The sequence below is a fragment of the Lycorma delicatula genome, chromosome 9 (assembly GCF_047948215.1).
Source record: "Lycorma delicatula isolate Av1 chromosome 9, ASM4794821v1, whole genome shotgun sequence".
Classification (NCBI taxonomy): domain Eukaryota; kingdom Metazoa; phylum Arthropoda; class Insecta; order Hemiptera; family Fulgoridae; genus Lycorma; species Lycorma delicatula.
This window is the reverse complement of record NC_134463.1, coordinates 115,898,659-117,052,091: the sequence shown is the minus strand read 5'-3', so window position 1 is coordinate 117,052,091 and position 1,153,433 is coordinate 115,898,659. Positions and strand designations below refer to the sequence as shown.

The window sequence follows — 1,153,433 nt, the reverse complement described above, 5'->3', positions numbered from 1 at the left end:
TTACTCGAAGCAGTATGCATATATATATATCGCATCATTTAACAACAAAAAATGGTACATTAATTTTTTGCTGAATATTATTTATTCTTTCTCTCTTATGTCTCTATGATACATGTGAAGCACATAGGGTATAAAAGACACGAATCATAACATTTTTTTCTGAGAGTAATGATGTTTATTATACAATTTATATTCTTGATGACTTCTCCAATTAGGGAGTAAAAAGTAAGTTTTTCTCACGGAGTAATATCCAAGAGACAGAAAAAATTTATTTCGTAGAAGCTGAAGTATTTTTAAATGGAATTAGGAAATCGTAGTTTGAAAGTAATTTTGAGGGTGAAGTATTATTAATATTTTGAACGGAAAGATCAGGGAATACTTTCGGAAGACGATGAAATTTAAAATGTTTTTATTTCTGATTATTAAAAACTATTAAAATTTTTTATTTTATTTTTTTATCTTTATTGCGGATTATACATATAAAAGTTTATTAGGTAGATTTCATAAGAAAGCTACCTATTATAACGGTCAAATCCTTGCGGTTTGATAAGACCACCGGTGGGAGTCCGACACTCCGTGCGTAAATGCATTTTTACCTTCCTCCCTGGAAAAAATAAATTATTATTATTAATACAAATTTTCCAATTTCCAAAGAAAACAAAAAATTAAATACTCCTTTGTATGTATACAACTACATACTACCTGTATGCCACAATTTTAAAGATTGCAGGCCTTCTGACCCGAGCCATCAACTCAATATCTCTACCGAGATGGAGCAGTGAATCTATCGTATCATTTAACAACAAAAAATGGCACTCCCCATCGGGCTGGTCTAGTGGTAAACTCGTCGTCTCAAATCACTCGTTTAAGAGCTGATTTTCTTAGTCGAAGGTTCTCAGGTTCGAATACTAGAAAAAGTTAGTTACTTTGATCCGGATTTGAATACTAAATCGTGGATACCGGTGTACTTTGGTGGTTGGGATTCAATTAACCACACGTCTCCGGAATGGTCAGTCTGAATACGTACAAAACTACACTTCACTTGCATATCATCCTCATCTCATTGGCCCGTGGGGAGGGGGTTGTTTATTATTCATTAGATAAACATTGCGATGTTCACATTAGGAAAATTACTAAGGTATCAATTTTTTGCTGAATCCTATTTATCCCGTTCTTTTTTTCGTATATCTATGACACATATAAAGCATGTAGGGTACAAAAGACACTAATTATAATTGTTTTTCCGAGAGTATTGTACAGGCAGTCCATCTGTTAAACGAAATGAAGGTATCTCTTGTAGGCTTGAACTTTAAATTTTCTCAGTTAAAAAGAAAACAGGAAACCACTTCGCTCTTTTCTTCACGTTTTGTAACAAGCTTATCGTATAATAATTTAAGTTTATTAAATATTTTTTTTTTTTAGAAACGGTTTATTTAATATCGTAGCAACTATTTATCAGATATAATATCTTTTACATAAAAAATATATTTTCTTCGTTAAATAGACGTTACTGTCATTTATTTATTTTGTAGTCAATCTACATATCATTTTTGTATCTAAATGGAATACGATTTCTGCTCACAAAATAACCGAAAATTTTTAATTACGCGAAATCGGAGATATTTAGTAACATGCGGTTGGCAGCATTGTGTTTCGCATAATCGTCTCTGTAACCGCATGTTCTTGGATTGTCGATATCTCATTTAGTTTTCGTGTTATTGTTATTTGACGGCAACGTGTTTAAGTGTTAGTATCGATTTTTGTAACGTCCCGTTTTCGGGAGCAACGATACAACGTAAAACTTTGCGTGAAACTGGGGATAACTTTCACAGAAACTTTCAACTTTTGAAAGAAGCTTACGAAGGTGATGCTCTGGATCGTACGCAATGTTACGAATGATTTTCACGATTTAAAAGCGGTCGTCAGTCGATTGAAGATGACCCTCGACCAGGAAGGTCTTCGATTTCAACTGATGACACCCGCGTTCAAAAAATCAACGATCTGGTGCGTGCAAATCGCCGATCTACAGTTAAAGAACTTGCAGAAGATGTTAACGTCTCCATCGGCTTATGTCGTGACATTTTGACTGAAAAATCGAACATGTATCGAGTTATGCAGCAAAGTTTGTTACTCGTTTGACGACCGAACAGCAGAAACAACATCGAGTGGACGTTTTCGGTAACTTCTTAAACAAGCCGATGATGATGAAATATTCAGGCAAAGGATCATAACGAGAGATGAAACCCGTTTCACCTCCCGTGTTTACAGCTACGGCATCGAGAAAAAAGTTCAATTATCACAATGGATAGGCAAAGGACCTCCACGCCCCAAGAAAGCACGTCGAAATCTCGATCCAGTATCAAAGAGATTCTCTCTATTTTTTTCGATTTTAATGGAATCGTCCATTTTGAATTCTTGCCTCAAGGTGAACAGTGAACCATGTGTACGATCAAGGCACGGTTACGTGAAATAATCTGCAAAACGAGACCGGAGTTGTGGTTCCTTCACCACGGCAATGCGCCCGCACACTCGGTTTTGTCAATTCTGTGCCAAAAATCAGATGACTGTCCTCCTTCAGCCTCCCTACTCGCCAGACCTAGCTCCTTGCGATTTTTCCTTATTTACAAAATTAAAATCAATGGTGAAAGGACGCCGTTTTGAGACTGTTGATGACATTAAACAATTCATCACAGACCTTAAAGGTATCCAAGACTGCTACGCAAAGTGGAAAAATCTCTGGGAAAAGTGTGTGAATAAGGGAAGGGAGTACTTTAAAAGTGACAAGGACCAATAATGTGTAAAACTAATAATAAAGATTAAAAAAATAAAATTCGATTATTTTCTGAACAGACCTCTTACCCGGTATGATTTTACTAAAAAATGGAACATTTATTTCTGAGAAATGAAATAGTAAAAATCGATTACAAAATATCTATGGCAAATCTCTCACATATTGATCTTAACGGTTTTAAGATTCACCCCCAAAAAAAATATATATATAATTTTGTTTTTCATTAAAATTTATTTAATTTTTAAACGGCTTACTGTTATAAAAAATGTAACATTGCCTGAAATGCTAATCTCAGAGATAACTTTTGCTATTTTATATTTCTTAAATTCGTTCAACTTAATTTTTTACGCGATAACTCTTCTTATTACATTATATTCTGGTGAAAAAATAAATATTTCTTTTGAATTCTAAATTATTAAAAAAATAAAGGTTTATTTTTACGTTATATATTCAAATATAGATTCGAAAAAAAAAGAAAAAATGATAGTAAATTTTTTTTAAATTCTGTTAAATCGACTAATAGATACACGCGAATGACGATGATTTTTAAACCGGCGAAAGCTTGTTGAATTAACCTTTATTAATGTGTTTATTTCTGAACTTTCTACTAATTTTTTTTTACTAAATTCATACGAAACTGTACGATCAGAAATAAAACTGAAAGTCAGTTAAGTAAAAGTACGTAGCCTACTTGAATAATAAACTTAAAACTTCACTTTATACGGTTTATTGTGATTTTATAATTAAGATTTCCTCTTAAGAGATTATTACAGAAATTCATTGTATAAAACGAAAATATGTAACAAGATAACCTTCAGATTTATTAACTTATACGTAATACAGTTATTTCTCCTCCCCTCTCACACACACACTCTCTCTCTCTCTCTCTCTCTGTGTGTGTGTGTGTGTATATGTGTGTGTGTGTATGTGTATGTGTATGTATATATATATATATATATATATGTGTGTGTGTGTGTGTATGTATGTATGTATGTATGTATGTATGTATGTATGTATGTATGTATGTATGTATGTATGTATGTATGTATGTATGTATGTATGTATGTATGTATGTGTGTGTGTGTGTGTGTGTGTGTGTGTGTGTGTGTGTGTGTGTGTGTGTGTGTGTGTGTGTGTGTGTGTGTGTGTGTGTGTGTGTGTGTGTGTGTGTGTGTGTGTGTGTGTGTGTGTGTGTGTGTGTGTGGGTGGGTATGTGTACCTATAAAGCAACTTGTCCTGACTGACTGCCTGATTCATCAACGCCCAACAAAAACTACTAAAGGGGTGAAGAACGGTAAAAAGTTTCGAACAATGATTGCATATTTTCTCCATCACCGATATACTAAATGAGATATTCACTAGTTTTGGGCTTGCAAATATTCTTTACGCAAATTTCTAAAAACCATTTCCGATTTTTTGAACTTTATTATTTACGGAGTAAAAACATATAAATTGCTTTTTACATATTTACCGTTTTACGCGACCGCTATTGAATCATTCTTTATGACATTTGATAACATTGTGATAGTAATATATATCCGGTCGGATGGACATTAATATCCGGTTTTTTGGGTTCCTTAGGTGTCAAATCGTCAAGATCCTGCCAAAATCGCATACGTCCAAATTGGATCTACTACAAGACTTTTCCTTTTAGAAATATAGCTATGCTATAGCACTAGTAAGACGGGAAAGTGAAAAAATAGTTATTACAGTACAGTTATTAAACCGAAATGTCTATTATATGAAGAAGAATGTTTATCCTTAACGAGGAAAGGAGAAATAGAGGAACAGGAAAAGAAAGAAAGAAAGATTTAAGAAAGAACTTGGAACCTAAAATGAAGAAGAGGGAAGTTGAAAAAGAAGTAACGAATAAATTTACTTGGAAAATGAAAAGCTTATCAGACACAATTAGAAAAAGAAGTGTAAGTTTTACGGACATTTAATCTACATGCACGATGACAGATTAACTAAAAAAATATTTGAACATTTCAACTCTAATCCCAAAATAGTCAACAGATGAATAAAAATGTAAAAAAAAGACATAGAAGAAATGGAAATTAAAAAGAAGGGATTTACATTACGTAAAGGAAAACTTTTAAACGAAATATTAAGAAATTTAAGAGTTTCAAGCGATAGAAAAAGAACAAAACAATTTAGTTTCTTTCGAGAAATGAGAATGAATAAAACAAATACTCGGGAAAGAGAAAAAAAGAAATCGCACAAATATTTCATGAGATTCAAAGACGGTCAAAATCAATAATAGAAGAAAAAAGAACATTCGTCAGGCAATGACTAATTTAGTGAGGGTTAACAAAGGCTCTTTCCATAACTGTACCGGCTGCATTTTGGAACGGAAAATTTGATGAAAAATCATTACATTTTATATTTATATAATCGCTACCATTCCGCCACTCGTAGTGGAGTAGTATTCTCTGCCTTTCACTAAGAGGTCCCGGATTCGAATCCCGGTCAGGATGGCAGTTTTTTATACGCTACAGCATTCCATTTTCATATTCCCACGTACAAGCTTCCGAGTGGTGAATTAATTCATAAAAAAATATTTATACATGTTCAAGCAATCAGCAAGAAAAGCACTTGATAAGATCAGCAAAACTAAATTTAATCATAATGTTAATATATGAGTCTATTCTGCTGATCGCATTTATTTTTTTTACTTCAATAGATTTTATTTACAAACAGTAAAAACTATTTTTCTATGGTAATAATCTCAGTTTATTTAAAACTGTAAAAATCACTCGGCCAAAAATAAAAACAAAAAAACAAAAGCGTAATTAAAAATGTTCCAGTTGTTGATCTGGTTAAATACTATATAGTGTTAACTAGTTAAATACCAGTTAAAATAATCAATTTTATATAAAAAAATAAATAAAACAGTCTATAATTAACACTCTCTCTTTACTAATAATTATTATTACTTTTTATGCGTGAACTCGAAAACCTCAGTTCTGTTAACAGCGAAATCCAATCTGCTTATTGATAATAACTCAGTTTGGATAAAATTAAAACATTTAAAAGTACGAAAATCTCTGTGTTCCAAATTAAAATTGATTAAAAAAAATCTGATGTAAGCACCACTTGACTACCTTGTACACCCTATTAAATTACATTAGCACATTTATCTAAAATGAAAAGTACATAAAATTTTATTTCATTAATAACTTCTGATATTTTTTTATTGAGTATTGAATTATTAATTATCGTAACATTTTTTTACAATCAGAAGTTAACAATTATTAATAAATTAATATATTTAAATTAAAAAAACAAGTTAAAAAAGGAATTAATTCTGATATGAACCGATGTACTCTTCTAAGATACAAATATTTAATTAATTAAAATTTATTTTGGCTATAAGTCTGAAACTATTGAAAATAAGTACCACTTATGATATATCATTGAAAAACTCTCGATGAAGGCTTATTAGTGCAGTTAAGAAAAAATCCAAAATCCAAATGTTTTTGAATTTTCAGCTTTTTTTTGACACTTTTGGTTCAGTCGACTGTAATCAAAAAGGGAAGGTGCACAATTAGATGTTACAACAGTCCTGAATCCAAATTTCAACATCCTACGACCAATCGTTTTTGAGTTATGCGAGATACAGTAAGCACAAGTAAGCACGTACGTACAGACGTCACACCGAAACCAGTCAAAATGGATTCAGGGATGGTCAGAATGGATATTTCCGTTCGATGTGAAAATCGAAATTTTTCGCGATCACAACACTTCCTTACTTCGTACAAGGAAGTAAAAAATAATAAAACTATCTTTTCGAACTATAACAATTCAAAAATAATTTTAAAAAAGTCGGCGAAGATTTTAAAAGCTACTACTATTTATGAAAAAAATTAAACGTAATGTTAAATTATCTATGTATACAAGAAAAGAATTACGTGAAAAAGTTGTATACTGAGTAAAATTTTGAGGAACAGGAATTTATGGTGACTTTATATCCCCCACTATTTGACTATTGTAACTAAAATTAAATGACATCGATGGCCGAAATTCAGAAGTCAACGTATAAGATTTAAAAAAAATCGTTTAAGATATGAAGCAAAGAGATAAATGAGGAGAAAAAATTAGGCTTATTATCACTTTTTCTTTTTCCTGTTTAGCCTCCGATAACTACCTTTCAGATAATACTTCAGAGGATGAATGAGAATGATATGTATCATTCAGTGTAAATGAAGTGTAGTCTTGTACAGTCCCAGCTCGACCGTTCCTGAGATGTGTGGTTAATTGAAACCCAACCACCAAAGAACACCCGTATCCACGATCTAGTATTCAAATCCGTATTAAAATAACTGGCTTTACTAGGACTTGAACGCTGAAACTCTCGACTTCCAAATTAGCTGATTTGGGAAGACGCGTTCACCACTAGACCAACCCGGTGAGTCAGGCTTATTATCCCACAACCCAAATACGTAACCAAAGTATCTAATATACTAATGTAATGAAATCATCTAATCAGTACAAGATTGTAACTAATTCTAAAAATGACAAAAAATGTATTTTTTTTTGACTCTCTTTCTTTAAAGGGAAGTTGGAATAATACCTAACATAATCAATAATAAAAATAATTATAAAAATTTTTAAATATGACTGCCAAAATATAAAACTAAAAAATTATAAAAAATAAATAAATCGAACTAAAAAAAATAAAACAAGGCAAAGAAATAAAGGACTAAATATCGTTACGCAGTATTTCATTACATAAAATAATGGGTGACCGAGCAACTTTCAGTTTTAATTAATTTAAATATATTTTTAATTTTGTAGAAATTTAAGGTGAATTCGAGGAAGTTCCCTCAAACAGCGTCTCTTCCAACTGCAGCTCGATGAAGGCCAACCTGAATTATTACTGGATACCGATGTCAGATGGCTAAGCAGAGGTAAATTTCTGCAGCTGTACAGAATTTAAATTTAAATGATGAAACTTGGCTTAGTGACTTAGCATTTCTTAGCGATTTTACTTCGATATTAAGTCGTTTAAATTTAGAATTCCAAGGTAAAAATAAAACAGTAATTGATATGATCAGCTGCATAGACGCATATAAAACAAAATTTATTTTGCTAATAGAAGATCTGCAACAAAATAATCTGAAAAAATAATCTTTCCAAATATGGCAGATAACTTACAAAAACATAAAAATATTAATTATAATATCGACAAATACGTCGCGGAAATCCAAAAAGTAATTGAAGAATTTGAGGTAAAATTCTAGGATTTTGAAAAAATTAAAGAAATTGTGGAATTTATATCTTTTCCTTTTAAAAAAGATTTAACTGTGAAACGCATTAGCAAAAAAATTTCAGATATATTTCATATTGACCAAAGGGCCTTAGAAAATTAAATTATAATTTTATAAACCGACTTAATCTTACAAGCCAGAAAATTTGAAGAAGATTTTTGGAAATATGTCAACCGAGAAAAATATCCCAGTATCACCAAATGTAGCGAATATATATCTATTCTTGTTTCGGATCTAGATACCTATGCGAATCGGCATTTTCATACTTGAAGGTAACGAAGGCTAAACAACGTTCTGTCCTGACTGATTCCCATACTGAAGACTCATTATTATTATTATTAATAATAATTTTTTTTTTTTTTTTTGTCTTCAGTCATTTGACTGGTTTGATGCAGCTCTCCAAGATTCCCTATCTAGTGCTAGTCGTTTCATTTCAGTATACCCTCTACATCCTACATCCCCAACAACTTGTTTTACATATTCCAAACGTGGCCTGCCTACACATATTTTCCCTTCTACCTGTCCTTCCAATATTAAAGCGACTATTCCAGGATGCCTTAGTATGTGGCCTATAAGTCTGTCTCTTCTTTTAACTATATTTTTCCAAATGCTTCTTTCTTCATCTATTTGCCGCAATACCTCTTCATTTGTCACTTTATCCACCCATCTGATTTTTAACATTCTCCTATAGCACCACATTTCAAAAGCTTCTAATCTTTTCTTCTCAGATACTCCGATTGTCCAAGTTTCACTTCCATATAAAGCGACACTCCAAACATACACTTTCAAAAATCTTTTCCTGACATTTAAATTAATTTTTGATGTAAACAAATTATATTTCTTACTGAAGGCTCGTTTAGCTTGTGCTATTCGGCATTTTATATCGCTCCTGCTTCGTCCATCTTTAGTAATTTTACTTCCCAAATAACAAAATTCTTCTACCTCCATAATCTTTTCTCCTCCTATTTTCACATTCAGTGGTCCATCTTTGTTATTTCTACTACATTTCATTACTTTTGTTTTGTTCTTGTTTATTTTCATGCGATAGTTCTTGCGTAGGACTTCATCTATGCCGTTCATTGTTTCTTCTAAATCCTTTTTACTCTCGGCTAGAATTACTATATCATCAGCAAATCGTAGCATCTTTATCTTTTCACCTTGTACTGTTACTCCGAATCTAAATTGTTCTTTAACATCATTAACTGCTAGTTCCATGTAAAGATTAAAAAGTAACGGAGATAGGGAACATCCTTGTCGGACTCCCTTTCTTATTAGGGCTTCTTTCTTATGTTTTGAAGAACATAAGAAATTGTTGCTAAGAATGCTAAGAATGTTATTGTTGCTGTTTGGTTCCTGTACATGTTAGCAATTGTTCTTCTATCTCTGTATTTGAACCCTAATAATAATAATAATAATAATAATAATTATTATTATTATTATTATTTATGATTCCTTGGTTAGAGACATGCAAACTCAGTCTTCCCATTAATGTTAAGGCAACAAAATAAATTCTAAATCTGTATTTATCCGCAGCTACTTTGAATGAATAAATATTGTTAATAATTATCCATGTTCTTTTAATTCCCCTGGACGTGAGTTTTTTGGCCCTTTAAATAATTATTGTTGTTGTTGTTTTTTACGTAGATAGATAAGCCGTATATCTATATTTCAGTACGAGGTGTACTCGGCGAGCTATTGATAGATTAGATTATTAGTAAGTCATATTATTCTTTCATTATAAATTTTCCTGGCCCAAAAAAACGTAAAAGTGAAATACTGAAATCAAATTATCACCCGTAATGTGCATTTTTATTAAAACTTTTTCATATTTACGAACAAATAGTACAACAACTTAAACATTGCAGTCGATAAAAAAAAAATTTAATTGCTTTTTAAATTAGTAAAAATCTATCTTGAAAAAGCGTCGGAAAATCGAATTTTTTAGGTACCGCATGTACGGAATGCTGCTATCAAAAGTCGGGTCTGGAAATTTATTTTCTTCGTGAGCCTATATCTCGAAAACTTAATAAGCGAATTAAAAAATAATATATTTTACTTATCTACCCGTACCTCGCTGGAATGCACCTTATACTGAAACACAGTGTATAAACATAGTATGCATTTCACACCCCTTCTTCACCCTTTCGTCGCTCGCGACACACTTTTAAGATAAAAAGTCGATCTTATATACAGAAAAGTTGGCCACCCCTGGTATAAACAATATATTTGCACGACAAAATTATTTACATTGTTAAGATATTGATTCATTTGTGTTACTATGGAAATGGAAAACAAATTTAATACATAATTCTTTAGTAAATTCATTAACTAAATTAACAGCATAAATTAAGCATAAATTTTCAAATTAATCAAAATTATCAGTTTTGCAAAATTTTTTAATTTTCATTTAAAAATATAATTATACCAACATCATTATGCCTACATCGATATTAAAAAAAAATACAAAACAAAAGGACGATGTTGGTTGTGACGTTTGTCAAGCAAGAAACGTCAGTCGTAAAGTCCAAGTCCACTTTCACCCTGAAGCGAAAACTGAAGATGCAAACAGGAGCAGAAGAAAAAAGGGTGAAAGATCGAGCATATTGCCACACATTGGGTGCTTTATTGGCACAATTGTGGCAATACGAATATTAGGATTTATACTGAATTCAGAAGAGTAAAGGTAAACTTTATTTTTAAAAAAGGTAACAAAGGTTATTTATTGCTCTATTTGTACATCTTAATTAATATAGACTTAAGAAACTTATTAGTTATATCGCATATTTATAGCATAAATAAGAAATAAACATTTAAATAAACATTTCAAGTTTTGATGGTATTTTAACATTCAAATATACATAATTTATTGATGTATAATTTTAAAAATGTCATGGAAAATATATTTAAGAAAATTATTTCCTTATTATGAACCCCTTTGGATACGTAAAAGAAATAATGTAATATAGTATTGTTATATAAAAAATAAATAGTTAAAATATTCGTGTAAATATTTTAACTGTATATAAATATCAGCTCGGTGAAACTTGGTAGTGTATGAAAAAGTGCCATGCCTGGCCAAGAAAAAATTATATTAATATCAATTAATAAAAATATTTAATATTTAAATATTAATTCTACTACACAATTTTTATATCAAGTTTTTAATATTCAATACTAGCAAACATTTATTATATGTTTGCTAAAAGTAGATATATTTATAAATGCTGAAGAGGGAAAATATTACAGCAACATATAATATCTATTTTTCATGTATAGTTTTCATCCCTTTTAAGGTTGACTTTCAAAATATCTAGAAATCTCTTATTAGTTAGTTATTCGTGTGAAGATTACACACACCAAAACTCCAGAAGTGCGAGCAGTGTGTGTGTGTGTGTGTGTGTGTGTGTGTGTGTGTGTGTGTACAGAACAATATTCTGCTCATATTCCAAATATTCAGTATAACAAAGAAAAAATTTAACTTATTTAAACAAAACATACATAAACTTACACCTGAACCAAGGAGAATAAAAAGACCACACCATAAAGATACACTTTAGTCAATAGAAGAATCTCTCAGTTGAGAGACTATTACAAACCTTCAAAAATTGCCTGAAAAAATGTGAATCCCAACCATGCTAATAAAATATGAAGCAGTAAACTGGACCATAACAATAAAGACAACACAGAAATCCTAGCTAAATATTTCAAACTCCTAAATTGTGAAGGTCTGAGTAAAAAAGATAAGGTAGAAAATATAAAAGAAGAATGGGAGAATGTTAAAAAGGAAAGTATTAAATCAGCAGAAGCGAACTTAGGGGGAACAAAGAGAACTGGTAGAAAACCTTGGGTTTCAGACAATATATTGCAGCTGATGGATGAACGTAGAAAATTTAAGAATGCTAGTGATGAAGAAAGTAAAAGGAACTATCGACAATTAAGAAATGCTATAAACAGGAAGTGCAAACTAGAGAAAGAAGAATGGATTAAAGAAAAGTGTTCAGAAGTGAAAAGAGAAATGAACATTGGTAAAATAGACTGAGCATCCAGGAAAGTTAAGGAAAATTTTGGGGTACATAAATTAAAATCTAATAATGTGTTAAACAAAGATGGTACACCAATATATAATACGAAAGGTAAAGTCGATAGATGGGTGGAATATATTGAAAAGTTATACGGAGGAAATGAATTAGAAAATGGTGTTATAGAGGAAGAAGAGGAAGTTGAGGAGGATGAAATGGGAGAAACAATACTGAGATCTGAATTTAAGAGAGCATTAAAAGATTTAAATTACAGAAAGGCTCCTGGAATAGACGGAATACCTGTAGAATTACTGCGCAGTGCAGGTGAGGAAGCGATTGATAGATTATACAAGCTGGTGTATAATATTTATGAAAAAGGGGAAGTCCGTCAGACTTCAAAAAAAGTGTCATGATACCAAAGAAAGCAGGAGCAGATAAATCAGAAGAATACAGAACAATTAGTTTAACTAGTCATGCATAAAAAATCTTAACTAGAATTCTATACAGAAGAATTGAGAGGAGATGGAAGAAGTGTTAGGAGAAGACCAATTTGGTTTCAGGAAAAGTATAGGGACAAGGGAAGCAATTTTAGGCCTCAGATTAATAGTAGAAGGAAGGTTAAAGAAAAACAAACTGACATAATTGGCGTTTATAGACCTAGAAAAGGCATTTGATAACGTAGATTGGAATAAAATGTTCAGCATTTAAAAAAAAATTAGGGTTCAAATACAGAGATAGAACAATTGCTAACATGTACAGACCAAACAGCAACAGTAACAATTGAAGAACATAAGAAAGAAGCCATAATAAGAAAGAGAGTCCGACAAGGATGTTCCCTATCCCCTTTACTTTTTAATCTTTACATGGAACTAGCAGTTAATGATGTTAAAGAACAATTTAGATTCGGAGTAACAGTACAAGGTGAAAAGATAAAGATGCTACGATTTGCTGATGATATAGTAATTCTAGCCGACGGTAAAAAGGATTTAGAAGAAACTATGAATGGCATAGATGAAGTCCTATGCAAGAACTATCACATGAAAATAAACAAGTACAAAACAAAAGTAATGAAATGTATTAGAAATAACAAAGATGGACCAATGAATGTGAAAATAGGAGGAGAAAAGATTATGGAGGTAGAAGAATTTTGTTATTTGGGAAGTAGAATTACTAAACATGGACAAAGCAGGAGCGATTTAAATGCCGATTAGCACAAGCGAAACGAGCCTTTAGTCAGAAATATAATTTGTTTACATCAAAAATTAATTTAAATGTCAGGAAAAAATGTTTTAAAGTATATGTTTGGAGTGTCACTTTATATGGAAGTGAAGCTTGGACAATCGGAGTATCTGAGAAGAAAAGATTAGAAGCTTTTGAAATGTGGTGCTATAGGAGAATGTTAAAAATCAGATGGGTGGATAAAGTGACAAATGAAGAGGTATTGCGGCAAATAGATGAAGAAAGAAGCATTTGGAAAAATATAGTTAAGAGACAGACTTATAGGCCACATACTAAGGCATCCTGGAATAGTCGCTTTAATATTGGAAGGACAGGTAGAAGGAAGAAATTGTGTAGGCAGGCCATGTTTGGAATATGTAAAACAAATTGTTAGGGATGTAGGATGTAGAGGGTATACTGAAATGAAACGACTAGCACTAGATAGGAAATCTTGGAGAGCTGCATCAAACCAGTCAAATGACTGAAGACAAAAAAAAAAATTGAAGAACCGACTGAACACCTAAATTTCACCCCAATAACACCACCAGAAAACATAAACCCTCCCGCAATAAAAGAAGTCCACCAAGCACTGTGTTAGATGAGACTTTTGTAGAGATCTGGAGACATGCAGGAAGATCAGCAAAAATTTTCCTTAGCTTGTCAACATCTGGATCAATGAGAACTACCAGAACACTGTATGACAGCTCTAATTCATCTGCTACACAAATGAGACATACAGATCCTATTAATTACAGCAGAATCTCACTCGTAGACGCAACATACAAAATTCTTTCGAATCATCCTCAACAGGATCAGTTCACAACTCAAGAAAGAACTAGGAGAATACCAGCGAGGTTTCAATCTCTGGAAAAGCTATCCAGACCAGATCATGAATTTCAAGCTAATAATGGATTATAATAGGAAAAGAAACAGACATGGTGATGACATTTGTAGATTGCAAGAAAGCTTATAACTGCATCCACAGAGAATTCCTACTAAAAATTCTAAGACACCTCGGACATAGCAAAGTAATAAACATAGCAAATTATACATACCAATAACACATATCAAATTAATAAACATGACTAAACTGACCCTCACAAACACTAAGTTGAAGGTAAAATTCAGAGGCGAGCTCTCGAAACCATTTGAGATCAAAGCCAAGGCGATGGGCTATCATTGTTATTACTCAACCGTGTTCCAGAAGTGGTAACGAGGAAATAGCTCAAAAAATGCCCCCCAAAGTAAAAATAAGCTGAAAAAACAAAATTAATTATCTTGGTTTTCCTGACGACTTGGCACTGGCAGCAAATGATATCAACAAAACTAAATCACAGATATTAGAATATCAAAACATTCCAAATAAAATTGGTCTCAAAATATTTCAAAAGACGGCAATTATGTCACTTAACACAATTAAAAGAAGTCAACATAAACGATAATAAAATCAAAATAGTAACCCAGTTTAAATATCAAGGAGAAATAATAACAAACGATCTAAACGAAAAAACCTCAATCTAAATAAGAAGAACCAAGCTAGCTAAAGCTCAAAGATTAACCTGGTACATCTACAATAAAAAATGCCTATCAATAAATGCAAAAATATGACACTGAAATACACTTGTAAAACCAGAAGTCACTTATGCAGCAGAAACACTCATCCACCTGAACAAACAAACAGACAGAAAGACTCCAGAAAATTGGAAGAAGAATTGGAACAATCTGCATCAATAAAAATACCAGAAAGACATGCAGTGGTGGACTGTGCCCAACAAAGTTGTGTACAAAAAGTTAGAAAGCATCACTGATACCACCCACAAGAGGAGACTAGGATTCTTTGGACATATCTCAAGGATGCAAGAATCAAGATTTCTGAAACAGTTTTTACAGTACAATCTCAATTCGAAAAACACTAAGGCAGGATGCAGATGGATCAGAGAAAAGAGTATCTGAAGGAAATCGGCCTTACACCAGAAGACACCCCAGAATATACAGGTTGTTATTTTATGTTTGTAACATAAAATTAAATAAGAAAATCAAGAACAAAAGCACTAACTTTACACTCACAAGAAAAAAATAACTCAAACATTTTCAACACTAGAAAAGGACACTACAAAGATCGGCACGCATGATAAAGGACTGGGAGGACCACAAGGCCCAAACAGTCCCATCAAAGGGACTTGGATAATAGACTGACTGAAGTAATCCTATGTGATCATGAAATATAATAATAATAATAAACAAAACATACATACAAATATAACCATTCTGTATTTGAAATATAATTGTTAGAATTAAAATACATAAAATAAAAATCACATTTTTTAAATATTGTGTTAAATCTTTTTATTGGTTTGTTTTTCCTTTAACAGTAATTTTTTTATCTAATTAATTTTTTAAATATTGTTCATATAGAAATTATAGTTATAGAAAATATACTTATAAAAAAAATCCTCAAAAAATGTCATGAAAGACCAATATACTTTTGTTCATCTACAAAATATAATGCATAATCAAATTAGTTTTCTATAATGTATAAATAATGAAAACAATTTTCAAAAAATCAAGTCCCACCTCTTAAAATTAAAATGGTTTTTGTTTTTTGTTTCATCTTCCTATAGTATAAATTTTTCAAAAATTTTATATACGTTTTTTTGATGTACAAGGCAAAAACTGTTCAGAAATAAACCTCAATCTTCTACAACTATTATATGAAGCCGAAAATTAAAAATATTGAAAACTACCTCTCCACTTTTTAATTTTGTCCATGATTAAGATAAAACCATCCTGGATCACAGAGATTACATTAAACCGAAATTTTTTTTTTACTAACATTCTGATATTTGCATTTATAGAGTTACTGCATAATTAGGTCATTAATATTTTAAAACCTATTTATTTGAAATAAAAATCTGTCAAGTGAAAAACCAGGAATGTTATCTTTTGCAATCTTTTAAAAAAGATAATTTTTCAAAAATACACGAAAATAATAGTTTAAATAGAAATTTAAGCAAACAAATGATATACTCAGTATATTAGGTACACACAAAATAATGATTATGGTATATAAATTGACAATTTGAAATAAACGTAAATAAAGCACTTCCTGTATTACAAAAACAGTGGATACTGATATCATGACATTTGTAATATGGTTACCAAATACTTTTAAATATTTTAACAGTTAAGAAGCTTCCAGAAATAAGAGAGAGGAAATAAAAAAGGAAGAATCTAGAAGGAACAACAAAGGGATTCTTTCCAGACGAGGACTTATAGAAAAGCATAAAAAGCGCAGACAATGAAAAATTATGTTTGAACGATCAAAACGATCAAAATGTTTGAACGAGGTGGGTACCGGTTATAAGCAATCATGAAAAGATGCAATGAACTGGAAATAAATGATCAAAACCTACTATAGATCCCAATATTTTAAACATCCATTTTGCACACGTAGGTAAAAGATACGCAGAAAAATTAAATGAAAATCTTAATAATCCAGCACCCTCCACTAATCCATACCCTGTTATGGAAATAAATTTTCCATACTCCTTTTTTCTATCTCCCATGAAATTAACAGAAATTTTAAACTTTATTAAATCTCTTAAAAATAACTCGTCTCCTGTCATTGATGAGATAAGCAATAAATTTTTGAAAAATATTTCCGTTTACATTGCAATACTTTTGAAAGAAATCTCTTAATTTTAGTTTCTTTTAATTTTCTTAGTGTTAATTTTTCTTGAAAATAAACTCCGAATCACAATAATTGAAACATAATAAACTGACAATAAAGTCATCAAAATGATGAACACTAAGATAACAAAAATATTCATAGTGTAGTACTGGTACCAAGTTAAGTCTAATGCAGCCGGCTTCAGATGTGAAGCACCTTTATGTCTTAGTACATATTCCACTCACCAGACTGCAGTATCCGCAGCTGACATTGGTTTATCTTTAGTTATTAATGATAATCGCATCATATTTTTCTTATAACTGAAATAAGAAAAAATTAGACTGCCTTAAACATATTTTGTTAAATGCAGTAACATTAATAAATATTAATAAAAAATAAATCTGTACACATTCAACCCATTTATAGTGTACTTAGGTATTTGCAATGTCTAGGTGTTGATTAACATATACCTTTGTTTTGAATTAATATTTTACTGGTTTATATTGTGTGTTAACTGCTGTAAAGAAGTATACCCAATGAGTAGTCAGTGAAACAATTACTATAACACACCCCTCTTCTTAAAGTTTTAATTGGTATGTAAATTTTGACCAATATGTATTTTTCTGAATTAAATTATTTGTTTTTTTTTAATATTTTTAATAATTTTTTAAATTTTTAGGCAGAGGTCAACATAATTTTAACTAAAAATAGATAAATTTCAAATAAATTAATGTGAAAAAATAGATGATCTGCAAACAGAGCTGTAGAATTATTTCTAAATAAAAATGTTGTCATTAAAACTGTTGAGGTAGTTCTTGCCCTTTCAAAAAAACAGAATATGTTCACATAATTATGTAGGAATATGGTCGGCATAAAATTAAAATTTTGAATTCATATTTTAAGTAGTACCACATATCCATAAAAACACGGACATAACAGTTAAAAGGTTAACCAAACGGCCTACAACAGGTTCAGGGTTTCTATTAACACAATTCAAAACAAAAATTAAATTAATTTTAAAAAGACAATAATTAAAAGAAACATTCATTCTCTCTCTCTCTCACACACACACACACACACACACACACACACACACACACTCTCTCTCTCTCTCTCTCTCTCTCTCTCTCTCTCTCTCTCTCTCTCTCTCTCTCTCTCTCTCTCTCTCTCTTTCTCTCTCTTGTGAAGTAATGCAGAGAGAGTTTGTTTTAACAGACATCTTATTTTTTTGTAAACTATGGCATTGTGTGTATTTAATTGGCATATATAATTTCCAAATGAATATTATTTAAATTATCATACAAATTTTTTTAATCTATTTAAATTAAAAAAAATTCTTTTTATGACATGGATCTAGAATGTCTTTGTTGAAAAATGTGGTGCTGTGGAGGTAACACCAACTCACCTGCCTCTGTGATGGTAATGTATTAGCCTTTCATCTGGAAGCTACTGGATTTGAATCCCATTTAGGCTTGACATTTTTCCAGTGCTACAGTAATTCATATTTATAAAAAAAGCCACATTAATCAAACAACATCGAACAAGCCTGTAGTGGTAAGATTAAATATAGAATTAGAACAAGAACGTATTACAAGTATAATTACGGTACATTAGCTGACCAGGGCCGCTGGTACAGTTGTAATGTTCTCTTCAGCAAAAAACAGATGGTTTTAGTAGAACGGCAGATTCAGATTCTTCATTATTATAATTCTTGAATAAATCCCACTGGACTGACTGGCTGGCTGGGTTGTGAATGAGAGATGGAAGTAAATGATTGATGTTAAAATTAATAAAATACAAATTGATCTGAAAGATCATCCAATTAATTTAAGTTAAAGTAAAAGATTTACTTTTACAGAAGCAGTATTACTTTACTGATAACTTATCATGTATACTGAATCTTCTCATGTTACTCATGTACAGTGAACTTAAACGTAGTACATAAATATTTAGCAATTTATACCTAAAAATTTTTATTTTATTTTACGTCAATTTTAATCTCGATATATATTTTTATATTCATGTAGTTGCATCATTATTATTTGATATAACTATAACATTCTCTATTATTATTTCCTTATGTTAACACATAAAACCTGAACATGGTTTATCCATAGTTTTCCTTGATCCATTTCTGAAAAATCTAGAAAAAGTTCCTTTTGCTACGCGTAGAATAACACATCATTCCTGTATGGTCTATATGTGTATGGTCTATATGATTATTAAGGGTGCCAGAGGCACTCCGTTGATAGTGATGATCATCTACCGTCGCACGAGGTGTTCACATCACCTCACCACTCAAGCCTCAAGCCTCACACGCAGTCCTTAAGGAAAGCCGTGATTATTATTATTAAACAGACATTTTAAAAATTTATTTAACGTAAATTTAATTCTATTATTTTTGTAATATTATTCATTCGATTAATGAATCATTCAGTTCAAACCCAACTAACACAAAGATAGAGGCTCGTAGTTTACAATTCATCAAATCGGTTCGGCCGTTGAGCTGCTACGGTGGAAGAAACTTAGATAAATACATATACCCTAAATACATTAAACTCTTGTGGGACTTCTTGGGTAGTCGTGTAAAAAGTCTCTTAGCTACTTAAGGATTATTAAATTAATTGACAAGTGAAAAATGAATTTACGCTTTGAGTAGAATTTTAAGATACGGTACCCTAAGGAATGTGTAATTCCCCGTATAAAATCTTGCCAAATTTCATCCAAATCGATCCATCCAGTTTGGAGATATCAAGCAAAAAAATTAAAAACTAAATAGGTCACCTATGTACAAACTTTTGGTTTTATATATATGCTTGTGGAATTTTTGATTCTTAATATTGTGTTTTTAGCGCATTAAAATGTGTTATAAAACGTCAAGATCTGCAAAAATATCCATGCAAAATTTGACCCGATTTGCATATTTTCCGTAATAGAGCCGGAAAAGTGATAATTATATTTCAGTATAAAACAATGCCATCCTCCAATGATAATCTGAATGAGATCAACTAGTTTATATTTCTGATGGGTATTTCCATAGTAAAATTATATTGCGGTGAGGAAAAAATTGAGGTTTTTCCTTAAGGAAGTCTGTACCTAGTTTTTTCTGGTAGCTATGTAATATTTGTAGGAAAGAAATGTATATAGTAACACATATTTTATTAATAAATGCAAAACCGTTTATCAGTGTTCAAACAATTTTGGATGAAGATAGCTCATTCTCCTGAGGGATTGTTAGAGTGGTGGGAGAGAATTTCTATTGGTTGTGGATGGGACCTTCCGGGTATGATTGTTATCTCGTTCTGCGTCTCCTTTTTTCTCACTTTTATTCTTTTTCCTTATCCTTCATTCGTTTATCCTCAATGATCCTGCATGGAGTTGCTGTTCGATCCTTGTTAAAACTTAAGAATCTTAGAGTTCCTCCATCTTTCTTATTGATGTGATTTACTAACCGTACGGATCTATCCTGTAACTGTGTTTCCAATCCAGAGGATTTCAGCTTTAAGCGAGAAATCTAGCTTAAACATACATATAATACTTTTATGACACATAATTTAAATAAAGGAAGTTGTTTTAAAAGTCTGTAACCTTATCCAATCCAGTCCAGAACACTTAAATTCAAGGAATTTTGGAAATTAAAAAGATCCAGCCTTGAATATATAAATAATTACATTCGATTTAAGAGAAATTTTTTATTTAATTTTTTTGTTTAATAACGAATAAAAGATGCGATTGAGTTAATAAAAAAGACATAAGACTCAAAATTTAATATTTTTTTGTTTTATTCTAAATTATGCGTAAACCACATTAATCATAAAACGATTTCAGAAGAGATCATGTTCAAAAGTTTCAAAAAGTATTTCGTCGATCGAAGATCACAAAATAAATGGAAAAGAACAATTTATTAATACATCTGTTCTTCTTCTATAAAAAAAATCGATTCAGTAAAATTTACTTTAAAAAATATGACCACTTTATTCCCACAGAAAGGAGTACAATAATTTGTTTCTTTATGTTACCTATCATAATCTTTCTTGTGATTTTAATTCATCTGATATACAGGTAGCATTAATCATAGTTGCTCTCTGATAGTAATGATGTTCGTTATACAGCCAATCTCCTTGTGGTATACAGAGTGCAAGTATAACATTTAGGGCTCAATATCAACTGTTTCCGTTGGGTTTGGCATACTGATATACTTTACTAGGGTGAAAAGTGACCCTACCGTAGTAGGGTAAAAAAAAGTGAACCTTATGGGAAAATAAGTTACAATAGTAGTTCAAATTGGCGTCATTGTACGATTTACATTATTCCTACAACGTTGCATGCACTTAAACACATATAAAGTTTGTTGAGGAATTGCAGCGACACATCGTTCAATTTCGCTATGAAATTTGGGAAAGGTTTGAGGATGAGTTTTTTTAAGCAGCATCCTTAAGGTATTCCCAGAAGAAAAGTCAGGAGGGGATAAATCAGGATACCTAGGTGACTACAACCCTTACAAAATCATTTGTCCATAATGCAAGAAAGTCATAGTGTTGCTGGTTGTATGAGCCGTAGCATTGTCTTGCAGACTCTAGCCGGTCTTCAGTTATAGTGTTTACAAATTGTTGCAACATCTATATTTAGCGCTCATTGTAAACTGGGCTATGAAAGAATATCTTGATGATTCGCCTACGTGACATTGCACACTAAACACCTACCTTTTTGCCCGTGTAACTGATGTGGATTTTCAGTACACCAAATTCGTGAATTTTGTGCATTCACGTATCCATGAAGCGGAACCGTGCCTCGTCAGACCAAAATTAATCTCGAGATTTTCTACATCTGATGTTATAGATGACATGAATCTCTGACAGAAAGCTATACGTTTTCCGGGTCTGTAGCTAACAACTCCTGAACGACATGAATTTTGTACGGATGCATCTTTAAACACTTGGCGCAATTTCGTGTGGGCGATACCAACGGAGAGACCAGAATGACTTGATAGGTGTAGCACAGACTTCTTTAGACTAACAGAATATGCAGCTTACACGTCAACTTTTCTGGTGCTAGCAGTTTCAGTCAACCACTTTTGCTGCATCTGCCACATTCCCTGTCTCTTGGTACTTGTCTCACAGCTGATTGATGGAGGACTTGCTTGGTGCATCCACACCGTTATTTTGTGTGAAAGCATTCTTGGTCTGGGTATAACTGGCACATCTAATGTATTGGGAGACAATGAATATTCTCTGCTCCATTCTGTAATCTATTTTTCCTCAATTAAACGAGTAACAAAAGAAGGAAACATTCTTCCGTAAGGTTGCGTCACTTTTTGAACATTCTGTATTTGTTCTTCGCTCTTTTTAGTAAGCCTGGCATTGGGTGCTTATTATTCTAGACTGCCATTTTTATCGAATGACTTTCTTTTCAGGTCACCTAACGATAATACAATTATGGCACATTTTAAACAAAGAGGTAAGATTGAAATATCAATTAATTGTACTTAATATAATTGAAAATAATTTGATCAATTAATTAACTTCGTTAGGAGTGCGATATTACTTATTTAACTATTTGTAAAACGTAATAAAAAAAGGGTTTTTATTATTAGATAGTTAAGAAAGGAAAGGATAAGGGATTAGCTTTGTGCAGCCCTATACTTACAAGTAAGCATCATGTTTCATTGTTGCTGAATTATAAAAGTTACCCGTATTAAAAAAAAGAAAGAAAGAAAAAGCACAAAAGGGTAGTTGAAGTAGCGGTCCCTTGTCAAATAATATATTGCTACCCATATGCTGTTTCCCTTCTCTTCATTCAATCCGCTATTGTCTTGCTGCTAAATGCTAAAAGGAATATTTAAATCGAGAGTTTGAATGATAGGGTAACATTTCTTAAGAAATAAAATCTGTCTACATTTCTTCCAACACTAATTAAAAACAAATAAAAATAAACGAGTGATCTCACATGACGTTTTTTAGAAAATAAAAGAAGACTAGAACTCGCATAAAAAATAATCATTTATGTATAATAGGTTTACTTTCACCTTGCAAGGAAAGAAAGCAATTGTAGTCGTAAAAAATGTTTATTTTATCCTCAACTTTTTAATATAACTGATTAATCCCACGTCTATCGTTTATAAACAAACTAATCTTTACGTCCATTATTATCACAACCTTAAAACAAACAAACAAGTAAATTAAAAAATAAATTAAAAATGTTATTTGAGAACAAACTCTGTGTTCTTGGAAAGAATGTAGGTTTATGAAAATTCTATTGTGCCATTAATGTAAAAGATTTTTGATAAAAGAATGAATAATTTTAATTTTTTATTAAATTTAAAGGGGCTAATTTTTTAAAATGTGATTACCGGTAGAGATATACATCATACTTAATAAGTTTATGGCTATTTCTTCCAGAAAATTCAATTTTATCGGTATTTTTTACTTTCCCGGTTATATAGTTATACTGTAACTATGTAGTATACTGTAAAAAGGAAAATATGCTACTCGGGTAAACATTTGCATAACAGAGTTTTTGCAGATTTTTGCACATTTTTTTCACAGGTTTTTGCACATTTCATGATTGCCTCAAATAAAAACAAAATACAGTTTCAGCATTGAAATAATTCTCGAAGGATGTGTGCTCGTATGTATACCCGCACAGTGGTGCAGCCAAATGTATTGAAGTAGAAGAATGGTTGAATTCTATAAACTTTATTTATTCATAGTGTTCTGCCATACGGCAGGTTCTGTCAGCGCTGTTGCTCTCTACCTTGTTTTATCCTTTGCTTACTTCTTTTTTCACCGTATTTTTCCTTTTCCTTAATTCCATCATTTGAAATCTCTTTCTTCCTTTTCTTCCATTCACCAAGCCATCCACTAATAAACTACCTTTTTCTCATACAATGTCCTAGCCGGTTACTTTTTCTATATTCAATCAAATTTAGCATTTTCCTGTTCTCTCCAATTCTCCTTAATACTTCCTCATTTGTTACTTTATCTTGTCATTTATCATTCTGCGTCACACCTGCATGTCAAAAGCCTCAATTCGTTTTCGTCTGCCTTTCTCATCCCTTCACGTTTCAGCTATCACACTCCAAATAAAATATTTCATTAATTTCTTCCTTAACGCTAAATTTAACTTTCCACATAGCAGTCTTCCCGTCTTATTAAATACCTGCTTATTTCTTGATATTCTTGTTTTAATTTCTATTGTACAAGTCTGGTCATCGGTTATAAAGCTTTCTAAGTACTGAAAGTTTTCCATCTGCTCTATAACTTCGTTTCCTATCTTATTTTCAATCCTTTCCTCTTTTCCACATGATACTATATATTTTGTATTCTCTTTGTTGAATCTCATACCCTGAGCAAGCTTCATTTAAGTCTTCAAGCATTTCGTTTAGTTTACTTTGACTCTCCGCCAGTACCGCATGTCATCAGCAAAACGAATACATTCTATTCTTTTTCCCCCGATTTTTTTCCCTCTTTTCGAATTCAGACAGCATTTAATTATTTCTTCCAGATATACACCAAACAGTGTCGGTGACATGCAGCATCCCAGCATCACTCCCTTTTCAATCCCTATTCTTCCTGTTATATCGTCTCCTACCCTCACTTTTATTCTCTGCTTATAGTGCAGCTCTTTTTCTAGGCGCCTCTCTTTCCAGTCGACTCCCTTCTTTTCCAAAATTTCCAGTAATTTATCCCATCTAACTCTATCAAACGCCTTTTTTAGGTCGACAAATGCAAAATACAGTCTCTGTCTCCTTTCTATGAATCTCTTATCTATTACTTTTTTCTCTCTTGTCTAATCTCCGGGATCATCGTTAGAAATTGCTTCAGAGGATGAGGTGAATGATTTGTAGCGTGTGTGAAAAATGTTATGCCTGACCGGGATTTGAACCCGGGACCTTTGGATGAATGACCGAGATGCTACCACTCGCGCCACGGAGGCCGGCCTCATCTATTACATTTAGCAGCCCTATACCGTCTCTTGCTCCAATATCTCTTCTAAACCCCATACTGTTCTTCCTTAGTACTGCCATCCAATTTATTGTATATCCTCTTATTTAGAATCCTTAATAGTACCTTAGCTGCATGTGACATTAGGCTATTCGTTCTATTATCTTCACACTTCTTTGTATTTCTTTATTAAATGTGTCAATTAAACTTTCATTACTTTTTTTAAAAATTTAATCAATTATATGTTTTTCTTAATTTTCTGTAGTTGACAAAATTTTAAAGTTTTCGTACTGAGGTTTTAATAATAAAATAAAATTTCTTGAACTAATATTTGTTTTTTATTGGATTATTTTACATTCATTTTTTCAGAATTAAATTCTCTACAAGTTTTGGTAATAAATTTTACGCATTTATTTGTCATTTAACAAATTTTTAGTATTACAAACGTAAAAAAAATCGTGTTTTTAGACAAAAATGTTTTCTGTTTTACGTCGGATATTATGAAAACTACTTGAGGTATGGTTTTGGAATCTATTTTACTCAATTTCCTACGTCAAAAACCATAAGAATTCGTCTAGTTTGCACCTTAATTTAGGTTCCTAGAATTTCAGTATGGTTTTATTTCACTTTTTACCCAAAACTCAGGGCAAAATGTTTCGCTAGCGAAAACTCGCTTTCCTGATCCATGTTTACATAAACGTTTTTCATTATTTTCGCTAATAGAATAAGCTCAGAAAGCACCGGCAATACTACGTGAATCACTCTGTATATGTACGTTGGCTTATTTTTTGCTTGATATCTACAAATTGGATGGAGCGATTTGGATGAAATTTGATAAGATTTCTGCATCGAGGCATTGATGGCATTTAATTTTGCTCATACAATCGGTGAAGGGACAGGAAAATACGAACTTTATAAATCCCATATATCTAAAAATTTTACTCTAATAAAGGTATATTTTTTTCATATAATTTAATATATCTAAAGTAGTTAAGATACTTTCGGATAGTGTTTGGTTTTATACAAGTGCCTACAAATAGGTGGGCGAAGGAAAATTTTTTTGTTGTTTCTGGATGAATGACAGATTTGAATGGCAGAAAGGCTCCTGGAATAGACGGAATACCTGTAGAATTACTGCGCAGTGCAGTTGAGGAAGCGATTGATAGATTATACAAACTGGAGTGTGTAATATTTATGAAAAAGGAGAAGTTCCGTCACACTTCAAAAAAAGTATTATAGTCATGATACCAAAGAAAGCAGGGGCAGATAAATGTGAAGAATACAGAACAAATAGTTTAACTAGTCATCCATCAAATATCTTAACTAGAATTCTATACAGAAGAATTGAGAGGAGAGTGGAAGAAGTGTTAGGAGAAGACCAATTTGGTTTCAGGAAAAGTATAGGGACAAGGGAAGCAATTTTAGGCCTCAGATTAATAGTAGAAGGAAGATTAAAGAAAAACAAACCGACATACTTGGCATTTGTAGACCTAGAAAAGGCATTCGATAACGTAGACTGGAATAAAATGTTCAGCATTTAAAAAAAAATAGGGTTCAAATACCGAGATAATTGCTAACATGTACAGGAACCAAACAGCAACAGTAATAATTGAAGAACATAAGAAAGAAGCCCTAATAAGAAAGGGAGTCCGACAAGGATGTTCCCTATCCCCGTTACTTTTTAATCTTTACATGGATCTAGCAGTTAATGATGTTAAAGAATAATTTAAATTTGGAGTAACAGTACAAAGTGAAAAGACACAGATGCTACGGTTTGCTGATGATATAGTAATTCTAGCCGACGGTAAAAAGGATTTAGAAGAAACAATGAATGGCATAGATGAAGTCCTACGCAAGAACTATCGCGTGAAAATAAACAAGAACAAAACAAAAGTAATGAAATGTAGTAGACATAATAAAGATAGACCACTGAATGTGAAAATAGGATAAGAAAAGATTATGGAGGTAGAAGAATTTTGTTATTTGGGAAGTAGAATTACTAAAGATGGACGAAGCAGGAGCGATATAAAATGCTGAATAGCACAGGCGAAAGGAGCCTTCAATCAGAAATATAATTTGCTTACATCAAAAATTAATTTAAATGTCAGGAAAAGATTTTTGAAAGTATATGTTTGTAGTGTCGCTTTATATGGAAGTGAAACTTGGACAATCGTAGTGAAACAATCGTGAAACTTGGACAGTCGAGAAGAAAAGATTACAAGCTTTTGAAATGCGGTGCTATAGGAGAATGTTAAAAATCAGAAGAGTGGGTAAAGCGACAAATGAAGAGGTGTTGCGGCAAATAGATGAAGAAAGAAGCATTTGGAAAAATATAGCTAAACGAAGAGACAGACTTATAGGCCGCATATTAAGGCATCCTGGAATAGTCGCTTTAATATTAGAAGGACAGGTAGAAGGAAATAATTGTGCCGGCAGACCACGTGTGGAATATGTAAAACAAATTGTTAGGGGTGTAGGATGTAGGGGATATACCGAAATGAAAGGACTAACACTAGATAGGGAATCCTGGAGTGCTGCATCAAACCAGTCAAATGACTGAAGACAAAAAAAAAGTTTCTGGACTTAGATACATTTTTTTACTAATTAGTTGATTTCATTACATCAATATGTCACATTGGTTGTTATGTATTTAAACAATTTCATTCGAGGATGGGGGTAAAATAAGTCAACTTTTTTTGTTTTGTTATTTCCTTGTTCGAAGTAAAGGAAATACTGTGATCGCGATAAATTTAGATTTCCAGATTTCAATGGAAATATCCATTTTCACCATCCCTGAAACCATTTTGACTAGTTTAGGCGTGACGTCTGTACGTACGTATAATAAAATGATCATACTATATATATATATATATAGAGGCCTATGTATAAAATTTTGTAGCTAGAAAATCTCCAAAACAACTAGATCAATTTCACTGAGATTTAAATGATAGTTCTAATTTCAAATTCTAGTAAAGGCAGTTACTTTTATACGTATTTGAATACTAGATTGTGGATACCGGTGTTCTTTGGTGGCTGGGTTTCAATTAACCACACATCTCAGGAATGGTCGACCTGAGAACAAGAATGTACTTCATTTACATTCTTATATATCATCTTCATTCATCTTCTGAAGTAATACGTTACGGTGGTTCAGGAGGCTAAGATTGATTGAGTGTGCAAAGATTGCATACTTATAAATAAAAACAAAAGGATAAATTAACATGTTTAAAAATCATAAATGTAAGTTTGCACGTTAAACTTATGGGCACCAGATAATCATCTGGTAATTTATATTTTTTTTATCTTAAGAAAAACTTCTTAAAGGAGCTCTAAGAGATTACATTATACTTTATATAAATAAATATATATATATATATATATACACATGTTTCTATTCTGAAGAAAAATATTGTATAATTTTATATTTATAAATAGAGAATTGTTTCTTTTAAATACAGTACTTTTATTTTGTTACCATGCAGCAAAATCGTGTATGGTTTCACAGATATATTAATCCACTACAATTCAAGAATAGCAAATAAACGGCTTCTTTCATTTAGAGTTACGCCAGTTCGTGTTCATTATTTTCATTAATATTATTATTTTATTTCAAAACTTATCCAGTAGAATATCATAATATATTTTATTTGCTAGTATTCCAGATTTAGTCAATAAAAATTATGAATTAAAAATTTGAGGAAGTAATTCAATTTTTAGTTATCATTTTGAAGGCTAAAATTCATGATAATGTTACGCATATACTCGCATGTATGGTTTACAATTTTATTTTAATAAATTTTCTTACAAGTATTAATTTAATCTTATTCTTATTTATTTCAATATTGATTTAGATAACAAAATACATTCACTGTGTTAATAATAATAATTAATAAATAAATTCTTAAAAACCTGTAGTTAGTTTAAATTCGGTTTTTTCCCACCCGGTTATTCTTACATTACCTCTTTTTACTTCCTTGTACGAAGTAATGGAAGTATTGTGATCGCGAGATATTTCGGTTTTCAGATTTCAACGGAAATATCCATTTTGACCATCCCTGAATACAATTTGACTAGTTTCGGCGTGACGTCTGTACGTATGTATCTCGCATAACTGAAAAACGATTAGCCGTAGGATGTTGAAATTTTGGATTTAGGGCTATTGTAACATCTAGTTATTATGAACCTCCCCTTTTGATTGCAATCGACTGAATCAAAAATGACCCAAAATCCAAAAGAAATTTGGTTTTGGACTTTTTGTTGACTACAGTAATAAGCACCACCATAAGTGGTGCTTACTTTCATTGGTCCAGAATTATAGCCAAATAAAATTTTAATTAATTAAATATTTGGATCTTAGGAGAAGACACATCGATTAGAATTAGACTTCATCTTCTTTTTTTAAATTTAAATATATTGATTTAATAATAATTAACCTCTTTTGTAAAAAACTTTACGATGAATAATATTTCAATAACAAAAAAAAAGAAATATATCAGAAGTTTTTAATGAAGTATGTACTTTTCAGTAAAAAAAAAAATATAAATGTAATTTAATAGGCGTACAAGGAAATCATGTGTAGTCCACATCAGACTTTTTTAAAAAAGTAAAAAAAGTTGGCACTGCTGCTTTTTTTGTGAATTAACAATCCAATTATTCTTAATCACAAATCAATTTTTTAAAATATATTTTTATGTTGGTTTTTATTTTATTTATTAATTTTTTTCTTACATTTTTTCCTCTTAAAATTAACTTTGTATAAATTACATCTGCACTTTATAAAAGAAACAAAATTTAAAATTTACAGTCCATATAAATATATTCTAGTAGAATAATTGTCACTTTAAAGAAAATAAATAAAAAGTAAAACTTCTTTAAATTTTTAATTTTAATTTTGCACCGATTTTAAAAAATACTAATTTTAAACGGAAATTTTCAAAAAGTTTAGTTTTTCATTTTTATTGCTTGTGTTTTTTTTTTACAAATTCGTCACTATTGTTTTTTTTATGTAAAAGTTTACTTATTTCTTTTATTAAATATATTTATATATATATTTTAATACTTTTATTTATAGTCGCATCAACAATTAAAATCATTAACGACTTATCAGTGTAATATAACTGTACCGGTAAATTTTGTAGTCTTGAACAAACTCAAATCGACTACTCCTGAGACATGTAGTTAATTGAAACCCAACCACCGAAGAACACCGGTATCCACGATCTGCTGATCAAAACCGAATAAAAGTAACTAACTTTATTAGGATATTAATTATTTAAGTGACCTACAAAAACGAAAAGAGAAAGCAAAAAGATTGTCTTAATAAAATAAATATATATATATTTAAATATGAAAAGGAATACAAATTAACGAGACAAAGAGCTTGTGGCTAAAGCTCTCTGAATTGGGGAGAATATATTTTTTGACCTTAATTTTTTTGAATTTTCAAATGGAAACACTTAGAATATCAAAAGGGAATAAGGGTATGTATAGTTGAGCGTTATAAAAATCAAATATTAGCTAAAAAAATGAAAAATATCTTCAAATCGTCCGTGTAACAAGGTACTTTTTCATATATTAAAATAATCCACTTACGTAATTTGGAAAACTTATAACGGAATCCCAGAGGATCTTCTTCTTCTTCAAAAAAAAAAAAATAATAAACTGGCAACAGAGTTTAATTTTCCAGCATTGGCAGAATGAAATTGTACTGTGAAAACTGATATTTCGAACAAGTTCATGATTTTAAACTATTATTTTAAGAAAATAATATTAAGTCTATTTAAAAAGAACCAGATTTCCAAAGGTTTGGCTCTTCTAGTCGTAAATAGCTCGGTCCGAAAACGAACAGATCTTGCTAAAAATATAATCAAATATCTCTCCCAACACCTTCATCCAAATTTTCGCGTTTTTAGTCTACTGGTTAAACTAGTCATCGCAAAATCAGCTGAAGTCGAAAGCGCTAAGGTTCGAGTCCTTGTAAAGGCAGTTGGTTTTATATGGATTTGAATACTAGACTGTGAATACCGGTGTTCTTTGATGGTTGGGTTTCAATTAACTACACGTCTCAGGTGTGGTCGTCCTGAATCTGTTTACCTACATGTTTACCAGTACATCTACACTTATATTACAGCAGGTTTGGCAAGCCGGTAGCAGTAATTACATTTGCTTACACACACACACACACACACACACACACACACACACACACACACACACACACACACACACACACACACACACACACACACACACACACACACACACACACACACACACACGCACACACACACACACGCGCACACACACACACACACACGCAGAGAGAGAGAGAGAGAGAGAGAGAGAGAGAGAGAGAGAGAGAGAGAGAGAGAGAGAGAGAGAGAGAGAGAGAGAGAGAGAGAGAGAGAGTGAGAGAGAGTGATCTGGCAGCAAGCTGCAAGAACTAGTTGTCAAATAGTCCCATTATTAAGTAAAATTTTGAGTTTTTGAGCTATAACAGTGAAAAAGTTCGGTAATTGGGGGTGGATTTTTTGCAAAATTTTATTTTTACAATGATTCTTCGTGATTTTGAACCATACATATATAGTAATTTATCAATACAATTCGACAAACAATTTGAAAACTTTTCTTAAATTCATAAAAAAATATTTGCCAATTATGGATCAATATTCCAGGTCATAAAAATGTATTAATATATATGATAAACAATTGTACTAAGAATGGTTGTGTGTAATTATTCCTACTTCCTGCTGAAATTTTTTAGGAAGGTAAAATTATGAACTTTGAATTTTGGGCGGGGAGAAATGGTTAAAATTTGTTTTCGAAAGTTTATGTATTACCTAATGACTACATTTTTTTGATAAGAATAATTTTACTGAACTATTCGAGTATAAATAATCAAAAAAGAAAAATTCCTAAATTTCTCCCATCTCCTCGAAAAATATGCACAAATTAAAAAAAAAATATGTACAGATTGAAATGATCGAAACAACATCCTTTATTTTATTCAACTCAGTAATCATTCAAATTTCTGCCAGTACCTAATTATTGGCATTTTTATTCAGTATATTTGAAAAATGATTTAGAAAAACAGTTTGCGTTATACTCATTAAATTTTATATAATACAAAAATTAATAAAAAGCGCCCTAAAATAATGTTTACTAGTAGAGCCTTCTTCCATCTTAGCAGAACATCTGCAGTAACAGCTGATCAGCGAGTCGTATCCAACCACTCGGCAACCTGCGGTTAGTTTTTACGATGAATTTAGCCCGATCAGATTTTTCTTTGGCGACTGGAATAAAAAAAAAAGTTACTGAACAACAGCTGCAGGTACACCTGCTCTGTTCATCTTCATATTATCATTGTATTGTGTAAGGGTAAACCAATTCTTAGACTCACCTGACGAGTTTTACATGAAACGGTTAATTAGCAGTGTAATAGTCAGTATATTAATTTCTCATTCAATCAGTTTTAGTTTTATAAAAGGGAGGGAAAAAATATTTTTTAAATAAAATAAAGAATTTTTCATAAATTTAAACTGTATATTTACATGAAAAATTAGGTATCAAACTGTTAACTAAAAGGGATTTTTCCTTTTCATCTCTAAAAGGAATAGCTATCAGTTTCCCGTTATATAAGCAGTGAGGATGTTTGTTCTTGCAAATAAAAAAAAACTTTTTTAAATCAAATGTTAAAAAATATTTTCAATATTTTTTATTACAATTTTAGAGTATATTATATAAATTTAATTATCAATCTTTTTTTAACTTCAGCAAAAACTTTCACTGTTCATCGGTTGCACAATTACTATATTTTATAACAATTATACTTATTTACAATTACTCACGTACTAATACACTCGGCTCACGTACTAAAAACAGCGAAGTAAATATGTAATTCCTCGTACATATTTAACTGATTTTAGATATTCGACACGTACACAGTTTTAGGAACGATGAGTGCTTTCTTTAAGGTAAAAAAAAACCTTTTCAGAGCTAATTCTCAGATGGCCGTTTAATATTTGACGGAAAAGAAATTTATTGCAGCATGTATTTGACCTGATTCACACAAAATTATTCCCGATTATTATGTTACTTCCTTGCTAAATAAATCACACCAAGATCTCTCGAGGAATTGTGAAGAGATGAATACCACTCGACTGAAATGACCTAGGTTTTGGAGGGTATTTCTTCTCGTTTAGTGATGTTTCTGTAGGTAATTATTTTCCTTTCTCTTAATCCATCATTTTCTCTTATATTTTATCAATTTCCCTTCAATGATTTGTGTAGGTTTCATTAAAATATTTACTGGACCCGTTTTAAGATTTCGGATAACCAGTTTGAGTTACTTCGGACTCCCAGAAGGACCCTGATCGCAACATTTAATCACCCGGCTGCTTACTATTTAGTGTGGTCATCCTCATTCGCCGATAGAACCGTAGCTTGATAAGCCGTATTCTACCTTTCTTACTACTTACATGTCATTGCGGGTCGTCGAAAAGATTTAGTACCATTTACGTACCAGAATTTTCGGTCGCAAATAAAAGTCTATCTCTCACTTGTCATACCCGCCAGAGGAATGTGTGAATCAAATCACTCCTTTTAAAATCGGGCTCAACGGCAAAAACAATGGATTTTTACCACAGGTGCACCCGCTTCCGGGCTACTTGCACGACCGAGTCCTGCCCTTGTGTTGTCACTCGATTCGGCTCTTACTGATTCACTCTCCGTGTGAAGCATAACCTTTCTGGCGATGAACAACAAACGACAAGACCACTGGGTCACGGCTATCCACCGTGCGATTTTGTATCGTAACTAACTTCCGAGATCTACAATGTCAAGTTGAAAAACATTGAAGAACCGGCCCCCCGTAGGTAATAATTGTAACCTTTCTAACTCTTCCTAGCAGTAATCACCAATATCCTGAAGGCTCTAATTCAGTCGGACCACGCAGTGAATGTTTTGACAATACCTTCGGATCGCTGGAAGTTAATGCCTGCACGTGATACCTAAAATTCTTTGTAATTTTCGTACAGATATCAAGAGTTGGTCGTAAGGATGTGTACTCCACAAATTTAATCCTACGCACGGGCAGGGTTCCGGGTCGGCTCTGAATGGACAAGTAACAACCTGGAACGGCGGTATATTTATTAGGTAAAGTCGGGTGTCGTTCATTTTACTTTAACTGACTTGGGATTTAATTAAGAATAATTTCTGAAGAATATCGATCTCAAATATAGTTCCATCCTGTTATTGATTTACGGCCAATCTTGAGAGATTATAATTGTACAAAATAAAATAATATAATTTTAAATTAAAAATTAACTCACACACACTCACTCACTCTTTCTCTGTCTGTCTGACTCTTTTTCCCTCTCTCTCTCTCTCTCTCTCTATATATATATATATATATATATATATATATATATATATATATAATTTTATTTGTAATTTTATGTGCAGGAAATGATGAGGCAAAAGTTATTTTTAAATGATTATATATCTTGTCTGAATATTAATACTAACTGATATTTATTTTATCAGTAACAAAAGAGAAAATAATTATATTTATCGACTTAACATTTATAAGTAGCTTTTAATTTGAAATATAAATGACAATGTTTATATTTTATGAATTACCAGCTACACCGGAAACGCGGATATATAGTAAATATTCAACTGATGAACTGAACGATAATGTTACTTGATGATAATAATGGCTTATAACTGATAAAGTAAACTACAAAAACAAGGAAAGAAATTAGTTATAATATTGCCGATTAAAAATCTTAATACATAAAATAAAATGTTATTCAACTTTATATTTAACATTAATTTATTCGATATTATTTAAAATTAAACTTTTCAATTATTCGAATCTGGTTAATTAAAAGAAACAAATTTCTTGAAAATTAATCAAAGAAAAAATTATGTTTATTCTATACTAAATATTTACGGAATTATTTTTTTATCCATCCGGAACCAATTTTATTAATAAAGTATGTATTTTTTAATAATATTTATATAAAATGAAATGACAGTTTTACTATGTGGAATTATATTTAACGTGTAGATCGATAACAAATGTAAACACAACATAACATATCTAAAGGGGTTGGTTCATCGGTTTCTTATGAAATATATCTTAGAGCAGCGCTAGCGCTTGTCACTCGGTGCATTGTGGGTTATATAACAATTTATCATTTGAACCTAAGAACTAAACTATGTAAATTTTTTAAACTAATGCACACACACACACACATTTTTTTTTAACTGAAGTAGATTAGTCATTATAATTATACAATATATATGTTTGCGTAATGTCATCAGATGAATTCTGGTTTAAAATTTAAAAATAATTTAGTTTACAAAGCTTATATTCATTTTATTGACGGTACACTAGATCAAGGTAAGGAGGACTGGTTCTTTACTTCCTTAACGATCAATGAAAAATATTTATTTACTAGGGATTTACGAAGTTTTACCTCGTTTTTATGAAATACCTTGTTTACTTCTATGAAATTATTTAAAACAAAACGTTTTAAGAAATGTAAATCCGAAAAAGAGTTTGATTTTTACTTACAGCAAGTAAAAAATTTCACCCTGATTTCTTCTGAACACATAAAATAATGATGCTACAGTTAATTCACACGACAAATTATTCGGTCAGATTTAATGAGATTTATGTTTTGAATTTTTATGTTTTATTTTTTAAAATTATTTTCGAAGAAAATTGTTATAAATACTCAAAAAAAAGCTGACAAAGTTGTAGGATTTTCTCGTCACTCGGCTAAAGCCGTGTAGTCATAAAAATGTAGGTTGTTTCTGATGCAGGCTAACAACACACACAACTTAATTTAAAATATTTACCATTTTATTTAAATATAATATTTTTTCGTAATTTAATTCATTCTTACTAACTAAAGCGCGCGCACATACCGTATTTAATTCGCGCGGGTATGGCAGTACTAACTAAAGTAATGTAATTTTAAAACTTTCATAGAAGAAATTTCGCTTGTACGGTCGGCAAACTGGTGCAGCCGCAAGGCTTAACGCACCAAGTACGGAGGCAACCGGGCGATCGAGTCCGAGACCCAGCCAGACCGAGTTGCTTTTTTACACGTTAAATATTATTCATTTATTTAATTCTACCTCACCTGTGATGTTACAAGATAGAAGACAACTGCAACAACATTTTTGGGGTGGGGGTGCGATTTTGCAAAAATTTTTTTTTCAAATATTGTTAGTTTTTAACCGTTAACAAATGTGTCTAAGAAAAATATAACCTTAATTAGGCGAAATGTCGAAATACTGAGGGTGACCTTGCTCTACAGTCTCACCCCCCTTGGAACTTAAAAAAGTTGAAAATTTAATCAATGCTCCATATATAGAAGCAATTTGACCCAGTTTAGTCAAAATCGGTCCAGTAGTTCTGGAGACATAAGGAGATTTAGGCCAATACCGAACACACACATACACGCGTACATATTAACATTCGAAAAATTTCCATCCGGTTTTTTGGGTTCCTTAGGTGTCAAAACGTCAATATCCGGTGAAAACCGTATATGCCCAAATTGGACCTATTACAATACTTTTTCGTTCTAGATTTATAGCTCAGCTATAGCATTATCTACGTAGACCGGAAAATAATTGGAGTTGAAAAATAAAAACGCTTTTTTTGTTAGGTTTATTGTAAACTATTTTTTAAACAGGAAATAAATAAATACGAGTAAATAAAATTAAAAAAAAAAATTATATAGAATCTAATTCTGAGAAAAATTGTTGTTAATAAAGTCGATGGAAAGTTGATTAAAGCAACTTTAAGAAATTCTACTTTTGTGTAAAAACATAACAGAAAATGTCATGACTGTTCCACAAAAAAAATTTAAATAAATAAAAAATAAAACAAAATGGTTTGCTTTAAACATACTATTATAAATAACTTCGTTTTTCGTAAAGCTTTTTTTGTGCATTTACAGTGGTACACACATGCGCTTTCAATATATATTGCCTTGCGCGCGCGCGTGTGTATATATATATTAAATCCGGTTTTTAAATACTTTTATTACATGCATCAATAGAACTTGGAGAAGGTTCTTAATTTAATTTGACCTTTGTCTGTCTGTGTGTGTGTGTGTGCGCGCGTGTGTGTGTACGCGCAAAAAATATATGTATATTTTATGTATTTCAAACCTTTCATTTTTTTTTATTTTGTAGAGGGTAACACTTGGTCCCGATGAATATTTTCATTCGTTAATGTGGAATTTAGTATTCATTGCCACTTTGAAAGGACTTTTGTCGATAAAATTGTACATGGATATGTTTGTAAGATCATTTAATGCGATTAAATAAAGACGATTTTTAATGTCATGCTGTTTTTATCGGTCATCGATGAAATTTTAATTTCTTATTTTTTATTAGTAAATTGAAACCATTCTATTTACAGTTATAGTGGTCGTACTATAATTTTATCCGATGAGTAGTTAACAATAAAAACTCCAAAAATCAAGGTTACCTCCAGACCTACCGTTAGGTATTGCTTCAGAGGATGAGATGAACGATTTGTAGGCTGTGTGATAATGCCATGCCTGACCGGGATTCGAACCCGGGACTTCCGGATGAAAGGCCGAGACGCTACCACCGCGGCACGCGCATTTTATACCTAAAATATTTTTAGAAATAAGTTCGACGTTTTATTAAAATTATTTACTGTGGCTGATAAATACAGAATTGTAACTATCCTTATCGTTTCGCTTCATCTGAATACTTTCATAAACCAAAAAAAATTATGAGAAATAAAATTATGGGGGTTTCCCTAGAAAATACTCTCAGAGAAAGCTTTAGGGAAGCTTAAGTTTATGGAAAAAAAGTCTTTTGTTGTTACTAACATATATTTGCCAAGGAAAAATTCGTTGATCAATAAAATGCTATATTATATTTTCCGAGGAATTATGAACGGAATGATGAATGAAGATTTACGATGTATTTTTTTGTATGGGCTATTTTTACCTTATTTTACTTTTTACCTTATTTTACAGACCCGAGTGTGGGATCGTTCCTTTGTTACTATACTCATTCCTTTTCAAAATCGTGAGCTATTTTTTAACACAACTGACTCTTCCCACTATTAGGAATATGATTCTTTCGATAGCTGTTTGTTATGGTGTTTTTTTTCTTTCCGTAGGGGAGGAAAAAGCTCTACCAGCCGCCGTCAGGCCCGCACTAACGGCAGTGCGGGGCTCACCCGCTAAAAACCTCCCCTCCTATCATGCAGGAGCCGGATCTAAGCTATATGGTATGTACAGCCCCTGCATGATCACAGATCACCCAGGCACTCTACTATCCGAATCCGTGTGACCGGAAGGCGTCCCCAGGGGGCGATCGACGAGCGACGACTCCGAGGAGCCCTCGCCGCCCAGCCCCAGAAGCTGGCCTCCCATGATCACCCGCCATCGAACTCCACGTCTCTATAGATCTGCATATGCTCAGCCTGCCGTCGCCTCTCTTCATTGGCCTTCTCTCGTATAATTGATGGAATCGTAGTCGAGACACACTCCCACTTGTTGCTATTGCTGAGCATTACCTCGATTATATTGTTGGCCCCCTCCACACTCTGACCCTCGAGCACTACGCGGAAGTTGCGCCATCTGGGGCAAAAAAAACACTACATGCTCTGCTGTATCCAGTTCGCCGCAATCGTAACAGGGACTTATATGGCATCTGCCCATCCTGTACATATAGTCCCGAAAACATCCATGTCCAGACAGGAACTGGGTGAATTCGTAGCCTGTGTTACCATGCTTTCGCTCCACCCAGTTCCTGACCCATAGGAGCCTATAGGTCCACCTTCCTTTGTCCGAATCTCGCCATCTGTCATGCCAAGCCATGTAGAGACAGTTAATTGCCTCCTTTTTGTCCCCTCCATTTACTATTGAAGCTCTCATTTGCGCTTGTAAGTCTATGGGCGGTAATCCAGCTATAACCGAAGCCGCCTCGGCACTGATCGTACGATACCCTGCGATGACACGTATGTTTAGCCTACGTTGTTGCACAACCAAACGCCTCACGTTCCTGGCCCTCGACAATGCTCCCAGCCATACAGGAACTCCATACAACACCACCGAAGAGTACACACTGGCCAACAGTTTCCTCTTACCCGTCTGAGGACCGCACTTTTGTTATGGTGGTTACAGCTGCTTTTAAACCTGCATAATACCTTATTGAATCTGGATAAAGTATCTTATTCCCTTATCACAACCACGATACACCAAATTTCCTAAATATGACATTAAAAGCGCGGGTGATTTTTAACGAATAGTTTAAGATATTTTTTTTATTATAAATAACAATTAATATCAATAATTATTCTAAGTCGTATTTTGTATTTAAACATATTTTTCTATGGGAACAGAAAATGACTATTCTATATTCTAATAGTGAAGTTTTTCTTTTTTCCTAATAATAAGCGATATTAAAAACAAATTAAAAGAAGGAAAACAAAACTGGAAGAACTTATTTAAATATGTTACAATGATTGCGGTTAATTAAACGTCAATGAGGTTAACAAATAAAAATCTAAAAAACTGTCTTTACAGGAAACCACGAAAATTTATTTAGGATAATCAATCGAGGAACTTCCTCAATGACATGAAATGTGGTTTTAAGTCCTACCATATCATTGATTTTTTTTTAATGTTAAAATAAAATAGAAATAAAAAATAAACATTCGTTGTCAAATACCTATTCGAGCTTAGTTTGAAAAATATTTATATACTTTATATAATCTTTGTTTAATTTAGACGATTTAAAATTTAAGAGAGAATTATACATTTTTTTTTTTACGGTAAAATTGATTTTTAACAATAAAGTGGGTATACCTACTTGTTTTTTAAATTGTCATATTTAGGCGGACTGTGACTATAAAAATTCTATTCCGATATTCATGAATAATAAATAATTATCAAACAAGATAACCTGCCGAAAATAGTCGTAAAATATTGGTAAATACAATATTTCAATAGAATTTAGACTTCTTTCTACAATTTTGGATTTAACTTTTGTAACATCTAGTTGTTCCGATTGCAATCGACTGTACTAAAAATGTCCAAAAAAGTTCAAAATCAAAAATAATTGCGATGTTGAACTTTTTCTTAACTGCAGTAATAAGCTCTCATTCAGAGCTTTTCAACGATATATCATAAGGGGTACTTATTTTGTTGGTTCCAGTTATAGCCAAATATAATTTTAATTAATGAAATATTTGGATCTTACATCGGTTCGAATCCGACTTCATCTCCCTTTTTTTAACTTGTTTTGTTTTTTTTTAATTTAAATATATTGATTTATTAATAATTATTAACCTCTAATTGTAAACAATTTTTACGATAAATGATATTCAATAATAACAATAAAAAAAAAAATTAAAAAATATCCTAAGTTATTAATGAAATAAAATTTTATGTACTTTTCATTTTAACAATATGTGTATATGTAATTTAATAGGTATACAAGGAAGTCATGTAGTGCCCACATCAGATTTTTTGTACGTAACGTTCATTATTCCTTCTTCTTCTTCTTCCGTCGATGTAGTTTTTTCAATCTTTTTCATTATGTCCTCTATGAAACAAATCGAATCTAAGACGATCATTAAGTGCAGCTAAGCGTAGCTGAGTTTCATGAAAACAAGAAACCAAAGAGCAAAAAAGAGATAAGCGCCTGAAGGTTGAACGAGAATATAAATGCGAACGTTACTCACAATCATGAGAATAACGAACGTGTCGGAAGTACCGGGGGCTCCGCCCCGTGGTTCACACTGGCTTCAGGCGCGGTTATGTGTGTGTGCGCGTGCGTGCGTGAGTGCGTGAGTATATATATATATATATATGTCTCACGAAGAAATTGAAAGAATTTCGGGATCTTTTTTCCAAGTATATATACAGATGAAAATTACATCTGCATATTCTTCCTTTAAAATCTAAAAAGGCATTTTTAAATGTTGATATTCACGTACTGAAATTTTCTTTAAATTTAAAAGGATACAATAATACTCAATACAATACACAAATTTCTATTGTTTATTTAGCTGTTAATACTACCAACTTAGAAAACAAAAAACTTCTTATTTTATTATTTCAAAACTGTTTCAATGAAATGAATTTTTGTTAGTATTTTTATGAAACATATTGAAATTTAAATAATATTATTAAACCATTGTTTTAATTAACTTTCGTCTTTATTTTTAATAATTGATTTTTTTTCCAATACTGAAATTATTCTTATTTCTGTTTAAAATCATAAACAGTATTCTTCTATTAAGTTTAGGTCCTGTTTATTTTTAATAAAATGTAAAATTTCATAAAACTCTTCTAAATGGTTTATTCGACATTGTAAAAATTTATTGTAAAAATTTTATTTTCTACTATTAATTTAACGAATTTATTGTACACCAAATAAAAAAATTGTGTTTTTGTGTTTTAGAGTAATTTTCTTAAAATAATTACTAGAGACATAGTTCTGCCAGAGACGGAAAGACAAGTTGCCAGAATGGCAACACTGTGATGATGTGGATATAATTCCTGTTCCGGTGACAGACGTTAAAAATCGTCTGACCAACACCATGAGAAACAAGCGGCGTAATGAATGGAGAAGGCTAAATACGAAATTAAATACGATTAAAACTTAACTTTATAAATAGAAGAAAGGTGTGAAACTGACTCGCCAAGAACAAGTGGCGGTGACCAGACTCTGACATGAATAACGAATTCATATTTGTTAACCGGCGAATAAAGATCAATGTGCAATATACGTGATTAATAGCTTACAGTCCAGCATCTAATCGAAAAGTGTACTATATATGAGGAATAGATTAAACCTCAGAAAGAGGTTTGATCTAACAACTAATATTGCTGCTGTTTTTGAAAACGGTTAAAAATAAAATATAGTTTATTATTAGTTTAAAAGGTAGTTTTAAAGAAAGTTGCTTATCTACACGACAGCTGACGACTATTAACAATTTTGTAAGTCGGTACAACTTAGTTTGCTCAAAAATTCTCTATGTGAAGTTGTTATTTTATACAAACATGGATCTTATTTAGTCATTATGGTATTGTCAAAATTCCGTTTTACTTCCTTGTACAAAGTAAAGGAAGTATTGTGATCGCGAAAAAAAATTATTTTCAAATTTCAACGGAAAATATCCATTTTGACCATCCCTGAATCCATTTTGACTAGTTTCGGCGTGACATCAGTACGCACGTGTTTATCTTGCATAATTCAAAAACTATTAGCCGTAGAATGTTGAAATTTTGGATTTAGAACTGTTACAACATCTAGTTGTGCACCTCCCATTTGATTGCAATCGACTGGACCAAAAGTGCACAAAGAAGCCCAAAATCCAAAAACAATTTGGATTTTTGACTTTTTCTTAACTGTAGTAATAAGCCCTTATTGAGAGCTTTTCGACGATATATTATAAGTGGTACATATTTTCATTGGTTCCAGAATTATAGCAAAACTAGAACAAAAATAGGATTTTACTAGAAGAAGGCAGGTCGGTTTGAATCCGACTTGATCTCCTTTTTTTTAACCTTTTTTTTGAATATATTGATTTATTAATAATTATTAACCTCTGATTGTAAAAAGGTTTTTAAAATAAACAATAATTCAATAATAACAAAAAAAGTATGAAAAAATATCAGAAGTTATTAATGAAATAAAATTTTATGTACTTTTCATTTTAAAAATATGTGTATATGTAATTTAATAGTCATACAAGGAAGTCATGTAGTGCCCACATTACATTTTTTGTACGTAACGTTCCCTTTAATTATTCCTTCTTCTTCTTCTTCCGATTTTTATTTATTTATTTTTAGTGCATTTATTTTTGTGTTTTATTTAAGTTTCAGGGCCCTTAACACTCTGTAGGTTATTATTAATGTTCTACTGTAAGTTTGTTTAAATGTTTCATATTTTGTGAATTTAAATAAAATATAAGGACCTTTTACGCCCTTACATCTGACGAACCTGGTGGTGATTTAAATTATTCGTATTTTTAAAAATGTGACAAGGGCTAATGACTGTAGAAGTCGATGCCCATATAAGCCAAAAAAAGAAGTAAATAAAAAAATAAAGATTAAGAAATAATACAATTTTTTTTATTATTTAAACTAAAAGTGAAGAAATAAAAAATACAACTGAATATTAAACAAAAGTAAAACTAAAAAAAGGTTCTACTTCCTTTTAAATTAATATGGCCAGCAGCCAGTGCTTAAACTGGAAGCACTTAAAAAAAGAAATAAAAGACAAGATTATGTTAAATGGTAAGATATGTTAAATTGGGAAAGGAGAAAATCGGATAAAAATTAGAAAGGAATAACAAAAATAATTCATTAAAATAAACTACAATTATTATTATTATATTCCACAACAGGTGGATGGACGTTCCACTTACCAGAGAAACACACACACACACACACACACACACATACATACATACATACATATATATATATATATATATACATACTCACACATACATGTTATAAATACTTTAAAACATTTCTATGTGAAGTCGATGTACTACTTCTGCCTAGCGGAGAACATATATCACATTATACTCGTACGTAGAAGTATATGGGTATACATTAAAACTATGACTTACAGATTTTTATTTATAATACCTTTCCATTACTTTATAACAAAAAAATATGTATATCTAAAAAAATCTGAAAAGATATTTTAAGAGAACATTTTTAAAATTATCGTTAAAGGGAAAAAATTATTTTTAAAAAGGGGGAAAAACAATAGAGAAATAAAAGTAAAAAATATTATTTGAAGAAAGGTAATAAACCTGTTATCAATTTTTATCAGAATATTAACGTATAAATTATTACAGTTTTATCAGATACAATAAAAAAGTATAATTGTTATACTTTTATCAGATAGTTTTTAATAATTAAAATAACTGGTTTTTATGAAATTATTATTTTTTTTACATTCTTCGTAATGCGTACGATGCAATGTGTGTAATATTTGAACAATAACTAACATAATGAGATAAAGATATATACGACATAGTTAAGATGTAGCCTTGTACAAACTGAGACAAACCATTCCTGAGGTGTGTTATTAATTGAACCCCAACTATCAAAGAACACCACAGTACACATTGTCTAGTATTCAGATCCGTATAAAAGTGACTTACCTTTACTAGGATTTGAACTTAGAATATATTTGGAACGATTACTTTACCATTAGACAACCCGATGGGATGAATAAAAAAACTTTCTTTTTTTTTAATTTCGACTTTTACAAGTCAACATCGTATTAAAAGTAAACTAGTAATAATTTACTTATCTTTCAATGTGATGCCCACTTCAAAAAGTCGAATAATTCCCTTGATGAATAGAGTAAATATATCACTTGTTCAGTTGAAGATTACTTTCATTCCATATGTTTTATCCTGATAATTTATAAAGATATAACTCATAGTAAAAAAGTAAATAATTTCATTCTTTGATTTCCGTAATTATCCCGGCATAACATGCTTGTTATGCTTGAGAATAACACAAACATGTCAGGTAATACTAGCTGCAGGGGGTGCCTATGGCACGCCTCCGCAGCTAGGTCCTCCGAGCTGGTTGCAATGGTGGGCGGCGTCTCGGACTGCTGTTATTAGGTTTCCAAAATTGATTACCTCTTGTGCTAAAATGTTTTTTTTTTTTTTTTAATGATGAAAATTGATTAAGGAAAAGAGAAAAAAGGGTTCGTCATCGTTCAGTAAAACACCTTCCTCATTAGGAAATAAGTTAATCTAAGTTAAAATATGTTAATCTAAATAGTCAGCCTCTGTGGAGCGAGTGATAGCTTCTCGGCCTTTCATCCGGAGGTCCCGGGTTCGAATCCCGTGCATTTTCACACACGCTACAAATCATTCATCTCATCCTCTGAAGCAATACTTAACGGTGGTCCCGAACGTTAAATAAAAAAAATAATAAAATGGATAATCGATAGTATTTTCAGTATCGATTTATTTGTATCGAAAATAGTTATGTTTTAAGATCTGCTACGATATTGAATGAATGAATTACGGTAAAATTTATTAATATATTTTATAATTATTATTATTGTTGTTTGTAAATATTTAAGAAAAAAATCTTAGGATTTTTTAACGTGCAGTATGTTCGGTCATGTAAGCATGTTCTTTCTTTTTGCTCTTATTAGTTGGCGTTGCTTCTTCTTATTTATTGTTTATAAACATTTAAGAAAAAAAAAATGATTTTTTGACGGGCAGTATGTTCGATCATGTAAGCATATTCTCAGCTAAGGGAGCCGCACACACAGACAGACACATATACAAATGCCCTTTAGTAGAATAGGATTATTTTTTTATATTCCTAATGTGTGCGTTGCAATCTGTTTAACTCGTGAATAATAAGTAACCCAGTGAGATGAAGATATGTATGACATAAATGACATGTAAACTTGTACAGACTGAAACCGACTATTCCTGAGATGTGAGAACCACATCTCGCATTATGTTTTATTTTCTTCTGAATTGCTGTGATATCTTCGGAAGAGATCTGTGACTCATTTCACATGTTTTATACAGTCGTTATATTTATTTTACTTAACAAAAATATTTTAGTTTTATTTTAATAACATATTTTTGATAGGGTTACAAGAAAAGACTGCGTGTGTTATAAAAAAGAGGCATCCTCAAGAAACGCGAAGTCAAGAAACTTGCGTTTCGTAAAAATAAGAAAAATTGCTTAACATGAGCTAAGATGTTTGGAATGTGAAATTTTATTTTCATTTTTTTTGTGTGTTATTAAAAATATGACGAAAGAGTGAATCTGGAAAACAAGAATGATGTATAATTGTTTTTTATTTTTGTAGCTATTTTTATATTTAATATCCTCACGTATTTACCTTAACATTATTTCATACCTTTATACTGAAAATAATTAATGTAATTTTAACATCTATTTTTACTTTGCCGTCTAGATAGCGCTATAGCAGAACTATAGATCTGGAAGGGTCAGTGTTGTAATCGTTTCAACTTGAGCATATGCGGTTTTCACCGGATATTGACGCTTTGACACCTAAGGAACCCAAAACACCGATTGGAAATTTTCAGGCTGTTAATGTTCGTATGCACGTGTGTGTATTCGGTGTTGACACCTCTAAATCACTCTATATCTCCCGAACTACTGGAGAGATTTTGAGTAAACTTAGTCAGATTACTTGTATATATTGGGTATTGCCATTAAATTTTAAACTTAAAAGATCAAAGGAGTGATACTGTAGAGCAAGGTCACCCTCAGCATCTCGAGATTTCGCCTAATTAAGGTCATATTTTACTTAGGCACATCTGTTTACAATATTTGCAAAAATCTTATACAAAGTCGCACTCCAACCTTTTTTTTTTTTTAGAGGTGGTGGAACCCCATTTACGGGCCCCTAAGCAATGTCGGGCTCGCTAACTAACAGGTTCCTCCAGTTATAACCAAGGGCGTATGTATACCTGCGCACTACCGACTAAACCTCCACCCCTGGCTTACCCCTTCCTGGGACTGCTTATAAAAACATTTCATCAGAAGAAGGGGGAACCGCCCTCACACACACAATCATAACAATCCAACAATGCCACACACAAACAAAACTACTGGAAGCAACACATACAGCACGTCAAATACATACACCGACAACAACACACAAGAACCTGCAGAAAACAGGACACGCTACTAACATCCACAACACCCACGCGTTACATACCCACACAGCCGTCAAGACAGAAATCTTAAATAGTCACACCACTTACCAGTAGCCACCATCAGACGCACAAACGCACTCCCACCTTAAAAAATGCTCCAAACTACTTCTATGTTGTGACGTTACAGGTGAGCGGTAGAATAAAAATATTAATAATATCTCGATGCCCGGTTGACTTGGTATCTAGTGCGTTAAGCATCGCGGCTGCAAGAGTCTGTCGACTGTACGAGCGAAACTTGTACTATGTAAGTTGTGAAATTACATCAGTTTAATCGCTTCTAGTACCGCCACACCCGCGCGAATTAAATACGGTATGTGCGCGCTCTTTAATTAGAATCATTAAATTAAATAAATGAATAAAATATTATATTTAAATAAAATAATACATATTTTAAATTAAGTTGTGTGTATATAAGCCGTGCATCAGAAACAACCCACAGTTGTAGGACTTTCCCGGTACGCGGCTTTAGCCGCATGACGGGAAAGTCCTTCAACTGTGTTGTCAACTTTTAGGTAGATTTCATAAGAAAGCTATCTATTGTAATGGGTACCATGATTCGACATCTGGAAAATTTCGACATATCTTCGCGTTTCTCATTCCTCAGACCCCAAGACCACCGTCAATTCAAACCTTATATATACTTATATATATATTATCTTGTGAACACGATAACTGCCGTAATTTTGTGCCAATCACTTTCAAATTGATAAATAAAATATAACGACTCAAAATCTCGGTCGAGTTCGTTAATTGGCAAAATCGTACCATAGGGTGTGGAAACGGGCTTTTTCGAAAAACCAAAATATGCTATAATTTTCTTAATTAAATAAAATATCTAATTCGTTTATTGTTCTTACTATTCATCGGATAAGGGCCTAAAACTTATCTAAGTAAAGTTTTTTGATATCACCAACCATTGGCCCAGGGGTGGAAAAATGGGGTTTCGAAGACAAAAAAATAACATACCTCTCTTAATAGGCACAGTAATCGGTTTAAACTGGTCGTTACTCCTGCAAATATTACCTAAAACGTTTGTCTGGAACAAGTATTGATATGACCAACTTTTACGACAGTGGATGACCAAAATGTTACTGTAATTGTATGAAGATGGGACTCGTGAAAAACATGTGAAAATTTTTTTCACTTGCAACCATTGTCGTATTGATTAAATTTGAAGTTTTTCTTAACTTTAAGGCGGAAATGTTTTTTATACCCTACTTAGCACCGGTGAAATCTACCTCCGCCTTCCGGTGTGCCCAACGGGATTTTTTTTAAATAATAAAAAAATATATATATATAAAAAAACGTAATAATGTGGATTTTAGATGATACGATTATCTGATTCTTTTAGTTAGGTTATGTTGCTAATGTTATCATACACATTTAACTGTATTACAACCGATTAGAGTTAGCCTCGTTTATTTCATCAACTTTCAACTGGGTCCTAATATATTATAGCTATTCAATTATACCATCTTTGTAACTCTTAAAGGAATGTTTGACATCATATCATTCTTACGATAACCACTTAAAAGAACGTACACTTTTATTCGTGGATGATAATTCAGACATCTTTCGTTAGTAAGAACGGTTTTTTTTAATTTAGAGTTAATTAACTATAATTTGTTACATCTGTTTGATCGCCACAACAGTACTGAAGAGTGTTAAGAGACCGTTAAAACAAAGGGTTTTTCTTATTGTTCGTGACTTTTACAGGTCAGAGAGCTGCAGAGTTAGTACGTATACTAATTGTGCTGGCAATAGACTGTGTTCAACCTGCAGAATAAAAATTACACTCTATTGTAATATTAACACATTTTCATGTGGAAATACTTATTAATTGTCAGAATGAGTCGTAAGACAATCTTTTTTTACCGCTAGATCCTTCCATAATGTTTGCTCATTAAAGGTAATGATTCTTTTACTGAACCGGAGCAGTGAAGATAACGTATTGTTGTGAAAATGACTTTTAGAATTGATTACAGAAAGGGCTATATTAAATTGTAGTTATTTTTTGGCTGTAACCAATATAAAGCGTTTGAGATACAAGAGACACCGATCAGAGTAGCTTATTCTGAGAGGAATGATGTTCATTATATAGCCAGTACTTTTTGTAAATAAAGTGAAAGTGGCCTTGTAGAACCGAATATCATCTGATCTTTCCGTGCTTGTACACAACCGTACTTTACTTATTGAACTTATTGAAGAATTGACTTATTGAAGAATAAAACGGCAAAGGTACTTCACATTTCACGTTTCTTAGTAAGGATGGCATGACGTACTTATTATTTACAGGAGTGATTATAAAACGGTTACTACAATGTAACAGGTCGGTTCTACAATGGTACACGGTTAAAGAAATATGCAACACACGAAGAGGATGGATCTTTTTTCTCATCGGTCATCACCTCGATCGACTTTTTCCTTTGGTAATTCTGCATTTCCTTTCAAGATTCATTAAAAAATATATTCTGTACTTATCGTTCAATACGTTCAAAAATTATCTTCGCATCGATGTTTACATATAATTCCGTAAAATGTTTTCATTATTTTTTAATCTAAATTTTTAAATGACATTTAAGCGAGATGATTTGTGGCAACATTAGGTCATCTGTATTTTCATCCTGTGTAATTTTTTTTTTTTTTTGCCCAAAAAGGAGTATAATGTATTTAGGATGTATGTGAATGTTTGTTCCACCGTAGAAGTTCGACAGCTGAACCGATTTAAATGTATGAATCCGCGTTGGAATCCATACATTACTGGGATGTCATAGGCTATATATATATGTGTGTGTGTTTGTTTGTTTAATTGTTACTAAAATGCCACAAAATATCGTACATACGACTCTTAATCAACTATCAATTTAATTGTATCGAAAATAGTTGTATTTTAAAATCTGTTACGATATTGATGAATGAATTATGCTAGTAAATTTTATTAATTTATTTCCGTGGCAGTCTTATATGTATATGTTTAAATAAATTTAAAAAGTATGAAAAAATAACTATACAATATACAAAATTGTCACTCGCACGCTCTTTAATTATCCTATATTAGTAATTATCCTAGTTTAAAGAGCAATGTATTTTTGCAGTCGTGTTTTTTATTTTTTTCTATTATCTCTTCTTCCAGTTATAATTTCAAACATTCAATTCGGATTTCAGGAAAACACTGCCGAGAAAAAATTAGCTTGTAAGAATACCTAATTATGACTTTGATAAAGCCAAACAAAATATACAATATTCAACAACAAATAAAAATTTCGTATTTCAGGCTACAAATAAAAAATTGAGCTGTGTTCCAGAAAATGAGTTCAATCATATTAACGAATAAATTCCTTATTTATTTCTTAATCTTTACTGATGAGTGACGGTTGGATCCGTCACATGGCGGGTGTCTTCCCTTCGGGATCAAGATAATTCACCTAATTATTCAAACTAAGCGATACAATTTAAACGATACCACAGAACGATTATCATGAAATTCGACATAATAATTCGGCTTACGAGAAGGGCCTTATTATGCTTCCGCAGAAATTAAAAAAAATACCGAATATTTAAAAAAAAAACTCTTCTCATAAATTTATTTAAAATACAATTAATTTTTTTTTTTTTTTTACGGAAATAATATTCTACAGATGGATTTTTAAATAATACTAATTAGAAACACTTTCGAAAACCCCTGAATTTTTTCATCTCCTTTAACGTATATACGAGGCTCGGCTGATAAATTTTGCACACTAACGTGCTATACGGAGACAAAATGAACTATCGAGTTGGGCGTGGCATCACATGATAGCTAAAATCCTCCTCTGAAAAATCTGCGATAATGCGTTGAGATCTGTTTACCGGTTTGTTTTCAGTAGCAGTTAAATTGAGTCGAGTACGGCCAATATTTCAACACGGTTAAAATAACGCGCAGTGATAGAATTTTTAAAAGGAGAAAATATGAATCCTATGAATATTTCTTATCGTGTAAAAGTGGTTTGCGGTAATGAAACTGTCGACAGGAGTACTGTGAATAGGTGGACGTTGAAATTTTACGAATGTGAAGCTGGTAAAGCGACAATTGAGGACGCATCTCTTCATCCTCAGTATCTCGAGATTTCTCCTAATTAAGGTCATATTTTCCTTAGACATATTTGTTAACGATTAAAAAAAAGTTTTGCAAAATCGCACCCCCACCTCAAAAAATGCTGTTGTAGTAGTAGTCTGCTATGTTGTGACGTCACAGGTGAGCAGAATTAAATAAATTAATAATATTTAATGTGTAAAAAATTAACTCGGTCTGGCTGGGTCTCCGACTCGATCGCCTGGTTGATGTGTTACCTGGTGCGTTAAGCCTCGAGGCTACACCAGTCTGCCGACCGTACAAGCGAAATTTGTTTTATGTAAGTTGTGAAATTACACTAGTTTAAATAGTGCCGATCGTCGCCGCTAGTACCGCCACACTCGCGCGAATTAAATACGGTGTAAACGCACACTTTACTTAGAATCGTTGAAATTAATAAACGAAAAAATATTATCCTACACAATTAAAGGGTATTTGTATGTATCTCTGTCTATGTGTGCGTCCCCCTTAGCTTAGCACCGGAATGTTCCGATCACTAGCGGAAAATCCCGATTCGTTAGTACATGTCTCGTGGTGGTCAAGTGTATACTTGTTATATTATGGTATATCGATATATCGATAGTTATCTGAGATATATATATTAATAATACATTCTTTTATTTATGTGATTGTTTTTCATCATAAAATCGATTATTTATGTTAAGACTCAGGTTTCATTCGTGCCACGGAGGCCGGCTTTGTTACTCTTATTAAATGAATTTGTCTAATGATTTATTGTTAGTCAGTCTTGTTTCATCCTTCAAAGACAAAACATGTGTTTATTACTAATGAATAATTAATTAATACAATAATGTTATATATATATGAATTACAAGTTCAAAGATCATAATAAAAATAATTTACGAGAGGTTATCTGTAAAGTAAAGACCGTTTCATTGTAAAAATGTTTATTCTCAAAACTTTATAAATATTTTTTATTTCTCTTAGACTACATACGTTATACTAAAGGGTGTCCCATATAAAACGCAACCCATCAATCACTCATCCATGAAATTTCAAAAGTCAAGCTTACTTCCCTACTCGTTACCAAATTGGACTCGTCTAACATCTAAACGTCGCGGCGACGCAGTAGAACACTACCGATAGTAACAAAAATGCAATCATAACGTTCAATGTATTGCTACAGACAAGATGGTGTTTTCGCTAGATGAACGTGTTTTCATTGTCGAGTCGTACTTCAGTACGAAATCAGCGGTTACAGTGCAAGATTTGTTTCGCCATAAGTACCCAGATAAACCAGCTCCTAACAAAACATCAGTATTAACGTTAGTTGCAAAATTTAGAGAGACCGGTTCTGTTAATAACAAGGAACGCAAAAGATCTGCGTCAGTGTTGAATACAGATACAGTCGCTGAAATCAAAGACCGATTACTCGCCTCGCCAAATAAATCGATCAGACGTTTGTCTGCTGAAATTAATTTTTCTAAATCGACTGTTCATCGGGCAACCAAACGATTACAATTACGACCTTATCGCATTCAAACGGTTCATCGACTTCTTGAGCCCGACAAAGAAAAACGGTTACAATATTGTCAACGGTTCCGTCGATTTCCGCGTGAGGGAATTAACGTTACGGATTCGTTAGTTTTCACAGACAAAGCACGGTTTTATTTGGATGGCTACGTAAACAGCCAAAACAGTAGAATTTGGAGCGCTGAAAATCCCCACGTTTATCACGAAAAACAATAACACCCGCAGAAGTCGGGCGTGTGGTGCACGATATCGCGGAAGAAAATAATCGGTCCTATTATTTTCGAGTACACCATTAATGCAGAACGATATCAGGATATTTTATTTCAGTTCATCGCACTCTTGGAAGAGGAAGACAGACACTGGCTACAACATGACGGTGTGACATCGCACTACGCAGGTTCAACTTCTGATTTCGTCGAGGAATTCTTCGGTAATCTTGTTATCGGTCGAGGCTTGTGGCCACCAAGATCTCTAGATTTGACTGCGGCGGATTTTTTTCTACGGGGTTACCTCAAAGAAAAAGCCTACAGCAACAAACCACGAACACTTGAACGATTGAAAGTCAATATTGAACAAGCTGTATTAAATATCCAGCCACAAACTTTGAAAAAAGTTGCAAGAAACGCTGTAAAAAGAATTGAAGCTTGTATTCAAGAAGATGGCGGCCACTTTCAACATTTAGTCTAAATGTAAGGTAATGGATGGTAATAATAAAAATTACATTTACATTTACACATGCCTTTTTATTATTTCAATACCTACCAATATAAGGTTGGGTTGAGTTTTATATGGGACACTCTGTACTTCTCTATATAATCACCACATGAATGAAGACATTTATCGTAGCGATATATCCTCTCGTCATATTCTTCTGCCGCCAGTTCATTTAGCCACTGATTAACAGTATTTTTAAGTTCATCGTCACCCGCGAATGGCTTACCGCTCAAAACTTCTTTCAATTTCGTAAACAAATGGTAATCAGAAGGAGCTAAGTCCGGATTATATGATAGGTGATCGCAAATTTCCTATCCAAATGATCTCAGTAAATCACCTGCTTGGACCCTCAATATGTGGACGTGCATTATCGTGCAGCAGGACGACGCCGTCGGTCAGCCGCCCATGTCCCTGATTTTGAATGGCGCACCGTAACTTACGTAGAGTTTCGCAATTTCTGCATTTATAGTCGTTCCACGTGGTATGAAATCAATCACCAATATGACAAACCGATCCCAAAAGACTGTGGCCATGAATTTGCGTCCAAATGGCTGTAGCTTGACCTTTGTCGGCCTGGTTGTTGTTTTAGGATGACGCCATTCACTTGACTCCCGTTTTATCTATGGCGTGTAATATCTATGTAGTAACAATAATAAATGGCGTGAATATCTCGTGTTTTTCTGTCACGTTTCCTTGCCGGTAACAACTGAATTAAGGAACTCATCACCTTCTTCTGTGTAGCGCATCAAAGATTCCAAAGCAGATCCCATTCGGATTTTTTTTTGTGACGTTCCATTAAAATGTGCGGCACCCAACGTGCATAAATCCCTCTGAAGCCTAAACGGTTTTGAACAATGCGACTGATAACAGCACTTGAAACATAAGGAAAAAGAAGGGCCAGATCGGAAATCGTTGAACGACGATCTTTTCTGATTTCATCATCGACGCGTTTCAATAAGTTCTCGATGATTATCGAGGGCCTCCCCGAACGTTCTTCATCGTGCATATTAATTTTGTTATTTCTAAACCTTTCACATCATCTTCGGATTCATTATTTCATTCATTACATTACCACCGTACACAGCAACCAACCGTTTATGAATTTCAACCGGATTAACGTTTTGATGGTTTAAAAAACGTATGACTCCACGTATTTCACAGTCGCCGGCAACATCGATTTTCCTATTCATTTTATAACGTAATAACTCATATACTACAACGCGACAACTTACAGACAACAATGCAGGTTGTACATTACTAGCGTGGCCATGAATGACACAGGTATGCCAACCTTAAGGAGAGAAATTTCCTAGCGGTTTTTACTTTAGAGATATCTCTCGTGTTTTATAAACGAAATTGAAGACTTATTTATTTGAATGACAGCGACTAATAAAATATTTAGAATAATTAAATCTAACCGAGGTATTGAACCAAGGCGGCATATTATTCGACCTTTTTGGTCATCAGAATCCATTGATATTTTATCGGAAGGTTAGTTTTGTATTACGACAGTTTTTTTCGTAAATTGAATATAACACATAAGTAATATATCAATTAATTTAATTTATATTTAAGATTCCAGCTCTCGTATTGAGTGAATCTTCATATCGATATTATGGATGGATCTTCATGAAAATGTTGAGAGTGTGCAATCTTTAAAAGATGCCTAAACCTATCTAAACCAAATTTAATTGGGAAGATTTGTTGATAGTTTTTTGCTTTTCCTTTATCAATTTTCATCATTAAAAAAAAAAAACATTTTTACACAAGCGCTAACAGTTTTGGACACCTAATAATAGAATTCCGAGACGCTGCCCTCCAGAGCAACCCGTCCGGAGGGCCTAGCTGCGGAGACGTACCTTAGGCACGCCCTGTAACTAATATTTAAAAAAGAAACGATAAATATTTTTAATTAAGTTGTGTAAGCTATGCATCAGAAACAACTGTGTTGTCAGCTTTTTTTTTTTAGTAAAAGTGACATTTTTTAGATCGCATAATAACTTATGATGGTACTCGGATTCATCATTTTGAATCGGAATTAAAACGTCGTAGTATGTAACAAAAACATCCGATTTCGCCCGCCAGGAAAAATTCAAAACCTAAGCGTCACCCGGTAAAATGATGTTAACGATGTTTTATGATTATAGAGCAAATTTATTGCGATTATTTTGAAGAACAATAGTTAGTACTCCTAATAAGGAATAAAATCTTCTTCCAAAAGTTATAATTCTTTTGCTTGATAACCCTACCCTCATATCGCTCAAACTTCGAGGGAAGATATCCAGAAGTATCGATCTTGCACCAGATTTTTATTTCTTTCGTCCTGTTAAAGGATTTTTACGTAGCCCCAAGTTCGGCAACAGCGGGTAAGAATGAGCTACGACAATGCCTCAGACACCGAGGTGAAAAGTTTTAACTACTGGAAAAAGAAATTTCACAGGAAGATATAAGTAAGTAGTTAATGTAGTCGGGGATTATGTTAAAATGTAGTATTAGTCTCAATATCATTAAATAAATAATTTTTCTACAACCGTTTGCCTTTTTAATTATTAAATGACCGTAGTATTTATCTTAACATGATTTTACTTATTTTTATTTTAAATAACTAAATTCTCCTCTGTAAAGTTCAAATATTATTTTATAATTAATTGTGTATTTTGCAATGGTACTCTGATCAAAGTTTTTTCCATGGTTTCCCTTGATCCATCCAGGGTAGTTCTTTTTTATCCGTATAGTAGCATATCTATCCGTTCCTATGTAAAACTTCTCCAATGTAAAGTTCAAATTTTATTTTATAATTAATTGTGTATTTTGTAATGCTGCTCTAATCAAAGTTTTTACCATGGTTTCCCTTGATCCATCCAGGGTAGTTCTTTTTTATCCGTATCGTAGCATATTTATCCGTTTCCTGACGTCATCTACGTAATATATTATTATGTACTATCATAATAAAAGATCTATTTATTTATAAAGAGATCAAAACCATATTAAAATATGATTGATATAACTTAAGATTAAAAAAAACGTATATTTTAAATTAAATGAATGTTGTTAAATTATATCTAAAAAAATATAATTCAAATACTTATCATCTTTTATATATTATTATAATCCTTGAAGCTTGTAATAATACTGATTTCGAAGTGATCCTCTGATATACTCAGTCGAGGCGAAAACAGTTACTTAATATTTAGTATTTATTTATTATATTATTAAGTTTTATTTCTATTCTTTTTTAGTTTATATATAATGTTTATTTAAAAAAAAAATGTTATTTAAAATTTGTTTAAATAATTTTAAAAATTATAGAAAATTTCAAGAATTTAATATTACATAATATTTCGCTGTATAAATTTTTTTTTTCTATTTTGTAAATAGATTTCCTTATTTTAATTACGAATAAAGTTTAAAAGGAATAGATGCTTCGTTGTCCTTATATAAAATTCTCCTTCTAATGATCTCCGTAATAACAGCTAAAGGGGGAAAAAATAAGTAAAAAGAAAATGTATATCATTTTTTAAGAATTGTTGGTAGTAAGAATAAGAGGAGGGGAGATCGACGAATTTTTTTTATTATGGTTGAACAATGCGCTGGATTTTTGCAACTCTACCCAGAATACTATTCTTTAGTCTCGTTCTATAATCCGTAGTCTGCAGTTCATGAATCAATGAATCTGGAAATTATTATTGTCTACGTCAGTTGTACGTAACGGTCAAGGTCATGACAGTCAGTGTATAGATACACTCCACAATAATTTCGTTTTGAATCTAATTTTAAACAAAACTTAATCGTAATTTATAAAAATAATTAAATTAATAAAAAAAAAGTTTAAATAAACTGATTATTTCTAAGAAAAAATGAGCAGTTATTCAAATAAAAGAACATTTTTTATTTACTCAGACCAAAAAAATTGTTATATAAATAACTTTTACTGTGTTATTAAAACATTTTTTAAATCTCATTTGTATATTTTAGATGCTATAGTCAAACTGTAATATATCATCTGTCATCTGTCACCAAAAATTATATAATCGTTTTCAAGAATAATAGTAATCTCATGCCAGGTTTAATGGGGAAAATGAAAAGGATAATAGTTTTCTATTGACTTCATCATTTATCCGAATGCATGTTATTCCAAATCAGCGTAATACAGATTATATTCTAGATATACAAATAATACTATCAGTTTACAACAGGACTGACTGTATAGTAAACATCATTACTCTCATTGAAAACTAACTCTGACCGGTATGTTTTGTACTTTATTTTTATCATAACTATTATAAATACTTAAGAGAGACTGATAAGATATTTCGGAAGCTTGTAGATACTACTGCAACCTTCTTGATTTGCAGCTCATAGCTCGGAAACACACCGTTTTTTTTGTTTTTGTAATTAACTATAAGCTGCTTTTTACATCTTTAGATATCTTGGCCAACCCACCGGTTTGGTCTAGGGGTGAACTCGTCATACTAAATCAACTGATTTCGAAGTCGAGAGTTCTAAAGTTCAAATCCTAGTAAATTCGCCCTGAGATTGTACAAAACCACTTCATTTACATTCATACATATCATCTTCATTTATTCTCTGAAGTAACACCTTACGGTGGTTCCGGATGCTAAAAAGAAAAAAGATATCTCGGTCAAGTTTAGGAGCAGTGTCGAAGAGAGCTGTTAATATTAAAATAAAATTTTGTCTGTCTGGGTCTCGAACTGTGTGTATCTCCTACATACAGTGAAAAGCAAGCACTAAAACTTTGCGCCATTTCGATAACATACAGCAAAAAAGTAATGTTTTTTTTCTAATTTATTGTAGGCCTACAAATAATTTTTTTTCAGATCGGTACATAATAATACAAAATATATAAATCACGTCATTAAAAGATAAATTATAAATATAAAAATATAAATTATAATATAAAAATTGATGAAATTAAAGTAAATATTTATTATTTAAATATAAAAAACGTGAATTGGCCGGCCTTCGTGGTGCAAGTGTCTCGGCCTTTCTTCCGGAGGTCCCGTGTTTGAATCCCGGTCAGTGATGGACATCTCATCCTCTATATATGTAATACCTATATATTATACAAATACGTGAACCTTATGTTAAAGTAAAGACATTAATATAAAAAATTACTACAAAATAATTCATAATTTAATAATAATAATTTAATTTTAATAGTGAAAATGATTTTGAACACATATTTATCATACACTGAAATAGATGCAATTGAATAGTGTTTTTACCGGACTTTTCGGAAAAAAGTACGGTAAAAAGTGTCGGTCGCATGGTGGGAATGGGGGGTTAAAATGAATCTTCTTTACGTTCTGAGGTATGATGAGTACGAAAATACCACGTACTTAAACTGGGGTTTCCATATAGAATGCGATCATTTTATCGTGTATATCCTGATACTATACACTATAATTCCAATAAGGACTGCAATACAGAGATACTCACATTTGATTTGATTTATGTTATGTAGTTTTGCACAACTGTTAATGTTTTAAAGCAAGAGTTGGAAATGTCCACCGTTTTTGTGAAGGCAAGTCAGAACCGTTCGTACCATATTTTTTTGATATCTTTCAAAGCGCATCAGGGTTAATGGAATTCAACTCTGCAGTAATTGCTCGTTCCAGATCTTGTAGAGTACAAGGGTTTGCTTGTTATACACGTCCTTTTAAAAACACCCAGAGAAAGAAGTCTGGTGACGATTAGTCAGTGGAACGAGGGGGCCACAGACTTTTTGAGATTATGCGATCACCAAACATTTCTTCTAAAAATTCCATGGTGTTTTGGATGTATGGCACGTTGCCCTGTCTTGTTGCAGGTTAAAATAGGGTTCATAAGGTTGGTGAAGAACTACAAATTGTATAATTATATCTTGGTATGACGGACTATGAAAGGTTTTGTAAAAAAAAATTCGTCGTCGAGAAATCAATCACATACCAAACCCCTCTACATTGTGTAAGTGTTGCGGCTATTCATGTAAGATGTGTAGATTTTTTGTTGATCGGTAACTATTGTTGTTCTAACTATTGATGTAACCGCTAACATGAAAATACGCCTCATCACTAAAAAACACATTATACAGTATGCCCATTCCATTAAATGATGTGCACAATAAAATGATCATACTATATATATATATATATAGAGGCCTATGTATAAAATTTTGTAGCTAGAAAATCTCCAAAACAACTAGATCAATTTCACTGAGATTTAAATGATAGTTCTAATTTCAAATTCTAGTAAAGGCAGTTACTTTTATACGTATTTGAATACTAGATTGTGGATACCGGTGTTCTTTGGTGGCTGGGTTTCAACTAACCACACATCTCAGGAATGGTCGACCTGAGAACAAGAATGTACTTCATTTACATTCTTATATATCATCATCTTCATTCATCTTCTGAAGTAATACGTTACGGTGGTTCAGGAGGCTAAGATTGATTGAGTGTGTAAAGATTGCATACTTATAAATAAAAACAAAAGGATAAATTTACATGTTTACAAATCATAAATGTACGTTTGCACGATTAAACTTATGGGCACCAGATAATCATCTGGTAGTTTATATTTTTTTTATCTTAAGAAAAACTTCTTAAAGGAGCTCTAAGAGATTACATTATACTTTATATAAATAAATAAATATATATATATATATATATATATATATATATATACATGTTTCTATTCTGAAGAAAAATATTGTATAATTTTATATTTATAAATAGAGAATTGTTTCTTTTAAATACAGTACTTTTATTTTGTTACCATGCAGCAAAATCGTGTATGGTTTCACAGATATATTAATCCACTACAATTCAAGAATAGCAAATAAACGGCTTCTTTCATTTAGAGTTACGCCAGTTCGTGTTCATTATTTTCATTAATATTATTATTTTATTTCAAAACTTATCCAGTAGAATATCGTAATATATTTTATTTGCTAGTATTCTAGATTTAGTCAATAAAAATTATGAATTAAAAATTTGAGGAAGTAATTCAATTTTTAGTTATCATTTTGAAGGCTAAAATTCATGATAATGTTACGCATACACTCGCATGTATGGTTTACAATTTTATTTTAATAAATTTTCTTACAAGTATTAATTTAATCTTATTCTTATTTATTTCAATATTGATTTAGATAACAAAATACATTCATTGTGTTAATAATAATAATTAATAAATAAATTCTTAAAAACCTGTAGTTAGTTTAAATTCGGTTTTTTCCCATCCGGTTATTCTTACATTACCTCTTTTTACTTCCTTGTACGAAGTAAAGGAAGTATTTGATCGCGAGATATTTCGGTTTTTCAGATTTCAACGGAAATATCCATTTTGACCATCCCTGAATTCAATTTGACTAGTTTCAGCGTGACGTCTGTACGTATGTATCTCGCATAACTGAAAAACGATTAGCCGTAGGATGTTGAAATTTTGGATTTAGGACTGTTGGAACATCTAGTTGTGCACCTCCCCTTTTGATTAAAATTGACTGAATCAAAAGTGTTTAAAAGAGCCAAAAATCCAAAAAATTGGATTTTGGACTTTTTCTTAACTGCAGTAATAAGACCTCATTGAGAAATTTTCAACTATATATCATAAGTGGTACTTACTTTCACTGTTTCCAGAGTTATAGCCAAATACAATTTTAATTAATGAAATATTTGGATCTTAGGGGCAGGCACATCGGTTGGAATCAGACTTTATCTCCTATTTTTTTTTATTTAAATACATTGATTTTTTTTAATAATTATTAACCTCTCATTGTAAAAAATATTACGATGAATAATAATTCAATAACAAAAAAAAAATTAAAAAATATCAGAAGTCTTTAATGAAATAAAATTTTGTGTTCTTTTCATTTTAAGAAAATCCCTTTCGGCACGCCGGAAGGTGGAGGTAGATTTCACCGGTTCTAAGTAGGGGATAAAAAATATTTTCACCTTAAAGTTAAGGAAAAACTTCAAATTTACTCAATACGACAACGGTTGCATGTGAAAAAAGTTTCACATATTTAGCATACGACAAGCCCCATCTTCTTACAATCCCAGCAACATTTTGGTCATCCCTTGCCGTTAGGGTTAGTCAAATTAAAAAAATTGTTTCAGCCAAAAGTTTTAGTTTATATTTAGAGAATTAACGACCTCTTTAAATCGATTCGATACTGTGCTTATTAAGGGAGGTATATATTTTTTGTCTTCGAAACCCCATTTTTTCCACCCCGTGGGCCAATGGTTGGTAATGCAAAGAAACTTCACTTACATAAGTTTTAGGCCATTATCCAAAGAATAGTAAGAACTTTAAATGAATTCGATATTTTAGTTAATAAGGAAGTTATAGCGATATTTTGTTTTTTTTTTTAAAGCCCCCCCGTTTCAACTTCAATGGTCCGATTTTGCCCCTTAACGAAATGTTGGGTCTTTATATTTTATGTATCAATTTGAAAGTGATTGGCGGAAAATAACGGTAGTTATCGTGCCCACAAGAAAGTGAAAAATATATATATGTAAATATATAAATATAAACTTTTGAACTGATGGTGGTTTTGGGGTCTGGGAGATGTGAAACGCGAAAATATGTCGAAATTTTCCAGAAGTCGAATCATGGTAGTCATTACAATAGGTAGCTTTGTTATGAAATCTACCCAAAAATGCGTAAATGTAATTTAACAGGCGTACAAGGAAGTCATGTGTTGTCCATATCAGATTTTTTATTTTAATGTTTCTATTAATTTTATTTCTTTGTTTTTATTTGAAAATTATATGAGCGTTTTCATTTTAACAAAACGTGTGTGTATCCATATCGAGTTTATGAGAATACACAATTTACGTAGAAGAGGAAAAATATTTTCCACGATTTATAGTTACAAATAAATGAATCTGACCTAACAAAAATCTTTGATTTTTCTTTTTTTCTTTACACTTACTACTTCGTAAAATCTGTAAAAGAATTTCGTAGTTCAAAATAAAATTATTTGTACTAATATATATTGTTATGATGTATGTATGTAATTTCAATATTATAGCCGGCCTCCGTGGCACAAGTGGTAACGTCCCGTCCTTTCATCCGGAGATCCCGGGTTCGAATCAGGATCAGGCATGGCATTTTTACACACCCTACAAATCATTAATCTCACCAATACCTAACAATACCTAACGGTAGTCCGCGAGTTTAAACAAGAAAAAAAAATTTAATGTTATAAAAATCTTTTTTCGATTTATACTTTGAATGTAGGCTACCCACCGATGGGGATTAGCTGAATTCTTTATAGATCGATTGGTTAAAATCCCCATATTGATAATTGTTGGTTCTTTAATTTTAAAATCAAAATAGATTTTGTTGCTGAAGGAAAAAAAAGTTTTTTTGTAATATGAATTTACGTTGAAATCCAAAACTGACGTTGAATAATGCCTTGTTCCCATCTGGGCTAAAGATACCCTGACCTCTCGAAGAATTTTGGGTCGATATGTATTCGCTACATGAAAGGGAATTTAACTAAATTCTAAATACTTATTTTTATTATGCTGTGGTTTCTTCTTGAGTATATCCTCAATATAACATCTTCGATTTTTCTTATACCTGACATTTTTCCCTGTTTTGGGTTCTTTGAGTAAAAGTCAAATTCTTTTAGTTCCACGTTGAGGTTACAAAGCCTTGGGAAGTACAACATTAGTGTGATCTGGCCGGGTGGGAGTTGGGTTGATCTATGTACCTTTTTCTCCTACCCGGTGATAGTACAATAATCCTAATGATTCAAATGCTAATAGAGTTAAAGTGAACCCGTAACCCTTTCTTGAAATACAAACAGGAACCCGTATTAAAAGAGAAAATAAATTCTATAACTCGTTCATAAGATATAGTGGTTGTAAAGTTAGAAATTATATTTCTTCCTAGAAACAGAAATTATATTAAAATTATAAATTACATTCTTTTGAAAGAAAATTTATCAAATACACATTTAAATTTATTAGTTTAAAAAAAATTATTCATCCTCAAGATTTTTTAATTTATCAAAAATTGTGTCGTAAAGTTTCATTTCAAAATGGTTATTCAAAAATTCTGAAAGTATATTAATATCTCCGTTTTACATTTTCAAATTGTGATAATTCCTAGAAATAATACTATCCTTACCGGTAACAATGCATACTCTTCAGATTTACTTACTGTTTTACATTTGCGAAAAAAAATTCCGTAGGAAAAAAAGAAAAATTGTTAACTTACAAAAGTATTATCCTTAAAGAAGCCCCTTATATAAATTTTAAATATTATTTTGTAGTAATAACATAATACGTTTTATGTTCTTCACAAGACAGAAGTTAAAATAAAAAAAAAAAAAAAAATATTTAGTTCTTAAAAATAATAATAGTAATAACTTTAATAACTAAGAGAAAATATTGTTTTCTCTTTTAATGAACCATTTACAAAGATACAACTTTAAAAACTAATAAAAAAAAAAGCTGTAACACAGTTGTAGGACTTTCCCGACAAGCGGCTAAAGCCGCGTGCCGGGAAAGTCCTACAACTGTGGGTTGTTTCTGATGCACGGCTTACTCATACAACTTAATTAAAAATATTTATCATTTTATTTAAATATAATTTTTTTTTTCGTTTATTTAATTCAATGATTTTAAATAAAGCACGCGCGCACCGTATTAAATTCGCGCTCGTGTGGCGGTACTAGCGGCTACGGTCGGCACTATTTAAACTAATGTAATTTCACAACTTACATAGTGTTCTATGTTCTTCAATTTCGCTTGTACGGTCGGCAGACTGGTGTAGTCGCAAGGCTTAACGCACCAGGTACCGAGTCTACCGGGCGATCACAGCCAGACCGAGTTACTTTTTTACACTTTAAATATTATTCATTTATTTAATTCTACCGCTCACCTGTGACGTCACAACATAGCAGTAGTTTACAGGAATTTTTGAGGTGGGAGTGCCATTTTGCCAATATTGTTATTTTTTAATTATTAAAAAGATTGCTTAAAATAAGAAAAATATAACCTTAATTAGCCGAAATCTCGAAATACTGAGGGTGACCTTCCTCAACAGTCTCACCCCTTTGACCTTTTAAGTTGAAAATTTAATGACATCAATGCCCCCATGTATAGAAGTAATCTGATTAAGTTTGGCCAAAATCAGTCCAGTAGTTCTAGAGGAAATTTAGAGGCCAACATCGTACACAGACACACGTGTATTAAACATTAACATCCGGAAATTTTCCATCCGGTTTTTTGGGTTCCTTAGGTGTCAAAACGTTAAGATCCGGTGATAACCGCATATATCCTGACTGGACCGATTACAATACTTTCCCTTCTAGAGCTATAGCTCTGCTATTGTCTTATACGGGAAAGTAGTATTTATAAAATAAAAATACAGTTGCGAATTTTGGTTGTTAACCAATTATCATCAGTAAATATATATGAATATCTTCTGATGATGATTGTTAAAAACAATCGAAATTTCTAGTTCTAGATTATCATTTTTTTTTAAATCGTTTTTTATTGTATTCTGTTTTTTTAATTTTAATTCAATAACCCTTTAATGAAGCTCATTCTTTATTTAAAAATATAGATTTATCAATCAGATTTGAACCGGGTAATGCTTTTTGTATACCGTACCTTAATATGTAAATTATTAATTTTATATTAAATAACCTACAAATTTCAAAAACAAACGGCGGAAATATATTTTTTATAAGTAATTAATTGTTAATACAAGCATCTTTTATATCATAAAATGAATTAAATATTCATTTCTTGTTTCACACAAAATTAAAGAATAAATATACCATTACCAGACGAAGGTTATTCTATCCCCTCCTATCTAGTTTATTCTTTCCCTTTTTTATTTTGATCGTTATGCCCTTGTGCATAAAAGTATAGGTAGACGGTCTACTTTATTTCCGGCAGTTACGTCCTCTTACTTACTGTCATTCTCTTTCTCTCTCTCTCTCTTATTCTTTATCTATCTACCCGTCTCTCTCTAAATTCTTTATTATAGCCGCTACATGTTAAAAACTGCAGTTTTATTCTTGAGGACGACACACTTAATAGCAAGAAGCAGTTAATGCTAGCCGGTTAGACTATACGCGAAGTGTATTGAGAGAGAGACTATACAAGTTTCTCTGACCTTGCAGAGACCTCAAGACCCTCAGACCTCAGCCTCCACTGATTTAGAGGTCATTCTACCGTACTAAAACAACCCAAATACGGACAACAAAATGCAGAAAGTACAAATCGTATTCTTAGCGACATAATTTGTCTGTATGTAACTTATTCAGTTCCTTTTCCTATATCCTTCCGGGTTAAAAACGATTATAGTAAACTATATTTGAATACGATCGGATCATTTAATTTAATTTTATGTTTATAAATACTGATCGTGATTACATATACTCGTATATAATTTATAAAGCTATTATCCTCGTTGAAAATCAACACACCTTTTTAAATGTATCCTTATTTGCCTGATTTCTCTCTAATGAAAAGTTACTTTATTTTCTATTTATTTGTTTATCATTCCTTCATAAGAAATAATTTTTACAAAAATTCGTAATAGCCAATTTTCTCATCAAAAATTGGAAAATTATAACGGGAAATTTTTACCGTTTTTAACGAAAGGAATCCTAAATTTAATCCAATTTTTTACCCTAACTTTCTTCCCGTATTTATTTAATTTTCTAGAGTTCCAAAAATTTATTTTAGATAGCCTGTTATAAGTTATTTTAATAGGAAATAAAAGTTATTTTACTTTATTGAATAATCGAAATTATTAAATAATTTTAATTTAAAAATAATTCAATCTAAATTTTTGTAATGCTCTAAATCTTTTTATTTTTAGTTACATTGTTTGTTATCTATGCTATTATATAAAGAGGAAGAGAGTTTTTGTTTGTTCGGGATAAAAAAAAAACTACTCGATCAATCTCAACCAAATCTTTACCCATGTTTCTTGGCATAACTGAGAAGGTTTATTTTAGGTATATTTCATCTCAAAAAATCTCAAAAGTACATATATATATATATATATATAGTAGTGGAGATTTGCACAAAGTTTAATGAATTGAAATAGTGAACTGTGAACTGCGAGCCTGTTTCACTGTGTTAGCTGAGTTTGAACTGAATGATTATGAATATCTGAAAACCAATTTATAGATTTTTTGAAATTCCGAGTTTCAAACGTTAAAATGATGGAGAAATCAATTTGATTTTTGATGAATATAATCATGTCAATAAACCAATTTCTGGATTTTGAAGTTTGACCTTGAAAGAGGATAAAGAAATCTTTTTCCACATTTTTTTCAAAAATTGAAATGATTGTAAATTTTCCCAATCCCGACTACATTAAATGAGATATACAGTAGATTTGGAGTTGTAAATACTCTTCAGATAAATATATAAAACCCTTTTTCGGTTTTTTTTTAATCCCAATTTTATAAAGGGTGCGAAGGTATACTGCGCTGTGACTCAACCAACATAGCCATTGCCACCGTTATTGTATCTATGACTGGCTACACCTGCCTCCGGTTACTTGACTAAAAAATATAAAATAAAAATACTGACCGCTACGTACAAAGGAAATAACCACATAGCGCGGGCGAAGCTGTGACGGGGAGCTATTTATATATAAATTTGAAATCTGATCTTTTAGGCTACAAAAGAAATTTGATTTAAAGGTTTTTTTTGTAAATTTTTTAAAACTTTATTTTTGGGGATCCTTGAAAGGATGGATGTTGGTGTAATAATCCAGCTATTAAAATAGTACCTATTTTTATAAATTTGATTTAAAAAAATTAATTTTATGCTATTCATCAATACTTTTATTTATTTATCCATTCATATTTTTTTTATTCTCATCTTTCAATTTTCAAAAAAAACTTGATTTATCTTAAATTATTTATTATTCTAATTTTTATGAATATCTAAAAGTAAAGTTATAAAGTTCTTAAAAGTTTATTATATGGAAAAAAAGGTGAATGGTTACGGACATTGTGCGGACGTATTTTTATCTTTTCTTAGTATTTATATTTATTTTTAATTCACACTATTAAATTCAGTGTGATAAACCCCAAAATTCCACCTAAAATTCAATAATCTATTTCTTAATTTTATAAGATAGGCTTATTGCAATTTATAATAATACCCGTAGAAAATACATAAAATTCAGTTTGCTTAAATTTTCAATTTTTCTTGATTTTTTTCTAAAAGGTTGCCGGAGGGTGTAAAAAAATACTAAAATGGAAGAAGGTTTAATTTTAAGTGCAACCTGATCGAGTGAATGCTAAAAGTCCATTTTTCGTTAAGAAAGGGCAGTTCAGTAATAAATATTTCAGGGGAAGTGGACCTGGAGGCTCATCGCACGGATTGAATCGTAGCAAAGCAGAAGGCAATGGGGAGCTGAATTACTATCTTACACTACTCCTCACCGGTCATGGCGATTTTGGGTCTATCTGCACAGATTCCGCCTGTGTGAAGACCCTGGGTGTGTCTACTGCGGGGAAGTAGATACCCCAGAGCACATCTTCTTCGACTGTGGAAAGTGGATGCCGCTACGGAGAGACCTCGGAATCCTCAATTGACACCGGACAATATGCTGGAGAATATGCTCAGGAGAGATAGAGAGCGGCTTGCAATAGCAGAACTAACCACAAAGATTCTGCGAGAGAAGGAGTAGGGTGAACAGCTGAACAGAGAGTGAGAAGAAACGGGATGCAACCATGTCTAGGAAGCCTTGGCTGACTCAACTCAGAGGAGGCGAGGTTCCCCGATAAAAACATGCGGATCGTCCAGCAGAACACAGAAGACCACCAAAAACCTCAAGAAGTGAGGTGAAGGATACCGGACTGGAGAGCGAAGGGAGGACAGACAGCCCTCTGCAGAGCTGGCATTCGTTCGCGCTTGCATGGATAGGTGACAGTGATGATGCACGGGGACTCTGGACACACGAGCTCGAAGGCACTTCCTGGGGCTGACTGGTGCTTCAATGCGGTTTCCGGCCTCGGAAAGGGGGGCTGGTGAGGTGGAGGTTTACTCGGTAGGGCGCAGGCTACATACGCCGTAACATCTGCGGAACCTGTTAGCGAGCCTTTGTCCGTAAATGTGATTACTCCCCTAACCAGAGGGGGAAAAAGTAATAAATATTTCAAGTTAAGATATATGAGTCATTGTTAAGATTACAATCTTAACTTAAATAGTATATATTAATATGTATGTCATTTATCAAGTTTCGTTAAAAAAGTAATGTAATTATTGTCTAATCCCGTAAAAAATAGATCAAACAAATAACAAAATAATGGGAAAAGATAAGCAGCTGTAGCAAAGTCTCTTTTGCTTTAATTTTATATGAAGAAAAAAATACGAAGATAAAATTCGTTTTAATAATTATATTTACAGACGGAAGTTTAATTATAGTGAATGTGATTCATAAAGAATATAATAAATTTTCAGGACGTCTTCTATAAATGAAAATAAAGAAGAACGTTCATATAAACGTAGGTTCGGAAACGCTTCGTTAGCGAGTGACGGCTGGAAAAAAAATTTTTGCGCCTTCGGTAAAATTAAGCCGGATTGTAATTCTTGAGACCCAAAGTAAAGGGTAAATTTAGTGGTTTTATGTGAAATGTGATCTGTGAGAAATTGAAAAACAAATTCCTAAAATTTTATTTTTAGTAGTTTTCGAGAAATCTGGGTTAAAAGGCAAAAAAATTGGGAGTCGAAAAACACACTATTTTACGTCTGTAGTAAAACAGCTTTGTTAATTCAGTAATAAACACGTAACAGTTTTAGACAAAACTTGTAGAAAATTTGATTCCGAGTTAAAATGGTATGAAACAATCTACAGAAATTAAATAAAAAGATAAGAATTTTGAAGTTTATTAAAACAAAACGTATCAAAATGTGACAGATTTTAACTAACTATTAAACGAAACAAAATTTTCAATTTTAAAAATTCTTCCTTCTGTTTGTATCTGGTTTCTATGATTTTATTTATACAATTTTACTCAGAATAAACTCTTTCAGATAAATAGAGAAAAATCTTACTCGCAACGGAACGGAACTCAAGGATAGCTGGAGAATTTGTATTTCCCTACAAATCGCAGAACCTAGACAAACATCCCTTGCTGCTATGTCTTTCTTTTGTCGGGCGGATAATTATTTATTTAATGGCGGTTATATTTACTTTTATTTTATTTATGGACGAAATTATTTGCTGCGTTCCTATCCTTTGGACCGGGGCAAAATTGTTGAGCAGGGCTGATCATGGGAGACTGGCCGCGTATGAGCTTCGTTCTCCCGGGTTGATTCCACTTCAGTCTGTTCCCTGAAGTCCTTTCACTGCTAGAGCCTTCTGGCTTAGCAGGAATACGCCTTTCGGGGATCCTAGTGTTTGGAGGATGCAATGCGTTCCCTTTTACGGAGGAAGTAGCATGTGCTGCCGGTGACATGAATGTACGAATTAGGGAAGGATGATGAATGGTTAGTAAGATAAAGTTGAGGAACTTTCTTCACTCGGGCTGTCTTCATTACTGCATTTCGCGATGGAAACATGGCAGCTGGAATGGCATACCACGACTAAGGGAAGATCCTTGAATAAATTTATACAGGATCTGGGGGGATGGTATGCCTCGAGCTCGTTTTTAAGGACAACGGGTGCCCAGGTGCTCACCAACCATGTTATTTTAAACCAATATCTGTTTCGGTTCCGCCTGACAGCTGATGAGCTGTGCGTCTGCGGGGAGGTCCAGTTAAATGAACACCTCATGTTTCACTGCCCTGCTCTTGGGGTGGCAAGAGACCAGGTCATCCTGGAACTTAGAGGTTCAAGGGAAAATTGGCCTCTCACAAGCGGCGAGTCAATGTAGCTAGAGTCGCATTGTCGGAACGTGTGAGAATTCCTTAATGCGGTTGCTTTGTTCAACCGACATCAGTAGTTTATTTATGGGAAAGACTCCTACCGCACTGCTGTGGGAAGCTAACCTAGAGATTTGTGGTTGACCACCAGCCAATTAAGGCTCCAAGCGCTTTAATATGGTGGACAGGTACTTGCTGGCATTATGCGATCTAGGCGCGGCAGAGAATTGTTGTCTAGACGAAATAAATTTTAATTTATGGATGTCATATATATTTTTAGTAGTTGCACTTATTCATTTTAGCAAATATATGACAAGTGAGCGGTTGGGAAACATAAGCCTAAATAAAAAGTATCTGTATTGGCATTTTATTGTTTATTCAGTTAAACCGAATAGAGTTTTTAGGCGAAATATGCGTAAAAACTGTGTATCATATTCTTGAATGTGTATGTGTGTGTAGAATTAGATTATTATCCTGCTTCCAGCTATTGTATTTCATTAATTTTTTTTTCGGTTCTTTTATTTTACAGAAAACTTTAACCATGGCCTTGAAAAGGCCCAGAAAAAAAATTTCTGGAGCAGCACCCCCAATAATTTTAGATACGAACTGCCACTGATTAAGATTACAATCGGCAAACAGGTCTTTTGAGCTAAATTTCCGTCAGGTAAATAAATCATTTTTCAGTATACATATTTCAATTCATTTTATATGTTCCGCATAAATAATATTTAAATAAATTTTTTGAGGCACACCAATGTAAAGTATTTTCTTATCGTAATACTGACAGAAAAAAAAACTCATTATTGCTGAGAGATAAGAAACATGAATCATTTTCCTATTTATCTTTTCGATGTAAGGAAAACCACAACATAAATTAAATATTTTTTAGACCGGGTTAGAACTATCACTTTCCGGATATCCTTAATATTATTATTATTTAAATTTATAATATCACTATGAAAGCTAAGTTTATTTTCATTATTATAAAAAAATAATTTCTAGTGTCTGTTACTTAAAATTGTTTTATAATCTTTTTTGAGGTGTTTATTAGTTGGGAAATATTTTCAAAAATAGGATTTCAATTTATAACATTTTCACCTTATCAACTTGATATTTTTTCAAATTAGGCTAGAAGTAAAAATCAAGGTTAAAAAACAGCTTGTAACATTTATCATACAGATAAACAGTTTAAAAACTTTTTCAATGATTTTTACTTTCCCGCCTAGGTATCCCTGTAACTCTAGACGGAAAGCATTGTGATCGGTCCAATTTGGATATGCGGTTTTTACCGGATTTTGATGTTTTGACACCTAAAAAACTAAAAAAATCGGATGGAAATTTTCTGGATGTTAATGTTTGTATGGACGTGTGTTCAGCGTGTTGGCCTCTAAATCACCTAATATCTCCAAAACTACTGGGCCGATTTTTACCAAACTTGGTCATATATATAGAGCAAAGATGCCATTAAATTTTCAGCTAAAAAGGTCAAGGGGGTGAGGCTGTAGAGCAAGGTCACCCTCAGTATCTCAAGATTTCGCGTAATTAGGCACATTTTTTCTTAGGCACATTTGCTAATAATTAAAAAATAAAAATAATTGCAAAAAATCTTTTGAAAAATCTAACCCCCGCCCCCAAAAAATGCTGTTGTTGTTATCTGATATGTTGTAACGTCATAGGTGAGCGGTAGAATTAAATAAATGAATAATATTTAAAGTGTAAAAAAGTAATTCGATCTGGCCGGGTCTCGGACTCGATCGCCCGGTGACTGGGACCTGGTGCGTTAAGCTTCGCGCCTTACACCAGCCTGCCGATTGTATAAGCAAATTTTGTCTACGTAAGTAATGAAATTACATTAGTTTAAATAGCACCGACCGTTGCCATTAGTACCGCCACACCCGTGCGAATTAAATACGGTGTGCGCGCGCTTAAGTTAGAATCATTGAATTAAATAAACGAAAAAAATATTATATTTAAATAAAATTATAAATATTTTGAATTGTGTAAGCTGTGCATTAGAATTAATTGTGTTGTCAGCTTTTTTCTTTCTTTCATTGTTCAGCTAGACTAAAGTTATTTGTCATGATTTTAACTACATTTTAATTCTTCGTTTTTTTTTTTATAAATTAATTTATTATCTTTGTACAAGATTTTTTTATTTTTATAACTGTTTAAACTGATTAAATAGTTTTTTTTTTAATTACACCTATAAAAGAAGTAGTTACAGTTGAAATAATCATCATTACAATTTAAATACATTGCGCGCGTGCAAAAATTTGAAATTTTTTTTTGTAATGTTAATGACTGAATAAATATGAGGGAGGAGGAACTGTTAGGAAAGAAAAGGGAAATAATATGATGTAAAGCCTTAAATGACCTGAAGCAATATGATTTTAATGTCAGTGTTAACGACTTATAAGACCATGGGTATGCATTAAATCAGTGATCGTAAACAACATCCTCATATGGTGGCATAACCCTTAGTAATAAATCGTTTACTATATTTTTAAATACGTACACACATTAAATACATAGATATTATATACTTGTTCTGTGTATATATATATATATATATATATATATATATATATATATATATATATATATATATATATATATATATATATATATATATATATATATATATATTTGTGTTTGTGTGTTTTAACATCTACTATATTGCATGTTTTGTGTAACTTTGACCAAATAAAGTAACATTATATTCAAGCTTAAAACATTTTACTATTCTTGAAATAACCTGTATCGTACATAGTGCGTAAATTATTAAACTTCTTCGCTTGTTTTTTTTTTTTTTTTTTTTGTATATTATCGTTTTAAATTTAAAAATTATAATTTATAAATTTAAAATCGAGATTTAATTTTAACGATTCTCAAATTATGCTTTTTCACAACATTTTTATGCTTTATAAAAAAAAAAATCTAAAGCTAACGATTTCAACCATCCATCTGGCTTTCTATCTACCTACTAGTATTTACTGAGACGAATACTACCGACAAACTTCACGAATAAAGTTATTTTAATTGTACTTAAAATTTTATTTACGTCTTAAATGTAATTTATTTACTCTTTCAGCTTATACTTTCCAAAAAAAGGCTCCCCCCCCAAAAAAAACCATCTATTTTACAACAAATATCCATTTTTAAGGGCTTTAAATGCTTTTTAAGGGCTCCCAATCATAAAATATTGAGATAGGTAATGATCTATCTCAATATTTTATGATTGGGAATCGTGTAATGAGTTTGATCATTAGAGATTCTAGTCGGAGGTACTTTCTGTGAAAGTAATGATGTTCTTGAATGAAAATATTACTTGTGAAGCTAAAACTGAATATCTCCTGTTATTTGGTTTGAGTTTGGCATGCTGATTTGTAATAATATTTCTTGAAGAAGCAACAGGAAATTACATCGAGGAGAATAGAAAAAGACTTTCTTTAGTAAACCTGACACGGGGATGTTTGTTATCTTGATAATGGGCGTGTTGATTTCAGTAATGACGCTTATTGCCTGTAAATCAACTGTCTTAACATACATTATAGTTGAAAATTTTTTAAATTGTTTTAATTTAGTGATTTATATGTTGAGGATATATTATGCTAAAAAATTTCAAATCTTGAAAAAGAATTAAAAAATTTAATGATTGAAATAAAGTAATTTTTTATTAAAATAAACTTTTTTAATTTAAACGTAAATCTGGTACTCATTCTAAAAGAATTGTTTTTACAGATTTACCCTCTCTCGTTAAATTTTATTAAAAACTAGCAATGCTTCGCTCTTGCTAGAATAATATATATATATATATATATATATAGAATAAATGAACACAATTGAAAGTTTGATAAAACATTAACAAAATGAACATTACGGAACTTCACAAAATTTAACCTTTCTCTTTTACCCATTCTCTCTTTTCCCCTTTCCCTCCTTTTTTTTCCACCATTTTTTTTTTCCAATTTTCATTTTACCACATTACCTTTCCCCCGTTTCATTTCCTTCCCCCATTTATCTTTGCTTTATTTCCCTCTCGCCCTTCCTCTTTCAACCCTTTCCCCTTTTCTTTCCCCGTTTTCCCCTTTTTTACATTTTCCCTTCTTCCCTTTTACCTTTTCCGATTTTTCCCTTTCTCCCTTTTCCCCCGCGCGTAAATCGGTCCAGTAGTTTTTTAGTCTATAGCGGACACTCATATCGGAAACATTGAAATGGAATCGTAAAATATTTAATATAGCGTGTTTTGCTTTTACGTCCAAAAGATAGCGCTATTTTCCAAAAAATCATGTTCATACCTGCCACAAGTGTGACGTCTTAGGTATATAAAAACACGCGCGTATTCGAATGAAAAATCGTGTCAAAATTTCAAAGCAATCTGTGAAGAACTTTCGGAGATTAAAGATTTTGAACAAACGTATATTTGCATTTTTATTTATATAAATAACAACGGAAAAATAAAAAATATAAAATAACTTTTCCATTAAATGTTTTAAAATTTAAAAAACGAAGCTCCACGTTTTTGATTTAAATATTTTTATTTTATTTTTCTTTCATTAAATATTCTTTAATATTAAAATTATTTAAAATGTAGGTTTTCTTTTGCAGATTTGTTTTCTTTTAAGTGAAACAAATATTTTTTATTTACTGTCTGATGTTAAATATTAGAAAAAAATTTCCTTGAAAATATTTACCCACAGTTATTTTTAGTTGATGTAAGAAAAAATAAAAATGTAGTTAATATTTAAAAGAAAAAAAACCTTCGTTTTGTTATAAACACAAGTTTTTTTTGTTAAATATTATATCCTATTAAAACGATGTCGTGACACTATAGCGGCAAAAAATTTATGACGTAAGTACAAATTTAATTTGAGGAAATTACTGCAGTATAATTTTATCATTGCATTAACTTATATCTAACTAAAATCCCAACGGTTTTTTTTGTTTATTCTGCCAATTTTTTTTTCCAAATAACTAGGGAGGTGTAGCCAATTACCCACCAGGTTGGGGTAGTGCTGAACTCGTCATCAGCTGATTTGGAAGTCGAGAATTCTAAGATTCAAATCCTAGTAAAGGCAGGTACTTTTTTATACGGATTTGAATAAAATGGGTTTTTAGATATTCACGTGAAGATTACACACAGTAATACTCAAGTTGATACCTTCATCTGTTTTAAAAAAACAGAGTAATTAAAAAAAATTAGTAAATTTCATTGTTATTCCATTTTAACCCTTTAAAATTCGTTAATTTTAAAAAAATCGTTCTTAGTGTGCATTTACACTGTAAGAAGAACGTGTATACAAATTTTTATCAATTTATCTTCCGTAGTTTTTGCTGGGCGTTTATTATGAATGACTCACGACACATTATTTAATATATATATCTATATAGATAATAATAAATCATCGATAGAATTATCTATTGTTATTCTATATATAAGATAATTGTTACTCATTTTAATAAAATATAGATATTTTAAAATTACTGATCAACATTTTAGTTCGAAATATGATTTTCAAAAAAAAAGCTTGTTTATAATAAACGATAGGAGCAAAACGAGATAAGGTTATCTTGGGCAGTAAATAGATAGGTATTTTCTTTCAAATAAAATATAGTAATCCAAATCTAAAAGCTGTTATTTCAGATGACCCAAAATTTGTTATTCATCCACGTTTCAACTGAAATGAAAAGTATTTTAATGTACAAAAATCAAAAGTACTACAGTCCCAGTATTGTGGATGATAGTATTGTTGAAACAGTAATTCATTATCATCCACCAGCAACTGTTATCGGGTATCAGCCTATATTTCTGTATAAATAAATAAATTCATTTTGTTCTAATAACTGATCATTTATTAGAAAAAATGAAATTTTAGTCCATTATTAGCTGTAACTGATAAACCCACCGGGTTGGTTTAATGGTGAACTCATCATCGCAAATTAGCTGATTTCGTAGTCGAGAGTTCTAAGGTTCAAATCCTAGTAAAGGATATGATTTTTTTAAATTATAAACACCGCATGAAATATGCAAAATTTTTTGAATTTTTTTTTTCTTACGTATTTAAACCTTTATTAAAGGGGGTTTAGATTTAGAAAAAAACGTTACCTAAGTAAAATTTGTTAAGGTTAACCTATTTTTTTCATTTTCCTAATGTGTACGTTGCAACCTGTTCAATTTGTGAGCAATAGTAACCCCTCTCCACGGCCCAATGAAACGAGGAAGATTTATGTGTAAATGAGGTGTACTCTTGTACATTCTCAGGTCGACCATTACCTGACCGGGTTGGTCTAATGGTTAAACTCATCGTCGAAATCAGCTTCGAAATCTCGACTTCGAAATAGAAGTCGAGATTTCTAAGCTTCAAATCCTAGTAAAGGCACTTACATTTATACGGATTTGAGTACTAGATCGTTGATACAGTTTTCTTTAGTGGTTGGAATTCAATTAACCACACATCTCAGGAATGGTCGACTTGAGACTGTACAAGACTACACTTCATTTACATTCATACATATCATCCTAATTCATCCTCTGAAGTAATACCTTACGGTGGTTCCGAAGACTAAACAGAAAAAGAGAATACTATCTGATAGGTCTACACCGATCGTTAGCCACTTAATGTCTGCTTACTAGTGTAAAGAACTGACCACTACTTTATAACCCTTGGATAAGTTCAAAATAATTATTTATAATTCTTATTGAAGCAGGTAGTAACAACCTATAGCTTAAGAATTACCTTCGAGATTATAGCCGTGTAAAATGAAATACAATGAATACTAAAATAAATAAATACCTAATAATTAATACAATAAATATTTTTACGTGGAGGGAATAAACATTAGCCACATAGTCCCGAGTAGGTGTGGATTACCCTCTGCACTCTTTCAAGTTCCCCTTTATGGAGCGTTTAAAATGTCTTTGCTACTAATGATGGAACGAATATTAGTGTTCTAGAATTCGAGTACCCACTAGATCTCGAATAATCAAACAATTTCAATTTTAAAATACCCGAATCAACAGCTAATTTTACTTTAGCTTTTTATTCTTATTTTAAACATTTTTGTTTTTATTTATTTCATTTTTTATAATTTGTTTAATAAAAAAACACATTCGCGCGCGCGTGTTTTAATAAAAAATACACAATCGTACAATTATATGTATGTATATATTTACACACTCACACACACACACAAGGTCATAATATAATGTTGGCTGTACAGTTACGTAAAGTACTTATTTAGGAATTGATGGAATAGTAAATTAATTCTATACTCAAGTACGTTTAATAAAAATTTAAATAGACAAAGGGCTGTATTACACAAATGCATTTCGTAACTTATTTGAACTAATAAATTCATAATCAAGAGGAAACCTATTACACTTAAAACTATTCTAGGTAACTAAGAAAGCGACCTTCTCTGTATGATAAACACTCTTGCTCGTGTAATATTATTTATATATGTGAATGTATAAGGAAAACTAGTTCCACTAAACATTTAGGCCTAATTATAGACTCTGAATTAAGTTGGAAGCCTCACATATTGAAATTAGGGAAAGAATTATTATTATTACAATCGTATAAATTTTACAAGTTACTACATTATTGCGATTAAAAACGGTTGGTTTGTATATATTATGCGCTTATTAAATCTAGACTTGAATTTGGATTCGAATGATGAGCAGGCACTTATAAATCTCACTTAACACGTGTAGAAATAGTACAAAAGAATAATTAGAATTATGGATTTCAAAAGCAGTTTCAACCTATCTCGAGGTTTTCGAAAAACTGAATATTTTACCCATAAAGAATCTATACGTATACAAACTATTAAGAGCATTTTCCAATAGTTCTAAAGATTATGAAAAAAATAATATGTACAATATAAGAAGTATGGATGCAGAAGATACACAAATTTCGGCTGAATTTAAAGAACGGTTTCGAAAATCATTTGTCTACTTAGGACCTAAAATATATAACATGCTAGACAATAGTATAATGCGTATAACTGTTAAAAATATCTTCATTAATGAGTTGAAGAAATGGGTTGCCAGTATTCAAGACACTAGTGTTTTGTTTTCTAAATTACAATAAATAAAATTAATATGAACGAATAAAATTAAAATAGTGTTCAAAATACGCAATATGATCAAGGTTTTTATACTACTATTGTGAATCGAACCACACACCGCCTTATAATATGACTAGTTATATTATAAGGAATATAAAGTTAATATATATATAAAGTTAATTATAAAGAATTAACTTTATAATTCTTTATGGGATGCCTGTGTGGAAAAAAGCCACGAGTTCGAAGAGAAATGTACACACATTGGAGGGTTTACAGAGGCGTATGGCCCTGGCATGCTTCGCATACAGGACTGTCTCGGCTGAGGCATTCAGGTATGAAGAAACGTGAGGCGTATGACCTTCTGGTAGAGCGATGGTAGGGCCGTTAGAGTGAAGCGTCCACCGTTGCATGAACTAGACGCTTGATCAATGAGGTTATGCCATGGGTCCTGAGGGATTTGGTGAGGTCAGTTACGAGCTCACACAGTTCCTGAGGAGCCACCGCTGTTTCCGCCAATATCTCCACAAATTCAAGAGAGTGGATGATAGACGTGTCCATATTGCGGAGACCTGTATAACGTGGAATACGTTGGGAACCCTTGAAGCATAATTACAGACATCTGGGTCCTCTCACACCAGAGAATGTAATAGAGAAGATGCTTTACAATGAGGAAACATGGGATTCCATCTCTCGTATGGTTACCCGTATTATTAATAGTAAGGTGTCAGATACGAGGACAGAATAGCCTGAGAAAGTCCTAAATATTCCAGCTGCTAAGTGAAGAATTAGACCGGAGAGCGAGGGAAGGGTTGGACAGCCTCCGGCGGAGTCGTAATTCGTTCACGCTTGCATGGATGGGATACGGTGATGATGCACGAGAACTCTCGAACCCCCGAGCCTGAAGGCAACCACCCCCCACCCCCCCAAGGGCTGAGAGTACTTCATTGTGGCCTGGCGCCGGTGGGAAGAGGGAGATAAGAGTTTTAGTCGGTAAGGTGCCGGTATACACACGCTGTTAACAACATCTAGCGGAACCTTTGCGAGTCCAACATTGCCCAATCTATGGGGCGTGCGTAAATGGCATTTATATTTAGATTAGGCTATATTTTAACACTCATTTATGTATTATTATCTTTGGGACTGGAGCTTATATGTTGCTCTGGGTAATCCAGTGAATGGAACTTTGTAATCTATTTGTAAATAAACTGATTTTAAATAAAGCAATAATAAAACAACAAAAAAATGATCGAAGTATCAATAATGAAATGCTTAAATCTTTTCCATAAAAAAAGGATGGTGCGTGGGTTTGTTTGTTTTACGTGCTCACATTTTTATGTTAGCTGCTATTGGTGCACAGCAGACCAATGGAGGTGCGCCGGGCGGCTGCGCATAACGCACGAACGATTCTATCGTTCGAACGATTTATCTAAAATTATATTTGTCTTTTGGGGATAAAAAAGGAAAACATTGGGGTTAGAAAGTTATGTTAAAATATCACAAGAAACAGCCAAAAATGTAGAGGATGAGAGCTATTCGTTGTAAACGTTTTTGTTGTTAGTACGCTAAATTCATGAATTTACAACTGGCAAAAATATTTAAGAAAATCATGTGTAATGAAATATAAACCGTGTAAATTTCGCGACGGGCCGTAGGCTCGTTTTTCTAGTAAATACGAGGTTTATTTTTTTCAAGATCCGATCGGTCACGAATTTAAAAGTATAGTGAAAATAAGCAATTTTTTATTTGTAACAAGTACTTAAATAGTTACTCTATTTCTATGAATAGTCGCCACTCCGATTTAGACATTTGTCGTAGCGTGGTACCAGGTTTCTACATGTTAATCGTCGGCCGCACACTGCAGTTGTAACAAAGAAGCTCCTGCAACGTTTTCGTTGGGAAGTGTTTGATCACCCACCATACAGCCCAGACTTGGCTCCATCCGATTTTCACCTCTTTGATCACATGAAACGCTGGCTAGAAGGACAACATTTTGGCACAGATATCGAGTTGCTGACCAGCGTAGAAACATGGCTGAAACCACAGGCGGCAACGTCTGTTCAGGCGGCAACGTTCCAATACCCAAAGGGCATTGGAAAGTTGGTACCACGCTACGACAAATGTGTACATCAGAGTGGCGACTATGTAGAGAAATAGCGTAACTATGTAAGTACTTGTTACAAATAAAAATCTTTTTTTTTTCACTGTGGTTTTAATTTCGTTACCGATCGGATCTTGAAAAAAAATTACCCTCGTAATAATTACTTCTTATATCACTCGTAATCTTGAGTTAACAAGGAATGAAAAATTAAAATGACAACAATTTTGAAGTTTACCAACGTAAAATTTTAGTATTCGTTTACTTTGTTGAATATATTATTTAGAAAAAGAAATATTTGACAATCTTCATTAAAGTAGCTTAATCCGTTATACATTTACATTTAAAATATATAAATGACTGATAAACAGGTTAAAAGACGTTTCCAGAATCTACGTTTATGGAGATTTTTTCCTGTACTGGAAATATTAGAAGATCTTTTATAAATTTTATAAAAGTTTTATAAATGCTACATATAAATATATTTTTTGCATACTCACTCACTCTCTCTCTTTCTTTTCTACCCTCTTTTAAATTACCAGTTTCTATTTAATTCATATTCATAAGTAACATATACATATAAAATTATGTACAATTAAAAAAAAAAAAAAAACATTTAATTAATATAAAGATCTTCAGTAATTAATAGTTTTATTCGCATATAACCTACTAATAATTTTTAATGAATTAAAAGTAATTATAAATAGTAATTAAAATTAATACAGAGGAAAGAGAAACTACTGTAGACCTATAACTTTTAATAATAATAAAAGAATTAATTTAGCATACATACTCGTATTATAAACACATTTCACAGGAAATCATAGGGAAAAGTAGCAGTTATATATATATGTTAAACAAATATACATATATAATATCTATGAAAAGTGAGTTTCACTTAACATAACCTAGTTTACTGTTGTTCTTTAAACTATTAATAAAAAAATACTGTTAATTTTTTTAAATATGTTGTCATTAATAACAAATAAGTTTTGCATTATATGTACGAGTATATACTAGCAGACCCGGCAATGCTTCACTATTGCTAGATTTGAGTATATATATATATATATATATATATATAGATTAAATAAATACAATTTAAATTTGATAAAACAAAATAATGAACATTACGCAACTTCATAAAATTTAACCTTTCACTTTATGTCTTTTTCTCTTTTCCCTATTTCTCTATTACCCTTTTTACCATTTTCTCTTTTTCCCTATCTTACTTTTTAATTTTCTCTCTTTCCCTCTTCCCTTTTCTTCTGTTTATCTTTCTCCTGCGTGTAAATCAGTCCAGTAGTTTTTTAGTCTACAGCGGACACATACGAATATTACCTTTTATATATATAGAGAATAAGAAAGTCTGTTTGTATATTTCTTTGTTTCGTAAATATATCGACACCGGCACCATCTAGCGGGTATAATTTTTGCAAAAGGTTTTCTTTTTACAAAAAGAAAACATTTTTTTTTTCATTTTTTTTTTTTATATATATTCTGAACGTGAACCAAATCGAATCATAAATTCAATTTTTCGAAATATTTCGACCCCAGCGACACCTAGCGGATCTAAACTAATCAAGAAACCTTCGCTGACGTGCGTACAACTCATTAAACTTTCATCGCAATCGGATAAATGGTATAGTAACGCATACGGGACAAACAAGCAAACATACATACATTCATTTATTTATACTCAGTGTTTCATAAGTTTCCAAAATAGGAAAAATAAACTGTTTTCATGAAGGCCCATGGTGTATCGGGAAAAAATATGAAACATAAATCATCTCAACGAATGCGGCTAAGCAACGCGTCATGTAACATAAATCATAAATTGCCATAAATCATCTCAAGAAACGCGTCATGCGACTAAGCCGTGTTCCAGTAAGTCCTACAACTATCGGTTGTTTCTGATGCACGGCTTACACACACAATTTAATTTAAAGTATTTATCATTTTATTTAAATATATTCTTCGTTTACTTAATTTAATGATTCTAACTAAAGCGTGCGCGCATACCGTATTTAATTAGCGCGTGTGTAGCGATACTAGTGGCGACGGTCGGTACTAACTAAACTTCACAACTTACGTAGAACAAATTTTGCTTGTACGGTCAGCCTACTGGGGTAGCCGCGAGGTTTAACGCACCAGGTATCGAGTCGAATGGACAATCGAATCGAGACCCAGCCGCACCGAATTACTTTTTTACACTTTAAATATTATTTATTTATTTAATTCTACCGCTCACCTGTGACATCACAACATAGCAGTAGTTTAGAGCATTTTTTAGTGTAGGGTGCGATTTTGCAAAAACATTTTTTTTCAAATATTGTTGTTTTTTAATCGTTAACAAATGTATTTAAGAAAAATATCACTTTAATTAAGCGAATCTTGAGATACTGAGGGTGATCTTGATGTACAGCCTCACCCCCTTGACCTTTTAAGTTGAAAATTTAATGGCATCAATTCTCCATATATAGAAGTAATCTGATCAAGTTTGGTGAAAATCGGTATAGTAGTTCTAGAGTTATAAAGTGATTTAAAGGCCGACACCGGACACATCCAAACATACAAATATTAACATCCGGATAATTTCCATCCGGTTTTTTGGATTCCTTAGATGTCAAAACGTCAAATTCCGGTGAAAATTGGACCGATTACAGTACTTTTCCTTCTAGAGCTCTGCTACAGAGATATCTAGACGGGAAAGTAAAAATGTTTATTTTTCTTATGTATGGAAACTTATATGTTCTTCAGTAATGAAGGACTTGCGTCGAAATATGTTTTTAATACAATGATTGTTACGTAGTGCATATCATATAAATAAAAAATAATTTTCTTTAAAAAATATTTATTTTTTCCTATGTATGGGAAAATTATTCTGTATATGTAATTACATTTTGTAAATGTAACGGGACATTTACATTCCGTATATGTAATTATTTTGTTTTAATTTTACTATTTGGATCATTTATGAATAATGCGATAAATTGAAATGTCAGGAAAAGATTTTTGAAAGTGTATGTTTGGAGTGTCGCTTTATATGGAAGTGAAACTTGGACAATCGGAGTATCTGAGAAGAAAAGATTAGAAGCTTTTGAAATGTGGTGCTATAGGAGAATGTTAAAAATCAGATGGGTGGATAAAGTGACAAATGAAGAGGTATTGCGGCAAATAGATGAAGAAAGAAGCATTTGGAAAAATATAGTTAAAAGAAGAGACAGACTTATAGGCCACATACTAAGGCATCCTGGAATAGTCGCTTTAATATTGGAAGGACAGGTAGAAGGGAAAATATGTGTAGGCAGGCCACGTTTGGAATATGTAAAACAAAGTGGTTGGGGATGTAGGATGTAGAGGGTATACTGAAATGAAACGACTAGCACTAGATCGGGAATCTTGGAGAGCTGCATCAAAACAGTCAAATGACTGAAGACAAAAAAAAAGAGATAAATTGATCGAAGGTTAAGAAAAATAACAGCATATTATAAAAATGTCGATTATTTATATTTTTCTATAACATAAAGGAAATATAATATAAAAATATATTACATTTTCTTTTGCATATCTTTTTCTTTTTTTTTTTATTTAGCCTTCAGAACCACCGTAAGGTATTACTTCAGAGGATGATATGTATGAATGTAAATGAAATATATTTTTGTACAGTCTCAGGTCGACCATTCTTGAGGTTTCAATTAACCAAAGGTTAATTGAAACCCAACCACCAAAGAACACCGATATCCACGATCTAGTATTCAAATCCGTATAAAAGTAAACTGCCTTAACTAGAATTTCGGCCTTAGAATTCTCGACTTCGAAATCAGCTGATTTGTTTATCTGGTATTATATTCTTTGAAATCCCCTCTTCCCCTCAAAAAAAAAAAAAACAACAAAAAACACACGTTAATTTAGTTTGTATGTTAAAAACAATAATTTTTTAAGTAAAAATTATTAGAAAAAAAATTTTATTTTATTTTATAAAATTTATTAAATTAATTCATTAAAAATTAAATATTAAAATTTTATTTAGGGGACATTAATTGAAAATAAATTATATTTCAAAAAAAGATGCTATGTTTTTTTTTAAATTTTAACTTCACAATTCCCAACAATGGTTTTTTCTTTCAGATTCCATTTTATTAGGTTAGTCTTTCAAACGGAGCTACACACTTGTTGGTTCTTAAACGATTTAAAAGTTTCGCTATCGTTTAGTCAAGGTCAAATGACCTATTGAAGAATGCCCTAATAAAATCTACAGCCATCTAGTTGGTTCTTCAAGAAACTCTTTATTTTAATCGCTATATTCTAGTCTTCATAAAGCGGGTATCGTTCATTAAATGCTTATTTATAAATCTTCTCTGTATTCATCTGTTCTTTACCTGAACTTAGAGGTTGAGACCTATACTACTCCTTACTGTATCGATATTTTAAAGTTATGTAGGTTATATAAAACCTGTTAATAACGTGCACGTCTCGTTAAAAAACAACATAAACTTCCTTTCCATGTAACAGATCCTCCTTACACGATAATACCGATAATTATGCTAACAAAAAAATTCATAACCAACTTTTTTTCTTTTTACTTCCTTTTAAGATGTAAAGGAAGTATTGTAATCGCGAAAGATTTCGGTTTTCAGATTTCAACGGAAATATCCATTTTGACCATTCTTGAATCCATTTTGATTAGTTTCGGCACGACTTCTGTACGTATATATCTCGCATAACTCAAAAACGATTAGCTGCAGGATGTTGAAATTTTGGATTTAGGATTGTTATAATATCTAGTTGCGCACCTCTCCTTTTGAGTGCAATCGACTGGACCAAAAGTGTACAAAAAAGCTCAAAATCCAAACACTTTGAACGTTTTCCTAACTATAGTAATAAGCCCTCATCGAGAGCTTTTCAACGATATATCATAAGTGGTACTTGTTTTCATTGGTTCCAGAGTTATATCCAAATGAAACTTTAATTAATGAAATATTTGGATCGCAGAAGGGGAAGGCACATCGGTTCGAATCAGACTTCATTTCTTTTTCTTTTAATTTAAATATATTGATGTATTAATAATTATTAACCTCTGTTTCTATTTCGGTTTAACCTCCTGTATTCTTCAAAAACTTTTAAGAAAATTATTGTTTAATACAAAAAAAAATCTGATATGGACATCACATGACTTCCATCTATGCCTGTTAAATTACATATACACGTTTTTAAAAGTACATCAAATTTTATTTCACTAATAACTTCTGGTATTTTTTCATATTTTTTTGAAGTTATACTTCTTTAGGCGCGTTAGGAGAAACTTATCAGACTGTAATTTCAGTAAGTTACGGAAGTTGCGCGCGCCGATATAACACACCATGAAGATTTGCGCAGGCCCAAGTGCATCAGTTTGCACGCACATGCGTGTAAGTGTCTAATTCAATCAGTCGTTCATGCAGTTAAGTGATTAGCACGTGTTGTAAACATAACAGATATTGAGTCGTAATAAATATATATTTATATATACGGATTTCTGAGGACGGATATTTTAAACTGTGAAAACTGTTGTTCATATTCTAAAACTTTATTTATATTGCAGCGTATATATATTTTTTTTTAATGAAAATTGTGTATCTAGATTTGAGTTATATTTATGTAAGTATTTTTTTTTCTGAATAAAATTATATTTTTTAATGACACAGAAAATAGCACACATCAGATAAATTCTTGATTTTGCATAAATAATTTTAAATTTACCCAAAACAAAATTTTTGATAAAATACACTATTATAAAATAAAACTATTTGTATCATATTTTTCATTTTATAACCATCGTGCCTATTCAGTCGTCATCCGAAGAATTAATGGAACTAAACTAATCGAAATATATTCGATGAACTTTGTTTTATATGACAACGAATACTTCAATACTTTTTAAGTGTTATTTATTCATGGTATTTGATGTCGTCTATCGATTGTTTGATTCAGTTCAAATTTGTTTGAATGCGTAAAAAAATTATTTTTTTATTCACGCCAAAGAAGTATAACTTCTTACATGCGTACGTAAGTACACATAAGCATTTTTTTAATTGTTATTATTATTTGTAAAAATTTTTTACAAGGATTTACGAGGATAATAATTATTAATAAATCAATATATTTAAATTAAATAAAAAAAGTTAAAAAAAAGGTGATGAAGTCGGATTTAAACCGATGTGCCTTCCCCTAATATCCAAATATTTCATTAATTAAAATTCTATTTAGCTATAACTCTGGAACCATTGAAAACCAGTACCACTTATGATATATCGTTGAAAATCTCTCAATGAGGGCTTATTACTGCAGTTAGGAAAAACTCCTTAAAGTTAAGGAGTTTTCTTCCTTTTCTTAAATTTTCTTCAGCCTCTTTCATTGCCAGAAAGAGGCTTCGGCGGACACAATATTAGTTACCAGGAGCAGTGTATGTGTTGGGCTCACTAATTTGTTTATAAGGCCCTTAATACCAAGATAGATGTTGATATTTCGAATATTGGATTCGAGTGCCGAGATTAAGTGTAAGGAATCATCGTCCCCTATGTTCTCTGACAAGAGTCAGAAAACGAGTCTTTCAGCGTAGGCTAGAGGTATTGATATTATTTATGGACTAAGCAGGGACACTGATATTTTTTATTTGAGCTTTGTTAAGAAGATCAAAGATCAGCTACGTGCACTAGGATTTATTTAAAAACTATTTTTATTATAATTGAAATAAATATTAATATTAAATTAATTTTTATAACTTGTGTGACTTGTCTTTATTGTGCGATGTATCAAGGTTTGCTGTTCTATTGTACAAAATAAAATAATAATAATAATAATAATAATAATAATAATAATAATAATAATAATAATAATAATAATAATAATAATAATAATAATAATAATAATAATAATAATAATAATAATAATAATAATAATAATAATATTTTATTATTATTATTATTATTATTATTATTATTATTATTCTGTAAAAGGATTTTGCAAAACAAAATTTTTTCACAAAAAACTAGCCTTATTGAAAAAGATCTATTTAAAAATTACTTGTAGAATTTTGAATGTAATACCTTACAGGTCTACTTCATTTTAACAATAGGACTCGTATAGCGGAGACCACTCTTTTATTGTGAAGACATTCATTGTGTGTTCATTACTACAAAAGTTGTTCTCTGAAAAGAAACAAGTACTTTCCACTAACCCTCTTAAAGAAAAAATTACACACTTAAAAACCGAAATATTGTAAAATAAAGCAAGTGTAATAAATTTTAAAAAAATAATTTTTTATTTCTTTTTTTTTTTATTTGGTTAGAAAAACTATATTAATCGTCACTCCGTGGTGGAGAGGTAGCATTCGACAATTTCATCCGGAGGTCCCAGGTTCGAATCCCGGTTAGGCATTGTATTTTTTATAGCCTACAAAAATTCCATTTCCATATTCTCACGTACAAGTTTCAAAGCTATGTGACTAATTAATTAATCAAACGAAAAAAAAATTTAAAAAATTGATATTCTATATCTCTAAAAAAACGTTTAATCATAATTTTTTTTATCTTGTGTTATTACGACCTTGTACTTGCAGTTACATGCATATTTTATCAAGGAAGATAAGATAAATGTAACATATAATTAATTAGTGATTGGTTTTCGAATATATCTCCCACTAACTCCCTTCCAGATTGTCTAAGTCTAGACCTAGAGTTCTGTACTAAAAACTTACTAATGACCAATTAATTGTATACTAACCTATTCAAATCGTACATTCACATTGTCATATCGCTAGTAATTGCCTCAGTTATCATATAATGTATATATAACCCGAAGCGATAGATAATTCTCGTTTATTTGGCATGTTCGGGGTTGAAACTAGCCCCGAATCAATCACTCAAACCAATAATGTCTGTAAACTAATAGGCAAAATTAAAAATAATACACAAAAATTTGAAATATTTTATAAATAAGAAATGTTGTAATGTACTGTTTCTAAATAAAATTCGAATTTTTCCAACTTTTCTTTGTTTTAATCAACTTATCAGTTTGTTCAGAATTAAATTCTCTAAAAGTTGTGTTTAAAATTTTTACGTGTTTATAACCCATTTAACAAAGTTATTGTAAGTCAAACGTAAAAGTCAGCGTATTTTACCCCAATTTATTGGTTTTTACCTCAGATTTTTCAAAAACTACTGTAGATATGGTTCTGGGACCTATTTTGTTCGACCTTTCAGATTAAAAACCATAAGAAATCATTAATTTTAATCACTAAATCATTAATTCTACTTCTTAATTAACGTCCTAAAAATTTTCAGTACGACCTCATTTCACGTGTTAGGTGAAATCCGAGCACCGAACAAAGTCTTTCACTAGCCGTAGCCACAAAGCATTTTAGGATATATGATATGACTAAGTACTTTTTCCCTTATTTTCACGAATAGAATAGATAATGAAAGTCCCGGGAGAACTTCGTGATATACATATATATATATATATATATATATATATATATATATATATATATATATATATATATATATACACACACATGATGGTTGTTCAGTAATTTAAGAGACAAACAGTAATAAAAAAAATTATTTTTTCAATGATAATAAAGCTATTTTTTAAATTTTTAACATAACCGACGGTTACATTTAGGACTTTCCCGTCTTTCTATGAATTTTGTTATTCCAGTAGTAAAGAATTGTGAAATTCGATTAAGAAAGTGAAATATATATATAAATGTACACATAAACGTTTGAGCTGACGATGGTTTTGGAGTCTGGGGATGTGAAACGCGAAGATATGTCGAAATTTTCCGGAAGTCGAATCATGGTACCTATTACTATAGGTAGCTTTCTTATGAAATCTACCTAAAAGCTGACAACACAACTGTAAAAGTTTCCCGTCACGCGGCTAAAGCGCGTTCCGGGAATATCCTACAGCTGTGGATTGCTTTTGATGCACGACTTACACACACAACATAATTAAAAATATCTATCATTTTATTTAAATATAAAATTTTTTCTCTTTTTTTCTCTAGGAACTAACTAAATTAATGTAATTTCACAACTTACGTAGAAAACATTTCGTTCGTACGGTCGGAAGACTGGTTTAGCAACAACGCTTAACGCACCAGGTACCGAGTGGACCGGGTGATCGAGTTCAAAACCCAGCTAGACCGAGTTACTTTTTTACACTTTAAGTATTATTCATTTATTCAATTCTACGTTTACCTGTGATGTCACAACATAGCAGACAATTACATTAAACCCACCGGGTTGGTCTAGTGGTAAACGCGTCTTCCCAAATCAGCTGATTTGGAAGCCGAGAGTTCCAGCGTTCAAGTCCTAGTAAAGCCAGTTATTTTTACATGGATTTGAATGCTAGATCGTGGATACCGGTGTTCTTTGGTGGTTGGGTTTCAATTAACCACACATCTCAGGATTGGTCGAACTGAGAATGTACAAGACCACACTTCATTTACACTCATACATATCATCCTCATTCATCCTCTGAAGTATTATCTAAAAACGGTAGTTACCGGAGGCTAAACAGGAAAAAGAAAGGAAAGGAAGGAAGACAATTACATTAGAATTTTTGAGGTGGCGGTGCGATTTTGCAATTTTTTTAAGCAGATATTGTTATTTTTTAATTGTTAACAAATATGACCTTCATTAAGTGAAATGTCGAGATACTGAGGGTGATCTTGCTGTAGAGCCTCACTCCCTTGACCTTTTAAGTTGAAATTTTAATGGCATCAATGCCCCGTATACAGAAGTATTCTGACAAAGTTTGGTCGAAATCGGTCCAGTAGTTTCGGAGATATAAGGTGATTTAGAGGTCAACAACGAACACACACACACACACACACACACATACATACGAACATTAACATCCGGAAAATTTCCAGTTTTTTGGGTTCCTTAGGTGTCAAAACGTGAAGATCCGGTGAAAACCGCATATGCCCAAGTTGGACCGATTACAATACTTTCCCTTCTAGAGCTGTAGCTCTGCTATAGCGCTATCTAGACAGGAAAGTAAAAAAAAAAAATTACTTCGTAATTTCATAAACTAAAAGAATTCTACTGTACAACAAATGCTAATTGTTGATCATACTTTTTATTCGAGATTAATATCGTTTGCTTTCGATTTAAGTTTATTATTTTATTAGGGTTTCTTAATATGATTAATTTTATAATTCTGTACGGTATTTAAAAAAAATGGATTTTCAGTTTACTTTTCTGGATCTAAATATAGCAAGAGAAAAGAGGAATAAAACATATTTTTCTTTAATGATTTTTTTTATAAAAGAGACTTAACATCAATAAAATTTCTATAAAACGTTTTAATCAGATAGCCATATAAGATTTTAAACAGAATAATTCTTTATTTAAAAATTTTGTGAATCTATAATTAATTAATAAATATTATTACGCTTTTTAAATTTATTACAGTATTATCAGAAAATAATGATAAAGAATAATAAATAAATTATTATTCATTCAAATTTACGATCAAATAATTAGAAAGGACATTATATATTTGACAGTATAATTTATTAATATATGAATATATATAAACACAGAAGTCTTTTAGTAATTTTTAATGTTATTTATAATAATTAAATCCTTAAAATATATATGGCTTATATTTTCTGATTTAGTTTATCTTAATAAACATCAAGAACTTTTTATAGGAGTAATAATATTTTTTTTGTTAAACCAAATAAGGATATGAAACAAATCACATTTATATAAAAAGTCCTTTTTTAAATTATTATTTATTAATTTACTTGGAATCAAATCTTTTTTTAGTTAACTGGTGCTTATAACAACGGGACAAAGATTATACTAAAAAAGTATTTATCAAAAATGAAGGTTACTTTTTATCAGATTTTACATATTTATTCTACCCACATTTTTCTAAAAACTCTAAATTCACTCATGTAATCCAAGTAAAATTTTCCCCTATCTGGCCTTCTTAAACATTGGATTATACGATCTTTAAAAATGTTAATTTCCGTTTAGTAATTTTAAAATCATAAATCTTTTTAAACGTCATTGATAATTTACATTTGTATAGCAGGCTATGAAAAACAAAGATGTTTTATTTTACTAAAATTATTGGCAAATACAAAAATTTTATCTGCTTTTATATTTGTATAAGTAATATTAAACATACGGTTGAAAAATGTTCCATTTCATACACACTAGTTAAAAATTAAATGATCAGTCAGTTTAAGTTATTTTTCCTTTGTAGAGTACCTAAATTTAAATTATTAACCCACCGGGTTGGTCTAGTGGTAAACGCGCCTTCGTAAATCACCTGAATTTGAAGTCGAGAGTTCCAGCGTTCAAATCCTAGTAAAGCCAGTTTTTTTTTATATAGGGATTTGAATACTAGATCGTAGATATACCGGTGTTCTTTGATGGTTGGGTTTCAATTAACCAAAAATCTCAGAAATGGTCGACCTGAGACTGTACAAGACTATACTTCACTTACACTCATACATATCCTCTGAAGTAATACATGAACTGTAATTCCCGGAGGCTAAACAGAAAAAAAGGACATAAATTATTGCTAAAAAATCTATGTTGCAAAACCAAATATGTTAATTATGGACAGTTTTTGGTGGTTATCTGATCAAAGACGTTAAAAAAAAAATTGATAGTTAAAAAATGTTATCAAATTATGAATTTTCTTGAGAAAGCATCCTTCATATCAGTATTCTAACTCCCAGTATTCGTTTTTCTTCCTACAGACAAGTGTGCTTGTTTCTCTCTCTCTCTCTCTCTCTCTCTCTCAATCTCTCTCTCTCTCTATCTGTGTTGAGTACTTGTGCACTCACACAAAGACGGAGTATGTATCTAACCCTGCGTGTGTGTAGCACTGTAAACTAACTGATTAATCGTTCTGCGGAAGCGAAATCCCGCACGTAATTTCCGCGCCTATCTTTAACACCGAAGGAATCAAATAAAATAACCGTTTCCCACAACTACTTTTCAAACTAGACTGTACTATGAAACATTTATTCATTTGAGTCTACATTTAAATTCTATTCTCATACCTCTTAAACAAGTTTTGATCTCAACAGCGACAATTTTATACTACAAATATCCAAATCCATCTCTTGATTTGTCAAGGCAGTCAAAAAATTTAATATAATTCTGACAAAAAGAATACATTAAAATCATACATTTCCGATGTATCTCTGGTCTGGTCCACTTGCGGAAGCGAGGCAATGTCTTCACTCTCCCACATCGCAGCTCAATCACAAAGTTCCTTTTTTTCCTGTTTTTTAGCCTCCAGGAATCACCGTCAGGTATTACTTCAGAGAATGAATGAGGATGATATGTACGAGTGTAAGTGAAGTGTAGTCTTGTACAGTCTCAGGTTGACCATTCCTGAGCTGTGTGGTTAATTGAAACCCAACAACCAAAGAACACCGGTATCTACGATCTAGTATTCAAATCCGTATAAAAGTAACTAGGATTTGAACGTTGGAACTCTCGACTTCGAAATCACCTGATTTGCAAAGACGCATTCACCACTAGACCAACCCGGTGGGTTCTTCACAGAGTTTCTAACATAACCTATCTTCACGTTAAAGAACGAATATCTCAACTAAGTCGATGCCAAAACGCCTATTTTGTGGAAGTAAGCGTCCAAGCGAACCCCTAACCATCCGGGTTCCTATTATATCTACTAGAGCGTTCAAATCCCCTTCAGCCACCCTTTACAGAGCCAGAAACCTTAGAAAGCCAGCAACTATATTCACTCCCTTTCGACTTTCCTGGTTCTCCAATCGACTTACAAATCTAAATCGGAATTCTTGCAAGTTCTCTTAACTATTCTAATACGTTCACCTCGAACTTTGGATAGTCATACAGAATAAAGTGTAGTTTGTTAACTACTCTATATTATGGACATAGGCCTGAGCCAATGGAACCAAACCTAGTCACCTTATACCTAATAGTCATTTTGGATGAAATGAAGTGCGTGGTACATGCGTGTGTAGGTAAATGCTCAGCAGTGAAACGTTAAAAAAAAATTAAATAATACTATCGTAAAACGATCTATTTTTTCGAAGTGACCACCCCCCCCCCTAGACTCCCATTGAAAGCAACTTAACTATTTTAAATAGAAAAAATAAGGTTGTGACATAATTTTAAAGTGATCAACAATGAAACAGTAAAATAATAATTATAAAATTTAGCTATTTCAAAATGATTTTTTTTTGTATGAGACCACTATCTCTTTCTACTGTAGCTTTACTGTATAACCTCTAGTTAGAAAATAAAATTCCCCGGGTAGGTCGCTAGGGAGTGCCGCATCATATCACTCCTTAATGGATCGATAATATTTAATATGGACCAAGCAGGATTTTCCGTAATACTCACAGAACGGAAATTGTAGAAGAAGGAATCAATAATAAGAAGAAAAAAACAGTGGCTGGTGAGACAGGATGATCTGACCTCGAATGAGATAAATAACCTCCAACCTAGAAAAAAAGTTAAGATAATTCAAACAGCAGGCGCCCATCCTTCCCTCAATTTTCCGAAGACTATGGTATTTTTTATGTAAAAGGAAACAATGTGTAATTGTTCATAGAATTACTATCGACCGCCTAAATGTATATTGAAACAAAAAATAATTTCTTCTACAAAGAGAATGAAAAGCCACTTAAGTCGAATTCTTGAAGAATTTCTAAAGGTAAAGCAACGCCCTGCTGAATTAAAATGGTTCAATCAGATCCTTACTTTTTTCTTTCTTTTTCCTGTTTAGCCTCCGGGAATTCCCGTTCAGATAATACTTCAGAGGATGATATGTATTATTGTAAATGAAGTGTAGTCTTGTATAGTCTCAGTTCGACCATTCCTGAGATGTGTGTTTAATTGAAACCCAACCACCAAAGAACAACCCACTGGATTGGTCTAGTGGTGAACGCGTCTTCACAAATCAGCTGATTTGGAAGTCGAGAGTTCCAGCAGCATTCAAGTGCTAGTGAAGGCAGTTACTTTAATACGGATTTAAATATTAGATCGTGGATACCGGTGTTCTTTGGTGGGAATTACCTGAACGGTAATTCCCGGAAACAGGAAAAAGAAGAATCACCAAGAACACCGATATCCACGGTATTCAAATCCGTATAAAAATAACAGACTTTACTAGGACTTGAACGCTGGAACTCTAGATTTCCAAATCAGATGATTAGGGAAAACGCTTTAACCACTAGACCAACCCGCTGGGTTAATTACATCCTTACTGGATATGTTAAATACACATTTTAGAAAATTAATTAACAATATTTTTATTTGTATTTTCAAAATTCCTTTTAATAAATTTTTAAACTAATTCTGTTATTTTTGGGGTAATGCAGTTTTTTATTTTGACACTACTGCGTTGTGTGAATGTTATTGGAAATTTCTGTATGTTTTTCCGGTGTATGTGTGTGTATGTATATATATATATATATATATGTATGTATATTAAATCAAGGGGACTTTGAGTAAATTAAATTGTTGTTCCGATCTTTTGTTGGTATAAGGATACTATTTTTGGTGTTTAAAGACTAAATCAAGTATAATCTGATTGAAGTAAGATATAAGAAGAGTTTTCGTGTGAAAACTTTGGTGTTAGATGAAGGCACGATCATCGCCCTTCCGCAAATCGGTTAATTTGATAGTTAAGGGTTGTAAGTTATGGTAGTTGGTTTTTGGTTTGTCTGGCATTTCTTCCACCACCACCCCATTCGGTCACCCTAAAGCATAAGGCCGAATGTCCGTACTACAAACGGCTACTGTTCCTCAAAACGGTTTAGCGACCGATATCCTAATTAGCTCCTAGAACTTACCCAACTGCGTGGTGCCCTACATCACCGCTTGAGTGTCCCACCGCTCACTTGTCATATACTACTAAAATGGGTAGGCGCACCCCGTCTACATGATAGTTGGTAGAAGCTGGAAGAAGCCATGATGGATGAGAAATACACTGATGGAAATGTCTGCCGAGGCATTTGCATCAGAGGCATCCTGACACAGGTCAAACTGATGACTGTGTTGTTTTATCAAGATTTCAGGGTCTAAAAGACCTATCAGGGTCCCGCAAAGCCCATCATGACTAGAAACAGAAGGGGTGGTGTGGCGACCGGGATCGTCACAATGCCGGCCCCTACAGGGCCTTGTCTTCTCCTACGGGGATCAGGATAAAGGGATATGAGAATGAAACCTTTTTTTCTATTTTGGCCTTTTTTAAATCAATATTGCATTGTTGACCTAATTAAATGATTCCGTTAAATTAGTGTCACTTTGCACTTAAATTATATATTTTGGAGATTTCATTCAGAAATCCTAATTTTTAAATATAATCTTTTGTCTTTTACTTTTCCTTCTAGCGATATAGCTCTAAAAGGGAAAGTAGTTTAGTCGGTCTAATTTGGGTATATGTGATTTTCACTGGATTTTGACCTATAAGGAACCCAAAAAACCAGTTGGAAATTTTCTGGATGTTAATGTTCGTATGTGTGTGTGTTTGGTGTTGGCCTCTAAATCACTTTATATCTCCTGAACTACTGAACCGATTTTAATACTTTTCCTTTTATGCGACCCAAAAATTCTTGCCCAAATCAATTAAAAAATAATTATTATTTGAAATAAAAAAAAACAATTTTTAGGCGAGAAAAAAGGTAAATTTTCTTTACCTATGCTCGCTTCACTCGCTAACCTAGAGTAATTAACAATAATGTGTTGATTATTTTAATAGTAAATAGTTGTAATAATTACTGAATTTATTATTTAAATACAAAACATTTCTGTGTTAATTAGTCAATTTAGCGAGCGAAACGAGCGTACGTTAAGTTTGGTTAAATTATATTTATAAAATAAAGAAATATAATTGGTTGTACTGAATGTGTTCCTAATATGTTCACAACTTAATTTGACGAGGAAAAATGATTTTTTCAATTTTTTTTTGATTTTAAAATTATTTTTATGTCCATAATCAAGGAAATATAATGATCGTCAGAGTGGTTTTGGGGGGGGGGCGGAGCTACCCCGATTGTTACAATATACGGTCAGTCATAAATGTAAAATTATAATTTTCAAAAGAAAAAATCGGAACAAATTTTTTTTTCAAAAATTGAAAAAAGGTTTTTACCTTTTGTCTCTCCTAAAAATATTTTTTTAAACATAATAATTATTTTTGATTGATTTTGAGTTTATCTTAGCAAAACTTTTTGGGTGGCATAAAACGAAAAAGTACCCCAATTTTGACCAAAATTGATTAGATTACTTCCACATATAGGGGCATTGAGTCCAGTAAATTTTCGATTTAAAAGGTCAAGGGGGTGAACTATAGAGCAATGTCACCTTCAGTATCTCGAGATTTCGGCTAATTAAGGCCATATTTTTTTAGCACATTTGTTAAAAATTAAAAAATAACAATATCTAAAAAAAATTTGCAAAATCCCAACCCTACCCAAAAAATTCTCCAACTACTGATATGTTGTGATGTCATAGGTAAGCGGTAGAATTAAATAAATAAATAATATTTAAAGTATAAAAAAGTAACTCGGTCTGGTTGGATCTCGAACTCGATCTGCCGGTTGACTCCGTACCTCGTGCGTTAAGCCTTGCGTCTAAACCAGTCTGCCGACCGTACAAACGAAATTTTTACTATGTAAGCTGTGAAATTACATTAGTTTAGTTAAGTCGACTGTCGCCGCTAGTACCGCCTTACCCGCGTGAATTAAATACGGTATGCGCGCGCGCTCTAATTAGAATCATTGAATTAAATAAACGAAAATATATTATATTTAAAAGATAAATATTTTAAATTAAACTGTGTATAAAAGCCGTGCATCAAAACAACTCACAGTTTTAGGAGTTTCCCGGAACGGGGCTTTAGCCTCGTAGTGGCTAAATTTATTCGATAGTTATCGGTTTGTTTGATGTCTTGAGATTTTATTAACAGATTTTTTATGAAAATTTATACGATAACTTCTGAATACGTGTTTCCATTTAATTTTGGTTACAATTGCTCAGTTGTTTAGGAGATACGGTTACCATAATATGTCAAATATCTCAAAATTTTACTCTTAGAGTAGAATAATTTTTACCGACACTTGTGGTCGGCTACTACTAATAAATGAGGCATTGTTGTCTACGAAAACAATTAAAATTTTAGAACAAAGACAAAACTTAGTGTACTAAGAACAACGCTCTCGGTAGTTGAAATTGTTAAATGATTTCTAATTTAGTTTTATTTTTGTAAGCAAGATATTGTTATCTTCTTTGTTACGATGAAATTAGAATTTTTTCCTGATTTTTTCACATGACTATTTTCAATACGATTTAATTTAAATTTCGTATGTATACAACTGTTTAATTAATTAATCTCGTGTAATCACATCCTTTAGAATATCAACATTTAATATCACACCTTGTCCATTTTCGGGTTTCTATAAATTTTCGGATTTTTATTTATTAAAAACAAAGAATGAATGATGGTAAACGGTATCAGAACGAAATAACAAACAAAACTGTCCAAAAAAAATGTACAAGTTAGAGAATTTTAAAATCTAAAATAGTACGCATTTAGATTTTTAAACGATCATCTTCAATAGTTCATTTATAATAATTAACGAATAAATTTGCAACAACTTTGTAAAGATTTCTAATAGAATTCTGACTGAACTGTTTTTAATTAAATCGGATACTTCCCCACACGCTTTAGAATTCGAGAATGAGCTAATTTTTTTTTTTTTTTAACACTGTTGACTGTAGTTAATTGTATTTGGGAGGCTGTTAATCTCTGAAAGAAAAAATATTTTCAACAACAAATAGTTAAACTGCTCAATGCAAAATTGTTGATAGGTAATTCATGTTCGCTTTTAGAAATCGTCGTTTCTCACAATAGATATACCGGTTACTTTTTTAGTTACAACTAATTTAAAACGGGAAATTTTACAATAAATAAATATTTTATTCTTATCAATACAGATTGTGTAACTTAGTGTTTTTAAGGCACTTCAAATCAAAGAGTACGGTTTAATTTTGTTAAAAAACGAAATCAATTTGATCTTACTACAACTTGTCATTTAATAAAAACACCCAGAAATTTCGCTTTTTGTACAATGATAGTAGTAGTATCATTTAATGGGAATTCCAGCCACGCGATCAGAATAATACGTCAACTTGAAAAACACGTTGAAACTGTTTTATTCGTATTTCATATTTATCGAAGGAAAATTATTAAAAGTAGATGTTGTTTATCTTAAATTACACAAAATGATAATCATTCAACTTCCCGATAATTACAGTAAAGCCTACATCAAAATTTTCAGTAGTGTCTTTTTATTCCTTCTTGTCTTCATTTATTATTTCCATTCATAACAAATCAAGAAAAGGTTGTATTCATTATTCACATCATAGATTTGGTTTAAATCTTTTGAATTTTCAAGATAAAAAAATAGGGTTTTAAGTCGTTGCTTGGCGCCGATAAGTATGAATTATGTTGATGGATATTTGGAAAATTAATAATGTTAACTTATCCTTCTGTTTGTATTTATGGCTGTGCAGTCTTTTCTAATAAGAATAGTCACTTTTTAAAAAAACAATAAACCAGACTTTTTTTCGTGAAATTCAATACGAGGATAGCCCTAATTGTTAGTTCTGATACCATTTTTAATAAATTACCTTAAAATTAAACAGAATTTTCCATCAATTTATTTAAAATGAGATTAAAAGATCTCCTTTACAGATAAAATAATACTTTGTCGATGAATTTTTAAATAATAATAATTTTTAAAAAAAGTAATAATCCCTGAGTTTTCTCCATACTTTCATCGAGTAGATAAATACGTGCTCAAATTATTTTGCGTTATCTTTTTGTACGTAATATCTTCATGTATTTACTTTACCGTTATTTTGTAAGTTTATATTTTAAAACTGGAAAATATAATCAAATTAAAAAAAAAACACGGTTTCAGTGTTGTATGACTAAATTTTTTTGAGATTTGTAAAACTTAATTTTTTATACGGCAAGAATAAGGCATAAAAAATGTATGAAGGAAAAATAATCCTTGCTTGGAAATTTGCTGAACAAAAAATCCAAGTAAAAGATACGGAAATACTAAAAGTAGTAGCTTTCCATAAGGTATTGTTAATACTGGTTAGATACAATTACGCATCATATTTTTTTTGTGCCGAACCGGGTTTAATAGATTAAGTACTAACGTAAAGAAAATTATGCTAAAGAGTACTGATAATTTAATAGGCTTAAACGTTTTCTTTCATAATACAAAAAAGAGTAACACTTGACTAAGCAAACTTTCAATATAAAATTTCATTTTTCATCTATTTAACATAACCATACTAAAAGAACTTTTGACATCGGTATTTAATTAATTTTGACACAATCGTATTCATTTTTACCCGTCAGTGATGTTAAAAATGAATTAAATACAGTTTTTTTCGTATTATTATCATACTAAGTATTGTAATTTAATGTTAGACATCGTTTCACCGCACCATGTTACGCAAAAAATCAATAAAAATACAAAACCGCGCTTCTCTTTTACTGCATTACAATCATTACCAACAAAAAAATGAATTCTTAATATAACAAAATGTTTATAAGAACACTATAAAAGAGCATCTGTTTTTAATGTGTAACAAATAACTTTTCTACTTCCGCCTTCCGGCCATAACTTTGTTTACAAAACTCGGTTTCAGATTTGTATCTGTTTTGAAATTAAATGTTACCACATAAAATACGTGGGAATATAATATCATTTGTTATCCACTGAAAAATCCATATGAAATTAAGTAGTTGCAATATCAAACAAATTTCTACAAAGCAATTAACAAATAAATTCAAGAATTTTTAAAATCAAGGTATTTACATATTTATTTTTAAATGGCCAGTAGATTGGTAGTCGTTTTTTTTAAACAAAAGTTTAGCTTTTTTTTACTGTTATAAGTTTTTTTTTTAATTTTATTTGGATGATCAGTAGATGAAAAGTGGTAATATATGAGAAATGCATTGCTCGTACTGTTTTTCGTTATAAGGGCTTATACTAATTGTTTGAATAGAAACGTTAATTTAGTTATTTCTATAAAATTATTTATAAAGAATTTGTACAATTGAAGTACGGAGTATTTTTTAAGAGCCAATAGATTAAGCTATTTGGTAAATTGTTCGAAATAGGTTAACTACTGTTTACGGTGTAACATTTTTTGCATTTTGATTTTGCTCCAACAAAAACACCGGTAGATAGAAGTACATAACCGAATAACAGGATTGTCAAACCGATCGGGTTTATTGAATGGATTTTTTCCAAAAAAAGTACACCCAAAGTTAAAAAAAATAAAACGTTCATTGAAATTGTGTGGAAAGACAGGTTGTCGTATTACTGTCGTTTTACGAAACAGATCCGGTAAAAACAAGAGACTGGCAGTACGGCAACCCTTTGAAATGTTTAGTATATACCATAGTATCCTGTCTCTCGTGTGCATGCAGTTCACTGTTGAATCAAACAGCAGTGAGGTCTGCGTCGACCAATCAGAGTTCTCTATTCATTTTATGCCCATATATGGTATGAGCAATTCAGCCGGATAGTGGAGGGGAGTGGACGAACCCATTTACAAACAAGAAGGGGTGTTTAGTACTTACCGTATATTTACTACTTTGATTTAAAACAATATTTACCTTTTTATCTTATAAAATTACTTAATCATGAAAAAATTACGTCTGTAAAGATTTATTTTTTGGGTTCAATCTATTTTAATAGATAACATATTTGTATTATTGATAATTGTGTTATCCGGTACTTTTCTAGACATACACCCGATGGAAGAGTCCATTTTTGTCAGACGAGTCTTGTCTCCAACGGTTTAGTTTGTTCCTTCACTTCACTTGCGTCAATTTTGTAGTGGTGTGCACATTCGGTGACGTGTCTTCTTTTTCAAAGGTAAGAAATCTACATTTTTTTACGGAAAGTTTTAATAAATTTGACCTAATTATTACAGTTTAATGTAAATTTTAATGAAATATTGTATTTTCTTTTGTGGAAATTGTTTGATTTATTTCGTAATTAACGTGGTAAGTACCTTAAACCGGCTTCTTGCCAACGCGATATTATGTATTAGTATTAAGTGTAGTTTAACGTTAATATGTCAGTAAAAAGTAATCATTGTTCAAAATCAATTTTTGTTGGAAATTTAGCTGTTCACGTATTATTAAGTGTATTCACATGGTTATTCCGTCAGGTGGTCGTCTAAATTTAGAACCGTGTTAGAATTCATTCACAAGTAGATCGATTTTAGAACTTGGCACGTTCTTTACTACATCCTCATCTGTTTACGTTGTTATTTACGAAGCTAAATTAATCATTACACGTGTGTTAGTGATATTTTTATGTAGAGTTAAAAATTTTCACAAAGTTAATTGGGCGTGGTCTCAAGTTAAATAAAATTAATTTATGTAAACTAAAATATCGTTTCGTATATTTTATATAATGTTATATGTGCTATGTACTGTATTGCGGGAAAATTGCCATTGACCGGCTTTTTGTAGATAGACGCCATTTTTAACGGCATGGATATTACCCCCATGAAGGCATGCGTGCCACGATGTTGAGCTGTATACCATATATGGTAAAGAATACTCCTATTGGTTTAGAAGCATGCCCTTATTAGTGTAGCGGTGGAGGGGGTATAGAAGGGGTCCTGGAGGGGTATTTAATATTGAGGTGTGGGACCTTATATTACTGGAGTTGCCACCGCTTTCTGAACTCAGTTTAAGTTTGTGTTCCGTGTGTAGTGCGCTTAGAACTAGGATAAGGATTAACATAGTGGAACTATTTATTTATTTAAAAGTAAGTGTTGTGCGTACATATATTGTTAAAAAGTGTAGGTGATATTGTTGGAAGTGTTTTTCACTTATATTCTTTTCCAGTTATTTGTTGGGTGGGGCGTATGACAGCCATGCCGGTCCTTATATAGGCAAGATTTCTCGATTTGTTGTGGGTTTATTCAAGGATTATAATGTTTTTTATGTAATTTTTAAATTTATTTAAGCATTTGTTTTTTAGTTGACTTTTTTACTTGCTTGGTGTTCGGGGTTTCTTTGGGAGTAGTTAGGTTGACTTATGTTACTCGTATCAATTTTCTTCAGTTATTAATACAATTAATTAGTTCGCTTATGAAAATCATTCCGTAGCATAGTTATTATTATTGACTTTGTAATTGAAAGGTAAATGATCCCGAGCACTTAGTACGATTTTGTTTTCGACAACTTGCACCACCCCACCCTTTTTTTAAAATTTAAATTCAGTTTAGTTTGGCTGGTAATTAAATTATTATTATAGTCAGCGATAGTGTAACTTGTAATTAATTTGGACATTTTATAAAACCAAATAACTCGGAAGTAAGTTGATAAAATTCGAATAACAAGTTGAAATGAGAAATGCCAGTCAGGATTACAGAACGAGCTAGTTTTTTTTTTAAGTTGTGGAAATTAGTTGTGTATAATGAATCAATTCGTAAAGAAACTTTATGATCAATTATTAAAAAATCAAAATTATAGAAAACGAAATTCTTTTAATTATGTATGTTGTGTTATTTGCTTTTTATTTGATTACTAGAGTACAGTACATGTTATATATTGTCTAAGCCCAGTATGAAATTGTGAATCTTATGTTAGAAGTTATTTATTTCTAGATTAGCATTTCATAATATGATAAAATTTGAAAGAAGAAAATTACATATACAATTACAAAAGCAAATCTTCCATATTTTGTGTTGAAAGGCTGTCAATTGCCATGCTAAATTTTTACATTTTATAAAAAATAAATTTGGATTTTTTCCTTTATTTAGTTTTTTTTTAAATAAAAATGTTTTTGAACATTGGTGTTCAAAATACTAGTTTTTCTCTCCAGGTGAGATGATAGTTAAAAGCCCTGAATTTAAAAAGGAGCCAAAACATGGCTATTTTGGTTAGTTTTATCATATAACATTAAAGAAAAAAAATTGTTAAAAGAAACTGTCATTCAATTTTTTTTTTTTAATGTGTAGTGTTTTGTAATATTTACTTAAATAAGCCAATTTAAGTATGAATATAAATATTTAAAATTTTTGTTCACTAAGTTTTCTTGTTTTTGTTTCAGTTATATTAACTAACAATTATACAAAATGTGTGACGAAGAAGTTGCTGCATTAGTCGTAGACAATGGATCTGGTATGTGCAAAGCTGGTTTTGCCGGCGATGATGCTCCAAGAGCTGTATTCCCATCAATTGTTGGCCGACCCAGGCATCAGGTAAAAACCATTCTTTTATTTTTTCAGTTTTATTTCTATTAGTGGCTTGTTTTTCAGACATAGAAGCAGCTAAAAACTCATAACTTAACAAAACTTATTCATATCATTAATATAGAAACTGTTGGTGCATTTTTTTTCCTTTAGGGTCGTTATGTGGGACTTCAAATGGCTAAATTAGCTTTATTGGGTTGATTATTCCTTTGTTTAAAGAGACAGCTTGGAGTTTTTTTTAATTACATATTTATTTTCCTTAGTTAAAGCCATCTAGATCTAAGTCCATTTAAACTTTTAAAAAATTTATATTTTTAGCTTTTGTGTATTAGTTCAAAAAGCCAGAAGTAAGATTTCACGAAGTTCAACTTTTTTTAAGCTAACAAAAAGTTTTTATATGTACACAATATTTCAATATTCTATATTATAATCACAATATATTAAGTTAAAAATATCTGTACACAAGTATTTAACATATTTGTTTATATGAAGTTAGTGTAATTTCTGCTTCTAAATCTTCATTGAATTTACAAAAATTGTGATGAAAGGTTACCATAAAACTCAGGAAAGTTGTGAACCTATTTATAATATTACAAGAGCCTTAATAATATTTATATCAAATTCATTTTCATATTTAGTTACTCAAAATTGGAAAGTTAATGAAAATCAGTACAGGTAGTTCTTTAATGATATAATAATAAATATTGTGTTAAATCTGCTGCATCCTTGTAACGGTAAGAAAGCTAAATTGTTGCCCTAGTGAGCCAAGTTGTTTCCATTAGTGTAGTTTGCAAACGCCAGCTTTTTCCATTTCAAAAATTACAAGTAGTCATTGTTGACGTGAAATTTATATTAACATCATCTAATATTACCACGGCCTTTTAGGTTTTGTCAGGGGAGGTTCTGAATTACAAATACTCAATTGTTGAGTTACCAATAAACCTTTTGTTGTCTTCTGTATAAAAAAAAATGCAAATGCATTTGTTAAAATTATTTGGGGGCCCTCAACATTTTATGAATTGTTGAAAATCTGAGCGTGCCCAATTTAGCTAGCCTAGAAACTAATCCTTAAATTTGTTAAAAATATTTTCACTAGTGTCTTAAGTTAATTAATCGTGAGAAACTTTTTAGAGTAAGACAAAAAATCAAATCATGATATATTTAGTTTTTTATATTTGATATTTAATGTGTCAACAGTTTATGTAAAAGGTCAATGTGGTATTTAACAACATTAAATATGTCTAATATTTCAATTCAAGATTATCTTAAGTCATGTTCATGAATAATGTCTTTATATTGTAAAGTAAATGTTTTTAGTACATTTCTAACATGAAATAGTATTTTACTCTGAAAGAATTATCCTTAATTGCTCCAATTGCATTATCACCATTGGAGCAGTTACAAAATAAAAGTATAGCTGTATAAAATTTGTTTTAATAATTTGAAATTTCAGCAAATATTTTGATGAAATAACATTGGTAAATTTTTTTATTATAACATCAAGTAAGCCTGTAACAAACTATCCAAAAATTTTACCTGATAGTAAATTAAATGACTATATCAGAACCAGAGTAATGAATCTGTGAATTACAAAATATTGATTTATTATGCGAGTTTTTTAGAAAATTCCTTTAGAATACAGTACCCTTTTTTCATTGTTAAAATTGCAACATACAAACCTTAATCAACCGGAAATGGGATATTTCACATAACTACTAGCACAATTTGTGCCTAATTGAACTTAAGAAAAATTATTTGCATGAAATTAGCTTGTGTTATAAAAACCTTTAATCATTTTTTTTTTAGGTTTTCAATAATTTTTAACATACTTAGTCTGAGCGAGTACACATCTCCAAAATTCATAATGTAATTCACAATGTATTCATATCTCTGAGCAACCTAGTGTTTATTTCTTAATTATAACAGGCTGGTTTTTTAATCTTTAAAGATTAGTTGATTAATTTCAATTTGATTTAAAGTGCAATGTATTGTATATGTCAACTGAAATTTTTCATTTTCATTGTTTTACCGTTCCTTTTGCAGTTTTCTTTTTAGCTTCATTAGTGAATCATTTGATTTTGTGGCTTTAATTTTTTGTTAAATTTATTAATATAATTTTATAGACACCCTTTTATTTCATTATAGTCACAATTTTAATATTTGAAGAAAAAATATAAAACCATTGTATACAGTTCTAAATCTGAAACAACTAATTTTTTCTCCTATTGTTATGTTTAGGGGCTCGCCTTTTATGCTTACAAAGTGTTTTATTTTTTTTTTTGTTACCTTTAAAGAATTTTCTACTAGCTAAATTGCAATTTGTTCCTTGTATAATTTATTTCATACAGAAGTCATTGCTAATTAATTGTGTTTGACAATTTTTCATAGATTAGTTACATACATGAGTAAAAAAGTAAAAAAAAAAATATTATACCCTTGCTTCCTTTATAGATTTAAATAGTTATGAAAATTTATTTGTGGGTCAGTTATTTGTTTTGAAAAATAATTTTCTCCTTACATCTATGGTTTTGTTTCATATTCTCAACACCTTAATTTTTGTGTTTAATTATGAATTTCTATTTATAATTTCACCTGTTATTAAATTAAACAGCACTAGGTTGTTGAACACTTTTTCCTTTGAATTTTTGTAATCTAGAATTGCCATCACATTTGACACATGCTGTCAAAAAAATTGCATCCCATTATATATAGTCTTTATAAAAAAAAAAGAAAAACTTTGAGTAGTATTCACACAAGTCAATGATGTGTGATTAATTATTTAATTTTCGCTTTTTATTCAAAAAATATTTATTTTTTGATTCAATCACATGCAGATGAAAGTAAGTAGATTTTTATGAATTAATTGACTGCATACTTCAAATTAATTGTAGCATAACATTTTTTGGTCAGCTGAAATTAATCTACAGATCTTTCTTTATTAGTTGGATAAAGATATATGTTTAATCTGATAAAATTAGACAATGCAACCTATTTTAAATATTTATTAAACCTCCATTTATTATAACTCTGTTGTGGAGGAGGGGGTTGAAATGTGCCTATCTTGGTCTACGTAAAAAAATATTTTTTACACGTGACAATGATTGTGCATTGCCATAGACTAAAATAATACATGCTATTAAAAATATTTATATTATTTTTACAGGGTGTTATGGTAGGAATGGGACAAAAGGACAGTTATGTTGGTGATGAAGCACAATCTAAGAGAGGTATCCTTACACTTAAATACCCCATTGAACACGGTATTGTTACCAACTGGGATGATATGGAAAAGATCTGGCATCATACCTTCTACAATGAATTGAGAGTTGCTCCAGAAGAACATCCAGTATTGTTAACAGAAGCTCCATTGAACCCAAAGGCTAACAGAGAAAAGATGACCCAGGTATGTTTCATTTTTTTATTTTTATTTTATAAATATTGTGTGAACTTATTGATTGGTTTGGTAAGATGTGCTTTGATATTGAATATTGTTAATTTTCATACAAAAATTTGTTGCTTGAAACTCCATTTATGGTGTGAATATGTAATATAAAATAGCTAATATTAGCATTTCATTCCCATGTACACATGCTTGTTCATGTCTAGTTGTGTGCAGTAGTTTTCAACATATATTGAACTTTACAGTAGTTCTATGGCTGTATAGTGTTCTGAATCTTAGCAGCCATATTTACCTTTGAGTATATGTACTTAGATCTGTCATAAACTACAATTAATAAAGCAACAACAGGTTTATGCTTGATTAAAGTCACTTCATGATAAGATGAATTTTGTAATTATAAAACTACCAAGCTTAAGCGGGATTCAAACCCCAAAACTTAGATAAAAGTATACTGCCATGTAGTTTGGTAAATTTTGAGGAAAAGTATTAGTGATCATACTTTTATAATTGTTTTTCGTAGTATAAACTTATATTAAGAACTGATCCATAATTATAAAATCTAATACTTTGTAAAAAAATTTCTGATCGATCTAAAATTGATTCTCTTGGCCCAATTATAGAAAATTTCTTTTTGCCCCTCCCCACCAAACCAGTTAGTAAAATTTTCATGTATTCTATAATTTTTTAGTGGTAAAAATACTGCTACAGTATATAATGCCTCTACCAAACGACATATTCTTCCTGAAAAATTGGTTTTATCAACCCCGTTTTTATATGAGTACATTCTTTTAAAGAAACAATCTAAACATGACTAATTTTGGATGAATATGTATGTGTACTTGTAATTTTCTCTTTGTCAAATATATTTTACGGAAACCGTTTAACAATGCAGTTATGCCAATTTGAAGTTGAGAAGTTTTTAATAGAGACTTGGCATTGTCTTAGCCACAATGGAGTGTACTCATGAGCCTTCTTGTATATTTATTGAAGTTTTTATTTCATTCCAACTTCCTATATATTTACTACTAGAAATTTTTTAAGTTCACTGTTTTTGGAAATTACAGTTAGTAATTTATGATTAATATATTTGTTAAATCTTGTGCTTTTGTTAAAAGGATGTTTGTTGTCTGGTTGCAGCCGATAATAAACTGAGTTTATATTTTAAATAATTATACTTAAAACTTAAATTTTGGATTCTAGATAACATTTTAAAACATTTCAAAATAACTATTTTGGGATTTTTTTTATATACAGATGTTTTTGTAGTAATTACTTTGTCAAAAGTTGGCTAAATTGGTCGGTGACTAAAAGCATTTGCTGATTTAAGGGGCAATTGTCTTAACAGTTATTTTCTAATGATTGCTAAAATTTAAATTGGTATTGCTCATTAGAGTTAAGGAATGTTACTACTAGTACTTAGGCTAACTGAAGTACAGTTGGCATGGTTAATGTTACAGTGGAGAGGATACTGTTCTGCTAAAGGAAATCCTATAAATAACAAGAAGTCAGTTTTACTCCACTAATCCATCCCCAACCTACATGACTCTGAGCTTACTAAACTTTTTGACGAGTACACAGTAATGTTATGGAAAAGTAATGGAAGAAAAAGTTTCATCGTCTGATAAATATAACATGAAAATTAAAAGTATTACAAATTACACAAAAAGTAGCATATACATAGTGTTGGATAATTTGTCTATATTTTTTGCTCATTAAAAAAACTACTGCCATATCAATTGTCAAGGGTAATTTGTTTTCGGAAATATAATAATTGCATTCACTTTAAATAAGCATACAATCAATCATTAATGGTTGTTTTCTATTTTAAATTTTCAAAAAATTTCTGTGGACAGAAACATTAAAGATTAATGGTTGTTCTAAAAGATGGTTTTACTGCATCATTTGATCTGTAATGATGTATGTGAGCATAAGGAATTGTTCATATGTCAAAAATTGTAAGAGTATAATTTTATTTTGTTCTTGTTTACAGATCATGTTTGAGACATTTAATACACCTGCTATGTATGTAGCAATTCAAGCTGTACTGTCATTATATGCTTCTGGTAGAACAACTGGTATCGTGTTGGATTCAGGAGATGGTGTATCACACACTGTTCCTATCTATGAAGGTATGTATTAATTATTTAATAGATTTTGTTGGGTTATTGCCTATATTTTCCTATTCAGTTAACAATCTTGAAGCTGGTTAGCTTTGTCAGTTACCTCACTGTTATAATATCTACGTCTTTTTGAGTCATTAAAGCAGCCACAATATATTTATTTTCTAATTTCAGTCGCACAGTATTTTGTATTTTAATCTAATGACTGGTATACAAAATTCTAATTTTTCCGTCAATCTAGCACTAGTTTCCTGTGGGTAGTTAATTTCAAATTTAGTAGATTATGAAAAATGCCATGCCTGTCAGCCTGACTGGGATTTGAATCTGGGACCTCCAGATGAACGGCAGAGATCGGCAACTAATTAGTTGGTTTATCTTATCTGGTGGTTATTTTTATGTTTACTGAAATCTGGGATTGTGTAAAGAATTTTTTATATATTGACTTTTTATGCTTTGGTTAGTGGTACTTGCCCATGTTTTTCAACTAGCTCATTACACGCTAAATAAATTTAATTAAAATCCTTCTGTAGTTGATATAAACTAAACATGAATTGTTCTAGGATTATAATTGAAGCTTATTTATGAGACAAAAGTTTTTATTTATTCAAGATGAATAGAGTGCTTTTACCTGTGGTGTTGTACTATACTCTGTGCATTTTATGTAATTGGTAATGTGTGGTAGTATATGATAATTCATTACATAAAATGTACTGGGTATAATCACAGGTAAAGCACTATAAACATATTAATCTTGCATAAATAAAAACTTATGCTCAGAGTAAAGCTTTAACTACAACATGTATATAATCTACGATATTGTGTTGTATATTATCACAGTGTTATTGGACAGATTATTAAATAAAGGGGTCAGATTTGTGGATGTGTTCAATAGGATTTTTTTTATTGCTTTCAGGTTTTTTTTTACCTTAGTATATGTTATTTAACTTTAAAAAAATATATTTGAAATCATTCACTGCAATACCTTTCTTTTTTTACATAAATGAAAAAGATTTAGAAAAGGAGCTATTTAGTAAAAATTCTAAATCTGAGTGGTGGTTTTTTTGTTCCATATTTTGACTTTTAAGAGAACTTTAGTATTTATTGGTTTTTTATGTTCTTTGATAAAATTAACATGCAATAGTATTGTCTGAAAATTATAAAAGTTATTTGAGAATTGAAATGTAATTAGATCGAATATTACTATTTATATTGGAGGTGAAATTGATTTAATCTTTATTTGATCAAAGCTGAACTTTTTTATTTTGAAGTGTAGCTAGTATTAAAACAGTGATACTTGAATCTCCCAACTTGCTCACTTATGAGCACACCAGTACATTTTTCTAGTTTGGTCAGTGAAACCAATAAGTTTAACTATAATGATTTTTATGTTATTATTATATGACTACTGCATTCTGTTTTATTTCTGTCTAGGATACGCTCTTCCTCATGCCATCCTTCGATTGGACTTGGCTGGACGAGATTTGACTGACTATTTAATGAAGATCCTTACCGAACGTGGTTACAGCTTTACCACCACTGCCGAGAGAGAAATCGTAAGAGACATCAAAGAAAAATTGTGCTACGTCGCATTGGACTTTGAACAGGAAATGGCCACAGCAGCTTCTTCAAGTTCTCTTGAGAAGTCATACGAATTACCCGATGGACAGGTTATCACGATTGGTAATGAAAGATTCCGTTGCCCTGAAGCCTTGTTCCAACCGTCATTCCTTGGTATGGAAGCCTGTGGTATCCATGAAACAACGTACAACTCTATTATGAAGTGTGATGTTGACATCCGTAAGGACTTGTATGCCAACACTGTACTTTCAGGAGGTACCACAATGTACCCGGGTATTGCCGATCGTATGCAGAAGGAAATCACTGCCCTTGCCCCGTCCACCATGAAAATTAAGATCATTGCTCCACCGGAAAGGAAGTACTCAGTATGGATTGGAGGTTCTATCTTGGCTTCACTCTCAACTTTCCAACAGATGTGGATTTCCAAGCAGGAATATGATGAATCTGGCCCATCTATTGTCCACAGGAAATGCTTTTAAGCTACAAACTCGACCGGTCTCCCTTCGGCTAGTAACGCTGCCGACACGACTAAAAGACTTAACCTTTAATGTATCGTGTTGTTCCAAAGCCATCAAGGAGAAACATCCAAGAAAACTCATTCAGTTTTTGTATTATATTATTTTATATTATCGTAAATGCAGTTTTCTTATGTTTTTCTTTGTTTACATAACAAACAAATTGAATACTGCGTTGATACATTTTAGGCAAAGTTTCTATTATGTTATCACATCATAAGTTTTTTTGTTTTTTTTTTTGTATAATTTATGAACGATCATTTGTCACTATATTTTATTTATATCCATCATCACTGAGGTTTTTCTCAGTATCTTTACATCAATCATATATTTTATTTTAGTGTTAATTATTATATTCTTTATATAAAAAAAGACACGTTTTGCATTCCATTGTTTTTTGTTTCGTTTTTTTTTATGTTAGATATCTATATATTGCATTAAATATCTATATTTGCAAATTATGAAAATTTGTCAGCTCAACTGTCGTATAGCTTGTTTTTTTTAAACTGTATAATGTAAGATATTGATTAGTAATTTAATATATTGAGGTTGACTGATGGTGATAATGAATTGACGATAAGCAAATATCTTGTCATTATTGTGAGGAAGATGGATTCTGGCGATGTAGGTTCCGTTAATTCCTCTCGATTTATATAAATATTTAAAATGTAACCTGGACTTTTTTTCTACTTAAAAAAATTTCCCATTGTAATTTATAATAATTTTTGTGATCACAAATGGTTTGCACTAGGCCAAAGTAAGTATTATTTATATTCCCATGTGCAAAAATTAAAAAAAAAAACAGGATCATTAGAATTGTGGGAAATAAATCATTAAAAATTATATATATAAATTTATATGGTTTTATTAATTTTTTCATACCTTATCCTGTACTTATCCTTTCAACTAGATATCAGAATTTTTGCCAGCAAGGTGAAAATGCATTCACTTAGCATCATGGTTCATAAATAAAGTGAACTGATAATATTTTAATAACTTAAAATTTCAGTTTATGTAAAATAAACCCTAGATTTATTCAAAAAGGTTATATGGTCCTTTAGTAAAAGGACCATAGATTAACCACAGATTACTGTGCCTGTAAGTTTGTAGTTTAATTTATGGTGGTAATTGGTTTTTTTAATTCATTTACATCACTTCAGAGATTCGGTTGTATAAAAATTTATTTGAAATTTACATTACTGAGTAATGAAGAAAAATTATTACAATTTCTGTTAAAATGCATTTTAGTTTTGTTTATTATATACGAGGCACTATAAACAATGATAAATAATCCTTCAAGTATGTATATATATATATATTTATTTATTAATTAATTAATTAATACTTGTAACAATTTATATAATGTAGAAATAATACTGTTTTATCTCTTGAAAAATAATGAACTTTTGGTGGCATTTTCACTTTTGCTTAGGCATAAAGGGATTGATTGGAAAATTGGCTGTCCTTTTTTGTTTTTATTTGCATAGTAAACTGCAAAATAATGAGGGGCAGGGGAGGGGGCTATAACACTTATTAAGTTACAATGGTAAAGTTCACCAAATCTGGTTTTAACAAGCAGTAATTTCTAGCCATTAGGACTACAATTTTTATTAGTCATGCCTATTCATTTTGAGTTATTCAGCAGTGTATATGAAGTTTTTCATTCTTGCATCTTGGGTTGCCTTATTTTGTTTTGCAACATAAATTGTGATTTTTATATATCACCAAGAGAACCTTTTGTTAGATTCATGCTCCGCTGTTAATACTTTAAGGTGATAATGGATGTGACAATTTATATAGGATTAAAAAATTTTTGTTTATATATGAAGTTAAATTCTAAATTAAATGATTTTTTCTTAAGACAAAAAAGAAACTTTTAATAAAACTTGACAGTCAAATCGGTTTAGATGATTCATGGCCAATTAAAAAGTAAATGGCAGAAGATGGTTCTAAGGTGTGCAATTTTTTTTAAAATTTAGTTTTTGGTCGTGAAATGTTTTAAAGTAAACAAAAATTGAAATATAATGTAGAAAGAACATATGACTTATTTTTTGTTCAGATTCATTCTACTAGTATTGAAGCATAAGATTTTGAGATGCTAATAGTTGTTTTTTTATTATTGAACTTCCAAATATTGGGTGTTGCTAGTTAATATAAGGGAATTAATAGTTCAGTTTATTCAACTAATTAGTTCTAACAGTATATTTCATTTTATTTTTTGATTTTAAAGGTAAATGTGATAACTTGAAATTTTAGTAAAGAAAAACTTTCACAAGAAAGTATCTATTTTGTTGAAATTAATATTAAATATGATCTGACATTCATAATCAAAAATGTAATTTTTGTTATTACTAAAATGCTAGTATTACACATTCTATTGAATAATAGCAAAAACAAATTTAAAAAGTAATTTTAAAATAAATGTAAATATGGATAATTTAGAAGTAGGCTGATACATTATGAATATTTAGAAATTAAATCTGATTAAACGCTTCAATCAATTCAAATTAATTGAAGTGTTAAAATTTGTAGAGTTAACATCTTGCTGCAGTTTGTGTTGGGGTATTCTTTCTATCAATTATTTATTTCCAGTGACTCATACACATGTATTTTTTAATATTTCCAGTACAGATTGACATGTTATCTTTGTAGGATTGGAGAATACAAGAAAAACCTACAAAACAAATGTTAGCACTTTGAGTGCCACCTATATAGGAAGTAAAACGATTTTAATGGCCAATTTTTTTTCTCATATAATTTCATTCAGTTCACAAAAAAAATGTATTAGTAATATAACTGTAACTTGAGTAAAAAATACGTTTTTATTGTTTGTTTTTTTGTGTGGTGACACATTGGCTTCATGTGGTCAGTAACAGTTAAAAACCTTTTCCCATCATAATGATCCGCAGTTGATTAGCGCTCCGCAAAAATATGTTGGTATCTGATTGCCTCCCTTCATAGTCTTATGCTACCCTCTTGTGAAAAAAATTAAAGTATTTGAGATTTAACAGATTCTGACAAAAAAAAACCAAATCAAGAGTTATTGCTCACCTTCTGAGACATGGAGTGAAGTGGTACAGAAAACTTGCTGTAGAATTGCTTCTTGGAACCAATGTAGTAAATGTGCTATACTTATACAATCGGCTTACAAATGGGAACGTGCAAATCATCGCGTTCAAAGAAGAATTAGTCAAATTGACAAGAATCAATATTAGTGCCGTTCCTCCTCTGACACCAGCAGACCAACCTCACCGCCTTGTCAATGTTGGCAGACAAGGAAGAAGGCGATGTTATGAAAAAAAGTCAAAGGCCGAAGGCAGGAAGATTGCCATGTGAAAAACACTTGTTTGGACTGTTTTTTTGGTCTGAAAAGTTAATTTTTTTTTAGTTTCAAGTTGAAAATTTATTATCTATATTTTATTTTCTGCAGTTGCTTTTCTAATTTTTTGTCAATAAAAATAACATCATATTGTAATACTGGTATTCTGCATTATTTCATTACATTTATCATACAGTAGTAGCCATGAGACACAAGTGTAGACTCGCTATCAACAGGCCAATAACAGTTTCATGACATACTGGCCATGCTCTTTCACTTGCCATGTGTTTTAATAGGAACTATGAACCAAAGCAGAGTTACATGGCCATATAACTAAACCTAACATGTGGTGACAGATTCGACTCACCTGGCCATTAGATCTGTAACTGTGAATCCACGTGTCGCTCAAAGTGTTAGTACGAGCTTATTAATGTAGAAAAGTAATTGTATAGCAAATTTATAGTTTCATCCATTTCTTAAGTTTTGTATTCATTTGTATATTTGGTAATATCTAAAGTTTTTAGGTTGTTTTGCAATTAATTATAAAACTTCTAGAGTTAATTTTATTACTTTTTCTATATGCTGTTTTTGTTGATTGTTGGAAGAAGAAATTCTTATTTCTCGTTCTACTTGTTAATTGTGTTTATTGATTTTCAATCCATTACAGTAAAATTTAAGTGATTAAAATTGTAAGGTTACATAATTAATGGTAGAGGAAAATCATTCCTTTTTTTTTAAATAATTTTCAACAATTTATTTTGAAGATTGGTAAAGAAACCTTTGATATGAGATTTCTATATTTGTAAAATGTGAAGGTTAGAAAAATATAAATCAATTTATTTTGTTTATTTAGGCCTGCTTATATTGTTAGATCTGCTGTCACTAGGCTTGCTTTGTGGCCACTGGATTTAGTTAGCAGTATATTGGGTGGGTTGTTCTTTATTAAAGGCTGGCACGATGGAAGAACTAGATATGTTATTGCAGGTAAGACTATTCATAAAAGACTTATTGGATTGGGGAAATTTTTCTATGTTTATGAATAAGCTGTTAATGAGAAGTATGGATTGTGGTAACAAATCATTTTAAGGTGTTTTTTTTTTTATTGGATAATAAACAATCTGATCAGCATGGTCAAAATATTTTATATGTACATCATATTACTTTTTTTTATATAAAAGAAATAAATGTAAGCTTTAAATAATAGCAAGATATATGGAAACCAGGATTTAATGAGCACTTGAAAAAAAAAATTAAAAATTGTCAAGGTGAGTAACCATGGACTAGTTTAGCAATAACATTGACAAAACTTTTCTGAGGGACAGCACATTAACTTAACTGAACTTGAATCATGGTAATATAAAATAAAGACATTTATACATCAACAGTCCCTTGGCAGAATTAAGTACGACACTTCGAGACTGTGCTTATTGTGTTAAGAATAACTGAATTTTCTTATTCCATTAATTATGGACATCGCCTGGATTACCATAAGTAAAATTGTTATAAATTTACTGGTGGATTGTCTGCTTGTTGAAGATATACACAGTAAAGAAAATTGAAATTGACAAATTTATATTTTCCTGCGTAAAAAAAATGTTTTTGCCCAAAAATGTTATCTTTGAATTAAGAATAAACCTATCTTGACCTGAATATATGATATTCTGTATTGAAAGGTTTTGTTTAAATTTTATAACTTTTCATAATTCCTGTCAGGCATGGCATTTTCACACACAATACAAATCGTTCATAAAGTCCTCTGAAGCATGCCTAACGGTGGACCCAGGTGTTAAACAAAAAAACCTTTCCACATGTAAATAAGATTGGATTTATGAAAAAATATTAGTTTTAATTATAACAGGTATATGTTATTGTGATATCAGTAGTGCGTTATATACAAGTACAGTTTTCTGTTAACAAAATGTGGTAAAATATTAAACTTCCTTCTGAATTAAGGGGTGTTTTTATTATTAAGGACTTCTGAAGTTTGTAGTAATACACACTATATTCAATCTTGTTAAAATGTGTTTTCTTGTACGGGTGTGAAAATTGGACCCTCAAGGCCAGAGATAAGCAATGTAGCAACGCTTTTGAGATGTGGTGTTTGTGTTGGATACTGTGGATTGTAAATTGAACCAATGTGTCAGTTGAAAAACTTAACATCTCAAACACCTTTCTTCCCATTTCAATCAGAAATACTGGTTTTTTGGGCATATTGTTAGAGGAGACTGAAAGAACCTCAAAACGGCCATTGTGAAAGGAAAGACTGATGACACCAGAGCATGGATATTAGCTATCCAAGTTGCAGATGACCATGGATAACTGAGCAGATGAATAGACGAATTCAAGAAAGTCAACATTTTATTTTAAAACAAACAGGTTTTGAGGTGGACAGGATGGCAACATGTTGTCAATGCAGTCATGAACCTCAGCAATGAGTTGGGAGTATAACGATTGATGTTATTCAGTGAGAACTTGTAAACAGCAGCTAACTTTTACAAAACCCCTTAAAGGTGGTAATTATAACTAATTTTATCAAAAAAAAAATATAACATGTAGATTGTGTAATTAGATAATATACTTGAGAGGTTTTCTAACTTTTTTTAATGATAGCTTCATTAACAACACCACTGACTTGCTGATAATTTAGTTAATATTAAAGGTCTGGATGAAAACATTTCAGTAACTTGAAAGGTAATTAATGTTAAGTAATTTTTTTGCAATTACTTGATATGTGTTTTTTACATTGTTCTCAAAGGCAGGAAACATAAAGTTAGTCAGGAATTTTTAAAAAAACATTTAAAAGAATTGCATTTTTGCTTCTGAATTAAGCATATGTTATTAATAGTGTATTTTTTAAGTAATGCCAAAATGTATTTGTATACTTTCCTGGCATTAGGAAGTGGAAACCCCATCGCCCAGCACATTGCAACTACGTGCATCAAGCAGCAATTAACATGTCTTGAGTTGAGTTACATTCCCTAATTATTCATTTATATTAAAGGAGTATTACAAATACCTGTTAATTCTTTCAATGGTGAAAATTTAACAAAAAGTTAGCGTTGAAAAATTTAAAGTTTGTTAACGATTTTCTTGAAATTTCTTTCAAACCATATGAATGTTTTTTTGTATTTTAGGGAATTAATTGCTTTTAAATGGTATCTAAAAATACTGTGTAATGACCAGTGGTTAGATATAAGCTTACACCCAGAATTCATTTGGTAGAGATGTGTACCATGCTTTTTGTGATATGTGTAAAAAATATTTTGAACTGGCAATATGGCTCATACTTTGCACAGTAAAGGAAAGTTGCTTAATGAAATAATTAAGAAAAGGAATTGCAGCATTCACTGAAAAACTTCTTTCTCTCGGTGAGACTTCAACTTGTCAGACTAAAACGTTGATCAACAAGTGTGAGAACAGTGGTTTTAATACATCTGTGTTCTTTGCCTGGATCTTCTGGTCAGTAATAGCATTTTAGCAGCAAATGATTCATTTGAATCCTTGACTTCATTTACACAAAATGACAACACACTTACTTCTTTTTGTTATAAAGACTGTTTCTAAGGCGGAGATTGTGTGGGTTCTCAATATTGTATAAAATAAGTTATCCTTAACTTCATGTGAAGTTACAACTTTTAAAATTACGTTTCCTGGTAGTTGTATAGCGTCAAAATTTCAGCTTGGAAAAACAACGCTCTTCTGTCACGAATCATGGCCTTGCACCATACTTTGATGGCATTCTGCAAATATGTTAAAATAACAATGACAAAATATTTTTCAAGTAAATGTAAATAACGTTTTCTGTGCAAAATAAGTTGTTCTGTTTTACTTTTCCTTATCTGTATTATTTTAGTCACAGTGATTTTAGTTTTCCTTTAAGTTGTGATCATACGTATATTCTTTATTAAATTGAAATGTGTGTTTCCTAGCATTTTTATGCAAATCAAGTTATTAGATATTGTTTTTTATTTGCTTTGAAAAATAATGTAGGCTAGTTTTTGTGAAAAACGATTAGCACTCATGTGTGAGCCAATTATTTTTAAAAATTGCTTTAGTTAGTTTTTATTTCTTAGCTGTGTTACTTTTAGTTACCATGATGTTCATTTTTTTTATACTTTACAATGTAATTTACTGAAACAATTTACCACAAAAAATACCTTAATTTTAAATGTATTTAAAAAATAAACTAAAAATTAATGTTGTAATAAATAATAAAAAAGACATCATGAGTTGGGTTGCTATGGGTATGGTGGAGGCCGAAAAAAAAAAAAAATTATATATTTTGCAGAGTAAACAGCATTAGCATACATTATGAGAGTCAGGAAATTTTTATTAAATTGGTCAAGAGAAGTCACTTAAAGTAAGGACAAATCTTAAAATTCTGTGCAAACCCTGGGTTTACTTGTGAAATTGTGCAAATAGAGAAAAAACATTCTAGAAATGTGGAAGGATTTACTCTGGATTTTTTGGTCGATTAGAATTTGAGACTTAAGGTGTTACAAACATATATGACTAAATTACTATTATTTCATTTTAATTTTTCATTAGATTAACAGAAATGAAGAAAATATATTAATTAAAACACCAACTACTGAAAACATCAAATACTGAAAGTTAACGTGATTCTTCATTTTAATTTAATCACTAATTTTAGTGGCAAACTATTCCTAAAGAAAAATAAACAATTTATTATTGAATGATAAAATTATTTTTAATTAATTGTAATGCTGTTATTTTCTTAAATATTGTAGTACTGGACTTGGTAATTTGTATCCTTTATTTTAAATTAATCTAAATAATTTACTAGTCCAGTTACAAAAATTATCTTGTTATTGCAAACAATATTTTCCATTAAAACAGGAAAATTCCTTTCTTTAATATTTAAAAACTTGCTGTAATATTAATGTTAAAAATTCTGTCAATAATACTGCCCAACAATCAAAATGTTTTGGGATCAAAAATAGCTTATTCTTATGTATTAATATTTGCTGAATTCAAAAATGACCGATTTGGTCTTGGTTTGGAGATACAATGAATGACATGTCATATTTTACTCTATCTACATTTTTAATTTGGAGGTAATTTTGTTTTTGGGGTTGTCACACCTGTTAAATTACGAAACACAATGTTCTCCAGCTGTTTGTAGATTATAAACATTGTTATTGTTGCTGTGGCTGTGAATTTCATGTTGTTTGTGTTGTATTCTGTACTAATGTACAGAATTTCTGGTTTTCAAGTGCTTTTGAAGTAAAAATTTTGTTAAATCAAAATGTCACGAAAGTGTGTTAATTCAATGAATAATTTTTGTTATATTTGTAGTAAAATAACATTTTCATCACAGAAATGCAATCTGACACCTCTTGTGAAGACTGTCTATCAGTATTATTTTGATATGAAGGTAGGGTACCAGGATAAGTCATGGGCTCTACATATATGTTCCAACTCATGTTCAGTTATATTATGAAAATGGCTGAAAAATAAAAAAAAAACAATTCTGGCTTTTGCTGTGCCTATGGTTTGGCAGGAGCCTACAAATCATACAGATAACTGCTTAACTCGACCTATAAAGGCAGGATTGTCAATGAAGAAAAGAGGAACAGTTCAATACCTTAATCCTCCATATGCTATTCAACACACATATACTAACCATATTCAACCACATATGCTATTCACATTCAGTTAGTTTATCAGTTCCTTCTCCACCCCAAAATTATGAGCTTGAAGTAGAAAATGAAGACAGTGTGGAAGAAGAAGAACCCAACAAGCCTTCCACATGCCTTGACTGATTTTGATGAAAAAGACGATAAACCACACAGACTGAGTCAAGCAGAATTGAATGATCTCATTCGAGACCTTGAATTGTCGAAGGAGAAGTCACAACTTTTAGAGTCATGACTACAGCAATCTTCTTCAACGTGATTTCAGGTTCTCACACAATACAGACGTAGTCATAGGGATCTGCTTTCTTTTTTTGAGAAGAAAAACAGTTTTGCTGTTTGCTGCGATGTTAATGGCTTGATGAAATGTCTGAATTTGAATCATGATCCAACTGATATTAATAGACTCCTCCAAGCTTAGTGTGAAAGCTGTAGTACTTTACTACTGCAACCATCTGTCTTCCTTCTATTCCTGTTAGTCATGCAGTTCACATGAAGGAGACTAACATGGCAGTCCTCCTAGACTGACATCAAATGTGCTGAACACAAGTGGAAAATTTGTGGTAATATAAAATTAATCACTGTACTCTTAGGAATGCAACTGGGTACACTAAATACTGCTGCTTTTTATGTGTCTGGGACAGAAGGGATAGGAAATCGCATTATATTCAAGCAGAATGGCCTGCAAAAAAAATGTTGCTGAGCCTCTTCCACCCCTTCATATAAAGCTGGGTTTGATGAAAAATTCTGTCAAAAGTATGAACTGAGAAGGACAGGCCTTCAAATACTCAAGAGACAAATTTCTTACATTAAGTGATGCAAAAGTTAAGGAAGGTATTTTTATTGGGACGCAAATTCAACAACTTTGTAGAAAACACAGTATCCTGTGTTTGACCGAATTTTGGATGGGAAATAAGAGGAAGCTTGGGAAGCCTTAAAGGGCTTTTTCATGGATTTTTAGGCCACAAAAGGGATGAGAACGTCAGCCAATTGGTGACAGTACTTCTGCTACCATCAACTCGGATGCAAAATGTCCCTTAAAATCCATTTTCTCCACTCACACCTGGACTTTTTCCCTCCTAGTTGTGGAATTTTCAGTGATGAACACGGAGAAAGATTCCATCAGGATATTTCTGTAATGGAACAAAGATATTAGGACCATTGGAATGAAGCAATGGTTGTGGATTACTGCTGATCTGCGTAGGGATGCTCCAGAACTCACTTAAAAGAGGAAAGCCAAAAGACAACGATCTCAAGAAGCCACCACACGATTCAGACTCAACCAATTGCCAGGTATTCTTCCATCAATTAAGTACTCTTAGAATGTAACTGTCATTAAAAAAATGTCAAATGGAATTTTTATGTTGTTGGTATATGTAATTAAAATGTATTGCTTTCTCTTAATCCGTTAAAATAAAATACTTCCACCTATTGTATATCATAGAAATTAGGGATAATAAAAATGTTTCTTTGTCATATTCATTTTTCTTAACCCAAAATTACTAAGATTTGACTCATGAAGTGAAGAAACATTCAAAAATGTGAAGAAAGAACTGCTGAAGCTGTGCACCTTATGGGATTTCAAAATCGCAAATTCAAAAACTTTGAAAAGGAGGATCTTTTAAAATCTAAATCACAGTCGTGTTCATTCAGCAAATCATAAAGTATAAACAACATTTAAAACTAGTTAGTGAATGAGACAGTTTCGATCAAGACATTATATAACCTGAACAGTTAACGAGTTTCACACAAAATAATGAGTTGCCTATTTTAAATAAATTACGTGATGAACTTCAAAGTAGTGTTCAATTTACAGGTGCTTGAACTACACTAGCAGCTATACTGAAAGAGGCTTTGTGTTGTAAAACTGATAATACTAGAAAACACTGGATTGAGAAAGAAGACATCTGGTGAAAGAGGATGGAATATTTAAGAAATATGATTGATTACTGAAAAGAAAATTCTTTGATTGTTTATTTGGGCAAATCATATATTTTAAAATCCTAAGTTCAAGAGTAATATGTTGGTTTTATTTTAATGTACTGCCGAAAAGAAAGATTGTATTTTGTATACTGAAAGTAATATAAAAAAAAAAAGGTGTATCAAGTTATGCATTTGGAAAGTTTGATGAGTTGGAATGCAAGCTGTGTGGGACAGGTAAAGCAAAACCTATGGATATACATGAGGATTTTTTCACAGAAGTAAAAGGGTAGTTGATGGCAAGAAGGATCCTAGTGAACTAATTTAATACTTTGTGGGAGAGTATTATCATATGAATTTGTATCAACTACTCAAAGTGAGAAAGAAACTATAATATAGTTTTGAGATATGGGTGTGGAGAAGAATAAAAAAAAAACACAGGAAAAATGATAAATTAATGACAAGAATAGGAAACAGAAGAGTTTGATGAAGAAGATAAGAAAGAGGAACACATATTTGTTGAGACTTAAGCTATGCAGAAACTTTCATCATAGAGGGGAAAGTGAAAGGAAGAGAAGAACAAGCATGCTAATATAGTGCAATAGAAAGAAAATAAGCTATTAGGTAATAAAAGAAAATGTTCAGGACTAAAAAAAAGGACATTCAATTGAAATCCATCAAAGATGTATGAAATTCTCAAAATTATTTTGCCAAACTGATTCCTTTCAGTGAATAAGAAGAAGTATATATATTTAATGAATATATATAAGAATAATATGAATATCCACTGAATATATATGAATATTCAGCGAATAAGAAGTGAAATTAATAGAATGTAACATCTACAATTAACATACTTCATTTATTCATTGTATTCTGCCAATGGGGCAGCTCTTGCCATGACTGCTGTCCACTTGTTCCTGTCCTATGCAAGTGTTTTTGTTTCCATATTTTTTCCTCTTTCCATAACCCCATCAATCAACTGAAATCATCTTCTTCCCCTTCCTCTCTTTCCATTCACCAATCCTTCAACTGCATCTGCTAGTAAGCACTTTCTTCTCATACAGTGTCTTAGCCAGTTCCTTTCCTGCTTAAAATGGTATTTAATATATTCCTTTCTCTATTCTTCTCAACCCCTCCTCATTTTTTACTCTATCCTGCCAACAGACATTTAACATTTTATGCCATACGCACGTCTAAAATGCCTCAATTCGCCGTTTGTCTTCCTTTCTTAAAGTCTACGTTTCTGCACCATAAAGCATAAATCTTCCAAATAAAACACCTTGCCAATTTCTTCTTCAAATCTAAATTTAATTTCCCACATAGCAAACTACTTTTCCTATTAACTGCTTTCTCACCCATTGCTATCCTCATTCTGAGTTCTGTGGTACTGTTATGATCTTTCGTTATGAGGCTACCCAAGTACTTAAATTTCATCAGCTGGTCTAGTACCTCAGTCCCAATTCTTACATTAATATTTTCATCTTTGCCACTGAGTACCATACATTTTGTTTTTTTTTTTATTAATTTTCATCCCTAGAATCTCACAAGCCTTATTTAGATCATTAAGCATTTCATTTAACTTTGTTACACTTTCTGCCAGTACCACCATTTCATGTTTCTTTGTGTTCTTCTGCAATATTTTCATCCAAGTTATTGTACAACCTCCTGTTCAGAATTCTTAGTAAGACTTCTGCTGCTTGCTAAATTAGACTAATAGTCCGGTATTCTTCACACTTTCTAGCATTGAATTTCTTTGGTAATGGCACTTTTATTGTATCCAGAAAGTCTGTATGACATCTACCCTCATCACAGATCCAAAAATAGAATTTCTCCATTCTCTCCAAGAGTTTTAAACAACTCAATTGGCAATTCATCACATCCTCCAACTTTTTCCATTAGCCATCACTTTCATGGCCACATTTACTTCACATTTTAATATATTATAACCCTTATGATCTTCATGAACTTTGTTCTGTTCTTCTATTCCTAGATCTACTTCCCGTGTCTACTAATTAGTAGAAGTAATATGCAGTGCACTGGTATTCAAGAGTTATTTATTGTTAATTCTATAATAAAATATTTCATTTACTCTAGTAGTAAGTGCTGTATGGTGAAATTAAGAATTACAACAAAAATTAATGAACTGACAAAAAAATTGTCAATAAAACAGTCTCGGTAGTTATTTTATTATATTATTTTATTTGATGATCTAATCATTATATTACTTTGATGAGGTGTGAAATATTCAATAAGTGAGAAAAATGCCAAGTATTACCAAGGTTTTAACTGAAATTTTTCTGAGAAAAAAGTGGTTAGCTTTAAAAAGCATTTTTTTTGTGGTTTTTACTTTATCAGTCATGTGTAATTGGTTAGTTGTTAAATTCTGGTATTAGTATAATAATAAGTAAAACATGATATATTTTTGTTGTGGTCAGATATATTGCATATCTTAATTTTTGTTTGTGTTTATTGTTCTTAGATCCATCAGATGAAAGAAAAGTGATTGTTAAGCGATTAGCATTATGCGTAACCGATGGATCTGATATGGAGCTTGATCTTACTGGTGATTTAAGTCAACTTAAAAAACAGGTACTTTTTAAGTTCATATTTTGTCTTTTTTTATGTGAGGTTTGTCCAAAAATAATTTTATTAGGCTTGTAAAAAGAGACTAATAAAATTTTAAAATTATAGTATTATTAAAATAAGTATTTTAAATTATTTAAAATTTACTTTTTTTTTTATTAAACTCTACAAACTTTAAACCATTTTTCAACATAGCTTCCAACCATCACTGAAGCACTTGCAGAAGTGTAACAATAGTGTTTATACACCATTGCCATAAAATCCATGATTTCACTATTGACTTAAACCTATTTAATGTTGATTAAAAATCATAAATAATAAATACACTTTAGAGCAATGGTTCATTGACTAGATAGTGAATAAAGAATAACACTGTGCATATGAAAAAACAGTAACTATCTATGAGATGTGTGAGAATTGTGCTCAGATGGGATTCATTTTCCAGATGACCTTAGTACTTCTTTGTCATCATTCTTTGCAGTCATTCATTATTTGTGCTAAGTGAAAAAGATCATATCTACTGCTGAAAATAGATGAGGCCATCTGGATAAACCAGAACCTTGCAATTTATCCGTTGATCTTTAGATAGGTATCAAATAAAAAACGGCACCATCCATAACCCAGAATTACCTTCAGACTTATAAGTTTTGTATTTAAGTTTTTGCTGTAGAAGATAAAGGATGTTTCCAGACCAAACATTTTTTGCCGACTGTCTGGTTGAAAGTGATAAATCCGAGTCTCTTCATAAATATCATCTGCTTCAGAAATGAATCTCAGTCTCTTCATATTTTCAAAAGCAAGGAATTTTCAAATTAATCTCGTTTTTGTTGTCCGTTGTAGAACACACTTCAGACAGAGAAATCCTACTTTTTTTTTAAGTTATCAATTTGTTCCTAGATCTTGCTTCCACTCAAACAATTCTATCCATATTGCTGCTGCGTTGTATGAATATATTCTACAAGTTTCAGCCCTTCTGAATTGAGAGAACACTGCTTCATTTCTTCTTTTCAGCAGTCTGAAGGATCACCTATTTTAAGATGTCTATTAAACATAATTGCTTTCAATGAAACAATCCTGACCTGTGAACAGATGATATAGATTACAGCAGAATATCAGTGTTGCGAGACGTGATTTGGATGAAATAAACATTTTTCTTTTACTTCTTGATTTACCCTGTTATTATGTAAGTGTGTTATTTTAGGTGCTATGTAGAATAGATAGAATTTTAATGTTAAGAAAAATGGGTATAATATATTTTTGAGGTATGAGAAGTGGCGTGTGACTAAATATCAACTAAGCTCATTATCATTTGACCCCTGATTTTATTAGTCTATCAGTAATTTTTATGTGCTAAACAGGCAAAATTATTCTAAATTTATTACTGTATTAGCACTGTTTTAGTAACCTATTTCTAAATCTTATTAGCTAGAGCATAAAAAATATTCTAAATTTATACCAAAAAGTTACATTCTTTTATATATACATTTATGAAATTGAATTACATCTTAAAAAAATACAAATAGATTACAATATTTTATCATAATTCTAAGAAGTTAATTTTATAAGAAGTTAAAAGATTTCAAAATTATCAAACCACAGTCCTTTATGAATCATACTGTAAATGAATGAATGGACACATGCTTTTTTGTTATGTAATTTTTTAATTTAAAAACTGTGACATTTCATAACTGTAACTTCATAAAAAATGTAATGGTTTTTTAATTTAATTCGCATATTAGAAAAAACTGTATTTAATGATTGATGCATATATAAACACTTGGACTTAATAATCAAATGTAATTCCTTGTATGAACAACAGAAATGTATCTTATAAGCTATTTCAGTTCATACTGTCCAAATGAAAAAAAAAATTAAAGTTGTCTATTGAATTGGTAAAAAGTTACTTTAAACCCTTCATAAATAAGTATTTCATAGTATGTACAGAAAACATTTTTTTATATAACTTAGTTGCCTTATGTTCTTGCTAGAACCATAATTATACATCTTTACCTTTCTCATCTATTTTAATGGTTAGAATTCTATTTTAATATTTATGAAGCAACTTGTTTTCAAGCATTTCTTCAATGATTTTTGATTAAATTCATTCATGGTTGCTATTCATCTTAGCTTCTCTTAGTTTTTCTGTGGATTGCATATGTTATGCGATCTTGCGTCGTAAATTTAAATTGCCCAGAAACATCTGTTGAATCTTGGGCAATGATAATGAAGTTTTAGACATATATGTTTCTATTTTTGCGTTGTGTTGGTTTTATACAAAAAATTTGATATTATTGCATATATGTTTTATATTGGAAGAGTTTTTTAATGTGTTTGTTTTTGTTTTAATTTTTATGGTTTTGTATAAGTTTTTCATTCTGTTATCCGAGAAGGGAGCCTTTACACCCCTCTCGGACTTTGTTAAATTTTAGATTTTAACTGTGATATTAGTTGTAAGTTTTTTGGAGTAGATTTTAGTTTCTTTTCATTTTTTTATAAAACCGTTTTATTCCAGATGATGTAATGCGAAAGCGTTTTTCACCCTCCAAAAAAAAAAGAAAAAAGTCTTAGTTTTTCTATCTTGATGAAATCAAACTGCTCGCTATTCTCATTTGTTATTTGTTTATTTACTCCAACTTCTAATGTATTTTTAATCTATCTCTAACTTCCATTTCCAAATTTATTTATTATTATTTTTAATTCCTGTTTTGTAATCTGGATATTTCCATGGAGGAATATTAAGTACTTCTTTTTTGGTTTTTTACTATGCTGATGGTGAGATATGTAGTACTTTCCTTGAATTGATTCTTGTTTTAAAATTTATGGCAGAAAAGATATTTATTCTACTAAAGTATAAAAATTATACTTCACATTTTATTTTATTTTTAACTCTAAATATAAATATGTTATTTTTGGTATTCTTTTTAATTTTTACTAGAAAATACATTTTGGTGAAATATTATTTGTATACATCTTCATTTATTCATAAAAAATTTTAATTATATTGTCAATCTAAAAATAAAAAAGTTATGAGTTTTAGAATTATTTAGTGGTGTACATATTGGAACGTCTCTATGGGGTGTGTATGGAAAGCATTAATAGATTTCCTTTCTTTTTCTAGAGATTTTTTATACTGCTATATGTAATGTATAATGCGTCATTCAGTGAATGCATTAAAACTATACTACATAACTCATTATAAATTTATTTTTAATCTTTAAGGTAGATTGAATATGCTATTAATGTTGAAGTTAAAAGATTAATTATATGTTATTGCAATGAAAGGAATAGAGAATAACATCAAACGATACTTTTTTGTTTTACGCTTCCCATTTTTTTCACATAAAAATTACTTAATGTACCAGGTTTTATACTAATTGATGAATAAAACATTAGACAGATACTGTAGTAACCCTATAATTCAATAAAAGTAACCCAATAACACATTGAGAAAACACACTAACATGCTGTTGTATACCGGTCATTTTAAACATTCTCTATATTAATATATTTTACGTATTAAAAATATAAATATTATTGCTTGTTATAATTACATATATGTAATCTAACCGAACTTAACCTACGATCATTTCGCTTGCTAACCTTGACTAATTAACTGTAATGTTTTGATTATTTAAATAATAAATAATTGCAATAATTACTGAATTTATTATTTAAATAATCAAAACATTAATATTAATTAGTCAAGGTTAGCAAGCGAAATGATCGTAGGTTAAGTTTGGTTAGATTATATTTATAATTTTTTTCCAAATACCCACTGATTTGGAAGAATTCTACCTCTATTGTACTTTCTTTTTGAAAATGAGGACTAGTCTATTTCTATTGTCATTCTTGGACTTTTTTTTGGTTTTTTATTAAATGATTAGTGAATACACCTAAAGAGGTGTGTTTACTAATCAGGTACATTTTCCAATCTCTTATTGCTTTGCTTGCTGATCTTGACTAATATGTTTAAAATTACCGGTATAAAATAACATTTAGTTATTTGTGAACAGCAGGATTTTCTCAGAGGAGGATCTCTTCAGCCAGTGTAACTTAAATGGAAAAATCATTCTTGTGAGGGCTACTAACAGCATGGGTAGCCCAGATGTGACCTGATGTTGATATGAGATAGAGGGAGGCCACATTGCATTTAACCTGCAAGTCAGGTTGAGATGCATCCTTAGCCTTGCAATAAGTTACTGATTGCAATAAGTTTCACCACCTCCCCATGAATTCAAATCTCAATTAACTAACTTTGAGAGCCCTTTAATATTATCATACACTGCTGTGGCCTAATTGCACTCCATGATAAAAAAGATCTAGCTAGCCCTAATCGCATGCTCCTGTAATTAGATTTCTTCACACACTAAGGCTACAGGTAAGTCTCCAGCTGGTAATAATTACAGGCTTTTTAAAAAAGAATAATTACAGGCTTTTTAAAAAAAAGTCTCCAGTTTCCTCAATTTATAGATTTGGAAGTATCTAGGTGAACTACAAACTGTAGCTACTCTACCTAGCAAGTAGATAAAAAGACCAAAACAAAGATTTTTTTCCTTACATAAAGATATTAACAGTCTGTTTTTTTTTATTTTTAAAGTAAATTGTGTTTATTTAGCTTAATATGTCCAAATCCATAATGAATAACTTACTAAAAACACTTTTTTGTTTCATTTAGTATTTTATTCAGGGATAATTTGAAAACCATTTGTTATACTTTTTATAGGATTTATGATATTTCACTCAGTGTTTCAAATAATTCATCACTTTTACTACTTGTACACATTCATCCATATTATTTTCTAAAATACTTTGTCTAGTTTACTGCAGCATTTAATACAGTTGCATTGGTTGTGTATGAAAGAGCTGTTCATGATAAAAGTGAAAGTTCATATCAGAATTCTAGCAGTTAATGAAGTTCATAAGATGAGTAATATTCAAAAACCATGAATCTGTTTAATCTGCTTGACTGAATGTTATTTACAAATCATTAAAAAAAGTTTTTATTAACCAGAAGTGACAGTAAAGTTCTATACTGACAGGTCTATTATTGAGTTTGTTTCAAGCTAATTCGTGCTCTATGTTTATGGTCCCTTTTCTGTGTTTAAAGTGTTACAGTTTTGTTTTTTGTTATTTAGATTTCTTCTGTTTGTTATCTTCTTTCGTTGTTTTGTTCTTTTTTGAAGTTTTCGTTTTTAGTGTTTATTTTCGTTTTTTAGTTTGGCCTAATTGGGATTGTACTCTTCCACTTATGCTGTAATAATTTCAGACTTTTCGTAAACTTTTGGGTACCCTTTTGTATTTTTGATGTGTTATGGCATGTTTTGTGATGCGGGCAGATCAACTTTTGAAGAATTGGAGGTGTTTTTGCCATAATTTATTAATATTTTTAGTTTTGGTAATAAACAGTTTACTTGGTTGCCTAACAACCATTGGTGATGAATTTTTGGTATTTTCTGTCTGCTTTTTGCTTTTCGCTACTTACCTGTATTAGGTGTGTTGTGTGGTGAGTAATTTATTTTAATCCTTACAGAGTTATTTGTGGTGATATGCTGTATATATGATATATTTAAATTATCTTTTGTCTACATTCGACAATGGAAGTTTTCTAAGTCGAAGTTCTTATTTTTATTGGCATAAAAATTTTAACAACTGTTGGAGCACGGGGAAATTTTGAAAAAAAATTTCCCTTGGTGTTACCTTTATTTATGTTCTAATTTTCCCAGCGAATTTCACTATTGGAGAGTGCACGGAGGTCTTTGGGCCTTGAGGTTAAGACCTGTAGATCGTATCGTTCTGTTTCCAATGGTGCTGTTAAAGTGCTTCAGGCTATGACAGATGGCTCTCTGGTGGGAGATGAGGCAGCAGTCCAGGATACGACGATAGAGTCTATCGAGGAGTTTCTTGCACTTTGTGAGACCAAATTGGATTTTGGATCCACTTTTGGTTCACACTTTTGGTTCAGTTGATTGCATTCAAAAGCGAAGGTGCACAACTAGATGTTACAAGTCCTAAATCCAAAATTTCAATATCCTACGGCTAATTGTTTTTGAGTTATGCAAGATACATTTGTACAGACGTCACACCAAAACTAATCAAAATGGATTCTGGGATGGTCAAATCGAATATTCCTGTTAAAATCTGAAATTTTTCATGATCACAATACTATACTTCGTTTACCTCGAAGTAAAAATGAATGAATCAGTACTGGGGTTCAAGGTAGCAAAAGACAGAGTAAAATTCTGCAAACGCAAATTGTGCAAATGCAGCTGGTGATTGTTTAATGGCGCAGGTAGAGTATGAAGATGAAGAGGTAGAAGATATGATCCCTGGAAAACAGTTAAATGCCAAAACATTTAACACTTTCAGACCTTTTCTTTTTTTTTCCTGTTTAGCCTCCGGTACCTACCGTTTAGATAATTCTTCAGAGGATAACACTTTCAGACCTAAACCTTAATAACATGACTGGACTGGAAACCTGGGCATTTTAAAGGTGTCTAAAAAAAATTATAATAATCTAGTGTATATACATATGTTATATCACCTGAATAAGAAAGAAAGAAATGAGCTATCATTAAAGATTAAAAAAAAATCCCTTTTAACGCGCCGGAAGGTGGGAAGGTAGATTTTAATGCGCCGGAAGGTGGGAAGGTAAATTTCACCAGTGTTAAGAGATCAAAAAAATTTCTACCTTAAAGTTAAGAAAGACTTCAAATTTACTCAATATCACAGTGTTTGCATGTGAAAAATGTTTCACATGTTTAGCATATTACAAGTCCCATCTTTTTACAATTCCAGCAACATTTGGTCATTCCTTGCCGTAAGGGTTGTTCATATCAAAAATTGTTTTAGATAAAAATTTTAGACACTACTTAGGAGACTAACAAACACTTTAAGCCGATTCAATACTGTGCCTATTAAGGGAGGTATGGTTTTTTTGTCTTTGAAATCTCATTTTTTCCACCCCCTGGACCAATGGAAGTAATTGACACAAAATTACGGCAGTTATCGTGTCCGCAAGTTAGTGAAATATATATATATAAACTTATGAGCTGACTGTGGTTTTGGGGTCTGGGGGATGTGAAATCCGAAGATATGTCAAAATTTTTTGGAAGTCGAATCATGGTAGCCATTGCAATAGGTAGCTTTCTTATGAAATCTACCTAAAAATATTTGTAATACATTACTTACCAAAAAAATTGTCGCCTTCAAATTTCATAAAAACAAAAAATAGCAATGGCACACAGTACTAGTCAATCAACATACAAAATTGTTGTAATCACTACACATTGTGACATTTTATACTGCGTAAAAGATAAAATTTTACACTTTATAATGACACAAAAATTTATAATAAATGTGAAGTAAATTACGGATTTTTGAAATTGATTAGTTTTCAGTACTTTTTCTGACAAATAATCAATCATAAAATAAATCAATGAAAGAAATGTTACCCTAATATTAATTTAATCTTATAATCATAATTGTCTGACATAATTTCTAAATATATTTACATTAGTTTTGTTAAGTTTTTTTTTTACATACAGTAATTAGCCCTAATGTGGTAAAGTTTGAAGCAAGTAGGTAAGCACAATGAAACCAAACAGCCAGGGCACCACCAACTAGTTTTTTTTTCTCCCGGACACGCCTGTAGAAGTTTTTATTTTCTCTGAGCATATTTTGCAGACTCGAGTTCGTTGACTTTTCTTCTCGGTTACGGGGATTTTGTCTGGAAAATTCCTTCATTTGTCTGGAATGAATGGGGAAGGGGAAAAGCAACAAGTAAATGATAATAAGGTTGAATTTTGTGAGGTGGATCCTGGCTAGGTTGATCTCGTGGTTTGTAAAGGCTGTTGTCATTTATATGTAAATAGTTTTGAATCTACTTCTGGACAAAACAGAGCCTGGAAAATGGAGTTGAAATAAAACTATTAGTAACCAAGTAATCTCTAATTTTGGGTTTTTTCACGTAACACATGTAAAGAATAATTTAAAAAAATAAGTAAATTTCATGCACTTTCACAGCAGTCCATTTGCTCCATACATTATTTATTTTTAGTTTATTGGTTCTATACAGTTAATCTACAAGTGATTTTGCATATTTATTTTTCTCTTGTTTGATAAGTTTTGCAATATTTTCTGTAAAAAATATAGAAAATGAATCTAGGGGTGTAGAAGTTTGTACAACAGTAACTCCATATATCTCTTTAAAATTAGTTAAAGTAGGTAAATCATTATAAAATGACCAGCCTAAATCTGTATCTGACAATTTCATTATTAGTAGGCCTATTATTATTAGTAGTAGACTTATTAATATGCCGAGCAGTTATAGGAGAAGTAATTATTTGTGGTTGGGGAGCAGTTGAAGGGCCAGGCTGAGAAATAATGTCAGTCCTAACATCCATTTCATCTTCATCATCAGATGAAATAATCGAAGTCTGGGTCTCTATCTTCATCATCAAACTCATCATTTTCAGAACCTGAATCAAAACAAAATTCACCTATTTCCTTGGGTTGAGTTTCAAAACTTTTATTTTGTTGATTTCTTTCACTATCACACTTGAAAATATCGGAATTAGATACATCCCATAAAACATTGTCAGAACAATTTATTTTTTGTTTATCCAGTAAATCACACATATTTAAAATAAAAACATACTCTACACACAATATAAAATGTTTAAAATAAAAATAAAAGAACGAAAGAAACCAGAACACAAATCAAGTAAGTACACATGATTCTTTTTTCATTTTACATAGAACCTAAAACTATTCTTCTTCCTTAAATGAGTATTATTTCTGTTCTATATTTGCAGCATTTTTATGGTCTCTAACTCCCTCAAATAAGGAGATCTTACTGTATATAAATAATATAATATGTATGTATATATATATATATACATACATACATATTATACCTGTATATATACATACGTATACAGGTGTTTCATTTTAATCGCCCAAGGCAATTTTCTTGTAAACTACGCGTAATACAAAAAAATTACCTAAATAAAAATTACTTGGATTGGAGTGGGACACCTCATGGTGGTCTTGGATTTGACCTTGACTATTATTTCAAAGTTAACATAATTTTTTTCAAATGGAATTATCTATTTTAGACCCTACCAATGAAAAGAGCAGACAATTTTACACTGGAATATGTGGTCACATATATGACCTTGGAACTTTTTTGAAGGTCATATGGCTAACCATATATGGGTGCTGGTTCTTTTCACAGATATTTACAGTCACTGGTTTCTAAGTTGTGAGAAGAGGATTGCTATCTGATACTGTCTTTGAAATTCAGCAAATTGTTTTAATCAGACACTGTAAGTGATTAACTTCTAAACCTTGAACTTCAAGGAAATAATAAAACAAGCATAAAACACATGTTTAAATTCAAGTATGTTGGCAATATATTTTTTGCTCTTACCATTGGTGCTATTGAAAAAGGTAATTCCATTTGAAAATTTTGACAAACTTTCAGATATCCCTCTCCTATTCACATAACTTCTGTAAACTCATTTTTATGCTCTTTCCCATAGTTTGCAAGATAATTGGCCTGGAATGTGAATTGTATGATCTTCAAAAAAGTTCCAAGGTCATATGTGTGGCCCATATTCCAATGTAAAATTTTCTGCTCTTTTCATTGCTGGGGCCAAAAATAGGTCATTCCATTTGAAAAAATTGTGTTTCCTTGAAATAAGGTCAACATTAAATCCAGGGCACCCTCCAATCTGAGTAACTTTTGTTTAGGTGATTTTTTTTATATTGTGCATAGTTTATGAGAAAATCGACTGGGGAGATTTAATCAAATCTACCATAGTAAAAATGTGTTTAGTATTATTTAAATAATAGATAAAACTGTGTTCTTAAATATACTAATTATATTTTAGGGAATCCCTTGAAGATCAAGCTTTATACAGTATAAAACATTTTTTTCATCCAGTCCAATAGTATGTAAGATGCAACAACTTTTAATTTTTTGTCTGTATAGTTCTATATATACTATATGTGGGAAAATATGCTAATCGGATCAAAATTTTGCAGATGTTGACATTTTATGGTCCGCTCTTTCTAAAAAAACAATTTTAACTTTCTTGTAAAAAAAAATTCTGAAAGAATGATTGTATATCAGGATTTTTGTCTTGAATCTCCAGACTGGATTGACCATTTTGGATGAAACTTGGCATAGTAATACCTGTATATAGGGCATTGATGCCATTTCATTTTGGTCAAGGGAGTAGGAGATATAATCCTCCATTATTATGCCCATATCCCAAAATTTTGTTAAAAGGGTAGGTAATTTTTTTCACATAATTTAATTATCTTTAGGTAGCTGGGATTACTTCTAATTATGTTTAATCATATTCAAACCCTCATAAAAGAGTGAGTGTAAAAAACACTTTTTTTTATTGTTTCTGAGCTCAGAGTTACATTTTTGAACAAATAATGATTCCATTACATTAGCTATTTTGTCGCTTTGGTTATGTATTCTGGAAATTTCATTCAGGGGTAGTAAATAATAAGCCTATTTTTTCCATTACTTTTGTTTCTGTTCGATGCCTTCAGACTGAATTAATAATAATAAATTTTTATGAAATTTGGTTGACTTTTGAATATGGGTCATTGATTGCATTTAATTTTGGCTTCAGTCATGGTAGCCAGAGTTAATTTATGCTAATAATTTTCAGCTTAATTTATGCAAATAAATTAATTTCATTATGCATTGTTTTTATTTATTATTTTTTTTTTTTTTTGTTACAGTTTGTGAAATAAAGTACAGTGTGATTAATAATTATATAATAATCTTATAAAGAACAAAACGAAAGAAGATGAAATTATACATATTGATTGATAAATTAGTAAATTAATTGTGTATTTTATTATGTAAAATTTTGTAAAAGGGTAAATCTATGATCACTTATAAATGATGATTAATATTATTATAATAATTATATAGTTGTATTACTTTAATGTTTGCATTATATTTATATAATTAAATTGTTGGCCCATTATTATAAAATTATTGTAATTAATAATGTTATTAGTCAAATATGAAGAAAATATAACAAGTGCATTTCACGTATTATATATATACATCTAATTATATTGTAATTTAATTAGGTAAGTACCTTATTATCCTTTTAGTATGTACATTAATAACATATAATTTACAAAACTTATAAGTTATAATAATTATTATAAAGATCAAATTATATATCATAAAACTGTTAACTATTGTTATATTATAAATATTTGCTCATTTTCTTATTTAATTTCTTGATAAGTGTTTATAAAAAAATTTGATGCCATTTATAAAAAAAAAAGAAAATTTTTTTTTTAATATAATGTACATTATATTAGTACGTATCCATTGTGCAATTAATATATGATTTTTTATTAAAATAATATTTCCTTTTATGACATTAGATAATATTTTAGTTATTTTATATTTTTGTAGAATTGTTATTAAACTAACCTTGCTAGATTTATTTTTAAATTAAAAATTATGTAAAAATTATTGCAGTAATAAAATTATTTTTTGTTAACATAATCATTTCTATCTATATTGTTATTTATTATGTTCCTTTTAATAATACTATATCATATAGTTAATTTTTTTTATTAATTTAATTGTATTGCAAAGTTTTAGTGTAGTTTTTAATATTATTTATAATAAGTTAAGCTTGTTTAAAATATTAATATTTATCAATATGCCTTTTTTTAATTATTACATTTAATGTATTAGTAATAATACTGCCTTAATAATTCATGAATTAAATTTTATAATTAATTTATTAACATAAAACCTTTTATACAAATTCAGTAGAACATTCTTTTTTTATACATCATTATGGCTGTGAATTGAGATTGCTTTTGCCATTCTCATCACAATACTTCATGACAGAATTTTGATCGAATGAGAGATTAAATTCTTATTTTAAGTGAATTATTTTAATGGGTACAATAGATGGATAATTTTAATTTTTATATAATTATTTTGTTTAAAATGAATGAATTATAAAGCCAGAATGAAGTATACATGCAATATTCAATTTTTTTTTATTCTTTCTATAGCATTATAAAATTTGTACATACAAAGATTATTAGATGACTTTTTCTTATGTTTTTTAGTTATATGGTTGGTAGTATTTGATATGCTCTGTATCATTTTTGGTTAATTATGCAATTCTTTAAAATACAAAAATTAATTCAATAATAAGATAAAACATAAATCATAAAATAACGATAGTTTTTTTGTTTCTTTAAAAATATACATATATTTTATTGAATGGTTGCTTCTTAATCACAAACTGTCCTATAATTTGAAAAACACAAGCATACTTTGCTGCTGCACTAATTGGTATTGGGTGTGAAACAGTAATATCATCAAATCTTTGAAAATAATAAACTGTCTACAAGATTTTATACAAAACTTATGTAATTTTTAAATAATGGATTCATGATGATTTTTATTATTTTTTTCTTTTTCAAGAGAATTCAATTCTTTATTATAAAAGAATGAACATGCCTTTGACAGAACAAACATTTCCATTATCCAATTGGATTATATTTAATTCAATATATATTATTATTATTATTTTTTTATTATTATGCTTTTACGGCCAACATGGGACCACTTAAGTCAATTTTAGTTGGATCTTTTGTGAGAAAAGCGTGTTATTTTACTCTTCCGAGCTGCCCAGTATTTCTTCATCCGTTCAGATCTTGCTTTCTTTTCTTCATCCGTAAACACCCTCTTCGTTGTATTTTGTCGTTTGTCTGTCTTTTGTTTAAATCTAATGCTTTTATCTTTTAGCTTTGTAATTTTTCCATTTTTATTCTGTAGGTCGGTCAGGGAAATTCCCAATTCTTTCATATCTTCTCTAATTTCTTTGATCCATCCTACTTCTAGCTTTTGGAACCAGAGCTTTTCAATGATATTTCTTGACAGTCTTGTTTCCGGTGTCCTTATGAGATGACTGAAGAAAGAGATTCTTTTTTTCCGCATAGTATCAGTAACAGGGTCTATTTATCGATACACCACCTCATTTGGCACAATCCACCATTGGCCTTCTTTTTGGTGTTTTTTATTGATACACGTTCTGACAATTCTCCTCTCTATTTTCAGAATTTTTTCAATTCGGTTTTTCTGAGTGATTTTGAAAAGGGTCTCGCTTCCGTAGGTGACTTCTGGCTGTACTACAGTTTTATAATGTTTAAGTTTTGTTTTAGCAGAAAGGCATTTTTTGTTATATGTTGACCAAGTTAATTTTTGGGATTTAATCATTTTATTTGTCCTGTTTTGCCATGTCACTTTTTCATTTAAATTATAAGTTATTATTTCCCCTAGATATTTAAATTGTTTTACTATTTTAATTTTCTGATTGTTTACCGTAATGTGCTCTATTACCAAAGGATCTATGGCCATTAGTTCAGTTTTTTCGAAAGAGATATGAAGCCCTATCTTTTGTGCTAGGTTTTGAAGGCTCATGATTTGTGTTTTGGCTTCTTGAATATTATTTGCTAAAAGAGCGAGGTCATCTGCAAATCGTAGGCAATTTAGTGTGATGGAGTTTTTCTTAGTACCCATTTTTATATTTTTGGGATTTATTTCATACCATTTTCTCATGACAAATTCGAGGGCGCAGTTAAAAAGGAGTGGTGAGAGGCCGTCTCCTTGCCTCAATCCAGTTTTTATGTAGAAGGGTTGAGAGAGTTCACCTCTGAATTTCACTCTGGACTGGGTATTGGTTAAAGTTAATTTTATCATGTTTACGAGTTTAGGGTGAAGGCCCAGGTTTCTCAGAATATTCAGCATGGATGGTCGGTGTATACAGGCCCTTTTAAAGTCGACGAAGGTGATTATTAGTTGTTTTTTTCGTCTTTTATATAAGTCCATCATAAGTTTTAGGGATATTATTTGCTCCGGGGAACCTCTCCATGGCCTAAATCCCCCTTGGTATTCCCCAAGTTTCAGTTCAAGTTGGTCTTTGCATCGGTTGTATATGATTCTCGACAGGATTTTGTATGTGCAATCCAGGAGAGATATGCCTCTGTAGTTTTCCGGGTTAGTTTTATCCCCTTTTTTATGTAATGGATGGATGAGGGCTGTGGTCCAGTGTTCTGGAAGTTTTTCTTCGTTCCATATTTTCACGAGGCATAGATGTAGGGAAGTTTGACTGAATAAACTGATGAGTGTTTCCAGAGTTCTGCGAAAAGCTTGTCTTCTCCGCTTGCTTTGTAGTTTTTTTATTTCATTTAAGGCTGTGAGAACTTCTTGAATTGTTGGCGGGTTGATATTTACTGGTGAAGTTTTAACTGGAGTTTCAGTGTCAATCTCAAAAAGCTCTGGGGGGGGGGGTCGTCACAGTTGAGGAGTCTATTGAAGGTTTCTGCCAAAATTTCAGCATTTTCTTTATTGGTGTGGGCCATATTTCCTTTTTTTCCTCTCAGCATAAGGGTGGGTGGTTCATATCTTTGAAGAGCCTGACCAAAAATTTTATAATAGTCTCGGAAATTAGTTTTCTTGGAACTTTCTTCTATTTGCTGAATCAAGTTTTTTTGGGCTTGTCGTTTGGTTCCTCTTATAATTTTCTGAGTTATTTTCCTTTGTTTGGTGAATTCATGGTTAGATTCTTCAGTTTTCTGGGTTTGGTGGTTGATCCAAGCCCGGTGTCGGTCTTTGACTGCTTTGTCACATTCTTCATTCCACCATTGGTGTTTTTTTCTTGGGTTTATAGGGGCTAGTTCTTCAGCTATTTCTTTCAGTTGGGATGTCAGTTCTTTTAAATTATTAGTTAATTTGATTTTTTTTGTTGTTTCTTCAAAGATGGCATTGTTTATTAATTTATGTGGATCATAAGCTCTTTTGTTTTTAGGTTGGGATTTTTTCTTTTTATGCGGGGTGAATTTTATTTTAACTTTAATTAAGTAATGGTCCGATCCAGTATCTGTTCCTCTCAAGACTTTTACATTATAAATCTCCTTGTGATAATTCCGGTCCATGCAAACATGATCCAGTTGCCATTCTCCTTTTTTCCAATCTGGGTGTTTCCAAGTCTTCAATTTGTTTGGTTCAATATATATTATATATAAAGGAAAAAGTGAAAAGAGTTTTGGCTTAAAATACAGTTTAATGTAGCAGTGTACCTACATTTCTTGAATATAAAAATTTATGACAAGCCATAAAACAAATATTCAAGAAGAATGAAGAAAATATTATATAATTTTGGAATAGTCACTATGAGAGGTAGTCATATAGTACAGGTCATCCATCATAAAAGGTTGCAGCAGTTTTATCATCATAAAAGGTTGCAAAAATTTTATCCCAAAATTACTAGAGATAATCAAATGAGTATTCCTTTTTTTAAATTCATCAACTCAGTTTTTTAACATACATTAGAATGTTTCAATATGAGCTCTGTTGGTTGTTCTGCAAACATTCTGCCAATAATCAACTTCTGCCCAGGTCCGCTCGATCATTTCAGACATAATTGTGGCAATAGCAGTGATGATCTGTTGTCTTAAATGTTGTAAATCCCTGACTTTTTCACTCTAGACAATGTTTTTAATGTATCCCCATAGAAAAACGTCTAGGGGTGTCAAGTCTGGGTTTCTTGGAGGTAAAAGCACCCCAGAATTAACCCTATCAATTCAATGTCTAGGGAATCTTTCATCTCAAGCATATCGAACGCTTAGGCTAAAGTGTGTGGGGGCGCACCATGTTGTTGAAACATTGCAGCAACGTTACTTTTTTGTTTACTTTAATTTTTTAGAGCTTAAACAACTTTGGCATATACGCTGAACTTCATCACTCACTTTGGACCGTCTCTAAGACTTTTTCACTTCTATGTTGCCAGAGTTCTGAAACTACTCATAACACCATTTAATGCTGTTTGCACAAGGGGAATCATTACCATAAACATGCTGGAAAGTTCGTTGACAATTACAACTGATTTATTCTTTGCTAACCACAAAACGCACTGTGTTTTCTGCTGAACTCTATTGCACACAATAGACTGACAGTGGGACAGAGGTATTGTGCCAATTTTCACATCAGCTCAAGGTCACATCTAAAAAACTTGATGATATTCCGATTATTTTGCAGTTCCAATTAACACTTTATCTCGATTGCATAGGGAGGTTTGATTTTTTTTTATTGCTGCAACCTTTTTCAATGAGCTTGTATTAAAATGGACTCGTTCATTTCTTGTTTTTATTGGACCGACTTTATTCCCTTTAGAGTTTTTTAAATGGACTGAACTCATTCACACCAAAACTTATAAATACATTAAAAGTATTTTACATCAGTAGACCCTTTGCTAATACCCAAAATTTTTCAAAAAATGTGCTTATCCCTTTTACTCTTTTTTTAAATTTTTTTTTTGAGTAATTTGTTCACACACATATTCTTCTTTAAATTAGCTAAATTTATAGATGTATCTTATTTTCTCTCTATCTTAGACTCTGTCTAAAATCTGTTTTTGTGCATTTATAAAGAAACATATTTTTTATCCAGATTTAAAAAAAAAAGTTGTTTTTATGAAGCGAAGCTACAGTATCTGGCAGATTTATAATAATAACCTAATTTTCTAATTATCAAAACAGTATTGTATATGTATTTATATATGTTATCTAAAATATATTACATTGAATTATGGTAAAGGAAAGAATTATGATAAAAAACATGTTTAAATTAAAAAACTCTGTTACTGTTATGGATAAATGTTATATGAGAATAATCATTTACTGTAAATTTTTGTTTGGATATAACTTTTCATGGAAAAAGTAAATTTATTTTAATTGTATTATGTAATGTTAAGGTTACTAATTGAAAGTTAATGGAGTTTATTTTCTGTGTTTATTTGTAGCAACTCTTTTGTTTTTGGACAAAAGCTCTCTCTCTATAAATTGTCTTAGAAAATTGAATTAATCTATCAGTTTTAATACTGTGTTTTTATTTATTTTTTTTTTTTTTTAAGAAAATGAATAGATTATAAATTGAGCATAATGTAACAAATGTTTTATTATTTTGACGTTTATTAGAATTTCACCCTAATTTCTAATTCCAAGTTCTATGTACAAAAATTATGATAATATTGTACACATTTCTGTTACAATTATAATAGAAAGTTATAATGTTGTTTACCATATTATAATTATTATATTAATCAGACATTTGCCTGCAAGTTTTAGATCAGCTGATTTCAGATTCAATTTGTGGAAGGGTTTCTTGTATTCTTTCATGTACCTACTGAATATCCCATCTTCCTTATCAAGATATGTGAAGAGTACAGCATCTTCAAATCATAATAATAAAGAAATAAATAAAAAAATTGTTTTTCAGAAAAAACTTGCCTGTTTGTTTTTGTCTTGAATAATTCTGTTAACTCGAAGAAGAGAAATTATTTCATCATTGTCTCTCTATTTAGTAGCTCTCTTGATTATAATTTTTTCTGTTTGCTCATAATATAAAATAAATTATATATTAACAGATGTTAAATTACACATAGGCTTAAATACACATTGTAATGTAAAAATAAACCTTGTTAACAGACTAGTAAACATAAAATTATCAACTTGTGTTTACTGATAGAGCCGTTGTTATTGGATAACCTCATTAATAAAAACTATTAATAAACCTCAGTTTCATAAAACATAATAGATAAAGATTTTCTTGGTACTATCAGTTTTTCTGATTAGTCTATTTTCTTATTTATTATGCTAGGTATTGTTTGTTATGTATCTGTACATGTTGGATGTTTGTTTTAGTTTTGATATAACATTTTTTATTTTTTTTTAATGGTCAATATTTTTATTACTATCCAAGTCAAGTATTATATTTTATATAATGTTTTAAAAAGTTAATTTTTTTTTTTATTTTCACTGGGAATAAATAAAATATAAAACTATCTGTTAAAACTGTAAGGATTTTTAAATAATTATTGCTTTGCCCATGAGTGCCACTTTATTTCCTATATTTTTTTAATATTCAGTTAATTAATAAGACAAAAATTGTTGGTTAAGTATTAAAATATGAAGGACACAAGAGCAATGAATATTGCTGTAATGTATAGCAATATAATATAATGTTACTGTATTCGATGTAAGTGCTTTCTCATTTCACAGTAATATTTAATCGGTTATAAATATCACCTCAACTTGTGTACCTGATCATTTTAACTCCAGTTAAATTCATTTATACTTCCCTTTAGCATTTAATTTTTTTTTTTAGATCTGACAGGAAGTACTTCCAACATATAGTAATTACTAGTATTCATATAAATTTACAGATAGTAATACAGTTATTGAACTGTTGATAGTTATGATTACTTTTACATGTTATTTTATATATCTAAGTGAAAGATATATTTCTGCTGTTTTCATAAAATTAACTGAAATTTATTGATTTCATTAATATAAATTTATTTAAGCATTTATAATTAACGAGGTTAAAATTATTTATTATTAATAATAATAATTATTATTGTTTATCTTGTGTAAATGATGTTGCTGAAAATTATATAAGCTTTATTTTTATTTATATATAACACTATAAATAAAAATACGTGTGGTATATTTATATATATATATATATATTATTTTTAATAATTAAAATTAGTATTCTTGAATAATATCAGTACTAGAATTATTGAATCAAAGCACGTGTAATTTTATTATTAATCTAATAAAGTGTCTTAATAAATAGATAATTAATATTATTATACTAACGCCTTTATCTTTAATATGACAAATCCTGCCAACAGACATTTAACATTTTATGCCATACGCACGTCTAAAATGCCTCAATTCGCCGTTTGTCTTCCTTTCTTAAAGTCCACGTTTCTGCACCAAAAAGCATAAATCTTCCAAATAAAACACCTTGCCAATTTCTTCTTCAAATCTAAATTTAATTTCCCACATAGCAAACTACTTTTCCTATTAACTGCTTTCTCACCCATTGCTATCCTCATTCTGAGTTCTGTGGTACTGTTATGATCTTTCGTTATGAGGCTACCATTTTTTTTTTTTTTTTTTTGTTTTCAGTCATTTGACTGGTTTGATGCAGCTCTCCAAGATTCCCTATCTAGTGCTAGTCGTTTCATTTCAGTATACCCTCTACATCCTACATCCCCAACAATTTGTTTTACATACTCCAAACGTGGCCTGCCTACACAATTTTTCCCTTCTACCTGTCCTTCCAATATTAAAGCGACTATTCCAGGATGCCTTAGTATGTGACCTATAAGTCTGTCTCTTCTTTTAACTATATTTTTCCAAATGCTACTTTCTTCATCTATTTGCCGCAATACCTCTTCATTTGTCACTTTATCCACCCATCTGATTTTTAACATTCTCCTATAGCACCACATTTCAAAAGCTTCTAATCTTTTCTTCTCAGATACTCCGATCGTCCAAGTTTCACTTCCATATAAAGCGACACTCCAAACATACACTTTCAAAAATCTTTTCCTGACATTTAAATTCATTTTTGATGTAAACAAATTATATTTCTTACTGAAGGCTCGTTTAGCTTGTGCTATTCGGCATTTTATATCGCTCCTGCTTCGTCCATCTTTAGTAATTTTACTTCCCAAATAACAAAATTCTTCTACCTCCATAATCTTTTCTCCTCCTATTTTCACATTCAGTGGTCCATCTATTTATTTCTACTACATTTCATTACTTTTGTTTTGTTCTTGTTTATTTTCATGCGATAGTTTTTGCGTAGGACTTCATCTATGCCGTTCATTGTTTCTTCTAAATCCTTTTTACTCTCGGCTAGAATTACTATATCATCAGCAAATTGTAGCATATTTATCTTTTCACCTTGTACTGTTACTCCGAATCTAAATTGTTCTTTAACATCATTAACTGCTAGTTCCATGTAAAGATTAAAAAGTAACGGAGATAGGGAACATCCTTGTCGGACTCCCTTTCTTATTAGGTCTTCTTTCTTATGTTCTTCAATTGTTATTGTTGCTGTTTGGTTCCTGTACATGTTAGCAATTGTTCTTCTATCTCTGTATTAGAACCCTAATTTTTTTAAAATGCTGAACATTTTATTCCAGTCTACGTTATCGAATGCCTTTTCTAGGTCTATAAACGCCAAGTATGTTGGTTTGTTTTTCTTTGATCTTCCTTCTACTATTAATCTGAGGCCTAAAATTGCTTCCCTTGTCCCTATACTTTTCCTGAAACCAAATTGGTCTTCTCCTAACACTTCTTCCACTCTCCTCTCAATTCTTCTGTATAGAATTCTAGTTAAGATTTTTGATGCACGACTAGTTAAACTAATTGTTCTGTATTCTTCACATTGATCTGCCCCTGCTTTCTTTGGTATCATAACACTTTTTTGAAGTCTGACGGAAATTCCCCTTTTTCATAAATATTACACAACAGTTTGTATAATCTATCAATCGCTTCCTCACCTGCACTGCGCAGTAATTCTACAGGTATTCCGTCTATTCCAGGGAGGCTACCCAAGTACTTAAATTTCATCAGCTGGTCTAGTACCTCAGTCCCAATTCTTACATTAATATTTTCATCTTTGCCACTGAGTACCATACATTTTGTTTTTTTTTATTAACTTTCACCCCTAGATTCTCACAAGCCTTATTTAGATCATTAAGCATTTCATTTAACTTTGTTACACTTTCTGCCAGTACCACCATTTCATGTTTCTTTGTGTTCTTCTGCAATATTTTCATCCAAGTTATTGTACAACCTCCTGTTCAGAATTCTTAGTAAGTCTTCTGCTGCTTGCTAAACTAGACTAATAGTCCGGTATTCTTCACACTTTCTAGCATTGAATTTCTTTGGTAATGGCACTTTTATTGTATCCAGAAAGTCTGTACGACATCTACCCTCATCACAGATCCAAAAATAGAATTTCTCCATTCTCTCCAAGAGTTTTAAACAACTCAATTGGCAATTCATCACATCCTCCAACTTTTTCCATTAGCCATCACTTTCATGGCCACATTTACTTCACATTTTAATATATTATAACCCTTATGATCTTCATGAACTTTGTTCTGTTCTTCTATTCCTAGATCTACTTCCCTTGGCCTATCATTCTGTATGTATAAAATCAAAACCTAAACCGACAACGATTGTTAACGTCTATATGCCTACAAGCGCCCATGATGATGATGAGGTAGAATGTGTATACGAAGAGATTGATGAAGCAATTAAACACGTAAAAGGAGATGACAATTTAATAATAGTTGGAAATTGGAATGCAAGCATTGGAAAAGGCAAGGAAGGAAATATAGTGGGTGAATACGGGCTGGGCAAAAGGAATGAAAGAGGGGACCGACTTATAGAGTTTTGCACGAAGTATAATTTAGTAATTGTCAACACCCAATTTAAAAATCATAATAGAAGAATATACACTTGGAAAAAGCCAGGCGATACTGCAAGGTATCAGATAGATTATATCATGGTTAAGCAAAGATTTAGAAATCAACTCGTTGACTGCAAAACTTACCCTGGAGCAGACATTGATAGCGACCATAATTTGGTGATAATGAAATGTAGGTTGGGGTTTAAAAACCTGAAGAAAAGGTGTCAGATGAATCGGTGGAATTTAGAGAAGCTTGAGGAAGAGAAGTGCAAACTAGAGAAAGAAGAGTGGATTAAAGAAAAGTGTTCAGAAGTGAAAAGAGAAATGAACATTGGTAAAATAGACGGAGCATCCAGGAAAGTTAAGGAAAATTTTGGGGTACATAAATTAAAATCTAATAATGTGTTAAACAAAGATGGTACACCAATATATAATACGAAAGGTAAAGTCGATAGATGGGTGGAATATATTGAAGAGTTATACGGAGGAAATGAATTAGAAAATGGTGTTATAGAGGAAGTTGAGGAGGATGAAATGGGAGAAACAATACTGAGATCTGAATTTAAGAGAGCATTAAAAGATTTAAATGGCAGAAAGGCTCCTGGAATAGACAGAATACCTGTAGAATTACTGTGCAGTGCAGGTGAGGAAGCGATTGATAGATTTTACAAACTGGTGTGTAATATTTATGAAAAAGGGGAATTTCCGTCAGACTTCAAAAAAGTGTTATGATACCAAAGAAAGCAGGGGCAGATCAATGTGAAGAATACAGAACAATTAGTTTAACTAGTCGTGCATCAAAAATCTTAACTAGAATTCTATACAGAAGAATTGAGAGGAGAGTGGAAGAAGTGTTAGGAGAAGACCAATTTGGTTTCAGGAAAAGTATAGGGACAAGGGAAGCAATTTTAGGCCTCAGATTAATAGTAGAAGGAAGATCAAAGAAAAACAAACCAACATACTTGGCGTTTATAGACCTAGAAAAGGCATTCGATAACGTAGACTGGAATAAAATGTTCAGCATTTTAAAAAAATTAGGGTTCAAATACAGAGATAGAAGAACAATTGCTAACATGTACAGACCAAACAGCAACAGTAACAATTGAAGAACATAAGAAAGAAGCCGTAATAAGAAAGGGAGTCCAACAAGGATGTTCCCTATCCCCGTTACTTTTTAATCTTTACATGGAACTAGCAGTTAATGATGTTAAAGAACAATTTAGATCCGGAGTAACAGTACAAGGTGAAAAGATAAAGATGCTACGATTTGCTGATGATATAGTAATTCTAGCCGAGAGTAAAAAGGATTTAGAAGAAACAATGAACGGCATAGATGAAGTCCTACGCAAGAACTATCGCATGAAAATTAACAAGAACAAAACAAAAGTAATGAAATGTAGTAGAAATAACAAAGATAAACCGCTGAATGTGAAAATAGGAGGAGAAAAGATTATGGAGGTAGAAGAATTTTGCTATTTGGGAAGTAGAATTACTAAAGATGGATGAAGCAGGAGCGATATAAAATGCCGAATAATAATAAATGCGGCAAATAGATGAAGAAAGAAGCATTTGGAAGAATATAGTTAAAAGAAGAGACAGACGTATAGGCCACATACTAAGGCATCCTGGAATAGTCGCTTTAATATTGGAAGGACAGGTAGAAGGAAAAAATTGTGTAGGCAGGCCACGTTTGGAGTATGTAAAACAAATTGTTGGGGATGTAGGATGTAGAGGGTATACTGAAATTAAACAACTAGCACTAGATAGGGAATCTTGGAGAGCTGCATCTAACCAGTCAAATGACTGAAGACAAAAAAAAAAAAATCTATGATGTACTCTTCTCCTTTTTTTTCACTTCATTCCTCTCAGTTACTATTCCTTGTTCTTTGACTCGATCTGATACACTATACAACTTTTACCATTTCTTTTAATACCATCTCTGTAGCTTCTTTGTACATTAGATTGTACCTCCATTCTTTTTCTTGTTTTCTATCGTAGCACACTTTTCCTGTAACTGCTTTTCTCTTGCCATCTCAGTTTTTCTTCTTAATTCATTATTAAGTTTTCTATAGTTCCTTTTACCTTCCTCTGTCTGAACATTTTACAGTTTCCTCCTTTCATTTCTTCAGTGACTCACTCCTGTATTCTTTCTCTGTTCTTAATTCCTGTCATTTCCTAAGCTGCTTCCTTTATACTGTACTGTTTTTCATGTTTAACCAATGATCATTCACACTATCTGGCTCCCCTCTGGTTCTTGTTTTTTCTAGTATGCTATTTTGCATCTCTTTGATTATTTCTTTGTTTCTTAGTTTTCCAAATCATAGGCACTTTGTTTCTGTGGTCAGAAATGAAGTTTTTTCTGTGGTTTAGAAAATGAGGGTTGGTACCCTCATTTTCTTGAGCTTCAAGTTGATTTCTGCTATTAATATAAGTTGTATCCAGAGTTTATATTTGCACCTGGGCAAGCTTTTGCCCAGTTGTTTCATACAGTTCTTATATCCTTGTTGTATGAGTATGTAATCAATTTGATACTTTTCTCCAACCAATCTCGACACCCATGCATATTTTCTTCTTTTATGATTTACAAACATTGTGTTTCATACTACCATATCATTTTCCATACAGAACTCAATAATCTCTCGCCTCTCTTAATTCTATTACCTAAACCATATTTTCCTATTATCTTGCCTTCTTGTCCTTCACCAACCACAGCATTCCAGTCTCCCATCATCAATACACATGCCTTTTTCCTTTCATTCTCTAGTATATTTTCCAGATTTCCATAATACTCCTCAATTTCTTCTTCAGTATATTGTGGTGTCGGTATATGTACTTAAATTATTACAAGATCATTATCTCTACCTTCTATCCTTGTCATCAGACGATCATCAATATATTCTACCATAATTACTTTTCCTACTAATTTCTTTTTTATTAATACACCAACTCTATTCCTACCACTTCTTTCACCACCTGAGTAGTACAAGTGGAAGTCCCCACTCGACATTTCTCCATTTCTTCCCCATCTCACTTCACTCATTCCAAGTACATCTAATTTATTTCTAATCATTTCCTGTTTTTTGTTTTCAAGCTTACCCTTTTGCATTAGTACATTACATGTTCCTATTTTTATCATATTTCCTGTTTTCTTTTTCATTTTTCCAACCCTCCCTGCACAATTATCCTTTCCATGTCCATACCTTGTTCTTACTTCTTCATAAGCATGAAACCTTGTTGTATTCCTCTCCTGGAGATCCGAATAAGGGGAAGCTATACCTCCAAAATCTTTTACAAAAAGATCCATCCTATGCCATAATTGACTAAGGATACCCTTAAGGATCCTTCATGCAGTGGTTTCCCATTGCCTTCTGCATTCCAATGCCATTGATCTGGTGATTTATCCACCTGAATTAACATAAATTTATCAAAAAACTAATCTAATACTTTTTATCATACCCCAGGAGTTACTTCACAAGTTTATTTTTACAAATATAACATCATTCCATGTCTATAAGACAATTATTTCATGTATTATATTTAATTAAAGGAGATGTTTGAATATGAATCTGATAGATTAAGAAAAGAATAATGTATGTATGAAAAAATATTGGTGGTCTAACAAACTAGCTGTGAAAAATTACTGTATTATCACAGTGTACAGTTGACTCAATTATCAATTTATATAGATTATTATACAGATTATAATAGAGCGTTCAGAAAGTTGTTGTGCTCTGGAGTTATGGAAGTGTAAAGTTGAAACTTTCTTTATTATTACTTTGTATTTTTATTTCATTATTTTATAGAAACGGATATTACAATAACTGGAATGTCACGTACGTATGCAGTTTCTAATTCGTGCGTGGTTTGTTGTGGTAGACTGCAAGCCACAAATCTCTCTAAATGATTTGTTCACCAAAAAAATTTCGTAAAAAAGTTATTGACCTGTTAGCTGTGTGCACTGTGGTGCCATGTTGTTGGATCAACGCCGATTGATTTCCACTTCTGTTAACTAACTAATGAGTTTGTTAAATCAGCACAATAACGACCGCTATTAACTGTATTTTCAAAAAAGATTGGACCCACAATACATGTTCTACTCACACCGATCCAGACTCCAATTTTCTCTTCGTGTAATTCATGGGGGTTAGTTTTTGACCACAGTCGTATTCTGTGAATTAATAAACCCTCTCAGATAAAACTGCGCTTCTTGTATAAAAAGCGTAATGTCGAGGATACTTATGGAATTTTGGTCAATAAAACTTTTTAACCATTGATAATAATTTAGTCTTTTGTCATGATCTGTAGGTTTCAGTACTTGTACAATCATTACTTTGTAGGGTAAAATTTCAGTTCTTTTGTTATAGCTTTATGAGCAGTAACAAGTCCGATATCTTGCTGCTATCTAACATACGCATCCACTTTTATGGACTTTCGGCCATAACATTCGAAATATCAAGCAGCTTTTGTTTGTTTAGTTTAGGTGGTCTTCCACATAGATCAGCGTCTTCAACACAGCATGTTGCCCGAAATATTTTGATAAAAGTATTTCGAAACTTTTCAGAAAACTTATGTTTCAGTAAGTCTGTATACTTGTCATGTTCACGAAAGACGTGTTCAACGAGAAAAATGCGTTCCTCTACCGAAAGTACCATTAGGTTTCTCGCAATTATTGATTCCGAAAAACAAAGCACGTTTAATCACAATTCAACAACTGACGTCTTAGTTCATTACTGAGCAACACCCAACAAACCCACAGGGCAACCAATCTAACGCCGAAAATACAGAATGCACCACACAATTCTAAAGAATACTGTCCAGCGACTTACCGAACTCATTGTATATTGGATGTATTTTATATTATAACAATTCTACATAACTAATGTGAAAAACGGATTTTAATCCAGATATCAATAAAACACACTTTGCTTAGTCTTTATCCGAGAACATAGTAACTCACCGCAACAACAATATAAGAACTGACGTTGTGGTTACAACTGCTGATAAACAAACTTTTGGGTTGAAGGCTTTCAGCGATACCAATATAACACCTACAAATTTGCCTACAATCTTCCTGTGAATTACTGAAACCGCACCATTCTTTCATGATAACCCTATATATTTACGTACAAAAATATGCCTTAAAAATTAGAAGCATTTATTATCTGTTAACGCCTGACAGACAGGTTTTCCCTTGTACACCATGGAACAAGAACTACCGTATTTACTAGAAAATAAGACCCCCCCCTTTTTTAACACAATTATATCCCAAAATTGGGGGGGGGTCTCATATTCAAGGCGGGTCTTACAAATGAGTTGTTTCAGAAAATAAAAATAACAGTATTACAGAACTCGGAATTTAGTATGTTGTATTAAACAAACTATTCCTAGTTGTACAGATAAAAAAGTCTTGTTATTTAAGGATGCGTCGTATCTGTCATCAGGGGCATGGCTTTGTTCACGTTCACAGGTACTGGTATGTCTGAAAAAAGAAATGAACGACACTAAACCAATTGCTGTTATTATAACAATGTAAAAAGTGCGGTATTGTGTTTTAATTACCGAGAACACAGTTGTTTACTCAGTCACTGCTGCTTTCATCATCATCCTCGTCATTGATGTCAATCTCTCCCTCAGTTATGTCGTCAGAATCCTTGTAGGTGATCTACGAAGAATGGAAGGTGATCTTTCATTCCATCCATTGCACAGGAGATGCCAGTCTTCTTGATTATCATTTTGGGAGTAATTTCCTCCCAGAATTTGACAATGCGCTTGCCAAGAAGCTCTCTGCATTTGTTCACTTTTTGTGAATGTCATCCATTTAGAATAAAACTTCTTAATGTGGTCCTTGAATGGCTTATTGATGCTCACATCCAAGGGTTGCAGTACAGAAGTGAGGCCTCCCATAATAACTGCAGCTTCTGCTTGCATTTCATTGATTCGATTCTTCACAGAATCTTCAAGATGGCCACAAAAGCTATCTAAAATGAGAAGTCCTCATTTCTTTAACACCGCTCTACGGTGATGATTCAAAATGACTTCTAGCCAGTCGCATATTAGTTTTGCGTCCATCCATCCCTTACCTTGTACAAAAGACATAAGGAGGCAATTTTTTTCCATCTGCACAAATGGCTAACATAACTGTGCATCTCATTTTTTCTGCTCCAGCTGTTTTCACCAGTAAATTGGATTCACCCACTTTGTTTACAGTTGTGTTTCAAAAAATACATGCGTTTCCAATCTGAGATATGAGGTACTGATTTTTTCCTCTTTCATGAAGTAGGTATTGTTGAAACTCCAAAACTTTGTCAGTATATTCTGCTGGTAGATGGCACAAAGTGAATCCCTTTCTTCTCATTAATCACACCACCTATCCACAACTGGCTTTAAAGTCATTTGCATTTACACAATGTTCTGCTACTTCATGCTCTTTCATTTGTATCATTTCACAGGTTACTACACAGCACTCTCTCTTCTCTTCCACCCACTCAATCACTGTATCATCCACTGTGGGATGGCATCCTTTTTTAGAACCACAAAAAGATTGAGTTCCTTTTTTTTGTGGCTTTAAGTTTATCTCTCTGATTTCTCCAAAAATCAATCATGTTTGGTAGTACCAAATACTCTTGACCTGCTGCTCGTACACCATTTTTTAAGAGATTCCATAACATTTAACTTAAATCCTACAGTGAAACTTTTCCATGAATTCATTTTACTGTTAAAACAGACAAAATACAAGAGAAACACACTTTCAATAAAGTTGCTACTGTTCTAACCAAAGGTCTTGTTTTATTAGTAAAAAGAAAGCAGGTAGTAGGTTTGAAGCTGCTACTATGTGAAGGTCAACATCTCATCCCCTTCTGCCTCCATCAAATACCATAGAATTGTTTCGCAAACACCTGAAAGTGTCAAATTTATCCTTGACAAACTAAATTTCTTTGTTACTGTGCACAGTAACAAAGAAATTCGCGAAGAACTGTTTTTCTAGGAATTATAGCCTGTCAAACTGACGGATCTAACATTCATAAATTTGTTTTTTTTCTAAAATTTGCTTGACTTGGGAAGGCCTTACAATCAAGGGGGTCTTATTTTCGAACAAATACAGTATGTATTTCCTTACACATTATGGCAACCAACATGTTAAAGTTATCAAAGCAGCAAGCTAAACTTCTGGGGTCAACAGTGTAATTTTTTAGAGGAAAAAACAAAAGTTACTACATTTAGAACATGTAATAAAATTCTTTCAGCTTATTTTACTATGAAAATTCCTTCTGTGTTTGTACTGATGTTGATGGCCTGATGAAAGAGCTTAGAATTCAGCATATTCCTGAAGAATAGCGTCTCTTTATTGACTATTTTAAAGTTAGCATGAAAGCAGTTTTATTGCATAATGGTAACAAACAGCCATCCATTCCATTAGCTCACTCAGTCAACATAAAGAACTGGCCATCATGGCAGAATGTTATGTTTCTGGAGAAAAAATTGAAGTATTTATCATTAATTAAGAGTGGTAAAATCATACTGCTGCCACATCATGTAAAAATCACTCGTAAAAAATTTTGTTTTTTTCATAAAAACTAGCCAAAGATGAACCAGGATAATCATTTAAAAATGGGTTTTCCTAAACTGAGTGATGGTGAGCTCAAGAAGGGTATCTGCAAATTAAGAAATTGCTTAAAGGCTGAATTTTTGATGATAAACTCAGCGAATGTGAACTAGCTGCAAGCACGTCCATCAAAGATGTTGGTGTTTTATTATGAAATAGAAAAGATAAAAACTATGTTATTTTGGTTAATAAGCTGTTAGAAAATACAAACGTTTAGGATATAGAATGCCATTAAAAATCCTTACACTCCCACCCAGAGTTTTTTCCCGAAAATTTGGGCTCTGTCAGTGATGAACGAGGAGATTGCTTCCATCAGAATAGTCTGACCACGAAGCATCAATACCAAGGAAGATGAGATCCTGGAACAATGGGACTATTGTTGGTTTTTTTTTGGAGAAATTAATACATCATACAAACAAAAAGGTTTGTCAACACATTTTAAAAATGATAGGTAAGACAAGTCCAATGATTTAAACCTTTAAAAACTGTTATTTTAAAATTTATTAACATATTTCAATTTATTGTTTGAGTAAATAAAAGTTTAGCTGATTTAACCAAATTTTAAATGAATACACATAAATAATGTTTTTTTAAATATTGATTTCAGTTATTATGCATTTATTGCTAAATAGATCTTATGTCTAAACCATATGTATCTAAAATATGATATATTACACAAATTCTGTTAACAGTTTTGAATTTAATATTCCTTTCTCTTTTCTTTTTTCTGTTTAGCCTCCAGTAACTACCGTTCAGATAATACTTCAGAGGATGAATGAGAATGATATGTATGAATGTAAATGAAGTGTAGTCTTGTACATTCTCAGTTCGATCATTCCTGAGATGTGTGGTTAATTGAAACCAAACCACCAAAGAACATCAGTATCCACGATCTAGTATTCAAATCCATGTAAAAATAACTGGCTTAACTAGGGGACTTGAACGCTGCCACTCTCGACTTCCAAATCAGCTGATTTGGGAAGATGCGTTCACCACTAGATCAACCCAGTGGGTTGAATTTAGTACCCCAAAGTTAGTTAAAATCACCATGTACAATTCCAGATACATGAAATTTTTTTTTTTTTAGTTTATTAAATGTGACCCTTGTACATACAATTGACTTGACCGTACAACTGAGTGAGAAGTAAATCCGCTAAATTCTAGTCTCTTCGGAGATTAGAGTATTTTATTTACTTTCTTGTCCAGAAGTGTTGTTTACAGCAGTTTTTTCTCCAAAAAGGTTGTTACAATTTGTAACATAAATGTGGACATCACATTATAAATTAGGATATACAGAAGAAATGAGTATGGTAACAATCTCTCCTCAATGTTAACTACTATATATACCTTTGAAGGAAAAACTGTATACAACTCCATATGATTAGGTTTATAATTATATAATTTTTAACACACCCATTAAACGTACAGAAAAGATAACACATTATTTTATACATAATATAATAAAACTATTTTATTTATTCACTTGTTTGTATAACATAGACAATTCAATACCATACACTTTATCTTATAACAATAAGAGAAAGAATACAATTTTTTTAACTTCTGAGCTTATTTATTCAAATGCAACAAATGACTAAAATTAAAAATATTACAATATAAAATATAAAGAAATTAATTTAAAAATCAAAATTATATTATAATAAAATTACAAATTTAATGTCAGTTTGGCAAGATGAACATTTTAGCTAAACTTACTAAACTGACAAAATAATAATAATGACTAATTATAATATTAATTAAATCTTAACACATCATAGTAATAATTATAATTAAAAATAAACAAGTTTTTAATTAATAAATTATAATACTTGGCCCATTAAAAACAGCATAAAAAAACAACAAAACTCTACTGAATAAAATTAAACAATTAAAAAATTTTATCTTATAAAGAACAGAACACACTTCTCATAAATATACTAACTCATAAATATTAATTTATACAATGTACATACATATATAATTATTATAAACAACAGTTATTAATTTTTTGTGTAAAGACAAATTTAAATCCTAAGAAAGAATATTAGAAAGATTTTTTTTTACAAGTAAAACCTGTCACTAATGGGATCTGAAAATAATACAATAGTCCAAATTATAGCCAAGATTGCAGCACATCCAGAAAGAAAGAAAAAGGAAAATTTGAACAAATATACAAAATAAATATTTTAAGTCAAGAATAAAATTACTACAATAATAAAATGTATTAAAGTTAAGTTATTTATAGATAAAAGACATTTTAATTCATGGCAAGAACAAGCTTAAAAAAGGTTTTTTCTTTTAATATAAGTAAAATTAAAAATTATTAACAAATCTTTTAATTTAAAAAAATCAATTTCTACTTTTACATATTTTACAGGTAGGAAATGTTTGAATACTATCCCTGAATTTATTATTATAAATTTATCTACAAATAATGAAACACACCCAACATAAAAATGAAATGGCCTATTGAGTCCATACTTACAAGGGACAAGATGGTGGTGTTATACCATGAAAACATCACCATCTTGTCAGCCTCCGTGGCATGAGTGGTAGCGTCTCGGCTTTTCATCCAGAGGTCCCGGGTTTGAATCCCAGTCAGGCATGGCATTTTCAAACACGCTACAAATCATTCATTCATCTCATCTTTTGAAGCAATACCTAACGGTGGTCCCAGAGGTTAAAAACAAACAAAAAAATACCCACCATCTTGTCCCTTTTGAGAAGAGCTCCTGATATGGTATTACAGTCCTCACTAACATATTGAATATTTCAGAGTAATGACATTATTCGAAAGGTTCTAGTGGTAATAATAAACATGTCACCTCAACACACATACATCTCAGTTGTTTTGTGTTATTGGGTCATCATCGATAGGCATGATGTAACTCATGTTTCTCAGAAATATAAGAAAAATCTCCGACAAGAATCATACTAAAGAGTTAAAATAAAACATGTCATGGAATGTCATTTCTCTCACTAGAATAAAAGGGGTAATAAAATTAAAGAAATAAATAAAAAAGAAAGGATATAATGTGGATTTAAGGAAACTCCAACGTACAGGATTTAGAATTACATCAAAAGGCAATCGTGGGAGCACATAAAGAGTAAAATAAAGCTGAACGAAAAAATTATTTATTAACAGTAAACCAATGCATTCTTATTGTTAATTCATATCTTCAATAGTTAATCGTATTAAAACCACAGCATACAATTCTATAACACTTATTTTCTTTACAAATTAATACTATGGTTTTTTTCATGACAATAAATACTGTGTTGGGAAAATTAAACTAATGTAGCACAATTCCATTAATCTAGTTTCAATTCTTGAAATAAATTTTTAGGATATATTCAATTTGATTCCTGAACTAAAAGACCGCCACAATAAATAAAAAAATGAACTTATCAGGAAAACTATGTACAATGGGGTAATTTTTATTTTCAGGAGACCCTGTATTAAGCAGAATATAATGTTTAACTGCTTTTAGAAACATTTTTTGGTCCCTATTAATCAGTTAACAGACAGATTTTACTACTCAGATATTTTCGTGAAAAATTATTTGAAGAATTAAGTTTATTTACAAAACTTTTATTATAGTTTTATCTTTCAAGACATTTATTTATGTTTAAATTACAAAAGTTAGATAATACTTAAATAAAAAAAATAAAATAAAAATCCAATTTAACAAATAGCATAATTTTAACCATAATTTTCTTTGTCAGAAGAAAAGGCCTTAATATAAGTAAATAAAAAAAAATTGAAATGTTATCAAAATAATATAAATTGCTTTCATAATTATTACTATAATGATTATTTTACATATTCAAAAATTTTATTATAAAAAAAAATATTAGTATAAGAAAACACACATAAATAGCAAAATGGAAGCTTATGATTTTTATTAATTTAAAATTTAAAGCACATATGTATATATAATAGCACGTTTATTTATATACTAGATTTTTTGAATCAAAGTACACATTACACAAATAACTACTGTTGGCATGGCATAACATGCTCTTCACAATTTAAAAAATCATGCTACCTCCATACCAATATTAGAACATAATGAGATTAACATTATAGTTTAACTTCAAAAATAAATACATAAAAAAAGAACAATGAAAAGGGGAAAGAGAGAAGGCACTGTCTTTTCCTTTTACATCTTTCTTTTTTTATAATCAAGAAAAAAATTCATCATACTATAAGAGGGAAAAATGAAGTAACACACATAATAGTGTCCACTAAATTTAGGAACTTAAAAGTTGCTGCTTTATTAACATATAGCACATATTATAAATGAAATATTGTATTGTAAAAAGTTTTAATTTTTCAATGTTGAAATTTTAATTAATTGTAAAAGTTATCATAGTAAAAAAAATTAAACTGCATTTAAATTCATAATCAAATATATAAAGGTAAAATGATCCAAGTTTTAACTGTTAAAAAAGAAATGAGTAGTATCTGTATAGACTCTCTCATTCTCTAATCATAAATAAACAATATACACTTTCTCATTATGGCTTTTTAAACATTTGAATATCAGTAGATACCATTTTAAAAATTTAGAGTACTCTTAAAAATGGATTTTGTATAATCCCAGTAAAATTTATTTTCTGGATTCGGTAGAATCTTGTCTACCATTGGAATTTTTCCATTAGTTTGATTAATTTTACAGAAAATAAAATGTTCCTTTTCTTTATAATAATTATACTGGACCGACATAAAACTACAAGGGAATATAATATATATATTTATCAAGTGCATGTTATTACAGATTATCAACACCTCATAAAACATATAATAAAACACAAATTAACGAAATGAATGTGTAACATTATCCGGCACAACAGATTTATAAGAATTTTCTTCAGAAAAAATAATTTTGAATTGTGCAATACCATTTATTAAACAAGAATGTTAGCCGAAAGAAAATGTTCAGTAAAAACTGTTACCGATTTTTTCATTTTACTTTTTATCATTATTTTTTAATCATTACTGATTAAAAAAAAAAAATAGGTACTGCATATGAAAACCCGTTATTATTTTTAAGAATAAAAAAAGAAGCTACAACAAATGGATTATATGAAATTAAAGACACTGACTTGAACTACATGAACAATTACTAGTAGATTATAAATAATACTGGACTTTTTTATTGTGAAAATAAGATAAAAGTGTTTCTTTTTAGTAATGGACTAGCAAACCCAGCAATGCTTTGCTATTGCTAGATTTGAGTAAGTATTTATATATACAGAATAAATGAACACAATTGAAAGTTTGATAAAACATTAACAAAATGAACATTACAGAACTTCACAAAATTTAACCTTTTCCTTTACCCCATTTATCTTTACCTTATTCCCCTTTCCATTTCCCGTTTCCCTTTTACCAATTTTCCCATTTTTTTCTTTTTTCCCCTTCCCTTTTACACTTTTTGATTTTTCTCCTCTTCCCTTTCCAATTTTTCCCTTTCTCCCTTTTTCCCCGTGTGTAAATCGGTCTAGTAGTTTTTTAGTCTATAGTGGACATACATATCGGAAACATTGAAATGGAATTGTAAAATATTTAGTATAGCGTGTGTTGCTTTTACGTCCAACAGATGGCACTATTTTTCAAAAAAGCACACAAGATAAGATGTCACACCTGTCACAGGTGTGACATCTTAAGTATGTAAAGAGCAGGTATATAAAAATACGCACGTATTCGAATGCAACATTGTATCAAAATTTCAAAGCAATTGGTGAAGAACTTTCGGAGATTTAAGATTTTTAACAAACGAACATTTACATTTTTATTTATATAGATGGTTGTAATAATTTTCATAGGAAGAGTGCTTTTATTTCTTTCTTTTTGTATGTTCTCATATAGCTCTTTTATATTAACATCTGATTTTTACAATATTAACTTGAAAATTTGTTATTTGATGGTGCATTTATTTTTAATATTTATATCTCTGTATAAATATATACATATATATTAGTAGCTTGTATTATATTTAAGAGACTTTGACACAAAATCAAACTCGAAACAGAAAAAAATGAATAAAATTAAAAGATTAGTTCATAGAGAAAAACTTTTACAAACATTATTAATGGAAAAAATGAACTAACGCCTGATTGTCAATGTAATCATTGCTGTAAAAAATAATTTTCAACAAATATAAATAATAATAGCAAAAAATCATTTCTTAAAACTACACCTGAATATATAAAAGGCACTATATCTGAAGGTTGCATAATGTATGTAACAGTTAAAAAATATGTCGCAAGAAGTACAGAAAAATTTCTACATTAACAAAATTAACTGAATTTTGAGTAAAATTAAAATAAGTAAACGTTTTGTACCATGAATACAACCTCAATCTTTTATGCCATATTAATAAAATAAATTTAATAATTAACATACTAAAATATGTATATACCATATCTTCCTCAAAAAAAAAAATATTTTATTAAAAATTATATAAATTTCAAATTAGAAAAGTTTGTCATATTAAAGATAAAGGCGTTAGTATAATAATATTAATTATCTATTTATTAAGACACTTTATTAGATTAATTATAAAATTACACGTGCTTTGATTCAATAATTCTAGTACTGATATTATTCAAGAATACTAATTTTAATTATTAAAAATAATATATATATATATATATATAAATATACCACACGTATTTTTATTTATAGTGTTATATATAAATAAAAATAAAGCTTATATAATTTTCAGCAACATCATTTACACAAGATAAACAATAATAATTATTATTATTAATAATAAATAATTTTAACCTCGATAATTATAAATGCTTAAATAAATTTATATTAATGAAATCAATAAATTTCAGTTAATTTTATGAAAACAGCAGAAATATATCTTTCACTTAGATATATAAAATAACATGTAAAAGTAATCATAACTATCAACAGTTCAATAACTGTATTACTATCTGTAAATTTATATGAATACTAGTAATTACTATATGTTGGAAGTACTTCCTGTCAGATCTAAAAAAAAAAATTAAATGCTAAAGGGAAGTATAAATGAATTTAACTGGAGTTAAAATGATCAGGTACACAAGTTGAGGTGATATTTATAACCGATTAAATATTACTGTGAAATGAGAAAGCACTTACATCGAATACAGTAACATTATATTATATTGCTATACATTACAGCAATATTCATTGCTCTTGTGTCCTTCATATTTTAATACTTAACCAACAATTTTTGTCTTATTAATTAACTGAATATTAAAAAAATATAGGAAATAAAGTGGCACTCATGGGCAAAGCAATAATTATTTAAAAATCCTTACAGTTTTAACAGATAGTTTTATATTTTATTTATTCCCAGTGAAAATAAAAAAAAAAATTAACTTTTTAAAACATTATATAAAATATAATACTTGACTTGGATAGTAATAAAAATATTGACCATTAAAAAAAAATAAAAAATGTTATATCAAAACTAAAACAAACATCCAACATGTACAGATACATAACAAACAATACCTAGCATAATAAATAAGAAAATAGACTAATCAGAAAAACTGATAGTACCAAGAAAATCTTTATCTATTATGTTTTATGAAACTGAGGTTTATTAATAGTTTTTATTAATGAGGTTATCCAATAACAACGGCTCTATCAGTAAACACAAGTTGATAATTTTATGTTTACTAGTCTGTTAACAAGGTTTATTTTTACATTACAATGTGTATTTAAGCCTATGTGTAATTTAACATCTGTTAATATATAATTTATTTTATATTATGAGCAAACAGAAAAAATTATAATCAAGAGAGCTACTAAATAGAGAGACAATGATGAAATAATTTCTCTTCTTCGAGTTAACAGAATTATTCAAGACAAAAACAAACAGGCAAGTTTTTTCTGAAAAACAATTTTTTTATTTATTTCTTTATTATTATGATTTGAAGATGCTGTACTCTTCACATATCTTGATAAGGAAGATGGGATATTCAGTAGGTACATGAAAGAATACAAGAAACCCTTCCACAAATTGAATCTGAAATCAGCTGATCTAAAACTTGCAGGCAAATGTCTGATTAATATAATAATTATAATATGGTAAACAACATTATAACTTTCTATTATAATTGTAACAGAAATGTGTACAATATTATCATAATTTTTGTACATAGAACTTGGAATTAGAAATTAGGGTGAAATTCTAATAAACGTCAAAATAATAAAACATTTGTTACATTATGCTCAATTTATAATCTATTCATTTTCTTAAAAAAAAAAAAAAATAAATAAAAACACAGTATTAAAACTGATAGATTAATTCAATTTTCTAAGACAATTTATAGAGAGAGAGCTTTTGTCCAAAAACAAAAGAGTTGCTACAAATAAACACAGAAAATAAACTCCATTAACTTTCAATTAGTAACCTTAACATTACATAATACAATTAAAATAAATTTACTTTTTCCATGAAAAGTTATATCCAAACAAAAATTTACAGTAAATGATTATTCTCATATAACATTTATCCATAACAGTAACAGAGTTTTTTAATTTAAACATGTTTTTTATCATAATTCTTTCCTTTACCATAATTCAATGTAATATATTTTAGATAACATATATAAATACATATACAATACTGTTTTGATAATTAGAAAATTAGGTTATTATTATAAATCTGCCAGATACTGTAGCTTCGCTTCATAAAAACAACTTTTTTTTTTAAATCTGGATAAAAAATATGTTTCTTTATAAATGCACAAAAACAGATTTTAGACAGAGTCTAAGATAGAGAGAAAATAAGATACATCTATAAATTTAGCTAATTTAAAGAAGAATATGTGTGTGAACAAATTACTCAAAAAAAAAAAAAAAGTAATAAAAGGGATAAGCACATTTTTTGAAAAATTTTGGGTATTAGCAAAGGGTCTACTGATGTAAAATACTTTTAATGTATTTATAAGTTTTGGTGTGAATGAGTTCAGTCCATTTAAAAAACTCTAAAGGGAATAAAGTCGGTCCAATAAAAACAAGGAATGAACGAGTCGATTTTAATACAAGCTCATCGAAAAAGGTTGCAGCAATAAAAAAAATTCAAACCTCCCTATGCAATCGAGATAAAGTGTTAATTGGAACTGCAAAATAATCGGAATATCATCAAGTTTTTTAGATGTGACCTTGAGCTGATGTGCACATTGGCACAATACCTCTGTCCCACTGTCAGTCTATTGTGTGCAATAGAGTTCAGCAGAAAACACAGTGCGTTTTGTGGTTAGCAAAGAATAAATCAGTTGTAACTGTTCAACGAACTTTCCAGCATGTTTATGGTAATGATTCCCCTTGTGCAAACAGCATTAAATGGTGTTATAAGTAGTTTCAGAACTCTGGCAACATAGAAGTGAAAAAGTCTTAGAGACGGTCCAAAGTGAGTGATGAAGTTCAGCGTATATGCCAAAGTTGTTTAAGCTCTAAAAAATTAAAGTAAACAAAAAAGTAACGTTGCTGCAATGTTTCAAACAACATTGTGCGCCCCCACACACTTTAGCCTAAGCGTTCGATATGCTTGAGATGAAAGATTCCCTAGACATTGAATTGATAGGGTTAATTCTGGGGTGCTTTTGCCTCCAAGAAACCCAGACTTGACACCCCTAGACGTTTTTCTATGGGGATACATTAAAAACATTGTCTAGAGTGAAAAAGTCAGGGATTTACAACATTTAAGACAACAGATCATCACTGCTATTGCCAAAGTTATGCCTGAAATGATCGAGCGGACCTGGGCAGAAGTTGATTATTAGCAGAATGTTTGCAGAACAACCAACAGAGCTCATATTGAAACATTCTAATGTATGTTAAAAACTGAGTTGGTGAATTTAAAAAAAGGAATACTCATTTGATTATCTCTAGTAATTTTGGGATACAATTTTTTTAAACTGCTGCAACCTTTTATGGTGGATGACCTGTACTATATGACTACCTCTCATAGTGACTATTCCAAAATTAAACAAATGTTTTCTTCATTCTTCATGAATATTTGTTTTATGGCTTGTCATAAATTTTTATATTCAAGAAATGTAGGTACACTGCTACATTAAACTGTATTTTAAGCCAAAACTCTTTTCACTTTTTTCTTTATATATAATATATATTGAATTAAATATAATGCAATTGGATAATGGAAATGTTTGTTCTGTCAAAGACATGTTCATTCTTTTATAATAAAGAATTGAATTCTCTTGAAAAAGAAAAAAATAATAAAAATCATCATGAATCCATTATTTAAAAATTACATAAGTTTTGTATAAAATCTTGTAGACAGTTTATTATTTTCAAAGGTTTGATGATATTACTGTTTCACACCCAATACCAATTAGTGCAGCAGCAAAGTATGCTTGTGTTTTTCAAATTATAGGACAGTTTGTGATTAAGAAGCAACCATTCAATAAAATATATGTATATTTTTAAAGAAACAAAAAAACTATCGTTATTTTATGATTTATGTTTTATCTTATTATTGAATTAATTTTTGTATTTTAAAGAATTGCATAATTAACCAAAAATGATACAGAGCATATCAAATACTACCAACCATATAACTAAAAAACATAAGAAAAAGTCATCTAATAATCTTTGTATGTACAAATTTTATAATGCTATAGAAAGAATAAAAAAAAAATTGAATATTGCATGTATACTTCATTCTGGCTTTATAATTCATTCATTTTAAACAAAATAATTATATAAAAATTAAAATTATCCATCTATTGTACCCAATAAAATAATTCACTTAAAATAAGAATTTAATCTCTCATTCGATCAAAATTCTGTCATGAAGTATTGTGATGAGAATGGCAAAAGCAATCTCAATTCACAGCCATAATGATGTATAAAAAAAGAATGTTCTATTGAATTTGTATAAAAGGTTTTATGTTAATAAATTAATTATAAAATTTAATTCATGAATTATTAAGGCAGTATTATTACTAATACATTAAATGTAATAATTAAAAAAAGGCATATTGATAAATATTAATATTTTAAACAAGCTTAACTTATTATAAATAATATTAAAAACTACACTAAAACTTTGCAATACAATTAAATTAATAAAAAAAATTAACTATATGATATAGTATTATTAAAAGGAACATAATAAATAACAATATAGATAGAAAGGATTATGTTAACAAAAAATAATTTTATTACTGCAATAATTTTTACATAATTTTTAATTTAAAAATAAATCTAGCAAGGTTAGTTTAATAACAATTCTACAAAAATATAAAATAACTACAATATTATCTAATGTCATAAAAGGAAATATTATTTTAATAAAAAAATCATACATTAATTGCACAATGGATACGTACTAATATAATGTACATTATATTAAAAAAAAATTTTCTTTTTTTTTTTATAAATGGCATCAAATTTTTTTATAAACACTTAACAAGAAATTAAATAAGAAAATGAGCAAATATTTATAATATAACAATAGTTAACAGTTTTATGATATATAATTTGATCTTTATAATAATTATTATAACTTATAAGTTTTGTAAATTATATGTTATTAATGTACATACTAAAAGGATAATAAGGTACTTACCTAATTAAATTACAATATAATTATATATATATATATATAATACGTGAAATGCACTTGTTATATTTTCTTCATATTTGACTAATAACATTATTAATTACAATAATTTTATAATAATGGGCCAACAATTTAATTATATAAATATAATGCAAACATTAAAGTAATACGACTATATAATTATTATAATAATAATAATAATCATCATTTATAAGTGATCATAGATTTACCCTTTTACAAAATTTTACATAATAAAATACACAATTAATTTACTAATTTATCAATCAATATGTATAATTTCATCTTCTTTCGTTTTGTTCTTTATAAGATTATTATATAATTATTAATCACACTGTACTTTATTTCACAAACTGTAACAAAAAAAAAAATAATAATAAATAAAAACAATGCATAATGAAATTAATTTATTTGCATAAATTAAGCTGAAAATTATTAGCATAAATTAACTCTGGCTACCATGATTGAAGCCAAAATTAAATGCAATCAATGACCCATAATCAAAAGTCAACCAAATTTCATAAAAAATTATTATTATTAATTCATTCTGAAGGCATCGAACAGAAACAAAAGTAATGGAAAAAAATACAAAATATGCTCAGAGAAAATAAAAACTTCTACAGGCGTGTCTGGGGGAAAAAAACTAGTTGGTGGTGCCCTGGCTGTTTGGTTTCATTGTGCTACCCTACTTGCTTCAAACTTTAGCACATTAGGGCTAATTACTGTATGTAAAAAAAAAAACTTAACAAAACTAATGTAAATATATTTAGAAATTATGTCAGACAACTATGATTATAAGATTAAATTAATATTAGGGTAACATTTCTTTCATTGATTTATTTTATGATTGATTATTTGTCAGAAAAAGTACTGAAAACTAATCAATTTCAAAAATCCGTAATTTACTTCACATTTATTATAAATTTTTGTGTCATTATAAAGTGTAAAATTTTATCTTTTACGCAGTATAAAATGTCACAATGTGTAGTGATTACAACAATTTTGTATGTTGATTGACTAGTACTGTGCGCCATTGCTATTTTTTGTTTTTATGAAATTTGAAGGCAACAATTTTTTTGGTAAGTAATGTATTACAAATATTTTTAGGTAGATTTCATAAGAAAGCTACCTATTGCAATGGCTACCATGAATCGACTTCCAAAAAATTTTGACATATCTTCGGATTTCACATCCCCCAGACCCCAAAACCACAGTCAGCTCATAAGTTTATATATATATATTTCACTAAGTTGCGGAATTTTACTCTGTCTTTTGCTACCTTGAAGCCCAGTACTGATCGTTCATTTTTACTTCGAGGTAAACGAAGTATAGTATTGTGATCGTGAAAAATTTCAGATTTTAACAGGAACATTCGATTTGACCATCCCAGAATCCATTTTGATTAGTTTTGGTGTGACGTCTGTACAAATGTATCTCACATAACTCAAAAACAATTAGCCGTAGGGTGTTGAAATTTTGGATTTAGGACTTGTAACATCTAGTTGTGCACCTTCGCTTTTGAATGCAATCGGCTGAACCAAAAGTGTCCAAAAAAAGCCTAAAATAACAAAAATATTGGATTTTGGAAATTTTCTTAACTGCAATAGTAAGCCTTCATTGAGGGCTTTTCAATGATACACCTTATGTGGTACTTATTTCCATTAGTTCTAGAGTAATAGGCAAATCAAATTTTAATTAATGAGATATTTGTTTCAAGTGGAAGGCACATCAGTTCGAATCAGACCTTTTTTTTTAATTTTTTTTTTCAATTTAAATATATTGATTTATTAATAAATAAATAAAAAATGAAAAAAATATCAGAAGTTATTACGAAATAAAATTTTATGTACTTTTCATTTAAAAAAAATGTATATATGCAATTTAATAGGCATACAAGGAAGTCATGTGGTGTCCACATCAGATTTTTTGAGATGATGGTCCTATTGACCATTTACTTCCATAACAGGCCTGTCTCATCCAGATTAAAAATTTTCTCTGGCTTGGATTTATTATCCTTGACCCATTTAAAAAAATTTTGCTGGGTATTTTTCTGCGACTACTTTATCTGCTGTTACAGCATCGCCATCAATTTTAAATTGTGTTAACTATTGCCAGACTTTAAATTTATTAAACCAGCCTTCTGAAGCTTGGAACGGGGTAACAGCATCATTTTGGCTTGGGCCTTGATTAAAATGATTGTACAGTCTCTTGGTTTTTTCACGAATAATAGATCCACTTATTGGAAATAAGTGGATCTATTTTTTGTACTGCAAATATTGTGCAGTACAGTATGTACCCTATCACAGTATATGTTCATACCGTATTAAATTATTATTTTTTTAATGTGCAATAATTTTTTTTTTTTAATCTCACCACATAATGTAACGTACGCAAATACGGAAAATTTTTGCCACAAGTATAATAAAGACATTGCAAAATATTGTACCATGAATAACAAAATTACAAATAAGGTTTCACTGTATATATATATATATAGTTATAGTTTGTGTATATACAGTTTGTATATACATACTTTGATTTTGTAGCAAAAGTGATAATAATTCAATATCTGATACCTTCATTCCCTTCCATATAATTGTTACTATCTATTAATGTTTTCTTCCCTTCTTCAATAAATAATAACAATAACAAAATACTACATATTTATATATTTCATATACATATAAAATTATAAGATTTACTATAAAAATTATACTCAGTTAAGTACTTTTTGAATGTATATGTACATAGTATTTCATTATTATTATTATTATTATCTAAAATGAAGAAGTGAAGAATACATAATAGATTATTACAATGATTTATAGATAAGAAAATTATCATGATTAGTTGTCAAATTCTAACATATCAACTGTTAAACAGTCAGTGATACCTCTTGAACAATAATTTTTAACAAGGAAAAATTTTTTTGATAAAATGAAAATGAACATAATTAAGATCGGCTGGTTGGTAGAACCACTTTAATCTTATGCTGTAATACTTCTCTCAATTTCTTCTTACCACAAATGGAAAAGTTTTTAAATAATCTGATCTACAATACAGATATATAATAATTAATTTGGTAACAATGGGAGATAATACTTTTTAGGTAGTAATAATAATATAATAATAAAAAGGTAATATAATAATGAATATATATTTTATTAATACGATGGTATGATGAATGAAAAATTAATTTTATTAAATTATAAAATAATTTTTTTTGTTGCTGGAATTTATTAACATCACATATCTTTTGAGGTGTGTCATAATAGCAGTTTGTGTTATAGAACAGCACTTACATTGAATGTGGTTTAATAAAAACTAAAAGATTAATTTACATTAAACCAATCAAAACAATATGAAATTTAAAAGTGCTTACTATAACAAACATTATCTATACAGATTTTGCAATAGTCTCGCATTGTTATATATTGAAATGATTAAACTGCTTTTAATTAAGGTAATTGTATAACTAAACTAGACTGCGGTAATATGGTATTATGTGAAGAATTATACATTTTCCACATAAACTGAACTAACAAAGTGAAGTTTAATAAAAAAATTTTAGGACAGATCTTACTGTACAATTATATAAACTAAACTGACCTTGTATATAAAGTTAACCTTTAATCTTTCCAATCTTTTTTAATTTCAAACGACCACTCCCATTTAAGATGAACATTTTTATCATCATCTGTAAACAATGAGTTGACAGTGTAACCACCTCTTGCCATAACACCAGATGGTGCATCTTCTGGAGGTGTTGTATAACTTTGCAACTCGGTCTTTGGTGGATAAGAACCAACCATATGCGTCATTTTATCAACTGTAAAATAAAAAATATTGAATAAATATATTTCAATCGATACAGATAACTTTAAAACCACAATTAATTAGCGAACCAGTTCAAGAACAATTTATGATTTTATGGAAAAGGGAGAGGATGGTAGTGGAGGGAGAGGGAGATGGGGAGGAAGAGGGAGATGGGGTGGGAGAGGGAGAGGGAGATGATGAGGGAGAGAGAATACCTGCAGATAAATTTGGTTATACACTTCATGCTCACTATAATCTGAATGACTTGACATGAAGGTAAACGATATGTTCTGGATTCAATGATAAAGGAATTTTTCATAATTGAAAAGGGATTTCCCATTATTTTATTAGAGATCTATTTTAGTTTTGCAATATTTATCTGGCATTGCTGTATCGTACATTCTAAGAGCTGTTTGTTTTGTACAGTTTTAAAACTCCTATTCAATTTTTTTTTTAATACAACATAAATGGTGTTGAAAGTGTTTTAACTCTGTTAAAATTAGTATTTTAAATTTACAATGGATATAACATAAATTAAAAGTATTATTATTATTATTTTCTATCAGTCAATTTGATTTTAATTTATCAATATTTAATAAAACTATTAATTAATTCAATTAATTGGTGAGCTTAACAAAAAATACATGACATATTTACTTAAGATAATAGACAACAGAATTAATAGTATACACATTATATGAGGGTGTATATAAACAAAAATCTAGTATAAGTATACTAGTAAATATAAACATACGATATATATAAACTGTAAGAAAACATTATAAAACAAATGTTTTGTAATTTTAAATTACATAAAAGCTATTATGAATTTTCAGTTTTTAGAAGGTAAAAAATAAGTAATGTAGAATCAAACAAACATATGAACAACTATAGTAAAGTTTAGTAATTAATGAAGAGGAACTAATCAAATTATTATTCGACTACTGATAAGTAACAACAAAACTAATCTTCAAAAAATAAACATACATAGAATGTGTGTACAAGTAAAATATTCTATAAAAATAAAATTTTTATAGATTAAAGCCAAGAAAATTCAACCATTAGAATAGAATGCTGTATAATTGAATAGTATAAGTAAATAAAAAATATAGTAATAATAACATTAAAAATGGTCAATGTGTATTCTACATATTAAAACTTGAGTTTGATTAATTGTACATGTGATGTTATAAGAAATTATATTACAATAAGATTAGAGAGGATCTGGTGTGATCAAATGGCAACAACTCTAAGTGGAACCACCATCAGCTCAGCCCTGCTCTTCACTACCCGAGCCAAGTTACGAATCCTCCTGACAGGCATTTGGTCTCACAAAGTGCAAGAAACTCCTCGATAGACTCTATCGTCGTATCCTGGACTGCTGCCTCATCTCCCACCAGAGAGCCATCTGTCACAGCCTGAAGCACTTTAACAGGATCATTGGAAACAGTACGATCCGATCTACAGGTCTTAACCTCAAGGCACAGAGACCTCCGTGCACTCTCCAATAGCGAAATTCGCTGGGAAAATCCACCAAGTTTAGAACGTAAATAAAGGTAACACCAAGGGAAATTTTTTTGCAAAATTTCCCCGTGCTCCAACAGTTGTTAAAATTTTTATGCCAATAAAAATAAGAACTTCAACTCAGAAAACTTCCATTGTCGAATGTAGACAAAAGATAATTTAAATATATCATACATACAGTATATCACCACAAATAACTTTGTAAGGATAAAATAAATTACTCACCACACAACACACCTAATACAGGTAAGTAGCGAAAAGCAAAAAGCAGACAGAAAATAACAAAAATTCATCACCAGCCCATGGTTGTTAGGCAACCAAGTAAACTGTTTATTACTAAAACTAAAAATATTAATAAATTACGGCAAAAACACTTCAATTCTTCAAAAGTTGATCTGCCCGCATCACGAAACATGCCATAACACATCAAAAATACAAAAGGGTCCCCAAAGGTTTACGAAAGGTCTGAAATTATTACAGCATAAGTGGAAGAGTATAATCCCAATTAGGCCAAACTAAAAAACGAAAATAAACACTAAAAACGAAAACTTCAAAAAAGAACAAAACAACGAAAGAAGATAACAAACAGAAGAAATCTAAATAACAAAAAACAAAACTGTAACACTTTAAACACAGAAAAGGGACCATAAACATAGAGCACGAATTAGCTTGAAACAAACTCAATAATAGACCTGTCAGTATAGAACTTTACTGTCACTTCTGGTTAATAAAAACTTTTTTTAATGATTTGTAAATAACATTCAGTCAAGCAGATTAAACAGATTCATGGTTTTTGAATATTACTCATCTTATGAACTTCATTAACTGCTAGAATTCTGATATGAACTTTCACTTTTATCATGAACAGCTCTTTCATACACAACCAATGCAACTGTATTAAATGCTGCAGTAAACTAGACAAAGTATTTTAGAAAATAATTTGGATGAATGTGTACAAGCAGTAAAAGTGATGAATTATTTGAAACACTTGAGTGAAATATCATAAATCCTATAAAACGTATAACAAATGGTTTTCAAATTATCCCTGAATAAAATACTAAATGAAACAAAAATGTGTTTTTAGTAAGTTATCCATTATGGATTTGGACATATTAAGCTAAATAAACACAATTTACTTTAAAAATAAAAAAAACAGACTGTTAATCTTTATGTAAGGAAAAAAATCTTTGTTTTGGTCTTTTTATCTACTTGCTAGGTAGAGTAGCTACAGTTTGCAGTTCACCTAGATACTTCCAAAGCTATAAATTGAGGAAACTGGAGACTTTTTTTAAAAAGCCTGTAATTATTCTTTTTTAAAAAGCCTAACTTTTAAAAAGCCTGTAATTATTACCAGCTGGAGACTTACCTGTAGCCTTAGTGTGTGAAGAAATCTAATTACAGGAGCATGCGATTAGGGCTAGCTAGATCTTTTTTATCATGGAGTGCAATTAGGCCACAGCAGTGTATGATAATATTAAAGGGCTCTCAAAGTTAGTTAATTGAGATTTGAATTCATGGGGAGGTGGTGAAATTTATTGCAATCAGTAAGGTTATGTTTGAAACAAGGCTAAGGATGCATCTCAACTTGACTTGCAGGTTAAACGCAAAGTGGCCTCTCTCTATCTCATATCAACATCAGGTCACATCTGGGCTACCCATGCTGTTAGTAACTGGCATGTGTTCTGAGGACACATGTAACTGTGTCCTTTGCCCTCACAAGAATGATTTTTCCATCTAAGTTACACTGGCTGAAGAGATCCTCCTCTGAGAAAATCCTGTTTACAAATATCCACTGAATGAAAGAAAGAGAGTGTGATGGAGAGGGGTGGATGAGAGTGAGCTGACTAGTAAATTGAGGTATGGTGACCGATTGATGGGTACACTAGACTTTAGATTTGCAGCTGCAGTGGATGAACCAGCACTGCTTTATCTAATTCTACAGCTAACAGCAGCACGTGGGTATCAGGAATAAAGCCTGTGGCTGCAAACTGACTGGTAGTGCTACATAGATTGGATATACTGCCAAGGGGTGATCATATAATACAATTTAGTCATATTACACACATTTTCCACACCTGAAAGAAATTCAAGAACTGAAGTTACCAGAAAACATCATGTTACAATTCTTTTTTGGGATAGGAATGTATTTTGGCGATTATTGTCAGAATAATTGTCTGAAGGGTCAAAAAATTAAAAAGATAATACTGAGATCTCCTGTATCAATTAAAGAGATACTAAAATAACAACTATGCTTTCTTTTGTAACATGAAACAATGAATGTTATCTAATGACTCTAATATTCTACCTGACTATTAACAATTTAAAATATTAAAGTTTAAAAATGAGATATTGTTTTCATTATTTGATGGTGATACCAGAGACAGCAGTAATTCAGTAAATATAAATCTGAATTTTTTTTAATAATTTAAAAGAACTCTAGTTATATTTTGAAAATGAATGATATTAATACTAGCATACTCTACCTTAACATTCTATTAATGACTTATAATAAATATTACTGAGAATAAATAAAACATACAAAAATATGTAACAAAAAATATCTCAATAATATTGAGATTTATTTCAGAATTAATTGTTTAGAAAAATAAATTAATTAAAAAAAAATTCAATTATAGATATAATAAATAACTAAACGCAGACTAAAACAAAATAAGGATTTAATATTCCAAATTGAATATTAATTAATAATTTTATTTTTTAAGAAAAATATCAATTTTTTGTTAATAAATCAAATTATCATTATTATTATTCATTTTTAAATATTAAATCCTTATCTTGTTTTTAGTTGATTTTTTCTAAAAAAATATTAATATTAATCCATAATACTCATTAATATCTTACCTTCAACAGCTAAAACAAATCCAAAATGAAAGCAAAAAAAGCAAATAATAATTAGCAGCATTTTATACATGATAAAATTAATAACTTAGCAAACAGAAATTGGCTAATAAAGCAAAAATAAACACAATGTAACATTAATGCTATTACATTATCCGAAAATGAACCAGTTTTAAAAATCTAAAATAAATTTCTGCCTAAGAACACAATGAGTAATAATTCAAACCCACAAAAAAAAATTACAATTGAAAGGCACATTAAAACAGAATTATACCATCATCAGAGATTGTATCTTTTTTAATAATGATGATAATAACAGATATTTACCTAAAAATAGCAAGCATGCCTTTGAAATTATGTCTATTCACATAAAACAAGATGAATAGAAAAATAATACAAATAGAAAAAAATAAAGGGCTGTTCAAAAAGTAATGATAAAAACATTATACAGAAAAAAAAATTTATTCAGTCTTCCAAATCTATGTGCTCTTTTGCAAAGTAATCTCCCTCGGTTCTAATATACTATTCCCACCATTCCTGCCACTTTTTTAAACACGAACGCAAGACCGTCTTTCTCGAGCTCCTTGCAGCATGCCTCCACAGCTTTGATGACCTTATCATTGGTCTTGAATTTCTGCCTCCTGAGCAGAAACTTGACTTCAGGGAACAGTAAGAAGTTGCAAGGGGCCAAATCTGAACTGTACGGTGGGTGGGATACAGTTGCGATGCTGTGAGCATTCAAGAAATCAACAACAGTGAGAGCAACGTGGGACTACAGTCATGATGCAGTAAAATTTTGTTAATGTTCTGATGTAGTAGTTTTTTTTCTTAAAATGATGCAACTTCGTGATCAAAACAGATTTATAGTAATCTGCCGTAACTGTCTGGGATTGAGGGACCAGTATGTTGGTACAACAAACCCTCGAAATTGAAGAAGATTATCATCATAACCTTGCCGGTGCTGCGACTCATTTGATGGATTAGCTTCCCACCAAACTGTGATAACAGGTCTTGACACATGGAGTCATGATGTTGCATTTGCTCCAGTGTGAGTAGGCACTGCACCCATTTGTAAGACACGCGTCGCATGGCCAAATCATCATGCAAAATCGAAAATGCGCTGCCAACTGAAATGTTTAGACATGCGGTGAGCTCCCTAACGGTAATTCATCATTCTTCACAGACAATAGAGGCAGCTGTATTCTTTACAACCTATGTGCGAGACATTGAAGGGTGCGGCTCATCGGCGATGCTCTATCCTTCTCGAATGGTATATACCACTTGCAGATGGTCACCTGGTTCATATCATTTTCACCATACACCGTAGTTAATAATTTATACGCATCTTTTCGGTTCTTCCCGAGTTTCACTAAAATTTACACATTACAACGTTGCTTAACTTTTTATTCATGCTGGACATGGTAGGCAAATATCTAACACACATTACACGAATCTTCACATATGTCTACTTACTGCATCGATGGCTAAAATAATGGGCTACATGATGGTATACAGTGTTACCATCCTTCACAACACATTTTCCCTTAGTGTCACTATTATCATTACTTTTTGAACAGCCCTCATACAAGATAAATTAAATTTTTTTTCTATACAAATAGTATAAAATTGTATGAAAAAATCTATATATGAATATTAAATACATAAAATAGATAAAAGAAAAACATAAAAAAAAACATATCCTGTAAAGAACACTTATACAGAAAATTTAAAAAAGGAAAAGGAAACTGGTTAGAATCTTACAATTAAATTGGAAGCGTCAGTAGAAGGAAAAATAATGATGAACATAATAGATGAGATGAAGATTGTGTAAACTTGTTACCAACAAATAATTACCCTGGTAATTATTTGTTAATTATTTATTCTTTGGTCTGATAAATTATTATATAAGGGTAGTTTTTGAATCCCTGACACATTTATTCACACTCAATATTACATCAAACATTGACAGAGGGCCCTTCCTATATGCAAAGCAGTTGTATTAGAAATATTTAGCTCTACCAAAATGAGAGAACTAACACATTTTTATTATTTAAATTAAAAAATAATTAATAGAGATTAAATAATAAATCTATTAATTTTTAATTGGCTATTTACTATCATAATTTTTAAATCAATAATACAACAGAAACAAATAGATAAATTTATAATAGATTCCAGTACTGAGAACCAAATTTGCATATGTGTTCGTAATACAATTTCAAACATAAAACAATCTAAAATACAATAATAAAATTAAAAAAAGAAATTATAATGTAATTATAGAATTCAATACCAACTGCAGATGCAGGATGCTGTGAAAATCAATTCTTTGAAATTAATATGAGTTTAAACTTATCAAATTATTGTATTTTGGTGGTTTATGTTTCAGATAAATTTTTTATATAGATTATATACATTTAAAAAATTATATTTAACATTCCATCATAATTTTTTTTCCATTTTGTATTTTTAATAGGTTATAAACGTGTATTCATTATCAATTTTTATTTACCATATTAATTAATTATTCCTTAATAGGCTAATAATAAGTAAGTAAAAACAAGTTTAATATTAATAATTAATTTTTTTCATTTTGACTAATTTATTATTTTCTTAATAAATATTTTGCTTCAAACACAAAATATATTACATAAACTATAATATGATATGGAGGTAAACTGGAAAAAAGGAGTCCACCATGACAGGTGATGCATCAAGTCATAAAAATTTTTTTGGGCTTATGGCTTTTATGAGTGAATACAAGTGTACTCTATGCTGTGCAGAATATGTTAAACTAGTAATAAATGTTATACACATATATCTGCAGGAAGACCAGTATCATGTACTCTAAGCAAATAATAAATAAAAATATATTTAATATAATACAAAACATAATTAATATACCTGGTAGGCCCAATCTGCAAGTCTTCTGTACGTATCTCAAACCATGAACAATTTCTCTTTGAACAATAAAATCTATCCTTATTTTGTAAGATATACCTTCCTTAATAATGAAGACCTATTAAAAAAAAAAATCTTAATTATAGAAATATATGAAACTATATTTTCTAATTTTATATTTTTTTCACTGTTGACCATATAATTTAATGAGAAAAAAAACAGTAACTTGATAATGAAAGTTAAAACTAACTATAGAATATACAAATCAATTGCAAGTTCAAAATTTAATTTAGAAAAATGATATTTTAACATTAATAAATAAATAACAATTTAAAACCACTGTTGTGAATCATCAATTATTTGGCTGGTTGGAAACATAAAAGTACCATTTTTTGTTTTATGCACCCCACTTTTTTTGGCATTTTTTCATATAAAAATTACTTAATATAGCATGTTTTATAATAATTGATGAGTAAAGCATTAAAGAAAACAAACTAAATGTTATTTTATACCGGTAATTTTAAACATATTAGTCAAGATCAGCAAGCAAAGCAATAAGAGATTGGAAAATGTACCTGATTAGTAAACACACCTCTTTAGGTGTATTCACTAATCATTTAATAAAAACCAAAAAAAAGTCCAAGAATGACAATAGAAATAGACTAGTCCTCATTTTCAAAAAGAAAGTACAATAGAGGTAGAATTCTTCCAAATCAGTGGGTATTTGGAAAAAAATTATAAATATAATCTAACCAAACTTAACCTACACTCACTAACCTTGACTAATTAATATTAATGTTTTGATTATTTAAATAATAAATTCAGTAATTATTGCAATTATTTATTATTTAAATAATCAAAACATTACAGTTAATTAGTCAAGGTTAGCAAGCGAAATGATCGTAGGTTAAGTTCGGTTAGATTACATATATGTAATTATAACAAGCAATAATATTTATATTTTTAATACGTAAAATATATTAATATAGAGAATGTTTAAAATGACCGGTATACAACAGCATGTTAGTGTGTTTTCTCAATGTGTTATTGGGTTACTTTTATTGAATTATAGGGTTACTACGGTATCTGTTTAATGTTTTATTCATCAATTAGTATAAAACCTGGTACATTAAGTAATTTTTATGTGAAAAAAATGGGGAGCGTAAAACAAAAAAGTATCGTTTGATGTTATTCTCTATTCCTTTCATTGCAGTAACAGATAATTAATCTTTTAACTTCAACATTAATAGCATATTCAATCTACCTTAAAGATTAAAAATAAATTTATAATGAGTTATGTAGTATAGTTTTAATGCATTCACTGAATGACGCATTATACATTACATATAGCAGTATAAAAAATCTCTAGAAAAAGAAAGGAAATCTATTAATGCTTTCCATACACACCCCATAGAGACGTTCCAATATGTACACCACTAAATAATTTTAAAACTCATAACTTTTTTATTTTTAGATTGACAATATAATTAAAATTTTTTATGAATAAATGAAGATGTATACAAATAATATTTCACCAAAATGTATTTTCTAGTAAAAATTAAAAAGAATACCAAAAATAACATATTTATATTTAGAGTTAAAAATAAAATAAAATGTGAAGTATAATTTTTATATTTTAGTAGAATAAATATCTTTTCTGCCATAAATTTTAAAACAAGAATCAATTCAAGGAAAGTACTACATATCTCACCATCAGCATAGTAAAAAACCAAAAAAGAAGTACTTAATATTCCTCCATGGAAATATCCAGATTACAAAACATGAATTAAAAATAATAATAAATAAATTTGGAAATGGAAGTTGGAGATAGATTAAAAATACATTAGAAGTTGGAGTAAATAAACAAATAACAAATGAGAATAGCTAGCAGTTTGATTTCATCAAAATAGAAAAACTAAGACTTTTTTCTTTTTTTTTTGGAGGGTGAAAAACGCTTTCGCATTACATCATCTGGAATAAAACGGTTTTATAAAAAAATGAAAAGAAACTAAAATCTACTCCAAAAAACTTACAACTAATATCACAGTTAAAATCTAAAATTTAACAAAGTCCGAGAGGGGTGTAAAGGCTCCCTTCTCGGATAACAGAATGAAAAACTTATACAAAACCATAAAAATTAAAACAAAAACAAACACATTAAAAAACTCTTCCAATATAAAACATATATGCAATAATATCAAATTTTTTTGTATAAAACCAACACAACGCAAAAATAGAAACATATATGTCTAAAACTTCATTATCATTGCCCAAGATTCAACAGATGTTTCTGGGCAATTTAAATTTACGACGCAAGATCGCATAACATATGCAATCCACAGAAAAACTAAGAGAAGCTAAGATGAATAGCAACCATGAATGAATTTAATCAAAAATCATTGAAGAAATGCTTGAAAACAAGTTGCTTCATAAATATTAAAATAGAATTCTAACCATTAAAATAGATGAGAAAGGTAAAGATGTATAATTATGGTTCTAGCAAGAACATAAGGCAACTAAGTTATATAAAAAAATGTTTTCTGTACATACTATGAAATACTTATTTATGCAGGGTTTAAAGTAACTTTTTACCAATTCTGAATTAGAAATAGACAACTTTAATTTTTTTTTTTCATTTGGACAGTATGAACTGATATAGCTTATAACATACATTTCTGTTGTTCATACAAGGAATTACATTTGATTATTAAGTCAAGTGTTTATATATGCATCAATCATTAAATACAGTTTATTCTAATATGCGAATTAAATTAAAAAACCATAACTTTTTTATGAAGTTACAGTTATGAAATGTCACAGTTTTTAAATTAAAAAATTACATAACAAAAAAGCATGTGTCCATTCATTCATTTACAGTATGATTCATAAAGGACTGGTTTGATAATTTTGAAATCTTATAACTTCTTATAAAATTAACTTCTTAGAATTATGATAAAATATTGTAATCTATTTGTATTTTTTTAAGATGCAATTCAATTTCATAAATGTATATATAAAAAAATGTAACTTTTTGGTATAAATTTAGAATATTTTTTATGCTCTAGCTAATAAGATTTAGAAATAGGTTACTAAAACAGTGGTAATACGGTAATAAATTTAGAATAATTTTGCCTCTTTAGCACATAAGAATTACTGATAGACTAATAAAATCAGGGGTCAAATGATAATGAGCTTAGTTGATATTTAGTCACGCCCCACTTATCATACCTCAAAAATATATTATACCCATTTTTCTTAACATTAAAATTCTATCTATTCTACATAACACACACTTACATAATAACAGGGTAAATCAAGAAGTAAAGGAAAAATGTTTATTTCATCCAAATCACATGTCTCGCAACACTGATATTCTGCTGTAATCTATATCATCTGTTCACAGGTCAGGATTGTTTCATTGAAAGCAATTATGTTTAATAGACATCTTAAAATAGGTGATCCTTCAGACTGCTGAAAAGAAGAAATGAAGCAGTGTTCTCTCAATTCAGAAGGGCTGAAACTTCTAGAATATATTCATACAACGCAGCAGCAATATGGATAGAATTGTTTGAATGGAAGCAAGATCTAGGAACAAATTGATAACTTAAAAAAAAAAAGTAGGATTTCTCTGTCTGAAGTGTGTTCTACAACAGACAACAAAAACGAGATTAATTTGAAAATTCCTTGCTTTTGAAAATATGAAGAGACGGAGATTCATTTCTGAAGCAGATGATATTTATGAAGAGACTTGGATTTATCACTTTCAACCAGACAGTCGGCAAAAAATGTTTGGTCTGGAAACATCCTTTATCTTCTACAGCAAAAACTTAAATACAAAACTTATAAGTCTGAAGGGAATTCTGGGTTATGGATGGTGCCGTTTTTTATTTGATACCTATCTAAAGATCAACGGATAAATTGCAAGGTTCTGGTTTATCCAGATGGCCTCATCTATTTTCAGCAGTAGATATGATCTTTTTCACTTAGCACAAATAATGAATGATGCAAAGAATGATGACAAAGAAGTACTAAGGTCATCTGGAAAATGAATCCCATCTGAGCACAATTCTCACACATCTCATAGATAGTTACTGTTTTTTCATATGCACAGTGTTATTCTTTATTCACTATCTAGTCAATGAACCATTGCTCTAAAGTGTATTTATTATTTATGATTTTTAATCAACATTAAATAGGTTTAAGTCAATAGTGAAATCATGGATTTTATGGCAATGGTGTATAAACACTATTGTTACACTTCTGCAAGTGCTTCAGTGATGGTTGGAAGCTATGTTGAAAAATGGTTTCAACATTTTCAAAAGTTTGTAGAGTTTAATAAAAAAAAGTAAATTTTAAATAATTTAAAATACTTATTTTAATAATAGTGTAATTTTAAAATTTTATTAGTCTCTTTTTACAAGCCTAATAAAATTATCGTTGGACAAACCTCACATAAAAAAAGACAAAATATGAACTTAAAAAGTACCTGTTTTTTAAGTTGACTTAAATCACCAGTAAGATCAAGCTCCATATCAGGTCGATCGGTCACGCATAATGCTAATCGCTTAACAATCACTTTTCTTTCATCTGATGGATCTAAGAACAATAAACACAAACAAAAATTAAAATATGCAATATATCTGACCACAACAAAAATATATCATGTTTTGCTTATTATTATACTAATGCCAGAATTTAACAACTAACCAATTACACATGACTGATAAAGTAAAAACCACAAAAAAAATGCTTTTTAAAGCTAACCACTTTTTTCTCAGAAAAATTTCAGTTAAAACCTTGGTAATACCTGGCATTTTTATCACTTATTAAATATTTCACACCTCATCAAAGTAATATAATGATTAGATCATCAAATAAAATAATATAATAAAATAACTACTGAGACTGTTTTATTGACAATTTTTTTGTCAGTTCATTAATTTTTGTTGTAATTCTTAATTTCACCATACAGCACTTACTACTCGAGTAAATGAAATATTTTATTATAGAATTAACAATAAATAACTCTTGAATACCAGTGCACTGCATATTACTTCTACTAATTAGTATAATATGCATACACCCGCCACTCACAAAAGTAGCAAGACATTAATAATAAGCATCACATAACAGGCTTACTCGGTAAAAAAAGTGCAGTGGTTTCCCCATTATTTTCTTCAATGAGCTGAAAGTACTGTTGCTTATCAGCATTCCAAGCTTATCAAAACGTATGATGATATTCAGCTCTACAAATCATCCTTCATTCAATTAACGACAGGGACATGGCTTGAATAATGCAGAATTAACACGCTCATAGAAAGAAACTCTGACAAATGCTCTGTATTTTAAATAATTTAAAAGTCATAAAAAATGACTGTCAACTTTGTTCTAAAGCCACAAATTAATACACTTCTTTCTGCAGTACACAATAAAATACACTTTCTCAACATTATAAGCCAATAATGTACGAGTATATGATTAAATGAAAAAGGTATAAGTAGGTAAATATTATATTAACAAATTTAGTAAGCAAGTTATATTATCAAATCTACTTCATTGATAGTAAAATTTTATCTTAAAATAGTTCATATTTGTGATTACAGTACTTCACTTATTTATATCTTTTAATTATTTTTTTACACAATCATTACTTTTTATTAAAAAGGTGAGGTGTAATGATTCAAATTTTAAGGTCATGTTGATTGTCACCAATCTAGTTTTTTTTTGGACTTGATGATGTTCAGTATATGACAAAAAATAACATAACGTCAATAGTTTCATAATTGATTTTAAAGAGCTTCTCAACATCAATAAAAAAAATTATTTGTAAATTGTGTGGTGTTTGAAAAAAGCTAATAAGAATCAAGAGGTTTGAAACAGTAAAAACAAAATAAAAATGTTGTACTTTGACAATGCTCCCATACGATTTCAGCACTTCTTTTTCACAGTTTTTGTTAAAGCATAATCACAAATGTTACATTACAACCTCTTATTCAGCTGATTTTATGTTAAGATTTTTTTTTGTTTTTAGACCCTTATAGTTTTCAGAAAATTTAATGTAGGATCAGTAAAAAAATAATCTTATGAAATGCATTCTAACAGTGGAAAATCACTGGGAATGGTGATTTACAAAAGGGAAAGTGGGGGAAAAACAAAATTAACACAACAAACGCTGGGAGTGGTTAAGGGATTAACAAAATAATTTTGTCCTTATTTATTCTATTTATTATTTTTTCTACTTTTCACTGTATTTTTTTATTGTAATGTAAAAAACAAACTGAATTTTTTAGACCATATATAAACAAGACATCCCACTCTCTAATTTCATTAAATTTTTTGTAAGTAAAAATAATTTATTTTTTCTTAAATTGTATAAAATTATTACTTTTTTTTAAAGATCTTATATTTTATAGTGTTCTTTGTGACAGACAAAATATGATTCTAATGAAAAATTTGTACTTTAAAGTAAGATGTAAGTTGTTGATTTAGGCAATTATGTAAATAAATTAACTGATCATTCAGAAACACGGTTCAAATAACCTAACTTACTAATAAATGATTTATTTTTACAAAAATGAGTGAAAAAGAATTTCACTCATTTTTTACCAATAATAAACAGTATATTAATTATTATTACTAAGAAATAATATTGATCAACAGGAATAAGTTTACTTGAAAATGAGAGGAGATCTCAACAAAAAAAATAATACACATCACATTCAGTTCTCCAATAACTCAATTATTTGAACAAAAAAAAAATACTAAACTTTTATTCAGAGTTATACCAAAAGTTGTACACACTCTGAATATACTAACCCCCTCTACACTACAAGGTAGTATTAAAGTTAAGATAAATAAAGGTACTTCATTTCATAGCCAATGATTTATAAAGAGGGTAACATTGTTAACATCACGCCTGACTTATTCCCCTTCTAAAACTACAGAAAAGTAGTCAATAACCTATTGATGAGTCATATATGCTATGCATTACAAATTTCTTCATGTTTATTTAGTGGTAACCTCTAATAGATTGTATACATATATAATTATTTAGTACTAATTATAAAATTACATAAAACACACATGGTTCATACTCACAGTAATAACTTTGAAAGTTAGACAACATAGAATAAACAATATGTTTAATTATAAACAAAATGTCTGAGTATGTAATGTTTGCTTTACAAATGTTTCCTTTAAACACAAAAACCACTAGGGCAAATAGAATGAATATTTTATCAATTTATTTATTTGGCAGTGTAATTTTTTAAGCAGTAATACTTAAAATAATCTAACAGATTAAATCAATTCCATTAACAAATAATCACATAATTCCCTACAAATGAAGAATAGAAAAAAAAACTTATTTATTAAAATTGTGTAAACTGTCCTCAGAATATCAGAAATTTAATAGAAATATTTATTGCACCAAATTTTATCAGGAAAAAGTGACATTTTTTGTTTAATATAAAAAATAACACTCATTTTCATAAATATACACGAGTAGAATTAATTTTTTCAGTTAGTAATTAATAAAAATGTTCTTTATTTCCATTTTTCTCTTTCTTTACCCTTATCACATTTTGTGTCCGTTCCACTGTTTGTACAGGATTATTCATTGCATGAATGATATAAACTGCTTAAATGAAACTTGAACAATGAATTTACTTTAATATGACATAGCAAATTACACAACTGAAATCTTAGTAATGTCTGTTTTTTCCTTCCTAGAAATATTTTCCAGGTCTGTCCAAGTTGCTTGACAAAAAGAAATTAATTTTTTTTACATTTACTCACTTATGATGCACAAAAAAATTCCTGCTCATCTTTTTTTACACTAGCTCTACTTAAGTTTTTCTTGTCACAATAATTTACTTTTTACATTACTTCTGTGTTATCTTGTACGTGTGAGATTGTCATTAAATTTAGTGCTAATTACACAAATCTTATTTTCTAATATTTCATTTTAGAGTTTTTAATATAATTTAGGGAAAAAATAAAACAAATAAAGCAAGGAGACATTTAAAATGTACGCATGGAAAAGATTAAATGGGCAGACAAAGTGAAAAACAAAAAAGTAATAAGGAGATTAGAAACTTAATCAGAATAATTTAGAACAGGAAAGTTAACTCTCTGGGACATATTGTAACAGGAGAATTGATTGAAGTGCTAGGAAAAAAATCTGATGAGGACACTACATGACTTTTTTGTACGCCTATTAAATTACACATAAACATTCTTAAAAGTAAATAAAATTCTATTTCACTAATAACTTCTGATTTTTTTTTTCATAATTTTTTTTTATTGTACATTTTTTTTACAATCTTAGGTTAATAATTATTAATAAATCAATGTATTTAAATTAAAAAAAGAAAGAAAATTAAGTCAGATTTGAACCGATGTACCTTCCCCTTGTAAGATCTAAATTTTTTTAATTAAAATTTTATTTGGCTATAACTCTGAAACCAATGAAAATAAGTACCACTTATGATATATCCTTGAAAAGCTCTCAATGAGGGCTTATTACTGCAGTTAAGAAAAAATCCAAAATTTTTGATTTTGGGAGCTACACAAGATGTTACAACAGCCCTAAATCCAAAATTTCAACATTCTATGGAACTATATTCTAATAACTATATTCTATGTTATATATCATAACATTCTAATTGTTTTTAAGTTATGATATTGTTTTTAACCATGTGATATTACTAAAAACTTGAATTTGTTAAAAAAAAAGATTTGCAGGATAGATTGAGTTTACTCAATTTTAATCAACTGTTACTTCTATAACATTAAATACAGCAATTTAAAACTGCTTTTCACTTTTTATAAAAAAAAAAAAAACAATTACCTATACCACTGTACCAGTCATGGTATAATTAAAAAAAATAAAAATACCACAGGTATCAATGTAATATGGTAATTTCTCCTAGACTATGGGCCTTCATAAGATATCTAACATTTAAATAATGTTCTATGGAGTTCCACTTGCTTACTTCTGTAATTATCTATATTTATATTTATCTGCCTACAACTGATTGATTACTGCTTCATAAATAAATAAATAACAAAAGAACCATCATTAATTGCAGGTCTTTAAAAAAATCTAGTTTCACACTTTTACATTCCTGCCAATACACATCTGCTGACTTTTTCTTTAGTAGCCTAAAAATTGTCAAAAAGTTGTTTAGATGATTCATAATATATGTGCAATATATATATATTCATATATATCAATTTGTGACTAAACTGTCCCATTAATTTATATAATCACAGTTTTATCATGTTTACCATTTAGTTTTAAGAGGAAAAAAATTGAGAATTTTCTTTTTTGAATATTAGATCACATGATCATTCCAAACAAGTTATACTCCATCATTGCACCTAAGAACTTCACTATTGATCACAGTCATATATTATTATTAGCTGTCATAACATAAATATAATTTTCTTGTTTGCAATCAATATTTACTTTTAAAGCTTACAAAATTGAATCTATTTTTAGTTACTACTAAATTATATTGAATGAGATCTGAAGGTTTACCGATGAATCTATCTAACTCTATTGTATTTATATTGGACTGAAGTGTATCACATGGTATTAATTATGTAAATTATTTTGCTACTCTTTTTTAATTATTGATTGAAATATGTTAAAAATATACAATGAACCTATTATTGAATCCTGCAGTACAAGTTACTAAAATTAGAAAACTGTATAAATGAAATTTGTTAATAGCAACTACTATGAACAAAAGTAAAACCGCAATGTAATATAAATTACAATTACACTGTTTGAAGTTAAAAAATAAAAAATAATTTTTCATACCAACAATAACTTTTCCTTCTTTGGCCTCACCGAGCAACATTTCTTTATACTTCTGTAAACTTTCATCTTCTTTATCTGCATCTAAAATCTGTTCTATCGTTTTTTCTGGTGGTGGTCTGTAGTTTGTTTCAATTGCTTCATCTTCCGGAGTTCCAAGAACTTCTACATCACCACCTAGTTTCTCAGACATCTGGAATGAAAAAAAAATTTAAATAAAACATAAATACACTAAAAGCAATAGTAATTTATTGCATTGATTTTGATAAAAAACAAAAAAACTGAAAAGGGCAATTATTTAAGAATAAAGAAAAAACATGGATTTTTAAAGATTTATATAAATAACATTACAGCTAAATTATGTTAAAAAAATTAAAATTGATTATTAACTCAAATATAGTATTAACTTTATATGTATGTATTCCTAATATATAAATATATATATTTTTTTAAATTTATTTAATAGTACAATAAAGTATTAAAACAAAATATTGACCAAAAATTATAAATATATTTAAAAAAAATAATAATTTTAAGAGTTTTGAAAATGTATAATTAGTTTAGTTTAAATCAACTACTATTAACAGTAATTAGGCATGATTCTTAAAGTATTCTTATTTCAATGAATTATGTACGCCAATAATTAAATGTATTCTATCTGACTGCCAAGTAGTTTGGCTCAGGATTCTACTGACTCTCACAAAAATTCTCATTACAGAAATACTCAGTGAAAACAAATTGCATATAATTAAAATACATACACACACAAAGGATGAGCAACTTATAACTAAACTGCTGCAGGTTATATCAGCACATATCATTTTATGAATGAAATTAAAACATAAATTAGTTTTTACGTTTAAAATAACAAAAGTTTACATATTTTTACAAAAGATGTTTCAAGTGAGTGCCGTGCTCAATTGACCAACACTCACCTGACACAAAATTTAATGCTAATGTTGTAGATTTCTTTTTGAATATTTCCTTAAATTCATCAATAGAGTGGGGATTCGATTCATAGATTCAACTCTATCTTTCAAATAGCCCCAAAGGGAAAAATTGGAACTAAACAAATCTGAGGATGTGGAGACCATGCTCTCTCCTGTTAGTTAGTTCTGTAAAAGCCACATCAACATGTACTAGTAAATCATTTGATGTATGATACATTGCTCCGCCTTGTTGGAAGAAGCTGTACTCTTTGTTACAGCTTGTTAGCTAAAAATAGAATTTTTGAAAAATTGTACAGCATACTCATGTTGACAGTTCTGTCAAAAAACACTGACCCCCAGATGATTACCAGAAACAGCACATTATACCCCAATTTTCTCATCATGAAGAGGATGCTCAAAAATCTGGTGAGAATTTTCAGTCTTTCCAAAACTTCATGGGGGAATTAACATGCCCCGAAAAATTAATCATGTTTTGTTGGATGTGAAATAGAGCATCAGGTCTATCTTTCCATTGATAATATTTTCGAGAAGCCAGTCACAATAATTAAGACATCCTGGTTTGTCTATTTTCTTAAACTATTGGAGAGGTTTTACACAATATGTTTTCAAATTTAAATCATGAAGATGTATATCTTTTATAATTATTTGATAACCTACATAAATTTTTTTTTACTAGCAGAAATTCTTCTTTGAATATTGGCTATGGCCTTTATAGCCCTAATGGAAAGTTGTCTATTATGTTTTGTGTTAGAAACCGACCCCACTGTACGACATTCATTAACCAAATCGTCAATATTTGCTGGGAAATTTTTTTCCAAATATTTGATGCGATTTTTGTTTACAGTAACAAGATTTTTTTTTTGTTTCAAATATTTGATGAAAAATAACTTACTTTATTTATGATCAAACACTACCAAAAAAATAAATCTATCATAATTCTTGCTTAACAATGTTTACAATTGATATGATAATTCATTCCTCAACTTGTTCTGCATAAACTAACCATAACCTACAATTCTAAAGAAGATAATCTATTCTGAACAGATACAGTCAACCTACGAACTGAGAGTTCCCCTTCATTTGTTTAACAACTTTTCCTACTCTTCATCTCCCGTTTTTTTAAAATAAGTACCATGAGAAAGCTCCCCAGTTCCATGCTCATATCTACTAGTGACTTACGATACCAATATCATAGAGTGGTAACTGTCTGTAGGATTTTTCAGTGACTATGTTCTTTTTAAGTTTCACAAAAGTAATTGGTTTCTAAAGTTTATAACAGAAAAAAGACAGTTCTATTCCAACTAAAATCTAAATTTAACCTAATTAGAAGATTTTTATATGCCACAAACGAATGTAAATTACTTTACATTACTTTTATTTACTTCAGTAAATTACTTTACTGAAGTAAAGTAATCTTTACTTCAGTAAAAACTGATAAACCCAGTGTGTTTATCAGATAAAATGTGTTTTTTTATAAACACATTAACTAAAAGCAGAGTAGTTATGGATTTAATGGAATATGTTTTAAAAGTTAAGTAAATTTAAATTTCAAATGAATTGAAAATATGTTATTTTATGATTAAAGATATATAAAAAAAAACTAGAAAATAAAAGCAAGAAATAAAGAAAACCAAATGATCTAGAACATAAAAAAAAAAATTAGGAAATTTCTAAATATTTTATATAATTAATTCAACAAATTAGAAAATTAAGTAACTTAATTTCTTAGTGTATTTGTGAACAATTAGGACAAATTGTGGGATTAAATATTTTTCAGGGAAATAGATAACAGCTACTTTGAAAGCCGGAAATTATAAAAAAAAAACCTGCATAAAAACAAATTAAAATATCTCAACAAAATATTAACAGGAAGTAATGGAAAATAATAGCCACAAAAAGAGAATTTTTATTAAACTAAATCTTATCAACAGTTGAACGCACAATGTAAATAAAACCAGATAAAGTCATTGAAGTCTGAAACACAACATAGCTATGGTATACAAAACTTAATAAGCTAATAAAACTCATTACATTAATAAAGTAAAATTAAAACAAAAATCAACTTCAGACAAAATAATAATAAAACCCATAAAAACGTAGACAAAATTTAATAAAAAAAACAATTAAAATCAAAGTAAAAACATACTTCATACTTTGTAGAATTGTATGATGTAAATGTGTTATTGATTACTGTGTTCACTAATATAAAAAGATGAACAAAATGATAAAAATTCAATTACAAGGAGAAATATAACTAATAAAAAGAAAGTTGGGGATGGAAAAATCAATCAAATATATTTCTCATTTAGATTTCACATACATAACTACAGTTAGCAAATTTTTGAGAAAGATTTAATATAAATCACGAATATATATTAATTTTCTTCTTTAATTAATTAAATCTTTTGAAAGTTTTATATTTCTAATTAACAGAAAAAAAATTCACAAAATTTTTTCTTTCTAAGGAACACTTGTGTTTATACTTTTTATTACATACATTTGCATTACAAAGAACAGATAATTTTTCACGAACTATAACATATTACTGTACTTACTTAGTTTTTTAAATTAATAAAAAATGTTGAAAATAAGTAAACATTAATAAAGTAAAGAATTACAATCTATTAAACATAGAAACATTTTAAAAATAACTATGTTGTATACATAATACATAAGAGGAATGCTCAACTGTGAATATTAAAATTTTAAAGCCACTGTATCAGGAAAAACTTAATTGAACATTAAATCATGCTGTGATGACTTTACTTCTTTTGAAATATCATGTTAAAAAAATTGTATAATCAAAAGGTGAATACAGACAATAATAATCACTGGAAATGCAGATGTATAAAAATTAAAAATAAAACTTCAACTCTAATGGAAAATGGCTGACATCTTTGGCTACTAAAAAATTATTAATATGCCCTTCGCTTTAATAAAAACAATAATAATTATTTGCTACTAATATTGAGAGAATTAGAATATATTGGATTTTTGCTCAGCAAATGCTTATAAATCCTGTCTAGTGTAGAAGTCTTTTAAAGGATATAGAATTATGAAAAAAAAATTATTCCACTCTGAATAAAATTTTGAGATGCAGGTTCCACGGTGGCCATATCTTCTTTCCTCCTTGACTAATAACCAAAATTAAACAGCATCAATGACCATGTGTACAATTCATCATAAAAATTCGGTTTATCTAAGGATATTAAGCAAAATGATAGCCGACAAAAAAATTTAAATAGAATTAGGCTTAATATCCCCCACCCCTAAATGAAATTGCCTAAATACATAACTAATGTAATGAATTCATCTAATTGGTACAAGAATGTGACTTTGAGCCCAGAGTCCACTCCCCTGGTCAACTGTTAAAATTAAATGACATCAATGCCCCATATACAAAAAACAAGTCAAGTCTCATTCAAATCAACCCATCCAGTCTAGAGATATCAAGCATATAAACAGGATAACATATATAACCTTTCAATATTTTTGATACTGTGTTTTTTTGTTAGAGGTCATAAAACATAAAGATCTGCAAAAACCTCAACATGCAAACTTGACATGATTAGAATACTGCATAGCTATGAAAGTAATAAAATAACAAAATTCCATCAATATACATTCAATTATTCAATGCAATTTATTTAATCTTTACGTGGTGTAGATTATCATAAGTAAACTGACAAATACCGTTAGCAAGCAGTGAGAAACTTTATCCAACATTGTTTTAACTTTTGTGATCTACAGAAAATGTTATATTAAACATTTATAATTTACCTTTCTTAAAACTTTTAATTTGTAGGATGTGAGTTTCTGAGATGTTCCAAGTGTTGTGTGGAACCATTCAATTGAAGAGGATGCAGATCAATATTATTATTATTATTATTATGCTAACACATTATTCTTTAGAAGGTCCAATTCAATTATATTTGATAAGTTTGGTGTTGTCCAGTCTAATGATAACTGATATGAGAAATGCTATAAATTAAATCCCAACAAGTACACTAGACACTAAGATATGTACATGCACACTTCACAGACAAACTTCGAAATAGAGAAAAAGAAATTGAATGAATGTAATTACTGGATATGTCACATCTGCTTAAAATTATTCCGTTTTTGACAAAAATAATACAAACATTTTTATCAAACAGAGCCACCACACAGGATGCAATAAGATTGTTTTATAAAATAAATAAAAAAATCTAGTGAGTAAAATTTGATATTTTGTAATTATTAATAGTTAATAATTAACAGATATAAATTTTACCTCTAATGACATACAGTAAACTCAACTTATAATGTAATGTATTGATTGCATAAATGAACTGTACTTGAATTTTTATGCCAACCTAATCATCTGGATTGCTTAGCACTCCATATTAGTTAATAATACAAATAATTTAATTTATGATATGCATTAGGTGGCAAGAATAACATTTCAGCTACTTTTTGTATGAATTGTCCACAATCAGCTCTCAAACTGGTTTTTGTCTGTAGTTCTGCTATAATAAGTATTAATGTGCAAGATTATTAGCTTTTTTCATACTTTATATATATATATATATATATATATATATATATATATATATATATAATATAATTTATATTACATTATAATGTTGTTTTAATATATTTGACATTTGACTATTTTTACATCATTTCAATTCCAAAATACACAGACTCTTATTTGAGATCGTGTTCTGTTTGCCACTGTAATTTCTCTAATTATAATCCTCTCTGAGATAACTGTAATCTTTCAATCCCAACTCTTTTCTTACTCTTGCCCTATTCTTGACGGCATTATTTAACTTGTTTCGAGAAAGGTTGAGAAATGCTGAATAAATACCATGCTCACCTCCCTAACATGGAAATCCTATAGTGACTCAAATTTCTTTTCTAACAGTTCTAATTAGAGGAAGAGTAAATTGTATCCCATTGCTATCTTTCATGAATCAAACATGCTGATCAATACTACTGAAATGCAAATCATACTGCTCTGTATCATTTATAAAGATAAATATATCTCATATACTTATTTCAATTCACTTCACGTTTTAACTACACGTGAGAAGAAATATTAACTGGTACCTCCTGAATCTCAGGTAGTGCATCACAAGCATCACAGCCATAAGAAAAAATTGGGGCAGGTAAATAATGCAATCCTCTTTGTTATGATATAACACAATGGATGAAAAATTCCTGTAGTAGGGAAAAATTTTCTTTAAAACTTAAAAGTACAGACACAATATATAATACATATTTGGTAGCATTAGTTTTGCCTGATGTTTGGAGTATGATTAAGAAATGCTATTTCAAAGGACTACTGATGAGGGAATGTGAAAATCATATTTTGTTTACATTGGTCCACCAATGGAACATGGCCATTTAAATGTGTTTTACTGTAAAAAAAAAGTCAATACATAAAGTATAAAATATTTGAAAATTTATGATAAGAATATAACAGTATACCTGCTTAAAACCTTTTTGAATGTATATAAATAGTTCCATATTGTTATCATAACAGATATTCAGTGGAAGAAAATTTATCATGAAAGGAAACTAATTTTTTTTTAATTTTCATTAAAATGACTCTCACATATGCTTAAAGTAAACATTATATATACATTACTGTAGATGGTAGCTATTTATTATTGAGTTTACTAATTAAAATGTTTTCAAAATGATATTTACAAAATATTCAGTAATACGAACACAACTTTCAGTATGTGAATGAACAGGTTACATTACAGACTGAGTTTCAGTACTCACGTCAAAATATGTTAAATAAATAAGTAGAATTTAATGGACAACAACACCTAACAACTTAGGTGTCATACAAATGATCAAACAAGAAATCATAACATAAAAGAATGTGTTACAAAGCTGATGAATAAAAGGGATATGAGAAACACAATTGGAGATATTTTGACATAAAGGAATACGATACATAACAAAACACTATTAAAATAGTATAAAATGGATAAATTTTACTAATTTGTAAATGGGTTTAATATAGAAATTAATACAATTTACTAATACCTAATATGAGGTATTCCCACATCAAACTCTCCTTTTAGTTTCTAAATAGGTGACAAACCTAACAAACACTGCAATTTTATAAGAAAATGACACACTGGCTTGCTGATTACAAAAAAAAAAACAAATTTAAATGAAAATAAAATTAACTGATTGTTATCACAAATTCATTTTAAAATGGTATGAACATTAAAAAAAATAGTTATAGGTTAGAATTTTTTTTCATGCTAAATAAAATTATTACTATCGAATTTAACATTAAATTAAAAGCCTAACACAATATAAAACTTAAATTTATTACTCGAAAATAAATTTTCAAAGCTTTAAAGATAGTAACGTCTGGAAATATGAAACGACTACCACTTCAACCTGGCTTACTAAATTTAATCCATTTACTAAAAAAAAAATAATAATAATAATTACATAGCATCTCTCCGTATAACTATTTTATAATAAAATAGCACACAATTATACAGATTAGATCACTTTTTCATCAACAAGATTATTCTAAAATCGCTAAATTATGTTAACTCTTAACAATAAGCCTACCAAAATTACTGCATCATCGCATGCATTTCTAAATTTAGGAATATAATGAAAAAACCATCGTATATCATAATTGAAATACCATTTAACCTAATTTACTATAAATAAATTTATAATAGACATTATAAAAATTAATTTATTACCGCTTATTGCAAAAAAATTAAAATAAAAAAAGAAATCGGAACGCCGACGACAGGAAAAAACTATGACACACCTTTCATACATGCACAGACCCCCACTGTTGTCCGATGAAGTTACACCCACGCCATCTATAGGTTACGCAAAGAACTACGTCTGGAGTCACATGACAAGTAAACATTTTAAAGCATCCATCTGTGTGTACTACGTTAGTCTAGTAGAAAAATAATTATTTACGTTTTCGGTTTGTTAAAAATAACTTATTTGTTGTAAATAAGTAATTCATATTAATAGTTTCCCTACCCAGTCTACTGTAGAATTGACGCGGAAACTTAAAAGCAATCTTTACTATAATTTTATTTTTTCTTAAATAACAATTTTAATCTCTACGCTCGGAACCAGTATTGAAGAAAATTAAAAATTACTTATTAGTATAATCAAGTTTACTTACTTTCAAACTAACTGCTTTTAGTTAATGAAATATGATTTTAAAATAAGCTATCTTCAAACTTATCTAATATTTATTTAATGAATTCAAAGACACTTTGTACTCAATAATGAATAATTTTTTTAAGTAAAAGATTTTGAGCCGATTCGTGAGATATTAAATAGAATTAAGCTAAATTTTTTCTTCACTTTAAATGTTGTTGGTATTACTTCTTTTGTCACAAATGGGTATTATTGACTGACTTACCGTATAAGGTCATATATTGTGTATTACAAGATATGGAGTGTTTTTTCTCATCAATAATTCATTTACTCGCTTTTATTCACGTACTCCATGATCTATTTTTGCTTTAGAATTAAGCAATAAGTGAACAGTACTATTAAATACAAAAATTCTCTATTAAAATATAGTAATTAAAGAATGTTATTAATAAAAAAATATATACTCTTAACTTAATCTAGCATAACACATTTTGAAAAATAGTGTAAGAGTAGAGCCTACGGCTTGTAGAGGTAAAATCAGAATTTTTTTATAAAAGATTTCAATAAACATGTATAAGATCGTTACTAGGTGTAAACAATATTACAGCATTTGAAGAACAAGTTATCTTAAATTGAACAATATGCAGTGTTACTTGCAATACGAATGCCAGTAATGTATACATCGGCTGCTATATAGCGCAGATGCTTTGCTACCCAATTTTAGAGGTTGCTGTTGTTTTTATTTAAGTTGTGTTGAACACCTACTACACCAAAAAAATCTTATACTCTTTTTTTTTTTTTTTTTAATACTGATTGGTAAATTTGAGGCTGGTTTTAAGACTGCCGCCTGTGTTGTAATTTTCATTACCGTTCATTTTATCAAACTATTCTCTCTTTAATTCGTACATAACTTTTCCTCACGAAGCGAACAAAAATATTGTTGATAAGAATACGGATTTCAGAATAAAAAAAATGATTTTAACGAAGCGAAAACAAAACCAAACTTTAGCCTTTTTTCTAAATTTTAGTTACGGATATCATATACTTTACAGATATATTCATTACATACTCAAAATTTCCCAACAGTAAAAATTTGATTTAAAAGCTAAATAAACATCTAATGAAGAATGTCGAGTTTCAAGAAGTGAAATTTAAAATACAGTTAATAATTCTAATTTGATCATAAACTCGTGAGAAAGGACGGGTTAGTTTTCATAAACAGAAATTGTGGTCGGGACGACAGTTTTCGCAGACGTCAATTTCGTGAATATTGTGTAGGTAGAGAAAACTTATTTTCGCCTGTACTGCATATTAACAAATTTACAAAGTAGATGTATATTTGAAAAGCGTAGTCCAGCTAATCGAATCAGAAACCTGTACAATAACAGAATAACGATGTTTAGTGAAGTCTTTTCAAGGATAAAGTAATTAAATACGACAACTACTTCTCAAATGAATAATCAGCTGTACTTAAATAAAACTGTTGTTTATTTTTGCTTTATCACTGAAAACAGCAAAGTTAAACAATGTTGCCATTTACTTTATGATCAAATCTTTAATAGCTAATTAAGCAAATAAAAACAGAACCAATGTATCATATGAAACTTGTAAAATTATTTTTAAATTAATATATGTAAAAATCATGTTTTAAATAATTTTAGGAAACATTGCTCAAATTTTTACTCTATTTAGATGATTTTCATAAATATTTCAAATTAAATTTTAGTTTTGTGTAATTAAAACATTTTATTTGATTTAAAAATAAAACCTTTTTATTATTTTTAATGAAGAGAAAAAAGGATAAAGCTATTTTATGAAAACATTTTTCTGGAAATAATACCAAAAGTAAGGTTTAAAAAGTTATTTTTAAGTAAAAACAGAGGAATAATTAGCAAAAATTTTACTTTCCTCACCAACAAAAAAAGGTTCTCAAGGGTTTTTTCTAGTTTGATTTTGATGACATAAAGTTAAAGATGTTAACACATTTGGCCTGAGCCCAATTAACATTGGTTTAACATCTTTCCTCGCAGAAGCTATATTGCACAAGATTGTTGGATTAAGACCACATGCATCTTAAAGTTATTTTATTGTTTCAGATAAATTTGCCCTTACCATGATTCTTTACATGAAACAGTTTTTAGTTTTCAAACAAATGATAATTTGGTTTTAAATATTATTGATTTCTGTGGGAGAGTAGTAGTAACATTTCTGCCTTGCATCTAGAAATCTGGATCTAGAATTTATACACCAAGCCTGTTAAATTTTTACATACAAACTTTGAGTTTATACATGATTAATTAAAAAAAGGAGTTTTTTGTGAAAGTGTTATGTCAGCTATCATTATTAATGTACTTCAGTAAATAAAACAAAAATTTTCTACAAAATTAGTGAAAAGGTTTAAACAAAAATTAAGTTCTAGTCATCAGAGTGAGCTTGAAAAAAATCTATTTCAAAGTGTTGGTTAATTTAATAGAATATACAGAAAAAATGTATATCTATACAAATCCACAGAAGTCAAGCTAAATCAGTATTTCTTAAAATGATGTCTGATTAGAATTGAAACTTATTTAAATTTTAAATTATTTAGTGTGCATTTAGTTTGTCTCTGTAACATCATAATTACCTATTATTATGAAATATTTTCTTTGTATCAATATTTGTTCAGGAATAAACTCCCCAAAGGTCTCTGATTCTAGATTGATCAGTAGTCATCACATTACGGATATGCAAGTGAAAATATTTTTAGGAATTACTCAATAAAAATGTGAATAGGTTATTGACCTAAATGCTGATTTTATTCTTAGCAATATTATATATCATGAGTTGTTAACTTAAGCCTGTTTAGCGCTAAAAAGGTGAACTAAGCCAAGAGTTTTGGGGTAGGTGACTAGTTGTTACTTTTCTCTATAAAAACTAATGCATTACCTGGACAAAACTGCCTGTACTTTCACAGTCTACTAATGGATGTCTCAAATATAACTGTGTACACAAAGAAAAGAATCTGGATCTCATTCCACTAACTTGATTTTTGATATTGTCAGCAGTGAAACTAGTAGTTATTGATTTCTAGAATTCATCATTGACAACAACAAATTCTTCTCATTTCCATAACCACTGAAGCTATTTTATTTCCAGTGTATAATGGTTTAAACCCATGAAGGTCACGTTTTTTTGGTTGAAAATTAATTTTTTTTGTGATGGTCAGTTCACAGAATATGTGAAGGAAAGTTGAAAGATTTACGGATATTTATACTGTATGAAACTTCATTCATAAATTATGAGAAACTGGATCTATCAAAGACACATCTGAATCTGGAAGATCATCTACCCTGATAGAGGAGAAGTTGGTTGATATCTCTGATGTCACAGTTGAAAGTCCCTGTCAGTTGTCTCTGATGGCACAGTTCAAAATCCAAAAAAATTTATTTGAAAATTTCAAGAAGCAGAAATCTCAAGAGTAGTAAGCAAAGAGCACTAAGTGAACATTTAAAACTAGTCATACAAAATAACTGCAGTACACCAAATACCTGACACTGATTTATTTAAATATGTTGAATAGGGTTTTTAGATTTTATAAATGAAAAAGGGAAGTCATTTTCTATTTAAAATGTTTTTCATAGATAATCATTTAGTTTTTCTAGAACACAGTAAACTCAGAACATTATTGCAATTAAATCATTTAACCTTTCACTGGCTAAATAATTGAGAAAGAAATTGTTGGAGTGTAGTTCTACAAGATGAAGCGATGGTGCAGACCGCCAATGTTTCAGTAGATTTACTGCATGAAGCTTTCAGGGATAGATAGGGTTATTTCAAAGCAAGTAGGCTACTGAGACTTTCAGATCTTACACCTACAGATTTTTATTTATGGACAATGAAAGAAAATTATCTGTTTACAAGTAATCCTCATAGCGTGTATAAACTGAAAACAATGTACGTCAATTTGTAAATGCAATCAGTTTTTTGTACTTCTGCAAATCATTCTAAATTAAATGTTTGTAAACATTGGTGCAGAATTTCAATCGGGACACCAATATTACCAGTCAACCAATGCAATGGTCCAAAGATAAGTAGGATAATAATGGAAACTACAGAAGAAATAACTGTATTAGTTCTTATAATTTCCATTTATATATGGAACAGAAACTGTATAGATAAACCTTTAATCATAGTAGAATGTTTTTAAGTAATCTTCTAAGATGTTTGTCTAAGGTTTAGACTCTTTTCGTACTTGCACTATTTCTTTAATAATCTTCTTCAGTAGCTAGCATGATGAAGAATCAAGTCAAGACACTATGACTACAGATAGTTTTGTATGTGATATTGTACCTGACAATTTGCCGCCAGGTGAATATTGACTAACCACTTGTATCGTCAAACAGTTATAATGTGTCATATAGCTTGCAAATGTTTTTGTTGAAGTTATGGCATTATACAGTTATAATTTGCATTGTTGACACTTTTTAAACAGATAAGAGGAAAATAACTATTATTCATTATAGGCTCAAGCCCAAAAGAAATGGGCAAAACACATTATATTATTCTACATGTATGAGTATATTGTTATTTTGTTTTATTATTATTACATATTATATTATATGAAGTTGATTACTTACAAAAATGATGATGAATGGTTTATTGAATAATTTTCTGATTTTAATTTTGCCGTTTCCTTATGTAACTGTTTGTTTTCTAACTTGATATTACTCAGTTCACTAGGCAGCTTGAGTTTTTCACCTTCTGTAAATGCAAGTACAATGCTTTCGACTCTCTGAGAACCCATCATGGTAAGATTTCCCTCTTCAGCGTTCACTGATGAATTTCATCATTTTTTAACTTTGAAAGAACTTTTTATTTATTTATTTGATAGCACCTCATTTACGTGTTTCTTCTTTTCTCTAATTTCAACAAGTATGTTCCATGAACCAGTTAATCTGCTGTCAGTTCCTGTTTTAGATAAGTTCTCAGTAGGAAAAGCATCCTTTTTTTAATATTTTCTATGTAGTTCATAATTTAAAAGTTCACGTTATATGTCTTGCTCATAGTGATCGGGTCTAAGATGACTTGGACTTTGGCAGCTATACACCGGCGGAGTCGTTGTTTCCACTCCTGGTAGCAGCGCTGGAAGGCTTCAACCGGTAGGGCTTTTAACTGGTCGGTCACAGTCTTTTGAATGTTCTCCAGAGTTCGAAAATGACGTCCTTTTAAGACACGTTTCAATTTCGGGAAAAGAAAAAGTCACAAGGGTTCAAATTAGGTGAATAGTGGGGTTGAGGAACCATAGGAATGCGTTTTGAGGTCAAAAATTCACTGATGGAAATGGCCGTGTGACACGGGCATTGTCATGATGAAACATACACTTGTCTGCAACTTCTGGTTTCACGCGAATCACTTTTCCTGAGCCTTTCAAGGACATCTTTGTAAAACACTTGGTTGACAATTTGTCCTTGAGGAACAAATTCTTTATGAACGATACTTCTGTTGTCAAAAAAAGCTAATCAGCTTGGTTTTGATCTTTGATTTGCTCATTCGTTATTTCTTTGGTCGAGGAGATGACGGAGTGTGCCATTCTTCGTTTTGCCGTTTTGTTTCAGGATCGTACCAAATATGCAGGATTCATCACCTGTGATCACACGATTGAAGAATTCTTGGTCATTGTCGATATTCTCAAGAAGATCAACGCACACGTTTCTTTGATTGTCCTTCTGTTCCGTCGTGAGGTTTTTCGGCTCCGATTTCGCATAAAACCTTTTGCATGTCCAATTCGTCTGTCAAAATTTGATGTACGGTGAAATTTTTTAAATTTAACTTTTCACTCATCATCCTTATTGTTAAACGACGGTCTGATCTCACAAGAACCCTCACACGATCAACGTTTTCGTCAGATTTTGAAGTCGATGGTCTCCTTGAGCAAGGTTGATCTTCAACGTGTTTTCGACCTTCCAAAAATCATTTGTGCCAGCGGAAAACTTATGCTCTTGATAAGCCATGTTCCCCATAGGCCTGTTTCAACTTTTCAAAGGTCGAACTCAAGGATTCCCCAAGTTTAACACAAAACTTGGTTCCACAACATTGCTCAAAATTCCGATACTCCGTTTTCGTAACACACAACTTCACTGATGGCGCTGTCAAAAAATAATGTGTTGGCTGAACGGAGTTGAAACTCGTACTGAGCATGTCGAAGGGATGAATAAATCGGTCTAGCACAGACCGGTAGACACAGCATTGCCAGATCGCTCACAGTGTTACCAATCTCATTACTTTTCTCACACACCTCGTAAAACTGTCTTCTCTACGGCATTTGTTTACCCAGATTTTTTTTTGTGTACTATGTTTTGGGAATGAATGAAACATAACCTTCTTATCAAGTTTATAAATATTATTTTTGAATTTTTTTATTATTATTTAATTGCACCAAAAAACAGCACACATCACCATTTTGAATTCGTAAAATTATCCACCTGGATTAAAAAAAACAGGCACAATACAGTTTTTAGATACACACATTCAAAAATGTCGCACTTATACAAACAATACACTCACTAAAATGAGAATAAAAAAAACAATAGGTAAATCACGCACAGAAGAAAATGGATCATGATGTTGATTCACGGTAAAGTATTAGCTTATAAACAGCTGGTATACTACATAGTAACTGATGGCGCGGGTTAGCAGTTGTCAGGATGTGACATCATTCACAGCAGAGAACAGTTTTCAACTATGGAAGTATATTATCCGTATAGTCATAGTATCATGGGATCAAAAGGCAGTTACTTTATACGGATTTGAATACTAGGTCATGGATATCGGCGTTCTTTGATGGTTGGGCTTCAATTAACCGCATCTCAGGAGTGGTTGACCAGAGACCATACATTTATGTCTGATTTTTTATGTTTCATATTCATACACTTTTCTGACATTAATGAATTGTGTCTAATAATTAATATTGTTGTAAATAATAAATAAAAATTTTAAAACAGTTGAAATTAAAAAGTAATATTAGAAAAATTTAAATAATGATGAATCAGATATTTATTATATTGTGGAACTATAAGAAAAATGTAAATTATTTGAGGCTAGACCTTGATACTGGAACCTTAAACAAGTCTTATTTAACTGACGATCCACTTAAAAAATTATTAATCTATAAGACTTTGCTGAGTTTATTGCAGTGAATTAGTATTATTTACTTGAAGAAACATAACTTTAATAAACAGTTATCTTCTTTTACATGTGTAAGATTTTGGTAAACTTTAAAATATATCATCAATGATTTTGATAATGTTTAACCATTTCATTATTTTATCATTACCTCTGGACATTTTAAACATAAAAACAATAATTCATATTATAAAAAATGATCTTGCAAAACTCAAAATAGTATAATTTATTCCTATCAGTCTTGAAAAAAATAATTAAGTATTTGTGAAATATAAATAAAATTGACTGTTTTAAAACTATATGTATTAATTTTAAAATCGTATTCAAAGAACGGTTGAAATGTAATGCACAGTGTTACAAAATGGGAGAACAAAATGTCAGTCACATAAAACGACAGGTGATACCATTTGTAGTTTCATTTCCCTACTGTTACTTCTTTTTGAAATTAAATAGGGGTACTGATTTAGCCACAAATGATGAAGTGAAGAAAAAATTGCTGACACTATTTTTTTTATTGATTTTTAAATTGAAAAATTCAGACTATATTTTCCTTTAACTTATTTACTTAATATAAAATATTGGAAGTTTTATTACTATATAAAATCAATGTTTTTGGTAATGCTTGTAGGATTGAAAATTGGAATGAGATGTAGAAATTGTGGATTTCTGCAGACAGACATACAGTTGCAATATTCTGTATTTTAGGTGTGAGTCGTACACTAGAATGGCTTTTGATTGGATTAAGATGTATCCAACCCGGCTGATAAATTTTTTACACAGTACACACTTATACATGATTTCAAATATACACACACACATTCATGATTTCAAATTCCTCATAGTAAAGAGAAAAGCTGTTTTCTAGTGGTGGTAGCGTCTCGGCATTCCACCCGGAGGTCCCTGGTTCGAATCCCGATCAGGCAAGGCATTTTTACACACGCTACAAATCGTTCATCTCATCCTCTGAAGCAATTCGTAACTGGGACTTGGAAGTTAAACAATAAAAAAATAAAATATATATATGCTTTATCTACCACGTTGTGTATATTATGCCTATTATATATATATATATATATATGTATATTTATTTATAGAAGTATAATTTATTGCATTCTTTTTAGAATGTATTAATGTACTGTACTGTATGTATTTAGAATTTTAGAATATACAATATACATAGTGCTGTGATGGTCTCTTAAAATGCAATATGATGCACTTGTATTAAAATAAAAATATAATTGGTATTAATGGGTTAACATATATGCAAGAAGTACCATTTTGTTTTAATCATTTTTTTAAAGAAATACAATGATTCAGTTTTTAAATTATTTGACTGATTGATTCATATGTTAATACAGATGTCTCCAAATATCTATCACAGCTTTTCTTGTTTCAGGTCTTGTAGTTAGTTCCATCTCTTATTCAAGAAATGAGCATACCAATAGGTTATTTCATCAATGGATTGCATTGTTAATTAGAACTCAACAAATGTTGGCTGGGAGATTGTCAATGAGTCAATGAGTGTTGTTAAAATATAATCAGTTTGACCGGACCTTGATGTATCAATCTCCAATATGAAAGGCTTAACTGTACATATCACTTCAATGGGCTTGGAAATGTTGGATCTTATAGATTTTATTGAAATTAAAAAAAAAAACAATTTTATTTTATCTTTCTCATGGTGAATTTTCATTGTAAATTTAAATTTAATTATATTTTTATTTTATTCTTTTTGTGTTTGAAATTTTGCAATTTGATTTTACATGATAAAATTAATAGGGTGTAGATGAAAAATCGTAATAATAAAATTTAATATAACATTATTTATTTCACAACATTCATCATTTATATTTATTTAATTTATTTATACAATTAAGTAAATAAACATATACTTGATATAAATATTTTCTATTAATATAATTGTTTATAATAAAATTTATTAATTAAACAATTCAAATATAATTAAAGATTAATATATTATTATTATTTTAATTAATTATGCGTATTTAATTAATATATCAGTATTAACTTCATAAAATTTTCATTTTAATAACAAAGGAAAAAATATATATACATATATTCTAATTTAATAAATATTTTCTAAATAATTATTTCTATATATATATTGCAATAAATAGAAATAATAAAAAAAAACCGACACAGAAGTAATTTAATGATAAAATTGTTGATCTTCTTGAGATCTACATTGCAAACATTCTTCCTGAATTTAAAAAAATGTTCATGATTATTGACACTATGACTATAGGTGATAAAACAGCATTGTCATTTTTGCTATTGTGAGTTATAATGAATTGAGTCACTGTCTGCTACCAGTTCAGAAGTTAAAGAGATTGTAAAAAGTTATAAAATGTAATAAAAACTTGACAAAAGCTGTACTGATGTTTGCTACTGTTAACAGGTTTTTTTTTAACTTAGCAAATCATTAAATATTTTGTCAAATCTTAATATTTAAATTCCCTTATAAAGGTAATTCCTTTATCTTTACCCACAATATCTGCTGTTTTATTATAATAGTACAACTTACGAGTAAAATTAATTATTTTTAATTCCTTGTACTGGAAAAAACTATTTATTAATTTATGTTTTCATTTGAAATGGTTTCAATATCTTTTTTAAATATTTCATAAGAGTCATTTCAAGTTAAATTCAAAACATTTTAGATTTGTAAAAAAAATTTGTGAATCAAATTGCTTAAGAAATGATATGAAGAACCTTTGGTACAATAGATTATTTAAGTATTGGTGTGGTCCTTTTTCACTGCCTACTCCTTTCTTTATCCATGATTTTTTCTTTTCCATTATTCTGTGAATTTAGGTCTGATCCTGCATGGTTTTCCCATGTTGTAGATATTAGGACCTGAAGAACTAGTGCATCAATTACGTCTGAAAGGGGGAACTGTTTCTTGACTAGTGACTGCACATGCCTAGTTTTTATTGGATAAAGTCAAGCATGATAACCTTAATCCCTCTACAACTCTACTTTCAACTCATTAATGAGATGAATTATCATTTTTATTTTTATTTACAACTCATAATTATTATTAATAATAATAGTGCAGCTTTTATTATTATTATTAAAAAGATTCTAAACTAAATATTGAAATTTTAGTATTATGCATGGAAAAAACTTCTACATGGATGTGAAACATGTATACTGAGAAAAAGAATGAAAAAAAGATGGTGCCATTGAAATGTGTTAAGAAGCTTAATCAGAGTAATTCAGAATAGGAAAGCTAACTGGCAGTGACAAATAATGAGAGGATAGGGATTGACTACAACAATGATAAAAAATCATAGTTGCAAAAAAGGAATGCAAAAGAAGATTAAAAATTATAGATGATGTAAAAGTAAATGGCAAGTACCAAGATCTTAAAAGTTTAGTTAGAACAGATTCAGACATTGTGTAAGGGACCTGCTCAGGGCAGATAAATATGTATGGTGACTTAAATTTTAAAACATTAAACTAGATCCAAAATATATTAAAAAAAAATTATTTAGATAAACTTTGTATTTTAAAAATGTTTGTGTGTAATTTATCAAAACCCAGCTTGTAACAATTCATTAGGTTCACAAGAATATTATCATTAATTTATACTTATTAATACTAATTCGTGATAAATGATTTAACCACCTGCTGTTACAACTGCACGAGATTTTAAAAACATAAATTTCCTGTTATTACTTTTAAGTTTTAACATACCCAAAAATTGGTTACACATAAAAAATTTGATTTAAAAAATAAACAGTACTTGATTTGAATGATGGCATGAACATATTTTCCGGTAAAATAAAAATTTTATCTAAAAAATATATTAATAAACATTTTATGAAAAAAATGTGTAAAAATATTCTACATAATTTTAAAATTATTATTTAGGGTTACTTACAAAGACAATAATTTTAAATACCTATAGTCAAGTGTTAACATTACAAAATTTAAATCAAACAAATTTTAATCACTAAAGATAATAGATTTTTTCTTTTTAAATAGATTACTATATTTTTTTTTTAATTTTGTTACATGTAAAAATATATATATATTTTTTTGAAGAAAGAAACAATGTAGATTATTCTAGTAAACATTTATCAACTAAGTAATATTATAATAATAATAAACAATTAAATAATAATAATAACAAAAAGGTTTTTTAAATATGTAAATATTAATAATCGAGTCTAATAACTTATACATATTGAAAGTCAGTATTACAAATTCTATAATATAATAAATATGCATGATCTATCATTAAACGTATAATAAATACATATAGTACAACATTTAAACATAAATGTTATTTTACAACATCAATGAAAAAGCTACAACATTTTACTAAACGCTATAGTTATACTATCATAAAATCTAAAAATTAAATTATTAAATCTAATAGGGTCTTTTAAAAAATTCCTGGAATAAAATGAAAATCAAATGTATATACCTTATTTTTTCTTGATCAAACCCAGCTGAAGAGTGTTGCCTTTAATCTGTAAGTTTGTTCTCTCCTATTTAAAGATGAAGAGATAAACTGATTATAATGAAAAAGTACGAAATTATTTTATGTTTTTGAAACAATATTGCCTGACATGAAAATCAAGATGGTGGACAATGGGAGTAACAAATAATATTTTATGTTGGAAAATAATCCATTATTTTATAAAATCATTTTTAAGGCTTCTACAAGGATTATAAAAGTAAAATACTCTGTTTGAAACATCATTTAAATTTTCATGTATTTTTTTATTTGGTTCTGAATGCATAACAATTTTATTAAGAACAAAATGTAACGCGAATGTGTTGGGGGGATATTTATCTTCCTATTTATTGCAGATTCTGGAGATCAGTCTCTTGCTGCAGATATTTCTATTTAACTGATTTGTGTTTAATTTTACTGGCAGTAATATATTTTAATTACTGAAAAGCAGTAATATATTTTGATTATTTTTAACATGAACAGAGTCTGAGATTGCTTTCCAATCCTTTTTACATCACGAGTGTGGTAATATTATTGGGGTTATTCCTGAGAAATTAGCAGAAGATTTACACCTTCTTCAGACACAATTTTCCTTCAGTCCATTTACTGTAGATCTTTAGGTGCTAGTGCTGTTTGGCTCAGCAGGAATGCATCTGATGAGGCCCTAGTTAGAGGGTCTAATGTGCTCCTTTTGCGGATGGAGTCACATATTGTGGCTTCAGGCAATTTTACTAAGAAGTAAAAGTGAAACACAGAATTTAAATGTAGTATTATCAATAAAAATATACATTATACAGAGCATTTTGTTTACACTGCACCTAAAGGAAGATGTGGCAAGATCCACATTACATTTATACCTATTATGTAATAGGGAATGATCTTGAGAGGCATATAGATTTAATTTTCTCATTTTGTAATGAATAATAGCTATCTTTTTATGCTGTCATAAATGACTCAAAGTATTTCTATACCCAAAATTACTTTATCATTAATTATAATAATGGGCTACAAGTTACTGCTGTAGCACGAGATACTTTGTTTAAAAAATAAAAAAGTGTTAAATAAAAAAAGTATCTAAGAAGATAGTATCTGCTACATCCATGTTTTCTACTCTCCTTTTCGATCTATATTTATTTTTTTAACCTCATAAGAGTATTAAGTTCATTTTTGTCACATATAATAGATAATAACACCTTCATGCCATCATGCAGCTATATTTTTGTGTTGGAAAATGGATTTCTGAGCTTACCGTACATCATTAAAGATTTCACTCATCTGAGATCATTTTATTAAAATAACATTCATAAACATTGCACATAGATTAAATAATTATACCGTATTTTACAAGACTAACACAAGTTCTAGTAGTGCATCTTAGTTTGATCAAAGCATGATGTAAATTTAACATTTCATGTCATGTTAGTAATGTGAAATGTGATCATAAATAAATATTATAAATAAGTATTGACAAGCAATACTTATTTATTAAAATATTCAGTAATCCTGAATCAACAAAACCTTATTTTGATATGCTCAGATATGAGTAAAATACAGCAAAGCAAAAACCACACCATGAGATGAATATAAGGATAAGAATTTTAATTTTATATCTGAAGTTGTTAAAATAATCATCACTTAGTTTTTTCCTAATTGGATAACTGTGCCAAGTTACAAATTTTGTAGCTTTTTTGGAAAGTGAAGAATTAATGTTGAAAAAATCAATCAGGGCTTTCTTATATATATATATATATATAATATGCATTATATATTATATATTATATGTATTATAATGTAATTTTCAGTATTAAAGTAAGTGTATTTTCTTTATTATACCTTTAAAAAATGAGGTTATACTTATTACATAAAAGATTGTACTAAAGTAGGAATTTGTATTTATGATAGTGAAAGTACTAAAGTAAGTTAAGAATGCAAAAGATTTGTTGTTTTATTATGTTGACGATGATTAATAATAGTACGTTCAAGGTCAAAAAAGTTGTTCTTATTATTAAGTCATTCCAGGAAATTTACAAATGACCCTTACCATTCTTAATGTTTATTCTTTAAAATAAATTAATACCATATTTGAAAACAATAACAAAATATATAATATATTGAAAAAAGATAATAATAACAATAATAAGAGACATGTACTTAAATAATTTATCACAGATTTCAGTGTACAGTATATATGCATGTATATATAATAATATCAGTAAATATATAATATGTAATATATAACAAGTTAAGTGTAAACAGTTGGTCATTGTGCAGTGGTTAAATAATTGTTATTCTTACAATTATTATTATTAAATAATACCTGCATTATACAGTATTTACAGCTGCATACATTTTTTCACACTCACACACACACACACACACATTTATACATGCATTAACACAAAATAGTAATGTTACACTGAAGCTACACTGCTACATCTAATAACCATTTTTTTTAATTATACATATATATATATATATATATATATATATATATATATAATACATACTCTTAAATATAGTTTTAATTATATAAGAAATTTTCTATATTATAAGGAAACAAAGTTGTTCAGGAGATGACTAACAAAAATTGGGGGGAGATGCTGTATAACTGATTTAATTAGGCATTCACTTTTGATATTCTTGTCCTGATTTCCTATAAGCAATCAGAGGGATGATAATATGTTTGGTTTATCCTCACTAATAATGGGAATTTTATGAATTTGGCTAATAATTGCTTATACACCTTTAAAATTTATTTCAGTTCCATCAAAACAGACAATTAGAAGGCCTAATAATGAGAATATATATTAACAAGAACTAGTAAACATACAGGACTGGGTAGTACATTATCCACAGTTCAGAGAGTAAAGCTTCAGTAGGGATTGAGCATCAGAGGAAGTAGTCTTTGAAGCTTTTTTTAAAAAGGTAGTAGTTGTGATATAACCCAATTCACCTTTTGCTAACATTTTGGTGCTCATCCCAAGGATCTACTCACTGTCAAAACATAACTAATTTATTCATTATAAACCTCTGTCAGATGATTCTATAGTGAAAATAAAAACTATTGATCTGAGTCTTTCAACCAGAACTGAAGAAAAAATATTAAAATGATAGATGCAGCAGACTTACATACAGCCAAGATGTTTATTATAAAAACAAGCAGCCTCTACTGGTATTTCAAAAATGATAATTCATTGAGTGTTAGATCAAAATCTACAATTTAATCCATTCAAGAGGACAATTACATAAAAGCTGATTGCTCAGAACCTGTTGTTAAGATAAATTTTATGAGCAATTTCTTTGAATGGTTAATCAGATAAATTTAATGGAGTTATGTTCATGACAGATGAGGTTTTGAACTGTCAAACAAAATTTTTGCTACTGAGCATAAAGTAATTGAAGCAATTCTTCTACACAGTGAGAGAGGAACTATTTGATATAATGTTTAATTTTATAACACAGAACTAAACTTCTTTGAAGAACATGACATTATTGCAACAGAGTGTTATTGAAATGCATACTTTTCTAGTACATACTCTACATACTTTTCTAGTACTAGAATTCATTAATAGTATTAGAATATATACTAATACTATAGAGCACTAACTATACTAGTAATAAAGTAGTATTAGTAATCATAAATTGATTACTGTAATTTACACTGTGGCGTACAATGGAGGAATAGAGCCAGTGATTGTACACTGTAAAGAGCATTGTTTGTTTTAAGGGAACAAAGCTGCACTATATCCTGATTTATAGCTGTTCCACGGTCTGCTCATTCTGGAGACTTAACTGAATGCGACTACTCTCTTTAAGGCTACCTGAAGAGTAAAGTTTTGGTTATTAGTGTCTATGTCTAAAATATTGACAAACTGCCAGATGATCAGGAATGAGATAGCAACTATTCCTGATATATATATAAATTAATACATATATATATATATATATATGTATATAATTTTATTATAAAATAGTTTCAGAAATGCAAGTTAAAATAAATAATTATTTTTTTGCAAGATTAAATTACTTTACAACAGCTTATGAGCCTGACTATTACATTGTGGAAGTGAGTATTATCAAGTATTATGGTATTCCTGAAACACTATTATTATGCAACCTTTCAAGCAATGATTGCTTTTAATAGTAACAGTAACTTGCCATTATTTGAATGAATACTTCTTGCACTTTAAATTATGCATTTCTAGATCTGAAAAGAATTTCAAATTTTGAAATTCTTTTCCACTTAATTTTTATAAAATTCTTTTTTATTTGTTTAACTGGACCACAGGGTTAATCCATTAGTTTAATAAAATGAGGATGATGTTGATCAGCTATACAAATGTATAAATTATGTGTGAGGAGGTATTATACTATTAACAATTCAACATGCTAATAAACATTCAAATTCAATTAAATTTAACAATATATTCAGATTTTAGAAGGAGTAGGAGGCTTGGCTTTACTATATGTTCACCTTAACTCTCAGTTTAACTTTTTGTACAATACTTAATAGTACTGAAGGCATAATTGCCATCCCCAAAGCTCTAATAAGAAAGCAGGAGCAGGGAAAATGAAAAATGAAAGCAAAAATCAGAGACAATCTAAATGGATTGTCTCTGATCAAGTAGTTTACTATCTTGCCCAGGACCTTACAAAACATTTATTTAATTATTATTAATATTTTATTATTTATTTCACAGGTGTGAAACTGAGCTCTACAGCATCTCAGAAATGTAATTAACAACTAAATGATAATCCTTAGCACTAAATCAATCAGAAATACATTTCTGTATAACAGAGAAGTTCTTCTGAAACACTCTTTAGCAATTTAACTAACAATCCAGTATATAAAACCATTATAAATAATTAAATACAATTACAAAAAATAAAAACCGTTACAAATAATTTATAATGAAAAATGTCCATCCGTATAATAAAATGTTGAAAATGACTTCAACACAAAATTATGAAATTTCTTCTAAATTAATATAGCGGACAATAGAATGTCCTTATAAATTACTTTGATATAACCTTCCATTACACAGCTCTAATTTCTGGGAAAAAACTTTTTCTTCTTTTTTTTTTTAAATAAAAGATGTTTACAGTTATAACGAAAATTAAGCAAAAACTTTAAATTGAATAAAAGTTTGCAATATTGTACCACTGTTCAGTAATCTGGCACAACGTTCTGTCATATTTTTTTTTAGTAACGAAGGTATGAGATCCAGATAAAATTCATTAATGAATTAAAGTTCAGAACAGTGAACTGTCACTATAATAACCATATGATTATATCGAAAGTTCTTAGATGGTGTTCATCTCTTTAGCCAGGTCAAACCACCAAGTATTGATGCTAGAAGCCACCATAAAGGAGAAGTGGTGTGTAAGAATGAATGAAACAGTTACACATCTGAACTGCGGATCAGTATTACTGATACTTTTAGCATTATGACACAGATGCCATAATAAATGTTAGTTGCAAAATAACATATTGATATTTGTAGTATCCTCTACTACAGCTAAAAATCAAGAAAGTGTGCAAGGAATCATAGCTCCTCAGCAAACGTAAAAAAATTCTCTACACTACCGTCTGTAGGAAAAGTTATTCTGACTCTCTTTTGGGTGAACTAGGGTATTCTCAGAAGCATTACACACTCTTGGGAAGCAGCTTTTGCTAGTTCAGCATATGTAGATCACACACTTATCTGTATTTCTTATACATGCAGTCAAATCCACAGACTTCTAGAAATTATATGGTCTTCTGCACACAGGTAATTTGTGGTGAAAAGATTATGCTAAACTCCATATTGCTCATTCAACTGTCGCAAATGTCCAAGATATCAAGTGTTTTTCTCATCTGTCAAATTCACTAGGCCTTATCAATTTTTGGGGTGTTCAAAGAAGCAACAGAATGAAAGGTTTTGAAGTTTGATGAAGGTGGGAAGCAAGAAGTGTAGGAGTGACAATAATTTCAGCTAAATCTTTATTGTATAAGTGACCATACACTTACAAAGTGTTGTAACACTCTCATCGCATACCATGAAGGCTATTTAGAAAAATTGTATAAAAAAGATATAAAGTATTTAAGGTTTCATTTGACTCCCCTTATAAGAATGTATCTGCAATTATGAGCTTTATTGCTTTATCTACAGTTCTGAGTTCAGTACTGGTATGGAAGTGAGAAATAATTTAATCCTAAAATCTAAGAAAAAATTTAACCAAAACAGGTAATGTTTAATTTTTTTTTGATAAATGGCAATGATTAACCAGAATAAATGTCAAAAGAATGCAATAAAGCTGCACTTAATGTTGTTTAATTACAGTAATTTATATGAACTGGTTTATTAACGTAGATCTGGCCATAGAAATTTTATCTTTATTTCAGATCTATTCAGGATGGTATTTCCCAAAGATAAAATAAACAGTCTAAATAAATAGCTGTTTCTTTTTAAATTAAGTGATTCCTGTGAAATTATATCTGTTTACAATATCTTGTCTAACAGCATCATGACTAGTTGTACATGAATATTGATGATTAAACTAAATAAAATGATATCTATTATTATTTTTCATTATAATAATAAAAAAAGTAAGCTGAATAAATGTTTTTATAATTACTACAAAATGTAATATAACAAAATGCAATTAATAAAAAGGTCTAAACAATAAGACAACTTGTAACTTCATTGTGAGCAACCAAGATTAATAAAGAAAACTGCTTTTAGTCTTATTTAACATTAAAAGATCTCAGATTAGAATTTTTATAAACTTTTTTGAAATTTTTGTAATCTTTAAATGAAATATAGTAATTTTCAGCCTAATTTAAAATCACTATATTTTCTTATTATAAAAAAATAACATAATTTATATTTACATTTTATAATAAAGTAGAATATTAGAGTATGAACTACAAGACCAGTAATATAAATTGAAATTCGGATTCACTTGTACATATACAGTATATATTTTCTCTTCAGTATCTATAGGTCTGTGCCCAATTACAGCTACCCTATTATTTTTTTCTGATAAGGAATGAATTTTGTAACATGTAAAGAAAATGCCAAGCCTGAATAGCGTTTACACCCAGTATCTTTTATACATAAATTAATAAATTAACAATATATCTTATACTTATTTAAAATAATTATTAATATGAGAATTATTATTTCTAGATAAAGAAAAAGCATTTGATAGCGTTGGAGATAAATTGATGGAAATTCTTAAAGTAAAGATGCTCGAAATAAGGGTACAGTTGAAAAAAGGCAAAAAGCGGCTGTAAAAGTAAATGGAATTGTAAAAAATTGACTAGAGCAGGAATAGAAAAGTAAGACAAAGCTATGTTTATCACTAACTTTATTTTGAAGACACAATTAACAATGTAGCAAAGAAGATGAAAGAATAAGTGTTGGAGGTCAGAATATTGACTATATGTGTTTAGTAAAACATGAAAAGAAAAAAACTTCTGATATATTGGTATGCAGGAAAACAGAGGTAATAAAACGGTGGATCAAGTAAGGTACTTTGCAAAATCATAGAGACTAGAGCAGGACTCCTTCATACAGTATAGAGGAAAAGAAACTGGATTGGGCAACTGAGAGAAAAATAATAATTAAAAATAGCCATTGAGGTAATAGTTAATGGGGAGAAAAGAAAAGACTAAAGATATTGAAGCTGATTAAGTGGAGGGTATAAGAAGATCAAAGAGCATACATTATCTTTTATTAAATGTTGGCTAACTGCTGAGGATTGTCTATTGGTCATTTTAATGAATAAAGGCAAAAAGCAAACTTGTAATATGCTTATAATACACTTATAATAAGTCTGTTTTCATATCAACTACTACACAGTTTTTCTAATTCAGGTCAATGCACTTTTTCTAAATGCTAAATACATTGTGGGAACAAGGCAATATTTTTTTAAAGTCTCCATTTTTTCTGCTAAATGTAAAGAAGATTTTCACAAAAAACTGTAATCATATCTAATTTCACTACTTTTATTATTTACTTTTTAAATAATTTACCACTTTAATAAAGATCCATATTTCATATGCTTTACAAAATTCACTCTTAAATGTGTTAAAGACATGTAACTAAGTATAAAAACAAAATATCAAATTAAATTAAAATTTACCACTATAATATTAAGTTTACAAAATTGATTCTAATGATGACTATATTCTCAGTAATGTATACAATATGTTTCTAATGCCACTTGAAACTTGCTCTTCTGGTACAACTGCAACCCAAAGTAAGTAAAACATATATTTATTAGTATAATCATAGTAGTCATTTTAAATTGATTTATATGATAGATCTTTCTTAATCTTTTAAAATCCACTTGAAAATGAAATTAAACTTATACAAAGGAATTATGTTAATTATAATTACCTTTCCAAATAGACCTTTAGAAATTGAGCTTCGTTAGAAAATGTTCTACAACAAACAGACACAAGTGTATAAATTAAATAATTATTAATGGAGAAATTTTTTTTATAGATTTTAAAATGAAATTAATTTATATACTCGTGTATATATATATATATATATATATATAGTTGTACTATATATATAGTACAACAGGAAATCAAAAAATTTTCGATTGAACTAAAAGAAAACAGTTTATAAAAACAGGAAATTTTGTCTTAATTACCATTAACTAATAATGGTAAATGAAACTCTGACAGAGTAGATTTACATTTTACATATAATATGTTAATCTTTTAAAAAACTGTAGTTTATATTTTAAAATATGAACTCTTTGATGAGTAAGTATACATTTTAAACACAATACTCATAAATAAATTATATGAAACATTAATAAATAAAACAGAAACTGTTTTTTTTTAATTGTACTACTTTTTAAAATATATTTTAAAAAGTTTTAAGTTTTTAGAAATAAATATTAAAATAAACTGAACAAATATTTTAATTATTTGGTCCCGAAATTTCAAATTTCCTGTCAACATTTATATTTAAAAAGGAACTCAATAAATTTGATATGGTTATTGATGCTCAATGAAAATACTCAAAAAAGAAAAAAATATAGTAGTAGATGCTACAATACTAATAAAATACTAATAAAATGAAACAAAAAGCTGAATAATTTTGTTGGCGGTAGCATAAATCTAGCTAGTATAAAAAACTACTATGTTAAAAAAAAACATTGGTGAATACAATTGTATTTCAACAAAGTTTTTATGTGAATAGAATCATTACAACATCTGTATTACATTTTTGTGTAAAAATAATAAACTATACTGTATTTATTTATAATAATTTCTAAAAGTGTTTGAAATAGAGAAAAATAATCTTTGTATTTTAGTTATCATAAACAAAAAGGTTCGTAGGTAACCTGTCATGAGATAAATGTTACTGCTAAAACTGAAACAGGTATTATTAAGATAATAAAGCATGCAATGCCAGATTTACTAATGAAAACAAGGAGCCAAGTGGTTTCCCATTGCCTTCTTTATCAAGACAAACATGCTGTTACATATCGGCATGCCAAGCCTATGAAAGTATGACAATCAACTCTAAAGGTTAATAACTGTAGAGTTGATAATTCAACTCTACAAGTGACATCTTTATTCTGTTAAATACTAAATTTGGGTGTGTAGGGAACACCATTACTCTTAGAGAAAAATCTATTATTATAGCTTCTTATACCTCAGATGATTTAGATGATACAAAATCATGAGTAAAATAATGCAAAGCCACAAATTAATGTATATCTTCTGCCAAGAAAAAATGCTATATTTACATTATTTCTACTTAGTACGGGATGAGAAAAATGGAACGTAAAAATTATGCAATCTTTTTAGTTATAAGAAATAAAACCAAGTTTGTGAAGCAACTATTGTTCCTTCTTTTTTAAAGTTAGAATTGTAAATAAAAGAGTTTATTATTCTAAAATACATGAATATAGAAGGTGTGGTATGACAGCAAATAAAGTTTAATTTGAGAGATGCTCCAATAAGGTTTGAGCTTATATTTTGAAAATATTACGAAAACAAAGCTAAAAATTTCTTTGCTTATATTTATTTATTCGTTACTATTTTTAAACATATAGAAATATTCTGTTTTTAAAATGTTTCACGGGCAAATATACAGCAAAATTATTTTAATGACTGATGATAAACAATTAGTCATATTTAGCCATATTTTCTAGTTAATAAAAAATAAACCTCTCAATTCTCTGTTTTTTCCTAATTGTTATTTTAACTTTTCACTCAGAGTATACACTGCTACACTTGCAAAACTGTTTATCTTACTTTGTAAACTGTTAAAAATCTAAGACCTGGGTATAACAAAATTAATTTATGATATATTATACGAATTAGAATGCTACTGTTTATTAAATAGACCTGCAAAATTTATTTCTACAAAATTGTCAAACATTAGTGAGAAGAATATAATTTATAAAGACAAACAATGTAGAACTGAGAATATTATATTATATTGTAATACATTATAAATGGAGTAGCAGCATTTGTTACCTAATAGGCATCTTGGCCATTATTTCAGATTTCCATGCAATCTCCTGAATAGAAAACAGAATTGTTTGTTAAATTCACACACTTCCTGACACAAACTGGAAAACCCCAATTCCCATTAGCTATCAGATATTAACAGTATAACATTATAAATGAAGTTGGTAAGGCAGCTGTTATGATCCTCATACCAGAGAAGAAGCAACTAAGAATAAGGAAAGTGTAAGTGTAAAAGGATTAATGATAAAGGAGAAGACTGATCCACAGAGGAATGTAATCCCTCTGGATGTAATTATTTTCTGAAAGTTTAATAATAATTATAGATTCCTAGAATATTTTGTTTTAGTATTAATAGATAAATTCATATTATTTACATTATATGCTGTTATATGAATTATTAATTTATTAAGTTAAAGAAATATAAAGAATAAACAAACTCTCTTAGTCATCTCTAATTAAAAGTGACTGATTAGTTAATAATAAATTATTCTGTTACTAAGCACAATCACAAATATAATTCTAAATTAATGTATAATATACCTGAGCCAATTGCCATTATATAATTTTAATTATTCATTTACATAATTTGTAATAAGCGAATTAATATATTTCATATGAAATGTAAAACACAACAGTTTCCATAATGTACAGGGCACACACTAGAAATATAAAGAACTGAATAAATTTTTTAAGTATCAAATTACAATAAATAGGAAACAAATAACAAATAAAAATATAACTAACTAATTGTTCTAATTATTACATTAAAAAGCAAATCATATTTTCTCATTCCAGAATAATAACACTAATAAGCAGGGTTTAAATTACATAGGTGATAAAAATGATTTACTAAAGAAATTGATATAACATAATAAACGGGATAAACGTAAAATTATAAATAAAATAAATATTTAATAATAAATAATTAATGTTATAATCATTAATTGTGTTATGTTTTACACAAAAAAATTAAATAAAATGTCCAATAAAAATAAACCTGGCAGTAAAATGTATAATAACTACAGAACATATGCAAGGTTATAATTATTATTATAAACAAGTGCCAAATTACATATATTAACTATATAAAAATAAATAAATAAAAACTTTTCAAAAATAAAGACATTTAATTTTAGAAATTGATAATTAAAAATTCATATCCTAAACACATGAAAAATTACACGTAATGTAATAATGAAATATCTTACTAGTAATTATAATAATTAATGAACAATTAAAATATTTAAATTACAATTTGCTCAGGTATACAGTTAATGCCCAGTAATCTAGCAATTCAGTTCAGGTGAATCAGAATATTTATCCTCTGGGTTCTGAGATCTGATCTGGGTTCTGCATCAAAAATCAGTAGGGATGTTTTCCAGGAAATTTTGATTGAAACACTGAGAGGCCCCTCTCAGAGGGGTTTGAAGTTTTGTAAAATATGCCTGTCTGAATTGGTAGAGTACTCAATCGCCCATCCACTTAATTTAATGATCAGTACATTATTTCACAAGACTTATTTAAAAAGAATGTTAGAAAAAGTGTATTGTTTCCATGACAGACTGCTAGCATCTCTGTCTTTCATCTAGAAGGTTCCGGGTTTGAAAACCAATTAGTCATGAGATTATTTTATATGATTCAAAATTTTATACCATATTCCCACACATAAGCATTTTAAGCTTACATGATAAACTAATCATCTAAAAACAAAAGTCTGGAGTAGATTCATATTACAAAACTTAAAATGTTAGTAGACAATAGAAACAGATAAGTGCAGAAATAAAAATGCTATTTTATATTAACTTTGAAGTTTCTATTTGCTATCATTAATTTTGTAGATAGAAAGATGGTGATACATCAAAGATTTTCAGCAGTTTTACTATAGCATCTATTACAATTAACTTAATGTGAACTCTTAATGTGAACATTAATCAAATGTTTGAAAACCAATTAGTCATGAGATTATTTTATATGATTCAAAATTTTATACCATATTCCCACACATAAGCATTTTAAGCTTACATGATAAACTAATCATCTAAAAACAAAAGTCTGGAGTAGATTCATATTACAAAACTTAAAATGTTAGTAGACGATAGAAACAGATAAGTGCAGAAATAAAAATGCTATTTTATATTAAGTTTGAAGTTTCTATTTGCTATCATTAATTTTGTAGATAGAAAGATGGTGATACATCAAAGATTTTCAGCAGTTTTACTATAGCATCTATTACAATTAACTTAATGTGAACTCTTAATGTGAACATTAATCAAAATGTTAAACATCACAGTAAAATAAATTTTTATAAAACATTTTCCCTTGTTTCTTTTCTTATATGATTTTTATGTTTTTAGCTGACGATTTCTCAGAAATAGAAATATTGATTAAAAAATGAGTTAGCATTCTTTTTCAACGAATTTAAGATAGCAAACAAAAATACCAATTTGTAAAATAATATTTTTCAAACTGTACACATCTACATCTGTTTCTATCATCTAGTCACAGTCAGTTTTGTAATATGAAACAATTTCTAGACTTTCATTACATTCTGTATAATAATTATTTAAAAATTAAATAATATATTACACAGGATAATTTTATAACTAAGTAACCAACTTTTAATTTGACACATATGAGAGAGCATGTTTGCTCTATTTACTCTTTAAATTTAAGTAGATTTTAGTATTTTTATTAAAAACATATATTAAGCTATCGATAAAGAATGTATACTACAAAAGGATTTCTGTGAAAGAAAAAAAGGGACACGTAATGTAATTAGAATTACTTATTGTACACATTATAATGTATTTTCATAAAATGTTTATCAAATATAATTTAAAGTTGCATTTAAAAAAAAAATATCCTTTTATTGTAATAGTTAAAAAAATGATCCTAATCAATTTTAAGGAGACGAGGTTGTCCAAGATATTAAACAACATTATTATGGGAATATAGAAATTAACTGCGGTTACCTAAACTCCATGTAGAATTGGTTTTATATATTCCAACTATATATAAGTGATTACTTATATAAGTATAAATGACACTAATTTATGTTACATTACTGATAAATGCTCCATTATTTTCTTCACTACAACTAACTTGTACAAGACAGCATTAATAAAATTTATAATTAAAATAACATTATTTTATAATAATGGTTACTTTAAAATATAATGTTATGATCTAGAACCATTTTATGTAAAATTATTCATAAACATATGTACACGATTTTTTAATATTAATAAAAAATACAATAATAATATTTTAGTGGTAATGAATAACTCAAAATTTTTGCCTTTATTTATTTGAATAATGAGGTGTTTCTAAAACTTCTAAGTTCATTTAATTTCTCTTTTGTTAATTAATAAGGAAATTTTAAGGCATCTAAGATTATCAGTTTAATTTAATTAATCAACATTCACATCCTTTAAGAGGGATTGAGGGAGGGAGAGAGGGAGAGAGAGAGAGAGAGAGAGAGAGATGAAAGAAAAAATACATGGATAAGTATATAACATACATACAGTAATAAGATAAAGATACTAATAATTATAAGATAAAGATAAATTAAGGTAAAATTCAAGTGTAAGAATGGTTTAAATCAAGGAACTTAAATTACAGAAAAAAAATAAAAATAAAAGAAACACAATTTTAAAATTATTTATGAAAAAACACAAAATCATAAACATAAATATATTCTAATATAACTTCTACTGACAAAATGACCGAATGGAATTAACATTTTTTTAGAAAAAAAATTATTTAAATAGTTATGTATAAAATTTATTTTACACTGTATAATATCTTAAAATAATGCATTAAATAAGCTAGGTATATTACTGAATTTTATATAATAATAATTTTATAAAATTAAGATTACAATACTAGGTCATTCAAAATTCATCTAAAATTTGAATGATTTAATAAAAAAACTTCTGTTACTGTCTATGTCTTTTGTGATTTAGCCATTTACATTACATAGCATATAAAAGCTTTTTGTTTGGGCTTGTTATACAAAATAAACCCACATAAGGGCAAATATGCTTTATTTCCTTTTTGAGAATGATTTGAAAAATTTAATCTAAAACAAAATCAGCAGCAGAGTTAAGGTGCAGTAAAACAAAAATAAAAATATGATTATTGTACAGTAATTGAATGGAAAAGTTTGACTAATACTCAACTAATAAAACTTTTACAGGATAACAAAATGCTATTGCTTTAATAAAAAATAATAATACTACAAACAATGAATTGTGATAACAATATTTTAATAATAAAATGTTTTATAGTTATCTATCCAGGTACTGATTCTCCATCTTTCAAACATAATTTACAGACAGGAAGACTTTGCTGTAAGAAACAAGTAATGCAGAAAAAAACAGATGACCTTCAGATATGGAAAATAATAGAGTATGAATAATTTTTTTACTTTGGTCTCTAAGTTGACCGACTTCATTTAAAGACAGTGTAATTTTATAATGGTGAATCAAAATGTACAATACAAAGATTATAATAATACAAAATCAACCTTTACCTTCATGACCTTGAAGATAATTCAAATAAATAATAAGTTAGAGATTCATGAGGCTGACCTTGAATAGAATATCTTTTGTTATCAGATTTACTGAAACAATATATAGAGTATAACTATATACTCCAGCAACATACAAAACCACATCTAATAGACTAAAAAGACTAATCAAAGTAATCACTGCCTCAGTTGCTGCTATTGTTGATGGAATTTTGTCTAATGACACATCTGGCAAAACCATGACATCTAGAGATATTTAGATGGATTTGATCATCAAATTGTATCTTGTATCTTAATATTCAGAAGATGAATTATGTTATTTGGGTCATTATATAAATGCCTTAAAACTGCTTTTAAGTGATGAACTGTGTCTGGTCATTGGATTAAATGAATCGTGAACTTTCTGATTTGCTACTAACATCATCAATTTTTAACTGTTTATAAACATAAAAAATACATGAATTTGGTTTTGTTATAAAAGTTTAAATATTTGATTGTGTATAGAATTTTTTTTTCTTATTTTAGAACATACAAACTTATTATATTTTCAAGATAATTTTTTTATAATGTATTTTTTAAAAAGATGTAAAATTAAAAATTATAAATGACTCCTTTTTAAATTAATAGAAGTTGCTCACTGTTGAATTAATTTTAAAGTGGATCATTTATAATTTGCAAAAGCCAATACTAATAATAATAAAAAATAATAAACAAATGTTTCAATTTACTGACCTAATTTTAATTTTACTCTAATTTTGTTTATCTGCATTTCTTAACATGCTGCTACACCATCACAGTTTATCTGATGTCCATTTGAACCTGTTAAAGTCAGATGATTAGCTTTATTATAACTTAATTTTTATGCTAAAAGTTATAATTTTTAGGGAAAATGCAATAATGTTTATTGGAATAAATTTATTTTTTTCAAATTTTATATAATAAAACATTTAAAGCTGTTCTATTTTTCGTTTAAGATTCAATTATATGAATTTCTGATTATCTGAATCACAGCCATCAAAAATTAAGTTGGATGATTTAAGTTCTACTTAATTTATATTTACGGTAAATTAAAAACAATTTACATCATTAAAAACATTACACAATTACCTTTTTCAAGAAAATGATAATGAACTTGTTAATCTATTTTCAGAACAGTAGTAAAGCAATTTCCAGATCAGCACTATATTCTTTGCTGTTTATAAGTGAAAATCTATACATGTATTCCTTATATTTAAACATTCAAAAAAGCAAAATCAAGAGAATCTAATTTTTTATTTTTGTAAAAAAGCACCTAAATCATTTTATAAAATTCTATGTCACATTAAAATAAGAAAAAATATTAATGGAAAATTCCAGTCTCTAAATGTTTGGTACCAGGCTTGATTCCAAACCATACTTCCATGTTCCAAATTTATCACAAAAAAATATTATAATCTATTTCATCATTTCATCAAAGTTAAAAAAAAATTAAATCAAACAACCATTACTATTTTCTGCTTATATCTACTCATGTTATTTTTATATGTTACTGATTATTTTTATTTTTAATGAAAAATGAGATCCTATGCACCCATTAATCTTTCAGAATGATTTTATTGGTGTAATTATTCCATAAAGTGCATAAAAATTCAAGAGAAAAATGAGTTTGCTTTTTTCATACTCTATTAATGTAAAATGCCAGAATAAATAGCTTACAAAAATCTATTTTTCAAACTAGCACAGCACAGATTCCACTGTACTTTTATGTATATAATTAGGTGCCATAATCTAATGGTTGTACATGATAACAAAGGCACAAGACTCAAGAATAGCATAGGCATTACCAAGAATAAAAATTATCTCATAAGAGAAATAAAGTGGTTTTCTTTTATTTTATTCACTGGATCATTGTTACATATCAACATGCCAAGCTTGCCTTTTTAAATGTAGGTAAATGTACCTGCATTTTTTTTTGTTATATACATTTAAATTATGTAAAGTAGTTTTTTCTTTTTTTTATAATTAAAAGTTAATTAGAGGATTACTATTACTTTGTTTAATCATGATTAGTGTAAAGTGCATCATTGGTATTTAGTTAATAATATTATTTTACTATTCCTTAAATTTGTAAAATGTAATTGTTGTAAGCAATCTGACATGAGTCACTAATCACTCCTGAAAATATCAAAGCCATTTTTGATAATAACAAGCATAGGCTTATTAAGAAAAGTGAGGAGTGAAATAGCTTCCTGAAGCCTTCTTCATTGAGTCAAAGGTATAGCTATGTAGTGACTTGTAGCAATTTAGTCCTATAAGTAAAACCTTCAACCTACATATACTACAAGTACAGCTGTGTATTGAACTCAGATCCATTACACTTAGGTGGTTTTTAAATACAACACAGTTATAAGAAAGATTGGGATACATAATATAAATCAGTAAATTAATATACTAAAACTTTTTCTCCAATAAATGAGACACTAAACATCATATTTTCTTGGCTTATAAAGGATAATTTCCAATACATTAAAAATATTATTTTATATTTCTATAAAAATGGAAAAACTTTTCTTTTTTTTTGGTAGAAGTTGCTCAGTATGTCCTTGGATATGTAAATAATCTTAATTTAAAATTTGTGTATTTAAATGAAATATATAAGGTTCAAATAATAATTTCTTTTCATGTGTAATTTTACCTATGGAAAGTAAAAATAGCTCATAATTTGTTTACAATTCAATATATAGTTTGTATACCAAGATTTTATTGAAAATTTTTATAAGAAATTATCTTTGTAATCTTACCTAACCTATAAAATACCTTTTTTATTTATTTTTTTTGCATTACTTCTGTTGCAAAGCTATTAAAGGATGTTATAAATATATAAATTGTAGATGTATTTTCAAAAAAAATTTCCAAAACATAATGAATTATTAATTACATCAAAGAGTAATCAAGTTCCATTACTTGATCAGTGTAACAGGATATAAAACATATATCAAGAATCAAATTCAGAAAAATGAACATCAAGCTAAAAACATTGGTTGATATTTTAACAGCCATATGCTCTACATATCATCTTACAAAACCCCAACATTTTTATATTACGATAAATTTACTTTCTTAGAACATGGAAGTAAAAATAAAAAACATAACAAAAATAGATTATTTAAACAAAGCAAGTATCTAACAAAACAATGCTGATAATCATTACAATATAACTGCATAATAATATTCACACTGTAATTTATAATATTTAAATAAAACTTAAGTTTCTAATATTATATCAGCCACTTAAAATTCACTAATTAAATAAGCTTTGATCTTTCATTATAATTTTATCTTTTTTTTAACAAGCATACATATATAAATTTATATAACATGCTGCTTCATTTGTTTGTTTTATGTGCATGCAGCGCATTTATTAGTATATGCATATATGTGTAATATATGTATACGCATATATGTATATATCTACGACTGTCATTAATTATTTTTATTATTAAGTCTCTACTGCATGTATTTCTGTATTGTTAGCATTGTTAATGAGTGCTTCATGTTCTGTAGGCGATAAAACCGTAGCATTTGATGGTCGTTGAGGAAGTGTTGATGTTACACTAGAACGTGGTGTAGTATTTGATTTGGCAGTACAAGCTGTTGTAGAAACAGTAGATGAACTTTTATTGTGACCATCTTGTTGATTTAATGCGACTGTGTCCAGACTGGATCTAGGTTTACCATTTTCAAGTTCTCCTTCTTTATGATGTCGATGATGCCGTTTTCTAATGGCCCAAGGTAGTACACAACATCGTACCATGCCCAATATTATACCAAATAATGTTAGGAATGCGCCACTACCCAAAAGAAGAAATCTGAAAAAAAATTAAACGTAAATTTATTAGAAGACATAGTAATGTATGAATGGCATAAAATGTATAAAGTGCTTTAAACATTTTCTAGTAAGTATTGCTTTAGTTTTGATGGTTCTGCATTTCACTTCTTAAATTTACCAGAAGAATGCACTGCTCACCATTAAAACAACTCACCACTGTCCAGCTTAAGTTTAAACATTCTTCTTTATTCTTAAATTTTATTTTATCATTGTTATAAATATTGTTATTCATCATATAATGGTAACGGAAGAAACTGGATCTTGCTATGAAAAAATGGTACTCAAGCGGTTTAAATGCAATAATTAAATAGTATGCAGATGTTATCAAAGACAAGCGAGTGGCCAGTTTGTCTTGAAAACAACAGAGGTCCGGTTTGTTAATATGAAAGAGGGACATACCAAAACTAGTAAAGAGATAAAGTACAAATTTCAAGTCGTTCTTCAATGAAAGAGGTTGAACCTGAGAATTCGAAGCATAAGAGAAACTAAGAAGGGGTTGTTGTGGTGGCTAATAACAAGGAGACAGTCAAAATTATATTGGACTCGTTAAAGGATGAGAAAAGTGACATGAGAGCCAATCCAAAAAGAAAGAGGGATCTAACAATGATAGTTTACAATATTGATCGGTGTCTAGCTGAGGATAAGGTGATGTCTCTCATTAAAGAGCAGAACATCCAGTTGAACGATGCTGCATTTAAGCCCGTGTGTCGGTTTTTATTTAAAATAGGTAGGCAGGATGCAGAGCACTACCACGAGGTGTTTGAGGTGGGTCCTTCATTGTTGAAGACCTTCCTCACTGCGGGAGGATGTTCATCAATTCTACTTCTTGCAGAATTAAGGTGTATGTTGATGTTCAGCAGTGTTTTAGTTGTTGTCAGTATGGCCAAATGGCTAAGTTCTGTAAATTGCCCGTTATCTGTGCCCACTGCTGTGAGGAGGGACATAAGTGCAAGGACTGTAGGACTGCTATTGTGTACAAATTGTAAAAGGTTGAGGAAAGATCATAAGTTCTCTGTCGATAGCAAAGAGTGTGGATTATATTTGAGAGATGTCAAAATGTAATTTATTTCTCTTGATGGTTAGTTTGTTTGGTTGAATGCACAGAGTGCTTATATCGTTCAAATTGAGGTGAAGTACCTTAGATCGTAAGCTAAATGTTGTTTTGTTGTAGCAACCATATATTACATCTGATGACCAGCTGGGTTTTGTGGGATGGAAGCAATTTTATTGTGGTTCTGCAGCATGTCCGTTGTTTTGTGCAGAAGAGAAATAAGTTGCGTCTTATTGAGGCAGCTCTCTAACAATCACCATGTTGTTGTTAGGGTTAATATTCAGAACTTCTATATGATTTAAATTCTTATTTCCAGTATTAGGACCCTGATGAGCGTCATCTTGAGGTCTGGGAGAAAATTCTTCAGTTTTCAGAGCATAGTTCTATTATTATTGGTGCCGATGATAATGAAATGGTGCCATTGTTATTGCTAATGCTAAATCTCTTACGTGGCATAGTGATTATACTGATGAGAGTAGTGAATAGGTTTCGTCCACACTGCATATGCAATTTATTGTTTTATTATATTATATGCAAGCAATATATTAATACATATAATTTTTTAATTATAACCAAGTTCAAGTCACTTAATGTAATATGAATCAAGATTGTTAAGCTCCAGAAACTAGAAACAAAATAAGTAAAAGCCTGTTGGTAATAAAATGATTCCATGATTTGAGTTTTAAGAATCATATCCAAGGAAAGTGATGAGCTTCTGGTCATAAATAATCTGCTGAATAAAAGAGTAATTCATCCTCAGTACGTTTAAAAAAAAAACTCATGTAATAAACATATGTACTATAAGACTCTACTAGGCTAGCAAAATAGTGAAATGGTATTAATAAAAAAAAAAAAAAAAAATAAATAAATAAATCAAATGTAAATAGATTATTAAATACAAAATCAGAAAAAAATTGCATAATTCATCATTTTAATGTTTTATATGATATCTAAATAAAAGTAAAACCTACCTGTGCTGTGTTGCATCAGCTTTTGGATTCAACTGTACTAATCCAACAATAAGTAATACAGCACCCAACAATAATTTCACTACAACTATGTGTAACAAGGAAACCTAAAACATATAAATTAGAATATATTAAAAAAAATGTCCAGTGACTTGCTTGTAAAAAAAACAAAAAATAACAACCAATTCCAAATTTTTAACAAGGTAATACATTACCTCACTGATCAGTAAGATGGAATGTAATTTGGAAAACATTTAAAATAAAGATACTATTTTTAAATAAAAAAAAAATGCTTCCAGAAGATCTTTTCACAATTATTCATTTTTTTATTATTGGTGTTGCAGATGATGCTTGATTTAAAATAATTAATACAGATGTTATTTGTAGTCAAATAATTTATTTGAATTACGTTGTTTTTAACATTATGTTGCTTTAATTGCAATTATGTTTCAGCACAAGAGATAACGCACATAATTTAGTTAGTATTAATAAATTTATGATAAATAGAAAGCATAACCTGTGTGCGTTTTTGTGTAGACCTGCATTCTGCTTTTGATAGAATTGACTAGCATGCTATTTTTTATAAACTCTTAGAATATGTTGTCTTCAAAAATGGTAGCTGTTTTTAAAAAAATGTAAAAAGGTATGCAAGTGACAGCTTGGAATTTCAAGGGTTTAACAGAAACATTTGAAACAACTACTGGCCTCAAAAAAGTTTCCCATTGGGTCCTTTTCTATTTTCATTATTTCTGAATGACCTGGAAAGTGCTGTTGAGGGAGGCATAAACATAGCAGATATCCTGTTGAAGCTAATGCATTGCATGGATGATGTTATTTTTTCAGCTGATTGGATTTCATTGCAAAAAATACATTCTGAGTGAATCAAAATATAATTTCTTTTCTGTTTTGTGTGGTATTTTACGTCAAGATGCTGCTATTTAAAGATTATTATGGGTTACAATAATTTCTTTTGTTGTTAATAATTTATTTCAATTAATATTTTGAATTTGGATCTAATAGTAATTTTCTTTTTTTTAAATTTTACTTGTAATTATAAACATATCATCCATTAATTTCATAAATTGAGATAAATTATAACAAAGTGTACATAACAGATGTACTGGAAAATATATCTAGAAAAAAAAATTGTTAATTATTTATTTATAAGTAAATATCAAACAAAATCCTTTTGAAAATAGTAGAAGTGAATAACCCTTCTACAAAGTTTAATACTGATTTTGTTAAGTGTAATCACAGTGTGAAAAAACTTTTAATGTTGTACTAATTTTCATCAGTTATTATAAATTTCTTAAAAGTATCAGATTTTTTTTTAGTGAGATGTGTGGGCACTGACTGCTGTGATTATTTAGCTTAAATGCAAATTTGTAGTGTATGAAAAATACCGTGGCCTGACTGGGATTTGAACCTAGGACCTCTGGGTGAAAGACTGAGATGCTACCTCTCACACCACGGATTTAAATTCTATTAAATAAACCAAATAATACACAATATTAAGGTATGGTATATCTTCCCTTAATTTTTCATGAAAGTACTTTCGTGGGTACCTGCATCCTCAGTCAAAACTGAAATAATTTCATTTTTGCATAATAAAAATATTAAATTAATGAAAATTGCATATTAATTTCAATGAGTGCCGCTATTTGTTGCAGTTTTTATAAGACCATCTTCCTCAAATACTATCTGATGGTTTATCAAATTGAGATTTTGTTTGTATTTTATAAAATGTAATATCTTTCTAATATATTTAATTTTGTCATCTTTATTAATTTCAAATATTTATAACTTTGTGTTAATATCAGAAATAAAATGTTTAATATTTATTAGATGGTCTGCAGCATTAAATAAACCAAATTTATTATTTTTGTAATTTCTATAATGTTCAAAAAATTTAGTTTTAAAGGATAAATTTGTTTTTCCTATATAAATACCATCTCAATCATTACATTTAATTTTATAAATTTGACACAGATTGTTTAGTGACATAGTTTTATTGACATATTTCTTATAATAGTGATGATACCTTTATAAATTTGGAATCTTCTTGGTTACTTTTTAATTTAATTTTATTAATATACACACATCTCTCTCTCTCTGTGTGTGTGTGTGTGTGCATGCATGCATGCGTATATATGTACATGTAAGTATTTTAAAAAAATAACAAATGGTATCAGATAGAATTCTATTCCTAATAATCATTAATAAAATTATATCATACCTTGCCACATACGTACACTTCTGGAGGCGGTTGTGAACATGTAACTGATGGAGGGCTCTGTAATGGGCTAGGAGTTGGTGAACGACTTGGCGGTGACTGCAGATATAATAAACTTGGTCTTTTTGTTCGTTTTTCTTGTCTTCTACGTTCATGCCTTACGGCAACTGCAGGCATAGCACCAATCATGTCTAGCTCTCCGGCTGTAAATAAATATTTATAACCTTTTTTTTTATAATTTTATGTAGCTTCATCAATCTTATTAGATTTAATAGCCATTTCTGGTTTTATTGTACTATTATGTAAACTTTACAGATTCATAGGGAAATTTTTAAACTATAGGGAAAGAAAATTATTAATTATTATATAAATATAATAATTTATATAATTTTACATATTTTCATATGTAAAATTTTTAAAACCAATGCTGTCATTATTTTTTGAATGTAAGTAAATGCATCTAGCAATATAAATATTTTTTAATAATTATCAAACACAGAAATAAATACAGAAAAGAAGGTCCTGCAAAAGATGATCGACTCTATCCATTTGCAATCTTGTAGTTCCTATTTACCTGCAACACCTCAGACAGTAATCATATGAAAAGACAGAAAATATGAAGCGAGGAAAAACAGATGTATGCAGCATTACTTTTTGATCTCATCACTTTTCAACAAAGTTAAATGGTGGTGACTTCAGATTACTTATGGCACATACTGTAAGCAAAATGTTTAATTACCAATAAAATTGTTTCAATAAAAACAAATTAATCAAATAATGTAGAAAAAGAGAGACAGTTTTTTTATATAAATGCTTACCTGTATTTATTTGTGTGTTCCTTACTGTGATAAACATTTCTTCTCATGGATGTACACTTAGATTTTCTTTTTTTATCAGTATTTGCATTCTTATCTAATTGTATTCAAAACTTTGTATTCCTATTAGTAATAAAGAGATTTCAGTATAGACACTAATTCCCAGATTAGATTCTAAAAAAAAACATTAATAAAGTTGAATATTGAAATCATAGTTACATGATTAATTTTTTACAGACCACTTACACAAGGTCTTATCATAGGCCCTTACACTAATACACTTCAACAGAGTAGAACTCAGTTGGGTGTGTATACACATGCATACTGGGGTAAATGAGAAAGCAGAATTACTGATGAAAGAGGTAATTGGTGTTCACTTGGACACCAATTACTGGATCAAGCTGTCCTGCATTACACTATCTAATTCTATACTTAACTATGCAAATCTGAGAAAATTAAGATGCAACTAGACCTTTACTTAAACTCTGCAAACTTCTAATTGAAGAGCACAATAAGGATCCTAACATGTCTTTATGGATTACATAAGAAAAGACTTTAGAAGGTAATAAAATATTCAAGAAGCATTTGGAAACAGTGAGCCTTATATAGAGGAGCTAATTAGATAGATTGAATGAACCGTCCAATGAAATGGGAAGGAATTTTTGCCTGGAATATGAGGCGTATTGAAACCAATGAATATAACCTTTGAACTATTATTTTCTAACTAGATATTCTGATTTAATAAACCAGGTTTTGGGTCTTTTTACCAATATAAAAAGGATAACAGAATCAGAGGAATACACAAAAAGCCTTTCACATTTAGATGTAAAGGACTACATCTGCTGCTATTGAAATCTGAAATCCATTACTCATCACCAATCCCTATAAATATTTTAAAGTTAAATAAATATAATTATTTTAAAATATAAATAATTTTAATTTAACTGAGACAGAGAAAGAGAGAGATTGAAAGAAGGAGAAAGTTAACCAAAGTAAACAAAACAATTCAAATTCTTAAACAGAGAGTTTAGAATATTTAGATTATTATTTATTCATAAACATTTTTTTTAATATGTTTTTAGTTTTAGAATACTTATTATTACTCTCTTTTTTTTCAATTTAGTTTTAAATGTAAGTTGCAGTAGATGAACTACTCACATTAAATAATATATTTTAAAATGTGTTTCTTACAAAGCTCTTACAAGATAGTTTTCTCAAATTATAACATCATTTTTACATTAAATAACAGACATCTACTAAATATCACTTTGAAGTTTCTAGAGTTTAAGTAAGAGATCTAGTCTCTAAAGTCTCATAACTTCCTCAGTTCCTATAATCTAAATATAGATTTAACTAGTGTCATATTGGATGGCTTGGACCCAGTAACTGATGTTCAAGTATCTTTTCTATCAGAGATCTACACTGTTGATGTCCATGGTGTAATAATCCAATGGTTAGATAGTGCCATAGACAAGATCTATGGCGACCTTGTGTTTATTACTATATCATCACAAAAAATTAAGGGTAAAGTAAAAAACAACAAATAATTGTAAAGTAACTTAGAAACCTTGAAGAAAAAAGGTTGTAAAATGAATTATAGTGATTTTTAGGGGATTTTTCTGTAGAAAGAAATAAATAGGCTATATAATGAAGTCTAAGAAAAAGGCTGACTGTGTACTTTATTTATTTTCTGCCATTGCATATAATTATACAGATAAATATAAGAGTCTAGGTAATATAATTATGTCACATATTATTATTATTATTAATACAATGTGATTAATCATTATTTCTTTGGATTATTCATTAAAATTAAAGTAACTGGTTCCTATGTTCCAGAAATTTTTTTTGTGTGTAGATGAAATTGTCCTTCAGTCAGTCTACTGTTTCTTATAGGATTTCCAAGTGCTTTTAACAGGTACTCAGGTAAGTTGTTGTAGTACAGGACCTTTGTAGATTTTCCTGCCAATCAGATTCAGTTGCAGTTGATATAGGGTAGTGGAAAGTTTAAATTGTTTCTGCTGTTATATGGTGGATGTCTCCAAATCATTTATTTGTAGAGGATGAATACAGAATGAGTTCATATATACTTTTATATTATGCTATAAGATCTTGAGTTGTAAGATCTTGAGTTTTTGAAAAGTTTCTTGGGATTAGTTTATCTTGAGATATTTATAGAGTATGATATAAGGGAGCAAGGGCAGATGGATATTAATAAAGAAAGCAGATAATAAGCATTTGAGATTTAAATTATAACATTAGAGATTTACAAGCTATTTTTTTTTTATTTAATTAAATTTTTTTACATAAATTAGCAGGATGGACAGTGGTAGGAGTAAAACCATGCTAGTGGGATTTGGTAAGAAGGAAGTAGTAAAAAATAAGGAACACAAATGTAATTCAATTGGGGATTGGTTAAGTAAAGATTACCTTAAAAACATGAATAAAGTTAGTATGTAAGAACAACATGAGTATTAAAAGAAGCTTTGTGAGAATGAAAAAATGATAAGATGAAACAGCACTATTTTGTCTAAATCATGTGAACAATGATTGTGAAAAAAGTGTTCAGATCTAGTGAGTCATTAGACCAGGATAAAATTGAAATAATAACAAATAAAAATTATTAATTTAATTTTAAGTGTACAACAATTTTTGGTTATTAATAACAAAGTAAATGAACATGTACACATACTTAAATTAATATATACTGGTTAATTAATTTTTGAAAAAAATATATATAAAATTCAACATTGAATTTATTTACTAATGAAAAAAATTATTTAAAGAATAAAAATGTATAATGACTCTCAAATCATGGTAAATTATTTGTCAAGAAGATTATTTTAAAGTTAATTTGTAGCTCCTTCTTCAGTTAAGTTACCAGTGGTGCTAGTAATTACACTAGCAACCAACTACAGGCTACAACTGGAAATTCAGTTCCAAAACTACAGTTGGAACTTCAGTTTCAAAATTATCTTCTGGGAGAACAATTTAATGTAATTTGAAAATTAATTAATAATTCAACATTTTTTTAATGCTATCACATTTTGTTATATTCATCAATGAAGAAAAACAAGTAAATATTCGTATGATTTCCTTCAGAAATGAAAAAAGGGACTATTGTTACATGATGAATTAATGTTAAATAATTTTTATTGGACTGTTACTTAGAAGAGTACGGGTTTGTAGCTAGGTTTAGGTTCATTACTATTTTATTAATTGAAAAGCCACAATGGCACAGGAAGGCTTGTCATGATAATGCTTAAGTTAATTACTTACTTATAGCTGGAGGAGATAACAGAGGTATTTTTTGAGAAATACTATTTTTATCCATATTCTTGATCGAAGCAAAAAAGTAACACTTTCTTATTATTTTTGGAGATCTTTAAGTGTATTTTTATTACTTATTATTACAAAATATTTATCTAATATTTAAATGCAAAAGTGAGATCAAAACAAGACTGTGCCAAGGCGATGGACTCTCACCGCTACTATTCAACTGTGCTCTGGAAATGGTAATGAGAGAATGGCTCAAAAAATGCCCCCCAAAAATAAAAATAGGCCAAAAAAGCAAAGCAAACTGCCAGTTTTGCTGACAACTCAACAATGTTAGCAAATGACATCGACGAAGCTAAAACACAGATATTAGAACTTCAAAACATTGGAAATAAAATTGGTCTCATAATACCATTTGAAAAGACAGACATTATGCCCTCAAAACCAACACAATTAAAAGAACTAAACAGAAATGGTAATAAAGTAAAAATAATAACTCAATTTAAATACCTCAGAGACATAACAAATAACCTAAACAAAATAACCTCAATCCAAACAAGAACTAACAAACTAAGTAAAGCACAAAAATTAATTTGGTACACCTAAAGTAAAATAGGTCTAACCATAAACGTAGAAATAAGACACTACAAGACAATTATAAAACCAGAAGCCACATATGTAGCAGTAACACTTCCAATGAACAATCAAAGATTGACAGACTCTAGAAAATCAAAAGAAGAACTGGAAGAACCTGCATCAACAAAAAGTACCAGAAAGACAGGTAGTGGTGGTTCATGCAACAACAAAGTCATTTACAAAGAGTTCACATCACATCAGTGATACCATGTGAAAGAGGAGACTAGTATTCATTAGAAAGTTCCTGAGGATGCAAGACTTCTAAAACAGCTGGTACAGTACAATTTTGACTCAAAAAACACCAAGATTGGATGCAGATGAATCAGAGAAATTAGAGAGGATCTAAAGGAAATCAACCTTACACCAGAAGACGTCTAAGACAAGTTAAAATTAAATGAAAAGATCAAGAACAAAAACACACTTACAAGAAAGAAATTCACAACATGAACATTTTCAACACCAGAAAAGGGATGTAGATCAGAACATATAAAAAAGTACTAGGAGGACTGCAAGGCCAAAACAGTCCCTTTGAAGAGATTTGGATAATTGACTAACTACAGTAATCCTATTTGGTCATAAAAGATGAAAAAAAAATGCAAAAGTTTTGGCCGGTTCTGTCTGTCTGTCTGCAACAGCATCACATGAGAACCAAACAACTGAATGCTTTCAAATTTGCAGATACATTTGTGTTATTCTAGAGAAAGTTTTAATTCATAGATTGAGGTCCCCCCCCCCGCTTTATGGTTTTCCTTATCAAAAGTATGTATACTTTGATACTATAGTTACTACTATATTGTCTTTAGTAATTTATTTCTTTTTCAGGTATTTGTAAAGTCTGTATATTTTAATTGTTATTTACTGGTATTATTCTCACAACCAGCAAAATAATGAACACAACAGGAGTCCAGCAGGAGGTAAAGCCCCCTGGCTAGATGGGAAGGGTGAGGGAAGCGAGCTCTGACTGGCTAGTAAATATACATAAATCAAAATGACTTGGTACTTAATGGTATTCTATTAAAATGATTCAAACTGTTTTATTTCAATGTTTTAATACTGTAATTCTATTCTGATTATAGATTGAGAGTTGTAGGCATGATTGCATTATTATACTTTTTAATCATTTGAGATTAATTAACTGCCAAAATGAACAAGCTGTTAATATGTCAATGAGTGTTAATGAAATAGAGTTTTTTTAATAATTGAAAAACATAAATTATGTGTTTGAGCCACAATGCATACAGTATGAGATAGAAGCATAGTGTAACAAACTGGGCAACATAACCGCAAAAAATTACTCTAGTGTGCTTTTCATAAGGTCTTGTAATATTTAAAATTAGTATTGCCAAAATGTTTTCTGATTAAATACTTGCTATAATTTTTAAAATGTCTAGCACTAATTTTTGTGTATGTAGCAACAGAGTATGTGGAATTTAATATTAAGTAAGAATGCTATTATCCAATTTCAATTACATACAAGAACTTTTACTATGGTAATAAAGAATTCAAATTTTATAATATTATTTATTTGCTTGAATTAAAGCATTATACACAATATAATAATATTTTTATAATACACATCATTATATAAAAAATGTAATAAAAAATACATGAGTTAACACCAAAATAGAAGTACTAAAAATTATTTATGAAATATTAACAAAAAAAGAAGTATATTTTATTTCTTTTTAAACAACCTGCTGCACAAAACTTGAAATAACTTTCATAATATATTTAAATAAAAAAAACAAAATTAAATGTAGATTAGTAAAAATACACAAGTTACAATATTTCATCTAGAAATGTAATGCAATATAATATAAAAGTAATTAAATCACAGTAAGATAATATAATTATAAAAATTTTTAAAGTTGATTTTGTAAACCTGTAAAAATATAGTAATATTTGTTCTTATGATTGTTTTAACTGATTAAAAACAGAACAAACTATAAAGTTCTATTTAAATAATAATTGCTTGATAAATAAGTAGTAATAATAATTCTTTTTTTTCATGTTAATTTAATAACTTTTAATAAAATTCATCAATATTTAATCTCTTTTATATAATATTAACAATAAATAAGATGGCAGGATTGTGAGAATGATTTTATAGATAATTTAGAAAAATCCACTTGCCAATAATTTTAAAATACTGTAAATAAATAAATATATTCTTTTAATATCTTTACAGAAACATTATTTTTGACCATCTCATTGTTACAGTCAGTAGTGAATTTAACAGCTGAACCAAAGAAAGGTTCTGCAGTTAAATTCCGTTCTAAAATCTGCGAAAATTTAAAATGATTCAAAGCCCAATGTAGACAGTAATGATTTTAACTATATACTAAAGAATAAATGATGAACAAAATATCTTATTGTTTAAAAAAGTGAGAAACTACTTTTTTATTATAATACTCTCTCATAATTAGTTGCTTTATATTTAAAAAAAAATAATAAAAAAAGAATCATAAAAAAATATCTAAATTAAAAACCAGTTAATTCAATTATAATTAAAATTAAAATTCACTTTTGTCATTTTGTTGATGACCCCTTCATTTGTCATAATTTTAAAAATTGCATTAAATGCTAATCACATTTAATATAAAATATTAAAATTACTTTAACTGCATAATGATGTTGTATCTTAGTAAATGGTTTATACCTCAATCGTTTGTTTTTACGTGCCACACAATTCTACAGAAGATGGGTGAGAGTTTTCTTAAAGGAAGATTAAACATATTTTCAGTGGACCTTTAGTATCTGGGTTGAAAAGAATTTGTAGAAAAGTTTTTGTTAGAGCTTGTCAGTGAAAAACAATTAATCTGGATAAAGATAACCTAGAATTCTAAGGAATGATAGATTCTCACTGCCAGGGAACCTTAAATTCCTGTTTTGGATTAGGTTGATTGTCTCATTCAAGTCCCTCCATGGACAAATGGAGATCCAGACTATCTTAGCTCCTTAACCCACCGGGTTGGTCTAGTGGTGAACGCGTCTTCCCAAATCAGCTGATTTGGAAGGCGAGAGTTCCAACGTTCAAGTTCTAGTAAAGTCACTTATTTTTACACGGATTTGAATACTAGATCGTGGATACCGGTGTTCTTTGGTGGTTGGGTTTCAATTAACCACACATCTCTGGAATGGTTGGACTGAGACTGTACAAGACTACACTTTATTTACACTCATACATATCATCCTCTGAAGTATTATCTGAAAGGTAATTACCGGAGGCTAAACAGGAAAAAAGAAAGACTATCTTAGCTCCAAATTGTTAAAACTCCAATCTGGACCTAACTCCAAACTGGATCTAAGATATTTGCCGCATTAATTTCTTACTAATTCTGTTGTAGACTGGGAGTGTCATCCTAGTAATTTTCACTTTTTTTATAAGTCTTCTAAATGATTAATTTTAGTTACAGCCAAAAAATCAACATCTTTGTAATCCCTAACATATTCGTGATATTACAGGAAGTGGGTGGTAATGCGTGGAGAGGAAATTAATGGTTAATGGACGGAGTGAGCATTAAAAATGGTTTATCAAAAGATATTTAAAGTATTTTAATTGTATAAATTTATGGAGATAAATTTCTAAATCTAACCTTGCATGTTACATTAATCTGCATGTTACATTACTGAAATGGTTGAATTATAAAGTTTATAACATTAAAACTCATTTATTTAAGAGTATGAAAAAAATCAAACAATTAATACAATTTAATATTTTTAAAAAATATTCAGAAATAGTTTAACCAGTTCATATTGAAAATGTATTATTAACAGTGGATTTTTCAAAACTATTTATTAAAAAATCTAATATTAAACATGTATATCAATAACAATAATAACAAATAGTTTAGTATCAAAATGCAAAAAAACAATATTTTTTAATTTAATGTAGAATTTTTTCTGACATTCATTCAAGTTATTTATCAATATTACACACAAATACACATTCTCAAAAGCAGATAAAAGATCACAATTCCATTGGCTTAAGGAAGTAATACCGTAACAATAAATATTAATAATTTACCAATTTAAATGCTGTAGAGTGAAACTTTATTCCATAAAACAAAATTTTAGTTTAATTAATTATACATCAAAGATATTTATTTCAATCAAATCAAACTTTTAAGTAACACAATTATTTATTATTATCTTTTTGTGATATTGATATTACTCGAAATAATAAAAAAAAATATGTATCCATAAATTCTAATTTTATTTATTTAAATATTATTACTTATAAATGTGCCAATATTTAAAAAGTAAAAGTATCTGATACAAATAGACTATAATTGCAGTGAAGAAAAATTACTTTATAGAATGGATAAGCATAAGTGAAGAAGAGTTTATAGGGTATAGGTTGTACATGTGTTGGTTATATAATTCAGAGAAGTCAGTTGTGTACATATTTAAAGAGTAAAAAAAAAATTAAGTACAAAAATTTAATCACTGAATTGCACAATTATAAAAAAAAAAACTTGAAAAGAGCAGAACTCTATATTTATTCAATTTATTCATAGACAGATATTCTATGTTGATTATAAAAATGTGATAGGATCATGTAGAATCTTTTTACTTATATTTTAATGAATTTATTGACAAAGTAGATACAATAATTAATTAATGAACCATCTAATAAGACAATAAAAGAGAATCCACTAGTTAAAAAATATATTTTAATTCTTAAGATGATCTTCACTTTTGAATTTCAAGAATTATATTTATTTATTTATTTTCAAAGTAACAACAAGCTTAGGCTCAGTTACAATTAATTTATGGCATGTAAATTTTGAAGGTAATGAAAAATGGAAAGCCTGACCCAGAATCTTCTGGTTGGAATGCAGACAACATATAACTACTCCTCCACAAAGTTAGCAATAATAATAAACTGATTTATTTATTTTACAGATACATGTCAGAACAGCATTACTGCTTTCATATACCCTGCAGTAAATAATTTTGTAATCAAAAAGAAAGAAACATAAATTATTATTATAATAATACAATAATAATAACAAAATTATAAATTACTTGCCAAGATGGAACAATATGCTGGAATGCCGGAAAAATACTTAAAGGATACCAGCATGTTTACTTATAATCCAAGAAGACTACCTTCACGACTGCTGTATAATGTTCCAAACAGAGGATGGACCCAAGGAACAAAATTAACAGGTGGAGCAATCCAACGACCCATTCAGGGATCTGATCTTTGGAACATAGTTTACAATGGGGTCCTTAGAATGGAAATGCCAGAGCAAACGTTTTTAATTGCATATGTGGATAATGTTGCTGCCATCATTACAGCAAGGTATGTGGAGAGAATATAATGGAAAATCAGCTAAGAAATGAGAAGACTGAAAAAATGGAAGAGAATGGGCTGAGGATAGCACCAGAAAAACAGAGATCATACTGCTGATTAAGAAAAGACTCCATTCCAATTTGCAATTCCAAATTGGTGAAGAAGAGATGGAGATGAAAAGATTGGTCAAGTACCTGGAAGTAATACTGGATTGGAAATTAACATACTGGGACCAAACAGAGAAAGCAGCCGATAAAGTGGTCAAGGTGAATACCTCCTTGAACAGCCTCAAGATTAACATTAGAGGCCCTTAGACCAGTAAAAGAAAAGTCCTAATGATCGTGATGCGCACTGTTAAGCTGTATGAAGCAGAAATCTGTGCAACTGCGCTAAGTATTAAAAAATACAGGCAAGGGATGGCTAGTTTCAGAAGAGGGCTGCACTCTGAATTACCTGCACATATAGGACCATGTTGAGGATGCTGTTTTAATAATAGGAAACTTGGTCCCGGTAGACCAAAGAAAAGAAACTAATATATAAAAGGACGAAACAGTTAGGGAAAGAGACAGCATGCAGGGTAAGCAGGGAAGTTCTGAAAAGCCTGAAACAAAAATGGAGAATAGGGACAACAGGCAAATGGACAAAAAACTCCTCGGAACCTTATTTGATTAAGTCGAATACACGGGGAAGTTAATTATTATATGACCCAATTCTTGACAGGACACAGGCTGTTTGGAAAATACCCGCAAAAAATAGGTAAAAGGATGACTCTGACTGCATATGGTGTACAGAAGAAGATGATACAGACCATACGTTCTTTAGACGTCAGGAATGGAATGATGGGAGGAAGGATCTGCAGGACGTACTAGGGAACATGAAACCCGTGGAGGATAGAAAATGATGCTAGAAGGCGAGAAGAAATGTTATTTAGTAGTAAACGATGTGCAGAATATAATGAGGAAGAAGAAAAAGGAAAATAGGATACAATGGATCATAGAACCCAGGAGTGCAATGGAAGAAAACTAACTGAGGATAATTGTGGAGGCTCCACTCTGAAGTCATGTGGAAACATTACCGAAGTGGAATAAATCCCCTGATGAGGGGATGGGGGTTTAAGTAAGTATGCCAGCCGAGCTGGAGAATCCTGCAAACCGGGGTCAAGTCATTGCCCTGACAGTGCATAAAGAATTTTCTTCTCCAAAAAAAAAAAATTATTATTATTATAAAATACATATATAAATAGAATTTTATCTATGATCGTAGACTGAGAGTATTACACATCTTAAGAAGTAGGACCATAGATTTAAAATATGTTTAGTCAACATAACATTTTGAAATTTCTCTTGAGATTAGGTGAAATAGATTGGTTAAACAAATTGATCTGTTATTCGGTTAACAAACCATTTGATGATTCATCATCAATTTATGTTTCGATCTAAATTTGTAAATGTAATAAATACCTTTATTTTAATTAATTTTAATTTTTATTATTTATAATAATTAGTATTTCTATATTTTGAATTTTGTTTTAACAAATGGCAACTTAAGTAGTAACATTAACTCCACTGAGAAGTAGTGGTGAAATTGTGAATCTTATTAAGAAACCGTTCAAAATATTCTAATAATTATTAAAATGCTTTTTTTTAACCCTGTTAATTCACGGATTTCAGAGAATTGTTTACAGTATTTATTATAAAATGTTAAAAGATAATAAAAAAATACTTGTAAAAATAAATTATTTTTTACAGAATGATATTCATCTCTGTTTTATTGATATCTTTTTTTTCTTTTTACTTGGGCTATTTAATTACTAATTTAACATTCTGAAAGTAGAAACTACACAATCATGATAACTGATTTGGTCTATATGTAAAATAAAGATAAGTTCTGCTACAAGTAAGTTTTTTTATAGGTCTAATAGAATTATTAATAACATTTAAGAAATGAGAAGCATAATATTAAATTTACCAGTTATAAAAATAGCATTTATGTAAAAATAATTTTAAAAGTTAAATGTAAAGATAGTTTTATGCATTAAGCAAGCATTATAAATGTAATTTTTTTTTTAATGTTCTTTTATTTTTTTTTTATATATTTTAAATAGAAAATATTAATCTACTTTACTGATAAATATATTTTTAAATATTTACAATGATAATAATATAATAAGAATTGTGCAAAAACTATGGTTATAATGTGCTCTGTACAGTATTAATTTTAAAATGTATATGTGTATATTTTAATTGTAAAAATTAGAATATTAGATATTACATATAAGATATAAAAAATAAAACCAAGAATATTTTTAATATCTGTACAGTGAGTTAGGGAATAAACAAAAAGGATTTGAAAGTTTTTTTAAAGTGAATCGTACACATGATTATAATTATTTTCATGTGCAATATTTAAATATATATATAATACTTATTTATAATTTATATATTATATATACTTTTTTAACCATAGTTAGTAATATGATCAAAATGATTGTACAAAGTTAGGATTTACATTGTAATCTTTTTTATAGTAATACATAAATACTTTATTTAACAAATTGTAATAAATAATGTTCCATATTTATTTCTATAGACAGAGCAGTTTTTTAACGATTTAATAAACCAGAATATAACTCAAATAAAATTTCTATGAATAACACTTTTTGCCACATTTTATTTTTTAACATTACTACTATTAGTACAAATAAATTAGTACAGATAACTAATAAATGCCTTTATCTGAAATTCATTTTTATCATTTAAAAATAAAATGTACTCGATCCTAGCCATGCTAGTTAATAGTGACACCTTGGTAATGATTTACTTATCAAGCATCAGGAACTAAAATCCTTTCCTTTTTTAAAAAAAAATGATTTAAATAGATCCACAACATACTTGAAGTTCAATAATGTTATATAAATCTTTGTTAAAAATATATCCAAGCTCAAAATTATCCTCTGTGTCCTTAAATCATTTATTCTTGTGAAATCAACAATCCTCCTCAACTACCAGTAATTGTCATTCTACAACAATAATATGATGAGATACAAATTGGGGAGCAAATTGCATAAGACATAAGGGTAGACAAGATGAGAAATTGTTGACATATCTTAATCATTATTAACTTCAATGTGTAACATAGTGTTCATTAAAATTGAAATAAAGTTAATCCCAAATATATAATCTCAATGCATTGTTTATAATGGAGAAACACTTTTAGATGATCTACAGAATTTTTGGAAATACATTTTTAATGTTATCTAATAACTAGAAACAGTAATTTTATTATTATTCTTAGCAGTCGGATTTGCTAACTTAATTTTAATGTATATTTTAATCAGATAAATAAGATGGATGAAAAGGTAGAAAAACATTGTGCCTAGACTTGTGTGAGAACAGAACCTGGCAACTTTTAACAGGTACATTAGTTTCTTGTTTATACTGCATATTCCAGATTCATATAATATAAACAACCATGCTCTGTTTAATAATGGTGAGATTAAAGGGTCACTTTTAAGGCTAAATATTTTGGCTGGTTCAACATGCAGATGTGCTTCTCACTTTCCTTAGTAAAACAAAGCATAGAGAATAGTTGCTATTTTTGATTATAAATGTGGGATTTTTTAGGAACGACTTGGATCTCATTATGCAGCCTGCAATGGGTCATTGCAGCACCTGATATACATACAAGTTTTTATTTATGATGAAATTAATCTTAATGAAATTAAATAATCATTATTATGACATAAATATATTCTTTTTTTATAGATTGCATCATTATCCTGAGCATGTTTGAACAATTTGTATCATTTAATATTAAATAAATGCAATCAAGAGAAATTATTACAAAAATCATTTAATTTTAATAAAAATACCACTGTCTGATAAATGTTTACAAATCTATTTATTTATATATTCTACAATTATTAAAAATAGAAAAAACTAACTGTAGGTTAGACAAACACATTTAAATTCTCAAATTTAAAATAATAATAATTAAAAGGGATACTTGTTAAGAAACCACAATTATATTTATTTACCAATGAAAAAATATGGCTACAAAGTTCAAATCATGTAATTGATTTCATTTCAGCAAGATTTCTTAGAGAATTATTCTAAATTGTTACATCTTCATCATTTCTTGCAATAATTCATATATAATTTTCAAAATGAATTAAAAAAAGTATACGTCATGCAAAAATTTAAGAATGAAATAACAATAATGAGACAGGTTTAGGGTAGCCACTGGCAGTTTTAAGAGGTAAACGCCATGCTCTGCACTGTTAAGCCAAATATGAAATATTTTTTTCATAATCATAAACATTATAAATTATTATTTAACAGTAGTAATAAAAATAATAAATAATTATAACTGTTAATAAAACAAATGTGTAATTAATATATTCAAATATATTATAAATTTGTTTTATTTTTATTATAGAGTATATATATAAATTCATAATATCAAAAAAGCCACGTGTATTTATGAAAGTACATTATATATAACAAATTTATTTTTATATTAATTGATACAATATAATATAATATTAAAAATGTAATATATAAATAATGTCATTAAATTTATTACATATATAATAGGAGTATTACTAGTAGGCTTCCAAATTAAAAAAAAAAAGTAGAGCACTATCTTTTGTTTTATTGGCAATCTGAAATAAAAACTAATTTTACAACTTAAAATATTTAAATTCTCAATTTAAATTCACTTTTTTCTTATATAACTGTAATTAGATTCTTATTTGGTAAATCTAATTTTGAAGCAAATGAAATTGTTTAAATTACCAACTAACCTGATAATGTTAAAAAAAAAAACATCTCAATCAATAAAATCCCAAACTTTCCCTCACACTAAATTTGTTTCAATTGGTTTGGGTTATTGAGAGTAATGTTTTGAGGTTCAATCATGTTTATACAAATGATTATTTGTAGTATTAAATTTTTTTCTTTTTCACAAAATTTGGTATTTGCATATTGCATTTGAGTGTATATATATATACTTTTTTTTCATAATTCAATTAATTAAAAAATTAATACTACGTTAATTAAAGTCAATAAAATTGAGGAAAAAATTTATATAGTACATTTTCTTCTATCATAGAATTAATTCATAAATTTATTTAAAATAATATTATAATATTTCTAGAAATATTACTAGAAACATAACAAATTTTATTGGTAAAATTTTACGATAATACTCAAGCAAAGTCTAATATATCAGTCAACAGTAATTATTTAAATGCATTTTATATAATCTAATAACTTTACATTTAATACACCTCTACAATTCTTAAAATTATATTTAGTAGATAAAAAAAGAAACAATAATGAAAATTATTATAATCAAACAATTATTTGTATTTTTTATGCAAGTAACTTTTCTTTCATAAATATGAAACATTAATAAAATGTTTATAATTAAACTAACATTACTGTAATAAAGTTTTATTCCTTAAGAATTTCAGAGTCAGTGTCCATTTTTAAATCAATCAATAACACTGAAATAATTGCTCTATGTAATATAGTAGCGCAAAGATAATCTACTTGCAATTATTTATAACCAGTCATCATTTCCATCTGTTATAGTACAAAAAAAAACTAGTTCATCACAGCCTTTTTTTTAAAAAATCTTTTATCAAATAGAAATTGTAATTCTTTTTCAATTATGTTTGTTTATTAATATTAAAATCTATCACAGTTTTAAACTTGTCTGAAATGATGACAATCCATTTGTTTACACTAAAAGTAATTTAATGGACAAAAAGGTTTTTGGAAGACTCAGATTAAATTTTTTTTTTTTTTAATGAGAGTGAAAAAAGTAAGTGTTTAAAAATTAAAAAAGAAATATGGTAAACATTTCTGAAGTTTATTAACACGAGTGTAAATTCATCTGTATTTTTAAAGGTTCCAAATAAGTATTAAAAAAGAAATAGCTATCCAATATACACAGATATTCATCAAATGATTTCTTTTGTTAAATAATTTTTTTTAAGAATAAATAATTCAACATATCAAAATTTTGATACCAGTTTTTTTTTCTATTTTATTAAAATTAAAATTAAGGAATTTATTTAGACTACATTGAAATAAAAAATTCTATACTAAAAATGAATTCAGAGGTAAGTGATTACTATCCTAGTACCCGTTAATCTTGAGATCTTGAGTGGAATATTATATTATACACATGAAACTATGAACAGATTTATAATGATTTTTCCCATACAGATAGAAACTTTAAACTTAAAAAAATGCATAAAAGTTGATCAGTCTTTTTTTTCATTAAACTCTGTATAAATAAACTTTATTCATTCTTACAAGTAAAATTCTAAACTTAATACAAAAAGAGAATTCCTTTTATATAAAAATTTTTTGTTCATTTATTTCAAAAGAAAAATATTTCTTGTTTTTATTATAAAAAAAGTACAGTTCTATTATTCTTTTCTTTTTATTTCACTAAGCAAAAAGATATTTTAGTATGAAGAAAAATATCTGTGATAATAATGAAATGGCTGGCATTCAGCAAATTTTCTACGATATATTTTTTCTTTGTGTTTCAATTCTTTAAATAATATGATAAAAGTCTACTCATCATCATTCATAATTTCATATTTATGTTAACGATGTCATATAAACTCCATGTTTGACTTTCTATCATTTCATGTTACTTTTATAATACTGAAATTAATGTCTCAGATAATATAAATAATAGTAGTAATATTGTTTAATGTGAAATTTTTTTTGCTTGATGAATTAATTACTACATAAGCTTTGAAGCTTATACATGGAAATGGAATTCTTTAGCATATGAAAAATGCTGTGCCTGACTGGGATTCCAACCTGGGCCTCCCAGATGAAAGGCTGAGATGTTAACGCTTGCGATATAGATTTACTTGTTAGATAGAATTCATTCAGTTCATAATTTGCAAAAGAATGAAAAAATGAATCTTGAATAAGATATAGTAAACTGCATCCTATTATCTAATGATTCTATAATATTTCTAATCTCTGAGGTAGCATCTAGGAGACGCTGAGTATTGTGATATAAGGGAAAAATATCAACACCCAAAGCAAACCAGTTCTTACGTATCATCTAAGTTTAATAATTTTGGGTGGAGTTTTACTTCATATTATTGAGAAAGTGAGATTAATAATCAGTTAAAAACCAGACATGTTTTGCTTAATTACAAATCTTAAAGTAATATGGATTGATTTTTAAGTCAGATATGTTTTAAAAAATCTGGTTTTTAATTTGTTCGGCTATTTATAAAATAGACTTTGCTTGAACAATAAAAAAAAAAAAATGAAATGAATATCATATATTTAAAATTAAAACTTTATCTGATTATTATTCATAAAATAGAAATAATCTGCGTCACGTAAATATAACTGAAAAAGAAAAAATCTTAATAAAAATATATGTAATAAAGAAATATAACTATCATACATCTTAGTTGTAATAACTTTATACTTGGAAATATGTTTATATATTTTTATCAATAATAATAATATAAATAAATGGCCACCTAATTTTAAAGTAAAAAAAAAACTAAACTCCTTATTGGTCTTAAGAGTCCTCAGACCATTTTCAGTTTTGATTTTTAATTGATACTATTATTAGTAACACAGTAATGTTATTTGTAATAAAGATAATGAACTATTTATTAGAGTCGTGGCTTTTTTCTTCTTTTTTTATGATAAAATGAATTTTTTACTTTATGAAAGATATTAAACTAGAATGGGTTTGAGAATCAGCTTTAAGAAAAAAGTTAAAAGGTTTAAAACTAGAGAAAAAGTTCTAAGAATCAGATCAAAGACTGTACAGCATATCCAAGCCCAGATATAATCAGTGAACAAAACATGGTTAGAAGTGAATGTAATATAAAATTTAAAAGACTAATGGGGTAAATATAAAGAGCTAGTGGAAATTTAGGGTCATAAGAGATTCATCTATAAAGATAGAATATGAAAAGAAGGTAGATGAAAGGACAGTGAATAAAATGAAGGAGATGTAGAAAACAAATAGGATGTGATCAAAAAAGGGTTTATCAGAAACAGCAGAGGAAGTGCTTGGGAAACCAAAATGCATAATTTGAAGGGAGTGGATGACAGAAGAACTGATCCAAATGATAGAAGACAGAAAGGAACTAGAGGAAGGTATAAGGTAATAAGGAAAGTAAAGAATGCTATTAATAAGAAAGCAAAGGAAGCCAGAAATTTCTGCAGGATCGATGTAAAGAGGTTGACAAACTAATTGAAGCTAACAATCTGAAAACAGCTTATACAATAATAACATACTTTTTTGGGATAGGAAAATTGTGTGCAATGGAGATTTGAAAAAAGACAACTCTATAGTTTATGAACAGGAAGAGATGGCTAGGAGATGGAAAGAGTTCTCAGAAAAATTACATGATGGACCAGAAATGAAGGATGTGTTGGAGGATGAAGAAAATGTGAACTTAGAGGAATTGGGCGATAGTACATTGAAAAGTGAATTTGATTCAACGAATTCAGCCCCTAAAAGGGGAAGAAGGAAAAAGGAGAATTGATGCATTTGAGCTATGGTGCTACCGACAGATTTTGAAGATTACAAAGGAGAAGATAACCAATGAAGTGTTGAGGAGGATGATGAGGTGCCATGTTTATGGATTTTATTAAAGAAGTGGTGAGACATGTGGATAGGACACATACTGTGGCATAACAATTTGTTGTACACCAAAATAGAGGGCACAATAAAAGGAAACAATACAACAAGAGGCAGGCGATGACTAAAGTATATTGAACAAGCCATACAGGATGTTGGGTGTAAAATGTACTCGTGGAAACAAAGAAATTAGCGTAAGATAGAACTGAATGGAGAGGAAGACTGCTGCAAATCAATCTTAGGATTGATTACTACAAGAAGAAGACTAGCAATTCTGCACAGAGGTTGTCAAAGAAATAAATGAATAATAAAAAAAGATTTTGTGTCTGATCATGCCTGATTTGATATTGGTAATATATATACATATGGTGTGTAAAATATTGTTTTCAAATTTCTGGGATTGAAAACGTAACATTTCACGCTGATACTAACATAAGTGCTTATGAATTGATCAGGTACAAAACATTCTTCCATTTTTTTATTTATCTGTTTTTAACATCAAATATTATATTATAATTATTATATTAATAATAATAATGAAAAACCAAAATTATTATTTCCTTTTTAATGCAAGATACAAGGTGGCTATTAAATAATGAGACTACTACTGCTACAGAAGAACTGTGCACGCGCCAAATTAGTAACACCAACAGCAGTATTGCTGTTGGTCTTCTCTTTTGATTGTTGCCACACCAGTTTCTGTAGACATATTAGTCTGACCGTGGCCTTCATTTAATAACATCTGTTTTTTTTTTTTTGTTGAAAAAATGATAAGTGTTTTATTAGAGCACAGAATTGTTGTTAAATTTCATATGAAACTTGGAAAAACTGGTACTGAAACTTATCTTTTATTAAAAAAAAGTATATGGCAATGAATATTTATCACGTGCGTGGGTTTTTGAGTGGTTTAAGCATTTCCAAGATGGCTGAGAAGGCGTTGAAGGTGATGTTCATCTCGGTCGCCCTTCCATGTCAAAAACGGATAAAACAATTGAAAAAATTGTTAACCTGGTTCGATCTGCTTGTCGATTAACTATTCTTGTCTTTATTCAAGGTCTTTGCTCAACTCCGTGAAAATATACATAAAAAACGACCAGAATTGTGGAAGTACAAGTCATGGGTTTTTCATAAGGACAATACACAGGCTCACGCTAGATTGTCTGTCAAGACGTTTCTAGCTAAGTATAACATCCCAGTGTTAGACCATCTGCCTTATTCACCTAACCTGGAACCATGTGACTTTTATCTGTCCCCAAGTTCAAATCTGTATTAAAAGGAACAAGATTTTAGACCGTTAAAGCTGTGAAAGAAAAACGGCACGCATCATGAAAGAGCTCATAGAAGAAGACTTCCAGCACTGTTTTGAACAATGGAAAATTTGTATGGAGCGTTGTAGATATAGAGGAGGGGTATATATTGAAGGGGATAATAACTAAATAAATATAAATTTAAAATAAAATTTTTACGGCATTAGTCTAGTTATTTAATTGCCACACCTTGTACAACTAAAAGTCAAAATTGAACTTGTTCTGAGGACTGAAAGATGTCTCTTTGATTGTGTGTTCAGTTTTATTATTCTATTCATTTGGTACATTTATTAATCTTGATACCAGCAATGAATGCTTTGTTTGAATTAAGAAAAACATTTCCGTATTTTAAATAATCAATTTTGCTGTTACACATATCTTAACATAATGAAAAATAAACTAGAAAATAAATCATGGCAATAAGGTTAAAATAAAATCATGGAAAATAACATCTGAATGAAAAAATGTGACTACTAGTAGAGAAATTAATGGAATTTATAATCAATATTTTTGAACTTCCTGGAACTATAATATTTTAACTAAGTCAAGATTTTTCTTCTATGCATTCTTTAATTCTATAATTAGTAGAAATAAATTGCAAACTGATGATTTTCTTCGCTACTTGTCAGTGGGAGAGCTTCTTTTGCTTTATAACTGAGAGCAGCAGTTACTTGTAGGAACAATTATTTTTTATTAATCACGTCTGTTTTGGTAATGTGACTCTATTCAAATTTATTTTCACAAAAATCTTAATATTTTTCTAGTGACTAATTTACTTCAGGGAATTCATCTTACAATATATTCTTAAATTTCTTTTTTTTAATTATTCATTACTTTTACTACAAGCATCACAAATTAATTTTATGTTACATGTATTACAAAAAAAGAGTAGTTGTAACAGCTCTATATCTTTGGAAATTAAATAGATTTTTACATTACATTAACACGTCAATAGAACACAATATAAACATCAATATGATTTAATAACAAAATAGATTTAAATTTGATAATCTGATAGTAATCCATAATACATATAACTGAAGACGACTAATCTATATACAATCTAAAACGTAAATATTAACAGTTAACAATAATTTTGTTACATTTAGATATTTAATTACTTTTTTTTTTTAACAAATTGTAAAACAAGTCACAGCCTTCATAATAATAAATTAAACAAATTTTTATTAATAAATAGTAGTGAAAAATAGTCTAAACATGGATGAGATTAATAATTTCTTTCCCTGTATTTCCTTATTTATAAAAAAAAAGAAAAACATTATACAACTAATAAATAAAACATGATATGCAGTTCATCAATGCTGACTGAGAACTAATGGTCCTGACATTCAGATCATTTACATCCTTTAATGCAATAAAATAAAAGTGTTACAAGGAACAATACACTAGACTATGGAATATAGTACTGGGTTATGGTTCGTAACATATGCATACATCATATGCATATGTTACGAACCATAACCGTAAGGTTATAGGCAACCTGGCATGAGATACAAGTTACTTCTGAACATATTCAAGCATCCTATAACAAATTACAAGCATTCATTTCATGATAACTAAGGAAAACGAAGTGGTTTCAAATATACTGCTGTAAATTATCACACCAAGCCCATTAAAATGGAGGAGATACTCAGTTCTGCAAGTGATATCTTTATTCAGTTCGCCACTGAGCCAAAATGAACACTACACAGCTCTGATTAAAGTTTCTGCTGATACCTTGGATGTTTACATTCATCAAAACCATAAGAGAGACTGATCCAGATAGCAACAGTAGTAAAAACCAACAAAATAATGTATCCTTTTTTACTGAGAAACAATGAATTATACACATTGCACCTAATTAGTAGAAAAATAAAAATAGATAATGAAAATATTAATTACACCTTATTAATTTTTTATCTCTCTGAAATAATAAAATAAATTTTTAAGAAGAAAGTAATGTTAGATCAAATTCAAATAATCACTAAAATCGATAAATAGGTGTTTTTCAATACACCTTTTACAGCTAACATGAAATAAAAAGCAAAGGACTATTAATCCTAAATCAAATATCAACATCAAATAAATCAACAAATTAAGAATGACTGGAAAAAATATTTTTTTTTACTTGTTACATTTTTAAAAAAATTGCAAAACATGACAAAATGCTTTAACACTTTAAAAATGATTATGCCTATATTTTTTCAACCAATTTATGAATTTTTGTCCAAAAATACTTTGAATGATATTTCTCAATATATCATTATACTATAATAATCTATAAGTAAGAAATGAGAGGATGACAGTAAATCTTCCAGTTAATATTTTAAAAGTGTAATTTTTCATTTAAAAAATCTTCTAATTAAATTATTTGAAAAAATTAGAACATCTGAGAAAATTCCAGAACAAAAGAAAAAACTACAATATCTGTGCATCTGATAAAAAGTATGGCTCGAACATAATAAAACTAAATACTTACAAATCAAATAGAATCCTGATATTTTTCGTCAGTAAAAAACTACGTAAAGTGTTAATAAATTTATTTTTTGTTAAAAGTTAAATGAAGTTTGGTGAATTTAAAAGTAAACAGGTTTAAAAAATCAGTTGATAACAACAGTTTACAAAGATTAATTATTGTGTACATTAGTTATGCAATAAAAACACATCCTGAAATTTCAAAAACAGAAATAATGAATTATTTATTTATGACAATTACAATTATTAATGATTTAAAGTCAAGTAGAGCTTAACAGGATAAATGTGTAATTAACTACAACTAATTATGCAAATGTATCTCATTTGGCATTGGTGACTGCAATATATAACACAATGCATAGACAAGTTAATGAATTTGATTTTCGCTATTAAATTACATATACTAAAATAGTTACACTATGCCAATTTATCAATACTAAATAACCAAAATCAACACTTTAAAAAAAAATTAAATATATATATATATAATAATAATTTTTTCATTAATTAGAATATAATTTGGTGTTAATTAAATACAAATATTAAACTAAGCTGTTGAAGTCTGAAATTATCAAAACTGATTGCAGTGATTAACTGAACAACTGAAAAACTCTGACAATCTTATTAAAATTAAATCCAAGTACAAATATAATGTATTATAAACATTTATTAACATTAAACAATCACTAATTAAAGTAATGTTGATAGGTACACACAAGCAATAATACATTGATATGAAAGTGTAATTGGTCCACCTGATTTTGTATTTCCTTTAATCAATTAATTTGTTAAACATAATAATAAATACAACAGGGAAATGTAAATATTTCAGAATAAATATAAATAATAAAATAGTTGGTATGTAGTACAACAAATTTGTGCCATTACGCTAATTATTGTATTTAAAAAAAAACCATACATCTTCCAAAAATAAATATGTATGAAAATGCAGAAAATAATCATAGAATTAATTTTATAGTTCTGAAATCTAACTAAAGTAAAAGCAAAATTTTTAAACTACTTAATACTTATACGGTATGTGATTTATTTCTGTGCAACATTATTTTCAGTTTGTTATAAAAATAGGTAATATTGATAGTTTTGGCTGTTGGAAGCATAATCAATCATTGACTTAATGATATGATAGGGTTATGATAGTTCTTAAATCTTCTTTTTTCATATAACCTCCCAAAATTTGTTTTAATTCACATATTCCCTCCCACTTCTATCTCTTCCTTTGTGTGCGACATCTTCCTCTTCTTGTCATAATTGCCTGTCGACTTCTTGTCCTGAAGTAATCTCATGTTCAACACAAGTACGTCATCCTCTTAGTCTAAAAATTACCACTTATTTTCTGTAATTGTTTCTAACATTCTTTTGTATTCTTTATGTAGTTTTAATTGTGCTTGTACTTGCCTATTTTATTTAAAATATGAATAAACATTTTATTCAAAATTCTTTTTTGATGTATTTGTGTAGTGTGTTAATGTTCCTAGATTTTTGCATACTTTGATATTACACATCAATTTGCCTGAAGGATTTGATTTGTTACATGTACAGATAAAGTCTGTGATAATTTACAAAACTAAGTTTATTGTTAAAAATAATATATTTTACAATAATGTGGATGAATCTTTTAAGTATAATTTGCTCATTATTTTCAGTGTCAGTTTTTAATAAAAGAATGATCCTCCAGAAAATCAAAATTAATAAACTTAATGACTCATAAAATAAGCTTCTAGTATTTTCTGACCTCCAATAATAAATGTTAATTTGAAAGTTTAAATTTGGTGAAATAATTTAAGCTTAGAATCATTTCATTCATTCGTTCATTCATTCTGCATTGATTGAACATTCTGATATGCTGAATATGATAATACGAGAAATATGTTGCTGCATTGATACTGTGAAAAAAAATAGTGTAGTTCTTCTAAATTTCATCCAATCTTCTAGCAACAATAATGTAAACAGATATTCAACACCAATTTCTTACATTCAAGTTTTGTTCTCAAACTGTTTTTAGTTAAATAATAAAAAAAAAAAAACACTGTAATTAATTTAATGTTTGATCTTTTTCACATTTAAAAGTAAGAAAAACCAACTCAACAGGACAAGGTCCTGTCTTCTTACAAGAAGATAGTTCCATAATACTTGTAAAGTCTCCTATGAAATAACATCTTGAAAATAAACTGATATGAAATAATAACAAAAAGATCTTGGGCAAAATAATAAGCAATCCGATTGGATAAAGTCTTTGTAGATTGATCATCCTCTTTCTTTATCATCCACCTTTTAATACTCTTTATCCCTTTTTCAAACGGTTAGGTAACAGTGAAATCAGGTAGGCTGCTGTGCTGGCTCCATATGTGGCATGCCTTCTGGTATTGTCTTGTAGCAGCACATCAGTCACTTCTTCATTGCAACCAAGAAATATATTAACTCTATCTGTTGGACTGCCCAGGGCTCTGTTTCTTACCAGAGAATTGCACAATAAGACCAAAGTAATGACTGATGTGCCTATTGAGTAAAGTTGGGCCTCATACTCCTAAAATCTAAACAATAAATACTGGTATTTATTGTTTAGATTTATTTATACTGGTATTTATTGCTGTTGATCAATGGATAACAGCATACAATCAATCTTTTCTTTTTTGGCAAATGAATGCCGCAATCGATGCCACTTAAATAAAATTTATTCAATAAACTCAAACATAAAAATAAACCAAGAACTGTGCAGTTAAGTAGTATTCAAACATAATATATTTTTGCCTGTCATAAAACTTTTTGTCTGAAAAAGTACTACTGCCACATATTGGTTTAAACAACTACTGCTGATAAGAAATATTTTTAATAAGGTGTACATAACTTATCTAAAATGTTAAATACCTCGCATTCTATATAAAGTTGATACTATTATAGAACAAATGAATTAATTCCCTAGAGATTCCCCACCAATATCTTCATACAATGATAATTTTCCAGGTTTATGGACATCAAAATATTATTGCTTTTATTTAAATACTACAAATAAACAGAATTAAAAATTTAACTTTTAGTAAATAATGATCTAAATTATAATTTCCTTTTTTCATTTATATTACAGTTTTAAATTTACAAATAAAAATATTAATTTTCTTTATTTTTATACCATTATTACCATAAAAAACTATTTAAATAAAAATACTGAAAAATTGTAAATGTATAATGTAGAAAAATGTTCATCTTACTATTAGCTGAAATTATTGATATTTATCCTTATATACAAATTTTCAGGAAATATAATCATTTTATTTTAGGTCATATTCAAATGAGAACCTGTTAGTATAAAAAATATTGATATTATCAACATGAGGTTGAAACTAGACTGGCTCTCATGAAATATAAATATATACTTGATTCCCGCTCCAGGCTTTTGGATCTGGATCTTATCCATCATTGCAGCATTGTTTATTAATGTTCTGTTAAAATAGATCATACTAATCACATACAAAATTGACCTCTTTGTGACCTTCCTTACATTCTTTTAGAAAGTTTCATATATTCAATCCTTTTCATATGTTTATATCATATTTATTTACTTCTCTCTTATAATGTTATTCAATGAGTTCGTAATGAATCAGTTCCCATCTGTCTGGTTTTGTTTTGCCTGGTATTGATCTGAAAACTTCATCTTTTCTGCTCAAAACCTATTCCACTCCCTCTTAGACACTATCTGTTTCCTTGCTGCATAATATATGAGTATATTAACATTTTTGTCTTCTATGGGAGTGAACTATAATGATCTATAGTGAACCTATACTGATCTCATTACCCATTCTTCCATGTGTTTCATGTCTATGTGGTAGGAAAATTTATTCCATCTTATTTCAAATCTGTACTCTCTCTAAAGTACATCTTTTAATAAATCCTTATCCAAACTTGCTAATTATTTTCAAAAATGCAATTTAATCTTTCATTTGCTCACTCCATGTACTCAACAGATGTTGTACACTTTCAGTACTTTTATCATATTTTAATATAACATTAGCAAAAATTAATGCATTCATTTCCCTGTCCCCTGAACATTCATTTTAATATTCCTAGTTATGAACTCTATTACTGTTAAATAAGACAGGTGATAAAATATAATTCCTCGTTTCAATCCCTTATCTATATCAAATCATTCTATTACTCTTACACTTGTTGCTGTCAACTGATTCTGTGCAGTTACTTAATCGAATCAGTGTGTTCTTTTTATTTCTAACTTTTTTAAGCTTCTACAAACACACTCCCTCTTTTACTGAGTTATAAACTTTTGCACTGTAAATAAATTACTTGACATTGATATCCTTTTTTCTTTAACATACTCTCAATTCTTTTCAACCGGACTGATATCCAGTGAATATTAAGATAGCATTTCTTTTTGTGCAAACTTCATTAAACTTGAGTTATACATTAATAAGTTTTCATTCCTCTTATTTTCATAAGTTTAAGTTAATAGCACAAATCATGATTATGAATTTTAATAATTGAAATGAAAATGAATATAATGTAAGATGATACTTATCAGTTAAATATAAGATAAGCCACTTACTTATTCTCCCTTCATTATCGATACACTACATCAATATAAATTTAATCTGATTTCAATATTTACATTTGTTAATTTTAATGTATTTAAACATGTTGTTCAAGAGAAGTATATACAAATTTAACTATTTCAAAATGATAAAAGCATTTTCATCATTTAATGTAAAGAAGATATTTACTATAATAATTGATTTTAGTCAATTTATGTGAAGAAGCTAATTGTTATGTACAAGAAGTTAAGTTCTGTTCGATTATGTTGTAAATACATTAGGATTAAAATACGTATCTAAATATTAACTTTAAGTTTAGGCTACTATTGACATAGGTTTATTATTTAATTTATAATAAAAATTTAATAATACATTTGTTTTCATAAAAGATAATTTTTAAATAAAATTTTTAATTGTTTAGTGCTGAAATATATATATATATTTATATTAAATAAGTATTATATTACTGAATTTTTTTTTACATTAAGTTTGAAAATAGTGGTCTTACTTTTTAATTTTGTTTTTTAGTTACAATAAGGTTACTTGATGAATTATCTACCAGAAATAAAGTAAGCATAATAAAGCTTAATAATATATAAAATAGATTGTAATATTTAAAATAATTTATATTATATATTTATTTGAAACTTCAGGAAAAAAGTATAATAATTGCATCGCAATATATCTTAACTACTAAATTATAATAACATTTAATATTATACAGTGCTTAGAATTAATAACAGTAACGTTAGAACTATTAAATAAATACTATATGCAAAGATATTAAATGCACAGCTGTAATTAAAATGATTAGTTTTTGTACTATTACCTTATAATATAGTAGACTTCCTCTTAATTAACTTAATGGAAATTGATGATTCATAATATTTCATTTTAAATGAAAAGCAGATAGTATAGAAAAAAACGCTTTAATTTTACTGTACATGATTAAAAATATTACATTTATTTAAAGAAAGTGTAGTGAATATAATTAATTAAAAATTAGAAATGAGGAATAATATGAGTAAATATTTGGCAATGCATATTTTTGGGGTATAGATAATGTCAACATTGATCAAAATTTTAACTTAGAACCTTTCAGATAAAGGTTGAATGGAAATATCAAATATACTTACTATTGGATGAACAGTATTAAGAACGGTAGAATGGTAATGTATACAGTAAAGTAATGGCAAATAAGAAATATTAAGGGTTAAATAAGAGCAAAAAAATTAGAGGTAATCATGAAGGATAGAGTTTAAGATAATTATGACTAATTATAAGGAAACAGGAAAAAATATGATGTAAAAATAAGAATGTTAAAATTCAGTGGAGTGATGAAATTGGTCAGGATGAGGCAAATGAGATCCTAAGAGTCAAGATCATATTTTTTACATAAAAAATATTAAAAAAGTATGATTGTACAGGTAAATAATACAGGCAAAAATGAGAAAAAAGGTAATAATTGACAACAGTTCATTGTTATGTGCAAAATGAATACCACAGGATAAAGATGACAAGATAACTAATTAATAAATTAATTAACAGTGCACAAGAATTATATGTAACATTAACTTTTGCTTGGAGATATCAGTTTTTCCTATCATACATAAATAAATATATAATTTATTCTAACAGTTACACAATTATATATGTATACTGTACAGATCACATCAGGAAGGAGTCCTACTTAAAGAGTCAATGAAAGAACTGCTTCAACATTTGTCTGGATGTTTCAAGGGAACGTTGGTAAAACCTTGATAAGTACAGCTTTGTACATTATTAGTACTGTACATTACATATAAGGCATTATATGACTATTAGTATTGACAGTAGTACTAATGAGTATAATTGGTTAGTCATACCTTGCTAAAACCAATTACTTTATGTCCATGGTAACACATACTATAGTAATAACAATTTGACTAAACTGGTATGAAAAAGTAAGAGTGGGACATGTTATCAAACAGTTAATCAAATGTGTATAATATATACATATATATATATATATATATATATCATATTATCTATATAATTGTTAATATATATATATATAACATAATTTATTTGTTAATATTATTGTTTTTTATTATCCTTAAAATTAAAAATTACACTGATTGATTTTAAATACGTACAAATTGACTGTGCTGTGTTATTTCTAAGTTTAGCTAATTGTAGAAGTAGCGTAGTCAGAGCAAAGACATGTAACCTCATGATGTCCTGGATCATTTAAAGTAGTCACTATTATTTCAATTTCAATGATACTACAGTCTGTTCTTGTACTGATTTATTTGTGTTAGAGAGGTTCCACAACTATTTGCATTGTAAAAAATATGTTAAATTTTAATTAATAAATATTAATACATGTAATCCGCATATGAAATATTTCTTCATTTCTTTAATTGCTTAAAACCAAATTCTGAAAAAAATATAGATAACAATAGTCTTTTATAGATAACAATAGTCTTTTTCAACTTTGATAGAAAATTTTATAAATTAAATATTTTAAGAAAATTACAATAGTGAAAAAAAGGCTGTTTCAATAATAATTAAACTCATATCAATTTGACAAACAGCAAGACAAATATTACATTCAATTATTATAAATTAGCTATTTAACTGATAAAAAATACTAAAATCATTTTGTATTAATAAGTTAAACAAACTATTACGGAATTTCTATTAGACTAGTAAAGTATTTTACACCATGTTTACTTAGTAAAATATAGTATTTTTATTATAAAACTTCTTTGTTTACATTCATCATGAGTTTCAGCTCAGATCTTAAACTATTATTGTAACAAAAGCTCTGTCCTGTAACTCTTACAAATAAAATAAGATAAATAACAAGTTTGACTGAACTTTGTATGAGAATTTAGGTTTGTTTCAGTAAAAGAGTCATAATGATATCTCATCAATGATTGATGATTAATGAATGACATGCTGTTGACGGTACAAGATAGAAAAAGAGTACCTATAGTAGAGACCTTATGTAAGAGAGAAAGATGATGAGGGAAAAGTGTAAAAATTCTATATCAGTATGGAAAATATTCTATATATTTTTTTTAGTTCGTTGACTATCAAAGGATATGAAGTAAGGTATATAACACCATTGGATGATGTCACATTTAATAAATTGGTTCTCATAAACTATTGAAGTTAAACTATACTGGTTTCAGTTACCTTTTATATACGTAAACCTCATGTGCTTAAATAGTTTTCATTCATTAATACCTTATTAATTGTGATTTATTTTTTAGTTATTTTATTTATTTAATACCCTCATGTATTTAGTTACTTTATTTATATACATTTTAAATAATTAATGTGGACTTTAACTTCTTCAATCTTTATTATTATTTTTTTTTTATAAAAAAAAAATAGATTATATCTAATCTAATCTCTACAATAAAATAATAAAATACACTGAATATTTATTGAAATAAATCACAAAGAAATACTCAAGAATCATGTAATTGTGTTCTTCAGCAATTCTCTTTGTAATTCTAATCTTTATTGTTTTATATACATGAAAAAATATTATCGACTGTACAAAAGTTTAATTGGTAAAAACCCAAAAAGATGGTAAAAACCCAACAAAATTTATTTTGAATGTTATGGTTTTTAAATTCATCGTAACTCTTTTAAACAATTTTACAGCCATATTCAACATCCGATGCTACTGATTTCTATTCTGGTATCAACTAATAATTTTTCTGACTTTATGTGTTACGAAGACATGCACTCAGGAAAATATTAATGACTTTTTAAAAAAACTGTATGTTTTTTTAAATAAAAAAAAATTGCCAAAAATACGTATGCCAGAGTGACTGATATAAATATATATTATAATTTATATCAAAAAAATATAATAATAAATTTTGTTTGCTTTTTCATTAAAATGAATACGTTTTAGTTATTTTCACTTAAAATACCATGGAAAAAACTTACTCAAGACGCTAAGAACAGCTCTTTTCAGAATAAATCCATAGATTTCTACACAGCCTATCATGAAATGGAATATATCAGTAAAATTTAGGAACTCAAAAATGTTGGACATTATAGATTTGTAAGTTTTTTCAATCAGGTTGCTGCAAAAACTGAATAAGAGGAAGTCAACATGATAAAGTGGTACATAAAATAATTAATATCCGTTTATAAATTATTCTTAAATTGTAAACAATATTTTTTAACTGACCTTATAGCATTAATAATACATGTTCAGTATTTACATTATTAAATAATTCATAAAGTTAATGAAATTACACAAAAAGTAGATTTTAAACATGATAAAACAGATATAATTTATTTAATATTATTTATATTATAATAAAATTTATAAATTCAATAAAATGGTGCAAATTTTTTTTTCATTATTTGGTTTCGTTATTATTGGTGTTATAAGTGCGATTGGGATTTCTTAATAAAAGCACTACAGTATTAAATGTTTAAAATTGAAAAAAACATACTATTGTTCAAACTGTAATTAATTATGACGAAAATATAAAACTATATACATATATAAAATAAAATTAAGAACCAAATATTATTGTTTAAATAATATAAATAATTATGTAGTAAAAATAAATAAAATTAATTCAAATTCTAAGAGATTACATTATTATAATTTTTTTACTATATTTAATACTATTCGTATAATTATATATATGTATGCATATATATATATATATATATATATATACACAGTCATTGTGCAAACACATGCACATGCGCGCACACACAAAATGTATTATTTTTATTCATTAAAATAAAAGTAATATGAATCATTTTATCAATGGTGTAACTTTTTTCATTGTTATTTGAAACAAAAACTAATACTACTTATAAAACTATTGTATATACACAAAATTTTGTTAAAAAGTTATTTATCAAACATAATATAAATATACAGATTATTTCATACCCAATGTCAAATCATTTTTACATCTTGTGGTAATAATAACTTTCTTATTCCTGTGTTGCTAATTTGATGCTTTGAATCTATTAAGAGACGTTAACAAGTGATTACTGAACAGCAGACATATGAACATTGAATTAGAATTTCTTTGGTATGGCCCATTTATAAATAAATACAATATAACAGTGTTTACATCTAAAGTACATCAACTTCAAGGGTCAAAAGGTGTTTATAAAAAGTTACAGAATAAGTGCTACTTATAAAAAAGGAGAATTTAGTTTCTAGCTCTAGCAGGTTCAATGAATTTATAACTTTTTCATCAATCCTGTTTACCCCTAAAAAATGTCCCTCTCTTAGCCTTCTGTAATTTTTTCTTCCAAAAACTATACTCTTATTTTAACTCGATAATAAAATTATAACTGCATCCAAATTCTGAAACATTTATTATAAAAAATAAGCACAATTTAAAAAAATAATACTTAACTTTTATGGGTCACAGGAGAGATAGTAAATTTCATCTCTTATAACTGTATGGTTCTGCAATACCCAGAATGTCTCAGGTTTCTTGAAATTGAAGGCTATTAGCTACGAAATAATTTGAATAACCCCACTTAATGAAATGGTTTCTATATATCACTGAAGTACTGGGTACAGTTCACTCATTAGTAGCATTTTTACTAGCTAATGATAACATCAATAATGATTAATTATTGATCATTATTGCCATAATAATATTTTCCATATTATTATTGTAGGATAATAATATGGAAAATAATATTTTCCATATTATTATGACAAATAAAAATACACATACAACAAAAAAAATGTTTGAATTCAATTTTGTAATATTTTGCTGTATTATTATTTATTTCTTTATTCTCAATAAAGGACTAAGTTGTTTTGACCAATATTAATCATTTAAGTATGTAGATTAAAATCAGTTTTCTATCTTATAAGTAAGATTAAACATTTTCCTAGAAGCAACATAAATAAGAACAAGTACAATAGAGAGAAAGATATATGTTTGTCTGGAATATATCTAATGACAAATAAACAAATCATTATTTAAAAGAAAATAAATAAAAAATAATTTTTTTTTGGCATAATTTTAGAAGTGAATTACATAAAATGATTAACTATACAGAGTGTCACAGGGAAACAGGAAATTTTGAAACTAGTAGTGGCAGCCCTGAGGAGCTGATAGAAAGGTGGGAGTAGCATCCTTCTGTGCAAAATTACCAGCAATTTAGTAATCGTGAACCAGTGGATCAGTACACAATGTGCATTTGCTATGAAGATATTTTACAATATTGGTGACAGTGTCACTGATGTTTAACGGGAATACTGACATCATTACAATTTAGGATGTCATGGTTGCATTTCATCTTGCCACGGCATCAAGACATGAGTAAAGAATTTCAAGGAGATCGGTTCAGCTCTAGAAAAGAAACTACCAGGAAGTCAACAAACTCAATGAACCCCAGAATCATTGAAACAGTTCAGGCCTCAATTGGAAGGAGACCATGATGATCGGGAAGGAAACATGCAGCAGTATTGAACCTAAACTGAACAACATTTCGCTGACAACAAATCACTGTGGGAGTGATTAACATGATTGTTAATCAATCCACAGTGATTTTGAAGTTTCACCCTTACAAAATTCAAGTTGTACAAAAATAGAAACCATCAGACTACATGGTCCCACGTAAGTGTTTCAAAGTGCCATGCAAACTCCTAGCAATCACTTTAAGGAATGCATATGTTTGAATGGCCATCCTCTTACGGACACTGCTTTTAGAAATTGAGATTTTTTGTGTTGGGACATTTATGACACGCAATTTACTTTTTATTTTCAACAATAAAATTAGTAAATTCATTTTTTTTTTTACTTTTGTTAGTTACTTCAAAATTTCCCATTTCCCTTGCAACACTATATTAATATCGAGGGATATGGGCCTAGATAAGTTGGTGGGAAATCTCAGGGAATAGCAATCAGAAAACTGAAGGGTTCAAGATAAGGTTAAATGCATTTGGCTGATTTTACATTCAATAAACTGCTTCCCATTGTGGTTTATTAACCATCTAAGTTTAAAAAAAATATATAAGTGTGAAATTTCAGTGCATGATGTTGGCATTTATTAACAATGGCTATAAGAATCTAAAAAAAAACTGAATTTTTTCAAAATCTGTTAAGTTTAATTTAAACTTAATATATCTTTTTTACTTATTTAAACTTTTTATATCTACATACACTGTTAAGTGTCGCTCATATTGCTAAAAACATACTTTAAAACATTGTAATATAAATAACAAAAACATACATATTAAATTTAAAGATAGTTTACTTTGTTACTAAAGACTAATAACTTTGTATAAAAAACGATATTTTAAATATTTAAAAAAGATTACATTAGACAAAAATCATAGCAAGGAATGAAATATCTGAAACCAAAATAAGGAAAAATAAAAATTATAATCTATATTTTAAAAGACTATAGCGTATGCAATATCTGAAGGCAGGTCTGTAGTAAGCTATGGCATCCCCCCCAATGCTCTTTACATCACTCAGCGGCTTTTCCTCACAGCAGCAGCCAAAGTAGTGTTTCCTAAAAGTCACATCAATTAATTTGCAATGATTTGCACCGAATCTAATTATGATGCCACTATTATAGTAACAAAATATGTTCTTGTAATTTGTTATTACAAATAAAATTATTTATGTCTAATATTTTGTTCAAGATGTATTTATTTATTTATTGAAAGGATATGTTTTTTCAAGTATGTTAAACTAAGGTTTTGCTATAAGTAAACAGCAACAGTGACCTAATACAAAGTACATGAAATGAGTTGTTTATTTATTATAGGCTACAATGTATTCTGTGATGTGAAGTAGTTATTTACAAAAATTATTTTTTAATAGAACGTATGCAATACTTTTGTACCAGTAGCATGTTTCTACCCATACCAGATTAAAGGAGTAGAGCAGAGGAAGCAAGTAGAGGCAGCTTGGAGGGAGGACCCATCTATAGATATACTTTTCATATACTATAGCTTATTACATAAATTTTGAGCTTGTGGAGTAAATTAATGTGAACTCGAATCATTATCTTAACATAGCAATCAATGCTTATACACGTCCCTTGCATCAAGTTCATTTTTATTTTCTATCTTCAGCTAAACTTCCTCATAGGTTTTGGTCCTTTTTAAATTGTCTATAATTTTTAATCTCCATCTAGTAAATGGGAATATAGGGTGGAAATATTGTAGCATATGAAGAATATTATGTTAGACCAGGACTTGAACATTCCAGATGAAAAGTTAAGAAGTCACCTGTAGTTAAATATACAAACATCTGTAGTAGTATAAAGCATAAAACAAAAGATTAAAAAAAAACATAAAAAATTAAGCAGCAGAAATGGATTAATTTAAACATTTGTGATGTATTTTGTATTTGTAATTCATTATTAGTTTTTAAAAATTTCAAATTTGTAGTGCTTAATAATAAATATCACAATACATTTATTACATCATGGAAGTACATATGCCAGGTATAATAAACCTAATGTCAATAAATTATCTGATGCTACTTATCTGTTGCTGAAATTCGGCTAGTCAAGTCAGTCATAAAAATAGCATACCTCCCACCTCAAACTCATTAAAAAAATGAGGAATTTCAGGTGTTTTGTTGGCTTGTTCAATTAGCTCAATATACTATTGGGCATCAGCATAACAAGCACAGAAAACTTTAAATGAGATTAAACTCTAAAAGATAACACCTCAATCATAATAGTCATAATAGGGACTGACTGTATTAATGAACATGATTGCTCTCAGAGAAATAATTCTGACTAGTACCAATTATACTTTAAGATTTGTGTGGTTTACAGACATAAAAAAAGGAAAACACAGTGTAAAGCAACTTAATGCATTCATTTTCTATGGTGAGTAATGAACCGCACATAACTGTACTTGGTAGAGAAAAATTACATAAGAACATAATATAACATAAACGAAATATGATATTAAAGAAAACTTATGGCTGTGAACCTAAAAGTGAATTATATAGTAAAATGTTAGTACGAGGCCGACTAGTCAGTGCAGTGGTTAAACTCTAAGCTTTTTAAATTAGCTTGTCTTGGATTTAATTTTAAAATAGCTACAGGTTTGATATTTTTTGAGCTATCAATTCATCCATCTCATCATCTGTTAAAATATATTTGAAGAAATTCCAAGGTCTAATAGTAAAATAAAAAAAATAATAATGTAGAGGGTAGATGAATTTAATAGATTTTAAATTCATATATTTTTAAAAAGTTAATTTATTTTATATCATTATTTTTTTTTTTTTAATTAGTGCTTAAGTGACACAGAAAATGAAAACATTTTGTATAATCTTGTTATTTATGATTATTACAAAAAAAAAAAACAAATGAAAATTATTCATATTCATTGTGATTCCAGAATTTATAAAATATATAAATAATAAAAGTTATATAATTACAAAGTAAAGTATCACAAAATAATTAGTTTTATTTAAACAACTGAAGCAGACTAATTTCATATAATTTATGCTTTAATGTTTTGTACATAGTTCTAAATATGATTTATGTCTGAATTCCATAAATTATTTAGACAAGACCAATTGTTATGAAAGGAAAGTTTATGCATATTTGATACAACATTTACAACTTCTTGAAGTTGAACAGTGTTTGTATAGCGTCCCTAAACCTTTATAATGAAATACAGTAAAGTTTATAACAGAATGAATCTTATAAAAAAATCAAGAGATTTGATTTTAATTATGAAACTTGTCAGTATATGTTGTCAACAATGCTCAACTATCTGATGTCCAATTTCAATGTAATAATGAAATAAAGAATAGATTACCAAACTGATGATAATTTTTTTTTTATAAATAAATAATAAGCTAATTAAAAAAACGATACAGTAAAATGTATTTATTACAATAAAATAAAAAAAATGTTACACCATTGAACATATTTTATCATACAATAAGAAATAAATAATATTGATTCATAAAAAAAATGATATCAAAAAATATAAGAAAATTAGTTTTTTTGCAAAATCCTAAATTATGTACATATAACAACATTATTAACAAAATATTAAATGATAATAATAATCAACTCTTTTAACATAATAGTATATATATATATATATATATATATATATATATATATATATATATATATATATATATTTATTTATATATATATAGTGTGTGTGTTAATAAATAACAGCATTTAATAGCATTATAAGTAAAAAAAAGCTATAATAATGAATAACATTCCATACAATATGTGACAGACATTTGTAATAACTTTATATTATATTTAATTTATATAAGATAAAAAGGCGAATAATAAGCGTTGGTCTTTTTTTTCTTTTTTAAGTTAAATCACATTTTAATAATAAATTTGTTATAATAATACAAATAATAATAATAATAATAAAAATAATAATAATCAGTCATTCCTTAAAGTATAAATATAAATTATTTTAAATTAATAATATTAACTAGATAATAATTATAATTAATTAATATGTACAGGAAATTAAATAATAATAATAATTATTATTATTGTAATAAAATTAAAAATACATCTGATGAATAAATTTTAAGTAATAAAGGCCACAATTTTAAGTAATGAAATAATTAAATGGTCACAGGGTAGACAGCAAAATTGCATTTTCTTACTACCTGATGCTTTCACAGTATTTGGAGGAAAGATCTTGTAAAATAAATGAACTCAAATAAAATATGACAGTTCGTGTTAAAGTCGGTTTTAATAAAATGATTCCCTTAGATTGAGAAAGTTGTATTTTAATAATCCAGTTTTCTCCTTCATGTGAGTGTCTATACATTCAATGGATAATAACTGGTATAACAATAAAAAAAAACCGTAATTTTCTTCTATTCATTTTGCATTTAATACCGAAGTACTCATTATCAGATCTAGTGGTTGGAGTTTTGAATGTAACTCAGGTTGGTTACAATTTGCAACATAATGTATAACTCTTTGATCTTGTAACTTTTATTATGTAACTGTCTTTACTTGTGACATATATTAAAGGTAGAATTGAATTTGATATCATTTATATTAACACCTTGTGTTCTGTTAACCGAGAAATGATGTAACTCTACTTATTCTCACCTCATATTGTCTCAAGAGGCACAATCCTTTGTTTCAGGACATAATCTATCCATCTGTTTTTACTTCTAATGTAATGGTAGAAAATCTTTAAATATTTTAAATAAAATAAGATACTCTAAACAAAAATAAAGATAACTGAAATATTTGGTGAAATAAAATACTTTTTTGCACATTATAATAATGTTAATATAAACATCAATAAATGTTAATATAAATTACTCTTTACTAAAGAAGAGAAAAGATAACTGTTTTTTACTAAAATCAGAATTAAATAACTATTAAATTGACCGCTTCAGTGGATCAATCTTTACTATAGCTGACTTACACTGTAAAAACAAGATTAAATTTGTAATACGAACCTAATCTTTTACTGAAAGCCCAAAATTTCATTCCTATAACTTCTAATCATTAAAATTCATAATAATATTAGCAAAATAATTTAAAGGTAAATGAAGTTTAATAAAGAGAATTTTTTCCAAATCTAGAAAATTAAAGGTAGAGTATGCTATAACAACCTCGGTTAGACAGTAGACTGTATCCGTAAAACCAATATTACATATTCATGGACATAAGCATATTGATAATACATCTGAATTACATTAAAAAATTCTAATAACTAATCATTTAACTGATTAGATAGTGTTATCAGATGAAACATAATTAAATATTTAATTTATTACTTCTTTGAGTCCTGAGGGAGTCCCTTATGGCTATTGACTTGTACTCTTCCCCTAACTTCCCCTTACACTTTATTGATCATTTCTTTTTCTCGGGTCAAATATCAGCCTTGCCCCATTTCCCATTCCTTCTACTAGTTTGTGGATCATCTTTATTAGAGGTTCTGAGGAAGTGATATTTGCCTTTAGAACTGTCTGCATTTTATTTTGCTTATTTCAGGGTTGTTCAAAAGTGAAACTAGTTGCCGAACTACCTGTCAGGTAAACCCAGGCTTCTTACACTTCCCGAAATTTATCTCTACTAGAAAAAAAAAGGTGATTTAACTTCATCCTATTTTCCCCTTGTTTATAAAAAAGGGAATTATTATATTTAACAATTGATCAAAGATGTTTGTTGACTTTAAAATACAGCTGATATGATTAATTCATTATTTTACAGTTAAATATTAATTGAAAAAATCTTTCATTTACATTGAGTGTCCGCTACAAACATATTTTCCAAACTATTAGTTACTGAAATTGATGATTTTAAAATCATCTATTACTATACACCATTACAAACTGGCATATATCAAGGTGTAGAATCTTGAAGTTTAAGGATAAAATGAATGTTAAGGTAAAATAAATGAAGTTAAATAATAATGGCTAAAATAGACTTAAGATTAATGAAATTTAATGTGTGTACATTCTGTTACAGTAACAAGATGTTTAAATAGTACCAGTGATTCTTCCAGTGGATCCAATACATCTATTTAAAATAATCATATTTTCAAAATTATTTTTATTTCTAGATCATTATTTATGATTAATGTCACTAAAACATTCTTTTGATAAATTTATAAATCTTTAATTGACAAAATCAATAAAATTCAATAACTTTTCTAACAAATTTAATATAAATCAACCGCTAACTAAAAATGATAATGCAAAAAAATTTGATACAGATACTGATATTAAAGAAATACGAAAGTTAACATGTCACAATAATGTGGGCTCTCTGAACTCTATTAAAGAAGACTTTAACAGATTAATCAAATAAAGATGGGTAAAAAGTCAATAAGATAGAAATAGTTCATGTATTAGTTGAACAAACAACTACTTGTACGAAATTATTTATATAAAATTGTATAATATTTACGTAATTATTGATCTTATTTGTAATTAGTTTTTTTATATGAAACATAAACTTTTGTCCTAATTCTTGAAAAAAATAAACAGGATAAACTGGAACCTGGTGAGCTCAGACAGGTTATTTCACAGCTTTAATCCAGAATACTGAAGAATAGGAATTATTTTTCGCCGAATGAGGTTGTTAGTCCTGAAGCAAAGTCATACCATCTAAAAGTTTATTACAACCCTTGGTTGATTTCTGGTTCAATTTTCACAATACTGCCCTGCTCGATGATTTAATTCACCACTTAAACATGGGAATATGAAATGTAAACTACAAATCCCACAAATTTTATTAATAATTTTGGTAACGGTACACCTCATTCATTTTGAACTAAATTTAACAAATTGAGCGTTATAACAAAATTAAATTACTGAATTGAAAGTTAAAATAAAGTATAAAACAAAATTATTGATCATATATTTGTGGAAGGTTCAGCCAATTCACAGAGTATTCTTACTGCATTTATATCATAATCATATTTTTTTAGTAACACTAGATATCACTGACTGATGAATGTCAAGCAGGTATTATTTCACTATAACTTTATGGTTTTCTTTCAGGTGCTTAAGAAAAACTATAAAAATTAAGTTTATCAAAAACCAAAGTAAAATTGTTATTATTATCTGAAAAGGCAAGATACTGTAGAATAGTCTTAAACAAATATTAGGCTTAAAGATAGAATAAGTAATAAAAAGTTAGGTATCTAATATATAGCCTCAGGAAGAAAAAAATGCTAATGCTGTGTGACGTCAGCAGCAGGTTATCAAGAGTGAAGAAGACCACATATTAAGTTTGTGGGTGTGGTAGCTAGGTAATAGAAACTTTGCTTTTGCCCCTCCTCTCCATCACCATTGTTAAGAAAAATAATAACATTAAAAACTGTAAAATTTGTTAGTTGTAATTATACTACAATGATTTGCCAGAAATTTGAATTAAAATAGGGATCTCACTTGCTCGATTGTTATTACATTTCTACTGACTGAATGGTTTATATGACTGTAAAAATATCTAATAAAGAAAGATAGAAACAAAATTTTATATTGTCATAAAATTTTCATTTAGAGTACAATTTCCTTAGTTATTTTAGTATGTACATTAATTTAATTAAAAGAAAAGTGATGAATCTCACAATAAACTTTTTTTTTTTTTTTTAATAAAGATGACATATAAAATCACTGTTAAGAAATTTTAAAGGAAATAACATTTAGAAACTCTTATCCAACATCTCCAACTATACAATCACGTACAAAGCGAAAAACTTTTTCAAAGTTAAGCAATTTGACTTGTAATAAAGACTAAATTGTTAAATTTAGTTTTGTTCTTTTTATTTTATCATTACTACTAGGTTTTACAAAACATTGACCTTAATAATAAACAGAAATCAATAAAAACTTTACTTATGTTTTATGTTTCATAATAATAAAATTTTCTCAATTTTGTCAACAACATTTAAACTTTTATCAATATAAGAATAAACTTTTATGTGTTTAATTAATTCTAATTTAATTATACCACGGTATAATTCCATTATAATTTAGTAAAGCAAAATTTATTTAAACGTTATATCATTGATTGTAGAACCATCACTAAATTTCTAATATTTAGGAACATAATTTTATTTTATATAATTTATATCTCAAACATGCTTTAGATATATTTTAACAAGGAAGAAATTTTAGATAATAAATACAAAACATTAAGTCGACAAACTAACATAATGTTAGCTAATTTAGGAGTCGTGCTAATCACTATAATAATTGTGTATTAAGTACATCAATTTAAAGAAATAAATACTGCTAATAAAATAATAATGATTACCGTTTCTACAAAATTAATTGATTTTTTTTCAATTCGTATGCTTTTTTAAACAATTCCTGTTGAATAATATGTATCAGAACACGAAGGAGAAGATAATTCAATACAGTTCTTATTATATCTTATCGTATGAGATCATCAAACAGATGATCTCATTATACATTCAGTATCTTAAGAAGTAGGGTTCTCAAGTATAAAAGATGATAAGCAACAATACATACAAAAAAAAGAAACTATATTTAATGGGTCGATTTGCTTGGTCAATGAAGTTAAAAAAAATATATGATTTGATGTTTTAATTTTGTTATAAACCACGCTCTATTTGTTTTTTTTCTAACACTGTTATTTGTTATATTTTGTTTTAAACTATGTTTAACTGATAGTTCTGTGAATAGCAAATCTCACTCATTTTGTACTGAATTTAACAGACAAGTTTTATAATAAAATTGAATTATAAATTGAAAATTAAAATAGTATGAAAATCATTTGTTGATTATAATTTATTAAGGAAGATTTAACTGTATGCTAGAATCACTTAGATTAGCACAACTTAGTGACTGAAGCTGTAATACAAGCGTTGAAAACATTATCCATACTGCCTAAAAAGGGTGCACATAGCAAGCTTGTATTATAAATGACCATACGTTCATTCTTATTAACAGTGGTGGCTAGATAACAGAAACTTCCTTCTTCAACACTCCTTTCCATTATTTTGACCAAGAAAGATTTTAAAATTACTATTTCAAACATTTTAAAATGGACAATTTTACAAAAAAAATATTACATGTTTTTTCTCCTAATACTCGGAAATTTCATAAAAATTAGAAAATGTGTTTAACAGTAAGTAAATCACACAGATAAATGCCAAAAGACCAAATCAAACTGGGATTTCATTTCACTCTGTCAAAAAATATAAATAGGGATTATAATGACTGCAGTATGCTTTAATCTATGATGAAAGTTTATTATAATAAAGTTACCCAATTGTAAGCTAATTTATAATAAAAAATTTTTTTTAAAGAGACTATCTCTACAGCACCGTTAACCTTTTAACAGATTATATTAGCAGGTATTATCTACCTAACATTGTTAAGTAATATTGTAGCACTGATTTTTTGATTAAGTTTTGGAGGATTGTTATTTTGTAATGTCCACGCAAAGTTTGTGTAATTTAAATTATGCTTACTTATTTATAACATTGTTTTATGTCATTTTGTTTGTTTACACATTTTCAGCTGTTCAAGCATGTCTAATTTTAGTTCTTTAGTATTAACACGTAGAATCTTTATCTTGTTGATGTTTATATATGTACAAGGTGGTTTGTAAAAGTGGATTCAGTAGTGGAGTGAAACGCTTTTATAATATGTTCTTTGTATCATAGTGAAAAGCTGTAAAGCATTGAAATGTTTTTTTTAAATCTTTTTCAATGATATTATTTTTTATAATGTAAAAAAAACATACAAGAATAAAATTTTAATAAATCTCAACTTTTTTTAAGATAAAGCATTTGTAATATTTTCCTAAACGCTCATCTAATTTAAAAAAAAAGAAAAAATTATTAGAATCAACCTCCTTTATATATCAGTCATTTCTTAAGATACATAGGGAAATGTTATAATTAACAGTGAAGATATTATTTGTTTTTAAGCAGTAGGAATTTCTTTCTCAAATAGATATGCATTATAATAGTTAGGAAAGATAATATATATATATAATTAATCTTTGTTGACAAACAACAAATCAAAATATAATATTAAAATTTACATCTCAAAAATATTGGCAAATTTTTGCATGTCCCAGTCAATGATAAGAGACCAAAAAATATATAGTTCTTGTGAAAATTCAGACCCTCCCAGGAATTGAAGGTGGAACCTTTTGTTTTCAGTCTTTCTAATACCGCTAACTGAGGTGGTCATCATAAATTACATTTGATAAATGAGATATATAATGAATAAATAATAAATATAACAAATTTTTATTAAATATCATTTTCAAATGCATTTGCATAGAATTTAATCAGATGATCCATTCTAAGAAAATTCTATCAATTACTGAAACAGAATTTAAAGTTACTATTAATTAATATGATTACATATGTACCTACAGTATTTAATTAATATGATTACATATGTACCTAAAGTATTTAATTAATCCAGCAAACATTGTAATAGTGCGACATGCAGTTTATGTTTATCTAATATGTGATGTACATCATCTGGCTTCATCTGTAATATGAACTGTTGATTAAATTGTAAACAATTAAGTGAAGATATAAACAACCTGTTTTCATAAAAAAATGTTTTATGGAAAAAACATATTTTATTCAAGTTCATTATAACGTAATCTTATTTAAATAACGTAATTAAATAACTTTATACGCAGTAAAAAATCCCTATTACCTGAACTGGATTCATCAATACTTATTGATTATCCAGACAAACTTATTTTGATAACAAGAACTTCATAAAATTCAAATTTACTTACTCAACAAATTAATGAAATTACTAACCGTTATCCTTTATTTAGCTAAGTAATATTAAAATTCAGTAACACATTCCATTAAATTGCACCATACTACTAGAGTTATACATATAATTAAGTGCATTGTATTTTGATTGATTGAGTACAGGAATAGGATGCTTTATAGAATAGATAATGGAGACATTAATTTGGCTTTTTGTAAACTTCTGATAGGTAACCAAAAATCCTTGAATAATTCTGTAGAGATACAAAATTGCTACTCTGTATGCCTGGAGGTAAACTCTAGTAAAGAAATAGTCTGTCTACTGGCTACCAGAGGGTACCACAGATTGCTGGCTGACCGACCGCCATGGCATTTGTACAAGGAAAAATGAGTAAAAGACAAGAAAATGGGAAAAAATAAGAATGTCAAAAGTATATACTAGTATACTTTTGACATTCAACAGTCATGACTATGTAATTATTTTAATTAAGTCGTCTCCTGATGATGGTTTGAAATAAACTGAAAGATCTTGAGAAAACACATCTTTTTTGCTGGTTAGGTGGAAATAAAATTTTTAATTATTTTTTTTCTATATTATATTTACAAATCTATAAATAAGATTAAACATAATTGTGTAGATTAAAATAGGTTTATTTTTAATTTTTACAATTTCATGTCATCCTTCAACATAAATTATCATTACATCCAACTATAAAGAATAATTTTAAGTAAAAAATGCTAGTAATTAATTTTAAATCATCATTGTGTGCACGTACAAATTTTAATAACATTACTTTTAATGTGCAAATATTATACAATTATTTATTTATTTTTTGTATATTTAAATGATCTAGATTACTTTTGGTTTTCTTTAATCTTAATGACATACTTCACAATCGGAAAAACCAAGCAAATTATTATTAAAGATATAAGAATACATTCACTGTAATAGTTTTTTTTTAAAAATAGTTTTATCATAATACTTATAATAATAAAGAAAATCATAAGCTGAGAATTATGCTGTATTCATACTATTATGAAAAAACTTTAATGAGGACTTCATAATTTATGTGGGCCCATTTTGAAATTGTTTTTACATGTAAGTAGAACTATTAAATATATTTAATATTTTTACCAGAAGTACAAAAAAGAATCTCAGTTTTACATATATATTTACTCCCAAACATCAATGATAAGTTATTATAAGAATAACATGAAAGATATAATAGCTAACCCTTATATTCAATTTCTTTACATGCTTATGCCTTATTATATATTTAAAATATACTTAAAACAAACAGATCCAAATATAAAACAACAGTGAGCTGTGTTAACAGGAATTTTAAAAACCTAACAATAACATAATGCAGTTAAGAAAGTGAAAAAAATAAACTTCTCTGAAGTAATTTGTATTAGGAGATGTAACAGTTATTTTTTTTATTTTAATTTGGTTACATTTTCTATATTTACTGAATTTAGATTATGGTGCAATTATCGTTATAAAAAATCAAAACACAATATTTAAAAGTGAAGTTTTCGTTTTTGCTTAAACTCTGTATAAACATGTAATAATATTAGTGCAAATAGGAAAATTCTAAAAATTCAGTCAAATAAATATTTATTTACATATAGGTTATTTATAATTTTATAAAATCATATAATTATTAACAATAAATAAATGCTGTAATGCTTTATAATGTAATATTTTAGTTAAAAATTAATTAATATATTTATGTATAATACAATGCCTTTTTAATAGTAGGTTAGATATTAAAGAAATTGTTTAGCGTTAGAATAGCAATCTTAAAATATACATTCGATCATAAAAAGTTGAATTACCGTACGGTAGAATTAAATTATTAATGAAATATAAATTAAAATTACAATATATTATAACGGTATTATATTATACAAGAATTACATGGGCATATTGCCATAATATCTTGTCGATAATAATTCTCTGGTATCCGATCCGGGCGTTCCATCGGATAATGTTTCTTTATTAAACCTATCCATAGCACGACATTCTTCTTCACCTTTCTCAGAAAACTCTTCTTCTAAAATTCTTTCTAAATCAGAACGAGGTGTCGATGCCGATAACGGTGGCGGTGACCGTAAGGTCGGGCTAAAATGTACTGGTGTTAAACCTTCGACTTCTGTATTTAAATTTTCAAACGTATCGTCGTTAGATTTACTACGATTTTCACGTTTTGTCGTTAAACAACCGGTTTCTACATCTCTTACTAATCTATGACCCGATCGCGATCGGGTTAATTGACGTTGTACGTATTCGGTTAAATCATCTTCTTCTTTTTGTGCGATTATTTTATTTAAAATAATTAGAAATATACCGATACCTAACGCCATACCACCGGCGATAACGAGTTCGTTGAACCACACACCACCGGGCGGTTTACCCCAATTGTCTACATCGTCCGGTATTAATCCCGAACCTATCAAAAAACTTCCTAGTACAAGAAATACGACACCAACGTGTAACATTCCGATACTCGACACAACTTTGTCCTGCGGTACGACCTGTTGATGACGTTTTCTGTTTGCGCGACGTACACCTTTTAACGATCGATGATCCAAACTGCCGATACTGTTTCTTGGACTTGCACATGACGATCGCGATTCACCTAAACCGCTCTCTGTCGATTGTGAACTGAATCTGCGATCACGTGCTTTTTTTTGTTCTTCTCTTCTTTTTCTTTGGCGTTTTATGGCTAACGCCGAATGTAATCCCATAGAATGCATCCTGAAAACAAAATTAAAATTATTTAATAAAAAAAAATCTAACGATAATAATTTATATAACAAAAATACTGAAAGATATAAACAAATTGTTACAATTATATCAAAGTATTCTATTTCTACTGATTTATCATAAATCCTTACCGAAATATTATTTCTTAGTTTTTATATCAGTGAATTCTAAATTTTATTGTTTTTACTATTATGTTTTCTTTAAAATATAATAAAACAATTAAAAAAAATAAATAATAATAATAACAGTAACAATAAAAACAGTCATTTTATTTTTGGTCAGTCTGGTAAATGAGGTTTCATTAAATAACTTAAATATGAATATGATTAGTTTTTTAGACTGTATGCATCTGATGTGGATGGATGCAGGAAAAGAAAGGATATGATGTAAGAATAAAATAACAATTGAATTTATATTTATTAAACTGATCCAGTAAATTATCAGTGATAAAAGCGATTCATATTGAATTTTCCTTTTTTACTATGTACTGTTGACATTTAGTCTCAAACAATCACACAATTCAACCAATCATTCTGTTAAAGTTAAAAAAAGAAGGCATCATAATTTTACTTTCAGTACTCATTTACAGGTTGTCCCCACAAGGAACTTCATTCAGTAAAATTAAGGTAGAGAATGAATTTGAAGGGAGTAGTTAGTGAATGGTAAAGAAAGTAGATAGAAAGTGAGAGATTAATTTTTTAACCTACAACTACTGTACCACAGTTTTTGCAAACTGGCTCTATTATTTGATGCATCCATTTGAGCGGAAAGCCTAAATTTCACTAGTTTTAGAGTAGAAATTGTGTAAAGGGTAATGCTCTTTTCAATTTGTAAGTGTTCAATATCTGCACTGTGTACTATGTGTTTTGACACTGTCTAATAGGAAAAGTTTTCAGTTAGAGTTTTGGTGAACAATTATGCAGAGTATCTAATTACAAATGAGGGCATTGGACATAATATAACTGTCAGAAAGTAATAGATTTGTTCTTTTGTTTCTATTGTTGTAGGAACTAATCGGAAATCACATCGATACCGTTACTGAACGTATTTCTGTTGTTCTTCCTGTCTTAGAGCGATGAAGTTCAGGTATCCATCTGGTTACAGGCTCAGGATTCTATCTATTATTGATCTATGTACTTAAAATATTTCAAGGACAAAGGATGTTTTCAGGAAGAAAGACAACTACTGTTGTCCAAAAGCCTTTACAATAGAAGGTTTACTGAAGATTTCCCTACAGTGGGCATTTTCCCCCCACCAAGTTATAAATATATTTTTACAATCATATTAACTCATGCATCTTTAAAAAGTAACCATATATTGAAATGTAAAGTTAGTGCTAAGTAGCTAAAATTGGTATATTATCATCTGTACCACAAATTCAAGCACTATTAGAAATTCATGTTTAAAAATTCCATATAATTTTTCCCTTCAACACATTGTTCTAGTATGAAAGGACGAATTAATTACAACTGTATTTAATTTGTATAAATTCATAACATCTTTTTGTTTTGTTCTGCTTTAATTTATGAAAAGAAAAATAATTTTGGTGTATGAGATAGAATTGTTAATACAACAAATATATTATAGAAAAATTCCCTAAGGTACAATACTAATATTTACTGTACTGTTTGATTGATAAATCAAGGGAATTTAAAAGTGTTATATAAAAGAATTATGAATTTATAATTAAAACAGTAACTAATGTAATCACTAATTTGTTCCCTTAAGTACTGAGAAAGTATTTGAAAGTAGTGGGTTCTTGAATCTATTTTTTTGTTAAGTTTGATTAACTGTTCTATGTAAAACTACCTACATGTAATATCTAACAATATATAATATCTAGCAACAATACAAAATTGCAGTGTGTAAAACACCGACACGTAATGAAACCATAATAATTTTGTAAAAGCATTTTATAGTAGCATTCAGTGAAAAAAATAAAATAAATAAATGCTACCAAATGCAATATTAAATGACCAATTACGAGATATCTATCTTTAAATTCTTTGATCAACTTCAGGCTTGATTTATTTTATAAGCTTTTATTTAACTTGCTTTAGTTATAATCAAATCTTGCAACTGCTATATCTTTTGATCTATCGTATGAAAATCAATGAAATTTGGTACACGTATGTAACTTCGATGACAATACAATACTACGGTGTTAGAATTTGGATATGAACCACGCTATACTCCTATGCTAAATTCATGCATGTTGCTGAAAATTTTTATTTCTCATGAACTATACTATGAAAATCAGTGAAATTTGATTCACGTATGTAACTTCGATGACAATACAATGCTACAGTGTTGGCATTTTGATATGAAACCATCCCCACAACCCCACATGCTACCACTACGCTAATTCATGCATGTTGCTTAAAATTTTTATTTCTCATCAACTATTGTATGAAAATGATTGAAATTTGGTACACGTATGTAACTTCAATGTGTAAAAATAAATATTTTTACTTTTTAGCCTTAATAAACTAACAAACTTGAACAAACAATAATATTCAGATATAAATATTATTAAGAATATTTTTTTTGGATGTAAAAAGTTTATTGTTCATTAAGACTAAAAAGTAAAAAATAAAAAAAGAATACAAAAAACAAAAAAAAAAATACAAAAAATATTTGATTACATATAAAAAATTATGTTTTAAAAAAGCTTTTATTTAACTAATATTAATATTAAACTAACATTAATAAAAAAAGGAAATAAATTAGAAAAACCCTCTAAAAAGTAAAAAATAAGAATTAAATCAAATAGAGAATTTTAAACAAAAAAATATAATATATTAACAAATATAAAAATGCACTGAAAAGTAAAAAATAAATTATATAAATATCTAATAAATAATCAATAAATAAAAATAAATAAATAAATGTAATAATTATTAAATTTTAAAATTAAAAGAAATGAAAATATTTAGTTAAATAAAAGCGTGGCGCAGTTTTTATAACAATCTTTTATTTATAGACATTTGCTGTATTTTAAAATATATTTTTTGTTTAATGAGGTTGTTAGTATATGTATATACTTTATTTATCTGTAATAAAATAACTCAAGTTTCAATTCTTTGATGGTTCAAATTTGCACCGAGATGATCTTTAAGGGTTAATAAGATTAAAAATAAAAATTAAATTTAGAAATATTGCACAAAGTTATTACATTTTGATGGTAATCTGAAAAATTATTAATTATTATCATTATTATCATTATAATTGGTAATTATGAATTTGTTAAATAAAAATTCATAATTAATTAAAATGAAACTCTTAGCAGAAAGAGTGCGTTCAATTTGGATTAGAACTGAAGCAGAATTCGAAGATGAACTCAACTATGTGATAACACGTACAAAGAAAGCGAGTGGGTACATTTTCCCAGATTGTTACTTGTAGGTAGTCTGGCTCAACTGGAGAGGTTCCATCAGACCTTTCTGCCTCCTCGCGTCGTTATTGAAAATGAAAATGAAGATTAATTGTTGTAAAAATAAATGTTGTGTTGCTTTAAATAAATTATAAAAACTGCGCCACGCTTTTATTTAACTAAATATTTTATTACTTTTAATTTTAAAATTTAATAATTATTAAATTTATTTATTTTTTATTTATTGGATATTTATATAATTTATTTTTTACTTTTCAATGCATTTTTATATTTGTTAATATTTTTTTTGTTTAAAATTCTCAATTTAATTTAATTTTTATTTTTTACTTTTTAGAGGGTTTTTATAATTTGTTTCCTTTTTTTTATTAATGTTAATATTAATATTAGTTAAATAAAAGCTTTTTTAATAAATAATTTTATATTATTATAATTATATTATAACTACACATAATACTACAGGAGATAATATTTACTACGTCTCCTATTAAAAAAACCTTCTGTATCTGATCATCAAATGATATGAACTCTATATACACTTTTATTAAATAAAATTAATGTACAGTATAGCCAAAAAAATAATTAACTGATATAAAAAAAACAAACAAAAAAACAGACTATTGTGTTGATTATGCTGTGTATCATTTTCGTTTTAATATTATTTTACAATCAATTCAAATGAGGTCATGATTAGATGAAGTTTTTAAAAAAATAAATAAGTAAATATTTACCATAAAATTCCTATACAATTATAATAAAAATCAATTGACAGCATGGTTGAAAAACAGTATCAGCTGAGCTAAGACTCTTTCCCTCTCACAAAGTTTTCAGATATGTTATAATCTCTTAATAGTAATGGAATTAAGTGTTTAAAAAGGAAACAGACAAAATATATCTTGTATTTTTGGAAAATTTCTTGTATGTTATGGGTTTTACGTTATAAACTATATATAAAAACGTCATTCTTTTTTATTAATCATTTTTGATTGCAGAAAAGCAAAAGACTTGGTATTAGAAATTTTCATCTGTTACAATAATAATTCTCTTATTTTAATATCCTAATTTCCACTGATAGGGAAAGTAATAAAGACAGAAGATGATTTAAGAATTGAAAGATGCCACTCAATCAGTTAATTCTTTCCCTTATTATTGGATTTCTTATTACTTAATTTGGTAGTTTATTTATTATAATTGATATATTTGAATCGTATATTGAAATTAATAATGTTATCATTCAAATTTTGGAAGTGTTAAATGACATATTTAAGATGCTTTAATTTTTATTTTTATTTTGTTAATCATACAAAAGAAAAATAATCATCCATGAAGATAATGGACAATGGAAAATTGCAGATATAAAATAAACTGCAAATATGCAATGTGATAAATAAAATTAAAAATATAAAAGATCTTATTTGGTAATGAAATTTTATTACAACAATCTTATTTAAATGGAAATGTCATTAATTAAAGTACTTGTTATACATTTTTATATAAATTAAAATTATTTTGATAAAAATATGCAGACAGTATAACTGATTAATTATAAACTGAGAAATGTTTGATAAGATAAAAAAGTAATTCTTGAAATTTTAAAATAAATTATAAAAACTACAAATAAAATTAAAACAGTAATCATACTAATTTCACAAAACTGAATACATACAATAATAAAAACCACTTTGTGATGGCAGCATTAACGGTAATTTATTTTTTTTTTTAAATCTTGGATAATTTGATCTTAGTAGGTCTGGGCGTTTATAGACCGTTTATACTTGGCGTTTATAGACCTAGAAAAGGCATTCGAAACGTAGACTGGAATAAAATGTTCAGCATTTTAAAAAAATTAGGGTTTAAATACAGAGATAGAAGAACAATTGCTAACATGTACCGGAACCAAACAGCAACAGTAACAATTGAAGAACATAAGACAGAAGCCGTAATAAGAAAGGGAGTCCGACAAGGATGTTCCCTATCTCCGTTACTTTTTAATCTTTACATGGAACTAGCAGTTAATGATGTTAAAGAACAATTTAGATTCGGAGTAACAGTACAAGGTGAAAAGATAAAGATGCTACGATTTGCTGATGATATAGTAATTCTAGCCGAGAGTAAAAAGGATTTAGAAGAAACAATGAACGGTATAGATGAAGTCCTACGCAAGAACTATCGCATGAAAATAAACAAGAAGAAAACAAAAGTAATGAAATGTAGTAGAAATAACAAAGATGGACCACTGAATGTAAAAATAGGAGGAGAAAAGATTATGGAGGTAGAAGAATTTTGTTATTTGGGAAGTAGAATTACTAAAGATGGACGAAGCAGGAGCGATTTAAATGCCGAATAGCACAAGCTAAACGAGCCTTCAGTCAGAAATATAATTTGTTTACATCAAAAATTAATTTATATGTCAGGGAAAGATTTTTGAAAGTGTATGTTTGGAGTGTCGCTTTATATGGAAGTGAAACTTGGACAATCGGAGTATCTGAGAAGAAAAGATTAGAAGCTTTTGAAATGCGGTGCTATAGGAGAATGTTAAAAATCAGATGGGTGGATAAAGTGACAAATGAAGAGGTATTGCGGCAAATAGATGAAGAAAGAAGCATTTGGAAAAATATAGTTAAAAGAAGAGACAGACTTATAGGCCACATACTAAGGCATCCTGGAACAGTCGCTTTAATATTGGAAGGACAGGTAGAAGGAAAAAATTGTGTAGGCAGGCCACGTTTGGAATATGTAAAACAAATTGTTAGGGATGTAGGATGTAGAGGGTATACTGAAATGAAACGACTAGCACTAGATAGGGAATCTTGGAGAGCTGCATCAAATCAGTCAAATGACTGAAGACAAAAAAAAAATAAAAAAAAAAGTAGGTCTGATTCTAATTGACGTTATACGATGCTTAAACAATTTGCTAAGGGTTATTAATAAAAAAATAATTTTAACAACTTTTATTAAAAAATTGTTCAATAACAGAAATTTCTTCTGTGCAGAATAATAACAGTAATACTGTTTACAGTAGAAAGGTGTATCTACAAAAATAAGCCTGTGAAGTAAACTGGTATTTCATTCAATTAGAATGTAAATTTGGTTCATAACTGGTAAATACAAACAAAAACTAAACAATTAATTTAAAAATCTATCCTCAGTACTTGTTATTAGATTTAAACACCTATACTAAACTTGCTGAATGACATTACTACGGTATTATTATAAACTTCAGATAATTTTCCCTAGAAAAACTTGGAGACAGATTTTTTTTGGAAGTTATTTAGATTTGACCGAGACAAAAATAGAAGCACATTTTTATAACATTATCTGTGTGTGTGTTATTTTTCACACACGTACAAGTTTGGTGTTTGAAGCACTTAGTATATTTAATAAGGTTTTTGGTGAAATTAATATGACAAAAGAAATTAATATGACAAACAAAGAAACAACTCAAATAGTTAAATTAAAAAAAAAAAAAAAAATATGTTATAAGTTAATATAACTAAAAATATATTTAAGTTATAGTATGTTATAAGTTATTATTAACATGTGCAGTTCCAGATAAGAATATAATGAAATGAAATTACAGCAGCTTATTCATATTAAAATCCGTTATGTCACCATTACTAATTGTTAATGTGATAGAATCTGAATGAATTAAATACAAGGCTCAGCTGATAAATTTTGCACTCTAGCATGCTATATGGAGACAAAAGGTACTATCAAGTTGGGTGTGTCAGTTGGGCGAGTTTGTAGAGGGGGATTTGTAAATCCCCCTCTACAACCCTCAACCTGCGATAATGGGTTGAAATCTGTTTACCGGTTTGTTTTCAGTAGCAGTTAAAATGGAGTTGCGTATGGCCAACATGTTAACACGGTTAAAACAGCACACAGTAATCTAATTTTTAACAGCAGAAAATGTGAATCCTACGAATATTTTTCGTCGTTTAAAGCAGTTTACGGTAGTAAAACTGTTGACAGGAGTATTGTGAGTAGGTGGGCGTTGAAATTTCGCTAATGTGAAGCTTGTAAAGCAACAATTGAGACGCACCTCGCAGTGGATCACCAGTTTCTGTGACTGATGAGAAACAACGAAAGGAGATGGACGATTTGCTTCAATGTGAGTAGGGAATCATCCAGCAACGCATCGCTATTCAGTTAGGCATATCTAGAGAACGAGTAGGCCATAATATCGAGCAATTGGATTATCGTAAATACTGTACACAATGGGTATCACACAAACTCTCTGATGCTCTTCGCAAGCTGAAGTTTGAGCCTATTCTGCATCTGCCATACTTGCTGGATTTGGCTCCGTCCGATTTCCACTTGTTCCCTCATCTCAAGAGGGATCTCAAAGATAAATTATACTGTAAAGATAAGATAAATTCTATTAATAAGATAACTTCTACGAGACCACTGACGATAAGGTGAAGGAAGCTCTGACCACTTGGATCCGAGAAAGACCGCTGTAATTTTTCAGTGACGGATGCAAAAACTTGTCACATGTTGGAAAAAGTGAATCACTGTAAACGGAGATTATATTGAAAAATAAATACTACATTTTATAGCTAAGGTGTTACTTTTATTCATTTTTTATTTCATTCCAATATCTATTTTCATTCCAATGCTACGTATATATGTGAAAAATTTATCAGCCGAGCCTCGTACTTTTAGTTTCTTTTTAAATAAAATAATTTCGAATGGATTGTTCCTTATTCAAAAATAGTAAGAAAAAATATAAATTGTTAAATTTTAATTATTAGACACAAAATAAAATTATTTTTTCTGATGTAACAATGTGATATTAATTTATTTATACACGCATACTGAGTGTCACAACCTAACATTCATAAGAGACCTGACGTGAGGCACAAATCATTATAGAAAATATAACAATAGTTCCTAACAATAAGAGAATCCTCGCCAGGCTGCTTGTTAAAGTAAAGAAATGAAGCAGTTTTCTGCTGCCTTCTTCACTTATGTGAAATATTGTTATATATGTGCAAACCAAGCCATCCGAAATTAAATTTACTATAAAGGAAATTTTTTATATAAAGGGCATCACTACTGTCAAAGAAAGCAACTGAATAATACCACTTGTGCCTAAGATGTTTTACATATATGAGCCATTCATAAAAAGACTGAGGCAGATAACGCAAAGCAACACCTTAATGAACAAGCTGTTAAAGAACAAGATTAATAACAGTTCATATATGCAATTTACATAGTAACACGTATGGAGAGACTAATCAATCGTATATGTTGTGAAAAAGGTGTTAAATGGGGCTCTTTTTGCTTTAACAAAATGAACTAATTATGAAAGAAACTTTGAGATATTATTTCTGCAATTATAGAAATTGACAATTTCTGTTTTAGAAAAACTATTTACTTGCTCTTAAAATTCATCTGATAAAATGATAAAAACATGTGCTCTGGATAAGAGAGATTTAACATTTAAAAAAATAAACTAATGAAATAAAAGAATATGTAAATAATATTTAATATAAAATACGATGTTTAAACAATTCTGGGGAGCAAAAATTACAGATAAATGACACTTGATAATTTAAGCTAGAAGAAAAAATTAAGTCTACATTAAAGGTACTTAATGTAAAGAAGAATGTTTCAGACAAAGATTCTGAGGAAGGCACACAAGTGAGATTTTGAGATTTTTCTTTTTATAAAAAGAAATAAACAACTAAACCACGGTCTGTGTTTTTGGTGATAGATGTTATTCGTATAATACTATAAAAAAAAGACTCCTAACAACACTTACATTTTTTCTGATGAGAATTTCAACAATGGCAAATAATACCACATCTTTATGTGGAATTGAACTCAAGAACTATGGAAAAAGAACAGGATTTTGATTAATATACAGAGTTTCATTACTAATATATTTATTATTTCCCCCTAATGTGTATGTTGAAATCTGTTCAAGTAGTGAACAATAAGCAACCCCCCCCCCCCCCCAGGCTCAATGAGATGGGGATGACATGTAAATGAGGTGTAGTCTTGTAAAGACTCAGGCCGACCATTCCTGAGACCATGTGTTTAATTGAACCCCAACCACCGAAGTACACTGTTTAGTATAAAACATAAACATAAAATTTGTTAAAAGCAACTAACCTTTGTTAGGATTTGAACTTCAGAACCTTTGACTTCAAAAATCAGCTGTTAAACAACTGATTTTTAACAAGTAAACCACTAGCCCAGCCCGGTGGCTTACTACATTTATATAAATATATAAAATAAGGCCTATCAAGAAAACAACTTCTAGTTTAATGTGGTGTGTAAAGGAGTGTGGGTAACAATAACCTCTTACTGTAGCAGTGTAGGATAATTGAATCCAGTAATGGTGAAAACACATTTGTCTTGTAAACTTTAAAATAGGACTTTAGAAACTTTATAAAGTAATAATGTTGTAATTGTGTCGGTGTTCATTTAATAAATGAACACTTTTTTTTGATATCCCCACATCTATTTGTAGGTACATACTGTACATTTACAAATTTAAAAATATCCTATTTGTGCATAAAATTTTTCCTCATCCACAACCAGTACAGTCAATTAAGAAAGAGTTCATGGAATATTCTTGCAAGGTTTTAACTTGTAACTCTATAGGATTTGTACACCCTGTAGTCGGCCACCCACAATGATTTATTTACTTCTATTTATACTTTTCTCCCTTCCTATATAAATATAAATCTATATATTGGTTAATGTAATGTAAATATGGTTAAAAAAAATGTAAATACTGACTTCATGATAAGATTATATTTTAAAAAAAGTTTATGATATTAATATTTTTAAGTAAACAACTTTATCACTAACACAGTAAATAATTTAAACATGAATTCACAATAGAATTTCATAATTATATAAAATGATGGATATCATGTTCATATTATAACACATAAAAAATATCACAATCACTGAAGTCAAGTACTGTAATTAATATTAATTTACAGTGATATATGACTACAGAAACAGATGAGCTGAATATAAACACAATTCAACAACCTGTGAATTCATTATGGTTCAATTAACATCTACCAAATCACCTGTACCTAATTTGAATAAATAAACAACTGGATACAATCGATAAAATAGATATCACTTCAGTAGGTTTACTACTTACTGCATATTATAAACGATTTCTAAATCAATACTTTTAATTTATCAATTAGTATAAATTTAGTTATCTACTACACTAATGACAAGTAACTGTAGTATGTATATATGTGCAGAAATTTTCTATGTACTTTATATATATATTTTTATTTTTTTCTATTTTCTATCTATTTACTGTATATAAGTACATTTATGCAATAATCAATTTAACTAAATTGTGTAAAAATTATCTCACGATTATTAAAGTGTTTTTGCCTGTACACATGCAAAAAAATTGATAAAGTTTTATTCATACCATGTATAAGTTTTATATATACTGTAATCCATTTAAAAACGTGATATGTAAAGTACATTTCTCATTATTTTTGAATATATGTGACAATACATTACCAGAAAAATTTTTAACAAATTTTTAAACAACTACTTTTCTCTTCTTTATTATTTTTTTCAAGACTTCTCATAGAAATTCCATTTTGTTTATTACAATTAAAATATACATGCAAATTAATCTTTTGTAATGTTCTTTCAATTCTCCTTCTTTACTTTTACTTCTAAATTCTTCTTTTACTCTTTTTATTACATCATGTTACATTTCCATTTCTTTTTCTGATGTGTATGTTTGTTCATTTCTTTCTCATCTCCTGGCTTGTATGTGTCTACACGTTTCTGTATTTTTAATTATGTTGAAAGCTTTTTTTTTTACTCTACTATAATAGTAGTGACATTGTCCAGTTTCTTTTCCAAGTTATATTATATTGTAGACTGATTACTTAAAACTCATTTCTATGATTAGAAAGCCTCATACTATCCCATTAGCTTCTCACTTTGTAAGTACAATAATTTATTTAATTTTATTTAAAAGATATCTTGCAAAATTATATTAACTAGTAGTAAATTTTTCTAATTAAGTTATTTTATATTAGGGCAATTCCTTAATTAAAAATTTTATTTTATCAATTTGTATTTTGAAAGTTTGCCAATTATTTTAAACAGATTTTTTTTTTAAAGCAAACTAATGTTTTGTGTTGTTCATTTTATATCTCATCAGTGTCTATCTGCCCATTAAGGTCCTACTTTAACTGATAAATGTCTTATTCCTGACTGAATTTTCTGGACATGTACTGTTCAATTAGGAAAGAAGAGACCAATTATAAGTACATTTATCCCAACCAAATCACACAAATACCAACAAAATAATTCCATAGCAAGGATCCAGCTATGGGTAGGCATTCAGGTAAACCTAAAGCACAATATATTATGGAAAGGAATGGATAGTAAAAACAGTATAATCTATCCAAAAAAATATTGCAGATCCCTGCTTCCAGTAAGTATCCTAGCCACAGCCTCTCACTATCATCATTTTCCAAGACGGATTCACCATGTATCAATGATTTTACATCGATCTCTCCAAATACATGTTGTAACATATTTCTTTTCCTCCTTATAAAGAGATATTCGCAGACAGGCTCTGGATTCTTCAAGGAATATCCTCACTCTTCCCAAAAATTGTGTGTAATGTAGAAGCATGCAACTTAACTATAAACCATTCAGTTAAGACTCCCATTGGAAATTAGTACTATCAGTAATTAAATTATTGGAGATAACAGCAAAAGATAGGTTTTCAGTCATCTTAATGTAAAAGATTGATAAATTCCATTCCTGCTGAGTTCTTACTTTACAAATTAATCTTTAACTATAGAGTTAATCAAAAGTGAAAAAAGACAATTACTGGGAATTGAACCTAAGGTCAATTGATATACAACATATTAATCATTAGAACTTCTCAACTAGATTAAATTCATTATCTGATACTTTTAAATCAGAAAATATCAAACATATTGAAAAAAAATAAACGGTTAAACTGAATAATGATCAGAAAGACATATTACTAAATAATTATTTACATAATAAAAACAAAAGATAAATTGATGAAAAAACTTAACTAATGAAGTTAAGATGCAAAATTTATTATTTATTATATTACATATAATATATTATAAATACAAATATGACAACAGGCAAATTCTTAAGAAAATTGGCTTTATCTTCTTTTTTATGACAATGAAAAATCCAGGTTTGGTAATGCCAAACCTGGACAGGATTTGAACCCAGAACTTCTGTTAGAACATTAGAGATGCTATTATTCAGCTTCAGAGGTTAGTGAATTAAATATAAAAATTTATTAGAAACTTTGATATTTGTAATTTTTAAGATATTTTGAAGGACTACTTTATATATAATAAATTTTAGGTGGAAAGATTTTAAAAGCAAATTAAACATTCATAATTGTAACTTAAAGAAATGAAATGAGTAGAGTTTTTTAAAAATTAATAGAAACATCATTATTTGAATTTAAGCCATCATGTAGAGTCAAAATTTGTGGAAACAAATTGTCATATGACATTGGTACTATGATTACAAAGAGGTTTTTATGATAACAAAAAAGTATTGAGGGCAAAAGCAGCTTTTAATTGAAACACTATTACCCTATAAAGAATTCCATCTCTTTCCCAGTCATATGTAAATTAGTTTTGATTTCGGAATAGATTTAAGTTCACTAGAACTTCTCAAAGAACATATTTAACTTTGGTTCACCCTATACTCAGTACAGAATATCAAGTAATTTATGGTCATCAAAGAAAGATAATTAAAAAAAATGCATTTTTATAACAAATGAATGAATAATATTGTTTGAAATAAAACACAATAAATATTTCAGAAAAAGATATGAGAAAAATTAAGATGGTTATGATATGAAGAGAGAGTATGACAGAGAGAATAGAGTATACCTGTTAAATAAAAAAAAAAAACACTTTAACAGGACTTTTATGTCCAAAGATGTTTAATTATTTAAACTTGTATATAAACAAAACAGCAGACAAACAACTGTTTGATATCTGTTTCTGAAATGATGAGGTCTAGAAAACAGAGAGATCTCTTGCGTTCATGTCCTGCAGAGTTCTAAATGTCAGGATATAATTTGCTGATGAGTGTAATGAAGAAAGTGTGACATGCATTGTATTGTCTTTGTGTAAATGATGCAATCCATTTAGTATATTTTATCAAAGTGATTTTCAAGTGTTGTATAAATACATTTTCAAATAAATAAACACCCTCAAAATTATCTACAATACTCATTGCAACACAAATAGGGAGATTTTATATACATCTTTAACCAACCAATACACAATCGTCTACTAAAAATTATATTAAAGATCTCAAGCCAGTTAAATACTAATTCTTATGTGCTCCACTTACTGAAAATATGTTACATAAAATATAAAACAAAATAAAAAGCATTTTAGTGATAAAATATGCAGTGCTGTCATCATACATCTCTATCAACAATGTAATTATAAAAATTTCCTATATGTTTGAAAGTGATTTTAATTTATTGTTTTATAAATCTAAAACAAAATACCATGCACTCACAAAACATATTCTGATGAACACAGCTGACCTGGAGTGCAAACATTAAACTGCAGTATAATAGCAGTACACACACACACACGCACGCACACACACACACACACACACACACACACACACACACACACACACACACACACACACACACACACACACACACACACACACAAAAAAAACATGGAATGTTACACATAATGTAAAAAGGACAAGAAATCAGTTCACAAAGTTCCTGTCTAAAAGCAAGCATGATTATCAACAATGCTATTCACACTTTCATTACTATGAGCTGAATAAATACAAAACAAATTTTTTTAAAAGTGTTTTCAAAATTTAGAAAGTGAGTTGTAATTTTTATATACCTTTTTTCAGCAGTACTTGACATGCACTACAGTGGATTTTAAACACCATTTTTCCACTTATAATAAAAAGAAAAGAACACTTCAGTATTCTTTGTTTTTAAAAAAATCCTTAATTTAATGACTTGTTAATTCTTTTTTTTCTGTGTTGCATAAAACTGATACCATTATATAGCAATATAAAAAAAGTTATAACTGTACAATCACAAACACAATGGTTATATTGAAAGGTATGAGGCAGATGAACGTATAAAATAGCTGAAAATAAGGGTTAACTGTTTTTATTTTACCCTGTTCTGAAAGCAGTTAAAAAACAGTTCAAGTAATCTATAAAACTGTGTAAAGAACCAATGAAAATGGAAAAAGATTATTTTTGAGTCATGAACGAAAGGGAATTTTTTAAATTTGTAGGTATGATGATGAAGACACATCTTCTCTCAGATTTAAAAAAGTTAAAATAATAAAAAAAATAATACTGAGAATTATCATCAATCACTTTTTTAAAAATCCATCTTCTACTATAAATCACAGAAAAATGTTTGCTAAAAAACATATAAATTTAGAGTTGCTACCCTTTTCTTAATGGCTTTCTAGATTTATCCCTAATAAATACAACTGATAATAAACATATACTTGTCTTCTTATTTTATTTTGTTGAAGTAAAAAGAAAAACTTTTCTGTATTTGTAAATTCTACTTTACATATGGAAGCATTGTGTGGGTGAATTTTAAGTATTATTCAAATTGCATTAAATTACTCAAACTGCATTCATGGACTTAATTCTAAATCAGAGTTTTAAATGTAATAGATACTGTGCAATCATCCTTTATAAAATACCTTAATGTGTTTACACTGAAATTACACTGAAATGAATGCCTCAATCAGGAAACAGAGAAACAATTACCAATCATCAATATTTCAGTAACAATTCAATATTATACCAGTATATGTACCTATTTTCTCTCTCTCTCACTGTGTGTGTGTGTGTGCGCGCGCGCGCACGCGCGCGCGTGTGTGTATGATTAGTGGTTTCACTAATCACGCAAATGGCACTGCACAATATTTCATTACAATTAATCATTTACACTGTTAGGTATGGTTTATTAACAAAGAAGTTATTTTAAAAATATACGAGTAACAATGCACTCGCTCAGATTCACTTTCTACATCTGAAAAAATATGCTTTTAAAAAATCTTTTTGGTGTTTTTATTCACCTCTGCTAAACAATACCAATGTAGAACCTGAATAGAAAAAAAGACCTGAAAAAAATCTTCTAGAAACCCATTTCATAAATACAGAAAAAATTATTATTTTTATATTTATTTTTCAAAAAAAATTAAATTAAATTAACATGTATAACACTGACTGCTATTTTTATCTATATAAAAAAAATTAAAAATACAATAATTTTTTACATTATTAAGCATATTTTAAAAATATGTTAATCATAATAAAAAAAATGCTTTCTTTTCTTTGTAATTCTTTATCTAATATAGATTTAAGTAATATTTTATTCATCATAAATTATTTCAACAATGAAAATCCTCCACCTACAATAACATCTACAAGAAAATAAAACTTAACATAACGTAACTGTTCTTGTTTGAAAACATGCAAACAGAAACCTTTCAGCCTTGACAAAGTCTCATATTGGAATATATGTGCTTATCTATATATGTATAAACAACTATTATTTTCTTGGTTTGATTTGTATAATGAGTTTTATAAGGAATGAATATTGGAAGTTAACAAGGTATGCTGGGTGTTATCTAAAATAACTTTTCATCAGTTAAACGTAAAAAATTAAATTTAGCAGATGCTCCTACATGTAAACAGCTATGAGACATCATACTCCATGCACCCAGCCAAGCCAACTCAAAATTTTTAAATGGAAAGGGTAGGGTAGTGACACATCATTTTAAAAGACAGTGAAAAACAAACCTTTTTTAAAAAAAAATTTCAGGTTATGACAGCCTTAACCAAAATGGTGACCATTTAATATATTTCACAGCTAGTTCAAGAGTGCCCTAAAGCATAGAATCTTGATGCTTAGTGCGACAGCCACAATTTGAATCATCTACTATCCTTTTAGCATAATATTTGCTTCATTACCTAACAATAAATGGGCTTTCGTAAGATACATTGTGCTGAAATATTGGATCGCAGAACACAATTTTTTGAAATTTTAATCACTTCAATCTATAGCTAATATTCTGAACATTACATTTTTAAATTTAATTTGATTTAATTATACATATATATATATATATACACAACACACTTAAAGAGATAATAAATGAATCCATGCAACTTCAATAGTGTATTTTTGTTTCATACATTCAGCTTCTGTTTCCTTAACTTTATCACAATACACCTTTGAATTTTTTTCATTCATTTTGGCCACTTTATTTTCACATAGCCTTGAACATCTTTGATATCAAAAGTTACATTATGATTTGCTATTTATTCTTTAACTTCTGACCAAACCATCTCAACAGAATTTAAATCTGAGTGGTGTGAAAGTAGTCAGAGAACATCATACCCTTTTTTTGTAAAAGTTCCATCAAACACATAAACAGTAAAAGTTTCCCTGTTTTCTTTTATTAATTCTACAACTATGGTTTCGCATTGAGGAAGAATGCTTCTGCAACCCCTTTATAATATCTTCTTTTCTTGTATTGGAAATTGGCGATTTTTCTAAAACGGCATTGTGATAGGGTGCGTTATCACACATTACCACAGAATTATCGGGAAGGTTTGAAATTAACATCTCTTCTGTCCATTTTAAGTAATTTTTCACTTTCAATTGACCTTTGTAATCGCCACTTTCTAAACTTGCTTGCCAAGTTAGTAAGGCATTTGATATAAAATGCATTTTCCCCTGGCGTGCACTATAAATCTTGTGCCTTTTGAAATCTGGTGCCAACCCATCACCTGAGTTACTGTACCACAATTTATTTGTAGTCTGAGAAGATAATATATATGACTTGTTGAGGTACACTTTGGCCTATTTTCAGTTAAAAATTTTTTTACAGCAGTCAGATACTGAATACACTTAAATCTTATGTCATGTTGCTCAGAGAGAATCTTCCTGTTATTTTCAGTTTTTCTTCACCTTAAGCCCAACTCGTTTATTATTCTTCTTGAACTGGTCTCTTTTCCTGAATAACCAATGGCATCTTTAAGTGTTACCATTATCTTTTTCAATGTCGGCAGTTGTTTATGAATTTTGTTTGTAGCCATTTGTTCAAAACTTGAATTAAAAGAAATAGAATTTGCACAAATGCTCTTACAGGATCAACAAATACAGGACAATTAGTTAATTGGATTACATTCAAGCATTTAGTAATGTAGGCTTATGGGTAATTATTTATTTTTACATTGGCCTGGCTGTAATTGGAAACTATGAGCACATAGCAAACAAAATAGCTATATTGTTTCATGATATGATTCTAAGAAAGGTGACTCATTTCCTGTGTTATAATACTTGATATTTCCATGTTTATTTTTATAATAAATAAAATCACAATAGATTATAAACTATATTTATATATACCAGATAAATATAATGCTAGTTAATTTATCATTTAGCATTTATCTGCTGAAGTAATTATAATACTTGTTGAGAATAGGCCTACATTTTTATAATACTTAAAATATACTGTAACATTTATTTTTATGACAAATTATAAACAGCAGAATTAGAAAATATTTAAAAGTAATCCATAATACCATCCAGTAACATAAAATAATAAATTAGCAATTAACAAATTAATAAGATAGCAATAACAAGAAAGCAGTTTGCTTCTGCGCGTGAAAACTAAATTGATTATTTTCAGTTTGGATAACAGACATCGCACTAGCAGTCATATTAGAAGCTTTAAGATTCATTGTGGCAGCTATAGTTTCAAAATGAAAGATTAAGTGTTTTGAGATATCAGCATTTGTTAATTTTTATTTTAGTATTTCATTGTTTAGCAGTTACTTAAGAGATAGTGTAGAACACTTTTGAAACAAGTGTGAAAAAAATTAAATGGCTACCATTTTGGATAGAGTTATGTTTTTTATATCATTTCTGTTTTTCAATACCCTTTAAAATGATGTGTCACAACCCTACCACCTACCCTTACTATTTCCATTTAAAGGTTTAGAGTTGTCTCCCCTGAGTGCTGGGGATCTACCAAAAAATAGATTGTTTTGAGTCAAGAGCACCTGCTAAATTTAATTTTAAAGTTAGCACCTGCTAACTTTAATTGCTGTGAAGTTATTTAAGTTTATAAGTTTATTTAAAGGTTGCCATTCTTTTTTTAACATTCAATATAAATATGTTACTAAACTCTAAGTTAATCAATTATAAATTAAAACCTAAATAAATAGACTGCACATAATATTTTTTTCTCCAAAAAAATAATCCAGTTAATTGGGTAGTGAATGAAATGCAGCTTTCAATGTGAACACTTGAAAAAACTTCAGCTTATAAATGATCATTTGGTTTAATTTCATATAGTTGGCAACATTATGATTCAAAAGCAATAACTATTTACATATAGAAGAAAGTGTATACTTTATTATAAGGTAGAATTTTATTGGGATTTAGTAATTTTGAGATTTTATGATATTCAATACTAAAATAATTCAATTAATGACTGTTACATGTTATTATTATTATTATTAATTACTTATTTAACACTAACTAAAGTTGAGGAAATCAAGTTAATTGGAATTCAGTAATTAAATTTCACAGCCAAATATATACTGTACTTGGAATACTTACATTTTAACGTAGACTATCACCTTTGTTGAAATTTCCAAATAGAGCAAGCTTATTGGATTCAGTAAGTGAATATGTAATTCCACAGCTCAAAACATTCCTCGAACTCCTCTGCTGAACTGTGAGCACTTCACGAGTGTAGTCACTTGTCTTTGAATGTAGGTAACATCTGAAAAAAGGTCGCTAGATTTTCAGAAATTCAATAATAAAATTATTCTGATATATTTATTTTTTTGGGAAATTATTTACAAATATTTTAATTTGGTTTATTAGTAGTATTGATTATAGATCCTTGTGATCTAGATGACAGATGCAAATCTATTTTTTATTGAAGTCGTGTACTGTTTATTGGCGATATTACTAACTTCTACTCCAATAAACTACTTGCCTTTACAGGAAGCTGTGGTCTATAATATATCTATAACATTACTATGTAGTAATTAAGATTACTTATACACAAAGTTAAAATTGCAGAATAGTTAAAAATTAAATTTCATTATGTTTCTACATTTAAACTTGGAGAAATAAAAATGGAAAATATAATTTTAATGAAAAAAGAAATTTTGCTATTATTATGGTATAACATGTCTAAATAGATTTAATAATCCTTTTTTTTCAAATGATTAAAATATTTTCTTTATTAAAAAAAAAAAACACAAAAAACAATGAACTCAGTGAAGTCATGGTTATTAAATCCTACAGAATGTATTTGCAGTCAATCATAAGTCCTCCTTCTCATGATTCACTAGCAGCAGAATAAAGTCATTCACATTTTACACAGAAACAATAAGCAATATTAACCATTTAATAAAATTAAAATTTTATTTTTTGAAAATTCAGATTTTTTGTTATGAAAGAGCAGGCTTCAACAACTAAGGTTATTAGGACAGTATAAATTGGAAGAATACGAAAAGATACCACCATGCCTAACTGGGATTAAAAGCCAGAACCTCTGCACAAAATGCCGAGACACCACCTACTCAGCCACGGAGGTTGGACAAATTCAAATCTATATTAATCCAATTTTTAAATATCTAACTTTCTAATTTTCAGTACTGAAATATGAAATCTACCAACCACTTTTGAAACTGTACAATATTACAAATTGGAAAGAAATTTGTAGAAATTAAAAAGTGGATGTTGATATTTGAGATGTAATGGTGTTCAGAGCAAAGAATTAAATATGTTTTAAATGTTAGTATTTTATTTAATTCAACCTTTTATCAAATTTTGGCCATTAAGAATGAAAGGGCAAATAATACATTCACAAACTGCCCACATTCAAAGACATTGACCATCAACTTGAAGTATAATTCACCAGAAGAGCTCAAGAAACACTTCTTGCAACAGCAATATCAACCTTCTTGGTTGATTATAATATATTAAAGTGGAAATAAATTTAAAAAAAGGTGAAATGAAATTTGTATAAAAATCAGTTTTCTTAAAAAAAAAGAAAGTAAAATTAATTTCTATACTACCAAAATAATCTAACTATAAATAAAACTACAAAAGCTACATTAATAAATTTATTCTTACCTGATTGCAGTTAATCTTCAATGTTTATCAGCAAAGAAGAGATATGCAGTGATGCAACGATGGTATGAAGACTTCAAATCACATTTGTATCATTAAATAAACTGTCTTCTAGTAGTGTTATATTAACTTCATTTTAATTGTTAAAACATTACACTTTTATCACAATCAACGAAGTCAATGTTTTACAAAGATTTAAAACAGAAACCAACATTAAATCTGTTTAAAATCACTTAAAAGATCAATGTTTCTTGTATAGTTTTATAATGGATGAAGTAAGTAATAGCTATTGACAATGAAAAAAGTTCATTCACAACAAAGCAATACTGCAGGAAAAATCAATAGTTTAAAAAATTGTTAAATAGGTGTACACTTCTTCCATTCCTTAAAAATAATTAAAAAAAAAATAAAAAAAATTTGGGAAAACATTACTAAGATTATCCAACATTCGCATAGACTTTAAAATTTAACACTTCTAATGATTACATTGAAAATCATTAGTTTAAGTAATAAAAAATAATACTTTGAGCTAAGATATTCTGTACTATAAAACATAACTTTTTAAGAGAGGGGAAAACAACTATAAAAGTTGTTTAGATTCCTTTTGTTAAAATACGATAAATAAAAAGCCATAAAAATAGACAACACAGATTTTTTTAATTGGTGACATTCAAAGAAAAATAAAACAACAGAAAAGATAAAAAAAACCTTTAAAATGAAAAAAAAAAAAATTCCCACACAAATCAAGATGGATGTAACAAATCTATCATACAAAAAATTCCCTAAGAGAAAAAATACATGAAATGATGTTAATTCAAAAATCTTTAAGTTTGATTGATTTGTTATGTATTTTGAAATTCTTCACATGTCCAGTTTTAATGATTTGGGATCCACAGAAAACTATCTCCCTTGTTCATATATTTATTGTGTATGTTTATTATCAAATCTTGTAAGATTGTAAAACGAGAATGTGGAATTAACAGGATTCCAACAAAAGAATGATAGCTGGAAGGCAGTATTGAGGAGCAGCTGTATAGTGTATAGTATTGTAATATAATTGATCCAGTCAGGAATTTAACCATCATCCTTCTTCACAGAAAGGTAAGTATTAATCATCTCCACAACCCATAAATCTTTGATATGACAAATGAAAATATCTGGAGTTATTTTAATAAATAGTTGTTTATTAGTTTTTTAAATTTATCCCTGCCCTCCCAAAAGTTAAAGATTTTAAATCACTGTGATATTATCTACCCTAAATTAAAACAATAAATATAGTTTGAAATATTTAAATTGTTGACAAAAAAAGAAAATTGTATAAAAGTAAAATTTTGGTTACGGATGCTTTTTTAAAAAATAAATTTTCACTGTTAAATTTAGTGAAGCTAAAAGCTATGTGTTCAATAAACAACTTCCAAAATAATAATACTAATGTTTCTAAACAAATATTAATAATATTCTAATATTTCTTAATAAAATACTAATATTTCTCAACCTATAAATATTTTTTTACATGAACACACACACACACACACACACACACACACACACACACCCATACACTTCTTTAATCAATTTCCCTAATATACTAGCTGTCATGTAATCTAATACATCCACATAATAATATTTCTAAATAACTAGGGAATGATTAGATAAATTTAAGGATAATAAATATAGAAAATATTGACCAATTTAAAAACTAATTTTTGACATAAGGAAAAGTTCACTCCTTATCACTAAGTGTCTACTTGGGGATGATTAAAATTTTAAATGAAAACCCTGATCCAGTAGTATTTTAATGATTAAAAATTGAGGTTTCTATTTCATCCCTACATGAAATGGTGACTAGTCAAATGTACAAAAAGTCCAATCTAGATTATTTTACTTTTTACTTGCTTTATTTTAAGTCACAATGTTTTTTTTTTCAGTAATTTTCAGTAATCTTTTTTTCATGTTTGTCCTCAAATCTTGCATCCTTAATTTAACATACTTGCTGATACTGCTGGTTGATGAAATTTTGCAGTTACTAAGGTCGGGTGACTACAGTATTCCACCATTACTTTTGCAAACGTTCCCCTGTACGGAGATAAATTAGGGGTGGGAATTAAGGGTGTGGGTGTAAAAAAATTTTTGAAATCCAAATTAACCCTACTAATTAAACTCATGCAATATATGATAATAATTTGATTAAAGTATGACTAAGAAGTATAAAGTAAGTTTTTAAAAATTAAAAAAAAATGTGTAATATTATTTCAGTTAGGAATTCATTTTCTCCTCCTTATTACATTGAAAGAAGCATAAAAGCAAATTTGTATCACTAACTATTAACCAACAAAGTAGTAATCAAACTGCAATTAATCAAAATGTTAAAAATATTATACGGTCCTAACAAGAAACTGCACCATGTAATTTTGTTTTAAGTGTGTATGAATTTCCAGTCATTACATATTATCTGATGTATGTATAGGCAACAAAACAACAAAGTGACCAAACAGAACACCAGGCTTGACTCTAAATGGATTTTTCTTTTAGGTTACTGCAAAACACATAAACAAAACAAAGCTATATAAACGTAAATGAACTGAAATCATATAATTGAAGAGGCAGGGTACTTTTATAATTAATATTCAGATAAAATTTAGATTTTAAACTCATTTATTTAATTCCATTTTATTACTGGCTACATAAAATTATGATAAACTAGCTGGTCAGGGTTTGCTTTACACATCCAACTGTCTAGCCAGGAAGCTCTGCCCTCTAGACTCCCGACGTGATTGTTATCATCATGGTTGTGAAAATATGAAATTTTACAGATATTCATTATATTAAATTAGTCATTTTACTTTATCTTATTTTTATTGTAATGGTTAATAAAAATATAATAAAGTGAAAGGATTAATTTTTTTTTTAACAAATATCTTTAATAGTTAAAAAAATATTTTAGCCCCCAAGATGGCTAGGGCCTTGATCTATGGCTTAAAATCTTCCCTGTGATAATACAAATGTATCCTAAAAATTTAAAAGCAATTAATTGGTTGGTTCTTGAGTGATCCTGTTGCAAACAAAGAGACAAACGCACAAACTTTCGCATTTACATATAAGATTAAAATAAAAATAAAATAACATGATTTAAATGCTTAAAAATAAAAAATTACAAATGTTTAGTTTCATCATTAGTCTTTTAACTTGATTTACATATCTGTAAATTGATTCCACCTATTTACTTAAAAATAAAAGATTTTCTCTTTTACAAAATTAATATTACTCAATTGATCAGTTTTTAAACAGTATTAATTTTTAAAAAATGCTGCATTTTATAGAAAAAAAAGCTTAACAATTTTCAATTTTTAAAAATTTTAAGAAGATTTTGAAATAATATTTATTATTTTCTTTTTTATGAGGAGATGATGAATTCTCAATATAAACTTTAAGTCTTTGTATGAATAAATGTTATGGAAATTTTTTACCATATGAAAAAAAAGGCAAGCATAACTGGAATTCCAATTCAGACCTTCTAGATAAAATGTTCTGCTATGGAATCCAGTTTATTAAGTATCATTATTTACTGCATATTTGCTGTAATATTATTTCATACAGCTATTACTTTTAAATAATAGTACGGAATATTTTTGTAATAGATTTTTTTGTTTAGTATGTAAATCAACTTTGATGAAGACTTTCTTTGATTCATCCAGGGGGGAGTCAGTGGTTTTTTTCTAAGGATACCTATCTGTTCCCAATGAGATTTATTTATTTAAAAATATCATATTATTTGATGTGGAAAAACATTTAAATATTTTTAGTTTTCTCTGCCTAAATATTCAAAGATTATAAGATAAAGAATTTACCAAACACATCAGAAGTTAATTTAAATAATTTCTATACCGATAAACATACATAAATTATCAATACTTCATCTTAATTGATTTAAAGGTTTTTAATCACTCTTGGATTTTTTGGACACTAAATAATAAATCAAGAAACACAAAATTTTAATCGAGTTATTTTATAAAAATATTTCCTATTCAAAATTTGAAGAAATAAAAATTCTGGGAGCGGATATCATCTTTTGACTGAAAGCAATACTTTTTGTCTCCTATGTTATACTATTATAGTCATAAAATTAGATATATTTATAAAACTCGAAAGATAATAATCCATTCTCAAGAACTTTATAGAATTAGGAAAAATTGATAAAACGAAGGGAAGATTGAGAAAATTTCTTATATTAAAATTTAAGCAGACTCTCAATCTATTATTACATAAATAATAATATACTTAGAGAATATAATTTGCAATTAATGATATTAAATGAAAGACAATGATGAATATATAAATGTACATACGAGCAGTCTATTTTAATTATTAAAAAATAAAATAAAATAAAAAGAATGCAATGCTGAGATCTTTGTTTTTATGACAGTATGATGATATACATATTTCTAAAATAGTCTACACGGGGAAATAATTTTCAAAAAATTACACTTACGTAAAATAAAAACACTTCAAAGCTTTTCATTCATGAAAGATTAAATGAAAACATTTTAAAATTAATTAATGTTTCAACCAAGTTTTAAGAAATAGAATCATAAAAAAAGGGATGTAAGATTTTCTTTTAACGTAAAAGCTATTTTTTAATTAAAAATTTTAATTATACTTAACACACCAATACACTCGCATAAAATCTATGGAGGGAAAAAATTAGAGTTTTATTAAGTTAAATTATGGAAACGACGATGAGGTATAGTTAAATTGATATTTAAAGTATTTTATGTCATATGACTACGAGTCTTAAAAGATGATGACATAATTTTAATTTTATAATGATTTAAAATATAAAATGGATGAATTTTAATTACACTTCATACGATGAAGCAGGCCGAGTTAAATGGGATTGCGTGTTATATATAGTATTATAAAAAAGGTTGTACGATGAGATATTGTGTTAAAACAGAAAAGGTTTTTTTTCTCTTATATCTTAACTTTCTATTTCTTTTTCTCCTGTTCTGTTTTCTATATCCTTTCTCTTTCCCGTCCATGTTTTTCCTCCTACTTTATGAATTCTCTCATACTTAAAAACTGTACTCCTTTTTTCCATTCTTTTCATAAGAGCTCTTCAGTTTTATATAAAGTGTAGTATCAGATGTATAAGGAGGGTAACAACAGGGTTATAATGTTGAAGCATCTCGACACCAATATTATGACTCTGACGGCACATTTATTTTTTTTTTTAGTTTTTTTACTATTCTTATTAAAAAAAAAGAACAACGATTATTATCTTTATTATTATAATAATATAATTGATTTAATATAATAATAATAAAAAAAAAAAACTAGTGGAACACATTTTATTCTAACCTAACTTGTTTTAAAAAGCAGCACGTTATTAAAGTACAGTAAACAAAAGACTGAATGAAAAAATATATAATATATACTATAATAATAATAGTAGTACTATTTTAATAAATAATGATGATCAGATATTTTAATACGTTAAACATTTAAAAATTAATCGGGAAAAATGTAAATTCTGTTGTTAAAAGAAAAATAAAGTTTAACAATAAAACAAAGATAATCTTAAATGGCAAAAAAGTACCACTTGCATAAGATAATTAATGTCATTAAAAGCTTGTTTGAACATATCATTGTTAAAATTGTTGTATAAATGCAGTTCATTATTATCAAATCTGTAATGTAATATGCAACAACAATCTACATTCTTTGAATATTAAAAAATTAATTGAAAATTTTTTTCAATAAAAGTAATTAAAATTCAACTTTGAGAGGACTCTAAGTTTTAAAAAAAAGTAAATAATGATCAAGGATGCTGATATTGTTGTCAACAATATTTTGAATTTTCTTTAAAAAATTTAATATTGCACAACATGGCAACAATGCATTGAAAGAAAACAGTTTTATTTTCAGCTACTCTTTAACAATAAAAAAAAGAAGGTAAATCTACACTTAACCTCACAATGCAAATATTTCTTTGACTTAGAGTCAGATATCAAAATTACTGCTAAAGCAGAATGCTGATTAAGATGACTGACTGGTTTTATGGATTTTCATTTAACCGAATAAATTACTTTATTAAAAAAACTGTTCTAAAGTATTCTATAACTGTTAATGAGTAAATTGAAGGCACAATTTTTTTCTATTATACAACTGATAAAAAATCAAAATAAATAAAAAATATTTAAAATAGAACATTAACAAACTGTAATTAACAAAAACAAATGATAAAATGATTAAAAATCTATCAAATTCTATCTTACAATTTCTTGATTGTTTTAAAATACCTTTATATTATTATATCATACTTACTGCAAAAAGGAACATTTACAACAATTTGCACAAAAATTTTGCATCATAAAAGTTATATAAAGGAGATTACCATTACTTATTCATTTAAGTAACAACAGGTAATACAACCCAATTGTATTAAGAGTTATAGATGAAATATGGATTTTATAGCAAGCAAAAAATATCAAACTTAATTGGGAATCAAACCGTAGTATGTAACACAAAGATGTTACCATTCCACGACTTTGTTTATAGATCATTAATTTCACATGTAACTGTAAATAACAGTTAATGCTGTAGATTAATTTTAGAAGGCAGAGGATTACAAAGATTAAAGCCATCTACTTTGGAATTTATAGATCTAGAAAAAGTATTTAAAAATATATAATGAAAAAAATGTTAAAAATTTCAAGGAATGAGATAAAAAAACAGCTCATCCCTACTGATTATGAAATTGTACACAGAAGTTATTGAGGGAAAAATTTGAGGACCGAGTAACAATCTAATAAGCCAAAAAGAATTTCCAGATTTGCTGATGACATTATTCTTTTGGCAGAAATCAAAGATTAGTTAGAAGAAATGCTGAACATCATGAATATATTTGTAAGAAAGAAATTTAATTTGACTAAAATATATATAATGAAATATACAAGAAATAAAAAAAATTGTTATTTATGTAGTAAAATTACAAAGAAAGGACAAAATAAGGTAAGAGAACAAAAGCAAATTGGCATAAAAAGAGCTTTCATTCAAAAAGAAATCTGCTAGTATTATATATAAAACTAAGAATTAGAAACAAATTCTTAAAAATACTTTGTGGATTGTGACTCTTAATAGTAGTGAAATATGGATAATTTGGAGAAACAGAAAGGAAAATAATACAGGCATTTGAAATGTGGTGCTTTCAGGAAGATATTGCGAATAAGTCGATACAATTTTAAACGAAGAGCCCTTAAGAATAGGAGATGTGAGAAATTTGTGGGAGAATCTTCTAAAGACAAATTGTCGTCTATTAAGACATACAGATATAATTATTTGGCAATGGAGGTACATGTAGAAGGTAAAAACTACAGAGGAAGACAAAGAATGGAATATGTATAACAAGTAATTGAGGATGTAGGATGTAATAGATATATTATGGTTAAAAAATTAGCATAAAACAGAAAGGGAGATAAGTAAACAACCAATCAGCTGACCGATGACACAAAAAAAAAAAACAGTTTTATAATATACTTTGAATGAATAAATTATAAATTAGTTCAAAATAACTGTAATATCCGAAAATATTTCTACATAAAAACTTTACTTAGACTACAATAAGTTTATTTATTTCTGATCGTTTGTGAGTTAACTTATCAACCAGCCAGTCTCTCCCCCTTTACCTCACCACTCAAATGAGTGCTAAAGGCACATCCATTATCAAGGCACAATTATTATCAAACATGTTGAAAGATGTCAGTAAGATCTGGTTTTAAAACTTCAGCCAAATTTCATAAAATATTTTTTGAAGAACATTTCTTCTTTTGGAAAACGAGGTATGACTCAACTAAAACCGATTGTATGGATTTTTAATAAAAAAAGTAAAAAAAAAACACAAATAGATATTTTATTTGTAAAAAAAAAAAAAAAAAAAAAATTAAATATGGTTTCAGAGACGATTGATTTTACAAAATTCAACCGGCAAATGAAAGAAAAATTTTCCCGGCTATGTCTCTTGCGTTCAACATATTTTTAAAATGAAAATAATCTAATAAAATAAAATTAAGTAAAATTTATTTACTCTTTAAAAATAAAAATGTAAATGTTCGTTTGGTCAAAATTTTAAATCTGCAAAAGTTCTTCATCAATTACTTTGAAATTTTGACACAATGTTGCATTCAAATACGCGCGTGTTTTTATACACCTAAGATGACACACCTGAAACAGGTAAAAACATGCTGTTTTTAAAAAGAGCGCTATCTGTTGGACGTAAAAGTAACACACCACTACAATAAATATTTTACGATTCCATTTCAATGTTTTCGATATGTATCTCCGCTATAGATTAAAAAACTACTGGACCGATTAACACGCGGGGAAAAAGGAAGAAAGGAAAAAATCGGAAAAGGTAAAACGGGAAGAAGGTGGAAATGGAAAAATGAAAAAGGAGAAAACGGCGAAAAGGAAATGGAAAGGAGAAAGGAGAAAAAAGACAAGGAAAAAGGGGGAAAGGAAAATAAGGGAAAGAGAAATGGGGAAGGAAAGGGAAATGGAGAGGAAAATGGCGTAAGGGAATATAGTAAAAAGGAAAATGCAAAAAGGAAAACGGGGAAAGGGGGAAAAAGGAAAGAGAAAAGGGAGAAAGGGTTAAAAGCGAAAGGTTAAATTTTGTGAAGTTCCGTAATGCTCATTTTGTTAATGTTTTATCAAACTTTCAATTGTGTTCATTTAATCTATATACTCAAATCTAGCAATAGCGAAGCATTGCCGGGGTCTGCTAATTTTAAATAAAAATTGTTAATATTATTATTATTCAGCTTTTACGAATACAAAAATAAAAAAATAGTACCAAGTTAATAACTTTATTAAATAAAATAATAAAAACGAAAATTGCAAATATTATTATTAAAATTTAAGTTATTAAAAGTAATTATAATTATTGTTATTAATAAATGTGAAAATAGTGTATTCAGTTTTTGTGGAAGCCGAAATATGTTACGATTCGGTTATCATTTTAATTAAATTATTGCCCAACTTGAAATACATTCCTACTACAGAGCGTTCGCAAAGTTGCTGTATACTGGAATTATGGAAGTTTAATGACGAAACTTTCTTAATTATTACTTTCTATTTTTATTTCATTATTTTATAAAAACAGATATTACAATAACTGGAATAATTTATAAAAGCTGTTAAAAATGACGTTCTTCAACGTCGCTACACGTTTCAATTTGTTTTCAAACACTTTCACCAGCTGATGTATTGGAATGTCTCATACTACTGCAGTTTATATTTCGTGAATCGTGCCTCGTCTATTGCGATACACTGCTTATTTTGCTGCCCCCCCATAAAAAGTAATATGTAATATGGAGGAATCAGATCGAACGATCGTGGAGGGCACAAACCCTTCGAAATGTTCGTTCACCAAAGACAATTCGTAAAAAAGTCGTTGATCTGTTAACTGTGTATTCTGTGGTGCTATCTTGTGGGATTTTCACTTCTGTTAACTGATTAATGAAGTTTCACTCTCTTTCTCTTTTTTCCTGTTTAGCCTCCGGTAACTACCGTTTAGATAATTCTTCAGAGGATGAATGAGGATGATATGTACGAGTGTAAATGAAGTGTAGTCTTGTACATTCTCAGTTCGACCATTCCTGAGATGTGTGGTTAATTGAAACCCAATCACCAAAGGATTAATGAAGTTTGTTAACACAAAACGATCAATTTTAACTGTATTTTCAAATAAGATTAGACCCACAACGCGTGTTCTACTCTTACCGACCCAGACTCCAATCTTCGCTTCGTGTAATTCATGGAGGTTAGTTGTCGAGCACAGTCATATATTTTGTGAATTAATATACCCTCCCAGATGAAACCAAGCTTTAACTGTAAAAAACGTAATGTCGAGGATACCTAGGGAATTTTTGTCGATAATACGTTTAAACCATTGACAATAATTTAGTCTTTTGGCATGATCTGTAGGTTTCGATTCTTGAACAAACAATAATTTATAGGGGAAAAGTTTCAGTTCTTTTTTTACAGCTTTATGTACGGTAACAAGTCCAATATCTTGCTGCTGTGCTAACTTACGGATTGATTTTGATGGACTTTCGACTATAGCGTCCGAAATATCAAGCAGCTTATGTTCGTTTACTATAGGTGATCTTCCATTTCGATCAGCGTCTTCAACAGAACCTCTTGCCCGAAATGTTCGATAATATTTCGAAATGAACTGTGGTGAGGAATAGGAGGATTTGGAAACTTTTCAGAAAATTTATGTTCACTAAATCAGTATACTTGTCACCTTCACGAAAGACGACTTCAAAGAGAAAAATGGGTTGCTCTACCGAAAGAACCAATACGTTTCTGGCAACTATTGATTCCGATAAACGAAACAACAGAGACGAACAAAGCACGTTCAATCACAACTCAGCAACTGATGTCTTGGTTTATTACTGAGCAACGCCCAACGAATAAACAGGGCAACCAACTTAACGCCGAAAGAACAGAATGCACCACATCATTCTAAAACATACTCTACAGCGACTTTTCGAACGCACTGTAATTTATTTAAATATAATTAATTTTCTTTTCTTTTAAACAAGCAATATTATTCTGCCGATACGTAAAAATTAATTTAAAGAAACATGAACTTTGTGTATATCTGTAGTGTAACTTACAATAAATATGTCCTCAAATGATTTTATCAATACCTTCTTAATTGTGACATTTTACAGTTATTTTATATAATTAATACCTTCACATATTTAATTTACATATTTCACATATTCTATGCGTTTAAATTTTAAATTAAAAAAAATATATATATAAATATATAGAAAAGTAGAAGTGATTGTAGTGTGTATTAACAATTTATTTATTTTTTTATGAAGGAGCGGGCATCAACAGTTATGTCATTAGCCCGGAAACCCGGGACCTCCATCTCGGTATCATGTGCAGAGGTCCCGAGTTCGAATCCCAGTCAGGCATGACATCTTTTCATACGCTACCAATTTCCACCTGGCTAATGACTATAGTTGTTGATGTGCTCGCTTCTTCATAACAAAAAAAAAAAAAAAAAATGAAATTGTTAATATACATTATAAATAATACAGCAAAAATAGGTCTAAAAATCTCTTTCGAAAAGACTAAAATAATGACAAACATCAAAAACTCACCAAGACACCTTAAAATTGGAGAACAAAGGATAGAAATAATCAAAGAGTTTAAATATCTCGGAGAATGGATCAGCTGGAATTTCCTCGACAAAAAAAAGAAAACCAGAAGAAACTAACTCAGACTAGCCTTTTAACTCACCAAAAACACCTAAAACAAAAATGTTCTACCCAAATGCAAAAATACAACACTGTAATCAAACCGGAAGTCCTGTACACAGCCGAAACATTATCCATCATCAACTACGGCCCAATCAAAAGATTGGAGATCAAAAAAGGAAAAATCTTAACAAAACTCCTAGATCCCAAATTACAAAACAGCAAACTAATCCGCATCAAAAACGGAACCCTTTACCAAAAAAAAACCCAGAAAGATTATCAGACATAATGAGAAAAAGAAGAACTGACTTCTACGGACACATCCTTAGAATGAGTGCAAACAGACTAACTAAACAAATCTTTGATTATTTCCACAACAAATATTCTAAACCAGATTGATTCAACCAAACAGAAAATATCTAATGGAACTCTAAATCACAGAAAGCTCTTGAAAGAAACAATAACAAAGGACAAGAAAACGACGTTCCAAGCCAAAACCTAAGATCCAATTTTCAGAAGAAGAAAGGAAAGTAAGATTGGAAAGAATGAAACATAATGGGCTAAAAGAAAGGCACAGAACACAAAAAAAATGATTCAGCTAACGTACCCTCAAGTCGGGTGAAACGAAAAATAAGAATATATATTATAATTACTTAAACTTTCTACTTTATTAAATTATAGTTTCCTTTGATTCACCCAAGCAAATTTTTTGGGCAGTTCCTTATTTTAATCATAGAATTAGAATGACCGCTCATTCTTGAAATGATCTATATAAATTATTTTTATGTATCAATCAGAATAAAAAAATCTACTTATTTAAAGGGACGTTTAGGATCCTTCTAAGTATATTAGTCTACCCACCGGGTTGGTCTAATGGTAAACGCATCTTCCCAAATCAGCTGATTTGGAAGTCGAGAGTTCTAGCGTTCAAGTTCTAATAAAGGCAGTTTTATACGAATCTTAATACTCGAACGTGGATACCGGTGTTCTTTGGTGGTTGGGTTTCAATTAACCACACATCTCAGGAACGGTCGACTGTACAAGACTACACTTCATTTATACTGATATATATCAATCCTCATTCATCTTCTGAAGTAATACTTGAACGGTAATTCCCGGAGGCTAAACAGGAAAAAAGTATACTAGTCTACAGAATCATCCAGTCTTTCAAAAAATCATTTTTTTTTTTTTTTTTTATAAAAACTATTTTTCCCTTTCCAGTCTTGGTACCCCCGACAACTGACCGTCAGAGCATTAATGCTTTTCGATCTTCTTAAATTATGTTCTTTGAATGAATCGATCAAATGTATCGATACGATTTTCTGAAAATGATTTGTTATTCTCTAAGGAAGGGTTTTAAGTATAAATATCCAAAATTATGTACTGATTTTGAATTAGTTTTTTAAGCGATTGTATTTTGATTTGAGTAGAAGTTCGATTAGATTGGCCAGTCATGTCACCAGCGCTTTTCGTCACTAGCAAGTAATCTTTTGCGCTTAGGTAGACCACCTCGAACAAATTAACATTTTTTCTAACGAGGGTATTTAAAAATTTTTTTTTTTTAATATCCAATTTAATCAGAATTTTTCTGAAACTACAGAAGCCCCTGAATAATCCGAACCCCGGGTAATCCAAACTCAAAACGAGAAAATGAAAACAAATTAATTTTACATTTCGTATTTTCCATATCTACAAAAAGTTGTAATGTGTTTATCACATCCTCTCTAAATTGATTTTTTGACAAGATTTTTGACTGTTGATGACATGTTTATTTATACCACAGTACAGTAACAAGTTACTCCCTTCCTACAATCTGTGACGCTTTCCATAGCGTAGCAGTTAAAAATGTTTATATGACAAAGAGTTTTTGTGTAGTCTGTGAAGAATTTCTTGAAATCCAGAAATTTGGAAGAGAAAGTTCTGTTATTAATTGATATTTCTCCAGAAAATACGGACGTAGAACAGTTGACTAGTGAAGATGAAAAAACAACCACTATGTTCATGCCGCTAAATTGCACAGCCATTTTACAACCGATGGACCAAAATGGGATCCAGTCAATTAAAATTAAATACGGAAAAAAGCTTTTATTCGAAGTCATTTCTCAAAATTATAATCATAGAAGCGTATTTAAAAATATATTCTGAAAAATGTTATGATTTCTCTTTCTGCTGCTTGGAATTCCACTGACAAGTCTTTAATTCGAGCATCATGGGAAAAACTTTTACCTTCTATGATTAAAGAAAATGTAAACGTGGGAACTAGTCTAAGTAAACAAATAGAAAGTTTGGTAGTAGTGACTAGAACTGTTAACCTTGAACCAGAAATAACAAAAGAAATATTACGATCCGTATTAACATAGACGCAAAAGAATGTTTCTAACTGAAATCTGACGAGGCCATTATTGAAACAGTACGACAAGGGTTAGATAATGAAAATGATGATGAAACTGAAGTAGGAGCGAAGAGTGTAAAGCATGAAGAAGCCAACAGAGAACAACATTCCACCACATAAACTACTTTTATTGGTTTAAATATAAAAAGACGCAGTAGAAAAAAACACTAACTTCAATAAAACAGACAAAAATCACAGACTTTTTAAAGACATAATAATAAAATCCATTTTTAGAATGTAAATATCAACACAGTAATAAAACTGTTGTTTGTATACTAAAATAAAGATGTTCAGCACTTATTTCGAGGTACTTACGTATTAACGCCACCGCAGCTACAGCTTTATTTAAAAACAAAGTAGTCAATCGGATTTCGGTGGAAAATGTACAGTCTCTTTATTAATTTTAATAAATGGTTATTTATATTTATTTATTTTATAAATAAAATTTAACCAAACTTAACCTACGCTCGCTAACCTTGACTAAGTAACACTATAATTTTTTGAGTATTTATTTAATAAATTCAGTAATTATTGCAATTATTTATTATTTAAATAATCAAAACACTCTTGTTAATTAGTCAAGGTTAGCGAGCGTAGGTTAAATTATATTTATAAAATAGATAAATATAAATAACCATTTATTAAAATTAATAAAGAGACTGTTTTGAATCTATGTTAAACTCTGTATCGGCCCATTTTCCACCGAAATCCGATTGACTACTTTGTTTTAAATAAAGCTGTAGCTGCGGTGGCGTTAATATGTAAGTACCTATTTCGACTTCCAAAACTCGCCTCGATACCCTATTCTATACATTTAAGTTGAACCCTCGATAATCTGAATTTTTTTTAATCTCAACAGCCACAGATTTTTATTAATTCGGATCAACCAGATGCTTCTGTATTACTATGTAGAATTTTTTATACGTCCATTTTCAAAACTCTGGCATCCAAAAGCAATTTATGATTCTAGTTAACACTAATTCTATAAAAAAATTTGATTCTATTTTAGAACTCATCTAAAAAGATTAGAACTAATAAGTTTTAGATAATTTAAAGTTATAAGCGGGACAAAGTTGTATGTATAACTTAAGACAAGGTTAGTATAATTATAAGAAATAAATTCTTTATATCTTTATTAAAAGAAAAAAAATAAACAATAAAGTTTGTTTAACTTACAGGAGAATAGGATAGCAACATTTCCAACACGAAACTAATTTAATTAACAATTATTGTACACCTTTTATATAATATATATAATGATGTATTTAAAATAGCTTTTCTACAAATGATATTTGACAATTTTTTTTGTTTAACAAAGGACATGAATTAAAATGAAATGCATGTCGCCATGAGAAAACTGTAGTACATTTGTGTAGGTGAACTAAATTCTAACCTGCATTGAATACACGTAAAAGGTTTATAACTATCAGACACGCTAACATGTACATTTTTCTTTCTTTTAGTACGGTGTACCAACCGTTTATTTGGTAAATTTTGCAAGATATTAAATTTAGCTCATTAGGAAAAAAAAATTAAAAAACTATAAATTAATTTACATAATTATAAAAAAAAAAGATTACAAATTGTAAAGTTAAAGAATATATTAAATTAAGCACATAAATTTTCCTTGACCCGAATAAGTATATAGAAAAAAGACATTTTAAAAGCGGACGGATTTTAAAAGTTGTAATTTCAATAAATCTACCACACTTCTTGTGATATACAATATTTAAATCTTACTTATATTTTTAAAATATAAAACTAATTTTGTTTTTCTATATGTACATTAGGGAGTCCGACAAGGATGTTCCCTATCTCCGTTACTTTTTAATCTTTACATGGAACTAGCAGTTAATGATGTTAAAGAACAATTTAGATTCGGAGTAACAGTACAAGGTGAAAAGATAAAGATGCTACGATTTGCTGATGATATAGTAATTCTAGCCGAGAGTAAAAAGGATTTAGAAGAAACAATGAACGGCATAGATGAAGTCCTACGCAAGAACTATCGCATGAAAATAAACAAGAACAAAACAAAAGTAATGAAATGTAGTACAAATAACAAAGATGGACCGCTGAATGTGAAAATAGGAGGAGAAAAGATTATGGAGGTAGAAGAATTTTGTTATTTGGGAAGTAAAATTACTAAAGATGGACGAAGCAGGAGCGATATAAAATGCCGAATAGCATAAGCTAAACGAGCCTTCAGTAAGAAATATAATTTGTTTACATCAAAAATTAATTTAAATGTCAGGAAAAGATTTTTGAAAGTGTATGTTTGGAGTGTCGCTTTATATGGAAGTGAAACTTGGACGATCGGAGTATATGAGAAGAAAAGATTAGAAGCTTTTGAAATGTGGTGCTATAGGAGAATGTTAAAAATCAGATGGGTGGATAAAGTGACAAATGAAGAGGTATTGCGGCAAATAGATGAAGAAAGAAGCATTTGGAAAAATATAGTTAAAAGAAGAGGCAGACTTATAGGCCACATACTAAGGCATCCTGGAATAGTCGCTTTAATATTGGAAGGACAGGTAGAAGGAAAAAATTGTGTAGGCAGGCCACGTTTGGAGTATGTAAAACAAATTGTTGGGAATGTAGGATGTACAGGGTATACTGAAATGAAACGACTAGCACTAGATAGGGAATCTTGGAGAGCTGCATCAAACCAGTCAAATGACTGAAGACAAAAAAAAAAAAAAAAAAATATGTACATTGTAATATGTTCAATTAATGAATGATAAGCAACTACCCCCCCTCGACACCAATGAGATGAGGATGATATGTAGTCTTGTACAGACTCTGGCCGACCATTCCTGAGACGTATGCTTGGAACGAAACGGAACGCAAGGATAGTGGGAGATTAATGTATGTCCCAACTAATCGCCTCCCTTGCTGCTGTATCTTTCTTTTATCGGGCAGGTAATTATTTAATGGCGGTTATAATTACTTTGTTTTATTTATGGACAGAATTATTTGGTGCGTTCCCTTCGGTGCTAAGTCCTTTCGGTGCTAACACCTTCCGGCTTAGCAGGAATACGCCTTTTTGAGAGTCCTAGTGTTTGGGGAATGTACGAGTAATTCATTCTCCTCGCCGGAGGGAGTCGCATGTGCTTATAGTAACATAATTAACCTGTGGTTAATTGAACCCCAATCACCAAAGCACAGCGGTACGTACTATCTAGTATTCAAATCCATATAAAAGCAACTAGGTTTAACTAGGATTCGAACCAAAGAACTTTCGACTTCGAAAATCAGCTGTTAAACAATTGAATTGCAACGACGAATTAACCATTAGACCAGCCCGGTGGGCAATAAAATTAATTTTTTTTTTGTCTTCAGTCATTTGACTGGTTTGATGCAGCTCTCCAAGATTCCCTATCTAGTGCTAGTCGTTTCATTTCAGTATACCCTTTACATCCTACATGCCTAACAATTTGTTTTACATATTCCAAACGTGGCCTGCCTACACAATTTTTCCCTTCTACCTGTCCTTCCAATATTAAAGCGACTATTCCAGGATGCCTTAGTATGTGGCCTATAAGTCTGTCTTTTCCAATAAAATTAAATGAGTCGGAAAATTTAATAAAATGTTTAACGGGAAAATATAAACCAAAACTACTTTCTCTTTTATTTTGAAGTTTTATCATTTTTTATCTTTTGATTGATATGAAAACATTTTTAACGTTAAATTATAATAAATATTTATTACTTTTTTAAAGTTTTATTGCTTTTTAATAAATTTAATGAAGAATAATTTTAATTCTATCGTTTGGAAAGAACTGATTTCATAAGCTGATTAAAGAAAAAATATATACTCATTACTATAGATGAATAAAATAGATAAAAATTAATAAAAATAACTGAATAAAGCCATATAAAAAAAAATAATTATAATAATAAATTTTCAATTCTTCTTTTCACTTTTTGAAATCATCACCAAAAAAAGTATTGTTTTTTAATATGTTTTTTACGTCAGTTTTATTGTATATATATTTAACAAAATTTATTTATAATAATATATAGTATATAAACAAGTTCTATTAAATGCAGCCTGTTTGAAAAATATCGTTCTAAACAAATTCCAAAAAGTGAACAACTTTAATATTAAAAAAAATTAGAAAAAAAATAAAGAAACAGAGTAATAAATAATATTTTTTTAATCTTAAGTTTAGCAACTAATTTCTCACGAATATACCAGTGTTAAGAATATCAGAATTATCAGGTGTTTGTGCGCGCGCGCGTGTGTCTGTGTGTAGGATGTCCCACGAAAAAAAGGAGACATTTTCAGGACATGTTTAACTAGTGAAAATAATGAAAAAAGTCCATATAAACATAGATTTGGAAACGTTTTGTTTTCTAGTTACGGCTAGCGAAAGATTTCGCCGGGATTTCAGATTTTCTAATAAAAAGAAGCCCTACTGTAATTTTTGAAACCGAAATTAAGGAGAAAAGTTGGTGGATTTTTTAAGTAATTTGAGCTGAGAAATAGGATAAAACAGGTCCTCGAACTGTAATTCCAGTAGTTTTTAAGATATCCGACGTAAAAAAACAAAATTCGGTGTCGAAAAACAAGATTTTTTTTTAGATTTGCAGTACAATAGCTTTGTTAATGGCTAATAAATGCGGAAGATTTAGTAAAAACTTGCAGAGTATTTTAATTATGAGAAAATTAATGTAACTATAGCCAATAAAAACTTTTAAAAATCGGTTTTTTACAACGGCTAGCGAAATATTTCGCTAGCTATAACTCGAAAAAAAAGCGTTTCCAGACCTATATTTATATGTACTTTTTCATTATTTTAAGCCGTAAAACATGCCTTGAAAGTTTCTCCGTTCCTTGTGGGAGTTCCTGTATAGATATATAAAAAAATCCAATGTGTATACCACATGACTTCCATGTACGCCTATTAATTTACATTTACATATTTTTTTTTTTTTTAATGAAGAGTACATAAAATCTAATTTCATTAATAACTTCTGATATTTTTTTTGTTATTGATTATTCAACGTAAAATCTTTTTACAATGAGAGGTTAATAATTATTAATAAATCAATATATATTAAATTTAAAAAAAAGTTAAAAACAAGGAGAAGAAGTCTGATTCGAACTGATGTGCCTTCCCCTAAGATCCAAATATTTCATTAACTAAAATTTTATTTGGCTATAACTTTGGAACCAATAAAAATAAGTACCACTTATGATATATCGTTAAAAAGCCCATAATGAAGGCGTATTGCTACAGTTAAGAAAAAGTCCAAAATCCAAATGTTTTGAATTTTGGGCTTTTTTAGACACTTTTGGTCCAGTCGATTGCAATGAAAAGGGTAGGTGCACGACAAGATGTTACAACAGTCATAAATCCAAAATTTCAACATCCTACGGCTAATTGTTTTTAGTTATGCGAGATTCATATGTGTACAGAGATGTCACGCGGAAACTAGTGAAAATAGATTCAGGAATGGTCAAAATTGATATTTCCGTTGAAATCTGAAAATCGAAATTTTTCGCGATACTTCCTTTACTTCATACAAGGAAGTAAAAAGTAGAATTCTGTCCATTTTCTAAATCGGTTAATAATGAACATTGCATATTACTACGACATGCTTATTAAAAAAGTGAAGCCAGCAGTGTTGAGTAAACGCTCTGGATCTGTGCACAAAGACATAATTCTGCTTCCCGATAATACACGGCCTCCCACGGTTCAGGTAATTTGAGAAACCATAAAAAAAAATTGCATTGGGAAGTACTATTTCATCCCCCACTACTATCTTAACCCAGCCCCATCGGATTTCCACTTGTTTGGTCTATTTGAGGTGGCGTTACATGGTAGGAAGTCTAATGACAATGACGACGTCTGTACTAAATTGGCTCCAATATTAAGACAAAAATTTCTTTGCAGCAGGCATAAGTAAGCCGATTCAGAGTTGAAACTAGTTTATTAATGTTGGTTGTTGCTGGAAATTATGTTGAAAAATGAAAAAAAAGTTACATTGATCAAATAAACCGTTTTAATTCTACAGCAATTTGTAGCTTTAATTATTAAATGACCTCGTACATTTTGTTTTACATAAATCAACTAAAATGCTTTTCGACAAGGTCTAAGTAATAATAACGTACTTATAACGTATTTTCATAAGAGTTTCTACATAACTTTATGTTTATTTATTCAACCATTTATCTTGAACAGATTTTTTTTATTGTAACGTCATAGCAACTTTACAATCTGTTCAATAACAGAATTGAACAAAAAGTAAATAAGATCTATTCGAATTAACATTAAGTAGCCATAGACCCAATAGTTTGTGACTTAATAATAATAATAATAATAATAATAATAATAATAATAATAATAATAATAATAATAATAATAATAATAATAATAATAATAATAATAATGACGAAATAAAAGAAATTAAATAATAGAGTCCCCCGTAAGGCCGTACTATAGTCACCTAATTAAAACGATAAATCAAATTAAGAATATTATTTATTTAGCGTATGGGACCAAAACATAACACCAATTACACTCAAAATTACAAACAAAGATTTAACAAACTAATGTATGCTACTGATTCTGGAGTCGCCATCAGGAAATCTTCAGGATTCCCTTCATAAGCTGTCCTAGGGCAAACTTCTGTGATGTGTTTAACAGTTTGATTTTCACCACACTGACAAAGGGGCGTCGGTGTTTTACCCCATTTATACAGGAAATAGGCGCACCTACCGTGCTGAGTTCGTATTCTGTTTAGCGTTGACCATGTCCTACGTGGCAAGTCAAAACCCGGCGGCCTTTGAGTAATACAGGGGATTTGGTTATTCTGCTTTGTGGTCCATTCTCGACGCCAGGCGTCAGTTAGGTTAAATCCTCCCTCTATGGCAGCAATTGCTGTTTTGATAGGTGGTTTTCTAGATCGAAGGCGACCAAGATTGGCATCCTCAATGTCCTCATGTATTGGTAGGTTTCGATTGTCCATAATCCTCTTGTTTTCTCTTATAAGAGCGTTCATACGGGGCAGGTTCGGGGGTGGTATGTGGCTCAATACTGGTATGTGAATCATTAATTAAGAATATTGATTCTCATCAATCTTGAAAAATCACGGACTGTGTTATTCAATAAATTGACTGCCATGTAATTTGGGTGCCGATCCAAACGATTTTGATATCGTAAGCTGGCTAGAAAAATTTCCTGTCGAACTGTTCGCAATTTAAAATCATTATATATATGAGGTTTTGCTTATGTACCAGGGTATGTTTAGCATTTTTCGCAGTGTTTTTATCTGGTAGCGTTCAAGTATGACAATATTGGAATTGCTTGCTGTACCCTACAATTTAAGCTCGTACGTTCAAAAAGGCTTCAAAATGGATTTATAAATCAATAATTTATTTTACTGAAAGCCGAGATCTATGTCCTAGTAGCCAGTACATGTTTTTAAACTTGAGGTCCAACTGTATCCGCTTAGATTTGATATGTTTCGCCCAGGTAAGTCGTCAGTCAAGATGAAAACCTAAATATTTACAGTCTTGAGATCCGGAATCGGAACAGAGGACAGTGTTCCTTACGAAGGGTGAACGTGACGTGCTTCGACGTTGTTTCGTTTATTTTTATTTTCCAACTCGTAAACCAGGATTCGAGGAGTGTGATATAATTCTGAATATAATGAGATCTAGTAGTTGGATTTTCGTGGACATAGAAAATTGCAGTATCGTCAACAAACGTTGAAACTGTGGTATCCGCCGTAATTGGCAAGTCGACCGTATACAGAACATACAAGATGGGTCCGAGAACGCTTCCTTGAGGTACCCCTCATTGTATAAGGAACAAATCTGTTAAAACTACCTCATGTTTAATTTGAAAATATCGAACAGAATATTAATTGAAAAATATTTTACGAAACTTAATTTGCGACAGAAATATTTGATGTTATATTTAAATCACGTTATTTTCATTTAAAATCCTTTTTATTAAATATTTTTAATAAGCGATATATTATAAACATACAAACATTCGGTTAGTTTTATTTACCAATGTTAAAAAAAAACATATATGTTATTAAAAAACAAAAAAGAAACAATATTGTTAGCTTATCCCGTAAGTTCCCTTAAAGTAGTAGGAAGTAACCTTCCACGAACAAAAAAGGAAAAGATGATTTTAATCAAACCAGATTTCTCTATTAGAAAATATGTAATTTTGATAAGTTAAGTTTCATTATAATCTGGGCAAATCGTTTAATATAATATTAATAATAAAAAAGATAAAATAAAAGTAAGTCGAAGACGAGTTGTTTATAATAATTTTATCTTCTTTTTTTAAGTTGGTAACAGGATTTTAAACCCTCGTTGATCTCAAATTTCTACTTTAAAAATTCAATTCTGGAATAAAGTCTATTAAAATATCGATAAAGGAGAAAAGCTGCATACGTGCCTGATAACATCTTTTCAAGCAGGTATCTTGTTTTATTTTCTTACCGGGATTTGCATCTTACAAATAAATCTTCATTTATTCGATCCTTGAGATTTGAGACTAGAGCGGGTTCGAAAGTTAAATCTTCGAAGCATGCTTGTAGATTGTTTAATAAGGTTTAACGTCTACTTATATTAAAACTAAAAAAAAGTAATATTCTACAAGAAAACTCAAATTAACATAAACGATATGTTCCTAATTTATTCACGAAGATTATGAGATAACGTTAAATAAGGAATTATTGCAATTAAACTCTTATAAAAATCAATATTTATTTCTGAAATTTGTTCTTTAAATTATGCATGTAAAAAAATTCGTTTGCGATTAAAAAAAATCAATTAAAACTTAAACAAAAAAAAATAAAATTAAGAACTTATATTAAAATATGATCGAGAAAATATGATTTCAAAGATACATTTTAAAATAAAATGTTTATGATAAATATAAAATTTATCATTATAGCATACATTTTGGAAAAAAACACCGTTGGGAAAAAATCGCTTTCTATTGAAAAAAAAATACATAATAAGATCTAATACATATATATCTTCTAATTAACTGAATTTTTAAATAGGAAATAAATTTCAACTTGTTATCAACAGTTCCAGTAGAATATAAAATTATAAATCTTTCAATTTTTTGAGAATCTATATAGCCAAAATCTCATATAGTTATTCCAAATATGTACTTTAGAAAAATTAAGTAAAATTAATATTCTCATTATAATTTTTATATTGAAGTAGCAGCATCTGTGCCTTTCATTTGGAGGTTATAGATTTGAGTCCCAGTCAGGTATTACATTTTTTACACGCTATAAAAAACATACATATTGACTATTGTTTGGCTTCAACCTCTTGTTATTATTATATGAATAACCCAGTTTTTTATTAAGAATAATCGAAAAGGAGGGAGTAAAATTAAAGAAAAAAGTTTGAAATGTTATTTTCAAATTGAGATCGGAATAGCTGTAACCTGAAAAACTGACTTAGATGTTTTCTTTACATAGTGAGATACCACTAAAAAGGCAACTATTTTTACAACCCATAAGATTTTTTATTTTAGACGAAAAACGCTATCGCGTTATAATCGTCCGGACATGATGTAGGTTGTAATTAAGTAAATTTTAAAATTGCCAATTAAAAATTAATTAAAAACTAAAACACATCAACGTAAAAATACATTTCAATTAAATTAATAAAATTACTATCTGATTTACAGGAAATGGCATAAATAACTGAAACACGCTACAGTAATTCAAATATTTGAATATAAACCGACGGCTCTAAGAAATTGTAAGCATAAGATAACAACAGTTCATTAGCCCATAGATTAGTTCGCATGTTAGCCCCTTTTAAACTCGCAACGCGTCGGATTTTTTTTTTGTCTTCAGTAATTTGACTGGTTTGATGCAGCTCTCCAAGATTCCCTATCTAATGCTAGTCGTTTCATTTCTGTATATCCATCTTTAGTAATTCTACTTCCTAAATAACAAAATTCTTCTACCTCCATAATCTTATCCCCTCCTATCTTCACATTCAGTGGTCCATCTTTGTTATTTCTACTACATTTCATTACTTTCGTTTTGTTCTTGTTTATTTCATGCGGTAGTTCTTGCGTAGGACTTCATCCATGCCGTTTCTAAATCCGTTTTACTCTCAGCTAGAATTACTATATCAGCAAATCGTAGCATCTTTATCTTTTCACCTTGTACTATTACTCCGAATCTAAATTGTTCTTTTACATCATTAACTGCTAGTTCTTTGTAAAGATTAAAAAGTAACGGGGTTAGGGAACATCCTTGTCGCACTCCCTTTCTTATTACGGCTTCTTTCTTATGTTCTTCAATTATTACCGTTGCTGTTTGGTTCCTGTAAATGTTAGCAATCGTTCTTTTATTTCTGTATTTGAACCCTAATTTTTTTAAAATGCTGAACATTTTATTCCAGTCTACGTTATCGAATGCCTTTTCTAGGTCTATAAATGCCAAGTATGTTGGTTTGTTTTTCCTTAATTTTCCTTCTACTACTAATCTGAGGCCTAAAATTGCTTCCCTTGTCCCTATACTTTTCCTGAAACCAAATTGGTCTTCTCCTAACAGAATGTCGGATAACAGATGCAATCCACAAGGATGTGGTGCACTGTTAGTTAGCAGTCGCAGCTGCACAAATGGGTGCATCTGTTTGCGACATCAGATATCCATGAGGGAGTTTAATATGCCCTATTCGCAAACGGCAAATTATAATCTCCTTTCAACAGTTATTTTTGGATTAGGAGCTTTGCGGTGACACAGTGTTCTGAACTGGACGAAGTTTATTGTTAATATTAGCATCCTATTCACTTTGCCACTCAAAATGAACCACGATATTGTCTCAAATTTAGAGAAGAATGTTAGAAGCGACGTGATTGGTGAAAGGAGGGTAGAAACATGCCTCTGCCGCACCATCAGCGCGCTCATTGTCTGAAATTCCAATACGGCTAGGGATCCAGCAGAAGCTCATAGTTATATTACGTCGATTTATTTGTGAAATAACACACTGAATCTCACAGAGCACAGGGTATCTGGAGTTACTAATTGCCTGTAAAGTACTCATGGAAGCTGAGCAAAGAAGTACATGTCAAAATGTTGAGTTAATTGTGAGGCCTTATTAATAGCAAACGGCTCCGCAACGAAACTACTGACAATGCTGAGAAGGCCAAACATATACGTATATTCTACTGCCAACCACAAAAGCACAACCAACCGAATTAAAGTTTTTAGAACAGTCCGTATAAACTGTAGCATCAAGATTCGCGCTATTTAAATATTATAAAATTCATCTCTTAACATAACCGGTTTTGCGTTTTTTTATGATACTGAAAAAGTTCAAAGAAGTAATTAACGAGAAAAGGTCACCAAAGAAGGTATAAAATGCAGCAACAATAAGAACTGAAGGTAACTGGATATTTACAGCTGAGAAAAGGCGCTGAGATCTGATGTCTAGTGAAGCAGTAGATCTCGGCTGTACCTGGTATCAAATCAGATGTTGGTTAAAGAACACCGCATCAAAGGTTGGATGATTTCGTTGCGTTTTAATACGAGTTACGTATGTGCAGATCATTTGATTCCGTCATTCCAAAGGGAGGCTCACCACTTTCCACCAGGAGACTTACCACAAGGCTTGAACAAAATGCACATGTAGCAAGGCGAATGAATGAATGATGGACGGAATCTAGTAATCTAAGAACGATGGACCGTGCGGAGGAATAAGTCACGCAGCCGTAGTCCAAGCGTGAACGGATTAGCTCGGTAGAAGCGCAATATGCGTACTCGATCAGCTCCCCAACGAGTATTAGATAAGATACAGAATAATTATTCAAAATCAATGTTTCTTATTATTCCAGCCGTGTTGAGAAGACTGAAATTTGTCAGGAATATTTAATCCAATGATACTCAAAGAGTAATGTCTAGCAACATTTTAGGATTTCCGAGGCTATTTATGAATTACGGGATGAAGAAATAAGAACCGAACTGGATATTTATAGCTTGAATAAAAGAGTGAGAGATTACCGCAATTGATGGAAGCGACACCTGGAGAGAATGTCTAATAACAGGATTCCCACAAAAGTACAAAATTAAAAATTCCTTGAGAAAGGAGAGATATTGGAAAACCACGTAAAATATGACAATAGCTCATTTTGAGTTCGGGACAGGCATAAGTCTAATCCTTGTGTTTAAAAAAAAGAAAATTTTAGGTATTTTTCTTAAAAGAATTAAACGGAATAAAAATTGTAATCCGTAACCGCTGAATATTATATCTTAATTTATGATGAAACTTTAAATTCAGCACATAAATTATTATTATAATATTCTATTAAAACAAAATTCTGAATTTCCCTTTAAAAACGATTAGTAAAAGAATGAACCTGAATTAAGGATGGATTTCATAGTTCCTGTACATTTTACGAATCAAGTAAGTAGAAGATAAAATTAGATTGTTAACAGGTTATATTTAATGATATCATTTTCCGAACAACTACTGAAATTTGGAATAGTTATTACTAATGCAGTACTATGAAATAAATTTATTTTTGTGTTTACTTCAAGATAAATAAACAAAAATTTTTCTTATCCCTAAAAGATTTCTTTTAAATTCATTTAAATAAGGGATATTCAAGTTAAAAAAATGTTTTGTCTGCCTGTAGGAAGAACCAGTACGTAATCTAGTAATATAACCAGAGTAAAATAATTTCAAGTGGAAAAAAATTGAAAGTCAATAGTCTACTTATAACTGAAGTGTCAGTCTTCACACTGAATTTTTAAATTGTAAAATTTTCCATTTTATTCTTATAAAGTAAGTGGTGGTTTATTTTATAAGTGTATTAATAAACAAGAGATAAACATTAAAAATTAAAAAAATAACACCGCCAAAAAAATTATTGTTGACGAACATTGCTCTTTAATGGCACGATAAATATGAAATAATTATGGTTCTTTAACGGTAGGATAATTAAAGAGCGTGCGGGTGATGTGGTTTTGTATATAGTATGATTTGTTTTTCAAATTTTTGAAATCTATTTAAACGTATATATTTATACAGCCTATGATACTTTCGGTAACATAAGGATTCCAACGCGGGATCATACATCTAAATCGGTTCAGCCGTTGAGCTGCTACAGTAGCACATACATACACCCTAACTACATTACACTCCTTTTTGGGCAGTCGTGAAAAATTTCGGTTTTCAGATTTCAACGGAAATATCCATTTTGACGACCCCTGAATTCATTTTCACTAGTTTCGGCGTGACGTCTGTATATACATATGTATCTCGCATAACTCAAAAACGATTAGTCGTAGAATGTTGAAATTATAATGTTGTAACATCTAGTTGCGCACCTCCCGTTTTGATTGCAATTGACAGAACTAAAAGTGTCCAAAAAGTCCAAAATTGCCAAAAAATTGGATTTTGGATATTTTTACCTGCAGTAATATTGAGAGGTTTTCAAAGTTAAATCATAAGTGGTACTTCTTTTCATTGGTTCCAGAGTTATAGTTATAGCCAAATATAGTTTTAATTAATGAAATATTTGGATTTTACAGAGGAAGGCTCATCGGTTCTAATCAGACTTCATCTTTTTTTTTAAATTTATATTTTTAACTTTTTTTTTAAATTTAAATAAAGGGTCATTCACGGGAACCGGATGTTTTTGAAGTGGGTTGTACTCGGGCGTTTGTGGTGGAAGGGGCACGTGGCTGGTGTCTGACGTTTCCTTTGTTCATAGCATTTACATTTTAGTCGTTGAGATGGAGCCGTGGACGCTAGACCAACGCCTGTACGCGTATGACAGTTTTCTGCGAAATGACAAACTAACTGCTGTTCAGCGAGATTTCCGCCGTCAGTTTAATATCCATCGTAATGCAAGTGTCCCTTCTCGTAACACAATATTGCGATGGGTAAACAACCTTCGAACAAGTGGTTCAATATTGAAGAAAAATCCACCGGGTCCCCGACGAACTGCTAGCACTCCGGAGAACATCGGACGAGTAAGGGAAGCCATTGTCAGAAGCCCACGCCGCTCTATTCAGAGGCATTCAGCAGCGCTTCAAATGAGCACAAGTACGGTAAGACGAATTCTGCGTACAGACCTGCATTTCCATCCTTACAAGATAGCCGTCGTGCAGCAGTTAAACGAGCAAGATTTCACGCAGCGATTACAATTTTGTCGACAAATGCTTACCACTTTTGAAGAAAATGAAAATTTGTTATTGTTAATGAGTGACGAAGTCCATTTTCATCTGAATGGCTTCCTCAACAAACAGAATTGCCGGTATTGGGCAACAAGAAACCCACATCAGCTTCACGAGAGACCACTTCATAGCCCAAAGATGACTGTCTGGTGTGCAATAGGAAAGGTCGGTGTTACTGGACCATATTTTTTTGAAGAAAATGACGCTGCCATAACTGTAACAGCTGATCGTTACATTGCGATGTTGAATTCGTTTTTCATCCCTGAGTTACGAAACTGGGGAATCGATTTTCAAAATGTGTTATTCCAGCAGGATGGAGCTACAGCGCACACAGCGAGGGCAACGATGGCTGTGCTCCGTAACTCGTTTCTGGGACGGATCGTTTCCAGATTCGGCGACATTCCTTGGCCCCCTCGGCCCCCGACTTGAGTAGTTGTGATTTTTTTCTGTGGGGGTTTCTGAAATCGCGTGTGTACGGCAATAAACCGCGTACATTGGAGGACCTAAAGATCGCAATTCGTCATCACGTCACCCAGATTGATGTAGACATGCTGCAAAGAATTGAGGCCAGTTACCGTGAAATGCTACAACAATGTATTGCCCAAAATGGACATCACTTGCCGGACATAATTTTTTGTTCACGAGTAAGTAACAAATGCTTTGATTTAACAAGTGTTTCAGTACCAATAAAACTTTTTTAAAGTAAATATTCAATTTTTTTTGATTATTTTAAAAACATCCGGTTCCCGTGAATGACCCTGTATATTGATTTATTAATAATTAACCCGTGATTGTAAAAAAAGTTTTACAATATATAATAATTCAGTAATAATAATAATAAAAAATAAAAAAAATATCAGAAGTTATTAATGAAATAAAATTTTATGTACGTTTAAAAATGTGTATATGAAATTTAATAGGCATTATTACATATGTAATAGATTTGGTGAAACATCTGATTATTTAATATTAACTGAAAATCAGAATTAAGAATCGTATTATATATGAATTTTTATTTTAATCTCTGTTTAATTATTCTGGAATTTCTGTTTAATTTTACCTACATTATAGTTAACTACAGAGTGACTGAAAAGTAGACCCTCACAAGAACAACACATACACTGTGGCGTACATGCCTGATCTTTAATAAATTGCAAAAAATTCTTATCTTTTAGTTCATTATTCCTGTTGAATAAATAATTGTATAAATATTTGACACTAATAAAAACTATTATTTCAGCAATTGTGCTGAAATTGTGCACTTTATTAAAGAATTGGAGGATCGTATCTCACTTTCAAATGAAATAAGTTTAAATGAATCGCAGTAAAAAATGTGTATATGTAATTTAATAGGCGTACAATGCAGTTATGTGGTGTCCACATCAGATATTTTTAATAAGGAGGGTCTTGAAATATTGACCCTGACAAGAAAAATTTTGGCCGATCGCTATACTTTCCCTTTATAGTATGCAATAGAATTATAATCGGAAAGAAAAATTTGCAATGATTCAATCCTACGAAAAGATAAAATATTAGTTATATGTAAAATAACAATATTTTGGGTTATTCGAAAAAAAATCCTTTAATAAAATACTAAACGTTCTATCCTATTCTTTATATAAAGTTTGAAAAACATTCTAACCTTGAAATAAATAAAAAATTAGAAAAATTATAGAATTTTTATTTTTCAGAACAGGGATGTACTATTCCATATCGTTATAACAGGAATTAAAAACTATTATAACATTAAATTCAAGTCGATATATATTGAAAGAGGAATATTACATTACAAAAATCTGTACAAATCTATACTATTATATAAACAAGAAAAAGGTTTTTGTTTGTTGAGGATAACCAAAAAAACTACTCGATCAATCGAACCAAATTTTTATCCGTTTCTTCGCATATCTGAGAAGGATTTTAGTTACATTTCATCTCAAAAAATCTCGAAGAATCAACCTATCGATTTCTTCCAAATTTTCAGGATACATTCCTATTATATAATGGAAGGTTTGAAGCTACCGACCGAGGCCCTAGTTTCTTTGAAAGTTAAACTAATCATTATTTCTTCACCCTCAAGGAGGGTAAAGTTTTAAATTAAAGATATTCATTAAGGAAAAAAAGATGAATCTTTCTATTTCATTATTATATTCTGCTTCTATGGCAAAAAAATGCGTTATGAATTTTTCGTCGTTTCCCTGTAACTCAGGAATGGCGAGCGAAGCAAGCTCTGCGGCTCTGGGGTAGGCCCCGAGGAGCTCCTGAGTTAGGTTCGGGGTTCGGCTGGGCCGATCTGGGCCCAAGTTCTGTCTAGACGGGCCGGCTAGTATAATATTAAAGGCAAACGGTATTTTTTAATTATTTTTTCTTAATTTTTTCGAAAATAGAAATCAGAATTGTATTAATTTTTAATAAAATAAAATAAAGAAGAAAAATATAAACAAGTACATTTTTATAAAGAACAACATTTTTTTATAGGTTACTAAAGAATTATAATAAATATTTGGCATTTCAAGAACAAAGGAACGCTGTTCAGCATTGAAAGGTGTAATTTAGATTCGATCACAAGTAACTGGAATTTATTTTATAATGAACAAAAAATGTATATCTTTGTTAAAAATAATCAATAAAATAGTACTAGGTTAGTACTGAATTTAACTTTGATAATAATTTACTTTCTCTTTTACCCCTGTCAATATCTACTTTAAATCATAATGTTAATAAATTTCTGTTTCTATATTTATTGTATGCCATATGTTATAATGTTTCTATACTTACTATTTGTCAATATTTTAAAATATTGACAAACACTCCTTCCCAATTTAACCGAAGCGTTATATTATTGAACCTGTCCTAATAAAATAAATTTACACATTTTTTTTACAGTTTTAAGATCCAAATTCTAGCAAACGTAGAGGGTAAATTTTAGCAAACTTAGAAAACTTAGAGGAAAAGTTTGAAACATTTTAGAACAAAAAATTAACTTCGCATCAAGACTTTTTATTTTGAAATACATCAATATTTTTTTTATTTAGAAAATTTCTCCTCATAGCGATCCCTTTACATATAATGAACAAACAACCATATCGTAAAAATCGTTTACGATAAAATTTAGAGTTAAAAATTCAATCCTAAATAGATATGATGTAGATTGAGGAAATAAGTGTTTTAAATAGTTAAAAGGTCGACTCTCCTACCAAGTATAGGCAGTGAACGTATATAATGAGTTTTTTCGAAAATAAGAGGGTACATTGATTTGTAGTTGTTGCGGGTACCGGACCGTATCGGAGTAGTAGTGCCCGGTAATTCACCTTTGAATCTCCTCATTCTGAAGAAGGAGGAAATGTACAGTTGTGTAGGTAAGGAGATGGGAAGGCATTACGAGTCCGCAGGTGACAGAGAGATGGTATCAGTCGACGAAGGTCAGATGAACCCACAGATTGCTTTCGGACCTCCAGAGACGGTTGGACCGCAAACATGGGGAACTGGGGTACGATCTGATCCAGTTCTTTACCGGTCGCGGGTATTTTAAGGCGTGCCTGTACCCTCAGACGCTGAGATCCTCCGCGGATTGCGGTTACTGAAGAAATTACCGCACAACACACGGTATTTGTGTGCGATCGGTTCCTGCAGCATAGGGAAGCATACCGAAGAGAAATCGGCATACTTACTCCAGAGAATATTATCGTGACTATGCTGTTGAACAACCTGTACATGTTGATTAAGATTATCCAAACAAAGATGGCGGAAGAAGTGCAAGAATAAGGAATTCCTCCCTAATCTCCCTTGGGGCTGTGTTTATATCAAAGCAGGTCAGGTCCCACGGTACAGAAACCAAAAGACAAAGAAAAGATGATAGCAATCAGCTGATATAATTACTATTAAACAAGTATTAGGAATATTGGTATTTAATACAAGAGAAATAAAAACAGAAATGAAGAAAGTGATTTTTTTGTTTCAGTATCGGTTGAACTATAATAAAGATCCTGTTGACATCCATGAAAAATTCCATTCGAGAATTCACAATTTTCTACAACCTACCCAACAACATTTACGTAAATTGAACTTATTTTTTTTAAATTTTGAAGGCACAACGATTCTTCAAGATGGTACATATCTCAGAGAATACTATTGGGAGTGCTAACAAAGCATATTATTACTGGTGTTGAACTAGCGATCGTGGCACGCGGTTTTAAGATTATCCAGACAAAGCTGGCGGAAGAAGCGCAGGAGTGAAGAATTTCTCCTAAATCTTCCTTGGAGCTGTGTTTCAGCCCCTAGGTGAATGAACAAAAAAAAAGACAAAATTGTAGCAATACTGTATCAGTTCAAGTTGTTTTTATGGATGTAATTTCGGTAAAACATTTGAGGTATACACAATTCATTATAATTTTTTATAATGGACTGTGAATGAAAAAAAATGCTTCGTATGAATTTATTTGATTACTAGTGGACCCGGCAGTGCTTTGTTGTAGTTAATAACTGTTTTGCAAACCCATCGGGTTGGGCTAGTGATGAACGCGTCTTCGCAAATCAGTTGATTTTGAAGTCGAGAGTTCCAACGTTCAAATCCTAGTAAAGACAGTTACTTTTATACGGATTTGAATACTAGAATACTAGATCGTGGATACCGATGTTCTTTGGTGGTTGGGCTTCAATTAACCACACATTTCAGAATTGGTCGACCTGAAACTGTACAAGACTACACTTACACTCATATATATCATCCTCTGAGTAATATTTGACGGTGATTCCTAAAGGCTAAACAGGAAAAAACCAGGTAGAATTATCATTTTACAACTGAAAACGCATATTTGTCGTTAATGCCAGTTTGTTAGTCTTACAAATTTTGATGCTTTTAAACACGCATCAACTGGTGTTGAACATGGTAATCATCCGCTGGACAGGTAATGGTCTGACGAAAATCACCTGTTAATATTATTGGTTTCTTTTCCACGTAAATCTTGAACTTATGGTTGCTAATATCAATGAAGTAATAACATGTAAACAACACTCCCGGGAAAAATAATAATAAATTGTTAAATTCTCAGCGAAATCGGTTCAGCAGTTTTTAAGTTATTAGGGCACATACAAAACGAAAATCGTCTTTTATTTAAATATATTTATGTGAAAGCAGAGTAAATAATTTATTCATCTGTTACTATTAAATTAAAAAAATGAATACATCTAACATATGGAGAACAGCCTAAGTGATATCCCCTAAGAAAGTCTATCCCTATTTCCCAGAAAAATGAACGGGAGCTTTGATATTTTTAAAAAGTTTTATTTTTTATTAATATTATTAAAATATTTTTGAAGCCCATAAAATTAAAAAAAAAAAACTTTAATAAAATAATTTCTGAAATTTTCATTACGCTCTTGAAATACGGTGAAAAATTGTCCTAGATATTTCTTTCTCGTTATAAAATTTATTATAATTATCCAATTTGAATATTAATTAACAGTAAAGAAGAAGTATCTGTCAAACAAAATGATAGATTGAATAAATAAAAGCCCACACTATAAACTTCAGCAAAACGTTAAATAAATATCATTTCACAATATTGTGCAGTTAGATTTTCTAAGAAAGTTTATTCATAGTGTGAAGTCCAATGACGTATCGACACGGAATAGAGGGAGTGACTCTGTCAAATGTTTTACTGTGTTTTAATCAAATAATCCTTTCTTAGAAAATGGAGGAGAAAGCTGTGTTTATAAAATGGGTAAAAGCTAGTTAAAAAATAAATTATAATTTAATCAAATAAGTCACACAAAGACGGTTTATCCAATTGTTATAAAACTTCATTGACTTTAGGGATTTCAGTTAAAAGATTGTTCCAAGCCGGATGTAAAATCCCAAGCGGCATCTTGTCTCTTCATTGACTTATTTACTCCTATATACGTATTTTATAAGGTCGTATGTTTCTATTTCCTTAGGGAATAAATGAATAAATAAAGGCCTGCTGTAAATTGGGCAAGTAAACAAAGAATTGCAGAATAAATTTCAAAATAAAATAAAATAGATTTAAATATTTTTTTCTATATAAGGAGTCTGTCATTTGAGTGCAAAAAATTGACAGGTTACACCATAACCTGTCAATTTTCAGGATTAGAATCAAGATATCAACCACCGTTGATATCTTGATTCTAACGCTGATATCTTTTAAAAACTTTTCAAGCATCATTTGTTTTCAGTAATTTATGACAAAAAAATTATGGAAGGCTACACGGCTTAACAACGTTTACAAATCGTAAAAAATTTATTATCGAAATATGGGATCTGTTATAGCTAAATATCATGCACTTCGCGATATTTAAGGTGTGCATAATTTGCCAAATAAAAGCACAATTCATTCATAGTTTGGCTAAAAAAATTTGAAGAGAATTTTCTTTATTTCAACGAAACATATTGTTTATTTTATTTTACATTATAAGATGAATACTTAACATTTAATTTAAAAAAAAATAAATGTACCATTATTATTTAAAATATACTACAAATTACAGAGAGAGACAAGGAATAAATTCTTAAGTACGAAGAATGCTAAAGCAAATTAAATAAAAAATACTAGTCAATTCCACACACACCCACACCCACACGCGCACGCGCACGCGCGAGCACACGCACACACGCGCGCGCGCACACACACACACACACACAATACAATAAATGGGAAAGTCTGCCCTCATTAACTCGATCTTCTCCAATTCTTCGACTTTCGGTGGAGCTAGAAAATTATAATTTTAAAAGATTACTCTTAAGGAAAAGGAAGTAAATATGTTTTGTTTAACACAAGAAATTACATTAAAAATGTGTTGAAAAGGAGTGCCAAGAATGAAAGAGCTGGAAATTTGTTAGATATTACTCTTACGTAAAAGCTACCCTACGAAATTAATTTTCCTTCAGTAACCTTCAAGGTAGAAGAAGGGAGATTCAATTGATTTTATAAAATCAAATTATCAATTAGCTTCACCTTAGAAATAATACTAAAATTATTCACGAATATTTACACCCATAATTTTAATATTTATTCAAATTGTTTTTAATTCCCCTTAAAACTATTTCAAAAGATGTTTACTTGAATTAAGTTGCATTCCCTAAACTCCGTATATCTACTGTTAAGGTTAAAAATCAAAACAGATTATAATTCCAATATTTTATGAAAATTTATCTCGGATATCCCTTTTTCTCTTTGTTGATAATTAATTTATCACATCAACTGAAAACTTATGTGTGGAAATATGGAATGGAAATTTTATAGTGTGTAAAGAATGTCCTGCCTGACTGGAGAATTCGAAGTCAGGGACTTCCGGATGAAAGGCTGAGATACTACCACTGTACCACTGACATAGAAATTTTTATAAATGCATTGAATTTCGTTTTTGTTTCAAGATTTCGAATAAAATTTTGCGTAATTTTTGGTAATTCTCTTATTTTTCTTTAATCAATTGGTCGTCTGGTCTGATGCAATTCCTTTCGTTCAATATGTTTTATATACTTCTATTTTTATTTTCCTCTGTCTCTCTAAAAAAAAAAAAAACAAAAATCAGCTGAACTGAGGATGAATTTCTTAAAGAAATTATGACAGCCCTGTAAGCAACTCCATCTGTATATACAGAATGTTTCTAAAATGGTGGGCTCGCTATACTTTTTCGGATTCTACTTGTAAAACTAAACAAAAAGTATCCTTAGGAAAAATGGTAATTTCTCTTTCGTTTTCCCCCCATTTTGTTATTTTTATATAAAAATTTATATCTCAAGTTCGGGTAGAGGAAACACATTAATATTTGGTAAACGTCTTGATAATAAAGTTTTAAAATTAGCAAAAAATCAGGACTTAAATACCTAAACAAATTACAAAATGGCAGACATGTTTATTTTTCAATTCGTTATATCTCCACAAATATTAGTCTTATCAAAATTTATGTAATTAACTAAAATATTAAGCCTTTTATTTTGAAAAAATTAAATTTTATTTTTGAAAATCGGTTAAAAAATAGCCGAGATACGGCAAAAAAATTGATGTTGTAATTATGTGTCTGTTTTCATGTCCTCCACTATACATTTAATTCGATAAAATATTGTTTTTATTTATTGTTAATTCTAATATTGTAAATTATTAACAGTAAGAGTAGGTTAATGTCCAGTAAAGCAATAACGGATTGAAAAATGTACCTGAGAAAGGTGTGTGCTGATCATTTACTATAAAGGTGGTCCAGGAATGACGGTATAAATAGACGGTCCTCATTTTCAAAGAGAAAGTACAATAGAGGCAGATTCTCCCGAATCAGTGGGTATTTGCAGAGTAATTATAATCTAACCAAACTTACCCTACACTCGCTTCGCCCGCTAACCTTGACTAATTAACGGTAACGTTTTGATTATTTAAAACAATAAATAATAAAACCGATCGTACGCTGACCTCGTAAAGCAGGTGAAGCAGTCCATGGAGAATTAGGAACTTGGTGATATTCTGTCTTTGCGGCAGGGCGGTTGTGGCGAACTGCGTATGCGAGTGCGGGGAGCCGACAAGATTGCGGCACTGAAGAGGGGCCAGTCGTGGTGGTACGGGGGGATTGCTGGTGGACCTGCAGTCGATGGAGGGCCGGCTGTGGTCCATACTCACAACCTTGAGGACACGGTGGCTGAAACTAAGGTGGTGGAGGCGTGAGGCGGGTAGTTGGATCTGACGCCGAATTTCGCGTGTCTTCACTTCGTGCTGCGTTTGGCAACACGCAGAATGCTACTGTCATTACGACATGTGGGGAGGCCAAGCAGTTGATTGCTCAGCAGGTGAAGGTAGGCTGGGTGTATTGTCGAGTACGCATGCGTGACCCTGAGGACTGCTGCTTCAGGTGTTGGGGCCTGGGGCATATGTCGTTTTGGATGCACGGGTCCTGACCGCACTAAACTGTGGTTAAAAGGGTCACCGGCGGGCCCAATGTTCTACTTCGTGGAGGTGTGGTGTTTGTGGTTCAGAGGATCACACGCTGGAGGGTTGTACAGCCCGGTATTGGGATTTTTTTCAACTTGCTTGCTTGTCGGATCCTTCAGCTGAAGGATAGAGCTGCTGGAACGATGAGAGGATGAGGGACAGCCCTCTGCTGAGCCGCCATTCTTTTGTGCTAGTACAGATGGGTGGCAATGATGAAGCACGGAGACTCTCTCGCCCTCTTTTGAGAGGAATGGAAAACACCGTAATCCCGGGGGGGATGCCTTTTGGGTGTTTCTGTTAGGGGCAAGAAGACATCAAGACCGAGTCTCGGATCCTTGGGTGAGGGAACAGGAACGGCATAGCTGGGCCAGGTAACCCTATCACTGGGGTTAGAGGCAGGCGATAGCATAAGATCCGACCGGCGAGCCGACCTGTCCTGCCGGTAGGCGGGGAAGCTCGTTAGAGTAAGTGGACACCCCCGGACTGTGTCGTGCTTCGTTGTGGAATCCGGTCAGTGAGAAGGGGGAAAAAATAAATTCAGTAATTATTGTAACTGTTTATTACTTAAATAATCAAAACATTACTGTTAATTAGTCAAGGTTAGCGAGCGTAGGTTAAATTTAGTTAGATTATATTTATAATTATAAGCAATAATTCTTATATAGGGTGTCCCATATAAAACGCAACCTATCAATCACTCATCCATGAAATTTCAAAAGTCAATGTCCAACATTTGAACATCGCGGCAACGCAGTAGAACACTACCGATAGTAACAACAATGCAATCATAACGTTCAGTGTATTGCTAGAGACAAGATGGTGTTTTCGCTAGATGAACGTGTTTTCATTGTCGAGTCGTACTTCAGTACGAAATGAGCGGTTGCAGTGGAAGATTTGTTTCGCCATAAGTACCCAGATAAACCAGCTCCTAACAAAACATCAGTATTAAGGTTAGTCGCAAAATTTAGAGAGACCGGTTCTGTTAATAACAAGGAACACCAAAGATCTGCGTCAGTGTTGAATACAGATACAGTCACTGAAATCAAAGACCGATTACTCGCCTCGCCAAATAAATCGATCAGACGTTTGTCTGCTGAAATTAATTTGTCTAAATCAACTGTTCATCGGGCGACCAAACAATTACAATTACGACCTTATCGCATTCAAAGGTTCATCGATTTCTTGAGCCCGACAAAGAAAAACGGCTACAATATTGTCAAATGTTCCGTCGATTTCTGCGTGAGGGAATTAATGTTATGGATTCGTTATTTTTCACAGATAAAGCACGGTTTCATTTGGATGGCTACGTAAACAGCCAAAACAGTAGAATTTGGAGCGCTGAAAATCCCCACGTTTATCACGAAAAACAATTACACCCGCAGAAGTTGGGCGTGTGGTGGGCGCCTATGACGGTGCGACATCGCACTATGCAGGTTCAACTTCGGATTTCGTCGAGGAATTCTTTGGTATCGGTCGAGGCTTATGGCCACCAAGATCTCCAGATTTGACTGCGGCGGATTTTTTTCTACGGGGTTACCTCCCTTGAGGTAATACCAATCCACCTTCGTGGTTTGTTGTTGTAGGGTTTTTTCCTTAAAAACCCTACAACAACAAACCACGAAGACTTGAACGATTGAAAGTCAATATTGAACAAGCTGTATTAAATATTCAGCCACAAACTTTGAAAAAAGTTGCAAGAAACGCTGTAAAAAGAATTGAAGCTTGTATTCAAGAAGATGGCAGCCACTTCCAACATTTACTCTAAATGTAAGGTAATGGATGGTAATAATAAAAATTACATTTACATTTACACATGCCTTTTTATTATTTTAATACCTACCAATATAAGGCTGGGTTGTGTTATATATGGGACATTCTGTATTTTTAATATGTAAAATACGTTAATATGGAGAATGTTTAAAATGGCCGGTATAAAACAGCTACTTAATGTGTTTTCTCTAATATATTATTGGGTTATAAAATTACTACGGTATTTCTCTAATGTTTTATTCATCGATTATTATAAAACATACTATACTAAGTCATTTTTTATGTGAAAAAATGCGAAAAAAGTGGGGAGGCGTAAAACGAAAAAATACTGAAAAATTAAATATATATTTATTTATTTTTTTATTAATATAAGTGAAAAAATGATAAATGCTACCAACTTTTAAAATTCTGTTTTAAATTATTATGTTATCATATATATACTAATAAAAAAGGATTACAAGAAACGAAAACACAAATTGAAGAGCTACTTTAAAAGGAAGTAGTCATCAGTCTGTCAAACTTTCATCACATTTACTCAGTTATTATTTCTATCCACTAACTTTAAATCTATATTTTTGAACGCATTTAGCGTGCGTGAATATAAGTAATTTTCCCTTACCACTTTTATAATCGCTCTACATTACTCTTATATGAAATAAAATATTATATTATACATTTAAAAATTAATAAATAGTAATAACGATTTTTAATTTAAAACATAGAAATGAGGTCAGTTAACTTCATACTTTTCATGTTTATCTGTCAGTCAATCATTATTTATTTAAAAATAAATTAATAGGTAGGTCCATTACTAACTACTAATGAAAATAAAAATATATTTCAGTAGTGTATTTTTTATTTTAAGCAACTATAAAATGTTTTCCAAGTTTAAAAATTTTTTTTATAATAAAAGAATTATTACTTTTTAAAAAGCAATAAACAAAAATTAAGTCCGAGAAATAACCCGTGTAGATTCACGGTAATCGTATTTATTTCTTCTGACTATTTTTGATTTGTATGTTATTATATCGCTGAGTAAAATGGCTTCAATAGTTCGAGATGTTAACAATTCTAAAAATGCAGTGAAATTTTTGCAATAAAGAAAAATATTGCACACTGTAAGATATTGTAAAAAGAAGCATGAAATGAAATTTAATTATAGTGCAAATAGTATTCGTCAGTTGTACAATAAACTATCATGTCCCCAAAATATATATCTAATACGGTTAGAAGGTAGCAATTTAAAACTTGATTAAGTTATTTTCTTTATTTACGGGAGGTTAACGAATATGCAACGATTAAATTTTATCTCAAAAAATCGAATGCAAACTGAAAGTATCGCTAATCGGAAGAATTATTTCCGTGAAGTTTGTGCAGATAGCCTGCACAAACAAAAAAAATCCTATAAAAATTGGCGGTCCCGGCATGACAGTGGAGATCGACGAGTCTTCTTTCTCAAAAACGAAAATACAATAGTGGAAGAATTCTCCCCAACCGGTGGATTTCCGGTGGAATCTGCAGAGAAACAAAACAGTGTTTTATGTATCCTGTTCCGGATCGTACCAAAGACGCTTTACTAATTATAATTATTTCAATAATTATATCTGATAAATGGAAATTCTACGACGATATTTCTTATTTTGAAGATTACAACGTTGAACGCCTCACCGTGAACCGTCCTGAGAATTTTGTCGATTTTGAGACAGCGGCACCTACACAAAATATTGAGAAATTGTGGATGCGTCCCAAACAACTAAATAAAAAATAAAAGAAAACTCCAGAGAATTAATCGTTTCCTATTTATGTGAATTTTTACGGAGATAGATACAGAAATGGATTTAAATACTAGATCGTGGATACCGGTGTTCTTTGGTGGTTGGGTTTCAATTAACCACACATCTCAGGTATGGTCGAACTGAGAATGTACAAGACTACACTTCATTTACACTCATATCATCCTCATTCATCCTCTGAAGAATTATCTAAACGGTAGTTACCGGAGGCTAAACAGGAAAAAGAAGATACAGAAATGAAGAAGTCTTTTTGAAGTAATGCTTCAACATATTAGTAAATTTCTTTCTGTTTAATGATTGAAAAAAAGTTGTATTTTGTATTGGCTAAATATAACTTGTTAAAAAAAAAAAAAGTTGGCTGTCGGATTCCGAAAAACCAATCATTTTCAAAACACATTACTCTATAATATTTAATAACAACTTATGATGTAACCCCTGACAACTTACCCACCTTGATTTGTTTGTTTAGACGAAATAAATTTTTACAATAATATTTCTTAAAAGTTATATAGCCGTGGGTATTTATCAACTGGAAAATATAAATTACCTTTGACAATATTAGAAAATGGCCAAAATTTTTCCTCGATTTCGTATAACTTTGCAATCCATCTTTCCCTTTTCAAAATAATACGTATGTCATATAAAATTAAACAATTCCAAATTTATTTACAAATTAATTTTATATAAAAAATGTTTATCGTGTAACCTATTTTTTTATAGCGATAAAAAAAATAAACTGAACTTTAATTTACTAAATTATTTTTTTTCGAGAGGAAAACAAACAGTCTAACATTGCTAGTTTTTAAATATAATTAATTTTATATTTTTTGATGCTATTCTGATCAAGGTTTTACCACAGTTTCCCTTGATAAGTCTAGGCGAATGATTGGTTAATTCTTTTTTTATTCATAGAATATCATATCTACCTATTTCTGATAAATACAATCTATAGATTTTATTACTATGTAACGATCAGAATAAAAAAAATATATTTATTTGTTTATAAATGAAATAAAAATTTATAAGAAGTTTTATTTAAATACAATACAAGCAAGCAGGGAAGTTCGATAATATGAAAGGAAAAAAAAATAGCTACAAGGTATACATTAATTTATCTATAAAAATTAATATTTAGGTTTTAAATAACATGTAAAAAATCAAATATTGAACTAACCGAACATCCTCCATAAAAAATTGTTTGTTTTTTATAAATATATTTTACAATAAAATAAGTTATTTATTAATATTAAACGAAAACTGAGATACCGAGCAAATTAATATTTTTCTGATTACATTATTGCAGAGTAAAATCAAAAAAGAAAAAAAATTAAAACAATTAGCAATTAGGTGTAATTTCTATTATAAAATACTTGAATTTCTATAAATTGAATTTCTATAAATTTTGTAAAATAAACTGTACATAAAACATAAAATCCAATATTTCTTTCATTTATCAAAAATAAAAAAATATTAAAAAAAATATTGAAAATAATTACTTTACTTTAGAATGAAAGCAGAAATTAATACAAATTTCACTCATCACAACCGCAGTTGGAAAACTACTTGGAATTGCGACAACTTTCTATTGTTAAAATTTTCTTAAAATCATTTTTTTATTTTTAATTAATTGATATGATGTCACCTTTGAAAAATAATTATTTAAAAATTAAATTTTCATTAAAATTTGGTTATATTAATATTTAATTGCGCTGATAAAATTAACAATAAAAAAATTCTGTTTATTCTTTGATACAAATTACACGCGTTTCATATGGTTAATCTGTAATCAAAACTATTCTGTAAAATACTTATTTCAAAAATAAACAGAAAAAGAAAAAAATATATATATAATTAAAGAAAACATTTGGTTAAACTTATAACGATGTACTTAAGTTTGAAACAAAAATACGATCATTCTGATAAATCGACCATTCAAGTTTGAAAATTTTCCCTGCAACACTTTTTTTTCTTAGTTTTAAGAAAAAAAATAAAAAAATAAAATTATAAAATAATATACTTTTAGTTAAAATATAATAATAATAAACTTAAAAGCAATTGTAAAAGATAACAATTAATTAAATTACAAATATGTATATTATTAAAATGGTGGAATAGATATGAAAGAAGTGTAAGAAAAAAAGCGTGTTATATATATATATATATATATATATATATATATATACGCATGTGTATGTGTGTACAAAATAAAAAGTCGATTATCCGTAAATACCGGTTAATTAGATCACAATTATAATTAGTTTATAACACTTATATCACAAACAAAAATAATATATCACTTCTTTAATTATAATCACAAAATATAAACCAACAATAAAGCAATGTTTACTAACAAACGCTGCAGAAACGGGTCTTCCAGGTTAGGCTGGGGCCTGTACGCTTCTGGAGTTGGCGCAATAACACAAGCAAGCACGGGTACACATTATTGATCGTACAGGGGTGTGAACCGCCACTCTATCCGTTTCATAAACGTTCTCTCTTTTACTTACTCTGTCATACTATCTCTTTTTCTTTTATCGGACTCTTTTTATAAGCACCAAACGTTTCTTTTCCCACAAAATATTCCCGGCTGGTTTATTTTATTCCCTTTCCGTATAAAAAATAAATAAGAACAAATAATATCAATAATTTAACAAAATATTGAAAAAAAATAAAGCGAAACTAAATAATTAGAAATAAAAACCGTATTACAGTATGTATTTAATTGAATAAAAGGTAATTAAGAATATAACATTTTATTAAATGAAAAAAGTAAATTAATATGACCTAAAAAACTAACCATCTGCTTTGCAGCGTATAATTATTTAACAGAGTTAGAAGAAATGTTTAAAAAGCGTACTAACTTATGATCTAACTTTTTACTTTATTATTATTATTATTTTTAATAACATAATTTTATTATATATATATATATATATATATATATATTTAAAAAAAAAAAGAAAATGTTTTTAAACCAATAGGTTAATTGAAATATATTTATCACAGCTTACGTACAGTGAAAGAATATAGATTGACGTGTATTTTAAGGTGAAAAAATCATGGTCTGTAACATATACGTTTAAGGTTCAATCTTATCTTTGTATCGCATTTATTAAAATCGGAAATAAACTATTTTGTAGATATCATTTACGAAATAGGAATTATGTAATATATCTTTCATTTTAATATAATATAAAAATAATACGGTATATAAATTCAGTTTAAAATATTTATTTTATATACATCGTTTGTTAAGTATTATACATATTTCTTAGAACTAAGTTGTACATTTTTCGGTTAACTTTACATCAATATTATTTGTCACACGATATAACAATATAAATATACTAACTAATAATACTTGTGAAATTAAAAAAAATGTCGATTATGTTTGGTATATATATACTTAACAGGTGTAACAAGGAAGAATATGAAAATTTAATCACTTTTAAAACTATCCGATTGACTCATAGATTTCCTAGCGGTTATTATCTTTGTATAAATCAGAACGATACATTTAGTATCTATGTTCAATTAAAACTAAGAATCGTTGGATCCTTGCTCTGAATTATTTTTTACCAAAATTTTTCATAAATATGTTGATGAATTATTTGAATTTTCAGATATATATATATACACACACAGTGACGCAACCTTACGGGAAACAGTGACGCAACCTTACGGGAAAATGAGTAAGTTAAAATAGCAGTTGAAAGAGGCCTCCTTTATGCGATACACATAATTGAATACGTTACATGCTCCTAAAGAGATGTTGAACGTTTCTTGAGGTATTGCAGAGACACACCGTTAAATTTCACTCTGCAATTCGGGAACGGTGTAAGGATGAGTTTTGTAAGCGGCATCCTTAAGGATCTCCACAAGAAAAGTTCGGAGGGTATAAATCAGGTAACTAAGGGGTCACAACCCCTTCGAAACCATTTGTCAATGAAAACACTAATCCAAGAAAGTCATAGTGTTGTTGGCTGAATGAGCCGTAGCATTATTCTCCAGAAACCACGTGTACTCTAGTCGATCTGCAGACACAGTGTTAACGAATTGTTGCACCACATGCACGTAGCGCTCACTGTTCACTCTGTAATGGAAGAACGTCATGATGATTCGCCTACGTGACATTGCATCGTGCCTCGTCTGACCGAAACCAACATCAAGTGCTTCCCCATCTGCCGGTATAGATGACATGAACCGCTGGCAGAAAGCTATACGTTTTCCACTTTCTGCAGGTAATAACTCGTGAACGACACGAATTCTGTACGGATGCGTCTTTAAACAGTTGCGCAATGCGTATGGGCACTAATGACGGAGAAACCAGACTGGCTAAATAGGCTCGCACAGACTTCTTGGGATTAACAGAATCTGCAGCTTGCAAGTTGATCAACTTTTCTGATGTTAGCACTTTCGGTCTATTACTTTTGGCCGCATCTGGCATATTCCCTGTCTGTTGGAAGTTGTACAGGAGCTTGATGGAGGACTTATTTGGTGCATCCACATCATATTTTTCTGTGAAGGCATTCTGGGTCTGGGCATAACTGGCAAATCTAATGTAATGGGAAACAATCAATTTTCTCTGCTGCATTATGTAACCCATTTTCCTTAATTAAACCAGCAAAAAAAGGAAACATTCTTCAATAAGGTTGCGTCACTTTTTGAATACTCTCTCTCTCTCTCTCTCTCTCTCTCTCTCTATATATATATATATATATATATATATATATACATTTTTCAACATAACTTAATTACTGGATGAATAATAAAGCTTAAAAAAATAGCATATCAGCTACGAAATAGAGAATTCTATTGTATCAAGATTATCGTATACGGGCGACTGACGTAGTTTTTTTTTTATAGCGAGCGCTATCTATGGTCGGTGTATTTAATTAAAATTACCTCTATAAATTCTAGTTGATATGCGTTTTATTTTCATGCAATGTTTGACATTCCATGCAAAACTAAAACGGAAGGAATTTCACTTCAGTCGCTTTGTTTATTTATATCTGCGTCCGTTATGACAATTAGAGTCCATTATAATATTTATTCGAAGTTATGTATGAACGAGATAATCTGGTTTAATAAACATAATTTGTTAGTTAGGCAACAAATGCAATCGTGAACTAAACACAGAAATTTATACGACTATAATCTCAGCAACGCCAACTATTTCTTAGTTTTAAATATTTACTAATAAGCTATTCCTTCTTCACGAAAAATAGAGTTTGTCACGGACTTTATGAGGAGCAACCTTTTTATAGGACATACTACTAATTTTTAAATAGAGGATATATTTAAAAAAATTTCAATCGGTTAAAATTGAAATTAAATAGAAGTGAATACAATTTAAAGAAATTTTTGTTAATTTTAAAATGGGAGTTCCTTTTCCTATTAGTAATATTTTGGGAGATTTACAAACTGGATGAATTTTATTTAAACGTTTAAGGGCAATAAGAAAACCATTAAATTAAAAGAAAAAAATTGTACATTTTGTGTTTAAAAAACTTCAGAATTACAATTCATCAAGTTACTAAGAATGAGTGTTGATAAAATAATTGTATCAAATGATCCACCAGACTATTTAATTTTTTATTAAAAACTCTTCACGGTATTACCAGAAGAACTTTCTCTAAAAAATAAAAATAATTGAAATTAGTGCAAAAAAGCCGGTTTGAAATGAGAAAACTTAATATAGTAATTGCTACCCAGAATTAAAAAATCTATAACGCAAATAAAATTTCGAAAGGAGAATCTTAATTCTAAAAGGAATGCAGTAATAATGGTTTACTGGGATTACTCCCGCCACCACCATATTAGGTCTCACTAAAGCGTAAGACCGAATGTGTGTGCCACGAAGGCCTAGTGAGCCTCGAACAGTTTAAGCGACCAGTTTTCTTAACTATCTCCTAGAGCTAACTTAACAGCATGAGCGGGATAAGCGTGATGCAACATATTACTCGTTAGTGTGTCTCACCGTTCACTTGTTATATATTGATTAAATTGGGTGCCGGCCTCCGTGAGCGAGTGGTAGCGTCTCGGCCTTTCATCCGGAGGTTCCGCGTTCGAATCCCGGTCAGTTATGGCATTTTCACACACGCTACAAATCTTTCATTTTATCCTCTGAAGCAATATCTAACGGTGGTCCAGGAGGTTAAACAAAAAAAAATAAAAATAAAAATTGAGAGTTGCTTATTTTTCTCTTGTCGAAAACATTCTCGATTCTCAGTCCATTTTTTTCGAAATCCTTCTTAATTTCTCGGACATATCTTCCACTAGTTTTCTTTTCCAAATTCCTGAGAAACAGTTGTTTCAGAATTCGGCTCTCAGGTACTCTTAAGATGTGAAAAAAATAAGAAATCTTTCACTTCTTCATCGCGCTGATAATCGGATCGATTTCTTTGTATACGGTTTCGTTAATGGGAATTCGCCAGGTAATTTTTGTTTAAACAGGTTCTGAAGATCCTGTGATATGTTTTAATTATTCGGCCGGTTTTAGTTTCATTTTTATGTTGAAAAAGAGTTTCATAGGCATACAGTGCATCTGGGAGAACGACTGTCTTGCAGTGTCAGTATAAATTGTATTATAAATTTCCTGTTTGTAATACAAACGTTAATGAAAATTCAAGTATCATATTGTAACTTCCTTATGTTACGCAATATTATGAATTTGAAAATATTTACATGCCTGCAATAGGATTTATAATATTAAACAATTTCAAGCTTAAGAAAATCTTTAATAGTTTTTAATTAGTTGGATTATATAATTATATCGACAAAAAATATCGTAAAGATAAATAAATCCTTTCGCCAAAGGATTTTCTATGTAGGGCGTTTAAACGGGGTTTTCAAGGATTCTTCGGCCTTTTAACGTAGTCACCTTGTAATTCGATACATTTAGACCGATAACTTTCCAACTTTTTAATACTTTCAGTATAATGTGATTTGCCCAACTCTGACAAAAAAATGCAATTATCTTAGCTTTAGCATCATATGAAATGAATCTTTATCCGGCAAGCCATTTTTTAAGTTTTGAAAAGAATAAGTAATCGCTGGGAACAAAATCTAGCGAATATGTGGAAGCACTTCGAAACGTAAATCATGGAGTTTTGCAGCGACAATCTGAGACAAGATAGCAGACGTATTATCGACGTAAAAAAGCACATTCTGTTTGGACAGATGTGTAAGTTTAGCTGAATTCCACCTTGAAATCGGTTTAGTAGTGATGCATGTTACTTCCCGGTGATGGTCCTGCCTTTTTCAAGTAATATTTGAGCAATACATCACGGAATCCGAAAAAATCGTAGCCAGGACTTCTGCAGGTGGAACATTTTTCGGTTTTTGGGGGGCACTTTCATCTTTCCCACCTATTGTTTGGAATGATATTTGGTCTCTGATATATAATAGAGAATCCATGATAAAATTTATTTTAAATAACGTCTTTTATTAGTTTTTCAAATCCAAATTCGAATTATTCCTATAGTAATTTTACCAATAGATATACAAAGTTCCATTTTCTGGAATACCTAGAGCAACATATACGCTCCAATGTCAAAGGTAATAATACATAAATGAATAGCCTTTGGTTTTTGTTTTATTTTGTTTTTTCCTGTTTAGCCTCCGGGAATTACCGTTCAGATAATACTTCAGAGGATGAATGACTATGATATGTATGAGTGTAAATGAAATTTAGTCTCGCACATCCTCAGTTCGACTATTCCTGAGATGTGTGGTTAATTGAAATTATACCGGTATCCACGATCTAGTTATCAAATCTGTATAAAATTAACTACCTTTACGAGGACTTGAACGCCGGAACTCTTGACTTCCAAATCAGCTGATTTTGGAAGACGCGTTCACCACTAGACAAACCTGGTGAGTAAACAAATAGCCTAATCTAAATATAATTAACCTAAAGTTTAGGTTAAGCCTCACATCTAAGGAGGTGTATAGTTTGATTCACAACAGCAGTACAAAAACTTGATGATATCGTAAATTTTGAACACTATTTTAATTTTATTCATTCTAATTTAGAAAACAAATCACTAGTATCCTGAATACCTTTCTTGCTTTTCCTGTTTAGCCTCCGGGAATTACCGTTCATTACTTCAGATGATGAATGAGGATGATATGTATCAGTGTAAATAAGTGTAATGTTGTACAGTCTCAGTTCGACCATTCCTGAGATGTGTGGTTAACTGAAACCCAACCACCAAAGAACACCGGTATCCACGATCTAGTATTCAAATCCGTGTAAAAATATCTGGCTTTACTAGGACTTGAACGCTGTAACTCTCGGCTTCCAAATCAGCTGATTTGGGAAGACGCGTTCACCACTAGACTAACCCGGTGGGGCTAGTGTCCAGAATACCGGCAACCCATTTCTTCACCTCTTTAATGAAGATATTTATAACAATTATGCGCTTTATACTATTTTCTAGCATGTTATATATTTTAGGTCCTAAGTAGACAAATGATTTTCGAAAGTGTTGTTTAAATACAACCAGGATTTGCGTATTTTCTGGATTCATACTTTTTGTATTTTATACATTATTTATTTTATGATCTTTACAACTATTAAGAAATACCGTTAATACTTTGTATATATATGTATAAATTCTTTACGGGTAAAATATTCAGTTTTTTTTAAATCTCAAGAGATAGGTTGAAACCGCTTTTGAAATCTATAAGTCTAATTATTCTTTTTCGTTTCCATAATTGTTAAGGGAAATCCAACATTCAATTCCAAATTCAAGTATAGATTTAATAAGTGCATTATATACGAGGTGTGATCAAAAAATACGGTGAATAATTTTTTATTAAAAAAATTAATAAGGTTACATAGAATTCGATATAATCTCCTTCAAAGTACTGTACTTGGCTAGCAATGCACTTATCCCAACGTTGACTCCATGACTGGAGGCATTTCTGGAAGGCGTCTTTCGGAAGGGCTTTCAGCTGCTCGGTCGTGGCTCTCTGAATGTCAGCAATGGTGTCAAAACGTTTTCCTTTAAGCACAGTTTTAATTTTTGGGAAGAGCCAAAGGTCGCATGGTGCTAAATCCGGTGAGTATGGTGGATGTGGACAGACAGGAACACTTTTTCCGGTCAAAAACTCGCGAATGAGAAGCGAGGTGTGACACGGCAAGTTGTCGTGGTGAAGAAGGAAGCCATTGGTCCATTTTTCTGGTCGCTTTTTTGGTACGTCGTTAAAAGTTAAAATGCTTTGAACGGATCCGTACGAGATGTTAAGGTCTTCCGATAGCTCTCGAATAGTCATTCGCCTGTTTGAACGAACCATTGTTTCCACTTTTTGCACATTTTCAACTGTTTTTGAGGTTGCTGGACGTCCCTCACGCTGCTCGTCTTCAAGTGACTCATTTCCGTTTTTAAATCGGTCATACCGCTTGTACACAGTCTTCAAAGTTACCACATTATCGCCGTACACCGATTCTAACATTTCGTGAGCTTCTTTGGCACTCTTTTGCAACTTAAAACAAAATTTAATGTTAATGCGTTGTTCAAAATCCATGTTGCGCGACAGACACGATAAACACAACCTCACTCTAGCGGCTCTGGCAGCTGACTGGCAAGCTCGAACGTGTTACAACTTGTCCCTGCCTGTCTCAGTTGATCACGCTATTGGAAAAATTACAGCATATGGATGTAGCGTCGACAGTTGCCGCTATATTCATTCACCGTATTTTTTGATCACACCTCGTATACAAACCAACCATTTTTGATTACAATAATGTCTTAACTTGTAAAATCGATATGAGTAATAATAATTCTTTCCTTAATTTCAATATGTGTGGCTTCCAATTTAATGCAGGATTTATAATTAGGCCTGAGTATTTATTGAAATTAGCTTTTCTTATACATTTTATATATTCACACTCACAAATATTATTACGATAATTTCTTTAAATAAAATATATAAGATTTTAAAGATAATAAAATTTGCAACTTTATCACCGAAAGAAGGTTTTAATTTTAAGCTCTATACAAAGATCAGGAAAATTTTACATCACTGCACTATTATATTTGTAGAAAATGTTAATTTATTTCACTGGTTTTTCGTTTATTATTTGAAAACAAAAAGTATGTATGAGAAAGTTTAATGTTTATATAACAATCGAAAGAAATTTATACAATTTATTTAATTACTTTACACCTTAAAATGTATTTATTATTATAAAAAGAGATTAATGTAAACATTACTTCAAATTTATTGTAATACGTTAAGTATTAAGAGAGATTAAATGGAAAATTCAAATATTCCTTTGCAACCGAATAAAAGACACGTCTACATAAAGTTGATTTTAATTCTCATTTAAATGAATGTCGGAGCCGCTATAACCTTCGTGGGGCAATTTATACACACTAACTATATTTACTGGACTGACTGGATAATCTAGTGTGTATTCACTTGGTATATGGGTCAAATAAAAAAGCTTTTTTTTATTAAAGAACATTAAAAAAAATAAGTGACAGTATATTTATATTCTGTGCTTGTTTTATACGTGTTTAAAAGGAAAAATTGTGTCAACCAGTATTGTGTTTGTACTTCATCGCTATAAATAAATAAAAATTACATCGTCCCGTATATTCGTATTCAATAAAAAAGTATTAATTCCTTAAAAATTCCTAAAAATTCGTATGTTAAGTGTTTCCTTTTTTTATTTTTTGTTCAAAGAAAATAATAATCAGTGTAACGTATAAATTAAATCAGAAAATTACTAATAATATTGCAATTTCACTTTCCCGTCTAGACAGAGTTCTAGTTCTAGAAGGGAAAGTATTGTAATCTGTTCAATTTGGGTGTACGTCGTTTTTCATCGAATCTTAACGTTTGACATATAATGAACCCCAAAAAAACCGGATAGAAATTACCCAAATGTTAATATCGTATTTACGTGTGTGTGTTTGATGTTGGCCTATAAATCATCTTATATCGCCTAAACAACTGAACCGATTTTCACCAAAGTTGGTCAGATTACTTCCATATATAAGGCATAAATGTCATTAAATTTTCAACTTAAAAGGTAAAGGCGGTGAGGCTGTAGAGCAAGGTCATTTAAAGAAAAATATGACCTTAAAAAAAGGTCATTTTTTAAAACACATTTGTAAACAATTAAAAAATATCAAATATTTACAAAAAAACCTTTTTTGCAAAACCGCACCGCCACCCCAAAAAAATGCTGTTGTAGTCATATGCTATATTGTAAAGTCCCAGTGAGCGGTAGAATTAAATAAATGAATAATATTTAAAGTGTAAAAAAATAACTCAGTCTGGATGAGTTTTGAACTCGATCGCTCGATTGACTCGGTACCTGGTGCGTTAAGACTCGCGGCTACACCGGTCGCGAGGCTTAATAAATTTAACTTACACGGTTGGAAGGACCGTACAAGCGAAATTTTTTCTATGTAAGTTGTGAAATTACAGTAGTTTAGTTAGTACCGCCACACCCGCGCGAATTAAATACGATATGTGCGCGCGCTTTAGTTAGAATCATTGAATTAAATAAAAGAAAAAAATATTATTTTTAAATAAAATTATAAATATTTTATATTAATTTGTCTGTGTAAGCCATGCATCAGAAACACCCTAAAGTCGTAGGACGTTCCTAAAATGCCCAACAGCTGTGTTGTCAACTTTTTTAACCGGTAGGGTCACATAGGTCTTTTATTTGATTTTAAAGATTACATTTAGTGTACTTTGCTTTGAATTCACCTGCCTGTAAATTCGAAACGTTAGATCAACTAATTTATGTATGAGTTTTCTTTTCTTTACTTCCCACATTCTTTCTGAAATGGCTTTCCTCCTTTCTTTTGACATCTTGGATCCCTTTTTGCTGAGATTTTTTCTTCGGTTTCATTACTATTTAGTAACTAATACCAAACCCCAATACTATATCTATCGACTATACTATATCTATCCCCAATACTATATAACCCCAATATTATATCTATCGATAATAGCTCTTTAGTTATTTCATATCTTTTTGAGTGTGTTTAAACTAGTTTGCGTCTTGGTTTTTCTGTTCATGCATAAAGTCGAAAATCCGTTTAGACAGTCTGTTTTGGTCCATCCTACTGATGTGGTAGTATAAGCTGATTCCTCTTTTCCTCGCCGTGTCGGAGAGTTTTTAGATTTTCTTGCATAGTGTTTTGTTTGGTATCTCAGCTTTGTTTCGTAGTTTTGGAATTTCTGCTCGAGGATTTAAAAAAGAACATTATTTTCCTTTCTTTGCCAATTTTTAAATTTACCCTTTGCTGTTTAGTTTTAGTGTTTCTATTGCATACAGAGCTTCTAGTTTTATTACTGTTCTCTAGTGCTTTAGTTTGGAGTTTCATGACACTGACTTTTCTGTAGGTGTTTTAGTCAACTAGAATATTAGTTTCATCTTCTGCGTTCTGCTTTCCTTCGATTTATTTTCGAAGAAGTTCTAGTTTATCCATTCTCTTACATACTTAAAACGGGTTTACTTTTCAATCTTTTCGTCGTTTATTTCAGGATACTACGGTAAATCTTTTAAATTAATCAATATTTCGGTTTTTAAAGGAAATTTTCAGTCCGACGTTGGGCGCTTGAGTTTACAATTCTCTGATTTGTAGTCCGGCTTCTCCCAAATTTTGGATAGCAAAGCGATATCATCCGCGAAAGCTAGGCAATTACATTTCAAATATTTTGTTCCTACTTTGATTGCGCCGGTTCCATTCCCTGATTACTTTTTCTAGATAGCAGTTGAAGAGCAAGGGTGAAAGCCCACCTCCTTCTCTGACTCCAGATTTCGATGAACTATTAAGATGATATTTTATTTCTGAATAGGTCTTTGTCAGTGCAGTTTTGATCAGACTTGTCGTCTCGATATCTAGTGTAAATTCTTTTAATGTGGACATTAAGAAAATTCTATACATCGAATCGTACGCGTTTAGAAAATCTACGCGTGTGATCACTTATATTTTGTGTGTTTTTTAATATATGAGATTTATTTCCATGAAATTAGGAAGTTTGTTCTTTGAACTGTAGAGCCTCTCACAAATCCTAGCAGTAAAGAAAACTCTGCTCTGCCCTGAAATCCTCGAGTTTATTCCCACTAGATCGCTAGTTCTGTAACAACATTTCTGGAAAATATACCAGAAGTGAGATGAAGAAAAGGCACTTAAATTAACTAACTGACTTGGAATATTACGTTTGTTTTATTTAGGAGACAACTAAATAAAACAAGTACCTTAGTAAGTACAATTTTTACATTAGTAAGTTATTTTCCATTATCCATCCGAACATTACTCGATACAGTTAAAATTAAAAAGTATGAATTAAATAACGGGAACGTTTCACTTACGATCATTAATTGCTTTAGATGTATTTTTCAACTTTTATAAGTGATAAAGATTACATTAATCTCAAGAGAAACGATTATGGAGAGTTCCATAACTAAATGCCATAGCTAAGAAAGGGTATAAAATGATCAGTAGTTGTTTAGATGAAATTTTAAACCTCGAATGATGATAAATCTAATTCCAGACTACATTAGTATTTAAAATAAGAAAAAAAAATTATTTTTTTTCCTTATAAATTATATTCTTCATCCTACAGATTATATAAAATTAGATATTATGTACAATTTCTGTTAATTTTTTACACGCAAAAAGTTTTTTTTTTAAAAAACAAGATTTTTTTTAATATCAAAAATAACTACGCAACAATTAAAACACCGTGAGTAAAATAAATCCCCAGAAATTTTAATCGTTGAAAGGAAGAAAAAAGTAGCATCCTCTCTGCTAGATAGCCACACTAATATGATCATGAACAAAATCCACTATCTACATGGGCTTTCTCGAATTTAATTGTGCGAATATTTCAAGCCGATCTACGGAAACATGAAAAGGTATAATTTCGATAAGTGAGAAATTTACTTCTGAAAGTCAATAAAATTTTGAAAACATCCATCTGATTTTATTACTAGAGACCGGATTATATGCAACATAAAAAGTTTGAAATATGCATGAAAAATGCTTAAAACATGCATGAAAATTGTCAAAATGTGCAACTTTAAATAATAAAACTATAGTATTTTTTGTTTTTTTTTTAAATCAGCACACAATTGTACGTATTTGAATAATATATCGATAAATTCGATAATTAATAAAAATTAAACATTTTGTTACTTTTGTAAACGCAAACAATCAGGTACTCTTCCAAATGTTCAGTAGTAAGATCACTAAGTGTCTCCGATCACTCAAAATATTTTTATAAGTGAAAAAGGATCGCTCCTCATCCACTGAGGTAACTGGGCAGTATTTGAATTTGGGTGTTATGTTATTGTTTCTGACAAATGTTAACCCGTCCCATTAATAAAACTATCAATTTGACACAAAGGTTCAAACCGTGAGTTATTGTTCAAAATGTTTTCAAATTTTTCCTTTAAGATTACACGGGAATATTCCGGCAATGCGGAGTTCATTTGGCGGATTTTATTCATTAACTGAATAGATTCAGTCAACGCCAAACCTTGAGTTTCAAGCTTTTTAATACTCGCACGTATGTGGGAAAAATGAGTGCTAATCACAGCTACGTTTTGTTTATACTAGAATCGTTAAATGCTTCCTTGGACTGACAAACTGCCTAGCCTCTGCACTATCGAAGTGTTTACTACAACTTTGATGGCCTCGAAAATTTCATTGTAAAACAGCACAGCATCAATTCACGTTCCCCATCGAGTTACCACTAGTTCGGAAGGTAAAGGCACGTTTGCAGTTTTTCTTTATAGACTTAATTACGAGCAGGTGCCTTAAGAAACACTTTCTTTGTTGATGAAACCAATTTATTTACATTCCCAATCGTGGATCGTACTTCTTCAGCGAGTCGATGTACTCGTGAGCAAAGCACGTCAGATGAATCAAATTTGGATAAAATATTTGGAAAGCTTTGACTGTCTTGATCATATAGGGAACAGCATCTGATAGAAATGTAAACACTTTTTCATCTGCAGAAGATTCAGGAAATATTTTTTTAATACCCTCATTCACAAATCTGGCGATCGTAGAATGATTTGTCTTTTCAAGGTGTTTGCAGGCCAAGTAGGAGGAAGAGAGCTCTAGTTTTAATGCACCGACAATTAATTCGAAATATAACAGCCACAAGTATCGATAGTTTCGACAGCCGAAATCCAAATAATGGTATCCTTGAGTTCATTGCGTATTTTTCCCCCGGATATTGCATTTTTTTAAAAGTAATTTGTTGGTATGTAATTTTTACGCAATGTTGATTAATCTGATATATTTTGATTCCAGCAATATTTTCGTATAAAATCTTTGAAGGTAGGATTAGTAAGTTTGCGAAGATAAATATTACTTGTAAGCAATGCTTCACATAAATCCATGCTAAAGTGGTTTATTTGTTTGCCTTTGGAAGTGACATCACTGCTAATTGCCGCCGTTATACGTTATCATGGGTCTTTGTTTTGCAATCCTGCGATATGAAGACTTGTTATGACATGCTGATCTATTGAAATTTTTTTGTACACAAATATTTTTCTCGCAAACTCAAAAATATAAAATATTTACATCGTATGTAAATGTTCCAGGATAGTCAGCTATCCACGAAGAGACACTTTTTTTTCGAGAGGCATGGTACTCATTAAACTTTACACAAACAAATAAAAACCCTAACTGATGCAATGAACGCGTCAACAATAAAACGAGTAATTTAACTGCCTAATGGAAGGAGTGCTGCAGTACGCATGCGCGACGCAGAACGGTATCGTCCGTCCTTGTCTCGCGTGAGTCTGTGTTTTACTTGGCCACGTAATAATATTATCCTACCATAACAATAGACGCATGGCTGCTAAGTGCGCTCTAAGAGCCGGACGGCTAATAGATTTGGCCGGCTTCAAGGTAAAATTTAATTTATTAACTACCTAGTTAATAAATTAAATTAAACACCGAAACACCGGCTAAACACCGAAAAATATTGTAAATATAGCGAAAATATGCATCATCACTACATTTTCAGGAAAATATGCAATAACCGGTGAGAATGGGCTTAATATGCAAATGCATATAATCCGGTCTCTATTTATTACTAACTAAAGTTTTATAGGTACCTATCTACTTACTCTTATTTATTTCGCAGATTGGAGTATACTCAGGGATTACCTTATGCGATTCGCTTTAAAATAGTTTCTATAAATTTCCAGTTTTGGAAAGAAACTTTTATACTAATAACATGAATATGTTTTGGCTTGACGTTAATTAATCGGGGGAAATTACTTATATGAATTATTACATTAACATTTTAGGGAGTAAATTAAAAAAAATCTTGAAAGGAAGTAACTTCGCAAGCGAAATATTATTATTATAATTAATTTTTTAGTGTTTTTCTTTCAAATAAATTTTTTACTATTTTTTTTTTTTTTTATAAACGTTTGATTTATTTAACAGATTCGTTAACATAGTTTTAAATTAATAAAAAAGATTGTCTTAAATGCGAAGAGTTTTTATTTCTACGAAACAAAACAAACAAAAAAAAAAAGTATAGTTATTAATGAAAATTTAATTCTGACATTATTTATTTAATACGATTAAAGCACCTCTGAACAAATTTCAAACTTTCACATAACTTTTAGTTTGTTTATCTCTACTTAATCCGTCTGTATCAACATTGACTCAAGAACAAACATTCGACCAACTATAATCAAGTGATTTCTGGAGAAAATTTGGAAAACATATTTTCAATTGAAAATGAAACTATGATCAAATTTTGAGTAAAATTGATATAATAGTTAACATTTTTATTATAATAAATCGATAAAAATATAAAAGTGATAGATTTATCTTAAAACGTGTATCTTTTTTATTTTATTAATACTAATTTCTAGTCTCGCACTTTCATAAAAAAATGAACATAATTTTATTATAAAAAAATGTTTAATTCGAAAATAGTACGTTTTAGTTTAATTAAAAAGTTATAGCAAGTTACCAGAATCTTAGCTACCCATCGACCTACACAGAGCTTAGTCAGAAACTACCTCTAGGAGCGCTGAGTTACCACTGTGATTGAGTAAGATTCTAAATGAAATTTTTTGCTGTGAGTGATAAGTTGAAAGGCAGTGTATTCACAAAAACATTACAGTTTATAATTTTTCTTTGAGTTGAACTGTTTTTGTATAATTCTTTTAAGTCTCAATAAAATGATTTGCAGAAAGGGATGCAATGTTGAAGTGATTTACACGTTTTTTTTTTATCGTAGTGAAAAGAAACGTTCTGTCTGTCCTATGTAAAATTTTCTTACAGTCTGAACAGATAAGTTAGCAATGCCAGGTACAACGAATTTGTTTATTTATTATTTGAATGAAATCCTGTGTATCAGTTTTTGCAACAGGCTTCTTTGCATTTAAGGACAATTTTTTCACTTAATTAAGTGTTATTAACGTTTTCACTCTTTTTTGCTGAAATTACAGACGAGATATATTTATTAGTGTTGTGATATATTCACTAATTTTAACCAAATATTTTACTGTATTTATAGCATCCTTATAGTCTTATAGTCTTTTATATGACACAGAAATACGTAATTTATCTATCGCGGTTGAAACACAAAACTTTTCTATTCTATGGTATGATTAAAGGAACTGGGTACGAGTGTGGTACGTTTTTATTTTCCCGTCTAGACAGCGCTGAAGCAGAGCTACAGCTTTAGAAGGGAAAGCTCTATTATAATAGGTCCAATTTGGACACACGGGGTTTTCCCCGGGTATTGATGTTTTGACATTGATTCAAATTAAAAGATCAAGCGTGGAGGCTGTAGAGCAAGATCTCAGTATACTTATATTTTGCCTGATTAAGATCATATTTTTCTTAGTAACATTCGTTAACAATTAAAAAATAACAATATTTGGAGAAAAACGATTTTGCGAAATCGCATCCCTTCCCAAAAAAATGCTGTTGTAGTCGTCTGCTATATTGTGACGTCACAGATAAGCAACAGAATTAAATAAATCAATAACCTTTAAAATGTAAAAAACGTAACTCGGTCTGGCTGGGTCTCGAACTCGATCTTCCGGTTGTCTCGGTACTTGGTGCGTTAAGCCTCGCAGCTAAACTACTCTGCCGACCGTACAAACGAAATTTGTTCTAAGTTGTGTAATTACATTAGTTTAGTTAGTGCCGACCGTCGCCGCTAGTACTGCCACACTCATGCGAATTAAATACGGTATGCGCGCGCGCGCTTTACTTAGAATCATTAAATTAAATAAGCGAAAAAATATTGTATTTAAATAAAATGATCAATATTTTAAATAAAGTTGTATATGAGTTGGCAGCTTATTTTCTATGCAACACATTCACGACTTATTAAATGATAATTCAAATACAATACGCATTCATGTTTAACAATGTTCTAAATACATGTTTGCCTAATTAGCAACATAAGCTGACGCTAATGTAAGAACTGCAGCATCAGTCGCTGAAGAACTGAACCTGATGGTCGGAAAGGATAGCAAAATTTTTTTTTGTTATTAGAAATGTTTTCTTATAAAAGTTGGTAAAGTTTATCGTTAAAAAATTTATATTTTAAAAATATCAATACGATCGGTCATGACAGATAAAAATATAGAAAATTACTTATTTAATCAATAAACATTTCTTTCCAAAGAAGTTTGAATACTCTATGTACATTTGGGGAAAATAAAACTCAATATACCAAATAAAAAATATCATATAAACCTTTTCTTCTTTTCCACAAAAATAGGACGGTGTATGAATGGGATAATTGCTGTTCTCAAATTTTGAATTTAGCTGCTATTGGCGTAGAACGGACCAATAATGGTGGTGCGCCGGGCGGCTGCGCGCAGTGATTTATACTTCTTAATATGAACATTCATCTAAAATTATATTTATGTTTTAGGGATAAAATGGAAAACACTAGAGTTAGAGCTGTGTTAAAAAATTACAACTTAAGGAACAGCTAAAAATGTTCAGGATTTTGAAACTTTCCTCGTAAAAGTTTTTGTTGTTAGTACGCTAAATTCATGAACGTTATTTAGTTACAACTGGCAAAAACATTTAACAAAATCATATGTAATTTAACATAAACCATGTAACATTTTAATTTAAATATAATATTAAAATTAGGTTACCAATAGATTAGTTAATTCTCTCAAACCTTTTCGGCTATTTCGCCATCTTCAGGTGGATTGATCTTATATCCTCCATCCTGAAAATGGCGGAGTAGCCAAAAACGTTTGAGGGAATTAACTAATCTATTGGTAAGCTGGTTTTAATATTATATTTAAATTAAATTACATTTTACCAACGGTGCCATGTTTGCAAAACTTAATTTCAATGTAATATTTTCGCGGCGGGACGTAGATCCGCTTTTTTCTTAGTAAATTTTTAACAAAACATGATGATAAGTCATTATTATATCACATACTAAAAATTTAAAAACGAATAATTACATCACCATGCATTATAAAAAAAAAAAAATCTGATGTGACACCACATGACTTCCTTGTATGGTTACTAAATTAGATATACATAATTTCATTTTTTAAATGAAAAGTACATAACATTTTATTTCATTAATAACTTCTGATATTTTTTAATACTTTTTTTATTGTTATTATTGAATTATTATTTATCGTAATTTCTTTTTATAATCAAAGGTTAATAATTACCAATAAATAAATAAATTTAAATTTTTTTTAAAATTAAAAAAGAAAAGGAAATGAAATCGGATTCGAACCGATGTGCCTTCCCTTTGTAAGATCCAAATATTTTATTAATTAAAATTTTATTTTGCTATAACTCCGGAACCGATAAAAATAAGTACCATTTATGATATATCGTTGAAAAGTTCTCAATGAGAGCTTATTACAGCAGTTCAGAAAAAGTCCATAATCCAAATGTTTTGAGATTTTCAGCTTTTTTTGACACTTTTGGTCCAGTCAATTGCAATCAAAAGGGGAGATGCACAACTAGATGTGACAACAGATCTAAATCCAAAATTTCAACTCCTACGGCTAATCGTTTTTGAGTTATGCGAGATACTTACGCACATACGTACGTACTTACGTCACGCCGAAACTAGTCAAAATGGATATTTCCTTTGAAATCTGAAAACCGAAATTTTTTGCGATCACAATTCTCCCTTTACTTTGTACAAGGAAGTAAAAACTATTGAAGTATTTTAAAATCTGCTTCATTAATTCCGTTTTAAAGTTCACTACCCCTCAAGTCTAATAAATATGGGGACAGATCATTGTATGTGTTAATGTATAAATAAAACTTGTCCATTTCGAAATGGAGAATACAGAATAAATTTTGTATGTGTATTTATGTTGACTTTATTTTTTGTGATTTATAAGTTCCAAGAAACGTATGCTACAGTTTTTCTTTTTATATATTACGTGGGCGAACGTTTATTGACAATAAGCTTCATGCGACCGACAGTCGTAAAGAAACTTTTGATTTACAGACCAAAAGCTAAATGAGATCAGATAAAGTTTTTATAGGTTTTACTTTAAAGAGTACTATAATGAATTTAAATAGTATTTTATATTTTTTAAAACGGTGTACATCATTGATATCAAATTTAAAACCTTAAAAATTTTTACTAAAACGTTAAAATTTATGTGAGTTATATTATAGTAGCTGACAAAACCATGATAATAGCCACTCATACCAGTTAATCGCTTACTTTCTTAGTAATCACTAATTTTCTAGAATTATTATTATTGTTGAACTTTGCCTTTAATATAATTTTCATTTAGTATTCTTCTAGATACTCGTTCGTTAACATTGACAATTAACGTCTTAGTTTTACATTAGCAAGTACGCTAAATGTTAATAATTAATTACTGAAATGTATATTCAGTAATATTAATCAAGTAAATGTATGTTATTTTTAAAATATTAATTAAATAAAATTAGAAGTTATTTTTAAAAAGACAACATCGTTAGGCAAAAACTTAACTTAGATAAATACTAGCTAGGAACATTATAAAAAATGAAAGGAAATTCTGTAAAAGGATTTTAATTTTGAAAAACTCTTATATACGTGATCTAAAAAGAAAAAAAAAAGGTTATACAGAGATAAAAAACTGTTAACTTTTATCATAATGAATACTTAACTATAATAAAAAGAGAGATATAAAATTTAAATCACATTTAAGAGAAAACGACGTGTTAAAAAAAAAAAAGAAAAGAAATATGACTTTCATTAAAGCCTACGACATCCGTATGAAGATTCTAAGAACAAAAAGGACCTAAACATAACACACAACATATATACAGACGCGCACATACACACGCGCTCACGCAAAGACACACACATATATAAAAAAAATACAAACAAAACGTTTAAGAAAAGACAAGGTAACGTATCTCGTATGACGTTTTAGAAGTGGATGACAGCACAAAACACGGCAGTGAACGTTGTTTTCACAAGATAATAGGTTGTATGCAGAGGTGACGTAAACTAAGAATGTAAACTAAAGTTAATGACATGAGATTCAGAGTTTAACAATGTTAGATAGATTATATTACACTGTTAAATAATGAAGTTAAAACTTAACTAGGTGGAAAGCTTTTATTGACTGAACCGTACGTGTAGATAGCTTTGAATTTATATAAAATAAACAAAGGGTTAATGAAGTAAACGCGGTTTTATAAAGTAGATCATTAAATATAACCAGAAATTAATAATTATTATCTACAATGAATTTAAATACGAATAAAAACTATTACCGTAAACGAAATACTCGTTAAAAAAATCTGTATAATATGTAGAGATTCTACTATCAAAACTTTGTTAAAAAAAAAAATATATAAACTATATATATTGTATATATTAATAATTATAAACTACAAAAAAAAAATTATAATTATTATAACTCTTTAGTTAACATTTGTTTTTATGGATATACATTTTTATTTTACAAACAAATCTAATAATGTTTTTATCATAAACAGTAAACTGAATTATATAATTTGAATTAATTTTTCCCTCCCCGATCTCCGTGGTGGATGGTACTAATCTTAAATTTTCATCCGGAAAGTCCAGAGTTTTAATCCCGTTCACGTACGGAATTTTTCATATACTGAATAATCTCCATTTATTATTCTCACGCAAAAGCTTCGTTGTATGATGTTTACATAATTTATTTCATGAGAAGGGATAAAATAACAATGTTTCTACTAACATCTGTGCACTATTTACATATTTAAAATAATTATAAATATCTAATCATCAAGGCAGTGCTTGTCACCATACGTGTGTAGGTTTTGATAAATATTTTACTGTTTACCATAGGGATTTAAATAATGTTTTAAAGTAAAATTTGTATATAAATCATATAAGCTAAGTACTCTAATTATAAGTAGCAAGTTCTGATAAAACAGTAGACTAATGGATTAATCTATAAAAGCATATTAAATTCAAGTGGAAAATCAAATCGTATGATTTACGTTATCTTTTGTTTTCAGAAGTTAACATCGACAAAATTTTATTACACGACACAATCGCGTTATACGATTATAAGGCTACTTCATGTACATACAAGAATAAATAAATAAATTGACTTTATGAAGATTGGAATTTTTTAATTACGACTGGTTAAATATACAATAGTACAAAAGTGGAAAGGAACTGGCCACACCAAATAAATCGACCTTGATCACCTCAACAAAGCTTTCATACTGTTTAATGACATGATTATCTGTAGTTGCACGGATAAAAAGGAAAATTCATGTTTACTATATATTATATTGAAAAAATTCATTAGAGTTCCACTTAAAAAAGTCTTTAGTGACGGGGATTTTAATAATGTAAACTATCCTACCGATTGCAAATCAAATCAATAATTAAAAGTGTTTTTTTATTTTTATTTTTTGTTCATGATTGATAATCTTCTTTATTATTTTTTTTAAATACAAAAATGATGGATTATTGACAACTATAAATCTTATACTGTTTGCTTCCTAAGTTATCACCGTAATAATAGAAAGTGTTATTAGAAAAAAAAAAAAAACAATATTTTAGAGAAAAGAATGTTTTCTTTCTAAGAGGTTTTAAAATATATTCATTAGGTCCTTTAATGCATTGATAAATCGACAGTTTAATTTTTTAACATTAGTTAAACAACAAACATTTAATGGTTTTTTAATTTAGCGGAGACAAAACATATTTTCCTCTATAATTCCTTAACACGAAAATTAAAACTCGTAAATTACTACTACCTCATTGTTGTCTCATTGTTGTTAGTTCAGTCACTCGAAACAGAATAAAAAAAAAGTAATAATAAAAAAAAAAAATAACAAAAACATATTTGTATAATTTTGTCTTACAATCTTATTTAAAAAATAAGAATTAAATCAAATTGAGAAACTAAATATTTTCATTACTTTTAATTTTAAAATTTAATAATTATTATATTTATTTATTTTGTATTTATTGTTTATTTATCAGATATTTATATAATTTATTCTTTTACTTTTCAGTGCATTTTTATATTTGTTAATATATTATATATATTTTTTTAAATTCTCAATTTGATTTAATTCTTATTTTTTTTTACTTTTAGATGGTTTTTCTGATTTGTTTCCATTTTTTATTAATGTTAAAATTAATATTAGTTAAATAAAATCTTTTTTAACAAATAATTTTTTGTATGTAATCAAATATATTTTTGTAATTTTTTTGTATTTTTTTTTTAGGACTAATGAAAAGTAAAAATATTTATTTTTACACATCGAAGTTACATACGGGTACCAAATTTCAATCATTTTCATACGATAGTTTTCATAAGAAAAAATTGTATAAATATGTCTGGAAGCACATTGTTTTTTTGTTTTTCAATAACGAAAGATTTCGCTTATATTTCTATTCTAAAAGGTAAAATAATGCTGGACTAAGATTGAACAGAACAAATTATTAAGCAAAATTAGCGATTTTATCTGCAGTTTTACACGAAGATTTAAAAAAGAAAACTGTACTGTACTGTACAGTAGATAGATATCTAACTGTACTGAAAACAAATTCAGAACTGTACTGCCAATAGTTTCCGAGATATGATGAAAAAATACAAAGACATATGTGTTGGAAAACAGTTTTTCCGGTCTGGTAAGTTTACTTTCTTAAATTTCCATAGAAAAAAATTGTAGAAAATTCAATTCTGAGAAAATTTGTATAATTTAAAATCAATAAAAACTAAATACAATCTTTAAAAATCCTTTCTTACTTCCTTATACGAAGTAAAGTAAGTATTGTGATCGCCAGAAATTTTTGTTTTCAAATTTCAACGGAAATATCCATTTTGACCATCCCTGAATTCATTTTACTAGTTTCGGCGTGTCGTCTGTACGTATGTATGTTTCTTGTATACCTCAAAAACGATTTTAGCCGTACGATGTCTTTTTTAACAAATAATTTTTTGTATGTAATCAAATATATTTTTGTAATTTTTTTGTATTTTTTTTTTTAGGACTAATGAAAAGTAAAAATATTTATTTTTACACATCGAAGTTACATACGGGTACCAAATTTCAATCATTTTCATACGATAGTTCATGAGAAATGAAAATTTTCAGCAACATGCATGAATTTAGTGTAGGAGTATAGCGTGGTTCATATCCAAATTCTAACACCGTAGTATTGTATTGTCTACGAAGTTACATGCGTGTACCAAATTTCATTGATTTTCATGCGATATATCAAAATAAATAGCAGTTGCAAGATTTTATTATTCCTAAAGCGAGTTAAATAAAGCTTTTAAAAAAATACAAAAAAAAATTTAAATAAAAACATATATATGAAATTAAAAGCTATTGAAATATTTATGAATTAAAAAATATGGTAACTTGTTCTTAAAAAAATATATACCTCTATCAAACCAGATAACAGAATTGTTTCCATATAAGCGAACACAATAATTCGGCTTTCGAGAAACGTAATTTATTATGGAAACAATATTACTCTGTCGATGAATTATTTTTTAAATAATACTAACTAAAAAAAAAAAAAAAAAAATGATTAAACTGCATCCCGTTCAACGTGTTCGTAAATATGTGCTCAAAGTAATTTTCCATAGCGGTTTCTAAACTGTGGATTATTTTGTATAATTTTAATTAGATTTACCTTAACGTTTTATCCTGTATTGGTATTTAAATATTAAATAACTAACCTGTATTTTAAACATTTATTTTTTACTTACCAGTCTAGATGCGCTATAACAGAGCTATAACTTTAGAAGGGAATGTACTGCAATCGGTCCAATTTGGGCATATACGGTTTTCACCGGATTTTTTTGACTCCTAAAGAATTCAAAAAAGCGAATGGAAATTTTCCGGATGTTAATGTACTTATGTACGTGTGCTCGGTGTTGGCCTTTAAATCACCTTATATTTCCAGAACTACTGGACTGATTTTGACCAAACTTGGTCAGATTATTTCTATATATGGGGCGTTGATACCATTAAATTTTCAACTTCAAAAGTCAAGGGAATGAGGCTGTAGAGCAAGGTCACCCTCAATATCTCGAGATTTCGCCTAATTAAGGTCATATTTTTCTTAGATACATTTGTTAACAATTAAAAAATAACAATATTTTGCTTTTTTCAAAATCGCACTCCCACCCCAAAAAATGCTGTTTTAGCTATCTGCTATGTTATGATCACAGGGGAACGGTAAAATTAAATAAATGAATAATATTTAAAGTGTAAAAATAATAACTCGATCTAACTGAGTTTCGAACTCGATTATCCGGTCTACTCAGTACCTGGTGCGTTAAGCCTCGCGGCTACACGAGTCTGCCGACCGTACAAGCGAAATTTGTTCTATGTAAGTTGTGAAATTACATAAGTTTAGTTAGTGCCGACCGTTGTCGCTAGTACCGTCACACCTGTCCGAATTAAATACGGTATGCGCGCACGCTTTATTTAGAATTATTGAATTAAATAAACGAAAAACATTATATTTAAATAAAGTGATAAACATTTTTAATTAAGTTGTGTGTGTAAGCCTTGAATCAGAATACAACTGTGTTGTCAGCTTTTTTATCTCATAATTTGTTTTTATATTTGTAATTTATTTTATATTGACGTTACATATATGTATATATATAAATTGTATTTCATGTTTCGATCAGAATGGAGATTTATATGTAAAATTAAATAATCGATACAGGTTTGAACTGAAAACTATTAGAGAAAATTAAAAAAAAATTATTTTCTTTAGTTACGTAAGATATTTTATAATTATATATTTTTTCGTTATCTTTGAAAAAACTATCATTAAAAAAAAAAATATTTTACCTAATTAATATATTAATTATCCGATAAAAATATTACTTTCTAATTTTAAAATAAGAAACCTAATTTTGTGTTTCCATTAAATTAATTCTTCCTTGATTTTTTTTTTTTAATTCTGGAAAAAATATTTAAAAAGTGGTTTATAAGAAATTCAGGAAATCTATGTTATACTCTTGAAAAAAAGAAAGAGGATAAAAAAATAAATGGAAGAGTAAATAAGTGGAAAGTAAATGCAAAAAAATACAAACATCAAAGGAATAGATACTTTTGACCACTATTCTTTTTTTTTAATTTTACTAAATACATTCATACAAATACAGAAAAAGTGTGTGAGAGATGGAAGGGGGGGGGAGTGAGAGGATGTGGTTAAGTAGGAAGTGCGGAAAGAGAGAATGAAAATTTCGTTATTAAGAGATAAATTTTCTTTTATATTAATAAAACACATTTCGATCAAGTCGATGTAGTAATAATTACAATAAGCATAGCTTATAAATTATTTTCATAGCAGTTTTTAACTAAGTTATATTCTCGTATGCATATTCATTCGATAGATAGATTATTATTAACAAATATACGCTTCAACAGATTATTAACTGACAAATATTTGATGAAACTGCAGACTTGACAAAAAAAATAATAACAAACATTAGATGTATTCAAGTCACGTAATTTGATTTAAAAATCCTTTTAATTAAATTTTTTCAGTAGACATTTCATAGTCATAAAAGAAATCGAAATTGTTTATTTATCAACGTTTAAAAAACTTATTATTAATATAAAAAGTCTGACTACAAAGTTGTAGGACTTTCCCGTCACGCGTCTCAAGCCGCGTTCATAAAACTTAAAATATTTATCATTTCATTAAAATATAATATTTTTTCATTTATTCAATTCAAAGATTCTAACTAAAAAGCGCGCGCATACCGTATTTAATTCGCGCGAATGTGGCGATACCAGCGGCGATGGTCGGCGCTAATGTAATTTCACAACTTATACAGAACACATTTGGTTTGAACGGTCGGCAGACCAGTGTAGCAGCGAGGTTCAGAGGTTTAACGCACCAGGTACTGAGGTGCTCGACCGGGTGATCGAGTTCGAAACCCAGCCAGACCGAGTTAATTTTTTACATTTTAAATATTATTCATTTATTTAATATTACCGCTCACCTATGATGTCACAACATAACGGACGACTACAGCAGCATTTTTTAGGATAGGATTGCGATTTTGCAAAAGTTTTTTTACAAATATTGTTATTTTTTAGTTGTTAACAAACGTGACTAAGATAAATATGACCTTAATTAGACGAAATCTCGCGATACTTAGGGAGATCTTGCTCTACAGCTTCATACTCCACACCTTTTAAGATTAAAATTTAATGCCTCATATGTGCCACGTTTGATTACAGCCGACTCGTTGTGCAGTATGCTTTAAAATTATGGGTACATTCTGTTTTTTGGCATTAGGTAGGTTTCCCTGTGGGATCGTTGGGCGTTGCTCAGTAATAAACCAATACGTCAGTTGTTGAGTTGTGATTGAACCCGCTTCGTTTCTTGATGTTTCGTTTATCTGAATCAACATTTGCGAGAAACGTATTTTTCTAGTTGAACACGTCTTTCGTGGAGGTGACAAGTATATTGGTTTAATAAAGCACAAATGTTCTGAAAAGATTACAAATACTCATGTTCCTTACCGCATTGCAGTTATCGAACAGTTATCGAAAAAAATTTGGGGAAACAGGCTCTGTTAAAGACGCCGATCGAAATGGAAGACCCCACCTAAACTTAACGAGAAGTTGCTTGATATTTCGGTTGCTATCTCCGAAAGTCTGTCAAAGTCTTTGTTTAAGTTAGCATAGCGCAAGATATCGGACTAGCTACCGCACAAATAAAGCTGTAAGAAAAGAGCTGAAATTATTCCCCTACAAAGTAACGCGTGTTCAAGTACTGAAACCTATAGATCATGTCAAAAGACTAAATTATTGTATGTGATTTAAACTTTTATTGGCTGTTATGCGCATGCGCACGTAGAGCTTCACGCGAGGCTGCGAGGGAGAGTACCACCTGGCGTTCTAGTGGAAGGTATTTTTTTCTTTTTTTACTCCGCGTGTGTTGGAACGTTCCCTTTTCTAGTTTAGTGGATGGAAGGAATATGAAACCGGTTTAGTTGTTTTTTGATTAGTGATCAGAAGATGGCGGAGAGCAAGGGGCTATTTGATTGCCATATCTATCCAAAAACTGTAGCCAATTTTCCTTTTGACCTTTAAGTTCCAGGGTGGCCCGGTCTCTGCTCCCCCCTCCCCAAGAGCAGGCAGTCAAACATCAGGTGTTCATTTGACTGGACCTCCCCGCAGACGCACACCTCATCAGCTGCCAGGCGGAACCGAAACAGATATTGGTTCTAGTTAGCGTGGTTGGTGAGCACCCGGGCGCCCATTGCTTTTAAAAACGAGTTCGAGGCATACCATTCCTCCAGTTCCTGTATAAACTTATACTAGGATCTTTCCTTAGTCGTGGTGTTCCATTCCAGCTGCCGTGCTTCTATCACAAAGCTCTGCAGCCTTTTCCGCAGGCGGCAGATGGGCAACTGAACGAAATTTAGATCCGGTGCATTGTGATCACCGTTCGGCTCCGGTAATGGCCCGGCCCGAAACCGAATCACAAATACCTCGGCCTCACGGCCTCTTCGCAATCTCCACATGGCTGGCCGAACTTTCACCATTAAATCGAATGGGAGATCTTTTCCCAATACAACACAATATAACACCAGCAGTAGTTTATTAATCTTTAGTTATTAAAATTAATTAAAAATATTATTCAATTACTTTTTTTTTCGTTTTGTTCTCGTCGAGAAATTTCGCAGAGATCTCTGGTCCTTTAGAACATTTATTATTTTTTTTTAATATAACAAATTAATAGAAAACAAAATCAAACTGTAAAAGTGCAGAAACAGTTATTTACTCTTTCAATCACTGAAACAAAATTAATTATTCTACTGCTATTATAATCCGCCAATCTTCGTGGCGGAGTGGAGGTAGCGTCGTCTTTGTCTTTCATTCAAAGGTTCAATGTATTCGAATCCCGGTCAAGCATAGCAACATTTTTTCACACCCTACAAAAACATTCAATTATTATTAATTGTTATTAGACATTTTTTCCTTTAAGTTAATTATAGATTTTCAATAAACATCTATTGATTGTTTCGAGGGAACAGTCTGTAGATATTTAATTAAAAAAAAAACTACCGTTAGAAAATCAGCAGTAACCGTATTATTTAAATGTAAGTTATGAATTTTGGATAATTTAAATTAAATTTATAATTTCCTAAAATCATTCATGTTCATACAATTTTACTTGTTCTGTAGTAAATTATTTTTTTAAATTATTGTTTCTATTATGTCGTTTTTTCAATTGTGAGGGATTTAAATTTGGCCCTAACGATTTCTAAAAGTCATATTTTCCAGTTTAAAAGATGCGTATTTATTTTACCTATTACGATCAACGTAATTACATTTTTTTTTTAATTTATTGTCAGTATTTATAACTGCGTTTTTGTTTGTCATAACTAATAGGATTTTTTGTTTTAAATTTTGCCCATCGCATTCCATTTATAAACTCCTTCTTTGGTGAAAAAATTAGAATTAGATTTACTAATCAATTCAAAAATATCAATAAAAAAAAAAACAAAAAAAACAAAAACATTTTTATTGTTTTATATATATATATTTTTTCTTCTTTCTCAAAAAGTTGTTACTTTTAATAATCGTATTTTTCTTATCAAAATAATGAAGAAAAAATTGTATAAATATGTCTGGAAGCACATTGTTTTTTTGTTTTTCAATAACGAAAGATTTCGCTTATATTTCTATTCTAAAAGGTAAAATAATGCAGGACTAAGATTTAACAGAACAAATTATTAAGCAAAATTAGCGATTTTATCTGCAGTTTTACACGAAGATTTAAAAAATAAAACTGTACTGTACTGTACATTAGATAGTTAGATAACTGTACCAGACCGGAAAACAGTTTTTCCGGTCTGGTAAGTTTACTTTCTTAAATTTCCATAGAAAAAAATTGTAGAAAATTCAATTCTGAGAAAATTTGTATAATTTAAAATCAATAAAAACTAAATACAATCTTTAAAAATCCTTTCTTACTTCCTTATACGAAGTAAAGTAAGTATTGTGATCGCCAGAAATTTTGGTTTTCAAATTTTAATGGAAATATCCATTTTGACCATCCCTGAATCCATTTTACTAGTTTCAGCGTGTCGTCTGTACGTATGTATGTTTCTCGTATACCTCAAAAACGATTTTAGCCGTACAATGTTAAAATTTTGGATTAGGGACTTTTGTAACATCTAGTTGTGGGTCTTCCCTTTTGATTGCAATCAGCTGAACCAAAAGTGTCCAAAAGAGCCCAAAATCAAAAGAAAACTGGATCTTGGACTTTTTCTTAAATGCAGTAATAAGCCCTCATTGATAGCTTTTCAACGATATATCGTAACTGGTACTTATTTTCATTGGTTCCAGAGTTATAGCCAAATAAAATCTTAATTAATGAAATATTTGAATCTTACAAGGGGAAGGAATTTCGGTTCGAATTGAGACTTCATATCCTTTTTTTTATACTTTTTTCTTTTTAATTTAAATACATTGATTTATTAATAATTAATCTCTAATTGTAACAAATGTTTTACGATAAATAATAAATAACCCAATAATAAGAAAAAAAATAAAAACATTAGAAGTTATTAATGAAATAAAATTTTATGTACTTTTCATTTAAAAAATAAATGTATGTAATTTAATAGGCGTACAAGGAAGTCATGTAGTGTCCACATCAGATTTTTATTGAAGAGCAAACAAATCAAAAATATTTTAATTGTACAAAGGAATAAAATATACAGCTGTAATAATTTTATAATTTTATTAGCTTCTTGGAAAAATTATTTTTATTTGTTCTGTTTTAAGTTGCTGACAGATACAATTTTTATTTTTATTTTAAACAAAGTTATTAATCTCTGTTTTTTATATAACAATCATTTTTCAGTTACTATGTATTTTATTAAATTAAATCTTTTATTTAACTTAATTTTGATCAACTATGTAGATTAGGGCTCTGTTAATCATTCTACAAGTGACACAAAAAACCGGGTACTTTTAAAATGCGTAGTGGCAGCCATGAACAGTTGGCAACACTATTTTATGCAGAGGCAACCTTGCCGCTGTCGTCATGGATCAGTGGAACGCTAAACAGCGTGCTTACGCCATAAAAATATTTTACAAAATCAACCATAGTTTGAAAGGTACACAGAAGAGTTCAAAAGTTCCCGTTTTTTTTTTTTTTATGACACCCGTATACTAAGTTTATTACTTTCCTTGTTCCTGTTTAGCCCCCGGGAATCATCGTCAGGTATTACTTCAGAGAATGATATGTATGAATGTAAAGTTTGGTTTTATAGTCTCAGGTCGACCATTTCTGAGGTGTGTGGTTAATTGAAATCCAACCATAAAAAAACACCGGCATTCACCATCTAGTATTCAAATCCGTATAAAAGTAATTGCCTTTACTTGGACTAGAACGCTGGAACCCTCGACTTCCAAATAAGCTGATTTGGAAAGACGCGTTCACCATTAGATCAACCCGGTGGGTCCCTTTCCCTACTATAGCTCTATTGCCGGCCTCCGTGGCGCTAGTGGTAACGTCTCGGCCTTTCATCCGGAGGTCCCGGGTTCGAATCCCGGTTAGGATTGGCATTTTCACACGCTACTAAAATTTTCATTCATCTCATCCTCTAAAGTAAATACCTAACAGTGGTCCAGGAGGTTAAAACAAATTATAAAAAAACTATACCTCTATTGCAGCAGCAGCATATATAAAGGAAATTACGGCGAGTAGCCAAAATTTTGGGTACTGAGGTTTTTTTAAATTTCGATATTTGTAGATTTCCTTAACCCAGAATACGCAAAGACATTATAGAGATATTATGAAGACGTACAATCGTACGTGTGTTGTCTTGTATTTTGATAATTATCTGTTGACGGGTTAAACATTGATTCTTGTATAACAAATTTCTATATATTGATGGCATTAAATTTCAAATTCAAGATTAAAAATCCAATCGTATTCGGTGATGACCTAGATGACATAGTAAATTTAAAAAAGGGATCCAATGGAGTCCAACTTAATATAAAAATACTATTGAATTTTTTATAATTTTTAATATTTTATCCGTTTTTCAAGCTCTATCGCTCTATAGATGGACGTTAAGTTTGTTAAGGGGACATCTGGAAAGATCAAAATCCCCAGTTCTTCGACTAGGCATAATGTGAAGGAAGGTGTGGCAAGGGTGCAGAAGAAGTCCAAGCTTGGTAGGATTACGTTCTGAAATCTGAGCAGATTCAAGTTACGATAAAAAAGGCCTTGGATATAAAAATTTACAATATGCAGCTATGAAACCTCCAAAAGCCCAGAGGGCTCCTACGGAAAAGGCGAGTAGTTCAGCCGCCCTAAAAATGTCACTGGGAAGCGCATCCAAGTTTGGACTTTGAGACACCAATGCTAACCGCTCCATCTAAGTCCTGATGCCGGCCGCAAAATCTCCCTGGTATCGGAGAATGAAGGTATCATTACTGAGGCCTGACACCCTGTCATCGGATGTGGTTAAAATAAAGAACAAAGTTCATGTAGACATAGCTTCGGATATGCTTCGTTAGCGCAAGTCGGCTGGAGAAAGATTTAGCCCTGATTTCTGTTTTACTTCAGTGAAATTAAGTCGGATTGTTATTCTTGAGACCCAAATTACGGGATAAATTTTGTGGTCTTACGTGAAATCTAACCCAAAAAGTATAAAAAATAGTTCCTAGAACTGTAATTTTAATAGTTTCTGAGAAATCTGGGCTAAAAGATAAAAATTGAATTCGAAAAATACTCTATTTTATATCTGGAGTAAAGTAACTTTGGTAACTATTTTAAACTATTTAAATTTTTAAAACAAAATTTGTTTCGTTTTTTACAAAACATTCAGGATATGTCCTGAAAATTTGCTAAATTCTTCGTAAATCATTCTGTATATCCTTAATAAAATAAGAAACAATCATTTAAGGGATGTTCCGTCAATTCAGGAGTTATGTCAGATAAGAATGTATATGGAGATTCCTGCGCATTTTGTTGGTTGTTTACATAAGGTACAAATGTCAGCTATTATCACATGGCGCGCTGGGGTGAAGGATTGTTAAACAAAAGATATTCGTAAAGAACATGGTTCTAATTTAGTGAATGGATATGTGGAACAGCGCGTTGTAATTAAATTTTGCATGAATGAAGGCGTAAAATCCATTGAGATTTATTCGCGACCGCTTGCACACTACAGTGATGAGACTCTTAGGTAGGTAGGTCTAGTGGTGACGCGTCTTCCCAAATCAGCTGATTTGGAAGCCGAGAGTTCCAGCGTTCAAGTCCTAGTAAAGCCAGTTATTTTTACACGGATTTGAATACTAGATTATGGATACCGGTGTTCTTTGGTGGTTGGGTTTCAATTAACCACACATCTCAGGAATGGTCGAACTGAGAATGTACAAGACTACACTTCATTTACACTCACTCATACATATCATCCTCTGAAGAATTATCTAAACGGTAGTTACCGGAGGCTAAACAGGAAAAAGAGAGAGTGATGAGACTCTTAGTCGCAGTAAATTGTTTGAGTGGTGCAAACGTTTTAAAGAAGGCTGTATATCAGCGAGTAAAAATCCCAGTCGAAGCGATTAGGAGCCAGCAAAATTACGGCTTCAGTATTTTGGGATAAAAATGGCATCATTCACGTCGATTTTCTACTCACTGGAGTCAATATTAACAGTAAGTACTACTGCAAAGTTCTTCAACATATGAACAATGCTCGGTGCAAAAAACGGGCCGGTGCGATCACTAAAGTAGTTCAATTTCCGCATACAGATCACCGCACGACATGCACGCTACAAGATCTTGGCTGGGAGTTATTGCCACACCGCTCCCCGCCGTACAGTCCGCACCACGCTCCCTGGGAGGCTAGTGTTTCAACAGCAACGATGAGGTTAAGCAGTCAATCCTATATAATTTCGACAAATATTTCTACATTGCGGCTATCCAGGCACTACTGAAACGCTGGTATAAATTTACCAGGGGATTACATCGAGAAATAAAAGTATTTTTTATTATCATAAATGTGTTCTACATTTATTAAAAATTTTGATCTGAATGCTCCTTTTGACTGGTTTAACTTTTCGGCTAATTTACCACTAATTTTATAATAGATGTTTTCATTTTTATTTTTTGAACGTATAGATAAAAAATAGTAGATGTATTATAAGAACCCACCGGGTTGGTGTAGTGGTGAACGCGTCTACCTAAATCTGCTGATTTGCAAGTCGAAAGTTCCAGCTTTCAAATCCTAATAAAGGCAGTTACTTTTATACGGATTTGAATACTAGTTCGTGGATAGCAATATTCTTTGGTGGTTGGGTTTCAATTAACCACACATCTCAGGAATGGTCGAACTGAAACTGTACAAGATTACACTTCATTTACACTTGTACATATCATCATCGTCATTCATCGTCTAAAGTAATACCTGAACGGTAATTCCCGTAGGCTTAACAGGAAAAATAAAAATATATTTTAAGAGCCGGCCTCCGTGGTGCGAGTGGTAGCGTCTCGGACTTTCATCCGGAGGTCCCGGGTTCAAATCCCGGTCAGGCATTTTCACACACGTTACAAGTCACTCATCTCATCCTCTGAAGACATATCTAACGGTCATCCCGGAGGTTAAATAAAAAAAAAAATTTAGAACTTTATATACGTTTGACAATTTAAAAGCCTCTTTACTAACATCAGTGAATAAAGATGTAACGATGAAAGAGTTCTTAACGTAAAAATCAATATTTTCTACATAAGTTGAGAGCTAAATATAAAATATTTTTAATTACGTCATAAAAATGTAAACGAATTGTTGGCTTAATGTCAAAGTAATCTAAATGATTTAATGATTTCTAATTCCGCTCAACCATAACTCTTTTAAAATTGAACTAGACTAAACAAAGAAAACTTTATTCCCATTAAATACGAACTTTATTTTACCAATAAAAAAAAAAAATGATATCAAGTAAGTTTACTTCTGTAAGGCTGATATTTCTTTTTTCCGTACTAAAATATTGTGGAGTATAATAAAGTGAATAATTCTTGATTTATTATACATATTTTTTTTAAATACCATGAATATAATTAAAGATATTTATTTATTTCTCAATGATAAACATGAAACCAATTAGCGGAGATAAACGTTTATTATTTTCTTTTTTAATTAATCTTTTTTATTCTAAAACTAGCCAAAACTACAAGTAATTTAGCTAAATTTATCAAAAATAAAAGCAATTTTCGTACAATCTTTAAAATACATTTTAATTGTAAACAGATCATTTATTTTTAGGAAATTAATTTTTTATTTATTTAATTTTTGTCATGAAAGAGGGGGAATCATTAACTATGGTGGAAATTGATAGCGTATGAAAAGATGATATACTTGACCGGGATTTGATCCCGGGACTTCTGCACAAATACCGAGACGCCACCTACTTAGCAACGGAGGTCGGCTGATTTTTTTTTAAATTTCTTTTTCGATTAAAAATGAATAAAGCATTATTAATTTAAATTGACTATTTTTTTTTTTTTTTAAATAGGCCAAATTGAAATTAATTCATCATAATTTCTAGTACACATGAACTTTCGGTGGAGTTGCTTTTAAAGGAAAGTAAAATTCTAGATTATCAAAAATTATAATTTTTATAATTATCTATTGTCAAGTAAGTTCTATTGACAGTGATCCTAAAATTATAAGGCATATCTATAGTTAATGATTATCCCTGAAAATCAAATCTGGATAACAAAAGTTAAGAAAACTTTACTTCTTTTTCTTCCACCACGGTACAGGCGATTCACCTGTTCCGGTTTCAAAGGGTTACCAGTGCTTTCTTGGCCGTTCCACACTTCTTTTGCCCTTCGGTCGATAGTGTATTGTTTCCTTGGGGAACCTTCCGTCTACCATCCTATTAACAATGTTCCTTCCACCTCTTCCTGTTCTCTACTATTGAGCTGCACAAGGTAGAACATTTAACTTTCTTCTGACATCCTCGTTCCTAAAACGATCTTGTCTAGTGCACCTCTTCACCGAACGCATGTATCTCATTTCCGCTGCCTGAATTTTACTGACCTGACTCTTTGATAAAACCCAACCCTCAGAGCCATACGACAGAGTAGGAACAGCCATCACTTTATAAAACTTTATTTGAGTTTCATTGAGCATCTTCCTGTGCAGTGTTTTCCTTATTGTTCCACAAATGTCTTGAAATTTAGAGAACTTCTTTTCGCAATCTCTATCGTTCACGTAATAAAGCCTAGGTAATTAAAATGAGACACCTGTTCAAGAATCTTATCTCCTAGAACGATCTTTGATCTAACAGGAAACTTTCCCAGAAATGTCATGACTTTTGTCTTGGTCAGGGATATCTTCAAATTATATTGAGAGCTTAAATAATTCAGATAGAACACAGCCCTCTGCAAATCATCTTCCGTTCTTTGAAGGATTCCCTGATCATCTGCAAATAAGATGTTGTTGATGGATTCTCAGGGTTTATTAGTATAAACCCCCGTGCGGGGAGTTGGCAGTTACCCCCATCGTTCGTGTCCTGTGGGAATCAGGGACACTTACTAGATCTAGATTTGGGCCAAGGGATAGTGGCAAAATAAAAGTCATCGTGAAACAAAAACTGCCCCTGCCCGGGACTGTCCCACCCTGGGTAGATTGTAAGGGAGTAGATAGGCGTTTCCATCCATCAACCTGGGTAGTACTCCCCGCCATATTTGTGTGGTAAACAGTTTTTCTACACCTTTTTCCGATCTTCCTTCTTTCTCCTTCGAAATAGGTTACCAATGGTCAAAGGTTTCGACGGTGGTTGGGGAGAAATTCCCAACTGCGGGGAGGGCGGAAGAGCCTAGGAGGTGGGATTCCGAATTTTAATCCCAGAGCAAGTTCAGAGGCTTTAATATGGGACACCCTCATCACTGGACTACCCCACAAGGCATTGGTAGCGCCTTCTGGGGAATTAAGAATTACTCGGAATTTTCAAAAGGAAAATAAACCGGACAGGATTACGGATAAACACAAATCTGGCGCGAAAAAATTTTACTAATTAAAATAATAATAATAAAAAGAATGTTATGAGGGCTTTTTGTTCTACACACACACACACACACATATATATTATATATATATATATATATATATATAATAATAATAATAATAATAATAATAATAATAATAATAAGTAGCTCATCGGGCTAATCTAGTGGTTTACTCTTCGTCAAAAATCACTTGCTTAACAGCTGATTTTCGAAGCTGAAGGTACTGAGGTACAGCCTGGCAAGCCGGAAGCGGCAATTGCATTTGCCTATATACACGCGCGCGCGCGCGCGGACACACACACACACCCAACCACCGGAGTAGCTGAAAAACTGGTTGAAGAAAACAAAATATTATAAACAAAATCAGTTTGTTAATTCATTTGTACGGTCGGCAGATGGTGTAGTCGCGAGGCTTTACGCACCAAGTACCGCGTCAACCGGCCGTTCGAGTTCGAGATCCAGCCAGACCGAGTTAAATTTTTATAATTTAAATATTATTAATTTGTCCGCCTCCGTGGTGCAAGAGGTAGCGTCTTGGCCTTTCATCCGGAGGTCCCGCGTTCGAATCCCGGTCAGGTATGGTATTTTCACACGCTACAAAAATTTTCATTTATCTCATCGTATGAAGCAATACTTAACAGTGGTCCCGGAGGTCAAAACAAATATTAATTTATTTAATTCTGCTGCTCACCTGTGATTTTACAATACAATAGTAGTTTAGAGCATTCTTTGGGGTAGGGGTGCAATTTTGGAAAAGTATTTTTGCAGCAGATATTTTTATTTTTTATTTTTTAACAAATATAGCTAAGAAACCTAACACCTTAATTAGGTGAAATCTCGAGAAACTAAGAGGGTGACCCTGCTTTACAGCCTCACCCACTTGACTTTTAAAGTTGAAAATTTATTGGCATAATGCTCAAATGTAGAAGTAATCTGACCAAGTTTGGTCAAAATTAGTCCAATAGCTCTTGATATGTAAGGTGATTTAGAGACCAACATCGAAAACACGTACATATGAACATAAACATCTGGAAAATTTACATCCGGTTTTTTGGGTTCCTTAGGTGCCAAATCGTCCAGATCCGTTGAAAACCGCATGCGCCCAAATTGGACCGATTGCAATCCGTTCTTGAGCTACAGCTCTGCTACAGCGCTATCTAGACGGGAAATTAAAAATAAAAGTGATTTGTCAGGATGCTTTTTTTTACAATATTATTTTTAGGTGCACGATTAATTGGATATTTAATTAGAAAATATCTCCCCAACTCGATCCATTCCTGTTCTTTTCGTAATTTGTGGCCGTGAATTTTAGCTGTAATTATGGGCCGAGGGATTTATTTATAAACAGGCTACTTGTATTATAACTTAAAAGAAAATTCTGGTCTAAGAAAGAAATATAACCACCGTTATCAAATATAACTGCCGTAGGTCAAATACGGATGGGATAATTCTCGGATACAGCTTGAGTTGTACGAATGAAGTTGTGTTGTTGGTTAAAAATCGATATAATGGCCGATAATCGATCATTAACGATCGATAATCGATGTAATAATGATGATACTACTATTTAGGAGTATATAATTGTTCTTTAATTATATTTATATAGAATCTGCTAAATTATTTTTGTTTTTCTTGAAGAATCCTTCAAAGGTACTGCTCTTGCCTAAAAATTACACCATTTTTCTATATTTATTAAGCCTTTACTCTTTTTTAGTGTTTTAAAAATTAAATGACATAATATTACGTAAAATTATTTTTCCCACATTTTTTCAGTTAGATATTCTTTACAATTATTTTAATAAAATATACAAATTAGATAAACACACAATTTTCAAATGGCGGTATGAACATTTCTAGCAAAACATTAAAATATTAATAATACAACAAACAAACAAACACGTACATGCACATATTAACAGCACGTGTGTATAATATAAATGATATCACGACCGAGAAAATATAAATGTTAGGGGAGGGAGATAAAATAGTTTTTAGTACGCGTCTTAAAATGAAATTAATATTCCGAATGTGTGAAGTCAAAATGATAATGTAAGAAATTTATAAGACCAGTTAGTGAAGAATTTTGTTTGTTAGTGTTTGGTTAAAACGGATTAATATATTTTCAACATATGACATGAAAATGACCTCACATTATTTATATATGAATTAATTAATCTGATCTCGTATATTGATAACAATTATATCTCAATTCCGCATAATTATTAAATTAATATAGGGGATAAATAACTCATTTAATTTATTATAAATTGTTGTACGGAATACAACGAAAGACCTGAGACTTTATTACTACGTAATCGATATCACAAAACATCGATAAATTTATTATATTAATTCTTTTCTCATTTATTTATAAAAACTATATGGTTAACAAAAATTATTTGAATTATTTACAGCCGTTAATAAAATGAAAAACATTTCATTTTTCAAGTAGATTAAATTTTGAGACCATTAAATATAATTCTTAACATTTCATTTAGTTTTCTTTCAGAGATATTTAGACGTATATTTTTTTAAATATAAAATTTTTATTTTATTTATTTTCAGCCATCTGGTTAAGGGCTAAGGAGAAGTTATGGCGGTTTAAAAATAAAACGTTATATCAATTTCCGAGAAGATTAACGAAATAATTTCTGTATTTTTCTTGTCAACATAATTTACAAAATATATAATGTAAAGTTTTACGTAACATTCTATAATGTTTATATAAAATATACTCAAGTAAAAATATTTAAAAATTATAAAAAAAATTAAATCTACATATAAAAATATCACATCATCAATAAACAGGTCATTATTTCTAAACCTTTTCTCCGAATAAATAATTTTTTCAATTAATAATTCCTTTTGTTCGCTTTAAAATTTTAATTTATTATCAATGACTTCAAATCAGTACGTAGCCACTAAAATAATTGAATCTTTCAACTGACTGAATAATTCATTTAACTATTTATACAATGAGAAACTGGCATTAAATTGTCTTCCTTCCAGATCATATATTTCTTCCAACTACTATCTGATTCACAAAACGTACTTGTAAGACTACTTTGAGAATATACAATCAGGTATTGTTAAAATTTAAAGATGTACCTAGGTGAATCCGTAACTGCCATATGTCCAACGAATACGACAACTCTTAATTTCTAGGACTAAAGCTCTGATCAAACAAACATCTGTAACCGGTCTGTATATTTCTACACCAGATGATAGGGAAATTTAAATTTTGCTTAAATTTAAATTTTAAATTTTTGTTTTTAAGTATAAAACATTGTTGCAACCTTTTTTTACTCTTATTAAGAAAAGGATGGATGAGTCGTTTAAATATGCTTTATAATTAAACGACTCATCATTAAAAGATAAATCTGAATTATTTTTTATTTGTTTTAAATGTATTAAATAAATGCATTAAAAACATAAATTTAATTAAACTCTCTTTGACCAACACTGTTTTTAATGATTTCTAGGTGAATTTAGCGAATCATTCCAAGTATAAACAGGACTAAGACAAGGATATGATCTTTCACGAATGCTTTTCAACTTAGTTTTGGATAAAGTCATCAAAACCTTCTAGGAAAATGACTCGAGTACAAAAATAGGAACAAAGAATCAGAACATCACGATTGAATAACTTAACTTTTGCCGACGACTAAGAAATTTTTGCAGAATCAGAATAAGAAGCAATCAAGCAAATTACCGACTGAAAAAACTAGCTGAAAAAAACAGCTATTTGATGACAAGTTGCCGTAAATATACAAAAAAAAAAGTATGGTAAAGTCAAATTCACGGACCATTTTAAATTTCTTGGATAGATAATTAGCAGAAACGGAACAGGTAAACTACCGATTGAGTCCAAAAAACATAAATTAAAGCAACTAAACTTTTATACAAAAAATATTTACAGTAAAAAAGGACCTTACAATAAAAGGTCAACTCCAAAATGAACTGGAAATATATCAGGGGGGATTTAGACCATGGAGAGGCTGTCCTGAACAAATAATCACTCTCAAATTTGTAATGGATGTAAACAAAGACAATTAATAATATCATTCATAGATTTCCAAAACGCCTACGATAGTATTCATAGACCACCGATGCTGAAAATACTAAGAAACCTAGGATTACACCCGAAACTAGGAAAAATGATAGAACTAACGTTAACCGACACATTTTTTTTTCTCCTACATCCCCGAGCCGGACATCCAATTAAGTGTACTCGACTTGGGGACGTGTCCTTTCCGGATCTTTTAATTGCCTGCCTCTAATATCAAACGGAAGAAACCAGGCCCGGATATGCCGTTCCCAGCCCCCCCGCCAGAAACCGGGTCTCGGTCTTTCCTTTTGCCAGCCTCAAATCGACGGCGCAGGAGCCGAAGCCGCCAAAGCGTATCCGGGAACCCACACCGCCGGTCGGGTTTCGGTCTTTTCATTCATTCACACCTAAAGGACCCAGGAGTCTGCGCTCCATCACGGGAACGCCAGGGCATGTGAACTCTCAGGAACGGGGCTGTCCGCCCAGCCCTGCTATAAACTCAAACCCTCAGTATCCCAGTCATCTTGCATCATCTTCTTTTATTCTGAGGATTGCTCTTGAAAATATTGCATAATTATGCCAGTTTGCGGACATAGCCAAGAGCCACTCCGAGAGCTGCTCCGGTCGGGTATGCATCAGTCCTGCATTTATACGAAGTTCCTCCCATCGTCTGCACACAAAAATAGTGTTTTCGGCATCGTCAACCGCATCGCAGTAACAGCAGATGGGTGACTCCCTCCTGCCAAACCTATGCAGGTATTGTTCAAACGCACCACGTCCCGACATGAGTTGCTTTGTGTGGTAATCTAATTCGCCATGAGAGCGATCTAGCCAAGTATTCTGGTCCGGGATAATTTTTCTGGTCCATGCGGCCACTGCTGAACCCGCCCATGCCACCTTATATTATTCCCATATTATAGAATTGGCCTCAACTTTGGCTACACCGGACGCCCTTAGTTTTCGTCCTTTAATCTGCAATTCTATCGAAGGCACCGAAGAAAGCACGCACAGTGCATCATACGATAAGGTTCGGTACCCCGAAACTACGCCCAGAAGCGTTAACTGACACATACTCCAAAATAAAATTCAGAGGAGAAATATCAGAACCATTCCTAATCAAAACAAGTTCAAGGAGATGGACTATCCCCACTGCTCTTCAACTGCACCCTAGAATATATAATGAGAGAATGGTACAAAAAGACCCCCACACGTAACATTTGAAGCAAGGAAACATGTAAACCATATCAAAGTAAACTGTCTAGGATTTGCAGGTGACCTAGCTTTTCTAGCCCATAACAACGTAGAAACTAGAATCCAAGTAACTTCACTGGAAGAACTAACAGGAAAAATAGGACTAAGAATATCAAATGAAAAGACTAAAGTTTATGGCACAGACATTCGGTCTTATGTTTTAGGGCAACCTAATGGGGTGGTGGCGGAAGAAATGCCAAGCAAACCAAATAACCGTAATAACTGCATGTATCTCCTAGAATAATCAACTCTAGAACTTTGTTATCAGGAATAAAACTTTCCGGAAAACGATTTGGCCGCCCGCTATTAGAGAGAAGTTTGGCAATTTTATCTGGGGCGAATGATCTCTCGTACAACGGTAAATCATTATTTTTTTTGTATTCCTGATCTCTCTTTCTCATTTCTGGTACAGTCTTATTCTGCTAGATCCATTTTTATGAGCAAAAATACAGACCATTCAATGTGACGAAGACAAAGAAAACTTTTGCAATCCTCACATAATCTGATAAACATGGGTATTCTTAAAATTATGTCATTTTTGAGACAATCGTTTCTTGGACAGTCATACTAGGCTAAAAATAACACAGACTAGTATGAAATTATTAAAAAAATGATATAGTTAATAAATAGTGGATTGAAATGTATATAAATAGTGAAAAAAATCAAAGAATGATTAAAAAAATATATTGGAAGATATAACGGTATTAAAAAATAAAACTAAAGTACATATTTGTAATGTAATTAATACCATTTCCGTAAGAAAAAAAATCAATCAAACTTACATAAAAGATTTTCCAAATGATTTAAGTTTAGATACGAATCAAAAGCCAAAGGAGCATTTTACAAACACGTAATATAAAGAAGAAATCTAAATGGAATAAGGTGAGGAGAATAGAGAAATGAAAATACAACGATTGGAGTAATTTTATATCTACTTTTTTAAGAAAATAGGGTCTTTTTCTTTTAAAAGGTAAAAGATCTCTTGACGGCAATAAAAATCGTATATTTGATATTTTTGTATACTCCACAAACCAATATAAGCAATTAATTTGAGTAAAAGAAATCGGTAAAAAGTAAAATAAATTATTAGTAAACAAGAAAAAATAAATTTTAAGGAAAAAAGTTAAAAGATATAACCGAACAAACGGAGAAAAAAAAGGTGAAATATAAAATATTTTGATTTAAAATAAAAAAATCTAACCAAGAGATGTTCTTTTAGTAATACGAAACAAACAAGGTGACATCAAGATCTTGGATTCCACCATTTCTCTCGATGTTCTTTGACTTCTATAACTGCTCGTATCGCATATAAAATCCCGTTGTTTTTTTTATAGTAATAAAAATTTCAGATAAAATATCTAATGAAAAAGATAAAAAATAAAAACAGGGAAAAGTATTTTAAATCTAAGAGTAGTAATAATAAAAAAGTGATTGTTTTATTAATAGAAGAAGAAAAATTCCAATTAATACAAGAATTCTTAAAAATTAATAAAAATTTGTACTTAAAATAAAGATTTTAACAAAAAATAAACAAACTATATAAATCATATTTATCTGTTAAACTACACTATACAAAATTTTTTAAAATTCGGTAAACTTCCGCTTGAAAAAAATTGTAAAATCTTTCATAGACTATAAATGTTTATATGAATACTACTATAACACATTAAAATATACTAGTATTTTATATTTTTATTTTATAAATTCACACAATATATAATATAAATTTATAAATAGCTAAAATCTTTATTACATGATTTCCGTTGTAAGAAAATTTTATTAAGTTAATTTTTTACCCATGACGGAACGGAGCGGTATAATCGTTTGGGGTAAAAGGTTTTGTGTGTATGCGTGTGTTTATGTGTATTTTCCTCAAATACTACTGAACCGATTTCGATGCAGTTTTTTTCATTACATAGGTATTATTTCACAGAAGGTTCTTAGAAATGCTTTACGATTATAAGCCGCCAGGGGGCGTTGCAGTAGACATTTCTTTAAAACAGCTGGGCCGATTTTGATGCGGTTTTTTGCATTATATAAATATCACCTCAGGGCAGGTTCTTAGATTAGTTTTATGGTTAAAAGCTGCCAGGAGGCGCTGCAGTAAATATGGTTCTTCAAAACGGCTTCGTCGGTTTCAAAAAAAAATTAAAAATAGTGAAATTAAACAGTTAAAACAGTAAATTTTCCTTGTAACAGTGTTATAAACAGTATAGTGAAGTAGAAGATGTAAAGTTTTGTAAAAACTTATAGAATAATTTTATAAAATAAAAATGTTACTATTTTACAAATAATAAATATGTAAAAAAAACTTATAAACTTGTAAAATACTTCCATAAATTAAACCATCTAAAGGTAAAATATTAAAGGTAAGCTAAAATATTTAGCTGAAAAAAGTACCCCTGTACTTGGAATAAATTTTGATATTAGCAGAACGGAAGGATGTCGGGGGATGTTTTATCTTCCTACTTATTACAGATCTTGGATATTAGTCTCTTGCTGCTGGATCTTACTATTTGACCTGACGAGTATTTAATTTTTAATCGGTAACTGAGTCTGGGATTGTGTTCCCATTCTTTATAGATCGTGTTTGTAACGTATTTATAATCGGGCTATTACTTCAGAGATTATGAAGATATTTGCGTCTTTCTCCAGACGTGATTCCTCTTCAGTCCGTCAAACGAAGGCCTTTCGGCGCTAGTGCCTTTCTAGCAGGAATTCACATGATGGAGCCCTAGTTTTATGGAGGATCCAATATATATTTTTCGCGGAGGGAGTCGAATATGTCTATACGCGATTGCCAGACTAGTTGTGTAAGGTGGATGAAAGGAAAAGAATTCGGTTATATTTATATTGGCATAAATTATACAATAATGTTGAGGTGAGCAAAGTAATTTAAGTGTGAAAAAGAAAAACAGAAATTAGTGAATAACCGATGTAGACAGTGGCCGATCAAGATCGTAAATAGGACAAATCACGCATGTGCTATAATAAACATAATTATAATTCAGAATAATATGAACAGTTCTTTCATTTAAATTTTCTAACTTCCTAATCCGTACTCATGTTTCATGTCACGATTATATTAACATAAAAATAAATCCTACCATAAATATTAAACCATATGATTACTTCAATGTATAGAACGAATCTTGAGGTTTCAAAAAATGTATAAAATTAAAAAAAAATGAATAAAATTTAAAAAAAAAATGTATAAAATTTTCAAAAAATTTATAAATGTCAAAAGTTTTCAAAAAATGTATAAATATTTTTTAATACTCAAACTAATACCAATTTTCCTTATAGTAAAATAAATAATAACATAAAATTACAGTTTATATATGTTATTATACAGAGCAAACATTTCACTAATATTACGAGGGTTAGTCAAATATAAACTGGACCTTTTATCTTCACTGCTCGCATACGAACATGAATGAACTGGCGGAGGGATATTGACAGTGGATATGTATGGAGGAGATGGTCTGTCCTCCAGCCGCCTAAGAATTCGTGTCTCTGGTCAATAGTGTCACGTCCAAAACCTTCTTGCTCTGATATGAGATTTCATCATTTGTTACGCAAAGTATTTTCTTGAAGTTTCTAACGAATGAGGACGTCATACCTTCAACATCTGACTCGACTGCGGTATGTAATTTTTGGGGATATGACATTGTCACGTACCCAAATCTAATGGGTTAAAAAATTTAAAGGAAAGTGTCATTCTGTAGAAATAAAACACACATAGGCGTTCAGTTCAAGGAACACATTCAACCGATCAATGACGTCATTTAAGACAGTCGGCACCTTATGTTCGGTCAAATTACGTGTATCAGAATTTAACCATGTGCATTATTCATTAGGCCGTACAAATCCTATACAAAGTAATGAAAACAATAAAAAAGAAAAATACGTTACAATCGTCCATAATTTCAATGTATTTTTTTCGTATAAGAAATACGAGTAAATTATCCTCTTTAGATCACCGGGAAATAAGTTACATCGGGGTCACCGGAGGACCTTTCTTTAAAAAACATAAATCGAACGGTGGAAAAAATACCACACCTCCTCCCTTTTTAAAAATCGTTTAAAAAGTACAACATCCAATATAAGAGAAATGAAGTAATAAAATTATGTAATCAAAATTTTTCCGATTATCCGCATACGTTCTGTCAATAAATTCGGATAATCGAGAAGACACAATATATATTCAAACATATAACGATAGTTTAATGATGCATTATGTAAGTGGCAAAGAAATGGAATGGTGCCAGACATCTCAAATATCTCTCTGTGTGTGGGTGTATAAATACTTCTAAGTTCTCAACAAAAAAAAAAGAAAATGAGAAATCGAATCGAGAAAGAGACGGAAAAATAAAATAATATATGTAAAGTATGAGGAAGGAAAATAGATTAACATTTCCTTTTAAACATACATTATCGTTTATTCTTCCCAAAGAACAAAAAAAATAAATAAATACCACCATGAATACCAAATTTATTGATTTTTGCGAAAAAATACAATAAATATTTAAAGTTTTAACAAATAAATACAAGTAGTGACTGAATATATTTTGCATGTCGATTTTAAATTATTTGAACGTTTTTTTTTATGGTATAGTTAGAAAATAATAAACAATGAAATAGAAATATATTTTAATAAAACTAATTCTTTAAAATAATACTAAAGTTTATCATGAAAATAATACATATTTTACAGAAAAATATAACAAAAAAATTTTGTTATAAAACCCAGTGAAAAAAAATCTGTATACACTGTAGCCTTACATAAATAATACAAAAAACATAATCACCAAACAAACAAAATCACGTTGAAATACATAAATTAAAATATTCCGATTATACAATATTGTGGATCGGACAAACGGGCCGAATCTTTAAACAAAAGATCGGTGAATACTTAAAAACACTACAGAACAACATACAGTCAACATCTTGTAGACACAAATTATGCAGAGCCTTAATTGTATGCACTGGTGATTTTAAAACAACCTCCTACGAGACTACAACCGTATTGAGAAAGGCTCTCCCAATCGATTTACTGGTGAAAGTTCGGGCAGCCATGTGGAAATGTGAAGAGGCCGTAAGGCCGAGGTATTTGAGATGCAGTTTCGGGCCGGGCCAGTACCGAAACGGAACGGTGATCACAATGCACCGGATCTAAATTTCGTTCAGTAGTCCATCTCCCGCCTGCGCAAGAGGCTGCAGAGCCTCGCGATGAAAGCATGGCAGTTGGAATGGGACACCACGACTAAGGGAAAATCCCTCTACAAGTTTATATGGAATCTGGAGGATGGTATGCCTGGAGCTCGTTTTTAAGGACAACATGTGCCCAGGTGCAACAAAGTAAATTTGAATCAATATCTGTTTCGGTTACGCCTGGCAGCTGATGAGCTGTGCGTCTGCGGGAAGCTCCAGTCAAATGAACACCTGATGTTTGACTGCCTTTCTCTTGGGGGAGCCAGAGACCGGGCCACCTTGGAACTTAAAGATCAAGGGAAAAATTGGCCATTCACAAGCGGCGAGTCAATTTGGTGAGAGCCGCATTGTCGGACCGTGTGGGAGTTCCTTGATGCAGTTGCCATGTTCAACCGACATCACTAGTTTACTTAAGGGAAAGACTCCTACCGCACTGCTGTGGGAAGCTAACCTAGAGATATATGGCTGACCACCAGCCAATTAAGGCTTCAAGCGCTTTAATATGGTGGACATTCAGCGACCTAGGCGTGGCAGCGAATTGCTGTCTAAATATCGAAATAAATTTTAATTTATGAATGTTATATATATATTTTTAGTAGTTGACAAAGTGCGCCTACCCATTTTAGTAAAATACATGATAAATGAGCGGTTGGGACACGTAACCTGGTGGTGTATGGCGCCGCGCATAGTCCGCTCACATTGTTAGGTAAGCTCTAGGAGCCATTTAGGACGCTGGTCGCTAAATGTTTCGAGGCTCAGTAGTAGTTTGTGGCACAGACATTCGGTCTTATGCTTTAGGGCGACAGAATGGGGTGGTAGCGGGAGAATTCCAAGCAAACTAAATGACAAAAATTATAAATCCATCACATTGACGACATTAATAATCGCGTATACAAAAAAAAGAGCTAAATCTCAACGCCCGAACATGAATTCAAATTATACATAGTGTTCGACCATATTGTTAATGCGAATCTGTCTTTTTAATTAAAAACGATGGCAAATGATTGCAAAACTTTCCCGGCAATGTACATTATATTCAACAAAATTTAAAAAATAAATAAAAAATGAAATTAAGTTATAAAGTAAAATTGATTTAATCTTAAATAAAAAATGTACATATTATTCAGCTTTTTTGAATTCAAAGAACCATACAATATTTATTGCTATGAAGATAATAATTTTTTAAACAAAATAAATGAAAATAAAATGCTATATTAACATCAAATTCTCAAAAAAAAAAAAAAAAAAAATGTTTTCGATCTTTTGAAAATTTCGGGCTCATGCGTCAGGAATTTCTTTAATGATTAAAATATTCCCTAATATTGATTTTAAATAAATTAAAATCAGGAGGGGTATTAAATTATTTTAGTAAATTTATTGTTTAAAAAAAATACGTTCTGAGCATTACAAATTTTGAAATTGAGAAAAATCTTTTTTTCATTTTGGAGGCTTCCATACTAAAGGGAAACATTTTCGGTAAAACAAATTTTTAAGAAAAATAAGTAATTTAAAATAAATAAATTTTTTAAATTGCTTATAAAATATAAAAATACAAACAACGGGGGCTCTTCGGAGTCGTCGCTCGTCGATCGCCCCCTGGGGACGCCTTCCGGTCACACGGATTCGGATAGTGGACTGCCTGGGTGATCATGCAGGGGCTGTACGTACCATATGGCTTAGATCCAGCCCCTGCATGGTAGAAGGGGAGATTTTTTAGCGGGTGAGAGCCTGCACTGCCGTCAGTACGGGCCTGACGGCGGCTGGCAGAGCTTTTTCCTCCGCTACGGAAAGAAAAAAAAAAATACAAACAAAACAAAGTTGTAATTTTATAGGAAGAGGGTGAAAACTTTTGGCTAATATTTTTTTCCAAAAAATACTGAAGAAATTCTATCTATCAAAAATTCTTTCGATTTTTACCTTTTAAATGCAGTGGGTAAGTTGCGAAGTGGATTTAAATTTAAAATAAATTTTTAAAAATAAAAAAAACTTTTTTTTTGTTACCACAGACTATTGGGGTGCGATGTAAAAAAAGTGTTATATCAGTTTCAAGGCCTATTATTCTAAAGAATATAGATGCAAAATCTCCCATTTACTCTTTTTATAAAGTAAAATGTGGATAAAAAATGAAAAAAAATGAAGTCACTTTCTGGGGAGGGGGTGAATATTAAATAAAATATTTTTGGTAATTTGTGATCTTAATAAAAAAATTCAACATTTGTAAGAAAACGTTTTTGCTAAAGTGACCAGGTAAAGATTTGAAATTCTATTTTTTTCAAAACGCCCCCATTCATTTCTCCAATTTTTGTAAAAATTTAATATATTCTTTCTCCCTGATAGAACCCAGATAGAGTCTGTGCACCAAGTTTTAAGAAAATCTGTTATCGGGTTCCAGAGTTATAAGACCGATGCAGGCCAACATATGTACGTATATGTGCACAAATATATCTGTGGAAAAATAGATTTTTACGTATTTTCCTGTCTAGATAGCGCTATAGCAAAGCTATTGCTGTAGAAGGGAAAGTGTTGCAATCGATTCAATTTGGGCATATGTTGTTTTTCGCCGAATCTTAAGTTTTGATACATAAAGAGCCAAATAAAACCAAAAAACCGGATGGAAATTTTCCGGATGTTAATGTTCGTATTAATGTGTATGTTTTCGGTGTTTGCCTATATCCAGAACTAGTGGACCGATTTTGACCAAATTTTGTCTTCTTTATATTGGGCATTGATGTCAATAAACTTCAACTTAGAACATCAAGGGGATGAGGCAGTAGACAAGGTCACCCTCTCAGTATCTCGATATTTCGCTTAAATAAGGTCATGTTTTTCTAAGGCCCATTTGTTAACGGTTAAAAAAAAAACAATATTTGCAAAAACGTTTTGCAAATATTGTCGCAAATATTTTATCGCACCCCTACCCCAAAAAATGCTGTTTTAGTCTTCTGTTATGTTGTGACTTCACAGGTAAGCGGAAGAATTAAATAAATAAATAATATTTAAAGTATAAAGAAATAACTCGGTTAGGCTGGGTCTCGAACTCGACCGCTCAGTCGATTCGGTATCTGATGCGTTAAGCCTCGCGGCTACAGTAGTCTGCCGATCGTACAAGAAAAATTTCTTCTTTGTAAGTTGCGAAATTACGTTAGTTTTGTTAGTTCCAACTGTCACCGCTGGTACTGTCACATCCGCGCGAATTAAATACGGTATGCGCGTGCGGTTTAGTTAGAATCATTGAATTAATCGTTAAATAAACGAAAAAATATTATATTTAAATAAAATGATAATTATTTTAAATTAAGTTGTGTGTGTGTAAGCCGTGCTTCGGAAACAATCCACAGTTGTAGGAAAGTCCTTAATCTGTGTTGTCAGTTTTTTTTTTTGGACTTTGGAGAGTATTGGAATAAAGTATATTTTTGTAGATTATTTAGAAGTCATTTAAACTTAGTTTTGTGAGTAAAGATTTTTTTTAAAAAAGACCAAGTTTTTTAGATTTTTTACTTTCCCGACTGAAGCGATATAGGCTGCTACAGCAATAACGCAAAAGTATATAGATCGGCAAAAAAAATCTGCATATCTTCTTTATAAGTTTTATAACCGATTTGTACACTTTACCGTTATAAAGTGTACAATACTAATTTTATAGCTAAATCAGTAAATGTCGCTACAGAAGGGAAAGTAAAAATAGGTTGTAGTTCAAATAATTCTTAGAATTTTCATCTGCAAGAAAAGCTACCATATAATTTAATGATAATCAATTTATTTCATAGTATGTACAATTTATTCAATTCAATTAATTAAGCAATAAAATATGAGATAATTAATTAATCAATTCAATTTATTTAATGATAATCAAAACAGCTCTTTGTGCCTTGATTTCGTTTACACTTCATTCCACCGTTTCTTTTGTACAACTGATCTTTATCAATTACAGGTTAACTTAAATCGTATAAGCAAAATTTAACAATGAAAAAAAAAAACAGTTTGTGGCAATCTCAAAAATTACAAGGAGATATGATGAGTTAATCGAGAAAAAACATGAGAAATCTAGAACTTTAAATTAATAGACTTATCTTTCTTTAATGTATGTATTTGTTGAAAATTCCTCATGCCATCTGGCTATTTTCCAATTGTTTTTTAAGATATCAGTTTGTCACATTCTTCATGATTGTGTATAATATGCCGCATTGCGTCTTAGTTTAAATTAGCACAACGAATTAGTATTATTTTGAGTGATGGTGTCACCGAAATAGAAACATTTTTCATTACTATCAGATAAAGATTTATCTGTTTTAATTACTCGTAATTACAACTATTGCTTTTAATTTTGCGAGGACCCGTTAATCATAATTCATATAGGTGACTTTTTTTTACTGCTATTTATTAGGTAAATTATTTCCTAATAGAGATGGATTTTTTCGTTACAACAGTACATTTGAAGCTAAAAAAAGAAAGGAAACCCGTTTGATTTCTTAATTTTTTAAAGTATGTCTGGGATAGGAACTTACTGCTTTCGATCATGGCTATCCAACTTATAGGTTTGTCAGGTTGCCCACAATAAAAGTGATTAGAGTTTAAATTTCATTAAAAACCTTGTACATGTCTCATCATGGTACATTTCTACACTATTTGGCTACGGAACGGATTGGGCAGGGAATCTAGGGTGCTGCTTGGTCTTGTTCCTGCGTACTTTGTTTCGTTACGATTTCTTGTTAGTGTTGTTTTTGTTTTGTTAGTAGATTGGTTAGCTGGCATCTCTCCCGCCACCACCCCATTCAGTCGCCCTAGAGGATAGACCAAATGTTCCGTGCCAAATAACGGCTACTGTGCCTCAAAAACAGATTTGCGACCTCGTTCTTCCTAATGCTCCTAGTGAGCTCCAATCTTGCGTGAGCGGTTAAGCTGGGTGTCGTACAGTACCCGCTTTATGTGTCCCTACCGCTCATTTGTCACATTAAACTAGATCGGGTAGGCGCACCCCTTGTTACAATTTAAAACTAAAAAAGTTATAAGTTAAAAAGACGGCAATTTAAGCCGCCACGCCTCGGCCGCTGTTTGCCAGCTAGTGCCTGTCCACCATTTAAAGCGCTTGGAGCTTATTACTGGCTGATGGCAGCCATTATTTCAAGGAAGACTTCCCACAGACACGCTACAGGAATCAAAAAATCCAATTTAAATTAAACAATCTAACGACGACGGTTGGACATCGCAACCTCATCGAGGAACTCCCACACGGTCCGACAATGCGGCTCACGCCACATTGACTCGCCGTTTATGAGCGGCCAGTTTTCCCCCTGACCTCTAAGTTCCAGGGTGGCCCGGTCTCTGGCCCCCACCCCCAAGAGCAGGGCAGTCGAACATTAGATGTTCGTTCGACTGGACCTCCCCGCAGACACACAACTCATCATTTTGTTTTGTTAGTGATATATCGGTTTTGGTTGTTTTGTTACTAGATTTATTTTCGTGATTTTGTTTTGGTTTTGGTGTTTTTTCGCGTTTGTGTCGCATGTGAACTCACTTTACCTTTCGGTTATGTAGGTGATTCAGTTGCAACGACGATTATAGTTTTCAGTGTTGCTTGAGACTAGAGATGTGTTTTGTTATTTTTAGTATTCGTTATACCGAACTCACTGGGTTGGTCTAGTGGTAAACGCGTCTTCCCAAATCAGCTGATTTGAAAGTCGAAAGTTCCAGCGTTCAAGTTCTAGCAAAGTTAGTTATTTTTACAAGGATCTGAGTACTAGATTATGGATACTCGTGTTCTTTGGTGGTTGGGTTTCAATTAACCACACATTTCAGGAATAGTCGAATTGAGATTTACAAGACTACACTTCATTTACACTCATAAACATCATCCTCATTCATTCTCTGAAGTATTATTTGAAAAGTAATTACCGGAGGCTAAAAAGGAAAAAATAAAAAGTATTCGTTACACCGATGGGAATTGGTGGCATCTAGGGCCGAGGCAACTAAAAGATTTCATATGCCGAGGATTATAATATGACCTCCGGTAAAGCCCATCAGGGCAGGTACGGTTGGGGTAATTAGAGAGTGTTTTTCCCTAGGAAATCAGGTACGTTGTTTTTTTTTAAATGTTATCAACAAAAAAAGCCGACAAGACAGTTGCAGGACTTTCCGGTCACGCGGCTAAAACTGTGTTTCGGGAAAGTCCTACAACTGTGGGTTGTCTCCGATGCACGGCTTATACACACACAACGTAATTTAAAATATTTATCATTTTATTTAAATATAATATTTTTTCGTTTATTTAATTCAATGATTCTAACTAAACCGCGCGCGCATACCGTATTTAATTCGCTCGAGTATGGCGGTGCTAACGGCGACAATCAGCACTGACTATACTAATGTAATTTCACAATTTACACGGAACAAATTTCGCTTGTACGGTCGGCAGACAAGTGTAGCTGCGAGGCTTAACGCACTAGGTACCGAGTCGAACGGACGATCAAGATTGAGACCCAGCCAAACCGACTTACCTTTATAATTATTATTAATTTATTTAATCCTACCGCCCACCTGTGACATCACAACATAGCAGACTACTGCAGTAGCATTTTTACATAGCATTTTTTGGGGAGGGAATGCGATTTTGCAAAACATTTTTTGTAAATATTGTTATTTTTTAATTGTTAACAAATGTGCAAAGAAAAATATTACCTTAATTTGTCGAAATCTCGAGATACTGAAGGTAACCTTGCTCTGCAGCCTCACCTTCTTGACCTTTTAAGTTGAAAATTTAAAGGTATCAATACCCCATATATTGAAGTAATCTGACCAAGCTTGGTCAAAATCGGTCCAGTCGTTCTGGAGATATAAGGTGAATTAGGAGCAACACCGAACTCACACACACACGCGAGTGTACATACGAACATCATTATCTGGAAAATCTCCCTCCGGTTTTTTGGGTTCCTTAGATGTCAAAACATCATGATCCGGTAAAAACTGCATATGCCCAAAGTGGACCGATTACATTTCCCGTCTAGAGCTATAGCGCTATCTAGACGGGAAAATAAAAAAAAAAAAAAAAAACTGTTATAAAACAAAGACATTAAATAGCTTGTAAAATTGTACAAATTTCTTTTAATCTTTTGTTAACTTAAATCATAATAGACCTTAATTTAAAATTGGAATTTAAATCAACACGCAATAGTATAATTAACATTCATTTTATGTAATTAGTATAGGTTTGAATGAATTTAGGTAAAAGCTTAATCGATTTTACTTAAACGTATCAAGGGGCAGGTGTTCACAAAGAGATGGAATCGATGAAGCGTTTATCTAATTTAAATTTCAATTGGAGCTTTGGGATTTCCTAAAACACAGATTTCTATAGTTAAAAAAAAAAATAAATATATATATAAATATATATATGATGAAACATCGGTTATGTTGATTTTAAGAAAAGTAGAAAAATAAATAATTAATAATGAGAAAAAGAGGAACAATTTTAAAACGTTTGGTCTCAGATTACTCAATTACATTTTTAAACTAAATTCTTTTTTAAAGTCAAAGTGGATGTTTTTCAATATACAAAATTGTTATTAAGTTAATAGCTTTTAAAACAATTTTATCTAAATCCTCTAGTTGAAAACTAATTAAAGTTAACTCGTAAACTCATTAATTAAAAAGAACAACTTGAAAAGAAAATATATTATACAACTTAATCCATCACCTGAATTTTGTTCTTTCAACCATTAAAAATATCAAGAAACAAATACTTCACTACTGCGTTTAACGGTAACCTCAAGCAGGCAAAAAAGATAGCGAATATATGTGAACTCGAGCGTGCGTTAATTATGTTTTATATTAATTAAAAAATAATGAACTTTAGAAGAAAATAATTTAAAATTTAGAAGAGGGAACCAAAGAGTGTTAGTATTAATTTTCGACTTCGTAGATGTTTCCAAAGTTATTTTAGAGCAAATCTAATTAAAATCATGATACCAAAGAAAGCAGGAGCAAATAAATGTGAAGAATACAGAACAATTAGCTTAACTAGCCATACATCAAAAATCTTAACTAGAATCTGTACAAAGAATTGAGAGGAGAGTGGAAGAAGTATTAGAAGAAGACCAATTTGGTTTCAGGAAAAGTGTAGGGACAAGGGAAGCAATTTTAGGCCTCAGATTAATAGTAGAAGGAAGATTAAAGGAAAGCAAACCAACATACTTGGCATTTTTAGACCTAGAAAAGGCATTCGATAACGTAGACTGGAATAAAATGTTCAGCATTTTAAAAAAATTAGGGCTCAAATACAGAAATAGAAGAACGATTGCTAACATTTACAGGAACCAAACAGCAACAATAATAATTGAAGAACATAAGAAAGAAGCTCTAATAAAAAAGGGAGTGCGACAAGGATGTTCCCTATCCCCGTTACTTTCTAATCTTTACATAGAACTAGCAGTTAATGATGTTAAAGAACAATTTAGATCCGGAGTAACAGTACAAGATGAAAAGATACGGATGCTACGATTTGCTGATGATGTAGTTATTGTAGCCGAGAGTAAAAAGGATTTAGAAGGAACAATGAACAGCATGGATGAAGTCCTATGCAAGAACTACCGCATGAAAATAAACAAGAACAAACAAACGAAAGTAATGAAATATAGTAGAAATAACGAAGATGGACCACTGAATGTGAAAATAGGAAGAGAAAAGATTATGGAGGTAGATAAATTTTGTTATTTGGGAAGTAGATTTGCTAAAGTAAACGAAGCAGGAGCGATATAAAATGCCGAGTAGCACTAGCCTTCAGTCAGAAATATAATTTTTTTACATCAAAAATTAATTTAAACGTCACGAAAACATTTTTGAAAGTATATGTTTGAAGCGTATCTTTATATCGAAGTGAAACTTCAATGATCGGAGTACCTGAAAAGAAAAGATTAGAAGCTTTGGAAATGCGGTGCTATAGAAGAATGTTAAAAATCATACGGGTGATAAAGTGACAAATGAAGAGGTGTTGCGGCAAACTGATGAAGAAAGAAGCATTTGGGAAAATATAGTTAAAAGAACTTTTAGGCCTTTTAGGCCACATATTAAGGCATCCTGGAATAGTCGCTTTATAATTTGAGGGCAGGTCTAAGGGAAAAATTGTGCAGGAAGGCGTTTGGAATATGTAAAACAAATTGTTAGGGATGTAGGATGTACGGAGTATACCGAAATAAAACGACTAGCATTAGATAGGAAATCATGGAAAGCTGCATCAAACCAGTCAAATGACTGAAGAAAAAAAATTAAAAAGAAATATTTTAAAAGCTTTTATATTATAAAGAAAAGGTCTTAACTATTTTTTGTCTTATTCCGTCTGTAAATTTAAAGTTATTGAAGAAAGATTCATAAAGCTATTGAATTGTATTATTTCGAATTAAAACGTTGAACTTTTTCTTTAAAAAGTAAAGGATTTGCAGAGAAATGTTTAAGTCTATTTGCATAAATAAGAAGGTAATAAAAGTATCATTTCCATTTAAAAAATATGATTACAGAATGAAAAGAAAAATCATATTAAAAAAGATTTAAACAAGAATTGATACCCTTATTTGTATTCATATAATGAAACTTTATTACAATTTAATATATATTTGAATGATATATTGATAATTCCTTCAGTATTATTATAATTATAAGCTATTCATCACTCTACTGAGTGCCGTAGTAGTGTAGTTGTAGCGTCTTTACCTTATACCCTGAGATTACGGGCTCAATTCCCGGTCAGGGATAGTATTTTTCACGTAAGATAAAAGCTTCATTACACCATTAGTTGGCTTATTACTCTATAAATAAAATATTGATAAAAAGTAGTTATCAAAGGAAGAAAAATAATTAAGAAAAAAGAGATGTAAAGATTTGCATCAGAGTGTGATCTAATAATAAAACGGTTCACATTAAAACAACCATCAGAATGATCTTTAGATTAATTTTTTTTATCTAATCTTAATTTATACCCTCCTGAAACGCGCATAACACTCTAAAAATATGTTCTTCAAGATGGGCCACGAAAAAGTAACCCCTAGCACCACCAAAGATCTCAGCAGATCACTGATTGTCAGAGAATGCGGGGTAAAGGTGGGATAGACGATCAGGTGACTTAAGCGAAAAGAGTTCTTACGGAGGAATGTATGTCTCCTTTCTTTGTTCCAATTTTCCATGTTGATGACCTGTACGTCAATTTATGATATTAATGTTTTATTCAATATTCCATATTCTGGTGAGGATACTTTTTCGTGGCCCATTCTGTCTTAATTTTTTAAAAAATCGGCAAAGGGTTGCCTAACTTTCCTGACTTTGCTCTTGACAGATTTTTATTTTTAAATACGGCGTAGGATTTTTAAATATTAATAACTTAATTATACAACATTTAGAATAAATTGTACAAGAGATGAAAATGTTCTGTAAAAAAGTTGGATTCGATTTGTCCTCTTTGATTAAATGACGTTTTTATCTGAAAAATTAATTATTATTAAAAGTATAAATGAGAAAAAATTCAACATTGTTAATAAAAAAAAAAAAATAATCCCAATTAATCCCGTTGACCGTTTTTATCATCAAAATTATACTTTACTAGCCGATCGTCAGGGACCTACATGTGTCGTTATTCTCATGGTTATGAGAATACTGATAAATAACAATTAAAGCCTGAAAAACTCTCTTTTCTCCATCGTTTCCCTCGTTCTTGAAATAGAACCTCCTGCTGAAGAAGAATATATCCCTTTTGATATTACTTTCCAATACTCCAGAATACTCTATATCTCGGGAAGGGGGTCAGTCAAGGTACAGAGCTGAAAATCAGATATTTTATAAAACGAATAATCTATTATTTTTACATTGAAAAGAGAAATAAAAGAATGATATTAGGTCGTCGCCCAAGAGGAAACGTTCAAAACTCCACCTCCAAATTATTATTACTGAAGAGCGCTTGGGTCTCGATCTATCGCTTAAAACCTTCCCTGGGATGACACGAATGTATTTTGAAAATTTAAAAGCAATCGGTTGGTTGGTTTTCGCGTGATGCTGTTACAAACGGACAGAACCGTCATAAACTTTCGCATTTGTATATTAGATTTAGCCCACCAGGGGTGGTCTAGCGGCTAATTCCTCGTCACAAATCAGTAGTTTAACAGCTGATTTTCAAAATCTAAGGTTCTGAAGTTCAAATCCTAGTAAAAGTTAGTTGCTTTTTTACAGATTTGGATACTAGATAGTGGATACCGGTGTAATTTGGTGGTTGAGGTTCAATTAACCATACATTTTAGAAATGGTCGGCCGGAATTTTATATTAGACTACACCTCATTTACATGTCATCCTCAGCTCATCAGATAATAGGGGGATTGCTTATTGCTCACAAGTTGAACAGATTGCAACGATGGTAGTGAACGAAAGTAAATGTCACGCGGGATTCTGCGATAAAGCTGAGTGGGAATACGAAGTCCATCCGCCTTTCCCTGGTAGACCAGACCGGAGTCCATACATGAAACCAAGTCAGGGATATGAACTGAAAGTTGAGTTCACTAAAGGAACTAGGAATGAATTTCGTCGTTGCGTATAAAATTGTTGGTGTATGTTATTTATTCAATCGCCTCAAATATTTGCCCGCAAATGAGACATTTACCCACAAATTGGCTTTGTAAAGTGTAGAACTAGGCGAGGGATTCGTGCTTCTGCGAACTCGGTTAGATAGTTCAGAGGGAAACGATATAGGACATTCAAGATTTCCTATATCAGCGAAGGCAAAAGCTGAGTTATAAATCACCAATGTAACTGTCTACTGAGGTATTTACATCGGTGGCATCCCAATAAGGCCTGGCTTATTACTATGAGATGTAAAACGTTGGAGAGCGAAAGACGACTACCGTTAAAGCCCATCAGAGCTACGAACGGGGGGGAAGGTGTGGCGACTGGAAACACCACAAAGCGGGTGTCTTCCCCTACGGGGTTGGGATGAACAGATTCCACGTACACCTTAGAAAAATAAAATAAATATTTAAAGAATTAGATTATACAGTAATTTTTTACATTTTCAAATTTTAACATCTGTTTCTCAAGTCCATAATTCTCTGATTAACATATTTTAACATGAAAAATACTGAAGGCGAGTACATAATTTTATACAATGACCAAATTATTGCTTTTTAATAAAGTAATAATAAAAATAAATAACCAATATTGTATTCTGCCCTCTTTTTAAAATTGTATTAATAAGGAACAAAAGTTTGCGTGCTACTTTCATGAATTATTGTTTATTAAAAAGAAAAAAAAATGTATTTTATACAAAACATCTTTTCCATTCTAACTTTCTAATAAAAAAAAAAGAGAAAAAAACCGATAGAATTGTTTTAAAATAAACCTTTGCAGAAAAAAGTAAATTAAAAGATAAATAAATAACATCATTTAAAAGTAAACATATACTTAAGAACATAACGTAGATATATAAATATAAGCTGAAGCACTACTGGTTTGAATGACAACAAATAAAACAGAGAAAACTTAATTCAGTTAAACAAATGAAACCTATACAATCCATTACTTTAATAGAACTTTTAAATATTGTGGTTTTTAAAAACTTTGATAAATAAATAAAAAACTATTTATGGTGTATGTGTGTACGAAAAAATACAAGTAATCGACCTGCCTCTCAAGTATAAAATATTTAAATTTGTCTAGAAAAGGTACAAGTTTAGATGCTTTTTTTCGAATAAAGATTTAACTTCTACAGATAGCCTGTAAAAAAAAAGTTGTTTCTTTTACGTTAGTAAAAAACTTTATACTTATAAAAGCTATTAAAAATTTATTATTTAAAATTCCATGGGTTTTTTTTAACAGCCTTTTCGAATTTTTTATTCGGAAAGCACATCACCACACTTCCTAAAAGTTTTTTGTTTGAGTTTCAAAGCTTGTTTACGTGCTGTTGAATTAAGTTGATTTTTCCTCCCCTTTTTCTTTGCTATTTTCTTTTTGTTTAATTTATCTTATTTTCTGGCTAATAACGGCGTTCTTATCTAAAGACAAGCCAATAAGTTAACCTGTTGTTTATTTATATCACTTCTCTGTTATTCCTTAATGTATAAACATAAATACGTACAATATATTTTATTTACTAAAAAAAAAAAAAAAAAAAAAAAAACACTGCTTTATATTTACGTTTTTTATACAATAATTATAATGGTGAAGTCGAATTTTGAGAAGCATGCACAGAAGGAAGTGCTTCATGTCGCTCAACATATCGAACTGTTCCACATATAACTGTTGTAATGATATATGAAATAATATGAGCTTATATTTTACTCGGTAATACAATTGTTTTAAATTGCTGGAAATAATATCAAGATATCCCGCAAATCCCGGATGTGGGATACACCACACCGTGAACCAAAGCTAATTTTGTAGACCCTCAATTACGTGCAAAAATCCGAATAGATGTGGACGTCAATAAAAACAGGAAAACAGGCATCAATACGGTAACGTACAACCGACATATAAAATCTTATTTGTGGAAACAGAGGTATAACGTTTGTCATTTATTCGAACGCGAGATAATAATTCCTGACCACCCGAGTAAAATTATATATTACCGTTATACTGTTGTATGGTACCTTAGGTTAACCTTATATTAATATATTTATATTTAACCTTACCTTAGGGTAGATCAGATTGCGGGTACAGAATCATGTTAGGCGATGCCGCCAGCATAATGGCCCGATTTGCATCCCTAGATCTCCTCGTTCGGAGATGTACAGGTGAGCAGGTAAAGTGGATGCACGGAACCAATCGCTTGTTGGCAGGTGGAAGGAGAGATGGAATCAGTTGACGAAAGGCAGATGGATCCACAGACTGATCCTTGACCTCAAGAAATAGCTGGATACAAATAGGGAGAAACTGGGATACAAGTTTCTTATCGTTCACGGGTGTTTCAAAACATAATTGTACTTTTACGACGCTCCGCGGATGTGATTTTTGCAGGGAGAGGGATATCGCAGAACACACGGTATTCGTGAGCGATCGGTTTCTGTACCATAACCATGCGAGCTTTTATACGGATTTAAATACTAGATCGTGGATACCGGTATTCTTTGGTGGTTGGGTTTCAATTAACCACACATCTTAGAAATGTTCGAAATGAGACTTTACAAGACTACACTGCATTTACACTCATATATATCATCCTCATTCATCCTCTGAAGTAATACCTGAACGGTAATTCCCAGAGTTTAAACAGGAAAAAGAAAAGGGTAGAATGCGAGAGAGAATCCGGTGATCTTTCTTTGCTCTCTTTTGTTTTGTTTAGCCTTCGCAACCACCGTAAGGTATTTACTTTAGATGATGATATGTATGTAAATGTAAATGAAGTGTAGTCTTGTACAGTCTCAGATCGACTGCTGAGACTGCCTTTCTAGTAACTGTCTTTACTAGAATTTGAACCTTAGAACTCTCGACTTCGAAATCAGCTGATTTGAGATGACAAGTTAACCACTAGACCAGCCCGGTGAGCTTACTCCAAAAAACATCACTGGGACTATGCTGCAGACCGAACGAGCGTGACGCACGATGTCCAGGATGTTGGTTAAAATCATCCAAACAAAGATATCGGAAAGTGCATGAATAATTAATTTTTCCTGAATCTAACTTGGGACTGTGTCATATCAAAGGCTTGCCTTTTGATATGACAAATAAATGTTTGGAATGAAGAAGGCCGAAATATATTTGGGAAGATTGTAAATTCTGTGGAGGTAAATAAATTTTTACTAATATTTAAGGATGTTTTTATTTGAAATTATTTAAAGAAATGTGGTCGTCTACTATATAAGACAAACAAAAATTAAATCCCAAATTTTTTTAAGTAAAATATTCTTTTTCTGCCGTTGTTAATTATTTTTTCATAACTGTTATCTTCCATAACTTAGTGAAAAAATTAGTCTGGAATAAAACCATACGCCTTTTATACACTAGGTTTACTTAAAACAATATTTTTATTATGCTCATAAATTTTTATATATTAATAACTTCTTCATGTATTTATATTAACTGGTATTAGTCGCGTTATAAAGAGTGATACAGGATAACGGGAAATTTTAAAGTTTGTGTTGGTAGCTCTGAACAATTATCGGCATCCCAACCCCATAGGAGAAGATACCCGCCTTGTGAGGCATCCGGTCACCACTCCCCCCTTCATTGTTCTGATTGGATTTAACGGGAGTCGTATTTCGCCCTATAACTTTTTACATCTAATAGTAATAAGTCAGGTCTCGTTGGGATACCACTGATGTAAATAGTAGACATTTACATCAGTGTTTTATAAACTCACCTTTTGCCTTTGTTGCAGGCCTCATCCGGACATCTTGAATGTCCTACATCGTTGCTTTCTGAATTAGCTAACTAAGTTCGCGGAAGCACGAACCCCGCGCCTAGTCCTACATTTTATAGACCCAATTTGGGTGTAAATATCTCAAAATTCGAGGCAAATGAATAATAACATACCACCAAAAATGCTGTTCGTAACGAAATTTATTCCTAGTTCCCTTAGTGAACTCGACTTCAGTTCACTCCTGACAGTTCACTCCAGTTCGGTACTCCTGACTTGGTTTCATTATGGACTCTGGTCTGGTCTACCAGGGAGAGACGGAAAGACCTCCTACTCCCCCCCACTAAACTCCATCGCAAAGTCCCGTGTGACATTTACTTTCACTTACTACCATCAACGAGATGCCGTTACACCTCACGGCTGCATGGGAAACGATTATCGGCAGTGAATAACTTATAGAAGCCAGCTCTCATCACCTTGACTTTTAGTTATCCATGGAATATTCCAGGAAAAGAATTTACAGATACCGCCACGTAACGATTAGCCTGGATGATCAGCCCGGACTTCGCTGCAATACTATTATTCTTTAAAACATTGGCACACCATAATGCAACTACTGTTTACGAGCAATTTATTTTCTGTGTTTATAGTATTAAGAAAGTGAAATCATGATTCAAATAGAAAATAATTATTTTTATTTTATTTTAGTTTTGTTTCTCTTTTGATTTTCCATGTATATAAAGTTAAGTTTTGTGGTTTTGACTCTCGGTACGTTCTTTTGGCATGTGTCGTGTATTTTGTTACATAAACAATAAATGTACGATACGATATCTTGTAAAACGTTTTATTCGAGGTTTACGGTTCAAAAATTTTAAAGTAGTAACATACGAATAGCTGAATTTAAGTCTGTTGTGAAAGGTAAAAAACTTTACAGACAGGCGCACGAAACTGTAAACAACGTGTATGATTTCATGTAGAAAGAATCTTTAGCTGTAGGAAAATTAAAAAATGACAAGCTATACAAAAGTGTGAACATAGAACTGCAGCTTTCTGTGGCATTTCCAGCACTCAGGTTCAAAGCCGAAGAAAAGAAAAATAGAACTTCTTTGCTCACAGGGCCAGAATGTTAGTTCATCATCACGAAAAAGAATAAGAAACGTTCTAAACCGGTTACCGGATTAGATGATTTTGATAAAAGTATGGTTAGACAAAATGGTAATGAATTTCATTCAAAGATAAAGAAGCTGCTAGTTAACAAACTCTGTTAAGAATTGAAAATTAAAATTAATTTTAAGTGAAATTAGTTTTAAAAGAATTTAAAAAAAAATAGGTTTCAAGAGGCGCAGAACAGAAAACGAAACGAAAATTTAGTTGAAAAACATGGTATTAGACAGAAAAGGACTTCATATTTGCAGACAATCAGTGATTTTAGAATATGTAACCGGGCGATCAATTCTATATTTTATCTCTCATTAAACGGCAAAATCATAACCTGATCACAGTGATGCAGGACTTCGTTTACCAATAAATAAAGGTGAACGCTTAATTATAATTCACGCCAGAGGTGAAATGGGCTTTATTTCAAACGCAATGTTAACTTGGATAGCCAAATAAAAAATCTGATGTAGACACCACGTGACTTCCTTGTATGCCTATTAAATTACATATACACATTTGTTTAAAACTAAAGTACATCAAATTTTATGTCATTAATAACTTTTTCTATATTTTCATTTTTTTTAATTGTTATTATTTATCGTAAAACGTTTTACAATCAGAGGTTAATAATTATTAATAAATCAATGAAGTCGGATTCATACCGATATGCCTTTCCCTTGTAAGATCCAAATATTTCATTAATTAACATTTTATTTGGCTCTAACTCTAAAACCATTGAAAATGAATACCAGTTATGGGACATTGTTGAAAAGCTCTCAATGAGGGCTTGTTACTGCCGTTAAGAAAAAAATCCAAATCCATAAAATACGGATTTTGGGCTTTTTTGGGCACTTTTGGTTCAGTCGATTGCAATCAAAAGGGGAGGTGCTACAACAGTCCTTAAACCAAAAATTTCACCATCCTAAGGCTAATCGTTTTTGAGTTATGCGAGATTCATAGGCACATACTTACGTACAGACGTCACGCTGAAACTAGTCAAAATTAATTCAGGGATGGTCAAAATGGATACTTCCATTGAAATCTGAAAACCGAAATTTTTCGCGATCACAATTCCTTTACTTCGTACAAGGTAAAAATCAATGGTAGTCTTACTTATTCCCATTTTTAAAAAAAATTAAAAACCAAAAAATTTCATTTCATTATTGGAATATTTAAAAAAAATAATAACCAATAACAAAATGCCTTCCTTTTTTAATACATTTTAACTTAACCAACTTCACACGTATGTATGAAACGCACAAAAATGTTTTAAATATTTTATTTGATTACGCAACAAAATATCTTTTTCATTATTTTCACCCATTGGGTACTTTTGGATTGAGAAATTTCTAATTATAGACGGTTTTTCATCTATTGGCCATTTCTCTCCTGAAACTAATATTTATGTCATCGTTTAGAAAAAAATACGATAATTAATGAAAATCAAACATTGTTATTTCATAAATAAATTGATATTTTTAAATAAAAAAATCGTGCCAGTAATAGTGTATGTAATTTTAGTAAAAAGTGATTAGTCGATGAAAAAGAAATCCATGTCGACGGTTTATTTAAGTATTAATAAATCTTCGCAGCGGTCGAGTAATATCGAATTACTATAATATATTTTATACAGATTATTAAAATGAACATTACACCTTTTTTCTTACATTTATTAAAAAATTAATGTCTTTGATAGAAATAAAAATTCCTTGAAGAATGGCCGTAAATCAAAAAAACCATCTGTCAAAAATATCCAAATTAAATAAGAACAATGAAAAATGACTTCTTTTTTAACAGGATAAACTCTCTAAATAATTTTTGAGTGTTTCAAACATTTTTAAATTCGACTTAGAATAAAATAAAGTGATAGAGTATTTCTTTAGGATTTTTAACCCAAATTACATAGGGAAAAATTAGGAATAAACCAAGTTCTTTGGAAAGTAAATCTCTTATATTGAATTTAACTAATTTTCCTTTTTGGATTAATAAAGTGAAAATTAATATTAATTATATAACGGAATTGGCAATTTAAATTAGTTTTATAAAGTTTCAAACCTCCGTGGCGGACTGGTAGCGTCTGGGCCTTTCAACCGGAGGTCCCAGGTTCGAATCCCGATGAGGTATGGCATTTTTCCATGAGCTAAAAATTTTCATTTTCACATTCCCACATATAACCTTCTTTGTAAGCTTCTATGATAAATTAATTCATCCGTCAAAAAAAAAAAGAAAAAAAGTTTAATCAGTGATAAAACAATTTTACTGTCAAGCTTTGATTTCGAATATGATAACGAATGTCACAAAACTGACTCTTCGAGGATGTGCTTATGTATTACATATCTATGTTTTAGTTTTTTTTTAATATATTAATTTGTGTTGCTCAACTATTTTAAACCGTAATACATTCTCTAAATTTATTTATTTTTCCTAATGTGTACGCTGCAATCTGTTCAACTAGTAACTAATAATCAACCTTCCCGAACCCAATAAGATGAGGATAATATGTTTGACATATAAATGAGGTGCAGTCTTGTACACTCTGGGGCCGACCATTCCTGGGACGTGTGGTTAATTGAATCCCAACCACCAAATTACACCAGTATCCACATAACAATATATTTCATAAAATTATTGACGGAAGTAAGGTCCTTCTTTTACTCGATATTTTCATACTTCGTCTGTTTCTGTATTTGTGACGGATTTCCGGCCAAATGTGTTTTCCAATTAATGATAAGATTGCTTATTATCAGGCAAAACGACCTATTTTAAACAATTTTTTTTTTAATAATAAAATTTTCCGTTTCAAAATGGCGGATCCTTTCTAACTTAGACAAAATGAAGGGGAGGTGCACTGAAGGTGTAGTTTCTATTGCTAAGCCACTCCTCTAAGAGACTGAATAGGTCGTCACCGCTTCCATTCCTGACGTCATCCTCATTTCCAATCTTTCTCAGAGGCTATGGATAAGATATACTTTATTCTTTACATTTTACCAGGTTTAAGACCGTTTTTGCTATTATTGTATACCATCGTACCTTTCTCAATACCTTACGAAGTACTTTATTTTGTTCTTCGACAAAAATCTTTTTCCTTGGAAAACATATTTAAAAAACACATAAAGAAAAGATTTACCTCCTCTTTAGTTTAAACTCAGTATATGATTATTTTTGATGCTGGATTAATCTTTAAAAACCAATTACGATCGATAATGCCAGCTTGTATTTTATTTTACATCTCACTTTGATCGAGATCTGCCATTCACAGAACTAGGAGAGTATTACAAAACACTCACCAGGCGTGACTCAATAACTGACAGCTAAATAATCGACCCTCTCCCCACAGTTGTACCGGTGTGTAGTATGAAAACAAATTCCATTAAAATCGTTATACACACATCGTTTCATCTAATAATAAAAAAAAACCTTGTTGAATAATTTCATAAAAATCAAAAAAACCATAGAAAATTAAAACATAGGACAATAAACAGTAAACAACTTTGCTGACAGAGATCAGCTATAATAACAATATCATCTCCCAGTTACAACATATTTGCTTTTAAATCTACTAATTTTTATTATATCACTATACTAAAATTTATTTTATATATATATATTAAAGAAAATTTGTTAAACCTGTAAAATGTACTTTAATGATATGAAAAATAATATATAACAATCCCAAAGAACAGTATAGATAACTTTAATTTTTTATTAAAGGTTAAAAATTATTTTAAAGCCTCATTTAAGAAAAGGTTCTCTCTCTCTCTCTCTCTCTCTCTCTCTCTCTCTCTCTCTCTCTCTCTGTATATACATATATATATATATATATATATATTAATTAATATTACATACAGGATGCTAAAAAAGTTACAATCTTATGGAAGAATATTTCCTTCTTTAGTTGCATGTTTAATTGAGGAAAATTGAGAAAAAGTGTTAAGTAAACTGAAAATGAAATGCAAAAGCGGATAAAACTAAAAAAATAAACTAAGTTAAAGGTGGAACGCCTAATTGTCAACAGTCGGGTTTACAAAATACCAGAAAGAAATGAACAGATACAACGATAAGAAGGGAATCGAAAAACTATCAGTAGTACCCGGCCGGGATGTAGTGAACCTAATGAAGCTTAAATTACTGTAAGGAGCAGGAGGAAGAAGGAACGGAGACGATAACGATGAATGTCTGCCAGATTAAAGCCTTCGTTCTTCCAGATACGGTGAAAATATTTCTTATAACATAACAGATAAAAAATAAAAAATATGATGAAGATTTTTAAATTTGATTCTAAATACAATGTTTTCTTTGTCTGGGAGACTAATGTAGAAGATAAAGATTACGAGCGATTAGAAGGTTTTTTAAGGGATTCTTTTACGGTGTGGAATCAGGGTCTACAGAGTAAACATTTGATTGAGATAAAGGAAGCACCTTAATAGATTTTAAATTAAACATTGGAAGTAGCAAAGTTATATGAAAATTGGAGGTATGAATTATTTTCGGGTTAGATTAGATGGTATCGAAAATTGTAGCGGTGAGAGGCATGAGGTAGCACTAAGAATGGATGCTATTATAATTTTTAGAAATTTTGGGTTATACAAAATAATAATTTTGGTTATAATAATAATAATTTTGGGTATTTGATACAAATTAAAAACATAGATGGAAAGGTAAATTTAGAGAACATTTTTCCTGTTTAGTCTCCGGGAATCACCGTCAGTCAGGTATTACTTCAGAGGATGAATGAGGATGATATGTATGAGTATAAGTGAACTGTAGTCTTGTACATTCTCAGGTCGACCATTCTTGAGATGTGTGGTTAATTGAAACCAAATCACCAAAGAACACCGGTATCCACGATCTAGTATTCAAATCCGTATAAAAGTAACTGCCTTGAACGCTGAAACTCGAAACTCCCAATCATTTTATTTGCGAAGAGACGTACACCATTATACCAATCCGACGAGTTAAATTTAGAGAAATATTCTAGAAAAAATGAATGAGAAATGCAAAGAAGTGTGATTTGAGAGTGCTAGTCGGGCGTGACTAGCTAATTTTTATATACCGTAAATTAATTTAAATTTAGATGATAAGGATAAAACAAGTAGTTTAATTAATAGCAATTTTATTAATACGATGTTCAAATCAAAAGGTGGCCTACTAACTTTCGACAATGAGTCCTTTCAACACGGAAGTTGAAAGATATATGTAACGCTCAAGAGGAGGAAACCATTTCACATTTTCTAGGTTTATATCTGATTCTCGGAAATATTCGATTTTTCTGGTACGGAAGATCTAGTTTGCTTGGCATTTCTTCCGCCACCACCCCCATTCGGTCGCCCTAAAGCATAATACCAAATGTCTGTGCCACAAACGGCTACTGAGCCTCGAAACAGCTTAGCAACCACTATCCTAAATAGCTCCTAGCTCTTACCTAACAGCATGAGCGGATTAAGTGCGGTGCCATACACCACCGGCTTACGTGTCCCAACCTGTTACTTGTTATATAATTGCTAAAATGGGAAGGCGCACCCTGTCAACTACTAAAAGTATATATTACATCCATAAATTAAAATTCATTTCGTTTTGACACAATTCGCTGCCATTCCTAGGTCGCTGAATGCCAGAAAGTACCTGTCCACCATATCAAAGCGCTTGGAGCCCTAATTGGCTGGTGGCCAGCCATATATATATCTTTCTAGGTTAGCTTCCCACAGCAGTGCGGTAGGAATCTTTTCCCTTAGGTACTACTGATGTCGGTTGAACAAAGCAACCGCATCAAGAAAATCCCACACGGACGGACAATGCGGCCTTCGCCACATTGACTCGCTGCTTATGAATGGCCAATTTTCCCCTTGTCCTCTAAGTTCCAGGTTGGCCTGAGTTGTGCCCTCCCACCACCAAGAGTTGGGCAGTTAAACATTATGTGTTCGTTCTACTGGACCTCCCCACAGACGGCGGGGAGGTCAATAAAAAATGTCATGTCTTCTTGGTTCGGAAGAAATGAATTAGGAGAGCAGCATATCATTTGTATGTTGAATGGATTAAGTCGATTAATTATATTTGGGATGTACAAAAATTTAGAAGGCAGTGGGTTGAAGAGTTTATTATTGATTAGGTAAAACCAATATTTTTTTGCGTAATACTGTCTATGATTTATGAGTTCTGGCGAAACTAGTACTGCAAATCATTAAAAATGAGCTGTTTTACTTTTTTCTTTGCATTCTTGAATCTACGTGGTAGACGGGCTTGCGACTTTGTCAAAGGTGTGCTAGTATTTACTAATACGTGAATCTTCGTACTTTAATTTTGTTTTCGTTTTTATTTTACTTTTTGACTGATTCATTTTTTCATAATTCTATATTTCGTCTATATATATATATATACATTTTTTTTTCTAACAAATTTATTAGAAAAATTTATTAGAAAAAAATACAGAAGGATACTGTTCGAGAGAATAAATTAGTTTATAATAATTGAATTTTGATACAAAAGACAATGAAAAATAAATATTACATATCCATAACAAATATATTGAACACGATGAATAGGCTGCAAATAAATCTTAAGTAAAGTTTAAAAATTGAATGCAAATTATATAAATTTATTTAAAAATAATTTTCGAAGAACTAATATACAGAGTGTCCTTTAAAGGTGAGACCAAACTCTAGGAAGTGATTCTACTTAAAAAACTGAAGAAAAAATGTCCATTGAACATAGGTCCGAAAACGCATATTTTTCAGTCTGTCCTCCATTTTGTGATTTTTAAGAAAAAAATATTTTTCAAATCGGTTGGAGATAACGCAATAAAATTTTATACTTTATTTTAAAGGAACATTTTTTAATAAGGGAAAAAATAACGATATTCTACATTAACAAATTTCAAAATGGCGGTCGTTTCAATTTTTCAATCTTAAATAACTTAGGAATTATTACATTTATCAAATTGTGTTATATTATAAAAATTATGAAGTATTTTTTTGTGAACAAAACGAAACCTTAGTCGTAAAAATCCGACGATAAACAACAGAGTTATTGCAAAAGGTTGGACTAAACCGATATGGCGGCCATCTTGTTTTTTTATTATCATTATTTCTGATTTTAATTACTAATTTTGGAAATTTTAATCGGAAAATTTGATTTAGTATCAAGTGAGTCGCGATAAAAGTTGGCCGCCATATCGGTTTAGTCGTACGTTATGCAATAACTCTATTCTTTGTCTTCGGATTTTTACGAGTAAGGTGTCGTTTTATTCACAAAGAATTCTTCATAATTTTTATAATACAACACAATTTGATAAATCTAATAAATAATTCCTAAGATATTTCAGGTTGAAAAATTAAAACTACCGCCATTTTGATATTTTTCAATGTAGAGTATCGTTATTTTTATTCCTATCAAAAAATATAAGTTTAAAATTAAGTACACAATTTTATTGCGTTATCTCCAGCCGTTCTTGAAAAATAATTTTTTTTTTTTAAAACACAAATTGATGGACAGACAGAAAAATATGCCTTTTTGGGCCTATGTTCACTGGAAATTTTCCTTCAGTTTGTTAAATAGCATCACTTCGAGTTTGGGCTCACATTTAATGGACAGCTTGTCCTTTGTCCTTTAAAGGTGAGGCCAAAATATATATTTTTTTCTATTTAATAATCCAGTTAATCAACAAAAAAAAATCAATCCGATTTTCTTAGAAAAAAAAGAAAAGTTATTTAATTATTTATTAAAGTGGAAGAACTCATTTATATAGTTAATGAGAACAGATATTTGCCGCGAAAGAGATATTCAACATAGAAAAGTTTTAGAAAAAAAAGAAAGATAAACAAGTAGATAATTATAGACGTTTAGGTCAAACATTTTATCTAATTCTATTTTTTTAAAAAGTCGTCTAGGGAAATGAACAAATCTTTACGACGGTGTTACTGTATAATCTTTATTAAGTATAAATAAACTTTTACAAAAAAAAGGATACTTGTAATTCAATTATCGATATACATATCATATAATTATATTACATTAATATAACTATCATCCCCATCCTGGCTTCACCCGCACTATATGATTAATAACGTTTCTCGTCGCGGTTTTTATTTTATGATCTTCAGTCAAGAAACCGGAGGCAGGTACAGCCATTCGCATCGCACATACAATAATAGTGGCAGCGGCTTTGTTGGTTGAACCGCCACGCCGTAAACTGTCGCATCCCTTAGAAAAAAATATCGTTTTTATATATTTATCTGAAGAGAATTTACAAGCCTAAATCTACTAAATATGTCGTTTAGTGCGATCAGAAATTGGGGAAATTTACAGTACAAAGTCTTCCTACATTTCTTCACCCCTGTCAAGTCCGAATTTCGAAAAAACTAAAAACTGATTTTTAGGAAAAATTATGCATACCCAAAATCAAGTTGATAATCCTTCATTTATAAGTTACAAATTAAAAAAAAAAAATAGTCGGGTTTCAACAAGAATTCAAAAAAACATTTTAACCCTTTAAATTAGGAATTTCAGAAAATCTTGAAATTAGTTTTTAGATATTCACATGAAGAGAATACACTCCATAAATCAAACTGATATTTTCTTTTGTTACCGAAAAAAAATAGTAAATTTTATTGTTATTCCATTTTAACTCTTTAAACTCGAAATGTAAAAAAAAATCCTTTCTAGTGTGCACTTACAAAGTAAGAAGAACGTGTATACAAATTTTTATCAATTTATCTTCAATAAGTTTTGCTGGATGTTGATCATTAATCACTCACGACTTGTTTATACATATATATGTATATATATATATATATATATATATATATTGATGAATTTCGACACAACTAAGAGAACGAGAGTCAAACGAGGTGGGAGAGTCTCTGCACTCTCCCACTCTCCCAGATATATATATATATATATATATATATATATATATATATATAAAATGTATATTGATAGTAAAATATACATATAGAACATTACAGATAAGTTCTTACTAAATCTAAATAAAATTCCCTGCTGTCGGGTTTTTGAAAAGACATTTTTTTTAACAGAAATTTATTCCATAAACCATTTTTGTAGAAATACCTATTTTGTAATGTTTGTAAGTACTGTTTATTTTGCTGTTTTTATCTGTGATGTGATAAGTCACGGATATATGGGTCGGCAATAATATAATTTTGATAACGACAAACAAAATCAAATTTTAGCTAAGTTATTAATGGTTTTTACGATCGTCTTCAGCAAATGATACAGTAGTAACCGTGAACGTTTTTACTGCTGGAAATTTAAAAAAATTTTTTTGTGGACATATATTTAGAATGCAGAGGGAAAATGCGTTAGATTTGAATTGTGCTTATATATTCAATACAAATTATAACTTTTTAAAACGATGTCTGTTTAAAGAAAAACCCATTTCAATTTCAATTGAAACGGGTTTGTCGTCAGTAAAATCAAAAAAATTAATTTACAAAATACTAACTGAAAAATTATTCTTGTTTTTGTACAACTTGACTAAGGCAACTAGCAGCTGGTTCTTCATTTACTTCTATCATTTACATACTTACAGTTTCATTTATTTACTACTTTCTTAGATAGGATGTTCCCTATTTCCGTTAATTTTTAATCGTTACATGGAACTAGCAGTTAATGATGTTAAAGAACAATTTAGGTTCGGAGTAACAGTACAAGGTGAAAAGATAAGGATGCTACGATTTGCTGATGATATAGTAATTCTAGCCGAGAGTAAAAAGGATTTAGAAGAAACAATGAACGGCATAGATGAAGTCCTACGCAAGAACTATCGCATGAAAATAAACAAGAACAAAACAAAAGTAATGAAATGTAGTAGAAATAACAAAGATGGACCACTGAGTGTGAAAATAGGAGGAGAAAAGATTACGGAGGTAGAAGAATTTTGTTATTTGGTAAGTAGAATTACTAAAGATGGACGAAGCAGAAGCGATATAAAATGCCGAATAGCACAAGCTAAACGAGCCTTCAGTAAGAAATATAATTTGTTTATATCAAAAATTAATTTAAATGTCAGGAAAAGATTTTTGAAAGTGTATGTTTGGAGTGTCGCTTTATATGGAAGTGAAACTTGGACGATCGGAGTATCTGAGAAGAAAAGATTAGAAGCTTTTGAAATGTGGTGCTATAGCAGAATGTTAAAAATCAGATGGGTGGATAAAGTGAGAAACGAAGAGGTGTTGCGGCAAATAGATGAAGAAAAGCATTTGGAAAAATATAGCTAAAAGTAGAGACAGACTTATAGGCCACATACTAAGGCATCCTGGAATAGTCGGTTTAATATTGGAAGGACAGGTAGAAGGAAAAAATTGTGTAGGCAGGCCACGTTTGGAATATGTAAAACAAATTGTTAGGGATGTAGGATGTAGAGGGTATACTGAAATGAAACGACTAGCACTAGATAGGGAATCTTGGAGAGCTGCATCAAACCAGTCAAATGACTGAAGACAAAAAAAAAAAAAACTTCTTTTTTAATTTTTATTTAATACTCAAATATGTTATAATGTGACCCATTTTTATAAACGTGTTTAATATAAAGGTTGTTTTCAGTAAAACTAAATTTCTTTTTAATATACAAATCAATACATACAGATAAAAATCACTAAACAAACATAAATATTCCTGGAATTTTTAATCTGTTCTGATTATATAATATTCTTCAAAGGTAAAATGGGACGCAAATTCAAACAAAATATATAACGAACATTTAAAAACCTTTGTTACATACCAAGTTACATATTTAAATCGGTTAACAAATATCCAAGTTATGGCAGAACTTTGATGTTGTAATTATGTGTTTGTTTTCATGTCCTCCACTTTACGCTCAATTCGATGAAATAGTAATTGTTTTTATTTATTGTTAATTCTATTATTGTAAATTAGTAACAAATTAAGTAATAATTTTCTCATAATAATAGACGTAATAATTATGACATAAAATTATAACATCAATTTTCTCCCATAACTCGACAATTTGTTAACCGATTTAAAAAAAATAAAATTTCATTTTGTTCAAAATAAAAGGCTTAATATTTTAGCAAACAACATAAATTTTGATATTTATGAAGATATAACGGATTAAAAACTAAACATGGCCGCCATTTTGTAATTTGCGAAGTATTTAATCCTGATTTTTTACTGATTTAAAAATTTTATTACTAAGAAGCTTACCAAATATTAATGTGATTCCTGTATAAGAACTTGATATATAAATTATTATATAAAAATAACAAAATGGCGGATAGTGGGAGAACAAAGGAGTAATTGCCATTTTTCCTAAAGATATTTTTTGTTTAGTTTTACAAGTAGAATCCGAAAAAGTATAGCCTGCCCACCATTTTATAAACACTTAGATATATAAAAATGTTTAATCATTTACTTACAATATATAGATGTTTTTTAATAATATTTAATAAATAACCTATCACGTCGATAGACTGAAGTCTATTTAATTTAATATATCCTTAAATTACGAAAGAGAAGAAGAAAATTTTACTTGAATGAAGAAAAAACAGGAGAGTGAGTACGGCGCCTATGTTAATAAACGATATGACGTCTGTCTGTACTACTTTTAATAAATGTATAGTCTTCATTATTAAGGACATGCTAATGTTAAACTCGTGTAATAATGGGAGTGACATAATTAAACAGAAATAGGGATAAGGGGGGAAACATTTTAATGGAAAATGGAAAATTTACATATTAATTAAAACAAATGAATTTCAAAAATGGTGTAATGTATAGAATAAATTTAGCATAAAATGTAAAATAGATTACTTCGTTGTATTTACGTAACAGATTTTTGCCTCTGTTTTTAAAATATTAACCTATACACTTTAATATCCATACAAAAATAAAATCATAATGCGTGATCTGTCATCCGTGAAAAACGAATACATTTTCTTTTCGTAGATGTTTTTTCTCATTCCACCACTTTCCAAATATCAATAAATAAATAAATACATATATATTTAAAAAAAATATATAATTATTGAACATAAGTATACGAAATCCTCGCTAATGTAAACTAAAGAGTATAATAAAAAATTAGAATTTCTAAATTATTTTTAACAAAAATTCCATTCAGATGTTTCTAAATTTTCTGATGATGTCTTTCAATCTATTACAAAATTAAAAAATCTGATGTGGACACCACATTACTTCCTTGTACGTCTATTACATTACATATACATATCTTTCCTGCTGTTGATTTAAACTTATTTCATTTGTAAGTGAGATACGATCTTCCAATTTTTTAACAGAAGTGGAGAATTACACAATTGCTGAAATATTAGTTTTTATTAACATCAAATATTTATACAATTATTAATTCAAAAATCTTACCTGAAATATTAGGATAGAGCAAAAGTTCCTTTATTACTCTTTAAATAAATTGTTTACCAAAATAATACAATATAAAAAACTGATTATTCTACACCGTAAGGTCAAAATTAATATTTATAACCGGTATACAGGAGTTCACTAATCGAAGTACCTGTAATTATTATTAACTTTAAAATATTAATTTTATTTATACGACACATCAGAAATCTTGTGCATATTACGCACGAGTGAAAAAAAATTTCAACAATGACTTTAAATTAAATACAATTCAAAGATGTATTTTAATTTTCTGTCAAATAATTAAATAAAATAATTTAAAAAAGAAATAAATAAGCAATTTTTATAAGAATTTGCTAAGAAAACCCCAAAAACAATACGATTCTAAATTATAACTTTCAATAAATATTAAATAATCAGATATTTCACCAAATACATTACATATACACTTAAGTAATGCCTGTTAAATTAAATTTACAAATTTTAAAAAATACATAAAATTTTATTTCACTAATAATTTTTTTCTAATTTTTTTTATTATCACTGAATTATTATTATTGTAATTTTTTTACAATCACTGGTTGATTATTATTAAATCAATATATTTAAATTAAAAAAAAAGAAAAGTTAAAAAAAAAAATAACAAAAAGTTAAAAAAACAAAAAACAAAAGTACATGAAGTCTGATTCGAACTGATATGCATTCCCTTTAAGATCCAAATATTTCATTAATTAAAATTTTAATTTTAATTTCAATTGCAATCAAAAAGGTAGGTACACAACTAGATGTTACAACATACAACAGTGCTAAATCCAAAATTTTCATACGGTAAATCATACGGTAAATCGTTTTTGAGTTATACGAGATGTACGTACATACATACGTACGTACGTACGTACGTACAGACGTCACATCGAAACTAGTCAAAATGGATTCAGGGATGATCTAAATGGATATTTCCGTTGAAATATGAAAACCGAAATGTTTCGCGATCACAATACTTCCTTTTCTTTGTACAAGGAAGTAAATAAAAACCAAGAAAGAAGCCCCAAAAAATATTTTCAAGGGTTTAAATTTTTAATTTTTAATCGCTCAAAGTTTAGCATTAGTAAATTCTTGGTAATCTTATTTAATCTGATTCAAAAAGCAGAAATTAAAAAAATAAATAAACAAGTTTTCTTTTGTGCTTTTTTATTTATTATTATTATTTATAAAATTTATTGGGCATAATGTAGATTAGATTAAAACAAAGATAGTCCAACAAAAGAAAAAAATAAAGACTGCTGTAAGAAAAACTTTCAAGAAATACATGCAAGAAATTTGCATATTGATAAAATAAAGAAAAGTAATAAAATACAGTTCAATTGCTGCCACCATATTCAGATTCATTGAAGAATATATGAATTCCCTATCACAAAAGAATTAGAAACGTAATAGTAAGAAACAACATCAAGAGACTGTTACTAACGAGCGTGAGTTAATACTCTCTTGAATACGAAAATGTTTAATATGACGTCTGTATTGTTCCTTAGGTTTGTATATAAACATTCAAGTGGAAATTATTCAACTAATTAATTGTGTTGAAGTTTTGCATGTTATATTGTTATATGAAAAGACTAAGGTTTTACATAGTTGAACAATAACAATCTGATATTAAATATTATTATACAATTAATATTAACGTATAAATTTTCTTTCTTGAGAAATCTATGAAAATGAAAAAAAATTATCTCTTTAATATAAATTAATTACAATTCAGAGCTCTTTAATATAGGAAAATTACTATTCAGAGTGTCCCTATTAAATTTAAATATTTTCGTTGAAGAACAAAATTTTCTTATCGATCCTGGTGAGAATCATCGGTTAATATTAAATGCCTGCTTTTTTCTACAACATAAAAAATATATTTAAACAAATTGAAACTATCTGAAAGTTGATCGATCACCCATTATTTTATTTATTTATTTGGTTTTAACCTCCGGGACCACCGTTAGGTATTGCTAAAGAGGATGAGATGAAAGATTTGTAGCGGGTGTGAAAATGCCATGCTTGACCGGGATTCGAACCTCCGAATGAAAGGCCAAGACGCTAACACTCGCGTCACGGAGGCCGACTCCCATTATTTTATTTAATTAAATACCACATAACGTTACTAAATACCATATACGTTTAGTCCTTTAATTACATACCTTGTTTTCTTATTTTTTATTAGTCCGATTTATTTATTTTATTTTTACTTTTTGGCAGTCGTGTTTTTTAATTTTTTAAAAATGTAATACTTTTTAGTGATCTTGAAGAAAGATTCACGATTTGAAAACCTATGGATATAACGTGTTTAAGGTACTGAGCCAAATGAGGAAACTGTAAACATTTCAATTTATTTATTTAATTGACGTTTACCGATCTAAACTTACAGATTTCTCAAGCGATTGAGTTCCTCGAAGGAATTTTTAACGTGCAGATCATACAGCAATTTTCTGGGATTAACGGCTAACTCTCCGATTGTCTCACGCGACTCAGTGCTACGTAGGCCTGGCTCTCGGCAAAGATGTGAGTGCTCAGATCTACGACGGCTCTATCTAGGGTAGTCCGTTGTAGTTTATGCACAGTCACATCCCAGCACATCATTAGTGGCATCATAAGCCATTCCACTTTGCCCTATCCCCCTAAAGGAACAAATTCGACAATAGTGGGCTCAATACGATGCCGACAGCATTACCCCGAATCGAACTGTCATCAAACTCCATAAAGGCCGTTTATGGGAGCTCGCCGGGCTGAAGCCGGTCTCGTCGTAGCGCATTCGATTTTTCTGAGTACATCACTTAATTTTTGTTCTGGTTTGGATCCGTCGTGATTTTGTATTATACTAGCAAATAATCCATTTGACTTTCGAAAATCAGAAAATTGGTTTCGAAGATATAACTACGTTTCCGAATAACCGTAATCTGTTAGATCAAGGGTGCACTTGATGCATGCAAAAGTTAGTCTTCAACCTACTCTCAAATACCCCGTATGGATTTTAAAAATCGAAGGATTGTTTGCAGAGATAGTATAAGAGCACCCCATTGTACCACCCAAAACAGCGCCCCAGGGGTACTCTTTTTGTTTTTATTAATTGATGGTGATGATTGGTCTATTCTCGTACGAGGTACACGCATCACCTCACCAGTCTAGCAGTCCCCACGGGAAGTTCATTATTATTAAACAGAAATTTTTAAATTTATTTAATATTATTTTATTTAATGTAAATTTAATTCTATTATTTTTGTAATATTATTCATTCGATTCATTTAAAGCATTCAGTTCAAACCAAGCTAACACAGTGATAAAGGCTCACAGTTCACAGATTATTAATTCAATTCATTAGAGTTTGTGTTTTTACCGGCAAACATAATTATATATATATATATATATATTTATACAGCCTATGACACTCCCGGTAACGTAAGGATTCCAAAGCGGGTCATTCATCTAAATCGGTTCGGCCGTTGAGCTGCTACGGTGAAACAAACATACATACACCCTAAATACATTATACTCCTTTTTGGGCAGTAGTGTAAAAATTATAGTGGTTGGTGGGCGGAAGTCCTGCTGGAAGAACAGAGTTTTCACTAAGTAATAAAAAATCTGCATTATTGCAGCTGATACTTTTGATGAAAAAAAAAACAAAAAAAAATGAACATATGCAGTGTTTCAGGATATATCAGTAAACAAAGAATAAATTGTTTAAAAATATAATTTTATTACAATCCAAATCAAAAAAAATTTCTAAAAATATTACATTATAAATTAGTAAAAATATATTTTGTTTGACATTTAGTGTAATGTACAGCCGTTATAAGCACTACAAAATATTGATGTCTATGTTTCATTTCAAAATATGCCATAACTTTTTAAACATTGTTATAATGAATAAATTAAAGTTCAAGTAAAATGAAAATACAAAATTTTATTAGTGATTTTGTTATACTTAGTTACCGTTTATTATGCACCGTTAATTAGTGTATTTTTAAAATTAGAGTTAGTGATTTGGAAGAATAACAAATAAAAATGCCGTATAAATTTACGAACAAAGAATAGGAAAGTCATACATTTTATTTTCAGATATTAAAATACTCTTAGAGCTGTTGAGAAATAATGTAGATGATTTTCTAACTCAGTAATCCTCAAGAGACAGGTGTTTACAGATAAAAAAAATGAAAATCTTGCACTTTAAATTAGTTAAAATACTGATAAGGATGAAGGACTTTCCCGTCACGCGGCTAAAAGCCGCGTGACGGGAAAGTCCTGCAACTATGGGTTGTTTCTGATGCACGGCTTATATACACAACTCAATTAAAAATATTTATAATTTTGTTTAAATATAATATTTTTTCGTTTATTTAATTCAATGATTCTAACTGAAGCGCGCGCGCATATCGTATTTAATTCGCGCGGGTGTGGCGGTACTGGCGGCGATGGTCAGCACTAACAAAATTAATGTATTTTACAACTTACATAGAACAAAATTTAACTTGTACGGTCAGCAATTTGATGTAATCGCGAGGCTTAACGCACCAGCTGCCGCGTTAACCAGGCGATCAAGTTGGAGACCCAGCCAGACCGAGTTGTTACTATTTTACACTTTAAATATTATAAATTTATTTAATTCTACCGCTTATCTGTGACGTCACATCATAGCAGACGACTACAACATGGATACCGGTGTTCTTTGGTGGTTGGGTTTCAATTAACTACACATCTCAGGAATGGTCGACCTGATACTGTACAAGAATATGTGTGAATGTATGTATGACGATGTATGAGTGTAAATGATGACTAAAAGTCATTTACATTCATTCATCCGTCATTCACCATCTGAAGTAATACCTTACGGTAGTTTCGGAGGCTAAATAAAAAAAGAAAGATAACTATAACAGTATTTTTTGGGATGGGGGTGCGATTTTGCAAATATTGTTATTTTTTAATTGTTAATTAATATATCTAAGAAAAATATGACCTTAATTAGGCGAAATCTCAAGATACTGAAAATGACCTCGCTCTACGGGCTCACCCCGTTGATCTTTTACGTTGAAAATTTAATAGAATCAATGCCCCATGTATAGAAGTAATCTGACCAAGTTTGGTCAAAATCAGCTAAGTAGTTCTGAAGATATATGGTGATTTATACGTCAAAACCGAACACACACGTATATACGAACATTAACACTTTTTGTAAAAAATAGGTCCGTTAAATGGAAGTGAAACTTGGACGATCGGAGTATCTGAGAAGAAAAGATTAGAAGCTTTTGAAATGCGGTGCTATAGGAGAATGTTAAAAATCAGACGGGTGGATAAAGTGACAAATGAAGAGGTATTGCGGAAAATAAATGAAGAAAGAAGCATTTGGAAAAATATAGTTAAAAGAAGAGACAGACTTATAGGCCACATACTAAGGCATCCTGGAATAGTCGCTTTAATATTGGAAGGACAGGTAGAAGGAAAAAATTGTGTAGGCAGGCCACGTTTGGAATATGTAAAACAAATTTTTGGGGTATAGGATGTAGAGGGTATACTGAAATGAAACGACTAGCACTAGATAGAGAATCTTGGAGAGCTGCATCAAACCAGTCAAATGACTGAAGACAAAAAAAAAAAAAATTAAATCAATAAACTATAATTATATAAACATTCTAAATTGTCAACAACCTTTCAATATCATGATCCGAGCCGCGGAACACGCGACAATATATATATATATATATATTTATTTATTTATTTCTTACATCTCAGTGGTATCGGATTAAGTTTCTTCCAGACATTATAAGAGGACGATTTTAAAAATAAAATTTACACGATATAAACATAGAAGTCTATAATATTTTATTTATTTATTTTAGTTTATTTATTTAGTTCCTTAGTACGGAATAGTTAATAAAGGTCATGATATATCCTGAAGTTATTTTTATATTCAAATCTATTATGTTGTTAATTTTTCTTGGAAAACTGGAAATAAAAAAGATAACACATATTTCCGCATTCCAGACAGATTTGGCTCACGGTTTGTAATAAATTGTTAATATCTTTTCATTTCACTTCTTACATTTATCACGACTTATGTGTTAAAAAAGCATTAAATTATTTCTGAGAGCGATGTAACATGTTCAAGAAAAAACCTTTTTTCTATATTACCGTCATTCATAAATAACGGTCAGAATATTAAATCCATTTTATCGAATATTGGTTTTGTAACATAGGAGTTTCTAAAATACCGAGTTTTTAAATTTATTTTTTTAAATTTCTGATTATTAAGCCGATTATTTTTGGGTTTCATAACGAAATCTTAAAATTTCTCTGTATTATTTCATTTAATTACTGGTTAGTGGTAAATATATATGTCGGATTTTATATTTCTATGACAAAAAAAAATTTTCTGCATAAGGTATGCGAGAAGTTGGCAAAAATCAGAAAAATGATTACTTTTTAACAACTTTATAAATAAATAGAAATATAAATTTAATAGATATTTATTTTTTGTACAAAGTTCAATAAAGCAAAGATATTTAGGAATTGTTTTTACCGACTTTTCGAAGAAAATTACTTCCGGTGGCATAGTGGTAGGGGGGGTATGAAAATGATTTTTTTTTACGTTTCAAAGTATGAGCAGTACGAAAACACCCTTTACTTAAAATCGGGGTTCCTTATACACACACACACACGCGCGCGCGCGCATAAAACTTTGTGGTTCGAAAATTTCCAAAACTACTAGATCAATTTAATTGAAATTTAGATGTGATGTAGCAGTGTTCTCTGAAGTTGTTCATGTCCAAATAAATTTGATGACGGTTGGGTGAGTTGTTCTTCAGTTACGCTCAATTTAAAGTCTAAAAAAGTTGAGGTTATGTTGAATATGTAGTGGTATTTTTTCATACGCGCTTACGACGATCAAAGTGGTGAATGACTTTAAATTTGGGTACTTGTGCATTAACCGGCACGCATATTTTTTTTACATTTACAGCTATTATACGAGTAGGATGTTCAAATTTTGGATTTAGGACTGTTGTAAGATCTAGGTGTGCACTTCCCCTTTTGATTGCAATCGACTGAACCAAATGTGTTCAAAAAAACCCAAAATCCAAAAAAAAAGGATTTTGGACTTTTTCTTAACTGCAGTAATAAACCCTCATTGAGAGGTTTTCAACGATATAATAATAAGTGGTACTTACTTTCATTGATTCTGGAGATATAGCCAAATGAAATTTTAATTAATGAAATATTTGGTTCAACGGAGGCACATCAGTTCGAATCAGACTTCATCTCCTTTCTTTTTTCTGTTATTTATTTTTTTAACTTTTTTTTAAAGTATAAATATATTGATTTATTAATAATTATTAACCCGTGATTCTAAAAAAAGTTTTACAAAAATAAATCAGATATTATTAGTGAAATAAAATTTTATGTAGTTTTAAAAATGTGTATGTGTAATTTAATAGGCATTATTACATATGTGTATATCTAATAGAGATGATGAAACAACTGATTATTTAATAATATTAATTGAAAATTATAATTCAGAATAGTATTATTTTTGGATTTTCTAGTTTAATTATGTTGAATATTATTCAATTATGTTTGAATTTCTGTTTAATTTTATCTACATTAAAGTTAACTACAGAGTGACTGAAAAGTAGACCCTCCTCACAAGAAAAACAAATACACTGAGGCACACATTCGCGATCTTTAATAAATTGTAAAAAATTCTTATCTTTTAGTTCATTACTCCTGTGATATTGTCAGACAATATTCTTCCTAAGTCGGAGTTAATCATTTGGTTTATTTGTTTTTTGTTGTCGATCATTTAATCGCTCTTTGGTTTTATGTAATTCTTCTGATCTTAATTTATGTACACGTTCTCTAGTTTTCAATTTTCTCTCTCTTTATATTCATCATCCTCTGTTAATATTTTTATTGCTTCCTTTGTCTTAACGTTTTCTTCCTGTTTATATTTATCATCTTTTTTAACGTTTTTATTCTTTCTTTGTTTGCAACTTTTTCTTTCTGTTTATTTTTTCTTTTGTTTTAACATTTTCTTCCTCTTTATATTCATCTTCCTGTCATTTTTTGAGATATATTTCTTCATGTTATCTTTCTTTTTAAAGAAAGATTGTTCCTTTATAATTTGTGATTATTCACCAAATAATCCAATAATAAAAACTGAATATTTTACACCGTAAGGTCGAAATTAATATTTGTAACCAGTATACAGAAATTCAATAAACGGAATAGTTTAATTATTATTCACTATTATTTATACGACACACTAGATATCTAAAACATTTGTTAATCAACAACTCACAAAGATACGAGTAGTAGTGATCTAGTAATACGAGTAATAAAGGAACTTTTACTCTGTCCTAATATTTCATGTAAGATTGCCGAATTAATAATTTTCACGCTTTGAGATTGTATCTCACTTTCAAATGAAGTAAGTTAAATGAAGTACAGCAAAAAAATGTGGATATGTAATTTAATAGGCGTCCGAGCAAGTTATGTAGTGCCCACATCAGATTTTTTTAATTAAAAAAAAAATTAATTTTTTATCGTACTGGTTTTTAGACATATAACTATTTTTTAAGGATAAACATTTTTTCTTAAGTATTAGGTTACAATGAGTTGATACTTTCTGTAAAGGAAACAAAAACGAAAAGTCGGTCTCCTTACGCAGAACTATGCAAGAAGTTTTTCTAATTCTACTCCCGAACACGAGTTAGGTTTGTTTATTTTTTAATTCGATACAACGAGTAGTGTTCTGCTCTAGTGGTAGGAAAGGGAACTACATAGTTAAAGGATACACCAGTTGATATTATTTTCAATAAAATTTCCCTTTTTAATAGTTTACGTTAAAAAAAAAAATTCGCTTCGAAATCGATAATAAATATACATATTTATGAACTTGAAAAATAGATATAGAACATATTACGGTGAACTAGAATGAACGGTTCCGTGGTGTAGTGGTTATCACATCTGCTTTACACGCAGAAGGTCGCCAGTTCGATCCTGGCCGGAATCATGAATTTTTTTTTCTCGTGAAATTTAATTTTCTGTTTTTTTAACATTTTTTTTTGTTTTTAAAAATACCTTATTTTTATATATATACATATTTATTTATTAGTTTTTATTTTTAATGTATTATAAGTGCAAATACAATTCACATTTAATTAAAAATAATGTGCTAACTTGCTTATATAGTCCCTTAAAAAGGAGAATAAAGTCAATTGTGACCGATCACATATGAATCGTAAGTCACTCACTCCTTACGTCATACCAATCTTCAAGAATAACAAACCCAAATTCACCTCTCATAAAATAATAGGTACTTTTTTGTTTTACGTCCTTCACTTTTTTCGCATAAAAATGTTATAATAATCGATGAATAAAACATTAGAGAAATACCGTAATAATTCTATAACTCAATAAAAATAACCCAATAATACATTAGAGAAAACACATTGACATGCTGTTTTATACTGGTCATTTTAAACATTCTCCATATTAACATATTTTACATATTATTTTTTATAATTATAAATATAAATTATGAACATGGTCTAACCCAACTTAACGTACGCTCGCTTCGCTCGTTAACCTTGACTAATTAACGCAATATTTTGATTATTTAATTAAGTAATTATTAATTCAGAACAATTAGTTTAACTAGTCATGCATCAAAAATCTTAACTAGAATTCGATACAGAAGAATTGAGAGGAGAGTGGAAGAAGTGTTAGGAGAAGACCAATTTGGTTTCAGGAAAAGTATAGGGACAAGGGAAGCAATTTTAGGCCTCAGATTAATAGTAGAAAGAAGATTAAATGAAAACAAACCGACATACTTGGCGTTTATAGACCTAGAAAAGGCATTCGATAACGTAGACTGGAATAAAATGTTCAGCATTATAAAAAAGTTAGGGTTCAAATACAGAGATAGAAGAACAATTGCTAACATGTACAGGAACCAAACAGCAACAGTAAGAATTGAAGAACATAAGAAAGAAGCCGTAATAAGAAAGGGAGTCCGACAAGGATGTTCCCTATCTCCGTTACTTTTTAATCTTTACATGGAACTAGCAGTTAATGATGTTAAAGAACAATTTAGATTCGGAGTAACAGTACAAGGCGAAAAGATAAAGATGCTACGATTTGCTGGTGATATAGTAATTCTAGCCGAGAATAAAAAGGATTTAGAAGAAACAATGAACGGCGTAGATGAAGTCCTACGCAAGAACTATCGCATGAAAATAAATAAAAACAAAAGAAAAGTAATGAATTGTAGTAGAAATAACAAAGATGGACCGCTGAATGTGAAAATATGAAGAGAAAAGATTACGGAGGTAGAAGAATTTTGTTGCGATTTATATATTAAACAAAATAATTTCATAGTGAATAAATTGAAGGGAAATGTTGAAAGTAAAAGAGAAAATATCTTGCAAAAAATAAAAAAAAAGTAGGAAGAGAAAAAGGAAAAAAAGAAGACAAGTGAAATGATAGAAGAGCAGATGAAGAAGTTCACGAAATGGTAAAGAGACAAAGAAAAAATGATTAAAGTGTAAAATAGAGATACACTGATCGCACATTTCGAAAGTAATAAAATGTCATAGAGACAAAGATTTTATGACGGAATTCCCAGAGGAAGAGGCAGGGAACTCACTTGTGACATGAGAAGAAATTCAGTAAAAAAAAGAGATAAATCGTGGATACAATAATAAAAACTACTGTCAAGATGTAAAACTAAATGAGCTACTTCGTGGAAATCCAATGCCTACAGTGATAGGAATCAATATGATTATACGTAAATCAAATAAAATAGATCAATTAAAAGAATTATTTAATTTCATAAAAGCGCATTTTATTGTTTTGAAAGGTGAACAAAATTTTTTTTATATAATTTGTATTATCGAATGACATGCAACTTACAGAGTAATGGGTGTGTTTACGATACACACCCATTATTATTAATATATTTTTTAAACACTTCATAGTAATGAACGGACAACAGACTTTTTTTATCAGCAATTTACAAAATTAAAAAAACAAAAAACAGTAAATAATAGATAACTGCGCGTATTATATGAAGCCAACAATTTCTGAATTATTTAATTAACATTTAACGTAATATACACTACGTAACATTTATCATAACTCAACATGAACATGAAAGAAAAGCACTTCCTAAAAATTAATGACCTTTTTCATAATATAATATTAGGAAAGGGGAAAAATGATGAATTATTTTTTTCCTTTTACTTTTTGATATTCATATACTCGCGTACACGTTCAACATAAGATATAATAGCATCTACACACAATAAATTAACGTTTTATACGCGTATGTGTATTATATATATATACATATGTTAGATTTGCGACGGAAACAGAACGGTGGTGCTATCTGTAATTTCTTTTAGAAACTAAGTTAGAATCAACACGTAGCGTACGTAGTGAGCGAGCGAGAATAGAGAAGGGGAAAAAGCAACAACTAAGAAGTGTTGTATCGTCGTATATGTTATAATTTCAAACGAGAAAGAGATAAAAAATACATATAAAGAGAAAGAATGAGGAAATAGAAAAACAGGTTACAACTGTTTGTTAAAAATGACATGTGTGAAGATGATTATGATGGATCTTTCTATCGTACTCGTACAAAACCGCTGCGGATATTCTAAACACAGTTACACATGGAAACCGCAATATATTTCTATGTAATATCGTTAATATTAAACTCGTTTGTCATGATATAACTTTTTCTTTTTAAAAGAAAATATAAATATTTCTCTTTTTTTAATAAAATAAAAAAATAATATAAAAAAAAAAAAAAAATAAGATTTGCACAATGCATTTGCTTCGCACGTCAAATCTAAGCCAAAGGCTATTCCTTACGGTCTGGTAACGAATTTAAAAATAAATAGATTTAATAAAAAAAATAATTAAATTAATAGTAGAAGAAAAAATTAATATTATGTAAATTATAATTATAAAATACAGATGATAGCGTTTTCATCGCTAACAATTATACACGATTGAAATAATTCCCAATCGTTTGATCACGTATAATTTATTCCTCCACCCGTACGACGTACCATAAAATAACTAATTATGTCCATAGATTGGAAATAACAGCTGATCATTTACTTACTACCACTGATCTTCTCTATATAACTGGATAACGGATCCCCTTTATTTATTTATTTTTTAACCTCCTGGATCACCGTTAGTTATTGCTTTAGAGAATGAGATGAATGTTTTGAGGGCGTGTGAAAATGCCATGCCAGACCGGGATTCGAACCCGAGACCTCCAGATGAAAGGCTGAGACTCTATTACTCGCGCCGTAGAAGATCATTATGGCTTAAAATACAATCAAATATTCAATAATGAAGCATATTCCAGGACCCCAAATGAGTGGCTCTGAACTAAATAATACACACACACACACACACACATATATGTATATATATACATGTGTGTGTGTGTGTGTGTGTGTCCCACGACGAAATGTAAAAACTCTCAGGACATGTTCTACTGATGAAAAATGAAAACCATTCATATAAATATAGATCTGGAAATGCTTTGTTTACAAGTTACGGCTAGCGAAAGGTTTCGCCCGGATTTCAGCTCTTCTAACAAAAAGAAGCCCAACTGTAATTTTTGGGAATGAAGGATTTTTCTTATGTAATAAGAAAACTCCATATTTTGGTGTTTTCTTATGTAATTTAAGCTGGGAAATTGGATAAAACATCCTAGAACTGTAACTCCACAGTTTTTATGTTATCCTACGTAAAACACAAAATTCGGTGTCTTAAAACAACTTTTTTTTTTTTTAGGTTTGTAGTAAATTGCTTTGTTATACAAATATAAGATAACATATTTTAAGTATTTCTAAAGTAAAAAACATTTCAGTTCAGTTTTTTATAAAATTATTTTTTTTACATGTGTAATCATTGAATACACACAGATAAAATATTATTTTATAAACTTTGTATTTCTTTTAAAATGATTTTCAATAATTAGCGTTTCGTTTTTAAAAATAAAGTTTATCACGTAAAGAAAGAATAATACGATTTTCTGCCTATTTTTCGTCTGTTCGATTTCAATAAAAAACCGATTTTTTAAAGTCTTTATGTTCTTTTAATTGGATGTATTTACATTACGTTTCTCATAATTAAATTCTCTGAAATTTTGTTATTAATTTTCCACATTTCTTATTCATCTAACAAAGTTGCTGTACTAAAAAGATAAAAACAAATTGGGTTTTGATGCCGAATTTTGTGTTTTACGTCGGATATCTTAAAAACTACTGGAGCTACAGTTCTGGGACCTGTTTTATCCTATTTCTCAGCTCAAATTACATAAGAAACCACCAATTTTCTCCTTAATTTTGGTCCCAAAAATTACAGTAGAGCTTCTTTTTATTAGAGGACCTGAAATTGGAAGAAATCTTTTGCTATCCGTAACTGTAAAACAAAGCGTTTAAAGAGCTATGTTTATATGAAATCGTTTCATTATTTTCACCAGTAGAACATGTCCCGAAAAGGTCTCAGTTTCTTCGTGGGATTCTCTCTCTCTCTCACTCTCTCTCTCTCTCTCTCTCTATATATATATATATATTAGTTTCAAATACATACACTCGTACTATGTACTATACAAATTTGTAATCGTTTCTATCATTTTATTTACAATAATTTTTGTAATAGAAAGCCCTTTACAAATTTTTGTAACACACTTTGTTGTTTTATAGTCTGAAATCGACATATGAAATGAACGGCATAGATGAAGTCCTACGCAAGAATTATCGCGTGAAAATAAACAAGAACAAAACAAAAGTAATGAAATGTAGTAGAAATAACAAAGATGGACCACTGAATGTGAAAATATGAGGAGAAAAGATTATGGAGGTAGAAGAATTTTGTTATTTGGGAAGTAGAATTAATAAAGATGGACGAAGCAGGAGCGATATAAAATGCCGAATAGCACAAGGGAAACGAGCCTTCAGTAAGAAATATAATTTGTTTACATCAAAAATTAATTTAAATGTCAGGAAAAGATTTTTGAAAGTATATGTATGGAGTGTCGCTTTATATGGAAGTGAAACTTGGACAATCGGAGTATCTGAGAAGAAGAAATTAGAAGCTTTTGAAATGCGGTGCTATAGGAGAATGTTAAAAATCAGATGGGTGGGTAAAGTGACAAATGAAGAGGTATTGCGACAAATAGATGAAGAAAGAAACATTTGGAAAAATATGGTTAAAAGAAGAGACAGACTTATAGGCCACATACTAAGGCATCCTGGAATAGTCGCTTTAATATTGGAAGGACAGGCAGAGGGGAAAACTTGTGTAGGCAGGCCACGTTTGGAATATGTAAAACAAATTGTTAGGGATGTAGGATGTAGAGGGTATACTGAAATGAAACGACTAGCACTAGATAGGGAATCTTGAAGAGCTGCATCAAATCAGTCAAATGTCTGAAGACAAAAAAAAAAGTCTGAAATCTGAATTATAACGATAGTTTCAATACTGAAAAAACGATAGGTTAAAAAAAATCCTAAATTCTGTTAAAAAATTATTTACTAAAAAGAATAAATAATATAATATAAAAATAATTATTACACTTTTAAATACATACACTTTTAAAGTAAAACAGTAATGTTTAATTTTCACTAAGACGTAAAGGAAATGATACGGAAAAAACATTCGGTTAAAATCCATAAAAAAAATATGAAAATTTGGCCTGAGATAATGGCGAGACCACTTTCATTTAAAAATATCTTAAAAAACTCGTGGGGGGCGGCTATGACGGGGCGCACAGCCGTTGGTTTAACGTGAAACGTTACAGACCTTGGATGAAGTTCCTCCAAGATACAGACTGACCAACTTATCTGTAGAGTTAAATGGGAGAGCCACCATCGTAATTTTTTTAACAAAACTGAAAGTCTCCAATGGAAAATTTTAGTTCCTTCATTTGGCCAACTATACAGATAAATTGGCCGAATTGGTCGGTCTATTTGTCACCGAGTCACTTTTAGTGTATCGGATTGAAATAAAAACGAGACATTGACTGAATACTAAACTTAATTTTAACATAAAACAGACACTAAATGGTATATGATATTTATCTCGACTAATATTCGACGACAATTTTGTTCAACATTAGTCTATGATATGAGAAGTAAGAGACGTAAAGCATAATAAGCAGCGGTAGAGGTGCACGCGCCGTCGGCGTCGTTCACTAAGCGCGCCGTGCCAGCTTTACGACGCTCACAAAACAGTCTCGCTCGCTCGGCACCGGACTTCGGGGTACCTGTGCGTGGTCCATAACCTCTCCTCTCCCACGATATGCGTAATTTATATTTCCGGCCGCCTTTTACGCGGGCCGAGGCTGACATAGTATTGAATTTTTATACTTTTTTTACACGTTTACTTTAATTTTTTAAACATAAATATTGCCCAAAATAGACTTATTATTACTTTAATCGACCTTCCTCAACAAAATCTAAACATAAACTCACGAATCACCGCGCTATCACGTCTAAGTCGTGAGTTACACTGAATGGAAATGAGCGAGAGCGCCAGTTTTGACCGATCTGCGCTGTGCCCCCTCCCCATCAACCCGCTCGTCAGTGACGCAAACTCAAAGTCGTATCAGCAAGTTGACCATGTAAGTTATAAAATGACACCGTATTTAGGTCTCTGAGACTAATAGTTAGGGAGATATTAAAGCAGGACGATATAGACCTTTTCGTTACGCTACAAATTTCTGTTCTGGTACCTGTATGTTTCGGTCAAGAAAAATACAAAGAAGTTGCATTAAAGAATGTGTTTAAGTAATAATTATTTAACAAGTGATTACAATATTTATTGTGTTTTGGACGTTCTATATATGTGTTATCTTGTACTATAAATTACATCCATGTTGAATAATTTTTTTTCTAACTTCCAAAACTTCTTGCAATAAATTTATCCAAAATGTAAAAGAGTGAAACCTTAAACCCTATAAAGTTTCATGAATAAATATTGTTTCGTTTCAGTGATACAATATATTTTATAAAATCCATCTACATACAGAGTCCAACGTCAACTTAAAATAATGTTTATTATATTTTAATGGACATACATCAAGAATTTTTTCTTTATCTTTATAAAAATTTCTAGAAACAAAGAAAAAATCAATCGAAAAACATTCTGTTTCACATGTCAAGTCAGCCGATGGATTATCACACCACAGTCAGTCCAGCCTAAGTTCTACTATCATATTTATTTAAAAAAAAAAAAATACCTCCTAATTTATTGGAGAAGGGATGCTTTCGACCGACATAATTATTTGGTTTCATATATATATATATATATATATATATATATATATATATGAAACTTAATAATTGTGCTAAATTTAGGCTTTTTTATTCAACAGGTTTTCCAGGTACAAGGCAAAAATTGTTATAATAAAACTGGATATCCCCCAGCTCTAAATTCGATTGACGTTTTGAATTTTAAGTAACATACTACGTATTTTCAACATACTAAAGCTCAATTTTCTTCGATCACTACTCAAAAAAAAAAAGAAAAAAGGAAATGGGGCATACTACCACTTTCCCTTTTTAATTATGTTCAAAAATTAATCCCTGAAACTGATCAAAACTTAATTGTTGTATATGTTTCATTAGCAGCCAACATATAGAACTTTTTGAGCCATTTTCGAAAAATTTATGTTGAGCCAGTCCGGAAATATTAATGAAAATACAATTCAACACAAATGAATACGTCATCTTCCGGAAATTTGGAAAATTTTTTTTTTCTGTTTTTGGGATCTAAGAAGATCGTAAAATGTCGATATTTGTAAAAAAAAAATACACCCAAAAACTCAAAGTTTTGGCCAGCGGTATATTTATCCGGTATATGTCCTTTATATTTATGTAGCTGCAACAGCAGTAAAGCTGCAGCCGGGAAAGTAATATGTATAGGTGTAGAAAATTAGTGCCAATTCATTTAATAAATGAAGTTTTATTGTAGTTGCGATTACAATTATTTTTATTGTGATTTGTAAATATTATTCATATACACATGTGAATGTAAATTGTTGTATCCATAAATATAATGATAAGTTATTGTATTAATGATTGAAATCATTTTTAAACAATACTAGACTACTCGGAGACTGGAATACGACTGTATAATGAAGTGAGGAGGAGCTTGCATATATACTGTATATGAAGCCGCTGAATCGTCAGGAGCCGAGTGCATCCGAAAGGAACCGAGTGAAGTGTAAAGAGACGAATGAATCCGTCCGAAGCCGAAGGTATTTAAATTTAAAAGTCCTATATTAAATAAAAATTAAAGTTCCAAAATTTAAACAGGAGCAACAAAAAACGTGAACATTTATAACAATTTAAAAAAATTAAATATAATTTAAAAAATTAAAAGTCATTTAAATAACCCTGATTCTCAACATTAGGTATGAAGGGAAATTACGTACTCATCTTTCTCAAGCAGCTAACGTAATACGTGAGCTAAAACTTTCTCGATTACGGGAAGTGTATTATTTTTTTTTTTAAGCCAAAACCTTCAATTTTAGCCCAAAAATATTTAAAATATCAGAAGGAGGCCAAACTATATAATTTTAAGCTTTACTTATACTAGTCAATGATAAATAGAAGAAAAACATCTTCAAATCGTTTATCGAGAAAATTTAATTTTTCGTTTAAAAAAATATTTATCTTGAAAAAAATGAAAAGAAAAATGAACTTCTTCAACAAAATAATTTAGAATCACCAAATTAATAGATATAATGAAAAATAAGACTTGTTTTAACCTACCGAGTTGGTCTAGTGGTAAACTCGTCGTCGTAAATCAACTGATTTTGAAGTCGAAGTTCTCAGGTTCAAATCCTGATAAAGGTAGTTACTATTTTACGGATTTGAATACTAGATCATGGATACGGGTGTTCTTTGGTGGTTGGGATTCAATTAACCACACATCTCAGGAATGGTCAAACTGAGACTACAAGACTGCACTCATACATATAATCCTCAATCATCGAGTGAAATAATACCTGAACGGTAATTTCCGGAGGCTAAACAGGAAAAAGTAAGAAAAGGTACTATTATTCTAGCTCATCGGGCTGGTCTAGTGGTTGACTCGTCATCGCAAATTAGCTGATTTCGAAGTCAAGAATTCTAAGATTCAAATCCTAGTAAAGGCAGATAATTTTATACGGATTTGAAAAGTAGATCGTGGATAACGGTATTATTTCGTGGTCGAGTTTCAATTAACCACACATTTCAGGAACGGTCGACCCTCTGAGACTGTGTAAGACTACACTTCATTTACATTTATACATATCATCCTCATTCATTCTCCGAAGTAATACCTTACGGTGTTTCTCGAGGCTAAACAGAAAAGAGAGAGCTACTATTAGTCTGTCTTTAATGATTTAGTTCAGGCATGCCCAACATACGGCCCGTGTATGAATTTATAGGGCTCGCCAAAAATTTTTCAATATTAGCTTTTTTATAAGCAACTGAATTATGGAAAATACGGAAATTTAAAAACCTTGGCAAGAAATATAGTTCAATTCAGCTCAACTTATATTTGTGAAGACATTTTTTTTTTTAATGAATCTAATAAAAGTATAACAAATTCCATAATAAAATTCTGTTTATTTAAATGAATCGTTTATGTATTTAACATTTTTTAATTTTAATGTTTCTTTCGGCCCGTGAAAAAAGTTTTCTTTCCAATTCGGCTGGAAGGAAAACTGTTTGACAAGCCCGAATTAGTTTCTTTTCAAGTTTCTATGAACCCTGAATATTTTAATTGTTATTTATGAGTATTATTCTCACAATCATGAGGTTAACGTACAGTGCGGAGGTCTAAGAGATAGAGTCTTCTGAGTAGACGGGAATGGCGACGGAAATGAGCTTTGTGGCTCTGCGTAGGCCTCGAAGAGCCCCAGAGTTGGCTCCGGGGTTCACCTGGGCTGACCTTGGCCCTGATTGACTTGGTTCTGGCTAGAAGGGCCGGCTAGTAACATAATATTTAATCACAGCTGTCTGAGGAAGTCGATATTGACGTAGACAAAGACAATCTATATAGACGATATCTCTCTATACATACAACGACATTAAATTTAGTAAAAGAAGTTTTAGGTTATTTATTTATAAGATTTTTAATGATTTAATTCATACACTTAAATTTAGCAATAGAGAAGCATTGTCGAGTCCATTAGTAAGAAGTAAAAATATAGAGTAATGCAAAGCCGTTGATATCAGACTTCTTTAAAAAAGACGAATATTTTTGGCTAGTTTATATTACAATTAATTGTTAATCATAAACATTAATATTAAATAAAAGTTAAAAAACTGAAACAAAATTCAGCTGCAGAGTAATATCGTAACATATACCGTTGTTGGCTTTACTACATCTATTAAAAGTTACTTACCGTTAAGTTTTAAGTGAGATTACGTACTCCCTAGATGGCTACTACGCAACATTTACTCTAGTTAGTTCTCTTTATTTTTTTTTAATAACAGTAAAAAAAGAATTTTCTTTCTTATTTAATAAGCGAGTTTGATAAAGCCTTAGGATTACGAATAAACGAAAAACAATTCTTGTCGGCGAGTCGATTTGTTCACAAAAATGCCTGTAGCTGTGTTTTGAAAATTATACCTCAAGCAAATTACTTAAAGAAATTATGATTTATTTCCATCTACTTCAATTTTCTTTTGGTAAACAAATATGGAATGACCAAAATTTTATTTATTTGCACATTGTCACTGTAAATACTCGTTTAATCCTGATATATATATATAGAATAAAAAATCATTCATGATAACAAGAAAGTTATATGGACACTACATGACTTCCTTGTGCGTCTATTAAATTACATATACACATTTTTTTAAAATGAAAAGTACATAAAATTTTATTTCATATATAACTTCTGATATGTACATATTTTTTTTAATTGTTATTATTGAATATTATTTATTGCAAACGTTTTTTACAATCAGATGTTATTAATTATTAATAGATCGATATATTTAAATTAAAAAAAAAGTTAGAGAAAAAGGAGATGAAGTCGGAATCGAACCCAATGTGCCTTCCCCTTGTAAGATCCAAATATTTCATTAATTAAACTTTTATTTGACTATAAATCTTCTTTCTTTTCCTGCTTAGCCTCCGGTAACTACCATTTAGATAATACTTCAGAGGATGAATGAGGATGATATGTATAAGTGTAATGAAGTGTAGTCTTGTACATTCTCAGTTCGACAATTCCTGAGATGTATGGTTAATTGAAACCCAACCACCAAAGAACACCGGTATTCACGATCTAGTATTCAAATCCGTGTAAAAATAGGTGGCTTTACTAGGACTTGAACCCTGGAACTCTCGACTTCCAAATCAGCTGATTTGGGAAGATGCGTTCACCACTAGAATAACCTTGTGGGTTTGACTATAAATCTGGAACCAATAAAATAACTACCACTTATGAATCGTTAAAAACCTTTCACTGAGGGCTAATTACTGTAGTTAAGAAAAAATCCAAAATGCAAAAAAAAAAATGGGATTTTCGGCTTTTTGAAACTTTTTGGTCTAATAGATTGCAATCAAAAGGGGAGGTGCACAACTAGATGTTACTGCAGTCAATAAAAAATTTCAACATCCTAGGGCTAATCGTTTTTGAGTTATGTAAGATACATACGTACGTAGGTTCAGACGTTACGCCGAAACTAGTCAAAATGGATATTGAAATCTGAAAACTGAAATTTTTCTCGATCACAATACTTCCTTTACTTCGTACAAAGAAGTAAACAAGTAAAAAAAAACACACACACAAACACTGGTCTTAAAATATTTAATCTAATGGTAACCTTACAAAATCAATTTCAAACAATTAAAAAAGAAAAACAGTTTACGAAGTTAAAAGAGTAAGTTGTACCCGAATTTGTAAATATATATATACCACGATTTTACGAAATTAAAATCAAAAGTCGAGGTTCATTTCCTAGAATGTTATCCTCATTTATCCTCTGAAGTAATCCCTGAAAGGTAATTCCCGGAGGCTAAAACAGGAAAAAAGATATAGTTTCGATAAGATTCATCCGTTCAAAAATTTAACAAAATGTTACTGATATCAAAAAAGGTTCAGAGACTCATTTCTATTACCAAAATCTGTTATTAATTTAGAATTTTGTTTAAAAAAAAATACATGTTAAATGTATGTAATATACAATAGATATACATTAACAGATAATAACAAATGTTTAAGCGTTCCATATAATAAGCAAAAAATAGACAATTTTTTTACACAACTATTAGCGGCCCAATTTCATTTGTTAATCGAACTCATATAATTAGCAGGGGTAATATAAAGTCAAACACAATTTTGGATAAATTTGGCAATCATGAATTTGCAATTATTTAACATTTTGTTACTTCTGTAGACATAAACTATCAGAAGTACTGTTCCGCGACTGCTAAGTGCGCTCTAAGAGACGTGCAGCTAATAGGTTTAGCCGGCTACAACGTATGATTTCATTTATTAACAAGGTACCCTACCGAAAAATATTGTAAATATAGCGAAAATATGCTTCACCACTATATTTTAAGGAAAATATGCAACGACCGGTGAGAATTGGGTTAATATGCAAAGCATATAATCCGGTCTCTACCTATTAGCGTTTATTCGTTGTTTAATAAATGAAATCATGCTCATCGACACATTCGACGTGCTCATTATCTCGCAGTTAGAAACGCAGTGATTTTTTAGTTCAACGCATTACATACGTTCGATTAACAAGTAGACCCTACACCACTATACTTCAAGTTTCAATTTACTCACCACTTGGTTCACTACATAAGCGCGTATATATAGAAGGTAATAACATTGCTGAAGTTCAGGTATTGAGATACTTGGGAGTTACTCTGCAAAGAAATTGTCGTTTCACTGAACATGTGTTGAACGTCTGTTATAGCGCAGAGAAAACGATTAAAAGCCTGAACGTTATTATGTCAAAGCATAGAGCTCCTGGTGTGCCCTCTATTGATCTCATTGCTAGACACAGGGTTGAGAGGTTGTTAGGACGTATGGATAATGAAGTCAGACAAGATATTAATAATATATGGCAGGAAAGATGGCTGCAGGCTGGGGTAGCCAGATGGACCAGATGCATATATTGTAACGAACGTGACGATGTAGAGCATACTTTCCTGAATTGCCAAAGATGGCAAATACTAAGATACAATGCCGGTATTGACGGAAAGACTCCGAGAGAGATAATAGATCATATGCTCAGTAGGGTAGAGAATTGGAGAAAGGTTGTAGAGTTCATAAGGTCAGTCCTTAAACAAAAAATTATAGATGAAAGGAATATGGGTTTTTAGATTGTAGTTTGGGTGGACAGCCTCAGCGGTGAGAGCCAGCATGCTGAGGTGTGCTGGTTTCGATGAGCCGCTGAGGACTCCTTGGGTTGACTTAAAAATATATCAGGTTTAAAAAGTAAACGAAAAAGATCCAAACAGCACATCACGACACATAGGTATGGTATGTTGTTGTAAAGGACAAAGTTAAAAAAGGGAAAAAAATCTCAAAAGAGCCAACCGGTAGGCCTGACCTGTCATGCCGGTATATAGCCGGTAGGTGGGGAGGGCCTATTAGAGTAACGGACACTCCCCTGGATGGCGTAATACCATCAAGTCGGTCCGGCCCAGGGGAGTAGACAAGATAAAAAAAAAAAACCTCAAATTGAGGTTATGTTGTACCTCAAATGTTATGTTAACCTCATATTAAGATTATGTTCTCTGTTGTCGATCTTAAATTGAGCGTAACTCAAGTAATCTTCATCAAAATTTCGCCTGCATGACTTCAAATAAAATACTATAGGATATCTAACTTTCAGTGAAGTTGATCAAGTATTTTTGTAGATTTTTGAGCCACAAAATTTTATACAGTCAAAATTATATACCGACCGAAAGTAACACCAAACTTTTCTTCGAAAAGTCGGTAAAAATTAGTGATTCAAATTATATCTAAATTTTAAGTAATATATATGAAACCTAAATTTTCTACTAAATTATCAATTACTAAAAATTATAACTAATTTTTTTTAAGCACACAATCAGTAACGTGTACGACGTACACACTGAGTGGGGGTGTAGAGTTAATTATGTGTTTACATCGTACTCTAATAAAAAACTAATAAGCTTCTAATTTATTCAGTGTAGAACCACTCAACAACTCGTGGTTATAACTTTATTATAAAATTATCTTGTCTCTTTAACAACTTTTTATTTAACGAAGTTAAATACATGACAGTTTTACACTTTTCTAACTGGAAATTAATTAAACTTTATAATTAAATAAATCCCTTGTTGAATGATGTTCTTTTTTCGTTGTGGTTTTTTTTTATAAAAAGAAAACTTATTATGAAATATTTTTAACTGACTGCTTAATTAGATAGACATCATCTGTTTCAATAACTGATTTCTAATTTTAACTTTTTTATTTTTTACTTACATTATAAAATTATTATTGGTTGTATTTATGGATTGTATGTAATATTAAAGTTATTCAATCATTAAGTAAAAAATGAATAATCAATAAATCAGCCGTTTGATTACAAAACTCGATTTATATTTTAATTTAAAATTGCAAAGTCAACTAATCCAGATTTTATAATAAGACTTTTATTAATAGTCTACATCAAAATGTTTACCACAGTTTTGATAGGCAGTATTGTACCTCATATTTGCTCAATTGAGGTTACTACTGGTTTTTTTTTTAATGTGAATTGGTTTTTCATTAAATATATCGTTGTTGTATACTTTATAAATAGCATAATGTTCAAGTTTATGAAAAAGGCTGTTCCTTTTTTTGTGTCCGTATGTAATATCAAGATTTCGATCAAAGTTGATGGATATCTGTTTACTAAATTGGTTTAATATTTGGTTATGACCAAATTTATGTTTTTTTTTTTTTAAATAAATGGTTTCATAGATGAAAATAGCAAATTTATGTGACCATTTTATAAATTTATCTTAGAAACAGCTCATAACATATGTCCTATTAATATTCTTCCATTCCCCCAACATGTTTATTAAATGTAATCTAAAAAAAAAATTACCATGAAAATGTAAACCGTACGGTAAGAGTCGCAGATATATCATTTCTTCCGCTCAAAAATTTAACAAAATGATACTGTTATCAAAAAAGTATAAGAGATTACATTTCTTTTATCAAAAAGTTATTAATTTAGAATTTTGTTAAAAAAAAAAAATACATGTTAAATATATTTAACAGACAATAATAGATAATAAAACAATGTTAAATCGTTCCATGTGATAAGAAAAAAAATAGAAAAATTTGTTACAAAACTCTTATCGATTTCATTTATTAAACAACGAATAAACGCTAATAGGTAGAGACCGGATTATATGCTTTGCATATTAACCCAATTCTCACCGGTCATTGCATATATTCCTTAAAATATAATGGTGAAGCATATTTTCGCTATATTTACAATATTTTTCGGTAGGGTACCTTGTTAATAAATAGTAAAGTTCTAAAGTTCAAATACTACTAGCAAAGGCAAGAAAAATGTTTTTACGGATTTGAATACTAGATAGTGGATACTAGTGTTCTTTGGTGGTTCAATTAACCACACCTCTCAGGAATGGTCGACCTGAGACTGTACAAGGCTATACTTAATTTAATTCATACATATTATCCTCTAAAGTAATACCTTACGTGGTTCCGGAGGCTAAACAGAAAAAAAAATAATGCTGAAGTGAAAGGTTACATATGTATATTTGTTGCTTATATTCTAATGTCGACATATTAAAAAACAGAATTATAAACGAGTGTTCTGGTCTAAAGTAATAAAAAATATTATTACATTTGTTATTTAAAAATTAAAGAGATAAAACATTTTTCATTTAATAGAACGTAATAATATTAAAAATGCCTATCTTATAAAAACAAAATTTATAAAAAAAATAAGAACAATACACGTGTAATGAATGACACGCTTACAGTAAATTATAATATGAAAAAAAAAGTTTAAATTTAATATTATATTATAATACAATAGAAATAGGATAGAGGATCTTACAATTTAATATCAACGCATCACTTTATTTTTAAATGACTTACTAAAAAATATTTAAATAAAAATAATGACGTGAGAGTTAATAATTAAAGAGACGATGTTTAATATAAACAGATCATGGGTTTAAATGGACTTCTATTCAAAATCAGTAAAAGATCTTTAATAATTAAAAAATAAATTTTCATTTTTATTTTTATGTAAAACATCTATTTTTCAAACCGAATGAATTATCCAATTTTAAGGGGGTTGTAAATGGGTAAAACCCCCAAAATTACAAAATAGTTTATTTCATTATATTTTTGGACAATCTAATTATTTAGGTAAATTTCATGAGAAAATTAGTTACCTATTGCAATGGATACCAAGATTCAACTTCCGGAAAATTTCGACAAATCTTCGCTTTTCACATCCCCCAGACCTCAAAACCCCGTCAGTTCAGAAGTTTATAGATATATATCACTTTCTTGTAAATTACTGCCGTAATTTTATGGCAATCACTTTACAATTGTTGCTTAAAAATAAATCGTCAGAAAATCTCGGTCGAGTTTGTTAACGGCCAAAATCGGGCCATGGGAGTGGAAATGGAGGTTTTTTTTTAAAAAAAACAAAATATCGCTATAATTTTCTTATTAAGTAAAATATCAAATTCGTTTAAATATCCTGCTATTTTTTTGCATAACAACCTAGAACTTATGTAAGTAAAGTTTATTGATATCACCAACCATCGGCCAGGGGGTGGAAAAAATGGAGTTTTGAAGACAAAAAAAAATCATACCTTCCTTAATAAGCACAGTATCGAATCGATTTAAAGTAGTCGTTAATCCTCCAAACATTACCTAAAACGTTGATTTGAAACAATTTTTGATATAACCAACTCTTACGGCAAGGGATGACCAAAATTTTGCTAGAATTGTAAGAAGGTGGGCTTGTCGTAAGCTAAAGATGTGAACATTTTTTTCACGTGCAACCATTGTCGTATTGAGTAAATTAAAAGTTTTTCTTAACTTTAAGGTGGAAATCTTTTTTATCCCCTACTTAGCACCGGTGAAATCTACCTCCGCCTTCCGGCGTGTCGAAAGAGATTTTTAATAGATTATATTGCAAACACTCATTGTAGTCATAAATTACAAACTTAAGAGTATAAAGATTTACAACTTTTCCGCTAAATTCACAAGTTTAACATCACATATTTCAACCACGGTTATTATTCTTTTTTTTTCTAGAAATCTATAAATTTTACGATCTGTTAATAGTACAGAACCGTAGTTAAAATCATTAAAATAGTACAGAACCTTATGAAGTGTATATAATTTTGTAAATATATAATAAATAATTTGTGTGTAGAAAATATTTGTTTGTTTTAAAGAACGTGTTAAAATACTGTAATAATAAAAACAAAATTTGATTCTCTGCTTAAAAATAAACACCTAAGGAATAAACAAAAATATTTACAAAAAACAACAAAAAAAAACAGCTATTAAATAATTTTGTTTTATCAAAGCTCTCTAACCCAAATTTATCGACAGAAATAAAAAAGAAACGTTTTTTTTTAGAAGAGTAAAAAGGACAGTTATTTTGTAGAAAGGGAAAAATTTATTATCATAATAACATACCTTATACGGTGCTTTAATATGTCATTTATATTATTAGAAAAGAAAAAATCAATTCCAGTAAGCTTATATTCTACTACTAACGCACAAGCACATACATCGACCGCGCACGTACACTATAGGCGGTTACTGAAGTGTAGAAAGTGTGGCAATAAAGAAAGGATTGAAAAAATACTTCAATCTTGAAAGAAAAAAACAATTCTCATGAAGAAAAATACGTTTTAGTTCTGATTAATTTTTAAAAAATTTTATTTATTTATATTACTCTTCGAATATTTCAAAGTTCTGTTAAATTTATAAATATATTATTAATAAAAAAAGATTTAAAATAAGTAATTAGCTAAAAATAAAATCATGTGGACACTACTTGACTTCCTTGTACGCTTATTAAATTGCATACATGTTTTTTTTAAAATGAAAAGTACATAAAATTTTATTTCATTAATAACTTCTGATATCTTTTAATATTTTTATCTTTTTTACTGATACAATTAAGTTATTATTTATTGCAAAATAATTTTTACAATCGGAGGCTAATAGTTATTGATAAATCAATATATTTAAATTAAAAAAAAAGAAAAAAAATGAAGTCTGATTCGATCCAAGTATTTCATTAATTCAAATTGTATTTAGATATAACTCTGGAACCAATGAAAATAAGTACCACTTATTATATGTCATTGAAAAGCTCTCAATGAGGGCTTTTACTGCAGTTAAGAAAAAGTTCAAAATACAAATTTGTTTTGAATTTTGGGCTTTTTTGAACAGTTTTGGTTAAGTCAAATCCTAAATCAAAATTTCAACATACTACGGCTAATTTTTTTTGAGTTATGCGAGATACATACGTACGTAATTACATACTACGTACAAGAATCACGCCGAAACTGTCAAAATGGATTCAGGGATGATCAAAATGAATATTTCCGTTGAAATATGAAAACCGAAATTTTTCGCGATCACAATATTTCTTTTACTTCGTACAAGGAAGTAAAAATGAGGTTTGCATAACTACATTGTTACATAATATCTTTTACTTTCCCGTCTAGATAGCGCTATATCTCTAGAAGGGAAAGTACTGTAATCGGTACAATTTGGGAATATGCGGGAGTTGGTATATAGTATTATTAGAGTATATATGGGAGTATACATAGTAGCTATATAGTACTTTATATGCTGAATCTGAATATGTATTCCAAAACAACCCATCACGTAACGGTAAGTTACAAATCCTTAAATTTATTTGTTCCATTATTCGTAGAAAAAACAATAAAAATAAGTTTGTAGATCTGTATGTTTCCTTCTTCACATCTGATTTTATACTGCGATGCATGCTGTAGACCTACATTTGATACATAACAGTCAAATGATGTCATTTTATGTCAAACCAGACATGTATAGGTAAGTCAAGTAACGAGTAATTCAACGTGATGAAATTTTCTTCAGTATGAGTTAAGCTCTTGGTATGACTTGCTGTGTTCTTTAGTTGTGGTAGTTGTTTTATCATAAACATGTTATAAAGGTTGTTTCATAAGTGATGCCATTAATTTAGTGAAAGATTTTTATTATAGAAGAAGTTTTGGTATTATTTTATTGAACCTCAAGATTTGTTAAATTGTGTGTTTCTCGCTGTGTTTTATTGCACTCCATGGTGAAACAATTTTATGAAGTATTTTAAGTAATTAAGTATCAATAAATTAAAAGTTAATTATTTTTATAATTAAGTATTTCTGTAATATACTAGTTTACTTTCATTCATTAAAACATTTTAAATTTTACAATGAATAAAAATCAATGTTGTAAAAATTTTCCAAATATTTTTTGTTACGTTTGCGGAGAATTCACCACGAAAAGTCAACAAAGACCGGTATCTAATCTGCTGAAAACTGCTTATAAACATTATTTTAACTGTCCGTTGGAAAATGAAGATAAATCCTGGGCTCCACATGTAGCACGCATCAAGTACTACGTTAAAGTAACCCAGTAGTTAAAAGGAAAAATACGGTATTGGTTTGTCTGGCATTTTTCCTGCCACCACACCATTCGGTCGCCCTAAAGCATAAGACCGAATGTCCGTGCCACAAACGGCTACTGAGGCTCGAAACAGTTTAGAGACCAGTATCCTAAGTAGCTCCTAGAGTTTACCTAACAGCGTGAGCGGAATAAGCGCCGTACGAAATACCACCGGTTTGCGTAACCTACCGCTCACTTGTCATATTACTAAAATGGGTACGCGCACCCCGTGAACTACTAAAAGATATATGATATCAATAAATTAAAATTTATTTCGTCTAGACAGCAATTCGCTGCCATGCCTAGGTCGCTGAATGCCAGAAAGTTCCTGTCTACCATATTATAGCGCCTGGAGCTATATTTGGCCGATGGCCAGCCATTTCTCAGAGGTAACATCCAACAGCAAGCGGTAGGTGTCTTAAATCCCTTAAACTGCTGAAGCCGGCTGAACAAAGCAACCGCATAAAGGAACTCCTACATAGTCCGGAATGCCGTTCTCGCCACATTGACTTGCCGCTTGTAAGAGAGGCCAATTTTCCCCTTGACTTCTAAGTTCCAGGGTGACCTGAGCTCTGCTAACCCCCCCCCCCCCCCACAAGAACTGGGCAGTCGAACAACATGTGTTCGTTCGACTGGACCTTCCCGCAGACGCACAGCTCATCAGCTGCCAGGCGGAACCGAAACAAATGTTGGTTTAAATATACATGGTTGGAGAGCACTCGGGCTCCCGTTACCCTTAAAACCCAAGGAGAGGCATACCATCCTTCCAGATATAAGTCTATACAAGGACCTTCCCTTAATGGTGGCGTGCCATTCTTGCTGCCATGCTTCCATCGCGAGGCTGTACTCATAATATGGCGAAAACCTATTAACCATTATGATGACTGCTATTTTTGGTTAACAAATGTTACCGGTTTCAATTCAAATAATAAAAGCAGTAATACCCAAATGTTCGTTCAGCTGAGGCCAGTACTTCATGGTGTTGATTTACAGGTTCCGATCGCTTCAAGTTCTTGGAAACCAATTTCTGATTCTCCAGAAGCCTCAATCGATGAATCCTCAATATCAATAGATATTAATTACATTCCCGAGAAATCAAATACTGAACCTCACCTCATCATTAAGCAGAACTGAGCGACCTAATTCGTGATTTGTATTTGTCGAGACAACATCCAGAACTCCTAGGTTCACGTCTTGAAGAATGGGATTTATTAAACAAGGATAGTAAAACTACAGTATGTAGAAGTCGAAACGAAAATATTCAAGGAGAGATGGTTTAATTTCTTTCTGCCATGATGTTAGAGGGCTAATGTCTGAACTGGACGTTGAATATGATATTCATGATTGGCGTTTATTGACGGACTCATAAAAAGCAAGCTTGAAGGCAGTGTTATTGCATAATTCAAATAAGTTTTCTTCTATACCGGTAATACATCCTGTGAGAACGAAAGAAACATATGAAAGTATGTCAAAAATTTCGGGAGTCATAATTAAAAATCTGAGGGTGATGAAGAAAAACTGATTTTATTTTAAGATTCAGCATAAAAAATACATTATAATTCACCTAATTTTGTCTCAGTTCCAAATTTTTTTTTCTTGTAACTATTAAACATATTTTAAAAGAATTTAAAAAAAGAATTTAAGAGATAAAAGTGGAATATAATATACATTTTCTCTTTCTATCAGTAAAAAATTCTTTTTTCTCTTTGCAATTTCAATCAAAGGCATCTCAATTTTATTTTGAAACATATTTGTAATTTACTAACAGTAAACGAATATTAAATATTAAAAAAAATCGTAGGAAATACTTAAATACTTTTTATTTATTTTATTTTTTCGCTTCCAGGAAATACAGAACTGGTAACGTAAGGAAAAATATTGTCTGCTATAAAATAATTTCTCTGTAGTTTACATAATAATTAAAAAAAACTCGTAAAGTTTAACAAAAATTTCATAGTAATACTGTAGTTCATAGTAAATTCATAGTAATTCTTTAAAAAAAACAAAAAAAAAACGTTTTATTATTAAAATAAATACGATTATAAAAATAAAACTAAAAAAAACAAAGTTTTGACAAAAAAATTTCATCAGTACTTTCTTTTCTCTCTTCTACAAAAATAATTTATAAAACAAAGAGAAAATATTTTTAACGATCACAACGTTACAAACACCCCAGTTTTTTTTACATTTTTCGTCGTGTTCAGGCTTCCTGAATAATAATAAAAAAATATACCAAATGTTAGATTATTTGATTGACGCTTTGTCGGATGTAGTAAGAACATTTTAACAGAAAATCCTTGTATTTTTACTTCCTTGTACGAAGTAAAGGAAATACTGTGTTCGCGAAAAATGTCAGTTTTCATATTTCAGCAGAAATATCCATTTTGATCATCTCTGAATCTGAAACCATTTTGATTAGTTTCTACGTGACGTCTGTATGTATGTATCTCGCATAACTCAAAAACGATTAGTCGCAGTACGCTGAAATTTTGGATTTAGTACTGTTATAACATCTAGTTATGCACCTTCCCTAATGACTGCAATCAACTCAACCAAACTGTCCAAAAAAGCCTAAAATCTCCAAAAATTTGGATTTTGTACTTTGTCTTAACTGCAGTAATAAGCCCTCATTAAAAGCTTTTCAACATACATCATAAATGGTAGTTATTTTCATTGGTTCCAGAATTTTACCCAAATGAAATTTTAATTAATGAAATATTTGGATCTATAAGGGGAAGGCACCTCGGTTCATATCAGACTTAATTTCCTTCTTTTTTTAATTTGAATATATTGATTTATTAATATTATTAACCCGTGATTGTAAAAAAAAACTTTACAATAAATAATAATTCAATTAAAATAAAAAAAATGTGAAAAAAAGTAAAATAAAATTTTATGTACTTTTAAAAATGTGTATATGTAATATAATAGGCATTATTACATATGTTTTTTACGTAAAAGGTTTGGTGAAACATCTGATTATTTAATATTAATTGAAAATTATAATTTGGAATCGTATTCTTTTTGGATTTTCCAGTTCAATTACTGTTTAATTTTATTTAATTATTCTGAAATTTCTGTTTAATTTTATTTAAATTTAAGCTAACCACAGAGTGACGGAAAAATAAACCCTCACAAGAACAACATATAAACTGAGGCCCTGTCTAATAAATTTCAAAAAATGCTATCTTTTAGTTCATTACTCCTTTGATTTTGCCGGACAATATTCTCAGTAAGTCGGACTTGTACGTCATTTCTTTGGTTTTTGTTGCCGATCATTTAATCGCTTTTTGGTTTGATATAATTCGGAACTTAAATCGTGTACACGTTATCTAGTTTTCACATTTTTCCTGTCTTTATATTCATCATCCTTTCTTAATCATTTTATTTTTTCCTTGGTCTTCTCTCGTCGAATAAAATTCTATTGCAGTACTTATTCGATGCACTTCAACGTTCTATTTAATTCATCATTAACATATACGCAAAATGATGTTAAAAGTTAATTATTTATAGTTAATGTATATCAATTGTAATAATGCTAATTGTATAAATAAAGTTCATGTTTTATTTATTAATAATTATTAACCTCCGATTGTAAAGAAATTTTTACGATAAATTAGAATTGAATAAGTAATTAATGAAATAAAACTTTATGTACTTTTCATTTATAAAAATGTGTATATGTAATTTAATAGTCGTACAAAAAAATCATGTGGTGTTCACATCAGATTTTTTTAAGAGAACTCGATGTAATTAGAGAAATGAGTTCTATTTCATAAAAAAATTAAAAAATCTGTTAAGGTTGAAATGAATGAGAGTTAAAATACAGGGTCAATCACGGGAACCGGATGTTTTTAAAATAATCATAAAAAATTGTATATTTATTTAAAAAAAGTTTTATTGGTACTGAAACACTTGTTAAATCAAAGCATTTGTTACTTACTCATGAACGAAAAATTATGTCCGGCAAGTGATGTCCATTTTGGGCAATAAATTGTTGTAGCCTTTCACGGTAACTTGCCTCAATTCTTTGCAGCATGTCTACAACAATCTGGGTGACGTGATGACGAATTGCGATCTTTAGGTCCTCCAATGTACGCGGTTTATTGCCGTACACACGCGATTTCAGAAACCCCCACAGAAAAAAAATCACAACTACTCAAGTCGGGGGACCGAGGAGGCCAAGGAATGTCGCCGAATCTGGTAACGATCCGTCCCGGAAACAAGTTACGGAGAACAGCCATCATTGCCCTCGCTGTGTGCGCTGTAGCTCCATACAGCTGGAATAACGTATTTTGAAAATCGATTCCCCGGTTTCATAACTCAGGGATGAAAAACGTATTCAACATCGCAATGTAACGATCAGCTGTTACAGTTACGGCAGCGTCATTTTCTTCAAAAAAATATTGTCCAATAACACCGACCTTTCCTATTGCACACCAGACAGTCACCTTTGGGCTATGAAGTGGTATCTCGTGAAACTGATGTGGGTTTCTTTCTGCCCGATACCGGCAACTCTGTCTGTTGACGAAGCCATTCAGATGAAAATGGGCTTCGTCACTCATTAACAATAACAAATTTTCATTTTCTTCAAAAATGGTAAGCGTTTGTCGACAAAATTGTAATGGCTGCGTGAAATCTTGCTCGTTTAACTGCTGCACGACATCTTGCAGATCTTGTAAGAATGGAAATGTAGGTCTGTATGCAGAATTCGTCTTACCGTACTTGTGATGATTTGAAGCGCTGCTGAATGCCTCTGAATAGAGCGGCGTGGGCTTCTGACAACGGCTTCCCTTACTCGTTCGATGTTTTCCGGAGTGTTAGCAGTTCGTCGGGGACCCGGTGGTTTTTTCTTCAATATTGAACCGCTTGTTCGAAGGGTGTTTACCCGTCGCAATATCGTGTTACGAGAAGGGACACTTGCATTACGATGGATATTAAACTGACGGCGGAAATCTCGCTGAACAGCAGTTAGTTTGTCATTTCGCACAAAACTGTCATACGCGTACAGGCGTTGGTCTAGCGTCCACAGCTCCATCTCAACGACTAAAATGTAAATGCTATGAACAAAGGAAACGTCAGACACCAGCCACGTGCCCCTCTCACCACGAACGCCCGAGTACAACCCACTTCAAAAACATCCGGTTCCCGTGAATGACCCTGTATTACTAATGCATGTGATTATGAGTTAATTAAAAATTAGTTTAACAAAAATTAAATTTCTGAAAAAAATTCCAAAACCATCTCCAAACCATAAAAATTGGATTTTTGATAAATTTATAAACGATAATTCTTTCACTCTATCGATATGAAATTTTCTCAAATACACAGACATGCATACAAGCGCGTGCAAATGTTTCAAATACGTGCAAATTAAAAATAATAATTTATTTCCGCAAAAATATTATAACAAAAATATACAATAATAAATACAAATACGGTAGAGTAAAACAATATAGAGAAAAATTGTAAAAATTACTATTTCTGCAAAACGTCAACTACTTTGCTTTGTTTCGAACATTTAGTGTTGTAATACAGTTTTTGAAGGTTCTTTTCTAAATAAAAACAAACAGTTTGTTCATTAGAAACTTCTGTAAAACTAAGAAACCGGTAAACGGTTTTCATTGCCGCTAAAACTTCTGGAAGATTTAATCTTCAAACAATGCATTTAACAACGATTAGTTTTGCAGTTATTGCCCAATTCCGCTAAACATTCTTCTTTACATGCAACTTCAATAACTTTGCCAGCCTGTGGTCAGAGTAGTTATTTCTGTTTCCTTTTTTTTATCTAAATTCTGGATAAATTACATATGATACGAAAAATAAAATACTGTAATCGCAAGATATGATACTCTCACAGAAAAAGATTAATAACTGAGTGTGACTGTCTCAGTTTACAATAATCTGATTCATGAAGAAGTTAAAAAAAAGAACTACATATCTAGAAAAAAGGGAACAGACACAATACTGTAGCTACAATGTAGATATACTACGTTACTGTTGAGTCACTTCTGCCCGTCATTATAAACGATAAAATGTTACATTGCAGTAGGAAAATTAAGTCATAATAACCGATTTGTTACTACAACGTAATACAATGTAATTATAAACAATATACATATTGTATTTAAGCATTAACATCATACCAAACCCCAAGAGGCAAGTTTTTGGTCACTATATCCGACGTCACTATAAACGATACTTACTGTTTATATATATATATATATATATATATATATAGAGAGAGAGAGAGAGAAAGAGAGAGTGAGAGAGCCTGCGACACTTCCGGTAACGTAAGGATTCCAACGCTGGGTCATACATCTAAATCGGTTCAGACGTTGAGCTGCTACGATGGAACAAACATACATACATACTTACTGTAATACACTACATTCCTTTTTGGGCAGACGTGTAAAAACACTAGTAAGAAAACAGCTTCACACGTATGAAATACGAGGTTTCCGAATCGTTCAGAATGAAACGTTGAGAATTAGTTATTCAAAAACCGCGCATTCATCTGATAGATTATACAGAATTTTTATAATTTATTTAAACAATACACATATTTAAGTAGTCTATGACACTCTCGATAACGTAAATATTCTAATGCGGGATCATACGTGTAAATCGGTTCAGCCGTTGAGATGTTACGGTAGAACAAATGATCAAACATATACATCCAAAATACATTACTCGAGACCGGATTATATGCATTTGCATATTAAGCCCATTCTTACCGGTTATTGCATATTTTCCTTAAAATGTATTGATGCATATTTTCGCTAGATTTACAATATTTTTTGGTGGGCACCTTGTTAATAAATGAAATCTTAAGTTGTAGCCGGCTAAACCTATAAGCTGCACGGTTCTTAGAGCGCACTTAGCAGTCGCGGAACAGTACCTCTGATTTTTTATGTTTACAAAAGTAACAAAATGTTAAATAATTGGTTAATTATCGAATTTATCGATACGTTATTCAATTACTTACTAATTGTGTGCTGATTTTGAAATTAAAAAAAATAAAAATTACTGTATTTTTATTATTTAAAGTTGCTTATTTTGATACTTTTCACGTATATTTTAAGCATTTTTCATGCATATTTGCATGCATATTTCAAACTTTTTATGTTGCATAAAATCCGGTCTCTATACGTTACACTCCTTTTTAGGCAGTCGTGTAATTAAAAACCGGTTGGCTATTTGAATTTTTTGTACACAGTTAAAAATACAAAATATATATTCTAAATTCTTCAACTAAGTAATACCTCAACCAAATGAAAATGTATTTATTTATTTATTTTTTTACATAAAAAACACCAATAGACAGACGAAAATTAAGCATTTTTTAAAGATATTCGCTCGAAATTTTTTTCTTCAGTTTGATGTACAGAATCCATTTCCTTGAGTTTAGCATTAATTTTTGTAAATATCTTAAAAATATATACAAATAATAAGAAAATAAAAGATATCGGAAAGAGAATTATCAAAGTGGTCTTTTCACGTATAAAAATATTTATAGCATTAATATATACCTAAAATACGGGTAAAATATATAAATAAATAAAGAAGTACACTTTGAAAAGAAAAACAATTTTCTATTTTCATTCGTTTAATGAAAATGTCATAAACATATAACATTTTAGATTTCTTTGAAAATTAATAAAAATCTGGCAACCATGCTCTTGAAATTTCTCGGGATTGGCAAAACGTTTAATATTAACTCTTTCTTTAATACTAAATTTAATAATTATTATAATTAGTCTTTTGAATTTATACTGAATTATTTATTTATATTTTCAAAAAAAAGAAGAAAAACAATTCACGATGATTTATTAAACCAGCAAAAAATAATTAGGAAATTTAATTCTATTTTATAAAGTGTTATGGTAAGATACAACAAAATATAAATATCATATAAAAATATTTTGGTTATTAGGTATTAAATTTTATAACATATTCTCTAACTTTATGAATGTTTTCATCCTCATAAAAAATATAAAAAAATATATATATACACAGTCAATTTTGTTGAAATAGAAAATATTAATTGTTCAAAATTTTATGAGTGGAATTTTACACGTTTAATAAGATTTAAATAACCCACCTGGTTTGTCTAGTAGTGAACGCGTCTTTGGAGCTGATTTGGAAATCGAGAGTTCCGCGTTAAAGGCTTAGTAAAGGGGAGTTACTTCTATACGGATTTGAATACTAGATCGAGGATACCGGTGTTCTTTGGTGGTTGGGTTTCAATTAACCACACATTTCAGGAATGGTCGAACTAAGCTTGTACCAGACTACACTTCATTTACACTCATACATATCATCCTCATTCATTCTCTAAAGTGACACCTGAACGGTAATTCCCGGAAGGTAAAACAGGAAAAATAAAAAAAAAATAAATACAGAGTGTTCAAAAAGTGATGGAACCTTATAAGGAAAATGAGGAAGTTAAAGTAGTAGATGAAAGTGGCCTCCACTATGCAATTCACATAATTGAATATGACGTTGCATGCTCTTAAACACATCTTGTAACGTTTTTTGAGGAATTGCAGCGACACATCGTTCAATTTCGCTCGGCAATTCGGGAATGGTGGGACTGACAAATATGAGTTTTGTAAGAAGCATGCTTAGGGTATCCCCACAAGAAAAAATCAGGAGGGAATAAATCAAGAGATCGAGGGAGCCACAATCTCTTCAAAATCACTTGTCCATGAAAACAGTGATCCAAGAAAATCATAGTGTTATTAGTTGTATAAGCCGTAGTATTGTCCTGCTGAAATCACGTGTACTCTAAAGCTGGTGAGGGTATAATGTTTAAAAATTGTTGCACCATCTATATGTAGCGGTCACTATTCACTGTGCCGTGAAAGAATGTCAGAAGATATTCACCTACGTGACATTGCATACCAAACACCCACTTTTTTTGTCCGTGCAGAGGAGACTCGTGCAGCTGATGTGGAATTTCTGTGTATCAGATGCGTGAATTCTGTGTATTCACGTATCCATCGAGGTGGAACCATGTCCCGTCAGACCAAAACCAGTCATTGAGTTCTTCCCCATCTGGTGTTACAGATGACATGAATCGCTGACAGAAAGCTACACGTTTTCCAGTGCAGGTAAAAACTCTTGAACAACACGAATTCTGTACGGATGCATCTTTAAACATTTGCGCGAACCCATGTAAGCACCACTAAAAGAGAAACCAGACTGGCTAGATAGGCGTCGCACAGACTTCTTCAAACTGACAGAATATGCAGCTTGCACGTCGGTCAATTTTCTGGTGTTAGAGAATTCGATCGACCACTTTTGGCTGCTTTTGTTGCATTCCCTGTCTCTTGGAACTTGTCATACAGGCTTGATGGAGTACTTTATCGGTACATCTGCACCATACTTTTCTGTGAAGGCATTCTGGGTCTGGGCATAACTGGCTCATCTAATGTACTGGGAAACAATGAATATTCTCTGTTGCATTGTGTAACCCTTTTTTTTTTCCTGTTTAGCCTCCGGTAACTACCGTTTAAATAATACTTCAGAGGATGAATGAGGATGATATGTATGAGTGTGAATGAAATGTAGTCTTGTACATTCTCAGTTCGACCGTTCCTGAGATGTGTGGTTAATTGAAACCCAACCGCCAAAGAACACCGGTATCCACGATCTAGTATTCAAGTCCGTGTAAAAATAGCTGGCTCTACTAGGACGAACGCTGGAAATCTCGACTTCCAAATCAGCTGATTTGGGAAGACGCGTTCACCACTAGACCAACCCGGTGGGTTGCATTGTGTAACCCATTTTTCTCCAATTAAACATGCAACAGAAGAAGGAAACATTCTTCCATAACATTGCGTCACTTTTTGAACATTCTGTATATTCCCCTTGTTAAAGAAAAATAATAAAAAGTTTATATCAACAGGTTGTAATGTCAAACAAATAAATTTATGAAAAAAAACTAAATTTTACGGATGAGAAATTGTCTATGAATTTTTTTTTCAAAAATGTTTGAATATATTGAAAATTACATTTTAAAATATTTCATTTTTCATAAAGAAAATAAAAAAAGGTACCTAAGGAAAATTCTAGTAAATTCCATCCTCCTACGATGTATTGTGTACTATCCTCTCAATATCCTCCCATCCGTTACCCAATTATTTCAAAATTTTTAATAGAATAATATTTAAATTTAATAATATTTTAAAACTCACACCCGCCCGCAAACGTCGAGAATTACAGGAATTTTAATTTTGTAATAACAAAATTACTAAAACTATTTTATTTATAGACCGATAGCAATTCTTTTACTCCCTCTTTAAAGATTAAATAGACGAGTAAATAAAAATAATTTAAAAAAAAATAAATAAAATAAATAATTGGAAAATTTGTTCACTGTAAAAACAAAACAAAATAAATAAATTTATTAGTTCAGAGGAAATATGTTTTTTTTTTTTATTATCAGGGTTACATGTATCCTTGACTGCATTTAACTTCCTCAGCTTAGATATGTAGGCCAACATGCAGTACATTATGAAATGAACGTTACGGTTACACAAAAGGAAAATAAACAAACGTTAAATAACCTGCTCTAGGAAAAATGGCTCAAGTAAAAGTTTAATGATCGGTTAAATTACTAAAAAAAGAAATAAACGCATTATGAGTACAACTGTATGGAATTATAACAGAATAAAATGGTGCTATCCGTTTAAGTAACGCAGATAACAAAGTAAATTTTATCTTTTTTTATTTAATATATATATTTTAATAATGCACGGACATAAAATGAAGGTTATTGAATTTTATTTTCACTACTGTAAACGGTACTTAAACTTTTTATTTTTCATGCTTCCTTTTTTATCACGATTAAGTAATCGAGTTTTCCCATTTTAACATTGCATGCTGTCGAAATAAACCTTCCTTTAAAAGAAAAACATAAATTTTTATCTATAATATTCAACCTTCAAAGGAAGAATAACTAACTGACTAAACATAAAAAAATAATGTTTCTTTATGGAAAATTTTTTTACACTTTTCATTTGTCAAAAGTACAATAATTTAACTAATCGGATGATCCAAAAGTCACGCAAACAAAAAATACTAAATATTCATTTTTCTGTAAGTAACAACAGGTTACCTCAGCGACCCAATTGGATTTAATGAAAGTGAGAATGAATTTTTACAGCGTATACGACACTATACAGGAGTGGTTGAGGTCCAGGGGTCTGCAACTGTCTACGGAAAAATGCCGGTGTATTGCCTTTACGGGTAGAAGAGTGCTAGAACCGTTCAATATTTCCATCAACGGTCATGCTATACAAGAAGCGAATAACATCAAGTACTTAGGAGTTATCCTCCAGAAAAACGGTAGATACATCGAGCACATAGTCAATGTATGCAACAAGGCAGAAAGGATGATAAAAAGTCTAAACATCATTATGTCATCGCAGAATGCCCCTCGGGCCTCAAAGCGCCGTTTACTGGCGACCACCGTCGTGTCTTCGCTTATGTATGCCGTTCCGGCCTGGTGGCGCTCTATCGCCATCAGGCGCAACAAAGAGAGACTGGCGAGGACGCACAGGTGTGTGCTTCTAGGTGTTGTGTCCGCATACAGGACAGTGTCCTATGCCGCCCTGTGCGTGTTATCGGGTACACCTCCTATTGACCTAATCGCAAAAAAGAGGGTGGAGAGGGCACAAGGCAAGCCAGAACAAGAAGTCAGGGATGCCGTTTATAATATCTGGCAGGAAAGATGGTCGCAGGAAGCTGTGGGTCGATGGACGAGAACCCTCATCCCCAACATCAAGCCATGGTTGTCGAGAAGATTTGGTGAGGTTGATCATCACCTATCGCAGTTTTTTACAGGACATGGTTCCTTCAATAACTACCTGCACAAAATAGGCAAGAAAGAAGAGCCAATTTGCAACTACTGCAACGAGATAGATGATGCTGAGCACATCTTTTTTGAGTGCAATAGGTGGGACACACTTAGACATAGTAAGGCACTCACAGGTATAACTTCAGAGACAACAATAGACTACATGCTAAGAAGCGAGTCAAACTGGAATAATTTTGCTAGTTTTGTTAGACAAGTTGTTGTACAGAAATACTCCGATGAGAGAAGACAAGGTGTTGGCTAGAATAGGACTGGGTGGACAGCCTTGCTGGTGAGGTCCAGCATGCTGCGGTGTGTTGGCACTGATGAGCCACCAAGGACTCCACGGGTAACAGTCAGGCGAACTGGGTCTGGCGTGGTGTAATAATGTGGTGTATTAGTATTAACTAAATTTGTAATTAATTTTTTAAAAGATTGCATCTAATGTTTATGGAGAATATCCATCGGTAACATCAAAATAATCTTTCACATATACATGTATTAATATACATATTCAATTGTAGGAAGAATAATTATAATAGTTTTTAAAATCACCCCGAGAAAAATAGTGATGACCTGGGAGATTTTGTAAAAGTAGGTCAACAAAAAATTCATAATTTCAGCTGTTTTATGGTACTGTTTTTTTTTTTCTTTTACCTTCTCGTCTTGATAGCGCTGTAGCAGAGCTATAGATCAATAAGGGAAGGTATTGTAACCGGTCCAATTTTGGTATATACAATTTTCACCGGATCTTGACGATTTCACACCAAAGAAATAAAAAAAAACCGAACGAAAATTTTCCGGATGTTAAAATTCGTATGTACATCTATGTGCTCGTACTGGCTTTTAAATAACCTTATATTTCCAGAACTACCGGACCGAGTTTCATCAAATTTGGTCAGATTACTTCTATATACGGGGCATACCATTAAATTTTCAACTTAAAAGACCAAATAAGGTTAAAAGTCAAGATAAAAATGTCCATCGTTAATACACTATTTACCGTACTGTTTTAACAAAACGAAGGAGTATTGGGAAGCAATCAAGAACAAAAATAAAAAGAAAAGAAAAACCACATTGACTAAAGTTACTGTCACCTCAAAAAAATAAAAAGTAGTGGAAATTTTGAATTTCCATTTTGATAAAAAATAGTGGAAACAGCTGATAGTTGAACGTCAGACAGTTTTAATTTATTATATTAAACAGTTTTTGGCTGTTGCCATTTGTCTCTTTAATTAAATGACCAGAAGAAAATCAAATTCAGTTATTTCGGCCAGTTTTACATTATTAGAAATAAAAATATTACAACAGCACGCTGTTCTTCCACATTACACGTTTCAAGCGGAGCCAACATTTAGAAATAAACAAACGTTTATAATAATAATAGTAGCGGACGCGAAACACTCTTCAAACTAAGAATCAACATTTCCTACTCAGCAGAGATGCAAAGAATGAAAGAAGAATTCTAAAAACATCCATAAATAAAAGACGACTTACTGATGGGGAAGAATGGAGACTCATACCAAACCAAGAAGTACATAGACGTTGAACTAGCTCTAGATTAATTTAGAAAGAAAAGAATTTCCTTCTTTGTACATATAATAAGAACAGAACCGAACAGGATCGTCAGGAAACTGGACGAGAAATACTGGAAAATGTCCAAAACACCGACCTGGATAACCGAAATTAAACAAGATATGCAAAAACTAAAAATCACAATAGAAGATTTCCGAAACAAAACTGATAATATAAAAATACTTTAAGAAGCAAACTCCACATTTAAAATTAAAGAAAAGAAAACAACAACGAGGGTATGTTCACAACTCAAAAATCAAGATCTGACAGATTGAAGAAGTATTGGGAAGCAATTACGAAGAAAAAGAAAAAGAGAAAGACCAACCAGAGTTGATTAAAGTTGTCTACTGTGACTTCAAAATCCTCAAAAAAAAAGTAGTGGAAATTCTTTTCGAACAGCTGAAATTTTTTGTCATGAATGCCTAGTTGACAGACAGTTTTAATTTATTCTATTAAATAGTTTTTCGCTGTTGCCATTTGTTTCTTTAATTAAATGACTAGAGAGAGGATAACCAAGTTAAAAATCTACGATGACATTATTATGTGAAGGAGTTAGAATCAAAACTGTGTAGAAATTCAATATTTGATTGATTCTATTTACTGTTACCCACATTTCAATTCTAAACGTCCAAATCGGTTTAAAGAATAGTTATCTGTTGTAAATACTATGAAACGCGTTCTTCAAATGTGACAGCGAAGTTTAAAGGAAAGTTGCCGTGAAAGGAATGGTTGTTTAAGGAAAAAGAGAGAAAAAAATGGCATGAATATTTCTCAGAGACTTCTCAACAACGAGAATGTAGACTCTCACAGATGAAAACGTACAACAGTCGATTCTTACGGAACGAAAGTCTCGACAGTCATGCTCATCCTGTCGGTTTAATTCAGAAACGTTCGTCAAACGAACGCAAGAGCAAGTTCTCACCGCTCCGACTTGATGTACGAGAAATGAGAGGTACCGGAAGCTGTAGTAATAAAATTTGATGACGAGACTATTGGTCTTGGTTTGTCTGACATTTCTCCCACTACCAGCCCATTCGGTCGCCCTAAAGTATAAGACCGAATGTCCGTGCCACAAACGGCTAATGTGCCTCAAAACGGTTTAGCGACCAATATCCTAATTAGCTCCTAGAGCTTACCTAGCTGAGTGAGCGGAATACGCGTAGTGCCCTACACCACTCGCTCGCGTGTCCCACCGCTCACTTATCATATATTACTAAAATGGGTAGGTGCACGTCGTCTAATACTAAAATATATGACTTGTCACAAAATTAAATTTTTTTCCGTCAAGGACAGCAATTCGCTGCCACGGTTAGGTCGCTGAATGCCAGCAATTACCTGTCCACCATATTATAGCGCTTGAAGCTACGTTTGACCGATGACCAGCAATTTCTCGAGGGTTGCTTCCTATAGAAAGCGGTAGGAATCTTATATCCCTTAAATCACTAATGCTGGTTGAACAAAGCAACGGCATCAAGGAACTCACACAGGGTCCGACAATGCGGCTCACGCCAGATTGACTCGCCGCTTGTGAGTAGCCAATTTTCCCCTTGACCTCTAAGTTCCAGAGTGGCTTAAGTTCTGCCCCCCCCCCAATAGCTGGACAGTCGAACATCATGTGTGACTATTGGTCTTAGAATGAAAGATGTTGATGGTTGCGTAGCCATTTCACCAGTTTGTACAGTATTCCAAGCGACAAAGTGATACGGAGATATCAAGCGCAGAACATTATCCCTAATATTAATACGGGCTGTAACCCTTCACAAACTGCAGGGAACTACTCTTGACAGGGTAATGATAGACCTCGACAAGAAACATTTTGCCAAGGGGCAGATTTATGTCGCTCTTAGTCGAATTAAAACTTTACAGGGCATTGCCTTTGTGTGAGTTGGACCCGAATAAGTTATTAAATAGACCACATGAGAAAACTGTGACAGAAATGATGTTGCATAATCTATTGAATTTTTAATTTTATTATTGCAAGTAGACAATTGCTCAATTTACGAGTGGCCGGTTAAAAAAAGTGTTTATAATAATTATAGAATATAGTTATACTTCAACCTTCTGCGAGGCTCTACCATCGTATTGGGAAAGGTTCTCCCAATCAATTTAGTGGTGAAAGTTTGGGTTGCCATGTGGGGATTGCGAAGGGGCCGGGAGGCCGAGGTATTTGGGAAGCGGTTTCGAGCCGTTCCAGTACCGGAGCGAAACGGTGATCACAATGCACCGGATCTAAATTTCGTTCAGTTGCCCATCTCTCGCTTCTGGAAGAGGCTGCAGTAACTCGCGATGAAGCATGGCAGCTTGAATGGGACACAACGACTAAGGGAAGATCCCTGTACAAGTTTATACGGGATCTGGTGGGATGGTATGCCTCGAGCTCATTTTTAAGGGCAACGGGTGCCCAGGTGCTCACCAACCACGCTATCTTGAACCAATAATATCTGTTTCGGTTCCGCCTGGCAGCTGATGAGCTGTGCATCTGCGGGGAGGTCCATTCAAATGATCACCTAATGTTTGACTGCCCTGCTCTTGTGGGGAGGGGGGGGCAGAGACCGGGCCACCCTGGAACTTAGAGGTCAAGGTAAAAATTGGCCACTCACAAGCTGCGAATCAATTTGGCGAGAGCCGTATTGTCGGACCGTGTGGGAGTCCTACATCCGGTTGCTTTGTTCAACCGGCATCCGTAGTTTACTTAAGGGAAAGACTCCTAACGAATGGCAGTGGAAAGCTAACCATGAGTATGGCTGACCACCAGACAATTATTATGGCTCCAAGCGCTATAAAATGATGGACAGGTAGCGACCTAGGCGTCGCAGCGAATTGCTGCCTAGACGAAATAAATTTTAATTTATGGATGTCATATATATTTTTAGTAGTTTACAGGCTGCGCCTACCCATTTTCGCAAATATATGACAAATGAGCGGTTGGGACACGTAAGCCGGTGGTGTATGGCACCCCGCTTATTCCGCTCACGCTGTTAGGTAAGCTCTAGGAGCTATGTTAGAATTCTAGTCGCTAAACTGTTTCAAGCCTCAGTATCCGTTTGTGGCATAGACATTCGGTTTTATGCTTTAGGGCGACCGTATGGTGTGGTGGGAGAGAAATACCATAACTATAGAATATTATTTATTACACAATTACAATATGTAATTCGAATTCGGTTTATACAGATGTTTATTGGGAACTTGTATGTGTTATTTATTTAATATTGCAAAATCAAAATTTATTATTGGATAATATAAATATAAATATTTAAAATTAGGCATATATATATATATATATATATATATATATATATATATATATATATATATATATAACATTAATATTTATAGAGTTTACAGGAAAGTAGCCAAGATAAAAAAAATTATTGTTTAAAGAAGAAAAATAGAGAAATAAATGCACGCAGACTAAACAACGATAATATAGACTGTTATTAATATTCTAGTCATACAGGGAACAGAGCAACACGGTGCTGGTACGAGAGATCAGCGGCTAAGGGTATCGAGCCGTTCGGTATTTTTTTTTGTCTTTTTCCTAAGATTATCATCGGATTTGTTTAAAATTTATATGGCACCATTCCAAAAGTATATTCTTTCGATTAAAAAAGATTTATCCAAGTCGGTTTACTAACGTATGAAATATTTCGTAACACAGATAAAAAATAATAGTCGAATTGATAACGTTCTCTTTTTTTGAAGCCGATTAACAAATAATGTTATGAAACTTGAGAATATTTTAGAATAGGTTTTAATTTGGTTAATGAAATAAATTCTAATTTTTCAATGATCTTTTGTAGTAAATTAGAAAAAAAGCAATGAGATTGAATTTTACAGCATACATTAACAATAACTTATAATTTTAGATTAAATTATAATTTAAACTTTTAATTAAATCTTAGGGAAGTATGAGATAAATTTTATGAATATATACAAAAATTAAGATTACGCTTGTACTTTTTTAATTCTTTGAGATATCTTTGTTGTTTTAACTATAATCTTATATGTATAGTATTAACAAGAACCACTTAACTGTAATTCCAAATAAAGTGGAAAGGCAAAAGCAAACAAACCTCCCTTCTCTCATCTCACTTTACTATGTCTATATCATGACAACACCACAAAACTGTCAACCGTTCAAACAAAGCAGTTACCAAGGTAACAAACATCTCAAATTGCATACTGACGGTGAATGACAATAGAATAAGAGAAAGATAAACATATTTACAGGAAAAAATGAGGATAAGGAGACTATTATAATGTTTCATTCATATTAAAAAAAAAAAAAAAAAAAAAAAAAAAAATATTTACTTAGGAAGATTTGGATTTTTATCATGATGTAGAAATTTAATCTACATCATTAACAAACTGAAGAAAAAAAGGAGGTTCTAAATTCTATCAGTAATCTTTAAAATACATTAACATCTCTTTTTACATTTCTTTTTAACCGATTTCAAAAAAGGATGTTATGTATTCGACCCGTATATTCTTTTAATGTTTGCGCATAACTATTTTTCTATTAATTCCATTGAAATAAATTTTGTTGTAATCGATGTAGCTGCTTTTCGAGATGGTACCATAACGTTAAAACAACTTTTTTAGAAACAAAAAAATCGGTTTGAAAATTGACAAAAAACTTTTTTTTGGCGTCCGACGAGTGGGAAGAGTCAGTAGGAATCCTGATATTAGAATATCAGTATTCCTACTGACGTTAACGTCTATGATGTTATATGTTATATACGGCAGGTAACGTGAGTTTGTACACAACATATTGGTTTGCTTAGCATTTCTCCCGCCACTAACCCATTCGGTCGCCCTAAAGCATAAGACCGAATGTCTGTGCCACAAACGGATACTGAGCCTCAAAAGAGTTTAGCGACCGGTGTCCTAACTAGCTCCTAAAGCTAACCTAAAAGCGTGAGCGGAATAAGCGTGGTACCATCCACCACTCGCTTGCGTGTCCCACCGCCCACTTGTCATATATCACTAAGATGGGTATAGGCGCAGCCCGTCAACTACTAAAACATATATGACTATCAATAATTAATTTATCTCCTCAAAGACAGCAATTCGCTGCCACGCCTAGGCCGCTGAATGCCAGCAAGTATCTGTCCAACATTAAAGCGCTTGGAGCCTTAATCTGGCTGGTAGCCAGCCATATCTGTCGGCTAGCTTCCTACAGCAGCAGCGCGGTAGTAGTATTTTCCCTTAGGCGAACTACTGATGTCGGTTGAACAAAGCAACCGCATCAAAGAACTCCCACACGGTCCGACAATGTGGCTCTTGCCACATTGACTCTTCGCTTGTGAGTGGCTAATTTTCCCCTTGTCATCTAAGTTCCAGGGTGGCCTGAGTTCTGGCTCCCCCCAAGAGCTGGGCAGTCGAAGATCATCTGTTCGTTCGATTGGACCTACCCGCAGACGAACAGCTCATCAGCTGCCAGGCGGAACCCAAACAAATATTAAATTATATTAATATTAATATTAATTTTAAATTTACACGGTTGGAGATCACTCGGGCTCCCGTTGTCCTTAAAAACGATGGAGAGGCATACCGCATTCCATCCCCCCAGATTCTGTATAAATCTATACAAGGACCTTCTCTTTGTTGTGGCGTGCCATTCTTGCTGCCATACTTCCATTTCGAGGCTGTAAAGCCTACTCCGCAGGTGGGATATGGGCAACTGTTCGAAATTTAGAACCGGTGCATTGAGATCACCGTTCCGCTCCGGTACAGGCCCGGCTCGAAACCGGATCCCAACTTCGCCCTCCCTGCCTCTTCGCAATTTCCACATGGGCGCCCGAACTTTCACCGCTAAATCGATTGGGAGATCCTTTCTTTCAATACAGTGGTAGCCTCGTAGGAGGTTGTATTAAGAACACCATGGCATACAATTAAGGCCCTCCTCTGAGCACTCCTTAAATTTTGAAGAAGTGTTCGATTTGTTTCTATCTATGCGGCCAAACGGATGTCGCGTAAGAGGTCATACTTTTGAAGACCTACTCAAAATATGTAGCGACGTTAATAAAATCATAAAAATCGAGATATCTCATTTTAAACCTTTCAGACCCAATATTTATTATATATAATATACAGCATCGTAGGGATAGTGGAAATCTCATAATTCTATTCACGTGTATCACATTACATGGTCTTGATGTCGGTTCCATTATTTTTTTTAAAAATAATTACAATAATTTTTAGAAGTATTACCTCTTGAGGAATAAGTATTTTCATTGACGATTTGAAGATAATGTTTTGTTATAAAAAAATGTTGTTGTTTCAAAAAAAATAAAATAAAGAAATAAATAATTTACCTTATATTTTTTGACATAGTATTTTAGTGAGAAAATTTAAGATTTGTTGAAAGAGTTACGAGGAAAAATATTTCTTTATTAGAGCATTACCTAACACTCAGTAGAAAATTCTTCTAGTCATTTTCTCCGTATTCATTTTTGGCCTTTTTGGGGGTTTATTTCAAATAGGAAGTGTTTTTTTAAAGGCTTATTGAAATTAAGAAACGAATAAAACTAAAAAAATCTATAAATGAAATAAATTTAAGTTACTTCTTGTAATCTTTAAATTTTGCGTTTTATTTACGATTGATGTTGATAAAACAAGCAACGCCAAATTTTTCATGAAAACTAAGTTCAAAATAAAAAATAACTCTTGATTTAAGTTACAAAAAAATGTTGAGAAACAAAGTTAAGAATCTGTTGCCAAATTATTCAAATAATTTTAGTAAGCGCCAATTAAAATACTTGTCACGTATTTCGAAATGTAGACATTTAAATAACAATCGGAAAAGTGTTTTTGTTGTTTTTTGTTCTAAATTTTAGCACAGCTTTGATTTTTAATTCATTTTTGTTTAACTTTTTCAAAAAATATTTAATTTTTTTATTAATCTGAAATAATAAAAATATCTTTCTATTCTACATGAATTTATATATATTTTCGCATAATTTTCTCGACCAAAGAAAAATAAAAGAAAATGATTTATCTTTTATTTTGTAGAGGTAGTTTGTGTGACGGTGCAGTAGTAAATTTCTTCAAATAAATTAAATACAAGATTTTTAAAAAGGAAAAATTATACGGTCATACAATTTCTATTGAAGATTATTTCATGATCGTCATTACTTAATTTTTGATTATTATTATTATTATTATTATAAAATATAACTTTAATATAATTTTAATATAGTAAATGTATCATCGCATAAAATTCACGAAAACTGTTTGACAACTTCAGGTACAAAAATAATACACCAGACATTCTATAGAGCCTTCCCTCACCATCGACAGTAGTTACTTAAAATTACATCTCTATATTACTTTTCTTATGTTTATAAAAATAAATTCCTAACATTTTACGTTTCTTGCGAATATTTTTTACCTAAACAGAGGTAATATGTTATATGTCTATCTATAATTTAAATAAAAATAAATCTAAACAAAATTTAATAATTTAAAAAATTGTTGTAACATATTTCTTTAATAATTTAAAGAAATATGTTACAACAATTTTTTAAATTAGTAATTTGAATTCTACAACAAATGAAAGTTTACAACAGTTTAAAAGAGATAGCTGTTTTAAAATTGATAATGGCTTCAAAAAATGAAAAAGCTGACAACACAGTTGTAATAATACATTGCGATCACGCGGGTACAGCCGCGTTCCGAGAAGGTCCTACAACTGTGGGTTGTTTCTGATGCAAGGCTTACACGCACAACTTAAAATATTTATCATTTTATTTAAATATAATATTTTTTTCGTTTGTTAAATTCAACTATTCTTATTAAACCGCGCGAATAACGTATTTAATTCGCACGGGTATGGCAGTACTAGCGGCGACGGTCAGCGCTAATTAAACTAATTAAATTTCACAACTTACACAGAACAAATTTCACTTGTTCGGTCAGGAGACTGATGTAGCCGCACCAGGTACCGAGACGACCGGGCGATCGAGTTCGAGACCCAACCAGACCGAATTACATTTCTACACTTTAAATAATCATTTATTTAAGTCATGTCACAACATAACAGACGACTACAACAGCTGTACGTCAGTGCTAGCAACCTTTGAAATATAAACTAAAATAAATAATTAATATTTAAAATATAAAAAATAACTTGGTCGGCAACCCTGTGGAATTTCAAATATTCCGGTCCAAGAAGACGAGAAAAAAGGAGATTTTCCAAAGGGAAATTCCAACATGGTAGACTGCGACACTAGCCCTCCTTGTGGTGACAGGGGATTGACGCAGTATACCCAGTTAACCATTAGTTTAGAACAGTTTTTGAGATGGGGTGCGTTTTTGCAAATATTGTTTTTTAATTATTAACACATGTGCCTAAGAAAAATATATGACCTTAATTAGGCGAAATCTCGAGATACTGAGGGCGACCTTGCTCTACAGCCTCACCCCCTTGACCTTTTAAGTTGAAAATTTAACGGCATCAATGCCTCATATGTAGAAGTAATCTGACAAAGTTTGGTCCAAATCGGTCCAGTAGTTAAGGAGATATAAAGTGATTTAGAGACCAACATCGAACACACACATATACATACGAACATTAACATCCGGAAAATTTCCATCCGATTTTTTGGGTTCCTTAAATTTCAAAACGTCAATATCCGGTGATACGTCTAAATTGGACCAATTACAATACTTTCCCTTCTAGAACTATAGCTCTGCTATATCGCTATCTAGACGGAAATGTAATAAAGAACTGGCTAGTATTAAATTTTAATTTCTTCACATTTTTTAACTGATTTTTTGTAAAAATAAATCTGTATTTTTACTTTACTGGCATCACAGCTGTAGAGGTATGCGCAAGAAGGAAAATATGTAAATCAAGTCAAAAGTTTCGACGTTCCATGACCCAGGGACTTCAAAAAAAAAAACAAGAAAAAAAGTGGGGGTAATGTTCGTACGTACGTATGCACATGCGTTGGCCTGTTTGAAGTTCAATAACTTTTGACTGGGTAATCCTACTTTGATGAAATTTATATGGATGAATATTTTGGTGAAAGTTTGGGATTAATATCTCCAGTGGGTGTGGGGTTTTTTTGGATGGCATTTTTCTCAAAATTTTGCGAACATAACCCTATTTTACATTAATCTCAGTACAGAGCATGCTTATGTTAACATTAAAAAAAAATTGTTCCAAAATTACCCCTTCCCAAAAAACGATCTTTTTATTTATTGCATATTTTTTTTACAGAATTTTTTTTAATATCTTCCTAGGCATAGTAGTAGTAGTAGTAGTATGCAACATACAAAAAATATAAAAATATAAATAAATAAAATAAAATAAAAAATTGAGGACAATATTAAGGGTGAGGGAGCCGATCAAAATTGAAAAATATTGATTTTCTGAATTGTTCTACATTTTTTTTGAGTTTATTTAAACTTTTAATAATATTATATATATATATATATATATATATATATATATATATATATATAAAATTAAAATATTATTAAAAATTTAAATAATAAACTCTTCGTAACATTACCATAAAATTTCATTAAAATTCACCCCCATCCACAAAGAAAAAAATCTTTCTATCATAACTTTTTATTGGTGGACGATTTTTTTTGGTTCAAATTTTTAGTGAATTTTTTTTAGATTCTTTAATTTAACATGGTAAACAAAGAAAAATCTAAAAACTTTCTTGGAAGGTGATTTTGGAGGTGGGGGATCAAAAATAAAAAAAAATACAGGCGTTGGAATTTTTAAAACCTATTATGGTTTATTTAAATATATAATGATAATTATATAATAAATAAAACTTCATCATAATTATCCCCACTCTAAAAAATAAATCTTAAGTAACTTTTTGCATGCACAATTAATTATTTTTTCACTATGTAAGAATAAATAACCAGTATCATTAAAGTATTACAACTTTGTAGTCAGATTTTTCTTGTTTTATCAGGACGCAGGTTTCTCATCCTTAAATTTCCTTACAATAATACGAAAATTTCCGTTGATATTTTTCAAGCGGACATTATTCGATTTGTAGAATATTCCGTATTTTAAATATAAATAAAACGCAAGAACCTTGAACTTTTCAAATACGGTGAAAAATTACGTACTGGAAATTTTTCTTAACTTCTCATCCACTTCAAAAAAATAGAAAATTATTAATATTAAATTTTTATTTTTATGTAACTGAATTATGTTTTTTTATTATTTCAAATTATATTTCATTCGTTTTATTTTCTTTTAGTTTTATTTAATTATTATGGTAGTCAACCAGTAAATGGGTTTATAACAAAAGCATATGATCTGGTCATTATAATTAAAAAAAAAAAAAAAATAATATTCTATAATAATATTACTGTAAATTAGTACAATTCATAGTAAACAAAGAAAAATTAATTTAACTCTACTGATGCACGTTTATTAAAATGAATATCCAACATAATATTCGATTCTATAAAAAATAAAATAAAAAATAAAACAAACGAACTTAGTACAAAAAATAAATGAAAATTTTCTATACCTACATGATTTATATTAGTTCTGTACAACGGCTATTAATTGAAAACAGTATAGATAAAAAAAATATAGGTCAGATAGAACAAAAAAAAAAAAAAAAAAATGGAATGAAAAGAGTTGCATAAAAATTATCCTTCTTTACAGCACAAAGAGAATAATTTCCTTTATAATACAAAGAGAATTTACGTATGTAATAAAATACTGCTTTTAATTTAGCTCATAGTTCTGCAAACATGAAGGCATTTGTGTGTGTTTTTATATACGCACGCGCGCTTAATAATAAATTTATAATTATAAAATAAATTAGCAAATCTATCTAAACTACATCAGAATTTTCTATCTCGATATACGATACGAAAAGATATATGAAGTCTGTTCAGAAAATAACTGAACTTTTTGTTTCTTTAATCTTTATTATTAATTTGACAGATTACTGGTTCTTGTCCTCCTTAAAGTACTTCCCCTCCCCTATTCACACATTTTTTACCAGCGGTATTTCCACTTCGCTAAGCTGTCCTAGATAACTTTGAAATAGCCTTCAAACGGCATCCTTTCTTCAATGATTTTAATTTCGAAAATAAAAAAAAATCGCAAGGAGCCAGGTCTCGCGAGTAGGGAGAACAGTCTTTTGATTTTTGGTACAAAACTGACGAATTGATAAAGTTGAACGTGCGGGCGCATTGTCGTGAAATAAAGGATCCATGAGTTGTCTCGCCATAACTCCGGTCTATTTTGCGGATTTTATCACGTAACCGTTGTAAAATGCCTTGATAGTACGCAAGGTTTGCTGTTTCACCTGAAGGCAAGAATTTGAAATGCATGATTCCATTAAAATCGATAAAAAAAAGAGAACATCACTTTGACATGGATCGAGACTGACGTGCTTTTTTGGGGCGTGGAGATCCTTTGCCGATTCACTGTGATGACTGAACTTTTGTTGTAGCCGTAAACCCGGCTTTCGTCTCCCGTTATGATCCTTTGCATGAATTTTCATATACAATCGGCTGTTGCCGACGAACGTTCACTCGATGTTCTTTCTGCTGTTCGGTCATCAGAGGTGTCATTTGATAATGGTTGGCAGAGTTGCGGCCGCTGCCAACGGCCATGGAGTTCCTTGTCCCGGGGGGTGCGGTTGCGCTTCGACGGTGGCGTTTCGAAGACCAGTAATCTTTAGAAGAAGGTTTCACCTTCTTCTAAAGGAAGAAGGTGAATGTCACGTGGGACTCCGCGATGGAGCTGAGTGGGAGTAGGCGTTTATTCTCCTCTCCCCGGTAGACCGGAACGGAGTCCGTTAGCTTGTACTCATGATGAGTTAATGTTAGCGGGGTTCTTTAAGGGAACTAGGACTAAATTTCGTTGGGGTTAACACTTTTAGTGGGAAAGTTGTTGTAGTGGTTTAGTTTGCCTCGAATCCGAGACATTCAATGAAATTGGCTCATTAAATGGTTAGAACTAAGCGCAGGGTCTTCAATCCGCGGTTAGGCTTCTAGCTTAGTTCCTGAGGGTGACGTGGTAGCTGCAGGTGTCCGTTGTCTTCATCTGAAGGCATAAACCTAAAAACTATCTCGGGGTGAATTTACCGATGCAGATGTCCCTCGTGGCATCTGCATCGGTGGCATCTCAGCGGGGCCTGAACTGAACGCTGTGGTATATGATCAGTTTGAGGGCGAGAAGAAGTCCTCCGTTAAAGCCACTACTGGCTAGGAACGGAGGGGGTGGTGTAGCGACCGGACACTCTACGAGGCGGGATCTTACCCCCTCGGGGAGGAATCGAGATGTTCGGTCATGAAAACAAGAACAAAATTTGTTGCAACTTGATACACGTTCAATTTTTCAGTCAAAATGTCACGGCATGATCCAATCGAGATGCTAACCCTTTCTACAAGTTCTTTGACAGTCAATCGGCGATTTGCACGCACCAGATCGTCGATGTTTTAAACGCGGGTGACATCAGCTGAAGTCGAAGGCCTTCCTGGTCGAGGGTCATCTTCAATCGACCGACGACCACTTTTAAATCGTGAAAACCATTCGTGACGACCCAGAGAATAATTTCGGTAAGTTTGTTTAAAAAATGAAACGTTTCTATGAAAGTATCCCCCAACTTTTACGTTGTATCTTTGCACCCGAAAATCGTATATTACAAAAATCGATACTAACACTTAAACAAGCTGCACTCAAATAACAATAACACGAAAACTAAACGAGACATCAACAATCTAAAAACATATGGTTACAGAGGAGGTTATGCGGAACACAATGCCAACCGAACGTCACCAAATATCTCCGTCAGCACGTATTATTTTTTGAATAGACCTCGAATGAAAATTGACCGGTGCAGAAAGATATGTGAAGCTAATTTAGTATCGTACATTAACATATTAAACCAATAATAAGTTAACCTAATACTCAGTTCTTAAAATTACACATTAACTTCACAAAGATCAAAACAATTTGAAAAAGAAAGGAATTAATATCAAAAACCTTACATTTTTTAATTAAAGGAGGTAGACGTCTAATACTGAAACGATTGAAACATATATCATTTTTTTGAAAAAAAATTGCAACTTTAAATTTCAGTTAAATAAAGGGGCTAAAAATCATCAACAGTGTACAGGAGAAGAAAGTAAAAATTTATTTTTCTGCTAAAGAGTTCCTTTTCTTTAATTTAGAACACGTTTTGAGAAAGTTTTAAATTTTCCAATTTTGGTTAATTTAGGGGGCTGTAGAGTAGAAACTCATTGAAACTACCGGGTTGGTCTAGTGGTGAACGCGTCTTCCCAAATCAGCTGATCTGGATGTCGGGAGTTCCAGCATTCAAGTCGTAGTAAAGTCAGTTATTCTTACACGGATTGGAATATTAGGTCGTGGATACCGGTGTTCTTTGGTGGTTGGATTTCAATTAACCACCCATCTCAGTAACGGTCGACCTGATACTGTACAAGACTATACTTCATTTACACTCATACACATCATCCTCTGAAGTATTATCTTAAAGGTAACTACCGGAGGCTAAACAGAAAAAAGAAAAAGAGTAGAAAACTCATGGGATGCAAGAAAGATCAAACTTCTTTGTCATCATTATGTGCTTTTTTTTTTCTTACAGTAGAACTCATTTAAAAAAATTTAACGGACTGAAAGTATCAATACATCAATTAATTTTGGAGGTTAAGAGGCATGAACCGTTCGTGAGGACGAGAAGGTGTGAATCTTTTCTCTTTCAATGTGATCATTAATTTTTTTTAAATTTAAAAAAATATTTTGAAAAAGTAGAATTTCGAAATACTTCAATTTTTTTTTAAATTAAGGAGGCTGGGGAACACAGATCCATGAGGAAAAAGAATCTGAATCCCTCTTTCTTTTGTGTTTTTTTTTAAAGCTACATAAAGAAAAGCTAATATTTCCAAACATTTTTGTGGGAGTAAATCAGGGAAGATTAAAATTATAGAAGATTAAAATTTAATAAATACTAGTGTGCTTCTGGTTTCAGAGAATCAAGAAAGCAAAGTTTGATGGATGTATTACAAACGATTTTTCTTACAAACAGTCTTTTTTTAACCTAGATATTATTATAGTCTTATTATATGAAAGGATACCAAAATCAGTGAAAATAGAGAAAAACAGAGAGTTAATATAAAACGTAATTATTATATAACCTATGACATTAGAGAATAAATAAACTGAGTGTAGAAATTTTTTATATCAGTTCAGTAGTTCTTGACATTATCCTGGAAAAACAAACAAATTAATTGCATCTACGTAACAGGATAGAAGTACAGATGTGAAATTTTACTTTATAAAACTTTTTTTTAAAAATAGAAATCCTTTTACTAATTAAAGCAGGATAAATGTAATGAATATAACAAGCTTTAATAATAAACGAAAGTTAAAAATGAAAAGAATCAAACGAAAGAAAAAGAGAAAAGGAAAAACTGATTACAAGAAAAAAAAAATCTAATGAAAACTTCAATTATTTTTCCTTATTTTAGTGTAAAATTGATGCGTTTATTTTTCTTTTCGTATTTGGTAAGGTTACAACGGAAGGTCAAAGTATCAACGTTAGTCTTATAGCTTCAAGGAGTATGAGGCACTTTCCCTTATTTTTCTTACTAGGTTTTTACCCTTTCACAGATCAACTCGTGACCTCCGTATAATCTCATAAAAATACAATAAAATATTTCCCGGCTTGAATTTAAAATAAATACAAAAAAAAAAAAATTACCCTAGTCCCTGTAAAATAAAATACGATCCAACCCATCCGATCTCATTTACAAAACGAATGCTTATTACAATTTAAAATATATTCGTAAAAATATTTTTATTTTCCTAATGATCATCTCAAGTTTACGTTAACCGTTCCTGAGATAAAAAACAAACTAGAAGCTATAATAAATATATACGTACAAAGTTACGCAATGCAAATTATTTTATTTTAGGTTTCAGAAAAAATTCACTAAAGGTTCTCATTAATCGATTGCAATTCACTCGCTTTCTTTTCTATTAAAAGACAAAAAAAAAATTAATATTAACAAAAATAATAATGTGAATCTGTGTGGTGGAATGGATGTTTACGTTCGAATCCCAAACTGGCCACTTTTAACTCGTTATAAATTTCATGTACTCGTATTGCTAGTGTGAACATCTTTTTACTTCCTTGTACGAAGTTAAGGAAGTATTGTGACCGCGAAAAATTTCGGTTTTCAGATTTCAACGGAAATATCCATACTGACCATCCCTGAATCCATTTAGACTAGTTTCGGCGAGACGTCTGTATGTACGTATGTATGTATCTCGCATAACTCAAACACGATTAGCCGAAGGATGTTGAAATTTTGGATTTAGTACTGCTGTAACATCTAGTTATGCACCTCTCTTTTTGATTGCAATCGAATGGATCAAAAGTGTTCAAAAAAACCCGAAATTCAAAAGATTTGGATTTTGGTCTTTATCATAATTGCGGTAATAAGCCATCATTTAGACCTTTACAACAATATATCATAAGTGGTAATTATTTTCACTGGTTCCAGAGTTATAGCCAAATAAAGCTTTAATTAACGATCCATCTATATATATAGATATATATATAATAATAAGGGAGAAAACGATAAGGGGGAAATGGGAAAAGAGGATAAAGGAGAAAGAATAAAAAGGAAAAAGTTAAATTTTGTTTTAATATTTTAAAATATTTTTTATTTTAAGTTTCTTAATGTTCATTTTGTTAAGTTTTATCAAACTTTCCATTGCGTTCATCCGATCTAAATATATATAAAATGATCCATCTATCTATATATATCTGGATCTCACAAGCGAAGGCACATCGGTTCAAATCAGGCTTCATCTCTGTTTTTTAATTTTTTTTAAATTTAAATATATTGATTTATTAATAATAATTAACCCGTGATTGTAAAAAAACGTTTTACAATAAATAATAAATTAATAATAACAATAAAAAAATAATAATTAGAAGTTGTTAGTGAAATAAAATTTTATGTACTTTTAAAAGTGTGTATATGTAATTTAGTAGGAATTATTATATATGTGTATATGTAATAGATTTGGCGAAACATCTGATTATTTAATATTAATTGAAAATTGTAATTTAGAATCGTGTTATTTTGGATTTGTTAGTTTAATTCTGTTTGATTTTATTTAATTATTCTAAATTTCTGTTTAATTTTATCTACAATAAAGTTAACTACAGAGTGACTAAAAAATAAACCCTCATAAGAACATACGAGGTGTGATCAAAAATTTTTTTTTTTATCACAAAAGAGTCATCGCTAGTCATTTCATTTCAGTATACCCTCTACATCCTACATCCCTAACAATTTGTTTTACATATTACAAACGTGGCCTGCCTACACAATTTGTTCCTTCTAGTGCCCTTCCAATATTAAAGCGACTATTCCAGGATGCCTTAGTATATGGCCTATAAGTCTGTCTCTTCTTTTAACTATATTTTTCTTGATCAAATGCTTCTTTCTTCATCTATTTGCCGCAATACCTCTTCATTTGTCACTTTATCCACCCATCTGATTTTTAACATTCTCCTATAGCACCACATTTCAAAAGCTTCTAATCTTTTCTTCTCAGATACTCCGATTGTCCAAGTTTCACTTCCATATAAAGTGACACTCCAAACATATACCTTCAAAAATCTTCTCCTGACATTTAAATTAATTTTTGATGTAAACAAATTATATTTCTTACTGAAGGCTCGTTTCGCTTGTAATTCATTTCACCGTATCAAAAAATACGGTGAATGAATTTTTATAGCGGCAACTGCCGTCGCTACATCCATATGCTGTAATTTGTCCAATAGCCTGATCAACTGAGACAGGCAGGGACAAGTTGTAACACGTTCGAGCTTGCCAGTCAGCTGCCAGAGCCGCTAGAGTGAGGTTGTGTTTATCGTGTCTGTCGCGCAACATGGATTTTGAACAACGCATTAACATTAAGTTTTGTTTTAATTTGAAAAAGAGTGCCAAAGAAGCTCACGAAATGTTAGAATCGGTGTACGGCGATAATGTGGTAACTTTGAAGACTGTGTACAAGCGGTATGACCGATTTAAAAACGGAAATGAGTCTGTTGAAGACGAGCAGCGTGGGGGACGAGCAGTAACCTCAAAAACAGTTGAAAATGTGCAAAAAGTGGAAACAATGGTTCGTTCAAACAGGCGAATGACTATTCAAGAGCTATTGGAAGACCTTAACATCTCTTACGGATCCGTTCAAAGCGAAACGACGTACGCAGAAAGTGACCAGAAAAATGGACCAATGGCTTCCTTCTTCACCACGAAAACGCGCCGTGTCACACCTCGCTTCTCATTCGCGAGTCTTTGGCCGAAAAAAGTGTTCCTGTCTGTCCATATCCGCCGTACTCACCGGATTTAGCACCATGCGACTTTTGGCTCTTCCCAAAAATTAAAACTGCGCTTAAAGGAAAACGTTTTGACACCATTGCTGACATTGAGAGAGCCACGACCGAGCAGCTGAAAGCCCTTCCGAAAGACGCCTTCCAGAAATGCCTCCAGTCATGGAGTCAACGTTGGGATAAGTGCATTGCTAGCCAAGGACAGTACTTTGAAGGAGAATAAATTGGAGTCAATGTAACCTTATTACTTTTTTTAATAAAAAATTATTCACCGTATTTTTTGATCACACCTCGTACTCGTATACACTGAGACATACATGCCTGATCTTTAATAAATTGCAAAAAATTCTTATTTTTTAGTTCATTACTCCTCTGATATTGTTGGACAATATTCTTCCTAAGTCGGAGTTGATCATCATTTCGTTTATTTCTTTTTTGTTGCCAATCATTTAATCGCTCTTTGGGTTGATATAATACTTCTGATCTTAATTTCTGTTCACGTTCTCCAGTTTTCAAATTTTTTCTCTCTTTATATTCATCATCCTCTCTTAATCTTTTTATTCTTTCTTTGGTTTTAACACTTTCTTCCTCTTTACATTAGAGGTCGCAGTAATTTAAAAACATATCTTAGAAACTACTAGAGATAATCAGACGAGTATGTTTTAAAAATTCATCAACTTAAAACCTTTTTTACTCGTACGTACCTTAAACTTACGGATCGTTTTAAACATGCTGAATTCGAAAGTAAAATGCTTAATAACATTGACGATGACGAAACATTTTTAAAAGATGTTATATTTACGAATGAAGCGACTTTCTATGACAGTGTTTGTGTTAATAGGCATAGTTGTAGGATATGGACATCTCAGTAACCCGATGAAATTATTGAGTATGTCAGAAATTCCCCAAAAATAAACGTGTGGTGCGGTTTGATGTCGGGATCGTATGATCGGCCCATTCTTTTTTCATGAGCCTAGTATCACAGGGAATGTTCATTTAGATACGCTACAACTGTAAGTTTTCCCGCAGGTTGACCAAATTGAACAAGAAAGTAACGTTGCTAGAATAGTTCAACAAGATGGTGCACCCAGTTTAACCTAGGGGTTCGACCCGCTCTCAACGGAAAATTCACTAATCGTTGAATTGGTAAGGTCGGTCCTGTGCTTTGACCGCAGAGAAATCCAGATTTGACACCCGTAGACGTTTTTTCAATGGAGATATGTTAAAAACATATTCTACAGTGAAAAAATCAGGGATGTACAACATTTAAGACAACGGATCACCGTTGCTATTGTCACAGTTACGCCTGCAATGATCCAGCGATCCTGAGCTGAAGTCGATAATCGGTTGGATGTTTGCAGAGCGACTAACGGAGCTCATATTGAAACATTTTATGATATGTAAAAAAACGTTTTCAGTTAGTGAATTTAAAAAAAACAAAAAAATACTTGTTTGATTATCTCTAATAGTTTATGATACGATTTTTTTAAACTGGTGCAATCTTTTTCGATGACTATGTATATACACATATAAATATATTCTACATTAATAAACATATTAATATAATAATAAACATATTTATATCGTAAAAGAAATGAAGGAATAAATACTAGTTTTAAAGATTCGAAAAGAAAGCATTCGGCGTCGAAAATATGATAATTGAAATATTAAAAACCCGAAGAATAGATTGGAAAGATAGAAGAATAAATAAAAGATTGCACCTGAATCAGAAAATTTATATGAAAAAAAGGATATTTAAAGTTGAGTAATTTGACCTGAAAGAAGTAGACACAGGTGCTGTCTGTTCCTGAACTTGTTTAATATATATATTGAAAGTATGAAAAATAATGATCTAGAAGAAGACGAAGGAATAAAAAGACGAAGGGGGAGAACAGATGACGTTTATAAGCTTTTTTTAAAGAAAAATCTTATGATATATAAAAAATTATGCAAAAGATATATAACAAAAGATTTAAAAATTAGAAGACTGAAATACGGCATAAAAATGAATGTTAAGGAAATAATAATATGTGAATAAGAGGCAATTGACTTATTAGTCAATGAATGTCTGTAAAAATGAAGGAAAAATTAAACAGTTAAACCGTTATAAATAATTAGGTACTGCACGAACAGATGACGTTACAGTGAAAAAACAATCCCTTCGGCACGCCGGAATGCGGAGGTAGATTTCACCGGTGCTAAGTAGGGAATAAAAACGATTTCCACCTTAACGTTAAGAAAAACTTAAAATTTACTCAATACAAAAATGGTTGCATGTGAAAAAGGTTTCATAAGTTTAACATAAGACAAGCCACATCTTTTTACAATTCCAGCAACAGTTAGGTCATTCCTTGCCGTAAGGGTTGGTCATATCAAAAATTGTTTCAGACCAAAGTTTTTGGTAATTTTTAGAGGACTAACAACCACATTAAACCGATTCAATGGTGTACCTATTAAGGGAGGTATGATTTTTTTGTCTTCGAAACCCCATTTTTTCCACCCCTTGGGCCAATGGATGGTAATATCAAAATACTTTACTTAAATACGTTTTATACCCTTATCCAGAGAATAGTAGGAACTTTAAACGAATCCGATATTTTACTTAATAAGAAAGTTATAGCAATATTTTATTTTTTCGAAAAAGCCCTTTCATTTTCACTCCCATGGTCCGATTTTGCCAATTAACGAACTCCACCGAGATTTCGGGTCGCTATATTTTATGTATAAATTTGAAAGTGATTGGCGGAAAATTACGGCAGTTACGTGTCCACAAAAAAAGTGAATATATATATATATATATATATATATATATATATATATATATAATGTATACAAAAACGTTTGAACTGACGGTGTTTTTGGGGTCTGGGGGGGGGGTGTGAAACGTGAAGATATGTCCACATTTTCTGGAAATCGAATCGTGGTACCCCTTACAATAGGTAGATTTCATAAGAAAGCTACCCATTTTTATCAATTAATTTAAAACACATAAGCATATAAATACTTATACTTGGGTTTTCTACTTTTGTTTTTGTTGTTTTGTTCGTTTGGTTGTTGACCTAATGAATTGCATTAGAAATGTTTTATTAATTTGGATAATTTTCTAACTTATTTAATTTTTATATATATATGACCCTTATAAATATAATCTAACCAAACTTAACCTACTCTCGCTTCGCTTGCTAACTTTGACTAGCGAGCAAAGCTTAGCGATACTAGATCGTGGATACCGGTGTTCTTTGGTGGTTGGGTTTCAATTAACCACACATCTCAGGATTGGTCGAACTGAGAATGTACAAGACTACACTTCATTTACACTCATACATATCATCCTCATTCATCCTCTGAAGTATTATCTAAACGGTATTTACCGGAGGCTAAACAGGAAAAGAAAGATTAATATAATCTAATCTACCCACCAGATTGGTCTAGTGGTGAACGCGTCTTCCCAAATCAGCTGATTTGGAAGTCGAGAGTTCCAGCCTTCAAGTCCTAGTAAAGCCAGCAATTTTTACTCGGACTTGAATACTAGATCGTGGATACCGGTGTTCTTTAGTGGTTGGGTTTCAATTAACCACACATCTCAGGTACGGTCGAACTGAGAATGTACAAGACTACACTTCATTTACACTCATACATATCATCCTCATTCATCCTCTGAAGTATTATCTAAACGATAGTTACCGGAGGCTAAACAGGAAAAATAAAAAAAAAGAATATAATCTAATCAAATGTTTGAGTTTTTAAAAAACATAATTCTTCTGAAAACAGGTGGCCTCCTTTTAATCAGAAAGTACCCAAGGATCTTATAGTGGTGGTCGTATAACTCATGAGACCCAAAATTAATTTAAATATTAGAATATTAGAGAAATTATTAAATTAATCAAAGATATTGAACAAATAAAAAATAATTTATTAAAGAAAGGTTTGTGTGGTAATGAACGTTTTGTTGAACGAAAAAAAATATATATGAAGATTATTATTACTTAGAACATAAATTTCTTAAATTAGTAATTGTTTATTATTGACTTTTATTTGACTAATTTTCTCAGAATTTAATTTTCTGCAAGGTTAGTTCCAAGATAATTTAACAACATAACGTTAGCCAAATCTAAATAAAATCCATACTTCTTGACTTGAATTTTTTAAATATAACATGAATTTCCTTAGATAATACAACTCATACAGTTCTAGAAACCATTTTTAAAATAATTTTCATATAAAACATAATACAAGAATTCTTTTTTTTATGTAAACAGTATCCGAAACGTTTTACTGTTCCATTATATTATCTTCAGAATAAAAATCAACGAGAAATATTTAGATACCAGTATGTATATGCTTGTATTGCTTTAAATGAAAATTTTGCTTTAATTATTACTATTTCTTTACGTAGGAAAACGTATTTCTTAAACGTCAATTTTAATTCCTTTTTTTTAATTCAACTGTCCGCCACTGAGTTTTGACCTCAACAAAACATGTATTTTTGGATTTGCAACATGTAAGAATTTAAAGCAGACTGTGAATACTAAATATTAAAACAGTTCTAACATGTTTAGAAATCTATACTCTATACTATTATACAAAAACAAAGAAGCTTAATATTTTTTCGGAATAAACAAAAGACTACTCGATCAAATCGCGACAAAAATTTGTTCCTTGGCAATACTGAGAAGGCTTGTAGATATATATCATCTCAAAAATGTCGAAAAACCAACCGATCGATTGCTTTCAAATTTTTAGGATAGATTTGAGTTATACCATGAAGGGTTTTAAGCTACAGACCGAGGGCCTAGCTTCCTTAAAGATTAAAATATTAAAAATATGTTTTTCTTCAACCCCAAAGAGGGTTACATTGTAAATTAAAGATATTCATTACGAAAAAAAAAGATTAATCCTTTTATTTCATTATTATATTTCTGCCTCCATGGCAAAGAAATAAGTTACGAATTTTTCGTCCTTAAAGATGCCTACTTCAGTTACCCCATACCTACTATTACTCTGTCATTTATTATTTATTTTCTTTTTCAGGTTTCTATAAAGCCTTAATACTTTAATTGTTATTTATCAGTATTATTCTCGCAACCGTAAGAGTAATGAACAGTACGGGGATCCAGGGGGTGGAGCCGTCTGGGTAGACCGGAATGGTGACCGTAGCGAGCTCTGCGGCCCTAGGATAGGCCCCGAGGAGCCCTTCAGTTGTCTCCGGGGTTCGCCTGGGCCGATCTGGGCTCTAAGGTTCTGGGCAGACGGGCCGGCTAGTGTAACATAAATATAAATACGTGTTTTTCCGGCTACTTTATAGTTAACATTATCAAATATGTTGATTTACCCAAGAGATAAATTATGAATAAAAACAGAAATTATTTGGTTATATTATTTTTCTGAGTGAAACGTTTACATGTACATATATATAAATAAAATGATAAAATTACCTCGTAAATTTCTCGAAATTATGTGATAATAATAAAGTTCTATAAATTTACTGTATAATAATTTCTATGGATATCTTCATGTTAGCATAATAAATTCGCTAGAGGCCACGGGTCTAGTTTATCCAGTGAAATAATTGAGCACAACATAAATATGACAAAATGAAGAGTGTAAGTGGACAGTATGTGTCAAATACAGCACAGACAAAACTGTAGATTAACAAAATAGCAGTAGTAGTAAAATAGGACAACTTCTACTACTAGCTTTACTATTACTACTACACTTTTACCCGCAGATACTACTGATCCATCCCTATTACCCGACAGGGTATATCAAGGATAGGACAGCGGAAAGGGGAATAGACAAGAAAGAGTGAAATAGTATACACGACTCTCTCTCTACACAGTTTACTAACAAGATGAGTTTTCAGTCTTTCTTATTTCCTGTTCCACTAAAACAAATTCTCATTCCAAACTTCTTTACCCGACCGTTTCTCTTTTCCGTACAGCTTTTGATGGCATCATCTTCCAGTTCTTCTCTAATCTGTCCCCCGCCCTAATATTTGCTACCACTCACTGTCGTAATATCGAATTTAATCAGATTTTCAAAGTTTGTATAATATCTAAAAATGTACTTACAAAATACAAATGTAGAATGCTTTCACTCCTCTCTACCCCTTCACTCACTCTTAAAATAAAAAACAGAACACAACACACAAACTTTATTTTATAGAAATCATTCCATTCAAAGATTACGTAAACAAATAAAAGTTCATTGCTATTACACTATAAAAGCTAAACGGAATTTTGATTTCAAAGGAAATCAAATCAAAAGGTCATGTTCAATGAAATGTAATACATTAATATTGATATTAAATTCGACAAAAAACCGCTAATTTTTTTTTTTACAATAAATTCTATAAAAATTTTAATATAAATAAAAATATAAAATAATATTAATAAAAATATCAATGTAAAGAGAAAACATGATATTTATTCCCTAAAAGTAAATTATATAATCCTTAAAATCCCCTCTCCTAACATTTAAAATATGACACCATGCTATATCAAAAAGAATTTATTAATATTTCTGGGAACAGGACACCTCGATCGTTTTAAATTAAATATAAATACACTGAGCATTAGGACTGAAACTCAATCCTAAATTGAACTCAATTCATAAATTGAAAATTAAAATATAGTATTTTTCTTATTTATTATAACGACACAGCAACTTTACAATCTCTTCAGCAAGATAATTGAACAAAAGTAAATAAGATCTATTTGAACTAACATTAAGTTCCCACAAATCCAGAGGCTTGCGACTTAATAATTAAATAGAAGAACACTCCGTACGGCCAGACCATAAGGTCACCTAATTGAAACGATTGCAAACCAAGATTATTGTTTCTTAGCAATCTTGAAAAATCACTGATCGTATTATCTAACAAATTGACTACCAAATAATTCGAGTGCCGTTAAAAACGATTTCGACACCGTAGGCTGATCAAAGGTTGCTAACCTTTTTGCCGAAAGGTTAGCAACTTAACATCATTTTATATGAGGCTCTTGCTTATGTACCAGGGTATGTTAAGGATTTTTGGCAATGTTTTTTTCTGGTAGCGTTCAAGTATTTCAATACTGGAGTTGCACGCTGTATACCCCACAATTCAATTCACAATTTGGCGAAAACCGCATTGTCTGACCGTGTGGGAGTTCCTTGATGCAGTTGCTTTGTTCAACCGACATCAGTAGTTTACCTAGGGAAAAGATACCTACCGCACTGCTAATGGAAGCTACCCTAAAGGTATGTATGGCTTACTACCAGCCAATTAAGGCTCTAAGGGCTTTAATTAAGGCTTCAGCGACCTAGGCGTGGCAGCGAATTGCTGTCTCAACGAAATGAATTTAAATTTATGAATGTAGTATACATTTTTAATAGTTGAGGGGGTTCGCCAACCCATTTAGAAAATATATGACAAGTAAGCGATTGGGACACGTAAGCCGGTGGTTTATGGCACCGCGCTTAATCCGCTCACGCTGTTAGGTAAGCTCTAGGAGCTACTTAGGATACTGTTCGCTAAACTGTTCGAGGCTCAGTAGCCGTTTGTGGCACAGACATTTGGTCGTATGCTTTAAAGCGACCAAATGGGGTGGTTGCGGGAGAAATACCAAGCAAACCAACCCTCCAAAAAACGTAATCCAGAGGAGACAGATCTGGGGACCTGGCAGAGCACTATGGCTGCTCTACGACCTATCCAGCTTAAAATTTATATTATAATTCCTGAAAATTCCTTAAAATTTTTATTTGGAAAATGTTCATTTAAATTTTGCCGTACCATTATATAATAATGAGGTGGTGCCACATCTTGCTGAAACCATACGTTATTATTTAATTCTTGTCCAAAATTTTTCCGGATATTTGGTAAAATCCTATCGGCTAACAAGTTGCAGTGACATCTCCTATAAGATTGTCATCTAAACTAAAAGGCCTTACAATACATTAACCAACGATTCCCGTCCCGTTCATTTTTTGAGGGTGCTGTGTTTGAGTTTCTGACATCCATCTAGGATAATTATAGCCCCAATTACAGTTTAGCTTATTCACATGGCTGGTTTAACATAAAAGTCGCTTCATCAGTAAATATTACTGAATTAGAAAGATTTGCGTCTACGTCTAATTTTTGCATAATAGTATCAGAATATTTGAATCGGCGGTCAAAATCATCTTCCGAAAGTTCTTGCACCAGTTGTAGCTTATAAGGGTATAAATTTATTTGTTTTACGAATTTTTTGAACTGAAAAATAACTGCATGTCATGTTGGACAACAGTTGTCCGAATCGATGAATGAGGGTCTTCAACAAAGGTCTGCAATACATCTAATGAATTTGCATCGGTTGTGACAGTTCTTGGTCTACCGGTGCGAGAACGAATTTTTACAGTATCGGTTTCTTCAAATTGCTTTACTGTCTTGACCATAGTCGATTTACGTATCTGTTCACTATATGGAAATTTATTAAATAAATCGTATACTTCTTGTAAAGGTTGAACTCTATCATCATACGAGTATGATGATAGAGTTCAACCGATGATGATAGAGTTCATCATCAACAGAGTTATTCTTTCGGTTTCACTTAAAGAAGGCATTGTTATTTGAATATTTAATATTTTATAAAAGTAAATAAATGAATTGTAATAAGGAAATAAATGAATTGTAATAAGGATAAAATCAAAACCTAAACCGACAACGATTGTTAACGTCTATATGCTTACAAGCGCCCATGATGATGATGAGGTAGAGTGTGTATACGAAGAGATTGATGAAGCAATTAAACACGTAAAAGGAGATGAAAATTTAATAATAGTTGGAGATTGGAATGCAAGCATTGGAAAAGGCAAGGAAGGAAATATAGTGGGTGAATACGGGCTGGGCAAATGAAAGAGGGGACCGACTTATAGAATTTTGCACGAAGTATAATTTAGTAATTGCCAACACCCAATTTAAAAATCATAATAGAAGAATATACACTTGGAAAAAGCCAGGCGATACTGCAAGGTATCAGATAGATTATATCATGGTTAAGCAAAGATTTAGAAATCAACTCGTTGACTGCAAAACTTACCCTGGAGCAGACATTGATAGCGACCATAATTTGGTGATAATGAAATGTAGATTGGGGTTTAAAAACCTGAAGAAAAGGTGTCAGATGAATCGGTGGAATTTAGAGAAGCTTGAGGAAGAGGAGGTAAAGAAGATTTTTGAGGAGGACATCGCAAGAGGTCTGAGTAAAAAAGATAAGGTAGAAAATGTAGAAGAAGAATGGGAGAATGTTAAAAAGGAAATTCTTAAATCAGCAGAAGCAAACTTAGGCGGAATAAAGAGAACTGGTAGAAAACCTTGGGTTTCAGACGATATATTGCAGCTGATGGATGAACGTAGAAAATATAAGAATGCTAGTGATGAAGAAAGTAAAAGGAACTATCGGCAATTAAGAAATGCTATAAACAGGAAGTGCAAACTGGTGAAAGAAGAGTTGATTAAAGAAAAGTGTTCAGAAGTGGAAAGAAAAATGAACATTGTAAAATAGATGGAGCGTACAGGAAAGTTAAGGAAAGTTTTGGGGTACATAAATAAAAATCTAATAATGTGTTAAAAAAAGATGGTACACCAATATATAATACGAAAGGTAAAGTCTATAGATGGGTGGAATATATTGAAGAGTTATACGGAGGAAATGAATTAGAAAATGGTGTTATAGAGGAAGAAGAGTAAGTTGAGGAGGATGAAATGGGAGAAGCAATACTGAGATCTAAATTTAAGAGAGCATTAAAAGATTTAAATGGCAATAGATGAAGAAAGTAGCATTTGGAAAAATATAGTTAAAAGAAGAGACAGACTTATAGGCCACATACTAAGGCATCCTGGAATAGTCGCTTTAATATTGGAAGGACAGGTAGAAGGGAAAAATTGTGTAGGCAGGCCACGTTTGGAGTATGTAAAACAAATTGTTGGGGATGTAGGGTGTAGAGGGTATACTGAAATGAAACGACTAGCACTAGATAGGGAATCTTGGAGAGCTGCATCAAACCAGTCAAATGACTGAAGACAAAAAATAAAAAATAAAATAAATGAACGAGGAAACTAATAATAAAACTTTGACCAAAAAACAAATTTCAACCCCTAGGCTTACAATTTAACTTTACTAGTACTACCATTTTTTACCATTACAAGAATATTGAAGTAAAAAAGGTGAAATGAAGCATTAATAAGTTCTATTGTTTCAACGTAATAAAAACTGCATTACTGTAAATTAACAACTGATAAATAACAAGAAACAGCTGATATTAACACTAGAAGTTAATTTTTCGTTAAAAAATAATATCAGTTGATATAGCCGTTTAATAGTTGTTAATTATTACTAAGTTTGTTATTGTATACGTTATGAACGTAAAGTGCAATAAAACTGTTTATGCGGCGCGTGTTACCTCGTTTTAGTAACATGATTTTTCCGTCGCAGAAACTTTGAATGCTTATAACTCGATAACAGAAGCATTAATAGAAAAAACAAGTTTCACCACTGTTTTTCTTGTAAAATTTTAAGTCGAAATCACGTGTGTCCACCTTGCTATTTAAAAAAAAAATAGGTTTGATTCAATATGATCCAAGATGGCAGACAAAAATTAAAAACCCAACATAATGCAGATTTTTTTTTAACTATGAAGAACCCGATTTTTTTCTGTCTCCAAATATGATGGAAAAACCTATTTTCTTACTTATATATTACTCGTATATAAGAATGTTTATGATTTATGATTAGATATAATATTATCAACTTATATAGAAAAAAAAAGAATTAAATAAATCCTCTAATTAATTATAACGACTGAAGGAACAAAATAAAAGAAGGATAAAACAACTACTGATAAATACATCATTTCAAAGTAAAGCCTGATTAGAAGAATTTCTACAACAGAGTAATGCAGTATAAATATTCTTTCATGCTGACTGACAATGTAATACGTCTACTTTATTTCATTTTATCATTTTATTATTGTTGGACTACTTTTTTAAGTTAGATCTTCACTCAATTTATAAAAATCCTTTTATAATGAAAAAAAACTCTTGACTGGTCTCTCTCTCTCTTTTATTTTGTTGCTTTTTTCACAATAAAAATAAACAAAACGAATTTTATTTTTAAAAAAGTAATAAATAATGTAATATTCATACCAATATCATTAAATTGATTCGTTAATTATGCAAATTTAAAAACAGATTTTGATTTAATTAAAAAGATATTATTTACCATAGATTTTTTTTTTATTATGAAATTACTTATTTCTAATTAAATTTAGGAAGCATGTATTTTATTAAAAAGCAATAATCTTTACAATAATACGGTTTAATTGTTTTTAATTATAATTGAAAGTTATAACAGAAATCATTTGTACGTTTATCTGTTTTTTTAAAACATTTAATAGAATATCTGATGAATGAATAAAATGTAGCTCATTCAATTATGGTGATTAAAATAAATAGGTTCTGTTTTAATAATAAAATTATTTTAAAGTAACAGGTTCAAATCCCGATTAGACTCGGAATTTTTTTTACGCACACAAACCAAGGTTTTCTGAGAGGAAGTAATAAAAAAACAAAATAAATAAATAAACATGTAAAACGTAAATTCAATAAGTGAATTTTTGAAACCTATATTCAGCTAACTTTGTATTAATCTTTTAAATTTAATAGATTTACTTTAACGTTAAATCACGAGTTGGTATTTAAATATTAAATTATTAACAAAAACTTTTAAAACACATTTATTTTAATCTTGCAGTTTATGGTTTTATATTTATAATTTATCTTATAATGACGTGATGTATATAATGTTTTATTGTATCTATCAGAAAATGATTTATTTATTTAAGTCGACCACTGTAATTAGTTAAGTGAAAATCTGTTCGAGATGATTTATTCGTTTTTATTTTACATTTATTGATGGATTCAATTAATGAGTTTCATCAATCTCCTTCTGTATTACGGAAAACAGCAAAAGAGTATTTGCAGCAAGATTTTTGTAACGACTTAAAAAATTACTAAAGTTCTATACCTGTATGTAAATCTGATTAACAGAAAATTTTATTTTCAGTAATTCGATAACTTTAATTAGCAGCATTCATTTAGGAGAAAATTTAGAATTTTTTGTTAGCAAAACTTCTTGTTTTATTATTTATTTTACAACAAATTATTCTGATTACTAATTTGGAAATTTGAAAAATTTTAACTCATTTTCTCAGTTATAAATGTATTTTCTGTTCCTGTTTTATTTTTATGGCAAAAATAATACGTGTCTCATGGTTATACGACCACCATTATAATATCCAATAAATATCTGTCCATGTTCGGTTATAAGATAAATAAATATATATATTTATTATAAGACCCACCAAACTTAACCTCTGCTCGCCTCGTTCGCTAACCTTTACCAGTGAACGTAGGGTAAGTTTGGTTATATTATATTTATCCTTTTAGATTTATTTATTATATAAATAATAACCACCACTATAAATATCTATCCACGTTCATTATGAGATAACCAAATAAATATATATATATATATATATATACACACGAGGTGTGTGAGAAAAGTAATGTGATTGGTAACACTGCGAGCGATCTGGCAACGCTGTGTCTATTGGTCTATGTTAGACCGGTTTGTTCATCCCTTCCACATGCTCAGTAGGAGTTTCGACTCCGTTCAGTCAACACGTTATTTTTGACAGCGCCATCAGTGAAGATGTGTGTTACGAAAATGGAGCATCGGAATTTAGAGCGACGTTGTGCAATCAAGTTTTGTGTTAAATTTGGAGAATCCGCGAGTGGACCTTTGAAAAATTGAAACAGGCCTATCGGGAACACTGATTATTAAGAGCACAAGTTTTAGGCTGGCACAAACCATTTTTGGAATGTCGAGAACACGTTAAAGATCAACCTCGCTCAGGGAGACCTTCAAATTCAAAATCTGATGAAAACGTTAAAAGTTGAACGTGTGAGGGTTCTTGTGAGATCAGTTTATCGTTTAACAATAAGGATGACGAGTGAACTGTTAAATTTAAACGCTTTCACCGTTCATAAAATTTTGACAGACGATTTGGACATTCGAAAGGTTTGTGCGAAATCGGTGCCGAAAAACCTCACAACGGAACAGAAGGACAATCGAAGAAACGTGTGCGTTGATATTCTTGAGAGGATCGGCAGCGAACAAGAATTCTTCAATCGTGTGATCACAGGTAATGAATGAATCCTGGATATTTGAGTACGATCCTGAATCAATGCGGCAAAGCGAAGAGTGGTACACTCCGTCATCTCCTGGACCGAAAAAATGTCGAATGAGTAAATCAAAGATCAAAACCGTGCCGATTTGCTTTTCTGACAGAAGGGGTATCGTGCATAAAGAATTTGTTCAGGACAAACTGCCAACCAAGTGTTTTACAAAAGTATCCTTGAAAGGCTCAGGAAAACAGTGATTCGCGTAAGACCAGAAATTGCAGACAAGTGGATGCTTCATCATGACAATGCTCCGTGTCACACGGCCATTTCCATCAGGGAATATTTGACCTCAAAACGCATTCTTACGGTTCCTCAACTTCCTTATTCACCTGATTTGAGTCCTTGTGACTTTTTTCTTTTCTCGAAATTGAAACTTGTCTTAAAAGGACGTCATTTTGGAACTCTGAAGAAGATTCAAAAGACCGTTACTGACCAGTTAAAAGCCCTACCAGTTGAAGCCTTCCAGCGCTTCTACCAGGACTGGAAACAACGACTCCGCCGGCGATAGCTGTTCAAGGGAACTATTTTGAAGGGGATAATATTGTTGTTTGAAAAAATTAAAACTTTGGTAAATAAAAAGTCAGTCTCATTACTTTTCTCACACACCTCGTATATACAATTTATTTGGTTATCTAATAAACGAACGTGGAGAGATATTTACAGTGATGGTCGTATAACCCATGAGACCCAATAATACTATTAAATAAATCTTAACTTCACGATTAAATCTTCATTTTTTCGACTCTAGCGAAGTATAAGGGAAAGTATTCGGATCGATAAAAAAAATTGGCCGTTTTTATGTTTGTCGCCTTAAGGAGATATTTAAAAAAAAAAATAGAAAATAATATACATAAATAGAAAATAATTTGCGAAAAAAACTATTTATTTCAATGCTCCCAAGTCCAAAAAATGTATATTTGTCACACCGAGATTTGTACGTATGTATGTAAACTCTAGACCCCGTTGACCGATTTTCCTCAAACTTGGTAAACAGGTACTACCTTCGGGAAGTAAGGATGCATTAAATTTTTGTAAAAATTGGAAGAACGGGTGGGGTGGGTGTTCGATCAAAATAAAAGTTCTATAATCGTCATTGGGTCATTTTAGCAAAACAAATTTCTTTTAGAAATTTTTTTTATTAAGATCACAAATTACCAAAAATATTTTTTAATGTTCACCTCCTCTAAAAAAGTGGGTTTATATATATATATATATTTTTTTTTTTTTACTTGTACGAACTAAAGGAAGTATTGGATTTTGGACTTTTTCTTAACTGTAGTAATAAGCCCTCATTGAGAGCTTTTTAACGATATATCATAAGTGGTACTTATTTTCATTTGTTCCAGAGTTATAGCGAAATAAAATTTTAATTAATGAATTATTTGGATCTTAGAGGAAGATATATCGGTTCGATCAGATTTGATTTCCTTTTTTTAACTTTTTTTTAAAATTAATTATATTGATTTATTAATAATAATTAACCTCTCATTGCAGAAAATTTTTACTATGAATAATAATTCAATTACAATAAAAAAAAAAGAAAAAATATCAGAAGTTTTTAATGAAGTAAAATTTGAAGTATTTTTCATTTTAAATAAATGTAATTTAAAAGGCGTACAAGGATTCATGTGTTATTCAATCAAATTTTTTTAGCTATATCTTGCTTGAGAAAAGTTCTTGAGAAAACATCAATTGTTCTCCAAACCAATATAACAAAATGTTTTGCCTATCCCACTCCAGTGATCTGTGGTAAGAAAAAAATATTTTTCTTTAAAATTTATTTCCATTTCGTAAGTTACCAATTGCATCTAAAATATAAGTCTTAATTTTTTTTATGGCTCTTTAGTATTTCTTGAGAAAAAAAGTCAAAAATGTTTAAGCCCTTCCTAGAAAATTATACCTTTGTTTATTTAGAATTACGGTTGAATATTTGTTTTTTTTAAACAATTTTAAATTTATTCTGACCACTAAGGAATTATTTTCATATAAATTAATTATACTCATATACTTTCCGTTGAGTATGGGAACCCTGAAAATGAAAAACATTTTTTTTTAATTCTTCAAATGCATAAAACAACAGTCCCACTGTTTAACTTTAATTAAGTCCTCCATAAGTATAGATATAATCAGTTTTTTTTTAATTTATTAATTTATTTAACTATTTATCATAAAATTAGAAATAAATATTTTTGTATAAAACTATCATAAAATCCATAATATTGATTATTGTTTTTCAATAAAAATAAATTATTTCATTATAAAGATACAACAGAGCTTAAAAATTAATTGAATAATTTGACCGACGAAGTAGGGAAAAGATCGTTTTCAAAAAATTTAAGTAAATTTCTCTTTCAACGGCTTTTAAAGTTATCTTGTATTCCATTTTTTTTTTTCACTTGTTCTTTAGTACAGCTCTTTCTTTCCATTTAAAATTTAAAGCTATGTGCACAGCCTACCAAGGTCATACTTATGTCAGACGGCAAGCGCGTAGTAATTTTGATGTTATATCAATTCATAAAATTTTATTACGTTTAAATTTTTCAATGGACACTTAAAAATTTAAGATTAATAATACACGAAACATTTCATTTAATAAATTATAACTTAATCGCGGTTAATATTAAATCGTAAAGTAAAATAGATTGATTTTCAATCAAAAAATGGATCGCGTAAACTCGTAATTTTTGAGTAAAGTTCGTAAAGTTTAATGAAGAAATTAAAAAAAATCTGACTGCAAAGATGTAATAGTTTCCTGGCATTGGTTATTTATTCTTATGTAATAGAACAATAATTATATGTAAAAATAAACCAAAAAAAGTTTTAAAAGATAAAAAAATTAGATATTTTTAAACTTTGATCGGCTCCCTGACCCCGAATATTGCTTTCAAAGTATTTTTTTTTTTTCATTACTTGCACTACCACTATGCTAAGAAAGATAAAAATATCGGTTAATTTAAATTAAATAAATAAAAAGATAATTTTTTTTAATTTTTGGTGCTGAGAAAATTTTGGGGGAAATTTTTTTTAAACGGTTGGTAAGATAAGAATGCATTTACTAAAGTTAATATAAAGTGAGGTTATGTTTGCAAAATTTTGAGTAAATTTACCCCAAATATTTAACAAAGAAATGCCACAAATACACGAGTCTATATAAAATTTTATCAACATCGGTTTATCCAGTAAAAAATTATTAAGCTTCTAACACGCCAACACACGTATATAAGGTACGTACGAAAATTACCCCTATATTTATTTTTGGGGGCCGTTGTGTCATAAAACGACAAGAAATGCAAAAAACCCATACCCTATTTTTTGCCTGATTAAAATAGTTTCATTCTTGCAGCATACCTCTAGACCTATTCTGTCAGGAAGTAATTTAACAAAAATGTAAGAAAAATTACAACTTTCCTTGTAATCATTAGGCAATTATAAAACATTAAATTTAAGCTATACACACACGCGCGCGCGCACACACACACACACACACCAAGCGTTGGTGTGAAAATTCTAAATAGTGTTCGCAAAATGATATAGAATATTTATATAGCTAAGAAAAGGTCTACACAAAATAAAAACCATATATTCAAATATTGTTGATATTATATGATGTTTAGGGGGTTGCTTACACAGAAGAGACTATTATAGCGATTTATTGTACTCATATGTTTTTATTACATGAACGTATATTGTAATATCCAGTATAAAAAATCTGAAGTGAACCCAACAAGACTTCTTTGCATGCCTATTAAATTACATATAAACATTTTTAAAAGTACATCAAATTTTATTTCATGAATAACTTATGGTTATTAAAAGTACCACTTATGGTATATCGTTGAAAAACTCTCAATGAGGGCTTATTACTCCAGCGAAGAAAAAGTCTAAAATCAAAATTTTTTGGATTTTGTGCTTTTTTTGACACTTTTGTTCCAGTCGATTGCATTGAAAAGAGGAGGTGCACAACTAGATGTTACAACAGTCCTAAATCTAGAATTTTAACTTCCTACGGCTAATCAATTTTGAGTTATGTGAGATACATACGTACATAAAGACGTCAAGACGAAACTAGTTAAATGGATTCAGGGATGATTAAAATGAACATTTCCGTTGAAAGCTGAAAATCGAAATTTTTCGAGATCACACAATATTTCTTTACTTCGTTCAAGGAAGTAGTAAAAATTAAATAAATACTTCCTTCAACAATGTGAACCAAAAGTAATTTTATTACAATAAAAACAAAAATATAAATGCAACATTAAAAAAAAAAAAAAAATTAAATTAAATAGAAATATACCGGGTGATATTTAAATATAGAAATAGCTTTATACTGCATATCCGTGAGGTATATAGAGGCATATACCTCATTTAGGGTAAAGTCGATAGATGGGTGGAATATATTGAAGAGTTATACGGAGGAAATGAATTAGAAAATGGTGTTATAGAGGAAGAAGAGGAAGTTGAGGAGGATGAAATGGGAGAAACAATACTGAGATCTGAATTTAAGAGAGCATTAAAAGATTTAAATGGCAGAAAGGCTCCTGGGTTAGACGGAATACCTATAGAATTACTGCGCAGTGCAGGTGAGGAAGCCATTGATAGATTATACAAACTGGTGTGTAATATTTATGAAAAAGGGGAATTTCCGTCAGACTTCAAAATAAGTGTTATAGTCATGATAACAAAGAAAGCAGGGGCAGATAAATGTGAAGAATACAGAACAATTAGTTTAACTAGTCATGCATCAAAAATCTTAACTAGAATTCTATACAGAAGAATTGAGAGGAGAGTGGAAGAAGTGTTAAGAGAAGAGAGAGTGATAAGAGTTGAAGAGAAGGTTTCAGGTAAAGTATAGGGACAAGGGAAGCAATTTTAGGCCTCAGATTAATAGTAGAAGGAAGATTAAAGAAAAACAAACCGACATACTTGGCGTTTATAGACCTAGAAAAGGCATTCGATAACGTAGACTGGAATAATATGTTCAGCATTTTAAAAAAATTCCGGTTCAAATACAGAGATAGAAGAACAATTGCTAACATGTACAGGAACCAAACAGCAACAGTAACAATTGAAGAACATAAGAAAGAAGCCGTAATAAGAAAGGGAGTCCGACAAGGATGTTCCCTATCTCCGTTACTTTTTAATCTTTACATGGAACTAGCAGTTAATGATGTTAAAGAACAATTTAGATTCCGAGTAACAGTACAAGGTGAAAAGATAAAGATGCTACGATTTGCTGATGATATAGTAATTCTAGCCGAGAGTAAAAAGGATTTAGAAGAAACAATGAACGGCATAGATGAAGTCCTACGCAAGAACTATCGCATGAAAATAAACAAGAACAAAACAAAAGTAATGAAATGTAGTAGAAATAACAAAGATCGACCATTGAATGTGAAAATAGGAGGAGAAAAGATTACGGAGGTAGAAGAATTTTGTTATTTGGGAAGTAGAATTACTAAAGATGGACGAAGCAGGAGCGATATTATAAAATGGAGCGGGGGGGAGATCGGGCCACCCTGGAACTTAGAGGTCAAGGGGAAAATTGGCCACTCACAAGCGACCAATCAATCTGGCGAGAGCAGCATTGTCTGTCCGTGTGGGATTTTCTTGATGCGGTTGCTTTGTTCAACCGACATCAGTAGTACCTAAGGGAAAAGATTCCTACCGCACTGCTGTGGTAAGCTAACCTAGAAAGATATATATATATGGCTGACCACCAGCCAATTAGGGCTCCAAGCGCTTTGATGTGGTGGACAGGTACTTGCTGGAATTCAGCGACCTAGGAATGGCAGCGAATTGTGTCAAAACGAAATGAATTTTAATTTACGGATGTAATATATACTTTTAGTAGTTGACAGGGTGCGCCTACCCATTTTAGCAATTATATAACAAGTAACCGGTTGGGACACGTAAGCCGGTGGTGTATGACACCGCACTTAGTCCGCTCACGCTGTTAGGTAAGCGCTAGGAGCTATTTAGGATAGTGGTCGCTAAGCTGTTTCGAGGCTCAGTAGCCGTTTGTAGCACAGACATTCGGTAGAATAAAACCTCTAATCTATTAATACTGATCTATAATAAAAATTAATTAAACGATTAAATAAATAATTAATTACAGAGGATCATTAAAATATTTTTACTTTGTTTAAATTGAAAAAAAATTAGTCATTTTGAAAATAATTAACGCATAACTAATGAGATACTCATTCGATTAGAAAACTGAAATTACGTCATTAGACCGATCGAGATAACTCATTTAGAGGGAAAAGAAGATTATTACATGGACTTTTTTAAGTGGAAGTGGTAAAGGGGCTTATAATAAACGTAAAAAAATATAAATGAGCGGTGGTGGTGGAGGGTTGATTTGGTGGCGGTGGGGGGGGGGGTTTGAAAAGGGGGTGAATAATGGTATTATTGCAATTTCCGGCGAAAGTTAACGTCGAAAAAATTTGTGGTTAAGACTCAGAAAGGTATATTTTCACGAAGTTTCTTCAAATTAAAATATTTTTGCGGAAATGAAAAACAAAAAACCAAAAAAAATAGATTTTTCGCATTTTTCTTGGAAATTTTGAGGTTATGTTAAAAAGTGACCTCTACAATAATTTTATTTTTGCATGATCTACAAATTTTGTATTGAAATATTTTTTCAACCTCCAATCCCCCAAATCACCCCACCCGTCACACCATTCATGTATTTATTTTTTTGTACGTTTATTATAAGCCCCTTTACAATTTACACTTATAAAATTTCAGGTAATAATTTTTTTTTTCTCTAAGTGTAATTTGGTTTGATTACATACAAAAATATAAATGTAATACATAACAGTTATTTAATATAAGATTATGAAATATAAATAGTAAAAATGAATATGAACTAGTTTTTAAATAATAAAAAGTCATCAATCGACAGACAACTATTTTAAAGAAGAGTTAACAAAAAAAAAACTTTTAGACAGTCTTGATGGTACAGGCGAATTGTAGCATGTTACTCGCGATTAATTTTAAATCATAAAGTAAAATAAATTAATGTTCAACCAAAGAAAAGATCGCGTAATCTCGAAATTTTTATGGTTTTGAGGAAAAAATTAAAATAAAATTTTCATTATAATGATTCGGTAGCTATTAAACATTAAATAAACTTTACATACACAACTTTGGAGTGAAAATTATCAGGAAAACAAAAACAATTAATATATAAACAAGTAGCTTGTTTGCCTACTGCATCAAAGGTACCGGATTCGATTTCCGACAAATTCTGGAAAGTTTATACAATGAAAGAACCCCTATAATTGTCGCAGAATTATTGTAGTACTTGATGCGACTTACAAATTAACTAACAAATGAAAATTATTAAGCCAAACTATGTATATTATATATACAAGTACATATTATTTTTTTTTTAAACAACTCTTTTAATACCCATACTCCTCTGTACCAATACAAACTAATTTTATTTAATAGATCAACCCTAAGTAAAGAACAATTGAAATAGGATGACGTACCTTATTTCATTACATAACAGAAGCGCTTTCGCTTATTTGATTCGCATCCTCAACTGTATGTATTATATATACGAGGGACATTCAATAATTAAAGAGACAAATTGATGTAGAAAAAAACTATATTTTTACAAAATGAGACTTTTACTACTTCTCAACATAATCCCCACTAATATACACTTGTCCCAAAGATGAACTAGTTTTTTTTATACGTGATGCAAAGAAGTCTTTGTCCTGTTGTTTGAGCCACTTTCCCACAAATTCTTTGACTTCCTCTTTATTGCTGAACTTTTTTCCACGTAATGACTCCTTAAGTGGACCAAACAAATGAAAATCCAAGAGAACCAAATCTGGACTGTAGGGAGAATTTGGTAGTATCTCCCAACCCATTTTTCCAATAGTTTCTTGGGTCAGCTGGGCGGTGTGAGGGCGAGCATTGTCGTGTAGCAAATCACGCCTTCTCTTTGAGATCGGCGACGTTTTTCTCTCATTCCTGGCTTTACTTTTTTCATTAGCATGTCTGAGTAGTATAAACTGTTTATTGCACGCTGATTTTTCAGATAATCACAAAAGACGACACCTTGGGCATCCAAAAAGACGGTCAACATGACTTTTCCTCCTGATGCTTGCTTTCTCAATTTCTTTAAGGTAAGCAAGGTAAGCAGGAAGGTGTGCTTCCATTCCATGCTTTGTCTTTTGGACTCTGGTTCAAAATGTTGAACCTAAGTTTCATTACACGTTAAAATTTTGTTTAGTAAAGGGTCACCTTTTCTAAACAAAATAATTTTTATCAGTCAGCTGTTCTCATCTCATCCCAGTGATGCCAACCTAGTCATGAAAATATAAAATTCCTCGTACAAAATGTTTCAATTCTACATCAATTTGTTTCTTTAATTATTGAATTTCCCCCGTATATATTACAAAACCATTAAACATTTTGTAAAAAATTTTTTTAAAATTACAAAGATCAATTAATTAAAATTAACCAAGTCAAACTTAAAATGTAAAACGTAATTAAAATAATTAAAAGTTAAAATTTTTTAAATAAAAACAAAAACTTTTAAGCAAACTAAAATCATGTGCTAGCCATTTCACTAATTTTACTTTACTCAATATATGTACAAGTACATATATGTTTATGGGGGCTACACAAAGAAATGTAATACATACGTGGAGTTGTTTGATTTAGAAAAAAAAAGAGTATTGAAAGGTTTTACTTATCCCCAGACTTGTTTAATATGTAAATTGAAGATTGAATAAACAAAACAATCTAAAAAAAGATGAAATAATCAGCAATAGAAAGAAGAAATTTTATTAGTTGATTCAATAATCCTAAACAAATTAAATTGAATACGTATAATTCAAACGAAAAGTTATAATTCAATAACATGAAAACAGACTTCAAGCAGCTTCTTGTAAATTATTAAGTTTGAATGTACTTCTGTGTAGTTTGAAACATTACATTAAAGAATATAAACAAAGAAACACTGGAAACTTTGAAATATAGGCGTGAAGGAGATCACAGAAAATTAAATTGACAACAAAAAAAAAACGAAAGAAAAATGTAGAAGTAATGAGAAGAGTGAACAAACGAAAATAGAAATTAATCAGAAGAGTTCAAAATAAGAAAGACAACTGATAGGGCATAACACGAGAGGAGAGATATTGAACAAAAGATTGGTAGATGGATCGATATAAAGTGTAAAGAATAGTGAAATAAAAAAATAAAAACTTATAGACTATATAAAAGAAAACAGAAGCTAAAAAGAGTTCAAAGGCTTAGCTCAAAGTATAAGAGAACGGGAACGAACATGGTTTGAGGACCCTGCCTGAAGGCAAATAACCGAGCTGTGATCATAAAAAGAAAGAAAACACACTTTTTGGTAATGATATTTTTCTAGACCGGAAATGACTACAGGGAACTTATAAATAATAAATAAATAACATGTTAAAAGCTTTTATTTTTAAATTGGCATGTCTCGAGTGACCCGAGCAGGATTAAGATGGGATTCTCATACATTTTTCATGAAATTCGTTACAGAGATTCAAATAAATGTATACGTTTATATAAGTTTACATAAAAATCTACCTTTTACAGCCTACGGGCAGAGATTTATATTCAAAATAAAAACAGATTCAAAAAAAAAAAAAAAAAAAAAAATAGGTTCAAAACAAAATAGGCACAAAATAAATAAAAAATCTTAAAATAGAAGTAAAGACGTAATAATTATGAAAAATATAACACTAGAAATATAACAGGCTCAGCTGATAAATTTTGCAACACGGAGACAAAAGTACTATCGAGTTGCGTGTGGCAGCAAATGATAGCTAAAATTTCCCTCTACAAACCTGCGATAATGCGTTTAAATCGGTTTACCGGTTTGTTTTCAGTAGCAGTTAAAATTGACTAAAGTACGGTAAATTTGTCAACACGGTTAAAACAACGCGCAGTAATCGAAATTTTAACAGAAAATGTGAACTTTACAGTAATGAGTGTTTACAATAGTGAAACTGTTGACAGGAGTACTATGAATAGGTAGGCGTTGAAATTTCGCGAATGTGAAGCTGGTAAAGTGACAGTTGAGGATGCACCTTGGAGCGGACGATTAGTTTCTGTAACTAACGAGAAACACCGAAACCTACTACTTTCTTTTAAGCCTCTGGGACTACCATTAGGTACTGGATATTGCTTCAGAGGATGAGATAAAATGGAAATTTCCGGGATTCGAACCCGGGATCTCCGGATGAAAGGCCGAGACGCTACCACTTGCGCCACGGAGACCGGCCAACGTTCCTTATTGCAGCATCATAACGAATCTCGCTTCTACCTTCTCCTGCTCAATTGAGCGTAATTAAAGAACGATTCTACCAATCTTCATCAAACTTTCAAATAGACAATTACAGATACACACTGATACAGCATATTTATATTTCAATATAATTTATCAAATAATTTTGAAGATTTTTGAGCTTCAAAATCATATATAAATAGGTCTATAAATAAATAAATACATATATAAAGTAAATCGCAATTTAATTGATCAAATCGCAATTTAAATTATTTTCAAAACGTAAAGAAAATTCATTTTCACCCCCCACTCATTCCATGAGGCCGAAAGTAATATCGTACTTTTCTTCGAAAAGTTGGTAAAAATAAGCCCGTAAGTGATAAATACTAATTATTAAAAAAAACATAAATAAGGAATATATTCTATAACAAAAAAAAAAAAAACAAGATAAAGTAATTCATAAATATGTACAAAATTGAATCGTTAACAGCATTCCGAACTGCCACAAAACTGCCGGTAGCTACAGCAATATAATACCTAGAACAATACCAATATAGTTCGTAAAAGAGATTGAAAAAAGTATCAAACTGTATATCTGACTTATCATCACGTTTCCTGAAAAATAAACAAAAATTAAATTCACAATGGTCGCTGTAACATAAAAAAAAGTATGATAGATTAATAAACAATCTGAGCTTAAAATAAATAGAATGGAGCAACGAGTTTTGGTCTTCAGTTACGTGTACCTTTTTCAGACATACATATAAAATTACTTTTTAAAATTTTAATACACAATATTAAAAAAGAATACACAGACATTTAAATAATGTAGAATCCAATATAATTTAACATACATAGCGAAATAAAATAATAATAAAAAAAAAAAAAAACATTTATAAACTCCACGAAATTATTTAAAAATTAAATCTATTCTTAATATGAGCCATAAAATTATTATATAAAAAATATATTGCTAAAGAAAAAAACAATAACAAAGAAAAATTATAGATGCAAAAGAATGTTAGCTTATAGATTAAGAAGAAAATAATAAATTTTAAACATACTCTTGAACTTCCTGTCCTTATACGAGCCACCGGCGAGCAAAAGTTGGAGGATAGCTCCTGGACGCCTTTGAAGCATGCAACCTGAAACAATAAATAAAAAACTGAACAAATTATCTTAATTTTTAATCAAATATTAAATAAATAATATTTTCTTTACTTCCTTGTACGAAGTAAAGGAAGTATTGTGATCGCGAAAAATTTCGGTTTTCAGATTTCAACGGAAATATTCATTTTGACTAGTTTCGCTTGACGTATGTCTCTCGCATAACTCATAAACGATTAACTGTAGGATGTTGAAATTTTGGATTTAAGACTGTTGTAACATTTAAATGTCTTCCCTACCGTAGTGGGGAGGGGGGAGGGGGGTTGAATTGTGATGCTGTAACAGAACTACATGTTACAACATCATGTAGTTGTTCACTTTCCCTTTTGATTAAAATCGACTGAACCAAAAGTGTCAAAAAAAGGTTAAAATCCAAAAAAAATTTGGATTTTTGATTTTTTTCTTAACTGCAATAATAAGCCCTCACTGAGAGCTTTTCAACGATGTATAATAAATGGTTCTTAGTTTTACTGGTTCCAGAGTTATAGCGAAATAAAATTCTAATTAATGAAATATTTGGATCTTATAATGGGAACGTATATCGTTCGAATCAGACTTCATCTCCTTTTTTTAATTTTTTTTCTTAAATCAAATATATTGATTTATTATCTTATATTAGATGGATCTTACAAATATTTGTAAGTATAGAGACAAGGGAAGAAATTTTAGGCCTCAGATTAATAGTAGAAGGAAAATTAAAGAAAAACAAACCGACATACTTGGCATTTATAGATCTAGAAAAGGCATTTGATAACGTAGACTGGAATAAAATGTTCAGCATTTTAAAAAAAATTAGGGTTCAAATACAGAGATAGAAGGATTCCTAACATTTACAGGAACAAAACAGCAACAGTAATAATTGAAGAAAATAAGAAAGAAGCCGTAATAAAAAAGGGAGTCCGACAAGGATGTTCCCTATGCCCGTTACTTTTTAATCTTTAAATAGAACTAGCAGTTAAAGATGTTAAAGGACAATTCAGATCCGGAGTAACAGTACAAGGTGAAAAGATAAAGATGCCACGATTTGCTGATGATATAGTAATTCTAGCCGAGAGTAAAAAAGATTTAGAAGGAACAATGAACGGCATGGATGAAGTCCTACGCAAGAACTACCGCATGAAAATAAACAAGAACAAAACGAAAGTAATGAAATATAATAGAAATAACTAGTAGATGGACCACTGAATGTGAAAATAGGAGGAGAAAAGATTATGGAGGTAGAAGAATTTTGTTATTTGGGAAGTAGAATTACTAAAGATGGACGAAGCAGGAGCGATATAAAATGCCGAATAGCACAGGCGAAACGAGCTTTCAGTCAGAAATATAATTTATTTACATCAAAAATTAATATAAATGTCAGGAAAAGATTTTGAAAGTATACGTTTGGAGCGCTTTATACGGAAGTGAAACTTGGACGATCGGAATACCTGAGAAGAAAAGATTAGAAGCTTTTGAAATGCGGTGCTATAGGAGAATGTAAGATGTAGGGAGTATACCGAAATCAAACGACTAGCACTAGATAGGGAATCTTGGAGAGTTGCATCAAACCAGTTAAATGACTGAAGACAAAAAAAAAAACAAATATTTGTAAGATCGGTTCAAATCCGCCTTCATTTCCTTTTTTTTTTGTCATTTAAATACATTGATTTATTAGTAATTATTAACTTCTAATTGTAAAGAAAAAAAAATACAATAAATAATAATTCAATAGTAATAAAAAAATATATATATGAAAAAATGTCAGAAGTAATTAATGGAATAAAATTTTATGTACTATTCATTAAAAAAACAAAAAAACAATAAAATTATTTGTAATTTAATAGGCGTACAAGGAACAAGGAAGTCATGTAGGTTCTCTCAGATATTCTTGTACAGAGATCATCGTATCAAAAGTTCTCGACCTAAAACAGAGATGGCGGAAGTATGACCAAGTGACCCTTATCTACATGTAATATAAACCTTTAGGTGGCGTGCTGCGAAGTTTCAGACGGGTGCGTTTACGGCGTGTGTTACTTACGGGTTTCAGACGGGTGTGTTAGTGGCGATCGAATTAAACAAACAAGTTTTGATATTTTCAAGAAATTGAAGAATTCTGAAAAATGGCTAAAATTTGAGGTTCAAACTTTTTTAAAGTACTGTTTAAAATGAATCCCGATAGGCGTGCCGAAAGAGTTAGATTTCCAATTTTAAAGAATTCTTTCTCTTAGTTTTCTCCGGTAAAAAAGATGGGCTGCTGAATTTAAACATGGTCGTACACCCCATCAAGATGACGAATGCTCAGATCACCCTAAAACCGCTACAATCGATCAAATCGTTACAAAAATCCTTAAATGATCTGAAGATACAGAGCTTGGTGACAATGCAAACATCTAGACAGATCGTACATATTACATTTTAATTGTTGTTTTGGATATGAAAAAGCTTTCCGCTGGATTTGTGCCATGTTTGTTAACAGTCGACTAAAACCGCATTAAACTGAACACGTCTCAAGACTGTTTAGCCTCATTTAAATTCAATTACGCTGAGTTTTTTCAAGTTTTATAAGAGTAAATGAAACATGGACGCACCATTATACACCAGAAACCAGACAGTGAGTGGGAGCAGGTGAAAGTGCGCCAAAGAAAGCGAAAACGATTCTGTATACAGGAAAAGTCATGCCTACTATTCTTTGGGATTTGCGTGATGTGGTGCTCATAGACTATTTGGGTAAAGACAGAACCATCACCGGGGAGAAATACGCTTTTCTACTGAATGGACTGAAGGATCAACTACTGTGATATTCAGGTTAAACGTTCACATCTGGCCAAAAAATGTGGTCTTTCACCACGATAATGCTCTTCCACATATGTGGAGGAGCATTAATTCGATGCTTTCATATGCATCGAATTCGCCAGATTCATTTCTCTTCCCAAACCTGAAGAATGGCTCACTGGATTAACTTCAAATAATGAGATAAAAGTTGAGACAACCGCTTATTTTGAAGAGTCGGACAAATCGCATTATTCTGAGAGTATTAAAATTGTAAGGTGAATGAGTACCTGATCCACCAGTCAGAACATAAAATTTAGGTCTTAAATAAGCAAATTTTGAAAAACCAATTTTTAAATTATGTTTTTCTTTAAAGGTTGTGTACAAGTCTTTTAAGTTACGTAAGATAAGATTTTTTGAATATTAATTTTCTTCCCGTCAGCTGGTCTTACAGAGACACAAATCCTTCTTGCCTTGCCTGACATCATTCAGCTGTGCTCATCATTCTGGTAAAAACCTTGGACACATTTAATAACATTTTCATCAATTGCGAGACTGGGTTTCTTTTTACCGATTTTGGCAAAATTCTACTTGTTTTAACTAAGTGTTTGGAATGACGGGCTAAATATTGACTAACACTACTCATTTTGAATTTTTTAAATGCTCCAGCTGCTTGGTAATAATCTTAAAATATTAATTTTTTCCTGGGTTGATGTAATTTTATTCATTTTATCCTTTATTTTAAAGATTAATTTTTCATATTCCTTACCAAAATCAGCAAAATTTTGTGATACTAAAGTGGTTTCTTCTGTAGAAATATTTAAATCAAAGGAATCTTTTAATTTACTGGTAACTGACTCGGCTACTTTTGTAACTTTTTTTTTAAATTGGTTCATTTGCTCTGCTCGATAACTTTTCAACCTTAACGGGGGAAATGCCAAGTGCTGAACAAGCTTTATTCACCGACTCCACTCGAAAACATTGAGGCTGAAATATATTTTCCGGTTCGCTTTCTATATCATCTTGTGGTTTTCGTATTCTGTTTAAACATTTTGTTCACTGTGCTCTGCCTGAAATTAATTTTAAATTTGGATTGCTAGTTGAAGGTGTCAATTTCTGTAAGAGATTTCTTAACCGGTTTAATGTGACAGCTAAATGGGTCGGAGCAACTTTTACCATTAATTTGAAAATATTTATTTAAATATTCGGTTTTATGAAAAGTACAGATAATTTTTGTTTCAGTACATCCACTTCTTAAAGATATCAAATGTATTTGATGTTCGGTAAATTCTAAAATATCGTACAGTACTGAATATCTATTGTACGTCAATTTATGACATACTGTGTCAGTGCGAATGTCAATTGAACACCCCATAGTCCGTTTTAATAAAATGCAAGGGTTCTTACAATAACAGTACAGTTAGTATAAACAGTATGTTAGTATAAACAGTTAGTACAGTTAGTATAAAACTACCAGATGCACCTCACTTTGTCTTATCCCAATTTTTCTATAGTTAAAATAAAGATTTCTCTAATTAATAAAATTAAAAGTAAAAGATATCCGTTACAACAGAAGTTCACTGCTAATAAAATTACTTTATAAACAATTGTACATTACATTACCTAACCACAGTATTAACACTAGTAACAATATACCATATCACATTGAAATCAAAACAGTAACTGAGAGCTGAGAGCCTTCTACAATGTTTACATTCAGGATTACGCAAATATTCATGTTCATTTTCGTGTTTAAACATGAATTTGTGTATATGAGTCGTACTTTAAGAAACAAATTATCTAGAATATAAGCTATCTCATTATAAACATAACAAAATGTTTTGTATAGTAGGTCTAAATTATTATCTGAAAAAAATATATTCTGTGAATTCTTTGGATATATTTGTTCACGGTTAAAGAGAACGGTGTTTTTAGCAGTTTTTGATGGCTTCATGACTCGTCAACTCCTATGAGTAATAAAAAAAATTTTATACACTTTTAAAGTACATAAAAAAATTTACTGGTGTAAAAATTTAAAATATTTGCCACCTCACCCACATGTGGTTTTCGGGACCCAAAAATGAGACATTTTGAAAATCTTAAGATTTCGCGGTTATTTTGTTTAAGGTTATTTTGTTAAGGACAATCTGTAATAGTCTAAATTTTTTAAAGTAATTTTTTAGTACTACAAGTACCTAAGAGTAAAAGGTAAAAAACAGGCCTGTTACCTTAACCTCTTCATTATTTATGTTTGCTCAAAAACTAGAAAAAAAATAAAATTTTTAACGTAATTTCAGTAAACATTACATAAGATGACGATCCATTTTTATTCTTTCCAAAAGGCCCTTTTTTGACTTTTGTATTATGTAAAATAAGAATGCTACAGCTCATGGGAAAAGTGACAAAAATGGCTGTTTTTACCCGTTGGCAAGTAAGAAAAAAGTCTACTACTAAGAAAAAAATTGTTTAAAAATATTAAAAAACAAAATATTTTTTGGCCACTACAAGGTGGGTAGTTAGTTATCAAATACCAAATATCATCAAAATCAAAAATAGTGATGCAATAAAATTTTTGAAAATTTGTTGAATTAAAATGGAATACGCCTTACCGCCCTCACATATTATTTCCGATAACTATTCAATCACCATAGGAAAGCCGATAAAAACAAACCGAACACAACACACACTCACTTTTCAATACAGCAGATTACTCTTAACATTCACCGCCTTTACATATTACTTCCGTAACTATCTAATCGGAGTAGGAAAATAAACAAATCGGAACACACACATTCACTCTTCAATACCACAGATTACTCTTAACCTTCACCACTCTCATATAAGCTACCTCATTAAAGATATATGAAAATATTGTATATAGCAGGCCTACATTATTTTTGTAAAAATACATGCTGTGAATTTTTTGGATACATTGTTCACGGTTAGAAAGAACGGTGTTTTTAGCGGTTTTGATGGCTTCATTACTTGTGAACTTCTTTGAATAATAAAAACAAATTATAAATGGTTTTAAAGTACATAAAAAAAGTCCTTACTGCTGTAAAATTTTCATGTTTTTTCCACCTGTCCCACATGTGGTTTTCGGGACCGAAAATTGAGACATTTTAAAATATCTTACGATTTGGCGGCCATATTTTTTTTTTCATAAAGGACAACCGGTAACAGTCCATTTTTTTTTATACGTACTACTAGTACCTAAGAATTAAAAGTAGGCCTATTACCCTAAGACCTTCATTATTTTTTGGGCCCAAAATTGAAAATAAAAAACAATTTGTAATCGTAAATTCAGTAAACGTTACAAGATCTGGTTGTGAAACAAAAAGAATTTTGAATACACTAAGATGAACTTCCATCTTTACTCTTTCCAAAAATTTCTTTTTACCTTTGTATGATGTAAAATAAAAAAAAGATACAGCTAATGGAAAAAGTGACTAAAATGTCTTTTTTACCTGCTGGCAACTAAGAAAATAGTCTATTACTCAAGAAAAAATATAGAAAAATATTTTTTGGCCTCTACAAGGTGGGTGTAGTTATCATATACCAAATATCATCAAAATCAAAAATAGTGATACAATAAAATTTTTGAAAATTTGTTGAATTAAAATGAAATACCCTATTAGTGTATTGTGTTTCTTTGAACAACTTGTGTATTTTCAATGTTAAATAATCAATTTCAACAGATAAAGGAAAATTTGTAAAGGTAAATGAATTTATTTACTTATTCAGCAACAACAAACTTTCATCTGATGGATGATAATGATTTTTGTTTTAGCATGTGAATAAAAAATGTAATAACTGACTGGGATTCGAACCTAGAATCTCTGGATCAAAGGCAGAGACGCTATCACTTTGCCTAGGAGATCAGTAAATATGGTGTCATCTAAAAATCTTACAGATAAAGAAAAGTATATCTCTATATGTAATAGAGATAAAGTATTACCTGGAATTGCAAAATAATCGGGATATCATCAAGTTTTTTAAACGTGACAAGCCGTGACCTTCAAAATGGCACAATATGCGTTGAACGTAATAGTGTTGTGCGTGTGAGCCTACTATCACAGGGAATGTTTATTTAGACATGCTACAACTGTATTTTTCCCCAAGTTGACCAAATTGAACAAGAAAGTAAAGTTGCTGTAATAATTCAACAAGATGGTGCGCCCCTCCACACTTTAGCCTAGGTATTCAACGCGCTCTCAATGAAAGATTCCCTAATCGTTGGAAGGGCCGGTCCTGTGCTCTGACCTCCGAGAAGCGCAGATTTGATACCCTAGATTATTTTCTATGGGGATAAGTTAAAAACATTGTCTACAGTGAAAAATGTACAACATTTTTATATACCAAAAAGGATGTACAACATTTAAGACAACGGATCGCCGCTGCTGTTGGCGCAGATACGCCTGCAATGATCCAGCGGACCTGGAGAGAAGTCGATTATCGGCTGGATGTTTGTAGAGCACCAATGGAGCTCATATTGAAACAGTCTATAATATATAAAAATGCTTTTTGAGTTGGTGAATTTAAAAAAAAAAATACTTTGATTTTCCTACTAGCTTTGAGAAACGATTTTTTTTTTTTTTGTAATTCTTACAACTTATTTTTCGATTATCTGTCCGTATAAACACAAACCTTAATATAACAGAAATTACTGCTGATAAAAAATAAAAAAAAAATATTGCTATACTGTTGTTGCTGCTACTACTACTACTTACTACTGCTAATAATAAATAAATAAAAAATTACACTTTTTGTTTACAACAATAAATATTTAAAATATATTTTAAAAGTCTATAAAATAAAAGTAATAATTTCTTAACTTTTCTTTAAATTTCGACTTTAAGAAGTCGAGAACAACTTAATTCAATATTAACAAACCATTTTAACCTCTTATTCGGACTGAATTTAAAAAGGTTGAAATTTAAAGAACGGTTAAAAAAACAATAACTTTTAAGTCAGTTTCTTTGAGGTTTAAAAAAATGTATGTTACATTTTTAAATTTTATTTCAAAAACAAACGCTGTTCCATTATAAAAATGCATTTATAAAAAGTATAAAGGAGAAATACGAGCTTTTGATGTAAATAAGGAAAAACGCAGATAAAATCACAAAGAGTTTGCTAACGTAAAAGAAATATTTCTGCCTGTCTAAAATGTGCGATTATTCTAGAAAATATATTTAGAACTATATTAGTAATCATATAAAAGCATTATTTTTATCAAAATAGTAAGATTGTAGGTAAATTTTCATGAACTTTGATTAGAAGATTCATTGTACATAGTTTGTACAAAAAGAAGAAAATAACTTCAAATATTGTATGAAGAAAATGTAATTTAATTTATCATTAAAAAATTTCCCTTTTCAGTTAACTAAATTTACAGATATTCTTCAATAAATGCAAAAGAAATATAAAAAAAATATTAGAAATTATATCATGAATACAGAGCGTTCAAAAAGTGACGCAAACTTATGGGAAAATGAGAAGTTTATTGAAACTTCCCATTTTGTTCAAGCGGCCTCAATTATGTGATTCATATAACTGAATACAACGATTCATGCTCTTAAACAAATGTTACGTTTATTGAGGAACTGTAGCAATACATCGATCGATTTCTCTCTGTGATTTGGGAACAGTGAGACTGATAGAGTATGAGTTTTAATGTGAGGATAAGCGGCATCCTTAAGATATCCCGACAAGAAAAAGTCAGGAGGGGATAAATTAGATGACTGAGGGGTAAATCACAACCCCTTCGAAATCACTTGTTCATGAAAATTCTGATTCAAGAAAGTGAATCAGAATAGCAGGACAATGCTACGGCTGTATGAGCCGTAGCATTGTCCTGCTTTAACCACGTGTACTCCAGCCGGTCTGCAGGTATAGTGTTTACAAACTGTTGCACTATCTGTATTTAGCGTTCAAACATCACTATCGGCGGGATGGCGGCTGCACTGCCGAAGGCATGGATCCCATGCAGCTGTCAGGTGTAGCGGCATCTCGACGATGGTAGGAAGTGGAGTAAATGTCACACGGGGCTCTGCGATGGAGCTGAGCGGGAGTAAGAGCTCTGTCCACCTCTCCCTTGTGGACCAGACCGGAGTCCGTAACTTAACCAAGTCTTAACTGAATTTGAGTTCACTAAGGGAACTAGGAATAAATTTTCGTTGTTGCGAACAACATTTTGGCTCAGAAAAAGAAAAAAATAAGAAATTGGCTCAGTAAAAGTAGAAATAGGCGTGGGGTTTGTGCTTCCGCGAATTCTGTTAGCTAGTTCAAAGGGCAATGATGTTGGATATTCAAGATGTCCGGACGAGGCCTACAGCGAAAACAAAAGCTGAGTTTGAAAGTCACCGATATAAATGTCTACCGAGGCATTTACATCGGTGGCATCCTAACGAGGCCTGGTTTATTACTGTGAGATATAAAAAGTTAGAGGGCGAAGAAAGACGACTCCCGTTAAAGCCCACTTGGGGTGTGAACGGGGGAGGGGTGTGGGGACCGGAAGCGTCACAAGACGGGTGTCTTCCCCTACAGGGTTGGGATGTATGCAGCGCTCATTGTTCACTGTGCCGTGAAAGAATGTCATCAAGATTCACCTGCGTGACATTTCACACCAAACACCCACTTCTTTCCGTGCAGAGGAGACTTGTGCAACTGATGTGGATTTTCCGTACACCAAATGCGTGAATTCTGTGCATTCAGGTTCTATCCAGGTGGAACCATGCCTCGTCAGATCAAAATTAGTCATCAAGTTATTCCCTATATGGTATTACAGATGACATGAATCGCTGACAAAAAGCTACACGTTTTCCAGTATCTGCAAGTAACAACTCGTAAAGAACACGAGTTCTGTACGGATGCATATTTAAACACTTGCGCGATTCCGTGTGGACACTACCAACGGAAAGACCAGACTGGCTAGATTAGTTTCGCATAAACTTATTGGACTAACAGAATATTCAGCTTGGAAATAGATCAATTTCTTTGGTGTTAACACTTTCGGTCAACCACTTTTGGCTGCACCTGCCAGATTCCTCCCTGTCTCTTGGAACTTGTACCTCCGCTTGATGGAGGACTTGTTCGGTGTATCCACACCGTAATTTTATGTGAAGGGATTTTGGGTCTGGGCGTAACTGGTACATCTAACGTATTGGAAGACAATGAATATTCTCTGCTGCATTGTGCAACACTTTTTTCCTTAATTAAACCAGGAAAAAAACAAGGAAACATTCCTCCATACGCTTGTTTCACTTTTTGAACATTCTTTAGTAAAGAGTAGGGGTAAAACATACGTACGAGTATCAAACTTAGTCTCCTTTTTTTAAATATGGACTAACACAAAAGATTTTGTGTTAGATAACAAAAATCAGAAGTATTTAACACCTCATTTAAACAATTTAAACAATTTAGACTATTAAAGTTAACCCAACGGGTTGGTCTAGTGGTGAACGCGTCTTCCCAAATCATCTGATTTGGAAATCGAAAGTTCCAGCGTTGAAGTACTAGTAAAGTCAGTTATTTTTACACGGATTTGAATACTAGATCTTGGATACCGGTGTTCTTTGGTGGTTGGGTTTCAATTAACCACACATCTCAGGAATGGTCGAACTGAGAATGTACAAGACTACACTTCATTTACACTCATACATATCATCCTCACTCATCCTCTGAAGTATTATCTGAAAGGTAATTACAGGAGGCTAAACAGGAAAAAGAAAAAAACAAGGCTATTAGTGTGACTAACACTGTATTTTAAATGTGTAACATTTTAAGCGATTATCTGGTAGATATATATACCGTTTTTGTAGCTTTTCGTCAGTACTGATTTTTAAAATGATTCATTTATTTCAATTTTATTTTAGATTTTAGATTTTTTTTTACTAATTTCTTATGGATGTACTACTGATGATTATTATTTAACTTAATATATGCGCGATTAGTTTAAAATTTGTATTTTATGTTAAAGAATTCAATTCATGAGCTCTTTTTCGTTTTATTTTATCTAAATAATCGTTTAATGTATCCCATTCTTTGTTCTAACCGAATATAAAAAATAATTAAAATTGAAATTTTTTAAGAAACTGAATTGATTATACGAAAAAAGTAATAAGGTAAAAAATGAAGTAATGTTAAATAGAAAGGGTTAAGTCAAAATGTATTTAAAGGTTATTAGAGGAAAAGGTCAAAAGTTCATTTAAAATTCGAAAGAAAGAGTTATATTCAAAAACTCTTTTTTTTACGGCTAATGAGATAGTCTGTAGTTAGTTATTAAGATAATGAAACAATAATGAAGCGTAAATGAAAGAGGTTCTACGTTAGATTCATTAAAAAAAAACAACATAAAACCTTTTATAACGTACGCCTATCGGTGTATAAAAAAAAAGATAAAAAGAAAAGTGTAGTCAGTGATACGTGAAAGTAGATTAATATTCATGAATATGGTTCAAACACAAGACCTTTTATAGACGGCACATCTACTGCGAAAAAAATTAATTGATCGCTTAAATGAATAAATAACAACCAGATTTTTCTACGTGATTTACATTTTTTTTCCAACTGTTATAAGTGATTATTGAATAAAGATTTCTTGTAATAATATTTATTGCGCTTTTTTACGTATACGTTAATCTCCAGATATATTTCTTTAAACGTGGTTAGTATATTTAGTAGTTAGTATATTGAATCCTATTTTTCCATTTTAAGTCTTTTTTACAAAGATCAAATCGTATAAAAAAGCTTACTACTCTAAGAGATGAAAGGAGAGTTTGTACGTGTAAATAAGTTACGCAACAATTTAGCATAGCAGAATGTATATTTAAATATGTCGATTCAAAAAAAAAACGTAAGTTATGCCTTGGTATGTTTTTTAGGATTACTAACGGCGTTATTTTTCCATTTTCCATCGCCAAGCATTTTGAAATGAAATGCCAGAAATGCCAGTAAGATGGTTAAAGCCAATTGTTGTACGGTGCAGTGTTAGTAGTTTAACAAACCCATGAAGGTGCCCAGTAACTCAGCAGTTACTTTTTACTTACTTGTACGAAGTAAAGGAAGTATTGTGATTGAGAAAAATTTCGGTTTTCAGATTTCAACAGAAATATCCATTTTGACCATCCCTAAATCCATTCCGACTAGTTTCGGCGTGACGTCTGTACGTACGTATGTATCTCGTATAACTCAAAACCGATTAGCCGAAGGATGTTGAAATTTCCGATTTGACTGTTGTAACATCTAGTTGTGCACCTCTCCTTTTGATTGCAATCGACTGAACCAGAAGTATCAAAAAATGCCAGAGTCCAAAAAAATTTTAATTTTAGTCTTTTTCTTAACTGCAGTAATAAGCTTTCATTGAGAGCTTTTCAACGATATATCATAAGTGGTACTTATTTTCATGTTTGTAAAGTTATAGCCACACAAAAGTTTAATTAATTAAATATTTGGATCTTACAAGGGAAAGGCATATCGGTTCGAATCATCTCCTTTTTTTGCAACTTTTTAAAAATTTAAATATATAGATTTATTAATAATTATTAACCTCCGATTGTAAAAAAACGTTTTACGACAAATAGTAATTCAATAACAATAAAAATATGAAAAAATACCAGAAGTTTTAATGAAATAAAAGTTTACGTTGAATAAAATAAATTTCTACTTACCAACAATTTAAAAAGTGTAAATCCTAGTACTTTCGGAGCTGTTCCTCCATCTTCAGGAATTTTCAGGGATGTCAATTTAAATTCAAATCGATAATCGTTTTTAAATTAAAACAGTTATGCTCATAACAGTCGGTCGCCAAGAATAAAATTAATTCGTACTTCAATAAGACAGTAAGTCATGTTTGTAAGACGTTTACAACTATTATTTATAGTCGCAAACATCTATAGATAATAGTCCAAAAATCTATATTATCTATAGATAACAGTCGCAAACATCTTACAAAGATGACGTTACTGTCCTACTGATGTACGAATTAATTTTATTCTAGACGTAATTTAAAAACGATTATTTAAATTAACATCTTTTAGAAAATGCCTGAAGATGGAGTAACAGCTTCGAAAGAGCTAGGATTTACACTTTTTAATTGTTGGTAAGTGGAAATTTATTTTATATAATTGTATTAATATCAACGGTGCCAAGTGCTTAGTAAATTAGAATTTTATGTAGTTTTTATTAAAAAAAAGTGTATATGCAATTTAACGGGAGTACAACGAAGTCATCTAGTGCACACATCAGACTTTTTCTTTCAATTTTTTACATAAACTGCTTTTGCAGAGATCGCTGTTTCATCACGAGTTTCATGAAATTTAATTTTTAAATTAAAGAAGTTTGTAAAGAAGAAACCTTTAGTCCCTGATAAAGGATTAACTGTTTTGCTATTACTGCAATTTGTAGGAAAAAAAATTGAAACCATCATTTTTGATACTGTAATCTAAATTAAATTATTCAGTTATTTATTTACGAATAACTACAACAAACTGATGCAAAATATTAGTTACTGTGATCGATGATAATGAATCTTGTGATGTGAAAACTGGCATGATAACTGGAAGAGGCAAATCTGAAATGTAGAGACACAAAAATGTAGAGACACTACTGTATGAACGGTGCTAGCTACTTTATAAGACCACTGCTTGGGGAATACTACAGTCCATTTTTGAAACTAGCTATGAGAAATATTATATGGCTCCCATTTTGGTTAGGGTTGTCATAGTCACCTCTTTCACTTAAAATGCCTGAGTTGAGTCTCACTGAATTTGAGGTATGGTTGTCTCATACCGAAAGGTGGATAAATTTGAGTTAAAAGCATTTCCTTATCTTAATTTTTGAACACTTAACAGTTGAAAATTTATCGAATAACTCCTTCAATTTATTACTTACATCGGTTTACTTTGTTAACATCCCGTGTATAAGAATACATACGAGAATCTCCGGCTGAGAAAGTAAACACATAATTGTTTAAAATTTATATTTTTCACTTTTCAACCTAGTCATTTTGCAATTCGATAGATTAAGACCACCAACTTATTAACAGTCTCAATATATCGTGATTTGTCCAACTCTGCAAAATAATCGGTTATATCCGCTCTAATCTCATTATTTGAAGTGAATCTTCGTCCAGCGAACCACTTCTTCAGGTTTGGGAAGAGGAGTAATCGCTAGGAAGTATATACGGCGCGTGTGGTAACACAGGTCATGGAGTTTTGCAGCAAAAACCCGAGAAGTGTACGCAGTTGCTTATCATGATGAAGAACACTTTCTTTTTTACCAGATGTAAACTTTTAGCCTAAATACCATCCTTCGGTCGGTTCATAATGAAACGTAATATTCTTCGATGGTAGTCCTGTTTTTTCAGTTAATTTACGAGGTGTGTGAGAAAATTAATGACACTGACTTTTTACTTACCAAAGTTTTTATTTTTTTCAAACAACAATATTATCCCCTTCAAAGTAGTTCCCTTGGGCAGCTATACACCGGTGGAGTAGTTGTTCCCACTCCTGCTAGCAGCGCTAGAAGGCTTCAAGTGGTAGGGCTTTTAACTGATTGTAACAGTCTTTTGAATGTTCTCCAGAGTTCCAAAATGACGTCCTTTTAAGACATGTTTCAATTTCGGGAAAAGAAAAACTCACAAGGACTCAAATTAGGTGAATAGAGAGGTTGAGGAACTGTAAGAATGCGTTTTGAAGTCAAACATTCCCTGATGGAACTGGCCGTGTGACACGGGGCATTGTCATGATGAAACATCCACTTGTCTGCAATGTCTGGTCTCACGCGAATCGCTCTTTTCCTGAGCCTTTCATGGACACCTATGTAAAACACTTGGTTGACAGTTTGTCCTGGAGAAAAAAATTCTTTATGCACGATACCTCTTCTGTCAAAAAATCAAATCGGCATGGTTTTCATCTTTGATTTGCTCATTCGACATTTTTTCGGTTGAGGAGATGACGGAGTGTACCACTCTTCGCTTTGTTTCAGGATCGTACTCAAATATCCAGGATTCATCACCTGTGATCACACGGTTGAAGAATTCTTGGTCGCTGTTGATCCTCTCAAGATGATGAAGGCACACATTTTTTCGATTGTCCTTCTGTTCCGTTGTGAGGTTTTTCGGCACCGATTTCGTACAAACCTTTCGCATGTCCAAATCGTCTGTCAAAATTTGATGTACGGTGAAAGCGTTTAAATTTAACCGTTCACTCATCATCCTTATTGTTAAACGACAGTGTGATCTCACAAGAACCCTCACACGCTCAACGTTTTCGTCAGATTTTGAAGTTGAAGGTCTCCCTAAGCGAGGTTGATCTTCAACGTGTTCTCTGCCTTCCAAAAATGATTTGTGCCGGCGGATAACTTGTGCTCTTGGTAAGCAATGTTCCCGATAGGCCTGTTTCAACTTTTCAAAGGTCACACTCACGGATTCCCCAAGTTTAACAGAAAACTTCATTGCACAACGTCGCTCTAAATTCCGATGCTCCATTTTCGTATCACCCAACAAAAACACAACTTCACTGATGGCGCTGTCAAAAATAATCTGTTGGCTGAACGGAGTTGAAACTCGTACTGAGCATGTCGAAGGGATGAATAAATTGGTCTAGCACAGACCGGTCGACACAGCGTTGTCAGATCGCTCGCAGTGCTACTAATCTCATTACTTTTCTCACACACTTCGTATTTGCATCACACCACGAAAATCCAAAGAATACCGCAAAGTGACTTTTCCTACAGATGGAACGTTTCTCGCTTTCTTTGGCAGACTTTCACCAGCTCTCGCAGAATATATGGATTACTGTTTGGCCTTTGGCGTTGTTAAGTGAATGTATGTTTTATTTCGTTATAAAACGTCGAAGAAAATCGGCGGAATAGCGTTTAATAATCTAAACTTTCTTGAGAAGTGATCAGTCGAATGCATTTTTGGTCTTGTTAAAAAAGTCGCATTCATCGAGGGAAAAGCTTTTTTATACCTAAAACATCGTCTAAAATGTTTTTAAAGGTGTTTCCAATATCAGAAAGTTCGCGTATTTTCAGTCGAAGATCATTTAAAATCGCACTGTGAATTTTTTTGATGATTCGTCGCTTGTAGCGGGGTTTTGTGCGACCATCGGTTTGGTTCATCATTTTGGACGGATGTATATCCACGAATTAATTCAGCAGCCCACTATTTTACTATCGAAAACGAAGGGGAAAATCCTTTAAATTGGAATCTAAATCTTTTTGTACGTCCGTCGAGGTTAAACCCTTTATAACAGCTCGAAATTCAACTTTGTCCATTTTTCAGAAAATTACAAAACTTTTTTTTTACTCGATCGTCACAAACAAGAAACTAAATGTACCGGTTTAAAACTTAGCAGCTCACCATCTTAAGGATCACAGTTGATAAATATATAAATATAAATAGTTAATTGCATCATCTCTGTGTCAGGCTGAGAACCTTCCAAACTATCCTTTAATCTAAATTCATTCAAAAATATTTTAAAATTATTTTAACAAAAATAATAGCTTCATCTACCGTCAAATGGTAGCAGTAACTGAATAGTTCATCTTTTATCAACGATTGAAAATATTAATATAAATTTACAATTTTAATATTAGGGGATATGTTTGTTTTTATATAGAATGTTCTGCAAAGTAACGTAGAAACTTTCAGTGCATGTTTTAGTGGCTGGTTAAAATAATGAAAAAAAATAATAATCATATAAATATAGGCCTGGAAATACTTTCTTTTCGAGTTACGGCTAGCGGAAGATTTTACCCGGATTCAACTCTTCTACTAAAAAGGAACTACTGTAATTTTTGGGAACAAAACTAAGGAGTAAAGTTGGTGGGTTTTATATAATTTGAGCTGGAAAATAGGACAAAACAGGTACCTGAACTGTAACTCCAGTAATTTTTAAGACATCCAACGTAAAATACAAAATGTGGTTTTTTTTTATTTTTTATTTTTTTAGGTTTTTAGTACAATAGCTTTGTTAAATGACTAATAAATCAGGAAAATTTAGTAACACAGTTTATACAAAAATTTTATTGTGCGAAAATTAATGTAATTAAAGCCAATAAAAATTATATAAAAAAATTTTAAAAACGGTTTTTCAGAAAGTCGTATTATACTTTCTTTACCTAATATACATTATTTTTAATATAGCAAACTTGTTTATAGACACCGAATATTGTGTTTCACGTTTTTTGTTTTATAATTTTGTGTTTTTTAAACTTAAAAACTATAGAACTATCTTATTTCTGGAATTTATTTTACTCTATTTCCCAGCTCAAATTACAGAACAAACCACCAACTTTATTCTTTAATTTGAATCCAAAAAATTACGGTAGGGCTTCTTTTTATAAGAAGAACTGAAATCCGGGCGAAATCTTTCGCAAACAGTAACTCGAAAACCAAGCGTTTTCAGACCTATGTTTTGTATGAAATGTTTTTATTATTTTCACCAGTAGCACATGTCCTGAAAGTTTCTCCGTTGCTTCGTGGGTCACTCTGTATAAATATTTAAAAATAATTAATTATATATTTATCTGAGAATCGATTCATTTAATTCTCTTTTAAAACACACACACACATAAATTAACATAAAATTTTATTATAACCTTAAATGTGAAGAGTTTATTATTTATAAATTAAACACAGGATATATAAATTATAAATAACTAAATAATTAAAAAGGGAAATTGTTTATTGAAACGGTTCAATAATATTAGAGGTTCATAAAATATATGATAAAAGATCTCGGAAGTATATATATGAAGCAAAAAAAAAAAAACTGTTAAAGATTAATTCTATAAGCAAAATGAAATGCTGTTAGAGAAAGTAGCATTTGAAAATTAAATTTTATTTTTAAGCAGAAGAACTAAAATAAGGATAAGGTAACAATAAAAGGATAAAAGCTGCTCTTTATTTTTATACAATTTAAAGGTTATTTTATTACTTTGCGTTTATTTTATCAATAAATTTTGTTGCGGTTAAAAATGAGCTTTTATTTTTACTATTTAAATTATTAAATTTAAATTTAATGGTTGAAAATAAAAAAAAAGTTGAATTGAAATCTGTATTTAATTATTTTACATATTTTTATGTTAAATGTTCATTTTTTTATGTACTTCATTTTACGATTATTTACCTTAGTGATAACAATTTTTAAGTTCAATTCGATGGATTTTTCGATATTAAATTAAACGTTTTTTTCTGTTTTTACCTTCCCGTCTAGCCCTATAGCTCTAGAAGGGAAAGTATTGTAATCGGTACAATTTGGCAATATGCGGTTTTTACCGGATCTTATCGTTTTGACAACTAAGAACCGGACAAAACCCATAAACCAGATGGAAATTTTCCGGATGTTAATGTTCGTATGTACATGAATTCGGTGTTGGTTTGTGAATCACCTTATAACTCCAGAACTACAAGACAGATTTTGACCAAATTTAGTCAGATTACTTCTATACAAGGGGCATTGATACCATTAAAACTTTCAATATAAAAGGTCAAGGGGGTGAAGCTGTAGAGCAAGGTCACCTACAGTATCTTGAGATTTCGCCTAATTAAGGTCATATTTTTCTTACGCACATTTGTTAAGAATTAAACAAAATATTTGATCACTTTTTTCTGCAAATTCGCACTTAGAGCAAAAATGGTCTAAATAAATGAGGGCTAAGTGAGTATACTGCGTCAATAGTACTGTCTCTCACCACAAGGACCGCTAGTGTAGTACTGACGTATAGCTGTTGCAATCGTCTGCTAGGTTGTGACATCACAGGTGAGCGGTGATAAATGTTTAAGATTTAAAGTGTAAACAAATACAGGGTGATTCAAAGAAACGGGAAATTTTGAAAGTTGTGTTGGTAGCCGTGGGCGATTGGTACCACTTGATAAGTGGCGCCAGCCTCTCTAACCTAACCTGCCATTTAGTTGTCATGGATCCTTGGAGTGGTGCATTTGCTATCAAAGCGTTTTACAAAAACAACGACAGTGTGGAGGGAGCGCGTAGAGAATTTCGCCGTCATTTTAATCTGGGACGGCACGACCGTGTTCCATCAGGACATGCAATTAAAACACGGATATCTAATTTTGAGGAAACTGGTTCGCAATGAAAAAGAAACCTCCAGGTCGTGAGCGACCCGTCCGTACACCACAGAAAGTTCAAGCTTTACAAGATGCTGTCACACGAAGTCCACATCGGTCAATCCGTCGTCTCTCAGCATCTTTACAATCGCATAGTTCATGTGTTCGAAGAATGTTAGTGAAGGGCTTGCAATACCATCCATACAAGTTGCAGATCGTCCAGGAACTGAAACCGAACGATGCAGTTGTGCGAGTGCAATTCTGTAATGTAATGCTTCAGAAGATAAATGATAACGAAGAGTTTGTTCACGAACTGTGGATGGCAGACGAAGCGCATTTCCACCTCAGTGGATTTATTAACAAGCAAAATTTCAGATACCGGGCACAAGAAAATCCTACGCAGCTACACCAGCGTCCGTTGCACAGCCAGAAAGTGACCGTCTTGTGTGCTATGTCATCTTACGGTGTTATAGGCCCTTATTTTTTTGAGAATGAGACCGGTCTTGCGATTACAGTGACGTCGGCTCGTTTCGTAGCCGTGCTTGAAACCTTTGTTGTGGAACAACAAAGGAGATTTCCACCGATTCATAACACAGTCTGGTTTCAACAAGACGGAGCAACGTCACATACTGCACGAATATCGATGGCAACTGTACGCCGATTGTTTGGACAACGTGTCATTTCACGAAATGGTGACATTAGATGGCCTCCCAGATCGCCTGATCTCTCAGCTTGCGATTACTTTTTGTGGGGTACCTTAAAAGCAAAGTGTTCCACAGTAGACCTGCTACAACGGAAGAACTGAAGGCAAAGATCCGAGAAGCAATTGCGGAAATTCCAGTTGACATGTTACGTCAAACCATGAACAATTTAACGAAGAGACTTCTTGAGTGTTTACGTAGAAGAGGAGGTCACCTGGAAGATGTCATATTTAAAAAATAAACTAAAATGTATGTATCCTAAAATTTGTACAATTACATGAAATAAAATTCATTTTCCACAAAAAATTTTTCATTAACGTTATTTAATTTTTAAAATCTCCCGTTTCTTTGAATCACTCTGTATTTAAAGTGGCCGCTAGTACCGCCACGCACATGCGAATGAAATACGGTATGCGTGCGCGCTTCAGTTAGAATCGTTGAATTAAATACACAAAAAGTATTTTATTTAAATAAAATGATTTTAAATTAAGTTATCTGTGTAAGTCATGTACCATAAAAAAACCGCGTAACGGGAAAATCTCACAACTGTTTTGTCAACTTTTATAATTCGATAAAAATCGCTCGCCAAAGCTAGCGTGATTTTTTTGTAAAACACTCGTATAAAATACATTTGGATTGTTCTTCAGTAATGCCTTTTAAAAATTATATTAAAAGAAAATAGAATGCGCAAATAAATTAACTAATTTAAAATAATCATTTTCTAACGAAATAGTTTTTATTTAAAATGACGATTAGATACGGATTTTCTTTTACAATTATTCTCTAAATAACATAACTAAGAGTTTAAACAAACCTAATGAACATTAAAATATATTTACAATACAGAAATACTACTCAAATATTAAGATTTATATGTTAGTATTCTCTATAGAACTGTATTAGATTTGAGAAACCAAATAATACTAACTACAAACATTGATTAGACCTTTATGTGTATGTGTGTGTGTGTGTGTGTGTATGCCACCACAGTTTTGGCTCAGATTCCGATATACAATAACAAAATTAACCTTTGTTGATAGAATGAGGAGGGAGTGGCAACGTACAACAGCACTGTTCACGTATTTGATCACACGACTGACCTAATTATACATCTATTTGAGGTTCAATTCATTTAATTTTGTTTTAAATTACAAACAAATAGAATAAAACATTTTATTGCGTAAGCTTAAATGTGAAGTGTTTATTGTTTATAAATTGAACATAGTTTAAAATCTACATAATTAAAAAGAGAATAATGTTTAGTATGTATAAAATAAATATAAATGAACTAAATATAATTTTGAAAGAGGAGAAATCATTTTACTAAGAAACAGAAAAATTTCATGTCGATGATTCAAAAATTATTTTCAATATATAATTTATAAAAATGATAATGAAATATGTACAAGTATAAATAATACTGGTATACTATTCATAATTTTCAACTGCATATCACCATCAAATAACATTCTGTGGTTTAATTTTCTAATAAATATGAATCAACCCTATTTGTGTCAACGATATAAAACCATAAAGTTTTTTTCTAGGTCACATAGGGTCTTTCTTTTAAATCACAGAAAATTTTATTTTATTTTATATAAAAAATTTTATATACAGTATCCCATAATGAATTGAGCTTTTAATTTATAATATTTTGTTTCATTACCTATAATATTTTTATAATATTTAACCTCCAAAAATTGACTTGGAGGTTATGTGTGATACAAAACATCTGGTAAATGAGCGGCCTTGGCTGCACATGTTGACTCTTTTGACAAAATGTTTCAAAACATGTTGACATAATTGTTGGGAAATGTTGACAGTTGATGGGAAATTGTTGAATTCATTTTGATACACCTTTTATTAACTAATTAAATATAAAATTATATAATTTAATACGGGCTTCAGAGACCGTAAAGTTTCAAAGGAGATACGATTGCGAAAAGCTATTGAGGCCGTTGAGGAGGAAAACGATGCCGTCAGTGCGGTTAGTGCTCTGACAAGTGTGTCCAGTTGGACACAGACGCAATCCAAATCTGAGCGGCAGCGGTTATAGAAGGAGAAAGGTAGTAGGTTGAAGTTTGCACCTGAGACAGCAGTGGGGGTGGCCAGCGCGGCAGTAGAGAAAGATTATGATGACTCTGACTCTGTCACGAAGCTTGTGGAAGAGATGTTTGGTGTTCTGCCGTTAGTCGTGAGAAGTCATTTTTGCCGCCCCTGAAGGCCAAAAACGCTGAAGATGTTGTTTTAAGAAAATTGGGGACGCGGGTGGCATCAACAGACTTAATTTCACACGAGGTTGTTACTGAATTGGTTGATATGTTTAACAGAATTTGTGGTGAGGTAGAGGAATTCATCGGAAACTCAAAGAACATTAGAGTGTTACCTATATTCAATCTCGGTTTCGTAAGTTAAGGTTTCTATATTTCTTGACCGTGAAAAGAAATGATAGACTACAGGGTTATATTGAAGGCAATAAATCCAGGACGGGTGAGCGGGTGAAGACTGTTTCGACACCACCTGTTAAAAAATCATTCTCTGACGTTGTTCAATCGCAGCCGAGGATTATATTGATAGATAAGCCTTTAGGGGTTACCTCAACGTCTTTTAAAGGCGAAGTCATTAAACAATTAGATGCTAGGAAGGATTGCTTGCAAATTGTAAACATAAAGAACAATCCCAAGGGGGTTAAGATTATTCCTAATGCCAGTTAAACTGAAGACCAAATCAAGGACAACGATAGGATTAAACACTTTCCGATAAAGACTGTGACTACAAAGCCTCTCAGGCCAGGTAAGATCGTATACGATGTCACTCGAAGTATAGAAGAAAAAGACTTTTCGGAAGCGGTATGGTCACAAAACACTAGTTGTAACATCTCTGAAGAGTTTGTTGGCGCGTTCAAGATTGCATTTCGCAACAGAGATAGCAATATTATGCATTATGTTGTCGAGGTAGATAAGAGTTTTCGTCAAGCTTTTCTTGATCAAGATGATTGGTTGTTTATAAATTTTCATTCTTTTAAGGTTTAAAGATTATTTGAGAGCGAGTAAGTGCTTCCGTTGTAATGGTTTAGGGCATGTGACTAAGAGAAGTAAAAGAAAGGAACTTTTTTCTTGTTGTGATGGTGAGGGTTATTAAATCAAGGACTGCCCGACCAAGCAGAAAGGAAGTTTTCCAGTCTGTATTAAATCGAGTTGGGAAATCGGCGATACATGACTGTAGATCGGATGAATGTCCCGCGTACGTACGCAAAATTGATTTTTAGATTTACTGCTACGTGGGTCACAGGCTGGAGGCCTCGAGTTGCTTTCTTGTTTAGTTGATTAGTTTTATGATTGTCTAGGTTTGAATCAGTTTCTGTTGTGAGCTATATAATAACTTTTTGGTTTATTAGTGTTTAGTTAGTTTTTAATTGTTTTGTTTTTGTTTGGATTTACGTTTAATTGTTGTTTTCATTAATGTGTGGTGTTTTTGTAGTTTTTTATTTTAAGGTTTTTGTTTTATTGGAATAATTGGTGTTTGCGTTTTTTAGTTGTTGCATGATCGCTGATATTTAGTGTTAGTCTCGCTCTATTCGCGAATCAGCTAAATCGGTAAGGTCGTGTTTAAGACTTGTGTTAATAGTAGGAACTGAACAGGCGTCTTACATCGATGAGAATGTCGCGTGTGGCATTTGCATCGGTGGCAACCTGACTGAGGCAAGATGGAATACGTCTTGAGGACTTTGAATATAACCTCCGGCAAAGTCCCTCAGGGGTTTATAATAGGTTCGGAAGGGGTGGTGTAGCGTTTAGATCTGTTACATGGCAGGTATCTTCCTCTTCGGTGTCAGGCTGTGTTTAATATTATTACTTTATACTTTCTGATAATGCTTCTTCAATATTTAAAAAAAAAATTAAAAAATGGAAATTTGATGCGGTTAACATCTAATTAAAAAATTAAGTAATCATTAATACTTATTTGCTTATAAATAAAAAAAAATCCTTATTTTGATTATTTGAAAATTATAATAAATAGCATATCAACCTAATTTTTTTTAGGTTTATCTTTGATCAAGTCATATTTGATTAAATTTCTGACACAATATTGTCACGTCATTAAAAAAAAAAAAAAACACATACATGAAATTATACAAAAAAGACAAAAAGTTACATCCATCTGATAGAGGCTAAAATGAATTCTAAATAAAATAAAAGTAAATAAACAACGAACTTGTGTCAAAGAACAAAAAGGTAAACGTAACCATATTTGAGAATATTTTTATTAAATTATTTTTGGTACTTTTTCGTTATACCCCACCCCCCCACTTTTTTCGCATCTTTCACCAAAAAAATGACTTAATATAGCACATTTTATAATAATTGATTAATAAAACATCAGATACATATCGTAGTAACCGTGTAACTCTATAAACATAACCCAATAATCCATAATATATATTTTAATAACATTTTACAAAATGTTAATATCCTCTCTAATTTTAAATATTATTCGATTAAATATTAGTAAATGTAGTGATGTAATATATCATATTTCGCGCTATTAGATTAGTATAAACTTAGACGTCATGAAACTATTACACATTTTTATTTCTCTTATTTGCGACATCAATGACAAAGAAACATGTTTGGTTTGGTTATGTTGATAAACGACTGGTCAGTACACGGAATCAGTATAATCTAACCAAACTTAACCTAGTTCGTTTCGCTCGCTAACCTTGACTAATTAACGGTAATGTTTTGCTTATTTAAATAATTATCTTTTATAATCGAGTTGTTTTTTTAATATGTTAATATGGAGAATGTTTAAAATGACCGGTATTAAAGAGAATGTTTGCGTGTTTTCACAAATTTTTTATTAATTATTATAAAACATGGTATATTAAGTAATTTTTATAAGAAAAAAGTAGGGGGAAGTAAAACGAAAAACTACCTTATTTTTATGAAATGTGATACAATTTAAAAAAAATTATTTCGCACAGTTGAAAAAAGATATATTAGAATTTATAGTATAACAGATCAAACTGACTGTAAATGTGATGTTAACGCGACGGTGATAGTTGTGTAACACAGACTAAACATACACAAAAAAAACTGCATCATAGCACATTTGAAAAAACGAAACATATAATCGAAAAAGAAAACACGTAATAACAATATACTTAGGAATAGACATAATAAACAGACACAATTCTTATCACATATACTTTTCGATCGCATTCTAAATACGTGTCTACTTAACAAAAAAAAGAAAAAAATCTGATGTGGAGACTAGATGACGTCCTTGTACGCCTTTTAAATTGCATATACACATTTTTTTACAACGTAAAGTACATAAAATTTTATTTCATTAATAACTTCTGATATTTTTCATTTTTTCTTTTTTTATTGTTATTGAATTATTACTAATTGTAAAAACCTTTTTACAATCATAAATTAATAATTATTAATAAATCAATACATTTAAATTAAAATAAAAAGTTGAAAAAAAGGAGATGATGTAGGATTCTCGCCGATGTGCCTTCCCCTTGTTAAGATCCAAATATTTCATTTCGATGGATGGGGTCTATTGGTCTTCCTGATACCGAGATATTATATAAACTTAATGCCTGTTCTTTTGTTAGGCCTTCGCGATTTACTTCGTCTAGAAAGTTATCGAAACCCGTAGCGATGACAGCTTCCTAGTAATTACAGACGATAGGAGTGTACTTGAGAGCTTGAGCTGCAAACGTTCTGAATCCATCGTCCAGATTATCCATAATAATCCTTATTTATCCTTTCAAGGATAAATAAGACTGTGACACTGATATGGGTCCCTGGCCATTGTGGCATCCTTGGGAAAGAACGAGCCCATGTGGCTGCCAAGAGAGCTGCAATAAATGACATCCGAGTACAATCTACATGTGAGAGAGACTTCATGAGATCAATCCGAGTGAAATTGCGGGTCCAGTGGAATAGATTCTGGCTGCTGACTCCTCCCACGGCATTACATAACATCCGGGAGAATGCGCTCAAGAAACCTCTTTCCCCGAGCAACAGAAGAGACCAAGTCATCTTAACTCGGCTAAGGATTTGACACACCAGGCTTACCCACGCTCACCTATTTGGCTCTCGTCAGAAGATTTATGAGGCTTGTAAGGTCAACTGGTCCGTGTACCACCTGCTCTTTGATTGCCCAATCTTCGGTACCATCCGACAAAACTTAGACCTGGGTTCGGATAGGAAATTTCTATTAAACCAGAACGAAGGTACAAAACGTCTGTTACGGTTTCTCTCCTGCAGTTGAATGACGAATACGATTTAGCGACTATCGTCTGATTTTTGTATTTTATTTTGTATTTATTGTTGTCAATTGTCTATGTTTATTCTTTATTGTTCCTGTTTATTTGTTTGATTTTGTCCTTTATGATTTTTGTTGTTTTATATAATAGTATATGATAGTGTTACTGTAGTCGCTAATGACTATAATTGTTAATGGACTGTAAATTAAAGCATTAAAAAAAAAAATAAATTCCATTAATTAAAATTTCATTTGACTATAACTCTGCAACCAATGAAAATAAGTACCGCCTATGATATATCGTTGAAAAGCACTCAATGAAAGCTTATTACTGCAGTTAAGAAAAAGTCCAAAATCCAATTATTTTTGGATTTTGGGCTTTTTTGGACACTTTTGGTTCAGTCGATTGCAATCAAAAGGGAAGGTGTGTATAACAACTAGATGTTATAACAGTCCTAATTCAAAAATTTCAACATACTATTGCTAATCGATTTTGAGTTATGCGAGATACGTACGTATAGATGTCACGCCTAAACTAATCAAAATAGATTTAGGGAAGGTCAAAATCGATATTTCCGTTGAAATTTCAAAACCGAAATTTTTCGCGATCTTTACTTCGTACAAGGAAGTAAAAATACAAATCTTTTTAATGTTTGGTTTATTTAAACATATAATTGTAATTTTACAATGAAACTTCAACATATACTACCCACTCCAAAAAAGAAATCTTAGTACTCTTTTTCATGTATAATTATTTTTCCATCACATAAGAATAAATATCCAATGACAAGATAGTATTAAAACTTCGTTTTAAGATTTATTTTTAAAAGGGATGCACAGGATACACAACAAATGATTTACAAATTAGAGATACTATGAAAAAGAGTATGGAATGAAAATAAATGTTGGGAAAACTAAAATAAGAAAGAAAGGAGAGATATAATCGATGAATATCTGTACAAACGAAGGAAGAAATTAAACAAATAAAGCAGCTTTACAAGTAAATTCGATTTCCGTGGCGAAGGGGCTAACATCCAGAAGTCACGAATTCAAATCCCGATGACATGAAATTATTCATAAGCTAAAGAATTTACTGTGAGAGTAATTTCATACTCCCACAGGAAAAGCTTTAAGCTTATATAATTAATTAATCATTTAAACAGAAAAAATAAATACGGATATTTATTTACATAATCGTTTTGCATTTAACAGAAAATTGCAAAACGAAAACCTTGAAAAGCAATGGTTAAGTAAGCACTTAACAAAAATATCAGTTATTAAATAATAAGGTAGAGTACATATTGAAGAAGCGTCTTGTGAAATTTTATGTTTGAAAATTTATTTCTATATGAATGTAAAAATACACAATAAAGGAAAACAAGAAAAAGAAATGTTCAAGGCATTGAAAATATGGAGATTGGGTAGGTTATATGGATTGGAAGAGTATAAATTGACAAAACGAAAATTAAGAAATAATGAACAGGATTAATTAGAACAGAAGATTGAGACAGTAAAGAATATTAATCGTTTAAAAAGGAGAAAGGCTTGATTTTCACAATCCTAGAATTTGAAAAAAGGGGCTGAAAAGGAGTAAAAATTATAGACTATCCAAAAGAAAACAGGAGCAATCAGGACCTTAAAAGTTTAACAAGAATAGAATAGAATGGAAATGGACGGATTTGAATACTAGATCGTGAATACCGGTGTTATTTGGTGGTTAGGTTTCAATTAACCACACATCTCAGGAATGGTGGAACTGAGACCGTTCAAGACTACACTTCATTTACACTCATACATGTCATCCTCATTCATCCTCTGAAGTAATACCTCAACGGTAATTCCCGGAGGCTAAACAGGAAAAAAGAAAAGAATGAATTGAAAGGAACTGGTGGGAGGGACCTTCCTAATGACAGATAAGCGTATTATATTGATGATGATTAAATGCGTCAAATTTATGATATTAGATTTGATAAACAAACATGTGATTTATCATTTCATATATTCATAGTCTTAAAGAAGTAATAAATAATTATTTTAATTTCGTTATTATATATTTTTTTCATTTGTAAACTACAATTTCATTTTTATCACAAACATAGAACTACTTCAAATAATTTGTACAAATTTGTAACAACACTGGTAAAGACACCACGATCTCCTGAGAAATTACGGGTACCGTAAATTTATATTATATAGAAAGGATTTCAAATATTCCTTAAAGTTAGAAATGCTTCTCTTGCGTTTTTATTAAAGAGTAGACCCGTATTTTACTGTCAACCCCTTTTTTGTATCGTTAATCTCTTATTCCTCCGGGAATTCTTCGGATTTCAGCTACACCTCCGATACAGCCGAGTTAAAAATGAGGATTTTTATTAAATTACTGTCCTTAAAAGTTTAGCCGCATGTTTTAACCGGATTCGTTGTACTAAGAGAAAATTTTGTTTTATATCTGACGCTCCACCGGATAAAAAACATAAGTCAACCGAATTATAATAAAGCCGAACGTAAAGGATGAGGAGTTTAATGGTTGTAACCGGGTATTCTAATCATAATGTCTTACTGCATGCATATATACGTACATACATCCGTCCAAAATACAAAAAATTCCTCCTCCCCTGGGAGAGGCGGTTTGGAAAAAGTTAAATTATTTATTTTTTAAAAACTAAGCTATAGATGAAAATCCTTAAATCTCCGATTTATTTCAATCTGATGTACGGTTCATAATCGCAACAAAATTTCGAATTTGTATTACTTACGCGTATGTCGGATAAATAAACATTTTTCTAAAGTGTTCATGAATAATAATAATGATAATATTGAAGTAGAAAGAAAAAAAAAATTTAATGAAAGTAAATTATAATATAAATAAATTTATTTGAATTAATAAGAGAGTTAGGTCGGTATTTAAGGAATCTTCTACCACCCCGAAATGGTGACGAAATGATTGTGTGCGCCTCTCTACGGTTTTATCTAACCTCTTTCCACAACCACCAACGTAAATAGAACGGCGCGAATGAAGTCGGCAAACTACTGAAATTCCATATAGTCTGTAGATGATACCGGAATAATTTGAATATTTTACATCATAATACCCATTCTCAGTAATACGTATTCCAATTTCACTCGACAATAACCGATACAAAATTAATATAATTTCGATCGAATGGATTTTATACAATACAGATGGATATATAAATACAATATCGAAAAAAAGATCGTATTATATAAATACTATATTATAATAATTTTATACGGAAGTAATCCTTTAAGAGATTTAAGGCTTTATAAATATTAATTTACTAGAATATTTTTTAGAAATTAATATTCATTTATTAAAAATACATTAAAAAGTTAAATAAATAATTATGTAAAATAGAATCAGGTTATTTATCAAACAAATAAATTCTTGCATATCTTTTTTGAGGGACGAAGAATATATATATATTTTTTTTGTCTTCAGTCATTTGACTGGTTTGATGTAGCTCTCCAAGATTCCCTATCTAGTGCTAGTCGTTTCATTTCAGTATACCCTCTACATCCTACATCCCTAACAATTTGTTTTACATATTCCAAACGTGGCCTGCCTACACAATTTTTTCCTTCTACCTGTACTTCCAATATCAAAGCGACTATTCCAGGATGCCGCGCAACCTCCGTTTCCCCGATGGCTTCGAAGCCAGCTGCTATTTGATCTCATTGGCAGAGGCGGGAAATCCTCCTCGAATGGTCCACCACGCTCAACCAATGCAGTAGTCGATATTGTTCATCCCACACCCATCTGCTACCGCCGATCCGACATCTCCTTCATCTTCCTCTCCCTACGTCTGGGTTCCAAACGATACGCCTCCATACGCCGAATTCTTCAGCCTCGGTCTCTGCAGCGCTATCTGTGCGAACAAAATTCGGATCGAAAACCATCAATGGAGGGACGTTTGTCATCACCGGGGAGCGGGCTCGCACCCTTCCAACCCCCAGGATGCGATATGATGAGAAGTACAAAACATTTCCTTAGTTCAAACACCAAGACCCACCGCGTTGGTCTAGCGGTGAACGCGTCTACCCAAATCAGCTGATTTGGAAGTCGAGAGTTCCAGCGTTCAAGTCCTTGTAAAACCAGTTATTTTTACACGGATTTGAATACTAGATCGTAGATACCGGTGTTCTTGGGTGGTTGGGTTTCAATTAACCACACATTTCAAGAGTGGTCGATCTGAGACTGTACAAGACTACACTTCTTTACACTGATATATATCATTCTCATTCATCCTCTGAAGTAATACCTGAACGGTAGTTACCGGAGGTTAAACAGGAAAAAAGAAAAAAGTTCAAACATCAAAAATTATTAAGTCGATATAAACAAAAAGTTCCGATTTAGAAAAACTACATCTCGAACGTAAACAAGCTATTAGCTGTTACTGTGATAAATAGCAACGATTGAATTTAAAAATAATTTATTCTCAAAACCACTCAAATAATTCCATCGGAAGTAAAATAAATTGTTTTCTGCACTATACACGCCGTAACGTTTTTTTGATTACAACGATAAAAAAATTAATATTTTCACATCGTGTTCGTAGATGATGTAAAAAAAAATCATCCAAATCTGCTCACTAGGATAGAAAATAAGGCCTTGAAAATATGTATAAAAAATATATGTAGATAAAAATTTTCTCCTTTTAATGAAATTAGTTAATTAAATAAATTATTCTTACACAAACCTTTACGCGTTATTAAACACATAAATGTAATAAAAAAGAAGCTCTTTCTTTCTTATATCTATTTTAATAGTACTTCTTATATGTATAACAGAACTGTAAAAGAAAGAACGAGCAAAAATAAAGAAGTAAAACTAAGAAGGAAAATCTAAGTACAGAGAACAATTTTAGTAATAGGTGGGTCGTTCATTTGAAAAATGGTTATCTTCTTATAAAACACTTAGACAAAGCACTACTATAAATCTAATTCTAACCACATCTAATACTTAATAACATATAACCGACCTTTGAATAATTGATATAGAAGGATGAAAAATAATTTCGATGTTATAAAAATACAGCAAAACCGCAGTAATTTGAAACATTATTTGTTAAATTTCACCCTTTAAATCGAAATTTTAAATACTCTGCTATTTTTAACTGAATACGTATTTATTATGTAAATAGGTTCATTTGATAAAACTACGTTCCTTAAGATGAAACACTACATCCACTGAATTTTAATTATCCAGTTTAAATACGGATAAAACCTTTAACTGTGTTGTCAGCTAGACGTTAAATTGCTTAGGTAATATTTACAGTAATTAAGATATTATTTCTATATCTCATGGTCATATCATCTTGTTATATGATAAATTCTGGAAGGATGACGACCATATTGATTTCGTTGCCAATAAGATTAAATCATATTGTTTTTTGTTTCTTAAACAGTAAATTGTCTGTATTATTAAATAATTATTAGACATATAAATAAAATATATTTAATTATCACAGAGATGTTTAAAAAATCATTACAACGATTTTATTTCAGGGTACACAAATACGCTGACATATTTTTGGTGCTGTAAAATTTGATTAATATAGATCGATAATTTGGGAAATTAAAAATCTGATAAAACTTCCATTTGTATTCGTATACATATATTTACGAGGTCGGTAAATAAAGTAATAAGACTGGTTCAGTTGTTCAAGACTCAACATAAGTGTATTACATTATAAATATAATATAATTACATTTGTGACATAACTGTACTCGTATATTAAAATTAACAGTACATTTAGTTCTGAACATACTACAATTGTAGAAGAAATCTAAAGGTTTTTAAGTTTTTAAAAAACCATTCAAGACTCAATAACCACCAAAAGTACTGATAATTAACAACATTAACGTAAATTGATATTTGTATCCTATATAATTTTTTTAAATTCACGAATTCTAGGAAAAAAACAATCATGTACCATTTAATTTAATTTCTGGAGGGCTTTTCTTTTTCAAGATAATTATGAATATATATCGGATCTATTCATTCTCGTAAAGAACAGATTGTAAATATTTAATTGTTACAAACAATTTTGTGGAAATTTTATTTATTTATTATCTTTATGTAGTTCCATGAAAATTATAATTTTTAAAATAAAAATAAAAAAACATTCAATGAAATTTTAAACCGTACGGTAAGAGTCTCGAAAATATCATTTCTTCCGCTCAAAAAACAAAATTTCTGTAATATAAATAAAACTGTTTTCAACAAAATGATACTGATATCAAAAAAGGTAAGACATTACATTTCTATTATCAAAATCTGTTATTAATTTAAAATTTTGTTTAAAAAAATACATGTTAAATATATGTAATATACAATAAATACATAATAATAGATAATAAAAAATGTTTAAGCGTTCCATATAATAAGCTAAAAATAGAAAAATTTGTTACAAAACTCTTACCGGCTCGATTTCATTCATTAAACAACGAATAATGAGAATTGTATTATTTCTGTAAATGTGATATCTATTACATATAAATGAAATCGGGCCGGTAAGAGTTTTGTAACAAGTTTTCCTTTTTTTTCTCATTATATGAAACGCTTAAACATTGTTTATTATCTATTATTGTATATCTATTGTCTGTAACAAATTTTTTTTTTAAAGAAAATTCTAAATTGACAGATTTTGATAATAGAAATGTAGTGTCAACTGTATTGATATCTGTATACACAGTTTTACGTATATTGCAGAATTTTTTTTTTTTTTTATGAAATGATATCTGCGCGACTCTTACCGTATGATTTACAATCCCGTTGTAATTTTTTTGGGTGTCACTGCGTTTTGTTAGATGATTCTTTTATTTTTTTATGAATTACTGATTGTTATGTTTAAAAAATTAAATTTATTGCCTTTCTAGAACAAACATACTTTTTTGAATTTCAAGGCCAATTTGTTTTGTTGATAGTCATATCATTCACTTCATACCACATTTTTCCTTTTTTGATATAAAATGATCTTCACGAATCAAAGATCCGTGATGTAATATTGCACTTATTTGGAAGTGTTAAACTTGATTTTTATCGTTAAGTTTGATTTTACCAATCGAATTTATTTCTGTTTTATTTATTCCTTTTTTAATAAAACCAGTATAATCTCTTGTAAATAATATTTTTATATTTTTAAAAGAAGTAATGAGAATTAAAAAAATTGTTTCATCTTCAGTACTTTCATTTACATAAGAGCATTTAGTTATTAAAACAAGTGTAGTATATTTTCCTTTAAATCTTATTATTATTTCAAGTACACTATCAAGTTTTTGTACGTTATCTAGTACTATAAATTACTGCTATCTAGCGGCGCGATTCGTAAACTCACCTAAAAAAGTGAAAAAAAAAGATATATTCGAGTTCCACGGTTCATCAAATGAAAAAAAAAAAAAGAACAGTTGTCTAACAAAATTCGAAATATTTTTTGAAAGAATTCTTTCTTACAAATCTAACTGAACTGAAAAATAATGTTTTTATGCTTATTTTTTAAAATTTTTTCCCCATTTTCATTTCACTTTTAGATTAAGTAATGTTTAGAACTTTAAACGTAGTTCGTTGACTTCGCCGTCTGCGGAGTCTTACCGGCAAAGTTCTAACAAACTCCGTGATAAATACGGACTCTGGATATTTTTATTATTTATTCCTTAATTTTTAAGTTGTAGTACTGCTCTGATCTAGGTTATTGCACGATTTTTCTCCACATAAATATTGGAATAGTTTTATTCCACAAAACAGAAGGAAATAATTTTTAATTTACCACAAAAAAGAATATTCTTTATAGATCATTAAAATCACACCAGTACAAGTTTAGATGCACAAAAGCAAAACGATGAAAAGTAAATAATTGAACAAGTATTTGAAGAGAATATAACAAATGCAAAAGAAACTGAAAACAGTAAAGAACTCTTTATAATATTATTTTCATTGTTTGCTTCTGAACAATTGTTAATGGTGAAATAATATTAGAAAATATGTCGGTAAGATATCAAGCAAAAAAAAAAAAATTAAGAAAACCAATGGAAAATTAGAAATTAGTATAAAGGAAACAGCAGAAGTCTCGTAGACCAAAAGTACTGAAAATAATAATAAGTTGCATACACAGAAGATAAAGAAAATACCAAAAGAGAAATTGTCTACTGGATTACCAAATTAAAAGCATTTATGCGGAATATTCGGTTCAGTGCCATGGTGAAATACAGAACAAATTAACATCTTTATTAACTTTCTGTCATGTACAGCAGTGAAAGACTTTACCGTATTTAATTTAAAGTTAATTTCAAGAAAGAAAACCCCTTTTTACTACATCATTAAATTTTTGTACCAAAACATGTATGTATTCCGATAGTAGTAAGACAGAAAGTTCTTTATTACGATTTCCACATGTGATAAACGGGTAACTATAACAATTCGTTATATGATTATGTCTTTCGGTAATAATTTAACAAATTTGAATCTATTCATACATGAACTACATATATATTTATCGTTGTTTTCAAATCAGGTAATATTCAATTACATTATCTAATCGAACAATTTGATTTAATATCTTTTTTAATAAACTTTATTACAGTATTAGTTTCAAAATCGTTCTACTAGATGTAAACTGCACTGTGGAAAAAATATAAAGTTATAATTATCAATAATCAATTAAAAAAAAATATTTTAGTATAATGTGTAAACGGATTTTTACAACATTAAAATTAAAGATCATTATATTGCAATAAATTGTAGTCCATGGTTTGTAATTTAAAATTAGGCATAACAGACAATTATAATCGTATACATGTAGTACAAGTGACTGTACTACTCTTCTATCTTTTCATGAAATAAAATAACCTATATTGCTTCCTTATATGAATAAACGGTTGACTTATCTTACCCTCCTTATATAACAGCACAATCAAGATATTTTGAAGTCGAGAGTTCTAAGGTTCAAATCCTAGTAAAGGCAGTTACTTTTATACGGATTTGAATACTAGATCGTGAATACCGGTGTTCTTTCGTGGTTGGTTTTCAATTAACCACACATCTCAGGAATGGTCGACCTGAGACTGTACAAGGCTGTACTTCATTACACTCATATATATCATCCTCATTCATGCTTTTAAGTAATACCTTACGTGGTTCCGAAGGCTAAACAGAAAAAGAAAGAAGCTCGTTTGTCATTTCCTAAAATATACCATAAGATAAATTGAAGATAGGAGCTGAAACTAGGTTTGGTTTCACTTCATGAAAATTCAATGACTGGTTTTTGTGAATAATTGAGAATTATTTTGAACATTTAACATATTAGATGACCAATAGATACTATTAGATGACCTAATACTTATTAGGTCAAATTGAACTTAACAAAATTTTGAAATTTTAAAGATTTTAATCGATGTAAAATATTATTTCTTTAAAAAAAAATTACAAAAAAATATCCATGATTCTGATTAAATAATTATGATAAAAGAAAGCATAGAAACAAAATCTGTGAAACTAAACCAAAGTATTTCGTTCTATAATTCCTAAAAATCGACTACGTTTCATAAACTACGGACACATTTTATTCACAACTGAAATAAATAGTTTTTCCAGATTTGTGAATTCGAGTCTTCAAGTAAGGTGCCAAAAATTATACATATAGTTTTTCATGATAAATATATATATATTACTTAAATGTAATTTATCTTGATTGGAGAGAATTAAATATAATAAAAATAACTTTCGGCACGCCGGATGGTGGAGGTAGATTTCACCGGTGATAAGTAGGATATAAAAACGATATCCACCTTAAAGTTAAGAAAAACTTCAAATTGCATGTGAAAAAAGTTTCACATGTTTAGCATCCGACGAGCCCCATCTTCTTTACAATTCCAGCAAATTTTCGTTTCTTCCTTTGCCGTAAGGGTTGGACATATCAAAATTTGTTTCAGACAAAAGGTTTAGGTAATGTTTAGAGGACAAACGACCACTTTAAACCGATTCGACACTATACCTATTAAGGGTGGTATAACATTTTTGTCTTGGAAACCCCATTTTTTCCACCCGCTGGGCCAATGGTTGATGATATCGAAAAACTTTACTGACCTAAGTTTTAGGACCTTATCCAAAGAATTTTAAGAAGTGTAAATGAACTCGATATTTTGCTTAATAAGAAAGTTATAGCGATATTTTGTTTTTTTCGAGAAAGCCCCCTCTCCATTATCACCCCAATGGTCCGATTCTAGCCGTTAACAAACTCGCCTAAGATTTTGGGACTAGTCATTTTTAATAAGCTTCTTCAGGTGAATACAAAATTCTCTTGCCTACTCCAGAATATGCAAGAGAATCTTGCATGATGTCTGTAGAGAATTCTAAGTAAATCGTAGTGAATTTAATTTATAAATTTGTATAGTTGATTGATTAAACCAAGAGATTAATAAAGATAATATTTATAAGTAAAATATGTCTTGTTATTTTATATATATATTCATTTTTTTCCCTCACTTTTAAGAATAGGTCATACCACATTTGAAAGAAGTGTTTATATTTTTTACACGATCATGCAAAATACAATTTAAAGAAATTAAAATAAATGGGCTACTCAAAGACACTGAAAATGAAAAAATCACAAAAACAAACATCCATTACAAAAACTTTTCACGTACTCAATGATATCATCCTTTTCGGCCTACGCAAAGAATACAAAATGATGTTTGGATTTGCTCGCATGAGTAATCCAACCCTAGTCTCATTTCAGTTTCAATAGGCAGCGTTAAAAAGAGACACGTAACCAACGTAGAATGAAATATAAACTAATAACCTAACCAAGGTAACGAACAATCGGATATGTTTACTCAGTCGGTATATTTTTTAAAGCTACAAAATGTCTTATATCATGAAACGATTAAACAGTGTAAGGGTATATAAGTTAAAAATACGATTAGATACATCCAGAGTACACAATTTTTTTTTTTTTTTAATGATATTTACGATTTATAAGTCATTTTACTTACACGTCTCTACTGTAATACATAACACTCGGATCGTATAAAAAATTCTAGATTTTTGGACTTTTGCACATTTTGAGATGTTTTTTTCTTTTGAAAAGAGGTGGAGAATCCCATTTACGGACGCCTAAGCAGTGTCGGGCTCGCTAAGAGGTGCCGCAAGATGTTATTAATATGCGTATGTAAACCTGCGCACTACCGACTAAACCGTCACCCCTGGCTACCACCCTTTCTGGAACCGCTAGCAAAGCATTCCTTCTATAAAGAGGGTTATACACACCCACTCACACATTCATACGTCATAGTGAAATCGCATCATAATAAGAATATCTACAAAAGCACATCAATAACAGCAAAACAACCCAGAACAAGATACATCACCATACATCAAGATACAGAAAACAGATTGTGAAACTACATACAAAGAAAAAAGTCGCACAATATATACAAATACAAGAGAAGAAAAACTCAAGAAAATAACGTCTCACAACAATATAAACATCATGCAAAAAAATCATCAAAACTAATACAGAAAGAACAAAAGAATACATCTGAAAAGAGACATTCATTAATATTACACGATCAATGCAACAACGCAACACTAAAAATGCATACATCGGACAGCAGTAAAAATCTGCAGCCAAACAGCTAATCCTCACGGACTGCAGAAATACAAAATACTACGTACAATAAATTATAAATTAAAAACATTACCTCATAATATCAGTATAGCAAACTTACATCATAAACTAACCAGGGCACACACATACATACGTCTTATACTTACTACCTGCGGACGCCATCAGGGATACGGGAACGGAGTGTCCGCTGCCTCTTCCCGTCAAGGCGAACCCCACATGCACGGGAAACACCCTAGTCGCTCACTCGCGAACCTGTCCGCCCCCGCACCCAGCGACGCCGCCTATTATTTCGTGACTCCTCTCATGCTTGGAGGTCTTTCATCATGATTTTCACATACGTAGTGATCGATTTCCAATTTACTTTTTCTATCATTATATTTTTTCTATCAGCTTCTCAGGCTGGAAGATTACTTCCCTGCCTAGTACATCAACTAGCTCTGTTCTAGGTTCTTCGTATCTCTGATAGTGGAAGAACACGTGTTATAGATTTTCCTCCTCCTTGCATACCGGGCAGTTCTGTTGATCGACATTTTGAGATACCTTGCTCAGTAAATAATAAAATGAAATTGGCAAAAAATTTTGCTCATATATGTAAGTTAGAGTATGATATTTACTAGATGTACACGTTAATAATGGAAAATGTGCCAAGTAATCAAATACTTCTATGTAATCATTTATTTCGAAGAATTATTGTTTTAGAGACTATGTCTTAATGTAATATGTTTAAATAGTCTATTTATAGAACTCACCACGTTAACATGTGCGTTTAACTTATTAAAATATCTGATGTGGATAGTACATGACTTGCTTGTACGCCTATTAAATTAAATACACACATGTCTTTAAAATGAAAAGTTCATAAAATTTTATTTCATTAAAAAATTCAGTATTTTTCTTTTTTTTTGTTATTGAATTATAGTAAATTTTTTTTTACAGTCAGAGATTAATAATTATTAATAAAACAATAAATTTAAATTAAAAAAAAAAAATTAAAAAAAGGAGATGAAGTCTGATCCAAAATCCAAATATTCATTAATTAAAATTTTATTCGGCTATACCTCTGGAACTAATGAAAATAAGTACCACTATTGTTGAAAAGCTCTCAATGAGGGCTTATTACAGCAGTTATAAAAAAGTCCAATATCCAAATGTTTTTTTGGATTTATGACTTTTTTGGAAATATTTGGTCGTCGATTGGAATCAAAAGGGGAGGCGCACAACTAGATGTTACAACAGTTCTAAATCCAAAATTTCAACATCCTACAGCTAATCGTTTTTGAGTTATGCGAGATACATACGTATGTACGTACAGACGTCACGCCGAAACTAGTCAAAATGGATTCAGGATGGTCAAAATGAATATTTCCGTTGAAATCTGAAATTTTTTGCGTTCATAATACTTCCTTTAATTCGTACAAGGAAGTAAGAGATCATAAAATATGCCTTAGTAAATAGAATAATAAAAAGAAACAATAAAAACATCAAAAATGCATCTCTACCACTAAAAAGCTTAGTTTTTAGAATTTAATATTACGAGAAACTACAGATTTGACAATTTTTTGTATTATCTTTCTTTAAATGATGTGTTACCTGGTGGGTAAAAAAATATTTGAACATTATTAGACAATTAATAAAGGTAATAATACCCTTAAATAAATATATTTTTTGTATATGCTACGATAAATTTGGTTAATTCCGTGATTCTGCATAATTACCGGTTAATATGTATAATTGCCTCCATGTTGAATAAATTTAATAAATATAAAGCCATAAAAATATATAATTTGTATATTTAACGATAATTAGTCGAGGTTAGGGAGTGTAGGTTATGTTTGATTAGGTTATGTTGATATACGTACGATTCGTCAGTACACGAAATCAACATAACCTAACGAAACGTAAACATAAACGTAAACGTAAACGTAAACGATAACCTCGTCTAATTAATTATTTAAATAATAAAGTCAATAATTACGGCTTTTCAATTAATTACACATCAGGAAAGGTCGACCCGAGACTGGTGAAGACTACACTTCATTTACATTCATATATATCATCCTGCGAAGTAATAGCTTATTGTGGTTCCTAAGGCTAAACAGAAAAATCTGATGTGGACATCACATGACTTCCTTGTATGCCTATTAAATTACTTATACACATTTTTTTAAAATAAAATTTTATTTCATTAATAACCTCTGATATTTTTAATTTCTTTTATTGTTATTATTGAATTATTATTTATCGTAAATGTTTTTTTAACATCAGAGGTTAATAATTATAAATAAATCAATATATTTAAATTAAAAAAAAAAGTAGATAAAATCTGATTCGAACCCCTAGGCTTCCCGTAAGATGCAAATATTACATTAACTAAAATCTTATTTGGCTATAACTGTGGAATCAATGAAAATAATTACCAGTTATGATATATCGTTCAAAAGCTCTCAATGAGGGCTTCTTAGTGCAGTTAAGAAAAAGTCCAAAATCCAATTTTTTTTGGATTTTGGTCCGGTCGATTGCAATGAATAGGGAAGGTGCACAACTAGATATTACAACAGTCCTAAATTAAAAATTTCAGCATCCTATGGCTAATCGTTTTTGAGTTATGCTAGATACATACGTACATGCATGCGTATGTACAAACGTCACGCCGAAACTAGTAAAAATGGATATTTCCGTTGAAATCTGAAAATCGAAATTTTTCACAATCACACTTCCTTTACTTCATACAAGGAAGTAAAAAAGAGAATAATTACTCCTTATAGTCGAGTTGCAATTTTCGTATATAAAATATATTAATATGGAAAATGTGTAAACTGACGGTATATTTAATGAACTGTTATGAATTTATTAAATTCTCCAACATTGGAGGCGATTACACATATTAACGGGTAATTATGCATAATCACTGGATTAACCAAATTTACCGTAACATACAGACAATGGAAGATTATTAGGCAGAAACAAGCGATATTAGTGTATTAAGATATATCATCGGTTTCAATACAAACGTAAATCCTACTATAAAAACCTGAAAACAAAATAAAAAATGAAACAATGATGCTGCTGAACTTTCCAGACATCTAGTTAAGTTAAAAATTAATTTACCGAGTAATAGATTTTAAAATAATTATAATATTTTAAACCTTACCTATTTTTATATATACTTATTTATTTACAAATTTCCTTAAGAGTGAAAAGTAATTCTTAAAAAAGTCGAGTAAGAAATTATAAAATTTTATTTCTCCCAAGAATGATTTAACTCATTCTTTCTCAAAGTGGGCGATAACGTCACCCTGTGGGTGCTAGAGGCCTTCAGAGGGGCGGAAGGCCCACAGAAAATTGGGGGTGTTCAGGCGGTCTATGAACACCCATAGCCAACTGTTTAAAAAAAAAGGCAAAAATTATTTCCCTGTTATTTCAAACTAAAATTAAATACCTACTATATTATTACAAAAATATTAAAGGGACACCGATATTTTTTTGATAAAAAATGATTGTATTCAAACTATTTTAATTACAACCAAAAGGCTTACAGAGACGAATAAACACAAATTAATGGATTTAGTGTTGTAGCAACGCTGCTAAAAAAAAGAGAAATCTTTCTTTTTCCTGTTTAGCCTCCGGTAACTACCGTTTAGATAATTCTTCAGAGGATGAATGAGGATGATATGTATGAGTGTAAATGAAGTGTAGTCTTGCACATTCTCAGTTCGACCGTTCCTGAGATGTGTGGTTAATTGAAACCCAACCACCAAAGAACACCGGTATCCACGATCTAGTATAAAAAAGAGAAATCGGTTGCATGTTACCGAACGTGGCGACTTACGGCTTTTTTAAGTAAATTCGAGCCTGATATTAACAAACTCGTTAAAGCACATCAGATTCATCTTTCACATTAATGTATGTGTAATTTTTCAATTGAAAACTTTGTTTTAATTAATGTATTGTTATATTTAATACGCTTTCACTATTGTTGTTATAAACTATATAGATACAATTGTAATCTTTTTAAAAGCAATTTTAATAAAAATACTTCCACATATGCGTTTTAATTGTTCTCATTTAAAATGTAAGTTTCAAATCAGAAATAGGATATGCCACGTTTAAAAACAATAATTGCAATTGCTGTTTTTAAGAATACTTCTTAAAAACAGCAATTGCGATTATTATTTTTAACAGATATTAAGTTTAAGAACTTTGGGGCGCGAAAAAATGGTTGATTCTCAATACGGGCGGTGGGCGAAAAGTTTGAGAATAAGTGTGTTACATCAAAGAGGGGTTTATGTAACACTTGCAATTTTTACCACCAATTTATATGCATTTCTAAAAAAAAAAAAGAAAAAAATACTCTGGGTTTGAAGATTAAGTTAATTTGGTAAATTGAAAGAACTTTTTCAATATTTTTCATGTTATACTTCTTTTGGCGCGTTTGGAGAAACTTCTCCAAGTTTGGATCAAACTTCTCAGCAAGTTACAGAAGGTGCGCGCGCCGACGTAACACAACACGAATTTTTTTTTTCTCCTACCTCCCGAGCTGGATACTGCAAGATTAAGCTTAGCACAGGTCAGGAGATTATCATTTTAACTCAAACGGTTTTCCCGTCCGGCACGACAGATCAGCTCGCCGGTTTGTATCTTTTATTTTTGCCTACCTCTAACCTTTGAAATGAGGCGGCCAAGCCCGACTATGTCGTTCCTGGGCCTCACCCCAAAGGCCGGGTCTTGGTCTTTATGCCTCATGCCTCTACCACATACGCTTCCTAGAGAGCGCTGTGGCGGGTCTGGGTCTTTTGTTTCCTGCAAGGGGTTATTTGCGTAGGTCCAAGTGGATCAGTTTGCACGCACATGAGTGTCTCATTCAGTCAGTCGTTCATTGCAATTAAGTGATTAACACGTGTTGTAAACATAATAGATATTGAGTCGTAACAAATATACATTTATAAACACGGATTTCTGAAGACGATGTTTCAAACTGTGAATATTGTTGTTCATATTCATAAAACTTTATTTATATTGCAGCTTATATTTATTTATTTTTTTTTTTTTTTGGTTGTCAAAATTCAGTATCAAGATTTGAGGTTATATTTATGTAAGATTACTTTTTATGAGTAAAATTATAATTTTAATGAAAGAAAATAACACACAGATATATTCTTGTTTTTGCATAAATAATTTTAAATTTACCAAAATCAAAATTTTTTATAAAATACACTATTATAAAATAAAACTATAATAAAATAAATACCAAGGAGGTTTTAGACCATGGCGAGGCTGCCCAGAACATTTTCTAAATTTAAAATTAATTATAGGCTATCATAAACTAAGGAATAAACAACTGGTAGTGACTTTTATTGATTTCAAGAAAGCATATGATTGTGTACATCTAGAATCCCTGCTAAAAATCCTGAGAAATTTAGGGCTTCACCCAAAACTAGTCAAAATCATCGGACTAACACTAACGGATACCAAATCCAAGGTTAAATTCAGGGGAGAAATATCTGATCCATTCGACATCAAAACAGGACTGAGACAAGGAGATGGACTGTCACCGCTTTTATTCAACTGTGCCTTTGAATTTATAATACGGGATTGGAAAAAATTAAATAAAGACAACGTTAAAATAGGAAAAGGTATCTCAGTAAATTGCCTAGGCTTTGCGGACGATTTAGCCCTACTATCCCAAAATATAGAAGAGGCCAGATACCAACTGTCAACACTGGAAGAGATTGCAGGAAAAATTGGTCTAAAAATTTCATACGAAAAAACAAAAATTATGGTGAGAGACCCACTACGCATAAGCAAAGTAAAAATAAACAATAATGACATAGAACTAGTAGAAAACTTTAAATATTTGGGGGAAAACATCACACACAACCTCCGAAAAATCCAAACTGGAATGAAAGAATAAATAAACTCATCAAAGCCACAATAAAAACACAAAACATCTATAACAAAGAATGCATGTTCATAAACACAAAAATAAGACATTATAACTATCCGACCAGAAATACTTTACGGATGCGAAACCATATTTGGACCGTACCAGACAAGGTTTACCGACAAACTGGAAAAGATTGAAAGACAGATTCTACGACGATGCGTCGGGAAAAACATTAAAAAAGACGGGATTTGGAGAATTATTTCAAACAAAGAGATTTACAAAACGATCAACCCGATAACTAATAAATTTAGAAAGAAGAAAATTTCCTTTCTAGGACATATTTTCAGAACGGAAGAGACCAGACTTATCAGACGGATAATCGAGCTTTTCTGGAAAAAGAAAAGCAGACCGAAGCGGTTATACGAAGTACATGGAGGAATTAAACGTAACCCGTGAAAACCTAAAAACGAAAACCGGAAACTATGAGAAATTAAAAAATAAAGAAACAAGATTCCTATCAAAACCCAAGAAAACAATAAGCCGGGTGTACTCTGAACAAGAAAGGGCAAGAAGATTTGAAACCATTAGAAAAACAACAAATCAGCAAGAAAAGAAAGAACCTGCCAAAAAAATGAACTAAAGTGATCCATTATGGTCTTAAAAATAATAATAAAAAACTATTTGTATTTCTTTTTTTTTCATTTTATAACCCTCGTGCCTATTCAATCGTTGTCCGAAGAATTAATGGAACTAAAGGGAAATATATTCGATGAACTTTGTTTTATATGACAACGAATACTTCAATAATTTTTACCGATACTAAATAATTATAATAAATAATTATACTAGATAATTTTACCGATAACTAAATAAAGTAAATATTATTTAATTTATTTATTGAAATTTTATTGATGGTATCTAATGTCGTCTACTGATAGTTTGACTTGGTTCAAATTTGTTTGAATGCGTAAAAAAATTCGTTTTTTATTCACGCCAAAAAAGCATAACTTCTTTTGTGCGTACAAAGTACACACGATCTTTTTTTTAAATTTTTATTATTACTAATACTTAAAAATATTTCAGCAAAACCTTACATTAAATTACAACAGAATCAAGTTAATAATGATAGGTTACCACAACACTAATGGATACTTCGGTTTATTTTTGGTTGACTTTTTTTGTGTTTCTGAAAGAGAGATTTAAACAAAACTTTTTTCCGTAACTCTAATTGTGTTTTAAATTTTCTATCGAAGTTACCACCAAAATTCAAATATTCTGAGATGACAACCACGAATTAAAAGTGAACTACACTATCCCTTTATCGGTAGAAACAATGCCGTGCATACAAAATTATCGTTAAACCCGACTGTTTGATATTAAAGGTAAAATACGCTAAATATTTGTATTTCTGTGACATGATTTTCTGTGTTTTTGAATTCAACTAACTGTAAATCGTCCAGAAATGTTAAAAATATAACAGCAGAAATCAAACTTTTCACTGACCGTTAAAATGCTTTCCCTCAGCAATATAACAAAACTACTTAACAAAATTTAATTATACAAAATACTTTATTACAAAATTACTTAAAATACTATATCTACAATAAATTATTAAATTCTATTCATAATGAAACTAAATACTTACTTAATCATTTTTTTTATATCACGTAAGAAAACTTAAATATTTATAAACCATTTAATTTTTACTACACTTACCTCTTCATGTCGACTAATGTTATTCAGTTTTTAAATAATAAAATAATAAATCATCAAAGAAAATATTTTAGTTTTAACCACCTATACTTTAATAAACATATTCACTAAGTTTACAAATCTTAATATCAATAAAAAAACATGTTATAAGCACGTTAACGTTACAACGCACATAAATAGTATCGTACATACAAGCACAGTTAGGCTAACACGACAACGAAGTGTAACAGAGATGTACGAGGATAAGCGAACTCTACCGAAGTTGAACGAATCTTGGATGCCTGATAAACGGCACGACGAGTTACATTACAGCGAAACACTATAATACAGCGCAACTAATACAAAAATAAAAATAACTTTTTCAACGTAATAATGATTTATTTTCCATAAAAAAAAAAAATGCAGCTTGACAGGTTCTAGTAGTAATTAATGCTGGATTTTATATATATACGGAACAGTACATTTTACAATCGATAGAGTAAAAATAACAGTTGACAAGATATGTATTTTCATGATAAAATAAAGTCTGATCTGGACAACACATGACTTCCTTGTACGCATATTAAATTATTACATTTACATATTTAAAAAAAATGAAAAGTACATTATTTTTTTCATTTTTTATTTATTTTTTTTGTTATTATTGAATTATTATCGTAAACTTTTTTTTTTACATTCAGAGGTTAATTATTAATAAATCAATATATTTAAATTAAAAAAAAAAAAAGGTTAAAAACAAGGAGATGAAATCTGATTCGAACCGATGAGTCTTCCCTTAAGATCCAAATATTTCATTAATTAAAATCTTATTTGGTATAACTGAGGAAACAAATAAAAATAATATCACTTATGTTACATGGTTGCAAAGCTCTCAATGAGGGCATATTACTGCAGTAAAGAAGTCGAAAACCCAAATTTTCTTCGATTTCAAGTTTTTTGGACACTTTTGGTTCAGTTGATTGCAATCAAAAGGGGAGCTGCACAACTAGATATTACCACAGTTTTAAATCCGTACACGCGTATGTACAAACGTCACGCCGAAACTAGTCAAAATGGATTCACGGATGGTCAAAATGGATCTCCCATTAAAACCCATCAGGTCTAGGAACGGGGACGGTGATGAGACGACCGGAAGCGTCTTCTCCTACGGGGTTGGGATGGTCAAAATGGATATTTCTGTTGAAGTCTGGAAACCAACATTTTTTCGCGATCACAGTACTTCCTTTATTTCGTACAAGGAAATAAAAAACAATTTATTTTAGATATATGTGATGGGTGGGAAATGATTTTTAGTAGGCTGCGTATACAATAAAATTTCTGTTAACCTGGGTTATCTATGGGTAATGAATTACTTTTGATGTAACTTTGTTTCTTTTCTGAATTTTATATATATGATACTGGCTGCTTCTAATAAATATTATTACTTGAATTATTATTGCGTTTTATAGTTCAATTTTACAGAAATAAAACTAATAAAATTATTTTCTTTTATACTATTTAAAGTATTTGATGTAATTTTCTTATACAGTTTCTTGAAATTTAAGTTTAACTTTTTTTTTATATAATCAAAATTATAAACGTTACCTTAAAAACACATAACATTGAAAAGCCTATACTTTGATAGTGGAAGTAGCCTACTTTTTCTTAGAATTAACAACCTACATAATTATAAAGGAAGTCTCACGAAGAAATGAAATAGTATTTAGGACATGTTTTTCAAACGAGAATGAAGGGAAAACTTTTTATAAACGTGGTAATTTTAGAAAGTTATATTTAACTTCATAAGTGTTATATTTAACAATGTAATTTACTTACATTTTGAAACCGTACAAAATTATTCAAATGTAATACACGAATTTAAATTAATTAATTATTAATTCTGCTGACTTACAAAATAAAAAAATATATCAATTTAATTTTTTCACGAATTCTAAAATATCCCAGCGGGCTGGTCTAGTGGTTAACTCATCGTAAATCAGTTGTTCAACAGCTGATTTTCTAAGTCGAAGGTTATGAGGTTCAAATCCTAGTAAATGTTTTACACGGATCTGAATACCAGACAGTTGATACTGGTGAACTTTGATGGTTGGGGTTCAATTAACCACAGTTAACTCAGGAATGGTCGCTTTGAGTCTGTAGAGGTCTATATCTCATTTACATGTCATACATATCATTCTCATTTCACTTGGTCGGCGGCGGGGTGTCTCTTATTGTTTCTACTTCAACAAATTACAACCGACACATTAGCAAAAAAAAAAATAAAAAATTTCCAAAATAAAAAAATTTTTGTTTTATAATATTTCTAACATAAAGCAATGAAATTTAAATAATGATATTAAACTGTAGTTTTAAGTAATTTTTCTTTTTATTTATTTTCAATACTGGATTGTAATTCTAGATCTTTCCATGTTTCTCATTTTGGTTTAAAATTATATAGTGTTTTCTGCCACACTTCATTCTGTTTTATTTTTACTAGGTACAGTATTAACACTCATTAGTTTTTGTTACTTACATAAATTTTGTAACAGTTAAATTCTGTATAAATTTTGTGGAAAAATTTTATTCATCCCCGACCGTAGCGAAGCTGAGAAAGGGAAGTTATTTTTTACACCTGTGCGGTGTATGTTCACGAGTTTTTCAGTACTTCTTGCAGCTATCGTCTTAGTTCCTTCTTGGAATTATTTGTCGTAATCCCCCGAAGGTTTTAACCATAAATGCCATTAAGTTTAATACATTTTTAATTGTATTATCCTTTTTAATTTTTTACTACATTTTTATAACACCAGGAGTTTTTAAAATTTTTAATTTTATTCTTGTTTATTTACTAGCAATTTAACGAAATTATTTTACATCAATCTGTTTTTATTTTACAATGATTTTTTTTTCAAATTTTATCAGAAATACATTTCTGAGACCTGTTTTATTACATTTTTCCGGTAAAAACTATTTTTTTTTAACACTCCAGAGCGACCGGTACAACCTTAAATCATTACCTCGATCTCTCCGAAGTGTAATGGCAGCAGATTATCTCATCCTGACTTGGCCCATCCCTCCCAGAGACTCCCCTGGATCATATGAACAATCCGACTTCCGCTTCTGGATAGCCGAGATGCCCCTCCCGTAAAAACTGTACGAAAACACCAAATTTCACCTTTAGGTTGCAAGAATTTAAAAATGGGTTCATTTTACGCTTTAAGAAAAAACCAGAGCACAATTTTTTCGCAAGCTGTAATTCGAAAACGGACCCATATTTATATGATCATTAAAAAAAAAAAAATGTTCACTTGTAGTAGAAGTCTTGAAATTACTTCCCTTTTTACATGAAACACTCGGTATACTTTACTTTAACATCTGTAAGCCTAAAAATAGTGCTTTAAGTACGAGGGATACCTTGAATGCAAAACCATTTGATTAGAAAGAGTTGTAAAAGTTTTTTTTTTTAATACATCGGAAAAATAACAAAGAATGATAATCTTTCGGTATTCCCTCCCAAAATACTTCTATCTTTTTTTAACAATGTATACTTGTAATATACTGTGCAATATTATAATTAATTAAAAATTCATGTAATTTAATGATTAGATAAAATTATTTGGAGAAATATAATTTAATACCCTTTCGATAGATAGGGAGTATAATTAAAAAAATTCCTTTCGGCACGCCGAAAGGCGGAGGTAGATTTCACCGCTACTAAGCAGGGGATAAAAACATTTTCACCTGAAAGTTAAGAAAAATTTCAAATTTACTCAATACGACATAGGTTGCATGTGAAAAAAGTTTCACATGTTTAGCATACGACAAGCCCCATCTTCTTACAATTCCAGCAAAAATTTGGTCATCCCTTGCCGTAAGGGTTGATGATAACAAAAATTATTTCATCCAATGTTTAGAGGACTAACGACCACTTTAAACCGATTCGATAGTATGCCTATTAAGGGAAGTATGATTTTTTTATCTTTGAAACCCCATTTTTTCCACCCTCTGGGCAAATGGTTTTTTGATATCAAAAATCTTTACTTCGATAAGTTTTAGGCTCTTATCCAAAGAATAGTAGGAACTTTAAACGAATTCGATAATTTACTTAATAAGTAAGTTATAGCAATATTTTTTTTTCGATAAATATTTCCATTCCCTTGGTCCGATTTTGGCCGTTAACGAACTCGACCGAGATTTTCTGACGAGTTTTTTTTAAGGAACGATTTGAAAGTGATTGGCGCAAAATAACGGCATATTTATATACATACATATATATATATATATATATATATATATATATATATATATATATATATATATATATATATATACTTTTGAACTGATGATGGTTTTGGGGTCTGGGGGATGTGAAACGGAAGACATGTCGACATTTTTCGGAAGTCGAATCATGGTACCCATTACAATAGGAAGCTTTCTTATGAAATCTACCTATAACTCATATATTTCTAAATATAACATTTATTATAAATTATAATTACAATTACTTTTATTAACACAATACATTACTTATTTTACTTAACTATAATTTTACTACAGGAGGAAACTCACTAATATGTTGAAGTATCTAATTGAACAAATCTTCCTCATCCTTATGTCGGTGACGGCATAATAATTCACAAAAATAAGAATCCAAACTCTACTAACCATGATTAAAGATTTGATCATTATTGTGTATGATTTGTTTATTTGACGTTAATTAGACGAGGTTAGCGAGTAAAGCAAGCGAAGGTTATGTTTGGTAAGGTTATGTAATTATACGTAAGATTCATCGTATATCGTTAAAAAAAAAAAAAAAAAAAAAAAAAAAAAAATTAAAATTACGAAATTACGAATTACGAAAGAGTACCAATAAAATTACGGTATTTTTCTTAGAAAACTACCAGCATTAAAATATAATTCTCATTCGCCTTTGTTGGTATCTTATTTAATCACTCAATGATAGCTTCTCATCGATCATGAATTTCTCTTATAAAAAAATTCTTTCAATTTTTTGATTGAAATAAAAATCACTTTGAGTTCTCGAGCAAATTATCCGGTGAAAGTCATAAATGAGAAATAAAAATGAGTGGTATCATGCGACAATATATTTTCGAGCATTTCTTTTATTCTTCAAACCAACAATCTTGTACATCAATCAGATCAGAATTTTATAAATTCTGTTACATTACAGAAACAAATTAATCCTTTTACTTCATTAAACAAATAACAACTCCGCCCATAAATACAACACAAAAATCTGTAACCGCCACTAAATAAAAATAATGACCCGCCCGATAAACGAAAGAAACAGCAGCAAGGGGGACATACGTCCAGGCACTACGATGAGTAGGGAACTCCCGCTATCTTTGCGTTCCGATCCGTACTTCATTATATTTCTGTCACCATGGCAACAGATATATAATCAAGTAAAATTACTAATCTATTTTCTTTAATGAATAGTTGTAATGTACTTAATATTCTCACAAACATGAGGATACAAACGCGTCGAGGGTCCAGGGGTGGAGCCCCCTGCCAAGACGATCGGGCGAGCCAAGCGAGCCCTGACCAGTTAGTTTAAATAGTTTTATATCATTATTCCGTTAAAGCCAAACTCCATATTTTCTAATTTAAAAAATTATTTGATTTAATTTCATGTTTTAAAATATGTTCTTCGTTAAAATATAAATTTTTGACATATTTTGTCCGCTTATACAAATTTCAAATTTTATTTTTTTAATTTTTTTAAAATTAGACATTCCATTTCATAACAATAAGAAGTTAATTTGTTTTTACATTTCTAGGAACAGAATTACTTTTTTAAATGAAAGTTCCATTTTATCTAATTTACATAAATATGAAAAAATGAACACTTGTAATTTAACTAATTAAAAAAAAAAATTATTATTTTTTTAGAACACTCCATCCCTTACGCTTTATTATTTATCATAAAATTAATAAATCCTATATATTTTACTTTTTACAAAAATAATTGAACAATGTATTCATTGTGTTTGTAAATGTAGGTTATCTAATCCAACCTTCGAGCAGTCATATTTAAATCCGATTAATTTTATATTAATTGAATAGCATATAATTTAATTACAGTAATTTACAAAATTATTGAGATTCAGTAAAATACACGTAGCTTATTCTTTTCATTGTAATAATCATCGATTATATATTACTGTAAATTAAACATGTACACCTGAGTAGGGAATCTAAATGTTATTATAAGTTTCAAAGTAAATTAGAGAAGAACTAACAAAGACCACCAAAGAAATTTAAATATCAAAGGCGTTTTTTTTAATTAAAAGGAATTTTATAAAGGATTTCGACAACCACACATTGCCTGTTATTTATTTTTACAAAAAAGACCATTTCTTTTAGTAAAAAATCGCTGCAATAGTAACAAAAGAGTCTATTAGTTTACTATAAAACTAAGATAAAACATATTAGTGGTTGTAAAAGAAATTAAATTAATGAACATAAATAAACCATGAGAGAAAAATTTATAAAATTCAAATAATGCAAAATATAAAAGAAATCAAGCCAGTGTATTTTAACAACACCTGTGATATGTTACAACATAAATATATATTTTTAAAAGGAGAGAATATGCAATATTTTTACCTATGGTAAAGAAATATTATAATGGATTACTGAATTCTGAAAAAATAAAAAATGAAAGAAAAACGATATAAAGGTAAAGTGATCTCAAAACGGTCACACAAATAATGATAAAAAAAAAACAATAAAAGAACTCAACCTGTTCTTGTCAGCTTTTCTAAGCCAAAACATGTCACAGCGAATCAATAAATTGCGAGTAACAGGAGTCATCACTTTTCCTGCTGTTTTGGGGTTTTTTTTTTTACCTTTCCACCAGTCAACCGATCGCTCATTCCCTTTAATCTCTCATACTACTCACAACAATGTTCATTCAGTTAAAAAAAAGACTTTCCAACCTATACCATCTATCTTTTGATAAGGATGAAGAGAGGTAACCTAAGAAAGATAAAATATAGTGGAGGCCGCTAAATTGATAACTCCATTATACATTACAAAACTGACACAAGAAAAAAAAACAGTGGACCTAAATATAGTAAGTGTTTTTAGTAGAATAAGAAAAAACAAATTAAAAGATTTAATGTGCTGTAAGTTAATTCTCCAACCGTTTTTAAATAACATTAACATAATTAACTTAACCGTAGAACGGTCCATGTCAAGTTAATTATGTTAATGTTATTTAAAAAAGGTTCTTTAAAAATGAAACATTATATGCTTTTCAGCAGATAATGCTTCAGGGTATGAAGCAGTGGACTATTATTGCAAATTATAATAGAAAAGTTTTAGAAGAACTTAGAAAAACAGAAAAAAACTCGTAGCAGACGGCCAGCACTGGCGCGGTCTGCAAAAGAATGAAGCGTCGGCCTTGGGGGCCCTCGCGAGCATGGCAAGGGTCGCTTTGGTGCGGTTAAACCGTGGACACTCCGCACCCGGTGCCCGAGGGCGTTAATCACGTTTTTAGTGATTATGGCTGACGGTCGTGTGGGTAAAAATAAGTTGGTAAGTAGTTGAGTTTGTGTGTGTTAGATGGTTGGTGTGACTTTGTGGAAATTTAATTAACTTTTAAGTGTCCTTTGGTGGATAAGTTATGTCTTCATGATTGTTATGCGCTTGTCTCTTGTTGGCTTGATTGTATGAATAAATGAATAAATAAAATAAAATGAATAAAATAAATGAATAAATATGTGTGGTAAATCTCAGTAACTGTCAGGTGTACTATTTTTCTATATGTTTTCCTCCTTTAGGTATTTGTGGTTTGCAGTATGTGTCTGTAGTGGTCTGGTATGGAGGGTGTTTGCTTGTGGAGGCCAAATGTGTGGGTGGGTGCTTACCCCCCTCCTTAAGTAATACTTTATAAGCGGTTTCCCAGGAAGTGGGATCGCCAGGGGTGGAGGTTTAGTCGGTAGTGCGCAGGAATTCATACGCATTTTCGGTAACAGCTTGTGCCTCTTAGCGAATCCGACACTGCTTCGGTGCCCGAAAATGGGATTCCTCCACCTCAAAAAAAGGACCGTTCTATGTACAACAGAGAAATTCGATGTATTGTAAAATAAATTGTTAAATAATCAGCGAGTCAATCGATAAATAACATGCAAAAAAATATGTGTTTAATAAAAATAGATAATAATAAATCAAACGTATAGAATAAAAACGGCTAAAAGACAAAACAAAAAAAACAAACCTGTGAAAATAAAATTACAAAAAAGATATTCAATGTTGTCCAAGAAAATGAAATGCTGAGGATTAAAATAAAAAACTGAGAAATTGGAGTAAGTATATATACTAACAAAAGTAATAATGGATAATTTCATTGAAAAAAAATTGTATACAATGTTAGTAGACTTCAGAACAAACAAAATTAATCGTTAAATACAGAACAAAATATTCAAACAACTACAGAATGTACCACAGAGTTCTTCCGGAACTTTCGTAACCTATTCTACTCGTGAAAATAATGGAAAAGGTTCATAAATATATGTCTTAAAGTGCTTCATGTTCGAGATACGGTTAATGAAAGATTTTTCACGGATTTAAGCTACCTCGGTGAAATGAGGTCGTGCTGAAATTTTTAGGATGTTAATGAAGGAGCGGTATCTTTCAGTATCATGAAACGCTGGTTAGGAGGGCAACATTTTGGCTCAGACATCGAGCTGCAGAACAGCGTAGAAACATGGCTGAAAACACAGGAGACTCCATTCTATGACAAAGGTATTCGAAAGTTGATACCACGCTACGACAAATGTTCAAATCGGAGTGGCGACTATGTAGAAAAATAGCGTAACTATGTAAGTACTTGTTACAAATAAAAAACATTTTATTTTCACTCTGGTTTTAATTTCGTGACCGATCCGACCTTGAAAAAAATATGCCTCCTAATTCTTATCATTATCGGGCACAACATTCAACCAATCGAATTCGTTGTATTTTAACCAATCATAAGGTGAGAGTAATTCTTATCATCATGATGAACGAAATTCCAACTAATCGTGTTCGTTGTTTTTTAACCAATCATAAGGTGACAGTAATTCTTATCATTATCAGGCCCGAAATTCCAACCAATCGAATTCGTTGTTTTTTAACCAATCATAAGATAAGAGTAATTCTTATCATCATGATGAACGAAATTCCAACCAATCGTGTTCGTTGTTTTTTAACCAATCATAAGGTGAGAGTAATTCTTATCATCATGATGAACGAAATTCCAACCTATCGTGTTCGTTGTTTTTTAACCAATCATAAAGTGAGAGTACGAGGGTTAGTTTTTTCAAGGTCCGATCGGTCACGAAATTAAAACCACAGAGAAAATAATTTTTTTTTATTTGTATCAAATAAATCACATAGTTACGCTATTGCTCTACATAGTCGCCACTCCGATTTAGACATTTGCCGTAGGGTAGTACCAACTTTCCAATATCCTCGTCATAGAGCTGCCTGTGTTTTCAGCCATTTTTCTACGCTGGTCTGCCAAAATGTTGTCCTCCTGGCCAACGTTTCACGTAAGCAGTGAGGTGAAAATCGGATGTAGCCAAGTCCGTGCTGTATGGTGGATGTTCAAACACTTCCCAACGAAAACACTGCAGGAGCTTCTTTGTTACAGCTGCGGTGTGCGGCCGTGGATTGCCATGGAGAAAGACAATGCCTGATGACAAAATTCCTTTTCCGCTTATTCTTATAAATAAGAATAAGCGGAGGAAACGCTGGCTAGGAGAACAACTTTTTGCCACAGACATCGAGCTACAGACTAGTGTAGAAACATGGCTGAAAACACTGGCGGCTCCGCTCTATGACGAGAGTATTGGAAAGTTGGTACCACCCTAAGACAAATGTCTAAATCGGAGTGGCGACTATGTAGAGAAATAGCGTAACTATGTAAGTACTTGTTACAACTAAAAAACCTTTTATTTTCACTCTGGTTTTAATTTCGTGACTGATCGGACCTTGAAAAAAAATAACCCTTGTAGTTTCTGAGAAATCTGGGGTGAAAACTAATAAATCGAGTTAAACCCCTGTTTTTTATGTTTGACGTACAATAAGTTTGTTAAATGGGTAATAAACACATAAAATTTTAACAAAACTCGTAGAAAATCTAATTTTAAACAAAATGTTTTAAGATATTTTGAATAAAACAAAAAAAAGTTAAAAAAATTCTAATTTTATTTGGAAACAGAACTTTACATCAGAGTGCATTGTACGTACCAGTTTACATTAAATGTTCAAAAATAAGCCTGTCATATTCAACACATTTCTTGGTAAGCTTCTGAACTGCTTTTTCTGCTCCTTTCAGTTCTTCAGGACTGTTTTTAAGTTGTTCAGACGCATCCGTAATGCGAAAAATTAATTCCTCACGAGAATGTATTCTTGTTTTGTTTTCAATACTTTTCATCCAACCTCGGACGCAAACTTTTAAAGGTGTTAGATCAGGCGATCTTGGTGGCTAGGAATGTGGACCTCCACGACCGATCAATTTCTCGGCGAAATGATGATTTAACTGAGTGTGGAAACGGCGGCACGCTATCGTACTGGATGTATACTTTTTGTCTCTGCGCTAGATGAACATCTTTGAGCAGCTGCGGCAAATCTTCTTGAAGAGTACAAGTAGATATCAGCATTTAAGCGGCCAGATAATATGAACGGTACAAACAGCTGATTGTGAAGAAGACCGCACCATACACTGACGCTAAATCGGTGTTGAAAATTACCTTTCACCGTTATTACTTAGTTCATTGTAAAAAGTAACAATATTTGCAGAAAATGAGTTGTATATATTAGGTTCTAGCGGTCATTTTAACGTTTTTAATATTCTGGTTTTTATAATTTAACTGTCGTTAAACAAATCTTGACCTTTTTATTTGAATTATTAATTTGTATGTTACATTTATTATTATTATTATTATTTTAATACCTCTTTCAAAGGAATAGGAAGAAAGGAGCTGCTACAGTTGAGATTCAAGCAGATAAACTTATTTAAATACGTCAAATATATGGATGATTCTGGTTGCGTCTATCCTATTAAGATCGAGGACAAAATTGTGACTGAAGTCGAGGAATTAAGCGAAGCGTTTGGTAAATATTTTAGCTCTGTTTACCAGCCTGATACGATTGCCGATATGGATCAGCCAGTTAACACCAATGGCAACTGATCCTTTGGATATTCACCTTTTTTTTTGAGTGAGAGAAATACCATTTACATATCCCCATAAATGGAGGAGTGTCGGACTCGCACGGTTCGGCTAGATATAATTAAAGGCCTATGTGTATCCGCAACCCAACGACTAACCCTCCTTTCTCACTGTTCCTCCATTCCCAGGGCCTGACCCGCACCCAAGCATTACTAGGCCCCGAGAGGTACATTTGAGTTCAGGGGTTCCAAAGTCCCCGTGTTCACCTTGATGAGAAGGAAGAGCTGATGGCGATCAACTCTTTGAGAGTAAATACTGCAGCAGGTTATAATAATTCCTGTTATTATAAAGGGAATCGTCGGAGTCATATCTCCGGCATTTGCTGGCTATTTGTTTAATAGAAGTCTGAAGTAAGAAATTTTTCCGGAATGTTGGAAGAAGTAATAAATCCTTCTTCCAACATTTCGGATGAGTAAAATTTTGGTCATCCGGCCTGGAGGTCCAAAAGTAATGTACGATAATTACAGCCTCGCTGCAGTACCTAAGTTATGTTTACTATCTTACATTAACAATTGCCGGTGTTTCAAACGTTCATTATATACACTTTTTATTCACTTAAATGTCAAATTATCTTTATTAACTTTATTACATTTATATTATTTCATACTATTAGTTAAAGTTTAAAATTATATTAATATTACAAGGTTTAGAAGTTTGTCTAGCTAGACATGTTTACATATGTAGATAAGGAACAAAAATTATAGTGATCAATACATTTAAGTTAAAATAATATGTTACATCAGCTGGTTTAATAAGCTAACATAATATCTTGTTTTAATGAATAAGAGGAACGTGACCGTTGTTTATTTACATTAATTAAAAAGAAAAAGAAAGAAAATGCATCTTACCATAAACTGCCTGTCAAAAAAAAGAAGTTTTTTTTTAATAATAACATAAGAACATTAATAGTAATTGATTTCATAATAAGTTACATAAATGTTATTATAGTTGACAATACGAAAATAAATTATACAAATAATATAACCCGATATAATATCTTAAGGTGTAACAAACATAGCTTAATCAGGTACAACGATTATACAATATATTTGAATACATAATACATTTATTTTCCATTTAGTATCAATAATTATACAATGAATAGTAACTATAAACAATAATCATAATGCTCATAGTCAAACCACCTTCTTTTTGAGTTTGTCACTTTTATCGCCCCCCTCTCCGGGAACCGGACACGCAACTAAGCATAAACACAGCTCCAGGAGGTGCCATTGCCTCAAGCTACTTCGTCGAGAACTATATTACCCCCCCCCCCCCCAAACCACCAGGAAGCCGGTACTCGGTAATGAGGGGAATAGTCAAATCAGCTTGGTTAACAAGTACGTTTTGTGTATAAATATATTAGAATATACTACGATCTAAAACGCATGGTTACTTGTACCTAGAATCGTATAGATTTAGGATTTATTTAAAATATATTGTTCGTGGGAGTACTTAGTACTGAGAAGGTGAACCCAATAACCAGAGCAATCGTGATGCTATTGGCAAATTATGTGTAAATAATATTACAATAACTTATAATAATTCAATAATAAATATGGCGACTTATTGCACCGTAATACATAATTAACAATAAATAATAATTCGTGCCTGTCGCACCTTAATACATATCAACAATAAATAATATCTGTGCATGTTGTATGTATGTGCATGTTTTTACTGTATGTATGTATTGTTTGCGCATGTGCCTGTGTGCAGTATGTATGTACATGTGACTGCAGTAAAATAATTAAACTTTAAAGTGTTTAGAAGTGTAGGAACCATATGAATATAATATGGAAACATTGATACAAATATGCAATATTAGGTTATAATAATAATATATAACAGTTATGAATATACTGAAAAATACATTTGAGAAGCACGTTAAAGTTGTTTTTGAGTTTTTGAGAAATATCTACATACGTACATGATGAATTCGTTAGTAAAATGTTTTGATCTTCACCAACAAGATTTTATGGCAAAGAAATCCACGGTACCTAAACTTTTCGATGCTTGACACCAGAGGTCGGTAGTAGAAAGCAACTCGAAGCTGTATACTTCGATTTTTGGACGGTGTCCCATAGCATATTGCTAAGAAAATTGAAGGGCTATGGCGTTTGTGATGCCTTACTTAAATGGATAACTTTTTATCTTTCAGATAGAAAATTACATGTAAAAATTGCTGGAAAGATTTCCAGAGAGTTTAGCGCTTCATGGGGAGTACCGCAAGTTTCTTACCTTGGGCCTTTGCTTTTTATCCTGTTTGAGAATGACTTTGCTTAGCAGCTGAAAGGCTGCATTCCATGCAGATGACTGGAAAATTTATGCACTGGTGAAATCACAACAGAATTTCTTTGCGCGTGAGGGAGATATTGATATAGTTTATCACTTGTCACTGGATAATAGAATGCCTTTAAATGGGGATAAAACAGTAGCGATCACTTTTACTAGGAAAATCACTGCGGTAAAGTTTAAGGACAGAATTGGTGGTTGTGACATACGCCGTGATGTGAATGTGAATGACTTGGGTTATGCTTGATTAAAAGCTGCTGTTCGAAAGTCGATATGCCTTTGCAGAAGATGAATGCCAGAACCAGACGAAATCTAGGGCTGCTGTTGTGGATAACTCAAAATTTTATGAATTCTACCACCAACCTGCGTTTGTACCAAATCATAGTCAGATATATTTTGGAATATTGTTCGGTGGTCAGGAATTATGAGAGATAATTCTCTCTACACAACTCTACACAACTAATTTGATAGAATCTGTCCAGAAGCGCTTTTTTGCCGCTCTTAGAATGCGTGGTCTGATGGAACAGGGCTTAAGTTATGAAAAATACTGTACATTGTTGAATTTAGCATAATTAAAAGGTAGACGGACAATACAGGAGTTAATCCTGATGTAAAAGCCAAATCATAGGTATATCAATGTTGATATAGAAAACATTGGTTCTGTTGTACCGCATGTGAAGTTTAGAAGGCACAAAATGTTTAAAGCTGTGGAAAGTCAGAGTACTTTGATGCTATTGGTGAGATGTATAAAGGCGCTAAATGAGACAGATAAAGATATTGATGTATTTGAAAAAAAGGCTTGGCTTTTTTCGCTCACATATTTGCAGGATTTTTCTTTAAGTTTTATTTTTTATTATTGTTATTTACCTTAGAATTTTACCATGTTCTTCTTATACTAGAACAATTATTTAGTATTAAACCTATTTGTTTTTGTATTTCTACTGCTTGTTAAATTTGTTAGTTCCCCGTTTCTATTAGGTTCCGTGTACAACTCATTAAGGTTCTTTTTCTGTCCTGCTGCATATGGTTTTCTGTGTTAGATTAGGTCATCTCGTTTCCCAGTTTGGAGTGGGGTTCATTATGGAGGCTGGGAATGGCTATAAGGGGTGTGAAGTCATCTTAAAAAAAGACTTATGTTTATCACTATTACTATTCTTATCATCTATAGGGTGTCCCATATAAAACGCAACCCATCAATCACTCAACCATGAAATTTCGAAAGTCAAGCTTACTTCCCTACTCGTTACTGAAATGGACTCGTCCAACATCTGAACATCGCGGCGACGCAGTAGAACACTACCGATATTAACAACAATGCAATCATAACGTTCAGTGTATTGCTAGAGACAAGGTGGTGTTTTCGCTAGATGAACGTGTTTTCATTGTCGAGTCGTACTTCAGTATGAAATCATCGGTTGCAGTGCAAGATTTGTTTGGCCATAAATACCCAGATTAACCGGCTCCTAACAAAAATCAGTATTAAGGGTAGTCGCAAAATTTAGAGAGACTGGTTCGGGTAATAACAAGGAACACAAAAGATCTGCGTCATAGTTGAATACAGATACAGTCGCTGAAATCAAATACCGATTACTTGCCTCGCCAAATAAATCGATCAGACGTTTGTCTGCTGAAATTAATTTGTCTAAATCAACTGTTCATCGGGCGACCAAACGATTACAATTACGACCTTATCGCATTCAAAAGGTTCATCAACTTCTTGAGCCCGACAAAGAAAAACGGCTACAATATTCTCAACGGTTCCGTCAATTTCTGCTTGAGGGAATTAATGTTATGGATTCGTTATTTTTCACAGATGAAGCACGGTTTCATTTGGACGGTTACGTAAACAGCCAAACAGTAGAATTTGAAGTGCTGAAAATCCCCATGTTTATCACGAAAAATAATTACACCCGCAGAAGTTGGGCGTGTGGTGCGCGATATCGCGGAAGAAAATAATCGGTCAATTTTTTTCGAGTACACCATTAATGCAGAACGATATCAGGATATTTCATTTCAGTTCATTGTACTCTTGGAAGAGGAAGACAGACACTGCCGGCTACAACATGACGGTGCGACATCGCACTACGCAGGTTCAACTTCTGATTTCGTCGAGAAATTCTTCTGTAATCGTGTTATCGGTCGAGGCTTGTGACCACCAAGATCTCCAGATTTGACTGCGGCGGATTTTTTTCTACGGGGTTATCTCAAAGAAAAAGCCTACAGCAATAAACCACGAACACTTGAACGATTGAAAGTCAATATTGAACAAGCTGTATTAAATATCCGGCCAGAAACTTTGAAAAAAGTTGCAAGAAACGCTGTAAAAAGAATTGAAGCTTGTATTCAAGAAGATGGCGGCCACTTCCAACATTTACTCTAAATGTAAGGTAATGGATGGTAATAATAAAAATTACATTTACATTTACACATGCCTTTTTATTATTTCAATACCTACCAATATAAGGTTGGGTTGCGTTTTATATGGGACACCTTTATTTTGTTTACATGTATTGAGTAAAATAATTTGTAAGAAATTTTTACGTTTCCCAATATCCTTGTCGAACCGTGAACATGCGAAAATATTTTGTAATAATTAGGACATGTGTAATAGTAGTAATTTTAAATAGCGATCGAAAAATTAACACATAAATATTTCATTCAGAAACGTTTTATAAGTAAGGTTATATGTTTGTGATTAAGAATACCAACTAAATGTGATCTTTTTCAGTTTCTGCCAACCGTGGACCACATTAAGATTCTTCTCAGTATCCCTCTTATTCCTTTTCCACCAATATTTTTTAAGTCTCTCACATGGTTCTTTCTTGAATTCTTCTGTTTTTTAAGCTATTTCGTATAGAACTCTCCTTTCCGAGATCTCTTTTAATTTTTTCAGCATTAAATTCCAGTTTTTTAAGTAAATTCCGGAATTTGTATTTCTCTTTTAAATCTATCTTCACTTTATCACAACGTATGCCTTAAAGTTTTTCTTTTCTAGAAAACAGAGAATGATTTTCTTTGAAAATTTATCGTTAGTCATCCTTAAATTATCATTTATTATTTCTGATATTTTTTATGTTTCTTGTACAGCAAGCAGTTTTAATGAGTTAAGTACATATGTATATATTAAGCTGTCGTCTTTATAGGACCAAATATTTTCCTTAAATAACTATTCTTTCTTCTTGATTTCTTTTTTTATTTATTTTAAAAGTTGATAGTCAAACATTCAGTAGCTTACGATACTTCCGGACGAATCACCGCATTCAAATATCTTAACTTTATATTTACAGAATTCCAGTTCATTTTATGTTTTATATATTCTGTGTTAGACGATAGATCGATTCCAACTTTTTCGCTGTATTTCATAGGATGAATATTTCTTGCCCGCATTTTATTTAAGTCTTTCCAGATATTTGAACTGTTTTACTTTTTCTATTAAAGTTGATACTGGGTTGTTTAGGTAGACGGTTAAATCTACAATTGCTCTGTATTTAAACGTCTGCTAGAGATGGTAAAAATAAAAACTAACTGTATCAAGTTCGGTATCATTCGGTAGAATTTTAATTCAGATTTTAATGATCATAGTATTATTGGATTGGTATTATGTATTTGAAGTGTGAAATTTTTAGTATTTAATTACTTTTGTTTAACAAAGTTTCTACCGATGATTACTCTGTAGTAATGTACAATGGAAATAGATAACCAAGTAGTGGTAGGGAGCCAGATCGGAACAAGTTTTATTGCTATCGCTACTGATGTATTCTTATCTTATTCATTTATACTACTACTTCAATGATTTAAATTTCAATGGTAAATAATTTTCTGTAGCATTGAGTACGGTTGTGTTTATAAATATCATAGTCATTGGAGTAAATAACAGTATAATTATAATGGAGGAAAGCAAAATAAAATTTTAGATTAACCGACTTTTATTTTACACCGTATGAACATAAATTATTTTAAAATACTTTCAATATAAACTAATTTAGTTTTCTTAATAGGTTATATATGTTGGTAAACGTTAGTTCATAGTTGTTATTATTCTTAGTTCTTATTAAATAATGAATTTTTGATCTACAACTTGCAAAATGAAAAAAAAAATTATATTTAAATACTAAAGTTAATCAACATGTGAACTCACTGTAAATCAAACAAGTTTTATGTATAGAATTATCAAGTGGTAACAGAATTTATAAATACAGTATCCAAAAAAAAGGAGAATTTATTTCTTTAGTTTTAATTTTTCAAATTTATAATCTAAAGTTTAATTTAAAAAAAAAAAATTAAAACATATTACACTCAAAATTAATGAAATATCGACAGAACCAAAATACACCAAATATTATTTTTAATATATATTTCTCTACCTAACTCGAATAACTTCTACAATATGTTTTTTAACAAGTAAAAAAAAAAAAAAAAAAATTTAATTTAGGAATTGATATTCATCGAAAAATAATATAATAAAATAAAACCCTTTTTTTTATCTCATAACGTAATAGAATTATGGTAGTATAAATTTAACCAAAAAATATCGATTAAACAAACAATAGGTGGAAACTTTACACTACAGCTGCAACAGACTTTTCAATTGAAGGGAAGAAAGACACTGATCACGAATAAGGGTTATTCAACTTCCAAACCTTTCACATAAATAGTGTTCATTCTCTTTGATATATATATATATATATATATATAATATACATGTGCGTGTGTATGTTTATGGGAAGTGTACATGTGCCCGTTTGGAGTATATATATATATATAATAGATGTGATGAAAAAAGAAGAATTTTGAAAGGTTGAATTTTATTTTATAAAAACCGAAACGCTTTTGTTGGTGTACATTGAGTGTACAAAGTTATTTTTCCTTTCGATCGTATAAGCTGACTATGTTATAAAACAAATGAAATTGAATCTACATCACTTATATTATTTCATTTTTTTTGTTGTAATTTTAAATAATAATAATAATAATAAAAAAGTGATCGACAGCTACAAAGCGAATAAGCTTTTTTACACACATTTGTTTGTGTGTATCCTCCTTATCACACCATACCCCCTTACCACATCATCAGAAATTCCACGATTACCCTATGTGGACTGTTTCCTTGTTATTTGATTTCCAGGTTCTGAGATGTGCCTTGGACCTTGGACTCCTCGATCTCCCGATCTCAGTCAGTATGTACCATTTACATCTGTGGGGGTGTTACCCCCACAGGCTGATACCTTGTACTGAAAAATAGATCTCTGGGAAGTATGGTGTGATAGATTTTTGGACGGTCCAGTGGCTGTCTTGCCACGGATCGTCCAACGCATACTTATATAAAAGAGGGGGATGGGCGTTTGGGAGACCGTTTGGGGGAGAGACTCCCCGAGCATTATGAGCATTATGCATAACTTCAGTGACGGTTAGAGTCGTTCTCGCTGGTTCCTGGAAGTACTGTCCAAGAAAATGGAAGAAGTGGAACCAAGATAGAGTGGTGTTTAGTCCGAAGGTAGTGATGGAGAGCCAGCGCTCGGGGGTAGGTATCGGGGGTCCGACAGGATCGTCGCTGCTGTGTGCCCTCGGGGGATGCTTGAAGCTGCTGCTTGAGGACGACACAGGTAGAACCCGAGACACTCGTGTGGGTGATGTGTGCCTGCTTAGGTGATCCCATCCCCATGCTGTGTGAGGGGGAGGGTTTTTAGTGGGTCCTGCTTCGGCAGGAAACGCCACACACCTAGTAGTACGGGCTGCTGGGCGTCTTGTTGCAGATTTTCCCTTCTCCGACGTAAAACAAAAAAAAGAAGCTATTCATAGAGAGGCGCAGCAGATCATCTGATTTTTTTTAAGTATCATAAATGGAATTCCTTGGTATACTAATTCAATCAAAGTAATAAAGTTTGTTGTATAATTCTGCTACATATTCAGTCAAAATGAATACACTAACCGGCGTCAACTGATTTATTAATATACCGTGCAGTCCAAACAATTTAGACTTTCAACTTGAACCGGTTACAACACCTTATTAAACTGAAATTTCAAAGCGTTTAATTAGATGAGAGTTTACATAGGATGATAATTTTATCTTGGTTGCAACAAAATCAAACCCTAGTGTAGTTATTTGAAGCGACTTAACAAAACTCTAAACTTACCGTCATAACTTAAATATTTATTACGCTTATATTCCCTTCTAAAGTACTTGATCATCTCTTGAGGCTCCTTAAAAATTCAGAAAGTCCTCCAAAAATGGGCATCCGTAAGTGTGAAACATTAAAAAATAAATCTTTCCCTCAATTTATTTAAAATTCATTTAAAAGGTTTTCTTTCGTAAAACAATATTACACTGTCGATGAATTTTTTTAAATGATACTAATTAAAAAAAATTCAAAAAACTTTTGAATTTTCTACACCCCGTGCAACGTATACCAAAATATGCCCTCAAATATTTTTCATTAATGTATTTTGAATCATGAAGAATTATTTTGCACTTATTTTTTATATTATTATATTTATCTTTAATATTCTATAGTAGTTCTATAAAAATAGAACTAATTATACAAACGAAAATAAAATTACATAGTATAAATTAAAACTAAATTACACAATCATTAAACTTATAAAATTAAAATAAAATCTTATTACATCACAAACAAACTTCACACAAATATAAAAACACATTCTATAATGTTTAATCAAGATATAAAACAATTTACAAATAGAGAACAAAAATACTCCATAAATTATTTAAAAATAAAATCCATCCAACACTGCAATAATACTGACAGGCCAAAGGAGGAAGAAAAAATTTAATGTCATCATGTAGTTACCTCAACATTAGTTCATTTAAGACAAATTTTGGGGCAGTTATTTCTCTATCCATTGAGTAACATATATCTGTTCATGCCTGACGTGAAATATATAATTTATTATTATGCACCGATCATAATAAAATATTTTTTTTATTTTTGGACGACACATCAAATAATAAAAACGATTAAATAAAGTTTTATTTTAAAGTAACAGCTAATATTAACATTTTTGATAATGTAAAGCTAGCTGTTATTTCACGGATTAAATTCTATACGAAGGTACTCCTATTTAAGGTGGCGTAAAAATAAATATTCCAAATTTTAAGAGTTTGGGGTATTTGAACGTATTAATGCCATTAAATTTTCAACTTAAAAGGTCAAAGGAGTGAAGCTGTAGAGCAAAGTCGTCCTCAGTACCTCGAGATTTCACCTAATTAAGGTCTTATTTTTCTTAGGAAAATTTGTAAACAAATAAATAAATAACAATATTTGCAAAAAACCTTTTTGTGAAATAGCACCCCGATCCAAAAAATGCTCTAAACTAGTGGCTAAGTAGGTATACTGCGTCAATAGTCCCCCTGACACCAAAAGGAGCGCAATCCGCCATCTTGTAATTTCCCTTTTCCCTGTAGGATATTCCCTTTTCCCTCGTCCTCTTGTAGCGGGAAATTTTAAATTCCACAGGGTTGCCAACCAAACTATATTTTACACTTTAAATATTAATTATTTATTTTATTTATTTAAATTTCAAAGGTTGGTAGTACTGACGTACAGATGTTGTAGTTGTCTGCTATGTTGTGACGTCCAGGTGCATGGTAGAATTAAATAAATGAATAATATTTAAAGTGTAAAAAGGTAATTCGGTCTGTGTGGGTTTCGAGCTCGATCGCCCGGTTGACTCGGTACATGGTGCGTTAAGACTTGTGACTACATCAGTCTGTCAACTATAAAAGTGAAATTTGTTGTATGTAAGTTATGAAATTGTATTAGTTTAGTTAGCTCCGACCGTCGCCTTTAGCTCCGCCACTCCCGCACGAATGAAATACGGTGTGTACGCGCACGCTTTAGTTAGAATAATTGAATTATATAAACGAAATAATATTATATTTAAATAAAATAATAAATATTTTAAATTAAGTTGTGTATGTATGTGTGTAAGCCGTGCATCAAAAAATAACCCACAGTTGTTATGACTTTCCCGGAACGCGAATTTTAACCGTGTAACGGAAAAGTCCTACAACTGTGTCGTCACAATTTTTTTTGTTAAACTAAAAAGTACGAATGAGTGAAATTATTAGGAAATAGAAAAACAAACTATTTGAGTTGTAGTTATCCCTGAAAACTCCCCATAGCTAGAGTAGATTTTTAGAAGATTTCATCTCCGTAACACAAATAACTCCAAATTTTATAACTGTATTATAAAATCCTTCTTAAAATATAAAGGAAACCTGCACACCTAATCGTAATCCACCATATCGATTTGGAAAGTAAAACTGATGTTTCGATAACTAACACAAATATAAATTTTATTTACCTTACCTTACGAACATATCTAATTACATTTTACCGACGATAAATCTTTCTAGCTCATCAGAAGGTCACACGGGGTACATTGTCAATAAAATCATAATGAAAGTACAGCTGGGCGCTTGAGAACGTTGTAAAAATGATGAAAGTGAAAAATAGATCAAACAATATATACTTTCTATCGTTGAAAACGATAGAAAGTATTTTGTTGTTAATTACAACATAATAAAAACGGATTTAAATAGGTTACATAATGTCGTCTAAAAGAAAATCATGTAAACAGACGACTGATAATAGAAAACAATGGGTGCGAGAAATATCATGAAAATTTTAATAATAAACAGAACTAAAGGTTTGGTAGTAATAGGTCAAACTTGACTGGGATATACCGTACAACATGACAGGTTGGATGTCAAAAGATAGACGATGAGGTCACAGTAAATATGGTAGGGTAGGGAGAGGCGGATAGGAAATATATGATTATTTTGTACAAGTGGTAGGATGGATGACGGTAAGGGAAGGTTTACGGTAGAAATGGATGTTGCAGATGGTGATGGGAGGAGTAAAGTTGTGCAGAGTGCCAAGGGAAATATATAGCAATGCCCTCTCTCATTCCATAAAACCACCCCCTTCCAACTGGTACGTCCTTAACACAAACAGGTCATGTGTCATGTCACACAGATAGGTCACCTTACACACACACATACACACACATATATATATATATATATATATAAATATATATAATTATAATATCACTTACCAGTATGTTATGTAACAAGTTTTTTGGTAGTAATAAGGATTTTCAATATGGCAGTCAAAATTACGTAATATTGGAAATTAAGTAATAAATTTTAGAATTAAAATAAAAAACAAAACCACATAAAAAGAATTTGATACCACATGACTTCCTTGTACGCCTATTAAATTACACGTACACATTTTTTTTTTTTTTTAAATGAAAACTACATAAAATTTTATTTCATTAATAACTTCTGATATTTTTTCATATCCTTTTTTTTTATTGCTATTACTGAATTATTATTTTTGTAAAACATTTTTTATAGTCATAGAGGTTAATAATTATTAATAAATCAATATATTTCAATTTAAAAAAAAGAAGTTAAAAAAAAGAGATAAAATCTCATTCGAACCGATGTGCCTTCTCCTAAGATCCAAATACTTCAATTTGCTATAACTCTTCTATTTTATTATTTTACTATAACTTTGGTACCGATGAAAATAATTACCACTTCTGATATATCGTTGAAAAGCTCTCAATGAGGGCTTATAACTGTAATTAACAAAAAGTCCAAAATTCAAATGTTTTTAGATGTTGGGCTTTTTTGGACACTTTTGGTTCAGCTGATTGCAATGAAAAGGGAAGGTGCACAACTAGATGTTACAACAGTCCTAAATACAAAATTTTAACATCCTACGGCGAATCCTTTTAGAGTTATGCGAGATACATACATACATACATAGATACGTACGTACCGACGTCAGGCCGGAAGTAGTTATAAGGGATTCAGGGATGGTCAAACTTCCGTTGAAATCTGAAAACAAACTTTTCGCGATCACAATACTTCGTATAAGGAAATAAAATCGTGACGTACTACACAAGTTCTGATAACAGTTTTGAATTCACCATCCCAAAAGTAGTTGATATCACCATGTACCAGTCCAGATACAAAAAAATAACCTTTTTTTTTGTTGACTGGTGGAATTAATTAATATTTGTATTACGTACATCATTACAAAATATAATCTGTAATCTGCAATTATATATATTTATTAATAGTTACATTTATACCGATTTATTACTGTAAGCTACTTAATTTTTACGATTAATTTGTATTTTAATTAATATATTTTTGTTTCTCTGCTTATTACCGTCACCTTAATTATGTATTTGATAACATTTTAAGTACTATATAAGTATATCATTCATTGTATTTTTTGTTATACTGTATGAATAAATTGTATGTTAAAATAGGAACATGCTGATAAAACTTACGTCTTTGCGAGACCCAATATTCTAATTTATAAAAAATATGTAAAATTACAAAAATAATAATTTATTATTATGATGATAGAAAAATTACTAATAAAAATGAAATGTTGAAAACAATTTAAAATATATATACTGTATGTATAAAACTAGATGCAAATTTTTATCGTTAAACAATAAATTTCAATACATGTAGGAATTATAAATGAATAGAAAAGAAAAAGAAAAATAATATAAAAATTAAAAATAAAATAGAACGAAACTAAATTAACAAACAAGAAGACAAAGTATACGATGAAGAAAGTTTTTGTTTTATATTTTAGATTTGTATCTATATTTGTTTTTTATTAATTACTCTTAATCCAGTAATGAAGATATTTTTTAAATGTTAGTGTGCTTCTAATTAAAGACTTAAATCATTTTATAAATGATTGTAGAACGTTTCATTTATTATATTATTAGTAGAATAAATAAAAGCATAACACATTACTTAAGTTTATTTAGGTCAAAATAAATTACTTTATAATATTACAACCATTACAAAGTTATTAATCGATTAAACATGTTGCTAATAATGATTTATTTATTAGCAGGTTTATTACAAATTTTGAATAAATAATAGATCTGTATAAAGTAACAACTGGTGCTATCATAAAATAACACACTTTAAACTACCAACGTATAATAATATATTTCGATGATACATATCATAAACATTTAATATGAAGCAATTCGTGACAATATCGACATATTTTATATCGATAATCTCATATCATTAACGATGCTTTTATAAAAGTTATTGAAAATTTTGATTTAATTTTATTTCTCCCATCATATGAACTTTTTTATCATAGAATACTTTCCGGTAGATTATATCTTCTCATCCATTTTTATTAGCTTATTTTAGAATGTATGCTTTATGTAAACTTCTAAATATACATATAGAAAAATGAATAAATTAATTTTCTTCAGCCTTACTTAAATCATCTTTGATTTTAAACACCGAATCATTATATTTACTCGATAATATGTACTACATATAATTTTCAATAGTAGTTTATAAATTACGAATTATTTTTTTTTTATACTTAACGTGTATTAATCATACCTACTTTTACGTCCCGGCAAATTAACAAGAGTATCTGTATTAAAGGGAAAAGTATAATGATGATATCAAAATTGAGGTATCTGATTTTTTTTGCAAATCTTTGTATCTTAGGGTTCAACGAATTCATCTAGGTCAAAAAAGAAACATATGTATGTATGTCGCACCTATATTGGTCTTATATCTCAGGATTGACCAAACAGATTTTCTTGAAATTTAGCTTAAATATATCTATATATATATATATATATATATATATATATATATATTATATGTGGTATTGAACATATTAACTTTTATGAAAAGTGGTTAAATTCGTTACAGGAGTTTAACGAAAAAAAAACAAATTTGGATTATCTCAGAGGTATTTACTTAAAGCATGTTTGTTATCTTTTCCTGTTTAGCCTCCGGGAATTACCGTTCAGATATTACTTCAGAGAACGAATGAGGATGATATGTGTGAGTTTAAATGAAGTGTAGTCTTGTACAGCTTCTGTTTGACCATTCCTGAGATGTGTGGATAATTGAAACCCAACCACCAAAGAACACCGGTATCCACGATCTAGTATTCATATCCGTAAAAAAAGTATCTGCCTTTACTAGGACTTGAACCCTGGAACTCTCGACTTGCAAATCAGTTGATTCGTTACCTACAACCCACATATAAATAATCCAAAAACATTTTTTCAACAGTCAACCTCCACTCTTAAAATTTAAATATACGTTTTTAGTTCTTTTGCTCTAACTGTCCGTTTCTAACAGCATCACGCGTAAACCAACCGACTGATTGGTTTCATATTTTCAGGACACAATCGTGTTGTACCAGGGAAGATTTTAAGTCGTAAATTGAGGTTCTAGACACCGTGGAGGTCAAGATTTTTCGTCAATATTCTGTGCATTAGTTACTATAATTACTACTATTCTGCTTTTGTAATTTAGTTTCATTTTTAGGTATTTGTAAAGTCTGTGTAACTTATGTTATGTTATTACAACCATGAGGATAATGAACATAACCGGAAGGACAAGCGAAACGAGCTCTGTCCCGCTAGTCAATATACAAGTATAATTAGGATTTTAATGACACAGAAGAACCGATTCACACAGAATTATTTCATTACACACGTAATCTTCTACCCAAATATTACTTAAATAAAGAATATACCATCCGATCAGTAATTTTTCAAACCTAACTTAGCCTAAAGGCGAAAGTATACTATTGTCAATGATACAAAAGGATTGTCCTTGTATATCCTACATATACGAGAGGTTATCTCTAAAGTAATGACCGTTTCGTTGTAAAAAAATACGAGAAAACTTATAAATATATATTTTTTCTCTTAAACTACATATGTTTTACTACTTCTGCATCTAATCGGCACGTGAATTACGATATTTATCGTAGCGATACACCAGCTTCAACATACCCTCGTCTTATTCTTCTGTCGCCACTGATTAATAAGATTTTTTAATTCATTGTCACATGCGAATTGCTTACCGCTCAAAAATTCTTTCAATTCCCCCCAAAAATGGTAATGAGAAGGAGCTAAGTCCGAGCTATATGGTGGATAATCGTAAATTTCCCATCCAAATGTTCTCAATAAATCACGTGTCGGGCTCGCAACATGTGGACGTGTTTTATCGTGCAGCAGGACGACGCCGTCTGTCAGCCGCCCACGTCATCGATTTTGAATAGCGCGCCGTTACTTACGTAGAAATTCGCAGTAGGCTTCTGCTTTTTTAGTCTTCCACCTGATATGAAATCAATCAGCAGTTTGTCAAACCGAGATCCCAAAAGACTGTGGCCATCATTTCGCGTCCAAATGACTGCCGCTTGACCTTTTTCGATCTGGTTGATGATTGAGGATGATGCCATTCAGTTGACTGCCGTTTTTTCTCTGGCGTGAAATACGAAATCCATTGCCGGTAACAATTGAATTAAGGAACTCATCGTCTTTTTCTGTGTAGCGCATCAAAAATTCCAAAGCAGATCCCATTCAGATTTTTTTTTGTGTCGTTCCGTTAAGACGTGTGGTACCCAAAGTACACAAACCTTTCTGAAGCCTAAATGATCATGAACAATGCAACCGATAACAGCTCTTGAAAAATCAGGCAAAAGAAGGGCCAGGTTGGAAATCGTTGAGCGACAATCTTTTATGTTTTCATCTTCGACGTTTCAACAAGTTATCGGTGATTAATGAGGTTCTCCCCGAACGTTCTTCATCGTGTACATTAATTCTGTTATTTCTATACCTTACACACCATTTTCGGACGTTTCGTTCATTAATTACATTATCACCGTACACAGCAATCAAATGCCAATGAATTTCAGCCGGCTTAACATTAACACAATGCAGAGTGAATATTACTAGCGTAGCCATGAACGACACACGTTGGCCAACCTTCAGGAGAGAAATTTTCGGTCTTTACTTTATATCCCTCGTATATACTAGGCCTGACGTTTGTTTTCTATATAGGGGGAAAATAATTAAATAGGTTGTATAGTTCTGTATAAAACTGTAAAAAACAGACCCCTCAAATATTTAAATAAAACTTTAAAAAAATGTAGTTACAAAAAAAAAGATATACGATGTCCCATATAAAAGGCAACCCATCAATCACTCATCCATGAAATTTCAAAAGTCAAGCTTACTCCCCTACTCGTTACTGAAATGGACTCGTCCAACATCTAAACGTCGCTGCGACGCAGTAGAACACTACCGATAGTAACAACACTGCAATCATAACGTTCACTGTATTGCTAGAGATAAGATGGTGTTTTCGCTAGATGAGCGTGTTTTCATTGTCGAGTCGTACTTCAGTACGAAATCAGTGGTTGCAGTGCAAGATTTGTTTCGCCATAAGTACCCAGATTAACCGGTTCCTAACAAAAATCAGTATTAAGGGTAGTCGCAAAATTTAGAGAGACTGGTTCGGTTAATAACAAGGAACACAAAAGATATGCGTCATTGTTGAATACAGATAGTCGCTGAAATCAAAGACCGATTACTCGCCTCGCCAAATAAATCGATCAAACGTTTATCTACTGAAATTAATTTGTCTAAATCGACTGTTCATCGGGCGACCAAACGATTACAATTACGACCTTATCGCATTCAAACGGTTCATCGACTTCTTGAGCCCGACAAAGAAAAACGGCTACAATATTGTCGACGGTTCCGTCGATTTCTGCGTGAGGGAATTAATGTTATGGATTCGTTATTTTTCACAGATAAAGCACGGTTTCATTTAGATGGCTACGTAAACAGCCAAAACAGTAGAATTTGGGGTGCTGAAAATACCCACGTTTATCACGAAAAACAATTACACCCGCAGAAGTCGGGCGTGTGGTGCGCGATATCGCGAAAGAAAATAATCGGTCCTATTTTTTTCGAGTACACCATTAATGCAGAATGATATCAGGATATTTTATTTCAGTTCATCACACTGTTGGAAGAGGAAGACAGACACTGCCGGCTACAACATGACGGTGCGACATCGCACTACGCAGGTTCAACTTCATGTTCATGATCCAGCTAGTATCCGTGGCGAACAAAGGAAAAGACAAGTAAAGTTAAATATCATTTGCATTTCAACGTGGTTTTTATGTTGACATGCAACGATATAAACGACGTAGCAAGGAAGGCAAAGTGAAATAACTATATTCCGTATTAATTTTAGTAAGCCGGACACGGGATCTTGTTATTTTTTAATCCGTTATATCATTGTTTTTGGAATTTCTTTGTCTTATATCGATTAGCTTACTTTAGTTTCAGTTATGACACTTCAAACAGAATGGATAAAAGAAAGCGATTGTAATTTAGATTAATCACAGAAGGCAGTATGAAAAACTAAGCTACTTTAATGATACTACATGCCAAGAAAATAATTTTTGAATTATAAAAGAATTTAAATGAAAAAAAGAAAGGAAACTAATTTAAACAAATTTAGTCTTATCTCTAGACAACTCTAGACTTTGTCACAATAGTAGAAATAACAAAGATGGACCACTGAATGTGAAAATAGGAGGAGAAAAGATTATGGAGGTAGAAGAATTTTGTTATTTGGGAAGTAGAATTACTAAAGATGGACGAAGCAGATGCGATATAAAATGCCGAATAGCACAAGCGAAACGAGCCTTCAGTAAGAAATATAATTTTTTTACATCAAAAATTAATTTAAATGTCAGGAAAAGATTTTTGAAAGTGTATGTTTGGAGTGTCGCTTTATATGGAAGTGAAACTTGGACGATCGGAGTATCTGAGAAGAAAAGATTAGAAGCTTTTGAAATACGGTGCTATAGAAGAATGTTAAAAATCAGATGGGTGGATAAAGTGACAAATGAAGAGGTACTGCGGCAAATAGATGAAGAAAGAAGCATTTGGTAAAATATAGTTAAAAGAAGAGACAGACTTATAGGCCACATACTAAGGCATCCTGGAATAGTCGCTTTGATATTGGAAGTACAGGCAGAAGGAATAAATTGTGTAGGCAGGCCACGTTTGGAATATGTAAAACAAATTGTTAGGGATGTAGGATGTAGATGGTATACTGAAATGAAACGACTAGCACTAGATAGGGAATCTTGGAGAGCTGCATCAAACCAGTCAAATGACTGAAGACAAAAAAAAAAGTCATTTATCTATCTTTTATGTAATTTATAAATTTTATTCTAAAAATAGTTTACTACTAATAAAATGTATATAATATAATAGCGATATGTTTAAAATAAAGACCGCTGGGAAATTTCTCTCCTTAAGGTTGGCGTACCTGTGTCGTTCATGGCTACGCTAGTAATGTACACACTACATTGTTGCTTATAAGTTGTAGCGTTGTAGTATCTTTGATTACGTGTGAGTTATTACGTTATAAAATTAGGAGAAAAATCTATGTTGCCGCCGACTGTGAAATACGTGGGCATATGTTTTTTAAACCATCTAAACGTTAAGCCTGCTAAAATTCGTAGACAGTTGGTTGCTACGGTGATAATGTAATGAATGAATAAAAAGTCTGAAAATGATGTGAAAGGTTTAAAAATAAAAAAATTAATGTGCACGATGAAGAACGTTCGGGGAGGCCCTCGAATATCTCCGAGGACTTGTTTGAAACGCGTATGATAAAATCAGTAAAGATCGTCGCTCAATGATTTCCGACCTGGCTCTCTTTTTCCTGATGTTTCAAGAGCTGTTATTGTTCGTGACCATTTAGGCTTCAGAAAGTTTGTGCACGTTGGGTGCCGCACGTCTTAACGGAACGTCACAAAAAATCCGAAAGTGATCTGCTTTGGAATATTTGATCCGCTTAATTCAATTGTTACCGGCGATGAAACACGGATTTCGTATTACACGCCAGAGAGAAAACTCTAGTCAAGTGAATGGCGTCATCCTCAATCACCAGGCAGTCAAGTTAATGGCATTATCTTCAATCATTAACTAGACCGACAAAGGTCAAGCTATAGCCATTTGGATGCAAACTGATGGCCACAGTCTTTTGGCATCTGTTTGGCATACTGCTGATCCATTGCATGCCTCGGGGAACGACTATAAATACAGAAGCCTAATGTGAAATTCTTCGTAATTTACGGCGCGCCATTCAAAATCGGCGACATGGGCGGCTGACCGAGAGCGTCGTCCTGCTTCTCGATAATGCACGTCCACATGTTGCGGGTCCGACACGTGATTTACTGAGAACATTTAAATGGAAAATTTACGATCACTCACTATATAGTCCGGACTTAGCTTCTTCTGATTATCATTTGTTTGGGAAATTAAAAGAAGTTTTGAGTGGTAAGCAATTCGCGGGTAACGATGAACTTAAATATGCTGTTAATAAGTGGCTATATGGACTGGCGGCAGAAGAATACGACGAGAGGATATATCGATATGATAAATGTCTTAATTCATGTGACGATTATATACAGAATTAGTATAAGGTATGCAGTTTAAGATAAATAAAAAATATGTATAAAGTTTTCAGAATAATTTTTTTTTACATTGAAACGGTATTTACTTTAGAGATAACCTCTCGTAAAAAATAAGTAAAATGGTTTTCGTATTGAATTTTAAAAAGAAATTGATGTTAATAATAGTGTGTAGCCTGTAAAATTGAATATGTTCAATTTTTTTATTTTGAATCATTAAGGAATAATTTATTTTAATTTAAATAAAAATCAGATCACTTTCTGATTTCTAACGTTTTTTTTCCAGATAAATGTTTAAAATTTCTTTAATTTCTGTTGATAAAACCTTTAAGTAAATGTTAAGTAAAACTGTTTACTTAAATTTTAATTATTTATTAATTTTTCCATAGTTTCAGAAAGATTAGTTTTTTTTTTTAATAAAATGAAGATTTATTAAGCTTTTCAGTGTTTTTTTGCTTAAAAGCTGGTATCTAACAAATGTTGTCAATCAACTGAAAGTAAGAGATCTTTTACCCATTAATCTTTCTAAGACTCGTCTGTCTTATTTTTATATCATCAGTGTTCAGATTAATCGATTAAGATATCTTGCTTCTCATTTTTTTACTATTTTTTTCTTGTGATCACTAATTTTCTCGTTGATGGAAAAACTTTTCAAACTTAACTTTTTTACTTTTACTTTTTATATTTCGTATTTTCTTTTGATTTGTGAAATTATGACGAACTGCTTCGTCGTATTTATTAATCGACTTATTATTACTTAAAATTATGTTTCAGAATAAATATTCCGGGATATTAACTGTTTATCATAATTTATTCTAAAAAATTCAGCATTACGTTATCGATTTCCTTTGAAATTTTCTGTTTCAAATACTTCATTTAAGAAACTTATTTTTAAATTAAAAAAAAAAAAAATGGTTTTTAAACTCTGATTGTAAAGCCGTGTAAAGACGACGAAAAATTCATAACTTATTTCTTTGTCATGGTGGCACAGAAGTATAATAATGAAATAAAAGGATTAATCTCTTTTTTCCTTAATGAATATCTTTAATTCACAACTTCACCCTCCTTGGGGGAGAAGAAATAATAATTATTTTTAATATCTAAACCTAAAAAGGAGCTACGGCCTCCCGTGAAACCTTCCGTGGTATAATACGAATGTATCCTGAAAATTTAAAAGTAATATATATATATATATATATATATATATATATATATATATCCAAATAACTGTGATCTTGTTATTTCGAGAGTGTATCTGATACGTACAAAGTTAGCCTTCAATCTACTAACAAATACTCCGTTTGAATTTTGAAAATCATACAATCGTTTAAAGATATATTATAAGAGAACCCCATTGTACTTCCCAAAACACCGCCCCAGGGGCACCTTGTTTGTTACCAGTTGATGGTGATGATCGGTCCAGCCTCCCACGAGGTGCTCGCATACCTCATCACTGTTGCTTTACACGCAGTTCCTACGGGAAGTCCATTACTGTTAAACAGAAATTTTTAATTTATTTAATATTATTTTATTTTAACGTAAATTTAATTCTATTTCATTCGACTGATCCGAATCATTTAGTTCAAACCCTGCTCACACAGTGATAGAGAATCACGGTTCACTCAATTCATTAAAGTTTGTGCTTCAACTGGCAAATCTGCACTAAAATATATTTTTTTTTTCTCGAAAATAATTATTCGATGAAATATATCTAAAAACCTTCTTAGTTATGCCAAGATATATGGGTAAAAATTTGTTTATAATTGATCGAGTAGTTTGTTTATTCCGAACAAACAAAAACACTCATCTCTTTATATATATATATATATATATATATATCTCTTTATATATATATATATATATATATATATATATATACCCACACACAGTTAAATAGAAACAAATCATAACACTTTCTTTAATTTTCGTCAGAGTCCTGTATAAACAGATGAAATTAGCCGTAAGCCATGGAATTTAAATGCGTAGTAACGAATAGCAAACATCTTTTTCTATCATACAATTTTAGCTTCTAATCTAACTTTTTATTTCCCATATGTCTCTCGCCTGTTATAACTTTAAACTAAGCATAAATTTTTTAGGTAAATATTATTATGTATTACTAAAAGAAAGCAATAAAATTGATTATCGAAATAAATTCTATAAAACCTTTCATATATATTAAAATTAAAAAATAATGAAAAAAATTCTATATCGAAGCGGGTGTTAAAATCGATGTTAAAATACAGTATCTTTTAACTTTTTTTTTTTTACGTTAATAAAACGATTGATGTTCACTTTTATTGTCAATTAATATTACTATAAAAGTTTAAAATTAGTAGCTCATTGGCTAAAGATTATAAAATGATGTAATGTATTATAGTAGTAGGAACCTTTTCATAAAAGCGATTGGGTACCATTTTGGCCATCTGAATAAAAATCAAACCCGTATTGTGGTTTCATAGTGTTTAGAATTTCAATTATAAGTGTATAATTAAGTAAGTAATAATAAGGTAAGTTTAAATAACGAATGAATAGGATTTTAAATTTTGAAAGGGTATCAAATTATTAAAAGAACTACTATATATAGAAATTTTAAATGTAACTGAAAATCTTTTTTGATGTCCAAGAACTTAAACATGTAGCGCGGTAATAGTAGAAAAGACAGCCAAACAGTGCACTACATACTACATCAACTATTCACAATTACATCAATAAAACCGAAATAATTTAAATAATTTGACAGTCCTACATCATTAGACACAAATCAAAATATACATATAAAAATATGGTAATTGAATTTTACAACTCTATTTTACAATAAAGGAACAAAAGTAAACATTAATGAAATTGTCATAATAACTTCAAACTTTACCGGAAATTACACCAAGTTTTTTAGTTAATCTTTCTAATTAAATTTAATTACATTTTAATTGTTTGTTAGTTACAAGTTGTAAATTCTTGGATACCACTTATAGACAAATTTTTTTTTTATAACGCTAAAATATAGAAATGAATCTGTTAAAAATAAATCGAAAACTTTCAATGAAATTAAAGGAAATAAGCAATAACCAGAGAAAAGAAAATCTGATGTGGACACCACATGACTTCTTTGTACGCCTATTATTTTACATATATTAGGTAGAAAAAAAAAAAGAAGGCCAACGGTGGATTGTGCCAAATGAGGTGGTGTATCGAGAAATAGAACCTGTTACTGATACTATGCGGAAAAAAAGAATCTCTTTCTTTGGTCATCTCATAAGGACACCGGAAACAAGACTGTCAAGAAATATCATTGAAAAGCTCTGGTTCCAAAAGCTAGAAGTAGGATGGATCAAAGAAATTAGAGAAGATATGAAAGAATTGGGATTTTCCCTGACCGACCTACAGAATAAAACTGGAAAAATTACAAAGCTAAAAGACAAAAGCATTAGATTTAAACAAAAGACAGACAAACGACAAAATACAACGAAGAGGGTGTTTACGGATGAAGAAAAGAAAGCAAGATCTGAACGGATGAAGAAATACTGGGCAGCTCGGAAGAGTAAAATAACACGCTTTTCTCAGAAAAGATCCAACTAAAATTGACTTAAGTGGACTCATGTTGGCCGTAAAAGCATAATAATAATAATAATAATAATAATAATTAGGTATATTTCATAAGAAAGCAACCTACTGTAATGGATACCATGATTCGACTTCCCGAAAATTTTGACGTATCTTCGCGTTTCACATCCCCCAGACCCCAAATACCAGCGTCAGTTAAAACGTTTATATATATATATATTTTACTTTCTTGTGGATATGATAATTGCCGTAATTATGCGTTAATAACTTTCAAATTGATACATAAAATATAATGACCCAATATCTCAATCGATTCCGTTAATGGGAAAAATCGGACAATGGTGGTGGAAATGGGGGGAGGACTTTTTCGAAAAACCAAAATATCGGTATAACTTTCTTATTAAGTAAAATATAGAATTCGTTTAAAGTCCCTACTATTTTTTGGACGACCTAAAACTTACCTAAGTAAATTTTTTTTGATATCACCAACCATTGGCTCAGGGAGTGGAAAATATGGGGTTTTGAAAACAAAAAAAATCATATCTCCCTTAACAGGCACAGGATTTATTCGTTTAAAGTGATCGTTAGTCCTTAAAATATTACCTAAAGCTTTTGTCTGAAACAATTTTTGATATGAGGTACAATCCTTACGACAAGGGATGAATAAACTGTTGCCGGAATTATAAGGAGGTGGGGCTTGTCATATGCTAAACATGTGAAACTTTTTTTCACATGTATACCATTGTCGTATTGAGTAAATTTGAAATTTTTCTTAACTTTAAGGTCGAAATCATTTTTATCCCCTACTTAGCACCGGTGAAATCTATCTCCGGCGTGTCAAAAGGGATTTTTTTAAAACTATTTAGCATTTTTTGTTATTTTCGAGAACACCCCATATGTTTTAATATATTTATTTTAAGGAATATTTAAAATACAAATTTCATGATAGTTTTACTAATTTTTATTACCTATTTTTTTAATTTTTTTTGTTGTTATTATTGAATATTATTTATTGTAAACGTTTTTTACAATCAGAGGTTAATAATTATTAATAATCAATATATTTAAATTTAAAAAAAAAGAAAATGAAGTCAGTTTCGAATCGATGTGCCTTCCCTTGTAAGATCAAAGTATTTCATTAATTAAAATTTAATTTGGCTATTAACTCTGGAACAAATGAAAATAAGTACCACTTATCATATATCGTTGTAAAGCTCTCAATGAGAGCTCATTACTACAGTTAAGAAAAGTCCAAAATCCTATTTCTTTTGAATTTTGGGCTTTTTTGGTCCAGTTGATTGCAATCAAATGGAAAGTGTACAACTAGATGGTACAACAGTCCTAAATCCAAAATTTCAACATTCTACTGCTAATCGTTTTTGAGTTATGCGAGATACATACATACGTACATAAATAAATACTCGTACGTACATACGTCACGCCGAAACTATTCAAAAAGGATTCAGGGATAGTCAAAATGGGTATTTCTGTTGAAACCTGAAAACCGACATTTTTGTGATTACAATACTTCCTTGTACAATTAAATAAAAATGCCTTAAAAGGATTAGAATTCACATTCTTATTCAATTTATTTATGTTGTTAATTGATTTGAAGGGATCAAAACATATATTTATTAAAAATAATCCGGCAGATGATTACATTACTAAGACGGGAAGTTATAATTTATCGTCGATGAAAAATTATCTACTCTAGGGTATAATTTTGAGATAAGGGGCCCATGGTCGCGTATCTTGATATTGACCATATCTCACCATTCCAACTGAAAAGATGAGATAAAGTGTAACGAAAATTAAATGACACCAGACGAAAAACGACCATTTCTCAACGACTTCCAGACGCTTATGAACAAAAGATATTACATTTTCACAAATACATAATAAATCTTAGAAAAGATAAAGGCTATTTACTTTCTCAAATAGGAAACGATGATCAAATCCCCGTATATTTTGAAATGCCATTTGACAAAACCGTAAACAAAAAAGGTGAAAAAAGTGTTACGATTCGAACTGGTGGTAATGAAAAACAAAGATGTAGTGTTATACTTTGCATTACTTCTGATGGATTAAAATTACCTCCATACATTGTTTTTAAAAGAAAAAATCTTCCTACCGTACAGGTAAATTGAGATATTATCAGAGCAAAGGAATCAGATTGGATGGATGAAACTTTAATTTTAGATTGGATCAGGTGTGTATGATAAAAGCGATCAGGCGATTTACTTAATAAAAAAAAAATACCCACTAGATATCTGCATTAATAAACCGTTCAAATCTGCATTAAAACAACTGTACAGTAAATGGATGGTTGATGAAAATTTCTTTCTCACGCCTACAGGAAGAATCAAACTCCCAGATTTTAACCGGATTTGTGTTTGGATAAAAGATGCTTGGGAAGGTATTTTCACGGAATTAGTAAGGAAAAGTTTTAAAAAATGCGGAGTATCTAATAAACTTGATGGTAGTGAAGACGATCACCTTTGACAGAGCGACGTGGAGACTACCGGTAACTCTTCTACAGGTACTGACAGTGACAGTGATTAATTAAAAATAAAATCCAATATTAAAAAGCGTATTGAAATGATCTTTTTCAATATGATACTTTCTTTTCGTTTTACTGGCCTACTGATTCAGAACTAAACTAGAACTTACGGAAATCAATTATTAAAGTAATATTAATATTGTAACTTAAATTAAAGAATTAAATGCTGTACTTTTTGAATATTTTCGTATTTTTTTATCATATCTGTTGCACTTAAAATATTGGTATATACTCGATTTTTTTTTTAGATTTTTGGTTTGGAAAATCGAAGTGCGGGGCTTATTTGGGGGGCGGGGGTACTAGAATAAATACGGTATTTACGAATCTTCTATTGTAACCTAACATCCTAATTTAAAGAGAGAAATAGTCTAATAATGAAAAAAAATCAAACCAAATTTTTTTTTTAAGTTAAATTTATCATAACATTTAACTGCACTACTATTACGAAGAAATAAACATGAAATTAAAAATGTTATTAAATAAAATAAATAAAAATTGGAAAGATAATTATTCTGAACAGTGAAAATAATGATTTTCTTTTTTTGTTTGGCTGACCGGTTATAGGAAACATATTTTACCAGTAACATAACAAAATTAAAATGTTCAGGAAAAACATGGAATCAATTTCACTCCCTTGATCAAATGACAGTTTTTACATTAAACATTACGCAGTATTAAAAGACGTATAATGCCCATCGGACTGGTCTAATGGTTAACTCGTTTCGTCTAGTGTGTTGTTCAACAGCTGATTTTCCAAGGCGAAGATTCTTTCTTAAGATCCCAATCCTCGTAAAAGTTAGTTGGTTTTATACGGATTTGAATACTAGACATCGGTGTACTTTGATAGATGGGGTTCAATTAACCATACATCTCAGGAGTGGTCGGCCAGCGTCTATACAAGGTTAGACCATAGTTACATGTTATACATATTATTCTCATTTCATTGGGCCTTGGTGCTGGGAGGGAGGGTCTTGCTTATTGTTCGCTCGATGAACAGATTCCAATGTACACATTACAAAAATAAAAGTATAATTAAGAAAAAATAAAATATTTTTAGTAAAAATTCATATATCGTATTTCAAGGTCATCCAATATTCCTAGAATATTTATATTCCAGACCTTGCACACTATGAGAAACAGTATAAAAATTATTTTACACTATCGTATAACATTATCTCTAATGGTTATCGTATGACCTTCAAAAAAGGTCCATGGTCATATGTGTTACTACATATTCCAGTGTAAAATTTTATGCTCTTGGTGAGGTAAAAAATACGTCATTCCATTTGAAAAAAAAAGTCGTGTTAATCTTGGGAAAGAGTCAAGGTCACGTTCAAAGTCAAGGTCACCATGAGGTGTTCCCATTCCAGTCTGAGTAAATTCTACTTGTCATTTTCTGTATTGTTCGTATTTTACGAGAAAATCGCCTGAGGCAATTAAATTGAAATACCTGTGTGTTAGTGTGTGTGTGTGTGTGTGTGTGTGTGTGTGTGTGTGTGTGTGTGTGTGTGTGTGTATATGTGTGTGTGTGTGCGTCTGTCTGTGTGTGTGTGCGCACGCGAACGCAGAATAAACAGATTTAATAGACACGAGTAACCAAATAAGTAATATATATTTCAAAACTGTTTTGATTTTTTCCTAATATAAATAAAATTACACTGATAACATGCCATAATTGAAAATGATATTTTAATTAAAATATAAATAGTAATTTAAATTTAAATATTTGTAAATAGAAGATGACATCAAAGAAAAATCTCTCTCCCACTGTCTCACTCTATCTCTCTCAACGCAACATACATCAGTAATGTTCAATTTGTTACAAATAAGTGTCTCGGAACGACTTCATCTTTAAAATCAAATGTAACTAGTGATTAGACTACAGTAACAGATATATATGTATATAACAATACCATTATTTTACAGAAAGTTAGAAATTTCTGTCCGCCATCTTGAATCCTCTATCACAAATATTGGAATAAAACGTACATTGGTTTTAATGAATGTGATTTACACGTTGGTTATTGAATCCATTACGAAAGTAAAATACTACAAATTAAAGAATTCTACATAACTTTTATAGTTGTTTCATTTCTTAAACAATTTAACAATGTTTTTCATTTTGGTTGCTGATAACTTAATAACGAGAGTAGTTATCGAAAAGTCGCCTTCACCATCGTTTTTCTCGTCAAGTTTTGAATGAAAGATTATGTATTAGATGATTATTTGATTATATAAATTCTCACAAAAAAAGGCTGGTAAAGTATTGCGTGCCTGCTATGCCGGTCAAGTCATATATACTTTTTTCATACACAGTTTTTTCATTGAATCCTTTATAATTCAATCATTAAAAGTTTAAATAACATTAAAAAAATAACAAAAATTCCGAATTTTTTAAAAGTCTTGGGGCCCCAGTGGAGAATTTTTTATTGATTTATATGATTATTATAATCAATAAAAAATTCTCTTTTAATGATTGAATTGTAAAGGATTCAATGAAAAAACTGTGTATGAAAAAAGTATATATGACTTGACCGGCATAGCAGGCACAAATTACTATTAGGGAAATAAGATTTAACAATTAAAATTTCCAAATTTTAAATAAAACAACTTTTGATTTTGCGGACTTCCAAGCTTATTTACCAAAATGAACTCTATTTATATATTATTACTTATTTCAATTTGATTATTTTAATTAGCTCTTTCTTATACTGAAATTATTGTAATTCATTTATCTAAGTTAATGACATCCGTTCATTGCTATTTGTCATATTATAGTATATGTCAGTAGTACAATTGTTTTCCAGTTCCATTTTTCTATTGATATTATGTTTTTCTAAATTTACAATTAAAAATAAGATATTTTATGTTCTCTTGTTTTCAGGCTTTGTTAAAATTGTATATTGTCAAAATGTGTATTTAAAAATGTATATTCATATATTTTCTCATTTAATATCATTGTTCATATGCTGTTTTCAGTTGATATTCTTATGTATCATTAAATTATGTTATTTTCATAATTTCTTTTTAGTTTTTAAGGTTATGATTTAACATAAGTTCAGTTGTTTTCTTTCTCATTAAAGTCCAATTTCTTTTGGCAAATACGAGCTGTGTTTTTTTGTTAACTTTATCCATCAAGTGCTGCTCCCACTAATTTTTCTGTAAAATAAAAAAAACCGAAAAAATGAATAAAATAGAATATCCTGGAAGCAGGATAATAATCTAATTCTACACTTTATCGCCTTCAAGAATAGGGTAGACAGTTAATAATTACATTTTAATTATTCGTTTAACCGAATAAATAGTAAAATGTCAATACAAATAATATTTTTTAGTATTATTAGATAATAACTTAATAAAATGTTCGCTTAAAAACACTATAATCCAATGGTGTTTAATTTAAATTTCTGTATACACAGAAACAAATACATAATTAGTTTTTACCAATTACCTTCTCTTTCGCTTTTCCAGCGTTTTTTTTTTTGGACAAATTCGGCAATCAAAGAGCCCTTGCTTTCCGCCATCTTCTGATCGCTACTGAAAAAAACAACTAAACCGCTTTCATATTCCTTCCACAGACTAAACTAGAAAATGGAACGAACAAGGAACGTTCCATACACACGCGGAGTAAAAAAAAAAAACTATCTTCTTCCGGCAAGTCAGGGTCGGTACTACGGGAGCAACAGTGCTCTCTCCCTCACTCTCTTTCCCTCGCAGTCTCGCGTGCAGCTTCCTATGTGCGCATGCGCACAACAGCCAAACACCACGCCGCTGGAACTGTGAAACGCAAAGTTCGATACAAAGATTTTTGTATCTTTTTCATTAACTGGGTGATGCCTACTGACATTAATTAAGCTCAAGGATTATATGTATTACAAGTAGAAAGAAAGAATTAAAGAAAAAAGGACTCATTATATTAAATGTTAAGGATAAAGTGTAAATATGCTGCAGATCCACAGCGCCTATACGCGAGCCGCCATTGGTAAGAAGGTTGCAAACAGGCTTCTTTTGTCATGATCAGCTAGATCATTGCCTGAAATTCCAATATGGCTGGTGATACAGCAGAAGCGCACAGTTGTATTACGTTGAATCATTTCAGAGATGGTAGACAATATTTCACAGGCAACAGGATGTCTGGAGAACATATCACTAACGGCTTGCAAGACACAGATGAAAACTGAACAGGGCTAAGTATAATTAGGAACCCACCGGGTTGGTTTAGTGGTGAACGGGTCTTCGCAAAATCAGCTGATTACTAAGTCCAACGTTCAAATCCAAGTAAAGGCAGTTACTTTTATACTGATTTGAATAATAGATCGTAGATACCGGTGTTCTTAATGGTTGGGTTTCAATTAACTACACATCTCAGAATGGTCGACCTGAGACCGTACAAGAGTACATTTCACTTACACATCATCCTCATTCATCCTCTGAAGGAATACATGACGGTGATTCCCGGAGGTTAAACAGGAAAAACAAATATTTAGGGCCTTGTAAATTGTAAACAGCTGAAAACACTGGCGATACGTGGAAGGCCAAACATGGATGTCCTATTGCCAACCACAAAAGTACATCCAAGAGAATTAATTATTACAATTAAAAGGTTTTCTAACTTAAAGAAGAGAATAAACGGGGAAGACGAGCAAAGCGAGCCCTGACCGACTTTCTTTCTTTTTCATGTTTAGCATCCGGTAATTACCTTACGGATAATACTTCAGAGGATGAATGAGGATGATATGTATGAATGTAAATGAAGTGTAGTTTTGTAAAGTCTCAGTTCGACCATTCTTGAGATGTGTGATTAATTGATACCCAACCACCAAAGAACACCGGTATCCACGATCTAGTATTCAAATTCGTAAAAAAACTGACTTTACTAGGACTTGAACGCTGGAACTTTCGACTTCCAAATCAGCTGATTTGGACGTTGAACACCACTAGACCAACCCGCGTTGACGCGAGTTGGTCTAGATGAACGCGTCAGAGGCGTTCACCACTAGACTAACCCGATGGGTTAAGGCCTGACCGACTAGAAGTAACTAAACCAACGAAAAATTCTATAAGTAAAAAAGATAAATCAAAAACAAAATTCGACAATCAATACTTGGACGAGAATGTACTCGTAAATATTATTATTACGAGCGAATGAAACAGAAAGAAAACCAACTGCATACTAAATAGGAAACATATAAAATCTGTTGAATGAAAATATAGACGTCTGACGTCAGAAAATAGTTTAAAAAATACTACTGATAAATTACTTTCAGAATCTACATATTTTCCCTCCCCACTACATTTTATTATTTGACTAATCTATTACTACTATAATTATGTTATAAACAGTATACGATGTACAATACCGAGTAGAAATGAAATTCAGCTATGCATTAAATGGAACAGCAACGTCAATCATGTATGTTTTATGTAAAACACTCCAGCTTATTATTACGCCTGGCTCTCCCTACTATTAATCCCTCATTCAAATATATGTACGAGTATTTCAATAGCAAACCATTATACAAGATGCTAGGCTATATTGTCTCCGTCTAATGTATACATAATAATCCTCAGGTATTTGTAATGACATGAGAACATAACGTGTAAACACAAACCCACCGTGTAAAAAAAAAAAAAATAGAAATACTACGGCTTAGCAGTACAAGAATTAAAATAAAGTTACAAAGAATGAGAAAAAACACAATTTTATTATGAAACCATACAAATATAATACATATAGATAAATATAAATTTTATAACGAAATAGGATTTTCCAACAGTTCTATTGAACTATCAACTAGATGCTTCTTAACACTTAACAACTGTTAAGGGAAGATTATAATCTAAAAAAGTAGATGTTAATTTTGATTGTAAAACAGTCATTATAGAAAGATCATGAAATAAAAGTGATAAAAAAATGTATAAAAATAAAAAAAAGATTAATATTTACCAAAACAAAAAAAAAATTAGCAACAATTTTTTTTTGTTCGTTACAGCCTACTGTGGATTAACTTTTTTTTTCAACTTTTTTTCTTCTCTTTTCAGTACTTGCTGTAGGCATATTCAAATTTCGTTGTGCCTGATTGCCGATATGTTGGTTGTAGATGACATTCACACGTTACTTGATAATGCAATTCCTCAAAGCTCTCCCCATTGTAGTCACGACCCAAGAGCCCTAGAAAGAACGCTTCGCATTCCAATTATCTCCTGCTATAAATCGGGTACCCAGCGTATAAAGGATATCATAAAACAATTTATAAGTGATCACGTGAGTGGTGAGACAGTAGACCGCAGATAATACTAAAGATCCAGCATGTATCTTAATCGAGGCTTCTTGTACATGATCAGCCTGTACCCGGGTAGTTGATGATGTTTTATAACATTTTTGATGAGTATCGCAGTTCCTTATGTGCCCCATCATCGGGTTGATTAGTCGTGTAAACAGTATCCACAGAGTAGAGCAGTATCCATAGAGACTAAAATAATCTCGATCTGTTTAGTACATCTCCGAGATTAATATATCATCCAATGATTCATTAAACACCAAAGTTTTCCTTCCAAGCTTCTAATTCCTGAAGCAGACAATCATGACCATTCATTTCCCGAGTATCAATCCTCAGGAACCTGGCTATCAATGAAGTTTGGAGATCACTAACCATGAGTATGCCTATCAGATTGCCTATCTGCTGCACTAAGAACTTTATATGTGATGTTAGTTTCTTCAGATTATCAGAAGTATTGTAGATATTGCGTTCAGCAGCCGCAGCGTATGAACAGATATCTACTTGTTTCTTCACGTAACTAAGGGAAGTTAGCGCTGCCCAGATCTAAAGTGGATTGATTGTTCATCCCGGTTCTGGATTGGAGTAGTAGTTTTCTTAACACGTACCCTTTGTCTCTCCTTCTTCTCAAGATCTCTTTGTACACCCTGCAATTCCTGTAGTTGATAAAGTGGTATGACTAGAACAACGCTCCGGTCGCCGGGGTATTTCTGTCCTGCTTGGGGCAACCCTCAGTTCTATGGCCCTGCACATATCTTAAACAACGAAAATCATTATTTATTCATGCAACTATTTTTCATATGCCCACATTGCCGGCATCTCAAGCACTGTACTAAACCAGGAGATTACCTTGGTGTTTCCACCTTAAACCCATAGTTGACAATATATTTAAGGTTAAATATTTCTTTGTTGTTTACATTTGGTTCTAGATTGACAAATATCGGTTCTTTTGTTTAACAATACTTCTTACCCCATCTCCAATACGTTCGATTTCCTCCTACATGACTTCGGTCGAGATCGAGTAGCGCAAATTCCTCAGCACAACTATGAATACCTTCTCGTCCCTTCGAGTGAATGTGTAACCAATTAATTCTTGCGAATGAACAAAATCGATAATATTCTTGTAAGCGTAAAAATCCTTTGACATAGTAGTTGCTTAGCATTAATTCCGTAATATGGTAGTCACTCTTTGTCCACTACCGTTTCAAGTAGTTCGTAGAGTCTCATAACATCCGTTATACTGTATAGTACTATCGGCGAGGGGTTTAACAGAAGTTTCGTGGCTGTCTAATGATTTCATCCTCCAATTTTCGTTCGAATTTATTTGTAAGGGGCAAATGTATTATATCGTTCTTTGAGCTTCTCAACCTTACCATACGAAGTACTTAGGTATGAAGTACCTTAGTACGAAGTACTACGGTATAGTACTCTGTACTATACCTTACAATGCAGTACAATTTCAACTATCAGCAGTACCCTAACAGTATCAGTACTTCGTACTCAATCGTTAAAAATCTCTCCGATCGGTTTTCTAAAAGAAAGGAGTCTCTGTCCGATGGTACCAAAAGTTCTAGCTTCCTGTTTGACGAGAAACCAGCACTACTAGTCTCTGTTTCATAGCACAGCAGAATGCTGGTCCATTATTGTACCAACCAGTACAGGTTATACTTTAACTAACCCAATCGATTTGAAAAACAGAGTACAGAAGATTCTAATAAGTACCTCAAAAACTTCTAGTACAAAATACCCGTCGAGTTCGTAATATATCAATCCATATAAACGTTAAACCTTCATCCTCACACAATATCGTAAAAATACAAAAAAATGTGATGTGGACACCATATGACTTCCTTGTACGCCTATTAAATAACATATACACATTTTTTTAAAATGAAAAATACATAAAATTTTATTTCATTAATAACTTGTGATATTTTTTTTATTGTTATTATTGAATTATTTCTTTTAAAATGTTTTTACAATTACAGGTTAATAATTATTAATAAATCAATATATTTAAATTAAAAAAAAAAGTTAAATAAAAAGGAGAAGAAGTGGGATTTGACCGATGTGCCTTCCTCTTGTAAGATCAAATATTGGATTATTTAAAAATTTATTTGGCTATGATTCTGGAACCAAAGGAAATAAGTGCCACTTATGTTATATTGTTGAAAAGCTCTAAATGAGGACTTATGACTGGAGTTAAGAAAAAATAAAAAATCCAATTTTTTTGGATTTTGGGCTTTTTTGACACTTTTGGTTCAGTCGATTGCAATTAAAAGAGGAGCTGCACAACTAGATGTTACAACAGTCAAATCGGAAATTTCAACATCCTTCGGCTAATCGGTTTTGAGTTATACGAGATACATACGTACGTACAGACGTCACGCCGAAACTAGTCGGAATGGATTTAGGGATGGTCAAAATGGATATTTCTGTTGAAATTTGTAAACCGAAATTTTTCGCGATCACAATACTTCTTTTACTTCGTACAAGGAAGTAAAAATACGGAACAATATATAAACACAATCTCTTCCTATAATCAGCTGTTATTTTTTTCATCTTATTTTTATTATTATAATTTTTCTTACGTGTTCGTTGCAATTAATCCCGCGGCCCAATGAGATAAGAATGATATGTATGACGTATAAATGAGGTATAGTCTTTTACAGACAAGGCCGACCGTTCTTAAGAAGTGTGGTTAATTGAATCCCAACAACCACAGTACACCGATATCCATTGTCTAGTATTCAAATCCGTAAAAACGTAACTGACTTTTAAACTAGGATTTGAACCTTCTACTTCAAAAATCAATTGTCAAACAACTGATTTACAAGGACGAGTTAACAACGTAACTACTTTTTTGTTTCTTAGATTTAATTTTCTAAGTATTTGGCACCGTTAGTATTAATATATTTTTTGTATAAAATATTATTTCAACTTACCAACAATTTTTAATACAAGTATCCGAGCGCTTTCGGAGTGACTTCTCCATCATCAGGGATTATTTTAAGTTATTAATCTAATATTCATGCATATAAATTTTTTAATTATAACTGTAAATAAATTGAAGTTAAAGTTGTTACGTTCATAATAGTAGATTGTCAATTATAAAATAAATATTATTTTTTTAGTTTCTAGTTTTATAACTTTTATTCTAGTTTTTTATTTTTTATTATCTTATTTTTAACATTACTTTTTTAAAATAGATACAATAAAGATTATATTAACTTAATATATTCTCTGGAAAAAATCTACGACACAAAACATTTTAGATTCAATGGAAAATATAAGAGAAAAAAAAATGGTAAATAAAATGTTGAACATGAATAAAATAAGGAAAGTGTTAGAAGATACGAGATGTCGTAAGAAAGAGAAATGTAAAATAGGCACCGTTTCAGATATTTATACTGCAGACATATACGAGGACTTTGATGTCTTTAACAAATATAAAAATTTAGGACATCTATAAACTAGCTAGCTACATTTTTATACGTTAAAATGGTAAAATAATAATAATAATTCTTTGAAAATATCTTACGTATGTGCTGAATAGAAGAAGACCTGTTTTAACGTACCTGGAACAAAAAAAAATATTCAAAAATTATTATTATTCCTGGAAAGGGTTTTGAGTATTAAAAAATAAAGAATTTATAAAATTTATAGAATTAACATTCAAATCTGTAAAGCTTTATTATAGATATATAATATTTATAGAAAATAAATTTAACTTATCAAACATTAAAAAATGCAACTATAAAAAACCTTTTCTTTTTCCTGTTTAGCCTTCGGGAATTACCGTTCAGGTATTACTTCAGAGGATGAATGAGGATGATATGTACGAGTGTAAATGAAGTGTAGTCTTATACAGTCTCAGTTCGACCGTTTCTGAGATGTGTGGTTAATTGAAACCCAAACGTCAAAGAACACCGATATCCACGATCTAGTATTAAAATCCGTATAAAAAACTGCCTTTACTAGGACTTGAACGCTGGAACTCTTGACTTCCAAATCAGCTGATTTAGGAAGACGCGTTCACCACTAAATCAACCCGGTGGGTAACTACAAAAAACCTACACCACTTCAAACCGATCATTTCGATTTTGCCATTATCAAATTAAAAATCCTGAATAAAACTCAAGGATAAATTTGGCCTTCTTCGGACAAAGTTTCTTTGAAACTATTTAACCATTGTTTTGAAATTTTACATATAAATTCTATATTATTCAGAGGATGTAGAATGTAGAATTCAATTCAGGTAATTTTAGCTATATTGGTTTCAGAGTTTCATTGACTTTTTAAACAATTCATTTTTTCGATTCGTTTTTATAACCTATCAAACAATAACAAACGTGTATAAGTTATGTGAATGATGAAAGTAAACAAACCTTTGGGATATTTCCAAATTAGATTTAAAATAGTAATGTTAATGATAAATATGAGAAAGGATACGTTAAAATAGAATGAATTAAAAATCTATTTAAAAAAAAAAAAAAGATTTCATAAAGCATTGGAAGATGCTTTTTCGATTAGAAGTTCGCGATTAAGCTTACTTAAAGCAGCATATGTTATTTATGACGAGATTATTAATCACAAAAGCACTTGCTAACGTATCAAAAGGAACTATAAGTGTTGTAATTTATGATCCTGCGATTGAAATCAAAATTACAAAGGTCTTATACCACTTTGCATACTTGCGTTTTCTGAAAGATACTCATGACGAACTGTCTTTGATAACTTTATATCTAATGTAATTGTATTAACATTTAAAAAAAAAATAAATTACTTATCGAAAACAAATCCCCATCAATGGTGGTAATGCAATTAATAACTCGTAAATTTTATAAAATAATTCTATATAAAGCTAGATAAATTGGGAATATAGGAGATAACGAGTTGGTCTAATTTATTTAACTCTTTGGGTTTCTAACATCTCACGATGTTAGAAACCCTAATATTGAAATTATCATTCAAATCTGAAAGGTTATTGAAAATTAATAAAAGTTCAGCACTGGATGAACGTCATGATGAGTTACAATTATCATTAAATACTACAATAAAAATAAATATTTTCATAATATATAACAAAATTTACAGTTTATTACATCATTACATATTTGTGATTAATGTATATTTTTCAAAAAAGTATTGTCAATTGATCTTAATAAATTATATTTATATACAATTCTAAAATTTTTGATAACCTCAATTCAAATTAGAAATATAAATATTGTCAGGTGTTCGCGGCTCTAACAAGATATTGAGAGATTGACAGTTGAAAATGTTTATGTAATTACGATTTATTATTAGTTTAAGAAATAGGAAATATCAATAATAGCAATGACAATAATAAACAAATAATAACCACAAACACAATATTAAAATAATAACCAGTGATTACATACAAAACAAAATTTAAAGTAATCGTCAGGATTTATTTACAAGTAATTAAATATTGAAAACCAGAGTTCAGTCCCATAGAAAAAGACATTAGCATGACCGATAATCTTAACACATTTAACCAGTACTCTTTTATCAATAGTACAATAGATAAGACAAGTATAAAGTTCTTTGACTGCAAACACCTTAGCTGTTCACAAGTACAACTACCCAATTTGAGAATGATACTTAGCACATTCTCTTTCACTTATAATTTAACAGTAACTCACTGAACTATATCTTGTTTTCATGTACTGACGTCCACACTGGAATTACTTGTGAGGTTACCTTTTTTTCTTTCTTTTCCTGTTTAGCCTCCGGTAACTACCGTTTAGACAATTCTTCAGAGGATGAATGGGGATGATATGTATGAGTGTAAATGAAGTGTAGTCTTGTACATTCTCAGTTCGACCATTCCCGAGATGTGTGGTTAATTGAAACCCAACCACCAAAGAACACCGGTATCCACGATCTAGTATTCAAATCCGTGTAAAAATAACTGGCTTTACTAGGACTTGAACGCTGTAACTCTCGACTTCCAAATCGGCTGATTTGGGAAGACGCTTTAACCACTAGACTAACCTGGTGGGTTGTGACGTCATGTTAATCGCGTCGAACGTGTACGCACTAGAAATTCGCTCCTTCACTGACCTCCTTGGAAAATAATCGCGTTTCAAACTGGCATAATAACTCCTCGCTTAGAACTGATTTACACTCGTCTTCTTTGGAGTATTTTTACTCCTATTATCTTGACCTGCAGGACCAGACCCCAGATGAGCGTGAGAACCATTGATCGAGCCCTTATTTTTCCCACGCGTTCCTACTAAGGGTCTAGAAACACTTCTTACGGAACAACATCTGTTTAGGTGTGTCAGCGGGCAGTATTTCAAAAGACGATTGTTAAAAGGACCTGTTAGCTTTATTAAAAGGATTCCTTTTAGCCCCTTTCAGGATTCCTTACATTATTATATTTTCTAGACTTTCTTTTTAATTGGCAGGAATTCGTTAAACAGGTGCGTTATAGCGGTCTTGTTGCAATATTAATACATGTGTACTTACAGGAAGAGAACTACCAAAATTTTAAAATTTACAATCAACAAATCGTTTCCTATACCATATTATTTAATACGTTCACGCACGTGCTATTGAAAATTAGGATTATATATTTGGCAACGTCGTTGTTTTTAAGAAGAATATTTTCTAAACTTTGGATACATTGTTAATAAATACAGGAACAGTAATCTCAACATTTCTGCGTACATTTCGGATTCTAAATAAGCTTTCACAATAACGTTTTGTGTTATGAGAAAGGTATTAACTATAATTAATAATGGGAAAAGAGAGTGAGACATTTTTTTTTGTTATTATTATTACCAACAACAATATATTCCACAGCAAAATTTTCCAATGAACAGAATTTTTCTTGGATAATTTTGTTTCGTTCTAGTATTAGATGTCGGATTGTGTGACTCCCTTGTTATTATTTGTGTAATCCCTCAGTGCATAGATTATATTACAGTGGATATTCAATTTACAGTATTGTGTTGATTAAAATTGTTCTTCAATAAGTTCTTAAGATAAGCAAATATTTTCTAATAGTTTATCGAGTATTTCTCTCGGATCTAAGGACATTCTAAATTTACATTCTTGATACTGACACTATAAAGGTTATCTCTATTTGAAGTTACTCGTATTGCAACTGTATCATTATTATAACTTTTTTTTTCAGTCATTTGACTGGTTTAATGCAGCTCTCCAAGATTACCTATCTAGTGCTAGTCGTTTTATTTCCGTATACCCCCTACATCCTACATCCCAAACAATTTTTTGTTTTACATATTCCAAACGTTGCCTGCCTGCACAATTTTTTCCTTCTACCTGTCTCTCCAATATTAAAGCGACTATTCCAGCATGCCTTAATATGTGGCCTATAAGTTTGTCTCTTCTTTTAACTATATTTTTTCCAAATACTTCTTTCTTCATAAATTTGCCGCAACACCTCTTCATTTGTCACTTCCACCCACAACATTCTCTTGTAGCACCACATTTCAAAAGCTTCTAATCTTTTCTTCTCAGGTAATCCGATCGTCCAAGTTTCACTTCCATATAAAGCTACGCTCCAAACATATACTTTCAAAAATGTTTTCCTGATGTTTAAATAAATTTTTGATGTAAACAAATTATATTTAATAATGGTAAACATTATATGACATTACGGTTTTTTAAAGTAACGATGACCATTTGATAGAAAATTTATATTAAATCTTAATATAAGGTTTAAGTGAATATTTTATATAACGTTGAACGTTATGCTTAATTATTTGGTAATTATTAAAAATGAGAAAATAACAAAAAGTACTATGAAAATTATATAAGAGTTGAAAGAATAAGAAAATTATTAGATTTATCAGAGGACTTGCGTGGGTAAGCTTTTTTTGTTATACGTAATCATTTAAAGTTTATATATACTCGTGTATATATATATATATAAAATAGTTAAGAAACAAGTTTTGTAATTTATAACTTCAACATTATTGTTAACGAATGAATATCTTTATTAAAAGTTTATTACATTTTCGTAGATTTATATCATCTTAAATTCTTGGAATCGAATTCATTAATAATATTAATTTATTATTAAAATCTTTATACCGAAAATTATTAAAAATTAAAAGAAATATAAAAGTTTTTAATTGAGTTATATAATAATGAATAGTAGTACCGTTACTAAGTAAGAATATTAATTAAGATAACCTATAAGTTTAAATGGGATTTCTAATTTAACAAGAAATATTAAATAATATATTACACTAGCTGGATATTTATGTGAAAATTATTAACTGAATTATACTTCGTCCTGTGCTGATACTTATGTAGCGAAACGCGGTAAGCTAATTATTTATGTACACGAAACAGCAATACTTATTCCGTTCGAGCAGCGCTAGAAAAAAATATCCTTTATAAGAGTGGTACAGTCGCTTTTGCTGCAAGTATAAGATAAAAGGTTGTCTTGGTTATAGTTTTACATAAAAAAACAATTAATAAGTTTATTTCAAAAAATAAAAACTATAATTTTATTATGTAAAATTAATCTATATACTACTTAAAATGATTTTTTTAAACAATGACTTTTATTTATTTGAATTAATCACATTAATGAAAAATTGTAACTTGCTAATTTATTCTACGCTAATAGTAGTCGTCTACACCTTATAATTATAGTGCCTTGTTACTAAAAATTTTAAAGCAAATGTAGACGTCTATAACGGAGTGATAGCTACGTCCTCTTTCATCTGAAATTTCTTTTGGATTCGAATCCTAATCAAGAATGGTATGTATTATACGCTACAAATATTAGATATTCATTACGCTCAAACAATGATCTTACGTCCCAAATTAATCTCAAAAAAATTAATACAAGTTCAGAAATAAAGTATTGTGTAATAAATCCAAACTCGCAAAACAATAAAATTGTTAAGGTTTCGGCAAGAGTTTGCCGTCAATTGAAAACATCAAAAATCGAGAATCAAAATTCAACAATTTATTTATTTATAGTTCTTCAAAAAGACATTTTCCGAATCAAAAAAGTATAGATATGTACGAAAGGTGAGATAATTATTATATATTTTTCCTACTTAATTTTTTCAAACACAACAATATACACCGTTAAATATTTTATTCCTATATATTGAACATTAAATATTCATAAATATTAAATATTTTATTCCTCTACTAATATTCTAAATAAGAAATTTTTTAATATAAAAAAATATGAAAAGATCGAGAAATAATTGGAGATAATTAATTTTTTATATACTTAATAAGACAAATCATATATTAAAAAATTCGTCAAATTTTCTCAAATATGTTGTTTGAAAATGCAAAAACTCTTGCCGGCCCGATTTCATACGTTAAATAACTTCATAAATTCTAATAATTCATGATCCATAAGCGAGTGTTCTGTTTCTTTACTTGCTTTTGAAAGGCAATAATTCCCAATGCAAATCAATTCACTACTTCTAAATCCTAATTAGTCATTTATAAGAACTTCTATGGTATAAAATAATTTGATGCAATTCGGGAGTATCATGAAAAATAATGTGCATCTTAATTTATCTTTGAATTTTTGTCAGTGTTTTAAGTTAATGAAAAAAAGATTTTGATGTATTATTTTTAATTCATGAGAGTATCAAATGATTCACTGATTGAAAATAATTAATTAATTAATTTTATTTTATTAGATTATCTAATTAATATTAGATAATCTAATTCTTGCCAGGTGTTTAGGAGCATCTAGGGCATTATTACACTAACAGCTTCAACAGTTCTATTTTAAATCGTACAAATCTCAATTTGTTCTTTGATATACACAGCTTTTAATAAATCCCCAAGCAAAGAATTCTAAAAGGATGATATCTGGTGATTTAGATGGCCACGCAGTTGGACCTTCTCGTCCGATCCAACATCCGGGGAAGATATTGTTCAAGAACATGGTAACACCTCGATGAAAGTGTGGTGGAGCACATCTTGTTGGAAACTGAAGCCTGCAGGAATGTGAGGACTAGAAAACTTCTCAAGCATGTTGAGGTACGTTTGTCCTGTCGTAGTGAGCTCTATGAAAAAAAAAAAAAACGGACTGATGACGCCATTTTTGTGCAGTACTAAAATTGACTTTCAATATGTCCCGTTCATTTAACTGTATAGGGATTTTCAGTACGCCAAATTCGAAAAATATGTTTTTTAATTTCCCCGCACGTATAAAAGATTGCCTCATCGCTAAATAACGTATCAAAATAAATAGGATTTTTTTCGACACGGCGAATATCCTCTGCAGTAAACAAATATCGTAGGCGGCAATCATTTAGTTTAATGAGATGAAGGAATTGTAACTTGTACGACGCAAACGGAGCCTCTTATGAACAATATCGTGACAATGGAACTAGGAATTTTTTGTTTGTAACTAGCCCGCTAATTTATTTTCCAGGACTGCCAGTGAATGTATCCATAGGCAAAACCTAACCCATGTATCATTAACTAAACCTTTTGGACAATTTCCATTTGTGAAACTAAGCTTCCGGTCTCACAAAGTCGTATTCTACTGACGAATAGACTTGAATGTAGGAGAATCGATATTCCATTAACCGTTGAATACGCGTAAGTGATTGAAACTTTGCTAATCAAAGCATGCATTGAACATTTTCTTGTGGGGGTTCACATCTCGACCTACTATTACTGACAACAATTGCATTGTGAGTCGACTTGCCTGCGCATGCGTATTCCATTAATCTTGAGAGTATACAGAACAAATCTGTGAAATATTTTCTATCGATTAAGCCTAAGTAATGAAATGTAGTAGAAAAAACAAATATGGACCACTGAATGTGAAAATAGGAGGAGAAAAGCTTTTGAGATGTGGTGCTATAGGAGAATGTTAAAAATCAGATGGGTGGATAAAATGACAAATGAAGAAGTATTGCGGCAAATAGATGAAGAAAGAAGCATTTGGAAAAATATAGTTAAAAGAAGAGACAGACTTATAGGCCACATACTAAGGCATCCTGGAATAGTCACTTTAATATTGGAAGGACAGGTAGAAGGGAAAAATTGTGTAGGCAGGCCACGTTTGGAATATGTAAAACAAATTGTTAGGGATGTAGGATGTAGAGGGTATACTGAAATGAAACGACTAGCACTAGATAGGGAATCTTGTAGAGCTGCATCAAACCAGTCAAATGACTGAAGACAAAAAAAAAGCCTAAGTTTAAGAAATTATCACGACTAGTTTTCTAAATATAGGCTTTGAATACCTTTAGCCTGGACATACCTTATGACTATTGAAAATTTACAAATTTTTTGTTTAAAAACGAATATCACAGTTAACCAATATTCATATGGTATCAACTTAAAGAAATTAATACTTTACTGTTTTTTTCAAACAAAGAGACCATAATTGATTGATACGATTTAGTACATGAAATGGCACATTCCGACCATGATTCCTGTTGAATGAGATATACTAATTAATTCAGAGTAAACAAGACTATAAGACAATATTATCCTGTTCATAATTATGTTACTTAAATATCTACGAAATAAAGTTGACCTGGTTTAAAATAAAGTTTTTAGATTTAAAATAAAGTGATTGGGAAATAAAATAAAATTGACTTGGTTTTTACTTCCTTGTAAGAAGTAAAGGAAGTACTGTGATCGCGAAAAACCTTCGGTTCTCAAATTTCAAGGGAAGTATCCAGTTTGACCATCCCTGAATTAATTCTGACTAGTTTCGACTTGACGTCTATACGTACGTATGTACGTATCTTGCATAACTGATAAACGATTAGCCGTAGGATGATGAAATTTTGGATTTAGGACTGATGTAACATCTAGTTGTAAACCTCCAATTTTGGTTGCAATCGACTGGACCAAAAGTGTCCAAAAAAGTCCAAAATAAAAAAAAATTGGATTCTGGACATTTTTCTTGATTGCAGTAATAAGCCCTCATTGAGAGCTTTTGAACGATATGTCATAAATGGTATTTATTTTCATTAGTTCCAGAGTTATAGCCAAAGCTTTGAGGAGTACCGCAGAGGAGAATGTTGCCGGAGGGCGCGGGGGCGGACAGGTACTCGGCTGAGTGCCTAGGGGACCCCCCGTACGTGTGAGGGTTGCCTGGGTGCGATGAGACCGGTAACACTCTGCTCGTGCTTCTGATGGTGGCTACTGGTAAGTGGTGTGACTATTTAAGTTTTCTGTCTTGACGGCTGTGTGAGTGTGTAACGCGTGGGTGTTGTGGATGTTAGTAGCGTGTCGTGTTTTCTGCAAGTTCTTGTGTGTTGTTGTTGTCGGCGTATGTATTTGACGTGCTGTATGTGTTGCTTCCAGTAGAGTTTGTGTGGTATGTTACATTGTTGGATTGTTATGACTGTGTGTGTGGGCTATTCCCCCTTCTTCTGATGAAATGTTTTTACAAGCATTTCCTGGAAGGGAGTAGCCAGGGGTGGAAGTTTAGTCGGTAGTGTGCAGGTTGTGGTTATAACTGGCAAGCCCCAGACTGCTTAGGCGCCCATAAATGGGGTTCCTCCACCACTCAAAAAAAAAAAGAAAAAAAAGGAGTTATAGCCAAATAAAATGTTAATTAATGAAATATTTGGATCTTACAAGGGTAAGGTCCATCGGTTCGAATCAGATTTAATCTTCTTTTTTTAAAATTTAAATATACTCATTTATTAATAATTATTGATATCCGAGTGTAAAAAACTTTCACGATAAATAATAATTCAATAATAACAATATTTTTTTATGGTTATAAAAAAAATGTGAAAAAATTTATTTTTTATTATAAATTTATTAAAAAAAAGTTATTAATAAAATAAAATGTTATGTACGTTTCTTTTTTTAAAAAAAATTTTTTTTTTTTTTTTTGTCTTCAGTCATTTGACTGGTTTGATGCAGCTCTCCGAGATTCCCTATCTAGTGCTAGTCGTTTCATTTCAGTATACCCTCTACATCCTACATCCCCAACAATTTGTTTTACATACTCCAAACGTGGCCTGCCTACACAATTTTTCCCTTCTACCTGTCCTTCCAATATTAAAGCGACTATTCCAGGATGCCTTAGTATGTGGCCTATAAGTCTGTCTCTTCTTTTAACTATATTTTTTCAAATGCTTCTTTCTTCATCTATTTGCCGCAATACCTCTTCATTTGTCACTTTATCCACCCGTCTGATTTTTAACATTCTCCTATAGCACCGCATTTCAAAAGCTTCTAATCTTTTCTTCTCAGATACTCCGATCGTCCAAGTTTCACTTCCATATAAAGCGACACTCCAAACATACACTTTCAAAAATCTTTTCTTGACATTTAAATTAATTTTTGATGTAAACAAATTATATTTCTTACTGAAGGCTCGTTTAGCTTGTGCTATTCGGCATTTTATATCGCTCCTGCTTCGTCCATCTTTAGTAATTTTACTTCCCAAATAACAAAATTCTTCTACCTCCATAATCTTTTCTCCTCCTATTTTCACATTTTAAAAAATGTGTATATGAAATTTAATGTGTACAAGGAAGTCATATGGTATCCACATCAGGTTTTTTTATTACTATAATTATGAAGGGAGCTAAGGTTCAAACTCATCGGTAGTGATATAATACAAATGATAAAAGTCTTATTGATGTATAGTTCACATACGGATAGAAAATGAATTATATTATCGTGTTTGTTAAGGTAGTCAAAGAACCTTATCGCTGTTACAGACAATCTAAGTCAAACATATCTTTTCGGGTTGAATGATAATTTGAAATTTATTACTTCCTCTCTAATGTACTATTAAACTAATCTAGTACATACTTTTCCAATACCAAACCGTAGAACTTATCCTCTAACGTTCGGTAAATCTATTTTTCAAACTTCATTCTATTTTTTTGTTATCAATATTTTCTATCAGTCTTTCAAACATTTTTAATAACTAAATTTCATTTTAATTAACCAAATATTTTTTTAATTTCATAGAAATTAATTATTCTAATACGCAATTAAATCTAAGATATTGAAATTCTAAACAAAAACTATTCCATGTTTCGTTTAATGATTCACAGACTACAAGCTTTCCCTTTCAAGATCATTAGTATGCTAGCCTTCTTTTTTACTGTTCATCAATCCATATTGTGTGCTTGAAGTTTTATACTTGATTAAATTATCAAATGCTATCTAATAAATTGATGGAAATATTTTATTTTATCGATAGTCTTTAGTTATAATTATGTACAAATGATAAAGATATATAATTAAAAGAGGGAGTATTATATAAAATAATTTAATGAATGTTCTACTGATAATACTCCAGTAAATCAGCTTATTTTACGTACAATATTTTATGAGTGCAGTCTACTTAACTTGCTCATTGAATTCATTCCGCTTTTAAACTGCTTTAAAGTTATTAATTTCTAATTAGTTTTAATAATTTTTATTCCTTGGTAAATATGTTACTGTACTGAAATATCAGAAATTTTACTTTAGAATTTAATATAATTTATACGCTAATTAATTCAAATATTTAAAAATTAAAATTCTGATAATATTAAAACATTTCATTCGTATTTCCTGTTAAAGAATTAAAATATCTTCTCTTAAAACCCCGCTACTAAAATTGATTAATATTAGTGATACTACAATAACAAAAATACATTATATTTAAATCGGTTATAAAAAAGATTTTAATATAAAATATTGATGTTGCAATACAATTTTCAGTCTCTGTGGTCCGTAATTATCTATTCACATACATAACATTTCGGTTGCGTCACTGCCACATAAATTCACGTAAATATGAGTCCAGCAACGTGCGGTTACATACATTTCGTAATTTAGTGGAAACATTTTCGCGTGGACTCCCCTTTCCACCAGTTACGGGTCATCAAAATTAAACGTATGATTAATTGACAGTGTAATGCTGAAATACGCATACCGAATAAGTTAGTAATGTGTGTAGGGTAATAAGTTAGTAAAACCATATCCTCTACATAAATCCAAAGCTGCTCGGTAATATAAAATCCATACTGTACCGTAGAACGGAAAATCGTTCTACGTTAAATAACGCGTTGACTCGTAATACGGTGTATGAAAAAGAACAATTATCTGTTTCTTTACATATTCGTTAAATTCCTATTACAGTCTAAGCAATGGGTGAGTTCAAAGAAGAACATTTTAGTGTAATATAATTATTTATTTCAGCCAAGAAAATATTGAATAGTTCATAGTATAGATAAAGTAACTTAGCTTACAATATTGAGGACAGCCCTGATCGAGTTTGCAGATGACATGGCACTCGTTGTGACGCCCAAATCAGAACGGGCGGTAATGGACATTGGGAACGACATGATAAATATTATTGTTTCCCGCCTGCAAGAAATCGGGGTTCACCTTTTGCTGGAGAAGCCCCAAACGGTTGTAGTCTCGAGGAGGCGAAATCTGATCCCCATTTCGTGTAAGAGTTAATAGTCCATCCTACCTCTACAATGAAGTATCACGGGATGTGGATATATAAATACGTCAAATTTCAGTAACACGTAAGAGAAGTGTTTTTTAAAGCAGAAAAACCGGTCATATTCCAGGTGGTGCTCTCTCAAGTTTTGTATGGAGCACCAGTCTCGTCCGTTACACTGGAAAAGGAAGTGCCTGAGCAACGTTTAGCCGGGTGCGCAGAGCTGTTTCCCTTCGAGTATGCTGCGGCTACAGAATCATCTTTGGCGATGCCGCCGGTGTAATGGCCTGACCTGCATTCCTGGATTTCCTCATTTGGAAGAGGGAACAAGGGAGCAAGACGGATGTGAAGGTATCACTTGTTCGTAGATGAAGAAGAGCTGATATCAGTCGATGACAGACAGATGGATATACAGACTAATCGCGGGCTTCCACAGATAGCCGAACACGGGGAACTGGCAAACACGGAAAACTGGGATACAAGTTGACCCAATTACTTACCTGTGATGGCTGTTTCAAAGCATACTTGTGCGGACGTTGACATCCTCCGCAGAATGCGACTATTGAGGGGAAGAAAGCACTGTAAAACACACGGTGTTTGTGTGTGATTGGTTTCTAGAGCATAGGGAAGCATGCCTGAGAGAATTTCACGTGCTCCAAGATAACAGTATGGAGACTATATTGCGGACCTTACGGGCGTGGCACGGCAGTATCCACGATGTTGGTCAAGATCATTCGTACGACGGAGATGGTGTAAAAAGCGCATAGATAAATAACTCCCTCTGAGCCTTTCTTTGGGCTGTGTTTATATTAAAGCAGGTCCAGTCCCAAGGTGGTGTAACAGACGAAAAAAACTTACAATATTCATAAAGGAAGAAATGGCAATAAATAATGTTAATAAATACCATAATAATATTAAAATAACATAACTAATATCAAATTATCAATAAACATGAGATAATCAACGAATTTCAGTTGCGAACCTCTAAAAGGAAAGACCAAATAGTTAATAATTGGTATAGTCATTCGAGGAGTAATGTACTAGCAAAATGCACATAAATCGAAGTGCCAAAAAACAATTCGTCTTAAACATCAATTGAGATATTAAGCTAGAATTTCACCTAAACCAGGTAACAACGGACTCGATTTCTGATATATTGTGCGTATAATACAAATTGTTCTGTTCTGAAACCAAATCTTTGTTCTTCAAAAAGTATAAAATTTTTCTAACCTATTTCGCTCACAATATTCCATGTTTTTGGTGCGGAGCAACGTGGATTCAACGTTAATCAGTTTCCCAGTATAGTTTTGAGACGCAACAAAAGTAAAATTTTACCGATTTTAGTTGTTTTAATATTAAAAGCTTTTCCTTTTTTAAGGAAGGTACATCCGATAATTTTTAAAAATAAAAGTAAAAAGCTTGAAGATCAAAAATCCTTCAAACAGTACAGGCTTACGAGACTGAGCTGAAATATTATAAAAAACCTCAACTCTCTTAAAATCTTTTTAGTCAACATAAAATTTTGCAAAAAACTAAATTACTCGTTCAGGTATTTTACTTTGACATCAACCTAACTGTAACATCAGTTAAAACTGAATATTTAATATTCAACCGATAAAGTTTTGGTATTGGGTTTCCCTTATATCACATAGTTGATTAAAAATTTTGAAGTGAGATATATATTCCTTTCTTTTCAGCAAAAATTTGGCCGATCATGAGGTTCGATTCTTCTTTTCATATAATACACGTGAACGAAAAGAAAGAATTCTTGTCCTGATCCTAATCAATACACTATGATTTTTAACCATGATTTACATAAGTAAGATAAATTTAAGTGGTTTGTTAGATATTACTATAAATTAATGTATTTAAAAACTGAAATAGTTTGTCTAATAAAAATAAACAAACATATTTATTACCTAATTTTAAATCATATATAAATTCTCCTTGCGCGACCACAGTTTCTGTTCAAGTTTTGAAAAAATAGATTACTATTTAAAACTACTTTTGTAGACTTTATGTTAGAATATTACTAAAATTTACATAGATTTAAAAAATAAATTAATAAAAAGTATTTTCCCTTTTTTTTTGGAAAACAAAATAACCCATCAATCAAACAAAATATAATTCAAACTAATTTTTATCCGAAATTCAATTGGAGTAACATTAAATATATTTTCTAAATAAGATAATAGAGAAAAATTCGAGAGCGGTTAGGAAATTACAAACCTACATAGATAAAGAAAAAAAATTTATTATATACAACTACAGCTTCTAACTATTTTCAACATAGTCGCCGTTTAAATTCAAGCATTTGCCATAGCGTTTCACTAATAAAAAAATATCTTCTTCATAAAATTCAACCGCAAAGGAACCTAGCCAACCTTTCACATTTTAAAGTTTTTCGAAGCAGCTAATTCAGCAGTCTACTGTGAAACTTTGAAGAAACTTTAGGTGAGTAATTCAGAACAAACATCGCGGAATGCTGTTCTTTTTTGCATTACAACTTTCGTCCTTCAAAGTGCTACAAGAATTCAAGAACTTCTGATTCAGTTCTAAAGAACAATTTTGATCATTCCTCTACAGCCCGGATTTGACGCCAAGTGATTTTCATCTCTGCACTCATAAGAAGAAAAGGCTTGTGTCGGAGCACTTCGATGACGACGAAAGACTGCAAAATGCAGAGAAAGGTTGGCCACCTAGCCAACTCAGCCGCCTGGTTACCTAACCAGACGGCTGAGTTTTATGAAGAAGGTATTTGTTTTATTAGTGAAACGCTATGACAAATGATTGAATTTAAATGGCAACTATGTTGAAGAATAAGTAAAAGCTGTAATTTTAATTTCTATATAATAAAATATTACCATCAATACTGAAAATACTAAGAAACCTAGGATTACACCGGAAAAGAGTAAAAATGATAGAACGGTGACCGACACATACTCCAAAATAAAAGTTAGAGAAATATCACAACAATTTCTAATCAAAACAGATTTAAGACCAGAAGATGGACTATCCCCACTGCTCATCAACTGCGCCCTAGAATAATATATAATGAGAGAATGGTACAAAAAACACCCACCACATGTAACAACTGAAGCAAGGAAATATGTAAACCATAACCAAATAAACTGTCTAGGATTTGCAGATGACCTAGCGCTTCTAGCCAATAACATCACATAAGCTAGAATCCAAGTAAATTCATTGGAAGAACTAGCAGGAAAAATAGGCATAAGAATAACATACGAAAAGACTAAAATTATGGTCATAAATCCCATGGTATTGAACCACGTAATTATCAACAGAGACAAAGTCGAGCTAGTTGAACGGTTTTAATATTTACGAGAATACCTTTGAGATCACAAATGATCTCAAAGAAAAAATAAACTGAAAAGAAAAAAATACAAAAGCTCAATTATGTACAAAATATCACCAAAACAACATATAACATAAGATGCACCTTAACAGATACCAAACTCAGACATTATAAAACTGTAATCAGACCTATAATATCATGTGAAAGCGAAACGCTCTTCAAATTTCCTACTCAGCAGAGATGCAAAGAATAGAAAGAAGAATTTTAAGAACATGCACAAATAAAAGACAACTTACTGATGGGGGAGAATGGAGACTCATACCAAACCAAGAGGTACATAAAGACGTAGAACCAACTCTAGATTACTTCTATCTAGAAAGATAGGAAGATAGATTACTTCTATCTAGATTTTCTTTCTAGAAAGAAAAGAATCTTCTTCGTTGGACACATAATATCAGAACCGAATAGGTTCGTCAGGAAACCGGTTTAAAAATACTGGAAAATGTCCAAAACATCGACCTGGATAACCGAAATTAAACAAGATATGCAAGAACTGGAAATCACAATAGAAGATTTACGAAACAAAACTGACAATATAAAAATACTAAAAGAAGAAAACTCCACATTTAAAATTAAGGAAAAGAAAACAACAACGAGGATTTGTTCAAAAGAACTTAAAAAAGCATGATCTGACAGAAAGAAGAAGTATTGGGAAGCAATCAAGAAAAAATAAAGATGAATCGGAGTTGACTAAAGTGTTCTACTGTGACCTCAAACTCCTCAAAAAAAAAAAAAATCATTATCTATGAAGGTTTTTTTTATTCCCTCACTCGTATATTTAAAACATAAGAAATAAAGTAAAATTATAAAGAAAATAAAAGATATCATATTACTTTATTATATTTCAATGGGTGCGTTTTTGCTTGTAGGAACGTTTGCGTTCAATAAAATGAGACATGGTATACTAGAGGAAAGCTCTTATTTATATTCAACAACGGTTTTCTTGTGAAACTTGCTTGTAAATTAGATAAAAACTTCAAAAACTCTTCTTTGCTTTTCTTTGGTTTGAAAAACTTGGTCATTCTGGAAGCTGAAATTATAATAATAATAATAAAATGTTTACCTTTTTTAAACTGTATACATTTATTTATTTTTTAACACCTCTTCCAGAAAATATGGTACATTTCAATTTGTTAATGATACTAATTGATAATTTCAATCATCTAATCATTGTAAACTAAACGTAATGAAAAATCGACTCAGAAAAAACCGAAAAAAAGAAAAATCAACCGACAAAGTTAAAAAAAAATTGTAATCTACTTATTCCTTTTACTAGGATGTGAATTTACATTGTAATGATTTCTTATTTGATAGTTACGGTTCAATTACAAAAAAAATTATGTATTTTACTAAAGATGTTATGTTTCATTTTATAAGAATGGTTTTCATATCGGTTTAGTTTTCAAATTTTTTTTCCTTTAATAAATATAAGTTATTCAACACTGACATTAACTTGCAGTAAAGTACGTTCACTACGGAGAACGAAAGAATTTGAGTGTATTTCTTCAGTTTGGACATAAATTTAAATACTACGTTTGATTAATAAATTAAATTGTATAGCTTTCAATTTTGTAAACAGTTTTCCTGATAATGAACGGTATGGCATTCAATTTCTTAGTTTTTAATCATTTCTTTGGTTATTCGCCATAAAAAAACGAATTTACAATTAAATTTACCTCAACTACTTCGGTTTACGTGACTTTTTCTTAACATCTGATAATACCGGAGCATTGAAAAAGGAATTCACAACTTAAAGATTTATTGCGATAACGTACAGATTTGATTGAGGTCTTAATTCATAGCAAAAAACATATCAAGTTTTGACTTAATGAATTAATGAATTCATTAATACCAAATTAGACCACTAGCGCTGTCATTAATGTTTTTAAAAAGGGATACGTTTACTGGATATGTATATGGTTAAAGCGTAGCTTTATGTGGAAGTGAAACTTGGACGATCGGAGTACCTGAGAAGAAAAGATTGGAAGCTTTTGAAATGTGATGCTATAGGAAAATGTTAAAAATCAGATGGGTGGATAAAGTGACAAATGAAAAAGTGTTGCAGCAAATTGATAAAGAAAGAAGCATTTTGAAAAATATAGTTAAAAGAGACATACTTATAGGTCAAATATTAAGGCATTCCGGAATAGTCGCTTCAATATTGGAGGAACAGGTAGAAGGAAAAAATTTTGCAGGCAGGCAACGTTTGGAATATGTAAAACTAATTGTTAGGGGTGTAGGATGTAGGAGGTATATACTGAAATGAAATGAGACGACTAGCACTAGATAGGGAATCTTGGAGAGCTGCATCAAACCACTCAAATGATTGAAGACAAAAAAAAACGTTTACTGGTACGGAACGTGCTAGTCGAGTGTTTTGATTTCACGATTTGCAGTCACCAACTGCAGTTCAACATAATTTTCGTAGAGAGTACGGTAACCAACGTGTCGGTCTAGTGGTTAAACTCATCACAAATCAGCTGATTTTGAAGTCGAGATTCCTAAGGTTCAAATCCTAGTAAAAGCAATAACTTTTGTACGATTTTGTATACTAGATCGTGGATACCGGTGTTCTTTGGTGGTTGGGTTTCAATTAAATATACATTTCAGGAACGGTCGACCTGAGACTGTACAAGACTACACTTCATTTACATTCATACATCATCCTTACTTATCCTCTGAAGTAATACCTTACGGTTGTTCCGGAGGCTAAACATAAAAAGAAAGAGAGTACGGTAAGTAGCCTCCTAGAAAGCGTATAATTTACACTTGGCACAAAACCTTCATTGTGACAGGTTGAACTAATAAACATGCAAAATCACCAGGACGTCCATGCGTCACTGAAGCTGCTATGAAACAACTCAGAGAAAGGTTTGCACATAGTCCGAAGAAATCGACTCAACGTGCGTCACGTGAGTCTGGAATTCCGCAAACGATTGTTTGGCGTGTATTACGGAAACGATTGCACTTGAAGCCGTACAAATTAACCGTGCTTCAAGATATTACGGATGACAACAAAGTTGCTCGGCTGCAGTTTTGTGTGGAAATGATGGATAGCATTGTAAACAACGATAAATTTCTACACAATGTAATTTTTAGGGATGAGTCAACCCTTTTACATCAATGGCAAGGTGAACAACCATAACTGCCGAATATGGGGTAGCAAAAACCTTCATAAACTTTGCAGCACATTTTTGATATCCATAAGGTCAATATTTTTTGTACCCTAAGCAAAAAAAGACTGTACGGCCAGTTCTTCTTCCAGGAGTCAACCGTAAATGGTATCGTTTATCTGGACGTGCTTAAAATTGTTTAATTTCTAAGTTAAACGATGATGATCAAGATGAACGCCATATCAGTACGATGGGACATCAACTCACTACCGCTTAGAAGTCCAAAAGTTTCTTTATAATCGATTCCCAGGTCAGTGGATCGGTTGTGAAGGTTCAATTGCATGGCCACCTCGCTTTCCAGATTTTACCCCGTTAGAATTTTACTTGTGGCGTTTCATTAAAAATTGGGTTTATGAATCGCCTTTGCCTGCTGTGCTAAGATTTCAAATTAACGCCGCTGCTCCGGTGGTAATTCCTGACTTGCAGGCTACAGTCTGGAAAAAATCGACTTCAAGTGGGATGTATGTCACATTACAAATGGAAGCTATGTCGAACCAAAGTGAGTGTCGGATGACAAACGTGATGTGTTTTAATATGAGATGAGACCTCAACCGAATCTGTAAGTTATCTCAATTCATTTTTATATGCTTTTAATACTACGAGTATATCCTAAATTGTAATTATTGACTTTATAAATCAATATATAAATTCCTGCTCTTTCAATGGATTTAGCTTTATCTTCAGTGTTTCCGCGGGTAGATTTGAATTTCCTAGACAATTCTGCTGTACCGATCTCGTCAATACAGCAATGGAATTAATACTGAATTATACATTAACAAGATATTACCTAATTATTTATTGTTTTAAATTAAAAAATTCATTATTAAAATTATTACATTAATTTTTCATCCTCTTAAACAAAAAAAAAAATATTTTCTATTTATAATACTCATATTTTCTATTTATAACGTTATTAGCTGATTTTAGTTAATAGTGGTTTCTAATTTTTTTTTAGTATCTGAAGATTATAAAAGATATCCCAAACATTGATGGACATTTTGTTTTAAATACCATGGTAAACAATATTCAAAATTTTCCGTTCATTTTTTTTGTTTTGTTTTGAATAAATCTATCGAGCTCTGGTTTTCTCAACTTTCTCTTTAAATAAACTTTTAAAAATTATGTCGTACACCGTATCTTTCCCTTTAACGTTTTTTACCGTCCCTCTAAAAACCGCGAACGTTATCGATTAAAAGTTAGTTATTTATTACGAATAATGAGTGCTATGAAAATAAAATTTTTAATCTTCAACCGCTAACAATTTTAAGGGACTTTTTAAACACTCTGTATATATATATATATCAACAATAATCGAAATTGAATATCATCTCGTTTAAGGATTCACATATTATTTTCTTCTAGTATGTTTAAGTTATTATTTAATGCGATTTCTGTTATTTTTGTTTGCAAATGATGGTTAAAAATAAACATATACGTCGACATCTTAAGAAACAAAACATAAATAAACATTTTCGACAAACACTGCTCTTTAATATAGGATAATTAAACAGCGTACGGAGAAAAATTTTGTATATAGCATTTGTATATAGTACAATTTTGTTTCAAATCATAAATAAATAAATATATATATATTTATGTAGCCTAAGACACTCTCGGTAACGTAAGGACTCCAACCCGGGGTCATATGTGTAAATAGATTCAGCGTTGAACTGCTACTGTGGAATATACATACGTAACCTTAAACACATTACACTTCTTTTTGGGCAATCGTTACAAAAAAATATATATATAATTTTTTTGAGAATTTTTTAAATTTTATGATCATTTCTTAGTTTCTTTGATCAAAAATAATTACTCTTCACTACTCTTTTTCACAAGTTTATTTGTAAATTCCTTCTAATGTACTCGTTTAGAACTCATTGCATTCTTACAAGTCATTTAACTCAAGCGGCTTTCCTTCCCTTTATCACGTTGACAATCATTCTTACACTTTCCTGTACTTTATATATACTGTCTCTGTTCCTGTTACCCCGTTAGGTAGTTCCTGTACATTAACCTATCCCATTTTTCTCTGTGAATACTCTTGAAACAAAACGTTAAACCGCTTTTGTTTTATTTATGCTCTATATTTCTCAAGCGATCCGCTATTTTATTCTGTATATCTCAATATTTAATATTTATTTATTTTCATGTAATTACACATGAAGGTAACAAGAATTAACCCAAGTATACGGTTTTACATTAAACGAATACATAATTTCTCTTTAAAATATTATAGAAAAAAAAATATAGAAAAAACGATAATAATGTCAAGACGGTCCACTTACAAAGATAAATTACTACATCAATGCTTCTGAACACCATCGCCTTTACTTACATAAACTATCGTCAATATTCGTATTCCTGTTAAGCTCACAATAATAATTGAACGGTTAAGTACAAAATTTAATAGGGAACTGGCATACTGCAAGGTACAGGATGCGAATAAAAAGAAAAAAAACTTAGGCATATAAAATACTTATCTTTTCAAAACAGTCAGATTAAATTAATAACCTAATATTTCATTAAAAATTGCAATAACTCACGTCTAAATTTAAAAAGGGCTAATGTTTAATATTATATGTAACAGAGTCATAAAAACGATAAAGGGAAAAAATTCATTACTAACCTTAAAAAAAACCTGTTTTTATTATCGCTAACTGGTGCATCCGATAACGGGATAACTGGTTACCGATAACTGGTTAACGGAGTCGATATCTTTTCAGCGTAGACATAATAGAGTATTTTAATATTTCGAAAGTATTTACTGTGACTTACTATAAATCCAAATTGCCAGTTAGCATAATTTAAAGTAAACTGAAGATGCTCATCACAACTAAAACTCCTATCGATTATAATTACCAGGATTCCTAAGACTCAACCACAGGACAACACACGTACAACTGCCAAGTACATACTCACATGTAAACGTACAACTGCCTTTGTCACTGGAATGAATTTTAAGTTGATTTTACAGAGGGTACCTCCCCTCCGATCCTGTTATTATGCCAAAAACATAACACAAACAAGTTAGTCTCGCGACTCCTCGCCTAAGACATCCTATGTCACCCGCAGACAAGCGAAGGGAAGTCGACATGCTTCCGATGATGGCACTTAAGGGACCTGATTATATGAGAAGGCGTGTTGAGGGGAAGGGCACGTGAAATGCACGCATGGAACCTAGTACGTTACAGCCGGTGAAGGGTAGCTCTCCCGTGGAGGGGCAACTTAGTTCCAGAAGCAATTTTTGGTTAGTTATCAAGATCTAGGGGAGTCCTTGGGCCTCTGAAGGGAAGGTTTCAAATTATTTTTTTCGTCTTTTTTTCATTCACATTTCCAAGTATACACCACCAACACAGGGTCGCGAGACGGGCGAGTATCCGTTCAAAACTACAATTACATGGAAAAAAAAAATAACATACACAAGTAGGAATTCACACGTAGGGACTTGCCTGTCAAATTAATGTAGATACAAAGTATGTATTAGCAGGAAGGAGTGGACGTATACCTCACAATAATATTAATTTACGTTTTCTTTTGAGAAACAAAATTAATAAAAACAAAACATTTTTAAAGAAAATAATAAATTTGCACTAAAGTATTATTTGCATTTACAACGATACATTTTTAAATAAATGCTTTTTTTATTACTATTATTAAAAAAAATAAATAAATAAATAAAATATGTAAAAATATATAAATAAAATAAATCTATAGTAAACTTGAGATAAAATTATTTCTTATTCACTAGATGCAATAAAAAGCTGAACAAAAAAAAATTATCTCCATTTATTGGAATATTTTTATTTATTACTATAAACAATTACTCATATAAAATACACGGTTGATGTAGGAATACATTTACGAATACAGTAGTATAATATGTATTACAAATTACTGGTTATATGAGAAGGCGCGTTAAGGGGAAGGGCATGCGAAATGCATGCCTGGAACCTAGTACGTTACGGCCGTACAATCTGAATAGTCTTCGGTCGGTAACAATTTATATATTATAACAGAACTAACTAACGGAACGAAACTAAATTATCTTATTACAAAACTTGCTAAAAATCATTTTGAAAATAATTTTGGAATTTAGTTTTTCCAGTATATGACATTTTAATACATGAATTTGGTTAGAAATACGAGTGTTTCAAACTATATTAGAATGTTATTTTACGGTTTTTAATCTGTAAACTTTCCCGTTATAGCTCTAGCTACATATATTCTCTTTTCCCGGATGAAAACAGATCTAATTTTTGTTCAGAACATTTCCCAATCAGTTTTTGTCATGAACAAATTGTATCTATGGCAGCTTTAAATAAAATCTTTTTTTTTAATACTTTTACTTTCCCGACTTTCCCGAAATTTTAGGCCTCAGATTAATAGTAGAAGGAAGATTAAAGAAAAACAAGCCAACATACTTGGCGTTTATAGACCTAGAAAAGGCATTCGATAACGTAGACTGGAATAAAATGTTCAGCATTTTAAAAAAATTAGGGTTCAAATACAGAGATAGAAGAACAATTGCTAACATGTACAGGAACCAAACACCAACAGTAATAATTGAAGAACATAAGAAAGAAGCCGTAATAAGAAAGGGAGTCCGACAAAGATGTTCCCTATCTCCGTTACTTTTTAATCTTTACATGGCACTAGTAGTTAATGATGTTAAAGAACAATTTAGATTCGGAGTAACAGTACAAGGTGAAAAGATAAAGATGCTACGATTTGCTGATGATATAGTAATTCTAGCCGAGAGTAAAAAGGATTTAGAAGAAACAATGAACGGCATAGATGAAGTCCTACGCAAGAACTATCGCATGAAAATAAACAAGAACAAAACAAAAGTAATGAAATGTAGTAGAAATAACAAAGATGGACCACTGAATGTGAAAATAGGAGGAGAAAAGATTATGGAGGTAGAAGAATTTTGTTATTTGGGAAGTAGAATTACTAAAGATGGACGAAGCAGGAGCGATATAAAATGCCGAATAGCACAAGCGAAACGAGCCTTAAGTAAGAAATATAATTTGTTTACATCAAAAATTAATTTAAATGTCAGGAAAAGATTTTTGAAAGTATATGTTTGGAGTGTCGCTTTATATGGAAGTGAAACTTGGACGATCGGAGTATCTGAGAAGAAATATTAGAAGCTTTAGAAATGCGGTGCTATAGGAGAATGTTAAAAATCAGATGGGTGGATAAAGTGACAAATGAAGAGGTATTGCGACAAATAGATGAAGAAAGAAGCATTTGGAAAAATATAGTTAAAAGAAGAGACAGACTAATAGGCCACATACTAAGGCATCCTGGAATAGTCGCTTTAATATTGGAAGGACAGGTAGAAGGAAAAAATTGTGTAGGCAGGCCACGTTTGGAATATGTAAAACAAATTGTTAGGGATGTAGAATGTAGAAGATATACTGAAATGAAACGACTAACACTAGATAGGGAATCTTGGAGAGCTGCATCAAACCAGTCAAATGACTGAAGACAAAAAAAAAAACTTTCCCGACTAGCGCTATAGCAGAGCTATAACTTTAGAAGGGAAAGTATAGAAATCGGTACAATTTGGGCATACGCGAATTTCACCCGATCTTTACGTTATGACACCTACGGAACCCAAAAAACCGGATGTTCGTATGTTGTTTGTGTTACCTCCCGTACCCCCGTTACGTATTACTTCAGAGATGATATGAATAACACGTAGCGTGTCAAAATGCCATGCCTGACCGGGATTCGAACACGTGATCTCCGGATGAAAGGCCGAAACGTTGCCACGGAGGCCGGCCGGATGTTTGTATGTACGGGTGTATGTTCGGTGTCGCCTTCTAAATCACCTTATATCTCCAGAATTACTGGACCGATATCGACCAGACTTGATCAGATTACTTCTACTACATATGGGGCATTGATGCCATTAAATTTTCAACTTAAGAGGAAGCAAGGTCCCCCTCAGTATCTCGATATTTCGCCTAATTAAGGTTTTATTTTTCTTAGGCACATTTTTTAACAATTAAAAAATAACAATATTTGCAAAAAACATTTTTGCAAAATCGCATATTCACTCCAAAAATGCTGTAAACTACTGTTTGTTGTAAGGTCACAAGTGAACGATAAAATTAAAACAATGAATAATATTTAAGGTGTAAAAAGTACTTAAAGTGACCGCTATTACTGCGCGAATGAAATTCGGTATGCGCTGCGCTTTGGTTAGAATCATTGAACTAAATAAATAAAAAATATTATATTTAAATAAAATAATAAGTATTTTAAATTAAGTTGTGTGTGTAAGCCGGGTGATAGGAATGTCCTACAACCGTGTTGTCAGCTTTTTTTGGGTTACAGGGTTTTTAGTTTTCATAATTGTTATTTATTGATTTTTGCCTTTCTTTTATAATTAAAAAAAAAGTATTTTTATTTTTGACGTTTTTTATAATTAACTTTAAATAGTAATGTGTTGTGATTCTTGGAAATTATCAATAAAAACAACTGTTTTATTAGAATAAATCAATTTCGATATCAGAGTTAATTAAAAAAAAAAAAAATAATAAATAATTATAAAAAATTAAAAATAATAAAAAACAAAAATGGTTCTCTTCACAGTAATACACTTTTAAAAATTCATAAAAATTACGGTTTAAAACTAATAAAAGGTAAATAAAATTATCTAAAGGATGATGTTACTTGTTTTGAAATCTGCTACATAGTTTCTATTTTATAAAGCTTCTAACTCGAGTATTTATGAATTCTGCAGTAGTAGTACATGCTCTGGTAAATTACTTTTCAAACAATCAAAAACCATTACACAGAACCATATACGACATACAACTAAAATTGTACAGCGTGTTTTAACTACTGGAAATATCGACAAGCAATATCTATAATTCCTTTACCACGAATCATACAAATAAATATCTCTAACTTTTCAATGCATCTAATAACAAATAGGATTGTTAATAGACTTTTTTAATTTTAAAATAATACGTATTTCAATATCAGAAAGGACAAATTATATAGTCGTTCATTTTTAAAGTAAATGCCGTATTGTTATAAACTAGTAAGTGACTGCAACTCAATTTTTTTCTTATAACAAAAATATTATTTTTTTTTTAAATCCTCATTAGACGCAAAATATTTTTGTGAAAGAGAGACGAGCTTGACGATCTCTTTGTTAAAGAACTCTACTGTCTATTCGATGAACCAGTCGATAACAGTGGATATCTTTAACGATCTCAATGCGTTCAAATTTTTTTTTTTAGTTTTTAGGAAAGGGGAAAATAGTGATTCCATATTCAGACATGTGTACTTAGTAAATACGACAGGCCGGCGGTTACGTATAACTCACCTTTATCTTTTTAAGATTTATTTTAAAAAGAAAAAGAAATCTTTTTCCTTTTCTTGTCATGAGGACAGATAAAAGACGATTTTCAGGTACCAAACAAAAAGTTGATTAAGCCAGATGGGCGTCATTTGTTTCATTCACCGGATAATTCAAAAAGGACTTCACAAATTTAAAAGCATATAAAAGTTTATTTAGTAAACTTACAGATACGGTTGAGGTCTATATCATAGCAAAACATATCAAGTTTGTCAACTAGCAAAGTCTGGTCCGTTCCATTAAAATTACTATAAAATAAATTAAACAAAGTTACTTTTTTTAAAGTTTGTAGTCTGTTATAATGATAGAAACCATTAGTATTTGAAAAGTAAAAACTAAGCAATTAGCCATTCACTTCGATTCGATATGGCTTCCATTTGAATTCGACATACATCCGATCTGAAGTCGAATCGATTTCATGCCTGACTATGTAGGGTGTTACCCTAACACAGGTAGCCCTAGGTAGGGTGTTGCTGCAGAGGGTGTTACCTCTACAGCAGCGGCGTTAATTCGAAGTCATAGCTCAACAAGTTTGGCAGGAAAAGTACATAGACCCGATATTTGATGAAACTCACAAGAAAAATCTTGTTGGTTCAAATCTGGGAAGCGAGATGGCCATGCAGTTGGATCTTCACGATCAATCCACAAGCTGGGAATCGAGTATCAAGAAAATTTCTGACTTCTAGGCGGTAGTGAGGTGGTGTCCTGTCATGTTGATATTAATGGTATCCGTCTTGGTCATCATCGTTTAATTAAGGAATTAGAAAATTTTGAAGCATGTCCTCATGAACGATACCATTTACGGTCGCCTCCTGGAATAAGAACACGCCGTACAGTCTTTGTTTGCTTAGGGCACAAAGAACATTGACCTTAGGATTATCACGAATGTGCTATAAAGTTTCATGAGGGTTTACGCTACCCCCATATTTGACAGTTATGGCTATTTTCCTTGCCACTCATATCAAACGTTGATCACTAAAAATTACATCATCTAAAAACGTATCGTTTTCTGCAATTCTATCTATCATTTCGATATGAAACTGTACCCGATAAACTTTGTGGTTATATGTAATGAGTTGAATCACGGTTATTTTGTATGGCTTCAAGGGCAATCGCGCGGTAATACGCGCCAAACAGTCGTATGTGAAATGTTAATCTCCCTTGACGCACGTCGAATTAATTTCTTCGGACCACGTGCAAAGCTTTTTCTGAATTGTTTCACAACAGTTTCAGAGATGCGTGAGCCTCTTGGTGATTTTAAATATTTAACACAACAACCTGTCTCAACGAAGGTTTGGTGCCAAAAGTAAATTGTATACTTACTAGGAGGCTTCCTATCGTACTCTCGACGAAAATTAAATGAACTGCAGTCACTGATTGCAAATCGTGAAACCAAAACACAATGCGAGCACGTTCCGCAGTAATAAACGTATCTATTTTTAACAACACTGGTGACAGCCCTGGTGGCCAAATTCGGTACTAATCAACTACGCGACTCAAAGCTTGATATGTTTTGCTAAGAAATGAGATTTGAATCGCATTTGTAAGTTACTTAATTAAATTTTAATTGCTTTTAAAGTTGTGAAGTACTTTTTGAATAATCCGGCATTATAAAATAATAATATAATTATTTTTTTTTGCATTTATAATCATTATCATGATAATTTATATATATGAATTTTCTTTGTGAAACTAAATAAAACTTTTGTTTTCAAAGGTAAAAATATAAATTTTAAACGAGCTGAATAAAAATACTTCAAATACGAATAATCGAAAGTAAATTTCATTCTATTCATTTGTTCTCAATATTAAGAGAAAAACATACCAAACTTTCTAACGTACCAAACCTACTTGATTGGTATGTTAGGAAATAAAAAGTTAATTATACTGCAATGGAATTAATGAACTTAAAAAAAAATCGTACAATTTTTTGAAATTGCATTTTAATAAAAATATATTCGAGGAATAGTGAACAGAATAATATTAAAACAAAATAAAATTTTAATAAAAAAAAAAAAATATTTTATAATCTATTTCCTCATAATATAAATAAAAGAACATTAATAGAGAGATTTTAATTAAAAGATGGAGAAAATGGGAATGCTATACGGATCGTTTTATATCCTATCCTTAACAAAAAATGAGGTACGATAGCATCTTTCATACCAACGGTAAAATATCGAAGGTAATGTTATATTCCCTAATCACTTTAATTCTAAAATTTCTGATTAATTCTTATCTTTAAAAAAGAAATATTTATTAACAAAAATTTTTGATACCAAAAAAGTTCTTTTTTTTGTTTTTCAGGGTGAAAAACGCTTTCGCGTTATTATCGCCCAGACACCATAATATTATTTTAGAATCTTATTATTTATTCTAGAAATATAGATAATAAAAATTGACGATAACAAATTAATTAAAAATTAAAACCTAGTAATATAAAAAATACTTCTTAAAACAAAAAAATCCTGTAATGTATGCTAAAAGCGAAATAAAAACACAAATCAAAAACCACAATTGAGATATAACATTAAAACGGTAACTTAAAAGAATGAAAATTACCATCCGGTATACGCCAAACGGTATTCACACTCAACAAGGACCGTATAAATAATTATATTTTTGAATCGAGATGCACGGCCTTTATAAATCGCAAGATAGCCGATAACATCATTACATTGTTCCTCAACATGTTTCGCATGCTAGCCCCTGGTTTAAACTTGCGACGCAATACCGCATAATAGACGCAATCCAGAAGGATGTGGTGCACTGTTATTTTGAAGTCGCAACGAGCACAAAGAGGTGCATCTGTTTGTGTCAACAGATATCCATGAGTAAACCTAGTGTGGCCTATTTGCAAAAGATAAATAATAACCTCCTCTTGACGGTTATTTCTGCACGCCTCACGGTGATGCAATGTTCTTAATTCGGTGAAGTTTATTGTTAATAGTAGCATCCCATTTAATTTGCCACTTATCATGAACCACCCTCTTAAGAAAACAAACAAGATCGTTCGAAACAACACGATTGGTCGAATGAGGCTGGAAACAACTCTCAACAAAAGAAACAAAAAAAAAACAATTAGCTTTCAATCGGGTTTATTATTATAGAAGTGGTCTGGTATTATATTATGAATGCAAATTTAGGCTCAATAGGGTTCGTTGAACAAAAATGTGTGAACACTTTCGTCAAAAGAAGAGTTATAGGCTCTTATTTTATTTATTTATTTTTTTGAAATACTATCAAATTCAACCATTACGTAACCATGTTAGGAATTTTTTTGTTTTGCTGATGAACAGAAGACATTTACATAAATAAATGAATATTTGGTACAAAAAAGTCAACATCACCACAGTCAGCAAGTATATCGATGGTAACAGTACCAGAAAGCAAACAACACAGTTGTAGGAATTTTTCTGATGCATGGCTTTTTTTTGTATAACCTCCGGGACTACCGTTAGATATTACTTCAGAGGATGAGATGAACGATTTGTAGCGTGTGTTAAAATGCCATGCCTAACCGGGATTCGAACCCGGAACCACCGGATGAAAGGCCGAGACGGTACCACTCCCGCCACGGACACACCCATAACTTTACTTATAATTTTATTTAAATAGACTATATCTGTTATTTAATTAACGGTGCATTCAAATTAGGTTATACAAGCCAGCAATTCAAAATAATATAAGCTATAAGAGAATTCACCTGGTTTCAATGTACTGTTTGGTTTTGATAAAATTTTCACTAGAGAAACAAATGACACAAGAAGGAACTCAATTACCAAGTAACTTTGTTATATTATTTTATAAAAATATAAGATAACCAAAAAAAATAAAAAAAATTCATAGAAAAAGAATAATAAACTCTAATCAATTTAAAAAAAAAAAAAAAAACATTTTTTCTTACAGCCGTTGATAATTTTATGAACATTACTTTTTTTCCATTCTCGTGATTGACGGCTGTTTCACAACAGAATGAGCAGGTAACTTATTAATGCTATATTGTTAAAATTTACCGTAAAGCTATTATCCATCTAAACCATTAATGCAATTATTGTCAATTAGTGTTGACATTTAATAGATTATTTGGAAGGTGTCCTATTGGACTGCTATCCGTCTGTCACTAAGTCACTTACAGTCGATTACTTCACGCTATTTGTGCACGTCTCATTATGGATTTACCATAATAGGCATTAACCTTATAAACATCTCACGTGTAAGATGCAATAGTGAGAGCTGCATTCGTTTAGAATAAAAGTGTTTATTAAAAAGCTAGTTCCTGTTTTGTATACAATGAAGGTTAATTTATCAAGTTGAATGTCATCTGGACTTAATTCCACTTGCCAAATTGATGTAAATGATATAATTGGTTCAGTAAAAGAAGCAAATGAGAAGCCACATCACTTTTCTCTTTTCTTGGTAGGAATGCGGGTATCTTTAGTTCGGTATACTTGATCTTGAGCGTTTTTGTAGTTTTTGGAAATTTGTTGTCTCATTTCAGTTCATCTAAATTTTTAACCGTTATAATTCTTTACCGATCGCAGAATTTACTTACTTTTTTACCATCTTCGTCTCTCTTAGATGTAGTATATTTAATAAAAAAAAGACAATTTTATTAAGAAATAGAGAGGTAGAGGACTAGGTCAAAACTTAAAAAGGTTGAAACGAAAGTGTGAGTAAATTTTACAAGCTGTAAATTTTATTAAAAATTAAAATTTTTTATTAAAATAATGTTCCTACATAAAAAGAAAAATTTTGGGAGAGAATGTGAAAAAAAGGATCAAATAAAAAATATATCGAAAAGAACCTTTAAAAAAATTTTTAAAAGTTTGTATTTACCTCCTTCATCACTGGTAACTGTAGTTGCCTGATAATTGACAATGTCTGTTTTAAAGTGATCAGAAAAAACTTTAGCTTGAGGTCATTTAATATATCTAATCGATACTGTGTTGTAACTTTTTTTTGTGGTTTATAATGTTTCTACCGTTATACTTAGATTGACTCTGTGCTTAATATAAGTCTGGTCAGCTAAACTTAATATTTGTTGCGGTAATAATTGGAATTTAATTTAATTTACGTACGTAAATATTTAAGTGTTCAGTCATCATTTTGAAAAGATATTCCTTGATTTAAATTCTTTTTACACCGAAAAAAATAAATATTATGGCTACACTGTGGAATTTCAAATCTCCCGGTCCAACAGGACGAGAGAAAAAGGAATTTTCCCACAGGGAAAAAAGGGAAATTCCAAGATGACGGAGCAAAGTTAGGTTATATTAGAGTGTGATCATAGAAGGCAATGAATGAAAGATGGTTAGTGGTGGGAGTATGGTGGTGGAATAGTGAGCAGTATGCAGGAAAATCACTTGTTTATATGAAATATACTTTTTGTTTTTCTCTTATTATCAAACAGATGTATAAACAATATATTTGCAAGACAAAATTATTTACATTGTTAAGATATTGATGATTCATTTGGGTTACTGTGGAAATGAAAAATTAATTTATTACTTAATTATTTAGTTTTTTAAGTAAATTTTCAGTATACATTTTAGGATTAAGATTGAAATTTAAGTTAAAATTTAACGTTATTTTTAGTAAAACATTTCGCGTTGAAGATTAAATTTTTTTAAACGAGTTACAATTATTTTTTATAAATTTTCATAATTTTTTTGGTTTTTAAAAAAATAAATCAAAATGCCGAAATCTGCAATCATCTTTTTGAAGTGAGGTTCGACAAATTTCACAACCGTCTGATTGTGAGGTTTGTCGAACGAGAGATTTGTGTCGTAAAGTAAAAGTTACATTTCATCCAGATTGCAAAAGTGAAGATTCTACGTCAAAAAAACAAGATAAAGGTGTAACAAAAAACATCCTGACCCAGATCGGTATGTTTCTCGGTACGATCATTGCAATAAGAGTAATATCAATAATATTTGGTGATGACGAATAAATTTAAACTTTGTCCTTAAAAAAGGCAAGAAAGTTTTTTATTGCTCTATTTGTACATCTTAATTAATATAGACAGTTGTGACTTCCTTTATTTATTAGTTACATAATTTATATATATATTTATAATATAGACTTTTTTGAAAATTTATAATTATTTTTCTTTTTTCCAGATCTAGTCCACACCAGTCCACGATTTCATATCCAGTCCAGTAATAAAGAAAATTCATTTTTTAGTTATGGCAAAAAAATAAAATAATCATTTCACCAGTGTTATTACAGGCTTAGTCAAAGTGCAAAATTAAGAAGTGTTTTTGTACAGAACAAAACCACTTAATTTGTGATCTTGTCAGATAGAATACATTAAGAAGCTACCCTCACTGTCTACAAAATCATTTTATCACCGGTATCTTATAAACATTTATTCAGACAGTTCAAAATGTTCACATTATTTGACTTGTAACGAACAGTTCCGGTGTATAATTCTCATAAGTTTGGATTTTTTCTTGCAACCTCTTCATACATTTAGGAAGACGTTGACAACGAGTGGTTACCATGCCACCATCACATCCATCATCATTAAATTGATACATAATTAGTGAATACAGTAAATTATTTCTTAAGGTTTGTCTATCACATTCTGCACTACATTAGCCAACCGATGCGACAACACCATAGTGTCTTCTCAGATTTTATGTGTTTATCTCTGGCTTGTTCGGAGTCCTGACATGCTCATTTTGCAACTTCTCATATTTTTCAGGATTCTGATTGACTACTATTCACACGGTACTACGTCACACGTTTGTTTACCTCCTCCTTCCAACTACCTCAGGCATATAATATTATTGCAACTACCTCAGGCTATAATCGCTGTAGATTAATTTTAATAAAGATTTCAGGAGGACAATAATTAAACGTAAATAAAATTTGGAACAATTTCCTTATAAAATATCCCTTGTTTATTGTAATTTTTTCTATTTTTCTTTGAAAGTTACCTTCCGGCTAACACAGGACATCCTGAGGAACATCTTGTAGTTCACCTTGTGTATGTATCCGAGAGAGCGTAGTGTGTGAGTGTGCGCGCGCGCGCGCGCGTGTATATATGTATGCATTTATATAAACACAAAAGCTTTTACAAAAAGTACAATCTCAACATCAACTCCTCGCTTTTGCTGACAACATCGTTGTACTGTCTGAAAATATAAAAACCGCGCCCAACAAGAAATTTTTCAAAGAATCGCACCTACATCTTGATTCCTTTGAAAAAACACAATTCATTACTAACATTAAAGATTCTCCCAAACATATCGAATCAAAAACGATCAAATCTCTAAAGTTAGAAAATTCCATTACCATCACGTCCAACATAACTGAAAAAGAAGCGTGGCGTGAACTAGCGCGCGAACTGGAACTTGCATACCAAGTCACCTGAAACATCTGTAATAAAAAATGCCAAGATTCGCCTACAAGACCGTCATGCGACCCGAATGCTTGGAAGCAAGACAATGTCACACCTAAGTACTTGAACGCAATGAAAGAAAGATCCTCAGAAAAATCCTAGATCCAATGAAAACCGATGATACTAGAAATTCTACACATAACGTGAAAACCAACCGATATAATCTGAAAACAAGATTCAATTTTACGGCCGCATTTCTCGCATGAATGATATAAGATCACAAAATATATCCTCACGTACATCAAAATTTAAAAGAACAATTTACGGATCGACGACATCCGTAAAGATATTCGACAAATAAATATCACAGATGAAAAAACACGAGACCGGAACATATTTCTTAGCGAAATCCAGAATTTCAACGGGTTTCAAGAAGTAACAAAACAATTAATCAACAAAAAAAATTACGCGAGTTCTGAGGAAAGAAATCAGCTCCATTCACAAAAAATGAAAAATTACTGAGGTAAAAAGATTAAAATCTATTCGTAAAGTTGTTCATGCGGTCCGTAAATCGAGAAAAAAATATATGTACTACTTGTCAACATTTAAATAGCATAAATACATAGATGTGTAGTAGTTTTACCTGGGGTGTCCAAAGTAGTGTCTAATAGTACAGTGGAGGGTATAGTGTGCCACGACAGAACAAGCTAGAAATCAGTCGTTAGTCCAGCAATTCATCTCCACTCTTATGAGTAATACATACATACTCGTATTATAATTTGATATTAATTTTATTTACTTTCATTTATTCATAAAGTTTTGTTTAAACTTGACTATTAGTTCATGGTAATCGAGTCTTTTCAATGTGAAGGTTCAATTTGTGTTCAGAAATGTTCAGAAATTTCCACTCTTATGAGTAATACATACATACTCGTATTATAATTTGATATTAATTTTATTTACTTTCATTTATTCATAAAGTTTTGTTTAAACTTGACTATTAGTTCATGGAAATCGAGTCTTTTCAATGTGAAGGTTCAATTTGTGTTCAGAAATGCGGTTATGTAGCTTAGTGTTCAGAAGAGTACAGTGACTGTGCGAGACAGTAAAACGAAAAATTCAATGGACATCACTATAAATGGTAGAAAAATAGAAACGGTAAAGGAGTTTACTTAACTGGAAACAGTTTTTTCTGAGGATGGGAGGTGGTTAAAGAAATAAGTAAAAGAGTACAAAAGGCAAGTGAGTTTTATCACAGTTTAAGAAGTCTGATCTGGAACAAGGAGGTACGGTTGCATTGTAAGAGAGTAATGTATAAAGCATACTTTGTACAAATTCTTATCTACGCGGCAAAAACGTGGACAGGTGGTAGAAATATGGAGGGTCGAGTACAGGCAGCAGAAATGAGATTCAAAAGAAGCGTGCTAGGGAAGACAAGAAGGGATAGGGTATAATTAGAGAAGAACTGAAATCGGGAAGCCTTGTCGAATCAATCGGAAGATCAAAGCTCAGGTGGTTTGGGCATATTGAAAAAATGGATCAGGAAAGATTACCAAAAAGGATGATTCATGTAGAGAAAACAGGTAAAAGAACAAGGGATAGACTAAGAATTAAATGGATAAATACGGTAATGGAGGAAGTGTGCAAGAGAAAAGATCTGGTGAGAGTAATTTAAGAGAGATGGTTCATGGATTCAGGCAGATGGAGAAATTTTGTAGAAGGCCCATTCCAAGAAAACTTGGATCAAAGGAAACTGAAAATGATAAAAAAAACAAAAATTCTGTTGTTATTAGTTAATACACACTGATAATTACTGGGTTTTTATTTATTCATTTCCTTTTTAATATTTTGAATAATATTTTAGAACGCTACAAATAAAAATAAAATTGTGGTTTTTATTTTTAAGAATTTATAATCATAGACATGATTTACATGTCATGTAAAAATGTAAATCGCATATGTAAATCATGTAAAAATGATTTACATTTTACATTAAAATTAAAAACCTTATGTAAAGTTGTTCACGTGGTCCATGTATGGCTTAAATCGAGAAAAAAAAATTAACTTGGATAACTAAATTATACATAGAATAGTTTAACATTTTTCTTTCTAATAAGCAGAATTTAAAATTATTATTTTTATTAATAAAATGTTGAGCTAATAAAATGAATATATATATATATATATATATATATATATATTAACCTTATTAAATATTTATTTAATAATTTTACATTTGCATATAACGGGAAAGAGTTTTACAACAATAAAAAAATATATTTACAGAATTTTATTAAGAAAACCATTATATGAAGAGATATTCTCTTAAAGGGTGATTATTTTGAATGTAAATTTTTATTTATTTATGTAAGAAAACACAACGTTAAGGATAGCAATAATATAATCTTAAAAATGTTAAATATTTAATAAAAACTGCATGTTAAATTTTTATACATCAATATTTTCAACGTTTTAACGCAGTCATGAATTAATAACAATGTACAACGAAACATAATTAAGAGCATATTTATAAAATCAATCGTTCAAAATAATTACGTATTATATTTTGTTTTAAAATCGTAATTATCAGTTCATAAAAAGTCCATAATATTAATTAAAAATAATTAAATAAAAAGACTTAGTAATTGTTGAATTGTTTATGTTATGGAGAGAAGTGGTGAAGGGCTAAAATAAGAGAGGAAACTAGACTGAAGGGAATACAAGTTACCATGGCAACAGGTTGTTCCTCTATCTTTTACGTACACCCCCATCCATCCAAATACCTACCTTCATATTTCAAGCATTCGCTTCGTCCAAAACCAACTCACATACACACGCGTGTACCGGAGCACGCACACAATAAAGAGGAAAGAGAAATACAACATGGTTCTACGGAAATGGCTTTTTAATATTTAATTAATACCATAAGCAATTATATTCATTTTTCCCCCACAAAGAAGGATTACAAATGTTAAAAACCTTTGATAAATAAATCATTTTTTAAATTTATATGGAATTAATAACATTCCAATAAAATTAAATCTATTTCTAAAATTAAAAAGAGATATAAATTAAGATAAAATATGTTAATCAAAATATTATTTAGAGGTAAAATATTGGGCTCTTTAAAATTAAGAAAAATACATCGTCTTGTATTCGATTCCCAGGCTGTGTTAACAGAAGGTAATCTATACTATTATATAAAGAGGAAGAAGGTTTTTGTTTGTTCGGAATAAACAAAAAGGACTACTCGATCAATAGTAACCAAAATTTTATCCATGTTTCTTGATGTAAATGAGAAAGTTTTTAGATATATTTTATCTTGAAAGTATATAAGTATATATGTGTGTGTGTGTGTGTGTGTGTGTGTGTTTATATAGTAGTGGAGATTTGCCGGTTGAAGTACAAAATTAAATAAACAAAAATAGTGAACTGTGAGTCTCTGTAACTGAGTGAGCTGAGTTTGAATTGAATGATTCGAATCAATCGAATTAATAATATTACAAAAATAATAGAATTAAATTAAATAATATAAAATAAATTTCAAAGATTTCTGTTTAACAATAATAAGGCTTCCCGAGGACACTGCGTGTGAGGGTAAAGTGGTTTGGTATGCGAGCACCTCGTATTGATATGAAGACGCTTTATAATTGTATGAAATATAATTTTAATAACTTCCGTTCTAAGTATCTCTATCAGCTTCGATTCTGAAATGAACCAATCGTTTTTCTTGATATGACATAATATTCAGCAGGAGATTGATGACAATAAAGAGGCAAATTGTACGAAAATTTCTTAAGATTGTTGTAATATTGTTTTACTCTACCTAAAAACTAGTGTTTTAAAGAGCCAATCAAGATAAATCAACTGGTATTTTCATTAAAAAACTATGTTAATTGACTTAACAAACACAGGTTGAAATTTTTATGACGTAACTAATTTTACTGAAAAATTTTAATTAATGTCATTCAAGGACAATTTCCTGCAAGTTCAAAAATAGTTATAGAAAATACAGAATAATCATAAATTATTTTGAACGTTTCAGGGAATATTTCCTTCATAGTCCTAAAAAAAAAAAAATATTAGAAAGGCCAACCGCGAACTAACGACGCTGGTGATGACAGTGTAGAATGTTTTAAGGAAACGCTTACATCTGCGACCGTAACGTTATAAGCTGTTAAAGGGTATTATTCGCCGGCCTCTGTGGTGCGAGTGGTAGCGTCTCCGCCTTTCATCCTGAGGTCCCGGGTTCGAATCGCGGTCAAGCATGGCATTTTCACACACGCTACAAATCATTCATCTCATCCTCTGAAGCAATATCTAACGGTGGTCCCGGAGGTTAAACAAAATAAAAGAAAAAAGGTACTGTTCATTTTCATGAAAATGAAAATGACATTTTCTTTTTTCGTCGTATTGTATTTAGTGATGAGTCAACATTTCGTCTTATAGAAAAAGTTATCATAAATAACATCCGAATGTGGGGAGTTATAAAATCCTCATGTACTCTTACAATGCGAAAGGAACTCCCCAAAATTAATAGTTGTACGAAAAGCCTTGTAAGAGTTACTCTTTTATTTAATTTACGAGTCATTTCTTTAAATTAAAGTTAAGAGAATAAATAGCTTTAAAAACCGATATTCTTTTTTTGTACACCGTATGTTTTAAAAAAGTTTCAACTTTGCCGTAGGAACGATAAAGATAAATTACACTACGTAATAGAATAACTGTACCGCATAACTTTAAGCGAGTAAATAATCCGGGATGATTATTTACTCGCTGTAGGCTACTTATGTGGTTATTTCAAATAATTGTTTTCTATTAAACGCCAAATTTATAGATTTAGCATCATCATTTATAGATTTACTACATCAGTTTCATTGAAATTTAGATTTGCATGTTAAAATTTGATGTAAATTGGTTTAGTCGTTTGTGACAGATCACGATAAGCTGATCTTGGTCGGACCACTTTTGAAATCTGAATATTTTTAGAGTAGTTACTGTGGAAATTTTGATGCACTCCAATAAAAAGACATGAATTCTAATCGAAAAACGGTTTTTCGCATCGATTAAATTTTTATTCAGGATTCTTAAACACAATAATTTCAAAACACTACATTCTTATTAATTTAATAAAATGAATTTCAAGGTACAGAAGATGTTGATAAAACCTATTTTAAAGATTATAGAGGTAGCGTCGCCGCCTTTCTGTCAAGTTATCATACTTGTCAGAGGGGGCATTATCGACATACCTCGATACCGAACAAAATTCTTTCATATAAAACATTGTTTTACAAAGATTTACAGGAAAAATATAATATATTAAAGTAAAAATTTTATGAAACAATTAAAAACCGATTAATAAATTCAAATAAAATTTATAAGAAATTTAATTTTCTCCAATTTGGTACACATCAAAAAATTGTAATATATAAACTCTAAAGTTGTTATCTTTATCAATATGACATACAACTTTCAAGTTTACTTTTCTTTATCAACGAAACGAGTAAGAAACTTTTCCACTTGAAAGACACTTGGACAGCTTGTTGCAAAAGTTTCTTTACAAACAGTCAGCTATTCTAAAGTTATCATTTGAAAGGTAGCGTAATAAATAAATAAACACAACCGAGATGGCCACTTCTATATACAACAGTAACATTGATCAAGTTTACCCTAATCTGTACGGTGATGTTAACAAGTATATATACCGTCGCGGCTTCACCTGCGCTTTATGGTTAGTTGCGTTTCCCGTCGCGGTCACGAATTATTTAGCCGGTCATGACTAAACACCTTCTTCTATAGACCACTCTGTGTTCTGATTGTGTCGGAGTCTTCTTTGATCTTCAGAAGACTTTCGATATGACCTGGCGACATGGAATAATGCTCCAGATACATGAATAGGGCATTCGTGGCAATCTGCCAGTTTTACTCGGCAACTATATGAATGACCGTACTTTCCAAGTAAGCGTCAACAATGAATATTCATCTGATTGGAAAATAGCATACCACAAGGTTCGCCGTTGAGCGGTACCTTTTTTTACGATCGCCGTTAATAAATTGATATTAGCCATTCCAGTAGAAATCAGCAAAAGCGTCTATGTTGATAATTTGGCAATTGTGTATGCTAGCAACAAGACTGCTATGGTGAAATACAAATTACAACGAGCGATTAACGCTCTAAATGAAGTTGCAAGGAATAATTGATTCCAATTTTCACCAGAAATCACGTGCTGTGTACACTTCTGTAGGAAGAGAATTCCTCACCAAAGTCCTATTTTGACAATCGGCAACAATCCAATACAATATAAGGACAATGTGAGATTTTTAGGACTGGTATTGGCTAAATCTCTTACGTGGGTATTACATAGACAGGACTTGAGTGATAGATGCAAAAAAGCCCTAAACATTATAAAATGTTTATCGAACATCAATTGAGATTCAGATAAAGAAATCTTATTGAAACTATATAAGGCATTGGTACAATCGAATCAATACTACGGATATATTGTATATTCATCCGCTAGGAAGTCGCATTTTAAAAAGTTAGACGTAATTCAAAATAGCGGAATAAGATATGCGACAGGCGCTTTCCGCACAAGTCCGGCGACTAGTCTAATGTCCGAAGCTGGAATAATGCCACTGCATTATAGAAGAGAGATCCTTTTACTAAGATATGCAGAAATATTTGGGCTTTCCCTGCTCATATAAATAACTAACTTTTTAACAATCATCTTATGGCTGCATTATACGAACATCGTGCTACCTATTCCAGACCAACCGGAATTAGGTACCACAAATTAAGAAGAAAACATGAAATTGCTATTCCAGATACATTAGCAATTTCTACGAGATAAATATCGCCATGGCTCTTGCCAGCGGTAAATACCAGGTTGGATCTCTCTCAGGAAGAAATAAAAAAGAAGCCAGCAGTGATCATCCAACAGGAATTTTTAGAAGCCGTCGGTAGCTACGAAGAACATATTAGAATTTATACTGACGGTTCTAAAACCGAACATGATGTTGGATGCTCCATATATGTAAATGGAGAAGCCCATTTTTGGAAACTGCCAGATATGGCCAGTGTCTATAGGCGGTAGAACTTATTGCCATACAGCAAGCTCTTCGGTACACAGAAGACTATTGCGAAGAGAGAGTGCTAATATGTTCCGATTCTCAAGAATTGTACTAGTTGCAATTTGGAACAAGAACATTAAGGATGTCCTAATTGCAAATATCCTGTCCATTTTGTACGTTCTAAATCAACGAGGACAGCGATGTGTATTTGTATGGATTCCAGGGCATGCTGATATTGCAGGTAATGAAAGCGCAGACGAAGCTACCAGAAAGGCAACAGTCTGGGATGTTTTGGATGCAATTCCTGTAACCGTGGCAGATGTTAAAAACTGTCTAACGAACATAGTAAGAAACAAATGGAATACTGATTGAAGGAGTTTAATTACAAAATTAAACTCAGTCAAAACTTCTCCGTATAAATGGAAAAGCGACGTGAAGTTGACTCGCCGAGAACAAGTGGCTGTGACCAGACTTAGAATTGGTCACACGCGAATACATATTTGTTAAGCGGCGAAGAGAGACCAATGTGCGGTGTTTGTAATAAAACACTTACAATTACGCATTTTATGGAAGATTTTACCATATATGAGTACCTCAGAAAGAGGTTCCGGCTAAGAAATGATATTGCTGCTGATCTGGATAATGGAAATGAAGAAAAGATAATTGCTTATTTACACGCCAGTGGACTTCTTAGAAGTCTGTAAAAGTGAAAAATTGAAAGCTGTTTTAAACAAACTCTAAGAGGTAGTTTTATACATATACGGGAGTTTCGAAGCGTGTCACGTATAGTGACGGAAGTTAGCCCTCTTGCCTAGGCCACCCTGGCTGGCCTGCATGCAAGAGCAGTGAGTCGGGGTGTGTCCAATGACCAATGATGGCATGGGAGACCCTCAAGGGTGGACTGTGGGCGCGAGGCTATGGGTAAGCGCAATGCATGTCTGTAGCCAAGTGGGTCAGGACCAGAAAGTATAGCCTCCCCGCCGAGGGGCTTTTTAGCCGTCCTAAACAGGTGGTCAGATTACTCTTATGACGCTGGGAGGACACCGATGGGTTACGTCCTACGGGACTGTTTATAGGAGGGAGTCAACTGCTACGGCATCCTGAGGCGACTGATATGCTGCTTAAAGGCGGTTCTGGTCGCCCCGAGGGTGCTTAAATAAATAAATAAACGAGACAGGTAGAAGGAGATATTGGTATTGTAAAGATTTTTTATTTTCTATTTACATTATTTGGGATTTTTCTCAAATTTTTAACATTGGGGCCCTTTACACCCCATAAGTGTTGTTTTGTTTATTGTTGTTTGATTAATGTTTTTTGTGTACTTTGTGATTTTACATAAAAATGTAACAAGTGAGATAGGGGATGAACCCCGTCTCAATTTTTTTATCGTCACAATTTTAAATTATGAAGATATTAAGATGAAGGAAAAAATGAATTCCTTCAGTTATAAAAAATGTAATTGCTATTAATTGATAATGAGTTAATGATTACGGACGACATGTTTAAATATGCTATATATCAATCAATTACTTTAAGTGTTTAAATATTCAGACATTATGAAAAGTAACGGATTTATGGCGTATCTAAATATATTATACATTCGTATTATAAGAATTAAGAATACAGGAATTTCTCATCTATTCTGGAAAAAAATTGAGTCGTCTCGTTTGGACAATTATGAATCCGATGTAAAATTGTAAGCAAACTCCCTGCTATTAGATGGGATGAAATGCGTTTAATTTGATGTTGTTAGAAACAAAATGATTGCACTATCACTTTTTTCACATAATTATTTATAAAGCAAATTATCAAAGTGTGCTATATTAAAAAAAATCTGTTGGATTTGATTATAAATGACGTTAAAATTAGTTACGGAAGTTAAAAACATATTTTCACTTAATTATCGTATATTTCGTAGTTATAATAAATTAGCAGAAAAATGGATCATCAGCTATTAACTATTTATGTAATTGAATGTACGATAAAATTATGATATTTAGTGTATACAAAATCAGAAAAATATAATAAATTAAATTTTTTTCAAATTTTAAAATAGTTATTTTATTATAAAAATATTTTAATATATTTTAAATTTTTAAAATTTAAATTTTTAATATTTTAAATGACTAAATAAGTATAAAATTATTTATAATCAACAAATTTTACTATAATTCTGACTTCAGAAGTTGTCATCAAATTAAAAAAAAACATAAAAAAACAAAGACTGTTGACATCAGAAGTAACATCAAGGGCACCGTGGATCCCTATCTAAGGTAGGATAACTAGTATAGACAGTTTTCTAGGATAGATAACTGTACATTCAGTGACCAGAGTGAGTTGTACATTCACAAAAAATTTCAAGTTTCTCTTTTTTATAGTAGCTGAGAAAAGTGTACCAAAATACAAAAAAAAATCAAGTTTCGTAAGAACTGCATTTAAAAATTATTATAAACAGAAAATATATACTTTTGGGACTGTCTCAATATACCTTTGGGAGGTGGACGCATCGTTTTATTCCATGTGTAGAGCCTTGGGCCGAGAGGGATTTTGCAGAGCTGAGAATCTGGCTCACCCAACTCCTGACCGAACACGTGGCCTTCCGCTCCTTTCTACATGGAAGAAGGGCGCAGGATCCTCTGTGTCCATACTGCCAAGAACTTGACACTCCTGAACATGTCATTTTTCAGTGCTCCAGGTGGGAGGAGGAACATCGCCGCTGCGTTACAGTCACGGGGTAGATTATGGTAAATGACATAACAGACACCGTGTTGAAAAGCCAGTACCACTTTGAACCAGTCGCAGGATTCACGGCAGGGTTCTATAAACAAAAATTCGGGAAGAGAGGAACTGATGGCTGCCTCCAGGTGGATCTTCTAGAGAGTACCACAATACGAAGTCGTCAGACTGAGGCGGAAGAACATGACCGGAGGGTGAAAGACAACTCTTTGCGGAGCCGTCGTTCGTCCGCGCTTGTGTAGTTGGGCGACGGCGATGAAGTACAGACACATAGGATCCCTCTGGCCCAAAGGCACCTCCCGGGGACATACAATGCAGACTCCGCAGACTCATAGGAAAAAGAACAGTAGTAAAACGTAAAAATTATCAAGAGCTAAAAGTCAACATTTTGTGATAAAATTTAACTGTGTTGACAAAACAAATCATAAAGCATTTTGTATATAAGACAGCTAGGTGATTCAAACGGCATTGGAAAGAGGAAATTCTAACTGTATTTTAGAACAAAAAACTGAAAATCAAAAAATTTTTATCAATCCATAGTGCCCTTAAACAATTATAAAATAACAATCTAAAACGTGATATTCACTTACTTAAAATTTCATCGTTTCACTGTACAGAGTGGTGGTACATAAACTGACCATGTCAAACTATTCTTTAAGATTATAAAATTTCATAGCAGTTGAGTGGTAAGCTTTGCCTAAATTGTTGATTTTACGTTTTTAGAAAAAAATATTTTAGTTGACATTTGGGTGCCGATTCAAATTTACGTAAAATAGGGTTTTTCCATTTTAGCGTTCCAATGTTAATTAAACGGCAGATTTAATCTAAGTTAGGATTGCATTTTAAAGCAATACCAGAGTTATGGACTTAAAATTTTATACAAAATCTTTGGGTTTATATCTTTTAAATTATCTATCACAAATTTTCCGGATTTAATGTATAGTTTAATGAAGCGATAGTATTTTTATATAGCAATACTTTTATATAGAAAGTTTAAGGCTACTTAAATATTATATATAACTACCGTTTTGACATCCACTTCTTAAGATTTCCAAGATTAAGACTATAAAAATAATACATTTTGGTAAATTATAAAAACTTTTAACTGGAAAAAAGAATTATTAAGAAACTATGAAATTAATATTAGTAAAACTTCGTGTCCTACTAAGGAAAAACTTGAGGGTACGACATAAAAATGATTAAAACTTTGATAAGAACATAAAATAATCCATTATGCAAAATAATAATAATAATATAAATTAAGCTTCAATATAACTCTTTATAATCTAGACACGCTTGAAATTGTATTTTTAATTTTTTTTTAGCCACAAATGGAATTTAAAATTAATGGTGTAGAAATTTTTTAGACATACGTCGGGTCGGCTAAAGAAAACGATGAAGTTTACCTATTAGTAAATCACACTCTTATCTAATATAACTGTCCTCAATTACTTTCCACAACGTAAATTATCTTCTTCTTCACTTCGCGGTAAAAAAAAAAAGATCACCATACAAATTCCTGTATTTATATCTTAGTAAAACTCATCATAGCTTATTATTTAAAAAAAAAAAAATTATCAACAAGTATTTTCAAGTAAAAGAGTTTTACAAATTCTTTCGTTTTACCAAATCTGGTTTGGTAAATATTAATACAACTACATCGTATTAACTCCATAACCCCCTAAGTTAACTTTTTTTTCTCCCCTCTAACCCGAAACGGATTTAACAATGAAGCATAAAAAAATCCTAGTAAAAGGACACTCCCCCTGCTTGTTAGAACAAGCAGGCTGGATCTTAATTAATAATGCCTGCCTCTAACTCCCAAAGTAGAGTTACCACACCTGTCCTGTTCTCCCACCCTAGGAGCCGGGACACCTTATGCCTTGTTTGCCTCAAACGAGAACACCCAAAAGAGCATTCTCGTGGGACTACTGTCTTTTCTACAAGAGTAAAAGAGTCCCCGTGCCTCATCACTGCTACCCATCTGTGCATGCACAAACGAATAGCAGCTCAGCAGGGAGCTGTCCCTCAACCTCTTGTTAACTTGTTAATCCTCTTAAGTTAACTTGTTTATCATTTTTTAAACTTACTTAAACATTTTTTTTACTCATAAAAAAATTATCACACTTAAAATAAACGGCTGTTTAATTCCGATTACCCTAAAGTGCCAAGCGGATACAGTTTGTAAAATTTTAGGACGGCAGTAATATTTACTGTAGTTGTACAGTGTTCAAAAAGTGACGCGACCTTATGGAAAAATGTTTCTTTCTTTTGTTGTTAGTTTAATCGAGGAAAAATGGGGTACACAATGCAGCAGAGATATTCATTGTCTTCCAGTACATTAGATTTACTAGTAATGCCCAGACCCAGAATGCCTTAACAGAAAACTATGATGTTGATGCACTAAACAAGTCCTCCGTTAAGCAGCTTTACGACAAGTTCAGTTAAGTTCGTATCTCACAAAAGACAGAAAATGCGGCAGATGCTACCACAATGATGAAGTGCTAAAACCAGAAAAGTTGAGCGATGTACAAGCTTCATATACTGTTAGTCTCAAGAAGTCTATGCGATGCCTGTCTAACCAATCTGGTCTCTCCGTTGGTAATGCCAATACGGCATTGTGCAAGTGTTTAAAGAGGCATCTGTACAGAATTCGTGTTGCTCACGAGTGTTTATCTACAAACACTGGAAAAAGTGTGTCATTCTGTCAGCGGTTCATGTCATCTGTAACGCCAGACGGGGAAGAACTGGATGGTTGATTTTGGTATGACGGGGCACGGTTTCACCTTGATGGATACGTGAATGCATAGAATTCACGCATTTGTAGTACGGAAAATCCATATCAGGTGTACGAGTCTTCTCTACACGGACAAAAAGTAGGTGTTTGGTGTGCAATTTCACGTAGGCGAATTTTCATAACATTCTTTCATGGCACAGGGAACGGTTAGCTCTACAATCAGATGGTGCAACAATTTGTGAACACTATACCAACAGACCGGTTGGAGTACACGTGCTTTCAACAGGAAAATGCTACGGCTGAGAGAGCTAACAATATTATGTCTTGGATCAATGTTTTCATGGACAACTGATTTCGAAAGGGTCGTAACCCCCTTGGTCTCCTGATTAATCCCCTCCTAATTTTTTTCTTGTGGGGATAACTTAAGGATCCCGCTTATAAAACTCATCCTTACACCACTTCCGAATTGTAGAGCGAAATTAAACCATGTGTCGCTGCAATTCCTCAATAAACGTTATAACATTTTTTTAAGAGCATGCAGCGTCGTATTCAATTAGTAAATCGAATAATGGAGGCCGCTTTCAACAAACTTGAAATAACTTAGTCATTTTACCATAAGATTGCATCACTTTTTGAATATCCTGTAGCATGATAGATAGGGGGGATACATTTGAGTAGAATAGAGTGATGGGGTTACGAATAACTTGAATAAAATAGGATGGAAGAGTGGATAGAACTGACAGGTTTTGGTTATTCCAAAAGGTGGGTAGGAATTACCTACCCATCTACTTATTACATGCTTAACTATGTTGTTAATGTGGAAGACCAAGTGTTTTCAGCAAAATATGTGTGTGTGTGTGTGTGTGTGTGTGTGTGTGTGTGTGTGTGTGTGTGTGTGTGTGTATGTGTACACTTGAAAAGTCTAATATTTCGGAAAAATGTTCTGTAAGTGTAATTTTCATGTTATTTTTGTATTGTTAACCTAATGAATGACAGTAATCAAATGCCTTGACAATAAGTGTTAATATCCAACATTTGAGTCACAAAAATTAACGCGCACAATTTTAAATAAAATTGAAGAACAATTGTCACTTACACTATAAGTTATAATATTTGAATTTTTAATGATACAAAAATTCATTTAATAAATTACTAGCAAAGTAACCAAATTTATTTCTATTTAATTTTTTTTGTCCTATAAGGGATTCCTTAGTAATTTGGTGTTTGTATATTACGTATTCATTTCTTAAAAATTACTTGTGAATGAAAAATTTTAAATAGTTTTTAAAAACCCGAAACGTTTCTAGCAATAAAAAAGAAAAACTACCTACTCAGAAACACGTGATTATTTACTACAGCTTGTCACCATTATGTAAATACATCTCATCTGAAATAATGGAAATGAGAAAATTAAAGTAAACGCTGATAAATTTCAATGTTACATCTCAACTGACATTGGGCTATACGCACCTCGATTCAATTCTTCCTGCCTCGTCGGGAGGGGGGGGGGGTGTTCCTTTATAACCTTCAAAGGCAAGCTTTCTACAATGAATTCATAGAGACTTGGAAATGCAATGCCTATAAAATCAGCACAAGAACGACGAATGCTCAGGCTAAGTGTAATAATGGCAATTTTGTATTTAAAGAGGTCTGTAATAGCAAGTTATGAATCTCGTGCCTGAAGAGAAATGGTCTAATCAAGTAATTTCCTGATGTTTAACTGCTTTGCTATTGGAAGTCTAACAACCAGGACCGCGGAGAAAACCAGTCTCTCATTAACAGCGAGGTTTTATGGATCAAGCCCTTACATAACTGATCTTATAGCTAGATAGTGCAAACCAGTTAAAGCCATCAACGGGGACAGTTCATTTAATCACAAGTTAATAATTAAAAGGCTTGATTTTAGAACTTCATAATGAGGATGGCGAACATAGAAATGAATAGGTTCCATTAGGTCATAATTTATTTTATGCTACAAAATGATATAGTTTAGTTTTAATAAATATCTTTATTATAAATAAATTAATATAAAGAAGACGGGCCTTTACCCATTACGTTAAGGATATTTCCTATATAACTGAAACACTGACGAACAAACTGACTCCCATCCTTCGTAATGTTGGAGGGTGTCGCTCTAAGAAAAGAATAATAAGGTCACTTGACAAACTCCTGTTTGTTGTACGCTGCACCGGCGTGGAGAAGAGCATTGCAATCAGCCAGAAATAGGTGATTGCTGAAACATGTACACCGTAAGATGGCGCTGTGGATAGCGATGTGCTTTAGACCACATGACAAGGGAAGGTGGACTTACGAGCGAATAAGGGATATCAAGTCGTGGTTCGGGAGGAAGACTGGGGAGCTGAGCTTTTGACTCTCCCAGTTCCTTACGGGCCATGGCTCTTTCAAGACATAGCTGCATCGGAGGAGACGTGTAGAAGACGACAGGTGTTTCTATTGCCTACTGGTGAATTCGCCAGGACATGTTATGTTTCAAATGGAAAGCCCAAAGACAGCACTTGTATAGAATTACTGGGCCCTTAGACATCAGCATTATTATCAAAATAATATTTAAGTCGGACGAGGCATTCAATACTATCAAAAGTTTTGTCCAGAAATAATACGTTGTAAAGGCCGAGAAGTGTGCGTCATATGATTTGGTTTCTAGTACAGCACCGGTCGCCAAGAGCGAAGATACCGGCTAGCAAGAATATGCCTTGAAGACCTCATGAAGATATGGGTATCGAGGGATGACTTGTGGGTCCGATTGACCCGGGAGAGAGGTCAGCCTGACAGCGGAACCGTCGTCTGTCCGCACAAGCGCGGGTGGACGGCAGTAATGACGCTCCCGGAACACCAGATCCCACGTGCGCTACACCCCTCCATGGAACAATCACCTTTTGGTGGCATTGAAGTGGACGAGACTGGAGGAGCATACTGTCCGATGCATCCCCGCTAAGGGTACATATCTGTCTGGGAACCGCTCGTGTCTTTTGGCGAAACCGGTTCTTAGACTGGGGATAAGGCGCAGTTTTAGTGGGTTCAACCACATATCCGGGAGGTGTTCTCCTCTGGCCCTTTAGCCTGTTTGGCTCCGAGAAGCGATACCAACATCTTTGCTCCTTCCGTTTGTATGAAGACCGGAGACTGCGGTAGTTTCATCAATGCGCACACTAAAAAAAGATCGTTACCTAATCTTTATTTTAGTAAGAAACCTGAGTGAATTGTATAAGGCAACCCAGAGAGGTGATGGTAAAAGTAATACTAATAAACCAACCCGGAATTAGGTTTCTGTTTGTTTTGTATGGCACGGTTTAGAAGCTTGACTTGTTTTTTCTTATATTTATTATTTTTATAAAAATTTGTATTGTGTTATAGCTCTTTTATAAAAGACGGATTTTATGGGTAATAATAACCCCACCGGTCGTTCACGACACTTAAGAAACAATTTTCCAGTTTCTAGCAATTGCTATTATTCAAGTTTTAGTTATCGGCAGAATATTAATCCACTTTCCACTCCCAACCTAATTTAATTTCAATGAGTTGTTAACAAAGATATATTTATATATTTTTTTGAACTTTCTTTTCCTAAGAAAATTTTATGAAATACAATCAAAAATTTCAGTTTGCTAGCAGTTCAAGAAATAGAGAAATCAGTGATAAGTAGATCTACAAGCGATTTCTTATTAAAGCGTTATATTAATTTAAATCAGATAATCTACTGACCATTACATATTATCTAACATAGCTACATACCAGTTGACATGTCATTATTGGTAATTTACAATGTATGATGGCTACGTAAACTAATTGTGTAGTATAGGTGATACAATTATTACAAATATCGAAGGCACACTAATCCTGTTCTCATGTACAAGAGCGTGCTCGTGGATGTATGTTTTGTGTTTGTGAGAGAGAGTTATATGGAGTGGCTTCTATCTTATTGATGAAGAGAGAGCAACCGCCCCCTTTTCCAGCCAACCTGCCATCAAATTTCCACACCAGCTCTCTACAGTATCCTCCCTCCTTTCCAATCCCAAATACTAACTCGTCATAAAGCTTGTCGCTATAGCAACGATACTGACGCAACTCCACTAAAACAACTACACCCGCTTAGCTGATCGTACGGCAATATATTTATACTATAACAGAAAAACCTTACTCTCGCTTTCTGCAGCTGGATACTAAAATGCGACTTCAAATAAATAAATATTCATGTTTACTATAAAAATATTCAGTGACCTTTATACGGAATTTTATAACTTTATTCAAACTATTTATTACTGAATTTATAAAATATATCGCGAGAAAAAACTGCTTACGAATTATAAAGTATTACATTCGTATACTCAATTTTTCACCGAATCATCGGGAACATCTGCTTATATGTAAGGCCATTCAAACGTCATGTGTTTTTCGATAATCAACCAGAATAAACTTCTTTCTTCCAATCTTATGCAGAAAAATGCTCCGTACAAATTTTCAAATCTTAAACTTTAGTTATCTTAACTTTTAGTTATCTTAACTTTTTAATCTTAACTCTAGTTTTCAAACCGGTTTTCTTTCTTATATTCCTCTTTGCGATGCCATATTCACCATACAGTTTTTCTGACCAATATAAATCAAAACCACTGCACTCTTAACATTTTTTAACTTCGCTACCACATCCAGGAAAGAATATTTACTACGTTGTTCATTACAATAACCACATTTAATTTTTTATATTCCATCGTTTGATCATAATTTTTTTTTTTTGTATCTATGCACGAGGTCATTTACAAAGTAATAAGTTAATATGATACAACAACACGTAATGGTTTCGAAGCTAAGAAGTTAAGAATCGTGTTTTAACTAGTTTATGACATTATAAGTCAGTTCTAACCACTTCAGCGCATAAAAAATTCATTTTTTCCATAATATTTCATTAATAATATTAACCGAATCCGACGTGATTCACTTTTTAAAATAATAAATAAATACATTCATCTGAAACCCATCGATAGTTAATTGGATTTGCTGAAGATGTGTTGAACGAGAAATACTTGCAGAAATGGTATTGGTTATTCAACAAACGGGAAAAAACATGTTGAAACAAAATCCGGATGCCTGGTGGGCAATAATGACTTTCTTTAGACAAAAAAGAGATTCTTCTGACTGGTTATCTTTACGACAAGAAACTAACTATGCAGATAGGTACTGTAAAACTTTAAAAAACAGCTGACAACACAGTTGCAGGCGCGCTGCGGAAACTCCTATAACTGTGGGTTGTTTCTGATGTAGGCTTACACACACAACCTGGTTTAAAATATTTATCATTTTATTTAAATATAATATTTTTCGTTTATTTAATTTAACCATTCTAACTAAAGCGTGCGCGCATACCGTATTTCATTCGGCGGGTGTGACGGTACTAACGGCGACGATCGCCACTAACTGAACTAATGTAATTGCACAACTTACATAACACAAATTTCGCTTAACGCATCAGGTACCGAATCAACCGAGCGATCGAATTCGAGACCCAGCCAGGCCGAGTTACTTTTTTATGTATTTATTAATTTATTTATTTTACCGCTCACATGTGTCATCACAACATAGCAGTAGTTTATAGAATTTTTTAGGGTGGGGTGCGATTTTCCAAAAACGTTTTTGCAACTACTATTATTTTTTAATTGTTAACAAATGTGCCTAAGAAAAATATGACCTTAATTATGTGAAATCTCGAAATACTGAGGTAGACCTTGCTGTACAGCCTCACCTCCTTAACCTTTTAAACTGAAAATTTAATGGCATCAATGCCCCAAATATAGAATTAATCTGGCAAAGCTTGGAGAAATCAGTCCAACAGTTCTGAAAATATGAGGTGATTTAGAGACCAACACCGAATCACACACGCGTACTTATGAACATTAACATCAGGAAAATCTCCATCCAGTTTTTTGGGTTTTTTTTGGGGGGTTCCTTAGGCGTCTAAACCTGAAAATCCGGTGACAATTGCATATGCCTAAACTGAACCGATTACAATAATTTCCCTTCTAGAACTAATGCTCTGCTAAAGCGGTATCTATATGGGAAAGTAAATTTTTTTTTAATTATTAGGTCTATTATTGTAAAAAAATTATTGCTTAATTTGATTGATACTAATTTTCAATATTAGAATTAACAATAAATAAAAACAATTAACAATTAATCCAATTGAACGTAAAGTAGAGGACATGAAAGCAGACAGAACTACATCAATTTTCTGACATAAATCGGCTATCTGTTAACCGATTTTAAAAAATAAAATGTCATTTTGTTCAAAATAAAAGACTTAATATTTTAGCAAAATATTTGATAAAACTAATATTTACGGAGATAAAACGGAATGAGAAATAAACATGGCCGCCATTTTTTAATTTGCAGATATTTATTCCTGATTTTTTCAAATTTTAAAACTGTAGAGATTATATAGAGTAGTATAACGTTTAAGAGAAATAAATATTTATAAAGTTTTCAGAATAAATTTTTTTACAATAAAACGGTCTTTACTTTTGAGATAACCTCTCGTAATTTCTGAATATTCCTCGTATGAAAGAGGCCTCGTAGACTGGAATGAAATGTTCAGCATTTTAAAAAATTTAGGGTTCAAATACAGAGATAGAAGAACAATTGCTAACATGTACAGGAACCAAACAGCAACAGTAATAATTGAAGAACATAAGAAAGAAGCCGTAATAAGAAAGTGAGGCCGACAAGGATGTTCCCTATCTCCGTTAATTTTTAATCTTTACATGGAACTAGCAGTTAATGATGTTAAAGAACAATTTAGATTCGGAGTAACAGTACAAGGTGAAAAGATAAAGATGCTACGATTTGCTGATGATATAGTAATTCTAGCCGAGAGTAAAAAGGATTTAGAAGAAACAATGAACGGCATAGATGAAGTCCTACGCAAGAACTATCGCGTGAAAAAAAACAAGAACAAAACAAAAGTAATGAAATGTAGTAGAAATAACAAAGATGGAACACTGAATGTGAAAATAGGAGGAGAAAAGATTATGGAGGTAGAAGAATTTTGTTATTTGTGAAGTAGAATTACTAAAGATGGACGAAGCAGGGGCGATATAAAATGCCGAATAGCACAAGCGAAACGAGCCTTCAGTAAGAAATATAACTTGTTTACATCAAAAATTAAATTAAATGTCAGGAAAAGATTTTTGAAAGTATATGTTTGGAGTGTCGCTTTATATGGAATTGAAACTTGGACAATCGGAGTATCCGAGAAGAAAAGATTAGAAGCTTTTGAAATGCGGTGCTATAGGAGAATGTTAAAAATCAGATGGGTGGATAAAGTGACAAATGAAGAGGTATTGCGGCAAATAGATGAAGAAAGAAGCATTTGGAAGAATATAGTTAAAAGAAGAGACAGACTTATAGGCCACATACTAAGGCATCCTGGAATAGTCGCTTTAATATTGGAAGGACACGTAGAAGGAAAAAATTGTGTAGGCAGGCCACGTTTGGAGTATGTAAAACAAATTGTTGGGGATGTAGGATGTAGAGGGTATACTGAAATGAAACGACTAGCACTAGATAGGGAATCTTGGAGAGCTGCATCAAACCAGTCAAATGATTGAAGACAAAAAAAAAGAAAGAGGCATGAACTAAGTCGTGTTGGTAGTCTGGACTAAGATTTAGTTAGGTTTCAATATTTTTTAAATTCGATTGCTACCGGGATTACGTATAAAAATTAGCTGTATTTCCTTTTTATTCTTATTCTAACTACTAGTTTGTAATAGCTGTTCGTAAGTATTATTATTATTATTTACGTTTTTACATATTTATTCTATGTGTACCTTTTCCGTCGTGTATACTAGTAGTGGTGATCGTTAAACAATTGAAATGGACATCTAGGTATAGATTTTAAGTAAAATTTATTGCATACATTTTTAGAGCGTATCAGTCTATGATATAAATATTCTTGCCTGATATATGAAGCTCGTACGTATGATTATGAAGATAAAAGAAAAATTATTCTTATCTTTAAAATTTTACTCGCGGGAGAACCGTGCAGCTATCTGGAGCATAACGACACTTAACCGGCGAACGAAACTATTAACCGTACAAAAAAAAAACGTTGCAGTAAAACACAATACGTTGTTCCTGATTTAAAACACACATAGAGCGGTGAAAATAATCTTGGTCTAATAAGTAAAGATAATACAGTTTAGTAATATTGACCAAGCCCATTTAAAAAAAGCTGACAACACAGTTGTAAGACTTTCCCGTCACGCAGCTTTTTTCTGATGCACAGTCAATTTTATTTAAAATATTTATCATTTTATTTAAATATCATATTTTTTGTTTATTTAATTCAATGATTCTAACTAAAGCGCGCGTGAATACCGTATTTCATTCGCCCGGCTGTAGGGGTACTAGCGGCCAATTTAAATACTTTTTTACATTTTCAATATTATTCATTTAATTAAATCTACCGCTCACCTGTGACGTTACAACATAACGGACGACTACAACTAAGGCTGTACAAGACTACACTTTATTTACATTCATACATATTATCCTCTGAAGTAATAATATCTTAATAAGGTTCCGGAGGCTAAGAAAAACAGAGAGACGACTAATCAGCTTTATGTCAGTGCTACAATAGCGCTCCTTGTGGTGAGAGTGGGTACTAATGACGCACTATATCCACTTAGCTACTAGATTATTTATAAAATTTTTTGGGTGGGGGTGCGATTTTGTAAAAATGTTTTTGCAGATATCGTTATTTTTTAATAGTTATCAAATGTGCCTAAAAATAATAAGTCCTTAGTTATGCGATATCTCGAGATACTGAGGGTGACCTTGTTCTACAATCTCACCTCTTTGACCTTTTAAAAAATTTGGAAAATTTAATGTCATAAATGTCCCATATATAGAAGTAATCTGACCAAGTTTGGTCATAATCGGTCCAGTAGTTGTGAAGATACGAGTATAAGGTGTGAAACACCGAACACACACCGTACATACGAACATCCAGAAAATTTCCATCCGGTTTTTTGGGTTTCTTAAGTATGAAAATGACAAGACCAGTGAAAACCACATTGGCCCAAATTGGACCGATTACAATACTTTTCTTTCTAAAGATATAGCTCTGCTGTAGCACTAAACGGGAAAGTAAAACTCATATGAATATATAAAAAATATTTAAAACTTTCTGTACTTTTTGAATAGTTTTTTTCATATTCTTATCTTGTTTAATCAGGGAAAGGTTTAATTTTTTCAAAAAAATATTAAAAAGAATTAATGGATATCCTCAGATAATCTTTATAATCAATATTATTTTCATTAATAATATTAAATTCAGATAAATCAGTTTCCTTTAACCATTTTTTCATCCAACATTTTTTTCTTCTTTTCACTACCTAAAAGCTATTAAACAGCGGCCATTTGAACGTTTAATTACGATAAACCATGCACGATATAAGTAATTAAAAACAAATTTAATTATGTAACTGTAAACAGATCAAACCACTAGTATAATACATCACTCTTGAACGAAGGAAGTTGAACACGTGTATGATGAAAATTCCTTCTGAAGGAGTGGTATCCTCCTGATATTCAGGTTGCATATTTCTAAAGTGACACTCAAAATTGTGCATTTATGGTAGGTTTCAGGATGTGAATACCAGAATAAAGGAGAAATCTATAAATTTGTTGACTAATTTTACCAATACACTTTCTCTACTTTCCTGTATCTCTCTGTAGATACAACCTTCTCAAACCCAATACCTTTTTCAAAATGTACATACAAAATACTGAATTATATAACTGCATTGTTTCTAATAGTCCCGAATATTAATTGAGTAAGTAAGGCCTTGATGACTGTCGTAAACTTCATAAAAGTGCATTAATGGCTTTTATATAGATTTTCATTCCATCTTTTTCCACGGCTGAGAAAATATTTGGATTATTGATTTAAATCGGTGATAGAATATATTTTTACGGAAAAGTTTTTTTATTATTCAAAAAATACATTAAACAATACATTTCTGTTGCAATAGGTTGTTTCTCATAATTTCTGCCTTTTCTCTAATATTGATCAATTTGACCCAATTTTAATTTATTTTTCAGGTTAACAACCAAAAGAAATCACTAATAATGCCCTTAACTAACGTCCTAAAAATGTTAGTACATCATTTCACTGAGGTAGGTAAAACCCGAAGGAAATCTTTCCCTAACTGTAACTCATAAACGGAGCATTTTAGGACATATGTTTATCTGAACTTTTTCCATATTTTCAGGACTAGAATAGTTAGTCCCGAAAGAACTTCGTAATACACTCTGTATAGCATAAATTAAGAAAACAATGGTTACTCTTCTGCTAACTAACTTTTTTCTTTCTTTTTCCTGTTTAGCCTCTGGGAAGTACCGTTAAGGTATTACTTCAGAGGAAGATTGAGGATGATATGTATGAGCGTAATGAAGTATAGTCTCGTACAGTCTCAGTTCAACCATTCCTGAGATGTGTGGTTAATTGAAATCCAATCACCATAGAACACCGATATCCACGATCTAGTTTTCAAATCCGTATAAAAATAACTGCCTTTTCTATGACTTGATCGCTGTAACTCTCAACTTCCAAATCAGCTGATTTGGGAAGACGCGTTCACCACTAGACCAACCCGGTGGGTTACTGCTGCCAAACTGCATCGTGTATAATGCACATATATAGTAACGGAAAAATACATATATAAATACACGCTAAAACAAACATTAGTAATTCTCCTATATGAAATAGACGCAATGTGTATATATATAATTCATAGTTCCTGAAGAACGGAACTTTAATTTCTTACTTTAAATGATACTTTCCAGTCTTTATTATAACTGTGACGCATATATATATAACTTATGGCACAGCAGTCAGTAATCAAAATTGCTTTTTCTGACAATAATGAGGATAATTATAAAATAAATCCACGCAGTGAATAGAGTGAAGTATTATTTCATTGCGCTTGGCATAACGATTTGCGACAGTATATTCTGCGCAGTGAAGTAGCCAATGGAAAGTGGGAAACCACTTAATCCTCATTTTTGTTTGTTAAGGTTGACGTTGGACGCCTATTACAGCATTTGTACCATTCTAAAAAAAAATTATTATGGTAATTAATAAACTGAAAAAAAATTAAATTTATAGCTGTTTATTACAAAAATATGAATGAAAAAATAATTTTTTTTTTATCACTGGAAATACTAATCATCAATGAAGCTAAAAAAAATTGAATTTGGTTTTAATACTTGAAAAAAGTGGTAGAATTCCTTCAAAAACCACTGTTCGAAGAACACAGTGTTTTATAATAATACAAGGTACTAAGATATCAGAATAACCATCGTTTAAATACAATATATATTCTTCCAAAATTAAAATCTTAATGGGCATTTAAAAAAGAAAAATTATAATTATATGGTTCCTTGTTGGTAAATTCCAATCCGCGGGATATGTGATATAACTAAATATAAGGAAATTTATTTATGAAATAAGAAAGACGTGCAAATTTTAATACTATTATTATATCGCTTTGAAGTGTAATATCTCTATTTAACGGTTTATGAGTAACATTAAACAGGAGCAAGCGTGAAAATGATATACGTTAAGTGCGAAACGAAACCTATTTTCAAATGAAATTAAATGGAGACTTTACTAACAATGTAGCTAAGTTCTGTAACCGACAAATGTTTAATCCTGCGGAAAATAACATTTAACGTCTAAAACAATTAATGTTATTACGTACGTTTCCAATGTCAGTAAATATAAAAAAATTACATTCGTTACAGAATTAAAACTAGATTTATTTTTGAATCGACTTTAAAGGGAAAAAAAATGTTCAATTAATTCGTGCACATGTTTTTTATAAATGATTATTTTTCTTTCGTTCAAATCTTAGACTTGACTAAATTAATCGATTTCAGTGATTCTTTTTTTATTCTGAAGAGAAACTATCTGAAATGATCATATTTCAATGTTTCCTCCTATAAATAACTCAAGAGGAGGTTGTTTTAAACCAACAATTACGTATTTTGTAGATTGATAATTTTTATGATATATTTCATTTCTTTGTCACAATACTTCCCTCTCTTTCTACGAAATCTCTCTTCATTTGGATAACATCTGTTTTTTTTTTTTTTGTTTTATTAAATGTTCTATTAAATAACGAGACTAAAGCTGAAAAATATTTTATTTTAAATTTATACATATTTAATTGTTATCTCTTCAATATACACCCCTTCTCTATCCCTACAACGCTCCACGAGAATTTTCCATTGTTCGAAACATTGCTGGAAGTCTTCTTCTGTGAGCTCTTTCAGGACGCGTGTCGCTTTTTCTTTCACAGATTCAACGCTCTTGTACCTTTTAATGCAGATTTGACCTTAGGGAACAGATAAAAGTCACATGGGGCCAAGTCAGGCGATTAAGGCGGATGGTCTAACACTGGGATGTTATACTTGGCTAGAAAGTCTTGACAGACAATGCAGTGTGACCCGTTGCGTTGCCATGATGAAGAACCCATGACTTGTTTTTCCACTAGTCGGGTCGTTTTTTTCTTATTTTTTCAAAGAGTCGAGCAATGACCTTGAATAAAGGCAAAAATAGTTGACCGACGGTTAGATCGGATCAGACTATCAATCTTTTCAATATTTTTATCCTTTTTTGACGAGAAAGGACGATCCGGGTGAACATCATCTTCTGCATCTTTTCGGCCATCTCCGAAACACTTAAACCACACAAAAAACCGGCGTACGTGATAAACATTCATTACCATGTACCTTTTGTTAATAAAAGATAAGTTTCAGTAGCGATTTTTCCAAGTTTCATATAAAATTTCACTACTATTCTTTGCTCTAATAAAACACTTATCATTTTTTCGGTAAAACAAAAAAAAAACAGATGTTATCCAAACAAAGGCCACGGTGAGACTAATATGTCTACAGAAACTGGAGTGGCAACAATCGAAGGAGAAGGCTTCACGCTACACAGCTGTCGTTCGTACGAATTTGGCGCATGGGAAGTTCTTCTGTAGTTGCATTAGTCTCGTTATTTTCTCAGAAAGAAAGTCACGAGATTTCGTAGAAAGAGAGGGAAGTATTGCGACAAAGAAATGAGTCTTCTTCAGTGAGCTCTTTCATGACGCGTGTTGCTTTTTCTTTCACAGCTTCAACGGTCAGCAATCTTGTTCCTTTTAATGCAGATTTGACTTTGGGGAACAGATGAAAGTCACATGGTGCCAGATCAGCCGAATAAGACGGATGGTCTAACACTGGTATGTTATACTTGGCTAGAAAGTCTTGACAGACAATGCAGTGTGACCCTCCCACCACGAGGTGGGAGGGTCACATAAAAGTGAAGTGACTACGAAGTCACGTCACTTTTATGGCTACTTTATATAATACTTTATCGTTATCTTAGTTGTGTGAAAATGCTCTTTATAATTATTCAATAAAAACTATGAAGATTCGTTAATAAGCAAAAACAAGTTTTTTCTAACTATCAAAAAAAAGGAAGAGCTTTCTTCTTTTTTTTTTAATTATCAGTTTCATAATCTATCGATTTTTCCAATAAAAGTAATTTTAAAATATCATTATCGTGACTATGTGACTGATTAAACATTGTTAAAGAATTGTTTTTACAAAGCAAACTAACATTATTACTGGAGTATTCAAATAATTTTGGCTTGCGTACTGTACTCAATCACTGATTGTGATATTCTGTACTATATTATCATTCATTTCACAGTAGTTTATAATCAGAATACTTTTGTAAATTTAAAGAGTAACAGTTTCACAGTTAAAAAACTACTGTTCCGTAAACACAGTGCATCAGTTTTTTAAATAGGTTTTAGCTATTATAACAGTAGAATAATAGTATTTTTAATATTGTTTTTTATTCATTAAATATTTATTCTACATACATTTTCGTGAGATACATTAACTTTTTTTTAGGTAATCTGTTTTATATGCTTTTACTCTCATTCCTCTCTCTACTGTACCTAACATTTTAACTTCAACATAAAATATCCATAGATTTTTGAAAATACATACTCCAATCTTTGTCTGAGTTTGTCAAAGAACACCGGTATCTACGATCTAGTATTCTTTGATGGTTTGCTTTCTATTAACAACACATCTCAGAATGATCGACCTCAGACTGTACAAGACTACACTTCATTTACATTCATACATATCATCCTCTGAAGTAATACCTGACGGTGGTTCCGGAGGCTAAACAGGAAAAAAGGTTATATAAAGCAGGAATTTTTTCTTTCCTATTGTAAGCGTTGCAATCTGTTCAACTAGTGAATAATAAGCAATTCCCCCCTCCGGGTCCAATGAGATGAAATAATATGTATGATATGTAGTATAAATTGTTAGTCTTCTACAGACTACACCAGAAGATCAGGTCGATCATTTCTGAGAGGTGTGGTTAATTGATCCCCAACCATTAAAGTACACCGGTTTCAACTATGTAGTATTCAAATCTAGTAAAAGTTCCTTTTACTAGGATTTGGATTTGGATTTGGATTTTGGGCTTTTTTGGACACTTTTGGTCAAGTCGATTGCAATCAAAAGGGGAGGTGCACAATTAGATATTACAACTGTCCTAAATTTCAACATTCTACGCCTAATCGTTTTTGATTTATGCGAAATACATACGCACTACGTTCGTGCAGACGTCACGCCGAAAATAGTCAAAATGATTCAGGGATGGTCAAATGGAAATTTCCGTTGAAATCTGAAAACCGAAATTTTTTGCGATCACAATACGTCCTTTAGTTCGTACAAGGAAGTAAAATTCGAGATTTATAAATAACAGTTAATTATTTTAATTGGTCCCAAACTATTTTTATTGGTAACTGGTCCCTGGTTATTGAATTCACTGCTGTAACAATTCGATTAGAAGAGTAGCAGCTTAATTGGTAAACCCATCGGGTTGGTCTGGTGGTTAACTCGTCATCTCAAATCAGCTGATTTCGAAATCGAGAGTTCTAAGGTTCAAATCCTTGCAAAGGCAAGAATAACAAGTTTACGGATTTGAATCCTAGATCGTTGATACCAGTGTTCTTTGGTGGTTGGAATTCCATTAACCACACATCTCAGGAATGGTCAACCTGAGACTGTACAAGACTATACTTCACTTACATTCATACATATCATCCTCATTCACCCTCTGAAGTAATACCTTACGGTAATTCCGGAAGCTAAACAGAAAAAAGATAATACTCCTAAAGTAAAAGGATACATATATATATTTTTTTGTTGTTTACATTTTTAATATCGACATATTACAAAATAAAATTATAAACGAGTGTTCCGGTCTAAAGTAATAAAAAAACATTATTACTATTTAAAAAGTAGAGATAAAACATTTCATTTTACAGAACGTAATGAAATTAAAAATGTCTATCTTATAAAAACATAATTTATAAAAAAAAAAAAACGAATACACGTGTAAAGACACGCTTATTATAAATTATAATATGAAAAAAAAAACAAGTTTAAATTTAATATTATATTACAATACAATAGGAATAGAATAGGGCAGCTTACACGCATCACTTTATATTTAAATGGCTTGAAAATAATGAGGTAATATTTAATAATTAAAGGTCCTATGTTTAAAATAAAGGAGGTCATTGTTTGAAATAGACTTTTATTCAAAATCAGTAAACGATCTTTAATAATTAAAAATAAATTATTGTTTTTATTTTTATGTAAAATATCTATTTTTCAAACCAATTTAATTATCCAATTTTAAGGAGTTGTGAATGGGTAAAATCCCCCAATTTACAAAATAGTTTATTTCATTATACTTTTTGACAATCTAATGTTTTAGGTAGATTTCATAAGAGAGCTACCTATTATAATGGGTACCATGATTCGATTTCCAGAAAATTTCGACATATCTTCGCGTTTCACATCTCCCAGACCCCAAAACCACCGTCAGCTCAAAAGTTTACATATACATTTATATATATTTCACTTTCTTGTGTACACAGTAACTTCCGTAATCTTGCGCTAATTACTTTCAAATTGTTCCTTAAAAATAACTCGTCAGAAAATCTCGGTGGAGTTCGTTAACAGCCAAATTCGAAACATGGGGTTGGTAATGTGGGGGGGGGGGGCTTCTTCGAAAAAACAAAATATCGCTATAACTTTCTTATTAAGTAAAAAATATCGAATTCGTTTACATATCCTACTATTTTTTGAATAAGGGCCTAAAACTTCCAACCAACCATTAGCCCAGAGGTTGGAAAAAATGGGGTTTCGAAGACAAAAAAAATTATACCTCCCTAAATAGGCACAGTATCGAATAGGTTTAAAGTGGTCGTTAGTTCTGTAAATATTAACTAAAACGTTTGTCTGTAACAAGTTTTGAAATGACCAACTTTACGGCAAGGGATGACCAAAATGTTGGAATTGTAAGAAGATGGGGCTTATCGTATGCTAAACATGTGAAACTTTTTGTCAAATGCAATCATTGTCGTATTGAGTATTTGAAGTTTTTTTTTTTTAATTTTAAGGTGGAAATCTTTTTTATCTGTTACTTAGCACCGGTGAAATTTACCTCCGGCTTCCGGTGTGCCGAAAGGGAATTTTTGAATTATAAAAAAGTAAATTTCTAGCTTTTCTCGTTTGTTACCAACGCCTTTCTTTGCATGGATTTCTTGAAAACTTATACTTAATTTTTAATTAAAAATAAATTCAATCCCAAAAACGTAAATAGTTAAAAAAAAAAACAATTTCATCCTTTAAACTACAAAAATTTGAAGTCGGTGATGAACTAAAAATTACGAACTAATCCTTAATTTGTAGACTTTTTACTGTTTCTATTATTTATTTAAAATTATATATATATATATATGATAGGAACTCATCCGGAAAGTCCTGGCTTTCTAGTCAAGCTTAGCAATTTTCATACACTACATAATTTATATTCTATATTCCATGCACAAGATTGAAGATTATGTAGCGAGTTAGTTATTTAATCTTTAAAAAGATACAACCTTACCGAAATAGGGAAAATGTTTAAAATGATTTTATATAAGAATAACTAACATAATATAAATTGACAAAGTTATTACAATTTCTATTTAAAGGATTCGTCAAAAGACATTAATTTTAATATTTTACTTTGTAGATAAATCATTCTAGGAGGTTTAATATTTATTTATTTTTATTATTATTTATAAGTTAGGGAAGTAAGTAAATAAACGAATAAAAAGTAAACTTCCTATAATGTTTTCATTTATTCGAGGAAGGAAGTTTAAATTTTAAAGTCGTTGCAAATACCAGAAAAGTTCAATATCATTATTTATTTTATTATATTAACTCCTATAGAGCAGTATGTGTAATTTAATCAATTTTATGACAAAACGTTTGCGTATGATATAAAGAAATCTTATATATATATATATATATATATATATATATAAAATAAATAAAACAAACTGATAAATTTTAAATTGAAAAATATAAATTTTTATTTCCTAGAAATAACTTTTTTACTTTCACATTACGTTCAGTGCACACTTTATTACACATTTGTTTTCGTTTACAAAAATTAAATAGTTTCTTTCATGTTTAGAGATAAATTAGAAAGCTTGTGTACAAAGTTACCCAGTATTTTCATTTTTTTTTTAATACAGAACAACAAGGTGAAAAGATAAAGATGCTGCGATTTGTCGATGTATAATTCTAGCGAAATGTGTAATTCTAGCTGAGTAAAAAAAGATTTAGAAGAAACAATGAACGGCAGTGATGAAGTTCTACGGAAGAACTACCGCAAAAAAAAAAAACAAGAACAAGACGAAAGTAATGAAATGTAGTAGAAATAATGGACCACTGAATATAAAAATAGGAAGAGAAAAGTTTATGGAGGTAGAAGAATTTTGTTATTTTGGAAGTAGAATTACTAAAGATGGTCGAAGCAGTACCGATATAAAACGCCGAATAACACTAGCAAAAGGAGCCTTCAGTCAGAAATATAATTTGATTTACATCTAACAATAATTTAAACGTCAGGAAAAAAATGTTGAAAGTAAATGTTTGGAGTGAAGTTTTATATGGAAGTGAAAATTGGACGATCGGAGTACCTAAGAAGAAAAGATTAGAAGCTTTTGAAATATGGTGCTATAGGAAAATGTTAAAAATCAGACGGGTGGATAAAGTAACAAACGAAGAGGTGTTGCAGCAAATTAATGAAGAAAGAAGCATTTGGAAAAATATAGTCAAAAGAAGAGACAGATTTATAAGCCACATATTAAGGCATTCTGGAATAGTCGCTTTAATATTAGAGGGACAGGTAGAAGGAAAAAATTGTGCAGGGGCAAAAATGTTTTTTTTAAACTCCGGGTCCACCGTTAGGCATGCTTCAGAGGATGCTTCTGACCGGGATTCGAACCCGGGACCTGCGGATGAAAGGCCCAGACGCTACCACTCGCGTCACGGAAGCCGGCAGGCGGAAAAATTTGGAACATGTAAAACAAACTATTAGGGATGTAGGATGTAGGGGATATACCGAAATGAAACGACTAGCACTAAATAGGGAATCTTGGAGATCTGCATCAAACCAGTCAAATGACTGAAGACAAAAAAAAAATACAAAACGGGTTGAACTATTTTTTTTTTTAATTATTGAAAACAATAAACGAAGCTTCATTTTTATTATAAGAATTAATCCAGAAAGTATCTTAAAAGATTCAACTTAGTAAGCTTAATATTTTTTGTATACAATATTACATTTAAAAAAAGTACCTGTTCTTTGTTTTTTGTTTTTATTTTTTTCGAAACTATTATATTTTTAGTAGCATACAAAATTAAAAAAAAAAAAAAAAAATTAAATAAAAAATAAACGATAAAAAATAAATAAGACAGTAGAAAGGGAAAACCTACAAAACACAATATTTTATAATTTATTCCTTTCTACAGCACAAACCCCTATTTTATGCTTATAACAGTAAAAACAAACCACATAACTGGTTTTTCTATCTGGTTATAAACTAGGTAATGCATGTCTAAACATGTTCAAACAATGCTCTTGGGATGTAAAGAACTCTAAACTTATCTTTTCCCGTAGCTCTCCCTCTCAGACAAATACAGAATCTTTCTTCCTTTTTTTTGTTTTCTTTTCTATATACTTCTCTGTAAATGTTTTGCGAGTGTGCTTTAAATATACTATACACGTATTGATAAGTTCCTTCATTTGTTCCTCTAGAGATAACTAATTCACAGAAATGAAAAGAAAAACGGAAAAGTGGGAAGGGGCAAAGAAAGAAAGAGTGAATGTATGAAATGAAAGAGGAGAAACAAAAAAGAATCCCTCTAAATCAGACTTTGTGTGACTCCCTACAGTTAATAATTCTAGTCCTAATACATCAAATAATAAAACCTCACGTATGGGCTTACTTACACATTCCCAGTTTTACGAGTTATATTGTTACATAACGTATTGAAATTTTGAATTAAAATTCTTTAAAAAGATAAAATTTATCTCAAATTTATTTTTAGCTAATATATATAACAAAAAAAAGTATTTTCAACTCTTCCCTTATGTATTAATATAAGATAAAAAAGGCCGGATCTGAATTGATATTTATCATCCGTAAGGTTTGTTATTACTTAATCAAAAAATTTCATAATAAGTTATCCTCTAGCTCATATCAACAATAAAGCGCCTCCAAAGGTATAATATATATAAACATTTCAAAATTTTCAAACTGAACATAAATTTAATTTGATAACGACCAACACTAAACCAAAACGAAAGAGATCTAGAGTAAACAAATGTGTAAGGGTAGAAAGTAAATTTCAAAGCTTACTCAAAGTCCATCGATTCATTTACTTTGATGATCGATGTATAAATATGATCAGTATAAATATATACTAAAAAAATAATAAAAAAGCACACATAAATATATGTTAAGAAAGTACCTTCCGTACACCCGATTTACATGGTGAGTAAAGTTATATAAACTTACTTATTAATAATTAATTGATTAAACTTAACCAAAAAATAAAAATGAAAAAGAGGTAGTTAAGATAAGCAAAAAAATTGAAAAAGAGCTTTTATGAAATAATAAATAATTATTTAAAAACGTTTAAGATAATATAAACCGCAGTAAAATCAAAAGCACTTTATGGTCAGAAAACATTACTTTTAAAGGAATGTAAAAGTAAAATAGAAGATTTAAAAAAGAAATGAAGAATTCAAAGGAAAATACAGAGTACAATCATTAAAGAAAATTGGAATTATGGGCTAAAATCAAACTCTGAATTCTAAAAATTTTATCCAAAAATAACAGTTGAAATTAGGAAAAAAAGAATTACTTTTAATAGCTACCTTCAGAGAAAGAATTTTTTTTTTTGACAACAAACTGACCAAGAAAAAGATTGATTAGTTCAAACTAGAAAAGATCTAGAAGAAATAGAAAATTAAACAAGATTTAATATTTGACAAAAACAACTTCAGAAAGAAAAATAAAAGAATTTAAAGGTTTCCAAGGAAAAAGACCCAAGAACACATGTAAAGGGGATATAAATAGTCAGAAGAAATGAAAAAGGCCTTTTCCGAACGTGTGAGAAAACACTGGAGAAAAATGAAAGAGAATAGAAAAAAAATCTGATCCATAGCTGGCCAGTAACAAGAAAATACTGACAACACAGTTGTAGGACTTTTCCCGGAACGCAGCTTAAGCCGTGTGATGGGAAAGTCCTACAACTATGGGTCGTTTCTGATGCACGGGTTACACATAACTTAATTTAAAATATTTATTATTCTATTTAAATATAATATTTTTTTAATTTATTTAATTTAATGATTCTAACTATAGCGCGCGCGTATACCGTATTTAATTCGCGCGGGTGTGGCAGTACCAGCGGCGACGGTCGGCACTAACAAAACTAATGTAATTTCACAACTTATATAGAACAAATTTCGCTTGTACGGTCAGCATAATGGGGTAACCGCGACGCTTAACGCACCAGGTACCGAGTCGACTGGGCGATCGAGATCGAGATCCAGCCGGACCGATTTATTTTTTATACTTTAAATATTATTTATTTAATTCTACCGCTCATCTGTGACGTCACAACTTAGTAGTAGTTTAGACATTTTATTGCGGAACAGGTACGATTTTGTAAAACATTTTTTGCAAATATTGTTATTTTTTTAATGTTAACAAATGTGCCTATGAAAAATACGACCGAAAAATGCGAAATCTCGATATACTGAGGGCGACCTTGATCTACAGCCTCATCCCCTTGACCTTTTAGGTTTACAATTTAATGGGAAGAATTACCAGTATATAGAAATAATCTGACCAAGTTTGGACAAAATCGGTTCTGTAGTTCTAGATATATAAGGCGATTTAGAAGCCAAAACCGAACAAAATTTTTATCCGGTTTTGTGGGTTCCTTAGGTGTCTAAACGTAAAGAAAACCGGTGAAAACCGTATATTCCCGAATTTGAACTATTACAGTACTTTCCCTTCCAGAGCTATAACGCTAATTAGACGGGAAAGTAAAAATAAAATTAGTTAAAAAGATTACAATGAAAGAAATATACATATTCTTGCATTACATATCTTAGTTTATATGGCTAACCAAACCATATTTTAGATAAAAATGTAAATGAAAAAATCTTTGTTTTTTTTTTTAAGTCGACGCCAAATTAAATGTAAAATGTTGATAGCTATATGTTTTTAATTTGTTGCAGTCTTTAAAAAAAAAAATTAATTGAAAGAAGAAGCTTCGAAGCATTCCTTTTTTCCATTTTAATTCATATTTGAAATAGGTTTTAATGTTTTCTAATTTTGTTTTACATATAAATATTTTCTAATCGATACAACATGTTCAAATATGAATAAAACACAACGCGCGAGATAGGAAATAAAATATTTTTGAAATATCTAAAAAGAAATAAAATAATAGAAATCTAAAAGGGTCATTGTACAAAGAAGACTTAAGTGCTCTTTTTTAAAAATAAAAGAGAAAGGGAGGTAAAATATTTAGTGCAAAAGGGAAAATGCGTGTTCTCCAACATTAGAATTGTTTTTATACTTGAGATTCACCTCTGTCTCCCTTCACTACTTGCTTTATTTACTGCTATACGTGTAAATAAACAATTTGTGTATGTGTGTGTGTTGTGTAAGCGTGTAGACGCAAGTATACATTATGTAGGCGGATAACAAGCAGTATGTAACAGCTAATGAATGCATATTGTAAACAGTAAAATTAATTTTTAAATATGTTTTTACTTTGATCACTGAAGCAGATTAACTTTCATAATCGTGAACAAATTAGCGATAGAGAATAAACAATTCATGAAAAGATAGGGAAAATATTTGTTTAAAATAAAAAAAATAACATCATAGACAAACAAACACATTACATTAAATAACTATCTGATACGTTGAAAAATAGTATTTGAATTACGTCAGAAGAAAAAAATAAATAAATATTTTAATTTCTACTTTAGTTTATAAGCGGAGTTCCACAGATTACTCCGCACACCGTGACTCGGTCACCATGCTTTCTTGTCCTACAGTTACCCCTCCGCATGTTCATATTATAAGATTTTTCCTTTTTAACATCCTGGCCACCGTTAGATATAACTTCAGAGGATGAGATGAATGTAGCGTTTGAAAATGCCATGCCTGACCGGGGGATTCGAACCCGGGATCTCCAGATGAAAGGCAGAGACGTTACCACCGCGCCACGGAGGCCGGCTCTCTCTCTCTCTCTACGATTGGCCTTTCCATCTCTTCTCATCACATATTTCTGGGTCTATTGCTCTTTCTTGCGACAGAAAAACAAATCAATTGTTTTTCTCTGATTTTTTTTATTTACGGAAGTTGCCAGTTTTGCTCCGATTCTAATTACCTCATTCTTTAATCGGTCCAGTTTTTTTAAAGTCGGCACCCTCTACGGAAAAAATCCATTTTCAAAGTATCCAAACGCTCCCTATTCCTTTTGCACATCTGTTAGCACCATGAACCGTAGGTTAAAATAGGTTCAATTAATACATTATAAAACATATGTTTGGTTCTGACCGGTATCTTTTATGACCAGAGTAAGCGATTCAATTTCCGAACTGTAAATCTTCCATGATCAATCCTAACTCTGATATCGACCTCACATCTACCAACCTCAGAAATAAGTGTTCCCATGTTCTAAATCTTGTCACAATTTTGTATTTTTTTTTTTTTTTTAGTTAAGTTTTTAATTTAAGGAAATAGGTATGGTTGAATGGATATATTTTCTTTCTTTTTCCTGTTTAGCCTCCGGTAACTACCGTTTAGATAATTCTTCAGAGGATGAATGAGGATATGTATGAGTGTAAATGAAGTGTAACCCATCCAGATTAGTACTTGGATGGGTGAATGGATATACTTATGTAAACGTAATGTTCAAAAGCAATAAAAGGTTCTATAACTAGAGGTGCATTTCTATTATTAAGAGGATTAGTTTAGTCATGGGCGGAGTTCGAATAAAATTAGTCGGATTAGTAGATTTTTAAAATTAGTCGACTAATTTAACAACACACAAATATTAGTCGACTGATTTTTTTTGTAAGGGGTTTACGTAAGAGGAGGCCAAAAAAATTGCTTGCAGATACCACAACGCGCTCGTAAGTAGTTATGTCGTGTTCCAGCCAAACCGACCTGGGACGATCAAACTTTTCTTTTTCCTGTTTAGCCTCCGGTAGCTACCGTTTAGATAATTCTTCAGAGGATGAATGAGGATGATATGTATGAGTGTAAATGAAATGTAGTCTTGTACATTCTCAGTTCGACCATTCCTGGGATGTGTGGTTAATTGAAACCCAACCACCAAAGAACACCGGAATCCACGATCTAGTATTCAAATCCGTGTAAAAATAACCGGCTTTACTAGGACTTGAACGCTGTAACTCTCGACTTCCAAATCAGCTGATTTGGGAAGACGCGTTAACCACTAGACCAATCCGGTGGGTTCGGGACGATCAAGCTAGGACCGACTAAAAAACCACTCCTGTCAGCGACATTCCCGATACCATCCTTTCGGCATCACTCCAAACAAGTCACCAGACGTCAAGAGAAGGGAAGCCAAGCCGCACAGAATAGAAATCACAATGATCCCTAACCCCGGCGACCAGATAACCCACTACCTCGACGCAATACAAGACAAGACTAAAGAGCGTAGATGTCTTAGCGTTAGATTTGAACAAGCCTGTATTCCATGACAGAGGCAGAACATAAGTAGTTCAAAGCGTCACCCGGCTTGGTATAGGCTTAAAAACCTGTTTCCCGAAAAAATGATAACCATTAAGGCTCGAACGAAGTCAAACAATACTTACTCCACTCACACTTGCACATCATACACACTCACCCACACCGTGGTTGTCTTCTGTCCGAGTTGAACGGAGTCCCGACAGCTTCTTGGACAGAAGCAACCCTGTAGGACCCCTCATGCCTCAGCTGCCGAGCTGTCCACTCCCCCTCAAACGGTCCTACGAATCCTCTCATAAAGAGACACGTTCATTCCGGTCTTCTTCAGTCATCTTCACTTTTAGAATGTTGTAACATATCTAGGATACTGCATTCTAACTGGACTCTGAGAGGAGCTTCTGCCCCACAATGCATCCCTCGTCGAGTGGCCCGATGATGTTGCTACAGAACCGTCTCTCCTCCCATTGGATACAGTGAAACATCACATGCGCGGGCGTGTCTGTTGCTCCATAATATTGACATGCATCGCTATCAAATCTTCTCATTTTCGATCGACAGGAATTGAACGACCCATGTCCAGTTAAGAACTGGGTTTCCAAAAATCCACTTCACCGTCAGGAATCAGTGTGTAGGTTCAGCAGCCACCTGCCGCTCGATCCCACCTTTCCTGCCAACTGTCGACTGATTTTGATAATTAATCGTTGCCTACGACTACCTCTGACAATATTAGTTGATCCAATACACTGCGTTTGTATTGAATTACAAATTAGTCGTTATTCATAAACATTATACACTACAGAAAGTAGAAATATTTCTTTCAGTTTCATTCCATACCAAACGTATCTATCGTTAGCCCAACATGCTGCCTTCATCTCCCCACCACTCACAGTCACCTCCACCATCACACGTTTTAACTTAAATAAACAGCTATGAACAATACTGCGTAAACAAGTAAGCATATTAAAAAAAATACCTTTCAATATGCCACGCCACCAGACGATATCATAATACCTAATTTCACAGTATGAATTACATAACTGTACCGGTAGTTAAATTCTGCGGTAAATATGTATTTCGAAAATATTCTAAAGACAGGCGTATGATTTAAATAAAACTGTACTTCTATATAACAAATTCTCAGTTTTTATAAAGATATTATATATTTACAATTAAATTAACATATATTTTTTGCTCACCTGTTAATTTACTTTGACATTTTTCCGTCATTGACTTTTTCAATTAAGGACGTTAAGACATACTTTTATTAAACACAACTTTTAATAATCAATAAATAGTATGCTAATGAGGCACTACTAAATTAAAAAAGTCTGTAATTACACTGTATCTAGATTTTCTATCTTACACCTAATCGTTTACATTTAACTAAAAAATTACGGCGCCACACTTAAACCAAAAAAAAAATTGTAATATGAAAGAATAGTCCGCATGCTACAAATAAAAAATAGGCAAAATAATATTAGAAATATTAGAAATGTATGAAGTAATATAACAAATTTAGCTATTATATAAATTACCATGAAAACAGATGTTTCTGTAGTAGTCTATCACTTCTTTTTTTTTTGTCTTCAGTCATTTGACTGGTTTAATGCAGCTCTCTAAGATTGCCTATCTAGTGCTAGTCGTTTCATTTCAGTATACCCTCTACATCCTACATCCCTAACAATTTGTTTTACATATTCCAAACGTGGCCTGCCTACATAATTTTTTCCTTCTACCTGTCCTTCCAATATTAAAGCGACTATTCCAGGATGCCTTAGTATGGACCTATAAGTCTGTCTCTTCTTTTAACTATATTTTTCCAAATGCTTCTTTCTTCATCTATTTGCCGCAATACCTCTTCATTTGTCACTTTATCCACCCGTCTGATTTTTAACATTCTCCTATAGCACCGCATTTCAAAAGCTTCTAATATTTTCTTCTCGGCTAGAATTACTATATCATCAGCAAATCGTAGCATCTTTATCTTTTCACCTTGTACTGTTACTCCGAATCTAAATTGTTCTTTAACATCATTAACTGCTAGTTCCATGTAAAGATTAATTAATTAGTCTATCACTATTCATTTTTATTAAAAAAGATTTTTATGTTTTTTTTTTTTGGTTTAAGCCAATTCTTCTCTCCGAAAGAATTTGGCCAGCTTTGAAGAAAACTTTTGGACGGTACAGAGATCTCAGGAATGTGTAAATATTTTGTAATTAATATCAGCAACTGTGGGAATGTCGTTTTATATTTCATACAAAGTGTTGTTTAACTCGCGTACTTGTCCTCATAGAGCTGCTTAAAATATTGACTCAGAGTAATTAAAGAGTTTATAGAAGATTTCACACTTTCGAAATTTCTTGAACTTTACCGACTCAAATTATCCGTAAATCCGCGATATCTTTTACTGGAATTTTTTCCATCCAGTTCTTCAGTTGTCAACTTCTGCTGTTCTTCATCTGGTTTAAATAACAAAGACAATTCATTTGTCAACAAATCTACTATCTTTTAAATTGCTGTTATTCCTGAAAGTAGCTTTTTTTTGAACCGTGGATGAATTAATTTTATTGTTTTCCACGTTTCTCAAGCGGTTGCTAATCCCAGAAACTAAACCTTTTTTTAATTTTTCGCCTATTGAAGTCACAGTTTTCTGATTAACTGTATGGACGATTTCTCTAAAAAGGGAAATAATTTTTAATAAGGTAGGATAATTATCGGCAGATATTTGTATTCTCATAAGCTCAAATGGTTTAAGTAAATTTACACGTTCAGTTAAAGTACCCGATTGAACATTTGTTACAAATTGAGGACTTTTCGGCGATGCTACAGTGCAGCTGACAGAGGTTCCTTCAGTTCTATTAACCTTTCTTACATCACAAACGTTGAATTGCACCTGGTAATAACGTCAGTTTTTAATTTTAATTCTATTTCCCCCATTTGTCAATACAGTAGGTTTAATTTATCAACTGTAACTATGCTATACCTGAAATGAGATACAATATTTCTATATGCTTTAATTTAATGTGGTAGCCCATCATCCTATGACATTTCATCATTTACTACTAGATTAAGAATATCAGCTACAGACGGAACGTTAGGGAGACCTAAAATTTTTACGTCACATTTCATATTAGCGCCCCCTTCTTCTTCTTTCTTTTCTGTTTAGCTTCCGGAAATTACCGTTCAGACATTACTTCAGAGGAAGATATGTATGAATAAAAGAAATATATTCTTGTATAATCTCAATTGAAACCCAACCGCCAAAGAACACCGGTATCCACGATCTAGTATTCAAATTCGTGTAAATGTAACTTCCTTTACTAGGATTTGAACGCTGGAATCTCTAACTTCCAAGTCAGCTGATTTGGAAAGACGCTTTCACCACTAAATCAACCCGATGGGTTAATATTAGCGCCCCCGTCCTAAATTACTGCAACAGTTTTATTACTAATATTCCATTCGTGAAAAACCTATTTTTAAATTTTTCGGTCAAATACTGTCCTGTATGATTTTCCTGTAATCGTGTTGTACATAAAACGAAGGGTATTAACTCACCCCGTCCTAGTTCAAAAAAATGTCTAGTTATGGTCAGAAAAGGAACCGTAATTCTTGATGTCCAAACGTCCGTTGTTATTGATAAATAAGAAATTTTGTCTAATCCGTTTTTAAGCGTTAATTTTTTTATTTTTATAAATATTTGGCATAATAGAATTCATTAATTAATATTCATTAATTTTCCTTTTCGGTAAGGTGTAGCGCGGCTCGAATTCTTTCAATAATTATCTAAACCCTTAATATTCTACAACAGATACGGACTGTGCAATTCTTTGAAAATCATTTTTCCCAAGAAATTATCAATTTTATTAACTTTCTTTATAGACAAATCTTTAGATTTATGTTGTAGAAATGAACGGGTTAAATGTTTAGAAAGTATGGAAGATGACATAGACAATGGAAGAAATACGGAAGTAGATGTGGATGTCGTGGACTGATTATCCTCGCTATTTGCAATCTTTGAGCGTTTTACTGAACAGCTCGGCTCTCCCGTGGAATCGAAACATTCAGTGATTATAAAATCAGCTTGGATATGTGGTTATACAATCCCATTTTCATAAATTCCTACGTGTTTTTGCTTCAGGTATTCTCTTAAAGTTGAGGTGTTATTGGACCTTTTGAGTTCTGTTTTTACATACTATACATATTTCTGTTGGAAAATTGTTCTAAAAAAAATCCAAATACCGGATCGTTTATTTATCTTAAAAAAAAAATGTAACGGGACGGCCAGCAACTCGTAAACAACTATAACGGGGCAGACCAACAAACATAATTACGAAACAAAATTATTTTACTTATGTACCGGACCTAATAAACCACATCGAAAGGTAATTATAAAATAATAAAATAAGAATGAATTACAGTAGATTATTACCGTCCAGCAAATATAAAGTGCAGATATTACAATTAAACACACCGTTTAGTATAAGTTGCACTAAATATTTATGCGGATAATACAACTACGATGAATATTAGTAACGGGAGAGAATGATTTATTAATAATGATAAACAAAGCCGGAGTCATGTGAGTGCGTATGGGTGCGCCTTATTTATTATTATTAACCTTTATCGACTAACGACTAATAATAGTCTAAGAATTAAGTCTTCGACTAACTCGACTCCATACGAGTACTTCGATTAATAGAAATTAGTCGCCGACTAATACAATCGATTAAACAAATTAGTCGATGTTCTCATGTCTGATTAGTTGAATATTCCAAGCTATTAATCTTTTTGTACTATTGTAAAGTGCACGATATTAACTGATCATCATCTCAAAAAAGTTAATTTGCTTTTATCTACAGAACATGATAGTTTAACAATTGAAATTTCTATATAGTTTTAGGTTTTCGTTTTTTAATAAATAATTTGTTATTATTATAATAATAATAAATAAATAATAATTATAAATAATTGTTAGTGTTATAGTCATGATACCAAAGAAAGCAGGGGCAGATAAATGTGAAGAATACAGAACAATTAGTTTAACTAGTCATGCATCAAAAATCTTAACTAGAATTATATACAGAAGAATTGAGAGGAGAGTGGAAGAAGTGTTAGGAGAAGACTGATTTGGTTTCAGGAAAAGTATAGGGACAAGGGAAGCAATTTTAGGCCTCAGATTAATAGTAGAAGGAAGATTAAAGAAAAACAAATCAACATACTTGGCGTTTATAGACCTGGAAAAGGCATCCGATAACGTAAACTGGAATAAAATGTTCAGCATTTTAAAAAAATTAGTGTTCAAATAAAGAGATAGAAGAACAATTGCTAACATCTACAGGAACCAAACAGCAACAGTAATAATTGAAGAACATAAGAAAGAAGCCGTAATAAGAAAGGGAGTCCGACAAGGATGTTCCCTATCTCAGTTACTTTTTAATCTTTACATGGAACTAGCAGTTAATGATGTTAAAGAACAATTTAGATTCAGAGTAACAGTACAAGGTGAAAAGATAAAGATGCTACGATTTGCCGATGATATAGTATTTCTAGCCGAGAGTAAAAAGGATTTAGAAGAAACAATGAACGGCATAGATGAAGTCCTACGCAAGAACTATCGCATGAAAATAAACAAGAACAAAACAAAAGTAATGAAATGTAGTAGAAATAACAAATATGGACCACTGAATGTGAAAATAGGAGGAGAAAAGATTATGGAGGTAGAAGAATTTTGTTATTTGGGAAGTAGAATTACTAAAGATGGACGAAGCAGGAGCGATATAAAATGCCGAATAGCACAAGCGAAACGAGCCTTCAGTAAGAAATGTAATTTGTTTACGTCAAAAATTAATTTAAATGTCAGGAAAAGATTTTTGAAAGTATATGCTTGGAGTATCGCTTTATATGGAAGTGAAACTTGGACAATCGGAGTATCTGAGAAGAAGAAATTAGAAGCTTTTGAAATGTGGTGCTATTGGAGAATGTTAAAAATCAGATGGGTGGATAAAGTGACAAATGAAGAGGTATTGCGGCAAATAGATGAAGAAAGAAGCATTTGGAAAAATACAGTTAAAAGAACAGACAGACTTATAGGCCACATATTAAGGCATCCTGGAATAGTCGCTTTAATATTGGAGGGACAGGTAGAAGGAAAACATCGTGTAGGCAGGCCACGTTTGGAATATGTAAAACAAATTGTTAGGGATGTAGGATGTAGAGGGTATACTGAAATGAAACGACTAGCGCTAGATAGGGAATCTTGGAGAGCTGCATCAAACCAGTCAAATGACTGAAGACAAAAAAAAAATTGTTAAATTGTTTTTAATAAATTTTCATCGCAAGCATTTTTACATTTGATTGATTGATTCTTTGATGATATTAATCAATAATAATTTAGTTCAAATCTCGTACTCCAAAATTAAAATTATTATCATGATTTAATATTATTTCTAGCGTTTGATGAAAGATATTGAATCCAATAAGATGATGCAAAAACTAATAAAGCAAACTCACCGACACAAGTGGTATGAAATTTTAGAAACCGGTTAATATCTTGAGGCTTACTATCGCCCTTAATATCCACACTTTTTACTTTCTTGTCTAGATACCGCTATAACTCTGTAGGGAAAGTATTGTAATCGAACCAATTTGGGCATATGAGGTTCTCACCGGATCTTGACGTTTTGATACCTAAGGAACCTAAAAAACAAAAAAAAAACGGAATGAAAATTTTCCGGATATTATTGTTCGTATGTGTATTCGGTGATGGCCTCTAAATCACCTTATATCTTTAGAACTACTGCACCGATTTTGATCAAAATGGTCAGATTACTTTTATAATTGTAGCACAGATGCCATTAAATTTTCAACTTAAAAGGTCAAATAAATGAGGCTGTAGAGCAAGGTCACCCTTAGTATCTCGAGGTTTCGCCTAATTAAGGTCATATTTTTCTAGGCACATTTAATAACGATTAAAAAATATTTGCAAAACAAAATTTTGCTAAATCGAACCCCCGCCCTAAAAAATGCTGTTGTAGTCGTCTAGTATGTTATGACATCACAAGTGAGCGGTAGAATTAAATGAATGAATAATATTTTTAAATATAAAAAATACGTCGGTCTGGCTGGGTCTGGAACTCGATCGCCCGGTTGGCTCGGTACCTGTGCGTTAAGCCTCGCGGCTACATCGGTCTGCCGATCGTACCAGCGAAATATGTTCTATATAAGATTTGAAATTACATTAGTATAGCTGGTGCCGAACGTCGCCGCTAGTACCACCACACACGCGCGAATTAAATACGGTTTGCGCGCGCGCTTTGGTTAGAATTATTGAATTAACGAAAAAAATAATTTTTAAATAAAATTATAAATTGTTTAAATTAAGTTGTATGTATATGTGTGTGTAAGCCCTGAATCAGAAAGAACGACAGGAACATCGAACTACAATTATAATCCTTTAGGTATTTTATAAACTATCAATTTTTGTCACTTCAGTCGTGTGGCGGGAAAGTCCTGCAACTTTGTTTCAGTTTTTTCTTTCTTACTTTTAACTTTTAGTGTATAGTTTTAAATACAATTTTCAAAATTTATTAAAAAATATAAATAAATATTACTTAAATAAAATTAAATAGCCTTTATACAGGAACTATTTTAATTTACATAAAAAATAGTAAAATAAAAAATAATATTGAAATAAATACAGAATTACTTTAGTTGACTATTGTTAAAAATGCTTTACTGAAAGGTGGAAAAGCAAACAAAATTAACACTACAGTTTTTTTTTTTTTAAATACATACAGTTCAGCAGAATCTTTTGCTTTGTTTCATTTTTTAAGTAAATAAAATAAATAAAAAAAAGATAAATAAAATGGAGTGAAATAGTCGTTTAATAACATAAAAGTTAAATTTATAGTTGGGTGGAGAAGATTATAACTAAAAAAGCAGTAAATATCAGCAATCTCTCTTTTAAATTTATATCTATGTACATAATAAGTTAACAAAGAATACGTTAAACATGGTTACCGAAGTAATAAAATAAACTGACTATCCATGAGAGATATTAATCATAATTTTAATTTATGAAATAATATACTCTCGTTTCAATTACTATTAACCAAATAAAAATCCTTAAATTATCAAAGTCGTTTAAATATTTTCCTTAAATACCAAACCCTTTTTTATTATGAGTACTACTTTTAAAATTCCTGAAACTTAGTTAAGTTTATAGATATAATCTCTTCATATCATACCCGATTGCTGACGAATGTAGAAATAAATGAAATGTACTAGAATTTATTTTAATTATTTCTACGTATAAAAGATATTTTAAAGTAATTACAAATAATTTCCCGAACAATAATTAAATAATATTTACTACTACTTCTAAGGTATTACTCCTATAGGATAGACATTCACCTTGCAGCTTCACAAAAGGATAAGAATGCTTAACGATTTCAAATTATACAATAAACTGGAGTTTAATTTCGATCTTACTATCTAGACTCGGGTGACTCAAAAACAACTTCACAGTATATAAAAATTTATTTAGATAAGTAATATACAGATTCCGCTGAGGTCCCATTTCATAGCAAAATATAAATTCAGATAAATATAGTTTATCAGTATCGAATTCGGCTACCAGCTGTCACCAATATTAAAAATAAATACATTAACTGGAAAGGAATGTGTTTTGATTTCACGATTTGTAGTCAGCAACTAACTGCAGTTTAACGTAATTCTCGTAGAATAAGGTAGGGAGCCTCCTAATAGGCATATAATTTACTCTTGGGACAAACCTTCGTTGAGACAAGTTGTAGTGTTAAATATATAAAATCAGGAGCATGCCCATGCGTCCCTGAAGTTGGAGTGGAACAACTCAGAAAAAGCTCTGCAAGCAGTTCGAAGAAATCAACACGACATGGTTATGCGATACTGGCATTCCGCAAACGACTGTTTGGCGCGTATTACGTAAACGATTGCATTTGAAGCCATACAAACAAACCGTGGTTCAACACATTACCGATGACGAGTGGAAATGATGGGCAGAATTACAGACAACGATAAAATTTTATACGTCACTTTTGGTGATGAGTCTTAACATCAGTGGCCGGGTGAATAACTATAACTTCCGAATATAGGGTAGCGAAAACCCTCATGAAAAGTTTGCAGTACATTCGTGATAGCCCTAAAGTCAATGTTTTTTTGTATCCTAAGCAAAAAAAAAAAAACTGTACGGCCCGTTATTTTTCCAGGAGGCATCCGTAAATGGTATCTTTATCTGGATATGCTTCAATTTTTTCTAATTTCTCAATTAAGACGATGACGATCGAGATGGACGCCATTACTATAAGAAAGATACCAGGTCAGCAGATCGGTTGTGATGATCCAATCGCATGGCCACCTCGCTTTCCAGATTTGAACCCGCTAGATATTTTCTTGCAAGGTTTCATTAAAGATCAGTTTTATATACCACCTTTGCCTGTTGATCTTGTTGAGCTAAGACTTCGAATTAACGTCGTAGCTGCAGAGGTTACGCCCGATTTGCTGGCTACAATCTGGAATAAAATCGATTTCAGATGGGATGTATGTCGGATTACATATGGAAGTCATATCTGAATCAAAGTGAATGCTGGGTGACAAACATTTATGGTTTTCTTTGACATTAGGTCTCAACTGAATCTTTAAATTATCTTAATAAATTTATATATGTTTTAAATTTGTGAAGTCTTTTTTGAATCACCCGGTATAATACTGGTATTTACATATCAAAGATCTAATTTAAGGCCGTTCGCTAATGAATTGTAAGAGGGGGATTATTCAATTGGTCAAGAAATTAAAGCCTGCGATTACTTTGCTTCTTTTAATGAGTGACATTAAAAGAAGAAAAGTATATGTAAATTATTTTTTTCAAGACTATATAACGTAATATTTTTCAAAACTGTTAAAATTTCACTTATCAATAACGCTCTAATTTTATTAAGAGTGTTTACGCTTAACGTATACCCAGTAAATGTATAAAAATAAAATAATTCTTTTAAATCAAGTATTTGTAAAAACTTGATGATTTGGTGTTGAAGAAAACATCTGTTCCCGTAGTAATTTATCTAAATGTATCGATGTTATATATAATTAATAAAAATTAGTAATTAATTTTAAATAAATTTCTATGGTAAATGAATTATTTTACAAAATTTAAACAACGAATCTTGGATATGTTGCCTAGGAGGCTGACTTTTATATAATTTTATATATACATTAAAATGCCGGATTTTTCTACTTCTTACTAATGATTTCTTTAAAAGTAGTGATAAAAAGTAAACGCTAATGTTCTTTTTGTACAGCCATCCCAGCCGCGGTGTAATACGTCGGTTGTGGTAATAGCAAAACACTAAGTAATTGCCGGATAAATAAACTATTAATAATTTACACTTCCTTTATTTACTTTTAAATTTAATTCATTAATCATTACATTAATCACAATAATTTCTTACTTTAATTAAATACACATTTTTAAATTTATGTTAAACATACTGTCTACCTAGTACAGATATAAAATCAGTAATGTCGTTTCTTTCACATTTTAAAGAAAAATGAAGTTATACGTTAATTGTTTAATAATACTTAAGCTCACAGCTGGTTCATTATTAAAAAATAATAAGAAATAACATGATATGTTTACACTTATCAAGAGTATGAAGAAAACACATGAATCTGAACATTTTATAAGAGACCATGAGGAACGGTGAAGTTACTTAAAGCCATTATAACATAAAACATGTTATAACATTCCCGGTCAGGCATGGCATTTTCACACACGCTTATCTCATCCTCTGAAGTAATACGTAACTGTGGACCCGGAGATTAAACAAAAAAAAAAAAAAGAATGAAAAACAAAGAAGAAAAAAGATTATAACATAAAACGTTGAATTATATTAAGGTTAGATTAGACAACCTTTAAAAAAAAATCGTAGATTTTAATACTATTTTGTATTTTTGTTAGGGCAGCCTTAAAAATCATACTTCTTAGGATAGCTATGATTTATTTCTAATTAGCCAAAACAACAAACGTAATTAATTTCAAGTATTTTTTTATTTTTTTTTAATAAAGTAATGCTTTGATATTGCACAACCGGGGAACGGTTTTTGCCGGTTATCGGAATTTCCTGATCATAGACATATATGTAACAAGCTAATAAAATATATAAAATACTAAAATTGATGTTATATATTACATGGGTTGCATGAAATGCAATGTAAAATTAATGTAATACTGTAATGCATATCTAGCATTAAAACACATTTAAAGATTAAACAGTTGTCATTTAATTGCGGTTAAATTTTAGCTATAATATAAACCATTACAGAATAAGTAGAATTAATAACAACAATAATGTAAAAAAATTGATATGGACAACACACGACTTCCTTGTACGGCTATTAAATTACATTCACACTCTTTTTTAAAATGAAATGTACATAAAATTTTTAATTTTTTTTAATGTTTTATAAAATTTAATTTTTTAAAACTTCTGATATTTTCTTCTTTTTTTTATTGAATTATTATTCATCGAATTTTTTTTTTACAATCAGAGGTTAATAATTATTAATAAATCAATATATTTAAATTAAAAAAAGTAAAAAAAAAAAAAAAAAAAATATGAAGTCTGATGTCTGATTTGAACCAAAAAACCTTCGCTTCAGATCCCAATATTTCATTAATTAAAATTTTATTTTACTATAACTCTGGAACCAATAAAAATAAGTACCACTCATGATATATCGTTAAAAAGCTCTCAGGCTTATATGCAATTAAGAAAAAGTTCCAAAAAAAAATTTTGGATTTTGGACTTTTTTGATTCAGTCGATTGCAATCAAAAGGGGAAATGAACAACTAGATGTTACAAAAGCCCTAAATCCAAATTTCAACATCCTACCGCTAATCGATTTTGAGTTATGCGAGATACATATGTATATATAGACGTCACGCCGAAACTAATTAAAATGGATTCAGGGATGGTCAAAATGGATATTTCCGTTGAAATCTGAAAACCGAAATTTTTCGCGATCATGATACTTCTTTTACTTCGTTCAAAGAAATAATTACAATCTTACCCGTCCAGAACCAAAATGTGACAAAACAATTATGTAGTTGTGCAATTCACAAAACAATGAGAACTACGATTCAGTATTTTAATTAAAACATTGTACAGCAATAGAGTATATTATAATCGTATATGCTAAATCAAAACGTTACTTATTGAACACAAAAAAAGCGAAATAAAAAAATAAACAGTAAACAACATTCATATGTACAGCTGGTTACAATTTACTTATGTTTTTGCATCCTGACGCCCGTACGGGAAGATACCCGCCTTGTGACGATCCCGGTCGCCACTCCACCCCACCGTCTTTCTTTTTCCTGTTTAGCCTACGGTAACTACCGTTTAGATAATTCTTCAGAGGATGAATGAGGATGATATGTATGAGTGTAAATGAAGTGTTTAGTCTTGTACAGTCTCAGTTCGACCATCCCTGAGATGTTTAGTTAATTGAAACCCAACCACCAAAGAACACCGGTATCCACGATCTAGTATTCAAATCCGTGTAAAAATATCTGGCTTTACTAGGACTTGAACGCTGTAACTCTCGACTTCCAAATCAGCTGATTTGGGAAGACGCGTTAACCACTAGACCAACCCGGTGGGCTATCCCACCGTCTAGTCCTGAGAGACTTTACTGGAGGTTGTCTTTTAGTCCCTCTAAAATTGATAACGATAAAGTCATCAGTTTGGCCTTTATCAGGATGCCACCGATGCAATTGCCTCGGCAAACATTTCCATCAGTGTATTTACACAACCTACTACTGGCTTTGTACGGCCTTTACCGACTACGACAACCTACTATAATTTACAACACTCAACTATCAAATTATCCGTTTTGCAGAAGCCCGATTCCCGCGGCATCATCTAACACCCCAGATGAAGACGATTAATCAAATTTACGGTAACATATATAAGATGATTAACTGTATGCAGATATATTGGCAGTTCATTCTAAAAATAGTTTTATATGTAAAAATAAAGAAAAAAAAATACATAACATAGATCGATAAACGCTTCGTTAACGAATTACGGCTATCGAAAAATTTCGCCCAGATTTCATCTCCTTATAAATAAAGCCGTACAGAAATTCTTTATGTTTTGTTTAACCTCCGGGATCATCGTTAGGTATTACTTCAGAGGATGAGATGAATGATTTTTACCGTGCGTGAAAATGGCATGCCTGACCGGGATTTGAACCCGGGACCTCCGGATGAAAGGTCGAGACGCTACCACTCGCGCCACGGAGGCCGGCATACAAAAATGTTTGGTACACAAAAATGTAACCTATTTGATAGTTTCATACGAAATTTGATCTGGCAGATTTAAAAAAAAATGAGTCCGAGAATTGACTTTTATTTAGAGTATTAAAAAGCTAAATGTAATTAGAAAATGATTTTTAACGTAAAAAATTAATAAATTTTCGAAAATGTTTCCATTTACTTTTAGCTTATAAAGAATCATTACATTTCATCCAATCCCGTACACAAAAATCCATCGGCGTAAGAATTAATGATCGGGTGGCCAGAGTTGTGGACCACCTCGACCATACATTTATTTTTATATGTAAAATGAGCCACTGAAGTATTTTCATACTCTAGTAAATTTTTTTAGATATCGTAAGCCTTATTATGGTTTAAAAGCTAGTTTTAACCATATTTTGATTAGTTTCTCATTTAAAAATGAAATTAATTGAAATCGAACGATTCAAGCTTGCCGGTAGTACTAACATTTAAGTACAAATAAATGAGAATATAATAATAATTTGTATAGAACCTGGGTTTCCAGTATTTGATCGTAGCAAACACATTTTGTAACTTACGCAAAATTGTATTTAACTGCTCACTGTTGTATTTTCAACTTAACTCATATATTTTACTCTGTTGTTTTATATCTTCGGATGTAAATAGTTTCGGTTAAAATAAGTTTTATACTGTCTTATTTTTAATTACATTATATCCAAGTTATTTAAGATAAAAATCTATGAAACTTTTTCTTTGTGCTGTTTCAGAAACTAGGTTACAATCCATTTATAATTATAGCTATTTTTTTTTTAATTTAATCCGACTGATTATTTGATTTTATATTAAATACGATGAACCTAAGACAGCCTATGACACACGGCCGAACTGTTTAAAAATAATTAGGTCAGTAAATTAACACAAGAGAATAATATATATATTCCGCAGAAAAACAAAATTTATTTTAATAAAAAATTATTTTGGATAAACCGGATTTTAATTAAATAAAATAATTTGAATATTTATAATTTTTTTAAATTTATACTTATATAAATAAAAAATAAATTATACATTCATTAATAGAGGCTTTTCGAGATAATACAACTCATTAAAAATCTCCTGAAACTATAAAAATTCAAAGGGAAATTCAAAAGGGAAAATTCAAAGGGTATTCATACGAATATAATCGTTCTTTATTCACACTTTTACCCATTCATCCAATTTAAAAAGCTAAATCACATGAATATTAAGGGATCAATAAGCAAATCTGGCTTTAATTAAACGGTATGTTTATAAAGCAGCATTTCTAGCGATTAATTTACGTATTTAACCGTATTATAATAATAGTAAAATAATATTAAAATCTAATAATGTGTTAAACAAAGATGGTACACCGATTTATAATACGGAAAGCATAGTCGATAGGTGGGTGGAGTAAATTGAAGAGTTATACGGAGGAACTGAATTAGAAAATGGTGTTATAGAGGAAGAACAGGAAGTCGAAGAGGATGAAAGGGAAGTTACAATACTGAGATCTGAATTTAAGAATGCATTAAAAGATTTGAATGGAAGAAAGGCTCCTGGAATAGACGGAATACCTGTAGAATTACTGGGCAGTGCAGGTGAGGAAGCGATTGATAGATTATACAAACTGGTATGTTATATTTATGAGAAAGGGGAAGTTCCGTCAGACTTCAAAAAAAGTGTTATAGTCATGATACCAAAGAAAGCAGGGGTAGATAAATGTGAAGAATACAGAACAATTAGTTTAACTAGTCATGCATCAAAAATCTTAACTAGAATTCTATACAGAAGAATTGAGAGGAGAGTGGAAGAAGTGTTAGGAGAAGACTAATTTTGTTTCAGAAAAGGTACAGGGACAAGGGAAGCAATTTTAGGCCTCACATTAATAGTAGAAGGAAGATTAAAGAAAAACAAACCAACATACTTGGCATTTATAGACCTAGAAAAGGCGTTCGATAACGTAGACTGGAATAAAATGTTCAGCATTTTAAAAAAATGAGGGTTCAAATACAGACATAGAAGAACTATTTCTAACATTTACAGCATTGAACAATGAACAATGAACGGCATAGATGAAGTCCTACGGAAGAACTACCGCATCAAAATAAACAAGAACAAAATGAAATGTATTAGAAATAATGAAGATGGACCACTGAATGTGAAAATATGAAGAGAAAATATTATGGAGGTAGAAGAATTTTGTTATTTGGGAAGCAGAAAAACTAAAGATGGACGAAGCAGGAGCGATATAAAATGCCGAATAGCCCAGGCGAAACGAGCTTTCATCAGAAATGTAATTTTTTTACATAAAAAATTAATTTAAATGTCAGGAAAAGACTTATAAAAGTATATGTTTGGAGCGTCGCTTGATATGGAAGTGAAACTTGGACGATCGGAGTGCCTGAGAAGAAAAGATTAGAAGCTTTTGAAATGTGGTGCTATAGCAGAATGTTAAAAATCAGATGGGTGGATAAAGTGACAAATGAAGAAGTATTGCGGCAAATCGATGAAGAAAGAAAAATTTGGAAAAATATAGTTAAAAGAAGAGACAGACTTATAGGCCACATATTAATGCATCCTGGAATAGTCGTTTTAATATTAGAGGGTCAGGTAGAAGGAAAAAATTGTGCAGGCTGGCAACGTTTGGAATATGTAAAACAAATTGTTAGGGATGTAGGATGTAGGGGTATACCGAAATAAAATGACTAGCACTAGATAGGGAATCTTGGAGAGCTGCATCAAACCAGTCAAATAACTGAAGACATAAAAAATATTAAAAAGAAATTTACTATTAGTTAATTAAGAATTATTTCAATAATAATAATTAATTAAAACACAGCTTATCAAGATGCTTAAATTCACTTCTGGTAATTATTAATTTATTTCTTATTCAACAAATTTTAATACAAAACATATTAATTATTACTAGTAAATTAAAACGCAATAAACTACCAGGAGGAGAAGTAGACACTGCTTTACCCGATAGAAAACTCAGATATTGGTTTGGCGTTTTATCCTATCCCTAGACAGGAAACAGAATCTACAGGTAGCCTCACAAAGACTAACGAGATCGTTCTTCATCCTACCAAGACTCAATAAAGAACTCTTTATTTACCTGATATAATGGCTGCTATCTTGGCAACTACTAGAAGATTCTATAAATGGTGTAAGGGTAGAACACAATTCCCTTGGTACCTATCAAAGGAAAAAGGGAAAGAAAAGCGGTAGGTAAAAGGGAATTCCTTCGGGTATAATGCGAGTACAGGACCATCTCAGGTAATGCCGCCGGTGTAGTGGCCGGACTTGTGCCTCTGGATCTTCTCGTTTGGAAGAGGGAGAAGATATACGGGTAAGGCGGATGTGGAGACATCGCTTGCGCGCAGATGGCAGAAGAGATGGGATCAGTCGACGAAAGGCAGATGGATCTACAACTGATCCCGGACTTCAGCGATAGCTGTGATGAAAACTCGGGGAGCTAGGGTACGGATTAATCCTGTTTCATACCGGTCACGGGTGTTATAAGACAAACCTGTGCGCGCGATGCTGAAATCCTCCATGGAACGTGATTATTGTGAGAAGGTGGAGGATAGAATGTTCATTCCCGATCGGTTCCTGCAGCATAGGGAAGAATTAAGGAGAGAATTCGGCATGCTTATCCCTAGAGAACGTCATTGGGACTATGTTGTAAACCGAACGGTCGTGGCACAATATTGGTTAAGATTATCCGAACAAAGCTGGCGAAAGACGTATTGGGGTATAATTACTTCCCTTGGGGCAGGTACCCGTCCCCAAAGTCGAGGTTAAAAAACCGAAGGACCCTGATGGTTCGAGGCCTGGGACCTTCAATCGGGTTGTAAATGGTTATAAGGCTTATTGGGTGCTATGATAATATTGTAACGTAGATCTGGCATCTCTTGTTTTAGAGGGCTTTTAATGGGTTTGCTTTCAAGGGAGACAACAGTAATATGGATTCGAGTCCTCATGGTGCCTATAAAACGTTCCCTCCTCCACTGTTAAAAAAAAGGAGGAAATGAAAAATCAACCTAAAAAGAGATTACCTCAAATTAAAGTAGTTAACCGTCAAGCTTACAACCGAATTATACCATCTGGTTTTAAAGAACCTGAAACATCTCAAGGAATAAAATCTTAAAGAATGAAAATATAACGATCAAGTTTTTTCCATTAAACTCTCAGCTAAGCGTTGTTACCAAGATGCTCGAGTCGGAGGCTGCGTGGAAAGCCGTAGCTGCCATGGTGGAGGCCATTTTTCGCGGTAGGAAGGCGGTCGAGGGTGAGTAAAGGTTGCCTGATCCCTGTTCGTCCTTCTCCATTTTCCCTTGTGTTTTTTGCAGAGGTGGTGACCTTTTGCAGAGTGGGGACTGAGTTAAACTTAAAAAGCGGGTCCGGTCTCCACCTGGTACAATTTTCAAAAAAAAAAACTCTCAGATAAACTCTCACTTCAAAAGACTCAAACTATTTACATAAATCATATCTGATTATTCTATTTAACACTTATGTGCTAAGTATTTCTATATATATGTTTTTTTTAATCTAGCTGACAATCCGTGTGAATACCAGCTTAATTAGTTTATAGCACAGAAACTAAAAATCCCTTAAATCCCATAAATTTAGAGAAGTTGTTCCTTTAAAACCTCGTGGCTATTGACGAGGATTTTCTGAATAATATTTGCTTTATTTTAAAACCATTTTATGTAGTAAAACATACCAAAGCTAGTCAACACAAGTCAGGTCCTTGTTAATTATTCTGGAAAATTTACAATTTTTTCCTAAAACGTATTTTAGGACTTAATATATTTATTTCCCTGAAAGTCAATACAGCTTCTACTTTTTAGTCGAACATGTTCTCATGATAATGAGCCTTAGCTACATAAATTTGTATAGATAACAATTATTTCGTTTGGAGATTTCTTATGTAACTTTTGATCCACTATTTCGTTAACCTGCAACTTTTAGGCTTTTTCACGTTTACGCTAATTTTGAATCAATGAGATTATAACTATGATTCACCGTAAAGTGCTGCAACCCTTCAGTCTTGATGCTAATTCTCCGGTATCATCTATTTTTATTGCTGAATAAAACAATGATCGAATTTAATTCGGTAAGAACGTTTATTATACGCTAGAGGATACCATTATGTACAAAAAACTGGAATCTCTTCTTATAGATACATTTTGTGTGCAAAATAATTTTTTATGCAATAACTCGGCGTTTTTATCACCCCTTTGTACATTCCCAGACTTTTGTTTTCGATTAAATACAATTGAATAGAATATTAAAATTCTGTCAAGTATAATTTTAATATTCTACTCAATTGTATTTAATACATATATTTATTATATATATATATATATTATATTATATTATATTATATTATATTATATTATATTATATTAATATTTATTATTAATTTATATATTTATTATATTTAATATTTCATATATATTCTATTCAATTGCATTAAAATTCTGTCAAGTATAACCTCCTCTATGAAACATAAGACCTTACCGTTGGTGAGGGGGCTTGAGTGTTCAGGGATACAGCGTAGCTGGAACGAAGGTGCAACCATATCGGAGAGGTATCTGTTGAGAGCCACACTAAGGAATGATTCCTGAAAGAGGGCAGCAGCTCTTTCAGTAGTTGTTAGGGGCGTGAGTCACAATGACTTAAACGGCCATATCAACATCACTCAGTCCTCTGAGTACTGCGCAGCTGAAAGCAATGGAAAACTACAGCTGTTTTTTTTTCCAAGAAAATGTGGCTCTCTGCATTTTCAAAAACAATAATGGAGGCGCCTTCCTTGGTAAAATATTCCGGAGGTAAAATAGTCCCCCATTCGGATCTCCGGGTGGAGACTACTAAGGAAGGGGTCACCAGAAAAGTAAAAAATAACATTCTACGAGTCGGAGCGTGGAATGTTAGAAGCTTAAAAAAGGTTGGTAGGGTAGAAAATTTAAAAAGGGAAATGGATAGGGTAAACGTGGATATAGTAGGAATTAGTGAGGTTCGGTGGGAAGAGGAAGGCGACTTTTGGTCGGATGACTTTGGAGTAATTAACTCAGCGTCAAATAATGGGCAGGCAGGAGTACTTTTCGTGATGAACAAGAAGATAGGGAGGAGAGTGGAGTATTTCAAGACGCATAGCGATAGAATCAGTGTAATAAGGATAAAATCAAAACCTAAACCGACAACGATTGTTAACGTCTATATGCCTACAAGCGCCCATGATAATGATGAGGTAGAATGTGTATACGAAGAGATTAATGAAGCAATTAAACACGTAAAAGGAGATGAAAATTTAATAATAGTTGGAGATTGGAATGCAAGCATTGGAAAAGGCAATATAGTGATGAATAAGGAAATATAGTGGGTGAATACGGGCTGGGCAAAAGGAATGAAAGAGGGGACCGACTTATAGAGTTTTGCACGAAGTATAATTTAGTAATTGCCAACACCCAATTTAAAAATCATAATAGAAGAATATACACTTGGAAAAAGCCAGGCGATACTGCAAGGTATCAGATGGATTATATCATGGTTAAGCAAAGATTTAGAAATCAACTCGTTGACTGCAAAACTTACCCTGGAGCAGACATTGACAGCGACCATAATTTGGTGATAATGAAATGTAGATTGGGGTTTAAAAACCTGAAGAAAAGGTGTCAGATGAATCGGTGGAATTTAGAGAAGCTTGAGGAAGAGGAGGTAAAGAAGATTTTTGAGGAGAACATCGCAAGAGGTCTGAGTAAAAAAGATAAGGTAAAAAATGTAGAAGAAGAATGGGATAATGTTAAAAAGGAAATTCTTAAATCAGCAGAAGCAAACTTAGGCGGAATAAAGAGAACTGGTAGAAAACCTTGGGTTTCAGACGATATATTGCAGCTGATGGATGAACGTAGAAAATATAAGAATGCTAGTGACGAAGAAAGTAAAAGGAACTATCGGCAATTAAGAAATGATATAAACAGGAAGTGCAAACTGGCGAAAGAAGAGTGGATTAAAGAAAAGTGTTCAGAAGTGGAAAGAGAAATGAACATTGGTAAAATAGACGGAGCATACAGGAAAGTTAAGGAAAATATTGGGGTACATAAATTAAAATCTAATAATGTGTTGAACAAAGATGGTTCACCAATATATAATACGAAAGGTAAAGTCGATAGATGGGTGGAATATATTGAAGAGTTATACGGAGGAAATGAATTAGAAAATGGTGTTATAGAGGAAGAAGAGGAAGTTGAGGAGGATGAAATGGGAGAAGCAATACTGAGATCTGAATTTAAGAGAGCATTAAAAGATTTAAATGGCAGAAAGGCTCCTGCAATAGACGGAATACCTGTAGAATTACTGGGCAGTGCAGGTGAGGAAGCGATTGATAGATTGTAGAAAATGGTATGTTGTATTTATGAAAAAGGGGAATTTCCGTTAGACTTCAAAAAAAGTGTTATAGTAATGATACCAAAGAAAGCAGGGGCAGATAAATGTGAAGAATACAAAAAAATTAGCTTAACTATCCATGCATCAAAAATCTTAACTAGAATTCTATACAGAAGAATTGAGAGGAGAGTAGAGGAAGTGTTAGGAGAAGACCAATTTGGTTTGAGGAAAAGTATAGGGACGAGGGAAGCAATTTTAGGCCTCAGATTAATAGTAGAAGGATGATTAAAGAAAAACAAACCAACATTTAGAAGAAACAATGAACGGCATAGATGAAGTCCTCCGCAAGAACTATCGCATGAAAATAAACAAGAACAAAACAAAAGTAATGAAATGTAGTAGAAATAACAAAGATGGACCACTGAATGTGAAAATATGAGGAGAAAAGATTATGGAGGTAGAAGAGTTTTGTTATTTGGGAAGTAGAATTACTAAAGATGGACGAAGCAGGAGCGATATAAAATGCCGAATAGCACAAGCTAAAGCAGCCTTCAGTAAGAAATACAATTGGTTTACATCAAAAATTAATTTCAATGTCAGGAAAAGATTTTTGAAAGTATATGTTTGGAGTGTCGCTTTATATGGAAGTGAAACTTGGACAATCGGAGTATCTGAGAAGAAAAGATTAAAAGCTTTTGAAATGCGGTGCTATAGGAGAATGTTAAAAATCCGATGGGTGGATAAAGTGACAAATGAAGAGGTATTGCGGCAAATAGATGAAGAAAGAAGCATTTGGAAAAATATAGTTAAAAGAAGAGACAGATTTATAGACCACATACTAAGGCATCCTGGAATAGTCGCTTTAATATTGGAAGGACAGGTAGAAGGGAAAATTGTGTAGGCAGGCCACGTTTAGAATATGTAAAGCAAATTGTTAGGGATGTAGGATATGGAGGATATACTGAAGTGAAACGACTGGCACTGGATGGGGAATCTTGGAGAGCTGCATCAAACCAGTCAAATGACTGAAGAAAAAAAAAAGGCAAGTATAAAATAGTCTGTTTTGATAATCTGTCTAAAATAATATCGAGTATTTCTTCGTTATTTCTGAAATTTACAAAGAAATACTCGACAGACGTTCATACGAAAGGAAATCCGATGCATCATTGTACATAAACAAGAGATATAATAACAAATATTCATGAATGTTGTTCAATAACAATAAAATTTCTTAAAATAAATAATATTTCCAAATAAATAATCACTGGAAAGATCTGAAATAGTCAAAGAACAAAAAGAACTTGAGTGAACAACGTATAATTAATTAGGACTCAAAACTGTTTATAAGTAATAATTGTTATCATTCTAGGTAATACAGCTTCAGATGGATTGCAAGCAAGATGAGCACCAGTGCTTTGAAAGAGTAAAGTCTTTCTACTAAGGTTTACTGGTATTGCGGTTTCTTCAAGGACAAATAGTTCTTTCACATTACTCGTTACGTTATCCTTAATCTCTTCTTTTTCTATTTCAATTCAACGGATGTACTTCTGACGCTACTGAAGATGCCGAGAGTTATAAAGCTAGAATATCTTAGATAGGATCTGCGGAGGGGGACTTTACCTACGGACAGATGAACAAACCAAACCCACCGGGTTGGTCTAGCGGTTAACGCGTCATCCCAAATCAGCTGATCTGGAAGTCGAGAGTTACAGCGTTCAAGTCCTAGTAAAGCCAGTTATTTTTACACGGATTTGAATACTAGATCGTGGATACCGGTGTTCTTTGGTGGTTGGGTTTCAATTAACCACACATCTCAGGAATGGTCGAACTGAGAATGTACAAGACTACACTTCATTTACACTCATACATATCATGCTCATTCATCCCCTGAAGAATTATCTAGACGGTAGTTACCGGAGGCTAAACAGGAAAAAAAAGAAAGAAAGAAGATGAACAAATCAAGGGAGTTTGTTTTTTATGTAATAACAGTACAAGCCTAATTACTTAGGATTTATCTCTACCGAGTAAATCTAGTCCCAAATCGATTCCTAAAATACAAATACAATATAAGAAAAGTCTGGTCATCATATATATATATATATATATATATATCGATTAATAATGTTAAACCTTCTTATTTTTTATTATTAAAATAAAATCTAAAAAAACTCCGCTGCAGGTTTTATGTATCCAATTATTTTTTTTACATTTTTAACTAATCCAGCAACACTGTTAATAGTAGATAAAAAATAAAAGTAATTGATCCCTTAACATGAAATATAAATAATTTAAAAAAGTTATAAACGAAGAGAAAAATATTATGCGAGATTTAAAAAGCACAATGTTTCATTATAAACATACTATCACATAAAATTCAATCAAGTGTAAGTTGATTGCAGTCAATGAAAAATTACAAAAGAAAAAAAACGAAAATAAAATCTATTATAAAGTTAGGATACTGCTATTGTTAAAACTGAAATCTATCATTACACGAGTAGATTCAAAAAATTAAAACCGCAGTTTTATTAATTTTATTTCTAAACTTTTATCTCAGAATATTTGCAGCGTTCTAAAATAATATTCAATTTTAAAAAAATCTCATACGGATAACACATGACTTCTTTGTACACCTATTAAATAACATTTTACACATTTTTTTAAAATGAAAAGTACATAAAATTTTATTTCATTAAAACAACTGATATTTTTTCATTTTTTTGTTGTTATTGTTATTATTGAATTATTATTAATCGAAAAAAGTTTTTTACAATGACAGGAATTAATAAATCAATATATTTAAGTTAAAAAAGAAAAGAGATGAAGTAGAAGGAGATGAAAGGAGTCTGATTCGAACCGATGTGACTTTCCCTAACATCCAAATAATTCATTAATTAAAATATTATTTGGCTATAACTCTGGATCTAATGAAACTAAGTACCACTTACGATATAACGTTGAAAAGCTCTCGATGAGGGCTTATTTACTGCATTTAAGAAGAAGTTCAAAATCCAAATGTTTTTGGATTTTGGGTTTTTTGGACACTTTTGGTTCAGTCGATTGCAATCAAAAAGAGAGGTGCACAACTGCATGTTGCAACAGTCCTAAATCTAAAATTTCACCATCCTATGGTTAATCGTTTTTGAGTTATGCGAGATACATACGTACGTACGCATAGACGTCATGCCGAAACTAGTCAAAACGAATTCAGGGATGGTCAAAATAGATATTTCCGTGGAAATCTGGAAACCGAAATTTTTTGCGATCAGAATAATTCCTTTACTTCGTACAAGTAAGTAAATATTAAAATCTATCATTATAGATTCATAAAAAGTAATAACGCAATTTTATTTTTAGTCTTTTATCTCAAAATATTTGTAGCGTTCTAAAATATTATTCAATATTTAAAAAAAAACCAAAAAAAAAAAAAACACCAACGTAGAATATAAATGTGTATTAAATAATATAAGAAGTTTGTTATTATATAAAATAAATAGATTATCTTTTCGACAAAAAAAAATTGAACCTTATGTAAAAAAGACACAATTCTCATGAAGTAATAGTCAAATTTAAACAAACTTTAGGAACAGACAAAAAAAAAAAAAATATCAAATTATAATAGTATGTATGTATTAATCATCAGGATGGGGATGAATTGTTGGACCAACGACTGGTTTGTAGCTAGCTACATTTTGGTGCGGTACACTATTTCCTCCATTGTACAACAATTGTATTAACAGCGCCATGCCAACAGTAATTTAGACACTCCAGGAATTACTACACATCTATATGTTTATACTATTTAAACGTTGTCAAGTAATACTAAATATAGATTTTTGAAGGTATACTTTTTTTGGCGCGTTAGGAGAAGAAACTGATCAGAATGTACTTTCAGTAAGTTACGAAAGTTGCGCGCGCCGATGTAACACCACCATGAAGATTTGCGCAGGCCCAAGTGGATCACTTTGCGTGTAGTATCTAATTCAGTCAGTCGTTCATTGCAATTAAGTGATTAACACGTGTTGTAAACATAATAGATATTGAGAAGTAATAAATATATATTTATATACACGGATTTCTGAGGACGGATAATTTAAACTGTGAATATTGTTGTTCATATTCATAAAACTTTATTTATATGGCAGCGAATATTTATTTATTTTTATTTTTTTGTGAAAATTATGTATCAGGATTTGATGTTATATTTATGTAAGTATTATGAGTAAAATTATATTTTTTAATGACAGAAAATAACATCAGATAAAATTTTCATTTTGCATAAATAACTTTAAATTTAGCAAAAACAAAATTTTTGATAAAATACACTATTATAAAATAAAACTATTTGTATCACATTTTTCATTTTATAACCCTCGTGCCTATTTTTTTTTTTTTTTTTTTTTTTGAGCGAAAAACGCTTGCGCGTTATCATCGCCCGGAGTCTTTTTTTTTTATATATAAAAAATAAAAGGATTTAAAACTATTCTAAAAGATGAATAAAACTTACGACTAATATCACAGATAAAAACTAATATAAAATCAAGAGTAAATAGAATTTTACAAAGTCCAAGATGGGTGTAAAGGGCCCATTCTTGGATAACAAAAGACTAACAAAAAACTAAAAACCATAAAAGATCTAATATAAAACTTAAAACTAAAACAACAAAATGAAATAAAACTTAGAACTAACACAAATTATATAATTAAAACCAGGTTAAAAATAAAAATTAAAAAGTTGAAATAAAACTTAAAACTAACATTACTAAAATCTTACAACTAATATCACAGACAGTCTTTAAAATATTAAAAATAAAAAAAATAAATAAAAAATAACTATATAAAATTTAACAAATTCCGATAAGGAGTGTAAAAGGCTCCTAATCGGATAAAAAAAAAAAAAAAAAAACTCAGAAAAAAAGAAACTTATTTAAAAAAACTCTTCTAGCATTAAAAAATATATGCAACGATATTAAATTTTTTGCATTAACCCAGCACTTCGAAGAAATAAAAACAACCGGGTTAAAATTTCATTATCATTGCACAAGACACCACGGATGTTTCTGGGTAGATTAAATTTACGACGCAACGCCGCATAACATATGCAATCCACAAGTATATGGTGCACAGTCATGGGGCAGTTGTATCGTGCGCATAGGGGTGCTTGTCCTCTTATCATCAGGTAATCGTGTGTGATCCTCGTGTGTCCTATCCGCAATCGACAAAGGACTACTTCCTCACGCCGAGTTTTTCTGTATGAGGTGTCCCATGGTAACAGAATCTTTAATCTGTCTGAGTTTATTATCAACGGTAGCCGTCCAGTCACCTTGCCACCACGCTCGTGCCTATTAAATCGTCATCCGAAGAATTAATGGAACTAAACTAATGGAACTAACCTACTTTGTTTTATATGACAACGAATACTTCAATACTTTTTAAACTGTAGAAAATAAATATTATTTAATTTAAGTGTTATTTATTCAAAATTTATTCATGGTATTTAATGTCGTCTATTGATTGTTTGACTCGGTTCAAATTTGTTTGAATGCGGAAAAAAATTATTTTTTATTCACGCCAAATACGAGCTTTTTTTCTTGATTTAGGTCATCTGTAGACCACGTGAACAACTTTACCTTTGATTTTTAATCTTTTTATTCGAATAATTTTTAATTTGTTGTGAACTGAGCTGTTTTCTCTCTTCAGATGACGCCAAATTGTTGTTGACTATTTTTGTTAGCACTAAAATTCTTGATTTTGCCTCAAATTTTGTTCTGGCCTTTTGTTTCTTCATCGGAGGTGTTTATTTTTTGAATGTTTTTACGGATATCGTCGATCTATCTATTGTTCTTTTGAATTCTGGTGTTCGTTTTGTTGCGAGTGAAATTTCTGTTATCATTCATGCGAGAAATGTGGCCATAGAACTATGTCTTGTGTTTACGGATTATATCGGTGAGTTTTTCAAGGGGAGGTGTAGATTTCCTTTTGATGTATAGGGTGAGCAACAAAAAAAACTGAAACCATAACGTAACCACTGGGTAGGTTACGTTGAAATGAAATTTTATGAATGATATGGATAAACCAAATACGAAAAACATAAAACGTAATTTAAATGTTGCATTTATTTACCTTATTGTTACAAAAGATGTTCAAAAAGACCACCCTGAACACACTTTTATGCTCGACTGATCATATTGAGTCGTCTGTCGCAAAACGTTGTTGTCAATTGCATTGATTTCTCGTTGAATGTTCACCTTCACTTCATCAATATTGTGGGAATTAGATCCATTAACTCTCTTCTTTAAGTAACCCCCAAAGGAAAAAATCGCATTAACAACTCTGGGGAACATGGAGGTCACCGTCCTCAGCTGACAGCTCGTTAATTTGTCAAACTTGCATGAACCCGGTTCAGTGAAACTTTTGATATGTGATGTCATTATTAGTTAATTGCGCATAGAATTCTTCGAAAATTGTGAGATAAACTTGTATATTGACAGTCTGGTCAAGAAATATTGGTCCCACTATACGATTCCGGAAACGGCACTCCAAAAACCAATTTTCTCATCGTGAAGTGGACGCTCAAATATCTCGTGAAGGGTTTCCCGCCATCCAATATCTGGTGATCTGTGAATTAACAAGGCCAGATAAATGAAACTATGACTCATCTGACATGAATACGATGTCGGGTCTATCTGTCCGTCAACAATGTTTTCGAGAAGCCAGTTGAAATAATCAAGTCGTTTCGGTTTGTCTGACTCCTTCAGTTGTTGCGCTGTTGTAACGCAGTATGGTTTTGAATTTTAATTCATGAAGAATTTTACAAGATGTGTATTTAACACCAGATTGTTAGGATAACTTGCGCAGTGATTTTTTCGAATTGGCAGTAATTCTCCTTTTAATATCGGCAATCGCCTGTGGAGTCCTAACGGAAGGTTGTCTATTTCGTTCTGTATTTGAAACCGAACCTGTTATACGCCATTTTTTAACTAAATCGTTATGCTACTCTTCGTTAGGATACAGTCATTCGGAAAAGTTTCTACGAATACTTGACGAGATTCTTCAACGATCTAGAACGAATATAGGGAACTATAGCTATCCTCTCCTGGACTATATAAGGCATTTTACGCAAACACAACTGGACTCACAATATTGCACTGCAACAAAACGTATACTGCCCTGACACGTGACCACCTGACAAACGGCAGCAACAATCAGTAGTAACATATACATTCACCAGTCGCGCTAGTTGTGCGAGATTCTTTCATAAATAGTGTTGGGTAGCAGTTTCTTCATGGATTCGGTTTTATGTTGCTCATCCTGTATATATATATATATATATATATATATATATATATATATATATTCATCAATAGCATTTATTTTATACAAATAAACAGAAGTATGACTACGGACTGTCACGAGTCCATCTCGATGAAGTTTTCATACCACTTGCTCAAATTGTACTGTTCTTTGGTCTTCATATTGATCGTCGTTTGACGTGGAAGGTCCACGTAAGAGAAAACAACTTGATATTAACTTTAAGGAGATGTACTGGTTGCTGAGCAAGAGGTCAATGTTTTCACTATCAATTACAGTTGACGACGATTTTCAAACAGATTTAGACCTATGGGATCTAGCTTTGGGGTACAGAAGCAGCGGTAACGTCGAGATTATACAGCGATTCGAAAACAGATTACTGAGGTACATCACCGAGACGCCTTGGTTCGTAAGAAACAGTGAACTCTACGAATATTTGAGATTACCTTAAAGAAGAAATACAGCGATTCGGTACAAAATATAAACCGGCTAAACAACCACGTGAATTATTTAGCTATTAACCTTCTAGACAATAGTGAAGAAGGAGCAAGGCTAAAACAACTACACACGTTGGATTTTGGTGAGTTTATACGATTTGAGATGCAACTGCATCAAATTAGTGTTACCCATTAATTCATTATTTAATTTCGTTCAATTTTTGTTATTATTCTTTCATTATAAATTATAATTTTATTTTAATTTTTCTCTAGTTTATAAATTCTTATGATTGTTATTGTTTTGTTTTGAATTACCGATGCCACTGTTCTGTGATCTAACTTTATGTGTATTAATTTTCCGTATAGGAATATTATTATGTAATCTTTAGGGGAGGCCACATACTAAGGCATCCTGAAATAGTCGCTTTAATATTGGAAGGACAGGTAGAAGGGAAAAATTGTGTAGGCAGGCCACGTTTGGAGTATGTAAAACAAATCGTTGGGGATGTAGGATGTAGAGGGTATACTGAAATGAAACGACTAGCACTAGATAGGGAATCTTGGAGAGCTGCATCAAACCAGTCAAATGACTGAAGACAAAAAAAAAAAAATCTTTAGGGAGCTTCAATGGAAGCCTCTCTGCGTGAAATTGTATGTAATCATATTCACTGTGTCTGTAATAATGTAACAGACTGTAAATTTTATTTTTAGATAAAATAAAAAAATAAACACAAACTTACTAAACAGAAATAAATCATTTTGAGAAAAATAGAAGCACATTTAATACACTTAAACACTGGTGGAATTTGTAATAAAATGTGGAAAAATGCCGTATGATCTGTAACGCGTTAAACGAGTTTTTTTTTAAAAATAAATTTAGATTGTATACATTATTCACGTAACACCATGCTTAATATTGTTTAATGAATGAAATAATAACAAATGTTCCCTTTTTTTTTGTTTAAACGTCACTTGGGTTAATTCTTTCTCTTACATGAACATATAATGAACATATACTTTATTACTTAATAAAAAATAAAATTCTAAATTTAAAAAACTTTAAAAAACGTGAAATAATTAAATAACTGAATTTTACCTTATAATCAATCCTCTGTTACATAGATATTGATTTTAAGACAACAAAATTTAAGATTTTCATTAACCGTCGTGCGTGACTATGATGATAACTAAAGCCTATCTATCTGGCCCTGGTGGATCCTATTCCAGGGGGTTTGAGGCGGGCGCAAAGACCCGACCGGCGGACCGAGAGGTCGAGGCTCGTTACAGCCTCGATACTCCTTTTCTTTCTTTTTCCTGTTTAGCCTCCGGGAATTACCGTTCAGGTATTATTTCAGAGGATGAATGAGGATGATATGTATGAGTGTAGTATTGTACAGTCTCAGTTCGACCGTTCCTGAGATATGTGGTTAATTGAAACTCTACCATCAAATAACTCCGGTATCCACGATTTAGAATTGAAATCCGTATAAAAAAAACTGCCTTTACTAGGACGAACGCTGAAGCTCTCGACTACCAAATTCAGCTGATTTGGGAAGACGCATTCACCACTAGACCAATCCGGTGGATTAAAAGGACACTCCCCTAGGCTGTGTAATACTTAACTGCAGGATCCAGCGCGGGGGAGAAGGTAAAAAAATAAATAAATAAAAAAATAAAAATAAAGCCTACCTATGCAGACTACGGGTCACGCCCGACGGTCAATGAAAACCTTAAACTTTATTGTCTTAAAAAAAAATCACAATTTCATAGAGGATTATAAGGTAAAAATACAGTTATTTTATTATTTTACGTTTTTTTTAAGGTTTTTAAAATTTTTAGTTTTATTTTTTAAACATTAGTAGGCCTGTGTCAACAGAAGGACCTTTATAGGTTGATAATAATGATGAAAATTTAGTAAACTTGACCAGCGCAAATTCTTTAATAACCTCACAATAATGTAGCCATGATTTGGTTAGAAAGACTTAGAAACATTCAAAAGCCGTTTTGAAGGAACATATCTACTGCAGCGCCACCTGGCAGCTTATAATTGTAAAACTAATCTAAGAACCTACTCTGAGGTGATATCTATGTAATGCAAAAAATTATATCAAAATCAGTCCAGCCGTTTTAGAGAAACGCATATATTACAATGCCCCCTGGAAACCAATAAACGTAAAACATGTGTAAGAACCTGCTCTGAAGTGATACTTATCTAATTTTAAAAAAATCCGATTCAAAATCGGACCGGTAGTTTTTGAGGAAAATGGTAACAGATACACACAAAACCTCTTACTCCAAACGCATATACCGTCAACGTTCCGTCGTGGGTAAAAATAATATTTCATTTCTAATAAATGTAATTTTAAATAACATCAAAATTAATATGGTAAAAATAAAAACGAAATATTTTAAATAAAGTACTGCTTTGTAACGAATTATTTATTATTGCTATAAACCAAGGGATTAAATAAATAATAAAAGAATTTTATAAAAAAAATAATAAAATAATATTAGAAAAAATCATCCTTTAGTAAACTGATTTCAATAATTTAAATTAAAAAAAAAATTTCTTAAAACAATTTTTTTCATAAATATTTTTGAAGGAAAATACACAATCGTAAAAAAAAGTTATATAAAAACATAAATTTTTCGTTTAATGGATCAATAGTTAAATATACTCGTGATTCGACTCTCAACTACAGGCTTAATCTTTTTTTTTTTTTTTTTTTGAGGTTTTTAGGGGCATCGACTACTTTGGTCATTAGCTCCATTCCACTTCAAAAAAAAAGTAAAAAAATAGGTTCAATTATTCACATTCTTATGAATCAAAAATGTTCAAAAATTTACATTCTTCTAACTTCGAATCCAGAATATTACTTTCTAGGCTTTCCTTTCGGCCATCCTTTCTTGCGTTTCTCCATTCTTCTGACGACTTCAACCTCTGATGACAGCGTATCTGAGGCCTCAGACATGGCATCGTCTTCCTCTATTTCGGATGCCAGTGACGTTCTGCGACTGACGTCAGTTGATGAAGGTTTCGTCGGTGCTGTTAGCATCTTTGCTAGGGAATCTAAACTAATAAGCGATGATGTCTCCGCGGCGGATGAGCCGGACTCTATCTCTACTGCAGTACTGGGTCCAGCTGAAATAGATGCTCTCACCGAAGCTGATCTTTGCGCTTTTAGAGGCTCTATTGTTACAGGTTTTATATTCTCTACGTCTGATGGTTTCTCAATAATAACTTGTACCTCCATTTCCGTAGATTCAGATTTTCTTGTCACAATTTCTTTAAGCTTGTGACTAGACGACAGAGTGATCCGTTTCTCTTTGCTAGATAAGTCAAGATTTTTTATTCTTACTTCAGTTGGTGGCTTAGTAATCGCACGTTTAGCTGGTGATTTAAACTGTGCTGGTGCGTCTCTCATGTCAACGGCGTCAGTCCGGGGATGAGCCTTCTCATCTTTAATTTGTTTTCTCTGATGAGTCGACTCAATCTTTGAATCAATGATTCTTTCAATCATCGTCGCAAGACTTGGTGCCATCGTGTTAAGCAACTGCTCCACATTAATTTTAGATGTGGAAGGAGCAGCCGCTGCTTCTGCGTAAGAAGTCGATGGTCGTGGTGTACGTCGATTAACAATCTTCTTCGCTTCAGGAATACTGACCTTCTGAAGCGTTTTAACTTCCTGAATCGCTGTTTCTAATTTATATGTAGGGCAGTTTCTTGAACGACAAATGTGATGCCCTTTACAGTTAACGCAGGCTGGAGGGTCTTTACATGGGTCCCCCTCATGTGTTTTTTCTCCACATATGCATATTTCCTGCGCTTCACATCTAGCTGCTGTGTGTCCGAATCGTTGACACTTAAAACATCTCATCGGCTGCGGAATAAATGCTCGTACATCAAGCCGATGGATGCCAGCTCGTACCTTTTCAGGAAGATTCGGCCTATTAAATGTTAAAACATGCGAGGCCGAAGGAACAACTTCACCATTTCTTCGCATGGTTAGTCTGCGACACTGAGTCACTCCCTAACTCGACATTTCTTGTACAATTTCTTCTTCTGTACAATTAAGAAGATCGCGACAAAAAACAATTCCTCTGGATGAGTTCAGTGTGCTATGCGGTTGGACAGAGACCGCAAATTCACCGATCTAATTCAACGCCTGGACTTTCTGGCTTTGCAGGTCGTTGATAGTTTCGACGTGCAATCCATTAAAAGTCTTTCGAATTTCTTTAACGGGATCACCAGCACAATTTGTAATTTCCCTTGCGATTAAGAATGGACTAACTTTTTGGAAGTTTCCATTCTCCTTTGTAATAATTAAAAATCTTGGCTTAGGTACACTATAGCCAAATAAGCTTTTAAGTAAATCTTTACTGATTCTATCAGCATCTTTCTTGATTTTTCACACTCTTTGCTCTTTTTCCTCTTTGCTTGTGGTGAATCGGAGGATTCTAAACGTGGGTGTTTACGTGCACCCTCTGCCACGTTTGATTGTTCAATATTCATGAACGGTTGATCCCTACTGTAGCAAGGCTAGCCGCCGGGGTACACCCCCACTCCAGGGCTACTAACCTTGGAGGTCCGATCCGGTACTCCGGTGGAACCGGCATATGTCCTGGCAGAGAGCGGATGCGCAGTCTCTGCACTGACTCCAGGCTCCTACTCACCGAAGCTTTCAGAGCTCCCATGCACCGACATACATGGGCACCATTGCTACATGCTTGCCATCGCAGGGGGCATGTGGACAACGGAAGGGTCTCCGTTACACCTGCAATAACGTTGACCCTGGCCGCCACATCGCCAGCTCTAAGAGTGGTATGAGTCCATCTCCAATATCGTTTATTATTCCATTTCCTGCAGGTAGCCGAAAAATCCAGTCCGTTTAGTGACCTGAAGTTGGAAACAGGTCAAACTTAGAAAAGCATAACCGAGCAATTTACTCGGAACCCCGTTAGCCAGCTATATGTAATGTACGTAAGTACAGCTGTTGCCGCCCTGGACGTGGAACATAGATGTTGTGTTCCGGACGTGGGGATTATCTACCTCAGAGCTAATCTTTTATTATTAACTACCATTTCACCTTTTAATCTCTCATTTCATAAACTTTGCGCAAATAAAGTTAATGTAGAAATAGCCCAGTGAAAAAAAAAAGATTAGATTAAAATTAAATTTTAATGTAAGAGGAAGGCAATATACTACTTTTAAAAATAGTACGTTTGATTAATATTACGTTTAAAACAAGAAGTGAAATACTTCTTTTGAAAAGTATGCCATGGAGGGAAATAAACGAATACGCTCATGTAACACGCAAGTGGATAAAAGCACTGAAAATTTTTGTTACGATCTTAGGAAATATTAGATGGTTTATAGTTTTAGGAGAATAAGACATATCCTTTATCAATATAAAAGATAGGATTAGGTTGAAATGGTGAATTATATGAAGAATGTTTATAAGTATAATGTTAATGAATTTTTAATCTTTAAACTTTGTATAACCCAATACTTTTGTCGTATTCACAAATTAAATTATCGATTTACATTAATTACTTTATATCTGTACACATTTTCATTTATAAATTCAAATCCACTGAACAGTAAGGAAACGTGGCCTTTATTTAATTTCCATCAAATTATACTGAATTAATTATATTAATTAACTAACCGGCAGGCGATCGCTTAGGTCGCCCAACCGTCTAGGCTCCCTGGACCTCCGAGCCCAGATCGGCCAAAGCGAGCCCGAGACAACCCCTAGCTCCCCGCAGCCTCCTGCGGCAATACCTGGCCCTAGTCACATGGCAATACCCAGGCCCTAGAGCTCGTTTCGCTCTCCATTCAGCGAGAGAGTTCCCTGGACCCAACAGTGTTCTTTACCCTCATGGTAGTAACAATAATACTGATAAATATAACAATTAAAGTGTTCAGACGCTTAAATTTCACAATTTATAGAAACCTAGAAAAGAAAGTAAATTACAAAAGACAGATTAATAACAACTTTTTCTTTCTTTTTCCTGTTTAGCCTACGGGAATTACCATTCGAGTATTGTTCAAAGGATGACATGTATGAGTTTAAATGAAGTGTAATCTTATACAGTCTCAGTTCGACTATTCCTGAGATATGAAGTTAATTGAAACCCAGCCACCAAAGAACACCGGTATCCACGATATAGTATTCGGATTCGTATAAAAGTAACTGTCTTTACTAGGACTTGAACGCTAGAACTCTCGACTTCCAAATCAGTTGACTCGGCAAGACGCGTTCACCACTAGACCAACCCGGTGGGTTAGATTAGTAACTACGGTAACAAAAGTACATAGACCTTTGACGAGATAAATTCCACAACTTATTTATATTGCCATGGAAACAGAAATATAATAATGACGTGAAATATTTGATTTTTATTTTCTTTAATGAATCTCTCTAATCAACAACTTTATCCCCGATGTGAACTAGGATCTCGATTATGGCCTTAAACCTTCCCTGGAATAACACAAATGTATCCCGAAAATTTTAATGCAGATCGGTCGGTTGGTTCTCGCGTGATAAATGTTGCAAACAAACAACTTTCGAAATTATATATAAGATTAATTTTATATCAGTCATTAATAAACAAAGGATATTTTTTAAAAATTATCCAGGATTTTCTATTTTTTATTTTTTTGAAGCAAAAGATTATTCTTTTCTCTCTAAATGTTTAGTACTACTCATTTCAGAATTATTATGATTTCTGGATGAAGTAATACTAAATAAGCTTTATACATTAGTATGTAAAATTTATAAGACTGGACAAAATACTCTGAAATTTTCAATAAAGTGTAACTCGTTACCATATCATAGAAAGGCAGTAGCAGATAAACTGTTGTCGCAATATCAATTCAACGGCTCATGTATCAAAAATACTTACCATTGTAGTTTACAGGTGAATATAACATATGGTAAAATGTATGTTTTTTAAATTTAGTAAAAAGCAGCGCTTTCCAGGAGGGGCGAGTTGCCAGGGATGGAGGTTTAGTCGGTAGTGCGCAGGAATACATACGCAATTAATAACATCTTAGGGAACCTGTCAGAGAACCGGACACTGCTTCTGCGCCTGTAAATGGAGTTCCTCTTTAAAAAAAAAGGTTAGTAAAAGGCAACTACTCTATTAAAACTATTATTTTGTTTGAGATAACAAAATGAAGGCGAAAATATTATATTAAAAAAGGAATATAAAAAGAATTGAAAAAGATTAATTTCAAATAACAAGTATAATTTTTCTCCTTAACAATTCTTAACATAGTTATTTGTAACGTAGCAACGATCATGATATTTTAAAATTAATTCTGTTGGAATTTTCAACAGGAATAAATCTTTTTAATTTTGATTCAAATTAAAAACTTATATAAGTTCAATCTAATAATAAGCTAACGTTATTATTAGGAGATAAAGTTAAAATACTCAAGATACTTGAAAAAGAAAACAGCAAAAGGTTTTCAGTGTTAAAAAACTAGAACTAACGTAAGGAATTATAAGAAAATTTGATCTTGAATAAAATCAAGAAGGAAGAAAAAGTTAACTATAAAAACATCTAGAAGGAACTAAAGAAAAAAGAAGCAATAAAAATAGAAAACTTAGAAACAGCTAACAAATATATAATAAAACGAATAAAAGTTAACTAATTTAAGTAAAATAAAAGAACAAAAATTGTAGAACCATAACGTTAATGCGGGAGGTTTGATTAAGTGGGGTAGGGTGGTGGGCCCCCCTCCCAAAAACTTGGTTTTTTCTCTAGGATATTCATCATTTAAAAATCTAAAAATTTATTTACAAAGTAAAATGAGATTGATTACACATTTCTAATTGTTATGCAAAATGATTTTTACTTAAAAAGTTTCAACTTTTTAGTAAAATTAAAAAAAAATCATTGTCTTCATTTATAACTTTATTATTATAAATCATATTTATTATTATGTAATAACTACAATGATATGAAACTGTAAAAAATAAAATATATTAGAGAGGAGGACCAGATTAAATATAATAATATATATTATTACTATTTAGTAGACAGTAAAATAAATACATTTTTCCCACAGAGAGACATTACATTACAATACATTGTAATTATAACTGTTGCACTATGTCATATTTATTTCTATGAATTTGAATCGTAAAAAGGGTCTGAAGTAAAAGCAGTATTAATCAGAGTTGTTTCCTCTATACAGTTCATTAAAGGGCTATTTGTGACGAGCAATAGTGTCAGTTGTAGGGTTGAATATCAACCGCATTTCAGTGGACTTGACATGCTGATGCAACAGTGTGTTTGACTCAACAGTGTGAAAAAACCAGCAGGAAATAACTTAGTTCCACAGCTTTCTGGCAAGCCTGGTATTTGATGTTCATTATTCTTCGTAATTTTGTACAATTTTTGAGAGTGACATAGTTTTAGCCAAGATCATTTACAACCATTATAATTATGGGATCTAACATACATTGTGTAACAGAACCAGTATAAATGACCAGGGTAACGGAAATCCATTGGATTTCTTCCAATCCAGAAATTACTTATTATTTCTTACTTATTACTTATTATACTATTACTTATTATTTCTGCAATCCTTAATAAATGGTTGAATAAGACCAAATATTCTCAGAAAGTTTCTTTATATTTTCCTAAGGGGCAATAAATTATATGAAAAAACTTACCTAATATTTAAATAAAATTTTGAGATACGGTACCCATGAGATTCTTATCTTCCTATTCAGTTGATTAAACGTATCTAACCTAAGAAACAATAAAGAGAAAGTAATAATGAAAAAAAGAATCCAGAAGGAACTAAAAGGGATATTTTTCTTAGAGTAACGGGTCCATTTAACAATCTGTTCTTTGTAATACAGCCAAATAGCACCTCCAAAAGCTGTTGTTCGACCGGTAGGGTTCCGCACCGGAGTAAGAATTTATAGAAAAACGTAAGGGCGCGGATGATGAAAATTATTAGCTTCTACAATTTAAGAGATGAGGCGGATACTGATTATGAAGGCCAGAAGATTTCAATAGTGCCAGGGACCAGCGGATAGTCAGAACTACTGCAAGGCCATGTTCGGCGCAGTTGTAATAACAAACGATAACAGAATAGTTTTGCAATCCCGAGTTCAATGGCGGTTGTGGTGACAGCAATATCAGTAAGCGTGTGCTAACAACGAGTGAGAGTACGTCACGAGTATTCCAGTTTGGACACTGAATGCAGGTCGTTGTTTGTTGAGTTAAGATAAACAGAAGTGAAAGTGACAGAATTCTACTCATTCGTAAGTGTAGGTTAGTTCGATTGTATACAGTATAAGTAATAATATTCGCAGAAAGTTAATCGTTTAGACTGTTCTATATCTATATATTGCATTATCCTGTTGTTAATGCAATATTAGGTTCTAGCGGTCATTTTAATGTTTTTATAATTTAACTATCGTTAAACAAATCTTGTCTTTTTTATTTGAATTCCTACTTTGTATGTTATATGAATGTATTGGTTTATTATTTTTGTAATTATTATTTATATGTCTTTAGAGTAATAAACTGTATTTATAAGAAATTTTCAGTTTGTTGGTCTCTCAATATTCTGATCGAACCGCGAAATCGTGACAATACAATAATCAAATTCTTTGGCTTATTTAAATATAATTAATACATAAAAACATTTAAGTTACATTGGCATCATTCTACTTCTTAAGGTTAAAATCCTTCAGTTAACCTCCATTTTGCTGTAGGTAAGGGTATTGTTCGGCTCACCTGTCACTCTTTGTAACTTTTCCATAAGAATTATCTTCTAACAGGTTTCAATGTTTTAACACCTAAATTGTACAGTGTGTTGGACCATCGAATTCTTGATTTTCCAAGCAGTCCACCAAAAGAAAACACATGCTGAAACATCAGATGATCCGGCTAGACAAATAAATTTCCCATTACAGGAATAACAAAAATAAAATAACTAACAAATATAACAAACCTAACCTGGAAGATTTGTGATACAAATTTATTGAAATATATGTTTCAGTAAATCTAACTTGGAACATTTGTGATGCGGCTAATCATTCCAATATGTGAAAGAAAACGATTCCTTATTTACTGGAAGATGAATTCAAGAAACTATAAAAAGGGTATCTACTGTGAGGACGTTACACAGTCTAGTGATGTTTCTCTTAAGTTCAATAATGAAGAGATTTTGGATCCAAAAACTTAAGAGATGAAAAGGGGTTTCTCGTGAAGTGCAAAAGCATTTGTGGGAGACCATTAAATAGCTATCACTTATTAACACAGTAGGTAAATGAAAATGAACATCATCACTCACCAACCAAGTTGTTATCAATTCTTTGTTATTTTTTTTTAACTACAAAAACAATTGCAAAGTTTTTCTAATTTTGTTCTTTAGTAATGATACCAAAGAAAGCAGGGGCAGATAAATGTGAAGAATACAGAACAATTAATTTAACTAATCATGCATCAAAAATCTTAACTAGAATTCTATACAAGAATTGAGAGGAGAGTGGAGGAAGTGTTAGGAGAAGACCAATTTGGTTTCAGAAAAAGTATAGTGACAAGGGAAGCAATTTTAGGCCTCAGATTAATAGTAGAAGGAAGATTAAAGAAAAACAAACCAACATACTTGGCGTTTATGGACTTAGAAAAGGCATTCGATAACGTAGACTGGAATAAAATGTTCAGCATTTTAAAAAAATTAGGGTTCAAATAGAGAGAGAGAACAACAATTGCTAACATGTACAGGAACCAAACAGCAACAGTAACAATTGAAGAACATAAGAAAGAAGCCGTAATAAGAAAGGGAGTCTGACAAGGATGTTCCCTATCTCCGTTACTTTTTAATCTTTACATGGAACTACCAGTTAATGATGTTAAAGAACAATTTAGATTCGGAGTAATAGTACAAGGTGAAAAGATAAAGATGCTACGATTTGCTGATAATATAGTAATTCTAGCCGAAAGTAAAAAGGATTTAGAAGAAACAATGAACGGCATAGATGAAGTCCTCCGCAAGAACTATCGCATGAAAATAAACAAGAACAAAACAAAAGTAATGAAATGTAGTAGAAATAACAAAGATGGACCACTGAATGTGAAAATAGGAGGAGAAAAGATTATGGAGGTAGAAGAATTTTGTTATTTGGGAAGTAGAATTATTAAAGATGGACGAAGCAGGAGCGATATAAAATGTCGAATAGCACAAGCTAAACGAGCCTTCAGTAAGAAATATAATTTGTTTACATCAAAAATTAATTTAAATTAATTTTTGAAAAGATTTTTGAAAGTGTATGTTTGGAGTGTCGCTTTATATGGAAGTGAAACTTGGACGATCGGAGTATCTGAGAAGAAAAGATTAGAAGCTTTTGAAATGCGGTGCTATAGGAGAATGTTAAAAATCAGATGGGTGGATAAAGTGACAAATGAAGAGGTATTGCGGCAAATAGATGAAGAAAGAAGCATTTGGAAAAATATAGTTAAAAGAAGAGACAGACTTATAGGCCACATACTAAGGCATCCTGGAATAGTCGCTTTCATATTGGAAGGACAGGAAGAAGGGAAAAATTGTCTAGGCAGGCCACGTTTGGAATATGTAAAACAAATTGTTAGGGATGTAGGATGTAGAGGGTATACTGAAATAAAACGACTAGCACTAGATAGGGAATCTTGGAGAGCTGCATCAAACCAGTCAAATGACTGAAGACAAAAAAAAAAGATATAGGAAGAGCTTTCATGTGAAACCTTCGGTGTTAGAAGAAGGCGCGGAGAACCCGCTGCCGCGAAACGGATAATTTGATGGTTCCGGGTTGTATGTTGTGAACCCACCGGGTTGGTCTAGTGGTGAACGCGTCTTCCCAAATCAGCTGATTTGGAAGTCGAGAGTTACAGCGTTCAAGTCCTAGTAAAGCCAGTTATTTTTACACGGATTTGAATACTAGATCGTGGATACCGGTGTTCTTTGGTGTTTGGGTTTCAATTAACCACACATCTCAGGAATGGTCGAACTGAGAATGTACAAGATTGCACTTCATTTACACTCATACATATCATCCTCTGAAGAATTATCTAAACGGTAGTTACCGGAGGCTAAACAGGAAAAAGAAAGGGTTGTAAGTTGTGAAAGGTGATCGTGGTTGGAAGAGGCCATATTAAGGTGGTAGTAGGTTGCGTAAATACACTGATAATAGAAATGTCTGCCTAATCATTTGCATCGATGGGATCTTGACAAAGGCAAACTGATGACTACGTTGTGTTACCAAGTTTCGAGGCTCTAAAAGACGACCTCTGGTAAACCTCGTTAGGGCTATGATCGGGGGGGGGGGGGAGGTGTGGTGACCGTCACAAGCCGGATGGTCTTTCCCTACGGAGGTCAGGAAGTCTTCAGAATCCACGCTGAACGATGACAAATCTGCCACAATTGTTATAAAAGGATTCACAGCAAAAGCATATTAAAATACAGTTCACGATTCCATTGCAAATAAATTATGATATATACGATTACATAGTGCAGTAATACTGTTCAAGAACGCCGAACTGTATCAAAATGCACTGTTTGATTAACAATATAAATTTTTTACGTTGTATGATAAAACGTTATTGAGATGCACAATTAATGTTGTAAATAAATTACCCCACCATTAATTTGTGTAACTGAAAACCTTTATAAAGGATATATTTTTAACACCCAATTCACTGTACGAAATTTTAGAATTGTATGACAAACCATTGTTAAAAATATTTAATAAGTAATAAATATAGATTTATCAGTTCCCCTCAAACGATTCATTTCGAAATAAAATCACGTACGTTTTTGAAATGTATACCTTTTTTAGCCAATAAATAACAATTTTTTTAAGATAAACGAAAAAATCCCGCTAATCCATTCCAAAGAAAAAAAGTGTTTCTGCCCTTAATCCCTTTATAAATGGATGAAAAGACCAAATATTCTCAGAAAGTTTCTTTATATTTTCCTAAGGGGCAATAAATTATATGAAAAAACTTACCTAATATTTAAATAAAATTTTGAGATACGGTTCCCATGAGGTTCTTATTTCCCTATTCAGTTGATTAATTGTGATCAAAATTAAACGACATCAATGCCGTCATTTTTTTTTTAAATTATGGAAAATTTCATCCAAATCAGTGCAACTAGTTTTGAGATATCAAACGAAAGAAAGGCAACATATATACATAAGAACGTCTGTACTGTGCTTACATCATTGCGTAATTTTTCAATGCTAAAATTATGTTTATTATTTGTTAGAGGTGGTTACAAAATCTCAAAATTAGAAAAAACCAACCATATCCATCATGACCGTCATAAAAAGAAAGACAACCGGCTTGTGACGATCCCGGTCGCCACCCCCCCCCCCTCCGTTCAGAGTCGTGATGGGCTTCGCCTGAGGTCATCTTTTAGACCGTCTAAACTTGATAACACAGCAGTGTCATCAGTTTCATCTCTGTCAGGATGCCACCAATGTAAATGCTTAGGGAGACATTTCCAATAGTGTACTTACATAACTTAGTATCACCCTCGTATGGCCTCTTACAACCATGACCACCTACCATAACTTAAAACCCTGAACCATCAAATCAACCGATTTCCGGAAACGCGATCCCCACGCCTTCCTCTATGACTTACGATAAAAAATAAAAAATTTTGTGTATATTTTTTTTTAAAGTTTGTTGTTATTCTTTTTTCTATATGGCTAGGAAAGATTGTTGTACTTTTCTGAAGCATATGTATATGTATGTATGTATGTATGTATGTGCGCGCGCACACGCGTTTTATATAGTATATGTTCTATAGTTAGTATATAGTTCTATCTTATATGTAGTAAGCACTAGGAAAAAAATTACTACCAGTTCAAATCTACTGGGTCGTTGCATAGGGAGTAAGGTACTTCATTAGTTGGGATACAATGGGCGATGTCATTAACAGTTAACGTTTCACAAGTACTAAAATAGTAAAACATAATAAAGTAAATTACAGGTTTAACTCTCAGTTGAAACTTTATACAACAATTTTTTTAATCCAAAATATTTGTAATATTAAATCGTACATATTTGTATGTAAAAATAAACGCAAAACTATAATGATTATCCCGAGTGAATAGTTTAATGATTTAAAATTAATATAAATATTAGTAACGAGCAAATTTAATTTTAATAAAAACAACATTAGTAATAAAATAAATTAACTGATTATAAAATTAATAATAAACTAAAATACATAATATAATAATAATAGTATTATCCGTAATTTTATTTTAATTAATGAAACCGATTTAATTAACTGTAAATAATTAATAGAAGAATATAACATAAATAATTTACGAGCAGAACCATATGCCTACATTTTAAAAAATAATACAACGGCGTGTATATGTAACCGTACAACACATGTTGATAATAAAAAATGCATCGGCGCCTGAAAGTATTATGAGTATACAAACGATACCACTTTATCCTCAACATAAATGATTCATTGTTTAAACTCCGGGTCACTCGACATACATATATTACACATTTCATGAGAAATGTGGAAAAAATAAAGATGATAAATAGACTGCTAATATTCAAATAACTAAACATTATTGAATTGTGATTATAAATAATTTTATTAATTTAATATATACGTACTGAATGTTGTAAGTTTTAATCAAAACACTCGCACGAAAATTTAACTAATATGTATATCGATACAAATGTGTATATAAAATCAAATCATTACATAATAAATAAAATTGTTTTTTGATTATTCGGTAAATAATTATTTTTATTTACTATATAAATAAAAAGAAGAGTATTTATTTGTTTGTCCGTTGTATTGCTTGTTTGTCTTTTAAAATGCGTTTCATAATGTTCTTCGGAGTTTCGAAAATTCATTAACAAAAAACTATTCCACTCAAAAGAATAAAATAAGTATTGTACGAAAGAGTACTTAAAATAGTTTTTTCCACATATACTAGGCAGTTAGTAAACCATATGCTCGCTAGGCGTCGGCAGTAGAGAAAATGACTGTCACGGGAAGCGAAAAGTCGTTTTGTGTGGAATTTCAATTGTCGAAATCAGTAATTTCTGTGCAACATTCGTTTCGGTTGAAATTTCATAAGGAGCCACCAAATGAAAATTCAATTCGTGCACGGTATAAACAACTCGGTGAAACTGGTTACTTGTGCAAGCGAAAATCAACCGGTCGTCCATCAACCTCAGAAGTCAATGTCGAACGTGTGCGTGCAAGTTTCATTCGCAGCCCGTCAGAATCGACTGCGGATGCAGGCAGAGAATTAGGAATTCCGAAAATAACAGTGTGGAGAGTTCTCCGTAAACGTTTATTATGCAAACCGTACCGTCTTCAATTAATTCAGCGTCTTTCTGATGGAGATAAAACACGTAGGCTCGATTTTAGTTTACAGTTACAAGAAAAGATGGCTACTTTCCATATTAGCGGCAAAGTAAACCGTCATAACGTGCGAGTTTGGGGAACTGAAAACCCACACGCTTATGTGGAACACATTCGGGATTCTTCGAAAGTAAACGTTTTTTTGTGCGATCTCTCGTGAGGCAGTGTATGGGCCGTTTTTTTTTTTTTTATGGAAACGACAGTAATCGGCATGATATACTTGGATATGTTACAATTATGGCTTACGCCTCAACTACTTCATTTTCCAGCAAGATGGTTGTCCTGCCCGTTTTCATAAAGAGGTTCGATAGAACCTTAACACTACCTCGGCGCTGGATACAGCATGCGTCTGAAGAAGACCAACACATTATGCTGTGGCCACCAAGATCACCAGACCTCACGCTATGTGATTTCTTTCTCTGGGGATACGTGAAAAATAAGGTGTTTATTCTACCAATGCCGCACGATGTCGCTGAGCTAAAGGATCACATAATCGATGCGATCAACTCTATCGAAAATGACAAGTTAAACGAGTTTGGCAAGAGCTAGACTTTCGTGTTGTGTGCCGTGTCACCAGAGGAGCACATATTGAACATTTATAGATTTTAACAAAAACTTCTTTTTTTTTTGGTTGTTTGTGGGCGAAAAACGCTTGGGCGTTATCATCGCCCGGTAGTTATTATTAAAAGGGTAATATAACTCCAAAATAATAAGTTATACAAGGTGTAAACCTAATATTAATCATATAATAAAAATTTACTAAAGCCAAGAAGGCAAAATAAAACCCAAAACTAATATCACAGACAAAGTTGATAAAATATTAAAGTAAAAATAATAGAATAAAAGTATGAAAACTTACCTAACTCTGATGGGTTGTGCAAAAATCCCCACCCCGGATAGTAAAATTAAACACATAGAACTAAAAAATCAAATCGAAAATAAAGGTTAAAATTATTAAAAAACTTTCCTTACAGAAAAAACATATATAAGTATATTATATCCTTTGCAGTAACCCAGTACTATGCAAAAAGAAAAACATTCGCTCCAAAACCTGCCATCATTGCCCAAGACATCACGAATGCTGCTGGGTGTATTAAACTGACGACGCAACGCCGCATAACATACGCAGTCCACGAGAATGTGGTGCACAGTCATGCGGCAGTTGCATCGTATGCACAGGGGTGGGTCTCCTCCTGACATTAGATATTCGTGTGCGATCCTCGTATGCCCCAACCGTAACCGGCAGAGGACCATTTCGTCACGACGATAGTTCCTGCAAGAGGAGCCCCACGGCAACACTGAGTCTTTAATCCGTCGAAGTTTACTATCGACGGCAGCCGTCCAGCCACTTTGCCATCTTGGTCGCAGTGATTGTTTTATATGATTAATAAAATCAAAGATAGTAACTCGGGTGGTGAAAAGAGGCTGAATACACGCATCTTTCGCAGCAGAATCCGCCCTCTCATTACCAAGAATCCCAACGTGGCTAGGGATCCAGCAATAACCTACCCCCTTGTTTCGTTTTTCTAACTCAGCGATTTTATCATAAATGCCAACGACGACAGGATGTCCAGAATAAAGGTTTTCCAACGCCTGGAGAGCACTGTACGAGTCACTCCAAATAAGAATGTTCCTATATTTAGGGCCAACGATACTTAGAGCCCTATTCACAGCGAGTAGTTCCGCGGTGAACACACTCGTAACACCGGGTAGGCTAGACATATAAGTCTGTTCATTGAAAACAAAAGCACAACCAACGTTACCGTCATGCTTCGACTCTAACAAAAACTGTTAGAGTTCCTGCATCACCTCATACAACTTTCATTTAGATAAGTGAAATACTTTTTTTGTACTGAATTTTTGTAACTGCTAAGAACATTATGAAACGCCCTGTACAGATCTGTAGTTTTATTTCGATCGAGATGAAGTTTTGCACACTAATAGTACCAAACAGGAGGAAAGTTTTTATCTACATTTCATTTAATTTTGCGATTAAATTTACTAAAATATAGTAAGAAAATAAGTCGTTACTGTGAAAATCGATGATTATTGAAAAAATAATTTTCGAGCAGTAAGGTAATTAAATTAGAACTGGAAAAATAATAATACTAGGAAAATAATTATGTTGGAAAATTAATAGTTTCGGTAATTTTGCATTGGTACTTTTGATCCTTCAAACCTAGCGAATTGCCACCGAAGAAAAAAAAGAGTATATGTCAGATAATACCTGCAGCTAAAAAAATGCTAACCGTGCATCGCAAACACTTGAAAAACAGGAGCTTTTTTACAGCAGGAAAGTATCTGAGGTGTATGTAAGTAATAAAAACAATTATATTTAAATAAATGATTAATGATAATTTAATACATTACTGCCGGGTTGCCTAGCAAAAATTAGCTTCGATTACCTTTAATTAAATATATTGTAATTTAATTTATTTTAACGAATTGCAATTATACTTTTTTTACATCATTTAAAAGAAAATGATGTGAGAATGTAAAAAAAAATGGTTGCTAGCTCTCAGTTAGCCGCAACCTCCAAGTTGCCAGGTGTAAACAGGTATGTTAGTGTTAATTATTTACGCTCATCGTGTTTTTCAAAAAAATTGAAGTTTAGTTTTTTCTGTACACGATAGTCGCGCTGCGTTCTTGTTTACATCAGGCAGCGCATGCATTCCCTTCTCACTCGTTCACAGTCATCCATACTGAAAGTAATTCAAATAATAGCAATATATGCGGCCCAATTTTTTACAGGTAACCATGCATTATCATGTACCGAAAAAAATTAATTCTATTTTTTTTTTAAAACACGATGACTAAGTAATTAAAAATAACATACCTGTTTCACCTGGCAACTTGGAGGTTGCGGTAGACTATGAGAGTTGGCAACCATTTTTTTTTTTTTTTTAATTTTTCACATAATTTTCTTTCAAATATAGAATATATTTAATTAAAGGTAATTGCGGCTAATTTTTGCTAGGCAACCCGGCAGTAATGTATTAAATTCTTAAACCATTCATTTAAATCAAGTTTCATTAAAAATACAGCTACCTGCATAAATCAGCTGCCGGATCTTGTACTAACAGACCTCAAATTTTGCGATTAAATTAAAATTTTTTTTTTTTATCTTCAGTCATTTGACTGGTTTGATGCAGCTCTCCAAGATTTCCTATCTAGGGTTAGTCATTTTATTTCGGTATACCCCCTATATCCTACATCCCTAACAATTTTTTTGTTTTACATATTCCAAATGTTGCCTGCCTGCACAATTTTTTCCTTCTACCTGTCCCTCCGATTTTATAGCGACTATTCCAGGATGTCTTAATATGTGGCTTATAAGTCTGTCTCTTCTTTTAACTATATTTTTCTAAATACTTCTTTCTTCAACGATTTGCCGCAACACCTCTTCATTTGTTACTTTATCCATCAATCTGATTTTTAACATTTTCCTATAGCACCAAAATTCAAAAGCGTCTAATCTTTTCTTCTCAGGTACTCCGATCGTCCAAGTTTCACTTCCACATAAAGCTACGCTCCAAATATATACTTTCAAAAATCTTTTCCTAATGTTTAAATTAATTTTTGATGTAAACAAATTATATTTCTGACTAAAGGCTTGTTTTGTCTGTGCTATTCGGCATTTTATATGGCTATTGCATCGTCCATATTTAGTAGTGCTACTTCCCAAATCAAAAAATTCTTCTACCTCCATAATCTTTTCTCTTCCTATTTTTACATTCAGTGGTCCATCTTCATTATTTCTACTACATTTCATTACTTTCGTTACTAAAATATAGTAAGAAAATAAAGGCGTTACTATGAAAATCGATGATTATTGAAAAAATAATTTTCGAACAGTAGGACATTTAGAACTGGAAAAATAATTATGTTGGGAAATTAATAGTTTTGGTAATTTTGACACTTCAAACCTATCGAAGAAAATAAAGTGTATTGGTCCTAAAGAAAAGAGTAACTGGGAAAAGAGTAATTGGAAAATAAAGAGTAACTCCTGTAGCTAAAAAATGTTATCAGTGCATCGAACACATGAAAAACGGGAGTTTCGTCTACAGCAGAAGCGTATCAAAGGTGTATGTAAAAAATAAAAACAATTATAAAAATTAAAAAACACGACTGTCAAAAAAATAAATAAATTGAGATAAAAAAACGACAATAAATCGGACTAGAAAAAAAAACAACTTATGAAAATAGAGGACTAAACATCGTCATGCAGTATTTAATTAAATAAAATAATGAGTGACTCAGTCAACTTTCGGACAGTTTTGATTGGTTCAAATATATTTTTCAAGTTGTAAGAATAGCAGACGTTTAAGGGTGTCTTATTGTAAAGTTCTCAACAGGTTATAAGAAAATTTTGCGCTTCAACAAAAATATTTAAATGCAGTCAGGAGACGCTTTATTACGGAATAATTACTATTCAGAACTCCTTAATATAGGATAATTATTATTCAGAGCTTCCGAGTACATTTAAATATTTTTGTTGAAAAAATTGAATTAAGGAAAAAGAACTAAAACTTCCTTTAAAGCTGTCATTATAAAATTCCTAACGAGTATTACATTTAAGTAACACATAAAACCGGCACATCATTCATTCATTCATCACAACATCTCCAGAACGAATTTTTCTTTCCTTTAACTCTAAGAGGTATAAAGTTTGTTAAACTCCTCAAACAGAGATTAAGTTCAAATTGAATAAATTTTATTGAAACAGTTGTTTAATCATGCGGATGATATTATGTAAAAATCTCTCGGCGTTTCTGAAAAAAGTAAGTCATACCCGTAAAAAGACGTAAAGAAATAATATTCCTTTTTACATTCTTGTACGAAGTAAAGGAAATATTTTGATCGCAAAAAATTTCGGTTTTCAGATTTCAACGGAAATATCCATTTTGACAAGTTTCGGCGTAACGTCTGTACGTATGTATGTATGTATGTACGTATGAACCTCGCATAACTCAAAAATCGTAGCATGTTACCCGTAGGATGATGAAATTTTGGATTTAGGACTGTTGTAACATCTACTTATATACATCCCTTTTCATTGGAATCGGCTGAACAAAAAGTATCCAAAAAAGTCCAAAATCCAAGTGTTTTGGATTTTGGACTTTATATTTACTACAGTAATAAGCCCTATTGAGAGCTTTTTAACGATATATCATAAATGTACGTATTTTCATTGGTTCTAGAGTTATAGCCAAATTAAATTTTAATTAATGAAATATTTGGATCTTACAAGGGGAAGGCACATCGGTTCGAATCGGACTTTATCTCCTTTTTTTAACTTTTTTTTTAATTTAAATATATTAATTTATTAATAATTATTAATCTCTGATAATAAAAAAAAATTACGATAAATAGTAATTCAATAATACAATAAAAAAAAATATGAAAAAATATCAGAAGTTATTAATGAAATAAAATTTTATGTACTTTTCATTTTAGAAAAAATGTGCATATGGAACTCATGTGGTATCCACATCTGATTTTTTTGTTTTAAGTAAATAAAAAAGTTTACTTTTTGAATTGGTTGGCTAATAGAAAAATATTGAGAAGCGAAAAAAATATATATATAAAACAAAACTCTTTTGTAAAAATAAAACATTCGTTTAAATTGTAAGTACTTGTTCATTAAAGCGTTCATTAAAACAAACATTTTAAGGTAAATCTGCTTCGACTGTTACTCTATTACCTAAAATAACAAAATTTATTTGTATTTTTTTTTTTTTTTTTATTTATCTAAAAACACTTATGACATTACTTATTTTATAATTATTTTACTGTTTGTAGGTCGACTAATATTTATCATTATTTCTATTTTTCATCTGTTTATTTATTTTTACATATCTTTTCCTCGGTGTCTACTGATAGATTAATAATATTCAACAGTCAAAACGGGCGTTAAGTTTTAGAATTTAATTAAAATATTTATAAACGATTTTAAAAGGTAATATTTTTTAATTACATCAGATGTTAGCCTTGTTGATCCTGATAAAACTAATAGAAATACGTGGCCGCAAAGCCGTAACATGCCTAGACAGCATTAATCATAAAACCATTAATTACGCATCTGGATAGATAAACCTACAACTACCTATAAAACATCTTCAAATTCCTGCTAATCTCCTTTCAGTAGAGCAGAAGAAACATCAAGAGAGTATGTTTCCAAATTGTATTATTAATAATTTATATTTAACCATTGTTTAGTCAGTTTCTAAGCAACTGTTATTTAATTTATAATTTAGTTCTATTAGAGCTACTGATTTAACAGGTATAAATCAGTAACTCTAATAGAACTAAATAGAGTAGTTCTAATAGTAGTTCTATTAGAGCTACTGATTTAACAGGTATAAATCAGTAACTCTAATAGAACTAAATATAAGAATTATACCTGTTTAATCTCTGCTGCCTGATCATTTAAAAACCACATCAAAAGAAATATATAAGAAAAAAAATGTATATCTAGAAAAAAAGAACTGTAAAAGAGAAAGCCAGGGTATAAAGGGAGAATTTAAAACAAAAACTGCAAAAATTTCAAGAAAAGAGGAATAAGAAAATCTTAATTGAAATTAAATCTCAAGAAAAACAAAGATGATTAAAGAGAACAAGAATACAGTAACGAATAATAATAATAAAAAGTATTTATAAAATAGGTATATAACTTTAAAATATAATAGTCATAATAATGATATGATAACAGGGGAATTTTTTTTAGCGGGTGATAACCCCGTACTTGCTGATAGAGCTTTTTCCTCCCATTAAAAAAAAAAATAATAAAAATATATGTGTGTGTATATCTATATATATAAAAATGTTAAGTTCGTTTGAGTATGCTTCAAAAACTCAAAATGTTCTGCACCGATTGAGCTCAAATTGTAGCACTATATATAACCCGCATCAAAGATTATTTTCATCTATTTTTAAGAAATCGATCTATCTATTTTTAATTTGTATAGTTTTTAATTAAATAAGAGGCTAATAAATCAGATGGAAATGTAAACAAAGGAAAACCAATCAGATCAATGCAAGATGGCCGCTGTCAAACACAACGACCAATCACAAAGAGTCCGTATGGCCGTTGCCAAAGTAAACAAAATCACAACTGATTTAATTACAAATTTCTTTGAATTATATTTAACAGCTAAAACATCTGTATTTTATTAATAAAAAAAAACCACCAAAACAAAAAGAAAAGCCACCAAGATGAATGACTTACAGTAAATAAATTAAAACACCCAACTTTCTTATAGCCCAGATAGACTTAAGACTATGCAAACAAAAAAGTCGAAGTAAACAAATACACAGAAAATAATATCCCTACATAATGGCCAAAAAAATCCTTTGTTAGGTTATTTTTTTACATATATGACCAAACAACCGTTTTTTTGGTCATTTAGCGTTCTTTGTTATGTGAAGCAAAGAACAAAATTCACAAATAGTAACACTGAAACCACACAACTAAGTATTCGTTTTTTTTTTCGTTTTTTCTAACCTCTGAAACCACCGTTATGCATTGCTTCAGATGATGATATGAATGATTTATACCGTATGAAAATGCCATGCCTGACCGGAATTCCAACTCGGAACCACCGGATTAAAGTCTGAGACGTTACCACTCGTGCCACAGAGGCCGGCAAACATATTCGTTAGGAACCGAATAAAAACACGACTTACCAATATGGCGTTGTGTGTCAAACCAATTTTATACGGACTATAATTACTTTTAATACGCGAAACCCTTTGCAATGATTGAACATTAACTTAAACCTCTTCAAAAATTATTCCTTTTGAACTAAGCCGCATTTTGATATCATTGTTTTTCTATAACACGGCTGGAATTCTTTTCGTTTAATGATAAGAAGGGTTATCGAAGACAATAACCGAATTCTCTTCCAAAGGACATAATACACCGCTAAACTATTTCTAAATAATTCAAATTCGTGTAATTTTTTTACGAATCGCGTTTTTATCAAAATTTCACCTTTTTCTCAATCGACCTGCGGGGTTTTGTTTTCTTTGGAGACCGTAATTCATTAGTAGATTCATACTCGAGAATCACGTTGTACACTGAAGCAGCACAACTTCTACTTACGTTAGCAAACTGCTAGCGTTGATTTCAGATGTTATAAACTATTAACATCTGAAATCAACGGCGTTTGATTATTCTGTAATTTGTAAGCATTACTCAAATTGAGTAATGCATTACTCAGATTGAGCTCAAATTTTAGCACGATATATAACCCTCATCAAAGATTGTTTTCATTTATTTTTCGCATCAGTCACATACCCGCGACCGCGAGAAAACAGTTTTTTTAACGGTCAGCTGTGTACCAGTGACCACGCCATCTGCCGGAAGCGAGGGGAACACTCGTCATACTAGCTAACGACAACCGCAGTCACATGTGAAACAATATCTGTTCCCAATTACATTGTTTATTAACAAAAAAAAAAAAAAAAAAAAAAAACGTATCCACTTGCATCTGATTCAGATTATTATACAATCTGAATTAAATATTCACTTTAATCGAGGTACTTTTGTGTGATCGTGTCGTAATGGAGCTGCGCCTTTCACCAAGCTCTGAATTTATTAGAAAACGACTAACAGTGGGATATATGTATTAATGACGCGTGCAACACTGCACATCCAAACCAAATTCGCGCATTATTCGCAATTATATTGACCGCTTGCTTCCTTTCATCTCCCACAGAGTTATGGGAAAGATATCGATCGCATATGGCTGAGGATATTTTGCATAGAGTACGCCTAGAAAATACCAATATGACCGTGGAATTTACAGAAGGCATTTAACGAAGCATTGATAAATATTGAAGACAAGTGCTTAGCTATTGCAAATAAAGTTCTTAGTCAATCGGGAATGACACCACCCACCCTAGCTGCAATTGCTTCATTTGATGTGGATTTACGCCGTGAACAGAGTTACAACATCGGTGATCTTCAGTCATATGTCCGATCAAACATTCCCAAATTAACGCGTGAACAGAAAGGCATTTACGGTCGCATAATGCAAATGATAAATGACGGAGTTGGGGGGACCTTCTTCTCGGATGCGCCAGAAGGAACTGGGAAAATATTCCTCATTAGATTGATTCTAGCAACGGTTCGATCAAAAATTGACAATTATCCTGTTGCGGAATATTAATCAGCCAAAACTCTGCAACGGCACGCGACTTGCAGTTAAGAAATTGATGAATAACGTAGTGGAAGCAACGATTTTAACGGGGCCTTTCAAAGGTGAAGATGTCCTCATTCCTCGAATACCCATGATCCCGATCGATACACCATTTTAATTTAAAAGATTGCAATTCCCAATTCGATTGGCATTTGCAATCACAATCAATAAAGCTCAAGGTCAATCTTTAGAATTGTGTGGTTTAGATTTAGATGTGGATTGCTTCTCACATGGGCAACTGTATGTTGCGTGTTCCCGAGTCGGCAAACCAGATAGCCTTTATATCTACGCAGACAGTGGAAAAACAAAAAAATATTGTATATCCACAAGTATTGCAAAATTAAACTTCTATGAAACGTATACTTTGTTTTGTTTCTCATTTCTCATCCATGCAACCATAATGTGCCACAGCGAAGCGTGGCGGGTAGAGCTAGTATATATATATATATATATATATATATATATATATATGGCAAAAAAAGAACTGTGAAAGCGAAAGTCTGCATATAAAGAAAGGATCAAAAACAGCAGAAATATGAAGAAAAGAGGAATAAGAAAATCTTAACTGAAATTAAATAATCATAGAAAAACAAAAATTAAAAAAAAAAATTAGTACAGATGGTTGAACCATGACCACAATGGTTAGGTGGAAATAAATAAGATGGGTAGGTGGGCCCTTCTCAATTTTTTATCGTCACAATTTTAAACTTTGAAGATATTAAGATGAAGGAAAAATGAATTCCTCCGGTTATAAAAAATGTAATTGTTATTAATTGATAATGAGTTAATGATTACGGACGACATGTTAAAATATGCTATATATCAATCAATTACTTAGTGTTTAAAAATTCAGACATTATGAAAAGTGACGGATTTATGGCGTATCTAAATATATAATACATATTATAAGAGGTAAGAATACACGAATTACCCATCTATTTTGGAAAAAAATTGAGTCGTCTAGTTTGTACAATTATGAATACGATGTAAAAATTGTAAGCAAACTCTCTGCTATTAGATGGGACGAAATGCGTTTAATTTGATGTTGTTAGAAACAAAATGATTGCACTATCACTTTTTTTCACATAAATATTTATAAAGTAAATTCTCAAAATGTGTTATTTTCACTCAATTAGCGTACATTTCGTAGTTATAATAAATTATAGAAAAATGGATCATCAGCTGTTAACTATTTATGTAATTGATTGTACGATAAACTTATGATGTTTAGTGTATACAAAATCAGAAATATATACTTAATAAATTTTAATTTTTGCAAATTTTAAAATAGTTATTTTATTTTATAAATATTTTAATATCAAATGACTAATTCGATTTATATAAATTTTATATAAAATTGTTTATAATCAATAAATTTTACTGTAATTCTGACTTCAGAAGTTGGCATCAAATTAAACAAAAACATAATAAAAAAACTGTTGACATCAGCAGTAACATAAGGGCCCGTGGATCCCTATCTAAGATAATCTATTGTATTTTATTTTTATCTATTGTATATCTATTGTTTTTTATTTTGTTTTAAATGTTACGTTTTACGTATTTTGAATGTACAACTATACATTTGATGTAAAAATAAAATTAACGTAAAGAAGTTTTATTTTTTTCTTAAAGAATATTTAAAAACTTTTAAAACTGTACATTCACAAAAAATTTCAAGTTTCTCTTTCAGAAAAGTGTAAATAAATATAAACAGAAAGTATACCTTTGGTACTGTCCCCCGCTATAAGATGGTATATCCTGGTCTTCCTGCTGTTCATAACTACAGGACCATGTCCTATACATCTGTCCGCGGTACGAAGCTGAGCGTACCAGAGTTGGTAGGGAACTTGAGAAACTAAACTCCTTTTTGGATCTGCGAGCAACTGGAGGACTCGTAGTGAGTGGACGATTGTGGCTTTCCTAAAATTCCTCGCCCAACGCAGGACGGCCGAAGGGATTTAGTAGAGTAGGAACCCGGGTGGCTAGGGTCCGCTGGGCAGTTTGATTGACCGAAGGTAGGCGCTTCGGCAACGAGCCACGGTTAGTTAATAAGAGGTGTCAATTGATTTGTTAAGCCGTCGGCAGAGTTGCGGCCGCTGCCAACGGGCATGGAATTCCTTGTCCCGGGGGGTGCGGTCGCGCTTCGACGGAGGCATTTGTACAAGCATACGACACAAATGTCGGCGGGGCGTGGCTGCGTGCCGCTTTGGTGGCATGCAGCGGCGTTTCGACGGCAGTTAGTGAATGTCACGCGGGACTCAGCGATTGAGCTGAGCGGGAGTAGGCGTTCATTCTTCTCTACCCGGTAGACCAGACCGGAGTCCGTTTAATCTTTGCAATCATGTATGAGTTATAAACGTTAGCTGGGTTCATTAAGGGAACTAGATATAAATTTCGTTGTTGCGATCAACACTTTTAGTGGGGAAGTTGTGGTTATATTGCCTCGAATTCGAGACATTCACGAAATTGGCTGATTAAAAGTAGAACTAGGCGCGGGGTTTTCGATCTTCCGCGAGTAGGTTTCTGGTTTAGTTCCTGAGGGCTACGTGGTAGCATTAGGGGTCAGATGTCTTCTTCGGAAGGCAAAAATCTACTATCGGGGTGAATTTACTGATGTAGATGTCCCTCGGGGCATCTGCATCGGTGGCATCTCACGAGGCCGGACTAAGCACTGTAGAATGTGATCAGTTTGAGGGCAACAATATGTCCTTCGTTAAAACCATTATTGGCAAGGAAGGGGGTGGTGTAGCGACCTGACACGCTACGAGGTGAAATCTTCTCCCCCCTGGGAGATAATTTTTTTTTACAAGTTACAAGTTACTTTTTTTACATTAGTTATTCTGTTTGTTTTTCCTTCAATCTTCAATGAATGATTTCATCTAAGTATTTAAATTGTTCAAGAGAATAACTAAATGAACCCAAAGTCTAACTTGGCAAAAATACAATAAAAATGTCTCTCAATAAAATCCAAAATTCACCATTATAACAAAGTAGTTCTTCCGGTGGCGCTTTATGCTTTTGAGACTAAGAAGGAAAGTAAAACGGACCAATTAGTTAAAACAGAAAGGCGAATTATCAGAACTTGTTTAAATAAAAGTTATCAAAAGGATGGAGTCTGGCGAATTGCCACAAATGAAACAGTCTATAAACAAGTCGTCCCAATTCTCATTACAATGAAAAAACGAAGGATTTCCCAATTTTTCCACGTATTAAGAATGCCTGAGAACCAAATTCTAAAACAACAGGTCCCAACAAAGATCAACAAAAAAAACATGTGGAAAATACGTTGGAGAACTCCATAGAGATCTACAGGAAATTGGCTTGAGGATTCAGGACGCCTGTGATAGATGAAAATTAACTACGCACTTCATAACATAGATTCAACGTAAAAATATTAGAAAGGCATAACAAAGTGGAGGTCAAAGATGAGGTCAGGAAGCAACGATCCGATAGCATGAAGAAATACTGGGAAAAATTCGAAAGGCCAGACTAATACAAAAATACAAGAGGACTGAAATATGGATGACTAAAGTGGTCCAATGTGGCCTCAGGTATAATAAAAAAACTATTATTCACGGAATACTTTTTTTTCAGTTTTCAAAATATACATTACACAATATATTTCTGTGGCAATATAGGTTAGTCATCATTTCAGCCTTTTATTTAACATCAATCGGTGTTATACATATTTCTTCCTTCAAATCCGACATAGTAAACAAACGGATAAACGGTGAAATACAGAAACTTAGCTACTTATCGGTATACTTTCAAATTAACCTCTGCTTTAACTACTAAATCGAATTAAAATCGAAATAAAAAAAAAAACAATTAACACGATCGCTTCTGATTTGTCAGTGGTTGAAAAGAGTAAGTTTTTGATTAGTTGAACACCAATCGGCTACACCAGCTACACACATCAGTTGAACATCCCAACCCCGTAGGGGAAGACACCCCCCTTGTGACGCTTCCGGTTGCCACACCCTCACCACCGTTCCTACACCTGATGGGCTTTAACTGGAGTCGTCTTTCACCCTCTAAATTTTTATATCTCATAGTAATATGTCAGGCCTCATTGGGATGCCGCTGCTGTAAATGCCTCGGTAGACATTTACATCAGTGATTTACAAACACAGCTTTTGCCTTCGCTGCAGGCCTGATCCGGTTGTCTTGAATGTCCTACATAAGCCTTGATTAGTTGAAAACCTGTATCATAATGAAGATCTGTTTCATAATACCCTCATGTTTCCCTCATTATAATACAAATTCCAGCTGCGTAATTCAAACATTGTTATAGAGCCGTATAAAAAACCTTTAAAAAAATAATAAATAATAGATCGTAACAATATTAATTTTAAAAAAGATATAAATTACGAAAAAACGATGTTACATCCAAGAACTTTACTCATTTTATGAACGAATGTATACGTGATTTAAAACAAACTTTTTTTTTTATTTCAAAAAGATAATAAAAAAGAAATACGAGCAGTTAACACTGGACAATTAAACCAAGCTATTAAGCTACAAGAAATGAATGAGTTGCTACAACATTTTATGTACTTATAAATGGTCACACAATAAATAATGTTCATTCTCACATACACAAAAAATATGCCATGTGTGGGTTTATGTGTGTTTTTTTAGATTTTTGTGTGTTTGTACGACCTATTTATTCGCTTATTATAAATAAACACTCATTTGCGCGATACCACGAACACTAGAAAAAGTTCTTTTAAAAAAAATAAAAGTAATAGTTTACGAGAGATTATAATAGTTTTATATTAAAAACAATAAATAAAACAGAAATAAATTCGATTGGTAAAATCGAATTTAACGATAAAAATCGATATTTAATGATAACAAAGTAATGCAAAATATTACATCACGAATTTTCGATTCGTAAAGGTCATTATACGAGTTTTATTAAAAAAGGAAAAATATGGTATGAAGTGAATGATATGACTATCAACAAAACAAAGTTGGCTGAGAAATTCAATTTGTTTGTTCTAGAAAGCCAATAAATTTTAATAATAAATTCATACGATAACAATCAGTAATAATTCATAAAAAAATAAAAGAATAATCCAACAAAACGCAGTGATATCCAAAAAAAATTTCAATGAAATTATAAACCGTACGGTAAGAGTCTCGCACATATTTCTTCCGCTCCAAAAACAAAAGTGTCTGCAATATAAATACAACTGTTTTTAAAAAACGATACTGAAAAAAAACACACAAAAAAAAAGGTAAAGACACAACATTTCTATTATCAAAATATGTTATTAATTTAGAATTTTGTTTAAAAAAATACATGTTAAATATATGTAATATACAATAATAAATAATGTTTAAGCGCTCCATATAATAACAAAAAAAATTGGTTTGTGTGGAACTACGTTTCGCACGAGATTTGAGCGTGACAACGTTTTGCAAAGACCGACAATGTCGCAAAAAAAAACTTGTTATCCTTATGAAGTAAACACATGTTTTTTGAGAAATGAACATCAGCAAGAAAGTTTGAAAAAAACCATTGATGAAAAATAGCATACTTTTATGAATTGAATTGAATAATTATTACTGAATTATCATTATTTTGTATAATATAAAGGAGTTAATTGAAAACTACAATTTTATCGATAAATTAACATTTATTTGCACTCATTAATTCAAATATGTTTATTACTTAAATTAACAGATTATTTACAAGTACCAATGGGCTATTAACAATTTATTACCGCAATTGTTGTTTAATAACAATGAAAACCACATTACCTTTTCACTTTACTTTATTAACAGTTGACGACAACATTTCACGTGTAGGTGTAAGTTGTGTGCTGCCGTTGTCTCTCTTCTAGTTGGACGCATGAGCCAATCGAGTGGAAGAGAGATAGATGCGGCACAAACCGAACGCTTAGGCCGATCGTGCCTCTCTCTTGCTCGTGCCGCGCTCTCGCTCGTACGCTCGGCTCAGGCGGAACGGGACAATGAGTCATGCTTTTTCGTGCGTGCTGCCGGCGTTCATCGATTTATAAGACGTTGTCATGTCAAAAAAAGAAAAATTTGTTACCAAACTCTCACCGGCCAGATTTCAGTTATTAAATAACGAATAATGCATATCACAATTACAGAAATAATACAATTCTTATGATTATTCGTTGTTTAACAAATGAAATTGGGTCGTTAAGAGTGCTTCAAGTATCTTAGGCGGTTTTTGAATTGCAGGTAAATGAACCCTTTCTGACCCTTTTGGTTTGAAGCATATCACTTTTGGTTCCCATTTCCGTTATCGAGCATAAAAATATGAACACTCTTCTGTCACGGTTCCAATATGTCCATGCATATTTGCTCTGTACATTATAGCTAAAGCCACATTAGTCCGTGACAACTCTACAATGACATTGGTATAAACTCGCGACGAATTTAACTGCAACACGCGTTGCAAATTTATTGCAGCTCGAGTCTGGGCGCAGCGATCTCGATCAACAGCTACCTGAAAATCACGTACTTCAGCTGTTTCAGAGGACCGAGATACTCTTATTCTTTTAACAGACTTTGAATATAAGAAAGGTTACTTCTCTTTCTAGAAGGCATATTTTTTTTAACTTTGGACAATCTAATATCGACAGCCAAAATAAACAATTAAAATCCAAAAAAGTTTGCTAAAAAAAATAGTTTACACTAATAAAAATAATAAAATATAGAAATACTAAAAAGTATATAAATCTGAACTCGTATTCTTCTTTTATCGTGGTAACAGAAATATGAGATAAAAGCATTAATTTTAATGAGTATTCTAATATATTAACCCGTATTAGAAATATCATGATAAATCTAAATGGAGATAATGACCAAGCCTCTAAGGTATTAATCTGCAAAGTTTCATTAAAATCTGTCCAGTAGTTTTTGCGTGATGCGACTCTAGTTATCATTTTATTGTATGTATATATAATATTCACAAACCCATCGGGTTGGTCTAGTGGCAAACGCGTCTTCCCAAATCAGCTGATTTGGAAGTCGAGAGTTCCAGCGTTCAAGTCCTAGTAAAAATTCAGTTACTTTTACACGGATTTGAATACTAGATCGTGGACACCGGATCGTTGATACTGGATCATGGATTCTTTGGTGGTTGGGTTTCAATTAACCACACGTCTAAGGAATGGTTGAACTGAGACTGTAGAGGACTACACTTCATTTACATTCATACATATCATCTTCATTCATCCTGTAAAGTATTATCTGAAAGGTTTTTACCGGAGGCTAAACAGGAAAAAGAAAGAAAAGTTAATAATCAAAATTATTATTTTACTTTATTAATAAACTTACTAACTTCAAGGCAATAAATGTTTTCTTTTCATTTGATTTTTATAAAAACCGAATAATAATTACCATTTTTAGTTAAAATAAATTAAATTTCAATTAAAAACTTAATTTTACCTATTTCCATTTTCAAATTTTGTTGAAGAGCAAAAGGTATTTTGCAATTCTTTGCTGACTTTTTAGATATTATTTAGTTGAAAGAAACTGATATCACATCATTAAAAAAAAGTTAATTTGATTTTTTTTACGCAATTGTTTCTCAAAGTATCGCATAATTTAATGATTATTATTTTAAAACCCTATAGCGAATTTGAAATAAAAATCTGTCAAGAACAAAGTCGGGTAAGTAATACAACTCTTTTTTGACATTTTATTATATCTCTCAGAAATAATATATAAAATACATTTCATAAAAGGGTGACAGTTTTTATTACAAGAGACACATTTTTTGGAATGAAATGTGTAAATTTCTGAACACGACAGAAATTCTCTACCGTGAAATCGGTAATTAGAAAAAAATTAATATTTGCGAGTGACAAAGAGAAATGTAATTTTACATATATTTACATACGAAATTTTTAAACAAACGAGTAGTGTCCCAGAAACAATGAACCAATGATAGGTTATACGAAAACAATTTTAATAGCGTAACTTGTGCCGGAAATAAATCCATAAATTTAATCGTAGTCTATCTTACAAAAAAAAAAAAAATGTATGAATTAATGATCATATTATTGCTGTGTAATTTGGTAGAAATGAAATTAAAACACTGTCAATACAATAAATTGTTATTCCTTTGTTTTATATAAATAATAATTATTTAATACTTGTTCTTAATTTTCTGCTGTAATTCATGAAAAAATACATTAAATAGTAAGGTACACAGAAAAAAAATTGCTAAGCAATACTATCCCACGGGTGCTAATGGGAGTGTATGGCTTCCGTTATGGGCGGTAGCGATGAGGGACGGGGACTCTCGCACCCCCGAGCCAAAATGACCGAGTCCCGGAAGGGATGCCCCACTCAGGGTGTCCCCGTTAGATGCATTGACATAAAGACCGAGTCCCGGTTTCCAGAGTAGAGATCCAAGGACGGCATAGCCGGGCGTAGTGGATCCTACTCTAGGGGTTTGAGACTGGCGTAAAGTGAGATCCGACCGGCGGGCCGAGACGTGGAGGCCCGTTAGAGTAAAGGACACGTCCCTGGGCTGTGTAATGCTTAACTGCAGGATCCGGCTCGGGGGGAAGATAAAAAAAAGTTATGACCACCGTAACATTACCAATAACAAAATTATAAAATTTATGAAATGGTAAGTTATTGCATGTAGCTGCGACATACACAAAACTAAATATCCTAATTAATAATGGTTTGTTATGTGTTGTAGGACAGGGCTACAATTCTTAATAATAACAATGCTATTAAAAAGAGAACATTTCTAATAAAAGAAAGAGAATTTTTTTAAAAAGAATTGCAACTATAAAATTTAATTTCATCCCGTTTTAAAAATACATAAATTTCCAATGTTACCAGGATTAGACAAAATCCTTTCTTTTATGCATTTATTGTTATTATTTTTCAATCATAGATAGTGCAACGAATAAGATTTTCTATAAGGAATGACTGATCTTTTATTTTATGAAGCATTTATTTAGAATTTGATGATAAAGCATTTTATTTGGTTATTAAAAAAGCTGACAACTGGTTGTAGGACTATCCCATCACAACTGTGGGTTGTTTCTCATGCACGGCTTACACACACATTCATATACAAAATATGTATAAAATATGTATCATATGTTAAAATATGTATCATTTTACTTAAATATAATATTTTTTCGTTTAATTAATTCAATGAGTCAAAATAAAGCGCGCGCGCATACCGTATTTAATTCGCGTGGGTGAAGCGGTACTAGCGGTGACGGTCGGCACTAATTAAACTGATGTAATTTCACAACTTATATAGAAGAAATTTCGCTTGTACGATCGGCAGAATGGTGTAGCCGCGAGGCTTAACGCACCAGTTACCGAGTCAATAGGGCGATCGAGTTCGAGACCTGGCCAGACCGAGTTACTCTTTTTACTTTAAATATTATTCATTTACTTAATTCTACCGGTCACCTGTGACGTCACAACATAGCAGACGACTACAACAGCATCTTTTGGGGTGTGCGATTTTGCAAATATTGTTATTTTTAATTGTTACCAAACATGCCTAATAAAAATATGAAATATAGTTAGGCGAAATCTCGAGATACTGAGGATGACCTTGCTCTACAGCCTCACCCACTTGACCATTAAATTGAAAATTTAATCGCATCAATGCACCATGTGTAGAATTAATCTGAGTAAGTTTGATCCCAAATCGGCTCAGTAGTTCCGAATAAACTGGAATAAAATATTCAGCATTTTAAAAAAATTAGGGTTGAAATACAAAAATAGAAGAACAATTGCTAAAATTTACAGGAACCAAACAGCAACAGTAATAATTGAAGAAAATAGGAAAGAAGCCGTAATAAGAAAGGGAGTCCGACAAGGATGTTCCCTATCCCCGTTACTTTTTAATCTTTTCATAGAACTAGCAGTTACTGATGTTAAACAACAATTTAGATTCGGGGTTACAGTACAAGATGAAAAGATAAAGATGATACGATTTGCTAATGATATAGTAATTCTACCTGAGAGTAAAAAGTATTTAGAAGAAACAATGAACGGCATTGTCTTCAGTAGGACTTCAACGGATGAAGTCCTGCGCAAGAACTACCGAATGAAAATAAACAAGAACAAAACGAAAGTAATGAAATGTAGTAGAAATAACAAAGATGGGCCACTGAATGTGAAAATAGGAGGAGAAAATATTATGGAGGTAGAAGAATTTTGTTATTTGGCAAGCAGAATTACTAACGATGGACGAAGCAGGAGCGATATAAAATGCCGAATAGCACAGGCGAAACGAGCCTTCAGTCAGAAATATAATTTGTTTACATCAAAAATTAATTTAAATGTCAGGAAAAGATTTTTGAAAGTATATGTTTGGAGCGTCGCTTTATATGGAAGTGAAACTTGGACGATCGGAGTATCCGAGAAGAAAAGATTAGAAGCTTTTGAAATGCGGTGCTATAGGAGAATGTTAAAAATCAGATGGGTGGATAAAGTGACAAACAAAGAGGTGTTGCGGTAAATAGATGAAGAAAGAAGCATTTGGAAAAATATAGCTAAAAAGAGACAGACTTATAGGCCACATATTAAGGCATCCTGGAATAGTCGCTTTAATATTGGTGGGAGAGGTAGAAGGAAAAAACTGTGCAGGCTGGCAACGTTTGGAATATATAAAACAAATTGTTAGGGATGTAGGATGCAGGGGGTATACCGAAATGAAACGAGATGGGGAATCTTGAAGAGCTGCATCAAACCAGTCAAATGACTGAAGACAAAAAAAAGTTACGAATATAAAAGGTGATTTAGAAGCCAACACCAAATACACACACACACACACACACACACACACACACACACACACACACACACACACACACACACGTCCATATGAACATTAATATTCGGAAAAGTTCCATCCGGCTTTTTGGATTCCTTAGGTGTGAAAACGGAAAAATCCGGTGAAAACCGCATATGCCCAAATTTATAATACTTTCCCTTCTACATTTATAGCACTATCTAGACGGGAAAGTAACACGATCCGTTTTGAAACCCAGTAAAAAAAGTGAATTAAGTAAAACAAAACATGTTCCTTAAAATTTTTGCTAATGGAAAACTAAGCAACTGCAATATTAGACTCATAAAAAATTAGCAATTAAAAAGATATAAAATAAAAATACCTTTTACTAAATGAACAAAACACCTATTATGATTATGATTATGATTATTATTATTATTATGTTGAGTAATTTTTACTTTAAATGAAAATAAATTGTTAGACAAATGTAAACAGTTTGAATTAATGTAAAACGGAAACCGAGTTATTCCATTTAAAAAAGAGCTTATTTTCCCAAACAAACGTTCACACAATGAATAAATCCCCTTTTACCCAAGAAACTCTTCCATTAGCAAATATATCTCTTAAATACCTCACACCCCTCCAGTTTTAATTCTCCCTCCATGTAATATCCTTCCGTAAATAGGATTGAATCCGTAAGTTACCTTCGCGTATTATTTATTTACACAACAAAAACTCATGCCCCTAAAGAATTAAGGGAAGGAATTACTTAACTGACGGAAATAAAACGCTGTGAGTCGTCATACAAAAAAAAATCATTACCTTTAAAAAATATTTGTTTACTTTCTAACATCCTGTAAAAAAAAACCTAACAAAATAAAAGTTTTGTAAAAATTATTTTATTATTTTAATTTATTACAACTATTTATTTAACAATTGTCGAACATAATTATAATACCGCATTTTTTTCAGTAAAATTTTTAATTTCTATTTTTTCACCTAAAAACTAATAAATACTGATAAACAATCTGAATCTTTGGTACGTGATATGTTTCAAAAGTAAGGTATAAATCATCAATGCCACTCGGTTGCAAGTAATCCTACCTTATTTCATGTTAATATTTAAACCCTCAATATACAGGTGGCATTACTTATGTGATTGAAAATCTATGTGGCAAAGCGATCAGTTAATCGATGTCTTAATTAGAATAAAATATATATTAAAAAAAAAAAAACGCCTGTTAAAACTAATTAAAGTGTATGGTAAGAGTATAATTTCCGGTATAAAAGTATCAGTACCAATTTAAAAAAGGAAAGATATTACTCTTTAATTAGGAACGTTCAGGCAGATTATCCATTACTAAGAACTGCTAATAATAAATGTTTTGTTTATAAAAAAAAAAAAAAAAAAAAAAAAAAAAATGTTTGACCTAACTAAATCATATTTAATTAAAGAATATTGCAAAGAAACTTAATCTAAAATGAATATTCCATTTATCGGGCTGTTCATGAAATTATAAATATTATAAAATGGATCACCCTAATAAATAACAAATAAGTGAACAACGAATCGATGAGTCTTTAAATAATTTGCTACGTGTTCAACGAGGGCATTCTTCAAAATATTTTCTCTAACTATAAAGGAAAAATCCACCATATTACAAAAAAAAAAAAAACATAGGGTTAAATTGAGTATGAACTATTTGTACAATTCTGACGAAAAATTTCTGGAAAAAATTGGAATCAGAAGTGCTAATCGATTTTTTTTAAATATTTGCACATATTCTGGAAAACAATTCGTCGGGAACATCTTGGAATGATGGATCAATACAATGTAATTCTAAATAGCAATAGAAAAGTAGATGAACAAATATTAAAAAATATGATGTGGACACCACATAACTTCCCTTTTACGCCTATTAAATTACATGTACAGATTTTTTTTTTTAAAGTACGTAAAATTTTATTTCATTAATAACTTCTAATATTTTTTCTATTTTTTTTTTTTATTGTTGATTATTTATTGTAAAACCTTTTTTCCAATCAGAGGTAAACAATTATTAATAAATCAATATATTTAAATTAAGAAAAAAGTTCAAAAACGGAGATGAAGTCGGATTCGAACTGATGTGCCTTCCCCTTGTAAGATCAAAAAATTTAATTTTGATCTTGGTGTTAAAGGTGTTCATTTCTGAACACCTTTAATAGGAAGTTGTATAATTCCTTTCGATAATCTGCAGTAGCTAACTGGTTCGTAATAATGGGATTACATTTCGAGGTCATGATTTTTCTGTTAAAGAAAATATCACCTTTGTTATTAGAGCTATTCAAATAACTTTTGCTCTAATTAATTTTCGCCAAAACTGTGAGTAATTTTAAATCACTATATCGGATATGATTTGTTAAGAATACGATGCGTTAGACATTTTGATTGAACTCTTTGAATTATTTTGCCTAAAATAATAAAATGCTTTCAAATATTACAGAATGCAGCCGTAAGTCTAAACTAATTTGATTAACAACTCATATACGGTGACGTTTAAATGTAACAAAATTGGGTTTTTCATCCAATTAAGACATAAAATCTACGGGATTTAAGATATAAAAGAATATGCATAAGCGTTACCTGAGGTTTTCATTCGCGTCGTCGGTCGAAAATGAATCCTTAATAACGTACTTTATTATTTCTCATTGGTTTGTTGTTAAGAATTATAGTGCGATGGTCAACAGGTTGTAAATAAGATGTAACTGTTTTGGTTTTGTGCATCGATTCTAATTTTCCGAGCAGAATGCTACTTAATTATTATATTTAAATGCGTAACATTATGCGATTTTTGAGAGAATCATGGCATCATCTGTCAATGTATTTTTACTTTACTATATTCAGAGAAGTTAAAAAATCACGTGTATGATAATTATTGTAGAGAATTGGCCTAAATACAAGAAGGAGTTGTAAAAAAGTAACCGAATAGGAAAGAGTATCGTGTGACAAAGAAATGCCTGTTTCTGAAAAAGATATTTACAATTAAATAATAATAATGTAAATTAAAATTTTAATTTTGAAATTAACAAATCATGCCAAAATCTATCAAAAGAAAAAAAAATATGAAAAAAACGACTTAATTTACATGTTTACGTTCGAAATATTAAAAACAGAATCAACTTCTCAGTCGTCTTTCTAGATAATAGCATGTGATTTATAAGTTAAATAATTTGATGATTTCACTGTATTTTCTCAAAAAATAATTATTTAACCTTCAGTAGATAATATTTTAATAATTTTAGATTGTAACGTTGTTTATTGAAACGAAACTTCTTAACGCAGGCTTCGGAATGGGGAGTCAACTCACAAAAACGAACGTCACAGTCTAGCTCATTCCCACTATGCCTACCGCGTTCTACATATACGAGGTGTGTGAGAAAGGTAATGAGATTAGTAACATTGATAGCGATCTGGCAACGATGTGTTTACCGGTCTGTGCTAGACCGGTTTGTTCATCCCTTCAACATGCTCAGTACGAGTTTCAACTCTATTCAACACGCATATTATTTCTGACAGCGCCATCAGTGAAGTTGTGTTTTTGTTGTGTTACGAAAATAGAGCATCGGAATTTAGAGCGACGTTGTCAATCAAGTTTTTTGTTAAACTTGTGGAATCCACTAGTGTGGCTTTGCAAAGTTGAAACAGGCCTATGGGAAACATTGTTTATCAAGAGCACAAGTTTCCTCTGGCACAAATCATTTTTGGAAGGCAGAGAACACGTTGAAGATCAACCTCGGTCAGGGTGACCTTCAACTTCAAAATCTGACGAAAACGTTGACGGTGTGAGGAGGGTTCTTGTGAGATCACACTGTCGTTTAACAATAGGATGATGAGTGAACGGTTAAATTTAAACACTTTCACCGTACATCAAATTTAGACAGACGATTTGGACATGCTAAAGGAAAAACCTCACAACGGAACAGAAGTACAACCAAAGAAACGTGTGCGTTGATCTTCTTCAGAGGATCGACAACGACCAAGAATTCTTCAATCGTGTGATTACAGGTCCTGGATATCTGAGTACGATCCTGAAACAAAGCGGCAAAGCGAAGAATGGCACACTCCGTCATCTCCTCGACCGAAAAAACGTCGAATGAGCAAATCAAAGATCAAAACCATGCTGATTTGCTTTTTTGACAGTAGGGGTATCGTGCATAAAGAATTTGTTCCTCCAGGTCAAACTGTCAACCAAGTGTTTTACAAAGGTGCCTTGAAAGGCTCAGGAAAAGAGTGATTCGCGTGAGACCAGACATTGCAGACAAGTGGATGCTTCATCATGACAATGCCCCGTGTCACACGGCCATTTCTATCAGTGAATTTTTGACCTCAAAACCCATTCTAAGGGTTCCTCAATCCCCCGACTCATCTGGTTTCAGTCCTTATGACGTTTTCCTTTTCTCGAAATTGAAACATGTCGTAAAAGGACGTCATTTTGCAACTCTGGAGAACATGCTATGACCGACCAGTTAAAAGTCCTACCAGTAGAAGCCTTCCAGCGCTGCTACCAGGAGTGGGAACAACGACTCTACCGGTGTATTGTTGTTTGAAAAAAATAAAAACTTTGGTAAGTAAAAAGTCAGTCTCATTACTTTTCTCACACACCTCGTAGATATAACATGCGTGTTAGTAAGCACACTCGCTCTTACACACCGCTTATGCGTATACGCGCGTTCTCGCTTTTTTATAATGTGTATTTCACTGTTAGTTCATATTTCTTATTAACAAAAAATGTTATCATTTGTGTATATTGCACCTTCAATAATTCATATAATATTGCGTAAGAAGCTTCGCTTCCGTAGTGTGTTAACTTACCGAAGCGCTCGTTTTTTTAATAATTATTACAATTTTAAAGGTTATTTAATTATTATTCATTTTTTTATACAAATGTTATTACGTATCATTAAATATAATGTTTGAAGCTGATATAAAATGACCTTGACATTTGTACATTAATTAAAACCTTCAGGTGATATCAAAAACAATTATAATTAAAATTATAAAATAAAACAAAATAACAGAATATCACGCAATTCTCAGCATCTCTAGAGAAAAAAGGCTAAAAAAAAGAATAAAAATTACAAACGGATAACGGAATCAACAGGATCTAAGTTTTATATACTCATCATTAGTGGAATCTTAAGCACCAACATCATAAAAGCTCCCTCTACCTCTAAGAACACATTATTCCCTCTGCTAACAATACATTCAAGTTATATACTCCGTAAAACCTCTCCCCTTTCATAGCAGCAATTCCATAACTTTTACACGTAAATGCTTCTACAAATAAAGGTATTAAAATCTTATAAGATACTTGAAATATTTCTGTTCATAATATAATGTATAAAAAAAAAATTTTTAAGAGATGACACATTTAATCGGATTTTCTGAATTTGTTTTCTTCAAGGAGCACCGCACATTAACACTGCTCTTTAATCCTGCTTAATAAGTCCTATTAGTTATCAAAAAAAGCTGACAACATAGTTGTAGGATATTTCCATCACACGGCTAAGCCGTTTTCCCGAAAAATTCTACAACTGTGAGTTGTTTCTGATGCACGGCTTACATAAACGTACACAAACTTAATTGAAAATAGTTATCATTTTATTTAAAAATAATATTTTTCTTTAATTTAATTTAATGATTCTAACTAAAGCGGGCGAACATACCGTATTTAATTTTCGCTGGTATGGCGGTACCAACGGTGACGGTCGGCAGTAACTAAACTAATATAATTTCACAACTTATACAGAACAAATTTGGTTTGAACGGTCGGCAGACCAGTGTAGCAGCGAGGTTTAACGCACCAGGTACTGAGTCAACCGGACGATCGAGTTCGAAACCCAGCCAGAATGTTTTACTTTTTTGCACTTTAAATATTATTCATTTATTTAATTCTACCGCTAATCTGCGACGTCACGACATAGCAGTAGTTAGAGCATTTTTTAGGATGAGGGTGTAATTTTGCAAATATTATTATTTTTAATCGTTAACAAATGTGACTAAGAAAAATATATGACCTTAATTAAGCGAAATATCGAAATACTGAGGCTGACCTTGCTTTATAGCCTCACCCCCTTGATCCTTTAAGTTGAAAATTTAATAGCATTAATGCCGCATATATAGAAGTAACTGGCCAAAATTAATGATAATCGGTACTGTAGTTCTGGAGATATAAGGTGATTTAGAAGCCAACGCCGAGCACACATACATACATACATACGAACATTAACGTCCGAAAAATTTCCATCCGATTTTTTTGGGTTCCTTAAGTCTGATTTGTTATCTTGACGGGTTCATTCTTAGGTCTCAGACGTAAACTTGACGTCTGAAACGTCAAGATCCAGTGAAAATCGCATAAGTCCAAGATTCTGTTGAAATCTGAAAACCGAAATTTTTCGAGATTGCAGTACTTCCTTGTACAAAGTACAGGTAAGTAAAAACATATAGGTTGGACACCCACCGAGGGATATAAAAATTTCCAAGATGTCATGTGACCTAAATCCTGCAACGGGAATCCTATCGATCGTATTCCTATCTGCGTACTCCTTTTATTGTTTCTATTCAAATGCTGAAAACTATAGTTCAAATCAGTAACCACAACTGAAATTATCAAGTACTTCATGTGGATATAAGTAAAAACTGTACACTGTATACAAAAATAAAAAAATTCAAAATATATAAAATTAAAATTAAAGTAACAATAAAATTATTATAAATGCTGTTTCATAGCAACAATTCAAAAAGTTTAACTAAATAAAATTCATATTTATTTTAGAAGTTGGATCCACACTACAGCATGGCTGTGATGGTCCGTAGAGCCCCGCAGTGTCGGGTCGGCGTCGGTTGTCTTTCGCCGGCGCGGCCGAGGCGGTTCTCCCCGAGCGATCCCACGCTGGATCGGCTCCTGCTGTGAGTCAGACGGTCGAAAGATTGAAGCCCGGCGAGCTGGGCGGGAGGATAGCGTCCGCGTCCAGCGGCTCCCTCGGCGGGCCAGCCAGGCCTGCTCTCTGGCGGGGATGTTGGCATCCGCCAAGAGGTCCCACGTTGAGGCGGCCAGAGAACTTCTCCTGTCTTTTTCCATCTTCTTCTTGGTCTTCTCCAGGTGGAGGTTAACGACGAATTGAAAATTCACTTTTGTGTACGCTCTTTTATTGGAGGCTGAGAGTGGTGGGGCCGCAGCGCCGCTATGGTGGGAGAACTGCGCGGCGTGATTGACGCTTGTACCAGCGCGTACGTATACTGTGCTTCGGCTGACATCTGAGCTGCTACCGTGTCGTCGGACGATATTAAGTTAGGCATACATGTGGTAACAATACATACACACAGAATACCAATCACAGTCCTTTTTTAGCGGATCCCTTTTTTTATCGAAAGTGCAGCTGATATGTACTAAGTTAGCCTTCAACCTGCTAACAAATACCTCGTTTGCATTTTGAAAATTGGACGATTGTTTACAGAGATATTATAAGAACATTCAATTGCACTTCCCAAAACAGCTTTCCAGCGTCACCACTTTGTTACCGGTTGATGGTTATGATTGGTCTAGCCTCCCACGAGGTGCTCGCATACTTCACCACTCTAGCCTTACAATCAGTTCCAACGTGAAACCAATTATTATTAAACAAATTTTTTCTAAAGTTATTAATATTATTTTATTTAAAGTAAATTTAATTCTGTTATTTTAGAAACTGATCATTTCTAGTTGTTTCGAACCCGAACAGAGTTTATATTTTTGTCGATATATACCGGCGAAGGTTCGAATAAGCAAATATTTTGGTCTTTCACTGACGTATATGCTATGTGTCGACATTCACTGGAGAAATTCGACATTCTCTAATTTCGGTCCTTCATATATATATATATATATATATATATATATATATATATGTGTGTGTGTGTTTGTTACCGTGATGACAGATTAGTATCAAGTTTTTCAAATACTGACTTTAGTGTCACATTTTATTCTAAAACTTTTCGCGTTGCTAAAAACCATCAGATTGTTTTCTTTTAGCCTTTTATCAAAAGAAGAGACAGACTTATAGGCCACATACTAAGGCATCCTGGAATAGTCGCTTTAATATTGGAAGGACAGGTAGAACGAAAAAATTGTGTAGGCAGGCCACGTTTGGAATATGTAAAACAAATTGTTAGGGATGTAGGATGTAGAGGGTATACTGAAATGAAACGACTAGCACTAGATAGGGAATCTTGGAGAGCTGCATCAAACCAGTCAAATGACTGAAGACAAAATAAAAGCCTTTTATCTTATACAAAATCAAGGTGTCATAATAAAATGTTAAATACAATCATCAAGTAATGATATGAGTGTGTAGTCTAATTGAAGTTAGATATAGGAAGGGGTTTTCTGTAAAACCTTCGGTGTTAAAGGATACCGTGGGTATCCTGATTCCGCGAATCGTTTAATTTGATAATTGAGGGTTATAAGCTATTGTAGGTGATCGTGGTTAGAAGTAACCATACAAACGGAATAATAAATTGTGTAAATATACTGATGGAAATGTCTGCCAAGTCATTTGCATCGGTGGTATCCGGATAGAGGCCAAACTGATGTCTGTGACGTGTTATCAGGTTTAGAGGGTCTAAAAGACGACCTCCGGTAATGTCCGGTAGGGCTAGGAAGGGAGAGGTTGGTCGGCATCCTGGATTGTCACAAGGCATCCTGGTTGCTTTCTACTACGAGGATCAACATAAATAAATCAGAGTATTATTTAATAACTTCACAAAAAGATTACCCTAATTCTTTAAAGAGGTTAAAGAAAGTAATGTTTTTTTTCTTTTAATTGAAATGAATGATTTAATTATTGTCTTAATTAAGTGTTACGGTCACGATACCAAAAAATGTAGGAGGAGATAAATGTGAAGAATATATAAAAATTAGCTTAACTACTCATGAATAAAAATCTTAATTAGAATTTTGTACAAAAGAATTAGGAGGAGCGTGGAAGAAGTGTGTGGAGACGACCAATTTGGTTTAAGGAAAAGTATAGAAACAAGGGAAGCATTTTAGCGCTCTGATTAATAGTAGAAGGAAGAATAAAGAAAAAAAACTAACATATATGTACATACAATATGTATGTATCTATATGCAATATGGCTGGAAAGTCACTTTACCTCTAAAGTTAACGAAAAACGTGAGTTAGGATATGTGTTTAGAACAGTGGCGGCTTGCGTATAGGCAATGTGGAACTGCTGGACTCCGTACTACCACTTCATATTATCGACAACATTTAATATAATGAGTCTTTTTTTCTTTAATTGTTTCTTTAAATTTGCATAATATATAATCCTTAAGCTTAATGTTAGTAGCCATCTACCAGTTTATGGAAAAGATACAAAAATATTTTTACGGAACTGTGCGCTTCACAGTTCAAGCGGCGTGGTGTTTGGCTGTTGTGCGCATACGCACATAGGAAGCTGCTTTCTGTGTACATAGAAAGTTAAATTAAGCACCATTGGACTATAGTGTTTCTAAGCGAACATTTTATAAAGTTATCTAATAATACCAAAAAATATTATTATTATTATTTATTCGGTTAAACCGAATACCGTACACCATATACCGTATTCTTGAATGTGATAAAGTATAGAATTAGATTATTATTCTGCTTCCGGCTATTCTATTTGATTCATTTTTTCGGTTCTTTTATTTTACAGAAAACTTAAACCGTGGTCTTGAAAAGGCCAAGAAAAAAATTTTCTGGAGCAGCTCCCCCAATAATTTTAGGTACAAACCACCACTGATTGCCACCTCGTTCCCCAGATTTGACCCCGCTAGATATTTTCTTCTGAGGTTTAATTAAAGTTCGGATTTATGTAATGACTTTTCTGCTGATCTTGTTGAGCTAAGATTAACGCAGCAACTTCTGAGGTAACACCCGACTTGCTGGCTACAGTCTGGGATGAAATCGACTTCAAGTTGAATTTATGTCGCATTTATGTTGGGTGACAAACTTAATATGTTTTACTATGAAATGAGATCTCAAATGAATCCGCAAGTTACCTGAATAAATTTTTATATGCTTTTAAAGTTGTGAAGTTTTTTTTGAATTACCCAGTATTTTATATACCATTAATATGAAGAAGCGAATACACTTTTAACACAAATTATTAGAAAAGTAAAAATATATAGAACCATAATAATAATTTTATAGAAAGCGATTCCAATCAAAGAGGTTAATCAACTTAACCAGGCTTTAAATAAATTTTATAAAGAAAAAGATTTATACAATAATAATAGTATTAATAATAAATAGTATAATCGTTTTTTGTACGTTGCCAAATATTTTTTAACAGTAGCAGCCAAACATTTATATATATACAATAAATTACAGCTATCTGTTTGAGACAATAGCCAATAAATTAATCAACGACTAATCCAATAATTCAACAGCGTAGTAGAAACTCTAATTTAATCTACCGAACATAATATGAATCTGTATTTAAAAACCATTAATTTTATGTTGATTGATGTAATTAATTTTAAATTAAATACTAATTAATATCTTTCAATCTAGTAATCTTAAAGAAGGAAACTGTGGATGTTTTAGAAGGAAAATGTGGATGTAAAAGCTGAAACTAAATTAAAATGCTACAAGCTAAGGTACAGTATCAAATCCATAATGAATGAGAAGAAGGAAATAAAACAGTAAAAACGTAACTAAAAGGAAAGTAACGATGAAAATTTAAAGAAGAATAATCTTAAAGAAGCGGGTGGAAAAGGAGATGAAGATAAAACGGAGTTAAAGAATCAGAGAAAAAATAAATAAATAAATAAAAAGGAGAATACAAAAAAGCATAATAAATTATCACATTAGTAAGTTTCAATCCCACAGTTTATATATAATTCATTATTATACAGTAAAACCTTTCTATGTGACGCATATATTAATTTGTAGGTTAACGGACTATATCCCAGTCTTAAATACGACTGTAACGCATCTAAAATATCTGCGATACAAAAGGCACAAATTAAGAGCTGCTATCTCTGAAAATTCACTATACACCCATAATCATTACCAAAAATTAACAGAAAATCATGGTGTCATTCGGGGTAAATATCCGTTACAAATAAGTGGGCTTGACAGGAGAGATATATGTGCAATAATACATACAGTAAAACGAAGAATGAAAAAGGGAAACCACTTCACTTATTTTTCCACCCACTAAATCTGGCAAATTTGTTATCTTTCAGAATTAAAACTATTTTTTATATTAATTGGTGTCTCTCATGTAAGTCGCCTATATATATATTCTAGGGATCTTCAAATGTTTTGCAACAGGTGCTCTGCGATGTAGTTAAGTATCATGCATAATTACTGAACTGCAGCCAAACCCTTCTTGTTTACCGAAAATTAATGTCATGTCCGTATACTCTTCAAATGAATACATATTCGCATTGTCTTCCATTATATGTATTAAAGAAAATTTTGTAAAAACTGTTTTCTTAATTGTACACAGAATTTCACAGATACCTTAATACAATACAAAAACCACCATCAAGATTATTCAAACACTGTTTCATAAAGGTAACTGTTGATCAGCTGAAAATGCCAACCTATGAAAACAAATTGATTCATTCTGATAAAAAATTAGTAAATAAATGATTTCTAACAGCTGTTGGAAGTAACAGCTGATCATGATTAATAATATAAATTCTAAATTCAACGGTTGCTATAGACAAAATTATTTATTTCGTGCTCTTAAAACTGTTTTCTCTATTCAGTTTGTTTTGTTTTTAAACAGTTAAATTTCAATATCCTGTATTCAATTTTTTCATAAGAAATTTACATGAATCTTTTCAAAATTCAATTTTCTAATTGAAAAATACACTTCTAATTGAAAAAAAAAGTACAACTTAATTAATTAACCATTTAACAAAGTTTTCTTATGTTAAACCTAAAAACGTATTATTTTTTTACACCCGATGTTTGTGTTTTACGTCAGATATCTTTAAAACTAATAGAATTACGGTTCTGTGACCCGTTTTTTTTAATGTTTTCAGGTCAAAGAACAAAAACCCACCGGGTTGGTCTAGTGGTGAACGCGTCTTCCCAAATCAGCTGATTTGGAAGTCGAGAGTTCCAGCGTTCAAATCCTAGTAAAGCCAGTTATTTTTACGCGAACTTGAATACTTGATCGTGGATATCGGTGTTCTTTGGTGGTTGGGTTTTCAATTAACCACACATCACAGAAATGGTCGAACTGAGAATGTACAAGACTACACTTCATTACTTCATTTACACTCATACATATCATCCTCATTCATCCTCTGAAGTATTATCTGAACGGTAGTTACCGGAGGCTAAACAGGAAAAAGAAAGGTCAAAGGACAAATGAATCAACTAAATTTGGTCCTCAATTTACCTTCCTAGAGTTTCAGGAAGTCTTCATTTCCCCGAGGAACCGAAATCAAGAAGAAATCTATGTTAGTCGTAACTCCCTAACGAAGCGTTTTCAGGCTTATGTTTGGATGAATTTTATTCCTATTTTTAGCCACATAATCATTTCCCGAGAGATTGCCGTACAGTTTTGAATCATCTACATATATATATATATATATATATATATATCTCCAGAACATCTGCCGAGAGGACCGTACTCCACAGGGTATAAGAAAACAGCCTCATGCCGTATTAAACGAACCACCGTGAAGAGGCGGTATACGAGAGTTAAAAAAATTACAAACCAGGCTTAGGAGCCTCTATATCGCGTAACCTATAAAAGGAAACAGCGCGAAAATTTCGGCCGCGAAAGTGACCGTTTTCGCAATTAAATTTTGTTAAAACTATAAAAGCTAGACAACACCCCACACCGTCCCACGAAGAGACCACAATCTCATTTAGTCAGCATACCCTCCGGAGAACGGGGCGCATTTCTCCCTCCAAATAACTAGGCTCCAGTAGGCGCACGGTTTTAAAATTATTGAAGGGTTTTCCATATTTTTGACTCACTCTATATTGAATTTTTTTAAATCATTTTTTAGAAATATATGTTGAGCCAGTCCGAAGATATTAAATAAAATACAAGCCAAAATACGTACATACATCTTACGGATTTTTTGTGTTCTTTGGAATAAGAAGTCTTGAACGTTAACATATTCAAAATCCCCGATATCTAAAATTTTGGCCGATCGCTATACTTTCCCTTTATTGCTGCAGCAGCAACAGAGCTATACGGGGAAAAAATAGACCTCAAATTTTGGTAATCTCTGATATCTGACTCTGGCTTAGCCGGATTTCATGTGAAGTCTAGAATATGAATATTGTCACTTTATGGATATTATGATACAATTTTTCACTTCTTCTTCTTTAAATAACTAAATCAGCTGTAAAAAATCTTGCCAATTTAATTAAATTGAATTTATTTAGCTTTAAAATACATTTTATTTAAATTAAACTTTGAGCACCAAGATGATGTATTTCGATGTTAAAATCTGTAATGAAATACCAAAAAAGGAGACATCAAAACAAAAATGTGTACTCATCCATTCAGAACGCCAGTTAGATGGTCAAACGATGTAACGTAAAGTGTAATTTCTTTAAATTCTATTCGTCGGTTGAATTCTACAATAGCTTATTATTTTCAGTAATTAAATGTTCCACTTTGTGGACCGAGATGCGACACCCAGACATATCGCAATGCTTAATTCATTTTTTTTTTTAAGTACTTGGGAAACATTTGTTTTTAATTTTTGAATTATATAATTGGAAAAATGAACAAAACCTTACCTAATTTTTTTTTTCAATTAGTTTTATCCTAAAATAAGTATTCATGCCGATAAATCTTATTAATAATAAAAAAGAGAAAATCTAAAACAAAATATTAATCTACAGATTCCAAATGCCGATTGGCTGAACAGTGCCGTCACATAAAAGAATGATAGCTTCATAAAATTGTTTTTCGTCTGAATTCCGCTGCGGCTTAATCTTTTCTACAAACTTTTTGAAATAAATCCATCATTTTTACAATTGTGTTTGCATGCGGAGTCGCTCAGTCAAAAGTTTAAATATTAGTATACTTTTTTTTTTTTTTTACTTTATATAAATGACTAACAAATTTTTTATTTTTCTGTATCCGAATAATTTCATTATCCATATCAAAATATTGTAACTGTTCTTTTTTTTGAATTCCCTATAAACAAATGAAACCAAAATTCAAATTTGTATGATTCAAAATTAAGTCTAATTTCGTTCTATGTATAAATTACGAATAGTTTTACGTAATTATTTAATGTCACTCTCTGATTATTCGATTGAGAGCTGCATAAAACCAGTCAAATGACTGAAGACAAAAAAAATGCGATTGAAGAACTGTTTGATTTCGAAAATGTTTACAGAAAACTACTCTTCATGAATAGTTATGTAACATCACTTCCTTATAAATCATTAGTTTTTTCTTTAAATTCTCTACAAGTTTTGTAAAAACTTTTTGTGTTTATTACCCATTTAACAAAATTATTTTACTTCCTACATAAACCCGTGTATTTTCGACCCCAATCTTTTGTCTTTTACCCTAGATTTCTCGAAAACTTCTTTTTTTTTTTTTGTCTTCAGTCATTTGACTGGTTTGATGCAGCTCTCCAAGATTCCCTTTCTAGTGCTAGTCGTTTCATTTCAGTATACCCGCTACATCCTACATCCCTAACAATTTGTTTTACATATACCAAATGTGGCCTGCCTACACAATTTTTTCCTTCTACCTGTCCTTCCAATATTAAAGCGACTATTCCAGGATGCCTTAGTATGTGGCCTATAAGTCTGTCTCTTCTTTTAACTATATTTTTCCAAATGCTTCTTTCTTCTTTTTAAATTTTCTAGCCTTCCAACCTTTTTTAAACTTCTAACATTCCAAGCTCCGACTCGTAGAATGCTATTTTTTAATTTTCTGGTGACCCCTTCCTTAGTAGTCCCCACCAGGAGATCCGAACGGGGGACTAGTTTACCTCCGGAATATTTTACCAAGGAAGGCGCCTCCATCATTGCTATTTGAAAATGCAGAGAGCCACATTTTCTTGGAAAAAAAGCAGCTGTAGTTTTCCATTGCTTTCAGCTGCGCAGTACTCAGAGGACTGAGTGATGTTGATACGGCCGTTTAAGTCATTGTGACTCACGCCCCTAACAACTACTGAAAGAGCTGCTGCCCTCTTTCAGGAATCATTCCTTAGTCTGGCTCTCAACAGATATCTCTCCGATATGGTTGCACCTTCGGTCCAGCTACTCTGTATCCCTGAGCACTCAAGCTCCCTCACCAACGGCAAGGTCTCATGATTCATAGAGGAGGCGAAAACTTCTACACTTACAGTTTTCGGACCTATTTTTCCAATTTTACGTGTCAGATTTCATATAAACCATAAAATTTACCCCTTAATTTGGATCCCAAAAGTTAGAGTGGGCTTAATTTTATTGAAGGTGCAAAAATCAGGGCAAAATCTTCCGCCAGCCGCCTATCGCTAACGAAACGTTTCCATTTATCAGTTCTTCTATGCACCTTCTTCTTTATTTTTATCAGTAGAACAAATCCTGAAAATTTTTTTTCATTATTCTTTAGACATCACTTTGTATAAACAATTTTCACGAAAAATTACAACAAAATTATTTGAATATAAAATCCAAAAAAAATGAGAAAAATACACAATCCTGCATTCAAGACAGCCTACCTCACGCTCGTTAGCTAGAGATGTATTTATGCCATTCTTCCTATTTTATTAGGATTCGGGTTTTCGCAACTATTTTTCTTGGGATCAGCTTACACGACTGACCAAAAAGGAGTGAAATATATTTCGGATGTATGTATGTATGTTTGTTCCATTGTAACTGCTCAGTGACTGAACTGATTTAAATGTATAACCCCGCGATGAAATCCTTACGTTTCCGGGCGTGTTACAGGATATATAAATATATATATATATATATATACTAACAGACCTGGCAATGCTTCGGTATTGCTAGATTTGAATATACATATGTAGATTAAATGAACACAATTGAAAGTTTGATAAAACATTAACAAAATGAACATTATGGGATTCACAAAATTTAACCTTCCCTTTTTTCCTTCTACCCTTTTCCCCCTTTTCCCATTATCATCCTTACCACATTCCCTTTCCCTTTCGCCCCTTCCTCATTTATTTTGTCTCCTTTCCCCCCTTCCATTTCCTTTTCACGTTTTTCCTTTTTTCCATTTTCCCGTTCTTCCCTTTTATCTTTTTTCGATTTTCCCGCACGTAAATAAGTCCAGTATTTTTTTAGTCTATATCAGACATACATATCGGAAACACTGAAATGGAATCGTAAAATATTTAGTATATCGTGTGTTGCTTTTACGTCCAACAGATAGCGCTATTTTTTTTTTTAAATCATGTTTTTACCTGTCACAGGTGTGACATCTTAGGTATATAAAAATACACGCGTATTCGAATGCAACGTTGTGTCAAAATTTCAAAGCAATCGGTGAAGAACTTTGGGAGATTTATGATTTTGAACAAACGAACATTTACATTTTTATTTATATAGATGTAGTAAGTAGTTGAAGATATTTGCCGGTTGAAGCACAAACTTTAATGAATTAACTTAATGAACTGTGAGTCTTTATCACTGGGTGAACTGGGTTTGAAATGAATACCCACCGGACTTGTCTAGTGATGAACTTCCATCGCAAATCGACTGATTTTGAAGTCGGGAGTTCTAAGGTTCAAATTTTATAAAAGGCAGTTATTTTTATACGGATTGAACAGAAGATAGTAGATACCGATGTTGTTTGTTAGTTGGGTTTCAATTAATCACACATCTCAGGAATGGTCGACCTGAGACCATAAAAGACTACACTTCATTTACATTCATTCATATCATTCTTATTCAGCCTCTGAAGTAATACCTTACGGTGGTTCCAGAGGCTAAACAGAAAAAGAAAGTGTTTGAACTGAATGATTCGAATGAATAATATTACAAAAATAATAGAATTAAATTTACGTTAAAAAAATAAAATAATATTAAATAAATCTGAATATATTTGTTTAATAAAAATTTCTGTTTAAAGGGCTTCCCGTGGGGACTGCGTGTGAGGCTAGACTGATGAGTTGATGCGAGTACCTCGTGCGAAGCTAGGCCAATCGTCACCATTAACTGGTAAGAAATAGGGTGCCACTGGGGCGCTGTTTTGGGAGGTGATATGGGGTGCATTTATAATATTTCTGCAAACAATTTTCCGATTCTCAAAATTCAAACGAGGTATTTGTAAGTAGGTTGCTAACTTTTGCATCAATCAGCTACACTATCGATCCAAAAGATCACGATTATTCGGAAATTTTGTTATATCTTTGCAAACAATCTTTCAATTTTCAAAATTCAAACTGAGTATTTGCTAATATAATACAAAATCACGGTGAAACCAAACCAGAACAAAAAGAGCAATATTATTTTTTTCAGCAGTCGTGTTTTTAATTTTTAATATTTATGTCTTGTTTATCAGACGTGCAACGTTTTTTCTAAGGCTATCTATATTGGAAATATAGATAGATAATATATTCTAGCTAAAGAAAGTTGTAATATCTCTTTCCAGTATTTCTTTAAATTTATAAAGTTTTTGAAAACAATTGAAATAATAAAAAAAAAAAAATATTAGTTTACTAACCCTTAACTTGATATCAACTTAAAAAATCAGAATTTAAGAAAACGCAAAAATAGATTTTTTTTGAGCTGAATCAGTTTTCTAGATCTGCTTTATTATTATTATTAAAAAAAAAACTTACTTTACTTTTTACTGATAACTAAATGATTTATTTTAATGATTACTAATTTTATTTTATTTCACGTATATAATATTATTATTTATTATTTCCAATGGTTATTTCATTACCTCTTTGTTTTTTTTAAAATATATTAACTGATAATGATCCTTTTAATTAATAGTTCAATGAGAATAGTTCATGATCATTTCTCTTTTTACTTCCTTGTACGAAGTAAAGGAAGTATTGTGATTGCGAAAAATTTCGGTTTTCAGATTTCAACGGAAATATCGACCATCTCCGAATCCGTTTCGGTGTGACATCTGTATGTACGTATTTATCTAGCATAATCAAAAAATTATTGGCTGTAGAATGTTGAAATTTTGGATTTAGGACTGTTCTAACATCTAGTTGTGCACTTCCCCTTTTGACTGGAGTAGAATGGACAAAAAATGACCAAAAAGCCCAAAATCGAATTTTATTTTGAATTTTGGCCTTTTTGTTAACTGCAGTAATAAGCCCTCATTAAGAGTTTCTCAACGGTATATCATAAGTATTACTTATTTTAATCGGTTCCAGAGTTATAGACAAATATATTTTATTAATGAATTATTTGGTTCTTACACGGGGAAGGCATATCGGATGGAATCGACTCATCTCCTTTTTTAATTTTTTTATTCAATATTAACAATTTAAAAAAAAATCAAAATAAAAAAAAATCAGAAGTTATTAATGAACAAAATCTTATATACTTTTTATTTAAAAAAAATGTGTACATATAATTAAATAGACGTACAGGGAAGTAATGTGGCATCCACATCAGATTTTTTTCATTTTATTTTTACATAAAGGAGTACAGTGTTTAAAATGTCATAGATCGATTTGATAAAACTATCCCTACCCTAATAAGGCTTCATTTACAAGAAATTAATAAACACAAGTCAATTAAAAAAAGTAAAAATTATGAAAAAAATTATTTCAATTTTAGTACGGAGTACACTTGAAAACGTAAATTGGATTTTGCTTTAATAAATTCAGACTACAAACCGAGTGATTTAACTTGAAGACCTTTGACGTTGGACCACTAAGAGCGTGTAGACTCCGTTGAACCGCTTAATTACAGGGCACGGGAAACGTGGCGTCCTGCGTTGTAAGTGGTGAATCCCTCCTCTTCTGTGTAACTGCGGCCCTTTTGATCGAACTACAGAACCGCACGTAACATTCTGTGTCAGACCTTTCATCAGTGGCACTTATGATTTATTTAACTTAAACGGCGGCACAAAAGTTTTGCTGAATAAACTTGATTTAAAAATTTAAACGAGAAAAATTGAACAATACTCTATTGCACGTTAAATCTTTTTATTTTTACTATGATTCCAGCATTATTATTTTACTAATAAAAAAGTGTATCTCTTTTTTATTTATGATTTTCAAACATCTTCTAATATTTAATACATTTTTATTTTATGTATGTATACGTGTCTGTGTGTGTGTGTGGGTGTGTGTACACATTTAAGATTTTCTGTCTATTTTTCATCTATTTAGCTTCAATAAAAGCTCGATTTTTAAAAGTTATTATTCACTTTTTATTGGCTGTATTTACATTAATTTTTTTAGAATTATCTACAAGTTTTATTACTAAATCTTCCGCATTTATTAGACATTTAACAAAGCTATTTTACTACAAACCTAAAACAAATTGTTTTTCGGTACCGAATTTTGTGTTTTAAGTCGAATATCTTAAAATCTACTGGAGTTACAGTTTTGGGACTTATTTTATCCTATTTCCCAGGTTAAATTACATAAGAAACCACCAACTTTACTCTATAATTTGGGTACCAAAAATTAGAGTAAGCTTGTTTTATTACAAAATCTGAAATCCGGGCGAAATCCTTCCCTAACTGTAACTTGAAAACTAAGCGTTTCCCGATTTATGTTTATAAAAACTTGTTTCATTATTTTCATCTGTAGAACATGTTCTGAAAATTTCTTCGTTTCTGCATGGGACACCTTTATAAAAATCATTTTCACTTCAAGTGCATGAAAAAAACAGACAAAAAAGATAAAAAAATATAGATAACAATTGTGACACTGTTACAAAACAGTTAAATTATGACTTTGACATTTACAATTTTTTTTTATAACGATCACTGTTCTAATTTTATCTTGTGAATTTTATACATTTTATAAATTTTAATTCTAAATTATTATAGATTCCTTCTGAATATGGCAGAATAACCGAAAACGTTTGAGGAAATCAAATAATATATTAGTAGCTTTTTTAATATTATATTTACAATTAAAAAAAACAATGTGTAATAATCGAAAAACCGTTCGCTGAACAAAAAAAACTTCCAAATCTGAGTAGGGCTATGAAGGCTAATCGTGAATACGATTAGCCTTCATAATTTTAATTTTAAAATCATGATTTTAATTCTAAAATCATTTTTTGTCCATTCGTACAAATATAGAATAAAGCTAAGATCAACTAATCAAAAAGGATACGTATTTAATTTTTTCTTTAAAATTTTGAAGCCAAATATTAATAACGGAATGAAATTGCAGCAAAGATTAATAAATAAAAATAAATAATAATGAGAAAATGAAATTAGATTGCCATCAAGTTTTTATCATCATAATACAAACTGAATAATTAAGTTTCATATTCATCAATACGGATAAAACACGAAAGTAGTGTGTACAATTTATTCAACATGAATAATATTAATTACACCTCAAAAAGTTTGAATTAGAAAAAATTAAAGAATTAAAATAAAATTAAATAAAATTTGATTTTTGTAGTACATACAAAAACAAACGTTGGATCTTTTTCGAAATTATCCCCCCACTAAAAACCAATTAATTTTTAACTAATCGGCCAAAAATCGATGTATTTTTAATATTCATTAAGAATCAGGTGGGAATATGCATGTTTCAAAATAAAAAATAAAAAATGGTACTTTTCGTTTCTCCCCCCTCCCCAAACTTTTGCAAGTTTTTCACCTGGAGATAAATGAAAATAGCAAGAAATATTGATATTAACAATAACCAGGTTGGAGAAATAACACAATAACCAGAACCATTTATATTTATTTATTTTATAAATATATCTAACCAAACTTAACCTACGCTCGCTAACCTTACTAATTAACAGTAATGTTTTGAATATTTAAATAAAAAATTTAGTAATTATTGCTGCAATTATTTTTTTTCATTTATTTATTTATTTTTTTTGAAAATGGCATGCCTGTCCGGGATTCGACTTCGGGACCTCCGGATGAAAGGCTGAGACGCTACCACTAGCGCCATGGGGCCGGCAATTATTTATTTTTATTTTTTTCTCCGTCGTGGCAGAGCACAAGGCCCCGACCAGGCAGCCGGGACTCGGTCTTCCTCGCTTGCCAAGCCTCAAATAAGGGGACCCAAAAGGTTCCCCTCACCTTGACTCCGGTCGTACCGCCTCACCGCTCCCGAAGAGATTCCCCGCCGGGACTACGGTCTTACTTTCCCCCCAACGGCACTGCAAGAGAGTTCCCGCCCGATCATCGAAGATGAGACGCCGCAGCCTCCCACCCTTCCCGGGTGAGGCTGTCCCTTGCAGATACCACAGCGCAGCTGTGTACATGTTCATGGTGCTGGCGCAGGTAGTGCCATCTTACATCCTCGAATTCCGGGTGCATGTCCATGCGATCTACATGACAGACAGCGAGGTTCCTGTGTGCACGTGGCCGGCCGGCCATACCGCAGAAAAAACAATGACCACCTCGGTCTGGACCAGGACAAAACTTGGCCCTATGTCCCAAAAACCCCAACACCGAAAGCAAAGGTCATCTGAGGCACCCGCCAGGCCAGCCAGCCAATGCGGATGCGCCCATCGGATAGTAATTTCTCCGCAAGAAGAGGTGTCAAGGCCAAAGTGACCACCTGTACCAAATTAACACAAACATAAATCCTTAAACAAAAAACTTAAGAAACCAAAAACCATAAGTAATAACGAAAAATACCAAAATATAACCTATAATCACAGAGCTCCTACGCAGACAACCTATCCCATCGACGTCAACTGTGATTCAATTATTTAGTTATTATTTAAATAATCAAAACAGTACTGTTAATTAGTCGAGTTTATCGATCAAGCGAGCTAAGTTTGGTTAGATTATAACTATAATCAATAATACTTATATTTTTAATATGTAAAATATGTTAATATGGAGTATGTTTAAAATGACCGTATAAAAGAACATGATAGTGTGTTATTGCGTTATTTCTCCAATCGGGTTATTGTTAACATCAATATTTACTGCTATTTTGAACATTCCCACTCTTGCCCATTCTTACTGGATATTAAAAATACATCGAATTTTGGCCCGTTGGTTAAAAAATTAAGTGTTTTTTTTTTTTTGGGAGGAGGAATTCTGAGAAAGATCCCAAATGTTAAATATTAAATAATTTATAATATTTTATTTTATATATAATAATATATTTGCCACAAATACCTAAAGTAATAACGTAAAAATGTAAATTTATTTTAATTTATATATATATATATATATATATAGCGAAATATATTAACTTTTTTAAGTGTAAAAGAAACTCTACTAAGCGGCTTATAATGTCTGGCTTTAATCTTTTGTTTGAAATATTTTCTTATAATTTAAAAATGGTACTTGTATATTTAAAAAGAAACATATTTACACACGCGTATCCGCACATACATTTGTAATGGTAGAAAAAAGATGAAAATATATAGTTGTTATATAATCTACAAATAAAACAACTGAGCTACACTACTTCTATTGTTTAATTTTTTTTTTAAATGTACGTAAAATTTCTAAAAGAGCGTATTAAAATCTTTATAACTATTTAAAGCAGCTGAAGTGAAACAAAACTCGGTAGTATTTCGTACTTAAAATACAACTTTATGTAAAATTAAAAAAAAAAAAAAATTGTTTGTCTTTATATTCAATTTTAGTGTTCTGCTTACAATGTATATCATAAATATACGATTCAACTCATTTAATAAACAATATATCGGAACCTTAACGGCTGTTTGCCTTTATGTGAACTTAAAAATATAAATTACCTTAAATAGTAATAATTTATATTTAAAAATATACCATTCTTATTCATGTTAAGCACATAACGTTATTTTTTTTTTAAGAAAAAAACTAGAAAGATTGTAAAATAACCAATTTTTTCTAGTTTTATTATTATTTATATAAATTTTTTTTTATTATTATGCAATTATAACCTCCATAAGGCTGTAACAATAGAAACGTTCGGAAGAAAATTATTACTGTTTCTTGAAAGTCGAAATAGGTATCCCCACAACTCCATTTTGGGTCCAGTGTTGTTCTTAATCTTAATTAATAATATCTCCATAAATACGAGTATTTTTTTTTTTTTAAATATTTACGTTAGATAAATTATATTTCTGTACACAAAGAAGTTTTCAAGTCTAAAGATCTACGATCTGATTATTAAATCATTAAAAATTGTTTTAATGAGAATTAAGTATCAAATTATCCGACGGGATATTGACAATAAAACAAAAAAATGACAATCCATTTTCTTAAAAATTAAGCTGTAAAACCACGATTTATAAAAATATATATTATACAAAACGATTTTAAAACTTATAAAAACACTAAATTTCTACGACTGTAATTATTGGAGAAAGGAACTGACTTATATACAAATAGAAACATCTGACAACTATTCTTAAAAAGAGCGTTTATACGTTAGATTCTTTAAAAAACCGTTAGATTTTGAGGTTATAAAAATAGTCAAGACCTATATTTACTCTAGTATTAACACTGGAGGATCAAAACTGAAGATATTAACACTGTCGGTCAGTGTCAATATTTATAAAACTAATATACAACAAAAACTATAAAAACGCCAGTTAAACTTCAATAAATGAATTTTTTTTAAAATCGGTTTGGTAAACATAAAATTTTCCGGAAAATAACCTTCTGACCTTCCTATATCCTTCTTAAAGATATCAGATTCTAAACTTTGTAATAGGGTATAATCACTACGGTAAATTGGAATATTTTAGTAAAATAACCATTTTGTCTAAGTTTTCTATGGTTATTATTATTATTTTAACAGTAACGTTTTTAAAGATAATTTTCTAAACATTTTTTACAGATTTCGTAGAACCACACTATGTGATGACACCTCAGGAAGAGAGAAACCTTAGTAAAACATTTACCTTCGTTTTTGTATTTCAGCACTAAGAACCTTTCTTTTCTTTTTTTCCTGTTTAGCATCAAGTAATTACCTTTCAGGTAATACTTCAGAGAATGAATGTGGATGGTATGTATGAGTGTAAATGAAGTGTAGTCTTGTACAGTCTCAGTTCGACCATTCCTGAGATGTGTGGTTAATTGAAACCAACTACCAAAGAAAAACTGAGCTATCCTCTGGGTGTTTTCCCAGTGGCTTTTGCTGACGACCTGGCCTTGGTTGTTACTGGAAAAACTGAAGTAGAGGTATCGGAGAAGGCAAACGCAGCGATACGAATGGCAGAAGTCTGGATGTCTAGTAAAGGCTTAAAACTTTCGCATGGTAAAACAAAATACGTAGTCATGACAGGTCGTAGTAGAATATCTGATATCCTAATTCGAGTAGGGGGTAATCTTGTCCAGCAACAGACTTCAGCCAAATATTTAGGGATCTGGCTTGACAAGAGGAGGAGTTTTACGGCACACGTGAATGAAATACGTAAACGAGCTGAATGCACGGTCAAAAATCTTAGCAGATTACTCGGTAATATGACAGGATCCAGAACTGCGAAGCGTAAGATTTACGCTCACGTAGTTAATTCCATCTTACTTTACGGTATACAAGTCTGGGAAAGAGCTCTGCGTGCCGACAAGAACAGAAGAGCCCTTGAAGGAATTCAACGGCGCATGGGCTTAAGAGTGATATGCGCATATTCTTCAGTCTCCACCGAGGCAGTACTCGTAATTGCAGGAGTTCCTCCTCTTAAACAACTGGCGGAGATGCGAGTGAGTATAGCATGTGGACAACCTTTTAAAGAAGCATATGAAGAGATGCTGCGTAATTGGCAACATCGTTGGGATGTAGCCAACACGGGACGATGGACACATCGTTTGATACCTTTGATCCGACCGTGGATAGAAAGGAAGTTCGGGGACATAAATTACTGGATAACGCAATTTTTTACAGGGCATGGGTCGTTCAGGTCCTATTTATGTGCGAGACTAAGGGTAGATAACAACAACTGTCCTTACTGTGGGGCTTATGATTCCCCTGAACATGTAGTATTTGAATGTAACCGTTGGACTGAAAGCAGGCAATCCTGTGTAAGACGTATAGGGCCATTACCTACGGAGAATGTGGTGGATAAAATGCTACTTAACGAGGATAACTTTAATGTGATCTCGTCGATCGTCTGATACCTTTGATCCGACCATGGATAGAAAGGAACTTCGGGGACATAAATTTCTGGATAACGCAATTTTTTTACAGGGCATGGGTCGTTCAGGTCCTATTTATGTGCGAGACTAAGGGTAGATAACAACAACTGTCCTTACTGTGGGGCTTATGATTCCCCTGAACATGTAGTATTTGAATGTAACCGTTGGACTGAAAGCAGGCAATCCTGTGTAAGACGTATAGGGCCATTATCTACGGAGAATGTGGTGGATAAAATGCTACTTAACGAGGATAACTTTAATGTGATCTCGTCGTTTATAACCGCAGTTATAAAGAAGAAAAATGAGGAAGCTCGTCAAGAAGAAACCGCTCGCTGATGACGACTTGTCGTAGGTGGAATTTCCACCTACGAAATAAAAGAGCTAACCGGTGAACTGACCTGCCGTGCCGGACATACAGCCGCGGGCGGGGAGGCGAGCTAGAGTAAAGGACACTCCTCTGGCGCGAGTCAAACTTGATTGTAGATCCGTTCCAGAGGAGTAGGAGGGAATATAAAAAACTACCAAAGAAAACCGGTATCCACGATCTAGTATTCAAATCCGTGTAAAAATATCTGACTTTACTAGGACTTGAACGCTGGAACTCTCGACTTCCAAATCAGCTGATTTGGGAAGACGCGTTCACCACTAGACCAATCCGGTGGGTTAGCCAAACTAAGAACCTGATACTGAAGAATTTAACCCCCTCTGTAACATTACTAGTTTCTTTATTATTAGCTAGATCTTCGGCTGACAATGTCGGTCGAAGTCTATTCAAAGTCCCCGGTTTGTTGGTTTTTTTTTTCAGATAGACCATCAACTAAAGGAATATTATTATTTGGAATTGACATACGGTTCTCACGATACTAGCGACTTAATGAACCACTCCACAGAGTACGCGTGTACTGGAACTAAAATTGCATACAACTGGGTTCACCCTGGTGCCCAGAAGACATCGTTCGAGTCTAATTACGTAGAATCATCTATCCATCGGTACGATATGTTCCACCTTGGGTTACTGTTGCGTTTCTAAAGGTGTCGCAACACCACCGATTGTAAGTGTAAGAAATATTGTAGGCCGTTGTGTAGCTGTGTAAGGGTATATGTTGTAAATTGCGTAATGTTGTTGGTGAAGTGTATGTGTAAATAGTTAAGCAGCTCGGTGTGAAGTGGGAAGAAAAGCTGCAGTGGCTAGAGCTGTGGGAACACCAACCCTCAATGTTTTAAAAAAGAGCAAGACTCCCTGTTGGGGGTTCTCTTTCCATAATTAGTACAAAAATAAATATGCTCTATATATGAAAAACAACCCGTGTAATTAACTCAAACACAGAAAACTTACTTCTTATTAAAAATAATGCAGTAAACGACGTAGAGAGACTACAATTGTGCGTGAGACAAGTCTCTGGATTGGTAATTATGAATATTATTTTATTCTAAATTTTTCAAGTATTTTTACTTCCTTCTACGAAGTAAAGGAAGTATTGTGATCGCAAAAAATTTCTGTTTTCAGATTTCAACGAAAATATCCATTTTGACCAACCCTGAATCCATTTTGACTAGTTTCGGTGTGACGTCTGAACTTACGTATGTACGTATGAATTTCGCATTAACTCAAAAACAATTAACCGTAGGATGTTGAAATTTTGGATTTAGGACAGTTGAAACACCTAGTTGTGCATCTCCCCTTTTAATTGCAATCGACCGAAACAAAAGTATCCAAAAATGCCCAAAATAAAAAAAAAAAAATGGATTTTGGACTTATTCTTAACTGCAGTAATAAGTCATTATTGAGAAATTTTAGACGATATATCATAAGTAGTACTTATTTTCATTGGTTTCAGAGTTATAGCCACATAAAATTTTAATCAATGAAATATTTGAATTTATAAGTGAAAGGCACATCGGTTCTAATCAGACTTCACCTCCTTTTTTATTTTTTTACCTTTTTTTTAATTTATTTTTTAACATTTCTTTTTTTAAATGAAATGTATTGATTTATTAATAATTATTAACCCGTAATTATAAAAAAAAGTTTATACAATAAATATATGAAATTATTATATATGTGATATTATGTTTCAATAATAACAATAAAAAACAAATATGAAAAAATCAGAAGTTAGTAAAATAAAATTTTATGTATTTTAAAAAATTTGTATATGTAATTTAATAGGCATTATTATATATTTGTATTACATATGTGTAATAGAGTTGGTGAAACATCTGATTACTTAATATTAAATGAAAATTATAATTTACAATCTTATTATTTTTGGACTTTCTAGTTTAGATCCTGTTTAACTTTATTTAATTATTCTGGAATTTCTGTTTAATTTTATCTATATTAAAGTTAACTACAGAATGACTGAAAAATAAATCCTCACAAGAACAACATATACACTGAGGCATTCATTCCCGATCTTTAATAATTTGCAAAAAAATTCTTATCTTTACTCCTCTCATATTGTCGGACAATATTCTCCCTAAGTCGGAGTTGATCATCATTTCGTTCATTTGTTTTTTGTTGCCGATCATTTAATCGCTCTTTGGTTTGATATAATTCTTCTGATCTTAATTTGTATAAACGTTCTCAAGTTTTCAAATTTTCTCTCTCTTTATATTCATCATCCTTCTTAATCGTTTTATTCTTTCGTTGGTCTTCTTCTCTAGTCGAGAAAGGTTCTACTGCAGTACTCGTTCAATTCACTTCATCGTCTTATTTAATTCATCATTAACATATACGCAAAATTATGTTAAAAGTTAATTATTTATAGTTAATGTATAGCAATTGTAATAATGTTAATTGTATAAATAATGTTCATGTTTGATTTGTTAATAATTATTCATCTTTGATTGTAAAAAAATTTTTGCATTAAATTAGAATTCAATAAGTTATTAATGAAATAAAATCTTATGTATTTTTAATTTTTTTAAAAATGTGTACATGTAATTTAATAATCGTACAAGGAAAACATGTGGTGTCCACATCATAATTTTTCTATTAATTTTCGTATGAATATGATTTGAATACTAGCATCGGGTTATATTACCTATAGGCTATAAAAATATAGTACTAAGTAACAATGACACTCAAAAATAAAAATAATGCGTACAACTAGTAAGTAAAATATATATATAATATATATATATATATATATATATATATATATTCAAAATGTTTATGCAAGAAAATAATTTTTCGAATAAAGATTAGCAATACAAAAAAAAAGAATTAATAAGAGAGACTGTATAAGACTGAAAACAAATCATCGAAATCGGTACATTTATTAAAGAATAAAGTTAAAAGGAGATTAAAAATAGATTTTAATGAGAACAATATAACTCTCATTCCAAGGTACATTCATAGATTTTTTTTTAAACCGCTATTGATTGAATAGAACGAAAATTTTATATAATAAATGCTTTCTAGGTATTATTTTTAATAGACTCCATTATTTCATGATAGAAAATGATTAAGAGTTCTTCAGATGAAATATATGAGGTTACAGAAGACCAGCTGTTTCATTTATTTTTTTCTCTCTTCTCCGCGATAAATCTTTTTATAGGTTAAGGTCCTCACTTTAATAAAACTACCTGTAGAAATTAAAAGCGATTAAATTTATATTCAAACACGTGCGATTATATAGGCTCACAATCTCATTTTACCTTAGTTATTAAAAAAGGGATCATTTCTTTTTCATAAAAAGAAACTGAATTATTACAACGGTGATAACATTAATATAATAAAATGTTTTTTATTAAAAAATGACTTCAAAATCTGGTTTCGTAACAGTTACAGGCGAGAAAAATTAATACAAAAAATATATAATTTATTACAAATGATAAAAATAATATAATATACGAAGGAGAGGAAATATAAAATAAATTTGAATTTAAATCAAAAGAAAATTCTGCAAAAGAAAGTTCAAAATTGGTATAATAATAATATTAAATATCACATAATATATAAATTAAAAATATATGTATACACAGAGTAATTCAAAAGTATGGTAAACCCTCAACAACTTTAAAACCGTTCGAGATAGAATACTGTTGTAACTTTGAAGATAAAATATCGGTCAACTACTTTACCTTTTACGAGAAATAAATTCCACAACCCTTTCTTGGGGCGCGCCCCAGGGATTGTAACTCAAATATTTTAAATGGTAACACCCTTTGTTTGGTACATCATATTTAAAGATTTCTTTAAGAGAAGAAAAATGGTATAAATAAAAAATTGGTACGATGTCTATACTCAAAATGCGAGATAAAGTTTGGATTTTGAAAAAAAAATTACATTGATAATTTAAGGAACTGTTATTGCAAATAAATAAATTTATAAAAATTTGATTAATTAAACTGATATCATAAAAGAAATTTATTTAAAAAAAAATAATTATTTGTTAACTATAACGTTTGCTTATTTACTAACATTTCATTTTAATAAATGTTAAAAATGTCGTCCTTCTGTTGTTTGAGAAGGACGTCCTTCTGTCGTCCTTCAGTGTACCAATCGGTTGTAAAAGGATGATACTGCATTATTCAATAAATCCCTAGTAATATTTTATAATGATTGTCGAATTCTGTTTTTTAAATCATCGATATCTTGGGGCTTATTATGATAAAAAATACTTTTTATGTGGCCCCTAAAAAGTAATCCGATGTGACAAGTCGGGGGAACTTGCTGGCGATTCTGTTTGACCCCTTCGGCCAAACCTCGTTCCAGGAAAAAATGTATCTAAAATTTCACGTACCTGAAAACTGAAATAAAGCGGGACACCATCTTGTCAAAACCAAATGTTTTGGAAATGTTTGGGGTTTTGGAAACTTGAATTTAATTAGATTACATTTTAATTTAATTCAGTTTAATTTCTTTTAATTTTATTTTATTATTTGAACTAACTAAATTTAGTAATTTTCAAAATCCAAATTTTATCCCGCGATAATATATAATATATACGCGATATACATATACGAATTATTATCCAAAATCAGCATAAGAATAAATATTTGTTAATTATCTATCAAATACTTAATAGTTAACTGAGAAATGCAATGATATGGTGTACATCATTGAAAGCAAACGAAATATTTTAAAAAATTAGCAAAATTTAAAATTATGAAGTGTCTATCAAGTAGTCGCTAAGAAAATAGAACGGAAAAGAGAAACGTCATGAAGAATGTACTGGAGACCTAGTGTTCATTCTGCAGCAGCGATGGCTTAGCAACGGAAATTTCTTCCCTATCATACCTCTCCTACGCTCCCATATAAGAAAAATAGCAGCCACAACTTTTAAACGATTAATTTTATGAAATGTTTTTACACGTATTATTTCGCCTATTTTTTTATCCCCTCCCCTGACGCGGACCCGCAGCTAAGAATAACTTAGCCGGAGGAGTGTCCTTTAACTCTAACGGGCCTTCCCGCCGGGTTGGTCTAGTGGTGAACGCGTATTCCCAAATTGCTTGAATTGGAAGTCGAAAGTTCCAGCGTTCAAGTCCTAGTAAAGTGAGTTATTTTTACACGGATTTGAATACTAGATCGTGGATACCGGTGTTCTTTGGTGGTTGGGTTTCAATTAACCATACATCCCAGGAATGGTCAAACTGAGACTGTACAGAACTACACTTCATTTACATGATATCATTTATGATATCATTTATCATGATATCATTATCATTTATGATATCATTTACATATCATCCTCTGAAGAAATATCTGAACGGTAATTCCCGGAGGATAAACAGGGAAAAAGGGCCATCCCGCCCACCAGCTGTACATCCGGCAACACAGGTCGGCCCGCCGGTTGGATCTTTTTTATTGCGCCAGCCTCTAACCCTCAGCTAGGAGACTCCGGATCCAGCAATGCTGCAACCTTTATCCCCTCGCAGAAGGCCGGGTCTCGGTCTTGTCTGTGCCTTATACCTCAAATGAGGGGTCCCCAAAAGGATCCCTCACCGGGACTCTGGTCTTAACTCCTCCTATTGGATGTCTGGTGCTGAAGATCTTCATGACAACAGGAAACTAGTAATGACTGATTTCTAGAAAAAAATTATATAAAACAGTAACGTTTTGCAAAACGAAACAAGACAAGAGCGCTGCTTGTTCCACACATTAACGCATATGTAAGACAACGTACGTTTTCCTCAGATCGAACCAACTCCGGCAGGTTTTCATGGAAATACTTCTAACTTTTTCCGATTCCACAACTTCAATTAGTCGAAAAAAAAAAATCAGTGTATAACGTAATAAAGTTGTTAAAATATATTGATCAGTGTAAAAGAATTTTCTACTCTACCGCGAACCAAATAACTAAAATGCCGTCATATTGAAATCAGCAATCAGAAAATGTTTTATTGAATACTTAAATTAAACAAAAAAAAAAACTGTTCTTGAATACAGTTAAACTCAATTTTTTTAATATGTTCTATTAATAAAACCTTTTAAAAAATCCCACTGGTTTAAATAATGTATAATAATATACCAATTTTTGCATAAATTTGTTCATATCTCAAAATAATACATATCAAAAACTTTTTCGTACGAAAAGTAAAAAATAGTGTACAAGAATTTTATGAAATATTCATCTCTATTTAATTTTGTTTTGTTTTATTATAAGGACAAAGTAACTTTACAATCTGTTCAGCAAGATAATTGAATAAGTAAGTAAGATGTATTTGAACTAACATAAGTTGCCACAGACCCAGCGGCTTGTGACTTAATAATGAAATAGAAGACCATAAAATCACCTAATTGAAGCGATAAGGCAAATCAAGAATATTCCTTAGCAATCTTGAAAAATCACTGATCGTATTATCTAATAAACGAACCGCCAAATAATTCGGGTGCCGATCCAAACGATTTTGATACCGTAGGCTGACCAGAGAGATTTCCTTCCGAACAGTTTGCAACTTAAGATCATTCGTTGCATATAAGTGTATTACTTATGTACCAGGGTGTGTTAAGCATTTTCCGCAGTGTTTTTGTTTGGTAGCATTCAAGTATGTCAATATTGGAGTTTCACACTGTACCCCACAATTCAAGCCCGTAAATCTAAACATGCTTCAAACGGATTTTTAAATCAATAATTTACTTTCTTCTGAAACCCGAGATCTATGTCCTATTAGCCAGTACACATGTTTAAACTTGAGATCCAACTGTTTCCGCTTAGAAGTGACATTTTTAGCTCAAGTAAGTCGTCGATCGAGATGAAAACCGAAATATTAACAGTCTTGAGATCTCGGAATCGAACATTTAAGATACAAACAGGAGGACAGTGTTCCTTACGAAGGGTGAACGTAACGTGCTTTATTTTGTTTCGTTTATTTTTATTTTCCATATGTAAGCCACGATTTGAGGAGAGTGATATAATCTCGAATAAAACGGGACGCAACAATCGGATTTTCGTGGACAGCAAGAATTGCAGTATCTTCAGCAAAGGTTGCCTTGCAACTTTGATATTTGCCGTAATTGGCAAGTCAGCCATAAACAGAACATACAAGATGGGTCCGAGAACGCTTCCTTGAGGTATTCCTGATTGTATAAGGAACAAATTTTCAAAACGTCTCCATGTTTAACTTGAAAGCACCTGTATTCTAGGTAAGATTTTAGTACCATATAGAAAACATGCGGTAAAACCTTTTACAGGTTATAGAGCAACCTTATATGCCAAACCATGTCAAAAGCCTGATTGACATCGAGGAAAACCGCTGAACAGTACTGTTTCTCGTCTAGAGCACGATTTATAACGTTAACAATCCACATAACAATCTAACAATCTATTTGCCTACTCCACAGGAGCATGTTGCTCCCTAAACCCAAGCTGGTAAGCCGGAATCGTACACGAACTGCTTCAATCTTTTCAAAAAGTGCTTTTCACCTTAGAGAGCACAGAAAGCAGGCTGATAAGCCTATAAGATGTTACATTTGTGGAGTTTTTTCCCAGTTTTGCTAAGACAATTAAGGGTGAAATTTTACACGGACCAGGAAAACGACCGATTCGGAAAAAAGCATTGAAAATCAAAATAACCAAACGTATCGCATGCCGAGGTAGTGCCTGGAGAACCCGACCGGTGATCAAATCATGCCCTAGCGCCTTCACTGGATGTATTTGTATTAACATCGTCAATGACTAGAGAGACCTCGTGTACTGTAAAGCGCGTAATCGGGAAGGACATTTGGAAAGGAGAAGCCAAATAATCGTTGATTTCTCTGGATGATCTGATCTTCTTCGGATCTGTCTCGACATCACTGGGCTGGAATATGTCGGAAAAGTTTGAGCAAATAAGGTCGCCTTCTCCTGAAAACTTCTCGCCCACCTTCTGTCAATTTTACGGAGAGGAGGAACAGACTGCAGGGGTCTCTTGAACGACTTCGCAGCTTTCTATAAAGTGTACTCATCAGCGTGCCCATCAGAAATATTCTCAAAGTAGGTTTGAAATGAATTGTCCTTAAATGCTCGTATTAACTTTTTTAGTTCTCGAGAAGCCCTGTTAAATCTTCCTTTATCAGCAGGGTAACGAGTTCTTTGTCGTACGCGTTGTAATCTCCGGCGTTCTTCTATCTTCTCTTCTGATGAAGACTGGATACGTATTTTGAGCTGGAGGAACAAAATCCAAATTGGGCGTGGAGGCCCACGACGCTAATTGAATCAATTTGTTCGATCCGTGTACTGCATTGTCCAAATTGGCCGGGGACTTCAAAGGCACGTCCAGTCGTATATTTTCGTCTCAAAAAGTCTTAAAAACGTCGTTTGTTAGTAAACTAAACGAAATGGGAGACCTAGCAGTTAGCGAAACGGTAATAGATACTGTAATGTATTTAATTTTTTAACATTCTATCTCTATTTAATAAAACATTTTCAGTAATATAATTAAAAATTCATTTATAATTAATTTGAAATAATGAAAACAAATTACACCACTTTTAGTTTGATATATTAAAATTCTATAACAGATCTGACATATTATGGAATTACGCGTGTAAATTGACATCTATAAGGAAGAAAAAGGGAAAAGTGCGACACTCCGTAACCAAAGATCAATAGGGAAACGTGAGAATATTAAGTAATAAGTTTTCTTAAAAGGAAAAATATGTTTAGAAAAGACGACAAAAAGTGGAATAAAATTTTATAGGACAAATTTATAAATTATAATTTCTTTTTAAAAGACATTTTTGTAAAAATAATTTTAACTCATGATTTTTAAATAAAAATGTAAATTATTTATTGTCCTATATTTTAATCCTGTATCAAATATTTTGTATCCTTTATCAAGTATTGCATTTCTACATTAGGAAATCTTTCACGGTGTCTATTGATTTTTATGGCAAATATGAACCAATCTCTTTATCATCCGTGAAATAGTACACATACTATCCCTACATTATATATATATATATACGAAGTAAGATAATGCTATGTAGATGAAGTATTTATTTATTTAAAACGGAAAAATATATTTAAAACCAAGCAATAAACTAGTATATGATGTGTGTGGGTTTCAACAAACACACACACACACTACCATATATAAATATACCTTCTCGGAAAGTGGGCATTCAGCCATTAACAAATAACAATATAAAAAATTTAGAGGGACGCCATCTTGCATGAAAATCAAATCAACTTTCTCCCAAGTAGTGATTATTGGCCAGATTTCGTCTTTTTTTCCTGTTTAATCTCCGGTAATTACCGTCAGAGGATGATATGTATGATTGTAAATGAAGTGTAGTCTTGTACAGTCTCAGTTCGACCATTCCTGAGACGTGTGATTAATTGAAACCTAACCACCAAAGAACACCGGTATCCACAATCTAGTATTTAAATCCGTATAAAAAGTAACTGGCTTTGCTAAGACTTGAACGTTGGAACTCTCGACTTTCAAATCAGCTGTTTGGGAAGACGCGTTCACCACTAGACCAATCCGGTGGGTAGATTTCATCTTGCAACACGGTAAGGTACCTTTCAGCGTTCATGGTATCGTGAAGAACGAATGGATCCAAAATCCTACCCGAAGTCATTCCACACCACACCGTTACTTTGGATCGATTCTGCATTTTTCAGAAATATCAAGAAGGAAAAAAAAAGATACGATGGTGTAGTCATTTTTATAATCTTTCTCATAGTTTGTGAGATATATGTCCTGGAATATAAATATTACAGGAATATTGTATGACCTTCAAAAACGTGTAACTCGTATAACACTATCTCTGATGATAGCCGTATGATGTGGGAGAACATATTCCCAGTATAATATTATCTGCTCTTTTCATTGGTGGGGTCAATAACGGGTCATTCTATTTGAAAAAAAAGTAGTGTTAATCTTGAAATAAGTTTAAGGTTACAATGAGGTGTCCCCTTTCAATCGAGTTACTTTTTTTAGGACTTTTTTTGTATGATATGTAGTTTACGAGTAAATCACCTGGGGCGATTAAAATATAAATACTTTATAAATGACCCAAAGTTTTTAACAAAGAATTCAAATATTTTCTTAACTATACTTTTAAAATAACGCGTAATTTTTAAGGAAATTTTATTTGGTTAAGAGAGTCAAATCGGATCCCAATTTGTTTTCCCTACTAAACCGTTTTTTTTTCGCAACTAAGGGTGATATCTGTGGGATGAGCCAAATCAATTTAAAAAAAGCATTTTTTGTTATTATGGATAATAATAATAATATTGAAAATTTTTATTTTCAATTTTAATTTCCCGGCGAATATGGCTACAAAAACCATATTAAAGGGAAAAGGATGCTGATCGTGTCAAAAATGGTGTTTTGGGTTTTATTTACAGTTAGGCTAACTCTGGACCACTCAAAATAAATTTCGATTTCTTTTTCTTTTCTCAAAATATTCTTTCCACATGTTTCGTCTTTCTCTCTTTCTGTATGAAAATAAAGTATCCACTTAGCAACAATTGTGATTATTGACTATCTAAGCCTTTCGGGTTATTCCTCCATCATCAGGGATTACTGATTAATTATGAATTTTATAGTTGTGCATATAAATTTTTATAAATGGGAATTAAAATGGAAAATAAAAATTAAATTATTATGTTCATAACAGTTGAATGCCAATAGTTAAAGTAAGTCAACGTTAAAAGAAAAAAGTCTTCTCAGTAAGATGTTTACAACTGTTATGCAGTATAACTTAACTAGAATTCTATACAGAAGAATTGAGAGGAGAGTGGAGGAAGTGTTAGGAGAAGACCAATTTGGTTTCAGGAAAAGTATAGGGACAAGGGAAGCAATTTTAGGTCTCAGATTAATAGTAGAAGGAAGATTAAAGAAAAACAAACCAACATACTTGGCGTTTATAGACCTAGAAAAGGCATTCGATAACGTAGACTGGAATAAAATGTTGAGCATTTAAAAAAATTAGGGTTCAAATACAGAGATAGAAGAACAATTGCTAACATGTATAGGAACCAAACAGCAACAGTAACAATTGAAGAACATAAGAAAGAAGCCGTAATAAGAGAGGAGTCCGACAAGGATGTTCCCTATCTCCGTTACTTTTTAATCTTTACATGGAACTAGCAGTTAATGATGTTAAAGTACAATTTAGATTCGGAGTAATACTACAAGGTGAAAAGATAAAGATGCTACGATTTTCTGATGATATAGTAATTCTAGCTGAGAGTAAAAAGGATTTAGAAGAAACAATGAACGGCATAGATGAAGTCCTACGCAAGAACTATCGCATGAAAATAAATAAGAACAAAACAAAAGTAACGAAATGTAGTAGAAATAACAAAGATGGACCACTGCATGTGAAAATAGAAGGAGAAAAGATTATGGAGGTAGAAGAATTTTGTTATTTGGGAAGTAGAATTACTAAAGATGGACGAAGCAGGAGCGATATAAAATGCCGAATAGCACAAGCTAAACGAGCCTTCAGTAAGAAATATAATTTGTTTACATCAAAAATTAACTTAAATGTCAGGAAAAGATTTTTGAAAGTGTATGTTTGGAGTGTCGCTTTATATGGAAGTGAAACTTGGACGATCGGAGTATCTGAGAAGAAAAGATTAGAAGCTTTTGAAATGCGGTGCTATAGGAGAATGTTAAAAATCAGACGGGTGGATAAAGTGACAAATGAAGAGGTATTGCGGAAAATAGATGAAGAAAGAAGCATTTGGAAAAATATAATTAAAAGAAGAGACAGACTTATAGACCACATACTAAGTCATCCTGGAATAGTCGCTTTAATATTGGAAGGACAGGTAGAAGGAAAAAATTGTGTAGGCAGGCCACGTTTGGAATATGTAAAACAAATTGTTAGGGATGTAGGATGTAGCGGGTATACTGAAATGAAACGACTAGCACTAGATAGGGAATCTTGGAGAGCTGCATCAAACCAGTCAAATGACTGATGACATAACACATTTTAAATCTAACTGAGAATAAACGATTTGTCATACCAATATATTTCCAATCACAATTCTCACATTTAAGACTACATACTCCTTGTTTTTTAGAGATCGTATTTGTTATAATATTTTATTGTTTTAGACGGATCCTTATTACTTAGGTAATTTATTATTTTATTATTATTTGTGTACGCTGTTTTTAATTTAAATGTTTTAAATATTTCATTAAACTTATTATAATTTATATTATATTCTATTTTTTCGTATTCTTCTTTTATTTTGTCCATTATGTGTATTTTATTTTTTTATATAATTTATCTATTAAGTTTACATCGTAACCGTTATTTAATGCGATATATTTAATGTTATTTATTTCATTCTTTAATTTTTTTCTCTTTCGACCATTTCTTTGATGTGATTCTTTTCCTTCCTGACCATTTCAAACTCAACTTCGTGTTTCTTTTATCTGAATAGCTCTTTGTCTTTCATTTCCTGTTCTTGGATCCCTAGGTTCTGTAATTCTTTCTTCGTTTGTTGTGTTCAAAAGAGCAGCCCGTGGTTGCTCTTATGTTACTAGAGTTTAATGAATATTTATTATACTAAGCTCTGTTCATCCATTCGGTATAACCAAGGAATCTCAGTTCCGTTTTTCTTATCGCTTTTTCGATTCATCTATTTCTTCATACAATTCTTGGTTAGATTTCAGTATTTATTCTTATATGGTTTTTTAAGGCCTAAGACTACTCTGTCATATACTTATTTTATTCTATGTAATAAAATTATTAACTTTACGATATTAAATATTGTTCGATTTTTGCATTCGTAAAAGCTGAATAATAATATTATTATTGAAAACTTTTATTTAAAATTGAATTAATTCTTCTCTTTAACAAATTAATTTTATTATATTAATTTCAAATTTAAAAGTTTGTTAAAGATAAGCGACAACGACAGGGAATCCTTTGCCTGCTTTTTTCTTTCAATTCCTTACATTTTCCATCGGCCCAAATCTTTCGCAGCTTGTAATGTGTTAATCTTTGTCTTTCTGTATCTCCTTCCTTTAACATAACCAGTGATGGATAGTTAACTGTTTCGTTCCGGAAAGTGTTCTGAGGTCGCCATATTCCGTGTGAGGAGTGTGGTAACTGAATATGTCCTAGGGATTTTCCTGGACATTTCCGGAGCATTTAATAATCTATAATTGCCTTCTGCTCTTTATCAACTCCAAAAAAGAGAATGTACTGTAAGTGAATTGAAAGTTATGCAAAGTTACGTCAGTCATCGGGATGTACTACTCCGCGAGGGCAGCCACGAGATTGGCAAAACGCTGTCTAAGGGATATCCCCTGGGCAGCGTGTTGGGTCCATTATTGTGGGTGGTGGAGTTTGATTCTCTCCTGCGCCTAAGGTTGCCCAGCGGGTGTCGCATCGTGGCTTATGCTGGTCGAAGAAAGCTTGCGGAGGAAGGCTGAACTCCGAGCCACTCGGGTTTGTAGGAAGCTTGAGCTGTGAGGTCATCAACACAAGATGATGTTTAACCCGGGAAATACCACGATGATGCTCCTCAAAGGCCGTTTGGCAGTGACTCGGCGTGTCCGTATTTCGATTGCAGGCCAGCGTACAAAATTATGTTCAGGTTCAAAAGTCCTCGGGGTGTTTCTTGATGAGAAAGTGCAATTTTTTTTTTTTTTAAGAAGCACCTTCAATACGTCGCGGAGAGGGCCTGCAATGCCTTCTTCAGTATTCGACGTGTGGTCAATCCTGATTGGGGTATTAACTTTAAGACAATGAGCATCATGTATAAAGGCGTGTGCGAGGCTATTATGCTATACGCGAATTGGCAATAGTGGAGAGTTTTATAGTGTACTTAGCAAATAAAAGGATTGCTGAGGTGATATAGACCTCTGCTTGGAGTTTTCTTGTATTCTACTTCTGTTGATGTATTGTTTTATGAATTATGTTTTTGTTGTTGTTTTTGGCCTTTGTTTTGTTTCAATGTTACTGTGTTGTTATTGTTCCGTGTAATATTTTTATGTTTCGTATTGTATGTTGAACTCACTTTTACCTTCTACGGGTAGGTAGTCCAATTCCTTTGATTAGTTAGGTCCTTTCAGTCTTACTTAAGACTCGGTGAGATGTATTTTGTTTCCAGTTCATTAAATAGTATTACATCGATAGGAATGTCAGTCGTGGCATTCGCGCCGGTGGCATCCTGCCCGAGGCGGACTGGAACATGTCGAAAACTGAGATTTCAAAGATGACCTTCGGTAAAGCCCATAAAGGGCTCGGAACGGATTTGGTGGCGGAGGATGACTTCTACTACAAGGTCAGGATGTATCATTTTATCATAGTATGTACAATAATCCCTTTGTCCTTTTTGTTAAACTTTTCCAAAATTTCTTCTCTTCCCTTACTTTCTTCTGATAACATCCTGGTACTTAATAGTACTACACTTGTAAGGATTCAAGAGTTTTTCCTCTATTCCAATAACGTCTCGCTTGAGTACAGAGTTATAATCCAGACAGAAATTTGTAACCATCTCTTTTGTGGATTCAGCAGGATTGTTTACAAATTCTTCTGCAACGAGAATGCTTGTTCGCCCATTTTATTCTTAAATTATATCTTTTTTACTTCGGTTATCACAGATTATTTTGATCTCCAAATAAGTAAAGTTCTTTACTTTTCCAAAAATCTTTTCCCAGTTTAATACAATATCTGTTTCCAAATTGTCTTTTGCTCTATACTATTATTTTCGATTTTATTTTATTTATCTTTAAGTTGTATTCATTATTTATTACTTTCTCAATTTTCTTCAACCGATCGTTAAGGTCCTGTACATTCTCAGCTACTATGGCAATAATATTAATGAAGCATAACATATTTATTTTATATCATTGTATGTTTATTATACCACTGTATTTTCTTCTATTATTTTACTGAGGATTTCCTGTACGTACGCAATAAACAAGAAACGGAACAGGATGTACCCTACCCTCATTCCTATCTTAATTTTTGCCTCTTCATGTCTATTTCCGTTTTCAATCGTGGTCTTTTCTTTTTTTATGATACTTAATAATTATTAATTTTTAAATATATACTTTAAAACAAAGATAAGAAAAATACATAATAGTAATAAAAAATATAACAATTTAGGATCGTTTAGTTAATTTAGTAAATGTTACTAACTAAAGCATGTACTTCTAAACGTTATGGCGATGTACATCTAATACATTAAAAACAATTTTCCTCAAATATATCGGGTAAAAAATAAAGTAATTTATTTCATCAATAACATAACTTTTACGTATCATTATCCTCAATTTTTAACGTCAGCAACGACGGGAAACTATAAAATAAATTTCAAGACCGTTCGGATACTGGTACATTTAAACTGAAAATAATAAAGTAGAGAGAAAATCAGTAGTGGTGCTGATTCTAACAAATTCAACGTACCAGAACTAATGTTCATATCTAAAGGATGGAAATGCAAATATTAGATAGTTATAACCCATCATGAACGTTATTTTTTCAGAATGGGAGAGGGGTCAGTATAAAAAAATTAAAATATTATGACATTATAATAACAAACAAGTGCAGTTATTCTTTTTAATCTTAAATTATTATTCAAAGAAAAACATGCCGAAATGTTTGTTTATATAACATTATTAATTTATTAATTTCCTTCTAGAATTACAAAATGCCCAACTGGAATTCAACAGAAATTTTTTATAAATCGATTAAAAATGTTTAATAATAAACCTTCCTTATTTCGATATTTAAAAAATTAAATATACCTAAGAAATACTATTTAACAAAAAATAAAAAATATATATAGAGGAAAACAACTGGCTAAAGTCACGAATCGAGAGTACATTATCAGACACCAGTTTATTACGTTATTTCAATGGATACAATAATATACGTTCACCGGCCCCCGTGGCACGCGAATGGTAGCGTCTCGGCCTTTCATCTGGAGGTCCCGGGTCTGAATCCCGGTCAGGCATGGCATTTTTACAGGCTACATTTCTTATTCATCTCATCCTCTGAAGCAATACATAACGGTGGTCCCGGAAATTAAAAAAAAAATAATAATAAATAAAAATACGTTTATTAAGCGCGACTTCATTTATTCTCTTTCTAGCGACTGACGAATAATGAAGCAGTAGTTTTTCTTCTATACTTCACATAACACAAGTTATGAGTAATGAAAATCGACTTGTAAGAAAATAATCGATTAGTAAGACGAGGCAATATTACATGTTTATTAATCAAATAATATATTTTGAAAAAAAAAATTTATCACTAAATTTTCAATAAGATATAAAACTCACATTAGCCAGAGTTACCTCTCGTAAGAAATGTTGTTCAGAATACAGCCCTACAGTGAACCAATCGAAGATATAAATTATAAAACAAAATCTATCCTGTATTTCGGTGAATTGGTTGGCACATAGATGAGCAACAACACGTTTTAATCTATGAAGAAGGCTGTGAGAAACTACTCCACTCCTCATATTTCTTAATAACCATGAGATGTCTGCTGAAATAGCTATGCGTCTTTCTTTAATCTATGAAGAAGGCTGCGGAAAACTACTCCACTCCTCATATTTCTTAATAAGTATGTCTGCTGAAATAGCTATACATCTTTCAGTAATCGCCTATAACATTTTTTATCGTGATATATAACATGCATGCAGCTTTGATTTACGAACTACTAACAATAATAAAGTTATAATATTTGATGGCTGTCTAGAAAACTGTTGAAAGTAATTTCTTAATCACAATGGAAGACATAAATTAAAAAAATATATATATACCTAATATATACATAATAATATTATATATTATTATATACTCGTAAATTAAAGTTAATATATTGTTAGAATTATTTGGCGCCGATTTTAAATAGCAGAAATTAAAAAATTGTTAATTTTCTGATTATACAATTATGTTGCATAGATATACAATTTCTCGTGCTTACAAAGAAAATTATGCTAATCGAATCAAATTTTGCATATCGGTATTTTTATAATCTAGACTTTTTATGACCCGCTGTAATCCATAACACAATAGAATAAAAAATCCCAAAACGATATACGTACGATGCGTATGTGTGTGTATGTTGGTCTGTTTTCTGCTTGGTGTCTTCCAGCTGGATGGATCAATTTATATGATATTTAGTACGATAATTTCTGCATGTAAGCAATTGAATCCCTTTTAATTTTCATATCAAGGGGAAAGAATATAGATCTAAAAATAGATGTCTTGCATGTCAAAATTTTAATCATAGGGCAAGTAAAGGAGGTATTGTAATCGCGAAAAATTTTGGTTTTCAGATTTCAATGGAAATATATATTTTGACCATCCCTGAAGCCATTTTGACTAGTTTCGGCGTGACGTCTGTACGTATGTATCTCGCATAACTCAAAAACGATTAGCCGTAGAATGTTGAAATTTTGTATTTAGGATTTTGTAACATCTAGTTGTGCACCTTCTCTTTTGAATGCAATCGACTGGATTAAAAATTTAAATAAAACAAACTGGATTTTGGACTTTTTCAACTGCAGTAATAATTGAGAGCCTTTCAACGATACATCACAAGTGGTACTCATTTTCATTGGGTCCAGAGTTTTAGCCAAATAAATTTTAATTAATAAAATATTTGTCTAACAAGGGGAAGGCACATTGACTTCATCTCCTTTTTTTTAACTTTTTTTTTTTTTTAATTTAAATATATTGATTTATTAATAATTTTATTAACCGTTAAATGTAAAAAAACATTAATACGATAAATAATAACAATAAAGAAAAATGAAAGAATATCAGAAGTTGTTAATGAAATTTTACGTACTTTTAAAAAAACATTTTTTTTTTTTTTTTGTCTTCAGTCATTTGACTGGTTTGATGCAGCTCTCCAAGATTCCCTATCTAGTGCTAGTCGTTTCATTTCAGTATACCCCCTTCATCATACATCCCTAACAATTTGTTTTACATATTCCAAACGTGGCCTGCCTACACAATTTTTTCCTTCTACCTGTCCTTCCAATATTAAAGCGACTATTCCAGGATGCCTTAGTATGTGGCCTATAAGTCTATCTCTTCTTTTAACTATATTTTTCCAAATGCTTCTTTCTTCATCTATTTGCCGCAATACCTCTTCATTTGTCACTTTATCCACCCATCTGATTTTTAACATTTCCTATAGCACCGCATTTCAAAAGCTTCTAATCTTTTCTTCTCAGATACTCAGATCGTCCAAGTTTCACTTCCATATAAAGCGAGCGACACTCCAAATATACACATTCAAAAATCTTTTCCTGATATTTAAATTAATTTTTGATGTAAACAAATTATATTTCTTACTGAAGGCTCGTTAAGCTTGTGCTATTCGGCATTTTATATCGCTCCTGCTTAAATGTGTATGTTTTTAAAAAACATACACATTTAAAAAAATTGTGTATGTAATTTAATAGGCGTACAAGGAAGTCATGTGGTTTCCACATTAGATTTTTTAAAACATTTTACGAATTAGTATATTTGAACTTAGAAATTAAATAGTTTTAGTAAAATAAAAAATACCGAGGGTTTCTACTGTAGGAAATTCTACCGTTATCAAATCACAAAACATCCTGTTTTATTATTATTATTAATAAATTAGAAATGTTTTAAATATTTTTTACGTTAAAATACTACTTTTATCGTATAATTTATATTAGATGTTTTAAAGACGAAGACATCAAGAGACAACTTATTTTACGTTTAGTTAATTCGGTATACGCGAATAGAATAAGTATTTCTACAGAAACTATTTATAGAACTATTTTACTAAAATTAAAAATACAACTGTATATAGGATTGTAAGATATTTTTTCTACTGTGATTTCAAACAAAGATTATGGACTCAAAACAATAATAAACTCTATAAATATATGTGTATAATTAGAAATAATTACGGAAGTGGAAGAGGTCATTAATCCTTAATTATCTTTTAAAAACACTAATAACAAGAATTCTAATGTGAATTATTTTTCTACTTGTTCCTTTTAATAAATTTTTCATAATTGGAATAAATCATAAAATTTGTAACGCTGTTTAAGTTATATTCTCAATTATTGATGATACTTGATTAGTGTAGCTATAAAGGGAAAATTTAGAGGTCCACCAAATTTTTGGGTGTCGAGATTTTTGAAAATATCGATATTGCAAGTCCTATTGTCAAAACAAAATTACACTCAAAAAGTTATAGAAATCTCCTGAAGAATTACATACGTACACACGTTCGTGTGTGTACTGACCTGTATTTTGATTAATATCTCCAGATTGGCTTGACATGGATTCTGTGAAAAGTTGCTCAAATACCTTCCCATATTAAAATTCCTATATTTACATTATTTTCATAATATAGAAAATATTAATTTCTATATTATTTTTATTGGGCATTGATGGAATTAATTTGTGGACAAAATTTTAAAAATGAAGGATTCAATTTCATACTAAAACTCTTTTAGGTAGATTTCATAAGAAAGCTACCTATTGTAATGGGTACCATGAATCGACTTCTGGAAAACTTCGAACATTTACGCGTTTCACTTCCACCAGACCCCAAAACGACCGTCAGCTCAAAAGTTTACGTATACATTTATACGTATATTTTATATACGTAAATACATTACATTTATTAAACACATTTACACATTTACATTACATTTATTATTTACATTTATTAAATACGTATATACGTATTTCACTTTCTTGTGGACACGATAACTGCCGTAATTTTGCGTCAATCACTTTCAAATTGTTATTTAAAAATAACTCCTCTCAAAATCTCAGTCGAATTCGGAAACGACCATAATCGAACCATGAGAGTGGAAATGGGGGGGGGGGCTTTTACGAAAAAATAAATATCGCTATACGATTCTTGTTAAGTAAAACATCGAATTCATTTAAAGTTCCTATTATACTTTGGATAAGAGCCTAAAACTTATATAAGTAAAGTTTTTGGATATTACAAACCGTTGACCCAGGTGGGGGAGAAAAATGGGGTTTTGAATACAAAAAAAAATCATACCTCCCGTAATAGCCACATTATCAAATCGGTTTAAAGTGGTTGTTAGTCCTCTAAACATTACCTAAAACCTTTGTCTGTAACAATTTTGATATGACTAACCCTTACGGCAAGGGATGACCAAAATTTTGCTGGAATTGTAAGAAGATGGGACTTGTATGCTAAACATGTAAAACTTTTTTCACATGCAACCATTGACGTATTGAGTAAATTTGAAGTTTTTCTTAACTTTATGGTTGAAATTTTTTTTGTCCCTTACTTAGCACCGGTGAAATCTACCTCCTCTTTCCGGCGTGCAGAAATGGATTTTTTTTATTTTCATTGTAGACGATTTGGGGACTTTCGAATAATAAAAAAAAAGTAAGTCGTAATAATGGAGTTAGTCGTTTCTATCCGAACCTCTTTCGAACGTACTCCCTCAGAAATCCACAAGCAAAGAACTTTGAAATTCCGCAACCAACGGTATGGCATGTGCTTAAAAAAAGTCTACATCTGAAGCCGTATAAGTTGTATTCAGTTCAGGCATTGCAGGACGATGACATGATTCCAGGATGATGATGGAAGAGATGGGCAACATGATCTTGTTCATCTTAAGTGGCCTCCAAGGTCAACAGATCTTACCCATTATGATTTCTATCTGTAGGGGTTCACAAAAGCCAGCGTGTATGTACCATCTACGCCTGCTACTCTTCAAAATCTACAAAATCGAATTGTTGGAGCAGTGAATTGAATAACCAGGGATCAGTTAATTCGTGTGTGGCAAGAAATAGTCTATTTTTGCACGGTGACTGCAAAATAAAAATTTGAACTTTCCTCTATTCACTGATGTAATCTATCTACTGTCGTTCATTAGAAATAAATACTTAAAATCGGCTCCTTCTTTTTGAATAATTCTGGTTATATTTTGTTGAATTTTAAGAAAATAGTTATTTTGCCTAGTCTTAAGAGATAAATATAAATGAACAAAACTTTTAAATCACCGGTTATAAATGTAATATTAATTTACAAATTACATATTAAATTTATGGAACCAAACAACGACCTGATAAGTTATTTCTAGAAGACTTGTTCTGATTTTTTTGAAAGAGCCTGAAAATGATTATATTTCAGACGGCGATATTCGTAGGAAAAAATAAGGTAATATTTCACAAATCTAGTATTTTATTAAGACGCTTTTAATAGCAAAACATTAATATGATTTTGTAGAAGAAATCGATTAGATCATCCACCAGAGAATATTCTACTTAACACAGAAAAAGGGAAAGTTTCACACAATAAAATTATGATTAAATTATTATTATTAATGGCTACATACTCGCACCATTAACAACGATTTGTATACTTAGAAAGATAATGGAATTTAATTAAGTTACCCAATAAATAGTTTTTTAAACTGCTAACTTAATATCTTCCAATCATTTTAAATAACTATATTCAACTGTAGATACATCACCTGCAATGACAGTAACAATCAATGATTTGTAACAGATTATATATAAATAACAGAAAAGCATGGAACCTAGAACACTTACCTGTGGTACCACGCGTACAGGTAACTAAAAGATATTTCGAAATGAGAATACCTTTACATTGCATCAATTATCGACAATTAAGAATACTGGATCGATTATCAACGTAAATTAATTAATTTATATTTAAATAAGGTTGCACTTATAATTATCACACACAAGAATGTTTTTTTTCACAATCGGTATAATAAAATAATTATAAATGGCTTATGCAACAAACAAGGCTTTAAAAAAATAAATAAACAAATATAAGCTTGTTCCACGGCCAATCATATAAAGATAGTTAATTAACAATTGTTCGTATTTTTACCCGCGAGTGTATATGTGAAACGAACAAGAATAGCGAAGTGGCAAAAGCATTTAGAACGTTTGCACACAAACAAACAAAAACAAAAGGGGAACACATGTTTGTAAGTTAGGCCTCAACTAAACGAACGTTTATACATCGGCGGCTACTATTATTATAAACAAAAGAGAAACGGTAAGAGAAAAAAAGAGATCGATATAACCAAAAGGAGATAAAAGAAACGAGTAGAAAGAAAAAACACATCTACCCGTCGAATGTTTGTAACAGTAGCAACAGCAGTTGTATATAGTATTTGGATCAAGAGTTGAATAAAAACATTTTAATTAGATGTGCGAACAATGTCTGATTGGCAATAATCCAAAAACAGGGATGCCTTAGGAGTCCGATAATATTGGAACTTTACCAGGCAGCGCTGGTTAATAACATAGAAACCATAACCTAATAATTAGTTTAGATAGTACACGTGCAAATAAACTTACACCTATCTATTGTAATGGTAAATTAAATTTAAATAAATTTTTATCTGTAATCGTCCATCTATTAATTTAAATCAAAATGGAAAAAAAATTAAAATAATTTTATTACAGTACATAAACATAATGCTACTTATGACAAAACTCACCGTACACCACGAAGATTAAAAATGATTGAAGAGAAAAATTAGAAACGTACCTGAAAAAGAAAAACAAAAACGTATTTATAATTAAACATAAAAATAAAAACATAAATTTTGACCTTCTTATACAAAGAAATATTGTAATCGAGAAAAATTTCGGTTTTCAGATTTCAAAGGAAATTACATTTCGACCATCCCTGAATCCAGTTTGACTAATTTCACAGAATTACGTACAGATGTCACGCCGGAACAAATCAAAATGGAGTCAGGGATGTTCGAAATGGATATTCCTATTAAAATCTGAAAACCGAAATATTTGGCGATTACAATACTTTTAATTTAATTTTTTTTTTTTGTCTTCAGTCATTTGACTGGTTTGATGCAGCTCTCCAAGATTCCCTATCTAGTGTTAGTCGTTTCATTTCAGTATACCCTCTACATCCTACATCCCTAACAATTTGTTTTACATATTCCAAACGTGGCCTGCCTACACAATTTTTCCCTTCTACCTGTCCTTCCAGTATTAAAGCGACTATTCCAGGATGCCTTAGTATGTGGCCTATACGTTTGTCTCTTCTTTTAACTATATTTTTCCAAACGCTTCTTTCTTCATCTATTTGTCGCAATACCTCTTCATTTGTCACTTTATCCAACCATCTGATTTTTAACATTCTCATATAGCACAGCATTTCAAAAGCTTCTAATTTTTTTTTTCTCAGATACTCCGATCGTCCAAGTTTCACTTCCATAGAAAGCGACACTCCAAACATACACTTTCAAAAATCTTTTCCTGATATTTAAATTAAATTTTTATGTAAACAAATTATATTTCTTACTGAAGGCTCGTTTAGCTTGTGCTATTCGGCATTTTATATCGCTCCTGCTTCGTCCATCTTTAGTAATTCTACTTCCCAAATAACCAAATTTTTCTACCTCCATAATCTTTTCTCCTCCTATTTTCACATTCAGTGGTTCATCTTTGTTATTTCTACTACATTTCATTACGAATTTACGAATTTAATTTAATTTTTAATTATTTCCTTGTACGAAGTAACGGAAGTATTGTTATCGTTAAAAATGTTGGTTTTCAGATTTCAACGAAAATATCCATTTTGACTATCCCTGAATCCATTTTGACTAGTAAGTATGTATGTCGCATAACTCAAAAACGATTAGCTGTAGAATGTTGAAATTGTTGATTTACAACTGTTGTAACATCTAGTTATGCACCTCCCCTTTTGATTGCAATCGACTGAACCAAAAATGTCCAAAAAAGCCTAAATTCAAAAAAATTGGATCTAGAACTTTTTCTTAACTGCGGTAATAAAAAAGTTCTCTGAGAGCTTTTTTAACGATATATCATAAGTGGTACTTATTTTCATTCGTTCCAGAGTTATAGTCCAATAAAATTTTAATTTAAATATTTGGATGTTACAAGTATTATTAACCTATGATTGCAAAACAATTTTTACAATAAATAATAATTCAATAACAAAAAAAAAAAAATTAAAAAATGTAGTAAGAAATATAGATTATAAAAAATATATTTAATAGGCGTACAAGGAAATCATGTGGTGATTTCCTCATAAATTTCTTATGAGGAAATCTGACGATCAGATTTTACTTTTAAATCTTAACAATGACACCTTTCTTACACCGCAACTTAAAATTTAACTCCCCTAATAAATTAGATAATTATTAACTAAAAAAATTACCAGTTCTTTTACATTTAAACACAATTAATACAAATGAAATAGATACTTTTAGATGATTATGGGAAACACAACATACAAAAGTAAATAAAACCTTAAAAACTGTAGTTAGAAACATTTTCGCTGATTCTTTTTTAAGAGTCAAAGGTGAAAACGTATTATTAACACAATTAAAGGTCTTAGACAAGATTGCTGTATATTTCCAATTTTATTAAAAATATATATTAAAGTAATTCTAAAAATGGAAAAGAAAAAAGTTCGGGGATGGGAATATCAATGGAAAACATAACAGTACAGTTTATAATTTATGGATGATAAGGCAGTTATAGCAGGAGATATACAAGATCTTTAACATATAAAAAAATTTATAAGAAATGGGCTACTACAATAAACATCTGGAAAACCAAATATTTGAACATCATATCTGAAATCTAAAATTTACAATTAGATTATTAAGACGAATAGAAACTTGTGATGACTACAAATATTTAGGAATGATATTCGAAAAAACGAGGACAAAGGGAAATAAGATAACAGCAAGATGAATGCAGGCAAAACGAGAGATTGATTGTCTGAATTCGATTTTGTGAAATAATAAATATATAGTCGCCGAAAATACAATATATGTAATCTAAAATTGTTGTTGTTAAGTTAATAAATAATTCCTATTATTTTTCTGCTAAGATCGCAATAGTTGCTATATTTAGTACTGCTTACCTTTCTTAGCTTCATTTTTTTTATCTCTTGTTGACTTGTTACGGATCCACTCCACTGTCGAAACTTGTTGTACTGATACTTCCAATTTTTTTTAATGTTGATATATCGTTTAGTCAACATCCCTCCCTATATTTGACGTTACCATATCTTCTTGTTTATTTTTTAATAATGGTTCTTCTTTTTCTGTTTAGCCTCCGGGAATCACCGTTCAGATATTACTTTAGAGGACGATATGTAAGAGTGCAAATGAAGTGTACTCTTGTACAGTCTCAGTTCGACCATTTCTGAGATGTGTGGTTAATTGAAACTCAACCACCAAAGAACACCGGTATCCAAGCTCTAGTATTCAAATCCGTATAAAAGTAACAGACTTTACTAGGACTTGAACGCTGGAACTCTCTACTTCCAAATCAGCTGATTTAGGAAGACGCGTTCACCATTATACCAACCCAATGGGTTGTTAATAATGGTTATACTTATATTTTTTAAGAAATAAACAAGAAGACCAGATAAGGTGACGTTAAATATAGGTAGGACGTTGACTAAACGATATATAAAGATTAATGGAAATTGGAAGTATCAGTACAATAAGTTTCGACAGTGGAGTGGTTCCGTAACAAGTCAAAAAGAGATAGTACAGTACAATAAGTTTTGACAATTGACTGGTCTGAAACTCAAGAGTTAAAAGAATGAAGCAAAGAAAGGTAAGCAGTACTAAACATAGAAAATATATAATCTACTCTGTAGATGAGAGACTTTCAGGATTCCCGACAGACACAAGAAAATATTAGAAACACTAGAAGAAATTGTTGCAGTTAAACTATCAATAAAGATTTTACGAAAGGATGGAGTCAAGAAATAAGACGCAGATCACAAATGGGACTGGAAAATACGATTATGGAGGGCATCGAGAAAAGACAGCCCATTTGGTTCAGGCATGTACAGCATATGGGCGACTACAGATTATCTAAACAGATAACTAGCCTGGATCACACTCATAAAAGAAAAAGAGATAAACACAGAAGAATGTACAGTAGAATGAGGGTATAAAAAAGCCACGACTTTTAAGGGACCAGTAAAATGGACGTTGGGAAGAAAGAAGACAATGGAGTTTAGACATCAGACAGCGTCATCATACAGTTTAGTTGATGAAAATAAAAATAAAAATATTTTTTTTTAGAAAAATTTCATATAAACTATTTTCAAACGAGAGATAGAAGGTTCTCCTTTCTACATCTTCCGGGGTAATTTTTTTTTTGTGATTTATTAGCTGTAGATGTTTTAGAGATAAGAATTAAAGAAGATAAAACTTAAAACAATTTTTATAGAGAATATTTTTTTTTTTAATTTTGACTAAATCAAAAATAATTTATTATTTTTGACTAATAATAAATTAGTATTAATATTAGTATTAGTATCTGGGAGGATAATTTATTATCCCTTCCAGATAATAAAAATAGTATCCGGAACAATGCTGATAATTCAAATAGTACAAAATATATGAATTTTATAAATTGCTCCTAGTCTACCATTAATTCTAATATACGTATTTTCTTACTTATTATTAACATACTTCTGTTTTCGCAAACCACTGCATGTATTCCAACAAATACCAAAATTTCTGACTTTTTCTATCATTGGTAACGTTGTTATACTTAATAAAGGTTACACTGTGACGTGGTTATGAAAATCCATAAGTATGGTCCTACATTTTTATTTATTTTTTATTTTTTTATTGGAGTCGCGAAATTTTTTTTAATATTAAATAATAATCTAAAGGGAGAAAATAAAGGAAAATCACGACAATGTGTAACATCATGTTTCCTTTCATAGTTTGTAAGCCGATCCAATCTCTCTAACGCAGTATATAAGCTAATTCAGTGACATTATGATGGTCTGACTTAACAGCTCAATCCCTTAGTACAAGGAGTGCGATTAACCCAAGTGTTATACGTATATATTATCTAAAAGCTTACGGATCCTAATATATGCGGTCATAGTAAACCTATTGATCGTATTGTATCCCTAACATGCATACAGTAAAGCAAAAGGATTATAGATGTATGTATACACAAACACTCTGACGATCAAACAAACATACAAAAGTAAATTCCAAAACTTATTTTAAAATAATGCAATATGAGAGACGAATTTGTAATAAAAATTTAAATAAAAAAGCATGCTTCAAACTGAATGTCCAAGTAAACAATCTTAATTATATTTATTATTCTGCTGAGAATTTTCGCACTGTTGTAGATGGAATCTATTACAAGGAGGTAATTTTCAATGTAGAATCAGAAAAAAACAGGAGTGTAAGGACGTGATTTCTTCAACGGAAATGTAATGGCGATTCATACAGAGTGATTCAGGACGATAGGGCAATACTATGACAACTCATTCTAGAGGCTAAAAATAAGAATAAAGTTCATATAAACATAGGTCCAAAAACGCTTCGTTAGCGAGTTATACAGGGCGAAAGATTTCACCCGAGTTTCAGTTCCTCCGGATAAATTAAGGCTTTCTGAAATTCTGGGAAGGTCAATTAAGGAGCAAATTCAATTGTTTCTTATGTTTATTGAGCTGGCAAATCGAAAAAAATAGATCCCAGAACTGTATCTCTCTTAGTTTCTACAATATCCCAGGTAAAACGCCAAAAATAGGGTCAAAAAACATATTTTTTTACGTTTGACTTACAATAAAGTTGTTAAATTGGCAATAAATCATACATTTTTTAAATTGTAGAGAATTTAATTATAAGAAGATTGATGTAAATAATGTCAACAGAAAGCAAATAAAATTTTAAACATGTCGACTTTTATTAACAACAAAATCGACGAAAACTTAGAAGAAAATGTTACAAGAAAAGAAAACAGATGTGTTTAAATATAGGAGCGATGACTAAATGCCCCTCCTCTATATTTGACGTCAATCTCTAATTAGTTATATTTCGCGTTAATCTACAAAGATTAACAGATATTTAAAAGTATCAGTACCATAAATTTCGACATTGGAATAACACCGAAACGCGTCAATATATAATAAAACAATGAAGCTAAGAGAGGTAAACAGTAGTCAACACAGAAATTATGAGATTTTGTTGCCAATCTATTAAACCATTCTTTGTTTCACATCAACCTCTATAATTTCTATCCTTTATATCTTTTATATCTCCTTTATATCTTACCTTTATATCCTCTATAATTTATCAAACTTTTCCTAAATGTATAGAATACTAAGGAACAATCAAATAGCCTCAACGTTAACATGATTTGACACCGTAAAGTTTTTGTTTCTGAGAATTATAATAGACGTGGTATTTTCTTCAAATCCAAATAACCTGAACCACTCTCAAGATAATATTGAAAACACGCGTTATTTTATAAATTCCGATCTATGTTAGAAAAATGTATAATTCAGTTGTTAAATTTTATCGTAAATGCATAGAGCTAGAAGGAGGACAAGCTGAACACTTTTGAAGGGTATTAATCAATTAATAATAACCTCCTCTTATTTTGGTCTCAATTTCACTTTTGCGACAGCGCTGCAGCAGAGGTATAAAAGAGAAAATATTGTAATCGGTCTAATTAGGCCATATACGGTTTTCACCAGATCTTGACATTTTGACACTTAAGCAACCCCAAAAACGGCAAAACCGGATGAAAATTTTCCGGATGTTATACGTTCGTGTGTATGTTCGGTGTTGGATTCTAAATCACCTTATATCTCCGGAACTATTGGATCGATTTGGAACAAACTTGATAAGATTATATATATATATATATGGGCCATTGATGCCATTAAATTTTCAACTTAAAAGGTCAAGGTGGTGAGGCTGTACAACAAGGTCAGCCCTCAGTATCTTGAAATTACCCCTAATTTAGGTAATATTTTTTTTAATGACATTTGTTAACGATTAAAAATTAACAATATATAAAAAACATTATTTACATTATCGCACCCCCACCCAAAAAAAAAAAATGCTCTAAAGCCTACTATATTGTGACGTCAAAGGTGAGCGGTAGAATTAAATAAATTAATAATATTTAAAGTATAAAAATGTAACTTGGGCTGGCTTGGTCTATCGCCCAGTCGACTCGGTACCTGGTGCGTTATGCCTCGCAGCTACATCAGTCCGCCGACCGTACAAGTAGTAGTATAATAATATATCTCAACGTCAAACTTTGATATGAACATGAGAATAAATGATTTTTCGAATCGCAGCAGGTCGAATAAAACCTGGTATATAGTACGTAAATTATTAACAAATATATACCGCTTGTAAATATGTGCGTGAATGTTTATACGTAAACATGTAGTAGACGAGAGCGGAGAAAAGTGTGTGGTCTGCGTATGTGTGTGTGTGTGTGTGTGGGTGGGTTCGTGTGTTGCCATGACAACCGACCACTAAAGGTACTTGTAATAGTGACGGTGAAATATGGAGAGAGAACGATTGAACTCGTTCCATTTGCACAGGATATGTACAAGTGTATATATGTGTACGGTGTATATGTTTACGTGTGAAAGCATAGAAAGGGGGTTTGATAGGTTACTACCACTCGATGTGCGGATTACAATGTACAAAATTAAATCCATTGTAACATCCGATCTTCGAATAACATTTTATTACATTCTACTAAAAAAATTTTAATACCACAATGTAGTTTATTTCTCTCTGGCTGTAATTAAGATGTAATTATTAATATTATCCGCGTTAAATGAATTCAGACCCAAACTCACAACTACTGTTTAGTTTAACAAAAATTAACTTAAATGTAATTTATTTAAGTTTATTTTCCTCTTGATTGGATAGAATTAAATATAATAACAATACATATTTTACTTAAAAATATTGTCTTGATTAATCTCTTGGGTTAACCAATCAACTACACAAACTTATAAATTAAATACACAACGATTCATTTACAATTCTGTAAGTTTCCACAGGTGTGACAAAACACCCTCACACACACATCATATAAAAGTAATTTTATTCCTTAAGTGAAACGTTGTGTATTTAATTTAAAAGTTTGTATAGTTGATTGTTATTTAAAAGATATAGTGGATTATTTTAACGTCAGGAAAATATTTTTGAGAGTATATGTTTGGAGCGTAGTTTATATGGAAGTGAAACTTGGACGATCGGAGTACCTGAGAAGAAAAGATTAGAAGCTTTTGAAATGCGGTGCTATATGAGAATATTTAAAATTAGATGGTTAGATAAAGTGATAAATGAAGTATTGCTGAAAACTGATGAAGAAAGAAGCATTTGGAAAAATATAATTAAAAGAAGAGACAGACTTATAGGCCACATATTAAGGCATCCTGGAATACTCGCTTTAATATTCGAGGGACTGGTAGAAGGAAAAAATTGTGCAGGCAGGCAACATTGGAATATGTAAAACAAATTATTAGGGATGTAGGATGTAGGGTATACCGAAATGAAACTACCAGCACTAGACAGGGAAAATCTTGGAGAGCTGCATCAAACCAGTCAAATGACTGAAGACAAAAAAAAATTAGTTGATTGGTTAACCCAAGAAATTAATAAAGATAATATATTTAAGTAAAATATACCATTTCATTATATTTAATTCTATCTACTGAAGAGGAAAATAAACTTAAATAAATTACAGTTAAGTTAATATATATTAGTACACACATATTAACCCACCGGGTTGGTCTAGTGGTGAACGCTTCTTCCCAAATCAGCTGATTTGGAAGTCGAGAGTTCCAGCGTTCAAGTCCTAGTAAAGCCAGCTATTTTTACACAGACTTGAATACTAAATCGTGGATACCTGTGTTCTTTGGTGGTTGGGTTTCAATTAACCACACATCTCAGGTATGGTCGAACTGAGAATGTACAAGACTACACTTCATTAACACTCATACATATCATCCTCTAAAGTATTATCTAAACGGTAGTTACCGGAGGCTAAACAGGAAAAAGAAAGAAAAAGTACACACATATTAGTACGCGGGTTAAAGGCGTCATAATTTAAGTATTTTAATGTGAAAACATGAAAGAAATTATTTGTTAAAATGGGTTTTTATGAAGATATCACTATGAATTTTGGATACATTAAGACAAAAATTATGAAGAAGTAAAATAAAATTTAAAAAACCAGATAAAATGCAAAATTCCAAAATATGTTTATTTAAGGCTAGATCAAATAATATATTTCCAAAATTTATGGAGTTCAATTTCAAGCATATTGAATTCTAAAGCAAAGATAATGGACAGAAATTATAATATAATTTTAAGAAAAATGTTCTAAATTTGCTTATAAAAGATACAAGAGTATGTAAGAGAATTTTGTATGATGAATGTATGAATGTGTATTGTCACCTGAGGAAGCTTAGAGAATTCTAAGTGAATTTAATCTATAAGTTTGTATAGTTGATTGGTTAACCAAGAGATTAATAAAGATAATATTTTTAAGTAAAGTATGTCTTCTTATTATATATGTGTGTATATATATATATATATATATATATGTACATATATGTCGGACTTGAAATGGTTTCTCCCTCACAATAAAAATTAATTTCTAATCAATTATAAATACATTAATAAATCAACTATAATACGAGTATAATCAATCAGCATGCAGTTGTTAAAGCTAAATATATAAATATTGTTTATTGATGTTAATACAATATTTATTTATTAAAAAAATAAAAAATAAAACCAATTAGAAAAAAAATCCTTTATATTCGATTAAGAAAAAACTATCTAAAATAATTTGGCAAGCACTTCAAAAAGTTTAAATTAAAAAAAAAAAAAATATATATATATATATACATTTTTTACCCGAGTTATTATTTTTTTTAAATTGATATCTTTAGTTCGATTTAAATGTTTAATTTTACTTTTAACGACCTACAAAAACGCTACCTATAATGAAAAAAAAGCCGCTAGAAACACAGGCAAGAAACTAGTAATCGGATTAAAATATAAAAAGGAATCTAGCAAAAACGACTGAGAGATCTAACTAGGTTACGATAAGGCTTTCACAATATTATATATTATTGTTTTCACAACAAATATTTTGAACTAAATTTCCTCAATTTTAGCGCGGATATACGAGGTAAATATGAAAGTGATTTCACGTTATAAATACCAAAAAAATTGTAAACCGTAGTAATAGTCTCACAGATATCATTTCTTTCGCTCAAAACACAAAAATTTATGTAATGTATATGAAATTGTTTATAGTGATATCAAAAAAGATAAACACTACATTTCTATTAGAAAAATCTGTTATTAATTTAGAATTTTCTTTAAAAAAATGCATGTTCAACATATAATAGACAAGAAATATACAATAATAGATAATAAACAATGATTAAGCGTTCCAAATAACAAGAAAAAAAAAGAAAAAAATTGTTACAAAACTCTTCCCGGCCCGATTTCATTTATAAGTAATACATATCACACTTACAGAATTGTATTATTTGTTAAATACTGCTTATTATCTATTATTGCATGTCTATGGTCTATTACATATATTGAAAATGAAATTTTTTTAAAGAAAATTCTAAATTAATAACAAATTTTTATAATAGACAAGTAGTGTCTTACCTTTTTTGGTATCAGTATCAAAAAGTTTTATTTATAATACAAAAATTTTTGTTTTTTGAGCGGAAGAAATATCTGCGAGACTGTTACCGTACGGTTTACAATGTCATTGTAATTTTTTTGGATATAACTGCGTTTTGTTAGATTCTTTTATTTTTTTTATGAATTAATGATTATTATCTTATGGATTTATTATTAAAATTTATGACCTTTCTAAAACAAATTGAATTTCAACCCAATTTTTTTTTTGTTGATAGTCATCTCATTCACTCCATACCATATTTTTCATTTTTTAATAAAACTAGTATAAAACGAATCGAAAATCCGTGATTTAATATTGCACTTATTTGTAAGTGTAACCCTCGATTTTAATCGTTAAATTCGATTTTCGATAGGAGGAGAAAAGATTATGGAGGTAGAAGAATTTTGTTATTTGGGAAGTAAAATTACTAAAGATGGACGAAGCAGGAGCGATATAAAATGCCGAATAGCACAAGCTAAACGAGCCTTCAGTAAGAAATATAATTTGTTTACATCAAAAATTAATTTAAATATCAGGAAAAGATTTTTGAAAGTGTATGTTTGGAGTGTCGCTTTATATGGAAGTGAAACTTGGACGATCGGAGTATCTAAGAAGAAAAGATTAGAAGCTTTTGAAATGTGGTGCTATAGGAGAATGTTAAAAATCAGATGGGTGGATAAAGTGACAAATGAAGAGATATTGCGGAAAATAGATGAAGAAAGAAGCATTTGGAAAAATATAGTTAAAAGAAGAGACAGACTTATAGGCCACATACTAAGGCATCCTGGAATAGTCGCTTTAATATTGGAAGGACAGGTAGAAGGGAAAAATTGTGTAGGCAGGCCACGTTTGGAGTATGTAAAACAAATTGTTGGGGATGTAGGATGTAGAGGGTATACTGAAATGAAACGACTAGCACTAGATAGGGAATCTTGGAGAGCTGCATCAAACCAGTCAAATGACTGAAGACAAAAAAAAAAAAATTCGATTTTACCAATCGAATTTATTTCTGTTTTATTTATTCCTTTTTTATTAAAACTAGTATAATCTCTTGTAAACCAATACTTTTATACATTTTTAAAGTGATTGGAATTAAAAAAATTATTTCATGTTCAATACTTTTATTTACATAAGAGCATTTACTATTAAAACAAGTTGCAGTATAGTTTTTTAATTTTATTATTTCAAGTACATTATCAAGTTTTTGTACACTACCTAGTCCTATCAAGTACTGATCTAGCGGTGCGATTCGTAAAGGTACGTTAAAAAAAATGAATAAAATGACATATTTGAGTCCAGCGGTTCACAAAATTGAATGAAAAACGTTGTCTAACAAAATTCGAGATATTTTTTTGAATGTATTCTTTATTACAAATCTAACTGAATTGAAATATAATGTTTTCACGCTTATTTTTATTTTTTTTTCCATTTTCATTTCACTGTTAGGTTAGATCATCTTTAGAACTGTAAACGCAGTTCGTTGGCTTCATCGCCTCTTACCGACGAAGTTCTTACAAACCCCCTGACACAATTACCCTATAACAAATTATTTACTAATCAATAATAACTGTATTGTAACTCGACTATATTAACTTATCCTTCTGTTTAAATTTACGAAGGCGCAATATTTAGCAAAACGAATAGTCACTTATTCTTATAAAACACCAATATCCACCTTCAGCAAGCCAGAGAACCGGACTGTTTTCGTATAATTCAACTTAATCATTTCAGCTTTCGAGAAAGGACTTTCCGTAGCCAATTTTAATAATTTTCTGAATCATTTGAAAAATTTTAATTTAGGCTTTATAGAAACCTATAAAAGAAACTGAATTACAAAAGATAGAAAAACAGTAATTATGGCAACTAATGCACACACACTTTGACGATGAAAATTCATAACTTATTTATTTGCCATGGTTATAGAAATATAATAATGAAGTAAAAGGATTAGTCTAATCTAAGGATTAGTTTATTATATTAGGATAATCTATCCTTAATGAATATTTTTAATTCACAATTTCACCCTCCCTGCAGGCGAAAAAATAATTAATATTTTTAATATCTTAACCTTCAAGGGAGCTAGTGTCACGGTTGAGGGCTTAAAACTTTCCCTGAGATAACACGAATCTATCCTACAAATTTAGGAAGTAATCGGTGGTTTGGTTCTCGTGTGATGCGATATCAAACAAATAGACAAACTATATATATATATATATATATATATATATATATATATACGAGGTGCTACCCAAAAGTTCTGGGAATTTTACCATAAAAATAAAATAGCTTACCATAACTTATAATTTTCACTGTCTCCTTCAAAGTAATCCCCATGGGCATTGATAAAATGATCCCAGCGTTTTCCCATGATTCCATGCATCCCTGAAAGTCTGCAGGTGTAAGTGTTCAAAACAAGTTCTGCGTTTCTTCCTGAATCTCCTCCATTGTGTTAAAACGACGGCTTTTCAATTAAAATGTTATTTTCAGAAAGAGAAAAAAGACGCACGAGGCAAGATCAGGCGAATAGGGTGGGTGGGGAATCACTACCGTCTTTTTGGAAGCCAAGAAATTCCAAACGGCTAGCGATGTGTGCGCGGGCGCGTTGTCATGGTGCAGAACCCAGCTGTTGTTACCCCACCGATCTGAACGTTTGCGCCTAATGCTTTCACGTAACCGCTTCAAAACTTCACAATAGAATATCTCATTGACAGTTTGACCAAGAGGAACAAATTTATTATGGATAATGCCTTTGATGTCGAAAAAATCAATCATCATGGACTTCACGTTGCTGCGAACTTGGCGTGCTTTTTTTGGTCTCGGTGAACTTGGCGTCTTCCACTGCGACGACTACTGCTTAGTTTCAGGGTCATACCCGTACACCCATGTCTCATTACCGGTTATGATGTTGGAGATGATCTCTTGCTGAATTTTTCAATTTGCTACAGACAGCTAAGCGATTTTGTTTCTGGTCGCTGTTCAACAGTCTCGGTACGAATTTGAATATGAGACGCAAAGCGTCTCATATTCAAATTGTCCGACAAGATGCGTTGCACGGACCTATATGACATTTATACGATTTCACAAACATCATGGATTGTTTGTCTACGATCTGCAACAATAGCCTCTCGTACTTTCGTGATGTTTTCCGGTGTTGCGCTTGTTGATGGTCTTCCTGAACGCTCATCGTCATCGACTGTCGTTCGTCCATCTTTGAATCGTTTGTACCACAAAAAAGTTTTACTTTTACTCATAGCATTGTCACCAAATGCTTCCACAAGCATGCGATGGGTTTATAAACCAGTTTTTTTAAGCATGAAGCAAAATTTGATGTAGGTTCTTTGCTCTTTAAAATCTGCAATTTAGAACTTCGCCGAAGCAGTAAAACACAACGTTACACAACCGCACGAAAGTCAACAATACAGCCTCACCATCACAGCTGTTGGAACACTGATTCACAAAGAGTACTATTAGCCACATCTAGCGGCAGCAGGTCGTACCAGCAATGGTTCGCGCGCGTAATTGAATTCCCCAAACTTTTGGGTAGCACTTCGTATATGTATATATATATATATATATATATTTCTGAATAACCGTGATCTGTAAGATCGAGAGTGTACCTGATGCAAGCAAAAGTTAGCTTCAACCTACTAATAAATAACCCGTTTGAATTTTTGCAAGATAATATAAGAGCATCCTATTGTACTTCCCAAAACAGCGCGTCAGGGGTAACCCGTTTGTTACCAGTTGATGATGATGATGATTGGTCTAACCTCGGACGAGGTGCTCGCATCACCTCAGCATTCTAGCCTCATACGCAGTCCCCTACAGGAACCCCATTATTATTAAACAAAAATCTTTATGAACCAGAAATGTTTTAAATTTATTTAATATTATTATTTTTTTTTTATTTAACGTAAATTTAATTCTATTACTTATACAGTATTATTCATTTGATTGATTCGAATCGTACAGTTCAAACCTACCTCGCACAGTGATAAAAGGCTCACACAGTTCACAGTATGTTAATTCAATGCATTAAAGTTTGTGCTTTAACCGGCAAATCTCCTATATAATATAGCCTATGACATTCCCAGTAATGTAAGGATTTCAATGCGGGTCATACATCTAAATCGGTTCAGCCGTTGAGCTGCTACAGTGGAAAAAACAGACATACACCCTAAATACATTACACTTCTTATTGGGCAGTCGTGTAAAACGTCATACTCGCACGCTGTTTATTTATCCTACATTAAAGAGAAAATTTTCTTCTGTCAGTCGTGTTTTTTTCATTTTTTCATTCATCTCTTCTTTCATGTATTTAAATTTTAATAATTAATATGGATTTTAAACACAGTTATAATAGTTTATCTTATAAGTTGTTTTTATACTTATAATTTATTTTACATTGTTCCGATTAATATTATGTATTTTTATGTTCATATCAGAATAAATATTTATTTATTTATAGAATAGTATATTATTTTCTTTCTTAAAATGTTCAATTAACTTACTTGGAAAAAACAATCAACGGTACTACCAGAAAAAAATTACAAAAATAGATCAATTTTGTGATTTTTTTGGTGGTAGCGTTGTTTCAAAAATCAGAAAAATTGTTGTATTTGATGAATAGTAGCATGAAAATATATGTAAAGAAACACAAATAATTCAGCAAACAAAATAAAAATTTATTAATAATATACCATAGAAAAACATATAATGAATGCAATTTAAATAAAGCAAAAATAACTGCAATACGAAAAAGGAAAAAGGAAATATTCAGTGTCAAAGTTTATAATAAATGACCAGTAACAACGATGCGACCCATCACTGCCTACGCACTCTAGAGAATATACTAAAAAAAATAAGACAAGTTATATAAATTGAAGGTTTATTTTTTATATGTAACATAAAAATAAATATTTATATAACACTTTACCTAACTTTTTGACTTTATTAAAAAATATTTATAAATTTTCTAATTAAGTCTAGCTATATTACCATCGAGGTAAAAATAAATATTTTTTTACATTTTACGTAAATTTCTAGGTAAAGTATTAAAATCAGGAAGATATAAATTTTATATTGTATGAATAATAAATAAATACAAATTGTTAAATATGTTTAATAAAACAAAATCTTCACGGAAAAATATAAGCAATCACAAAAGTAATATACATAAATATTTTTAATTCACCCTTTAAAACAACCTACTACTCCGTCCGACTTCGTAACATAGTGTTGGTAGATCGTTAAAAATTTACACAGAACGAACATTCGAAAATAGTAGTATAACATATACTTATATATATTATATACATACATACATACATATATATATATATATATATATATATATATATATATATATATATATATACATACATACTATACATTATGTATATATTATAACTTATATCCACTATCGTATACATATGAATGAATTCATAATTTCAGTATCTCAATCTTTAATCCAGAAGGTCTCAGGTTCGAATCCCGAGAATGCATACGCTAATAATTTTCATTCCATATTCTCATGCGTAAGCTTGGAGTCACATGGTAAATTCACATCAGATTTTTTGTTATAATTGACACCACACTACTTCCTTGTGCGCCTATTAAATTACATACACACATTTTTTTTAAATGATTTTTTTCATTAATAACTTAATATACTTTTTCATTTTTTTATTGTTATTATTAGATTATAATTATTTATCATTTTTTTACAATCACAGGTTAATAATTATTAATAAATCAATATAATTGAATTTTTAAAAAAGTCGAAAATGAAGTCTGATTCGAACCCCTTGTGAATGAATGTGCCTTCCCCTTGTAACATCCAAATATTTCATTAATTACAATTTTATTTGGCTATAATTATGGAACCAATGAAAATAAGTACCAATTATGACATATCGTTGAAAAGCTCTCAATGAGGAATTATGACTCCAGATAAGAAAAAGTCCAGGCTTTTTGGATACTTTTGGTTCAGTCAATTGCAACCAAAAGGGAAGGTGCACAATTAGATGTTATAACAATCCTAAATTAAAATTTCAACATCCTACGGGTAATCATTTTTGAGTTATGTGAGATACATAAGTACGTACAAAAGTCACGCCAAAACTAGTCAAAATGGATTCAGGGATGGTCAAAATGGATTTCATATTTTCGTTGAAATCTGTAAACCGAAATTTTTCGCGATCACAATAATTCCTTTACTTCGTACAAAGAAGTAAAAAGTGTTAAAAAATCTACAAAATATTATAAGAGTAAAGAAGATGTATACATGCTAGTAAACTCGGTCGAGAACATTAGAAATATTGCATTAGGAAAAATGAACAACTCTTGTAATAAAAGGTCTTCCGAATGAACTCATACGTCGCTCTATTTTTCTATCCTTTTTTTTTGTTCAAACTTATTAAACAACACAGGAGCAACCGGTATTCGCCTTACGGCATTACCTCAATTGCTCCCGAGTGTCGTGCCAGCAGATTGCCCCACATTATCTCAGCTCCTTCCAGAGCCGCCCGTCGGAGTCTTCCCTGGATTACTGGAACATTCCGACTCTCTCTTCTGGATAGCCGAAATGACCCTCCTCAGGAGAGCTACCCTTCTCGGCCCAACTCTACAAGGATCCTGACATGCGTTGTACGTGCCCTTCATCTTCCTCGCGCCCTCACATATCTCGAGGGTTCCTGATGCCATCATCAGAAGCATCCCGACTCTTGCTTGTGACTGAGCCAAGGTGTCCTAGGACTATTTTTCTATCCTAGTAGCACCATATCCAACCTCCCTTAATGTTACGTGAAATTTTAACAAATGGTAACTTCTAGTTTACTTTTCTGCAAGTATTGTATACACATGAGTACTGACTGCATTGAATTTTGAAAAACGTTTTTAAAAATTGAGAATTTTTCACTCGTGATTTTTATAGTCGAACAGATCTTCTCAATCCAATCCCTTGCCCATATTTTATTTTCTATCATATTCTTCTTATATCACTTCTGATATTCTTCTTCCGATAAATGATCTTTATCGCACAGCAAATCGTACACAATATTCAGACAATCACATTTTTCGGATATTCAGCTATACATACCTTTTCTTTTTCCTGTTTAGCCGCCGGTAACTACCGTTTAGATAATTCTTCAGAGAATGAATGAGGATGATATGTATTAAATTATGCATTTAATTCCGTAATTTACTTCTTTATCATATTTTATTATCTATATTTTAGGTTCAGTTATTTTTAACTTAAATTTCTTTCTTAGCAGTAAATCTAATACATGATTTATCTAAAGAACTTATTCACTATTTCTTCCAACTTATTTCTGGTTTCTACCGAAAGGACAGTGACATCACCTTAACATACTTTCTCCTTAAATTGTTTATTATAATCGAAATGTTTTCCTTAATTCCTTTATAGCCTCTTCCTTTTTCCTGTTTAGCCTCCGGGAATCACCGTCAGGTATTACTTCAGAAGATGATGTGTATGAATGTAAATGAAGTGTAGTCTTGTACATTCTCAGTTTGACCATTCCTGAGATGTGTGGTTAATTGAAACCCAACCACCAAAGAACACCAGTATCCACGATCTAGTATTCAAATCCGTGTAACAATAACTGGCTTTACTAGGACTTGAACGCTGTAACTCTTGACTTCGAAATCAGCTGATTTGGGAAGACGCGTTAACCACTAGACCAACCCGGTGGGTTCAGCTATACATACCTAAACGGATGAAATATTACGACAAAAACATGGTAATAGTCACCAGTAATTAGTACTCGGCTGAGTCTGCTAGAATATATATTTCCAATTTTTAAACTAAATATTAAAATAGTTATTTAAATATTAAAATAGTTATTTAAATATTAAAATAGTTATTTAAATATTAAATAGTTTTAATTTTTAAATAGAAAGGATTAGGGGCATATTTTCTTCACAATATACATTAAATAATTTTTACTTTCCCGTTTAGATAGCAGAGCTGTAGCTCTAGAAGAGAAAGTACTGTGATCGGTCCACTTTGACCATATGGTGTTTTCACCAGATCTTGACGTTTTGACACCTAGGGATTCCAAAAAACGGGATAAAAAATATGGTAGATGTTATTGTATGTACGTGTGTGTTCGGTGTTGGCCTCTAAATCACCTTATATCTCGGGAACTATAGGACCGATTTTGACCAAACTTAATCAGATTATTTACATATTCGGGACATTGATGCCATTAAATTTTCAACTTAAAAGATCAAGCGGGTAAGGCTGTAGGGCAAGGTCACCCTCAGTATCTCCAAATATCACCTAAATAAGATCCTATTTTTCTTAGGCACATTTGTGAACAATTAAAAAACACAATAATAGCAAAAACGTTTTTTGAAAAATCGCACCCTAACCTCAAAATGATGTTCTAAATTAGTAGCTAGGTGGGCAACCTGCGTCAATAGTAGTCCCTGTTACCACAAGGAGCGTTAGTGTCGCAGTCCGCCATCTTGGAATTTCCTTTTTACCCTGTGGTAAATTCCCTTTTTCTTCGTCCTCTTGGAACGGGAAATTTGAAATTCCGCAGAGTTGCCGACCAAATTATCTTTTACACTTTAATTATTAATTATTTATTGTATTTTATTTCGTTAATATTTTAAAGGTTGGTAGAACTGACGTACAGCTGTTTTAGTCTGCTACGTTGTGATGTCACGGTTTAGCAGTAGAATTAAATAAATCAATATATTTAAAGTGTAAAAGAAATAACTCGGTCTGGCTGGGACACGAGCTCGATCGTCCAATTGATTTGGAACCTGGTCCGTTAAGTTTCGTTGCTACGCCAGTTTGCCGGCTGTACAAGCAAATTTTATTCTACGAAAGTTGTGAAATTACATTAGTTTAATTAGTGACGACAATCACCGGTAGTACCGCTACACCAACGCGAATTAAATACGGTATGTGCGCCCGCTTTAGTTAGAATCATTGAATTAAATAAACGAAAAAAATATTATATTTAAATAAAATTATAAATATTTTAATTTAAGTTGTGTGTGTAAACCGGGCATCAGAAACAACTGTGTTGTCAGCTTTATCCTTCTTGTAATTACTGCATTATCACAAAAATAAAATACAAAAATATTTAATTCGTTCAATATGAATTTTTTTTTTAATATTAAGAAAACTGAGATTTAAATAAAGAGAAAAAGAAGTGCTAGTTACCACCTACACAATAATCAAGTAGCAATTATAACAATACAAGGTGAAGAAAGAACTCTGATTCAGAAAGGACTGAAACAAGGATGTAGTCAATCTCATTACTTTCCAACTTATATAGAGGCGATAGAGATAACCCACCGCGTTGGTATAGTGGTGAACGTGTCTTCGCAAATCAGCTGATTTCGAAGTCGAGAGTTCCAACGTTCAAATCCTAGTAAAGGCAGTTACTTTTATACGGATTTGAATACTAGGTCATGGATACCGGTGTTCTTTGGTGGTTGGGTATCAATTAATCACACATCTCAGGAACGGTCGAACTGAGAATGTACAAGACTATACTTCATTCACACTCATACATATCATCTTCTGAAGTAATACCTGACGGTGATTCCCGGAGGCTAAACAGGAAAAAGGAAGAGGCTATAAAGGAATTAAGGAAAAAATTTTGAGTATAATAAACAATTTAAGGAGAAAGTATGTTAAGGTGATGTCACTGTCCTTTCGGTAGAAACCAGAAATGAGTTGGAAGAAATAGTGAATAAGTTCTTTAGATAAATCATGTATTAGATTTACTGCTAAGAAAGAAATTTAAGTTAAAAATAACTGAACCTAAAATATAGATAATAAAATATGATAAAGAAGTAAATTACGGAATTAAATGTTAAGATAGGGAAACACAAGGTGGCTAGAAGATTTTCTTAAAACTACTACGACTGCAATCCTTAAACACCAGTAAATTGTTAAGATTATATGACAATTAGTTTAATTTCGCATTCAGAAAAAATTCTTTGGTGAATTCCAAACAGAAATCTGAGCAAAATATCTACCATACGGTGATTATAGTATAAAAAAAAATTAAGAAAGTGATGAGGGAACAAGAACAAGGAATACATTTAAGCGAATAAATGAGATATGTAAAAACTGATAAATAAGTGTACCTTGTAGTTATAGAAATAGCTTTCTACCGGATGAAATAAGATAAAATAATGGAAATATTAAAAAACCTAAGGATAAAAAAATTAAAAAATTAATTAAAGAATTGTACCTGTGTTAGAAAACAGATATGAAAATAGACAATACATAAACTCAGCGGTTTGGCGTAGAATGAAGGATAAGGCAAGAATGCTACTTAACATCAATATGTATGTTAAAGAAATGATAAATTAGCTGACAACATAGTTGTAGGACTATCCCGTTACGCGGTTTTTTCTCATGCATGGCTTACACACGAAACTTAATTTAAAATATTTATCATTTTATTTAAATATAACATTTTTTCGTTTATTTAAATTCATGATTCTAATTAAAGCGCGCGCACATACCGTACTTAAATCGCGCGGGTGTGGCGCTACTAGCGGTGACAGTCGGTACTAACTAAACCAATGTAATTTCACAATTTACGTAGAACAAATTTCGCCTGAACGGTCAGAAGCTGATGTAGCCGCGAGGCTTAACGCAACAACCAGGGGCACGACCGGGTGGGTGATCAACTTTGAGACACAGATAGACCGAGTTACTTTTCTACACCTTAAATATTATTCATTGATTTAATTCTACCGCTGATCTGTGACGTCACAATGTAGCAGTCGACTAAACAGCATTTTATAGGAGGGAGTGCAATTTTGAAAAATTTTTATGTCAAAATTTTTATTTTTTAATTGTTAACAAATGTGCCTAAGAAAAATGTGATCATAATTAAGAGAAATTTCGAGATAGTGAGGGTGAACTTACTCTACAGTCTCATCTCCTCGCCCTTTTATGCTGAAAATTTAATGGCATCAATGCCCCATACATAAAAGTAATCTAAGAAAATTTGGTCAAAATAGGTCCAGTACTTCCGGATATATAAGGTGATTTAGAGGTCAACACCGAACACACACAAACACGTACATACGATATTAAAATCCGGAAAATTTCCATCCGGTTTTTTGGGTTCTTTAAGTGTCAAAACATAAAGATCCGGTGAAAAGCGCATATGCCCAAAATGGACCGATTACAATACTTACCCTACCAGGATCATAGCTCTGCTACAGCAAAAAATGTTCTATAAGAAATGAAGAATTAGTTTAAAAAAATAAAATATATTATAAAAAGTTCGGAAATGACGAAAAAGTAGCACAAAATATTCAAGTAATGATTTAAAAATTACTAGACAGTGACAAAATAATAAAATAAAAAAATTTTAAAGACTATTTTGATATAATATTGTGGAAATAACAATAAATCAAAAGAAAATGATTCCATAACATTTCATCCTTATAAAAAAAAAAAACACTTTCATACTAGTAATTAAAATATGTGGATACATAAATCTCTAGTGTAATAAAATATTAAAATTAACATTAAAAATTTTCATAAAGGTAATAAAAATATATAGTAAACACGCTACAAAGCAATACAATTTTTATTACAGAAACATATTCTAGGATCAAATAAAAGAATGAAATGAAGAGATTTTTTTCTATAGTTTTTAATTTTTACAAATATTGCTTTTAGTAATAAATAAGTTCAATGATTTTAAATAAAATCCATTAATTACTTATTTAAATTCTTAAAAATAGGAATTTAAATATAAAAAACTTTAAATTCATATTTTTGTAAAAAATTCACGCAATAAAAAAACAAATTAGACATTATTAGAGAAAGAAAAGAATTTTTAGAATGATATATCAAGAGAATTCGGAGATCATTCAATAATAATTAAAGATGCAAATAACTGTGTAGGTAAAAGAGTTGGTAAGAGGGAAATGATAAATTCACAACATTAAGTTGGTAAACCCGCGATGACTTTTGATTAGCAGTTCAGTAGTCAATGTGGCGAGAGCCGCATTGTCTGACCTTGTGGGAGGAGTTCCTTGATGCGGTTGCTTTGTTCAACCGACATCAGTAGTTTACTTAAGGGAAAAGACTCCTACCGCACTGCTGTGGTAAGCTAACCGAGAAAGATATATATATGGTTGACCACCAGCCAATTAGGGCTCCAAGCGCTTTGATATGGTGGACAGGTACTTGCAGGCATTCAGCGACCTAGGCGTGGCAGCGAATTGCAGTCTAGACGAAATAAATTTTAATTTATGGATGTCATATATCTTTAGTAGTTGACGAGGTACGCCTACCAATGTTACCAAATATAAAGTGAGCGATTGGGACACGTAAGCCGGTGGTGTATGGCACCGCGCTTAGTCTGCTCACGCTGTTAGGTAAGCTCTTTTTTTTTCCTGTTTAGCCTCCGGTAACTACCGTTTAGATAATACTTTAGAGGATGAATGAGGATGATATGTATGAGTGTGAATGAAGTGTAGTCTTGTACAGTCTCAGTTCGACCATACCTGAGATGTGTGGTTAATTGAAACCCAACCACCAAAGAACACCGGTATCCACGATCTAGTATTGAAGTTAGTGTAAAAATAGCTGGCTTTACTAGGACTTGAACGCTGGAACTCTCGACTTCCAAATCAGCTGATTTGGGAAGACGCGTTCACCACTAGACCAACCCGATGGGTGTTAGGTAAGCTCTAGGAACTACTTAGGATACTGGTCGCTAAACTGTTCGAGGCTCAGTAACCGTTTGTGGCACAGAAATTTGGTCGTATGCTTTAGGTTGACCGAATGGGGTAATGGCGGGAGAAATACCAAACAAACCAATATTCCCGTACGACCAAACAATACGGATAAATTTGTACAAGCAGATAGAAAAATTTAAAGTATTCGAATTTCTGTGATTGACATTATGGACGTCTAATTGATATATCAATTCCAGCGGTTAAAACTCGCATAAACTCTCTTATCCAAGAATACCGACAGATTATAATTGAAAGCTTACAAGTAAGCGATGATACAATCCAAAGCATTATCACCAACAAGCTCAACTATCGTAAAACAAGCGCAAGATGGGTTTGACGGGAGTTTACACGGAGACAAGACTTCGGATGTGCACAAAGTTAAAACAACGGTATAAGCAGGAAGGTGATTTTTTTTTTAACAGTATTTTAACCTGAAATAAGACGTGGATTCACTATTATGAACCGGAATCAAACGACAGAGCATGGAGTGGAAGCACAAGAGTTCACCTGTTGAGAAAAAATTCCGAACCCAACCATCAGCAGGAAAAATCGAATTTTGTCTATTTTTCAGATCAGCGAACAACCTAATCGCGCATACTAGTGTGACTTAGTAACAGAGGGAAGCATCAATGTTGAAAAACCGCCTTAGATATCTGTGCAAATGTATCATTCAACTTCAAGGTAAAACCCATCCTCATGGTTTCTCGATATACATTGAGAAACCATCGACAAATTGCATTGGGAAAAATTACCAAATCTCTCGCCACAGTCCTACCTTAGCCCCATCGGATTTCCATTTGTATAGACCACTCAACCAGGCACTACGTGGTAAGAAGCCTAATTTAATGACGACAAAATAAAATGTTAAATTAGTTCCAACATCATGAAGTTCATGATCTTTGCAGCAGCCATAAATAAGCTGATCCAGAGATGGGATAACTGTTTTAATGTTGCTGAAGATTATGATAAAAGGTGACAAGATATACAACTGATTAAGTGAATCATTTTAGCTGCAATACAATTTATGTCTTAATTATGAAATAACACTCAAATTCAATATGAGCTTTATACCATCATTTCGTTCAGAACACTGATTTAAAAGAAATAATTATTTTTTGTAATTAATAACTTTTCTAGACAAATACAACTTTTAATTCATAAAATAGTTTATTTTGCAATAAAAAAACGAGCAACCTTTAAAAATGCTAAGCAAACGTAGGCGACCAAAGAGGCAAATTAAGACACGAGTATCAAGATTTAAAAAAATATATTTTATTAAAGAAATTTTACTAATAAAAGTATTTTATTAAATTCCTGCTGGGAATAATTCATTCAATGAGGCAAGTCTCCCCTAGTATTTTATTAATCTTCCGAATCTATTTTCAGACAACTGCACTATGTAATTTATTTAAGAAGCCTGATTTCCCTAATCCCTAAAGCAATTCAGTGAGTTTAAGGACACGAAATAGTGATCCCTTTAAGATAATAAATGAATGATACATGACCACCAGAATAGTAAGAGGGTGGCTGTATACGGCTTTTATGAAAATATTATTACTTTGCAGAACGCTGGCACGAAATATCTTTTTTACTATCTCTTCCTGTTTTTCCTGTGGAAAAGAAAACAATGTTACCAACAAGAATAACATAGAAAATTTACGGTGACTTAAGACAACGGACGTTTACAACGATAAAATAATTGTTGTCTTATTGTCTTAAAACAACAGAACAATAATTATATACCGTTAAGTTCCACAGAGGCTAATCCACTTAGTGGGCATTAAATAAATAATATAAATGACCGCAATAAAAACGAGAAATTTGTTCCCATCCCATCAGTAATATATCTATTATAACTTATTGTATAATATTCAGACAACCTAAAACTTAGGAGAGGTTATTTCTAAAGTAAAGACCGGTTTCATTGTAAAAAACTTTATTCTGAAAACTTTATAAATATTTTTTATTTCTCTTAAACTACATTCCTGATACTACTTCTCTACATAATCGCCATATGAATTAAGAGAGACTTATCGTAGCGATACACCAGCTTCAATATACCCTCGTCGTAATCTTCTGCCGCCAGTCCATTTAGCCACTGATTAACAATATTTTTAAGTTCATCGTCACCCGCGAATTGCTTACCACTGTCACTAACATTTGTAGTCGAGTAAAATTTGTATTTTCGGAGTACCACTATTTCCAAAACTACATTTAGTACTGAATCTTCCTGGAACGGAACGCAAGGATAGCGGGGGTTTATTATTGTCTCCCTGCTAATCGAAGAACCTGGACAAAGTCCGTTGCTGCTGTGTCTTTCTTTTATCGGTCGGATTATTAGTTAGTGGCGCTTATATATTTTATTTATGGACGGATTTAGTTTTTGCGTTCCGGTCCTTTAGACCTATGCGAAATGATTTACAGGGGGTAATCGTGGGAGGCGTAAATGAGCCTCGTACTCCCGGCGAAATTCCCCTTCAGTCCGTTCGCTGAAGTCCTCTCGGTGCTAGCGCCTTTCGGGCTAACAGGAATACGCCTACCGGGGCCCTAGTTTTTGGAGGAAGCAATTCACTCTCTTCTCAGGAGGGAGGCACATGTATTGGATGAAGTTATAGAATCTTCCTGAGTTGGGATAATAAATAGCGAAGTTAAGCTCCTCCCACCCCATCCTTACTGTTATGGCCTCTACTGCTTTGTCCTTGCCGCTCTAACGGTTATACAATTTCTTGAAACTAACCCTTACGATTTTCTTTAATTTAACAATTTAGATTTTTAAACATTATATCGGATTATGTGTTTATTTATTCATTAGTTATGTCCTATCCTCCTAATTTTAGCTTGAATATTTCCATTTTTTTAAATATTTAAACGTTTTCCTTTTTCTCCATAATATAATATTATCCGAAGTAAATTAGTCTCATAATGTAATAGTGAATATAGTTGCGTAAAAACTATTAGAAGAGATTACATGCAGAATATAATTGAAAACGTAATATACAATAAATATTTTTATGAAGAAATAAAAAAATAAATAGAAAATTAAATTAAACATTTTAAAAGAACATAAAAGAAAAAATTGATTATTTAAGTGCTTCAACTGTGGAAATAAATAATATTTTTAGTTTATTAAATCAACGAGAATAACAAAATAAAACATTCACAGAAAAAAGAGAAACATAAATAAAAAAAATGAAAATAAAAGCAAAAATTAAAATATGAAGAAACATTTACAGGACTAAGAAGAAAAAAATTGAAGTTCAGAGGAAAAGTTATAACGACACTCGTAACTGTTTATCTGTTACTGACGGCAAATTGTTAGCCTATAATTTGTAGAATAAAAAGTAAAACGAATGAAATCTCATAAAAAAAGCAAATAAAAGACTACTTATTTAAAAAGTAAAACTGTGTTTATTTAAAAGAGAAAGAAATCGTTAACATTTATAAAAAAAAAGTAGGGGAAAAATTAAAACGAAGAAATTTCAGAAGTAAGAATCTTAAAACTATTTTAAGAATCTTAATAAATTTGTATTAAGAATCTTAATACAAATTATAAGTAATATTTGTCAAAACAAACTCTTATGAGAATTAAAAAAATAAATAAATTAATAAATTAATACCATATTCAAAGGTCATAAAAAAATGAATTATAAATGAGATCACAGGAATTTTAAAGAACAGAGCCATCATACACATCCTGATTAAGAAAATTCACATCTCGATTAAGTATTTTTCAAATAAAATGAATTAAATAAACATAAATTTTCAGTATCCTGAAGGAAGAGTAAATTTTAAGCTCTACCTAAGTGCTAGAAAATTTTAGCAACATTTTTACCAAAAAATAATTTTATGGGATATTATTAAAAATTTTTTAATCATGGTTATAAGGACTAAACTAATCAAATCTCTGCTGATGAGTTTGAAGGAAAATAATTCGCTTCATAATAACGATGAATTCATAAAAAGCCGCGTTCCGCGTTAAGTCCTAAAAATGTAGGTTGTTTCTCACAGCACATACGGCTTACACACATAAATTAATTAAAAATATTTATAATTTTATTTAAATATATTTTCGTTTATTTAATTCAATGATTCTAACTAAAGCGCGTGCACAAACAGTATTTAATTTGCGCAGATGTGGCACTAATTAAGCTAATGTAATTTCACAACTTACATAGAACAAATTTCGCTTGTACGGTCGGCAGACTGGTGTAGCCGCGAGGCTGAACGCATCAGGTAGTCGACCAGGCAATCGAATTCGTGACTCAGCCAGATAGAGTTACTTTTTTACACTTTATAAGCGTAAAAAATTTATTCTACTGTTCATCTGTGACGTTATAACATAGAAGACGACTACAACAGGATTATTTTGGGTTGGAGGGTGATTTTGAAAATTTTTTCTGCAAATATTGTAATTTTTTAATCGTTAACAAATATACATAAAAAAAAATATGACCTTAATTAAGTGAAATCTCGAGCTTTTGCTATAAAGCAAGAGAAAGAAGACCTTGTTCTACAGTTTCACCCCCTTGACCTTTTAAATTGGAAATTGAATGGCATCAATGCCAAAAATATAAAAGTAATCTGACAAAGGTTGGTCAAAATCGGTCCAGTAGTTCTGTAGATTTAGAGGCCAATACCGAACACACACATGTATATACGAACATTCGGAAAATTTCAATCCGGTTTTTTGGGTTCCTTAGGTCAAAACGTCAAGAATCCAGTAAAACCGCATATGCCCAAAATGGATCGATACAATACTTTCCCTTCTAGTGCTATAGCTCTGCTCTACAGCATTATTTAGACGGGAAAGTAAAATTGAAAATGATCGTACATTATTTTTTAATGTGTATATATATAGGCAGAGGATTATTTCGGGAGGTGATTCTAAAACATAAAGGGAACTAAAACTAAGACATAAAGAACAAAAAAAAAATTATTTTGATTATGTTTTTACTTTCTTGTACGAAAAAAGGAAGTATTACGATCGCAAAAAATTTCGATTTCGGATTTTAACGAAATAATCCAGTCTGACCATCCCTGAATCCATTTTGACTAGTTTCGGCGTGACGTCTGCCATCCTATAATTGGCCGTAGGATGTTGAAATTTGGATTTAAGACTGTTTTAACATCTAGTTGCCCTTTGAATTGCAATCGACTGAACTAAAACTGTCTAAAAAGTCCAAAAATTTGGATTTTGAACTTTTTCTTAACTGCAGTAATAAGCCCTCATTGAGAGCTTTTCAACGATACATCATTCGTAGTAATTTTCATCGGTTCCAGAATTGTAGTCAAATGAAATTTTAATTAATGAAATATATGGATCTTAGAAGGGGAAGGCACGTCGGTTCGAATCAGACTTCATATCCTGTTTTTAACTTTTTTTTTTTTAATTTAAATATATTGATTTATTAATAATTATTAACCTTTGATTGTAAAGAAAGTTTTACGATGAATAATAATTCAATAATACCAACAAAAAAATGAAAAAACAGCAGAAGTTATTAATGAAATAAAATTTTATGTACTTTTAAAAATGTGTATACGTAATTTAATAGGCATACAAGGATATCATATGTTGCCCACATCAGATTTTTTTGTTTCAATTTCCTCTTTATTTTAATTAAAATCGAATTTTCAAACAAGTATTTGTTTTTTATTGACTATTTAAACCTGTTTTCTCAAACTTAAAAATTTTTTACAAAAAATTTTAGTTTTATTTATTTGTAAATTAACAAATTATCAAAGTTATTTTACGACCAAACTAAAAAAAAAGATTCTGCAGAAAAAGACCAAGTTTTCGATTTTTATATTGTATAATAGTTTGTAAAAAACATAAATTAAATGAGAAAACTAAAGGAGTATAATTTGTTATTTATTTAAATGTTAAAATATATGCTGCATGTTAGAAGCATTTGAGATAAAAACAGACTTAAAGTAGGGTGATGGAATCTCCCCAGTTCTAATAAACAGTGTCTTTCAAAAAATAATTAACATAAAATAACTGGTTAAACATCGAATCTCAGAATCTGTATATTTAGAAATGCGATAAAAGATATTAGCCATTAATTATTATTTAGCCTTTACAGATTTGTAGTTATCCTAGCTAAAACATAGAAGAAGCAAAATTGAATGAACATCTATTGACAGAAAACAGCAAAAAAAAGTTTAGAAATGTCCTGTGAAAAAACAAAATTTATAATCAATGATACCAACTGTATAGAAGAAATAATCTTTGAATAGGAACAAAAAAATACAGAAAGTAGGCAAATATAAATATCTTGAGGAGATAATAACACCAACTGTATACGAAAAAGAAGGAATTAAAAATAGGATTTGTAAAATGATAACAGCTTATATAATAAACCGGATGTTTACAATAAGAAATTCTTAAGCTATAGAGCTAAACTACGACACTACAAAACAGTAATTTGCCCAAAAGCCTTATATCCAAGCGAAAGGTTGGGAAAATTTAATTAAAGAAATCTTTTAAAAGAACAAACGAGAGTCTCAAGGAACACTTTTGAACCCAAAAATAACAGAGGAAGGTTATAGGCTAAAATCTAACAAAGAAATAAAAGATTTAGAAACGAAAATATTGAAAAGAAGAATACATTTTTTTTGACATATTTATAAATAAATGACAATAGACTTACAAAACAAATATTTAATTTTTGAAAGATAGAAAAATAAAATAGGGTGGCACCGGGGAGTAAACCAAGAATAGAAAAAATAAATAAAATTGGAAAAAAATAATAACAGATAAAATAGAGTTTTGAAAAACAACTGAGGATTTCAAGCCAGATTAAAAGAAAAAACCAAAAAACAGCTATAAAAAATTTAGAGAAAAGCAAAAACAAGCAATCTTGGAAAGAATGAAGAAGTACTGGAAAAAAAGTAAAAAGAATGAAAGAAGAAATAAATGCAACGAAATCCAATAAAGTCTAATCGAAAGAAAATAAAATATGTTTCTTATTTATAAGAAAATTAAATTATTATAACTGTAATTTGATGAAACAATAAAAAATAACGAGCTGACTCTACACACAACGGTAAAGTATAAACCGCTCACCACTGTGACTCCCTGAATAAGCGCGTATGAAATATACACCAATACACAGTAAACATAACCTCAAGTTGAGGTTATGTTTTCTGTTGTCAAACTTAAATTGGACGTAACTAAAGAACGACTCAACTTAACTTCATCATTTAACTTGATATAGTAGTTTTGGAGATTTTCAAGAAGCAAATTTTATACATGGGCATGCGTACAAGGACACACACACACACACACACACACACACACACACACACACACACACACACACACACACACACACACACACACACACACACACACACACACACACACACACACACACACACACACACACACACACACACACACACACACACACACACACACACACACACACACACACACACACACACACACACACACACACACACACACACACACACACACACACACACACACACACACACACACACACACACACACACACACACACACACACACACACACACACACACACACACACACACACACACACACACACACACACACACACACACACACACACACACACACACAAGGAAATCATATATTAAGTGAATATATCATCATACTCCTCATAGCTCAAAACGTAAAGGAAATTCAGTTTAATCTTCCAATCCCACACTGCGACCGAAAGTAATAGCGTACTTTAATTCGAAAAGCCGGTAAAAAAGTCGTATTTTTTTTTACCATAATTAGTATCAAAATAGTTTAGTATTGCATTATTATCACCGGACCAAAAATCAAGATGAAATCTTTCATCAGCCGTAATTCAAAAATATAGCATTTCCCGACTTACATTTACATAACATTTTTTTCATTTTTAATACTAAAATAATATCCCGAAAGAGTACCCATTCCTCAAGAAATACCTAATCAATTACAATTTATTTTTGAAATTTTATTTTTAAAATATTGAAAAAAAGGGCTCTGCAGAAGTACGTTTTCCTAACTACTTTACATGTCGGTGAGCAAAAACGTTTTGAAAAATCAGCTTTAAAAATATAAAATAACTTAATAAAAGCATTAAGCGGTAAAAATATCACTATTCTTTAAATAAATAATTTAAATTTGAAATGTTTAAGTAACCGCAAAATTGAAGGGAAAAAATGTAAACCCTTAATTTGGCGGGGATTTTAAAAAGTCAAAATTAAACAAAAATACTGTTTTAATTATTAGATTTTATGAAATCGGTTATAAAAACGTTATACTTTTTTTTATGATTTATAGTTTTATTTTTATTTAAAATATCGGTAGGATTCCGTGAAATGCTATCCGTAGGAAAAAAACCTTTTGGCACGCCGTAAGGCGGAAGAAGATTTCACCGGTGCTAAGTAGGGATAAAAAAGATTTCTACCTTAAAGTTACGAAAAACTTCAAATTTACTCAATACGACAATGGTTACATGTGAAAAAAAGTTTCACATGTTTACATACAAACCCCATCTTCTTACAATTCCAGCAACATTTTGGTCATCCCCTGCCGTAAGTGTTGGTCATATCAAAAATTGTTGCAGATAAAACTGTTAGGTAATGTTTACAGGACTAACGACTACTTTAAACCGATTCGGTACTGTGCATATTAAGGGAGGTATGATTTTTTTTGTCTTCGAAACCCCATCTTTTCAACCCCCTGGGCCGATGGTTGGTGATGTCAAAAAACTTTACTTAGATAGGTTAACAGTAGGTAAATAGATAATAACAGTAGGAACCTTAAACGAGTTAGCCCCCCCCCCCCACTTCCACCCCAAAAGTTTGATTTTGCCCATTAACGAACTCGGCCCAGATTTTGGGTAGTTATATTTTATATATCAATTTGAAAGTAATTGGCGCAAAATTACGGAAGTTATCGTGTCCACAAGAAAGTGAAATATATGTATGTATAAATGTATATAAAAACATTCGAATTGACAGTGGTTTTGGGGTATGGGGAATGTGAAACATGAAGATATGTCGAAATTTTCCGGAATTGAAATCATGGTATCCATTAAAATAGTTAGCTTTCTTATGAAATCTTCCTAAAAAAGAAAATAATGCATATAAATGACGTAACTTATGTACTGCTGAGTGTATGCTAAGTCTACAAAAAACCAGGTATATCTCATTACTTTTTATTTCAAATTTCCCGACGATTTTTTTTAAAGTTACGCTGTCATCGCAACCACGGTGACGGCGATATCAGTGGGAATGTGGTGAAAACAAGTGAACAGTACGTCAAGAATATGCCAGCGTGGACAGTGAGTGAATGCCGGAAGTTGTTCGGGGAGTTATTGGTAAAAAGTAAAGAAAAAGAGTTATATTTATTTACAAAGTGTAGAGTAGTTCAATAGTAAATAGTTAATAATTGCAATATTGAATCGTATTAACTTTAGACTGTTCTATTGTTATCTTGGTAGTGAGATATTAGGTTCTAGCGGTCATTATAAAGTTTTCAGTAAATTCTCGCTTCTAAAATAACTGTCATAAAACAAATCTTGACCTTTTTATTTGAATTATTACTTTGTATATTATATATATGTATTTTTATTATTAATACTAATATTATTATTAATATTATATTTGTTATTATTATTATTGAAATTATTATGTTTATTATTTACTTTGTTTATATAATTTTAAAGTATAAATTGTATTTATAAGAAATTTTTTTGTTAGATAGTCTTTCAGCATCCTTGTCGAACCGCGAACACGCGTCAATATATAGAGTGTCCCATATAAAACGCAACCCATCAATCACTCATCCATGAAATTTCAAAAGTCAAGCTTTCTCCCCTACTTGTTACTGAAATAGACTCGTCTAACATCTGAACATCGCGGCGACGCAGTAGGACACTACGGATAGTAACAACAATGCAATCATAACGTTCAGTGTGTTTTTAGAGACAAGATGGTGTTTTCGCTAGATGAACGTGTTTTCATTGTTGAGTCGTACTTCAGTACGAAATCAGTGATTGCAGCGCAAGATTTGTTTCGCCATAAGTACCCAGATAAACCAGCTCCTAACAAAACATCAGTATTAAGGTTAGTCGCAAAATCTAGAGAGACCGGTTCTGTTAATAACAAGGAACACGAAAGATCTGCGTCAGTGTTGAATACAGATACAGTCACTGAAATCAAAGACCGATTACTCGCATCGCCAAATAAATCGATCAGACGTTTGTCTGCTAAATTAATTTGTCTAAATCAACTGTTCATCGGGCGACCCAACAATTACAATTACGACCTTATCGCATTCAAACGGTTCATCGACTTCTTGAGCCCGACAAAGAAAAACGTCTACAATATTGTCAACGGTTCCGTCGATTTCTGCGTGAGGGAATTAACGTTATGGATTCGTTATTTTTCACAGATGAAGCACGGTTTCATTCGGATGGCTACGTAAACAGCCAAAACAGTAGAATTTGGAGCGCTGAAAATCCCCACGTTTATCACGAAAAACAATTACACCCGCAGAAGTCGGGCGTGTGGTGCGCGATATCGCGGAAGAAAATAATCGGTCCTATTATTTTCGAGTACACCATTAATGCAGAACGGTATCAGGATATTTTATTTCAGTTCATCGCACTCTTGGAAGAGGAAGACAGACACTGCCGGCTACATGACAGTGCGACATCGCATTACGCAGGTTCAACTTCTGATTTCTTCGGTAATCGTGTTATCGGTCGAAGCTTGTGGCCACCAAGATCTCCAGATTTGACTGCGGCGGATTTTTTTCTACGGGGTTACCTCAAAGAAAACGCCTACAGCAACAAACCACGAACACTTGAACGATTGAAAGTTAATATTGAACAAGCTGTATTAAATACCCAGCCACAAACTTTGAAAAAAGATGCAAGAAACGCTGTAAAAAGAATTGAAGCTTGTATTCAAGAAGATGGCGGCCACTTCCAACATTTACTCTAAATGTAAGGTAATGGATGGTAATAATAAAAATTACATTTACATTTACACATGCCTTTTTATTATTTCAATACGTACCTTGTGGGAGCTGCAAATGGCATTATGTCTTGTCTGCACATGGTAGAAAAAATGGGAGGATTAAAGTTAATCTGGATAAATGAAAACACGTTATATTCGCAATGCGAAAGAGTGGCTGTCCCAGTATGTACTTGGATTGTGTGTTGATCCCACAAATGAAGAGTTTGCGGTACCTAAGGTTTTATCGAGGTCTGCGTTTGACCTGGAAGTGTCACGTGAGGATGAAAAGAAAACAACTAAACGCGAGATATAGGAAACTGCATTGGTTGCTACGCAGAAACTCCCCTCACATTATCAAATAAAGTAGTGATTTACAAGGTTATCCTACGACCAATCTGGACTTATGGTGTAGAATTGTGGGAAACAGCAAGTAATAGTAAAATAGATATCATACAACGCTTCCAAAACAAAGTAACGAGAGCAATTGCAGAGGCACAATGGTTCACACGGAATGATGAAATTCTCGAATAATGAGGGTTGGTGAGCTTCCGACGTTTCGTGAGGTTATGAAACAGCGCAGTGTTAAGTACCAGCAACGACTTGAAAATTACGTCGTCAACCACTTAGCAATCAATCTGCTTGATAACAGCAGGGATGTCCGAATGTTAAAACGTCTCCACGTACTTGACTTGGGAGGCTACTGCGTGACAGTTTGATAAATTACAACTCCAATTCTGGTGATATTTTATTTTTTACTTATTAATGTTTAGTTTTTGTTGACCATGAAGTGTTGGAAATTTTTTTTTTTCTAATGGGCTTTAAAATAACCGATAACAATTATTATGATTTACTTATTATGGGAGTTCCTTAAGAACACCTTATCAAGCGACTTACTTATGGTTCCACTTAAGGTGCCGATTTTAAATATACTGGGTGTTGAACAAAAAAAAACCGATTAATTTAATGTCATACATTCACTAGAGATCAGTAGAGAAATTACTCAATAAAATAAATATAGAATAACCGAAATCGATTGATTTCGTAGACATTAATGGTTGAAAAAATAAATAATTAAATGCTGATTGAAATGAAAAATTCAGGTTTTTTTTGGAAACTGCTTAAAAATATATGTTTTAAGTGTCCATAATTAATTTTCCTAACCCAATTAGAACACTTTTAGACCAAACATGATCGGTAACAAATAATAAAGCTATTTTACTTAATAATACTTAATAAAACGACGTCAACGAACTACTTTTACAGTTCTAAACATGACCTAACCCAACAGTGAAATGAAGGTGGGGGAAAAAATAAAGACTAAAAGCATTATATTTCAGTTCAATTAGATTACTAATAAAGAATACTTCCAAAAAATTCCTTGAATTTTGTTAGACTTTTTTTTTCCATTTGATGAACCGCGGGACTCGAAGATGTCATTTTATTAATTTTTTAATGTACCTTTACGAATTGCGCCACTAGATAGCTGTACCTGATAGTACTAGGTAGAGTACAAAAACTTGATGATGTACTTGAAATAATAAAATTTAAAAAAATTACACTACAGTTTGTTTTATTAGTAAATGCTGTTATGTAAATGAAAGAACTGAAGATTAAAAAATTTGTTTAATTTCCATCATTTCTATGAAAAAAAAGTATTAGTTTACAAGAGATTATACTAGTTTTATAAAAAATAAAATAAATCAAACAGAAATAAATTCCTTGGTAAATCGAATTTAACGATAAAATTCGAGAGTTACATTTAGAAAGTAATAATGCAATAAAACATCACGGATTTTCGATTCGTAAAGGTCATTATCCTAATTTTATTACAAAAAGAAAAAATATGGTTTGTAGTGAATATGACTATAAACAAAAAAAATTGGGGTGAAATTCAATGTTTGTTCGAAGGCAATAAATTTTAATAATAAATTCCTAAGATAACAATCAGTAATTCATAAAAAAAAATATATATATATATAAACGCAGTAATATCCAAAAAATTACAATGAAATTGTAAACCGTACGGTAAAAGTCTCACAGATATAATTTCATCCGCTCAAAAAACAGCAATTTCTCTAATATAATAAAACTGTTTTTAACAAAACTATACTGATATCAAAAAAAGGTAAGACACTACATTTCTATTATCAAAATCTGTTATTAATTACGAATAAAAAAAAAGAAGTTAAATATATGTAATAGACAATAGATATACAATAATCGATAATAAACAATGTTTAAGCGTTTCATATAATGAGAAAAAAAAGGAAAACTTGTTACAAAACTCTTACCGGCCCGATTTCATTTATATGTAATAGATATCACATTTACAGAAATAATACAATTCTCATTATTCGTTGTTTAATGAATGAAATCGAGTCGGTAAGAGTTTTGTAACAAATTTTTCTATTTTTAGCTTATTATATGGAACGCTTAAACATTTTTTATTATCTATTATTATGTATTTATTGTATACTACATATATTTAACATGTATTTTTTTAAACAAAATTCTAAATTAATAACAGATTTTGATAGTAGAAATGTAGTGTCTTACCTTTTTTTGATATCAGTATCGTTTTGTTAAAAACAGTTTTATTTATACTACAGAAATTATTGTTTTTTGCAAGACTCTTACCGTACGGTTTACAATTTCATTGTAATTATTTGGATTAACTTAAAAAATAAAATTATTTATAATTTTAACATTTTAGTAATCTAAATAATAAAATATTTTATATTAAATAAAAGCGAATATTATTAACGTCGAAAGCGAAGGAATATTCGTATTTGAAAAAAATATTTTAAAATAACTGCTGTTCAGCAGAAAGCACTAAATCGGTCATGTATTATACAACTACAAAGCTGCTGCTTTTAACTGCTGTAATAAGACAAGGCAGGGCAATTCATTTTCCTGCGAAAATTTACTGTACATGATACGTATTCTCATAAAATATTTAATTACATTTTTCTTTTCAAAATAAGTATTTCTTTATTCATTAATTACTAAAGGGTATTTTTATTAAATTTTCTTAACAGAGTTATAAATAAGAGTATATTTACTAATTTTATTTTATAAATAACAACTTTTGATTGAAATATCTATTACTTAAAATAGGACCAAATATCGAATAACTGTTGGTTTAAAAAACGTCGGACCTGAGTGAAGTCAATGACAAAAGGTTACTTTATAGGACATAGAAACCAATTAAGTTGTCGACTTTCATGGTAAAGCCACTTAGCTTTCATTTCGAATGATACCAGGTTCTAATCCCAGTTAGACATGACATTTTCCACATGCTACAAATTTTTCATTCCAAATTAATATAAACTATGTATGTTTTACAACAAAGTATTAAAATAATATCATTTTCTTGTTCTTCTTCAGTTTTTTGAAACGAAACTTTGGTAATGAAAGGAAATTGCATAACGAGAGAATAAAATAAATTGAGTAATAAATTCCGACCAACCTCATTTCATGCTTCAAACAAATAGGAAAAGATAAACGCGGTAAATAAATTACTAACTAAAATTTATATGACATAATTTTAGCATTATTCAATTATTCTTTTCAAAAACAATATAAAATACTATAATTTACTTAAAACACACACACATACAACTCAATAACTCTAAATAAAACACAATATTTTAGTGATAAATAGTAATATCCATCACAAAGATATTTAATAATTCAACATAATTTACTTTAAAAAGAAATTAATTTTTTTTTTCAACGTAATGCTGTCTAATTAGGAAATAATTAATAATAAATCCTTCAATAATGGATCGTGAAAATATAGACTGAATTTGTGGTTTGTTTGTGAAACAAGTGGGCGTCAGTTTTAATTGAATAAAAGCACTGTCAAATACCAAAATCCTGATTTGTAACGTCACTTCACTATGACGTCACTCCAATAGTAATACGTATAACACAGCAAAAAAAAAGAAAGGAAAAGTTTGATAATGTACAGCTAAAATAAAATGATTAATGAATCGATATATTTTTCTGTATGAAAACAATGGATTAAAAATAATCCTTCGTAAAAAAATAAAAACACGTATGTGTAACTATGTATGCACATATAAAAGAGCTTCTCAAAAAGAAACAATGAATTCCGAAGTAAAAGGTAAATTTTTAAAAGAAATATACTGTTATTTACTACATTAACAACGTAAAAATAATATCTAATGAAAAACAGGAGTAAAAGGAGACAGAAGACATCGTTGATGGTAAAAAGAATTCGAAAGGTTTTAGTTTATTTGTTACTGTAAAATCACTTATAGAAAAACATTATGTTCTCCCGCGTTACAACGTTCACATAATAAAAGAGTATTGCTAATCCGAGAACAAACAATTCAGTTGCTAACATCCGATTCAACATACAACAATATATATAATATTATATACTGTGTTCAATAAACTTTTATATAACATTACCACCTTTATATATATTTATATTGATACTTTAAAAGAATACGGCGTAAACGGAAAAACAAGGGCGCTTATACAACACTTGACGCTTGACGCTTGAAGGTGGTGCGACACTCATACGCTCCACCTTCAAGATAAAGTTTAAGGGAGAAACTTCAGCATAATTCGAGTTAAACAAGGAAAAGACCTTGTTTAACTCCTATTTGTATCGAAGTATTCTGAACAGAACATAAATATTAACTCCTGAACAGTAATGGATCGGAAATTATGAAACAGCGGGAAAAACAAGTCAAGGAGAAACGTCTGGGAAGAGCAAAAGATACCAAAACAGTCATCAGATGCCTTGCATTTCCATATGACCTGGAAATATTCAGTAACAGTAGACAGGAAGCACAAGAAACAGTGGAAGTCTTACACGAAATCGCTACCAAAACGAGATTACAAATATCATACGACAAAAAAAAATGTAAAGGCAAAACAACGATACAAATCTTACGCAAAAAATACGGAAACATAAAAACAGTTGAAAAATTCAAATATCTAGAGGAATATATACAAATGAGAGGATCAAACAAAACATCCAACAAATCCCAGAATATTGCTCCTTACAACAAAGTTCTCGGTTCTCGGAAAAAGCCACAAGGACTCAAATCAGGTGAATGGGGGGTTAAGAAACCGTAAGAATGCGTTTTGAGATCAAAAATTCCCTGATGGAAATGGCCGTGTGACACGGGGCATTGTCATGATGAAGCATCCACTTCTCTGCAATGTATGGTCTCACGCGAATCACTATTTTCCTGAGTCTTTCAAGGACATCTTTGTAAAACACTTGGTTGACAGTTTGTCCAAATTCTTTATGCACGATACCCCTACTGTCAAAAAAGCAAATCGGCATGGTTTTGATCTTTGATTTGCTCATTCAACATTTTTTCGGTCGAGGAGATGCCGGAGTGTACCACTCTTCGCTTTGTTGCTTTGTTCATGATCGTACTCAAATATCCAGGATTCATCACCTGTGATCGCACGATTGAAGAATTCTTGGTCGTTTTCGATCCTCTCAAGAAGATCAACGCACACGTTTCTTCGACTGTCCTTCTTTTCCGTTGTAAGGTTTTTCGGCACCAATTTCGCACAAACCTTTCGCATGTCCAAATAGTCTGTCAAAAATTTTATGTACGGTGAAAATGTTTAAATTTAACCGTTCACTCATCGTCCTTATTGTTAAACGAAGGCCTGATCTCACAAGAACCCTCACACACTCAACGTTTTCGTCAGATTTTGAAGTTGAAGGTCTCCCCGAGCGAGGTTGATCTTCAACGTGTTCTCGGCCTTCCAAGAATGATTTGTGCTAGGAGAAAACTTGTGCTCTTGATAAGCAATGTTCCCCGTAGGCCTGTTTCAACTTTTCAAAGGTCACACTCTCGGATTCCCAAGTTTAACACAAGACTTGATTCCACAACGCTGCTCTAAATTCCGATACTCCATTTTCGTAACACAAGTTCACTGATGGCGCTGTCAAAAATAATGTGTTGGCTGAACGGAGTTGAAATTCGTACTGAGTATGTGGAAGTGATGAACAAATCGGTCTAGCACAGACCAGTAGAAACAGCGTTGCCAGATCGCTCGCAGTGTTACCAATCTCATTACTTTTTTCACACCTCGTATATATAATATTTCATTTTGTTTATAAATGTGAATGAATCATTGAATTTACAAAAATAAGCAGATGTAGCCTAGATAAGTATATTTAATTAATAGGTTACAATAAATTGATATTATTATTGTAGAAACTTAATAAAATCATTCTATATTTCGTTTTATGATTAGACGTTTTAATATTTAAATGAATATGTTTCTTACCGTTATTAAAACGAACATTTACTTATTGCTATTTTATCTTTTGGTTTTTTTTTTTAAATAGATTGTGTCATTTTAAGTTCATATTTATACATAATTTTTTGTACATTCATTTACAGAACGTATGAAAAATGTTCATTTTCCAACAACGAAAATTTTTAATTTATAGCTTTATTCGGGCGTCCGATGTCATGTTACTTTTGCGGTAATGATGACTATCTCAAATGACCGATCCGATTTTTTTTCTTATGTACTCCTTTGTATTCACCGATCACATTATCGGTTTTTTTGCAGTGTAATGACTTTTTGCCGTATTATTTGATGACTTTTTACATACAAATATCATCGTCTGTGCCCGTAAAAATAATGTATTCCAAGTTTACTCCGATTCTTAAGGCTCCGACGTCCGGTCGGTAAGTGTAAGGATTTATAAAAAAAATATACGATTCCCTCACTATCATTCGATTTTTACAAAACCGTCGTAATTTTATTGGTCGATCCATGTTTGTGTTGAACTGTAATATTATCCGACAAAAGCGATTTCTTTTAGGCATTGTTTTCATAAATAATATTACTGGTGTTGTAGTTGTCCCAGTACTGTAATAAATGATATTATTACGGTGCCTTTATTTTATTGGAGTCTAATCTGCATAGCTTTCTTCGTAGAAGGTGACATACATTAAAAAAAATTTAGAATGTAACACTTTTTGTAAGATATTGTACCAACCCACCGGGTTGGTCTAGAGAAGAACTCGTCGTCGCAACTACACTTCGAGAACTCTCGAAGTCGAGAGTTCTCCTAGTAAAGGCAGTTCCTTTTATACGGTATTTGAATACTGCATTACGATTACCGGTGTTCTTTGGAGGTTGGATTTCAATTAATCACAGCTCAGGAACGTTTGACTTGAGACTGTACAAGATCATATTTCATTTAAATTCATAAATATCATCCTCTGAAGTAATACCTTACAGTGGTTACGAAAGCTAAATAGAAAAATAAAGAAGATAAGTGTAAGATCTTTAAAAGGTCTTTCATCATCAATAACTGCGTTTTTCGCACTCAAAAAAAAAAAAATCATCAATAACTATAGAAAATAAATTGTACAATTTTTTTTAAAATGAGATTATAGTTTCTTGCAACAGCTATGCTAAATTAAAGTTAGAACCGGTTAAACTAAACTGTATGCATTAATTTTGGTTTTAACACGAATTCTCTGAAGTAACATCATAGAATAAATAGCTACTTCATCGATCAATACGATTCATCGATTGACTTATCGATCGGTAAATGTGATCTAGCGACTACTTAATTCTTATTTCCAGGCGTAATTCACGTCAGAATATTTATTTATATTATTCAGTATACAATTTTTATTATTATTATTATTGTAATGTAATTCAGCTCCATCAGGATGTAACAAAAATAAATTACAGTTAATTAAAAACAGCAAGTTGTTTCAGTATCGTGGGATATATTCATTTCCATACTGTAGTTTAGGATATGATTAGTAATTTTTTTTTTTTAATATTTGAAGGATTCATTTTTCTTGAGTATTTATTGATATCTTCATAAATTTTTTAATTTAAAGGACATGAATATATTGAAGGAATTCTATAAATAGATAAACTATGTATAGATATTTATAAATTATATTGATTTTGCTTATTTATTTATTTTTTTAAATAATTCTATCATAACTCTTCCTAGCAGAGTTTTAACAACTTTAATTTATTATTGATTATTTCTTTCTTTTGGCCTTTAAATTGCACGAAAGACACTAATTACCGGGAAATATTATATTCTATTATGCCCTCCAGTGTTATTTGAAAAGTAAAAGCGAGTCATCGCCCTTTCGTCTTCTTACCAGTACCGTATACTGCCGGTTGAATTTCACCACCACTCTTTTCTTAACATCTCCTATTCTTTTTTTTCATTTTACCTCAGATGTTTTTCTCTTTTTAATTGCTAAAGTATCGTGTTTATTTTATTATTATTATTTTCTTACAGAGTAGTTTTTATAAGTACTTTCATTTTATATTTAACGTATTGGATTTTATTAATTATTAAATTTTAATTCATAAATACTGAGTGTCCGTAAAAGAACACCGCGGTTGTAAATTAAATTTAGTTTATTACATTTAGGGTTACAAGTGTTTCCGTTTTATTACATGAAATTACGGAATTAAAATTTTTGTTACCCCTTAAAACAAAAAAAGAACACCGTCGGTTTTTTGGAACTCAGTAAATTTGCAGCCCTGCAGACGTCAAATCGATAATTCATGTAATACACTCTGGTGAAAGTGACTGAAAGAATTGTTTCGAAGCTGTTGTTATTCTTTGGCACGGTGATTGGATATTTGCTCGGTATACGATGTCTTTTTCGTAGCCCCAAAGAAAAAATCCATTAACTCACATCGGAACTTTGCGGTGGTTCTCTGTCTGTCAGCCTTCTGAGAACGTAGCGTTGAATGCAATCCGCACAACTTTTGCGTGATGTGAAATGAAGGGGCTCCATACTTTTGCAAAATCGGGCCCCATATATTTTCAAACTGCGGAAGCACAGTTTTGTAACATATCCGAATAGGGTATATCCGCAAAAATTAGTCTACTTTCTTTTTCTGTTTAGCCTCCTCCTAGGGAAGGAGGTATAATTTCAGAGGATGATGTATATTAAATTAAATGTTGTCTTGTACAGTCTCAGTTCATACATTCCTGAGGTGTGTGGTTAATTGAAACCCAACCACCAAAGAACACCGGTATCCAAAAACTAGTCTCCTTGTAGAAAAGACACGGCCCATAATAACTATATTGCTATATAAACTCGTCAATTATGACGATTCGCTACTCCATTATTATGAAATGTCGCTTCATTAAGAAATAAAATGCTCCACAGGTAGTTTTCATCAGCCTTTCGGTTGTAAAACAGTGCAATATATATACTGTGTCATTTATGATACGGTATATATTGCACTGTAGGTACCGTGTCGTTTATAACACGGTACCTTTATTGCACCTTTCCACAACTCATCTTGAAATACTTCTTATTACTTAACGCTCCAAATTGTATTTTGTTGTTAGTATAGTCGAAAAAATTACAAAATTCAATTTATCCGAAAGTCAGTATCAAGATTTGAAAGTTTTTGTTAAAACAACACAATTTATTTGAACTTTTTTTTTACTTCCTTGTACGAATTAAAGAAATTAAAAAACTATGATCGCGAAAAATTTCGGTTTTCAGTTTTCAACGGAAATATCCATTTTGACCATCCCTGAATCCATATTGACTAGTTTTGGCGTGACGTCTGCACGTACTTACGTACGTATGTATCCCGCATAACTAAAAAACGATCAGCCGTAGGATGTTGAAATTTTGGATTTAGGACTGTTGTAACATATATTTGCGCACCTCCCATTTCACTGGAATCGGCTGAACAAAAAGTGTCCAAAAAAGCCCATAACCAAAAACATTTGGATTTTCGACTTTTTATTAACTGTTGTAATAAGACCTCATTGAGAGCTTTTCAACGATATATCTTAAATGTACGTATTGTCATTGGTTCCAGAGTTATAGCCAAATTAAATTTTAATTAATGAAATATTTGGATCTTACAAGGGGAAGGCAAATCGGTTGGAATCAAACATCTTCTTTTTTTTATTGATTTATTAATAATAATTAATCTGATAATCTGATTGTAAAAAAAAATACAATAAATAGTAATTCAATAATACAATAAAAAAAAATTATGAAAAAATATCAGAAGTTATTAATGAAATAAAATTTGATGTACATTTTAGAAAAAATGTGTACATAGAACTCATGTGGTATCAACATCAGATTTTTTATTTTAAGTAAATAAAAAGTATAATTTTTTAATTGGTTGGCTAATAGAAAAATATATATACAACAAAACTCTTTTGTAAAAATAAAAAATAAAACATTCGTTTTAATTGTAAGTACTTGTTAAACGTTCATTAAAACAAACATTTTAAACAAAATCTGCTTCGATTTCTACTGGATTACCTAAAATAACAAGTTATCTATATATATATATATAGATATATATATATATATATGTATATAGATATTTAGTATATAGATATTTTTTTTATTTATCTAAAAAGACAGTACTTAGTTTATAATTATTTTACTGTTTGTAGGTCGACTAATATTTATTATCATTATCTATTTATTTATTTTTACATATCTTTTCCTCGGTGTCTACTGATAGATTAATAATATTCAACAGTCAAAACGGGCGTTATTTTTAGAATTTAATTAAAATATTAATAAACGATTTTAAAACGTAATATTTTTTAATTACATCGGATGTTAGGGCCATTAGCCGTGTTGATCCTGATAAAACTAATAGACATATGTGGCCGAAAAGCCGAAACATGCCTAAAGAGCATTACTCATCAAACCATTAATTACGCATCTGGATAGAGAAACGTACAACTACCTATAAAACATCTTCAAATTCCTGCTAATCTCGTTTGAGTAGGGCAGAAGACACATCAAGAGAGTATGTTACCACCCGCTCTCCCGTGTGGTAGGAGTAATTTTATTTTCCAAATTGTATTAATAATAATTTATTTTTACCATTGTTTAGTCAGTTTCTAATAAACTGTTATTTAATCTTTAATTCAGTTCTATTAGAGTTACTGATAGAATCATACCCGGTTATTCTCTGCCGCTTGACTGATATCATTTAAAAACTACATCAAAAGAAATATATTGGAAAAAAAAAAAATATATATATATATATATAGGAAAAAAAGAACTGTAAAAGAGAAAGTCAGCAAGAGAGGATTAATTACAACAAAAACCGCAGAAATATGAAGAAAAGAGGAATAAGAAAATGTTAATTGAAATTAAATTTCAAGGAAAACAAAAATTATTAAAGAGAACAAGAAATACAGTAATAATAATAGTAATACAGTAATAATAGTAATACAGTAATAATAATAATAAAATGTGTTTATAAAAAAGGTAGATAACTTTAAAAAATAACAGTAATAATAATGATAAGAGGAGGGGAGGTTATTTTAGCGGGTGAGAGCCCCGCACTGGTTGGCAGAGTTTTTTTCCTCCCCAAACAAAAAAAAAAAAAAAATTATAGTAAACCATGCCCATAATGGTGAGGTGGAAACAAGTGAGAGATTTTTATCGTCACAATTTTACATTTTGAAGATATTAAGATGAAGGAAAAAATGAATTCCTTCGGTTATAAAAAATGTAATTGTTATTAATAGATAATGAGTTAATGATTACGGACGACATGTTAAAATATGCTATATATCAATCAATTACTTAGTGTTTAAAAATTCAGACATTATGAAAAGTGATGGATTTATGGCGTATCTAAATATATAATACATATTATAAGAAGTAAGAGAATACAGGAATTACCCATCTATTCTGGAAAAAAATTGAGTCGTCTCGTTTTCACAATTATGAATACAATATAAAATTGTAAGCAAACAACCTGCTATTAGATGGGACAAAATGTGTTTAATTTGATGTTTTATGTTAGAAACAAAATGATTGCACTTTCACTTTTTTTAACATAAATATTTAAAAAAGTAAATTCTTAAAGTCTGTTACATTAAAAAAAAACATCTGTTGGAGTTGATTATAAACGACGTTAAAATTAGTTACGCATGTTAAAAACATATTTTCACTTAATTATCGTATATTTCGTAGTTATAATAAATTAGTTGAAAAATGGATCATCAGCTATTAACTGTTTATGTAATTGAATGTACGATAAAACTATGTTTAGTGTATACAAAAACAGAAAAGTATACTTAATAAATTTCAATTTTTGTAAATGTTAAAATAGTTATTTTATTTTACAAATATTTTAATATTACATAACTAATTAAAATTGTTTATAATCAACAAATTTTACTATAATTCTGACTTCAGTAGTTGGCATCAAATTAAACAAAAACATAAACAACTGTTGACATCAAAAGTAACATTAACGGCACCGTGAATAATATCTTAGATGCAGCCGTTAGAGCTTTCATTCCGGGTCTTGAGTTTTGCGGTTGAGTTAAGCGGTATTTCAACATTTCTGACAGTGTTAACGTTGTATATATTGGCTTTATAGCTGTCATTATTGCTTTAGATAATGAAGTCTATGTGTGTACTTACAGTTATTTTCTTCGGCTTTATTATGATTACACCAGATAGGTATGCTTGGGACATAGAAAAATGTTTTAAATTTTTCAGAAAATTTAGAACCACGGATAAGAAAGAGACCACGAACACTATGACAACGGAAAAAAAATTCATAAAGTTTCTACTGTTCGTAATTTAATAAATTGTCATATTTTAAAGCTAAAATACCAAGTAATCCTTCAACAAGAACTTATTGCGACTTCGCAAACCATATATAAATTCACTTTTATCACTACGGGGACTTGTTAATACAACATTAAATCATTACTTTCAGAGAAATCAACTCCCGTTAGTAGCCGTTGTATCACAGAATGAATGCTTAATTCACGCTTACGGAATTTGAATGCTTATGAAGTCATTTTATTCAAGTACATACACTAAAATCCTTTAATGTTTTTCGTTAATTATCTACTGGATGAATGAGTATTTAGAAACAATTTTGTAAATATTGTACAATACATTACACGATTAAAATATTAAAAATTGTAGTTCATACGAAATGACGACCGTCTACAATTAAGACTATCAGCCGGTGAGAAATTGTCTCTTTAAGGTTGGCGAACCTGTTTTGTTAATGACCACGCTAGTAATGTATAGACTGCATTGTTGTCTGTAAGTTGTCGCGTTGTAGTATCTTTGATTACGTGTGAGTTATTACGTTATAAAATGAATAGGAATCGATGTTGCCGCCGACTGTGAAGTACGTGGTCGTACATTCTTGTAAACCATCAAAACGTTAAGCCTGCTGAAATTCATAGGCAGTCGGTTGCTGTGTACGGCGATAATGTAATGAATGAAAGAAATGTCCGAAAATGATGTGAAAGGTTTAGAAATAACAGAATTAATGTTCACGATGAAGAATATTCAGGGAGGCCCTCGATAATCACCGAGGACTTGTTGAAACGCGTCGATGATGAAATCAGAAAAGATCGTCGCTCAACGTCTTCCGATTTGGTCCTTCATTTTCCTGATATTTCATGAGATGTTATCGGTCGCATTGTTTGTGACCATTTAGGCTTCGGAAAGGTTTGTGCACGTTGGGTGTCGCGCGTCTTAACGAATGTCACAAAAAAATCAGAATGCGATCTGCTTTGGAATTTTTGATGCGCTACAAAGAAAAAGGATACGATTTCGTTAATTCAATCGTTACCGTAGATGAAACACGGATTTCGTATTACACACCAGAGAGAAAACTGTAGTCAAGTGAATACCGTCATCCTCAATCACCAACCAGACCGACAAAGATCAAGCCACAGCCATTTGGACGCAAACTGATGGCCACAGTCTTTTGGAATCGGTCTGGCACACTGCTGATTGATTTCATGCCACATGGAACGACTATAAATGCAGAAGCCTACAGCGAAACTCTACGTAAGTTATGGTGCGCCATTCAAAATCGGCGAAGGGGCGGCTGACCGACGACGTTGTCCTGCTGCACGATAAAACACGTCCACATGTTGCGGGTCCGACACGTGATTAACTGAGAACATTTGAATGGGAAGTTTACGATCATCCCCTATATAACTTCATGTTATAAATATACAATCCACAAACGAATTATTTATTTACAGGATATCTTTCATTAGATTCAGTCATTTCTATCTTAACTATCTATTAAAATATCTATTTTAATATATTTTATTTACATACTTGTATAAATACTTAATAACACAAATCATATAATAAAAAAATCGTCAAATTTTCTCAAATATGTTGACTGAAAATGCAAAAACTCTTGTCGGCCCGATTTCATACTTTTAAGAACGAATTTGAACTTAACTTCAATATTTTACGCTTAACATTATTATTTATTGTTCTACGCAAACGCATTACGATCTGAAAAATAAGTTTAACTTTGTCGGCTACGGCGAAAAAATTTTATAAAGGACTATAATCGATTTCTGATTTCAGTAAAAAGATCACTTAATGAACAGATCAAGTGTTCATCGAAAATCAACAGTAGGAGCAGTACGAGTCGTTGTTAACAATTTAAAGTGAATGTTACACACCTTATTATGGGAACTAATTATCATTCGTAGGTTTCTACCGATATATTTATCATATGTTCCTAATGGTTAAAAAGTCACACAATAGTAATCGTATGTAATTTTCCCATTAATAAAATGTTTCCTTGATATTTTGAAAATTCAAAGTGACGAAATCAATTCTAATGTCACCTTCATTCTAAAGTATCATTCTACCAGTACTGCCTCTAATTGTGGATTAATTAGCTTAGAAAAAATTAACTTAGTGAATAAAAAGATTATTAAAACATATTTCAATTTTGTGAACGAAATTTACATTTTGTTTTACTATTTTGAAATTATACAACATTTTTTCTTAGAACAGAATAATTTTTGAAAAAAATAAAATTAAGAACCGTTAATATTTTTTCAGCTAATTAATTAATTATTTTCTATCATTGAATCATTTGATACTCTCACGAATTAAAAATAATACATCAATTTTTTTTTTCATTAACTTTTTAAACATTTACAAAAATTCAAAGATAAAAAATTAAGTATATTTTCAAGAAAAATTCGAAAATAATTTTATAAATTAAGATGCACATTATTTTGCATGATACTCCCAAATTGCTTCAAATTATTTTATACCATAGAACTTCTTATAAATGACTAATTACGATTTAGAACTAGAGAATGACCATTCGTATGATTTGCATTGGGAATTATCGTCTTTCAAAAGCAAGTAAAGAAGCAGAACACTCGCTTATGGATCATGAATTATTAGGATTTATGAAGTTGTTTAAAGTATGAAATCGGGCCGGCAAGAGTTTTTGCATTTTCAATAAACATATTTGAGAAAATTTGACGAATTTTTTATTATATGATTTGTCTTATTAAGTATATAAAAAATTGCGTATCTCCAATTATATCTCCATAATTTTATATTTGTTTTGCATTAAAAAATTTCTATCATTTAGTTACAATATTAGTAGAGGAATAAAATATTTAATATGAATATTTAATGTTCAATATATAGGAATAAAATATTTAACGGTGTATACTGTTGTGTTTGAGAAAATGAAGTAGGAAATATATATAATAATTATCTCGCATTTCGTACATATCTGTACTTTTTTGATTCGGAAAATGTCTTTTTGAAGAACTATAAATAAATAAATTGTGTAATTTTGATTCTCTATTTTTGATGTTTTCAATTGACGGCAAACTCTTGCCGTAACCTTAACAATTTTATTGTTTTACGAGTTTGGAATTATTACACAATACTTTATTTCTGAACTTGTATTAATTTTTTTGAGATTAATTTGGGACATAAGATCATTGTTTGAGCGTAACCAATATCTAATATTTGTAGCGTATAATACATAACATTCTTGATTAGGATTGGAATCCAAAAGAAATTTCAGATGAAACAGGACGAAGGTATCACTCCGTTATAGACGTCTACATTTACTTTAAAATTTTTAGTAACAAGGCACTATAATTATAAGGTGTAGACGATTACTATTAGCGTAGAATAAATTAGCAAGTTACAGTTTTTCATTAATGTAATCAATTCAAATAAATAAAAAAATTATTATTACAAAAATAATAATTTTAAGTAGTACGTAAAATAATTTTATATAATAAAATTATAGTTTTTATTTTTTGAAATAAACTTATTAGTTGTTTTTTTTTTTTTTTTATGTAAAACTTCAACCAAGACAATCTTTTATCGCACACTTGCAATAAAAGCGACTGTACCACTCTCATAAAGGATATCTCTTTCTAGCGCTATTTGAAAGGAATAAGTACTGCTGTTTCGTGTAGATAAATAATTAGCTTACCGCGTTTCGCTACATCATTTAATAAGTATCAGCACAGGACGAAGTATAATTCAGTTAATAATTTTCATATAAATATCCAGCTAGTGTAATATATTATTTAATATTTCTTGTTAAATTAGAAATATCTTTAAACTTATAAGTTATCTTAATTAATATTCTTACTTTAGTAACGGTGCTATTATTCATTATTATACAACTCAATTAAAAACTTTTATATTTCTTTTAATATTTATTAATTTTCCGTATAAAGATGTTAATAATAAAATAATATTATTCATGAAGTCAATTCCAAGAATTTAAGATGATATAAATCGACGAAAATATAATAAACTTTTAATAAAGATATTCATTCGTTAACAATAATGTTGAAGTTATAAATTAGAAAACTCATTTCTTAAATATTTTATATATATATATATATATATATAAATTTTAAATGATTATGTAAATCAAAAAAAGCTTACCCACGCAAGTCCTCTGATAAATCTAATAATTTTCTTATTCTTTCAACTCATATAATTTTCATAGTACTTTTTGTTATTATCTCATTTTTAATAATTATCAAATAATTAAGCATAACGTTCAACGTCATAAAATATTCACTTAAACCTTATATTAAGATTTAATATAAATTTTCTATCAAATGGTCATCGTTACTTTAAAAAACCGTAATGTCATATTATGTTTACCATTATTATATATAATTTGTTTACATCAAAAATTTATTTAAATGTCAGGAAAACATTTTTGAGAGTATATTATTGGAGCGTAGCTTTATATGGAAGTGAAACTTGGACGATCGGAGTACCTGAGAAGAAAAGATTTGGAATGCGGTGCTATAGGAGAATGTTAAAAATCAGACGGGTGGATAAAGTGACAAACGAAGAGGTGTTGAGGCAAATTGATGAAGAACGAAGCATTTGGAAAAATACAGTTAAAAGAAGAGACAGACTTATGGGCCACATATTACGGCATGCTGGGATAGTCGCTTTAATATTGGAGGGACACGTAGAAGGGAAAAATTGTGCAACGTTTGGAATATGTAAAATAAAAAAATTGCTGAGGATGTAGGATGTAGGGAGTATACCGAAATGATACTAAATTCCGAGGAGGTCAGTGAAGGACCGAATTTCTAGTGTGTACACGTTCGATGCCATTAAGGTGACGTCACAAGTAATTCCAGGTGGACAGTACATTAAAACAAGAAATGGTTCGGTGAGTTACTGATATTATAAGTGGAGGAGAATGTACTAAATTTCACTCATAAGCTGTTGGGTAGTTTTAACAGCTCAGGTATTTGCAGTTAAAGAACTTTATACTTGCCTTATCTATTGTACTATTATTGTTAATACAAGAATAGTTAAAAGTGTCGAGATTAGCGGCCATGCTAATGTCTTTTGTCAAAGAGACTGAATTATGCTTTTCATTATTTATCTACCTGTAAATAAATCCTGACAATTATTTTAAATTCCGTTTAGTATGTAATCACTGTTTATAATTATTATTATTGATATTTACTATTTTTATTACTATTATTATTATTGATTTGTCTTGTTTTATTTATGTTCTTAAAGTACTAAATTGTAATCATAAAAATTTTTAATTGTTAATCTCTCAATATCCTGATCGAGCCGCGAACATACGGCAATATTTTTAATGGAAAAGGTCAACAAACATATTTCATAAACGAGATCGTGGTCGTAATAAACTAGCTCTACTCTATTACTGACCAAACTACCGAGGTATCAGGAAATATATAGAGATATCGTGAAAAATAAATACTAAGCTAACTTTAGCGACAGTGACCATATAGTGTAATCGTAAATCGCAGTACTGTTTGTTAGCTGTATCACAATAATAAAGCTATGCTACATAACTTAACGTATGACTTTGTCGTGAAGTGTACCGTCAAAAAAATAATAGAAAAGATTTAATTACACAATGAGATGCATCAATTTTTACTTTCCCGTTTAGAGAGCGTTATGGCTCTAGAAAAGAAAGCATTATAATCGGTGTAAGTTTAAGCATGCTGTACCAGTGGGAGGGGTTTTAGTCGGCAAGAACCCTACACTGCTGTCTGTGCGGGCAAGCAGCGGTTGGCAGATCTTTCCCATCCTCGAACAAAAAAAAAGGAAGGGTAAACAAAACTAAAAGCTTTGAATAAGTTATTTGTTTTTCAGTAAACTATCTATTTGAATATTTTAAATAATGGTTTTACTAATCTTAATAAAAGATTTTCTTTCAATAAAAATAACAATTTATAATTTTAATCTACGAGTATTTTTTATTTGACACTGGATGAAAAACCAATACCGGCTGAAATCGATTGATATTTCATTTTAGTCTGAATCTCATGTTACTTAAAAAATCCGAAAAAATATATCCAACATTTAAAATTCAATGATAATAAATAAATATAAAAACCAATTCTAATCGGTATTTATTAAAATAATGATTAATATTTTTCGATTTTGTGCAATCAGGGATCGGGTAAATTAATCCCCTCAATATAGAATGTTCCATGACGTTTAGCTTCATTATTTCCTACGATAATACAACACCGACCAATTTAGACTGAAATATTTACTCCATTATTGTTGTGGTGGCTTTTTATAACCTGCTTAAATTCTTTTATATCTTTAGTAAACTTGCAGTTAAAACTTTTAGATCCTTTTTTTTTAGATATATACATCACGTATACATTTAAAAAAAAGCACATTGTTTCTTTAGGGAATTTTAACCGACTTCAGAAAAGAAGAAGATTCTCAATTTGATGCTATGTTTTTTTCTTTCTTGAAATATGAACAGTGATTACTCTTGAACTGGTAGACAGAATTTAATAAATTTAATCACTTATGAAAAGGAATGATCTTTATATACGAGGGATATCTCAAAAGACCGCTGTGAAATTTCTCACTTTAAGGTTGGCGAACCCGCGTCGTTTATGGCCAAGCTAGTAATGCACACACTGCATTGTTATCTTTAAGATGTCGCGTTGTAGTATCTTTGATTGCGTGTGCTCACACGCAATAACTCTATTACGTTATAAAATGAATAGGAATATCGATGTTGCCGCCGACTGTGAAGTATGCCACATATTTCACAGTCATAGTTTTTTAAACCATCCAAAGGTTAAGCCGGCTGAAATTTATAGGCAGTTGGTTCCTGTGTACGGTGATAATGTAATGAATTAAAGAAACGTCCGAAAATGGTGTGAAAGGTTTAGAAATAACAGGATTAATGTACACAATGAAGAATGTTCGGGGAGATCCAGGATAATCACCGAGGACTTGTTGAAACGCGTCGATAATGAAATCAGAAAAGATCGTCGCTCAATGATTTCCGACCTGACGTTTCTTTTTCCTGAAGTTTCAAGAGCTGTTATCGGTCGCATTGTTCATCACCATTTAGGCTTCAGAAAGGTGTGCACGTCGGGTGCCGCACATCTTAACGGAAAGTGACAAAAAATCCGAATGGGATCTGCTTTGGAATCTTTGATGCGACAGAAAAAGGTGATGAGTTCCTTAATTCAATTGTTACCGGCGATAAAACACAGATTTCTTATTACAAGTCAAGGAGAAAACGACAGTCAAGTGAATGGCGTCATCCTCAATAACCTACCAGACCGAAAAAGGTCAAGTTATCAGTCCGATAAAGGTCAAGGTCAGCCATCTGGACGCAAACTGATGGCCACAGTCTTTTGGGATCGGTTTGGCATACTGCTGATTGATTTCATGCCACGTGGAAGAGCTATAAATGCAGAAGTCTACAGCGAAACTCTACGTAAGTTACGGCACTTCTTTCAAATTAGGCGACGTGGATGGCTGACAGACGGCATCGTCCTGTTGCACGATAAAACACGTCCACATGTTGCGGGTCCGACACGTGATTTACTGAGGTCATTTGGATGGGAAATTTACGATCACCTACCATGTAATCCGGACTTAGCTCCTTCTGATTACCATTTTTTGGGGGAAATTAAAAGACTCTTTTGAGTGGTAAGCAATTCACGGGCGACGATGAACTTAAAAATGCTGTTAATCAGTTGGTAAAAGGACTGGCGGCAGGAGAATAGGACGAAGGGTATATTGAAGCTGGTGTATCGCTACGATAATGTCTTACTTCATGTCTTACTTATATTCTTTTCTGAGTATAAGGTATGGAAGAGAAATAAAAAATATTTATAAAGTTTTCAGAATAAATGTATTTACAATTAAACGGTCTCTACTTAATAGACAACCTGTCGTAATTAGTCCCATCCAAGTTTGACCGTGTTACAACCACGTGTTCTCGCGTCACTCCGTTCGGTAATTTAGTTAACCTTTTAGTATTAAGTGAATAATAATTTTTAATTAAATAGTGGTTAGTATTGAGTGTATATTTTAGCCGTGTGAAGTTAAATTTTAATCGGTGAAAATCAAGAGAAGTAAATAAAATTTTACAATTTAGGTAAGAGGACCGTGTAAAAAACCACATGTTTTTCACGTCTCTCATTTTTAGCTACATATAACAAAATTATTTAATAACTATTTAGTAAATTTTAGTGAATGAAGAATAATTTTCTGTATATTTTGGTGTTTTTAGATTTAAAATAAGCTTAAGAAGTGATTAGATGTAGAATTTAATAGTGTTAATTAAAATATAGTTACCATGGTTACAATCGTTACAATTGCTAAGTGTTGTGTTTGTTTCTGTGAGAAAAAATTATTAAATTATAACTATAATTACGAATTACTAGCTGGTTTTTAATGTCAAACGACATTTCTTTACCAGAGATTATTTGTTTGAGAATAAAAGTTTTCTGCAAATTTTAAATTGCAAATTAACTATATAACATATCTCGATTATTCTCAAACTAATTGGAATTTTTATTAGAATATATACATATGTTAATAATTAAATTATTTAATGATCATTCTTGGCAGAATGTTTTGCTAAGACTGTCATAATTGTTATATTGAGTACATTTATCCAACTTTCCTTAAGATAAATGGCTGGATGCAATGAAGCATGGTCACTCCACTGACTGGGGTCCCGGGGACTTCCCCCACTTCCGAGCTAAAGCTGATGGCATATAAGTATGCGTATGGTAAGTATGAATATTGCGAGAGTTGTTGATGTATGTGTGTGTTTAGTGCTGGTTTTTTAGTTATGTGTGGATCAGTTTTTGTGTGTGTGTCTGTACGTTGCTATTATTTGCTTTGTTGTCTAAATGTGTGTATGGGCGCTTACCCATCCCCCTCTTTCTGAAGTAATGCTTTACCAGCTATTCCCAGGCGGAGCGGGTCGCCAGGGGTGGAGATTTAGTCGGTAGTGCGTAGGAATACATACGCCTTTTTTACTATTTTACGGAACCTGTTAGCGAGTCTAACACTGATTCGGCGCCCGTAAATGGAGTTCCTCCACCCCTTAAAAAGATATAAAGGAGGATTGGAAAGGCAACGGTAAACCACCCGTAAAACCTACCAGGAAAATTCCAATTCCAAAACATCAAAATTTTTTACACATTGTGGTGAACATTCGCCTATCCGCTTGGAATAGCCAACGGTTGAACACCACTGAATGGATAAATATTTTGTTTTTACGTTGTTTGAGTATTTGTGTAGTACTCTGAAATCAAAATAAATTCAACCTTGTAAATATAGGTAATTATTAATAATAATAATTATTAGAAAGTCAATTATATATAATGAAATTAGTTACATTTATCATTATTTTTTCTAGAAAATCACGTAAATAAAAACGTATTATTTTTCCCTATTTTCGTAAAAGCTGTTAACTGGTTAGCTATTAATGTTGAAAAATAATTTTAAACCTTACTAAACACTCTAGACTTTAAAAGATATTTTCTACAAATATACGTTATAGTACACAGAAATGGTTTTTTAAAAAACATTCCATTTTAGATAATCATAGATATTTTCTTGATCTTAGTTTTCATATATTAATAAATGCCCTGAAAATTTTAATTTTATTTATTTTTATAATCTTTACGTAATTTTTTAACTAATATTTCGGTTTTGCAGTATGAATAAAAATTATTAAACAGAGACGAACTTTAAGCTTTCTTTTATATATATATATATATATATATATCAATGAATATATCAATATATATATCAATGAATGTTTGTTTGCGGTACACGTTCCTCTACCATTCATCCGATTGCGATGAAATTTTGGCGAGTTGTGCGCTCGCCTGCGAAGGTTTCTGAGTTAGTTTGGACCAGCTAGCTGGCGTTGGGGGTCGAGATATTTCGAAAAATTGTATTTATGGTCCGATTTAGCTCGTAAACAGAATCTACATTAGTTGCGTGAAAATAAATATTTTTGTAAAAAAAATGGACCCGCTAGGGTCGAGATATTTCGAAAAATTGTATTTACGGTCCGATTTGGCTCATATTCAGAATGTCTTGCTTACGTGGAAAGAAATACCTCTGCAAAAAATGGACCCGCTAGATGGCGCTGAGATTGAGATATTTGGAAAAATTGCATTTATGGTACGATTTGGTTCATATTCAGAATATAGTGTCGAGATATTTACGAAACAAACAAATATATAAACAGAGTTTCTTCTACATATATATATATATATATATATATATATATATATATATATAGCGGACACACATACAGACACTGCCTTAAAAACTACTGGACCGATTTACGCCGGAAAAAATGGAAAATAGGAAAAAAAGGAAAAGTGAATGGTTAAATTGTGTGAATTCCGTAATGTTCAGTTTGTTAATGTTTTATCAAACTTTCAATATTGTTCATTTAATATATATATACTCAAATCTAGCAGTAGCGAAGCGTTGCCGGGTCTGCTAGTCAATTATATCTTCCATTTTGTCCGATAACCTTTTGCCATCTTTCTGGCGACTTCATGATTCCTCGCTCGTAGAACTTCTGGTCTTTTTGAGCAAAAAACTGAACCGAGAGCGATTTCAGGTCATCATCATTAATGAAAGTTTTAGCGTTTAAAGAGTTTTGTGCACTTCAAAATAAATGGTAATCTGATGGTGCATAATCTGAGCTGTATGGGGGTTGAGTCATCGCTTTCCAACCAAGTTATACAAATTTTCCAAGAGTTCCCAAAAATGTGTCAGGCCTTGGATCGTCTTAGTGAAACAAGATTTCTTTGCGATTTGCCAATTCTAGCAGTTTTTCTTTGATGTTTGATTTCTTGGAAGCAGTACAAAATATACACGTTTTTAATCCACAAAATTGACAGAATGATCTTTTCTTGATGCAATTCAGCTTTCCGATTCGCTTGTGTTGGTTCATCACGCTAGGGCAATGATTGTTTTCGACTGATAGATTAGTGATGAGCCATTTTTCATCACCAATGATGATTCGTTTCAAAATATCGAATTTCTTAACGAGTCCAAGACATTCGATGTAATTTTCAATCGTATGTGATATATTTAACAACTCTGCAATCTCTCGCACAGTTGTATGGCGATTCGATTCAATTATGAATTTTATTTGGTCTTCGGTAAGACTTCAGTAAGCCTACCAGATTATCAGTCATCTTTGAGTGAAAAATCTCCAGAAAAAAATTTTTAAAACCAATTCTGACACGTGCGTTCAACACTTTAAATTTCACATACCTCTTAGTCAGCCTCAGCAGCTTTCATACGTTTACAAAAATAAAATATTAAAATATATCGAAAATGTACAGTTTTGCAATCCATGTTGAAATTGACCAAAAAACTAACAGGTTCAAACAAAATTACGCTAAATTGGCTTCTAAAAGTGTGCTAAAAGTGACAGCTTGGCATCAAATGCCAAAAGAAAATAATCAAAACATTGACAACAGTCCTTCAAAACAAACTTAAAGATTTGTGAAAATCTAAATACGGGTAACTCTCTTGCTAACCCCAATATTTTGTGTATACGTAATTATTATTTCTTATTGAAGAAATAATATTTCACATACATTAATAAACATGAATAAAACTTTCCTTTTCTTAAGTTTCTAATTCTTCATATACTATAAGACGCATTTTCAACCAATCCACCTTCTTTGAAGGTGTTTAAATATTATTTAATTAAATAAAATAATTATTTTATTAAAAATACGAAATATAAAATAAAGTACAAATTAATCGGATAATGTAAAATAAAAATTGCTTAAAAAACATCGGAGAAACCACAGGCCTGTGAAAAAAGCTTCATAAATTCGCCAATAAAAAAATCCAGAAGAAAAAAACATTAAAAAATGTAAAACGTAAAAAGCATTCAGGAAATTTCGAATCTTTTATTTACAAAAAAATGTTAGTTAACATACCCAAAAAAATTACAATGAAATTATAAACCATACGGTAAGAGTCTCGCAGATATCATTCTTCCATCCACCGGTTTGGTCTAGTGGTGAACGGGTAATAGCAAATCAGCTGATTTGGAAGTCGAGAGTTTTAAGGTACAAATCCTAGTAAAGGAAGTTACTTTTATATGGATTTGAATAATAGATCGTGGATACCGGTGTTCTTTGATGGTTGGGTTTCAATTAACCACACATCTCAGATATGGTTGACCTGAGACTGTACAATACTACAATTCATTTACACTCATGAATATCATCCTCACTCTCCGTCTGAAATAATCCTGACGGTGGATCCCGAACCCAAACAGAAAAAAAGAGATATTTTTCCGCTCAGAAAACAGAAATTTTTATATATAAATAAAACTATTTTTAACAAAATGATACTGATATCAAAAAAGGTAAGATACTACATTTCTATTACTAAAATCTGTTATTAATTTAGAATTTTGTTTAAAAAAATACATGTAAAATATAAGTAATAGGCAATAGATAATAAACACTGTTAAGCGTACCTTATAATAATAAGCAAAAATAGAAAATTATTTTACAAAACTCTTACCGGCCCGATTTAATTTATTAAACAATGAATAATCTTAAGATTTGTATTATTTCTGTAACTGTAATTATATTGCATTTACATGTATTACATTTAAATGAAATAGGGCCGATAAGAGTTTTTAACAATTTTTTTTTTTCTTATTATATTGAACGCTTAAAAATTGTTGATTATCTATTATTGTATATCTATTGTCTATTACATATATTTAACTTCTTTTTTTTTATTCTTAATTAATAAGAGATTTTGATAATAGAAATGTAGTGTCTTACCTTTTTTGATATCAGTATAGTTTTGTTAAAAAAAAAAATTATTTATATTACAGAAATTGTTGTTTTTTGAGCTGAAGAATTGATATCTGCTAGACTTTTAACGTAAGATTTATATTTTCAATGTAAATTTTTGCATATCATTGCGTTTTGTTAGATTGTTTTTTTTTTTATGAATTACAGATCGTTTGTTAACTTATGGTTTTATTATTAAAATTTATTGCCTTCGACAAACAAATTGAATTTCACGCCAATTTTTTTTGTTGATAGTCATATTCACTTCATACCATATTTTTCCTTTTTGTAATAAAATTAGGATAATGACCTTTACGAATCGAAAATCCGTGATGTATATTGCATTATTACTTTCTAAATGTAACTCTCGATTTTTATCGTTAAATTTGATTTACCAACGAATTTATTTCTGTTTGATTTATTTTATTTTTTATAAAACTAGTATAATCAATTGTAAACTATTACTTTTTTTCGTAGAAATGATGGGAATTAAAAAAATTGTTTCATCTTCAGTCCTTTCATTTACATAACAACATTTAGTATAAAACAAGTTGTAATATATTTTCTTTTAAATTTTATTATTTCAAGTACATTATCAAGTTTTTGTACGCTATCAGGTATTGCTATCTAGCGGCGCGATTCGTAAAGGTACATTAAAAAAATGAATAAAATGATATATTCGAGTCCCGCGGTTCATCAAATGGATAAAAAAAGTTTAACAAAATTCGAGGAATTTTTTGGAAGTATTCTTTATTAGTAATCTAATTGAACTGAAATATAATGCTTTTACTCTAATTTTTTCCCCCACCTTCATTTCACTGTTGGGTTAGGTCATGTTTAGAACTGTAAAAGTAGTTCGTTGACGTCGTCGCCTCTAACCGACAAAGTTCTACCGAACTTTGTGATTATTAAGTAAAATAGCTTTATTATTTGTTACCGATCATGTTTGGTCTAAAAGTGTTCTAATTGGGCTAGGAAAATTAATTATGGACACTTAAAACAGATATATTAAGCAGTTTCCAAAAAAAAACTGAAATTTTCATTTCAATCGGCATTTAATTATTTATTTTTTCAACCATTAATGTCTACGAAATCAATCGATTTCGGTTATTCTATATTTATTTTATTGAGGAAATTTTTCTACTGTTCTCTAGTGAATATATGACATTAAATTAATCGGTTTATTCTTTTTTTGTTCAACACCCAGTATATTTAAAATCGGCACCTTAAGTGGAACCTTAAGTAAGTCGCTTGACAAGAAGCACATGATAAGGTGTTCTTAAGGAACTCCCATAATAAGTAAATCATAATAATAGTTACCAGTTATTTTAAAGCCCATTAGAAAAAAAATATTTCTGCCAACACTTCATAGTCCTCAAAAACAAAACATTAATAAATAAAAAAGTATTTTTTTTTAAACAAAATTCTAAATTAATTTTGATAATAGAAATGTTACGGTCTTACCTTTTTTGATATCTTACCTTTTTTTGATATTTTCTTAGAAACAGTTTTATTTATATTACAGAAATTGTTGTTTTTTGAGTGGAAGAAATGATATCTGCGAGACTTTTTCCGTACGGTTTACAATTTCATTGTAGTTTTTTTTTTGATATCACTGCGTTTTCTTAGATTATTCTTTTTTTTTATGAATTACTGATTGTTATCTTATGGATTTATTATTAAAATTTATTGTATATCTAGAACAAACAAATATACATTATTTGTTTCTCGGCCAATTTATTTGTTGATAGACATGTCATTCATTCACCTCATATCATATTTTTCGTTTTTTAATAAAATTAATATAATTAATCACCTTCACGAATGAAGATCCGTGATGTATTATTGCATTATTACTTTGTAAAGTGTAACCCTCGATTTTTATCGTATTCTGGGACACACGTTTTATATTATTATTAAATGAACTTTTTTTTATTTCTCTATCAATTAGTTAAAATAATTCTAATTATAGAATAAGAATAACAATTTTACGGATCGAATTTGTTTCTGTTTTATGTAACAAATCTTTGTTGCCACATTTGCAACAATTTCCTTCTGTAAAACTAAGACTTTTATTTTTTTTAATGAAGTGACAGGAATTAAAAAAACTGTTTCATCTTCAGTACTTTCACTTACATAAAAGTATTTCCTATTAAAACAAACTGTAGAATATACTCTTTTAAATTTTATTATTTCAAGTACATATCAAATTTTTGTACGCTACCTAGTACTATTTGTACTACCTAGTACTATAGGCGTTATTCATAAACCTACCTTTCTGATTAAAAGTGACATATTTGAGTCCTGCAGTTCATCAAATTGAAGAAAAAACGTTGTCTATCAAAATTCGAGGTATTTTTTGAAAGTATTCTTTATTACAAAACTAATGGAAGTCAAATATAACGTTTTGATGCTTATTTTTTCCCACATTTTCATTTCTCTTTTAGGTTAGATCATGTTTAGAACTGTAAACATAATTCGTTGACTTCGCCCTGCCGTCCAGTTCTGCGGACTCTTACCGGCGAATTTCTAACGAACTTATTGACCATTTAAATTTATGAATAAATATATTTGAAAAAAAAAGAACTTCGATTAAGATACTAGTACCACATTCTACAGCAGTTTCGGTAGAATTATTGAAATAAATTAATTTTAGTATAAATGCCATCAAGGCAGTTTTAATTAAACGATGAATAAACTCCAAAGCATTTGATTCCATCGAAAACGCGTAAAGCTGAAAAATAAAAAGTTAATTAATACTATAATAAAGGTAAAATTCATCATTATAACAAATATTTTAATTTTTTAAATTTAATTATAAATAGTAATAACATTTTACTCTGACACGACAGTTTTCTATGCTCTTGCACACATACAGAAATAGTATTATTATTAACCGTAAATTAGTTTACCTTCCATCGGTTACGTGAATTGAATAAGTGTTTCTTTCTTTTATGATCTGCAATTTTAGATGTAGTTAGGAAAAAATTGTAATAAAAACTATTCTTCTTAAAATAATAATTCCTAGTTTTATTTTTTTACGAGAAGAGTAGAGAAAAAGACAAACGTAGACAGCTGATATTACAGCAAAAAAAGCTGGCAACATATTTCATGACTCCCCTCTATTCTGGTTGTCGTACAGAACCTTGTTCAGTTTTTTATCACAGTTTCATTCTGGTTTCCGGAAAAGTTTTTCTTGTTCAAATATTAAAGGTCTGACTTTTATTTTTATAATAAAATAATTTTATTTTTTATTAAACAATAACAAAAATTCATCAACAAAATTTGAAATTTTTTTGTAACCAAATTTGTTAATGTTCGTAATAATATTTAACATTATAATGTTAAAAAATTAAAAATCTGATGTGGACACCACATGACTTCCTTATACGTCTATTAAATTACATAAACACTTTTTTTCACTTCATTTAAACTTATTTTATTTTAAAGTGAGGTACGAGTCCACAATTCTTTAATAAAGTGGACAGTTACACAATTGCATTGTGATGGACACCACATTGTATCACATTTTTTTTGTGGTGTCCGTATAGCATTTTAAATTAGTTTATATATTAATTTTTTTCGCTCAAGTAGTTACGTGGTGTAAGTGAGACGTGCCGAATCCCTAACCATGCACACATCGCAACGGTTGAATCAGACTTTTCATATACAAATATTTTTAACTCTTTTTTTTTTTTTTTAATTTAAATATATTGATTTATTAATAATTATTAACGTCTGTAAAAAAAATGTTGAATTAAAATGATAAGTACATAAAATTTTATTTCACTAATAACTTCTGATTTTTTTCATATTTTATTATATTATTATTGAATTATTGTTTATTTTAAAATTATTTTTACAATCATAGATTAATAATTATTAATAAATCAATATATTTAAAATTAAAAAAAATTAAAAAAAAAGAGTCTGATTCGAACCGATGTGCTTTCCCTTTGTAATATAAGGGTAAGATACAAGGAACAATAATAAGAGTACAAGGAACTCATGTATGCCTAATCATGTACCTCCCTACATCATGGGGGATCCCCGTGGGGGTTCCCTATTAGAGGCTAAGGCACCTAAGGACCGAGACTCGGCCGCTGGCGTACGGATGTCATACTCGGATCGGCATATTCAGTTCTGGTGCATCCCTATAAATATTTTACAATACTAATTACCTTTTAAATTATAATAGAATGTGTAAAAAAAAACCACAGCAATATAAATGATATCTTCAAACTGTTAACCGCAAGGGCTGATTGTAATTTTGATCATCACTACTCTCAGAGAAATAACTTGTTACTAGTCCAATTTGTACCTAAGATATTTTACATGCATTACAGTGGTACAAAAGACTAGCAAAACAAAGTGAAGAGCAACAAATGAATGTGGACTTCATTCAAAAAAAGTAAAACAGTAAAATTCTTTTTTTACTATATCCTTCATTCTATTGAGAAACATCGTTGTATAAACTGCTTTACAGGCTTACAGAATTTATACACTTTACCTATTCTTACCAACACTTCATCATTTCTCATTTTATAATGTCTTTCTTATCCGCAATTAAAATATATTTATTCTGTATTCCTTATACAATCTATTCAACTAGGAAATAATAAGCAACCCCCCCCCCCCTACCACGAGACCAATGAGATGAGAATGTATAACTTGCAAATGAAATGTAATCTTTTATTACACCTCATTCCAGAAAGGTCAACCATTCTTGAAACGTTTGATTAATTGAACCTCAACCAGCAAAGTACAATCCATCGAGTTGGCCTAACGGTGAATGCGTCTTCCCAAATCAACTGATTTGGAAGTCAAGAGTTTCAGCGTTCAAGTCCTCTTAAAGGCAGTTTTTTATACGGATTTGAATACTAGATCGTGGATACCGGTGTTCTTTGGTGATTGGGTTTCAATTAACCACACATCTCAGGAATGGTTGAACTGAGACTGTACACGACAAAACTTCATTTACAATCATATCCTCCAAAGTAATATCTTAATGGTAATTCCCGGAATCTAAACAGGAAAAATAAAACCAGAAAAATACACCGGTATCCGCTGTCTAGTACTAAAATCCGTATGTAAGAAACTAACTTACTACAATTTGAACCTTAGAACCTTCTATTTTGAAAATAAGCTGTTAAATAACCAACTTGCGAAGAATTAACCACTATAACAGCCCGGTGGGCTTTAAATATTCTTACGTACATTTTCTTGATTCTTAACCATAGAATAACTATTTATTCAAAGGATTTTAAAAGCACAATTTTTTGCAAATAAAATATTCACTGGATGAAAATTTAATTTTTCCAAAATTTTTTGAAGTTTTCTTTTTTACTTTAACCTTGAAATAAAGGTTCCACTCTCTTTTTTTTAATAAATGTTTTATCAAAAAAATTTCATTTGGATGTTCTTTAACAAAACATCTTTTTTCGTATTTATTTATTTGATATATTTTGAAGATTTCAGGGATAAAATTAAAGCAAATATGAAAAATTTTCATTAAAAAAAAAATTATCGAACTTTAAGGATTCTATCCAGAATAATATATAAGAACTGGTATCCCGAAAAACATTGGGTAATTCAGACTGTATTTTATATGTAAGGGATATAAAAAAATTTACGTGATAGAAAAACAGTTCGTTTTTTTCTCTCTCTTTTTAAAGAGATAAGAAGTTTTGGCTCTGCTATAAGTCAGTCGTGTTTGTCTTTATAGAAAGGTTTATCGTAGATTGTAAGCACAATGTAAGCTTTTGTAGCCTATCTATAACGAATAAACTTGAAAAAAGTAATTTCAACTTTAATTGTATACGACTGACATTAAAATAGTAAATAAATAAAAAATTATGATAATAAAGTTATGACATTGATAAACGAGAATAATCTTTATTTTACAGAATATAAAATAAAAAAGGAAAATTTACTACTTCAATTTAGAATATTTGATAAATGAGAATTATACGTGAGTTAAAAAAGTCATAAAATTCATTACTCTTATAATAATACACTTTTGACCTCCCTGATACGCGAGTACGCAGAAACAAATTATGTATCTATGGTAGTACATCTGTCATGGATTTGGGAGTTAATTATTCGCTTCATAATACTAGTAAAAAATCACCGGTTGTTTTCTCTAATAAACTTTTTTTTAATCAACACAGTTACATTTCGTTATTAAAAATTTTTTCTTTAAAACCCAGAAAACTATCTGTTTTATTTTTGTGTTTTTTTTTTAAATATTTTTTTCACATAATTTGACTTTATTATACTCGTGTGAAAGGTGGAAAATAATTTATAAACTTCTGTTCTTCTATTACCTGTCTAACAAATAATCTATACTTACTGTCTTCACCCGGTACTTGACAAACAATTTTCTAGTTATCGGGTATTTTTCAAACGATAAATTTTTAAATATGAATTTTAAATGTGTTATTTAAATTTGCTAATGTGAATAAGAAAACCATAAATTCATGAAAAACAAGTAATATTACGTTATTATTGAATAAAATGTGATGAAGTATTTCCTCCCAAAACAGAAGATGTGAAAAGTAATTGTTCAGCAGAATTCAAATTCAAATTTATTACAATAATAATTCTACAAATAATTATTCTCTGGAATAACTAGAGCAACATAAAAACTCCAATGTCATATGTATTAATACACAAATGAGTCTTAAAATGAAACATAATCAAAATATAATTAATCTACAGTTTGTCTCATCGAGCATAATTCATATTACTAAAGATTACACGTAAAACGATGTTCGGTACACTAATGGTTTGATTTGCAACAGTAATATGAAACCTTTCATCATAATGTAAGATTTGAACACTGTTTTAATTTAATTCGTTCTAATTTAAAAACAAAACATTAGTGTCTTGAAAACCTATTCTCTTTCTTTTCCTGTTTAGCCTCTGGGAATTACGGTTCAGATATTACTTAAGAGGATGAATGAGGATGATATGTATAAGTGTAAATGAAGTGAAGCCTTGTACAGTCTCAGTTCGACCATTCCTGAGATGTGTGGTTAATTGAAACCGAACCACCACAGAACACCGGTATCCACGATCTAGTATTCAAATCCGTATAAAAATAACTGCCTTTACTAGGACTTGAACGCTGGAACTCTCAACTTCCAAATCAGCTGGTTTGGAAAGAAACGTTCACCACTAGACCTATCCGATGGGTTAGCGTCTTGAATACCGGCAACCCATTTCTTTTACCTCTTTAATGAAGATATTTTCAACAGTTATACACTATTGTCTAACATGTTAAATATTTTAGGTCCTAAGTAGATAAATGATTTTCGAAACCGTTCTTTAAATACAACCAGGATTTGCGTGTTTTCTGCATGCATACTTTTTGTATTTTATATTTTATTCTATGATCTTTACAACTATTGAGAAATACTCTTAATACTTTGTATATATATAGATGTATAGATTCTTTATGGGTAAAATATTCAGTTTTTTGAATACATCGAAAGAAGGGTTGAAACTGGTTTTGAAATCCATAATTCTAATTATGCTCTGTGTTTTTTCCACACTTGTGAGATCTATAAGTGCGTGCTCAACATTTGATTCCAAATTCACGTCTTGATTTAATAAGTGCATTATATATAAAAACCAACCATTTTTGATCGCAATAATGTAGTAACTTGTAAAATTTATATGAGTATAATAATAATTCTTTCTTTAATTTCAATATATGTAGCTTCCAACTTAATTCAGAATTTGTAATTAGGCCTAAATATTTAGTGGGATTAGTTTTCCTATGATTTTTTTGTTTAATTATCGGGCATCGACTACCAAGGTCATTAGACCTAGTGAATTCTTAAAACGAAGTCTTAGTTGTAATAAAATTACAACTAAAAGATAATATACTAGTGATATGTAAAAGGTCGCATTCAGCATAAAAGAAACAGAAAACAATAAATAAATCCATTTTTCCTCCGGGTACAGAAAGTTATATCGGGAAGGATTGCCTTTCTAAACTTAAATTTAAATACTGCAGAAGAGACCCGCTGCAAAAAAAAAGACAGCAGGAGTCTGACAGCGCATTCTTCGTTTCGCAAAATTTTCTTTATTCCACCTTCTGTTTTAATTGACGACGTAGGCCCCCATATCTTTTAGTAAATATTTGACCGTCAGTGGTTCCTAACGCTCCTCAGAAACCGGGATTGTCCCCGGTTAACATATATCTAGACGTTAGGTTCGTATGTACTATTCGTAGCCTTGTTATAACAACTTGTTCTCTCGCTTGATCGTAGAAGGACTTGCCCACTTGCGAAGAGAGTCCTTTACGGCGTTGAGTTCGTCATTAATCCTCTCCAAACTTTGTTTCATTTACGTCTGACACAAGCAGACACGTGACACATAACATCGTCAGGTCTGACTGGAATTTCCTTATTAGACTCAGATGCGTCAGTAGTCGCTCGAGCTACCTCGTCCGCAGCTTCGTTTCCAGTAATGTCGGAATATCCCGGATCCACATCAGTGCGCATTGTTGCCCCTTCCTACTTAGTACTTGGAGCAGTGCAAGTATAACTCACGGATGGGCGACGGTGATGATGCAGGAGGATTCTGGATCCCCTGAACGCAAAGGCATCTCCCTGGGCCGAACTGTGGGTTCGGCCCCGGGAGGTGAGTTGGTGAGATAGGAGGTTGGTGAGTTGGTGAGATAAAATGTGTGCGCACATGAGTTGTGTGTGTGTGTGGGCGCGCACACATACAATTTTATAATACACACACACATTTTATAATATCTTGTGAAACCTGTTAGCGAGCCCGACACTTTTGCTCGTAAATGGGGTTCCTTCGACTCACCTGGAAAAAAGTATCATTTGCACCAAGGGATTCATTGGCACATCCTGGTCTTCAGGCACATCCTGCAGTGCCTGAAGACCACTCATAGAGTCGCTACAGATCAAAGAGGATGTTAGACCATAGTGCTCACAGTACCTCAGAGCTTGCCTAATGGCACACAACTCCGCAATAAAAACAGACGCAACAGTCGGCAAGGACCACGAATGACTAACACCTAAACAATGGAAGATACTGCCCATCCCGTGCGCTCTCATAGAGCTATTCAAGTATAAAACCAGTTCCTGGTCACGTTTGCTCAGAATCTTTCGAAAACTATGAATTACTTCCAGAGAGTTACATTGTTTAAAAGATGCTAAATCCAATCGACAAAGGGTCGATTTTAACAATTATCTTTTCACAAAAGCAGTTCATATGTTACATTAGTGCATTTGATGGTTATAGTACTTTTTTTTCACAGTAGTGAAAAGAATTTTTTTAAATATTATTTTGTTTTAATTGAAATAGTGTTCATTTTAATTACCATATAAATGTTTTTATTTAAGCTAATACACATATTCTTTTTTAATTTAAAGATATTATTCCATATTGGAATAATATCAAATAAATTCATAATTAAATTCATAATTACTACTAGTAGTAAATTCATAATTTACTACTTTTTTCAAAACAACTAAGAGCCAAATGAATGATAATTGATCAAGTCCAAATTGGTCGAGAAAAATGAGAAAATGTTTGGGTTGTTGGATTATTATAGAAAACATTTTTATCATTATTAATACTTATTTTTGCAAGAACGTAAAACCAAATAAGATTATAAAATAATAAAGAAAAATACTTTCCTTTACTTTTTCGTAAAAGAAAAATGTCGTTATTAAAAACTATATAATATAACTGAAAACTAATTGCGATTAAATTAAGAAAATCCACGAATTTTATCGTTATTATGAAGAGTTTAAAACTTACGAGAAAAGATATATTGTGATAATAATAACACACACATACAAACATTAGCATAACTGATAAAAAAAAAGGAGCAAGATATCACCGTAAATAAATTCCCAAATTAGCATGACCAAGAAAAAATCTTTTAAGTTTAAATAAATTCACCGTTTGTATATCTAAGTATGCAAATTTGTATGTATCCATCAGTGACATATACTGATCTAAAATACAGTTTGCTGTAAATTCCATTTGCTTTTAATTACGTAGATAATGTATAAAAATAACACTAATACAAAAAAACTTGTTTACACAGCGATCAGCTTCAACGGCACAATGGATTAAAGCGGTCGCAGGTGTACTAGAAACTCGAATGTTATTTAGGTTGCGTAACACAACCATTGAAGATTGTTTGCCATTATTACATACGTATTTGCCATTATATACGTATTTCGTATTTTGACTACACCATTCATGAACATTAAGTCATTAATAATGAAATAGTGAAATAATCAACTAATCGAGGAGATTGTTAATTCGACAATTTATATATATATATATATACATACAGAGAGAGAGAGAGAGAGAGAGAGAGAGAGAGAGAGAGAGAGAGAGAGAGAGAGAGAGAGAGAGAGAGAGAGAGAGAGAGAGAGAGAGTGTGTGAGAGAGAGAGAGAGAGAGAGAGAGAGAGAGAGACAGAGTGATGAAAAAATGTATAATCTGTCAAAAAATCACGTACCAGGTTTTTGGCAAATCTAGATGTTTCACACCGTAAGAAGTGAATTAAAACCTAAAAAAAGCGGGATGGAAGTACGTGTACTGGGTGATTGAAAAACGACTTCACAACTTTAAAAGGATATAAAAATTTATTGAGATAACTTACAGATTCGGTCTCATTTCATTGAAAAACACATAAAATTTGTCAGCCAACATTCATTATGGTTCAATATGGCTTCTATTTGTAATGCAACATATATCCCTCCTGACGTCGATTTCATTCCAGACTCTAGTCAGCAAGTCGGGGGTTATCTCTGCAGCTGCGTGGTCAGTTCGAGGTCTTAGCTCAACAAGATCAGCATACAAAGGTGATGCATATATCCGATCTTTAATGAAACCAAAAGAAAATATCTAGCGGGGTCAAATCAGGACGGCCATGCAATTACACCTTCACGACCGACCCACCGGCTTTTAAATCGAGTATCAAAAAAATTTCAGACTTCTAGGCGATATTGAGGTGGTTCTCCGTCTTGCTGATAATAATGACATCCACATTGGTCATCATCGTCTAACTGAGGAATTAGAAAATTTTGAAGCACTTTCAGATAAACAATACCGTTTCCGATTGACTCCTGGAAGAACCGGCTGCACAATCTTTGTTTGCTTAGACCACAAAAAAATTGACCTTAGAGCTATCACAAATGTGTTGGAAAGTTTCATGAGGGTTTTCGTTACCGCATATCCGGCAATTATGGGTATTCACCTTGCCGCTGGTGTGAAATGTTGACTCGTTACTAAAAATTACATTATCTAAAACTGTATCATTATCTGCAATTCTATCCATCATTTCCAACAAAACTGCAGCCGAACAACTTTATCGTCATTTATAATGTGTTGAACCAGCTTAGTTTGTATGGCTTCAGTGCAATAGTTTACGTAATAGCGTCAAAATGTGGTTTTCGGAATATAAGTCTCTCGTGACGCACTTCCGAATTGATTTCTTAGTATTACGGGTAAAACTTCCTTTGAGTTGTTCACAACAGCTTCAGGAGCGCTTAGGCATCTTGGTGAAATTATATGTTTAACCTATCTCAACGAAAAGTAAATTGTATGCCTACTAGGAGACTCCCTATTATATACTATTTTTTTTCTTTCTTTTTCCTGTTTAGCCTCCGGTAACTACCGTTTAGATAATTCTTCAGAGGATGATATGTATGAGTGTAAATGAAGTGTAGTCTTGTACATTCTCAGTTCGACCATTCCTGAGATGTGTGGTTAATTGAAACCCAACCACCAAAGAACACCGGTATCCACGATCTAGCATTCAAATCCGTGTAAAAATAACTGGCTTTACTAGGACTTGAACGCTGGAACTCTCGACTTCCAAATCAGCTGATTTGGGAAGACGCGTTCACCACTAGACCAACCCGGTGGGTCCTATTATATACTCTACGAAAATTACTTTGAACTGTAGTTACTGATTGGAAATCGTGAAACCAAAACACACAACGAGCACGTTTCACACCATTAAACGTATGGTAGGTGAATTAGGAGAGGTGGTTCAATTTCCTGGCTCTCCAGATCGCCAGAGATAGTCCCTGTGAACTTCTTCTTCTGTGGTTATGTCAAAGACAGGGTTTACACGACAAAAGAAGCAAATATCTATAAGCTGCGTGTTCAGAATTTCATTTCAACCATCGCACCAGAAATGCTTCAACGTAGTTGGCAAGAAATTGTCTATCAGCTGGATATTCTTCGGGTGACTAGTGGGGCAGAGGTGGAAGTGATGTAATGATATTTTTATACGGATTTGAATACTAGATCGTGAATACCGCTGTTCTTTGGCGTTTGGGTTTCAATTAACCACACATCTCAGGAATGGTCGAACTGAGACTGTACAAGACTACACTTTATTTATACTCATACATATCATCCTCATTCATCCTATGAAGTAATACTTGAATGGTAATTCTCGGAGGCTAAAAAGAAAAAGAAGAAAGTGGAAGTTATGCGATGTAATGTGATTGTTTTGTTATAACTTGATAAGACAGACTTTATTTTAGTGTTAGTTTCATGTCGATATGTGTAATATTTTGGGAAATACAGTTAAATAAAAATAAGGCATTTCAAATGAAACACCCCTATATAATTGCGTGTAATATTACTACTATAAATGATAAAATTATATATAAATATTCATATAAAAATATATCTGATGAATGTGTATTTTATGTAACTTTATAAAAAAGATTTTTTACTGTTAAAAATCAACATTATAAAAAAATAAACAAAGAGAAACACCACCATATACATTATCAGAATAAGCAAATTTTTTCAATAAGCTACAATCAGCCAAAAAAAACATGTGATTATCAATATACATTTGTTTTTAAACTTAAATTTAAAAACAAACACTGATGAAAATTTATAATAATTTACCCACAGAAAAATGTTCAATTTTAATAAACCGCATAAAAAATGACATATAATAATACAGTAACAAGTTAAAATTAACATTTTAGCAAGTTAATACACGCAATATAAATTTTAAACTTCATTTTAAAGTTGAATCAATAATGGAAAACAAATTATGATATGTTCCAACGAATAGTTAACAACGAAATTAACCTACATATATAACATTGAAATAACTTAGTTTTCGCATGACACGATAAGAAATAAACCGTTCGGTCAAAATTATATTTTTAAACTTAGTTTTATATTATTAAATATAACCTTCTGGTATACTTTTTTCTTGATTGTGAATTTTATTTATCTGATAGTACAATTACAAAACTTAAAAAAATAAATATGAAATTATTCATGAACTACCATGCAATCCAAATAGCATGACAACACTTTTACTGTAATTTAATCGGTTGAAAAAAAAATCGTCGTCGTCAACCGGTATTACCATTATATATTTTTACTTAATATAAACAGTTTAGAGTAACTTTGTAAACGGGTTTTATTATAAAATAAAAAATCCAGTAAAGAGTTACGTATGTTCTCTCAACTGAGGGCTTTAGCTCCTACAGACTTTTTAAAAAACTCTGACAACTCTGAATAGGATATTCTCGTCACGCTGCTATTTAAAATAAAATATAATTAATATATTAACGACATATTGAAAAAAATTCCTTTCGGCACGCCGGAAGGAGGAGGTAGATACCACCGCTGCTAAGTAGGGAATGAAAAAGATTTCCACCTTACCGTTAAGAAAAACTTAAAATTTACTCAAAACGACTATGGTTGTATGTGAAAAAAAGTTTCACATGTTTAGCATACGACAAGTCCCATCTTCTTACAATTCAAGCAATATTTTGGTCATCCCTTGCCATAAGGGTTGGTCATATCAAAACATGTTTCAGACACAAGTTTTAGGTAATGTTTAGAGAACTAACCAACACTTTAAACCGATTCGATACTGTGCTTATTAAGGGAGATATGATTTTTTTTTGTCTTCGAAATCTCATATTTTCCACCCTTTAGGTCAATGTTGGTGATATCAAAAAATCTTACTTACATAAGTTCTAGGCCCTTATCCAAAAAATAGTACGAACTTTAAAAGAGTTCGATATTTTACTTAATAAGAAAGTTATAGCGATATTTTGTTTTTTCGGAAAAGCCTCCCAATTTCCATCCCCATGGTCCGATTTTACCTATTAACGAACTCGACTGAGATTTTGGGTCCTTATATTTTGTGTATCAATTTGAAAGTGATTAGTTCAAAATTACGGCAGTTATCGTGTCCACAAGAAAGTGAAATATATATATACATATAAACATTTGAACTGACGGTTGTTTTGGGGTCTGGGGGATGTGAAACGAGAAGATATGTCGAAATTTTCCGGCGGACATGAGGGACAGCCCTCTGCGGAGCTGCCGTTCGCACGTGCTTGAACAACTGGGAGGTAGGGAGGTAGCGATGAGGCATGGGCACTCTCGCACTCTCGAGCGAAATAGACCGAGTCCCGGTGGGGATGCCCACTCGGGGACTATTCCTCTAAGTCCCCGTTAGAGGCATTGGCATAAAGACCGAGTCCCGGGTCACGGAGTGGGAACCCAGGGACGGCATAGTCGGGCCCAGTGGATGCTACTCTGGGGGTTTGAGGCGGGCGCAAAGTTAGATCCGACCGGCGGGCCGAGACGTGGAGGTCCGTTAGAGTAAAGGACACTCCCCTGGGCTGTGTAATACTTAACTGCAGGATCCGGCCCGGGGAGAAGATGAAAAAATAAAGTGCTGTAGTTAAGTCGTTCTACTTATCAAAGAGAAAGATCCATCAGAAAAAAAATCATAATCAAAGAAAGACGAAATTTTAAATGTAACGACAATAGATCAGGGAATCTGGTATTACAATTTTGCTTAACATTCCTTTTTTTCTGCTGGTTTTTTTACCACAAAAAAAAAAAAAATACCATACGATATTTATTGCCCTTCAATAGATGTAGAACTATCTAAGAGATTTTTACAAGGAATGCAAGATTACTAAATCCCCGCAATACACTTTGACGTTTTTAGAAATCTTAGAAATTTAAGATAAAATAAATCATTTCAACAAATTCATAAATAAAACTTTTATTACTGAAACGATTAAAATAAATTTCTTGTTAAAATACATTGATTCAAATCTATTTGAACTATTTATATAAACCATACATTTAATTATATCGCTGATCATTTATAGACAGCAATTGATCAGTAATAAATAAACAGCAGACCGCATTAAAATACTACAACCTCCATCTTAAAAAAAAATCTAATACAATTGAAGGAATAAAATCAACGGTTATTGATTGAAGTAGTCTATTTACACTTTAATTAACAATTTAACAATTAAAATCCAATAACAATACTACATTTGTTACTTTTAAGTTCAAATAGCTTAAAATGTTTAGTAATACAGTACCGTGTAAGTAAATTCACTAAAGCAAATTACCTGTGATTCGTATTAAACGTGATACGGGATCTGATTGAACAATCACAATCAGTCAACTCATACAACGAGCTTAGAGTCGATTGACCTACTAATCAGATCGAAGTTCAATGGCTTCAGTAATACTGGTTAATTTTGTAAATTTCGTATGTAAAGCATTGACTCTAAATATAGTACTATACAGTACAACAGAGTTAAATCATGCTGACTTCAAAACATCGAATAAATATAAACAGGTTGTTTTAACAAATTAAAAAATATTATTTTTTAAAGATATAATTCAATAATTCTGCTGATGGAAGATATTTATGAAAAGTGATCGTATTGCATATTTCATTAAAGACGAATAAAAAATATATAAAAACCCGGTAGATGTTGGGCAAAGTTAACGGACTAATTCAAGAAAAAGTAAACAAAAACGTTCATGTTAACAAATTTCCTTCCTTTCTTTTTCCTGTTTAGCCTCCGGGAATTACCGTTCAGGGATTACTTCAGAGGATGATATATATGAGTGTAAATGAACTGTAGTATTATACAGTCTCAATTCGACCATTCCTGAGATATGTGGTTAATTGAAATCCAATTAGAAAGAACACCGGTATCCACGATCTAGTATTCAAATCCGTATAAAAGTAAGCCTTTACTAGGACTTGAACGCTGGAACTCTCGACTTAAAATCAGTTGATTTGGAAAGACACGTTCACTACTACTACACCAACCCGGTGGGTTGAACAAATTATCTACCTCACTTCATGTTCCCTCTGGCTACCATTTGGTATACTTTAAATAAAAAATGTATATCTTAACAATGGATTGAGATATTTTAATAAACTTTTTTGGTTTATATACCCGGGAATATCTACTACAAAATAAACTTGAAAATTTTATCTTTGAGAATACCTAAATGGTAACCATTAAAATGTTTTATCATAATAGCTATGTAAGTTTTAGTTTTGTCGATTAATATTTTATTAGAGGAAACGTCCACGAAGGGAAGGTGGACCTGTAAGTTGATACAAGAGGTTGCAACGTGAATAGAACAGAATATCGGTGACATCAATTGTGATTTCACCCAATTCCTGACTGGCCAAGAATACTTCAGGTCCTACATATTCCTAAGAGTTAGAACAGAAGACGAACTATATCCGTAGTGCAGTAAGGTAGACAATCCAGAATACGTGTTTTTTCACTGAAGTGGATAGAGGGACAAGAGAACGATGTTACATAAAGGCAGGTTTTCTAGAAGTAGCCCACCGGGTTGGTCCACTGATGAACTCGTCATCGCTAATCAGTTGATCTTGAAGTCGAGAGTTCCAGCGTTCAAATCCCAGTAAAGGCAGTTACTTTTAAACGGATTTGAATACTAGATCGTGGATACCCGGTCTTCTTTGGTGGTTGGGTTTCAATTAACCACAAATCTCAACAACAAAAAAATTATTTATTTTTTTTTACCTTTTTCAATTAATGGCTATATTTTTTCTATTTTAATTTTAGAAGTTTCAATATTATCCCCCAATCCTCAAACTGGTTACCCCATCACAGTAATTGATATTTGTTGTTTTTATATGGAAAAAAACACAGTTTTAACCAAACATAGATAAAAAAATAATCAAAATTTGTTAGTTTTTTATGAACACAACGTTTTAGTGTTTGAAAATAATTATCTACGTACATATTTTGTTTTTCTTTATATATTCTTCTAAAAGTTCTTAATGAAGCATTGTAAGCAGTATATATAAGTTTTAACCGCTATAAGCTGTTTCCGTATAATCTTGGATTATGTGCTTAACTGATCTCAAAATCTTCTTCAAATCAATATCTTCTTCTTCTTCTCAAAATCTTCAACTAATCTTCTCAAAATATAATTAACCGATTTCTATATTATTATGGTTTAAATATTTATTTTAATTTATCCATCGGATTGTTACTTGAGGGGTTATACAGAAAAAAAAAAAACACGTTTATCGAGGAACCCTCGACAGCCTTCTTGAAATTCAAACCGTTTTTCGTGATGACCAATGAAAAACTTATGAGAGTCTTCGCGAACAAGAAGAAACACGTTCAGATATATCTAGATGTTGATGAGGACAATTTTTAACAACTCGAAAATATTCGATGTTATTTATTTTACTAATGCATGACATGCGTACAGTTTTATTTTCAAACGCACTTTGTATTATGCGACCTAACTAACTGGAAATAGAAAGTGAATCGGAAACGTGACCACCGAGCCTTACGAAAAAAGAATTCAAAATATCGAATTTTGTGAAAACGATATATGGATGTTTCCTTACCCGTTTTTCAGTTTTAACACTTTTTTTCTCCCATTATCACAGATTTCTATCTCATATTCGAGACAACTGAGAATAATGCTACTTATACAGTATACAACCTTTCTTTCTCGCTCTCTGTCTTTGTGTGTGTGGGTGTGTGTGTATACGTGTGTAAAAAAAGAGAGAGAATAACAGTGACATAATGTGAGGGGTGTACTGCGGCGTGCTGATTCTCCAATTCCTGTTCGACGTTAAAAAACACACTTCATAACTGGAAAAAAACATACGAATGAATTCCAATACAATCCGTTTTCTATCACATATAACAACTTCACCCTCCCCCCAACAATTCATACCGCCTTCTTTTTCTCGTACTTAAGTAGGCGTATGCTGTTTACTTGCTTCTATTTTGATGAGTAAGTGTGGGTTACGGAGGCAAATGGGCGTCAACGTAAACACATAAATAATTCTTAAGTAGTATGAAATAATAGTGATGCAGGCTAGTATAAGTCCTAAGTTACTACTGCAGTAATACTAACATAGTGTTTTCAAGCATCAATGCTTTTTCATTTTTATAACTCGTGATTTAAACTCCCGTGTATATCAAACAGAAGGTAGATACGATAAAATAATATAAATTGAAGCGATCCGAATATAACAAAAATGAAAAGATATTACTCTAAATAAAAGTAACAATAAAACAAATTATAAGAAAATCATCGATTACAAAATAGAGTGAAATTAATTTTTCACATTTTAAAGATAAATCATAAGTAAAAAAAAGTATAAAAATAAAAGTAAATAAATATATTTTTGAAAGGTTATCCACGACAAACCACGTTATAAAAATAGGAAAAAAAATACTATACTTGGTTATTTTTTAAACATTTCAAAAAAAAACATCACAAGCTAAAATAAAATACATTACAGAGGTAAAGAGAAAGTAATTTTTATTTATTAAGCTTTATTCACAAACGTTCTTTGAAAATATTAATTAATTGTAGGGGAATATATGATGCATTCAGGAAGTGTGTGTAAACCCACGCACGCGTGCACGCGTATGTGTGTATACACGCGACAACGAAAAAGACTGATAGATATAAAGAAAAATAAATAATTTTCTATTAAAAAGAAGTCTCGTATAAAAAAAAAAAACACGATTCAATTAATTTCTCTTTGATGAAATGCAAGTCGATTTAAAACTTGATAAAATACACTTTAACAGAAAGAGAAAAGTATTACATCTAAATGACACAAGTAATAAACAAATGAAAATATATGGGACCCTTTGTCAAACAGTTCAACACTAAATCACTTTAAGACAACAATTTAAGATAAGTAATTTTGAAGTAGGAATTTACATCAAAGTAAAGTGAGGTAAATTTTACGTAAAAATGTAGTTAAGAAAAATTAACGAAATACGCTATTAAAAATAAAATAACTATGAGTACTGTATTATGGCAATTATCAGCGAATAGATAAGTAAAAAAGGTTTTTATTCAGATAAAAACACAAACATTTAGATAAATCGTGGTAGAAATGATATGTGCATTATCTCACGAAAAACAAAAATCGGATATGGACCCCACATGACTTCCTTGTACGCCTATTAAATTACATATACACATATGTATATAAATTTTAATTCACTAATAACTTTTATTTTTTAATTCTTATTACTGAGTTATGATTCATTGTATTTTTTTTTACAATCACAGGTTAATAATTAATAAATCAATATATTTAAATTAAAAAAAGGGAAATGAAATCGAATTTGAACCGATGTGCCTTCCCCCTAGTAAGATCCAATATTTCATTAATTAAAATTTTATTCGGCACTAACTCTGGAAACAATGAAAATAAGTACCACTTCTGATATATTATTGAAAAGCTCTCGACGAGGGCTTATTACTGCAGCTAAGAAAATGTCCAAAATCCAAATTGGCTTTTTTGGACACTTTTGGCCCAATCGATTGCAATAAAAACGGTAGGTGCAGAACTAGATGTTACAACAGTCCTAAATCCAAAATTTTAACATCCTACGGGTAATCGTTTTTGAGTTACGCGAGACCCATAAGTACATACATACGTCACGCCGAAACTAGTCAAAATGAATTCAGGGATAGTCAAAATGGATATTTCCGTTGAAATCTGAAAACCGACATTTTTCGCGATCATAATACTTTCTTTACTTCGTACAAGGAAGTAAAAAGAACTGCACCGGCGCGTATCTGGAAGGAACAACGGAAATCGAGAAAAACCTTGCCGATTATTCAATTTAATAAATAGAAAAGAGAGAAACTTATCTTATTTATTTTAGCGATTTCAGGCTAACCGTTCAATTACTTTTATTAATGAAAGTTTAATTTTTTAGCGTATGAAAAATGACAAACCGTAACCCAGTTTTCGAACAGAGAACCTTACAGATAAAAGGTAAGACGCTAACAGTCAGCCATAAGGCTTACGAAGTCCATGCTAATATATAAAACTAATAATTACAATAAATATGAATTATCAAACTACGTGAATATGATAAATAAATAAAAAACGGTTAAGAATAAAATAGCCTAAATAATTTTCAAGGCATTAAAAATAATATAAATAGATAAACATTTAATTTAGATGTAAAATAAACCTTTGAGAATGCGGATAAGTTAATATTAATATGTAATAAATTCCAGTTTCTCTAATTATATTACATACATGAAGTAGAAATATAACTTGGAGGACTGAAATTAATTCCACAAAATCAGTAAATATCACTTTATCTTACACAGCGATATCTTTTTTTATTTTTCTTTCTTTGCGCATCATTATTTTTAAATAATGATACAACTATTCCCAAAACACTCCACGGTTTGCTATCTCGCCTTTATCTGGACAAACGACTTACTCAGCAACATCATTTTTAAAACAAAGCGTCTAATCTTTAACAATCCAACGACATAAATCTATCGGTTTATTTCAGTATGTCATCCCTTCATTTAAAAATTTATTTCTCTTCTTACCCCTATGTCAAATTTTTTATCGTGTTAAAAAAGTAATTTAAAATCTAACCAAGCCTTTCCATCAGCCGGTCTCCGCGACGTGAGGGGTAACGTCTCAGCCTTTCATCTGCAGATCCAGGGTTCGAATCCCGGTCAGGCATGGCATTTTCACACGCTACAGAAATTGTCATTCATCTCATCCTCAACTAACGGTGGTCCCGGAGGTTAAAAAAAAAATAAAAGAAAAGCCTTTACATCCAAATTTCTCCTTATACTTACCAATTTTCAATTTACATCTCTAATCATAAATTAACATTGTGATTTAAATGTCCCTTTGATAGAAAATGCTATATAATACAGTTAAGATTTCACTCCAAATAGGCTGTCCAAATAGTACAGTCAATTTGTATTTTTATTTGAAAATTCTTACCTACCGATTGATGTTTTTTCCATATGTTAGCGGTGATGAGGGAAGTTTAACTCCAGATTTTTAACATCCCCCTCCCGTAACGTTTATTTGTTAAGAGGTACGGAGACTTCTCGGAGATTTTTAAATATTAAAAAACTACATCAGATTTTAATTAATTACTATAACAATTCGATATTAATTAATTAATGTAAATTGTTTGGTAAAGAAAAAAGTTTGAGAAAGAAATTTAACTTTCCTGACACCGGCATTACGTAAATAATAACAGGAACCTTATTCATACCGTTAACTGAAATAAAATTATTAAATGATTTAATTATCAACATCAGCACCCCTACATTAAAAAAAGTACTTATAATTTGGTAAACAGTAGACCACTATGAGACGGTAAAGGCAATTACCGTTGATGGGCAATAAGAAAAAAAAAATAGATAAATGTTAAAATATGAAAAAAATAGTAGCACAAGAAAGAAAAATGTGGAAACCTTCAAAAAGAAAATATACTGAAAAAATAGTGTGTACGGGGAAGTAAAAAATACAAGACTAGTGTTTGGAATTAGCCTGAGGAGTAAACCGATGAACGACTTCAGTTCGAACGGGAACTAGGAAAGGTATGTACATAATAGAAGACGACAAATGTACTTTGGAAGGTAAGTTTCAGAGATAATAAATAACCAAATAAAAAATATAATGTTAGAAATAACGCCGATTTTTTGTCACTCTTCTTCTTCCATAATAAGATTAACAGGTACTGAGTTTAATTTTTGTATAATTTATTTTATTCAAACATCATATATATATATATATATATATAAACAAGTGAAATCGGACGAGGATATTCAGAAAATTTGCCTTCAAAATACAAATATTAAAACACTTAGAAACCAAATCTAACCCATTCACAACTATCATTGATTTAAAATCCTTCAACGGAACAAAACAATCAATTATTAATCAACATAAATAAAAATTTATTTTAAAATTATGTATAAAGCGGAATAAAATAATTCACACGCAGATAATAAGTATTAAATAGACGAGGAATTTGACAAAGCTGGGCTTAATTATGTCCTTTATCAAGCATGAATTAAAAACGAGAATGCCATTTATTTTTTACATTACGGTTAGTTTTTATTGTATATCAAAGTAATTAAAATATTTATCCAAAAAATGATTACTTGTTTTGTAAAATATAACATTTTCAAAGAATGGAAAAACTTTAAATATTAGATAATTGGTTTTTACTACCAATGAAAATAATGATTGGCGAAGTAATGTAAAAAATTTCAGCGCCTGGTAAATCTTTTGATGTTTATATTATTATTTAATAAATATCTTTCATAAAAACTAATTTTGATACAACTTGTAATAATTTATATCGGTGACAGATGGTATACAACATAGACTAAAAAAATAAACGAGTAAAAATCTTTGAGAATAAATTGTAAGAAAATTCTTAGAAAACACTCAACAAAATGGATTACAGAAAATAAAAAGTAATACACAACTGAGAATAAAGATACTGATTCAGATCTAACTGCAGATGTTAGAAGTAAATGGTCGCAGGACGTTTTTATATATATATATATATATATATATATATATATATATATATAGAACAGATCGGTATACATAGTGAAGACATTTAAGGAGAAAATACTAAAAAACTAGGGTATTACGAAAAACAAAATTAAGATGGCTGGATGTAGTTTAAAAGGTTGTAAAAAAATTGGAGCAGACAAACTAATGGTTTGAAATTGAGATAAATGTTAAAAAAGGCTGGTTAACGAAGAAAAGATATTTTGAGATTTGGGGCCCACTGAAGCACGGGAAGTAACAATAGAAATCATTAACAATATTATGGAACAGTAAGTTTTGTTGTTAATTAAGTCCAAATTATTTCGAGTATAGTGCACTCAATTTATGCAGTCGAGAAGGGAGGGAGGCTCTTTAATATTGAATAATTACTCTTCAGAGTTCTTTAATGTAGGACAATTACGATTCAGAGTCCCTCCCCCACGGTCGGTATTTAAATATGTTCGAAGAAGAACAAAATTTTCTTATCGATGTAAGACCTGGTGAAAACTTAATCGTTGGACAACCTTAGTTTCCTGCTATTTCTACAAATGAAAAATATATATAAACTAATTAAAATTGTCAGAAAGTTGATCGGTCACCCATTTTTTATTTAATTAAACACTCCATAACGATGTTTGGTCCTTTATTTCCATACTACGTTTATTTTTTTACTTCTTTGTACAAAATAAAGGAAGTATTGTGATCGCAAAAAAATTTCGGTCTTCAGATTTCAACGGAATCCATTTTGACCATCCCTGAATCCACTTTGACTAGTTTCGGCGTGACGTCGGTACGTACGTATGTATCTCCCATAAGTCAAAAACGATTAACCGTAGAATGTTGAAATTTTAGATTTAGGACTGTTGTAACATTTAGTTGTACACCTCCCCTTTTGAATGCAATCGACTTAACTAAAAATGTTCAAAAATTACAAAAACAAAACAAATTGGATTTTGGAATTTTTATTAACTGCAGTAATAAGCCGTCATTGAGAGCCTTTCAACGATACATAATAAGTTGTACTTATTTTCATTGGTTCAAGAGTTATAGCCAGATAAAATTTTAATTAATCAAATATTTTGATCTTACAAAGGGAAGGCACATCGGTTCGAATTCGACTTCATTTCCTTTTTTTTTATTTAAATATATCGATTTATTAATAATTATTAACCTGTGATTGTAAAAAAAAAATTACAATAAATAATAATTCAATTATTAAAAAAATAAATTTAAAAAATCAGAAGTTATTTGTGAAATAAAATTTTATGTACTTTTAAAAGTGTGTATATATAATTTAACAGACGTAAAAGGAAGTCATGAAGTGTTCAATCAGATTTTTTTAGTTCGATTTATTGTCCTTTTTTAGTTCAATTTATGTATTTTTTAACGCAAACTTGGAGTTTATAGACTAGAAAAGGCATTCGATAACGTAGACTGGAATAAAATGTTCAGCATTTTAAAAAAGTTAGGGTTCAAATACAGAGATAGAAGAACAATTGCTAACATGTACAAGAACCAAACAGCAACAGTAATAATTGAAGAACATAAGAAAGAAGCCGTAATAAGAAAGGGAGTCCGACAAGGATGTTCCCTATCCCCGTTACTTTTTAATCTTTACATGGATCTAGCAGTTAATGATGTTAAAGAACAATTTAGATTCGGAGTAACAGTACAAGGTGAAAAGATAAAGATGCTACGATTTGCTGATGATATAGTAATTCTAGCCGAGAATAAAAAGGATTTAGAAGAAACAATGAACGGCATAGATGAAGTCCTACGCAAGAACTATCGCATGAAAATAAACAAGAAGAAAACAAAAGTAATGAAATGTAGTAGAAATAACAAAGATGGACGACTAAATGTGAAAATAGGAGGAGAAAAGATTATAGAAGTAGAAGAATTTTGTTATTTGGGAAGTAGAATTACTAAAGATGGACGAAGCAGGAGCGATATAAAATGCCGAATAGCACAAGCGAAACGAGCCTTCAGTAAGAAATATAATTTGTTTAGATCAACAATTAATTTAAATGTCAGGAAAAGATTTTTGAAAGTATATGTTTGGAGTGTCGCTTTATATGGAAGTGAAACTTGGACAATCGGAGTATCTGAGAAGAAAAGATACTCCGCTTTTGAAATGTGGTGCTATAGGAGAATGTTAAAAATCAAATGAGTGGATAAAGTGACAAATGAAGAGGTATTGCGACAAATAGATGAAGAAAGAAGCATTTGGAAAAATATAGTTAAAAGAAGAGACAGACTTATAGGCCACATACTAAGGCATCCTGGAATAGTCGCTATAATATTGGAAGGACAGGTAGGAGAAAATTGTGTAGGCAGGCCACGTTTGGAATATGTAAAACAAATTGTTGGGGATGTAGGATGTAGAGGTATACTGAAATGAAACGACTAGCACTAGATAGGGAATCTTGGAGAGCTGCATCAAACCAGTCAAATGACTGAAGGCAAAAAAAAAAAAAATTATTTTTTGTTAACTTATTTCTTTATTTTTCTGGCAGTCGTGTTAGTTTAATTTTTATAACGGTTTTTATTATTTAATACTTTTTAGTGACCATCGAGAAAAATTCATGATTCGGAAACTTATGGAAAAAAACGTATTTTACGTACTCAGCCAAAAGATGAAACTGTAAACACTTCAATTTATTTAATTGGCGTATGACAATCTAAACTTACCGATTTTTAAAGCGATTGAGTTCCCAGAAGGGCTTTTTATAGTGCGGATCATACAGCAATTTTCTGGGACCCAAACAATTAATGGCTAAATTCTCCGATTGTCTCATGTGACTCAGTGCTACATAGGCTTGGTTCTTGGCAAAGATGCGAGTGCTCGGATCTACGACAGCTCTATCTAGGGTAGTTCCTTACAGTTTATGCACCATCATAATATTCATGGCAGCATACGCCATTCTACTTTGTCCTGTACCCTTAAAGCATCGACAAAGCGGGCTCGATCCTTAGTCCGATGCCGACAGCATTACCACAAATCGTAGTCGTCAAACTCTACAAAGACCGCTTTGTAGGAGTCTATCGGTTAATTTTTTTCTAGTTTGTTTCCATCGTGATTTTGTATTATAAGAGAAGATACCCCGTTTGAATTTTGAAAATTGCAAGAATGATAGCGAAGATACAACAACATTGTACCTGATGCACGCAAAAGTTAGCCTTCAACTTGCTAACAAATCCCACGTATGAATTTTGAAAATCGGTCGATTGTTTGCAGAGAATATTACGAGAACCCATTGCCCCTTCGATAAATATAAGCCTAACTGTAATTATTGGTGCTTAAATTAAGCAGTAAATTTAGTGGTATTATATGAAATTTGACTTGAAAAATTAGCAAAAATATGTCTTAGAACTATATTTTTAGTTCTATATTTTTATACTACACTATACTATTTTTGTATGTTATATTTTTTATAAGAAATGTGGGTAAAAACAAAAGAATGAGATCGAAAATCACAGTTTTATTTTTTTCCTTAAAATAATTTTGTTAAATGGGTAGTAAGCACGCAAACATTTTAATCAAAACTGAGATTTTCAGCAGTTTATTTTAAAGTTTGTATTTATATTTAATACTCTTCTAAAATATTTAATTCTTTTGTTTTGTAATATTGAAATTTTTATTTCGTATAATTCCTAGTTAAAATCTATCATTTTTTATATATTTTGTTTTTAATAAACTTTGAAATTCTTAAGTTTGTATTTATTTAGTTTCTGTGGACTTTAATTAAACCAATTCACTGAGAATAAAAATATCTACAAGCACATTTATATGTTTTATGTGTAGCCATTTAACAAAGTAATTTTACGCCCAAAAAGTGTGTTTTCGACCGCAGTATTTCGTCTTTTACGCAGATTTCTCGAAATCTAATAAAAATAGACTTTTGAGATATATATTTTTCTATTTTTCATGTCAGATTTCATATAAAACCATTACATTTATTCCTTAATTTGGATCCCAAGAATTACAATCTGATTTAATTTTACTGACTGCGCAAAAATCAGAGCGAAATTTTTCGCCAGCCCGCCGACATTTGTTAATGAAGCTTTCCGAACCTATATTTATATGAATATTCTTCTACATTTTCACCAGTAGAAAATGTCCTTGAGGTTTGTTACAACCTTCGTGAATCGCTAAGTATAAGTGAAAAAAACTATAGTATTAAAACTGCAAGACATCAAAGTAGAAAAAAAATTCTATTTAAAGATTTAAATTGAAACAACAAAATAAATAAATATACATTTATTAACATTTTAAAGGTAGAGAAACAACTGGAAGTGGTTTCAAATCGTAAATTAAAATAATAAAAAAAACGTCAAAAGACGTCTTTCTATTTCTATTTATCACGGGCAAATAAGAATTGAAAAGAAAGAAAAAAATCTTTCAGACAGACGCTCGCTGATGTATAATAGACACGTGTCCCTGGCATCCACTGAAATCCATCGTATTTAATAATCTAAAAATAGAAAAGAATTGCTTTTCGATTACTGGAAGAATATAGAACTCGACTGGAATGTTCAGGCACCAAGATAATAAATACGTGCACGCACTCTATGCTATGCTTTCTTTTGTAGGAAAGTTTAAAAAACACACGAACACACACACACAACGCCGTAAGATTGTTCCAAATAGAATGAGATAAAAGCGTACTTTGAATAAGACTTTCAAATAAGTTAGTAGGAAAAGGTATCCTTGTTAAAGAAATAAAAAAGCTTTTTACAACTCGAAATTTATACTCTTATGAGTACTTTAATTTTTAAACATAAATAAAAAAAAGGTTATTGTAAATAAACACAAACTTTTATTTCGGTGTATAACTTTACGTTGAAATTAATATTAGTTATATTAATATTCTTGTATTTTATCATTATTGAAGCAAGGACTCTCAAAATCAAAAAAGCCTTCTACGCGAATTTTTGCCTTAAAACTAACAAGATGTGTGAAAAATTAAAATAGTAAATTTACACTCACAATCGAATTCAGGACCTAAAATTTATCAGCTATGATATGCGATATGAAAAAAAATCATGCCCTCCAAAGAATTATATGTTAGGAATTTTTTTGTTTGCTTTTTTAACTACTAAGTTTAATGACATTATTTCAGTAGTACATAATCGTATAATGCGATATTATTCATAATTATTCACGACAGTATCAAGATATTCTTGAACTGTAGCCAAACCATTCTTGTTTACTTTACCGTAAATTAATACATCCTCCTCAAATGAATACATATTTGCACTGTCTCCCATTATATGTATTAAAGAAAATTTCAGTAAATTGTGTAAAAACTATTTTCTGGATTGTACAGAGAATCTCACATACCTTAATAATAATATACACCGAATAATATACCCGAAAGGGTACGCCGAAAGGCGGAGGTAGATTTCACCGGTACTAAATAGGGGATAAAAAAGATTACCACCTTAAATTTAAAAAAAAACTTCAAATTTATTCAATACAACGGTTCCATGTGAAAGAAATTTTTCATGTTTAGCATACGTCAAACCCCATCTTCTTACAATTCCAGCAACATTTTGGTCATCCTTTGCCGTAAGGGTTGGTCATATCAAACTTGTTTCAGAAAAACGTTTTAGGTAATGTTTAGAGGACTAACGACCACTTTAAACCGATTCGATGCTGTGCCTATTAAGAGAAGTAGATAACGACCACTTTAAACCGATTCGATGTCGTGCCTATTACGGGAGGTATGATGTTTTTTGTCTTCAAAACCTCATTTTTTCCACCCACTGGGCCAATGGTTGGTGATATCAAAAGACTTCACTTAGATAGGTTTTAGAAACTTATTCAAAGAAGATTAGGAACTTTAAACGAGTTCGATATTTTACTTAATAAGAAAGTTATAGCGATATTTTGTTTTTTTTTTTCAAAAAAGCTCACCCCCATTTCCCATTTCCACTTTTCCATTTTCTTATGAAATCTACCTAAAACCACCAACAAGATTATTCAAACACCGTTTCAAAATTTTAATTGTTGATCAGTAGATATTGCCAACTTATGAAAATAAATTAATTCATTCTGATAAAAAAGTAGTAAATAAATTATCGACTGTTCCAACGTAGGAACAAAAGTAAGTTATCTCAAGCTGTTACAATGTTTTTTTTCATAATTCAGTCTGTTTTGTTTTTAATAAAATTAAATTTTAATATCCTGTATTTAATTCTTTTCTCAAGTAAAACATTTTGGAATTAAATGTTTCTACATTTCTAATTGGAAATAAAAATACAACTTAATTAACTATCTAAGAAAGTTTTATTACGTTAACTTAAAAATCTGTTATTTTTTTAATTTTCGTGTTTTACGTCAGATATATTTAAAACTAATGGAGGAACAGTTCTGGGACCCAATTTTTTTAAAAATATTTTCAGGTCAAAAACGATAAGAAACAACTAAATTCGCCCGTTAATTTACCTTGCTATAATTTCAGCAAGTCTTCATTTCAGCGGAAGAACTGAAATCCGGACGAAATCTTTTGCTAGCCGAAACTCGCTAACGAAGCGTTTTCGGTCGTATGATTATGCGAACGTTTTTCTTATTTTTAGCTATAGAATCAGCTGCCGAATTAGTGCCGTATAATTTTGAATGACCTGTATATAAAAGTACCAGATTTGATAAGTATCTGTAAAGTTTTTTGCTGTATATCAATGTGAAATAACTACTCATACGTTCATTCCGACCGACTCAATTTTATGCAGGGATTAGATTCAAGGAGCACGCGACTGGACTTTATGACCGGCTGTTAGTCTCCACTAACATAAGCGTTAACTGCAAAATATTTACAGTCTGTTAATTAAAGTTTGGATTCGTGGAGATGCACTGGTAATCCAAATCGCTCTGGGCAGGAACGAACATTACATTTTCATACACAGTAACCTCTTCAACCAGCTCGTCTTGCGTTTTATTTTCATTTTGCAAATAGTGATCCCGAAAATCATAACACGTAAGCGAGCGGTCGATCGTCATCGGCGTTCTGTGGCCTTGGTCTGGTGCAGTAAGTTGTCTTGGCTGATGAATGCGATAGGATAAGGCTGACCACAACTGATGATGAAGAGCGGATCAGATCCACCCTCCCTCTAAAGTACATCGCTGTTGTTATCGTGGGATAATTAAAACGGAAAGGATTGAGTGGCACGTCCCTCGGGCAAATATGCTTGTGTTTGATTGCTAATTGTGAAAGCCGGTTGTGAATATCAAATTTTGTTCTGCGGCCCTCGGCGACACGTGTGTAATAGTAGGATAGACTTTAATCAATCGCGGTGGAATACTATATTCGCCAGGTTCGGGAAGTATATATAAGTACACTCACTCAATAGTACAGTAGTGACTTAATAAAGGGGGATCGAGCAACATACAATATTATAACTCCACAGGGTTAGATGCAGGATTATTTTATGTTCCGTTTTCTGTGCTGTTTCTTGAATGGGTGCTCGTTCTGTACACTTATCCAACAACTTTTCTTTCCGTTATAAATCTTACCATCTGCTAGTTAATTAAACTTATGAGATTATATATATATATATATATATATTCAGTAATAATGTTAAAAAAAATACAGTTCAGTTAAAAAAAAATATCCTTTACTTCACTCGTAGTCGAAATAGCTTTGTAATCATCTCACATAGAAATCAAACAATTTTCAGATGTGTTTAAACGAAAATAAATCTCTCTTTTCTTAAACATAGCTAAATTTAATTTATATATGTATGATCTAATGAAATTACAGAACGTTAAAATTAACCTACTGCAAACAAAACTAAAATCCAAGAAAATTTTATTCGTAATTTTCTACAGCCTTTTCAAACAAACTGCAGCTCTCATCAATGAAGAAAGAACAATTTTTAATATAACTCAAAACTCTATTTTTAGCGAATTTCCAAAAAAAATTGTAGAAATCGCTCCTGCGCCCGGTCAGATTTTCTAAGAGGGTGTCGGGGGAGGAGGACTAACTTTTCTTTACGTTTTGGAGTCTTCTGAACACAATTCTGCAATATTTATATACATATACTTGACTTGGGGGGATGGTACTCCTATAGTTAGTTTTTAAGGGCAACGGGAACCCAAGTGCTCTCCAACCAAACAAATTTGAACCAATATTTGTTTCCTTTCCACCTGGCAGATGATGAGCTGTGCGTCTGCGGGGAGGTCCAGACGAACGAACGCATGATTTTCGACTGTCTACCTTTTGCGGGAGAGGGGCCAGTACTCAGGCCACTGAGTAACTTAGAAGTCAAGGGGGAAATTGGCCGCTCATAAGCGGCGAGTCAACGTGGCGTGAGCCGCATTGTCGGACCGTGTGGGAGTTCCTTGATGGCGTTGCTTTGTTCAACCGGCATAAGTAGCTTAAGCGATATAAGACTCCTGCCGTTTGCTGTAGGAAGCTACCCTCGAGAAATGGCTGGCCATCGATCAAATATAGCTCCAAGCGCTATATTATGGTGGACAGGTACTTGCTGGCATTCAGCGACTTAGGCGTGGCAGCGAATTGCTGTCCTTGACGGAATAAATTTTAATTTATTGACAAGTCATATATTTTACAATGTAGACGGGGTGCGCCTACCCATTTTAGTAATATATGACAAGTAAGTGGTGGGACACACAAGCGAATGGTATAGGGCAGCACGCTTATTCCGCTCACGCAGTTGGGTAAGCTTAGGAGCTAATTAAGATATTGGTCGTTAAACCGTTTTGAGAAACAGTAGCCGTTTGTGGTACGGACGTTCGGTCTTATGCTTTACGACGATCGAATGGGTTGGTGGTGAGAGAAATGCCAGACAAGCCAACCATTATTAATATACATACGTACGAACAGTGCGTACTATGAAAATAAAATCATGCTTGCACGAGGCAGACAGTCGATGTGCAGAGCATTATATTACTCTTTTCTCGTAACTTTAGACTCATTCAGAAACTGAACGTTCTCCACTAAACCGTTTTGAGAAACAGTAGCCGTTTGTGGTATAAACGTTCGGTCTTATGCTTTAGGACGACCGAATGGGATGGTGGTGAGAGAAATGTCAGAAAAAAAACAATTATTAATATACATACGTACGTACAGTGCGTACTATGAAAATAAAAGCATGCTTGCACGAGGCAGACAGTCGCTGTGCAGAGCATTATATTACTCTTTTCTCGTAACTTTAGACTCATTCAGAAACTGAACGTTCTCCACTAAACCGTTTTGAGAAACAGTAGCCGTTTGTGGTATAAACGTTCGGTCTTATGCTTTAGGACGACCGAATGGGATGGTGGTGAGAGAAATGTCAGAAAAAAAACAATTATTAATATACATACGTACGTACAGTGCGTACTATGAAAATAAAAGCATGCTTGCACGAGGCAGACAGTCGCTGTGCAGAGCATTATATTACTCTTTTCTCGTAACTTTAGACTCATTCAGAAACTGAACGTTCTCCACTAAACCGTTTTGAGAAACAGTAGCCGTTTGTGGTATAAACGTTCGGTCTTATGCTTTAGGACGACCGAATGGGGTGGTGGTGAGAGAAATGTCAGACAAACCAACCATTATTAATATACATACGTACGTACAGTGCGTACTATGAAAATAAAAGTATGCTTGCACGAGGCAGACAGTCGCTGTGCAGAGCATTATATTACTCTTTTCTCGTAACTTTAGACTCATTCAGAAACTGAACGTCCTCCACTAAACCGTTTTGAGAAACAGTAGCCGTTTGTGGTATAAACGTTCGGTCTTATGCTTTAGGACGACCGAATGGGATGGTGGTGAGAGAAATGTCAGAAAAAAAACAATTATTAATATACATACGTACGTACAGTGCGTACTATGAAAATAAAAGCATGCTTGCACGAGGCAGACAGTCGCTGTGCAGAGCATTATATTACTCTTTTCTCGTAACTTTAGACTCATTTAGAAACTGAACGTTCTCCAATACATATGTTTAAACTATCTTCATAAATAGCAAAAATTCTTTCCACAATTAAAATTTATTATCATTTTTTCAATTTCAGACAATAATTTCTTTGAAATATTTAACGTAGTTATAAATATTTCTTACTGTATATAGCACAAAAACGAATAAATTATACTTGTATTAATAGATTATTATTATACTCCCTCCATCAAGTGAGTCATAAAACCAATGTCCACTTTATACGAATAAAGTTTATAAAAATATTTCATTTCAGTTATATTTATATGCTCGTATTTTAATGGGTATTAAACATTGTTTATGAATATAATAAAACGTTCTGTATTCAAGCTCGTAAAATAATTAAAAATATAAACGATTTTATGAAGAAAAAAGCTATAAAGTTAGGAAAATAGAAGATGACAAACATTTAATACGCATTCAGAAATGGGAAGAAAGAACCGCTGCAACTGCATGCAGCTTGTGGGATTTCAAGATCACAAGTTCAAAAACTCTGAAAAGAAAAGCAGCATCTTCTTAAATCTAAATCGCAGTCGTGCTCATTCAGCACACCACAAAGTTTAAACAATGTTGAAAACCATTTAGCGGATTAAACAGTTTTATCAAGGTATTGTAAGACGAACGGTTAACGAGTTTCACGCAAAACATAATGAACTGCCAACATCAAATAAATTACGCGAAGAACTTCAAAAGTTGTATTCAATTTAAAGTTTCTACAAGTACACTAGCAGTTATACTGAAAGAGTTAAAGTTTAAGTGGTGTAAAACCGATAATAATAGGAAACTTTTGATCGAGAAATAATATTTAAGAAAAATTACCGATGGCCGAATAGAAAATTTTCCGATCGTTTATTTAGACGAATCGTACTTTAATATATTTTAACATCCCATTCGACGAAAAAATCGTGATCACATGACAGTGGTGCAGGAGCAAATGTGCCGATTAATAAAGGCGGTCGATTAATCAGAATCCACGGTTGTGGAGAAGTGGGGTTTATTTCGAACGCGATAGTCACCGGTTTTTGAACTCGTTTTTCAAATAAATAATTACGATAGCATAAGTAACAACAATTTCATAAAAGGGGAATCTGAAAAATTTTCTAGTCTCCCCCCCCCCCTCAAATCAGTGGTTGTTATCGATAATGCGCGATACCACAATTCATTTCTGGAGAAGCCTTTGAATACGTATGATAGGCGTGATTAATTGGTTAGAAAAGAACAATATTCCGTTTAATAATATAATGTTAAACCGTAGTTGTGCGACATAAATTACATACAAATTAAAAAATAAAGTACCATTTTGATGAACTATTAAATAAAACAAGGATATCAGGTTCTGCGACTTCCACATTACCATTCCGATTTAAATCTGATCGAGACGATATGGTCCGCTCTGAAAAGATATTTTGGTAGTAAAAACAAAACATTTTTTATATCAAATATTAAAAAATTAGCTGAAGATGAATAAGAATAATTGGAAACCACATTGTGGTTTCCAATCATCCACACATTTCGAACATGTAAAAAAAACTGAAACGGACTATAAAAAGTTGTAACCGCTAATCGACGAAATAACGGATAAATTTATCAAACATCCAGACAGTGGTAGTAAAAGTGACTGTTCCAATGAAGACAGAGAAGGGTGAACTTGTACAGAAACCGGACATATAATACAAATTTTAAGTAAGAATTAATTGTAATAATAATAATAACCTATCAGAATATCAAGCAGGGTTTAGACCTAACAGGTCATGCCCGGAACAGATCTACAGCCTGAAAACGATAATCAAAATTAAAAACAACAGAAATAAACCCATGATCTGTACATTTGTAGATTTCAAAAAAAGCCTACGACTCCGTAGACAGACAATCTCTTTTCCAAATTCTAGAAGAGAGAGGACTGGATCAGAAAATTCGAAGATTAATAGAACAAACATTAACTGGGACTAAATCTAAAATAAAATTTACGAGCGAAATCTCAGAACCCTTTGAAATTAAGACGGGAGTGAGACAAGGGGATGGACTCTCCCCCTTGCTATTTAACATCACAATGGACAAAGTGATGAAAGAGTGGGAAGATACACTCAAACAACAAAAATACTGGAAACCGATTTCATTGGGATTTGCGAAATTAAATTTAAGTATTCCTTACCCGGCATTTGCAGACGATTTGGTGGCAATCCTTGCGGAAGACGAACGGACTGCGATGAAACAAATAGAAACACTCAAGGAATGTAAAGGAAAAGTGGGACTATAAATTTCGTTTGAAAAAACAGTGTTCATCTGCTCCAGAATAGAAATCCCAAATTTAAACACAAAATATGGTGTAATAAATAAAGTCCCTCGCTTTAAGTACCTTGGAGATTATATTACGCCGAATAGCTCTGAGAAACCAAGTCAACTGGACCGTCTGCAGAATGTCAGGAAAGCTCTAGGTTTAATGCAAAATCTCTACAGCAAAAAATCCCTCTCGCGCCAAACGAAAATCCGGCATTACAACACAGTTATTAAACCCGCAGCATTATATGCCGGTGAAACATTAACCTTAAATAGGAAAACCGAAATAGAAGAAATAAAGAAACAGGAAAGGAAGACTATAAGGAAAATACTGCATCGAGACAGACTGAAGAAGGATACAGATTACAACCGAACGAAATTGTTGAAACATACTCTAATATCGAAACAGACATAAGGAAAATACGAATGAAATTCTTTGGAAACCTTTGCAGGCTGCCGGAAAACCGACTGACCAAAAGAATAATCGCGTACTAAACATCATTAAAAGTTGCAATCCCCTGGCTCTCAGAAACACAAAAAGATTTAGAACACGCCGGAATTACGCTGCAGGGGATCATAGACATAAACACATACAGAAATAAAATAGATAAATGGGAAGTTAAACCAGAAGCGACGAAGCCTAAACAACATCTTCCGAAATGGTCTGAAGAATGGAAGAAGGCCTTTTCTGGAAGAATCAAAGAATTTTGGAGGGAAACAAAGAATGCCAAGAGAAAGAAATATGAATCATGAATGCTTAACGTTTTCCATTGGGAAGTTCTCGACTTATAATAATAATAATTGTATAATCAGCAATGTAAACAATCGTACGAAAAAAGAATCTGAATATTTTAAATATTCTACAAAAAAGAATCGTACAATAATAACTGTACATCTAATTTAGTCTAATTACGGGGAAAAATATATATATTCAAACACTAGTTACGATTTTTCTAATTTAAAAAGACACTTAAATTAAATATTTTCTTTTTGCAATATTTATTTATTGAATAATTAATAGTAATTATTATATAACACAGAATTAAAACTAATAAAACATGAAACAATAATAAATTAAACGTGCACAAATAAAAGTAAAACGATTATTATTGTTGTCCTATTAGACGAGTATAAATGTTTTCAGGTTCGGTAGTAATGGAGTGCCAACCTTCTCCAACATTAACTTCTATTTTCATTGCAGGCACTATACAGATGAATGAATGTATAACATATTTTCGTCCGCTCTACCAGACGAAAATCTAAACCGTTTTTGACGAAATTTGGTGGGGGTAAACCTAGTAGACGCAACAGGGAATTTTAGAGTACGGCAGGGTGAACAGCCTCTATCCACCGGGTTGATCTAGTGGTGAACGAGTCTTCCCAAACCAGCTGATGTGGAAGTCGAGAGTTCCAGCGTTCAAGTCCTAGTAAAGGCAGTTACTTTAATACGGATTTGAATACTAGATCGTGGATACCGGTGTTCTTTGGTGGTCGGGTTGCAATTAACTACACATCTCAGGAATGGTCGACCTGCGACTGTACAAGACTACACTTCATTTACACTCTTACATACCAACCTCTGAAGTAATACCTGAACGATAATTCCCGGAGGCTAAACAGGAAAAAGAAGAAGGAATTAATTAACCAAGGAAAAGGGATGTAGATCTCTTTTTGCCATGTTTTTCCCTTTTTTCTTTATATTTTTTTTCAATTTTTTTTGTTTTTATTGTTCTTATCGTTTATAAATTATATTATTCAGTTATTTACAAAAAAAAATATCATTTTATACAATATAATTTTTAAAAGTTTAAGAAAATATCTCAGTTCAACCATTCCTGAGATCGAACTGAGACTGTACAAAACTACACTTCATTTACACTCATACATATCATCCTCTGAAGTATTATCTGAACGGTAATTACCGAAGGCTAAACAGGAAAATGAAAGAACGGTGAACAGCCTCAGTTGTAAGAGCCGGAATGCCGAAGTGTGTCGGTTCCAATGATCGGCTAGGATAAAGAAAAGACCCGGTATCGGTGAGGGGAAGCCATTTATGGTGTACCCTCATTAGATTAGAGTCGGGCATAAAAAAAAAAATTTAAGATCCAACCGGCGAGCCTACCTACCATGCCGATAGGTGGGAAGGCTCGTTTGAGTTCAAGAACACCCTCTGGATCCGAGTATTACTTAACTGTTGGTCCAGCCCAGAGGAGTAGTGGGGAAAAAATTAAAATCCTATTCATTTTCAAGCGAATCTTTTCACAGGAACCGGAGTAAGAGGCAAAAACTGGGTTTTGGGTACGTTTACAAGGTTTTCATGTTGTTACTTGAAGGGTCATATATTACAAAATCAAAATTAAATTTTTGCGAGCTGGTTTCCCAATGGTGCCAAAATATCAAGTTTTAGCCCAAATAAGATTTCTGTGAGCACCGTCAGGTACGAGCTGGTTTCGGATTGATTCAAATTCAAAATATTATTTTTTAAACCAAAATTAAATTTTTGCGAGCAGTGCCAAGTGCGAGCTACTTTCATTATAGTACTTTAGTACTATAGAATCCAAAATTGCAATCCAAAATGTGATCTGGCATGAAGGAAAGTGTCCAAAGCAAAACCATTTTTGAAGTTTTAATCGCTTTGGGTCAATTTGAATCTTTTATTTTTTTGTGAGCATTGCTCAAAAACCACACAATTATGGGTAATAGTATCGAAATTGGTTGCTAGCAGTAGCAATGTTAAGCAATTGGTACGTTATAGTTCGTCCTTCTTATGGCTGTGACGTATGTAAAGCACCAGATATACAAGTGATATCAATTAATGTAAGTTTCCTTGAGAGTGAAATGTTTACTATACAGCTGGTCCTGTAACGCAAAGATTGACTTGTACAACTGAATGTCATCTGCATTTTGGCGGGTTTAACAAACTGTTTAAATTTTACTCGGTTAAAGAAATAAAAGAAAAAATTATATTTAAATAACAGTGAAGACAAATAACTGGAAAACACTTTACTCGAAATTTTTCCTAATAAGTCAGGCATAGAATTTTCGTAAAAAAAACTTTTAATTTATCTCACTTTAAAACAATTCGGATTATTAGTTGCTATTTTATAAATAGTGGTTGGAAGGAATTTATATTTACGCAATCTCGAAATCTAATTACAAAAACAGCTGACAACACAGTAGTTTCTGATACACGGCTTACTCACAACTTAATTTAGAATGTTTATCATTTTATTTAATTATTATCGCCACATCCACGCGAATTCGGTATGCGTAATAGCCAAGTTATGGCAGAAAATTGATGTATTTATGTGTCTTCATGTCCTCCACTTTACGTTCAATTCGATGAAATTTTAATTGTTAATTCTGGTATTGTAAATTACTATCAAATTAAGTAATAATTTTCTCACAATTATAGACCTGATAATTATCACACAAAATTACAACATAAATTTTTTCCCATAACTCGACTATTTGTTAACCGATTTAAAAAAATAAAATGCCACTTTGTTCAAAATAAATGGCTTAATATTTTAGCAATAATATAAAGTTTGATAAAATGAATATTTAAGGAGATATAACGGATTGAAAAATAAACATGGCCGCCAGTTTTTAATTTGCGAAGGTCCTGATTATTTGATAATTTAAAAATTTTATTATCAAGACGCTTACCTAATATTAATGTGATTCGTTTATCCGAACTTGAGATATAAATTATTATATAAAAATAATAAAATGGTAGACAGGGGGAGAATGAAGGAGAAATTGCCATTTTTCCTAAGGGTATTTTTCGTTTACTTTTACAAGTAGAATCCGAAAAAGTATAGCTAGTCCACCATTTTAGAAACACTGTATATAGATTAGTGTTTCCATGTGTTTCTACGTGGAATTCTATGGACAATTCCATCTTCGACTCTATGTAAAAAATGAAATCAAAACACATACTGTCAACCTTAAATTTTCGTTCGATTTCCTACTACATGAAGTTTCTTTAATATTTCAATATAAGTCATTATTTTCTTCTATGCGTAAACATATCTATGTTGAGCTAATGTTTTTTACAAACCATTTATAAATTAGACATCAACGAAAGAGATGCGATGAACAAAATATATCATAGCTTATTTTTAAACAGTATTATTAATAGTGATTCGTGTCTTACTGAATTCATCCTGTAGAATTCGTAACAGGATAAAAACAATACATCTTGCATTAAAATAGTTTCCCTATAAAAAAAAGGAATCGACCAAGTAACCCACTTCGTTAATCGATATATTTTCAATCGAAAACATACGGGACTTTAACCGTACTTGATCGGTCTTATTTATACATCTGACCACCACGCGATATATACTAACGAATCGGGATTTTCCACTAGTGATCGGTACATTCCGGTGCTTACTTTTTGGTTATCGTTCATTATTTTATGAAGAAAAACAATCACATAAATAATAATAATATATTATTATTATATATATCGATTAAAGAAATAAATATACACTACAAGTATAAATAATAACAAGTACAAACAATAAATATAACAATATTAACAAGTACACACGTGACCACCACAAGACATGTACCAACAAATCGGGGAACACACACATAGACACAAATGCCCTTTTTAAGTTAGGATAGTAATTAAATATATGAACGATTTCAGTACAATTGACTATTGATTCGACAGTCTATTTCTAAGAGTAAAATAATATCTGGACAAATATTAATAATTTTCAATACATTAACTTTTTTCTTTTTTTATAATGATAACTTAACAATCTGTAAAAAATAAAAAAGCCATTTTTTTAATAAAATAAAATTAAATAATACATTACTTCTCCAACTAAGATTTCATCGGCTATATATAAACATTTATACTGTAATACTCTCTTTCAGTTTGATTGTTTATTTCTGTGGTAATTTTCCTTATACAAAGGAAAGTACAACTTCAGATAAATCACGTATATTTATTTATTTATATAATTCATACAGTTTCATCTTTGAAGATAAATAAATTTATTTCGTTTAAACAAGTGAAAACGCTAATAATAACCAAGCTATATATTTATATATAGAGAGAGAACTAATAACAGTACAAATTAAACTTCAAAGAAGAATTTTACTATTATTTTTTTTTAATTCGTTTAGTTCTAAATATAGAAACAATTAAAATAAAGAATTCACTAATAAAATTGCTTAGCTTACAACATAAATTAAAACTTTTCACAAAAACTTTGCGTAAATTAAGTTAAAACTTTAAATCCATCCGTTTTTATCATCCGAATGCTATTAATTATTTTAAGTTTCAGATAATCACGAGTAAATTTTAACGTGCCTATTTTATGTCAATTAAAATATAATTTTTATAGGTGAACTAAAAAGAGATTAAAAATTCCGTCAATTAATAGATGGGAAAGATTTAAAGCCGATCAGTATAAATAAAATATTCAAAAACTACAAAATATTTGTAAAAATAATTTTTTTTTTGCAGTAAAATAAATTAATTTCTCAAACAAAATAACTACGGAGATAAATAACCACGTACACACGCAATGCTTGATAAGAGTCAAGCCTCTATATCACACACACGCGCGCGCGGGTGGGTAAAATTCAACATAAACGAACAAGACAAATTTGAATTCTAGATTAATCGTTAATTCATCAACCACTACACGGTCTTCGTTTTTTTTTTATCAGGATTCACCAATAAGAAAATATCCTCTCAACAGTGGGCGGGGCAAAGATAGGGAATACCGAATAACTTACTCTGCTCACTCACAAACCTTTTTCATAATTGGTAGAGAATATAAGATCAAACTAATTATAATTAATTTAATATCGTTAAACGTATTACCTGACACCATAATTATACTATTCATAAATACTATTAATAATTGACCGTTTTATACTATTGATAAATATTATTTTTAATCGTTTAGTTTACTTTACTTCAACTGGTTTTCTTCCTCTATTATATAAATATATATAATAAGATATATTTTACTTAAAAATATTATCTTTATTAATCTCTCGGGTTAACCAATCAACTATACAAACTTTTAAATTAAATTCACTTAGAATTCTCTAAGCTTCCTCAGATGACAATACACATTCATACACACACAGAATTTTTTTTTATGTATATACCGGGTGGTTCATTTAAATTGACACATAAACTGGGCCTGGATACCCCACCGGAGAGGGGTAACCAGGCCCGACTTGTCGTTCCTGGACCCCACCCCTGAAACCGGGACTCGGTCTTGACGCCAATGCCTCAAACATCCCCGAAGGGGCATCCCCACCGGAACTCGGTCTTTTTCCACATGAGGGGTTCGGGAGTTCCCGTACATCATTACTGCTCATCCGTGCAAACACAGACGAACACTGGCTCCGCAGGGGGCTGTCCCTCACCACCATGTCATCCCTCGCAGGCATCTCAGTCTGCCTCTCGATCACGGATTTCCTTCCGCTTAAAGATGTCAGCCACGAGCCCCTCGATCTCCCTCCACTCGGCCATACCCCGCAACGTATAGCCAACGTATCCGGTGTGAAAATATAAACTTACTATGGTATTTTGACACTTAATAGATTTTATTTAAAATAGTACAAGCTTTTTAACATAAAATGAATAAAACCATATTCTATTCCCTAATAAATAGAATTCCTTTAATTTTTTGGAATTATTCCTTTAATCTTTTTTTAAGATTTGTGCCTGAAGAAGAGGTTAAAAGAATTTTTTTTAAGAAAAAAAGAATATTTAAATAAATCGTAAAGCCCATGAAAAAAAAACTTTTATTCCAATGCTGCCAAGCCCAAAACATTTTAATTTTTTTTTAGATGGACGTTTGTTTTTGTTTGTAGGTATGTATTGACCTATATTTGGTCTAAAAACTTGGGTCTTTTTGGCCGATTTTCTTCAAATTTGGTAGACAGGAACTACCTAATTTTTTCCCTTTTTTGTCTAATTTTTTTCCTTTTCCTTGAATCCGTGGGAATTTTAATCCTTAAATAATTGCTTGAATTATCAATGCAAACGGTATCGAAATTATTAAATATAAGTAAGAAACTCAACAATAAAAAATAACGTTATCAAAAAATAACTAGTAATATTTTTAATTTCTAAGCCGGAAAATTTCATCAGTTTATGTGCTTAAATGTCGTATTAGATATAGGTATTTAAATTATCGTATTTTTAAATATTTTCACGGAAACCCCCTTTTTTAGTTCTCCATGAATATCTTGCCGAAGAAGAATGTTTTGTTAAAAAATTCATTAGTTATAAATTAAAATGTCTAAGGGAAACTTTTTTTCAAAACTACCAACGACATCAATCTTTGTATAGACTCACAGATTTCTGAATGAGTACGGAATGGAATGGAATGGAATGCAAAGTTGGCGGGAGTTTATTTCTCCCTACTTATCGCAGAACCTGGACAGAGTCCCTTGCTGCTGGAAGATTCTAATCGAGCGTGTTTTTTTAAAAGGGTTATTTTAAATGGCGAGTCTAATTTTTCAAGTTTTGTTTATTATTTAGTGATTTTAAGACGGATTTAGTTGCATTCCAATCCGTTGTTGAACCGGCGTTATCGAACCCATTTTATGGGCCGACCGCGGAAGGCTAGGCTTATGAAGCCTGTCCTCCCGACGTAATTCCCCTTCAGACCGTCCACTGAAGTCCTTTCGGTGCTAACGCTTCATAGGCTAGCAGGAATACGCCACAACGGGGTACTAACTATAAGGAGGGAGCAATGCGCTCCCTTTTCCGGAGGAGTCGCAATTGCTGATTTGTGTTAATTTTTATGTAAGTTTTAAAGGAAGGGTTGAGTAGAAGCTCTTCATCCACTTCTGTTATGGCTGCCTTTCAGGACGCATCTCTGCTGGGCCAATGAGTACGTAATAGAATGAACATCCGTGCCGATTAATGATTCCACTACGTTTTCCTTATTACCGAACATTTAAGTCTACTTTTACTGGAAAATATTTTTATGAATGTGTAATGATAAAAAATTAATTTGAGGTACAGATAATAACAGGAACATTCTACGAAACAACATCGCGGGATTTTTCTTTGAATAATACCTTAACTGCTAAAACTGGATTGAGCATTAATTTCCTAATTAAAAGTTTATAAAAGCTATAAAATAAAAAAATTAAATTCAATAATATATGAGAAAAATTGGGGCTTCCTTTTGGACAACTTTGAATTATATATGAATTGCATAAATGTTATCGGTTACGCCGGTCAAGTTAAGTTGATTTTAAATAGATTTAAAAAAAAGTATAAAAGTTTCTTTTTTAATTTCGGAGCTTCCTTTCCGGGAAGAAAATTATGATATTTTAGTAACTTTATTGTTTAATAAAAACCATTTTAAGCATTAATAACACCGATAGAAAAAAGTTAATGTTTTTCTAAGTGTGATATCATTTCCTGAATTGCTTTTTTGCATACATTAAAGATCAGTAATAAAAATTTTCTATCACCCTTAGTTTTCAATAAATTACGCTTCAAAAAAAAAAAGGGAAAATATAGTTAAAATATATAATTTTGCATGGCCATACCTGTGTTAAAATGATTCGCTCATGCTTTTCTTTTATAAATAGTCTCAGGCACATCCCGCATTAATGTCAAACAGTAATCAGCTAGCAAGTTACTATTTCCCTTTATAGCGGCTTTCCATCACCGAAATGTCTTGGTGGAAACGTTCACCGTGTTCGTCACTTACGTCTCCGAGGTTGTCCGGGAAAAAATCCATATGCGAGTGGAGGAAATGTATTTTCAAAGACAAATTACATCCCGTATTTCTGTATGAAGTAAGAAGTTGATTAACAATATCGTGGTAATTATCGGATTTTTGTTTGCCGAGAAAAGTTTTGCAAAAGACTTTAAATGAAGCCCAAGCTGCAATTCTACATTATTTAACATCGAGTTAAATACATCACCTTTGACAAATTCTGTTACTTGAGGACCAACAAATATTCGGAAATGTTCACAATGTTCTTCATTGCTTTTACAAAACTTTTCATAAGTCCTAGCTTGATATGTAGAGGGGGTAAAAATATTTTTTTGAGTTCAACTAAGGGCTCATGTCATGAAATAATATATTTCCCATTTGGAGTTAAGTTGCCTCGTTTGTTCCACTCTTTGGTAACATAATGTTTACCCCTAGCTCGGCTGTCCCATTCGCAAAGAAAACACACGTACTTAGTATAGCCTAAGTGTATGCCTAATAAAATAGCTATAATTTTCCAATCAGCACATATGTTCCAGCTTTTTTTTTTGTCTTCAGTCATTTGACTGGTTTGATGCAGCTCTCCACGATTCCCTATCTAGTGCTAGTCGTTTCATTTTAGTATACCCTCTACATCCTACATCCCTAACAATTTGTTTTACATATTCCAAACGTGGCCTGCGTACACAATTTTTCCCTTCTACCTGTCCTTCCAATATTAAAGAGACTATTCCAGGATGCCTTAGTATGTGGCCTATAAGTCTGCCTCTTCTTTTAACTATATTTTTCCAAATGCTTCTTTCTTCATCTATTTGCCGCAATACCTCTTCATTTGTCACTTTATCCACCCGTCTGATTTTTAACATTCTCCTATAGCACCGCATTTCAAAAGCTTCTAATCTTTTCTTCTCAGATACTCCGATCGTCCAAGTTTCACTTCCATATAAAGCGACGCTCCAAACATACACTTTCAAAAATCTTTTCCTGGCATTTAAATTAATTTTTGATGTAAACAAATTATATTTCATACTGAAGACTCGTTTAGCTTGTGCTATTCGGCATTTTATATCGCTCCTGCTTCGTCCATCTTTAGTAATTCTACCTCCCAAATAACAAAATTCTTCTACCTCTATAATCTTTTCTCCTCCTATTTTCACATTCAGTGGTCCATCTTTGTTCCAGCTATGTTTTTTTATAATTTATTTTTTCAAGAACGTTTTCATCACATCGTATGTCTCTTTTTATCATAAGCGATTGGTATCGAAAGATATTTGTTCCCGTTGTGTAGCTTTTAAACTATACTTGGATGAATCTAAGAAAAGGCGCCAGTCCTCAGGTCTATGAACTTGTCCTAAGTGTAACAGAAGCTCATTAATATTTGTGCAATAAACCAAATTATTTTCATCAATAAAGTACTGAGAAAGTTCTTTCAGTCGGTTTCGAAAACCCAATTTTTTTGTATTTTTTGAAGTAAATTCCAACCTTGCAGTCTTGATCCTAACAGTTCAGCTTTATTTTTTGATAAATTTAAATCACTAAATTATTTATAGCTTACAAATTATGTTAACAAAGGTAATAAAAAATGAGTTAACTATATGTTGAAAAATGAAAAAAACCCTTTTATTAAAATTTAAAAATCTTTCAAAAATAGTGAGCAATAGAAAGATTCTGAGTTCATATTCGTTTTTAGCATCAAAAAACATATTAAAATCATGTATCATGTTAGGAAACATAAATTATGTTTATCAGTGTAATTTGAAATTGAACATGTTTTCAAAAGAAGAATTCAAGACAATCAACCCATTCTTTTATTCCTTATTGATTCTTCCATTTTCATCGGGATATGTCGTATTATTAAATGCGTTGCATAATTAGAATCTGGTTTTTGATTTTCAAAAGATCTCATGTGTTCGTTATATTTTAATTTTCTTCCCGTTTGTCCAATGTATGGACAATGTATTTATATTTTATTCTGTATATAACATTACTGTTGTATATATGCTTTTCTTCTACATGATTAAAAATCTTTTTTAATGTACTATTTCTATTCATTGTCATTTTTATATTATGTATGGCTATTAAAACAAATATGTATGTGGAAGAAATAAAATTTTAGAAAATCTAGAAATTTTTAAATTAAAAAGTAAGAAAAAAAACGATTATAAATGAACAGATCAACAATGAAGCGGATGTCCTTTCCAAGAACGTAAATTTATTAAAAACAGGAAATAGATAAGTAAAAGATAAGTATAGCCGTTAATATCAAATAAACAAGAAGACCAGATAAGGAATGACTTCAAATAAAAGGAGGGACGTTGAATATACGCCATAACAGAAATTTAAAAGTACCAGTACAATAAATTCTGACAATGGAGTTATTTCGAAGTGCGTAAACAAGTGACAAAGGACGAAGCTAAAAAAGGTAACAGTACTCAACGTAAAATGTTTTTAATATATCAGATAGTTAATAAAAATTCAGCAAATAGATTAAACGCAAAATTCTACAAAAATTTCTTTATGAGATTCCAACATTAACATTAAAACCCATTCATAAACAGATAAAATTTCAGATTGTCTTGACTACATAAATTTCGCATTACAATATATTTTTTGGGCTTGAAAGAACTTAAGAGGAGAGCTTAAAAAATGCAGTATTTCAGCGAGAAAAAACAGATCCAAGATATTTTTAATAGGATTAGATATTGATTATAAACCCACCGGGTTGGTCTAGTGTATAACGCGTCTTCCCAAATCAGCTGATTTGGAAGTCGAGAGTTACAGCGTTCAAGTCCTAGTAAAGCCAGATATTTTTACACGGATTTGAATACTAGATCGTGGATACCAGTGTTCTTTGGTGGTTGGGTTTCAATTAACCACACATCTCAGGAATGGTCGAACTGAGAATATACAAGACTAACACTTCATTTACACTCATACATATCATCCTCATTCATCCTCTGAAATATTATCTAAAACGGTAGTTACCGGAGGCTAAACAGGAAAAAGAAAGGAGATATTGATTATAACTTTTAACAAAATCATGTAATGTATCTGCAAGCGGGGAGAGGGTAACAACATATATGTACAATACTAACAACAACAAAAATAATAATTTTACCTTCCAAGCTGAATATCCTATCATTTGTACTTAATAATTATTTATTTTACAGAATTATACGTATTTAATACACGTAAAGTTAAAAATGATTGAAGGAGCTTACATTATAAGTACCCCGCTTAGGCTTAATTACAAGAAAACTTTTCTCATACAGGTCATTCACACGCACATCATTTACTATTTATCCGGCTTACTTATTCCAAAACGGTAACAAAAAAAACGCTACCAAACTTCTAATGAGAATTTTAAAATGAAAATTCTCTTTTCCGTCGTTTTTAGAATCATTACTACTTTTTACTTCTCTGTAAGTTTACGAGTAGCGCACATGAGCGAGTTAATCTAATCTAACTTTACTTAGAGGTGAAGGAAAACATTTTACAGTAAACTCAAGTGTTGGTTTTTGACCGATCAAAAGACCATAGTATTCGACGTACAAGGATCCGACAATGCGTGCTTGTGAATATAAACTCAATTAATCAACACCCGGAAATTAATTTCCTACTCAAAGTATATATAAGTTTTACATCAGTGTGTGTTATAAACGTAACAGTGACAAGCAAACCGGAAAATTACACGCTACAAAGAAGCTTTTACTAAAGTTATGTAATGTATATATATATATATATGTATTATTTTTTAGATTTCTGAATGCAAACTTAATACTCAAAAGGTAAAAACTTTAACACTCTTAAATCTATCGTAAAAAAAATAATAAAGCGACATATACTTTATATTAATAAAAAAAAATTAAGGCGTTTTTAAATTTGGATTTTTTCCGTAATCTCTTAACGTTATGTTTACAAACAAAAAAATTCATATATCCTACCTTTCTGAACAGTATTTGTAAGTATATCTGTGTGTACATCCTCCTTAGCTTAGCACCGGAATGTACCGATCACTAGCGGAAAATCCCGATCCGTTAGTATCACTTTCTAGAATTAAATTTCTAATTTAACTTTCGTTACGGTTTGCTTGGCATTTCTCCCGATACCACCTCATTCGGTCGCCTTAAAGCATCGACCAAATGTCTGTGCTACAAACGGTTACTGAGCAATGAATAGTTTAGGGAGCAGTATCCTAAATACCTCCTAGAGCTTACCTAACAGCGTGAGCGGACTAAGCGGGGTGCCGTACACCAACGGCTTAATTGTCCCAACCTCTCACTTGTCATATATTTACTAAAATGGGTAGGCGCAGCTCGTGAACTACTAAAAATATATATGACATCCATAAACTAAAATTTATTTCGTCGAGACAGCAATTCGCTGTCACGCCTAGGTCGCTGAATGCCAGCAAGTACCTGTCCACCAGATTAAAGCGCTTGGAGCCTTAACTGGCTGGTAGTCAGCCATATATATCTCTAAATTAGGTTCCCACAGCAGTGCAGTAGGAGTCTTTTCCTTTAGGTAAACTACTGATGTCGGTTGAATAAAGCAACCGCATCAAGGAAATCCCACACGGTCCGAAAATGCGGCTCTTGCCACACATTGACTCGCCGCTTGTGAGTGGCCAATTTTCCCCTTGACCTCTAAGTTCCAGAGTGGCCCGGTGTCTGCCACCCCCCCCCCCCAAAGCAGGGCAGTCAAACATCAGGTGTTCATTTGACTGGACCTCCCCCGCAGACGCCCAGCTCATCAGCTGCCAGTCGGAACCGAAACACATATTGATATGACTTTCGTTATAACATTTTTCATCATTCAAAAAAAAAAATTTTTACATAAGAAGTATTCAATTTTGAATACCTAATAATCCCTAACTGCAGGGCGTGCCCCGCAGCTAGTATTTAGATAAAATTTTATACACAATTCTTCAGATCTCTTCGAAACATCAATTATTAGAAAATCTACCAATAATGATTACATTTCAAAAAAATTATGAGTTACTTAGGGTATCCATTTACTGAATATCAGTCGTATTACAAAATTGGTAACAGAAGAAAATACAGTAAAATATTTTATAACAAGAGTAGGAAACATTTCCTATATAAAACAATAAAAATATTTCCTATATAAAACACTAAGCAAGCGAGATGGGGATCTACTTCACAACGCATAACAAATGCCTTAAAAAAATGTTACTCTTATGGTAAAATGAACCATTCATGAAATAACTTTGGCCGGCAGCTCTTAAACGTTAATCCTTTCAGTAATTTTGTAAACTTTTTTGGGTAAGTTCCAGCTTAATGGAAGCCATTTTTTTATTTTGTGTGTGAATATACACACACACACACACACATATATATATATATATATATATATATATATATATATATATTTATATATATATGCTCGTATAAACTCCTGTACACAGAAACACACAAAGAATGTTCCCTAGAGTGGCTGACCAAGCTTAAGGATCAAGTTTTTTAGATAATAAAAACAGAACACAATAAAAACCAAACATAGTTTGTTATGTATAGTTAAATAGAAGCGAATGATACTCGCTTCAATTTCCGTCAGTCTGCCATTTTATATTTTTTTTAACACAAATTTATTTATGATTTAGACGATTATCTTAAGAACGGATTGAGATGTTTTAATGAATTCTTGTGAATACGTACTCTCAACCACATCTACGAAATAAATTTAATTTCCAAAATAAAGTCTGAAAATTCCAATAATGATTTCAGCTGCTTACGAACCGATTTCAAAAAAAATTAGGTGTAATTTTTTTTCAAATAAATGACTTAATATTTTTACCAATAAGCCATAATTTGGTAAAATTAATATTTACGGAGCTTTTAAAACATTCTAATGGCCGTCATTTTTGGAATTTTCAAACTTATTTATTTAGTAGAAAATGTAGTTGGATCAATTTTCAACTAAATTCATTAAAATATCTCAGTCTCTTTTGGCGGTCAGAGGAAAATAAAGTGAGATAGGATATTTTTACTTTGATTCTCCGAATCAGTCCCTTAAGTCACATCTGTATATATATATATATATATATATATATATATACGCACGCGCGCGCACACACACACACACAGTCAAGGAAAAGCTTCCATTAAACTGAAAATTACCCAAACAAGTTTATATTATAAGGTAATTAACGTCAACTGCTGTCGATCAAAGTTTTTTCATGTATATTTTAACAAAAGAATGGAATTTTTTAAGGAATTTATTTTAGGTTGTGAAGCAGATCCTTATTTTTCTAGCTAAATGATACGATATGATGAAGGAAGCTTCAAATTTGATAGTAAACAAAATTAATTTTTTTTACCGGTCTGATTAAAAATCCTCGCCTAATTACGACGAAGTAATTTAATGTACATGGATTTCATTTTTTGTGCAGGGTCATTAAAAAAAACAGTGTTTTGGGATTATTTTTTAATGAAAATATAACAGGGAATTTAAATTTTAAAATTTTATGAGATTTTCCTTAATTAAGAGTTATTAAACAACCCTGAATTTGAAATTGGTCATCCGTATGTTAAATTGCAAGATGGGCAACTACAAGTTTATTAATTATCTAAAACAAACTTTTTTTTTTGAAAAGAGCATGCCGATGAACAGTCGAAAGGTCGCCATGTACGTGTGAAACAAAACAAACAATTGAAACGAACATATAAAAAAAACCAATCTGACGTAAAAGGTAATAATAAGATATATAGAAGATAAACGTAAAAAAATAACAACTGTTTTCTTCTCCTAACGTAGGCGAATTGTTCAATCCCGTTAAAAATATTACATAATATTATTAATTTATAGCGCTACAAAACTAAACTTGTATTATTATAATATACTAGGTTAGAACTTGCAAATTTTAGAGGGATTTATTTGATAGAGTGCTCATACGTAAGGGATAAATAAATGATAGAAATAGAAAAGGAGGTAATGTTAGAAAAAGATAAAATAACGGGTGAAGATGAATCTTACGTGATATCGTTACTATGGTAACAGCCTTCTACAAAATGACGCAGTTTCAAATGTGTTTCAATTCAGTTACAATTTAACACCACGCTACATAAAATATTCGGCTGTGATGTAAGAAATAAATAAGATGAATTCAAATAAAATACAGAAAGTATATTCAAATAAACTATAAGATCGAAGCTAATTTAAAAATAAAAAAAATAACAGTTATTAATAGTTATTGTAAAATCTAATTTAAATGTTCAAAATATAAATAAAACTGTAGATATGCAAAGAGTAAAGGATTATAAATGTTTTTTTTTTTCTTTTCGTACGGGGAAGAAAAGGCTCTGCAGTCGCTGTCAGGCTCACACTGATGGCAGTGCGAGGCTCTCACCCGCCAAAAAAAAACTCCCCCTCTTATCATGCAGGAGCCAAATCTAAACCAAATGGTATGTACACAGCCCCTGCATGATCACCCAGACACTTTATTATCCGAATCTAGATGACCGGAAGGCGTCCTCAGAGGACGAACGACGACTCCGAGGAGCCCGCCGCCCATCCAAAGAAGCTGGCTTCCCTTGATCACCGATCATCGAACTCCATGTCTCTTCGATCCGCATCTTCTCAGCCTGTCGTCGCCTCTCCTCGTAGGCCTTCTCTCCTATCGTAGTCGAGATACATTCCCATTTGTCGCTATTGCTGAGCATCACCTCGATTATATTGTTGGCCCCTCCACACCTTGATTCTGGAGTACTACTCTTAAGTCGCGCCATCTAGGGTAAAAGAACACCCACCATATGCTCTGCTGTATCCAGCCCGCTGCAATCATGACAGCGACTTTTATTTAATCTGCCCATCCTGTACAGATAGTCCCGGAAACATCCATGTCCAAACAGGAACTGGGTGAATTTGTAGTCTGTTACCGTGCTTTCGTTCCACCCAGTTCCTGACGTCACTTATCAGCCCATAGGTCCATCTTCCTTTGTCCGAATCCAGCCATCTGTCATGCCAAGCCATGTAGAGACCATTAGTTGCGTCCTTTCTGTCCCGTCCGGCAAGTATTGAAGCTCTCATTTGCGCTTATATGTGTATCGGCGGTACTCCAGCTATAACCGCTTCCGCCTCGGCGCTGATCGTACGATACCCCGCGATGATACGTAAATACATAACTAAATAAAAATGATATGTTTTTGGATAGAATCTTGTAAAACTGAAAATATTTACTAATGGATACTAAGGCACCCATTAATAAACTTGTTTCTTAAGGAATGTTCCACTTTTTTCTTGTGAAATAACAAATTTGATATTAGATACAGATGAAATTTTTACGAATTACCAACATCTAAATTGTAACAGGAACAGCGAAATAAAATTAAAGTAATAATAATAATGACTAGGAAATCTTTGCAAACAAATTCTTCCCTGACTCTTGTTTGATTACATCTTTTACAGAAATTAAGTTGTTAAATTATAGGTAACGCATCTCAAATTTTAATTATGTACATTTTCACAATAAAAGAATCAAACTGTGTGAAAATTCAGATTACATAATATTTCTTTTTGAAAGTAATTTCTTCTAATTTGGTTTTGTGATTTGTTCTGTAATTTTTCGTGATATTTATTCATTAAAAGTTTGAAATGTTAATTTCAATATTGTTTTTCAATTTGTAAAACTTGTGGTGGAAGAAGAACTGGAGATTTTGGCAGCCATAACATCGGTTTTCGTTAGTTTTTTTGTTAGTGTCTTTTAGTTTTTTTATAGTTTTCGTGTTATCATCACCGTTCTAAACAAAAATACCATAAAAAAAAAACAAACTAAAACTAGATCAAAACTAAAATATTAAGAATTAAAAACTTACCGATAATATCACAGCTAAACTATCACTTAAAACTAATATCTCAGTCGGAATCCTAAAAATAAGATAAAGTTTAATTAAAAAGAAAAGCAAACATAAAAAATATAAAATTTATATAAACATAAAACCAAACTTAACTAAAGCTAAAAGGTGTATAAAGGAGCATTCGCGAATAAAAAAAAAAGAACTACGATGTAAACTCAAATAACAAAAACGGTTAGCACTAGAATAAAATATACATCACAAATACAAGAATTGAATTTAAAATTGTCAGGTGGAAAAAAAATTAAAATTTACGAAGCATATTGATATTTCATAGGAACAGCAATACACGATCCATAAAACCTTTTTATCATCATTGCCAGATTAATGTTTCTTGGCTCTTTAAATTTATGAAGCAAAGGTTACATTACACATAAATCCACAAGGATATGACGCACAGTCAAGGGGCAAGCGCATCGTAAACATAGCAGTGCGTTTTCTGCTGACATCAAATACTAGTTGAGTAGCCCTCCTTCTTCTTTTTCCTGTTTAACCTCCGGTAACTACCGTTTTAGATAATATTTCAGAGGATGAATGAGGATGATATGTATGAGTGTAAATGAAGTGTAGTCTTGTACAGTCTCAGTTAGACCATTCCTGAGATGTGTGGTTAATTGAAACTCAACCACCAAAGAACACCGGTATCCACGATCTAGTATTCAAATCCGTGTAAAAATAATTGACTTTACAAGGACTTGAACGCTAGAACTCCCGATTTCCAAATCAGCTGATTTGGGAAGACGCGTTCACCACTAAACCAATCCGGTGGGTTCCGTTGAGAAGCCCTGGTATGTCCTAACCGCAATCGGCAGAGGATCACTTCCTCTTGGCGAATTTTTCTACTTGAACACTCCACGGCAGCACAGTATCCTTGATGTGTCGGAGTTTATTATCTACTGTAGCAGTCGAGTCACCTAGCCACCTTCTTGGAGAAGAGTGTTTTTTAATGCAATTAATAAAATCGGCAGTAGTAACAAGAATGGTGAAAGACGGTTGACTACATCTATCTTTAGCAGCGGAATCCGCACGTTCATTACCCGGAATTCTCAGATGGCTAGAGATCCAACAAAAACTCGTTGTGTGTAGCGACCGTTCAACTCAGCGATTTCGTTATAGGTTTCGGTGACGATAGGGTGCCTAGAATACAGATCTCTAAAGCTTGGAGTGCATTACACGAGTGGCTACATATAAGAATATGATGATATTTTTGGTAAATGATGTTCAAAGCCCGTTGTACCGTTCCCCAAGAAAGTCACTTGTAATATTAAGTAGACCGAATATATAGGTTTACCTATTTGTGTATACTACTGCGTTTGGATTTGACTGGTAGAGAAATTCGTAAAAAATTCGTTGAAAAACCATAGGTGTTGTTGGTCTTTAATTATATATATATACGTGTATATATATATATATATATATATATATATATATATATGGTAAGATCAAGATTAAAATTTATAGAGTCGAGTCATTCGTCTTCTAACAATACAATAAATTGTTTGTTTAAAATAGAGATAAAATACGCCTCTTCAGTTATAAAAAAAATTAAAAAGTGGTGAGAGTTTACAGAAAAAACATCAATATTTTGATATAAAATAACGTATATTAAAATTTTCAAAATTACTCTGTAAAAGTTCGGTTATTTAAACTGTTTGAATAACCATCTAAGTGAAAGTAATCCTCGTTAATAAAATAAACACGATCCATCACCTCAATCCGAGTTTCAACAAAAAAATCATGGAAACGATGACAATCCAGTAAATGTTTCTTTTTTCATTGTTTAACGAAAAAAACATTTTTTTATTATTTCTTTCAATTCCTCAATACTAATAATAAAGTAAGTATGTAATTTTTTACTAATTAATAATACAACAACCTATTAAATTAGTAACACCATGTTAAGAAATATGTCTTTGAAAATATGAAATACGACGTACAGTTTAACATGACGTTAAAGTTTTGTTGTTTGATTTCTATCAACAACGAAAGTTGTTGAAAATTTTACGAACATTTACAACTTTTAATTCGGTATTTATTATTCATTAAGCTTAAAAACTAAATTTTATAAGCTATGAAATACAGATAGTTCATATTTTATCACTGATAAAACTACAATTTTTTTATAAAATTTAATAAACAACTGAAAATTGATCAATTTAAATGGAACAAACCCTGCTATGAAAGTCTAATTCACTAAATACGATGATAAACAATTATTAATTTCCCGTCTAGATAGCGCTATAGCAGAGCTGTACCTCTAGCCAGGAAAGTATTGTAATCGGTCGAATTTGGACATATATGCGGTTTTCACCGGATCTTGACGTTCTCACACCTAAGGAATCCAAAAAACAGGATAGAAATTTTCCGAATGTTAATGTGTGTTCGTACGCACGCGCGCGCGTGTGTGTGTGTGTGTGTGTTCGTTACTGGCCTCTAAATCACCTTATATCTACAGTACTATTGGACCAATTTTGACCAAACTTTAACAGATTACTTCTATATATGGGGCATTGATACCATTAAATTTTCAACTTAAAAGGTCAAGAGGGTGAGACTGTACAGCAAGGTCACCCTCAGTATCTCGAGCCTAATTATGGTCACTGTATTTTTCTTAGGCACAATTGTTAACAATTCAAAAATAATATTATTTGCAAAAAAATTCTGCAAAATCACACCCCCACCCCAAAAAATGCTCTAAACTACTGCTATGTTGTGACGTCATAGGTGAGCGGTAGTATTAAATAAATGAATAATATTTTAAGTATAAGATGAGTAACCTGGTCTGGCTGGGTCTCAAAACTCGTTCGTTCGATTGACTCGGTACCTGGTGAGTTTAGACTCGCGGCTACACCAGCTGCTGACCGCAAAAACGAAATTTGTTCTATGTAAGTTGTGAAATTACATTAGTCTAGTTAGTATCACTACATCTGCGTGAATTAAATACGATATGCGCGCACGCTTTAGTTAGAATCATTCAATTAAATAAACGAAAAAAATATTATCTTTAAATAAAATGACAAATATTTTATATTAAGTTTTGTTTGTGTGTGTGTGTGTGTGTGTGTGTGTGTGTGTGTGTGTGTGTGTGTGTGTGTGTGTGTGTGTGTGTACATGCATCAGAAAAAACTGTTGGTCGGCTTTTTCATTTATTATGGTTATATAGCTGTCAATATTAAAAATAAAAATATTTATAATAATAAAAGATCAACTAGATACGAAATGAAACTGATTATTAGTATGTTTTATTTGATATAATTACGTAATTTGTACTGGAACAAGTGATGAGATGTAACTAATTTACGGTGACAGGCGAGGTGTACAGTCGATGCTCCCAAAGAAGCAGGCTGCCACAATTTAGTCGTAGCTTGATACATTCTACAAATTATATGAAATAAATAATGTCAATTTAAGACAGATGATATATTAAGGCTAAAAATATATTATCTCAGTATAAAAATGGAAATAGAATGTGCTCAGATCAGTCAAACTACAAATGGCGTAAATAAATAAAAATGTAAATGTAAGTAAGATACTAACGAATGATAGTAAAAATAATTTACTAATAGAAAAACATCTGCCATAATACAAAAACAATTATCATTTAAAATGAAATTTATAAATAAAAACTAAAAGATAAAAAATAACCATTTAAAAAACAGCACAATTAATAAAATCTAATATATTACCTCTACATATATTATTTATTATTATTATGCTTTTACGGCCAACATGGGACCACTTAAGTCAATTTTAGTTGGATCTTTTCTGAGAAAAGCGTGTTATTTTACTCATCCGAGCTGCCCAGTATTTCTTCATCCGTTCAGATCTTGCTTTCTTTTCTTCATCCGTAAACACCCTCTTCGTTGTAGTTTGTCGTTTGTCTGTCTTTTGTTTAAATCTAATGCTTTTGTCTTTTAGCTTTGTAATTTTTCCAGTTTTATTCTGTAGGTCGGTCAGGGAAATTCCCAATTCTTTCATATCTTCTCTAATTTCTTTGATCCATCCTACTTCTAGCTTTTGGAACCAGAGCTTTTCAATGATATTTCTTGACGGTCTTGTTTCCGGTGTCCTTATGAGATGACCAAAGAAAGAGATTCTTTTTTTCCGCATAGTATCAGTAACAGGCTCTATTTCTCGATACACCATCTCATTTGTGGCACAATCCACCATCGGCCTTCTTTTTGGTGTTTTTTATTGATACACGTTCTGACAATTCTCCTCTCTATTTTCAGAATATTTTCAATTCGGTTTTTCTGAGTGATTTTGAAAAGGGTCTCGTGACTTCTGGCTGTACTACAGTTTTATAATGTTTAAGTTTTGTTTCAGCAGAAAGGCATTTTTTGTTATATGTTGACAAAGTTAATTTTTGGGATTTAATCATTTTATTTGTCCTGTTTTGCCATGTCACTTTTTCATTTAAATTATAAGTTATTATTTCCCCTAGATATTTAAATTGTTTTATTATTTTAATTTTCTGATTGTTTACCGTAATGTGCTCTACTACCAGAGGATCTATGGCCATTAGTTCAGTTTTTTCGAAAGAGATATGAAGCCCTATCTTTTGTGCTAGGTTTTGAAGGCTCATGATTTGTGTTTTGGCTTCTTGAATATTATTTGCTAAAAGAGCGAGTTCATCTGCAAATCCTAGGCAATTTAGTGCGATGGAGTTTTTCTTAGTACCCATTTTTATATTTTTGGGATTTATTTCATACCATTTTCTCATGACAAATTCGAGGGCGCAGTTTAAAAGGAGTGGTGAGAGGCCGTCTCCTTGCCTCAATCCAGTTTTTATGTAGAAGAGTTGAAAGAGACCTATTTTTATATATATATAAAAATTAGTATTACTATATAAAGAAATAGGTCTTTGAAAATGTGAATATGGAGTAATTTCTATCAAACATCGAAACTTCATGAAAATTTTACTGCAAGAAATTTCGTAAATATAATTAATATTTCCAAAAAAAATACAGAGAAACAAATAGAAATATACATAAATAAATTTCATACAGCCTAAATAAGTTAAGTTTAATACAAAATTTAAAACATTTTTATTAAAAAAAGAGAGTATTTTATCTGCAGTGTCAAAATAACAAAGAAAAAATCTTAAGGGATGCAAAAGGCTAGGTTTTTGTAGAATTTCTGGGATAAACAGCGCATACTATTGTGACACACTTAACAAAGCGAAGCCAGAAGTGTTGAAAAACGTCCTGGATCGCAGCGAAGAGGCATCATTCTGCTTCATGATAACGTCCGAACCCACATGACTCAGATAATTCGAGAGACCATCGAAAAACTGCATCGGGAAGTAGTACCTTATCCTCTATGTAGTCCTGACTCGTCCCTTTGGATTTTTACTAGTTCGGTCCATTCAAGAAGGTACTACGTGGTTAAAAATTTAATGGCAATGCGACATCAAAAACCGTGTTAAATTGGTTTCAACGTCAAGGCATAGATTTTTTTTACAGCAGACACAAATAAGCTGTTACAGAGATGGGGGACAAATTCAATAAATTTATCGCTGGAAATTATGTTAAAAAGTGAAAGTCACATTGATTAAATAAACCATTTTATCTCCACAGCAATTTGCGTCTTAATTATTGAATGATTTTCGTAATTAGTATAAGAACGCGTCTTTGAGTCCAGAAACGACAGAAAAAGGAAAAAGAGATTTTTTGCCTGTATATCCGTATTTTCCTCCTCCCTTGAACAATTCTAACCGACATAAAATAGTATCAATGACTTATACTGGAAATAGTGTAGCGCTAAATTTTATCGAAATCGATCCAACCAGTCTGGAGATATCAAACAAAGGAAGGCCATCAATATATTTTGGCCTGTTTTTCCCGGAAAAGTATATGCAAATCTTTCCGGAGTTTTATCAGTACTAAAATTGTTTTTTTTTTCTGTTAAAGTAGAGTCCTGAAATGTTAAAAAAATATAAAATTTAATCTGATTAGCTACTTTCCTTTATGTATAAAATTACAGTTTTACAGTATAACAGCCGGGAATTTATGAAAAGTAAATAATTATTGAAAAATAAATAATAACCCGCCGGGATAGTCTAGTGTTTAAAAACTGGTCATCACAAAATCAGCTGATTTTCAATGTCGTGAGTTTAAAGGTTCAAGTTCATGTAAAAGCAGTTGTTTTTATATGAATTGCTAAACTACGGATAATGGTGTTCTTCAGTGGCGACTGGGAGTCGTGGCGGCTCTTATAATCCAACTACTTGGAGGTCGAGTATTGTGGACGAGTATGAGTAAATTGGTTGCTTATGCACGTTTCTGTTTGGTTGGTATGTTATTTATTCAGTTACCTCGAATTTTATGAGACATTTACGCACGAATTGGCACTGTATGTGTACAACTAGGGTTGGTGCTTCAGCGAACTCGGTTAGATAGTTCAGAGGGAAACTATGTAGGATATTCAAGATGTACGGATGAGGCCTGCAGCGAAGCCAAAAGCCGAGTTTATAAATCACTGATGTAAATGTCTACCGAGACATTTACATCGTTGGCATCCCAACGAGGCCTGGCTTATTATTTACTATGAGATGTAAAAAGTTAGAGAGGGAAAGACGACTTCCGTTAAAGCCCATCAGGGCTAGGAACGGGAGGGGGTTGGTGTGGCAACCGGAAGTGTCACAAGGCGGGTCCCCCTATGGGATTGGGATGTTCTTTGGTGGTTGGGTTTAACTTAACCATATATCTCAGGAGGGGTCGACCTGAGCCTATTCCAGACTATCCATTTTCCGTTACATTGCAGCAAAGTCAGGCCTAGCACGCCGGTAGCAGTAGTTGCATTTACCTATATACACAGACCCAAACCCCACAGTAGCTGCAAAACAGGTTGGAGAAATATATATAAATAAATAATACTTGCGAAACACTGTAAAACGAGTATTCTCAGAATAGAGTAAAAAACATAAATATAAATAAACTGTTGCCATTTTACGTAATTTCAATTTAAATCTTAAAATTATATTTTAGAAACCTTATAAACCACTTAAATCCCCAAGCAGGTTACTCACTACAATCTTACCCTCTCTACCTAATTAAGATACTATTTTCTAAATATCTACTAATGATAATCGTTTAATAAATTTAAATTTTAAGTAAAATTTTTGTAGAAGTCTTTTTATAGCCTTTTCTTATTCTTCAATTTAAGTCGTTTGAGTTAATATACTAACAACAATAAAATCTTTCAGAAAAACGTTCGGATCGAACATAATACAAGAGCTGATCGCACAAATTACAAACATGAGATACTAATACTGTTCTTAAAGATAATATATCGATTTAGAAGTAAATTTTAACCGCTGATATCGATGACAATCTGTTTTCTAGTAGAAAACAACAAGTGGCCGTTTCCTATCCTAAAAATAGTTACTTAAAGACTATTATTGGAATATTTGAATTTTTTTTTATTAAGTGATTGTTGAAAATAATAATGCAGGAATATTGCCAATTATTAAGCAAACGAATGCGATTTGATTCTACCGTAACAATATTTGCCAAGAAAAACATTGGCAAATATATTTTTCAATTTCATTCATCCAGCAGCGAAACTATATAATTTTGCTACCAAGTACCGGGAGCTACAGAACAAAATGTGACAACCAAACACCGTATAAGACACTGCAGGACTATGAAGTTAAGATATAAATAAAGATAAGATAGATAAAAGCAAAAAATTCCACTTCGATATAAAAATAAAAAAATAAAAACATAATAAAAAAACAACTGAAAAAGAATCAAGTTAAATTTAATTAAAAAATAAAATTAATTAGTACACTAATGTTAAAAATAATAGAATTTTATATACGATAAATTAGATTTACTCTTATTTTCTTTATCGGATTTTATTTTTTATCACAAAAACAAAAGTGCTTTTGAATTGTGTTTCTAAAAGGAAAAAAAATCTAGGTGGAGTAGTTCCAAAAAAAAAGAAAGCTAAAAGAGATACAGATACGACACAATAGACTGACAAAATAGCTGTTCACGCTTGTATCGACAACAGTTAATGTTAAAAGAGAAGAGAATTGAAGCTGATCAATCTCTTAAAAAACTCTTCATACATCCATCTTCCTATAGCACTTCTCTTCTCTCAGCTTCTTGTTCACTTTTACATTTAAGCTAGAACATTTATAAAAAAAAGTAAAAGAAAAAAGTAGGTTATACAGTGTTGCTTTTATATCCACCCTCATAAATTACAGATAAGAACGATGTAATTAAGATGAAACGGATGCGGGTAAGTATAAATTATTTTTAAATTCTCGATTACTAACCCAAATTTAAGATTTAATTCTTATTTTTTCATAAAATCGTTTAATAGCCAACACTGTATCTTTTACTTCTATCCCCCGTCCCCAAAATTAAAAATTTAACTTTTAGTTCAAACCCAGTTCACACAATGATAGAGACTCGCAGTTCATTAAAGTCAATTCATTAAAATTTGTGTTTCAACCGGCAAATACCCACTACTACATACATACATATATATATTTTTTTATTTTTTTTCGAAAATTTTTCGAGACAAAAACCTTCTCAGTTATGCCAACACGGGTAAAAATTTGGTTGCGATTGATCGAGTAGTTTTTGTGTTTATCTTCTCGATAAATCTTCATTACAACATTTCTATATATATTTTTAGGTAGATTTATTTCATAAGAAAACTAACAATTGTAATGGGTACAATGATTCGACTTCCGGAAAATTTCGACATATCTTCGCGTTTTACATCCCCCAGACCCCAAAACCACCATCTGAGTTCAAATGTTTATATATACCTTTGTTTATATTTATGTTTATGTTCATATTTCACCTTCTTGTGAACACAATAACTCCCGTAATTTTGCGCCAATCACTTACAAATTGATACATAAAATACAACGACCCAAAATCTCAGTTCGTTAATGGGCATAATCGGACTATGGGGGTGGTACCGCGGGGGCTTTTTCGAGAAAAAAAAATCATTAACTTTCTTATTAAGTAAAATATCGAATTCGTTTAAAGTTCCTACTATTCTTTGGATAAGGGCTTAAAACTTATCTAAATAAGGTTTCTTGATATCACCAACCATTGGCTCAGATGGTGAAATAAATGTTGTTTCGAAAACAAAAAAAAATCATATCTTCCTTAATAGGCACAGTATCGAATCGGTTTAAAGTGTTCATTAGTCGTCTAAACATTAAAAATTTTTGTCATAAACAATTTTTGATATGACCAACCCTTACGGCAAGGGATGAACAAAATGTGTTGCTGGGATTGTAAGAAGATGGGGCTTGCATGCTAAACATGTAAAACTTTTTTCACATGCAACCATTATCGTATTAAGCTAATTAGAAGTTTTTCTTAATTTTAAGGTGGAAATCTTTTTTATCTCCTACTTAGCATCGGTGAAATCTACCTCCGCATTCCGGAATGCCGAAAGGGTTATTTTTTGCAAGATTTTTGCTAGATGAAACATAACTAAAAACCTTCTGTAACGCCAAGAAACACAAGTAGAAACTTGGTTGCGATTGATCGAGTAGTTTTTTGTTTATCCCGAACAAACAAAAACCCTACTCTCTTATGCAGGGTGTCCCATATAAAACGCAACCCATCAATCACTCATCCTTGAAATTTCAAAAGTCAAGCTTACTCCCCTACTCGTTACTGAAATGGACTCGTCCAACATCTGAACATCGCGGCGACGCAGTAGGACACTACCGATAGTAACAACAATGCAATCATAACTTTCAGTGTATTGTTAGAGACAAGTTGGTGTTTTCGCTAGATGAACGTGTTTTCATTGTCGAGTCGTATTTCAGTACGAAATCAGCGGTTCCAGTGCAAGATTTGTTTCGCCATAAGTACCCAGATAAACCAGCTCCTAACAAAACATCAGTATTAAGGTTAGTCGCAAAATTTAGAGAGACCGGTTCTGTTAATAACAAGGAACACGAAAGATCTGCGTCAGTGTTGAATACAGATACAGTCACTGAAATCAAAGACCGATTACTCTCCTCGCCAAATAAATCGATCAAACGTTTGTCTGCTGAAATTAATTTGTCTAAATCGACTGTTCATCGGGCGACCAAACGATTACAATTACGACCTTATCGCATTCAAACGGTTCATCGACTTCTTGAGCCCGACAAAGAAAAACGACTACATTATTGTCAACGGTTCCGTCGATTTCTGAACGAGGGAATTTATGTTATGGATTCGTTATTTTTCACAGATGAAGCACGGTTTCATTCGGATGGCTACGTAAACAGCCAAAACAGTCGAATTTGGAGTGCTGAAAATCTCCACGTTTATCACGAAAAACAATTACAACCGCAGAAGTCGGGCGTGTGGTGCGCGATATCGCGGAAGAAAATAATCGGTCCTATTTTTTTTCGAGTACACCATTAATGCAGAACGATATCAGGATATTTTATTTCAGTTAATTGCACTCTTGGAAGAGGAAGACAGACACTGCCGGCTACAACATGACGGTGCGACATCGCAGTACGCAGGTTCAACTTCTGATTTCGTTGAGGAATTCTTTGGTAATCGTGTTATCGGTCGAAGCTTGTGGCCACCAAGATCTCCAGATTTGACTGCGGCGGATTTTTTTCTACGGGGTTACCTCAAAGAAAAAGCCTACAGCAACAAACCACGAACACTTGAACGATTGAAAGTCAATATTGAACAAGCTGTATTAAATATCCAGCCACAAACTTTGAAAAAAGTTGCAAGAAACGCTGTAAAAAGAATTGAAGCTTGTATTCAAGAAGATGGCGGCCACTTCCAACATCTACTACTTAAATGTAAGGTAATGGATGGTAATAATAAAAATTACGTTTACATTTACACATGCCTTTTTATTATTTCAATACCTACCAATATAAGGTTGGGTTGCGTTTTATATGGGAAACCCTGTATATAATAATACAGATTGAATAACATTTTCAAAAGGTTTAAACAAGTTTTACTAAAACTGGAAAAGTTTAAATTGAACTCTTGTTATTTTTTTAGGTTTCAAATTACTGAATTTTAACTGATATTAGCGTTAAATGGTAAAGCACTAATATAACATAATAATACAAGCTTTGAAACATAATGAAACGTTTTAACATTTAACCAAATACACATTAGTTCAATAATTATTTACACATTTATAATGGATTGAAATTGTATTGTGGTTAAACGGTGATAAATTTCTAATTAATTACAAAGTGAACTCCATTTATTTATTTATTTTTATTTTTTTAAATAGAAATACAAAAGAATAAATAAATATTAATATCTTTTCAAATAATATATTAAAGAAATAAAATTTTTCAACATTTTGTTGACGAACTGTACAATAAATTACCACTTCCACGGGTTTTTCGGTCTAATAGACAAATTCTAACTGTACTTATATCGATTACTTCATCCATTTGCGTTTAACTAGAATTGAAATAATGTTGTCTCTCTTTCCATACCACTCGGTAAAGTTTTCATTCAAGGATATTAATAAATTATCCACTGTATTACACTAAATGAATTTATTACATACACAAATAAAAAAACGCACAAAAGTTTGCATGAAATTACAAAAAAAAATCCCTTTACAAAAGTATTACTAATATAAAAAAAGCCCCAAAAAAAACTAAGTTTTAGATTTATTTTCCAAAACATTGTGTAGCTTTATTAAACAAAACAGAATTATATTAAAAAAAAAATAATAATAATAAATGCGATGATAATAAAATGTATATCGGCGACAGTCTGTCGCAAACGTGAATCTAATACTTGTACGAATATAAGACTTTTTCTGAAACATTTCCAAATCGTAGATATTTGTTAGCGAGACGTTGCGTTTTTATGCTCATTCAGATATTAAATACAGCATCTAAATCTTGATTTCCATAAAAAAGATAATACTTTTATGATTTACGACAGCATAAACAATAAAATAAATATGAGAAAAGAAAAAGTACAAAATCGTAATTATTATTATTACTAAAATTAGTATTCTACATAATTTTATACAAGTATATTTGTCAAAATGTTGTTTTTACATCAAATAAAACAATACCCTTAAAAAAACCGGTTTAGTCTAAATATAACATTTTTACCGTGTAAAGTGATGCAAATTTGACAACATGAAAGACTAACCGATTTATCTGTCATAAATTGAAATCCGCTTTAAATAATTCATACCAAATAGATATGATATGCATTTCTACAGTACATAATTCTATAAATATTTTACGAGGCTGCTTCAGAAATTTCCCAGAATACTTAAAATAAAAAAACGTTTACCTTTAAATCTTTTATAATCCAATTCCCTTAAAGTACTTTCCTTAAATTTATACTATAGTCGGTAAACCTTTTGGAAAATTTTCTAAAAAAATATTTTAAAATTTATTTTTTAATGCGTAAGCGTTCAGTGTTTTAAAAAGGATGCAACCCCTATTGTTTGACGACGTGAATTTATTACAAAAATATAAATTTTAACAAAATACTTAGATAATTGTTAGCCTGAATGTTCTCAACTTTAATCTTTTTCAAATTGAAGTATTTTGAAAAATATGTTATATAATTAATAAAAATACAAGTTTCAAAAGTCGGAAGAATGAAATTACCTCATTATTCTTCATCAGAATCTGTAATAGCAGTAGCGTTGTTAACCCCTACTTAAATCCAATTGATTGCGTACATAAAAATAAAATCACCTATACATATAACTTATGGTATATAATTTTTATTGTTGAAGTCAATCAGACGAGGTTAGCGAGCGAAGCGAGCGTTGATTAGATTATGTTGATTCCGTATAATGACGTATCCGTGTACTATATCAATATAATCTTTTCTTTTTCCTGTTTAGCCTCCGGAAATTACCGTTCAAATAATACTTCAGAAGATGATATGTATGAGTGTAAATGAAGTGTAGTAGTCTTGTACATTCTCAGTTTGACCATTCCTGAGATGTGTGGTTAATTAAAACCGAACCACCAAAGAACAACGGTATCCACGATCTAGTATTCAAATCCAATAAAAATAACTGATTTTACCAGTACTTGAACGCTGGAACTCTAGACATCAAAATCAGCTGATTTGGGAAGACGCGTTCACCACTAGACCAACCCGGTGGGTTCTTTCTTTCTTTTTTCTTTTTCCTGTTTAGCCTCCGGTAACTACCGTTTAGATAATACTTCAGAGGATGAACACCAAAGAACACCGGTATCCACGATCTAGTATTCAAATCCGTGTAAAAATAGCTGGCTTTACTAGGACTTGAACGCTGGAACTCTAGTCTTCCAAATCAGCTGATTTGGGAAGACGCGTTCACCACTAGACCAACCCGGTGGGTTATATCAATATAACCTAACCAAACATAACCTACGCTCGCTAACTTCGTCTAATTAACATTAAATATACAAGTTTTATATAGCTGCCTACTGGCATATATATATATATATATATATATATATATATATATGCCAGTAGACAGCGTCATTTTATCCTGACTATATGATTGGGGTTGCCCAAAACAGCTGATAACAACGCTACTGCCATTACAGATTCTCAGGAAGAATACTAAGGTAATTTTACTCTTCCAGCTTTTGAAACTTGTATTTTTATTAATTATGTAACCCCCTTTTTTTTGAAAAAGATTAAGGTTGAGAACGTTCTGGCTCACGATTACCAATACTTACACAAAAATATTCAAATTACTTTTAATAACTTTACAATAGATGTTCAAAATGATTTCCTGTGATCCCGATGCAGATTCGTATAAGTTTCATAACATTTGCAGTCACTTTTTTAATGTTTGCTCAGTAATTTTTGAAATCTCTTTTCAATGTTAGGCTTCGATTCGTCAACGGTATGAGGACTGTTTTTAAAAACTACCCTTTTTAAATATCCCCAAAGGAAAACGTCTGTTGGTGTAAGATCTGGGGATCCTGGAGACCACAACCCTTTTGATATCAAAAGATGGCCAAAAAATTCCCATAACATATCCAGCGTTTCATTAGCAGTACGACGCATTGCGTTATCCTGCAGGAACTGACATTTTCGTTCGTGTATAAAGTGATAGTCAACCTCATCCCTACGTACACTAGTGGGCGTTCCAGCTTTCATGATGGGAGGCAGGGATTTTGTCCGACACTGTAGCACTTCTTTCTTTTTTTTAATTAATTGCCTTTTTAAAAAATTTCCATAGCATTATTTAAAAACATTTTCATTAGGTTTTCATAAAATTCACCGTGACAATTTCAGAAAATATATTATTTTTATCGCCCGCGCATAAGTTTAGTTCACGTTACGTAAGTGAACCTCTGTACTATACTAGATAGTGGATACCGGTGTTCTTTGGTGGTTGGGTTTCAATTAACCACACATGTCAGAAATGGTCGTCGACCTGAGACTGTACAAGATTACACTTTATTTACACTCATACATCCTCTGAAGTAATCCCGACTGTGGTTCTGGAGGCTAAACAGAAAAAAAAGAAAAAAGTGAACCTCCATGACGTGAGTGGTAGCGTCTCGGCCTCTCATCCGGAGGTCCCGGGTTCGAATCCCGGTCAGGCATGGCATTTCCATGTACGCTACAATTCATTCATCTCATCCTCTGAAGCAATACCTAACGGTGGCCACTGAGGTTAAACAAACAAAAAGAAAAAAAAAAGGTGAAACTAAATGGCCCTACAGTGCAACCATAAACAAAAGAGTGTTGTCCCAAAATAGCTCGCGTATCTGGTCAGTACCCAGTTAGAATTGTAAGAGTGAGCACGTGTCTACAGCTTCAAAAATATTGTGAAAGCGAGTAAATATATTAATATAAATGATATAGTTATCAGCTAAGCGAGTAATAATAAACCGGTAATATAATTTCACTTTAGTTATACTTCAAAATATGTAAAATATTGTGAGCCCATTTCTCTAAAAAATAAATAAATAAATACTTCGTGGCTATTTGCCGGAGAATCTGAAGATGGGTTTCATAGAATATGTTGTAATAAACAACATCCAATGCGTTTATTGTGTTATAAAACATTATCCAAGGAAGCAATGAAGTCAAGTCGATTGCGAGAACATCTTTCTACAAAGCATTCAAATGATAAGGACAAGCCCACTGAATATTTTCCGGAAATATATACAAAATTTCAAAATCGTTCAAAAAACTTTGCATTTAAGAAATAACATGCAGCGAACGAAGATCGATTAATTGCCGCTTAGTGCATTTCACAATTAATGGCAAAAAGTGGTAAAAGCTATAATATTGGAGAATCTGTAATAATACCCTCTATAAAAGAATTTATCTCAACAGTAATGCATCAGGTTATACCTGAAATTTTAAAAACGTTGCCCCTAAGCGATAACACAGTAAAGCAACGAATTGAAAAAATGGCAGTTAATGTTGAAAAAAAACTTATAAGTAATCTCCAAAACTCTTCATTTTCCTTGCAACTGGACGAGTCTACCATTGCAAATAATAAAGCTTTATTGATGCCATACGTAAGTTATTTTGATGAAGACAATACATTACGAGAAGAAATGCTACTCGCAGTAAATCTCATTACAGATACAAGAGGATCCTTTATACTGTGAAATCATATTTTACAAAAAATAACATTCCTTTGAATAATATTGTTGCATGCACTACTGATGGAGCACAATCAATGGTAGGTCGTTATCGTGGATTTGTTGCCTATTTGAAGGAAAAATTGACAAATGTTTTATGTATTCATTATGTGGTGTACACACAAGATCTTGTAAGAAAGTATCTAAGTACAAGTCTCCATTCATCATTAACTATAATAATTCAAGCCGTAAACAAGATCAAACAAATGCAATGCAAAAAATGATAGGATGTTTCGACAGTTTTTTCCAAGATAATAATGAAAAAGACTTTATTAGGTTAGATTTGCACACAGAAGCACGGTGGCTGTCAAAGGATACATCTTTGGCTCTTTTTGTATCATTATATGATAGTGTCATACAATTTTTTGAAAGTAATAATGAGACGCACCCTAATAAATATGTGACGCAATTTTTTTCCGGCTATGATGCTTTTAGGGACAGACTGCAGAAATTCGGCCTGGTAGATTCTGGGATGTGATCTCAGGGTGGATAATTGGACGACAGTTACCATGTTCTTTATGAGTACTCTAAGAACGAGTTAATGCGTACGGAGACCATCTGTCTGCTTGATCTTATCGAGTCGGCGTTGAATCTCCGTGCAAACTGGAGGAGCCAGGCCGAATGGGCAATAGTGGAGACTTTTGTAATTACTTAGCAAAGCAAAGGATTGCTGAGGAGATCTACAGCTCTGCTTGGATTTCTCTTTTAATCTATTTTTGTTGATGTTTTGTTTTATAAATTATGATTTTGTTGTTGTTCTTGTCCTTTGTTTTATTTCAATGTTACTGTGATATTGTTCCGTGTAATATTTTTATGTTTCGTGTTGTTTGTTGAATTCAGTTTTACCTTCTACAGGTAGGTAGTTCAATTCCTTTGTTAGTTAGATATTTTCAGTCTTTTTTAAGACTCAGTGAGATGTGTTTTGAGTTCATTTACTAGTAGTATACTGATGGGAATGTCACTCGTGGTATTCGCATCGGTGGCTTCCTGGCCGAGGCGGACTGGAATATGTCAAAAGCCGAGGTTTCGAAGATGACCTCCGGTAAAGCCCATAAGGGCTCCAAAGGAACGTTGGGGATGGCGGAGGGTGTTTTCCCCTACGGGGTCAGGATGTGTCAACAGTTAAAAACTGTAAAGAATGATGCCTTTTATCTGGCAGATATTTTCAAGAGATTTACTGATGTAAATTTTCCGCTTCAAGGAGCTAATAAAACTCATATAAGTTGATAAAGTATTGTGTCATTATTTATTGACACACTTTAACTACTTCGTTGTAATCTATTGAAGAAAGAATTTCATCAGTTTCCTAAATTATCATCTATAAAATGATGATGTAACTCTACCTCAACGAACTTAAATTCGACATGGAAAAACGATTTGAAGATATTTTGAAATTGAAGGTGTATCACTGGATGAAAAATCCTTTTACCGCAAATATTGAAGATACTGATTCGACTTGCCATGAAGAACTGTTAGAAATTAGATATGATGGAGAAAGTAAACATAAATTCGATAGTGATGGATATGAAAACCTATGGCAAAATAAAAAAGCGCCTGTCTTATATCCAAATATGTGGAAAATTATATTGTCTATAGTCTATTGATACCTTTTTTTACCTTATACCGTGTGGAATCAGGCTTTAGTACTGTAAATCATATTATTACCGAAGAAAGAAACCGCCTGGATATTTCCAAAAGACTCCTCTTTTGGAAATATTCAGGAATAAACGAAGGTTATTTAACCTTCGTTTGTTCCTTACAAAAATTGAGTCAGATATCCAGTATTTAGTTTCGTAGCATTAGCCTCAGGGATCTCATTAATAATTTAATTAATAAGATGTAATTTCATTAGACTTCATGCTTCTATATATGCGAAGTATAAATAAGAAGATAGATTTAACTACAGTAAGTTGTTTTATAACGATTAATTCTGCCAAACTTAGCGAAAGTCCGACATAAAGTATTTAGTAAGTAATTATGATTATATGCTTTAACTTTCTGTAACTCTGCTTTATAAATTTTATAAAGTTACTTCCCTACTTTATAAATCACCATTACTATGGAAGTGGTGGGCGGTTGAAACTTTAATACTAACACACACAGAAGTAGGCAGTAGGTTTAAAAAACGTTGACTACCACTAGGAAGTAAAAATTAGATTGTTTTTGTTTTTTTTGTCTTCAGTCATTTGACGGGTTTGATGCAGCTCTCCAAGATTCCCTATCTAGTGCTAGTCGTTTCATTTCAGTATACCCTCTACATCCTACATCCCTAACAATTTGTTTTACATATTCCAAACGTGGCCTGCCTACACAATTTTCTCCTACCTGTCCTTCCAATATTAAAGCGACTATTCCAGGATGCCTTAATGTGTGGCCTATAAGTCTGTCTCTTCTTTTAACTATATGTTTTCCAAATGCTTCTTTCTTCATCTATTTGCCGCAATACCTCTGCATTTGTCACTTTATCCACCCGTCTGATTTTTAACATTCTCCTATAGCACCGCATTTCAAAAGCTTCTAATCTTTTCTTCTCAGATACTCCGATCGTCCAAGTTTCACTTCCATATAAAGCGACACTCCAAACATACACTATCAAAAATCTTTTCCTGACATTTAAATTAATTTTTGATGTAAACAAATTATATTTCTTACTGAAGGCTCGTTTAGCTTGTGCTATTCGACATTTTATATCGCTCCTGCTTCGTCCATCTTTAATAATTCTACTTCCCAAATAACAAAATTCTTCTACCTCCATAATCTTTTCTCCTCCTATTTTATATCGCTCCTGCGATATAAAATGCCGAATAAAATGCTTCGTACAATCTGTATTAGATTGTACGAAGTACAAGGAAGTATTGTAATCGCGAAAAATTTCGGTTTTCAGATTTCAATGGTTATAACCATTTTGATCTTCCCTGAATCCATTTTGACTAGTTCGGCGAGACGTCTATACGTACGTACGTATTTCGCATAACTGAAACATGAGTAGCCGTAGAATAATGAAATTTTGGATTTAGGACTGTTGTAACATCTAGTTGTGCACCGCCCCTTGCTGTTGATTGAACTAAAAGTGTCCAAAAAAGTCCAAAATCCAAAAATAAATCGGATTTTGGACTTTTTCTTAACTGCAGTAATAAGCCCTCATTAAAAGCTTTTCAACGATATATCATAACTGACACTTATTTTCATTGGTTTCAGAGTTGCAGCCAAATGAAACTTTAATTAATGAAATATTTGGATCTTACGGGAAGGTTACGGTTCAAATCAGATTTCATGTCATTTTTTTTTAAATTAATTTTTTCAACTTTTTTTTAATTTAAATATATTGATTTATTATTAATAATTATTAACCTATTGTAAAAAAAATTTGCGATAAATAAATTCAAAAACAAAAAACAAAAATGAAAAAATATCCAAAGTTATTAATGAAATAAAATTTTATGTACTTTTATTTTTTTTTAAATGTTTATAAGTAATTATATTACACAATATTATATAGTATATTACATAATATTATAGTACACAATAGGTGTACAAGGAAGTCATGTGGTCTCCACATCAGGTTTTTTTTATTGGTATACATTTTTACTGGAATTTTTTTAATTTCTTCCGTTTATTATAGCAAATTTAGAAAAATCAAAAAATTTCTTGGAAGGTGATGTTGGAGATGAGAGAGCAGAAAAAATAAAAAATACCGATTTTTTGAATTTTTAAAATCTTTTTGGATTACTTGAACATATAATAGTAATTTTACATTAAAAGTTAATCATAAATTACCCTCTACCCAAAAAGGAATCCTTACTTAATTCTTTTCATGTATAACTTTTTTTCAGTTATATAGTAATAAATAACCAATTTCCTGGTTTCCAAAAAAACCAGGAAAGTACTACAACTTTGTTGTCAGCTTTTTTCATTTTGTAGTCACGGTTATGGTTTTACATGTTTCTTTGGTCCCATAGGGATCGGATTTCTCGCAATAATTAAATTAATTTTTCCTATGTTCTCAAAAACGTTCACGACAATCAACAGACTGAAGAATAAACAAATTCGTTTGCCGGCTGACAGACGGTCGAAAGAGTCATTACATTTGCACTACTCTGATAGTACAGCGTGTATCTGTTTTTTATAACGCTAGCTGATATAGGTATTTGCTGACTTTTCTACTTACTATTCATCCGTTGGCTTTTCCGCTTACTATGGAACCGTACCTTACTGGCATACATAAATTGCTGACACAATGTCTTGTGTCAGCACAAGACTCGAAAAAGAACCGATTTTTTCAATTTTTTCCCCGACTGCATTCTTTAGCCAGATAAAGGATTATATATATATCATTACAATTGTGCTTAATGACAATTTCGCACAGCTTAATTATTTAATTAGCCTATCTATCATTCCTTAAGAGGTTTACAGCCTATTAATAGGTCTATTTTTTAATTTCCGTTAATACAGTTTTTTTTTTTGTTTACGTAAAAATATACTTTTTATTATATTTAAATGATATCTGAATGGTAATCGCGGTCAAAACAGATGGATGCAGAGTTGTCGCAAAACCAGGAAACCAACGTACATTTCCTTTTCTACTAAAAACAAAAAATATCATTCCGGAAAGCCGGAAAGAATTTATAGTGAACAATACCCCGCAAAAACATTATCTTTTACGCTTATGGAATTGAAATATATATATCAATGGAGATATAAAACAGTGCGCGCGCGCGCACACACACACACACATACACCTATTTATTTCTGATATGTAAGAAATATTTTTTGAAAAATATTCTAATAAACATGAAACACTTTTAAGCTCATTATAGAAAAGTACGTTAACATTCCCTGATGTAACCAACTTGCAATGCTTTTCACTCAACAGTTTTACTTCGACTATCTTTTAGATTTATAATGAAGTGTTTATATTTGTATATTAATTGGTTTAGACATAACTTATATAATCTTGTTTGACGTATAAAATGAATAAAACAAGATTATAGCTTGTAGATTGTAACATGTTCAAAATAACAAATAACATGTTCGATTTTTATATTAAAAGTATGATATAAAGCAATGTACCTAGGCGGCTTGTTTTATACATATGTTATCGTGAAAAACCGATACCTGGAAAAAGTCGATATTCTCCGTTGAATGTCGACACATACCAAATACGTCAGTGAAAGACCGAAATATTTGTTTATTCGAACATTCGCCTGTATATGTTGACAAACACAGATAAGCTCTGGTGGGGGTCGAAACGATAAGTAGAAATTAAAAAAAAAAAACACCCAATACCAATTTGTAAGGTACATAGCTTACGAGAAGTAATCTTTAAAAAAGTTAACAAAAAAGAAGTTTAAATTTAAGTCAAATACAACCTACGCTCGCTAACTTCGTCTTTAACGTAAATATACAATTTATATATGTCATTCTCTAACACTGAAGAAGATTAATCAAATTCACCGCATTTATAAAAATATTTAATCAAATTTTCAGCATTTTATAAATTGAAAGGGCAATCAGAATATACAAAATATTTCAACTGCATGGATGAATGATACCGATACAAATAAATAGTTAAATTGTTCAATTTTTTGTTCAACTTTGTTCATTTTGAACAAAATTTTATAAACCCTTTGTTCAACTTTTTTATAAAAACATTCTTATTCAAATTTCATCATCAGTGCATGTTAAGTGCGGTAATTTGATTAATCACCACCAATGTTAGAGAATGACTTATACTCGTATAATTGTATATTAAGCGTTAATTAGACGAGATTAGCGAGCGTAGGATATGTTTGAACCCACCGGGTTGGTCTAGTTGTTAACGCGTCTTCCCAAATCAGCTGATTTGGAAGTCGAGAGTTACAGCGTTCAAGTCCTAGTAAAGCCAGATATTTTTACACGGATTTGAATACTAGATCGTGGATACCGGTGTTCTTTGGTGGTTGGGTTTCAATTAACCACACATCTCAGGAATGGTCGAACTGAGACTGTACAAGACTACACTTCATTTACACTCATACATATCATCCTCATTCATCCTCTGAAGAATTATCTAAACGGTAGTTACCGGAGGCTAAACAGGAAAAAAAGAAAGAAAGAAAGGATATGTTTGGGTTAAATTTAAGCTTAAATAGGGTTTCTCGTTATCTATTTACCTTACAGATTGGTACTGAGTGATCTTTATTAATTTCTAGTTATTCTTTTACCACCCACCAGAGTTTATCTGTGTTTGTTGACATACACCGGCGAAGGTTAGAATAAACAAATATTTCGGTCATTCACCGACGTATTTGGTATATGTCGACATCACCGGAGAATAATAACATTCTCTAATTTTGGTCTATCACGATAACTACACTGTAATAATTTAATATTATATTTTTAATTATTACAATTTTCTTTTTATAATTCAAAGATAGTTTTAGGGGCTTGCGCGCGCGCACACATACACTTTGCTTGATGATATCGCCACAAAGTGTATGGGATATGGAAATGGAATTTTGTACCGTATGAAAAATGCCATGCCTTACCGGGATTCGAACCCCGGAAGAAAGGCCGAAACGTTACCACTCCGCCACATTAATCTTAATTAAATTAAGAAAAATTCTAATCAAAATTAATGTTCATTATGAGATCTAGGAAAACGTTACGGAAAGCTTGTAAAATCATCATGCTACGTAAAGATTAAAGAAAATAAATAAATAGAAAAAAGAGCACATTCAACATTTACTACAGCAAATGGTATTTTACTAAGAACTGTACGAAATATATACAAAGAAGTATAAAATATGTAGGTAGATAATGACCAACCCGGTGGGTTGGTCTAGTGGTGAACGCGTTTTCCAAAATCGGCGGATTTGGAAGTCGAGAGTTCCAGCGTTCAAGTCCTAGTAAAGACAGTTACTTCTATACGGATTTGAATACTGGATCACGTGGATACCGGTGTTCTTTGGTGGTTGGGTTTCAATTGACTACACATTTCAGGAATGGTCGAACTGAGACTGTACATGATTACACTTCATTTACATTCATACACATCATCCTTTGAAGTAATACTTGAACTGTAATTCTCGGAGGCTAAACAAGAAAAAGAAAGGCAGATAATGACGAAAATTATTTTCAGGCACAAAAAAAATAACGAACGTGAAAAAATTAAATGAATTTTTGGTACTTACATATTAACGCCACCGCAGCTACAGATTTATTTAAAAACAAAGTAGTCAATCGGATTTCGGTGGAAAACGGGCCGATATAGAGTTTAACATAGATTCAAAACAGTCTCTTTATTAATTTTAATAAATGGTAAATATTATTTAACCAAACTTAACCTACGCTCGCTAACCTTGACTAATTAACAGGAGTGTTTTGATTATTTAAATAATAAATTAATGCAATTACTGAATTTATTAAATAAATACTCAAAAAATTACGGTGTTAATTAGTCAAGGTTAGCGAGCGTAGCTTAAGTTTGGTTAAATTATATTTATAAAATAAATAAATATAAATAACCATTTATTAAAATTAATAAAGAGACTGTTCATTTTCCACCGAAATCCGATTGACTACTTTGTTTTTAAATAAAGCTGTAGCTGCGGTGGCGTTAATACATAAGTACCGAATTTTTTTATTAATGTTTGATCAGAACTGGTTTATCATTTTAATCACATGAAAAAGTTATAACCGACAACAAAATTTTATTCATAAAAAAGACACCAATTACCCTGATAAGATAACCAGCTTGAGGATTTGGGGATAATATTGCTATTTTTAAGATTAAAATAGAAGAAATGTTAATTGAAAAAGATTAAAAATATAATTTTTTGTATCTCATAGGTTATACGACCACCTCTATGAATAGCTTCATGTTCGATTCCAAATATATATATAAATTTATATCTATATATAATAAATAAATCTAAAAGTATAAATATAATCTAACCAAACTTAAACTACGCTTGCTACACAAGGTTAGCGAGCGAAGCGAGCGTAGATTAAGTTTGGCGGGTCTTTTAATAAATAAATATATATACTTATTTATTTTATTATTTGGTTATCTCATAACCGAACATGGACAGATATTTATTGGATATTTACGGTGTGGTCGTATAACGCATTAGACCCAATTTTTTTTTATTTTAAATTACTACTTATAAGAAATTAAAAAGGCTAATAATAATTTATTTAGATAAATCGTTCTGTATCAATAAATCCAAATAAACTTTCTTTAAATATAATTAAAAATGATTGGTCATAAAATATTACATATTTAAAAAATGAAGTGAAGTGAAGAGATGACCGTTATTTAATAAAAGAGTATTTGTCCAAAATGCTTTATTGTTTTGATGAACGGTACTACTACTACTTACGACAACTATCACAAATAAGAAACCACGCCAACATTACTAGATAGAATAATAATCGTATAATTGAAAATATTAAGTCGATATTTACGACGAAATAAAAAAAATTATCTAGTCGAACTTCTCTATAACGAAGTGTTAAGGGAGAATTGAAAAATTTCATTATAAAGAAACACGCAATATACATAGTATTTCTAACATTACGTACCTACGTATCGGATATCCACAAACCACATAGTACATTAAACAACACAAACCATTTTAAAACAGCTTCGTTGACATTCGAAAACACGAATTGTTGTTAACGTTTTCTATTTTTTAATTCAATAAAACCCTCTTCAGAATGCTTTTTAACTGTTTAGCGACTTGAAAAAATTGTCGATAATGAACTGGTTGCTATTCCGTAACGTAAGAACATCCTTCTTTTTACGTCTTTATAATTTTTACGCTTTGACATTATTTTGAACTGATGGTATAAACAACCGTAGATAGTAAATTAAGTACAATGCTACAGTACGCAAACTAAACAAAAAAAAAAAAAAAAAACTAAAGACAGCCCGTCTGTTAAGAAATTCATTGACTGTTACACTCCGATATTAAACACGCACTCTAACGTAAATGCTAACTGGAGCAGTAAACAAACATGGACTGCCTTACGATGAGTCATGTAGCCGCTGTCTTCAAGGACGTAGCATACTGTATTGTTATTGCTGTTTCACCCTAATAAAAGCTGGCTACCTAAAACTAATTCACACAAAACAAACATAAAAAAAATTTTAACTCTTATTATACCCAACACATTCATTATAAAGAAATCATTCGTTCGTTGTACTGAAGTAAATATACACAGAAAATTCCCTTAAAATCAAGGTTTCGGGAAAAATTTCGTACTGCAGAGAAATTCTTAAGTTCGACCGTAAATATTTTCAATTTCAAAAGTAAACAGGTGTTTAACAATATTTGGATTTAAAATTATTTCTTAATAATATTAATAAAATACTTTTAATATATATATATATATAAATGGTTTCACTTATAAGTATATCACCAAATATTTTTTTTTATTTTGTATACCACAAGATGAGAGCTTTTAATATTGACAGTTATAGTTTCAATTGATTTGCAAATTTGTTTCGAAAAAAGTAATTTTATTAAATTCAGTAATATTACTTCAGAAATCGCTGACAACGTAAAGAAAAATATTGATAAAAAAACCTTACATCAGAATAATGGAATGCAAGGATCAGTTAAAGAATAAAAAAATTATTGTCTTCCGAAGCACCAAATTTTTTTTTTTTAAATAACTTTAACGTTACCTACGTCTACAAACTGGTCTGTAACCGCAGAAATGATAAAAATAAAATAAATCCGTTAAAAAGGCGAGCATTTATAAATAAATTTGTAAAGACAATATTAGCCAAATATAATATATTATTATAATAATATTAATATAATATATTAATATGTTTGTAAACGCAATATAATTGCAATTTAGAATGTGTAGGGAAAAAAAATTGTGGACACCACTTTACTTCCTTGAACGCCTACTAAATTACATTAAATTTTATTTCCTTAATATGTTTTATGATATGTTTTCATATTTTTCTTTTTTTTTTATTGTTATTATTAAATAATTATTTATCGTAAATTTTAATTACAACACAGGTTAATAATTATTAACAAATCAAATATTTAAATCAAAAAAGTTTAAAAAAAAAAAGAGATAAAGTATGATTCGAACTGATGTGCCATCCCCTTTTAAGACGCAAATATTTCATTAATTACATTTTATTTGGCTATAACTGGAACCAATGAAAATACGTACCACTTAAATATATCGTTGAAAAGCTGTCAATGAGGACTTAATACTGCACTTAAGAAAAAGTCCAAAATCCAATTCTGTTTTGTTTTTTTGGACCCTTTTGGTTCAGTCGATTGCAATCAAAAGGGAAGATTCACAACTGCATGTTACAACAGTCCTAAATCCAAAATTTCAACATCCTACGGTTAATCGTTTTTGAGTTATGCGATATACATACGCACATACGTACATACAGACGTCACGTCGAAACTAGTCGAAATGGATTCAGGGATGGTCAAAATGGATATTTCCGTTGAAATCTGAAAACCGAAATTTTTCGCGATCACAATATTTCCTTAACTTCGTACTAGGAAGTAAAAAACGATAACTAGAATAAAGAACGATTTTTTTCATTGTAAGAAGACTCGAAAAACGACCAAAATTATCTGGAAACAAGTAACAAAATTAGTTTACCAAAATGAAAGTTTTAAAATATTTTCATACTCAACGAGTTCGGAATAGGTGGGAAACTTATTCTATTAATAACGATGTAAACCCTTCACTACTGAAATTTTTTGATCATAGGAACATTAAACGGTTTTCCCCTCCTACAAACATTTCTTACAGCAGGGAATATCTCTTTGATTGGTTAAAGGTTTTTTGTTATCTCTGTCTTTCTTGTGATACATTTTTATCTTATCCAACAGCATATTTGATGCGTAAATTAAGGCACGGTGGCGTATTTTATTCTATTAACTCCATTAGAAATATTAGTTCTATAATTGTTTCTAAGTATTGTATATCTGTTAATTAATATTTATTCATCGATTTATTTATTTATCGGTTTATATTTTTAATTATTAACTTGTTATCAGCATTTAAATGGTTATCGCATTTTAAGTAAACTTTTTTTGATAACTTTTCAGCATTTACTTGTTTCTAATATATTTAAAGAGACGTGTTAAAAATACGATAATTCTTGATTTCTCTTCCGGTATTGTTACGGATATCGATAAGGTGTCTTACCGTAATATCGAGCAAAATAAAATACTGTTGAATATGTAAAAACTCAACAAATGATGAAGTGGCTGACAGGAAAGCTCATCTCCACATTAAACCACTATATATTACAATAACTAATACAAAAACATAATGACGTGGTAAATAAAAAAGAAATAAATAAAAAGTAAGTTTTATCCAATAATAGCACAAGATTCTTAAATTTCAACCATAACTCAGAGATTTAAAATCCCATTGAAATTGTTATGGAAATAATTAATCTGACACAAAAACGGATCTACATAAGAAAACATTTACATTTTATAACAAGAGATAAATTTTAAAAATTAAGAAACACGACTACAAAAAAACATTTCTGACAAACATTCTTTAATATAGAATAATTACTAATACAGGAAAATTAAAGAGCGTGCAGGGGACAGTTTTGTATATAGTATTAATGTTTTCAAATTTAAAAAAGTTTTTAAACATATATATATATATATATATTTTCACACACACACACACACACACACATTTATGTAGTCTATGACACTCCTGGTAGCGTAAGGATTTCAACGTGAGGTCATTCATATAAATCGGTTCATCCGTTGAGCTGCTACATTGGAACAAACATACATATAAACATACACACTAAATACATTATTCCTTTTTGGGCAGTTGTGTAAAAACACTAGTAAGATAACAACTTTACACGTATCAAATACAAGATTTCTGAATCATTCACGATTCAGCAATCTTGAAGAAGCTTCAATCTTCAGAATAAGTCGAATCAAGCTCATTCTGAAGAATGAAGCGACTTATTCAAAAACACCTCATTCATTTCATAAATTTTTCAAATTTGATTAATTTACTTAAACAACATAGTATATATAACCTATGACACTCCCAGTAATGTAAGGATTCCAACGCGGGGTCGTTCATCTAAAAACAGGTTCAGCCGTTTGGCTGCTACAGTGAAACATACATAAATCCTCAATACATAACACTCCTTTTTGGGCAGCCGTGTAAATAATCTCTATTTTTTGTTTACCCTTGATTTTTCATTATTATTATTAATTATTATAAAATACGATTATTATTAATTACTATAATTAATTTATTTAATGAAATACTGTTTATAATTCAAGTATAATTTAATTAAGAACAGATTACTTAGTTTTTCAGTTACTGCTGGCTCTCTCTCTCTCTCTCGCTCTCTCTCTCTCATTCTCTCTCCCCCCCTCTCTCTCTATCTCTCTCTCTCTCTCTCTCTCTCTCTCTCTCTCTCTCTCTCTCTCTCTCTCTCTCTCTCTCTCTCTCTCTCTCTCTCTCTCTCTCTCTCTCTCTCTCTCTCTCTCTCTCTCTCTCTCTCTCTCTCTCTCTCTCTCTCTCTCTCTCTCTCTCTCTCTGTGTGTGTGTGTGTGTGTGTGTGTGTGTGTGTGTGTGTGTGTGTGTGTGTGTGTGTGTGTGTGTGTGTGTGTGTGTGTGTGTGTGTGTGTGTGTGTGTGTGTGTGTGTGTGTGTGTGTGTGTGTGTGTGTGTGTGTGTGTGTGTGTGTGTGTGTGTGTGTGTAGCTTAGCATGTGCAATTACCGTAACCGTCTTGCCAGGCCTGAGGTTGCTGCAGATGTAGTGCAGTTTAAGTATAAATGTAGTGGTAAATATGCAGTCTGGAACACCGCGGGTTGGTCTAGTGGTGAACGCGTCTTCCCAAATCAGCTGATTTGGAAGTCTAGAGTTCAGCGTTCAAGTCCTAGTAAAGGCAATCACTTTTATACGGATTTGAATATTAGATCGTGGATACCGGTGTTCTTTGGTGGTTGGGTTTCACTTAACTACACATCTCAGGAATGGTCGAACTGAGACTGTACAAGACTACACTTCATTTACACTCGTACATATATCATCCTCTGAAGTAATACCTGAACGGTAATTCCCGGAGGCTAAACAGGAAAAAAACATCAAAGAACACCGGTATCCCAAATCTACCATTCGAATCCATATAAATACAACTGCCTTTACAATGCCTCAAACCTTAGAACCCTAGACTTCAAAAATCAGTTGATTTTACCATGACAGTTTAACCTCTAGACCAACCCGTCGGGTGTTAATCTTTATCTTATCCAACTGCACATCTTATGGTATATATTTTGGTATAAACAAAATATTAAGAATTTTCCTAAAAGTAGACGAATTTTATATTATTTTCATCAATAAGAGTTGAGTCATTAAATGACGCTGTTACTGAGTAATAAATATCGGTAATATCGCAATAAAAAACCTACCTAATGAAATTAACTTTCGTTAAGATAAATTTTAAAAAAAATTTAATTTGGCATTTCATTAACTGATTTTTCTTTTTATGCTTCCTTTTATTAAGGAACTCATTAACAACGAATTTTCATTTTTCTTCTGCCACAATCATCGACTGGAAAAACCTTTTGAGAGAAGTCTATCAAAATTCCAAACTTAATAACTCAATCGGCACAGGAAAAATTCGTCAAAATTATTCATATTTTTCACGGTAGAAATAGGAAGTTAGCCAGAGTAATTACTTTTTTTATTAACATATGCCGATAGAATGTGCAATATTGGCTTTTTGGTGTGACAACTAGAATAACTGAAACACTCCTTATCGCAACCTAACGACCGGTACGTTGCATATGAATAGGACGCAACGTTTTCGAGATACGGCCTATTTTTAAAATTCGGCCGAATCTTTTTCTGAACCTCGGGAAAAGAACAGATTCGTGTTTTGGTATGGTTTTTGCAGTAGAAAGACGTTTGCATCTGGAAGATGGGGCGGAGAAGAAATCTCACATACGGCTTTAATATATTGGACTCGATTATAGAAAAACGGGTGTAATATATTGGAATCGATTATAGAAAAAAACAGAGTCGGTTTTGGTATACATTTTGCAGTAGAGAGACGCTTGCGTGGTGAGAATTTAACTGAAAAGTGGCAGTCGACTCGTGAGAAGAGACCTCGGTGGATTCTTTAATGTGTTTGAATAACCTGTTTATATTCAAGACCAGTGACCTTGGTTCAGGACTGGTCAGCCTGGTCTTAAATGTAAACAAAACATACTACTACTAATATGAAAAACTTTTTTTTTCTTTTTATCCTTTCTTTTTTTAATTAAAATATATTGATTTAATAATTATTAACCCGTGATTGTAAAAAAAGTTTTACAGTAAATAATAAAAAAAAAATTAAAAAATTATTAGCGAAATAAAATTTTATGTACTTTAAAAAATGCGTGTATGTAATTTAATAGTCATTACATATGTGTATATGTAATAGCTTTGGTGAAACATCTGATTATTTTATATTAATTGAAAATTATAATTTAGAATGGTATTATTTTTGAATTTTCTAGTTTAATTTTAATTATTCTAGAATTTCTATTTAATTTTATCTACATTAATGTTAACAACAAAGTGACTGAAAAATAAACCCTCACAAGAACATATACACTGAGGCACAGATGCTCGATCTTTAATAAACTACAAAAAAATTCTTATCTTTACTCCTCTGATATTGTCGAACAATATTCTCAAGTCGGAGTTGATCATCATTTCGTTTATTTGTTTTTTGTTGCCAATCATTTAATCGCTCGCTCTTTGGTTTGATATAATTCTTTTGAACTTAAATTGTGTATACGTTCTCTAGTTTCCAAATTTTTACTCTTTCATCATTCTGTCTTAATTTTTTTATTCTTCCCTTATTCTTAAAATTTTCTTCCTCTTCATATTCATCTTCTTGTCGTTTTATTGAGATAGAATTTATTCATATTATCTTTCTTTTTAAAGAAAGATCGTTTCTTTTTCATTTCTGACTATTCAGCAAATAATCTAATAATAGAAACTGAATATTTTACACCGTAAGGTCGAAATTAACATTTGCAACCAGTAATCAGGAGTTCACTAAACGGAATAGTTTAATTATTATTAACTTTTTTTTTATACGACACACCAGAAATCTAAAAATTTTGTTAATCGGCAACTCACGAAGATACAAATAATAATGATCTAGTAATACGATTAATAAAGGGAATTTTACTCTATCTGAATATTTCATATACGATTGTTGAATTAAGAATTGTATAAATATTTGATGTTAATAAAAACTAATATTTCAGCAATTGTGTAATTGCTCACTTTAATAAAAAAAATTAGACGATCGCATCTCACTTTCGAATAAAATAAGTTTAAGTGAACTGCTGCAAAAAAAAAAAAAGTGTATATATAATTTAATCGGCGTACAAGGAAGTCATGTAGTGTCCACATCAGATTTTTTATATTTACTTTTGTTGTTTTACCTTTTTGCCAGAATCTTTTACATGTACGGATATTTTTTGTGTATTTTATTTTGAAAGTTGTAAACGTTCATTAGTTATGTCTTAAGTAATATGATTAGCTAAACAATATTATTTAGTTCAATCCAAACTATCCTATGTCAGAGACTCAGGATGCTTTGGAAGTGACTCTCATTTTAATTTTGGAAAATGAGACTAACTTCAAGTTAACTGTGGAATTAGAAAAAATTAGGTAATCTTTCTCTATTAGAAAATAAAATATTTACAAATTTTCATCTGAAAATACTATTGCAGAAATTATTAGTGTTGTTTTTAGTTTCCCAACAGCTTGAAAAAAATGTCTTAGGAAAGTTTGAATACACCTCTTGTGAAGCGCTGAAAAAATTGAATGTTCTTGAAATTATTTAGATTCGTATGGATATTTACATATATTTTAACTATACCATAATTATAACATGAGCTAAAAAAAAACTCTTTCTTATAACTACTTAAAAAAATTCCTCGTACATAGTCTATTTCAATAATTCATTCTCAGAGTAACGAAACAATAAAATTTTAGAAGTAAAACTAATGCATATTTTTTAATATACTACTAACACAACTGAAAGGTCAATAAAAGTTCCATATTCTATAATAAAAGGCCAAGAAATAATTTTAGGAGAGGTAGTATTAACTTATACTCCTCCCGGTATCGTCAATGGAGTTTAGCAGTGGTGAAGAGAAGATGTACTATAAGATTTAGCTCCGGGACTCGTTGAACTAAATTTGTTATAAGCTATTAAAGGCAATAGGGATTTAGCGGATGGGGTAGGGAGTTGCGTCCGTGACTTGTCGGCTCCTCTACAGATTAGCTTTCTGAAAACCGTTACAGTATAGATTAAAAAGATCACTAAAGTTAGAAGAGCCAGTCTACACTAGACGAACAAACATGAAATCGAACCGTACTAAAACTGTCTTTGATAATAATTGGAATCTCTGTAATTGGAAAATAGACCGACATAAAATACTGTTTGTGACATGTCCGTAAATACAGTATAACACTTATAAATTACAAATTATCATTATTTAAAAGAAAGAAATTTTAATTCTATTTATGAAATACTTTATAGTCAGCCATCAGTCAAACGAATTTTTATAACTAAATTTTCGTATAATATATTACAAAAACGTTTAAAAACTTGCTTTATACTTTTTAGTCAAAATTTAATCAAATTATTATCATACATTGTATGAGTTTAATTAGTAGGTTAATTTGGATTTCAAAAGATAACATCATATATTGAAATTTCTATATATATATATATATATATATATATGAGTGACGACGAAATGTTGTCAAATTCAAAACCATAAAAACTCCCGTACCAAGTTTTTCACATTTTTTTTAATGTCAACGGCTGTTAGATTTGTTATCTGCGACTCCAAAAACCCGGCATAGCCGTTTTGCAGATTTTGCAATTTTTTACACCCGCACCCTTAATTTACCCCCGCACGGAGGGATGTTTGCAAAAGTAACGGTTGATTATTGTATTGTCACCCGACTTTAATAACTGTGCGAAATTTCATCTGTAGGCAATTACAGGAAGTACGTTAAATTAAGGATGCAAGATTTGTGGACAAAAATGAAAATAAAACATTGTCAGTTAAAGAAAGGCAAGTAAAAATAATTTTTTATAAATAAATAATACGAGGGTTATTTTTTTTCAAGGTCCGATCGGTCACGAAATTAAAACCAGAGTGAAAATAATTTTTTTTTAATTTGTAACAAGTACTTACATAGTTACACTATTTTTGTACATAGTCGCCACTCCGAATTTAGACATTTGTTGTAGCGTGGTACCAATTTCCAATACCCTCGTCGTAGAACGGAGCCTATACTATGGATACTATGGGATATATTTCCCATAGTATACCGAAATTCAATGGATTAATTAACTGCTATGTTGTTGTCGGATATCGCATAAAAAATATACATTAAGCGGTTTCCCGGCTAAATCGGGAAAATTATACACAGCGGCACAGGGAAACGGGAAATTTTGATAGTAGTGGCAGCCCTGAGGAGGTGGTAGAAAGGTTGGAGTGGCATCCTTCTGTGCACAACTACCTGCCATTTAGTAATCATGGACCAGTGGGTACACTATGAGCATTTGCCATGAAGGCATTTTACAAGAATAGTGACAGTGTGAGTGCAGTTCAACGGGAATTCCGATTTTATTGCAATTTAGGATGTCATGGTCGCATTCCATCAGGCCACGACTTGGGTTGAGAATTTCGAGGAAACGAGTTCAGCTCTCAAAAAGAAACCACCAGGAGGTCAACGAACCCCAGAAATCTTCGGGCCTCAATCGGAAGGAGCCCACGGTGACCGGGAAGGAAACTCGCAGCAGACTTGAACCTGAACCGAACAACTGTCCGTCGAATACTCCAATGATTTGAAATTTCGACCTTACAAAATTTAAGTTGTACAGAAACTAAAACCATCAAATTACGTGGTCCCATGAATTCCCATGGAAGTGTTTCAAAGTGCCATGCAAAATCGCAGCATTTCGCTTCCTTGAATGCATACGTTCAAACGGTCATCATCTTGCGGACATTATTTTTAAAAATTGAAATTTTTTGTGGTGTGATACGTAATGGCATGTAATTACTTTTTTTTCAACAATAAAATTATAAATTCATTTTTTTTAGTGTTGTGGGAGTTACTTTAAAATTTCCCGTTACGTGCCACTTGTATAAGCGACCGAGGGCTACGTTCTCGGATTACTTACTGTTTAGAAGAAAAATTAAGTGAAACACATTAAATTACGTATGTACAAGATAAAGAATTATGTTAAAACCTCCGTGGCTGAGTAGATAGCGTCTAAATATTTCGTGCGGAGGTCCCAAGCTCGAATCCCGCTTAGGCATGGTATCTTTTCATACACTGATGATTCCAATCGAGCTAAAGACCATCTGTTGATTTCTGCTCTTTCATAACAAAAAAAGAATGATTTATGTAAAAAACTATTTTATTCTAAGTAACATTTTGAGATTCTGGGGATCCATAATGATCCCACCTAACAAATCGCAAGAAAAATTAAACGGCGTAAACGATCCGTATTCAGAAGTCATAAAAAACCTCATAAAATAAAGATTAATCCCGTTCTGACGGTATTAAGAAAATGATAACTGATAAGAAAAAGCAGATCTATTAATCTTACTATCCCCACGCCTAAATGAAATTGCCCATATATATATATGGGCAATTATATATATATATATATATATATATATATATATATATATATATATATATATAAAAGTAACATACAAATGTAATGAAATCGTCCAATCAGTAAAAAAAAAGTGACTTTCTATCCAGAAACGACAGAAGAGAGTTTTTTGCACCCATCCCGACATCGGGGTTTGAATATAATACTAAATATCATCGGAAAGTATCTTCGTTATTAGAGGCATTACATTTTTTTTTAAATGTAGCTATTTTTTAAGTAAGAATTTTGAAATACGAGACCTACAAGGTTTGTATCTTTCTGCCCCTTTGACCCTGTGATAAAAATTAATGGCACTAATGTCTCATGTATAGAAATAATAATGCCAAAAATAGTCCATCCAGTCTAGAAAAATCAAGCAAAATATTAGGCCAACATAAATACATTTGGTTAACTGGCACTTCTCCCGCCACTACCCCATTCGGTTACCCTAGAGAATATGACCAAATATCCGTGACAAAAACGACTACTGTGCCTCAAAAACAGTTTAGCGACCAATAATCTAATAGCTCCTAGTGAGCTTACCTAACAGCGTCAGCGGACTAAGCGAGGTGCCATACACACCACCTGCTTACGTGTCCCAACCGCTCACTTGTCATACAATAAAACAAAACCGGGGAGGCGAACCCCTTGTTATTATATTAAAAAGACAGTAATTTCCTGTCAGGCCTCGGTCGCTGAATGCCAGCTAGTACCTGTCCACCATTTAAAGCGCTTGGAATTTTATCTAGTTGGTGGCCAGCCATTATCTCCGGATTAGCTTCCCACAGCAGCACGGTAGGAGTCATTATACTTTAGGAGAGGAGAGCCTTTCCCAATAGAGTAGTAGCATCGTAGGAGGTTGTTTTAAAAGCACCAGTACATACAATTAAGGCTCTCCGCTGGGCACTCCTTAAATTTTGAATAAGTGCTCGATTTTTATTCAACCTATGCGCCCAAACGGACGCCGTGTAATAGATCATACTTTCGAAGACATCTCGGTACACCATGTACAAATGACGGCCCGACAGTCCGTAATCCTTTCGAGCAATCATCCTCTAAGCTTGTGCATCACACAGTCGGCGTCCACCGCTACTTGCCTAATGTGGTTGCTAAACAGCAACTTCTCATCAAACAAAACATCTAGGTACTTATAAACTCGAACTCGGCTAATTACGCAGCCTTTATAACATAAATACATATATCATTCCGGAACTTCTTAACGCTGATATTCTGATTTTTTGTTAGAGGAGGCCATGAAACGTCTAGAACTGCAAAACCCCCGGCATGCAAAATTTGAACCGGTTACGCTATTTAATCTTACTTTTTTAAGAAAATTTAGTTTACTTATTTTTAATTTATGTTAAAAAAATATTGTTTTTTATATCATAATAAAAACGAAATAAATGGGAACGGAATATCAATTTATTCTTAATGAATTAAAAAGTTGACTTTAAATTTTAAATAAAAATTGATTTGAGTACTATTTCTGCTCTTCCTAGCATTGTCACTCTTACATTCGCAGTTGTTGCGTGTCGGAGTACCTCCATTCAAAAAACTAAAAGTAGTTTATTTTTAAAGCTAAAAGTAGTTTTGAGGATGAGGAAGAGTAATTTTACTACTGAGTGATACTGCTAATATTTTCAAGGGCGGAAAATAACACTCAAATCAATTATAATAATCACAGCAGAGATATAAAATATTGAAAAATTTAAATAAAATTGTATTTATAAAAGTATCAAAGCGGTAATCATACAAATGTGCAGTAATTTTATCTGGGGGTGTATAAAGTAATGTTGACTGTTGACAGTGTAACAGAGAGACTGGCGAGGACGCACAGGTGTGTGCTCCAAGGTGTTGTGTCCGCATACAGGACAGTGTCCTATGCCGCCCTATGCGTGTTATCGGGTACACCTCCTATTGACCTAATCGCAAAAAAGAGGGTGGAGAGGGCACAAGGCAAGCCAGAACAAGAGGTCAGGGATGCTGTTTATAATATCTGGCAGGAAAGATGGTCGCAGGAAGCTGTGAGTCGATGGACGAGAACCCTCATCCCCAACATCAAGCCATGGTTGTCGAGAAGATTTGGTGAGGTTGATCATCACCTATCGCAGTTTTTTACAGGACATGGTTCCTTCAATAACTACCTGCACAAAATAGGCAAGAGAGAAGAGCCAATTTGCAACTACTGCAACGAGATAGATAATGCTGAGCATACCTTTTTTGAGTGCAATAGGTGGGACACAGTTAGACATAGTAAGGCACTCACAGGTATAACTCCAGAGACAACAATAGACTACATGATAAGAAGCGAGTCAAACTGGAACAATTTTGCTAGCTTAGTTAGACAAGTTGTTGTACAGAAATACTCCGATGAGAGAAGACAAGGTGTTGGCTAGAATAGGACTGGGTGGACAGCCTTGCTGGTGAGGTCCAGCATGCTGCGGTGTATCGGCACTGATGAGCCACCAAGGACTCCACGGGTAACAATCAGGTAACAGCACATTGAATACTGAATGGACCCGGCGAACTGGGTCTGGCGTGGTGTCCAAAAGAGCAATATTAATAAAGAACTCTCAAAAAGAGCTAACCGGTAGGCCGACCTGCCATGCCGGTATATAGCCGGTAGGTGGGGAGGCCTTTTCTTTTCTTTTTCCTGTTTAGCCTCCGGTAACTACCGTTTAGATAATACTTCAGAGGATGATATGTATGAGTGTAAATAAAGTGTAGTCTTGTACAATCTCAGTTCGACAACATCTGAGATGCGTGGTTAATTGTAACCCAACCACCAAAGAACACCGGTATCCACGATCTAGTATTCAAGTCCGTGTAAAAATAACTGACTTTACTAGGACTTGAACGCTGGAACTCTCGACTTCCAACTCAGCTGATTCGGGAAGACGCGTTCACCACTAGACCAACCCGGTGGCTTAGGTGGGGAGGCCTATTTGAGTTTAAAGACACTCCCCTGGGCGGCGTAATACCAACAAGTCGGTCCGGCCCAGGGGAGCTGAGAGAGAGAAAAAAAAAAAGAAAAAAAAAGTGTAACAGAAGAGAGAGTAATAACATCTGATAAGGATAGTCTCTCTGAATACTGTATTCTGTTCCAGTCTAATAGACAGGCTTTTACTTTCCCGTCTAGATAACGCTACAGCAGAGTTATACCAGCTCTAGAAGAGTTATTGTATTCGGTCCAATTTGGGCATCTGCGATTTTCACCGGATCTTCGAGACCAAAGGAACCCAAAAAGCCGGATGGAAATTTTCAGGATGTTCGTATGTACGTGTGTGTATGTTCGATGTTGGCCTCTAAATCACCTTATATATTAAGAACAACCAGACCGATTTTGACCAATCTTGTTCAGATTACTTCTATATACGTGGCATTGATGCCATTAAACAATCAACTTAAAGGTCAAGAGGGTGAGGCTTTGACCAAGGTCATCCTTAGTATCTCGAGATTTCGTCTAATTAAGGGTATATTTTTCTTAAGATAAATTTGTTAACGATTAAAGAATAGCAACAATAAATGGAAAAAAATTTTTGCAAAATCGCACCCCCAACCCAAAAAAATTGGTGTTTTTAATCGTCTTCTATGTTGTGATGACATAGGTGAAGGGTAGAATTAAATAAATGAATAATATTTATCCCAAAAAATAACAATTAAATTGTAAAACGTTCGATAAGGGTCTCGCAGATATCATTTCTTCTGCTTAAAAAACAAAAATTTCTGTAATACAAATGTTTTTAACAAAACGATACTGATATCAAAAAAGATGTCACTACATTTCTATTATCAAAATCGGTTATCAATTTATAATTTTATTTTTTTTAAAATACATGTTAAATATATGTAGTAGACAATAGATATACCACAATATATAATAAATAATGTTTAAGCTTTCCATATAACAAGTAAAAAATAGAAAAAATTTTTACAAACTCTTACCTCAACTCTATAATTTCATTTATTAAACAACGAATAATCATAATAATTGTATTATTTCTGTAAATGTATATAACATTTAAATTAAATCGGGCCGGTAAGAGTTTAGTAACAATTTTTTTCTTTTTTTTGCTTGTTATATTGAATGCTTAAACATTGTTGATTATCTATTATTGTCTATTGTGTATTTAACATGTTTTTTTTAAATAAAATTCTAAAGTAATCACAGATTTTGATAATAGAAATTTAGTATCTTAACTTTTTTGATATCAGTATAAACAGTTTTACTTATATTACAGAAATTGTTGTTTTTTGAACGTAAGAAATGATATCTGCCAGCTTCTTACCGTACGGTTTACAATTCCATTGTAATTTTTTTGGACATCACTGCGTTTTGTTAGATGATTATTTTATTTTTTTATGAATTACTGATTGTTATCTTATTGATTTATTATTAAAATTTATTGCATTTCTAGAACAAACAAATTTACATTTTTTTGAATTTCTTAGTCAATTTTTTTGTTGATAATCGTATCATCATTCACTTCATACCACATTTTTCCTTTTTTAAAAAAACTAGTATAATGAACTTCACGAATCGAAGATCTGTGATGTAATATTGTACTTATTACTTTGTAAGTGTAACCCTCGATTTTTATCGTATCCGTGGACACACTTTTTATATTATTATTATTAAATGAACTTTTTTTATTTCTCCATCAATTAGTTCAAATTGTAGAATAAATTTTACCAATCAAATTTTGTCTGTTTTATGTAATAAATCTCTGTTGCCACATATTGCAACACTTTCCTACTGTTCCTGTTTTTTATGTTTTATTAGCGATTATATCTCTTGTAAGCTATTTTTTTTTTTTTTAATGAAGTGATGGGAATTAAAAAAATTGTTTCATCTTCAGTACTTTCATTTTCATAAGAGCATTTACTATCAAAACAATCTGTAGTATATTTTCTTTTAAATTTTATTATTTCAAGTACATTATCAAGTTTTTGTACGCTACTTAATACTATCAAGTACTGCTACCTACCGGAGCGATTCGTAAACTCTCCTTTTTCAGGAAAAGTGACATTCGAGTCCCGCGATTCATCAAATAAAAGAAAATAAACGTTGTCTAACAAAATTCGAGGTATTTTTTGAAAGTATTCTTTATTACAACTCTAATCGAACTGAAATACAATGTTTTCATGTTTATTTTTTCCCTATTTTCATTTCATTTTTACGTTAGGTCATATTTATAACTGTAAACATAATTCGTTGACGTCGTCGTACCCTCCAGTTTTGCGGACTCTTACCGTCGAAGTTCTAACGAACTTTTTGAAAGTGTAAATAAATAACTTGGTCTGGCCCGATCTCGATCGCCCAGTTCACTCGGTATCTGTTGCGTTAGGCCTCCTGGCTATACCAGTCTGCCGACCGTACAAGCGAAATTTGTTCTATGTGAAATTAGATTAGTTTTGTTAGCGCCACAACCGCGCGAATTACATACGGTATACGCGCGCGCTTTAGTTAGAATCATTGAATTAAATTAACGAAAAAAATATTATCTTTAAATAAAATGACAAATATTTTAAATTAAGTTGTGTTTGTGTAAACCACGCATCAGAAACAACCCAACGTGCAGGACTTACAACCAGTCCTACAACCGTGTGTCGCCTTTTTTTAAATAGAAATAAGTAATTTTTTTCTTCTTTAACATATACGTAACTGTTAATATATACCTAATTTTTAAATTAATACCAATTTACATTTTCACAAAATACTTCAGACTGTTTTAAGAAGCTCCTAAATTGTATTATGCGATATTTCAGCCAAATCGATCAGTATATAAAAAACCGTAAAAAGATGTAAACTTCGTCGTGTAGAGAATATTATAACAATTATAAAAAAATTAAAAAACATGTGATAGAAAATATTGAAGAAACCTTAGATAACGAAAGAAAAGTTTAATAAATCTTATTTCACTATCTAAAAGAAATAAAAGAGCAACGCTTTAGTAATATTATTTTAAGGGTGAAATATGTACACAATCACACGTAAAAACACATAAATCGTAAAAAAAAAAAATTATATATAAATTCAAAGAAAGGAGGAAATAAAAAAGGTAAGAAAATCGTAATAAATATTAAACAAAAATCTTGGAAAAAATCCAAATAGTAAAAAAAAAACTGATGAATATATATACACGTATATAGTACAATAAATATATTTTTTTTTAAATAAAAGAAGGAATGAAAGGAAAATAAGAAACCAATAAATACATCGTTTACTTTTTCTAAAAAAAAAAAAAAATACCATCGTCGCAACAAGTTAAATAACGATAGAAGGTCGAATATTATAACAAAATAAGAAAAAAAACACAAGGGAAAGAAAAGAAAATAATGATGATTTTCCGTGGTCTGATCAAGGAAACTGAAAAAAGGAAAAAAAATTGTGCGTATTTGTTCAACAATGTTTATCTTAACGAAAGATAAAAAATGAACTGAAGTTTATAAATTATAAAGAGAACAACACGAAGGAAGAAGAAGGAAGAAAAAAAGGATAGAATAATGAAATAATATGTGGTATTATAAAAGAGTGAGAAAATATAAAAAAAAATGAAAAAGAGGCCAAACAAGAGAGAGAGAGAAAGAAAGATTCTATAGAAATTTAATTTATGAAACCAAAATCAGTATAACACAAACTCACATATAACAAACAATAAAACGCTACGCTATGCTACGACACTGCGGTAAAAACAATTCACATGTAAAACAGTCCATGAATATAAAAATAAAAGTAAAATATTGAACTCCGTATAAAATGCATATCACGCTATAAACAAAATAAAAATTCCACAATAATGATAATAAAAATGGCTAATTTCCATCTTTTTACAATTACAAACTACGATTACATATACTTATTTATTTATAGGATCTATCCTGAAGAAAAAATAAAATCGGAACAAGAAGGACATCAAACATCAGCATCACTATAGACAAAATCGAAAAAATTAATAACCGTATAATTTAAGTTTTAACCTTAGTATATAGTTTTTAATTCTTTACTAATAAAACTAATGGCGAAATAAATAATTTATTATTTCCTATCAGAACAAATTTTTTATTAATTTTTATAGCAGGTACGTTGCCCTTTGTTTTAATCCGTTGAACACTTTTATTCCAAAACTTTTAAAAGAAACTTTTCTACAAAAATAACAGCTTGTTCAACATAAAACAATTATTAAAAAACAAAAAAAAAACATATGCAAATACAATTGCAAGTTTTTGGACGATAGGCAGTCAGCTGATTTTGAAAAATGTAATCAAGAAACTAATACTGAACCCAATGTACATGGAACTCGGCCAAAGAGTAGTTTCAAATGGTCCTTCGATCCGAACCGGAGGTGGTAAGAGATCACTAAAATGAAATCGGAGAGATCTAATTAAATTCATATTTAAGTACAAGTAATGAAATTGCTATCTGAAAGCAGCTACTAAAAAATAATTTATAATACAGAGAAGATTACATTTTATTAATTCAAATCCAAAATCATTGCTCTTTAAAATAACTGTAAGGGAAAATAGTGCGGAGATTATCGAATCATTAATTTTATAAAACACATTCTAAAGTTTTAACACGCTAACTTATAAGCGCATTTATCATACGAATAAGATCAAAAACACCCACCCCGGCGGTTGATGTCAAGGGTTTTAGAAAAATAAACAAATTGTTTTCGATTAAAGTTTTGGTATATAACAATGAAGCCATATTAATTGTACATCCAAGTATTTCCCGTTAAAGCCCATCAGGGCTAGAAACGAGGGGTGGAGGGTGTGGCCACCGGAAGCGTCACAAGGCGGCTGTCTTCCCCTATGGGGTCGGGATGTACATCCAAGCATCCAAAGCCCTATGCGGTGCAGAAAACTAATTTAGGAAACAGGAGACTCGACTGTACTACCGATTGTAGGCCCGTATACAAAAACTGGCTAAAATTTTCGGTACCACGAGTGACTATCACTGCCACAAAATGTTCAGCATCAATCAATTGATGTCTGCAACGCCGGATATATGACAGATCAACTTCTAGACACAGAGTAAACTTCTGTATTGCCCGGGTACTGTTGAATTTCACCCAGACGTACTGAGTAGTGGCTTCTGCTGTATACTTTTTCAGGTCACTCAGGTAGAAAAATTCATAGCTGGTGGCTTAAAATTGGATCATTCTAACCGATTGTTTATCGGCGGAATAATTGTGAATTACATGGTAAATCGAGTAATCACCGGGTTAGAGTATGGCCTTATCCATTAGTGTGCCTCGAACCAGGTCTACCCTCGACAAAAAAAAAATGATTTCGGTGTCGTACCTCGTTCAGATATGTGTACAGCACAAATTATAGTTCCACAGCCCGTGGGAACACAAGAGTATCAGAAGAATAATCTAAGGCTTAACAAGACTACAACTGACGCTGATTACGTCAGGTGTGGTACTACCGGAAAGTGTTGGTGATCGCATTTGAAAGTAGGCTGGTGATTATAGTTTGTTGCCGCATGCTGTACTTTCTATCGGCGAGTGCGACGCCAACCGTTAGATATCACAACATCTGGTGGATGCGACGCTACCAACCAAGCCAGTTGACCGCCCAACTCTCCCACCAAAGCGGCCCCGCCACCCGTAGGCGCCTATAAAACACCAGTACCAGCAAAGTTATTCAGTTGCTGATCTCCACCAGGAGAAGAAGAAGAAAACCAAGAAAAAGAAAGAAGAAGTTCCTTTGCCGGCCCAGCATGGGACCTTCCGGTAGGTGCCAACATCTCCGCCGGAGCAGCAGACCTGGTCGGCCCACCAAGGAAGCCGCTGGGCGAGGACGCTACTTTCCCGCCCCAGTTTGCCGGGCTTCAAGCGCCATGGCCGGTCTGGCACGAAGCTCGCTTGGAGCCTAGCAGCGAACACAGAACCGGACGAGCACCGATCAGGGAAACCACCTCGGCCGCACCCCAGCAGGGGGCTCTGGAGGCCACTACTGCCAAGTGATAGTGGAAGCCCACTCTGAGAGGGAGCTCGGCCCGATTCAAACGGACGAGCCGACATCGCCGGAGATCAGCTTCCGGATCCAACAACCCTTCTCAGGGCAATCTTGCTAAAGCCACAAACGGCCCTTTTCCGGGTCATCACTCCACAAACGTCAAACAGCCCTTTTCATGTTTTAACGCCACGTATCGTCGAAGTCATTCGGCAACAAGTGTTTTCATCGGTGTTCGGAAAGCAGTTCACTCCGATCGGAAGCTTAATTACAGAACAATGCGTGTTCTATATAAGGATGTATGCAAAGCTATAATACTATACACTGCACCTATCTGGGCTCATCAAATGAGGTAATGTTATAGAAATATTAAGTTGAGAGTCCAATCTGTATCCAATGGACTGCTGTTTTAATTCCGATGCAATGCGAGACAGCCATATAACGTTACCTATAATAATTCGGCTTAAAAACTGATCACTTTCATTGCTGTACCCCGTGAGAAAAATCAAAGCACTGGCTAAACGTTTGTTCTTCCGTTCTTTCATAATGATTATTTATTTTTTCAAAATATAAATTAGTTAAAAGACGAGCAAATCAAAAGATAAGTTAGTAACTTTGAGCTACTGTAATGCCTCATTTTTATATAGTACTGGATTTTATTAACTTAAACGCTCTCTGTATAGAACTGATACAAATCAAAAAACTTACTTTCTCACTACCATTTTCAAGTACCTTATTAACAATAAATACTCAAGACAAATTGCTAAATTTTTCTGTGTGCTTAGTATAAATTTAACTTTTTTCCCCCTGCCCCCGGAACCAGACCCCCAATTAAGCATGAACACGGTTGCGGGAGGTGCCTTTACCTCTAGTCGCCAGACAAGGCCCGGCTATTCCGTTCCCGGCCTCCATCACCCAGCAACCGGGACTCGATCCTTTGTGCTTCGTTTCTAATGGAGACACTTCCGGAGGGACGGCTCCGCCGGGACTCAGTCTTTAAGCTGAAGGGATCGAGAGTACCCTCACTTCATCTACCATCCGTCCATCCGTGCAAGCACGGGCGAATGGCAGATCCGTACGGAGCTATCCCTCACCTCCTCTCTTCCCTATATAAACTTCACTTGACTGTACAATTCTACACGTATTAAAAAACATTAAGATATGTCAAAAATTGTATTTCACTACAAAAAAAAACAGCATTTTTAATATGACATTTTAAAAAATATTGAATTTTCATTTAAAATAAAATCAACTATCATCAGTTTTTTGAGAAACCTCAGTAAAAGAGTAGTATTAGTAGAAAGTAAACAAAATCCAAATTATTTAATATACGAAGCAACTTAAATGTTTACTTTATTAGGATAGATTCAATTAAATTGTCAAAATTAGGATAAAAAGCTAATTTGCTTCACTGTTGAACGATATTTAAAAATGTATAATGAAAAGGAAAAAAATTAATTTTATTTCTATCACGGAGTTCGTTAGAATTTCGTCAGTAAGAGCGACGATGTCAATGAACTACTTTACAGTTCTAAACATGAACTAACCTGAAATGAAAATGGGGGAAAAATTAAATAAGCGTAAAAGCATATTTCATTTCAATTAGATTTGTAATAAAGAATACTTTTAAAAAATACCTCTAATTTTGTTAGACAAGGTTTTTTTTTCATTTGATGAACCGCGGGATTTGAATATGTCATTTTATTCATTTTTAATGTACCTTTACGAATTGCGCCACTAGATAGCAGTACCTGATAGTACTAGGTACTGTAGAAAAACTTGATAATGTACTTGAAATAATAAAATTTAAAAGAAAATATACTACAGATTGTTTTCATGGTAAAAACGCTGTTAAGTAAACGAAAATACTAAAGTTGAAACTTTTTTTAATTCCCATTAAAAAAATAAAATAAAAGTATTACTTTTCTAGAGATTATACAAGTTTTATTAAAAAAGGAATAAATAAAACCAAAATAAATTCGATTGGTAAAATCGAATTTAACGATAAAAATTGAGGGTTACACTAACAAAGTAATGCAATATATTACATCACGGATTTTCGATTCGTAAAGGTAATTGCACTAGTTTTATTAAAAAGAAAAATATGGTATGAAGTGAACGATATGACTATCAACAAAAAAAAAAAAAATTGGCCGTGAAATTCAATTTGTTTGTTCTAGAAAGGCAACAAATTTTAATAATAAATTCATAAGATAACAATCAGTAATAATTCATAAAAAAAATAAAAGAATAATCCAACAAACCACAGTGATATCCAGAAAAATTACAATGAAATTGTAAACCGTACGGTAAGTCTCGCAGATATCATTTCTTCCGTTCAAAAAACAAAAATTTCTGTAATATAAATAAAACTGTTTTTAACAAAACGATACTGATATCAAAAAAGGTAAGACACTACAACATTTCTATTACTAAAATCTGTTATTAATTTAGAATTTTGTTTAAAAAAAAAAGTACGTGTTCAATATATGTAATAGACAATAGATTTACAATAATATATAACAAAAACGTTTAAGCGTTCCATGTAATAAGCAAAAATAGAATCATTTGTTACAAAACTCTTACCGGCCCGATTTCATTTATATGTTATACATACCACATTTACATAAATAATACAAGTCTTACGATTACTCGTTGTTTAATAAATGAAATCGTGCCGGTAAGAGTTTTATAATTTTTTTTTTTTCTATTTTTTACTTATTACTCGTATATAGAACGCTTAAACATTGTTTATTATCTATTATAATATATCTATTGACTATTACATAAATTTAACATGTATTTTTTTTTTAAACAAAATTCAAAATTAATAACAGACTTTGATAATCAGAATGTGATGTCTAACCTTTTTTGATATCCGTAGTTTTGTTAAAAACAGTTTTACTTATGTTACAGAACTTTTTGTTTTTTTTTGAGCGAAAGAAATGATATCTACGAGACTGTTACCGTACGGTTTACAATTTCATTGTATTTTTTTGGATAAATTACCTACTATTTATAATTTTTGTCATTATTACTTTTAAAATAAAACAAAGTAAAAAAAAAAACCAGTCACAAAAAGAAAAAATTATGAAAAATATATTTTTTAAAAATATATATATATATATTTGTAATATATATATAAATATATATATATATATATATTACAACGAAAAAATATTTAATCCAGGAAAAGTGCTAGAAATATAAAATAAAAGTAAAGTCGCAATTCTAGACCAATAGTACACAAGGGGATGAATGAAACGGTTCGGCCATCACACTAGATTCTACCGTTAAATTCCCCCACCAATTAAGGTGAGTACCCTGCAGTAGATAGGCAAAGAAACTAGGGAACCATCAATCAGGTTACCAATTCAATCCAATCCAATGTAAGCCGTATTCACACATTCATTCTTTTGATTAAATATCATTAAGCCTTAAAATCCATTATCTACCACCGAAGTAGATTTTTTATAATACGTATTTTTATCTAATACGTAGATAAAAATTATGACTTTTTTTTAAAAAGATAAAAATTTGAGGTACTTTTCTATTTTACGCCCCACACGTTTTTTGAATTTTTTCACATAAAAATTGCTTAATATAGCACATGTTTTATAATAATTAAAGAATAAAACATTTGAGAAATACCGTAGTAACCTTATAACTCGATAAAAATAATCCAATAATATATTAGAGACCGGTAATAATATATAATGACCGGTTTTATACCGGTCATTTTCCTCACGAAATACATTAAATGATGTATTCTTTCAACAAATGTTTCATCTCATCCTCTCCAAAGCAAACCCGGAACCAGTGGTATACACGGATGGATCGAAACAGAACGATGCCGTTGGATGCGCGTTTATTGTTAATGACCGAACCTACATGTTTGGTCTATCCAGTCTTACGAGTGTATTTACTGCTGAACTATACGTTATACATAAGGCTTTGAATACCATTAATCCTAAGTACCGTCATATCCTTATTTGTATCGACTCGTGTAGTGCTCTCCAAGCCTTAGAAAATTTTTATTCCACACATCCTATCGTCACCGAAATCTACAATGCAATCGCCGAGTTGAATCATCGTTACACACAAGTTTCTGCTGGACCCTAGCCATGTGGGGATTCCGGGTAATGACCGTGCAGATTCCGCTGCTAAAAACACATGTAGTTAATCATCCTTCACTACCCGTTTTACTACATAAGACTTTATTAACCACGTCAAACACGCACTTCGTGCGAAGTGGGAAGATGTCTGGATTTCCGCGATAGATTAACAAACTTCGACATGTCAAAGATTCCGTGTTTCCATGGGATTCCTCCCACAGGAAATTCCGCCGATAGGAAGTGGTCCTCTCATACGTGAGCTAAAATGCACCGATACGCGTACGATTAGTGATGGGATCTCTCAAATGAAAAAAAAAAAAACAAAAAACATTTAAATATCTTGAGATATCTCGAATTACTAACTGCATCATTCGAATGATGGTCTTTTTTTGTCCAGTCAGCATGTGCTTTGGTCCAAAAGAGTTTTTTTTTGTACATTGTTGGTATTAAAAGGTGCTTTTAAGCTGGCCAACGAGCTTTCCGTCTAGCTGCAAGAAGTCGGCGTCGTTGTCACCTGTAAATCTGTTCCAATGGATAATAATTCTCGATTTCAGTCCACAGTACATTATTCTGAATCAAGTTTACTTTTTCTCAATAATAATCGATCCTGTGTTGGGAGTATTTTTTCTTTTACGGCCATATTTTCCTTTCCTTTGAGATGAAAAGGGACCGGTTAAATAGTTTTAAAATAGCATTCACTGTACCTAATCAACACACCACTCAGAAGCTATTTGTCGTTGTGTCATACCCATTTGCTCTTAATGAGAAACAATTTTAGAACGCTTTCTTAGACTTGGGTCCATTATTATATATTCAAGACATATAGAACAAAAAATCTGATATGGGCACTATATGACTTCCTTGTACGCCTACTAAATTACATATATACATTTCAAAAAAATGAAAAGTACATAATACGTTTTTGCATTAATAACTTCTGATATTCTTTAATGTATATTTTTTTTTTTTACTATTGAATTATTATTTATCGTAATTTTTTTTATAATCACAGGTTAATAATTATTAATAAATCAATATATTTAAATTAAAAATAAAAGGAGATGAAGTCTGATTTGAACCGATGTGCGTTCCCCTTGAAAGAATCAAATATTTCATTAATTAAAATTTCATTTGGCTATATCTATGGACTAATGAAAATAAGTACTACTTATGATATATCGTTGAAAAGCACTGAACAAGGGCTTATTACTGCAGTTAAGAAAAAGTACAAAATCTAAATGTTTGGGATTTTCAACATTTTTGAACGCTTTTGGTTCAGTCGATTACAATCAAAAAGGAAGGGGCATAATTATTGTGACAACAGTCCTAAATCCAAAATTTCAACATCCTACGGCTAATCGGTTTTGAGTTATGAGAGATACATCCGTACGTACGTATAGACGTCACACCGAAACTATTCAAAATTGATTCAGGGATGGTCAAAATGGATATTTCCGTTGAAATCAGAAAACCGAAATTTTTTGCGATCAAAATACTTTCTTTATTTCGTACAAGAAGTAAAAATACGAAAATATAATATTATAATAAAAAATTAAATAAACTTTCAAAAAACACTATTTATAGCATGAAAATTACTAAGTAACCAAAGAACAATAACCTTACATTACACAAATAACTTAAAGAGTGGGTGTGGTCAAACAGTGTAGCCACAACATAGAAATAAACAAAAAAATCCCTGTTTTCGGATTAATTATCAGCTACTGTAGATTTTTTCTGATAAAATAATTAATTTGGAATGAACGAGTTACAACTGAATTGATAAAAATGTTTCATTTTATTATAAAGTAAGGCTAAAGTTAAACGTGTATGGTCTATTATTAATGATGAAATCCTTTATGTTCAATTAATAAACAAAATTACATATTACATTTTTTGAAAATACTAAACCGAATATAGTCAAATTTAGATTAATGTGTGACGCAATAAAAAACAAAACACGTTTGAAAGTCAGCTAAAGTTATATAAAATGACATCAGAACTGATTACTGTGATTCTACAACAATAATTAATTAAACATGGATGCTCAAAAATAAGAAGCACAATGCTATATAAAAGGAGTAGAAATATCTTTTCTAAGGATTTAAAATGTTTTTTAAACTCCTGTCATATCTTTCAGGAAGAACGAATGTTCGTTTGTTATTACAATCGAAACGACTGAAGTCGTTCACATGAATAACCAAGTCATACCCAAAAGCAATAAACTGTTCACAATAATATGTGATGGACACCAACTTGCCAAGCCCATCGAAATGCAAAGGTGACTTTAAGCCCTAGAAATGGCACATTCATTCTGGTCACGATAAGAATTACTTGTAATGTGAACATCATAACTCTCAAAGAAAGCAATTCTGATATACAACTCTTTGTTGGAAAGCAGAGCATTATAATTACTTTTCAATTCAAAAAGAAAATACGTATAGATAAGGATATATATGAAAAAAATTTGAGTTAACCTGATAATTTTTCCCTAATTCGGAATAAAGTTATTTATATTTTTTATTAAAAAAATAAATAAACAGAATGACCACCTTAGATTAGTGACCGATTAATGAATACATTAAAAAGAGATTTATACGAAGTGAGATAGCGGTAGACCGAGGAACTGACGGAAATAAGCTAGAATAGCTTATTTAGCTCGATGACCTAAACCGTGCAGTAAAATGACTGTGCTATTTAATAATAATAATATAATACGGACATGGTAAACATCTAGTCATATTCTTCAGTATATTCGTGGAATTATGTTTAATAATGAGATATGAAGATGTTCGAAAACCTACTTCAAAAATTTCAAGTCAGGAATCGAAGACAGCACAATGCGAGATCGGTAATTTACAATTCCACCGGTTTTACGATAAGGGATATATAAAAGTCGAAGTAATTAAAAAATAAGCGAATAATAATAAATAATTTAACAATATAAAAATTACTCGTAACTTAATTCGGAATTAATTAATAATAAAAATTATAAATAAACATTAAAAAATGTTATGTTATTTATGATAGATGATACAATATGTTTTACAGTAGTTATTCTAAAAAAAGATTTTACACAGATCTAAATTTTGTTGTTACGAGAAATTTTTTATTTATTTCATTCTTTCCAGACTTTAAAGTAGAAGAGAAGAAATATTCATCCTATTTTTCATCTAAACAAAACACACACGCAAACGCGCGAACGAACAAAAAATAAAAACTTTTAGTTCAGAGAAAAAGTTCACATTTATTTAACATATAATACAAAAATATATCCTTGGCAATAAAAATGCTTAAACAAAAACTGTTATGAAACATTCAGTTCAAATTAGGCGTTAAAATATTAATTAATAAATGGTTAGTTGCATACGAAATATTTTTAACTAAATAATACTAATATTACTAAAATAATATTGTAATATTACAATTATTTTTTATAAAAATAGTATCTTAGAAACCAAATTTCTTTTATAATAATATTTGGGCAATTATCCAGTTACTATCATTTCTACAGTAAAAAATAAATCACGACAGTAAACAAAAATACTTATCATCACCTAATATAAACTATAAATATCGAAAATGAAAAAAGTTTAAAAAATTATGTTTTATATGTTGGAAAGATAAATGGTTGACTTATTTAAACATAGATATATTTGTTTTGACTTTAAATAATACTTTATTACATAACTATTTTTTTATATTTTGAAATATTATTTAAATAAAATGTTCCAAAGAAGTTATATAACATTCTACAAAGAAAGTAAAATTTCGCTGAAAAAATATACAACTCTTTACCGACAGATTCGACATCGACAGACTACTACTTACAGGAAAAATTAATAATTAGGTAGAAAAATATATAAACATGTAAATAGAAGGATACTAAAAAAATGTACTGTTTGAGTAAAATTTTAAGTATGGTAAGCTCCCAACCAACTTCACAAATTTCAACCGAAATAAAATGGCATCCGAATTCATTGAACAAAATTTCCTAAAAATCGGTTAATCCAGTCAGAGGACATCAGTAAAAACTATAACTAATGAAAAAAGATCAAAACAAAAGGTAAATATTAAAAATTAAAAAACTCGACCACAAAAAAAAACATCGCTCTTTAATATAGGATAATTTTTTACATACAAGGATAAATCAAATATAAACGGGATTTTATTTTTTTTTTATTTATTTATTGAAAAATAAAAGACAAATATAATTTATTTTTCTACATAGTTTCCTGCTTTAAAAATACATTTTTCCCAGCGAAAAGGAAGGTTTTTTATCGCAGCATTGTAGAATGCTAGTTGCGTCAGAAACAAATTGCGCACGAATCCCTCCTTCGTCATCTTCAAATCGTTGCCCTCCTAGAGCTTCTTTAAGCGTTCCAGACAAATGAAAATTGCAGAACGATAGGTCCAGGTTGTAGAGAGGATGACCAAGTTGAGTTCAGTGCATTTCTTCTAGTTTTGAGACAATTAGAGCTGTAGTATAGAGCCTGACGTTGTCGTGGAGGAGGATGGTTTCTCGAATCGGTTGGTCTCGTCTTTTGCAGCGATATGCAGTCTTCATCTCGTTCAACAGCTTGCAGTAGTAAGCAGCATTGATTGTGTGTCTCTCATGCAAAAAATCAATCAACAAAATGTCTCGCCGGTCGAAAAAACCGGTTGAAAGAACCTTGCCAGCTGACAGTCGAGTCTTAATTTTCACTGGGCTGCCTCCCCTTTCTACCGTCACTCAATATTGGCTTGTTTCGACTGAGGAGTGTAGTGGTGGACCCACGTTTCATCGCAGGTGACAATCCGACTCAAAAGTGTATCACCTTCTTTGGCAAACCTTGCTTTAAGTCGTTGACAGAACCATTTGCCACCGTAAATTGTGTGTCAAATGGTTCCTCGCCTTTTGACCGCAGATGAGAAGTTGAGACGTTTGGAGGTCGTTTGTGATGATCGCTTGATAGCTTCCATAACTTATTCTAACCTGTTCTGCAACTTCGGATACTCTAACCCGTCGATCTTCAAGAATGTCTCGAACCGCGCGAATGTTTTCGTCTGTAATGCTTGTCTAAGGACGGCGACCGAGTACCTGATTTTCCACTCATTCTCGACTTTCCTTAAACTCTTTATACCAGATAAACACACGAGTCCTTGACAACGCTTGGTCTCCGAATTATGCAGTTAATCCTCGGAAAATTTCCGTCGCTTGAACTCCTTCACGGGCAAGAAATTTTATAATTATGTATTACGCAGGTAAAGGGTGCACCTGTTGCTTCGACATCCTGAGAGTTACTGACGAATTGGTTGAAAATGTGGAATGGCCGGCTCTCCCCACACCTTTTTTTTGAGATGGAGGTGGAAATGCATTTACGCAAGAGGTGTCGGACTCCTGCTGGTGGTCGAATCCAACCGCCATCAACAGACTACCGATTAAAACCACCCCCGTTTAGAGTAACCCTACGCATCCCGGAATCACCCCGAGGCATTACTTCGAGATGTGTAGGCCCCCTTACGAAGTCGTACCAACAACACGTCTCGAATGCTCAGTGAAATCACAAAACTAGTAACACGTCGATGTATCACGACTACAATAGCAGTCTACGACTCAACACATTTCTATTACCGTCAACCTTAATGGTAATTATGGATAAAACCTTGCCTCCTTCTCGGTTTTCGTTTTCACGACTACCTTGATCACGACAGCCCAGGACGTCTCACTTCTTAGCATTGTCTCTCCGATACTGACCGAGGAGATGGGACCCACTACTTGGACTACCTGCATTCTCAAAAGCTCCCATCTAGGACACACAAAAAATGTGTGCTCGGCAGAATCGACTGCTGCCGAGCAATACACGCACTCACGGGTGTCTCTCCTCCCCCTCTCAAACAGATAGAAGTTAAAACAACTGTGTCCATTAAATAACTGGGTGAGATAAAAGTCCAACTCCCCCAACCCTCTATCCACCCAGTTTTGGACGCTAGACAGCAGTCATCTTGTCCATAGCCCTTTTTGGGAACCCTCCCATCTACTCTGCCAGCAAGTCAACAGATCTCGCCTAGTCTCGTTTCTGTTCTTGCTCTCCTTCCTCTCCTTTCTCCCCACTCCTAATGAGCCCATCCAAGCATACTAGATGAGCGAACACAGTCCTACCAATCGTAGACGTTCAGGAACAAAAATCTCATTTATATTTGATTTACCCTCGAAGTATTAATAACCCTCGTAAAATTAATTTCATATTTTTTTATCTTAAATAATTCTTATAGACTTTAATCATATATACGTTTTATCTTGTAATTAGTTGTATGGTCTGTAATATTGCACTTATTAGGGCAACCACGGTTTCCCTAGAATCATTCAGACAAATACTGGGGCAGGTTCTTTTCTTTTATTATTAGTGGAGTAATATACCTATCCATCAGAACAAAAAATTTATTTCTTTGATGTATTGTACCCATTAGATTACAACCCTTGTTCTATTGTAACCTGTAACAAGAAATTTATAATAATAGGATCTTATAAATCGGTATAGGTTATCAGCTGCGTAACTATGAACGCGCTGTATGAAGATTTTCAGTATGAATACTAAATTATAATAATATTGTTCTTGAATAGTAGAAGATTTTACCGTTTATTTACATTATATGATGAATATATTCTGTATTAATTTAAGTTACGAAGAGCGCGTACGATTTGAAACATATATCTGAAATTTAAACTTAATTCAACTATGAAACACTATAAAAAAAAAATTAATTAATTTTTTTACGAACTTAGAATTACAAACAGAAAGGCTAAAAAGCAGTTTAAAAAAAACTTGTAAATAAATTCGCATGTTCTTTATTATACATACATTTACATAATATAACAAATTATTTTCTATTAAAAGCTTCAAAATTCGTGAAAGATAATACTTTTATATCTTTCTTCTATTTACTTCTACAGATCATTATCATTACTTTTACCCGTTAATATAATTTCTCAGCTGTTCATATATCTTAATCATTTGATACATTTATTGGTTTGCTTGGCATTACTCCTGCCACCACCCCATTCGGTCGCCCTAAAGCATAACACCGAATGTCTGTGCAACAAACGACTACTGAGCCTTGAACAATTTAGCGACCAGTATCCTAACTAGCTCCTACAGCTTACCTAACAGCGTGAACGGATTACGCGCGGTACCATACACCACCGGCTTACGTGTCCCAACCGCTCATTTGTCATATATTTATTAAAATGGATAGGAGCACCCCGTCAATTACTAAAAATATATATGTCATCCAAAAAATAAAATTTACTTCGTCTATACAACAATTCGCTGCCACGCCTAGGTCGCTGAATGCCAACAACTACCTGTCCACCATATTAAAGCGCTTGGAGGCTTAATTGGCTGGTGGTCAGCCAAACCCCACTTTTTCCAACTCCTAGGCCAATGGATGGTGATATCAAAAAACTTTACTTATATAAGTTTTAGGCTCTTATCCAAAGAATAGTAGGAACTTTAAACGAATTCGACATTTTACTTAATTAGAAAAATCTTCCAATTCCAGCAACATTTTGATAATCCCTTACCGTAAGAGTTAGTCATATCAAAAATTGTTTCAGACAAAGGTTTTACGTAGCTTTTACATGACTAATGACCACGTTAAACCGATTCGATACTGTGCCTATTAAGGGAGATATGATTTTTTTTGCCTTCGACACCCCATTTTTTCCACTCCCTGGGTCAATGGTTAGTGATATCAAAAAACTTTACTAATATAAGTTTTAGGCCCTTATCCAAAGAATAGTAGAAGCTTTAAACGAATTCGATATTTTACTTAATAAGAAAGTTATAGCGATATTTTCTTTTCAAAAAACCCCCATTTCAACCACCATAGTCCGATTTTGGCCGTTAACGAACGACGGAGATTTTAGGTCGTTATATTTTATGTATAAATTTGAAAGTTATTGGTGAAAAATTACGGCAGTTATCGTGTCCTCAAGAAAGTGATATATATAAATATAAATGTATACATAAATTTTTGAGCTGACGTTGGTTTTGGTGTCAGGGGGATGTGAAACACGTAGATATGTCGAAATTTTCCGGAAGTTGGATCATGGTACCCATTACAACAGTAGGTAGCTTTCTTATGAAATCTACCTAAAAGGAAAAATGAAAAGAAAAAATAAATAAATACAACCATTCTGGGACGTGTCAGAGATAAAAAAAATCCCAACTGAAATTACAAGGAAAAACATAAAAAATATTGTTTCTCTTTTTTAAAAAATAATATCAAGTAATTTATAACAGGAAAATCACAATAACAATCTACAACGTACTCTTAAAAACTTTATCTACGATGAGTGTAGAAAAAAAAAGTAAGTTTGAGTAACTTGTAGAACAAATTACGCACACAAATACAGATTCATGCACGCGTGGTGACATAATATATTAGTACAAGGATAAACTTATACAACCCCGTTTGTCAGATACCGAACTCCTGCTGAAGAAATTAAATTGCGCAATATAACATTGCCACCATCATCTCCTCGTCAACGCCATTACACTACAAAACACACACATAGACCGCCAAAATACATTATACCAGTTATTAAATTAGACACATGTACTCTTGACTGATCAATGAGGACATAACCTAACTCCCTTAAGCAACTAACCATATATATAGCCTACATTAACTAACGAAGCTACCGTATCTCAGACGAAGGTTTTAAACAAGTTTACAACCAATAACTTGTGTAATAACAGACCAAACATAATTATAATACGTGCCAGAATAAGTACTTCTAAACACTAGGAGTTACAATCTAATTATACAGCACACTAGAGTTACCGATGATTCAATTTCAAGTTTTCTTAGATCAACATATTATACATAAAGATTAGTTTATACATTTTATTCCTAACTTATATTAAATAAATAAATATTGTGTAACATCAAATAAATTATAAATCTAATTTTCGATAACATCCGTTATGTAAAGCAAATATATAAACAAAATAGGCTCAGAAAAAGATAAAACTGGGCTTTGATAAGAACTTATTATGAATCTGACATTTAACTGAGAGAGCGGGAAACAATTTCTCTAAAAATGCCCAAATTGATGTGAACAGTTAAAGAATTATTGTTATTGAAAAATAAATAAAACATATTTATTGATTATCTGGGCGTTTTATACAGCCTTAAATTCGATTACAGTTAAAAAGCACTTGAAAATTCTCTTTCATTTTTCTTAAGTTTTTTTGGATAAAACTCAGTGATAAAATTATAGAGCGAGTTGATGTCTTGGTGTTTACAGGCTTTGTGGAAGGTGACTGTTGCCCAGTGTCTGGCTTTTCAGTTTCTCCTACATGGGGGCGTTCCGGTTAATTGCAGTACCATAAATGGTGGGGTAGCAATGAAGTGCTGGACAGCCCCTTTTGGAGTCGGCGTCTGTCCAAGCTTGGGTGGGTAGCCGTCGATGATGAAACACGAAGACTCTGGTGCCCCGAAGCTAATAAAACCGAGTTCCGGCAGGTGCGACCTGTAGGTCGCGTTTGTTAGAGGCAGGCGCTTAAAAGACCGAGTCCCGGCGGAGGTGACCTACGGGTTGCCTTCGTTTGAGGCAAGCAGTGCAAGACCGAGTCCCGTCTTCCAGGGTGGGGTCGCTGGGCCCGACTTTGTCGGACCTGGTGGCTTTGAACAGGGGTTAGAGGCTGGGGCAAGGAAATTAAGATCCTACCGGCGGGTCTGCCTGAAATGCCGGACTTACAACCGGTAGACTCGTTATAATGGACACTCCGCCGGGCTGTGTTTATGCTTCACGTTGATCCAGCCCGGGGGAGGATATGAAAAAAAAAAAATTATAAATTGAACCGTAATTTTGTACAGTTATAATTTAAACGAATAATTAAACTACAAGCGAAAAAACTTTTGATTAAAAATCAAACTAAAAAGTATAGTGCCCCAAGTATTATCATCAAATCAATTATATATATATATATATATAAAAGCATAAAAAATTATATTAAGAAAAGAAAATTTTATTTACTAAAATAATTTTTGTAGTTCATACGAGACGATAATGATTAATCAAAACGATTAAACTTAATCGTTTAATAGAAGCGACTTTATAAGTCTTTCTAGGTAAACATAAACAGAACTAGTGCTTCTCCCTCATCTGAATTAAATTGTTAGCTTTTTCAAATAATACATAAACTTATAAATAAATAAACAGATCAACAATTATACGTGCACGCTTTTACGAAAACATGTATCTCGTTGGTTTTTAATATTAATGATATTGAACTCTAAAAAATATAGATAACCAATAACAGCATTAAAAGAGACCTTCCTAAAAACAAAGAACCTCATTTAAATCAGTCACGTTTTAAAAAGATATTTCTAAACCGCGTCACGTTTCACAACAAAAAGAAATTTTTGTTTTGGGAGTACCCACATCTTTTCGTTACGCTTATCATACATACATAATATAATCTAATCTAGAAACTCAATTTAAAAAGTTATCAAAAACATTAACGTTTAAAAAATAAATAGTAAAATTCTTTTCTTTTTTTTAATAATTCCAATGATAATGCAATTCAAACAACTGTTTTTCTTTTATAAAAAATTTCATGTGGACACCACGTGACTTTCTTCTACGCCTATTAAATTGCATATATTTTTTATTACATTTATTTATTTATTTTTGTTATCATTGAATTATTATTTATTGCAACATTTTTTGTTACAGTGTTATAACGATATATACTGCTTTCGCTCTAACGGGAAAGTATACAAAACGATAAAAACAAAATCTAAAAAAATTGTTTTTTTTTTTAGGTTTTTTGCCTTCAAGATGTTAAAAAGAATTTTTTTACAAAAAAATTAGATGTACATTACATGCCTTCCTTGTACGCCTATTAAATTACATACACACAACTTTTTAAAAAGAAAAGTACATAAAATTTTATTTCATTAATGACTTTTATCGGCAATTAAGAAATGCTATAAACAGGAAGTGCAAACTGGCGAAAGAAGAGTGGATTAAAGAAAAGTGTTCAGAAGTGGAAAGAGAAATGAACATTGGTAAAATAGACGGAGCATACAGGAAAGTTATGGAAAATTTTGGGGTACATAAATTAAAATCTAATAATGTGTTAAACAAAGATGGTACACCGATATATAATACGAAAGGTAAAGACGATAGATGGGTGGAATATATTGAAGATTTATACGGAGGAAATGAATTAGAAAATGGTGTTATAGAGGAAGTTGAGGAGGCTGAAATGAGAGAAATAATACTGAGATCTGAATTTAAGAGAGCATTAAAAGATTTAAATGGCAGAAAGGCTCCTGGAATAGACGGAATACCTGTAGAATTACTGCGCAGTGCAGGTGAGGAAGCGATTGATAGATTATACAAACTGGTGTGTAATATTTATGAAAAAGGGGAATTTCCGTCAGACTTCAAAAAAAGTGTTATAGTCATGATACCACAGAAAGCAGGGGCAGATAAATGTGAAGAATACAGAACAATTAGTTTAACTAGTCATGCATCAAAAATCTTAACTAGAATTCTATACAGAAGAATTGAGAGGAGAGTGGAAGAAGTGTAAGAGAAGACCAATTTGGTTTCAGGAAAAGTATTGGGACAAGGGAAGCAATTTTAGGCCTCAGATTAATAGTAGAAGGAAGATTAAAGAAAAACAAACCGACATACTTGGCGTTTATAGACCTAGAAAAGGCATTCGATAACGTAGACTGGAATAAAATGTTCAGCATTTTAAAAAAATTAGGGTTCAAATACAGAGATAGAAGAACAATTGCTAACATGTACTGGAACCAAACAGCAACAGTAATAATTGAAGAACATAAGAAAGAAGCCGTAATAAGAAAGGGAGTCCGACAAGGATGTTCCCTATCTCCGTTACTTTTTAATCTTTACATGGATCTAGCAGTTAATGATGTTAAAGAACAATTTAGATTCGGAGTAACAGTACAAGGTGAAAAGATAAAGATGCTACGATTTGCTGATGATATAGTAATTCTAGCCGAGAATAAAAAGGATTTAGAAGAAGCAATGAACGGCATAGATGAAGTCCTACGCAAGAACTATCGCATGAAAATAAACAAGAAGAAAACAAAAGTAATGAAATGTAGTAGAAATAACAAAGATGGAACACTGAATGTGAAAATAGGAGGAGAAAAGATTATGGAGGTAGAAGAATTTTGTTATTTGGGAAGTAGAATTACTAAAGATGGACGAAGCAGGAGCGATATAAAATGCCGAATAGCACAAGCGAAACGAGCCTTCAGGAAGAAATATAATTTGTTTACATCAAAAATTAATTTAAATGTCAGGAAAAGATTTTTGAAAGTATATGTTTGGAGTGTCGCTTTATATGGAAGTGAAACTTGGACGATCGCAGTATCTGAGAAGAAAAGATTAGAAGCTTTTGAAATGCGGTGCTATAGGAGAATGTTAAAAATCAGATGGGTGGGTAAAGTGACAAATGAAGAGGTATTGTGGCAAATAGATGATGAAAGAAGCATTTGGAAAAATATAGTTAAAAGAAGAGACAGACTTATAGGCCACATACTAAGGCATCCTGGAATAGTCGCTTTAATATTGGAAGGACAGGTAGAAGGGAAAAATTGTGTAGGCAGGCCACGTTTGGAGTATGTAAAGTAAGCATGTAAAAGTAAAATCAATAAACGAGAAACATTTTGGTTGTACTATTTTGAAAAAAATATCTATCGTAGCTTTTAATTCAGAAACCCAATAAATATGATATTCAATTTATAAATTTGTTATGCAATGTATTTCACTTGAATTTTAACATGGGTAGTTTTTTTATAAACGCGATTAAATTGTTTTGAAAATTTGAAAACGAAAATAGAAATAAATGAAATTCAAAAGTAGGTACTTATGTCCATACTGTACATTTATCCTAATACTGAGTACAATAATTAGAAAGGAATTGTTTTGAACAATATATAATTTACAATACAAACTACTTATTTATTATTAAGATATGAGAAGAGAACGGTAGACTTCAACAAAAACGATACGTCACGTCATATTTAACTACGGTTTATGTAAACCGTTGTATATTTCATAAAAAGTACCACATAGAAATCTTAAGGATAAAAATTATAGAATATAAAATTAATGGCGTCGTTATTAAAAAGAAAGCCGATAAAGGCTCATAAAACTTTCCCGGCTTGGCTCTTGACAGCGTTTATTTCAAATACACCATTGGATCATTAAATATTAACGACTTTATTATTTTTACTCGGAATCAATCAAATAAATTATGAAACAGTCAGTGGTAGCGTCTCAGCCTTTCATCCGGAGGTCCTGGGTTCGAATCCCGGTCAGACACTGCATTTTACATACGCTACATTCCATATCCTACGCACACGCTTTAATTTTATGTGGCGATATCATCAAGAAAAAAAAACAATACAAATCGGAAACGATTTTGAAAATCAATATTAATCATATAATAATTTCCACTTATCAACTATTTTTATTTTTATGTCCGAGCGCTTTCGGAAATTAATCCATCATCAGGAACATTTATGGGTTATGCATTATAATTATTTTCCTTTACAAATTAATACATTAAATGAATTTTGAATTTTAAAAACAAAATTTATAAATACAACAATTGATAGTCATAAGATAAAAATAATGTAGACGTCCGTCATGTCAGTATGAAGTTCTCAATTGTTATTTTTATTAGTATGAAGCAGTATAGCCAACCTAAAAATCAAAATTATTGTTTAATATTTATTTAAATAATACATCATAAAAATCAAAAAATTTCGACGTTTAATTCGTTAATATACATAGCTATAAAATATTTAAGACGTTACAATGTAAAATTAAACATTAAATTAAATAATATCAAGCATATAGCTATAACTAATGGATACAATGAAAACTTAATAAATAAATTATATATTAAAATAAAAAATAAGATTTATATAAACGATAATACAAAACTAACAAATAATAATAACGTATACAAATATGCTAAAACTGAATACAATATAAATTAACAAAAATTTAATAAAAAATATTTAAATCTTTTGAATTAAAAACTGCACGTACAACGAATAATAAAATAATTAACTATATAAAAAATAGAGATCCTTCTTTTTCTTTTCCTTTCCTGGAATTACCTTTTAGATAATACTTCAGAGGATGATATGTATGAGTATAAATGAAGTATGGTCTTGTACAGTCTCAGTTCGACCATTCCTGATATGTGTGGTTAACTGAAACCCAACCACCAAAGAACACCGGTAGCCATGATCTAGTATTCAAATTCGTGTAAAAACAACTGACTTTACTAGGACTCAACACTGGAACACTCGACTTTCTAATCAGCTATTTGGGAAGACGCTTTCACCACTAGACCAACCCGGTGGGTTATAGAGATCCTACTTTTCTTTTTCCTGTTTAGCCTCCGGTAACTATCGTTTAGATAATACTTCAGAGGATGAATGAGGATGATATGTACGAGTGTAAATGAAGTGTAGTCTTGTACATCCTCAGTTCGACCATTCCTGAGATATGTGGTTAATTGAAACTCAACCACAAAAGAACACCGGTATTCACGTCTAGTATTCAAGTCCGCGTAAAAATAGCTGGCTTTACTAAGACTTGAACGCTGGACTCTCGACTTTCAAATCAGCTGATTTGGGAAGACGCTTTCACCACTAGACCAACCCGGTGGGTTATAGAGATCCTACTTTTCTTTTTCCTGTTTAGCCTCCGGTAACTATCGTTTAGATAATACTTCAGAGGATGAATGAGGATGATATGTACGAGTGTAAATGAAGTGTAATCTTGTACAATCTCAGTTCGACCGTTCCTGAGATGTGTGGTTAATTGAAACTCAACCACAAAAGAACACCGGTATTCACGTCTAGTATTCAAGTCCGCGTAAAAATAGCTGGCTTTACTAAGACTTGAACGCTGGACTCTCGACTTTCAAATCAGCTGATTTGGGAAGACGCGTTCACCACTAGACCAACCCCGTGGTTATAGAGATCCTACTAGAATAATAAAACATAACAATAAATTTAATTTAGATAAACAGGGAGTATATAGTTTAAAATGCGCAAATTATGATTTGGAATATATCAGGATGACAAAAAGATCTTTTTCGATCGGAATTAATGAACACATTAATTGTATAAATAAGAGAAATGAAGAACTATCTAATTTTTCTGAACATATGTTAGAAAATAATCATAATTAGAACCCAGATAATTTTATTAATATTCTTGAATATTCCAGTAACTTTTATAAAACAAATATTATTGAAAATATTACATATACGTAAATAATAAAAATTTGATAAATGAACAAACGAAATTTGATAATGATGTATTATTTAAACAAATATTAAACAATAATTTTGATTCTTAGGTTGGTTATACTGATTCATAACAAATGGTTACTGATTCATAACAAATGAGAGCTTCATATTGACATGACGGACGTCTAAATTATTTTTACCTTTTGACGATTAATTGTTGTACTAATAATTTTTGTTTTTAAAATTCAAAATTCATTTAATATTTAATTTGTGAAGGATATAATTATAAAGTATAACATATAAATGTTCCTGATGATGGATTAATATCCGAAAGCGCTCGGACATAATAAAAATTGTTGGCAAGGAAATTATTGTATAATTAATTTATGTCAATACCAACGGGTTATGATTAATACTAAAATTAAATCAATATTAGAAAATAATTTTATAAATCGTTATATAATGAGTGTTACTAAAGGACATTGGAAGGTAATTAATTATCCTGCAGGATATTCATCCGGGTAATACTTCACAAGCTGTAAAAATTAATAACCTGTATATTTCCCTTGTACGGAAACATTTTAACTAAATCTCGAGCATTAATATTATAAAATCGATTTAGTAATAGAAGAAAACTAATAAAAGTGAAATCAGGTACATTACCCGTTTGTTAATTCGAGTGCAACCCGACAATTCTACCTGTTTCGCGCATAATTTTTGCGTCCCATTTGAAGAATTTCAGTCATATGGGAGCTATTTACCAATTAATTTGATAAAATAAGGGGTCATATTATTCACAATAAAAATCTTAACAATTTATTTATTAAAACATTATTCGATAAAATATTTACGGAATTACTAATGATTACAAAATTTTAATTTGTCGCCGTTGTGGAATTTTCAAAAGTAAAATTTTCAAATATATTATTTTATAGGTTTTTTTTGGTACGTTTACACAAAATTTCATTAAAATATATATCTCAATTCGTTCTTATAATATACACTACAAAAAAAGGCGTGCCAATGGCCCGCCGCGAAAATGTTACACGATTTATGTTTCTTTAAATACGATTTTGTTTAAATACTTTTGCCAACTATCACTAAATAAGTTCATGAATTAGCGTACTAACAACAACAAAAACGTTTAAAACGAAAAGCTTCAAAATCCTGAAAATTTTTATGTATTTCTTGAGTTGTGATTTTTTAAAAAAGCTCTAACCCCAATTTTTTCCTTTTTTATCCTCAAAATACAAATGTAATTTTAAATACAGTGAAATCTCCATATTCGCGGTACAATATTTCGCGATGTCTTCTCTATATTCGCGACTAAAATTTCCCGTATTCGCGTAGATTAAATTATGTAGTGACATTAACAAATAAAAATATTAAAAAATTTAATGGCGAAGGTAGAGTATGAACGAGAAGAGGTAGAAGATACGATCCCTGAAAAATATTTAAAGGTCAAAACGCTTACCGAAAGCGTTAAACTATTCCATGATCTTATCTAGTTTTTTATAGATGCTGATCTATCTTTGAATAGATGCTTAATCTTTAAGCACAAATTGAAGATGCCATGCAAGAACACACAGAACTCCACGGATTTAAAAACTAGAGAAAGACAAAGAAAAATTACGAATTTTTGTAAATGTAATCCGAAACACTGTAGGTTAGTTTTGTAAATTTCCTTTACAGTAATTTTAGTTTTAGTGTATGTAGTACTGTTTTCTTGACTTTTTAAGGCGATTACCGAATACGATTTGAACATGTAATACCGTTTTATAATGCAGTATGTACTGTAGTGAGTTTTTAAATCAAACAGTTCGGTAAGTGCTTACGACTAAATTACAAAATATACTGTATTTTGTTAAATATTTTTTGTGTAGTGTACCTATGTACTGTACTAAACCAGTGCTTTAGATTAATGTTGCCGTCTGTATTTCATCAATAACATCGCCCTAAGTAAGTACACATGATTTTTTTTTTTCATTTTACGTAGAACCTAACCGTTCTTCCTTAAATGAGTATTAGTTCCGTTCTATAATCGCGGTTTTCTGTATTCGTGGCATTTTTACGGTCTTTAATCCTCGCGAATAAGGAGATATTATTACTATAAATCAATCTTATAAAGAAGTATAAATCGTTCGAGAAGTACAAATCGTTCAAACGAATGAATCGTTAGTGCGTTGTGCGCAGCCACCGGCGCACCACGTCGTCCGCTCTGCGCCAATACCAGCTAAAGTAAAATTTTGAATACATACATCAAACAAATAAACGAACCCACGCACCATCCTTTTTTATGGGAAAACTTTTGATGGAAAAAACACAAAATGGTGAACAGAGGGAAAGTCAATGGAGGTAGGGGACATTTATCTACACGAATTATTTATTTTGATGTCCTAAATCGCTCACTTAATTTTGTTCAAAACCTCTCAGGATATTCCTGTCGAGGAAAAAATAAACAAATACAGGTACCACGATACGATGATGCTGCTTTATCTTTCAAGAGGTCAAAAATCTGGCCAAACTGGGATATGCTTGTACGAGGGTAAGTCGATTATTATCCGCAACGTAGTTATAAATTTTACTGCAATACAAATAGGAAACATACATATACTTCATTTTTCACCATAGTCCCCTTGCATTTCAACGCACTTGGTCCATCGTTGTACAAGCTTCCTGATGCCCTTATAAAAGAAGGTTTTCGGTTGAGCTGCGAGCCAGGAATGCACCACTTCTTTCACTGTTTCGTCCGAAGTAAATCGTCGGCCCCTTAATGCCTCTTTGAGTGGACCAAACAAGCGGTAGTCAGAAGGGGCAAAATCAGGACTATAACGAGGATGAGCCAGTACTTCAAAGTTCAGTTTCTGAAGCGTTTCAGCAGTGTGGGCAGCAGTATGTGGACGGGCATTCTCGTGCAATAACACAACACCTTTCGACAGCAATCCTCGGCGTTTGCTTCGAATTGCAGCTTGGCAGTAAGCAACTCACTGTAACGCGCACTGTTTATTTTCGTGCCCCTTTCCTCATATGGTTCCAGTACTGGGCCTTGTGAGTCCCAAAAGACCGTAAGCATCAGTTTTCCTGCGGACGGCTGGGTCTTGAACTTTTTTTTTGCAGGGGGAATTTGGATGTTTCCATTCCGTACTCTGCCGTTTACTTTCCGGTTCGTAATGATGGATCCGTGTTTCATCACCGGTGATGATTCTGTCTAAGATGTCCCGTTCGTTACCATAGCGATCTAAATGTTTTTGGCAGATGTCCAAGCGCGTTTGTTTATGCGACTGTGTGAGTTGTTTTGGGACTCATCTTGCACAGACTTTATGAAACCCAAGTCTGTTGTGAATGATTTCGTAGGCAGAATCGTGACTAATTTGCAGACGATGTGCTACTTCATCAATAGTTACTCGTCTGTCTAAGAAAACCATGTAACGTGCACGCTCAATGCTTTCCTCATTTGTGGCGGTAAACGATCGACCGGCTCCTTCGTCGTGCGTAACACTTGTGGGACTGTTTTTGAATTTTTCAATCCGTTCATAAACACTCCGTTACGGCAACACACTGTTCCCGTACTGTAACGAAAGTGTTCAATGAATTTCGGCTCCTGGTACACCTTCCGACCACAAAAAACGGATCGCTGAACGTTGCTCTTCTTTGGTGCAAATAGAAAGCGGAGCAGTCATGGTTAACGGCAGGGCAGCGATAATGGAACTAACCTAGCAGCATCAAACCTGCACAGAGATAACAACAATTAAACCACGCATGTGTCATCTACGCAAAACGACAGTACTACCAACATAAACAAAAATATAACTAAATTACGTATAATAATTGACTTACCCTCGTATATAGCCAAATTTCAACTTATTTAGTCAATGGATTTTAGAGATGTAAGGTTAAAACTGTTTACAAATAACTCTGAATATCTTCACGCTCCTAATTACGATCGATTTAAAATTGTGGAATTTTAAATAACCTTAAGTACTTCAGTCTTATTAAAGCTCAATTTTTCTATGACCCAATTACAAAAAAGACTACCTCTCCGCTTTTTTAAATTTTCCCAAAATTTAATCCCCTATAAGTAAAAATGTTTTAAATCATTTTGTATAAATTTAAGTTGAGCCAATCAGCAGATATAATCAAAATACAGACCAACACACGTACGTACGTACATACATCTTTTGGAGATTTCTATGATTTCTTTATGCTTTTCAGACTAAGGAAGTCGTTAAACGTCGATATTGTCAAAAAATCAGATTTCAATATGTTTGTTGGATTTATATATTTTCCCTTTAGTTAAGCTGCTGTATAGTAGCAATAGCACTATATCAGAGAAGATAAAAAAAGAAAAATCTAGAGAAAGAGAAGGATGACACGGTTACCTTCTTCATTTATCTCAACATACCGCTGAAAATCAGTCGGATAAACCCAAGGTTTATGCAGGTAATAATTATATCTCTACTGGTAACACCGCTGCTCACCACAGGGAGTGGCTGCATAACAGAGATCATTAATCTCAAAGAAAGTAACTCTGAATGACTTTGACTTATATAACCAAGACGTTTCATAAGTTACAAATTAAAAAAAAAAAAAAGATTAGATCGTACACAAAGTGTATCATGAAATTCTCGTAGGACCTTTTTAGCCTATTCCATTCGTTAAAATAATGGAAAAGGTTCGTATAAATATACGTCCTAAAATGCTTCGTTTGCGAGTTACGGTTAGTGAAAGATTCGATCGGATTTTAGCTACCCCGGTGAAATGAGATCGTACTGAAATTTTTAAAACGTTAATTAAAGTGCAAAATTACTAATTCCTTATGGTTTTTGATCTGAAAATCGAATCGAGTAGGTCCAACAACCGTATCTGAAATAGATTTTGAGAAATCTGGGATGAAATCCAGTTAACTGGGGTAAAAACCTATGTTTTTTTTTTTTTATTTTTGACGTACTTACCTTGTTAAATGGGTAATAAATACAGAGGACCGTACACCACGGGGTATAAGAAAACGGCCTGATGCCGTATTAAACGAACCACCGTGGTGGTACGTGAGTCAAAAAATGACAAACCAGGCTTAGGAGCCTCTATATTGCGTAACCTATAAATGGAAACCGCACAAAAATTCCGGCCGCGAAAGTGACCGTTTTCGCAATTAAATTTTGATTAAAACTATAAAAAGCTAGACATCACCCCACACCGTCCCACGAAGAGACCACAATTTCATTTAGTCAGCAAATGCGACTCCCTCCGGAGAACGGGGCGCATTTCTCCCTTCAAATAACTAGAGCTCCGGTAGGTGCACTCCTAAGGTGCTGGTACCGAAAGTACTTCAGCGGATGGACTGAAGGGGAATCACGCCAGGATTACTAGGCCCAAAAGCTTAGTCTATCACGGTTAGAACCGGTAAATAAATTACACCATGGTTCATAAGGATAGGAACGCAAATTACCAAATCCGTCCATAAATAAAACTTAAAATTTATAACCGCCACTAAATAACCGATGAAATCCGCCCGATAATAGAAATATGCAGCACCAAGGGACATTGTCCAGGCTCTGCGATCTGTAGGGAGAAATATTGAAACTCCCGCCAATCTTGCGTTCCGTTCCGTTCCGTTCCGTAATAAATACATAAAAATTTTATCTTGTACAGAATTTAACTCTGAACAACTTTGTGTCATTTCCCTGAAAAATGGATCGGTGATGGTCGTGAAGGTCCACATCCTGGCAACCAAGATCGCCTGATCTAACACCTTTAGTTGTTTTTTTTCTCTGGGGATGGATGAAAATATTGTATACTAAACAAAAATACATTCTCGTGAGGAATTAATGTCCGCATTATGGATGCGGCTGAATAACTTAAAAAGAGGCCTGGAAAACTAAATATTGCATCAAAAACAGTACAGAAGCGTACCAAGAAATGTGCTGAAAATGGCGGGCTCATTGTTGTACATTTATTATTAACTGGTACGTAATGCACTTTGGTCTATGTACTGTTTCTAAATAAAATTGGAATTTTTCTTTGTTTTATTTAACTTATCTTACACCACTTTGTTCATAGTTAAATTCTCAGTTTTGTTTAAAATTTGTATGTTTATTATCCATTTAACAAAGTTAATGTACGTGAAACATAAAAAACACGGTTTTTACACTAATTTATTGGTTTTCATTCCAGATTTCTGAAAAATTACTGTAGATACGATCCTGAAACCTATTTTTTTCGATTTTTCAGGTCAAAAATCATAAGAAATCACTAATTTTGCATCTTAATTAACGTCCTAAAAATTTCAATACGGCCTAATTTCACCGGGGTAGATGAAATCGGAGGGAAATCTTTCAATAGTCGTAACTTGCGAACGAAGCCTTTTAGGACATACATTTATACAAAATTTTTCCATTATTCTCTCGAGTAGGGTGGGCTATGAAAGTCCCGGGAGAACTTCGTGATACACTCTGTATAGTAAAAAATTAGTATGTTTAAAACTACATGTGTTTACCTGTACATTTACACTTACACTGCATTATATCTGCAGCTATGTCAGACCTAGCAAGCCGATAGTGGTATTGCATATCTAATCTACACGCACACGCACAGAGACAGACACACACCAGACAGTAGCTGGAAAACTGGCTGGAGAAAACAGTAATAAAAAATTAACGTATACTTTTACACTGTACAGACTGTTTCACCATGAAACGGAAAGAATTTCAGGACGAGTTCTAGTGAAAATAACGAAAAATATTGGTAAAACATTCTGTATATACCAGTTCGTAAAGGACTATATCTCCAAGCGGTTTGGATTTATACATTTAATTTCTACAAAATGAATAATTAAGAGCCGTTTTTTAACTCACCGAGTTTGAAATTAAATTTACAACCATAAAAAAATATAATATAGAATTATAATTTCATTTTATTTTTTTTCTTAATAAAGGTAATTGTTGCCTAAATACTTTGTGAAATCCCATTCTCTGAAAATTCTTAAAATTTATTTAACACACACGCACGCGCGCGTGTACGCACACCCATACACAAAGAGCATAGTGAATGTTATCATTTTCACCAAAGTTGACATCACCTTGTAATTGGCAAATTCCTATCGTTCAAATCTATAATTTTTACAATATCATTTTATCCACATACTACTGTCTTTTGTTAATTAATTACTTAATTATAAAATAAATTATACTTAATTACAGGACCGATTTTATTAATCATTAAGTTGATAAAAACTGCACGCATAAACTCCATATACAACATATAAAACCTTTATAATTTTTTTATATTTCAGTTGTGATAAATTTCTGACATGTCAGAGATAAATAAAAATACGAGATTGTCAATTTTAATAATCCAGAAAGACGTCTCTCTCGATTTTGAGGTAAATAACACCATAATCACATTTAAAATGCAAAAGAATGCTCGTAAAAAAAAGTCAGTTAAGTAAATAAAGAGGTAAAATAAAGCTGTATAGAATGTTTTTTTAAACTTAAAAAAGAAAGGTTTTACTGAATTTAAAAGAGAGATTCAATATTTATTTAAACTATTAAAAGGCTGCAAGAGATTAAAATAAAAATAACAAAATTAATTTAAATTAAAAAAGTAAATAAACAAAATAAAAACTGAAAAATGCTACGATAAATAAAAATTAGATCTCCTAATAGCATCATAAAATCATTATCAAAATTAAATCTCCTAATCGTAGCATCAAAAATGATATGAAATTTCAAGCTTTTATACGACATTACTTATTATTTTACTGGTTTAAAAAACTAAATGGAAATTAACAGATTAAACCGGTATTAAAAAGAAAATAAACGAGTCGAACAATTTTTTTAAGAGTACAATATGAATTAAAAGAGGTTAAAACGAATTTTTTAATCTTTACATTCCTACAATCTTAATAAAAATATTAAAAAAGAAATGGTACAAAGAATTAAGAAGCAAAATCCACTTATTATTCACTCAACAATACCTTTTAGGAGATTTTGTAATAAAGCTACCTATTGTAATGGGTACCACGATTCGACTTCCGGAAGGTTTCGATATATCTTCGCGTTTCACATTCCCCAGACCCCAAAACTACGGTCAGTTCAAAACTTTATGCATATATAGAGACCGGATTATATGCATTTGTATATTAACCCCATTCTCACCGGTTATTGTATATTTTCCTTAAAATCTAGTGGTGAAGCATATTTTCGCTATATTTACATTCGTTTTCGGTAGGGTACTTTGTTAATAAATGAAATCGTACGTTGTAACCGGCCAAACCTATTAGCTGCACGGATCTTAGATCGTACTAAGCAGCCGCGGAACAGTACCTCTAATTGATTATGTTTACAAAAGTAACAGAATATTTAATAATTGTTAATTTTGAAATAAAAAAAACTAAAAATTACTATTTTTTTTATTATTTAAAGTTGCATATTTTGACACTCATGCATATTTTAAGCATTTTTCATTCATATTTCAAGCCTTTTATGTTGCATATAATTCGGTCTGTTTTTATATATATATTTCACTTTCTTAGAGACACGATAACTAACGTAATTTTGCGTCAATCACTTTCAAATTGACGCATAAAATATAACAATCCAAAATCTCGGTCGAGTACGTTAACGGGCAAAATCTGACCGTACGGCTGGAAATAAAGGGGCTTTGTCAACAAAAAAAAATATCGCTGTAACTTTCTTATTAAATAAAATATTGAATTCGTTTTAATTTCCTACTATTCTTTGAATAAGAGTCTAAAACTTATGTAAGTAACGTTTTTTGATATCACCAACCATTGGCCCAGGGGATGGAAAAAGTGAGGTTTCGAAGACAAAAAATCATACTTCCCTTAATAGGCACAGTGTCGAATCGGTTGAAAGTGGTTGTTACTCCTCTAAACATTACCTAAAACTTTTGTCTGAAAAAATTTTCGATATTATCAACCCTTACGGCAAGGATGACAAAATGTTACTGGAATTGTAAAAAATGGGGCTTGTCGTATGCTAAACATGCGAAACGTTTTTCACATGTAACCGTTGTCGTATTGAGAAAATTTGATGTTTTTCTTAACTTTAAGGAGGAAATCTTTTTATACCCTACTACCAGTGAAATCTACCTTCCGGCGTGACGAAAGGGTGTTTTTTTTACTTTCCTGTCTAGCGCTATAGCAGCTGAAGGGAAAGTATTGTACTAGTCCAATTTGGGCGTATGCGATTTTCACCGGATCTTGACGTTTTGACACCTAAAGAAACCAAAAAAGAAAATGGAAATTCTCCGAATGTTTGTGTATATGCCTGTATGTTCGATGTCTCTCATCTCATATCTATAGAACTACTGCACCGATTTTGACCAAGCTTGGTCAAATTACTTCTCTATATATGGGGCAATGATGCAATTAAATTTTCGACTTAGAAGCTGTAGAACAAGACAAAGCTGTAGACATATTTATTAACAATTAAAAATTAATATTTAAAAAGTAGATCGCACCCCTATCCCAAAAAATGCTCTATCTGGTGGCTAAGCGGGTATACTGCGTTAATAGTGCTCGCTCTCACCACAAGGAGCACTTGCGTAGCACTGACCTACGCTGCTGTAGTCGACTGCTTCGTTGTGACGTCACAGATGAACGGTAGAATTAAATAAATTAATAATATTTAAATTGTAAAAAAGTATTTAAAATGGCCGCTAGTACCGCCACACCCGCGCAAATGAGAGAAATAAGGTATGCGCCCGCGCTTTAGTTAGAATCATTGAATTAAATAAACAAAGAATATTACATTAAAATAAAATAATGATTTTAGACGAATCTTTCTAGAAATAAATAAAATAAAACAGGCAATCATCGGTGGGTTTGTTTTGTCTCATGAGATAAAAAACCTTTTAAAATATAACCGTAGACAGATTTTAAGAAGATTGCTACCCGGTTTTATAAATATTTTGATGTAAAGTTTTTTTTTTATGTAAAACTCATCAGAAAACCCAGTTAGAAGTTAATTGTTATTTTAAAGACAATCCAATAATTTTTTTTTAATATCTACTAGAGATTAAAAACTCTACAAAAACATAAAAATCGAAGTTTATATTTAAGAAATTCAATTAAAAAAACCGGTTAAATCTACCAGACGTATCTTGTTTAGTTTTTTATATAGAAGGATTCTCAAAGAATGTAACAAATTTCAGAACATGTTCTACTGGTGAAAATAAAAAAGAAAGTAGATGCAGACACCCTTCGTTAGCAAGTGTCGGCTGGCGAAAAATTTGTTCTGATTTCTGCGCCTTTGATAAAATTAAGCCAACAGTAATCCTTAGAAATCAAAATAAGGGGTAAGTTTTGTAGCTTTGTATGAAATATGATCTGAAAAATTGAAAAAAATAAGTACCAGAACAGTACTTTTAGTTTCGAGAGATCTGGAATAAAAGACAAAAGATCGGGGTCGAAAAAAAACACTATATTATGTTCTGCGTAAAATAACTTTGTTAGATTTATAAGGTATTGTTAGATAATGACATGCACACGCAATATTCCCATTCATTTACGTTCACGAGCAACACAAAAAACTTAATTGTTAGAATTAGCTGTTAGTATTGCCAACTTACGAAATAAATTATTTCAAACAAATTTAGATAATATTAATTTTAAAGTTGTAAAATAGATTGTTTTAATGAAATATTATTTTATTTTATTTTTATTTTTTTATAAATTTTGTTTATTTTTCTAAAATATTTACATCTTTTATCAAGTAATTTTCCTTTACTGCTTAGTTAAAATCTACCAAATTTTGACGTTTCGTTTTTTAATAAACATACGTTTGTATTTAGTTTCTGTGGACTTTACTTATCCATTTAACAAATGAATAAATAAATGATTCCATTTAACAAATTTATTTACCGCCAAACAAAAAATTGTGTTTCTCTCGACCCCGATTTTTTGTTTTTAAACCCAGAATTTTCGAAAACTTCTAAAAATACAGTTCTGGGATCTATTTTTTTCTCTATTTTTTATGTCAGATTTCACATAAAACTACGAAATTTATCCCTTAATTTGGCTCCAAAAAATTAAAAACTGGCTTAATTTCATCTAATGCTCAGAAATCAGGGCGAAATCTTCTGCCAGCCGACACTCGTTAAAGAAGCATTTTCAAATCTTTGTTTATATGAACTTCTTTACTTTCACCAGCAGAACATGTCCTGAAAGTTTGTAACATTCTTCGTAAATTACATTATATATATCAAATCCGAAATACAGTTTCCGATACATTTTACGGATAGTAAGTCAGGCATTCGTGCCGGCCTCCATGGGGCGAATGATAGCGTATCGATCTTTCATCCGGAGGTCTCAAGTTCGAATCCCGGACACGCATGGCATTTTTACTCGTTAAAAAATTGCCATTTCATCTCACCTCTGAAGTAATACCTAACGATAGTTCCGGAGGCTTAAAAAAAGAAAATTTCAGGCTTTCGTAGCAGTTTCAAAAGTTTCTACTTGCATATACAAACTGATATTTCTCTCCACAATTATTTTTATTTTTTGAAAATATCGATTTACTTTTATTTATAAATCGTCATATATATTATTCACACTTACGAGCATTTACACGCATATTATATATTAATTTTACACCTAAGCTGAATAACCGCTTCAAAATTATTAGTTAAATATACGCAAGAAGGCCGAATATAAATACAGTATATTAAATAAATAATTAGAATTTTTTGTAAAAAAAAAAAAAAAAAAATTTAATTAATATTTAACTTCAAAAGAATTAAAGCATAATTTAAACGCTGGCTACGAACCAACCATTAAATGAGAAAAAAATGTATTTATTAAGGTAGGTCCATAAAAGAAACAAAGACTGAAAAGAAAATAGTAGGTTAATAATAATAATATTAATAATACTAGTAAGAAATATTATAAAGTATTATAACAAAGTACTGTTTGTGAGATCACAGCATATATTAATTCTTTTAACATAAAAAGTTAAAATTACCAAGTTTAATTAATCAAAAAGTAAATTCCTTCTAATAAATTTGATTATACGCTAAAAATAGCTAATTCGTTTACAAAGGATTTGATACAGCTGATAAAATAACAAAGTACTATAACAACACATACAAAATACGATGCCGAGTATAAAAATCCCAAAAAACAATATACAGTATGAGATATAGTCATAATAAAAAAGAATAATAATATACTCTAAAAGCCAGTAATAAGTCATTATTTTGCAATAATTTTGCCAGTAATAATGTTGTACTTAGGACACTAGTCATATACGTAGTATTTCGAGACGTATTCCCTGAAGTTCAGATAATAATCCAGGACACCAAAACGAGAAAAAAAGTTCCTTTTTGACCACACGTAATGTATTCTTATAATGACCAAAAAAGTCTTATTATACTTTCTTTTCCTTCTAGACACCATTCTGTGATAGTCAACAAAAAAAAAAATTATTTTTCAGGAACAGGTAAACCTATTTTAATTAAATTCGGAAATCTAAGACTAGAGTCTTATTCTACAAAATAAAAAATTTTGAAAACGTCAACTTCAAAGATTTCAAAATGGCGCGGTCAACTTTATTTTTTAATCTTCAATATCTCTTTGTAATTATTTGTTTGATCAAATTTTTACTTTCACAAAATTTATTAAGCGTTTTATTTTGAAGAAACTAACAGCTCATTTGTAAAAATCCGTTGACAAACAATCGAGTTATTACAGAAAATTAACCCGGCAGTACGCTAGCACACCGTATAATGCAAGCTGATAATCTTTATTAATTTACTATTATTAATTGTTATTAATAATTTTTATTGCATTTAGTGGAGGAAATAAAAACAGGCAAACAATTATCAGCTTGCATAATCCCCGCGGGGGAAAACCGAAAAAAATAAAAAAAGAGTATATTGGAAAAGGGGAAAATGGGAAAAACGAGACATGGGAAAAAGGAAAAAGAGGAAACTGTAAAATTAGAAAGAAGGAAACGGCGGAAAAGGGAAAAGAGTAAAAGCGAAATATAGAAAAAGGGAAATGGAAAAGTGAAAAAGTGAAAGGTTAAATTTTGTAAAGTTCGTAGTGTTAATTTTTTTAACGTTTTATCAAATATTCAATTGTGTTAATTTAATCTATATATATATATATATATATATATATATATATATATACAAAGTGATTCAGAAAGATAGGGCAGTACTTTGACAACTCATTCTAGAGACCAAAAATAAGAAAAAAGTTCATATAAACATAGGTCCGAAAACGCTTCGTTAGCGAGTTATACATGGTGAAAGATTTTGTCCGAGTTTCAGTTCTTCGGGTAAATTAAGGCTTTCTGAAATTCTTGGAAGGTCAATTAAGGGATAAATTGAATTGTTTCTTATGGTTTTTGAGCTGGGAAATCGAAAAAATAGGTCGCAGAACTGTATCTCTCTTAGTTTCTAAGGTATTCCATGTAAACGCCAAAAATAGGGTCAAAAAACACATTTTTTTTACTTTTAACGTACAATGACGTTGTTAAATTGGAAATAAATCATACATTTATTAAACATAAATTGTAGAGAATTTAATTATAAGAAGATTGATGTAAATAATGTCAACAGAAAACAAATAAAATGTTAAACATGTCGACTTTTATTAACAACAAAACCGACGAAAACTTAGAAGAAAATGTTACAAAAAAAGAAAACAGATTTGTCTACTACGTACAATAATTTTAGACCTACGGAAAACAAGTTGGCAACACTGATTTTTTTCATCACAGTTTGTTTAAATACTACTCACTGTTGTCAGTTAATTGTGGTAATATGTTAAATAACCTTTCGCTGATCAATCGTGTTTGCAGTATTAAGACAAATTCTTATCGTAAAAATTTCAGAAAACTGTAAAGAAGTGTAATTTTGTATTCATTTTACAGTGCACAAAAATCACCTGTTAAAAAAAATTAAATTGTGTTTAGTATTGTTTTGAAAAATGCCGCGTATCTTCACTAATGCCGAATATGCCGACATGATTTTCATCTATGGATTTTGCATGGAAGTGCTGCGGCAGCGGTTACGGAATATCGACATAGGTATCCTGGTCGTGTTGTACCAAATCTTAAAGTATTTATTAGAATTTTTATTAATCTTCATGAGAATGGTACACTTCCCACCGCTATCTGAACGACAAGCAAATCATAATGTTGAAGGTGAAAACATTCTGCAGATGGTTCAACGTAGTCCGGCAACGAGCACACGATTAATTGCAACACGGCTCAATATTTCACAAAGTAGAGTATGGAAGACATTAAATAATAGTGGATTGCATTCTTTTCATATTCAGAAAGTGCAACATCTCCAGCCTGGTGACTACCCCAGCCGGCTGCAGTTTTGTCAATGGGTTACTAGGAATCAACATTTATACTATTTTCGGATGAAGCTACTTTCTCTCATAACGGAATAAACAACACACAGAAGGCGCATCGGTGGTCTGAAGAAAACCCACATGCTACAGCGGAAAAAATTTCCAGCAACGATTTTCAGGGAATGTTTGGTGTGGTATCATTGATAACCAATTAATTGGTCCTTTCATACTACAATATCGTGTCACAGGGAGGAATTATCTGGAATTTTTACGTAATGAATTTATTATATTGCTGGAAAATATACCGTTAGCAAAACGAATTTTCTTCTAAGTTTTCGTCGGTTTTGTTGTTAATAAAAGTCATGTTTAAAATTTTATTTGTTTTCTGTTGACATTATTTACATCAAACTTCTTATAATTAAATTCTCTACAATTTATGTTTAAAAAATGTACGATTTATTGCCAATTTAACAACGTTATTGTACGTTAAAAGTAAAAAAATGTGTTTTTTTGGCCCTATTTTTGGCGTTTTACATGGAATACCTTAGAAACTAAGAGAGATACAGTTCTGCGACGTATTTTTTCGATTTCCCAGCTCAAAAACCATAAGAAACAATTGAATTTGCTCCTTAATTGAACTTCCCAGAATTTCAGAAAGCCTTAATTTACCCGAAGAACTGAAACTCGGACAAAATCTTTCACAATATATAACTCGCTAACGAAGCGTTTTCGGACCTACGTTTACATGAACTTTTTTCTTATTTTTAGCCTCTAGAATGAGTTGTCAAAGTACTGCCTTATCCTTCTGAATCACTCTGTATTTATATATATATATATATATATATAACAAATCTAGCAATAGCGAAGCATTGCCGGGTCTGCTAGTTTTCAGTAAAAAATAATCATTTAAAACACCCGCTAATTTATTAAAAAACAAACAACAAATTCGGTAAGTAAAACCAAAATGCTGACTGACTATTTCATGTTTTTTTCAATAAAAAATTATTGCTACTATAAATCAAATAAAAACTTTTATAGCAGGTAACAAAATCTTTGCTGAAAATAATAGAAACAACAATAATATTTATGGTTTACTGTAGTCGTGGATAAAACATAAAGCAAATATTTAACATTCAATATTTACAAATTGTACGATTCACCAAAATAATGTATGTCCGATATAACGTTGAATATTCAGATACAACAGTCAACATTACAATTAGCTGTACATGTATCATATGTAAAATATTTGCAGTAACAATCAATTTTTCTCTTTTTTTTTGTTGAAAAAAGTCCATATTTCTTTTAAACATTTTTCTGTTTTGTTTACAGTTAACTATTTCGTTTTCCATACCAAACAAAAGTTTATTTTTAGAAAACAGTTTAAAAAAAGAAGAAATTACATTAGTTACTGACGTCGGGAGCGAAATCTTGTTTTAATTCGATCTTTTGGCGTTTAAATTTTGTTTTTACATTTGTAACTTGGTTACGGTCATACGTGTTTTTAAATGTTGATGAAATTTAAAATTTTTAAATTTCCTTGGCGGGTGATTTTGCAGCGTTTTGCTGTCATAAAATAAAAAATCGTAGAAAGATATTTAATTAAAACATTAGAATCATTAATTTTTTGATTTTAAAGTAAGTCAAGAGGACTTTGAGTAAACTGAAATTATAAGACAAAATTGTCATTGTTGCGATTAACACTTGTTTTCTTGGTATGAGGATAGTATTTTTGGTATTTAAAGAATCAATCAAGTAACGATCTAAGTGTATAGTCTAACTGAACTTAGATGTAAAACGAGTCTTTGCGTAAAACCTTCGATGTTAGACGAAGGCGCGGGAATAACGCTTCCGCGAATCGGTTAATTTAATAGTTATAATAATATATGAGGGTTGTAAATTGTGGCAGATGGTCGCGGTTGGAAGAGACATGCAAAGGCGACAGTGACTTGTGTAAATACACTGATGGAAGTATCTGCTAAAGCTTTCGCTTCTGTGGCATCCTGACAGAGACAAAACTGATGACGGTGTTGTGTTATCAACTTTAGGTCTAAAAGACGACCTCCGGTAAAGCCTATCAGTGCTTAGAACGGAAGGGGTAGTACGGCGACCGGGATTCTCAAAAGGGGGTGTCTTCCCCTAAAGGAGTCAGGATGCTCAAAATATTTAAAACAATACTTGCACATCTTTTTCAGTTATTATCTTTTTTATTGGCTTGAAAATAGAAAAAAACTGGCAATGAATCGAATTACTTTCCTAGCTATGCCGGTCAAGTTATGTAATTAATTTTTGAAAATCAATTATTTCCAATAATTTTATAATTTATTATTATCTTATGATAAAATAATTCCTTTTTATTCATAAAAAGCCGGACTTATGAATAGTACGTACTTTTTTCGCAATTTTATGTGAAAATATCTATTTCTAATTTTATAACTGAATTTTTTAAAAAGGGGGTGAAAATTTTGGAATTTTTAATTCTTTTTTTCAAAAAATACTTAAGAGTAAGTAAGGGCTATCAAAAAATTAAGTTTTTTTTTAATTTTAAATGCACGGGTAACTTACGAGATGAATAAAAATTTTAAATACGTAAATTTATTTTTTCAACAGACCATTGGAGTAGGATTGGCAGAACATTTTTATAGCGGATTGACGGTCTGTTTGTGTAGAAAATATAGATACAAAAAACTCCCTCTCATATCTCCTTTTCTGAAACAATACATAGCTAAAAAAGAGAAAAATATATATAGCCATTTTTGTGGGAGGGGATGAATATTAAATAAAACATTTTCGATAATTTGTGATCTTGAAAAAAAATTCAACTTTTCTAAGAAAAAATTTTTGCTAAAGTGTTCCAGTAAAGATTTTAAATTTTATTTCCTTAAAACACCCCCATCCCTTTTTCCAGTTTTTACAAATCTTTCCACCCGAATGGAGTAAGTAATATAAATGTATTATAATTTAATAGAATTTATTATTTCTAACTTCAAACAAACAAAAAATCCCGTCAAAATAATTAACTCGAAGAAGCATCCAATTTATAGTAAAAAATTAAAATTACACAAAAGTCAAAATAGTAGTAATAAAAAAGTAGAATATCGCATTATTTCACGAATCTTCTATGAAAAATAAATTTTATTACAAAATTCTATTTAAATACTAGATAACATCGGGTAAAAAATAATTAACTTCCAAAAGGGAGAATAGGTGTTAACAAACAGCACTATTCATGACCAAACTAAAACTTTCTTTTTGAAGTTTTCCATCTTACAAAATAGATATTGGAGAAAATTGAGTTTTACACTATATAAAAGCACGTACTTTTGTGTAAGATCTAATTACTCGTGATTTATGAAAAACCACGCATAAAAAAATGCCTTTTACATCATTTTCCTATTTCAACTTTCTTGTTCGAGAAAAAAGAAGCTATTTCGGTACTTAATAAAGAACAGAAAACTTTCCAGAACATTGGACGACAGCTATTATACATCCTTTACACAAAAAAAGGCGACAAGACAAATCCGGACAATTATCGTGGAATTTCGTTATTGGATTTTACGTATCAAATTTTATACAGAATTATTTACAATAGAATTAAGGACCAACTAGAAAGCGAGCTAAGTGATTACCAAAGTGGTTTTCGGCCTTGGCGCAGTTGTCCAGATCAAATTATTACTTTGAAATTACTAATAGATATTTATAATATAAAGCAAAAACATGATTATTTCTTTTATTGATTTCAAAAAGCGTAAGAAATTGCATACATAGGCCTTCAATGTTAAAAATTCTGAGAAATCTCGGATCGGATTCTAAATTGGAAAATAGGATCGGTTTATCATTGTCAAATACAAAATCTAAAGTGAAGTTTAGTGGCGAATTTTCCGAACTTTTTTACATAAAATCCGGACTGAGACAAGGCGACGGACTTTCGCCTTTATTATTTAATTGTGCACTAGAATTTCTGATGCGCGAACGGTTTAAAATTAATCCAAAAAATATTCACATAGGATACAAAAGAGATAACTTAAATTTAAATCGCCTAAGATTTGCCGACGACTTAGCGCTATTAACTAATAGTATCGCAGAAGCCAGTATACAAATAACAAGTATAGAAGAACTTGCAAATAAAATTGGACTTAAAATTTCTTACGAAAATACTAAAATGATGGCTATAGATCCTTTAGTTATTAATTCTGTGAATATTAATGGAAACAAAGTAGAACTTATAGAAAAACTTATTATTTGTAATCGTAACGAAAAACAAAATCGGACCGAAAGACTTAATAAATTATTTAAAGTGCTACAAGTAACTAAAAATACTTACAACAAAAAATCGCTCTCGATTAACACTAAAATTAGACATTACAAAACTGCGGTTAAACCAGTAATTACTTACGCGAGCGAGACTTTATTTAGATTAAATCAGAAAAATAACCTTGGCTTAAAGTTGAACGCAGGATTCTTAGAACCTGCATAAACAAAAACTATAAACAGGAAAATCAGTACAGATTATTGCCTAATAAATTTCTGTACGAAAACTTTTCTTTCTTTTTCCTGTTTAGCCTCCGGTAACTACCGTTTAGATAATTCTTCAGAGGATGATATGTATGAGTGTAAATGAAGTGTAGTCTTGTACATTCTCAGTTCGACCGTACCTGAGATGTGTGGTTAATTGAAACCCAACCACCAAAGAACACCGGTATCCACGGTAATCCTTAATCGATACTATGAAAAAGAAGCGAATTTCTTTCTGTGCACACTTTTTAAGATTACCGCAAGATAGGATTACTAAGAGAATTATCGATCGATTTGGTCTTTAAAAAATCCGCCATTATGGATCAAAGAAATTAAAGAAGACGTGCAAGAATTAAATTTGACTTACGAAGATTTTCTTAATAAATTCGAAAAATTTAAATTTGTTATTAAAGATCCGAATACCGACTTTAAAGTAAGAACTTTTAATTATACAAAAAGGGTTTATTCAGAAGAGGATCGAAAAGCAAGATCATTAAGAATTATTAAATATTGGGAGAAAGTAAAAGCTAAGAACTTAAAGGCCAAAAGATCGGCAAAAAACTTGAATCATTCTGACTAAAGTGGTCCTTTGCGGCCTTAAAAGTAAAAAAAAGAACAGAATTTTTATTTTATTCTTTCTTTTTACTGGACATATTTATATATATATATATATATATATATATATAATATTATATTTTCAATAAAGACGGAAAAAAACAAAACCATAAAGGAAAGAAAATGTTTTGGGATTTTTAACCATCTGCAAGATAGAGAGTACAGTCGCTTATCGTATGTTTAGAATTTCAAAGTTCACTCGTTTGACCCGCATGGTCCATTGACTGGATTCTTCCTACAAGTATCTACGACATCCAGCCGCGGTGTATTATTCCTGGTAATGTATTAACAGCAGAATCAACACTACTTCAAAACATCCCAGATAGAAGTACTACGCATTTTAAAGGTAAAAAAACTTTTTTAAAAAGAGTCTTTAAGGTTATTAAAATTGACTTATACTACAACGCGAACTGGTTCTTATTCCTTTTTCAATACACATAGTGTTTCTAAAATGGTGGGCTGGCTATACTTTTTCGGATTCTTCTTGTAAAACTAAACAAAAAATATCCTTAAAAATGGCAAATTCTTTTTCGTTTTCCCACTGTCCGCCATTTTGTTATTTTTATATAAAAATTTATATCTCAAGTTCGGATAGACAAATTGTATTAATAATTGGTAAGCGTCTTGGTAATAAAGTTTTAAAATTAGCAAACAATCAGAACTTAAATACCTTCGCAAATTGCAAAATGGCGGCCAAGTTTAATTCTCAATCTATTATATCTCCATAAATATTAGTTTTATCAAAATTTATGCTGTTTGCTAAAATATTAAGCCTTTTATTTTGAACAAAATGAAATTTTATTTTTTTTAATTTTTAATATTTTAGCAAATAACATAAATTTTTATATAACCGTTTTTCAAAAATCAGATGTATGGATAAAGTGACAAATGAAGAGGTGTTGCGGAAAATTGATGAAGAAAGAAGCATTTGCAAAATGTAGTTAAAAGAAGAGACAAAGTTATAGACCACATATTAAGGCATCCTGGAATAGTCGCTTTATAAGGCAGGCAATGTTTGGAATACGCAAACAAATTGTTAGAGATGTAAGATGTAGGGGGTATGCCGAAATGAAACGACTGACACTAGATAGGAAATCTTGGAGAGGTGCATCAAACCAGTCAAATGACTGAAGACAAAAATAAAATGTTTAAATTTTATAATTCTATTTATAGATAAGTTTTTTCAACCTATAACAATTATTTTGATGATTGTAGATAAAATTTTTAAATTTCTAAATTGATTTTAAATTAAGCAGTATATTTGTATTTATACTAAAACCAAAGTGTTTTATCCCATTACTTGCACAGTAGGTATGATTAAACTAGAAAATTAATAATAAACATTTTGTTTCTTCCCCTATTCTGCGATTATGCATAAAAATAAATGACTAAATACAAAATAATTAAATAAAATATACTATATAAAATATATAAAAATATATTTTTATATAAAAATATAAATAATAATTTATAAATAATATTATATAAAAATATAAATAATAATTTATAAATAATATTATATAAAAATATATATAGTATAAAATATACTATATTTGTTATTATTTGGTTCGTTATTTTGTTTAAACGCGTGTTTTGTGTCAACAATCCTAAATAAATTACATTAGAAAATTTAATTATACGAATAAATATTTCTCTAATTATTCCCTTCAATAAATAATGTATTTTCTTTAATCAATTGAAATTAGACGAATGTAAATATGATACGTTCTGACTTTTCATAGTTCTGTTTCTTCACTGTTCTGTTCTTTCGCAGTTTTGTTTTTTCAGTATTCTGTTTCTTCATGTTCTGTTTTGTCAAGTTCTGTTCTGTCCGTTCAGTTCATGGAACTATCACACACTTTTATTTCTATTATTCGCGATATCAATGACAAAGAGATTGCTACGAAATTTTTCCAATCAAAAAAGAATACAAACTACCAGCATTTGTAAAAAAAAAAACATCAAATGAAATTTCAATTTCATTTCAAACATTCGCGTTGGATGTCTAACAAACGATCATGGAGAGAAGAATTTGGTTTGAGAAAAACTGGTAACTCGCGGATATCGCTACAAAACATTGAAGTATTTATATATTTAGGCTTATGAATATACAACTAAGTTTTGTTCGAGAGAATTGAAAATGTCAATTGAAGCAATAACCGATTGGAAAATGTACCTGAGAGAGGTGTATGTGCTAATCATTTATTAAAAAATCCAAAAAAATAAGGTGTCCAGAAATAGAAATAGAAGGGTCCTCACTTTTACAAAGAAAGTATAATAGAGGCAGAATTCTTCCAAATAAGTGGGAATTTTGGAGGTACTTGCAGAGAAATAAGTAATTGTTTCGTGTACGCTGTTCCAAATCGTACCGAAAATACATTAATTCAAACAATAACAGGATACATTGAAAAAGGATCAACAATAATGTCTGTCAAGTGAAAAAAACCTATGATTCTCATTTGGATGGATATAATTTTCAACGTTATATTGTAAATCACTCAGAAAATTTTGTAGATCCATCACCGGACCTCAAATTTTCGATAAAATATCGAAAATTTGTGGGCTTGTTCCAAAAAACTTAATATGAGGGAAAGTGGAACCGCTCGACAAATGTTGGATTCACATTTGTGCGAATTCTTATGGCGTAATAGGCATGAAAAAGATTTATTTAATATTATATTAAAACACATTAGTCAATCAATTCTCCCTCTATGAATCATGAGAACTTGCCGTTGGTGAGGGGCTTGAGTGCTCAATGATACCGAAGGTGCAACCATATCGGAAAGTATCTTTTGAGAGCCAGACTAAGGAATGATTCCTGAAAAGGGCATCAGCTCTTTCAGTAGCTGTTAAGAGCGTAAATCAGGAGGACTTAAACGACTATATCAACATCACTCAATCTTCCGAGTACTGCGCAGCTGAAAGCAATGAAAAACTACAGCTGCTTTTTTCCCCAAGAAAATGTAGTAACAAAGATGGAGGAGCCTACCGCGGTAAAATATTCCGGAGGTAAACTAGTCCCCGTTCGGATCTCCGGGTGGGGACTGCTAAGGAAGGGGTCACCAGAAAATTAAAACACAGCATTCTACGAATTGGAGCGTGGAATGTTAGTCTGAAGAAGTCTAAAAAAGGTTATAGGTTAGAAAATTTTGGATAGATTAAATGTAGATGTAGTAGGAATTACCGAGAGGCAGGCAACGTTTGGAATATGTAAAATAAATTGTTAGGGATGTAGGGGGGATATCGAAATGAAACGACTGGCACTGCATACGAAATCTTGGAGAGAAGCATCAAACCAGTCAAATGACTGAAGACCAAAAAAAAAATTAGTTAATTCTATTGAAATATTTTTTTTATTTATTTGAATTATTTATATTTCGGTTTAGTAAGTTAGTGTGTTTATTATGTTTAAACCAAATATGTTTGGTTCGGTTATGTGGATATACATACGATTCGTCAGTAATCAATTAAACCAAACTTAACCTACGCTCGCTAACCTTGACTAATTAACAATAATGTTTTGATTATTCAAATAATAAATTCTGTAATTATAGCTAATAACAGACTTGTTTTGTTAATATGTAAAATATATTAATATGGAGAATATTTAAAATGACCGGCGTAAAACAATAAATTAGTGTGTTTCCGCTAATGTTTAATTCATCAATTATTATAAAACATGTTAAATAATTTTTAAATTGAAAAATGCGAAAAAAATGGGGGGGGGGGAAACGGAAAAGGATCCCGAAGTGTTTTCGTGTAACATAACACAATACTTCAGCTTAGAAGAAAGGGCTTTAATACGCTTGACATAAACTACTGAACCGTTTAAAAAATATATTAATTTATTTAAAATATAACTAAAAGATTCTATTTTAAAGAAACAATATTACTTCCAATGAAATTTTAACAGTACTATTTAAAAATTAAAAATCCTGAATTTCCTGTATACTATTCAACGTGCACATAAACGAGCCTCAAATAATTTTTATTAACGTTTTCAGAACTGTAATTTATTTTGTAGTTATTATTTATATGATTATATTTAAATTATTATTATTCTCGTATGAGTACCTGGAAATCCCCAGATATTCCATGAATTTTTCATGATTCGGGGACCGTACGTAGCTGCGTCCCTTTTTCGTGGCGTGTGAGTGAGGTGCAGTCTTGTACAGACTCAAGCCGACCGTATCTACCCTCAGGGTTTAGTCTAGTGGTGAACTCGTCATTTCAGATCAGCTGATTTCGAAGTCGAGAGTTCTAAGGTTTACATCCTAGTAAAGGCAGTTATTTTATACGGATTTGAATACTAGATCGTGGATACCGGTGTTCTTTGGCGGTTGGGTTTCAATTAACAAACAAATTTTATTCTGAGCCACACTAATCTGAAATCTATTTCTTGACCTTCGTAATTAAAAAAAAAACTCGATAAATAAAAATCTACATGATTGGAAGGAATTTTCTCTTCCTTTCAGATTCGAATTAACGAGATTCGACTTCATTTAATCAGGTTGTTAAAAAATACACATATACAACCTCACAAAACACATAATATATTCAATTTTTTTGGATAATCAGTTAGCTTGCTTAATTTAATTTATAAAAATGTCTCAAATACTCGTAATATTGGAACAAAAAATTTAATTTTATATAATTCAATAAAAAATTAATTGGTTTATTTAAATGAATTGAAATGTTAATTTTAATTAAAAAAATAATAATAATAGAATATAATTTCAAGAGGTACATAAAAATTAAAGGCGTAATTAAAATATCAAGATGAACAAAATTTGGATAAACGAAAATATGTAATATACTTATAATAATAGTAGAAGCAGTAAATAGGTCTAATCTATTTCAGCAGCATATTCATAAAAAAAAACACAACGAACAATATTCAGATCGCTAACTTATTTGGCAGAGGTAATGGAATTGTTATAAGACAAAAGAATAGTTAGTTACTAATAATAACAACCAATGAGTACATATAATTTATTACAAATAAAGAAATTCAAATCTTCACCAAGAATATAGCTCCTATAAAATGATAAGCTAAGCTGTATTATAAAATGGAAATAATAAACTCATTTTATTTATGTTAAAATGATCTATAATAGATCTGTTCTTCTACATTAGATATTGTCAAAATAAGTCACGTAGAAGCAATAATGAAGCATTAATTAGCAAATTAATTACTTCATAATGCAAGATAAATTTTCCACATAACAAACACGACACAATTTCTGAAAAAATGACTCAATATTTTTAATAAAAAAATTACTTAATAAAAATAAAACTAATTAACTATTACTCAGTATTTTTAATTTTACTACATAAAAATTCATATTAAGTTATAAACTGTTTCAATCTTTGCTTTAAATAGTAATTTCAAAATTTATACAAAGGTACAACAAAATAACGATACTTCCATAAATAATAGTTGGAATAAAACATAGTAGTAGGCTGTGCAACAGGTAGGCTACATTTGTATAAGGTTATGATTAAAAGAATAAAATATTGTAAAGATGGACAAATACAACTTAATAAATAAATTAATATTAAATATAATACAAAAACAAATACCTTAACAGGCAACAAGTGGATAATCGTGTCGGTTAAACGTTTTTTAATAATTAGGAAAACTCGTAATCAGAATACTAAGCAGCAGTTACTAACTCCCGAAGACAGCAACAAATGTCACAGTCTCTCCCACTGTTCTCGTTTATCAAATCCCGACGAATAAATAATTCGCGCCAAAATGTCATCCATACACTATTACGGGTAAAAGTAAAATCTAAAGTCATTATAAAAAAAAAATAATATGTTTTAAAAATAAATTAATACGTCGCACATTAACAATAATTAATTTTATTATTTTAAAACATATTTATAGAAAACTAACCTATGTAACGACATACCACCTTAAAAACGAACCTTATCACTTCAGTTCGTATTGTTTACTAACTGTACGCACTGTTTAGGGCTTGCTCTCTGGTCCCAGCAGAAGAAACAGGAGCAGTAAACGCCCTGTACCGAGCATTCTAATGTTTAAACGTACAGTGCTGCTACAACGGTCAAATCTCTGAAACATAAAATTAAAAAAACTTCCCTTCCACGCAAAATATATTTCCATTATTTCGCGGTTTATTTAAAATGTAATTATGTAAATAATAAACATTATTTTATCCGACAGCAAGATTTATGTTGCACTAGTTTTATGTGCATTATATACATGAAGAAAATAAAAATTATATATATTATTTTATTTTAACTTCTTAAATTCAAAACGTTATTTGGAATAATATTCATAATTAAAAGTTAGCATTATTAATATGAACAATTAAAATTAAACATCACATTTTTATAAAAAAGTATAAATGTATAAATATTATAAAAAATATTTATTTTCATAACAAAAACGTCAAGTTAAAATCTTATTAAGTCTTAATTTAATTAAAAAAAAAAAAATGATAAATAGATCATAATTAAATAAATATAGAATTTTATGAACAACTTGTTGGAAAAACTTAGTTAAATAAAATATTAAAACCTATTTTTTTTTGCATCATTTTTTTTTTTAATTTTCAACTAATTTGAATAAAATTTGTAAAAGAATTTACACTAAATTAAGCTTCAAAAAATTCGTTTTGCGTCTATTTTCCTGATGTTTAACATTCCATATATTTATTAAAAAACTATAAAAAGAATGTGCTTAACTGGTTTTATTTATAGCATTTTATCAGAGATATAAATAATTAAGCATTTTTTGCTGGTGGTCGATTTCAGTTTGGTGGTCAATAAAAAAAAATCTGATGTGGACACTAGGGTGACTTCCTTGTACGACTATAAAATTACATAAACACATTTTTAAAAGTACTTAAAATGTTATTTCACAAATAACTTTTGATTTTTTCATTTTTTTATTGTTATTATTGAATTATTATTTACTGTAAATTTTGTTTATAATCAGAAGTTAATAATTATTAATAAATCAATATATTTAAAATAAAAGAAAAGTTAAAAAAAGGAAATGAAGTCGGATTTGAACCGATGTACCTTCCCCTTGTAAAATCCAAATATTTAATTAATTAAAATGTTGGAACCAATGAAAATACGTGCCATAAGTACTACAAGTACTACAATTAAAATACCATAAGTACTACTTATGGTATACCGTTTAAAAGCTCTCAATGAAGACCTATTACTGCAGTTAAGAAAAAGTCAGAATTTTTTTTGGATTTTTGGCTTTTTTAGAAACTTTTGGTCCAGTCGAGTGCAATAAAAAGATAAAGTGCACAACGAGAATGGTTTGCTTGGTATTTCTCTCGCCACCACTCCATCGGTCGTCCTTAAGGATACGACCAAATATCTATGCCACAAACGGCTACTAAGCCTCGAAACAGTTTAGTGACAAGTATCCTAAATAGCTACTACAGCTTACCTAACAGCGTGAGCGGACTAAGCGCGGTGCCATATACCACCGGCTTACGTTTCTCAACCGCTCACTTGTCATATATTCTAAAATGAGTAGGCGCACCCCGTCAACTATTAAAAATATATATGACATCCATAAATTAAAATTCATTTCGTTTAAACAGCAATTCGCTGCCACGCCTAGGTCGCTGAATGCCAGCAAGTACCTGTCCACCATATTAAAACGCTTGGAGCCTTAACTGGTTTGTGGTCAGTCATATATAGGTTACCTTCCCACAGCAGTGCGGTAGGAGTCTTTTCCCTTAGGTAAACTACTGATGTCGGTTGAACAAAGCAACCGCATCAAGGAACTCCCACATGATACGACAATGCGGCTCTCGCCACATTGACTAGCCGTTTGTGAGCGACGAATTTTCCCCTTAACCTCTAAGTTCCAGGGTGGCCCGGTGTCTGATCACCCCAAGAGCAGGGCAGTCAAACATCAGGTGCTCATTAGACTGGACCTCCCCACAGACGCACAGCTCATCAGCTGCCAGGCGGAACCGAAACAGATATTGGTTTAAATTAACATGGTCGGTGAGCACCTGGGCACCCGTTGCCCTTAAAAACGAGTTCGAAGCATACCATTCCCCCAGATCCTGTATAAATTTATACAAGGATCTTCCCATAGACGTGGTGTGCCATTCCAGCTGCCAAGCATCCATCGCGAGGCTCTGAAGCCTCTTCCGCAGGCGGGACATGGGCAACTGAACGAAATTTAGATCCGGTGCATTGTGATCACCGTTCCGCTCCGGTACTGGCCCGGCTCGAAACCGCATCCCAAATACCTCAGCCTCCCGCCTCTTCGGAATTTCCACATGGCTGCCCGAACTTTCACCACTAAATCGATTAGGAGAGCCTTTCCCAATACAGTAGTAGCCTCGTAGGAGGTTGTTTTAAAAACACCAGTGCATACAATTAAGGCTCTGCGCTGGGCACGCCTTAAATTTTGAACATGTGCTCTATTCACATCTAACCTTTGTACCCAATCGGGCGTCGCGTAAGAAGTCATGCTATCAAAGACATCTCGATACATCATGTACATCTGACGGCCCGATAACTCATAGTCTTTCCGAACAATCCTCCTAAGTTTGCATCACTGAGACGGCATCCGCCGCTACTTGCTTAATGTGGTTGCTAAACACTTCTCATCAAACAGAACTCCTAGGCACTTATTAACTCTCACTCGACTGATTACACAGCCTTTATACTTCATGTGGAGGTTCCGACTGTACGATAATTTGTCTGCACCATTGAGAAGCATAAACTTCGTCTTGCGCACAGAAATCTTTAAATTTTGCATGTCCATCCAGCCCTCTGCGGTTGACAAAGCCGCCTGCACTCGATCTTCCAGCTGCCGTCGTGACTTACCACGAACTAATAGGAGACAGTCATCGGCAAAAGCCTGGGCCATGACCCCTTCTGGGAATGTCAATCCCAGAAATCCCTCAAAGACCTGGTTCCACAGCAAGGGACCGAGAACGGAACCCTGAGAGCTTCCCCTGGTGACGGATTTTTCCACAACTAGGTGCGCATCTTTAAACAGAGCCGTGCGGTTAGACAAGTCACGTTCTACGGCCTGTAGGGCTACGGGAACATTGCGGCGTTCCAACTCATACAGGACAGAACTCCAACACAAGAAAGGAAATGCTGCCTCTATGTCAATAAAATTGCCAAAACATATTTACAGTCTGCGCTTTCCACCTCGGCAAGAGCATTTAAGATGAAATCCTCGGTGCCAACCCCTTTCATGAAGCCATACTCGCCTCGATATAGAAAACAGTTTATATCGATATTTTCCCAGAGCTGTTCCACAACCAGCCTTTCCAGCAACTTACCGATAACCGCAAGAGGGTGATGCGAGAAAGTAAAAATTCAGCTCTCAATTAAATGAGGAATTTTTTACTTCCTTTTACGAAGTAAAGGAAGTATTGTAATCGGGGAAAATTTCGGTTTTCAGATTTCAAACGGAAATACTCATTTTGACTATCCCTGAATCCATTTTGACTAGTTTCGGCGTGGTGTCTGTACGTGCATACGTATGTATCTCGCATAACTCAAAAAAGAATAGCCGTAGAATGTTGAAATTTTGTATTTAGGACTGTTGTAACATCTAGTTGTGCACCTCTCCTTTTGATTGCAATCTACTGGGCCAAAAATATATATCAGACCTCTAAATTAAGCGGGGTTTCTATTTTGAAACATTTGAATTTTGCACTTTTTCTTAACTTCAGTAATAAGCCCTCGCTGAGAGCTTTTTAACGATATATCATAAGCGATACTTATTTTCATCGGTTTCAGAGTTATAGCAAAATAAAATTTTAATTAATGAAATATGTGGATTTTACAAGGGAAAGGCACATCGGTTCAAGACGGAGTTCATATATCTTTTATTAATTTAAATATATTGATTTATTAATAATTATTAACCTCTGACTGTAAAAAAATTTTAACAATAAATAATAATTCAATAATAATAAAAAAATTAAAATGTAAAACAACATCAGAGGTTATTAATGAAATAAAATTATATATACTTTTCATTTTAATTCAAAAAATTTTATAATCAGTGGTTAATAAGTATTAATAAATCAATATATTTAAATTTTAAAAAAAAGTTAAAAAAAAATATTTGTATATGAAGTCAGATTCAAACCGACGTGTGCGTGGTTATGGATTCGACATATTCTCACTTACACCACATATCTACTTGAGCGATATGAAACAAAATTAATATATGCAAAATGCTAAAAACAAAATTAATACAAAAATTGCATTAATTAATACAAAATGCTAAGGCAATTTTTAGGGTAGTATTTTGTGCTGAAGACACATAAGCAGTGTACTATTCACACACACAATGTGGTTCAAATTGCTGTTCCAAAGCGTGTGCCTTCCCCTGTTAGCTACAGTAATATGGATCTTAGGTGCCTTATACTGATTTAAATTTTTATAGAAAAAGGTCACTATAGTTATTTTCTTTCAGAATTAGAAATAATTTGCTTATGAAAAACAGTTTTAGTTTAAACATTAAGTATATCTTTAATATAATAGAATAATTTTATTTCCAAAACCTATCTTGTTTTTTAAACATTAAGTATAATCTTAGTATATTAGAATAATATATATTGCTGTAAAATTTAGTAACCTTCTCCTGTTTTGTTTTTATTTTGTTGATGATTACATCAACAAAAGGTTTGTTAATTTAACAAACATCGTATTAGATAGATATAAAACTTACATTTATTTAAAGAGTAATAAGGAACTTTTACTATATCCTAATATTTCTGGTAAAATTGTTGAATTAATAATTGTATAAATATCTGATGTTAATAAAAACTAATATTTTAGCAATTGTGTAACTATCCACTTTATTAAAGAATTGGAGGATCGTATCTCACTTTCAAATGAAATAAGTTTAAATGAAGTGCAGCAAAAAATGTGTATATGTAATTTAGTAGGTGTACAAGTAAGTCATGTAGTGTCCACATCAGACTTTTTTCATTTATTTGTACTCTTAACAGCTCTAAATGGTTTCATAATTTGAATTCATAATGAAATAGAATAGGAGTAAGGAAAATTTCAATTACAATTGAAGTAATCTCAAACACCTGTTGCTTAACATACTACAGTACAGACCTTGTGCTTCTAGGAAAAGTTAGTTGCTTTTATACGGATTTGAATACTAGACAGTGGATAACTGTGTACTTTGGTGGTTGTGGTTCAATTAACTCACGAATGGTCGACCTGAGTCTGTACAAGACATATCATCCTCATTTCATTGGGCCGTGGGGGGAGTTGCGTATTGTTCACTAGTTGAACTGATTACAACATACATATTAAGAAAATAAAAATAAATATTTTTTTTATATTCCGCTGTTAATTGAAATTATGAAACTATATATTTTTAACCCATATAGTTCAGGGAAAAAATATGTTCTATAAGTAACGGCAGAAATAGTCTTTTTTTTTAATGGGTATCATATTAAAAGCGAGCATCAGAAAAATACTTAATAGATAAAACTCTTATCAAAAATACTAGAAATACCAATTCCTTTTAATCTCTTAACAAAGATAAGAAATGTTGAAATTGTACAACTGGGGACTAGGAAAAAATGGGAAACTATTTATTCATAATGTGCAGGTTTTTCAAATAAATTTCAAGTCGCAAGAATAATGCAGAAAATAAAAGGGTAAATTTAAATAATTTTTTCTATCCATATTTCAAAAGACATAATTCTTGCAAGAAATAATTTTTTATCAAATTCTATACCTAAAAAATAACAATAAAAACCAGTAGTGAGTATTATTTGACATTTTTATTGGCATAGATGGTCGGTGCTTGCCTTACAATGTGGGAAAAGAGAAATTGGGGCATGGAGAGATAATTGTATTTTAATTTAAATAAATCTCTCATAAAAATCTCCTGATCACCATTCGGTTGTTGGTTTCTAATGAACATCATATCCTGGCCTAGTGCTCAGGGGGATAGTAACAAGATATAGGTAAACTCAGAAAAAACAAGGAACTTAATTGCCTACAAGTCCTGAATCAACGAAGCCGCACTAGATATTGTAAATCTTCTGTTTTATCATTCAAACCATCAATCAACCAACCATCTCACTATGTAGTGAAACTGTAAACCATTATTTGATAATGTAGGTGATTTAACTTCAGTTAACTAGCTTATTAAACATGGACTCAGCCAATAATATTTTATCCTTTGATCTTATTCAATGATTTATTTTATTCTAAAGTATCAAAATCGTAATTATTATATATTCTAAATAAAGATATACCCAATAAAGGAGTGTCCTCCTTTTTTAATATGATTTAGATAAAATAATGAAAAGAAGCTAAATTTTGGCTGAAAAATAAAGCCAGAATCAGTTGAACGATCATAAGTTCAACACCAATCCACTGGGTTGGTCTAGTGATGAACTCATTATCGCAAATCAGCTGATTTCGAAGTCAAGAGTTTTAAGGTTCAAAACCCAGTAAAGGCAGTTACTTTTATATGGATTTGAATACTAGATTGTGGATAACAGTATTCTTTGGTGGTTAGTTTTCAATTAACCACACATCTCAGGAATCGTTGACCTGAGACTGTGCAAGACTACACTTCATTTACATTCATATATATCACATATTACTCTGAAGTAATACCTTACAGTGGTTTCACAGGCCAAACAGAAAAAGAAAGGATCAGTTGAATGAGAAGCTAGCATGTTGCTACTACTAAATCAATCAGCCAATTGCTGGTAAGTTATGACTGCATATTTGTATTAATTTCTTCTAAATTTAAAACATAAATGGCCAATTATTTAACATCTGATTTAGGGATGTTTGGCAGAGTAAGCAATTCATCATCTGGTTGATTAAATAAATGTTTTTAAATATGAAAGAATATAAATCATTTAAAAAATATTTAAAAACTTTATTCGTAAAAACAGGTTATTGGTTCAATCTAACTATCACTTGCCTTCAAGGCAAGTAGGGTGCATACAATTAAAGGTTACCAACCGATAGTTAATTTAAATTAGGTTTAAATATGTATATTATTGGCAAATTTTTGATGCAACAGATTAGTAATAATTTCTTCTTACAGAAAGAATTTTCTGGCAATTACTGTATAATTCTTTTCAATTAGATCTCTTTAGGTCTTCTAGAGATCAGTATATATTATAAGTTTTAAAGAACTACTATATTTTAAAACTGGAATATTGACATTACACTGGGAAAATAAGAAAAGAATTGGATGAGGTATTCTTAACTGGTCTACTTGTGGTTCTAGGCAAGATGGTAACTATCCTAATGGGTAGGTGATGCTTTCTGAACAGTTACCCCTTTTCTCCATCCTTAAAATTTCTTCCTAATTATCTGCTCTGTGGATGTCGGTCTAACCCCTGCTGGGCTCTCCATACTGAAAATATTGAAATCTGAAAAACCAATAACACATCCTTGGTATGAAGGCTGTCCGTGAACTAAATAAGGATTTGTTTCTTGCTCAGTGGGTACACAATATACCTAATGGTGAAGTACCTATAAGATAAAAATGGACATCATAGTAGCAGTAAGGAATTCCCCTTCCAAAAAAACCAGTTTATTAACATTACTTTTGGGAATTTTTATGTTCTTTAATCAATCTTACCTTAGTTTACTTATTACTACTTCCTATAAAAAAAAGTAGTATTAAACGTGGAGTAAACAAAAATAGGTAAAGTAAAAGTTTTATTTTTTCTGGAAGACTAGAAAGGCTTTATCTGATAGATAGTCTTTTATTTTATTTTCTGGCCAACAGACAGTAAAGAATTCTTAAATTGGTTCTCAAGTAAACTCCCTTTCAACACATAACACCAACAATGCACTGACTCTATTGTCAACGACCCGATACCGTCTGCATGTAGAACCATCCAGAATTAGACTTGCACCCACAAAATTGATAATGAGTAAGAACATATCAATAAGAAGTAACTAAAATGGATGGATGGTGAGAAAGATGAACCGAGATTTTTTTGTCCAAGTTTTTGTCAGATAATATCTTTTATTTATCTGTTGTTCTGTACACAATGAAAAAAATCCATAATTTCAAAACCCAATTCAAATAACCCAACATAAAACTCTTGGGACAGTCTCTTAATAAAAATAACTAAAGAAAAAACTGTTTCACAAATAAAATTTTTCAAAATAAAGTGTACTGCGATTGATTTTTAAAAACCTTTTCAGTACAAAAAGTTAAATAATTCAACTAGGTACCAAATATTGATGAAGATAAAAATAATAACTGTTAACATGTATGTGATAGCATTATTTTCTAGAATAGAACAATTAACATTAGAGAACTATTACTAATCTGATAACATAACTTAATTATCCTGACCACAGAAGTGAATGAAAATAATAAAATTAAAGTGCCTAATCATAAATAAACTGATGAATGTGAGTAATGCGACAAAAATAATAGGAATTTTATCTGATATTCTCAGTCTGAAGACTGAAAAAGGAATTTCATTAGAACTAAGGAATTGAGATCAATCTATCCCATCACAAAGCATGAAGCTTACATCAGCAGCAAAAGACATGTTAATAAAGGCATGCCTTTATGATTTTTATAATGAAGAACAGTAAAGATAAATGATTAATTCAGAAAGTAGTTGCACAATGATAAAAAAAATTGAAACATCTATCTACAACTGAAATTAATATGAATCTTATTGAATAGCTAGACCATTTAAAATGAATTTTTTCTATTGTTTTAAATGAATTATTTTGTCATCAATAATTTTATTAAATTCGACTTATCCTTTAACCTTAATATTTTCTAGCCTCTTACATCCTTGATTAACTGTTTTAAGTGATTATTCTAAACTAATAACTTTCTTCTTTTTCTTAATCTGCCAAAAACTTCTTTCTTCTTCAATCAGTACTAAAACTAAACAATCAGTCATTGTTTATTTTTTACTATCAACTTCCAACACACTTGCACAACATTCATCAAAACCTTCCACACTTGTATCAATTTGGTCCTCTTAAGCATTAATGTAATGCACCATAAACTACATATATATATTTCTTTCTAATTCCAAAATCTTTGTTTGAAATTAGCAGATCTATTTTCTACTTGAAAGATTTCATAGTTTTTGTCAATCTGCTTATAATGTTTTTCTTACTTCATAAATTTGTTGTAATTTACCATAAAAATAAGAAAATTCTGCAATTTTTATTTTATTATATTCTCATATAAAAAAATAGCTTTGTAATATATGCTTTAATATTCTTGTTTTATAGTTCTCCTTTATCTGTAAAATAACTTAACCTCAACATTCATTATTTTCTAACATAACTGTTTTCATTTAAGAAAATATTTTTTTTTATTTTTAGACAAACAGCCACATAGATTATTATTTAACCTAAGTTTTACTAAATATAAAACTCATATAGTAAGATGATTGAATAAAATAATTAATTTATAAATAAAGATAAATGAATAATAACTAAAAACACACATAAGAAAAATTCCTGAAGTATTATTATATGAAGAAACAGAAATCACAATAAGAGGTTGTAAAGGGAACCTTCACAAAGTGAAGAGTTATGAAACTAAAATGGATATAAAACTCCATCAATCAAAAGAATAAATTACTAAATAAATAGAGGAAAAAAGTAAAAATAAGAAGAAAAAATTATTTAAAAAAAGCAATATTTTGTGTGCATGAATTTTAGAGTCAGAAACTAGGGTTCCACCAAAATAAAAAAAATATTAAAATTTAAGCTCTAATTATCTTTAAGAAGTTGAAATGTTTTGTTTCGATCACATCATACTTTCTGTATATGGTTATTTTTTGTACAATCATACAACTTAAACTGAACAATTTTTCAATTCTATTAAGTGTGTTAATCTGAATCTGACACACTATCAGATAATGTTTACATAATCAAGCCTAGAATGTTGAAATATCCAAGGAACATACTGGAGCATAATCAGATGATGTAAGGCATCTACTGCATAATAATCTGCTTGGTTCTAAAGCAAATTAAAAAATAAAACTTTACGTCAATTGTCTCCTACCGACAACTTTCACAGTGACACTCTAGAATATAATGCATTTTACAGACAAATTTCACCACTTATTCTGTCAAGCTACCTGCAGATTACTGCAGAAGGAGGGCTAGGTACTTTCATAGTATTAGGTCCTCCAAGCATAATTCCTGGTGTTCCTTCATTCAGGAGCAAGGGAATAGAGACCGTTGGGGGCATTGTATATAGAGCCCTTGGACATAAGTGCAAGAAAGATGTCCTTTTGTCAGCTTTGTCGACTCACAAGGGTGTGGTAATTGAAAAGGACCGTATTCTTAACATTTTGCTGAATGATTTTCTCCCGGATGACACTCTGGTGGGTGAGGTTTCATACCACCAGCGTGTCAGGTGGAAAGTTGTGATTTTCAAGATCGATTTACAATCTTCTGAGATCACTAAGGCAGAGGTGCATCAGGTGATCTGCATTATGGCACAACACAAGGCCCCCGGATATGATTGTATCACAGTGAAGCTCCTCGTTTGAGCGCTTCCAGTAGTTCTTGGTCCTCTAACTAGAATATATAATAGGTTGCTCTTCACCGGCCACTTTCCGGCATGTTGGAAGCATGAATACTTGGTGTTGTTGTTCAAAGGTGGTGACAAAGATCCTACTGTTAGTTCTTCTTACTATCCACTAACACTCTTGCCTGCAATAAGCAAGGTTTTTGAGAAGATCCTATATTTGCGCATTAATGTTAGATTGGTCACTAACCAGGTAAGGGCACTGAGGATGCCATACTAAAGGTGATGGATATATAGCTTCCTTTAGTTCATGCAAATATGTATTAGGGATTTTTCTGGACATATCGGGGGCATTCAATAACTTATAGTGGCCCCCTGGCCTGTTTCAGATGCAGATGTGTAAGTGTACACGAAATGAATTAGATGTGCTCTAAAGTTATTTCACCCATTGGACCATTTCCCTGTGTGATGGCGGCTCGGAGGTTCATCATAAGATGATTTTCAGCCCAGAGAAAACCATAGTGATGTTGCTTAAGAGCCGATTGGCTGCTTCCCGACGAATCTGGGTTCGGATGGCTGGTCTCCCCATTCAGTACGTTACGGCTCAAAAGTACTGGGTGTTATTCTTGATGAGAGTTTTCGGTTCAAGGAACATCTACAATATGTAGCAAAAAGGCCGCTGATGATTTTTGTGGAATCCATAGTCATTCATCCCGATTGGAGGGTTGAATTAGCGTACCATGCGTATCCTTTACAATTAGCGTATCCTTTACAAAGTTGTCAGCGAAGCTATTATGCTGAATCCTGCACCTGTCTGGGCTCACCGCATGGTTTTTAGGTATTGCGTGGACATTTTGCTGCAGGCCCAGCGACTCCTCTGGCTGGCTGTTATAGGTGGTTACAGAACGGTCTCGCAGGAGGCAGTCTCTGTTATAGCCGGAGTCAAACCAATAGATATCTTGGATAATGAGCATAAGGAACGCTACATTTCCAAGGTATATAACCTATTGACGTCAAAATGAAAGCATGAGATTGAAGACCGGGGCCTTGCATCTTGGCAGGTCAGGTGGAACGAATCCCCCACAGGTCGCAACACGCATGGTGTATTTCCTACAGTGTCTAATTTAGGTGCGATTACATGGGTCTCCCCCAATCAGTCCTTTCTTTTGAATTGATTGGTAGAAATTGGCAGTCCTGGTTGTGACTTGGTAATGCTGCTTCTCTGCGAGACTCCTTGATTGGACCAGGGGGGTGCGGGGTTTATATCAGACCTGCGTGGACCGGAATGAGGTTACGTTCCCCTTGTTAGGTGACCTAAATTGGTCGACTTGTTTGGGTGTAGGTCTGAATTTCTATGTTGTGTAAAATATAATTTTGACTGGTATGAGTGTAGCACTGATTTAACTTTCAACTTGTTCGTTTTCTGAGGCATTCACAGTCACGATCGGTGCTATCAGATCTGGAGTAGGCGCGGGGTTCGCGCTTCTGCGGTTTCAGTCAGTTAGTTTGAGGGAATCATGTTAGGCTGGATATGAAGATGTCTGTTTGTGACCTATATGAAGGCAAAATTTGATTTGTATTTTACTGATGCAAATGTCTGCCAAGGCACTTACATTGGTGGCATCCCAACCAGGGCCTGGCTGATGACTGTGAGATGTAATCAGTTAGAGGGTCTAAAGATGACCGCCGGTAAAGTCCCTCAGGACTCGGAACAGAGGGGGTGGTATGGCGACCGATGATGTCATAAGGTGGGTTTCATCCTCCTACGGGGTTGGGATGTCAAGCTGTCTGTAATAAATAATTCACAAATTATGCACAGTCAGAAAGTTTATAAATCCTCAAAAATCAGCTGAGCATAACCTTCCAAAAGAATATCCTTAATGAATGTTTTACATTTCCGTTTTTCCTAGAACTGCCATTATGGCCTCAAAATTTTCTGTCAGTTCCTTTACTGGTTTCTACATGTACAAGTTACAGTTTGCCCTTCCTCATCCTCTTATTATAAATATCAGATTCTTGTTCAAACTGCAAATAGTTTCTTTACATTTCATAGGTATTACGGGACTAAAAAATGATAAGTAAGCTTATTGAATATTCTTTTACAATTTTAATTTAAGATTTTTTTTTAACTCTTCTGCTATAAGAATAAAATAAACAGTTATCCCCTCCCTAATATTTTGTTTAAGGAAACAATATTTCTTTGACTGGTAAAACATACTTGCTCTCTCCACCATTGTTGAGATAAATATTTATTTTGTTCATCCTTGTAAGAAATGTGTATATACACTCTAATTTGGTGGTATCAGGGGTTCAGAATGTTTTAAACTTTACTTTGACTGGCATTATATAAAATATTACTACATAGTTTTTAATAAACAACATAAACAGGAAGAAATAATCTTTGTCTAATTTTTCATAAGTATGTTAATTTAGTTAATTTTAGTTAATAATTTTTTTATTTATTTTATGTTTTTTTCCTTACTAACTACCGATGATGAATGTTTAACAGCTGAAGTAGCCACTGAATTCAGATTTTATTTAATTTTTTTTTTTAACTTGTGAATTTTCTGGGTATTTCAATAACTGTTTATCATCCCTTTTTCATTCCATTCAATAATACACTGCTGAATAACAAATAAAAAAGAAAACATAAAAAAGATATAGTTGTCTGATAGAGTGATTTACTACTAAGTTTAACTAAGTGGTAGTTTAATCTACTCTAGATTCTTTAATCAATTTGTATTTTTTCACTCTATTATTATTAAAAACTGAAACCATCTGCATCCTCATCTCACTGAGATTAAATTAAATATACATACTTATTTTCAGAAGTAAATAGTTATAGTAGCCGTGTTTAGTAGCTGAAGTTAGTTATTTTCAGAGGTAAATAGATAAGTGGATTGAAGTTGAAAAAAAAAACAAGATAATACACAGACCAGACAATCATTTAAATATGTAGATTGCATAAAGGAAAACTATCTTGAAATTAAAAGATTAGCAAAATCAAGAAAGGAATGGATAAATGAATCAAATATATAGGTAAAAGATGGGAAAATGAAATTAAATATATATTCTTTATATAAAATACAATAAACTTTTTGACAATATTAAATAATATTTTTACATCTACTTCCTAGAATTTGGTATTTAATAAATAAATGTAAATAAAATGATCCATTAGATTTTATTTTGTTTGAGATTGTTTTTATAAAGAATAATTTATTTATTTATTTTTTTATCTGAAGCATGCTAGTTTCTCAAAGACTACTTTTTTTATTCAATACCTAACTAGGGTTTGACATATTTAATAAAAAAAAATTTGTAACAGCTTTTATAACAGCTCAAAACCTGAACAAGTAAAAATTTGTATTAAGTCCACCCGAAGAGAAGATATGACATCTCATTATACTCCTTTCTATTTCATCTCATTAAATTTATTTTTTTCCTTGTTTATTTTTAAATAGAATTTCTCCCCAGAACAATGAATCCATATTGTTCATTATTTATAACTCATTCTCCTTATCTCAATAAAAGTAATATGATCAGAAAGGAAAATAACAAGGAATTAAATATTATGATAAAGAAACATAATAAATCGCAAGTTATAGAAATTTGTTATTTATGTAACTAGATTACAAAAGAATGCAAATCTCAAATAAGTTATAATGAACAAGGATTGTTTAATGAAAAAATGTTTTTTAGTATCAAACACATATGTAAGAATTATAAAGATATTTTTAAAATATCTTTGAAGAGTGTAGTACTCTATGGTAATAAGATACGAGGGATAGGAAAATCAGAAAGGTAAAGAATGCAAATTTTTGAAATACAGTGTTACAGTTGGATATTGATTATTAGATTGTGTGGCAAGTAAAACATGAGGTCTTAAGATAAATAAAAGAGGAAGAGATTTGTGAAAGAATGTTGTAAAAAATGAACTATCTAGCTAAAATGGACATATTAAGCTATCAAGGTATAGTCAATTTGGTAACGGAAGGATGTGCAAAGGTTAAAACAGTATAGAAAGACAAAGATTGGAATATAACGGGTGTCCCTTAAAGAACTAAACTTTTGAGTGCATGTTATTACTAAAATTCTCTCTATGACTCTGCAGACACATGCTCATTCTTTTGATGAAATTTTCTATAACTTTTTGGCATACTTGCATCTCTAGTTCTAAAATTATACACTAAATCTTGGCCTTGAGCTATGGAAGTGATCGTGGTTTGTTGGCGTACATACAAGATTTCAAATACCCCCATAAAAAGAAATCACATGGTGTCAAATCACAAGATTTGGATGGCCAATTCACGTCACTGTTGTGAAAAATCACCCAGCCAGGGAACCTATCTCATAACAAGTTCAATGTTGCAATCGATGTGTGACAGGTTGCACACATGCTTTTTTTCCTGTTTAACCTCCAGGAATCACCGTCAGGTATTACTTCAGAGGATGTATGAGGGTGATATATATGAGTGCAGTGTAGTTGTACAATCTCAGGTCAACCATTTCTGAAATGTATGGTTAATTGAAATCCAACCACCAAAGAACACCAGTTCCATGATCTAGTATTCAAATCTGTATAAAAATAACTGCCTTTACTAGGATTTGAACGTTGGAACTCTCGACTTTGAAATCAGCTGATTTGCGAAGACATATAATAAGGATGGTTTGCATACATTCTTATCTTGTAGAAACCATACTTCTTCAGCATTCATACAATCCACTTCAGACCACAAAAACTCTCTTAACATATTGTGGTAGCATTCACCGTTCACTGTTAATGCGTTCCCAGCACCATCTTTGAAGAAATAGAGCCCAATTATGCCCTCAGTCCAAATGTGACCACACAGACACTTGTGGATATAATGACTTCTCCATAATTACTAGAGGGTTTTCTAAGTCCCAAATCCTGCAATTCTGTTTGTTCATCAAGCTGTTCAACAGAAAGTGTGCCTCATCACTGAACATTACTTTCTTGATGAAACTGTTGTCTATTCTTTGTTTTGTAAGCACCCAATCGGCAAATGCTCGGCACTTTTTCATGATTGTTTGGCTTCAGTTTTTGTGTCAGCTACATTTTGCTAGCAACAAAATACACTCTTATCTTGCTTCTTTCTGTCCTGAAGTTTACCTTTTCTTATTTTTTATACTAATCATAACTATCTGAATTTTTTTGTACATATTATAAATAGCTGACCTCTTACCTTTTAATCATATTTAAGCTATGTTCCTTTTTTTTCTTTTCTTGTTCATCAAACAGAAGCATTAACTGTCAATATTTTTAACTAGTTCAACTGGCTAAAAATCTGATACAAGATTGTAAATACTACCTTTTTATGAAAGTATTACTAAAGATGTAGCCTGGACAAACAAAACTCAAAAGGACAATCACCTTTAATAGTATTGATTTAGATTATAATTATTATTTTAATCTAAGCAAACATTTTCTTGTTGTTTGTTAACAAACATGAGAATAACTTATTCAATCAAAATTGTCGTGAAATTTTACTGTAAGTATTTGTACCAAACAACTTTTATTATGCATTACATTATTGATAACGTAAGTTATCAACATTATAACATAACACAAGTGGTAACGAAGTGTCCACCAGATATTTTTTACTAAAACAGCTAGTAAAGAAAATTAGAAACTGAAACTAAATTAGAAAATTTAGAAACTGTAAAATTGCAATTTATGAACAGATGATATTAATAATTCAATTTGTGTAAAATATATACTTGTGCACGTTGAATGACAAAACATAATGAACTGTATTATATATTTAACAACTGAAGGGTTAAAAATATAAAGATTAAAATTTCAACTATATGATCAATTCTACAGTGTTCAATTTTATTTTTGAAATAACAAATAGCAATTCAGATCCAGAAAGTCTTTTAGTCAAAAACTATAAACAAATAGAAAATTTAAACTAATATATATGATTCTCAGAATGAATCACTAAATCAACAGATTCATTTAAAAGAATTTTACAAAAGTAATATTTATAACATTTTTAAACAATTTAGATAGAACTAGTTAAAAAATAAAGCTTATTGTACTTATATTTAGATCTTATGTAAACAAATTATAACAAAATGTTACATTTGAACTATCTACTAAATTTAATACACACCCATCAATAACCACCAGGTGCCAACAATATAAACAGCTGGAATTGCTATTTATGGCATAAGGTATAAATCTGTAATAAGACTGTTATAAACAGATAATCTTAGTTTTACTCCCATCATATGAATTAAACCATAATACAAAATCTTTGTGCAATATTGTCGATGATTACAGAAGACTAACTTTAACATTATACAGAAACTAACAACTTTTTAAACTTTATTGGTACAGATTTATTTAAAAGTTATTACTTTCTAAAAAATAATATATATAACATAATGATTAATAGTATATTTGTTGCCCATAATGTGAAATTTTTATGTGTTTGTTAGATAACATATTTTCTTCGGTTTTTGAAGCATCTTATTAAAATATTAAGCTTGCCATCATTATCATAATTGTATTATCCCTAAGTATATTTCCATATGAAATAGTTAATATGCTAGGGGAAATATCGCTTGGAGCTGACTCAAAAAGTTAGAAGGACCTTCAAATTATAAAAATACATTGTCAGATTATTGTTTGATACTCATTAATTAACATGAATCATGTAGATCGTTATTTAGAAAATTAAACATGTTAATTTAACCATGACTATATAAATATGAAATATCTGCTAAAAATATAGTCACTTATTCTTAAAACAATAACAGTATCCACTTATCTCAAACCAGACAATAGAATTATTTTTATATAATTCAACACAATATGTCATTCTAGAATAAAATACTTTATTATACTTTCATTGACTAACATTTTCAATAAATTATTGACCTTTTTGAAAGATCATCCCACAAATTAATTTAAAATAAAATTAACAGATTTTCTTTATCGAAACAATATTGCTTTTACAAAGTTTTTAGATATTACTAATATAAAAAAAATCTTAAAAACCTTAATTTTTGCACTCCACTCAATATTTATATATTTAATTTACCTTAATACCTACCTATTTTTATGAAACCTTTTATTTTATAATTAACTGCTTATTTTATGATGATACTGTTCTAATCAAGGTTGTACCATAGTTTCTCTTATTCCAACCAGGCAAATGCTGGAGTTCTTGCATTTTTTTTTTTATCTATTGAGTAACATTCCTACCCATTCCTGAGATGTTAACTTTTAAATGTTAATTTAAATAATATTTTTAAAAGTTATTATAACTTTTAAAAAAGTAATTTTATCTTGGTTAATGTAATATTTTGGTATAAAATATTTATTTCATTTGCTAAATAGTGGTTAAAATGATTAAACTATTTGTAAGCATTGTTATGTACTAAAATGTTAAACAAAAATTTTCCATTCCATTATGAAGTTCTAAATACCATCCTGAAAGATTTGTGGTAAGAATAATATCAACAAATTAATATTTATTACTGATAAGTAACAGCTGTTTCTGCAATATTTACAACCAGAGAATATTCTTTGCAATTCTTTGAAACTGAAGTTTAAATAAATGTCATTAACAGTTTATGACAAGACATTATTGTTATACCTTCTGTTGATAGTACTGTATTGTAATTATTCGCTGCCTTTGTTATTTTCATTTCAATGATGAACAATAAATGATAAAAAAAATGTGAATTTCTCGTTTACTGATTATTATTTTATTTGAATGTAACAATTATTAACCTTACAGATTTTGTTATACAATTTGAAAAAATTAAAATAAATAATAAAATAAATAAATTTATTTAAATTTTAATTTTTCCTGTTACAATCTGAAAATATTTATATTTTACTAGTATTCTTTTAAATTATCCTACTATGGATTATAACAGGCATAATGAGAAATAAAATAAATTTATTTGTTATTCTCACATTCTCATAAAAAATTTTAGGATAATTGAGTCTCAAATAAAATAATAATCAGGTACATTAAGTCCTTATAATTTTTTTCTAGATTCTTATAAATTCTATATAACAAGAAATCTTTTGCATTAGTGTGAATAAGAAAAGAATAAAAGTTTAAAAAATTTCAAGGAGACTCGAACTTAAGACCTCTAGATTATAAGACTCAAATATTTGCCACAAAGCTCCTGTCACTGCTGTGAGTTTAGGTATGCAAATAAATTGTTATAATCACTCAAACAATTTTAAATTGAGTTTTCTGGAAAAGGGGCCAAATTGGAATGGAGGCTGCCATTTTAAGTTTAAAGTAGAGATCCCTTCCCCTCTGCAAAAGGCATCAGTTAACAATATTTTAAGCTCACCATATGTCCTTATGAGCCGAATATACTGCTGCAGATCAGTGCATATTCCGCTTAGCTGATATCAATATTTGTTCACAATTAAGATGTATAATGTCAAATGAAGGACCTCTGATTTATGCCTCTTCTATCTTAGAGCTGTTATAAGAAGTACTGGATAAATAATATAGAGCAACAAATTAATTAACTTTTTTTTGTTACAATACAATACATAATATACTTTTCCTCAATTTTAATTGAGAATAATAAATTAGAATTTCACTTTGGCTAGTGTCTGCCTCTGTTATTTTTCTATCAAATTTATGATTTGTAATCATGAAAAAAAGGTTCATATGGTGACTGCATGAAACTAACTTACTCATGTGTGAGTTTAATGTTATTCTATGCACTAAATTAATTGGAAGCTGTATAGTCAGGAAATTTTTATCTTTTTTTATGAGACTTAATTGCTGTTCATCAAGTAAAAAAAAGATGTAGGCTGCTTTACAGAATTAATGATAATGATAATAATAATAAAATGGCATGAAATGGGCACTACAAAATAGGTAAGTTAGATTCTCTAAACATAACAAAAATTAGTTTTTATATTTGGTTAACTAAAATTTTATAACGGTATGATTAATTTGAAGAAATCAACTATTATAATTTGTGGATCTTTAGTAATATTTAGTAATTTATTGATTTAGTAATATTTATCTTGTTAAAGCCTCTTGAAATGGATTTTACATTCCGATTTAAGCTCTAATTAGTTATAGTGATTCTTTACAGAAGTACCTGATCATGTTTGTGTTAGTAATGTTTTACTTAAGCTGTATTTGTAGTGGTAATTACTATTAGTTAACTGAAATGCACTAATATGTTTGCTATTTCTCAAAAATTGACTAATTCTTGTAATACAATTAGTACTAGCACAAGTAATATATTACACACTTGTGTCCTTTCCTGTCTTGTTTAACTTCATCCACTCAGAACTTATATATTCAAGTAGTAGTTACTACTACTACTACCATTGTCTAAGGGTTCATTATCAAATGTAATATCCATTTGCATTGAATTTTTTGCATCTATACATTCAAGTGAACTAGAAATACTCAAAAACTAATAGCTGATTTTTTTATATTAAACTACACTATATATCATTGCTTATCCGTTGAATCTAGAAATTATTTTAATTAAAATGCCCTTTACAGTAATTTTTTTATCATTTTGTTGTTAATAATTAAAATAATTTCGTCCCCGATTACTAATCATTCCAAGATTTTTTAGTTGTGAGCATCTCTGTAGTAAATGCTTTATGAGGAATATAAAAAATAGTACAACAGTCTATAAGTTCAGTTGTGAATGTGATGGAACTTCTTAACAGTGAGATTATACTAATTGATCAAATTTTTTTTTTACATTTTTTTAATATTTTACATTACATTATTTTAGTATTTTAGAACTTTTTAATTTTTTTCAGTCTGAATTAATGTATTCGTTTTTGAAGAGGAACATATAGGTAATAAGAATACAATTATTACACATTAATCTATTTTATAAACCAGTTAATTTTTTTTTTTAAGGTAAATTCGATTCAAGAGGTATTGCAGGTATTGTTAATCAAAAACTTGGGGCAGTTTCAGAATTGAGGTTAACCATACATTCTGAAAGTGATAATTGAGCCATTCTTAGTGAAGTAAGTTTTATTTTTATATATTAATACTTTTGCTAAACTTTATTTTAGATTTATAATTGTTGTATAAATTTTGGCCAGTTAAGTTGCATTGAGAAATAATTAGTCAAAAAATGACTTTCATATTACTGTTTTTTTTTCTGAACTATAACATCTGTACATTGGTAAATAACCCTGTAATTATATTAAATTCAATTATTACTAACCTAAAATTGAAAACTCTCAAGAACCACTCAAGCTACTTTTGAAGTAAAAGTAGATTTAATTTATGATGACCTTAGAAACTAAAAACTTTTACTTAAATCCTATATTACTACCGTTGTTTTATGAAGAATGTTTGAATATTGTTTATTCTAACAAATGCATTAAAGGAAATAGTTTATTAGATGTATTAAAGGAAACAATAATAACTGAGGATTGTGCCATACTTATTCATTTATGCAACATGGCCTGCAGACTGACAAACATGAATACAGATTTAGGAGCATAATTATCAATTATTAACAGTTTTTTTGTGATTGAAGGTATCATACTGAATGTTATAAAATAGAGTATAAAAAATTTAAGAAATTAGGGAAAATTTTAATTAATTGTTAGAAATGGGTAAAAATAGAAAACCCCTAGAATCCCTGTTGCTTATGCTGACTATCCTGGCAAAATCTGTCATTTTGTCTCTAAAAGATTTAAAAGTAAATAATCAAATTTGATGTTCTTTAGAATTTATTAAAACTGATTTGCTAATTTACGGATCAAAAACAGTTATAGTAATACAAAAGTTATAGTATACAAAAGAAATTTATGGAGAAAAACAAGAGAATATGTTTTTAGGCGCTTATGGTTGAAGTATCCATGTAATATTATGCATGATTCATAATTTCTTTTTATTTATCGCCTAACTGAAGCAAGAACCTTGCATACTTGTTTTCTGAAATGTTCGCAAAAAAATATATCTACAACTGTCCTTCAAATATAAACCAGAATTTAACATAAACATATCTTTATTAATATTAGATAAAATTGCAAATAGATTACCTTATTTTTCTATATAGTTTCCTTCAACAGAAATACATTTTCTCCATCAGATAGGCAGCTTCCTGATAACTTAATAACTACTTAATAACAAAGTTATAGCGATGGTTTTTTTTATGAAAAAGAACCCCCATTTCCAACTTCTATGTTCTTATTTTTGGCCAACGAACTCAACCGAGATTTTCAGATAAGTTATTTTTAAGGAACAATTTGAAAGCGATTGGTACAGAATTATGGCAGTTATCGAGTCCACGAGAAAGTGAAATATATATAAATGTATATATGAACTTTTGAGCTGACGGTAGTTTTGGGGTCTGGGGGATGTGAAACGCAAAGCTATGTCAAAATTTTTTGCAAGTCGAATCATGGTACCCATTAAAATACGTAGCTTTCTTATAAAATCTACCTAAAACTTTACAGAAACATCATAAAAGAAAATCTGTTAAAACTTAAAATTGAACTGAGAAATTATTGGGTATTTCTATGCTAACAATTTATATAATAATATAGGCCTGCATAATTTGGAACTTGGAATGTTTTTAACATTTGATAATTGATTCCTACGTGTTTTTTTTCGCTGAATCCCAAAATAACCATTTTTTCTATCGCTTCAGCAGTTTTCGCAAATTTCAAAATTTGTAAAAAGTTGAAAATATGATACTCTAAAATAAACATAAAATATTCTTTTTTTATTATAAATTAATATATTCACTTTTTTGGCTTTATTCTTACAGTTAAACAATCAAGTGGTGTGAAGAGGCGGGTGGGGTGGGGGTTTGGGTAGAAGATGAGACGGTGGGAGAGCTTGGTCAACAGGTTATGATAAGACTTAACAAGATGTAACATTTATTGGCAGCTATCGGTACCACTCATGCACCATGCGACTACTACCAGTGTTGTTTCAACCATCAGCATGTATAAGTAGAGTTTTTTCCATCTTCCATGATCAAATGCGTTTTTGTCAGTGGAAAATATATTTTCAGGCCATAAAGCAAACTTTCTGTTTTCCAAATGGCTTCAACAGATTGCAGATTCTTTTTGTTACATCTGTGGTGAGTTAATGGAGGGAAAGCAAAAAGGAAATATAAGAAGTTTCGTTCGACAAGTGTACCTCACATATTTCAGAATGAAAATAGAAGATCAAGATAAAACTTGGGCATCCCAATAAGTTTGAAGGACTTAGACGGTGGTCAAAGGAAACAAAGCGTTCAGATTTGGAGTTTCAATGGTGTGACGATAGCCGTGAAATCACACCGATGATGGTTACTTTTGTTCGACTGGTGTTCACGGTTTGTTTCAATTTGAAGAATAAAAAAAGAATCATCTTTTTAAATGTGCCATATGCTTTACATCTAGTTTCTATGGTCCATTACGTATCAGTGCCAATTCCACCAGAAATTTTACCTGAAATATACGGTTCCGTTAGAGATTTAAATGAAGATAACTGTGCATCAGAGTTTTATTCACAGTCTGAACTAAACGATTTGGTTCGAGAATCACATCTGACCAAAAAAATTCAGAATTGCTTGGTTCAAGGCTTAAAGTAAAGAACCTGCTAGCTCCTGGCACCTCATTTTTCTGGTTAAGATACAGATTTTCTTACATATTTTTCAGAAAGAGAAGTAGTCTTCTGCACTGATATATGTGGACTTTTGACTCGATTTAACATTCCTTATAAAAGTACTAACTGGAGACTGTTCATGTATTTTTCCAAAAGAAACCTCAAAGTTGTCCTCCTTCACAATAGGAATACATACCAGTCGGACATTCTATCCATTTAAAAGAGGGTTATTATAATTTTGAATTCGTTCTCGATAAAATTAAATACAACAATCATAAGTGGATTGCAAGTGGCGATCTCAAAATAATAGCAATGGTCCTAGGTCAGCAAGGAGGATACACAAATTTTCCTTGTTTTATGTGTGAATGGGATAAAAGAGTCAGACAAAATCACTGAATAAGGAAAGTTTGGCCAAAAAGAGCTTCGTTGAACCTGCAACCAGAGAGTCTCACAGTTCTGAATAAAGTTCTCCTTCCACCTCTGCATATCAAGTTACGCTTAATGAAGCAGTTTGTCAAAGCCTTACCAAAAGAAACAAATGGTTTTAAAATACATCTGTGACAAATTTCCAGTCTTACTAACCACCAAACTAAAAGAGGGTGACTTTCTGGTCCTGACATTAGAAAACTTCTCCGACATGGTAATTTTGAGAAACAAATAAAAGTTGTAGAAAAAGAAGCCTGGGCAAGAAATGGCAAGAAAAGCCTAGGCATTGCACTTTAAAAAGTTTAATTAGTGTAATGTAAAGGTCAATTTTTCCATTTAGTGGTTGCAAATCATAACTTCTTAAAAATAACCTTTTTCTTTCATAACCCATATTAAAACACCATTTTCAGTTCATTTCTTATCAGTATCATTTTTTCAAAATAAACATACATTGTACAATACTTTAACTTTTTCAGTCTTAAACACTTAACTCTGGTTTATCTGAAAAGTAGAGAATATAACATCCTTGACATTTTAGTCAATTCAGTAAATTATCATGAAGATCATTCAGTTCATTTTTTCCTGTTTAGCCTCTGGGAATCACCATCAGGTATTACTTCAGTAGATGAATGAGGATGATATGTCTGAGCGTAAGTGTAGTCTTGTACAGTCTCAGGATGACCATTTCTGAGATGTGTAGTTAATTGAAACCCAACCACCAAAGAACACTGGTATCTGCGATCTAGTATTCAAATCCGAATAAAAGTAAAAAGCCTTTACTGGGATTTGAATGTTGGAACTCTCGACTTCAAAATCAGCTGATTTGCAAAGACAAATTCATCACTAGACCTGGTGGGTTCATTCAATTCATTTATCTTTCAGTTTCAAACCCATCTTTATTACCAATTAATTCTTGAATATTTTTTCCCAAGATCTTCAAATTTTTTTCTACCGTGAAGTATGATATAATCTCTTAGAGTAACCTAAAAAAAAGTACAATGATTTCATAAAGTGTCATTTACAACTATAACAATCAAGAAACAGACCGTTAAACAAATGTTTAATAATTATGAGATAAAAATCAATAATTAAAAGTTTCTGAGTCTGTAGTGAAAAGTTGATTACAGAAGACTATTCATCTGAAGAGGCATCAATTAACAGTTTTATTTATTTAAAATGTCACAGTTTTCAAAAGATTTATAAATACACTACTGTTCAATTTACTTGTGATGTAATTTTATTGCTTTGTTTTGTTTTCAAGTACCTTAATAAAACAATAAGCTATTAATTATTATTATAATTAATACTTAATATGTAAACATATTTTCTAGCGTGAAGTATGATATAATCTTTTGGAGTAACCTAAAAAAAAGTCAAAGCAAGTTTTCAAAATACAAAAATCAGTTATTTAGCATCCAAAGTATAATGTATTTAGTAAATCAAAAATGATAACTTATCCCCAAGGTTATTTTTTATATTTATGAATATGCAATCTTTGTTAAAAAGAATAGAAACTATAAGAAAGAATTTTAAAAACCCCAATCAATATTTTGGCTTACAAGAAAAAACAGATTTGTTTCCACGGTCATTTTTTATTAATCAATAACAGCAAATGATACATATTTCATAAACATTTTTTTTTCAATTTCTACAAGATTTTTCACGTTTTGTACAATCTGCCCTTTTTTTTGCTTGATATCTTCACATAAGTTTGAAGTTTGTGCATGGGATATGGAAATGGAATTTTGTAGCATATGAAAAGTGCCATGCCTGACTGGGATTTGTACCTGGACCTCCAGATGAAAGATCGAGATGCTACCACTCCGCCACGGAGATGGGCGAATTGTTTACTTAGGTGTTGTAATCACAAAAAAAATTTTTATGGTTATAGGTTTTTAATTAACAAGTTTATTTGCATATCAATCAACTTACTGCATTTTATGAGATTGTGTAACCTCTTGTGTATAAGGTGTGTGTACATATATATATATATATATATATATATATATATATATATATATAATGGTTGCTATGCATATTAAAAATACTATTTCTATTTTATTTGCTTATTTAAGAGTTACTTTTATTAACAATTCAAGAAAATTATCTAGTTTGAAAACTGATAATGAACACTGGTTGTTAAAAATAATGGTGCGATTGTCACCTTTGGCCTATCAATTGTTGAATCACACACTACGCATGCAACATGTTATTCTTACTTTCCAATCCCGCGTTGTACAATTTTTATGTTTGAATCGTTAAAATTTTACAATTTGATTTTTTTTCTCATAATTTATGTATTGATGAAGAAATAATTCCATATTTTGGTGGCATTCAATAAAAATGTTTATCAAGGGAAAATCAATTAAATTTGAATTTAAGCTTTGGTGTTCAGGTAGTTCAGACGAGTATTTATACCCATTTATTCCATACATAGGTGCAAGCAAAGAAATATCTGAATATAGTCTTCGAACACAAGCAGTACTAGATTGCCGATCCTAATGAGCATACATTTTGTTTGGCTATTTCTTTTCTTCTTATGATCTGTTTGAATGAAAAAGGTTATTTTACGAGCGGCACTGTAAGAGAAAATAGGGTTCCCAATTGCCCCTTGAAAAAACAAACTTTACAGTTGTTAGATGGAATGATAATGCAATCATGATGGTTACCAGTAATCACAATGGCATATACCCATTACAGAGTACAAAAAGAAACAGCCAAAAAGAAAGAAAAGAACCAGAATTATTGAGCCATTAATGATAGCAGAAAATATTAAAAGTACGGCTGGTGTTGCCATGACAATGGTATTGGAAATGATAGAATTTGAATGCGTAGAAAAAAATTGTGGTAGTCATTGTTTACAAATGCTGTCGATTCTATTATAGTAAATTCATCGAAAGTATGCAGGCTAGCAAATAATAGTAAAATTAGTCAAATTGATTTTAGGTATTTTCTTGTATTATCGCTGATAAAAAGTGAAGAAATAAAAATACTACAAAGCATTGCTGAGAATGAAGAAAAAAGTAAAGACAATTTTCCTTCACCACCAATGGCAACCAAGGATCATCTGTCAAAAACCAATTGCCAGAAGATGTTCATTATGATCAAATGGGCTATGTTATTTCAGAGCATTTAAAAAAGCTAAATGAAGATATAAACTACGCAAAAACCATACAATTTTTTGTATATAAAATTTATAGTGCACCTATATTCAAAATGTTCAAGAATTTCATTTTCAGCAAAGAAAATAAATTTTTTTATAAAAAAAGAATGAAATTGAAGTAGTTTATTTGTAACTGTATTACTTAAGTTTAATAAATTATAATATAAATTTTTCATATGTCTTCTTACTATACTCTTCAGAAGATGACTTTTTTGCATGCTTTTTGCCAAAGGTGTGTAAACGAACAAGTTTATTTCTGAGCAATAATTGATTTTTTTGTCGATATGAAAATATTTCTAGCTTTATATACTTAGTAATGGATAAAATAAAGGGTTTATTTAGAAAAAAATTATGTCTGGCAGTTAATGGATTAATATACTATCGAATTAATTATTTTTTAAATACGATTAAAAGATTTTCTTTTGTAGAAACAATATCGCTGTTGATAAATTTTCACATAATTGTAATTTAAAAAAAAAAGTAACTAGAATTTCCTGCAAACCATTCAACATGTACATAAATATGTAATCGATTTTCATTAATATCTTCCGAGTTGTGATTTATTTTGTATCAGTTATCTTTATATTTTTAATTATTAATATGAACTTTTGGTTTCTTGATCGATCTAGGTAAATATTGGAGCGATTCCTTTTTCATTTATCTGTGCAGTAAAGTATCTACACATTTCTGATATGCAGTAATGTAATAATAATAATATAATAATTTAATATATGTGTAATCTACGATTTATATACATTATTATATTTCTCTCGTATTATGAACCGATCAGAATGATTCATTTATTGGTATAAATAGTACTATAACTTTTATTATTATAGACGTTAACTATTGTACTTAAATTTTTATTACTAAAGTTCATCTATGATTATCTCCTATTTAATACAGTTCATGCCATTATTTGTTATGCTTTTTTTTTTTTTTTTTTGTCTTCAGTCATTTGACTGGTTTGATGCAGCTCTCCAAGATTCCCTATCTAGTGCTAGTCGTTTCATTTCAGTATACCCTCTACATCCTATATCCCCAACAATTTGTTTTACATACTCCAAACGTGGCCTGCCTACACAATTTTTTCCTTCTACCTGTCCTTCCAATATTAAAGCGACTAATCCAGGATGCCTTAGTATGTGGCCTATAAGTCTGTCTCTACTTTTAACTATATTTTTCCAAATGCTACTTTCTTCATCTATTTGCCGCAATACCTCTTCATTTGTCACTTTATCCACCCATCTGATTTTTAACATTCTCCTATAGCACCACATTTCAAAAGCTTCTAATCTTTTCTTCTCAGATACTCCGATTGTCCAAGTTTCACTTCCATATAAAGCGACACTCCAAACATACACTTTCAAAAATCTGTTCCTGACATTTAAATTAATTTTTGATGTAAACAAATTATATTTCTTACTGAAGGCTCGTTTAGCTTGTGCTATTCGGCATTTTATATCGCTCCTGCTTCGTCCATCTTTAGTAATTTTACTTCCCAAATAATAAAATTCTTCTACCTCCATAATCTTTTCTCCTCCTATTTTCACATTCAGTGGTCCATCTTTGTTATTTCTACTACATTTCATTACTTTTGTTTTGTTCTTGTTTATTTTCATGCGATAGTTTTTGCGTAGGACTTCATCTATGCCGTTCATTGTTTCTTCTAAATCCTTTTTACTCTCGGCTAGAATTACTATATCATCAGCAAATCTTAGCATCTTTATCTTTTCACCTTGTACTGTTACTCCGAATCTAAATTGTTCTTTAACATCATTAACTGCTAGTTCCATGTAAAGATTAAAAAGTAACGGCGATAGGGAACATCCTTCTCGGACTCCCTTTCTTATTAGGGCTTCTTTCTTATGTTCTTCAATTGTTATTGTTGCTGTTTGGTTCCTGTACATGTTAGCAATTGTTCTTCTATCTCTGTATTTGAACCCTAATTTTTTTTAAATGCTGAACATTTTATTCCAGTCTACGTTATCGAAAGCCTTTTCTAGGTCTATAAACGCCAAGTATGTTGGTTTGTTTTTTTTAATCTTCCTTCTACTATTAATCTGAGGCCTAAAATTGCTTCCCTTGTCCCTATACTTTTCCTGAAACCAAATTGGTCTTCTCCTAACACTTCTTCCACTCTCCTCTCAATTCTTCTGTATAAAATTCTAGTTAAGATTTTTGATGCATGACTAGTTAAACTAATTGTTCTGTATTCTTCACATTTATCTGCCCCTGCTTTCTTTGGTATCATAACTATAACACTTTTTTTGAAGTCTGATGGAAATTCCCCATTTTCATAAATATTACACACCAGTTTGTATAATCTATCAATCGCTTCCTCACCTGCACTGCGCAGTAATTCTACAGATATTCCGTCTATTCCAGGAGCCTTTCTGCCATTTAAATCTTTTAATGGTCTCTTAAATTCAGATCTTGTACACTTTTAGACTTCATTTAGTTCTGAACACGCAGCTAGCATGTAAATATGTCTACAACAATAGCATCTCGCGCCAAGTGTGAAGCGCGTGCGGTAATTCGATTTCTTCCAGCTGAGGGGTGTAATGCGGCTGAAATTCATAGACGAGTAAGTAATGTGTACAGTGAAACTTCGATGACAGCAAAGTGCGACAATAGTGCAGGAACTTTAAAGCAGGACGAGCAGATGTTCATGATGCAGGCGGTTAAGGAAGGAAGCGAGTGTCAACCGATGATCTCATTGAGCGAGTGGATGAAGCAATTCGAGAAAATCATCGGTTCACAATTTCTGTATAGAGTGATTTGTTTCCTGAAATATCAAGGTCAGCTCTCTACTCCGTTGTGAGTGAGAGACTCACTCACCGCAAAGTAGACCTCACTTCAGTACCGCAAACTGTGTGCGAGATGGGTTCCCATAATACTGTCCGACCATCACAAAACAATGAGAATGGACGCTTCCCTAACATTTCTCCAGCACTACCACAATGAAGGAGAAGATTTTTAAACAAAATTGTCACAGGGGATGAGACACGGGTCCATTTCGAAACTGAAGAAACAAAAGAACAATCTAAACAGTGGATGCATTCTCATTCTCTCAGTAAACCAAAGAAATTCAAACGAACCTTCTCAAATAGAAAGTGTATGGCTACTGTGTTCTGGGACCGGAATGGAGTTCTCATGGTGGAATTCATGGAACGTGGCACGTCCATCACTGCAGCCTCATACTGCGAGACTCTTCAACGTCTACGAAGGGCGATTCAGAATAAACGGAGAGGAATGTTGTCATCAGGCATTGCCTTTCTCCATGACAATGCTCTAACTTGGTACCACGATACGACAAATGTCTTAATCGGAGTGGCGACTATGTAGAGAGATAGTGTAACTATGTAAGTATTTGTTACAAATAAAAAATTTTTTATTTTCACTGTGGTTTTAATTTCGTGACTGATTGAACCTTGAAAAAAAAATAACCCTCGTACATTTAAATCGCATATGACTTTGATTATTAACTGTGAATCATTTGTTTAACCGCTTTGATATAGTCATTACTGTTTGAGATCAAAATCCTGCTACCTTTTTAAAAGCGATCACAATTCATTTGTAGAATTTGTTTCCATTTAAACAAATCTCTTTGTTTCTGTTATAGGCTGCAAATAATCTCTACTAGGTTCACATGTTAAGACTTGAGGAAAAAACATAATGTCGTTAATAATGCTTTCTTTGTTGTAATCAAACAAAGACAAGTAAATATTGATTTACAGAAGCTAACAATGAAAAACAGGCGATGTAATGATTTATAGCAGAAGTCAGGGTTTTGAAACATTTGATTTAGGAAAGAATAAAAATTTACCTACTATATTAATTAAAACACCAATGTCTCAGACAGTGAAAATTATAGTATATCTTTTAAACTAATTAATAATTTAACAAAATGTTTGAATTACCAAAGGATTAATTTATTAACAGTGCTCTATATATATATATATATATATATATATATATATAAAATAAATAAAAATGAATAAAAAGTAAAATGGTAAAACTAAAAGATTCTTAGAAAAGAAATTTTTATAACATTTATGATCATACATATAAATAAGAGAGAATTTAAAAAAAAATTGCTGATCACTTAATTACGCAAAGTATAATAACTGACAGAGATATTAATTTATAAATATAAATACCAGAGTATAAATTGAACAGATAAATTTTGAAAGGGAATTAATTAAATCAGTACACCTGTTTAAGAGCCAGCTTACATGTTATTAACCGATCATAAAAATGACCAGTTTTTACAAAAAAACCAATGCAAATGAATTACTTGATATTTTTAATACCTAATAATAAGGATCCATGAATTTGAAAGCCTTTTAAGTAAAGTTATCATTATATGTAATAGATATCATTATATGTAATCGATTTTATTTTTTATCTTACCTTGAAAATGTCTTCGATAATGTACGTCCCAATGTACAGGTGAGTGAAATCTATTATAGTCACCGGGTGCAAGGTATATGACTATTTGGTATAATTCATTTTCAGTTGGGTTTTTTAATAATAATTTTTTACAATGTTTCCAAGATACCTTGTTAACCCTATTAACAAAAAATACGAAAATTATATCACAGTATTTAAAAAATTTACAATAGCTAAAACATAAACGAATAGCTTTATGAATAATGAATTTTCCAGTGTTAATCACAAAAAATAATCTTTATAATCCTCAATTATAAAAATATTATATAAACATCTGCTGTGAAATGGTAGCATTGTAGAGCATTCTAGATTTGAATCTCAGACCGGTTTAGAATTTTGTAGATACTACAAAATTCATTTCTTATTCATCATTAAGAAAAAAAACTTTTTTTTTCTTAAAAAACAACAGTTTCTTATTACAATATAATATTACAAATAAACATTTAAGTTTTAAATGCAATCATTAATTGACTGTTTTGACAACTTTGAGGTGAATTTGATAAGTTTGTAAACTTATCAAATATTATTTGGAAAGTTTGTAATAGATAAAGACTACAATTTTTCAGGAAAAGATTTTTTTATTTTTCATTATAATCTCGTTTTTCAATTCCTTCTTTATAGTATAAGTTATCCAAATCTTGAAAATAAGCAGATATTTATTTAGTAAATCATTTCATTTCATGAAAGCCACTTCATATTTCAAGAAAATAGTCTGAAAAGTATAAAGTAATATGGAAGGAAGAATTCTATAGTTTAAAATTCAAACAATTATGCTATTATAATCACAGATTGGACCAGTGATTTTAGAAAAATTATTTTTTTTCATCAAATCTAAGTTTTTCTTTATTTTTCAATTTCAGATGATCCAGCACAGATGTAATGTAGATGCCAAATTATTGTTCAACTTTCTCCAAAAAGTTGATGTGATTACGCCACAAACATCTCAAACTTTTCCTACCGACTGAGCGGTTTTTAATACCTTCTCTGGAGTGACTTCCCTGACAACAATCTGCTTTTTTGACTAAAAAAACCCAAAACTGAGATTAGAAATATTTACTCGTTCACGGTTAAGATCTATTTGTGAATAGTTTCACAAATGTAAATATTTGCCTAAAATATAATGCACCATTCACTTAAGATACCCATTGTCTTAGGGATCTCAAGCGTTTTCAATCTTCTATGATTACAACAAAATCACGGATTTTTTCATCAATATTCCTTCTAGTTGTAACTTCAACAAGCTGTCTAAAATGTTCAAAATAATTACAAACTACTTGGAAAATTTGACAGAACTGGCTCAACAAAATATTTAACCGGTTTGGATTTTGTTTCCTGAGCAATTTTGCCTTTCAAAAAGTAATATTTGATCAACACGTGATATTCTCTTTTGTTAATTTATCACAAGTTACATAACTTTATTTACTCAAACGACTTCCAACAACAGAATTATGATTATATCTGACTGAAACTTGTATGCTTTTAGTGAATATCTGGGAAACTAAGAATGACCTCAACATGTCCTACGAGCTTCATCTGTTAAATGGGCTTATAACAAACATCCCTCATAATTGTAATCAATTAAAGTATTAATTGAAAAAAAGTAAATATTTTCTAAATTTAAGTAAGTTTTAACTAAAAAAAAAATCATTCCAAAGCCCATTTTAGTAATGAAACTGTTGACTCAACAGTATAGGACAGGGTCATTCACAAGATTACTTATTCTTCACTGAAATGGTCAGTAAAAAAAATTATTGAAAAACACTATGAAGAACTTCAACTTTTTTTGTATCAATTAAGCCTGGCTCCACATATAACAATCTGCCCAGAAACCTGGCAGGTAAAAAATGTATATATTTATGTAATTTGAAAGACTATTCTGGATATTATAATGAAAGAAATGTCATTCAAAATTATGGAATTTTAGTTTATGTGAATAAAATGTGTAAACAATCAAACAGAAATTGGTGACACTAGCACAATCGAAGTAAATATAAAATAGTTGTACGTAGAAATCTCAAAATCCTCTTTATATATAAATAACCAACCACAGACAATTTTTTTTTTAAATCTAGAAGGATATCTAGCTGAATTATCCAGACTATTGTAGCTGGTGACATAAATATAAATATTTGATCCCATGTCAGAACCTACCAGAACATAATGTATGGTGACTGATTTTTAAGATAAACCAACTACTTCATTAAAACTCCATTATCAGCTTAAAAAATCAAAACCGTATTTCTGAAAGCATACATTACAGACCATTACCTTTTAAATTCTTCAAATGCAAACAAGCATCGACAAAAAAAAATATAAAGTTCCAGAATCTTGTGAAAAGATTCAATATGTAGCTACATCAACTGGAGGAAAATTGGGACCTACTTACAAACCTACAAGCTACTGTTAACATCAATAAATAAGAAATTGTAGAAACATTTACACTACACTTACAAATAAAATCTCTTCAGCAACAACAAGCTCTACGGTGAAGGTTCAATGTAATAGTTTGATAAAAAAAAAAGAATGAATAACAAAAGATACTTGCAAATCTTTAGAATTAAGAGATAATATGAATAAAAGAGCAGTAAAAAATAACGATGTTGAATTAATGAAGAAATGGAAAGAGTAAACAAATAAATTAACTGAAATAATAAAACTAGCTCCTCAAATTTTGCAATAAAAAAACTACTGATAAGGAAAAACAGTAGCAAAGATCAAAATTTTTTTATGGGACACTGTAAATATGTTAATGGATAAACAAAAAACAACAGAAATAGTACACAAATAAATGTAAATAACAAAGGGAAATGGAGAGAAATTATGTGACGAGAATGAAATTTCCAAGAAATGAATAAATATTTTGGTAACACTGGGAAAAACTTAGCCGGCAAAATAAAAAATGGCCAATCACAGCCTAAAATTATGATAAATTCATATTTTTAAAACCAGAAATTCCAAATGAAATTAGTATTATTAAAAACCTTCAACCAACGAAAACACCTGGAGAGGACAAAATAACAAGCAATTAAATCTATTAGAGGATTTTCTCGTTAAGTCGCTAATTTAATAAATCTCACTCTCGAAATCGGTCATTTTCCCACAATTTTCAAAAAGGAAAAATTGGTACCTACTTACAAAGCAGGAGATAAAAGTGTAGTCTGAAACCATATACTATCTGCTGTCGATATTTTATAGATAAATATAATATGTTAAACAAAAAAATTTGGATTTAGCTAAAATTCTTCAACATTAGACACCATGGCAAAGTTAATGGAATTTGCACAAATAAATCCGTCATTAAATTAAGATAAAAGTTTCTCTGGCATTCTTAGTGGACCTCAGTAAAGCATTTGATACATTAGATTGCGACACTTTATTATAAAAACTGCACGGATTAAGTTTTAGAGGCTATGCGATAAGCTACTTAAAACTACCTTTCCAACAGAACAAAGACTCTGCATAAAATTTCAGCACTGAAATGGCAGTAGAGAATGTTGACCCCCAGGGCAGATACTGGCCCACTTTTAAGGTCAATGAATGTGCGACTGTAATCTCTTACACCAATTACGCAACTATCTTCTTTGAGACTCATCACTGGGATAAGTTAGTTGAAAAACTCAAAACAAATTTCAAAAATTCTAAATCGGCTCAAAGCAAATACACTCTCCGTAAATCGTAAATGATGAAAAGACTATATACATGCCACTCGGATACTACAAGGACTAGTATATATTCTTGCAAAGTAATAGTATGAGGGCTGTTTGTTTTTCAACCTCTGATCGTACATCTAAATAAACAAAAGATAGGCAGGAGCCAGGTCTGTGCATTGTGTGATTTCACCGCTCCCCCACCACAACTTTGCCGTTGCCAGCTCCATTGTATCAATCTGAGTCAAGATATGGGCAATTGAACATGGCCGTTACAATCGATCCCCCTGCCAAGTGAGAGATGTGAAGTGGAATACATTTTCTGCTAGCAGAAGGACGTAGCGCTGCTGAAATCCATGACAGAATAAGCCCAGCATATGGTGAAAACTTTATAAGTGATGGTAGTATACATGAATGGTGTAGTAAATTTAACAAAGGGCGAACAGACATCCATGATGTCCGTTCGCATTGAAGGTGGGCAAGGATGCAAGTCTGTCGCTACTGTACGCATGGTTGAGCAGGTTGATGATTTTGTCCATGACAAACAGAAGTTTATGATAAGTGAACTTTCTGCAGAAATTCCAGAAATTTCAAGGTCTTCTCTGTACACAATTGTCCCTAAGGACCATTAGAATGGGTGACACCATTCACTGCATTTTTCAGCGAATGGCGTCAGCCTTAATGCTTCTCATGCATTATCATAATGATGGGGAAGAATTTTTGAAGTCTATTGTTACTGGCGATGAGACCTAGATCTGGTATAATAATCCAGAAACCAAAGAACAATCTAAGTAGTGAATGCACACTTATTTTGAAAACAAGTGAAAAAAGTTCAAACAGACACTGTGCAACAGGAAAAAAAATGGCTACAGTTTTATGAGTCCATAAAAGTGTCTTGTTGGTGGACTTTATGGAGAAGAGGAAAACAATAACAAAGGAAGTTTATTGTGAATTTTTAAGTCACTTCCTCACCTAAGTTTAAGTCACCTTCTCAAACAACTCAAGTGGGAAGTTTTCGACCATTCATTGTATAGCACCTAGCGATTTTTATTTTTTTCAACAATTGAAGGCACGGTTGGGCAATCAACACTTCACCACCAATGAAGAACTTCAGGAGTGTGTCAAGCTGTACCTTACCTCACTAGCGGCAAACTTCTTTGAAGCGGGCAATCGAAAGCTAGTGTCACAATACAACAAAATGCTTCAATCGTTTTGGCAACTATGTAGAAAAATAAGTTAGATACTACTCAAATTTTAGTAGTAAAATCATTCAGTTATGTCTGTATCTTTTTTATAACCCATGGGAGGTTGAAAAAAAAAACAGCCTTCGTATACTACTGCATATAGGTATCACTATGCAGTGATCCTGCCTGCATCACTAAAAGTTAGAATAATCATCAATAACCCATTGAGTTTACTGAAAAGAGAAAATTCACAAAATATCTGGTATTTGTTAACAGACACTTGAAATAGAATCATTACATAGAATACCTGACAAAAAAGATATCGGCCATTTATTTTTTAAAAAATCAGAAATATCCTCAATGAGTGCTATCAGTATATTACAGAAAAATTTATTCTATTCTCCAATACAGCATTGTTGCCTGGAAAGGCATGAGAAACAATGTTCTCTTACTTCTGAAAGTGGTTCATATACAAATCATTAGAAGTATATACAAAAAAGATCGCATTTTCTCTATGAAGTAATTAAATGACGTATGCAGGCTGATCATCATAAGAATTATACAAAGTGTGATTGGACAGTTTTAAGACTGAGCTTGTAATTTCAAAATGGCAGTACTTACAGGATAATTTGATGGATCAGCTTTAAAGTAGCCCCATTCTGATTAAATACTGAACAATGGTATTTCCACTTTTGGAAGCATTCCTGAAAATTTTCTTTTTTAAGAAAAAAGAATCCTCTCTGTATTTGCCTGGATGTCTTCAATTAAGTCATATCACTTCCCTTTCAGAAAAAATTTCAATTTAGGAAGCAGGTAGAAGTCGACAGGGACTAATTCCGGGGAAGAGAGTCATTGTGAGGCATAAAAATTTGGAATTTTTCCAAAAATTCTGCAATCGAGAACATATGAAGAGCCAGTGGGTAGTCATGGTGAAGGATCCAATTCTTGTCTCGCCAGAGTGCAGACTTTTTCTACCATACATTTTTACGTGAAGAGGAAACCTTTTAGAGTATTCTTGGTCGACTGCCTGAACCCTAGGAACAAATTTGTGATGTATGATATCCTTACAATCAAAGATAACCACCGGCATTATCTTCACATTCAACTAACTGACTTTGTTGCAATTTTTCCAGTCACGGTGAACTAATTACCTTATTTAACTAATCTGGGTCAGTTTAGGCCTGATTAATCAGTTTTTGGGACATTTCAAGTCAGCATTGTTTCTGCTGGTCAGACAACAATTTCAGAATGAATTTTGCTGATACTTGATGCAGGTTCAAATCATCAGTTAAAATTTACTGAACTGTATAGCAACTTAAATTCAGAGTGCACTTAACAGCAAACTTTCACAATATTTCCAATTAGTTTTTGAAGTGGAAAGCCAGTTGGATCAGGATCATCTTTGAATTGTTTTACCACATAAAAACATTTGATCAGCTTGTACATTTATCCCCAGAAGCTGTTTTTTTGAATCCCCAGAAGCTATTTTTCAGCTGAGAACCAAAAACATGTTTTCACTCACCAACATGCCGCTCTCTACTGAACAAAGATATCATAGTGATCTTTTCAGGATGTTTCAAGGACTAAACAAGCTTCCCTTTCATATCCATGGACAAATCTATCCCTTCCTATTGAGCAGTGGTGGCACCTGTCTTAAAACTTTTCAATCAAACCTCTTATACTGTCCAGCAGAAATAAACAAGATTGCCTGTAATAATATGTGGAAAAATTACATCCAACCATTATACTATATATACTATAGATACAAAAAACAATATAGTATAGATTCCAAGAGCAATAAGGAAATTTTTAGATGAAACTTTTTCTTTACTGGACCAAAATATCTGAATATTCTGAATTGTAGAATGAGACAAGATATACAAGTAAATTTAGTCTTAATGTATTGAAGAAAACCAAAGAATTTCTATCCAAGTATAAAGACGTGTATCTAGTATAAGTATTGTTAATTATTTTATTATCAAACAAATAATATAGTTTTAGTCAACAGATCCAAGGACCTGTACTTAGGGTACTAATGGTACTTATCCAGAACCTATGTATTGTGTATTATTTAATTATCATATGTAATTTTTACCTCAATAAATTCAATTCATATAACTAACTAAAAATGTAAAATAAATACTTGCCTTTTTTCGGGAAGACTAATATCCATATTATTTAAATAACTATTACTAATATTATTATTTTTATGATTTCTATTAGCATTATGAATACTGTCATTTAAATAAAAATTATTATTATTATCTTTAACTCCACTCTTTAAAGGTAAATGATTCAATTTAGTAAGTTGCAACTGTTTCCAAGTCATATCACCGAGAAATGTTTGAATAGAATAAGTTACACCTTTCACTTGTTCAATATGACAAGATGTCACTTCACCTAAATTTAATATTGTGCCATCAGCTGGTGATACCTGAAAAATAAAATCTTATTACCAAATTACAGAATTTTATTTTAAATTTCAATTGATCAAAACAGATATTTGGTTCAGTATAATGAGGCTTTCATTCTACAATAATTAAAAGTATGTGAAAGTCTATTTTTACGTTTATAAAGATGTTATAAATAAGACGAAAATGAACTTACCTCAAAAGATACTATATTTAATTTCTTTTATGACCTTTTTTCTTTGTCATAAATTAAAAGCCACAGATGTCATAATTACAACTAAGCCAGCTATCAAGAGGTGTGTACAAATTTAAAACTTCACAATTTTCAAAATTTACCTGTTCATTCAGAAACTAGTAAATAAATCTTTTCCTCTGTTCGATACATAATGCAAGAGGTTATCTCTAAAGTAAAGATTATTTCATTGTAAAAAAATTTATTCTGAAAACTTTATAACTTTTTTTTATTTCTCTTAAACTACATACCTTATACTACTTCTCTATATAATTGCCAAATGAATTAAGACATTTATCATAACAATACACCAGCTTCAATACACCCTCAATTTATATTTAATTTTTACGGTTTGATTGCAGTTAGTGCATCAGTCCATATGTGTAATACTTGTATGAGTTTTGTGCATTAATAAAATAATCATAAATTAAAGATTCGATTATAAAAATGTTATTAATTGCACGCATAATCCTTATAAAAAAATAAAATAATAAATTTAGACGTTACATCAAAAATATTGATGTAATGAAAGTCTGGGACGTTCGATTCTCGATCTTAAAAAAAGAATGACAAGTTGAAAGTCGCGATTTCGATTCTCGGTTTCAGCACAAAATTACGTGCTAAATGTTAATAAATATTAAATAACGTTAAACAAAACACAGTTTTATTTTATTTAACAGTTTCGTTCAAAAGTACTGTGCATAAAATTAAAAAAAAAAGAAGTAAAATAAAAAGGCCGGAGAGTGTGAGAAAGTAATGAACCGAACGGCTTTATTTTATTCAGTATTGTAAATTCGTTAATTATGAATTTTGTTAAAATGCGCTTTACGCACATGTGCGTGTACGGGACGGCAGCTGCAGTTTAACCTTGGACACAGCTGTTGTATGATAGAGAAGGTTAATAACCTCTCATAGCAACAGGATTGTAGACAGCACGTCGCCAAGTTATCTCGCACTAAATTAAACTAATATTTTTTACCGGTTCTTTTTTTTATTAATTTATTTTACTCGAATTGACAACATACAATGTATCTACATTTTTTTTCTTTTCGTCAGGGTCAACCGTTACGTATTACTTCACAGGATGAGATGAAATGATAATTTTGTCGCGTGTGAAAATGCCATGCCCGACCGGGATTCGTACCCGGGATCTCAGGATAAAAGGCCAAGACATTACCGTTCACGCCACGGATGCCGCAAACGTTACTTACTACTCAAGCATTTTTTTACATTATTTTTTTTTCACGTTTGAATTTTGATAAAAATGTAAGATAATGCCAAGCGTAAACGGAAATCGAACCCAGAATTATTTACTGTACAAAAGGAACGGAATTCAGACGAAGTTCAGATGAAATGTCACCCTCAATGTTTTAACAATATATATGATCAAGAGTTATATAAAAATAATGTGTGTGTGTATGTGTGTGTGCGCGCGCGCGCGTCCTCCATTATTCTTTAATTACGCAACAGCCTCAAAACTTAACAAAATATTTTTTGTACGTCGCAGATTCATTCTTTTGATTTCATCGACCCAAAAATGTAAGGGAAGATTATTTTTTACAGGAAATTTACTGCATTAGAACTGTCAGGTCAATCGAAGCGCTTAACAGTCAACAGATAATACGTTTTACAATGGCAACAAGACACAATTTTCTGCTTATTTTTTTAGTCCTACCATTCTGGTTGACAAAAAAATGTACATTTCATTTTACTTTATTAGATTAAATGTATCACGTAACCGACTTATATCCGAAAGGTTCTGGATACGAATCCCGTTAATTTTTTACGTACGAAAATATTTATCTACCTCACTGTCATATTAAAAAAAAAAAAAACAAGAATTTTAAGTTTGGTCATGAGCCTGTAGGGGTTAAACGAAGAAATAAGCATCGACTTATATAATAATATAATAATAGAAATGTGTTAAACATCGCCATGTACGGAATCCAGTCAGTTTTCCCTTTCTTATTGGACGTGAATACATTCGCATAAGAAACTTTATCGAGTTGCATTCTTTCTTTACTGTCTATCCGAACTCGAGATACTAATTTTTATATAAAAATAACAAAATGGCCGACAGGGGGAGAAAGAAGGAAAAATCGTCATTTTTTCAAAGGATATTTTTTGTTTACGAAAATGTATAGCCAGCCCACCATCTTAGAAACACTATACATACATACATATATATATATATATATATATATATATATATATATATGTGTGTGTGTGTGTGTGTGTATATTTATAAACTTTTGAACTGACGATGGTTTTAGGGTCTGGAGAATGTGAAATGCGAAAATATGTCGAAATTTTCCGGAATTCTAATCATATATCCATTACAATAAGTAGCGTTCTTATAAAATCTAGTTAAAACATTAGATTGTCCAAAACTATAATGAAATAAATTATTTTGTAATTTGGGGGGTTTACCCATTTACAACCCCTTAAAATTAGATAATTCATTCGGTTAAAAATCATTTCGAATGGACTTACATGCAAGTGGAGATTCACTTTCATTATCACTGCAAGTTGAATAACATTGTGTGGCCAAATATGAAGCGCAAGTGGTCCCATACTGTTACCATGCATAATGCGTAGTGTTTTATCTCCTGATCTGGAGAATCACGCCAAAGTATACATTGTAAATTGGAATCGCTAGATTTAACTAATATTGACAATACATTTTAGCTATGTCAGAAGTAATGATGTAATTACTGACTTTCAATCTAAGCAATATGGAAATTAAATTTTATTGAACTACAGGTCCTAGAGTATTGTTGACGGATAAACCATCAGTGGTTTTTCGCTGAACCGTCAGACAACTCGAATGTTAGTAGTTAAACTTGATGGTTTAAATAATGGATGGTGAGGTAAATAACATACATTCGATTTGTTTATTAACAAATCATTGGAGTTGAGTAGTGATAAATGATATAAATCTAAATATTTTTGTTTGAAAGCGGAATGTTTAAGGTTGGAAAAGTTGTTTAGCGTTCTTTCCAAAGATAAAAATCTATTTTTAGTATAGACAAAGGAATCGCCTAGTTGAATGTTAATACTCTTGTGTGGTAGTGACACAACAAATTTGCTGTGATTATTTCGAATAGTATTGGTTTGAAAATGTTTTTCACATGTTGAGGTTTCATTTCCTGAAGTGAAGCATCAGTATTAATTTCCAGAAATTCTTGAGTGTAGTAGATCCTCACATAAAATTTTTATGAGCGTTTCGTACAAGAAAAGATGCAACATTATTGTTGCCCTCACTGTTATTAGGAAGACGACCACCTATTATATATCCTAATTTAGTTTCCTATATAATAGAATATCTGAAAATATAAATGAATTTCCCAGAAAGAATAAATAGATTTGAGCTCCCCAATCGGTACGTCAATGTTATTTGGTATTTTGAAATTGGGTACAGCCAGAAATATATTATGAGGTAATTTGAAGTGAGAAATGTAAAATACAAATGAAGGGAGGCTGTCAATAATATCTGGTAAAACAACGCATTTTACTTGAACAAAATGTTTCTATAATGTGAATGTAACACTGTATTTAGACTAAACTAATAAATTATTTATGCCTGAAATGAGTAGATTATTTTTATTAAGTTTAAGATCTAATTTGCGGGCAAAACTAAATGAAACAAATTTGCTTGCGAACCAGAATCTAACAGTAATCTACATGAATACGAATTACGATGTATATCAGTAGTATTTATACACAGCTGTTGACAGAATTACATTTTCATTTGACTGATTTTTAATCAAACAATAAGTTATACTTTCAAGTTTATTGCCATCAACCTTAAAATGTTAATGTTGTTCATATGAACAAGCGTATAGTGTTTCTTATCACAAATCTTACAGACTCTTTAAACAACATTGATTAATATATACACTGACCTTTACATAAATAATTAAACAACAATTATTTGCCAAAAAGTTTTTACAATTATCTATGGACAAATTTTAAAATTTCTTACATTGTTTTATAATGATTTGATTAACAAAATGAGCATTGATACAAATTGGATTTTACATAATAACAAACATTATGACTTTTGTATTGTTTATTAGGATTTAAATCATTTGGTTAAAGATCTGTATGTATTTTATGATGTATTCACTTGCGTGTTTGAAATGGATAGATTAATATTTTCTAAAAGTTTTCATCTAGAATAAAGAAATTCAATGAAGTCTGTAAAGGTGGATAACCTCTCACTTGACAACCTTTCTTTCCATAATCTTGAGGTGTTATGATCCAGTTTAGATGTTAAAAACTGAACTACGATAAATTCATATGTATTAATAGGAAGTTTCATCGCTTTAAGTGAGTTCATGTTTGATGATATTTCATTAATAAAATTGGAGAAGTATCTACAGATTCTTTTTTTACAGAACCTGATTTTAAAATGCTTTCAGCATTATGAAAAGCAATTACATATTTATTGTCAAACCGCACCTTTAATAATTCTGGAGCAACAAGATAATTTTCATTTTCTATTGGAAGATCTTTAATAATAGCTAGAGTTTGATTTTTTAAAGAATGCAAATAGTGTCATTTTTGAATGTTAGTTAAATCATCGCTATTACGAATTAAATTAATAAACACAAGATATATTAATATAACACTGTCATTCTAAGACATTACCTTTAAATATTGGTATATTTATAGGTTGTAACTGAGTTTGTTTAAATGATGTATTTGTACTAACTTCTTGATTAGATGATTTTTGATTAATATTATTTATTAAATGTTGCAATTTGCATTCTACAGTACGCTAGTTTTCCTTGACCTGTTCTTGATGCAATGATAAAACATCATCGTCATAATCTAATTCAAGTTTTGATTGAACGAGGTCATATTTGCATTGTAAATCAAGATTCCTTAATTTAATTTACAAGGCATGACTATCACCTTGTGATGGATCAAATTTGTCAGTAAATGTGGCAATTCTAGTTATAGAGGCCTTTATTGACCCCCTTTGTTTAATTAATTGTTCCTTTTCCATAATAGTGATTTAAATTAATATAAATTATTGATAATGTAAATTAAATGTGAAATAATTTAAGAAAGATCTTACATAAATGATATAAAATTAAGACACTGTGAATCCCTTTATGCAGTAGATTTTTGAATATGAAGATTCTTAAATAATTTTTGAGTTCTTTTGATTATAATTATTTTATTGTAATTGTAAATATCATTTATACGTATAACATTAATAACTTAGAGACTTGTAATAGTCTCTTAGAAGACTGGAATAGGACCGAATGAAGCGAGGAGATTGCTTATATACTGTGTATGGAACCGCTGAATCGTCAGGAGCCGAGTGTATCTGAAAGGAGCTGTGTAACCTGTAGAGCCGAGTGATGCTGACAGGAGCTGAGTGCATCCAAAAGGAGCTGTGTGAACTGTATGGACCCGCTGAATCATCAGGAGCCGGATGCGACCGAAAGAAGCCAAAGATCTTTAAATTTTAAAAGTCTTCATGAATGAAACCTAAGACTATGAGTTAATTTTTCTTCTTAATTTTTAAACTTCTGTTTTTTAATTAGAACAAAAGAATATTCCATAATAATTTTACTATAAGATGAAAGAGAATAATGAAAATACAAGATATATTGTAATTCCGATGAGTGATGTTAGAAATCGGTTTGACCAGGAATTGTGATTTACCGTTTACATAAATTTATACAGAATGTTTATACGATGTTGAGCCGGCTATACGTTTTTGATTCTACTTTAAAAACTAAACAAAAAATATCCATAGGAAAAATGGTAATTTCTTCTTTGTTCTTCCCCATCTGTAATTTTCTTACTTTTATAAAAAAATTTATATCTCAAGTTCAGATCTAAGAATCACATCGTTATTTGGTAAAAGTCTTGGTAATAAAAGTTTTAAAATTAGCAAAAAATCAGGACTTAAATACCTTAACAAATTACAAAATGTTACAAAATCAAAAAATGTTAATTTTTTGATCCGTTACATAAATATAAGGTTCTCCATAAATATAAGTTTTATCAAAATGTATGTTATTAAGCCTTTTATTTTTTTTAAATCGGTTAAAAAATAGCCGAGTTATGGCAGACAATTGAAGTTGTAATTTTGTGTCTGTTTTCATGTCCTCCACTTTATGTTCAATTCGATTAAATATTAATTGTTTTTATTTATTGTTAATATTGTATTGTAAATTAGTATCAAATTAAATAATAATTTTACGATAGACCTATTATCTTTTCACGAGCACAGTATAAGTATATCGTACGCGTTATAATACAGGGAATATTTATTTAGACGCGCTACAAATGTACGTTTACCCGGAAATCGACCGAATCGAACAACAAAGTAACGTTGCTGTAATGTTTCAACAAGATGATGCGCTCTCGCACTTTACCTAGGCGTTCGACGGGGCCTTTCGATGAAAAATTTCCTAATCGTTGAGTCGGTCGAGCCGGTCTTTTGCTTTGGCCTGCGAGAAACCCGTATTTGACACCCCTAGACTTTTTTCTACGGGGATACGTTAAAAACAATCGTCTTTTTTGGGGTGGGGTTGTGATTTTGCAATTATTGTTATTTTTTAATCGTTAACAAATGCGCCTAAGAAAAATATGGCGAAATTCCCCATAAAGTGACGAAATCGCCTGTGATTAGACAGAATCTGGAGATATTGAGGGCAACCTTGTTCTACAGACTCATTCCGCTGACCTTTTGCGCTGAAAATGTAATGACATCAATGCTCCATATATAAAAGTAATCTGACCACGTTTGGTCAAAATCGGTTCAGTAGTTCTTGAGATATAAAGTGATTTAGAGGCCAACCCCACACACACACACATAATCTTAACATACGAAAAATTTCCAGGGTGTCAAAACGTCAAGATCCGGTGAAAACCACATATGCCCAAATTGGACCGATACAATACTTTCCCTTCTATACCTATAGCGCTATCTAGACGGGAAAGTAAAAATGGAGATATATATGATTTATTGGATATCTTCCTTTGAAGAAATAATATCGCTGATTTTCCTGATGGTATGGTAGCAAGACTGCCTTTTAACCAGAGATTTCGAGTTTTAATTATAGATACTAAATTTTTTAACAGTGTTCGTCAGTCAGATCTTGCGATAACGGCCTCAGAAGCGGTGTAAACGATTCCTGTTGGCGCGTTAAAATATCGACTTTTTGAAATATAAATTTTCTTTTGTTATTTATTAATTAGCTTTTATCTCGATTAATTTTTAATTATATTCTTGCATTTTATATGAGAATAAAGTTAACGCGTCAAATTAAAACAGATATCACGCAAGGCTAACCCTAGCGTTTTTGCCGCCGTAGGCAAACCCCAAAAATCCCGCCACCGCTAAGCTTCAAAAAAAGTTTAAAATTAAAAAAAAAACAGAATTATAAAAGAACTATGTTAACCAGAAAAATGACATATAATTGAATTAAGACAATAATACTAACACAGATTTACGGAAAATTGTTTTATTGAAAAAAAAACTACATTTTTAACGAGTTAACGACAACTAAAACAAGTACCTACTATTTTCAGAGACGATTTAAATATACTTTTAAAAAAATAAACAAAACTACTAATAAATAGTAAATAATATTATTTTCTACATTGAAGTAATCGAAATATATTTTTGCGGGTAGCTATTTTTTTTGCGATCTAATTCAGGCGGCTTTGTCGCTACTAAATTTTGCCGCCGTAGGCATCGCCTACCTTGCCTACCGCCAAGGGCCGGCCCTGAAACGTGAAAAAATATTAATATTACCGTTTATCGAAGAACAGAATGAATTTTTCCAAACGTAGTTTACAGAAGTATACTTAGAAAAAACAACTTTTTTTCAGAACTTTGAAAGTTTGCTTAGTGATATTACAGATATTACAATAGAAAATAACTCTCACTGTTTGAAAACCTACTTAAATATATGCCGTCACAAATTTGAGTATACAATTAAATTGTAGTCTGTTCTACATTTCACTGTATCAAGCAAGTTGGACATGTTCGACAAACAAAAACAACACAAAACAGAATAAACCTTTGTAAACCATCTCGTGGAAACTGAATTCTTACATAAAGTTACCGACACGCCGTGCAAATCCTAACTTTTTTAAATACGGATAATATTTTTAAAAAATATTAATATTACCGTTTATCGAAGAACAGAATGAATTTTTCCAAACGTAGTTTACAGAAGTATACTTAGAAAAAACAACTTTTTTTTCAGAACTTTGAAAGTTTGCTTAGTGATATTACAGATATTACAATAGAAAATAACTCTCACTGTTTGAAAACCTACTTAAATATATGCCGTCACAAATTTGAGTATACAATTAAATTGTAGTCTGTTCTACATTTCACTGTATCAAGCAAGTTGGACATGTTCGACAAACAAAAACAACACAAAACAGAATAAACCTTTGTAAACCATCTCGTGGAAACTGAATTCTTACATAAAGTTACCGACACGCCGTGCAAATCCTAACTTTTTTAAATACGGATAAAGTTTGCGTGATCCACTTCTCAGTAAGAAATATATAAATATAAATATAATTGTCAAAAATAGTAAAATTTCTGTTATACATAATGTAAAATGTTTGGACCGTCTAATTAGATAATAAATTTTCATTAGAATTATTATTCTAATGAAAATTTGACCCACTGTAAATTAAATCGGGTTATTACCCGATTTCATTTACAGTGGGTCAAATCACACTGTGTTGCTTTGAAATATTTTATTAAACGCTAATCTTTCATCATCGTTATCTAACGATAACGATGATAGGGTATACATAAACGTAATATAATACTATGTTTTGTGATTACTTGAAAAAGTAAAAAAAAATATATACTAAAATAGACTATCAGAACTTCGTTTTGTACCGGTAAATGTGATTCGTGTAAATTATTTCGTAAATTAAAAATTCTGATGTTTCCGTGCATTTATATTTATGAATGTATAACATTTGCAAAGAAGTAAATGTTATTTATTATTTTAATAAAAATTAAAAAGCGAAAATTGTAATTATCTGGTAACAAATTAACAAGCGATTTTCCCTTTGCAAGCGTGCATTTACGAGTGAATTCTTGTATTACTGATGAACCTATGTTGTACACATGTAGTTCTATCAAGACGGAACATTAGATTTGATTAAATTAAATAAAAAGCTTTATCAACCCCTCGTGTATCGTCGGTATATTAATTTAATCTAGTTTTGAAGGTACAGTTTTATTTAATTTATTGTAAATACATCGATTGCGATATATTATTAAAATACATTTAAAAAAATCCAGATTGCGATTAAAACAAAATGTTTATAAATAAATGTAATAAAATATTTTTTTATGCTAATAAATAAAAAAACAAAATAGTTCAATAGCCGATGACAAATATAATTTATAAAATTCTATCGGTCATAGCTGATAGAGGACTATTTTACTAAGACGAATTTTAGAGATAATTATTTTTTTGTTTGATTTTTTGATGACGCGCCAAAAGAAAAGAATTGTCAGTCGGTTACTAATGCCAGGGTGGAGTGATACAGTGAGGGGAATCACCCCCCTCACTGACCCGCTGCGCCTCTGTCGCGCTGTCCCTCTGTTAAACACGAACAACAGAACGGCCAGCTGTCTTCCTCCGCGTCTGATTGGCTACCGTCGGACAGTACTGATCACGCCATGGTACAATTCAAATACAACCGCTAACGTAACGGTCATCACTTCTAAACGAGTAACAAAGTTAATAGCATCACTATTTCTTATATAGACGTTCGATATAATTAAATTAAATCAAGATTAGTCCATTATTTTATATCGATTACATTTTATTTAAAATAATATTAATAATTTCCTTTAATTTTAATAAATACATTAAAAATATTACGATAAAATATATTCGTTTTGTAAACTAAAAAAAAATTTAACAATAAATTATAACAGATCAAATTTCTCCTGTTTTATTTACAATACGACCTCGTAATATCCTACACGTGTAGTTTAACGAGCGAGGAATAATAGAATCAAACCCGAGCCCAGCTTTTTTAGAAGCAACTATATCGACTGAACGGCCAGTTTTTAATATGATTGTTATAAACTTACTTTGAAATAAAGCATGTAAGGATAAAAAAAAATAATCAGTAAAACTTATAATTAAATCGATTATTTATGTTTCTAATAAATAAGTAACGGCCAGATAAATACAATGTTGCGTTACACGCTATAAACAACCTACATTCCTACATTTATGCAATTCTTTAATGTTTATAAGAACATAAAATATAATGTTATTTAATAGATCAACAAACATCAACTAAACCGTTTGCCGACCGACCTCCTAAGTAAGAAGCTTCGTCCGGGAGGTCCCGGGTTCGAATCTTAGACACGGTTGGAATTTTTAATTTAATTTATATTATTGACTCGTTTAAATATTTATCAAAATATGAATTTATATTACAGAATATAAGGTATATGTTTAGTGAAGGCTGTTTGTTCAGTTTTTAGTCAAGGTCGCAGACACAACGTTGTTCGAAAAAAAACAACGCATTAAACGGACTAGGTTTTGTCAACAAATCAGTGAATGGTGTTATAAACAACATAACCCAAGCTTGTTTATTATTACAATTCTGACCTGTGTGCGATGCCGTTACCAGCTGTCGCCAGTCTGTTCTCTGTGTGCGTTGGGTGTGTTAGTGGGCGCGATGAAAATGATGATAGAAAATCGGGCCGCAAATACTGAAAGATTGATAAACGCTATATTAACCCACTATATTATACCCTCCATCGCATTATTTAATCGCGTACTATTTTTCTTAATATTAAATATTATTATTCAAATTTCTTACAGTTTGTGTAAAAAAATAATTTTCTATTTTGTTTTTGTATTGAAGTAAAAATACTTGTAAAACACGAGACTAATTGTAAGCGCTAAAAATAAAGTTATAAACAAATGCATTTTTCATCGACGTAATCATTTTTTTCGTAGTAAATTATGTATTAAATCTAAGCGTATGTTTTCTATTTTTCAAGTGCAGTAAAGTATAAAAAACCGTTTCAATATAAAATGATTTTCATTATTATTACTATTATCTCATCATCATCATCATCAGCCCCCTTAGCTTCCCCCGAAAAAACTCGTGCCTCTCTGTCTGTCTGTGTATGTGTGTGCGTGTAAAATCTCTCAGTCACTCTCTCTCTCGCTGTGTGTGCGTGTGATCGTTATTTTTCTCATCACGGTCTGTCCTCTCAAACAGAAAGAAAAGAAAATTCGGTAACCTAACTTGTGTATATTAAGACAAAAATAAAGCAAATTTTTTAATTAATTTAAATGGGTTAATTGAGTATTTGTTTTTCTAACGCGAAAGATAGTAACAATTTTTAAAAAAAAAAAAAATTAAAATGAGACATGATAATATTTAGTTGCATGCCACTAATGAACACTAACATTTTAGCCGAGCGGTAGCGTCTCGGTCTTTCCTACGGGTAGCGTCCCGGGTTCGAATCCCGGTCAGGCATGGCATTTTCACAGTCTACAAAATTCAAATTTGTATAATTTTATTCTATCCTCTGAAGCAATACCTAATGTTGGTCTCAGAGGCTAAAAAAAATCTGATGAGGACATCACTGTCTTCATTTTTTACGCCTATTAAATTACATATACGCATTTTTTTTTTTTTTTTAATGAAAAGTACATAAAATTTTATTTCATTAACTTCTGATATTTTTTCATTTAAAAAATGTTTTTTTATTGTTATTGAATTATAATTTATTGTAATTTTTTTTTAAACAGATGTTAATAATTATTAATAAATCAATATATTTAAATTAAAAAAAAAGAGATGAAGTCTGATTCGAACCTAGGTGCCTTCCTCTTGTAAGATCCAAATAATTCATTAATTAAAATTTTATTTGGCTATAACTCTGGAACCGATGAAAATAATTATCACTTATATCGTTGAAAAACTCTCAATGAGGTTTTATTATTGCGATTAAGAAAAAGTCCAGGATCCAAATTTTTTTGGATTTTGGGCTGTTTTGGACACTTTTAGCCCGGTGGATTGCAATCAAAAGGGAGGTGCAAAACTAGATGTTATAACAGTCTTAAATCCAAAATTTCAACATGCTACGGCTAATCGTTTTTAAGTTATGCGAGATACATACGTACGTAAAGACGTCACGTCGAAACTAGTCAAAATGGATTCAGGAACGGTCAAGATGGATATTTCCGTTGAAATCTGAAAAACGAAATTTTTCGCGATCACAATACTTTCTTTACTTCGTACAATTAAGTTTAAAAAAAAAAAATTAAATTTTTTGTGCTATATGACAGCTAATTGGTATATAAGAAAAAAGTTTAACTTAAAATGTCTAAACGAAGGTAGATTAGTTCACACATTATTTAATCTTAGTATTATTAATAAATAAATAGATCTCATCTCTCTCTCACTGTGTGTGTGTGTGTGTTTGGGCGCGTGCGTATTTGTATTGTAGATTTGCTTACAGTAAACGTTGTAATCGGCTAAGTTAGATAAATTTATAATTAGTGTAATCGTATCATTACCCCCTTACATACCACTTGTTAATCTTTTTTATAATCTATAATAATTTGCGGTTCAGTTTAGTTGTGGAAAATTTTTCAGATACTAACCTGGAATCCCAAGACTTTGGTTTAAGATTTAGTAAGCAAAGCACGTTTTCTGTGGCACTGAAGCGGCAACATTACATTTTTTATTGTTAATTATATTTACCAAAAAAAAAAGTATAAAAGCAAGCACGCGAATGTGCTTTTGTATACGTGCAATCATTATGTTTACGTGCGCGGTTGTAATTATATATAATAAATTGAATATTAGATAAAATTAAATAATTGAAAGCCTCATAATTACCCGTTTATGTACCGTTAGCTATGTTTTTTAGCTAACACATACAGGCGAATTTTAAAAGTCGTTTTCATTTATTATGTTGTACAATTTGTAAGTTATCACGGTGAAAAAAAAGTCAGAACAAAAATTTTGGCTAAATTTTGTCGAATAAAAAAATTAATAATAAATCTGACCGTCTAACGTAAAAACCGACCGTTTCGATCTGCAGAACACATCAATATAAATTTCAAGAAAAGTGTGAAAATATTTGTAAAGTATTTCACGGTGACAATAAAAGGAAATTTACCTTCCTAAAATAGATAGCTAAATTATTAATCACCAAATGCAGACACAGGTAAAACAATTTGTTAACAGAAACGTAAATTTTTCAAAACAAAAAACAGAACTTCAATAAAATATTGATATCCGAAATAATAAGTAGCAATTATTAGAGCACATTAAATAAAAATAAATTTAGTATACAAAAAAATGAGCAACCCCTTTTCTAGTGTAACGGTACTTACTTGAAAGCAAATTATTTTTATAAAGTAATCTACGTATATAAATTTTATTTAATTTAAATTAAAATAACAAGAATAAAAATATATTTCGCTAAGCTAAAAATAATCATTTTTGCCAAACAAAATTTGCAAATGATGAAACGTTCATTAAATTCCCATAATTCCTGCTAATGAGTTAACCTTTTGTAATTAATCACATTATTTGTGTACTATTTTGCTTATTACAAAATATTTTATTGAAAGAACTTACCTAATTTACATGTAGAATTCTTCTCTAAATGGTCGTTTAGATTCGTGTAAAACACTACTATATATACTGAAAACAAATAACGTATAAGTAAACAAAATTTGATACGGTTTTAAAAACACCATTAGATCGGAAAGAAATAAATATCATTTATTGTACATGACAACGTTAATCGTACGTTAATACTACTTATATTAGATTAATAAGTTATCAGAAAGAAAATATTAGATAATATTACAATCTAAGTTTTCTTTATTTTTACTACATCGCTGTATATAATGGAAGCAGCTAATAAATAATATAAACAAATATAATTTTTCATGAACGTAATAAATATTTTGACACACGCAGTTGTTTTGACTAATTGTAGCCGAACCAAGTTGAAGGACGAAATAGTCGGATACAGTCACAGCAATTACGCTTCCTGAACAATTCTATCTGTACACTCCCTTTTACATACACCAACACGTACAAGTTAACGCAGTTAGTAAATTTTTTTCTCCGCTCTATCCGTAGTTCAGAACCCATCTTTTTATTTTATTCTGTTAGGTTTTTTTTACTATTATTTTCTTATTAATCTGCATAATTAATTTTAATTTTCTAATTAATGTTTTTATATTAAAATATTTTTAAACTTTTTTTAATATAATATATTTAAAAATGTATTTTTTAAATGTAATTAATAATTTTTTCACAAAAAAAAAACAAAAGGATTGATTTCTAACAGACATTCGATTTGGTTTGCTTTAATTCTTATTTTCAATTAGAATCGCATTATCTTAACTGAATTTCAATGGTTTTCTGAGAAAAAGAAATTTTGACTATAAAAAAGTAATCGGGTTTATTTAACTATGTTGCTTTCCAACCTGTTAACTGCCATCTGTGATCGGAATTAAGTAACGTTTAATGATTTTACAGTCTAGGAACTCTATAACCGTATTTAAAAATATATAAAGTTTCATATCATTAGTAAATATCCTCGATGAATCGGGAGCTAAATTAGACGGTTCTGAAACTTCTTCAAGGTTTGTTATTTCAAAAACAAAACGTTAAATTTTTCAACGAATAAAACCTATCTATATTTAATTTATTCTGCAGTAAAAAGATTACGTACATATGACAATCTGCCATCGTTTAAAACACACACGCACACACACACAAGATTTTATTAACCGGGGTACATACGGGTGTATGTACGCTCTTACACACCCATTCGATTTAGATATTGTAGACGGGCCGAACCGTGAAATTTAGAGATAATACTAATCATTCATTACCTCCTTGCGTACTGTTCGTGGTTTCTATAATTTAAAAGATGCGGTTCTGTTATTTTTCTTTTTGAGAAGATGACTGTTCGTCTTCTCAAAAAGAAGCAAATCTTTTGTTCATCTTCTCAAAAAAAAACTGCAGTTCCAGATATCGATCGAATCTGGAACTTTTAGTCTAGCAGGTAAGGTAGCTAGCGCTACCTTTTCTCTAATAGCATGTAGTTCATGTTACATCTAAAAAAGAAAAGATTAATAATACAATTTTTTTTTAATTCCTGATTGATATTTAAAAAAAATATAGTAACACTTAATAACAAAATTGTACGTGCACGCGCGTGGGGGTCCGTATTTACATGTAGTATATATATATTTTTTTTTTTTTGAGGGCGAAAAACGGTTGAACGTTATCATCGCCCGGATATACTATATATTGAGCTTGATTACGTATATAAACTGATTATACGTATTTAAATAATAAGTAAAAATCTCGTTATAACCCCTTTGTGTACGGTTGGCTGTTGTTGTAATATGTCCATTTATAGTTTTAAGCGAAAATTTATTCTCTTTAATATTTTATCTAATTATAAGTTGGGCAAGACCGATAGTCAATTTTAAAAACAATTTAATATTAGACGACATGTAATGGATGGTCTGATGTTAAAAAGCATTGATGGTGAATGACAGTTTGCGAACCAAATTTTAGATATAATATTTTTTCATTATAAGTTTGTTGTTAAACTAGCGGATGTCTTTCGATGACGTCGATTCCGTAGTGGGGGGAAGATGAGTCTAACTAAAGAAATTCACCGAGATGCTTTGTTTTGTGGTTAGTTATTGGCGGGAATTATCGGTAGATAGCCGACTGAATACGTAATGGTTCCAGTTAACATTGACGTCATCCAATTTTCATCTTTTTACTGAGAGATATTTCTTATTACTGATTAAGGTGAGTTGTATTTATTTTTTTAATATTATTGGCCAATTATTATTGGCAGTTGTTTTATTCTGTGTATGTGTTATTCAAATTATTTATTAGATTAAAAATGTTAGAACCCAATTTACTCTCGTCTATTTTTACAAAATAAATTTAATAATAATAAATTTGTTTATTTATCTCTTAATAGCGGCTAAACAGTATCGAAAAAATAAACAAGTTATATGTTTGTAAGAGTATTTCGTGAGTGATATATTAGATGTATTTCGTGTTAAATATATTATGTTAAGTCGGGTAACGAGAATGAAGCTAAGAAAATAATTCGCATCTGTATCGTTATAAAGAATATACCGGAGAATATATTTAAGAATAATATATAATAAATAATATATAATAAATATAAATAAATATATAATAAATAATATATAAGAATAATATATAATAATATATTTAAGAATATATTTACTGGAGTCCTGGGTTCGACACCTACCGTTTATTTACCGTTTATTCACCGATCTCAATTAATGTTGTTAAATATTCATAAATGAATGTCTCGGGAATAACACAAAAATTTGAAAAAAAATATTTTTTGATAGGAAAGAAAGTAACAAATAATCGTTTTAATAAATTTGTAAAAATATTTTTAGAAATTTATCGGCGTAGTTTTTATTTAACATATATATATTTAATAATATAAGTAAGAAAGGAAAAAAAACATAGGTAGTGAGTTTGTAAAAGGCAACCAATATTTTATAATATGAGTCAACACCCGGTAAGGACTCTGTATAATCGTGTATCATCTTAATAATTATGCGTACATAATATTTAAAGCAGAAATTATTCGTAAACAGTACAACGAGATATATACAACAAATAGTTCATTACAGATTTTTATATTTAACATTTCCCGTGTTTAATTTTTATTTTTTAAGCTAAATTAAAAATAAAAAATCACAAAATTGTTGAAAATGTATAGTCGATCATTCTTTTAGAGGAAAACTATTTTTAAGAAAGTTTTAATGACCCTCAGATCGATCGGTTGGTAAATTAACCGACTGATATACCGAAAATCCTGGGTTTGAATTTCGGCATTCCTTATAGGTTACAATTCATCTAATTCATTACGTACAATAATAAACGACGCGAAATAAATAAATTACAAAAAAACTATGTTTGTTTAGCTGATCAAAGGAGCGCTGAAATTTAAAAACAATTGAAGTAACATAATTTAACGGTGTACTCGTATTTTCGAAATAAAATTCTATACGCGTAATTTTTTATTACTACAAACGACGTTGTAACTTTTCTTCTCGTCGGCAAAAACCTTAACGGTCAATTTTTTTTATTACAAAGTTTTTGTAAAAATGCACTTTGAGTGAGAAAATTGAAAAAATACAAACATGTTTAAGTAGCCCACCGCATACAGCGAGAGAGATTGACGGAGGGGGAGAGTGAGAGAGTGACTGGGAGAGAGAGGGGTCGAGTGAGAGACAGAGCGGGTAGTGTGAGAGAGATTTGGTGGGAGAGGGTGCGAGGGCGATGGAGAGAAATTGAGAGAGGGGTTGGTAGGGGGATCAGTGATGGAGAGGAAGCGAGACAGAGGGTCTCTCTCTCACTCTCTCTTCTCTTCTAATACTATTCTTAATACGGAGTGGTATTATATAAACACAGCTCTAACATTGTGACTACAACAGGTGCTGCTGTGTTGCCAATTATCCTGACTTTTCCTTCCCCCCTGGCCCTGTGGCTGCCAAGATCGGCATCAGGTAAATCACTGCGTTGCGTTTGAGTTATTCAACACTTTTACATAGAATACATTTTCCAAGCTAACCAGTAAGGAAGATGAATGAAAAAAATAATTTTTAATATTTTTCTTAAAATTTTTATTATTTATTTTTTTTTAAATTTAATAATGAATCATATTATTATTTTACTATTATTTATATTTATATATTAAAAAAAAAAAAAAAAAAAAAATTAAATCGTGTTAAATTCTTTGTTTGACAACAAGGTCAATGAACTTATAAGGTCAATGAACTTTGATATTTATCGTTTATGTATTAGTGTTAAAAACTTAAAAATCATACTTGATAACTTTTTTGTTTATTTAAATTTTTTTTTATGTTGTTATAATACAATTAGTAAAATAATCACTGATTTTATACATCCGACTCTTGGTTAACCGGACTTACATATTTTATTTATCCGTAAAATTTACATAAACTATTGCTTGTTTAAGTACTCGAATTATCAGAGATTTTCTTGTTACAAAATTGTGATTCAAATTAAATATAATCTGAGATTAATGTTTGTTAAAACATCGATTATTCGGACCTCCATATCTCAAACATTTTTCGACTAATTGCGGGGCCTTTTATCCGGAGGTCCCGGGTTCGAATAAAAGGAAATAACTGAAAACCTTAACATTACAGTTTAACGTTGGTTACGTTCCTTTGTTAACTTTGTATACATAGGTTTAAGCGAAAATTTGGTTTCAGTTATTATTTTGTAAAATTAAAAGTTTTCAAATCTGTAAAACATTAATGCTATACTGTCGGTTGTTATTATGAGAGGAGAAACAGTACAGTGTAGGTAATACATTTTAGTTGGCGCGCCAAATTTCATAATTTATTTTGCAGATTTCGGTTCGGACGTTGTTTGAAGCGACAGAGAAATAACGTGCGTGGCAGAGAACGAAAGCTTATGGAATCTAGCGACATTACAGATGGCGCTTGATATGCAGTTCAATTTGGATCCTCGTGTCTGCGGTCATTCTTGTTTAACTATTTCTTATACGTTGTTTATTTTGTTTTGGTGTTTAATGACCTTCATTATTAATCGAGGTAAGTTTCTTTATATTAATATTATTTTAATATAGCTTAAAATAAGTGTTATTATTTTTGTTTTCTTATCACGTACTGCATTTTCTATTTATAACACCGGCTACATAGTATCCCCCAAAAATAAACAAAAGTTACACGCTTGTTTATAAATTTTAGGTTAATCGGCCGATAAATAATTAACCAAATAAAATAGAAAAAAGAATTATTGTACAATCTAAACGTACCGTACTCATGGGTTAAGCAAAGTACGGTTAATGTGTAAAAACGCGCTCACACGCACCCACAGAGAGAATGAGAGAGAGAGAGAGAGAATGTTAGAGAATTTTCGCGCTGTCTGGGACAGAGTGAGGTTTAAGAGATGGGGTGATGATAGTGATTGTGATGTTTTATTACTTTCCAAGAGCGACTCTTATTTTGATAATCGTATTCTCTAAATAAGTATATAATTTCGTACCAAATTCTTACGGTATTTTGTATTTCACTTTTATTCGTTTCTGGAATATTAAATTTCGTATTTTAAAATGCTTGAAATTTATCGGTGATAAATTATAATTTTAAACTTGTATTTACGAGAATAAAAAGTAAAAACAAAAATAATAGTAATGAAAACATTGGCAAAAGACACCAGAATTGTAGGTAGTACAGGTAGACAGAAAGTTCTATGTTCAAATTTCGGTCAGAATTGGCTTTTTTATACGCTTTATTAAAATTTGAAATAAAAGTAAGTGACGAACTGAATGTGGGTCTATTGCCCATACAAATAAATAAATAAATATAAAAATGTATTAGGTATTAATACGTGTTAAGGAATAGCATTAATAAAGATTACGAAGTCGAATTGTAAATAAAACTGGAAAATTTTTATCTGTTATTATGTAATATTAGAATCTTTTTTTTTTTGTAAATTACTTTACAAAACTGATAAATTTAATCGTAATATTTTTTAAAAAATTATTAAAATTAAGGGAGATTAATTATTATTTTAAATAAAATGTAATAATAGAGATATAAAATGATCGACAAATCTTGATTTAATTTAATTATATGGAACGTCTATATAAGAAATATATTAGGGATATTAACTTTGTTATTCGACCGCAATACACACACACGTACGCACATTTACGGTTGTATTTGAATTGTTGTACCATCGCGTGACCAGTACTGTCCGAGGGTAGCCAATCAGAGTGAAGTTAGCCACCTGCTGCATTTGTTTCATCTCCCCCCTCTCCCCGCACCATCTCAATATTGTAAAGCAGGTCCCAATATTGTATCTCCCATAGATTTTACGATAACCGCCGTAAAACAGAAAAATTCAGTGACGAAAAACAGGTTTTTTTAGGTTTGAAGTACAATAACTTTGTTAAACGACTGAAAAATGCGTAAATTTTATTAAGAAAACGTGTAGAGAACTTAATTTTGAGAAAATTGATGAAATGAAGTTACGAAAAACAAAAAAAAAAATATCAACTTTTATTATTAAAAACAAAACGGAACAAAATTTAACAGAAAACAACGAATTAATTTATGAAAATTAAAAACAACTTTTTAGCGTAATAAATTTAGATCGCAATGATTTGTAGAATTTAATAATCTTCGTGAGAATAGTACACTTCGCAGCACTCGTGTTTCATCTGAACGCCAACCGTTACAAGCCGATGAAAAGAAAAAAATTCTTCAAGTAGAACAGTTTAGTTCCAAAACGTGCACGGGAAGAATTTCTACGCTACTCGACATTCTACAAAGTACAGTACGGAGGAAATTACACGCTCAAGGACTGAATCCTTGTCACGGCCAGAAAATACAACACCTCAAGCTTGGTGACCGTGCCGGAAGAGTTTTTTCAGCTGGTTAACATAATTACTTTTAAATCTCGTTCGTACTATCTTCGGACGAAGCTACTTGTATCCGTAACGGCGTAAACAACACGTGAAATTCACATCGGTGGTGTGAAGAAAACCACACGCTCCAGTCGGATCAAATTTCCAGCCGTAATTTTCGGTGAACGTTTAATGCGGCACGATCGACAAAAAATTAGGCCCTTTCTTACTAGAACGTGTCACGGGGAGAAATTTTTGGGGTGGAATTTTCCAACATTTATTTTAAATTTAAAAAAATATATAAACCACAGCGAGTATTTTTTTAAAAAGTAAATTAAAATTATTTTATTTTTTCAAAGGTTAAACATATTTTACTAAAAAAAAGAAAACTGTTGTTTTTATTTTTACAAATCCTTAAAGTTTTTTTTCCATAGAGTATATTACAACGATTTTTTTCAGAATTAAACGCTCTACAAGTTTGTTTAACAAAGTTATTCTACTTCAAACCTAAAAAAACGTGCTTTTCGTTACTGAACTTTTCTGTTCTACGCTGGATATCGTGAAAATAAGGGATGATAGTTCTGTTTTTTTTTTTTATTCTATTTTTCAGGTCAAAAACATCAATTTTACCCGTTATATAACGCCTTAAAAATTTCAGTATGACTTATTTCACCGGGGAACTGAAATCCGAGCGAAATCTACGCTAGCCGTAACTTTACAAAGAAGCGTTTTCGGACATATGTTTGTACGTGAACTTTTTCCTTTATTTCAAGATCTAGAATCGGTTCCCAAATTATTTCCCTTTCCTCCTAAATCACCCTGTATTTACGATAAATAAAATAGAACTGATAGTTACCGTTTATTTAATGTTCCATTTCGGACAAACCTCAAATCAGGTGACTTTTTATTAATACAAAAGTGCACGTTAAAACAATCGCACGCGCGCGAATAGAAATTTGATATCGCATATCACTAAATATTTAAAATTAAATAAGTAAAACGAATGAAAATTGCAACAACGGGAAAAGAACTTCTCCCCCTGTTACACTGAAAGCCGTGGGTTGAATTCCCGCCTAGTTATGGTAAATGTATAACAAAACAATCAAAACGTAATTATAGCTGAACCAACTTAAAAGTGAAAAATAAAATTAATTATTACTAGATTTCCGTAGCTGAGCGGTAGCGTCTCGGCCTTTCGTTCAGAGTATCGGGTTCTAATCCCGGCCAGATACGGTATTTTTCATACGCTACAAATTTCCATTTTCACGTTCCCGCTTTAGAAGTTTCTTTGTAAGATTTTGCGGTGAATTATTTCATCGATCGAAAAAAATAAATAAATAAATGAACTATAAACATTTTATAGATAGATGGTAACAGTGGCGGATTGAGGCATCATGCACGGCTATCAGGAAGTTGTTATTACGTCTAATGTTTGACATAGCAGAACTGCGGTTCAAATTCAGTAAGTCAAAATGAGTAAACAATAGTGAACCGTCTCTTTGTAATAGCGAAACCAAACGATCTGCTACTATGTACCTCATATTAAAGCGCAAACAAATCATCCAAATTTTGAACCGGCATGCTGGTTCAAAACGTTTTTCTTTTTCTTTACTTTTTTTTTGAAAAGCGACTAACAATGGAATAAAATGATTTTTTCACACGTTCATAAGTACGAAATTTACTTCCCCCCCCCCCACCCTCAAAGCCCTTTATCTTTTCTTTTTTGGGATTCCTCAGACATAAAACTTCGAGAAATTAAAAAAAAAATCATACACCTTTTTGATTGATTACCATACTTTTCCTTCTTTCAGTATACCTTTAGATCTATGCCAGGAAAATAGAATGAAAAATATTTTCGATCGGTTTATATATATATTCTGTGTATTTTTTCATTAAAAAAATTATGATAAAAAGTCATTTAATAAAAATTTCCAAAAAAACTTGTAAGATGACATGTAACATGTAAGATTAGAGATAATTTATCTTAAAAAATAAAAAAAAACCGTAAAAAGTGATCGATTTTGTTAATAAATAAGTAAAAAATTCAAAATGCATAAAAAAATAGTTTCTTAATACACGTTTTAATTTTAGTTAATTTTTACTTCCTTGTACGAAGTAAGAAAGTATTGTGATCGTGAAAAATTTCGATATTCAGATTTCAACTGAAATATCCATTTTTACCATCCGTGAATCCAATTTGACTACTTTCGGCGTGACGTCTGTACGTACGTATGTATGTACTTAAGTATTTGGCATAAGTCAAAAAAGATTAGCCGTAGGACGTTAAAATTTTGTGTTTAGGACTGTTATAACATCTCGTTGTGCACCTCCCCTTTTGATTGCAATCCACTGTACCAAAAGTGTCCAAAAAAGACCAAAATCTAGTTTCTAACTGCAGTAATAAGCCCACATTGAAAGGATTTCAACGATATATCATAAATGGTATTTATTTTCATTTGTTCCAGTTATAGCCAAAAAATTTTAATTAATGAAATATTTGAAAGAGGAAAGCACATCGGTTACAATCTCCTTTTTCATCTACATTTTTTTAATTTTTTTAAAATTTATTAATAATTATTAACCTTTCATTATAAAAAAAAATTACAATGAATAATAAATCAATAGCAAAAAAAAAAGAAAAAATATCTACAATTATTAATGAGATAAAATTTTACGTATTTACATTTAAAAAAAGTGTAAGTGTAATTTAATAGGCGTACAAAAAATCATGTGTTGTCAACATCAGATTCTATGTTGTTAAAAATTAATAATATTTTTACATTAATCATAAATTTTTAATTATTATTATTTTTTTTTAATCATTTAATGGTATTAAATTGTAAATTTATTACAATTTTTATACTCATTCATTAAAACAAGATTAATTTTATCTTGTGGTTAGGTTCAGCCCAAATAAAAAAATTGGTTATTTAATGTTTAAAGAGCATTATTATTTTAAATTTCCTTTTAATTTCATGGAACAAGGATTATTTTTTTTGCACTGTGAGTATGAGTGTGTTTGTGTGTATGTAATAATATATATGAAATAAGCGAAATACATTTATCTGACAAATATTCGCTCCAGTGAATTTTATACGTGTTTATTCTCTCAAAGAATCTGACTTATAAAACATATAACAGTATGAACGCATAAGGAACAAATGGTAGCATAACACACACACACACACACATACATATATATATATAACCAAACAACACGAACGAAGATCGCATCTTCGTTCGTGTTGTTTGATTTACTTGTGTTTCCCGTCACGATCTTCCAGTAATTTTTAATGGGCGTTCATTATGAATGACTTACGTCATGTTTTTATATGTGTGTATATATATATAACAAGTATTATTGAAATCTGATACCGACTGACTGAAATGTGCTGAGGCTCCATCGTGGTGAAACCACATATTTCTTCTTAATTGGAGAGTTTCCAAAAAAATATGATAATTTTCTCCATTTAAACGATTTGGTAGAATGAAAGAAAGTTAGATCCAAAGTATATGCACATTGGAATATTTTACACGTGATTAAAAATCTGTTAAGAGAATTTGTAAACAAATTATTTTGAATACTGTGTACTTACAAGTATATAATTTGTGTAAACTTCTTTTTTAAATTACCGTATAAAAACTCATATTGGATAGCCCACAGAGCTGATTGTGACACATTACACATTATGTGTAATATATTACACATTACGTGTAATATATTACACATTACGTGTAATATATTACACATTACGTGTAATATAACAAATCCATGGTGTTCCTGTAAATAAGATATTTAGAGGCGATGGAATACTAGATTTAAATTTTCTAGTGATATGTTTGTCATATGATTGTTCTAATATTCTCAGAGTTAAATAAAGTAAGTTAAGTGTACTAAACAGCTAACAGTTTGTCAGTTGCTACCTAGAACCCTGTAGGCTTTATTTATTGTTTCTAAAACTTCTTAAGTGCTAATGATTTACTTAATATAAAGTTGATCAGACCTTAAAGTAATTCTGCCATTTTGTTTTAAATTAAATTTTTCAGAAAATGTCTATGTTTCCCACTAGATCTCTTTTCATTTATAAGGTGCTTCTCATTTTTTACAGAAGTGGTGATAGCTAAGAGTGAAAAGCTATTATATAACTAGGTAAATTTTTACAGAAAGTTTCAAACAATTTTTCTTTTTATAACACTTAAGTTGTTTAATTGTATGTATGTGTGTGGGGGGGGGGGTTGTAACTCTTCAGTGGATTTATGTAATACTGGTGCTTAAAAAAAAATTAGAATACTATTCACCAAAGAAGGGTTACTGTACTGTTTTAAAGAAAAGACACGTTGACAAATTCAGCTGCATAGGAATATATAAATTTATTTAATGGTTAGTTATTAAACTTCATTGATTGCATTGTCCAATTACACTGGACATACCGGACGCATGAATTCATGTTCAGATACTAGAAACTTGTATGCATTGCACATAACAGAATGAACTTTTTCAAATCAAATAAAAGAAACAAGACATATGCAAAGATATTATTCGTATCATATGATTTTCAACATTAAAATCATGGATTCAACATACTTGAACAAAAATAAATTTATAAACTTTAAATTTCACTAAAACAACATATTGGATGAACAGATACAACATAAGCTGACTGTATTATTCAATTAAATAATAAAGAGATTTCCCTAGCCTTTTTAAGATTGGTGGTGTCATTAACTAGCGTGCTACTGATAACTCCACTAAAAAAAAGTTGCTCTATTAGCTCTGCAAACGGCCCTTTGGAAGAACAGTTACTATGTTATTTGAAAATCAGTTATTTATAATTCATAATTTTAAAAGCAGTTTGTAGTCATAAGAAATGAACAATTTTTTTATAATTAAATTTACTGCAGTTTCTGTAATAAAATTTTCTTATTGGATAGATTTGAGAAAATAAACATTGTATTGACATGGAAGTATGAAGTTGGATAAACAGATTCTGATTATAACTGATGTTTCAGTTATTGAAATTTTACTGTATTTGAATGTTGTATATTATAATAAATTATTTTATTGAAAATTTGTTAGATAGATTACATGCTGTGACGGGAGGAAGATGTATCTTCTGTTAACCCCTTTATATTATTAGGAACTTAGATTTCTCAGCCTGATGCAACTGCCAGTTGATTGATATTGGTTCAAATGTAATACTATGTTTTGTATTTGGTTTTTCTTATTATTTATGTCTTTCTCTTATGATTTAAAAAAAAATTAAACTATTTCCGTAAATAGATAATTGTAAGTAGAAAACACTAAAAAATTATTTATAAAAAAATAAAGGTTTAAAACTAGGTGCATATTTCCACTGTTAAATAAATAATTCCATTGTTAAAATAGTGTATGTGAGAAAATTAGCAAAAGTAAATATTAAAAACAAAAAAACAGAACTTAAAAAATAAACATTCTGTAAGAAATCTTAACATTAAAAAAATAAAAGCTGCTTACAAAATGTTACAAAAAGAGTATTTCTATCTGTCATTAATATTTTCAAGAAAATTCATTGTTGAGTAATGATAGGGACCAACATCTAATACATCTTAGAAATTATTAGTAAAATCTTCCAATGTAAAATTTTAAATGTTGCTTTTGTTTAACATACAAGTTAATTCTTTTCCATAAAATATTTATCTATCTTGAGATAAAATTTTATCTTATACTATCCTTTATAAAAAGCCATGAAAGGGGATGTTGATTACCAGATCATGGAAAGTTTAGAATAGTATATAATTTAACCAACTTTTTACTTAACTTCCATTGCTTAAAGCAGTATAACGTGATTTTTAATTCAACAGCTGTTTCTATTTGTTCATGATTATTATAAAATAGAATCTCAGTCAGGCTTAACATTTCTAATTTATTACAAATTTTACATCTCATGGTAACTGTAATTTGGCAATAGCTTGTTACTTGTGAAAAATAGTGATAAATAGCCGTAGGTTAATGCAAAGATCTTGACATTATATTGTTGTATAAGCAGAATATGACTTTGTTTTAACTATATTGTATAATTTTATTTGTGTCTATCAAATTACATACAAAATTGTATCTTCGACCTGATTGTATACTTTATAATAATTTTGTAAAAATATTGTCTTTTACATTTTAACTCCTACAGTAAATAATTATAATAATAATTTTTTATATAACATTCCTTTAGTACTTTTTTGTACTATTGGGCCTTTGTTTTATTTATTATTTTAAACGAATGAACAGTTGGTTATTGGATTTAATATGCATATGTATGAAATATTTTTGTCTTGGATTTTAAATTCTATCTATGGTTCGAATTGAGCATTGTTAGAAGATTATAAAAATACAAGAATGGCCACAATCAGCCATCAGGTCCACCTCAAAATGGCCGCCAAAATAACAATTTTTATAATCATTACACAATAACATCTAGTTGATTCTATCTAGTTGATTCAATTGCACTAATGTAAGGTTTACTAAGATGCATAAAATATATAAATATCAGTTTTGTAAATTAAGTGTAAGACCCCAAAATGTTGGAAAAAGTAACTTTTTAATGAAAAGAAAATGTGCCATAAAACCGCCAAAATACGAGCTAAATAAGTTATGTTAACTTAGTTTATGTAGGACCCCAATAGAGGTCTATTAGAACCATAACAAACTCATTTGCACCACCTTTTTTTAAAAACGTTTAAAATTAAAAATTATAAAAATCTGTAACTTTTTAGTTGTAACAAGAAACAAATGTTTTACAAGAATATAAATTATGATTTAACATAATATGTGAGTACCGATTTGCTCAGCCACCAAATAATGGTCACATTATCAAGGAAACTTTAAAACATAAAATTAATCCCTTGAAGATTTATATTACCTTAATATGCAATAATTACCTTATAAAGTACTGAAAATTATTAATTACAGCAAAAGTATGGTTCAAATATCTAATCAGTTAGGAAGTATAATTAAACAGTAATAACAAGGATGTTTGTTTGGGAAAGTCTTATAGACTTTTCAGTGATAACTTGTCTATTATTACATCATACATATTTTTTATATTTATTTATTTCTTTGTGTTTATTTTTATTTTTGCCAGTTCCTCCATGCATGCTACATGCTGATGAAGTTTATTTAATATTTAACAAGTAATTATTTATCTATTTTTTTTATTTTATTTTGTGAAAAGTTTTTTTCTACTTCATTAACTTTTATTCTATTCTATTTCAGTAACCACTGAGCACCTCTCTTTCTTTGTAAGAGTCTTCAGATTAAAAAAAATACATTTTTTTCTTAAATCATTTGACTGAAAATTTAGTTGGCTTTCTTGTAAAAGTTATAATTTATTGAGAAAAAAAAACATTTTTCATTGTTTTACTATGTTTTTCTTGCTATTAATAGTTAAATTAATTTTTTTAACCATGCTTATTTTTAATTTTTTATTAAATTTATATATAGATTAATCTATCTGATAAATTATTTTCTTGTTTCATTTTGTTCCCAATTAATAAATATAGTAAGTAAATAATTTAATTAGTCAGATATTCATTTTTTTTTTTAATTTTTTACTGAAAATAATAGAATATATCACCTAATTTGAGAAAAAAAAATTAATAGTATTGACGTGTTGATTCAGAAAAACGTATATATAATATTTACAAATATGGATTTTATCAAATTGTTTTATAAATATGTATATATTATAGGTTTTAATTGAAAAACGTATTAAAGATATCTATTTTTAAAAGTCAATAGTACCTATTAGAAAATAATAGCAATGTAAAATACGTATTATTTTTCATAGAAACAAAAACATAAACTAATATTAATTTAGAATATTGTTATTGAAGTAACAGAAGAGTTATTCATGGGTTTTCATAATTAATAATGCATTTAAGAATTATCAGTTATATTTATTGTCATTCTCACCATATTTTATTATTCAATTTAACTGCTGTTTATTTTTTATTTTTTCTAGCATTAAAAAGTAATAATGTGTAGCTACATTAAGGTTGTAAATGTTCAACTCTGTTCATATTTCATATGTATAAACAAACTTCATAACAAATTCATTTGTATTTTAAAAAGTTCATTAATCAAAAAATCGATAGACAAATATTGATTTTTATGAAAAATAAATTTCAAATACAATGTGGATAACTAGAAAAAAAAATATTCTAAAGTTTGCAAAGAAGATTAATAAATCTACAAACAGTGGCTTAAATACATGTGATTTATTAAATTGCCATATTTATTGCTACTGTTGGTTAGAATTCTGTGTAATGATTTCATAATTACTAAGCACATTTCTTGAATATTATTGGCCGTACTGTACAGCTTTCTTCATAAATGTTCTTAGAAAAACTTCTTTATAAAAGTTTGTACTCAGCACTTTTTTTGTCCAGTACCACTTTGGAAAATTAAGGGCATACAAAAAATTTGCTATTGCAACTTTCACATTTATTATTGCTTAAATCTTTTATATGGAAACAATACAGAAACTTTACCATCAAACTGAAACTTTCTTGAACTTGTTTTATAATAAATATTTTAAAATTGACTAATATATATCCAGTATATAATATAAGTTTCAAACTACAACTTTATTTGGTTACTCGATCTACTTCTTCTCTTTTATTACTTCTTATCATCTTCCTCAGCAGCAGTATGATGAATATTTAACTTTTTAAAAAATTTGGGTGTAGTTTCTTCCACATGTTGTTCATATTTGTTTTCTAATTTAATCCATGTGCTTTTTATATCACCATAAATGTTCCAAAATAATATAATACTTGAGCGATTTTTATCAGTTTTTATTTTTATTACTTGCTTGAATAGGTGATGCAAATAATACTTTACTATTGACCCAGTCACACATCGGTTCATAAGCAGCAATAAGGATGTTGTGTTAGAAGACAAGTAAACAACTTTGACATCAGAGTGTAAATCATTTAACTGTTGTGTTTAGCCTTGAGCATTATGAGTTATCAGCAATATCTTAAAGAAATTTCAATCCTTTATGGTATTTTTTCACCTTACAAATGAAATTATAGTGTAACCATTGCTTAAAAAACAGTAGTTCATTCTATAGAATTACATTTTAAAATAAGATGCAATAAATTCTTGTGAAGTCTTTTTAGAGCCTCTGAAAAGTGTATTTTCATTACAGTAAACTAAAAATAGTTTTTAACAGTTTCCTCCTCATAGTTATATTTTTTTAAGAATCTTGGGGAATTTGGCAGTGATTATGAAATTAGCACTAGCACTTCATCAGTTAATTTGATGTTATGGTAATATTAATACTTAAATCTCTGGATCACATATGGCTAGTGTAAATAATAAATTCATATTTAAAATTTTCACCTGTTCTTAGTTAAGTCTTCATACAAGCTTATAATCTTTCTTTATAGATTAATGCTGAAATGGATTCATGGCTGAGTTGATCTTTCATTACATTGCAACACATTTCTGTATTCTTCATAATGGAATCCTTTTTTTGAGGTAATCATTGACAACATTGGAGAGCAGTTCTTAATCTTAATATACTCTGATGTGGAATCTGATCTTTTACAACTGTAGCTACATAGAATAACATATTTCATAAGCTCGTGATATTTTATCAACATTTTCTCCTTCATCTACATACATAATTTCATCTACTTTATTCTATATTGTAATTGTACTTCTCTTCTTAGCTCCACACTTCACACTTTTTCAGATTTTGTTTTCTGATTATATTTAATAATTGAAATTATTATTCAATTTATAATGTAACACATTAACTGAATATTACATACCAAAAATCAAATACATTGCAGTTATAAGGAAATAAATAATCCACCAGTAATATAATACTTTCTTTCTTTTTCCTATTTAGCTTCCGGTAATTACCTTTCAGATAATACTTCAGAGGATGATATGTATAAGTGTAAATGAAGTGCAGTCTTATACAGTCTCAGTTAGACCATTCCTGAGGTGTGTGGTTAATTAAAACCCATCCACCAAAGAACACCGGTATCCACGATCTAGTATTCAAATCCATGTAAAAATATCTGACATTAATATAATCCAACTTATGCAAAAACTCGGTACTATTAGTAAAACAGCAAATTAATTTCACAACAAAATTAATTACATTCATGACGTATTCACAATGAAAATTTTAATGGATGTTACCCCCCATTATAAGAATAGTCAGTTTTTTGTTGTGTACCATCAGCAACTGTTATGACTATTTATCCACTCATTTATACTCTAAAAAATAACTTAATCCATTTTTTGAAAGTTTACACTGTATTGTTTTATATAAATTGTTTAAAAATAACCGTGAATCATTTTAAAGATTTTTTTAAAGTCAATATAATAAAGTAGTCAGTGTAAATGTTTTAAGTGTAACTCAGTATGTGTAAAACAGTATTTATAACTAATTTTTGTATAGATCTGAATACATCTTAACTGCCTTTAGGTTTGTTAACTAAATGTAGGTATGTTAATATGTGAAGTGTTTTAAAATGAAATGTTAAATACCGAAAACATGTTTATCTAATACATCTTCAGCAGTTAAAATTTTGCCAAATACTCATAGAAGAAGGAGTTTGTAAGGTGATCCACTGTGTGTTTAGATGTTAAGTTTTTTATTTGTCTGTTTTCTTTTTATTGTAATTGGAGTTTTATTTGTTAAGTTATTTCTTAATTCTTAATAATTATGTTACATATTTGTTCTATGCGTGTGTGTGTTTGTACATATATATATATACTTATGTTCATGAATATCTCTTTTGTTATAATTCTATTAAAAAAAAAATTAACAGTTTTAAGTATGGTTACATGTATATTATTGCCATATCCATTACATTTTATTTAATCTTAATAATAATATATTTCTGGTACAATTGTGCAAATAACTTTGTTTACATTGCTATTATCGTCTTTGTCTTTAGTATAACTAAATGTGTTATTTTTATAAAATATTTTATTTAAAATGTTTCTTGTTAATTTTATTATATTTTTATGCTTTTGATTTTTAAAATAACAAAATATTTTATTTTATTTTATTTGTTAATTTTTTACAATGTTATTTTTGTTTGATAGTTTTTTGTCAAATTATTTGCTGATCTAATTACATAAATATATTTATTTAGAAATTAAGATGAATTATCTCTTTTTTTTGTAAAAAAAAAAAAAATTGTATAAACTAAATTTTTATTATTGATATGAAAGTTGTAATGACAATAAAACCAAATTAAATCTGTAAGTTTTTGTTTTAATGCGGATGTTATCTTGGAAGTAAAGACTTTTTTTGATTGTAAACATTTTTAATAAGTAATTATATATATTAAACATGTTTTACTATTATGTATTTTAGTGTATCTCTTGACTGCCACAAATAATGAAGCAGATGCATTAGCTTCTAACTGCCGACTGAAAACCCACTGAAATTGCTTCTGTTTCTTTTAAATTTGAGTGAAAAATATATTGCAAAACACAATGGCCTTTGTCATCCATCCCCTTTTGCACATTTTGGATAGCTTGGCACATTTCTGGTGCACTTTTCTATCTGGATTACTTAGAAACTTGTTCTTTATGACATGGAGTTAATGTATAGGGTGCTAAACTGATTCTGAAAGATTGTGCCATCAAGTTGCATACAAATAGATTCTACATGCTTCTTTTTTTGTGACTAAATGATGCTATTCAACTGAACAGTATTATATTTCTGATTTCTCTATGACTCACATGTCATTGCCAATAATAGTTTTGCAAAATTCATCACCTATACAACCTGTAAAAATTTCTAACATGGAACTGTTTGTATTTGTTTGTGGTGTTCTTTACACATATCGAACGTGCACAAATATTCAGAGATGGCTTTTCCTAGAACTGCTCTATAAATATCCAGAAAAATTACTTTTGAAACTGAGGTAGTGGACTTGACAGTCTTTTTTTTATTTTCACTAATACTCTTCTTAACATTTTTAGTGAGGATCAAGGGTTGCCCAGAATACATTGTCATATTTATTCATTCCTCCAATCCTAAATATTTGACACAATTTTTATACATTTCTTTCATTCAGAAATGAATGCAGCCAAAAACGTTTGGTTTACAAAGCATTTGATAGATGATAACAAACAATGCTAACCGACCAACTGACCTTGAGTGTTAAAAATGTACCAATCTGCCCGATCGAGTACAAATCTGTTGTTACTTTCAAGATAGGACTTGTATTAAGTTTTTGCAAATTTAATACTTTGTTTTATATTTCTAATTTTAATAAAAAAAAAATATTTTTAGACATTTATAAAAAGCAGAATTTATGTATCAGCTTTTTTTCAAATATTGTATAATTTTTACTGTGATAAAATTATTATTAATATCAGCATTTTTGTGATATTTTTTTACAGAATGATATCGGTTCTATAGTGTATGATTATACCAGGGGTGCACTGGTGTCGAAATGCCATTCTGGTACTGTTTTTTGGGAGAAATAAAAAATTGTTCTTACACATAAAATCCGATAAAAATTATATCTTAAGTTACAAAAATCAGACCACACGAAAATGGTCTTTGCCTTTAAATATCCATAGGTAAATGGCAACAAAATAAGTCACTAAAATCTAATTTATGAAAAAAGAATGTACATTTTTCATAACATCATCATGTAGTCAAGTCGCCTGTGGCTGTGGACCATATCTTGCAAACTGCTATAATACAAAATGAAATGTTCCAGTACTGGAAAATTTACAAGCACTCCTGGTATCTAGTATATACTCAATCACAATGATGTCAGTTTGTGGAATGTAAATATTTAGCTTAATATAATTAAACGAATTAATAATTAAAATTTTACATAATTCAGATTTTTCAAGAAATTGTTTTATTAAGTTTACACTTATATTTTGAAGATATGTAAATCTTGAGATGAGATATTTTTTTAATTATTCAGCAAACTGATCAGAAATTAATTTTCTGTATTAATTTTATAACATAATTCAGCCTTAAGCATTATCATCATTAAATCTCTTTTGACATTCAGGAGCTTATTGTTAATTTAGTTGACTTTAATGAAGTAATTATCTTCTGGGTTGTACAGTTTATTTGTGATTGTTTAGTACTTGCTACATAGACTACTTTACCAAAATTGTTCTGTATTTTATATATATATATGTATCAATAGATCTCTTTTATTATTTTTATAAACTGAAGAAAGTGGACTTGTAGTGTTATAATTGGTTATAAGTTTTTGTTTTTTTATTCATTTTTACGAAAATTTCTTATGTATTAATGTGCGGATCTTATTTGTGTTAGTTAATTTGTATCTAATTTAGAGAAATCAATCTGTTAAACAGATTTATGTATTGTGTATATAAATAATAGTTTTAATTAATCAGTATAATAATTTATATTAGTATTAACACTAAATATTTGTAATGTTATTAAAATGAACTACTAACTAGTATTTATGTATGATATAGATATTATCTGCACTTTAAAAACTGATCTGTATATTAATAGTGCAGTTTAATTTCCTTTCCAGTTTAATTTATTAATTATTTTTGAATATCTTGCTTACTATTGAAAGTATGGAATATGTAGTCTGTATGGAGTATGTGTGTATGCAGTATGGAGTCAGTTCTACTTTTTTTTAAACATAATCAGTACTTATATGTTTTATTGCCTACTACATCTTGATTCAGTTTCATTTTATTAGAATTTTAATAAATATTAAAAAATGTAAGTGAAATGTTAGTTTGAATTTTAAAAGTATTGGGTTATTCAAAAAAATGTTTTTTCTCTAAATCTTCAGCTAATTTTTGTTTTATTATGAGGTACATTATTATATAGTAAAAGCCAATTGCCTTTTTGTTTGACATATTTTTAACTATTTTACATATTTATTTTTTATTCAGAGTTTTCAAATGTTACATACAAAATACATAATTACATGACATTAAAAAAATGCATATGGATCTTCTTTATGCTTGACTTTAGTTTTGTCATAATTATATTATTATTATTTATGTTTTTCTCTTAAATAAATTCCCCTTACGTTTCATTATAATAATGAGTCCGTACATACCTACAGATAATATATTCATAAAACCCTCTGTGGTGTATAAAATCATAAACCCTAAAGCATTATATTACAGCTATAACTTAATTGTTTGAGGGAAAATGGCAGCTGTAGTGTTATATAGAAATAAAGAACTGTGTGTAATTTATCACATCTTGAACAGATGTTTCACTATGAGATTTAACATTTGCAGATCTTTTAATTCCAATTTATCCTTTATATATTTATTCTTTCATTACAGTGAAATATAAATATAAAGATGTTAGCTGTAGACCACTAAAAAGTGAATGGACTGTTGATAAATGTCAACACACTCCATATATGTCATAGCCCATTCCCATCCAGTTACTCTCCCTCATGAGTTCATTATTATTAGTTTCGTGGTAATCTTGTTAAAGACATTCATAAAAATGAGTTAGCATGCATAAACAATAAATTTATGATTTTTTTTGTTAGTGATGTTGTTTAATTGATGCAGCTAATTTTGCTTAACTACTAGATGTTTATCAAAATAAAAAACAAAACTACATACCAATAAAAATTACAGAAGTCATTTTTTCAGTTAAAACATTAAAATTTACTATTTGTATCTTTACAGTTATTGATTAAATGAATCAAAATGGAGAATCTTAATTTTCTTCAGTTGTGGACATTTAAGAATTGAAATAATAATCCTAAACAATATGTCATGTACTATTATTTTATTTTTTTTATTGAGAATATAATTATACTGTGTTGAAATTGAATTAACCAAAACAAATTCCATAACTGTCTTTATGAATCATGTTTAATTGTGTTTGTTATATTGTGACATGTTTTTGAACAAATTAACCATTAAAATTTTCAAATTACCTTTCCAATAGAAGCTGAGATAAGTTATTTTAAGTATGTTAATTGTTATGTAAATATAATTTCTTGGATAGTAAATAAAATAAAATGAAAATAGATTGGAAAACTTGTTCACTGCTCACTACTAGATTTTCAACTGCTAATTAATGTCTTGATCTATTCTTTAGAAAAACATGGTTCATATTTTTTACAGTAATAATGAATCAAAAAAGAGGAGAAAGCCAGAGTTCAGATTTACTTAAAATTTATGTTAAAAAAAGTATAATATTTGATTTCATTCATTCACATTTTTATTTATGAGAAATTTAATTTGTTTGTTTTTATAGTTTTTTTTTTTAAATTAATTTATTTGGCATTTATCCCATTTGCCTTTAATAAGTCCATTAATAAACTTCTTTTTTTATGTAATATTAGATCTTAAAAACCCAAGGATAAATAAAATAGAATCATAGTAATGACGATAAATGAAACGTAAAAAAAATGAAATTAAAATATCAATAACATAAATTGATTATCAGTTTTTTAATGATATTGAGTGTGTTTCTTTAAAAATTTCATAAATTATGAAACTCATCTTCAAAATGATGTTATAGACAGAATTTGAATCAGGTTTCTCCTTATAGTATCTGCTGTACTGTAATTAATAAAAGACTAGTAAATTATTTGAAGTGCTTTAAGAAATTTTTTTTAGATTGATAGGACACTTGCTTATGTGTCATCTAATATTCAAAGAATTAGACATTATTGGCTTCTGCTTTGTGGTGGTCACAGTACTGAATTGAAATACATTTTTTATACATATCTTTGTCTAAATGATACTGTTCTACTGTGTAAAACTCATATCAAACTAAGAGAAAGGTATGATTTTATATGCACGTAACAAATAAGATGCTTTTGTTTATCATGTTGTAAGTCTTATTTATATTTCATATTTTGTCCTTCATAAGTAGATTGTTGGCTTCACAGTGTATCTGGAAATGATCATGAGTCAAACATCGTTTTAGAAACTTTGATATGGGTTTTTTTTGAAAATGGCCTTTTAATAAATAAGGAGTAGACCGAGGTACTAATATTTAATGTACGTTAACATGAGCTATGATGCATTCATGAAATTACTTGGTAAATAACCATAATTTGTCTCACGAAAGCATGCTGTAAACCAAAACATAACAGTATGACAATTCTAATTTAATTTAGAGCAGTCCATCCAAGAAAAAATACTTCTCTTTACTTTTAACATAAAAATGAAGTAAAAATAACTTGTAATAAAAAAAATTAGAAAATTGTAATAAAATTATATATTTACCTTAAAAATAACAATTTTAACAAAGTTCATCAAGTGAAACAGAAAAAATATTTGTAACCTCAGTGTATTTCTTCAGTATCTGATAAGCTACTTTCTACCTGTTAAAACTATTTTCATAGTTTCCCAAATTTATCACTACATCTTCAATAATATTTTCACGGAAATTGTCTGCTTCCCATGCTTTGTTTTTTTCTTTAATTACATGTTGAATACAATTTTTTGAAGAATGTGCATTAACATATATCAATAAATTTTTTACATCATTTAGCTTAAATGTTGTGTTATTGCTCCCAATGTAGCCTTTGACTTGTGCCCATATCAATTTTATCGGATTAAAATTGCAATTCTATGGAGAAAATACAATATGACACAATTTTTTGATTTCACAATTTCATTTAGTTGATAATGAATATATTTTTGTTTTAACTATGTTATTATTTTTAAAAGTTCTACCTACTTTTAACATTTCTTTGGTGTACATGATTTTCTTCAATTTTAAACATTTGGCAATTTATGATTTCCTGGTTGGAGCATTTTGAATTTTTTCGGTTTTCTGGCAATGGTTCAGCACATTGCCAGAAATGTGCAATGTGCTGATGGGTTCTTTACATCATAGTAAAGAACCCATCATTACTATGATGGGTTCTTTCAGCAGTAATTTTTGTAAACCACTGCATAAAATTGTTGCCTTCTGTTTCAACGTGATACTCTTGGGAAGATCTGGATTCAAATTCCAATAAATCATCTTTCAAAATCCATTCTCACTTCCTGTGGGCATTACTAATAATCATTAATTGTTTACTTTTCCAGGCTGGAGTTTTCACTCCATTTGACAAACTTTTCATAAAAGTTTGTCAAAGCTTTCACTCTCTTCTTTTCTCTATTCATCCATATCTTTTCTGGTACTTGTTACGCATTAACCAAAGTTTCATCTAGATAATAAATTGTCTTATTCTCTTCACAAAATTGATTAATTTCTCTTAAATATTCCCTTCGCCTTTGAAATAATATTAAATCAGTAAGAATTATTTATTCTGGACATGAAATGAAAATTCATTGATTTTAAAACACAATGTAATGTACTTATAGAAAAATTCGGTAGTTCAAAATCCACATCCACAGCATTTAATATTTTGTTCAAGGTGGGAAGCTCTTTATTAAAATAGAATGAATTAACTTCTTTTCTGATAGGCAGTTTAGTAAATCGTAAAACTTTTCAATCATTTTCACGTGCTTTTGAGTCTTTTTAGGGCTAACATGTTTATTATCAATTTTGTATTTTTTTATTGTATTAAAAATTGTTCTTTTGCTAATGCCTATTGCACTCTTGCTTTCCAAACCATGTCTCTGACTGCAGTTTCAGGGTTATCTTGTTTTAAGGTTGTATATACAGAATTACTCATTGTTAAACCTGATTAGCAAAAACACAGAATAAATTAAAATTAATGAAAATAAATTGAATAAAATCGTTATAAGAACGAACTATAAAACTGTAACATACTGTACAAAATAGTATGATAACATATACTGAAATATTTTCTTTCACTGAACTGAATAATGGTGTGAAGCATTACAAATGATGTTATCATTATTAAACATCAATAACAAAGACTCAACACAATTTTTAATTGCTTATCATCAACATGCCACAGCGCCAGACAAGTGCAGTTTAAAGTACATTATTGTATACTTAAAGCAATAATTGGACTTGCACTTGGGAGTGACAGTGTCATAACTACTAAGATATTACTCATACTTGCTGAATTCATATTTATATTTGCTGCACAGTTTCAGGAGACAAGAATTAAATTCCAAACTAAGTTTGTATGCTATATTTTTTTATTCCTTCCTCAGCGTCTTTTCCCTTTTCCCATCCACAGGGTCTTTGTATTTCATTCAAGAAATCATTGAGGGATAATCAAACATGGCTTCAACTGGAAAATATCTTAATGATTTACACCATCAGAGCTTTTTCTATCAACTACTGGAAGAGGACATAATATTACAGCAAAGTTGAATGAGGACTTATCAGTGCTACTCAGTAAAATAAATGGCAGGAGCACTAAGTTATGTTAGTTAAGTTTGTTATCAGAAAGTCCAAGATTTATTCATAACTTCCCTTAGCAGGAGTAAAATAAGGTAAAAGTGAATTGAACAACTTGTTAATGTATTTGAATTGTTTATCATTTAGACCTTTTATTCATTGTAATGAGTTTAGTTGTAATTTTTATAATCTGAAAAATACATTACATCAGTATTTTTGGATGCATTGTTTATGGTTAGAAGGAATCGTGTTTTTAGCACTTTTGTTCGCTTCATTACTTGTCAACCATTTTGAGTAACAAAATAAATGTTATAGGGTTTTAAAGTACAATGTATACATTTTAAAGTACATTGTAAATATATCAGATTTTTGCCACCTGTTCCACATGTGTTTTGGGCCCCAAAATGAGATCTTTTCAAAATCGTATGATTTGGCGGCCATTTTTTTTTTTAATGAAGGACACTGTAACAATCCAATTTTTTTTTATAAGTATTACTAGTACCTAAGAGTTAAAAGGTAAAAAAACAGGCCTTTACCCTAAGCAATTCATTATTTATTTTGGGTCCAAAATTTGAAAAAAACAACAATTTCTAAACATAACTTCAATAAACATTATAAGATTTGGTTATGCAACAAAATGAATTTATGAAGTTCCATCTTTACTCTTTCCAAAAAGCCCTTTTTGACCCGCTGTACGATGTAAAATAAGAATGTTACAGCTCATAGAAAAAATGACTGTTTTTACTTGTTGGGAAGTTAGAAAATAGTATGTTACTCAAGAAAAAACATTTTTAAATATAAAAAAAATATTTTTTGGCCACTACAAGGTGGGTAGTTATCATATACTAAATATCATCAAAATCAAAAATAGTGATGCACTGATCATTTGTTGAATTAAAATGGAATACCCCTGACCAGTCTGTTACTGCAATGCTAAATGATGTGACAAGATAAATGAGCATGTTGCAACATGAATTTTCCTGACTACTGGAAATGACTTCAAGCGCCTGTTATAACATGAACACTGCAGTTGAATGGTTCAAACAAGCCTATTTTAGTTATAGTATTAAGTATAAAAATATTAAAGTGCGAAGAACACAAGAAACCCCTTTGGAGCACTTATTTAGTGAGTTAAAATGGTATCACTTTTTACAGGTTTTTCATGATTTTTGAGAGATAACTTTTTTATTAGTACAATACACAAGAAACCTTTTTAGTTGCCATAAAAATCTACAAAAATACTGCAAATTGTGCAAATTTAACATTTTTATCACGAGCCCCATAAGAGTTATTTGAAGCCAAAATTTGAATTTAAAAAAAAAATTATTTTCAAAAAATTTATAAAACTTTAGGGGTAAGTATATCACCATTAATATTATTTATGGTAAAACTACTAACATATACCTACATATAAAAAATAATTCAAACTGTCTATGCCATCCCTGGTTCTTGAAAAAAATTACCAGAAGTGAAATTTCACAGTTTTTCATGTTCAACTTTATTGGTAATTTTCTCATAGAGAGATAAGTAAATAAACCATTCAACTAATCTATTATCTTGAGAAAATATAGATAAATTGCTTTTTGTTTCATCCTTCCAGGACCAATAGTTTTTTAGTATAATTTTTTTCGTAAACCCTTACAATCACAAAAGTAGGTGTGCTGACCGTAACAAAAATGGCTGCCACAGGTAAACTTCATAAATATCAAATTAAAAAAAAAATATTTTTAAGGTCCTGAGACGTGTAGGAAACAAGTGGGTAAGTTAAATTTTTTTTTGAATTGGTCAAGCAACCACCCCTTAGGTCACTTCAAATGGATTGACTCTAGGATATCTTTTGCAAGTGATGTATCATACCTGAATAACCAGGGGTACTGTAACAAGTAGATAACCAGAGGAATGTGTGAGAGAGAGAGAGATGGTGGAAGAGAAAGTGTGACAAGGAGAGGAGGGAAAGTTAGGAAGGAAATACAAAACTTGGGCTTGACTGAATTTGGTGTCAATGGTTGGGTTGAGAAGGCAGATTGAATGATGAAGGTTTTTTAGGACACTGAAACAAACTGAAAATGTAAAAAATAAAAGGGCTGAGAAATAGGTATCATTTATACTATAGTGTATACACAGTGATATAATGTATACTATAGTGTATAGTGATATACACAGGGGAGGAGGAAAAATGGTTTCATAGTAGTATTTATTAGGGAAGTAAAAATATGTTGAAGTACAGTATTTTATGTGATGTATTTTTTTTTTAGGATTGCTTAATTGTTGAAAATATACACTATTCATGAAGGTGCTCAGCAGTAATGTTATTTTTAATGAAATAAATGATTTAAACTGAAATTATTTTTCAGTGAACAGTTTTGTATTTTGAATGAAAGTGTTATTTTGTAAAAAATTGAAGATGTTATGTAAATCAATTTAAACTTAACTTACAGATTTTTCTATGAAAGTTGTGTCACCTGGATATTATTCTTAAAATTAGTTCCTGATCTTAAAATCCTTTTTTTTAAGATCAGTAAACCTTCTGGAAATGGTTTTTGTCATTGTGAAGTTTGAATAGAAATTAGTTCAGTGGTTTTTGAGATTAACTAACACAATAAATTATACGGCAGCTATAAAATTATATTATGAAATCACTTAACTATATATAGCATGTATGTTATAAGTGAAGAACTTTTTAAACATCTTCAATCATTATCTAGTCTACATAACGATTGCTGTCATAATTGATGATAATTATAAAATAATTTTAAAAAAATCAAAACTTTTCAGATTTGTTTCATCTGAATTGTTTTTAAAATAATAATTTTAAACTATGTTTTTATGTTAAGATGATTTTTGTATTCTTCTGTATTTTTACCCATTTCTACCAGTACTTATATATTTTTATCATTTAGTTTTAATCATCTTAAAACTATTTTTTTACCCATTTTTTTTAATCTATTTAGTTCAATCTGTGTACTTATCCATTAATGTTATACAACTATTTTATTATAGTGTTTTGTTAAAAATGCTTTTTTAATATTCGTATATAAACATTATCTATAATGTGATAAAGCAAAACCAGTATCGAAAAGAGGTAACAGAACTGGTTCTTTTTACATTGTGCTAGAGAGAAAAAAGAAAGAGGGTGTGTGTGTGTGTGTGTGAGTGTATGTATGTAAGAATGAGAGAGTGGAAGCCTTGTGAAGAGTTTTACAACTGCGTTAACTGAATGTGCATGGTTATGTTATGTCCTAATTGTTAACATAAGCCACAGACTATCAAAACTATTGTAACAAATAAAATCTTTATTTGTTTTGTAGGATCAATTTATATATTATACTAACATTTATTATTTACAATTTGATAAAAGTAATTTTCTGTTATTTATAATAAAAGTAAAGATAAGATGTATAAGAGAAATTTTAAAACAATGTAATAATAGAACATGTAGCACTATAAATATTACTAATCAAATTATATCTAATGTAATTAATCTATAGTGTTTTATAAAATAGCAATAAATTATTGAATAGTATGAAAAATATTACGTACAAAATATTTTGTAGTTGTCTGTTTATCATGAGAAGATATTATACTGATGTTATTAGATTTTTATTAATTGGTTCGGTTCAAGCCACCAGAAAGTTATTGGCTTTGCCACCTTCTAAAATGCCTTCCAACATTGGATATATTGTTCATTTGATTTATTCTGAGAAAGATGAAGTTTTTAGTCTCCAACATTGAAATGTATGCACACATTGATGCATCCAAGCGTGCATCAATGTTTTTTCACGGTCCTTTCAATTGGAATACACCACTATATTTTTTACTTCTGCAAACTTCACATTCTTTGTATCTAAACATATTTGTCCTTATAATACAGATTTTAATAAAGAAAATTGGTCTGATATTGTGAACTTAATGAGTTCAACTTTGGTGTTTTTTTTAAAAATTGGTCTTGTTTATAAATCACCGGCTTATTATACAGTAATTTATGAAGTGTGAAGTAAAGAAGAAATAAACAGTAAGAGGAAGCAATAAATAACATAACCAGTTTTTAAAAATAATATTAAGAAATAAAATGTTTTCTTTCTGTTTTTGTTAAATGATGATGGATTATAAAAATTAATTAAAATAACTAATTAAATAACGTGATTACTGTGTTTTCTCTTCAAGTTTTTTCCAAAACAAAAGATGAAACATTCATAAATGATAAATTATTTGTTTAAAAATGAAAATTTATTTGTTCAAATGTTATTCAACATTTTATATCTACTCTTTTATAAATCTCGCTATTTATTTGATCTTGCCTCTGATTCAGACTTAATTTACACGCCCTTTCAAAAATATGAGGTTCAACCAGTTTTGGCATTTTCTCGCTTGAATTATATCATTCTAGCAAAAAAATAACAAACAAAATTTAATCTGCATAAAATTTTGACTAAAATTTTTTTTTAATATCCTGCGAATAGTAATGGATGTGCATAAGCTTATACTGCAATTACACCAAATATCTGGAGTAGATAAAAAATTTATTATGTAAGAAGATAAATAAAATCACACGACTTCTGATAATAGGATTTTCTTCTACACATGTTATAGCTACAGCACTTTGTGAAAACTAAATTATAATCATATCTTTTCTGTTTGCTAAAAATATTTTTATTTATTCAGAAAAACAGATACACTCAGTGAGACACTTACAACTTAACAAGAATGCCAATTTAACGGTAACACTGAGAAAAGAATTTGATGCCTTATCGATGGAAATTATATAAAAATGAGTATTTTATCAAACTATACTTAACTCTTTTATTTTATTTATTTATTTTTAGTTTGTAATGTGTGTTTATTTTTTCTCTATTTTGTCTTTCTACCTTGAAGTCTCAGGCCTGTTTTTTCTGAATAATGAACTATTTTATTTGGTGAGGGTTATTCAGGTAAGGACTGCCCTGTTTTCTGACAACCCTGATATTTTATTGTTTTATTCCTCATGTGAATAAAAAATACTTCATTAGTATTGTAAAATATAACATTAATAATGTTATTAGAAATAGTATTCTGTGGATAACAGATAGCATCTACTCCACTATTTGCCTGGAAATTAAGGGAAATCAAAGAAAACTCTTGATGGAAGCAGCATTACAAAGCGTAAAATTAATGAACAAAAAAGGAGAAGTGGATACAGTCTCCAAATTAATATGTAAAAATAATAATTTTATGAAATAATAGTGTCTCGTATAATAATACAATGTAGTATAATTTATATAATATAATAATTAGCTGAAGATAATAAATAAAATTAATATTGAATGAAATTTTGAAGGAATTAATTACTAAATATTTGAGTACATACTAAATGCATGTTAATGAGTATATGAAAAATTTAGGATTATCCAGTTATTACTATTATTATTTAATCTCACACCAACAGAGTAATATTGTTACTGTAAAAAAAATCTTTACTTTTTTTTAGCGCAGGTTATAAATCCACATAAAAACATAGCTATATTAGAATTTTTAATTGGCTAAAATTCAGTCTACGTGACTTAGGTTTAACAGCACCAGTCAAAGAGCTAACATCTCATTTTGTTTCTGAAAATTAGCTATGATTTTTTAAAGTTGTCCCAAGATGTAATATGTGCTGTTTTAGATGAGAGATGTATATAGACAAGTATAAATATTTAATAAGGATGAACAACACATCTGAGAAGATGACACTCTTGTGTGTTAAATAATAGAATAGGAATAAGAAAAATTAAGAGAATTCTATTAGATAGATGCAGATAATATATTTCACTTTTCTCAGGTGGTTTCATCTTAAGCTTTTTTTTAATTTTTGGCTATTCACTATACTAAATCATCATTATTAAAATATATTAGATTATTAAGTGATCTTCAAATTTATTTAAAATTATTTTTTCAGTATTTTCATGGCTAATTTATTTTATTGAATGATACATATATATGGGTATAAATGTTTTAGATTAAGTTTTCTCAACATACTATTGGTATGTTATATATAAATAATAAAGTTCAGTTTACCAACATGTCAGAGTTTAAATCATTTGAGCACTTTTGGATTATTATCCATCTTCAGGATATTATCCAATTAATCCGAAAGCACTCGAATGATTTAAATTTTTACATATTGGTAAGCTGAACTTTATTATTATTATTTTTTGTTTTTTTGTTACTTCCCAGAAGGACCAATTAGTCATTTATGTTTAGTCTTTCTTATCTTCCAATACTCTTTTCATTTTCCTGGAAAAATCCCATTTCCGTTCCAAACCGTCCCCGTTTTCTTTTTAGGCTTTTCTGCATATTTAACACCAGGCAAGTCGTTATAATTTCCAGATCCTGTTCTGAGATCTTGTAGTGCAATGCCTGCTTCTTTGATGTCTTGAAGCACTTCAGTGAGCTACACTGGTTGCGTTTTTAGCTTTAGCAATCTTTCCAAGAGTTGTTTACTTTTCCTTGATTCCTCCAAACGCAAGAGGTGGCCAAAGAATTTTATTTTCTTCTTTCTTATTTCTTCTGTAATTGGTGTAATGACCTCATAGATTTTATGGTTTGGGAGTAATTATTTCTAACTTTATTATTTATATATTTTTTATTTTATTATTGTTCTTTATGCTAAGTGATGTTATGATACCTTGTTGATCATGTGGTACATTCATTTTTTAAATCCTCTTTTCAGGGACTTTCATTTTTCACCATACTTATTAAGTTTTAAAAAATTTTGGTTTTTATAGTTCAGTTCATTTTGGTTTTCATTTTTTGGTTTGGTCGTTTTGGTTTTTTAGCTCTGTGTGCATCTAATGTTGCTCATTCATATAAGAAAGATCATTTGATTATTTTTTGTGCACAAGAGTTATAGTAATGTAAACATTGTTACATCTATACCTCATATGAATACATACCTCCAACACACACACACACACACATATGTATATATATATATATATATATATATATATGCATGCACGCATGCATGCATTTACAAAGGAGAGGACGAAATGGGATGGGACAGACAGATATACTTATATTATTATTACTATTATTTATTATTATTATATTATTACCACTACTATTGTTGTTGTTGTTATTGTTGTTGTTCTTATTCTTGTTAATGACATTTATTAAAAAGAAAAAAATAATTTATACAACTTTGATAATATATTTTGAAATAAATATAATGCTATTATATGTGCTAGTATATCTGACAAAACTATATATCTTTATTTGTGATTAAATATGATGTGTGTAGAATTGAAAATTAGTAAGAAAAAAGTGCTGTTAATAATATCTGAGGTATACTTTGAACTTTTTACTTATTACTATCTGGATATAAATTAAAAATTATTATCCAGTAGTATTTATATAAATACTATGAAAGCTACTAGCTTTTACCTATTAAAAATGTTAACTGGTAAGGTTAATATTAAAATGATAGAATTAAATACCCATATAGAAATGTACAATAGATTAATTAAAATTGTTGTTCGGTAGGTCTACATCATTTCAGACAACTCCAAAGTTGTCATACAAATCTGAAACAGCTTGTATAATAATTGCATGATACCTGGAACATTAGGAAATACCATCTTGAAATTAAAAGTGTTTAAAAAACTAAATTATGATCATTTGAAGTCAAATTTAACATCTCACCTGCCACCTTAATTTTTCATATAATTTCGGGTGAGTTGTTAAGTCAACAAAATATCTTTACTCAGATTTTGCTCCTTTTATTTTATTGTATTTTGGCAGAATAGAAACTAATCATTTATGTCCCATTTCTTTTTATAATTTAAGTTATACATAGTTTTTTATTCTCAATTTGACAGAATATATTTGACAATTTTCCCTTAACATCCTATATTCTATTATGAAATTTAAAAAAAGTAATTATTAAAAAGTTTGAATTTTATAATTTAAAAAACTATATCAGATTTAATTTATATTAATAAAAATAAGAAAGTAATAAAACAATAATTTTACTTCAGTAAAATAATAAACTTGCTGTAAAGAGCAAGCGTATACTAATTTACTCATTATTATTAAACTATATTTATATAAACAAAATAAAATTTATGAATATTAAGAAAATAAGTGGGCAGCGAATAAAACACAGCAAACAACACTAACTAACCGTAACTTAATTAACTGTGCTTAAATATGCTCATTCATAACTGTCGTTCCATAGTGATATATGCTAATTGTAATTTGTAACAATAATCTAAAAAAATGTTTTTGCTGTCGTCTACTAGGCAAAGAAATAGCACCAGTAAAAATTTGATAAATAATTAAAAAACTGTAGGCTTGATATATGATTACATTTTTATTTTTATTTTATCTATTATGTACACATCTTTTGAATATAATTTTATTATTTTAAATCTTTGTTTCTATAACCTAAAATATTATTAAATTATTGTTAGACTTTTTTTAATTCATATTCATAAAGAATAGTAGATCAATTCTAAACTATTTGAGGAAAAACTATTCACAGTCAGTGATGAAAATTATTCATCAGTGTGATGATAAAAATGAAACCAGTCGTGAAATTAACATGTAAACAAATTATATTTGTTAAAAATTGAGTTAAACATGTACAATTAATGTCGGTGAAAAAAGATATATCTAGACATAAGTCAATGACGTTTTCATAGCAAATCATTCAATAAACTACATAAGATCTACTTTTTATATTGCTGTAATTTTTTTTTTTATTGAAAATGATTGATCAATAACAAACTCCCATTAAAGTAAAAATAAATTTAATGATTAAAACAATCAGTAATGCTAAATTACTATAATAAATATTTCAAGGAAATTTAAAGTTAAGTGTCCGGTAACTTATAAGTTTAATAAAATTATCAATTAATTTTAAAAAGTTGGGTATATTGCTGTTTTTTACTCTAGACATTGAATGTACAGAAAATAGTCTTCTATTTGAATATTGCTTAATTTTAAACAAAATGAATAAAGTAGATTATTTGAACAAAATGAAAGTCATTCAAAATAATATTAAATTTTCAAATAATGTATAGTTCATAAATTTATATCTAATCATTAAGACTTTTCACAAAAGTTTATGCAAATTTTTTTCTCAAAATATTGTAAGACATTATTGTAGATAATATATATTATTATTTATCATTGAAAATACATATACTAAAATTAAATAAGGCATATTTGTCAATTTTTTTTTAATGTCATCCAAAATTCTAATTTGCTTAGTGAATAATAAGTTTGAATAAAAAAAAAAATTTTTTTCAATTAATTTCAGTATATCTATAGTTACATATTTTAAAAAGATAAATTTATTTTAAAATACCATTCTTTTAATAATAATATTGAAGTTCATAGTACAACCACTATCTGCACTTTTGTCTTTTTTTTAGTGGTGGTATCAATACCACAGGTCTTTGAATATAATCAGCTCTCAAATATCTAAATATGTACAATATTCAAACACCCATATTGTTATTCTAGTCTTAAATTTTAAACTTTAATTAATGTATTTTTAAAATTACACATTTTTTAAACATAGATTTATTAAAGTAAAATTTAAAACAAAACTACAAAAACTAACATACTAAAAATACTAAAAAATTAACAAGAAAAACATCTAGAAAAACTTTATTTTAACGTTAATGTAATTTTTAGAACACTTCAGTTAATCTTAACTATCAGGCAGCTAATTGCAATTTGTGGGCAGGATCACCAATGACAGAAATTTGTATAGCAGGAATTACTACTGTCAATGCTACCATTCTGTTTCATGCCACATATAGTTAGGGAATAAAAAAGTAAATATTTTTATTTTTTTTTTAACTAATAATGTGGTAGGAGCATATTGTATATGTTTTAATGCTGAATGGAATATTTACCACATTGAAGAGAATTATGTCTCTGGCACAACATTCAAATTTTACATAATGCATTATGTTTGAGAGCTAATTCTTAAATACTTTTTAGCATTTTAATATTCAAAGATTGTATTTGCCTATCACTATTTTTTGTACATAGATTATTTTTCAGGAACTATATTTGCCATTAAGAAATGATACTGTTTGGAATTCTTTTTATTATGTTTTTATGAGCTGATAATATTGTAGTATTAACTGACTTAAGCGTTTTTAAATTTCATGAAATATATTTTAAAATAGATATTAGTTTGTTAAATCATTAAAATTGTAGTTCATTGTAGTTATCATGTCATAGATTTAAAGCACTAATTGTATTTATTCTGTTTTTTACTTTTATTTACTTATAGATTCACTTTTTTTGTTGTTTGAAAGACTGTTAGACTTTATTCAGAATTATTTTACCAAAAAATTTAGAAGCTCTATCTGTTTATATGTAAAATTTTATTTAAGGAGACCCTATTCAGATTAAATTTTGATAGATCATTCTTCAAGAAGAGAAACTAATTTTATACAACAGTTAGTATTAAAAAAATTACAGCATCTCATAGTTTTAAATTATTTATCTTTGTAAAAACTTTCTAAAAAATTACATTTTTTTTATTTTTATTTATTGAAGTTAACTGAATGAGACTACTTCCATGAATGATGTTGCTTTGTGATGTTTTAAAGACTGAAGGTGAGTCATATAGTATTTTTAGTTTAATCATTATATTTATTGATTGAAGTTATTATATATTATATTAAACTTCTATACTTTCCTAAATTAGTACTGTACTAAACTTTTGTTTTTATGATACATAACAGCTGACCTTTCTAAGTAAGCACTTCAGTATTAACTTTTTTTATTTTATTTTTATAACAGCATATTTTATAAACTGAAACTTTAAATAGTGAAGAAATTAATTACTACAAACTAACTGGCTGATAAGTTGATGCAATAATAAATCTAATTTATTACTACATCATGAGTAGGAATGGTAGCTTATTATTCAATTTGTCTTTTGTTAGATCCTAAAAGGATCTGAAATTTTCTAATAAAAAATTAATCACGTTATAAAATATTACTTTAATTGGTTGGTATTTTCTTATTACTATTTTCTTTAAATAATTTTTTTTTGGTTGTGAAGTTAATGGCTTAATTTTAATCATGTATAAAACTATTTATAAACCACTTTTATTTTATCAATTATATAACTAGTGCGTATTTTAATTATTTTTTTTTTTAGATATTTTTAGTCTTTATTTTTATAAAAGCTATATATACATTAGAGCAAAAGTTATCTAAATGTTTTTAATCTCCAAATGAACTTCTTTCACAATAATTTAACCATAAGACCAAATCAGTCAAATTTATAAAAATAAGAACAAAAAAAATAATTTTTGATTATAATTTTTATTGTGAAATAACAAATCTATCCTCAATAAAAGGAAATGAATAAAAAATGTTACATACCAGTTATGCTAGTTAAGATAAAGTGGCAGTAATATATTATAATTATTAATTAATTATCGTTGAAGTAATAATTTCTCTATTACATTATGTTGATATTATAGAACTTTTTCAAAATATAGATCAAGGAATCATTGAAAAATTTAAATATGTTTTAAAATAGGATACTGTGTTCTCTTATTTTGATCAGTGATGAAACATAAAGCGCTGTAGTTTCTTTAAGGAACTTAATTTAAAAGGCAGGTGCTTTATGAGAGCTATTTTTTGCGTGTTAAAAGTAACAATAAGGTAATAGAGTTAACTATAACTATAATGAAAGACACAATGAACAATTAGTAAATGTAATATGATTATGAAGAGTGTAAAAAAAAGATAAAATAAGAAAACTGGTGGAAGATGCTGTTACACTCTAAAGTGGAAGATTTTTAATGTTAGCATCTCAAATCACAGTCTGAAATATGAAAATAATTATTATCACAATAAAAAAAAGGGTGGTTAGCATTGGGCCTTCACCTACTGAAGTAGGTGAAAACTCATGTTAGGCTTTTAAATAATATATGTGCAATCATTTTGAATGTCCTCATTTATTTAAATGTATGTAGCAAAGAAAATCAGTTTGAAAACAACCCACAAAAAAAGTTTTTTCCCAGTAAACCGAGTTATTACTATAATTATACATAATAATTACTTATACATAGACTTAATTGATTATATGTCTGCAGTTTTTTATCTGGAATTATATTTCACAAATTAGTTTTTTTATCTTTAATTTGCATACAATATTTAATTGTAAATATTAAATTAATTTAAAAAATAAAAGTCTTACATACCCTTTTCAGCATTTTAATATATTAAATTTGTGTATCTCAGTTATTTTAATATATTAAAACAGTTTATATTAAAATATATATATATTAACCTTCACTTCAAATTTTTGTTCATCTTGAATCAATCCTTAGTCAAATTAATAAAGATAACTTATGTTCTGCTATTTTTACACTTTATAATTATTTGTTGTTACTGTATTTTTTATTGATTATTTAAAATATTGATTATGTATTCTCATAAGTAAAAGTCATAAATACAGTGAATAAAACAGAAGTTAATAATGAAGTTCCACATAACCATTAAAAAGATAAAAGGCTAAAAATTAATAATTTTTTCAAATAAAATTATCATTTGTCTGTAATTTATAGGTTTTTATCAAGTACAATTAGATTATCATAAAATTATTGAGTTTATGATTGAATCTTCTAGAATATGTAGAAGTACACTCATTAACACAATAAATTATTATTATTATCCGTGTAATTCAGGAGTGTTGATCTTTAACAGCTAATGTCTAGCCATATAATGAGTGTCATCTACACTGCAGTACGTCATATTAATAATTTCTAAAGATTATCTAAATATATACATCATTTCAGTTTTAAAGTAATTTAAAATTTATGATTAGAAATTCGATGTGCCAGTCTGCTTCTCATTCAACTGTTTGTGAATTTTATTGTAAAAATTTTTTAGATGTCTATTAATTTTTCTTGACAAAATAATAAAACAAAAAAAATTTTAACTTATTTAAAATTGGTAAAAGAATGTTTAATACTTTTTAAATGTTACTAAGAAGGTTCTGTGTTGTTCACCAATTTAATTTTAGTTTTTTATTTGGTTCCACTAATCATAGAGTTTATGCCTATAGCATTGACTAAAAGTTTTTCGTAAATTCTCTTTTGCTGAGTGATTTTATTACATTTTAATTTGTAATTTAATTTCATAAAAATAAATTGCAAAGAAAAGTTATAGTTTCCAGAACGATGAGAAATAATTAACTGATTTAACTCCATTGCATTGTACCAGACTTACTTTATATAAATATATAAATGTAAAATTATTTTATTTTCAATCAATAATTTAATAATAAAACTTTGAAAAGAGGCATTTATGAAAATTAATTTTAATTATAAATTACATAATTTTAACTTGATTGATGTATTTAAATAAATATATTTTTTTATTTTTGATATTTTCCTAGTCAAATATTGTATCGATTTGTTTTCATCATTCTGTATATAATTATTTTATTAAGCAATGTCATAATAACTAAATTATTTTATATTCTTTTAGACTTTATTACATTAGTTTTATTATTTTTTTTAATGATAAATTATGTGTAATTATAGCTTATATTTTTTTAATTTAATAATGTTTGTGTTTTAAACAGGGGGCTTAAATTTTACTTGTATTCTTAATATTTTCGTATATCACATTTTTTTAATAAAAAATTCTTTGACTTACAGTCAAGGAAAAGTATTTTTTTTTAGATTTTGAATAACATGATTTTTTTTATTCAGGTTCTTTTAATTTTGATTATTAGTAAAGAGAAGCTTTTGTTTTTTTTTCTAATTATTGCATATGTTCTTCATATCTGTGTTTGAATATACATCCTCAAAATTTCATTATTTTCTGGAATTATCATTTTAACATGATCTATTTTTATTAACCAGTTAATTTAAATCAGATACTCGTGGGTATAAATTAACAGATCTGATAAAACAGATTAAAACTAGCAAAAGGAACATTCATTAATATACTTTTACAATGAAAGGAATCTCGCCAAGGATTACTGTTTAAGGATTGTTTTACTTCATAAATCTTGGTGATTTACACAAACTGGTTTAATTTACATGCATTCATTGGAATTTTATTCATATTCAAGAACATGGCCAACTGGAAAATACCTCAGAACAAAACCAAGTTTTACGTTTAAAAGAATTTGTAAATCATTAAAAAATTTCTACTTAGATAATTTATATAAAATAATTGGGTGAGGTTTATCTTCATATAGATTTTATGATCTTATAACAGTTTGCCCCTGTTCATTATCAGATTAATAATTGCTGTTAATTTAACCCCTGTAATCATTATGTATCAATAAAATGGACATTCAAATTGAAATTAAAGTAATTACATTTTTAATTGTTGCCCAAGTTTTGTCTGTATAACAAATCATTCTTACAGATCATTTTCAGCTACTTGGATCAATATTTTTTTTAGATGGACTGTAACATTAATATTAATCACTAATTGAGATTACATTGAAACCTAATTACAGTCAAACTTCCATATATCAAAAATCTATATACATCAAACTTTTTTCTGGAACCTTGAAGATTCATTAAAAAAATGTTTCTGTAAATCAAATGAAATTTCTTTATATCGAACAAACATTTTTGCATAAAAATATTATGTATTGCAGTCAGAAAGCTCCCATTGATTTCTTTCATAATGAGGAATCTAAATCAAATAAGAAAAAACGTTTAACCAATTCTTACTGCAATAGAAATTCACAAAAGACTGAAAAGTCATTTGCGAAAAAGCAGTAAACTTTTGCCAATGAGGTTATATATTATTCTTAACTTATGTTCTATGAATCCCTTTCCTAACTGAGATTTCTACTTTAAATTCATTTAGCTTTCGATTTGTTATTGTAAACATTTTCCCTGAATGAAAATCTTTAAGTGTGAAAGAGAAGTTCAACGTAATAAAATATGTAGAAAGCCGAATGAGAAATAAAGACGTAGCAAAAAAATATGAAATTTTGACAAATACCATATCAACAATTTATTTGGTTAATTAACTTTTTGATAAATGTATGATCAAAGAAAAAAATAAAAGTGCTTCTTTTCGTGGACAATTGCCTAGCCTGTAACAAAATTAAGCTCATTATCTTCCCACCTGATATGACCCCTAAATTACAACCGATGGACCATGGAGTAATTAAAAATTTGAAAATTCATTACCAAAAAGAAATTCTCAAGTACTTGATATTTGCATTTGAAAATAAAGAATCTACAGAAAAATTATTAAATCTTTGATTATGTATAAGCGCATCATTCTCACATACTTTGGCATTAGCCAAAATATGGGAGAATGATGTCTTGTCCGCTATAATAAAAAACTGTTTTGCTAAAGCTGGTTTTGTAGAAAAAATTTCTGAAGAAAATCAAGAAAAAACAGATGATGAAGAGCAAACAGATTCCAAAAATACAAGAGAAGCATGAAACGACAAGTTTCTTTAGGACAAATAAATGACTGCATTGAATTTGAGCAATTTTTACACATTGACGAGAATGTAATTATGATTGATTACACCACCAATCAGCAAACATATTGGACAACTGCTTTGATCAAGATGAACCCAAAAATGATGATCATAATGAAGATAATTTAATTTAAAAACCATCTTGAAAGAAAGTAATGAAAGCATTCGAAACTGTCCTACATGGCTTGAGATTTATAACTAATATTCTTGAAGAAATTTTTATTTCTGAATAAAAGTGAATATTATTTTAAAATGGCTTCGGCAAAAGATTATGTTCAAAAAGACATTACGGATTACTGTGTCCAAAAATAAATAAGAATTTTGTTTGTTTTTCTTATACGAGGTACAATTTTTAGTACATTCTAAGCAAATTTGTATATTTTTTAAAATAAATCTCTTTGATAGTTTAATTTTTTTAAACCCTAAAAATTAACCATAAATAATTGTTTTTAGTAAAAAAATGATGAAATTTTGCAGTATGAATTTCTATATATAGAAATTTGTGTTTATCAAATTTTTTCCAGGAACTTTAAATTCGATGTATATTTCTTTGCATTATGTGAAAAAAGGACAGATGTGAACATATACAAATTAAAAAAACAACCAATAAAAATAAAATTTCATACTTCTTTTTAGAATAAAAATTGGAACTGTTTATAAATTTTATAAAAATTACCGGATTCATTAATTGTTTAGTAAATCTTTTTAAAGATCGCTGAAATAAAATTTGCACTGTAGTACAAGTTTTTATTACTTAAGGCCTTAATTTGTGCACTCAGATTCATATATTTTTTAGAGCTACATAGGATATATATGCTAAATAATGTTTTAAGCCATGAATCTTAATGATGGTGGAGGCGCAAAAGAAATTAATTTTTTTAAATATTCTATTATCCAAAATTTTAATGTTTTGTACAAGATTGTGTTATAATTATGAGATTTTATAACATTTAAAAAATATTTCTGAAATATTCTTTTTTCATATCGGTCTATAAAAATCTTTTTGATTACAATTCAAATTTTATTTACTCTTTATATCACATATTTTATAACAGTTATTATGTTAATTTATTAAACTTATAGTACTTAAAATTCATTTACTTCATTATATAAATTTATTTTACTTTTTTAATTAACATAAATTTCATTATGGACTAATTGTGAATGAAGCCTTTAAATGAAATCAGAAAACCTGTAAAACAGAGATGAAATAATTTTTACGTTAAATTCATTTAACATAAACATAAAATGTAGGGTTTAATTTTTAAATGTAGCACAGAATTGGTAGATTTATCACAATACCTTTTATAACTTTTCATTTGGATTTTCCAACCTCAAAAATCTCTATTTGGTGACTACCATCTGCATTTGCATTAACAAGTGCAGAAAATTTTTCTTTTTCTTAATTTTTTCTGGTGCTGAAATCTTTTGTCAGGGTCTTTTCCGATGAAGACCTGTAAAAAGTGTCAGCTTTATCTACATTATAAACCTGACTTTTTTATGATTTTGTATACATTTTTTGGTCATTCAGTAAAAGTATTATATTTTACAAATCTTTCAGTAATTTAAATTTTTATGTCATGGATACTAATTTCTTTCTGTTATATTCAGTTAAATAACTTTTAATTATTTATCTTTTAAGAAATAAACCGTTGAGCTGACTTGAGTGCTCCACAAGTGAGTAGTAAGTCTGTAAGATTGAGGTTCATGAGATCATTCACTTTATTTTTAATTTTTGTTTTATATTATTTTATGTTAATTCTAAAAATTGTATAACTTTGTATATCTCTACAATAGCAATATGTTCAAGCCTAAATTTTGTGATATTTTATGAAAATTTTATATTCTGTCTAATTTTATTATGTTCTGCATTTATATATATATATATATATATATATATATATATATATATATATATATATATATATATATAATAAAAGTGGAAAAATATCTGGATCTCATCAAGATATTTTATATGTGAATAAAAAATTTATGTAAAGTTGGTATATTGTTTATTGAATGATTTTAAAAATACTTTTATAACTAATATGTTACATAACCATATAGCTTACAATCTTAATTATTTCAGATTAATTACATAAAATTATAGTATTTACCATCGATAATAATGATAGTATAATCCTTAATTTAAATATCATTCTTTTCTACTCATTTTCTATGGAATATTTTAAATATGTAATAATAAAGATAGATCATTTGTAGTTTTATTTTAAAACACAAAAAAACTTAATTTTTTATGAAATAATTTTCCTTTTAAAATTTAATTAATTATTTATTATAACACAGAACATAAAAGTATTTATTAATAAAATGATTGTTGGGTCATCACGTAATGTCAATAATTTTTTTTTTTTAGATTACTGAGGAGGCTGCAGTTTAGTAGTTTGTTAGTGATGTAATTTGATCATTGTTGATATATTTTGTAACTATTTATAATTTACAACCTTCATAATTTTGTTTTTCTTTTAACCTGTGTGTGTACAAAGTGCTCAAAACAAAACTTATTAGATTCTACAAGTAGTTCAATACTAGAGTAGCTGTATTTTGGCATTAGTGCAACAACTAATGTTAAACTGCAACATTTTGTAGTCATCTGTTCTAAACAATGGTTTTATCTTATCCTGTGTAATTATTTAATGTGATGAAAGATTGACTTAAGTTTATTATTGAAATCTATTGCAATTATTAAAATATCAATTATTGTATTAATAAAATAACAGTGATTGTATTTGTTATCCACATTATAATTTTTAACTAATATTTTACTTCTGGTGATAATGCAATTGATAAATTTTTTATTTTGCTTTCATTGCTTAAAATATTCTGTTGAGCTGTTTTTCTTTTGATTCAAGTTAGATAGAATAAATTATCATAACTGTATCACTAATTTTGATATTGATTCATGAATTCAAATATCCTATAAACTATTAAATGATAGAAAAATAGAATTTCGGGTTACATGACTGGAACAGATGATTTCAAAACCTGTATAAACATGGGAATTCACTATAACACCCCAGTTTATTTGGTATAGTTTGTTTCACAAATTGTTGTTGTCAAGCATGAGATTTCCTAACATTGTGTGTGGCTTGTTCATTTTAGGTGTTTTACATTCTTTTGTACTTTTCAATTAAGTTTTCTGAAATTAATATAAAATTTAATAAACAGATAAACAGTATTTGTAAAAGGTATGAATAAATTTACAGAATTATGCATTGTGAATTTAAACAATCTATCCAGCATGATTATTAAACAGGATGAAGTAATGTGATTTGCAGCAGAAAACTTCTGTTAAAGATCAGCAATAGGCTGCTCTATTTACAAGAAAGAAAACATTTTTCCATTTGTAGATGAAATATTTATTAAATGATAGAACGTTTTGTAATACTTCTGGAGAGAAGGTAAGCTGTAAAGGAATTGTTTATGCAAAAATCATTTAATCAAATTACATATAGTTAAACAAAAGATCTACAAATACATAATTTAACCAAATCTTGGTTATTTTTGTTGTTTTTGATCTTACTAGTCAATGATGAAGATTGTTTAAAATTATAAATGTTTTAAATGTTAGACCAAAAAAATGTAATAAAAATAATATATCATTTTAATACATTTAAATTTATAATAAAGTTGCCAAATTTTAGTTTATAATAAATGTATAAATATGTAATTAATAAAATAAAATGAATATTATATTTATTAAATGAACATTATAAAAGTATTTTATTAAGTTCTTTTTGTAATTTTAATAGATTAACATTTTTAATGAATCATTTATCCAGATAACTTTTTAACTGAAATTATAGCATATTAGAGTTTTTGAAGTTCAACTTCTCTTTAAGTTGAACTTTAAAAATTTGATATAGGATCTGCAGTACAATCATAGAATAAAATATAACCTTAGTAGGTTGAGTGGTGACTTTTTTTCTGAATTCCAGTTTTTATATGTAGTTTGTGTTCAGTGTATATTATTTTAAGAGTAGTTAAAAATATAACTATTATGTAAGAGAAGGGTCCAAAATTATCTAAAAAAAACAAAAACATGTTTCCTGTTATTTATAAACATCTACTAATGAAATTACCATGTATATAATATGTATTATATATTCTTAAATGAAAAATTCATTATTTTTTTCATATTTGTATTGTTTTTCATGTTTTTTTTTTAATTTTTTTAGGAATCAGAAATATGAGTGCAGTTTTATTATCCGTCCTTCTGGCTGTATGACTTACATTTATATGGTATATGTTTATATGAAGGCTATAATAAGACTATTGTTTATTTCATTAGCATTCCATTTTTTCTTTTCATTATATTATTTTAAAATTCAATTTTTATATATATTTTTTCGGTCTATAATTAAAGTATAGAAATGCACAAATTTTTTATAATTTTTTTTAAATTCTGTACCAACTGTGAAGAAAGTGTTCCTAAACTTAATTGAATAACTTTGTTTTCATTATACACAAGTTTATTTATTGTTATGGAACATCAATAATAATTTTAAAGGTTATTACTTCAGTTAAATATTTTTTATTGGTGAAGGAAACTGAAATGTGTGTTACATTTTTAAAAATTGTGAAATTTGTTAAGAGTGGTTTTATGTTTTGTATGTATAATCTTGGAGCACTTGCATTGAAATTTCCACAGCAAATGTAATTGTTTTTATTATAAACGTTTGATATGCTTTTAAATTTCAATTTGATTTTCTAATTCATTAATAAATATATTTTACACTTATTCACTTTATATGTTGTTTAGTTTTGTTTTCTATATGTATGCACAAATATTGTAATTGCATTCTATATATGTAATATAAATGTTTAATAACAACGATATCTTGCCTAATAAATAATTCCATCTAAAGTGGGTATTGTCTTATTATTCTAGTTTATTAATGTAATTTTAAGTAAATTTATATTATTCTATACTCTAAATAAAATAAATATACTTCTGTGTATATAATATTGATTAAGAAGTCAGAAAAGTAGTGGAACGGCCTCATGTAATTTAAAATGTTATTCGTATTAGTTGTTTTTTGTTAAGTACATTTATTTGATGAATTAAGTTATTTAAATTTTACCTTTATAATTATTTGATAATAGTTTATTGTTTGTTAAGTTACTTAAATGTTTATCTTTACGTATTATATAAATCCAAGAATAATTTACTTTGCTATATCATTTTTTGTAGTCTGTAGTTATAGTTTTATAAAATGATCAGTAATTTTGTAATTATTAGTAATTTTTCATTGAATTTTTATTTGACTAGTTTTTATTTGATGGTATACTGTATTAAAGAAAAATTACTTTATTAAATAAATATTCTGCAGTATTATGTCATCTAAAATTTATGCAACTAAAAGGAGTTATCTTACATGAAAAGAGAAATATTCATGTATTGTAATTTTTCAAAGAGCCTATAATTTCTATACATTTTATTATTAATATTACATTAACTAAGTTTAGCATAGCTCTTTGTATAAAACCTAGCCATTTATTCAAATAATATTTTTTTTAATGATTTCTTATGTAAAAAATTAAGAGCTAGAATGGGCTAAGTTTATTAATTTTATAAAAACAGGCATTTTTTTTCTTTCTGTGTATCTTGATTATAACATTCTTTATTTTCTGTTGTTTTTCTTTTTTATTGCTTTTAATTTTTATTATGTTGTATAGAATATAGTATTATGTTATAATAATTGTAGTATTATATATTTTTTCTAATTAGTCTGATGGTTGTAATATTGATTTTATTTCATGAAATTAAATAATCTATATGAAGCAATATTGTGATTAAAATTATGTGTTAATCTAAAAATATTTTTCATATGCTACCAATTTCCACTGGGCTAATGACCATAGCTGTTAAATACCACTATTTCATTAAAAAAAATTAATTTGTTATTACGTAATACTTATATTTTACACCATTAGATACCAATTAATTTTTTTTTAATAATAATTTACATCCATTTTATGGTTAAAAAAAAATGGTACTTACGTATTAAAGCCACCAAAGCTACAGCTTTATTTAAAAACAAAGTAGTCAATCGGATTTCGGTGGAAAATGAACAGTCTCTTTATTAATTTTAATAAATGGTTATTTATATTTATTTATTTTATAAATGTAATTTAACCAAACTTAACCTACACTCGCTAACCTTGACTAATTAACATTGTAATTTTTTGAGTATTTATTTAATAAATTCAGTAATTATTTATTATTTAAATATCAAAACACTCCTGTTAATTAGTCAAGGCTAAGCGAGCGTAGGTTAAGTTTGGTTAAATGATATTTATAAAATAAATAAATATAAATAACCATTTATTAAAATTAATAAAGACTGTTTTGAATTAATGTTAAACTCTATATTGGCCCATTTTCCACTGAAATCCGATTGACTACTTTGTTTTTAAATAAGGCTGTAGCTGCGGTGGCGTTAATACGTAAGTACCAAAAAAATTAACTGATCTCAAATTCAGTAAGTTTTTATTATTTTCTATTGAATATTCTTTAATTTTTTATTATTGTGGTTTTTTCTTTTATATTATTTTGTAGAAATATTGTTAGATTTTTTTGATGTTATTTTATTTGTATTATTATTTTTCTATTACTAAATTTAATTCTGTGCATTTTTTCTACCAACTGCATTTTTTTTTTTTTAATTTAAGTTTTAAAATATTACTATGCAACCCTGGAAAATCAGTTTATGATAAGTACAACTGGGAGAGGTTAAAATACTTAAAGAGGAATAATATTCTGCTTTTGTAGTTATCTTTTAAATGATTGGAAGTAAAAAAAAATGTCATTTCTTACACAAATATTATTGAAAATAAAATTTTGATTGAGAAAAATTTAATACAAAACCTGTATATTAATACAGGTTTTGTTTTAAATTTTACTATACAAATTTTACCCAGCCCACACCTGAGGGCTGGGTAAAATCTACAATAAGATAAATTTTTTTTCACATTTTTACATATAATTTATAAATATGACTTTTTTATATTGTAATAGTCAATAGAAACTTTACAGCAAGTAATTTGTATCTTGTAATTTTTGTTGTATTGATCAAATTTTAGGCCAGAGTACAATATGAGTGCTGGTGTAATACCAGTAATAGTTTTTTTTAAATACTGAATCATTGATTTTACTGTAGCTGTGGATGGTGTCGTACCCACTTGCTGTTCATCATTCATATTGTGGTATGGTATAATTATTTCAAATATAGAATAATAAAATTAAACCTGAGAATTAAGTCAACATTTTTTTGAAGGAAAGCTTCTACCTAATTTATGTAATCATTAATTGCACAAAAAAATAAGTCGTTATCAAGCTTTATGTTATTTGGTTTATTTTTTGTTGTTTTTCTCTAATTTTGGTGATGAATCTAACCTTGAATGGTGGAAGAACCTGTTGGGTTAATGAATGTGTAGTATTTATAAGGAAGAATATATGCCACATTTTTAATCTCTCCCTATAATATTTCTAATTTGATCGGAGTTTAGATTTCATTTGTGCTCTTATTATTTTTTTATTTATTTATTTTTTTTGACTGAAAACTAAAAAGGAAAAAAGAAAATTTACCACAGAAAGCTTACTAAAGAGCTTATGCGTGGAAATTTGTAGGATATGAAAAATGCCAAGCCTGATTGGAATTTGATCTCTGGTCCTCCAGATGAAAGACACTACCACTCCGCCACATAAATCAGCAGATTTATCTATTTATATTAATTTTTATGTAGATATGTTAAGATTTTTTATTCGTAATATAAAACCCAGTTTTTCTGGGCTTTGATGTGAGGTGTTCAGTAGGATTTTTATGGGTCCTTCCTTTTCTACAGAAGCCAAGGTACTGAAGAATACCAAAAACATAAAATGTTAAATTTTGGTTTTATTTAGGTAATTTCATTTTATAAAAGTTGTTTAAGTGATAACAACTTGTGTGATCATTATCTTTGATATTTAATTCTGTCACTGTATTTGTGAAATATATGTTAGATTAAATTTTCCTTCTTATATGATATTTTTATATTATTTTTTGAAATTACTGATTGGACCTTTTTTTGTCATTAGTTAAATGGCATTTTTTAATTCTTTTTTTTAATATATCTTATATATTTGCTAATGTTTTAATTATACTTTTAAGATATAAAATTTTAATATTTCAATTTTTATATGAGTAACTTTCCAGTAGAAAGTAAAAAGTTAAAAGGATTAAATTGCTTAAATGTAATATTTAAGTGGCTTTCTCTTTTTCTGATTCATATAACTTTAAGTTTGAATTTATCTATGGCTCTAACTATGGTATAACAAAATTTTTTGGAGAAATTTTTTTTTGTAAATTTGGTTGTACAATTTAAGTTTTTATACCTTTTAAATATTCTTAGATATGTTGAATCCTTCAAGGTATGAATTTCCTTATGCAACTAATAGAAATATCCCAAAGTAATCCATCCATTTTACTAGTTACTTAGTCTGATTCTGATTAGTTGATATTCTTATTTCTGAAATACTTTATTTATTTACTATTTTCTATTTGTTACTAATGTGGATATATCCTACAGCTTTTGGTTAAGTAAATAAATATTTTTAAAAAGTAAATATTTATTTGTAGGATAAGCTATTTTGAGTTGTTCATTCAAAAATAAATCAGTTGAATAAAGATACATATTCTTTTAAATGAACTTTTCTTTTAGATTAATAAAAGCATTTTCTGTGATAGTATAAATTTTTTCTTGATTGGAAAATGTGTTTAGCTCTTTTATTGAAAACATAATACAATCTTCTATTGTATTAAGTCATTATACAGAGGACTGTACGTACAAATATATCTCTTTACAGTATCTGTAACAACTAGCTATAATTTGAATCCTAATGATCTAACATCCTCTTTAGACTCCATGGTAGAATTAGAACTGCTTATACACTACTTGCATTTCGTTATAGCTATTCTAACTGTTCAAGGGTTGACCAGTCAACATGGGCTAGAAGGTGTAAATTGAATTTATCCCCTAACTGTTTAAAAACATAAATGATTTCTATGGTCAGTGTCTATTTATGACTTGACAGTTTTGCAATATTCTTACCATTTTATTAAAGTAATTAACACATCTTGCATTAGTTAATAAAAATACATTTTTTTCTGTTTTTAAAGATGAACAGAATTAAAATTAATTTACTTACAATATTGTGTTTTAGTTAGTAGTAGATTATTGTTAATCTTTATCTGTGTTATTTTATGAAAAATTGGTTTGATATACGTACATATTCTAATTTAACAGTATTTTAAATTTTGAATCTGAAAATTTTATTAATGTATTTATATTTAATCATTTATATTTTAAGTTAATAATTTGTATGTCATTAAATACATTATAGTAATGTGTAATAACATACCAGTAATTATAAATTTCAGTTTGTTACCAGGAAAATATAATAATTAACAACAAAGCTGATAAAGCTTTGATTATGATTATTATGATAATTATGATTATGATTATTATGATTATTATGATTAAATTATGATTATTAATATATAATAATGATTTAATTTAAACATTTATACTACTACAATGTATATTAAATGTACTTTAAATACAGGTGTTATAAGGGGAATACTGAATGTCTGAAAAATATGGTAGCTATTTTTAAAATACAGAATTATGTTTATAAGAATTATATTTTAGAAGATAACTTAACTCAGATATTGGCCAGATACTTATTTTTTTAATTACATAATAAGGGCCAATTTATGTTAATTGCATTGCTGTTGGAGTTAAAATTAATTTACAATGAATAATTGAACATACTAGTTTGGTTTATATTAATTTTATAAATTATTGATATTTCTATGACTTTTCTCACTTTATTTATATTTAATCAGTTCAGTCCCATCTATAAAAGAATATCTAAGAACGGTATATGAAACAAGTATTTATTTTCAGAATTTGGTTTTGTAGTGGAAAAAATTTGTTACGTTCTTCGATGATACTTTATTCTGTTCTTTAAAAAAAAAAATTACATTTTCGAACTCTTACTTATTTTATCTAATAGAAATTATATTTTTGATAAGGTACTTCTAATTTTTGAATTATAATTTTAATTTGGTACATCTATTAAGCTGGTAAGGTCATCAAAAAAATTTGAATGTCAAGCATTTAATAAACAAATTCCCTACGTAAGTATATGTTTTTGCTTAAATAATAACAGTAAAGATGTTCAATGTAGTTTAGAATGTCTTATTTATCAGAACCCTTCATTTAAATAAACTTCACCATTATTTTTCAGACACCATGTATTTTTATTTTTGTGATTTAATTATATCTTTTAGTTATATTTTATTATTAAAGTTGTGCATTAATTTTTTTGGTGAGAAATTGCTAGTCTTCTAGAAAGGTGATGCTTTTATCATATTATAAAAAATCGTTATAGTAGAATATGCTTAATTGGCCAGTAGCAAGTTTATATTAAAGTTAAAAGATTACATATGTCTAACAATTAAATATTAAATGTCTTAATAACTTAGTCATAATTAAAAAAGAGTCACTGATGTGTAAATACTTTTACTGAAATGAAATTCTTACTGATTTGTCTATAATACATCAGTTGTTGGTTGAAGAGAATTAATAAATATTAAGGCTTATAAGAGAACTATAGTGCGATGCGTAAAAAGCAGAAGAACTAACCTTTTTTAAACAATTCAATAATAATAAATAATGAATTATTAAAATTAAAAAACTGTTATTAAAATTTAAAAATCTGTCTGTATTGAGTATTTGTATTAATGATATTTTTATCTTAATGTATGTATGAGAATTATATACAACATTATATTTGATTTTTTTTTTTAATAGAGTTATTAAAGTATGAGTAGTTAGCTATTCTTACTTTAATAACTCTACTATCGTTAAAAATTTTGCAGGAGTAATAATTTTATTCCTGCTACCCTTTGAAGGAAAAGCAGGAATAGCCATTCCTACTTTACCTTCTGAACTAATTAATAATTAGTACACTTTAATTAATAATTAGGCACTTTGGATTACTGAATAATTTTTGTTTGTGTATCGTGGAATTCCGTAACAAACTATTTTACATGTATTCAGTATTCACTTTAATAAATGTATCTAATAAATATGTATAAACCTAAATGTTACTACTTGAATTTTGATGGGTATGATGTGCTGATGTGTAACTTTATAAATCATGAATCGATTCTTTTCAGCTGCATAAAGGAATCGGGATACTGTTTCAGTTCATTCGTTATGTTACTTAATTAAACTGTTGTACGATGTTTGTTATTGATCACTATTTCTAAAGTTGCTTCTTTCACAGGGCACATTAGACAAGGTTTTCAAACATGAGATATATTTCAAGGTTTCCTACAACTGTTTTAGTTTTGCATTCTAAAAGACAGACATACCATGAGCATTTTTTATTTTTTCCAATAAAAGTAATTTTGATGCATTTCAGTTTTATTATGTAGACTGCATGCCTGAAGTCTTAAAAAACTGTCCGAGGTAGATTTTTTTAATTTTTGAATCTGTAAGGTTATGTGATATTAGTACAATTAATATTTTCATTAATAGAAATATGACTAGACCTAACTAGATAACTATGTAAATAGTCCACTTTACTATACAATATGATAACCACATTCATGAAAACATGATTTTGCAGTCAACATCCTAAGTTAGTTCATTACTTGCTAATAAGTTTTCCAATAATCACATAAACTCTTGGAGCAGTGCTTTGTTTTCAGATATTTATTCTATTCTTTGTATTTACTAGGAATTTATTATCAGAACTAATCATATTTTCTTTTTAGCTTCTTGCATTTTCATCATTATCTTTATCTCAATTTCACAATAATTTACAGATCATCCTATTTTCCATTAGGTAGCTGTGCTGTTATACAGTTTGAATTTAATTCGTTCTGTATGAACTTGGTTAACTAATTGAACTATTAACCTTGTATTTTTTATTTTATGAACTTCACTTCCTGCAGTCAGTGTGCCCAATTTTCTCCCAGGTCAAATAAACAGTTTTAATTTTAGATTTAATTGAACACAAAGTTTCTGTAAGATTAACTATTCAATTTTTTTTCCTAATTTCACATTTTTCTATTACGGATGACTTGTTTTCAAAATGAAAAAAATGTTTCAGTAATTTAATTTAAATGTCCGAATTATACTTTAGATCAGCCATGCATCTTTTCTGTTATGCACTCTGCACTTATGTATTATTTATGAATTGTTATTGTTTATTTCCACATATTCACTGCGTTTGGAAATTACAACTATACGAACACAAGATTAGCACTTTTCTATTTGGACCCTGTAAGTTTACAGTAAAGCAGGGCAACTTTTACCTCATGTAGTCATGTCACTCATAGCCAAGCCTTTCAATAACAGTTTTACAATGTATTGTTACACAGTAAAGAACAAAGTATCACCTTAATTTCACAAATAAATATACAATATTTATAGCAGAATATCAAAAAAATTCAAACTTTAAATCATTTTCAAAAGCAGACTTGCCATACAGAAAAGTAACCTATGTACTTTTAAAAACTATGCACACAATTAACTCTCACTTTTAACATATTCTATAAAGTTAATTAACTAGATGCAACCTAAACAATGCTGCAAATAAGAAAACATTATTATTGTAGTAAACTAATTTTTGTGCACAGAACAAGATATTAACTTGCATACAAGTAGACAATACCAGATCACTGTCTTATCTATAAGCTGTACATCATTTACCTATAAGCTGTGTTGGACGTAACAGTTTTACCTCTAAGAATTTTAGCAGTTTACATTTAACAGTTTTACAAAATATTTAATATGATGATTTAAACGATATTACATCATAATATATAAATTGTGAGAAATAACAAAAAAAGAGAGTGCAGAAGCATAACAGAAAAGACCCCAGCCATGTACAATGATAATTAACTTGATCACTGTTTTATTAATAAAATATAATGTACAGTTTAGTAGGACTGTAAAAATTTATACATTCTATTGGTTTACTAAAATGTTTGGATTATCACAGATTTTAGTAATGAATTGCACTGTACTTGATGGCCGATCTTATAGTATTACTTTTTTTTTGTTTAACTAAATTTATTGAACTACTAAATGAATTTTTTCTTTAGTGTCTTGCAGCTCTAAAATTTATAAAAGTAACAGTTCTGTTATTTGTTATAATCTACTTCTGTAATTCTGTTATAATCTGTTATTTGATATTGTTTGTCATTAACTGTACATTTTTAGTTGATGACAATAATTTTTAATGATTTTTTTTGTCCTAAGCACACATTGGTGTGTTTATTTTTCTTCATTGTAGATTGATTTATACAGTATCTATTGACTCCAAACATTAAATATTTGGAAAAAATTAGCCGACTTAATTCAAAATGTAAATTATATTTTATTAATAAATTGTGATTAAAATATTATTGATTAATTTTCTTGTACTGACATTTTTACTTAAATGTGAATCATTTTACCTAATTTAAATAATTCAGAATAATGCATTTAAGAATAAAATAATTAAATTTATTATTTTATATTTTGAGCCTACTTTTAATTACTAATAAAAATGCTTTTTATTAAAATAACAATTTATAAACGATATGCTATAGTATACTTTTTTATATTTAGTTAATTTTAAGTAAACATGATAGTATAACACTGTTAAGCATTGTTGTTAATGTTTGATGTACTATATTTGATATTTGGATAATGGTTATGCACATAAAAAGCATGTTTTTGCGTAATATTATTTTACATGTTCCAAATAAATTGTGATAATTTTGAATGTATTATTTATTTACCCTTTATAATTCTTATCCCTTAAATTGAATTTATATCCAGAGTAGGAGGAAGAATTTCAGCCAAATTTTATTCATCTCTGATTAACATAACTATTACAAAGCAAGTTAAGGGTTTACAAAACACATATTTTTAGATACATAGTGAAATACAAAGGACACTAGGAAAGTTTTGCAATATGACTTGGTTTTTTATAATTTTTCAAAATAATTTCCACCACAAATTACCCCATTCTTCAAAATAAATCCTCAAAGAAACCCTGCTAAGTTTCATTCAAGATCTATCCATGCTCATCACCCCCAAGCCCACAGGAGGTTATCATCAGAAAAATATGACTACCATTCTCTTCTTCACTTATCTGGATTTTCGAACAGCCACAGGGGTCTCCTCACCTTGATCACCCACACTTTCTTTGTCCCTGAGCCTTGGTCGAGATGTCATAATAGTAGAACCAAGTTTTGTCACTAGTCGCAATATTGTTCACATAGAGATTTCCTCTTTTCAAACTTTTTTAGCATTTCACAGCAACAAGAAATATGACATGCCACCTGATCGTCAGTCAAACTAAGTAGCACCCAAAGGATACAAAGCTTTTCAACTTGAAGGTGATCTCACAGAATAGCATGAACTGCTGATGCATTAATGCCCAAAACACCTCTACTTGGTGGTAGGTCGTACACCTGTCTGTTTCAAGCATTTTTCATCATGCTTGCAGCAATGCTTCCCTTAGTCATAGATGAAGGCTGTTGACTTGACCTTGGAGTGTCCTAGGAGGCAAAATCTCCTCATCAAACTCTTAGTACCACCTAAATATTGTTGTATGAAGTGGACAATCCTCTGCAAACACAGGAGTATTTCCTCTAATCACTGATCAACATTTAACCCACCTACAAAACTACCTGGTATTCAGTTTTCGACCACAGTGACATCACTACCTCTTTTCATTAACAGAGCTAAAAAGCAAATGACAGTGAATCATTAGAACAGCTACATTACAGGCTGGAACCTGTCTAAACACCCACCAACTTGTAACTGTCCATGATGATCTGTACCATCATATTGCACTGCTTCCTGGTGCTCTTTTTATATATGTAATAATGCATTTTTTCTTTACTGAAGAAACTTCAATCATCTTCATTGGAGGTATTTCTCCTTTATATTAATTAATATCACATAACATTCTATCATCACAGATTGGCCGATAAGAATAGGTTTAAACCTACCCCAACTAGTTTTGAATGTATTTCTTATTTTCACATGTGTCAGAAGCTGTAGCACATTAAGGATGTTGTTCATTGTAAATTGAGTTATATGACGGACACTATTCCACAATGTTAGTGTACACAATAATTATCATATATGTAAATAAATGTAAATTAGTTGGGGGAGAGGTCTTAAATCGCTTGTTATTGGTCGGTTTTTTACAGTATCACATGATGTTTAAAAATTAATGGAGAAGATAATTACATCCACAAAGGAAAATTATATTGTTACTAGTAAAGAAAAAAATACAGCATTACTTTGTAGATTTTAACACACTAGTACATTTCTGTATTCAACACAATTAGTGTTCATGACAGACCTCCAGGAGGTTTCTGCTTTTCATTCAGAACATTTTGGCATTGAATTCTGGCATTTTTTCACATGCTTCAAATACCATTTTTTTAAAAATAAAAGAATGTTTTTATTGGGCATCAGCCTATTGTTGCCAATATAAATTAATAAATAAATAAATACTACTGAACTTAGGCTGATAAAAATAAAATTCTGAGAAAGATGCTGTTTACGGATAGAAATTACCCAGTAAAGCCAGCCTCTATACATTTTTAATAAAATTCTTGATTTTTGTGTCACCTTAAATTAGAGGTGCCAAGAAGGATCACTGAGTGATTAAATAAATTATACTAATTACTAATCAGTAAATTCTTATTAAGAACAGTAAATACTGAGAGTTAAATATTTTCTTAAAGTTGAGAAACTTATACCTGTAAGAAATTATTGATAATCACAAGTATTTTTGTATAGAAGTATAAATATTTTTTTACTTAATTTTAAGCAATTACTGATGATATATGCATTATTTTAATGAAAAGAAGTACTCTGATAATACAAGTGCCCCGCATGTTAAAAAATATTAATACCTGTCCATCATCTCTGTATCCGTATCATAATTCTTCATACTTAGTGTTTAGGCTTGTATTTTCATCATGCCTAGACTGTGGACGAAGGTTGTTAGGGAACTTGAATATTAATTCCTTTCTTGATCTGCAAGTCAATTGCAAGGTTCTCATGGAATGACAGATAGTTGCCAGCATTCTTAAGTTTCTACCTGCAGAGGGGGCTTGATGATCTGTTAAGAATAGCAGCCTGGGTAGTTAGGTACTCATTTTAGTGTTTATTGGCCAAAGGTAGGCGTTATGTCATCAAGCCCTAATAAAACTAGGTATATTACTTATTTTATGATTTTACTATACAAAGGTGTTATGTGTGGAAGGATTTAAAGTTGTTTCTGAGAGCAGACTAAATAAATTTGTTAAATTCAGTGTTAGAGAACTCTGAGATGAAGCTGCAGTGTGAGAGGATAAAGAATTGACCTTGCTTCCAAAGGCAGATCAGACCAGATGTTAGGTTTATTTAAATAGAATCGGTAGGAAATTTCCTTGGAATCAGCTTGAACATTTATGAAAAGGAATTCCCACCTCAGTTTAGTTCAGTTTAATGTAATTTCTAAAAATTTCAGTGAAACTCAGGGCAGTTTAATTACATAACCATAATTTACAGAACCCTCAACTATCAAACTAACCAATTCATGGAAGCATGATCCCCATGCCTTCCTCTAACATCAAAGGTTTCGCACAAAAACTCTTCCAATATCTAATAACTTCAGTTAAACTATGCACTCAAATCTTTACTTCCTTGGGTCCAAAAATATTCTCACACCAACAACAAAACAAGTGTTGATCTTAACAACAAAAATTTTGTCCTACAATTCAATGTACTCAAAGTCCTCTTAATTTACTCAAAAATAAGAAACACACAGATTTAATAAGCTTCTAATGAAAACATACCCTACCCCTCTCTCTCCACAGGTCTGCTTTCAGGAACGAGATCAATGCCTACATTCTCCCACACCACAGCTACATCACAGAGTTATCAATATTCTCAACCTAACAGCGAATATCTCAGCTAACTGGGGCTCAATGCCATAAAGCCTATCTTAGTGAAGTAAGCATCCAAGCAGACCCCTAGCCACCTGGGTTGCTATTCTATCAATAACTACATCAGACCTCCTCATCCATCCTCTGCAGGGCTAAGAATCTCAGGAAGCCAACAGCTATGTTCCATTCCTTTCACTTTTCCAATTAACTTACAGATCAAAATCAGAATTGATCCTCGCAAGCTCTCTAACTGCTTTGGTACCTTAGATAGCTTCTAACTGCTTTGATAGCTTCATACCTGGGGCAGACATAAGACATGGCACACACGACAATGGCCCTACACTGCGAACACAAGCCTGAATTAAACCAAATCTGGCCAACCTGTCTCGAAAAGCATCATATCCAGAAAGAAACTGTGTATTATGGCAATTGGGGGAAATCCACCTAACTATCTGACACTTCCCTAATTTCATGCGTGTACCATATTCATGCGAAAAGTATACTGATATTCAACAATTTTCTAGAATTCAATTTTATCAGTAATACGAAGATACAATACCTTTGCAAAAACCTTTTCAATAACTGACAGAAGCATTAAAGTCCAATAAGAGGAGCTTACAGTGAGGTCCTTGTCACCACCTTCCAGCAGACAGGGAAATAGTCATTAAAGAGCATTCTGTTAAAAATTCTAGTCAAAGTACCAACAAAAATTCCAACAGAACAGACAAGGACCTCCACTGCGATTCCATCAAAACCCGGGGCCTTATTCCAACCAGAACTGCAAATTACCTGGCATACCTCTGTCTGTAATTTCCACAGAAAAAAAAAAGCAGCAACTTCCTCTCGGACTCGCAGGTGATTTCATTAGTTGCAACATCATCATGCAATGCATCATGTCCGCTGATGTCATATTCCTTTCAAATGGCCTCTCCAGCATCTTAAAAAGGTGTGCTCACATCATCACTTTCCTCACACATTCTGGCATATTAGGAAAACTTACTGGTATACTGAAGAACTACATCTCCCCCTGCCATGAAGGTAGGCATTGAACGATCCATGGCCTGTAAGCCACTGGGCCATCCAAAAATCCACCTTCCCATGCCCTCTATTAACCCAGCTTTCTAGGTCCGGGATCAGTCTCTTTGTCCACCTATCGGTGACAGCACTACACCATCTCTCCTGCCAATGCACAATTAGTTCAACCCTGGCTTCCACTGCATTCCTGTCGTTACATTTCTCAGATCGTTGTTTAACCAACAGATCTCGCTGTAGCATTTCTGGCAACACCAGCACCATCTCTAGAGAGACTGATTGATATGCCTGAATCACCCTAATTGCCAATCTGCGACACATGCTGTGCATTCGCTCTTGGTTCCATTGTTTCCCAAGAGTATCTTGCCACACTGGAACCACGTACATAATGATAGAGGTTACCGCAGACACGATTTTCCGTTTAGATGCTCTGGGGCCTCTATTATTTATCATCACTCTGGTAACAGGCGTAGTTGCCCTTTCCACCTTTCTACATGTTTCTGCAACATGAAGAGTGAACCCCCTCGATCGGTTCAGCCAAATCCCAAGGTATTGGGGAGTTTTCAGACGAAGTGTTACCTTCCTCTGAATGCTGTATGAGTCACATAGAGATGTATGTACGTATCTCGCATAACTCTAAAATGATTAGCCATAGGATATTGAAATTTTAGATTTAGGACTGTTATAACATCTAGTTGTGCACCTTCCCTTTTGATTGCAATCGACAGGACCAAAAGTGCCCAAAAATAAAAAAAATGGATTTTATACTTTTTCTTAACTGCAGTAATCAGCCCTCATTGAGAGCTTTTCGAAGATATATCATAAGTGTTAATTAGTTTCATTTGCTCCACAGTTATAGCCAAATAAAATTTTAATTAATGAAATATTTGTATCTTAGGGGAAGGCACATCGGTTTGAATCAGACCTCATTTCCTTTTCTTTAACTTTTTTTTTTTAAATTTAAATGTATTGATTTATTAATATGATGGCTCATGTATAAGCACTGTGGAACTGCAGCAACCCTTATTTCCACTTGATATTATCGATAACATTAAATATAATGAGTCCTTTTTTTTTTAATTCTTTCTTTATACTTGTACAGTAATCCTTAAGCTTAATGTCAGTAGCCATCCCCCAGTTTATGAAAAAGATACAAAAATCTTTGCATGGAATTGTGCACTTCACAGTTCTAGCAGCGTGGTGTTTGACTGTTGTGCGCATGTGCACATAGGAAGCTGCACACGAGGCTGCAAAGGAGAGAGAGAGAGAGAGAGAGAGAGAGCACTATTGCTCCCGCAGTGCCGAACCTGGCATGCTGGTGGAAGGTAGTTTTTTTTACTCTGCGTATGTATGGAATGTTCCTTGTTTGTTCCCTTTTCTATTTTAGAGTCGGTGGAAGGAATATGAAAGTTATTTAGTTGTTTTTTCAGTAGTGATCAGAAGATGGCAGAAAGCAAGAGCTTTTTAATTGCCACATCTGCCCAAAAACATGCTGGTAGGGTGAAAGAGAAGGTAATTAGTAAAAACTAATGTATTTGTTTCTGTGTACATAGAAATGTAAATTAAGCACCATTTGACTATAGTGATTTTAAGAGGACATTCTAAGTTATTATCTAATAATACTATAAAATATTATCTGTATTGGCATTTTATTATTTATTCGGTTAAACGAACACGAATTTTAAGCACAATGTGCTTAAAAACCGTGTACCATATTCTTGAATGTGATAAAGTGTAGAATTAAATTATTATCCTGCTTCCAGCCATTATATTTGATTAATTTTTTTCGGTCCTTTTATTTTACAGAAAACTTTAACCATGGAAGGCCATGGTTAAAGTTTTCTTGGCCTTTTCAAGGGAAAAGGCCAGATAAACCTTTCTGTAGCAGCACCCACATTAATTTTAGCTACGAGCCATCACTGGGGTTAGTTAGCATTATTTTCGTTTTTTCAGAGGATATTCTCTGAACAATCTTTTAAGCAATATTTTGTAGTGTGTTATCTAATTTTTTATTTCTTGGCGATTACTTGTTAGCAAAGTGAGGTCGTCTGCAAATCCAAAACAGTTAAGATTTAGATTTTCTTTCGTCCTTCCTATTTCGATATACTTTGGATTCTCTTTGAACCACTCCCATAAAATCAATTCTAAGGCACATGCAACTGCCAAGGCTCTTGTTAAAGTTGAAATTTGAACCTATTTCATAACCTCCGTACTCATCAGATTTGGGACACTGAAATTTTTACTTTTTTCCAATTAAGGAGGAGTATTAAGAATATTTATTTCACCACAGCTGATGAACTGAAGGATGCAGCAAAGTTATGAATCAAGGAAAGACTGCCAAAATTTTTAATTAATAAAATGAAAAACCTGGTTCACCATTAGATGAAATGTGTTTCTGTAAATGGTGACTAAAATATGACCAGTTTGCTGCTTAATAGTTTAAATGAATGATTAATTATGTTGTTTATATTGTTGTTTTGTTCATATTGTTTAATGAATAGTTGTTTTATAAATATAATTAAAATTTTTTACATAAATTATATTGAAAAATGCGTTTAATAAATTATATTAAAAACACTCTAGTGTTTGTTCTGTACATAATTTTTAAATACTGCTAAATCATTATGCAGGTTTATATTAACTTTATAAATGGGTTAAAATTTTCACTTTAATATTTTTTTACAAAGAAGATAAAGGAAATTTTCAAGATGTAACACTTATAAGTTACATGTGAAAATGGTTTAAGTATGTTATTGTACTCAATCTTTTTCTTTTTTTGTTTAGCCTCTGGAACCACCATAATGTACAGGTATTACTTCAGAGAATGAATGAGGACGATATGTATGAATTGTAAATGAATGTATGTATGTATGAATTGTAAATGAATTGTAGTCTTGTACAGTCTCAGGTCGACCATTCCTGAGATGTATGGTTAACTGAAACCCAACTACCAAAGAACACCACTCGGTACCACAATCTAGTATTCAAATCCGTATAAAAGTAACTGCCTTTATTAGGATTTGAACCTTAGAACTCTCAACTTCAAAATCAGCTGATTTGTGATGATGAGTTCACCACTAGATTAACTTGGTGGGTATTCATACTTAATCTGTGAATTGCATAATGTTAGAACTAAAGACTTTAGTTAATATTCTTTCCTTAAGGATATATCAGGACTATTATCCTTAATGATAACTGTTTTATCTTTACAGAATTAATTTAAATTTTTAAGATTTCAATATTAAAAGGAATTAGTAATTTATTTTTATAGTAATTGCACTCATAAGACTGCTTAAGGATTTAAATATCATTATAATCATTGGCATCACTTTCTCCTTCATTTTCTCTTGTGATTATATCAACGTTCAATAGGTTTAAATATACACCTTTATTTAAATTAAATTTAAATGGTTTTATTATAGGTTTAAAATAATTTCAATATAACTGAAAAATAGATAAAAAGGCTTCTAAAAGCAGTTTTTTTTTATGTATTTAGAAAGCATGGTGTTTACAATTTTTTTTAAATTTATCATGTGTGCCATGTGAAAGAAAACATGTTTTGTAAGCAAACATAATTCTTACAGTATGTGGATTTGTTGCTAATAGTTTATACTAAAAACTACATAAACAAATTTTATGCAAAGCAAAAACCACTTACAAATAAAATAAAATTTATTAAAAATTTTCTTCATGTTTCATTTATTAGGTACATGATAATAATTTGAAAAGTATAGCATATTTTATTATGCAGTATATGTATCTGAATTTACACCTTCTAGAAAAATATGAAAAATAAAAAAAAAATACTGAAACTTTGCCAAGTCAAGTTTTATGGACAGTTTACTGTTCCAGTGATAAAAATTTAGTTCTGTTATGTTTTGACATGTATAATCAAATAATTTGTAATTTAATATACATACATAAATAAACTCTAGTTTGTATCAGTATAATTTTTTACTTATTAAACTATTTTCATTTAAAAATGCAAATTAGTATGATGTCAAATTATGTTAACTGTTATAAAGTAAGTCTATATTTTGTAAAAGTTTTATATCTTCTCATTATATTATACTCTAAAACAAGAATTTTTCACATGTTTGATCAAACACGATTATATATCTTTGAATTTATAATGATGTAATTTAATTTTTATCATTACTTCTGTTCTTAATTACGCAAAATATCATTGGACAAGAATAATTACTAAATAATAATGATACGTAACTGAATCAAATCCCACATGTGGATGTGCATTGACTAAAGGGTAAATTGTGTAGTTGTGCTTAGATAATTTCTTAGATTCTGTGGCACTGATTCAAATCTGGTTACAAATAACTTTCAATCAAAAATGACTGCTTTCATTTTTGAATGTAGCATGAGGGTAACTTAGTACTAGGTGAAAAATAATTTCACTGCTTCACCTATCCTTAATTCTAATGTAAAATTAAAGTCCTGGCAACTTTAAGATAATATTAACTAATTTAAAACTTTGTTTTTCATTAATTTCTTAGTCAGTCAGTAAAAAAATACCCTATAGTTACTTAAGCCTTAAAGTAAAGTTCAAAATCCTTATAAAGTTCAAAGTCCTTATAAGTTGCAAAATGTTCAGCGATATGAAGATACTACACGGTAAAAGCTAGAATGTAACTAGATAAAACTACAGCTTGAAGTAAGTTTTTATACACTTGGAGAGTATTACTTTACTGACAGTACACCTGTCAGTAGTTCACGCTGCTTATTTTTTCTACATCTTTTTTTTTTACTATCCCATAAAGCATTTCTTGTAGAAAAATATGCCCAGAACATGATTGTGTTATTAAAGGTTGGTATTAGTCTATGCTGTAATGCATTTATATCATTTGAGATACAGTTGGTACTTTTCAGAATTACTTTATTAGAAAATAATGAATGATTTTTCATTAATTCAAACATAAAACAATTCATACAAAGTGCAAAAAAAGCTCAATATTGGATTCTGCATGATCTGACTCAGAAACATTTACTCGATTGAATTTCTACCTGTGAATCTCTACTGAAACGTAACAAAATTGAGCCATTTCTGAAGTGGTTCAAATCATGAAAAGTGGACAACCTACGACGACAATGTGTGAAAAAGATCTTGGATGAAACGAAGAGAAGCCTGTAGTCTGTGGCAAACCTCACAGTGACACCCAGGAGGCTATGTTGTGCATTTGGTGAGAATGGAAGGACATAATAATATATAACAAGCTGCTGCCGCCAGGCAGTGCAATAGACTCAGACCTGCGCTGTCGACAATTGGTGCGATTGCACCTAGCAATTCAAAAGAAACAGGCCTGAATTGTCAACAGAAAGGGAGTCATATATCACACTGACAACACCAGACTGTATACATCTTTAACGACCAGTCAGGAATTGAGAGAATTTGATTGGAAGGTTTTAATGCATCCCCTGTATCGCCTAGACCTGGTACTGCCAGACAATCTCATTTGTTTCAATTTCTGCAGAACTGCCTGAATGGTAAGTTAGTTTCAAAAGAAGCCTGTGAAAACTGTGTCATAATTTTTTGACCAGAAATCACAGATATTCTATAACAATGAGATTATGGTGTTGCCAGAAAAATGGCAGAAGTTAATCAAAAAAGAATAGTGCATATGTGGTCTTATAATGTAATTTCCCAGTAACAATAAATGTGTTCTTAATTTTGGCCTCCAAAGGCTCACTATGTTTTAGACAACCTAATATGTTTAAATTTTCAGTTAATTTGATTTTCAAACAGAATATTAATTCTAAAATCTTTACTAAATTTGAAACTTTTTTGACTGATGAATTAATTCACCACAAACTTACAAAAAATGATGCACAGGAATGTGAAAATGAAAATTTTTAGCGTATGAAAAAGGCTTTGAACCCAGGACCTCCAGATAAAAGGTTGAGATACTACCACTTCTCCATGGAGACTGGCGGATAATTAAATTATTCATTTATCATATACAACTTAATAGATTTTTATTCCTTTTCATTGTTTTATAACACTGCCTCACAACTTGCTATTTGCTCAGTTACAATTACGCAATTACTCTTGTCTAGAATAAAGTGTACAGACCTGAATCAGTTCACTAATTGAATCTAAATAATCATACATGCAATAACATTGACAATAAAATATATTTTGCATAATAATATCTATTACTTATGTTTAAACTTATATCTGAATCTTGTACATTTACAACAGCTAACTTGTCTATACATTAACAATTTTATGTACAGACTGGGTGAGATCTGCTTTCTACAAAACTGGATGTAAAATTTATTTGTGATTAATATTACAAAATATGTAAACTTTTTTTAAATTTGTGAACAAAGGACAACAACTTAAACCACACATAGCAACAATCTGAAAGATATATTTTTATATTCCACACATTCACCTACACGTATAAAACTAATACGAGTAATATATTAATTCCACAAAGAAATATTTAAAAATGTACTTAGAAAAAAAGAAACAAAAACCTAAACACTTAAAAACATGAATATATTTCTCCAGTATAATTTATATTTATTCTTCAAAATTGTAAACAAAATAAAAAAAAAAATAGGTGCAATAAGTTTAACAAAAAGTATCAGATTATATCTTGATAATAAAAGATCATCGTAACTTACCACTTCTTATATAATAATATACTGCATCACATTATATATTAAAATATATTTATTCATTCAGTAAATTACTTTTACATATATAAAACTACAGTGTATCCTAAAGATAGGGCAAATCAGATAAGGCCAATTTAATAAATTTTTCATGTAAAGCAATATTTATTTAAATTATTGTTAAATTAAGTATTTTAAATTTACATAAAAACATTTGACCACCCCTAGTTTTTTGATATCTGTTCACTATTCAATCTGTTTTCTCAATTTTTGTTATTAAATCTGTGATGATAATCGTTTATTAATCACTATGTATTTTATTTATTTATATATGCTATATAATAAATTATATATGGATATATGTGTAGTTTTCTTTCTTTTTAATATTACAAGCAATTTTCTCCATGAAAGGGCCATTACATAAAAGTAATATAATATGTTGTATGTTGAACTAGTCTGCTGTATAATAATCACATAATTTTCATTATAACTGATTCTATTTGTATTTTATTTATTTTTTATTATATTTTTTACAGCATTCTGATCAAAATTTCTTAATACTATATTATCTGAGTTTATTAAGAGACTGCTACTGTGTAAAATGAATGTTGATCAGAAACTGAGACAAAATCCTGCAACAAAAAATGTAACAACACAAAGAAAAAGGCATTTAGGCAGTTCTGAATAAAGTTAACATTGCATGAAAGTGAATTGTGGTAAACATTCTGGATGTCATTAGAAAACGAAAAAATCAGGAAAAAACATAAAATACATTAACTCTTTGCATTGTAGTGAGATTGGGGATGTGAGGTGATATTAAAAAATACGGAAAATCAAAATCAAATCAACAGAAATAGAGTATGGAATTGTGTTAGTTGTTCAGTGGGTTTAAGCGTGTTTGTGGTGTTTGAAGTGATAAAACTGTAATGGCTGCAGACAATCAGAATCACAAGTCTCTTGTGAAAATGACATAAAGTTTTTCAAACAACAAATTTAAACAATCACGCGAGCCAGTTAAACTGGAAATGAATTATATAACAAACACTTACAACAAAATGCAATACTGCTGAGCTACGAATCATCAGTAAAATCAGCAAAGAAAATATTTTCCATTCCATTTGATGTGTTGTGATAACCCACTCTATTAATCATTGAAAAAGTAATTTAAATAAGTTTAAATTTGTAATTTGTTGTGTTATGTACATTAGAATGTCGTAAGTAAATTATCACAAGTTACCTGATATCAGATTAGTCACCTCCAAAAATGACAGCCAATCACAATAATCATTCTATACCGGGCTTACTAGGGAGAATGAAGAATAAAGTGGTTTCCCATCTGTCTTGTTCTCCGAGATGATTATACTATTTCTTATTAGCAAGGCAAACCAACTGTAATAGTTAAATGGTTTTTGCGACTCGTTTTGACTGATCCAACGTCCATATAGTTCCATAGTGGGTATGTAATACGACAAACAGACAAATGTTACTTCTGATACTAAAAGATCAATTCAATGCTACTGTAATTAATAAGACGGTACGATACGTAAATCAAATGTGACATGAATGGCAAGCAATGTGGGAGACATCTAGAACTGGTAGCTTGCCCAGAAGGATCATTCCGCAAGTTGGTATCTGGATTAACAGGAGTTACGGGGACGTTGGTTTCTATCTTTCGCAGTTACTAACAAGGGATGGTGAGTTTGAGGCATACCTCCACCGGTTGCAGACGTGTAATTCCAGAGTGTCGATATTGTAACGAGTTGGATTCGACTGAGTTTATCGGTGTTGCAGATGGGATCAGGTGAGACAAGCACTGGGATTGAGTGATCTGATACCTGAGAATAGAATACGATGTATGAAGAGAGGGAGGCATGAATGGGATGCAGTAGTTACGAAGGTAACTAGAATCAGAAAAAATAAAGAAAGAGACGCCAGGGAATGGGACGGGGTTTAATTTAATTTAATTCTGTTGGTAGCGATTTTCAAGGGCAACCCTGATCATGAGAAGGCGACTCGCTGAGGTGGGCCGTCTTTGATGGCTGATTAGGGACCCTTTTCGTTCGGGGGAAAAATAAAAACCGAGACCCGGCTGGAGCCCACCTTCACGGGAGGGCACCGGTTAGAGGTGAGACGCAAAAAAGGATCCCGGCTTACCGGGTAAGCGACCTCCGCAGGGCACGGCGTAGCCGGATCCTTGCGGGATCTCGGGAGGTTAGAGGCCCAGGCACTCACTGAGGATGCGGAATGCGTAACTGCTGATCCAGAGCCTCCGTGGTAGTGGGTAAAAAAAACAGTATTTGCCTAAGCGAACTCAAGATGCGGTATGATCGTGAGGTGCTTTCTCTTACATTATCTTGAGATCCCATGCGGGGTCTATATGTGGAGATCTGCATTTTTTTTCTGGGAGTACATGTGAGAATCCCGTATCGCCGCCTAGCGGTCCAACCGACCCCTAGTCCCTACTTCAACCTAAAGTCAGTACCTCAACCAGGTACTAACTTTACGTAATTTTATGTTCAATTTGTGTTGGCTGACACCGACTTCAAGAATTTGTGATAAATACTTTTACTTAATAAATAAAAAAAAAATTATTTATAACATTTAAGTAATATTATTTTTTGAAGTCGGTTTTTATTTTTATTTTTTATGAATTATTTTATAAAACCTTCTCCTTTTGTAATGTGCGAGCGGTCAGCGGCAAAAGGTGTAGAGAGCCATTCGGAGTTTTTTTGTATTTTTGCTCAGATTATCATCGGATTTGGTTAAAAATTATAGGTGACCATTCCGAAATATATTCTTAATTAAGAAATAAGTTCTTAAGAACTTAATTAAATCGCTGTAGATATGTCGAGTCAATTATGCAAAATCCTTACTAAAGCATACAGAAAGCTGTTCATCTGAGACATTCCTTAGATGACGATGGTGGTGGCAATTTAAATTATTTTATGTATATAATGTATTTACCTTATTAATAATTAAGATGTGCCATCACTACTTATTCTACAAAAAAAAATAAAAATAAAAAGTAAATGTTTTCAAAAGTTTTATTAAACTAATGATTTTTTTTAATACAAATCGTTTAGAAATTATAAGTGTTTAATCTCATTACATAATCTTAGATTTTTAAATAATAAATATCCAAAACCAAAAATATTTTCGTGGTGAGGGCCCACCACCCCACCACGCTTAATCCCACCCCGCCCATATCGTTATGGTTCAACCATTTTGTTTGTCTTTTCTTTTACTTATACTACCTTATCTTCGTTTAGTTTACAAATACCTGTTGATGTTAGATCTGTTCCTGGTACTTCAAGTTTTTTGTGGTGTTTTTCCTTCGATTTAGTTTCTACTTGATGTTATTTGACGTTAAATGTTTTCTTGCGGTTTCTTTTTATTTAATGTTCCTTTCTTTTTGTTTCTGTTCACCTAAAGAATCCTTTTATAGGTGTTTTTTGTCTTAAAGAGTTATAAATTGATTAAGTAGATTATTTACTTACAAGCTTTATAAGTCTGAACTTCGATAAGTTTAAGCTTTGAGAAAAGTTTAAAAGGTGTACTGTTCCTAGTACTTCAAGTTTTTTGTGATGTTTTTCCTTCGATTTAGTTTCTACTTGATGTTATTTGACGTTAAATGTTTTCTTGCTGTTTCTTTTTATTTTATTTTCCTTTCTTTTTGTTTCTGTTCACCGAGACAATCCTTTTATAGGTGTTTTTTGTCTTAAAGAGTTATCGGTATTGATAAAGTAGATTATTTACTTACAAGCTTTATAAGTCTGAACTTCGATAAGTTTAAGCTTTGAGAAAAGTTTAAAAGGTGTACTGTTCCTAGTACTTCAAGTTTTTTGTGATGTTTTTCCTTCGATTTAGTTTCTACTTGATGTTATTTGACGTTAAATGTTTTCTTGCTGTTTCTTTTTATTTTATGTTCCTTTCTTTTCGTTTCTGTTCACCGAAAGAATCCTTTTTGTTTTTTGTCTTAAAGAGTTATCAATTGATTAAGTAGATTATTTACTTACAAGCTTTATAAGTCTGAAATTCGTTAAGTTTAAGCTTTGAGAAAAGTTTAATAGGTGTACTTCTATCGATGGTTACAATAAAAGTAAATAGAAAAAATGGTATAAGTTACTACGTAACTGATTAAGCATTGTTAAGAAAATAAAATTTTTGTTTGTTTGTTGTATAATTTTTATTTAATTCTTGCTATTAAAGGTGCATATATATATATATATATATGTATATGTATTTTATGTACGTTTCTTATTTCATTAGAGTTCAGTAATTTTGACTGTTTGCGGATTCAACTGAATTACATTATGTACTCAGTACATAATGAATGTAATGTACTCATTACATGGATTACTTAAACTAGGTAATTCAGTATATTCTATATACTGTATTACTTAGTATAAATATACAGTATAACTATACTTAACATACGGAATAATACTACGGAATAATTTGAAATATATATATATATATATATATACTAGCTCTACCCGCCACGCTTCGCTGTGGCACATTGTGGTTTCATGGATGAGAAATGAGAAACAAAACAAAGCATACGTTTCATAAAAGTTTAATTTTGCAATACTTGTGGATATACAATATTTTTTTGTTTTTCCACTGTCTGCGTAGGCTATCTGATTTGCCGACTCGGGAACACGCAACATACAGTTGCCCATGTGAGAAGCAATCCGCATCTAAATCTAAACCACACAATTCTAAAGATTGACCTTGAGCTTTATTGATTGTGATTGCAAATGCCAATCGAATTGGGAATTGCAATCTTTTAAATGAAAATGGTGTATCGGTCGAGATTATGGGTATTCGAGGAATGAGGACATCTTCACCTTTGAAAGGCCCCGTTAAAATCGTTGCTTCCACTACGTTATTCATCAATTTTTTAACTGCAAGTCGCGTGCCGTTGCAGAGTTTTGGCTGATTAATATTCCGCAACAGGATAATTGTCATTTTCTGATCGAACAGGTGCTAGAATCAATCTAATGAGGAATGTTTTTCCAGTTCCTCCTGGCGAATCCAAGAAGAAGGTTCCCCCCAACTCCGTCATTTATCATTTGCATTATGCGATCATAAATGCCTTTCTGTTCACGCGTTAATTTGGGAATGTTTGATCGGACATATGACTGAAGATCACCAATGTTGTAACTCTGTTCACAGCGTAAATCCACATCAAATGAAGCAATCGCAGCTCGGGTGGGTGCTGCCATTCCAATTGACTAAGAACTTTATTTGCAACAGCTAAGCACTTGTCTTCAATATTTATCAATGCTTCGTTGTAAATGCCTTCTGTAAATTCCATGGTCATATTGGTATTTTCTAGGTGTACTCTATGCAAAATATCCTCAGCCATATGCGATCGATATCTTTCCCATAACGCTGTGGGAGATGAAGGGAAGCAAGAGGTCAATATAATTGCGAATAATGCGCGAATCTGGTTTGGTTGTGCAGTGTTGTACGCGTGATTAATACATATATCCCACTGTTGGTCGTTTTCTAATAAATTCAGAGCTTGGTGAAAGGCGCAGCTCAATCACGACACGATCACACAAAAGTACCTCGATTAAAGTGAATATTTAATTCAGATTGTATAATAATCTGAATCAGATGCAAGTGGATACGTTTTTTTTTTTTTTTTTGTTAATAAACAATGTAATTGGGAACAGGTATTGTTTCACATGTGACTGCGGTTGTCGTTAGCTAGTTTGGCGAGTGTTTCCCTCGCGCTCCGGCAGATGGCGCGGTCACTGGTACACAGCTGACCGTTAAAAAAACTGTTTTCTCGCGGTCGCGGGTATGTGACTGATGCGAAAAATAGATAAAAACAATCTTTGATGCGGGTTATATATCGTGCTAAAAATTTGAGCTCAATCGGTGCAGAACATTTTGAGTTTTTGACGCGTACACAAACGAACATAACATTTATATATATATATATATATATAAAAGTTGTACAGATTACATAAATACTAAAATTTTTAATTGAAGATTTGATGTGGACACCACATGACTTCTTTGTACGGCAATTAAATTACATATGCACATTTCTTTAAAATGAAAAGTACGTTAAATTTATTTTATTTCATTAATAACTTCTGATATTTTTTAATTTTTTTTTATTGTTATTGAATTATAATTTATCGTAAAAATTTGTTTACAATCAGAGATTAATAATTATTAATAAATCAATATATTTAAATTTAAAAAAAAGGAGATGAAGTCTGATTCGAACCGATGTGCCCTTTCTCTTGTAAGAACCAAAGATTTCATTAATTAAAATTTTATTCGGCTGTAACTCTGAAACCGATGAAAACAAGTACCACTTATGATATATCATTGAAAAGTTTTCAATGAGGGCTTATTGCTGTAGTTAAGTAAAAGTCCGAAATCCAAATTCTTTTGGGGTTTTGGGCTTTGTTGGGCACTTTTGGTTCAGTCGATTGCAATAAAATGGAGAGGTGCACAACTAGATGTTACAAAAGTCATAAATCCAAAATTTCATCATCCTACGGCTAATTTTTGTTAGTTATGCGAGATACATACCGACGTACAGACGTCACGCCGAAACTAGTCGAAAAGGATTCAGGGATGGTGAAAATGGATATTTCCATTGAAATCTGGAAACCGAAATTTTTCGCGATCACAATACTTCCTTTACTTCGTACAAGGAAGTAAAAAAAAGAAGGTAATGGAAAGGGGAACGAAAAGGGATATGTTCGTCTACAGCAGGAATACATCAGAGCTTCTATGTCAAGAACTAGAGAAACGTTGAAAAAAAGAGAGCATTCAGGCTTTAATTGCTATTTATCATTATTATTCTCACAACCATTGAGGATAACGAACATAGTGGGGTCCTGACCGGACGGGAAGGCCGAACAAATCAAACCCTGACCGGCTAGTATATATACGTGTGTGCGCGCGTATATATTTTGTACGCAGATTAGTGAGAAAATGTCTGACTAATCAACTAAGTGGATTAGTTTTTAAAGTGACCATTTTTTTTCAGATCTCACCTTACTATGTATGATTGAAAACACATAAAATGAGCACAAAAAAAAATTGCTTTATAGAACAAACGAGAATATGATTTTATAAATCCATCAAAAAAATATTTTCTTAAAAAGATAGGGTAAAACAATGGAAAGTTTGACAAGGAAACAGTATTTAATTAATTTTTTTACGGATATCTAATACAAATTTGAAGAAATAGTACGTATTTATTTATCTTTTTTTTTTTTAATTTACCACAAAAGCTTACAGAGAACTTTGGAAATAGAATTTTGTAGCGTATGAAAAATGCCATATTTGACCGAGATTCGAACCCAGGACCTCCGGATAAAAGACTGAGAAGCTACTACTCCGCTAAGGAGATAGGCTGTTAAATAATATGTTGATAAAATAAATTTGATAATGTTCTAATGTTTTATAAATCCTTTATTAGTGATATTTAATTTTGTTTTTCCGAATTTAAAAAATGTATAAAAAACTAATCAAAGTTATAACACATAAAAATTACTTACAAGATAAATTTTTCTTGTATCTAACATTTCTACATCAAAATGGGAAAATTTGTACAATTCAGTTATAAAAATGTCTTAAAATTACTAACAGCCGACCAATATCTTATTAAAAAAACTGTAGTCACCGGCAATTTGGTCGATAATACTTAAACTGTTACTAATAGTATGAGATGTAATAAATATTTTACATGAGTTTACAAAATTTTATAGCATTCAATAAAGTAGAATAATTGATACAAATTTTTAAAGCAAATTTGTACAGATTTTAAAAATATTATTAATTTGATCTGGTTTTGGTTTTGTCATGTAACAGTTTTATGACTATCGTTAAATATTTTGAATACTCTTAAGTTTTAGGTTTTAATTTCACTTAAATAAAATTCTTTCGTTTATACGCAGCCTTTATAGGGTCATTAAAAAAAAAAAAAACTATTAAAAAATTGTTTAAGATCGTAGTAAAATAAATACTCGGCAATTTTATAAATTTAAGTATTTCTTTTATGGAGCTTCCAACAGATTTATTGAATTAATTTATTTTATGAAAGATTTACTATTTTAGCTAATAACCAAAAAAAATTTAAATACCGTTTATTTATTTCTGTAATGGATCAGATAAAAATATTTTTTATAACTTTACTACCTGCAAATCGGACATTTCATTTTTTATGTTTTAAGAATATTTTTTTTGTTAAATCAAAAGATCAACAAACAACCTTTTAAAAATAATGCATCTAGAAAATGAAAAGTAAAAAAAAATTCACATCTAACTACATAAAGGACAGTATTTTCATTCTGATTTTAATACTATGCAAAAATATCACATAATCATATTAAAAATTTTACTCAATCATTCAAACATAAAAGAATGAGTAGTGAAAAAAATGAGTATAAAAAATTTTAAGATCTACCATTTTTGAAATTGTTATTTACGAAGTGCCACTCGCCCCTTTAAAATAAATCGTTTGATAACGATTTCGAAAAAAGTTTACTCTTATTTTTTAGATAAAATAAAAAATATGATTTTTATTTTTAATACGCTGTTATTACCCCCCCCCTCCCCACCAAAAAAAGAAAACCACACCGCTTTAATTTATTCAAAAATTTTGTTTATTTAGTAAGAGTTAAGAAATAAATGAAATAGCGAAATTTGTCATTTTAATAGATTACAAAAAAATTGAAGTTAATAACAGTTTTACTTAAAATTCTAACTCTCTTCTTAAATGGAAAAAATTGCAACTATTTTTTAGCGTTCATATTTTACATATAAAAAATTCACCTATATATCAAAATATGTGCATTTAAAAAAAATCTTTCTATCATCTTTATCCGTTAAAAAATTAACAAAAAAAAGAACAAATTCAATATAAATCTATCGATGCAGTTTAACACAAACTTAAAATGTGGAATGTGGAGAGTAAATGAAAACTGTAATGGAAATTTAAGGTCTTTTTTTTTAAATGTTGAAACAATAAAAAATATATTTTTCAAAATAAAGTTTCTAAGGGTACATACTACTGTTTATATTTAGTTTCTATATATAAATAAAAAATTCTAAAAAAAAATCATTTTGTATTGTAAAATATGTATTGTTTTTGAAAAAATATGCATAAAGACAAGAGCGTAAATATGACAAATAAATATCGTAAATAGTATCCTAACAGCAAGATATATTTATGAAAATGATTTTTTTATTTATTTACTACTTATTATTCTCTTTTCTTTTCCTTTACGTTTAGTACTTTGGTAGAGATTTCTGTTTCAACTGAATTTGAATTTTGAAATACATTCGTATTATGTACGTACAAATGGAAATTCATATTATCGTACATAACTGAATTACGAATTACAGTTTGCATTACACCATAGAAGATTACAAAAGAAGTTTGTATGTGGTAATGTGAAAATGGATATTTGTAACGTATGAAAAATTCCATATCTGACCGGGATTCGAACCCAGGATCACCGGATGAAAAGCCGAGACGCTACCACTCTGCCAAAGAGACCGGTTTACCAGATTTTTAAATTGTTTTAAAACTGCATTAACGAAGCAATCTACTCTGCAAAAGCGCTAAACGTAGATGAAAACAAAGAAAATTATAAACAGTGTATGAAAAAAAAATGTTATAAATAATGAAACATAAACAATGTAAGTTACAGGAGAGAAATATTTTAAAACATTATAAAAGCAGTTCAATAAAAAAATTTGTGATTAATTTAACCTTTAGGGTAGTTAATTAGAATTATTGTATAATGTAACCAGTGAGTTAAGTATGTAAGGAATTCGACATGAATTTTCCTACAGGCAAAGAAAAATTAAATTATTACACCTATATATGTTGACCAATGTTAGCAGGTGTCACCTGCTAACACCTGCATCTCTGATATAATAAATACAACGACGAACCTATAGGCTACGTGTTGTAATACCACACTATATTTGTTCAGTAAATAAAGTAATAGGTAGTTTCTTTTATTTTTAACTGCTTAGTCATACTTCAGCTAACATATAAATGTATACTTCTATCAGCATCATACAAAAATCATTTTCGCTGTGGCATGATAGATATATAGTAGAAAATAGTATGAGTTCGCTTTATATAATCATACTGTACCTTGTTAATATGGACTCGATTTAAAATATGCGTTAGAAATTTTAATTTTTCAAGTCTTATCATTAATTAGATATTAATAAAATAAAATTTAAATTCGTTCATAAACTGTTCTACTGTTTTTTTCCTTTAATAAATCATTCAAAACTGAATAAAAAACCCCGTTTCTGGAATTCTGATAACATTTTAATATGAATAAATAAGTATTTTATAATTTACATAGACCACACTAGGAATGAGTATGTTACAATTTTTATGAATAAGATGATGTGGTTAAACTCTATATTAATAATTTAATTTATAAAAAAATGAAACAATAGTAAAGATTAAATAAAATAATTAACAATTTAGAAGACGTTAATAAAAATTATTTGAGTACGTATGCAAAAAATAATCTTAGTGCAGAAAATTCAATTATTTTTTTATTTTTAATTGGTAATTCAAAAATATTCATCGACTAATTAAAATTGTTTATGCAAAAGAAAATATTTTAATTTTATTTTAAATAGATCGGTGTGAAGGTCTTTTCACCGGTTTAATAATTTGATAAAAATGGCAAAAAAGCATAATAAGTTCCTCTACTGTAAGCCAAAATATCGGGTGAGTCAAAAAGTAATTCACAACTTTAAATCCATATAAAAATTTATTTAAATAACTTACAGATTTCGTTGAGGTTTCATTTCATAGAAAAACACATCAAGTTTGTCACCCGACATTCATTTCGGTTCGATATGGCTTACCATTTGTAATGCGACATACATCCCACCTCAAGTCGATTTCTTTCCAGATTGTAGCCAACAAGTTGGTTGTAACGTCACCAGCTGCGGCGTTAATCCGAAGCCTTAACTCAAAAGATCAGCAGGCAAAGGTGTTACATAAACCCAATCTTTAATTAAACCCGCAAGGAAAAATTTAGCGGAGTAAAAAAATCTAAGAACCGAGGTGCCAATGCATTTGGGCCTTTACGGCCAATCCACCGACCTGGAAATCGAGTATCAAGGAAATTTCGGACTTCTAGGCGGAAATGATATTCAACAGTAATGGTGTTCATCTTGGTTATCATCGTCTAACTGAGGAATTAGAAAATTTTGAAGCACGACCAGATAAACGATACCTCGCCAGAGAAAACAGAAAAATGATTTACGGTTGCCTCCTGAATGAAGAACGGGCCGTACCAACCATGTTTGCTTAGGGATATCACGAATGTGCTGCAAAGTTTTATGAGGGTTTTACCCCGTATTTGACAGTTATGGGTATTCACCTTGCCGCTGATGTGAAACGTAGACTTTTCAGTAAAAATTACATCGTCGTGTGCAATTCTATTCAGCATTTCCACACACAAAACTATAGCCTAGAAACTTTGACGTCATCTGTAATACGTTGAACCAGAGTTAATTTGTACGGCTTCAAGTGCAATTGACTTCGTAATATGCGCCAAACATTCGTTTGTGGAATGTCTATCTCACGTGACACTCGTCGAATTGTTTCTTTGGACTATGTGCAAAGCTTTCCGAGTTGTTCCACAGCAGCTTCACAGACTCATGGGTGTCAAGGTGTTATACAAGTTTCAACAAAGGTTTGGTACCAAGAGTAAATTGCATGCCTAGTAGGAGGCCCCTACCGTACTCTCTGCGTAAATTACGTTGAACTGCAGTTGCCGACTGCAAGTCGTGAAACTAAAACACCCAGCGAGCACGTTCCGCACCAGTAAATGTATCGATTTATAACAACACTGACGAGAAGGGTGAGAATATCGCCGGGCGAGTCCGGTGTCCTCTCGGCTCGTAAGGGTCAAGGGGATGACCTCCTCCTTCGAGTGAGGGACGAAAGGAACACCTGAGCGGCTCTGTAGGGAGATTGCAGAGACGGTTGAAGGTGTCACGACGACATTGTCAGGAAGAGGAGGAAGACGGGTCCACGTCTTTATCAAGGACGTGGATGCCTTAACCGCAGAAGAGGAATTCTTGAGAGATCTTTGTCGTGTTACCGACGACTCGTAACCCTTGACATACTCTCTATGAGGTCAGCCTACGGAGCTATTCAGGTGGTGACACTGGCCCTGCAACCTATCCTGGCGGAAAAATTGTTACATGACGGCCGGGTACGGATCAGATGGGTGGCCTGTAGGGTAGTGCGGCGGTGGTTGAAGGAACGGTTCTTTCGTTGCTGGAGTACGGGGCACCGGGCCAAGTTTTGCGGTGGCTCGGACAGGACTGGTCATTGCTTTGTGGGGAGGTCGACTATGTCAAGAGGAACTGCCAAAAGGAGGCCCGCTGTGCTTCATTCTGCACTATTGGCCACGCTCAGGGATGCCGGGGTTGCAGGGTTGCACATCAGAATTGAGAAGTACACGCTGGTAAGTGTGGATCTACGGTGGCTCCGGCATGGGACAGCCTCGTCTAGGAGAGGTGAGACGCTCCGGCGTCCCATCGTCGATGAGCGAAGTAAAGACTGAAGACCTTCAGGTGGAGGATCCTTTTAGGAATTCCCCGTTTGAGACGAAGGCATCGTAAAGACCGAAGCCCCGGTGAGGGGATCCCTTCGGGGATCTCCTTTCTAGAGGCATGGCACGAAAAGACCGAGTCCCGGCTGCCTGGGTGGGGCCTTGGAAACGGCATAGCCGGGCCCTGCGTTACTGCTAAGGTGGTTTGAGGTACTGGCAACCCCCAGAGCTGTGTTTACGCTTAAGTGCGAATTTGGTTCTGCGAGGCGGTGCAATTAAAAAAAAACAAAAAACAGCACTGGTAGCTGAATTCGGTACTAATGAACTAGAGTCAATTTTGATGTGATTTTCTATATGAGACGACAACCGAATCTATAAGTTACTAAATAAATTTTTATATGGTTTTAAAGTTGTGAAGGCCTTTCTGAATTACCCTTATTTAAAATACACGTTTCGAAGCTTCATCAGTTAATTTAATAATCAGTTTTTAAATTTTAAAATAAATTACAAATTCATTAAACATTCTACACCTGCTGATTAGACGCTAAGTATTAAAATTATATTTAATGCTTATTACATTAAAATTATTTATTGTTTAATATTAGATACTTAGAATATCTATAATAAAGAGTTATTAAAATAAAGTGGAAATCAAACAACATCCAAAAACGATTTACAAAAGATTTATTTAAATCTGCACTTAAAATATTATTACGACCGTTAAACAATCATTATCAGTAGATATTGAAGAATTAATAAAAAATTCTACATATTAACTATTATTATTTTTTTAACCTCTCATCTGAGTTTTAAAAGTTATAATGGTTTATAACAAAATTTTTTGGCTGTTTTAATGCTTCGAATTATTTTCCAAAATTTCATCGTTCATAGTTATTATATTAGTTCAAACTTGTATATTATATAATAAAACAGTATACATATATTATAAGCCATAACTATATTGATTACATACAATAAATACCAACATGCGTTCAATGCCAGGTTTATAAAGGAAAGTGAGGGAGGAAGTGGTTTCCTTGACTTCATCACTTCAGCCGTATATTATCAGCATGCCGATGCTCTGAAATAAAAGTGATATTTATCCCTAAATGAGATACCTTTATTTTCTTCATCACTGGTAGTGATTGCATAAATATAATTTCTTTCAGAGAAAGACATTCATAGTAGTAGTATTTTACATACTTCAGCATCTAGAATGATTGAGACAGTGTAAAGCGAGAAATTAATTTTTATTCTTTGCGATGGAAAACAATGCGTTATATATAATCTCCACATATTAGGAAAAAAAAATACGAAGTGTTAATAAAATATAGGAGCTCTATATTAACTATTTTCAGTAGTTAAATACAGAAAAAATTTAATTTACCAAATGGTCCTCCTTCAAAACGATCTATTTTTCTGTATGAGATCACCAAACCCCAAACACCCATGGGACCTCCCGTTTGGGAGGTCCTAAGAGTGTTCGACTCAAACGTTTTAAATGAATAGGGTAGTTGGAATGTCACACATAATTTTAAAGACATATACCCATTTTTTAAAGTACATAAAATTTTATTTCACTAATAACTTCTGATTTTTTCCGTATTTTTTTAATTATATTATTATTATTGAATAATTATTTATTTTAAAACGTTTTTACAATCACGGGTTACTAATTATTAATATATTTAAATTAAAAAATAAAAGTTAAAAAAAAAATAAAAAAAAATAAAAGGAGATGAGGTCTAATTCGAACCAAAATTCTATTTTTTTATTTTCGGCTTCTTTGGACACTTATGGTTCAGTGGAATGCAATCAAAAAGGGAGGTATACAACTAGGTGTTACAGCAGTCCTAATTTCAAAATTTCAACATCCTACGGCTAATCGTTTTTGAGTTACGTGTACAGACGTCACGCCGAAACTTGTTAAAATGGGTTCAGGGATGGTCAAAATGGATATTTCCGTTAAAATCTGAAAACTGAGATTTTTCGCTATCACAATACTTCCTTTACTTCGTACAAGGAAGTAAAAACCATCATGCTACATTTAACCTAATATAGATGACGGCCATTTAATATTTTTCACGACTAATTTTAAAAATGGCCAACAGTACACCCTAAGTTGTAGTCTCATACCGAAAAATAGATCGTTTTGAGGTTACAGAGTCAGCTAAATTTTATTTTTATAATATTTCATGATTTAGTTATTTTTTAAAAAGTAACTATACAGATATTTCTTCTCCCTAGTTGAAGCAGTGAAGATAACGCATTATTTCAGTATAAAAAATCGTACATTAATATATTGTTTTAAAAAATCTGTCCCAGCCTTTCTTTTAGCAGTGACGTGTAAAACACCTGAGTTACAAGAATCATCAATCGGAATTCCTTTCTCCGAGTGTAATGATGATCATTATGCAGCCAGTCTCTATGATGAAGAGATAAAAATATTACACAGGGTTGAATGTCACCAGCATTTCGGTAGTCTTGGTTTGTTGATATACAACCATATATTGGATAGAGGGAGTATAAAAGTCATTTGGAACCTACTTCACTGCTCACTTTTATAAATTAAGCCTAACTTAGGATGCTCTTGTCATTTGCTCTATGCCATTTCTGGGAGCAGTTTGCGACTCATGATAGATCGCCTATAAATCGTTACGGTTATGGAATTGAATACACTTACATTTAGCCAGAAATATTAAAGATAATAAATGTAAACACGAAATAAGAACATTATTTTTATAGCTAATTTAAAATAACTATTTTCTATTGTCGATACTCAGATTATCAAAGGGAAGGTAAAATATACTCGTACATACTACGAAAAAGGTTAAATTGGCCTACTACAGCGTACGGCGTTAAAAGTGTGTGTGTGTGTGTGTGTGTGTGTGTGTGTGTGTGTGTGTGTGTGTATATATATATATATATATATATATATATATATATACACACACACCTTAGATCTTTGAAGACCTATAATATACGAAGACCACTAGACCAAACCGATGGGTTATATTAATTAACTGATATGAACATACGGCTCAAGAAGTGAAGGTAACCGCATTTAGTATGAAATTAGGGAACCCACCGGGTTGGTCTAGTGGTGAACGCGTCTTCCCAAATCAGCTGATTTGGAAGTCGAGAGTTCCAGCGTTCAAGTCCTAGTAAAGCCAGTTATTTTTACACGGACTTGAATACTAGATCGTGGATACCGGTGTTCTTTGGTGGTTGAGTTTCAATTAACCACACATCTCAGGAACGGTCGAACTGAGAATGTACAAGACTACACTTCATTTACACTCATACATATCATCCTCATTCATCCTCTGAAGAATTATCTAAACGGTAGTTACCGGAGGCCAAACAGGAAAAAGAAAGAAAGTATGAAATTAGGACCCACCGGGTTGATCTATTGGTGAACGCGTCTGCGCAAATCAGCTGATTTCGAAGTCGAGAGTTCTAAGACTCAAATCCTAGGAAAGGCGGTTACTTTTATACAGATTTGAATACTATCTCGTGAATACCGGTGTTTTTTGGTGGTTGGGTTTCAATTAACCACACATCTCAGAAATGATCGACCTGAGACTGTACAAGACTACACTTCATTTACACTCATATATATATATATATATATCATCCTCTGGAGTAATCCTGACGGCAGTTCCGGAAGCGAAATAGAGAAAGAAAAATTAAATTAAAAAGTATGAAATTAGGAAAAAAGTAATGATAAAGGTAAATTAGGAATGATAAAGGTCGATTACAGAAAATATGTAAGATACAAAAAACTATGAAAGATACACAATAAAAAGAGTGGAAGTTAGGAATAGTGACAAGTGGAGAAGGGATGAAGAAAACCGGTACAGTATTTATAGATTCTCCTAAAAGCAATAGCATTTAAAATATCAAAAAATGTATTGAAATATTGTAATTGTTTTAAAAACCCGTTGTCTATAAAACTCATTTTTTTATTATAGAAATTCATCATTCTATTTCTTAAGGGTATAATTTAATTTTTTATGTCCATATTAAACACATATAACTGCTGCAACATTACTGTATTAAATCAAGACACGATTCTGGCTTATGTGTATTATTATTACGAAATCGAGATCTCACTTTGTGAAAGGAGAGATAACGGATTTCTAAAAATCGTTTGACATAATTTATAGATAGATACTCGATAAATTATTATTTTTTAATAGCACAAAAACTTTCAGTAAAATCAATGTAGTTACTCACATAAAGGCGGTTAAAAATTATTCCAATAATTATGATATTGTAAACGTATTGTAATAGTAGCAATGGGTGTTATAAGGACGATACAATAGTATATGCTTTTATACTGGTAGTTATAATATTAGGTCTTCTTCAAAGTCATTGTTATGAGAGAGTTTGTCACGTGCGAGACACGTGTCGTTACCATGGCAACAGGATCCGACAATGTCCTCTTTTGTTAAAACTCATAGAGATGGCAGCGCATGCGCGGCATTCCATCTTCTTCGTTTCTATTATGTCCTGCTTAATTATTCGTTGACGGTGCCTACTTTAGATGGGCGCTAAGATTGTTGGATGGAAAAGCGTGATGAAACTTATACTACACGACTCGCGTCTCCAAAGATGATCTTTCACCAACGCCACCACCATTACCACCACAACTAACAGACAGTCACGCACTTGTATTGTAATAGACTACCGCAGTCAGCTATGAAAGAAAAAATACATTATTTTTTTGTTGTTTTTTTTTTTTTTGTATGCTCTTGGGAATTTTATATTATAACAATGAAAAGATGAAAAGAAAATGATCACATGATAACTAAATAAAAAGAAAGTTCCCGAATTTACGTATAAAAATTTTAGATTAACACAAAGTGCAAATTATCAGGTAAGGTTTCAATACCAGCCATGTTTTATATTAAGTTACATTCTCCAGTTAATAATACTCTATCATTATTTTCCAAAATTTTACTCTGGCTATGATAAGAAAAAAATATTTAGGGTAACTTGTCAGTTACGTGACTTACTAAATTAAAAAATCAATAAATTACGGGTGGATACTCGTTCATTGTTATCGTAATTATTCAGTTACTAAAACACTATACATAAACCCAATGGCGACTCGCCTATATGCACTGTGGAACTGCACCACCTGATATTATCGATTTTCACTTGATTTAATGGAATGATTCCTTCTTTCTTTATACTTATACAATATATAATCCTTAAGCTTAAAATCAGTATCCATCTCACAGTTTATGAAAGTGATACAAGTCTTTGTGTGGAACTGTGCGCTTCACAGTTCCAGCGGCATGGTGTTTGGCTGTTGTGCGCATGCACACATAGGAAGCTGCACGCGAGGCTGTGAGGGAAGAGAGCACTGTCTCTCCCGCAGTACCGATCTTGGCGTGCAGGTTAGTAATCCGCTGGCATATAGGTAAGCAACTATTATTTCTTCTTTGCCATTTTCTAAATCAGCAGCAATTATATTTGTTAATTTGTGCCTCATTCTGAAGTTTTCATACATATCATGCATTCTTCTTTTAGACGTTTAACAATAAGCGGTTGCCACTGCATATAGAACTTTCTTTTCCGGTTAAGAAACGTAATTTTTTATTCGCGTATGACCGATTCGGAGCCGATTCAAAGCTGCTTAATCCCGGCAAGATTATTATTATCATCGATTCCCGTGGCGGAAAGGTAGAGTTTCTGCCTTTCATTTGTTGATTACGGGTTTGATTCTCGATCAGTTTATTTTTCATACGCTACAATATTCATTACTGTCCATCAGTATTTATTAATGGCAGTCACCTGTTGTTACAGTATAAATAAATAAAAGAAGATGCAAATCACTTTTGGATAAATTCAAAATTTAATATATTTGATAAGATGAAAAAAATCGCAGAATTCTTAGGTTATGAGTTAAATAATCCTACGTTCGATAATTAAAAATAAAACCTATTGGTATTTTCAGCAAAAAGAAAATTAGCTATCGTACGTGACTTTTTAACTAAATAGTTCTGGGCGATTTACCCACCGGGTTGGTCTAGTGGTGAACGCGTCTTCCCATATCAACTGATTTGGAAGTCGAGAGTTACAGCGTTCAAGTCCTAGTAAAGCCAGTTATTTTTACACGGATTTTAATACTAGATCGTGGATACCGGTGTTCTTTGGTGGTTGGGTTTCAATTAACCACACATCTCAGGTACGGTCGAACTGAGAATGTACAAGACTACACTTCATTCACACTCATACATATCATCCTCATTCATCCTCTGAAGTATTATCTAAACGGTAGTTACCGGAGGCTAAACAGGAAAAAGAAAGAAAAGTTCTGGGCGATTTAAGAGGTTCTCTGGTTCAACAACTATCAGAAAATTTATAAAAAAATTTCTAACATTATTATATTTTCTGCTAAAAATAACAACTATTTTCTGTTACTACGAAACAACTTTTACTTTATTTATTTTTCTCTTTTGTAAGATATTTACATGTAACCCGTTTATTATGTTATCTGCTAGGAGATTCTTATTTACAAGCAAGATTTGAGAATACAGAAAATATGTTTATAGATTGATATCTTAAATCGCATTTTACTTTTTTACACCTAATTTTTGTTTTTATGAAATTTGGTGATATTTTTTACGATTGTCTCCGCTTTCAACAGAAAACTACAATATGAATAGAAATACAGAAATTTTTACCATAAAATTTGTCATGTCCGATCGAATTCGAACCGAGAATTTTCCGGATGAATGATGGAGTCTTCTACCATGAAGATTGGAATTTCATTACATTTGTTACGTGTACTTAATTAATTTCACAGTAAATTTACAAGAAAAAAATTATTATTATTTTTTTTTATTTGTTACTTAATATGCATCACAAATTTTTATTTAAAAAATGATTCCTAATTTACAAAATTCCATCTTCTGATGATGGTGCGCGCGTGCGTGTTTGTGTGTGAGCGTAATGTGCTGTTTTTAGAAATTGTGACGATTTATTGTTTAAATAAAAAAAAATAACATAAGACAACTGAAAGAGTAAATAAAATTCAGCGAGGAAAAAAGCTGAGGTTTCTCAGTCGTATATATATATATATATATATATACATATACTTTTTTTTCAAATTGAGTAATTTTTTGAAAAGATTTAATTTTTGTAATCCAAAATTTTGTGAGATTTCTCATCGTTAACCATTTAAAAAAGAATTTGTTGCGGCACTCATTGTTTAGCACCAAAGTGTCAAACACTACCTTTTGGTTTAAATTTTCTTACTAGCCATTGGAATCGATTTTCAGGCGTTCTTTGAAGACGGACATATCACTTCATTCTTTATATAATCTTATTCGTTCATCGAGGGAAAAGTCTACAACTCCGAATATCTTCAATTCCGCAACTTAGCCCATCCTCGTACAGTCTTACACTGTCCCGAGAAATTTATTTCCGCTGCCTGCATGATACTATCATTTTTTTCTTGCTCATGAGGATTCACTTCCATATATCAAGGTCAGTAAAGCCACTGTTTTATAAAATTTCAGCCTAGTCAAGAAACCAGGCTGAAATAAGGCAAGAGTCTTGGCTTATTTTGTAATGTCTTATGAAACGTCCTTAATTTCGTTAACTTTTCTTAATATCTTTAGCATCTCCATTATATTTATTTCACATCCTCATTTTCATTTATACATAACTAGCAGACCCGGCAATGGTTTGCTATTGCTATATATATATATAGAGAGAGAGAGAGAGAGTGAGAGAGAGAGAGAGAGAGAGAGAGAGTGTGAGAGAGAGTGGGAGAGAAAAAGTTTAAATGAACACAATTAAAAATTTGATAAAAAAATTAAAAACTGAACTTCACAAATTTTACCTTTCACTTATTCTCCTTCCCCTTTTCCCTTTCAAACTTCTCCCTTTCACCCTTCTCCCTCCCCCTCTCTCAGTTTCCTTTTTATCCTTTCCCGTTTTCCCCTTTTTCCCTTTTGCCTGCGCGTAAATCGGTTGCTATATATATATTTAAAATAAAAACATCTGTTTGTATTTTTGTTTGCTTGTTTCGTAAATATCTCGACACCGGCCCTACCTAGCGGGTATAGTTTTAGCAAAAATATTATTTCTTTTCACGTAACTAATATTCATATTCTGAATATGAACCAAATCGGTCCATAAATATAATTTTTTAAATATCTCAACCCCAGCACCATCTAGCGGGTTCATTTTTTGCAGACATAATCTTTCCATTAAGTAATATGTATTCTGAATATGAGGCAAATCGGACCATAATACAATTTTTCGAAATATCTCGACGCTAGCGCCACCTAGCGGGTCCAAACTAATTCAGAAATCTTCCCTGGCATGCGTCCAACCATATATGTATATATATATATATATATACGAATATAAGAAAATTACATTTTATGTGAATGGCATTTTCGTACTTCTCATACCTCAAAACGAAAAAAATTCAATTTTATTCCCATTCCCACCGAGTAACCGAAAGCTACACCCTACTTTTCTTCAAAATTTCAGTAAAAAACGATAATTACTTTCATAAATTTGTTAAATTACCTAAAACAAAACTTTTGTCAAATTTAAGTAAAAAATCTTACCACTTACGATTTATAATTAACATAAAAGAAATTTTTGTCAAAAAATAAATCACAACAATACCATTTTAATCATAGTTTCCTCTAAGCTGCGTCGGTGCGTGCCTGCGCAATGATTTTAGAGGTATTGCAATAAATTGCACAGAGAAATTTATTCCCCGAGCTTCTTCAATCAGCTAATGTAAATAAGCAAGGTATACTCAATGGCACGTTTAGTTGAGACTGCGGAGTAGCATACAACGTGAATTTCTTAGGGAAGATTTAGGATTAGTTGATGCATGGAAAAATGTATCTATTATGCAGGATATAGAAAACTTGATTAGAACTAACACAGATTGCAATGACTCCATTTGTAAAGATTGTGAAAAAAGTCTGACTAATCCACAATATCGGGCAGCGATATTTGCTCTGAAAGATGTATTAGACGAGCAAAATCTACAAAAAGTGATTTAACAATTATTGATGCTCATCTGTATGTAAAAATTAAAATTAAAAAACTAAAAACTCAATATTTAGGACACGAAATCTTTTGCAGTAACACTGTAAGAGAAATATTATCGGAACGTCAAAATTATATTGAACAATGATGGTTATTATTATTATTTGATTGAAAATTAATATTCTATTTATTGAACATGTACGAGATGTGATCAAAAAATACGGTGAATAATTTTTTATTAAAAACAGTAATAAGGTTACATAGAATTCGATTTAATCTCCTTCAAAGTACTATCCTTGGCTAGCAATGCACTTATCCCAACGTTGACTCCATGACTCGCATTTCTGGAAGGCGTCTTTCGGAAGGGCTTTCAGCTGCTCGGTCGTGGCCCTCTCAGTGTCAGCAATGATGTCAAAACGTTTTCCTTTAAGCACAGTTTTAATTTTTGGGAAGAGCCAAAAGTCGCATGGTGCTAAATCTGGTGAGTATGGCGGATGTGGACAGACAGACAGGAACACTTTTTTAGGCCAAAAACTCGCGAATGAGAAGCGAGGTGTGACACGGCACGTTGTCGTGGTGAAGAAGAAAGCCATTGGTCCATTTTTCTGGTCGCTTTCTTCGTACATCGTTTCGCAAACGTTGCAGTACACCCTTATAAAATTCAGAGGTTACAGTTATTCCCCTTGGAACGAACTCTGATCGCACTATGCCCTCACTATCGAAAAAACAACGAGCATGACCTTGATGTTGGATTTTGACTGACGTGCCTTTTTAGGGCGAGGAGATGAACTGGTTTTCCATTGGGAACTCTGCATTTTGGTCTCAGGGTCATAGCCATAGACCCAAATTTCATCTCCAGTTACTATTTTGTCCACGAAGTCCGGATCTGTATGAAGATGACCCTTCAACTCCTTGCAATTGACACACGATTTTCCTTCTATTCATCACTCAAAAGTCTGGGAACAAATTTTGCACTCGCTCGTCTCATTTGCAATTCATTAGTTAAAATGCTTTGAACGGATCCGAACGAGATGTTAAGGTCTTCCGATAGCTCTCGAATAGTCATTCGCCTGTTTGAATGAACCATTGTTTCCACTTTTTGCACATTTTCAACTGTTTTTGAGGTTACTGGACGTCCCGCACGCTGCTCGTTTTCAACAGACTCATTTCCGTTTTTAAATCGGTCATACCACTTGTACACAGTCTTCAAAGTTACCGCATTATCGCCGTACACCGATTCTAACATTTCGTGAGCTTCTTTGGCACTGTTTTGCAACTTAAAACAAAACTTAATGTTAATGCGTTGTTCAAAATCCATGTTGCGCGACAGACACGATAAACACAACCTCACTCTAGCGGCTCTGGCAGTTGACTGGCAAGCTCGAACGTGTTACAACTTGTCCCTGCCTGTCTCAGTTGATCACGCTATTGGACAAATTACAGCATATGGATGTAGCGTCGGCAGTTGCTGCTATAAAAATTCATTCACCGTATTTTTTTATCACACCTCGTATGTTTGCACTTAGCAGATTTCCAGTTGAAAACTTAAGAAATTGGAAAACATTTGATAATGAAATTATTACAAACTCAGGAAACAATTTTAATTTCGGAAAGCAAAATATAATACAGCGTTCTAAAAAATAATCAGAATTTATGACATAAAAACGTTAATGTAGATAAAATATGAAACGAATATTCAGAATCGAAATTTACAATTCTAGAGAAAAGTAAACTAGAATTTTCAAAACCTTTACCGATACATTAACCTTTGTCCAAATTAACCCTTAACTTTCCTTTCCTTTCTATATAACATTATGGAAACTTTTCAAGCATCCAACGCAAAATGCGAACATGGATTTTCTGTCATCAATTCCATAAAAACAAAATACGGAAACAGACTCGAAAATGAACACTATGGTGACCTTACGAGAATCAAATAACGTTTAGCCAATAATAAAGCCTTAAATATATTAATGAAGTTTACAAAGAATGAATTTCTATGAAAGATAGAAGATAAAAAGTTAAAAAACATGTTAACCTAAAATAAAACCAGTTGCCTAATTGTTTTCGTTTAAATAAGAATTTATTGTATGAAAGATTTTGTATAATAATAAAAAACTTTGCACAAATTGATTTTTGAATAATTTTGTTTAGCCACAAATAATTTTTCTTTGTACATCTCCGAAAAAAGATTACAGGGAACTGATTTTAATTAAATATACAACGAAATTGAAATTACGTTATTAATTCACTTAAATTAGTTCGTAGCATTAATTTATTATTTAATTTTGTTACATATTTGTAAATAATTTATACGTTATACATTTTTTTCACTTACATAAACATATCAAATCTATCCTGATCCGAATAAGTAATATTAAACAAGAGGAAAATTGACCAGAATTTAAGAATTAATGCTTTCAACAAGATTAAAAGACTCAACACATGCATGTATACATAAATTCTTTTTTATACGAGTATAACGGGGAATTTTAATTTGATTGAAATATAATATATAAGATGTATTTAATCTTGTTTTAAACGAACTGTATAATTAATTGACGAGTACGCTAACCTATGGCCAGTAGCAATCGGTTGGGCCTATCAAAAAATAATAATAAAAAAGCAAAGCTTTCTAGTGAGACTGTCTGAATAATTACAACGTATGAGAATACTACATTCGTAAAATAGTATACTTAAAACCATCATTAAAATTCTCCTGAAATTTTCTTTTAAATAATTCTTAAACTCGTTCCGATGAACTGTTTAAATTACATTTTAACAGATTGCAAAACCAAAACTGAATTCCAGTTCTGATGTAGGATATTATTTACGTTTTTATTCGAACCAGTAATTTATAAATATTTATTTTATACATCTAGTCTTTACTACTTCATGGTTTATGGAATAAATTTAATTAAATTTTGGGAAAGAAAGCTTATTTTAAACCTAAATGAAATTGAACAAAATTTTTAATTGGCTTCAACAAACGAAGGAGGTTTTCAATTCGAAGCGTTATTTTTTTTTGTTTTTAAATATTTTTTCAAAATTTAATTTTCATAAAATTTGCAGATTTCGGTGAAACTTTTATTATGCTACACAGGAACTACCTCAAGTAGTCACATAAAATGCTTCATAATTAATAATTTTTACATTGTTACATTCTCGATTTGAAAATTTTTCCCTGATATCATTTCTTAGTTACAATTCAATTATTAAATAGCCTGTTATCATTTAGATATTTGTATATTTTCAAACAAAAACTAAAGAAAATTTAGCAGAAAACATTTTAAGAGTAAATAAAAATAATACTTGATCCTATATTACACAGAGAGCAAAGGTGTTACCACTTCTTTAAATAATCTTTCTGCATCCTTTTTTTACTTCCTTGTACGGTAAAGGAAGTATTGTGATCGCGAAAAATTTCGGTTTTCGGATTTCAAAGGAAATATCCATTTTGACCATCCCTGAATCCATTTTGACTAGTTTCGGCGTGACGTCTGTACGTACGTATCTCGCATAACTCAAAAACGATTAGCCGTAGGATGTTGAAATTTTGGATTTAGGACTGTTGTAACATCTAGTTGTGCACCTCACATTTTGATTTGGTTCAGTCAGTGCAATTGACTGAACCAAAAGTGTCCAAAAAACCCAAAATGCTAAAACATTTGGATTTTTTACTCTTTCTTAACTGCAATAATAAGCCCTCATTGAGAGCTTTCAATGATATATCATAAGTGGTACTTAATTTCATTGGTTCCAGAGTTATAGCCAAATAAAAGTTTAATTAATGGAATATTTGGATCTTACAAGGGAAGGCACATCGGGTCGAATCCAACATCATATACATATATATATATATATATATATATATAATATATATATATATATATATTAAATTTAAATATATTGATATATTAATAATTATTAACCCGCGATGTAACAAAAATTTGTACAATAAATAATAATTCAATAATAATGAAGAAGAAGAAAGAACAGAAATTATTAGTGAAATAAACTTTTATGTACTTTTAAAAATGTAAATATGTAATTTAATAGGCATTGTTACATATGTATATATGTAATAGATTTGGTGAAACATCCGATTATTTAATATTAATTGAAAATCATAATTTAGAATCTTATTACTTTTGGATTTTCTAGTTTAATTTTATTTAATTATTCTAAAATTTCTATTTAATTTTATATACATTAAAGTTAACTATAGAGTGACTGAAAAATAGACCCTCACAAGAACAACATATACACTGAGGCATACAAGCCCGATTTTTAATAAATTGCAAAAATTCTTATCTTTTAGTTCAATACTCCTCTGCTATTTTCGGACAATATTCTCCCTAAGTCGGAGTTGATCATCATTTCGTTTATTTGTTTTTTGTTGCCAATCATTTAATCGCTTTTTAGTTTGATATAATTTTTGTGATCTTAATTTGTGTACACGTTATCTAGCTTTCAAATTTTCTCTTCTTTATGTTTTCTGCATTCTCTCTTAATCTTTTTATTCTTCCCTTGTTCTTAACAATTTCTTTCTCTTCATATTCATATTCTTGTCGTTTTTTTGACATACGTATATTTCTTTATGTTATCTCTCTTTTTCCTGTATGATTGTTTCTTTTTCATTTTTGATTATTCACCAAATAGTCCAATAATAAAAACAGAATATTTTACACCGTAAAGTCGAAATTAACATTTGTACCCAGTAAACGGAATAATTTAATTATTATTAACATTTATTTATACGACACACCAAAAGTATGAAACTTTTGTTAATGAACAACTCACGAAGTTAGGAATAATACTGATTTAGTAATACAGCTAATAAAGGGATTTTTACTCTATCCTAATATTTCATGTAAGGTGGTGAATTAATAATTGTATAAATATTTGATATTAATAAAAACTAATATTTCAGCAAATGTGTAACTGTAACTTTATTAAAGAATTGGAGGATCGTACCTCACTTTCAAATGAACTAGGTTTAAATCAAGTGCAGTAAAAATTGTGAATATGTAATTTAACAGGCGTACAAGGAACTCATGTGGTCCACATCAGATTTTTATTTTTATCAAAACCCAAAAAAACCCTTATTCTTTTTCCGTACCCTCTCTTCAGATTGTTTAACACAATTTATTTTGTTATTTACATCAAAACGCATGCTTCTCACCATTCTGTTAACTCACAGTAATGTTTTTTTTACAGGGACGTCGTTCTTTTAGATCTATACAAATTTGAAACTAATATAGAATAACAAATAAAATTATTTTAGAAAAGTAATAAAAATTGACGTCAAAAAAATTTGCACTAATACTTAAAATATTATTATTTTTCATTCTTCAATACGAAAAAAGAGGTTGCTAAGTTATAAATAGGTTTTATACTTGGAGATGGCTCCCTAAATTTGAAAAAACATCAATGATAAATTATCTAAAAAAGGTAATATTTTAAATAGTTAAATCAACTTAGATCAATAGGAGGTTGGACAAGTGTGCCAAGAGAGAACGCCATTTGGAGACATTCAAACTTAATGAATTATTATGTAGCCACTTCATAGTTCTTATAGATCGACAGAGACTTCTCCTTTTGAGAGTAAACTGCAGGCGGCCAACAAATATCAACGCAAATCACTACCGTATCATCGGTAAAAGAAATAATTTTGCAATTATTTACTATTAGTTTTAGCATTTCGTTAACTTATAGTAGAAGTAAAATGGGACTGTTTGTGATAATTCATACTCACTTAACTTAATACTATTACACTGATGATTTGTTTGATGGCGTTCATCAATTATTGTTTGATATCGGTGACTTAGATAGTTTTTTAACAAATCCAGTGTTGAACCCCTCCAGTGTTGAATTTAATTTGTAAATTATGATGAGGAACGGTGTCAAATCCCTCGACTAAATCTAAAAAAATAACCAGGCACTTTTTCCTTTTATTAAAACTGGACAGATTTCATTCGATAAATAAATTAGGACATCTTGAGTGTTTTATTGTTCTGGAATCCGAATCGATTCTCTGCAATAATATTATTTTTAAGGATAAAACTCATAAGTCTAGTTTTAATTAACTTTTCCACAATTTTTGTGATTCTAATAATCAGACTGGTCGGCCAATAATTCACAGGTAGTTTAAGGTCACCGGACTTAAAAATGGCCTAATTGCAGCATGTTTAAATTTAGTCAGGAATATACCAGTCTAAAGATTTTATTAATAATTAATGTAAGGGGAATTTGAAATAAGGGTAGAAATATATTTAATTGTAACATTAGGAATGCCACTAAAGCCAGGACAATTGTTTCTGAATTATTTTATAACAGCTTCTAATTCATGAATCGAAGCCGGATTAATAAACAGGGACCGATCAACACCATAATCCGGAACCATCTCCCTCAACTGAATCTTGCAATCCAGACTCAGTGAAGGTATAAAAATGCGCGTAGTTTTTATCTATATAACCCAAAAATTGAATTCAGAGTATTTATATTTATACTAACATTACTTTTAACATTATTATTTTTATCAATTACTCCTTTCATTATTTTCCACATTTTATAGGTATTGTTTTTGCAATCATTAAATTTGATTAGATTTTAAAGCTTATTATAATTGTTATATTTATTTTTTAGTTGTATATTAAACGGTTGCTCATTTTGTTTTAAATGTTAATGGACCGGATGAGACCATTAATGATCCAAGGTTTTAATTTTCTTTTTTTATGCGGGATGTGTGATGTAACAGTCGCAGTACGAATATGGTACAATAACTTATTCAAAAAGAATTCAGTTAATTTATCTACACCGTAGCTAGCATTATTATCTATATATATAAAAATGTTAAGTTCGTTTGTGTACGCTTCAAAAACTCAAAATGTTCTGCATCGATTGAGCTCAAAATTTAGCACGATATATAACCCGCACCAAAGATTGTTTTCATCTATTTTTAATAAATCTATCTATCTGTTTTTAATTTGGAAATGTAAACAAAGGAAAACCAATCAGATCAATACAAGATGGCCTCTGTCAAACACAACGACCAATCACAAAGAGACCGTATGGCCGTTGCCAATATAAGGAAAATCATAACTGATTAAGTAACTAATTTCTTTGAATTATATTTAACAGCTAAAACATCTGTATTTTATTAAAAAAACAAAAAAGTCGAAATAACCAAATACACAGAAAATAATATCCCTACATAATGACCAAAAAAATCCTTTGATAGGTTAAATATTCACTTTTGTCTGAATTTACAGAAGGCATTTACAACGAAGCATTGATAAATATTGAAGACAAGTGCTTATCTAATGCAAATAAAGTTCTTAGGCAATTGGGAACGCCAGCACCCACCCGAGCTGCGATTGCTTCATTTGATGTGGATTTACGCCGTGAACACAGTTACAACATCGGTGATCTTCAGTCATATGTCCACTCAAACATTCCCAAATTAACGCGTGAACAGAAAGGCATTTATGATCGCATAATGCAAATGATAAATGACGGAGTTGGGGGGAACCTTCTTCTTGGATGCGCCAGGAGGAACTGGGAAAACATTCCTCATTAGATTGATTCTAGCAACGGTTCGATCAAAAAATGACAATTATCCTGTTGCGGAATATTAATCAGCCAAAACTCTGCAACGGCACGCGACTTGAAGTTAAGAAATTGATGAATAACGTAGTGGAAGCAACGATTTTAACGGGGCCTTTCAAAGGTGAAGATGTCCTCATTCCTCGAATACCCATAATCCCGACCGATACACCATTTTCATTTAAAAGATTGCAATTCCCAATTCGATTGGCATTTGCAATCACAATCAATAAAGCTCAAGGTCAATCTTTAGAATCGTGTGGTTTACATTTAGATGCGGATTGCTTCTCACATGGGCAACTGTATGTTGCGTGTTCCCGAGTCGGCAAACCAGATAGCCTTTATATCTACGCGGACAGTGGAAAAACAAAAAATATTGTATATCCACAAGTATTGCAAAATTAAACTTCTATGAAACGTATGCTTTGTTTTGTTTCTCATTTCTCATCCATGCAACCACAATGTGGCACAGCGAAGCGTGGCGGGTAGAGCTAGTATATATATATATATATATATATATATTTCATATTATTCCGTAGTATTATTCCGTATGTTAAGTATATTTATACTAAGTAATACAGTATATAGAATATACTGAATTACCTATTTTAAGTAATCCATGTAATGAGTACATTACATTCATTATGTACTGAGTACATAATGCTTGTACTGCTTGTAATTCAGTTGAATCCGCAAACAGTATAAATTACTGAACTCTAATGAAATAAGAAACGTACATAAAATATATATATATATATATATATATATATATATGCACCTTTAATTGCAAGAATTAAATAAAAAATATACAACAAACAAACAAAAATTTTATTTTCTTAACAATGCTTAATCAGTTACGTAGTAACTTATAACATTTTTTCTATTTACTTTTATTGGAACTATCGGTAGAAGTACACCTTTTAAACTTTTCTCAAAGCTTATACTTAACTAAGTTCAATTTATAAAGCTTGTAAGTAGATAATCTACTTAATCAATTTATAACTCTTTAAGACAAAAAACACCTATAAAAGGATTCTTTAGGTGAACAGAAACAAAAAGAAAGGAACATTAAATAAAAAGAAACCGCAAGAAAACATTTAACTTCAAATAACATCAAGTAGAAACTAAATCGAAGGAAAAACATCACAAAAAACTAGAAGTACCAGGAACAGTACACCTTTTAAACTTTTCTCAAAGCTTATACTTAACTAAGTTCAGACTTATAAAGCTTGTAAGTAGATAATCTACTTAATCAATTTATAACTCTTTAAGACAAAAAACACCTATAAAAGGATTCTTTAGGTGAACAGAAACAAAAAGAAAGGAACATTAAATAAAAAGAAACCGCAAGAAAACATTTAACTTCAAATAACATCAAGTAGAAACTAAATCGAAGGAAAAACATCACAAAAAACTAGAAGTACCAGGAACAGTACACCTTTTAAACTTTTCTCAAAGCTTATACTTAACTAAGTTCAGACTTATAAAGCTTGTAAGTAGATAATCTACTTAATCAATTTATAACTCTTTAAGACAAAAAAACACCTATAAAAGGATTCTTTAGGTGAACAGAAACAAAAAGAAAGGAACATTAAATAAAAAGAAATCGCAAGAAAACATTTAACTTCAAATAACATCAAGTAGAAACTAAATCGAAGGAAAAACATCACAAAAAACTTGAAGTACCAGGAACAGTAAACCTTTTAAACTTTTCTCAAAACTTATACTTAACTAAGTTCAGACTTATAAAGCTTGTAAGTAGATAATCTACTTAATCAATTTATAACTCTTTAAGACAAAAAACACCTATAAAAGGATTCTTTAGGTGAACAGAAACAAAAAGAAAGGAACATTAAATAAAAAGAAACCGCAAGAAAACATTTAACTTCAAATAACATCAAGTAGAAACTAAATCAAAGGAAAAACATCACAAAAAACTAGAAGTACCAGGAACAGTACACCTTTTAAACTTTTCTCAAAGCTTATACTTAACTAAGTTCAGACTTATAAAGCTTGTAAGTAGATAATCTACTTAATCAATTTATAACTCTTTAAGACAAAAAACACCTATAAAAGGATTCTTTAGGTGAACAGAAACAAAAAGAAAGGAACATTAAATAAAAAGAAACCGCAAGAAAACATTTAACGTCAAATAACATCAAGTAGAAACTAAATCGAAGGAAAAACACCACAAAAAACTAGAAGTACCAGGAACAGTACACCTTTTAAACTTTTCTCAAAGCTTATACTTAACTAAGTTCAGACTTATAAAGCTTGTAAGTAGATAATCTACTTAATCAATTTATAACTCTTTAAGACAAAAAACACCTATAAAAGGATTCTTTAGGTGAACAGAAACAAAAAGAAAGGAACATTAAATAAAAAGAAACCGCAAGAAAACATTTAACTTCAAATAACATCAAGTAGAAACTAAATCGAAGGAAAAACATCACAAAAAACTAGAAGTACCAGGAACAGTACACCTTTTAAACTTTTCTCAAAGCTTATACTTAACTAAGTTCAGACTTATAAAGCTTGTAAGTAGATAATCTACTTAATCAATTTATAACTCTTTAAGACAAAAAACACCTATAAAAGGATTCTTTAGGTGAACAGAAACAAAAAGAAAGGAACATTAAATAAAAAGAAACCGCAAGAAAACATTTAACTTCAAATAACATCAAGTAGAAACTAAATCGAAGGAAAAACATCACAAAAAACTAGAAGTACCAGGAACAGTAAACCTTTTAAACTTTTCTCAAAACTTTTACTTAACTAAGTTCAGACTTATAAAGCTTGTAAGTAGATAATCTACTTAATCAATTTATAACTCTTTAAGACAAAAAACACCTATAAAAGGATTCTTTAGGTGAACAGAAACAAAAAGAAAGGAACATTAAATAAAAAGAAACCGCAAGAAAACATTTAACTTCAAATAACATCAAGTAGAAACTAAATCGAAGGAAAAACATCACAAAAAACTAGAAGTACCAGGAACAGTAAACCTTTTAAACTTTTCTCAAAACTTATACTTAACTAAGTTCAGACTTATAAAGCTTGTAAGTAGATAATCTACTTAATCAATTTATAACTCTTTAAGACAAAAAACACCTATAAAAGGATTCTTTAGGTGAACAGAAACAAAAAGAAAGGAACATTAAATAAAAAGAAACCGCAAGAAAACATTTAACTTCAAATAACATCAAGTAGAAACTAAATCGAAGGAAAAACATCACAAAAAACTAGAAGTACCAGGAACAGTACACCTTTTAAACTTTTCTCAAAGCTTATACTTAACTAAGTTCAGACTTATAAAGCTTGTAAGTAGATAATCTACTTAATCAATTTATAACTCTTTAAGACAAAAAACACCTATAAAAGGATTCTTTAGGTGAACAGAAACAAAAAGAAAGGAACATTAAATAAAAAGAAACCGCAAGAAAACATTTAACTTCAAATAACATCAAGTAGAAACTAAATCGAAGGAAAAACATCACAAAAAACTAGAAGTACCAGGAACAGTAAACCTTTTAAACTTTTCTCAAAACTTATACTTAACTAAGTTCAGACTTATAAAGCTTGTAAGTAGATAATCTACTTAATCAATTTATAACTCTTTAAGACAAAAAACACCTATAAAAGGATTCTTTAGGTGAACAGAAACAAAAAGAAAGGAACATTAAATAAAAAGAAACCGCAAGAAAACATTTAACTTCAAATAACATCAAGTAGAAACTAAATCGAAGGAAAAACATCACAAAAAACTAGAAGTACCAGGAACAGTACACCTTTTAAACTTTTCTCAAAGCTTATACTTAACTAAGTTCAGACTTATAAAGCTTGTAAGTAGATAATCTACTTAATCAATTTATAACTCTTTAAGACAAAAAACACCTATAAAAGGATTCTTTAGGTGAACAGAAACAAAAAGAAAGGAACATTAAATAAAAAGAAACCGCAAGAAAACATTTAACTTTAAATAACATCAAGTAGAAACTAAATCGAAGGAAAAACATCACAAAAAACTAGAAGTACCAGGAACAGTACACCTTTTAAACTTTTCTCAAAGCTTATACTTAACTAAGTTCAGACTTATAAAGCTTGTAAGTAGATAATCTACTTAATCAATTTATAACTCTTTAAGACAAAAAACACCTATAAAAGGATTCTTTAGGTGAACAGAAACAAAAAGAAAGGAACATTAAATAAAAAGAAACCGCAAGAAAACATTTAACGTCAAATAACATCAAGTAGAAACTAAATCGAAGGAAAAACACCACAAAAAACTTGAAGTACCAGGAACAGATCTAACATCAACAGGTATTTGTAAACTAAACGAAGATAAGGTAGTATAAGTAAAAGAAAAGACAAACAAAATGGTTGAACCATAACGATATGGGCGGGGTGGGATTAAGCGTGGTGGGGTGGTGGGCCCTCACCACGAAAATATTTTTGGTTTTGGATATTTATTATTTTAAAATCTGAGATTATGTAATGAGATTAAACACTTATAATTTCTAAACGATTTGTATTAAAAAAAAATCATTAGTTTAATAAAACTTTTGAAAACATTTACTTTTTATTTTTTATTTTTTTTGTAGAATAAGTAGTGATGGCACATCTTAATTATTAAGGTAAATACATTTTATACATAAAATAATTATTTAAATTGCTACCACCATCGTCATCTAAGGAATGTCTCAGATGAACAGCTTTCTGTATGCTTTAGTAAGGATTTTGCATAATTGACTCGACATATCTACAGGGATTTTATTAAGTTCTTATTAAATTCAACTTTTCTACTCCTGAATTCTTGAGTTTTCAAAAAACTGGATAGAAAGAAAATGTATGCTGACCAGGTGGCTTGGTCAGCCACATCATGCCCTCGTTTCAGAAGGTTAAATGATGAGGAAGAAAATTCTGCAAAACAATTTTTAATACTCATTCCGTATAGCTTGTTGTTCTTTTAAAAAGAATATCTATTCTTATATAACAATTGTTATCTAAAAAGATTTATAACTACCGATGATTTAATTAAATGGATCGTCATCACTATTCCAAAGTCTCGGAAAGTACTATTACATCATAATTTAAAGTTGTCTAAATGATATTCAGAGATTTTATCTGTTATACCAAATTTTGTATATCAAAATCTATTAAATTATCTACAGTATCTATATTCATCATAAGAAAAAAAGTACTTAGCTGTTTCTATTAGTTTGCCATACTAAATTTTTAAATTCCCGTTATCGTTCTTGATGTCTCGTTTTAACGAATATATAATCTTCCATTGTTTATCGATGGTCCCGGAAGCTAAAAAAGACGATGCTATAATAGGGTTTCTTGCAGAAACAACAACAATCCGACTTTATTAACAAATGAAGATAATTTGCGATAGTTATTACATGAAATAACCGTTTGTAGAGAGTAGAGTAGAGGGTGAATATTTTAACTTACATTGGCAAAGTGTTTTTTATTTATATTAATTTTTATTTTAACGTTATTGAGAGAAATATTCATAATGAAGTTTTATTCTTTTAAGGAATAACACACAAGACCACTTTATAGGGTGTAACCAACTCTATATAGTATATTAAAAAATAATAATAATAAATAAAAGAATTGTGGCAATTCTCAAGAGACGTATATAGTTAATACATTTTTCCTTCGGCAGACGTAAATATTCATGGAGAAATAAATAAACAAAAATAAAAAATAATATATAAAATATGAATAGACTATTTATTCCCCCTACTTAAAGTACATAATACTATTATTTTAAGGCATAAAGAGAGATAGAAATATAGTTAAAGTGAGGAAGAAGATTTATAGTAAGCTAGTTAAGATTGGTCGCTCGGGTTAAAGCGCCTAAAGCTGTGATTTGTAGGGTGGTAGAAAGAGAAAAGACACGAGGATAAAAGACAGAGAGAGAAGAAGTGAGTGAAACAAAGATAGAAAGAGTTAACAAATGCGTGACTTGATAATGGTTACTAGCCCAGGGCTGTAACAGCTTCAACTTGATCGGCAAACAGGTTAGCGGCCGCCGACTTGATTGCGTCGACTCCCTGTGTAACGATACAAAACAGTCACTGACTTCGGCTGTATGATATTACTTACATAAAAAACCAACAACAATTAAAATACAAAATGTTATAAATAAGATAACAACAATCGGTTTTGATAAAAAAGAAATAAGTACGGGATCGGGGAAAAAAACAACTCGCATTGTGTTTATTTTATAATACGTGTGTCGTTATTAATATTGATGAGATAATTTGTAAAAAGAAATTGAAAGGACCTGACTTTTTGTATTTTTTAAAAATACTTTTAACAATTGTTACCACCGTTAAATTCCTTCAGCATCTTGTTGACCGACCAACTTAAATCGCTGTGACAACTTAGTCTGTTCCACTTATTAGTTTTGTTTTCGTATTGATTAAGATGCTTTATTGAGTGAGAAGATGTCAATATAAAAATTCACCAAGTGAATCCAATAATAATAAAAAAATGTACTATTGTACATTTTTTAAAATTTTATGAATTTACAAATTTATGATTTACAAATTTTACGGTTTACAAATTTTTTAAATTTTATGGAATTTTTTACGTATTAAATTATGGGATTACGGATTTTTTTTCGTAATCCATGTTAATTTTTTATTTCTTCAGTCATTAAAGATTAATTACTAAAAACAATTAAAAAAATAAAATCTGTCCACAGAAAACAGAATTCAATATATTCTGCCCGAGTTATAGTATTTCCTTTTTAAACATTACTCCTAAAAATTGTCTTTAAACAAACAAAATAAAATACGAATCAAAATATGTAAGCAACTTCATCAACAAACAGAGTGATTCACAAAGAATGTAATAAATTTCAGGACATGTTCTAGGGTGTTCAGGGAGGCTGGGAAGTCACCGTATCCCCTAAAGTTAGAACTTGAAATTTGTAACGAGCTATAAATGAAAAATACGATATAATAATGAATTATTATATTTACTCAATTGATACATAGTAATAATTTTAATGGTCCAGCGGGTCTGTGTATTCACCCTCACGTTGCACGCACAATTCTATACATCGCCACGTCCTCTGTGCATGCGACGGATCATTTCTGATGTTACGTTACGGAAGACATCCTTCTCAGCGTCACGAAATTCTTCATTTGTGGTGTAGTGACGTGCATATACGTGTACCTTGATAATTCCCCGTGATGAATTGTCTGGTGTGGTTAGATCAGGACTTCGTGGTAGCCATTCAAAACTCTTCAGGTAGCCATTCAGGACTTCGTGGATCGGTCGCAGTACTCCAAGTACGGCGGCCAATCCAACGTCTTGGAAATTTTCAAGATGTTAAAGGGATGAATTCATTCGCGCCATCGAGAATTTGGTGTGTAAACATCTGCTTTCTGAATCACCCATCTGCGTGGCTACCTCTGAGGCAAATCACTATTACCGACTGAGATTACAACAGGTCTATGATCGCTTCCAAAGAAGTTTTTGAAAACGCACTACGTGAGACGTGAGAGAAAGATTGCTGAACACAAGGATAGATCGGTGCACGAAAATGTACCTGATGAAGATGATCCATCGATTAGCAAGCAGAAATCTAAGTTCTGCCTCAGTCGATTAACGCATTCCCTCGGGAAGAACATGACGATGAGTTCCATGAATAGTGATGGGCGTTGAAATCGCCAATTATTAGGGAGAATAAAGGAATCTGAGAAAACAGACTACACAGATCATTCTCACTGATATCAGAGTTCGGAGAAAGGTATAAATTGCATATATTTATTTTGAATGGCCCCAATATCTTCACTGATACGGCAGGGATGTTTGTCGCTAGCAGAACAGGGTGGCTGGTATAATTTCCTTCAGGAAAAAAGCCATACCTTCACGTCCTCTTCCCTCAGCTGAGAGTCGCTTCTTTCATAGACATATCCGGGAAAGGACACATCTTCCTCGGGACGGAAGTGAGTCTCCTACAGACACAGTATTAACGGATTTTTTTCTTTATTAGAATTTCAGTATCCTCTAGGCGGGTACTGAGACCGCAATCATGAGAATGTATCGGGACCGAGATCAGTTGTATCACTTCATCAAGGGAGAGTAATTTTGCTAGTTACATACCTGGACCTCCGAGTCAGGCTATCTGGTTCATACTATATGCCTGTAGTATTTAACTAATAATAGAACGGTGGCCGAAATACAGAATCAGTCACAACGATGGAGTGTCTGTTCAAAATTTTACGGGCCAAATGATTTTTATAACCCTATCTTTAACATTCAATAAACCACTCTAAACAATCTGTCATCGCCAAGGCTAGAAATTAATCTTAAGAGCAAAATGTATTTGTATGATTTTTTAAATAACCTGAATTTATTTAACCAACAAAGACTGAAATGTGTAATTTTAAGGTTATTAATAAATTTTAATAAGATAGAAATATTTAATTTCTACAGAAATTTTATTTGTATCTGATCCGTAATTTAAGCATAAGCATATATACAAGGTCTGTTCAGAAAATAACCGAACTTTATTTTTTTAATCTTTATTATTAATCGTACAACTTATTAGGTTATTGATCCTTGTTTCCTCCAAAGTACTCCCTTCCCCTATTCACACACTTACCAGCGGTGTTTCCACTTCGCGAAGTAGTCTTAGATAGCTTCATTTGAAATGACCTTTAAAGTACGAAACGAATTAGCTTTAATATAATCGATAGTTTCAAAACGGCGTCCTTTCAACACCGATTTTAATTTCAGAAATAAGAAAAAATCTCAAGGAGCCAGGTCTAGCGAATAGGGAGGTTGAGGGAGGACAGTTATCCGATTTTTGGCACAAAACTGACGACTGACAAAACCGAGGGTGCGGCGCATCGTCGTGGTGAAAGAACCAGAGTTGTCACGCCATAACTCTGATAATTTTTTTCCCGTAATCGTTGTAAAATGCCTTGATAATACGCACGGTTCACTGTTTCACCTTGAGGCAAAAATTCAAAATGACAATTCCATTAAAATCGAAAAAACAGAGAGCGTCACTTTGATATCGGACCGAAACTGAAGTGCTTTCTTGGGACGTGGAAATACTTTTCCAATCCGTTGTGATAATTGAAATTTTGTCTCGATGTTGTAGCCGTAATCCCGGCTTTTCAAATGTTCCCAGATTTTTAAGAAGTTACCGACAAACGTTCACTCGATTTTCTTTCTACTGTTCGGTCATCAAACGAGGAACAAGCTTTGCTGAGACTCGATGCACGATCAATTTTTCAGTCAAAATGTCATAGCATGATCCAAATGAAATGCTAACAACTTCTATAATTTCTCTGACAGTCGATCGGCGATTTGCACGCACCAGATCGTTGATTTTTTGAATTTTTCGGGTCGTTGATCCGTTTTTGAATTTGTCGGGTCGGTTGTTTCGGGTCGGGTTGATCGTTGATTTTTCGGGTATCATCAGGTGATGTCGAAGGCCTTCCTGGTCGAAAGTCATCTTCAATCAACTGACGAACACTTTTAAATCATAAAAACCATTCGTAAAACTGCATACTACTCAGAGAATCATCTGTGAAAGCTTGTTACAAAAGGTGAAACGTTTCTGTGAAATTTTTTTCGGTTTTACGCAAAACTTTACGTTGTATCGTTGCTTCCTAAAATGCCCATAACAAAAATCGCTACTAACACTTAAACACATTGCACTCAAATAACAATAATACGAAAACTAAACGAAATATCAACAATCCAAGAACATGTGGTTGTAGGAGATGTTATGCGGAACAAATTCTGCCAACCGCACGTTACTAAATATCTCCGTTGGTGCGTAATTAAATAAGTTTGGTTATTTTATGAAAATACCTTGTAAATAAAAACAATCTAGTTTTCTCACTGGGACCCTGTAACTTATCGTAATAAAAACTATCATTTGAAATAATTTAGGACCATAAAATTACTACCAGAATGAATGTCTATCAAAAAAAGTTATATAATTATATTTTATTTGATGCAAAATTATCTACTAATTACACCTAGTTTCGAATGATAACGATTTACAATTTTAATCCAACCCAAAAAATAATTCATAAAATTGTGTCAGATTTCAGAGATATTTTCAGAGGTAAAATTTCTCGTTTGTATACCTATAAGCATAGATGATTTTTATACATGTTAAGTAAAATTCCGTGTTAAATATGACGGGATTTCTCCTTTGGTTAAAAAATAAAATTCCAACTTTGATTGAATCGCTAAAAAAATTTTTCAACAACTTTTGAAGTTAATAATATGAGAAACTTTGCAGTTGTTCGGAAAATGGAATAACGATGTATTTTATTCGAGTATGTTTTTCATTAGAAATAAAATAGAAAAACAATATAGCTCAATAAGGTATGAAATTAAAAAAAAAGTCAAATTATATAAAAAAAAAAAAAAAACAATATTAAAATTGGAAAAATGGCAGTGGTATCCCACAATTATAAACAAAATTTATAATTTAAATTCGACTCCATTAATTTCATTTGAATTTTATACGGAAGTAAAGTTTGTTAAATTTAAATATTTTACAAATGTTAAAAATGTTTTATATTATTTAATTCATAAATATTTACCATATAAACAGGAAGCTTAAATCATTACATTAATTATGTATTCCAGGTATTTTATAAGTGGACGGTTCACTTAATATTGGTTCATATAATATTTGTAAAAATACTTATGTCTACTTAATATAATAGGAATACCTCTGTACAGGTCTTATTTAGCATTCACATAAAAACTTTTCGAAACTGACAAATGTAAATTTGTATTTTCTCATTAGTACTGGTGTAAAGAATAGTATGCCATGAGACCTTAAATACGAGTGATAGAAATAAATATTATGGAAACAAGAAACAAAGAAAATACAATATAGTTTCTATAATTCGAGTATCCAATAATTCAACATAAATTTTAAAAAATCACAAATATATTAACAAAAAAATTTTTTCAGTATCGTAAAATAGCCTATTGTTGAAATGGATTTTAATTGTCATTCTTTTCATTGTAAAGCTAAACTAAACTGAATTTGGTTGCAAAGCATTGATAGAAGAATATATTTTTGTTAAATGGAGCTTAACTCAGTATCTGTACGTATGCTACCGAATAAGTCAACAAAAGCCTTTTGTAAACACTGACCCGATGAAGTTTCTAAGAAATATTGTTACTATGGTAACCGGTCAGTGACACGAGTAATGACGCTCTATTGTTCTTTAACATTACAGTGTTGTACTGCATGTCGTTCCGTGTACACAGTTTATACCTTCAGTTTCATATTTGCATTCTTTTACGAGTGTTTGATTGTTTTATAAACTGTACTGTACTTACTGTATTAGTAATTTAAATTAAACTTTTTTTTTGTCTAAGTTACAATATAACATAAAATAAGTGCAAAGACTAAACATGTTTTGTTGCCATTAAGAGTAAAATTAGATGCACTCAAATGCATAGATACAGATGAAACACTTAAAATATGTTGCTGGAGAACTCAGAATAAGTTCCCATAACTCTTAGAGGATCGAAGACTGAATCAAAAAAAACTAGAATTGTAGACATTGAAGAAGTAATTTTCAGAAAATACTGTTACGTCCAAAACGAATATGAAGAAAGGTCAGTATGCAAAAACAAGTGAACAATTTTTTGGTTTTCATCCATTATTGAAAAAGACTAGTCAATTTCTGGACCAATAATGCAGGAAAAGACGCTATATTTTCAACGAAACTCCAAGAAACGAAACTTTCTTTAACATTATTGACAATAAAAATACTGATTCATTTGTGGCAAAATTAAAAAATAATTGGTTGACAAAGAAGGGTACTTTTTAGAAAAAATTTATAAGTATAATTGTGATGAGACGATTCTAATTAAATTTCAGAACGCTTCGCACCGGTTTTAAAAAAGTAAAGAAGGAATTACAGTTTTATTTTTTTTAACCGCATTCGGGGATCACAAAATGCGAATTCGTAAGGAAATTTAAAAAAATCTGATGTAGACAACACATGACTTCCTTGTACACCTATTAAATTACATATACACATTTCTTTAAAATGAATAGTACATAAAATTTTATTTCATTATTAACTCCCGATATTTCTTCATTTTTGTTTTTAATTAATGAATTATTATTTATAGTAAAGATTTTTTTTACAATCAGAGATTAATAATTATTATTAATAAATCAATATATTTAAATTAAAAAAAAAGTTAAAAAAAAAACTAGTCAAATTCGATTCAGGTATGATCAAAATGGATATTTTCGTTGAAATCTGAAAACCGAAATTTTTCGCGATCATAATATTTCCTTTACTTCGTACAACGAAGTAAGAATCCCATGGCTTGTAAAAACATTGCTCTTCAAGGATAGCCGGCTTTTTATTCCAATCGGATGAGTGCGTAGTTGGATTAAGATATTTTTAAAATCTGATTTTTCGATAAATTTATCGTAAAAGTATAACAAAGTTTCTTTCAGTTTCTAACTGAAAGATGAACTACATCAGATGGTTTTATTTTCTTTTTTTTTTTTTGATAATGCTTCTTCACATCTAAATTACAGTCTACTGTGTAGAGGCGACTTTTCAGCCACCAAATGATACTAGGCTTATTGACCAAGGGTCACTGAAACACTTGAAAAAAGTAAAAAGGAAATTAGTTTATGTATTCGCAGGGAGAAGAGAGTCAAACGCAGCAAACTGAACAGATTCTGATAAAAATTAACGTAAAATAGCGATTTATCGGATAGTAAATGCTTAGTCTGATATTGAAGTAGAACCTTAAAGAGTCATAAAAAAGATATAACTGCTGCTATAGAAGGTACTTTTACAGCTAACGACCTGACCCTTTTGGTCAAAAAAAAAAATAATAGGTTGCGAAAACTCAAATGAAGAAATGAAACTAAATTTTTACGTCAAAGTAGAATTTTCAGACAAGGTATAATAAGAATGACGGACCGCCAGGCAATAAGTTAATAAAGAAGGAAACGAAGGTGACAACAAAAAATTATATACTTGGAAGGACACATGTTTTTGGAAAAATCATTACGCTACTGTGTACAGCATTCTGAAATTACGCTAAGTGAGATTTTATTTCTTAAAACGTAAAAACACCTTGCAACAAAGATACAGTATTCATTCAAAAAACAAAGAAAAATTAATTCATAATTTGATTTATGCAATATAGTATATACCCTAATACTGTCAGTAGTATTAAAAATATCATTTAGTGTTAATTAACCACGCCTTTCGTAATAAATATCACGTATATGTATGAAGTTTTTTAAATTTTAAAAAGCCTCATTTTTTGCCATTTTATTTATTTTTTCCTTTAGCAATATTAATAAACTAGCTCTCCGTCACAGCTTCGCCCGCGCTAGATGGTTAGTTTCCCGTAGCGGTCAATCATTTATTTTATGTGTATTTGTCAAGTAACCGGATGCAGGTGCAGCCAGAGTTACATGTACAGTAAAGGTGGCAATGGTGGTTGAGCCACATACCTTCATACTCCTTTAAAAAAAATCGGAATTACTAAAAAACTGAAAATATTTTTTAAATATTTATCTGATTGTTTGCAAGCCAAAAAATAATTGAATATCTCGTTTACTACAGTCGGGATTGGGAAAATTTTCAATCCCGAAGATTTTGAACTCTCTTCATTCATGGTCGAATTTCAAAAATCCAGAAATTGGTTGATCGACATGAAGATTACACTCACCAAAAATCAGGTTGATTTTTTAACTTGTTACCGAGAAATTAAAAAATTTACAGGGTCTCAAAAAATATTCAAAAAACCCTTGAAACTCGGAATGAAACTCAAAAAATTTAGAAATTCGTTTTTAGATGTTTATAATCAGCTCGGAATGAAACTCAGAAAATCTAGAAATTGTTTTTTTAGATGTTCATAATCCATCAGCTCAAGGTACTTTTTTCTTTTTTTTTCAAGGTTTCCCCCCCAAAACGTTCCAAGTCTTTCACTCGAAATATCAGAAAATATTGATATTAACAATAATCAGTTTGGAAAAATTACCCGATAACCCGATATACCCGTTTATATTAACAAACTCCAAATAACAGGAAATATTGAATTAACAATAACCCAAACGTTTGCAAGTTTTTCACCTGGAAGTAACTCCAAATAGCAGGAAATATTGATATTGAAATAAATAACTCGAATTAGCAGGAAATATTGATTAACAATAACCAGGTTAGAGAAATAACACAATAACATGCTGTTTTCGTCATTTTAAACATTCTACATATTAACCAGTGGCGGCTCGGTAGCTAAAATTGGTGGGGGTGCTCTCCAGAGAATTTTTTCTGGACTTTTGAAGATCATGGTTGTAAAATGAAAGAACCGAAAACTGTTATCATAGAATAGCTGGAAGCAGGATAATAATCTAATATTGTAAAACCGTATTCGGTTTAACCGAATAAATAATAAAATGTCAGTACAGGTAATATTTTTTAGTATTATTATATAATTTAATAAAATAACCGCTTAAAAACACTATAGTCCAACGGTATTTAATTTAAATTCTATGTAAACAGAAACAAATACATGTTTAGTTTTTACTAATTAAACAAATATATTTAGTTTTTACTAATTACTTGCTCTTTCGCACTTCCAGCGCGCTTTTAAACATATTTGGCAATCAAAGAGCCCTTGCTTTCCGCCATCTTCTGATCACTACTGAAAAAATAAATCACTTTCATATTCCTTCCACAGATTCTAAACTAGAAAAGGAAACGAACAATGGACGTTCCATACACACGCGGAGTAAAATAAAACCCTGTTCCTCTTTATATAATAGTATTGATATAAACAAAAAACAATTAAGATTAGAATTAATAAAAGAAGAAAAGGAAAACAGAGCAAAAGAAAAACTATCGTAAAACTATTATGTTTTAATTTTATAAAATTATTTCAAAACGCCTGTAGAAAATATAGATAACATAATTTTATAGAAGAAAAATTTAATTTATAGAAATTAAATTAAATGGTACTTACGTATTAACGCCACCGCAGCTACAGCTTTATTTAAAATTGAGTATTTTATTTTAAGAGTCTTTATTAATTTTAAGAAGTGGTTATTTATATTTATTTATTTTATAAATATAATTTAATTTTTTTTATTAAATAAATACTCAAAAAATTACGGTGTTAATTAGTCAAGGTTAGCGAGCGAAGCGAGCGTAGGTTAAGTTTGGTTTAATTATATGAATCAATATTTTTAATCTATGTTAAACTCTATATCGGCCCATTTTCCACCGAAATCCTATTGACTACTTTGTTTTTAAATAAAGCTGTAGCTGCGGGTGGCTTTAATACGTAAGTACCAATTAAATTTATAGAAAAGTTTAATTTTATAGAAAGACATGATTTCTTAACGGCGGGATTCTTTTAACAGGAACTAGTTGTAGGGGTTTTACCAAAGAAGGAGGTATTAGACGTAATATATTAGGAAGCGGAGATAACAAGAAAGATTAAACTACTGTTTGTTATTCCACACGTTCTGATATAGTGTTACCAGATTTTCTTTAGGCATATTGATTCAAATATATAAGTTCTAAGTAGGTACAAACATTTATTCAACTAAAAAATACTGCCCACCCCATCATCATGCTCCAAATTTTCTGACTTATTTTCATAGTTCGAAAGATTTTCTCAGACTGCTTACATAATTTCACAAATCAGCTTAAAAACCGTAGTTTATTTAAGCGTTTAGTTATTTCGGTAACCTTATATTTCTGTGTTATTGTTATAGTCTTTTACACTGTTAAATGACTATAAATCACGTAGCTTTAAACAAGATTTATGCTGACTGATCAAAAAATTAATTATGGTTAATTATTAAATCAATTTTATATATATAAAAAAAATAAAATCTCTTGGTTATTAATTTAACAATAAAATAATAATGAAATCTACCAAAAAATACTCTTTATAACTAAAAATGAAATGTTTTTCAATTGTTCCATTTCATATTGTTTAAATTAGGGTGAAAAATTAAAAACAAACAATTCCCAACCATTAATCAATCTATAATTTGGCGCAGATTTTATTTTAAAAAAATTTAAAGAACATATAAAACTATTTTTAATTTAATTTCTGGGTTAAATTTCTGGTACTTACGTATTAACGCCACCGCAGCTACAGCTTTAAAAACAAAGTAGTTAATCGGATTTCGGTGGAAAATGGGCCTATATAGAGTTTAACATAGATTCAAAACAGTCTCTTTATTTATTTTGTAAATATAATTTAACCTACGCTCGCTTCGCTCGCTAACCTTCAACCGGCAAAGGTTGAAGTATTTATTTTTTTGAGTATTTATTTAATAAATTCAGCAATTATTGTTATTTAAATAATAAATAATTGCAATAATTACTGAATTTATTAAATAAATACTCAAAAAATTACGGTGAAAATTAGTCAAGGTTAGCGAGCGAAGCGAGCGTAGGTTAGGCTTGGTTAAATTATATTTGAAGAATAAATAAATATAAATAATCATTTCCTAAAATTAATAATTACTCAATTTTAAACAAAGCTGTAGCTGCGGTGGCGTTAATACGTTAACGTAATACGTTAATACGTAAAAAATACAATTTTTTTTTAAATATGGAAAACTCTACAAATAAACGTTAGGCTAGAAACGCAAAACGCGAGAAACTTGAATCTGAAAAAAGTAAATAGAGTGAACTAAGTAAGGCTAGAATCGAGCGTAGAAGGCTCGGAAGGTGTGAAGTACGGAAATAAATACTTTAAGTTTTCCTCAAGTTTCAAATTTAAATACTTGGAATATTATTATATTAATAACACGCTATAATAATGAAGCATGACAGAAAAAACAAATGTTTTTATTTTTAAATAATCTTAGGTTTTTCAAAAGTAAAATATTTATATTAAATAATATAAGATTATTTTTTTTTAAATGCATTTTTTTCGGTTATGGTTCATTAGTAGAGCGTGTTAATAATATATCATAATATTCCAAGTATTAAAATCGGAAACTTAAGGAAAACTTAAATAGAGCATTTATTTCCGTACTTAACAGCCTTCCACGCTCGATTCTAGCCTTACTTGTTCACTCTTGTTTACTTTTATCAGATTCAAGTTTCTCGCCTTTTGAAGTTATATTCAAAAAATAAATTACAGTTTTGGAAGAACTTCTTCCAAAAACTGAATAAAAAATCGAAACATTTGTTAAAATGTAAAGTTTGTACACAACACGCGCGAACATATCACAAAATATGCCAACCATTAAATAACTGTCAAACAGTAAAAAGTAGAAAAATGAAGTATAGAAAATCTTATTTTTGGTTTGAGAATATAACAATCACAGCACCAGGCCCGTATTAGGAATCAAATTTGGGTATAAAATTTTAAAGGGCATTGAAAAACAAAAGTTTTGATATAAAAAAACCTCACTCATACTGTACTACAACTTCAACAAATATTTTGTCAATTTAATGTCAGTCCCTCTCTACCTTTTCAGTTTTTAATATTCGAGTTGCCAAGCTGGTTGATATGTGGTGGTCTCGTATCAAAAAAATCTGATGTGGCCTTCTACGCCTATAAATTACATATACACTTTTATTTTTTAAATGTAAAGTACATAAGATTTTATTTCATTAATAACTTCTGATATTTTTCCATATTTTTTTTGTTATTATTGAATTATTATTTATTGTAAAACGTTTTTACAATCGGAGGTCAATCAATGTATTTAAATTAAAAAAAAAAAAAAAAAGTCTGGTTCAACCAATGTGCCATCCCCATGTAAGATCCAAATATTTCATTAATTAAAATTTCATTAGGCTATAACTCTGGAACCAATGAAAATAAGTATCAATTATGATATATCACTGAAATGCTCTCAATGAGAGTTTATTACTGCAGTTAAGAAAAAGTAAAGAATTCAAATTTTTGGATTTGGGGTTTTTTAGACATTTGTTTCAGTCGAATGCAATCAAAAGAGGAGATGCACAATTAGATGTTACAACAGTTCTAAATCCAAAATTTCAGCATCGTATGGCTAATCGTTTTTGAACTATGCGAGATACGTACGTAACGTACGTATGTACTACAGACGTCACTCCGAAACTAGTCAAAATGGATTCGGGGGCTGTCAAAATGGATATTTCCGTTGAAATCTGAAAATCGAAATTTTTCGCGATCGCAATACTTCCTTTCGTACAAGAAAGTAAAAACTGCCAACAAATTATTAACTCAAGTAATGCATGACTTTCCCGGTTATGCAAGTCAAGTCATAATTGGTAATTGCCAAAATAAGATTAAGTATAAAAATTCCCAAATTATGAATAAAAGATTTTAATTTTAGGGGTTTCCTTACTCTTGAGGGGAAATCCGCAGTGCTGTTTTAATAGCACTGATGAAGAAAATTACATAAAAAATTAATTAAAATTAACAAGGTTAGGATGAAGAAAGAAGCATTTGGAAAAATATAGTTAAAAGAAGAGACAGACTTATAGGCCACATACTAAGGCATCCTGGAATAGTCGCTTTGATATTGGAAGGACAGGTACAAGGAATAAATTGTGTAGGCAGGCCACGTTTGGAATATGTAAAACAAATTGTTAGGGATGTAGGATGTAGAGGGTATACTGAAATGAAACGACTAGCACTAGATAGGGAATCTTGGAGAGCTGCATCAAACCAGTCAAATGACTGAAGACAAAAAAAAAAAAAAAAAAAAGTTAGAACCAATTAAAAAAAAAATATATATATATATTTTTTAGAGGTAGAGAATAAATTTTAAGAATCTTTTTCTAAAAATATTCATATATAGGTTAATTTTAACAAATTAGCTTATGTAAAGTTTTCTGTATATCTAATACGGCCTTCAATAAAGTATAAAATAAGAAAAAGAAATTTTCAAATAAATTCCTGCATTTTAGATCCGGGTCTACAATAAACAAAAAAAAAAAAAATTGTAAACATTTCTTGATAGCTCTATATATAAAATATAAACTTAAAAAAATATTTAAACCGAAGGAAGATACAAAATAGAGCAAAAAATATATTATATTTTTAGAGCTGGAAGTTGATTTTTTGAAAAAAATGTTTTTTTAATTAAGATGCAATGTAATGTAGGTAACAAATTTGCTTTAATAATTTTACATGCCTATGAAGAAAATTGTTTTTTCGCTGTATCTTCCATCTCCTTTATACATATATCTTCATATATATATATGGCCAAAAGCAGTGCGACACGCAGACATTTAGATGTACTATTTGGGGATCTTTTCTGCTGATCCCCTACAATGGTTTATTTAAGAATAACTATTTGCTCTGTTTTTAAATAAATTATAGGACACAGTGTGTATATTTCATTTAAAAATGAAATAATCATTTCATATTAACATTTTAAAATTAGATGTGCTACACGTAAGAAATTTATAAAAATACTCTAGTTACACACACAGTTAATTAGTTACATACTACAATTGGTTTAAACATGACCAATTACTAATACCTAACGTATAAAAACTATTGTGGGAGAAAACTGAAAAGAAGTCCCTAGTTGGACCATAAAAGATCATTTGCAAAAAAATCAGATACGCCATTTTCAACATGTATCTCCATACTTTTCCCTTTAATAAAAGCTATTCTAAACGTTTTCTATTTTATTGTAGCTATTATATTATACGCGCGCGAACATACACACGCACATTCACATGCACACGTACACACCTGCCTTGAGCTGATAGTTTTAAGTTCTTCTGTCTGTTAAACGCCATAATGGAATAATTACAGGTGATCGCATATGAGACACACAAATAGGCCTAACACTCGAAAATTATACAGCCGACATATTGGGAAAACAGCAGATTGATATCTCAAGCCTTTTTTCACTGAATCGAAAATTATTTTACAACTCAACTCCACTATAAATGATTTGACAATCAACTATAATTTGGGATTAAGGTGGATTACACTCTTCGTTGTTACATTCATCGTAGAGAGACTAGAACGGACAGTGTAAAGTTTAAAATTAATATTCATTAAAAATAATAATATTATAAATTATGGACATATTAAACCATAATTAACACATATTTAACCTCACTTTCATAAAGAAACTAAAAAGTGTTGTACTGTAAAAGAAAATGATCAGACGAATTCTATTCATTTGCGTATTTATACATGGCCGTGTAAGTTAATACTTGTAATATATTTACAAATTTAAAAACAAATTAGTTAAGTTTTTCATTTTCATTTCTCATCACTTTTCTTAATTTTTTCATTAGGTCTTAATTTGATACAAGGTACAACCTTGATACAATTAATTTATAATTTGATACAAATTAGACCTAAACATTTCACAGTTATTTAATATTCTAAGTAAAAAAAAGATAGGCCAAACAATAAAAAGGTCGTAATCTAACGATTCTTCAGTTTGATTGAATAAGTGCTAGTTTTAATTAACATTAAACAAAACGCTGCTTAATTAAAATTGCTAGATTTAACCTTACTGTATAAGTATAAATGTAAATTAAAATGTCTTACCATTATTTACAAATCTGTTTTATTTCATGAAATACTGCAGCAGGCGTAGAAAATTACGAATAGTAGTTGATTTTACACAAATTAAATTGTAACAGTAGGAGTAAATAGACGAAAACGCGAGATAACGTTGTTTACTTGCAAATCGTCTTGTGAACGTGTTCAGACAGGTACTCATACAGAACGGTCAGCTGGCATTGCGCAAGCGCAGTGTATGTCAAAACAAGCAGGCAAAATAAGCGGTCTATTGTATGTAAAATACGTACAACTGTAACTAATACACAGCATTCAACTCAATATTCCTGCCTAGGAATGTTTTTATTTGTCTTTATTAATTACAAATCTTTGTAAATTTTAAAACCATCTGTAAATTTTTTTTACCGATAACTTGACAGTTAACTTTTGTTAAATATACAGAATGATTAAATGATACTAAAATTAAACGATTAAAATCTATTAAATAATAAAAAAGTATCCCTAGATTTTTATTTTTTTTCATTCTGGACGTTATGAAGTCCTTGATTCCAAACATACAAAGGTTAATTAATTAAAAAACTCATGAAATTAATTTTATGCAGCTTGTGTGCGCGCGCTTCTTTTTTATTTTATTTTTTGTGTTTATTGGTGGGCGAAAAACTCTTTGGCGTTATCATCTCCCGGAATAAAATTTTATGAAAGAAAAAAATATTTAAAAAAAGTTACATTACAAAGTAAAAATAAATTAAAAGAAAATTAATAACTGACAATTATCACAGCTGAAAATTTTATTTTTAAATTACTTAAAATTAAATCACAGCCGTAAAACATAAAATTAAGCTTAAAACTAAAAACGTAAAATTTAAGTAAAATAAGAGTTTAAAAAAAACCAAGGGGGTGCAGGAGTCCCTACTGGAATAAGGGGAAGACTAGAAAATTAAAATAAAAAACTAAAACTAATAACATTAAATATCACTAAAATACTTACTAATATCACTAAAAAACAATAAAGTTACAGATGAAAAACTTAAAACTACATAAAATTATATGAGTATATATAAAAATCAAATAAAAATTAGATACAATGAACTCCGAGAGGAGTGTAAAAGATTCCTTCTCGGGTAACAAAAAAAAATATAATTTTAAAATCAAACACATAACAGTAAAAATACGTAGTACCATTAAAGTATGTAAAATACTAATACTTCTAAGATATAAAAACACCAGGTCCAAAAATTCCTTATCATTGCCCAAGATTTGACGAATATCCTGAGCAATTTAAATTTACGACGCAATGCCGCATAACAAATGCAGTTCACAAGGATTTGACGCACAGTCAAGCGGCAGTTGCATCGTACGCATGTTGGTGCATTTACGTTTGATATTAGACATCCGTGTACGATTCTAGTATGGCCTAACCGCAATCGACAAAGGACTACTTCCTCTCGACGGAGTTTTCTAAAAGATGAGTCCCACGGCAACACAGTGTTTTTAATGTATCGGAGTTTATTATCCACTGTGGCAGTCCAGTCAGCTTGTCACCTCGCTACTTCGTTCGAAGAGCGTGTTTTACACAACTGCTAAAATCGCATGCAGTAACAAGATTGCTTCGGAATGGTGGGTTAATATAGTATATAACTGAAAATTCCTGAGTTTTATCGATGCAATCAATCGATACCTGTACCTTGTTTTCTTTTATCTGCTAGTATAATGTTAAATCGGTATCACGTAAAGATTAAAGCAGAAATTATGGCTAATATCTGTAACTAGGGAGAAAATCGAAATTGATGCAGTTACCAAGAGAAAGAGATTCAATCTCATACGGTTGGAGTGTTTGTATGTTTGTACTTACTGAAAGTTTAACTCTAGAATTATTTTTAAATTTAATTAAAGTCATTAAAATTAACATATTCTTAATGCATTCTACTCTAAAAATGGAATTCGTCGATTTTTCTGAACATTTTCCAAATTTTACTTTCGAATTACATTTAAAAAAAATATTTTTCTCAAAATAAGTTAATCAGTTTGTAAACACATCTAAATTCTTATCCAAGGGAGTTATGAATTCTACTTAAAAAAACAAAGTAACATTATTTTATACATTAAAAACTTCTATAAATAGGGAGCTGATAGAGTAGGAACAGTTTTCAAACCTTAACATAAGAGTCGGAGGAACCCTATTTACGGACTCGCTAACAGGTTCCACAAGGTGTTAAAAGGTGCGCATGTGTGCCTGCACCCTCCCTCCCGAGACTGGTCCAGCAATTAAGCATTACGCAGCCCTGGGAGGTGCCTTTGAGTTCAGGGGATCCAGAGTCCCAGTACATCATCACCTCCGCCCATCCATTGCATGCGGCTCAGCAGAGGGCTGTCCTTCACGCCCTCACACACAAGCATTTCAGGTCGACTCCTGTCTTAGTTTCATTCAGTCGGCGCCCAACCTGGCTGTCTCTTGCTCCTTAGTCTTATGTATATTCGAGGCAAGTAAGGATACTATATCCCATTACCGACGGCTATGAAGCATACACTCCACGACGTCTTCTGGTGTTGTATTGTTGTGAGTCCTCTTCGCCACAATAAAAACACTCCGAAGTGGTCCGTATACCGAATCGAGACACGTGCAAACCAAATCCTATGAAAGAAATTGTACGAGGAAGTAAGGCACTTCCCCATGGCTCCTCCGGACTCACGGCTCTATTCGTGGAATGAGACACCTGGTCCAGGCTCCCTTACTCGAAGCATCCCAAATCGCCTGCCATTTATCCAATAACATACGTCTGTAAAAAAAAAAAGTTAGTTCTATACATTTTTGATTTCGTTTATTGTTTTAACAATTTTTTGTCGTTCATAATAATCAAATCGCTGTAGCAACTACCATGAAACAAAAGAAACACGTAACTGTCAAAACTTATATTGTCATTTTCAAGCATAATAAGCTTCTAATGCCGCTGTATTCCAATTTTCTTCTTCACCTAATGGAATATCCTACTACACATAAAAATACCGTGCTCACCAAAATTCAGGTGTAACATACATCATAACTAATAATTTCATTTTGGTAACCACAATAACTGGCTACCCATCAATTTCAAAGAATACAGTGAACACATACTGTATAGTTACATGAAAATTAAAAATATTGAACAGTTTTGTTCAATATTTTAAATACTGAAATTATTAATAGTGCTGCAATGAATGACCTTTAGTGTAAAATACGAGTATACGTAATATTTAATATAATTACTAAAATTTTGCAGTATTTATATAAAAATCGTTTATTTATTTTTATTTACTTGTAAATAGTTTTGTATAGGGTGTGAAAATAAATATATATTAGTTATATTTATGTTCATTAAATGTACCGTATTTATTTTCTGGGAAGAGGAAAAAAGGTTTCGTATGGTCGTGTGGGATTCTTACCCATATAAACTTCTTTCACCCACGTTTACCCCGGGCCGAGACTGCTTTCGCATTAATTCAAGTCGATTTTTGCCTTTTTTTTATTAAGATTTCGCAAAATAAATCTGAAGATGGAAATAGTAGTTTTTAACATATATAATATGTATCAATTTATTCATGAAATATGAATATGTAATATTTATTACTTACGAAGTTAGTATTAAATGTCGGTTTTAAGACTGAATATTCAAGGTTAGATTATTTCATTTAAATAAATCCCAGTAAAAGCAGTTACTTTAATACGGATTTGAATACTTGAGCGTGGATAGTAGTGTTCTAATAACGACACGTGTCAGGAATGGTCAACCTCAGACTGTACAAGACTACACTTTATTTACATTCATACATCATCCTCATTCATCCTCTGAAGTAATTCCTTACGGTGGTTCCGAAGGCTAAAAAGAAAAAAAAAAAAAGAAAGAAGAAATAAATCTCTACAGTTGATATTTTGTTGAATTTTTATGTCCCTGACGTATAATATACCTCAAAAATATTGGAAATATTTTTATATTACTAAGTTAATTTTTTTATTAAGTTAAAGTATGGATTTGATTAACATATATTAATATATTATTAACATAATATAAATATATGAATAATGAAATTACACGTGGTTTGTTCTTTTCAAACCGTATAACCAAACTATATACATCTCAATGATTTACATCTCAATTACTAGTTTTATTTGATACTATAAAAAATTAAATCTTTTAGTCTAATCAGTACCTACCTAATACGTTATACTTATCACATCAGAATTTTTAGTTACGCTTCTTTATGGATAAAAAAAGAAATTCCCAGCATTTTCTGGATGGATCAAAGGAACCGGAGTAGCACTATAAAATAATAGATGTAATAAAAAGTTCATGTTAATTAATACCCAAAGAGGGCAGCAGCTCTTTCAGTAGTTGTTAGGGGCGTGAGTCAGAATGACTTAAACGGCCATATCAACATCACTCAGTCCTCTGAGTACTGCGCAGCTGAAAGCAATGGAAAACTACAGCTGCTTTTTTCCAAGAAAATGTGGCTCTCTGCATTTTCATATAGCAATGATGAAGGCGCCTTCCTTGGTAAAATATTCCGGAGGTAAACTAGTCCCCCGTTCGGATCTCCGGGTGGGGACTACTAAGGAAGGGGTCACCAGAAAATTAAAAAATAACATTCTACGAGTCGGAGCGTGGAATGTTAGAAGTTTAAAAAATTAATTTAAATGTCAGTAAAAGATTTTTGAAAGTATATGTTTGGTTTATTTTTGAAAGTAAAGTGTAGCTTTATATAGAAGTGAAACTTGGACGATCGGAGTATCTGAGAAGAAAAGATTAGAAGCTTTTGAAATGCGGTGCTATAGGAGAATGTTAAAAATCAGATGGGTGGATAAAGTGACAAATGAAGAGGTATGGTAGCAAATAGATGAAGAAAGAAGCATTTGGAAAAATATAGTTAAAAGAAGAGACAGACTTATAGGCCACATACTAAGGCATCCTGGAATAGTCGCTTTAATATTGGAAGGACAGGTAGAAGGAAAAAATTGTATAGGCAGGCCACGTTTGGAATATGTAAAACAAATTGTTAGGGATGTAATACTGAAGAGGGTATACTGAAATGAAACGACTAGCACTAGATAGGGAATCTTGGAGAGCTGCATCAAACCAGTCAAATGACTGAACACAAAAAAAATTAAAAAAAAATGTATACCCATGAATTAATAATAAGGTAATATAAAGGTACTAAATATTGAATGTACTAAATATAAAAAATAAAAAAATCCCAATTTAGAAGAAGAATTTAATGAAAATTATTTTCGGTATATATTTATGTACACAATGAACGGATTATTTTTGCTCAAAAAATTCATAACCAGATTAAATGAGAGGTAGAATTTTTTTTAAATTTAATTTTAAAATATATTTTAATCTGATGACATAAGTAAGATAACGAATAGAGCTACACACTTTTATAGACTTAAACTCGCTCACCATTGTGACTCGCTACATAAGCGCGTACGAAAAATACACAAATACTAATTTAACATAACCCCAATATGAACTTGTTGTCTGTTGACCTTAAATTGAGCTTAATGTATCTTCAGATACACTACTACAACATATCTAAATTTCAATGAAATTGATCTAGTAGTTTTGGAAATTTTCGAGCCGTAAATTTTATACACAGGATTACATATATTAATGTTATGTGATCGGTTATCACTGTTCAGCGTAATTATCGACGTGAATATAGTGGTGCTGCGCTTAAAAATAAATAATATTTCAGTGGTTTAGTCAGTTTAAGGAAATAGACTTTGTCTTAAAGGGGTAGTCCGTATCTGAACCAAACAGGCCGTCCGTATCTGAACAGAACAGATAATTGATCGGGATCGGATCTGAGTATTTTGTACACGTAGCCCGAAAAGTCATTAGCAAAACTCACTTTTAGAGTTAGGAATACCTAAATCTTCAGTGTACAAAGTGGTGTGTAAGAGGCTTAGACTAAGTGCGTATAAGATACAACTTTTCCATGAAATCAAACACAATGACAAAATGAAAAGATTGGAGTTTGTAGGTTTAATACTTAAAAAGTTCATAAAAATGAGTACTACATGATAAATGTCATGTTTTCAGATGTCAGTAAATCGATACAATTGCAGGTATTGGGGATCCGAGCCACCACATGAAATTATTGAACATCAGTGTGACTCCCCAAAATCAATGTTTGATGAATGATGTATTGAGGGATATTGTTCGTTTCTGTAGAAAGTACAATTAATGAGAATATTTTCTATGATATGCTCAAACTTTGCTCGATATTTAAAAGGAAAAAACATTAACTTTCCATCAGCTAGACGGCGCACCACCGCATTACAGCATCAGTGTCCGTGCTATGTTAAATATTCGGTTTCAAAACAGGTGGATTGGAAGAGGAGAGCCCATCGCATGGCCACCAAGGAGCCTTAAAATGACCCCAGACATGACCCCACTAGATTTATTTTTGTGGGGGCGTGTAAAAAAAAACATTGTTTAATCAGAGAAAATCTTTGACATCAACCACCTACGCGAGAAAGAGTTGTAAACTACTTTAAATATGATGTTTAAATAATAGTTGAAACCGAGGAGTTGTTATAAACCCTATTCATATAAGGAAATTAAATTTCAAGTGAATGGTATTTTCATACAAACTTTTGTATTTCAACCACAAACTTTAATGAATGCAAACTGTGTGAGCTGGATTTGAACTGATTGATTATAAACATCTAAAAACTAATTTCTGGATTTTTTTGAGTTTCATTCCACTTTCAAGGGTTGATTTTTTTCAAACCCTGTTATTTTTTTAATTTCTCGGTAACAAATCAGGTTGATTTGTTACCTGATTTTTGGTTAGTGTATGTCAATAAACCAATTTCTTAGATTTTTGAAATTCGACTTTGAAAGGGGATGAAGAAAGAAAAAATAAAAGTTTGAACAATAATTGCAAATTTTCCCAATCTCGACTACTAAAGGAGATATTCAGTTGAACTGGGCTCGTAAATACTCTTAAAATATAAAAATATTTTAAGGTAAATATTTAAAAACCATTTTCAGTTTTTTTTGTCAGTTCTTTTTAATGGTGCGTAAAACGTAAAGAAAATTTAACTTCATCTCCACCACCAGACCCTCCATCCATCCGTTTGATCGAAAGTAGTACCGCACTTTTCTTCGAAAAGTCTGTAAAAAATCTTTTAATTAGTATTCTTTAAAAATTCAACGAAATAATTCTACGACCGAAAACCTTTTATTTGTATTTTAAATAAATTGATGAAACAACTATTTAAATGTATAGTAATTTAATTATAAATTACCAACAGAATCTTAACACGATCGTTTCCGAAGTAACCGAAGTTTGTGTTAAGTTTAACGAACAAGGTTAACCAGATAGTAGAATGCCAGACTATAGTCTGGTTTGATAAAGGGCTACTTTGCCCTTTAAAACCTGCTGATTTTTAAAAAATAAATATTATTTTTAACAAAAATTACATATTCATGAATATAAACAGAAGATTAAGTTATGATTTAACTAGTATCGATCTGCAAGATTCACATTTACGGGTCACTAAATAATGGTCTGACAGTCAATTTTTGTATCTTGAGGAAATCCTAAAAGATGATTCGACATTATTTATGAAGGTGTAATAAATGTTTAATAATGATGACAAGTTTAGTTTTACAAAGCATAATAATACGTAATACGTTTTGATCATCCCAAGAAAATTAAATACCAAGAAATTTCGCTTTATAAGGAACAGAAATACTAATTAAATGGAGTAATCAATTCAGACGGGCGTATCTTATCTCTTTCTCATTCTCTCCCTTTATCTCTATCGAATTGCGTGAATTGACAGAACTTAAGAGTCCTTTTCAAACATATATGGGCATACTTAAATGTATTTTCAACATTAACGATGCCATTTTTATAAACTTCGACTCCCTCTGGAGGGGACCCCGATGTTTCAGTCGAAATTGAAAAAGAAAAAACTTGTCAATATTTATTAATCAAGATTATAAACGAATTTACTTTGCTTACATTTTTTTTACACATCACTTCGTACCAGTGTAAAAAAAAAAAAAAAAACATGTATTAAAACCAAGAAAATTTGTTCCAAGAAAAATGTATTGAAAACCAAGAAAAATACAGTTCTGGGACCTGTTTTCATGATTATTGCACATTTATGATTCAAATACTAATTTAACTTAAATAAATTCGTTTTTTGACAAATTTAAACCTTAGGAACGCTCTAAGCGGTCCGGAATTCTTATCTATGCCAAAAAAAACCTATACATAGATTGGGAAATCGCTTACGTGCTCGACTAATGCTAAACAAAAATTATGTTACTGTTACCGTTCAAGTGTTAGTAAAATAATGTTTGTATAGATAGGATTTATATTAAAAAAAAATTATGTTGAGTAACTCTTTAAAAGCATAATATTTTATTTACGTTTATTTTATTTTATTTATCGTGACTATTACTATGCCGGTCGTGACGTAAAATTTTTGCTATTTTAAAACTTTCCCCTTTAAAGTGTCCATCGAAACATTTCTAATAATAAAAAAAAAACGTGATCTTCGTGACGTGAGGTAAAACAAGAAATCAATAATAACATAACATAATATTTCTTAAGGTTTTGCAATAAAATGTTGTATTACCAAATATCTTAAATTATAGAATTATTTTAAAAGAAGATTAAGTTGAAATATCACGATTTGTAATGCTATAATATATCGTAAAAAATTTATAACAGAATTCAATGGCATATTATAGTTTCTATATTTCCGTTATCATAAAAAATAAAAGTTACTTATTACAACCACAATAAGGAAAAAGCGTATACTTTTTATTACTTTATAGAAAGGTCAAACGTTTGTTATTACCGGTAGAAATGAAGAACATTACTCTATACATAGATTGGTGTTTGACATCTCCAAGAAGACCTAACTTATCATTCCTTTAATTTTAGTTGACTTCTTTTCAGTTACATCCAAGAAAAATCTGTTATTTTTTAGAGGTCAAAGAACTTAATCTTTATCAGAGAATAACGTAACTCAAAGCATCATTTTATTTTTTAAAGGAAGAATATATAATTATAATTTTATATATTTTAAAACCAAATTCTTCTTACGACACTAAGGAAAATAAAAAACGCAACAAATAAATTTTAGTTTTCGACACCCTCACTATTTCGCAATCAGAAAGGCAATAATTTTCATAGTACAACGCATTACATACGTTCGAATCACGAGCAGATCATACACACAAGTAGCAAGTATCAACTCAAACTTTTACGTTTGCTGTTGTCAACTTTAAATTGAGCGTAACTGAAGAACGACTCAACAGAACTTCATCAAATTTTCACATGTACAACTTCAAACAAACAGCTACAGCATATCTGAACTTCAATGAAATTGATGCAGATGTTTTGGAGATTTTCGAGCTACAAATTTTATACGCAGGCGTATATCTGTAAAAAAAAAAAAACAATCGTTTCATAATTTAAAAAAAAATTACTCGTTCAGTTTATCTTATGTATTAATTTTAAATTATTCACCAAAATTTAGACTAGTATTTCAATTTTTCGCTATTTAGAATCCAAAAAAAGGGAACGCTATTTGAGATTAAGGCTAAAATAATTAGTTTTTCATTATTTTTACTACTATTACTATTATTTAATCCTGTCAAATTAAGATTGTAGTCTCAGAAACTTGCTATTTAGGTCACTGTTCACGAGATAACTCCGATAAAACAGAAAAAAATTGATTTGTGTACGTAAAGAAAAATTATATTTCTTTTTTGAGAAAAGAATATATAAATATATATATTACTGTTCTGATTGCAGTGTTTTAGTTTGGTTAAAACGGGTCTCAGTTTTAAAGAATCGCATAATTAACATTACAAAATTCTGCACAGGAATTATAAACCAAATAAATCATAAAACAAATGATTTATCTGCCAACATTGATGATGAACATCAACCTTGATATTCTGCACATACACGAAGAATGGAACACTTCTTAAACATTATGAAATATATAAACGTATAACAAACAGGCACAATCAAATCTAATTCATTTTTCGATCGTATTCTAAATACGTGTCTACATAAATTAACAGCGTTACTGCTACACCCTAAACAGCAGTCCTTCACATGACAACTCCAAGATTTTTATTCCCACAATTTGTTTTCTTTTCGTACATGCATTTTCTTAGTACAGTCAATTTGTATTTTTATTTGAAAATCCTTACCTACCGATTGATGTTTTTTCCATATGTTAGGGGTGATGAGAGAAGCTTAACTGCAGATTTTTAACATCCCCCCTCCCATAGATTTTTAAAAACTCGAAATACTCAAAAGGTTTTTGAAATGCGTTTTTCTCAGAATCTATGCATTTTAGAGAAACTTTTTTCAAACAAAAAATGTAGAGGACATTCTTTTCTACAATTAATGTGTTTGAAGTTATGCCGTATAATTTGAAATTGAAATACTAAGTGGCGCTGAATTTGTAAAAAACATGTTTTTTCGGTTTTTTCAGCGGAAAAAATTGTTTTTCGTCTGTATTGCATTTGAAAAAGTTGTTAATCTCAAAAAAACAGACAACTTTTATTTATACAATTTTCTTGTACGACTTACGGTTTTTGGAGCTGTAGCTTGTGAAAGTGTGAAAATGTTGTGAATTGGGCACGTGTTCGAAACCGGTCTAGTTGTTTACAACGTTTTTTACAACTCTAGAGGTATGTGCGTACCTCCAATATTGGGTCTTAAACCTGTTTTCCGATCTCAGAATTATTCTACAAATTAATTCTGTATAAAAAAAAATCAGTTGATATTTATTTAATGATAATGTCTAAATAATTTTTTTGAAAGCAGCTGAGTGTATGAATGAAGCAATGTACATAGAAGCTGTACGTTGGAATTTTCGTAATTTTCTCTAATTCAATATGACGTTTTTGTCCACGACGAAATAATAACTCTTAGCAGCAAGAAATCACTATTGCAATGAAATATCGAAACAGGTCTCACAGCCCAGCTGCACATATAACTTTGTACCAGAAAGGGGTCTCGCAGCAGTCAACTTCAGTGGCGGCTCGTGGAACCTTCCGTGGAACTGCAGGACCACCTGTTTCCTCTGGATGCCAATAAAATTTAATATAATGAGTCCTTTTTTCTTTAATTATGTCTTTATACTTGTACAATATATAATCCTTAAGCTTAAATGTCAGTAGCCATCCCACAGATTATGAAAAAAATACAAAATTCTTTGTATGAAACTGTGCGCTTCATAGTTCCAGCGGCGTGGTGTTTGGCTGTTGTGCGCATGCGCACATAGGAAGTTGCACAAGAGGCTGTGAGGGAGAGAGAGCACTGTCGATCCCGTAGTGCCGATCCTGGCAACCCACCGGGTTGGTCTAGTGGTGAATGCGTCTTCCCAAATCAGCTGATTTGGAAGTCGAGATTTCCAGCGTTCAAGTCCTAATAAAGTTATGAATCTTTGCGGCGTGGTGTTTGGCTGTTGTCCGCATGCGCACATAGGAAGCTGTACGCGAGGCTACGAGTGGGGAGAGAGCACTGTGGCTGCCGCAATGCCGATTCAATTAATCAAACATTTCATAAATGACTGTACAAGGCTACACTTCACTTACACTCATACATATCATCCTCTGAAGTAATCCTAACGGTGGTTCCGGAGGATAAACAGAAAAAAAATCATAGGACATTACCCAACAGGTTGGTGTAGTGGTGAACGCAAATCAGCTAATTTCGAAGTCGAGTGTGCCAACGTTCAAATCGCAGTAAAGGCAGTTAACTTTTATACGGATTTGAAAACTAGATCGTGGATAATGGTGCTCATTGGCGGTTGGGTTTCAATTAACCAGACATCTCAGAAACGGTCGACCTGAGACTGTACAAGGCTACACTTCATTTACATTCATACATATCATCCTCTACCTGACGGTGATTCCCGGAGGCTAAACAGGAAAAAAAAACACGGCTATTGAATCTATTGTATTGCATTGAAAGTTACGAAATACTTGAAACAGCATGTTTATTACATCTTTTTGTTGCCAACAGCGGGATGAATAATTTCTTTAATGTCAGTATTATGTATGTATTTACAAATATACTTTCCTACTATAAATCATCTAATTTTAATACACAGTAGTTTATAATTCTAGTGTTTATTTTATAGGTCAAAACATATTATAAATTAACTTTGTAACTTTTAATAAATTAACTTTTTACTGATTATAACTTAGTTCGAGTTACCCGAAATTTTGATAATCGAAATATGAAAAATATAATATCGAACTGCCCAAATTTATTTTGGAAAATGGAATCTAGTGGATTAATAATAAATATTAACCTGAGTACTGAAACCTTTTTTCCTGATTAGCCTCCGGGAATCACAGTTAGGTATTACTTCAGAGGATGAATGATATGTACGAGTGTAAGTGAAATGCAGTCTTGTACAGTTTCAGGTCGACCATTTCTGAGATGTATGGTTAATTGAAACCCAACCACTAGAGAACACCGGTATCCACGATCTAGTATTCAAATCCCAGTATAAAAAGTAACTGCCTTTACCAGGATTTAAACGTTGGAACTCTCGACTTCGAAATCAGCTGATTTACGAAGACGCGTTCACCAGTAGACCAACCCGGTAGGTGTGAGCATTGAAACTTAAAATTAATTATACAATTAATGAACTATATGTGAACCAATGGTTTGGGTCACCATGTCCCGGACTTTTACTAAAAATAATTGGTTGATCTTCTTCAGTTGCGAAAAAACATTCCTGATATCACATTAACTGTGCAGCATATATTTAAAAAAAAAAAAAATTAATCGTTTATTATTAACACACAAGATAAAAACAAAAAAAAGAGTATTTATTTTTATCTTATGTAAGGATTAATTCTCGCAAATGATGCTATGTTTAATATGTAAGTTCCTGTACATAGTTAAACAATTCTGAAGCAGTTCTTACGAAAGTTATTGATTATAAAATTCACGAAAATAACATTTCTTCTTATCATAACAAAAATAAAAACTGGATATTTATTTTGAACAGTTAAAAAAATATTAAATGTTATTTATTCCTTAATAATCAAAGTTAAGGGATAGATTTATTGTTAATTATAATAAACCAAAACCTCATTAAAAAATTTGATTTGTTTAGCAATTTTTTTTTTGTACATGTGTACAGCATCAATGGAGTTTTTAAAATTTAAAGTGTAAAGGAAACGACAATAGGTGTACCGTTAGAGTCTTTTGCAAAAATTCCCTAATTTACCGTGATAATATCTTTATTTCTTTCCCCTCCGGAAGTAAATTTTACCTGTATTAAGGTTTAAGGATCGAAATACCGCTGGGGAGAAATTATAGAACATAGTATAGGGTAGTTAGATAACTTTAGATAACTTTCCGTCTCTTTGTGTACATATGTGAACAAAAATACGGCCTGTTTGATAACCTAATTTTTTTTTTAAGAGAGAGCACGGGTGAGCTTGATAGTGAGGAGGTTAATTTGGATTTCTATTTTATTATCTAGAATTCTAGATTATTGTATTTAATGCAGCCTAATTCAGAAGAATATTGTAAACACTAAGGTATATCGTAAAACATCTTTTTAATGAATCTTAAAAAATCTTTTATAGATTTATAAAATAATAAAATATAAATTTAAGAAAATAAATGAAACATTTTTTTAAAAATTATTAAAAATTCAGGTTTCCTGATTTCTTTCTTAAATTTCCAAAATACGTTTTACTTACGAAATCGTTTCCTCTCCAATAAAAATTTAAAACAGTATTTTGTATATTTGAGGAACTGACTGATTAAATTACATTTATGAAAAAAATTGGACGACATGATACGGAAGACATTAATTAGTTACCTCAAATTCTTTCTTGCTTTTATGTAAATATCAAGCATTACTTAATGTATTGTAAATTTGAATTTCATCTCTGAAACACTAATAATCTTTCACTGAAATCGTAGTTCTGTGATCAAAACGGGGAAAAGATAATACAAATAGGTTTGTGAAAAACGAAATGCTTTTCATTAAATATATGACGGTGGATGTTTAGTAGGAACATTTTTTTTTAATTTTTTTAACTTCCGGGTCTGCAGTTAAGCATTTTTTTCCGCAGAGGATGAGATGAATACTTTGTAGCGTGTGTGAAAAATGCCATGCCTGACCGGGATTCGAACCCAGGACCTTCGGGTAAAAGGCCGAGACGCTACCACTTGCGCCACGGAGGCCGGCTAGTAGGAACATACAAACATGCGGAAGAACACGCGCGCGCGCACTAGATATTTTATATATCATCTATATAAATAATATATATAATGTG

General features: G+C 30.9%; 5 protein-coding genes and 1 non-coding gene across 16 annotated transcripts; 2 read left to right on the top strand and 4 right to left on the bottom strand.

Moving 5' to 3' along the window:
- The first annotated feature begins 100,862 nt into the window (after positions 1-100,862).
- Positions 100,863-111,823, top strand: LOC142329804 (actin-5C). 2 transcript variants are annotated; one of them, XM_075374623.1, is made up of 5 exons: positions 100,863-101,015; positions 103,212-103,362; positions 106,517-106,756; positions 108,744-108,882; positions 110,305-111,823. In XM_075374623.1, the coding sequence occupies exons 2-5, from the start codon at positions 103,237-103,239 to the stop codon at positions 110,928-110,930; spliced, it is 1,131 nt and encodes a 376-aa protein (XP_075230738.1). In that variant the 5' UTR covers positions 100,863-101,015; positions 103,212-103,236; the 3' UTR covers positions 110,931-111,823. The 2 variants fall into 2 exon arrangements, with proteins under 2 accessions (XP_075230738.1, XP_075230737.1); XM_075374622.1 differs by lacking the exon at positions 100,863-101,015 and adding an exon at positions 101,767-101,921.
- A 45,494-nt stretch (positions 111,824-157,317) lies between these two features.
- On the bottom strand, positions 157,318-193,781 carry RhoGDI (rho GDP-dissociation inhibitor). 3 transcript variants are annotated; one of them, XM_075375338.1, is made up of 6 exons: positions 193,632-193,781; positions 185,954-186,143; positions 180,611-180,720; positions 176,128-176,242; positions 168,634-168,853; positions 157,318-165,377 (listed from the first exon to the last, which is right to left on the bottom strand). In XM_075375338.1, the coding sequence occupies exons 2-5, from the start codon at positions 186,141-186,143 to the stop codon at positions 168,654-168,656; spliced, it is 615 nt and encodes a 204-aa protein (XP_075231453.1). In that variant the 5' UTR covers positions 193,632-193,781; the 3' UTR covers positions 157,318-165,377; positions 168,634-168,653. The 3 variants fall into 3 exon arrangements, with proteins under 3 accessions (XP_075231453.1, XP_075231455.1, XP_075231456.1); XM_075375340.1 differs by having other exon boundaries at positions 193,703-193,721; XM_075375341.1 differs by lacking the exon at positions 193,632-193,781 and adding an exon at positions 193,492-193,510.
- A 30,187-nt stretch (positions 193,782-223,968) lies between these two features.
- LOC142330201 (uncharacterized) lies at positions 223,969-971,740 on the bottom strand. Of its 2 annotated transcripts, XM_075375326.1 has the most exons (6): positions 971,328-971,740; positions 883,522-883,573; positions 497,888-497,968; positions 228,849-229,048; positions 226,616-226,719; positions 223,969-224,573 (listed from the first exon to the last, which is right to left on the bottom strand). In XM_075375326.1, exons 3-6 carry the CDS (start codon positions 497,961-497,963, stop codon positions 224,204-224,206), a joined length of 750 nt encoding a protein of 249 aa, XP_075231441.1. In that variant the 5' UTR covers positions 497,964-497,968; positions 883,522-883,573; positions 971,328-971,740; the 3' UTR covers positions 223,969-224,203. The 2 variants fall into 2 exon arrangements, with proteins under 2 accessions (XP_075231441.1, XP_075231440.1); XM_075375325.1 differs by lacking the exon at positions 883,522-883,573.
- On the bottom strand, positions 274,803-296,608 carry LOC142329936 (uncharacterized). Of its 5 annotated transcripts, XM_075374902.1 has the most exons (3): positions 296,471-296,558; positions 294,938-295,103; positions 274,803-275,852 (listed from the first exon to the last, which is right to left on the bottom strand). In XM_075374902.1, coding segments are annotated over exons 2-3 (846 nt in total). In that variant the 5' UTR covers positions 294,940-295,103; positions 296,471-296,558; the 3' UTR covers positions 274,803-275,008. The 5 variants fall into 5 exon arrangements, with proteins under 5 accessions (XP_075231017.1, XP_075231020.1, XP_075231015.1 ...); XM_075374905.1 differs by lacking the exon at positions 294,938-295,103 and having other exon boundaries at positions 296,471-296,608; XM_075374900.1 differs by lacking the exons at positions 294,938-295,103; positions 296,471-296,558 and adding an exon at positions 286,385-286,472.
- Positions 422,676-422,748, top strand: TRNAV-UAC (transfer RNA valine (anticodon UAC)). Its single transcript has one exon. It is a non-coding gene; the product is annotated as a tRNA-Val (tRNA).
- Positions 971,741-992,487: 20,747 nt separating the features above from the next.
- On the bottom strand, positions 992,488-1,139,248 carry LOC142330405 (uncharacterized). 3 transcript variants are annotated; one of them, XM_075375630.1, is made up of 5 exons: positions 1,024,028-1,024,508; positions 1,022,556-1,022,629; positions 1,009,888-1,010,174; positions 1,002,871-1,003,028; positions 992,488-996,274 (listed from the first exon to the last, which is right to left on the bottom strand). In XM_075375630.1, the coding sequence occupies exons 3-5, from the start codon at positions 1,010,067-1,010,069 to the stop codon at positions 996,240-996,242; spliced, it is 375 nt and encodes a 124-aa protein (XP_075231745.1). In that variant the 5' UTR covers positions 1,010,070-1,010,174; positions 1,022,556-1,022,629; positions 1,024,028-1,024,508; the 3' UTR covers positions 992,488-996,239. The 3 variants fall into 3 exon arrangements, with proteins under 3 accessions (XP_075231745.1, XP_075231743.1, XP_075231746.1); XM_075375628.1 differs by lacking the exons at positions 1,022,556-1,022,629; positions 1,024,028-1,024,508 and adding an exon at positions 1,139,122-1,139,248; XM_075375631.1 differs by lacking the exon at positions 1,022,556-1,022,629 and having other exon boundaries at positions 1,024,028-1,024,507.
- Between the last annotated feature and the right edge of the window lie 14,185 nt (positions 1,139,249-1,153,433).

Excerpts from the sequence above, each read along its gene's own strand:
- RhoGDI (XM_075375338.1), bottom strand. The coding sequence starts at position 186,143 with ATGTCTGAGAAACTAGGTGGTGATGTAGAAGTTCTTGGAACTCCGGAA. Across the intron at positions 176,243-180,610 it reads TAAGTCAACTTAAAAAACAG|GTCTTCATTATTAAGGAAGG; the intron begins GTACTTTTTAAG and ends TTTTTTTAATAG. Across the intron at positions 168,854-176,127 it reads TTGCAGATTGGGCCTACCAG|TTGATAAAATGACGCATATG; the intron begins GTATATTAATTA and ends TTTATTTTACAG.
- LOC142330201 (XM_075375326.1), bottom strand. The coding sequence starts at position 497,963 with ATGCTTCAAAGGCGTCCAGGAGCTATCCTCCAACTTTTGCTCGCCGGT. Across the intron at positions 226,720-228,848 it reads AAGTGTACGTATGTGGCAAG|GTTTCCTTGTTACACATAGT; the intron begins GTATGATATAAT and ends TATATGTTTTAG. Across the intron at positions 224,574-226,615 it reads GCTGATGCAACACAGCACAG|ATTTCTTCTTTTGGGTAGTG; the intron begins GTAGGTTTTACT and ends ATTTTTTTTCAG.
- LOC142329804 (XM_075374623.1), top strand. The coding sequence starts at position 103,237 with ATGTGTGACGAAGAAGTTGCTGCATTAGTCGTAGACAATGGATCTGGT. Across the intron at positions 103,363-106,516 it reads TTGGCCGACCCAGGCATCAG|GGTGTTATGGTAGGAATGGG; the intron begins GTAAAAACCATT and ends TTATTTTTACAG. Across the intron at positions 108,883-110,304 it reads CACTGTTCCTATCTATGAAG|GATACGCTCTTCCTCATGCC; the intron begins GTATGTATTAAT and ends ATTTCTGTCTAG.
- LOC142330405 (XM_075375628.1), bottom strand. Across the intron at positions 1,003,029-1,009,887 it reads ATTAGTCTTCCCGAAAAAAG|GGTTAACAAGGTATCTTGGA; the intron begins GCAAGTATTTAT and ends TTTTGTTAATAG. Across the intron at positions 996,275-1,002,870 it reads TTATCGAAGACATTTTCAAG|GTTACTCTAAGAGATTATAT; the intron begins GTAAGATAAAAA and ends ACTTTTTTTTAG.